Source organism: Chiloscyllium plagiosum, unplaced genomic scaffold (genome assembly GCF_037043375.1).
Source record: "Chiloscyllium plagiosum isolate Xiang-an unplaced genomic scaffold, Cpla_swu_hap1 HiC_scaffold_18, whole genome shotgun sequence".
In the NCBI taxonomy this organism is placed as follows: Eukaryota; Metazoa; Chordata; class Chondrichthyes; order Orectolobiformes; family Hemiscylliidae; genus Chiloscyllium; species Chiloscyllium plagiosum.
Genome location: NW_028270156.1, coordinates 10,834,524 through 11,804,126, shown reverse-complemented (window position 1 = coordinate 11,804,126; position 969,603 = coordinate 10,834,524). Strand labels below are relative to the sequence as shown.

The following is a 969,603-nucleotide window of genomic DNA, read 5'->3' as shown; positions in this document are numbered from 1 at the left end:
CTGGATGCAGATTTGATTTATCCTTTTCACGATGTCTTCTGCTGAAGAGTGGACTTTACAAGGAAACACTGCTGCATGCTGAAATTGCAGCATTGAAGGGGGACTGTGTGTTACCAACATTCTCCTGCAGTTAGCAGTAGGAAATCATTTGGACGTTCTTACACCATATTCTCAAGTCGAAGATGAGGAAAGGAGTGAAGCATGAGGAAGACCACAGAAGTTACATTCAGTTCTTCTAAAGACTCACACGTGGCCCATGCCCATGAGCGATCAATAGTCACAGATTCGACCATAACACGATATGAAATAGGAGCAGGAGTAGGCCATTTGGCCCCTCGAGCCTGCTCCATCATTCAATAGGATCAAGGCTGATCCGACATTCCTCGCATCCACTTTTCTGCCTTTTCCCTATAACCTTTGACCACTGGCTAATCAACAATTTATCTAGAACATAGAACATAGAACAATACAGCACAGAACAGGCCTTCGGCCCTCGATGTTGCGCTGATCTTGGACTTTTCTCAACTCGTCCCCCTACATTATCCCAAAACCATCCATGTGCCTATCTAAGGATTGTTTAAATCCCCCTAATGTGGCTGAGTTGACTACCTTAACAGGTAGGGCATTCCACGCCCTTACCACTCTCTGTGTAAAGAACTTGCCTCTGACATCAGTCTTAAATCTATCACCCCTCAACTTGTAGTTATACCCTCTCGTACAAGCTGTCATCATCATCCAAGGAAAAAGTCTTTCTCTGTCTACCCTGTCTAATCCTCTGATCATCTTGTATGTCTCTATCAAATTCCTCCTCAGCCTTCTTCTTTCTAATGAGAAAAGATCCAAGTCTCTCAGCCTTTCCTCATAAGGCCTTCCCTCCAGACCAGGCAACATCCTGGTAAATCTCCTCTGCACCTTTTCCAATGATTCCACATCCTTTCTGTAATGGGGTGACCAGAACTGTACACAATATTCCAAGTGTGGCCACACCAGCGTTTTGTATAGTTGCAGCATGATATTGTGGTTCTGGAAGTCAATCCCTCTACCAATGGAACCTAACACACCGTATGCCTTCTTAACAACATAATCCACCTGGATGGCAACTTCCAGGAAACTATGCACATGTACTCCAAGATCCCTCTGCACATACACACTACCAAGAATCTTTCCATTGACCCAGTACTCTGCCATCCTGTTATTCTTCCCAAAGTGCATCACCTCACATTTAGCTGCATTGAACTCCATTTGCCACCTCTCAGCCCAATTCTGCAGTTTATCCAAGTCCCCCTGCAACCTGTAACATTCTTCCAAACTGCCCACTATTCCACCGACTTTCGTGTCATCTGCGAATTTACTAATCCATCCACCTATGCCTGCGTCTAAGTCATTTATAAAAATGACTAACAGCAGTTGTCCCAAAACAAACCCTTATGGCACACCAATAGTAACTGGACTCCAGGCTGAATATTTTCCATCAACCACCATTCGCTGCCTTCTTCCAGAAAGCCAGTTTCTAATCCAACCTGCTAAATCACCCTCAAACCCATGCCTCTGCATTTTCTCCATCAGCCTACCATGTAGAAACTTATCAAAGGCTTTACTGAAGTCCAAGTATACCATGTCAACTGCCCTACCCTCATCTACATGCTTGGTCACCTTCCCAAAAAAATGAAGTTTGTGAGACACGGCCTGCCCTTGACGAAACCATGTTGACTATCTGAAATCAAATTGTTGCTTGCTTGATGATTATAAATCTTATCTCTTATAATCCTTTCCAAAACCTTTCCTACAACAGAAGTAAGGCTCACTGGTCTATAATTACCTGGGTCATCTCTACTGCCCTTCTTGAACAAGGGTACCACATTTGCAATCCTCCAGTCTTCTGGTACTAAACACGTAGACAATGACGACTCAAATATCAAAGCCAAAGGCTCTGCTATCTCTTCCCTAGCTTCCCAGAGAATCCTTGGATAAATCCCATCCGGCAAAGGGGACTTATCTACTTTCACTCCTTCTAGAATTGTTAACACCTGTGCATAACTAACCTCAATCCTTCCTAGTCTAATATTTTGTACCTCATTCTTCTCCTGTACAATATTCTCCTTTTCCTGAGTGAACACCGATGAGAAATATTCAGTTAGCACCTCTCCGATCTCTACAGGGTCCACACTCAACTCCCCACTTCTGTCTTTGACTGGCCCTATTCTTACCTTAATCATCCTTTTATTCCTCACATACCTGTAGAAAGCTTTAGGGTTCTCCTTTATTCTATTTGCTAAAGACTGCTTGTGTCCTCTCTTTGCTCTTCTTAACTCTCTCTTTAAATCCTTCCGAGCTGATCTGTAACTCTCCCTCACCTGATCTGTACCATCTTGCCTCATGAACACATAAGCCTCCTACTTCTTCTTAAGAAGAGATGCAATTTCTGTAGTAAACCACGATTCCCTTACCTTATCACTTCCTCCCTGCCTGACAGGGACTTATCTATCAAGAACAATATCTGTTCCTTAAACCAGCTCCAAGTTTTGATTGTCTGCATCCCCTGCATTTTGCTATCCCATTCTATGCATCCTAATTCTTGCCTAATTGCATTATAATTGCCCTTGCCCCATTGATAACTCTTGACCTGTGGCATGTACTGATCCTTTTCCATCGCTAAACTAAACATAACTGAATTATGGTCATTCTCTCCAAAGTGCTCACCTACAACTAAATCAAACACCTGGCCTAGTTCATTACCAAGCACGAGATCCAGTGTGGCCTCCCCTCTTGTCAGCCCTTCGGCATACTGTGTCAGGAAACCCTCCTGTACACATTGGACAAAAACTGATCCATCAGACGTACTAGAGCTATAACATTTCCAATCAATGTTGGGGATGTTAAAGTCCCCCATCTATCATCCTTAAATATCCACAAGGGCTTTGTCCCCACAGACATTTGTGATTAGGAATTCCAAAGAGTCATAATCTTCTGAAAGAAGAAATTCCTTCTCACCTCAGCCTTAAATTAACACCTTTATATTCTGACACTATGCCCTCTGGTCCTAGGCTATCCCATCAGAGGAAGCATCCTCTTAGCATTTAATTATCAAGTCCTTTAACAATCCTATATGCTTCAATGAGATCACCTCTCATTCTTCTAAATTTCAATGAGTCGAGTCCCAGGGTGCAGTTTTTGCTCATAAGACAATCCTTCCATACCAGGGATCATCCTAGTGAATCTTCTCTGAACTACCTTCAATTAAATGATATTTTTCCTTAAAGAAGGGGTTCAAAACTGCTCACAGTGCCCCAGATGTGGTCTCACCAGCACTTTATCAAGTTGCAGTAAGACTTTCCTACATTTATATTCCAGCCCCCTTGAAAAAAGAGCCCACATTCCATTCATCTTCCTGATTACCTGCTACACTTGTGTGTTAACTTCTTGTGTTTTGTGGACGAGGACCCCCAGGTCCCTTTGTTTTGCAAGTTTCTGCAGTTTTTTTTCCATTTCAATGATATTTTATTCTTTTGTTCTCCCTTCCAAAATGTACAACTTTGCATTTTCGCACATTATACACCATTTGCTAACCTTTGCCCACATACTTAACCTCACCTAAATTGTATCCCTCTCACAACCTGTCTATCCACTGATCTTAGTACCATTGCAAATTTGGCTATATACATTCACTTCCTTCCTCATGTATACAGTAAGCAGCTCAGTACCAGCATTGACCCCTGTGGAACGCCACTGGTCACAGGTTACCATCATGAAAATGAACCCCATATCCCACTTGCTATTTCATGCCCGTTAGCCAACTCTCTAACCATGCCAACATACTATCTCCTTTGAAGAATTAGGGGATGTCAAAGAAACATATACCATTCTAATCGGACTGATATGGGAAGTATGTTCCCAACACTGGGGAAGCCCAGAACTAGGCATCACAGAACTAGGGTTCTCAGAATGAGGAGTAGGCCATTCAGGATCGAGATGTGGAAGAATTTCTTCACTCAACTCAGAGAGTTGTGATCCTGTGGAATTCTCTCTCACAGGAAGCTGTTGGGGCCAACTCATTATGTATATTCAAGAGGGAGCTGAACATGGCCCTTGTGGCTAAAGGGATCAAGGGTATGGAGAGAAAGCGGGAATGAGATACTGAGAGCTCATGATCAGCCATGATCTTACTGAATGGTGGTGCAGGCTGGAAGGGTCACATGACTCACTCCTGCATGTATTTTGTACATTGCTATGTTTCTCCAACACCATGGGCTCTTATCTTATGAACTAACCTTTGTGAGGTATCTTGTGAAGTACCTTCTGGAAGTCTAAAACAACAAATCACTTGTTTCCCATCTATCCACTCTGGCTGAGACTGCCTGCAAAAACTCCAATATATTAGTCAGAGTCGTGCTGACCTCTTCCATTAGATTATGGTTTTCTGCATGTTCTGCCACTACATCCTTAATGATTGATTCCAATACTTTTCCAACAATAGATGGTAGCCTCATTGACTTTTATCTACTTGCTTATTGCCTTCCTCCCCTTTTGAATAGGGATATTACAGTAGCATTTTTCCAATCCTCTCAGAATCCAAGGATTTTAGGAAAATGACAACCACTGCACTATTTCTGTCGCAACCTCTTTTGGGATCCTAGGATGCAAACCATCACAACCGGGGGACTTACCCATTTTTAGTCCCATTTGTTTAATATCACTTCTCTAGTGTTGGTGTTGGTATTTAATCATCCTCTGATTTCTTTAGCATTAATAGCATGTTCAAAGGATCTTCCACTGTGAAGACTGATACCTGTTTAAGTCCGTCACCAGTTTCCCACATTTGTATCCCCAGATTCATTTTCAATGGGTGCGATGTTCACTTTGACCTCCCTCTTCCATTTTATATATTTAAAGAAGATCTAATTGTCAGGTTTTTTTTATTCTGCACCAGTTTGCCCTCAGTTTTTCTTTGCCTTTATTACCTTTTTAGTTGCCTAATTCTGAATTTACCCCCCACCCCTCTTTGGGAGCTGGCACTGATTTATCCCTCCTTATAAGCTTTTTCTTTCAACTTCATACATTCTATAACTTCCTTGATAAGCTGGTTTATCCCTTCTTAAAATTGTTCCACCTTATAGGACTAAATTATTGCTGAGAGTTATGAATTACCTTTTTAAAAACATGAAAGTTTGTTTACTGTCACTCGTGCTAATCTATCCACCCAGTTTACTTTAGCTAACTCTATCTTCATTTCATTATATTTCCCTTTATTGAAGTTTAACACAACTGTTTCTGAATCAGTGGTGCTGGAAGAGCACAGCAATTCAGGCAGCATCCGAGGACAGGCAAAATCAGGCTTTTGCCCGAAACGTCGATTTTGCCTGTCCTCGGATGCTGCCTGAATTGCTGTGCTCTTCCAGCACCACTGATCCAGAATCTGGTTTCCAGCATCTGCAGTCATTGTTTTTACCTCTACAACTGTTTCTGACCCAAGTTTCCTACTCTTGAAGTGAATACTAAATTCTACCATGTTATGATCACTATTTCTGAGGGGATCTTTTACTCAGTGGTAATTTATTAATCCTGCCTCATTTTCCATTACGAGATCTTCCATTGCAAAGGAAGATTTGCAGACAGGACTTATAAGATTACATTGGTAGTTACTCCTGCATGAGAAGACAACATAAGAGAAATTTTAATGTGGCCTACCATAATGTCTGACAATATATCTAGAACACTAAATGAAAATAAATAACTTTCTGGGCTGTCTTTTAAAAATTGACCATTAATCTTATGCTTCAATATTATTAAAAAAACCTTTGTGCATCTTAAGGCATTGCTATGGACTGCAACAATATCAGACTCGCTCTGAGTTTTGCAGGTTAAAAGATCTTTGTGACCAGTTGGTAAAGCTGGATGTGTTATAAAAGCCCATGTCACCCTCAATAGCCACAAGTAGGGCCTCTTTCAGAAAAACAGAAACTAGCATCACCACAGGAGTAAGTACGGAACCCCACTCACTCTGATCTGTAAACAGGAGGAAGGCTGAGGCACTGCATCAAGGAATGAAGAGTCAGGTACCACAGAAGTGGTCACCTTATGGAACACCCTTACTGCCTCGGTAGGAATGATCCAGCAGCTTGCTATTTTAATCAGCCACCTTACACCCATATTGACATTTCCATGCTTGGCCTATGACAGTGTTCCAATCCAAGCTGGGGAAACAGCAATTCATTTCCTACTTTAGATATTTCACATCCTCTAGGACTCAATATTAAGTTCTACCACTTCCGAGTATGACCTCTCCCTCTGTTATCCATTTTTCCTTCTGTCACCAACCCTCCCTGTCTCATTAGTGTCTTTTTGGCTTTTTGGTTTACAGCACAGCAAACCCATTCTCTCTATTTTACAACTACCATTTACACTTTTTTTACATCCCTCTCTCCTTTAACACCATTATCACTGCATTTGTCTTTTCCTCTGCACACCTTCATCATCTGTTCCACTTTTCCATCTATCTGCAGTATTAAAAAAACACCATTTTCCAGCACTTTTCAGCTCTGAAGAAGAGTCATGTCGGAATCAAAGAACTGTGTCCCTCTCTCCACAGATGCTGCTAGACTCATTGAGTTTCTCCAGTGCCTTCTACTGTATTGTCACAGAAAACTCTTCCTAAAATGATGAAACTGGATCTATTGGTATCATATTATCAGGTTTACCTCCTAAGTGCATCTCCTGTTGTGGAATCTCAGATAAAGGATGTTTGTTGTCTGGAGGAGGATCATAAGACTGATCAAATTCTTGGAAGAACTGAGGAAGCTCTCCACAACAGGTCACCCAATCACATTAGTGGAAAACTTCAGGCACAGAGTGATACAGCACCAAAACAGACTCTTCAGTTCAACTCATCCATGTCAACCAAGATTCTCAAACTATACTAATCCCATTTGCCTGCATTTGGCCCATAGCCCTCTAAATCTTTTCTATTCATGTACCTGCCCAAAAATCTTTTAAATGCTGTAACTGTACCTGCATCTATCATGTCCTCTGGCAGTGCATTCTACATATGAACCGACTAGGAGCAAATTACTGCAGATGCTGGAATCTGTACTGAAACACCAAATACTGGAGATAGCCAGGTGAGCCAACATCCATGGAGAGGGAGCAAGTTAACATTTTGAGTCTAGATGACTCTTCATCAGAGCTTTGAAGGACGCTTACCCGAAGATCAAAAGCTGAATGCTTTTGACCCCTGAATTGTTCCCTGACTGGGAGAGGCTATTCCTGTCTGACGATTGTTGTGGGGTGCTTATTCATCCGTTATCAGAGCGTCTGCATGGTTTTGTCGATATACCATGCCTCAGGGTACCCTTGCCTGCAGCATATGAGATAGACAACATTGACCGAGTCACGTGAGTATCTGCCATGTAGGTGGTGTTTGGTGTTCCCATTTGTGAAGGCAGTATCTATGTCAATGATCTAGCATGTCTTACAGAGGTTGCTGTGGCATGGTTGTGTGGTGTTGTGGTCATCGTTGTGCTGAAGGCTGGGTAGTTTGCTGCGAATGATGGTCTGTTTAAAGTTTGACAGTTATTAGAAGTTGAGACGTGGAGGCCTAAAGATGATCTTGGTGAGATTCTCATTCTCAATGATGACATGTTGAAGGCCGCGATGAACATGATGTAGTTTCTTCACTTTGGTTAAGTACTGGATGACAAAAGGCACTATCGGTTGTGACCTGTATCACTCTGTGCCTGAAGTTTTCCACTAATGTGATTGGGTGACATGTTGTGGAGAACTTCCTCAGTTCTTCCATTCTGTGGAAGTTGTTGCAGTTTTCAGTGGTGGAATATTGGAACTAGTGATCAATGAGTTGAACATCATATCCTGTTCTTATAAGGGCGTCTTTCAGCATCTTTAGATGTCCGATGCATTCCTCCTTGTCTGAGAAAATTCTGGCTGTCCATTGGGGATGGCTTCTTTAATATATTTAGGGTGAAAGCTAGAGAAGTGCAGCATCGTGAGGTTATCTGTGGGTTTGGGTAGCGTGAGGTACTGAGATGTCCATCCTAGATGGAGATACGTGTGTTCAAGAATGAGACTGATTTTGAAAGTAAGTTCATGGTAAGATGAAACCTGTGGATATCACTATGTAATTGTTTCAGTGATTCCTCACCATGAGTCTAGTGGAAGAAAATGTCTTTGATGTATCTGGTGTACAGCATTGGACAGAGGTCCATCTTTTATGCTCCGTTCTCAAGGAGGTTTTTTTAAAATTCATTCACGGGATGAGGGCAGTGCTGGCTAGGCCAGCATTATTGCCCAGAGGCAGTTAAGAGTCAACCACATTGCTGTGGGTCTGGAGTCACATGTAGGCCAGACCAGGTAAGGATGGCAGCTTCTTTCATAAAGGGTATTAGTGATATAGATGGGTTTTCCCAACAATTGACAATAGATTCATGGTCATCATTAGACTTCTGGTTCCAAATTTTTATTGAATTCAAATTCCACATTTGTTGTGGCAAGATTCAAACCCGGGTCCCCAGAATATTACCTGGAGCTCTGGATTAACAGTCTAGCAATAACACCATTAGACCATCGCCTCCCCTTGTGCATCTTCCACAACTCCAATCTAAATGCTTGCACTGATCCTTCAAAGCATTGAAGGGGTTTTAGAAAGGGCAAAAACTGATCAGACATGCTGTCACTTTGGGGTATATCTCACTTTATCTCAGTTCAGGTAAGTCTTCATTCTCTGTATTCAGGGGAGTCTTCTCAGGACTTCTTTCTCATGGCTCCTCGAACGTAGCTCATAGCTCTTCAGATTCTTCTGAGAAAAGTATTCTCTACCCTTGTGTGGTGCCATCACCACAGCCACCATTCTGTACTTTGCGTTCTTTGGATCTTCATATAAGGTTGTGACAGATGTCTGAGTTTTTTTGGACAATATTTATTAACAGTCTAAACATGATGGTAAGGCATCAGAGCAACATGCGCTGCACTGTACAGGTTCCAACCTTCTAGAAAAGCACTATCACATGACAAAAGACAAATGGAAGGGCTTATGCCCGAAATATAGGTTCTCCTGCTCCTCGGACGCTGGCTGACCAGCTGTACTTTTCCAGCACCACGCTCTCAACAACCGAGGTCAATATCCTAATCCCACCCTCTTCCATTATCCCAAGATCCCTTTAGCCACTTACATCACGGCTCGCCTCAGTGGCTCACGTACATGAGCCATTATACTCTGTTTTTGCACCCTTGACCTACGATACCAACCCAGCCTCCTCCTTTTCCCAATGGGTGCACTCCAATCCTTATCCTTTCCTGTTCACCAGCCACCATATCCTGTCGAACATGGGTGAGCAGCTAAACGACAGCTTTCCATTGAAACTCCAGCTGTGAAATCTGCCTGCCTTCCCATTCAACCTCATGCACCAAATTGCCCGCTTGATATTGAAAACTGACACAAAGGTTTCAAGTAATGGCATCCATGTAAGTACAGTCTATCACAAATGTTCATCATGTTGGAAACTAAAATGGGATTTGTATTCATTGTAAGAAAGTGAAGGTAGGGAACAAATGAGATTCATTTGCAATCTTGTGCTTATATAGTCATTCAGTTAAGTAACTGTCCTTGTAATTCTCTCAGTTTATGTTGTCAGTTTGCTCACTGAGCTGGTATGTTTGCTCTCAGATCCCACGGTAGGTCACCATGCTAGGCAACATCATCAGTGAGCCTCCGTTGAAGCACTGCTGTTATATCCGACTTTCTATTAATGTAACTTGGTTTGTTGTAGTGGGTGATATCACGTCCGGTTCTTTTTCTAAGAAGGTGGTAAATGGGGGCCAAATTGATGTGTTTGTTGATGGTGTTCCAGTTTGAATGCCAAGCCTGGGGGAATTCCTGTGCATGTATTTGTTTAGTCTGTTCCTGGATGGATGTATTGTCCCACTTGAACTGATGTCCCTCATCGTCTGTGTGTAAGTTTACCAGTGAGAGTTGATTGTGTCTTTTGGTGGTTAGATGGTGCTCGTGTATCCTGGTGGCTAGTTTCCTGCCCATCTGTCCAATGGAGTGTTTGTTGCAGTCTTTGCAGGGTATTTAGTATACAACGATCGTTCTGCTGGTTGTTGGTACAGGGTCCTTTGGGTTCATCAAGAGCTGTTTCAGTGTTGCAGATTGTGGGCTGCCATGATGCCAAGGCACTGGAGGAGTCTGGTTGCCATCTCTGAGATGTGTTTAACGTATGGCAGGGTGATGAGAGTGTCTGGGCATGTTGTGTCTTCTTGTTTAGGTTTACTATGTAAGAATTGGCAGACTGAGCTTATCGGGTACCTGTTAGTATTGAATACACTGTACAGGCGTTTTTCTTCAGCATCTAGTAGTTCCTGGGTGTTGCAGTGTATTGTAGCCCATGTAAATAACGTCCTGATGCATCTCTGTTTGTGGGTGTTAGGGTGACTGCTCCTGTAGTTGGAGTATCTGGTCAGCAAGTGTCGCTTTCCTATAGACGCTGGTCTGCAGCTCTCCATTGGCTTTTCGTTTGACTGCAACATCTAAGACCGGGAGCTTCCTCGTTGGTGAACTTTATACCAGTAAGGATCTTGTTCATGTGTTTGTGGATTTCTTCTAATTTGTTCCATTTCATGATGACAACGGTGTCATCCACATCGCGGATCCAAAGCTTGGGCTGGATTATGGGGAGGGCTGTTCATTCTAATCCCTGCATAATCACTTTTACCAATAATCCTGATATGGGTGATCTCATGGCTTTGGATCCACGATGTGGATGACACCTTTGTCATCACAAAACAGAATAAATTAGCTGAAACCCACAAACATAAACAACATTCTAACTGGTATAAAGTTCACCAAAGAGGATGAGAACAACAACAGACTCCCCTTTCAAGATGTCACTGTAGAATAACAGGTACCCAATAAGCACAGTCCACCGATTCTTACATAGCAGATCTAAACAAGAAGACACAACACGCCCAGAGACTCTAGCCACCCTGCCATACATTAAAGACATCTCAGAGATGCAACCAGACTACTCCAGTCCCTTGGCATCATGGTAGCCCACAAACCTACTACCACACTGCAACAGCTCTTGATGAATCCAAAGGTCCCTATACCAACAACTAGCAGAACGAACATCATAAACAAAATACCCTGCAAGGACTGCAACAAAAGTTACATCAGACAGACTGGCAGGAAACTAGCCACCAGGATACAACGAGCAAACGTACAACCTGAACCACAACCTGAGCTACAATCTTCACAAAGATCAGAAGCATTAGATTATGTGTCAGAAATTACAATGGCAGATTATTAAATTGTCCTGAATATAACAGTTCTTGATTGACCTGCTTGCGAGGTAACATTGATATTGGGTTCCAGACATGAATTATTGAAACATTAAACAAACAGAATGTCTGGGCGATCAGCACAGATAAAAACAAAAAGAGTTTGCCTCCATTTTATCAGCATGTTACTATCAGGAAAGCATATTGTAATGAGCACAAGAGAGTTTGAGGGTGCAATAGAAATCACCAAAGTTCTTCTATTTTGTCAACGTTTGGATGTGTTGTTTAAAAAAGGTGCTAATTGTCTGTTCAGGTGAACATAAAACAGCCCATGCTCGAAGGAGAATACTAGGGAGCTTCTGGAATCCTATTATCAGATATTATATTATCCTATTATCAGGTATCCTTCATGAACACCATCACATTGGGATTTAATAGTGTTTGCAAGACCTTAGTTTGAGAGAGGGTCATAGAATCATGCAGTTCAGAAGTGGCCTTTTGGCCTATCAAATATGCACAGCCAAACATATACCACTACCTGCACTAGTCCATAAGTCCATAAGACATAGCAGCAGAAATTAGGCCATTCTGCCAATCAAGTCTGCTCTGCCATTCAATCATGGCTGATACATTTCTCAACTCCATTCTCCTGCTTTCTCCCCATAACTATTGATCCCCTATATACACAAGAACCTATCCAGCTGAGTCTTAAATATACTCAATGAGCTGGCCTCCACAGCCTTATGTGGCAGTGTATTCCATTGATTTCCCATTCTCTGGCTGAAGAAGATTTTCCTTAGTTCCGTTCTCAAAGGTCTCCCCTTTACTCTAAGGCTATGCCCTTGGGCCCTAGTCTCTCCTACCAATGGGAACATCTTCCCAACACCAGGCCATTCAGTATTCTGTATGATTCAATTAATTCCCCCCCACCTTATCCTCCAAAACTCCATAAAGTATAGACCCAGAGTCCTCAAACGTTTCTCATGTATTAAGCTTTTTATTCCTGGGACCGTTCTCATTAATCTCCTCTGAACACGATCCAGGAGCAGTACATCCTTCTTGAGATATGGGGTCCAAAACTGCGCACAATACTCCAAAAGTGGTCTGACCAGAGCCTTATTGAGCCTCAGAAGTACATCCCCATTTTTATATTCTTTACCTGTGGTCCTACTTTCTCACACCAAGTCTTGAAATTTATGTTTGCTCAGTTGTCTAGTGAGTTGGTCAACTAGCTTACTTGGCTTCCATGCACTCTCTTTTGAATTAGACGTCTTATTTTCTTTCCGACCACAATGTCTCATTTCACGGGTGGATGCCAATGTTAGATCAAGCCTTGGGATATCTTCATTAGTGCTGGTTTGTTGCTGTCTGGCATCCTCTCTGTTGTGTTATGGCTGGATCAGCAACAGGGGCAGCTACGGAGTGTCTGAGGGCAGGTGATCAAATGACGACTGCTGGTAGGACAAACTGTAGACAGGACAGGTGAACCAACAGGGACATACCTCTACACAGGTAGAAACTAAAGAGAAAGCAAAGCTTAACAGCAGACATATGTATAATTTGTAGAGGAGTGTTGGCTACTGGGAACTCAATAGATAACTCTACCAAAGGGGGAGTAAAGTCAAGTCAAAGTAAAACAAAATTATAATGCAAACTGCAGGAAAACAAAGTAAGTGATATAAAGTTAAGGTTTTTAGTAAGTACCGATGTGTTTGTCCCAGACAAACAAATTCGCAGGAAGTGTCACCATTTGCAATAGCTTAAGCTTCTGGGTTTTGGAATTTAAGAAATGGCTGGAGTCACTGTTGTGCATTTGTGATGTAGAAGATTTCATGGAAAACACATATGGTGAGGTGGTCACATCACAGTTAGAAACACAGGGTCAAATGATTACATTTCATTGCTCTTTAAGAGTATATCATTGGCTGTAAGGCACTTTAAGACATCTGCTGGCAACAAATGGTGTTAAATAAATGAAAGACTTTCTTCCCTTCATTTGCAGCCAGTTTACTGTCAATTAGCCTTGTCTGACCTTCAGCTGATTGGATTAAGCTGGGAGGATACACAAGGATTCTCAGTCCAAGAGCTGGGTGTTCTGATAAATACAAAACAACAAATCCTTGTGGAACTTAAAGATACCGAATGGAAGTTCCATTTTTTAAAGTTAAAAACTGAATTAATCACATTTGATGAATTTGATCACAAAATATATCCTCTTCATATTTGCAAAACAATAACATTAAATGATAAATTTACTAGTATGTTTCCACAACTTTCTGTATAATTTTTGGGCCATGATAAAGCAATGTTACATTGTAACAATTTTCATTTTGTTTGTCTTGTAACCATTGTGTGTGCTGCCATCTACATCTTCAAAGTTCTTCAGGGTCTTATATTGCCTGGTGACCTTTGGGTCGAGTGAGTCGAATGTGTGCACAGCATATAGCTCAGTGGTTAGCACTGCTGTCTCACAGTGCCAGGGACTCATGTTTAATTATAACATTAGGTAATTGCATGGTGTTTGCACATTCTCCCCAGGTCTGTGTGAGTTTCCACTAGGTTTCCTCCCATATACCAAAGCTGTGCAGGTTAGGTGGATTCGCCATGCTAAATTGTCCCATGGTGTCCAGGGATGTGCAGGCTTAACTAGGAAATGAGGGGTTACTGGGGCAGGGAGCTTGGTCTGTGTGGGATGGTCTTTGAAGGTTTAGTGTGGGATTTTCAATATTAGGGATTCTAAGAATAAAAAAGGATATGTCCATTGCAGTTTATTAGATGAGGTTTTATATTGCTACAAGTCCTGGTGGCATTATGATTGTGGGTGGTGTTTATTGCAGTCAACCAAGTATTGACCCTTTCAGACCCATCCAGGCTCATGTACACCAAGCAATATACTTGGCCAAAATCCTGGAATTCCCTCCTGACTGACATTGTGGGTCCAATTATAGCAGGTGGACTGCAGTAGTTCAAGAAGGCAGCTCACGACAACCTTCTCAAGGACAACCAGGGAAAGGAAATAAGTTCTGCCCGCGCCAGCGATGCCCACATCCTACGGGTGATTAAAACAAAATAATGTCAATCTAAAAGTGTGTCCATATCTCAATCTTCTGGACAAAATTCCTTTATCTGGTGTCTCTGACAGTAACACTGAAATTTGCAGTTCATTTTCTAGGAGATGGATCCTTTATTCTGTCTTGCTCCTTTCTCTTTTGGTGAAATTTGCCTCAGTAGATGTTAAAGTCGATCACATTAGATGCATCGATGATTATTTCTCTGGGATTGTTCTGAGAAAGAACATATTTTCTCTGACATTTATCCAAGATACCACTGCAGATCTGGTGTCAGATTCCTTGAGACCTGTAGGAATTGAAACTAAAAGATGAATTGTTCTTTCTCTGATATGATCAAGCATTGTTCTCTTATTTTTGGAGAGAATTAGTAGATTTTTTATACTTATTTCCCTAAAACTTACATTATTGATTAACTCCTTTTTACATTTCTTGGTATACTTAGCTGGAAGTATACCGTGGCATTTGAAACACATGTATGCTGGCCTTTACCTATTCCATAGTTTTACACCGTGCCATGTGTAAAACTCATGTATGGCTTCTGCCTACAATGAAAGCATATGTAGACCTGTGTTGAGATATTATTTTCAAGGCCAGGTGTGCTAATGAGTCAATAGATCTAGAGATTCAGCAGCCATGAAGAATTCAACTTGCAGGAAACTGGTGTAAAAGAACAGATTATGCTCCTCTGTCACTCAAACTACTGCAGTTCTGTAATCATAGAACCCCCACAATGTGGAAGCAGGCCATTCGCCCGAATCCACACCAACCCTCCAAAGAGCATCCCTGCCAGACCCATCTCCCTACCCTCTCTCTGTAACCCTGCATTTCCCATTGTTAACATGGAGGAGAAAGTGAGGACTGCAGATGCTGGAGATCAGCATTGAAGAGTGTGGTACTAGAAAAAACACATTCTTGAAGAAGAGCTTATGCTCAAAATGCTTCATTCCTGATGAAGAGTTTATGCTTGAAATATCAATTCTCCTTCTCCTTGGATGCTGCCCGACTGGCTGTGCTTTTCCAGCCCCACACTCTTTGGCCCACAGCTAACACACCTAACCTACACATCCCCAGATATCATGGGGCAACTTCCCATGGCCAATCCACCTAACTTGCATATCTTTGGAGTATGGGAGGAAATCAGAGCATGCGGAGGGAACCCACACAGACACAGGGAGAACATGTAAATTCCACACAGACAGTCACCCGAGGGTTGAATCGAACTGGTTCTCTGGTGCTGTTTGACCACCCTGCCACCCCTGTTTGATCATCCTGTTCCACGATTAAACCTGTCCTGGACTTGCATGTCAACTGAACTTGTGTCATTTATCGATGAGGGAGTTGGTGCTAATTTTCCAAAAACACAAAGTTTTGTATTTACTTGAGGCATGCGGCTGGGTCAGTATTAATTGCCGCTCTGAGTTGCCCTTGAGAAGGTGTGGTGAGCTGCCTTCTTGAAACACTACATGCTGTAGGTTTTATTAAGGAATATTTCAATCGAACTGGATACTAGCAGATATAGCCACTTGATTCAAGAAGGGAAGGTGGCAGAAAGCAGGGAGCTATAGTCAATTCACTTGGCGGTTATCATGGGGATGATGCTGGAATCAATTAACAATAAGGTTATAGCTCAGCCCTCAAGTGATTGAGATGGATCAATATGACATTGACAAAAGAAATCATGTTTGAAGTGTAGAAGCTGCAAGAAAAGAAAAAGTGGAAATCACAGTGGGTGGGGTAACATCAATGGAGAGAGAGAAAGCTAATGTTCCAAGTCTAGATGACTCTTCATCAGAGCTACAGTAAGTTGTTTCTTAGTGAAGGTGCAATATGCTCTGTGGGTAGAGGTGGGCATTGTCATAGAACATAAAACATACAACGTTACAGCATAGTACAGGCCCTTCAGCCCTCAATGTTGCACCGACCTGTGGAACCAGTCTGAAACCAATCTATCCTACACTATTCCATTATCGTCCATATGTTTATCCAATGACCATTTAAATGCCCTGAAAGTTAGTATGTCTACTACAGTTGCAGGCAGGGAGTTCCACATTCCTAATACTGTCTGAGTAAAGAAACCACCTCTGACAACTGTCCTACATCTATAACCCCTCAATTTAAAGCTATGTCCCCTCATGCTAGCCATCACCATCTGAGGAAAAAGGATCTTACTGTCCACCCTATCTAACCCTCTGATTATCTTATATGTCTCAATTAAGTCACCTCTCAACCTTCTTCTCTCAAATGAAAACAGCCTCAATTCCTTCGGCCTTTCCTCATAAGACCTTCATTCCATACCTGGCAACACTTGTAAATCACCTCTGAATGCTTCCACATTCTTCTGATAATGCGGTGACCAGAACTGAGTGCAATACTCCAAGTGTGGCCGCAACAAAGTTTTGAACAGCTGCAACATGACCTCGTGGCTCCAAAACCCAATCCTTTTACCAATAAAAGCTAACACACAGTATGCCTTCTTAATAACCCTATCAACCTGGGTGGCAAGTTTCAGGGATCTGGTACATGGAGACCAAGATCTCTCTGCTCTTCTACAATGACAAGAAGCTTGCCATTAGCCCAGTACTCTTTATTCCTGTTGCTCCTTCCAAAGTGAATCACCTCACACTTTTCTGCATTAAACTCCATTTGCCATCTCTCAGCCCAGCTCTGCAGCTTATCTATGTTGCTCCATAACATGCAACATCCTTTGGCACTGTCCACAACTCCATCGATCTTAGTGTCATCCGCAAATTTACTAAACCCTCCTTCTACGCCCTCATCCAGGTCATTTATAAAAACAACATTCAGCAGTGCACCCAAAACAGATCCTTGTGGTACACCACTAGTAACTGAGCTCCAGGATGAACATTTCCCATCAACCTCCACCCTCTGTCTTCTTCCAGCTAGCCAATGTCTGATCCAACTGCTAAATCACCCTCAATTCCCATGCCTCCGTAGCCCACCATGGGGAACCTTATCAAATGCTTTACTGAAACCCATATATGCCACACCAACTGCTTTACCCTCATCCACCTATTTGGTTACCTTCTCATAGAACATAATAAGGTTTGTAAGGCAAAGTCTACCCTTCCCAAAGCGTGTTGACTATCCCTAATTAACTTATTATTTTCTAAATGATTATAAATCCTATTTCTTATAACCTTTTCCAACACTTTGCCCACAACCAAAGTAAGTCTCACTGGTCTATAATTGCCAGGGTTGTCCCTACTCCCTTTCCTGAACAAGGGAACAACATTTCCTATCCTCCAGTCTTCTGGCACTATTCCTGAAGACAATGATGTCAGAAAGATCAAATCCAATCTCCTCCCTAGCTTCCCAGGGAATCCTAGGATAAATCCCATCGGGCACAGGGGACTTATCCATTTTCACACTTTCCAGAATTGCTAATACTTCCTCCTCATGAACGTTAATCCTGTCTAGGTGAAAGTGATGACTGCAGATGCTGGAGATTAGAGTCAAGATTAGAATGGTGCTGGAAATGGACAGCAGGTCATGCAGCATCTGAGGACCAGGAAAATCGATGTTTCGGGCAAAAGCCCTTCATCAGGAATGAGGCTGGAAGCCTTGGGTGTGGAGAGATAAATGGGAGGGGGGTGGGGCTGAGGAGAAGGTAGCTGGGAGTGCAATAGGTGGATAGAGAAAGGGGTAAAGGTGATAGGTCGGAGAGGAGGGTGGAGCGGATAGTTGGGAAGAAAGATTAACAGATGGGACAGGTCATGAGGATGGTGCTGAGCTGGAAGTCTGGAACTGGGGTGAGGTGGGGGAAGGGGAAATGAGGAAACTGGTGAAGTCCGCATTGATGCCTTGGGGTTGAAGGGTTCCAAGGCAGAAGATGAGGCGTTCTTCCTCCAGGCGTCGGATGGTGAAGAAGTAGCAGTGGAAGAGGCCAAGGACCAGTATGTCCTCGGTAGAGTGGGAGGGGGAGTTGAAATGTTCAGCCACGGGACGGTGGGGTTGATTGATGTGGGTGTCACGGAGATGTTCCCTAAAGTGCTCTGCAAGAAAGTATCCAGTCTCCCCAATGTAGAGGAGACCACATTGGGAACAACGGATTCAATAAATGATATTGGTAGATGTGCAGATAAAACTTTGATGGATGTGGAAGGCTCCTTTGGGGCCTTGGATGGAGGTGAGGGAGGCGGTGTGGGTGCAGGTTTTGCAATTCCAGTGGTGGCAGGGGAAGGTGCCACGACGGTAGGGTGGGTTTTTAGGGGGCATGGACCTGACCAGGTAGTCATGGAGGGAATGGTCTTGCAGAAAGCAGAAATGGGTGGAGAGGGAAACATATCCCTGGTTGTGAGGTCCGTTTGGAGGTGGCGGAAATGTCGCGGATAATGTGGTTTATACAAAGGTTGGTAGGGTGGAAGGTGTGGACCAGGGGGTTCTGTCCTTGTTGCAGTTGGAGGGGTGGGGTTTGAGGGCGGAGGTGCGGGACGTGGATGAGATGCATTGGAGGGCATCTTCAACCATGTGGGTAGGAAAATTATGGTCTTTAAAGAAGGAGGCCAACTGGTGTGTTCTGTGGTGGAACTGGTCCTCCTGGGAGCAGATATAGCAGAGATGGAGGAATTGGGAATACGGGATAGCATTTTGCAGGAGGTAGGGTTGGAAGAGGTGTAATCCAGGTAGCTGTGGGAGTCGGTGGGTTTGTAAAAAATTTTGATGTTGAGTCGGTCATCGTTGATGGAGATTGAGAGGTCTAGGAAGGGGAGGGAGGTGTCAAAGATAGTCCAGATGAATTTAAGGTCAGGGTGGAATGTGTTGGTGAAATTGATGAACTGCTCAACCTTCTCCCCAGCCTCACACCCTCCCATTTATTTCTCCACCCCTGAGGCTTTCAGCCTCATTCCTGATGAAGGGCTCCTGTCCGAAATTTCAATTTTCCTGCTCAATCCCATCTAGTCTAGTAGCCTGTATCTCAATATTCTCCTCGACAACATTTAATTTTTTTCCAGTGTGAATACTGGTGAAAAATATTCATTGAGTGCTTCTCTTATCTCCTCAGATTCCACATTCAGCTTCCCATTACTGTCCTTGATTGGCCTTAATCTTACTCAAGTCATTCTTTTATTCCGGATATACCTATAGAAAGCTTTAGGGTTTTCCTTGATTCTATCTGCCAACAACTTCTCAAGTCCCTTCCTGGTTCTACTTAGTTCTCTCTTTAGGTCTTTCCTTACTAGCTTGTAACTCTCAAGCACCCTAACTGAGCCTTCACATCTCATCCGAGCATAAGCTTCCTTTTCCTTTTGAAAAGAGATTCAACCTCCTTAGCAAATAACAGCTCCCTCACTTGACCACTTCCTCCCTGCCTGATCGGTCCATACTTATAAAGTCCATATTTCAATTGAGCCCATACCCTCCAGTTTCCTTCCCCATTCTATGCACGCTAAATCCTGGCTAATTGCATCATACTTGCCTTTTCCCCAGTTATAACACTTGCCCTGAGGTATATACCTATCCCTTTCCATAGCTAAAGTAAACATAACCGAACTGTGGTCACTATCACCAAAGTGCTCACCAACCTCCAAATCTAACACCTGACCTGGTTCATTACCCAGTGCCAAATCCAATGTGGCTTCACCTCTTGTTGGCCTATCTACCACTGTATCAGAAAACCCTCCTGCACACATTGGACAAAAACGGAGCCATTTAAAATACTCGAACTATAGTATTTACAGTCAGTATTTTGAAAGTTAAAGCCCCCATAACAACCCTGCTACTCTCGCTGCTATCCAGAATCATCTTTGCTATCCTTGCCCCTACATCTCTGGAACCATTCAGATGCTAATAGAAAACTTCCAACAGGGTGACATCTCCTTTCCTATTTCAAACCTCAGCCCATATTACCTCAGTCAATGAGTTTGCGAACGTCCGTTCTGCCACTGTAATTCTGTCCTTGACTAACAATGCCATACTCCACTGCCCCCAGGTTAGATTAGATTCCCTTCAGTGTGGAAATAGGCCCTTCGGCCCAACAAGTCCACACCGACCCTCTGAAGAGTAACCCACCCAGACCTATTTCCCTCTGACAATCCACCTAACACTATGGGCAATTTAGCATGGCCAATTCACTCTAACCAGCACATCTTTAGACTGTGGGAGGAAACCGGAGCACCCAGAGGAAACCCACGCAGACACGGGAAGAATGTGCAAACTCTACACGGATAATCGCCCAAAGCTGGGATCAAACCTGGGTCCCTGAGGCAGCAGTGCTAACCACTGAGCCACCATTCCGCCCCTGTAAAAAGTAAACGTAGTTCACCTCTTTTACCCTCTTTTACCCCCTTTTCTGTTCTTAATGAAACATCTAAATCCCAGAACTTGCAACAACTAATCCAGTCCCTGCTCTACCCATGTCTCTGAAGTGGCCACATCATCGAGGTCCCAGGTACTAACCCATGCTGCAAGTTCACACACCTTATTTCGGATGGTCCTGGCATTGAAATAGATACATTTCAAACCACCTTCTTGCTTGCCAGTGTCCTCTTGCGACCTTGAAACCATATTTCTGACCTCACCACTCTCAACCTCCTGTACACTGGAACAACAATTTAGGTTCCCACCCCCCCTGCTGAATTAGCTTAAACCCTCCAAAAGAGCATTAGCAAATCTACACCCCCAACCCCCCCCACTCCCCCCCCCCCAGGATATTGTTACCCCTCTGGTTCAAGTGTGGACCATCCTATTTGTAGAGGCCACACTTACCTCAAAATGAGCTCCAATTATCCAGGTATCTGAAAACCTCCCTCCTGCACCAACCCTGTAGCCATATGTTCAACTCCTCTCACCCCGTATTCCTCACCTTGCTAGCACATGGCACAAACAATAAACCAGAGATAACAACTCTGTTTGTTCTTGCTCCAAGCTTCCACTCTAGCTCCCTGAATTTCTGCGTTAAATCCCCATCTCTCTTCCTACCTATGTTGTTGGTGCCTATGTGGATCACGAGTTGGGGCTGCTCCCCCTCCCCCTTAAGGATCCCAAAAACATGATCAGAGACATCACAAACCCTGGCACCTGGGAGGCAACACACCAACTGTGAGTCTCTCTTGTTCCCACAGAACCTCCTATCTGTCCCTTTGTATTGTCGCACTGTGTTGGGATTTCCAGAAGGGATTTAACAAGATGTTACATAAAATGCTATTGCACAAAGTAGGAGCTCATTGTAGAGGGAGTGACTATTTAGAATGGAAAACAACTTGATGGGCTGGCAGAAATCATGATGATTGGCATGACATGATGAGTGGAGGTCTGCAGGGTTCTGTATCAGTGCCTCATCCTTTTACAATTTGAGTCAATGGCTTAAATGAGAGAAGCAAAGGCATGATCGCTAAATTTTGCCGAATACACCAATCTATGTAAGGGAGTATATAGTGAAGATGACATAAGGAGGTCGCAGGTGGGTATAGAGAAATTGAGGATGTGGACAAAAGTCTGGCAGATGAATTATAATGTAGGAAAAGGTGAAGGTGTTCCCTTTGGCAGGAAAATTGAAAACCCAACGTATTGTTTAACTAGAGAACAGCTGCAGTGTTTAAAGGTGCAGAAAGGTTTATTTGCTCTGGTTCATGAGTCACGAAAGGCTCATACTCAGGGATACAGCAAGTCATTAAGAACACACATGGAATGCCATCATTTCTCATGAAGAGAATTAAGCATAAACGTTATGAACAGTAGAACATAAAACATAAAATAGGCAGAGAAGTAATTATTCCATGGATGACATGATGCCTCAATGGTTAGCACTGCTGCCTCACAGCACCAGGGACCCGGGTTTGATTCCACCCTCGGGCGACTGTCTGTGTGGAGTTTGTACATTCTCTCCGTGTCTGCGTGGGTTTCCTCCAAATACTCCAGTTTCCCCCTATAATACAAAGATGCATACTTTAGGTGGATTGACTATGATAAATTGCTCATAATGTCCAGGGATGAACAGGCTATGTAAATTAGCCATGGGAAAAGAAGGAGAACAGGGATAGGGTGGGTCTGAGTGGGATCCTCTTTGGAGGGATGGTGTTGACTCGATGGGTCAAATGGCCGGCTTCCACGCTGTAGGGATTCTAAAGGTGTAAAGCTTCAGCTGTACAGGACATTGGTGAGACAACATTTTGAATACAGTGTGCAGTTTAGGTCTCACTGTTTAAGGAAGGATATAAATGAATTGGAGACAATTCCAAGGAGGTTTGCGAGATTGATATCTGAAATGGGTGACTTATCTTATGAAGGTAGTTCGGAGAGACTGGGCATGTTTCTCACTGAAATTTAGAAGAGTAAAGTGTGCCTGAAATGTGTAAGATCCTCACTCGACTTGACAAAGTGAATGTAGAAAGGATGTGCCCTCTTGTGAGTCAGTCTGGCGTAGGGCTGACTATTTTAAAACCTTTTCAGGACATCAATGATGAGAAGTTTTTTTTCCTGCTCAAGATGATTGAGCAACTTTGAAACTGTCTGCCCCAGAAGCAGGAGAGGAAGAGTTATTGAATGTTTTAAGGCAGAGGTAGGAATATCCCTAATGTAGTGAAATAGAAATCTAAAACTGAAACAGATCTACCCATGACCTCACTCAAAATAACTCTTCAGAGGCTGACATCCCAGCACCAAACACTCTTTATTTACAAACGCATAGCCTTTGACAACAGAACCACCTCTCACTGAGCCAATATCCCTGAAATTCAACTTTGCATGAAAAGAGGTCCCTGACTGGACCAGATCAACAGGCCTAAATCAGGAAACTCATATTCTATAATGCCCAGCTGCCTGACCTGATTACAGTCATTATGTTACTGAGTAGAGGAGCAGACTCAAAGGGCCGAGTGGCCTTCATGTATTCCATAAACTAAATAATAATCCTAATTCTAATTCTACATTCATTCGTTCATCTGTATATTTGTATGCTCATTTGTTTGTATAATTCACAATATAATTCTGCAGTATAAGCACACATCACCACCAATAAGCATAGTTTTAAATGGCAATATACATTAAAAATATTTTTGTAAATACATGAAAGCATTAGTTATACAATTAATATGCACAGAAAAAGAGTGTTTTCATATTTAGCAAGTTGCGTGCATCAGGCACTCCCAGTCTTGTCAAGTTATCATGTGTGTCAAACAGTAGAAGCAGCGTGCAATGGATAGAGCTCAGCCATCCCGCAAGCAATAGACCTGATCTAACACCAAGCCCTGCCACATCTAATCATAAATGGGACTGGACAACTAAACAATTGGAGGCAGTTCAGAAAAGGTTCACAAAGATGATCCCTGGTGTGGAGGGATTGTCTTACGAGCAGAAGTTAAACAGGTTGGGACTCTACTCATTGGAATTTTGAAGACTGAGAGGCGATCTCATTAAACCCGACAGGATTCACAAGGGACTTGACAGGGTAAATGCTGAGTGGATGTTGCCCCTCATGGCAGAGTCTGGGGTCAGAGGGCATAGTCTCTGAAATAAGGGGCGCCAATTTAAGACTGAGATGAGAAATGATTTCTTCTCTCAGAAGGTTGTGAGTCTTTGGAACTCATTGCCACAGAGAGTCCTTCTGAATATTTAAGGCTGAGATAGATTCTTGATCAATAGGAGAATGAGAGTTATGGGGAAAAGACAAGAAAGTGAATATGAGGAATGCTGAATCAGCCATCACCATGTTAAATGGAAGTGCAGGCTTCAGGAACTAAATGACGCATTGTTAATCTTATCTCTTACAGTCTGCTGATTAACAGCCAGCAGGATACGGATGCTCCATAGATATCCATGACTCAATGATGGAGGACACCAGCACATCAGTGAAAAAGACAAGGTGGAAGCACTTTCATATGCCTTCAACAAGAAATGCTGAATTGATGATCCACCTGTGCCTTCTCCTGAACTCATCAGATCACAGACGCCATTCTTCAACCAAATTGATTCACTCCATGTTCTAGAGATGCTGAGTGGGCTGTTCACCCTGACGATATTCCAGCAACAGTATTGGAGACTTGTGCTCCAGCACTGCCCAAACTCAAGGCAGGCTGACCAGGTACAGCTGCAAAACTGGTATCTACCCGACAACATGGAAAAATACCCAGATTTAACCTGCAAGACAAATCCAACCCAGCACTCGCAAAGCTATAACCTGCTCGCTGACACTCAGTTGGGTTCTGCCAGAGCCACTTAGCTCCTGTTTAAAGTAGCCTTTTTAGAAACCCGAGTAAAAAAAGCTAAACTCTGGGTGAGCTGAGACTGACTGCCTTTGCTATCAAGGCAGCGTTTTACTGAGTGTAGCATCAAGAGATTTAGTGAAACTGGTGTCAACAGGAATAAAGGTGTTGCACAGTATTGTTCTAACATTGAGACTGAGGTAGGTTCACATTAAATGTGCACTACTATGCCTGACTTTGCTGTTGAATTTGAATTTGACCCTAGATACCTGAAGTGATAAGAATTGTATTCTTCAACTTGATTAGAATAAAAGAAAAATGTACAGTTCCTAAAATCAGTAGCATTGTTTGCCATTAATACATGCTGCCATGCTAGATTTTCTGTTCTCCCATTCTGAAATAACTTGTTATTTTCTGTGTTAAAGGCTGAAATCCAACAGTCTTCCCAGAAGATAGGACCATAGGAACAGAAGTAGGCCATTCAGCCCTTTCAGTCAACCATTCCAAATCATGAATTACATTCTCTCCTTCAAACATTCATCAATCTAATTACAGTGCGTCAAGAAGTCTCTCATTATCATCTTCTTGTGGGAAATTACCAAGTAGCATGAGCAACTGGGGCTGAAGGGCCTGTTTTCATGCTGTACATCTCTATGACTCTTTCAAATTAAGAGTGGGGAATAAATGTTGGCCCAGCCTGTGATGCCCAAATCCCATTATTGAATGCCATTCTCCAGCATATATCTGTATATCCCTTGATATTTTGTGTATCCAGAAATTATCAGCTTAATTCTTGTCTTTAGTGAGCAAAATTAGCGCGCATGGTATTGGGGGCAAAGTACTAACTTGGATTGAAAGTTGGCTGGCTGACAGGAAACAAAGAGTAGTGATAAACGGCTCCATTTTGGAATGGCAGGCAGTGACCAGTGGGGTACCGCAGGGATCAGTGCTGGGACCGCAGCTTTTTACAATATATGTTAATGATATAGAAGATGGAATTATCAAAACATTAGCAAATTTGCTGATGATACTAAGCTGGGTGGCAGGGTGAAATGTGAGGAGGATGTTAGGAGATTATAGGGTGACCTGGACAGGTTAGGTGAGTGGTCAGATGCATGGCAGATGCAGTTTAATGTGGATAAATGTATGGTTATCCAATTTGGTGGCAAGAACAGGAAGGCAGATTACTACCTAAATGGAATCAATTTAGGTAAAGGGGCAGTACAAAGACATCTGGGTGTTCTTGTACACCAGTCAATGAAGGCAAGCATGCAGGTACAACAGGTAGTGAAGAAGGCTAATAGCATGCTGGCCTTCATAACAAGAGGGATTGAGTATGGAAGCAAAAAGGTTCTTCTGCAGCTGTACAGGGTCCTGGTGAGACCACACCTGGAGTACTTTGTGCAGTTCTGGTCTCCAAATTTGAGGAAAGACATTCTGGCTATTGAGGGAGTGCAGCGTAGGTTCACGAGGTCAATTCCTGGAATGGTGGGACTACCTTACACTGAAAGACTGGAGCGGCTGGGCTTGTATACCCTTGAGTTTAGAAGATTGAGAGGGGATCTGATTGAGACATATAAGATTATTAAAGGATTGGACACTCTGGAGCAGGAAACATGTTTCCGCTGATGGGTGAGTCCCGAACCAGAGGACGCAGCTTAAAATACAGGGTAGACCATTTAGGACAGAGATGAGGAGAAACTTCTTCACCCAGAGAGTGGTGGCTGTGTGGAATGCTCTGCCCCAGAGGGCAGTGGAGGCCCAGTCTCTAGATTCATTTAAGAAAGAGTTAGATAGAGCTCTCAAGGATTGTGGAATCAAGGGTTATGGAGATAAGGCAGGTACAGGATACTGATTAAGGATGATCAGCCATGATCATATTGAATGGTGGTGCAGGCTCGAAGGGCAGAATGGCCTCCTCCTGCACTGATTGTCTATTGTCTATTGTCTTAACACTGATTGAGCGTCCATTGTAGAGAATGCTAAAGCTTCCCACTGAGTAGCTAAATTAATTTAAATTAAACTAGTGGGGATATTCCTCATGCAAGGCATGATATGTAAAGACACCTTTTAAATAAAATATCCCACATCAAGCTCGAATATTTGCACTCAATTAATTGAACATACAATGGAATCAATATCACTGCAACAAGAATAAGGTGGCTGACTGTTGGCATCAAGTTTACATTAGCTGCCGCCACCAATCCAAAACTCTCCAAAGAAGGAAGATGTGCAGAACGTTATAAGACTACAAGAGGCAGGAGCAGAATGAGGCCCTTTGGCATTTTGAATCTGCTCCGCCACTCAATGAAATCATGGCTGATCTGATAATCCTCAACTCCATCTTCCTCAATTAACCTCATTCCCCTTAATTCCCTTACTGATTAAAAATCTGTCTATTTCAGCACTGAATACACTTGATGATCCAACCTCAACAGCTGTCCACAGTAGAGAATTCCACAGACTGGCTACCCTATGAGGGAGAACTTTCATCCTGATCCCTTTCTTAATGGTGACCACCACCCGCCCCCCCCAGGATGGCAGCCGATGTTAAGTGGTGTTCTGCAAGGCTCAGTGTTAGGACCACAACTTTTCATTTTATACATTTAACACCGATCTAAATGAAGGAACTGAGGGCATTCTGGCTAAGTTTGCAAACGATACAAATATAGGTAGAGGGTCAGGTAGCATTGAGGAGGTGGGGAAACTGCAGAAGGATTTGGACAGGTTAGGAGAATGGGCAAAGAAGTGGCAGATGGAGTACAACTTGGGAAAGTGTGAGATCATGCATTTTGATAGGAAGAATAGAGGCATGGACTATTTTCTAAATGGGGAGAAAATTCAGAAATGTAGAGTGCAAAGAGAGTTGGGAGTTCTAGTCCAGGATTCTGTCAAGGTAACCTTACAAGTTGAGTCAGTTGTTAGGAAGGCAAATACAATTATGGTATTTATTTTGAGAAAACCTGAATATAAAAAGCAGGAATGTACACTGAGGCTTTATAAAGCTCTGGTCAAATCACTTTTGGAGTATTGTGTGCAGTTTTTCGCCCCATATCTCAGGAAGGATGTACTGGCCCTGGAACATGTTCAGAGGTGATTCACGAGAACTGTCCCTGAAATGAAAAGCTTAACATATGAGGACTGTTTGAGGACTCTGAGTCTATATTCGAAGAAGTTTAGAAGTATGAGGGAGGATATAATTGAAACTTACAGAATACTGAATGGCCTGGGCAAAGTGGATGTTGGGAAAATGTTTCTGTTGATAGGAGAGACTAGGACCCAAGGGCAAAGCCTTAGAGTAAAGAGAAGATCTTTTTGAACTGAGATAAGGAGAAACTTCTTCAGCCAAAGAGTGATGAATTTATGGAATTCATTTTCACAGAAGGCTGTGGAGGCCAGGTCATTGAATATGTTTGAGACTGAGATAGATAGATTCTTGATTGACAATAGAAGCAAGAGTTACAGGGAGAAAGCAGGAGAATAAGGTTGAGAAACTTATCTTGATGACGGGTTTACGCCCAAAATGTTGACTTTCCTACTTCTCGGATGCTGCCTGACCTGCTGTGCTTTTCCAGCACCACACTCTCGACTCTGATCTCCAGCATCTGCAGTCCTCACTTTCTACTACCCTGAGAAAATTATCAGTCATGATTGAATAGCAGAGCAGACTCGATGGGATGAATGGCTTGACTTCTGATCCAATGTCTTATGGTCTTATGGTACCTATTAGGTTTAGGTTCCTTTTGTCCCTTTATTGGTTTTTCCAAAAAAAATTAAACATTTTCTAAGTTCTGTTCTCAAACATTCTAAAGACTTAGCTTTGAGTGGACAAAATGATCAATTAACATCTGACTTATCTGTAAATAATTGTTTAAATGGAAAAGTCGTTGTCTCAGCTGGAATTCAGTTAGTGAGGCTAATTGTAAAAATAGATAATCAAATGTTTGTGTTCTGATCAATCGGTTACTTGTTGAATTGTGGACTACATGACTGTACTATTTCTTGCCAAAACTGTTTCAATTGGCTCCACTCTCATTCTTCTAAACTTACAGATTACAAGCTCAAACTCTCTTTATAAGACAGTCCCTCCCTACCTGGAATCACCCTCCTGAACTTTCTCTTCACTGCCTCCAATGCCAATATTTCTTCCATTATTAGATATAGGGTCCAAAACTCTTGCATGTGTTGTCTGAGTAATACCTCGTACAGAAATAGAAAGACCTCATTATCTTTACACTCCATTCTCTTTGAACTAATGGTCACCATTCCATACTCCCCACTGAACTTGAATGGTAGCTTATCGAAATTTATGCAAAGGAAGTCCAAGTCCCTAAGTTTTCTGCAGTCTTTCTGAATATTAAGTAGTATTGCCAAATAATAAATAACAAATGAATAAATAATGATGACAAAAACAAGGGTACAATTCCTGTACCAGCTAAGCTCACCATGAAATGCATCTCTTTTTAACTTCACCCCTTTACCTGCAGCATGGTGACCCTCAGGTTAAACTCACCAGCAGTTGTCTCCCTCGAATGAGAGAGCAGTTCTTTGGTCTTCTGGGGGGATTGCGACTTGACCTTTACAAAGGCGATTATACGTTTGCAAAGGTTGACATTGTAAAGTGTTGTCTTACCAATAGCCTGGTTTCTAGCAGTCTGTCTTCAACCTGAAAACGACACAACCTCCCTTACAGATTCCCAGCTCTAATGGCACACCTGACACTTACACAGGACCACTCTGTAAGTTTCAGGCTAATATTGTAAAGTTGGCTTTCCCAAATTATTTTTCTTTTCTCCATTCTACTCTCAAAAATTCTCCAGCCTTATCTTGGTTTGTGAAAATTATCAATTAACATAATTTGTTGAAAGCACCTGTAAATGATTGTTTAAGCGAGCAAAGCAGTGTCGAGGCTGGAATTCTGTCGACAGTGCTAATTTTAAAAATAGATAATCCAAGAGTTCATTTTCTGGCCAATTTGAACTCCATTACATGTTGAGTTGTGAACTATATGACCTTGTTATTTTATGCAATGAGTATTGTGGAATGCTAATTGAAATTGTCGCATAAAATTGCTGAATTGTAAAGCAAATCTTTGTTGCCTGGTTCAATGGTCAGTATAATCTTTAACTGGCTAATGAAAGCTGAAGAGAGCAGTCATTATTTCTTGTACCTTGTTTGGACTTCCTCAGCTGTCACCATAACACAACGCATATCTTTTTTCCAAGGCTACAGTCAATCATTTTGAACTTTTGTTTGCTGTGTGTGCTGATTAGGAAGGCATTCCTTTCATCCCTTTGAAAACATAATCTCTTGAAGAAGGGGTCAGTTTTATATAAGGGAAGCCGGCTGAAGGACCCAGGAACAATTCCTGTGGGAACTGTCTCTGAGTGACAGTTCAGGAAAGGGAAAATGACTCAATTCATAAATCCTGCTGTGGGAACTTTTACAGCATGGGACTATGTCGTTTTTGCATCACTGTTTGTAATTTCCTCTGGGATAGGAGTCTTTTTTGCCATTAAAGAAAGGAAGAATGCTACCTCCCGTGAGTTTCTGGTTGGAGGGAGGCAGATGGTCTGTGCTCCAGTTGCCTTGTCTCTCACTGCCAGTTTCATGTCTGCAGTGACTGTGTTAGGAGGTCCCTCAGAGGTTTATCGGTATGGGGCTTCTTTCATCCTCTTCTGCATTGCCTTCATGTTTGTTGTCATCTTCACAGCAGAGCTCTTTGTACCCGTTTTCTACAGATCAGGAATTGCCAGTACATACGAGGTAAGGTGAATAATGTTGATTGATCAATTGATGGCCATGTCTTCAGCTCTCCCATACTCTGGAGTTGACTTTCTAAATCTCTCAGTCTCTCTTAAACTTATATTTCTGGGACAATCTTGGTTCATCTATCTTCATATCTTCATTTTTACATGACTCAGTGTGCTCTTTTGTTTGTAATGTTCCGATGAAATGCCTTGAAGTGTTTACATATTAAAGGTACTGTGTAACGTCAGGTTTGTGTTTTAGATTAGATTACTTACAGTGTGGAAACAGGCCCTTCGGCCCAACAAGTCCACACCGACCCGCCGAAGCGTAACCCACCCATACCCCTACATTTACCCCTTACCTAACATTACGGGCAATTTAGCATGGCCAATTCACCTAACCTGCACATCTTTGGACTGTGGGAGGAAACCGGAGCTCCCGGAGGAAACCCACGCAGACACGGGGAGAACGTGCAAACTCCACACAGTCAGGAGTTCAATTCCTGAGGCGGGAATTGAACCCGGGTCTCTGGCGCTGCGAGGCAGCAGTGCTAACCACTGTACCACCGTGCCGCCCACTGAGATAAGAAGCAATACCTTTTATAAGAAGCAATACCCACATCACTCATGTTAGCAATGCATTGTTACAATTACTTTCTTATTGCAGAAGGTGCAGATAAATGGTCATAATGTGTGCTATGTGGAACTTATCACATCTTCAAAAATACATTATTGTCACTGAAAATCTCACTGCTTTTTTCATTTTAAAAAATTATTTGGATATAACTATAGGAGGTACAGTTAGTAACTTTGCAGATGACACCAAAATTGGAGGTGTAGTAGACAGCCAAGAAGGTTACCTCAGAGTACAATAGGACCTTGATAAGATGGGTCAATGGGCCAAGGAGTGGCAGATGAGGTTTAATCTAGATAAATATGAGGTTCTGCATTTTGGAAAGGCAAATCAGGGCAGGACTTATCCACTTAATGGCAAGGTCCTGGGGAGTGTTGCTGAAATAAGAGACCTTGGAGTGCAGATTCACAGTTCATTGAAAGTAGATTTGCAGATAGACAGGATAGTGAAGAAGGTGTTTGGTAGGCATACCTTTATTGGTCAGTGTATTGAGGTGAGGAATTGGGAGGTCATTTTGCAGCTATACAGGACATTGGATAGGCCACTTTTGGAATACTGCATTAAATTCTGGTCTCCCTGCTATAGGAAAGATGCTGTGAAATTTGAAAAGGTTCAGAAAAGCTTTACAAGGATGTTAGCAGGGTTGGAGAGTTTGAGTTATAGGGAGAGGCTTAATAGGCTGGCGCTGTTTTTCATGGAGCATTGGGGGCTGAGAGGTAACCATATAGAGGTTTATAAAATCATGAGGGGCATGGGCAGGGTAAATAGTCAAAGCCTTTTCTCCAGGTTGGTAGACTTGAAAACTAGAGGGTATCGGTTTAAGGTGAGAGGGGAAAGATTTAAAAGGGAGCTGAAGGGCAACATTTTCAGACAGAGGGTGGTACATGTATGGAATGAATTCCCGAAGAAATGGTGGAGGCTGATACAATTACATTTAAAAGGGACTTTGATGGGTGTATGAATAGGAAGGGTTTTAGAAGGATATGAGGCAAATGCTGGCAAATGGAATTATATTTATGTAGGAGTTGGACTGAAAGGTCTGTTTCTGTGCTGTATATCTCTATGACTCTGACTCTATGAAATTACTTTAGGATATTTGGTAGGCATGGACAAGTTGGAACAATGAGTCTGTTTCTGTGCTGTACATTTCTATGACTCTATGCCTCTGTTGGCATTTTAAATTCAGACAAATCATTTCACAAAGATATTTTTGAACATTATTTTAATACAAAATGTTCTCTTGGAGATCTAAACATGAAATGTCTGAAAATAGACTAAATTTATCATGTTTTCTATATTCAATCTTATTTTAAAAATCTGGCTCTTTCTTAGAGTAGTGAAAGATTTACAATGGTAGCTATGAACTATCTTTATTAAAAAATACATTTTTTTGACGATTTTCATCTTGCACTCATCAGGACAATTCATACCAAGATTAAAATAAAGGAAAAAAACATTTATACATCAGTAAAGCAAAATCCTACGGATATGGGCAAAGCTGAAATTAAAACAGAAAATGTTGGAGAAATTCAGCTCGATCTGTAGCTTCTCTGTTATTATCTTAATTGTAAATCCTAGTATGTTGCTGAATTCCCAAATTAGGTAACTGTTGTAATAGCAAGTTTTAGAAGATCTGTAGCTCAGGTTGAGGTCCAAGATGTAGGTTTGCTCGCTGAGCTGGAAGGATGCTGATAAGTCCTGCCTTCTATTTATATGTTTGGGTTTCTTTTGGTTGGTGATGTCATTTCCTGTGATGAAGTCACTTCCTGCTCTTTTTCTAAGGGGGTGGTAGATGGGGTCTAACTCGATGTGTTTGTTGATAGAGTTCCGGTTGGAATGCCATGTTTCTTAGAATTCTCGTGTGTTTCTTTGTTTGGCTAATCCTAGGATGGATGACAACAAGCAAAACTAATGTCATTTACAAAATACCATGCAAGGACTGTAACAAACATTACATTGGACAAACAGGCAGAAAACTAGTCACCAAGATACATGAACACCAACGAACCATAAAAAGACATGACCCTTTCTCACTAGTATCCTTACATACGGATGAAGAAGGATACCACTTCGAATGGGACAACACATCCATCTTAGGACAAGCCAAACAAAGACACGCACGAGAATTCTTAGAAGCATGACATTCCAACCAGAACTCTATCAGCAGACCCCATCTACCACCACCTGAGATAAAGAACAGGAAGTAACGTTGCCACAGGAAATGACATCACCAACCAAAAGAAACCCAAATCTATAAATAGAAAGCAGGACTTATCAGAAGTGCTTTGCCTGAGACCACTGAAGATGTTATCTGGTAGGGTGACAAAACGTCTGGAAATGAACCTTCCAGCTCAGCGAGCAAACCTACATCCAGGACTTTGTAATTCTATCTCAGACATACAGGTAGTGTCTTTTTTCAGGTTTGACACTACCAAAGAGATTGAAGTTCAACAATGACCAAATGTGGGAAATCACTGGCATAGTTTGCCTTGCAGGTAATATAAGAACAATTAAGTTACAGTATAAATGTTGCTTTCCCTTTACTTTGGTATTTTATTGAAATATCCTGATGAGTTTAAGATGAAGACTTTTAACAAAGTATGATAGATACTAAATGACTAAATATCATTTTATTTGTTGAAAGTAGTAAACTTGTAGTATCGGTTGAATGTTCATTGATCTACTCAATCATTTTTACACATCTAGAAGATCCTGAGTAATTTCTCAATTTTTTTTACCTATTTCAGGCAATTTCTAAAATGTCTTCAAAACCTTATCAACTTAAACAGAAAATCAAAAATATGTGAGATCTTTTGAGAGTTGGAAACAGTTCTAGTGATTAGTTACATTGAAGGGTATGTGACATTCAACAAGTATATGAAGCTAGGAAAGGGTGAAGGAGTGACTCTGTTATTTAAAGATAATATTAGCATCATAGAGAGCAAGTTATTGCTCATAGGCTTGAACCGCGTCGCAGGAGTTAAGGAAATGTGAATTCAGTAGAAATCTGGAAGAAAGATATAGTTTGACATTAACCGTGTAACGACTGTTGATTCTTGCAAAAGACCATTTGGTTCACTAATGCCCTTTAGGGAAGAAAATCTGTCATCCTTAACTGGTCTGACCAAATGTGTCTCCAGATCCATAGCAATGTCATAGAGTCAGAGGGCTGTACAGCATGGTCCAACTCGTCCATGCTGGCCCAGATATCCTAAATTAATCTAGTCCCATTTGCTGGCATTTCACCCATATCCTTCTAAACCCTTCCTCGGTTAACTCTTCACAGTCATTGGGCAATTATGGAGAGGGCAATAAATGTTGCCCCAGCTGACTATGCCTACACCTAGTGAACAAACAAAAAGTAGTCTCGTGGATCAGCTGCTCAATCAGATGTATCGGATCAGAACACATTTCATTGTACCTAAATTTGGAATTTAGGTCCATAACTCATGAAGGATCTTCATTTGGTTATTCAACTAATCTTACAGCGATTGGGATGCTTGCTGCTTATGGTTTATGGTTCAAACTGCAAGACAACATTAAGTGTGTGGAATGGGCTGCCAGAGGAAGTGTTGGAGGCTGATACAATTGCAACTTTTAAAAGGCATCGATGGATATATGAATAGGAAGGGTTTGGAGGGATATGGGCTGGGTCCTGGCAGGTGGAACTAGGTTGTGTTGGGATATCTAGTCAGCATGGACGAGTTGGACTGAAGGGTCTGTTTCCGTGCTGTACATCACTATGACTCTAAGTGGCCATTAAGCTAACCTCCTGCACTCCCTGGTTTACAGTTGTTTGCTGGTCATGTTTCAGATACAAGAAAGACAGATTGGAGTTGAATTTCTGCGCAGTTATTTCCAGCAGTCTTGTACAGGCATGTTATTACTGAATTTTTCAGAAGTACGTTTTGAGAAGGTGATGTTTTTGTACGTGAATAAGTGAGTTTCCGTAATTCACGGTGCTTTAGAAGTTAATTATTTCGGTATTTGGTGCCTATTTTCTGATTTACTGACTTTTACATGTTAATGCTAATGGGCAGCAACCAAATCTGTCTTCTGCATTGCTTAAAACAAACCTTTTGTATGTTGATCGCACTATTTGTATTATAGGTTCTCCGTTCAGACATGAAATTGAAAGGATTCTGATTTCTCTTCACAGAGGCTGCCAGCCCTGCTGAACTTTCCAAGCAATTTCTGCCTTTGTTTATGAAATTGAAAGGGTTCTCCTAAATAAAAGAGAACTAGAAATGTTTACTCACCAAATTAATCTTTGAACCTTACTCTTTTGCATATCAGCTAATGCACAACTTCGGACTATCCATCCTTCCTGTCACAAATATTTCCAAAGCCAGGAACCTCTTCTTCCATCTCAGGTGATCTCAGACCACTATCAAAAGAAGAGCAGGAGACACCTTCCAGAGTCCTGGATAAAGTGACAAACAAAACACCATCTGAACATTTCTCTTGTTGCCTGTGTGACATTTATTCAAATTCGCTGCACACATAACAACCTTGACTCAGTTTGAAAAGTTTATTGACTGTGAAGCACTTGAGATATCTTGAGACATCTTGAGAACTTGAAAGGTGGCATGAAAATACAAAATTATCTTTCTCTATTGTTTAACAGTCATGTGAATGTATCAAATAATATCTTTTCTGCTCTCTTTCAGTATTTGGAATTGAGATTCAATAGGGTGGTTCGTGTTGCTGCTACCATTATATACATCCTGCAAACTGTAAGAAATTACATTTGTTGAAATTCAGTATTTACATTTACACGTATAGTCTGTGTAAAACTGGAAAGATTTAATTTGTTCTTTTCATATTTAGATTCTTTATACGGGTGTTGTGGTGTATGCACCAGCTCTGGCACTGAATCAAGGTAAATACAATAAAATAATAATTGTTGGACATTAAAAGCTGTTTGCGCATAATGAAGGCTTACTGTGGTACCAGCTGAAGTATAGTGGCAGTGGTAAGTTCTGGTAATTCAACATTTAAAGCTTACCTTGTTTGCCGTGTGTGTGGATGCCCCTTGTATTGACACATTACTTCAAAGTACAATTGAACTCTATTCCACAACAAGGAAGTTGGGATTTCAGAGAGTACAGTTTCATTGTATCTAGACTATATTCAGAAGAAAACTTTTATTTTCTCTCCCTTCTAACCAGCAAAATGAAGATTGAAATGAATATTTAGCTCTTCTGGGAGCCGAGGTCCCCGCACTATAAGCAAATTTGTCGAGACTTGATCCATGTCAGAATTTTTTTTCACTGCAGTTCTTTTCATGTTCACTCATGTTTGAGAAGACACATCAGTAAGACTTCTTTTTCAATAATCTGGGGTGCAGTCACTGTATATTAGAGTGTTCTAGAACAACGCGAGGTAAGAAGTGTCTCGTTTATTGTTCTACTCTTCTTAAAATTAGTTATGATTTAGGTGCCTTGGTTTTAGAGTTATAGTGTCATACAACAACAGGCCCTTTGCCCCCCGCCATGTCTATACCATCCAACAAACACTAAACAACACTAATCACATTTACCTGCACTTGGTCAATAGCCTATTGTGCCTTGGCATTTTAAAATCTCATCCAGATGTTTCTTCAATGTCATCACCAGCCTCTCAGTCAGCTCATTCCATATATACAACTCCCTGGGAGAATTTCCTTTTTCTCAGATCTCCTCTAAATCAATCAGCCCTCACTTTCAACTCATGCCCTGTGGTTTTAAACACATCTGCCTTTGGGAAAAGATTCTCGCAATCGGCTCTGTCAATGCTTCTTTTATATTTTATATAGATATCCCACCTCAACCTGCTCTGCTCCAAGGGAAATAAACCCAACCCAACCACTCTCTCCTTGTAACTGAGACTTGTCAGTCCAGACAACATCCTCGTGGATATCCTTAGTGCCCTCTCCAATGCAATCACATCCTTCTGATAGAATGATGACCAGATCTGCACACCTTATTCCAAAGAATGTCTAATAAAGTTGTATCAAGACTTTCTTGCCCCTTACTTTACACCTTGACTAAGGAAGCATGCACCCTGTATGACTTCTTCACCCACCCCACCCCCAATCCCACCCCCTGTCTACCCATAATGATACCTTCAAGAATCTAAGGACCTTATACACCAAGGTTCCTTCATTCTTCAGTGCTACCATTCATTGTGTGTATCCTTCCCTTATTAGACTTTCCAACTGCATATCTTGCACTTCTCAGGGTTAAATTCCATCTACCATTACTCTGCCCAATTTACCAGCTGATCAGTTTCAGAATGTAGCCTGAGACCAGCCTCCTTGCCATTTTTGTGTCATCTGAAAACTTACTAATTACACCTTTGATAATCACATCCAAGTCCACACTGCATTACCCTAATCAATATATTCAGTCACCTTTTCAACAAACATGACTAAATTTACTAGACAGGACCTCCTTCTAAGAAATTCCTACCTTTGCTAGTGTTGATTAATTCCTTCCCTCAGAACTTTTTTTCTAATAGTTTCTCTCACACTGATATCAGTCTATCCCTGCTGCCCTTCATGAACAAAGGAACCACATTAGCTTACTCCCAGTCATCTCACACTTCACCTGTGCTTCAAATATACATTTTCAAGTATTAAATAACTCTGCTAGGGCCCCAGCAATTTCTCCCTTGTTTCCCACAATCGCCTGGGATACATCTCATCAGGCCCTGGGGAATTATGCACCTTTGTGCCCATCTAATACCTCTCCTTTATTATCTTAACATGTTCTAGAACCTTATCAGCCCAATTGAAATCCCCAGCTATAAAGTCTTTCTCCTGTGTGAGTACAGATGAGAAGCATTCATTTAAGACTGTACCCATGTTCACTGGCTCCATGTACAGATTGCCCGTTTGGTCTCTAATAGGTCTCACACTTTCCCTGTTAATCTTTTTACTCTTCATAAACTTGACAAAGACTCTCATTTTTCAAATATAGATTTACCTGCATGTCATTACTCGCAGTCTAAGTTTGCCAGATTCTGTTCAATGATACGAATTTAGCCTGTCCCCCAATTTAGACATTTTACTTCTGCAGTCGAGATTATGTTGCTGGAAAAGCACAGCAGGTCAGGCAGCATCCAAGGGTCAGGAGAATCCGGCATAATCTGGATTAGAGTAGTGCTGGAAAAGCACAACAGTTCAGGCAGCATCCGAGGAGCAGGAAAATCGACGTTTCGGGCAAAAGCCCTTCATCAGGAATGAGGCTTGTGGGTCAGCCCTGCATTCCTGCTGAAGGGCTTTTGCTCGAAACTCGATTTTCCTGCTCTTCGGATGCTGCCTGAACTGTTGTGCTTTTCCAGCACCACTCTAATCCAGAATCTGGTTTCCAGCATCTGCAGTTTTGTTTTTACCTAGAATCAGACATAAGCCCTTCATCAAGAATGAGACTTGTGGGTCAGGGAGGCTGAGAGATAGATGGGAGGCAGGTGAGGCTGGGGGTAAGATAGCTGGGAATGTGATAGGTACTTGAAGGTGGGAGGGTGAAAGTGATAGTTCGGAGAGGAGGGTGGAGTGAATGGGCTGGAAAGAAGATAGGCAGGTCAAGTGGGTGGTGCTGAGTTGGAGGCTTGGGACTGGAATAAGGTGGCGGGAGGGGAAATGAGGAAACTGGTGAAATCCACATTGATCTTGTGTGATTGCAAGGTCCCAAGGCAGAAGATGGGGCATTCTTCCTCCAGGCATTGGGTGGTTAGGGTTTGATGATGGACTTGACCTCTGTGCTATCTTTATCCCTTTCCATAATGACTTTGAGTCTTACAGAGTTAAGGTCACCATCCCCAAAATGTTCACCCATGAAACTTCAACCACTTGACCAGCTTCATTTCCTAGGATTAGGTCTAGTACTGCCCCATCTCCAGTAGGATTATCTTTGTACCTGTACAAATTAATCTTCTGGATGCAATTGAAACAGGTATCTGAATAGGAAAGGTTGAGAGGGATATGAGCCAAATGCAGGGCAAATGTTTGGAAAACTTGGTTGGCATGGACGGGTTGGACTGAAGGGTCTGTTTCTGTGCTGTATGACTCTATGACTCCATTACTTTAAAAATTCCATCACATTTGATCTTTTCACACTAAGGCGATCCGAATTAATGTTAGCAAAGTTGAAATTGCCTCCAACTGAAATCCTATATCTCTCACACGTTATTGTGTACTTCTTGTGTATCTGCTCCTCTGTCTCCCTTTAACTGATGGGAAGCCTGTAGTTTAATCCCAGCAAAGTAATCATCCCTTTTTTATTCCTAAACTCTAACTAGATGGCCTTATTTGAAGACCTTTCTAGGACATAGTTCTTCATTACTGCAGTGATGGTTTCCTTTATCAAGAATGCAATGCTTCACCTCTCTTACTGACCCTCGTAGAACATAGAACAATACAGCGCAGAACAGGCCCTTCGGCCCTCAATGTTCCACCGACCTGTGAACTATTCTGAGCTCACTCTCCTACATTATCCTATCATCATCCATGTGCTTATCCAAGGATTGTTTATATCTCCCTAAATCTCAACACAACTAAAACTTTTATACTCTGGAATGTCGAGCTGCCAGTCTTGTCTTTCCTTCAACTGTGCCTCAGTGCTTACAACAATATTATATTCCCATGTGCTGGTCAGTGCTCTCAATTCATCTGCTTTACCAGTCAATCTCCTTAGCTTTCTAGACCTCTTATTTGTCTTGTCCTGTTGTTTCTTCTCCTCCTACTGGACTGTCCTAGCATTCCTTTTATATCTGATTGGATCTTTCTCCCGATTTTATCCCACTCTGTACCCCATTTCACTGTCAAATTTGTTTAAAAGTTGTTTAGAACAAAGCATTGGTTATTTCAATTCCAATTATTTTGAAAACAATTATATTTACCCATCGTATTTAATTAATATTATTTGCATTTTTAAGTATATGCATTCTTCTTCCTTAGTGACTGGTTTTAATCTATGGGGCTCAGTGTTTGCAACAGGAATTGTTTGCACCTTCTACTGCACCCTGGTACGTATAAGTGTTTGTGTGCAAAGATTATTTAGATTAAATATCAGTGAATGAGGCACTTCTGCAACAATTTCACAGTTGAACATACGTTAAAACGAACAGTTTTTTTCAATCAATGTTTTAATCTTGACTGAAACAATTTTTAGCTAACGTAATGTAAAGTCTTTTTTTTAAATATTAAGTAATATTCCCGAAAATCCCTGCAGTGTGATAACAGGCCATTGGGCCCAACAAGTCCACACTGATCCTCCAAAGAGTAACCCACCCACTATGGGCAATTCACCGAAACTGCACATCTTTGGACTGGGGGAGGAAACCCACACAGACACATGGAGATCGTGCAAACTCCACACAGACAGTCGCCCGAGGCTGGGATCGAACCCAGGTCCCTGGTCCTGAAGAAGGTTTACACCTGAAATGTCAACTTCTGCACTTCCTGATGCTGCCTGGTTTGCTGTGTTCTTCCAGCCTCCTGCCTGCCTACTTTGGATTCCAGCATCTGCTGTTTTTTTAGTCCCTGTCGCTGTGAGGTAGCAGTGCCAGCCGCTGAGCCAATGTGCCGCCCATATAAACATCTGACACGAGATAAAATACATGCGCTAACCCTGATTCACACTGTATCTGGAAGGTGGAATTGAGCCACTCTGTCACTAGACAGCTACAGGTTTAAAGGCAGCACCCTAGACCACAAGGAATCATCCAGGCCCTTGAGGCTGTAGTGATTATGGAGTTTCCTCAAAAGGCCATGAACTGCTGGGGGCCCTTCAAAGCCATGGGCATGAAACATAAATGTCAAGGGTCCACACATGCAAATGAATAGGTTAGGCACAGCAACAACAGTTAATGCAAATGTTGGTCTTAATGGCTGTTTATCTCCAAAAGTTTCATTTCATTGATTGTGTTTATTCTATCAGCATGATAGCAAACTGAAACAGGATGAATGCTATCCTGGAAAAATCAGATGCACAGGCAGTTAAAAGCATTCCCAGTTTAAACTGCTCATGGAGACTTATTAATTTTACAATGTCGTTGATCAGTTAATAACAGGAAACCAGCAGGACGATAGGAAGTTTCTTTTGTGGGTCTAGGAGGAAGAGGAATTTCTACTCTAGGGCTCACAGATGATGCTATGGCCACCTTCGCCCTCCCTCCCCTACCCATTACCCCATCCCTCCTGCCCCATCCTTCATTGCCCCTTAGTCAACCTAATCTCCCCTCCCTTCCCATCCTCACACCCCCATTCCCTTTCGTACCAGGTATCTCCTTCTGACCTCTTTCCCTCTTTCCTTCCTGTTCCCCCATCCACAATGCCTCACTCCCTTCTCCCTCTTTTGTCTTTCCTTCCCCTCTTCCACACCCCCACTATGTACCCCTTCCATCCCACCATGTCCCTCCCACAACACTCCTCACCCTATGCCCCCACCCCACATCCCCTGCCCCAGGTCTCCCCTTCCCACCACCCTTATCCATAAATCCACCCTTCGCCCCTCTCACCCCACATCCTCTTTTCCCACCCGTCTCATCCCATTTCCCCATCATCACCTTTTTGTGAAACTGTCCCTTTCGTTACTCCTTTCCCCCCTTCCTTGGATCTGGCAGTGATCAACCAATCTTCCCTGGGTGGTAGCTGCTCTCCATCTTTCTCTCAGCCATTTCAGGTGGGCAATGAACTGTCAATAATTAATTGAAGCCCCTGGGGCTAAACCTAGGGAATGATATATGGCCTTTCTGCTGCAAAACTGGAGTGGCTCATTGATTAGCACTGCTGCCTCATAGCACCAGGGACCCAGTTTCGATTCCATCCTTGGGCAACTATCTGTGTGGAGTTTGCACATTGTCCCTGTATCTGTAAGGGTTTCCTCCCAAAGTCCAAAGATGTGCAGGTTAGGGTGGATTGCCCATGCTAAGCTGCCCATAGTGTTCAGGGATGTGTAGGTTAAATGGATTAGCCATGGAGAATGCAAGGGTACAGGGGTAGTGTTGAGCACTCTTCGGAGGGTCAGTGTGGACTTGATGGGCTAAATAGTTCGCTCCCCACACTGTTGGGGTTCTATGTCAATCAGACAATCAACACAATATCCTCAATTTCTTGCTGGTGGGTTAGGTCAAAACCGACTTCCAAAAATGAGGGAGTTTTTGTTTGGGCAAACAATGAAAATATTTATAAAATTCTGGAAGAGGAATCTTATCAACTTTGAATCAACCAGTTGCTGAACCAATTGGAGGCAGGTCAAAGGATGGATGATTAACCCTCATAAAGGAGGTGGTTTGTTCATTTAGCTATTTTGATGAGGCTTATTGTCTTCTTTTTAACAATGGGCGCATACTGAGAGCCCCTCGGTATGATGGTGAGGCTTGCTCCCTACAAGACATTGCATTGGAAGCTGTTGCACTATAGCTGCTACAAGGTTCTCATCCTCCAGCTATATCTCTGGCCCTTTACCACCAGTGACAGGTGTATGGACAGATTGACAAATCAAATTGCTTGGTCCCATTACACCATACCTCTGATAGCCATCGAACCTTTAGGTGGACTTTGAACTTGGAATTTCTGACCCTGATGGTCACTACCATCACAAAACAAAAGGAAACAAAGAACTGCAGAAACCAAAACAGAAATTTCTGGAAAACCTCAGCCGGGCTGGCAGCATCTGTGGACAGAAATCAGAGTCAACCCTCCAGCTCGAGTGATCCTTTTTCAGGACTGAGGATGCTGAAAATCCAAAACAACACTGAAATTGCTGGAAAAGCTCAGCAGGTCTGGAAGCAGCTGTGGAGAGAAAGCAAAGTTAACATTAGCTAACAGAGTTAATGAGTCTGTTCTGCAGAGGTCTCACTGGATCCAAAAGCATTTACTCTGTTTCCTCTCTACAGATACCTCCAGACCATCACAAAATCTCGAGTTTAATAGTATTTTTTAAGCACAGTCTATTTTTAAGCATTCAATCAAATAGGAGACATGATTTGGAGATGCCGGTGTTGGACTGGGGTGTATAAAGTTAAAAATCACACAACACCAGGTTATAGTCCAACAGGTTTAATTGGAAGCACACTAGCTTTCGGAGCAACTATCACCTGATGAAGGAGCGTCGCTCCAAAAGCTAGTGTGCTTCCAATTAAACCTGTTGGACTATAACCTGGTGTTGTGTGATTTTTAACTTTATCAAATAGGAAACTGACAGGTAAGAATGCTTGAATTTGTAAGGTTTTTTTTTATTCATTCAGGGGATGAGGGTGTCACTGGCTGGGTCAGCATTTATTGCCTGTCCCCTAATTGCCCAGAGGGCAGTTAAGAGTCAACCATATTGCTGAGGGCCTACAGTCACATGTAAGCCAGACCAAGTAAGGATAGTAGTTTTTCTGACAATCGACAATGGATTCATGGTCATCGTTAGACTCTTAGTTTCAGGTTTTTTTTTGTTGAATGCAAATTCTACCATCTGCAGTAGCAGGATTAGAACCTGGGTCCCCAGAACATTACTGAGGTCTTTGGATTAACAGTCCAGCGATAATACCACCAGGCCATTGCCTCCCCCACTTGTAAGTGGGGGTAACAGAGAGTGTTACAGCTAGCTCCAGCAAGTTACCCAGTAAGTTCATTATCCGTGACCAGTCCATTTCTCCACAGTTGAGATTTGTCACGTCCTGATAAGCAGTTGCCCCGCTGTGCTCCCCACAATGATTGGGCCATCTGTCCTGCGCATTAAACTGACTTGCTGTCTGCTCAATTTAGCTTTTGCCTCAAATTAGTTTCCCCAGCCACCTCTCACTGTCTGAGATGATATACAAATGATGTTGCTTGACAAACAAAGACTGTTCTTGAGGATGAACTGTTAATCTTGATGTTAATGCCTCTTTTCACTTTCAGGGTGGCTTGAAGGCAGTGGTGTGGACAGATGTCTTCCAGATGGTTGTGATGGTGTTGGGATTTTTAACAGTTCTTATCCAAGGAACCATCAAGTTAGGAGGAAGCAGCAACATGTGGAAGATAGCCAGGGATGGCCAAAGGCTCAGTGTTTTTGAGTGAGTTCTACTTATAAGATATACTGTGAGAGTTCTATGGAGAAGAGTTTATATTTTTCATTAAAATAGGAATGTGTTGCAATTTAGACATTCCTGTTAATGTTGAGAAATAAATTTTGGATTTTAATTCCACTGACAAGTGATTGATTTGCACTGGCAGGCAATGGCATAGTGATATTATTGCTGGACTGTTAATCCTACGCACAGGCAATGTTTTGGGTACCTGGGTTTGATTCCCAACATAGCCAGTCGGTGGAATTTGAATTCAGTTTAAAGAAGATCTGGAAATAAAAGTTTATTGATGACCATGAAACAATTTCTGATTGTCAAGGGAGAAACTCATATGGTTGATTAATGTCCTTTAGGGAAGGAAACTGCCATCCTTACCTGGTATGGCCTACATGTGACTCCAGACCCATGGCCAATGTGGTTGACTCTTAACTTCTGGGATGTCAATTAATGTTGGCCTAGCCAGTGTGTTCTTGAGTGTAACCACCATTGGGTTTGAAGATAATCTCTGACTTCATGTTTTATCACGGCTGGTGATTCTGTCAATAACACCCTGATATTGCAGAGTCAGGGGAGATAGATTTAATGGTAGGGCCACAGGTGCTGACTGAGTCTCTGGGACTGGGTACCTTTTCCATTTGGAAGTTCAGTTGATTACCCACTGAAACTACCCAGTTCAAAAGTAATTAGGTATGGGCTACAAATTACCAGCGATGTCCACACCCCTACATCATCAGTGGGTGAAGAACTGCAGGCATGTGCAACTCACAACCAGCAACCAAGCACCAGTTCATAAACAAATCAGCTCATCCTTGTTTTGATAAACAAACCAACCTGTTACTTTCATCATCAAACCAACTTGTATCACTTATAAAGAGACAATGTTATGTTCTGCACCAGCTGTAGTTGCTATTTATTTATAACCAGGACTTTCATCCAGAATTAAAAACATTTAAATGCTCAGAATGATCAAAGACACCAGTTTCAATAGTGATTAACCATCTCCTGCCTTGGAGAAGATATATTTTGTTACAATCAAGGTTTGGGGGTCCATTCAGATGAAAGCCTTACCAGGGAAGGTTGGAATCGGCAATTATTGTGGCACGAAGTGGTCTGTCATTTAGATGTTTGCCCCTTGTGTGTTTGCTGCTGTCGAGACAGAGGCATCCTCTCCTCTGCTGCAAACACCTCTGCTCATCCTTCATTGGAAGAGATCAAGCGAGGACTTTCACTTGGAAGCTTCAGCCAAAAGGCAGAAGGAAAGCCCCACTAGCCTTAGGGTTCGATAATGCCTTTCTCCACAGGTGCCCGTCTGCGCTGAATGGACAAGATAGGGGGCTCTCTTTCCCAGGGCTGGAAGGAGGAGAGAGACTCACCTGGGCAGAGACTGCAAAGGAGACCAGTAGGTCTGTGGTCACCGCTGGAATATGGAACCAGTGTTGCAAGTGCATCAATCGCCTTGTACAGGAAAAAGCTCCATCCCTCCTTTTCCACTTCAGGCTTGGATATGGCAACATGAGAGGGCATGTTTGAATCATAGAATCCCTACAATGTGGTGACAGGTCACTTGGCCCAACAAGTCCATACTGACCCTCTGAACAGTAACTCAACTGGTCCCATTCCCCTACCCTATTGATCTACCTTTACTCCTGACTAATGCACTTAACCTACACACCCCTGAACACCATTTAGCACTGCCAATCCACCTAACCTGCACATATTTGGACTATGGGAGGAAACCGCACCACCCGGAGGAAACCCATGCAGACACAAGGAGAATGTGCAAACACCACACAGACAGTCACCCACGGCTGGGATCGAACCTGGGGCCCTGGCATCATGAGACAGCAGTGCTAACCACTGAGTCACCGTTTGAGGGAGAGGGAGTTCACTGTGGAAATTTTCAGACATGAAGAATGACCAAAAGGATTGGGACCATTCTCCTAGGAGGGAAGAAGATTGAAAGGAGATTTGATAGAAGTTTTCAAAATCATGAGCAGGTTGGATAGAACAGATAGGGAGAAGGTGTATCCTCTTGTGAAAGAAGAAAAGAAAAAGAAGTCAGAGATTGAAAGTGATGTGCAATCAAAGCAAGGATGAAGTGATACAAGACTTTTTCACCCAGCGTCTCGTTTGGGTCTGGAATGCACTGCCTGAAAATCTGGTGGAGGCAGGTTCAATTGAGGCATCCACGACTGCATTGGATGTTTACCTGGCTAGAAATAGAGCCCAGGGACATGAAGAGAAAATGAGGTCTGCAGATGCTGGAGATCAGAGATGGAAATGTGTTGCTGGAGAAGCGCAGCAGGTCAGGCAGCATCTAGGGAACAGGAGAATCGACGTTTCGGGCATAAGCCCTTCTTCAGGAATAAGGAAGGTTTGTCCAGCAGGCTAAGATAAAAGATAGGGAGGAGGGACTTGGAGGAGGGGCGTCGGAAATGTGATAGGTGGAAAAAGGTCAAGGTGAGGGTGATAGGACAGATTGGGGTGGGGGAGGAGAGGTCGGGAAGAAGATTGCAGGTTAGGGAGGCGGTGCTGAATTTGATGGATTTGACTGAGACAGGCTGGGGGGAGGGGAAATGAGGAAACTGGTGAAATCCGAGTTCATCCCTTGTGGTTGGAGGGTTCCTAGCCGGAAGATGAGGCGTTCTTCCTCCAACCGTCGTTTCGCTGTGGTCTGACGATGGAGGAGTCCAAAGACCTGCATATCCTTGGTGGAGTGGGAGGGGGAATTGAAATGTTGAGGTACAGGGTGGTAGGGTTGGTTGGTCCGGGTGTCCCAGAGGTGTTCTCTGAAACGCTCTGCAAGTAGGCGGCCTGTCTCCCCAATATAGAGGAGGCCACATCGGGTACAGAGGATGCAATAGATGATATGTGTGGAGGTACAGGTGAATCTGTGGCGGATATGGAAGTTTCCTTTGGGGCCTTGGAGGGAGGTGAGAGGGGAGGTGTGGGCGCAAGTCTTGCACCTCCTGCGGTTGCAGGGGAAGGTGCCGGGAGTGGAGGTTGGGTTGGTGGGGGGTGTGGATCTGACGAGGGAGTCACGGAGGGAGTGGTCTTTACGGAATGCTGATAGGGGAGGGGAGGGAAATATATCCTTGGTGGTGGGGTCCGTTTGGAGGTGGCGGAAATGACGGCGGATGATGCGCTGTACATGGAGATTGGTGGGGTGGTAGGTGAGGACCAGTGGGGTTCTGTCCTGGTGGCGGTTGGAGGGGCGGGGTTCAAGGGCGGAGGATCGGGAAGTGGAAGAGATGCGGTGGAAGGCATCGTCGATCACGTCGGGGGGGAAATTGCGGTCCTTGAAGAAGGAGGCCATCTGGGATGTGCGTTTTTGGAACTGGTCCTCCTGGGAGCAGATGCGGCGGAGTCGAAGGAATTGGGAGAATGGGATGGCGTTTTTGCAGGGGGCCGGATGGGAGGAGGTGTAGTCCAGGTAGCTGTGGGAGTCGGTCGGTTTGTAGTAGATGTCCGTGTTGATTCGGTCGCCTGAGATGGAAATAGAAAGGTCGAGGAAGGGGAGGGAGGAATCTGAGACTGTCCAGGTGAATTTGAGGTCGGGTTGAAGGTGTTGGTGAAGTGGATGAACTGTTCCATCTCCTCGTAGGAGCACGAGGCGGCACCGATACAGTCATCGATGTAGCGGAGGAAAAGGTGGGGGGTGGGGCCAGTGTAGTTGCGGAAGATGGATTGTTCCACATGCCCGACCCAGGGACATGAAGAAAAGTCAGAGATCGGCATGAGGTAATATAACCAGTGGGGCTGAATGGGCTGAATGGCCTTCTGTACAGGAACATGTTGTAATTCTGTGATTTTTGGATTGATCCTCATCCCCAGTCGGTGACAGTGTGGCCAAGATCTGTCAGTTTAAAGCACAGCTTTTCCTGCAATTGACTCCTTAAATTCTTCTGCAGGGCAATCCTTGTCCTTTGTGGCTTTATTGCATCTCGGTTCTCAAACAGGTTTCAAAGCAGTTGTCATCTCTTTTTTTCCCAGGAAATAGATTGCTTATACAAAACAGAAATTGCTGGAAGAGCTCAGCAGGTCTGGCAGCATCTGTGAAGAGAAATCAGAGTTAACGTTTCGGGTCCCATGACCCTTCTTTCTGAGGAAGGTCACCAGATCCGAAATATTAACTCTGACTTCTCTTCACAGATGCTGCCCAACCGGCTGAGCTTTTTCAGTAACTTCTGCTTTTGTTTCAGAATCTGCAGTTCTTTCAGTTTTTAAATTGATTGTTTATGTTGCTTCTTCCTAGAGATGGTCAATTCACATGTTGCTTTCAATCTTTGTAGTGTGGAGGTGCCAGTTTTGGACTGGTTTGGACAAGGTCAAAAATCTCACATCACCAGGTTACAGTCCAATGGGCTTATTTGAAACCACTAGCTTTTGGAGCACTACTCCCTCATCAGGGAACTCCAAAGCTAATGTTTTCAAATAAACCCGTTGGACTATACTCTGGTGTCATGTGATTCAGTCTTTGTGTAACACCATCCCTTCATCCCAAGAAACACTCTATTCCAGAAATACTTATTGCTGATCCTTTCAATCCATGACATTATTAAAGTTGTAAAGTTAACATTACCACACTCCTCAGCCTTACCAATTGACTGGGAGTGTGTAGAGATGCTGCACGCTGTTGAATTTCCCAATCTTTCATGACGTGGTTGAATTTCCCAATCTTTCATGACGTGGTTGAATTTTTCACTTATGAATTTGAGGGCCATTGCTGCTCATGACGATGCCGGAATGAGATACCGGCTGAAGTGTCCTTTGGAAGTCTCAACAATAGCCACTGAAGTCAGCTGGTCCACTTCCAGTAGACAGAATAGCTGTCTGCTGTGATAAAATAGTCAGCTTGTAACAGTGTAAAGAGATCGAATTCTGGCTTCATCCACAGTTAACCTGGGATTGTCCTGCCCCATGTACCTGGTCTAGCAATTTGCATAATCCAAGACCCAGTCTACCCACTGATTCACAACCTCAGCACTTCTGCAAAGATCAATCTCTCCCTGAAGTGTAAGCTTGCCTTCTCTCAGTAGGTGTACGTTTTTAGATTCATAAAATCCTGACAGCACATGAAGAGACCATTCAGGCCATCAAATCTGCACCAATACGTCTAAGAGAATACTACAAATACACACACCCTCCCTCCACCCTATCCCCATTATCACACATTTACCATGGATAATCCACTCAGCCGAGATACTATGGGTCTTTAGCCAATCCACCTAATCTGCACATCTTTGGCTAATGGGAGGAAACTGGAGCACAATATGTTTCAGATATATAACACAACAGTGTACTCAACTTGTGATGAGACTGCGCCATTAAGAGAGATATTCTGTCCTGTTTTCCATGCAGAGGTGTGCTGCCACAGTGGTGATGATATGTCTCCTTTAGACAGGTAAACAGCTTGTGAGATCTCCCTGGGTGAAATAAGCCAAAGGAATCATGAGCGGGTGGGGTCAGGGCTCACACAAACCCAGGAAGCATTATAGTGTGGCTTTCTGTTGGACAAGAAGGTTTCTGCTGGCTGCTGCTCCAAACATTTGAGTTCTCAGCTGACAGAGTGAAGTCTTAGCCAGTGAGGCTTCCTTTTAAAAATCAGAAGGGGCAGATGGTTTTTTTCCTTCTGAAGTGGAAACAGACAGCATGAGAGAATCATAACTGTTTTCCTGGATTACATTTCTTGCCAAAGGGTGTTTTTATGGATTGTTATCTATATTGGATGAGTTAGTGTTTAGTGAATAAATAATATATTAACTTGTTAAGAGTTTCCATGAAGCAAAGTTATGCCAATATGCCCCTTTTTGAATTTTAACTGTGTTATAGTAATAAAGTTTTAATTAAAACTTAATGGTGGACCAAAAAATCATAGCTGGAACACTGTAGCTTACACTTGCCCTTAACTAAAAATATAAGTTAGGATCTAGACTTACAATACTTTGGTTGGTGAGGAGGGAGTGGTCTGCTTTGCCAGGTGAAAGTGAGGACTGCAGATGCTGGAGATTAGAAGTCGAGAGTGTGGTGCTGGAAAAGCACAGTAGGCCAGGCAGCGTCCAAGGAACAGGAAAATCGATGTTTCAGGCAAAGGCCCTTCATCTGCTCTGGTCCATAACAAACCTAAGCACTTTATTGAAGTGTGCCTCCTAGTGGGCATTACATGACTAGGGCAGACTAGGACAAGGATCTTTCCATCATTAACTCTTGATCCAAACACTGTTCATCTCTCTCAATGCCCTCCAGCTTTTGCCCACCTGAAACTCAAGTTGATATCCTTGTTTCTTGCGTTCCTCATTCTTTCCCTATATTTGATCATACTCTCTCGCCCAGGAAATACCAGTTCAGCGTTCATTGCAGCTAAGTAACTGAAGTCACTGGCCTTTCTTTCCAATTTTTCTTGCTCACTGCTTTGCCACTGAGTTGCGTTTCCCTTCTCTTATTTCACTGCACTCTGCACAGAAATGTACAGCATACAAAATGAGCATTTCCCTTTCTCAAATTTAAATTTTACCAGGCATACTTGGCTTTGGATCCTCTTGATAAGTACCTCTCCCTGGACTCATCAGAAGCTGCACTAAGTTGGTCAGGTAGAAGTTCATAAATTTTTACCACTGACATGTTTAGTCTCCATCAAGTCTACCATCTCTACTATTCAGTTGCTAACATGATGGATTGTTTGCAGTGTCTTCTGCGTTCTTCTCCTGAACTGGTTAGGAGATAGACCCTTGGATCCTATTTGTACTGAATAGGTTATATAAAAGAGTCTACAATCTATCAATAATCTGCTATTGCTGCCAATTGTAAAACTTAACAGGTCCAAGTGTGCAATGGTTCAATGTTGACCCATATGTGATTGTGATTCTATGTTAGTTACTACAAGTTATAATGTATGATCATATTAAAGCAGTAATTCTCACTGAATCTTAGATGACCATATTATGCCCTGAATGAAGGTCACAACTTGCACTCACATTGTCTGTCATTCATTTTTAATCAGATTCTCAGGGGTCTCCTCAATTTCCCAAGTGTTCTCCTCCGATTATCTTTCACTTCCCCCTTCCTTTTACTTTGACTACATTTTGAAACCTATTGAACTTCCCAAACCAATCAGCAGTTTAAATCTAAAACTGCATCATCCAGTTAAAGAAGTGCCAGGGAATGTTTGCTCAGATTTTGATTTTCCAGCTTCACTTAGTCATTGGTACTTTAGTCAGTTGCAACTCCAAAGGACATGTTTTTGGATTTGAGACAAATACTGTCCTTGTGGCCTTTGTAATGTAACCAAGACCATTAGCTTAAGCAGAGATAGCTGCCTTTCCTCGCTTTTAACAAGTTGTATGTGACCTTGTCACTTCCTGATGCTGCCTGGCTTGCTGTATTCTCCCAGCCTCCTGCTTGTTGACCTTGTTCCCTAGACATAACAAATATTGGTCCAATACATGCTCTTCCTGAATATAAAATACATCTTTCATTGAGTATTTTAATTTTAATAGTCTGTTCTCTTTTCCTCGCTACCACAGCCATATCTCCTTCCTCAGCACAGCATCTGCAGACCTCACTTTCTCCTCTCTTTTCCTATCACCTGGTTTATTTATGTCATACCTAAATGTTATTTACAAAGAGTCAGGGGATCAAATACAATCATATTAACCAATGCAATATCATTGTTTTATTAACTGGCACCTATTGGTCAAGGAGTATGCCAGTTGATCAAAGATTCCGGATAATCAAGGGGTACACAACCACAATAAACCATGACCAAATGAAGTTTCGAGATATCAACATCCCTCAAAAAATCTTTGTAAAAACATCAACACATGACTAAACTCAATGTAAAAACATGCAGTCAGTAATAGAAACATAATTCAGGGCTATGTCCTTCATTGCCATATTTTATTTATGATTTGGAGATGTTGGTCTTGGACTGGGGTGTACAAAATTAAAAATCACCTGACACCAGGTCATAGTCCAACAGGTTTAATTGGAAACACTAGCGATCGGAGCGCCACTCCTTTATCAGATGGTTGATGAAGGAGCGGTGCTCCGAAAGCTAGTGCTTCCAATTAAACCTGTTGGACTATGACCTGGTGTCAGGTGACTTTGAATATTTTATTTACACATTGCGGTAGACTTCCTTTTGTAAACTATATAGAAGTCGCCTTTCCTCAATGAAATTGACTGGAGCTTATATTGTGGAGGTGAAAACCAGTTCATAACTATAATTGCAATTTATCTAATTTTGATTATATGATGGAATCTTACGTTGAATTTGTTAAACTGGGGTATCTGCTCACATTGAATTTCATCAGCCATTTCCTGGACCATTCTCCTCAACTGTCTAAATCTTGCTATAGCCTCCCTACCTCCTCAGAACTACCTGCCTGTCCGCCTAACTTTGTATCATCGGCAAACTTCGCCAGAAAGTCCCTAGTCTCTTCATCCAGATCATTAATATATAAAGGGAGCAGCTGCGGCCCCAACACTGAACCGGGGACACCACTTGTCACCAGCTGCCATTCTGAAAAAGAACCTTTTTATCCCAACTCTCTGCCTTCTGTCAGACAGCCAATCCTCAATCCTCAATCTTAATCCTCAATTTTGAGGCCTTAGTGAGGATGAAGGAGTAAATTACAAGAATGTATGACTTAGGAATGTGAAAATAAAATTTGCTGGAAAAGCTCAGCAGGTCTGGCAGCACCAGTGAAGAGAAATCAAAGTTTACATTTTGAGTCCAGTGACCTTTCTTCAGAATAGAACATATGATGGCTTTTTTAAATCGAGTATAGTTCTCCTAAATTGCAGGAACCTAGTGCATGTTTTCTATTAGCCTGGGTCTATCTGATGGGCAAATTGGGAAATTAGTATGCTTTGATAAAATTTGCAATCTTTGTGATGACTCTGGAGATAGTAAGACCTAATTTCCAATATACCACCCTTAGTGAGGCATAACAGACTGTTTGATATGAGTCTGGGAGTTACACAGTGGGTTACTTTGGGAATATCCTTTGCCACCAATTTCCTCACCTTACATTTTCATGACCCTTTACTCAAATCACCTGCTCCTTCTCCTTCCTCGGTGCAACTATTACCCATCTTTGTGTTCCCTGTCCTCAGTGTGCAACTCCCACCATTCATTGCCTGCCTCATCCCCACCTGTGACACTTCCCTCTGCATCTCAGTTTCCTCTCTCAATGCATCAGGATGCTTCCGACAGCCAGCCACTTTAAATTCCATACCCTCCCTTCTCGTTCCACCCAACTGACTTTAATCTGAAGTTTTAGAGTTGAGTTCTGCTCCAATATCCTGCCCAAGGCGGGTTCACTAACATTGTGCAACGTAGCTGGTTTACTTGGGCAAGTCTGTTGACCCAGTCAGGGTTTGTCTCTTGCACTGTGAGCATTTCACAAGGAAGCAGGATGGCAACACATTGGAGCTGTCTCCTGGACTGGGTGGCCTGTTCAAGTTACAGGCCTAACACTGCAAACTTTTGCATAAACAGATGTCTTGGTTATCAAGCAGCCGCATCAGTGAAGTCATTTGTACTCACTGGAGCGTGAAGGAAGAAATTCAGCCTGCCTACTTCACACTTCATGTGAAATCAGGTTATGAATATGTGTGTTATCCAATTTTGTCTAACAAACTCATGCCACTCAATGTAATCATAATAGCTTGAAATGCAAATGAGTATTCATGGTATAGTAATGAATACAAAATCATGAATCCTGTCTGTCAGGTTCTAGGGACTTAATAGAACCCTTGCCTTTAACTTAAATTTTTGTCTCCAGCCTAAATTACCTCCACTTAGCCTTCATAAAACTTCAGGAAGATCCAGAAGATCTTGCTTGTGAGATCTGTTTCATCTTCTGCTTTCATTTCAAATTACACACATCCACAATATTCTGCTTTATACGTACGTCATAAGAACATCAGAACTAGGAGCAGGAGTAGGCCCTTTGAGCCTGCCCCGCCATTCAATAAGATCATGGCTGATCTTTTTGTGGACTCAGGTGCATTTGCCCGCCCTCCGTCCATAACCCTTAACTTCTTGACTGTTCAAAAAAGTTATTTCTCTTAACTTTAAAAAAAACATTCAATGAGAAAGTCTCAACTGCTTCCCTGGGCAGGGAATTCCATAGATTCACAACCCATTGAGTGGAGAAGTTCCTCATCTAAGTCTGCTCCCTACACCACCAGTGATGAGGGCCTTTGTTTGACATGAGCATACTTGAGAGGTTAGAGTCAGTCTCCTCAGGATGGAGAAGGTTAAGAGAGAGCAAGTTTTGAAAAGAATTGTAGCTCAGATTGAAGTTCTGGATGTCAGGTTGCTTGCTGAGCTGCAAGGTTCATTTTCAGAGGTTTCACCATCATACTGGGTAATATCATCAGGAAGCCTCCGATGAAGCACTGGTGTTACAACCCGCTATCTATTTATGTGTTTAGATTTCCTTGGATTGGTGGTGTCATTTCACGTGGTGATGTCATTTCCCATGGTGATTTCACTTCCTGTTCTTTTTCTCAGAGGGAGAAAAGTTGTTCAATGTGTTTAATGTCATGAACCATTCGAAATGAAAACAAGATCGGTAACCAAAGGGCAATAGGCTGAAGGTGACAAGCGAAGGAGTCGCGGTCAATTGTGGAAGCTTTTATTTTAACACAATGTACAAACATGTGCAGTGGGAGCAGGGCTAGGCCACTTGGCTCATTGAGCCTTCTCCACCCATCGCTAAGATCATAGCGGACCTGATTACTGCACATTCCTCCTCTCCAATAACGTTTTACCCACTTGATTAACAAGAAACTATCCATCTCTGTGTTAAAAAAATGTAACTATTCTGCTTCCACCACCATTTAAGGGACAGAGTATTTCTTATTCATTCACGGGATGTTGCTGTCACTGAGTCAGACCAGCATGTATTACCCATCCCTTACTGCATTGTGTCAACCACCTTGCTGTGGGTCTGGAGTCACATGTAGGCCAGACTGGATAAGGACGGCAGATTTCCTTCCCTAAAGGATGTTAGTGAACCACATGGGTTTTCCGTGACAATTGATTCATGACCATATTAATTTCATATTTTTCTTGAATTCAAATTCTACCATCTGCCATGGCAGGAGCTGAACCCAGGCCCCAGGATTAATATTCTAGCGATAATACCACTTGGCTATTGCCTCCCTGAAAGACATACAAACATCCAAGAGAAATTCTTTCGATCTTTGTCTTGAATGGGCCACTCTTTATTTTGAAATAGTGGCTGACATACTCTCAAAGTAGAAATCTCCCTTTCTCCATGCACACGATCGACACCCCTACCTGAAGATGTGTTGCAAGTCGATATGACCATAACTGTCAGAAAAGAATCAGGACTCAAAGGGGACAGAAACGAACAATGTACCGGCAGGGGAAGGGGGGGCGGGAGGTGGTTTGGGGGGAGGTGGGACAGAGGGGAATGAGTTGGGAAATTGAACTTGTTAAATAGCACTACTAAAGAATTAGCACAAACATAATTAGGCATTAGAAGGGGCTTCTTCTGTGCTCTATTGTCATATGGGACAATAATAACATCGGTAGAGATACAGCGTACCAGTGTACAGTGTTCTGTCTTTGCTCCTCTTGTTCAGGGTTCCAGATTGTTTTCATTTCAAAATGTATTGAGCTTAAAAGTCAAATAGAAAATTATTTAAGCAATCAATAAAGAACTGGAAATCTAAAACAAAAACAAAAATAGCTGGAAAACTCAGCAGGCCTGGTAGCATCTGTGGAAAGAAATCAGTGGTAATGTTTCAGGTCCAGTTAACCTTCTGTTTTTATTTTAGAACATCACTTGGTCATTTGGCAAGACACAACTTTAATATTAACAAAAAAAGTCACTTTGTCGAATTTTTCTTCTTCCACTCAACAGGACAGTTCACAAGACTACCAATTCATGGGGAAAGCCAGCATTTATACTGCATGAGAGGAGAGTGCAGAGGAGAGGGTGTACAAATAAATGATATCATCCATCAGGTTCACAGTGTGGTGCACTAATGTGTACTGGAAACAACAAATGGCCATACACAGTGCCCTCTTATTTGCAGACAGCAAGAAAAAGTACACACACTGCACCTATTTCAACTCAACAAGACAGACGGCTACCATTTGTTGGTGAATTTTTTAGGAAAATGCCCTGACCAATCAGAGTCAGTTTGACAAGTTTAAAATTTAAACAAAGCCAAGCCATTAACTGTCACTCATAGATGTATTCTAGTGAGTTTTGAGAAGATTTGTAGCTCAGGTTGAAGTTCTGGATGCAGGTTTGCTCACTGAGCTAGAAGGTTCATTTCCAGATGTTTGTTCACCCTACTAGGTAACATCTTCAGTGGGCCTCTAAATGAAAGCTTTGCCCAAGGCCCACTGAAGATGCTACCTAGTAGGGTGACAAAACATCTGGAAATGAGCCGTCCAGCTCAGCGAGCAGACCTACATCCAGAAGATAGGTGTATACGCCATGGAAGAAAGGAGGCTTATCAGGATAGAGTAAAGGGAAGACCTTTTAGAATGGAGATAAGGAGAAACTTCTTCAGCCAGAGAGTGGTGAACCTATGGAATTCATTGCCACAGAAGGCTGTGGAGGCCGGGTCATTGAGTATATTTGAAACAAAGATAGCTAGGTTCTTGATTGTCAAGGGGATCAAAGGTTACAGGTAGAAATCGGGAGAATGGGGTTCAGAAATTTATCTGTTATAATTGAATGGCAGAGCAGAGTTGATGAGCTGAAGGACCTAATTTCTGTTCCTATGTCTTATGGTCTTATGGTCTTAGGAATTTGCCTGGACTGCAGAGTTGCAGTTGTGAAGACAGATTAGACAGACTGGTTGTTTTTCTTGGAACAGAGGAGACTGAGGAGGGTCGGGGGCAAGATTGAGGTGTATAAAATTATGAGGGGTTAGGACAGGGTAGACAAGAAAAAAATGTTTCCCCTTGATGGAGGGATCAATGACTGGGGGTATAGATCTAAGGTAAGGAGAAAAAGGCTTAGAAGGGATATGAGGAAACACTTTTTCACTCAGGGGCTGGTAGGAATCTGGAACTCATTGCCTGTAAGGCTGGTAGAGGCAGAAATCCTCATAACATTTAATTAGTATTTAGATGTGCACTTGCAATGCCAAACCATATACGTTTTGGGCCAAGTGCTGGAAAATGGAATAGGAATCATTAGCAGGTTATTTTTGACTGGCAGAGATGTGATGGACTGAAGGATTTTCCTAAGCATTATGGATCTGTATGACTTTTTGAACTCCTTTATCAGTCGGACTCTATCTGCCAGCTGATCAACACTCTTCACTCATACAGTATTAATGTTGTTTTTGCCCTTGACTTGAAGGTGCTGATGTTGGACTGGGGTGGACAAAGTTAAAAATCACACAACACCAGGTTATAGTCCAACAGGTTTATTTGGAAGCGCTAGCTTTCAGAGTGCTGTTCCTTCATCAGTTGGTTCCATTCCGAAAGCTAGTGCTTCCAAATAAACCTGTTGGACTATAACCTGGCATTGTGTGGTTTTTCCCTTTGAATGAGTAATCTTGTGAGATGTCTTGAGGAGATGAAATGTTGCCCTTTATGAGCAAGGATGTTATTTCAGCAAGAATGTAAGACTTGTTTTTCTTTCTAATGTACATTTAAAATTAGTTTCACGGTAGATCCTTTGAGGCGTCACACTTTCTGGACACTGGCAGTCGGGGGTACGTTTACCTGGTTAGGAATCTACGGAGTGAACCAATCCACCATCCAAAGGTGCATTTCATGCAGATCGGAAAAACATGCTAAAATGTAAGTGAAAGACTGTTTGTTTGCTTGACCATCCAAGGTGGTTAAAATCATGCACATTTACATTGACCCATGCCCATCGTTACGCCATTAAGGGTGAAGGATGTTTCTGCTGTGAGGTGGAATCTTCTTCCTTTTGATTCACCAACTGACAGTCTCAGTACATTCTACAACCAAGTAGGGCATTCTCAGCTCTTCCCCCCAACAGTATGGCTCATTCTTTCCCTCAAAAAAAGTCGTCCTGAGTGTATCAAATGTGACATTTGTAACATTCACAGAACATATTGGAGAAACCCTCATACCATTTAATCAGCATTTAGATGTGCTCTTGCAATGACAAACCCTACACCTTTTGGGCCAAGTGCTGGAAAATGAGATAGGAATCATTAGCAGGTTGTTTTTGACTGGCAGGGATGTGATAGGCTGAAGGGCCTTCCTCTGCGCTGTGGATCTGTATCACTCAATGATTCTTTAAACTCTTCTATCAATCAGAGTCCACCTGCCAACTGATTAACACCCTTCACTCATACAGTATAAAGGTTGTTTTTGCCTTTGACTTGGAGGTTTGGCAGCCTCTGAGGAGAAAGAAACAGAGTTAACCTTCCAAGTTCAGCATGACTTCAGAACTCTGAAGTCATACTGGACTTGAACTGTTAACTCTGTTTTTCTCTCTCCACAGATGCTGCCAGACCTGCTGAGCTCTGTTTATTGTCTGTTTTTTTTTCCTGATTTCCTGCTTCCACAGTGTTCTGTTTTTGTCTAATATGATATTTGTTTCCTTTCACACAACAAGCATCCAGTGACCTCAATCAGTGAGGTTATCAGGTCCAAAATTAGGGACAGATTTGTGCTGTTGGCAGGACGGTTAAACTCCATTTCACTTAGGATCCTTACAGCAAAAGATATGAGGTTATTATCTCTTCAGTCTGGTTCCATTTACACACAGATTCTGGACTTGGGCCACAGCATCCCCTATCTCCCTAATAAAAATGGCTTCTGTCACAAAGTTGGAAAATGTGGCGCTGGAAAAGCATAGCAGGTCAGGTAGTATCCGAGGAGCAGGAGAGTCAATGTTTCGGGCATAAGCCCTTCCCCACACGGTTCACCACTTCACCAGTTTCAAAATCTCCCCTCCTCCACCTCATCCCAGATCCAACCCTCCAACTCAGCACCACCCTCTTGACCTGTCCCACCTGTCTATCTTCCTTCCCACCCATCCACTCCATCCTCCTCACTGACCTATCACTATTACACACCACCTGTATCCCCCAGCGCCTTCCCAGCTACCTTCCCCCCAGCCCCACCCCCACCACCCTATTTTTCTCTGAGCCCCCTACCCCTTCCACATTCCTGATGAAGGGCATATGCCTGAAACATCGTCTCTCCTGCTTCTCCGAAGTTGCCTGACCTGCTGTACTTCTCCAGTGCCATACTTTTCAACTCTGACTCTCCAGTATCTGCAATCCTCACTTTCTCCTCATCACTGACACAAAGCTGTCTGTAAAATGTATTTATAACAATCATTGCCTATTCACTCTGCTTAATAAATGCAATACCTTTCCATGTGTCGCTTTATTGCAAAATGCAATGCCTAAATGAGTGCACAAAAGAATTGAAGACCATCTTAATAGCTAAATGTCATTCTTTCTCTGAGGTCTACACAATGAGTCTATTCGACTGAAGAGGTAAGTTCTCAACAACCCAATTAATTCTATTCGATTGCAATCACTCCATAACTTGTTGCAATATTTAGAACTAGAATTGGAATTAGGTTTATTGTCACATGTACAAATTATAGGAATACAGTGAAAAGTGGACAATGTCGCCACACAATATGCCATCTTAAATACAAAGTACCTCAATACAAAATTTAGGTGCTAAAATAGATTAGGTACAAAAATAAAGAAATAAAAAGAAAAGCTAAACGTTCTGCATTGCAGTTCTTCATTGTATAAATTAAGAAAATTAAGAAATAGAGTTAGAAGATAAATGCTGCAGTCCTTCTATAGCCTGCAGTCTCTCTCGCTCTGCGTTCCACATGTAGTCTTGCTCTCATTGCACTGCTGGGCTCAAGCATCTGTGTCAGGCTGACCGATATGGGCCCCAGTCCACCGGCCACTCCACTCCAGCCCTGCGACCACTGGCTCAGGCCTACTGACCACTGGCCATCCAGCTCCACACGGGCTAAAAGAGGCTAAAGGCTTCTGAGTGGATGACTTATGTTGATCTCCATTTGGCCAGTGTTCAGTCCATTAAACTTAATCCAAGTGATATCATGAAACGGCTGAAAGGCATTGAACACAGCAAAGGCTAGTATCTAATGACAACATCCTGGCAACAGTGAAGTCTGAAAACTTTGAATCACAGAGGTCTACTGTAGGAAAAAAGTCCCTCTGACCAAATTAAGTCTTCGTCTATCAAAGACAAGCAACTTGAACTTCAGAACTAGCTGTGCCCGTAAGCCAAGCAGTCCCTGTGCAGGTGCAATACCGGCCTCAACCTAAGAATGTGGAAAATTGTCCAGATATATCCGTCCACCCACAGGACAATCTAATCCAGCCAATTAAAGCCCCATTAGTCTACTCTTGATCATTAAGGAAGTGTTAAATCATATCATCAACTGTGCTAGCAAGAGACACTTGCACAGCATCAACCTACTGACACTCAGTTTGAGTTCCTCCAGGGTCATTAGGTTCTGGATCTCATTCCAGCTTTGGTCCAAACATGGACAAAAGAGCTGATTTCCATGCATGAAGTGAAAGCCACTGCCCTTGACACCAATATAACACCTGACTGAGTACAACATTAAGAAGTCCTAATGAAATTCATGTCAATGGGAATTACAGGAAAACTTTCCACTGCTTGGAGTCATCTCCATCACAAAATAATCTGGTTGTGTCTGTTGGAGATCAATCATCTCAGCCTCTGGACATCATTGCAATAGCTCTCCAGGGTCCTGTCTAGTCCTGATCCTCTTCAAAGGTTTCAGCCATGACAGGGGTATGCAGGCTCAGTGGATTAGCCATGGTAAATGCAGGGTTAGTTACAGGGTTAGAGTAGGACTCTGGGTCTGGGTGGGATGCTCTTCAGAGGATTGGTGCAGACTCGATGGTCTGAATGGCTTCTTTCCACCATAAGATCAGAGATGAAGACGACTGTTGATGTTCACACAGTTTTCAGTACACATTTATGTGCCTTGAAGCTGCTGTATCCAGAGGCAGCAAGACCTGACAAACAAGGGTCAAGTAACATTTGCATCACAAGATGACTTCCTGTGAACCAAAATAATCTATCCACCTTTCCTCATCAGCATTACCATCTTCAAATCCACCATCATCAGCGTTCTGGAGGTTACCAGGTCAGCCATATGGGCTGGAATTTAAGCTGCCCCATTCAGGGGTCTCAAGGTGGGAGGGCATGTAAAATCCAGCAGGAGGTCTTTCCACAGTCTACCCACCCGGCCTGATATTTTGGAGAGTGTAGTGAAATTTTCACAGATCAACACATGCTTGGGCCTATTGAAGCCCTTCTGTGATCACTTAATGGCAACCCAAGAGTCTCGTGTAACAACCACTGGAGGGAGAGCAGTCCCAGACCATGCCGAGAGCCTTGGAGTCAGATAAGGGGTGTGGGAACCTGTTTAAGGGATTCCAGAGTCCATCGTTGACTCCCCACTCACTGACTCCCCTTTAATCCCTCCCCCCAATTGGTCTCTTGAGCCCACCCACTTCAAGCCCTTGCTGAGGCATCAGGCTCTGGACCTTCCTGGTCTGATTGGCATGTCGGGACTGCCTGTAGTCCCAGCAGTGGCCACCGATCCCAGCTGGTGCTATTACAGAGCTATTGGCATCCTGAATGATTGGCAGATTGCCAAAACAGTGTTACCTCCTGAAACAGAGGCAAGTGTCTTGTCTTAAAGTGACAAACTCTCACTCCCAGCGTTAAATTGTTGCACAGTAGTCATTGCAATTGTTAGTGGGTCCCTTATCTAACTTTTGAACTGGGAACTGTGACACCCCATGATGTCCAATACACAAACATTGTACATGTGATAGAGGTCAGAGGCTGGAATTCTGCTGCAAGTGGCTCGTCTCCTGTCACTAAGTGACATGTCCACCACTTACACAGCACAAATCACGAGTGTGGCAGAATACTCAACACTTGCTTCAATGTGACAGCTCCAACTAAAACCAAAGGGTTCAACACCACCTGGGACAATACACGTGATTGACACCCCACCCACCACCTTTAATATTCGCCCCCTTTGCCACTGACCGCACACTGGCAACAATGTTGAAGAAAATTAAAGGTTAGGAGTGTAGCAGCTCATCATAAACCTCCTTTGGTAGCACTTTCTAAACTCATTAAGTCTACCATCCAGAAGATGAACATCACCTCGATCATCACTGACAAGTTCCCTTCCAGACCACACACAATCCTGATTTGGAACTGCCTCACTGTCACTGAGTTAAAATCCTGGACTCCCCAACACTGCTCTGGGTACACCTGCAGGTGGACTGTTTCAAGAAAAGCACCTGGTTGTCTCTGGAGCAATTAGGGACAGGGAACAGATGTTAGCTTTGTCAATGGCACTCATATCCAATAAAGAAATAATAAAGAATATCTAAGTTCTTATCCCAGGGCACTGTACCTGAATTTGCTTGGACTCTGGGTCATCATTGTCTGTGCGGTATTCTCTGGACTGGTGATGTATAGCTACTATGTAACCTGTGATCCATGGACTGCCGGATTCATTTCAGCTTCAGACCAGGTAAGCAACAGGTATTCAAAAAATTGAAAATTTTATTTTTACATAAATCTACAAATTAATTGCAGCATTTATAATGATTATTACAAACCACTGTAGATTAGAGCTGACTTTCTCAGTTATAAACAAATAGATATTACAAACATAATATGATCCCTGCCATGTAGCAAAGGGAGAACGACTCAGGAAACATGTCTGGTCTGCACGCACCAAATAACCCCACTGCCCTGTGGCCAATCACTTCAACGCCCTCTCACACTCCCCCAAGGATATTCATGTCCTGGGCCTCCTCCACCACCAAATCTAAGCCACCCACCAACTGGAGGAAGAACTCCTCATCTGCCACCTCGGGACCTTACAACCACACAGCATCAACATCAACTTCACTAGTTTCAAAATCTCCTCTCCCCATACCTCATCCCAGGTCCAACCTTCCAACTTGGCACCACCCCTTGACCTGTTCCATCTGTCCATTTTTCTTCCCACCTATCCACTCCGCCCTCCCCACCGACCTATCACCATTGCCCCCATCTGCATCCAGCTATCACCATCCCATTTACCTTCCCCCTAGCCTCACCCCACCCTCTATTTATCTCTCAGCCCCCTTCCCCCTCCCGATTCCTGATGAAAGGCTTATGCCCGAAACATTGACTGTCCTGTTCCTCTGATGCTGCCTGACCAGTTGTGCTTTTCCAGCGTGATACTTTTTGATTCTGACCCTCCAGCATCTGCAGTCATCACTTTCCCTCAGTTTAACCATCTTCCAACTTTGGGTTCCACAGGTTATTTGGCATGCAGTGATGTGAAGGTTACTCTCTGAATGTATCAAAATCAGATGCTTAGAAGCATCCTCTGATACTATTGAACAGCCTAATTAATAATTCCTTCATGCCTCTGCTAAACTGAGAAAATCCAAGCAGATTTTCCAATAGATAGACAGTCGCTGTCAGCATAGATCACAGTTGTGCATTGGGGAACCTACAAAATCATAAAAGACTCCAAGACAATTGCTGAAAAAATGAATTTCGTCCTGGTCAATTCACCTACATCTGGAAACTCTGAAAGTCTCGATTAAAACAGAAACTTCAAATGACACGATAAAATTAAGTAAATAGTGAGTCATGCAAAGTTAGGCTATTAAATACACATTATAACTCCCAAGCAATGATTAAACTGAACCCATACGTAATTCACACAGCCCTAATAATATTTCCCACAGACCAGTTAGAACCCCCAGACTCTGAATCAACTCTTCCCAGGAACCGATACACCCCCCCCATAGGCTCCAGCAGACCCCTCTCTCAAAGGGTTCCCACTTTGTTGTAGGATTTGACCCACACAATCCAAGTTGACACCTCTGCCATTGGACCCTAGCAGCCATTCCCTTTTCTCTTCTCTGATCGGATGCAACAACCCTGTTGCCTGAGCTTGACCCATACCCACCATATCTGACACCCAACTCCCGCAAACCCCACTGGACCCTATTGGAATGTTCTGCCAGAGGATGTGGATATAATAGGAACATTCATGAAGCACCTTGACAGGTACGTAAATAGGCTGTGAGTCGAGGGAGACAGCCAGCGCAGAGGCAGAATGTTTTTAGTTTAGCAAGGCATCATGTTCCAACACAATATTGATGGGCCGAAGGGCCAGTTTTTGTGCTGTACTGTTCTTCTTTGTTCTTTGAGATGCAAATGCACACAAACCAGCCCACTTACTAATGAGCTTCTTGTTGTTAAAACTTTTAAATGGTAAAACTGTCTTTATCCAAATGTATATAATGGACATAGACAGAGTAGATGGTAAGAAATGTTTCCCCTTGTCGGAAGGATCAATGACTGGGGAAATGATCATTAAGGTAACAGGCAGAGGTTTAGAGGAGGTGTGAGGAAAACGTTTATTCACTCAGAGGATGGTGGAAATCTGGAACTCTCTGCCTATTGCAGTCCTAAAGGCAAAAAGCCTCATAATATTTAATGAGTATTTAAATTAGCATTTTCCAAGGCATACAATAGGCCACGTGCTGGAAAGTGGGATGAGAATGGTCAGCTGGTTGTTTTTGATTGGGTTGAAAAAAAATCACACAACACCAGGTTATAGTTCAACAGGTTTATGTGGAAGCACTAGCTTTCGGAGCGTGGCTCCTTCATCAGGTAACTAGAGGGGCAGGATCATAAGACACAGAATTTATAGCAAAACGTCACAGTGTCATGCAATGAAAATGATATAGTGAACAAACCTAAATTGCTGTTAAGCCTTTCATCTATGAGAATGGTTTGCAGGTTTTGGTTCATTAATATGCAAATCCCAGAACTTCTTTCCAGTCACACTCTCAAGATAACTTAAAGTTTTATAAAAACAAGGTGACATCTTAGCTCAGCCAATGTATTAAAGATGTGAGGTTAGAGTCTGTCTGTATCCCAATCTTGAGTCAGACTGGTTCTATTTCCAAAATAGGAATTTATAAAATGTTACATGGATTGACTGCCTGCATCAACTGCCTGCAGGTTGTGTGTGTTTTTAAGCAAAATAGAATGTATCTGCAAATACAATTCTGCGAATGAAAACTCACCCCATCGACTCATACGTGTGTGTGTGTGCGCGTATGTGAGGGAGACAGAAAAAGAGACAGAGAGTGTGTGTGTATGAGTGTGTGCATGTGAGTGTGCGCATGTGAGAGTGTGTGTTTGTGTGTTTGTGCTTGTTAGAGTGTGTGCATGTGTATAAGCCTGTGAGAAGGGGTGTGTGTGAGTATGAGCATGGGGGGTATTTGTGTGTGAGTCTGAGAGAGAGAGAGACTGGCCTCAACCAGCATCTTAGGTTCATGTCACACTATAGGTGACCCCACTACACTATACACTCTCACACACTCTTACATACTTACACACTCACACAGACCCTCTATCATACACACGCTCTCGCATACATTCACCCCACACTCTCACACATGCACATACCTTCTCACAGGCTTATAGTCAGTCACACACACGCATACATTCTACCAAGTATGCACACACACAAACACACAGTGTCTCATGTGCACTCACACACTCAGACGCACACACTCACACTCTCTTTCTCTCTCACACATGTATATATACACACACACATACACCCATATGGGGTGTATGGGGTGAATTTGCATTTAGAACATAGAAAAGTACATCACAAAACAGGCACTTAGGCCCACGATGTTGTGCTGAGACTTAATCCTAATGTAAAATATAGTAACTTAACCTACGCACCCCTCAACTCACTGCTATCCATGTGCATGTCCAGCAGTCGTTTAAGTGTCACTAATGACTCTGCTTCGACCACCACCGCTGGCAACGCATTCCATGCATTCACAACTCTCTGCGTAAAGAACCTACCTCTGATGTCTCCTTTATACCTTCTTCCTAATATCTTCAAACTATGACTTCTCGTACTAGTCAATCCTGCCCTGGGGAAAGGTCTCTGACTATTGACTCTATCTATTCCTCTCATTATTTTGTACACCTCGATCAGGTCTCCTCCCTTCCTCCATCTCTCCAGAGAGAAAAGTTCGAGCTTATTCAACCTTTCTTCATAAGGCAAGCCCTCCAGTCCAGGCAGCATCCTGGTAAACCTTCTTTGCACCTTCTCCAAATCCTCTGGATCTTTCCTATAGTAGGGCAACCAGAATTTGCAGAATTGTATTTGCAGATACATTCTATTTTTGCTCAAAAAGCACACAATCTGCATATAGTCAATGCAGGCAGTCAATCCATATAACATTTTATAAATTCCTACTTTGGAAATAGAACCAGTCTGACTCAAGATTGGGATACAAATAGACTCTAACCTCACACCTTTAATACATTGTCTGAGCTGAGATGCCACTTTTTTATAAACCTTAAGTTACCTCGAGAATGTGATTTAAAAGGAGTTCTAGGATTTACAAATTGATGAACCAAAACCTGCAATCAATTGTAAAAGATGAAAAACTTAACAGCAATTTAATTGCATGACAATATGATATTTTGCTATAAATGTGTATAAAAGTATGTATTTGTGTGTGTTTGTGTGTGCTGTGCTTGGTAGAGTGTGTGCACGAGTATAAGCCAGTGAGAGGGGGTGTATGTGGGTATGAGCGTGGCGGGTATTTGTGCGTGTGTGTCTGAGAAAGAGACTGGCCTCATCTGGGATCTTGGGTTCATGTCACACTATAGGTGACCCCGCTACACTATACACTCTCACACACTCTTACATACTTACACACTCATACAGACCTTCTCTCATACACATGCTCTCTCTTAGACACACACACACATACACCCCCCCCACACTCTCCCATACACATACCTTCTTATGATCCTGCCCCACTAGTTACCGAATGAAGGAGCCACGCTCTGAAAGCTAGTACTTTCAAATAAACCTGTTGGACTGTTATCTGGTGTTGTGTGATTTCTAACTTTGACCATCCTAGTCCAACACCAGCACCTCCCCATCATGTTTTTGATTGGTGCAGGTGAAAGACCAAAGGGGCCTTTTTTGTGCTGTAGATCTCAGTGACTCTTTTGATTATGACGCACTATGGGTCACATTGCTCACGGGCTGAGAAAACTCCAAGCACAGTTCTTAGGAAACATTTTCCTGATAGATTTTACTTTTGTTTTCTCTCTTTTGCAGCTGATGCCTTATTTTGTTATGGAAATATTGGGACACTTACCAGGACTTCCTGGGCTTTTTGTAGCCTGTGCATTTAGTGGCACACTTAGGTCAGTACGTCGGAATATCCACATTTATATCACGCACTGAAATTGTTATGTTAAAGCATACTAGTAGGTTGTAAACATGTTGCGGTGTTAATGCTTTTGTCCCCCTGGTTTATAGCACAGTAGCTGCCAGTATTAACGCACTGGCAACTGTAACATACGAAGACTTTGTGAAACAGTGCTTCCTCAATGTGTCAGAAAAGACAAGTACCTGGATCAGTAAGGGCTTGTGTAAGTACTATCTGTCTACATTACCCATCAAGTTTTCAATTGAAAGAGGGTTTGAGGTGAACAGAAATATAATCCACTTCCAGATGTCCTGAACAGGTTTCCTCCTTCAGAACCTGTGTGCTTTTGTGTAGCTTTGTATTAATGCGTGTCAATTTTGTTCTGACTCTGAGCAATTCACTCCAGCTCCCTCCCTCAGTAAATTCTGGTTAATACAGTATTACCATTGCTGTCACACTATTGCAGTTATTATGCGCTGTATATTTTTTCTGGGTTTGCACCATAGTATATCCAGTTAACTAAGATTGCATTATGTTGACAATTTTCTCCAGGGATCACTTGTTTTCCAAGATCATAAATAGGGTCTTACCCTTTTCACTGGAGTCTTAATTTAGGAATTTTCCTAGAAGGAAAGCAGGCTTTGAAATATTATAGAAATGAGGCAACAGTAACATCTTAAGATTTTCCTTTTCATTTGCCTGGAACTCAAGTCTTGCAGAAACTTGAACCAAACTAAATTGCTGCTGTCCTTTTCCAAGCCAGCACCAAATTCACCTACTGACTGAACTATGCTGACTGCTCACTTGTCATCACCTCAATCCTCACCTTTTCAGTTTTTAAAATCCCACCATAGTCTCAACATCACCCAGTTCTGCCATTACTACAAGGCTTGAAAGGTCTGCATTCCTCCAATTCTGGCCTCATACACATCCACAGCTTTAATTCTTCCATCACAGACAGGCTTACATTCCGTATCCTTACTGTACAAGTCAAGGAACCTCATCCTTGCTTCTCTCTCTTCCTCTACACTGCTTCTTTAAGCTAACATTATTGTCCAAATGTTTCATGACCTATATTGTTGCTTTATATGATTCAATTTCAAATCCTTGCAAGTATTTGCTCCAATGAAGAGCCTTGGAATGCTTAATTGAGCCATAGGCGCTTTATGAATGCATTTGCAGTTGTTGTCTTCATTTGATTATGTGAGTCTGATAACTGATCTATGCTTCACCATGCTTGATTAGTTTAGACTGGATATTGACCCAGAGACAAGCAAACAGACTTTACCAGAGCTAAGAGCTGAGACATGTTGTAGACAGCACTTTGAAGAATTTTAAAGTTAAACACAAAATGAAGATTCTGATCCTTACAAACCAGTGGTATTTCTGAATACTTCTATGATAATTAAGTATAGCTGTGACTGAATTCTTAGTCTAAATATGTTTGAATTTCCTTACCAATCTCATCATTTTTATTTCCATTGTCTTGCAGGCATAGTGTACGGTGTAGTTTGCACTTCAATGGCAGTTGCAGCATCACTAATGGGGGGAATCATTCAGGTAAGTGCAGTGCACTATCTGCAGTCTATCTATCAAATGACTCTCTCGAATTCTAAACAGAAAAACTGCCAGCTTTTCTGCGCTGTTTAATGTGCTACCCTAATTGAATATTCAGGTGCAGACCCATTACTTGCATGTATTATTCATTGTAACACTAATGAAGATTTCTTTTTATAGATTATAAAACAAACAGTTCTTCACAAACCAATAAGAAAAGGTCCCCAAATCATCAATAAATCAGGGTGTGCATGTGTGCAGGTGCTTAAACATTATTTGTAAGTGACGCTCATGAAAGAGCTTCTTTTGGCATCCTATCGTGTGCTGTCTCAGCGCCAATTCCTCGATTGATTTCACCTGCAATTTTATTCTCAATTTACATCTCAATTTCCTCCCAGTTATCTTTACATAATGCTGGATTGTTTGCTGACTGGCAGAGTCCCATCGTTGCTTTAATTGGCAGACAGTGTCTAACATCAAACTATCCTTTAACACTAAGATCCACCGAATTCTGTATCAAAGCTTTATTAATTGAGAGTGCTCCATGAGGAAGCAATATCTAACAAAGGGATTTTCTTTCACACGGAGATACATTCAGTTTCATGTCAGTATTATTAAGGATTCACATTGAGCATGTACCAACAGAAACCATTGGTGTCACCACAATCAATGTTGTTCTCCATTACATAGCTGAAACATAGCACAAAGTTTGCATCTATAGCTGAGCTTGTTGGTTATCTCATCCTCCAGTGACTTTTCACATGAGCTACCTTGTTCCTTTGTACTAGTTATGGGTCACTCATGGCCTATGATTCACAATGTACTGGAATATAAAGAGCTAAAGATCATTCAATATTTAAACTGGTAGCGTATGCCTAAGATGTTCAGTGATGAAACTTCAGTCTCTCTCACTCTGTCTTTCTCCTTGTCCGAAGACTGCTCTAGCTGGGAAGGAGGATTGGGGCGAGGAAAATGGGAATTGCCTGGTAAACAATGGGTCCATGGTTACACCATCTGCAACTTTAATGGAGCAGAATGCAGGAACATTTTGCCATCACTGATGGTCTTGGAAATGTTAGGTCCAATGGGCTCTGTTCCTGTTTTATGAAATACCATCTCTGCTATAGAGCTCAGATGTGCCTCTCATTCCCCAGTGATACATCTTTATGTTGTGCACCATTGATGAGGCTCCTCCTTGAGAATAGTATACAGTTTTGGTTTCCACACTAAAGGTGGCATGTACTTGCATTGAAAGTTCCAGGAATGTTCACAAAGCTAATTTAAAAGGGGGATAAAGGGGAGACAAAAACAGAAGTTGCTTGAAAAGCTCATCAGGTCTGGCAGCATATGTGACGAGAAATCAAAGTTACATTTCAGGTCCAGTGACCCTTCCTCAGAACTGAATCCGAAACATTAACTTTGATTTCTCTTCATAGGTGCTGTCAGACCTGCTGAGCTTTTCCAGGAAATTCTGCTTTTGTTTCTGGTTTACAGCATCAGCAGTTCTTTCGGTTTTGATAAAGGGGAGATATTCTTGTACTGATACAATCTTTCCTTTGCTCAATGGATCTTGTGAGGACTCAGAGCAGTTATAGATATTTGAGCACAAAAGGCTTTTGTATTTCCTGTCCTGTTAAATGTTGTTTGTTCACAAAGATATTGCACAACACATCCAAAGTAGATGATTTTTTACCACCCATCAAAGACTCATGGGTCCTTTTCAGGGCTCTGTATTGTTACGCTTATAGTTTCAGACTTGGCATCCCCTCTGTAACTAGCCCACTCCCTCAATGGGACTGTGTGTGAACAGATGATGAACCCACACAACTGAAACTGAAAATTGGCTATTTCCTTTACAGCAAGAAATGGGCATAACCTGGGCTGGGTTTATCACATCCAGAGGTGGGATAACATTGATGTTTGAGTATGTCATTATCAGAACTAGACTGGGCTATCTTCTTTGGGGTAAAAACAATGACTGCAGATGCTGGAAACCAGATTCTGGATCAGTGGTGCTGGAAGAGCACAGCAATTCAGGCAGCATCCGAGGACAGGCAAAATCGACTTTTGCCCGAAACGTCGATTTTGCCTGTCCTCGGATGCTGCCTGAATTGCTGGGCTATCTTCTTTGTCTCCTCCCGTGGATTGATACACCCATGGTTCATTGTCTCTTGAATGTTGTACATGTTTATTTTGATGCCAGATTGCAGTGAATTCTGGCATCGATCGCAAATCCCCTATCAATTGTCCTTGAAATAGTGCACAGATCATGTGCTGGTGAGCTTGCTTTCTGTGTTTCGAGTAACTCTCCCTCCTTTCCAATTCTATTTAATCCTTTTATCTTTTCCAGAGTTTGATTCTGAAGAAGGATATTCCCAAAGTATCTCTCCCCAAAAGTTGGCACTTCCTGTAATTCCCCTGTTTGATTAGATTAGATTCCCTACAGTGTGGAAACAGGCCCTCCAGCCCAAAATGTCCACACCGACCCTCCGAAGAGTAACCCACTCAGATTCACTTCCTTACATTTACCCCTGAGTAATGCACCTAACACTATGGACAATTTAACATGGCCAAGTCACCTGGCAAGCACTTTCTTTTGGAATGTGGGAGGAAACCCACGCAGACAATGTGCAAACTCCACACAGACACTTGTCTGAGGCAGGAATCGAATCCTGGTCTCTGGTGTTGTGAGCCAGCTTTGCTAACCACTGAGCTACCATGCTGACGGTCTTGTTTCCTTTAAACCCTTAAGATTTCCAGCACTTGTAGTTTCCTCCTTCTTAATGCTGGGAAAGTGACTTTGAAAAATATGTGTTTTTTGTTGCTGTGTTAATTGTTCTAACTGTTTCCTTTTAACTTACAGGCAGCACTCAGTATTCATGGGATGTGTGGGGGACCAATGCTTGGGTTATTTACCTTGGGCATTTTATTTCCTTGTGCAAACTGGATTGTAAGTCAATAGCTCATTCCTACCTTTGCTTTTAATTTATTATCATTTTTTACCCATTATTTTGAACACAAATGCATCTGACTTACTTAGGGTGCGATCGGAGGCTTGGCTGCTGGAGTAACCTTATCATTCTGGCCTGCAATTGGTGGCTTTATGTATCCTGCACCATCATCAAAGACACTACCTTTATATTTAAGTACCAATGGTTGCTTGCCACTGAACATGTCAGAGCTTTTTTCAACTTCATTGCCAACTATAATCCCTAAAGAGATGTACAGGTATGATTGTGTTAGTTTTGTTCAAGTTGAGAATTGCTGTAATTAAATAAAGTGACAATAACAATACAGCCCTTCTGTTTTTTATTGGCAGGCCTCCACTGGCAGACAGCTGGTATTCTGTATCCTACCTCTACTATAGTCCTTTGGGGTTCCTCGGGTCATTGATAACTGGTCTTCTGTTAAGCTTTCTATCAGGTCTGTTTCAGCAGTTTTTAAAGATTCAAACTTTGTAGGGCTGGTCAGCTCTCAATATCTTTCAGCTCATTACAGACAATGACTATTCTGTTTTTTGGAAATGTCATTTTGAATTTTTAGGTCAAGGTTTGCAACGGATTTGACACCATTGTTCAAAATCCAATCACGAAGTGACACTGGGCAGCACAGTGGCTCAGTGGTTAGCACTGCTGCCTCACAGCACCAGGGACCCAGGTTCAATTCCACCCTCTGGTGATTGTGTGGAGTTTGAACGTTGTCCCTGTGTTTGTGTGGGTTTCCAGTGGATGCTCTGGTTTCTTCCCACAGTGCAAAGGTTTGTAGTTTATGTGAATTGGCAATGGTTTCTGTCATTGCTGCAGGATTTTTGTTTTAGTTCATTCACAGAAGTAAAGGGATGTTGAGCTGGAAGGTTTGTTTTCGGACAACTCGTCACCATACTAGGTAACATCCTCAGTGAGCCTCCGAATGAAGCACTTGTGGTATAGCCCACTTTCCATTTATATGTTTAAATTTCCTAGGGTTGGTGATGTTATTTCCTGTGGTGACATAATTTTCCTATGGTAATGTCATTTCTTGTTCTTTTGCTTGGGGTGTGGTAAATGGGATCCAAGTCAATTTGTTGTCAATAGAGTCCTAGTTGGAATGCCATGCTTCAGGGAATTCTTGTCCATGTCTCTATTTGGTTTGTCCTAGGATGGATGTGTAGTCCTAGGCGAAGTGATGTCCTTCCTTATCTGTATGTAAGGATACTAATGAGATATGGTCATGTCCTTTTGTGGCATGAAAATGAACAGGTACATGAACATCAACTAGCCACAAAAAGACATGACCCAATCTCACTGGTATCCTTACATATGGATGAGGAAGGACACCACATTGACTGGGACCACACATCCATTCTAGGACTAACCAAACAGAGACACACACAAGAATGTTTAAAAGCATGGCATTCCAACCAGAACTCTATGAACAAATACATTGACTTGGATCCCATTTACCATATCTGAGAAAAAGATCAGGAAATGACATCAACCTAGGAAAATTATGTCACCACAGGAAATGACATCACCGACCCTAGGAAACTCAAACATATAAATAGAAAGTGGACTACACCACCAGTGCTTCATCCGGAGGCTCACTGAAGATGTTACCTCGTATGGTGACAAAATGTCTGAAACCGAACTTTTCAGCTCAATGAGCAAACCTACATCCAGAACCTCAATCTGACTTACAAATCTTCTCAAAACTCGCTAAAGGGAGTAAATGTTGAAAGTGATGGATGAGGTGCTGCTTAAACTGAGGTTTTAGCCTGAATGGTGTTGACCATCTTGAGTGTTGTTGGAGCTGCACTCAATTCAGATATGGAAGGGAGGGAGGAACTTAGGAAAATCACAATCACCAGAGCTACAGTGTTAAGTAAATTGTTGGAACTATGGGCTGATAAGACAACACAAATTGTGATGTACTTTATCCTAGGATCTTTAAAGAAATGAGGTATGAAAGTTTGGAGTACTGTGTTCAGTTGTGTCACCCTGGTATAGGAAGATATTATTAAACTGGAAAAGATACAAAAAGGATTTACAAGTATAATATCGAGAATAGAACGTTTCAGTTATAAGGAGAGGTTGCATAGGTTGGGACGTTTTCCCTGGAGTGTAGGAGGCTGTGGGGTGACCTTATAGAAGTTTATAAAAGTGTGAGGGGCAGAGCTGAGGTGAATAGCAAAGATCTTATACTCTAGGGTAGACGAGAGGGCATAGTGAGAAGGGAAAGATTTAAAAGGGATCAGAGGGGTAACGTTTTCACACAGAGGGTGGTGTGCGTATGGACTGAGCTGCCAGAGGAAGTGCTGGAGCTTGGTATAATTACATTTAAACTGATGGGTATATGGATAGGAAGGATTTAGCGGGATATGAACCAAATGCAGGCAAATGAGACTGGTTCAGTTTAGGAAACATTCTCACACAGAAGGTGGTGCATATGTGGAGTGAACTGCCAGACTAAGTGGTAGAGGTGAATACAAATAACAACAGTTAAAAGACATTTGGACAGGTACATGAATAGAAAAGATTTAGAGGGATATTGACCAAATACAGGGAAGTTCAGTTCAGGTTAGGAACTACTTCAGTTTAGAAAACCTGGTTGGTTTGGATGCTTTTGGCTGAAGCGTCTGTGTCACTCTAAAGATAGCAGATGTACTTCCTTTATTCTAAAAAGATTGGAGATAGAAAGTACAAACTACACCGAGTTAGCTTAACATCTGTCAGACAGAAAATGGTAGAAGCTAGTATTAAGTAAGTTTTATTTTAGCGGTGCCCTTAGATAAGTTCAAAATGATCGGGCAGAGTCAATGTGGTTTTTTGAAAGGAAAATGATATCAAACCAATCTTTAGGGTTTTATGTGGAATACCATTCGCTGTGTATAATGGGGAACCTGTAGATGGACTGTACTTAGATTTCCAGAAAGCATTTGATAAATTTCCAAAGCGAAGGTCATTGCAGAAAATAAATATTCATGACGTAGGGGTTAAGATATGGGCACTGATTAAAAAAAAGGCTGGCTAATAGGAAGTGAAGAAATGTTAAAAGTGGGTATTTTGCTGGTTGGTAATATGTAACATGTGGATGCCATAGGGGTCACTGTGCTGGTACTTAAACTGATTAAAACTTTAATGAAAGACTTAGATGAAGGAACAAAGATATGGTTGCCACATTTGCTGATGATGCAAAGATAGGGGAAAGGAAGTTGTGAAAAGGAATGAAGAAGGCTACATAACCCTTGTTGATAGTTTGTTTGAATGCGATATAATGTTCGAAAACACAAAGTTGTTCATTTTTGCAAGAAGAATAAAACAAAAGAGCTCATTATCTCAACAGTGGGGCTGGGGGTGGGGGGTTGTCGTCGGGGGAATTGCAGAGATCTGAGATGCAAAGGTTAATATGCAGGTATAGCAAGTAAATGGGAAAATTAGTAGAATGTTAATGATTATTGCAAGGAAAATCGAATACATAAAATGATGCTTTAGTTGTACAGCATACTGGTGAGACCACGTCTAGAACATTGTGTTCAGTAATGGTCACCTGATTTAAGGAAGGAATGTAAATACATTGTAAGCAGTTCAGATATTTGTTCAATTGATACCTAGAATGGGTTGTTTTGTGAGGAATGGTCGAAAAGACTGATATCCACAGGAGTGTAGAAAAACAGAAAGTGACTTGATTGCAATTTATAAGATCCTGAGAGATTACTTATGGGAAGTAGGGTTTCTCTTGGAGGAGAAACATGAATTACTGTTTCAAAAAAAGGGGTTGCCCAATTTAAAACAGAGGAAGGGGGGGATTTGTTTTTCCTCCAGCTCATCCTGAGTCTTTGGTGTTCTCTTCCAGTAAAGGTAGTGGAAGCAAAGTATTTACATTCTTTTTAAGGCAGAGATGGATTTTTTTTCAAGGTTATCAGAGGTAGAATATAAGCAGATCAGTTGTAACTTTCTTCAACATGACAGCAGGCAAAGGGGGCCAAATGGCCTACTCTTGCTCTTTGCTCACCTTCCTATATTCATACGTTCGGCTTCTCCACGTCCGTTAAGAAACTGCATAAAACCTAATTCACCAGGATTCTAGTCACTGGACTTCACTTCTTATATTCACTTGTGGGAAGTGGGCGCCACTGGCTATGCTTTTGCCCATCCCTAATTACCCTTGAGAAGGTGATGGTAAGCTGCCTTCTTGAACCACAGTCCATTGGTTGACTCACCATGCTGTTAGGGACAGAATTCCAGGATTTTGATCCAGTGATACTGAAGGAATGGTGATATATTTCCAAGTCAGGATGGTGAGTGGCTCAGAGGGGAAATTGCAAGTGGTGGTGTTCCCAGGTATCTGCTGTCCTTGCCCTTATAAATGGTAGTGACTGTAGATTTGGAAGGTGCTGTCTCAGGATATTTGGTGAATTTCTGCAGTACATCTTGTAGATAGCACACACTGCTGCTACTGAGCATTGTTCGTGGAGGGAGTGGATGGTGGTGGAAGTGATATCAATCAAGCGGGCTGCTTTGTCCTGGATGGTGTTCAAGCTTCTTGAGTGTTTTTGGAGCTGCACTTAGGTAGTCAAGTGGGGAGTATTCCATCACACTCCAGATGTATGCCTTATAGATGGTGGACAGGCTTTGGGATGTCAGGAGGTGAGTTACTTGCTGCAGGATTCCTAGCCTCTGACCTGTCCTTGCAGCTACCCTGTTTATATGGTGAGCTCAGTCAGTTTCTGGTCAAAGGTAAGCACAAGGAGCTGATAGCTGATACACTCATTTGTGGCTTGGTGTCATATTTTCTGATCAGATGCTCAAATGATGTGCCTTGTAAACTTTTTTATTATGTCAAAGGTGTTATGGAAATATAACTCATTGTTGAAATCCCATCAGCTTAAAATAATTTATTTCTTGAAAGAACATAAGCAAATTATTTTTCCAGAAACTTGCAGTTTTTTAGCCTGTTATGAAGTTTTTTGGTCTTAGATTTATATAATCAATTAATGAGTTGTGAATATTGTATTTGCTGGGGTGGGATTTGAACTCTGTCATGGGATGCTTCTGGATTGTTAGTACATTAACTGAGCCCCAATGCTGCTCAGTCTTTATATGTAAAGTACAGTTTCCACAGAGGACTATCAATATGATTATAAAACTGATGGCTCTCTTTCAAAATGATTTCATTCTGCCTGTACTTATACACTCAGGTAATGTGTTTTTATCAGACATGGCACATTTGAAAGACACAAATTATCACAGACTCCCTACAGTGTGGAAGCAGGGAGATCGTGTAGACTCACACAGCCAGTCGCCTGAGGCTGGAATCGAAACTGGGTTCTTGGCGCTGTGAGGCAGCAGTGCTAATCACTGAGCTGCTGTGCCACCTGCATTGTTGCAGATAATTGAATGCCCTCACCCCCCTCCCCCACCCCACCCCTTCCTCACAAGCTGCAGTGTCACTTTTTGTTTAGGATGGTATAAAATATTTTAAATTGCAGAACATATAGAAATTGACAATTCAACCAATTCATGAGGATCTTATCCATCTGCACAGCTTTGAACATGAGGGAAAACAATGACATGAAGAATAGGGAACAAGTAATAACTAAAAGAGACTATGTACTAACCTTGTTAAAAACTGAAATAGTGCATCATCAGGACAAGTCTCTTATTTGAAGTGGCTCAGTGGTTAGCTCTGCTGCCTCACAGCATCAGGGACCTAGGTTCAATTCCTCACCTCAGGCGACTGTCTGTATGGAGTCTGCACATTCTCCCCATGTCTGCGTGGGTTTCCTCCTGCAATCCAAAGATGTGCAGGCCAGGTGGATTGGCCATGCTAAATTGCCTACAGAGTTCAGGGATGTGTAGATTAGGTGCATTAGCCAGGGGTAAATATAAGGTTGGGGAATGGGTCTGGGTGGGTTCCTCTTTGGAGTGTCAGTGTGGACTCGTTGGGCTGAAGGGCTTTTTTCCACACTGTAGGGATTCTATAATATGTTGAATGAGGGTGTACTCGTAAATACCTGTCAAATGTGTCATTGAACTGATGCTGTAGATGTCAACACTACAAGTAATGAAAAACCAGCATATAGGTGGCCATGTGATGACCAATTAGCTGTACTTCAAGCAACTACTAAATAACTGTAAGATATTTAATGGGATTGCTGTCTTCCAGGACACACACACAAGGAAAATGTGAAGCCTTTGTTAATCAGACCAGTATGCAATCTGTCAAAACAGTTCTCAAAGGAGTGTTGTTTTGGACAAGAAGGAGACAAGGAAACCCTAGAGGTAAGATTGTTTTCCTAAACATCCGTTCCATTGTATATTTTATGTAAGTGAATGGTTTATGATCTAGTATTATTATTTGGGATCCTGATCTCTGAAGTAGAGGTAAATGAGATTTTGGTTTCAGTTCTGTGAAGGTGATTTGATTTTCTCAAGATTCAGAAACAATATATTTTAAAACAGCAGGTCAAAACAACATTTCCAGGAAATAATGTCTGTTAATTTAAATGGCTGGACAAGGATCATGGTAAGGTAATTGCGGAAATATTTAGCATATTGACCTTTTATAACCTACCAAGAAAGAGACTAGAGAGAGGATTGGAGGGAGGCAAATGTTGCTCCTCTTTTCAAGAAGGGGAATAGGGAAATCCCTGGCAATTACAAACCAGTCAGTCTTACATCTGTGGTCAGCAAAGTTTTGGAAAAAATTCTGAGGAATAGGATTTATGACTATTTGGAAATGCATAATATGATTAAAGGCAGTCAGCATGGCTTTGTGAGGAGGCAGGTCGTGCCTCACAAAGATTATTGAGTTCTTTGAGGAGATGATGAGACAGGTCGACGAAGGTTGAGCAGTGGATGTGGTGTATATGGACTTCAGCAAGGCATTTGATAAGGTTCCCTATGGTAGGCTCATTCATAAAGTCAGGAGGTATGGGAAACAGGGAGATTTGGCTATCTGGATTCAGAATTGCTTGGCTGACAGAAGGCAGAGAGTGATTATAGATTGAAAGTATTCTGCCTGGAGGTCAGTGGGGAGTGGTGTCCTGCAGGGCTCTGTTCTTGGGCATCTGCTCTTTGTAGCTTTTATAAATGACTTGGATGGGTAGGTTGAGGGGTGGGTTAGTAAATTTGCCAATGACACAAAGGTTGGGGGTGCCATTGATAGTATCAAGGCCTATTGCAGGCTGCAATGTGACATAGACAGGATGCAGAGCTGGGCTAAGAAATGGCAGATGGAGCTCAACCTGGATAAATGTGAAGTGATGCATTTTGGAAGGTCGAACTTGAATGCTGAATATAGGATTAAAGACAGGATTCTTCGCAGTGTGGAGGAACAGAGGGATCTTGGTGTTCACGTGCATAGATCCCTCAAATTTGCCACCCAAATGGATAGGGTTGTTACGAAAGCATATGGTGTTTTAGCTTTCATTAACAGGGGGATTGAGTTTAAGAGCCACGAGGTTTTGCTACAGCTCTACAAGACCCGGGTGAGACCACACTTGGAATATTGTGTCCAGTTCTGGTCGCCCTGTTATAGGAAAGATACAGAGGCTGTGGAGAGGTTGCAAAGATGGTTTACCAGGATGCTGCCTGGACTGGAGGACTTATCTTACAAGGAGAGTTTGACTAAGATCAGACTTTTCTCTCTGGTGAGAAGGAGGAAGAGAGGTGACCTGATTGAGGTATACAAGGTAGTGAGAGGCATGGATCGAGTCAATAGCCAGAGACTTTTCCCCAGGGCAGGATTGACTGGCATGAGGGGTCATAGTTTTAAGATATTAGAAGGAAGGTATAAAGGAGACATCAGAGGAAGGTTCTTTACGCAGAGAGTTGTGAATGCATGGAGTGCATTGCCAGCGGTTGTGGTGGAAGCAGAGTCATTAGGGACATTTAAGTGACTGCTAGATGTGCACATGGATAGCAGTGAATTGAAGGGTGCCTGGGTTAGGTTATTTTCATTCAGATTAGGAATAATCCTAGGCACAAAATCATGGGCCGAAGAGCCTGTTCTATGCTGTACTTTTCTATGTTCTATGTTCTAGGTCCAATTCAGAATTAAATATCCATATCAGTAGATGTATCGTATTTCCGTTTGGATGGTCAGAGATATAGGCATAGGGTTAAACTGATATTGGGGGGAGGGGGCAGGAGGAGGAGGTGAGACTCCTTGGTGTTAGCGCGGATGAAATGATATCAGTCCAAGCCCAGAGTGTGGTTCAACAATCGGTAACGTTTATTGCTACAGTAACGCCGGCGGAGACCAACCGAGGTCCGAATCTCGGCTGCTCTGCTGTTCCCGTGCGCAGCTACATATTATATACTTTTAGTTGTCAGGATGTGTGGAATTTGAGGATGAATGGGATGATAGATCCCCATCATCACTGGAGTAGGTGCAAATAGAATGTTTCCTGCCGTCCCAGGAGAGTTGCAGGGCACGCACAATAGGGTACTAATTGGTTTATGTAAAACGGGTCCGAGTATTATCTGCTTGTCTCTCTCTGTGAGGGCAGGGGCTAGCACCCCCCTTTGTTCCCTTGGGGTGTTGGTGTGTATTGGTCTGTCCGTTCCTGTCTGGTGGATGCCTGTCCTTTGTGTCAGGGTGGTTCTGTATCGATGGGTATGGGTGTGTTTCAGTCAGTCTCTTTATGTGATTAGGAGGTAGGTTTCCATATTAATTAATTCCGGAGTTTTGGTCTATGAGTCATGGGTAGTGTTGGTATAGTGTGGATTTTATCTGTCCTCTGTCTCCTATCTCCCGGTCACGTGGGCGGACCGGCAGCTCCTGAGTTCTGTGGGTTTAAAGCTGCGACTGCTGTTTAAAACACAAAATGAATTCTTATAGTTTCCTGATGTAGGCATAGTCCCGTGGGTAAAGCAGGGTGGCTCTGATGCCCGCTTGCATTGGGGACAGGGTATGAGAGTAAGAGGGAAAAGTGGGGGAAAATAGATTCTAGCAAAGAACTGGTGGAAGATTATTTCCAAACTGACAATCCTTCTAATGTTTCCTGCGTAACCAGTCAAGTGAGTCAGAACCCTCCGAATTTCCTGCTCAGATCTGGAGATATTTTCTGAGCATTCCAGAATTCTCGACCACAGACGAAAGACTGACTGGTCTGGAATTGCCAGGGATTTCCTTATTCCCCTTCTTGAAAAGAGGAACAACATTTACCTCCCTCCAATCCTCTCTCTAGTCTCTTTCTTGGTAGATCATAATTACCCATAAGGCATTGAAACTGCCCAGGTAGTTCCTAAAAAGTCAAAGTGTCGGATATTTTGAAAGATCCCAACACCCATCTTGTGGGACATGTCTGCCTTTCTGAAGGCTGGAAGACCTTCTCATCTTCAATATTTCACTCAAAGTTTACCTTGATTTCATGGCCAGATTCAACATAGAGTTATAGATTCCCTACAGTGCAGGATCAGGCCATTCAGCCCATTAGTTCCACACAGACCCTCCAAACAGAACCCATCCAGACTCCTCCTCCAACCCTATTCCCTGCAATCCTGCATTTCCCATGACTGATCGACCTAACCTGCACATCTTTGGACTGTGGAAGGAAACCAGAGCACCCAAAGGAAACTCATGCAGACACAGGGAAAACATGCAAATTCCACCCAGACAGTCACCCAAGGGAGGAATTGAATGCAGGTCCCTGGCACTATGAGGCAGCAGTGCTAACCACTTTAGTGCCTCTGACAGAAAATCTGATAGCTGCTGTCACTCACCATTTTCCAACAAATTGCCCCCTCTGCAAATTCACATTTTAGGAAATAACTTCCATATAGACTGAGAGGGCAAATATTGAATGAAAGACTAAGAATTGATGTAACCACAACCTCATGCCATGAGTAAACAATTGGAAGGAATCAGGAGAAGATCAAAAGAAGAGGAACTCATTGATACGTCTGATCCAAATTGGTGCCAGATTGTGTTTCTCTGACTTTGCTTCCTTCCCCACCTATAACTTTTGTGTCTCATCTTGTGTCTCTGCAAATCTGTTTTTATGTGAATAACAATTGTATGAAGGGATAGAGTTTAAGTTAGAGATATAAATGAGCAATTCAGGTTCTTTCTTACCATTGATTACAAACAGATTTATTAAAATAATTTTTAAAAAGTTAGTTTCCTGGTACACACAGTCTTCTAACTTGAGTGAGACAGTTTGGTAAAATTGGGCAAAACGTTCACACTTGGGATGACTCCATGAATTGCGGGGCTCAATTTCTGATGCACTGCCCAAGCAGATCAAAACATTTTAAGCCCTGAAAGATGCTCTTACAATTTAAACAAATCTTAATTAGTGTTTAAAACAGTGCTCTACGCCTACCTCAACTTATGAGAGATCAACTATTCACCAATGTATCATGGTGATCGAAAAGTTCATTTACTGTCTGAAACACTGCATTTTGAAGCTCTATTTACGTAAGCCTTTTAATCTTTCTATAATTAACCATCTCCACACTTAATTTGTTTTCAAGTTTTTATTCCCTAAATCATTTCTCATTTGCAAAAATGGCACATAGAGCTGCTCAATATTCCTTAAATCTATGAAATTTCCATACAACAAATACCAGTCCTGGGTCAATGGCCAGCAATCTCAGCTCTGGCTCAGAGAGCTGTGGCTTCAGGTCCTATCCAGTGATTCAAACACATAATGTTGGCTGTCACCCCAATGAGGAAGTGCTGCACTGTCAGAAGCACCATCTTTTGAATCAACACTTAAGCCAACACTTTACTGTCTGTCCTCCCTGGCTGATATTAAAGCTCTCATGACTTTACTCAAAACAGTTAGAGGAATTCTCTCTTGAAGGTAGTGACTTGCCCAAGAGGATAACATATGGTTTGATAATCAAAATAACCTAGAGTAAAAAGAGTTTAAAGGAAAGCAATTTGACATTCTCTTTAGGCTTGAGTCACACTTTGATATTGATAATTGTACCTCGGTGTGATCTTCCTAAGTTGAAATGTTTTGGAAAAATGTTCTTTTTCTTAACATGTGCATCATTATTTCCTTAGGAAGAGGACTATCACTTACAGTATCTTAAATTTACATTGCAGGCTAACAATGAAAATAAATTGTCAGATAATTGTTTGACAATGAAAATAAGCGAGGCGATGAACGTTCCATCGGAGCATATCCCAGAACAACACCTTCATTGTAATTTTGGTGTGATTAAAGATACCTATCTTTAGTTTCACAAGATAATTGAGATGGATGTTTAAGAACTGTGTGAATTCAAAATTCATGTGAGTGAACTGTTACTGAAGGAAGTGGGGAAAGAATTATTTCGACAGATATTGGTTAAAAATCACGTTTGGTAATTCCACCATAGTTAATAAGTCAGATGGAAAAACAACTTTCTCATTTTGCAACTCATTTTGAAGTTTATCATTTCAAAACTAGATCACAATAACAATGGGATTGAGTGGCTTTGGAGTACTGACTCTGTTAGGAACAGCAATTTCTGAATAACTGGAATATTGCTGTACATTCCAATTTTCATCAATGGGGTAATCAGCCTTTGTTTTATAGAATTTGATGGATCTATTCAAGTTAGCTGCTTGTTGCATTGAAACATTCAGTTGGATTATCCAATTCCCTTACTTCATCCAACCCTGTCACAATGTAGGGAATAACTTCCTCTTCCTTCTCCTCTTCCTCCTTGTCTCTGCTCCTTCTTCCACCTCTTCCTCTCTCATCCCTCATTCAATCGTAATCAACTTCACAGACTAGGGACCACATCATTGTATTTTTCCTTCTCTCTGAACTGACTTTCAAACACAGCTTGGCCAGGATAGATGCTCTAATTACGGTAATGTGACTGGATTAGTATTCAAGCCAAACTAATTCTCTAAGGCAGTGCTCAAATCTCACTCCAGGAGCTGGTAGGATTTAAGATGTATTAATAGGTAATGTACTATCTCAGTGGGCAGCATGGTGGCTCAAGCCGCCAGGGACCCGGGTTCAATTCCCGCCTCGGGCGACTGTGTGGAGTTTGTACATTCTCCCTGTGTCGGTGTAGGTTTCCTCCGGGTGCTCTGGTTTCCTCCCACAATCCAATGATGTGCAGGTCAGGTGAATTGGCCTTGCTAAATTGCCCACAATTTTAGGTGCATTGGGCAGGGGAATAGGTCTGGATGGGTTACTCTTCGGAGGCTTGGCGTGGACTTATTGGGCTGGAAGGCCTGTTCCCATACTGTAGAGAATCTAATCTAATAAAATAGATGGATTAGCAGTGCAACATGATTGTGATGAGCAACATGGCTGTAGGGTGGTAGGTTAAATGCTGACAACTGAACACCTAAGTGTGTTCAAAAAGGAAAGCGAGATGGGGTGGCATTGTTAGTGAAAGATAAAATCAGTGAAATAGTGAGAAACATAGAATATCACAGGAGACCATTTGGCCCTTCAAGCCTGCTCTGTCATTTAGTATGATCGTCCCACTTAGTATTGTGTTTTCTCGTTCCTCCGGTATCCTTCGATCCCTCTTTCCCCAGGAAATGCATTTAACCCCTTCTGGAAAACAGTCTATATTTTGGCCACAATAAAAAGGACCTCAGTGAAGAAAATGTAGATATAGAATCTGTCTGGGTAGAGCGGAGAGGCAACAAGAGGCAGTCGACATTTGTTAAATTATCCATGAGTCTCTAAGCAATGACAAGAGGTAGGGAATGGTATTAAACACAAAATAAATGTTGCATGCAAAATGATGATCATGTGTGATTTTAATCTACATATAGATTGTGCAAACGACATTAGCAGTAATGCTGTGGTGGATTCAGTCCTGGAGTTTATACAAGATGGGTCTTTTAGACCAATATGTTGAGAAACGAACCAGGGAAAAGGCTGTAATAAAAACAAAATACTATGAATGCTGGAAATCTTGAGTGCCGCTGAAACTAAGAATGTCTGGCAGCTATTGAGAGGCGACCTGATAGAAGTGGAGAAAGAAAGAGATAATATTGTGAGTCCGATATGACCTTTGTTCAGAACAGGGACTGAAAGGTGATAACCACCCAGGGTTTGCATCACAAGAGGTAGCTACAGAAGGAGAAGGTGCATCAATTGTTATCTTGTAACGTTTTGTAGATCCTGGAATAGTGCCAGCAAACTGGGTGGAGAAAAACTACTGGAAGTTTTTGAGAATGTAAATAGATGAGGGAGCCCCAGTAGATGAAGTTCATTTGGATTTCCAGCAAGCTTTTGATAAAACCCCACAAAAGAGGTTAGTGTGCAAAATCAGACCAAATGGGATTGTTACATATCTTATCATGGATTGAGAATTGGTTAACAGGAAACAGAGACTAGAAATGTGCATACCCTTTTCAGAGTGTAATCAGTATTGAGTACTCTTACTGCAGGATCAGCTAATCACAATATATATCACTAATTTGGATAATGGAATCAAATATGATATCTCCAAGTTTTCTGATGAAACAAAACAAGGTGAGATAGTATATGGTGAGGCAGATATAAAGAGGCTTCAGGGTGTTTTGGACAAGTTGAGTGTTCAGGCAAATGCTTGGCAGATGCAATGTAACACGGAAAAGCATGACTTTGTACACATTGGTAGGAAAAACAGCATGTTATTTAAATGGTAACTGTACACCAATCTTTCCTAAAGAAAGGGACCTTGGTATCTTTGAACACTGGCCACTGAAAGCAAATGTACTGTGCAGTGAGCAATTAGGAAGGCAAATGTTATGTTGGCCTTTACTGCAAGAGTGTTTAAGTACAGGAGCTGCACAGGGGCTTTGGTGAGACTACACATGAAGCATTGTGTGCAGTTTTGGTCTCCTTACCAAAGAGATCATATGCTTGCTGTAGAGGGAGGGCAGTTAAGATTCACCAGACTGAGTCCAGAGTTGGCAGGTCCACGATTGATTCCCCAAGGGGGGCTCTCACTGAAGTGTACAGATTTCTGACAGGGCTGTACAGACTGGATGCAGTGAAGATGTTTCCCCATGGCTAAGATACCAAGAACAAGACATCATGGTCTCGGGATACTTGTAGGCTATTTCAGACAGAGATGCAGAGGCATTTCTACACTGACAGGCTGGTGGACCTGTGGAATTCTCTGCTGCAGAAAGCTATGTGGACCATGTCACTTCACTGTATATATTTAAGTAAGTAGTAGATTGATTTTTAGATGCCAAACGTGTCAATGGGTGTGGGAGGAGAGTGGTAGATTCGAGGTTCTCTCATGATTATGTTTGAATGTCAGAGTGAGCTTGATGGGCTTTTTGAACTACTCCTGCTTCTATTTCCAATGTTTCACTGATAAGATTTTAGAATTGAGAAAGAAATGGAGGAATGTTGAGGTTGTGCAGGACATTGGTGAGGCTGCTTCTGGAATACTGCATCCAGTTCTGGTCGCCCAGTTATTGGAAGGATATTATTAAGCTGGAGAGAGTTCAAAAGAGACATACCAAGATGTTACCAGGAATGGAATGTTTGAGTTATAAAGAAAGGCTGGATAGGCAGGGGCAGCACAGTGGCTCAGTGGTTAGTACTGCTGCCTCACAGTGCCAGGGATCCTGGTTTGATTCCAGCCTCAGGCAATTGTCTGTGTGGAGTTTGCACATTCTCCCCATGCCTGTATGGGTTTCCTTCAAGTGCTCCGGTTACCTCCCACAATCCAAAGATGTGCAAGTTGGGTGAATTGGTCATGCTAAATTGCCCATCTGTTCAGGGATGTGTGGGTTGGGTGCATTTGTCAGGGGTAAATATAGGGTAGGGGAATGGGTCTGGTTGGGTTACTCTTCGGAGGGTCAGTGTGGATTTGTTGGGCCAAATGGCCTGTTTCCATACTGTAGGGATTCTAGGCTGGGACGTTTTATACTGGAGTGATGGAGGTTGAGAGATGACCTGATATAAGTTTATGATGTATAGGTAGAGTTAATGGTAGTTGAATTTCCCCTAGAATGGGGGATTCCAAGATTAGGGGGCACACTAGAGAAATTGTAAAAAGATCAGTGTTGGGACCGCAGCTTTTTACAATATATATTAATGATATAGAAGATGGTATTAATAGTAACATTAGCAAATTTGCTGATGATACAAAGCTTGGTGGCAGGGTGAAATATGAGGAGGATGTTAGGAGATTACAGGGTGACCTGGACAGGTTAGGTGAGTGGTCAGATGCATGGAAGATGCAGTTTAATATGGATAAATGTATGGTTATCCACTTTGGTGGCAAGAACAGGAAGGCAGATTACTACCTAAATGAAGCCAAGTTAGGTAAAGGGGCAGTACAAAGAAATCTGGGTATTCTTGTACACCAGTCAATGAAGGCCAGCATGCAGGTACAGCAGGTAGTGAAGAAGGCTAATAGCATGCTGGCCTTCATAACAAGAGGGATTGAGTATAGAAGCAAAGAGGTTCCTCTGCAGCTGTACAGGGCCCTGGTGAGACCGCACCTGGAATATTGTGTGTAGTTCTGGTCTCCAAACTTGAGGAAAGACATTCTGGCTATTGAGGGAGTGCAGCGTAGGTTCACGAGATCAATTCCTGGAATGGCAGACTATCTTATATTAAAAGATTGGAGCGACTGGGCTTGTATACCTTGAGTTTCGAAGACTGAGAGGGGATCTGATTGAGACATATAAGATTATTAAAGGATTGGACACTCTGGAGGCAGGAAACATGTTTCCGCTGATGGGTGAGTCCCGAACCAGAGGACACAGCTTAAAAATAAGGGGTAGGCCATTTAGGGCAGTGATGAGGAGAAACTTCTTCACCCAGAGAGTGGTGGCTGTGTGGAATGCTCTGCCCCAGAGGGCAGTGGAGGCCCAGTCTCTGGATTCATTTAAGAAAGAGTTGGATAGAGCTCTCAAGGATAGTGGAATCAAGGGTTATGGAGATAAGGCAGGAACAGAATACTGATTGAGGATGATCAGTCATGATCATAATGAATGGTGGTGCAGGCTTGAAGGGTAGAATGGCCTACTCCTGCACCTATTGTCTATTATATGAGAGGCAATTTCTTTTTACACAGAGGGTGATTTGCGTGTGGAAGTCATGGATGCGGGTACAATTGCAACATTTAAAAGGCATTTGGATAGGTATATGAATAGGAAAGGTTTGGAGGGATATGGGCCAGGAACAAGCAGGTGGGGCTAGTTTAGTTTGGTATTATGATCAGCATGGACTGGTTGGACCAAAGGGTCTGTTTCCATGCTGTTTGACTATGACTCTATGAATGACAAGGTGAGAAGCTGGATGAATTAAGAGTAAATTCAGGTACAGTATGAGGAAGAGAGAATGAAACCAAGATTAGCCTAAAGACGGAGACAGAAAGACATTCAGGTAAGAATGGAAAATTAAACTTAAAACATTTTATATGAGCTTGCACCATTGTAGTTGTTTCCTTTCTGGATTGAGGAGAGATTGAATGTTTTTTCAGGAAAATTAATCTCATAATCAAAAGGATTCTTACACTGTTAAGTACCAGCCCTAACATTCTCTGGCAACTTTAACTGGAAATGAATGTATAAGTGAAGTAATTCCATAGAAGCCATGAAGAAATTGTGAGCAAGCTTTTATTTTCACGGAGTTAATGGTGAAGTAACGTACGTGTTGCCTTGTATTTCCCAGTGTGTCTCCCCTCGCTATGCAGCATCATTTTTACAAACTGGCACTTATGGGGCCAAGAGTGTGCCTGTATTCTTGTTATCATAGAAGAACCTTAAAATCCACAGTGTGGAAGCAGGCCATTCGGCCCATTGAGTCCACACTGACCCTCTGAAAAGCATCCCACCCTGTAATCCTGCATTGCCAATGGCCAATCCACCTAACCCGCACACCTTTGGACTGTGAGAGGAAACCAGAGCACCCAGAGGAAACCCACACAGACAGAGAGAGAACGTCTGTGTGGAATTTTCACAGTCACCCAAGGGTGGAATTGAACTGTGTCCCCGGTGTTGTGGGCTGGCAGTACTAATCATTGAGCTACCATGTCTACGTAATCAATATAAAAACACACACTAAGTAATAGAAGTGCCATGGAGGGAGTTTACCCATCACTATGATACTTTATTTATACCGTGAACCACTTAAATAATAATGCAACTTTGCCTTTAAAAAAAACTTACCGGCAGGCACCTTGTCACTAATACCCTTAACTGACAACTCGGACTTTGTGGAAATTGTGATAATACAGTAAATTTCCTGTATTTCTGAGATATAATTTTTGCCGGTTTATCAAAAGGGCTGGTCATAAGGTCAGGTTAAAACACATTTCACTCCATATTCCTGGATAATTTACACACCAACAATGGTTTGAACGTTAAAAGTGCTGTTACTTTTCGAGCAAATTGTGATCCAATGTGAGACTTCCGGAGGAGACAGTGTGACAACTGGACTCCCCTGGAACAACCCCTAGGAAACAGAATGGACTGCAGATGACGGAAACCACAGTCAATAGTTGGGAAGCTGGAAAATCGTAAGAGGTAAGACAGCATCTGAGCTGCAGGAAGGTCAAGATTTTGGCCCAGAACATTGACTTTCCTGCTCCTCAGATGCTGTCTAACCTGATGTGCGTTTCGAGCTTCCCATCTATTGACTCTGGAAACAATCCCTGTTTTTGTATAGTGGCATTATGGAGTTATACTCTGGCTGTGTCAATCATAGAGTATATTTTCACTCATCCAAACATTGATATGCATACAATTATTTATTAATGAAAATTCTGATATCCAAATCTGTATAATACAGTCATTACAATTTGTACATGTAAATCTTACAAAATTAAACATAGCATTTCGTAAATATTACGGTACAGGCCCAAGCAAATTTACCAAGTCGTTTGTGTCATTTTTATGCTTCAGATTATACACACACACACAAAAATAACTGTACGCTTCACTCCAGGTGTGGCATTTTAAACCTGGTGATTGAATTGCAAGTTGTAACCAACCTCATAAAATAGTGCTCTCACAATTCTTCGAGTAATAGATGCATGCAGTACAGAAGAGGCCCTTGGGCCTATCAAGTCTGTACTGCCATTTCTCAGAAGAAAGATTGTTATGGTGGAACAGAAAGTTTATTGACTTTTGAACTCTTATTTCATTAAGAGACAAGTTTGACACCCTAAACATCTGGTCAAGGAAAATACTTTAGTCTTGAAATCTCAAGGAAGAATATGATAAAATAACAACTACATCAGACCCGATAGCAGTGCTATAATTACAGCGGGCTTTTGACCAACAGCATTCTTACTGTTCTCAAAAATACCTCAAATGCCATATTCTAAGTGATGCATCGAAATAAACATGACACTATTCAAGTCATGCTAGCTCTTCTCAGATTGAAGAACAAATAGTTTCTGAAGCAGAACAGCAAACCATTGTAGCACTCTCTATTTGAAAATGAACTGCTTATTAATCATCCCTTGCAAAATTTGCAAATATAAGTTGCATGCAGCATCATGTTATTTGGTAATACAAAATACAGAGCAATTTAACTAACAAAATATATCTTCATTCACCAGAGTAATATTTTGCAATAACTTAACGGGGGTTCCTGAGAACTGAGTGCACTTCTTAACTTGTAAACTGCATTCTTAATTCTTAAGTCTGGATGATTTCCACTCAAGGACAGTATGAAGCTTTAACATAAGATTAAATGATTTTAAGATTAGTCATAAAATGAAGGACAAATTGCATACAATCTGTTCTTTTTGTAGTTGCCTGACTGGAATTTAGTTTCTGAACATGAAGCTGACCGACTGAGGATTAAACTCACTGACAGCAAGTTACCATTTTCTACAAACTCAAGACTTTCCCTGGAACCACTTCCACATCACCATTATTACTTTGTTGTGCAGAGGGGCGGGGTGGGGGGGAGGCTATGGGGGGTCCCACCACACTTCTAGGAAAAACTGGATTGCAATATTAAGGAAGGTAAATGCATTTCCAAAAATTGAGACGAAACAACGATGACCCTCATTGCATTTGCAAACAAGTGGGGAATGGAATTTTTAAAAATCTTAAATGTACTAGAAAGGTGACCAAAAGAGAAAAATGGGCCCAGGAAAATAAAAGTGAGCAGTACAAATTGTTTAGATCCTGTGAGAATGTTGGCTAAGAACAGCTGAAAATCCTGATAGGTTTGAATGGTCTTTAACATGAGAGAATACCCAAAATAGTGTATATTGTGAATCATAATCTCTTCTAATTGTTAGTAAAGAGCAATATGCCCTCCCCATACAGAATTATGCCAAGCAAAATTAATAATTAAGACACGAATGACATGGAAGTCCTGACAGGCTCAAAAAACTCAATACAATTTAGTTCAGAGGACCAGAAATTGCTTGCCTCAGAGTTCCTGTGGACACTAGGAAGGATTTTTCTTTGATGTTAAGAAACAATCATTATTGACCATTATTTCTGTTTGACTGAAGCTCTGAAGGAAGCAGTTTATGTCTATATGTACATATTGTCAAATCTGGTCTCTCTCATAGCTAACTATGAGCCACAACCTGATTGAAATTATAGAGTTATTCAGGAACAAGTCCAAGTACATGCAGAGGCGGTGCTTCCACTTCTGGGAGAATCTAGGACCAGAAGTCACCTCAGCCTTGGAGTAAATGGTCACCTATTTAAGACAGAGATGACTGGGGTCCTGAATCTGTGGAATTCTTTACTACAGAGGGCTATCGAGACTGGGAATGTTCAAGAATATTTTAAAAATATAATGATATGGAGGAGCTGGTGTTGGACTGGGGTGGACAAAGTTAAAATCTTTGAGAGAAAGTGAGGGCTGCAGATGCTGGAGATCAGAGCTGAAAATGTATTGCTGAAGAAGGGCTTATGCCCGAAACGTCGATTCTCCTGTTCCTTGGATGCTGCCTGATCTGCTGCGCTTTTCCAGCAACACATTTTCAGCTCTGGACAAAGTTAAAAATCACACAACTCCAGGTTATAGTCCAACAGGTTTAATTGGAAGCACTAGCTGCTTCCTCATCCTTCAACCACCTAATGAAGGAGCAGGGCTCTGAAAGCTAGTGCTTCCAAATCAATCCGTTGGACTATAACCTGGAGTTGTGTGATTTTTAACTTTAAAAATATAACATGTTATAAACTATAAGTTAAGAATATTCTTGGCTTAGATGGAAAAAAGAATTTAGTCAGTGAGGAAATAAAGGGAATAAAGGGATAAAGCAGGAAAGAGGAGTTGAGGATTATGCAATCAGTCACATTCTCATTGAATGGTGGAGCAGATATGAAGGGCTGAGTGGCTGAGTTTGCTCATAAAAAACTAATGGTGAAGATTTAAGACCCCTCAGGAGGGGACTCCTCGTTCGAAATCAGTCAAAAGAATCTTGAGGGGTCTTAGATCTTCAATGGTAGTTGCAGTGTCTTTATGGGTGGCTCGGTGGCTCAGCAGTTGGCGCTGCAGCTTCATAGCGCCAGGGACCCGTGTTCGATTCCTGCCTTGGGTGACTGTCTGTGTGGAGTTTGCACATTCTCCCCGGGTTTCCTCCGGGTGCTCCGGTTTCCTCCCACAGTCCAAAGATGTGCAGGTCAGGTGGATTGGTCATGCTAAATTGCCCGTAGTGTTAAGTGCATTAGTCAGAGGAAAATGGGTTACTCTTCGGAGGGTCGGTGTAGACTTGTTGGGCTGAAGGGCCTATTTCCACACTGTAGGGAATCTTACAAAAAAACCTGGGTATCAGGAGACAGGCTAGCATGATAACTTATCGAAATAATGTGAACAAACAATCACTAGTCTTGCTGTAACCCCATATGGAATAACAGGATTAATCATCTAGAATATATTGAGGATTATTCATGCAATAATAACCTAGTTAAAATTAGTCAAAATTGGCGCATAAGGAGAACAGCTTGCCTAATCAAGCCCTTAGTTGAAAAATGTGATGCTGGAAAAACACAGCAGGCCAGGCAGCATCCGAGGAGCAGGAGAATCAACGTTTTGGGCACAAGCCCTTCCTGAGGAAACGTTGATTCTCCTGCTCCTCGGATGCTGCCTGGCCTGCTGTGTTTTTCCAGCATCACATTTTTCAACTCTGGTCTCCAGCATCTGCAGTCCTCACTTTCTCCTAACCAAGCCCTTAGACTCCTTCATGAAAGGAACAAGCCTGGTGGACTGAGGGAGACGCAATGTGTGTTTTTTTATATTCATTCATAGGATGTGGGCATCATTGGACAGGCCAGCATTTATTCCCCATCACTAATTATCCAGAGGGAAATTAAGAGTCAAACACATTGCCGCGGGTCTGCAGGCACATGTAGGCCTGATCATGTATGGATGGCCAATCTTTACCTGAAGGAGATCAGTGAACCAGAACTGCTTTTCCTGGCAATTGACACCAATTTCATGATCATTCTCAGACGCTTAATTCTATAACAAGACTTCAAATAACAAAGTTAAAATGCAAGAGACTTAGGATAAAACTGGAGGTTGGATGAGAGATAGGATGTTGGTTAAAGAATGAAAAACATCGGCTATAAAAGAGAATTATGTAGGATAAGGGGAAATACGCCATGCCATTCCCCAGTGCTCACTGCGGAGAGGACTGAAGCTTTTATGTAACTGATTTAGAAAAAAACATTTTCAAGACCTCAGGTCCTCATTAAGCCAAGACAGCTTGGTTCAAACAATAGAAGTTACAGATGCTTTGGTTTAAAAATACAGATTTAAGAAACTTGGTCAAATCAATAAGATTAAGTCACAATGGTTAAAAGTCCAATAATACTTCGGGGTGGTGAACTGACTGCACCTGATGGCAATACCAATCGAGGGATCAGAAAAACTGTAAGCAATAATAGGTGGATACAATGAGCAAGATTGTACTAAAATGTTAAAAATCACACAACACTAGGTTATGATCCAATAGGTTTCTTTGGAAGCACCAGCTTTTGGAGTGCTGCTCCTTCATCAGGTGGTAATGAAGAAGCAACGCTCTGACAGCTAGTGCTTCCAAATAAACCTGTTGGACTATAACATGGTGTTGTGTGATTTTTAACTTTGTACACCCCAGTCCAACATTGGGACCTCCACATCATGTGCTAAAATAAAATATGGTTCAATAAATGTTGATTGCAAAGGAGCAAGACACTTTTGAGCAATTTTTTTCAATGTTTAACAGCAGAAATGATAATGAAATTCCTCATCGTGAAAATATGTTGACTCAAAGTATCATATCAGTGGCTGTTTCCAAGATTAGTCTGAGATAGTAGATGCTTTGCAGTTGCAACAGGATAATAAGAGAGAACATTTAATTTTGAAATGGAAGTAGGAAAGATCTTAAATTGTTATTCCCTTACAATGAATCAAAATTCTATAAACTGTAGGAAATATTGAAAATCTGAAATGAGTACGTGCTGAGTATTTTACTTGCAAGCATGCAAGGCTAAAGCTTACCAAATGTAACCTAGGTGACACAAGTAGAAAAATGTGGAAAAGAGGCCAAGTTGTACCATATAGAAATTGCCTCAATCATAGAGGCTTTGCTGTCATTTGCATGCAAACACAATAACGGAGAGCAATAACAATTCATACAGATATTTGAAGTCATTAATACAGAATGGTTTTTCAAAAAAACACTTAAACATCTCAGTTGTTGTTACATTTCTCTAGTTATCAGGTATACTCAAGAATGAGTGGGTGAATGGAATGAATTTGTTAAAGTATACAACCATTCCAGGTTTATCTTTTCAAATTGCTATTTATCAGCCATCTAGCTAAATGTTGAAGACAATAAAGCAATATGCTCAAGATACGTAAATTAATAACCGATGGAGGAATTGCACAATGAGCTATAAAATGCTCCTTCTCATTGTCACCTATGCTTATGCTGCATCCATGGGTGGAAGGAATGAACTTGAAGGAAGAGGTAAATCTTGCATAAACCATTAGCCTCTCAACTTCACCTTAAATAATTACAAATATAGGAAGAGGTGAGTTTTGAATGATTCATAGAAACATAATTTTCTCAGAACACCACAAAGTGAGATTTACACTGACAACTGACGACATGTACAACAAATGAAATCAATTGCACTATACAATATTCCTGCATACTAGGTAAGAAAGTAATGAACTGTTAGGCACAATGCATAGCTCAGGATTTAAATTGCGCCATTTGTTTGCCATGTCCTTATATTGTGGAACTTCACTTTATTTTAAGACATTCCTGTATCATCTATTATTCAAGCAACATTTTTTGGGGGATGAAAGTTCCAATTATGATATTATGATATTAAATCCTATATTATGTAAGGCTCATCAGTGATGCACAACATTCTGAACTGCATAGTAATAACTTAATTGCACTGCTACACACCCCCCATCCCACGAGTCAGGAAAACATAATGACTGCCAATGGGCAAATTAAAGAATTTCTTCTAGCGAGCCATGATAATAAGGAAGCTGGCCCAATTATTTATTTCATATTCTTGTATGGTATCACTGTTGTCGCGTATAGGCATCCAAGCTAATACTAAAGTTACTACAAATGGTTGGTGGATTTGATTTTGATGTGGTAGTCTTACAACAGACCTTTTTTAAACCCGTGACCCCTAAATCACTGGAATCAATATGTACGGTTCCCGTACTGGTATTGACCTGATTTCTACTCCTGTAGATCCCAAGCCCTTTTATAGCTTCCATATAACAAAATCAGGAAACAACTGTGATATGAATGTTAAAGTTTGTGTGTTGCATTGTGCTTGCATATTACATTTTAGGTTAACTGAAACAAACTATGAGATGCGAGATGCAACGGGTCCCTGAATGGGTAACAAGCAAAGAAATAGACAAGACATTGAAACAAGAAGAAAAAAAATATAAAGATGCACACATGTAAATGTTTAAGTCTTGCCAATATGCAACACCAATTGTGAATTATCTCTGGACAGGGTTTCAGCGACATTGACATCAACCTGCTCTGGGAAGAAAGTCAACTTCGTATGGCGAGATTCCTCATAAGAAAACATCTCACTGTGGGTTGTTATGTTGTGGAATGTCCCGTCAAATTTATAGATCTTGAAGGTATTCTATTGCATTCTTTTGTTATCTTTATGGGAACAGATTTATCCTGTTTTGTGGTTTCAGGCAATACACACTTTATCCCCATTCACTGTGCATTATTTATCATTTATATGGAAAGCTGCCTGAATTTAATGCTTCCCATTCTAGTACGTGGTATGCAACAAGCACATGAACGAAGGCGAGCATCAGATGATACACAAGTGAACACGTTATCCATCAGCTGTGCCATAACAAGAAATCTGAAGTAGGATATCGAAAAGGAAGTCACCTTTCATTGCCCACTGGTGCTTTCTTGCTTTGTACAACACAAATGTAATTCTGAAAGCTGGTTTGATTGACGGATTAATACACATAGGTGTCATGATCCTCTGTAATACTACTTAGACCTTGTGTCAGCCAATAATAAAGATCACTTTTCCTCATTTCTCGCTTGGTTTAAATGGTGCAATGTTAACAAGATACCGAAAGGGTGAGCACCTTCAAAACAGAGAAAAGCAGACACTTGTAAATGGCTTATAATAGCATGGCCATTAGCAATAGAATATTAAGCTGAAATACTGATCAAAGTTTGCAAACTCTAATCTGACGTATACAGATTAGATCTTGAATATGTTTCCTTGCAGTGGTTCAGTATTAGCCCAGCAAAGCCACCTGTGTTTCTGGCTGCTGTCATCTCTCTGACCAACAAATTTCTCAAAACAGTCTGAGAAAACTAAAATAAATGGATGGAGGAACAAATATCAGCAGAGATTAAAAATGAGAGGGGATTGTTGTACAAATAAACCTCTCATTCTTTGGTACGGATGGACCATATGATTTTGTGATGTGAGCTCATGTTGATTTGTATAGCATTACTCAAAATTAAACACCCAACCACCATGAGGTTAACACTTGACTTCCATGATTCTTTTAGGTGCCAGATAGATCTGGAATCCAAAGGACAGACAAAGAATTCAACTCCTTTCTCCTTTTCTTTTCAAATCATGCATTTTATAATTATATTAAAAAGTCATATCTATATATGTATAAAACTTGCAGGAGCTTGTGCAGCATAGCTGGCATCTCCATTCTCTGTAGAAGTGCAGTTCCTCTGGATTGTTCCGTTGGTTAGTCTCATTGTTTGAACTAAGGCCATTCGTGGTGATACCTCTTCCCATTTTTTTTCCGTTCCCTCTGCAGATGTTCCAGTTCCGCCTCGTACATCATTTCTTGAACGAGGTACTTTTCACGCCTCATCCGGTCGCACAGGTCTTTGGGCATATCTGGGATTAGGTAGGCTATAAAGGATTTGATGCCAAACACTAAGTGCTAAAAATAAAACAGAAAACATAGTTTTCAACACAGATCATCATCATCCACATCCAATTCCTTCACACTATCTTTAACCCTTTGGGCTGAATCTTGCCAAAAAAGAGCGTGGAGTAATTTTAGTATATTTCACATGGATATTTCTCCATAGGCTCTAGCCAATTTTCTCAGCTATCTTTCCAAAATTGCCTCATTATCTATGCACCACATCCCTACGGTACTCCGTTTTTCACAGAGTCACAACGGTATTCAGCACGGAGACAGGCCCTTTGGCCCAACTCATCCATGCTGACCAGAGATCCTAAGCTAGATAGGATGCTCTTTGAAGGGTCAGTGTGGGTTCAATAGGCCAAATGGTCTCATTGTGCACTATAGGGACACAATGATTTAATGAGGAGCATGTTTGAGCAGATCAGGAGATAACCTCCTCCTTAACAGATTGCCCTCCTCGACAAAGATAATCCTTGAAATAAAATACCCTTCAAGGGAAATTCAAATTTTTTAAAAAAATGGCGGCAGTGTCGAGCGCTACATCTGGAGCTCGTCTGCTCCATCCAATCTTTTTCTTTTTATTTCTCTTATTGTTTTCCTCTCTCATGTGTTTTTTCTCTCTTCATTCAGTAGTGCAGAGTAGAGTGGGGTTGCTCAGCAAGCTTGAAGTGAAAGTGGCTACTGCTTGGGAACCAGTAGCACCCGGTCTGACCATGTGGAAGCAATTATAGAAAATCTGTAATATCTATCTTTTTAGCTTTATTGTTTACTTTTTTAACTTACACTTATGCAATGTATATCTGTAATATAGTGTAACTTTTTTCATTTTTCTTTCTATTTTTTCACACCAAAGACTTGCACCCAGGTATTTGTACCTAAGATGGTGCTGTGTGTTGGTGACATTGTTCACTTTTCACTGCACTCCTGTTCTTTTGTAGTTTGAGTACACGTGACAATAAACCTAATTATAATTCTAATTCTAAAAGGACATTGTCATTGAGATTGGTATTCAAACCTTAACTCCCAGCAGGTTACTAGCCACTTATTTATTTTGGATGTAGGTTTGCTCGCTGAGCTGGAAGGTTCGTTTTCAGATGCTTCGTCACCATACTAGGTAACATCATCAGTGAGCCTCTGGTGAAGTGCTGGTGTTAGTGACCCACTTTCTATTTCTGTTTTTAGGTTTCCTTGACTTGATGATGTCATTTCCTATACTAATGTCATTTCCTGTTCTTTTTCTCAGAGGATGGTAGATGGTGTCTAAATAATGTGTTTGTTGATTGAGTTCTGGTTGGAATGCCATGCTTCTAGGAATTCTTGTGCGTGTCTCTATTTGGCTTGTCCTAGGATGGGTGCATTGTCCTAGTCAAAGTGGTGTCCTTTCTCATCTGTATGTAAGGATACTAGTGATAGTGGGTCATGGCTTTTTGTGGCTAGTTCATGTATCCTGGTGGCTAGTTTTGTGCCTGCTTGTCCAATGTAGTGTTTGTTACAGTTCTTGCGCAGTATTTTGTAAATGATATTAGTTTTGCTTGTTGTCTGTATCGATTGTTTCAAGTTCATTAGCTGCTGTTTTAGTGTGTTAGTGGGTTTACGGGCTACCATGATGCCAAGGGGTCTGAGTAGTCCGGCAATCATTTCTGAGATGTCTTTGATGTAGGGGAGAGTGGCTAAGGTTTCTGGGTGAGTTTTATCTGCTCGTTTGGGTTTGTTGCTGAGAAATCGGCGGACTGTGTTCAGAGGGTGATAAATCATCTGTTTGTTAATAGAGTTCTGGTTGGAATGTCATGCTTCTAGGAATTCTTGTGTTCAGTGGGGACCTGTTCTTTTAGAATACACTATATTGGTAATTTTCCTCTGTGCTGCAGTGTGTGGTGGCTCATTGAAATAATGTTCTAATGCAGCTTCATTTATGGTTGTTGGGATGATTGATTCTGTAGTTCAGTATTTAGTCCATATGTGTTGTTTTCCTGTCTACGCTAGTTTGAAGTTCCACATTGGCTGTCCACATGACCCACTATCACTAGTATCCTTACATACAGATGAGGAAGGGCTTCCTGAAGAAGGGCTCATGCCCGAAACGTCAATTCTCCTGCTCCTTGGATGCTGCCTGACCTGCGCGCTTTTCCAGCAACACATTTTCAGCTTACATATAGATGAGGAAGGATACCACTTTGACTTGGACAATACATCCATCCTAGGACAAGCTAAACAGAGGCATGCACAAGAATTCCTAGAAGCATGACATTCCAACCGGAACTCTGTTAACAAACAGATCGATTTATCACCCTCTGAGAAAAAGAACAGGAAATGACATCACCAACACAGGAAATGACATCACCAACCCAAGGAAACCTAAACACATATATAGAAAGCGGGACGTAACACCAGCACTTCACCGGAGGCTCACTGATGATGTTGTCTAGTATGGTGACAAAACATCTGAAAATGAATCTCCTAGCTCAGCAAGTAAACTTATATCTAGAACCTCAACCTGAGCTACAAATCTATTCAAAACAATCTTGGGTTAATAAGGAACATTGCAAGCCATTTGTGCTTCACTCACACGAACATAGCATAGCATTGTTGTCAGAATTTTACCAGACCATACGGCTGCTCTCTCGTTAGTGTGTGTGTGTGTGTGTGTGAGAGAGAGAGAGAGAGAGGGAGATGACTAAGGGGAAAGGTTGAGAAGGAAAGTCCTTCATGGTAACCTCAGCTGGAGTGGACATTGAATTCACATCACACTGCTTCACTAACCAACCACCTTAGCTAAACTGAACCCTTCACAGGATCAAAGTCACAACCTCACAATATTATTTCTAGATGGGAAAGTTGGAAAAAAATTACTCAGTATGGTGTCTACCCTGAATATAATCCAGTTATAATTGGTCATTCTTCCTCCACTTTATGCATCTCATATTCCTTTTCTTTCCCATTCTCCTCACCTCGCCTCCCCTCCACAAATTCTGACACATCTCCTGAAAGGCAACAAAGATAGTTGGATTGTCTTTCAGTCATACGGAACTGGAGTATTGCTGAAGGGACACATTAGGCCAAAATCCTTTCCTACTTGCCCTAGTCAGAACAATTCACAAGAATCATCAGTAAAGGGAGCACAACATGCATCCTGCTGGAGAGAAGATTCCTGATTCGTTGTCACATGGTGTGTGAGTAGAATCATTGCATCCCCACAGTGTGGAAGCAGACCATTCAGCCCATTGAGTCCACACTGATGGTCCAAAGATCATCCCACCCAGACCCACAACCCCCTCCCAACCTCATCCCGATAACCCTGAATTTCCCATGGCCAATCCACTAGCCTGCACATATTTGAACTGTGGGACAAAACCAGAGCACTCTAAGGAAACCCATATGGACAGGGAACAAACGTACAAGCTCCTTACACAATCCCATCCAAGGCTGGAGCGAATAGGCACTGCTTGCAGTGAGTTGAGAATGTGTTGCTGAGATAGCACAGCAGGTCAAGCAACATCCAAGGAACAGGAACATCTATGTTTTAAGCCGGAGCCCTTCATCAGGAAACCCAAAACGTTGATTCTCCAGCTCCTCAGATGCTGCCTGACCTGCTGTGCTTTTTCAGCAACACACTCTCAACTCTGATCTCCAGCATCTGCAGACCTCACTGACCTGCTTGCAATGAGTAGAGGCATTGCTATGAAAAATGCACCAGTTAATGATGACTGCTAGATAATTGTCATGTTTTATTTATGTGTTAATTTTTCTCTGATTGATGAAAACTTTAAGTAATGAACCCGTGGAGGGCTGTCAGCTATTTTTTTGAGTTGAAACAGATGAAGTTTATGCATATTTCCTCTCTGTCTGCACAGAAGAAGACCCTATGTTTTTTTTTAATATTCACTCATGGGGATTTGAGCATCTCTGACTAGAGTCATAGAGTCATAGAGATGTATAGCATGGAAACAGACCCTTCGGTCCAACCTGTCCATGCCGTCCAGAAATTCCAACCCAATCTAGTCCCACCTGCCAGCACCCAGCCCATATCCCACCAAGCCCTTCTTACTCATATACCCATCCAAATGCCTCTTAAATGTTGCAATTGTACCAGCCTCCACCAGTCTCCTCCTCTGGCAGCCCATTCCATACACGTACCACCCTCTGCATGAAAAGGTTGGCCCTTAGGTCTCTTTCATATCTTTCTCCTCTCACCCTAAACCTATGTCCTCTAGTTCTGGACTCCTCGACCCCAGCGAAAAGACTTTGTCTATTAATCCTATCCATGCCCCTCATAATTTTGTAAACCTCTATAAGGTCACCCCTCAGCCTCCGACGCTCCACTGAAAACAGCCCAAGCCTGTTCAGCCTCTCCCTATAGCTCAGATCCTCCAACCCTAGCAACATCCTTGTAAATCTTTTCTGAACTCTTTCAAGTTTCACAACATCTTTCCAAGTGGAAGGAGACCAGAATTACACACAATACTCCAACAGTGGCCTAACCAATGTCCTGTACAGCCGCAACATGACCTCCCAACTCCTGTAATCAATACTCTGACCAATAAAGGAAAACATACCAAACGCCTTCTTCACTATCCTATCTACCTTCAACTCCACTTTCAAGGAGCTATGAACCTGCACTCCAAGGTCTCTTTGTTCAGCAACACTCCCAAAGACCTTGCCATTAAGTGTATAAGTCCTGCTAAGATTTGCTTTCCCAAAATGCAGCACCTCAAATTTATCTGAATTAAACTCCATCTGCCATTTCTCAGCCCACTGGCCCATCTGGTCCAGATCCTGTTGTAATCTGAGGTAACCCTCTTCACTGTCCACTATACCTCTGATTTTGGTGTCATCTGCAAACTTACTAACTGTACCTCTTATGCTCGCATCCAAATCATTTATGTAAATGACAAAAAGTAGAGGGCCCAGCACCGATCCTTGTGGCACTCCACTGGTCACAGGCCTCCAGTCTGAAAAACAACCCTTCACCACCACCTTCTGTCTTCTACATTTGAGCCAGTTCTGTATCCAAATGGCTAGTTCTCCCTGTATTCCATGAGATCTAACCTTGCTAATCAGTCTCCCAAGGGGAACCTTGTCGAACGCCTTACTGAAGTCCATATCGATCACATCCACTGCTCTGCCCTCATCAATCCTCTTTGTTACTTCTTCAAAAAACTCAATCAAGTTTGTGAGACATGATTTCCCAGGCACAAAGCCATGTTGACTATCCCTAATCAGTCCTTTCCAAATACATGTACATCCTGTCCCTCAGGATTCCCTCCAACAACTTGCCCACCACTGAGGTCAGGCTCACTGGTCTATAGCTCCCTGGCTTGTCTTTACCGTCCTTCTTAAACAGTGGCACCATGTTTGCCAACCTCCAGTCTTCAGGCACCTCACCTGTGACTATTGATGATACAAATATCTCAGAAACAGGCCCAGCAATCACTTCTCTAGCTTCCCACAGAGTTCTCGGGTACATCTGATCAGGTCCTGGGGAGATATCCACTTTTAACTGTTTCAAGACAGCAAACACTTCCTCCTCTGTAATCTGGACATTTTGGAAGATGTCACCATCTATTTCCCTACGGTCTACATCTTCCATATCCTTTTCCACAGTAAATACTGATGCAAAATATTCATTTAGTATCTCCCCCATTTTCTGTGCCTCCACACTAAGGCCGCCTTGCTGATCTTTGAGGGGCCCTATTCTCTCCCTAGTTACCCTTTTGTCCTTAATATCTTTGTAAAAACCTTTTGGATTCTCCTTAATTCCATTTGCCAAAGCTATCTCATGTCCCCGTTTTGCCCTCCTGATTTCCCTCTTAAATATACTCCTACTTCTTTTATACTCTTCTGAGGATTCACTTTATTTATCCTGTCTATACCTTACATATGCTTCCTACTTTTTCTTAACCAAACCCTCAATTTCTTTAGTCATCCAGCATTCTCTATACCTACCAGCTTTCCCTTTCACCCTGACAGGAATATACTTTCTCTGGATTCTTGTTATCTCATTTCTGAAGGCTTCCCATTTTCTAGCCGTCCCTTTACCTGTGAACATCTGCCTCCAATCAGCTTTCGAAAGTTCTTGCCTAATAACGTCAAAATTGACCTTTATCCAGTTTAGAACTGCAACTTTTAGATCTGGTCTATCCTTTTCCATCACCATTTTAAAACGAATCGAATTATATTCGCTGGCCCCAAAGTGCTTCCCCACTGACACCTCAGTCACCTGCCCTGCCTTATTTCCCAAGAGTAGGTCAAGTTTTGCACCTTCTCTAGTAGGTACATCCACATACTGAATCAGAAAATTGTCTTGTACACACTTAAGAAATTCTTCTCCCTCTAAACCTTTAACACTGTGGCAATCCCAGTCTATGTTTGGAAAGTTAAAATCCCCTACCATAACTACCCTATTATTCTTACAGATAGCTGAGATCGCCTTACAAGTTTGTTTCTCAATTTCCCTCTTACTATTGGGGGGGGTCTATAATACAATCCCAATAAGGTGATCATCCCTTTCTTATTTCTCAGTTCCACCCAAATAACTTCCCTGGATGTATTTCCGGGAATATCTTCCCTCAGCACAGCTGTAATGCTATCCCTTATCAAAAATGCCATTTCCCCTCCTCTCTTGCCTCCCTTTCTATCCTTCCTGTAGCATTTGTATCCTGGAACATTAAGCTGCCAGTGCTGCCCATCCCTGAGCCATGTTTCCTTAATTGCTATGATATCCTAGTCCCATGTTCCTAACCATGCCCTGAGTTCACCTGCCTTCTCTGTTAGGCCCCTTGCATTGAAATAAATGCAGTTTTTATTAGTCCTACCTTGCCCCTGCCTGCCCTGACTGTTTGACTCACTTCTGTTCTCAGCTGTACCTGTCACAGTTCGATCTCTTTCCTCACTATCTCCCTGGGTCCCCACCCCCACCTTACTAGTTTAAATCCTCCCGTGGAGTTCTAGCAAATTTCCCTGCCAGTATATTAGTCCCCTTCCAATTTAGGTGCAATCCGTCCTTCTTGTACAGGTCACTTTTACCCCAAAAGAGATTCCATTGATCCAAAAATGTGAATCTTTCTCCCATACACCAGCTCCTCAGCCATGCATTCATCTGCTCTATCCTCCTATCTCTATCCTCCTATTCCTGCCCTCACTAGCCCATAGCACCGGGAGTAATCCAGATATTACTACCCTTGAGGACCTCCTTTTTAAATTTCTGCCTAACTCTCTGCAATCTCCCTTCAGAGTCTCAACCTTTTCCCTTCCAATGTCGTTGTTTCCAATGTGGACAATGACCTCCTGCTGGCCCCTCTCCCCCGTGAGAACATTCTGCACCCTCTCTGAGACATCCTTGATCCTGGCACCAGGGAAACAACACACCATTCTGCTTTTTCTCTGCTGGCCTCTTCTGACTACAGAATCCCCTAACATAATTGATCTCTTGGAAGCCGACGTACCCCTCGTTGCATTAGAGCCAGTCTCAATACCAGAAACTTGGCTGTTCGTGCTATGTTCCCCTGAGAATCCATCACCTCCTACATTTTCCAAAACAGCAGACCTGTTTGAAATGGGTATATTCACAAAAGACTCCTGCCTTAGTTGCCGACCTCTCTCACCCTTCCTGGAGTTAACCCATCTACGTGACTGTATCTGAGACTTTCCCCCCTTTCTATAACTGCCATCCATCACATACTGCTGCTGTTGCAAATTCCTCATCGCTTCTATCAGTCTCTCCAACCGAGCCACTCGATCTAATAAGATTTGCATCCAACAGCATTTATGGCAGATATAATCCACAGTAACCTTTAACTCTCTTTAAACTCCCACATCTGATAAGAAGTACATATCACTGCAAAGGCCATTTTTGCTCCTTCACAATCTACAGACCCAGAAATACTGCAAATACTGCCCCAGGTCAAATTAATCGCTATGGCTTATATTTTAAGTTTAATCAAGAGACTTATCTGCAAAAACATAGAATCAAGAAAGAATCCACTATACTCAATACTGCAGCCTTTCTCTTGGACAGACTTAAAACAAGAATTAACTTATCTGATTCTGTGCTGTGAACTTCACCCAACAGTTCCTCCAAGATTAGTTGTGAATTTCACTGTTTGTTAACTTTCCCAGAGGCACTCCGATGTCAAGTGATACACGAATTCAAACAGCAAAGGCGGTAACTGTGCAGGTTCTCTCTCTCTCTCCCCAGCACTGTCCTCACCATGTGCTTCCTTTGTCTGCTCTTTTCCCTTTTAAACTGCTGTTGTTTTGACTTATTTTTTCCAAAGTTCCAAAACAATGCAACAGCATATAAAACAGTAATTGCTGCTCCTGGAATTCGAGGACATCACCTCCAATTAGGCCAGCAGTTATTGCCAAACCTTAATTGCCCAGAGAGCAGTTAAGAGTCAACCACATTATTGTGGACTTGTAGACCAGACCAGGTAAGAATGACAGATTTCCTTCCCGAAAGGACATTAACAAGCCAGATCGGTTTTTCCCAACCATCAACAATGGATTCATAGTCATCATCACACCTTAATTGCTGGCTCTTTAAGTCTGTTGTGGTGGGATTTAAACCCAGGTCCCCAGAACATGAACTGAGTTTTGGGATTAGTAGTTGAGCAATAAAACCATAAAGCAACATGCAGTTTGCAGTTTGTACAGATAGCCTACAATATGGACAAAACCCTCCTTCGTATATTGGTTGTCAGTGTGACATCTCATCACGGAATCATACTTAACGTTAGACAGTGTCTTGTGACCTTTGCAAGCGTGGGCTAGTTTCTCTTTACATTGGTGTCTCTTGCAAATTGTCCTGATGAGTGTAAGATGAAAGGCTTTGATAAAATGTGCCTGTTTCAGTAATGCAAAAGCTTTAGCTCAGCTGTGAACAAACGGTTTCTAGTGTGGGATCTGGGTGATTCTCCCTCTCTCCACTATGAAAGACGTATTAATCAAAATCAAAATTGCTTCATGCAGCACAAACTACATAAAAAAATGCAGTGATGTGCAGGACTGAATTAAATAATGCCTCAGATTGGTACTCCAACCTGCACAGACAAGATGCTGTACTGCCACAAATATGTTTTACAGTAAATAATTTTCACGGTTGGCTGTGAAAGAAGTACTTTGAGCATTCCTAGGGTTTAATTATTATCTTCAATGCACTGTCTAATACTTTAAAGAATGAGAATATTTCAAGCTTGATTACTATACTGTATTTTTATGACTATTTGGCAAAGCATAGTGTGATTAAAGGCAATCAGTATGACTTTGTGAGGGGCAAGTCATGTCTCACAAATCAATATTTATTGAGTTCTTTGAGGAGGTGACAAGACAGATTGATGAAGGTCGAGCAGCAGATGTGGTGTTTATGGACTTCAGCAAGGCATTTGATAAGGTTCCCCATGGTAGGCTCATTCATAAAGTCAGGAAGTATGGGATACAGGGAGATTTGGCTATCTGGATTCAGAATTGGCTGGCTGACAGAAGGCAGAGAGTGGTTGTAAATGCAAAGTATTCTGTCTGGAGGTCAGTGTTGAGTGGGGTCCCAGAGGGCTCTGCTCTTGGGACTCTGCTCTTTGTAGTTTTGATAAATGACTTGGATGAAGAGGTTGAGGGGTGGGTGTGTAAACTTACAGATGACACAAAGGTTGTATATCGATAGTATAGAGGGCTACTGCAGGCTGCAGCATGACATAGACAGGATGCAGAGCTGGGCTGAGAAATAGCAGATGGGGTTCGACCTGGATAAATGTGAAGTGATGCATTTTGGAAGGTTGAACTCAAATGCTGAATATAGGAGTAAAGACAGGAATCTTGGCAGTGTGGAGGAACCAAGGGATCTGGATGTCCAAGTACATAAATCCCTCAAAGTTGCCACCCAAGTGGATGAGATGGAAATGTGTTGCTGGAAAAGCGCAGCAGGTCAGGCAGCATCTAGGGAACAGGAGAATCGACGTTTCGGGCATTAGCCAAGAAGGGCTAATGCCCGAAACGTCGATTCTCCTTTTCCCTAGATGCTGCCTGACCTGCTGCGCTTTTCCAGCAACACATTTCCATCTCTGATCTCCAGCATCTGCAGACCTCACTTTCTACCCAAGTGGATGAGGTTGTTAAGAAAGCATATGGTGTTTTAGCTTTCATTAACAGGGGAATTGAGTTTAAGAGCCGCAAGGTTTTGCTACAGCTCTACAAGATCCTGATGACACCACACTTGGAATATTGTGCCTAGTTCTGGTCGCCCTACTATAGGAAAGATAGAGGCTTTGGAGAGGGTGCAAAGAAGGTTTACCAGGATGCTGCCTGGACTGGAGGGCTTGCCTTATGAAGAAAGGTTGAATAAGCTCAGACTTTTGTCTCTGGAGAGAAGGAGGAAGAGAGGAGACCTAATTGAGTTATACAAGATAATGAGAGGAACAGATAAGGTCAATAGCCAGAGACTTTTCCCCAGGGCAGGATTGACTGGTAAGGTATTGGGAGAAAGGTATAGAGGAGACATCAGAGTAGGTTCTTCACACAGAGTTGTGAATGCATGGAATGTGTTGCCAGTGGTGGTGGTGGAAGCAGAGTCATTAGGGACATTTAAGCGACTGCTGGACATGCACATGGATAGCAGTGAATTGAGTGGAGAGTAGGTTAAGTTACTATATTTTACATTAGGTTTAAACCTCGGCACAACATTGTGGGCCAAAGGGCCTGTTCTGTGCTGTACATTTCTATGTTCAATGTTCTATTAGGAATTCAGACTTCATCGTCCAGAACATCCCTAGACAGGAAGTCATTGTTCCCCTTTGACAACTGCTGTGCTGCACATGTGCAGATGTGAACAGAATTATTTTGGCAAGAATTAGTGTTGACCCCCACAGGTTGAACAGTCAGACATATTCAATCATCGCTGTGTATATTTCACACAATTTCAGGTCACTTCGATTGAAGTCCATGTCACAGCTCACTCGGCTGCAACTCAAGCCCCACTATTCCCAAAGTCACCACAAAATTTCAAAGTTTTATAAAGTATGCAGAGAGTCCCCTATTTATCTGCCTTTTGAGGTCAGGTTGAAAGAAAACATGGATTGGGTGTCTGTACTTAACAAGAATTACTCAGAGTGGTTTCGAAAAGGGAAAATGTTGGATTTCACACTAAAGCTTGAAATGTTGAACAAGCCACTGCATAAGCTCAAGTTTTGGGATCTATGAGGTTTGAGTATCAGAATCAAATTGCAATATTTAAAATAGCAAAGATCGTATTCTTGAACAAATTCTTCAGGTTTTAACAATTTTACTGCAGAGAACAGTGAGAGCTGCAGTACAGATATTTGATGTGCTTAGCATTTTGGGAATGCAAATCTTAGCAGGATGTATACACTTAATGGTAAGGTCCGAGGGAGTGTGGTGAAAGAAAACTATTTAATTGTCTAACAAGAATTTTTTTTTAAATGTAGTTGCAATTCTTTTTTTTCTGCTTGTCTGGGATTTGACTATCACTGTCAAGACCAACATTTGCTGTCCATCCCTAATTGCTGTTGAACTCAATGGCTTGCCGGGGTCATTTTAGATGCGACCACATCGCTGTGATTCTGAGTCTCATGTGCACCAGAGTAGGGCAGGATACTATCTTCCCTAAATGCGAGGTGCTGCATTTTGGGAAAGCAAATCATAGCAGGACTTATACACTTAATGGTAAGGTCCAAGAGAGTGTTGCTGAACAAAGAGACCTTGGAGTGCAGGTTCATAGCTCCTTGAAAGTGGAGTTGCAGGTAGATAGGATAGTGAAGAAGGCGTTTGGTGTGCTTTCCTTTATTGGTAAGAGGATTGAGTACAGGAGTTGGGACGTCATGTTGCAGCTGTACAGGACATTGGTTAAGCCACTGTTGGAATATTGTGTGCAATTCTGGTCTCCTTCCTATCAGAAAGATGCTGTGAAACTTATAAGATTTATAAGGATGTTGCCAGGGTTGGAGGATTTGAGCTACAAGGAGAGGCTGAATGGGCTGGGGCTGTTTTCCCTGGAGCGTTGGAGGCTGAGGGGTGACTTTATAGAGGTTTACAAAATTATATGGGGCACGGATAGGGTAAATAGACAAAGTCTTTTCCCTGGGGTGGGGAGTCCAGAACTAGAGGGCATAGGTTTAGGGTGAGAGGGGAAAGATATAATAGAGATCAAAAGTGCAACTTTTTCACACAAAGGTGGTACGTGCATGGAATGAGCTGAGGAAGTGATAGAGGCTGGTACAATTGCAACATTTCAGAGGCATTTGGATGGGTATATGAACAGGAAGGGTTTGGAGGGATATGGGCCAGGTGTTGGCAGGTGGGACGAGATTGGGTTGGGATATCTGTTTGGCATGGACGGGTTGGACCAAAGAGTCTGTTTCCATGCTGTACATCTCTATGACTCTATGACTCTAAATCAGCCAAGATAGATATACTGAAGAGGTACATAAAATATTTTTCAGATAGAAACACTATTCGCTAAGTTAATACCAATAAAAAAGTATGAATGAAAATACTAATTAACAAATTTAAATACATTACGTTAACTTTGTTACATCAAATCATTAAGAGAGACTTCTAAAAGTGCAGTGTCTGGCTTTGAAGTGAAGGAACAGCAAAGTAAACCATTAGCCTCTGTTAAGTGCTGCTTTTAATCTTTGATATGTTATAAACAACTGGCTCATAATCGAGCAAAATACTGAGAGGGAGGGAATACAAGGTGAGCAAAAATCAAGTTTTACCTTCTTTGTTAACAATGGTACTTCATTTTTGTATTGCTTTCTCCAAACATTTAATCACTCTTAATGTAAATACATAAACCTTGGGGATTTCTGTGAAATCCTTTTTATATAACCAATAGCTATTGAGAAGCATTAACAGTGCACCTATTATCTACTCAGCTTAAGCTGACACTGCCATAAGAGAATCCTTCTAAATCCAAAACCTAAACATGTCCAGTTTTGCATTAGCCAGGTGCTTGGCTTTCAGATGTTTTGAAAAGGAGGAGGATAGGTCTGCAAAATGTCAACTGGGGTAATTCAAGAAGATGGCTCATTACCAACTTTTCAGGGCAATTCAGACTCAATAATAAATGCTGGCAGCACAGCTCCCATAGCAGGAACACAGATTTTTAAAAACTTCTGGAAGAGCTGGAGAAACTCAGCAAGTCTGGTGCTAGTTGTGGAGAGAGAAACAGGTTGAACAGAATTTCTCTCTCCAAAGAAACTGCCAGGCCTGCTGAGGTTATCTATTAAGTTTGGATTTTATTTTGCGTTTTCAGCATCCACAGATGTTTGCTTTTACCATGACAGATAAAATGTCTCTATTTTCCACTAATTGCTTCATATTCCTGAAAGCATATTCAATTATTTTTTATCTCAATTAGCAATAGCCTTCATGAGAAAATTGGATGCTACCAACACAGTAGTAAAGAAGATAATGATTATCATTATCTTCTTCACCATTATCTCTCTAGATCAGATAAAGTAGAGACCGTGAAATAGTTAGAAACTTGGCAGTGCTGAAGGTGGAAAGTCGTCTGGTCCAGATAAGTCACATCTTACCATTTTAATAAGGGAAATTGGGATGGAGAATAATAGTGAGTTCAGAGGGCACATGGATTTGAATCATACCATGTCAAATTGTGAAATCTGAATTCAATTTTGGAAGAAACCTGGAGCACACATGTTTGGCCTGATGGTGACTGTGTAAGATTTGTTGATTAACTCACGTACTTCAGAGAAGGAAATCTGCCATCCTTTCAAATCTGGCAAACATGCGACCCCAGCACCACAGAGATGTGGTTGACACTTGGGCAATGATTCTAATTCTAAAAAAAAAAAAAATGAGGAATGGACAATAAATGCTAGTCTCAAGATTAGAGTGGTGCTGGAAAAGTACAGTAGGCCAGGCAGCATCCGAGGAGCAGGAAAATCGACATTTCGGGCAAAAGCCCTTCATCAGCATTCCTGATGAAGGGCATTTGCCCGAAACGTCAATTTTCCTGCTCCTCGGATGCTGCCTGGCCTACTGTGCTTTTCCAGCACCACTCTAATCTTGACTCTAATCTCCAGCAACTACAGCACCCACCCATTGCTCGTCTGACCAGCAATGCCATGCTCCTATAGAATATAGAACATTAGATTAGATTACATTAGATTAGATTACAGTGTGGAAACAGGCCCTTCGGCCCAACAAGTCCACACCGACCCGCCGAAGCGAAACCCACCCATACCCCTACATTTACCCCTTATCTAACACTACGGGCAATTTAGTACGGCCAATTCACCTGACCCTGCACATCTTTTGGATTGTGGGAGGAAACCGGAGCACCCGGAGGAAACCCACGCAGACACGGGGAGAACGTGCAAACTCCACACAGTCAGTCGCCTGAGGCGGGAATTGAACCCGGGTCTCTGGCGCTGCGAGGCAGCAGTGCTAACCACTGTGCCACCGTGCCGCCCACTGAAACTATAACATGGAACAATACAGCGCAGAACAGACCCTTCAGCCCTTGATGTTGCGCCGACTCATGAACTAATCTAAGCCCATCCCCCTACGCTATCCCATCATCATCTATGTGCTTATCCAAGGATTGTTTAAATCTCCTTAATGTGGCTGAGTTAACTACATTGGCAGGCAGAGCATTCCACGCCTATACCACTCTCTAAGTAAAGAACCTGCCTCTGCCATCTGTCTTAAATCTATCACCCCTCAATTTATAGTTATGTCCCCTTGTACAAGCTGACGTCATTATCCTAGGGAAAAGACTTTCACTGTCTCCCATATCTAATCCTCTGATCATCTTGTATGTCTCTATCAAAACCCTCTTAGCCTTCCTCTTTCCAATGAGAACAGACCTAAGTCTCTCAGCCTTTTCCAATACTTCCACATCCTTCCTGTAATGGGGCGACCAGAACTGTACACAATATTCCAAGTCTGGCCGCACTAGCATCTTGTATAGTTGCAGCATGACAATACAGCTCCGGAACTCAATCCCTCTACCAATTAAAACTAACACACTGTATGTCTTCTTAATAGCACTATCAGCCTGCATAGCAACTTTCAGGGATCTGTGTACATGGACTCCAAGATCCCTCTGCACATCCACACTACCAAGAATCTTTCCATTGACCCAGTATTCTGCCTTCCTGTTATTCTTCCCAAAGTGAATCACCTCACATTTATCTGCATTGAATTCCATTTATCACCTCTCAGCCCAATTCTGCAGTTTATCCATGTCTCCCCACAACCTGTAACATTCTTCCACACTGTCCACCATTCCATTGACTTTAGTTTCATCTGCAAACTTACTAACCCATCCACCTATGCCTATGTCTAAGTCATTTATGAAAATGACAAACAGCAGTGGTCCCAAAACAGATCCTTGTGGCACACCACTAGTAACCGGACTCCAGGCTGAATATTTTCCATTAATCAACACTCTTTGCCTTCCTACAGAAAGCCAGTTTCTAATCCAAACTGCGAAGTCACCCTGAAACCCATGCCTCCGCATTTACTCCAACAGCTGAGCATTTTGAACGTTATCAAAGCCCTTACTGAAGTCCATATATACAACGTCAATTGCCCTACCCTCATCCACATGCTTGGTCACCTTCTCAAAAAACTCAATGAGGTTTGTGAGACATGACCTGCTCTTGATGAAACCATGTTGACTATCTGCAATCAAATTATTGTTTGCTCGATGATTATAAATCCCACCTCTTATAATCCTTTCCAAAACTTTTCCTGCAACAGACGTAAGGCTCACCTGGGTCATCTCTACTGCCCTTCTTGAATAAGGGCACAATATTTGTAATCCTCCAGTGCTATCGCACTAAACCTGTAGACAATGACAACTCAAATATCAAAGACGAAGGCTCCTTAGGTTCCTAGACACCTCGGATAAATTCCATCTGGCCCAGGGGACTTGTCTACTTTCACTTCTTCTAGAATTAATAACACTCCTTCCTTAGTAACCTCGATCTTTTCTAGTCTAACATCTCATATCTCATTCTTCTCTACAATATTCTCCTTTTCCTGAGTGAAAACTGATGAGAAATATTCATTTAGTACCTCTCTGATCTCAACAGGGTCTACACACAACTTCCTACTTCTGTCTTTGACTGACCCTAGTCATCCTTTTATTTCTCACATACCAATAGAAAGCCTTAGGGTTCTCCTTTATTCTACCTGCTAAAGACTGCTCATGTCCTCTCTTTGATCTTCTTAACTCTCTCGTTAAATCCTTCCTAGCTGATATATAACTCTCTATCGCCTCATCTGAACCATCTTATCTCATCAACACATAAGCCTCCTTCTTCCGCTTAACAAGAGATGCAATTTCTGTTGGAAACCATGGCTCCTTTACCTTATCACTTCCTCTCTGCCTAACAGGGACATACTTATCAAGGACACACAATATCTGTTCCTTAAACTAGCTCCACATTTCGATTGCCCCATCCCCTGCATTTTGCTACCCTATTCTATGCATCCTGAGTCTTGCCTAATCACATTATAGTTGCCCTTCCCCCATCAATATCTCTTGCCCTGTGGCATGTTCCTTTCCCTTTCCATTGCTAAACTAAACGTAACTGAATTATGGTCACTCTCTCCAAAATGCTCACCTACCATTAAATCAAACACCTGGCCTGGTTCATTACCAAGTACCAGAGCCAATGTGGTCTCCCCTCTTCATGGCTCTTTGACATACTGTGTCAGGAAACCTTCCTGCATACATTGGACAAAAACTGATCCAACTGACGTACTAGAGTTATAGCATTTCTAGTCAATGTTGGGGAAGTTAAAGTCCCCCATAATGACCATCCTGTTCCTTTCACTCCTACCCAGAATCGTTTTGCCAATCCTCTCCTCCACATCCCTGGAACGCTGCAGAGGACTATAAAAGACTCCCAGTGGTGTGACCTCTCCTCTCCTGTTTCTAACCTCAGCCCAGACTACCTCAGTAGACAAGCCCTCATCAAAAGTTCTTTCAGTCACTGTTATACTATCTTTGACTAACAAGACCACACCTCCCCCTCTTTTACCTCCTCCCCTATTCTTACTGAAAGATCAAAACCCTAGAACCTGCAACATCCATTCCTCATCCTGCTCTATCCATGTCTTCGAAATGGCCACAACATCGAAGTCCCAGGTACCTATCCATGCAGCAAGCTCACCTACTTTATTTCGGATACTTCTGGCATTGAAGTAGACCATGGAATCCTGTCCCTGTCCTCTCTACTTTCATCCTCCTGTGCACTGGAACTACACCTCAGGTTCCTATCCCCCGGCTGAGCTAGTTGCAACCTACCTGAATAGTACCAGCAAATTCCCATCCAGGATATTAGTACCCCTCTCGTTCAAGTGAAGACCATCCTGTTTGTAGAGGTCCCACCTTCCCCAGAATGAGCACCAATTATCCATGTACCTGAAACCATCCATCCTGCACCATCCCTACTGCCGTGTGTTCAGCTGAAATCTCTCCCTATTCCTTGCTTTGCTATCACATGGTACGGGTAACAAACCAGAGACAACAACTCTGTTTGTTTTAGCTCTCAGCTTCCACCCTAGCTCCCCGAAATCCTGCCTTACATCCCTATCCCTCTTTCTACTGATGTCGTTGGTACCTACATGGACAACTTGGAGCTGGTCACCCTCTCTCTTCAGGACCTCAAAGACACGATCCAAGACATCGTTTTTAAACACATTTTTAAAAGTTATAGATGAATCTTGAATCTTATCCGTTATATATTTTGTCCTTACTTCCCCTTCCTACCTATTTCTCTGTTTGCTTTCAGAATTTAAGTTAAAACAATATCAAGTTAGAATAATGTTATACCGAAAATGGTGCCAAACGCAGCGACATTGCAAACTTTTCACGCACTCATTCCAGTGCACATGACAATAAAGCTAATTCTAATGTTAATTATAATGAAAGAAACACCATGTTCTCTGTTCTTTCTACCTGTATTGTCCCTTACTTTTACTCAATAGCCTTTTTTTCTAGGAACCATAGACAACTTAACCTTATATTGGCGCTTCCTTTGGAACCTGGAAACAGTTGACAATGGTAAGTCCGAACAGGAGCACATTATTGACAATGCTCACATGTCCGCAGCTTGTTCTAGACTGGACCCAAGCTCTGTCCTTCTGATCACCTGATCAGTTCTCTTAAAGGGGCAGCACCCTCCCAATTACATACATAACTATTTTGGGCAAGTTTACCTAGCCCAAGGTCAGGGGTTTTGGGAGAAGGGGAGGCATAAAACAGATCAAATGGATGTTTTTAATCACAAGTGTAGAACATATTTATTTTAATATTGAATTAAAATGTACTGTTTGGAAAATCGCAATGCGAGTTACTGAGAGAGAAAAGGCATCAAAATATGTTCAGAAAATATTTGGGTAACAAATACTTTTTTTATTAAAACTTGCTGAAAAGAGGTAATTGTGTCAAAATTTATTGTCTTAGACTTAACAGGAAATTTCACAAGGGGAAAGTAATGGTTATGCTACATGAGAGGAGAGAGCCAATTGGTTGACTCTGACTAGGAGAGGCATTGCCATGGAAAATGCACCCATTCATAATGATTGACAGATTAACAGCCAGTCATTGTTAAAATATAAACCAGGCAGATTGACTCTAATTGATTACTGCATTGCTCTGAGAAATTGTTAAAAATAGTTGTTACCGAGCAAACATAGTTTTCTAGTGGCAGAAAGGCAGGGTGAGGAATATTTGCATTTACTATAAATATTCACAGATTCCCCATAACAAAGTCTCAGGAACAATAACTTTCTGTAAGTATCCAGAAAGAATGATGTTAACAACTCATGGAATTTTATTTCCACGTAGAAGACTATGACTATGTTACATTCTTAATTTGCATTCAATTGGACACAATGAGCCTCCTTCTTTATACTAATGACAGGCAAGACTGGGAACGGTGTAACATGAATGGCCAATTCGATATTGCTCAAAATACACCATTGTCGACAATTAATATTATCCCTGTCGATGTGTGTTTTCTGCAATTTTACCATTTGTAGCCAAAGTATTTTGACTGATGAGAGTAACAGTACCTGGCCCATATGGCCCTCTGTTGACTTTATGCTGACAATCTTACACTTATTAATTATACGGCAGTATCTTGCATAATTGTATCTTGCGTAGAGGGGATTCTGAGAGACAAGATCTACAGCCATTTAGACAGTCAAGGACTGATTAGAAATAGGAGGAGAAAGTGAGGACTGCAGATGCTGGAGATCAGAGCTGAAAATGTGTTGCTGGAAAAGCGCAGCAGGTCAGGCAGTTTCAAGGTGAGGGTGATAGGCCAGAGTGGGGTGGGGGCGGAGAGGTCAGGAAGAAGATTGCAGGTTAGGAAGGTGGTGCTGAGTTCGAGGGATTTGACTGAGACAAGGTGGGGGGAGGGGAAATGAGGAAACTGGAGACTTTCCTCATTCCTGAAGAAGGGCTTTAGCCCAAAACGTCGATTCTCCTGCTCCTTGGATGCTGCCTGACCTGCTGCGCTTTTCCAGCAACATAGGTCAGTATGGCCTATTAAATGGGAAATCACGTCTCACAAATGTTATTTAGTACTTTTGAAGAGGTGACAAAGAAAGTAGATGAGGGCAGTGTGGCAGATGGTGTCCATGTGGACTTTAGTGATGCCTTTGGGAAGGTACCACATGCTAGGTTATTGAGTAAGGTTAAACCTCACGGGATCCAGGGAGAGATAGTCAGTTGGAGACAAAGTTGGCTTGACTGTGAATGACAGAGGGTAGTGGTAGAGGGTTATTTTTCAGACCAGAAGTCTGTGACTAGTGGGTCCACCATAATTTGTTGTTTATATAAATGATTTGGATGAGAAGTTAGGAGATATGGTTAGTAAGTGTCTGGGAATATAGTGAGATCTTGATCAATTGGGCCAGTGGGCTGAGGAATGGTAGATGGAGTTTAATTTAGATAAATGCAAGATGTTGGCAACCCAGGGCAGGAGTTACACAGTCAATGGTAGGGCCCCAGGAGAGTGTTATAGAACAAAGAGATCTAGGTACAGGCTCATAGCTCCTTGAAAATGGAGTCACAGGTAGACAGGATGGTGAAGAAAGCTTTTAGCATGCCAGCTTCCATTGGTCACAGCACTGAGTATAGATATTGGGATGTCTTGTTGCAGCTGTGCAACACATTGGTGAGGCCACAGATGGAAAACTGTGTGCAGTTCTGGTCACCCTATTATAGAAAGTATATTATTAAACTGTAAAGAGTGCAGCAAAGATTTACTAGGATCCTGTCTGGGCTGGAATTTTTGAGTTATAGGGAGAGGCTGGATAGGCTGGGACTTCAGTCCCTGGAAAGTAGGAGACTGAGGGGTGACCTTGTAGAGGTATATAAAATCATGAGAGGCATAGATAAGGTAGATAGTGAGCAGCTTTTCCCCATGATAGGAGAGTCTAAAACTATAGGCCATAGGTTTAAGGGAAGAGAGAAGAGGTACAAAAGGGTCCAGAGAGGCAATCTTTCACATAGAGGGTGATGAGTATTTGGAATGAGCTGGCAAAGGTAGTGGTGGAAGCAAGTACAATTTTGTCATTTAAGAAACATATAGACAGGTCCATGGATGGGATAGGTATGGAAGGTGATAGAGCACATGCAGGCAAATGGGACTAGTTTAATTGTGAAAACTGGATGGCATGGGCAAGTTGGACCGAAGGGCCTGTTTTCAAGTTGTAGACCTCTATGACTCTATCTCTGGTGTCCATTGCATAGAGTTGTGCTGCAGGAGAGGTAACAATGCCTAAAACAGCTGAACTTTGCCTTTGGCACCAGCCAGGAACTGCTTTTCCTAATCTGCCTCTCCAGGGGCAAATGGCGCAGATTGGGAAGTTGACACGCCACGTCATCAAGGGGACCCTGGAGGAGTGGGTGGCTGGATCATGGAAATGGTAGCTGCTCTTTATTTGTTATTTCTACAAACAGAACCTAAGTGTTGGGCAAACTGGTCAGAAAGCAGCTGTAAAAATCCCTCTGAGCTTCCAGTTGCCTGCCACTTGGGCACACCATGGTGTTCTCTGCCCGACGTTGTATCTCGGGTCAAGCTCAGTGCAAGCTGAAAGAACAGCATATCTGTTTCAACTTGGGGACCCTGAAGCCTCTAGGACTCAATACTGAGTTCAATAATTTTAGGGCTTGAACATCTTAATTCTCCAACCACACAGCATCAATGTCGACTTCACCAGTTTCCTAAACGCCCCTCTCCCCACCTCATCCCAGATCCAATCCTCCACTTGGCACCGCCCTCTTGAACTGTCCTACCTGTCCATCTTCCGCCCCACCTATCTGCTCACCCTCCCCTCCAACCTATCACCATCACCCCCACCTGCATCTACGTATCATCTTCCCAGTTTCCTCATCCCTACCCCTTCTATTTATCTCTCAGTCCCCTTCCCTGCTGATGAAGGGTTTCTGCCTGAAACATTGACTCTCCTTCTCCTCGGATGCTGCCTGACCTGCTGTGCTTTTCCAGCGCCACACTTTTTGACATCTTCATCCATGTCGATTAGCTACCTCTACACCCTGTAAGGACATGGGCTGTTTTCACCACAGCCAACACGTTTTCACCCATTTATGATTCCCATTGCCAACTTTTCTTTCTTCTTGGCTTACTTTCAACCATCCCTATGACTGCCTAACTTACTTCCCTCTCTCTGTGCCCCATCTCCACCTATCCGCTTATTCCACCCCCCACCACCCCGGTCATCAAAAACATACTAACCTTTTTCCTAGCTACTATCAGTTCTGGATTTAAACATGAACTCTGTTTTTCTCTCTCTACTGATGCTGCCAGACCCGCTGAGTTTCTCAAGCAATTTATGTTTTCTGCAGTTTAGACTTAGGTTTAGATTACAAGTCCACACCCACCCTACGAAGAGCAACCCACTCGGACCCACTCCCCTACTTTTACCCATTCACCTAACACTATGGGCAATTTAGCAAGGCCAATTCTCCTAACCTGCACATTTTTGGACTGTGGGAGGAAACCGGAGCACCCAGAGGAAACCCACACAGACACTGGGAGAATGTGCAAACTACACACAGCCAGTTGCCTGAGGCCGGAATTGAACCCGGGTCTCTGGAGCTGTGAGGCAGCAATGCTGACCACTGAGCCACCGTGCCACCTTTTTGTGTTATTTCAGCATTTCTATAGGTCACTTTTTGTTTATTCACTCATGGGAACATGGGCATCACTGGCTGGCTAGCATTTATTGCCCAGTCCTAGCTGCCCACAAACTGATTGGCTTGCTAGACCATTTGATGTGGCAGCCGAAAGTCAACCACATTGTTATGTAGTCAGATATCGGCCTGGCAAAAGTGAAGATGACAGATATCCTTCTCTGAAGGACATGAGTGAGCCAATTGTTTCGTGGTCATCAGTGGATTCTTCATTTTTTTTGTTGAATTCAAATTCCACCATCTGCCCTGGTGGGGTTTGAACCTGGGTTCCCCAGAGCTTTAGCTGAGTTTCTGGATTAATCATCTAGCGATAATACCATGAAGCCATCGAGTACTATCTGAGTCTGTTTGAGCCCTTTGGAAAAAAAAGTTCACTTTTAGGTCCAGTCAGGTTCAGCAAAATATTTTCAAAAGGACCTGAAAGATTCATAATGGACTCAAAAACTGAAAACATAATTGACCCGAGAAACAGTTGGTCCCAAGGTTTTTGCATAAAGGATTCCTGACCCGTGCTGAAATCTCATCTTAGATAAGACCAGAAGTCACTCAGCCCTAGGTTATAGTCCAACAGGTTTATTTGAAATCTAGAGCTTTAGAAATGTGAAACTTGTTGGACTTTAACCTGGCATCTTGTGACTTATGATCTTGTCCACCACAGTCCAACACTGGGGTGTTGATCCACAGACCCCAAATTCCTCCTAATCACACAATAAAGACAACATGTTTTACTCCAATTAGTTTTATACTATATTCACAGAAATGTTTTACATTTCATGTCGTAACTTTCCGCTAGTTAACACTGATGGTTTACTCAAACGTGTTGAGAGACAGTGAACTCACAAGCAATATTATTCAATCATGTAAGGGTGTAAACGGACATGGCTGACCTCAAACACGATGATGAAAGCCAAACGTGCAGCTAGAACATGCCAGAATTGTAAAGTGAACTCATATCGATCATGATCCCATGGTGGAGCTCTGTAGTCTCTGTACCTTGAAGCAAAGAAAATGTGAAAAATCAAATGTTAACACTCATGATTATCCATTCTGTTTGTTTGAGCATATACAAGGGCATAAGCATATACTTTGCACTCAGGATGCCTTTATTGGCTCCTGTGTTTAAATCCTGACCTACCTCTGATTATAGATTGTTCAGTTTGTGCTTTTTTATAAGTCAGGTTTCTATCCTACTGATAAGTAAGAAAATGGAATATCATTGCAATTATGGAAGGATAGCCTGGATTTTGCTGCTGCAATGAGGGTAAATCTGTTCGCATATACTGTCATTTCAATCATTAACTTACTTAACTCCTAGCATAAAGTCCAGTTAAATATTAAGTGAGGCCTTATTCATTGCAACTGGTGACTTTAATCAGGTCAACCTCAAGCTGATGCTGCTAAAGTACCACAAAGACATCTCCTGCCCCACCAGAGGACTGAACATCCTGCACTACTGCTCCACAATCAGCAAAAATGATTACCACTCCACCCCCCCCCCTCCCCCCTCCAACCCCGGACAAGCAGATCACGGTGCTGTGCTCCTCCTCCCAGCTTACAAGCAGAAGCTGAAACAGGAGGATGCTTAACGGAAAGAAATATAAGGCTGATCCAAGACTGTGAAAGAGTCACCCTGGGACTGCTTGGAATCGGTGAGCTGGACCACATTGGCAGAAAACTTCGATGAGTCGGCTATCACTGTCATGGACTCCATTATCAAATGCATGGAGGACTGCAAGCCAGAGAAGTCAATTGGGTGTTCCCCAACCAGAAACCCAGGATGAACTGAGAAATCCACTCCCTACTGAAGACCAGAGGTGTAGGATTCAAATCGGATTACCCAGACCCATACAGGACATCCACATATGACCACGGTAAAGCCATCTGAGATGCCAAAAGGCAGTACTGCACCAAGTTAGAGACCCAAACCAACCAAGCATATTCCCGTTGCCTGTGGCAAGGCCTAAACAACATTTACAGGATACAAAATGAAGAAAGCAAGATAGTGGATAAAGACAAATCCCTTCCAGATGCATTCAATGCATTCTATGCTGAGTTTGGGCAGAATGCCAGCGGCATGGTGTCACCTGTCCCAACAGCCTCAGATGCACCTGTGCCCACCGTCACCGCTGCAGACATCAGATTAGCCTTCCTGGGAGTCAACCCAAGGAAAGCAATGGACCCAGATGGAATCCCCAGATGTTCAGTTAGATCCTGTGCAGACCAGCTGGCAGAACTATTCACTGATATCTTCAACCTCTTCCTCCGACAAGCTATAGTCCCCACCTGCTTTAAGAAGATCACTATCATCCTCAAACCTAAGAAAGCACATGCGGTAATGACTACTGCCCAGTGGCTCTGACCTCCATAATCATGAAGTGCTTCGAGAGGCTGGTCATGGCCCACATCAACTCCAGTCTCCCAACCTGCCTCGACTCCCTGTAATTGGCCTACCGATATAACAGGTCCACAGTGGACACCACTTTCCTAGCCCTGCACTCATCCCTGGAACACTTGGACAACAAGGACAGCTATGTCAGACTCCTGCTCATCAACTACCGTTCTGCCTTCAACACCACAATCCCCTCCAGGCTGATCTCAAAACTCCATGACCTTGGTCTTGGCCCTGCCCTCTGCAACTGGATTCTCAGCTTTCGGACTCACAGGCCACAATCAGTGAAAATAGGCAACTGCACCTCCTCCACGATAACACTCAACGCTAGAGCCCCCCAAGGATGCGTCCTCAGCCCCCTACCGTACTTCCTGTACACCCATGACCGTGTTGCTAAATTCTGAACAAACGCCCTCCACAAGTTTGCTGACAACACCACCATTGTAGGATGGATATCTAACAATGAAGAGTCAGAATACAGGAAGGAGATAGAGGGCTTGCTGACGTGGTGAAATGATAACAACCTCTCTCTCAACATTGGCAAAACTATAGAACTGATCATTGACTTCACGAAGAAAGGAGGAGGACACACCCCCATCTGCATCAATAGATTGGAGGTGGAGAGGGTCAAGAGCATCGAGTTCATTGGAGTGACGATAACTGACAATCTATCCTGGACTTTCCAGGTAGATATGACAGTCAAGAAGGCATAACATCACTTCTTCTTCCTCAGCCATTTGGGAAATTCAGCATGTCCATATGGACCCTCACCAACTTCCACAGATGCAACACAGAAAGCATACTGTCTGGCTGCATCACGACTTGGAACAGGAACTGCTCTGCCCAGGACCATAAGAACTACAGAAGGTTGTGTGCACCAGTCCAGATCATGGAAGCCAACCTCCCATCCACGGACTCCATTTACACTTCTCGTTACCACAGAAAGGCTACCAACAACAACCGCAGGTTGCCCACCTAGTGTTCTGGTTTCCTCCCACAGTCCAGGCTAGGTGGATTGGTCATGCTAAATTACCCATAGTGTTCAGGGACATGTAAGTTAGGTGCATTAGCCATTGGAAAGGAAGGGTGATAGGTTAGGGGGGGGATGGGTCTGGGTGGGATACTCTTTGCAGGATCAGTGTGGATTTGTTGGGCCGAATGACCTGTTTCCACACTATAGGGATTCGATAGTATCTGCGACAGAGGACCAACAGCAAACCAGTGGTGATGGGCAAGAATGCTACATAATTGAACAACTGCTAAATGAACCTTCAGTAACTTGTTCCAGATTACATGTTGGGCGCTATTTATTTGCCCATATGTTTTTCTGAAGATTTCAGTGCACTGAGGTGTGGGTGTTTTAGGGGTAACGGTGCAGTCTCCTTCCTTTCGCAGAATTATATTCACCTGCAGTAGCCTTTGTCTGTTGAGTCAAAATCAGCCATGCTGAAGAAGGACAAGCTGCCATTTACATAGCCTGTTAAGCATCTGCAAGAAAATTGGAAGATGTCAGGTATCTGTGAAAAAGTAATACCAATTATACTACACATTAGCCCGCAAACAGTCCACAAGCTTCAAATCACAGAGGGATTTACTCTGGTCTTATTATGCATCTTGATTACCTGGCTAGTTTAATAAACAACATTGGAACACATGTCTTTTGAGATCTTAACCCTTAAAGGTTTATATTAATCCATTAATTTTTACTGACACATGTTTTCCTAGTCTGCGTCTTTCCATCCGAAAACAGTGTGGGGTATCCTTTGAGTATGTGTGATACATTGAGTTAATCTATGTTACATATTAGGCCAAGGCACATTTGTAAGATTGCGAATATTTCAGACCTCAGGGAAGTATGTGGCTACAGCTTTTGAGGACTGAGCATGGTTAGGATCAGATTCATTTCAGAAAAATACTCATGTCCTTTAAAGAGACTGAAAATGCAGCAGCTTCCCAAGAATGGCTACACGAATGAGGAACTCCAGTTATGTTGACAGGCTGGTGAAGGTGTGACTGCTTTTCCTGATGAAGAAACACTGAGAAAGGAAGCTTGATTAAGACACATGGAAGGTTTGGCCAGAGTAGACCAGGAGAAGCTGCTGGTAGGATTGAGAATCAGAGGTCTTGGATATAAGGTACCTGCCAGGAGAAGGAACAAATCACAGATTTGTTAAAGTTTGGAAAGAGGCCGTTCAGCCCTTTTTGTGTCCACCAGCTCTCTGAATGAACAATCACTTTGATCCATTCTCCGGCTTGTTCACTCTAACCCTGCACACTCTTCCTTTTCAGGTTACACTCTAATTCCTTTCTGAATGCTTCGTTGAATCAGGCATCCACCACACTCTTAGTCAGGCAGTGCATTCCAGCTGCTAACATTTTGTTGCATTTTTTTCTCAGATCACTTTTAACAATTCCTTTAAACCTGTTCCTGATCCTTTCACAGCTGAGAATTGTTTCATCCCGTCTCCTTTGTCTAGGCCCTACAATCTTTTCAATGTCTCGATCAAATCTCTGCTCAGCCCTCCTTCTTCCAAGGAAAACAGTCTCATCTATCTTCACCAGTTGAAGTTCCTCACCCCTGGAAGCAATCGTTTCTTCACTTTCCCCATGCCCTGACATTCTTGCAAAAGTGTGCTCTTGCCATGAACACAAGAGTATCGTCAATGTTCCTTTAAAATGCTTAATCCTAAAATGTGTTTTTTTTTCCAAAAAGAACAGAGGATTGCCACTGACAGAAAAAAAAAGACTTCAGTGTTGTCTGACAAAGTGGTACCTCCAGAAAGTTCTATCCTTAGAAAGTCAGGAAAATTTCAAAGAAATCGAGAGATGGTAAGAAGAGATAACAAGGAGCTGACGGATTTCCCCATCTCAGCAGGAAGCCAACTCTGGTAGACATTGTTTGTGTTCTCCTCTTCCAGGAATATCCAAAGAAAATGGTGAAAAAGGTGATTGCAGTGCTATCTTTGAACAGTACTACCTCTCAACACCCTTTCTTCCATCACACTTTTATTCCTTTTCAGTCTTACCTAAATATTCCTGCTTGTGGGCAGGAATATTTAGTAACCAGCCTTGCCCTTCTCTAAACCATGTCTCTTTTATCATCATAACATCACATTTCCTGCAGCAATAATTCTAAAATCTTATTCACAGGTAGACCCAGGGTTGTGAACGGTTCCATTATCGAATCCACTTTTTAAAAATTCATTCATGGGATGAGTGTGATGCTGGCTAGGCCACCATTTATTGCCCATCCCAAAGGGCAGTTAAGATTAAACTATATTGCTGTGGACCTGACAGTTTCCTTCTCTAAAGGACATTAGAGAACAAAATACGTTTCTTTTCTTGACAACTGATGAAATTTTTATGGTCAACATTAGACTCTTAATTCCAGATTTTTCTATTGAATTCAAATTCCACTATTAGCCATTCTCAAGTCAATTTATACACAAATTGGAACACAATGCCTGTATGTTGGGTCCTTCAAATTACAACAATGTGTGGGACTGCATTCATAAGTACGGACGTTTCTAATTCGGGTCCCCCTGTATCTCACTCCCTACGTTCAAAATGGTGACACAACGGTTCACACAACGGCTGGTGACAGTATGGAATACACTGGCAATGAGGTGGAGAGAGGCTGAATAGAAGCATTCAAGGGAGCATTGGATCATTATCTGAAAAGGAAGAATGTGCAAGGCGAGGTTGAGAAAATATTAGGGAGAGTGGCAGTAGGTGAATTGCTCCTTCAGAGAGCCAGCCCAGAACTGCACCAAAATGTTACAGTGGCCTACATGACAAGATGTTTTGAATACAAATGCTTTACTGAAATTGCATAGAGTCCCATGGTGAGACTACATTTGGAATATTGTGTGCAGTTTTAGTTTCCTTGCTGAAAGAAAAGCATTCTAGCCCCAGAGGTGGAACAACAGCAGTTCACCCATCTAATCCTGGATGGACAGTGTTCCATGAGGAAGGATTAAAGACACGTGGCCTATATTCTCTGGAGTATAGGAGAATAAGAGATGATCTCTTCCAAATTTACAAGATTCTTCCAGGGGTCAACAGGGTAGATGCAGAAAGGATATTTTACCTGGATCAGGGAAGTGGTGGATGGTTGGGAACCAAGGGACACAGTCTAAGGGACAGTCCAATTCAGACTGAGGGGAGAGGTTTATTTACTCGGCAGGGGATAAATCTTTGGAAAGTTCTCCACCCTGAAGGCCATGGGGGCTCAGGCATTGGGTGTGTTCGAGGCTGAAATTGATGGATTTCCACATATTAAGACAAAATATTCAGAGTTATGGGACTAGTCCAGGATAATGGTGTTGACATAGATGATCACCCATGACACCATTGAATGACAGAGCTGTCTTGAAGGATGAATTGCCTCTGTCCGCTGCCACTTCTCCTGTTTCCATGGTGATCTGAGTGGACTCCCTCTGTTTTGTGACGATCATAGAATTCTAGTTTGACATCCCTTTGCAGAGAAATTCCAATCACTTCAACAACCCACATACTGTCTCCAATTTAGCAAAATATTACATGACGTTTGATTTTCAATGACGGTGCAGTCAGACCCTGGGTTGTGAATAGATTCCATTTTTGACTCTGCTTGAAAGTTTATTTGTATGCAGGTTAGATCGCAATGCAGGAAAATATAAAATTATCACTCGTAAGTATAGGAAACATTTCTTGAGCTCCCAAATTCACTGCTGGCAAACTTTGAAAAGACAGTGATCCCTTTTTAATGAACCATCTCTCAATCATTTGAAAGCACACATAACATAATGACAGGTTTTTCAGACTTGGATCTGAATAGAAAAGTTGAGAAAGATCATACTTTTCCTGTATGTATCCCTGATTTGCACACGGACCGTATTTGAATACGTAGACAAGGCGAGGGATGTAATCTGAGGTTATGGCAATCACAAAAGCATTGGTGATCACAGCAAGTACTCCGATTCCTTCCAGAATTCCATACCAGATTCCTAGTGAAGAGAACACAGTCTATAATAATCTGCTTTTCTGATATTTCCTGCAGGGAAGGAAAAATGCATAAAACCTTACTATAAATTCACTTTTCAGTAAATTCACGTGGCTTGTATGTTAAAGATAATCTTTTTGTTTCTTTTTGATAGTTATTACTCTCGTCTTCTATAATCTGGATTGTCATCTTTCTAAAAGAACATTTTGTCCACATCTGATGCTACGTTTTGTACATACAGTACAACTTATATATTATCAATCCTTTTAAATCCAACAAGCAGACTGCTATCAAACCTTTCGTCAGTGTGCATTGCTGCTGGCAGTGACTCTACTGCTTAAACAGAACAAGGTTTTTAAATGAGTTGATGGAAAACAATTTAGCTTTTGGACATGTCAGTTAATCAGGGAACATTCAATGTCTCAAAAGCATACCATCTGCTGGTTAAGCTAGACAGTGCAATTACAGTAAGACAACTTTATTTATTCACAGATGTGACCAACACAAAATTCCACTCATCTGGCTAACCTGCCCTTCAAAGGCCTGAAGTGCAAGCTCAGCACCTGCATGGAAAATTCCAAGTAACACGCCTCAATTCTCCCATTTTAAACTGAAAGTCTGAATGGTTTAAAAATTCAGCTTCATTTTATGCGTCCTCACTTTGATGGCCTGACTCATAACGTGCGACTGAAATTAGTCACAATTTTCATGATCAGAAATCTAACACCTGTGCATAGATTGCCATTAACATCACCGACGTGGCCGACAGTAAACTCTATGAAGTCATGGACAGAAATAATTGAAGGGGCAATTAGAGAAAAGGACCACATAAGGAGAAAGCCAGAAAATGAGATACCTAAATTGTTGTTGAAGTAAGGACTGTAAATCACTTTAAAAAGGAACTGTACGGCTGCTTGAAAACAAAAATCCTGCAGTACTGATCAATGATTGGCAAAGTAAAATTAGACAGAGAAACTGTTGCGTTATGCCTCATGGTTAGTGTGTCAATATATCTTTAAGTTTCATGCTCATTATAACATGGCTGTAAGTTTGCTCGCTGAGCTGGTAGATTTGTTCTCAGATGTTTCATCACCATGCAAGATAACATCATCAGTGAGCCTCCGGGCGAATGCTGGTGTTATGTTCTGCTTTCTATTTATGGGTCTTGGTTTGTTAAGGTGGATGATATCATTTCCGGTTCTTTTTCTAAGAGGTTGGCAAGTGGAATCCAAACTGATGTGTATAACTTGGAGATAGTGAGAACTCCAGGTGCTGGAGAGTCAGAGTGAATGAAGAGTGGAGGTGGAAAAAGCATAGCAGGTCAGGCAGCATCAGAGAAGGGGAGTCGATGTTTCAGGTCAGAACCCCTCATCACTTCTGAAATCTCAACTCTCCCTGTCCTCTGATGCTGCTTTTTCCAGCTCCACTCTTTATCCACACTGTGTAACTTACCAGCTAAATATCAGCTAGACACTGATATGCCTGAGCCATGTAATGGTTGTGTACAATAGTTAATTGTAAACTAATGCCTGATAAATGGTTATTGAATTATTTAATGCTATAATATCCTCATTCAGTTTCTGATGTGACACAGAATAACATAAGCATTGTCACATCAGGTAAAATATTCTGCTGGAGAAAAATTCACGTTAATATTTGGTGAAGGAAAACATTAGCACATACTGGAGATGACAACAGGCCTATTCCTGTGTGCTATTGGACAAGTACAGTAGAAAATCTACTTATATTACCTGTTTACAAATTGCAAAATGGAGCTTAATGCAGCAACCACAAATATAGAAAACCAACACCAATCCAAAGACCATAAGGTATAGAAACAAAATTAGGCCATTCAGCCCATTGAGTTTACTGCACCATCTAATCATAGTTGAAATGTTTCTCAATTCTATTCTCCTTCCTCCTCCCCATAATCTTTGATCCCTTACTAATCAAGAAACTCTCTATCTTTCTCTTAAGTACACTGAATGACTTGGCCTCCACAGCCCTCTGTGGCAATGAGTTCCAGAGATCAACCACTCTCTGAAGAAATTCCTCCTCATCTCAGTTCTAAAGGGCTGTCCTTTCTCTCTGAGGCTGTGCCCTCAGATCCAAGTCTCTCTCACTGGTGGAAACATCTTCTTCACGTCCACTCCAACCAATCCTCCCAGTCTTCTCTAAGTTTCAATCAGATTCCTCTCTCATCCTTCTAAACTCCATCAAGTACCACAGTTCACAAACTCTTCTCATATCACAAGTTCTTCTTTCCCAGGATCACTCTTGTAAAACACCTCTGGACCCCCTCCAATGCCAGCACAATGTTTCATAAATACAGCACCCAAGACTGCTCACAACACTCCAAATGTAGACTGATCAGAGCGTTATACAACCTCAGCAGTATGACTCTGCTCTTGTATTATAGCTCTCTTGAAAAGAATCTGCATGTTAACCTTAAGAGAACCCTGAACAAGGACTCCAAAGACCCTTTGTGTTTAAGATTTTCCCACTTAGAAATGACTCTGTGCCTTTATTCTTTGTAGCAAAGTGCATAACCTCACAGTTACCCACATTGTCTTCCATCTACCACTTCTTCACCTAATCTACAAGCCTCCTGTAGCCTCTATGCTTATTCAACACTATTACTCCATCCACTATCTTTGTATCATCTGCTCACTTAGTAACAACACCCTCAGTTCATTCATCCAGATTGTGAATGTATAACTTGAATAGTTGTTGTCCCAACACAGACCCCTGTGGACCACTAGTCACTGGCTGCTAGCCTGAAAAGACCCCTTTATCCTGTACTCTCTATTTTCTGCCAGTCTGTCAATTCACTATCCATGCCAGTGTGTTGCACCATGGGATCTGATCGTTTTAGCAGCCTCCTGTGTGGCACCTTGTCAAAGGCTTTCTGGAAATCCAAATAGATCACATCCACTGTCTAACTTGTTCGTTACCTCTCAAAGAATTCTAACTGATTTGTCAGGCATGGTCTCCTCTTGATGAAGCTGTGTTGTCCCATTTTACTAAGCACTTCCAAGTACTCTGCAATCTCATCCTTAATAATGGACACTAAAATCTTACCAATGACTCAGATCAGACTAAGCAATATAAATTTTCCTGTCTTCTGCTTCCTCCCTCACCACCCCCCTCCTTAAACAGTGGTATTGTAGTCCTCTGGACCCTACCTGACTCCAATGATTCCTGAAAGATCACCACTAATGACTCTATAATCTCCTCAGCTATCTCCTTCAGAATCCTGAGGCATAGTCTAATCAGGATGATTTATCCACCTTCAAGCCCGTCAGATTCTCCAGCACTTTCTCTTTCATGACAGCCACTACACTCACCTCTGCCCCCACCAATCCCCACACCCCCTCCCCCAACTGTCTCGAAGTTCATCCATCCAATTTTCACAATGTCCAGTGTCATAACATTCAAAGCTATGAGACAAGTGTTGGAAAGTGTTGGCACAGATTTGATGGGCCGAAGGATCTCTTCTGTGCTGGATGATGCTATGCTCAGCTCAAATACAATGTATTCACTCCTCCAGAATCTGACTAAAACATTGAGATTTCCAATGTCTGCACAGCCAGGTACCCTCACGCTATCCATAAGCATTACACAAACTTACTGGACACGATTGCCATAAATACAGTGCCATTTGAAAAAGGTTCAGAATTGGGCACGACAGCAATAACCTGACAATGTTATTTTTTCCCCTCCTTCCTGAATATATTAACTTCATGTAGTAGTCAAGAGCCAAGACATTTGCTATCACATCCAAGAGTTCAATCTTCACATTCCTCACACAAGTGAGCATCAACAGATTATTTCTTTCTGAGCTGAATGTGTCCTCACCTCATATCCACAGATGGGTTGACGCGATCAAATGTAGCAGCAGAAATAGGCCATTCCGCCAATCAAGTCTGCTTCACCATTCAATGAGATTATGGTTGATCTGATAATCTTTAACTCCACTTTCCTGCACTTTCCCCATAATGCTCAACTCCCTTACTGATTAAAAGCGTATTTATCTCAATCTTGTCTACTCAGCCTTGACAGGTCTCTGTGGTAAAGAATTCCACAGATTATCACCTCAAAGTTTGTGCGAAGATTTGTAGCTCGGGTGCTCGTTGTTGTGGTTTTGTTCGCCGAGCTGAAAGTTTTTGTTGCAAACGTTTCGTCCCCTGGCTAGGCGACATCATCAGTGCTTGGGAGCCTCCTGCGAAGCGCTTCTTTGATGTTTCCTCCGGTGTTTATAGTGGTCTGTCCCTGCCGCTTCCGGTTGTCAGTTTCAGCTGTCCGCTGTAGTGGTTGGTATATTGGGTCCAGGTCGATGTGTTTGTTGATGGAGTTTGTGGATGAATGCCATGCCTCTAGGAATTTCCTGGCTGTTCTCTGTCTGGCTTGCTCTATGATAGTAGTGTTGTCCCAGTCGAATTCATGTTGCATGTTGTCTGCGTGTGTGGCTACTAAGGATAGCTGGTCGTGTCATTTCGTGGCTAGTTGATGTTCATGTATGCGGATTGTTAGCTGTCTTCCTGTTTGTCCTATATAGTGTTTTGTGCAGTCCTTGCATGGTATTTTGTACACTACCATGCAAGGACTGCACAAAACACTATATAGGACAAACAGGAAGACAGCTAACAATCCGCATACATGAACATCAACTAGCCACGAAACGACACGACCAGCTATCCTTAGTAGCCACACACGCAGACAACAAGCAACATGAATTCGACTGGGACAACACTACTATCATAGGGCAAGCCAGACAGAGAACAGCTAGGGAATTCCTAGAGGCATGGCATTCATCCACAAACTCCATCAACAAACACATCGACCTGGACCCAATATACCAACCACTACAGCGGACAGCTGAAACTGACAACCGGAAGCGGCAGGGACAGACCACTATAAACACCGGAGGAAACATCAAAGAAGCGCTTCGCAGGAGGCTCCCAAGCACTGATGATGTCGCCTAGCCAGGGGACGAAATGTTTGCAACAAAAACTTCCAGATTATCACCTTCTAAGAGAAGAAATTCCTCCTCATCTCTGTCAGAAATGGGCAACTCCTTGTTCTGAGATGATGCTGTCTGGTACTATATTGTCCAATATGGGGAAACAACCTCTCCACAAAGATCCTGTCAAGAATCATACTATGCTTCAATAAGGTCACCTCTCATTCTTCCAAATTTGAATGAATACTGACACAACTAACTCCTATAGTCAACTCTAAATTATTCCAATACATTGAGAACAAAAGCAGGAATTGAACGCACACTGTTGGAATCACTCTGCATGACAAGCCAGCCATCCCGTCAATTATCCTAACTGATGATTTTTTGCCTAAGACTGCAGAATTCAAGGAAACCCAAAATGTGGATTACAAATGATCAAGATTAAACTGAAATTAAGGGCTTAAGGAATTAAGGGCTATGGGGAGAATGTGGGTAAGTGGAGTTGAAATGCCCATCAGCCATGATTGAATGGTGGAGTGGACTCGATGGGCCGAATGGCCTTACTTCCACTCCTATGTCTTATGGTCTTATGGAAATGCAAGCTTTCGTGGATCCAGGGACAAAATTCTCATCAAAACAATCTGGAAAAATTCAAACAATTTAATTACATTTTTTCATCCGTGCAGCTGAAGAAGGGAATATCTTCAGTTGTCATTTAATATGGCACCTGTGTGTGGCATCATGCTTTAAAGTCAGAGTTTACATCTCGGGAAGAGGCCTTCATGCCTGCATTCACCAGCAATCACCTGTCTTTCCTAGTCTCATTTTTTTCCATCTGGCCTGTGACCTTCTATTTTATGATGGTTCAAGCGATCATCTAAATTCTTCTCACACGTCTTGGGGATTCCTGCTTCTATTGTACTTTCAGACAGCACGTTTCTGCCTTTATCTTAAATGTTTGCCACCTATTTATTAACGCCTATAATAATGGGAAAAAGTTTTCCTTTAGCTACACTATCTATGCCTTTTATAATTTTGGATATCTTAATCAAATCTCCTCTTCTGCTTTAAGGAAAACTTACATAGCCCCGACACCTGCTTCTTAGCCAAATCACTCCAGGCCAATCAGGATCCTGGTGAATTTCCCCTGTGCCCTCTTTACTCCAATCACATCCTTCCTATATGGAGATGACCAGGAGTGCACAGAGTACTCCACCTACAGCCTAAATAACATCACACACAGCTCCGTCATATCCTCCTTGCTGTTGTATTCAATGACTCGATAAATAAAGGCGAGTTTCCCAAATGCCTTCTAAGCCTGCTTATCCCGTTGCCTTTAATTTAATTGAAACTTTAAATGCATGCTACAGAAAATTCATCGGGTTCAACAAATCTGGCTGCTCCAACCGGCAGCTTTTGATTTTAACCTTTGCTCTATTTCTCTTTTTCATACAAGATGCAAAAATTGAACATACTGTCAAATAGGCTGCAGACTCACTGTTGCCTATTCCATATTTAAGCCAAAAAAACAATTTGACCACCATTGGAGCTTCAACTGTCCTTGCTTTCTCCAAGGGATTAGCATTTGTAGAGTTGAAGGCTATTACACATTTAAAATAACATTTAGATTCTAAAAGGTCTGGGTTCAAGTAACCATTAGATTTTATCCTACTTTGCCTGAACAGTAACCTTCAGCAGCTAAAATAGCTCCTAATTAATGACATATCTGGTTTGACTGGGCTATCTCACTGGAAATGTGTAACAGCTACTACTTACCAGATTATGTCAGGTCATCTTAGACCAACTGATCCTAACTGCACTCCTTAGTAAAACTGCACAAAGCAGCTGTAATCAGAAAGCAACTTCATGTAAATCTTCATTTGTGCGTATTAAAAGGGAGGATAAACAAATGCTTTATGTTTTTTGGCTTCTTTTGGATTTTCTGACAATGTGCTGCTAAGATCAAAGTTAAAAATCACACAACACCAGGTTATAGTCCAACAGGTTTAGTTGGAAGCACACCAGCTTTCGGAGCGTTGGTCCTTCATCAGGTGATTGTTGGACAGTTGGACCACAACCTGGTGTTGTGTGATTTTTAACTTTGTACACCCCAGTCCAACACCGGCATCTTTGAATCACTGCTAAGATCAAGTTTCGTTGAAATCGAGAAACATGCTTATGGTTTTCTGTTGTGTTCTCTCGGGAGCTATTGTTTTATTGATTCAGGAGATGTGAGTGCTGCTGGCTGGGTCAGTATTTATTGCCTATCTTAGATGCCCCCTGACAAGGTGGCGGAAGCTGTCTTCTTGTCCTACTACGGCCAATATAGTGTAGCCGACAAAGTATTCACCTGACAAAGGAGCAGCGCTCTGAGAGCTTGTGATTTCAAATAAACCTGTTGGACTATAACCTAGTGCCATGTGACTTGTGGCCTTGTTCACTTCCAGTCTAACACCAGCACCTCCACATCATTTTGGTAAAGCAAAGCACTCCTAGGTCGAGGAGAAAGTGAGGACTGCAGATGCTGGAGATCAGAGCTGAAAAATGTGTTGCTGGAAAAGCGCAGCAGGTCAGGCAGCATCCAAGGAGCAGGAGAATCGACGTTTCAGGTATAAGCCCTTCTTCAGGAAGGGCTTATGCCCGAAACGTCGATTCTCCTGCCTCTTCGTTGCTGCCTGACCTGCTGCGCTTTTCCAGCAACACATTTTTCACTCCTAGGTCTAAGATGACATCCATATTTATTAGGTATCTGTGACTGTCAGGAAGCCCAAATTAAACAGCAGTTTAAAACTGTTTCTGTTAGCTTTGCTTTGCTTTTGAGAAATGCATGTCAGCTTTAGGGGCTGCATTTGTTACCTATACCTCATTATCTGTAAGGAGTGGATGGTGAATTACCTCTGTAAACTGGTATAGGTCCATTTACAGAGTGGTTAGGGAAGTGGTTAAGATTCATTTTTTACTGCTAGTCTGCAGTCACTCAGAGGCATCGTAAGAATAGCAGATTTCCTTCCTTAAAGGTGCCTAAAAGTCATTCGTGACTATTGACATGTGGTCACAACATTACATAGTCCAAGTTTGTTTCTTTGAAGTAAATTACACTACTGCTGATCTGATTTGAACCCATGTTTCAGGAGCTTTAGCGTGGACCTTTAAATAACTAATCCAGCTCATTGTCACTGCACGACTATCTCCTCTTATAAAGACTGCATCTGAAATTGTGCCTTTCCTTTTATTAGTCACTATCCTTTAAGAATACTGTTTTAAAAGGTTCTTTTCATTTGAATTAGAAATGCTTGTTAAACTTTCTCTCTACAATAGATGAGGCAGGAGAAAGTGAGGTCTGCAGATGCTGGAGATCAGAGCTGGAAATGTGTTGCTGGAAAAGCGCAGCAGGTCAGGCAGCATCCAGGGAACAGGAGAATCGACGTTTCGGGCATCAGCCCTTCTTCAGGAATGAGGAAAGTTTGTCCAGCAGGCTAAGATAAAAGGTAGGAGGAGGGACTTGGGGGAGGGGCGTCAGAAATGTGATAGGTGGAAAGAGGTCAAGGTGAGGGTGATAGGTCAGACTGGGGTGGGGGCGGAGAGGTCAGGAAGAAGATTGCAGGTTAGGAAGGCGGTGCTGAATTCGATGGATTTGACTGAGACAAGGTGGGGGGAGGGGAAATGAGGAAACTGAGAAATAGATGAGGCAGCATGGTAGCTCAGTGGTTAGCACTGCTGCCTCATAGCACCAGGGACCTAGGTTCAATTCCAGCCTTGGACAGACTGACTGTACGGAGTTTGCCCATTCTCCCCATGTCTGTGTGGGTTTCCTTCCACAATCCAAAGATGTGCAGGTTAGGTGAATTAGCCATGATAAATTGCCCATAGTGTTCAGGGATATGTAGGTTAGGTGCATGAGTCAGGGGTAAATGTAGGGGAATGGGTCTGGTCAGGATACTCTTCAGAGGATCAGTGTGGACTTGTGGAGCCAAAGGACCTGGTTGCACACTGTAGAGCTTCTAAAATAAATCCAATTCTCTTTGTTTTCCTCTTCTGAGCATTAAAATTTGGTACAGTTTGTATCATGGTTGATGTAGGAATTTGGAGCAGGAATTGGTTGTCAAATAGAAATTGCTGGCAAAGCTCAGCAGGTCTGGCAGTGTATGTGAGAGAAATCAGAGTTAACATTTTGGGCCAGTGACCCTTCCTCAGAGGAACCTTTCTGAGGAAGGGGTCACTGGAGCCGTAATGTTAACTTTGATTTCTCTCTCAGATCTGCTAAGCTTTTCCAGCAATTTCTGTTTTGGTTTCTGATTTACAGCACCCACAGTTCTTTCATTTTTTTTTACAGATTGTCAAATGTTCATTCAAGTGGGTGAGCAACTTTTCTGCATATGATAGATTATTAATGCAGCATCCTCACACACTTCTGGAATTCAGCTCGAATGGTTACACTATGAACACAGGTGATGCCAAACATACAATGCTATGGGTAAGGTGCTAGAAATGGAATGAGAATAGTTTAGTGAGCATTTATAGACAGGGATAGACTCGATGGGCTGAAGGGTCTTTATCTGTGCTCTGAAATTCTGTGATTCCAGAGTTGTGTTCTAGAGAATTAAACTTTGAGAAATTTAAACTATAGGCTCTGTTTGATTTCAAAGAAACATCGCGATTCGACAGCACATTGAGGTCACATGTCCCATCATATCAGTGCTGCTTTACTAAATTAACTGAGTGAATATTAGCCCTGAGTCAGCACATAGTTAGTCTGAACCCAAATTAAGAGCACAATCATACAATCCAAGCTGAGACTTTGGTGCAGGATTCAGAAAGCAATGCATCTCTGGACATGTGGTGTGGTGGCACAGTGGTTAGCACTGCTGCCTCACAGCATCAGGGACCTGGGTTTGATTCCACGCTTGGGGAACTGCCTGTGTGGAGTGTGCACATTTTCCCTGTGTCTATGCTGGTTTCCTCCCTCAGTCCAATGATGTGCAGGTTCGATGGACTAGCCGATAGGGAAATGCAGAGTTATGAGGGTAGGGTGGGGGGGTTGGGGGGGGGGGGGGGGGGGGGGGGGTTGACTGGTTAAGATGCTTGCCGGAGAGTCAGTATGGTCTACTTGGGCTGAAAGGCCTGCTTCCATATCACAGTGATTCTACGTTTTGGAGCAATACTAGTCCGAGGCGCTATCGAAGCTTCAGTTGGAAGTTATTCTAATAAAATTTTGGTTCACTCCACATCCCCCACATTCTACCTTCCATGAACCTAAGGACATCTAAGTCATGGCTGTCGATATCCAAGCTCAGTCTGAATCTCATTCAATTCTCACCCTTGTTCATTGAACCTACGGTGGCTCCTGGTTAAGCACAAAGTTAATTTTAACATTCGTGGCCTTGACTTTAACTCTTTGGATAAAAGGCAACAGAAACAGGGTCCTTGAATATTTGTTTTTCAGGCAGAGATAAACAGATTTTTGATAAGTGAAGGGGTGAAAGGTTATTGGAGTAAGCGGGAATGAGGAGGAATCAGATCAGACACAATCTTGTTGAATGGAGGAAGGGGCTTGAGAGGGGAAGTGCAGGATTCCTGCCCCAGATTAGTGTGCTAAAATCTGTCTTGATCATTGCAGTGTCCTACAGCACTGCAACCCACTTGGATTTGTATTCCCCTTTTTCTAGGTTCTTTAGCATCCCTGATCTTATCTGCTCGATTGGTGACTGCACTTGGATCATTAGCTTTGGAACTGTTTCCCTAAACCTTTCCAATTCTCACTCTTGAGCCAAAGTGAGCATCAATAGTACGAGCTGCATCTCAGATCAGCCAGTAATTTTACCAAATGATAGAACAGGCAGATGAGGCTGAATGGCCTATTTCAGCTCCTACCTTCCTGATCTGGAGATAGTGCGAGAGGCACAATCTTTTTGAGTCGGTTTGAACTTTGGAGAGATTTTGTTCTGTCTGATATCCTTAAACTTTACTTTCAAAATATAGTTTGGCTAGAATACTCCATAAAGCACCACTTGGCTTCTACAATCTAGGCAGCTAGAGTCCTTTAAGATTTACCTGTGAGACACCACACACTTGAAAGATAGTGCCAGAAATAATCTGCATGGAAAACCAGGAAGCACTGTTCCCCTTTCTCTTTTGTCTAGATTGATGGACAAATGAACTGATAATTGAAAAGAATCTAATGGCACTCATTTCCTGGAAAGCCAAGGCAGTGAACCAAGTCACTTAAGAATTCAGGTTTGAAAACGGTCAGAGAGAACAGAGTCAATCACAAAGTAGTTCTACTGAGATGTTATAAAGTGTAGGCTTTCAGAGTCAGATTCACAAATTAGGAAGCAACAAGGAATAGCGCACTGGTCATGTCGCAATGATACAAAGCTGCAATAATGAAGTTGGACCTCAACACGGACAGGATTTAGTAAGAATGGGAAACATCTCAAAACATTTTAGAAGAGGAAAGCATCAGAATGCCAACACAGTAGGAGGGAGAGTGAGGGAGTGCACTCAGGTTTCCTGTCCAGATGAGGAAGTGGAAGAAAGCTCCTTCGGTTTGATAGATACATTCAAAGTCTTCCGACAATTAGACTTCTGCAGAATTAAGGCAAACCAAACGTTCAGCAGCAGCTTTAACAAAGGAGGAGATACAGATATTCTACCAGATCTTCACAATACAAAGCTGACAGTTCATTCTGTATCTTGGAGAGCAACACATTGCCACATGTGGATATTACTGTCTATGGCTCTGACTGGATTACCGATATCCATGGTACATTGCCACATGTGGACATTACTGTCTATGGCTCTGCTTGGATTACCGATATCCATGGCACATTGTCACATGTGGACATTACTGTCTATGGCTCTGACTGGATTACCGATATCCATGGTACATTGTCACATGTGGACATTACTGTCTATGGCTCTGCTTGGATTACCGATATCCATGGCACATTGTCACATGGGGATATTACTGTCTATGGCTCTGACTGGATTACCGATATCCATGGCACATTGTCACATGGGGATAATACTGTCTATGGCTCTGATTGGATTACCGATATCCATGGCACATTGTCACATGTGGACATTACTGTCTATGGCTCTGACTGGATTACCGATATCCATGGCACATTGTCACATGGGGATATTACTGTCTATGGCTCTGACTGGATTACCGATATCCATGGCACATTGTCACATGGGGATAATACTGTCTATGGCTCTGATTGGATTACCGATATCCATGGCACATTGTCACATGTGGACATTACTGTCTATGGCTCTGACTGGATTACCGATATCCATGGCACATTGTCACATGGGGATATTACTGTCTATGGCTCTGACTGGATTACCGATATCCATGGCACATTGTCACATGGGGATATTACTGTCTATGGCTCTGATTGGATTACCGATATCCATGGTACATTGTCACATGGGGATATTACTGTCTATGGCTCTGATTGGATTACCGATATCCATGGCACATTGTCACATGTGGACATTACTGTCTATGGCTCTGACTGGATTACCGATATCCATGGCACATTGTCACATGTGGACATTACTGTCTATGGCTCTGACTGGATTGTCGATATCCATGGCACATTGTCACATGGGGATATTACTGTCTATGGCTCTGACTGGATTACCGATATCCATGGCACATTGTCACATGGGGATATTACTGTCTATGGCTCTGATTGGATTACCGATATCCATGGCACATTGTCACATGGGGATATTACTGTCTATGGCTCTGATTGGATTACCGATATCCATGGCACATTGTCACATGGGGATATTACTGTCTATGGCTCTGATTGGATTACCGATATCCATGGCTCTTGCAGGTAGCGGTCGCCTCCACTGTGTGACAAATTTGTAAGCATCCAGCCTTATTTCAATAATATTGTTGAGGAGAGCAAGGAGTGGAGCCAATGGGAAGGCAGCAACAAATATCGTTGTGAAGCCAAACTGTAAAACTAGATGGAAATGAGAATCACAATTAGCACTGTTTATATCATCAAAAACTAACACAAATTATTCAACTAGTAACACATTGAATATATGAATCTGTGCCATTTGCATTGATTACAAAAAACAATAGCAGAAATAGACCATTCAGCCCCTCCAGGCTGCTATTTTGTTGTGGGATCAAGGTTGATCCTGGGTTTCAACTCTATTTCTCAGGATGCACCCTGATTCCCCGAGTGTAAAAACTTTGCCCCTCATGTCTTCTATAAATCTTTCTTGTCTCACCTTGAAAATGCGCCCCCTGGTCTTGAAATCCCCTATCCTAAGGAAAAGACAACTACCTCTATCTACATCCTTCATCATTTTATAAACTCCTGTATGGTCACCTCTCAATTTCTTATGCTTCAGTGAAAAACGTCCCAGCCTATCTGGCATTTTTTTATAATGCAAACCTTCAGCCTCTTAACCATGTTTTAGATTCCTCAATAAGGGATACTGATGGCTTAGTGATATTATCCTTGCACTGTTCAGCCAGAGACCCGTGTAGTGTTCTTGGGACCTGGGTTAGAATCCAATGGCAGATGTTGGAATTTGAATTCAGTAAAAATGTGGAAGTAAGAATCTATTGATGACCATGAATCTATTGTTGATTGTTGGAAAATCCCATATGGTTCAGTAATGTCCTTTAGGGAAGAAAACTGTCATCCTTACCAGGTCTGGCCTACATGTGGCTCCAGACTCACAGCAATGTAGTTAACTCTTAACTGTCCTCTGGGCAATTAGGGAGAGGCAATAAATTCTGGCCTAGCCAGAGATATCCACATCCCAGGAATGGATAAGGGAAAAGACCAATGGAAACAATTGCTCAGAGTCTACCCTATTAAGCCCTTTCAGAATCACATGACGTTTCACCTCTCATTCTTCGAAACTCCAGAGAATTTGGAACCAGTTTACTCAGCCTCTCATTATCAGACAACTCCCTATTACCGGGACTACGATAGTGATAGTTTGCTGCACCACCTCCAATGCATGTATCATCAAAGGGGTGGAGGGAGAAGGTAAAGGAGTGAGAGACTAAGTGAGACAGAGCAAAGCGTGGGAGAAAAGCAGTCAAATAGACAAAGGAATGGATAACTATAAGCCACAGAAGGTGAAAAGCTGATAATGGGGACCAAAAGTAGGTGAGAATGGTTGACTCTGCTGAAACAGCCCATGAGTTGATAAGGCCTGATGCATGACGGTGGGTAAAGGACTTGGAAGAAGGTATTCAGGCTTTAGAACTATTGAACTCAATATTGAGTCCTGAAGACTGCAGGGTCCCCAAGCAGGAAATGAGATGATGCTTCTCCAGCTTGCGCTGACCTTCATTGGAATACTGTCAGTCGGAGACAGAGGACACCTCGGTGTGTTGAAGTGGCAGGCATCTGGAAGCTAAAAGTCATTTTTGTGGAGAGAACGGAGGTGTTCTACAAAGCAATTGCCACAGCGATGGCGTTGGAAGGTGGGTCTCCATGGGATATTCTTGGGAGGGTAGTTACAGACCCGACGGACCAAATGGCCTCTTTCTGCTCTGTAGGGATTCTATAAGAGGCAAGATCTACGTCAAGTGACTAGTTTGGCAATGAAACTGACAGAATGGTGTTCTACTAAACATTGGAAAGAATTCTGAGGGATAGGATTAATGACTATTTGGCAAGGCATAGTGTAATTAAAGGCAGTCAGCATGGCTTTGTGAGGGCCTGTCATGCCTCACAAATCTTACTGGGTTCTTTGAGGACGTGTCAAGACAGGTCGACAACAGTCGAGCAGTGGATGTGGTGTATTTGGATTTCAGCAAGGCATTTGATAGGGTTCCCCATAGTAGGCTCATTCATAAAGTCAGGAAGTATGGGATATAAGGAGGTTTGGCTATCTGGATTCAGAATTGGTTGGCTGACAGAAGGCAGAGAGTGGTTGTAGATGGAAAGTATTTTGCCTGGAGGTCAGTGTTGAGTAGTGTCCTGCAGGGCTCTGTTCTTGGGCCTCTGCTCTTTGTAGTTGTTATAAATGACTTGGATGATGAGGTTGATGGATGGGTTAGTAAATTTGCAGATGACACAAAGGTTGGAGGTGTCGTCGATAGTATATAGGGCTACTGCAGGTTGCAGTGTGACATAGACAGGATGCAGAGCTGGGCTGAGAAATGGCAGATGGAGTTCAACCTGGATAAATGCGAAGTGATGCATTTTGGAAGGTTGAACTCAAATGCTGAATATAGGATTAAAGACGGGATTCTTGGCAGTGTGGAGGAACAGAGGGATCTGGGTGTGCAAGTACATAGATCCCTCAAAGTTGCCACCCAAATGGATATAGGGTTGTTAAGATATGATGTTTTGCCTTTAAGTGGAGTTGAAATGCCCATCAGCCATGATTGAATGGCGGAGTGGACTCGATGGGCTGAATGGCCTTACTTCCGCTCCTTTGTCTTATGGTCTTATGGTCTTAAAATATGATCTATCAAGCCAAGTTTCACTCTGGGATCTGGCTTGTCCAGTAACAACATCAACAATCGGGAATCATAACAATTTTCTTCTGTAATAGAATATCTTTCAAATATATTTGAGCTCTAAACTTATTTTGAGGAAAATGTTACATTAGTTAAACTTACAACAGACACGGTAAATACCAGAAAATGCAGCCTATTTTGTGAAGTCAGTGTAAATGTGCAATGAAATTCAATCTAAACTATAAATTATTGTTGAATAATTGTAGCTCTATAAACCTTGTATTTCAATTTTATATATTTTTCTTTCACACATAATTCATGTGTAAAAGTTGTCATTTCTTATAGATCAACAATTATCTTTATCAAGTTTATTTGTACATTGTTAAAATCTCCAGCGAAGATCTGAATTTGAACAATAGGCATCTTAGATTATAGAACATAGAACATAGAACAATACAGCACAGAACAGGCCCTTCGGCCCACGATGTTGTGCCGAACATTTGTCCTAGCTTAAGCACCCATCCATGTACCTATCCAATTGCCGCTTAAAGGTCACCAAAGATTCTGACTCTACCACACCCACAGGCAGCGCATTCCATGCCCCCACCACTCTCTGGGTAAAGAACCCACCCCTGACATCTCCCCTATACCTTCCCCCCTTCACCTTAAATTTATGTCCCCTTGTAACACTCTGTTGTACCCGGGGAAAAAGTTTCTGACTGTCTACTCTATCTATTCCTCTGATCATCTTATAAACCTCTATCAAGTCACCCCTCATCCTTCGCCGTTCCAACGAGAAAAGGCCTAGCACTCTCAACCTATCCTCGTACGACCTATTGTCCATTCCAGGCAACATCCTGGTAAATCTTCTCTGCACCCTCTCCAAAGCTTCCACATCTTTCCTAAAGTGAGGCGACCAGAACTGCACACAGTACTCCAAATGTGGCCTAACCAAAGTCCTGTACAGTTGCAACATCACTTCACGACTCTTGAATTCAATCCCTCTGCTAATGAACGCTAATACACCATAGGCCTTCTTACAAGCTCTATCCACCTGAGTGGCAACTTTCAAAGATCTATGAACATAGACCCCAAGATCCCTCTGCTCCTCCACCTCACTAAGAACCCTACCGTTAACCCTGTATTCCGCATTCTTATTTGTCCTTCCAAAATGGACAACCTCACACTTGGCAGGGTTGAACTCCATCTGCCACTCCCCAGCCCAGCTCTGCATCATATCTAAGTCCTTCCTCACTATCCTAATCCTACTGAAACATCTGTAACCAGGAACCTCCAACAACCATTCCTGTCCCTCTTCTATCCACATTTCCGTGATGGCCACAACATCGTAGTCCCAGGTATCGATCCACGCCTTAAGTTCACCCACCTTATTTCTGATACTCCTTGCGTTGAAGTATACACACTTGAACCCATCTCTGTGTCCGCAAGTATTCCCTGTCAGTGCTACCTTCTTCACAGCCTCCCTACATTCTTGGACATCCTGACAAACAGCTAGCCTATTGGCTGGACTACAAGTCCGGATCCCATCCCCCTGCCAAATTAGTTTAAACCCCTCCTAAGAGTGCTAGCAAACCTACCCCCCAGGATATTGGTGCCCTTCTGGTTCAGGTGCAACCCGTCCTGCTTGTACAGGTCTCACCTTCCCCAGAATGCAGTCCAATTGTCCAAATACCTGAAGCCCTCCCTCCTACACCATCCTTGCAGCCACGTGTTCAACTGCACTCTCTCCCTATTCCTTGCCTCACTGTCACGTGGCACCGGCAACAACCCAGAGATGACGACTCTGTCCGTCCTAGCTTTTAGCTTTCAGCCTAACTCCCTGAGCTCTTGAATGACCTCCCCACCCCTCTTCCTACCTATGTCGTTGGTGCCAACGTGCACCACGACTTCTGGCTGCACATCCTCCCCCTTAAGGATTCTGAAGACACGGTCCGAGACGTCTCGGATCCTGGCACCCGGGAGGCAACAAACCATCCGAGAGTCTCGCCCATGCCCACAGAATCGCCTGTCCGTCCCTCTAACTAGAGAGTCTCCTATAACTAGCGCTCTCCGCCTCTCCCCCTTTCCCTTCTGAGTCTCAGAGCCAGCAATTAACATCTGTGTCTATGGTCTACCTGTGATTGACCATGAAATGCACACTTAACATAAAAACATGGCCTCACAGCGCCACGGACCAGGGTTCCATTCCAACCTCGGGCGACCGTCTGTGTGGAGTTCGCACATTCTCCCAGTGTCTGCGTGAGTTTCGTCCGGGTGCTCCAGTTTCCTCCCACAATCCAAAAGATGTGCAGGTCAGGTGAATTGGCCATGCTAAATTGCCCGTAGTGTTAGGTACATTAGTCAGTGTAGGGTCAGAGAATGGGTCTGGGTGGGCTACTGTTCAGAGGGTCACTGTGGACTTGTTGGGCCAAAGGGCCTGTTTCCATACTGTAGGGATTCTAATCTAATCTAATCACAACAGATCACACTCTCAAAATGGTGTGTTATGGTGCTACCTTGATTGATAAGGGATAGTGTTCAATGTTACATACTGAAATTTGACAATATATAATCAAAAACATGAGACTCTTTATTCAGAAATATTAGGCTAAAATACATTGCTCATATTCTGGGTCTTACCCATTTCTAGGTATTCATCTATTAGGCCATGAATGTTCATGGGCTGCAGATTCCAATCCTTTTCCCACTGAGGTAAATATACTTTATTCTCCACACTGTGACCCGCTTTCTTCACCTTCCGACGTGACCACCAATTCTGTAACAGTCTGAACAGATCAGGAAGTTACTGCAGTAACTAAACTATTTTCTGCCCAGCAACAAAATCGCAGCATATTAATATCACAAAGCAATCTGTCAGTCTTTCATTCTTTGTTTTCCTCCACCTCTTTTACACACCATTGGACATGAAAATATATTTTACAATCTACATTCAACAAAGTTGTGTTATCAAGTTAGAACAGTGTAGTCTTTGGCACATAAAACACAGAATGCTGGAGAAACGCATCTATAGAGAGAGAAACGGAGTTAATATTTTGACTCCAGAATGATTTTTTATTTCTTCTTAGTCTCAATCTCCCGTATTTGCAGTATCTTAGTTTACTTTATGTCCCTCATACATAAGCAGGCAAGCATTAACTGAATCCAGACGCAGAGAGGCTACCACTGCGTTCAGAAAGTCACAAGCAAATTCACACCTTGGAGCTTCACTGTATTAAATTTTCCAGACATGAAATACATGTAAAATGCGAGTATATCTCTCTGGGTTGTGAGCTTAGCAAACTTGAATGCCTTGAACGTGGAAAATGCAAAAAGGTTGTGTCAATGGTTTTATTCCAAGTTCAATGAGACCAACTGCACTACCACTTCTTACCACTAAATGGCAGACTTTGCAAGGAAGTTGGAGCTGCACCATTTAAGAACTGAAAATTGCTCCTGGCAATTGTACAACACAAAGAAAAGTTTTTAATATCCTACTTACTCTTAGGTCTTCAGTTTTCCTACATTTAACAAATTAATAGTAGACTTTTGTTTTTACAAATCCAATTGATCATCGTTAATCATGAAAATTAAATATCTTGCCACAATTCGCACAGAGCCAGCATTCTTAATGGTAGCAATGATGACATGCATTGGATGTAAATTAAACTTTGTTCTGTTGAAGCAAGTATTCAGATGGTGCACTTCCTAATTTAATGTTTGCACCAGTAACATTGACAAACGATTGCTCAGTTGGTAACACTGACTTCTGGCTCAGAAAGCTGTGGGTTTAAGTCTTACTGCAGGAACTGAATACAAAAATTACCATTGTCCCTCCAGGATGGTGTTGCTCTGTTAGAGGGTACTGTCTTTCACATGCAGCGCCAAGATCGATGACCCCTCCGAGGCACACACAAAAGCACTGCCTCATCCTGGCACCCGGACGACCCTTGGTCGTTGCCCTTGTCTTTCCCATTGGGGGTATGGCATGGACGGTGTTCCACATAACAATTCCATCCAACAAAACATAACGTTGGTTCATGAGAGTAACCTCTCCACCCCTCCTCCACTCAACCCAACCAGGTCCCTTGTGTTTTCTGCAACTTTAAGGTGTTGATGTTCCACGTCCAAGTTGGTTGTGCAGGGGGTCCAGCTCCTGTTCCATAACCGAGGGAGCTGGGCCTCAAATTTTGTATGTACCTTAGTTCCACGCTCGTGATCCTGGGAACATGGTACAGGGAGGAGAATGGGGAGGTCAATAGGCCAACACTGCTTCTGGCCAAACAGGATACTGACAGGTCCATATAGAGGGAGGTCAAGGGGAGGGTGGGGGGGGGGGGGGGGGGGGAGCTGCAGTAACTAGACTATTTTCTGCCCAGCAACAAAATTGCAGTGTATTAATATCACACAGCAATCTGTCAGTCTTTCATTCATTGTTTTCCTCCACCTCTTTTACACACCACTGGGCATGAAAATATATTTCACAATCTACATTCAATAAAGTTGTGTTATCAAGTTAGAAAAGTGTAGTCTTTGGCACATAAACACAGAATGCTGGAGAAACTCAACAGGTCTAGTAGCATCTATACAGAGAGAAACAGAGTTGATATTTTGACACCAGAATGATTCTTTATTTTTCTTAGTCTCAATATCCAGCATTTTCAGTATCTTAGTTTACTTTATGTCCCTCATACATAAGCAGGATGATATAATTCCTCATTCATGATGAAGGGCTTTTGCCCAAAACATCGATTTTCCTGCTCCTCGGATGCTGCCTGACCTGCTGAGCTTTTCCAGCACCACTCTGATCTAAACTCTGGTTTCCAGCATCTACAGTCCTCACTTTTGCCTAGTCAAGGGGATTGTTCATCCTTTACTCTTGCTACTCTTCTCTTTGTTTTGGTGTATGTTGCCTGAAGGCTAAACCCATTTGCCCAACTTTGAAAGACTGCAGGTGTAGTTGCATGACTGACTGATGAACTCATAGAATCCCTACAGTGCGGGAAGATGTCATTTGGCCTATCAAGTCTGCACTGACCCTGTGTGCAGCATGTCACCCAGACTCAGCCTTCCTCTCTATCCCTGTAACCCTGCATTTCCCATGGCTAACCCACCTGGCCTACACATGCCTGTACACTCTGGGCAATTTAGCATGGCCAATCCACCTAACATGCACATCTTTGGACTGTGGGAGGACATGCAAAGTCCAGACAGTCACCTGAGCTTGGAATTGAACCCAGGTCGCTGGCGCTTTGCACAGTTCTCTAGGCACTTTTCTGGGAAAGTTCAAATGATCCGTGCACTGTCCCTGCCTTAGAAGAGAAATGTGCCCAGAAGACAATAACATTGTTTTCTAATACTAGATAATATTATGGCTTAGGCATTGAAGATGGTGTCAATGATGGCAGTGGTGTCATGTGTAACGCCCTGACCTTCCACTCACAGGATTAGCATTGGCACTGTGATTCTGGAAGCATGCACACAGCTGGTATGAAAATCCAAGGGAATGCTGGTCATCTGTCAAGTTCCATTAATGTTAGCCTCTTTCCAGCTCTGAGCCTCCTGCTCAGCATCCTTACATTCACATACAGTCTATTAATAAACACAGGCCCAGATCACCCGAGAGTAAGACCATTGCTTCAGCAGTCTAGATGGGAGTTAGGTGTCAAGACCGTGACGATGTTCTGATGTAGCTGACTCTCTGAGAATTGCCCGGGAAGCTGAAACATCCGATGTGCAATTACCTGGCATTTGGCACCCTCTGAGCTAGACCCAAGTCCAAGCTACAGTTGGAGATTTTGGATGGTTCCAACTTCAAAGTTAGACAGTTAGAGAATCATACAGCATGGGAACAGACCCTTTGCTTCAACTTGTCTATGTCAACCAAGTTTATCAAAACTGATCGAGTCCCACCTGCCTGTGTTTGGCCCATATACCTCCAAGCTGAAACTTTATTGCTGGAACAGCACAGCAGGTCAGGCAGCATCTAGGGAACAGAAGATTCGACGTTTCGGGCACATGCCCTTCTTCAGGAATGAGCAGAGAGTGTTCAGCAGGAGAAGATAAAAGGTAGGGAGGAGGGACTTGGAGGAGGGGCGTTGGAAATGTGATAGGTGGAAAGAGGTCAAGGTGAGGGTGATAGGTCGGAGTAGGGTGGAGGCGGAGAGGTCAAGAAGAAGACTGCAGGTCAGGAAGGCGGTGCCGGGCTGGAGGGATTCGGCTGAGACAAGGTGGGGGGAGGGGGGATGAAGAAACTGGTGAAGTCCAAGTTCATCCCCTGTGGTTGGAGGGTTCCCAGTCGGAAGATAAGACGCTCCTCCTCCGACCGTCGCGTTGTTGTGGTTTGGCGGTGGATGAGTCCAATGACCTGCATATCCTCGGTGGAGTGGGAGGGGGAGTTGAAATGCTGTGCTACAGGGTGATTGGGTTGGTTCGTCCGGGTGGCCCAGAGGTGCTCTCTGAATCGCTCCGCAAGTAGGCGGCCTGTCTCCCCAATATAGAGGAGGCCACACCGGCTGCAGCGGATGCAGTAGATAATGTGGGTGGAGGTGCAGGTGAATCTGTGGCGGATATGGAAGTTTCCTTTGGGGCCTTGGAGAGAAGTGAGGGGGGAGGTGTGGGCGCAAGTGTTGCACCTCCTGCGGTTGCAAGGGAAGGTGCCGGGAGTGGAGGTTGGGTTGGTGGGGGGTATGGATCTGACAAGGGAGTCACGGAGGGAGTGGTCTCTACGGAAAGCTGATAGAGGAGGGGAGGGAAATATATCCTTGGTGGTGGGGTCCGTTTGGAGGTGGCGGAAGTGACGGCGGATGATGCGCTGTACATGGAGATTGCTGGGGTGGTAGGTGAGGACCAGTGGGGTTCTGTCCTGGTGGCGGTTGGAGGGGCGGGGCTCAAGGGCGGAGGAGCGGGAAGTGGAGGAGATGCGGTGGAGGGCATCGTCGATCACGTCGGGGGGGAAATTGCGGTCCTTGAAGAAGGAGGCCGTCTGTGTTGTGCGTATTTTGAACTGGTCCTCCTGGGAGCAGATGCGGCGGAGACGAAGGAATTGGGAGAATGGGATGGCGTTTTTACAGGGGGCGGGGTGGGAGGAGGTGTAGTCCAGGTAGCTGTGGGAGTCGGTCGGTTTGTAGTAGATGTCCGTGTTGATTCGGTCGTCTGAGATAGAAACAGAAAGGTCTAGGAAGGGGAGGGAGGAGTCCGAGACTGTCCAGGTGAATTTGAGGTCGGGGTGGAAGGTGTTAGTGTAGTGGATGAACTGTTCAACCTCCTCGTGGGAGCACGAGGTAGCGCCGATACAGTCATCAATGTAGCGGAGGAAAAGATGGGGGGTGGGGCCAGTGTAGTTGCGGAAGATGGATTGTTCCACATACCCTACGAAGAGGCAGGCATAGCTGGGGCCCATGCGGGTGCCCATGGCTACTCCTTTTGTTTGGAGAAAGTGGGAGGATTGGAAAGAAAAGTTGTTCAGGGTGAGGACCAGTTCAGTCAGTCGAAGGAGGGTGTCGGTGGAAGGGTACTGGGTGGTACGGCGGGAAAGGAAGAAGCGGAGTGCTTTGAGTCCTTCGTGATGGGGGATGGAGGTGTACAGGGACTGGATGTCCATGGTGAAGATGAGGCATTGGGGACCGGGGAAGCGGAAATCCTGGAGGAGGTGGAGGGCGTGGGTGGTGTCACGGACGTAGGTGGGGAGTTCTTGGACTAATGGGGACAGGACCGTGTCGAGGTAGGAGGAGATGAGGACAGGACCGTGTCGAGGTAGGAGGAGATGAGGACAGGACCGCACCACCCACGCCCTCCACCTCCTCCAGGATTTCCGCTTCCCCGGTCCCCAACGCCTCATCTTCACCATGGACATCCAGTCCCTGTACACCTCCATCCCCCATCACGAAGGACTCAAAGCACTCCGCTTCTTCCTTTCCCGCCGTACCACCCAGTACCCTTCCACCGACACCCTCCTTCGACTGACTGAACTGGTCCTCACCCTGAACAACTTTTCTTTCCAATCCTCCCACTTTCTCCAAACAAAAGGAGTAGCCATGGGCCCCAGCTATGCCTGCCTCTTCGTAGGGTATGTGGAACAGTCCATCTTCCGCAACTACACTGGCCCCACCCCCCATCTTTTCCTCCGCTACATTGATGACTGTATCGGCGCCGCCTCGTGCTCCCACGAGGAGGTTGAACAGTTCATCCACTACACTAACACCTTCCACCCCGACCTCAAATTCACCTGGACAGTCTCGGACTCCTCCCTCCCCTTCCTAGACCTTTCTGTTTCTATCTCAGACGACCGAATCAACACGGACATCTACTACAAACCGACCGACTCCCACAGCTACCTGGACTACACCTCCTCCCACCCCGCCCCCTGTAAAAACGCCATCCCATTCTCCCAATTCCTTCGTCTCCGCCGCATCTGCTCCCAGGAGGACCAGTTCAAAATACGCACAACACAGACGGCCTCCTTCTTCAAGGACCGCAATTTCCCCCCCGACGTGATTGACGATGCCCTCCACCGCATCTCCTCCACTTCCCGCTCCTCCGCCCTTGAGCCCCGCCCCTCCAACCGCCACCAGGACAGAACCCCACTGGTCCTCACCTACCACCCCACCAATCTCCATGTACAGCGCATCATCCGCCGTCACTTCCGCCACCTCCAAACGGACCCCACCACCAAGGATATATTTCCCTCCCCTCCTCTATCAGCTTTCCGTAGAGACCACTCCCTCCGCGACTCCCTTGTCAGATCCATACCCCCCACCAACCCAACCTCCACTCCCGGCACCTTCCCTTGCAACCGCAGGAGGTGCAACACTTGCGCCCACACCTCCCCCCTCACTTCTCTCCAAGGCCCCAAAGGAAACTTCCATATCCGCCACAGATTCACCTGCACCTCCACCCACATTATCTACTGCATCCGCTGCAGCCGGTGTGGCCTCCTCTATATTGGGGAGACAGGCCGCCTACTTGCGGAGCGATTCAGAGAGCACCTCTGGGCCACCCGGATGAACCAACCCAATCACCCTGTAGCACAGCATTTCAACTCCCCCTCCCACTCCACCGAGGATATGCAGGTCATTGGACTCATCCACCGCCAAACCACAACAACGCGACGGTCGGAGGAGGAGCGTCTTATCTTCCGACTGGGAACCCTCCAACCACAGGGGATGAACTTGGACTTCACCAGTTTCTTCATCCCCCCTCCCCCCACCTTGTCTCAGCCGAATCCCTCCAGCCCGGCACCGCCTTCCTGACCTGCAGTCTTCTTCTTGACCTCTCCGCCTCCACCCTACTCTGACCTATCACCCTCACCTTGACCTCTTTCCACCTATCACATTTCCAACGCCCCTCCTCCAAGTCCCTCCTCCCTACCTTTTATCTTCTCCTGCTGAACACTCTCTGCTCATTCCTGAAGAAGGGCATGTGCCCGAAACGTCGAATCTTCTGTTCCCTAGATGCTGCCTGACCTGCTGTGCTGTTCCAGCAATAAAGTTTCAGCTTTGATCTCCAGCGTCTGCAGACCTCACTTTCTCCCCATATACCTCCAAACCTTTCCTATTCACGTTCTTAACCAAACGTCTTTTAAATGTAATTGTCCCTGCATCTACCACTTCCCCTGGCGGTCGATTCCACATACGAACCACAAAGTGTGTGAAAAAGTTGTCCATCAGGTCCCTTTTAAATCTTTCTTCTCTCACCCTCTAGTTTTGAATTCCCCCACCCTAGGAAAAAAAGTCCTTTGCTATTCACCTTATCCGTGCCCCTCATGATTTTATAAACCTCCAAAAGGTCACCCCTCAACCTCCGACGCTCCAGTGAAAAAAGTCCCAGCCTACTCCTATAACTCAAACCCTCCAGTCCTGGTAACATCCTTGTAAATCTTCTCTGCACCCTCTCCAATTTAATAATATCCTTCCTATAGCACAGTGACCAAAATTGTACACAGTATTCCAACAGTGACTTCATCAATGTCCTGTACCACCTCAATATGACGTCCAAACGCCTGTACTCAATGATCTGAGCCATGAAGGCAAGCATACCAAACATCTTCTTTACGACCTGGTTTACCTGTGATGCATCTGTCAACAGACCCCTGGGTCTGTTTGTTCGACAGCGCTTCCCAGGGCTCGAGCATAAAGCGTATTGATGTAGATTGGTAGGTTCTTCCACTAAAGGAAGGACATGAGTGAATTCGATACATTTTTAGAGAAATAGTCACATGTCACATTAGGCTAGCTTTTAAATCTAGATTTTTATTGATTTTTAATTTCTTTAGCTACCAGGAGGGATTCAAACCCATGCCTGCAGACCAGTAGTCTGGGTTTCTGGTCCAATCACATCATCATTATGTCATCACCCCCACCAATTAAGCATGCTCCACACCCAGGTTTTTTTGTCCTTTTGCTCTTTAACCCTTTTCTGTGGCAATGCTTATAGGGAGGTTTAATGGCTAAGTGGTATTGTCACCAGACTTGAGGAACCCAAGCAATGTCCTGGGGACCCAGATTCAAATCCCACCATTGCAGATGGTGGAGTTTGAGTTCAGTTTGTTTGGGGGGAGAAAAGTCTAACGAAGATCATTAATCCATTGTTAATTGTTCAAGAAAACCAACTGGTTCACCAATGTCCTTTCAGATAAGAAACTGCCATCTTACTTGGTCTGGCCTACATGTAACTCCAGACCCACAGCAATGTGATTAACTCTTTAATTGTCCTCTGGGCAATTTAGAATGGGGCAAGAAATGCTGGCTTAGCCAGCGACAACCTTATCCGGTGACTGAATTTAAAAAAATTTAATTACCTAAATTCCACCACACTCCAAGACAGCGCATTCCAGATCTTAACCAGCTGCTAGATTAAAATATTTTCCCTCGAGTTGACTTGGGACCTTTAACCAATCATCTGAAATCGGTGACCTTTGATTCTTACCTCTTCCACCAAAGAGTTTCTCCCTATCTCTACTGTTTAAACCCATGATTTTGACCACCTCTATTAAATCTCCCTTGACCTTCTCTCCCCCTCAAGCAGAGCAGTAGCTTCTCCAACTTATGCAGATATCAGAAGTCCCTCTTTCCTGGGGTTGCTCCTGTGAATCTTTCCTGCACTCTCTCTCCAAACCCTGCTGGAACTGTCACTGATGGAGCACAATGCTACAATCAGACCTGGTCGGCAAATACCAAAAAGGACACTGCTTCCTTTTTGCTTACACCATTCTGTCCTATGTGCATAGCAAGTCAAAAGTCACATGATGCCAGGTGAAGTGACTTCACCTGATGAAGGGGCCAGGTGATTTCGAAAGCTCCGAAAGCTTGTGATTTCAAATAAACCTGCTGGACTATAACCTGGTGTCATGTGACTTCTGATTTTACCCCCCTCCACCACCCCCCCCAGGCCAACATTGGCACCTTCCCATCATGCACTGGAAGTGATGTTGCAAATGGGTGGTGTGTGGGGATTTGGCAACTGCCTAATTTACTCCTGATTTGGGGGATTTTTGGACTGGAGGTTGAGAAAGCTCAATAAAAATTAGGGTCACCTGATTCACGTAACTTTGAACATGTGTGAATTTTATTCATCCCAAATGCATTCATGAATGCAATATTCTTTTAAAAAACCTGTCTCTGTCAGTGAGTGATTCTATTTCGCATCAGTCAAGGTTTTGTGGTCGGCAAGAGGAAACGTATTCTAAATATAGCATCTGGGAGGCAAACTAGAGGGAATTAAGCGCTCAATGTCACACGGAGTTCATTTTAATTGGTTTTCCAGCCGAGGTTGAAAATGAAAGGTCTTACGGATAGCCAAGCTCCATGAAGTTATTCCACATTTGCTTCAGGACCATAATGATACCCATCTGCATGCACAGGTCGATTAGGCAGCCACTGGGGTGACACTGTGTCAAATAAGAGGTAAAGATTTATCAGATTACATAAAGTATACGGAAGCATTAAATACATGCATGACATGTAGGATGCTAGGATTACACTCAAAGCAGCTACAACATTTCAAGCATAATTGGTTTCTCCAATCAGCTCCCCAAATGGTTCCCTTGGGTACGGTCTGACCAGAAAACTTCCAACAAGGGACAAAAAAAAATTCATAAAATCCTACACTATATCCACTTCACGCCTCAGAAAGCCCTTTGAAATCTGAATGCTTGCATGAAATTGCAACGGCAAAAGGATCTGTGAAAAGTGACATCGAGAAAAGAAAATAGATCAACCATTTGGCTGTTTCTGATAGGTGATAGAGATGTCTTCTGGAGGGGAAAATGGAACAAGAAGGGCAGGAAAGTCAACCCTGACAACCTGGATGGTAGAGGTCAAAGCTGCAGAAGATGTGAGGCAGATGATTGTGGCATAACATGGCGCCAGAGTTGGGAATACTATGGTGAGTAACTCACCTCCTGATTGCCTGAAATCTGCCCACCATCTGCAGATGTGATGGAGCACCACCACTTGCCTGGATGGATACAGCTCCAATAACTCTCAGGAAGCTTGAAACCATCCAGGCCGAAGCAGACAAGTTGATTGGCACCACATCCACAACCTCCATTACGGATGCTTAGTAGCAGCAGTGTGTACCATCTACAGGATTCGTTGTAGAAATTCACCAAAGATCCTCAGGCAGCACCTTCCAAACCCAGGAGCACTACCATCTAGGTGGGCAAAAAAAATCAGATTTTTGGGTGCACCACCACCTGCTACTTCCCCTAAAAGCCACTCATCATCTGGACTTGGAATTATATCAAGTTTCTTTCAGTGTTAGAATTTCATAGATTCCCTACAGTGTGGAAACAGGCCAGTTGGCCCAACAAGTCCACACCGACCCTCCGAAGAGTAACCCAACCAGACCCATTCCCCTCCCCTATTGCTCTAGATTTACCTCTGACTAATGCACCTAACCTACATATCAAGGGGTCAAAATTCTGGAAATCCCTCCCTCACGACATTGTGCATCTACTTACACCAAATGAACTGTAGATATTCAGGGAACCTCATCTGCACCTTCCCAGGGGCAATTAGGGATGGGTAATGAATGCTGACCAAGGAAATGATATCCACATCTCACAAATTAATTTTAAAAAATTCTTCTGGTAAAAGGAGTGACAAATGGAGAACAGAGACATCAGCTACACTGAAGAATGCATTGAACTCGGAAGTCATTATTTGAGCGTAATGCTGTAACAGAGAGATTATGATGAAATATTTGAGTAGATTGGGGCTGGAATGCAGGAGGTTGCGGGGGAGCAACCTGATAGAAGTTTATGAGCTTGCGAATGGTGTGGATAGAGTGGAAAGTATGAGGATTTTTTCCCAGGGTGGAGAGGTCAATTACTAGGGGATCAGGCAGCATCCGAGGAGCAGGAGAATCAACATTTTGGGCATAAGCCCTTCATCAGGAATACCAAGAGGAGGAGAACCTTTTCAAGGTAGGCATCCTTGGAAGAGGATTCACAGTAGGATTGAAATCAACTCGGAGAAAGCGAGGACTGCAGATGCTGGAGATCAGAATCATGAGTGTGGTGCTGGAAAAGCACAGCAGGTCAGGCAGCATCTGAGAAGCAGGAGAATCGATGTTTCGGGCATAAGCGCTTCATCAGGAATGAGGAATTATATCATGGTCATTTCTCATGAAGGGATTATGCCTGAAAAGTCGATTCACCTGCTCCTCGGATGCTGCCCGTGCTTTTCCACCAGCACACTCTCAATTTGATCTGCAGTCCTCACTTTCTCCCAATTACTAGGCATCACCAGGTTTAAAGTACAGGGTGGGGGAGAGGTTTAAAAGAGATATGCCAGACACATGTTTTACATAAAGGGTGGTGAGTGCCTGGAACGTGCTGCAAGAGGAGGTGGTGGAAGCAGATGCAATAGCAATTAAAGAAGCACCTGGACAAATACATGAATAGGAAGGGCATAGAGGGATACGGATCCTGTAAGTGAAGTACGGAAGGGCAAAATGTGTTAGCGCAGGTTTGGAGGGCCAAAGGGCCTATTCCTGTGCTGTATTGTTCTTCATTCTTTTTTCCCACATTCTAATAAAAGGATTGGGACAGTTTGTATATTTCCTTCACATCAGCATAGTGGTATTGGGAAAAGTCATCCTTTTAACTTATAATGCAACACATTCACAACAAGAAAGAATTTGGCTGCTGCACTTGTTTCAAACATTTGAACTCTGAAAATCAGACATCTTCTGCTCCCGTAAACTAATAGTTGTGTCATCAGATGGAATACAGATTCAGTTGCATCTGCATGTTTAACACTGATATTATTGAGAAATATCGCTGAAAGGCCAAATGAAAATAAGCTTATCTTTCTTCAAACTTTCCATTAACTGCTCATTAATTGCCCTGCACTGTAGCATGACTGTTTTTTTCCCTTGCACTGTGTTAGCAATTTGAAAGGGACGAACACAACTGTAGCATATCAAGCAAGAAAACAAAGATAATGGATTAGTACCTCCTCCAGTCTCCACCTGTGAAACAGCTTGGTATAGGCACCTGGTCGACCTGCAAATCTGATCAACACACAAGAGGATTTTAGAGCAGTATTGGTTAAAACTGAATCAACATATAAACCATGTCCACTAATTCCATTTTCCGTGATTAACTCAAGGGCATTTGCAATAAAACACTTGATGGGGAGATGATGGCCTAGTGGTTTTACCACTGGACCATGAATCCAGAGACCCAGGTAACGTTCTGGGAACACTGGTTGGAATCTTCCCAGGGAAGATGATGGGAATTGAATACAATAAAAGTCTGGAATTAAGATGACCATGAATCCAATGTTGGAAAGATAAACATCTGGTTCACTAATGCCTTTTAGGGGAGGTAATCTTCCACCTTACCCGGTCTGGCCTACATTTGACTCCAGACCCACAGCAATGTCGTTGACTCTTAACTGCCATGTGGGGCAATTAGGAATGGGCAATAAATGCTGGCATTGCCAGTGATGCCCTTATCCTGGGAATGAATAAATAATAAACTGTTAGCAACAGTAACCTGGAGTTAATTGGGCAAAGTTGAATAAACCGTGGCAAAAGAACGCAGATCTGAAGGAACAAAAATGAGATGAACAAATGGATTGCATGGAAGCATCAGCACTTCCACACTCGCTGATGTAAAAACTAAAAAGGCCAGGGTAAGCTGAAGATATTCTGCTCATCAGTTTGGTTGAGTTGTCCTGGTGAGGCAATGCAACTCTGATTTAAATGTCCCAGGATTATCTTTTCTTTTATTTGAATACCTCTCATACCCTGCCTGACAAGTTGTTACACAAAGCCATCAATCCTGTGAGTAAAGGAATTATAGTGAATGAAGGCAGCACACATTAGTTTTTGTACACTTTGAGTACAAAAGCACTGTCAAGGCTTCCTTAATACTGGACTACTGAGGAGAAATGTGCAGTCCAATTTACGTCAAACAGCACATTTTTCCTCGTTATCACAAACATATACAACTTTAAAATAATAAAAGCCCTTCCTTTCTAGGGGTTATTATTCACCTTTTGGGAAAGAAAACATTTGATCAACATCAAATCAGTAACAGTTTGGTCTACTGGATGTTCCTGAATGAAGTTAATAAATATTCTATTTAGGGGAGAAAGTGAGGTCTGCAGATGCTGGAGATCAAAGTTGAAACTTTATTGCTGGAACAGCACAGCAGGTCAGGCAGCATCCAGGGAACAGGAGATTCGACGTTTCGGGCACAGGCCGAAGAAGGGCCTGTGCCCGAAACGTCGAATCTCCTGTTCCCTGGATGCTGCCTGACCTGCTGTGCTGTTCCAGCAATAAAGTTTCAACAAATATTCTATTTACACAACATGTCAGAATGCATGGACATTTTTATGCTTGGCTCCACTATCGAGATGGCAATGAGTTTTTACCATCCGGTTTGCAATGTGGAAATGCTGAGGTTTTGTACTGAGGTGGTGGAGAAACCAGATGAATACTGTAAAGACATCTTTTAATGTAAAAGGAAATTGGATACAGGGGTCGGCCAATTAATCCCTTAGGTAAAAACAATGACTGCAGATGCTGGAAACCAGATTCTGGATTAGTGGTGCTGGAAGAGCACAGCAGTTCAGGCAGCATCCAAGGAGCTTCGAAATCGACGTTTCAGGCAAAAGCCCTTCATCAGGAATAAAACTTCTTGTAGAGAGAGCAGGAAAACTTCTTCAAGGCAGGACTTTTGCCCGAAACGTCGATTTCGAAGCTCCTTGGATGCTGCCTGAACTGCTGTGCTCTTCCAGCACCACTGATCCACAATTAATCCCTTAAGTGTGTTCTACCATTCAACAAGAACACAGAATCCTTACAGTGTGGAAAGAGATCATTTGGCCCTTTGATTCAGCACTGACCCTCCAAAGAGCATCCCACTCATGCCCAACTCCGACCCTATCCCTGTAACCCCATATTTCCTATGACCAATCAACCTAGCCTGCATATCTTTGGACTGTGGGGGGAAACTGGATCACCCAAAGGAAACCCACACAGATTAGGGGAGAATGTGTAAGCTCCACACAGACAGTCACCCAAGGTGGAAGAGTGAGTGAGTGTGTGAGTGAGTGAGTGAGTGAGTGAGTGAGTGAGTGAGTGAGTGTGTGAGTGAGTGAGTGAGTGAGTGAGTGAGTGTGTGAGTGAGTGAGTGAGTGAGTGAGTGTGTGTGTGTGTGTGTGTATGTGCTCGCGCATGCACGTGTGCATGCGCGGGAAGCAGACATAGGGAAACAAACGTGGGTCAACAAACAGGTCAGCAACATGGGTCAAGCTCAATGAGGTCAGTCACTGGAGTCACCCCTTTGAACTAACATGGTCACAAAGCTGAAAACATGTGGCAGTTTTCACAAACGCTAATTACTAGAAGCATGTGGAAGTATTGGAAAAGGTGCAGAGGAGATTTGCCAGGATGTTGCCTGGTCTGGAGGGAAAGCCTTATGAGGAAAGGCTGAGGGACTGTTCGCATTGGAGAGAAGAAGGCTAAGAGGGGATTTAATAGAGACATACAAGATGATCAGAGGATTAGATAGGGTGGACAGTGAGAGTCTTTTTCCTAGGATGATGACTTCGGCTTGTATGGAGGGGCATAGCTGCATAGCTGATGTCATAGGTCAGAGGCAGGTTCTTTACCCAGAGAGTGATAAGGGCATGGAATGCCCTGCCTGCTAATGTAGTTAACTCAACCACATTATTGGCATTTAAACAGTCCTTGTATAGGCATATGTATGACGATGGGATAGTGTAGGGAGTGGGCTTAGATTAGTTCACAGGTCGGTGCAACATCAAGCGCCAAAGGGCATGTTCTGCCCTGTATTGTTCTATGTTCGATGTTCTATATAATGGTCTAACATTGAGCCACAAGTGTGGATCATCTGCACCTTTTCAGTCTATGGTCCTTAAAGAGATGTCACCACCTGTTAGGAATGTGTGGCAGTCAGGCTGTGGTCCTGTTGGGTCTGGGGTATGGTGGGGTTGGTGAGCATTGGGAGAGAGAAAATATTTCATGCTGAGATACAATGGTCTTGGGAACAGGTTCACCCGTGAAAGTGAGATGGGGGGGAGAGCTTAGTGAAAGCAAGAGTACAAGGAGGGAGTGAGGAGGAGAAGTGGATTTCTCTGTGATACTTTTGACCATCTTTACAGTGTGAGTGTCTGGTGCAGCCTGACTGACAGATCATTGAGAATTTGTGGAGAAGCGCCTGCCTGTGCTAATGGGGCCATGAAGTGAGTGTCTCCAGTGAATAATTCAGTAACACAATCTCCCACATTTCACAAACCCAGCATTACACTTCTGTCTGCACTCCCCACACCACGGCCCTGTGTTTATTAAAATTTACAGCTCCATTTGTAAATCCCACAGGATTTAGTACTTTACGCAAGTATTAACCACAAGCTGCATTCAACAACGTTTGGCCTGGATGAGGTGGTGTTCAGTCAGACAGGTTTGTAACTGGCCAGCAGAGATTAACACAGAGCTACTTTCCCCATGACTCAGCTGAATTGTGCTTCCCAGTACAACGTTAAATGATTTAACACAGCAAGCTGGTCAAACATCCATGGCTCCCCACAGACCTTACTTTAATCAATTACAACTGGTGCAGAATGTCACTCAATGCAGCAGTTTACAACAGTGACTGTGTAATTTATTTTATAAAGTAAGAACCCCGGATTTCCTCCTTCACTCCAAAGACCTTCAGAACTGAATGGGATTGTGAAATTGACAAGATCCGAAAACTCAGTTGATGAAAGTATATGTTGTTGCATCTGTCACACAATGTGTTTAAAAATTTGTGTTCAGCAAAAGAACTGTGAGTTGACTCTTAATAACGATAGACAATAATACTCATTTATTTGACAAAATTAACATTAGAATAATCAAGTCTACTATAAACTAACAATAAACTATCTTATGCTTTAGTTTAACTTTGAATGATCATATAACACCACACCAGAGCTTGGCCAGGCTGCAGGTGGTGATGGCATCTGATGTTCTCCCAAGGGGTCTCAGTGTTGCCTTCTCTTTGCTGGCTATTCTCGAGTTACCGCCCTGAGTGGGGTTTTGTGGAGATTCTCATCCTTCCGAGTCTTTGTGCTCTTTTGGGAGGGTCTTGAGGATCTGCCAATGGATTGGTCAGGTTTGATTACCCTGACCAATTTGACCCAACCAGGGGTTGGCACATTGATGGCTGGGTGGCCCTTAGGTGTCCAATATGGTAGGTGCTGGGTGCATACAGTCTCTTCCAAATAAAGATGCTAGGCCCCTCCATGTCTGGTGAATGACTCTATGCTCCCGATTGTCCTAAGGGTGACATTTCATTGTCCCATTCAAGTCCAACTCCAGGTGTGTATTGCAGGGTTTGTAACTGTCAAGTTTGTTTGCAAACTGTGGGCAGCTGTAGCCTGTCTGGATTCTGCAGTGTGTGGATTGACACAGTCACTTTAGTCAAGGTTGGTTTCCATTACCCAGCATGCTTTAATTTATGGCCAGTTGATTGAAGTTCATCATAAATCAGTTATTTTGGGTGGCCTATCTGGCCACAATATGCCATTAACACTCCAGTTCTATGGGGTATAGTAGATGACGTAAAGGCCTCAAAAGGTCCAGATCATAAACTCCAGGTAGTTATGGGCAACAGCTTGATGTAAGGGGAGGCTGTGATTCTATCTCCCTTTCTCAAGATTGTTCAAAGTGCCCATCGTCTAAAATCAGTCCATTATTTGTTTACTACATTGTTACAAAGCATTTATCAAAAGGGATCAATGGTTAGAACAGACACTTCAGCAACTTGTACTTACCCAACTTAAAACAAACTTCAATGTAAATCAAAATCAATGGCTCTACATCTCAAAACGGTGCATCAGAAATTAAATATTTCTGGTTGAAAAGTACAAATCGACTGACACTGATTCATTTGATACGAACTTGTGCACAACTGAGGATATGCCGTAAATTGGAATCTTATCCAAAGTTTAGAATGCCACTCACCTGCCGAGGAAGAAAGCAATGTAGAAGATTGAACTATTAAGATTTACAAATTGGAAGAGAAACATTTTGAGAGCAAAGCTATTCTCCCATTCAGATTCTGTGCGAGGATGTTCTGCAACAATAGATAATGTCTACATAAGTTATCGAATAAAAATGAAGGGATGTCAAAGAGACATAGAGATGTGCAGCACGGAAACAGACCCTTCGTTCTAACTCATGCATGCAGGCTAGCTATCCTAACTTAATCTAGTCCCATTTTCCAGCACTTGGCCCAAATTCCTCTAAACTCTTCTTATTCATATACCCATTCAGATGCCTTTTAAATGTTGTAATTGTATCAGCCTCTACCATGTCCTCTGGCAGCTCATTCCATACCCGTACCGCCCTCTGTGTGAAAATGTTGCCCCTCAGGTCCTTTTTAAATCTTTCCCTTCTCACCTTAAATCTATGCCCTCCAGTTTTGGACTCCCCTGTCCTGAGGGGAAAAAAACCTTTAGTTATTTGCCTTATCCATGCTCTTCATGATTTTATAAACCTCTATAATGTCACCCTCAGCTTCCAATGCTCCAGGGAAAATAATCCCAGCCAATTCAGCCACTTCCAATTGCTCATACCCTCCAACCCTGCAACATCCTTGGAAATCTTTTCTGAGTGCTTTCCTTTAGTCTTTTAACTCTCTGTGGTTCACCTTAACAGTGAATGAAGCCTCTTCTAAACATTTAGCCCAAATAACTTTCAAATTTTATTTTCAAATTAACATTCATGCTAAGAAATAAATTTCTTTTTAGGTCTACACATATGTTTAGTTTTAATAAAGCTGAAAGATAACTGCATTAAATTGGCTAGCCTTTTAGAACCTAGAACATTACAGCGCAGTACAGGCCCTTCGGCACTCGATGTTGCGCTGACCTGTGGAACCAATCTAAAACCCATCTATCCTACACTATTCCATTCTCATCATTATGCCTATCCAATGACCATTTAAATGGCCTTAAAGTTGGCGAGTCTACTACTGTTGCAGGCAGCGCATTCCATGCCCCAACTACTCTGAGTAAAGAAACTACCTCTAACATCTGTCTTATATCTATCTCCCCTCAGTTTAATGCTATGACCCCTCATGCTGGCCATCACCATCTGAGGAAAACGGATCTCACTGTCCACCCTATCTAATCCTCTGATTATCTTATATGTCTCAATTAAGTCACCTTTTTACCTTCTTCTCTCTAATGAAAACAGCCTCAAGGCCCTCACCCTTTCCTTGTAAGACCTTCCCTCCATACCAGGAAACACCCTAGTAAATCTATTCTGAAACCTTTCCAAAGCTTCCACATCTTTCCTGTAATGTGGTGACCAGAACTGTATGCAATACTCTAAACATGGTGGCACAGAGTTTTGTACAGCTGCAGCATGATCTCATGGTTCCAAAACTCAATTCCTCTACCAATAAAAGCTAACACACCATATGCCACCTTAACAATTCTATCAACCTGGTTGGCAACTTTCAAGGATCTATGTACCTGGCCACCGAGATCTCTCTGCTCATCTACACCACCAAGAATATACCATTTGTCCAGTACTCTGCATTCCTGTTACTCCTTCCAAAGTGAATTACTTCACTTTTCCACATTAAACTTCATTCGCCATCTCTCAGCCGAGCTCTTCAGCTTATCTATGTCTTTCTATAAATTACAACATTCTTCATCAGTATCCACAATTCCACCGACCTTAGTGTCATCCACAAATTTATTAACCCATCCTTCTATACCCTCATCCAGGTCATTTATACAAATGACAAACAACAGTGGACACAAAGCAGATCCTTGCGGTACCCCACTAGTAACTGAACTCCAGGATGAATATTTCCCATTAACCACCACCCTCTGTATTTCAGCTAGCCAATTTCTGATCCAAACTGCTAAATCATCCTTAATACCATGTCTCTGCATTTTGTGCAATAGCCTACCATGGGGAACCTTATTAAACGCCTTGCTGAAATCCATATACGCCACATCAACCACTTTACCCTCACCCACCTGTTTGGTCACCTTCTCAAAGAACTCAATAAGGTTTGTGAAGCATGACCTACCCCTTACAAAACTATGTTGACTATCCCTAATCAACTTATTCCTTTCGAGATGATTATAAGTCATTTCTCTTATAACCTTTCCAACACTTTACCCACAACTGAAGTAAGGTTCACAGGTCTATAATTTCCAGGGTTGTCTCTACTCCCCTTCTTGAACAAGGCACAACATTTGTTATCCTCTGGTCTTCTGGCATTATTCCTGTAGACAATGACGACATAAAGATCAAAGCCAAAGGCTCAGCAATTTCCTCCCTGGCTTCCCAGAGAATCCTACAATAAATCCCATCTGGCACAGGGGGCTTATCTATTTTTACACTTTCCAGAATTGCTAACAACTCCTCCTTATGAACCTCAATCCCACCTAGTCTAATAGCCTACATCTCAGTAATCTCCTTGACCACATTGTCTTTTTCTAGTGTGAATACTGATGAAAAATATTCACTGAGCACTTCCCTATCTCCTCTGACACCACACACAACTTTCCACTACTGTCCTTGATTGGCCCTAATCTTACTTTCGTCACTTTTATATTGCTGATATAGCTAGAGAAAGCCTTAGGGCTTTCTTTGATCCTATCTGCCAATGACTTCTCATGTCGCCTCCTGGCTCTTCTTAGCTCTCTCTTTAGGTCTTTCCTAGCTAACTTGTAACTCTCACACCCTGATTGAACCTTCAAGTCTCAGCCTAACATAAGCCTTCTTCTTCCTCTTGACAAGAGATTCAACTTCCTTAGTAAACCACGGCTCCCTCACTCGACCACTTCCTCCCTGCCTGACAGGTATATATACGCAGTAGCTGGTCCTTGAATAAGCTCTACATTTCTATTGTGCCCATTCCCTGCAGTTTCCTTCCTCATCCAATGCATCCTAAATCTTGCTTAATCGCAAGATTTTATTTGATGGAATGAAGGCATTTTGTCTTTCAGAAGTTAAATCATTCAAAGGATGAGTTAAGAACATAGAACTGTACAGGACAGGAACAGGCCCTTCGGCCCACTATGTCTGTGCCAACCATAATGCCATTCTAAACTAACCCCATCTGCCTGCATATGATCCGTATCCCTCTATTCTTTGTCTGTTTATGTGTGTATCTAAAAGCCTCTTAAACATTGTTATTGTACCTGTTTTTACACCTCCCCTGGCAGCGTGTTCCAGACACCTACCAATCTGCCTTGCAAATCTCCATTGAACATTTCCCCCTTCACTTTATACCTTTGTTCTCTGGAATTTGCCACTTATTCAAAAGCATTGACTTACCCCAATTTGTCAGTAGATATGCAACCTTTTCATAAACCTTGAAACAAAAATAAGTAGAAAGTCAAACATTTAACTGTACAAACCCTTAACCGAAGCATGGTGTTAGTTGTGAAAGTAAACTCCCCTCTTCAGAGAATTGTGCTGTAGCTTCTTCTGATGGATTACCCAATGTACAGGAATGAAATAGCACTCTGCCAGTGTTACACTCATCTGTAGTACTCTATTCATCAAAAGGATTAACTTAACAGTTGTGAATCTGCAGCTCAGTCCTGAGCACTGTTAAAAATCATTCCTCATGCTGAATTTAAACTACCTGAACCTTTCAGCAGACAATATCTGCACTTGTTTAGTTTCCTCCACAAGCTCTCCATCTTCATCTTGGTTGATTCTCACAGTAGAAGTTAGGCTTTTTATTTAAAACATTTTGGAAAAGCTATAAATTTGCCAAATTTTACAAGCTTCTCTTTCAGACACACCAAGAGTGAGTGGTGGGGTTGGGATGGGGGTTTGCTTGCAAAAGTGATGGGAGGATGTGTGCTGGTGCGCCCGCACTCACCACGTTTAAAGACATGATGATGATGAAGTTGATGCAGACACCAGTTCCTGCTGTGACAAACTGCCAGTGTTTCTTCACAAAATCCCACTGGAACGTAGAGAAGATCTCCATCGTCACAAGGCGATACACCACCACCCCAAAGACTGCAGCCAGGACAAGCAGAATCTACGGCCAATGGAAGAAAAGAAAAGGAACACTGCTGAGTCATACTGGGAAACGTTGTGATGGGAAAGGGCAGCAGACACACATTTCAGACTTGGGTCAGCTCTAGCGTGGATGCTGTTTCCAACATGAGGCACTATGCTGGGTCACCATCTGACTGCTTCATTGAAGTAAAATGATCTATTGAGCTATTCTGAAGAAGAGCAGTGCAATCGTTTCTGGTATCCTGGTTAACATTTATCCTTCAGTCAACATCAAATATAAAAAGGAAGCAATGGCGTAATGGTATTATTGCTGGACTATAAACCCTGAGACCCAGACAATGTTCTGGGTCCATATCCCACCGTGGCAGATGGTGGAATTTGAATTCAATAAAATGAACCTGGAATTAAAGGTCTAATGACAACTATGAAAACATTGTCAATTGTCAGAAAATCCACTAATGTTTTCTGGGGAAGGAAATCTGTCAGCCTTACCTGGTCTGGCTTACATGTGACTACAGACCCACAGCAATTAGGTTGACACTTAACTGCCCTCTGGGCAATTAGGGATGGGCACTAAATGCTGGCCCAGCCAGTGATGCTCACATCCTGCGAGTGAATGAGAAAAAGCAAGGAGATTATGTGGGATTCTCTGATTCTCTGGTCAATATCACTCTGCTGTTGGGGTCAGTTTGATGTGTGTAAATTGGCTGCTGTATTTGCTCCATTGTATCAGAGACTCAACTTCAGAATCCCCTCATTAGTTGCAAAGTGCTTAAGGACAGCCAGTGCTCAAGCATGGTACCATATGAATACAAGTCATGGAGCACAGTAACTGTCCCTTTGGACCACCCATGTCCAGAATTAGAATTTTTAGAATTTGAATCTCGACAGTGTGGAAACAGGCCCTTTGACCCAACAAATCCACACCACCAATCCTCTGAAGAGTAACCCAACCAGACCCATTCCCTTACCCTATATTTACCCCTGACTAATGCACCCAACCTACACATTCCTGAACACTATGGGCAATTTAGCATGGGCAATTCATCTAACCTGCACACTTTTGGATTGTGGGAGGAAACCGGAGCACCCAGAGGAAACCCACACAGAACAGGGAGAGTGTGTATTTACAGATAGTCGCCCAAGGCTGGAATCGAACCCGGGTCTCTGGTACTGTGAGGCAGCAGTGCCACCCATTATGTTGGTCTATGCTGACCAACAAACATCAAACTACACTAATCCCAATTACCTGCATTTGGTCCATAGCCTACTATGCCCTAGAATCTTAAGTGTTCATCCAGATGCTTCTTAAATATTGCCTCTACCTTCCTCTCAGGCATCTCGTTACATATTTCCACCACTCAAATGGGAATTTCGAATAGTGGGAATGGAGGCTAGGACAGTTGAATGTTTTTCCTGCAGAATGTGGGAGGTAAGGGTCACCACTAGTGTCCCTGCTGACTACATCTACGGGAAGTGCACCCAACTCCAGCTCCTCGAAAACCGCATCAGGGAACTGGAGTTGGAGCTGGATGAACTTCGGATCATTCAGGAGGTGGAGGGAGTTATTGAGAGCAGTTACAGGGAGGTGGTCACTCCTAAGATACAAGAAAAAGGCATTTGGGTTACAGTCAGGGGATGGAAAGGGACCCACAAGCAGTGCAGGGATCCCCTGTGGCCATTCCCCTCAACAATAAGTATACCGTTTTGGATAGTATTGGGGGGGGGGGACTTACCAGGGGAAAGCAGTGGGGCACAGCGCTCTGGCACAGAGTCTGTCCCTGCTGCTCAGAAAGGAAGGGGGAAGAGGAGCAGAGCAGTAGTCATTGGGGATTCCATAGTTAGGGGGACAGATAGGAGGTTCTGTGGGGGCGAGAGAGACTCACGGTTGGTGTGTTGTCGCCCTGGTGCCAGGGTTCATGATGTCTTTGATCGTGTTTTTGGGATCCTTAAGGGGGAGGGGGAGCAGCCCCAAGTCATGGTCCACGTAGGCACCAACGACATAGGTAGGAAGAGAGATGGGGATTTAAGGCAGAAATTCAGGGAGTTAGAATGGCAGCTTAGAGCTAGGACGAACAGAGTTGTCTCTGGTTTGTTGCCCGTGCCACATGCCAGTGAGGCAAGGCTTACGGAGAGAGAGGAGTTGAACACGTGGCTACAGGGATGGTGCAGGAGGGAGGGTTTTGGATTCTTGGATAATTGGGGCTCTTTCTGGGGTAGGTGGGACCTCTACAAGCAGGATGGTCTTCATCTGAACCAGAGGGGCACCAATATCCTGGGAAGGGAAATTCGCTAAGGCTATTGGGGTGGGTTTAAACTAATCCAGCAGGGGGATGAGTATAGGAAAGGTTGAGAGTAGGGAGGTCCAAAATCAAGTTTCAGGGATGCAAGATGGCACTGGCAAGCAAGAAGTTGGTTTGAAGTGTGTCTACTTCAAAGTCAGGAGCATCCGGAATAAGGTGGGTGAACTTGCAGCATGGGTTGGTACCTGGGACTTCGATGTTGTGGCCATTTCAGAGACATGGATAGAGCAGGGACAGGAATGGTTGTTGCAGGTTCCAGGATTTAGATGTTTCAGTAAGAACAGAGAAGATGTTAAAAGAGGGGGAGGTGTGGCATTGTTGGTCCAGGATAGTATTATAGTTGCAGAAAGGATGTTTGGGGACTCGTCAACTGAGGTAGTATGAGCTGAGGTTAGAAACAGGAAAGGAGGGGTCACCCTGTTGGGGGTTTTCTATAGGCCTCGAATAGTTCCAGAGATGTAAAGAAAAGGATATCAAAGATGATTCTCAATAGGAGTGAGAGAGACAGGGTAGTTGTCATGGGGGACTTCAACTTTCCAAATATTGATTGGGAACACTATAGTACGAGTACGATAGATGGGTCAGTTTTTGTCCAGTGTGTGCAGGAAGGCTTCCTGACACAGTATGTAGACAGGTCAACATAGGGCGAAGCCACATTAGATTTGGTACTGGATAATGAGCCCAGCCAGGTGTTAGACTTGGAAGTAGGTGAGCACTTTGGTGATAGCGATCACAATTCTGTTATTTTTAATTTAGTGATAGAAAGGGATAGGTGTATACCACTGGGCAAGAGTCACAGCTGGGGGAAAGGCAATTACGATGCGATTAGGCAAGATTTAGGAAGCATAGGATGGGGAAGGAAACTGCAGGGGATGGGCACATTAGAAATGTGGAGCTTATTCAAGGAAAAGCTCCTGTGTGTCCTAGATAAGTATGTACCTGTCAGGCAGGGAGGAAGCTGTAGAGTGCGGGAGCCGTGGTTTACAAAGGAAGTGGAATCTCTGGTCAAGAGGAAGAAGAAGGCTTATGTTAGGATGAGATGTGAAGGCTCAGTTAGGGCGCTTGAGGGTTACAAGGTAGCCAGGAAAGACCTAAAGAGAGAGGTCAGAAGAGCCAGGAGGAGACATGAGAAGTTGTGGCGGATAGGATCAGGGTAAACCTTAAGGCTTTCTATAGGTATTTAAGGAATAAAAGAATGATGAGAGTAAAATTCGGGCCAATCAAGGATAGTAGTGGGAAATTGTGTGTGGAGTCAGAGGAGATAGGGGAAGCACTTAATGAATATTTTTCGACAGCATTCACCTTAGAAAACGACAATGTTGTTGAGGAGAATACTGAGATACAGGCTACTAGACTAGGTGGGATTGAGGTTCACAAGGAGGAGGTATTAGAAATCCTGCAGAGTGTGAAACTAGATAAGTCCCCTGGGCTGGATGGGATTTATCCTAGGATCCTCTGGGAAACCAGGGAGGAGATTGCCGAGCCTTTGGCATTGATCTTTAAATCATCATTGTCTACAGGAATAGTGCCAGAAAACTGAAGGATAGCAAATGTCGTTCCCTGTTCAAGAAGGGGAGTAGAGACAACCCTGGTAATTATAGACCAGTGAGCCTTACTTCAGTTGTTGGTATAGTGTTGGAAAAGGTTATATGAGAAAGGATTTATAATCATCTAGAAAAGAATAATTTGATTAGGGATAGTCAGCACGGTTTTGTGAAGGGTAGGTCGTGCCTCACAAACCTTATTGAGTTCTTTGAGAAGGTGACCAACCAGGTAGATGAGAGTAAACCGGTTGATGTGGTGTATATAGATTTCAGCAAAGCGTTCAATAAGGTTCCCCACAGTAGGCTATTGTACAAAATGCGGAAGAATGGGATTGTGGGAGATATAGCAGTTTGGATCAGTAACTGGCTTGCTGAAAGAAGACAGAGGGTGGTGGTTGATGGGAAATGTTCATCCTGGAGTCCAGTTACTAGTGGTGTACCGCAAGGGTTGGTGTTGGGTCCACTGCTGTTCGTCATTTTTATAAACGACCTGGATGAGGGCTTAGAAGGGTGGGTTAGTAAATTTGCAGATGACACTAAGGTCAGAGGAGTTGTGGATAGTGATGAAGGATGTTGTAGGTTACAGAGAGATATAGATCAGCTGCAGAGCTGGGCTGAGAGGTGGCAAATGGAGTTTAATGCAGACAAGTGGGAGGTGATTCACTTTGGTCGGAGTAAACGGAATGCAAAGTACTGGGCTAATGGTAAGATTCTTGGTAGTGTAGATAAGCAGAGAGATCGCGGTGTCATGGTACACAGATCCTTGAAAGTTGCCACCCAGGTTGACAGGGTTGTTAAGAAGGCATACAGTGTTTTAGCTTTTATTAATAGAGGGATCGAGTTCCAGAACCATGAGGTTATGCTACAGCTGTACAAAACTCTGGTGCGGCTGCACTTGGAGTATTGTGTACAGTTCTGGTCACCACACTATAAGAAGGATGTGGAAGCTTTGGAAAGGGTGCAGAGGAGATTTACTAGGATGTTGCCTGGTATGGAGAGAAGGTCTTACGAGGAAAGGCTGAGGGACTTGTGGCTGTTTTCATTAGAGAGAAGAAGGTTGAGAGGTGACTTAATAGAGACATATAAGATAATCAGAGGGTTAGATAGGGTGGACAGGGAGATCCTTTTACCAAGTATGGTGACAGCGAGCACGATGAGCATAGCTTTAAATTGAGGGGTGATAGATATAGGACAGATGTCAGAGGTAGTTTCTTTACTCAGAGAGTAGTAAGGGTATGGAATGCTTTGCCTGCAACGGTAGTAGATTTGCCAACTTTAAGTACATTTAAGTCGTTATTGGACAAGCATATGGACATACATGGAATAGTGTAGGTTAGATGGGCTTCAGGTTGGTATGGCAGGTCAGCGCAACATTGAGGGCCGAAGGGCCTGTACTGCGCTATAATGCTCTATGTTCTAATCCACTTAATCCTCACCTTAAACTTGTGCCTTCTGGTTTTCGACATGCCTGCCATGGGGAAAAGATTCTCACAATCTACCCTGTTTACGAATATCAAATTTGCATACCTCAGTCAGATCCCAACCCCCAGCCTCCTCTGCTTCAAGGAAAACAAACCCAGCCTATCCACTTGCTCCACATATTTGAGGTCATCATCCCAGGCAACATCCTGGTGAATTTCCTCTGCACATCCTCCAGTGCAATTATGCCCTTCTGATAGTGTGGCAACCAGAACTGTACACAGTATTCCATCCGTGGCCTAGCCAATATTTTATAAAGATGTAAAAAGACTTCCTTGCTCCCATATTCTATGCCCTGGCTAATGAAGCTATGCATACACTGCATATGCCTTCTTCCCTACCCTGCCTACCTGTGCTGAAACTTTCAGGGACTTATGGACCTATATACCAAGGTCCCTTTGTTGCTCAGTATGTACTGAGGAACCTACCTTTTGCTGTATGTATCCTTTCTTTATTAGACCTTCCAAAATGCAATACCTCACATTTATCAGGATTAAATTCTATGTGCTATTGGTCTGCCCAATTTGCCAGCTGATCAACTTCAAACTATAGTTTGAGATTAGCCTTCTCACAATCATAAACAGCACCAATTTTCATGTCATCTGTAAACTGACTTTCGACATTCACATCCAACTTGTCAACGTAGATAATAAATAGCATGGGTCCCATCACCAATTCCTATGGTACACCGCTGGTCACAAGAGTCTGATCACAAAAAACAAATCCTCTACCTTTACCCTTTGCTCCTATTTGCAAGACAATTTTGGATCCAGTTTGTCAAATTCATTTGGATCCCATAGGCTATCATGATTTTTGACCAGTCTTCCATGGAGCACCTTGTCAAAGGCCTTAGTGAAGTCCATGTAAACCACATCAACTGCACTATCCTCACCAATGTATTTAGTCAGCTCTTTGAAAATTTCAGTGAAATGAGACAGGATCTCTCTCTTTTTAACAAATCCATGTTGATTCCCTGATCAGTCTCTTCCTTTCCAAGTGTTGATTTATCCTATCCCTTGGAAATGTTTCCAATAATTTCTCTATTTCTGGCACTTCATCTGTGGCTAGTGCTGGATTAAATATCTCTGCCAAAGCCCCAGCAATCTCCTCCCTTGCCTCCCACGGTAGTCTAGGATAACATTCATCAGGTTCTGGGGTTTTGTGCATCTTTATGCCTATCTAAAACCTTATTAATCTGAACATATTCTGGAACCTCAACATCCCAACTGAAATCTCTAGCAACAATGGCTTTTTCCTTTGTGAATACAGTCAGGAAATATTCATTTAAGATCTCACCCATGTCCACTGGCTCCAAGCACAGGTTGCCCCAGTGGTCTCTCACAGACCCCACTCTTTCCATGGGGGGTAATCCTCCTATGCTTATAATAATTACGAAGCACCTAAATCCTATCTGCCAAATACATTTTGTGGTCCTTCTTTGCCATCCTACCTGCTTTGAAGTGGTCTCTACACATTTTATACTTCTTAAAGGCCACTCCTGTCTTTAATGCACCATGCCTAACATATGCTCCCTTTTTTTTCTTTATCAAACTCTCAACACCTCTTGACATCCAGCGTTCCGTTCCCTGACCCTTCAGTCTTAGAGGCTGGTTTCTGGTTTCTCTTTACAAGAGCTCAAAATGAAATCACGACCATAGAACTGTCTCCCACTGTGCAACAATGGGTTTTCTTAACACCATGCAAAGGTCGGTTTGACTTGGGAGTTGGTTTGACATCTTTTATTGTGCACTATGTAACCACTGCATTATTACACTCAGGATGAATCATGAACAACTTGTGGCAAAACACTCTAAATCTACTGAACCATAACCTAAGATTGACTACAGGGAAATAATATTGTAGATAAATGTCAACTTACATTAGATTTCTGCAGGATACCCTGAGTGAATCAAGTTTCGTCTTCATTGATCTGTGTGAGTGGGCTGTAGGAGCTGTTTTGCCCTGACCTCAATTTGCCTGCCTCAAAGTGACAGTAAACTGAAACGTGACAGGACTTACAACAAATATTTTCCTCCACATTTCAGCCGGATTTTCTTTTTATTAAAATCAATACATAGTAAGGTAATTATTTTCTGGGATATTTCTGCACAGTTGGAATTACTGGACTCCGACTGGTTAAGCCACTCAGCACAAACTCACACAGACAGAGGAATTAAAACCGAATGACCTTTTATAGAAACCAACAGTTCAGCACCCCCATTGGTACCAATCTGACACTTACTGCTGACTGAAATGATTTATAAGTGCCGGTGTTGGACTGGGGTGGACAAAGTTAAAAATCACACAACACCAGGTTATAGTCCAACAGGTTTAATTGGAAGCGCTAGCTTTTGGAGCACTGCTCCTTCATCAGATGGTTCATCAGCAACCACCTGATGAAGGAACAGCACTCTGAAAGCTAGTGCTTCCAATTAAGGCAAAAGTGAGGATTGCAGATGCTGGAAATCAGAGTCTAGATTAGAGTGGTTCTGGAAAAGCAGAGCAGGTCAGCAGCATCCGAGGAGCAGGAAAAGCCCTTGCTCATCGATTTTCCTACTCCTCAGATGCTGCCTGACCTACAGTGCTTCCAAATAAATCTATTGGACTATAACCTGGTGTTGTGTAATTCTTATCTTCAGGTTTGGAAAGCACACTGCACTAACACTTGTGGAAAGAAGGTGTTAAACTTGACAGGCTGACTGAAAGCTTCTCCATCTCAGCTCCAATGAAAAGTCATTAAGGGACAACATAAATTTAGTTTCTCCCACTGCAGGTGTGACCTGGACCCATGGAATATTTCCACAATTCTCTGACTACATTTCAGATTTTCAGCATCTACATTTGACATGTGGTCACTTATGTTCTGACCCTTGGCTGACCACGCAAACTGTGCGGCTTTGAAATGACAAGGAACAAGTGGCTTCAGGTCCCAGATCAGAGGCACATTTACATTGCCCAAACTGGTCCTACCCTTTAATAAATATAGAACCAAAGGAGCCTGGATGATCTGGACCTGCTGAGATTTTCCAGCATTTTCTCTTTTGGTTTCAGATTCCAGCATACGCAGTGAATTGCTTTTATTTTGGTCTAAAACTTCGTTTGCATTGCTGCAGCTTCATCCATCCAAGTAAGTGGGGAATATTCTGCCAAACCCTTGACTTGCGGCTTGTAGATGGTGAACTAGTTTTGGAGAGTCTGGAGGTAAGTTACTCAGGGCAGGTTCGCGAGCCTCTGATCTGTTTGTGTGACCAGGCCAGTTCAGTTTCTGGTCAATGGTAATTCCCAGAATATTGATTGTGGGGCATTCAGGCAAGGGACCAGATAGTCAAATAGTCAAGCACAATGGGAAAGAAAGAAACTATCCAATTACAACTATGTCAGTCATAAAAACAAGATCACACCATGGTTCTGAGGAAATTGATCCCAGCCTGAAAAACTACGCCATGTTCTTTGTGACCTGCAACACATTATCAATGAGGATGAGCACCTCACCAAGACTATCCCCACACCTCCACTACTTGCCTTTAAACAGCCACCAAACCTCAAACAGATCATCGTTTGTAGCAAGCTGCCCGGCTCTCAAGACAACTCCATACAACCCTGTCACGGTAGGCGCTGCAAGTCGTATCTGAGTGTGGACATAGATACCACCATTACGCATGGGGACACCTCCCACCTTGTACATGGCAGGTACTCATGTGACTCAGCCAATGTTGTCTATCTTATACGTTGCAGGCAAGGATGCCCGGAGGCATGGTACATTGGGGAAACCGAGCAAAGGCTACGACAACGGATGAATGGGCACCGCACAACAATCAACAGACAGGAGGGTTCCCTCCTAGTTGGAGAACACTTCAGTGGTCCAGGACATTCAACCTCGGACCTTCGGGTGACCATCCTCCAATGCGGACTTTGGGACAGGCTGCAGTAAAAAGTGGCCGAGCAGAGGCTGATAGCTAAGTTTGATACCCATAGGGAGGGCCTCAACTGGGACCTTGGATTCATGTCACATTACAGGTGACCACCATTGCACTATACACACACACAGATACTCCTACACACATACACACACACACACACACTCCTATACACACATAAACACAGACACACATTTACACAGACACGCACACACAACCTTACAGACACACATACTCCCATACTCACGCATGCACCCCCTCACAGACCTAAGACACTCTGTACTCACTACACACACACACACATTCTCACACTCACAACCCCCAACCCAGACACACATACAGACAGACAAAGACCCACATGCACACATATATTTTGTGGGATGAATTTGTACTTGCAGGGTTACATTGTACTTTGCTCAAAAACTGCATGCATTCATGTAAAACTCCATTTTCTCACTTTTTAGATTAGAATCAACCTAAACATCATGGCATAGACAGAGAACACAGGAGGCTAACACCTTCAACATATTGTCTAGCTATCACCATTGTTAATTGCTAACCTGAGAATGCAACTTATAAAAAACAGGTTTTGTGATTTATACATGAAAGAAGTGAAACTATCATGGTATTCAAACAGATGAAAGACTTAACAGACAATCAATTTTTCAATGTACAATTTCAGTTACATCACACTGTAAATTTTTGCTATAAATTCTGTGTGTTAGGATTGAGCCCTCCACTATCACCTAATGAAGGAGCGACGCTCTGAAAGCTAGTGTACTTCCAATTAAACCTGTTGAACTATAACCTGGTGTTGTGTGATATTTAACCTTCAGAGAAATGCAAAGCTAATGGGAGGACATTACAGAGGCAACATGAACGAATGTGGTACAATGCTGGGTTCGTGGGTAAATAAAAACAAAATGCTAAGAAATGCAGGGGTTCTGAAATAAAGAGACTGGATCTATTGAGCAAGTCTGGCAGCAGCTACAGAGTCATAGAGTCAGAGACATGTACAGCATGGAAACGGACCCTTCGGCACAACCCGTCCACGCCGACCAGATATCCCAACCCAATCTAGTCCCACCAGCCAGCACCCAGCCCATATCCCTCCAAACCCTTCCTATTCATATACCCATCCAAATGCCACTTAAATGTCGCAATTGTACCAGCCTCCACCACATCCTCTGGCAGCTCATTCCATACACCCTCTGCGTGAAAATGTTGCCCCTTCGGGCTCTTTTATATCTTTCCCCCTCACCCTAAGCCTATGCCCTCTAGTTCTGGAATTTGCCTATTTATCCTATCCATGCTCCTCATAATTTTGTAAACCTTTATAAGGTCACCCCTCAGCCTCCGACGCTCCAGGGAAAACAGTCCCAGCGTGTTCAACCTCTCCCTATAGCCCAGATCCTCCAACCCTGGCAACATTCTTGTAAATCTTTTCTGAACCCTTTCAACTTTCACAACATCTTTCCGATAGGAAGGAGACCAAAACTGCACACAATATTCCAACAGTGGTCTAACCAATGTCTTGTACAGCCATAACATGACTTCCCAACTCCTGTATTCAATACTCTGACCAATAAAGGAAAGCATACCAAACACCTTCTTCACTATCCTATCTACCTGCGACTCCACTTTCAAGGAGCTATGAACCTGCGCTGCAAGGTCTCTTTGTTCAACAACACTCCCTAGGACCTTACCATTAAGTGTTTAAGTCCTGTTGAGATTTGCTTTCCCAAAATGCAGCACCTCGCATTTATCTGAATTAAACTTCATCTGCCACTTCTCAGCCCATTGGCCCATCTGGTCCAGATCCTGTTGTAATCTGAGGTAACCCTCTTCACTGTCCACTACACCTCCAATTTTGGTGTCATCTGCAAACTCACTAACTGTACCTCTTATGCTCGCATCCAAATCATTTATGTAAATGACGAAAAGTAGAGGGCCCAGCACCGATCCTTGTGGCAATCCACTGGTCACAGGCCTCCAGTCTGAAAAACAACCCTCCACCACCACCCTCTGTCTTCTACCTTTGAGCGAGTTCTGTATCCAAATGGCTAGTTCTCCCTGTATTCCATGAGATCTAACCTTGCTAATCAGTCTCCCATGGGGAACCTTGTCGAATGCCTTACTGAAGTCCATATAGATCACATCTGCTGCTCTGCCCTCATCAATCTTCTTTGTTACTTCTTCAAAAAACTCAATCAAGTTTGTGAGACATGATTTCCCAGGCACAAAGCCATGTTGGCTATCCCGAATCAGTCCTTGCCTTTCCAAATACATGTACATCCTGTCCCTCAGGATTCCCTCCAACAACTTGCCCACCACTGAGGTCAGACTCACCGGTCTATAGTTCCCTGGCATGTCTTTACTGCCCTTCTTAAACAGTGACACCAAGTTTGCCAACCTCCAGTGTTCAGGCACCTCACCTGTGACTATTGATGATACAAATATCTCAGCAACAGGCGCAGCAATCACTTCTCTAGCTTCCCACAGAGTTCTTGGGTACACCTGATCAGGTCCTGGGGATTTATCCACCTTTAACTGTTTCAAGACATCCAGCACTTCCTCCTCTGTAATCTGGACATTTTGCAAGGTGTCACCATCTATTTCCCTACAGTCTATATCTTCCATATCCTTTTCCACAGTAAATACTGATGCAAAATATTCATTTATATTTTCTGTGGCTCCACACAAAGGCCACCTTGCTGAACTTTGAGGGGCCCTATTCTCTCCCTAGTTACCCTTTTGTCCTTAATATCTTTGTAAAAACCTTTTGGATTCTCCTTAATTCTATTTGCCAACGCTATCTCATGTCCCCGTTTTGCCCTCCTGATTTCCCTCTTAAGTATACTCCTACTTTCTTTATACTCTTCTAAGGATTCACTCGATCTATCCTGTCTATACCTGACATATGCTTCCTTCTTTTTCTTAACCAATCCCTCAATTTCTTTAGTCATCCCGCATTCCCTATATGTATTAGCCATCCCTTTCACCCTGACAGGAATATACTTTCTCTGGGTTCTTGTTATCTCATTTTTGAAGGCTTCCCATTTTCCAGCCGTCCCTTTACCTGCAAACATCTGCCTCCAATCAGCTTTTGAAAGTTCTTGCCTAATAACGTCAAAATTGGCCTTTCTCCAATTTGGAACTTCAACTTTTAGATCTGGTCTATCATTTTCCATCACTATTTTAAAACAAATAGAATTATGGTCGTTGGCCCCAAAGTGCTCTCCCACTGACACCTCAGTCACCTGCCCTGCCTTATTTCCCAAGAATAGGTCAAGTTTTGCACCTTCTCTAGTAGGTACATCCACATACTGAATCAGAAAATTGTCTTATACACACTTAAGAAATTCTTCTCCATCTAAACCTTTAACACTATGGCAATCCCAGTCTATGTTTGGAAAGTTAAAATCCCCTACTATAACTACCCTATTATTCTTACAGATAGCTGAGATCTCCTTACAAGTTTGTTTCTCAATTTCCCTCTGACTATTGGGGGGTCTATAATACAATCCCAATAATGTGATCATCCCTTTCTTATCTCTCAGTTCCACCCAAATAACTTCCCTGGATGTATTTCCGGGAATATCTTCCCTCAGCACAGCTGTAATGCTATCCCTTATCAAAAATGCCACACCCCCTCCTCTTTTGCCTCCCTTTCTATCCTTCCCGTAGCATTTGTATCCTGGAACATTAAGCTGCCAGTCCTGCCCATCTCTGAAGAAGGGCTTATGCCCGAAACGTCGATTCTCCTGTTCCTTGGATTCTGCCTGACCTGCTGCGCTTTTCCAGCAACACATTTTCAGCTCTGCCCATCTCTGAGCCATTTTTCCATAATTGCTATGATATCCCAGTCCCATGTTCCTATCCATGCCCTGAGTTCATCTGCCATCCCTGTTAGGCCCCTTGCATTGAAATAAATGCAGTTTAATTTATTAGTCCTACCTTGTCCGTGTCTGCCCTGACTGTTTGACTCACTTCTGTTCTCAGCTTCTGGATTAGTGGTGCTGGAAGAGCACAGCAGTTCAGACAACATCCAAGGAGCAGCTGCTGTGCTCTTCCAGCAACACTAATCCAGAATCTGGTTTCCAGCATCTGCAGTCATTGTTTTTACCTCTGTTCTCAGCTGTACCTGTCTCAGATTGATCTCTTTCCTCACTATCTCCCTGGGTCCCCCCCCCCCCCCCCCCCCCCACCCCCCACCTTACTCGTTTAAATCCTCCCGTGGAGTTCTAGCAGATTTCCCTGCCAGTATATTAGTCCCCTTCCAATTTAGGTGCAATCCATCCTTCTTGTACAGGTCACTTCTACCCCAAAAGAGATTCCAATGATCTAAAAATGTGAATCCTTCTCCCATACACCAGCTCCTCAGCCTGCATTCATCTGCTCTATCCTCCTATCTCTATCCTCCTATTCCTGCCCTCACTAGCTCGTAGCACCGGGAGTAATCCAGATATTACTACCCTTGAGGACCTCCTTTTTAAATTTCTGCCTAACTCTCTGCAATCTCCCTTCAGAATCTCAACCTTTTCCCTTCCAATGTCATTGTTTCCAATGTGGATAATGACCTCCTGCTGGCCCCTCTCCCCCGTGAGAACATTCTGCACCCTCTCTGAGTCATCCTTGATCCTGGCACCAGGGAAACAACACACCATTCTGCTTTTTCTCTGCTGGCCACAGAAACGTCTGTCTGTACCTCTGACTACAGAATCCCCTTACACAATTGATCTCTTAGAAGCTGACGTACCTCTCGTTGCATTAGAGCCAGTCTCAATACCAGAAACTTGGCTGTTCATGCTACGTTCCCCTGAGAATCCATCAGCCCCTACATTTTCCAAAACAGCATACCTGTTTTAAATGGGTATAGAGTAAGAGTCAAATCTGACTATTCTTTGGATAATGAGCTGAGATAACTGTGACCTTTAACAGTACTGCTGAAACAACTAACTGAAATGATTTACTGAGTTCCTACAAAAAGTTAGTTTTCAGTATATACAGACTTCCAGACAGCTATGTTATTTTCCATATTGAAATTTGCAATTATTTTAATTGAGAAGCACAATTCTTTGGAGACTGATTTTATCCTTTTCAAATTCTGAATTGCTTGGAAAAATTCAACAAATGTCATATTTCCTTTCACAATGCATGCTCTAAATCGAGAGCACAATGAGCTGTAAAGTTCCCAAGTAGCTCCTTCTGTTTTGTCACCACAGGGACAATAACTTTTCTATTGTCGTTAGCTGGTGGGGAAAGCAATGATAAAATGACATGCATCTTCTCCAGAGCTTACCATAAAGAAAATTCCTGAGACAGACACAAGGAGTCGACTGAGTTTATCGAGAAATGGCTGGAATGGTTCTGGCTTTCCTGTAATGGGGTTCACACGCTCCTTTTTGGAATATTTCGCTTCAAACTGAGGGCGGAGTTCTTCCTGTGACAAAGGAACAACAATATCATTATGGGGGATTTTCGACAGTGCTCCATATTATGAAAGCTAGTTCCTTTCTAAGTTGCAGAGATTCCATTTGTAAAACTGGGAAATAAAGTTATAAAATTGGGGCGACATGGAGGCTCAGTGGTTAGCACTGCTGCCTCACAGCACCAGGGTCCCAGGTTCGATTCCATCCTCGGGTGACTGTTTGTGTGGAGCTTGTACATTCTCCCCATGTCTGTGTGGTTTTGCTCTGGTTTCCTCCCACAGTCCGTAGATGTGCAGGTTAGGTGGATTGGCCATGCTAAATTGCCCAGTGTCCAGGGATGTGTAGGCTAGGTGAGTTAGCCATGGGAAAATACAGGGATAGGGTAAGTCTGGGCAGGGTATTCTTCGGAGCGTTGGTGTGGACTAGATGGATTGAATGGCCTGCTATCAGATTCCATGAAGTGTGGTGAACTGTGTTAAAAGGATGCTATTACCTAGCATTGTGCTAATGCCATCAGATGGCTGCCAAAAAGAAAAGTTCCTTTAAAAGCACATCATGAACAGAGCAGCATTGTTGACCTTGTCTGGAATTTCTTCAACAGGTCACTGAAACGGAGTGTTATTCATTCATTCACGGTATGTGAGCATCGCTAGCTAGGTCAGCATTTCTTCCCTGTCCTTAATTTCCTTGGCGGTGGTGTGCTGCCCCTGCAGGCCTTGTGGTGTAAGTACAGCCACAGAACTGTTAGGGAAGGACTCCCAGGACTTTGATCCACTGAAAGCGAAGGGAAAGAAATATAGGTCCAGGCCAGGATGGGGTGTGATTTGGAGTTTAAAGAAAGTGATGTTCCCAGGCATCTGCCCCTCTTATAAAGGTCCTGGATTTGGAAGGTGCCGTGGAGGGAGCCTTGGGGAGCTGGTGTAGAACTTCTTGTTGATGCCACACCCTGCTGTCAGTGTGCTGGTGGCGGAGAGGAATGAATGTTGAAAGTCATGGAACAGGGTGCCTTCCTAGGGGATTGCTCTGTCCTGAATGGTTTATGTGTTTCTGGAGTTGTACTCAGAAAATCCAGACAAATGCAGACCATTCCATCACATTGCTGACTTGTACCTTGCAATAGGCGAAGGATTCAGGGGTGTTACTCTTCGCTGAATGCCCAATTAGGTTTTGTTTTAGACAATGGTGACTCTTGGGGTATTTTTGCTTGGGAATCTAACAATGGTACTACCATGCAAGGAGAGGTTATTACCCACCTAGCCTGTCCCAAACTGCTCCTGGGGTTGTGGCAGAATTTTTCAGTTCAACCTGCAGAATGGTTCAAATTTGCTGATATCCAAATTTGCTGATGACAAATACATAGGTGGCATTGTAGACAATGTAGCTGATAGCATATATTGGTAGGGATATTGGTAGACTTGGTGAATGGGCAAAACTATGGCAGATGGATTTTAATGTAAGCAAATGTGAGGTTATCCACTTTAGACTGAAGAAGAGTAGATCAGAGTACTTTCCAGATGAAGTAAAGTTAAATACAATGGATGTCCAAAGAGACTCGGGGTGGATTCTGGTGCATAGATCTTTAAGATGCATAACTGCAGAAAGTAATCAAAAAAGCTAATGGAAAGATGGCCTTTATCTCTAGAGGACTTCCTATCGGAAGGATGTTGTGAAACATGAAAGTTTTCAGAAAAGATTTACAAGGATGTTGACAGGGTTGGAGGATTTGAGCTATCGGGAGAGGTTGAATAGCTGGGGCTGTTTCGCCTGGAGCGTCAGAGGCTGAAGGGTGACCCTATAGAGGTTTATAAAATCATGAGGGGCATGGATAGGGGAAATAGACAAAGTCTTTTCCCTGGAGTGAGGAGTCCAGAATTAGCGGGCAGAGGTTTAGGATGAGAGGAGAAAGATATAAAAGAGACCTAAGGGGCAACGTTTTCATGCAGAGGGTGATATGTGTATGGAATGAGCTGCCAGAGGAAGTGGTGGAGGCTAGTAAAATTGCAACATTTAAAAGGCATCTGGATAGGAATTTGAATAGGAAGGGTTTGAAGGGATATAGGACAGGTGCTGGCAGGTGCGACTAGATTGGGTTGGGATATCTGCTCGGCATGGACGAGTTGGACCGAAGGGTCTGTTTCCGTGCTGTACATTTCTATGACTCTATTACTGGAGTATATAGGCACAGAGATTATACTACACTTATACAAAAACTTAGTTAGACTCCACTAGGAGTACTGTGAGCAGTTTCTGGACAGCACACTTTGGGAAGGATATGTTGGCCTTGGAGGGATAACTATGTACGTGTACAAGATGATATTTGGACTTCAGGGATGACACAATTTAGGCCTGTTTTCTTTAGCATTTAAAAGGCTAAGGGGTGATCTATGCAAAGATGTGTAGATACTAATAGGTGGAGACAAGGTAGATAAAGACGTACTTTCCACTGGTTGGGAGTTCTGGAATTAGGGTGCACAGTCTGAGAATTAGAGCTAGATCATTCAGAAGAGATGTTAGGAAGCACCTCGACACAAAAACGATGAAAGAGGTTCAAAACTCTTTTCCACAAGTGGAAGTGGGAACAAAGTCGGTTGATAGATTTAAAATCTGAGATAGACAATTTTTTTTTGTTAAGGAAAGGTATTATGGGATATGGATTTAGGCCACAGACCAGTCATGAATAGTGGGACAGGCTCAAAGGGCTGAGTGGCCTCACCCTATTCCTATGTTCCTAGAACAGACTAACATTTCTATGAGACTGATGATATAGCAGAAGTAAACACTGGGGGTGGGTGGAGACAGACATGCTGTGGAATGCTTCTTTCTTTAGCAATATTCATGTTCTATGAGGCCAAGCAAATACAAGTGGAACAGCTTCAGGAAGAAGATGGACAAAGTTTATTCCCATTTATAAATGATCCACTTAAGGTTTAACATCATCAGGTTGAAAATTTGTTTGGCCAGAACTGCCCTTGAATCTTGACTTAAATCTGGTGTATTCAGCATCTTGCGACAGGGAGCTACGATGAGGGCATCAGGACAGAGTGCACTTGCTCCACAAGGATGGAGCTAATCTAGCTAACACCAAATGATTGGGCCAAGTGTGTGCTGATCAATCAGGGAACAAGGGAGGCCTGTGACTGGGAATGGGTCTTCTAAAGCCAAGCCATGATCCATTACCTTTTCCAACTCCCCATCGTGTTATGACCCCTGCTGCCGTTACAACTGGACTAACCAGAACCTAGAGGGAAGTCTGGCTTGATAGATCACAGAGAAATATTTCTTTGATGTGGCAGTTTTTCACTGAAACATAGGCACACAAGACTATAGCTTCTTTTCAACAATAAAGCAGGAATCTATTACTCAAAATGAAAACAATAAGCAACCAAGCTGCCTAAATCTATCAAACATCATTTGAAATACCTTAAAACACTGGAAAAACAGAGGGATGAATTGTACTTCTTTGGCTGTGCCAGCCTAGGTGAGTTTTCTGGAGGGATTCTCTCTGTGAGACCTAGTCTTGTCACACCTTACCAAATTCACCTTGTTAACAACTTACTTCATTCCTATGGCACCCCATGCGTCCAATTCTATTTCTATTCTAACACCCACAATACCCAAAACATATTACAAAATGCCAGGTTTTTTTGGAGTAGATCAGCACTCCCGACATGCTGCCATCTTTAAATGTCCCATAATACACCTTGCAATGCACTGGCAGTTTGCAGCTTCCTGATCTTTTCCATGGACAAGGGGAACACTGGCATCCTGCTTTGTGGGCAGGGACCTGGAGGTGATGGCAGATGGGGTGACACACAGGAGGGTCATGCCTTCAGTGGATGCCCCAGTACCAACCCTGCCCACCTGGGAGGACTGTCACCGGGGTCAGTGCAGTCTGAGGTTTTTGGAGGAATGCCCAGTAATGTTGGAAAGAAGGCAGTGTCCTTCTATAGTCTGTCAGTGCACATTCATTTTGACTCTTTTTTCCTGCTCCTTCCCACCAAGGCTCATGCTCTATCACACTCACTGTGGCCTGCAACAGCTTCCCTCACTCACGGTCACCCACCCTAAACCCTGCCACCATTCATCCTGCATGCCCTCTGCGCTGCCCACTCACGCCTGGGACGCCTCACTGTCTGCACCAACAGTGCCATCCACTTTCATCACCCATAATATCTGCCTTGCTCTGATTAAAAAAAAAACTGCCCACAGTAGGGCCAGAAATGCCCAGGTGGATAGAAGGCTGCCCCTCCCTTCCCTCCTTCGGTGGCACAGTCGCTCAGTGGTTAGCACTGCAGCTTCACAGCGCCAGGGACCTGGGCTCGAATCCAGCCTTCGGCAACTGTCTGTGTGGACAGTTTGCGTGTCTGCGTGGGTTTCCTCTGGGCGCTCTGGTTTCCTCCCACACTCCAAAGGATGTGCAGGTCAGGTGGATTGGCCAGCCTAAATTGCCAGTAGTGTCCAGGAGTGTGCAAGCCAGGTGGGTTAGCTGTGGGAAATGCAGGGTTACAGGGTCGATGGTAAGTCTGGATGGGATGCTGTTTGGAGGGTCAGTGTGGACTCAGTGGGCTGAATGGCCTGCTTCCACTTTGTAGGGATTCTATTCTCTGATCCTTACCCCTTATGAGGAAACAATCTTGAGTTTGACCACCCTAAGTGGCTGACTGACCGTGTCCAATTTCCTGGACTGGTATCGGAGGCTGACCATCACTTATTGTGCCAGGACCCCCTGAGATCTTGACTTGACTGAGGACTACTGCCAACTATGAGAATTCTACTGGTTTTATGACAGTAAAAAATAGCATGGCCATACAGTAGTAGTGTGAGCCCAGTACCTCTGGCTATGGGGGCAAGGTCCAAAAAGGCAAGGAAGGGGTGCTGTGAGCAATTGGGTAGGCAGAAGGTGAGTGGGCACTAAGACAGCAAGCTCAGAAATACAGCCTAGTCTGGTCATGAGCTGGGTATGTGTCTCTAAGTACAAGGTGTCTTTGCTGCAGTATTACAATGAGGTACAATGCTGATGTGCAGAAGTGCACTGTAAGTGGATAAGAGATGTGCCATGAGAGTTCTGACAATGTCAGATGCCAATGTCCATGGCTCTGGGTTGTGTGTAGCTGGTTCCCATGGAGATGTTGATGTCTGGTGTCTTACATGGATTTGGAGCAAGTCCAGAGCTGAAATCACAAGTACAAGTGCTTATTTATAGTCATAGAGTCATAGAGATGTACAGCATGGAAACACACCCTTCAGTCCAACACATCCATGCTGACCACATATCCTAAGTTAATCTAGTCCCATTTACCAGCACTTGGCCCATATGCCTCTAAACCCTTACTATTCAGCTACCCATCCAGATGCCTTTTAACTGTTGTAATTGTACCAGCCGCAACATGCTTCCTCTGGCAGCTCATTCCATACACGCACAACCCTCTGTGTGAAAAAGTTACCGCTTAGGTCCCTTTCATATCTTTCCCCTCTCACCTTAACCCTATGCCCTCTATCTCTGGACTTCTCTATCCTTGACTATTCACCTCATATCCCTCATGATTTTAAAAACTTCTATAAAATCACCCCTCATCCTCCGACGCTCCAGGGAAAATAGTCTAGCCTTTTCGGCCACTGCCTGTAGCTGAAAACTCCAACCCAAGCAAAATCCTTGTAAATCTTTTCTGAACCCTTTCAAGTTTCACAACATCTTAATCATTGGCATCTATTTTGCTCCCAGTAAATGGTATGATAGAAAGCTGCTCATTAATGGGGTAAGATGCACAATTAATAAGGCCATTAACAAACAATGATCCATGCCCCTTAACATGGAACTGGCTACTCCCAGTGAGAATCACAAATCTACTTCCAGAACTTAGTGAAAAGTTGTTCCTTGTGTCAGATTGCCATCACTGGACTCCTCACGTGGTTTCACCACATTTCTCACCATAGCCCATATAATTGGTGCTCCCATAAAATAAAATTCCATCCAAAGACGCAACTATTCTGCAACACAAGCATTTTCCAGAGTTTTAGATCCTGTATATCAGATCTTTTGGCTTGACTAACTGCTTATTTCCTGTTCTTTCCTGTAATCTGTAAAATCTTCTTGCAAGACTATTCACAAAGCTGAAGTCTTCGACTTGCTTGTTTTTTTTTTCACTAATTGCCGATTTCTAACCTATTATAAACCCGTTTGTCTACAAACATATTTTCCATGACCAATAAGTCTTGGCATGGATTTGAAACTGGAGTTTCTGGACTCAGAGTAGGGATGATATGACTGTCCCACAAAACCTCGTGCTAAGACAGAAACTCCACCCCAGTGGGGAATTAAATTCCTATGTGACGTTCAGGAAGGTCAACTAATGTACAAGTGAAGAGTCATCACAGTCCTTTTTACATGGGCTCAAGATACTTAGATAATCAACTGATACCCTTTATTTATTCATCCTTAAACTTAACTTTACAACTAGCATTACATTAAATCAACTTTATTCCCTATTCCATGCTTTTGCGTGTTCGGAAAGTTCCTGGTGCTCAATTTGTGCTTGACATTTCATAAGCAGCATGCATTTCATTAAAGGTTTTTCAAACTTACCTCTTCCTCTTCCCAATCTATTAGGTCCCAATCATAAGTGAGAACAGCTCGACGCCTTTTCCAGAACTCCAGGAACACTGTGGCTGTAATTATACAAATACAAGATTAGAGACTCTTATGATCTCTGCTGCTGCCATTACTGCTCAGGACCCGTGACTGAAATCCAGCTTGACAGATCATATTTTGTTTTATTTAAAGAGGTGGTCTTTCTCTGAAACATAAGCATGTCAGGTTTCAGATTTGGTTTTGACAATAAAACAGAAGTTTAATGAAGATAAAATGGAACAAATGAATCTATTTTCATATAACACTGTTTGGAAGATCTCAAAATACACAAAACCAAAACAAAATCATATCTGTCCCAACATAATTTCAAATACAAGGGGTGAGTTCCCTTCTGTATTACATCTATAGGTTTGAATTAATTGATTCTTTCAATTCATCGCCTTGAGAATTTGATTGCTATTTTCCTTGATCATTCACAAAACTGACCTGAAACTCTCTTAGGTTCAAATAACCCCTTCAAGATTCTCATAGAACATTTCTGGTCAAGAATTTTCAAACAAACTAATTTTAAATATTTCCTTTCTCCATCATGTAGCCTCAGTCAGTTAGAATCATAGAATCCCTAGAGTGTGGAAACAGGCCATTTGGCCCATTGAGTCCACATCGACCCCCCAAGAGCATCCTACCCAGACCAAACCCCCTACCCCATCCCTGTAACCCTGCATTTCTCATGGCTAATCCACTGAGCCTACACATCTCTAGACACTATGGGCAATTTAGCATGGCCAATCCACCTAACCTACACATCTTCCAACTGTGGGGGATAACCTGGAGTACCCTGAGGAAACCCACACAGACACGGGAGAATGTCCAAACTCCACACAGACCATCACCCGAAGCTGGAATCAAACCCGGGTCTTTGGCGCTGTGAGGTAGCAGCACTAACCACTGAGCCACGGTTACACACGGTTCGTCTGCAAATTGTCCCTAAAGGTTTCCAATCTATGAGTTTCTCCTCGCAAAAAATCAATTATTGATCATCCTCTTAAAATAAAGTAATAAAACTCTCACAATATAAACAAATTTACGTTATCACCCAAGATGGGTACGAGTCACCTCCCGCCTGACACATATTGGTTTTCAGTCGAGAGTGTGGTGCTGGAACAGCACAGCAGATCAGGCAGCATCCGAGGAGCAGGAAAAGTGACGTTTTGGTCAGATCCCCTTCCTGATGAAGAGCTTTTGCCCGAAACGCCGATTTTCCTGCCCCTCAGATGCTGCCTGACCTGTTGTGCTTTTCCAGCACCACACTCTCGACTCTAATCTCCAGCATCTGCAGTCCTCACTTTCAACATATTGGTTTTAAACCAGGGCTCCAGAAAGAGTGACACGTTTATTACTAAACCCTCTCATACAGATAAAGGGATACTAACATGCCATGAGATCAAAATCCAAACTCTACAATAAAATATATTAATATATAAATCATACCCTCTATCACAACATTTAAAAAAATGCATTTAAATAGCATCTTCCACAAACTCAGAATGCCCCAAAATGTAATAAGACAAATGATCAAATAACTGGTTTTTGGTGTTGGTTGAGGGATAAAGGTGAGGCAATCTAACCAGGCCTTCTCTGAATGGAGCCATGGAATCATTTACATGGACCTAAGAGAGTAGACACTAGCTAAAGCATTGTTTTAGCATTATTATATATCTAAAGGACAGTATATCCATCCACAAAGATAAAAATCTAGAGAAAAGAGGAGAGATTGGGAGTGTGAATCTATCGAGAAAGAGACCCTTCCTATTTCAAGAGAAGCATCTAATGGTCAATTTGTGTTGATTTTCTGAGATAAGGAATGAGACATGATGCAAACTTATAATCAAGCTGCCAGTTGAAATGACCCTCCTATTGTCAATACAAGTTAAAGATATGTGGCAAGAAAGTGTTAAGGAAAATATGACAAAGTTCATGTGATTATACAAATCTACACAAACATCAATCTGTCATAGTCAGAGCCAAAATTATGTTTTTACCTTCTTATAAGAGCTTAGCAAAACAAAAGAGCAAGTAGATTTAGGTAATAGACCATGTAACGTCTGAAATCTACAGCCTCAAGCCAGAGTTCTCAACTGAGGTATTCTGGGGAGGAAGAATTGTCCAAAATGTCAACAATTACTGATGTAGCCATGAACAGATAAACCTTTGGCAGAGAAACTGGTCCTTCCTAGGCTGTTTCTTCCAAGGGTTTTCACCATCTATGAATGACCAACTTTAGACTTTCACTGAAACATAGTGACTCCACAAGGTAGAAGATAAGGCAATGCACCCAAAGCATTGACTCTTTTTCTCTCTCCACATATGCTGCCTGCTCTGTTGAGTTTTTCCAGCAATTTCTCTTTTTATTGCATATTTCCGGCATCCACAGTTCCTTGTTCCATTTCAGGAACCAACACAATGTCCACAATTTCACCTTCCCCAGTATTTTTGATCAGCTGGCCACAATTCAGACAGGTAATAAGTGCTTGACGACTGAAGATTCAGTCCATAGTGTCCTGAAGAATTGTCAATGACTTAAAATGGTAACCCGATTCTCTCTTCATAGGGTGTTGCCTGACCTTGTAGCAAGATCATATCTGACAGCATCTGTGGAGAGAGAAACAGAGTTTCACGTTTCGCACCCAGTATGTTTTGAAGAGTCATGCTGGATTCAAACCATCACCTCTGTTTCTCTTTCCAAAGGTGCTGCCAGATCTGCTGGGTTTCTCCAGAATTCTCAGCATTTGATTCTGATTTGCAGCAGTGTTTTTTGCTTTTTTTTAATGTTAGTGATAGAAGGTAAACCCGCACTGATGTCAGTGAACAATTACAGCTTGTATTTAGTATGTAGACTACATTCGGGGAGAGTAGGGGAGGACACCTGTGAAATCTTACACACACAGCTCCCGGTTCTATGTGACCTGATGTTGAGACCTACATTCTCTGTAATTCCCTTTCTGCTGAGCAGATCTCTGAGGTGTTTGCATGGCATTGAAGTCAATGCATCAACACAGTGATCAACATGCACAGAACCTCTGAGCAGCCATGCAGTTTAGAGGGAATGTTATTCATGACACAGCTCCTTATAAGCATTTTCCAGTAATCTTTATTCAGTTAAAGGTGCAGCTAGCCCTTTACCCAACAGACCCATTGAGTGTTCTTGTATATTCCGTTTTCCTTTATTTCCATGTCTTATTTGGTCACTATTGAAGATGATTTTTTTTAAATTCACTCGTGGAACATGGGTGTCACTGGCTGAGCCAGCATCTATTGCCTGTCCCTAGTTGCCCTTGAGAAGGTGATGGTGAGCTGTCTCTTGAACCACTGCAGCCCGTATCCAGGGGTGATGCCATTCGGCATGGCATTGCAGGATTTTGACCCAGTGACATGGAAGGAACAGCGATATATTTCCAAGTCAGGATGGTGAGTGCCTTTGGAGGGTGTTGGTGTTCCCATGTGAATAGCTCAATAAAATAGAGTTTGCCTTTCCAGCTTCATGATGCAGGATGCACACTTCTTTAGAATTCAACTGCCCATCAGTCATCAGGTTTTGTGTGGCTCAAGTCTGTTAACCATTATCACCGAATAGAGCGGAGTTGTGACCTGATCTATCTTTTTTCTTTCTCACACAAGAGCAGTCACACCATAAGGAGCAAAACTTGCATGTGACCCAGATGAAATGAAGCACAGCAGCAAGGTAACAAAGTGAACTGGAAGATAGGGCTTCCTCTGTCTGAACACAAAGCCTTCCCTGAAGAATATTTAACAGTGATATCAGATGATTGCTTGCAGAAATCTCCCTCAGATACTTCTGGATCCTTCAAAAATTTCAAGGCACTTTGTTGAGCCATCCACCTTTACTTTCATAAAAAGAAATTCCACATAATTAAAATGACATACATTTACAAAGACCTCCTCACATCCTCAATGGAAAAGGGTCAGTGTAATTGAGCTTTAAATGTAAAATGAAACCAAAGGAATAATACAAACAAAAGACAGATTGTCGTGCTGCTCTGTAAAGTTGGGAGGTGGCATAATTATGCTAATAGCTTTGAGCGCTCAGTGCTGTTGCCACAGTGATGGTATTATTCCTCAATGCAAGTGTGACCTGCTTTCCCGAATAATGCTCCTTCTCAAGACTTTCAAATACACATCCCTTCACAAAATAATGCATGCATTTAAAATTCAATAATGACAAAAATGATGGATTACAATGCTATATTGTAAACGCAAGTCTGCCTCATTAGAACAAGACTGTACTGCCCAGGTGTGGAGGTGTTGGTGTTGGACTGGGGTAGGAGATAGGCAGAAATCACACAACACCAAGTTATAGTCTTCACCTGACGAAAGAGCAGCGCTCCAAAAGCTCTTAATTTTAAATAAATCTGATTATATCATCAAGTGACAAGTTAAAAGAATCACAAGCAGTACCGGAAGTGTTACCAGGATGGTGAAATTAGTGGAAGTGTGACTAAGTTCGAGGTCAGGTAGCTCAGTTGGTTGGAAGGTTGGTTTGCAATGCAGGATGATGCCAGCAGTGCGGATTCAATTCTCATGAAGGTCCTGCCTTCCCCACCTCATCTGAGAAGTGGTTTAACTCAGGTGTAACTTTCCATCTGTTATCTCCCTCCATTCCTGATTTGTATGCTGAATCTATTAAGTGCTGTGGGCCATCAGCAGCAAACAAAATTGTATACTATGACAATTCTTTAAATATTAATTCTCCTTAATAGGATCACAATGTTATCGAAAGATCCAAAGACCTGAATCATAAAAGAAATATCTGCTGCTATAAACATTGTGGAGTAATAATCAGCAAGAAGAAACTCTAAAGTGAGCCAACGCTTAAAGCATGTCTTCCCAAATATGTTTTCATTATGACCCCATTTCATGTCACCCCATTGTGAAAATCCTAGGGATATGAGAGTTGTTGAGCACAGTTGACAGAGGTTATGGGGCTGTGCCCTTCACGTTGTGCATGGTTAGAAATATTTAAACAGCAGGGAATTTTTTTTTGTAAAGAGCACCTACCTTTTCACACATCTTTGTTTTGCAGCAGTAGCAGCAATTGGGCCTCAAAGAGCATGGATTGAAATGGGCTTCACAACTCTTAATATTCAACCTGAGCTCCAGGGCAACCATTGCTGAAATGAAGCTTGCAACTTCAAAATAATGCCTCATCAGCTCACTGGGGGTCACGACCTATAGCTTGTGAAACCCTGTCTTTAGGCTCATTACTTGCTCAGAGGGGAGACTTCATTAACGGTTGGATAGGATTCCAAACCCATTGCAACCTATTTTAATTTCTGTGTGAACACCATTTTAATAATTACAATGGCAAATGGATGACGTTCCTCCCATAACCTCCCCCCAAAGCATATCTTTAACGATGTGCATGGCAGAACTGATGGTTGTCTGTCCTCTTACTTCTCTCCTCATTGTCACTTCTACTGAAGTCAATGGGCGACAGGCTATCACCTAGTTTTACTGATTTCACCAAACCAAGAGGGTGTTTCCTCTGTCTTTAATACTGGGATGATGCAATCAACTAAAAAAAACAATGCTGAGGAGCAAATACTAGCAACAGAGAAAGGTGGATTGTCCAACAGGAATAGGACAGTTTCCAGGATCCAAATGCAGATCTCTCACATTCTAAGAAATTATACAGCTTGTTCCCAGACCTTAATTTCTGCAACCTGTTTCTTAGAGGGGAGAGCAAGCACATTCTTTCTGTGTGTATTTTTAGTTTACTGCGGTTAAGCACTTTGTTTGCGACATTCCAGGACAATGCAGATGAGATTACACATGTAGAAAGTCATGGGTGTGATACTGCAACACCCTAATACAACGTCATCATTTGAATGAGCTGCCCTTGATGGGAATGTGCACGCCTGACATCGAAATGAAAGCTTCAAATATCATTAAATTAATGTCACTTTCATCCCCTGCTGCAAGTTTCATATTTGCCTTTATGCTTTGCTGATTTTCTTTCACTTACGTCAGATATATTTTGTCAGTTTTCTTCACAAAATTAACACCAATTACTTTAAATTTATTTTTAAAATTGCATCAGACTTGAAAGGATTTATTTCACATGTTTTCTTCTACGCCTTTATAAACTCTACGATTTACTCCAGTTGCTTTCACTTTTTTCTGCTCACTTGAGTTTGAAGTTAATGAGATAAATAAATTTCGCTGTTTAAGATCTTTTCCCACCTGGTTCTCCATCAGTCTAAACCCTTTTTCATCATACGTCCATCCCACTGTCCATCAGATTAATCAATGCTACCTGCCTCAAACTGAAATTCTCTGTTTGATCTGTTAATGATTTTCTCATATTTATTCACTTTGTAAGAGAGAATACTGCTGAAGCTTTTTGTATTGCAACCCTCAGTAACATGCAAAAGGTGTCAAACTTTGAATAATCTTGCTCATTTGTACCACATCGAGGTACCATTTATACCTTGATCTGGACTCACTCGTAATTGGAAATAGTTCTCGCCCTCATTAAATTCCTTTATCACTTTAAAAATCTCTGTAAGGTTGCCCTTCCTCTTCTAGAGACTAACAAAACCTCCAAATCATTCACAATAGCAGAACCCCACCCCCACCCCCACATTTAAGTTACGATAATGTCACTCACCCCATACTCCCTCCTATCCAGTACGAACGCTTGTTAAAATCTCATTTCCTCTCAAATTTGCATTATTTATTGAACACCTATTGATCTAATCGGGCTACCTTCCAAGACTGTGTGAATAGCAAAAGATAATAAAGATGAATGTTCCTTTACTTCTAAATGTTTCAACTATCCAACTGATCAGCTGATTAATGAACAAGGCCTTTAAATAGTTGGCTACAAATGTTGTCGCACTGTTGTCAACTTACAAAACAAATTTCACAATTTCAGCATGTTTGGGAGTACTTGTGAACAGAAATCAGTTAACATTTTGGGTCTAGTGACCCTTTCTCAGAACTGAAACGTAAACTCTCATTTCTCTCCACAGATGCTGCCAGACCTGCTGAGCTTTTCCAGCAACTCATCTTTTTGTTTCTGATTTACAGCATCTGCAGTTCTTTTGGTTCTTATTAAGTTTCACAAGTTATTGGAACAAAAATCCATTTAATATCTATTTCAAAAAATCAATGTTATGTCTCTGCCAGAAGGTGAGATTCTGAAGTGTGTGCAATGGTCATGTATCCCATTGTATTTTGTGGAAGTATGCTATGTACCAATTGCTAGTTGTCTTTTCTGACATATGAACTAACTAAACTTCAAACGTTATTTATTGGCTGCTGCTTTATTTCAAGTTGTCCCTCTGTAACTGCATCCTTGACTTCCTGACCCACAGACCGCAATCTGTAAGGATAGGTGACAACACCTCCCCGACGATAATCCTCAACACCAGTACCCATAAGGCGGTGTACTCAGCCCCTTACTATACTCATTATACACCCACCACAGTGTGGCCAAATTCAGCTCTAATTGCATTTACAAATTTGCTGATGACATCATCGTAGTTGATTGGGTTGCAAACAACGACAAGACATAGTACAAGGAGGAGACAGACAGCTCAGTGGTGTGGTGCAACAGCAACAGTCTCTCCTTCAGTGTCAGTAGGAAGCACAGTGGAGGACACACCCCTGTCTGTATCAATGGTGCTGAGGTGGAGGTCGTTGAGTGCTTCAAGTTCCTAGGAGTAGATATCACCACAATCAGTTCTGGTCCATTTACGTCAATGCTCCAATCAAGAAAGCACAGCAACACTTCTACTTCCTCAAAAGGCGACGGAAATTCGGCAAGTCCACAAGGACTCTTACCTATATTTATCGACGCACCACAGAAAGCATCCTATCGAGATGCATCACATTTTGGTATGGCAAATGCTCTGCCAAAGACTACAAGAAATTGCAGGAATTGTGAAAGCAGCCAAGCCAGCCTTCCTTCCATTGACCCTATATACTGTTGTGTAAAAAACAGCCAGCATATTCAAAGACCCGTCCCACTCTGGTTATACAGAATAACCTCGATAATCTGAACATTTCATTCAGATAACGGATTGTTCAGACAACTGATCTGGGTTCCTAGGGCAGCAGCAACAACAGAAACAGGGTTCCCATGGCGGCTACAATACCAGGAACAGGGATCCCTGTGGAGATGGAGACAATAACAGGAAGAGGGATCCCCATGGGGGTGGAGGCAATAGCAGGAAGAGGGATCCCCGTGGGGGCGGCTACAATACCAGGAACAGGGATCCCCGTGGGGGTGGGGACAATATCAGGAACAGGATCCCTGTGGGGGTGGAGGCAATAGCAGGAACAGGATCCCTGTGGGGGTGGAGGCAATAGCAGGAACAGGATCCCCGTGGGGGTGGGGACAATAGCAAGAACAGGATCCCCGTGGGGGTGGGGACAATAGCAGTAACAGGATCCCCGTGGGGGTGGGGACAATAGCAAGAACAGGATCCCCGTGAGGGTGGAGACAATAGCAGGAACAGGGATCCCCGTGGGGGTGGGGACAATAGCAGGAATGGGATCCCCGTGGGGGTGGGGACAATAGCAGTAACAGGATCCCCGTGGGGGTGGGGACAATAGCAGTAACAGGATCCCCGTGGGGGTGGGGACAATAGCAGGAACAGGATCCCCGTGGGGGTGGAGGCAATAGCAGGAACAGGATCCCCGTGGGGGTGGGGACAATAGCAGGAACAGGGATCCCCGTGGGGGTGGGGACAATAGCAGGAATGGGATCCCCGTGGGGGTGGGGACAATAGCAGTAACAGGATCCCCGTGGGGGTGGGGACAATAGCAGGAACAGGAACCCCGTGGGGGTGGGGACAATAGCAGTAACAGGATCCCCGTGGGGGTGGGGACAATAGCAGGAACAGGGATCCCCGTGGGGGTGGGGACAATAGCAGTAACAGGATCCCAGTGGGAGTGGGGACAATAGCAGGAACAGGAACCCCGTGGGGGTGGGGACAATAGCAGTAACAGGGATCCCGTGGGGGTGGGGACAATAGCAGGAACAGGATCCCCGTGGGGGTGGAGGCAATAGCAGGAACAGGATCCCCGTGGGGGTGGGGACAATAGCAAGAACAGGATCCCCGTGAGGGTGGAGACAATAGCAGGAACAGGGATCCCCGTGGGGGTGGGGACAATAGCAGGAATGGGATCCCCGTGGGGGTGGGGACAATAGCAGTAACAGGATCCCCGTGGGGGTGGGGACAATAGCAGTAACAGGATCCCCGTGGGGGTGGGGACAATAGCAGGAACAGGGATCCCCGTGGGGGTGGGGACAATAGCAGGAATGGGATCCCCGTGGGGGTGGGGACAATAGCAGTAACAGGATCCCCGTGGGGGTGGGGACAATAGCAGGAACAGGAACCCCGTGGGGGTGGGGACAATAGCAGTAACAGGATCCCCGTGGGGGTGGGGACAATAGCAGGAACAGGGATCCCCGTGGGGGTGGGGACAATAGCAGTAACAGGATCCCAGTGGGAGTGGGGACAATAGCAGGAACAGGAACCCCGTGGGGGTGGGGACAATAGCAGTAACAGGGATCCCGTGGGGGTGGGGACAATAGCAGGAAGAGGGATCCCCATGGGGGTGGAGGCAATAGCAGGAACAGGATCCCAGTGGGGGTGGGGACAATAGCAGGAACAGGAAACCCGTGGGGGTGGGGACAATAGCAGGAACAGGAAACCCGTGGGGTGGGGACAATAGCAGGAACAGGATCCCCGTGGGGTGGGGGCAATAGTAGGAACAGGGAACCCCGTGGGGGTAGGGACAATAGCAGGAACAGGATCCCCGTGGGATGGGGGCAATAGTAGGAACAGGGATCCCCGTGGGGGTGGGGACAATAGTAGGAACAGGGATCCCCGTGGGGGTGGAGGCAATAGCAGGAACAGGATCCCCGTGGGGGTGGGGACAATATCAAGAACAGGGATCCCGTGGGGGTGGAGGCAATAGCAGGAACAGGGATCCCTGTGCTCCCGCCACCTGCCTAGACTGCCTGCTCTTGCTGTCCTTTTATTTAAATTTATTAACATTTTTACGGGACCTTGAGCTCTTGTTTGGATAATCTGAAATTCGGATAATTGATTTTCTGTATTCTCTTCCATCCTGTTCCATCGGGCAGAAGGTGTGAACGTTTAAATACACATATGAACAGATTCAAAAACAACATCTTCCCTGCCGTAATCAAGCTTTTGAATGGACGTTTCTAATGTTAGGTTGATCTCTCTCTCTCTGCACCTTCTGTGGCTGTAACACTGTGTATTTCAACCTCTGAAAAAAAGAACAGGAAGTGATATCATCCACCGTAACAGACCAAGACACACAAGTAGAAAGTGGGACAGAATACCAGAGCTTCATCGGAGGCTCACTGATGATGTTACATGGCATGGTGACAAAATGTCTGAGAACAAATTTACCAGCTCAGCGAACACTCTCACAACCTGATCCATAAACCTGAGCTACAAATCTTCTCCAAAAATTACAAACTCTATTCTGCACTCTGTTCTGCTCTTCTGATGCACTTTGTATGGTACGACCTACCTGTAGAGCACGCAAAACCACATTTTCCACTGCTCCGCAGTATGTGTGGTAACAATTAATCAAAATCAAACTCAAAAACAACAGATTCAAGAACAGCTTCTTCCCTGTTATTATCAGACTTATGAACAGACCTCACACCTTCTTTCTCCACACCTTCTCTAACTGCTACACTACATTCTGTCCTATTAGCCTGATGTACTTATGTAAGGCACAATTTGTCTGGTTACCGTGCAAGACAATACTTATCACTGTATCTCGGTATATGACAATAATAAATTAAATCAATGTGTGATAGGGGATTTGTAAATGCAAATTCTCCCTTTCACCCTACCAGGAAATCCAATCTAACCTAAATTCTTAAGGGACGGGTTTGTGAATTACAGGAATTTCATGCTGAGAAGTTTGCCAAAATCATTTCTATTCCATTGTAGATCTACTCTTTCTTACAGCATTGCTGGGTGAATTATAGATGAACTGAGTTTGGGCAGGTCGCCGATAAGACTAACCAAACTAAAGAATCTATGTCACACAAACATAACAGTGTAAAATCTCTGACATGGTTAAGGTGTACAGAACACACCCACCTCACCATTCTGGAAGATATATTTGTCCTCTGTGCAATGTAAATGAATACTTTCTCATGGATGAATAGAGAAATGGCTAATCAGGTCTATCCGGTTCTGACACTCAGTGTAAGAGGTACGAGACCACACCTACTCTTTTAATTCAATCATCACATCCATTTCACCACCACACAGTTTCACTCACCTGAGCAACACAGGACACTGTCAACTTGGATACACAAACCATTCCAGCATTTCTTAAACATAATCTGAAGTACATCACATCAAGTAAGTATTCCCTTATTATTATTAGACTGCTGCATGGATTTGAAGTAGAGTTTTATCTTTGTTGAGTGATGTGGAACAGTCCCCTGCCAACACCTGCTTAATGAGTGTTCAGTGCTCAGTTCTACAGTTAAATGATTTAAGTATTGAAAGCATACAGCAGCTGTTTGGAGCAATGGGTCAACATTCCAGACTCTAAACAACACTGCAGGTTGTGTAAATTAAGTGTAGTTCTTTGATTTCTGGCTGCAGAGACTGCTGCTGCCTGTCAAGTCAATGTTTTCATGACAAGCTAACACTTCCATATCTATAACTATTTGCCATAAGAACTAGCACAAGGTCGGCTTGGGGGAGCTGGTGGGCGGGTGGGGCAGGGGTTGGTGCATAAATACTCCAGCCTTGCTCCTGAAGCTCTCAGTGTCAGTGAAGATTATGAACGCCAGGGACTGATCCCAGACCTCTGCCAATCCTACTTTTGAGACGCTTCTTACAGGAGTGCTGAACTAATTTGCAGCACTGCTTAAATCGTACATTATAACTAGCAACTTTTTCTTGTGTTTACACTGAACACAAACCAACTCATCTTTGTGTTTGGGATTTTCTATTTACCACCCCCCACCCAACTCCATCTAAATAGATAACTGTGGAAACCTGTTATATGGGTAACTGATGATAGCAGATGTGATTTACAGCAGAAAAAATGTCTCTTTACCATCAGCTGACAGCTGACAGCTATTCCTTCACAATCTGTAATACTAAATCACCTCTTTCCACTAAATTATAACATTGGGCAGCACGGTGGCTAAGTGGTTAGCACTGCAGCCTCACAGTGCCAGGGACTTGGGTTCAATTCCAGCCTCGGGCGACTGTCTGTGTGGAGTTTGCATGTTCTCCCAGTGTCTGTGTGGGTTTCCCTCCAGGTGCTCCAGTTTCCTCCCACAGTCCAAAGATGTGCAGGTCAGGTGAATTGGCCATGTTAAATTGCCCATAGTGTTAGGTGCATTAGTCAGAGGGAAATGGGTCTGGGTGGGTTACTCTTTGGAGGGTCGGTGTAGACTTGTTGGGCAGTAGGGCCTGTTTCCGCACTGTAGGGAATCTAATCATGTACCTGTTTGCATGAAAATAATATTTTACATTAGTGCAATAAGAGGCACTTACTCAAGGGGACTGTGAATGTAACTGTATTTGTATCTGATTTATGTTTGATGCAGATACTAGCATAGAGTAAAAGATACAAGGCTTTGGAAATAAGTTAGAGTCGATCTTTTTGAGATGTATCTCTGTTAAGTTGCTGCAAACTTTTAAGACAATGTCTTAAAATCATAGATTCTTGAGGGAAAATTTATCTCATTACACCTCTCCTGATTTTTGATAATTCTGCCAAGTTCAGGAAGGTATCTTAAAAACCTGCTTTGCAGACAGAAAATGAAAACACACAAGAGAATCAAACTGCACACATTAGGATGTCATTGCACGAGTAACTCATAACAAACCATTAGAATAGAAAACAAAGAACAGCGGATGCTGGGAATCTGAAACAAACCACACAAATTGCTCAGCAGGTCTGGCAGTCTCAGTGCTAAGAAAGCAGAGTTAATATTTCACATCCAGTGACCATGCTGAGTGTCAGCAGCAATTGCTGTCTGATTTACAGCTGGTTTTCAGAGTTATAAAGGGGCGGAACGTCTATGATATCAGAAAATCCTTTCGTTGTGGCTGGAACTGTACGGCATACAGTGAAAAGTCCTGGAAGTTAAGATACTCTGTTGTTTTAACATGCTTGCCAATGAACATAATGACTTGGGTATTTAGTGCTACTTTTGCATCCATATATATATCTGCAATTAGCAGAATGGAGTTGGTGTTTTGCTGTTCACATGAGTCCAGGTCTCTGCAGCAACATGATCTTGTGCACACATTTTGTGTGGAGCTGCGGATGGTGAAGTTAGAGGGACCAATCTATCCATTTCACATGATAGCATAGTATCGCTCTCCACATTCTGCTTTCTATTGGGGTGTATTGGGCAGATCTGCAAGTCAACACTGAACTTGTTTCATGGATGGACCATCCTTGGTCATCAAGTCCTGAAATAAACTCCAAACCTTAGGTTTCTAATTCAGAGAGCAGGAACACTAGCCACTGCACCACAAAACCCTGTATGAACAAAGTTCCATGCACAAATTCACAGGTAGAGTGGAGTAGCTAAGAATTGGTTGAGATTCAGTGAGAGTAATTGAACTGTTTTAAGAATACTCTTGAAAATGGAATGAAACTTTGCAAAACTGAAAGTTTTTTTTTGAAGAAAGCAAAATATTGGGCCTAAAACGATTTGAGGGTATTTTTCAGTTGATGATAAATCAGACAGGAGGCTGACTTCTGCAGTCAGAAGTGAACTAAAGCTAGATAAGGCGCTAGATAAATTCTCAACAAGTTGAGTACAATGAGGAAAGTGGACAGGAAGTGAATGGGTACCATTCAGGGTAAAGGTAACAGTTATAGAGTCATAGAGATGTACAACATGGAAACAGACCCTTCGGTCCAACCCGTCCATGCCGACCAGATATCCCAACCCAATCTAGTCCCACCTGCCAGCACCCGGCCCATATCCTTCCAAACCCTTCCTATTCATATACCCATCCAGATGCCTCTTAAATGTTGCAATTGTACCAGCCTTCACCACATCCTCCGGCAGCTCATTCCATGGAACTTAGTGTAGGATTACGTTATAAGCAGCCAGGTTGTGGATACATCTGGAGTTTATTTAAGATGGAGTTCAAGAGGACTGAATACAGCAATACAAAAAGAATGATGACATGTTTTCAGTTGTGGTGGAATAAAGGCAGAGGTGGTGACTGTCAAAACTTTGGAGGTGCAAGTCATTGGTCTCAGCTGCTGGATAAAGTTTCAAACTCAGTTATGGATTGAGCTAAATGCCAAGAGTGCTACCACTGGAACTCAACCTCAACAAGATGATGAAATCAGAAATTGGGTTGTTAAGATTGTGGTTGGAGGTAAGCAACCCAACTTTAGATTATTTCCAATGAGAAAAGACAAAGACAAAAACAAACAAAGAACTGTGGACACTGAAAATCAGAAACAAAATGTAAAGTTGTTGGAAAACTCAGCAGGTCTGGCAACCTCTGTGGAGAGAAAGTAGAATTAATGTTTCGGGTCCAGTGACCCTTCTACAGAAGATCATGAAACAAAGACCACAATTCCTTTACAACGTGACATTGAATATCTAACCTGAACAGAAATATTGCAGAAAGGAGGTCAATAATGATGAGGTACCATGAGTATACACAAAGGAACTATCTCTATGGTAATCAAAAAATCATAGACTTATCACAGCACAAAGGGAAGTTATTTGAGCCACGCAACCAGTGCCACCAGACTGCGAGAGTGAGTTTGGCTTGTTCCACTCTTCAGCTTTCCTTGTAGCCCTGAATTTTTTCTTCTCCAATTACTCATCAAATTCCCTCCTGAAAGTCACGAGCTAATCCACCTCCACCCAGCTCCCAGGCTGTGCATTCCAGATCACAGTGGCTGCATCAAAAACATTTTCTTCATTCCATCTGTGGTTCTTTTAACAATCACTTTAAAATTTCTGTCCTTTGGTTCATGACTGTTCTGCCGAACAGCAAGACTGTCTTTCTCTTTAACTTGACTCCTCGTGAAGTTGATCACCTTGATAAAATTCCCTCTCCACTCTTGTCTATAAGGTGGTAGTGAGCTGCTTTCTTGAACCACTGCAGTCTATGTGCTGTAGTTGGACCCACATGGACATTAGCGAGGGAGTTGCAGAAGTTTAAACCGGTGAAACTGAAGATATAGAGATACATTTCCAAGTCAGGGTGGTGAGAGGGTTGGAGAGGAACTTGCAGGTGGTGGGTTCCCATGTATCTGCTGCCTTTGTCTTTTGAGATGGAAGTGGTCATGAGCTTGGAAGGGATCTTCGGTGTATTTCTGCAGTGTATCTTGGAGATAGTACACATTGCTTGTGAGCATCGGTGATGGAGCAAGTAGATGATTATGGATCTCGTGCCAATCAAAGGGGCTGCCTTGCCCTTTATGTTGTGAAACTTCTTGAGTGTTGTTGGAATTGTACCCATCGAGGCAAGTGGGAAGTGTTCCATCACACTCCCGACTTGTGCCTTGCAGAGGGTGGACATGCTTTGGACAGTTAGGAAGTGAGTTGCTCACTATATTATTCCTTACCTCTAAGCCTGCACTTGCAAGCACTGTGTTTATGTGGCAGGTACAGCTGAGTTTCTGGTCAATGGTAACCACCAGATTGTTAATAATAGGGGATTCAGTGATGGTACGTCTTTAAATGTCAAAGGGTGGTGATGGTTAGATTATCTCTTATTGGAGATGGTTATTGCCTGGCATTTGTGTGGCATGAACGCCACTTGGTACTTGTCAGCTCCAGCCTAGCTATTGTCCAAATCTTGTTACTTTGAACATAAAGACTACTTCAGTACCTGGGGAGTGGTGAATGGTGCTGAACATCAGCGAATATCCCCACTTCTGACCTTATGATAGACAGAAGATTATTGATGAAGATGATCAGGCTTTTTCATTCTATGCTCACAATTGAAGTTACTCTTCTCTGGAGCCTGGATCAGGAATCTTTTCTACGAACATTCTAAAATTTTCATATTTTCCTCAAAGCTCAGTTCCCAGAACTGAAAACAATATTCAAGATAATGTGTAACCTCAGGACAGTGTCAAAGCCCCATCAGCTGTCCTATTGATCACCTTCTCTCTATCACAAGGTCAGAAGTGGGAATGTTTGCAGATGATTGCACAATATTCAGCACCATTCATGACTCCTCAGATCCTCAGGAATCCTACGCCCTCACGTAGCATAGTCTGGACAACATCCAGGTTTGGACTGATAGGTGGGAGGTAAGAATAGCATCATGGCAGAAAGATTTGCATCATGGAAGTGCCAGAGAATAACTATTTACAACAAACAATAATCTAACCTTCTCCTCTTGATTATTACTATTTTATAAAGCTAAATCCTCCAGCATCAAACTCCTGGGGGTTACCATTCAGGGAAATTAAACTAGACTGCCCCACAACTACTGTGGTTGCAAAAGAAGCTCAGAGGCCAGGAATTATGTGGCAAGTAACTCACCTCCTGTCTCTGTACTACCTATCCACCTGCAAGGCAGAAGAAGACAGAATGTGGTGGAATGCTCTCCACTTGTCTGGATAGGTGCAGCTCCAACTACACTTAAGAAGCATAAAACCATCCACGACAAAGAAGCCTGCTTGGTTGGTCCCCCATCCACCACCGTCTGCATTCACTCCCTTCGTGAATGACACACCGTGGCAACAGTGTATAAAAGGTGCACTGCACCATTCCTGACTCCTCAGATACTGAGGAATCCTATGCCCATACGGAGCATACTCTGGACAACATTCAGGTTTGGACACACCTTGGCAACAGCGTATACAAGGTGCACTGCAGCAACTCCCCCAGCTCTTCTGACTGCACTTTCTAAACCCACAACCAATACCATCCCGAAGGGCAAGGCCAGCAGATACTGGAAAATCACCATGTGTAGGTTTCTCTCCAATCCACACACTGTGGTGGCTTTGAACCATATCACTACACCTGTGGTGTCACAGAATCAAGATACTCAAAACCCCAGCTAACACCACCATGGTTATCCCGACAATTCAAGGACTGCACCAGTTCAAGAAAGTAACTCACTATCACCTTCTCAGGGGCAATTAGCTCAGGTGATAAACTCTGTCTTGGCTAACAATCCTATCATCACATGAACAATTTTTTAAAGCAATGTTTTATAAAGGTTAAATGTAATACAATTAGTTCAATGTTCTATGTCTGTATTTATAAAGGTAATAATCCTATGCACTTTTTGAACTAGTTTTTCCACCTCTTCTGCCCATCTTTGTTCATGGAGATCAGGGGGTATCATGGAGGCTGCACCCCATTTAGAAACCTGTTGCTGCGTTTACACTGACTCTCCTCATTCTTCCTAAATGTATCAGTCTGTTTTTCACATTCCTTTGCGTTTTCAACTTCACATGGAAAAGCAACAATGGTACAAAAGGCAGTAGTAAGTCCAGTGACACATCAAAAACAAATAAGTGCCCACAAGCAAAGAAAGGAAGAGAAAGAGAACTTTAATTTAACCTTTATGTATTCTCGCAAGGATCTAACTCCACTGACGTACTGTGATAAAAATGAGAGGATGCACCCTCACCTGATGAAGAGGCAATGCTCTGACAGCTTGTGATTCCAAATAAACCTGTTGGATTATTACCTGGAGTCATGTGATTCCTGATCTTTTCCTTGCGATGCCTCAGCTCTAAGCTTCGGAATGCCCTTCCTAAAATCCTCTCTGCGTTTCTCTCTTCTAAAATGCTCTTTAAAGCCTAACCCTTTGATGAAAGCTTTGGTCATCATCTCTAATATCTCCTTAAACATCTCAGTATCTTATGGTGTTAGATAATGCTCCTATGAGTATGTCATATGCTTGGGTATGTCGTATCAAGTCACAGGGGCTAGCTCAATGTAAACTGTTGCTGTTAGTGAAGTGTAATTGAATCCAAGTAAGGTAGATTCATGAAGTGGGTAGACATCAACACTAAAATAATAGTGTAACTGGACCCTCTTGCAATATAATTTTCAAGGTGGTAAAAACAATGACTGCAGATGCTGGAAACCAGAGTCTAGATTAGAGTGATGGTGGAAAAACACAGCAGTTCAGGCAGCATCCAAGGAGCAGTAAAATCAACGTTTCGGGCAAAAGCCCTTCATCAATATAATTTTCAACAAGCTGCAATTATCATAACCTGAAATGTTTCCAATTCCATACACCACCCTGTGACTTGGACTCAGGCATAAAAAAACCTCACTGTTTTTGGGCAGTAAACATTACCCAATCAGGACAAAAATCACTGGAGCCCAGGTTCAGTTACCAATCTCTGCACTGCATGCACACAATTACTGATTATTTCACTTGGTCTTATATTTAACAAATCTTATCCAAGAGATAAGCACACGTTGCTGACACAAGACGCATGAGAGCTTTACTGAAGTGTTGCAATCAATGAGTAACGCAGGACTGGTTACACGGCTGGTAATTATCTGCTGAAAACATGCACAGCCTACGTAAAGAATCTAGGTGTGTGATTTCGATGACATCCGAAATAAAGGCCCTGACTTTTCACATAAATTAAGCAAAAGGACTGTCTAACACCTATTTGTAGTACAATAGGAAAATATCCATAAGTAGGTCATGTTGGTTACTGTTGGTTTACAATCATAAGTTCAACATTTTTTGGCATCTGTTACTTTCTCTTTGTAAAATCGTTGCAACATTTTGTTCAATGGCTGATCCCTTCCACATAGGTGAAACTGACCACTAATATGGTCCTAAACAAAGAACTGTCTGTGAATACTTGGTAGGTTTCAACATGTTTAGAGATGTTATCACACATCTCTGAAGGAGGTGGACATGAACCCAGGCCTGCTAACTCGGAGCTAGGGACACTACCATTGTGACACAAGAACTATCTGCATCAAAGGCATTAGGTTGCATTAACCCCTTGATCGCCATGCCAGCTTTTAAGATCTGGAGTTATATACCCAGTTGTTAAATTTTGAGCCATTATTAGAACACTAATTAACCTAAAAGTTAAAACAAAATGAAGCTGTTCATTTTCATGGATACAGTGATTTTGACTTTGTTTTCCTTCCTTGAAGGGTTGATAATAAGGGGACATACATTTAAAGTAAAGGGCAGGAGATTTCAAGAAGAGTTGAGGAAAATGTTCCCCCGGACCCTCCCCTATCCCCGGAGAATGGAGGGGATTTGCAATGCATTGGTTGGGAAAATAGTAGAGGTTGGAAATATCACTACCTTCAAAAGTATGTGGATGAGTATTTAAAATATCATATGATTCAAGGCTATGGGCTCAGTGCTGGCATATGGGATTAGTGTAGATCGGTTCGATACAGACTCAATGGGCTGAAGGACCTCTCCTGAGCTGTATGACTCTATAACTAAAATAAACCAAACTTGTTTTAAGACAGAAATCTCCCAATGTCCTACTTCATTGCAAAATGAGTGAAGTTCCTATTTGATAAATCATCTGTAACAGTTGCTGATATTACAACATGAGGATGCAGTTTAAAATAATTAAAGAAGCAATTACTTTTTCAATTATAATGCTTAAAGAAAATTCTGTGGGCAGTTAGGATGTATGATTATAATTTGTAAATTCCTTAAAAAGAGAGCAGTAGTTAGAGAGGAAGTAATGAGATCATAAGCTGGAGGAGCATAATTAGACAATTAGGTTTCTCTTGAAGTGGACATGGCGTAACTGACTGAATCTTGAGGTTGTGGAAGGGAACAAGGTGCTGTCTTATCTTAGAAACTTTACAAATGAAGCCAGCCGCCAACACCACCAAATTCCCCATCCTCCTCCCAGCTCCAAAGTGGGATCATAAAGGGAGCAGGTTTAGAAAGCATGATTTGGAGGTGTTGGGCTGTTGGACTGGGGTGGACAAAGTTGAAAATCACACAACACCAGGTTTATTTGGAAGTACCTGACTAAGGAGCGTCGCTCCGAAAACTAATGCTTCCAAATAAACCTGTTGGACTATAACCTGGTGTTGTGTGATTTTCAATTTCAGGTTTGGAAAGCACACTGCACTAACATTTGTGGAAGGAAGGTGTTAAACCTGAAAAGGTTTAGAAAAGATTGGCAAGGATGTTCCCGGGGTTGGAGGTTTCGAGCTATAGGGAGAGGCTGAATAAGCTGGGGCTATTTTCCCTGGAGTGTCAGAATCTGAGGGCTAACATTATAGAGGTTTCTAAAATCATGATAGGGAGAACAGCCATAGGCTTTTTTCCTGGGTAGGGGAGTTCGGAACTAGAGGGTATAGGTTTAAAATGAGGGGGAAATATTTGAAAGGGACCTAAGAGGATATTTTTCACACAAAGGGTGTTGCACGTATGGTATGAGCTGCTAGAGGAAGTACTGGATGCTTGTTCCAGTACAACATTTAAAAGGCACCTGGATGTGAATATGAATCAGAAAAGATTTAGAGAGATATGGGCCAATCACTGGCAAATGCGACGAGATTTATTTACGATATCTGGTCGGTGTGAATGAGTTGGACTGAAAGGTTTGTTTCCATGCTGTACATCTCTATGACTCGACACTGACAAGTTTCAAACAAATACACAGAACACAGGCTGGTTCTGAAAATCTGTGATAAGAATAGAAAATATTAAAATTGCATCAATTATCAGTCAGCACCTGGGATCAGTGTAAAGCAGATTAACATGTTTTGGATGCACATTTTGCAACAACAGCATTTTGCACACACCCATAACATGAGAACTTATCTTTGCTCTTTATGGATATTGATAACTTTGTTGTGGAATGCCAGCTTGATCTATCTTTATTTCCTTTTTGTAACTTTACTGAATACTGTCTGCCTGCCTGTCTTTTATCACCCCAGTATTTCTCTGATGGATCAAACCCCATGATTTAAAGCTAACTTTAAAAAATAACTTCCTCATGTTACGACAAGCAGATGGATGCTGTAATAAAGTTAAAAGAAAACAATGAAGGTAAAAAAACAAAATGTACAAATCTGCCTTAAGGCAGAATGTAGACAGAAAGCTAAAGGAATGTTGGTCCTTGTTTCAAGGGATTTTGAGCGTAACAGTAGGAAATTCTTACTGCAAATGTACACGGTGCTGGAGAGACCACATCCGGATGTACACGGTGCTGGAGAGACCACATCCGGATGTACACGGTGCTGGAGAGACCACATCCGGATGTACAGGGTGCAGGAGAGACCACATCCGGATGTACACGGTGCTGGAGAGACCACATCCGGATGTACACGGTGCTGGAGAGACCACATCCGGATGTACAGGGTGCTGGAGAGACCACATCCGGATGTACAGGGTGCTGGAGAGACCACATCCGGATGTACAGGGTGCTGGAGAGACCACACCCGGATGTACACGGTGCTGGAGAGACCACATCCGGATGTGCACGGTGCTGGAGAGACCACATCCGGATGTACACGGTGCTGGAGAGACCACATCCGGATGTACACGGTGCTGGAGAGACCACACCCGGATGTACACGGTGCTGGAGAGACCACATCCGGATGTACACGGTGCTGGAGAGACCACATCCGGATGTACACGGTGCTGGAGAGACCACACCCGGATGTACACGGTGCTGGAGAGACCACATCCGGATGTACACGGTGCTGGAGAGACCACACCCGGATGTACACGGTGCTGGAGAGACCACATCCGGATGTACACGGTGCTGGAGAGACCACATCAGGATGTACACGGTGCTGGAGAGACCACATCCGGATGTACACGGTGCTGGAGAGACCACATCCGGATGTACACGGTGCTGGAGAGACCACATCCGGATGTACACGGTGCTGGAGAGACCACATCCGGATGTGCACGGTGCTGGAGAGACCACATCCGGATGTGCACGGTGCTGGAGAGACCACACCCGGATGTACACGGTGCTGGAGAGACCACATCCGGATGTACACGGTGCTGGAGAGACCACATCAGGATGTACACGGTGCTGGAGAGACCACATCCGGATGTACACGGTGCTGGAGAGACCACATCCGGATGTACACGGTGCTGGAGAGACCACATCCGGATGTACACGGTGCTGGAGAGACCACATCAGGATGTACACGGTGCTGGAGAGACCACATCTGGAGTATGGAGAGCTGTTTTAGTCCCCTTACTTAAGGAAAGATATAATTACATTGTAGGCCGTTCACAGAAGGTTCACTTAGATGACCCCTCCACATGGCAGGACTATCTTACCAGCAAAAGCCAAATAGGTAGTACTCTACTGACTGGCATTTAGATTAATAAGAGGTCATCTCAATGGAACACACCGGATTCTTAAGGGGTTTGACATATCAATGGTTCTTCCATTCATAGGAGAGTCTAGGACCAGAGGACACAGTCTCAGAATAAAGGGATGTTGGTTTAAGACAGAGATGAGGAGGGCATTCTTCTATCAGAGGGTTGAAAAACTTTGGAACTCCTTGCCACAGAGAGTTTTGGGGGCAGTGTCATCCATATTTAAGGGCTGAGATAGAGAGATTCTTGATCAGCCGGGGTATTGACAATTATGGAGAAAGGGCAGGAAAGTGGACGTGAGGAATGTTGGATCAGCAGTGATTCTATTGAATGGCAGCGTAGGCTCAAGGCACTGGTAGGCCTAATCATGTTCCTATTTCTTTTGATCTTATGGATAAGATTTCAATAAGGAAGGCATTAAAGGCAGTCAGGACTAGGCGGGAATGTGGATTCGCGGTCACAATCAGTTCAGCCATAACTTGAAGGATTTGAAAGACTCTTACCCCAGGTCATTGCACATTTGCTTGTATGTTAGGACTGTGCACATTACAGAGAGCTGCAGCTTTCTCAAACTTGAATAGTTGTTACCCCCTACATTAGAGCAATAAGTCTGAAATAGAGCTGTTTCTTCCTGCATGCCACTTTGCCAGGAAGAATTCTGCTGGGTGACATCCTTACATGCTAACAGTCTGCAAAGGCTAAATATATTTAGTGCCAGCAGTGGGGCAATAGGGCCAAGGAGAGGGGTAGCTGTGCAGTAAGGAAAATAGATCTTCGACTTGACGTATGATTGGTGTCAAGGGAGCACAGGAAAACATAACTGGCTAAGTATTGAGACAAACTACATAATTCAACAAAATGTAGAACATCTCTATCTAAGGTTTGTTTTTTCTCGTAATGTTTAGCTTCAGAAGTCACATTGACCAGCTCCCCATTGTGCGATATTTTGTGTGTGTTGAAGCCACATCGTTAGCACCCATCAGTGGACCCTGAACTTTCCAGCTCATCAGCTGCTTTGGAACCGTATCAGCTCAACTAGACATTGATTACACAGACAGAGGGGTACATCAAGACTTGAGTGGGAGCTCGAGCATGTAGCAGCCTTCACTCTCGGGAGGAGGGGAAGGACAATGAGATTAACTTCCTTTCTGCACTGGAAATGGGCAGTTACAATTCCCATCTAATCTCAAACTTGTTCATAGTAATATGCAATGGGTTTCGAGTTCCATTAAATGAATATCCAATTTCAACTTGTTTTGCCATTCTATTCTACTCTATTTTAGAAGAAACTTGCTATGTTTTGTCGAAATAAGCTGTTCTTGTGCAAAAATACACAGTAATGCTCCAAAAGGACACTGTTATGATACACTCTTAACTATGCTCAAATTTTCTTTTAGGTTTCTGGTTCAAAGACATTTATTGGAATATCGAAGACAATGGCATCACTTCGAACATTTTTAATGGTCACTTGCCTAATATCCAATCTGTGGGATGTTGGAACACCCTCAACACCATTGATTTCACCTGCAAACAATGAAACCTCATCAACGTCGGTCACTCTCACCTCAGCAGGGAAGATGACATCATCAGTAGATCCTTCATCTACCTTTCCAACAACTATGAATACGACAATGCTCATCATGGCCAATGCCAACACATCTTCTGTAGCATTAACAGGCAGCAGCCCACTAACATCCACTTCACATATGAGCAGTTTATCCACTCCCAGTAGCACTGGAACACCAGTCAATTCTTCTGTGGGAGCTGCTAATGTCTCAACTGCATCAACTATACCTGTAGAGAGCACAAGTAACCCAAATGTGACACTGTCTATGACAAGTCGCTTCAGCACAATTAACAGCACGACTGAGTTAATGTCTACCACATTCCAAAACTCCAGTGATGTTAATGTGACGGTAAATTTGAACATGACCACTGCAGCAACCACAGTCCAGTCTAATGATACAGCTACCACAGAATATACGACTACAGGGAACAAAACGGCTGCAACTTCTACATCAACGATATCTAGCAACACTTCAACAACTGCTCCAGGGAATGAGACAAACAGTACTTCAACCACATTAGCTTCACTTCCCACCACTTTTCATCAGAGTACCACAAGAAGTCCAGCTGATGTAACAACTACCATTAGTTCCATCATTACTACAACTGTTGCCACATCGACTGAGAAAGGTAAAGATTTAAATTTAAATACTAAGGTAGATCTTACACACTTCTGCCCCAAATGCTGCATGAATCCACGATCCTGAAACATATTAACCCAATGAACGATCAGAGGACTAGAACCCCTGATGCTGTAGCTTTGCCACTAGAAAAGATGGGGACAGGTCTATGGTGGAGTCAGGCAGTAGGAGCTTGATTGAAAATTGAGGTGCCTCTGGACAAGTCTGTAAAGCTAAGAATTTAGGGACCCAGGGCAGTTGACCCTCTGGAATGGAGGGAAACCTTTCTAGATAACAGGTGGGAGTCACAGGGATGTGTTTTGATGGCCATAGCTCTGCCTTTGAGCCATGGAGCCTTGGTCTCCAGTTGCTGCATGGGCTGTCACCAAGAGGTATATTGACTCTCCTGATCTATCTCTAACCAATTACATCCTTTCTTCAATAATCCTTTTTTTCAGTAAGATATAGCCACCAGTTAGAAATCTCTTTGGGCACTCACTCCTTTGAATTACATACACAGAGACTCTAGTTAGTTCATTGACATAGGCTAGGCCACTTCTATATGTTTTTTGTCAGTATGTGCAACAAACCAGAATTGATCAGGGACCTCGAAGTGAAGGAGCCATTGGGAAGTAGTGACCATAATACAATAAGCTTCAATCTGCAATTTGAGAGGGAGAGGGTACAATCGGAAGTGACAATATTTCTGTTGAATAAAGGGAAATATGGAGCTATGAGGGAGGAGCTGGCCAAAGTTCAATGGTGCAATACCTAAGCAGGGACGACAGTGGAGGAACAATGGCAGATATTTCTGTGTATGATGCAGAAGATGCAGGATCAGTTCATTCCTAAAAGGAAGAAAGATCCTCGGAGGAGGCATGGGCGGCCGTGGCTGACGAGGGAAGTTAAGAAACATATAAAGTTAAAAGAGAATAAGTATAACATAGCAAAGATAAGTGGGAAAACAGAGAACTGGGAAGCTTTTAAAGAACAACAGAGGATTACTAAGAAGGAAATACGCAGAGAAAAAAATGAGGTACAAAGGTAAACTGGCCAAAAATATAAAGGAGGATAGTAAAAGCTTTTTTAGGTATGTGAAAGGCAAAAAAATGGTTAAGATTAAAATTGGGCCCTTGAAGACAGAAACAGAGGAATATATTATGAGGAACAATGAAATGGCAGAAGAATTGAATTGGTATTTCAAATCTGTGTTCACTGGGGAAGACAGAAACAATCTCCCTGAGATAACAGTGGCTGAAGGACCTGAACTTAAGGGAATTTATATTTGCCAGGAATTGGTTTTGGAGGGACTGTTAGGTCTAAAGGTTGATAAGTCCCCAGGGCCTGATGGTCTACATCCCAGGGTACTAAAAACTTAGCTGTTTCAAAATTACTTCCAAGAGCAAGATGAAAAATAATTTCACTTTAATTCTGCTGAAGGATGTCAGAGATTCTCTTCAGGTAAAGTTATCAGAGTTTCAAAATAGATGTGAACAAATGCTGTCCAGAATCATCTTATGTTTTGTGATCATGAAAGTGATGCTCTTTATATGTGCTTGAGAAATCGTGGATGCGTTGGTGATTATTTTCCAGAGTTCGATAGATTCAGGATCAGTTCCTGCGGTTTGGAGGGTGGCTAATGTTGTACCACTTTTTAAGAAAGGTGGGAGAGAGAAAGCAGGAAATTATAGACCAGTTAGTCTGACCTCAGTGGTGGGAAAGATACTGGAGTCTATTATAAAGGATGAAATTATGACACATCTGCATTGTAGTAACAGGATAGGACAGAGTCAGAATGGATTTATGAAGGGGAAATCATGCTTGACTAATCTGGACTTTTTTGAGGATGTAACTCTGAATATGGACGAGGGAGATCCAGTAGATGTAGTGTACCTGGACTCTCAGAAAGCTTTTGATAAAGTCCCACAAAGGAGGTTAGTGAGCAAAATTAGGGCACACGGTATTGGGGGCAAAGTACTAACTTGGATTGAAAGTTGGTTGGCTGATAGGAAACAAAGAGTAGTGATAAACGGCTCAATTTTGGAATGGCAGGCAGTGACCAGTGGGATACCGCAGGAATCAGTGCTGGGACCGCAGCTTTTTACAATATATATTAATGATAAAGAAGATGGTATTAGTAATAACATTAGCAAATTTACTGATGATACTAAGCTGTGTGGCAGGGTGAAATGTGAGGAGGATTTTAGGAGATTACAGGGTGACCTGGACAGGTTAGGTGAGTGGTCAGATGCATGGCAGATGCAGTTTAATGTGGATAAATGTATGTTTATCCACTTTGGTGGCAAGAACAGGAAGGCAGATTACTACCTAAATGGAATCAATTTAGGTAAAGGGGCAGTACAGAGAGATCTGGGTGTTCTTGTACACCAGTCAATGAAGGTAAGCATGCAGGTACAGCAGATAGTGAAGAAGGCTAATAGCATGCTGGCCTTCATAACAAGAGGGATTGAGTATAGAAGCAAAGAGGTTCTTCTGCAGCTGTACAGGGCCCTGGTGAGACCACACCTGGAGTATTGTGTGCAGTTCTGGTCCCCTAATTTGAGGAAAGACATTCTGGCTATTGTGGGAGTGCAGCGTAGGTTCACAAGGTCAATTCCTGGAATGGCGGGACTACCTTATGCTGAAAAACTGGAGCGACTGGGCTTGTATACCCTTGTGTTTAGAAGACTGAGAGGGGATCTGATTGAGACATATAAGATTATTGAAGGATTGTACACTCTGGAGGCAGGAAACATGTTTCCGCTGATGGGTGAGTCCCGAATCAGAGGACACAACTTAAAAATACGGGGTAGACCATTTAGGACAGAGATGAGGAGAAACTTCTTCACCCAGAGAGTGGTGGCTGTGTGGAATGCTCTGCCCCAGAGGGAAGTGGAGGCCCAGTCTCTGGATTCATTTAAGAAAGAGTTGGATAGAGCTCTCAAGGATAGTGGAATCAAGGGTTATGGAGATAAGGCAGGAACTGGATACTGATTAAGGATGATCAGCCATGATCATATTGAATGGTGATGCAGGCTCGAAGGGCAGAATGGCCTACTCCTGCACCTATTGTCTATTGTATTTACATTTATATTTTACTATTCAACCTCTGACTCACTAACTTAAGTGTCATTCTTTGGGCTCACCTCTTCCAAACAATTTAAAATGTGCAACACTCCAGTGAATTCTCCCCTTGAGCTCCCACTCCTACAATTCTCTCCAACTGCAATGTTCATTACTTCTCCACATTAGAGACACAGACAGGTTGAGAAGAATCATGTTTTGAGATGTTTATAACACATATAAAGAGCATCACTTTCATGATCACAAAACATAAGATGATTCTGGACAGCATTTGTTCACATCTATTTTGAAACTCTGATAACTTTACCTGAAGAGAATCACTGACATCCTTCAGCAGAATTAAAGTGAAATTATTTTTCATCTTGCTCTTGGAAGTAATTTTGAAACAGCTAAGTTTTTAGCATTTTGCAGAGTCAACCCTATGTACGTATCAGTTAATATAACCATCAGCAATAAGTTTATCCTACTGAAGAAAATTCCAGTTCATGGTCTCACCTGTGTATTAAACCACAAATGTGGGTTTTGCTTTCATTTATATAAACAGTCATTTGTTGCTGCTAGAGTAATGAATTATTAAAGAAGAAACATGACAATGTTGGGTAGCTTTTTTTCCTGTGCTATTTCCATGACCCGACTCATTACACATTGACCCATTTATTTTTAAAACTTTTCAGATCCAGTCCCTGTGCCAGGAAAAATTAATGGAGGAGTGATAATTGGAGCCATTCTTGGCTGCATTTTGGGAATTATTCTTCTTTCACTTCTGGTTTACACTTTCTGTGCACGTCAAAAATCACATCACTTTAATCATCGCAGACTGTATGACAACATCTCCAATGATCCAGGTATGCAGTTGGCAAAATACTGATCGCAAAATGTTATAATAAAATGTTGACTCTTACAAATATCTCCATTTAGTTACCTGTGCATGCGACATATTACATTATATTTGTTCAAACAACAAATACGTTTTGTACATTATGGAATTATAGAGAAAACAACAAATGCTGGAGATCACAGCAGGTCAGGCAGCATCCATGAAGAGATAGCAATGATAGATGACTCTTCGTCAGAGCTCAACTTGAAAACTGAGCTCAGAGCTAATGTTTCGGGTCCAGTGACCCTTGCTCAGAACTGGACCCGAAGCGTTAACTCTGATTTCTTTTCACAGATGCTGCCAGACCTGCTGAATTTTTCCAGCAACTTCCGTTTTTGCCACAAGTACTTATCCATTTTGAAAGGAGTACCATGGGCTTCACCGCCATCATTCCCATTGAAGTTTCACTGCATATTGATTGTTACCTTCATATCAGCCTCTGTGACATGAAACAGGTTCTCTCATAACTTATCAAAGTGCACTACAGCGCATTTACTCACATACAATTCTGTTTGGTTTTTTTGCCCAATTCCATCTTCTTATTGACTTACCCTTGTAGTTTTCTTAATTGTGCCAAATTAGATGTTATGTCTCTGACCAGCAGACTGAGAGCAGGATGCATGACAATAGAGAGAGGAGAGAGGGAGATGAGAGAGAGAGAGAGAAAGGGAGAGAGAAGAGAAGAGAGGAGGAGAGAGGAGGAGAACGGGAGTGGGAGAGAGGGAGAGAGAGAGAGAGAGAGAGAGAGAGAGAAAGCAAGAAAACCATCTGAATATGGGTTAGGGTGGAGATGGTTTCCCTCTCTCTCTCCCACAATCCTGTAACAGTTGAGTGTGAGCTTGGATCAGCTTGTCTAACACCCATGTAACAGGAGAAGAAGAAAACAAAGAACTGAAAACACTGAGAATTAGAACCAAAATAGAAATTGCTGGAAAAACTCAGCAGATTTGGCAGCATTTACGGAGAGAAAGTAGAGTTAACGTTTCAGATCCAGTGACCCTTCTTCAGAATGGAAGAGAAATTTAAGAAGCATTAGGTTACTAATTGTCCCGAAATATTTATTCCACAACCTATCTCTTCCAGGAACCTCCCAGCTGTAAGGTTTAGCAGTGTTACCTGAGAGTAGCGATTACAGTAGAGACGGAAGGTTTGACCGAGAAGAAGAGGCTGCATAGGCTGGAACTTTTTTTCCCTGGAGTGTAGGGGACTGAGGGGTCATCGTATAGAGGTTTATAAAACCATGAGGGGCATAGTTAAGGTGAACAGTCAAGGTCCTTTCCTCATGGTAAGGGAATCCAAAACCAGAGGGAATAGTATTCGGTGCGAGGGGAAAGATTCAAAAGGGACCTGAGGGGCAGCCTTTTCACGCAGATGGTACGTAAATGGAATGAGCTGCCAGAGGAAGTGGTAGATGCAATGAGGTGGGTCCAATTACAATATTTAAAAAAAACATTTGGACAAGTACATGGACAGGAAAAGTTTAGAGGGATCTGGGCCAAATGCAGGCTAACGGGACTAGCTTAGATTAGGAAACGAGGTCAGCATGGATGAGTTGGGCTGAAGGGCCCATTTCTATGCGGTATGACTCTATCAGAATTTTTATTAAGTGGAAGTGAACTTTACTTTCCAGCTTTCAATATTTCATGCAGGAACAAATGCAACTAGCTCTTCATCGAGGCTTCCACTGTCTCAGAAACAGAGAACACTGGAGAAATGCAGCAGGTCTGGCAGCAGTGATGGAGAGCTGATATTTCAAGTCTGGTATGACTCTTCTTCAGACTCAAAACATTAACTCTGTTTCTCTCTCCACGATGCTGTCAGACCTGCTGAGTTTCCCCAGTGTTCTCCATGGTAGTTTCAGATACCAACATCTCCAGTATTTTGCCTTTGATTCTGCTATATGTGATTCTGCAGCATTGCTTTAAGAGCTGGATATGGTAATGAGTCAAGGACAGAGATGGAAACCATATGACCATATGGCTATGTGCAGTCCAGCAGAAGTAAGACAGAAGCTGGTTGCATCCACAGTTACCTGTAACTGTAAGTTGCAGTCAGAGCTGTTAAATAAACCTGTATAAATAAATGTGTTACTTATGTATGAAACAAGAAAAAAAAGGCAAACATGCCAATTAAAATCACTAGAAATAAAGTGATTGATTCTCTTAAATGGGTTAATATTTGCATTGGATTTCTGATTTAATTTGATTTATTATTTTGATTTGATTTGATCTTTTATTGTCACATGTACCTCGGTATGTTAATGTTTTGTTTCGCGTGCAGTACTGGCAGATCATACCATAGAAAGTACATTAGGGTAATAGAACATAGCAAGGAATACAAAGTTATAGCTACAATGAAGGTGCATAAAAAGCAAGGTCAACGTTAGATTTGAAATTTGAGAGGTCCATTCAGAAGTTTAATAACAGTGGTGAAGAAGCTGTTCTTGAACCTGTTGGTATGCGTGTTTAAGCTTTTGTATCTTCTGCCTAATGGGAGAGGTTGGAAGAGATTATACTGGGGTGGGAGGGGTATTTGATGATGTCACTAAGTTTGGAATTTATACATAAGCTAGTTAGTTTATTAATGTCACACAAATGATTACCAATGCACCAGTATGCAAGTTCCTCTCGAGTTTTTTCATTCCAATAATGATCACCTTGTGTTCCAATTTATTTCAGTTCTACGTCTGGCCAACACAGATGATGTCATTGATTTAAGGTACCAGGAAGGAGCTGCATACTACAACCCAGCAGCTTTGAATGAAGCCCCACCTTCCAATACTGGAAAGGCTAATGACCCAAATTATGCAATCCAGATGGATCCCTTACCACCCGCATATGAAAATGTCGCATAATTTGACTCACCTCTGTCTCTTAAAAAAACATTGGTATTGGCACCAAAGAAATATCACTTGCAAACAGACTGTACAGCGATCTTTTATGTACCAATAGTGATATCAAATTGGTTATAACTTGAAGAATATGATTTATTTTTCAAAGTAAAAGCTGCTGTTGAGATAGAAAAACAACATGGAATTGTACTTACCCCAGATAGCCATAAAAATGGCAAAGAAGACTGTGCCTCCATTATCAAATAGATATGTCAGCTAAAGGGAGCAGAAAGAATGAAAACATTAATTATCTTGTTCCACAGACAGCCCATAACCAATACACAGATACTGAAACATCATGGTATGTTGATTTCTTACAAACTGAATTCACATTTTCAAGTTCACTGATGCCACATTGAGAAATATTCTTCATAAAGTAATGCTTCAATACTCCAGTTAAAATATGAAGTACATTGTATGCAGATGCTAATAGATTAACACGAGATTTAAAGTTGCTCCTTCAGGTCATTTATTTTGATGGAGATATTGGTAGCCACACTCATTCCTCTGTATTACGTATTTGTCACGACTGCCACACTTTATACAGTTTACTACCCTGGTGAGATGTAGAACAGACAAACAGAAAAGTAGAATTTCACTGAGTGGCTTGACTGTCAGAGTTTTGTAAAGAAAAAGTAGTTCACATCCATTGTTTGCACTGAACAAATTTATACATTGTATCCATCATTGCCAGACTGTGAACTGATATGCTTGTTCAAATAATCTTACAGTAAATTATTGAGTGACTCGAAAAGAGAGTGTTCTGTGGTAATAATGGCCACTTTCCACGTATTATCCCCAACTTTTCACAAGCTAGATGGCATTGAATCACTCGTGAAGCTATTGTTACTGAATAAGGTCACCTCTCACTTTGAACCCACTACCATCCGAACTACAAAAGGTTTGAGGCACCTGCTTTAAAGTATTCATTATTGTCACAGTATTGTTCAATGTGAGTGAGTTCTCTTCCATGCGTGGCTTCAATGTTTACCATTCCCAGTTGCTGATAGGTCGTGACAAGGATGCCAAGTAAAAGCCATGCAAGTTCCCCACTGAATGGGGGAGGGCAGAGGGACAGGAAAGACAACATGATGGAAGGAAGGTGGAAATGAAGGTGGAGAGAAAAGCTACACAAATGCTTCCTCATGTTCAATCACAGGATGACATGAGCAAAGTTGCAACAGCAAATCCCCGAATCAACCTCTTGGGCAGGGAACATTGCAGGGGTGTTGAGAATTTTGAAGAAAGGCAAAATCAAATAACCTGAAGAGGAAAATCAAACCCAAACATGAGGATTCCCCACAGTTTTTTGCTTATTTTACAATTGCTTATCATTATTTGTTTCTCTTTGATAAAATTAATTAAAGGTGTAAAGTCTTAAATTCCTTCCAATGTTTGTTGATTTTATGAAACATTTTAAACATTTGCTATTTTTAAAAATAATTATTTTTCATCTACCGTTACCTCTACGAGCAGTTCTGAATGTTTAAACAGATCCTCTTGTGCCTTATTTAATGATGTTATCTTATGATCATTTCTCACACTGTCATACACACTTGCATTACAACCACAACTTAATTTCTCCTCTTCTGAAGAGATATTTGATTCACAGTGTGAATACTGATAACTATTACAGAATTATATAACACTAATTCCTTGGAGGTGTGTGCAAGTTAGAAAAACTTACATTAAGCTTGTACAATAAAGGGTGTGAATGCTCATAGTTTGTTATTAAACTATCCTTTGATTATTTAATATGTTTATGTGCAAATATGTACCTCATTTGTTGTACAGATCACAGAACCTAAACAATTGTAATTGCTAGTTCTCAGACTTTTTAAAATGTGACCAAAAAATCCTGCAAAAAAATTTTATCAGCTATAACTTCTTATTACATAACAGCTTCAACACAGCTACCTTTTCCCACAGAAAAATAATCAGATAAAAAAAACTAAATCAAAGAGGAGCATTTTCGGAAAGCAAATCAGAGCAGGACTTACACATTTCGTGGTAAGGTCCAAGGGAATGTTGCTAAACAAAGAGACCTTGGAGTACAGGTTCATAGCTCCTTGAAAATAGAGTCGCAGGTAGGCAGGATAGTGAAGAAGGTGTTTGGTATACTTTCCTTTGTTGGTCAAAGCACTGAGGCGTAGGAGTTGGGAGGTCATGCTGCAGCTGTACAGGACATTGGCAAGGCCACTTTTGGAATATTGCGTGCAATTCTGGCCTCCTTCTTATCAGAAAGATGTTGTGAAACTTGAAAGGGTTCTGAATAGATCTACAAGGATATGCCACGATTGGAGGATTTGAGCTATAGGAGAGAGGCTGAACAGGCTGGGGCAGTTTTCCCTGGAGCATTAGAGGCTGAGGGGTGATCTTATTGATGATTAGAAAATCATGAGGGGCATGGATAGGGTAAATAGACAAGGCATTTTTCCTGGGGTGGTGATGTCCAGCACAAGACAGCATAGGTTTAGGGTGAGAGGGGAATGATATAAAAGGGACCCAAGGGCAACTTTTTCACACAGAGGATGGTGCGGGTATGGAATGAGCTGCCAGTAGAAGTGGTGGAGGCTGGTACAATTATATTTAAAAGGCATCTTTTGAGTATTTGAATAGGAAGGACCTTTAAGCGGCAATTGGATTGGTACATGGATGGGTGCTTAAGCTAGGACAAATGTTCGGCACAACATCGTGGGCCGAAGGGCCTGTTCTGTGCTGTATTGTTCTATGTTCTATGTTCTAAGGATTTAGAGGGATATGGGCCAAGTGCTGGCAAATGGGACTAGATTAGTTTAGGATATCTGGTGTCAGCATGGACGAGTTGGACCGAAGGGTCTGTTTCCGTTCTGTACATCTCTACGACTTTATTAGGACCACAATCAAAGTAGGACAAGTTGAAGTAGATTTCAAGGAGTTTCTCAAGGACAAAGAGAGATAGAGGGAAAGAGAACTTTGCGAGGGGAATTCAGAAGATGTCTAATGCCACAGGTATCCCAGATTTAATTGGGTTTTGGCTCCAGCAGGGTGTTTTACCTGATGCAACAATGCTGATGTTACTCTTCATAACATAACCTGATGTGGATATTGCATTATTGAAGGATCCAACAGATGTTTATTGTAGCTGGGTAATATATACAATTACAACATTCACAGACACATAAATCTATGGGCTAGTATTTGGCTATTTGGTTACAGCAGAACAGCATCATTCTTGTAGCATATCATGCTTCAAGAAATCCCAAGTAAGATGGAATCTGAGGCATTACACCCTCAGGTTACTTGCTATGATATAGCTTTGATATCAAGAGCATGGTATACTACATATTTCTATACTACTTACAATTTTATTTCTTATTTATTACTTCAGTATGTGTGACAATATAACCAAATTCTAATCTTGATACTAACTGAGAGACAGAACATAGCAAAGCTGAGTGAATATCTGGTTAATAGACATTTGGAACAGGGGATCAGTGGTTAACACTGCAGCCTCACAGCGCCAGGGACCCGGATTCAATTTCTGTCTTGGGTAATTATCTATGTGGAGTTTACACATTCTCCCTGTGTCTGCGTGGGTTTCCTCCACATGCTCTGGTTTCCCCATACAATCCAAAGATGTGCAGGACAGATGACTGGCCATGCTAAATTGCCTGTAGTGTTAGGTGTGTTAGTCAGGGGTAAATATAGAGTAGGGGAATGGGTCTGGGTGAGCTACTCTTTGGAGGGTCGGTGTGTACTTGTTGAGCTGAAGGACCTGTTTCCATACTGTACGGGATCAAATCTGATCACCTATTAACCACAACACCTCACATCTACTGCTGAGTGCATTGATCCCGACATTCTTACAGGAACATTCCCCAACAGTGGAGACTCACACTCATTATCCACCTCACTGCATTGTACTTGCCAATGCTGCTAGCCTCACATCCACCTCTCACTGCCTCCATATATGACCAGCTGTTCAGCTATGGCAACTAGAGTCTGGACTAGAGTGGTGCTGGAAAAACACAGCAGGTCAGGCAGCATCCAAGGAGCAGGAAAATCAAAATTTTGGACAAAAGCTCTTCACCAGGAATACCCAGCTATGGCAACCATCTCACCATGTCGGACATTGACTGACTTTCTGTCCTCTGTCACGGTACATTATGGTACTTATCAGATAATGGGGCAAGCTGTCGATCGTGTCATCTTAGATCTCTTCCTTCCTACTCCAGCCCCCTTCCCTGACATTAACATTCCTTGACAAGGATTCCCTGCTTTTGGATATCTAAGAATTGTTGCCTGGCCAGTGACAGGAGCAGGGAGGGCTGTAGCCAGCTCAGGGTTCATTTGCCAGGCCTCTGGATACAACTACTGCTGCAGACTGCTCAGATATCAACTCGCTGGGCAGCATTCAGTGCTGAGTGGGAACGCAAACTGAGATGCTGGGTGCATTGATTGTGTGTTAGGGAACGTGAAGGAGTCAAACTCCAATGAGGCAGGGACACTGTGCACAACGTGTTTACCTTGATGCCTCTCTGTCTTCTCTTTGCCCTGCTGCTTTACCAATGCCTGGGTGGGTCACTTCCTCCTCTGCCTTCCCTGTGAAGAGGCCATTTTTATCGGGCAACACAACACACAAGAACCTCAGAAATATTTCTCAGAGGACGGCGAGAGCAAGGTCTCTCAATGCGGAAGTCACGACCCTAAGTGGGGTCACAAGGTTAAGCTTGTGAACTCAGAGTAAACATTGAACTCTATCCACATTAGAACAGCTGGCATAAGGTCATACAACGTGGAAACAGACTCTTTGGTCCCACTAGTCCACACTGACTATGCTCCCAAATTAAACTAGTCCCACTTACCTGCATTTGGCTCATATCCTTCCAAACCTTTCCTCTTCATGTACTTTTCTAAATGTCTTTTAAATGTTGTAATTGCACATTCTGCTTCACAAGGTCTCTGCTCTCTCAGGTCCCCATATCCCCCTGTCTTAGCACATACTGAGGAGTCATGACATGTTTGGGCTTCAACATATGGTCACAGTGGCAAAGAGCTCCAGGAAACACTGTTTGATGGACTTTTCAATGGAAGAACCATTAAAAAAAACTGAATTTAACCTCCATCATTCTCACCCCTCAACGCCTCATCCTTCCCTGCCTAACTCAGGTATCTGGTTGAAATAACTGCACAGAGGCTGGTATCCCATCACCAAGTCACCCTTTATTTACATGTGCACAGTATAGTGACTGTGACCAGCCAGCTCGGAGTCAGTTCTCTGAACTGAGCAGATTCTAAATCCCCTGGTTATATTGGTCAGCCGGGATTTCCTGATTGACCCAGGTTAACAGCCCCAGTCAAGGATCTCATTGTGGATGAGAACCACTTGGTTCCAATCATTACATTCATAAATGAAAGCAGTTTGATACTCTGCCTCTTGAGCTCACATGCCAAATCTCTGAGGACTGATGAACAAACTTGCACACAGGATCTGTGAGTTCTAGAGTTGGATTCCTGGCCCTATGCATCAAGTGGTTGGCAAACTTGCATCAGCATAGCCCTGATTCAGGGTCTCGTGGCAGTAGGGTGCCCCTCTGTATACCTGTCTCTTGACATGTTGCTATATAGGGTGCACAGTCAGTGGCCTCCCCATCACTGAGGAGGCAGTGAAAAACCCTTGGATATCACCATGCTCACAACACAGCCAAATGACAAACCCCACTCAGTTGTGTTTTTTCCTTCACGCTGAGTCTTCTGTTGATCCTAGCAATCCACAGGTCTCACCTTTGTTGCCAAGACCGCAAGGAGAAGACCTCAGTCTGTCCCATTGTTTGTCAGGGACGTTAAACAAGAGCCACTGAATTATCCTTCAGATATTCAGTGAAGAACAATATCTAAATGGTGACACTACTAAACCTATGGCTTTTCAACTTTGCAATGAATTGTTATGTGTGTACTCAGCTTACAAATTAAAGAAAGCAATTTACAAATGTCTGTCTTAAAATAAAAGCCTGTGCGCCTTCCTGCAGTAACCTTTGCAGTATTTGTACGTAATGGTCTATTCTATAACAGATGGCATGGTCTGTGTAACTGGCATCCTGTAGCTTTGCATTCACGGGATACAATAATTCTGTCTTATCTTTTCAAAATCAGTGCCAGACACTTCACTCCACTATTCTTTGAGTCACATTTCAAAACAAAACTCTGAACTCAACGCTAAAATCTAAAGGAAATCGAGTCAACTAGAGTCTGTCAATGTCGTGACTGTAATACAATGACTTAAATATTATAATTATTAATCACATTAAAAAAAAGCCTAGAAATCCTTGAACTCACTACTCATTGTCAAGTAACATGGTGGAAGATGTGCAGTTGCACATTTTGTATCCATCATGTTTGCAAAGGCAAAGTTTTATAGACCAGACTAAACCCCCTCAAAATATATTAAGAAGATAGTTTAGTCTTTAACTTTTTCTTATTTTAAAGGTAAGTGTAAGGCATGGCATTCCAAATGCAATTTGATTTGTTAAATGTTTCGACTGTAAGCAAAACCCACTTTATTTTCATTCTACAGTTAGAATACTGACAAAATAAAAATAAAAGAATTGGTTTAACTGTATCCTTACCAAAATGTGTAACAAAATTATGTATATATGGTATAGAGGTAACTATTACTAATTACCTCTTCCAATACAGTAACATCCCATAAACACACCCTTGGGAAAGGCAAATTCAGTAAAATGGATTGTCTCAAATGCAATTCTAGCAGCAGAAAGAGCACACCAGCTATTAGCTGAACAGAGAGAGAAATAAGAACTTCCACATCCAGCTTCAAGACCCCAGCAATTGCTGAAAGCTAAAACTAAAAATCCTGGTTCTGTTGAAACTTGACCCCACCCATTCAGGCTGATTCTATTGTTCCAACTTAAAAAAAACTAAAGCCCAATACGCTGTTTACTTTATTGGCTTTGAGCAGACCACACGTCATCTCTGCCTCAACCTTCCTTCATTAAAAAAAGAACAAAATAAACCTCTTAAAATCATGGGATGGTCACAAAAGAAACAGATGAAATGGATGTTTGAGGCTTTGAATATACAAATCAGAGGTGTAATGCTTAGTTAAGGATCACTTTGAAAATTGACCTGTCCTAATAGACAGTGTTCAGGACAATGTGGTCCACCAATGACCTAACCAGCAATCCAGAAATTAAAAAACCTCATAGTTCCACTGCAATGCCAAATGTAGTGTCTAATTCTTGAGGAAAAAAGAAAATGAACTGCCGAAAAGTGAATAAAACATTAGAAAGAACTGAAAGCAAGACTTAAAACACAGAATTTCAAAGCATTTTATAAAGCTCTCAGTGAATGTATGTAGATACTACAAGCAGTTGAACCTGCTTCAACCACATTTTCAAGCAGTGCACCCGCAGACCCCAACTACTTACTGAGTGAAAAGATTTTCCATACTTCATCCTTGCTTCTTTCCAGATTACTTTAAATTGATTCCCTCCTGTTCTTGTTCCTTTTACAAGCAGGAACAGTTCCTCCTTATCTACTCTATCCAGCCTGCTCATGATTTTAAAATATGTGGAGATGACTCTGCTTTCTGCGTTCAGGAACTTTATTGACAAAATGCTCTGGAAAGTCTATTCCATGTTTTAGCTCCATCTTTCTGCTCTTAGCTTGGTTTACCTTTCTGAGTCCACACTGGTGAAGTCCACATTGATGCCATGGGTTTGAAGGGTCCCGAGGTGAGAAGGTGTCCGGTCTCCCGAGTGCAGAGGAGACTGCTGTCTCCTTCTTGCAGAGCACTTTAGAGAACATCTCCAGGACACCTGCACCAATCAACCCCACTGCCCTTTGGCTGAATATTTCAACTCCCCCTCCCACTCTGCCGAGAACAGGCAGGTCCTGGGCCTCCTCCACCACCATTCCCTCACCACCCGATGCCTGGAGGAAGAATGCCTCATCTTCTGTCTTGATAACATTCAACCCCATGGCATCAATGTGGACTTCACCAGTTTCTTTATTTCCCCTCATCCCACCTTATTACAGTTCCAAACTTCCAGCTCAGCACCATCCTCCTTACCTGTCCCACCTGTCAATCTTCCTTCACATCTATCCACTCCACCCTCATCTCCGACCTACCACCTTCACCTCCATCCACCTATTGCACTCTCAGCTACCTTCTCCCCAGCCTCATCCCCCTCCCATTTACCTGTCTAAACCCAAGGCTCCCAACCTCAATCCTGATGAAGAGCATTTGCCCAAAACGTTGATTTTCCTGCTCCTCAGATGCTGCCTGATCTGCTGTGCTTTTCCAGCACCACTCTCACATTTAAAAAGGGAGCTGGGCATGGCCCTGGCTTAAGGGATCAAAGGGAGAAAGTGGGAGTGAAATACTGAGATTGCATGATCAGCCTTGGTCATATTGAATGGCAGTGCATGCTCGAAGGGCCGAATGGCTTACTCTTGCACCTATTTTCCATGTTTCTATGTTTCATCTATACAATCAGAGTACATCTTGGTGGATGGGCAACACAATTAGATCTGTCTTTATTCAGCTCTGTTGACTTGGCTGCGTAACTTCACTTTGCAGGACGGGTTTTGTCATTGCGGATGCATATGTACTATTTGTCACAGATTACACCTTCATGACACTTGATGGGTGTCAATGTTGAGGCACACAGTGAGATATTGTCAGTGCAAATTTATTGAGGCAGTGGCATGATTCAGTCAGCAAACTTTGGATGTTACATTACTCACCTGCTCCTTGCTTCAAAGCGGTGTCCTATTTATACAGAGAAAAACATCACATGTGCCATTTGCCTCACCATTAATTTGAGAGCAGTTTTTGTCCATTAATTTGAACTTTCATTTGAGTACACCACAAAAGCATGAAAGCAATCTTCATTAGCCTATGGTTAGTCACTTAATTTCCAGCTTCTCTGGAGTATATTTGGCATAAAGCTTACTTATTAATAACTTGGATAAGGAAGGTGATGCAGTAAGTTTGTGGATGACGTAAAAATGGTGGGAGAATGACAGAAGGGGGTCTGCAGAAGGATACAGACACGGTTAAGTGAGTGGGTAAAGACCTGGCAGAAAGAGCATAATATGGAGTTAAAAACTCTGGCAGGAAGAATAGAGAAGCTGAACATTATTTAAATGGAGTAAGACTGGAGAAAGCAACAGAATTGAGGGATTTGGGAATCCTTACTCACAGATCACAAAAAGATAATATCCAAGTTCAACAGTTAATGAGGAAGGCAAATGGATTATTAACCTTCATTTTTAAAGGGAATGGAGTATGAAATGAGGGTAGGTTTGTTGAAGCTACACAAGGTACTGGTCAGATCACAACTAGAATTAGTTGCTTTTGGCATTTTAACTAAGTAATGGTATACTGGCATTGAAGCTCGTCCAGAGAAAGTTCACTCAGTGGGCAGATGGAAGACAATGTGGGAAAGTGTGAGGTTATACATTTTGGTAGGGATAGTCGGGGGATAGATCATTGTGAGCAGTTTTGAATCTGTATCTAAGGACAGATGCGCTGCCTTTGGAGGGGTTCTATAGGAGGTTTACAAAAATCATTCAAGTAGTTAAGGATTTATCATATGAGGAGTCGTTGAAGGTTCTGGATCTGTACTCAATGGGGTTTAGAAGGATGGCGGAATTCTGATTGAAACATACAGAATACAGAGAGGCCTGGATAGAGAATACTTGGAGAAGATGTTTCCACTAGTCGGAGACAATAGGACCAGAAGCCAGTGAAAGAACAACGCTTTATAACTGAGATGGGGAAGTATGTTTTCAGCCAGAGGAACTCATTGCCACAGGGGACCGTGGATGCCAAGTCATTGATTTTATTTAAGACAGAGATAGACAGGCTCTTGATTGGAAAGGACATCAAGGGTTACGTGAGAAGACAGGAGAATAGGTTGTGAAATATATCAGCAATGATCGATGGGCCAAATGGCCTAATTCAAGTCATAGAGCACAGCATGGAAACTAGCCCCTTGGTCCAACTTGTCCAGATATCCTAAATTAATCTATCCCCATTTACCAGAGTTTGGCTACTATTCCTCTAGACCCTTCCTCATCCAGCTATCTTTCAACTGTTGTAATTGCACCAGCCTCCACCACTCACTTCCTCTGGCACCTCATTCTGCTCCGATATTTTATGGCCTTATGATCCTGGGGATGGAGGAACTATGAGGAGAGGTTCAGTAGATTGGGCCTGTACCTCTTAGAATCTAGAAGAATGAGGCAAACTTATTGAAATATACAAGATTCTCAGAAGACTTGTCAGAGGAGATGCGGAGAGGTTGGTTCCCCTTGTGGGAGAGTCTAGATTAGATTACTTACAGTGTGGAAACAGGCCCTTCGGCCCAACAAGTCCACACCGACCCGCCGAAGCGCAACTCACCCATACCCCTACATTTACCCCTTCCCTAACACTACCGGCAATTTAGCATGGCCAATTCACCTGACCTGCACATCTTTGGACTGTGGGAGGAAACCGGAGCACCCGGAGGAAACCCACGCAGACACGGGGAGAATGTGCAAACTCCACACAGTCAGTCGCCTGAGGAGGGAATTGAACTCTGGCGCTGTGAGGCAGCAGTGCTAACCATTGTGCCACCGTGCCGTCTAGAACCAGAGGGCATCATCATAGAATAAGTGGTTGCTCATTTAAGACAGACATGTGGCAGCATCTTTTTCTTTCGAGGAGAGTGAATCTGTGGACTTCTTTATTGCAGAGGGCTGTAGACACTGAGTCATTTAAGGCTCAGATAAACATATTTTTAATCAGGAAAGGAGCCAAAGATTATGATAAAAAGGTAGGAAAGCGAGGTTGAGGAATACCAGACTAGCAATGATCTCATTGAATGGCAGAACTGATGGGCTGAATGGCCCAATTCTGCAGCTACATCTATAGTCTTAGTTCCCACTCATTTAGAGCAGGTGCACATGACTTTAAGAGTTAGAGTGTACTGCAGACATGACAAATTGGGCACATTCTTCTTGATATAATTGCTGCAGTCCTTCTGAGGCATATGCATCCAAGATGATACACTGGAGATGAAATTTATTTGCAAAAATTAATGAGGTGCTTGATTCCAAAGAACAGCGAAATTCACCATCTCCACTGGCTTCAGAATTCGAGAAAAACAACCCTGCTGACATTTCAGCCTTTTCCAAATATCTGTTGCATAAATAAATGCTGTCCAAGTTTGCAAAATCTTTGGGGCTGGCTAGAATGTGACATTATTCATGTCTCTATCAATTTTTAGTTTAAAAAGTCACAGGAGGGAGCTAAGCAGTGAGCACTATAACTGTACCAAGAGAAGATATTTATTTCAGTGTATAGGCCAGGTAAAAAAATAACCAGTAAAACTGGCAAATGAGACATATTGGTCCAACCTTACTTCATGATGGAGTACCAGTCGGGTCAATACCTTTGTTTCTATTGCGTTTTTTCTCAACTAGTTTTACATTTCCCCTGGAGGCCTGCAACTGCTTATCTTGAATTTTTGGGCATCATTAGCCCACAATATTCTCTGAACGTCTTGGCCAGAATTTCCAATATCTGGGTGTCAGGCATGTTTTCAGTTGCAGCATTGATTCATTCAATTTCATAGAACCCTATAAAAATTCACAAAAACCTATGACTTTCTAACAAGATTAGACAGGTTAGATGTTGGAAGGATGTCCCGATGGAGGCGCAGTCCAGAACCATTAGATTAGATCCCCTACAGTGTGGAAACAGGCCCTTCGGCCCAACAAGTCCACACCAATCCTCCGAAGAGCAATCGACCCAGGCCCATTTCCCTCCGACTAATGTACCTAACACCATGGGCAATTTAGCATAACCAATTCACCTGACCTGCACATCTTTGTTCTGTGGGAGCAAACTGGAGCATCTAGAGGAAACCCACACAGACACGGGGAGAATGTGCAAACTCCACACTGATAGTCGCCCAAGGCTGGAATCGAAGTAGGGTCCCTGGTGTTGTGCGGCAACAGTGCTAACCACTGAGCCACCAGGCATGTGTCATAGTTTAAGGATTAAGGGTAAATCTTTTAGGATTGAGTTGAGGAGAAATGTCTCCACCCAGAGAAGAGAGTGAATTCCATAGACTACCACAGAAAATAGTTGAGATCAAAACATTAGATGCTTTCAAAAAGGAGGTCTACAGTATATAGCTCTTGTGGTTTAAAGGATCAAGGAATATGGCTGGAATATGGGTGGAACATGGGATTAGGGCATTGAGCTCGATGATCATCTATGATCATATTGAATGGTGGAGCAGGCTTGAGGGGTCAAGTGGCCTATTCCTGATCCCACATAGAGTCATAGAGACATACAGCACGGAAACAGACCTTTTGGTCCAACTTGCCCATGCTGACCAGATATTTTAAATGAATCTGGTCCCATTTGCCAACACTTGGCCCATATGTATTCAGGTGTCTTTTACATGTTGTAATTGTGCCAGCCTCCACCACTTCCTCTGGCAGCTTATTTCATACACAAACCATCTTCTGTATGAAAAAGTTGCTCATTAGGTCCTTTCTAAATATTCCCCTCCTTCTATGTCACTTCTATAATCAGATTCAAAAATAAATAAAGAAGCTAAGGTCAAGAAAGCATTGAAAAAGAAACAAATTCACAACATGCTCATTCGAATGAGATTCAGGAGTTTGCTTAAGATCATAAGGTCTTTCAAAGCTCCTGGGTTTATAACAGCTTTTAGATGATGTGTCTTTTTGCTGTATTTTGTAAGATCCCAACCCTGTGAAAATTATGCTTCACAGCATACTGGTATCAACTGTGGGTTTGCAACCCAGAACCAAATTTCCCAACTTAATTTTGTCTCAAAAGGGCAAATCCAGCCATTTATCATTCAATTTGACATAGATTTAATTAATAAGAAAAAAATGCATTAAGATCTGTCAGCAACTGTAAGCATTCCTGATATTAGAAGAAATAAAATTCACCAATAATAGCTAGCATTAGTATCTTATATATCTGATCTGTGTTACACAGAGTAAGTACATATAGACTGAGTGTAGTAAGCTACATACAAGGTCCTAATGATTTAATACTGCCTGTAAAATCAATACATATTGTCCTGATTTTCAATTTCACTCATTGGAAATATATTGCTTTTGCTATTAACTGTTTGCTGACAATGCTTTGGAATTATAGCTGAAGAATCCAATATTACCTTTCAAGAGAAGAATGAATCTCTTGCAACTATCAGTGCCAGTACAAAGCTAAGCATCTGGCAAAAGGCTTGTGCACAGCACAGCAATTTGACCAGAGAATACTCCCGGTAATGTTAGTCTGGAGCAAACAATTGTCCAACAGGGATTTTACTTTTACTAGTTTTGAGGAAGGGTCAAAGCCCAAAATGATAACTCTGATTTCTCTCTACAGAGGCTGTCAGACTAGCTGGGCTTTTCCAGCAATTTCTGTGTTTGTTTCTGATTTCCAGCATCCGCAGTTCTTTCATGTTTTATGAGGGATTTTACTCTATTTTGTCAATTCATTAGAAATTCCAACCATCATGTCTATATTATCATTTCATGCAAGTTGCAGAACTGCACTGTAATGTAAATTTCTTTGAACTGTAAAATTTGCGGACCACGATAAAAATCATTCAAAGATATCAAGAATGGCAGACTGAAATATTTACCTGCATAAATCAGCAGTTGATACGACCCATGGCGTAGCATGCCATGCTGGAAATTATGCCTCACTATTTCTAGAATCGCCATGAAAGTTAAAGAGCTTACAAAAAACACAATGTTCCCCAATTAATTTGATATTCAAACCCAAATTGTGTTTTTTGGCTAAACCAGTTGTAAATGTTTAAATTGGACTTTAAAAAAAATTAACTGAAGGTATGAGGCATTGTACAACATAAGTGCGTATATGGAGTTAAATCGAATATCAATCATGATCGTATTAAATGACAAAGCCCAGAGATCAAAAGGCTACATAGTCTAGTTCTGTTCCTATATATTACGGTGAGGAAAAAGGGGCTGATATCCATTATGAGGACTTACCCACCCCGAGCATTCAATGTCCCAACAGCAACATCACAGACAATGAGAAAGTAGAGTCAAAACAAAAATCATTAAACTCTGCTTGAGTTGCATTGGAGCCCAATGAAGAATGCTCTTGAAGTTTTTTCTGGTGCTACTATATCAAATATCCAACTCATGGGGCCCAGGAGTGCCAAGCAATAACTAAAATGGCTGCCAAATAAAACTCCGTTTCAAGTTTTGATGCCAATGCAGGATTCTTCCTCATGCTTTTCTTTCCCTATTGTTCTTTAATTTGTAATATCTAAGTCTTCAGGTGTCTTCATATGTTATAATTTTTGCTCTGATATTGTTGATGCAATTGGTTTAGCAGCAGTTTTCCTTCAACAGGAGGAATTGGGTCAGGATATCCCTTATGGCCACACTCTCTCTGCCTAGTATCTGTACACATACCTCTGCATGGAGATCAAAACAGTTTGGTTTAACAGAAGATAAAATTCAGACAGAGGGCCCGGCTCTTGCTTTATTTGGTTATAAGAGCTCTAACAACACAAACGGTTGACTAACGGTTACACTGAATCACTGTTCAGCATCTCAGCCTGCTGTGCTCTATTTGCTAGAGTACGAACACAGGGATGCCAGCAATATCAGCCACAGGTTGGACCTGACAGGTATTACCGAAGCCACCATCCGCGGCTGTGGTGAGAAGTCTTCAGATGATCTGGACTTGCCATCTGCCACGTGGATACTGCTGCTAATGTACACAGTGAGTGGCAAAACCCAGTCAGCTGCAGCTTCTGTTCCACAAGCCTGGCAATTTCTAACTCCCTGTCTGAACATTATTTGGTGGGTTTACAGGATCACAGAATTATGATGATACGGAAGGAGGTCCTTCAGCCCATCGTGCCAGCACCGACTCTATTATCTACTGCCAATCTCCTGACCTTTCCCCCATATCCCTGCACCCATTACTATTTAATTATCTAAACCCTTTGGAATATCTCAATTAAATTCTCCTCTATCACATTTTCAGGCAGTACATTCCAGACCCTAACTACTCATTGTTTGAAACCCTTTTGTTTTTACACACCCCTTCCTTTATTTGCACATCATCTTTTAGGTCATTAAATTTCTTCACATTCTTCTCTCTGTTAACATTCATTAGCTTAATTTATTCAGTTGCAGCTCCTTGGTTACCTTTAACGTTGAGAAGCAACTTAAATCTTCTACCATGAAAATAAATGCAAAATATTTGTTCAATTTCTTTGCATTTCCTCCATGATAATCCCATAATAACCTTTTCTCAGCTGCTCAAGGACAATGTTCATTTTATTTCACTTCTTCCATTTTATATATTTGTGTAAAACTTTATCTAACCTGCTTGTTATATTTCTGGCTAGTTTATATTATCAAACATCTTTTTCTCTAACTTTATCAATGGTTTGGTGGCCCTTTGATGGTTTGTAACCTGACAAGCCTCAGGCCTACTCCTCTACTTCTACAATATAATCAACTTCTTCTATCCATTGCTCCCTTTGATGTTCCGAGAATGTCCAGAATGGACTATTATTGTGGAGTTTTTGCTTATTTTAAGGTAATGTACATTTGATGAACATATTGAGTTTCCTTTTTAAATGTTTCCCAATGGTTATTGATCACCAGACCTTTATTCTATTAATCAAATCCAGCTTAACTTCAAAAGGATGATAGCAAGCACTGAGAGACAAACCCTGGCTGGAAAAGGCTGAGCAGCATTCATTATGGACTTTTTTGTCCCAAAATCGACATTCGACATGGAGCTATTACTTGACAAGCATTAGAGTCTTTTTCCATGCTCCTCCTGTTGAAGGGGAATTACCGCTAAACCAATTGTATCTACAATATCAAAGCATCTACAATGTTAGAAAGGAGAAGCCTAAGAAGACTGACCTAATAGAGGTCTTTGGAATTAATAAGGATGGACATGGATAAAATGTCCAATGAATTATGAATAGTAACAAGACCATTTGACTCTAATAACTCCATGTCAAATGTCGAATTTGGGACAAAAAGTCCATTTTGTGCATTGGATTCCATATAATGCTACCAGTTAGCTCAATTGGCTGGACAGCTGGTTTGTGATACCAACGCATGGGTTCAATTTCCACACAGCTGATATCACCGCAAAGGTTCCACTTTTTCAATTGCACCCCTCACCTAGGGTGCGGTGACCCCTCACATTAAACCATGTTTTATCTCTCTAACAAGAGAGCAGCCCTTTGGGACAACGATGATGTTATCTTTGTCTTTACATAATTCAATGTAGCACCTGGATCAGTGAATAAAAGTACAAAGCAAATGAGTCAACAACTTTGGATTCTGTTCTCACCACTCAGTTGGAGATGACTTGCACTAGAATAAGAAAATCACCACTGTCCTACTGTGAGGATAAATGGCCATAGGCTCCAATAACTCAGGCATATTCTGTTATAGGCGTTCTACAGTGTGGAAGCAGGAGAGTCAGCCTATCAAGTTCACATTGACCCTCTGAACAGAATCCCACCCAGACCCACCCTATCCCTGTAACCCTGCTTTTCCTGTGGCTAATCCTGCTAGTCTGCACATCCTTGGACGCTGCGGGCAATTTAGCATGGCCAATCCACCTAACCTGCACGTCATTGGACTGTGGGCAGAAACTGGAACACCCAGAGGAAATCCACGCAGACACAGAGAGAATGTGCAAACTCCACATCGGCAGTTGCCTCAGGGAGGGAATTAAACCCACGGTTCTGCCACTGTTAACCACTGAGCCAACATGCCAGCCATCTATTCTAGATGATACTACTATGAGCAGTTTATTTACTCGTAAATGCGACGGAATGCTGTAATATAATGCTTATGTACAGAGAGAAAGAAAGAAATGAACAAATTAAGGTAAAACTAGACACTACAATGTTATATCAACAGTACATCCAACAGTCCAAAAAGCAAAAGTAGCTCATTCAATCCCTGGAGCCTATTCTGTCATTCCACCTGATCTTGGCCAATCTGGGTTAACAATATTACTCAATTTTGGATCTTTTAATGATTGATAGCCTTCAAGACATAGACGTCTATCGCTCAGAAAAAGGCCCCTCAGCCCATCGATCCTGTGCTAATCAAAACCAAACATTAAACTATTCTAATCCCATTACCCATCACTTGGAACCTACACTTTTAGAAATAATTACCATTAGAAAGAACACAATAGGACACTAAGAGAGAGAAAGTCATAGCCTGTTTTTACTTAGATCTCACAGAAATAGTCATTATTTTGGCACACAAGTGGACATCTTCAATTTAATTTTAAAATTTCAACACGCACTGAAATGACATTGTGCAATAGAAATCTATTACCTTGGCATAGACACAGCTTTCATTCAGCATCCAGTAAGAACAGTTGCGTTCACACATTGGGCACATACGTGTTTCATTGGCTTCACAGATCTCCTTACTGGAAGATCAAGACAGAAGGAATCAGTCAGTATCACTTCAAGGTGCATTGTGTAAATCTGAATCAAAACATTTCCTCAAGCACCTATAATCATGTACCCCTTATACCTGAATGCTTTTTGTCATGCACATGACAAGAGATTTGGTATTTTGAGACAGTGAACAGAATACGTGATGTCTTGGTTTATACAGCAATGTTTATGTTAGTGAGGAAACTGCTAGTGTGTATCAGAATAACATCACAACACAGAATAACTAACCACAGACTCCAGCCAGCTGAAAGCACTGTGACTGAAAGTGGAATGATCAAACTTGAGGATGGTCACTTGGTCAGAATTAAAGGAATTACTCGGACGGCTGTAGGACTCAAGGAGATGACAGCACAGCAGGGAGGATGTGGCCATGAATGGACTGCATAACTTAGGATGAAAATGTTAAAATGGAGGCTATACTTAACTGGGAGCCAATACAGATTAATGAAAAGTGTGAGGTAAACAGGACATGGTGCACATGTATTGCAGGTGGAAGAGAGTGAGATGACCTCAAGTGTACAGAGATAAGAATGAGAGACTAGCCTGTCGCACATTGAGGTAATGAGATAAAGGAAGACTTTGGTGGGGCGGTGAGGGAGGGAAATCTAAGCAACAGATGAGCTATTGGGGCAGAGGCAACATTAAAGATGTGGAAATGAATGGTCTTAGTGATGGTGTTGATATATGGTGAGAATTTCATCTAAGGGCCACCTGTGACAACCTCAAACAATTGAGGGAGTCAGGAGTGAAGTTCAGTGAGACGATAGACAATAATTTTGATCTTCCTAATGCTTGGTTGGAATAAATTTCTATTTATCCAGTACAGGATGTTGGGTGAGCAATCAGATCATTTAGAGGATGGGAGTGTCTGAAAACTGAATCTGAGCGTTGTGTGGAAATTAATACAATGCTTGATGCTGATGCTGCCATGAAACAGCATTCAGGTGAAACATGGGAAGAGGATTGAGGATAGGTCCTTGGGAGATATCAGAGGTAATGTTGATGCAATGGAATGAGATTACAGGGGCTTCTCAGCTCTGACTGGATAGATAAGAATAGGACAGTTGGCACTTGCTCCCCTACCCCAGCTGGGCAACAGTAGAAAGAGTTAGGGAGCAGAATGGTGCAGCCAAACTTGTTAAAGGCTGCAGAAAGGTTGAGAAGATCAAAGAGGGATCATTTACCATTGCTCCTGTCAACTTGAAAGTAATAAGCAAGTCTTTGACCCTGTGGCTCAAATAGCAACCTGAGAGGCAGGATTCAATCACTGGTTTCTGGGAAAGATAGGCACAGATTAAAGTAGTGGCAGCAAGGACTTCGGACAGGAATGGGAGGTTGCAAATATGGTGATGATTATCAAATTACAAGGGTGGAAGACGAAAAGGAATTTTGAGGAGAGGGGTGATGGCAATGAATTTGAAGGAGGTTGGAGGGAGAGGGTCAGTTCCTGATGGAAGATTACCATTAATAACACCAATTAGGAAGGGAAAGGTGGACTGTAACCATTATGTGACACAACTGTTGGAGAAATTTGACCAGATTGAGGAATTGTGTTAATAGACTTGTTTGGAAAAACTGAAATGCTACAGATTCATCACTTGTACTTTATCAGAGCAGCTATCACAGAACATTGCTGTTGTTATGACATGGGGTAAATCCTCCTGCTTAATTTAAACCATCAACATGGAAAAGAGTCATCCCGTGCAGTATTCTGTACAGATTTGAGAGGCCAAGCACTATTTAAAGTAAAAATTAACAATTTTATTTCTTGAGGTATAAGAGAGAATAACTAACAGCTATTTACAACTCCTTCCCCTAACCTATCTTTTATTTTCCCTTCTATAATACTAGTCTGGTCAAACCCCCCCCCTCAACTACGATTTACCAAAAAAATCAAGGTTTCAAAACCAGCCCGCTGTCAAATCTTCTCTTTGCAGATTTTCTCTACAGGTCGGTGTCGTTGTTTTTCTCTGTGCAAACTCCTTCTCTTGACAGGCACCTCTCAGACAGTTCTGACTCACAGTCGACATCTGTTGGCTTTATTGCAGTTCTCCTCCCAACTGTTCAATTTTCCCTGATATTATTCCCCAAAGCATCAGCTTGTGTCACTGGCTTTTAAGATTGTCAATATACTAAATTCAAACTTGACTGGAGTTTGACATTTTTCAGGGTATAATTTAAACTGATCGGCCTAATTCAAATCTGTTTTGTCATTTCCAGGCAACCCAGCTAATCTAGCTTTCAACCAAGTGTTATTTTGTTACCTTATGGAGAACACTGGGTGCTGTCAGGGAGTTCTGCCAGCTTTTAACTCTCTTAAAGGTACACTACACCCACATCTTCATAGCACTGTCATCCATATGAAGGGTCCCTAATCTCACCTACAATTCGCATGACTGCATATTGTAAGGCAACTCAGCCCTTTCTTGAACTTTTAAGGATCTGATTTTTTTTTTCCCTTTATCCTTTCATGGGATGTTGGAGTTGTTGATAAAGGCAGCTTGTTGCTTGTTCCCAACTTCCTGGCAGTCAGAAATGTATCCATTTATTCAAACTGTTTGCTTACTGTCTGCAAACCATGTTAATACACTACCCCCAATCCCATGTATTTTAATTTTACATATTTGCGTCATATGTGAGACTCTGTCGAAAAGTGGACTTTGTCCACTGATTTTACCATTACACCACAACCTTTTCATGACCATTCCATTCTCGCCCGACTGTACTAAGCTTGCCAGTAGATGGCCGAGGGTTGGGGGGTGGTGGCGGTGACCAAAATGGGAACCAAACCAAAGTTGCCTTGGCAGCTCTTGTATACGTCAAGGGAAATCAGCCTGGGAACTGCGAGATATAATCTGAACAGAGAGTCAGCCCCATCAGGCATAATGATGCAGGACAGAAAATGACATTATTCATTACATTGCCAAAGATGAGTTAGAATTTGGTGATAATTCCCATGAAACCTGAACAGCAGTCATCAATCATCATTAGACATGTAGTGCAAGACTGGTGAAACTGCTGTAGCAATTTCAAGTATGATAGCAGTGTGTTTTTTTTTTATGAACAGCCTGTAAATTAACCCATTGGCATTGATGAAACAGAGCAAAGTGGGATATAAAGCAACTCAATGTCAAAAGGATATGGAGCTCAAGAGAACAGGAACAAAAGGTGGAAGATGCAATTTAATAATGATCAAATAATTAACATGACCATAATAAATCATAGTATAGTTTTGTTTTATATGGAAAATGATTCGAAAAGAAATCTCAGCTTTCTGAAATGCTTCTATTCACTTATCAGTATCAGATTTGTTGAATGCATTAAGGCAATTTGGGTCTAAATTTTTAATTGCAAAAGAGAAATTCAAAAGATCTTGCATAGTTGATGTATAAAGCAGTGTTAAGGTATGCTCTGGAGTGTGGAGCCCAGTTTTAGTCACCTTACATCAGGAGATTATTGCTATGCTGGTGGTTGGCTACGGTACCGATCAGCATAACCAGTTCTGACAGTAACAAATTCAAATTTTTAAAGGTTAAAGAATCTCATATGATTTGGAGAAAAGAATCTGAGACTTTAAAATAAGCTAATCTAATTTTCAAGATTCTGAAAGAGTGTTGACATGTCTCCAAATATAATGTGTGTTGTGAAGGAGTCAACTATAGTCTCTAATATCTACAATCGGTACATTCATTCACGTGTGATCTGAGATGACCAGTACATTCCACATTGAAGAGCTGCATGGCTTGTCATTTCCTCCTTTCAGCTTCTCCCACTATGCTGGCTGATAATCTTTCTCTATCTCATCCTGTCCAGTACCCATTCCTCTTACAGTCTCACTGTGTTTCAAATGATCACCACTGCATCTTTTCATCTGGTCTTAGGAATACCTCTTCTTCTCCCTGCCAGTCCGTTCATGTCACCCTCTCTTTCCCTGGAACAGATAGCAGTACCATTTCATGAGCAACTTGATTTCATGCTTCCATAACCTATGCTGAACTCCTGATGTGCTGGTTCTTGATCTTGTCCCTTTTCTTTACGCCACAAAACCAACTCAGCAGTTGCATCCCGTTGGTCTCACTGTTGTTCCTCTGTACTTGGCAATGTTACTGTCTCCACTTCAGAACCAGAAAGACTGGGTTCAAGTCTCACCTGCTCCAGAGGTGTGTCATAACATCTCTGAACAGGTTAATTAAAAATACCTACCTCTCTACTTGACGGTGTCCAGGTTTCTGAACTGTATTATAGGACCAGTCTCACAAATGTTTTGGATACTTTCCTTTTCAGTTTCAGCAATACTTTTCTGTCTAAGAAACGTTAATGTTTTGCTTAATTTCTTTTTCTATACTTCCAACTTTTTCCACCACTTGAGACTGCTCACTTTCCCCAAGTTTTTTTCAAAAATTTCTTCCATGGGATATGGGCATCACTGGTGAGACCAACATTTATTGCCCATTCCTATTTGTCCAGAGGGTAGTTAAGAGTCAACCATGTTGCTATTGGTCTGAAGTCACATTTAGGCCAGACCAGATAAAGATGGCAATTTCATTGACTTTATAGAAACATATAAAATTATGAAGGGAATAGATAAGATAGAAGCAGGGAGGTTATTTCCCTCTGGTGGGTGAAACTAGAACTTAGGGGCATAGCCTCAAAATAAAAAAAAAAGGAGGAATAAATTTAGGACCGAGTTGAGGAGGAACTTCTTCTCCCAAAAGAATCTGTGGAAATCTCTGCTCAGTGAAGCGATTGAGATTACTTTGCTGAATATAATCAGGGTCCTCGTGACCCTGATTATTGAAACTAGATTTCAGATTCTGTATTTTTTGACTGAACTTAAGATTGACATTTTCCGTCCGGAAAGAACATTAGTGAACCAGACGGGTTTTCTTCTGACAATTAGCAATAGTTTCAGGGTCATTGTCAGGCTCTTAATTCTCGAAACAAACAGTCCATAATTGGGTCTTTGGTCTCCCGATCTTCGTACTCTTGTCTTCCAGTCAATGCCAAGGAGAGAAATCTGGGGCCACTGTCCTTCTGTTTCTGCCCTCCTTAACACCCATCCCTCCCCCTTCTGCTTTATATGCTTCAGGTGCCCAGAATTTGGAACCTTTATCACAGCGAGGTTGAAGAGTATTACATAGGTTTCAAAAACAAATTCTTTGCTTTTGTGCCCCTTGTCTCTATTCATAAAGAAATCAAGGTTTTCAGAATGATACACGTCAGACAATCACACACAATGTAATCATTCATATTATGCTACCAGCTGTGCTCCTTTGTAACTAGCTCTGTATAATACCCAGACAGCAACATCCAAAATACTTGAACCTCACAAGCACAGAGACTGTAACCTTATTTACAAATGAAAATATGATTAGATTCTCTACAGTGTGGAAACAGGCCCTTCAACCCAACAAGTCCACACCACCCCTCCGAAGAGAAACCCACTCAAACCCATTCCCCTACCCTACATTTACCCCTGACTAACGCACCTAACACTGTGGGCAATTTAGCATGGCCAATTCACCTAACCTGCACATCTTTGGATTGTGGGAGGGGGAAACCCACACAGACACAGGGAGAATGTGCAAACTCCACACATTGAACAGTAACATATATGACTGGCTTAACAAGCTTAAAATGACAGAACCTTCTTGAGTATTAGCACCGATCTGCAAAAATTTGCTACTTGTATCAACATAAGTGGGCTCTGTTACCAGAAAAGCTACACTTCGCACTGAATGATAAATATTTTCTCATTTTAAATTGATACAAACAATACATATAAATGCCTATTTCAGTGAGGCGGAACTTATAAAAGCTTAAATACTCATACCAACAGATTCAAGAACAGCTTCTTCCCTGCTTTTATTAGACTGCTGAATGGACCTCTCAAATTTTAAATGTTATCTTGATCTTATTCTCTGTGCACCTTCTGGGCAGCCGTAACTTGTTCTGTTCTGTTTCCCTAATGCACCTTGTATGGTATGATCTGCCTGTACTGCATGCAAAACAAAACGTTTCACTGTACCTAGGTACGTGTGACAATAATAAACCAAATCAGAAAAGAACAAGGCACTGCAGATACAGAAATTCTGACAATTGAACAGAAAAGGCTGGAAAGGGACAGCAAGCCAGGTAGTGTCTGTGGAAAGAGAAATGGAGTGAATGCTGTAGGTCCATAATATGAACCAGTTCCGATGAAGGGTCATGGTGGTCTCTTTCAGTCATCATAGATGCTATTAGACTTGCTGAGTATTTTTAACACTTCCCATTGTTACGGGGAACAAAATTAATGTCATCCTAAAAGCAATCAGATTACTCATTCCACCTCAGCAAGAAACCGAGCTGCTTAAGATTTAGTTTGGAATGACATTAAACATGAGTTTCCAAATTAAAACAAAAAATAATGTATGAAGAAAACATAAACAAGTTATTTAACAAAACAAAAGCAATAATTCTGAAAATAACAAATAATTCATAATTAAATGTGCCAAACAGCAGAGATTACTAATAAATCGTTCCTTTCTGTTTCACTTAACAGAGCTGGAAAGAGCCAACTAGGCTCAGGTCCTAGTTACTAAGCAATGGGGAGTGGACTGGGGCCAAGTTCAGCAGCTGGGTTTAACTAACACCTACTCTGCATACTCCCCTGGTGGCACATGTTCGCAGTAGGACTTGGCAGAATTCAGATTGAAGTTGAGGTTAAAGTGGGTTAACTTTCAGCCTTGATTTTCCTCATCTCCCTACTCAGAGTGTAGGTGAGGGAGGGGCTAATTATATGTCCACAATGTCTTTGTATCCAGTTCTCTCTGACTCATTCACACAAACTCCTCTCTCTCTCTCGAGCATTCCCCCGCCCTCATGCCCTCTCTCTTATCCCCATTACCCCCAGTTTATTTCCCCATTCTCCCCCATTCCCACTGATTCTCCTTGTCCTCATTCCTCCCGGCCTGGGTCCCCACCTCTCACCTTCATTCCATCCTCTCACCCTTGCACTCCTCCCACTCATTCACCCCCTTACTAAGCCCTCTCTAGCTCTCACTAACACCTCCGTCACACTCACTTTCTCCTCCTTCAGCCACTCTCACACCTTCCTCCCTTTCTCTCACTACCTTTTGCCCTCACATACCCCTCGCCCTCACCCCCCACCCCATTTCTGCCTCCCTCACTCCGTTCTCACTCCCTCTCATTCTTAATCTTCATCTTCATTCCACCCATTCTCTCTTCTCTTGGCCTCACTCCCTCACCCTCACTACCATCGTACTCAGCACAACTCCCCCACACCCTACTCATTACACTCACCCCACCCTCACACTTCCCACCCTTACTCCTCCTCCCTCTGCCTCACTCCCTCACTTACCCACCTTCAATCCACCCACATCCTCACTCTCACTCCCCCAATATCCTTGCCCTCAGTTCCTTCACTCCCTCACCCTCAATCCCTCCCCCTCACTCTCCATCTCTTCCGCTCTATTGGATCTTACTCCCCCTCCCTTTCCCTCACTCCGTACCCTCCTCACCTTCACTCCCTCTTGTACTGTTACACAACAGTGACACTATTGTCAATGGACTCAGGTGCACCATTGAATAAGAGAAGGAGAGGACAATAGAAACCAAAGGCTTTGTGAGAGTCAACTCAACATAAAGACAGCATGTGCTCCACAAACCTCCAGTCAGTTCTGAAAGAGAGTGAAGCAAGCAGCACCAGAAACTGCCTGATTGGAACAGCTCATGAGTAGAGCAAGACAAGTTATACTTGGGGCAAAAGTGAGGACTGCAGATGCTGGAAACCAGAGTTTAGATCAGAGTGGTGCTGGAAAAGCACAGCAGGCCAGGCAGCATCTGAGGAGCAAGAAAATTGATGTTTCAGGCAAAAGCCCTTCATCAGGAATAGTTATACTTGGCAATTTAGTGCCAAATTGGCCAATGATTGCTGCTGTTCAGAACACTGGCTGAGTCCCCTGTCAACCAGGATGATTCATGCAAGAGATTGGCTGCTTTGGACACTTGTCATCCTAATCATCAGGTTAAGTAACAAATGAGACAGGGCCTCCCCGAGAATGGGCTGCAGTCACTGGTATTGTGTACATGCCCATTCCCCAGCGCCCTCCCCCCCACCCCCTGAGGATGTGCTTTCAAAGTTTCCCTCCCATTCTTCAGAGACTCCTTCCCATCATCCCCCCCTCACACAGCTGAACATCATCTGCCAGCTACATAAAGCGTACAGCTCAGCAAGTGACCATTAATCCCAATTACTTTGCATTTTCACCCCACTCCACTACATACACTGATATAAGTGTCTGTCCTCTTCTTTTATTCATTTCCATGATGTGGGTATCACTGGCTAGACCAGCATTTATTGCCCATCCATAATTGCCCAGTGTGCAGTTAAGTGTCAACCATCTTGCTGTGGGTCTGAAGTCACATGTAGACCAGTCCCAGGTCAGGACAGCAGTTTCCTTCCCTAAAAGACATTAGTGAAGCTGATGGGTTTCCCTGACAATTCTCAATGGCTTTTCATGAGACTCCGAACTACAGATGTTTATTTTGTTGAACTCAAATTTCACCATCTGCCGGATTCAAACCCAAGTCCCCAGAACATTGTCAGAGTCTCTGGATTCATAGTCTATCGATAATGCCGCCATTTAAATATAGATAACTCTCGGGTTGGACACTGGGCACAAGAATACAAGTTAAAATGACAAGATTACAAAGAAGAGGGCATTGAGAAGGTTTTTTTCTTTTACTCAGAGGGTTGAGAACCTTGGTATTCTCTACACAGAAGGCTGAGGAAGCTCATTCTTTGAGTATGCTTAATGTAGAGATTGATAGGTTGACGTTTGCCAGTGGCTTACAGGATTATGAGGATGAGATGGGTGAAAGGCATTGCACTGTTTGACCAGCCATAATCAGATTGAATGGCAGGACAGGCTCATTGGACTGAATAGCCTAATCCTCTACCTACTAAGAGGTCTTCACAAAGGGCAATAGATTTGTAGAACAAGCTAACAGGACATGCAGTTGTAGCAAATAATGCAAGTGAATTTAAAAGGAGTTTTTGGAGATCAAAAATTGGAGAGATGGTGAAATAAATGGTATAGTGAAGTCACCCAAACATCCAGAATTGTAACTGATATCTGAGATTCAAAAGGGGAATTCTGGATGCTTGGGATCTGGATAAGGGGGACTCCACTGTTAATTGCAATTGAAAGGGAATAAAGAATCAGATACTTTAGTAAAGCTAGTTCAATAAAAGGTAAATTATTCTATTCAAGACTGACCTTATGAACAAAGATAGAATCATCTTAAGCAGCCAGATATTATAGTATTTATGAGTGGTCCTGGCTGCTCATTTTTAAAAACACACATTCATTTGCAGTGTTCCGAAAGCTAGTGCTTCCAAATAAGCCTGTTGGTCTAGAACCTGGTGTTGTGTGATTTTTATTTTTGTACATTACTCAGCAGCTGAAAATGTGTTGCTGGTAAAGCACAGCAGGTCAGGCAGCATCCAAGGAACAGGAGAATCGACGTTTCGGGCACAAGCCCTTCCTCAGGAATGAGGAAAGTGTGTCCAGCAGGTTAAGATAAAAGGTAGGGAGGAGGGACCTGGTGGAGGGGCGTCGGAAATGTGATAGGTGGAAAGAGGTCAAGGTGAGGGTGATGGGTCAGAGTGGGGTGGGGGCGGAGAGGTCAGGAAGAAGATTGTAGGTTAGGAGGGCGGTGCTGAGTTCGAGGGATTTGACTGAGACAAGGTGGGGGGAGGGGAAATGAGGAAACTGGTGAAATCCGAGTTCATCCCTTGTGGTTGGAGGGTTCCTAGGCGGAAGATGAGGCGCTCTTCCTCCAACCGACGTGTTGTTGTGGTCTGGCGGTGGAGGAGTCCAAAGACCTGCATGTCCTTGGTGGAGTGGGAGAGGGAGTTGAAGTGTTGGGCCACAGGGTGTTGGGTTGGTTGGTCCGGGTGTCCCAGAGGTGTTCTCTGAAGCGCTCTGCAAGTAGGCGGCCTATCTCCCCAATATAGAGGAGGCCACATTGGGTGCAGCGGATGCAATAGATAATGTGTGTGGAGGTGCAGGTGAATTTCTGGCGGATATGGAAGTTTCCTTTGGGGCCTTGGAGGGAAGTAAGGGGGGAGGTGTGGGCGCAAGTCTTACACCTCCTGCGGTTGCAGGGAAAGGTGCCGGGAGTGGAGGTTGGGTTGGTGGGGGGTGTGGATCTGACGAGGGAGTCACGGAGGGAATGGTCTTTACGGAACGCTGATAGGGGAGGGAAATATATCCCTGGTGGTGGGGTCCGTTTGGAGGTGGCGGAAATGACGGCGGATGATATGCTGTATGTGGAGATTGGTGGGGTGGTAGGTGAGGACCAGTGGGGTTCTGTCCTGGTGGTGGTTGGAGGGGCGGGGCTCAAGGGCTGCTGAAGGCTTCGGATTTGTTGCAGGTACTGGGTGTCCTGGTTGGGTCCAAATTCTGTTGGTTGGAACGTAGTCCGGAGTCCATGTGGAATCAGTCGGTTCCGTAGGCAGGTGCTGAGGAAGGCGATGTGGCTGTGGTAGCGGGTTTGTTTGAGAATGTGGCTGAAGAGCTTCTGTGCAGAGGAGGTGACCTGGGGGGTGCAGTGAGAGAGGGACTCACTGAAATCCTTGTAGAGGGAGGAAGAGAGCTTCTTCAAGGAAGGCATCCTTGTAAGAGGATTCGCAGTAGGTTGAAATCTTTGGGGAGAAAGTGAGGTCTGCAGATGCTGGAGATGCAAGTGAATTTAAAAGGAGGTTTTGGAGATCAAAAATTGGAGAGATGGTGAAATAAATGGTATAGTGAAGTCACCCAAACATCCAGAATTGTAACTGATATCTGAGATTCAAAAGGGGAATTCTGGATGCTTGGGATCTGGATAAGGAGGACTCCAGCATCTGCAGACCTCACTTTCTCTCCTACATTACTCAGCAGTAATGCATCAGGTTCTCCTGGCTAATACTCCTCATGCGATTGACACATTCATGAAAGAAACTCCAACATTCCCCTGGGCTTTCTACATACTGGAGACATTACTGTAATCAGGATCAACTTCTGATAAAGGGACAGACCCCCTTATTTCCTAAATGCCGTGCTCAAAAACACTGGCAGCTGTTCACAGCTCAATAAAGCAATAAGACAGCTGTCCTATTGTCCCGTTACTTACTCAAGAACTGCAAAAGCTTCCTACCTTACTTGACTGGACTCGGTTGTAAATAATCCGTAAAGAAATACCAACAAGCCGACCAGGGCAGCAGGGATCAGCATTCCAGTATACCATCCCAACCATGCAAAATACAAGCCAATCTTCTCACCAAAGTATCGCCTGTAATGAATGACACGACACTATTAGCATGGTACAACATTGTGCAGGGTTTTGTCTCCTGGAACAGAATGACTGCTGAATGTTGCAAGTAACGGACATAAATATGCAATTGAGCTAAAACAAATTCACACCTTAAAAAATGTCAAGAGGCTCTGTAGGTTTAATTTCATAGTCTACAAATACAAGTATGGACAACTTTCGCAAGTTGTATTCTTAAGATAACAACACCTCCCACCTGCTCAATTTGTATTGCCTGCTAAATGCGAGGTGCTGAGAAAGCAAATCTTAGCAGGATGTATACACTTAACGGTAAGGTCCAAGGGAGTGTTGCTGAACAAAGAGACCTTGGAGTGCAGGTTCATAGCTCCTTGAAAGAGGAGTCGCAGGTAGATAGGATAGTGAAGAAGGTGTTTGGTACGCTTTCTTTTATTGGTCAGAGTATTGAGTACAGGAGATGGGAAGTCATGTTGCGGCTGTACAGGTCATTGGTTAGGCCACTGTTGAAATATTGCATGCAATTCCAGTCTCTTTCCTATCAGAAAGATGTTGTGAAAGTTGAAAGGGTTCAGAAAAGATTTACAAGGATGCTGCCAGGGTTGGAGGATTTGAGCTATAGGGAGAGGCTGAACAGGCTGGGACTGTTTTCCCTGGAGCATTGAAGGCTTAGGGGTGACCTTATAGAGGTTTACAAAACTATGAGGGGCATGGATAGGATAAATAGACAAAGTATTTTCCCTGGGGTTGGGGAATCCAGAACCAGAGGGCACAGTTTTAGGGTGAGAGGGGAAAGATATAAAAGAGACCTAAGGGGCAACTTTTTCACACAGAGGGTGGTACGTGTATGGAACAAGCTGCCAGAGGAAGTGGTGGAAGCTGGTACAATTGCAACATTTAAAAGGTATTTGGATGGGTATATGAATAGGAAGGGTAGGAGGGATATGGGCCAAGTGCTGGCAGGTGGGACTAGATTGGGTTAGGATACCTGGTTGGCATGGACGGGTTGGACCAAAGAGTCTGTTTCTACGCTGTACATCTCTATGACTCTATGACTCCAATAACCTGCTCAGTGACACCCAGTTTGGGTTCCACCAAGGCCACTCAGTTCCTGATCTTATTACAGCCTTGGTGCAAGCACGGATTAAAGAGATGAACTCCAGAGGGGACATCTCTGCAGGAGTTCCTCATGGTACTGTCCTTGGCTAAACCATCTTCAGCAGTTTGATCAACAATCTTCCATAAATCATAAAGACAGAAGTTGGGATGTTTGTTGATGATTGCGCAATGTTCAGCATCATTTACAACTCTGCCAAAACTGAAGCAGTTCTTGCCCAATGCAGCAAAACATGGACAACATCCTGGCTTTGACCTGACAATCCAGCCCACTTGACTGACATCCACAGAGTGCCTCCACCACTGATGCTCAGTAACAACAGTGTGTACCACCTGCAAGATGCATTACAGAAATTCATCAAGGCTCCTTGGATAATACCTCCAAAACTACAGCCACTACCACCCAGAAGGACAGCAGCAGTGAATACAAGGGGGTGGGCAGCACGGTGGCACAGTGGTTAGCACTGCTGCCTCACAGCGCCAGAGACCCGGGTTCAATTCCCGCCTCAGGCGACTGACTGTGTGGAGTTTGCACGTTCTCCCCGTGTCTGCGTGGGTTTCCTCCGGGTGCTCCGGTTTCCTCCCACAGTCCAAAGATGTGCAGGTTAGGTGAATTGGCCATGCTAAATTGCCCGTAGTGTTAGGTAAGGGGTAAATGTATGGGTATGGGTGGGTTGCGCTTCGGCGGGTCGGTGTGGACTTGTTGGGCCGAAGGGCCTATTTCCACACTGTAAGTAATCTAATCTAAAAAAAAAAGGGAACATCATTCCTTGCAAATGTCCTGAATTATGAATATATCACCATACCTCCATTGCCTCTGGGTCAAAATCCTGGAACTCTCTCCTTAATTGTTTTTATTACTCCAGACTACATATTAACTGAATATATAAACGTCACTACCTCACCTTTTATATGCTGATTATTATTCTGCACTTATTGTTTATATAGTCAAGTGCAGGCAAAGTACTGTGGATCAAAATCAACTTAGTTTGGTTAATACCATTCTGCTGAAAAATGTGTTGGTGGAAAAGCGCAGCAGGTCAGGCAGCATCCAAGGAGCCCGAAACGTCGATTCTCCTGCTCCTTGGATGCTGCCTGACCTGCTGCGCTTTTCCAGCAACACATTTTTCAGCTCTGATCTCCAGCATCTGCAGTCCTCACTTTCTCCTAGTTGATACCAATCTGCTACTTGTTAAATGCATATATTTTATTCCTAAGAAATGAGATTTACTGAAGTAACCTGCTGAAAGGATTTTCCATTCTTGGTAACAGCAATTACACAAAACAAATTGACAACTTGGTAATTGAGCAAGGCTCTCTTCAGAGCTGCAATAATCTCTTTATCTTTTAAATCAATCTTTTTCTTGACTTATTTTACTTTTTCTTTGTGACACTTTGAATCTTCGATTCATCATGTCATAGAGATGTACAGAACAGAAACAGACCCTTCGATTCAACCCGTCCATGCCAGCCAGATATCTTAAATTAATCTAGTCCCATTTGCCAGCAGTTGGCCTGCCTCCTCTAATCCCTTCCTATTCATATACCCATCCAGATGCCTTTTAAAAGTAGTAATTGTACCAGCCTCCACTATCTCCTCATTCATAGATCATAGAATTCCTACAATGTGGAACCAGGCCCTTCGGCCCAACAAGTCCACACTGATCCTCCAAAGAGTAACCTACCCAGACCCATTCCCCTACATTTAATCCCTGACTAATGCACCCAACCTACACAATCCTGAACACTGTGGACAACTTAGCATGGCCAATTCACCTAACTGGCACTTGTGTGGATTGTGCGAGGAAACTGTAGCACCTGGAGGAAACCCACGCAGACACAGGGAGAATGTGCAAATTCCACTCAGACTGCCGCCTGAGGCTAGAATTGAACCTGGATCCCAAGCATGGTGAGTCAGCAGTGCTAATCACTGAGCCTCCGTGCCACCCATTCATTTACTTCTTTCTCAATCCTCGAAACTTGTGGGTTAAAGGAGTGGGCTGGGTTGGTTTTGCTGTTTCCCTGTGTCAATATCATCCCTATTGCCTCCCAGCTCATATTGTCAGCTTGCACTCCCAGGAACCTTTACTGCAACAAATCGCTCACTCAATCAAATGATTGGACTCATGCGACATCTGGATGTCTTGCACTTCAGCAAGACTTCTCACAATGACCGATTACATTTTTGAACCATTCGTAACTTCGCTTTGGCCTTTTGTGATTCTGCATGAGCGGCAGTCAGCGATGAGGTGGTAGTGGTCAGTGGAGAATGATGGCAACAACGATAGTTAGTAGCGAGCGGCAGACAGGTGTGGCGTGTGCCCGATGGAGATCAGCAGTGGTGGTCAGCAATGAGGGTGGCTGGAAAACACAGGTGGGGTCTTCACCCAGCATAGGTGAAAGTGAGACCTCTTGGGAACAAAGGCAGGGTCTTCACCCAGAGCAGGGGAAAGTGAGGACCCTTGAGGAACACAGATGGGATCTTTACCTAGAGCAGGGGAGAGAGAGGCGTCTTGGGGAATACAGATGGAGTCTTCACCCAGAGCAGGGGAAAGTGAGGCCCCTTGGGGAACACCGGTGGGGTCTTCACCCAGAGCAGGGGAAAGTGAGGCCCCTTGGGGAACACAGGTGGGGTCTTCACCCACAGCAGGGGAAAGTGAGGCCCCTTGGGGAACACAGGTGGGGTCTTCACCCACAGCAGGGGAAAGTGAGGCCCCTCGGGGAACACAGGCAGGGTCTTCACCCAGAGCAGGGGAAAGTGAGGCCCCTTGGGGAACACAGGCAGGGTCTTCACCCAGAGCAGGGGAAAGTGAGGTCTCTTGGGAAAGACAGATGGGGTCTTCACCAAGAGCAGGGCAAAGTGAGGCCCTTTGGGGAACACAGGCAGGGTCTTTACCCAGAGCAGGGACAAGTGAGACCCCTTGGCGAACACAGATTTGGTCTTCACCCAGAGCAGGGGCAAGTGAGGCCTCTTGGGGAACACAGGCAGGGTCTTTACCCAGAGCAGGGGCAAGTGAGGCCCCTTGGGGAACACAGGTGGGGTCTTTACCCAGAGCAGGGGCAAGTGAGGCCCTTGGGGAACACAGATGGGGTCTTCATCCAGAGCAGGGACAAGTGAGGCCCCTTGGGGAACACAGGTGGGGTCTTCACCCAGAGCAGGGGAAAGTGAGGCCCCTTGGGGAACACAGGCAGGGTCTTCACCCAGAGCAGGGGAGAGTGAGGCCCCTTGGGGAACACACATTGGGGTCTTCACCCAGAGCAGGGGAAAGTGAGGCCTCTTGGGGAACACAGGCAGGGTCTTCACCCAGAGCAGGGGAAAGTGAGGCCTCTTGGGAAAGACAGATGGGGTCTTCACCAAGAGTAGGGCAAAGTGAGGCCCTTTGGGGAACACAGGCAGGGTCTTTACCCAGAGCAGGGACAAGTGAGACCCCTTGGCGAACACAGATTTGGTCTTCACCCAGAGCAGGGGAGAGTGAGGCGTCTTGGGGAACACAAGCGGGTCTTCACCCAGAGCAGGGGAGAGTGAGGTGTCTTGGGGAACACAAACGGGGTCTTCACCCAGAGCAGGGGAGAATGAGGCCCCTTGGGGAACACAGGCGAGATCTCCACCCAGAGCAAGGGGAAGTGAGGCCTCTTGGGGAACACAGATGGGGTCTTTACCCAGAGCAAGGGAGAGTGAGGCCTCTTGGGAAAGCGCAGCTTGGAGCATCTGTAGCCCCCTGGCTTAGGAAAGGAGTGTCATGTTTGCATTTTAAATATTATTTCTTTATTTTCTACTTTCATATTAAGAAGACTGTAGTGCTGAAACTTTGTAAACTTATTTCTTTATTTATATACTTCTGTACCGATGATTTAATGCCCGGCACTTTATCTCTATGATGGAGCCGTCTGTGGCGACATTGCACACTTTTCACTGTACATCTGTACCCTGTACCTGAATACACATGACAATAAAATCTAAATCTATCTAAGTCTGGCTCTGACATTCACAGTGATGTGTATATCTTGAACATTAGCGTGATTCAGACTTTGCACAGTTGAGTAATACACTCTGTAGTTTAACATGTTTAAACAAGCTCAGGCATGTCAACACCATCCACAGGAACAATATATTAAAGTTCTGTAAATATAGCTTTGCTTCATATTTCAGTCTAACAGCAACTCATGTCATTATTTGTTTCGCTTTTGTACCACTGAAGTATTTATTTGAATAGGGCGTACAATTGGACTATTTTATACAAAAACATATCGTTTTGGTAAAATTACCACCTGTTGCAAAATTGGTAAAGATAATCTTTATTTTCATATATTCATTTATGGGGTAGCATCACTCATGAACCTGATGTCTGTTGCCTGCCCTTAAATGGCCTTAAGCTGAGTGACTTGGCAGCAATTTTGGAGGCAGTTGAGTCAGTCATATTATTGTTGATCTATCAACCAGGCCAGGTAAGGACAGCAGATTTCCTTCCCCAAAGGATGTAAATAAACTAGACAATTGAGAATAGTTTCACATAAAAGTAAAATACTGCCAATGCTGAAATGATGGAAGACTTTCTGGAGAAACCCAACAGGTCTGGCAACATCTCTGCAGAGAGAAACAGAGCTAACCTTTCGAGTCTGACATGACTCTCCTTCAGAGCCAGAACATTTTCCAAAGACGAGTCTTTCTTGCTGAAGATCCAACTGTAGTCTCAAGTTAAGGATCCAACATCTCATAGACCCAAAGGACTTTTTAAACTGTGTAAACTTTGCATTACATGGAACATAGAACAATACAGCACAGAACAGGCCCTTCGGCCCACGATGTTGTGCCGAACATTTGTCCTAGCTTAAGCACCCATCCATGTACCTATCCAATTGCCGCTTAAAGGTCACCAAAGATTCTGACTCTACCACTCCCACATGCAGCGCATTCCATGCCCCCAACACTCTCTGGGTAAAGAACCTACCCCTGACATCTCCCCTATACCTTCCACCCTTCACCTTAAATTTATGTCCCCTTGTAACACTCTGTTGTACCCGGGGAAAAGGTTTCTGACTGTCTACTCTATCTATTCCTCTGATCATCTTATAAACCTCTATCAAGTCACCCCTCATCCTTCGTCGTTCCAACGAGAAAAGGTCTAGCACTCTCAACCTATCCTCGTATGACCTATTCTCCATTCCAGGCAACATCCTGGTAAATCTTCTCTGCACCCTCTCCAAAGCTTCCACATCTTTCCTAAAGTGAGGCGACCAGAACTGCACACAGTACTCCAAATGTGGCCTAACCAAAGTCCTGTACAGCTGCAACATCACTTCACGACCCTTGAATTCAATCCCTCTGCTAATGAACGCTAATACACCATAGGCCTTCTTACAAGCTCTATCCACCTGAGTGGCAACTTTCAAAGATCTATGAACATAGACCCCAAGATTCCTCTGTTCCTCCACCTCACTAAGAACCCTACCGTTAACCCTGTATTCCGCATTCTTATTTGTCCTTCCAAAATGGACAACCTCACACTTGTCAGGGTTGAACTCCATTTGCCACTCCTCATTCCAATTCTGCATCGTATCTAAGTCCCTTTGCAGCCGACAACAGCCCTCCTCACTATCCACAACTCCACCATTCTTCGTATCATCTGCAAATTTACTGACCCACCCTTCGACTCCCTCATCCAAGCCATTAATAAAAATTACAAACAGCAGAGGACCCAGAACTGATCCCTGTGGAACTCCACTTGTAACTGGGCTCCAGGCTGAATATTTGCCATCTACCACCACTCTCTGACTTCGACCGGTTTGCCAGTTTTCTATCCAATTGGCCAAATTTCCCTCTATCCCATGCCTCCTGACTTTCCGCATAAGCCTACCATGGGGAACCTTATCAAATGCCTTACTAAAATCCATGTATACTACATCCACTGCTCTACCCTCATCCACATGCTTGGTCACCTCCTCAAAGAATTCAATAAGACTTGTAAGGCAAGACCTACCCTTCACAAATCCGTGCTGGCTGTCCCTAATCAAGCAGTGTCTTTCCAGATACATTTGTAATGGAGACTCTCCTTATTGTCTGCTTGATGTCATGTTTGATTATTTTTCTTCTTAGGCTTCGCAAACAAAAAAAATTGCTTTTCCTTATAACGGTGAAAACTTTGGTAATTTGCCCCTTCATTTTCTACTAAATTTCATTTTTAATGAGGGGTGCTAAAAAGGAGTAAAATATTTGTAATGACTGATCAAGGAGGCAGGGGTAGTATTTAAAAAGTGGGGACCTATTCACCCCTCTCTATCTGGTAGTAACAATGTGCTCCTGATGTTTATTATCAGACACTGTCACCCACTTTTGGACACTCACTAGGGAATTACGAGGTCCCCTGCTGATTTGATCGTCTGAAACTCAATTCCCCAGTCAGTGAAGCTGGTTGTGGTGAGGGACAATTGCTGGCATACTCATCGCTATGATCTACTTGAGTCCGAACAAACATTTTCTCATGATCTTTCAGCTTCTCCCTCTGAGCACGGGAATATCTCCACACCAGTTTGAAAACAGGACTAAATCAATGTCTAGGCTGAAATATTGATAATGGGCAAGCCATCAAAAATAGATAAATCAATACATTTTCTATTTGGACGCTGCATTTTCTCTTGGTCAGCATAGGTTTAATGCTAAATGCGCTTAGAACTCTTGTTTAAATACTTATTTTTTTACAACTACTATGTTCCAAAGAAAAATTGGACTCAGACTTCAATTATGTGAACATGCCTATTTCAGCATTACAGGAAATTCTCGCAACTTTAAAGCAATTTGCATTTCTGATAATCTCTTTTGTAAATTTAAAACTCAAAAGACATTAGGCTACAAAAATGGCACCATGAAATCTAAGTATGCAAATATTGCTATTAATATAAATATCATGATTCTTAACATGAATTCTTTGGACATATTTTTCACCTTCAGGATTAGATGAGAACAACTCAGATCCATGAAGATAATGTTCCTACCTGATAAGATCTAATGGCTGGTATTTATACCACATTCCCCATCGAGCCCAACGCTCATAGAGCAAGTGCCTGTGATTAAGTGCTCCATGTGTTTTGATTGGATGGTTGCTCTTGTAGCTTCCCTGTACAGAGAAATAGTCATTTAAAATTATACAATCAAATCGGTAAAAGGTTCTCACACAAAAACATATTGGGATTTGCAGAACAGAGAGAGAAAAAGAGGGAGATGTGGAAAATCTTTTCATCTTGCAGTGACAGAATGCAAAAATGCCAAATTTCAAATAACAATTGATCAATTTTTCTATTGGTAGTCCAGGGACTGTATAGTTACTTTCTCCATGGCAATGCCTCAAACAATATGCCAACCAATCAACACCTATTTCTCCTGTGGTATTAATTGTTAGGATTGTTTGAAATTTTATGAGGAAGTGCCGGTGTCGGACTGGGGTGGACAAAGTTAAAAATCACACAACACCAGGTTATAGTCCAACATGTTTGTTTGGAAGTACTAGCTTTCAGAGCACTGCTCCTTCATCAGGCAGGACCATTAAAACAAACAATGTATAGCACAAGATCATAGTGTCATGCAAATGACATGATATATTGAACAAACCTAGATTGCTGTTAAGTCTTTCCTCTTTTAGATTGGGTTGCAGGTTTCAATCCATTAATATAAATTCTGTCTTATGATCCTGCCCCACTGGCTACCTGATGATGGAGCAGCGCTCCAAAAGCTCATACTTCCAAATAAACCTGTTGGACTATAACCCAGTGTTATGTGATTTTTAACTTTGTTTTGAAATTTGGCATTCTTGCATGTGTCCTGATGAGTGCATAATTAAAAGCTGCAGCAAGATGTCTTTCTTTTGTGCAAAATGTACATTCTGCTCTATCAAATGAACATTTGTTGACATTTTATTATTGAAACACAGGACCTTATCTTAGAAATATGGATGCAGTACATCCTAATCATCTTTGGACAGATATGGTGTAGGAAATGGGGATAACTTTTGCAATGCATTTGAGACACAATGCTCGAAATGATCCAAGGTAAATTGATTTGAATGTAACAAAAACGCAGAACTGTCAACATTCTTAATTCTAAATTCCTGAGCATAATGGAGAATAATGTGTGCACAACGGGATTTGGCTGACACCAGTTAGTTGGAAGGAAGAACAATGTACTGGTCCACAGGTTTTGACAGATACAGGGTAGATAAATAATAAAGCACTGAAGCTTGTATAAAAATAAAAGGAAAACAAAACCCACTAAAGTTTTGTGAAACCTGAAAAGAACGATTTCACCAAGTGTTAATATCCTGAGATAAAAGAGAAAGTAGCAAAAATGAAACAATGCTACTCAGAATTCTCATGGAAGGCCATGGGATTAAAATGTCGGAGTTCTCTGACCCCTTTGGGAATGAGGTAGGCAAAAAGACTGACAGAGGTAAAAACAATGAGTGCAGATGCTGGAAACCAGATTCTGGATTAGTGGTGCTGGAAGAGTACAGCAGTTCAGGCAGCATCCAAGGAGCTTCGAAATCGATGTTTCGGGCAAAAGCCCTTCATCAGGAATAAAAAGGATGAAGGGCTTTTGCCAGAAACATCGATTTCGAAGCTCCTTGGATGCTGCCTGAACAGCTGTGCTCTTCGAGCACCACTAATCCAGAAAAAGACTGACAGGCCAATGGGGAAGATTGTCAGTGTAATGTATCTCGAATGCGTGGTAAGTAATACAGACTTTGTAGGTCAGATTCAGTCTACTTGGAAATCTGTCTCAGATGTATTTCATAGCTTAGACTACAACCTGTCATTACAGAAAGCTACATTTGCAATGTGCATGTTGTCACTGGAATCCATATTGCTACTGGACATATCGTTTCACCTCATCGTTAACTCAACTCCATATCTAGCTCTTTAAAGAACTCACACACTCATAGAATGGTTATAGTACGGAAGGAAACTATTTGGCTCATCGCACCTGCACGTTCTCTTGAAAACAGCATCATTCATTAGTGTGAATCTCCTGACTTTTCCCTATATGCCATGTACGCTATCCCCTGATAAATAATGCTCCCCTTGAATGCCTCAGTTGAATCTATCTCCACCACTTTTCCAGGCAGTGCACGTCAGGCACTAACTTTGTACTGTGCGAAAACAGTATGTTTTTGCCACATCATCTTTGCTTCTTTAAATCTATGTACTCTTGTTCTTGTGCCTTTTATAAAGGAACGCAGTTCATAATGTAATGGACAAAGTCAAGGGTGAGTTACCAATTGACAAAGATAAGAGTGTGGATACCAACCTGCCATAGTCCTATAATGCAATAGGGCTGCTCACTTATCAGAGAGACATGATGGTGGTGGTTTAACCTGAGGATTACTGCACTGCAAACAAGAGGATGGTATATATCATAGTAGGAGTATATATCACAGTAACCTGAGCCAGTGCAGGAATGAAACCCACATTGTTGGTCTTACTCTGCATTAAAAGCCATCCATCCAACCAACTGAGCTAACCAATTCCAACCTGCCGAACAGTTGAGCCAAACACATTTTCGGCTCAGCAGGGCCTGCAAACAAGAATAAGTAGGTGATCTTCCAGTGTGTTTAAGGGAGGTGATCCTCCGATATGGATGTTCCATGGTCACTAGAGAAGTCACCATCAGTGTCACAAGTATTCACTTAGCAACAATAGTTCTAAAACTACATAAATCCACCAGCCCCTGCCTAATGGGACCTATCTAACTCAGAGCTTTGTGCCACCACCCACCCTCCCCCCAATACAGCTGAACATTCATCGAGGGAGCAGTATCATGGAATTAACCACTAATTGGTGATGCTGCCCCCTGGTAGCACTGAGGTCATCACACTGCTGGTCCTTTGATTGGATTGGCAGCGGTTGGAGGTGGCTCGCTCTCCTTAGTTAGACAGCAGCGCCGGTGGGGGGCTCTGTTCATTGGACACTATCAAAAATCTTCAGATCCAGGCCTTGCCACCTCCCACATTTGGCCCCATCGACAGAACCTGCCGGCAATCAGCAAAATTCAGTCTGTTGGCTCAGGGAGGATATAAGTTAGAATTCCAACATGGCAGAGAGTGAAACTTAAATTCAACGAAAATCTGAAATAACAAAAATACAATCTGATGGCTCCACAGTCACGTGACTCATTACACTTCACGTAACCACTGTTGATTGTCCTAAATTGGTTCAGCAATGTCTTTAGGGAAAGAAAACTTGCCTGGTCTGGCCTACATATGGCTCCAGACCCATAGCAATATGGTTGTTCTTAAATGCCCCCTGGGCAATTAGGGATGGACAATAAATGCTGGCCTGGCCAGAGATACCCACGTCCTGGGACTGAATTGAAAAAACAAAGCTCTGGCTGTTTCTCCACAGATGCTGCATGACCTGCTGATTATTTCTGTTTGTAGCTTTGATTTCCAGTATTTTCATTTTGTATTAATGCTTAAACGAATGCGAACATTGAAGTCAAAGACAGTGGTATTGAAGTGAGCAGTGGGGCTGAAGTGCAAAGAAGCCAGCAGCACCTGCAGCGAGAGATGTACAGAAGATTCTGAAAGATATTATTCAGCCAGAGAGGCAAAACAAGTTGTGGAATGTCTTGAAAGCTGACCTGCTAGACGCCAGCAGACTCTCACTCTCAGTGAAGACATTTTGGAATGTAACATAAGGTTCTACAGACAGAAGTGTTTAAACAATTTGCTAAACCAAGTCTTGTCATATACAACACATACATTCACAGCTATAGGCTACTCGTCAAGTACCTGCTGATGCATATGGACTACATAGACAGGTAGGAGGCTGGAAGAACACAGCAAGCCAGGCAGCGTCAGAAAGTGGAGAAGTCACCATTTCGGGTGTGAATTAGAGGCTCCCATTCACAAAATAAAAATATCACATTGACCCTCTCCTTCCCTTTCATGACATGTCTACTATCTATGCTGAAATCTAGTCTGGCAGATCATTTAGGACAGATGACTGGCAACTGAAATTGTCGAATTTCAAAAAAAAATGTCTATGGAGCAAAACTGACTTGAAAGGGTCACATGCAGAAATCATTCAACAATTCCACAGCAGGACGTAATTACCGCCAGGTCTCCTGTATGTTTTCGGGTTGATATTGCCACAAAACATCAACTGTGTCAAAAAAATTGCTGTTGTGGGCAAGTTTCGATCAAAGGGAGAAACACCTTTCATATAATATTGGAAACTTAGTTCAAGTATAACTACTTGAATAATAAAAAGCAGGCAAGGGAATTATTAAAGTTTACACATATGTCAATTGCAGAAAATTACATTAGACAAACATAATCACAGAATATGTCTCCCTGCAAAACACCTTCTGCATTTTGATTAAGCTTAGCAGTGTATAATTCCGCTCACTGATGTCTGCACTCACAATGCCTGACATTTTTCAAATGCATCGGAGACATTTCCTCTCTCATGTGATTCTTAATTATACTCATTTTAAAGACATAACTCCTTCACTGTGTTGCATAATTTTATTTACATTTTTAAATTAGAAATCATTCAACTGAAACTTCACTCAGATTACCTGCTGCTTGCCCATGTGTTTTTAACGTAACTCCAGAGAGGCGAGTATCATCAAGTCACCCTTTATTTACATGTGCACAGTACATGGATGCTGACCTATCAGCTTCCAACCAGTCCGTACAGTGAGGAGAGTCCCTGAGATTTCTGTTTATATCGGTCAGCCAGGATTCCCTGATTGGCCCCAATCAGGGAACTCATGCTCAATGAGATCGACTCGGCCAACCTCATTCTGATCACTACAGATTTTAAAACAGGGACCATGAGAAACCAAAAATCCTCATCTCTGTCAAGAGTTAAACAGCATCCAGATTTGTTTAAGGATGTGGTATCAAGAAGCCTCAACTGGGAGGAATCAGAGATCCACTTAGTAGGTTTACAGATGACACCAAAATTGGAGGCGTAGTGGACAGCGAAGAAGGTTACCTCAGATTATAACAGGATCTGGACCAGATGGGCCAAAGGGCTGAGAAGTGGCAGATGGAGTTTAATTCAGATAAATGCATGGTGCTGCATTTTGGGAAAGCAAATCTTAGCAGGATTTATACACTTAATGGTAAGGTCCTAGGGAGTGCTGCTGAACAAAGAGACCTTGGAGTGTAGGTTTATAGCTCCTTGAAAGTGGAGTCGCAGGTAGATAGGATAGTGAAGAAGGCGTTTGAAATGCTTTCCTTTATTGGTCAGAGTATTGATTACAGGAGTTGGGAGGTCATGTTGCGGCTGTACAGGATATTAGTTAGGCCACTGTCGGAATATTGCGTGCAATTCTGGTCTCCTTCCTATCGGAAAGACGTTGTGAAACTAGAAAGGGTTGGGAAAAGATTTACAAGGATGTTGCCAGGGTTGGAGGATTTGAGCTATAGGGAGAGGCTGAACAGGCTGGGGCTGTTTTCCCTGGAGCGTCAGAGGCTGAGGGGTGTCCTTACAGAGGTTTACAAAATTATGAGGGGCATGGATAGGATAAATAGGCAAAGTCTTTTCCCTGGGGTCGGGGAGTCCAGAACAAGAGAGCATAGGTTTAGGGTGAGAGGGGAAAGATATAAAAGAGACCTAAGGGGCAACTTTTTCCTGCAGAGGGTGGTACGTGTATGGAATGAGCTGCAGGGGAAGTGGTGGAGGCTGGTACAATTGCAACATTTAAGAGGCATTTGGATAGGTATATGAATAGGAAGGGTTTGGAGGGATATGGGCCGGGTGCTGGCAGGTGGGACTAGATTGGGTGGAGATATCTGGTCGGCATGGACAGGTTGGACTGAAGGGTCTGTTTCCATGCTGTACATCTCAATGACACTCAAACTGAATTCACTGAGTTCCAAAGATGAGTCGTACTAGACTCAAAACATTAACTCTGTTTTTCCCCCAACAGATGCTGCCAGGCCTGCTGAGTACCTCTATCATTTTCTAGTTTTGTTTCAGATTTTCTGCATCCACAGTATTTCGCTTTTGACTGATATGAGGAGGAATTTCTTCTCTCAGAGGATTGGGAGTCTTTGGAACTGCTTGCCACAGAGAACTATGGGGGCAGAGGCGTTATGTACATTTAAATCTGAGATAGATAGATTCCTGATCAGTCAAGGAACCAAGGATTGTGGAGAAAGGGCTGGAAAGTGGAAGTGAGGAACGTCAGATCAGCCACGACCCTAGGATGGGGGATTTCAAGACAAGGGGCACATTTTTAATGTGAGAGGAAGATTTAAAGAAGACATGAGGGACATAGATGGTATTCTGGATTAGTGGTGCTGGAAGAGCACAGCAGTTCAGGCAGCATCCAAGGAGCTTCGAAATCGACGTTTCGGGCTAAAGCCCTTCATCAGGAATAAAGGCAGTGAGCCTGGAGCATGGAGAGATAAGCTAGAGGAGGGTGGGGGTGGGGAGAAAGTAGCATAGAGTACAATGGGTGAGTGGGGGAGGGGATGAAGGTGATAGGTCAGGGAGGAGAGGGTCCACCCATCTCCATAACCAGCGCTCCTCAAACATTCCAGAAGATTCCCCTGGCCTCGGAACCTATTCCGCCATTAGCCATGCGGCTGATGCAGCTGCCACCCCCACGCTGATTGATGATGTCACTTCCGCCCCCATCATGGCCACTCCCACAACCACTTCCACCCCTCACAATTCCTCATGCATCACACGTGACATCACCTCTGCCCTTCACATCATCGCTGATGCCACATGCTCAGTGACTTCCGCCACCCCTACTGCCGTTGTCACTACCACTTTCCGCCCCCACCAGCGCCACTCACCTGCATTCTGCTGACATGCCCCCCATAGACCACACTGTCACTATCCCCACCCCCCAGAACCCTGAGGGGAACACTACCCCTGCTCATGACTCCATCCCCATTCCCCCCACCATCACACCCACTCCAGTTACAGGTTCAGCCCCCACTCCCAGCTCTACACCCACACCAGATCTCAGCTCCCAGCCCTGCCGAGTTTTCACCATCCCTCCAGACCTCCCCCTCACTGAGGATGAATGATCAGTCCTCAGCAAAGGCCTTACCTTCATCCCCCTCCATCCACGCATCAATTAATTTAATACACGCCGTGATGTCGAACAATTCTTCCGTCGCCTCCGAGCTTACTTTCACAATCAGGACTCCCGCCCACCTTCCGAGGACCCCTTCGCCCACCTCCAACACACTGCATCCACCTGGACACCCCGCGCTGGCCTATTACCTGCCCTTGACCTCTTCATTTCCAACTGCCGCCGGGACATTAACCGCCTCAACTTGTCTACCTCCCTCCCCCTCTCCAACCTCTCACCCTCACAACGCACAGCCCTCCAATCCCTCTGCTCCAATCCCAACCTCACCATCAAGCCAGCGGATAAAGGGAGCGCATTGGTAGTCTAGCGCACTGACCTCTACACCGCTGAAGCCAAACGTCAACTCGAGGACACCTCTTCCTCCTGCCCCCTCGATCATGACCCCACCCCCCATCACCAAACCATTATCTCCCACACCATACAGAACCTCATCACCTCAAGAGATCTCCCACCCACAGCTTCCAACCGCATAGTCCGGGACCCCGCACTGCCAGGTTCTACCCCCTTCCCAAGATCCACAAGCCTGCCCACCCTGGCCGACCCATTGTCTCAGCATGCACCTGCCCCACTGAACTCATCCCTACCTACCTCGACACTGTCCGATTCCCCCCTAGTCCAGAAACTCCCCACATACGTTCGAGACACCACCCACGCCCTCCACCTCCTCCAAGTCTTCCGTTTCCCCGGCCCCCAACACCTCATCTTCACCATGGATATCCAATCCCTCTACACCTCCATCCGCCATGACCAGGGCCTCCAAGCCCTCCGTTTTTTCCTCTCCAGACGTCCCCAACAGTACCCTTCCACCGACACTCTCATTCGTTTGGCTGAACTGGTCCTCACCTTTAACAATTTCTCCTTTGAATTCTCCCACTTCCTCCAGACCAAAGGGGTAGCCATGGGCACACGTATGGGCCCCAGCTATGCCTGTCTCTTTGTTGGCTACGTAGAGCAGTTGATCTTCCGTAATTACACTGGCACCACTCCCCACCTCTTCCTCCGCTACATTGATGACTGCATTGGCGCCACCTCGTGCTCCCGCGAGAAGGTAGAGCAATTCATCAACTTCACCAACACATTCCACCCTGACCTTAAATTTACCTGGACCTTCTCTGACACCTCCCTCCCCTTCCTGGACCTCTCCATCTCCATCAGTGACGACCGACTTGACACTGACATTTTTTACAAACCCACCGACTCCCACAGCTACCTGGATTACACCTCTTCCCACCCTACCTCTTGCAAAAATGCCATCCCGTATTCCCAATTCCTCCGCCTCCGCCGTATCTGCTTCCAGGAGGACCAGTTCCACCACAGAACACATCAGATGGCCTCCTTCTTTAGAGACCGCAATTTCTCTTCCCACGTGGTTAAAGATGCCCTCCAACGCATCTCGTCCACATCCCGCACCTCCGCCCTCAGACCCCACCCCTCCAACCATAACAAGGACAGAACGCCCCTGGTGCTCACCTTCCACCCTACCAACCTTCGCATAAACCAAATCATCCGCCGACATTTCTGCCACCTCCAAACAGACCCCACCACCAGGGATATATTTCCCTCCCCACCCCTTTCTGCCTTCCGCAAAGACTGTTCCCTCCGTGACTACCTGGTCAGGTCCATGACCCCTACAACCCACCCTCCCATCCTGGAACTTTCCCCTGCCACCACAGGAACTGTAAAACCTGTGCCCACACCTCCTCCCTCTCCTCTATCCAAGGCCCTGAAGGAGCCTTCCATATCCATCAAAGGTTTACTTGCACATCCACTAATATCATTTATTGTATCCGTTGCTCCCGATGCGGTCTCCTCTAAATTGGGGAGACTGGGCGCCTCCTAGCAGAGCACTTTAGGGAACATCTCTGAGACACCCGCACCAATCAACCACATCGCCCCGGGGCCCAACATTTCAACTCCCCCTCCCACTCTGCCGAAGACATGGAGGTCCTGAGCCTCCTTCACCGCCGCTCCCTCACCACCAGACGCCTGGATGAAGAACGCCTCATCTTCCGCCTCGGAACACTTCAACCCCAGGGCATCAATATGGACTTCAACAGTTTCCTCATTTCCCCTTCCCCCACCTCACCCTAGTTCTAAACTTCCAGCTCAGCACTGTCCCCATGACATGTCCGGACTTGTCCTACCTGCATATCTCCTTTTCCACCTATCCCCTCCACCCTCTCCTCCCTGACCTATCACCTTAATCCCCTCCCCCACTCACCCATTATACTCTATGCTACTTTCTCCCCACCCCCACCCTCCTCTCGCTTATCTCTCCAGGCTCACTGCCTTTATTCCTGATGAAAGGCTTTTGCCCGAAACGTCGATTTTGAAGCTCCTTGGATGCTGCCTGAACTGCTGTGCTCTTCCAGCACCACTGATCCAGAATCTGGTTTCCAGCATCTGCAGTCATTGTTTTTACCTCGGACATAGATGGTAATATGTGTGTGGATGAACCTCCTGAGGGAGTGGTGGATGTGGGCATAGTTACAAGGTTTAAAAGGCACTTAGATAAGTACATGAATAAGAAAGGTTTGGAGGGATATGGGCCAGGAGTAGACGGGTGGGACTAATTTAGTTTGGGAGTGTGGAGGGCATGGACTGGGTGGACTGAAGGGTCTGTTTCCATGCTTTATGACTTTATGACTCTTTGAATTATGGAGCAGGTTTGAAGGGCCAAATGGCCTACTCCTATTTCTCATGATCTTATGGTTGTCCATTTTAATTTGGGTTGATTTAAGGCTGTTACCTTACCTTTTTGAGCTGTTAGCTCTTCATTGGATTTGAAAATGCAGTCTTTCTGTAATTATTGTCTGTCACATTGTCCTTAATGTGGTTGGAGGGGAACTAGAAAAAGGGGACTCAGTCCAAGATTAAGGGGCCTCCTCTTTTTTTCAGTGAGGAGGAAAATCTATTCCTCTCTCTCTCTCTCTTACACACACACTCACACACACAGATAATGGACTGTGTAATTCTCTGACAAAAATATGCCAGGGATTATCAGGAGACAGACCAGAAAGTGGAATTAACACTAGATCAGCCGTGGTCTTGTTAACTGACAGAACACAATCAAGGGGCTGAATGGCCTGTGTGTATTGCTGAGTCCTATGTTCCTATCTATGTGATTTGATTATTTCCTCTCCTCCGTAAATTTAACACTACTCCAAGTGGAGGAAAAATTACCAATTAATGCCTACTTATAATACCCTGGCAATGGGCCATATGTGTCTGCAATAATTAGGTCCATTGAGTATTTAAACCATCGTCTTAACCTTCATGAATTTTTATTAGAGAATATCAAGTTCATAGAACATTATGTCACAGAGTAGTTATTCTGCCTCTTCCTGAACCCTATTTCACTCAAACCGTTGATAAGTTCAGTGCCTTAAAAGAAAAGAAACTCACAATTCCCCTCGGAGGCAAACAATTTAACTTGCTGAAAAGGAAATCAACTCAGACTTCTGCAATGTACCTCTGTTGTGTAGAATAGAATAGGGATATATGCTTCCTAGACTCTGCTCTCCCTTAAAGTTAATGCTTGGTTTTGAGTGGGTGAGATGATTCAGCAGTGCCATTAACAGTAAGTAATGAATGTCTCTCATTATTCCCTGCACACCTTCCATTTTTCTCTAGTCGTAGTTACATGCTGGCTTGAAAGTCTTTTCGAAGAGCAGTTTCTATTCCATTAGTACAAGTTAGGATTGCCCAAGAGCTATGTATGGAGGTGGTGGCACAGTGGTAATGTCACTGAATCAGAAATCCCGAGACACAGAAATGTGCTACGGCAGTTGATGGAGTTTAAAGCCAATCAAAAATACAGAATCTGGAAGCTAGTCTTAGTAATCCCAGCCATGATGCCTATTGTCAGTTGTTGGAAAACTCATTTGATTCACTCATTGTTTACGGAAGAAAATCTGCTAATAATACCTGATCTGGCCTACAACCCAGACGGAACAAGTAATACTTGGAAACCTTTGTACTGGAACGCCACAATATAAGAGGAGTTGGATCAGTGTGCTTCATTCACCAGTACTTTCTCGGTGTGAAGTGATACAGCACAGTGTGGTTGATTTGTAATTCCCCTCTGAAATGTCCTGGCTAGCCACTCAGTTCAAGGACACTTTGGTTGGGTGACAAATGACTGCATCCAATGAGAGAATCAATAACAAGGTTTCGAACAGTGCCAGGATGCACCACCAAAAGTAACAGCAATGCAGCTTAAAACTGCCAACAAGCCTAGTTTTAAATCTAGCATTGATCTGATGACAAATACTAAGGACACTAAGGTATTGGCCCATTAACTGTAATAGTTCCCTCATTAATGAAAAGTAGGCTTCAAGGCATGGGCACAATTGATATGTGGAGCTTGTTCAAGGAGCAACTATTGAGTGTCCTTGATATGTATGTACCTGTCAGGCAGGGAGGAAAGGGTCGTGTGAGGGAGCCGTGGTTTAATAAGGAATTGGAATCCCTTGTTAAATGGAAGAGGGCGGCCTATGTAAAGATGAGGCGTGAAGGTTCAATTGGGGCAATTGAGAGTTATAAGGTAGCCAGGAAGGATCTGAAGAGAGAGCTAAGAGCAGCAAGGAGGGTACATGAAAAGTCCTTAGTTGGTAGGATTAGGGAAAACCCTAAGGCTTTCTATAGGTATGTCAGGAATAAAAGAATGACTAGGGTAGGAATAGGTCCAGTCAAGGATAGTAGTGGGAAGTTGCGTGTGGAGGCTGAAGAGATTGGGGAGACACTGAATGAATACTTTTCGTCAGTATTCACTCAGGAACAGGACATTGTTGCCGATGTGAATATTGAGTCACAATTAATTAGAATGGACGGCTTTGAGGTATGTAGGGAAGAGGTGTTGGAAATTCTGGAAAGGGTGAAAATAGATAAGTCCCCTGGGCCTGATGGCATTTATCCTAGGATTCTCTGGGAAGCAAGGGAGGAGATTGCAGAGCCATTGGCCTTGATTTTTATGTCTTCGCTGTCTACAGGAATAGTGCCAGTAGACTGGAGGATAGCAAATGTGGTTCCCTTGTTCAAGAAGGGGAGTAGGGATAACCCTAGTAACTATAGGCCGGTGGGCAAAGTCTTATAGAGAATTGTAAGGGATAGGATTTATGAACATCTGGATAGGAATAATGTGATCAAGTATAGTCAGCATGGTTTTGTGAAGGGCAGGTCGTGCCTCACAAACCTTATTGAATTCTTTGAGAAGGTGACTAAGGAGGTAGACGAGGGTAAAGAGGTAGATGTGGTGTATATGGATTTTAGTAAGGCGTTTGATAAGATTCCCCATGGTAGGCTACTGCAAAAAATATGGAGGTATGGCATTGAGGGTGAGTTGGAGGTTTGGATTAGGAATTGGCTGGCTGGAAGAAGACAGAGGGTAGTAGTTGATGGTAAAGATTCATCTTGGAGTGCAGTTACTAGCGGTGTTCCGCAAGGATCTGTTTTGGGACCATTGCTATTTGTCATTTTTATAAATGACCTGGAGGAGGGGTTAGAAGGTTGGGTGAGCAGGTTTGCGGATGATACGAAAGTCGGAGGAGTTGTTGACAGTGAGGAAGGATGTGTCAGATTACAGCGGGATATAGATAAGTTGCAGAGCTGGGCAGAAAGGTGGCAAATGGAGTTCAATGTAGGTAAGTGTGAGGTGATTCACTTTGGTAAGAGTAACAAAACGATGGGCTAATGGTCGGATACTTGGTCGTGTGGATGAGCAGAGGGATCTTGGTGTCCATGTACACAGATCTCTGAAAGTTGCCACCCAGGTAAATAGCGCGGTGAAGAAGGCATATGGCATACTGGCTTTTATTGGTAGAGGAATTGAGTTCCGGAGTCCTGAGGTCATGATGCAGTTGTATAAGACTCTGGTGCGGCCGCATCTGGAGTATTGTGTGCAGTTTTGGTCGCCATACTATAGGAAGGATGTGGAGGCACTGGAACAGGTGCAGAGGAGGTTTACCAGGATGTTGCCTGGTATGGTAGGAAGATCGTATGAGGAAAGGCTGAGGCACTTGGGGCTGTTTTCATTGGAGAAAAGAAGGTTTAGGGGTGACTTGATAGAGGTGTACAAGATGATTAGGGGTTTAGATAGGGTTGACCATGAGAACCTTTTTCCACGTATGGAGTCAGCTATTACGAGGGGGATGGATAGCAAGACATTTTTTTCCCATCAAGATTTGACCTCAGATCACTGGATTCACAGTTCAGTGTGCTAACCATTCCACTGTGGAACCATCTTATCAATTCACCTTATGCAGAAAACAATATGTGGTGTACGCTAAAATAATGTTTTGCTCGTGCCCTTTCTCTCGATTCACTTGAACTGTTGAGTTATATACCCAATCTATTTATGGATCCTGACTGAGCACAACATCTAGATGTATCAGTGTAGGGAATTATAAGATGCACCGAAACACAATGAGCGAAGTTTTGGTTCATTGAACTCTATTGACACTCAGTTAAATTATAAAAGCAGAGAATGCTGGAGAAACTCAGCAGGTCTTGTGAGGGGGGGGAGAGAGAGAGAGAAAGAGAGACAGAGCAAGGGAGAGAGAGAAACATCACAATTCTGAAGGAGAGTCATACTGGACTTGAAACATTAACTGTTTCTCTTTCCACAGATACTGTCAGATCTGCTGAGTTTCTCCAGCATTCTTTGTGCTTCGTTCAGATTTCCAGCATCTGCAGTATTTTAAATAATAAAATGGTGGAAATGAAACATACAAGTTTAATGCCAACGCTTTTCAATGGACAAACTACAACTGACCTGTGTGTTCAAGCATAAATTTGCAAAGGTGTTAGCACAAGCTACTTTCCTAAAAAATAACCTTCCAACACGAAGCTATATACGTATGACACAAACCTAAATTAAAGCAGAACATTGGATTACAGTCACTGTCAAACGTTGGGTGCATGGGGTCACAGGTTTCCACAAGGTTAAAATATAAGACAATGCAGTTTATATCACACAAAATGTAATGTTTAGAGGAGCAGAAATCAGTGCATGCTGATGAAAACAAAGGACTGGATTTTACCCGACTTACAGTCAAGGCACAGAGTATAACAGCAGGGAGGTTACGCTGGAAATGTATGTAACAGTGCTTAGGTCACAGCTCGAGTATTGTGTGCAGTTCTGTTATCCACATTATAGGAGGGGTGTAATGCACTGGAAAAGGTGCAAACCCCTCGGTTGAAGAGTCTCAGTTACGAAGAAAGATTGGACGGACTGGGGTTGTTTACCTTGGAGCAGAGGAGACTGAGAGGGCCATGATTAAGATGGATAAAACATGAGGGGCATAGACTCAATAGGAAGGAAGAAGGATTTCCCCTTGATGGAGGGATCAACAACAGAGCACATGGATTTAAGGTGTGGGGCAGGAAGTTTAGAGGAGATGTGAGGAAATACTTTTCACCCAGAGAGTGGTGGGAAATCTGGAACTCAATGCCTGTTAGGGTGGTGGAGACAGAAATCCTAACATTGGGGAAGTATTTAGATGTGCACCTGTGATGTCAAGACATACAAGGCAACGGGAAAAGTGGGAGTAGAATAGTGAGTTGCTTGTTTTTGACTGGCACAGACTTGATGGACTGAAGGCCCTTCAGCCCATCAGATCTGTGCCATTCAAAATTAAGCAACTAAATTAACCTCTATGAGTCCAAAAGGGAAATGGACTGGGAGGTGGGAAGGTCATGTCAGTGGGCAGTAGGTGACATTGGGTAGAAAGCCTGATTGCTTTCCATTGCTGGACAAAGGGTGGTGAATTCTGATAACCAACTGCTCAGTCCAAGGGCCACCTCCTGCTTCCCCTGCCAGCTTTTCATTGGCAGCAGAAAATACTGCATCCACACGGGCAAGCAAGTGGTTAAACCCTTGTGGCTTCTCTGCAAGTGTCCGAGGTGGCCCATGAAAGGGGCATCCCTGGATATGGTATCCATGACTGAATGTCCTGGATTGCAGGGTATCCTTGCCTGGAACCAGTGAGGGGGGCAAAACAGACACACTGGGGGGTTCGAACCCATCTGTCATTGGTGAAGCGAGGAATGCCTGATATCTGACTGAGTTGGGGCCTGGGAGGGCAGACACAGCCCTCAAGTGGACGGCAGCATTGGTGGCCTATTCCAAGACCACCTGGCAGTGGAATGCAAACTCAGGGTTTCTTGGGAACAGGATCAGAGGAGGGGTCCTGCTTTCAGCTTCCAACAATGGGACTTCTCAACTTCTCATCCCAGGACATCCAAACGTGCCTGCATCCAAAGGAATATTGATGAGGAAGCAATTCACCAAGGTGCAAAGAATTCTTAAGCTGACAAAGGAAAGTGAAACACAGCAGAAATCCACTCTTGGCAAGAAGATGTGAAAAAAAAAGAATTGAAAGAAACTTAAATGGAAACAGTGAAAATTCAGAGAATTATCGAATAGATTTGTATTGTGTGCACATCACTGTGTGTATGATGATTTTCATGTCTCAACAAAATATCATCAAGCTCTCAAAATTAATTCTTATCACACGCTGTCTTTCTGCAAGCATAAGTGTTTCTAAAACCTGCTGAACCAGGCTCAGAATTCAATGTTCCCTGTCTACTAATTTATTGTCCAATCTCTATGTTTCTATTGTGGATATCTGCTCAAGGGTAATGCAAAGTTATTGGACTGAGTCCATTTTGGCTTGACCTCAAAACACCTTTGGTTTGTTCCCCAGGTTGCAGCGATTGGCATAACTCCAGCCTGTACTTCACCAATTTTAAAATTCCAAAGATTGCTTGTGCGATCAGAGATAAGAGCAAACGAAAACAAAATAAAAGCTAGAAATACTCAACAGGGCAGGCAGCAGCTGTATGGACCAGAGAAAGAACAGAAAACATAGGAGGAGAAGTAGGCCATTCAGCCCATCAAGTCTGCTTGCCTATTCAATCAGATCATGGCTGATCAAATAATCCTTAACTCCACTTTCCTGCTATATCCCAATTGCCCTGATTCTCTTACTGATTAAAATTCTGTCAATCTCCACCTTGAATATACACAATGACCCAGTCTCAACAACTCTCTGCAAATTCATAACCCTCTGAGAAAGGAACCCCACCCCCCTCCTCACTTCTGTCTTAAATGTGCAACCCCTTTTTCTGAGGTTATGCCCTCTGGTCCCAGACTCTCGAGCTAATGTTACAGCTTGCTGAGTAGAACGTTAGTGAAATGGAAATGCTGGAGGATGGTGAAGGTTGTGGGGGAGTGGTGGTGGTGGGGGCGGGGGGGGGGGTGAAGCGCAGGAAGAATGAAAGAGAAGATTTGCGACTGGGCAGAAAGATGATTAACTAATAAAACCATTTTATGATGCAACAGCTAAAGGAGTGGCAACGAAAACAGTGAATAATAAAAGGTGTGAACTGCCACATAAAACAGCAATATGCTGACGCAACATGAAGGAATAAAGAAACGAGGAAGTCAGAGGCTGATGCAATGTGTTCTCTCCTGCCACTGCACTGCAGCAGGAAGCCTGGAACTGGAAGGTAGTGCCATAGGTGTAATCAATGCTCCAATTCCCGCCTCCAGATTTTGCCGACTCGGTGCTGTAGTCACCACTGCAGTCAGTGCCCTGTGGGGAAATGCCCCAGAGGGAAACTTAATTTATCTTCATTCTGGCCATCCCTAAATTACTAGAGCACACCCCAGTCGCTCTCATTGGCAGTGGGGATGCAGGTTTGCAGTGGTTCAAGGAGGCAGCACATGATCACCTTCTCAAGAGCAACTAGGGATGTGCAATATAACACTGGAGCAGCCAGCGACACCCACACACAACAAAAGAAGATGAAGAAGCCACTGTCACTTGGTTTCCTCTAGGTGCTCCAGTTTCTTCCCACAATCCAAAACATGTGCAGGTGAGGTGAATTGGCCAGACTAAATTGCAGGGTAAAAACAATGACTGCAGATACCTGGAATCCAGATTCTGGATTAGTGGTGCTGGAAGAGCACAGCAGTTCAGGCAGCATCCAAGGAGCTTCGAAATCGACGTTTCAGGCAAAAGCCCTTCATCAGAAATAAAGGCAGTGAGCCTGGAGCGTGGAGAGATAAGCTAGAGGAGGGTGGGGGTGGGGAGAGAGTAGCATAGAGTACAATGGGTGAGTGGGGGAGGGGATGAAGGTGATAGGTCAGGGAGGAGAGGGTGTAGTGGATTGGTGAAAAAGGAGATAGGCAGGTAGGACAAGTCCGGGGACAAGTCATGGGGACAGTGCTGAGCTGGAAGTTTAGAACTAGGCTGAGGTGGGGGAAGGGGAAACGAGGAAACTGTTGAAGTCCACATTGATGCCCTGGGGTTGAAGTGTTCCGAGGTGGAAGATGAGGCGTTCTTCCTCCAGGCGTCTGGTGGTGAGGGAGCAGCGGTGAAGGAGGCCCAGGACCTCCATATCCTCGGCAGAGTGGGAGGGGGAGTTGAAATGTTGGGCCACAGGGCGGTGTGGTTGATTGGTGCGGGTGTCTCGGAGATGTTCCCTAAAGCGCTCTGCTAGGAGGCGCCCAGTAGACTAAATTGCCCATAGTGTTCAAGGAGATACGGGTTAGATGCTTTAGTCAGGGGTAAATGTAGAGTAATAGGTTCGGAGAATGGGTTTGGATGGGTTACTCTTCGGAGAGTCGGTGTGGACTTGTTGGGCTGAAGGGCCTGTGTCCACACTGTAGGGATTCTATGATTCTATGAATGCGTGATAAGTGCTCCCCCTGCAGTTGCAGGGCACCAATCACAACCACAGAACAAAAGAAAAGGGAAAAATAGAACACATTGATTAAGGTGGAAGAAGAGGTCCTAGTCTAACTTTGTACAACTCAATGTCATGTCCAGAAAGCTCCAGAGAGCTGAGTCAAAAGGTGAGATGATCCTTGCACTTCTTTCATTGAAAAGGTCAACATGGGAGTCAGATGGAGAATCGATTTGATAAGCCATTGGAAATTTGGGGTCATGTTTGCTGACTGAGCAGGAGATTTGACACAAAGCAATCATTCAATCTGTTTGCGGCCTCCCTAATGTAGAGGAGCTCACTTCAACCCTCATCTCTCAGTCTCCAGATAGTCAGAGACCGGAAGCATGCTGACAGCTATACCATGGATGGCACGAGGCTCAGTGGTTAGCACTGCTGCCTCATAGTGCCTGGGACCCGGATTTGATTCCAGCCTTGGGTGACTGTCTATGCAGGTTTCCTCCGGGTGCTCCGGTTTCCTCCCACAATCCAAAGATGTGTAGGTTAGGGTGAATTGGCTGTGCTAAACTGCCCATAGTGTTCAGGGATGTGCAGATTAGGTTCATTAGTCACGAGTAAATATATGATAACAGGTTAGCATAATGCATCTGCATGTGTTACTCTTTCGAGGTTCAGTGTTGACTTTTTGAGCCGAAGGGCCTGTTTCCACACTGTAGGGATTCTATGATATACCATGGGTTCTCTTGGAGGTCCACATGCACGGATCATGTGGCAATCACCTGAGAAGTTGAAACTTCCAATGGGCAATTATCATCGGAGAAAGTCCCCAACTCTGTCAGAGTTGGAGAATTCAGAGGGTTCCAACGCACTTAAGCTGAGTGGTTAGCCGGGAAGAACGAAATAAACTAAAACTTGCTCCAACTCATATCGAGTCAATAAAGAGTGGAGCTGGAAAAAGCACGGCAGGTCAAGCTGCAGCAGGGGAGTGGATGTTTCAAGTCAGAACCTTTAATCAATCGTGACTCTCCAGCAACTGCAGTTTTCACTATCTCCAACTCACTCGCACTAGGCCTTCCCTCACTCACAATGGAGATATCCAACTCCACTCACCCACAAATATTGATTCCGTCCAGTCAAAACCCCACCTCACCCTTGGCACCCAATGCTGCCCTGACACCGATGTGAGGTAATGGCCGAGTGGTATTATTGTGAGACTATTAATCCACAGACCCAGGTATTGTTCTGGGATCCTGGGTTCAAATTCCTGCCAGATGATGGAAAAATAAAAATATAATCTGGAATTAAAAGTCTCATGATGACCGTGAATCTATTATTAACTGTCAAGAAAAAACATCTGCTTCACTAATGTCCTTTACGGAAGGAAATCTGCCCTCCATACCTAGTCTGGTCTACATGTGATTCCAGACTCATAGCAATGTGTAGTTGACTCTTCACTGCCCTCTAGGGCAGTTAGGGATGGACAATAAGTGCTGGCCTACCCAATGATGCTCACATCCTGTGAATGAATGCAATAAATATATCCCGTACACCAAACCATCCCACTGATTTCCCAATTAATGCTCGATTCACCCAGACATGTGATCATCCAACTCCTCAAACCCCTTGTCCTGCCCCTCCATCGCACAAAATTCCAAATTCACCACCTGACACCCAACACATGTCCAGACCTAATACCAACAGCTGGCCCCTCCTGACCTCTGACTCATGTCCCTGCCACTTCACTGCCCCAACACATCAGCCAGTTAACTTCCTCACCAACCGTGCCCTGGAATCTGTCAGCCAACAACCACACTACGTCTCCGACCCATCACAAGCAAACCCGCCCTTCCTTATCCATTTATGTGCTACCCTACCCCACACCCTTACCCATCTGGCACCATGATGCCTCACCCACGTACCTCACAAGCTTCCTTGATCTCCTTGGCAAAGAGGCTCAGGGACATTTTGATAGAAATTCTTGTTTAAAAAATTGGTCACCCCTCTAGCTCAGATCTAGCGCTCTGCTGGAAGGTTTCCTGACTGCATTAGGTTCCCATTACTGAAGATGCTGCAAATCAGACATTCAGGCCAAAAAGTAGGGAGCTGCAGGCCAGAGTCAGTACAAAGGAGCAGGATAGCTAAATGTGTATAATTGCCACTTCTCGGAAGAGTTGGCCCATTGTGAGCTGTGAATACTGGAGACAAAATTGACTGCATGAGTTAATCAATATTCCTCTGTTTATCTACATTGGTGAAGATACTAAAAGCTGCAAACACACTAGTCAGCCATCAAAAATCCCTCAAAATCCCAGATCATTATATTTAAGCAACTGCAGATACGGTTGACAATTTTTTTTGTGAGCTAGTAAAGCATATGGGCTTTGAATGATGCAACATCATGACGACATGGTAGCTCATTTTCACAGCGCAAGTGTCCTGGGTTCGATTCTAGCCTCGAGTGACTGTTTATGTAGAGTTTGCACATTCTCCCAGTGTCTGCATGGGTTTCGCCAGGTGTTCCGGTTTCCTCCGACAATCCAAAGATGAGCAGGTTAGATGAACTGGCCGTGCAATTGTGTTCAGGGATGTGCAGGTTAGGTGCGTTGGTCAGGGTAAACGTAGGGGAATAGATCTGGATGGGAGACTTATTGTAGGGTCGGTGTGGACTTGTTGGGCCTAATGGCCTGCTTTCCACACTGTAGAGATTTTATGATTTTGAATTTCAGGGGATTAAAGTCTTCGCCACTGAACACTGATCTCTTGGATGGGATTTTTCCACTTTTTATGAATTTGTCCATTGTGAAATTGACCAGAAATCAGGGATATTCTGTCAAAGTGGGACAATTAACTCTGCCAGATTAGTGTGTGAGCAGTGAAGACAGAAACTCTACCTCAGTGTCCCCAAGCCACATCCTAACCAAAACAATCAACCCAACGTTACCACAGCAAATATCTTTCTGAAGTGTGAAGAAGCATGTGACATAATAAAACAAAGAACTGCAGATGCCCAAAGTGTAAAACAAAAACCGAAATTGCTGGAGAAACTCAGCAGGTCTGGCAGCATCTGTGGAGAGAACACAGAGTTGATGTTTCAAATCCTCTTCTGAAGGAGGGTCACTGGACTCAACATGTTGATTGATATTCTCTCCACAGATGCTCCCAGACCTGTTGCATTTCTGCAGCAATTTCTGTGTTTATTTATGAAATATGGAAAATTCCATTTTGCTTCCCCAGCTAATTAAAGAGGAATACATCTTTGAGTTGTCTCTCACCTCATGTGGAGGAAAGGCAGCATCATATGTTCCATTGTTAAGTAACCTATTCAAACCTGAAGAAAAGAGAAACATCCAATTATTTACTGAGGAGAGGGAGATTGACGTTTTCGCCAGTGCACTCATTTCGCCAAGTTGGTTATCCATTTGCTGACATCTGTTAGCTAAAGGTAGACATCATTTTAAACAAGGTTTGACCTTTCATGGCAGGCAACACAAACCAGAACTGTTTCCAGGTCACAGACCTATCTTCGAGGGGAAAGGTCACCAAGTTTCATGACGCCGCTGCCCCAGGTTGTCCTGTGGATGAGATGATTGTCCCATGAAGGAACCAATCAGAGGCTGGGAAACCAATCAGAGACTGAGAGACCAATCAGAGACTGAGAGACAAATCAGAGACTGAGAGACCAATCAGAGACTGAGAGACAAATCAGAGACTGAGAGACCAAGCAGATGCTCGGAAACCAATCAATAGTCAGAAGATCAATCGGAGGATGGAGGCCTGAGGTCAGGAGACCAATCAGAGGCTAGGAAACCATAGAGTCACAGAGATGTACAGCATTGAAACAGACCCTTCAGTCCAACCCGTCCATGCTGACCAGATATCCCAATCCAATTTGGTCCCACCTGCCAGCACCCGGCCCATATCCCTCCAAACTCTTCCTATTCATATACCCATCCAAATGCCTCCTAAATGTTGCAATTGTACCAGCCTCCACCACATCCTCTGGCAGCTCATTCCATACACGTACTACCCTCTGCGTGAAAAAGTTGCCCCTTAGGCCCCTTTAAATCTTTCCCCTCGCACACTAAACCTATGCCCTCTAGTTCTGGACTCCCCGACCCCAGGGAAAAGACTTTGCCTATTTATTCTATCCATGCCACTCATAATTTTGTAAGGTCACCCCTCCACCTCCGATGCTTCAGGGAAAACAGCCCCAGCCTGTTCAGCCTCTCCCTATAGCTCAGATTCTCCAGCCCTGGCAATATCCTTGTAAATCGTTTCTGAACCCTTTCAACTTTCACAACATCTTTCTGATAGGAAGGAGACCAGAATTGCACGCAATATTCCACCTATGGCCTAACCAATGTCCTGTACAGCCGCAACATGACCTCCCAACTCCTGTACTCAATACTCTGACCAAAAAAGGAAAGCATACCAAACGCCTTCTTCACTGTCCTAACTACCTGCGACTCCACGAGCTATGAACCTGCACTCCAAGGTCTCTTTGTTCCGTAACACTCCCTAGGACCTTACCATTAAGTTTATAAGTCCTGCTAAATTTGCTTTCCCTAAATGCAGCACCTCGCATTTATCTGAATTAAACTCTATCTGCCACTTCTCAGCCCATTAGCCCATCTGGTGCAGATCCTGTTGTAATCAGAGGTCCACGACACCTCCAATTCTGGTGTCATCTGCAAACTTACTAACTGTACCTCTTATGCTTGCATCCAAATCATTTATGTAAATGACAAAAGGTAGAGGACCCAACACCAATCCTTGTGGCACTCCACTGGTCACAGGCCTCCAGTCTGAAAAACAACCCTCCACCACCACCCTCTGTCTTCTACCTTTGAGCCAGTTCTGTATCCAAGTGGCTAGTTCTCCCTGTATTCCATGAGATCTAACCTTGCTAATCAGTCTCACATGGGGAACCTTGTCGAATGCCTTACTGAAGTCCATATAGATCACATCTACTGCTCTGCCCTCATCAATCTTCTTTGTTACTTCTTCAAAAAACTCAATCAAGTTTGTGAGACATGATTTCCCACATATAAAGCCATGTTGACTATCCCAAATCAGTCCCTGCCTTTCCAAATACATGTACATCTTGTCCCTCAGGATTCCCTCCAACAACTTGCCCACCACCGAGGTCAGGCTCACCGGTCTATAGTTCCCTGGCTTGTCTTTATCGCCCTTCTTAAACAGTGACACCACGTTAGCCAACCTCCAGTCTTCCGGCACCTCACCTGTGACTATCGATGATAAATACCTCAGCAATAGGCCCGCAATCACTTCTCTAGCTTCCCACAGAGTTCTCGGCAACACCTGATCATGTCCTGGGGATTTATCCACCTTTAACCATTTCAAGACATCTTGCACTTCCTCCTCTGTAATCTGGACAATTTGCAAGATGTCACCAAATATTTCCCTACGTCTATACCTTCCATATCCTTTTCCACAGTGAATACTGATGCAAAATATTCATTTAGTATCTCCCCATTTTTTGTGGCTCCACACAAAGGCCGCCTTGCTGATCTTTGAGGGGCCCTATTCTCTCCCTAGTTACCCTTTAGTCCTATTAGAGACTGGGAGACCAATCAGATGGTTGGAGAACAATCAGAGGTCAGATGACCAATTAGAGGGTAGGAGTGCAATCAGAGGCTAGGTGACCAATCAGAGGTTAGGAGATCAATCAGAGGTGAGTTCACAACAGGCTGGAACGGATGGGAAGTGAGGGAGAGGGCACTTCACAAATCGGGAATCCCTCTCTCTGTTTCCCTTGAACTCTAATTGAGAATAATGTCTTCAAATCTTTTGGTTTAGACAATGGTTACAAAACAGGTTTAGCAGCTTTTCATGTGTAAGATGGTAGTGACAGGGAAGGAGGGACATAAGAGATGGAGGGGAGGAGGAAGAGACGGGAAAGAGGAGGAGGAGAAAAGGGGGTAAGGGTAGAAGGGGAGAAAAGGGGAAAAGGAGTGGGAGGAAGGCAGAAGGCAAGAGGAGGAGGAGGAGGGAAAGAGGAAGAGGAGAACGAGGGCATTAGGGGAAGGAGAGATGAGGGGGAGAGGGGAAGAGGGGAAGAGGAGAACACAGGAGGAGGAGGGAAGGAGGAGAAGTGGAGGGAAGATTGCGAGGGCAGAAATTCCTTGCAGCATTCTTACCCCAAACAGGTTAGCAAGTTTTACTGAGACCAGAATTCCCCCATCTCCAGACTCAAAAACTGACCCCACACGAGGAAACCTGGAGGTCAACAGGGAACTCCTTTGTAATGGCCTCAATAGTCTCCTGTTGAGCCATTTCGACAATCCATGGGTGGGCTAGCCACTGTGTAAATGCCCCACTTCAACAAATAGCTCCGAATTAGCAATAGGGCCCAGCGGAGTGAGTTTCAGATCCCAAGAGCCTTCATTCTCTGCCCCGGCAGGGATTCAAACCACTTCCCTAAGACCCCACCCAAGTCAGCTACGTATGTCGACCCTGCTTTCCTTCCCACCCACACAGAGCCATGCCTGGAGTGATCATTCACTGCCCCCCCACCCCACCCAATGAATCCAGCGGGTTACTGATCGTTAATAAACCCCGCTCCCTTATTACCCCCTTCTCTGTCCTACAGTACAGTCTGTCACACTTCGATACCCAGCTTCCCCCCTTTACAATTGCACTGAGGCATTGCCCACAGCCTGCAGGTCCCGGTCCCACTGAGTGAAGTCTATGGCTCACGGTGAAAGATGCCCTGACTGAGAAATGCTCCCAAGTCCGATTGTGGCCAATCCCATGGAGTGGGAGGAGCTGGTACCTCTGCCTTACTTAGTCAGGAACCCTGACGGCCGGGTACATCGGGCACTTCATTGCTTCCTTGCTGAACATCCTGTGTGTTTGCTGCTGAGGTTACTGAAACAGAGAGCAGGCCTGATATCCTTGAACATAGAACAGTACAGCACAGTACAGGCTCTTTGGCCCTCAATGTTGTGCCAGCTTTTTATCCTACTCTAAGATCAGACTAACCTATATACCCTTCTTTGTACTGTCTTCCATGTGCCTATCCAAGAGTTGCTTAAATGTCCCTAATGTATCTGACTCCACTACTACTGCTGGCAGTGCATTCCATACACCCACCACTCTCTGTGTAAAGAACCTACCTCTGACATCTTCCCTAAACCTTCCCCCAATCACCTGAAAGAGCCATTTCCGCCCTAGGAAAAAGTCTCTAGCTATCTACTCTATCTACCCCTCTCAACGTCTTACATGCCTCTATCAAGTCACCTCTCATCCTTCTTCGCTGCAATGAGAAAAGCCCTAGCTCCCTCAATCTTTCTTCATAAGACATGCTTCCAGTCCACGCAGCATCCTGCTAGATCTCCTCTGCACCCTCTCTAAAACTTCCACATCTTTTCAATTATAAGGTGACCAGAACTGAACACAATATTCCAAGTGTGAGTGTGTTGCTGGAAAAGCACAGCAGGTCAGGCATATGCCCTTAATCAGGAATGGGGCTTGTGGACCGGGGGCTGAGAGATAAATGGGAGGTGAATGGGGCTGGGTTGGGAGGGAGGGGGGGGGGGGGGGGGGGTGTGGAAGGTAGCTGAGAAAGCCATAGATAGATGAAGGTGAAGGAGAAGGTGATAGGTCGGAGTGGTGGAGTGGATAGATGGGAAAGGTTATGGACAGGTCCGGAGGGCGGTGCCAGGTTGGAGGCTTAGGACTGAGATAATGTGCGGTGGAGAGCACAACCCAGATGGCCTCCTTCTTCAAAGACCGCAATTTCCTCTCAGACGTGGTTGACGATGCTCTCCATCGCATCTCCTCCACTTCCCGCTCCTCCGCCCTTGAACCCTACCCCTCCAATCGCCACCAGGACAGGACCCCACTGGTCCTCACCTACCACCCCACCAACCTCCAGATACATCGTATCATCCTTCATCATTTCTGCCACCTCCAAACAGACCCCCCACCAAGAATATATTTCTCTCCCCTCCCCTATCAAGGTTCCGAAAAGACCACTCCCTCCGCGACTCCCTCGTCAGGTCCACACCCCCCACCAACCCAACCTCCATTCCCGGCAATATCCTCTGCAACCGCAAGAAATGCAAAACTTGCGCCCACACCTCCCCCCTCACTTCCCTCCAAGGGATCCTTCCATATCCGTCACAAATTCACCTGCACCTCCACACACATCATTTACTGCATCCGCTGCATCCGATGTGGCCTCCTCTACATTGGGGAGACAGTCCGCCTACTTGCAGAGCATTTCAGAGAACACCTCTGGGACACCCGCACCAACCAAACCAACTGCCCCATGGCTGAACACTTTAACTCCCCCTCCCACTCCGCCAAGGACATGCAGGTCCTTGGCCTCCTCCATCGCCAGACCCTGGCCACACGATTCCTGGAGGAAGAGCGCCTCATCTTCCGCCTAGGAACCCTCCAACCACACGGGATGAATGTAGATTTCTCCAGCTTCCTCATTTCCCCTCCCCCCACCTTATCTCAGTCCCAACCCTCGGACTCAGCACCGCCTTCTTGACCTGCAATCTTCTTCCCGACCTCTCCGCACCCACCCCCTCTCCGGCCTATCACCCTCATCTTCACCTCCTTCCATCTATCGCATTCCCAATGCCCCTCCCCCAAGTCCCTCCTCCCTACCTTTTATCTTAGCCTGCTTGGCACACCTTCCTCATTCCTGAAGAAGGGCTTATGCCCGAAACGTCGATTCTCCTGCTCCTTGGATGCTGCCTGACCTGCTGAGCTTTTCCAGCAACACATTTTTCAGCTCTATCAAATCCCCTCTTAGCCTTCTTCTTGCCAATGAGAACAGACCAAGGTTTCTCAGCCTTTCCTCATAACAGCTTCCCTCCAGACCAGGCAACATCCTGTTAAATCTCCTCTGCACCTTTTTCAATGCTTCCACATCCTTCCTGTAATGGGGTGACCAGAGCTGAATACAATATTCCAAGTGCAGCCGCACTAGCATCCCTGGGAATGTTCCCAACGGCCTGTGCATTAACTAGCTGCTGTTCATTATACTTTGTACAATGGATTCTTTCTGAAATGTCAGAGCAACATACCATTTCTATTACCAGAAATACTTGACCCCTTAGTATAAATATGGAAGCTGAAAATGTGTTGCTGGAAAAGCGCAGCAGGTCAGGCAGCATCCAAGGAACAGGAGAATCGATGTTTTGGGCAAAAGCCCTTCTTCAGGAATCATGCCCGAACGTCAATTCTCCTGTTCCTTGGATGCTGCCTGACCTGCTGCGCTTTTCCAGCAACACATTTTCAGCTCTGATCTCCAGCATCTGCAGTCCTCACTTTCTCCTATAAATATGGAAACCAACTTAAATGGAAAGAAATGGCCATGCTTAAGTTCACAGGTTTGGTGATAGAAAAGCAGAGCCCATGCTAAAATCAATTTAAAAAATGAAGGATGGCTATCTGACTCTTTTTGTTATTTCTCAGAATGTCCAGATCACTGATTAGCCTTCACTTACACGTTTATTGGTCTCAATGTTTAATACTTGAAGGATCATGCAGCAGCATGGGCTATATTTCTGCTGTTTGTTCCTGCATATTCACTATGTTTGCCAAGAGACTGAGCAGGAAAAGACATGCTCTGTCCTACAGACTTTCTCTTATGAAAATGTTACTCAACCCAATACTTGCGGTAAGAATCCAGAGTCCTGATATTTATTTCATTGGGATTTCTCCAGCCTCCATCCAGGCTCTTAGACCCTTCAGCACTGTATAAATAACTCTATCGGTCAGTCATTTTACACATAGGACACTTACAATTCTTTTATGTGATTATAGCATTGGCTCTGTTACAAATGAAATTTTACACTGCGACAAGCACTTGATCTATTCAATTCACATGTAAGACAACCAGATGTTTTATACTAAACTACAATTAATTCCTAGTCTCTTCAATATGTTGACCACAGTACAGCACAGTTACAAAGTTTTAGAATGTAGCCCACTTGATTGGCACCACCCCCACTCATTTAGAAGTATGAGTGAAGCAGGTACATGGGAATGCCACCACCTGCGAGCTCCCATCGAAGTCACTCAACACCCTGACTTGAAAATTCCTGTTCCTTGAGTGTCACTGGGTTGAAATCCTGGAACTCCCTCACGAATAGCACTATGGGTCTTTCTACACCACACAAACTGCAATGGTTCAAGAAGGCAGCTCACCACCACCTTCTTAAGGACAACTAAGGATGAGCAATAAATGTTGGCCCAATCAGAGATATCCACATCTCACGAGTAAATAAAAATTCACAAGACCTAACACAATTATTGCTGATCCACAAATCTACATTTTTTTTACCAGCTTAACTCAATGGAGACCAGGAGGGGTTATTAGACAGACCTTTTAGTCCAAACCTGGCAAAATTACCTCCCTTTGATTTTCACTGGTCTCCCAAGGCATTGAAGTAACACACCTTATGTGGGAATGCAAATACGGGGCGCCAATTTTAGTGATCTGCAGGTTGTTCATAGTGAAACAATAGCTGCTCTGCAGTTGAAATATAATGATTTAATTAACTCTTTACCCATTTTGGATTTTCCATCTTCATACTTAGTCCTTTGTAACATGTGATGTACGATTCTGCTTCTTGTTGAATTACTGAAAAACGTGTCTTTGTTGTTAATGGTGAAGCTGAAAAATGTTTTAATGAAGAAAGAAAAGAGAATGTAAAAGTCCACATTTAAATTTCGTGCATCAGTCGAAGAACATAACGTACTAGAATAGTCAAAAGGCTTAACCTAAAACATAAAAGAGCAAGTGAGAGATACAAGTTTATATACACTGTCCTAACTTCTCAGACTTCTGCAAAGTCTACACCATTAATGCAAATTAATAGTATAAATTTGTTTTGAAATTCCACTTATGTAACATACAGATGTGTATGAGACATACTTACTGGTGCATGCGTGCTCTACTGAATGGTGCAGTGTAGCAATCTGTCTCTTCCAGATCTGGTAGAGCTTCTTTATCGAGTTGCATTGGATTTCTCGGCAACCAGCTCTTCAGCTGTCGTAGATTCCTCTGAACACTAATAGAAAAACGCCAAACTACTGATATTTAAAATTAAATACACTTAAATAATTCTAGAATATTCAAACTAAATTTCAATAGTTTACTAACCCATTCAGTCCATACTTCCAAGAGCTGTATGTGAACCCAGCATCAGTTCACATTTACAAGTTAAAATATCGCAGATTTGCTGGGAATCTGAATCAAATACAGAGGATGCTGATCTGGCAGTGTCGGGTGGAGAGAGGTAACGTTTCGAGGAAGTCATACCGGGCTCAAAACATTAACTCTGTTTCTCTCTCCACCGATGTTGTCAGACCTGCTGAGTTTCTCCAGCATTCTGCATCAGTATCTACTCATTTATATGATGTTAAATCCATAAAGTTCTGCAGACCAGAACTTTTATTCTCACTGCATACCAGAATAGAGATTATGTTTACAGTCACAATCAATCCAAGCAAAATGTGTTAAATATTTATTGGATGTGTCATCTTATTAAGTTTGTCTTGAAGTATTGCTGACACAGTTACATTTGGATTTTGCCAAAACTAATGATTATTTATTCCAAAATAATTGATTAAAATGTCTACTTTTGTGTGAATTACATGACTGCATGAAATAATTGATTAGCAAATGCCAGAAATATTTTTCTAGCAGTTTTATTGGAATTTCTGTATGCATTGAGATAAACCAGTTTGTTAATCACATGATTAATCCAGGTCTTGTGAGAAATCATCACTTGATAGTTTATATACAGCATACTATTCAATATTGGCACCAACGACATAGGTAGGAGGAGTGCCGAGGATGTTAGACAGGCTTTCAGGGAGCTAGGTTGGAAGCTCAGAGTTAGAACGAACAGAGTTGTTGTCTCTGGTTTGTTACCCGTGCCACGTGATAGAGATTCGAGGAATAGGGAAAGAGAACACTTAAATGCGTGGCTACAGGGATGGTGCAGGAGGGAGGGATTCCGGTTTTTGGATAACTGGGGTTCTTTCTGGGGACGGTGGGACCTCTATAAACAGGATGGTCTACACCTGAACCTGAGGGGCACCAGTATTCTTGGGGGGAGGTTTGCTAGTGCTCTTGGGGGGGGTTTAAACTAACTCTACAGGGGCATGGGAACCCAGATTGTAGCTTCAGGGTGCAGGGCCTGGAGTGTAGGGAGGTTAGGAACATGGCATCAATTTCAAAGGAGGGTGCCTGTAAACAGGAAAGTGGCTTGAAGTGTGTATACTTCAATGCAAGAAGTATACGAAATAAGGTAGGTGAACTTGCAGCGTGGGTTGGTACCTGGGACTTCGATGTTGTGGCTATTACGGAGACATGGCTAGAACAGGGACAGGATTGGCTGTTGCAGGTTCCAGGATTTAAATGTTTTAGTAGGGTCAGAGGTGGGGGTAAACGAGAGGGAGGTGTGGCATTGCTTGTCAAAGATAGTATTACAGTGGTGGAAAGGACGATGGATGAGGACTTGCCATCTGAGGTAGTTTGGGCTGAGGTTAGGAATAGGAAAGGTGAGGTCACCCTGTTAGGAGTCTTTTACAGGCCTCCTAATAGTCCTAGAAGAAAGGATAGGGAAGGTGATTCAGGAGATGAGTGACAGTAATAGGGTGGTTGTTATGGGGGACTTTAACTTTCCTGATATTGATTGGGAAAGCTATAGCTCAAGTTCGTTAGATGGGTCAGTGTTTGTTCAATGTGTGCAGGAGAGTTTCCTGACACAATATGTAGACAGGCCAACAAGAGGTGAGGCCATACTGGATTTGGTTCTGGGTAACGAACCAGGTCAGGTGTTAGAATTAGAGGTAGGTGAGCACTTTGGGGATAGTGACCATAATTCGGTGATTTTTACTCTCGTGATGGAGAGGGATAAGTGTGTACTACAGGGCAAGAGTTATAGCTGGGGTCAGGAAAATTATGATGCGGTGAGGCATGACTTAGGATGTGTGGCTTGGAAAAGTAGACTCCAAGGCAAGAGTGTAAATGATATGTGGAGCTTGTTTAAGGAGCAACTATTGAGTGTCCTTGATAATTATGTACCTGTCAGGCAGGGAGGAAAGGGTCGTGCGAGGGAGCCGTGGTTTAATAAGGAATTGGAATCCCTTGTTAAATGGAAGAGGGCGGCCTATCTCAAGATGAGACGTGAAGGTTCAATTGGGGTGATTGAGAGTTATAGGGTAGCCAGGAAGGACCTGAAGAGAGAGCTAAGAGCAGCAAGGAGGGGACATGAAAGGTCCTTAGTCGGTAGGATTAGGGAAAACCCTAAGGCTTTCTATAGGTATGTTAGGAATAAAAGAATGACTAGGGTAGGAATAGGTCCAGTCAAGGATAGTAGTGGGAAGTTGCGTGTGGAGGCGGAAGAGATTGGGGAGACACTGAATGAATACTTTTCTTCAATATTTACTCAGGAACAGGGCATTGTCGTCGATGTGAATACAGAGTCACAAATAAGTAGAATGGATGGCTTTGAGGTATGTAGAGAAGAGGTGTTGGAAATCCTGGAAAAGGTGAAAATAGATAAGTCCCCTGGGCCTGATGGCATTTATCCTAGGATTCTCTGGGAAGCAAGGGAGGAGATTGCAGAGCCATTGGCCTTGATTTTTATGTCCTCTTTGTCTACAGGAGTAGTACCAGAAGACTGGAGGATAGCAAATGTGGTTCCCTTGTTCAAAAAGGGGAGTAGGGATAACCCTAGTAACTATAGGCCGGTGAGTCTCACTTCTGTTGTGGGCAAAGTCTTAGAGAGAATTGTAAGGGATAGGATTTATGCACATCTGGATAGGAATAATGTGATCAAGGATAGTCAGCATGGTTTTGTGAAGGGCAGGTCGTGCCTCACAAACCTTATTGAATTCTTTGAAAAGGTGACGAAGGAGGTTGATGAGGGGAAAGCGGTAGATGTGGTATATATGGATTTTAGTAAGGCGTTTGATAAGGTTCCCCATGGTAGGCTACTGCAGAAAATATGGAGATATGGCATTGAGGGTGAGTTGGAGGTTTGGATTAGGAATTGGCTGGATGGAAGAAGACAGAGGGTAGTAGTTGATGGCAAAGTTTCTTCATGGAGTGCCGTCACTAGCGGTGTTCCGCAAGGATCTGTTTTGGGACCATTGCTGTTTGTCATTTTTATAAATGACCTGGAAGAGGGGTTAGAAGGTTGGGTGAGCAAGTTTGCGGATGATACGAAAGTCGGAGGAGTTGTTGACAGTGAGGAAGGATGTGGCAGGTTACTGCAGGATATAGAGAAGCTGCAGAGCTTGGCAGAAAGGTGGCAAATGGAATTCAATGTAGGTAAGTGTGAGGTGATTCACTTTGGGAAGAATAACAAAAAGATGGGGTACTGGGCTAATGGTCGGATACTTGGTAGTGTGGATGAGCAGAGGGATCTTGGTGTCCATGTACACAGATCTCTGAAAGTTGCCACCCAGGTAAATAGTGCGGTGAGGAAGGCATATGGCGTACTGGCTTTTATTGGTAGAGGAATTGAGTTCCGGAGTCCTGAGGTCATGATGCAGTTGTATAAGACTCTGGTGCGGCCGCATCTGGAATATTGTGTGCAGTTTTGGTCGCCATACTATAGGAAGGATGTGGAGGCACTGGAACGGGTGCAGAGGAGGTTTACCAGGATGTTGCCTGGTATGGAAGGAAGATCGTATGAGGAAAGACTGAGACACTTGGGGCTGTTTTCATTCGAGAAAAGAAGGTTTAGGGGTGACTTGATTGAGGTGTACAAGATGATTAGGGGGTTAGATAGGGCTGACAGTGTGAACCTTTTCCCGCGTATGGAGTAGGGTATTACAAGGGGGCATAGCTTTAAATTAAGGGGGGGTAGATATAGGACTGAAGTTAGGGGTAGGTTCTTCACTCAGCGAGTCGTAAGTTCATGGAATGCCCTGCCAGTAGCAGTGGTGGACTCTCCCTCTTTATGGGCATTTAAGCGGGCATTGGATAGGTATATGGAGGATAGTGGGTTAGTATAGGTTAGGTGGGCTTGGATCGGCGCAACATCGAGGGCCAAAGGGTCTGTACTGCGCTGTATTCTTCTATGTTCTATGTTCTATGATTTGGAATTAAAGTTTGGAAAAACTCCTCACATGAGGTTTGCTCGAGGCTAATTGTAAGATAGATTCAGAAAGATTAATTTGGAAATGGATAGAATGCAAAAGGGGCAATTAATTGGCAAAGGCTGAAAAAGAATTAAAACGTATGGTGTTGTGATTTCCAGGACAGCAAATCTGGCAGTAATATTTAAAATTTGGCTAATTGCCACAACACGCCATGATGCATTGTGGGTGCCAGCCAACTCCAATCACTCACTGAGGTATACCCTGAAATGGACATCAACTCACAATCAGATATCAGAACGATTGGCTCATGATCACATCACTCAGGCTAACCATGGGTTTTAACAGCTCCCCCAATTTAATGATCAATTCAAGCAGGCATTTCCAAATGAAACTTCATCAGGGCTGCTGCGTATCCTGGAAAATCTGTTCTCAATTTTGCAATGCATTCCTCCAAAGGGAGTTAACAATGCAATAAAAAATCCTGTAAGATTGTAACATTATCATTGAGAGGTATAGATAGAGTGGATAGCAAGAAGCTTTTTCCCCAGAGTGGGGAACTCAATTACCAGGATTCACGAGTTCAAAGTGAGAGGGGAGAAGTTTAAGGGAGAAATGTGTGGAAAGTTCTTTACGCAGAGGGTGGTGGGTGCCTGGAATGTGTTGCCAGTGGAGATGGTAGAGTTATTTAAGGTGTATCTAGATAGATACATGAATGGACAGGGAGCAGATGGATACAGATCCTTAGAAAATAGGTGATAGGTTTAGATAGAGGATCTGGATTGGCGCAGGCTTAGGGGGCTGTAGGGCCTGTTTCCACACTGTCAGGAATCTAATCTAACAAATGTCAATCAAATGCCAGCCTAACTCAGCCTTCAATATATTCAAAATCCCAGACTCCAAAACTCTCTGCAGAAGAGAATTCCAAAGACTAACGTCTTCTGAGAAAATAAATTAATCCCCATCCGTCTTAAATGGGACTTAATCTGCACTCCCTGGTTTGAGATTCTGCCATGAGTAGAAGCATCCCCTCAGTATCTCTCCCATCAAGTTCACTCAGAATCTTAGAGGTTTCTGTAAGGTCACCCTTCACTCTTTTCAACTCCAGTCAGTATATGCCCAAACTACTCAATGTTTCCTCTTAAGATACACCTTTCTCCAATGGATCAGCCAAGAGAATGGTCTCTGGACTGCTTTCAGTGGAAGTACACAGTCCTATATAAGGAGGCCAAATGTTTACACAGTGCTCTGGTACAGTCTCCGAATATCCTACCATGTTACAGCAAACGTATTACTTGATTACTCCATTCATCTTGCAATAAAGGCTGCTATTTCATTTGCCTTGCTAATATACTTGCTGAACATGCATGTCAGCATTTTCTGATTCAGGCAGAAGGACACTAGATCCTTCTGCAATGAAATATTCTGCAATGTCTTTCCACTTAAATCACATTCTGCTCAGTCCACCCTGCCACAGTGGACAACCTCATACTTTTTCCACATTATACTTCATGTGTTAATTTGTTACTCATTAACTTCATACATCTATATCCCTTTGTAGTCACCTTGATCCTCTTCAATTTATTTTCCTACTTATCTTTGTAGAATCAGCAAATTTGGCAACAATATAGCCTGCCCTTTCATCCAAGTCATCCATAGAGATTGTGAATAGTTAAAGCACAGCTCTGATTCCTTTGGCACTCACCAGTTAGTTTTTGTCAACCTGAAACAACCCAAGTATCACTACTTTCCCAAAACATCACCCTTAAGATCATAAGCTCTTATTTTGAGCAGTAATCTTTCATGTGGTACCTTATCAAATACTTTTTTGAAATTTACAACATGCCTTGGTTCCTTTTCACCATCCTGCTTGTTACATCCCCATAGAGCTCAAAACATTTGACAGGTTTAAGCTTCAGGGATGGCATAGTGGCTCAGTGGTTAGCACTGCTGCCTCACAGCACCAGGGTCCCAAGTTTGATTCCAGCCTTGGGCAAGTGTCTGTGTGGAGTTTGCACATTCTCCCCATGTCAACATGGGTTTCTTCCAGATGCTCTGGTTTCCTCACTCAGCACAAAGATGTGCAAATTAGGGGGATTGCTCATGCTAAATTACCCATAGTCTTCAGGGATGTGTAGGTTAGGTGCACTAGCCATGGGGAATACAGAGTCATAGAGATGTACAGCATGGAAACAGACCCTTCGGTCCAACCCTTCCATGCCGACCAGATATCCCAACCCAATCCAGTCCCACTGGCCAGCACCCGGCCCATATCCCTCTAAACCCTTCCTATTCATATACACATCCAAATGCCTCTTAAATGTTGCAATTGTACCAGTCTCCACCACTTCCTCTGGCAGCTCATTCCATACACGTACCACCCTCTGCGTGAAAAAGTTGTCCCTTAGGTCTCTTTTATATCTTTCCCCTCTCACCCTAAACCTACACCCTCTAGTCCTGGACTCCCCAACTCCAGGCAAAATATTTGGAGATGCCAGTGTTAGACTGGGGTGTACAATGTTAAAAGTCACACAACACCAGGTTATAGTCCAACAGGTTTAATTGGAAACACACTAGCTCTCCCACCTCAAGGAAAAGACTTTGCCTATTTATCCTATCCATGCCCCTCATAATTTTGTAAACCTCTATAAGGTCACCCCTCAGCCTCTGACGCTCCAGGGAAAACTACCCCAGCCTATTCAGCTTCTCCCTTGTAAATCTTTTCTGAACCCTTTCAAGTTTCACAACATACTTCCTATAGGAAGGAGACCAGAATTGCACGCAATATTCAAACAGTGGCCTAACCAATGTCCTGTACAGCCGCAACATGACCTCCCAACTCCTGTACTCAATACTCTGACCAATAAAAGCAAGCATACCAAACGCCTCCTTCACTATCCTATCTACCTGCGACACCACTTTCAAGGAGCTATGAACCTGCACTCCAAAGTCTCGTTGTTCTGCAACACTCCCAAAGTCCTTACCATTAAGTGTTTAAGTCCTGCTAAGATTTGCTTTCCCAAAATGTAGCACCTCGCATTTATCTGAATTAAACTCCATCTGCCACTTCTCAGACCATTGGCCCATCTGGTCGAGATCCTTATAATCTGAGGTAACCCTCTTCGCTGTCCACAACACCTCCAAATTTTGTGTCATCTGCAAACTTACTAACTGTACCTCTTATGCTCGCATCCAAATCATTTACGTAAATGACAAAAAGTAGAGGACCCAGCACCGATCCTTGTGGTACTCCACTGGTCCAGGCCTCCAGTCTGAAAAATAACCCTCCACCACCACCCTCTGTCTTCTACTTTTGAGCCCGTTCTGTACCCAATGCCTGGTTCTCCCTGTATTCCATGAGATCTAACCTTGCTAATCAGTCTCAAATGGGGAACCTTGTTGAACGCCTTACTGACATCCATATAGATCACATCTACCACTCTGCCATCATCAATCCTCTTTGTTACTTCTTCAAAAAACTTAATTAAGTTTGAGGGACATGATTTCCCACGCAAAAAGCCGTAGTTTTAGTTAAACAGAGTAGGGGGTTGGGTCTTAGTGGGATGCTCTTCGGAGGGGTTGGTGTGGACTTGTTGGGCCGAATGGCCTGTTTCCACACTGTGGGGATTCTATCTAACCAGCACAGACAGAAGTTGACATTTGGATAGTTATCCAGATCACATCTGACCAATGTGATGGGAAGTTTTACATCTCACTCATTTGGAAGACATTACAGTCAGTCTCTTATTGAAATAAAAATTCCAGTTGATTTCATTAACCATTTCTAATATTGGCAACTGGTGTAAGAACATTGTTTATTGTTTATACATGAAAGCAAAGGGTTAATGTCAGATCTTCAGAAAAGGAGCAAGATTTTTCAGATAACTGACTGCGGTCTTGAAATTTATTTGGAAAACACTGAATTTAAAAAAGCCATGCAATAATTTGGATAACTGTAAAGTCATATTAGAAATCACATGGGAAATACTGTTATACATTGAGAGCCCTCAGAAATGCTTTGTGCTTCACAAGTTTATATACGGTTAAATGTGCCTTTCATACCTTTTTTAAACTTGGTTTTTTTGACACACAGAGTTACTACTTTCATACATCATGGAAGATACTTGGATTTATTTCAAATGTGTCACACGTGGGAAAGATATTACTCTACATTAAGTGTAAAATGTGTATTAAGTTGTGAAAATAGAATAATTCATACAAACAAGTAAAAATGATTATAGCAAAGTGGCTCCTTTACAATACCATATTTTTGACCAGCACTTGAAATCAATTGCCCTAATTGTGATTAACAATTTAATATATTTTATTCCACTTAACAATATATGCACCAGTTTGCATTCTGATGTAATTTCCTGGCAAGTCTCTTGAGCTTGGGATACTTTATTTGGTGGAAAACCTTGCAATTTTACCCAACGAAATACTGGAACCTTCCAAAAAAGTGCTTTCAAAATCCACATCTTTGCCATTCCTCTGACTGCACCAGAACTGAGCTGTATGATTTGTGCTTCTGGTCCTTTCACAAGACTGGCAAGCTAGCAATCGAGACGGATTCAGGAAAATACAACAGAACAATCTAAAGAAACATTTTTATGACAACCAAATTCTCAAAAGCTGACTTTCTAGCTGGGGAAACCATCACAGAAAGCGGGGGAAGAAATTCAAGCCTCTACCGAATCTGATAGTGTGGCAATACTGCAAACATCAAAATACAGAATCTAGGAGCAGGAACAGGCCACCCAGCCTTTCCAGTCAGCTGCAATATGATCATGACCAACCATCTGACTCCAGTACCCTGTTCCCACTTTCTCCACTTGTCCGTTTATTCCTTTGCTTTAAGAACTATATCTAATTCCTTGTGAAACCATTCAATATTCTGTCCTCAACTGCCTTCTGTGGCAGACAATACTACAGGCTCATCATTCTCTGGGTGAAGAAAATTTTCCTCATTTCAGTCTTAAATGACCTAGCCTGTATCATTACACCCTGAGGAGAAAGTGAGGTCTGCAGATGCTGGAGATCAAAGTTGAAACTTTCTTGCTGGAACAGCACAGCAGGTCAGGCAGCATCCAGGGAACAGGAGATTCGACGTTTCGGGCACAGGCCCTTCTCTCATTCCTGAAGAAGGGCCTGTGCCCGAAACGTCGAATCTCCTGTTCCCTGGATGCTGCCTGACCTGCTGTGCTGTTCCAGCAAGAAAGTTTCAACTCATTACACCCTGACCCCTGGTTCTGGAACTACATGAGTAGCCTCCATATCTGCAACAATTATAATGGAGAAGTCTGAACACTAAATGAACTAACTTGGACACATCAATGGTGCATTCTAATTAAACAAGGGGTCTCCTTATGTCCAAAAAAATCTATTTTATGCTCATGATGAAGCTGTCGCATATTTAACGTGGGGTGAAATGATTTTTGCAAATGGCAAAAATCAATAAATGAGCCAAATGTCTGCAGTCTCAACCTCCTTGAAAATCTGGCACTGGAAAATTCTGCACTAAGGCTTGCTGCTCAAAGAAATACTTCTCTGTTATATAACACATTGAGTAATGCGTTGTACTCAAGACCAGTTTTGCAGGTAAATCTGCTCAATGCCTCAGCAGAAGTTGCAGAGCAGCAAGCGAATATCTCATGAAAACCTAATGTTCCAAACTGAATTTCTCTGAAATAAGTAGGAAACACTCCACCTAAAATAATGCTCTTAAATCGTAGCAGATTTAATTGGAAAGAGTCTAAGTTGCATGTCCCGATAAATGCAACAACAGCAATATATACAGATCAAGTTATTTCAGTGCTTTGTGAACACAGAAAAGTCTAAAGACACTGATGCTACTTTACAGGGAAATATTGTTAGCCACACACAGAAAAAAAGTGTTCTGAGTGTCACTGCATCAAAAGCAGACTGACAAGACTGAGTGTTGCAGATTGGCAGTTCAGCTCTAAGGCATCAGAGAACATATCAATTTCCAGTTCAGTTACAGTAGAGAAGCCAAGCTGTCATATCCCTGACAGGAGATCCCACTATTTCAATCCAAAAAAAATGCTCTAATGATTGCTTCTTTTAATCAGCAGCCTATCTGATGCTTTTATTTTAAAACTATCTTTAACAGTTGAAATGGAATTATAATTTTTTTCACAAAGCTCAAAGCGAGGATTTATCCGTAACAGCCACAGCACTGTATTACTTTCCCAGAGGAGGAGGGTTTTGTTCACAAAGCACTACTCATTCTGGAATCTGTAACAGTGAGCATAATTTTCAGTGCATCCACATCAACAGATGAAAAATTAGGGTTAGAGTATAACTTGATGAAAAGGCATCCACTGCGCATAAATATCTCACCAGATCTCAGAGTGTTGCTGTAATCTATTTTATCTATGTGGCACAGAGCCTGATCGATCTTTGTAAGGTATGCACTTGTGGCCTGTACATCAGTACTAATGTCACTTAAAATGTGACTGTCACTCAGGTCCGTTAACATATCACTGAGTCATATTTATTTTTAGTTCTACAATTTGCGCTCCGCCACACAGCAATTTCACAGATTGACCCTAGTTCTGAATTTACAACTATCAGCTGGAAACTTTATGTGATGGTATTAACAAATACTGCACAGCACCCACCAACCTGCTCATCACTTTGTTCTTCCAATCAGTGTAATAACATTTTTTCCTGGAAGAATAGGAAAAAAAATACTAAGGACTGGAAGATTTGGAAAGACAAAGTAGCATTCCTCACTGCCTTTTTCAAGCAACAGAAATAAGATGGCAATAGCTATGAGAATGTTATGATTGCATCAACCACATATACATGCTCAACCATATACACATGCATCAGTTGCAAATAAATATTGTTTGTTATTATTTAACAGTAAAGGAGGTCATTGTGAAACATGCTCAAAAATTTAGCTATCGACTCGTTATTATACTTTATCCTGAATAAATTCTGACCAGCTATCAAGGATATGGACATATATTGTACATTTTACGTTTTGCAACAACTGTCTGCCTATCACAGAAGGTATTGTTTACTGGAGCAGATAAACAATTCTCATGTTAACTGTGATTTTAAAACCTTGCGTCAGGCAAATGATATGTCATGCGATTCACTATAGTTCATGCTCTTATAAGAGAGAGAGAGAGAGAGAGAGATGACAGGTTTGTAGGTTTAACTTGAGGGTGAAGAGGAAGGGGGCAAGCTTGAGTATTCATGGTGACATTAGTCAGTGCAGGAATTGATGTCACTCTGCAACATAAACTGGCTTTCCAGCTAATTGAGCTAACTGGAACTTTAAACATTGTGCATCATCCCTTCCTAGACATTTCTCTATCTTCCTACTCCACAGTTACACAATAACTGATTCAACAGAGACTAAAACAAACAGTAATACAAGTACCATACCTAAAAGGCATGTGGATGTTCATTCTTTCTGCGTATTTACAAATCGTTTCCCAAGGAGCGTGGAGTTTCACAAACATTATGTCGCTATTTGTGAGGGATTGCTGAGATTGCAGACAGAAAAATAAATAAATAAGAATTAAATTGCTATCAAAAAGAATTTAATCGATACATATCTGTGTCACTTTCAGGCAAATTTCTGATCACATATGAATGAAGGATTAGTGTTACTTTCACAAATATCAAGTCTGGTAAAATGACTATTTTATCTCAACCAATCAAAAATATTACTTCACAGTTAAAGACCCATTAAATTTCTGTTACATGACTAAATCTTCAAAATTTCGAGAGACAGAACAACCAACAAATTGTGAGCAATCACATAAATTATATTGCTTCTAAACACATTGTTCTATGAATTGGAATTGCAAGGATCAGAGATTGAGTGTTATTTTTTAATATTTATAAAGTAACAAAAAAACTCTGCCACCATTTTAATTTTTCTGTAACCATTTCGAATCTGTGCCTGTGTTAAGTCTGTAATTGTGGATATCAAATGGTCTTCACTAACGATAATAAACTTTTGAGTGAGTTAATTTATTCTCCTGTAGTTCACTGCTCAAAGGGGCTAGAATGGAGGATGGTGCTACCCAGAGTGACCAGGAGCCCACATGGAGATGCAAGCTGACCCCGCCCTGGCATCCTTCTCCTTCCACTTTTCACTGAGAGGTTGTGACCATCTTCAAGCCTCGAAATGGAGTCATGGTGGGAAAATGTCTGGGACTGCACTGAAGTAGCAGTAGCAGCAGCAGTAACAGAATGGGAATGGCACTGGGGCTACTAATCCAAAGGTGTGTTTTCATCTTCTGGAACCCAGGTTTGAATCTCGCTGTTGGAGTTTGAATTTAATTAGTTATTACAATCACCAATTTTTAGAAAAAGGATAGTGATCATAACTCTTTTGTTAATTATCATGAAGCACATCTGATTCATGAAGGCCTTTAAGGAAGGAAATCTATTTTACATGTGACTACTGTCCCACGGTAGTGTGCTTGACACTTAAGAGCCCTCTGATTTGATATAACATGCCACTTAGTTCAAGGACCAGTGGGAGAGGTGAGCAACAAATGCTAGATGATCCATAGGTTTGGCTAACTGGTTTTATCAATATTCTCAACAAACTGTCATCAGGTCTGGTACTGAGGGAAAATACCTCTTCTTCTGTAACACTGAAACGGAAATTCCTCCCCTGAGGAATACAAAGGAAGCAGAAAAGAACGCAAACAAGGAATTGGGGGATAAAAGGAGCCATGAAATGTCATAGGATTAAGGGCAATCCCAAGGCATTTTGCACATATATTAGGAGCAAGTGGGCAGCTAGGGAAAGAATGGATCCACTCAAAAGATAAAGGAGGGAATTTTTGAATGGAGCCGGAGAATCTGGGTGAGGTGTTTAATGATTGCCTCACATTGGTATTCACCCAGGAGAAAGACGTGAATGCTGGTAATACTGGGTCGGGACGTGTTGATATTCAGAACAAGGAGGTGTTGGAAGTCATGAAAAACATTAAGGTAGATAGGTCCCCAGGGCCTGATGGGTATATCTCAGGACAGTGAATGAGTCAAGGGAGGTAATTGCTGGTTGAAACTTTATTGCTGGAACAGCACAGCAGGTCAGGCAGCATCCAGGGAACAAGAGATTCGACGTTTCGGGCACAGGCCCTTCTTCTGTGCCCGAAACGTCGAATCTCCTGTTCCCTGGATGCTGCCTGACCTGCTGTGCTGTTCCAGCAATAAAGTTTCAACTTTGATCTCCAGCATCTGCAGACCTCACTTTCTCCAGGTAATTGCTGGTGCCTTGACAGAGATTTTTTGACGTTTTTAGCAACAAGTGAAGTCCCAGAACACTGGAGAATAACCAATGCTGTTACTTTGACTAAGAATGATAATCCAGGAAAAACCAGCCAGTAAGCGTTGCATCAGTGATAGGGAAAATATTGAAGAAAATTCTTAGGCACAGAATTTACTCGCAATTGGAAAAGAATGGACTTATTAGAGATAATCAGAATGGCTTTATGCAGCGAAGGTGCTCTCACAAATTTGATAGGTTTTTTTGAGGAAGTAATGAAGATGATTAATGAAGGTATGGCGGTGGATGTTGTCTACATGGGCTTTAATAAAGCATTTGATAAAGTCCCTTATGGTAGGTTGGTCCAGAACATTCAGTTACATGGGATCTGTGGTGAGTTGGGAAGTTGGATACAAAATTGACTTGGTTATAGAAGACAGAGGGTAGTTACAGAGGGATGTTTTTCTGACTGGAGGTCTGTGGCCAGTGTGTTCCACAAGGATTGGTACTGGAACTTCCGTTGTTTGTAATTTATAAAAATGATTTGGATGAAAATGTAAGTGGTCTGATTAGGTTTGTAAATGACATGAAAATTCATAGAGTTACAGATAAAGTTAGGAAGGTTGTCAAAGGATACAGCAGGCAGGATAAAGATTAGTTGGAAAGTGGGGCAGAGAAATGAGAACTGGTGTTTAATCTAGACAAGTGTGAGGTGATGCATTTTGGGAGGTCAAACGTAAGAGGGAAGTATACAGTACATAGCAGATCATTTAGGATCATTGCTGTACAGGAGGATCTTGGGGTGCAGTTCCATAGCTCATGATTATTATCCAATCTTCATTGCAATTCTCTGTTATTAGTTGATGTGTATTCCATCCCACAGTATAGTTACTGGCAGGGGACTATAAATAATTCCCATTAATGATTTTATTCCTTTGATATTCCTTACCTCCACCCAACTGATTCTTCATTTTGATCCCCTGACTAAAGGGGCAACATAGTGGCTCAGGGGTTAGCACTATTGTCTCACTACGTCAGGGACTTGGGTTCAATTCCAGTCTCGGGTGACTGGCTATGTGGAATTTGCACACTTTCCCCATGTCTGCGTGGGTTTGCTCCGGTTTCCTCCCACATCCAAAGATGTGCAGGTTAGGGTGGATTGGCCATGTTAAATTGCCACAGTGTTCAGGGATGTGTTGGCTAGGTGCATTATTCAGGGGAAATGTAGAGTAATAGGACACGAGGTTGGGTTTGGGTAGGTTACTCTTCAGAGGGTCAGATGTGGACTTGTTGGGCCAAAGGGCCAGTTTCCACATTGTAGTGATTCCACAAAAGATCATTTCTGATTACTGTACTGATCTCATCTTTTAGCAACAGAGCCTCCCCACCCCTTACCCTTGCACCCAGTCCTTCTGAAATTTTATATGTCCTAGTTGTGGTCACTTCCAACCATGTTTCTGCAATGAATATCACACCACGCCCATTGATTTGTCCAGGAGCGATTGAACGTCCATGTTATGAATGATCCCATGCATTCAGATAACAAGCCCTGTATCTTTTATCTTTCTTCCCTGTGGTCACCTCATTTGCTGGTGCACTTTTTATATTTGTATGTTCCGAAAAATAAAGTGTTCAGGGAACTCCCATGCATGAACTTGATGTCAAAGTTCCTCAAATTGCAGATGCTTCTTGGCGATCTGTACGTCATGGGTAGTACTGTTTTCCACCAGCTTCCACATGTTACAATTGCAACAAATCACCTCCCTTGTCATCTTTATTATGTGAGATTTCAAGTGTAGAAGCATCACTAAACTGCTGTCTGTACTTACACCAAATAGGTTAATCAGTTAAGCAATAATTTTAGTGACATGCTTGTATTGTTTCCAGTTTCAGTTTAAACTACAGTGTGCATTTTAAAGAGATAGAATATTTTTTTAAAATATCACTAAAGAATCATCTACCCATTCAACTAACTAAAGCCTTGAGAGTCAGCAGCTTGTGGAAGCTGGAGAAAATGTGACAAAAAAAAATCTTTCCCCTCTGCACCAAATTCACAAGTTATCTTTCAGGCTCCCTCCCACTCTGCCCCTACCACATTGTATTCTCTTAATCTGTGCAATAGTTATTTACTGTTTAATTTAATAGAGGCTATTTAAGGTTAAATCTCGACTACCAACATTAATCTAGTCACAATACTTTGCAGCAGTGCATTAAGCAGCAGTGATGCAGTGGCTCTGTAGCTTAGAAAAAAACCATACATTGATTGCAAGATGTGTCATAACGTTAACGAGGAACCAACTGAAATTGCTTAAAGTAAGACTTGGTAAGAGTTGAAATAAAAACCTATGAAATCAGAACTGGATTCAAATGTTACACACAAATCATTTTGATTGACTTAATCATTGTAGATCTACAGTATATGTAAATATTTCTAAAGGGCATTTTCACCATTGGAATCAATCTCTTCAAATAATGATCACTGACTTTTACCATTTTTGCTATGCTGAGTACAATGTTAAGGCTTTTTGAGAAATGGATTGTACTAATGAAAACTTATTGTCTTAAAAATGAAAACAACAGAAATAATTATCACAAAGTAACCTGCTGTGTTAAGAAATAATTACAGATATTACAAGAGCTTCCCCATGAAACAAAGCTCAGCATTAATCACATCCCGTTCTTGTTTCATAATTAGTTACTACTAAAGGATTTGGATCCATACTTCATGAAAAAAAAATTATTCCATAGTTATCAGGTGAAAACAAACTGTGAAGTGTGTTTCCTTCATGTTATATTATTGCAATAAATCTGCATGATGCTCAAATCGACTCTTTTATTAAAAAAAGACAGAAGGTCGACCATAGTGTCATTGTCGTAACATAAAGGCAATGAATTGTGTTTTTGCCTGAAACCAAAATTTCATTGAGAGTTTTGTTAGGGCTAAAATCTCCTCACCGCAGACACTGATCTACTTCAGAAGGAACTGCACCAAAACTATCGCCTGAAAATAATACTCATTCAATCAAACGAACGAAATAATAAATATATGTAGACCCCTTACTAAATGGACTATTGTTGTCAAATATTTTCAACATAATTGGAAGATAAATTACACTATAAACAAATATCTTCAATTAACAAGCTTCTAAAATTGGTTAAATATGACATCTAGTTTTGTCCAAAATGACACAAGTACTTGCTGGGAATATTTTAATGTCTTTTATTGATTCAGTCATGGGATGTGTGCATCACTGGTTAGTCCCATATTCATTGTTCGTCCCTAATTGCCAAGAGAGTCAACCATATTTTTGTGGGAGTCACATGTAGACCAGACCAGGTAGGGACAGCAGGTTTCCTTCCCTAACAGACTTCAGTGAGGTGAGTAAACCGCAGTCTACATTTACTATTTGCCATTCAACTGACTTGTAGCTTATTCATCAAGGGATATGTTTTATTTAAATCATGGTCCTGGACCTCTATCCTATGATAAATAAACTACTTATTGATACATAACCATGAGTTTATTTTATAATTATTTTTCTTCAAACTTCTTCACTTCCCAACGAAGTGGATTTTGATTGCTGTTCTACCCAAATGTCCAAGTACGATGTGGGAATCCAGATAGAGCTTGCTGCCGAACTGTTTTCCCCACAGAGGCTAATCGCCAATCCTTTCCTTATCTATAGCTCATCCTTACTGCCAAGAACAGTGTGTGTGAATCCAAGACTGTGTGAGAGAGAGTGCTTGACAGAGAGAGACCACGAGAGAGACAGAGAGTGTGTGAGGGAGAGAGAACACGTGTGAGACAGAGAGACTGAACAAGATCTTGACAGAGAGAGATTGACTGCAAGAGAGAAAGAGATGCATAGCATGAAATAGTTAGAGTCTGACAGAGGAAGAGAATGTGAGAGAGAAAGAGAATGTGAGAGAGTGAGAGTGAGTGAGTGAGTCAGGGAGAGGCTATAAGAAAGAGAGAGCGCATAAGAGAAGGATGCAAGAGAGAGAGAGAGAGAGGCAGTGAGTATGAGAGAGTGCAAGAAAGCAAACATGAGAGAAAGAGAGCATGGTTGATGAGTGCAAAAGAGAGAGAGCGTGTGTGAGAGAGAGCACATGAGAGAGAGTGTGTGAGAGATAGATAGACAGATAGATGGATAGACAGATAGATAGATAGACAGATAGATAGATAGATAGATAGACAGACAGACAGACAGACAGACAGACAGATAGACAGATAGACAGACAGATAGATAGATAGATAGATAGATAGATAGATAGATAGATAGATAGATAGATAGATAGATAGATAGATAGATAGATAGATAGATAGATAGATAGATAATGCTAATAGAGCATTGACCAGAGACAGACAGTAGAGATCAGCTGCTCACTCCTTCAACCAGTAAAGCTAGTGAATGAGCTCCTTTTATGAAGCAACTTCACACAGATATTTAAACACAGTGACATGGGAGATTATTATAAATAACCTAGTGTGAATGCATATAGTAGCTAACGAAAATCTGAAATAAAAGCAAAACACTGGGATAGATCAGATCAGTAGATACGGGAGGAATTGACCTTTCAGCTTGCAGCTCTTTTGCATCAGCACAAGGATAAATTATGATGCATGAGGTTCTAAGCAAATGGAGAGGCAGAAAAAGCAGGAAGAGAGAAAAAGAAATTAGAAACTCTGCAACGGAATGGAAGGAAACAGGGATTGAGGCACGATGGGACACTAAGGTGCGAGAGGTCCTGAATACTCTTTCCAAATGACTTGTCCTCTTTCTATATTGCTAGACTTTCTCCTCCACTCATAAACTAACTTTCTTTGGTTCACACCTCTCTTTCCAGTTGCAGTCCTTCTGCTCGCAGGTTTCTTTCGAAAGTATTCCTCTTCTCCACCTGTATACTCGATATTTTATAGACCAAAATGTAATCAATCCGCTTCTTCCCATCTTTGAAGAAAAGACCAAATGACATCTCGGAGCATTTGTCATCCTAGGTGAAAGATATAAGGGGCAGTGTCAAATAAAACAGCAGGAACCATCAGAATTAACATTCTTAAAAGGAAGTTTCAGGCATTTTTATTTCCTCTTGCTATCCCTAATAGTTTTCACTCTTCATAGGTTTCAACCACAATTTTTCATCATTAGCACAGAAAGCAATAAATCTAATGTAATAAAACCTTATTCACACCAGTGGTTTTGGTTTGGAATGCATGCCTTGGAAGTGTGGTGAATGCAGACTAAATTGAGGTATTCAAGATGACTGGCTGATTATTGTAATAGAAACAATGTCAAAGGGGTAAGGGAAAAGGCAGGAAAATAGCACTAATTCACAATGTTCTTTGGAGAGCCAGCACCGACACAATGGCCTGTTCCCATGCAGAATGAATGTGTGAATGTTAAAATTTCACAAGTTGAAAAATTGGACAAAAAACTAACTTTGACAACTTTGAGAAACTTGTTACATTTGAGTTATCTGTGTACTGTTGCATATATACAGTTTGATTTTTAAAAATGGTAATTGGCATTGGTTCGCTCTCTACTCAGACTGCTCTGAAAGAGAAAAAAATCCTTTCTGACCACTACTTTAGAAATCTATGGCATTCATCTGACTAAGGAGCTGCAGTAGAATGTGTGGATTTAACTGAGTCAGAGAAGTGTTAAATATTGGTTACAGCCCTTTTTTTCAACCCAAGGCAAGATACTGAGGAATTCTTTAATGTAGTGAGGTGCGATGATGTGGAATGCCAAAGTTGATGGTAAAAGTAGATACAACAGTAGATTTCCTCAGAGAGTGAATACTTGGAAAGGGTGCCTATGGGTCCAAAGGGAGAGAGCAGGGAAGCCAAAACCATCAGTTTGCTCTGTCAAACAGCTGGATGCTTCTACAATTCTATGTCCTGTCTCCTTTGGTGGTCGACGAAGTGATTAGTGATTGTATGTGGATGTGGTGCATTCAATTAGGTTGTTTTGTTCTGGATGGTGACAAGTTTGTTGAATGTTGTTGAAGCTGTACCTATCCAGGCAAGTGGGGAGTATTCCACTGCACTCCTAACTTGTGCCTTGTAGATGGTGGACAGGCTTTGGAGAGTAAAGAGGTGAGTTACTCGCTGCAGTATTCCTAGCTTCTGACTATGGTGTTTATGTGGCGATTCTAGTTTATGGTCAAAAGTAACTTCCAAGATGTTGATAGTGGGAAAGTCAGTGGTGGTAATATCACTGAATGAGAGAAAGTGAGGCTGAAGATGCTGGAGAGTCAGAGTCGAAAAGTATGGCGCTGGAAATGCACATCAGGTCAAGCAGCATCCAAGAAGCAGTGGAGTCAACGCTCCGGGCATAAGCCTTCTTCAGGAATGCCTGAAACATCGACTCTCCTGCTCCTTGGATGCTGCCTGACCTTCTGTACTTTTCCAGAGCTATACTTTTCGACTCTAATATCATTGAATGTCAGGAGTTAGACTGTCTCTTATTAGAGACGGTCATAGCCTGGCATTTGTGTGGCATGAATGTTACTTGCCACCTTTCAGCCCAAGGCTAGATATTGACCAGATCTTGTTGCATTTGAACATAGACTGCTTCAGTATTTGAGGAGTTGCAAATGATGCTGAGCATTGTGCAATCATCAGTGAATATCCCCAGTTCTGACCCTGTGATGGAAGGCAGCAGCTGAAGATGGTTGGGTTGAGGACACTATCCTGAGGAACTCCTGCAGAGATGTCTTGGGGCTGAGATGACTGACCTCCAACAGCCGCACCCATTTTTGTCTGTGTTAGGTATGAGTCCAACAGTTTTCCCCCTGATTCCTCTTGACTCCAGTTTTGCTAGGACTCCTAGCTAGGACTCAGTCGAATGCAGCCTTGATGTTAAAGCTTATTATTTCTGATTTTCAGTGAATTCAAATTTTACCATCTGCCATGGTGCGATTCAAATCAATGTTCCCAGACATTAGTCTGGGATTCCAGACTACTCGTCCCAGTGACATGACCAATACACCAGTAGATCCACCTTCTTTTGTTTAATAACTTCTAAGGAAAGAGCGAATGTTTCAAGTTAACAATGTCTCTTGATGTCAATGACATTTTGCCCAGTTCTCAATCAATGGCCCATATACTAACAATGCCTGATCATTCAAGGGACATCTATCATTTTGGCATTGGCAATACTTCATAATCCTGATTGAATTTTGAGGAGACATCATTCATTAGAGTCAGTCAGCCAAGCAGCAAGATGTCTCTGAAGGGAGGAAAAGCATTGAGATAGCTCCAGAAGAAGACAACAGCAGTGAAGTTGTGAGTAAGAAATGCTTCTGTCGAAATTGCGGAGATAAAAATCAGATGTCTTTTATAACTTGACAAGTGATCTGTTCTTTCAGATTACCACCCAGGCAGTAAAATGAAAAATTTATCTCAATTTTCCTTCCTAAGTTTTACAACGCCATCAACACACTAAATATAGACTGGGGCAGCATGGTGGCTGAGTGGCTAGCATTGATGCCTTACAGTACAAAGGATCTGGGTTCAATTCCAGCCTCGGGTGACTGTCTTTGTGGAGGTTACGTGTTCTGCACGCATCTGTGTGGGTCCCCTCCATGTGCTCTGGTTTCTTCTTCCATTGCATGGATGCGCAGGCTAGGTGGACTAGCCATGGGAAACATGGGGTTACAGGAATGGGGTAGGTCTGGGTGGGAGGCTGTTTGAAGGGTCAGTGTGGACTTGATGTCCAGCTTCCATGATGTTGGGATTCTATGGAATGAGCAGAGTTATGATCCCTAGAGGTTTCCCCAAAATGCACTGTATTAAACGGCAGAAAAATTATACCCCTCGTTCTTCATCCTGAGTTTCCGATGACTGACGATTTAGTGTGTTTTGAATGAGGAAATCATGATCACTCCGAGAATCATACGTTTTTTGCTCAGATTCTATGGTGTTCCATTCCTTCACTTCATCTGCAAAAGACCAGATAGAGCTTACAGTCGGATATTTGTCAAGATATTGTCAATAGCTTTATCAACTCGAACCCTATCCTGCAGAAGCTGATTATAACTCTCCAGGGTTTGCTACACACAGTTGCAAAATTCAAAAATGTTCACAGTGCTACTCATTATGGATTTGCACTACAGTTGTTCTCATTAAGCACAGTGTGGAATACACAAATATTTATCATATGTCACAAAGCAACCTAATAAATCTATTCAAAGATTTCACTGTCAAAAAATGTTGATCATATTAAATTTGTATTCAGTTACATGTTTGAGCAGGACGAAGGAATAGCATTCTGAAACTTAGCCAATTTAGTGTAAATGCAAGTTCTCATATTCAGCTGCTACTGAACACAGTCTACAGGGACACAGTCTCCATCTTGGATATGTTAAATAGAGTCACTCATGACCAGTGGAGAAGTGGATAGTGTTCTTTATTAGTGGCTCCATGTGGGATACTTTCCTGGTCTGAATATTTTTCACGTGTTCTGACAGAATACCGAAAATACATTCTGAGAAAGTTATCAGATCTGGTACCTGAGAACAATCCTCAAAATGTGCTGTTTCTAGGGTGCTAGAAAAAAAGGTAAAGTTCCCACAGTCACAGAAGACCAAAGGCCTGCTCTGTCATGAGAAAGGAACAACTGGTGGTAGGTTAACCTGAAGGTCATCACGCCTCAGGCCAGGGGAGAGAGGTTGAGGAGGAGAGTCCTTCATGGTAGCCTCAGCCAGTGTGGGAAATAAGCATGATATCAACTGAACTTATGTTGAAATATAACCCATCACTGCAGGGCAGGTTGTGGTTCAGTTGATACCTGTCCCAGTGGCCGAAAACCATGTCACACCCCAGAACTTGAGCACAAAATTCAAGCCTGATCCCTGACTGCAGGACTCAGGGATTCAGCATCGTTAGAGTTGAAATGAAATAATTAACCAAAGCCCAAATTGTCTTTGTGGGCTAATGTAGAAGTCCTCCCTCAAAAAAGGATAGGGAATTTATTCACAGTATTTAATCCTTGGTCAGGCAACATCACAAAGAAAAATAAAATTAATTAGATTAACTAGCTACTGTCACATTGACTAGATTAACTCGTCACTGCATCATTGCTGTTGTGTTCCCTACATTACAACCTTCATACTACGCAAGTTTAATTGATTGTTAAGCACTTTGGAGCATAGTTATGAAGGACATTATAGAAGTTCAAGTTTACTTAAAATAATTAATTCACTAATTTACCATTGGTCCAGCAAGATCTCACATATTTCACGATAATATCTAAATGATTCCAGAATCCGACTTCACAAGGGATGGCATGGTGGCTCAGTGGTTAGCACTGCTGCCTCACAGCGCCAGGGGCCTGAGCTCAGTTCCAGCCTTGAGCGAATGTCTGTGTGGAGTTTGCACATTTGCCCTGTGTCTATAAGGGTGTGCTCCTATTTCCTCCCGCAATCCAAAGATGTGCAGGTTAGGTGAATTGGCCATGCAAAATTGCCCAAGTGTTAGGTGCATTAGTCAGGGGTAAATATAAGGGAGGGGGGGTGGGTTGGTGTGGACTTGTTGAGCCAAATGGCCTGCTTCCATACTGTAGGGAATCTAATCTAACATGAAGGACTGAAAACAACAGATCCTTTACTTGCGTTTAGTGTTTAGACTTACACAAAGTCTGCCTTTTAAGCCTGCATCTTCTTTCTAATGTGTAATCCCTATCTTGAATTTCTCTTTTCATGGATTTCATTTTGTACAGATTTCTCTAACACTTCTTGCATGAGCCTTATTGCATTTTTGGGTTTAATGTTTCACAATCCAGCTTAAAGTCACCTGCGTGTTTCCATGTGTTTCCATGCTGTTTCTGAAGCTAAATTACAAGCGTCGATCACAACCAAAAGTGCAATGACATTCATGTTACATGATGCTGTAATTAATCACATGACATTAGTCAGAAACAAGTCACCAATCATGGAACATGTGAAGAGAGAGATCCTAAATATTACATGAGAGAGCTGTATTTGATAACTTATTTACAGATTCAAGTAAAGAAGTGTCACAGAACACTTACAAAAGCCTAACTTAAGGTGACTTGGGAGAAGGTGTATGCACAGACATTCAAGCCCAGAGATATTTAAGTAGAGACTAAAAAATTGTAGATGCTGGAATCCAAAACAGACAGGCAGAACGCTGGAAGAAGACAGCAAGCCAGGAAGCATCAGGGAGGTGGAGAAGTCGACGTTTCAGGTGTAACTTTTCTTCAGGGACCAGCAATACCTCAAAGAGCAGGTAACAACATTGGCTTAAAGTTCCAAGATAAAGCATGGCGGCAGTGAGAAAACCGAAACAGAACCAGGGTCTGATGTTACAGCAGATTCCAAGGGTCACAGCTCGAAAGGGAAGGTTCCAAAAGGCAGGCAGTGGTAGTTGGGACATGAGGTCTACATGGACAGTCAGAGAGATGTGTTGGAGTAATCTAGAAGACAATGAAATTGCCACTGTCAAATACATGCAATATATTGAAGATTAACAGAAAAAAAATGCTGGGAATGGAGAAGACTCGGAGGCAGAAAGACACCTTGGAAAACTTCAATTACAGCGTTAGAGGCTGGGAACATGATAAAGGACAAGAAAGTAAATCCTCGCAAGACTTTGAAGCTTAGCCACAAGAGAAATATATCCTAGAGGATAGAAACAGAATTGGAACACTGCTACGTAAGAAGGGGAAAAAACAAATCAGCCTTCCTCGGTCATTAAGTTGCTATAATCCAAAGGGGTGACAGCTCCATTGCCATTACCTCAGCCATGAGATAACACAGAAGACCCATCATAAGATGGGAAGTAGGAGCTCTGGAAGTGGTAACAGCTCACAATATTCTAGTAAGACAAAGCAGGGAAGAAAGTACGAAGGAGCATGATGCATTGATTAAAACAGACAATGCATACTTCTTTCGCCCCAAAAGAATTTTAGAGATAGAATGGGTGAGAATTATTCAGCAATATCTGCATTTAGGAGAATTAACTGAAGTCATTTTACCAGATTTATATTATCTAGCAGGATATTGCATGTACAGAGCTTTGCAGGATGAATATGGTAGTTGATGCGCGAGATAAGAAATGGGCAACTATCGTTAATCCAAGGACGTTGTAACACTAGAACAATCCAACAAATCCGCTATACAGGTAAAAGTCAGGGTCATAATAAGTGAGTGTTGATAGATTGAGAATTCTTCTGATGAGCATATGATGTTAGAAAGCCATAAGAGATGGTCAGTATCAACGACCATATTTGGTTTGACCGCGAAACAGAATTAGAAGTACAATAAGAGTCCAGCAGGAGGTGCTAAGCATTATACGTGTCCAATTTAGGGAATTTCATTAATTAACAGCTCCTTCGAGACCCCAAAAATGATAACAGTCCTGCAAAATGACATAGAGTCACAGAGATGTACAGCACAGAAACAGATCCTTTGGTCCAACTCGTCCATAATTTTGAGAAAAATGCAAATCACACAAGGAGAAAGCTCAATAAAATTAAATTCAATTTAGACAGACAGCTTGTCATCGTTGAAATCTGAGAGAATCAGACCAACAGACATAAAGCTCCAAGGTTCAGGAGGCATAGATTTTGGGACACATTACCACCAATAGTCTTAGAGGAAAAAGCATCACTGAAATATTACAAATACTGAGGAATGAGAATATCTCATCTTGAGCATACAAGTGTTCACTTCGGACACTTAGAGAAAGTAGATAGAATATTTCAGAATGAAGACAAGAAGGAATAGCAACAAGAATTTAGAAAACTATTCAAAGCTTCAGGCAAATTGAAGCAGGATATTCTGCAAGAAGATGCTAAATTGATCTGCTTCTACTCTCCCAGAAAATTTCCTCATCCTTTGAAAGGAAAAGTAAGACCTCTGTTAGAAAACCTGGATGAAAGCAAGGAGATATCTTCAGTGACAGAACTGACACAGTGCTGCTCAGGGCTAGCAACAGTTCCTAAGATAAATGGAGAACCAAGACAGTGTGAGGATCTCACTCAGTCAAAGGAGTAAGAAAGGAAGTCCAGCTTACTTTGCTGATGATGGTGGGACAAAATTGAGAGCAACCTGGTTTTTAACAACACTGTGCATTCAACATTTCTGACTACATTAATCACACTACTTGGGTGATATTACTTCAGCCATCTACCGCTCGGGATCTCCTCCGCATCAGAAATTTTCAATATCTTAGAATCCTGGAAGGGAGACTGGGAACCATTTTCCACATGGATGGCATCCTACAGCATGACAAGTGAAGATGAAACACAACCAAACATTCAGGTATATGATAATGACATAACAAAATACAGGCCTTACTCTGAATGAGAAGTGTTCATACTTCTCTTGGACACAACCTCCAAGGTGAATCAAAAGAAGACGTGAATGATCAATGAATTTCAAGCATGCAGTACATAGAAGATATCCAGAGGTTCTTCGACATGGTGAATCAAGTGGGAATTTTTTCCCTAACTTTGCCAGTCTCACTTAATCCATTATTGAGCTTTCAAAACAAGGCCAGCAACAGTACTGAAGTCAAGAACATACTGCTGCTCTTGAAAAGATTAAGGAGATGTGACTTTACTGTTGCTTTAACACATTACAATCCAGATTTAATTCCTACACTCTCATAGGACTAGAATAATCCTAAATCAAGCGTAAGTTAATGGAATGTGAAAATTTAATTTATTTTACAGAAAGAATTTTGATGGTGACTAACAGAAGTATACAGCCAAAAAGAAGGAAGCATTAACAGTGAAAGGTTTGACTCATTGACTCATTTTGGGTTGAGATGGATGCTGAAGCTTTGGTAACATTATTGGGTTGGAAAAGCATTTCAGCCATGTCTCCACACATGTAATAATTCAGGCTTGGGCTGGTGAGGTATGACAGCATAATCAAATTCCATTCAAAGCGCAAGTAATGGGAGATACATGCACGAGAAACAGTGAAGCGAGCAGAAAAAAGAGCAACTTATTTTTGTAAAAGTAACATCTTATTCTATGGCTATAATCAACATTTTACCAGATAAGGAGAGACGTTGAGGAGAAATGCAATGTAAATGCACATATATCTCAAAATCTGATACAGACTGCACAAAGGTTAGAAAACCCAAAGGTGGTGTGTGCATGGTTGTTGTGCTGAGTATCCATGGATGCATTGTGGATGGGTGAGTGGAGGGAAGGTCAAAATATATTCCAGCAGACCACTTGTTGAAATGGCACCATAAGCAAAAGACAATACTGGACAACAGTGGAAGATTTATTGCTCATACCAAAGTTGATGTGAAGAGAAATCCTACTGAAACTCCACGGGGAATATCCAGTTTCCACCAAGTACAGGGAAAGAGCATGACAATCCGTGTGGTGGTCAGAGTTTTCAAAGGACATATAGAACTACATTTCAAAGTGCTACGTGTGGGCCATACACAACCAAGTGCCAAGTACAAAGTCAACGATTTCATCCACATTCCCAACAATATTATTGGAGAGGTTAGCAATGGGTTGAACTGATTTCGGAGGGAAGTTGTTTTGCAGGCCAACTATTATTCAGGATGGATTGAGGAGGCATGACTTCATTTAGACAAAGTAGATGCAGTGATGAGGGCACTGAAAAAGGAGGTACACGGTTTTCCAGAGGAATTACCAGAGGACATTAGACCTCAGTTCATGAACAAGGATTTGAGGAAGTTTATTCTGGAGGTGGACATTGATCATATGACATGCTCCCCATCCTCAGTCAAACAGAGAGGGAACAGCAGGCAAGATATTGAAGTTATAAGAACCCAGACTAGGAATGGGCTTGACTCGGTAACAGACCAACATCATTGCATCATGGGTATCTGCCAATGGAATTATTAATGTATGGATGATTAAAATGGATCACCAGTTCTAGAACAATTTTAAACCAAATATAAACTCAAGATCACAAGAAGATAAAACAGCCCCAGCAAAAAGCAGCAGAGGTGATGCAATCCGACACACAGGACAAAATCTCAGTCAACTGTAAAACAAGGCCAGGAAGTCTGATGAAGGAACATGACGACAGAAGCTATTTTCATCAGGGAACCAGATTATCTGAGGTTTTATATTGCCGGAGCATTTCAGATGGGACAGGAAGGCATTGTATTTACTTGAGTCACGAAGTGAGACCAAATGCGATTATCAAAAGATACGACACAACTGTACCAAGAACACATTCTCCAAAATACAGGAATGTTACAAGTATTCCAGACATTGGAAAACACCATCATCCTCAGGATGACCTCAAATGAACCAGGTCAAGATATCTAGGCAGAGTTCCATCTTATCTCAACCTGTTAAACTGAGACATTGAAGGAAGGCAAAAATTGTGACAATGATTGTAACAATGTAATATCAAAGATTACAAAGACTATGTAAGTAGGTGCGAGTGAGCTATTGGACTAATGGAGACCAAGCAAAGAGAACCTTGGGACGAGGGGGTGGGGGGGAGGGAGGGGGTAGGCAAGTTCTTTAACATGATATATCAAGCATGATGATTAAATGATGACATGACTCTAGCATCAGTAGAAAAGATTAGTCTTGATTGAGCCTGTATGCAGAGAGCTGTATTTGAGAAACTACTACATACAGATATCAATAAAGGAGCTTTACATTACATGAGGAATCGAAGGAGCTTACTTAGCAGCAAGAAAATAACAGCCTCAGAGAGAATATACCCACAGTCTGAGACAGCCAGGACCAGTTCCCAGTCAGCTAGTGCTGGTTTAAAGCAGCAGTATCAGTAATAATCTCAGCAATGCTGCATTTATTTTCCAATGAACCTGGCGCAATATTTCATTGTTCATCTCACTCCTTTATTGGAGGCAAGAGATTTAGAATTGGCAGTTGAATGGTCTTCTCAGAGAAATTATAGATCGCTGTTTTAACACCTTTTATTACAAACAGGCACAAAGCATCGAAACAATGAATACCTAGGCAGGTGACACAGTCATTGAGAGGTCCTTGCGATGAAATATTGGAATGGCACTGTTGACAGGAATATCCCAGCACGCACTCATCTGGGACTGGGTCTGAAACTATGTCTGCAAAGAGAAGGCATTAAAAAAAAACAATCTGTGAGGTCAACTATAAATATGCAAGCAAATAATGTCACAAACGTATGCATGAAATAGGTGAGGAACGTTTAGCCAATGACACTGTTTCGTACAATTTGCAACTTGTACAGAGTTCTTAACGTTGGAAAGATCACAAGGTGCTGCAAAAGGAGTATTACAATCCTAAATATGACACTGAATCTCATAAGATCTCGCTATTGTGGGCTACTATAATCTTAGCGAGATAGGTAGGTTTTCAGGAGCATCCTCAATGAAAACAAAGGTAGCAAGATTTAAGGAGGGAATACCAGAGGTAAGGGCCTTTAGCAGGACACTGAGTTTAGGACCAGGAATAGACTATTTGGTTCAACGAACTTACTTCTCCATGAAGGTTACAGCTGATGTGGTTTTGGTATCAACTCCACTTTCTGCCAGTACCCCTAACTTTTGACTCTATCAGATATTCATTTTAGTGCCAAACCTTCACTGACAGCTTTTACCAATAAATTATAACATTACATCTGCTTTCCTAATCACTTGCTGTATCTACATACTAACCTCATGGAATTGACTTCTGATAAATACCAGACTTGAAATGTTAACTCTTTCTCTCTACCAAGGTGTTGCCAGACCTGCTGAGTTTCTCCAGCATTATGTGTTTTTGTTTGTAATTCTTATACTCAGATCCCTCCACACAATCGAGTTTTACAGTCTCCCTCTATTTAAATACATGTTGCGCTGTTATAACGCACCAGCGTGAATTGGCTATAACACGATTGATGAATTGTCGACGCTGTTTGGATAACACAAACTTCCTACTGAACAGGTATAGTGATTTTCTATTTGTGATCTCATACAGTGCAATTTCCTATTGTGGTTTTCTATAGTGTAAGTTTCTACAGCACAGGGTTGACGAGGAACGTAGCTGTTACGTTATCACAGAATGATCTGCATGGCATTTTTCCACACTTGGTGCCAATATCTACTCTCACAAATACAACCGTCTGTGATGTCACCAATCCTACTTGCTGGTATGTTTTTACACACCTCTGGAGCAGGTGAGACTTGAACCTGGGCTATCTGAAACGCAGTCCTTTAAATCCCAACGTCTGATAAAGCTCATGATGTCAGTTACCCCTTTTCATGAGCTTCCAGACCGCTGCTCCTTCATCAGGTGGCTGTGCACCTGATGAAGGAGCAGCACTCCGAAAGCTAGTGCTTCCAAATAAACCTGCTGGACTACAACCTGGTGCTGTGTGATTTTTAACTTTGTACACCCCAGTCCAACACCAGCACCTCCAAATCATTTTCAATTACTAACTGTCTTATACAATGTGGACAAGTTTGAATTTGCCCACATTATCCTCCACTTGCCAAATTTAGAAGCATTAATCTGGAATTAAGACTCTAATGATGACTATGAAACCATTGTCAATTGTCGGAAAAGACCTCCTCTGGTTTACAAACGTCCTTAGGGAAGGTATCTGCCATCCTTACCTGGTCTGCCCTACATGTGACTCCAGATCCACAGCAATGTGGCTGACTCTGAACTACCCTCTGGATAATCAGGGAAGAGCAATAAGTGCTGGCCTGGCCAGTGATGCTCTTATCCCATAAATTAATAAGAAGAAAAAACAATTAAAATTGAGTCTTTGCTTAATAAGGAGCCGGTGCAGGTCAGGAAGCATGGGAAGGATTGATCAACAGGGTTAGCATTTGGACAGCAGAGGTTTAGACAACCTCATGTTTAGAGAAACTAGAATACGGGAAGCCAGCCAGGAATTCATTAGAATAACCATGTTTAGAGGTAACAAAAACATGGATAAGGGCTTCCATTGTTGTGAGCATTGCCACGGAGAGAAATAATGGCAAGGAAGCAGTGCTTCTAGGAGCAACCAAAGACAATGATCTTCCCAGTGTTTCACTGAAGAAATTTATGCTCATCCAGTTCAATAAGTTACAGTGCAGCGGTTAGAGAGATGCTGGCGAGGTTTGAGAAATGGTGTAGGACATGGGGGTGGGGGTGGGGGTGAATGTGTGGGAAGCAGAAAGCAAGGATTGATCTGAGAGGGACCCAGGGTAAAGCCATGCATTAGTGGGAAGAGAAGCCATCTATCACAATTGTCCAGTTCAGTTAGATAGATGATGTTATAGAGCATAGTTTAGGATGCTGGGAAAGTGATGGCCTAGTATGTTAATCCAGAGACCAAGGTAATGTTCTGTGGATCTGGGTTTGAATCCCACCATGGCAGATGGTAGAATTTGAATTCAATAAAAATGTGGAATTAAGGGTCTAATGATGACCATGAATCCAATGTTGATTGTTGGAAAACCCCATCTGGTTCACTCATGTCCTTTAGGGAAGGAAATTGCCATCCTTATCTGGTCTGGCCGACATGTGACACCAGACCCACAGCAATGCGGTTGACTCTTAACTGTCCCCTGGGTAATTAGGGATGGGCAATAAATACTGGGAGAAAATGAGAACAGCAGATGCTGGAGATCAGAGTAGAGACTGTGGTGCTGGAAAAGCACAGCAGGTCAGGCAGCATCCGAGGAGCAGAGAATTGATGTTTCGGGCATAAGGATGAAGGGCTTATGCCCAAAACGTTGACTCTCCTGCTCCTCGGATGCTGCCTGACCTGCTATGCTTTTCCAGCACCACACTCTCGACTCTGGGTAATAAATACTGTCTGGCCAGCGAGGCTTTCATCCCATGAATAAATTTTTAAAAAGTGAGGGTTAGCAGAATTAAAACAGAGATAAGGAGAAATTCTTTTCTCAAAGGAAATTTGGATCTGTGAAATTCATTATCCCAGAGTGGTGCAGATGCTGAATAAAGTAAGAATGAGATAGACTGAATTGTAGGTTGGTTATGGGTTGAAGGGTTATGGGGAGCAAGCAGAAAAGTGGAATTGAGACTAGAATGAAGTCAGCCATGATTGTATTAAATGGCATAACAGGCTTGAGGAGCTGAAATAGCTTCTCCTAATTCTTATATTCTTCACTTCTCCTGGGAGCAGGTAAGGCTGACCAATTGCCGGACAGATGACGTTGAAGTTAGGTTTTGACTGGGTGAAGGCTGTCCCATTCAGGAAGTGAGACAACAAACTGAAGTCAGAGTACAGAGAGAAAACCAGAAATTGCTGAGGAAACTCAGCAGGTTTGGTAGCATCTGTGGAGGGAAATCAGAGTTAACATTTCTTCAGAACTGACAGTACTAGGAGACTTTTAGAACATAGAACATAGAACAATACAGTGCAGAACAGGCCTTTCGGCCCTCGATGTTGCGCCGACCTGTGAACTATTCTCAGCTCATTCCCCTACATTATCCCAAAATCATCCATGTGCTTATCTAAGGATTGTTTAAATCTCCCTAATGTGGCTGAGTTGACTACATTAGCTGGTAGGGCATTCTATGCCCTTACCACTCTCTACATAAAGAACCTGCCTCTGACATCTGTCTTAAATCTATCACCCCTCAATTTGTAGTTATGCCCCCTCGTACACGCTGACATCATCATCCTAGGAAAAAGTCTTTCACTGTCTATCCTATCTAAACCTCTGATCATCTTGTATGTCTCTCTCAAACCCCCCCTTAGTCTTCTTCTATCCAATGAGAACAGACCCAAGTCTCTCAGCCTTTCCTCATAAGACATTCCCTCCAGACCAGGCAACATCCTGGTAAATCTCCTCTGCACCTTTTCCAATGCTTCCACATCCTTCCTGTAATGGGGCAACCAGAACTGTACATAATATTCCAAGTGTGGCCACATTTTGTATAGTTGCAGCATGATATTGCACCCTCTACCAATGAAACCTAATACACCGTATGCCTTCTTTGCAGCACTATCCACCTGGGTGGCAACTTTCAGGGATCTATGCACATGGACTCCAAGATCCCTCTGCACATCCACACTACCAAGAATCTTTCCATTGACCCAGTACTCTGCCTTCCTGTTATTCTTCCCAAAGTGCATCACCTCACATTTAGCTGCATTGAACTCCATTTGCTACCTCTCAGCCCAATTCTGCAGTTTATCCAAGTCCCCCTGCAACCTGTAACATTCTTCCAAACTGTCCATTACTCCACCGACTTTAGTGTCATCTGCAAATTTACTAATCCATCCACTTATACTTGCATCCAAGTCATTTATAAAAGTGACAAATAGCAGTGGTCCAAAAACAGATCGCTGTGGCACACCACTAGTAACTGGACTCCAGACTGAATATTTTCCATACACCACCACTTGCTGCCTTCTTCCAGAAAGCCAGTTTCTAATCCAAACTGCTAAATCACCCTCAATCCCATGCCTCTGCATTTTCTCCATCAGCCTACCATGTGGAACCTTATCAAAGGCTTTACTGAAGTCCATGTATACCACATCAACTGCCCTACCCTCATCTACATGCTTGGTCACCTTCTCAAAAAACTCAATGAGGTTTGTGAGACACAACCTGCCCTTGACGAAACAATTTTGACTATCTGAAATCAAATTGTTACTTGCTAGATGACTATAAATTTTATCTCTTATAATCCTTTCCAAAACCTTTCCTTCAACAGAAGTAAGGCTCACTGGTCTATAATTACCTGGGTCATCTCTGCTGCCCTTCTTGAACAAGGGCACAACATTTGCAATCCTCCAGTCCTCAGGTATTAAACCTGTAGACAATGATGACTCAAATATCAAAGCCAAAGGCTCTGCTATCTCCTCCCTAGCTTCCCAGAGAATCCTCAGATAAATCCCATTCGGCCCAGGGGACTTGTCTACTTTCACTCCTTCTAGAATTGATAACACCTGTGCGTAACTAACCTCGATCCTTTCCAGTCTAATATCTTTGTTTCTGATTTCCAGCATTAGCAGTTCTTTGGTTTTTACATTTCAGTGTGGAGATAGAAAAAGGTGGGTAAAGTATTAGATTAGATTACTTACAGTGTGGAAACAGGCCCTTCGGCCCAACAAGTCCACACCGCCCCGCCGAAGCACAACCCACCCATACCCCTACATTTACCCCTTACCTAACACTACGGGCAACTTTAGCATGGCCAATTCACCTGACCTGCACATCTTTGGACTGTGGGAGGAAACCGGAGCACCCGGAGGAAACCCACGCAGACACGGGGAGAATGTGCAAACTCCACACAGTCAGTCGCCTGAGGCGGGAATTGAACCCGGGTCTCTAGCGCAGTAAGGCAGCAGTGCTAACCACTGTGCCACCGTGCCGCCCACGGTGCAACATTTCTTTCAAGGAAACAGAATAAGGATCATTGTGGGGTTTTTTTGGCCTCCTATGTTCTAAAGTGTGATAATTCCATGAAAATACAAAACATCAAAAATAAATTAATAAATTCTATTAAAAAAAATGAAATCCTGTGGAAGCAAGAGCTATATTTGGAGAATAGTTTCTCTCGAGGAAATGTCTAATGAGTAGTTGTAAAATTTACAATGCTCTAGACAACTCTACAGGCGCAGGGTGAATCCTGTGTAACCTGATTAACAATTCCTTTTCTTTATGGGTTTTGTTACATATGGGTCCAAGCTGGTACTGAATTATTTACACTGACATATAATTTAATGTAAGGGAAACAATTTGAACTGGAATTGTAATATTTTGGGGGGAAATTAGTTCTCCACATCAATACATATACATCCATTGATGTTATTAATTTCAAATAAAAGTAATCTGCAGAATATATCGCAAATAGTTGGCTCTCATATTGTCAGCTAAACTAGGTAATTTAGACAATACATTCTGCCTTCCTACAGTCACAAACATCTCAAAAACTGTACCTCGCATGAAGGAAGATGTCTGTGGCTTGGGGAGGTCAGCCTTTTCAGCTCCAAGACATCCCTACAGGAATGCCTCAGGTCAACTGTTGTGTTAATCTGTCCTGCCGCATTCAAGGCATTTTCTAATCAATGTGTTGAGATGTTATTACACATCAGTAGTGCAGAAGCAATGTGAACCTGTATTCTTAAGTCAGAGGTCAGGACATTATCATTGTGACAAACACCCTTTTTCCTCAAGGTAGTATCTTCGGCCTAACAATCTTCAGCCGTTTCATCAATAAGCTTCTCCCCATATAAAGGTCAGAAGTGCGGATGTTCACTGGTAAAATGTTCAGCACCACTCACCCTTGAATCTGAAGGAATCCATTTACAAATGAACTAAGAACTGGGCAACATTTAGGCTTACATTGACAAGAGATAAACAAAATTTGAGCCACACAAACACCAGGCAATGGCCATCTCCAACACAAGAGAATCTAACCATCATCCTTTTGTATTCAACAATATTACCATTGCTTAATCTTCTGCTACCAACATCCTGGTGGTTACCATTGACAAAGAACTGAACTGGGCTAGCTAAGTACATGTTACAAGAGCAGATCACAGACTAGGGATCCTGCAGCGAGTAACTCACCTCCTGATTATCCAAAGCCTGTCAAGGCCCAAGGCAGATGTATGATGGAGTATCTTCCACCCGCTTGCCTGGATGGGTGCACCTCCAACAACACTCAAGAAGCTTTATACCATCCAGGACAATGCAATCTAATTGACTGGCACAGAGTCATACATTTAAACTCTCCACACCAATACTCAGTAGCAGCAGTGTGTACCATCTACAAGAAGCATTGCAGAAATTCACCAGGGGTCACTCAGTAACCATGACCCATGATCACTTTAAAAGGACAAGAGCAGCAGATGCATGGGAGTACAACCACCTGCAAGGTCCTCCCTAAGTCATTCACTGTCCTGACTTGAAAGTATATCACCGTTCCTTCACTGGCGCTGGGTCAAAATCCTGGAACTCCCTCATTAATGGCATCTAAGTAGACGTACATAGAACAAATCAACTGCAGAAAGTTACTCACTATCACCTTCTCAAGGCTAATCGGTGATAGGCAACAAATGCTATCTAGCTAGTGATACCCAAATCCACTGAATTAATGTTAAGAAAAATACTGCTGGCTGAATTATATCTTTTATTTACTCTGTCACAGGATATGTGCCAAGATCAGCATATCATGCTCAATCATTATTGTCCTTGAACAGAATGGCCTAATGGAGAAGACAGGTAAGACTCAACAATCTTACAGTGGGTCATACATAGGCCAGACTAGGTAACAATGGCAAATTTCCTTTACAAGTGAACAACATGGATGTTTTTTACAACGATTGATCATAAGGTTATGGTGACTACTGCAGCAAACAGCCTTTAAATTACACATCTTGTAATCACATTTAAATTCCACCTGTGGCTGCGATGGGATTGAAACACATCTGGAGTGTTTACCAAGTTCTGGGTTAGCAAGTCTCATGACATTACCACCAGTGAATAGAATCCTTACAGTGTAGAAGTAGGCCATTCAGCCCATCAAGTCCATCTGACCCTCAGAACAGCATCCTACCCAGACTCACCCCAATTCTGTAACCCTGCACTCCAAATGGTTAATCTACCTAGACACTATGGGAAATTTAGTATGGCCCACCCACATAGCCATATTTGTACTGTGGAAGGAAACCAGTGCATGTGCAAACTTCACATAGACAGTCACCGAGGGTGAAACTGACCCCAAGTCCCTAGTGCTGTGAGGCAGCAGTACTAACCACTGAGCCATCATGCCACCAAACCATAGCATTGCCTCATTTAATAAAACCCTTACATTTAGTGACGGAAGTCAGACCTGTTCATTGCCTCGAGTGATTGCATGAGAGAAAGATTAGCACTAATTGCATCATTGCTTTGGTTAGGTTCTGCATCAGCTGAAAGACGAACGCAGTAATGATTCAGCATTAATTTTGATCATCACAACTTAGTACGGTTTAGTTCTACAGGAAAGTCTAGAATATGATTACTTTTGGTCATCCTCCACAGGGAGTGACAAAGGAACTAAGTGAAATTGTTTCAGTTTGACAGACCAATGTCCGCACTGCAATACTAACATAAGCTTCACTCTGAAATTAAATCAGCTCTGGATAGCAAGTGGGAAAATAATTTTACGTTGGTGTAGTGGAACAAGATGAATAATCACAGAAATAACAAGATTATTATTGCTAAATTGTGAATGATTCAATGATTGGTGGGGTAGCAAATGATGAGTGAGATAGCTTTAGCTTACAGGAGGATAGAGATGGGCTGGTCAGATGGGCTGATCAGTGGCAAATGGAATTCAATCCTTTACTTGGATCTAAAATCCCTCATTCCAGTATCATTCTAGTAAATCTCCTTCACACTTTCTCCAGGGTTGAACATCCTTCCATAAAGAAGGTGTCGAGAACTGAACACAATATTACAAATGTGGCCTGACCAAAGGTTTGTAGAGATGCACCATCACTTCCTTGCTTTTATATTCTATCCTCTATTTATCAACCAAAGGATCTTATACACCTTCTCAATAAATGTTTCAACATGCCTGGCCACTGTAAGAGAATCATGCACATGATCTCCAAGATCCCTCTGCTCCTGTACTCCCCTGAATGTTGAACCATTGAGCCTGGATTGTTCCCTCATGTTTCTCATACTTAAATGCATTTATCACATCTCTCTGTATTGAAATTCATCTGTCAGGTGTCTGTCCATTTGGCCAACTTGCCATTGTATCATAGAATTCCTACAGTGTGGAATCAGGTCATTTAGCTTACACATCCCTGGACACTATGGGCAATTTACCATTGCCAATCCACCTAACCTGCACATCTTTGGACTGTGGGAGGAAACCAGAGCACCTGGAGGAAACCCACAGAGACACGGGAGTAGGTGCAAACTCCACACAGACAGTCACCTGAGGCTGGAATCAAACCCGGGTCCCTAGTGCTATGAGGTAGCAGTGCTAACCACTGAGACACCGTCCCTCTGAAGTCACCCAGCATCATCGTCACAATTCACTATTCTCCCTAGCTTAGTACCATCTGCAAAATTAGAGATTATTGCACTGAGCACCCATCTCCAAATTGTTTGTATAAATCAGAAACAGCAAGGGTCCCAAAACCGATCCCTGGGGAACACAACTTTCAACTCATCTCCTATTTAAGAAAGGCTTGTCTATACCTACCCTCAGGTTCCCATTTTAGCCAACTTCTAATCCATGCCTCCATAGACCCATCAATCGCAAGCATCTTGAATTTGTTAACCAACCTGCCATGTAGCATGGTATCAAATGCTTCTGAAAATCTAAATACACAACATCCACAGCACTACCCTCATCCACGGCCTGTGTCACCAACACTGCTACACCATCTTCCTTTCTAACACACTCTGTTCTTACTGAGGGCTTTATAACCCCAGATGTTAAGTACTGTTCTGGCTTGGGCCAATGTGTTACTATGTCATATCCTCCCCAAGCAATTTCTGCTTCCAGTTCCCTAATTTTGCTCATCATACTCCATGCATTTACATACATACAATTTAACCATGCCCTGATCTTGTTCTGGAATGCAACCATTTCTTTAATCGGTGTCAACACTCAAGCTCACTTCCATCTCCTCCTTTCCCTTGACCCCATCTTCTCTCTTCTCTTGCTTCTTCATTTTGTCGGTGGCAGTTGGAGTGAGATGAGCAATAGCGAGGACCAGTGGCCGAACAGGAAGATAATTTTTAAATATAAAAACTTACCTCAGGAGTTTCAGGAATACATTTTGGCAGTGGCTGAATCCCAAGATGTGTAGTGTCTCCCACTGCCCTCCTCCACTCACCGAAAAAAGGACTCTCATGTGTTGCTAAGGTAAGGCATTTCAATTGATATTTCTTGTGCATCATGTGATTGATTAAAAGTTTAAGAAGTAGGCGCGGAGGCGAAGGCGATGGAAGAAATGCTCGATGTCTCGCCGCGTGTCAAACTCATTGATCCGGGAGCGTAGGGGGATGAAGGTGAGGCCTCTGCTGAGGACTGATCGTTCATCCTCAGAGAGGGAGAGGTCTGGAGGGATGGTGAAAATATGGCAGGGCTGCAGAGATGAGTTCAGTGGGGCAGGAGCAGGCTGAGACCTATCGTATTCCCAGCGCCCCTCCCCTAAATTCCCTCCCCCCTACCTTTTATCGTGACTGTAAGTGAGGCAGGTAGGGGGATTCTGAGTTCAGGAGTGGAGGAGCCTCAGCCCTTGACCTTGTACAACAGGTATGAGATTTTTGCTCCCTGTATGGATGAGGAAAAGGGCTGTGGACAGGGTGAGCCAGCTGACCATGGCACCATGGTATTGAAGGTTATTGAAGAGGGGAGAGCAAAAAGATAAGTAGCTGTTATAGGGGATTCAATAATTAGGGGCCAGATAGTATCCTTTTTGAGCTGGATTGGGAGTCCCACGTGGTGTACTGCCTGCCCAATGTCAGGGTGCAGGACATCTCCGACCGGCTTGAAAGGATATTGGAGCGGGAGGGAGAAGATCCAGGTGTTGTGGTCCACGTTGGCACAAACAACATAGACAATGCTAGGAAGGAGGTCCTGTTTGGGGATTATCAAGCACTAGGAAGGAAATCGAAGAACTGGTCCTCCAGGGTCATAGCCTCTGGATTACTGCCTGAGCCACATGCTGATTGGCACAACAAGAGAAGAAATTAGGGAAGTAAACATGTGGCTAAAAGATTGGTGTGGGAGAGAGGGATTTCAATTTCATGGGACATTGACATCAGCTTTGGAACCAGGGCGATATGTTCCGATGAGACAGTCTCCACTAACCGATCTGGAACCAATATTCTGGCCAAGACGATAAATAGGGTAATCAGTAAGACTTTAAACTTGTGAGTCAGGGTGAAGGGAAAGCAAAAGCAACAGGGAGTGTGGAGTCAAGCAGAAAGATAAGCAGCAGGTTAGCATGTGGGTAAGGTTTAAGTTCAAGGCAGACTAGGAATGAAGCTAAAAGGAAGGATAACGTAGCACATATTATGAAAGGTGATGGAAACTTTGAGGATAAGAAAATTAGCATTAAGGGTCTTTACCCGAATGCTCATAGTATTTGTAACAAAGTAGATGAATTAACAGCACAAATCATCGTGAATGATTATGATGTGGTAGGCATCACAGAGACTTGTTTGCAGGGGGTTCAGGATTGGCAGTTCAACATCCAAGGATTTATAACTTATCGAAAAGACAGGAAGGTGGGGTTGCCTTGTTAGTTAAGAATAAAATTCAGTCTATGGCACAGAATGACATAGGGTTAGATGATTTGGAGTCTGTGTGGGTGGAGTTGAGGAACCACAAAGGCAAAAAAAATCATAATGGGAGTTATGTACAGACCTCCCAACAGTGGTCAGGATCAGGAAATAGATAGGGCATGTCAGAAAGGCAAGGTCATGGTGATCATGGGGGACTTCAATATGCAAATGGACTGGGTGAATAATGTTGCCGGTGGATCCAAAGAAAGTGAATTCATGGAATGCTTACAGGATGGTTTATTGGAACAGCTTGTGATGGGGCCCACAGGGAGCAGGCTATTCTGGACCTAGTGCTCTGTATTGAGCAAGACTTTATAAAAAATCTTAAAGTAGGGGAACACTTAGGAGGTAGCGATCATAATATGGTAGAGTTCAGTCTGCAGTTTGAAAGAGAGAAGGCAAAATCAGATGTAATGGTGTTACAGTTAAATAAAGGTAATTACAGGGGCATGAGAGAGGAACTGATGAAAATTGACTGGAAGCAGAGCCTAGCGGGGAAGACAGTAGAGCAACAATGGCAGGAGTTGTTTGGGTGTAATTGAGAACACAGTACAGAGGCTCATCCTAAAAAAAAGAAAGACTATCGTCCGGTGGGGAGTGGGGGGGGGAGATGGTGGTGAGGGTGAATTCGACAGCCAAACCTGACAAAGGAAGCCAGAAAATGTATCATAGAAAAAGACAGAGCCTATAAAATGGTCAAGAGCACTCGGAAATCAAAAGATTTGGAAGACTACAAAAACAAACAGAGGATAACAAAGAGAGAAACAAGGAAGGAGAGGATCAAATATGAAGGTAAGCTAGCCAGTAATATTAGAAATGATAGTAAAAGTTTCTTTCAATACACAAGATATAAATGAGAGGCAAAAGTAGACATTGGGCCGCTCCAAATTGATGCAGGAAGGCTAGTGCTGGGAGATAAGGAAATAGCTGAAGAACTTAATAAATATTTTGTGTCAGTCTTCACAGTGGAAGACATGAGCAATATCCCAACAATTAAGGAGAGTCAAGGGGCAGAGTTGAGTATGATAGCCATTACAAAAGAAAAAGTGCTAGAAAAGTTAAAAGGTTGAAAAATTGATAAATCTCCTGGCCCTGATGGGCTACATCCTAGAGTTCTAAGAGGGCTGGCTGAAGAAATAGCAGAGGTGTTGGTTGTAATCTTTCAAAAATCACTGGAGTCAGAGAAAGTCCCAGATGATTGGAAAATCACTGTTCAGGAAAGGATCAAGACAAAAGATGGAAAAGTACAGGCCGTTTAGGCTTACCTCAGATGTTGGTAAAATTCTAGAATCCATCATTAAGGATGAGATTTCTAAATTCTTGGAAGTGCAGGGTCGGATTAGAACAAGTCAGTATGGATTTAGTAAGGGGAGGTCGTGCCTGTTGGAGTTCTTTGAAGAGGTGACAAGTAGGTTAGACCAGGGAAACCCAGTGGATGTTATCTACCCAAACTTCCAAAAGGCCTTTGATAAGCTGTCTCACGGGAGGCTACTGAGCAAGGTGAGGGCCCATGGTGTTCAAGGTGAGCTACTGGCATGGATTGAGGATTGGCTGTCTGACAGAAGGCAGAGAGTTGGGATAAAAGGTTCTTTCAGAATGGCAGCTGGTGACTAGTGGTGTCCCTCAGGGTTCAGTGTTGTGGCCGCAGCTGTTCACTTCATATATTAATGATCTGGGTGAAGGGACTGGGGACATTCTGGTGAGGTTCGTCGATGATACAAAGTTAGGTAGACAGGCAGGTAGTACTGAGGAGGTGGGGAGGCTGCAGAAAGATTTAGACAGTTTAGGAGAATGGTCAAAAAAATGATTAATAAAATTCAATGTGAGCAAATGCGAGATTTTGTGCTTTGGAAAAAAGAATACAGGCATGGACTATTTTCTAAATGGCGAGAAAATTCATAAAACCAAAGTACAAAGAGATCTGGGAGTGCTAGTCCAGGATTCTCTAAAGGTTGACTTGCAGGTTGAGTCCGTTGTTAAGAAAGCAAATGTAATGTTGTCATTTATCTCAAGAGGGTTGGAATATAAAAGCAGTAATGTGTTTCTGAGACTTTATAATGCTCTGGTTAGGCCTCATTTAGAATACTGTGTCCAGTTTTGGGCCCCACCCCTCAGGAAGGACATAGTGGCACTGGAGCATATCCAGCAGAGATTCACGTGGATGACACCTGGAATGTCGGTCTAACATACAAAAAATGGCTGAGGATCCTGGGATTGCATTCATTAGAGTTTAGAAGGGTGAGGGGAAATCTAACAGAAACTTGCAAGATAATGCATGGCTTAGAAAGGGTGGACGCTGGGAATTTGTTTCTTTTAGGTGGGAAGATTAGGACCCGTGGGCACAGCCTTAGAATTAGAGGGGGTCAATTTAAAACGGAAATGAGGAGACATTTCTTCAGCCAGAGAATGGTGGGCCTGTGGAAGTTATTGCCACGTAGCGCAGTGGAGGCCGAGACGTCAAATGTCTTCAAGGCAGAGATTGTGAATTCTTAATCTCGCAAGGAATTAACAGACATGGGGAGAGTGCGGGTAAGTGGCATTGAAATGCCCATCAGCCATGATTGACTGACAGAGAGGACTTGATGGGCTGAATGGCCTTACTTCCCTCCTATGTCTTATGGTCTTATCCTCTCTGGTACTTGCAAAACTTTCTACTTTCCACTCCCTGCCCAGCAAATGTAAATTCGCTGTTTCCTCTCTCAGCCAGGAGATTAGTTCCATTATTGCTCAAGAGCCCATCTCTTCTGAACAGCTTTCTCCTTTCCAAAAGTGATGCCCATGTCCCAGTAATCTGAACCCCTCCCTTCTATACATCTATGAAGCCATGCATTTACCTCCCTGATCTGCCTTTGCCTAAATGGTAAAGCTCATGGCACAGGTCATATTTCTGAGATTCCCACCTCGGAGGCTCTGCATTTCAGTCTACCCTCTAACTCCTGAAGCTGATTCAGCAAATCCTCCAAGCCATCCCTCCATATGTTGTTGGTTCCTGCATGACCCGTCTATAATTGACTCTCAATTTGCTAGCTCCTGTTTCTCATTCCAATGAAGTTGAAACTTCCAGCAATTCAGTTATGGACATAACAGGAGGCTAGTCAAAGTGAAAACTGAAATATTTACTTCATAGATAATTGTAAACAACTAATTTCATGTCTACATTTTGTCAGGAAATTACCAATTAACACATTTATTGCCCACGAGTATTACAATTGCATTTTAAATGCCAACAAAGAAAACACAGTATTGTATGCATTAGCAATTGTTCAAAATCATTATCTAATAACTATCATCCTTTGCTTCTGGCTTGGATGATGAGACTGTGCTCAAATCTCAATTACTGTAGGCAACCTTGATATATTGTCATGCATTTCCCTATAATAATCCATACACAGGAATATATATTAGGACAATAAAAGTTGCATAATCTTCCTAAATAAATTTGTGCCCAGCAGAGACGATGCTGTAAAAGGTAAACTGATATTGGAATTCTCAGTGCATTAAATGCCTCCTTTTTTTCCTATTTTCTCATCAATATCCTTAGCTATCCAGTGTAGCCTAGCTTTGGATGTTCCATATTCATTTCTCATGTATATCTACCTAGCCTGCCCCTTATTCATTTCCCTTTTGAAATTCTCCATTTCTTTCATCCGTTGTATTATCCATGAAAACACTGTTCATGTTCAGAGATTCAGAAGCTGTCGGCGGAGACAGGATCATAGTTAATGGCTTAAATTCTTCCAGCCCTTTGGAAATGGGAAGTGGGTGAGTTGGCAGTGTGGTGTCCAAAGGAGAGCTTCATCCCTTCTTAATGCTGCAATGTGTTACCCATGGTTTCAAATCTAGCAGCAAGACCACTCATCAGGAAGCCAACTGAAGCACTCAAGGGCTCAGCCAAGAACTACTTTCAATCTTCCTGGGTGTTTTGCTTCAGATGGAATTTGTGGAGAGCTCTGTGGAGCCTTCCATAAGGCTGATGTGGATAAGGAGACCACCCTTGATGGTCTAAATCTCTGCTAGTGCACCACAACAACTAATCATGTGACCAGATGATGGGGAGGCAGTGACATTGTAGTAACGTCATTGGCATGGCAATCCAAAAGTCCAGGCTAATTCTTAGAGGATATGGGTTCAAATCCCATGAGGGCGGCATGGGATTTGAATTCAATCAATAAATCTGGAATAGAAATTTAGCCATGACAAGAATCACCAATTGTCCTGAACAAAAAAAAAATCGAAGTGCTTCACTAATACCCTTTAGAAAAGGAAATTTGCTCATTTTACCTGGTTTGGCCTACATGTGACTCTATACCCAAAGCACTGCGGTTGACTCTGAACTATCTTGCAAAGGGGCTTCGGATCAATGGAAATTAGAGATGGACCACAAACACCAGCCTTGCCAGCAAGACCAATGAAAGAATTATGACAATTCGTCTCCTATCACCCATAGAGGGCCATCTTCCTGGCTCCAACTATTCAACATTAACTCTGCTTTCAAGCTATTTGCAGAAGAAACAAGTTTAAGTTGACCTGAATGGTTTGGGTTTGGAATGCACTGCCTGGAAGTGAGGTGGAAGCGTGTGCAATTGAGGCACTCAAGATGGCGTGGGACATAAAAGGAACGGGGAATTAAGGAGAATATACACTAAGCCATGATGCTTACTTGGTGAGTGGTGCAGACACAATGGGTCAAATGACCTCTTTTTGCACCAGAGCTCTTAGTTCATTGTGCGGTTCTGTTGAATGAGGCTCTCTCTCTCTCTCTCTCTCTCTTTCTCTCTGTCTCTCTCTCTCTCTCTCTCTCTCAATATGCACCAACTGCACTGTCCTCTAAAAGTGTGGACTGTACTGAAATTGTAGAGCTGTAAGCCCTCAGACTGGGCCAGCTTTATTGGGGGAGGAGAGGTGGGAAGTGGTTGTGGTTGGGGCAGGCCACCTTCCTCGTCTTGCATACTGCTGTCATTTCCTTACTTCCCTGTGCCACTCAGTCAACATTTCTTTGTTTGGTAACCCTCAGTTTCCAGGTTTAGCAAAGCATCAATTTAAAACTTTCTTCTTTTCAAATCTCTCCACAAACTTGGCCCTCTTTATCTCTGTAACATTTTTCAGTCCTTCAATGTGAGTACACTTATCGAATTTTTCTCTTGCACATTCTCGAATTGTTTCACCATTCATCTAGCAAGGCCTTAAACTTTGAAAAATATTCCCTCAAATCTTTGCATTCCCTCTCTTTCCTCCTTTACTATGCTCCTTAAAATCCCCTTTTTGGTCAAACTTTTAGTTACTATCTCCATATGTGGCCTGCTGTCAAATTGTGTTTAATACCAGGAAAAAGTGAAGACTGCAGATGCTGGAGATCAGAGTCGAAAAATGTGGAACTGGAAAAGCACAGCCGGTCAGGCAGCATCCAAGAGTCAATGTTTTGAGTATAAGCTCTTCATCAGGAATATGTTTGATAACATCCTATGAAGTGCTTGGGGAAGTTCTACTTTGTCAAAGGAACCATACCAATCCAATTTTCTGTTGTATATTGTACGAACAAATGCTTCACCATTTTGGAAAATTCAGCGTTAATAAAATAATTTCCATTTTATTTTTAATTGTTACTCCCTCTTTGTCTGTTGATGGTGGGGCGCAGCTGAAGCAACTAAACAGATGTGCGAGTGCTCACAGCAACGTCAAAAACAGTGCTAATGGTGGTAAAGAAGAGATTGATGCATAAAATATAGCAATCCAAAACATGCAGTGTTTTTAAGTGCATTAAAAGAATTGTGCTTCATTGCCATATAAATGCAATAATTGACAGTGAAAATCTGTGACTATATTGAAAAGATTGTTTAAAATCAGTTTAGAATTTTGATGACGGGCAAGGCATGAAAGAAATGCAAAGTCTTTATGATACTTGGTTAAGGGAAAGTGGTAATGTCACAGGGATAATAATTCCAAACCCGAGGATAGCATTTTGGGAACATGGGTTTGAATCTCACCAGGGTAGATAGTGAAATTTAAATTCAATAAATCTGGAATAAATACCCTGACCTAATGTGACCCCTGATCCCATCTGTTTTACTAATATCCTTTAGGACAGCAAATCTGTCATCCTTACCTGGTCTGCCTACATGTGACTCTAGACCGACAGCAATGCTGCTGTTTCTTAACCAGCCCTCAGGACATTTGGGGATAGGCAATTAATATTGACCAGGCCAGTGATGTCCACTCCCCATGAATGAATGAAAAATACAAATAAATGATCAAAAAAAAATCTTTGGAATACCCTCCAATGTAGCAGCACCATTTCTTGAGTCATGTCATGTTGTATCAAAGCATAGGCTAGATTTCAAAGCATCATCCATCAATCTAATGGAGAGCATTTTCTGGGGACCACTGACCTTTCTCGTAAGACACGTTTGTGGAAGATGGCTCTGCACTCAATGTCTGCTTCTGATTAGACGGCTGTTGTAAAGACTGTCTGTTCAGATTGATTGGGAGGGTCTGACTCTGAGCCAAACAGGGCAAGCTTCTTCGGGATGGGGTCAATGGCTGTTCGTGGATGATGCCACTAAAACTTGTGTTCATTCCTAAAGGAAAAAGCACAATCATAGTTACAAAATGATTTTTGTTTAATCAATTGATTGTTGCACAGCAGCGAAAGAACATGTTAAATGCTGGTCCTCCAAGTACAGACAATTCCCACATTGCCAATGGCTTGAGTTCCTGAATCCATCCGCAAGCTGATTTGTATGCAAGTCAAACACAATGTAAAATAATAAGGATGATAGAAAGCAACCACTCATAAGGACAGGAAACATTTGCATGTCAGATATTTAAAATTACACCCATGCATGGAACTGTAGTCATAGATATGAGCATTTCTAAGTTCATGTTTGCTATAAGACCACAGACATAGGAGCGGAAGTAAGGCCATTCGGCCCATCGAGTCCATTCTGCCATTTAATCATGGCTGATGAGCATTTCAACTCCACTTACCTGCACTCTCCCCATATCCCTTGATTCCTTGCGAGATCAAGAATTTATCAATCTCTGCCTTGAAGACATTTAACGTCCTGGCCTCCACTGCACTGTGTGACAGTGAATCCCATAGGCCCACCACTCTCTGGCGAAAGAAATGTCTCCTCATTTACATTCTAAATTGACCCCCTCTAATTCTAAGGCTGTGCCCACGGGTCCTACTCTCCCCGCCTAATGGAAACAGCTTCCCAGCTTCCACCATCTTCTAAGCCATCTTTTAAGTTTCTATTAGATCTCCACTCAACCTTCTAAACTCCCAGGATCCTTAGCCATTTCTCGTATGTTAGGTCTACCATTCCAGGGATCATCTCTGTTAATCTCCGCTGGACACGCTCCAGTGCCACTATGTCCTTCTTGAGGTGTGGGGCCCAAAATTGGACACAGTATTCTAAATGGGACCTAATTAGAGCTTTATAAAGTCTCAGAAGCACATCACTGCTTTTATATTCCAAACCTCTTAAGATAAATGACAACATTACATTCTTTCTTAATCGTGGACTGGACCTGCAAGTCAACCTTTACAGAATCCTGGACTGGCACTCCCAGATCCCTTTGTACTTTGGCTTTATGAATTTTCTCACCGTTAAGAAAATAGTCCATGACTGCATTCTTTTTCCCAAAGTGCAAGACCTCGCATTTGCTCACATTGAATTTCATCAGCCATTTCTTGGACCACTCTCCTAAACTGTCTAAATCCTTCTACAGCCTCCCCACCTCCTCAGTACTACCTGCCTGTCCACCTAATTTTATATTCTTGGCAAACTTCGCCAGAATGCCGCCAGTCCCTTTATCCAGATTATTTGTCCTTGTTTGCTATGATCTGCCTGTACTGCTCACAAAACAAAATGTTTCACTGTACTTAAGTACATGTGACAATAAATAAATCAAATCAAATCAAGTCAGACATTCATAAATTGGGGCCCACTGTATTGTTTAATACTCTTTCACATGCAAGCACACCTTGATTTTGCAGTTAATTGCAAACTGGCATTGCTTGTCTCTCATCTCAAAGGTGCCCAAAAAGGCTTAGCAATCACTGAGGCATGTTTTCCCCTAATCCAGACAGTCAATTCATTTCTGATACTAACTACAGGGCATCTCCAACAACAGCAACCAGTTTGAGCAAACAATTACATTGAAGTATTCTCACAAACAGCAAATCAGTAAGCAAAAAAAAGTTCTTCTGTTCGAAAACATTTTACAAATGCTCCCATGAGACTAACATAGAATTTATTATTTTCCAACTTTAATTACTTCAGTATTCTTTCAAAAATCAAGGGAAACTGTTTCTATTGCAATGGAGAAGTTTAACATTCAACAAATATATCATTAATTTTTACAGAATGGTTGTTCAATTGTAAGTATTAGAGTTACAACACTGACAATGTGGAAAACTGCCCAAGTATGCCCTCTCCACAAATAACAAGATAAATCCAAGCTAGCCAGTTACCAATCCATCAGGCTACTCTCCATCATCAGTAAAGTGGTGGAAAGTGTCATCAACAGTGCTATCAAGCAGCACCCGCTCAGCAATAACCTGCTCAGTGACGCCTAGTTTGGGTTCCACCAGGGCCACTCAGCTCCTGATCTCATACAGCCTTAGTTCAAACATGGACAAAAGAGCTGAGAGAGTGACAGCCCTTGACAGCAAGGCTACATTCAACCAAGTGTGGCATCAGGGAGCCCAAGCTAAACTGGAATCAATGGGTATCAGGAGGCAAACACCCTTCTGATTGAAGGCATACCTAGCATGTAGGAAGATAGCTATGGTTGTTGGAGGTCAGACATCACAGCTCCACGACATCTCCAGGAATTCTTCAGGGTGGTGCCCTCTGCCCAATCATATTCAGCTGTTTCATCAATGACCTTTCCTCTATCATTAGGTCAGAGTGAGGAGGTTCACTGATGATTGTACAATGTTCAGCACCATTTACGATGTTTCTGAAGCAGTCTGTGTTCAAATGTAACAAGATCTGGATAGTACCCAGTTATGAGCTGACAAGTGGCATGTAACATTTGTGCCATACAAATACCAGGAAACGACCATTTCTGTAAAGAAACAATCTAACCACCGCCCCCTGACATTCAAAGATGTTACCATCATTGAACACATATCAATATCTTCGGGATTACTATTGATCCGAAACTCAACTGGACTTGCCACATAAACAGAGTGGCTACAAGATTAGGTCAAAGCTTAGGAATACTGCAGTGAGGAACTCACCTCCTGACTCACCAAAGCTTGTCCATCATCTACAAAGCACAAGTCAGGTGCGTGATAGAATACTTCCCACTTGCCTGGATGGGAGCAGCTCCAACATCACTCAAGAAGCCTGACACCAACTAGACAAAGCAGCCTGCTTGATGGGTACCACATCCACAAACATCAACTCCCTCCACTACTGATGTTCAGTAGCAGCCATGTGTACCATCTACAAGACGCACTGCAGAAATTCACCACAGACTCTTAGCACCTTCCAAACCAATGAATATTTTCATCTAAAATGACAAGGGCAGCAGCTACAGGGGAACACTGACCACAAGCTGCTCACCATCCTGACTTGGAAATACATCATCATTCCTTCAGGGTGACTGGGTTAAAATCCTGGAATTCCCTCCTTGAGGGCATTTTGAGTCTACCAACAGCAAGCAAACTACAGTGCTTCAAGAAGACACCACTTTCTCAAGAGCAACTAGAGATAGGCAATAAATGTTTGACCAGCCAGCATTGCCCTTGAACCCCACATGATTAAAAAAAGGTTCTACTTACAGCTCATGTAACAATGTGTAATGTGATTTCAAGGGGTTTTGAAGTTCAAATAGTGATGTAAAAATGGAAATTCAAGTCAATTTAATGATTTCTAATTGATTTATATTTGTAAAACATTAGAATTCACTTCCACAGCAAGTGGTTGAGACCAAATCATTATGTGTTTTCAAGAAGCATGTAGATTTGGGTCTTGTGGCTAAAAGGATTAAGGGATGTAGGGAGGGGTGAAGTCAAGGTTAAGGTATTGAGCTTGATAATCATACTGATTTACAAAGCAGATTCGAAGGTGCAAACTGACCCACCTTGATTTATTTTTCTAGGTAACTGCCCAATTGTCAGGCAACCAGAAAAATAAATTGGCAGTAATATTTAAAATCTCTGATTAACCACATGACTGGAAACCAGACATTGCTGAGTTTCGCAAAACAGTAATAGTAAGTGCTGTCAACTCTGCTGTTTCCAATCTCAAATCCCAGCCCATTAAATTTCAACTGCATTGCCACCTACCAATGTGTTTGAACCAATTCATTCTCTCAGTACAGGGCAATAGTTTTGGATTGAATGCACCTTTTTATCATCTCATATAATTCATTTCCTAGTTTCAATAGTCTTCATCACCACCTCCCAAATCCAATATGTGAAGTCTCCAGGTTTGGTAGTATCTGCAAACACGGCCAGTTTCTGGCTTAAAGATATAGCAGACCACCTCTTGACGATTCTGCCATTGATTCTGGTAGTTATATATTCACTATAGCATAACCCATTTGTCCAATCAGATGTGTCACTTGGCTCCAAGCTATTGGAGTTGGAAGACTATGTGATTCATGGGCCAATTTACTTTTTAAGTGAGTTAGGATTATTGACTTGGAGCATGTTGCACTGTGATGAAGAAATTACTGAGAAGTAAGAGCTGGTTATAATTGAAGCGATGAATTCACATTCCACCCAGAACTAATTAAGCAGGTTTAATGAAGTCTCTTTACACCCGAAGTGTAGAATACTACATTGAAATCATTCTTTGGCAAATATGTTGCTTTTCTCTTTAAAAAGCTTCTTATCAATCTGTTGAGTAATGTTATGATACACCTCTGAAGCAGATGGGACTTGAACGCAGGTCTCCTGCCCCAGAGGTGGAAACAGTACCATTGTACCACAACAGCCCTTCTACAATGCATTGAGTAGGCTACTTTAATCAAACTCTACTGTTATTTTTCTTTCTGCCTTTGCTCTTCAGGCTGTGGGGTTTATTTCAAACACTGAATGAAATTGACTGCAAATTATGCTCAAAATTGTGTTGATTGTGAAATGTGTTTTTTGTTTCCCATGTGTTTCCATCGAATCTTATTTGCAAGTTGTCAAATGGAAAATCAACCACAAAGCAGAATCATCAGGTAATGCTTCTGTTCAAGCAAATGTTCCTCAAGAATAAGAATGGTAAAAGGTTTGACTAATGGACCTGAAAATGCATTTATCACAAAAATAAGCCTTTGATGATTGTTGATCCACGCAGCAATTCTCTGAAAAACTGACTTTAGAAGGAATTCTCCATAATGATCTGCTCGTTTCCATGGCAAATAGCTGTCAGTATGTTTGGAAGGCAGTCCCATTTGTGTTCTTGAACATAAATTCAACATTAAGGGCCACCTGCAGAGCTTGCAAACAAGCACCATTAGCGGAAAGAGTGATGACTTGATGATTCAGAGCAGCAGTTTTCTGGTCAGGGATACTTTCCAATATCATGTTTTGTAAATCGACGCAAAAGAATTGTAGGAACTTCAAATGTGCTAGATATAGCCTCCATGATCTGATGCACTGTTTTGTTTGATATCAGACAAATTGTGCTGTAAGAGTAAAAGCACATCAATTGGCAAAATGCCAGCTATCATCTTTGGGGAAACATTTGTTTGGTTTAATTCACTCATGGGCATTGCTGGCCAGGCTAGCATTTGTTGCCCATCCCTAGTTGCCTTTTTGAACCACTGCTGTCCAAATGCTATCCAAATGAGACCCACAAGGCCAACTGAGGAGGGAGTTCCAGGAGTTTGACCCAACAACATTGAAGGAGATATATTTCCAAGTTAGGATGGCGAGTGGCTTAGAGAGGAACCTGCAGGTTATGGTGTTCCCATGTATGTGTTGCCCGTGTCTTTCTAGATGGAAGTACCGTGCATTTGGAAGGTGCTGTCTAAGGATCTTTGGTGAATTTCTGCAGCGCATCTTGTAGATAGTACACACTGCTGTAAATGAGTGCCAGTGGCGGGGGGAGTGGGTGTCTGTGGATGTGGTACCAATCAAGCAGACTGCTTTAACTTTGATGCTGTCAAGCTTCTTGAGTGTTGTTAGAGAAGCATAGGCAAGTGGGGAGTATTCCAACACACTCCTGACTTGTGCTTTGTGGATGGTGGACAGGAGAAAGTGAGGACACAGATGCTGGAAATCAGAGTCGAGAGTGTGATGTTGGAAAAGCACAGCAGGTCAGGCAGCATCCCAGGTGCAGGAAGATCAATGTTTTGGGCATCAGCATTTCATCAGGAATAGTCTTTGGAAATCAGAAGATGAGTTATCCGCCACAGTATTCCAAGTCTTTGACTCACTCTTGTTGCCACTGTGTTTATGTGGCAAGCCCAGTTGAGTTTCTAGTCCATGACAACCAAAGACATTGATAGTGGGATGGGCTGGGGATAAGGTGTTTGTTTTACTGTGTCTTGCTGGTTCCGTTCGTAAAACCGCTTTCTCCCTGTTTTGTTTGGGTTGCCCACCTCCTGCACAAGTATGAAACTAAAAGAAACATGCAAAGGCAATCCTATCGAAAGGAAAGCCCAAGAAGCAATTAATTCTGTTCATAATATTATGGGGGGTGTTCAGTACTGATAATATTGGCTTGTATTACCAATTGCAAATACAATAAACAGAAGCTCCAAGGTTAAACCACTCAAATAGATGGTGTTTGTTCTCAGATAGCTGGATTTAATTTTGAGACGTTAAGACAGTGTGTTGAAATGAACATAAATAACAGCATTGATATCATGTCCAGATGTGTTACCAATTGTATCGTGGAAGCAGCTCTTTGAAAAAAAAACTTCAATAAAATGTGGGAGATGCCAATAAATATCAGTGCACTTGAAACAAGCCTCTCTGAGGTAATGTAAATTATTAGTGTTTTGCATCAGAAGTCGTTATTTAGATCACAAATATCACTGTTGTACATTTTTCCGTAGAGATCATCAGGGAAGCAACATAAATTTATTTTTATAGTACATTGACAGGGTTATTTCATCAGGAAAGAAAAGATAACACCAGAGCTTTTTAACATTACCAAGCTTCAACTTGAATACGATAAGCCAATAAACTCTCTTTGACGGCCAGCACTATTCCATTTTCAGCTCAGCTCACTTTATTGAGATTAGGTAAGGCTTGGTTTTAAAATTCGATTGACAAGTAAGAGACGTGTCAACTATCTGTTATTGCATTTTGAATTGTGCGCCTTTGGGTTAGCTTTTTTAGAAAACTTTCTGTGCCATCAGTTGTTTGTAACAAACAGAGTACACATTGGATGTAACTACCCTGCACTTGCAAAACCCAAACAAAATGTTTACTGTGATTGCTGCAATCCTGTGATTTGGCAGCTTTGTGCTGAGGAGTCGCTTGACTCAGTCGGCTGCATGGTGGTTTGCAATGCACAGACACACAACAGGAATGGTTTAATTCCTGCACTGGCTGAGGATACCATGAAAATTTATAATTCATCACCTCCATTCACCTCTCTTTAATGAGACAGCAATATTTTAGGATATTTATTTTACTGGGTTCTGGATTAATGGCCAATGGCAACCTATGTTTGGGTTGGCCATGACCAGCATTTCTCATTTTTTTTATGTTGAGTTTAAGGAGCTGTCCAATTATTATGTAGAGGATAAACCATCTCAGGAAATCTTTGCCAGGATGTTGCCGGGTATGGACGGTTTGAGTTAAAAAGAAAGTCTGAATAAGCTGGGACTTTTTTTCACTGGAGCATAGAAGGTTGAGAGAGGTTTATAAAATCATGAGGGGTATAGATAGGATTAATGGCAGATGTCGTTTTCTTAAGATGGGGGATTTCAAGACTAGGGGACATATTGTGCATGGGAAATCATGTCTCACAAACTTTATTGAGTTTTTTGAAGGAGTAACAAAGAAGATTGATGAGAGCAGAGCAGTAGATGTGATCGATATGGACTTCAGTAAGGCATTCAACAAGGTTCCCCATGGGAGACTGATTAGCAAGGATAGATCTCATGGAATACAGGGAGAACTAGCCATTTGGATACAGAACTGGCTCAAAGGTGGTGGAGGGTTGTTTTTCAGGCTGGAGGCCTGTGACCAGTGGAGTGCCACAAGGATTGGTGCTGGGTCCTCTACTTTTTGTCATTTACATAAATGACTTGGATGCGAGCATAAGAGGTATAGTTAGTAAGTTTGCAGATGACACCAAAATTGGAGGTATAGTGGACAGTGAAGACGGTTACCTCAGATTACAACAGGATCTGGACCAGATGGGCCAAAGGGCTGAGAAGTGGCAGATGGAGTTTAATTCAGATAAATGCGAGGTGCTGCATTTTCGGAAAGCAAATCTTAGCAGGACTTATACAATTAATGGTAAGGTCTTTGGGAGTTTTGCTGAACAAAGAGACCTTGGAGTCACAGGTAGAAAGGATAGTGAAGAAGGCATTTGGTATGCTTTCCTTTATTGGTCATAGTATTGAGTACAGGGGTTGGGAGATCATGTTGTGGCTGTACAGGACATTGGTTAGGCCACTGTTGGAATATTGCGTGCAATTCTGGTCTCCTTCCTATCGGAAAGATGTTGTGAAACTTGAAAGGGTTGGAGGATTTGAGCTATAGGGAGAGGCTGAACAGGCTGGGGCTGTTTTCAGTGGAGCATCAGAGGCTGAGGGGTGACCTTATAGAGGTTTACAAAATTATGAGGGGCATAGATAGGATTAATAGGCAAAGTCTTTTCCCTGGGATCGGGGAGTCCAGAACTAGAGGGCATAGGTTTAGGGTGAGAGGGGAAAGATATAAAAGAGACCTTAGGGGCAACTTTTTCACGCAGAGGGTGGTATGTGTATGGAATGAGCTGCCAGAGGAAGTGGTGGAGGCTGGTTCAATTGCAACATTTAAGAGGCATTTGGATGGGTATATGAATAGGAAGGGTTTGGAGGGATATGGTGCTGGCAGGTGGGACTAGATTGGGTTGGGATATCTGGTCGGCGTGGACAGGTTGGACCGAAGGGTCTGTTTCTGTGCTGTACATCTCTATCACTCTACGACTCTCTATATTCTTAAAATATGAGGCAGGAGATTTAAAAAGACACGAGGGGCAAATTTTTCACGCAGAGGTTGGTTTGTGTGTGGAATGAACTTCCTGAGGAAGTAGTGGATGTAGGCAGTTACACTTAAAAGACATTTGGATAAGTACATGAATAGGAAAGGTTTAGAGGGATATGCAGGTAAGTGGGATTAGTTTAGTTTGAGATTATTTTTGGCATGGACTGGTTGGAACGAAGGGTCCATTCCGTGCTGTATGACTCTATAAGAAGCAGTTGTCTTACATATAAAAAGTGGTTTGTTGCATCATAGCTATGAGCGCACGTTACACTGACGAGTTGGGCATAATTACTGACCACTATCTGAAGGCAGAAATGATCTTTCTGTCTGCATCAGCACCTCATGCCACATTGCCAGAATCTTCACCAAAACTTTGAGACATCACCTGATTGGGGTTGTTTAATCCAACTTCAATGTTAATTCTTCCAGAACTGTTACCTCAGTCAGTAGGTAGCAGTTGCTGAATAAGCTTGAAAGCATTCATTGCTGCATCAACAATTGTAATTCTTGTAAATGTGCATCTGATCTGATCTGATTTGATTTATTTGTTGTCATTTGTTATAAAATACAGTGAAAAGTGTTCTATAGTGTCACCACTCTCTGGCACCTTCTTAGAACACAGAAAAGAAAAACAAAACATGGAATATAAAGGCAGAAGAATAAATAAATAAATAAATAAAAGTGTTCAACTCTACAGTCCTGCAAGTTAAGTGCTCCTTCCTGGGCCATGGGCCTGGTAGTCAGGCATGGGTCCATTCTCTGCCGCTGGAATGAAGGTTGCCACTCTTCAGTGCCATTTCACCTATAGCAATGCCCTTGCTGGAGGACTGCCAATGCAAATTCCACCAATGCTGCTGAGTACTGCGCCAGCCTAAACTCGACTCCGCTTTTACCATGAGTCTGCTTCAGGCCCACCTCGCCATGGCAACCACTGTTGCAGGGTCTTGTTCTGGGCCCAAACTCAGCCTCAGCCTCCGCGGATCCATGCTGGAAGCAGACGCCACCGGGATCCCAAACTCACCTCCGCCGCAGTAGCCATGAGTCGGCGATGGGTCTACTTGCCGCCACAAATACCGTTGTCATGTGCTTCAGAACTTTTCAACAAGTGGTAAATAAAATAAAAGAGAAATAAAGAAAAAAAGGAATGAGAAAAGAAGGAGAGAAAGAAATGAAAATAAATTCTGGAGGAGTGGACATGCCTTGGGCTAAGAAGCCCTCCTCCACCATCATCTTACTGCGAGAGAAGGAAGAATGTAGAGAGAAAATCTGGTGAAGAAAGAGGCAGCATCCTCTACAAAATGTTTATTCACATCCCTAATGAATGCAGGCCACTATTCCTTTCCACAGACCACCGCCACTAATACTACCCCAGGTGAAAGAGCATTGAACTCAGCAATTCTCTAACATACCTGAAGCATACACATATCCACACTCGATTATGCCAGCACATACACCTTCAGTTACAACCAGCTTAAGGTAATCACTTGAGCTTGCAGCATTATGACAGAACAACTGCAGATGCTAGAAATCTGAAACAAAAAAGAAATTGCTGGAACTCAGCAGGTCTGGCAGCATTTGACGAGAGAAAGCAGAATTAACTTTTCAAGCCCAGTGACCCTTCTTCAGAGTTCTGTTTTCTCTCCATAGATGCTGCCAGATCTGTTGCGTTTCTCCAGAAATTTCTCAGATTGTAACAATGTCCATCTAGAAGTAACATGCATTCATTTGGAGATACCTGTTTCCTGTGAACAAATGGGATTTGTTCAAGACTTGCCCCTTATTTTTGGAAGTACTGAGGAATTTGGGAAGCCTATGCTTCTAGACTATTTTCTCCTTGGCAAGATCTTGGCCAATCAGCACCCTTTACGTCTGTAATATAAACTATGACTGTATGAAATTTGGCATTTTTACGTTTGTCCTGAGGAATTCAAGACATAATGTTTCAGCAACCTCTGTCTGTTCTTAGCTATTTATAATTTATCATAATTGGTTACTTTATAGTCAGACAAAGCTAGAAAACATTCAGCCTGGAGGGACTCCTTGGTCACCTTTTGTTTATTGGTCATTAGAGGGATGTGAGTGTCACTGGCTAGGCAAATGTGGGCGGCACGGTGGCAAAGTGGTTAGCACTGCTTCCTCACAGCGCCAGAGACCTGGGTTCAATTCCCACCTCAGGTGTGTGGAGTTTGCACATTCTTCCCGTGTCTGCGTGGGTTTCCTCTGGGTGCTCCGGTTTCCTCCCACAGTCCAAAAATGTGCAGGTTAGGTGAATTGGCCATGCTAAATTGCCCATAGTGTAAAGTGTAGGGGAATGGGTCTGGGTGGGTTGCGCTTTGGTGGGTCGGTGTGGACTTGTTGGGCCGAAGGGCCTGTTTCCACACTGTAAATAACCTAATCTAAAAAAAATTATTGTTTATCGCTAATTATACCGGAGAAGGTGGTAGTGAAGTGCTTGAAGTGCTGCTGTCCATGTTGTGTTGGGGCATCCATCATCCTGTTGGGAATGGAGTTCTAGCATTTAGAACCAGTGATAATGGGAATGCAATTGCAAGTCAGATTGTGTGTGATTTGAAGAGAAACTAGCAGACGTTATAGGAGCTTGGTGAGTTACTGTGTCCATCTTGTAGATGGTACCCGCGGCTGCACTGTACATCAGTGGGAGAACATAGAACATAGAAGAATACAGTGCAGTACAGGCCCTTTGGCCCTCGATGTTGCGAAGGTGGTAAATGTTGATTGTGGTGCCAATCAAGTGGGCTGCTTTGCCTGGATGGTGTCAAACTTCTTGAGTGTTGTTGGAGCTGCTATCCCACTCCTGATTTGTGCATTGCAGATGATGGTCAGGCTTTGAGGACAGGATATGAGTTACTCCTTCCAATATTCCTCCCCTCTGACCTGCTCTTGCAGCTGCAGTATTCATATGGCTGGTCCAGCTCAGTTTCTGGTCAATGATAACTCTCAGGATGATGATAGTGGGGGATACAGTGATGGCAACACCATTGAATGTCAACAGGAGATGGTTAGATTCAAGTTGGCCATTGCCTACCATTTGCTTGCCACTTATCAGTCCAAATTTGAGTGTTGTCCAGGTCTTATTGCTTGTAGACATTGATTGCCTCAGCACTTGAGGTGTTGTAAATTGTGCCAGACCTAGAAATGATTGCCACATTTCTAAACTTCGAATGGAGACAAGGTCCTTGATAAAGCAGCTAACGATATTTAGGCCTGCAGAGATATCCTGGAAGACAAGTGATTACCTCCAACAACCACAAGCATATTTTGTTCGAGGTAAGCTTCCATCCAGAAAACAGTTTTTTCCCGATTCCAATTAACTTCTGTTATGCTGGGGCTCCACAATGCCATTACTCAGTCAAACATTTACTAGCTATGGGGGCAGTGACTCTCACCTCACCTGTTCCCACCGTGGTTCTGGTCAGCTCCAGCTGTTGGAAATTCTACTCAGAAAGATATAAATGATTTAGTGACATTTCAAAGGTATTTGTTTCCTACATACAATTGGGCAAAACATTTTACTATATCATATATTTGCCAGAATTATGAGTAATGCGTATGTTTCTGAAGTTGTCATTCTAAGTAACCATTTTTATGCATCACGTGACCAATTCAAGTAAGCTGTGAAACTGTTGGTTGTGAACATCCCCATAACTATAGGTAAGCTCTCTGAGAAATTCTCTTTCTGTTTATACATTTTTCATCACCTCAGGGTATGGAAAACACTTCAGAACCAATTAAGTTGAATTTTTTGAAATGTAATCATTATTCTAATGGATGAATTCCAGATAAATGTGAGGTGATGCATTTTGGAAGGTCAAATACAGGTGGAAATTATACAGTGATTAGCAGATTCTTTTGGAATATTGCTATGCAGAGGGATCTGGTGTGCAGGTCCACAGATCACTGAAGGTGGCAGCGCAGGTAGATAAGGTAGTTCAAAAAAAAGCCTGTGGCATATTTGCCTTCATTGGAAGGGGCTCTGAGTATAAGGATAGACAAGTTATGCTTTGTAGAACTTTAGTTAAGCCACACTTGGAATATTGTGTACAGTTCTGGTCACCACCCTACCTGAAGGATGGGGATGCTTTAAAGATGTACAGAAAAGGTTTACCAGGATGTTGCCTGGTATGGAGGGTGTTTAACTATGAAAAAAGGTTGGATAGACTGGATTTGTTTTCACTGGAACAGAGGAGGTTGAGGGGCGATCTAATGGAAGTTTATAAGCTTGTGAATGGCACGGACAGAGTGGAAAGTATGAGGCTTTTTCCCAGGGTGGTGAGATCAATTACTAGGGGACACAGGTTCAAGGTGTGAGGGGAAAGTTTAAAAGAGATGTCCGAGGCAAGGGTGGTGAATGTCTGCAACGCACTGCCAGAGGAGGTGATGGAAGCAGACACAATAGTAGCATTTAAGAAATACCTGAACGAACACATGAATGGGAAGGGAATAGAGAGATATGGATCCTTTAAGTGAAGACAATTTTAGTATGGAAGGGCAAAATGCAGGCTTGGAGGGCCAAAAGACATGTTCCTGTGCTGTATTGTTCTTTGTTCTTTGAAGCATGGCAGCTAAGTTACACATGCAGCAATGTGACAAATGACCAGATCATTTGCTTAAAGGTTTTCAAATGTCAGACTAAAATTCACCAATTCATGATGATTCCCTGAGTTTCACAGCCAGTGCTTTTAACCAAGCAGCATATTGAAAAAAAAACCTGCCTTTCAAATTACATTTCACATTACATCTATCGATATATGTGAATTTTATTCTGGTTGCATATTATGCATGACACAATGCCGTGCTGTTACAAGGATTACTAATATATGCCTCATTTGTAACTTTCATAAATGTCATTAAAAACACAAATCATTTGGAAGACTAATGTTCAAATGGTTTTCTACTGAACACAGAAATTCCACATTACAAACGTATTTTGAAAGACAGTATCAATTTGTACAGTACACAACGTTGAAATAGTGTTTTGCAAATTCATTAGAAATGAGGATTTGGATAAAAGATGATTGAGCTGGCTTGTCAATCCTACTGTCCTGCTTGACCTGCATTTTCTGTTTTGTTTTTCCCTTTTCCATCATCTGTAATGTACTGCTTTTGATCAAATCGTCTGAATTCTGTAGTGAGTGATACTTGTTAAATTAGACCAATTCTCACCTTTACAGCAAAGAAGCCAAACCAACAATAAAAGAAAATGCTGGGGAAACTAAGACTTGATAGTGTGGATGATAATTAACTCAATAGTCCAATTAAGGTGCATTTTAGTGTGTGTGAAATTGAAAACAATATTTCTCCATCACCATCTACTAAAATGTTTTATTAAGACACAATAGGAATAATCGCCACTTTGCGCAACAAAGTTGTGCCTCTGGATCACAAATTTGAAACTTCTCTGATAATAATATCCAAATGATTCCAGAATCTGATTTCACAAACGGCGGCATGGTGGCTCAGTGGTTAGCACTGCTGTCTCACAGCATCAACGACCTGCGTTAGATTCCAGCCTCAGGCGACTGTCTGTGTGGAGTTTGCACATTCTCCCTGTGTCTGCGTGGGTTTCCTCCAGGTGTTCCAGTTTCCAAAGATGTACAGATTATGTGAATTGGCCGTGTGTTCGGGGATGTATAGGTTAGGTGCATGAGTCAGGGGTAAATGTAGGGGAACAGGTCTGGGTGGGATGCTCTTTGGAGGGTCGGTATGGGCTTGTTGGACCAAAGGGCCTGTTCCCACACAGGAGGGATTCTAATTCTAATTCAATCAATCTGCAATACCTGATTCAACTTTAACTTATGCTTGAGCAAGTTTATGAACTTACAAGCTAACAGGTCCCACACGCTGTGCTTGTTGTCAGCAATATCCCCCATTTTCAGTGATTCCCACCACTTCCCTGTCTCTCCCTCTCCCCAACCACACAATGTCTTCATCACGCCTTCCCACCCCTGCTTATCCCACCTGCTTCAGTTCCCCAAGAAGCAGATGCTGCAGTTTTGTCAAATCCTTCACCATGAAGAATTAGTGAAGGCAAAGGGGCTTGGACTTGTTAACAAATTTGCCAGGCACAAGAGATGTAGCATTGTAAAGTGACTGCCAAATTGATAATCCATTCTCTGTTCTCTCCCATTGAAATAACATGCTCAGAATGGTGTCTTGCAGGAAAAGATGTATGGAAGGAAGGACACTGGGGATAATGATTCGAATTTGGGGTAGAGTGTCTGAGGAAGAATGGTTGCCGTGGAGGTGGGGGGAGGCGGAAGTGTTGAATGAAGAACAGTATACATCATTGTTACTCTTTTGTGGTGACTAGTGTTTTATGCACTGAATCTAGGTCTGAGATGACAGTCTTGATGTTAATGTTCTCTGAAGTCTTTCTCCATGCCTGGTGAACAGAGTGTTTTGCAAAACTATTAGGAAGTAGCACTTCCCTCCTCATACTTATCTTACCACAAGCACCCTCAGGGAGACTCCTGAGAATGTGTGGGCTTTGAGTGCAACTCAGTTCATTGAATATTCAACATTCTTCCAATGCTTTGAAACTGCAAGAACCCAGGATGGAAACACACTTCCTTTTGGAGATTTAAATAGACCTTTGGCTGACCCAATTACTCTCAGCATGTTTCGCTTTCGCCAGCCAAATCAGTGGGCAGCTCAATAAGATTTAAGAAGGCTGGGAAACTACAGTAATCTGGATCGGTTTTTGGTTGAACACAAAACTGAAATGTAAACTGTCCCATCCAGAATGGGATCAGGATCCTCCTCTGACAATTTTCCCGGTCTGTCTTGTGTTAGAGAAAATATATGCCATTGTTTTCACCAGGAACCACACTCTGCGTTTGATTAAAAAAACACATACGGGAAATATTTAGCAGATCAAGATGAATCTGTGGAGAGAGAAGCAGTGGTGACATTTCAAGTAGATGGTCCTCCTTTTTTTTGCGTTTGCATCAAATTCCATTTGTCCATTTTGTTTGGGAAAACAGAACTGCAGAGTATTAGTTAAATGGTGACAGATTGGAAATTGGTGATGTACAAAGAGAGCTGGGTGTCCTTGCACACCTGTTAATGAAAGCAAGTACATAGGTATAGCAAAACAGTTAGGTATGTTATGTTGGTCTTCATTGCAAGACAGTTTGAATACAGAAGCAAGGAAGTTTCACTGCAGAGTCTGGGTGAGATGATACTTGAAGGACCATGTGCAGCTTTGGTCACTTTACCTGAGAAAGGAAACACTTGCCACAGACAGCATACAGTAAGGGTTCACTCAGCAAATGATTGGGACAACAGGACTGTTGCATGATCGGACAGCATTAACAGGAATTTAGAACAATTAGAGGGAATGTCATTAAAATGTATAAAATGCTGACAGTGATGAACAGTGTAGATGTGGGAAAGATGGTTCTCTGATCATTAGAAACCAGAATGAAGGGTGATGATCTCATGACACAGGGTTGGCCGCTTGGAGTGAGATGAGGAGAAATTTCTTCACTCAGAGGGTGGTGAACCTGCAGAATTCTTGAAGACAAAAGACTATGGAGACCAAACGCTGCATACATTTAAGAAACAGATAGATTTCTACAAGCTAAAGGGGTCAAAGGGTAATGGGAGAGAAAGAGAGTATGACATTGATATGAAGGATTAGCCATGATCATGTTGAATGGTGGAACCGGCTGGATGGGCTAAATGATCTATGCCTGCTCTTATCTTCAATGTTTTCTAAATCTCCCCAACCCAATCCATACTATTTGCAAATATGATCATGGGGGTACTTAGTTCAGGCCCTTAACCCAATGCACTGTGTTTGAGGACACTCAGGCACAACTCCAATATGACAGCCACTTGGGAGTGAAGTAAATGAAACGTTGAGTTTCCAGCACTCACTGCTCTGCACTGTCACCTTTAAGGTAAAAACAATGACTGCAGATGCTGGAAACCAGATTCTGGATCAGTGGTGCTGGAAGAGCACAGCAATTCAGGCAGCATCCGAGGACAGGCAAAATCGACGTTTCGGGCAAAAGCCCTTCATCAGGAATAAAGGCAGAGAGCCTGAAGCGTGGAGAGATAAGCTAGAGGAGGGTGGGGGTGGGAGAGAGTGGCATAGAGTACAATAGGTCAGTGGGGAAGGAGATGAAGGTGATAGGTCAGGGAGGAGAGGGTGGAGTGGATAGGTGGAAAAGGAGCTGGGCAGGTCGGACAAGTCCGGACAGGTCAGGGGATCGAGTTTCTGGAGGTTAGAAGCTAGGATGAGGTGGGGGAAGGGGAAATGAGGAAACTGTTAAAATCCACATTGATGCCCTGGGGTTGAAGTGTTCCGAGGCGGAAGATGAGGCGTTCTTCCTCCAGGCGTCTGGTGGTGAGGGAGCGGCGGTGGAGGAGGCCCAGCACCTCCATATCCTCGGCAGAGTGGGAGGGGGAGTTGAAATGTTGAGCCACTGGGCGATGTGGTTGATTGGTGCGGGTGTCTCGGAGATGTTCCCTAAAGCGCTCTGCTAGGAGGCGTCCAGTCTCCCCAATGTAGAGGAGACCGCATCGGGACCAGGGATATATTTCCCTCCCCACCCCTCTCCGCCTTCCGCAAAGACACCAGGGATATATTTCCCTCCCCACCCCTCTCCGCCTTCCGCAAAGACACCAGGGATATATTTCCCTCCCCACCCCTCTCCGCCTTCCGCAAAGACCGTTCCCTCCGTGACTACCTGGTCAGGTCCACGCCCCCCTACGACCCACCCTCCCATCCTGGCACTTTCCCCTGCCACCGCAGGAACTGTAAAACCTGCGCCCACATCTCCTCCCTCACCTCCATCCAAGGCCCCAAAGGAGCTTTCCACATCCATCAAAGTTTTACCTGCACATCCACTAATATCATCTATTGTATCCGTTGCTCCCGATGCGGTCTCCTCTACATTGGGGAGACTGGACGCCTCCTAGCAGAGCGCTTTAGGGAACATCTCCGAGACACCCGCACCAATCAACCACATCGCCCAGTGGCTCAACATTTCAACTCCCCCTCCCACTCTGCCGAGGATATGGAGGTGCTGGGCCTCCTCCACCGCCGCTCCCTCACCACCAGACGCCTGGAGGAAGAACGCCTCATCTTCCGCCTCGGAACACTTCAACCCCAGGGCATCAATGTGGATTTTAACAGTTTCCTCATTTCCCCTTCCCCCACCTCATCCTAGCTTCTAACCTCCAGAAACTCGATCCCCTGACCTGTCCGGACTTGTCCGACCTGCCCAGCTCCTTTTCCACCTATCCACTCCACCCTCTCCTCCCTGACCTATCACCTTCATCTCCTTCCCCACTGACCTATTGTACTCTATGCCACTCTCTCCCACCCCCACCCTCCTCTAGCTTATCTCTCCACGCTTCAGGCTCTCTGCCTTTATTCCTGATGAAGGGCTTTTGCCCGAAACGTCGATTTTGCCTGTCCTCGGATGCTGCCTGAATTGCTGTGCTCTTCCAGCACCACTGTCACCTTTAAGTCCATTAACAAATACACAGAGAAATGGAGTGGCTGGATAATTATCTCATACATGTTAGTCATTGCCAAATGACCTTTCTGTCAGTGCAGACACAGATTTCTACTGAAGGTGGCTGGTGAGAGCTTGTTTCTAAAAGCTTTAGAGGTGTGAAAACAATGTATTATAGGCAGCCATCAGTGAAGCTATTAAACAAAGTACTCACCTGGCTACAGGGACTGCCAGACAAACACACTTTATCTGAAGACTATACCTTGTAGAATAATAGAATAGAAATGGGTGCATTGTCACTGTACTCACACGGGTGCAGTGAAAAGATTTAGGTACAAGGTAATGAGGGACAGCTTCTTCAGTACTGGTTCTTACGAAAAATAAAGAAATAAAAAGTCCAGCATTACAGATCGTAGGAGTAAATTAGAAAATACAGAAAGTAAAAGTCTGGAACAACAAGTCCACACTGGCACCTAATCTCCTTACTGTGCCGAGCATTGATTCCATACCGCGCCGGGCTGTGACTCCATATCACACCGGGCCTGGATTCCATACTGCGCCAGGCCGTGACTCGACACTGTGCTGGGCCTTGTTTCTATACAGGGCTAGGCCATGATTCCAGTCTGCACCATACTTTGACTCTATCCTGCACCTGGCCTTGATTCCATACAGTGCCAGGTCTTGACTCTATAATAGAACAACCTAGCTCTCAATGCTGGCAAAACCAAGGAAGTCATTGTTGACCTTCAGCGGGATGTTACTCATGTCCCCCTACACATTAACAGCACAGAGGTGCAATGAGTAGATGGTGTCAAGCTCCTGGGAGTGATCATCCACAACAAGCTTTCTTGGACACTTCATGTGGGCGCACAGGTTGCAAAGACCCAACAATATCTCTTCTTCCTCAGGCAGCTGAGAAAATTTGGCTTGACGGCGAATACCCTTGCCAACTTTTATAAGTGCACCATTGAGAGCATTCTATCTGGCTGTAGCACTACCTGGTATGGCAACTGTATAATTCAAGATTGCAGACAGTTACGGAGAGTGGTGACCTCGGCCCGGACAATCACAAAGGCCAATCCCCCATCTATAGAATCCATCTACCAGGCCCACTGTCAAGGAAAGGCTGCCAGCATTCTCAAAGATCTATCCCACCCTGGCAATGTTTTTCTACAACCTCTACCATCGGGGAGAAGGTACAGAAGCCTGAACACACACACCAGCCGGTTTTGAAACAGTTTCTACCCTACTGTTTTTAGAATACTGAACGGTCTCACAGACTCTTAGCATTTACCTGTACCTGTGGTTTTGTTTTGGTGTTGTTTACCTATTATTTACTTATCTTTGCTACTTAACTCTGTGATCTGCCTGTATTGCTCGCAAGACAAAGCTTTTCACTGTGTCTCAGTACACGTGACAATAAATGCAATTCAATTCAATCTGAAACAAATATGGAGAATGCTGGAGAAACTCAGCAGGTCCAGTAGTATCTGTGGAGAGAGAAACAGAGTTGACATTGAGTCCAACATGACTCTTCAGTTTAGAGTCTTACCAGCCTTGTAACGTTAATTCTGCTCTCTGTGTTTCTTTCACTAATGTAGGGTTTGCTGCCTTGAGACTGCTCAATGGCTGACAGTTCTCTTGGGTGGAGGATTCCAAGGATTCACCAACCTCTGATTGGAGAAATTCAGCCTCAACTTAGAGCAGTGACCTACTCATGATCTTGAGATTGCAGCCCCCACTTGTGAAGTTACCAGCTGAAGGAAACTTCCACATCCACCCACCAAACCCTCGAAGGATTTTGTCAATTTCAATGTGGTAACCCCTCAGTCTTTGAACCTGTAAAGAATACAGACCAATATCCAGAAACTCTCCTCATAAAATAATCTTGCTATAACCAGGGATAAATCTGGTAAATCTCCACTGGACTCCCTCTGTGGCAAGTATATTCTCCTTAAATATAATATGGAGGTGCTGGTGTTGGACTGGAGTGGACAATCACTCAACATCAGGTTGTCGTCCAACAGGTTTATTTTGAAGCACTAGCTTTCAGAGCGATACTCCTTAATCAGGTAGCTAGTGGAGCAGGATCATTGGATATAGAGTTTACAGCAAATATACGATAAAGTCTGTGTCCTATGATCCTGCCCCACTAGCTACCTGATGAAAGAGCAGAGCTCCAAAAGCTTGTACTCTTTAAATAGAAGGTCCACAACTGTACACAATACTTGAGGAGACGTTTCAATAAATATGAACAATGTCTCAAATGCAAAATAATAAGGTTAATATCATTAATATTTTTGTTTCGTCATTCTTTCTTTCATAGAGTTGTATCTACATTGTAAAACTTAACTAATACAGTCTTTGTCTGGGAGTTGGCTTTAATAAACTACTAAAAAAACAATAATAGCAAATAACATAAAATAAATTTCCTGTAAGCCAACTTTTCACCGTCAACAGTTGAAATTATAAACTCCGAAACAGCGCAATTCTACGATTTTGGGTTTTGGGCTTTGATTCATGTGAGGCACTTATCAGTTCAATCACTTCTTTAAAGTAGTCATGATGTGGAGGAGCCGGTGTTGGACTGGGCTGAACAAACATAAAAATCACACAACACCAGGTTCTCGTCCAACAGATTTATTTGGAAGCACTAGCTTTCAGAGCGCTGCTCCTTCATCAAGTGATTGCCTTGTCACAACCACCTGATGCAGGAGCAGCACTCCAAAAGCTAGTGCTTCCAAATAAACTTGTTGGATTATAACCTGGTGTTGTATGATTGTTAACTTCTTTAAAGTAATTGACCAAATTTTCAGGTTACCAGATCATCACAAAGCAGATAAATAAATGTCTGAGAAAGACTGAACGTCCTGACCTTGAATGGAATTGCCCAAGAAATGTTATTTTCAATGGACAATTCCCCTGTTCCCAAGGAGCATCCCTGAATATCTCTAATTCTGAGTTAGAGTTAGAGACTGGGGACATCACTGATGTATTTAACTGATTTGTTGCCCAGTTAATGGTAGAGAGATTTAACCTTGTCTACCACCCAGGTAACCACTCAACAACATTCTAGAAAATGACCACTATTTAGGAACATCGAGAGATTTAAAGCATGCATTTTCCGTAGTTTCAAGAATTTCAGGAGAAAGTTGCTTTATCCACAGGACGGGTTAAAGAAACTCAAGTTACTATTTTCTTGCTTTCAACTGAGAAAGACGGTTGTGGAACAAGGAAAATGAATCAATGGCTTTTCACAGCAACAAAACCCTGCAGGAAACGTCCAAGATGTAACGGCTCCGATTTTATGCATGATTGCAACTCCTCAGAACATCTAGTCAAACGAGACTAAAACAAGAGCACAAAGCAATGTTGAAATGGAATGTTTTTAAAAGGATAAGAAATCCAACAATGGTTATTATTAACTTGGTCATAAGCAACTGCTGGAGAATAATGCACAATCCAGGTGCAGGGGATTGAAAAGTTATGTGGGTCAAGAATGGACATAACACAGTCTTTATTAGACATCCAGTGCAAGAAGACTGCTTTCCCTACAGCTCCTTTCCTCCATGTGAGACAAGTCAGATATTTACCATTGTATGCTTTGCTCAAGAATAAGTCAAACAAGGGGCAGCACAGCGGCTCAGTGGTTAGCACGGTTGCCTTATAATGTCAAGGACATGGGTTTGATTCCCACCTCAGGTGACTATCTATGTGGAGTTTGCACATTCCCTCCATGTCTGTATGGGTTTCCTCCCACAGTCCAAAGATGTACAGGTTGGGTGAATTGGGCATGCTAAGTTTCCATGGTGTTCAGGGGACGTGTAGGGTTAGGTGCATTAGTCAAGAGTAAATGTAGAGCAGTAGGGGAATGGACCTGGGTGGGTTACTCTTCGGAGAGTTGGTGTGGGCTTGTTGGGCTGAAGGGCCTGTTGCCACACTGCAGGGATTCAGTGTCATTCTAAGTTACTGGCTCATAGTCATGTTTCCATGTCCCTCTACATTGTACCACTCTTTTTATTTGGCAATAGCTTCCCTCAATTATCAAAGCACTCAACATTAATATTCTCCTCCTTCATTTTTTTTTCTCTTGAATCTGTCTCTCCCACACATTAGTGCAAATTCTGTTCCTCTTTAAATGTGCCCTAACCAATGTTCAGCAAATGTTTTTGTTTGTTCATCCTCCACATCATTTGTCATGAGTTGCCTTTACTGCCCAGCAGATTCTTTCTATTCCCCAGCAACCCACTTTTCAAAGCTATTTGCCACTGATATAGTTTTTATATTCGTAACGTGATTGACGACTTGAAGAACAACCTACACGGTGTCTCATTAGACGGGAGATTGAAGTCTGCTCTGATTTACCAAGTTCAAAATTGAATGAATTTATCAGGTCCCATTTACCTTTCACAAAGTGTCAGTCACTGACCATTTCTAACAAGACAGAATCAAGCCTTTACCCCTTGACATTCCAGAGCTGGGTACAGTCTGAGAATTAGAGCCAGACCAGTCAGGACAGCAATCAGGAAGACTTCTGCACACAAAGGGTGGTCGATATTTGAAACTCTCTTCCATAATGCTCAGATACTGGATCTGAGATAATACATTGTCGAAACAAATATTTACTTAAGGGATCTGGGCCAAAGGCAGAGTTAGGCCACAAATCAGCCATGATAACATCACATGGCAAAACAGGCTTGAAGGCATGAATGATCTACTGCTGTTCCTAATGGCATCACCATCATCGAATTCCCCCAACATCAATATCCCGCAGGTTACCATTGGACCAAAACTGAACTGGACTAGTCATGTAAGCGCTTTGGAGACAAGAGTAGATCAGAAGCTAGGAATGTTTCAGTGAGTAACTCACCTCCTAACTCCCCAAAGCCTGTCCATCATCTACAAGATACAAGTCAGGAATGTGATGGAATATTCCCCACTTGCCTGGATGGGTACAGCTCCAGCAGGACTCAAGAAACTGAGCACCATCCAGGACAAAGTAGCCCACCTGACTGGCACCAGATCCATATGCATCCCCTGACTCCCTCCATCATCTATACTCAGGAGCAGTGTGTACCATTTACAAAACACCATGAAAGATTTCTGGAGGGTCCTTCGACAGCACCTTCCAAACCCACAAACATTACCATCAAGGAGGACAAGGGCAGCGGACGCATGGAAACATGACCCCCTGCAAATTCCCTTTCAAGCCACTCACTCACTCTTCAGACTTCAAAATATATTGTGGCTCCTTCAGATTAAAATCCTAGAACTCTCTCCCTCACGGCATTGTGGGTGCACCTACGCCAAACAGAATGCAGTGGTTAAAGAAGACGATTCACCACCACCTCTATCCCACATCCCACAGGTGAAAAAAAAAGAGTGCAATGACCTGCACAGGCTCCTAGTTGGACAGCACTTTCATTTCACGATTCTCAACTTTACTTTCAGGACAGCACTGCATCTCTGTAATCCTGTTTGACGTATGATGTGACATAATGGCTCCAACCCCAACTTCATCTACATATTGCATTCTCGGCTACCTTTCCCCCACCACCCCCCCTCCCATTTATCTTTCAGCCCCCTTGGGCCACCTCCTCATTCCTGATGAAGAGCTTATGATCGAAACATTGACTGTCCTGCTCCTTGGATGCTGTCTGACCAGCTGTGCTTTTCCAGCATCACATTCTTTGACCATACTGCTTGCTGTCTCATAGTATAATGACGGGATGTGAGTCGCATGGCATTGAAAGATGCACCAAACTTTTTATACAGTGCCCGGAAGCTATGTGTATATCCTAGACCCTTGACAAATAAGTGTGTGGCCTTAAGCTGAACAGTTGAGGTGAACTGCAACACATTTTCCTCAGACTGTCATGGTGCAGGAGGGCAGAGCTCAGTAGGATGTGGACTGAGATCTTTGTACCACTCAGTCACATGAAAGGTGATGAAATCATGAATGTTTCTCTTTAGGGGAAAATCACACATCTGCTCTGAGAACTAAGACAACGTCGTTCAGTACCCTGAGCTTCTGTGGTGTTTGCTCTCTTCCCATTCTGGTGTCTTCAGCATCCACAATTTAAATCATTTAGCAACTTGTTGGCCTGCCTTCAGACAGCCTCTAGTCTGTCTCATTTGCTCTTCAGAACATGTAACTCCACTAAACTTTTAAACTTTAGCTTAAAATTCTGCAGTGAAGCATCTTAGGTTGTGATCTCAGAAGGGCTCAATAATTACAAGTCGCTGTTGTTCTTTCAATTCTCTCCAAATGTTATCAGCGTGGAGAAAATATTGGCTTGATGCCAAAACTTTAAACAACAAAGTATTGAGGACGAAAACTTGATTCAATCGTAGGCAGTTTGCTGTTGCATTGAGCAGTTGTACCTCAGAGAATGTTTATGTTGGACATACAGGTCAATTTAAATCATGTTTCCCGCCTCCCAGGGTAAAGGAGCATCAAAGGCAATCAAGTAAAATCTGGTACCAGTGGAAGAGAAGTTGGGATTACGAACATATTAATCAAAGAGGCAGCCCGTCAAAAGAAACAGGGCGAAATATTCCTATTATTTTTAAAATGCAGGGTGTAAGCAGGTTATGTGGTTACCAATCAGAAGCCAGTGGATTTTGGGGGGGCTTCTGGTCAATGTCTGCTCCTTAAGAGATCCAAACACAGGAAAGTAAAGACTTCAAAACTCTTCTCTCCTGGGGTAAGATCCCAGAGAAAAAAAGGGGCCACGGCATCAAAGAGAGCATCTCTGGGACACCTGCACCAGTCAACCCCACCGCCCCATGGCCAAAACTTCAATTCACCCTCCCACTTTGCCAAGGACATGCAAATCCTGGACCTCCTCCACCACCAAATTCTAGTTATCCAACGCCTGGAGGAAGCACACCTCATCTTTCATCTTGGGACCCTCCAACCACATGGGATCAATGTTGATTTCACCAGTTTCCTCATCTCCCCTCCCCCCACTTTATCCCAGATCCAAATATCCAACTCGGCACCGCCCGCTTGAACGAGTCTACCATTTTCCTTCCTACCTATCCACCCCACCCTCCCCTCCGACCTATCATCATCACCTCCCATCTTCATCCACCTATCGCATTCCCAGCAGCCTACCCATAGTCCCACCCCGCTCCCATTTATCTCCCGGCCCCCTTGGGCTCTCACTCCACTCCCATTCCTGATGAAGGGCTCTTGCTCAAAACATTGATTCTCCTGCTCCTCGGATGCTGCCTGACCTGCTGTGCTTTTCCAGCACCTCTTTTTCATATTTCCTGTGATCCTGCCCCATTAGCTACCTGACAAAGGAGCAGCACTCTGAAAGCTTGTACTTTCAAATAAACCTGTTGGACTATATCTTGGTTTTGTGTGATTTTTAACTAATTCCACAATAGCATCATTAGGTTCCAGTTTCCCAACAGCGGCATATTTTCCTGTCACGGTCTGAATGGATTCGTTGTCGACAAGACTGTCTGAAACTTTCCCTGACTCTCGTCACCAATGTAACCACTCGGGAAGCTCAACTGGAAAGGAACTGTTCCTTCGGGCGGCACAGTGGTTAGCACTGCTGCCTCACAGTGCCAGAGACCCGGGTTCAATTCCCGCCTCAGGTGACTGACTGTGTGGAGTTTGCACATTCTCCCAGTGTCTGCATGGGTTTCCTCCGGGTGCTCCGGTTTCCTCCCACAGTCCAAAGATGTGCAGGTTAGATGAATTGGCCAGGCTAAATTGCCTGTAGTGTTAGGTGAAGGGGTAAATATAGGGGAATGTGTCTGGGAGGATTGCGCTTTGGCGGGTCAGTGTGGACTTGTTGGGCCAAAGGGCCTGTTTCTACACTGTAAGTAATCTAATCTAATCTAATCATAATCATATTGTTGAACATCAAAATTGAGCCACAACACATGGCGTACATAGGCTTGTCCCAACGTGGGACAGACAGTTCCACTGATCCATCCCTGGATTTCTAAAGGGCTAGGTGATGAGTTCCAGCTGGGCAGGCCTTTGCCTGTTACCATGAGAACTTGTACTCAGTGAGCTCCCCATGGGTCTTGTAGTGGTTGTCACAAACACTTTTGCCTCTGTAGTGAAGAATTATGAGTTTGAAACCATTAGACCATAAGAACTAGGAACAGAATTAGGCCACTTGGCCAGTACAGTCTCCTCCACTCTAGTCTGTCCTACTTGTGGAAATATCTACTCCATGTACGCTCTATCCAATCCTCATATTCTGTAAGTTCAGTGAGATCTCCCCTCATCCTTCTAATCTCTTTTGAGAATGGACCCAAAGTCTGTTCAGGTTTCAAATGGCTGCTCTCGGATTTGAAGGTGTAATCTAGGTAAATATTTCAGGGTACTGTTATAGGTGTTATATTTTGGATGAAGCAATCAACCAAGATCCTACCTGGCCTCTTAGATGAATGTACAAGTTACCATCGTACGACTCACAGCATAATTGGAGAGATCTTCTAGTATCTATTAAATTCTGAGAACTTTCAATGTGGGGACATTAACTATATTCAAGACTGAGACAGATTGATTTTTAATCAGTAAGAGAATCAAGAGCTGAGGAGATACGGCATGAAAGTGGAGTTGAGGATTGTCAGTTCAGACACAATCTCATTGAGTGGTAAAGCAGACTCGATGGGCAGAATGGCCTACTTCTGTTCCTACATCTCATGATTTTTCTACCAGTCAACATCTGTAAAACAAATCACCTAAGATTTTGACCTGTTCATCTTTGCGGAATTTTGGTGCCTGTTAATTGACTGCCATGTTTCACTACATTGCTAGAATGGCTATTATAGAAAAGTGCTTCATTGATGGTAAATTGCTTTGGGTCATTCCAAGGTTATGAAGGACACTACATGAATTCAACTCCTTTTTTTCCTGTGAACAGTTAGTCATGTCTTCCTAAAAAGAGACTCCCAACTGTGCTACTTACTATAGTGCTAAGTGGAATGATCACACTGAATTGTAGAGGCTAGAGTAATGACTTATCTGCTAAATATCTCTCATTAACAAAACCTATTCTGTACAGAAATGATACAATTTGTGTGGTGCACTACACTACTTGCAGTTTAAAGAAGATGATACTGATGCAAATTTAAAGGTAACTTCAACCATTTATTAAAACAACTTCTGAAAATTCTACTGAATATTTACAATGCAAAGGGTCAACAGCAAAATTAATTATCTTTAGCTCGGCAATGTTCTGGTCTTCAAAGCTTTCACATGAAGCAATCATGCAAAGATACTCCAAATAAATGTTTGAGGCTGCACTTCATAATTGTTGACTGTTATGAGGTTATATGCATGATTATACAACACCATTTAATTTTGCTGAATTCTTCAACAGCATGCAGTCACTTCACAGCATACTCAGTGATATTAATCTCATTAAAACTAACAGTGATGTATAACAACTCCTATGTTAATTGCAACCAAGATTCAAATTGATCTAGGCAAAAAGTCCCCAACAAAACAGGTTCTCAGCTTCATCGGGAGGGTGGAATTTTTGATTTCTTCCATTGCCTTATTACCTTCTCGTATATCCTCCAATTGTCACACATTGTAAAGGAGATCAAATTGTCAATGAAGAGGCAGTGCATCTGTATTGTTTTAATGCACAGCCAGTGCCAGAGATATGGATGACGTGTTACAGTTGATTGACGGAAGAGAATTAACTCCGACTGTGAGCAGCATCTCAGTCTGCAGTCTCACTATTTAGTACATAAAGGTTTGCTGTGTTGGAACTTCAACAATCCAAAGGCATCAGGCTTAAACAATCTGCTGAGTGAAGTTGAATACATACAGGGCTTGTTACTGAGATGGTTCAGTTTTAAGCATTGTGTCTCAGTGTTGAAATGTGTCTCACTTGTGCTTTATTATCTCTTTTAATTTCTTTATGTTTTCTAATTTATTACTATGAATTGTACTTTTGAAGGTCTGTAATATTGTACTTCCTATTTCTTTATTTTTCTAACTTTTTTCCCCTGAGAGTTTGTACTCAAGAATCTGTACCTAGTTACCTTTGTACCTAAGATGGCACTATAAATGAAGGCCTGTAAACTTTTCACTGTTAGCATGTGAGTACATGTGACAATAAAGCTATTTCAATTCAATTCATTAACTGAGGCAGTGATACGCTTGCCTTAGAGTCAGAAGGTTCAAATGCCAATCCAGAAACCTGTGCAGAAAACCTTGGCAATAGTCAATGAGTGCTACAAATGTTGGAGGAGCATTTTTCTGGAAGAGAGGTTAAAGTGAGACCATAAGACCATGGAGCAGAAGTTAGGTCATTCAGTCCATTGTGTCTGCTCTGCCATTCAATCATGGCTGATAAGTTTCTGTGCCCCATTCTCATGCTTTCTCCCCGCAACCCTTGATCCACTTGACAATCAAGAATCCATCTATCTCAGTCGTTAATACACTCAATGACCGGGCCTCCACAGCCTTCTGTGGCAATGAATTGCATAGATTCACCACTCTCTGGCTGAAGATTTTTCACCTTATCTCCATTCTAAAAGGACTTGCCCTTGGGTCCCAGCCTCTCCTAACAATGGAAACATCTTCCCAACATCCACTCTTCCAGGCCATTCAGTATTCTGTAAGTTTCAATTAGATCTCCCCTCATCCTTTTCTGCTCACTCAGGTATAAGCAAAAGTTTCCCTTTTTGAGGAGAGTAGCAGTTATTCCCAGTGTCCAGGCAAATATTTATTCCTCAATCAGTGAATTAAAAACAGAATATGATCACATGTGTTTGAAAGGAGGGTCCTGTGTGAAAATTGGCTGCTTCACTTCTGAAATTAGAAACAAAGGGTATCATTTCTTTGGCTGCAATGTGCTTTGGGATACCCTGAAGTCATGAAAGGTGCAATATAAATGCATATATACTTTTTTTTTGGACAAGGCCACTTTTCAAAGTTTATTTGATGATAGTACAGTAACCTAGTATCATCTTTATGGTTTTATTACGACAAGGACCCTGTGATTATGTTCTGATGAGATAATATGATTCATACCTTATCCCTCCTGATTTTGTGACATATGTGACTTGGAAGTAGACACGAACCACAAACGCCTTTAGCACCAGTTGTTATCATTCACCTACCCACTAAGGTCTGACACTAAAATCTGTTCCTTCACAACTGCACAAACACGCTTTCTTCTTTAGACCCATTATCGTTATTATTATTGCTTCACCCACTTCAAAGTGCTGGGCGCCCTCCTACAAGCTCCCCTGAAGGTAAACTGTGAACGTGTTCAGATGGTGCGTGGGGGTGCCTACAACATCTCAATCCTTCTGAGTGAAAACACCTTGGGCATTTATTACATTAAAGCAGCTAGGAAGATGCAGGTTTGTTAACAAACTGTCCTGCGGGGATGCTGGTCAGGTCAAGATCAAAAAGAAATCTGAATTCCTGCCAGCTGTGATGAATATTCACCGATATGGAGCTTCTCGGTCACTTTATAATGCTGTGTTTAGTGGGACATTATGAAAGATTGATTTATTTATGGCGTTTCCAGTTTAAGGTAAAGGCTACGTTTAAAATACCCAGGATGTGCGAAGGGATCCTGAAGCAATGAAGACAGCAGATGATTCCCTGTTACCAAGTGCATTAAAATGAGGTGTCAAACAACTTTCAGATGAACTTCAATGAACTAACGATTTGTAGGTAGCACCAGAAGAGAAAGGATCAGCTCCACTGTGCCATTTGATTATCCCACCCCTGACTAATTAAAGGCTTTCTTCCAAATTAATGCTTTAAAATTTATGTTGCAGTGGTAGTGTCCCTACCTTTGTGACAGAAGATCTGGGTTCAAATCTCACCTTCCCTCGAGGTTTGTTATTAACATGTCAGCAAGGTTGATTAAAATAACTGCAGAATGTTATAAAGAACTTTTTGAACACCTTGCTAATGTGATAAAATACATGTCCACCTGTTCTTTAATGAGTGTGGAGCTGGAAAAGCCCAGCAGATCAGGCAGCATCTGGTCCTCACGTTCTCTTTTCTTCAGTGACCAACATTAGAATGATATGCGCATTGAAAGTTGGAAGATCATTTCCAAACATACAATCTTCTGTTCTCTCAAGGAAACCAAAGAACACATTGATCTCATCATCTATACCAACGGAGATTAGAAGATAGACCCCTGATGCCTTACCACTGTTAGAAAACTAGATGACAAATCCATCTTCCCCGGTCACTCAATAAATCTTCCAACCTACTCACTGAGCATTGACTAGAAACTCAATGGGGCTAGCCATTGAAATACTGCAAGACCAAGTCAAAGGCTGGAATTTCTGTGAGGAGTAACTCACCTCCTATCTCTCCAAATTCGGTCCAACATGTACAAGGAATAAGTCAGGAGTGTTATGGAATATTCCTCACTTGCTTGGATGGGTGCAGCTCCAACAACATTTAAGAAACAATCCAAGACGAAGCAAATCAGTTGATTAATACCCCATCCACCAATTACAACATTGACCCCCCCCCCCCCTCTATCGCCAACGCACAGTCACAGCAGTATGCATCATCTCAAAATCCACTGCCACAACTCACCAAACCTCCTTGGCCAACAGCAGCCAAACCCCAACCTCCACCAACTAGAAGAACAAGGGTAGCAGAGGCATTGGAGCACCATCACCAACCAAGTCACTCACTGTCCTAACTTGGAAATATATCGCTGTTCCATCTCTGGGGGTTGGGTTAATTTCCTGGAGCGCACTTCCGAATAGCGCTGTGAATGCGCCTCTCACACATGGATTGCTTTGGTTCAAGAAGGCTCACCGTCGTCACCTCAAGGGCTTGGGTCAGAAACACTGGCTTGGCCAGCAATGCCTAAATCTCATGAAATAGTAAAAGAAGACCCATTAACTTTGAACATTTCTTGTAAAAGGGGATATAGTAAGAGAGAAAGAGAGCTGGGTGCATATCTGTCTAAATTGTCAAATGTGGCAGGGTAGGTTGAGAAAGTAATTAATGAGGCATTGAAGATCCTGGGCTGAATATTCAGGAACTTATAGTTCAAAATCAAGACAGTGATGACAAATCAGTAACAAACAGCAGTTGACCTCACCTGGAATATGATATCCAGTTCTTTAAGAGGTATGGTATTTTGCCAGGGAGGGTGTTCCAAATATATATGAAAATAAACCATTTAGCAAAGCAAAATTTACAAGAATGAGAGAATAAACAGCAAGTGATAGACAGAGTTAAGTGATACCGTGACCAACAGATCAGATCTAAGCTCTGTAGTCTTGCCATACCCAGTCACGAATGGTGGTGGATTGTTAAACATTTCAGTGGTGGAGGAGGCTCCACAAATATCCCCATCCTCAAGGATGGGAGTGACACAGCACATCACTGTATAAGACAGAGCAGAAGCAATTGCAATAAATCTTCAGCCAGAAATGCCAAGTCAATGATCATCTGGAGGTCCCCAGTTTCACAGATGCCGGTCTTCAGCCAATTCAATTCACTCCACATGATATCAAGAAACTGTTGGAGGTTCTAGATATTGAAAATGTTATGAGTGCTGACAGTCTTTCTTCAAACATGTATAAAAGAATTTAATTCTCGAGGTAAGGTGAGAGTGACAGCCCTTGATATCAAGGTTGCATTTGACTTGAGTGTGGCATTAGAATCAACATGATAAAATATAAATTCCAGGATTTAGTTCATTTAATTATAACACTTCTGGAATTTGGCAGTTATATCTTTAAGTATATTGGTTAAAATTGTATTCTGTACACAACATAATTTCAAAGTACAATAAACAAACTCACTTGAATTTAGCCAAAACTCTGAACAATTCACATATCAAAAACAACTTTAATGTGCTAATCTAACCCTTTTGTTTAAAAGTTTTTTAACCATAGGCCATTGCCATGGTCGTCAGCAGAGACTTGAGTATGATTGTCTACCCAGGAAATTCCATGTTGCTGGTCATGAGCTCCTTGTGTAGTTGATAAGCCACATGTCCCTGGTAGGTGTATCCAGGAGGTAGAAGTGTTCTGTGGCTATGAGATCACTGACATTTTTTTCCTCTGGTTCCTTTCCTGCACTTCCTCTTGCGAAGAAATGTGTCCCTTCATGCAGGAGGCTCCTCCAAGTTGGTTTCTTCAGAAAAAGGGTCCTCCATGCATTTACATCTGTGTGGAATTTTTTGTGAGTAAGGCCTTCAGCAAGGCTTTGAAATACTTCCTTTGTCCTTGTCTCATCGGAGTGCCTTCCTTGAACCGGCCGAAGAAGATTAGCTTTGGCAGTCTGAATGCAAGTGTACCAAGCAGCTGGCCAGTCCTGCAGACCTGGTTTCAGATGATCATAAGAGCATGAGACAGTAAGAAATAGGACCAGAAGTATCATGGCCTCGATGCAGATGTTGTTAGCTCTTTCAAGGACTCTGATGTCAGTGGGCATGTCCTTCCAGTTTATGTGGAGAATCCATCTCAGCTTGAATGGCATTTGTCAAGGGTCTGGTGGTGATGATTATACATAATTGGAGCCAAATAGGAGTGTTGGAAGGAGACTGTGTGCTTACCCTCCCCAACCTCTCTCTCTCTCTCTCTCTCTCAGGACTCTATCGCCACTCATCATCACTCCTTCTCTCCCTACCCCCACCATCAGCATAAAACCAGCTTTTCCTAGCTGCTTGCACTACTGAAGAAGGGTCATTGGACTCAAAACATTAACTCAGTTTTTCTCTTCAGAGATGATGCCCATTTCTCAGGGAAACCTTATTCTTTTTCATGTCTCAATTCTTTTTACAAAACATTCTTTCACCAGATGTGAGCAACACTGATGTTTGTTTCCCATGCCTAATTATTCTTGAACTGAATAACGTCTGCACCATTTCTGAGGATATTTAGGAGTCCAATTCTTTGCTTTGGGTCTGGAGTCACACATAGGCCAGACTGGGTAAGGATAATAGATTTCCTTCCTTAAAGGACATTAGTTAATCAGATGGATTTTTACAGCAGTGGTTGATGGCTTCACAGTTGACATTACTGAAACTATGTAAAAACAAGGACTGCTGATGCTGGAAACCAGAGTCTGGATTAGAGTGGTGCTGGAAAAGCACAGCAGGTCGGGCAGCATCCAAGGAGCAAGAAAATTGACATTTCGGGCAACAGCCTTTCATCAGGAATAGATGCAGGGAGCCTGCAGGGTGGAGAGATAAATGAGAGGGGGGTGGGGGTGGGGAGAAAGTAGCATAGAGTACAATAGGTGAATGGGGGTGGGGATGAAGGTGATAGGTCAGAGAGGAGGGTGGGGGAAGGTAGCAAAGAGTACAATGGGTGAATGGGGGTGGGGATGAAGGTGATAGGTCAGAGAGGAGGGTGGGGGAAGGTAGCAAAGAGTACAATGGGTGAATGGGGGTGGGATGAAGGTGATAGGTCAGAGAGGAGGGTGGAGTGGATAGGTGGAAAGGAAGATTGGCAGGTAGGACAGGTCATGGGGACGGTGCTGAGCTGGAACTGAACCTATCTTCAGATCTTATGAAAATAGTTCTATTGTCTCTGATCACAAAAGATAGGGCCATTTTTGAACAGTAATGTTTGTACAATTCACACAGATATCCTTACCATTTATTATCTTTTTTTAAGGATTCTAAAACACAACTGATTAAAATCTCTTCATATTATATTTACTCTTTTTGATTATTTTCACTCACCTCCTTTCTGAATTCACGCACTTATTTTTATTTTTCCATTTGCAATCTATTTCCTTATTCCCTATTTCCTTTTCAGCTTTTACTGTGTTTGTTTCTCTCTCCTTTGTTTCAACAGTTAAGGCAATGTTACACAGCACATTACATTTCTGAGATCCTACTTACCTCAACTACATTGCTGCCCACTTATTAACTTGTGTATCCAACAAATTGTGTATTACACAGAAAAGAAAAGAATTGATAAAGTAACAAGAAAAGTTTTCTTGTCTTACATTCCTCAGGACACATGCAAGAATGCCAAATTTCAAAGGAAATGGCAATTTAGGAGAGGCTGTGGTGTAGTGGAAATGTTACTGGACCAGTAATCCTGAGCTCCTAATATACTCAGGGCATGAATTTGAATCCGACCATAGCAGATGTTGAAATTTGAACTTAAGTTTTTTTTAAAATGTCTGTAAGAAAATGTCAGCCCAATGATGACCAGGTAAACATTGTCAATTGTTGTAAAAAGAGCTAGTTTACTAGGGCATCATGATGGCCCAGTGGTTAGCACTGCTGCCTCATAATGCCAGGAACCCAGGTTCAATCCCAAACCTCTGTGTGGAGTTTGCACATTCTCCCCATGTCTGTGCGGATTTCTTTTGGGTTCCCCAGTTTCCTCCCACAGTCCAGAGAGATGCAGGTAAAGTGGATTAGTATAGTACACAGGATATATGGATTGGAGGGTTTTCGGGTAAGGGGGTGGGTCTGGGTAGGATGGTCTTTGGAGAGTTAGTCTGGACTCAATGGGCTGAATGGTCTGCTTACACTCAGTAGGATTCTATAACTTCTAATGTCTTTTTGTGAACAAAATCAGCTGTCATCCTTACCTAGTCTGATCTACATATAGCTGCAAATCTACAGGAATTTGGGTGACTCTTAACTGTCTTCTGAGAACTTAGAAATGGCAATAAATGACAGTGATACTGACTTCCTATGAATCGTGTTAAGAAAAACTACATTGCATGAGAACTGGATAATATTTGATTGGCAAGCCTTTTTCCTGTCCGGCATAAATGCTTGCACCCATTAAAAATGTTGAGAGTTGATCAGAGGGAAAATTGTTCGAGAAAATTCTACATGATGGAATGAGAAAATTGTGGACAGATTAATTTTGACACAAATATTTATCAGAAAGAGAACAAGGAGCTCAAAACGCATTTATTTTCAAGAATGACCGACAGCGATGATGATTTACGATGCACTGCAAATACAAATATGCCTGTGATGATAGCATTAAGGCTTCAATATATGTGTGAAAAAACAGGGACTGTGGACGCAGAGAGAGCAAAAGCTGAACAGATTAGGTTCCAATCACGACTGAAATTCCACACGGAGATCTGTGGATGCTAGATATCGCCGAGATCATGAAAACTCACAACATTCAGGATGGAGCATCTCTGGATGAATCAAATGGTATGAACTTGATATATTCCCATCATCAGAAAGGAGGTAAAAAGCCACTGTTGAATGTTGATATATAGCTTGAAAATCACATTAGGTTCAGTGAGAATTAATGGTTGGAAGTTGTCACAAAACTAGTTTGTTTTTCTAAAAGCTATTCCTTTGCTCAAAGATTTTCTTCAGAGGGCCCGGCTCCAATCAGACTGGTTTGGTACAGAGATGAAAAGGATTTTGAGAGGCCTTTTGTTTATATGTAAACAGATGAGACATCAGGCCAAAGTGGTCATGCTTTAGAAGTGACCTGTATAAAGAGAGGGGAGTGGTCAGCTCTCTAACTGACCTGAGCAATTTTACTTCAGTTTGAACTGGGAAATTCAACAGGGAGCTGTGTGGAAACTCTGTCTTTTCTGTCCTTCAACTTCAACCTGTAAGTATGTGTCCCATTTATACTGTTTTTTAAAGGGAGTTTGCTTATTGGGACTGTTGTGTGGATTCGGAACAGCACCTTTAAGTCGAGCTGTATAGGTTGAGTTCTGTCGGGGTTCTTTATCCTGTTCTTTGTGTTTCATTGTATAATGTTGTGAATAAAGCTTTGTCTGTTTTAAAATCTAGTAGCCAAACTAGCTATCTTACTCCGGGTAATTTTCACTTTACACTTACCGAAACAAATTGCAAAGTGAGGTCTAGGCCTGCCTGCTTAAGAATGTTTGGAGTGGTCTGGCCTAGTCCATAACAAAGTGTCTTTCCAAAGATTTGACTTCTCGCTGTATAAAACTAAGACTTGGGTAAATGAATAGGAAGGGTTCAGAGGGATATGGGCCAGGTGCTGGCAGGTTGCACTGGATTGGGTTGGGATATCTGGACAGCATGGACGGGTTGGACCGATGGGTCTGTTTCCATGCTGTACATCTGCATGACTCTATGATTCTCTAAGTTGAATGACTTTGGAAAGATAAACTAAAGGGACAAGGCAGGAAGTACCCTCTCTTGTGGCATAAGAGTAGTTTCATTGGCAGAAACAGATTAATCCAAGTGAAGCCAATTGATTAATGGTTGGTAGGGATTTCTCCATTAGGGGCCACGGGGAAACAGAGAGAGATTAAATCAGGATCGTTACATATCGTAGTGCAGCCATATTGAATAAAGTCTTGAAAGAATTTGATCAGCTGAGGATTGTTGAGAAAATAGAACTCTCCAGAGGACAAACATAGATAGCAAAATGAAGAATGCCACCATTTTAAACATAAATGAAGGCATATTTACCGCAAGTAATGGAATTCAATCTTCTTGATGAATGAAGGCAATCATTCTGGTTGATGTGCATACTTTCCTCTTCTTTACAAATCAGACTTAATTAAATTTACAATAGATAACAACTTGAAGTGTTGGTGGGACTTGAATTTAGATACTGACAAGCGAAAGTAACTGTAAAGTAATGGTACTTTGAGCTTGATTTCATGTTCTCGAAACAGCCTACCGCTCCATCTCCCACCCTCATTTTGGGAACTCCAAACACAATGCCATGTTTCTTCTCCCGGCTTACAGGCAAAAGCTCAAGCAGGAGACTCCCCTCGCAGATACAGGTCCATTGCTGGTCAGAGGAGGGAGAGGATCAACTCTGGTACTGTCTGGAATCGGCTGATTGGGCCATGTTCAAACAGTCTGCAGGTACCTTGGACAAGTACGCCACCACTGTCACAGTGTTTATCAGCAAGTGTGGAGGACTGTGTACCGAGGAAGTCAATCCGGGTGTTCACATCAGGAAACTCTGGATGAATCAGGACATACAGAACCTGCTAAAAACCAGGCGTGAGGCCTTCAGATCAGGAGACCCACTCAAATGTAAGAAATCCAAGTATGACCTTCACAGAGCCATTAAGACAGCCAAGGACCAACACTGATCTAAACTGGAGACCCAGACAGACACCTGGCGACTATGACAAGAACTGAATGACATCACAGGTTCTAAAGAGACACTACAAGATAGCGGATGATGACACATCCCTCACAGACCGTCTCAACATCTTCTATGTTCACTTTGAGCAGAATTTCGGCAGAGAGGTAATACTTATTGCAACAAGTCCTGATGAACTTATCCCAACAGTCACTGCATCAGAGGTCAGATCAGTTTTCCTTCGTGTGAATCCAAGGAAAGCGATGGAACCAGATGGAGTATTAGGCCATGCACTCAGAGCATGCGCAGATCAACTGGCAGAGATCTTCTCGGACATCTTCAATCTCTCCCTGCAGCAGGCCACTGTCCCTGACTGTCTCACGAGGGCCAACATCATCCCTGTGCCTAAGAAAGCCCATGCAGCATGTCTCAATGACGACCGCTCAGTGGCCCTAACTTCGGTGGTCAGGAAGTGCTTTGAAAGGCTGGTCATGGCATTAATCAACTCCAGCCTCCCCACTACTTTTGACTCACTCCAATTTGCCTATCCTACCAACAGATCCAAGTCAGATGCCATATCACTTGCTCTTCACTCCTCCCTAGAACATCTTGACACCAAGAACAGCTCCGTAAGAATCCTACTCATTGACTACAGTTCAACCTTCAACACTATTATCTCCTCAAAACTGATAACTAAACTTAGTGATCTCGGACTAAGCCCCACTCTCTGCAGCTGGATCCTCAGTTTCCTGACCCACAGGCCACAATCAGTGAAGATTGGGGACAATATTTCAGCCTCACTAACACTCAACACTCCGCCAGGAGTACATACTCAGCCCCCTACTGTACTCACTGTATACCCATGACTGCGTCGCCAAATACCAGACTAATGCCAGTTACAAGTTCGCTGATGATACCACCATAGTCGGTTGAAACTCAGGTAGTGATGAAACAGACTACAGGTGGGATGTGGAAGACCTGGAAAAATGATGCACTAAGAACAACCTCGCTCTCAATGCTGGCAAAACCAAGGAACTCATTATTGACTTTCGGCAGGATGTTACTCATGCCCCCCTACACATTAACAGCGCAGAGGTGGAACTAGTGGAGAGTGTCAAGCTCCTGGGAGTGGTCATCCACAACAAGCTTTCTTGGACTCTTCATGTGGACGCACTGGTTACAAAGGCCCAGCAACGTCTCTTCTTCCTCAGGCAGCTGAGAAAATTTAGCATGACAGTGAATACCTTTGCCAACTTTTATAGGTGTGCCATCAAGAGCATTCTGTCTGGATGTATCACTACCTGGTATGGCAACTGTACCATTCAAGATTGCAGACAGTTACAGAGAGTGGTGAACTCGGCCTGGACAATCACAAAGGCCAATCTCCCATCTATAGAATCCATCTACCAGGCCCACAGTCAAGGAAAGGCTGCCAGCATTCTCAAAGATCCATCCCACCCTGGCAATGTTTTTCTACAACCTCTACCATCAGGGAGAAGGTACAGAAGCCTCAACGCACGCACCAGCCGGATTTGAAACAGTTTCTACCCAACTGTTGTTAGAATACTGAATGAACTCACATTCGCCAGTACCTGTGTTTTGGTTTTTTCTGCTGTTTACCTATCATTTACTTATCTCTGCAGTTTAACTATGTGATCTGCTCACTGTGCCTCAGTACACTTGACAATAAATTCAATTCAATTCAAATTCAACAGTGCTCTGAAACTCAAGAAAAGCCATACTGCATTGGATTGCCATGGTGTTCCTCCTAACAATGTGGAAGCAGTTGCCTGGACAGTGAAGTCACTAGATCCGTTCTGTGTACTGAAGAGCTAACACTTCTCACACACCGGCATCTTTGTTAGATGTCCTTCTTAGCCATTATAACTTCAGCAGAACCTTCCATTACACAACATAACCTTTACTGACAGAGCACTAAGCCCATTGAGCCAACAGAGATTCACCAGCATGATTCCAAAATTCAGCAATGGTGTTAATGCAGAGAGAACTAGAACTATCTTCAATACTTCAGAAGAGGCTAAAAAGAAGAATTAACATTAGGAAGGGTTTTGGGGGTGGGGAACCCTTTCCTCTAAATGAGCAGTCAGTGTTAAGATATCAATCATTCAAGATTCTTAGAGTCACAGAAGAGGCCCTTCAACCCATCCAGTCTGTGCTAACCGATACATATCAATCCCACTTTCCAGTACTTGGTCCATTGTCCCAATGCAGAGGGAGAGGCATGGCAGTGTCTCAGGGTGGGGGAGACCTGAGCAGTCAAAAGGTTGGGTATGTTGTTCTGCGGCACCGTCCCATGTCAATGTTACAAGTGCCAGTAGGTTATGCAGCCAACACACTACATGCGCTTCAAACAAGTGGCCGTATGTGAAAGTCAAAGAGGGAGTGAAATGAAGAAAGTCTGCAGGGGTTGCCACCACACTTAGTCAAGGTTCCTGTTGTTATGGACCAGGCCAGACCCCCTCAAATCATGTCAAGAAAGTAGCCTGGACCATAACTTTGCTCACTGTTTTAAGCAGGTGTTATCTGGATATTCCAGGAGAGATGCAGCTGGCATCTGCAGCTGCATATGGTTTTAGCCAAAACAAAATTTATTTGCAAGATTACCAAATGAAACACAAACAAAAGAGAACAGAATACAGAACCTATCCGAACCTATCCGAAAACCCGACAGATTATACCAACTTAATGATGATGTTCCCAATACTTGCAACAATCCCCATAAACACCCCTTGGCAAAAAAGGTAAAATCAAACCCAGAGTCTTACAGGAGAGAGGTCAGAGAGAAAGGATCAGCATGGACCTGTGTCTCTTTGGTTCAGCAACTTCAATCTACCTGACTGCTTTCAGTGAACAGCCAAACTGCCAAAACCAAATCAAACCAAACCAGAGAAAGGCTGAGCTGGGAGAAGTGGCCACGCCCCTCTCAGTGCACGTGTTTTTTTTAACTTGAAAACATTCTCATAAACCCAGACTTTTCAGAATCGCTGCTCCTACCACCTCTCTGTAAAATAAAAAAGCCAAGGATAGCATAACCTTGTTAAAGGAGCAGCGTCATCACACTGTCCAGGGGGTTAACTACGGTCAATCAGAAACATACTCCAGGGATCCATGTCCTTGCAGTTCTGGGGTTGGGCCCTTGTCAGTCTTGCAGGTCCAATGCAAACAGATTACTGACGGGTCAGTCAGAGAGATATCTGTGGAGATATCAGTCTGGAGGTTGAACCAACTGTTTCCTCCAGTGAGTGTGGAAAAAGGATGGAGGATCTGATAATGGTGATGCATGAGCGGGTGAAGTGGTGAAGTAGCCTCAGTGAGTGAGTAGGAAATGCAAGGGGGCAGGTAGGCTTATGTGTACAGATGAGATGGGTGAGAGCTATTGTGTGAAAATGGTGCATGGAACAATGAGGGTTATAGGCAAAAATGAGGACTGCAGGTGCTGGAAACCAGCGCTTAGATCAGAGTGGTGCTAGAAAAGCACAGCAGGTCAGGCAGCATCTGAGGAGCAGGAAAATCGACATTTCAGGCAAAAGTCCTTCATCAGCAATAGGCCGATTTTCCTGCTCCTCGGATGCTGCCTGACCAGCTGTGCTTTTCCATCACCACTCTGATCTAAACAATAAGGGTTGCAGTCCATCAACTTTGGCAAGTGGTCTGTTCCGTGGCACAGTCAGTGTCAGTGGTGGCTCTGTGACGGTGAGGAAGTAGCAAGAAGCGGGTAGCACCTATCCTGGCAGAGGGCAGAAAATCATTGACCTTCTTCCTCTGCTGCTTGGCATCACGTTCCACCCGGGGCACAGCACTGACATGGAGTGCACCTGTATCCAGGATGGCTTGGTCTGGTGGTCAGGCCTCCTTAGCTGGGAAATCCCTGTCTGTGAAGTGTGATGTGTGCTTCAAAACTTCACCTCGTTCTGAAGAAGAATCATGTTGGATTTGAAGCATTCACCAAAACTCACAAATGTATTTGAAAAAACTCAACAGTTCTCTCCACAGAAGCTTCCAGACGTCCGGAGCTTCTCGGGAGCTTCCTGTCTTTGATGGAGAGACATCCTTTGTTAAAGGAGAACCTTAGAAAATAAGAAACTGCCTGAGAGGGTGAGGAATGCAGTCAGCAAGGGAAGCGGTGCAAAAGAACTTGTTAAAATTTGAATAATTACCAAGGGTCCCGAAAGAGCGAGTCGGCAAAAAAATTGTCATGTAGCTGAAACAAAATGACAAAGATTTGGATAGGTATTCTGGAAGTTAGTATCCTGGCAAAGTGAACTGACCTTGGAAATGTTGCACGCTTTTAATTCCCAGGGAAAGCTTACACAAATTTTATTATCAGCATTTCTGTTAAGTGTACACTTAAGAATGGTCTGCAATAATTAGTTATTCAATGGCTAATGAACCCACAAACGTTTATAATTAATGTTGTAAACACCATTATTTCGTTGAACAATTAATAAGTGATAAGGTCCTTTTGCTAACAAGGTCAGACAGGCAATAAAAGACAGTAAAAGGAGTCGCAGCTGAGCTGAGGGCATCAGCATACATGTGGAAGATGATTTCGAGGTAATATTGTGGGTAATACCGATTTGGATCTATCATCTCATAATTAACACAAAGCACATCAGGACTTCACTGCAGACAAAGCAATTGTGTTAAGTATGTGCAAAGCGTTTGCTCAAATTCTTTTGCAATTTTCTGCCTGGATATAAATACACTCTCAAACTGCTGACACTTTCAATATCTGCCCTTGCATGACTACTTTATATAGCAGCAAAACATTTAATTTTCCCAATTAAAACATGTTACATTTTATTTTGGAATGTGCCTTAGATTTTCAGGAGGATAAAGGTTTGAAAGTATATTTTTAAAAAGTTTTCTTAACCATCAAAACGAACTGTAGTGCACTCGAACAGAAAAACTGATGTTGTTTTGAACTCTGTTAAGTGCGCCTCCATACCACCTGCCAACCCCCCCCCCCAGGTTTAATAAATGACAGTGCATTAAGACACCTATGAAAGACAACAGTCTGACCCCAAACAGCCCTATCAGTGATGGGTATTGTTGATGGAGGCAGGAGCTCCATGCACATCCTCTGCATCAACCGAATGGACAGGTCTTCAGAGTCAAAGTAGAATCATCTTCAGTCAAGTCAGGGGCGTTGCCATCGGTCATGGGAATTTTGAGGAAGGGAGCTCCACTAATGGGTCTTGAAAGAGAGAAGACTTCAAAACAGTTTAATTAAATGAGACTGACTCCATTGACATCAGGAAATGGGTATAGACATGTGTGTGTGTGTCTGTGTGTGTGTCTGTTTGTGTGTGTGTAGCACTTCTGTTTCTGGTATTGACCTACAACACAGCATCATTACATTATTAATCATTGGGCCTGACAGAGTGTTATAAGGGGGAGGGTCTAATCCTGTACATGAAGGAAACTACAGTTCGATCTTTGATAACTGTCGCAGCTTGTAAGATTGGTATCTCCTGTGAAAACAAAATATAAGTGCCTATGTGGTGATCAGTTCCTCAATGATTGGCTGAGTGGACATAAATTCAGAAAAAGTTTGCCGCTTCTTTCATAGTAGTAGTCAATCAACTCGTTCCAGGTCAAAGTTATGCAGAGTACATAATCACTGGACAATCAATGGAGGCGGCATCAAATGGAGAAATGACTTTACTGGCAGTGTATTATGGGCCCCTGATGAGTCAACGGGAAATAGAGGAGCAAATATATAGACAGTTCACAACGGTGTGTAAGAATAACAATCAGGTAATTACACCAGGGGATTTTAATTTTCCCAGCATAAATTGGGACAGTCATCGTGTCAAGGGTCTAAAGGAGATAGATTTCTTGAAATGCATCAAGGGCAGTTTTTTTGTATCAAAACGTGGATGGCCCAACAAGGGAAAATGCAGTGCTGGACATGGTTCTGGGGAAAGAAGCCGGACACGTTTTCGATGTGGCAGTAGGGGAATATTTTTGCGAATAACAACCACAACACGGTACAGTTCAAATTTGTTCTGGACAAGGAAAAAGATGGTCTGCAAAAGACAGCTTTGGACTGGGAGAGGGCAGATTTTATTAAAATAAATCAGGATCTGGCCTGGACTGGGAACAGCTCCTTGCGAGTACGTCTATAGCGGAGCAATAACGGGGGCATTCGAAAAGGAGCTGGGGAGGGTACCCTCCAGAGGGAAATGTAGGAGCAACAAGTTCAGAGAACCCAGGATGTCTAGGATGATTCAGGACTCGATGAAGAAAAAGGGTAGGGCTTTTTAGCAAGTCTAAAGGAAGCAATTCAGTTGCGGTCTGTATGGAATACAGGAAGTGCAGGAGGAACTTCAGAAAGCAATTAGAGGACCAAAAAAGGGATGGTGAACTGGATTATGGAGAATCCAAAGATATTTTAGGGCCTGGAAGGGACATTGGAAGGATGTTGAAAGAGTACTTCACTTCAGTCTTCAATCCGCAAAAAAAGAACTGAGGTACGGAATTCAGGAAAAGGGGACTGGTGGAACTCACACAGTTTGTCAAAGGAAATGGGGAAGTATTGAAGGCTCTGTTGGACTTAAAAACAGATGAATCCCCTGGCCCAGATGAATTGCATTGCAGGCTGCTGTGGGGGGGGGGGGGTGAAGCAGGAAATTGCAGGGGCTTGGACATAAATTTTTAAATCCTCTCTGGCCATAGGAGAAGTGCCAGAGGACTGGAGGATGGCTAATGTGATTCTATTTTTTTAAAAGTGGCAGAGATGAACCAGGGAATTTCAAACTGGTGAGTCTCACATCTGATAAGCAAACTTTAGGAGAAAATTCTGAAGGAGTGAATTAATACCCACTTGGAAAGGCATGGGTTAATTAGGGATAGTCATCATTGGCTTTGTCAGAGGGAGTGATGCCTAACTAATTTGTTAGAGCTTTTTTGAAAATGTAATCAAAGTGTGTGGATGAGGGAAGTTCGGTTGATGTAGTTTATATGGATTTTAGCAAAGGTTTTGACAAGGTCCCACATGGGAGAATATGGAGAATAAAGTACATGGAACTGAGGGAAACTTGCGAGATGGATCAGAAACTGGCTTAGTAATAGGACACAAAAGGTAATGGTAGAAGGCTGTTTGAGTGACTGGATGCTGGTGTCCTTCAGTGTACCATGAGGATCAGTACTGGAACCCTTACTGTTTGTTATATACACAAATTATACTAATGAAAATGTGGGGGAATGTTCAGCAAATTTGCTTCAGATTGGTGGAGTGGTTAATAGCCAAGAAGATGGTTGTGAATTTCTGGAAGATAAAGATGAGTTGGTCAAAAGGGCAGACCAGTGGCAGATGGTATTTAACCCTGATAGGTGTGAGGTGGTGCACTTTGGAAGAAGAAACTATATGAGGGAGTATTTAATAATGGCGAGATGCTTGGGTAGCTTAAAAGAACAGAGAGATCTTGGGATAACTATTCACGGATCCCTGAATAGGATAGTAATGAAGCCATATGAGATGTTTGCTTTCATTGGTCATGGCATAGAATATACAAGTAAGGAGGTAATGTTAGAGTTGTACAGAGCATTGGTCAGGCCAAGCTGGAAGGACATGAGAACACTAGAGAAGCTGATCCAGGATGTTGCCTGGGATGGAGGAACTGAGAGACTACATAGGCTTCTCCATATAGCAGAGAAGACTGGGAGGGGGGCTCATGATTGAGGTGTATAAAATCATGAGGGGTACGTACAGGGGGAGTAGAGAGCAGCTGTTCCCCTTGGTTGCAGGGTCAATCATGAGAGGATACAGTTTTAGGGGAAGGGACACGAGATTCAGAGAGGATTTGGGAAAAAAAAACCTTTCCACTCTGTAGGTGGTGGGAATCTGGAATGCACTGCCTGGAAAGTTAATGGCGGCTGGAAACCTTACAAACTTTAAAAAAAAAATTTGGATAAGCACTTCAAATATCATAACATTCAAGAATATGGGACAAATGCAGGAAATTGGGATTAGTGCACTTTTAATGGCAGTAATTTCAGTGGAAAACTGATGGGCCAAATGGCCTTTTCTCTGCTGTATGAACCTATGAACCTTATGGTGGTGTCACAGAGCTGGGCATAAACAGCACACTGTGGGCAGAATTACCTTGGAATGGAGAGAAAAACACATGCAGAGAACAATCTTAATAATGGAACAACAAGATTGGAGCATGGCATATCTCAAATTATCATGTATACTATCATGTTGATATTAACATGCATGACATAAATTCTAAAAAAAGGTAAGCATTAAGTTAAAAATCACACAAAACCAGGTGATTGGACTATAACCTGGTGTTGCGTGATTTTTAACTTTGTCCACCCCAGTCCAACACCAGCACCTCCAAGTCAAGTCTGAAGTTCTTAATCTTGCCTTGTCCTTGAACAGTCTTTTTTCATCCAAACCCTTTGATGTGTACCTAAAGCCACATGACAAAAAAAACTGGAACAACATTTTGCTAAAAGAGTTCAGGTCTGGTTCTTCAGCCACTTTTCATCTCCCTACCAACATCTCAAATGGCCTGAAATATCCCAGTCTTAATTTTCAACCATGCAGCAGAGTTTTTGTCTTCATACATGGCAGAAAACTTTAAAATGTTTTTTTTTATCAGAGAGAACGCAACATTTAAATTACTTATCAACAACATTCAAGATGTTGGTCACCATCTAGGACAAAGCAGCTTTGCTTGATTGGCACCGCATCCATAAGCCTTCACTCCCTGTTCTATACCTCAGTGGTAGCAGTGCGCTCTAACTATAGAAATTCATCGGTGCTCCTTAGACAGCACCTTCCAAACCAATGACCAATTCCAACTCAAAGGACCACAACAGCAGATACATGAGAATACCTTCACCTGCTAATTCCACTTCAATCCGCTCAGTATCCAGACTTGGAAATATATCATCGCTTTTTGAGTGCTGCTTGGTCGAAATCTGAACTCTCTCTCTAACAGCAATATGGACCAACCTACAACACAGTGATTCAAGAAAGCAGATCACCACCATCTTCTCAAGGGAAGCTAGGGATGAGCAGCCTGCAATACTCACATCGGATGTGAAAAAAAACCTTTCACTCTCAGAAATATAATTATTCTATTGGGATTATTATTATTCTCCAAAGTCAATGTTAGTTGTCAAACTGATAGTTTAACAACACTACATTCTGCATTCTGTTCTAGTACTCTGATGTACTTATGTAAGGTATAATTTGTCTGGTTAGTACGCAAAACAATACTTTTCACTGTATCTTGGTGCATGTTGCAATAATAAATCAAATCAAATCAAATCAAATCAGAGAAGTAACAGTGAGACAGGATTGGCTTTCATTAAGGAGAAAGTGAGGACTGCAAATGATGGAGATCAAAGTCGAGAGTGCTGGAAAAGCACAGCAGGTCGGGCAGCATCCAAGAAGCAGGAGAATCAACATTTCGAACAAGAGCCTCTCATCAGGGCTCTGGCCCGAAACATTGATTCTCCTGTTCCTCGGATGCTGCCTGACCTGCTGTGCTTTTCCACCACCACACTCTCGACTCTTGGCTTTCATTAATTACAAACCTTAATGACCGAGGGTCAACACGAAGATGACAAATAGAAGAGGGACTGAGAATAGATCCTTGAAGGACACCAGAAGTAATGGTGCAGAAGCAGAAGTGGACCATTGGCAATAATTCTCTGGCGATGTTTACATGGATAAGAATGAAAGCAGGTGAAAGCAGTCTCATCCAAATGAGTGACAAGGGAGAGACATTAGAGGAGGGTGATGTAGTTATCTGTGTCTAAGGCTGTAGAGAATTTGAAAAGTCAAAGAGGAAACATTCACCCTTGTAATTGTTGCACAGTTAGTTACGTTTGTCTTTGATAAGAATCTACTGAGGCAGGACGGAAACCGATTGGAGGGATTTTACTGAGACAGGGCGGAAACCGGATTGGAGGGATTTTACTGAGGCAGGGCAGAAATCGGATTGGAGGGATTTTACTGAGGCAGGGCAGAAATCGGATTGGAGGGATTTTACTGAGGCAGGACGGAAACCGGATTGGAGGGATTTTACTGAGGCAGGGTGGAAACTGTATTGGAGGGATTTTACTGAGACAGGACGGAAACCGGATTGGAGGGATTTTACTGAGGCAGGGCGGAAACCGGATTGGAGGGATTTTACTGAGGCAGGGTGGAAATTGTATTGGAGGGATTTTACTGAGGCAGGGCAGAAACCGGATTGGAGGGATTTTACTGAGGCAGGGCGGAAACCGGATTGGAGGGATTTTACTGAGGCAGGGTGGAAATTGATTGGAGGGATTTTACTGAGACAGGACGGAAACCAATTGGAGGGATTTTACTGAGGCAGGGTGGAAACCGGATTGGAGGGATTTTACTGAGGCAGGGTGGAAATTGATTGGAGGGATTTTACTGAGACAGGACGGAAACCAATTGGAGGGATTTTACTGAGGCAGGGTGGAAATTGATTGGAGGGATTTTACTGAGACAGGACGGAAACCAATTGGAGGGATTTTACTGAGGCAGGGTGGAAACCGGATTGGAGGGATTTTACTGAGGCAGGGCGGAAATCGGATTGGAGGGATTTTACTAAGGCAGGGCAGGAACTGTATTGGAGGGATTTACTGAGGCATTGTGGAAACTGTATTGGAGGGATTTTACTGAAGCAGGGTGGAAACCGGATTGGAGGGATTTTACTGAGGCAGGGCAGAAATCGTATTGGAGGGATTTTACTGAGGCAGAGTGGAAACTGGATTGGAGGGACTTTACTGAGGCATTGTGGAAACTGTATTGGAGGGATTTTACTGAGGCAGGGTGGAAACCGGATTGGAGGGATTTTACTGAGGCAGGGCGGAAACCGGATTGGAGGGACTTTACTGAGGCAGGGTGGAAACTATTGGAGGGATTTTACTGAGGCAGGGTCGAAATCGATTGGAGGGATTTTACTGAGACAGGACGGAAACCGATTGGAGGGATTTTACTGAGGCAGGGTGGAAACCGGATTGGAGGGATTTTACTGAGGCAGAGCGGAAACCGGATTGGAGGGATTTTACTGAGGCAGGGTGGAAACCGGATTGGAGGGATTTTACTGAGGCAGGGCGGAAACCGGATTGGAGGGATTTTACTGAGGCATTGTGGAAACCGGATTGGAGGGATTTTACTGAGGCAGGGCGGAAACCGCATTGGAGGGATTTTACTGAGGCAGGGTGGAAACCGGATTGGAGGGATTTTACTGAGGCAGGGCGGAAACCGGATTGGAGGGATTTTACTGAGGCAGGGCAGGAACTGTATTGGAGGGATTTTACTGAGACAGGACGGAAACCGATTGGAGGGATTTTACTGAGGCAGGGCGGAAACCGGATTGGAGGGATTTTACTGAGGCAGGGCGGAAACCGCATTGGAGGGATTTTACTGAGGCAGGGTGGAAACCGGATTGGAGGGATTTTACTGAGGCAGGGCGGAAACCGCATTGGAGGGATTTTACTGAGGCAGGGCGGAAACCGCATTGGAGGGATTTTACTGAGGCAGGGCAGGAACTGTATTGGAGGGATTTTACTGAGACAGGACGGAAACCGATTGGAGGGATTTTACTGAGGCAGGGCGGAAACCGGATTGGTGGGATTTTACTGAGGCAGGGCAGGAACTGTATTGGAGGGATTTTACTGAGGCAGGGCGGAAACCGGATTGGAGGGATTTTACTGAGGCAGGACGGAAACCGGATTGGAGGGATTTTATGGCTAATCTTATGGCAATTCTAAACAAAAGACTGTGAATATTTTCTACACTTTGTATTCCACGACAGGGCAGACTTTCCACTTGTAATAGGTTTTACACTTAATCGTAAAGCAAATGGAAATAATGTATCAAATTCCACTGATCATTTTATTTCTCACTTAGAAAAACTGAAACTACTAAAATCTTCTATGAATGTATTTTATAATAGGTACGTGATCTCATTGCATTATAGATTTTTATGCCAGTATCCTGGCACTTTTTTTTCATGTGGTGATTACAATTAGCTTTTACTTTTGATTGATGAGATTGCAGGGGAACCGTTGCTGGTAATTATATCCCACTGTGCCCACTTTGATGTGATTAGCTTGCAAACCATAGCTTCTATCAGACCTTGCTTACACTCTACTCTGCTGACATTACAGTTTTGAAGAACTCACTTCACAGACTGCAGTATAATTAAAGTGTGCTCACGAATAGAAGGCATATTTTAAGCTACAGTCGGACAGCAGAGCCACACAAGGCTTCATGTCTGAGGAAGAACAAATACAAAGTTCACAGAGGGAAGAGAAACCCTGGGGAGATGGAGGAGAAACAGAATTGTCGGGCTTGTCATAATTATTTCACATTTTGCTGTAACGTCATTGATTTTAAACATGAAATGGTTTCTCTCTCCGCTGATGCTGCCTCATTGGTTTCAAGTATTTTCTGCATCAGATTTCTACTTTACCATTGTCTTTTGTTTGAGGTAGTTCCTTGGAATATTAAGGATTACAAGTTCCTATTCTAAATCAATGGGTTCTGAGATGGCCATTAAATCCAACGCAGCACCTTCAGATTCTTACAAATGTGGAGCTTTCAGAGTGGGCTCGGTGAGACAGTATCATAGAATCCCTACAGTGTGGAAGCAGGCTATTTAGTCCATTGAGTCCACATCACCCCTCCAAACAGTACCCCATTCAGACCCATCCTATCCCTGTAACCCTTTCCCATGGCTAACCCACCTAACCTACACATCCCTTCACTATGTGCAATTTAGCCTGTGCAGTCCACTTAACCTGCACATTCTTGGACTATGGGAGGATCTCGGAGCACCCAGAGGAAACCCACACAGACACAGGATGAATTTGCAAACTTCACACACAGTAACCTACAGGTGGAATCGAACCCGGGTTCCTTTGTGCTGTAAAACAGCAGGGCTAACCACTGAGCGACCCAAATACAGATGTCTGGAGGTTTGGCTATTCCCTCTGATTAACTTCACTCTCCACATTTCCGACGAGGTCTGTGAATATGGTTGGTGCCTTTTGTGAATGAGTCTTATCCATTTTGGTCCATCAAAAGTCCAAGTGTCCTATGAGTCAATCGGTCTTATTGACCTCTTCTGAGGTGCTTTGCAACTCCCCTCAAGAGTTTCTGCTGTCCAAAGGAACAATGACAAGACACTCAGATGCTTTTGAAAGAATATCCACTGTGACAGACAAGCTGGGATATTAACTAATGTCACACAGGTAAAGCTTTGAATCCTGCATCATCCTAATGAGTATAATTCAGTCTCATGTGACATATACTTTCAATGCAACTATATAATTTAACCACAGTGAATAAGTAATAGAATCAAACTGGTTTGACAAATTCAAGAAACACGCCTTGTCAAATTGAAGGAGTACTTGCACTGGCAGTATTAATGATTCAAAGTAACTCTCAAAAAATAGGGTATTTAAATAACATTTTAAAATTTCCATAAATGGAATTGGCACAGCACAAACCATAGAGCAAATATGAAGCATAACACAATCCAAAGCAAGAAATAACATTATCCTTTGCAAACAGGTTAAACACTATTGAATGTTGGGATTCGGAAAATTAAAACAATAAACTGCAGTGACGTAAACTAACAGTAGCATGCCATTCTTTTTTATGATGTTGAAATATATACTTCACCCCCACAGATTCCCACTGAGCAATACAGCTCCCAGTTCATCACAGCCATACTCAATCTGTTTTAATGCACTGTCAATGGAACCATAATTTGATGACACTCTTATGCATTACTGCCAATATATAATAAAGCGAGTATTATTTTACGAACATATTGAGAGACTAAATGGTAGGTATCTTAAATCTTAAGCATTAACACAATAGCCTGGATTTTCTGTTCTTAATAAAGTTCATCAATACTATGATCCTATAACTGGTAACAACAGCCGCACATGTCCAGTAAGGGATGGAAATTCAGAAGTTGAATCCTGTGATGGTCATGGCCTAGTGGTATTATCACTAGCCTATTAATCCAGAGACCTCGGCACCTGGTTCAAATCCTGCCATGGCAGATAGTGGATATTACATGGCAGATCTGGAATTAAAAGTCTGATGATGATGATTGTTGGGGAAAAAAACATCTGCTTCACTAATGTCTCTTTAGGGAAAGATATTTGCCACCTTTACCTGATTTCAAACCCACACCAATGTGGTTGACTCTTCACTGCCCTCTGGATAGTTAGAGTTGGGCAATGAATGATGGTCCAGCCAGTGATGCCCATATTCAATTAATTAAAAGAAATGTCAGGTTGCCAGTTTGCTCGCTGAGCTGGTAGATTTGCAAATTTACAAGTTGAGCTGCAAATCTTTGCCAAAAGCTTTAAAAAGTGTCTTTCTAAACCACCTTACTGTACCAAAATTATAACTTGCTAATTAGTTGTAACTGCTTTTCACAATGTATCAAATGCATAATTGAACAAAGAAAGAACAAAGAAAATTTACCGCCCAGGAAAAGGCCCTTCGGCCCTCCAAGCCTGAGCCGATCCAAATCTACTGTCTAAACCTGTTGGTCAATTCCTAAGCATCTGTATCCCTCTGCTCCCCACCCACTCATGCATCTGTCCAGATGCATCTTAACTGAATCTACCATGCCTGCCTCTACCACCTCTGCTGACAACGCGTTCCAAACGCCCACCATCATCTGTGTGAAGTACCACTCTATCTACCTGTGCAGCAACCTTCAGGGTACAATGGACCTGCACTCCCAGATCTCTCTGCTCATCAATTTTTCCCAAGGCTCTTCCATTCATTGTATAATTTGCTCTAGAATTAGACTTCCCGAAATGCATCACCTCACATTTGTCTGGATTGAAAACCATCTGCCACTTTTCCGTCCAATTCTCCAGTCTGTCTATACCCTCCCGTATTCTCTGACAGTCCCTTATGCTTTCTGCCACTCCATTGCTTCTGAAAGGTTTCTCTAACCCTGGAAAACTAATTTTATATTGTACAATGTCAAACCATTTTATTCTAATTAAAATTCTAAGATTTTTTAATATAAAGATTTTTATAAACTTTGTTTATAATATTTCAACTTCTAAAGTGCATGTCCCCAACACTCTAAGGACTAATGCATTTACTGGTTTTGCTGACTAAAACGCTTCAGTCTGATTTATTCTTTAGGCTCCTTGGTGAGATAGATATTTCTGAAGACTCTTTGTATTTGTAATGAGGGTGAAATGAACATTTCAAAGGGTGAAATCTAGCCAGAAGAGATCGGAAAATCTTTGTGGGCTATTTTCTTTGAGTACAGTTGTGGCATTTTTGTTCTGCTGTAGCTACAAAATCCGACTTTGTACTTTTCACAGAGAATGAATGTATACAGTGATTTGGAAAGATTGCCCACTCAACCAATATTATGTCAACATGAAAGCATGCTATTGTATTGTTGTTTAAGGACCAGCAGTGACCTCTGTAATCTATAACATTCCTGTATTAGTCTTGCTACACTGATATCTTCCCAGATTTATACATCTTTTTCCTGTTTAAACTCTTTTCCTTTCCAAAATACAGTGGTCTGCCTCAAACATCACTTTCACACCTCACTTACTGAATTAACAGTCACTCTCTTTAGAAGTAATTCACTGCGTGAAGCATTTCGATAAGAGAAGCTGCTATATAAATGTAGATACATTTTTCATTTATTCATGAGATATGGGCATTGCTGGCTGTACCAGGATTTATTGTCCTTCCAGTGAAGGTGGTGGGGAGTGCTTTCTTAAACCACTGCAGTCTTTGGAACATAAGCACAGCTGCAGTGCTGTTCAGAAGACTTTGATAATATTTTATATGCATGGGATAATGGAATAATATCAGAGTTTGGTGTCTACAGAGATTCCCAGGGTTGCACGGGTAAAGCAGATTTCTGCATGCTGCTATGAGGCTGCAGGGTAGTGTATGCTGGGGAAAAACTTCACTATATGATGATTCATACCAAGACTGTAAACATCTTACTGAATCACCAACAATGGTTAAATCTGTTTCTCTTCATGACAGATAATTAGAGTAAAATAAACTTTCAATAGACTTTTCAATAAGCGCAAAATACATATTTATTTCAGGCAAACGTATTCTTCAAGCAAGTGGCAAACTTGTTATTGACTCATCTATTGTGTGAATTAGATAATATTTCCCCGTAATACCAAACTCACACACATTCATACACAGATAAGGCAAAGACATATTTCACTCTGCTGAATTATTCGGATGGGGCAAAAAGGGATTTTTAAAAAACACCTCCGTAGGTCATGGGGTAAATTCAGACAACAACAATGGATTGAGTTAACACGGTTCCTTTGAATTTCTGACAAGATCCGTTTGCTGGTGGTCACTGAATAATAGAAAGTCTTTAGACTACATTTCAGATTCAGCTGAGGAACAGTTAGGATCCCTCACATTTAAATTGTTATCAGGATTTTTTCAACCTATTTCACTGAGAGAGATACATCAAGTGCCGCTTTCAGGTCTAAGCTCTGAATCTTGTAATCTTACTGACTGAGATAGAGAGAGAAAGAGAGACAGAGAAGGGCTGAGACAGAGAGCACGATAGAAAAAGTACTGTTTCTCCACAAGACCATATGAATAGAAACAGGGATAGGCCATTAGCCCCCTCTGCCTTGCAATAAGATTGTGGCTGATCTGACATTCCTCACACCCACTTTCCCTGTAACCTTCAACTTCCCAACTCATCAAGAATCTATTTATCTCAAAGACTCTGTCCCCACAGCTCTCTGTGGCAAGGAGTTGTAAAGGCTCACAATCCTCTGAAAGAAGAAATTACTCCTCATCTCAGGCTTAAATTGACGCCCCTTTATTCTAATGTGGGCTTGAGGTGGAGGAGCCAATAAACTGTCAGAGGATTGTGGGAGACGCCCATTGTTTTCCCATTGCTACACCATCTCATCAACAGCAAGAAAGTTGGTGCTATCATCTCGTCGATTCTGACAGGGACATTCAAATGGAATGAGGAAACAGGTAATGGTTATATGCTAATGAAGGATCGTTGGATGAGAACATGGTTAGTTGTGTAGATAAGGAAACAAACAGTGGAGGAGTTTTGCAATGTGCAAATTGAAATAAAACATGTACTGGAAAGGTTTAAGCCTTGACTCTGTTGAAAAAATCTTTAACCTCTGGTATTTAATTGATAGCTCACCCACCAAGAGTTCAATGCAGCCACTCAAATAGCCAAGAAAGGGTCTCTTCCTGCATTTTACCAGCAGGAGAAGTGGTTTTCTGCTGTGTATGTGTGTGTATACGCACAAGGGAAGTGGGTATGGCCAGCTGAATGCTGATGTCTCCTATTTGGCTTGGGTGCCAATAGCTATCCCCGCAGCAATGTAAAACCTCTGACACCATCTCCCCTCTTTGCTTGGGTGCCACTTAACTGTATGCCCGACCAGACATCCTGTTCTTCAATATTCCACCATATTTTCCACAGAATCGGTACCAACCTGTTTGCAATTGTTGTATTTGCTTGTAGATAATTAATGAGTAAGGGATTTGCTTTTGAAATAAAATTCCTCTTCTCCTTAAAGCATTCCCAGCATCAGCCACCTCTCCCAGTTGCATTGCTGAGACTACTGGGAATGGTAGGCTATTCTTTCAACTGATGGTAGCTCCAATCGGAAACAATTAGTTCCCTGATTCTCATAAAATGTGGTCAAGGATCCCACAAAAGAACAAATAAGGGTCTCCCTGTTTTTCCGCTGGTTATTGAGGCCCCCACTGCCCAATAGTTACAGCAGTACCACTGGAGATCTCCCTGTCAATTAGCTTCGTGGCCACTTTCCCAGAGACTCCTTTATCATGAAATCATTAATTAATTTTGTTTCATTGCTCACGACCAAGTAGCCTGCTCCCAAATCTAAAATGTATCGCTCAATATCTCATGAACCTGATTGAGTTTTTTTAAAGAAGTAATGAAGAGGATTGATGAGGGCAGAGCGGTAGACGTGATCTATATGGGCTTCAGTAAAGCATTCAGCAAGGTTCCTGTGGTAAACTGGTTAGCAAGGTTAGATCTCAAGAATACAGGGAGAACTAGCCATTTGGATATAGAACTAGCTCAAAGGTAGAAGACAGAGGGTGGTGGTGGAGGGTTGCCTTTCAGACTGGAGATCTGTGACCAGCAATGTACCAAAAGGATCGGTGCTAGGTCCACTGCTTTTTGTCATTTATATAAATAATTTGAATGTGAACATAGAAGGTATAGTTAGTAAATTTGCAGATGACACCAAACTTGGAGCTATAGTGGACAGCGATGAAGGTTACCTTAGAGTACAATGGAATTTTTATCAGATGGGCCAATGGGCTGAGGAGTGGCAGATGGAGTTTGTTTTAGATAAATATGAGGTGCTGCATTTTGGGAAGGCAAATCAGGGCAGGACTTATACATTTACTGGTAAGATCCTGGGGAGTGTAGCTGAATAAAGAGACTTTGGAGTGCTGGTTCATAGTTCCTTGCAAGTAGAGGCACAAGTAGATAGGATAGTGAAGAAAGCATTTGGTATGCTTTCCTTTATTGGACAGAGCATTGAGTATAGGAGTTGGGAGGTATGTTGCGGCTGTACAGGACATTAGTTAGGCCACTTTTGGGATATTGTGTGCAATGCTGGTCTCCCACCTATTGGGAAGATGTTGTGAAACTTGAAAGGGTTCAGAAAAGATTTACAAGGATTTTGACAGGGTTGGAGAATTTGAGCTATAGGGAGAGGTTGAATCGGCTGGGGCTGTTTTCCCTGGAGCATCAGAGGCTGAGGAGTGACCTTACATAGATTTATAAAATCATGAGAGGCATGGATAGGATAAATAGGTGAGGCTTTTTCCTTGGGATAGGGGAGTCCAGAACTAGAGGGTTTAGGGTGAGAGAGAAAAAAATTAAAAGGGACCTAAGGGACAACTTCTCACACAGAGGGTGGTGTGTGGTGTGTGTATGGAATGAGCTGCCAGAGGAAGTGGTGGAGGCCAGTACAATTACAACATTTAAAAGACATCTGGATGGGTAGATGAACAGGAAGGGTTTGGAGGGATATGGGCCGGGTGCTGGCAAATGGGACTAGATTAGGTTAGGATACTTAGTCATCATGGATAAGTTGGAGCGAAGGGTCTGTTTCTATGCTGTACATCTCTATGACTCTATGATTCTATGACAGCGGAGTTATTTAATACGCCAATGGCCACATGACTGGATGACTGGAGGATAGCTCATGTGGTTCATTTGCTTAAGAAGGAATAGAGATAGGTCAGGAAATAACAGACCAGTTAGTCTGACATCAGTAGTTGGGAAATTATTAGGAAAAACATCTAAAGGACAGAATTAATTAATACTTGGAAAAGTTGTGATTGATTAAGGATAATCAGCATGGATTTGTTACAGGGCGATCTCGTCTGACTAAATTTTTTGAAAAGGAGACTGAACATATTGGTGGAAGTAGTGCAGTTGATACGGTTCAGGTAGACTTCAGAGAGGCCTATAACAATGCCCGATATGGAAGGCCAGTCCGAAAGGGAAGAGCCCAGGGGATCCAAGGCAAATTGACAAACTGGATCGAAAACTAGCGTACAAATAGGAGGCAAACAGTGATTTTGGAGGGCTGTTTCTGTTCTGTTACATACAGAAATCTTTACTGGGACCCTTGTTGTCTATTATGTTCATTAACAACTTAGGTGTGAATGTGGAAGGTAATAATTATAAAGCTTGCAGATGACATGCAAATTGGTGTTATTGATAGTGAGGATGATGGTCTCGGGCTACATTAATATTGATCAGCTGGTGAATTGGGCAGAGCAATGGCAAATGGAATATAATCACAAAAAGTGAGGGGTGATGTATTTTGGGATATCTAATAAGGGAAGGATATATGCAACAAATATTCAGCCCCTAGGGAGTATGGAGGAACAAAGTGCACAAGTGTTAGCTCTGGGAGACAGGGTGGTGAAGAAGGCTTATGGGATGCTTGCCTCATTAGCTGGTGCATGGAATATAGGAGCAATGAAGGCTGGTTACAACTTTATAAACATTGGCTAGGCCACAGATGGAATACTGTGTACAGTTCTGATCATCTCGGAAGGATGTGATTGTAGAGGAGAAAGTGCACAGGAGATTTCCTGAGATGTTGCTTGTGATGAAAAGTCTCAGGTATGAGGAGAGACAGGACAAGCTGCGTTTGTTTCCCTTGGAAGAGAGGAGGCTGAGTTTGGGGGGGTGGGGGGGGCGTTCTGATTGAGGTACTAAAAATTATGAGAGGCAGAGCCAGGGTAAAGTGTGAGAATCTCTTCCCCACTCCATTTTCACCCAGAGGATGTTAGAAAAATGGAGGATGGGTGTAGGCAGGTACTCTCACAACATTTAAGAAGCACCTGGATGACCACTTAAAATCCAGGGCATTGTAAGCTATGGAGCAAGTGCAGGTAAAAAAAATGGGATTATTGTAGTTTGGTGTTTGTCAGTCAGCATAGACATGGTAGGCCAAAGGGTTTGGTTGTGTGATGTATGACTCTACACCTATACCAAATTCAATCCATGAACCTATTTTCCAAGTTACCATTGCCAAGCTTGATCCTCATGATCTACAAGTGACTTAAAATCATCTGTGATTACTGTGGTAATGCTCTTACTTTCTTCATTTATTTCTTCCTGCAGACTCTATCTCGCAGTGTAACTACTGCTGGGATGCCTACAAGCTACGATGATAGCAGTAAAACCCCAGCCAAAACTCTACAGACTGCAAAGCTTTTGAGTTTTTACGATACTGCATCCAGAGAGCAAACCCTTTTCGCTATCAGTAACAACATTTTGAAAATCAATTTGTATTGACTTTTCACAGTAAAAGTGTACTCATGGATAAAAATCCTCTCAAAAGCAAACAAACATGTTTCAGGCCATTTATTATCAAAATTAAAATTGTTAGGACCCTTTGGTGCAGTGAAAAGAGACAAATTAGGAAAGACCTCAACACATCCAAAGAGTTCAAGTGCAATGGGCTTCAGAAAGCTGTCATCAGAACCCGCTTGGGATCCAATTCCAGAGAAGACCCTCAATTTCCATATTAACTGTCAATGTTTCAAAAAAGTGTTTTGTCTTTCAGAGCTGCTCCCTTATAAGATGGTTAAGGTGATAGCTTCACTGGGAACTGACAAGAATTAGAAAGCTCTAAAAAATGTAATACAGGCTGGAATGCTACACCTCAGTAGATGAGGAGCAGAGCCAACAAAAAAAGTAGTGACTGATAATTCTGACATGGAATCCAGGAGAAACATCTTTACAGTCTAATGGTGATGTAAAACCATTGTCAATCGTCAGGAAAAATCCATCTGGTTCCTAAATGACTTTTAGGGAAGGAAATCTGCCATCCTTACCTGGTCTGGCCTTCAGATCCACAGTGAGGTGGCTGATTCTCAACTGCCCTCTGGGCAATTCAGGATGAAGAATAAATGCTACTCTAGCCAGGTGATGTTCACATCCCATGAATGAAATAAAAACTCAGAAAGAGCTTAGAATGTGTTTCTGCAAGCTATAGTTGAGGTAAATAGCGTACCTAGGCTAAATAAACAGATAAAAAGGAAATGAATTAAAGTTTATGTCAATGGTGTTAGATGAAGGTGGGTGGTGGGAAGACAATGTGTAGTATTAGCATCAACCTGCTGGGCTAAAGGGCCTGTTTCTATGCTGTAAATGCTGCATAAGACTGTCACATGTCCAATGTTCGACCCAAAATAATGTGAGCGGTTGTTGGTTTCAGGCAGTTCAGGCACTCTTGCACTGGCACAAATCTTCATACACCACATCTGTGTAATCTCAGCACCTTCAGAGATCCACATGGAGTTTTGACACGAAATGCTTTTTGTGGAATTTATTAGTTGGAAATTGACCAATACCTCCTAGTGTCAGAATACTCTTCTACTGATGTTATTAATCCATGCAACATTGTTAACATATCTCAGGAATCCATTTTTTTAAAATATTAAGAACAAGGTCTGCTTTTCAACCTTATGTTTTTTGACACGATCATGTCACTGAGCTCACTGGTCTCTCACCCTCCGCTCCAGTTATGGCAGAGTAATTCCAGCTTTATATTGGCTGGATTTTACGAAGAGGACAATAGGAAAGTAATCAAGAGGCATGTCTGGGCAACCCCCAGTGCCTTTCCATAGCTAGGGGAGTTTCCCAGCATGCCCTGGGAAATGGATTGTCTGTTCATTTAGCAGATGCACAGTCCATTTGCATGATTAAAATCCCAATTCAGATAATTTAGAGGACTCACCCATGGATGGGGAGCCATCACCACCCTCCATTCACATTTGTAGGCCCATTAATCTCTTAAAGAGGGAGCATTGCGAGGGAAGGCAACCCTTAAGACCCCAGTAATTCAAATCATGGAATTTTTCCAAAACTACATTGCCTACCACCATCATCCCATGCTCCCCAACCACCACACCCCCTCCCCATCCCTCAATCTGATGTATCCTCATAACTCAGTGTTCAGGCATCCTCATGATTGCTCACCTGCCTCAGAGTGTCCACCTCTCCCATTGAGGGTGCAGGTGTCCAAAGGGAATGACATTAATGGGAGCTTCCTGGTGTACCTTAATAAGATTGTGATTGTGGAGATTGGCATTTAAGAGGCCACCCACAGGTAAACAACTCTGCTAGCCTGATTCCTGGCAAGTGCTGAGTAAAGATCCTAATTTGATTTTTATGTTAGAGTCCCAAAACCCAGAGCAAGGTCCTGCCGTGTGCTGAGGATTAGGTCAATCTCACTTGTCCATTACTCAGCATTGGATGTGCCATGCTATCTGATGCAGTACCTTTCCTCCATTTCCTCGGTGAAAATATCTCCAATTTCATTCTCTGACCCTGGCCTTGCCCAAGCAGCTCCAAAAAATATCCAAATATTTTTGCTGCTAGCCAGCTACTTTCCACATGTAGAAAAAGGCAGAAATGTCATAACTCAAATCATGATCTGTAAGTTTATATTGGAAGAGAAGGTTACTGAAACATGTCCATCCATTTTAAGCCAGAAATGTGAAGTAGATGGTTCAGCATAACCTCCTCCTGAAGTCATTAATATGGGTCCTCAGCCAGACTTCAACCAATTGATTAATTATCATAGAATCCCTACAGTGTGGATACAGGCCCTTTGGCCCAACAAGTCCGCACCGACCCTCCGAAGAGTAACCCACCCAGACCCATTCCCCTACCCTATTACTTTACATTTACCCCTGACTAACACACCTCACCTACACACCCCTAAACACTATGGGCAATTTAGCTTGGCCAATTCACCTAACATGCACATTTTTGCATTGTGGGAGGAAACCGGAGCACCTGGAGGAAACCCATGCAGACATGGGGAGAATGTACAAATTCTACACATTCAGTCTCCCAAGACTGGAATAAAACCGAGGTCCCTGGCGCTGTGAGGCAGTAGTGCCAACCATCGAGCCCCCCATGCCACCCATGAAATCATGTGGATTCACTCCATATGATTTCAAGAAATGGCTAAAGGTACTGGCATTGCATAAATTATGGGCCTTAATGTCACTCCAAAGTCACCATTGTCCTGTTCTCTCATTAGAAAGAGAGAACTTAGTGAGGAATTTAACCCAAGGGGCACCACCCCTCAGGTGAGGTTAAGAAAATGAGATCTTCTTGTTGATCTCAGCCAGCTTAGGAAATGAACCTACACTACTAGTGTCACTCAATATCCCAAACCAGCCATCAAACCAACTGAGCTGACTGACTTCCAGCAGCTGTACTGAAGACCTGCGCTCCACTGATGCCTGTGAATGTGAAGAAAATTGCCCAGCAAGGTTCGAAACCCAATCCAGCCAATTACAATCCCATCTGCCCACACGCTGACTGTGTCCAACCAGCCCTTGCTTTCAAAACTCATTGGAGTGAAGAAAGATGAGAGGTGACTTGACAGAGGTGTACAAGATGATGAGAGGCATAGATAGAGTGAATAAACTTTTTCTCAGGACAGAAATGGCTATCACAAGGGGACATAATTTTAAGGTGATTGGAGGCAGGTTTTGGGGAGATGTTAGAGTTAGGTTCTTTACACAGACAGTGTGGATGCGTGGAATGCACTGCCAGCAGTGCTAGTAGAGCCATAGAGATGTACAGCATGGAAATAGACCCTTCGGTCCAACTCGTCCATGCCGACCAAATATCCCAACCCAATCTAGTCCCACCTGCCAGCACCCGGCCCATATCCCTCCAAACCCTTCCTATTCATATACCCATCCAGATATTTTTTAAATGTTGCAATTGTACCAGCCTCCACCACTTCCTCTGGCAGCTCATTCCATACATGTACCACCCACTGCGTGAAAATGTTGCCCCTTTTATATCTTTCCCCTCTCACCCTAAATCGATGCCCTCTAGTTCTGGACTCGCCCAGCCCAGGAAAAAGACAGAGTTAGATACATTGGGGACATTTAGCGACTCTTGGATAGGCACATGGAAGACAGTAGAATGAAGGGAATGCAGGTGAATCTGATCTTAGAGAAGGATAAAAGGTTGGCACAACATCAAGGGCCTGTACTGTGATATGCTATTTCTTGTTCTTTGTTCTATGATGTGCTCAACATTAGCTGTGATTCTGTAATTGGACAACATTTGCTAAACAATACTAAGTGTGAAAAGTACAAAGCTGACAAACAATTTACGGATTGTCAGACAGGGTCATGGCATGGTGCACTTGTATGTACTGGAGGCTACAGATATCACATACAGCACTCTGTTCCTTATAACATTTTCTTTAGAAAAACATAAACACGCACACTACACCTGCTTCAACTTAACAAAAGATGATAGTCATTCTCTGGTTCATTCCTCAGGGCAGTGCCTCAGCTAATCAGAGTGAATGTACTTGGTTCAAAATATAAACAAAATGTGGTAGTGATCTGTCAGTCATCATTAACTGCTGCATTCTCCGTGGCAGTGCCTTTACAGATCAGTCTCTCTCTCCAACCTATCAGTACTCTCGTCTCACACAGTATAAATCTTGCTTTCCTGTTTCTTTGGTATTTTGCGAGTAGTCCTGAAGGCTGCAGGATGGAAAGCTTCAGCAAAATATATTGTTTTTCTTAGCCAAAGTCAATCTTGTACGGTGCAAACAAATATCATGAGATGTTCAATAATGAAATATTCAACAATTGTCCTAATTTATGAATGCGTTTTCCTCATCCGTTTTCTTTTTCTCACTCAGAACTGATGGGGAAAGCTAGAAATTCTGGCCACCAGACATCGTATGCTTTCAATCATGCTTCTCTCTTTGGCAGTGCAAGAGATACTTGTACAACTCCAGGCTCTCCCCTTTCAAAACTTTTTCATTACATTCCACATAGCGGTAGCACCAGCAATATACCTGACTAAATTGATCCATCTCCAGCCTTGCAATCAGAGTGGCATAAAACCCGGAGGCGAATAATTCAGAGTTGTCAATTGCAAGTCTAACGTGACAACTCAGGCAAACTTGATTGATGCATGGTGAGTCTTTAATTATTTGTTATACAGGTTTGAAATATAATTACATTCTCAGCAACCAAGCCAACTTCGGTGATCTTGAATTTAGATAGCCTAAACTATAAATACATGGGACAAGACATCTCAAAATTTGACGAGCAGATCTGAATTTCTATCAAACATATGAACAAAAGTAGGCCACTCAGCCCTTCGAGCCTGCTCCACCATTCAATGAGATCATGGCTGACCCAAGCTCGATTCTACATTCCTGTATATTCCCAACCCTTTGGTCATCAAGAATCTACTTAAAAAAATATTTACAGTTTCTGCCTTTGGATGGAGAGAATTTCAAACACTCAGAAACAACTGAGAGAATTTTTTCTTTCCTCATCTCTGCCTTAATTAGGAACACCTTATTTCTAAACAATGATACCTAATTCTAGATTCTCCCATAAGAGGAAATGTTCTTTCCATATACAAGTGGTCAAGTCCCCTCAGGATCTTATATGTTTCAATTAAGTCCCCTCTAACCCTACCTCCTTACATATTTAGCCTTTCTTCTAAGGTAATTTACTCATGCTAGGTATTAATCCAGTAACTTTCTATGAATTACTTTCAATGCAATAACATCTTTCTGTGAGTACAGTGACGAGTATGGTGGACAGATATAGTCTCACCAATGCCCTGTATTACCGAAGCATAACCTTTATACTCTTGCATTAAATTCTCCTCACATTAAAATATAACATTCTATTAGCTTTCCTGATTACTTGCTGGACCTGCATACGAACTTTCTGCAGTTCATGCAATAGACACTCAAATCTCTCTACGTTAGATAATATACTTCATTTGTTATTCCTTCTGCCAAAATGGACAGCTTCACTTTCCCACATTATACTCCATTTGCCAGATCTTTGTCCACTCACTAAATCTATCTTTATCTTTTTGTAGGCTCCTTATGTGTTCCTCACATCTCATTTCCCCATTTGCACTTATGTCAATAGCAAATTTATTGTCCATGCCTTCCGTCCCTTCATCCAAATCATTTAAATAAATTGTAGAGATTTGAGACCCTGAGCACCAACCCCCATAGCCTAGCATATCCTGCCAGCCTGTAAAAAGACCCATTTATTTGTACTCTCTGCTTCCTGATCACCAGCCGATCTTCTATCCATGTCAGTATGTTGTCCCCAGCACCATGGGCTTTTAATTTCCTCAATAGCATTTGATATCGCGCCTTAAACAAATGTCTTCTCAAAATCTAAGTACGATATATCCACTTCATCTACTGCAAAGTTTACTTAAAAGAACTCCAAAAAATTAAGTTAAACATGACCTGGCTCACTCATATCCTTTAGGGAAGGAAACTGACATCCTTACCTGGTCCGATCTGCATGTGACTCCCGACCCACAGCCAATGTGGTTGACTATTAACTAGCCTCTGGGGAATTAAGGATTGGCCATAAATGCTGGCCTAGTCTGTGATATCCATATCCCATGAATGCATGAAAAAGGCCTCTCTTTAACAAACCATGTTAGCTCGACCTTATTAATTTGAAGTCATTCAAGTATCCTTGTTGCAATGTCTTTAATGTTAGCTTCTAATACTTTCCTGATGACAAATGTCACACTAACTGGTCTGTCGTTTCCTGTTTTCTGCTTTCATCCTTTTTTATCTCAAGTTTAAATGAGATAAAAGTGCAATTTAGAAACTATCTTTCGAGCAGATATTCTTTCTACCTTGCACGCTAAACATTGCTTCTGGGCAAATATTCCTTTTCAAATTCCTTTAAAGTCACTATTTTGAACAGCACAAACACAAATGTTATTACTCCAGGGCTAGTTAGGGCTGAGTAATTAGAACATTTCGCATTGGTGACTAGGATCAGCTTCCTTTTAACCATCCAATTAATAACTTACTTCACAAGTTAATTCTAACCCACCAGGGTTTTAATTGCAAATCCTTTCTGAGCAGACGTATTAAATGATTTTTGGAGGATTTGTTTCTATTCACCCATTTTAATCTATAAGAGTTTCAGTGAATTTGAGTGGATGATTTATTTGCATAGACTATTGTCAACACAATATTTGCTTTGGGATTTTTGAACGGTATCCACTGAGGAAAAGGCGTAAATGTACTTCATAAAACAATGATTGAGGGCTCTTGTGACGCGGTGGCAGCATCCCTACCTCTGAGCCAGGAGTTTCAGGTCCATGTTCCACCTGCTCCATGGGGTGTCACAACATTTCTGAACAGGTTGATTTAAAAATATCCACCTCAGGAAAGAAAACGTCTGATTTCAATGAAAAACTAAGCCTTCCATTTGTTTTCAATGATGTGGCAATAGTTTCATGACATTATCATTGGGCTTTTAATGCAGAGAACCAGGTCTGGGGACCTGTGTTCAAATGCCACCATGGCAGGCGGTGAAATTTGGATTCAATAACAATTTGTACTTAAGATTCTAATTGAAGCCATTGTCAGGGAAAGCACCTCTTATCCACATGAGGGAAAGAAGGATCCTTACCTGCTCTGGCCTGCATGTGACTCCAGGCCCCCAGAAATGTCCAATGGGCAAATAGGGATGGGTAACAATCCTGACCTAGCCAGAAACGCCCGCATGCCATAAATTAATTTTTAAAAATTCTCAGAGTTGTGGTTCTTAGTTTGAGTTGAATGAAAATTCACCAAGTTACTGTTTGATTCTCCAGATAACTGGCTGTCAACCAAAGACTTGAAGGGTCAAGGACTAACAAAAGTAGAAAAATTCTAAAAGCATACATAAGCCATAAAAGGCAACACATCTACATAGCAGATCGGACAGCATGGCCAACCACATCAAATGTTGCGCGGGTCAAGGTGGGTGAAGAGAATCAATAGAATGTTATCCACAGAAACACAGGTTGTTATGTTATTGATTATGGCGAGATACCGCAAAAGCAGAGAATGACAGGGAAAGTTATTAGAAGGGGCCACAATTGATAAGGAAGATTGTTGATACTTAATGTTGACCAAAAACCAGGACCGGATGAGATACATTGAAGAATTTTGAAGAAAGTGAAAGGGAGGGAGACTGGCTGCAATCTTGCATTCTACCCTAGACCCGGGGGAGGTGCCGGACATCTAGAAAATTATGAAGATGACTGTCTTGGTCAAGAAGGGTTTGCAAGGATAAGCCCAGCAATTACAGACCAGTCAACAAACTACAGTGCTGCAGAACCTTCTGGAGACAATTCCAAAGGAGAGAATTAGAATTCAGATGGAAAAAATTAGATTGATTACAAAGAGTCAGCATAGATTTCTAAAGGGGAATTAGTTCAACTAATTCGCTGGAATTATTTGAAGAGGGAACAGAAAGGCTTGATGAATGCAGCGCTGTTAATGTTGAATACGTAGACTTCCTAAAGGCCTTTGATAAAGAGTTAAAAATCACACAATACCATGTTATAGTCCAACAGATATACTTAGAAGCACTAGCTTTTGAAGCCCTGCTTCTTCATCAGGTGGTACTGAAGCAGCGCTCCGAAAGCTAGTGCCTCCAAATAAACCTGTTGGACTATAACCTGATGTTGTGTGATTTTTAACTTTGTCCACCCCAGTCCAACACCGGCACCTCCACATTTTGATAAAGTGATACAAGGCAGACTTATGAGGAAGGTTATAGGTCATGGAATAAAAGGACATTAGCAATGCATGATAGGAAATGGATAGTAGCGATCAATGGGTACTTTTTCAGCTGCAGAAAGGTTTGTATTGGAGTTCCCCAGGGAACAGCATTGCTTTTCATGATATATGTTAATGATCTACATCTGGGTGTGCAGGGTATAATTATAATGTTTTCAGAATACACGAAACTTGGAAGAATTTTAAAGCATGAGGAAGACACTGTTGAATTTCAAAAGAACTATTGACAACCATTGGTGCAGTGGGGATAGGTAGCAGATGGCATTCAATGCAGAGGAATGCAAGGTGAAGCACCTGAAAATCAATAGAAAAGAGGGGATACAATTATAATGGGAGTGTAAGTGCAGAGTGACCTGGGTGTATGTGTGCAGAGATTATTGAAGTTGGCAGGAGAGGTTTGGAGATCAATTAACAAATCACACAGTGTTGAACTTGTATAAAACACTAATTGAATCTCAACGAGAGTACTGCGTACAGTTCTGGGCCCCCACATTATGGGAGAGGTGGGATTGCAACGACGAGAAAGCAGAAGCAGTTCATAAAAATACCTCCAGGGATGAGAAACTTTGGTTATGAGGATGCATTGAAGAGTTTGGGACTGTTCTCCTTGGAGAGAAGAAGATCGAGAGGAAATTTGTTCAAGGTTTTCAAAATCATGAACAAGGCTGGGCAGAGCAAATTAGGAAAAACAGTTCTTGCTTGACAAACATAATCTAGAAAGAGGGCACAGATTTGAAGTGGTTTGTAAATGAAGCAAATGTGAAGTGAGATAAAACATTTTCACACAGCAAGTAGTTGGTTCAATTGAGGCTTTCAAGATGGCATTGGATGTTTATTTAGGTAGAAATAACGTACAATGGCATGAGAAAAAGGCACAAGATTGAGAGTCAGGAATGATGCACATTTCACAAGTTGGTGCAGACAGGATTGTCACACTTCTGTGATTCTCTGATAAATTGCAGAGGGCACAATGACATCATGGGAAATATGGTAAGAAACACAAAAAAAAGGCTAAGATCCAGGGGTTATCTTAGCTTTCCAGTGAGTAGTTTTAACAACGAAAAATTATAATCAAATCAAGCAGTGACAGCATGGTTTCATGAAAGGGAAATTGTGTCTGATTAACTTATTACAGATCTTTTAAGGAATTCTCAGCCAGATTGATGGGATATGTTGTATTAGATTTCTAGAAGGCATTCAACAAGGTACCTCAGAACAGGTTAAGGTTTACGACCTTATGATGTTGCAGGTAGTATACTGGCATAGATAAAGAATTCACAGGAGAGAGGATAATAGGTTCTTTTTCAGGTTGGTGACCTGTAATCAGTGGGGTTCCATAGCAATCAATGCTGGGACTGCAACTGTTCACAATATTTATGAGTGACATGGAGGAAGGAAGTGAATCTACTGTAGACAAATTTGCACACAACAATAACACAGACGCCAAGGCAGGTTGTGAGAGTGATACAAAAAGATATCAACAATTTTAATATTTGGGCAAAAAGTTGTCAAATGGAATATAATGTGGGAAAATGCAAAGTTATTCAAGGGAGAACAAAAGAACAGTATATTACCTAAATGAAAGAAAAACTGCAGAAAGCTGCAACACAAAGGGACTTGGGAGTACTTGTGCACAAAACGCAGAAAGGTAGAACATGTGAAATAATTAATCAGGGAGACTAATGGAATAAAAGTCCTTATCTCAAAGGAGTTGGAGTATAAGAGTTTGGAATTCTTCCTCCAACAGTACAAGGTGCTGGTGAGACCATACCTGGAGCACTTTCAGCAGTTTTGGTCCCATTATTTAAGGAAAGATATCTAATCATTGGAGGCAGTTCATAGGGTCACAGAGTCATAGAGATGTACAGCGCAGAAACAGACCCTTCAGTCCAACTTGTCCATGCCGACCAGATATCCCGCCCTAATCTAGTTCCATTTGCCAGCACTTGGCCCATATCTCTCTAAATCCTTCCTTTTCATAAAACCATCTGGATGCCTTTTAAATGTAGTAATTGTACCAGCCTCCACCATTTCCTCTGGCAGTTAATTCCACACACGCACCACCCTATGCATGAAAAAGTAGCCTCTTAGATCCCATTAAAATCTTTCCTCTCTCAATTTAAACCTATGCCCTCTAGTTCTGGACTACCCCCCACCCCAGGAAAAATACCTTGTCTATTTACCCTATCCATGCCCCTCATGATTTTATAAACCTCCATAAGGTCACCCCTCAGCCTCCGACACTCCAGGGAAAACAGCCCCAGCCTTCAGCCTCTCCCTCATGGAATAATCACTGGAATAATCCCTGGTATAGAGGGATTGTCTAATGAGCAAAGACCAAACAACATGGGGCTGTACTCACTGGAGTTTGGAATAATGAAAAGTGACCTCTCTGAAATGTATTGGGTCCTTAAGGGTGAATGTTGAGAAAAAACCCAAAAGAACTGTTGATGTTGCAAATCAGAAACAAAAACAGAAATTGCTGAAAAAGCTCAGCAGATCTGTCAGCATTTGTGGACAAAAATCAGAGCTAACGTTTCATGTCCAGTGACCCTTGGTTAGGATGCTGAGAAGAGATTTCCCTCCATGGGACAGTCTAGGACCAGAAAGGCATAGTCCTTGAATAAAGGAGTGCCAATTTAAGACTGAGATAAGGAGGAATTTCTTCTTTCAGAGGGTTAAAACAGGGTAAAAACAATGACTGCAGATGCTGGAAACCAGATTCTGCATTAGTGGTGCTGGAAAAGCACAGCAGTTCAGGCAGCATCCGAGGAGTAGTAAAATCAACGTTTTGGGCGAAAGCCCTTCATCAGAAATAGAGGCAGAGAGCCTGAAGGATGGAGAGATAAATGAGAGGAGGGTGGGGGTGGGGAGAAAGTAGCATAGAGTACAATAGGTGAGTGAGGGAGGGGATGAAGGTGATAGGGAGGGGGGAGGGTGGAGTGGATAGGTGGAAAGGGAGATAGGCAGGTAGGACAAGTCATGGGGACAGTGCTGAGCTGGAAGTTTGGAACTGGGGTGAGGTAGGGGAAGGGGAAATGAGGAAACTGTTGAAGTCCACATTGATGCCCTGGGGTGGAAATGTTCCGAGGCGGAAGATGAGGCGTTCTTCCTCCAGGTGTTGGGCGGTGAGGGAGAGGCGGTGAAGGAGGCCCAGGACCTCCATGTCCTTGGCAGAGTGGGAGGGGGAGTTGAAATGTTGGGCCACAGGGCGGTGTGGTTGATTGGTGCGGGTGTCCCAGAGATGTTCCCGAAAGCTCTCTTCTAGGAGACGTCCAGACTTCCCAATGGAGAGGAGACTGCATTGGGAGCAACGGATACAATAAATGATATTGGTGGATGTGCAGGCAAACCTTTGATGGATGTGGAAGGTTCCTTTAGGGCCTTGGATGGAGGTGAGGGAGGAGGTGTGGGCGCTGGTTTTGCAATTCCTGAGGTGGCAGGGGAAGGTGCCAGGACGGAAGGGTGGATTGTAGGGGGGGCGTGGACCTGATCAGGTAGTCATGGAGGGAACGGTCTTTGCGGAAGGTGGAAAGGGGTGGGGAGGGAAATATATCCCTGGTGGTGGGGTCCGTTTGGAGGTGGCGGAAATGTCGGCAGATGATTTGGTTTATACGAAGGTTGGTAGAGTGGAAGGTGAGAGGGTTGTGTGTCTTCAGTATTCCTTGCCACAAAGAACTATAGGGACAGAGTCCTTGTCTATATTTAAGGCAGAGATAGATGGATTCTTGATCAGTGGGGCAATCAAGGGTTACAGAGAAAGGATGGGAAAGTGAATTTGAGGAATATTGGATCCTATAGAATGGTGGAGCAGGCTCGAAGGACCGAATGACCAACTTCAGTTCTTGTTTCTTATGGTCTTATAGTGAGGTCCATCAGAGTGCTTGACTCGGTATGTTTACCAGACCTAATAACTGATATCTAAACCCCTTGACCCCAGGTACATTGTAGTCTGTGATCTTTGAGCTTGATAATGTGAAGACAGATCCATAGGGGAAATTACCAAATTGATGAGGATTACATTTTTGCTGGAGATCATTGCAGGGAAGTAAGTGATTGAGCAAATCAGTAACTGTAGAAGTGTTGTTGCATATATGAAGATAAAACCTAAGCAGTGGCACAATGGTAGTGTCCTTATCTCTGGCTGTGGAGGCCCAGGTTCAAATCTCACCTGCTCCAGAGGTGTTATAATAACATTTCTGAATAATTGATTGGAAAATATCTCACAGTTTTTGGGGTGTAGTGATAGTGTCCCTATCCCTAGGTTCAAATCACACAGAGAGGTCATAAACTCTCTGAGCAGGAGGTAGAAAAGAAATTGTAATTCAAGCTGATTTGGGGGAGAAGAATATTTCACAAGTGATGAAAGGAAAATGACTGGGATGTGAAGAGAATACAGGATGCAGATGAGTTAATTGGAGATGGCATTGTCTGTGATTAATGCCTTTGATTTCAAAAGGCTATTTAAGATGGTAACATTAACGGGGTACTGAAAACGGGTGGGAGAGATTGTATGGAGGGAGATGTTTAGAGTGAGCAGAAGTGCAATGAAGTGAAAGGAAAAGGTAATTGTGGGATGAATTGATAAAGATAAGGATAGTAACAAAATATGTTGCACACTCCAGAATGTAAAATTACACCTAAAATGTATATTTAATGCAAATACCTTTGTGATTTTTGATGGAATTCTGACTTTTCTCAATTCTGATAGATTCAATCAGTTTGAATAACACAGTAACAAAGTGAGATGAGTATGGTGATTGCAGATTCCATCCCCTGCAGGCATATTGTTAGGAAATAAGGTTGTGTTTCCAAAGGTAATGAAGTATAAAGGATTCATGAATGTAGCGATCTTACAATAATTTACCAGAATCCCATGCCTTTTATTAATAATTTGGATTTCACTCTGTACCTTAATGGAATGCTCTATTATTTGCAAGATCTGCAAAGCTCAACATCTAAATTGCAGTGTTAACTCATCGTTTTAAAGCAGTGTGATGTCTCTGTTCAGATGACAGGGTATTAGACCATTGAACATTTGTTAACTGGTGTGTTGTGTTGCCATTTTAAAACTGCAGGGACTTATCCTTTTTTTAAAATTGTGAAGTTTTTGATTTTCTTTCAAATCAGTGAAACAGAATCCAAGATCCATACGATCCACTTTTTGTTCAATATCTTATGTTCAATTGAACGTTGTAATTAGATTTTAAGCCTTCAGGGTTCAGAGGCTACAGGTAAAATCTGAACACATGATAGTAAGATGGATTGAAGACTAAAATATTCTTATGATCATGGACAAAGTCACCACTAATGACTTTGGGAAGGAAATCTGGTTTGGCCTACCTATTAGTCAGACCCTCATAAATATGGTTGACTCTTCACTGCCTTCTGGTGATTAAGAATAGGCAATAAATGCCACCCCAGTCAGCGACAGTCACACCCTACGAATGAATTTTGTTGAAAAAGGGTAGCCTTCAGAGCTGCCATTTCTATAAGATGTTCTGACAATCACTGAAGCCAAGCAGTTCAACCGCCTTACTTTTAGCCTCTTAAAGTGACATAATCCCAACATTATAACTGAGTCAGAGTTCAAGGTGTTTTCATTGCATTAATTCCATCTTCTATAGTCAAGCTTCAATTCCTAAAGCTAAAGGTTGTAGATTAAAAAACATAAGCCATGGACAAGATTCCTGTAACAAGTACAAAAGCAAATACTGTTGAAATGGGAACTTGGGTATGAACAGCAATTGTAAACATAATCACAAAAGTGAAATCTATGAAAAAGTGCTTTAATGATTTAACAGAGCACAGAGTTCCCAGATGGAATGAAACAAGACTGAAACTCCCTGCTGTATGCCCCATAGTAACACATCAATCCAATTGGAATCAACTTGCCAATCAATCAGCAAACCTTTCACATGCAGGATAATTGTTGCTCCCTTTGAAATTTGGCACTCTTGCATTTGTTCTGATATGGTCGCCACATCACCAAAAGGATATGGATTCTTTGGAGAGGGTGCAGAGGAGGTTCACCAGGATGTTGCCTGGTATGGAGGGCGCTAACTATGAGGAGAGGTCGAGTAGATTAGGATTATTTTCATTAGAAAGATGGAGGTTGGGGGGTGCGCCTGATTGAGGTCTACAAAATCATGAGAGGTATAGACAAGGTGGATAGCAAGAAGTTTTTCCCAGAGTGGGGGACTCAATTACTAGGGGTCATGAGTTCAAGGTGAGAGAGGAAACGTTTAAGAGAGATAAGCGTGGAAAGATCTTTATGCAGAGGGTGGTGGGTGCCTGGAATGCATTGCCAGTGGAGGTGGTAGAGGTGGGCATGATAGCGTAATTTAAGATATAGCTAGACAGATACATGAATGGGCAAGGAGCAGAGGGGTACAGGTCCTTAGAAAATAGGCAATAGGTTTAGATAGAGGATCTGGATCAGCACAGGCCTGGAGGGCTGAAGGGCCTGTTTCTATGCTGTAATTTTCTTTGTTATATGCAAGATGAAAACCTTTGATAACAAGTCTTTATTTCAGTGAAACAAGAAAGTAACGTTCAGCAAAAATACTCATTCAATCATTTTTAACTGCACCTGTCAGGCTGTTAAACTTCCAGTTGCAAATCCTGAATGCTTCTTGAAGGAATGTGACTGATTTTAGTTTATAAATTATTACAGTAGGAATACTGATGAAGCACGCTGATTAACATTTGATAAACTCAATCAGTTTCAGCGACAAAGCATAAAACAAACTCTCAGTGATTCTTATTTAATGAAAAATCCTGTCCAGCAAGTGAATGTAATTCAGCGCAAATGTCAGCCCATTATTTATTTTTATTCCATTTACTTGTAAAATTGTATGGCTATCTTCAAAGCACTTCACACTTTTCATTTAGTTAATCAGCCCGACACAAGTTACAAATCGGAACTGTCACACCAACTTATAACATCCTCAGCAATATTCCGCAATTGAAATTCCCTTAAAAGATGGATAGAGACTGAAAATAACAAGCTGTGTCAGATTGAAAATAAAGTATAAAAACCAGCAGGTACACTGCTGTGGAAAAGACTGTAAAATTAATTTAGTACTACCATAGTCAAATTATAAATGTAAGCTTAACAGCTTTGCCTATAAAGAACAGTAAAAGAAAAGGTTTATTTAATCTAACCTTTTTCTCAAGGTCAAAATGAATATTACTGCAATCAAATAGTAAAGGTTAAAAAGTCCAATGCCTTAATTTTAGCTTACATAGAAAAATAAAAGTTAAGAACACGAGTGGACCCCTCAGGACCTCCAGCCTGTTCTGCAGTTCAATAGGATCATTTCTGGAATCCACATTCCTCACATCTACTTCCTAACCATTCCCCTGTAACCATAAACTTTGATTTCCCTGCTGATCAAGAATCTTGCTAGATAAGCCTTAAATACACACAAGGCCTGTCATGGATGGGAGATTTGTTTGCGTGGTTCAGGAGGGTTTAAACTAGTTTGGCAAGGGTGTGGGAACCAGAGCTACATATCTGAGAGGGGGTAGTTGTAGATGAGGCAGTGATATGACGTAGTGAATCTATGAGGAACGGTTTTGATGTGATGAAACAAAGGGATTGGTTAAAGAGTGCCTGCTATAATGCAAGGAGTGTCAGAAATAAGAGTGGTGAACTTCGAGCACGGATCAGTACTTGGGGCTGTGATGTTGTGGCCATAACAGAGAAGTGGGTTTCACACAGGCAGGAATGGTTGCTAGCTGTTCCAGGGTTTAGAACGTTTAGAAAGAACAGGGAAGGTGGGAAAAGAGGAGGGGGTGTATCATTGCTAATCAGAGAGAGCATCACAGCTACAGGAACGAAGGTTGTTGAGGAAGGCTTGTCTAATGAGTCAGTATGGGTGGAAGCTAGGAACAGCAAGGGAGCAGCCACCTCATTGGGGGTTTTCTACAGACCCTCTAATAGCAGTCGCGAGATAAATGCAGATGTAGCAGGATTGTTGTTATGAGTGACTTGAACTTTCCCAATATTGACTGGAACCTCCTTAGTGCAGATGGTTTGGATGGAGCCGTTTCTGTCAGGTGTGATTGGGAGGGTTTCCTCACTCAGTGTGTAGACAGGCTAATGAGGGGAAAGGCCATTTTGGTCTTGGTGCTCGGCAATGAGCCCAGAACAGGTCACACAGTGGGAGAACACTTTGGTGACAGTGACCACAACTGCCTCACATTTACCATCGCCTTGGAGAGGGAAAGGAGCAGTTACCGAGGGAAGATATTTAACTGGGGAAAAGGAAATTATGACGCTATCAGACAGGAACTGGGAAGTACAGATTGGGAGCAATTGTTCCACAGATAGGGCACTGCAGACATGTTTAAGGAGCAATTGTTGCAAGTGATGCACAAATTTGTTCCTCTGAGACAGGCAAGAAGGGGTAAGATTAAGGAGCCTTGGGTGACAAGAACAGAGGAGCTTTTCATCAAAAGGAAGAAGGCAGCTTATGTAAGGTGGAGGAAGCAAGGATCTAGCACAGCTTTAGAGGATTAGAGGCCTACTTAAAAGGAGCTCAGAAATGGACTGAGGAGAGCCAGGAGGGGGCATGAAAAAGGCTTGGCAGGAAGGATTAGGGAGAACCCAAAGGCATTTTATTCATAAGTGAGGAATAAGAGAATGATCAGAGAGACGGTAGGGCCGATCAGGGATAATGTAGGGAACATGTGCGTGGAGTCTGAGCAGATAGGGGAAGCCCTAAATGAATTTTTTGCTTTAGTCTGCACTAAGGAATGGGACCTTGTTGTGAATGCGAACTTTGAGGAGCTAGGAAACAGGCTTGAATAGATCAAGACTGATGAAGTTGATGTGCTGGAAATTTTGGCAAACATTGAGATTGAAAAGTCCCAAGGCCAGACCAGATTTATCCCAGGCTGCTCTGGGAAGCAAGATAGGAGGTTGCTAAGCCGCTGGTGAAGGTCTTTGCTTCCTCACTCTCAATGGGAGTCATACCAAAAGGTTTGAGGGAGGCGAATGTTGTTCCACTTTTCAAGAAGGGTAATAGGGAAATCCCTGGCAATTACAGACCAGTCAGTCTTACGTCTGTGGTCAGTAAGGTTTTCGAAAAAATTCTGAAGGTTAGGATTTACGACTATTTGGAAAAGCATAGAGTGATTAAAGGCAGTCTGCATGGCTTTGTGAGGGGCAGGTCATGCCTCACAAATCTTATTGAATTGTTTAAGGAGGTGACGAGACAGGTCGTTGAAGGTGGGCAAGGGGATAATAAGTTATGAAGGCGAGACAGATATGTGGGTTTGAGGTAACCATCAGATCAGCTATGATTCTATTTGAATAACAAAGCAGATTCGAAGGGCTGAATAGCCTACTCCTGCTTATTATTCATATGTTCATATATTCTTCTCTGTAGGTTTGTAGTCTTTTCCTCGTGGTGAAGGTAAAAATTAAATAAATCTTAGGTAAAATAGTATTTCTAGCAAATAATGTGGTTTAGAAAAAAATGGTTGAATTAATCCAGCATATTAATGTTTTGTGAGGTTTGACATGTTAACAGACCAAACCGGGCAAAAACAGATGACAAAGGGTTCAAACGAAAGCTCATGTCCCAGAGTTTTGAAAGCATCAGTGAACCGATACCATTCCCACGTGAATAACGCTAGGCTCAGAGCAAATGGCTCCTTTCCCATGATAAGAAGGTCAGATGGGCTACCTTAAGGCATTAGAGACAAAAAAACTGCAGATGCTGGAATGCAAAGTAAACAGGCAAGAGGCTGGAAGAACACAACAAGTCAGGCAGCATCAGAAGGTGGAGAAATTGACAATTCGGGTATAACCCTTCTTCAGGACTAGGGGTGAGTGTTGGGGAACTGTAGATAAAGGGGGTGGCGGGGGCAGGGTGGTGAGGTGGGGATAGGTGAAGACAGGGAGAGGGTAGGACCTGGGTGGTCAATGGGAGGAATAAATCTGGTTGGAAGGGGTGGAAGGGAGGGGTAGGGGCTGGGAAGGGAATCAGGAGATGGGAAGGGAGGTTACTTGAAACTGGAGAACTCAATGTTGAGTTCTCTGGGCTGTAGCCTGCCCAAGAGGAAGTTGAGGTGTTGTTCCTCCAATTTGTGGTTTGGTCCCTCATTGCTTCCAGTGATCTCCCATCCACCACCTCCAAACTCATAGCCCCCAACCCTGCAATGCCCGATTCTACCTGCTCCCCAAGATCCACAAGCCCAAGCATCCTGGTTGACCCATCGCTCGGTATGCTTCTGCCCTACTGAACACATCTCATCCTACTTCGACCCCATCCTCTCTCCCTTGGTTCAGGAACTTCCCACCTACATCCCCGACACCAACCACACCCTCTATATCTTCGGAAACTTCTGGTTCCCCAGCACTTTATCTTCACTATGGACGTGCAACCCTTTATACACATGCATACCCCACAAAGGAGGGGCCTCCAGGCCCTCAGTTTCTTCCTCTCCAACAGACCCATCCAGACCCCTCCACCAATACCCTCCTCCACCTCGTAGAACTGGTCCTCACCCTCAACAACTTTTCCTTTAACTCCTCCAGTTTCCTCCAAATCCAGGGAGTGGCCATGGGCACTCGGATGGGCCCCAGCTAAGGCTGCCTCTTTGTCGGTTATGTCAAACAGTCTCTCTTCAGTACCTGCACAGGCAATGTGCCCCAACTCCTCCACCATTACATTAATGACTGCATCAGTGCTGCATCCTTCACCCAGGCTGAACTGGAGCAGTTCATCAACTTTGCGCACAACTTCCACCCCGCCCTCAAATTCTCTTGGTCCATCACGGACACCTCCATCCCTTTTCTTGATCTCTTCATTTCCATCCGGCGACTAACTCCAGATAGACATTTACTACAAACCTACAGACTCCCATAACTACCTGGACTACACCTCCTCCGACCCAGTATCCTGCAAGAACCCTTCTCCAGATTCCACCACCTCCACCACATCTGCTCGGACGAGGAGACATTCCACTCCCAAGCATCCCAGATGTCCACCTATTTCGAATAATGTGTTTTTCCCAACACTATCATCCAGACATCCCTCCACTGTACCACCTCCATTCCCTGCTCCACTGCTTTAAACACCCCCCACTCCAAACAAAATAAAGATAGAGTACCCCATGTCCTCACCTACCACTCCACCAGTCTCTACATCCAACGCATCTTTAAACACTTCTGCCAACTCCAACTAGACTCCATCACCAAGAACATCTTCCCCTTCCCATACTCTCTGCCTTCTGCAAGGACCATTTCCTCTGACAGTCCTTGGTTTGCGCAACTCTTCCTACCAAACCACCCCCCTCACCCCCCACCACCGAATCCCCAGGTACCTTCCCCTGCAACCAGAAAAGATGCAAAAGCTGCTGGTAAACCATCCTCCTCACTTCCATCCAGGCCCCAAACAGTCCTTCCAGGTGAGACAGAGGTTCACCTGCCTCTCCTTCAATCTAGTTCACTCTATAAGGTGCTCCTGATGTGGTCTTCTCTACATCGGAGAAACCAAACACCGAGCACCGCAACTGGGCCTGCAGAGGCCAACCAGACCTCACAGTCACCGCCAAATTTAATTCCCCTTCCCACTCCCTTTCCAACATGACCATCCTTGGCCTCCTCCATTGCCACAATGAACTAAACCGCAAATTGGAGGAACGACATCTCATCTTCCGCCTGGGCAGCCTACAGCCCCGAGGATTCAACATTGAGTTTTCCAATTTCAAATAAAGTCCCTTCCCAGCCCCTCCCCCTCCCTTCCACTCCTCCCAGCCACCTTCTCGATTCATTCCTCCCATTGACCAACCAGGTCGCAACCTCTACCTGTCTTCACCTATCCCCACCTCACCACCCTACCCCCATTATCTGCAGCTCCCCCTACCCCACCCCCAGTCCTGAAGAAGGGTTACACCCAAATGTTGACTTCTCCACCTGCTGATACTGCCTGACTTGCTGTGTTCGTCCAGCCTCCTGCCTGTCTACCTTAAGACATTAAGCCATGTGTGGCAATAAGCAGATATAATGTTCCAGTAATTAAAGATCAGGTATCACATCAAAATAAGATTATATATACAAAGCAGATAGCCACCTGATTACCTCCTCCTCCACCCCACACGTTTGTGTATGTACCCTAGTGTTAATTACAATCAAGTATTATTGATTGACTTTGACAATGATTAGATGAATGCAATTGCATGTATCATAGGTGGTTTGTACATTCAAATAACGTAAAAAGACTATAAACATCAGAGTTTTGTAATAGCTCCTGAAACTCATTTCTTCCCGGGGGAAAGTGTACCACCTTTGCATATGCATGAACATTTACATGTGAAGCTTCCAAATATCTCTGTCTGTTTGCGTGGATCGAGGTGAAAGAAAGAATCTCCCATTTGCTCATTTCAATTTACCTTCACTACATTCCCAAGCAGCAGGTTACTGACCTTAACTAACTGCTGCAATGCCAAAGTTTTTTCTCATATCACTTTTACTTCTTTTACCATAGGTTAGTTCCCAATGGTCTCCAATCCTTCTCTTCCTCCTTACCGACTCCATCCTTTAAAAATTATTCTTAATCTCCAAGGAGATTTTCCAAAACATCTCCACTCCAGCTGCATAACTGATGTTCCTTTTCCCTTCAACTATTCTCATGAATCGTCTCTGCAAACAATTCTTTCACTTCCTTTACAAATGTGATGTCCTGAATTGGACACAATCCGCCAACTAAGGTTTAATGAACTTGTTTTCTCCTTCAACAATAGTGACTGCCTTTCTTGCAATCAAACACATAAATCTTAATGCTTTTCCTTCTCTTTTGTATTTTTCTGGCTACCTGATGTAAATAAACTTTAAGAATGATGGCTTTCCATAAAATTGACTTTCTGCAGATTTGACCTCACTGTGGCCATAGTTTTGACTGAACTATGAATAGTGATTCAGTCCCACAGACTGGAACCGATGAAGTAAAAATTGCTTTGTGGCTTTACAGTGCTCAGTTAACTCAAGTTTTTTTTTTATCTTGAGTTTCAGGATTTATCTTTCAGTTCACCCAATTTTGGAGGGACTCCAGTTATCTGTCTCTGTTTTCTCCTAGTTTGAAGACTGCAGTAATCACTGAAAAGTTTCTGGAAGGGTTTGACCTTCTAGGAATAAAGGGATATTCTCGTCTACATTATATTTGGCTTTAACTGTGTGGTCTTCTAATGATGAAATGTATTGATCGGCAGCTTGTCATTGTCAGTGGAGTGTGTCACAAGCCAAGCCAAACAAGCATAAAGCAATCCTGCAGGCATCCTCAGACCTAGATCTGACCTTTGATTGATTACATCTGTGACCTCCATAGTGCAGGAATTACTAGAGTTATGTGCAGAGCAGAATTTAATATACACTCCAAGTGCATTTGGTAATCTAGCCACATAGTTGCAGAACTGCCCTAGGAACATACTACGGTGAAACAGCTGAAGTTCCAACTACAAGCCATGAATTCATCCCCACTCTACAGACCCGACAGACGTCAAGGTCAAGAAGGGAGGCTATATAAACAGTTAGCACCAGGACTTGCTTAATGACCATAATGACTTGAACATTACTCCTGTATTACAAGGAATGGACGCACAAGAATAAATTATTGGTCCATGGCTTGCCATCTTTGCTAGCCTCTTTTACCAGTCAAATTCAGGGATTATGAAAGTCAACAGTAAAATGACTGAGCAGGAAGTAATTTAGAGTTGGATGCATTTGATGTCAAAACTAGAAGAAACAGAGAGAAGGAAAGATCAATTGCATTAAGAACAAAGAGACATTTTGCATCTTTAAAATCTCCAAAGCATTCCGTATCATAAAAAACAATGAGCTCCTTTGGTGACATTCTCTGTAGAGACCAGCAACATTTTAAGAAATAAATGCTGACAATGCTAATAGAAGGAAGCTGATGTACAGGATTTCACATTTTCAAACTTTTATTGCAACAAGCCGACTAAAATCAAATTAACTAAAACAGGAATTTTTAAAAAGGCAAATTGCACTTTCACTAGCTGACACAATGAAGCCCTTACTTGGAGAAGTGTGTACAGTTTTGGTCCCTATACTCGATGAAGGATGCAATAGCATTGGAGGTAGTTCAGAGAAGGTTCAGTAACTTATTTCCAGAGATTATTTCCTCCTTCCAAGGGAAGCACAATGACTCAGTGGTTAGCACTGCAGCCTTACATCGAACCCGGGTTCAATTCCAGCCTCAGGCAACTGTCTGTGTGGGGTTTTCACATTCTCCCCGTGTCTGCGTGGGTTTCCTCCAGGTGCTCTGGTTTCCTCCCACAGTCCAAAGATGTGCAGGTTAGGTGGATTGGCCATGCTAAATTGCCCATAGTGTTCAGGGATGTGTAGGTGCATTAGTCAGGGGTAAATATAGGGTGGGGGAATGAATCTGGGTGGGTTACACTTCAGAGGGTCAGTGTGGAATTGTTGGTGAAAGGCTTGTTTTATGAGGAGAGACTATGAAGAGTTTTTGTCTTTCTAGAGTTTAAAAGAACGAGAGGACATCCAGTTGAGGTAAAGGGGATTGTAAAAGTAGATGTTGAAAGGATGTTCCCTCTTGTTGGGCAATCTATAAGTAGAAACCATCATTTCAGGGATAGCAGGATGTAAAATAGAGGTGAGGTGGAATTACTACTCACAAAGGATCGTGAATCTGTGGAATTCATGATCTCAGAGTGTGGTTCACACTGGACAGAGAACACATTTAAGGAAGAGATAGACAGCTTTTAATTAGTAATGGATTAAAGGGTTATGGGGAGTGAGCAGAACAGTGGAGTTCAGGCTGTGATGAGGTCACTCATGATCGTCTTGAATAGTGGAGTAAGATCAAGGGATTCAATTGCCTACTCTTGCTCCTAGTTCTGATATAAGAAAACATTTACAAACATTCACATCATTTCATGTACAAAATGTGGCATCACGTACAATCTCACAGACTTTCTGTCTCAGCCTCCAGCTTGTAAGATCACTCATTCTCCACTCAATGGATTTTACCCTTGAGGTATTTTCACTGGATGTTGTATTTTGTCCATGGCTTTTTGATATAGTGAGTACAAGTAAGGCACATGTATCCATCTCTCACGACAATCCTGAAGTGTAGCTTGTCAAAGTTGCTTTGAACTGACCAACACTTGGCTCACAGTCTGATCCTCTGATGCATATACTCAGTGACCCCACACATTCCTTCACCACGATTTCTATTTTTTCCTAAATGGTAAGACAAAATGCATCTCCATTCTAGTGAGTTTTGTTGGCTTTTTCGTGTAAGAATTATGTTGTTTGTACTGTAGTTTCAATATTAGTCTTAATTCAATTGTGGAAATCCGGAACAAACACGGAACGCTAGCGAAACTTTTTATGATTTGGAGATGCCGGTCTTGGACTGGGGTGGACAAAGTTACAAATCACACAACACCAGGTTATAGTCCAACAGGTTTAATTGGAAGCACTAGTTTTCGGAGTGCCGCTCCTTCATCAGGTGGTTGAAAGCCAGTGCTTCCAAGTAAACCTGTTGGATTATAACCTGGTGTTGTGTGATTTGTAACTTTGAAACTTATTGTGTTTGGTTGCATCTGTGGAGATAGAAACAGGGTTAATGGATTGAGTCCAATAGGGCTGTTCTTCAGAACTGAAGAATTCTGGACAGCAGAGTTCTGAACAAGAGTCATACTGGACCGGAAATGTTAACTCTGTTCCTCTCTGTATAGATTCTGTCAGATCTGTTGAGTTTCTCCAACATTCACTGTGTTTGATCCATTTATCCTCTGCATTTTAACTATCATCTGCACAGCAACCTCAGGTCTTAAGAGTATTTTCCATAAGTCTAATGAACTATAACCCAGGAAAACTAATTATCCACTTTTCCAGAAGATCCTCATTTCATTTCATCCTTAAAGGAACTGTCCTGAATAAAATAGAGGCTTCTCCCTGAATCACATGTGTGATTTACAGACAATGTGAAGAAAAAATGTTTTCAGTCAGAGTGTGGTGGGAATCTGGAATGCACTGTCTGGAAGGGAGTAATCTCGCGACCATTAAAAAATACTTGGACCGTTATGTGAGTGGCCATAACATTGAAGGCTGTGGGCCAAGTGCTGTAAACTAGGACTAGTGTAGTACAGACTTGATGAACTGAAGGGCCTCTTCTGCATGGTATGATTCTGTAAAACACTACACTTGTAAAAGTCTATTTTCAGTGTCAGAGGTTTTTCCATAGTAATTCACAACTATTGCAAGGTTAAATGAATACTTGCATTTAAAATGGCAAGACACATTCCTGTGGCAAATTTAACTCATATAAATATAACAACCTCACACTTACCAATACATTTCAGTGTGAGATTAACAGCAAATGCCAAATTTGGCATTACTAATGTTGGATCAGCCTAACTCAGATATTCACTTATGACCTCACTGTTTGGCCTTCGCTAAGAGTTGTTGTGGTATTTACCTTTAAATAATGACCATTAGCTTGACTGCTATTTTCACAGCAAATGTGACTCAATCTAAGTGAGAACAAATTAAAGATTAGTAGTGGGAGTGAATGATTAATGAATTATGATCCTAAGTGGTGCAAGGATGTGCTAAATTAAGTATTTGTCCCCAGATACTCATTTAGAATGTGTTTAGCCAGTCACTGATGTCTCAATGCTTGACTGAATCATCAGCACTGTTGAAGCCCTCGATGGAGACGCATGGCATCCCCAACACAATAGGTTGAAAGAGATCCTTATAATTGACTGCACGGTTGACTCCATTATAACAAACAGCCTGCGGAAATGGAAGCACGGTGGCTCAATGGTTAGCACTGTTGCCTCACGGCGTTAGGGACCTGGGTTCAATTCCAGCCTCGGGCGACTGCCTGTGTAGAGACGGTACATTCTCCCTGTGTCTGCATGGGTTTCCTTCGGGTACTCCGTTTTCCTCCCACAATCCAAAGATGTGCAGGTTAGATGTATTGGCTATGCTAAATTGCCCATAGTGTTGAGGGATGTGTAGGTTAGGCAGGGGAAATGTAGAACTGTAGGGGAATGGTTCTGGTTTGGATTACTCTTCGGAAGGTCGGGGTGGACTTGTTGGGCCAAATGGCCTCCTTCCGCATTGTAGTGATCCCATGATCTTTGAAATATTAAATAAAAATTGAAACAACTGCAGATGCTGGAAATCAGAAGCAAAAACAGAAATTGCCGGAACAGCTCAGCAGATCTGGCAGAATCTGTGGAGAGAAATCCCAGTTAACATTTTGAGTCCAGTGATCCTTCCTCAGAAATATGTCCACTGTCCTTCCAACCACTTGATGAAGTGGAGAATGCTTAAGCTGCACCCCAAGTTTCCCAAATCTGAACCAATCAAATTTCTAAGCTAACAAATCCCAGAATTTCAGACACATTTCATTTTTTTGGAGCCAAAAAGACAGAATTAAATTCACGTCAAAATTAGAATTGTTTTTGAACAGTATTAATGCATTTTGGTTTTGATTCTTCAAAGCTGGGTGATCCTCACAGAGTAATAGACACTACTGCATGTTTTGAAATGTTGTTTCTGTCCCAGTTTTCAAGGGGTGCTTGAAGTGTTGTAATGGCAAGGATAGATATGAAGAAAGTAAAAATGCGTAACGAGTATACACTCAGCTAAGTCAAATCAGTATTTTTAAAACATGTCAGCAATTCATTTTTTCAAAAAAAAACAAAGAATTGCAGATGCTAGAAGTCAGAATGAAAAGCAAAAATTGCGGGAACAACTCAGAACTGAAGAAGGGTCACTGGACCTGAGACGTTAGTTCTGCTTTCGCTTCACAGATGCTGCTAGACCTGTTTGGCTTTTACAGCGACTTTTGTTCGGGTTAGCAATTATATTCCTTTTTTATTTTTCTTCCAATCAGCGTGATTTCAGAATAAGTGCAGGTTTATTATGCGTCTGTTAATCCCTCTGTTGGAACTTGAAAACTTGCTTTGCCTCCAGGCTGTGGCTTTACCTCCTTTTTTTGACACCACTCTCAATCTCATATGCAAGCCCCATATCTGCTGCATTGCACACCACAGGATGTAATCCTGATCCAGTGAGAGATTGCAACCTTAATGATGGAGGCACAATCGTACAGGTGCTGGAAATCTGAAATAAACATGAAAATTGCTGAGAAATTCAACAGGTCTGTGGGGACAAAGCAGAGTTAACTGAAGAACCATCATGCCAGACTCAAAATGCTTACTGTGTTTCTCTAATCCAAATGGTGCCAGACCTGCTGAGTTTCTCCATCATTTTCTGTGTTTATTTCAGAATTTACACCCTTGACCTATTTTTCTTGGTTGGGGGAAATGATGGTATAGTTGCGTTTAACATTGGACTGTAAATCCAGAAACCTGGATAATGTTTAAATCCCACCATGGCAGATAATGGAATCTGAATTCAATTAAAGCAAATAGTTGAGTTTAATCGTCTCAGAATCAGAATCCGAATAGCCTTTACTATCATGTGCACTTGAATGAGTGTCGTAAAAAGTTTATAATGTTGCCTCTTGGTCCCATCTTAGGTACAAGGTACCTCAGTACAGATACTTTAAGTGATGTTACAGAATTGAAATAGTAGAAAAATAAACAAGCATAGAATACAGAATTTAAAAAGTCCAGAATGATAATAAATGTATCTTGAAAGGAGTCAAGTTTAGGAATGGCCATGAAACTATAGTTGTAAAAAACCCATGTAGTTCATTAATGTGAAAGTGAATCTGCTATTCTTACCTGGTCTGGACTACATGTGTCTCCACACATACAACAGTGTGACTGATCCTTAACTATCCTCTGAAATGGCCTAGGTTAGGTCAAAGGGCAATGAAGGATGGGCAATGAATGTTAGCCTAGCTAGTGATCATTAATCCATAAGACCATAAGATATAGGAGCAGAATTAAGCCATTTGGTCCATTGCCATTTGATAATCACTGACATATTTCTCTATCTCATTCTCCTGCCTTCTCCCCGTAACCATGGAACATCACATGAATGAATTTAAAAAGATAGCATCTAGAGTCAATCGTATCAGCCATGAAGTAGATGTTCTAGAAGGAGATGTTTCACAGTTGATTTGGTCTCCATTGAATGTGGACATATAGATTAGATTAGATTACTTACGGTGTGGAAACAGGCCCTTCGGCCCAACAAGTCCACCCTGCCCCGCCGAAGCGCAACCCACCCATACCCCCATGCTTACCCCTTACCTAACACAACGGGCAATTTAGCATGGCCAATTCACCTGACCTGCACATCTTTGGACTATGGGAGGAAACCGGAGCACCCGGAGGAAACCCACGCAGTCACGGGGAGAACGTGCAAACTCCACACAGTTAGTCGCCTGAGACGGGAATTGAACCCGGGTTTCTGGCGTTGTGAGGCAGCAGTGCTAACCACTGTGCCACCGTGTCATTATTAAAATCAACTGAAGGCTTGAATATTCCTCATTCCAAATCTTCTCCCTCGGTCCAGTTTTCTGCAGCTTAAGAATGGCTCAATGAGAAAAGCACTCACCCAAATGGAACAGTCAGAGCTGTATCTTGTTCATTGACATACTGCACTTTACAGCAAGGCCTCACAAAATGGGGTTTAAAAACCCTATGGTTGGTGGGGGTGGCTATGAACTGAGGTCTCAAGGGCTCAGAGACTGGAATGTCTAACATGTAGATTCAGCCTCCCCTTCTGCACTCAAGGGACTTTTTCTCTTGCCCCTACCCACAACTATTCCCAAAAGGGTTGCTGCAATTTTCCAGCCTTAAAATTGTAAGAAAGAGTTTGGCTTTTAAATTATAACAACGGCCTGTATCTTATATCTTCAGACTTAGTGTCAGTTTCATCAAGTTTTACGAAGGGTTTGTCCCCACGAGGCCTAGCGAGTTTTCTCGTTGCATTTTACCAGCTCACCTCCGTAATTACTTACACCACTCCTTTGTCCAATTCTAGCTGCACCTTACCACTCACCGCTTTCCAGAATAATGTGCCACAGCCATGACATTCCGAAAGGGAATGGCATTCCTGGCACTATCTTTAAAAACCTGCTGTGCACTAGGTCAAACCCTGGAACCTACCCTGCATGCTTCTTGACATTTACCCCAAACATGGTGGAAGAGGGAAATTTGTTGTCCCTCTTTGCAGGAAGGGATCTGCAGGAATGCCGGGCGGGGCGATGCAGAAGCAGGATTTGCTGCTCACAGTGCCTTCCCAAGTTATGGCCATGACACCAGACTCTGCCATCTGAGTCAGGGTCATCTCTGCTGTCTGGAGGAATGCCCAGTGATATTAGAAAAAGATCAAGGTCATTCTCCACTCCGGCAGAGTAAGGGACACCATCTTCTCTCTGCAATACCTCAGACTCACTCTATCGCTGCCACTGTACCCATCTCCCACAAACGTTCATGCTCTGCCACTCTCTCTACTGCCTCTAACGTTTCTCCTCACTCACTGTCACTTACCACAACAGTCCCCTGACAGCCCAACCCCTGCCTGTCCTCTTCGTTGCCCACTCGGAACTCCAGCCCCACTCTCCCATGTGGCCAATGACCATAGAGAACGCCCTGAGATATTGGCGTCAGGTGCTCAACGTGGTGGTCCATTGGAGCAAGTGGTGACCTAAGCACAGAACGTAGACAGGAACAGACCTTTTGGCCCACCATTTCTGTGATGCCATTTTAAACTGATTCCATCTGCCTGCACATGCTCCATATCCCTCTATTCTCTGCCTGCTCATGTATCTGTCTAAATGCCTCTTTTTAGCCTCTTGGATTCTCCAAGTAGCCACTCTGACTTCCATGTCAAGAATTCCTGGTGACCAGTGTGTCTATGGCAGACGTTATGATGCACAGTAGCTGAGATCTGCAGTTAATAAGGTCATCAACAAGCAACAATCCTCTTTCATAGGCAACTCACCACTGCCTGGCAAGAATCTTGTTTCTGCATCTGGAACTTATTTCCATGACACAATGAGTTGTCCCTGATGGTGAGTTGCTATTCTGCCAGATTTCTCACCACACCTCACATCATTCGGGCCGCTCGAAGATTCCACTCATGAAGCGCTTTCCAAACTGTTAACATTTGCCAAAGACCTTTGAATGGTTAGTAATTTGCATTAACCTTTCTTAATGAAATTACTGTGAAACGGAGCCTATCAAAATAACTTCATTAAATAATTCACTGTTTATTCATTAGTGAATCATTCCATTACTCATGACCAGATGAAATTGCTGAAGATAACTTTCTGATATACAGAGTTAAATCATTAGTGTCTCACTTCAGAAATCTGGGTTTGAATCCAATCCAGATTCACAAAGTTAAAAAGATGACTGTTGGTTCCAAGAATCCAATGGAATTAATTTGGCAATTGAAACCGGTGTTATTGGGTGTATGGCTATAATTATCAACAATGTGAAACAAAGATGAAATCCATCATTGATCAGGTCCCAGCAAGAATGTCTGGCAAGAGAATAAGGATGTAAGCTTGCTATATGTAGGCTACGTGTAGAAATACCTCAATTTGATTTCTTGTTGTGGGGACCTGGTCACTGATTGTATTAATGGTACTTGCAACGGTAGTTGCATTTTGCCTTGCAGGAATAATGTGTTCAACACGATTCATGCACTTCCTGTGTATTGCAAGATTTTAACAAAGAAAAAGGATTGATTTTAAACCTGAAAACAACCAAATGGTTTTGTTCGATTTGAATCACAATGCAGTTGAACTTGGCCAAAGGTGGCTGATTTGTTTCTCTTCTTTAATAAAAATTGCTTTAGCATTGCTGATACAAAGATATATTGTGTCAAAGCTTTTTATAGAACTGAATTGAATTTATTGTCACATGTACCGAGGTACAGTGAAAAGCTTTGTCTTGCGAACAATACAGGCAGATCACAGAGTTAAGCAGCATAGATAGTAAATAATAGATAAATAGCAGCAAAAGAAAACTAAAAGGTACAGGCGAATGTTAAAAGTTTGTGAGTCCATTCAGTATTCTAACAACAGCAGGGTAGAAACTGTTACAAAACCGGCTGGTGCATGTGTTCAGGCTTCTGTACCTTCTCCCCGATGTTAGAGGTTGTAGGAAAACATTGCCAGGGTGGGATGGATCTTTGAGAATGCTGGTTGCCTTTCCTTGACAGCAGGCCTGGTAGATGGATTCTATGGATGGGGGATTGGCCTTTGTGATTATTCACCACTCTCTGTAACCCTCTCCGATCTTGAACGGTACAGTTGCCATACCAGGTAGTGATACATCCAGACAGAATGCTCTCGATGGCGCACCTATAAAAATTGGCAAGGGTATTCGCCACCATGCCAAATTTCCTCAGCTGCCTGAGGAAAAAGAGACGTTGTTGGGCCTTTGTAACCAGTGCATCCACATGAAGAGTCCAAGAAAGCTTGTTGTGTATGACCATTACCAGGAGTTTGATGCTCTCCATTTGTTCCACCTCTGTGCTGTTAACGTGTAGGGGGGGTATGAGTGACATCCCACCAAAAGTCAATAATGAGTTCCTTGGTTTTGCCAACATTGAAAGTTAGGTTGTTCTCAGTGCACCATTTTTCCAGGTCTTCCATCTCCTGCCTGTAGTCTGTTTCATCGCCATCTGAGATTCAACTGACTATGGTGGTGTCATCAGGGAACTTATAAAAGGCATTAGTCTGGTATTTGGCAATGCAGTCATGGCAATGCGAGTACGATAGGGGGCTGAGTATGCACCCCTGGGGTCTCCAGTGTTGAGTGTTAGTGAGGCTGAAATATTGTTCTCAATTTTCACTGATTGTGGCCTGTGCGTTGGGAAACTGTGGATCCAGCTGCAGAGAGTCTTGCACACATCAGGACATTTCAGAAAAATTATCAATATGGGTGAAAGCCAACATTTATAAAGTTATAAAAGGAGAGTACTGATTAGTTGCCAAGAGGATTCTGACTGGTAGAGATGTTGTCAAGAGGAAGCCAACTGTTAATGATGATTGACAGTTAACTGCCAGTCTTTCTTTAGATTTCAAAGCATCAGTTGATGTTGATTGGTCAGTGCATTGCTAGAAAGTGCACAACTAAAAATGTAAAACTTCGCTGCCAGGAGGGAGTGATGTCTGGTCTTCTTGAAGGCAGGTCTTTGAGCTTTTCTTCTGATGAGCTACATCGAAAGCTGTTTTCTAGTCAGTTCACCATCACCATTGTCACTCAGGGGCAGGGACACGAGCAGGAAGCAGATCCTCAGTGTACCACAACCAGAACAGGAATTTAACCTGCTCCATTGGCAACTGAGTCAACCAGCTCTTAAAGGTACACTGCCATTAGTAAAAAAAAGAATCTCTGGTTGTTAAACTTAAAAGGTTTACACGGATATTGCCAGGGTTGAAGGATGTGAACTATAGGGAGAGGCTAAATAGGCTGGGGCTATTTTCTGTGGAGTGTCGGAGGCTGAGGGGTGGCCCTGTAGGGATTTATAAATCATGAGGGGCATAGCATGAGGCTGAATAGTCAAGGTCTTTCCCCAGAGTGGGGGAGTCAAAAACTAGAGGGCATAGGTTTAGGGTGAGAGGGGAAAGATTCAAAAGGGACCTAAGGGGTCAACCTTTTTATGCAGAGGGTGGTGCGTGTATGGAATGAGCTGCCAGAGGAAGTGGTAGAGGTTGGTACATTGACAACATTTAACAGGCATGTGATGGGTTACTGAATAGGAAGGGTTTAGAGGGATATGGACCAAATGCCGGCAAATGGGGTTAGATTAAATTAGGATATCTGGTTGGCATGGATGAGTTGGACCGAAGGGTCTGTTCACATGCTGTATAACTCTAAGACTCTACAACTTTTTGTAACATCAAAGAACACTTAGACATGTTACTTTGAAGTGAAATGGCATGACTATTAGCTCTTTACTGTTAACTGTTTCTTGCTCCACAGATGCTGCCAAACCTGCTGAATTTCACCAGCAACTTCTGTTTTTGTTTCAGAATTCCAGCGTCCCCAGTTCTTTGTTTTGTTATAGCCTTAATTACTGCATTGACAGAAATTGTTTTGTATGCAACGTGCTTTCATAAAATGAGATCAGTAGCCAGGTAACCTGCATTCTAGTGATAAAGCCAATACCCACAGTACCATCTGTTTTTTTCACAACTCACCAAAGCAAACAGATGGTAATCTCTGACTATCGGGAATCTCTCTCCAATGAAGTATTTTCTTGTCTGCATGTGTACATATTGGTCAAACGCCAGTGTTCAAACACAATTCACATTGGAATGTACAACCAAGCATCAAAATCCACAGCTGAATCATAATATCTCATTGAAATTAGCAGCATTGTTTCGACTATGTTAAATGACAGCCTACGGGGTGACATTACCTGTCTTATGAACTGCTGTATTTCCAGCTCCAAACAGAAGAGATGTAAAAAAATCGACAGTGCAATAACTCGCTGGGAAGCACAGAGATACTGATTTCCCACTCAAATTCAAGGCTTTTACCTATTTCGAAAAAGGCACCTTCCAAAACAAATAAAAAAGCTGATGTCTATTTAAAGTTCACGCAAACAAGAAACACAATTGAGTCTGGAACAGACAAGGAACTCAGACTCATTTTCAAAGAGTAGGGCCTCCTGTTAAATCCGATGTTAAGTATTGGCAGGATCAGAATTGAAATTCTTCACAAAACAATTGTGGCCTTTCTTCAAAAATGAGGCAATTTTCCTACACAAATAAACATTTACTTCTGTAAAAGATGCAACAAAGAATCCTCTCCTGACTGAGGAAGCACGTCGTTTGTAATTCAGGGAGCTAGGGTGGAAGCTTAGAGCTTGAACAAACAAAGTTGTTGTCTCTGGTTTCTTGCTCGTGAAGCGAGGAACAGGGAGAGAGCAGAGCTGAACACGTGGCTGCAGGGATGGTGCAGGAGGGATGAATTTGGATTCCTGGATAACTGGAGCTCTTTCTGGGGAAGGTGGGACCTCTACTCAACAGGATGGTCTTCACCTGAACCAGAGGGGTACCAATATCCTTGGGGGAAATTTGCTAATGCTCTTCGGAGGGGTTTAAATTAATGCAGCAGGGGAATGGGAACCTGAATTGTAGTTTCAGCGTTCAGGAGTTGAGGGTAGTGAGGTCAGGGATAGGTTTACAAGGTCATGAGAGGGCACTGGCAATCAGGATGTTGGTTTGAAATGTACTTCAATGTCAGGAGCATCCAGAATAAGGTGGGTGAACTTGCAGCCTGGGTTGGTACTTGGGATTTCGATGTTGTGGCCATTTCAGAGACATGGATAGAGGAAGGACAGGAATAGTTGTTGCAGATTCATGGATTTAGATGTTTCAGTAAGAACAGAAAAGATGGTAAAAGTGGGGTGGGGGATGGGTATGGCATTGTTAATCAAGGGTAGTATTACAGTAGCTGAGATAACAACTAACGACTCATCCACTGAGAGGGCTTGAGCAGAGGTTAGAAACAGGAAAGAAGAGATCACCCTGATGGGCGTTTCCCATCGGCCTCTGAATTGTTCTAGGGATGTTGAGGAAAGGGTAGCAAAGATGATTCTTGATAGGAGTGAGAGTGACAGGGTAGTTGTTATGGGGGACTTTGACTTCCCCAATATTGACTGGGAATATAATAGTTCATGTAGTTTAGATGGGTTAGTTTTTGTTCATTGTGTGCAGGAGGGTTTTCTGACACAGTGTGTAGACAGGCCAACAAGGGGTGATGCCATATTGGATTTGGTGCTGGGGAATGAACCCAGCCAGATGTTAGATTTGGAAGTAGGTGAGCACTTTGGTGATAGCGACCACAATTTGGTTATGTTTACAATAGCAATGGGCAGAGATAGGTATATACCACAGGGAAAGAGGTATAACTGGGGGATAGGCAATTATGATGCAATTACGCAAGATTTAGGATGCATAGGATGGGGAAGGAAACTGCAGGGGATGGACTCTCTTGAAATGTGAAGCTCATTCAAGGAACAGCTATTGCGGGTCCTTGATTAGTACAGAGGAACCTCGATTATCCAAATATCAATTATCTGAATATCAGATTTCCTGAAGGAGATCTCGAGGTCCCGATAGAAACAAAGACGTGCTCACAACAGTGATAGCGTCTTTTGTTCACAGTGATTAAACAGGTACCATCTCCAAATGACTGATCTCCCGCCCTCTCTCTCCCCCCACACTTTCCCTGGAGTTCCCTGCAGTTCAGTGGCTGTACCCTAAACCCCCTCCTTTAGAACATAGTACATTACAGTGCAGTACAGGCCCTTTGGCCCTCAATGTTGCGCCAACCTGTCATACCAATCTGAAGCCCATCTAATCTACACTATTCCATGTATGTCCATATGTTTGTCCAATAACGACTTAAATGTACTTAAAGTTGGCGAATCTACTACCGTTGCAGGCAAAACATTCCATACCCTTACTACTCTTTGAGTAAAGAAACTACCTCTGGCATCTGTACTATATCTATCACCCCTCAATTTAAAGCTATGCCCCCTTGTGCTTGCCGTCACCATACTTGGAAAAAGGCTCTCCCTGTCCACCCTATCTAACCCTCTGATTATCTTATATGTCTCTATTAAGTCACCTCTCAACCTTCTTCTCTCCAACGAAAACAGCCTCAAGTCCCTCAGCCTTTCCTCCATACCAGGCAACATCCGAGTAAATCTCCTCTGCACCCTTTCCAAAGCTTTCACATCCTTCTTAAAATGCGGTGACCAGAACTGTACACAATACACCAAGTGCAGCCGCACCAGAGTTTTGTACAGCTGTAGCATAACCTAATGGTTCCGGAACTCGATCCCTCTATTAATAAAAGCTAATCTTTCCAACATTGTCCTGTACAGGGTAGAGGTGGAATCTGTCAAACAGTTGCAGTAAAACGTTGTGTGTGTGTATGTATGCAAGCGTATGTATGCGTGTTTGTGTATGCGTGTGTGCGCGTGCATGTGTGTGTGTTTGTGTTTGTGTGTTTGTGTGTGTGCGCATGTGTGTGTATGTGTCTGTGTTTGTGTGTGTGCGCGTGTATATGTGTGTGCGCACGAGTGCATGTGTGTGCATGCATATGTGTGTGTGTGTGTGTGTGCATGTGTATGTGTATATGTGTGTATATGTGTGTGTGCTTGTGTATGTGTGTGTGCACATGTGCATGTGTGTGTGCGTATGTGTGTGTATATAATATGTGTATATGTGTGTATGTGTGTGTATATATGTGTGTGCGTGTGTGTATGCGTGTGTATATATGTGTGTGTGTGCGTGCGTATGTATGTGTAAATATGTGTGTGTGTGTGTGCGTGTACGTGCGCTATTTGGAGACTCACCACCCCCAAAAGTCGGCAGCAGCAGCCTTGTTGTTGGTGTCCAGTCCAGCTGTCCTGGAGAGGGGGTGGGCAGGGGTGGGGTGGGTGGGTGGAGCTCGAGGGCGGCGGGTGGTGTAGGATGGGACGTTGCAGGCAGGGTCAGTATAGAATGGGGTTGGGGGCAGGCAGTGGGCAGGTGGGGGTGGGGTGGGGACAGGCAGGGGGTGGGGTTGGACGGGGAGGTGGGAGTTGGGTGAGGGGTGGTGTTGGATGGGGTTGGGGGGCTGGCAGGTGGTGGGTGGGGGTGGGAGTGGAGACGGATGGAGGCAGTGTTGGACGGAGGAAGGCCGGGGGGTGTTGGAAGGGTGGGGGGACCGGTGGGGGAGGGGCGGTGTTGAACGGTTGAGGGGGGCAGGGTCTTGCACACTGTGTGCTGCTGCCTCGTCTCCTGAATGGGGAGCAGACTTAAAAAAAACTCCGAGCCCCAGAGGGAAGGTATTTAATCAATTAACCAAATAATCGATTATCCAAATGAAAAAGTGCCCGCCCATCTCGTTCGGATAATTGAGTTTCCTTTGTATGTATCGATCAAGCAGGGAGGTAGTTGGTGAGAGAGAGAACCATGGTTTATGAAAGAAGTTGAAGCTCGTGTCAAGAAGAAGAAGAAGAAGGCTTATGTGAGGAGGAGGCGTGAAGGCTTAGTTAGAGGGCTTGAGAGTAATACGTTAGTGAAAAAACATCTAAAAAGAGGGCTAAGAAGAGCCAGGAGGGATATGAGAAGTTGTTGGTAGATAGGATCATGGAAAACCCTAAGGCCTTCTATCAGTATATCATGAACAAAAGAATGACTACAGTAAGATTAGGGCCAATCAAAGATAGTCGTAGAAAGTTGTGTGTGGAATCTGAGGACATGGAAAGCGCTTAATGCAATACTTTTCATCAGTATTCACATTGGAAAAGGAAAATGTTAGTGAGAATACAGCGATACAGACTGCTAGCTTAGATGGGATTGAGGTTGACAAAGAGGAGGTTTTAGTAATTTTGGAAGATCTGAAAATAGATAAGGCCCCTGGGCCGGATGGGATTTATCCTCAGATTCTCTGGGAAGACAGGGAGGAGATTGCAGAGCTTTGGCTTCACTCTTTACGTTAAACATTGTTGACAGGAGTAGTGCCAGAAGACTGGAAGATAGCAAATGTTGTTCAACCCCGGTAATTATAGGCCATTGAGCCTTACTTCGGTTGTGGGTAAGGTGTTGGAAAAGGTTATAAGATATAGGATTTTTAATCATCTGGAAATGAATAATTTGATTAGGGATAGTCAACATGGTTTTGTGAAGGGTAGGTCATGCTTCACAAATCTTATAGAGTTCTTCGAGAAGGTGATAAAACAGGTGGATGAAGATAAAGCCATTGATGTGGTGTATATGGACTTCAGTAAGATGTTTGATAAGGTTCCACACGGTCCGCTATTGCGCAAAATACAGAGTTTCAAGATTGTGGGTGATGTTTGGATCAGAAATTGGCTCGCTGAAAGAAGACAGAGGGTGGTGGTTGATGGGAAATGTTCATCATGGAGTTACCATTGGTGTGCCATAAGGATCTGTTTTAGGGCCACTGCTGTTTGTCATTTTTATGAAAGATCTGGACGTGGGCGTAGAAGGATCGATTAGTAAATTTGTGGATTACACTAAGGTATGCAGAGTCGTGGATAGTGCTGAAGGATGTTGTGGGTTACAGTGGGACATAGATAAAATGCAGAGCTGGGCTGAGAAGTGGCAAATGGAGTTTAATGTGGAAAAGTGTGAGGTAGTTCACTTCGGAAGAAGTAACAGGAATGCAGAGTACTGGGCTAATGGTAAAATTCTTGGCAGTGTAGATGAACAGGTGCATAAATCCCTGACAGTTGCCATTTGGAGCCACGAGGTCATGCTTCAGCTGTACAAGACACTGGTGCGGTCACATGTGGAGTATTGCGTACAGTTCTGGTCACCACATTATAGAATGGATGTGGAAACTTTAGAAAGGGTTCAGAGGAGATTTACTAGGATGTTGCCCATATGGAAGGAAGGTCTTACAGGAAAGGCTGAGGGAACTGAGGCTGTTTTTGTTAGAGAGAAGAAGGTTGAGAGTTGACTTACCTGAGATGTTATAAGATAATTAGAGGGTTAGATAGGTTGGACAGTGAGACCCTTTTTCCTCAGATGGTGAAGGCTAACACGAAGGGACATAACTTTAAATTGAAGGGTGATAGATAAAGGACAGATATCAGGGGTAGTTTCTTTATTCAGAGAGTAGTCGGGGCATGGAACGGCCTGCCTGCAACAGTAGTAGACTCGCCAACGTTACGGGCATTAAATTGGGCATTGGCCATATATATGGATAATCATGGAATGGTCCAGGTTAAATTGGCATCAGATTAATTTCACTGGTTGGCACAACATTGAAGGCCGAAGGGCCTGTACTGTGCTGTAACATTGTATATTTTATGTTCTCTGTAAAGTACTTCTCCAAGAACCCCACCTCCTGTAACCCTGCAATTATGTTGAACTGTAAGCAAACTGAATATCAGCAAACATTGGAGCAATTTAACTCCACAGATGACTAGCAGATATAGACATCATAGACAGTCTCTGAAAACTTCAGGTGATTCAAAACTGTTCTCCCTGTCCCATGTGGTATCAAATCTCTCCTAATCTACACAGGCTCCCAGTAAATCAACACTTTGATTTGAAAACTATCACCCTTGCTTTCAAATTCTTCAATTAATTTCTCACTGCATAATCCACTCCAGCTCCTCAACCCTCAGATATTTACATTCATCCTACACTGATCTCCTGAGCACCCCCAGCTTTCATTCCTCCCTCCAAAGAGTGGCTGTGCCCTCAGGTGCTTGGATATTAACTTCAGAAATTTCCTCCCAAAACCTATACACTTCTCTATCTCCATTTTCCTCCTTTAAAACATTGGTTAAAACATAACTCTTTGACTAAGCTAAAACAAAGCAAAGAACTGCAGAGGGCAGCCATCTGAAAAGAACCAAAACAGAAATTGCTGAAGAAACTCAACAGGTCTGGTAGCATCTGAAGAATTTAGAGGAACAGTCACAGGTCTTGGAATGCTAGATCTTTCCCTTCCAGTTCTGAAGAAGGGTCAGTAGACCTTATACGTCAACTCTGTTTTCTCGCCACTAATGCTGCCAGACCTGCTGAGTTTCTCCAGTAATTTCTGATTTTTGTGTCTTTGATTAAGCTATTCGCCATCTGAACTAATGCCCCCAAGTAACTTGGTGTCATGATTTGTTTTACAATACACTTTATTACATTAGAGATGGTGCATAAATATAACTTGCTTTTGTAAATCAATACATTATAGCATCTTAAAAGAGGATTGAGTATCGTGTGGTTTATACATGTTAGAGAAAAGAATCACTTTATGGTGATTTAGATAAAGTTGAAGTAGTTATAAAATTTGTTGAACAGTATGAATATTTGCTCATCTCCTTTAAATATCAACAATAAAACATAAAACATCATTATTTGGACGCAGTCGTAAAATGTATCCCTCACTCAAGACATTGTGCAAATGACTGTTAAAGTTACTACAATGAATTAAACCATGATGAGAGTCTTGAAAATAATCTGCTAATAACATGAATCACAAAAGTGTCAGATGATATTAATGCCTTTCATCAAAATGTAATGAAGCAGGCAATTCCCATATGTTTAATTTGGAAGTGTAACAGTTTCTAATTTAAAGTCCTAAAGTTATCTATAATTCTGAAAGCATTTTATGTAAAACTCATCAGGATGAAGAATACATACAGATAATCGGTGTGCCAGATTTTTAGCATGAGCCATTGATTATCTGGTGCTGACTCATTCATTGTTACCATTGTGTTGCTGGGACTGTTGTTCCTGCCTCAGAGGTAGACCCTTTGAGTTCAAATCCCACCTCAGGTTCTGATGGCCGGACACATTAACAGGTGACTAGCAAAAGCTGTTAGCATATGGCAATGTTAGGTGAAAGATGTTACTGATTAACCATGGGATGGAATGAGTGTTGCAGCCTCCACCATCACTATCCACAGCTGCAGACTGCAGCATGCATGCTGCTCCAATAACTCTGATTACAACACACGAACATTGCTACCTTGACACGGATTTTTATATCCAACTCTCAAAACAACTTTGATAATAAAGTGCAGAAAATATATTTGGAGCTGAAACAACGACTGCAAATAATGTTTGCATTGTTCATTGATTGAGACTTCAAAATTTAGCCCAGAGTTTAATAAGAAGGTATTGCTCAAGAAACACCTCCAGTAATGCTCGAACATGACATTACATGCATTAGTGATGCAGAACCTACACACATCATTCCGTGCATATCAATTCAAGATATAACTCCTGGTGTGAATCATGTTCCAGTCAACACCTGCAGCTGAAACATGTATTTCCCCAGAACTCTTAATGGAACTTTACCACTTGTTTTATAAATCCTGAGGTGACCTTGCTCTTTCATCGCTCGCTCTTGAAGATTAAAACAAAGGCAGAAAGAGAAGTTATTATGTAGCACTGTTTATGCCCTGAGGCTGCTTCTTCGCCAAAGCCTTTGATGAGTAGTCACTAATATAATGCAGGCAGGGATGTTAAATGGTCAATTCCATCACCACTGGCACACAGGAAACAGTGTGCACTGTCTATGAGATGTATCGCATCAAGCCACATTCAACAACCTCCAAAACTGCCACCTAGAAGGACCAGGACAGCAGGCACACAGGAACACCAACAGATGCAAGTTCCCCATAAGCAAGTTATAATCTAGGCATGAATCTAAATTGCTGTTCTTTTAATGTTATAAAATATTGCCCAAACACCACTGTGGGTGCGTCTACACATTATGGAGCACAGCAGTTCAAGAAGATAGCACATAGAAAGTATTCTGCCTGGAAGACAGTGTTGAGTGCGGTCCTGCAGGGCTCTGTTCTTGGGCCTCTGCTCTTTGTAGTTTTTATAACTGACTTTGAGGTTGAGGGGTCGGTTAGTAAACTTGCAGATGACACAAAGGTTGGAGGTGTCGTTGATAGTATAGAGGGCTACTGCAGGCTGCAGCACAACATAGACAGGATGCAGAGCTGGGCTGAGAAATGGCAGATGGAGTCCAACCTGGATAAATGTGAAGTGATGCATTTTGGAAGGTCAAACTCAAATGCTGAATATAGGATTACAGACAGGATTCTGGGCAGTGTGGAGGAACAGATGGATCTGGGTGTACAAGTTCATAGTCCCTCAAAGTTGCCATCCAAGTGGATAGGGTTGTTAAGAAAGCATATGGTGTTTCGGCTTTCAATAACAGGGGTAGTGAGTTTAAGAGCCACAAGGTTTTGCTGCAGCTCTACAAGTCCCTGGTGAGACCACACTTGGAATATTGTGGTTCTGGTCGCCCTACTATGGGAAAGATACAGAGGCTTTGGAGAGGGTGTAAAGAAGGTTTACCAGGATGCTGCCTGGACTGGAGGGATTGCCTTATGAAGAAAGGTTGAATAAGCTCAGACTTTTCTCTCTGGAGAAAAGGAGGAAGAGAGGAGACCTGATCGAGGTGTACAAAATAATGAGAGGAATAGATAGAGTCAATAGCCAGAGACATTTCCCCAGGCAGGATTGACTGGTACGAGAAGTCATAGTTTGAAGATATTAGGAGGAAGGTATAAAGGAGACGTCAGAGGTAGGTTCTTCACACAGAGAGTTGTGAATGCTTGGAATGCATTGTCAGCTGTGATGGTGGAAGCAGAGTCACTGGGGACATTTAAGCGACTGCTGGACATGCACATGGAGTTGAACGGTACATAGGTCAAGGTACTATATTTCACATTAGGATTAAACCTCGGCACAACATTGTGGGCCTAAGGGCCTGTTCTGTGCTGTACTTTTCTATGTTCTATGTTCTATCACCACTGTCTCAAGGGTAATTAGGGATGAACAAAAGTGTTGGTCTTGTCAGCCAATCAGGAAATGAAAAAATAAAGAAGAAACGTGATAGCTAATTTTTACACAGCAAGGTCCAATAGACAGTGACTAAATCAGTGACAATATAATTTGTTCTTATGCTGTTGGTTGAGGGTTTAATGATGACCAGATGAATTGTCCTGCTCAGTGAAAGGTACAGTAGAGTATGTTCTGCTCAGTTATGCTGTTATATTAAAACTGATTTAAAAGCTTCAAGGGCACATCTTTTTCAGCAACACTCCAAGTTTTGTGGTACCAAGTGAACAGAAATATTCTTCATAAATGTAAGTTGTTTTTCACATTGATTAATTTGGAAGTATCCTGTATAAATGCTAAATGCTCCCATGAGTCTTACCATGAAAATGTGACATCCCAAAACCCCAAGCTTGCTTTGTAAATGAAGATCATCTTCCTTCAATAAACCTTTTCTTCAAGTCTTCATTCTTTTACTAAAGACCTTTGTTTCGAGATGTATAGAATATCTCCTAAAATAATATGAAGTGGAGGATCAAATAATTAACCATTAATACTGATTTGTTTACTTTATGCAGATGAAATATTCTACGGAAAATATGCCTGCACAAAAGATTTCACAAGTCATTTGGAAATTACTGCTTAATAAGTAGGAGAAAGTGAGAACTGCAGATGCAGGATATGCAAAGGAGGTATCCTGTTAAATTATAGTTCAGTGTCAAATTAGAATACCTTGTGTTCAGTTTGAGAACATATAGGTGTTCTTCAAGCGATTTATGTTCAAAGTTTATTGGGGTTGTTCTGTCTTGTAAAGAGCACCAATTCAATTTTCCACTTCATTCATCAAAGTTCTCAAAGAATCTGCAAAGGTTTGGGCAAGTGTGAGGTGATGTGGATTCCTAGGAAAATAAGCAAACTGGTTCTTGGAACATAGCAACAGGATTATGCCATTCAGCCCATTGTGCCTTGCCTGCCATTTAATATGATCACGGCTGATCGACCACTTCAGCACCTTTCATCCACACGGTCCACATAACACTCTATGCCATTGGTTATCAAACATTTATCAATCTCTACTTTGAATATACTCAAAGAGCGAACTTTTGCAGCTCTCTGGGGTAGATAATTCCAAAGATACAACACTAATAAGCAAAACAAATTGTCCTTATTTTGATTGTTGTATTTGTCACAACATGGGGTAAACCGTAGGGCCTGTTTCCACACTGTAGGGCATCTAATCTAATCATACTGCTGCAGTGAAAATGTAACCTTGTGACTCAGAAGATATGCGACTGCCAGAATGCTACATCTCCTGACAATCCTGTCAACAACAGGATGTCATTTTAACTTGATAATGCACTCACTATGAGCACAGAGCCCTGAGTGTGTGAGTAGCCTGAAAGTACGTGGACGGCATCTGCCAGTGTCATTTTAAAGGAGCCAGTGTATTTGCATTACAGCCAAATATGTTGAGCAAACAAGTCCATTCTAACCCCAGAACTTCAAACAGAAAAATCCTACTAATTTGGAAAAATGCGTTATGATCACAGTAAAGACTGCTAAGATTTAATAAGTCTTTCAAACTTCCAATTCTTCACAGAAAAGGCCACTTTTTAACAAAAACCTTTCCTGTGATAAATGTCACAAGAAAACAAGCCTTGCTAACTGCTGTATTCCCATAGACACTTTTGCTTTGAACACTACATTCTAACAGAACACTCAATAATCCACGGTTAAGTTAGTTTCAATCAGGGTTCACTTTTTATGTCTGTCTCGTCAATGGTAACCCCAATAGAAACATAGGAACAGGAGTAGGCCATTCAGCCCCTCAACCCTGTTCCTCTATTTAATAAGGTCGCGGCTGATGTATGACCAAGCTCCATATATCTTATGGAGGCCCATTTCCCTTAAAACATTTGCTTAACAACCATTTATCTGTCTCAATTTTATAATTAACGACTGATCTAGCATCAACTGCGATTTGTAGAAGAGAGTTCCAAACATTTACATCTCGTCCCATTTCTCCTGCAACCCAACCAAACCAACCAGCTCTTCAGAATTCACTTCAGTTTTCCTTAGTTTAAAATGTATATTATGGGGTTAAAGGTTTCCTAAAGATTTTAGCATTTAGCAAGGCAAAGCCTCCCAGTCCTACCTCATAAATTTGGATTTCCCCAGCCGAAGCCCAGCCTTGCATCTTTTACTCAGTGATTCCACATCAGAAACACCCCCTGGTTCCTCAGGGCCTTCTTTGATCTGACTGCAGGCAGATTTTCACTACCACTCTGAACAGTTGGTTGTCTCCCAGGCTGCGAAGTACTGCAGAGATACATCATAACAAAAGAACCTTGCTACCCCACAGCATATCTGCATAGCAACATGACATACATAACCTGTGAGGAAATGTAGACATAAATTAATTATCTTTAACATCAGCCCTTCTCTTGCTTTCCAGTTTCTAGTGAGACTGCTGTGAGCTGTGGAAGTTACTTGTATAATTCAGACCATTTTCCTCATCCTCACACACAGTCTCCTCATGGGATAGTTGATGACGGCTCTTTATTTAACTACAGGCCATCCTGCTATAATGCGTATTTCGTTAATGCAAATTTACTATAATGTGATTGGGGACACTGTTTCTAAAGTGCGAACTGTTAAAGTATGTATTGGTTATAATGTGATTCTGACCCCATTAGTTTAAATGGTGCTGCTGTCACACAATGTTCTTATAACACGAGATTGCACAAGAACAGGACTGCTGTGTGAGAGCAGAACTGATTGTATTTACCTCTCACATTATGGGTTCACTAGCATAACATGGGACTCTTTTTGATCAGCAATTATTCCAGGTGTGTCTGCCAGCCCCTCAAATCCTGGTATCCTTTTATGTCTTCCTTATTTAAAAATTACAATCACAAAACCAAAATTAATCTTACAAGCTTGCAGCAGATGGCAAGTAATGGATTCTGAAGGGGAGAGAGCAAAAGAATAAACTATCAGCATGGAGTCCTCATGGTTCAGAGGTAACTACAAGGTAACGTGCAGCTATTTCAGTTAGATCTGATACCAGGTAGCACGGTAGCTCAGTGGTTAGTACTGCTGCCTCACAGCGCCAGGGTTCCGGGTTTGATTCCAGCCTCAGCTGACTGCCTGTGTGGAGTTTGCATGTTCTTCCTGGGTGTGTGTGGGCTTCTTCCAGGTTCTCTGGTTTCCTCGCACAGTCCAATGATGCGTAGGTTTGGCGAATTAGCCATGGGAAATGCAGGGATCAGGGATGCAATGGGTCTGGATGGGACGCTCTTCAGAGGGAAAGAGTGGACTTGATGGGCTGAGTGGCCTGCTCCCACACTGTAGGAATTCTACTATTTGCAAGTGAGAGGTCCAAACCACGCATTGTGTACTTTGGATCTACTGGAGGAAGTCAAAACTGACCAGAGTTCCTTGGAAAGAGGGCTGGGTTTTTAAATACAGGCCGAGTGTACCTTTGGAAAAAGTAATGTTCCTTTTGGGAGAGGTCATGTGCCCTTTGCAATTGGTAAAAAGTAGATATGAGTGACAAAGTGGATAGAACTGTTAGAAATGTCAAGCACACTAGAACTGTTAAGAGAACTATCAAGGCAGATTTATCAAGCCTTTAAGCCTACTGCTCTTCAAATATTCGAAAAGAATGCACTGCCTCCAATGCCACTGTTGACACAAACTTGAAGGTGGATATTAATGGGTTGGTGCTGCATTACTGAGGACATAAATTTTCATTATTGCAGTGGGTGTCCAACAATTTACCATTTGACTGGTAGTTCCAAGTCATTATAAATTCATTGAAATGGGATTATAAAGTTTAAATATTTGTTTTTCATAATAGATCAAAAGAGCACAGGCAACTGGGTTTGATTCCAGCTGCGGACAACCGTTTGCGTGGAGTTTGCATGTTCTTCCAGTGTCTGCTGGGTTTCCTCCAGATAAGTGTGCATGAAGTTTTATCACTTTTTTTAAATGGTGAAGTCATTAATAGGCAGAGAAGAAGTTTATTTTGATTTAACATGTGTCCTTAGACCTGCTCATAAACAAGGAGCTACAGAGGGGTGTGTGTATGTGTTGCTGGATAGAAAAATATATGTTGGTACAAAGAGTACTGGGTGATGGTAAGATTCTTGGTAGCGTAGATGAGCAGAGAGATCTTGATGTCCACGTACATAGATCCCTGAAAATTACCCCCAGTTTGATAGGGTTATTAAGAAGGCATACGGTAACTTTTATTGGTAGAGGGATTGAGCTTCGGAGCCACAAAGTCATGCTACAACTGTACAAACCTCTAAGGCAGCTGCACTTGGAGTATTGCCGACAGTTCTGGTCACTACATTAAAGGAAGGATGTGGAAACTTTGGAAAGGATTCAGAGGAGGTTTACTAGGATGTTGCCTGGTATGGAGGGAAGGTCTTACAAGGAAAGGCTGAGGGACTTGAAGCTGTTTTCGTCAGAGAGAAGGTTGAGAGATAACTTAATTGTGACATATAAGATAATCAGAAGTTAGATAGGATGGACATTGAGAGCTTTTTTTCCTCGGATGGTGATGGCGAGCGTGAGGGGAAATAGATTTAAATTGATGGATGATAGATAGAGGACAGATGTCAGAGGTAGATTCTTTACTCAGAGGGTAGGAGGGATGTGGAATGCACTGCCTGCAACAGTAGTAGACTCATCAACAATAAGGGCATTTAAATGGTCATTGGATAAACACATGGATGAAAATGGAATAGTGTAGGATAGATGGGCTTCAGATTGGTTTCATACGTCTGCGCAACATCGAGAGCCAAAGGGCCTGTACTGTGCTGAAATGTTCTATGTTCTAATTCAGAGCAAGAGGAACTGTGGAGATTTGGGCGATGACAATCTGATGACATATGTTGGAATGGATGGAACCGGGGGCAAGTGTATCGTGGGTGAGTGGGTTTGAGGCCAGATTTATTTTATTCCTCTTTTTTTGAATCTTCAACAAAGCATCAGAACACACAGGTGACTCGGGAAGGTGATGGCCGAGTGGTATAATCCAGAGACCCATGCTCTAGGGACCCAGGTTCACATCTTACCATGGCAGATGGTGGGATTTAAATCCAATACAAACCTGGAATTCAGAATCTAATGATGACCGTGAATTGATTGTCAGGAAAAACCCATCGGATTCACTCATGTCCTTTCGGGAAGGGAGTCTGCCATCCTTACCTGGTCTGGCCTACATGTGACTCCAGATGCACAGCAATGTGCTTGACTCTTAACTGCCCTCTGGGCAACGAGGGATGGGAAATAAATGCTGGCCTGCCTAACCATGTCCACATTGCATGAATGAACAAAAACAAATTCCTTTCCTAGCCCGTGTCTGGAGCTGGTAGCCCCAACACTCCTTCTGGAATTGGCCCCACATCTCCTATTTCCACAAACCCCACCCATGACAAAAATCAGACACATTGGTGCACATTTCCCCCAGTTCGGGTTCGCACAGCCGGGAACAGACTGCTTCTGCATCTCTGACTTGGGAAGTATTAATTTAGGTCTCAGTGTGTCTGGTGGGAAATTCAGAGATAGGTCCTCCCAGTCACGAGTGACAGAATCAGTTCACAAGGCAGACAATGAACTTGATATTATTTTAATGTCAGTAGAATATTATTTTCATTGACAAAGTATCCTGACAGTAACAGAAAAAAATTACTATCTTTCACCTCCCTGAGGATTGTAAAAGGAACTCCAAGAGGTGCTCTGGGAGGATTGCCCTGACCCCTCAGAGAAAGTCACATAGTGGAGAATGCATTCTCACAAAATGCATGCAGATAATTCAGCAACTTAGACACTGGTACAATCCCCGTAGGAACAGCAGAAGGCCATTCAGCCCTTCAAGCTCATTCTGCCATTCAATGAGATTATGCTGATTTCTGGTTTAACTCTGTACACCTACCTTTAGCTCATAAACATTAAAACCTTTGCTAAAGAAAACTGCATCTGTCTCAGATTTAAAACTAACCACTGATCGAGCATCAACTTGCAAAACACAAAACTTTTGAAAAGTTGTTTAAGTTCCAGTGACCAATGGGAAAAATCACACAACTATGCTGTAAGACTTTTATATTATTTAATGAACAAAAGAAATATTGTGAAAACATGATTCAGTAGACAACTTACATGCTGAACTGTAGAAAAGGTTTCCTGTTTAACTCTTAAGTAAATAGCTAGCCACCTCAACTGATAGACTTTAATTTGTCCCTAATTGGACACTTAATTCTTCTTGAAACAGGCCAAATACTTGTGCATGGGCTAGCCACAGAGCACATGATGGCTTAGTGGTGATGTTACTGGGCTAATTATCAAGTAAACCCTGGTTAATGCTCTGGGAGCATAGGTTCAAGTCTAACTGTGACAAAAACTGAAATCAGAGCCCAATAAAATTCTGGAATTTTTAAAAAAACTAGCCTAATGGTGACAATGTAACCAGTGTTGAATATTGTATGAAAGCTAAAATCTGTTCAGAGAATGAAAGCTGCCTGGTCTGCATGCAACTCCAGGTCCACAATAATGTGATTAATTCTCATCAATAAATACTGCTGTAGTCAGTGACACTCACATCCCATTAACAAATAAAATGCTCAATGCAGTTTTCAATATACTACAAATACCAATCAAGGTGGATCCTCGGATTTAACTCGATTTCCCACAACTTCCTGGGAGACTCCATATCTCAATTTTGTTCTATCTGGGAATTATTTATTGTCATTCTTCAGCCCCCTCAATGACAACTGCGCTGTCACCTTGCTTTCATTGGTGACCTTCAGGAAACATAGGAAACACAAAGCCCACATTAACATCAGTGTTCATGAGTTATTACCAGTTTGAAATCAATAACGTGCCTCTCCCAGCTTGTAGAAAGTCAGTTGGAGTGGGCAAACGGGTGGACTCCCACCCATTCTCCAACCCACTTTCTGAAATAACCCCACCCTAAAACATTAAGAATTGTGCTGCTGCTTAAAACATGGTTCACGTGCTCTGTTTAGTAAGTCCGTGGTGGACAACAAATCGAATTACAAAGACAGAAATTGCTGGAAAAGCTCAGCAGGTCTGGCAGCCTCTGTGGAGAGAGATCAGCATTAATGTTTCAAGTCCAGTGAGCCTTCATCAGAACTGAGGAAGGGTCACCAGACCTGAAACATTAACTCTGCTTTCTCTCCACAGAGGCTGCCAGACCTGCTGAGCTTTTCCAGTAATTTATGTTTTGTTTCTGTTTTACAGCATCCGCAGTTCTTTCAGTTTTACTAAATCTGGCTTTGAATGACCAGATTATCTCCCAAATAACAGAAGTTAGCATTAGCGACACAGTGGCACGGTAGCTCAGTGGTTAGCACTGCTGCCTCACAGCGCCAGGAACCCAGGTTTGATTCCACCCTCGGGTGACTGTCTCTGTGGAGTTTGCACATTCTCCCCGTGTCTGCATGGGTTATCTCTAGGTGCTCCAATTTCCTCCTACTATCTAAAGATGTGCAGCTCTGGTGGATTAGACTCGGGAAATTGCTCTGTAGTGTGCAGGGATATGCAGGTTAGGTGGATTGGCTGTGGGAAATACAGGAATGGGGTGGGTAGAATGCATTTTGGAGGGTTGTTGCTGACTCGATGGTCCGAAAGGCGTCTTTCTACATTGTTGGGATTGTATGATCAGGTATTAACTTAACATGCAATAGCTGACACTATTAGTTTCAGACTAACACAAAAGTGTATCAGTGCAATGGAAATCACAGAGTTAAAGTTGAGTGCGAGGAAGACAGACAATTGAAGAGGCCAGGTCTGACATCCCAACATCCCAAACTATCAAAATCTAGCATGCTGCAATTTAGGGAGATGGAAAAACAACTTCCAGTTAAAATGTTGATGTTAAATTACAGCCGTTGCCACCCCTCCATCCCCGCCACTTGTATCCAACAAAAAGCAAGATCCAACAAGTAAATAAGGTGCATGCCTACTGAAAACTAAATCTGGAAAACCTCCTTGAGAGTGGTGACATGTTAACGATGTGGAACATAAGCATCAGTCATAGACCACAACAGTTCATCTCAACAGGTCCTTTGTAATTCAAGATATCGGAATGTTCAAGCCACGCTTAGAATAAATCTATATTAGCTGCACGAACCAGGATTCCTCAAGGAAGAGCTTTGAGCATATAAAAACTTATGTCTCCTTTGTCTCAGTCTCCAAGCCTTAATTAATGTTTCTTTAAAAGCAAGCAGCAGAGGGAGAATTATATTCAATATCAACTCTGCCTTGGATTGGCTGATCTTGACCGAGGATGCTGCTTTACTTTACCCGTACGGGTTATGAGGGGGAAACTAGGTGGGTTTGCTCTGCCTGACTATACCGTGATCCCATTCAGAAGTGCGTTAGAATAAGACTGGATTAAGTTTAGGTGTACCCAATTCTTTAATACCTGCCTAACATTCATCACAGAGCCTCACATTGGGCAGAGAGCTGCTGAAGGGTGTTGGTCACCTGTGCACACACATTGCAAGGAGTTAATGGTATGGAATAAAGAGACTGAAGAGCAGAGAGAAAAAAAGTAGTAAAGGTCAAGCTTAAAAAGTTAGCACAATCGCTTGCTTGATCAAGCTCATGAAATCAAGTAAATACAACATGAATTACTCAATGTACTAAATTAACTATCACTCTGCATATTAATATAATGAAAAAGAAGGCACCACACCAACAATACATTTGACTGACAAAACTTCAGTGGTTATGCAACCAAAATCAGAGCAAAGCTTCATAATACAATCACATAAACTAGAGCAAGGTTCATATGCATCAGCTTTCATGTCTAATTGATGTGGCCGGATATGGAATTCACTGCCTGAGAGAGCAGTGTCAGGCACCTGAGGGAAGACACTCAGCAGGGCTACAGGGAAAAGCAGGGGCAAGTGGGACCTTTCAGAGATGTGACAGACACGATGGCATAAATGGCCTCTTTCTGTGCTGTAGCGGTGTATCGATTATAGGTTACATCCCTTGTAAGTCCTATAAATCACTTCTCTTGCAGCGAGAATGTTTCCTCGTTGCGGTTTGATACAGATAAGGCAGGAGGCATTAATTTTTTTTGCAGGGAAAGGAATCAAACCAAGTCACATTTTTAACTGTGTGAGCAACACCAGCAAGAGAAAATGTTTCAGCTAACAAATCCAGTGCAACCAAATGTATCATACTCCTGTGATTCTAGTTATTTCAACCCTATATACCAATAGTATGCCTGGCAGCTCGTGCCCAAATTAAATTGTTTAAATAGGTAGAAGAGAATGACTAACATTCTATTGCTGACATCACCATGAATGTGGTCTGCTGGGATTTGTAATAGATGTGATGAGTAGCTGCAAATGTTTGGTATTAGACTATGTCATTTTAGTGTTCAATCTCCTACAATACGAGTTCAGACAATAAGCTTTTCTTTTACGTAGGCTGTCTCAATACTTTAACCAGTCATTCTAATCTACACAGTAGAATGCATTCTTTAATTGGATCAAGGTACCAATGCTGAGTAGTTGTTCAACAATTTATGCTATCATTTCCACATTCTTGGCTGCTGGCCCAAATTTTGAAGACCTACTTAAAAACTTGAGCTGACGTTGAGGTGAACAGCACATGAAGACACAGTACAAAGAAAATGAAACTGAATAGAAAGCAAGCCCCTTCCCCGCCACAGTGTAAAAGATACACGGAAACGAGGATGCTAAGGTATACTGCAAAGCACAGTGCAATCTGCATGCTTGCTCTTGGTATGATGCTAATGCTCGGACAAGCTGCACAGTGATAAAACAAAGCCATAGATTTAGCAACAATTCAAAGTATTACTGACCCTTTTGTTGCTTGAAGGATTGAATGGATCTTGAGTGGTGCACCATCCTGCCTTTGTCCGGTATTCACAAAAATCCTACAATGGAGCATTGAACTGTGCGTCTCCTCTTTCACCCAGGGACTTTAAAACAGCTCGCTGCTCACAAATACATAGGAGCTTCTGAAGCACTGCGCAACTCGACACCTGCTTTATGGAGCACTTTGCTCAGAGCTCCTACTCTGTGCCGTTACCATAGTGACAGAATGGGAGGTCCAGCAACACTTTCTCACCCTCCCCACAACCACCCTCCCCACAACCACCCCACCCCACCACCCGCTTGAAAACTCACAGTATTCAGGATATCATCAGCACCGTCAAGCAAATTGAAATCACCCATCTCTTGTGAGAGATAGCTATGCATTTGTACGAGTTTGCAGCATTTTCCATACTAATGAAGATGCTACAGCCTGACTGGTAACTCATCAAAGATGGTATACCCCAAGCAGTCATCTTTAGAACAAAAAGAGAAGATTGTAAGTTGGTCACTGGTGCTGCTTTTTAAGGACAAATTAAATCAAATGCTCCTAAATCTAACTGCTGACCCTAACATGTGGCTATTCCTATTCTAGCAATGCAACTAAGTTAAAAATCACATAACACCAGGTTATAGTCCAACAGGTTTATTTGGAAGCACTAGCTTTCAGAGCGCTGCTCCTTCATCAGGTGATTGTCAATATAACAGTTGTTAATAACAACTAAGTGTCAGCTGTGGCATAGCAATCCCTTCTCTGAATCAGTAGGTTGAGATTTCAATGTTCCATCCCAGAGGTCTGAACATTTAATGCAGTCTGACACTCCAATCCTTCACTGAGGCAGAACTCTGTTGCTGGAGGTGATGCTGTCTGTCCTTACTGGTGGATGGTATAATAAAAGCCATGGGTGATCATGTTGAAAAATAGCAGGGGAATCACCCTCCATTGTCCTGGCTGCTACCTCAGCCCTTTATCACAACACAAAAGTTTTGTGAAATCACATCACCACTTGTCAGAAATTGCTGCATGCAATGTATCTGCTGCATTCCTCACATTACCACGGTGACAATCCTTCAGAAGGACTTCATCAGTGATGAAGTGCCTGGTGCTTTCTGAAGTACAAGAGAACCAGCCCACCTTCCACCTCCCCCCCCTGCCCCCCAACCTCCCTGTAATTCCACAAACACTTAACTTCTCAATAAAGATTTAAAACAGCAGATATTTCACAACAGGCAGATTTGGTTATTTAGCAAACGCATCAATAGGCTCTTCCTCTTATCACAATCAATAGCAGCTCTCAGCTTTAATCAGCTTTAGATGCTCTGAATTTCAGATAAAGTCTTCCCTGAGATCATTGTCTGATGTCTCACTGGGCCATGTTATGGCAATAAGCCATTCATCAGTAGGCCGGGTGACTGGTTCCTGGTTTCTGCTAAGCTGACTAAACCTTACCTGCAGCATTAGAAGGTGGATCTGGAATTAGCTTCAGCACCACTGGACTTCAGGAGGAAGAGAAATGGACTCAGCTATCATGGCTAATAACTGTAACGTGTTCCAACTAAGCACCTATCACATAAAACAAATAAGAAGTAGCCTGTGATGCAAGCATGCATTTATAGTATCCCTGACATCAGTGAGCTGCATAAAATATTAAAGTTAATTGAAGTTTGCCTTTATTTGTTTTGCCATGTTATTCTTAAGTCAGTGAAAGAAATTGATGACTGAATCTTGCTGAAATGAAAGACATGTCAGCAAAGCTTTGCATCTTGCAGCAGAATAGATGCAAGAATGACAAATTTCAAACCATCACAATCGATCTTCTACGAGAGAAGGTCCTGTCTCGTTGGCAAGTCCACTCCCGTTGAGTGAGACAATGTAATATAGAGAAGTCACAATTAGATGTTCTCCAAACTCCCGAATAATTAAAAAAGTCACAAGGATTGAACATATTCCTTTTGTTTGTTGAGAAACTGTTCATGTTTATAAACAGTAGTGATTGAAACCAGGCAGATCTCATTGAATATAAGATCATTAATTGGGATAATTAACCTGGGCCAATCAGGGAACCCTGAGCAACAGAAATGAACAGGCGAAGAGGTGGGCATCATGGAGTGTGGAGTGTATTATTTCCCCCTCCAACTCTATTTTGATTTAGTCCCTACCCTCCCCTTCACTGTTTTGATCACACAGCACTGCCCTTTGATGTGAAGGGCAGTGTTTGTCACTGGCCACCCGGGTGTTTTCCTATCTTCCTGGTGGTGGAATTTGAATAAAGATTCATGCACTTTGTGTCTTTCACTGTGTCTCACACTTGCACACACACACCATGGGTGCCGGGGGAAAAAAACAAGCACTACCGCACTTAGGTGGTAGTGTGGGGGTAAAGAAAAATATAAAGGAGGGAAAAAAAACAGGAGATTTGGGTGCCGGGGAAAGGAAAATAAAAAAAAATAAAAAAAATATAACCAGGAGAACGCGGAGTCTACCAACACCCTGGAGTTGAAAGAAAAGAAAAAAAAATGAACAGGGGAAGAGGTGGGCATCTTGGAGTGTGGAGTGTATTATTTCCCCCTCCAACTCTATTTTGATTTAGTCCCTTCCCTCCCCTTCACTGTTTTGATCACACAGCACTGCCTTTTGATGTGAAGGGCAGTGTTTGTCACTGGCCACCCGGGTGTTTTCCTATCTTCCTGGTGGTGGAATTTGAATAAAGGTCCGTGCACTTTGTGTCTTTCACTAGAGAAAGAAGAATAAAAAAAAGAGAAAAAAAAATGAACAGGGGAAGAGGTGGGCACCATAGAGTGTGGAGTGTATTATTACCCCCTCCAACTCTATTTTGATTTAGTCCCTGCCCTCCCCTTCACTGTTTTGATCACACAGCACTGCCCTTTTGTGAAGGGCAGTGTTTGTCACTGGCCACTCAGGTGTTTTCCTATCTTGAATAAAGATTCGTGCACTTTGTGTCTTTCACTGTGTCTCACACCTGCACACACACACCATGGGTGCTGGGGATAAAATAAGCTCTACCGCACTTAGGTGGTAGTGTGTGGGGGTTAAAAAAAGAAAAAAGAAAAAAGAAAAGAAAAAATAAACAGGAGAAGAGGTGGGCATCACGGAGTGTGGAGTGTATTATTTCCCCCCCCCCAACTCTATTTTGATTTAATCCCTGCCCTCCCCTTCACTGTTTGATCACGCAGCATTGCCCTTTGATGTGAAGGGCACTGCTTGTCACTGGCCACTCGGAATTTGAATAAAGATTTGTGCACTTTGTGTCTTTCACTGTGTCTCACACCTGCACACACACACCATGGGTGCTGGGGATAAAATAAGCACTACCGCACTTAGGTGGTAGTGTGGGGGTTAAATAAAGAGAAAAGAAAAAAAAAAATGAACAGGCGAAGAGGTGGGCATCATGGAGTGTGGAGTGTATTATTACCCCCTCCAACTCTATTTTGATTTAGTCCCTGCCCTCCCCTTCACTGTTTTGATCACACAGCACTGCCCTTTTGTGAAGGGCAGTGTTTGTCACTGGCCACCCGGGTGTTTTCCTATCTTCCTGGTGGTGGAATTTGAATAAAGATTCATGCACTTTGTGTCTTTCACTGTGTCTCACACCTGCACACACACACCATGGGTGCCGGGGGAAAAAACAAGCACTACCGCACTTAGGTGGTAGTGTGGGGTTAAAGAAAAATATAAAGGAGGGAAAAAAAACAGGAGATTTGGGTGCCGGGGAAAGGAAAATAAAAAAAATAAAAAAAAATATAACCAGGAGAACGTGGTGTCTACCAACACCCTGGAGTTGAAAGAAAAGAAAAAAAAATATGAACAGGGGAAGAGGTGGGTATCATGGAGTGTGGAGTGTATTATTACCCCCTCCAACTCTATTTTGATTTAGTCCCTTCCCTCCCCTTCACTGTTTTGATCACACAGCACTGCCCTTTGATGTGAAGGGCAGTGTTTGTCACTGGCCACTCAGGTGTTTTCCTATCTTCCTGGTGGTGGGAATTGAATAAAGATTCGTGCATTTTGTGTCACTCACTGTGTCTCACACCTGCACACACACACCATGGGTGCTGGGGATAAAATAAGCACTACCGCACTTAGGTGGTAGTGTGAGGGGGTTAAAAAAAGAAAAAAGAAAAAAGAAAAGAAAAAAAAAAACAGGAGAAGAGGTGGGCACCACGGAGTGTGGAGTGTATTATTTCCCCCCCCCAACTCTATTTTGATTTAATCCCTACCCTCTCCTTCACTGTTTGATCACACAGCATTGCCCTTTGATGTGAAGGGCACTGCTTGTCACTGGCCACTCGGGTGTTTCCTTTCTTCCAGGTGGTGGAATATAAATAAAGATTTATACACCTGTTGTTCTTTACTGTGTCTGACACCTGCATATACACAACATGGATGCTGAGGAAAATATAAGCACTACCACAGTTAGTCGGTAGTGGGGAATAAAAAGCAAAAAGGAAATAAAAAGGGCAAGAAGTGGGCACTGCAGGTTGTGGAGTGTTTTATTTCCCCTCGACTCTATTTTGATTTAGTCCCTACTCTCCTTTTCATTGTTTGATCACACAGCATTGCCCTTTGATGTGAAGGGCACTGCTTGTCACTGGCCACTTGGGTATTTCCTGTCTTCAAGGTGGTGGAATATAAATAAAGATTTATACACCTGTTGTTCTTTACAGTGTGCTACACCAAAAAAAGACTGGGGAAGAAGTTGGCACTGCGGGGTGTGGAGTGTTTTATTTCCCCTCGACTCTATTTTGATTTAATTCTTGCCCTCCCTTTCACTTTCGTGATCACTTGGCATTGTTCTTTGTCGTGAAGGGCACTGCTTGTCACTGGCTACTCGGGGGTTTTCTTTCTTCCTGGTGCTGGAATATAAATAAGGATTGACACACATGTTATTCTTCACTGTGTCCGACATCTGCACACACATGACATGGGTGCTGGGGAAAAAATAAGCACTATGGCTAAAAGAAAGAAAAAGAAAAATATATATTAACGCGGAAAAAGAAATAAATGAACAGGAGACTCAGAATCTCCTCACTTCAGGGACAAACTCTGAGCTGGCTGGCCACAGCCAGTGTACTGTGTACATGTAAGGGTGACTTGGTGACAGAATACCAGCCTCTGTGCAGTTATTTCATAAATATATGTCACATTTAGTAAGTGAAAATGAACCACACTATGAGTTTGACCAATCTTACATGAACTGTTAGTGTAACTATTAGCATATTCATAATTGTTCAGTAAATGATTTCATCATATCTAATAGTGGACATTTTGACTTGGGTTTTATGAATACAGGCTTGTTAAGTAAGGACTGTATTATGCTCATTACAAAGTTGATTAGGTACCATTTTTACTAAAAGTTAGGAATAAATCTAAACTTGAGTCAGAAATGTTAATTCACAAATATAATTCTACTGACAAAAGTGCAATAACCATTCCTACAAGCGTTAGCAGGGATTTCCACCACATTTTGGTGAAGTTACTTCAGTCAAGTAAGTATAGGTTAGAGGAAATGATTGGTTTTAATGCTGGTTTTACATTTCACTGTTGCTCTGGATAGACAGGGGGAAATACTTATTGCACAATTATTCCCATTTACTGTGTTAAGTAAGTGGGCTAAAAAAGTGACAGTGGAATACAATGTGGGAAATGTGAAATGACAGGCCTTTCCAGCTTAAAGGAGCATTATACAGTGTAGTTTCCTTGTACAGAAATCAGAGGAACTTAACATCCAGTAACACGCATCAATGTGGAAAGCACACGGTACATCAGAGTCAATTATAAGGTATTTAAAGGGTGGTACAGTGGTTATTACTGCTACCTCATAGCGCCAGGGACCCAGGTTCAATTCCACCTTTGGCTGACTGTCTGTGTGGAGTTGGTTTCCTCCTACAGTCCAAAGATGTGTAGGTTTGGTAAACTGGTCATGTGAAAGTACCCATTGTGTCCAGGGATGTGCAGGCTAGGTGGATAAGCCATGGCAAATGTAGTGTTATCGGAGGGGGGGTGGTGGAATGCTCTTCGGATGGACATTGTGAACTCGATGGGCCGAATGGTATGCATCCACACTGTAAGGATTCTATTGTATGGAGGAGAAAGTGAGGTCTGCAGATGCTGGAGATCAAAGTTGAAACTTTATTGCTGGAACAGCACAGCAGGTCAGGCAGCATCCAGGGAACAGGAGATTCGACGTTTCGGGCACAGGCCCTGAGGAAGGGCCTGTGCCCGAAACGTCGAATCTCCTGTTCCCTGGATGCTGCCTGACCTGCTGTGCTGTTCCAGCAATAAAGTTTCAACTTCTATTGTATGGAAGAATGAGAAAAGAATTGTTGCCTCAATTAGACAGCGTGTTGGTGATTTTGTCGTTTCCTATTCATGGGGATCTTCAAGCTTGAAGTGAATGAAGAGGTAATTTAATGACCAAATTAGAAGAGTCTTGTTGAGAAAGCAATGTGAGGTTTAGTTCATTGCAGGAAGTATTTGTAAGTTCCAGGACCACGTCCTCCATTACTTTCAGAAACTTCTACAAACACATGAGCCTCAGCTCTAGCTTCTAAAAGCACCTCCTTTACGCTGAGCGAGTCCCAATGGTGTTATCACCATGGCTAGTGCTTGCTGTACACAGTCAAATATTAACCCTTTCCATCTTATGTTTTACTCACTCCCAGGTTGCAGGTGTCACTGGCTGGGCCAGCATTGATAGCCGCTCTCTTGTGAAGGTGGTGGTGAGCTGCCCTCTGGAACTGCTGCCCTCTTGAACATGCTGTGGCTGTACTCTTAGAGAAGGAATACCAGGATTTTAACCCAGTAACACTGAAGGAATGGCCAATATATTTCAAAATCAGAATGGTGAGTGGTTTTGTGAGAAACTTGGAGGTGGCGGAACCAATCAAGCCGGCTGCTTTATCCTGAATGATGTCAAGTATGTTTGGAGCTGCACTCATCTAAACAATTGGGGGGTGGGGGGAGGTATTCCATTACACTCCTGACTTGTGACTTGTAGATAGTGGATGAGATTTGGGAATCTGGAGGTGAATTACTTGCTGCACCATTTCTACCTGCTAACCTGCTCTTATAGCCACTGGGTTTATAGGAAGTCCAGTTGAGTTTAATGGTAGTCCATATGTGGTCTACATGTCTTTCATACATGTACAACAGAATCTTAGTCTATTGACCTAAAGATGCATATGCATGTGAGTGAGCAGGTGGATGAGTGAGTGAACGAATGGTTGTTTTTTTTAATTCATTCATCAGATGTGGGCATCACTGTTTATGTTATTGGCCATTTCTAATTGCCCAGAGAGCTGTTAAGAGGTCCCCACATTGTTGTGGGTCTGGAGTCACATGTAGGCCAGACCAAGTAAGGACTGCAGTTTCCTTCCATAAAGGGCCTCAGTGAACCAGATGTATCTTCCCAACAATTGGCAACAGTTTCTTGGTCATCCTTAGACTCTTAATTCCAAGATTTTACTGAATTAAAATTTCATTATTTGCCAATGGCAGGATTTGAATCCTGGTTCTCAGAACACTATCTGGGTCTCTGGATGCAGCTTCTAGTGAAAGTTCCACTAGGCCATCAGATGAAGAGCAGATCAGTTAGTTTTGGGATTCCTAATTTGTTTGCTTGAGGGCTGTAGCTGTTGAGAACCTTTCTCTTGATTGAAAGTTAATCAGCAATCAGCATAGTTCAGACAACAGATTAACAATCGAGTCTTAGTAAATGAGTCTTACTTAACTAACCTTTAAATATGGAGACATTTTACAGGTCTGGAACCAACATGTGAAACATACCAACAGCAGGAAACATGCTACTCGAAGGATAGAATGACATACATTGACAAAGTATCTACCAACTTCAAGAGAAAGCATGAAGAAGGGAATCAGGTCTTGACAGGACTGTTTGAAGAAAAACACCTTTTTGGTTGTGGTAATCTAGAGTGCATGATGTGATGTTTTTACATTGATACAATGCACAATCATACACTTGCTATTCATTCTTCAAGGTAAAGATGGCCATCATCGTGATCTGGTGTTTTTGCTTGGGTTCCAGTAAGTATATACATGATTGCTATGGTTAAGCTGTGCCCAGAAGGTTCTATTTTACAAAACAATGTCGATGAATCAGATGAGTTTCTGGCTCAGGATTTCATTTTGTGAGTCTTCTCTCTGTCTCTGCCATTCACTTCCATTTGAAGGAGGCTACCTCTGTTTTGATTTGGTTGCGCCAGGTTCAGAGATCCTGGGCAAGCTGTTTCCGGGACTTGAAGTTCACATGAAGATTCCAAGGTAAAGCCTTCGAAGCATCTCTTCTGACCACCTACAGAGCATACCCAAGCCCTTCAAATGCTCCAGAGAAGATTTGCTTTGGTAAGTGAGCATTGAGCATTCCGATAGCCAGGCCAAGTAAGACTGTCACAACTTGGTGTCGATGTTCAGCAAACTAGCTCAGATGACCCCTCAGATTGTTCTCATTTTCAGGGGTTTCCAAAAGGTAGCTCAAGCGAAAGTGGTTGAGCTCCTTGGTGTGGGAGGTATGGAGCCGAGTGGATTGGGGTATTGCTCGGTGGCCTTCCAGTTTTGCAGGCAGACTCACTCCTCGCAGATCACACACCAATATCTCAAGTCTACCGAATGTTACACTTACTTCAGCACATAAATGGACTAATGATGTTCTTATGAATCGATCTCTAAGTATTGTTAGCAAATACCTTTATCTGTGTGAGCTACCATCAGGTTTTGGGTTACACAGGGTGAGGGAAGTACTGCTCTCTAACACCATTTCCATCATATAAAAGTGCGTAAGAAAGAATTCTCCAAATCACCTTTAGCTCAAACTGAATTACAAGGGAAGAAATACTAACAGCATAAAAACACCAGATCAATTAAATTATGTTTCTGGAATACGAGGACTGTTCTTGGTTCTTTATGCTCCCTTGAAAGCTATTTAACCACACACAAATATATTCATTTGTGAGGTATCAAATACGACACTGGTATTGGAATCAAAAGAGATTTTAAAGTAGATCAAATTTGAATTCATATAGTGTCTTTTATACTCTGAGACACTTACAATTAATCACTCAAATGGCAGGAAATAAGGCAGTTCCATTTGTACACAGCAAAACCTCGTAAAAAACAAATTAATGAGGGGCAAATAATTGAGTTTTGCTTCTGCTTGTTAAGGTATACAGGTTGGTAGTGCCAGGGGATCTTTTCAATCCACTTTGAACTATATTAAGGTAAAATGTTCATCCATTTGAGCCACCAGAAAGGCCTCTAATTAAGTTTGTTCTGTAAAACAGCAAATGTGACAATGCAATTTAGCACCAAATTACCAGCAAGCATATGAATTAGGAGCCACTCAGCACCTCGAGCCTGTTCCTCTGTTCAATAAGATCATGGCTACACAGATTACGAACATTTGTAGCTCGGGTGCTCGTTGTTGTGGTTCTGTTCGCCGAGCTGGAAGTTTTTGTTGCAAAATTCACTACTATCATAGGGCAAGCCAGACAGAGAACAGCCAGGGAATTCCTAGAGGCATGGCATTCATCCACAAACTCCATCAACAAACACATCGACCTGGACCCAATATACCAACCACTACAGCGGACAGCTGAAACTGACAACCGGAAGCGGCAGGGACAGACCACTATAAACACCGGAGGAGACATCAAAGAAGCGCTTCGCAGGAGGCTCCCAAGCACTGATGATGTCGCCTAGCCAGGGGACGAAACGTTTGCAACAAAAACTTCCAGCTCGGCGAACAGAACCACAACAAACAGATTACTTCACATTTCCGCCCACAGCTCCCACAATTTACTCAGCACCACTTCCCTAATGGTTGTAATTTTCTTGAGTTCCTCTTTCCCTTCCATTTCCTGATTTACAGAGACTTGTGGGATGTTGTGAGACTGAAGCAAAATACCTGCCCAATATGTTTTTATTTTCCATTATTATTTCTCCACATGTACTTTCTGGAGGACCAAATCTCACTCTTTTTCTGTGTAACATCTGAAGAAATTCAGACTTTTTAAAAATGTTTATAGCTCGCTTTCTTGTACTACAACCTTTCCTCCTCATTAATCTTTTTGGCACTGTACTTGTTTTTTTTAATGTTCTGTCCAACAATCTCAGCCACCACCTGTCTTTATTTCTTATGTTTGATACTTTTATTTAATCTTAGTTGTGGGTCCTCCTCTTGGAATGCTTGTTTCTTTTTGGAATGTATCTATCTGTGTATTCTGAAATATCTCCTTAAATATCTATCAAGGCATCTTCAGTGACTATTCGTTAGTTTATTTTGCCAGCTCACTTCAGCCAGCTCTGCTTACATGCCCTTATAACTGCCTTTATTTAAAACGCCTGTCTCCAACCCACTCCTCTCTCCCTCAAGCTGAATGTAAACCATATTAAGATTGCTGCTGCCTATTATTTAAGATATTAGCTAATCCTAAATCATTGCACAATAACAGTTCTAATATAATCTACTTCCTGGTTGGTTCCAGTATTTGCTGTTCCAACAAACTATCTTAAGAACATTTCATGAGCGTCATATCTGGACTACTATCACCCATGTGACTTTTTGATTAAAATCAGTGTACTTTTCTGATAAGCTCTTATTACTGTTTCCCTTAACCTCCATCCCACCATGTTATTACTGTTAGGGATGGCTGTACACTCCTGTCCCACTCCCACACGTGACTCCTAGCCATTATCATCTCTACACAAGCCACTCTTCTATATCCGGGTTTCGAGAATTGAGGTCACTCAATACTGGTGTCCTAATCCGATCACCAGACCTCAACCTTTTCCTACATTCCTGTCCCTGGTAAGTGACATGTGCCCTTCAGTTTCAGGTTCAACTCTAGGTCTTCCTTCAACCACATATCTGTAATGACAATCAGATCACAGTTATTTATTTTTATTTGTGCATTTAGTTCAGTTGTATTGTTTCAAATCCTCCATGCAGCGTTCAGGTACAGGGTCTTGATTTGCGTTTTCTTATTATTTCTATAACCTCCAACCTTATCTTTGAGTTGCTCTTAGATTTGTACTCTCTATCACCTTCAGTCAGAGTCTAACAATTCCACATTAATACCTAACTCAGTTGCTTGTCTCTACTATTTGATTTATCAAATCTTGTCAATTTGATCCCTTGCCCCTACAATTTAGGTTAAAACTCTGTAGTTGTGCAGTTGTAGTTATATAACTTATTAGAATACAGGCCCCAGCACGGTTTAGGTGCAGGCTGTACAATGGTCTTGCCCCTACTTTCCCCACTTTCACAGTGCCAGTGCCTTCTGAACCAAGGCACACTTATCCTGAAGAAGGGCTTATGCCCGAAACGTCGATTCTCCTGTTCCCTGGATGCTGCCTGACCTGCTGCGCTTTTCCAGCAACACATTTTCAACACTTATCCCACGCTTGTCTTTGCATATATATCCATTTCTCTGTTCTTTGATATCCTGTGCTGATGCATATGACTCAGACAATACTCAAGAGATTATAAACTTTGAAGTTCTGTTTCTTAATTTGGTGTCTGGTTCCTCATCCTGTCTATGTAGAACCTCTGTTATTGTCCTGCTAGTTCACTGGTACTTATATGGACCATGACGAATGGATCCTCTCTCTCCTACTCTAATTCCTTTCCAGTCCTGAGCAAATTCCCCAATCCCTGGCATTAGGAAGTCAATGTTCTCATTCTATGCTGTAGACAACAGTGTCCCTTATTACACTGTCTCCCACTACAATTAATTTTGTTTTTTTCTCCATTGACAATTAAATGACTGCATCACAGTGCCCTGGTTATTTAGCTCATCCAGCCTGCAGCCCTCACTATCATCCAAACCTGATGGAACAGTCACAAATCTGTAAGACAATTATGAAACTGAGGCTCCTGAACTCCTGCCTGCTGGATTCCTGGAACTGGCTCACTTGCAGTCACACCCTTCAGTTCCCTGAGCGCTGTCCAAATCAGGAGGGCCAATCCTAAAGGATGTGATTGCTTCTGGGAATAGAGTGTCCAGGTACCTCTCCCTGTTTCCCTGTGGATGTGCAGTGACTACAGCTCAGTCTCCAGCTCATAAAGTCTGAGCTGAAACAGCTCGAGCTGCAAACATTTATCAGCCTAACTCTGGAGAGAGGCCGGGCCTCACGACCTTCAAATGTAGGAGACAAGCCTCCAGCACTTTGCTGCAGCAAAGCTGACACTGCTTTTTCATTGTGCATGTGTAAGGGAGCATTAAAGGGTAAGGTCATGTGGGGCATGAACATGTTAGACTAAATGGCCTGTTTCTGTATGATAATATCCATGACATTCAACAGGAAGTGATTTCCATTCAGTTGAATTAGGAGAGAGGGTTTGTCTTACAAACATTAAGTGGGCATCAATGAATCTATGCCAGTGGTCATGCATGTATTCCTTTCATGACCTTCGACACCCATGTGTTCTGCCAGGCGTTTACCTGCAGAAATTATTTGAAGTTGATGCACACATGTACACATTTTCTGACTGTTTTGGCTTACTACTTACCAAATTGATATTTCTATTTTACAGAATCCTTGCATTTTAATATTGGGGAAAAATCGCTGCTCCCAGTCTTCTTGACATTCTGTTACCTCTGCCTTGTAAAAGAGACCTGAAAATGCTTCATAACGCTTTTCACTCAAATAAAATTTCTAACATGCATGGCTGGACAATTATGAAGTGGAAAGGGCTATCAGTCACAGGATCCTGTCCATTTTCATAGCCAGAATCAAAAAAGCATCTGAATAGTGGATTTGAAGACATCATGTTCAGGATATTATTCTAGATTGGTGCTTCAAGGCCTACACAATGCCTCATCAGCAACACATTACCTTTTTATGGGTAAGACAATGTGCGTATTCATTTTTAAAGAATCAAATATGTTTTGTTGACAATGACATGCAGATTCAATTCCAAATCGAGAGCTTTAGTGCATTTGTTTTTGACTCATGAAAGTTTTCAGCTTTGTAGCAAATATCGTTTACATCTAGCTATTTTATTAAACTAAGGATTCTTTTAAAGGGAATAGAGAAGGATAATTTATAATTTTCATTACCAAACAACACTATCGATTGGTACTTTTGTCAGGTCAATTGTTTTCCTTCCAATTAGCACTGTGTTTACCTGCAACATATGAACTACAAAGTTCAGAAAGAACTGGCCCAGCCTTTAGTTCCCAGATCCCAAGAAATAGAAACGTTTTCACCCAGAACTTTGTGAGTGAGTTCAAAAATAAAGTTTTGCTTTTGTATCACACCTTTCATGGCCTCAGGATACCCTGAAGTGCGTTGCAATTCAGTACCTTTGAAGCTTAGTTCCTTCCAGTAAAATAGTGATCGATTGCACTTAATGTATGAACAGCAAGCTCCCACACACAGCAATGTGATCATGACTGGCTGATCTGTTTTTATGGTATTGATTGGAGGATAAATATTTACTGGGGATAACTCCATTTCTCTTTCATGGGAAGTCATTTCCTTTTGAAAGTAAACAGAGATGATGGTCAGATCTGTGAGACACTCAAATAACCATATTAACATAATTGGTCCTCATGATAAAATTTGCCAATTAGAATATAGAATTTTCCAACTTGTTTTCTAAGCATCTGATGCCCTTGTCCTTTCAGGTGTTAGAAAACACAGGTGCCCCTATCCATTTTTTTAAAGTTAATCAGTATATACAATTTTACAATTCATAACACTTCTTTGCATCACTCCAAAACTAACTTATTTCATTTAGGAATACTCTTGTTTTTGAATACAGCTGTGCTGACGTATATGGGATGAAACAGATGTTAACCAATCAATTGCAAGCCCTTGGACTCAGGCCTGAAGACTCAGCGGTTCATTGGATTATGGGTGTTCAATAAATAAAGATATTAATTCCCTCCTGCTGGGCTGCATATATGCTGTGAGGACAAGAGCAAGCTTCCAATGTCTGTCATATCAAAGGAACCATAATTTAACAGCAAAACAAGCTTGATTCTTTATTCACTCAGGATGAGAACATCACTGCTGGGCCAGTACTTAATGCCCATCCTTAATTGGCCAGAGGTTAGTTAAGAGTCAACCACATTGCTGTGGGTCTGGAGTCACATGTCGGCCTGACCAGGTAAGGATGGCAGATTCCTTCCCGAAAGGACATTGACAAACCAGATTTTTTTTCCCAACAATCAATTCATAATCATCATTAGACTCCAAGTTTTCATTGAATTGAAATTCCATCATCTGCTATGTCAGGATTCAAACCAGAATCCAACCACAGAACATGACCAGTTCTCTGGATTAACAGTCTAGCAATAATACCACTAGGCCATCACTTCCCCTCATAGTAACAGTGAACGTTTACTAGTAAATCTGTTTTTTTAAACAGGTAGGGCAGGCACTTGGATACTGTAAGTCTCCCCTGCTTCCATTTCATCCCTCTTGCATCAGCACGACATGGATCTTAAATCATTTAAACATGCTAAATTAACTCATGTTGCCATTTACTGTGACTTTTCTTTATCACTCTATGTGATCAAATCTTTCAAATCAGCAGGAGATTGAAAACTGGAAATATAGCACATTGCACATTTGAATATTCTGCTAATTATATAAATCATATAATTGTATGATTAATGTGCCAAAGATCATCATTTTATATAATAAATAGAGTCATAGAGATGTACAGCATGGAAACAGACCCTTCGGTCCAACTCGTCTATGCCGACCAGATATCCCAACCCAATCTAGTCCCACCTGCCAGCACCCGGCCCATATCCCTCCAAACCCTTCCTGTTCATATACCCATCCAAATGCCTCTTAAATGTTGCAATTGTACCAGCCTCCACCACTTCCTCTGGCAGCTCATTCCATACACGTACCACCGTCTGCGTGAAAAAGTTGCCCCTTAGGTCTTTTTTATATCTTTCCCCTCTCACCCTAAACCTATGTCCTCTAGTTCTGGACTCCCCGACCCCAGGGAAAAGACTTTGCCTATTTATCCTAACTATGCTCCTCATAATTTTGTAAACCTCTATAAGGTCACTCCTCAGCCTCCGATGCTCCAGGGAAAACAGCCCCAGCCTGTTCAGCCTCTCCCTATAGCTCAAATCCTCCAACCCTGGCAACATCCTTGTAAATCTTTTCCCAACCCTTTCAAGTTTCACAACATCTTTCCAATAGGAAGGAGACCAGAATTGCACGCAATATTCCAACAGTGGCCTAACCAATGTCCTGGTACAGCCGCAACATGACCTCCCAACTCCTGTACTCAATACTCTGACCAATAAAGGAAAGCGTACTAAATGCCTTCTTCACTATCCTATCTACCTATGACTCCACTTTCAAGGAGCTATGAACCTGCACTCCAAGGTCTCTTTGTTCAGCAACACTCCTTAGGACCTTAACCATTAGGTGTAAAAGTCCTGTTAAGATTTGCTTTCCCAAAATGCAGCACCTCTGTTGTGTGTGACATCGTTAAATCTCAATATCTTACCTTTTACATTTAATAATTACAGTAAATCCTTGCAGTAAGGCTCTGTGTTGGAGTCTGTCGCAGCTGGCTTTTCACTTAATCGAGGAGTGCCACTAAATGTTATGTCTCTGCACTTCACACCCAGGACTTTCCCATCCTTGGGTCCAGTTAAGAAACAACATGCTGGCTGTGAGGAACTTCAACTCGAAACATTTTGCAAGAAGTCAATCATTATTGCTGCAAAGCATTAATGCTGGAGAGAACCTATGGACTACTGCATTTCAAGATGACTAGAATGAATGTGGATCGGCAGCACCCTCTGAAAAGATGCTTGCTTTGGCCAAACAAACAGAAGCTATGGCCTGTCAGTGTTTACTTATTCTTCCAAGGAATGTGAACATCACTGGCCAGTATATGTTATGAATCTCGAATTGCGCTTGGTAAGTTGGAAGTACTAGCTTTCGGGGCGCTGCTCCTTCATCAGGTGATTGTGGATTATAAGGTGAAGGAGCAGGCCTCCGAAAATTAGTGCATCCAATTAAACTTATTGGACTATAACCTGGTGTTGTGTGATTTTTATTTTTGTACACACCAGTCCCACATCAGCACCTCCAAATTATTGGTAAGTTGGTACATTCTTGAAGTGCTCACAGTTGATGTAATGTTAGTACACCCACAATGCTATTAGAAACAGAGCTCTAAAATTCTGAACCACAGATGGTGAAGGAGCAGCTAAAGTATTTCCACGATAAGGTCAGAAATGGTGATGTTTGCCAACAACTGGGGTGGCACACCGGTTAATACTGCTACCTCACAGTGCCAGGGACCCTCGTTCAATTCCACTCTTGAGTGACTGCCTGTGTGGAGTTTGCACATTCTCCCCATGTCTGTATGGGTTTCCTCCGGGTGCTCCGGTTTCGTCACAGATTCCAACGATGTGCAGGTTAGGTGGATTGGCCATGCTAAATTGCCTGATATTATCCATGGCTGTGAAAACTAGGTAGATTAGCCACAGGAAATGCAGAGTTACAGGGATAGTGTAGGGGGGTTAGGTCTGGATAGGATGCTCTTCTGAGAGTCAGTGTGGACTTGAGGGGGGAATTGCATTCTTCCATACTGTAGGAAATCTATGGCTGCACAATGATCAGTACCATTCATGACTACTGAGATACTAGCGTAGTCCATGTTCAAATGAAACAAGATCTGGACAATATCTAGGCTTGGACTAGGTGTCAAGTAATATTTGTGCCACACAAATGCCAGGCTTTGACCATCACGAATAAGAGACAATCTAATCACCGCCCCTTGACATTTAATGGTCCCAGTTAATCCTCTTTAACATCCAAGGGATTACTGTTGACCAGAAACTCAACTGGAGTTGTCACATAAATATAGTGGCTACTAAAACATGTCACAGGCCAGTAATGCTTCAGTGAATAACTCACCTCCTGACTCCTCAAAGTCTGTTCACTATTTACAAGGCACAAGAAAGGAATGTGATGGAATACTGTCCACTTGCCTGGATGGTGCAGATCCAAACAACACTCAAGAAACTTGAAACCATTCAGGACAAAGTAGCCCAATTGATTGGTGTCACATCCACAAAAATCCATTCCTTCCACCACCAACGCTCAGTATCAACAGTGTGTACAAACTACAAGATGAACTGCAGAAATTCACCAAAGATCTCTAGACAGCACCTTCCAAACCCACAACCACTTCCATCTAAAAGGACAAGGGCAGCAGATACATGGGAACACCACTACCTGCAAGTTCCCCTCAAAGCCACTCATCATCCTGACTTGGAAATATATGATCTTTCCTTCAGTGAGTCAAAATTCTTGAATTCCCTCCCTAGTGGCATTAAGGGTTTATCTACAGTGAATGGATTTCAGTGTTTCAGAAAGGCTCCTCACCACCACCTTCCCAACTGCAACTAGGGATGGGCAATAAATAATGACCACAAGTGAAATGAAAGTAAAAGTTGAGATATGTGTGTTTCAGAGGGAAACCTTCAGGTGGTGATGCTCCCATGTATCTGATGCCCTTGCCCTTTCAGGTGTTAGAACACCCAGGTTTGAGAGGTTCTGTCCAAAGAGGCTTGATAAGTTATAGCAATGCCTCTCGTCATGTGTACAGTACTGCCATCGGGCATTAGTGGTGTTGGGAGTAAGTGTTGAATGTGGCAGATAAGGTGTCAATCGAGTGGCCGCTTTGTCCTGGATGGTGTGCAGTTTCTTGAGTGTGTGGGAGCTTCATCCATCCGGGCAGTTGGAGAATGTTCTATCACACTCCTGACTAGTAAGGCATGAAGGTGAGCTCTGGGAGTTGGCAGATTTGAGGAAGATACAAGAAATCACAAACTGGCCGTTCTGTTGACTGAGCTATTCTACCTAACTGTGACCACCCCAAACACTAAGACTACAAAACAAATGAGGGACAATATTAGCCTACAAGCTGCATCTAACTGAAAATGAGTATTTACCTGATCATCTGGGGAACACCTACAGGCCTGAAGTGCAAAGACAGTCAAAACATTTAAAAAAAGCATTTAATCAAATATGAATAAGAACTGAAGCCAATCATTGAACACGTTTCCACTGTCTCTTGACCTTCTGTAACGATAATGGCTCTATATTTTTGTAACTGGCTCCTTGGTACAGCCTTAACCTGTTGGAAATATTGTCTCACTCATCAATTTCTAACTATACCCTGTATCCAAGTAAGTTTCTCCCCGCTCATTTCCTGTGGGGTGCTCGGAGTGGGGGGTGGTGAAGAGGGTTGAGTCAAACCACACTGCTGTGGGTCTGGAATAATGGCTCTATATTCAGGAATTATGTGTTCAGCTGCCTATGTCCAAACCCATCTATCACTCACCCCTGCTTAAAGTCTTATCGCTTTCACCAAGCATATGGTCATCTGTTGAACATCCCTTTACATGGCTCAGTGTCAAATTCTGGTTCACAGTGCTCATTCGCAGCAGCAGGGAGCACTTTACCCTGTCGAAGGTGTTATATAAATGCAAGATGTTATGATAACTATGTTAAGGGAAAGTGAAAAACGAGGGTTGCAATGGATCCACTCTAATTTCGCACTGCGTGAGGCCAACAGATGCTTTGTAGGTGGAAAGGGTGGGAAATAAGATTACATTTAAACCATAGAGCCAGGACACAGGAAACATCTCCAATCTGAAATATTTCAGGAAGTGAGAGATTGCTGCAGAGCTAATTTGAATTGTTTATTTTATCACAAACATAGATTCTAAACCAGTATCTTGACACCTAAAACCATTTACTTGTTGATACTGTAGGACCTTCTATCATTGGACTACCAGCACGCACAGATCTAGATATTTGTACAGTACAGTGGTAACCAACTCGCCACTCCAGACTGCAACTTAGAGTCTGTACATGACCTCACTAACCTTAACCCAGACAGGTTTAGGTATATTGCAATATTACCTGAAAAATTACACCCAAGCCACCTCAGATATACAGCATACATATTCAGCATGAACTCAAACTGTTATTGGATTCCAAGGTACAGAGCATCATCATCCATCAAGGGGAGCATCATAGCAATCAGTGTATCTTTTGAAGAAAGATGGATATATACATCCATGGCATTTACATCCAAAGCAACTGAACTTTGCACTAAAAGAGTTTTCCATACAAGATTCCTAACCTTGAAGAGATTAATTCTCAGGGTGCAAGCATTTTCTAAGCTTGATGCTTGCAAATGGATAAAAGTATGAACTTTTAAAACGAGTATTGGCTGTAACACAATTATATTGGCAACATTTTAAGCACTGTTTCTAAAGTGTGATTTTCCTATAATGGGAGTTGCGCAAGAATGCAACCATCACGTTATAGAAGAACTGACTGTACCCCAACATCATATTGTTCAAAATCTGCCATGCTGCCTCTGTATTATAGATCAACAAGCAGAAGGCTATAATAACACAGCAAGCCAGGCAGCATTAGGAGGTGGAGAAGTCAACGTTTCAGGTGTAACCCTCTTCAGGACTGGGGGTGGATTTGGGGGGAGCTGCAGATAAAGACGGTGGCGGGGCAGGGTGGTGAAATGGGGATAGGTGAAGGCAGGCTGAAGGTATGACCTGGTTGGTCAATGGGAGGAATGAATCCAGCTGGTGGCAGGGGTGACATTGCAGGATCCAGGGATATAAATACAAGCACGGCACCAATGAGACACCAGTAACTCATTGCAGCAGCAGGAAAACAAGGCTTGGTATGCAAGAGTGAAAAAATGTCATATCAACGTGAGCAAAATTGACTTCTTCAGAGTTAGCAAACTGAAAAGTTTGATCCCCTTATCTAAAGAAAGGTATCATGGCACTTGAGGCAATCCAGAGAAGGGTGATCACAGGTATAGAAAGCGAGGTTGAATAGGTTGGGTCCATATTCAGTGGAGTCTGGAACAATGAGAGGAGACCTTATTGAAACATGGAAAACTTTGGGGAACTTGACTGGTGTTTTTCCCATGTAGAAGAGTCAAGGATCAGAGGGCGTGATCTCAGAATAAGAAGTTGCACATTTGGTAAATCTATGGAGTTCTTTACTGCAGAGGGCTGTTGAGGCAGGGTCTCTAAGCATATTCAAAGCTGAGATCAAGAACTTATGGGAACGAGGCAGGAAAGTGAAGTTGAGGATTATCAGACCAGCAATGAACAGTGGTGCAGCTGTGATGGTTATTGTCTTCAGGTCAAATGGGATCAGGCACGGTCCTATTGAATTATAAGATGCCTACACAACAGGACAAAGATGCCTAAGAGAGATGACTCGCTTTCTTCAACTTTTTATCCCTGCATATGGTGAAATTTTGTGACCAAGGTTGCTCCTTTTTGAAAAGCTTATGATCGGAACATTACCAGCAAATCCTTCACTCTCTCAAACATGCTTTGCCATTCACAGGTTTGTTCTTTAATATTATGATCCCTCTAAGTTTGCCATGCTTTGAGTAGATAGATCCCAGAATGCTCTCAGAGCTTATCTACTGCAGAAGGAAAAGTGTTTGATTTTCATTCTACATGTACCTTAGAAACAATAACAGAAGATGCTGGAAAAGCTCAGCAGGCCTGACAGCATCTGTGAAGAGAAATCAAAGTAAACGTTTCAGGTCCGGTTCTGAGGATGGGTCACCAGACCCGAAACACTAACTTGATTTCTCTTCACAGCTGCTGCCAGACCTGCTGAGCTTTTCCAGCATCTTCTGCTTTTGTTTCTGATTTACAGCATCTGCAGTTCTTTCAGTTTCCTCACTCAGCAAACATTTCCTCATCACTGCTGCTCACAAGCTGTTGGAAGTGACCCATCAGGAACCTCCTACACTATTGCGACTACTTGCAAAAATCTCAGAGTATAATTTTGAAGAATGAGAGGTGATCTCACTGCAACATGTAGGATTCTTAATGGCTTGACATGGTAAACGCTCGGAGGATGTTTCCTTTTGTGGCAGAGTCTCGGATCAGAGGGCAGAGTCCCAGATTAAGGACAGACTCAGTTCACAGAAGACTATTTGGATTTCACAAAATCAGAGAATTGTTACAGTGCATCAGAGTCCATTCAACCTGTTGAGTCTGTAAGAACTCTCTGAGCATTTTAAACTTATTGCCAACTCTCTTGTCTTTTCCCTGTAAGCTTGTGCAATGCTTTGATTCAAATAATCATCAATGTCCTCTTGAATACCTCAACTAAATTTGCTTCCACTGCACTTCTGAGCAGCCCATTCCAGATCCTAACTACTCGCTAAGTGAAATTGTTTTTTTTCCTTACCATGTACATGCAAACCATACTGAGAACAAAGATATTCCTCCAGAACTGCAAAGCGGATCTCGTCAAACCCAAATCAAAAGATTGTTTTGAGATTGATTTTATACATTTTGGTCACAACTGAGCAGAGCAGATTCAACATCAATAAACCTAAAGAACATTGGATGCTGGAAAGACAAAACAAATAAAAATCTCTGCAAAATTTCAGCTGGTATGGCAGCATTTGTGGGGAGAAAGCAGAGTTTATGTTTCAGGTCCAGTGACCCTTCTTCAGAACTGTTCTGCCTTTTCCCCCATTACTCTTGACTGCCTACTGGTCAAGGATCTATCGTAGCCTTGAAAATACAGGACTCTGTCCCCACAGCTCTCTGTGGGAAGGAGTTCCAAAGACTCTCACCCTTCTGAGAGAAGAAATTCCTCCTCATCTCAGCATTACGTTGGTGCCACCTTAATCTGGGACTCTGCCCTCTGATCCGAGACTCTGCCACAAAGGGAAACATCCTCTGAGCATTTACCCTGTCAAGCCATTAAGAATCCTACATGTTGCAGTGAGATCACCTCTCATTCTTCTGAACTCCAGCGAACAGAATCCCAATTGTTTTAGCCTTTGCTCAGAAGACAATCCCTCCTTACCCGGGATCATCTGAGCAAACCTTCTTTGAACTGCCTCCAGTGAAGTGATACGTTTCCTTAAAACTTCAAGATGCCTGCCTCAATAAGGACCCATATCTCCGTCTTTTGTGTTATGTGAGTTAACACACAGAAAACCACATCACAGTCGGAAATAGGAACAGGAATAGATCATTTGGCTCTGCAAGTCCTCAGTTGATGTAATCTTAGCTAATATTCTGTCTAACCTTTCTTTTTTTTGTCAGTGGTGGTGATAGCTGCCTGTGCAGCTGAGGACAGCTTCAAATTAACAGAAATAAACAGAAAGAAAAGCCAGAAAACAAACATTCACAATAACCAATAAAGAAAAAACAAAAATTCAAAATAATCTCCTCCTCAGCAGGAAGACACCAACAGCAGTAAAAAGATACACTGATTGGATGGTTCCAGCCTGCTGTTCAGAGGTTCCTCTCCTCACCTCTCTCCTGTACAGAAAGGTAAAGAGTCTTTCACTCTCACTGATCCAGCTCCCTCAGAGCCAGCTCTCAGAGTGAACAGAACATCTGACACTCCTGTTTAAATATATATATATATCCTTTTTTATCCCCAGCATCCACCTAAACCTTTCTCATTCTGTATTACTCCACAACCATTGATTCCCAGAGTAATCAAAGATTTATTTATCTTTGGCTTGAATATACTTTCTGACCAATGAGCAAGTTTCTGCAGTAAAAATTTCCAAAAATTCAAAAGTTCTTGAATGGAGAAATTTCTCCTCAGCTCTGTGTGAAAACATTGACTTCTCACAGTCTGAAACGGTAACTTTTGATTTCTAGACTCCCCATAGATCCTTTTGAAATTTCAAAGCTTTTAAAAGTAATCTACAATCCACTGAAAACACATCACATTTTACTAATCTTTCACAATTTATTCACAGGATGTGGGTATCAATGGCTGCGCAAACATTTATTGCCCATCCTGAATTGGCTTCTTGAACTGCTGCAGTCCATTTTTTGTAAGAAACCCCAAAAGTGCCATTAGGGAGGGAGTTACAAGCTTTTGATGAGCAACAGTGGTACATTTCTGAGTCAGATTGGTTTGACGGGAACTTGGAGGTATTTCCTGCCTTTTTTTCTAGTTGGAAATGGTCATGGGGTCGGAAAGTATTTTCTAATGAGCCTTTGTGAATTTTTGCCGCACGTTTTGTAGAGAGTAATCACTGCTGCTACTGATCATCGGTGGGTGGAGGGAGTGAATGTTTATTGAAGTGGCGCTGGTCAAATGGACTGTTTTGTCCTGCATGGTGTTGTTTTCTAGAGTGAAAATAACACATGCTGGAGATCACAGTGGGTCAAGCAGCATCCAAGGAGAGAGAGCAAGCTAAAGTTTCCAGTCTAGAGGACTCTTCATCAGAGCTGACTTGAAGTGGAGAGGGGACCGTATTTATGCAGTAGTTCGAGGTGGGCGGGGGGAATGCTGGTGGAGAAAGGGTACCAATAGTTCAGATTAAGTGACCAGAATGTGAGAACGGTAGAACAATGGGGTGTCTAACTTCCAGACTGGAAAGAACAGACAGTCCCACTGGAGTGGGGGAAGAGACAGAGGAGAGGACTTTGGGTGAGCCAGGAGGTGAGTTACATGCTACAGGATTCAATAGACAATAGACAATAGGTGCAGGAGTAGGCCATTCTGTCCTTCGAGCCTGCACCACCATTCAATATGATCATGGCTGATCATCCTTAATCAGTATCCTGTTCCTGCCTTATCTCCATAACCCTTGATTCCACGATCCTTGAGAGCTCTATCCAACTCTTTTTTAAATGAATCCAGAGACTGGGCCTCCACTGCCCTCTGGGGCAGAGCATTCCACACAGCCACCAATCTCTGGGTGAAGAAGTTTCTCCTCATCTCTGTCCTAAATGGTCTACCCCGTATTTTTAAGCTGTGTCCTCTGGTTCGGGACTCACCCATCAGCGGAAACATGTTTCCTGCCTCCAGAGTGTCCAATCCTTTAATAATCTTATATGTCTCAATTAGATCCCCTCTCAGTCTTCTAAACTCAAGGGTATACAAGCTCAGTCGCTCCCGTCTTTCAGCATAAGGTAGTCCCGCCATTCCAGGAATTGACTTCATGAACCTACGCTGCACTCCCTCAATAGCCAGAATGTCTTTCCTCAAATTTGGAGACCAGAACTGCACACAATACTCCAGGTGTGGTCTCACCAGGGCCCTGGTGAAGAACCTCTTTGCTTCTATACTCAATCCCTCTTGTTATGAAGGCCAGCATGCTATTAGCCTTCTTCACTATCTGCTGTACCTGCGTGCTTACCTTCATTGACTGGTGTACAAGAACACCCAGATCTCTTTGTACTGCCTCTTTACCTAAATTGATTCCATTTAGGTAGTAATCTGCCTTCCTGTGATTCCATTTAGGTAATAATCTGCCTTCCTAGTCTGCGACCTGCTTTGATAGCCACAGTGCTGATAGGGCTTGTCCAGCTCTTGTCTCCTAGAGATTGTCCACATCCTGACAATCATATTGCAATGAGGATACAGAAGAGAGCAACCAGAGTAAATGAGAGGAAAGAAAATTTGGGTTATGTTGAGCTGTTCCATAAAATGGGCAATTTTCTATTGGAAAAACAATAGTTAAGAGGTTAAGTTATTTGCATTTCAGCTCCTAAAAGAAAGGATGAGATAATATAGACCAGCATGTTGTCTAGAAAAGAAGAACCAGTAAATGGTGTTTGAAGACACATAATCTCAGAAGTAAATGATGAAAGATTGTTTGAGTGAGTATGTGATTGATCTGTAGAACAGAATCCTGAGGAAGATGTGGCAGGAGTTCATACTGACTAAACCAAATACAAGTTAGATCAATTTCTTTCAGATAATAACATTTTAGGATTTGGCAAATAAGGAATGCAAGACATAACACGCATCTTTGGGTAATAAAGATGATAAAAGAAAGGGTAAGGAGGAGGGAGACGATTCTGAAGTATGATCAGAAAAACTCCTTTGAATGCTTTTGGTGAATCCAGGAAGGAGACAATTCTAAACTGGATGCAAAGTGTGTAGAAACAGAAATGATGAATGATTTCAAAAAGGAATCAGTCAAGAACCTGAGAGAAATACTCATAGGATAGAACAGGGAATGGGACAAGTTGCAAAGCTCCAGAGAGAGTTAGAACAGGTCTGATGGACAAATGGCCTCCTGCTATGCCACTGTGAGGAAAGATGAATTTGAATCAACTGTTCCAATGCATGCAATCCCCATCAATAAAAAAAAGCAGCATTTTTGGTCAACATTATTGTTCTGTCTTCGTTTAAGAAGGTAGAAGCTTAGCTAATTGGACCTTGGTCTTTTCTCATGTGGCAAATAATGTGCTTCTTTGATGGATTAATGTGATGGGGCAGGAAAAGCAACAATATTGATTAAGGATGATCTGACACAAGGGTCTTCATGATATTCCAATGTATCAATCGACTAATTCAATTACTACATTGACTGAGGAAGCACTTTATTAAAAGCTGGTTCAGGGAGACAAAAATAATCAATCACCCTTCAGGAAACTAATATCTGACAATCCAAATCTTGATCATTCTTGAAAAGCTAACGCTGGAGTGCAGGGATTTTTTTTTATCTCCCAGTAGATTGAACACCAAAACTGGCGTGAGACTGTGCAAAAGTGGAGGGTCAGAGAGATTGCTCAGCAGTAGTTGCGGCTTAGGCTATCGGAAAACTCCAATTACCTCATGGGAGAAAGCAAAACATTTTCAAGGGTTTACACAGTGAGGCCAGTCACTTCAGAATGTGTTAGTTCAGTGGTTTCTCATTGAGCTTCATCTGCAAGGGCTTTTGCAGATAAGTCCCTGTGGAGAAGCAGCTAATCACAGACAGCAACTTCTGGACTTGCCTGTTTCACAACGTATCCGGCAATGGTTTCATTTCAGTTTCACAAAGTAATTTCACAAAGGGGGAACAGATGTAAATTGGAGTTGAGGATTGTTAGAACAGCTATGAATAACAGAACAGACTCGATGGGCTGAACAGCAGACTTCTGCTCCTCAGTTTTATAGTCTAATGATGGTCAATGCTTACCTTGCTAAACAGCTATTACAATTGTGTAACTAAAACCATAACCTCTGGCCCCACTTGACATTCCCAATATTTATCAATCCATCAGCTAAATCAACAAAGATTTACAGCATTCAAATTCTACTGGTAAAATCAAAAGCTTCTATTGACATGTTACTGAACTTTAAACACAAAATGCGATTAAATTATACCAAAAGGCTATAAAGTATTGATTGTTTAGAGGGTTCTTTCTGCAGATGTGATTAAGTCTCTTTATTGTCAGTGATAATTCCATCAACATACTTGACATCGACGTCTAACAAATAGAATTGAAGGATATTTTTCATGCGTACAGCAAGTATAGAATTGAGAAACCTCTTTTTCTCCTTAATTTTTCTGTGGGAAATGGACATCACTGACAAGGCTGCTAATAATTTCCTGTGAACATATTCGTTTGCGACGCCATTTCTAAAGGCAGTTAAGAGACAATCACATTGCAATGGGCCTGGAATCACATGTAGGCCCAACCAGGGAAGGATGTTAGATTTACTTGCTGAACATTCATCAGTGACTCAAATGGGTTTTCACTACAATTACTCGTGCAATCTTAGAATCAAACAATACAGCAATTCAGTCCATTGAGCATGTATCACCAAAAAAAATCACATTTACACTAGTCCCACTTTCCTGCAATAGGCCCATAACCTTGAATCTTATTACATTTCTAGTGTCCATCCAAGTACTTTTCAAAAATGTTACCCACCTCAACCACCCTCCAGGCAGTGCATTATAGACCCACACTCAAATCTCTCTAAACCTTTCAGTTAGTGACTCTCTGATAAAGGGGAACAGTTGCTTTCTGTTCAACCTGTCAGTGTCCCTCAAAACCTTATATGCCTCAATTAGGTCCCCTCTCAACCTTCTCTGCTCCAAAATAAAAACCTGAGCTTATCCATACTCTCTTCCTAGCTCCATTCAAGGTAACATTCCCTCCAGTGCAACCAATTCCTTCCTACATTGCAATGACAAGAACTGCACACAGTACACCAGCTGTGGCCAAACCAAAGTCCTGTACAGCTCCAACATGACATCTATGCTCTTATAATCTATGCTATGACTCATAAGTGCCTTCTTCAATTCCCTATTAACATGTCCTGTCACCTTCAGCCATCTGTGGACATTCACCCCAAGATCCCTCTGTTCCTCTAAGCTTCCTAATGTACAGACGAACAGAGCTAGCACTTCAAGTCCAATACAAATTCTTCAGAACATTGGCATGTTAACACTGTTTCTGTCTCCACAGATGCTGCCAGATCTGCTGAGCTTCTCCAGCTCTTTCTGTTTTCAATCTCAGATCTCTAGAATCGATAGTATTTTGTTTCTGGCCCCAGAACATTGGGCTCTGGATGGTTAGCCCAATGAGCTATTGTCACTGCAACACTTTCTCCCCATATGATCTGAATATCTCAATAGCAATAAATACTGACATTCTACTGGCACATGAAACAGTTTAGGTAGGGAACTAAAATGGCAACTCATTGAGACTTCTTAACGGTGCATCAGGATGGACGTAGAATCAGAATCCTACGGAATGGAGACAGGGCCTTTGGCCCAAACTGGTCCATGCCAACCAAAATGTCTATTCAAGCTGACCCCATTTCCCTGCACTTGGCCCATATGCTTCTAAACCTTTTCTATCCATGTATTTGTCCAAGTGCGTTTTAAATGTTGCTGATATACCCACCTCAACAACTCCCACTAGCAGCTCATTCCATATGCGTACTACCCTCAGTGTAAAAAGGTTGCCCCTCAGGTTCACTTTTATTCTTTCCCCTCTAATCTTAAATTGATGCCTCTAGTCTTCGATTCCCCAACCATGGGGAAAAGACTGAGTGCATTCACCCTATCCATGCCTCTCATGGTCTTATATGCAGATAGAATATTTCCCTTGACTGATGAATCCAGTGTCAGGGAGCTTAATCATTGTGATGAAGGAACTACATTCAGTGATGCACTTACAAGCAGCCCACAAATTATGCTGGGCTTTTGCACAGCTAGCTCCAGTCCACACAGATCCTTTTTAGCTTGCTGCCCCCTGCAGGTTGTGTATTTCAGTGAAAACAGCAAACCTCTTCAACCTGTTAAACTGAAACTTCCATACTGAGAAATGCAGAACTGAAACCAGCAAGGATCATTTTGAATATATAATTTAATGTAAGATCATGTACAGAGGTAAAATTAAGTGAGATAAAGAGAGAGGTGGGACTGCGAGATGACCAGGGACAGGGTAAAACTCCGACTAATCTCTGTCATGCCAGGATTATCCAACGTGGAGCAGGACAGTCGATGTTTCGGGCATAAGCCCTTCATCAGGAATGTGGAGGGGGGAGGGGGCTGAGAGATAAATAGGAAGGTGGGGGTGTGTCTGGGGGGAAGGTAGGTGGGATGGGGATAGTTGGATACAGAGAGGAGGTGATTGGTACCATCCCCACCTACATCCACCTATCACCTTCCCAGCTACCTTCCCTACAGCACCACGCCCACCCCTTTATTTATTTCTCAGCCCCCCTTCCCCTTCACGTTCCTGATGAAGGGCTCATGCCTGAAACATCGACTCTCCTGTTCCTCGGATGATGCCTGGCCTGCTGTGCTTTTTCCAGTGGCACACTTTTCAACTCTGACTCTCCAGCAACCGTAGTCCTCGCTTTCTCCAGGATTGTCTTAGGTGTAGAGAGAGGTGGGCAAAATTGGGCCTATATTCCCAGAAGTTTTGAAGAATGAGAGGTGATCTTATTGAAATTTTTTAAATTCTTGAAGGTACATCGGGACGGACATAGATAAGACTTTTCCCCCTGCCTGATGAATCCAGAGCCAGAGACCATAATCACAGAGAGTAAGGGTAGGTTATTTCAGACTGAGATATGGGTGGCACGCTGGCTCAGTGGTTAGCACTGCTGCCTCACAGTGCCTGGGTTTGATTTCAGCCTTGCGTGACTGTCCGTGCGCATTTCTGCTACATGCTCTAGTTTCCCATAGTGTCCAGGGATGTGTAAACGAGGTGGATTGGCCATGTAGGGGGTAGGGTGGGAGGCTAAATCTGTGTAGGATGCTCTTCAGTGAGTTGCTACAGACTCGATGGGCTGAGTGCACTGCTGGGGTTCTACGATTCTCAGAGAAAATGTCTTTGTTCAGAGGGTGATGAATCTTTGGAATTCTTTGCCCCAGACAGTTATGGAATCTAATTAGCAAGCATGCTCAGGGTAGAAATTGGTAGGTTATAGAGTGGGAATGTGGCATTGAAGTAGATGATTAACCGTGAGTTGAATTTGCTGAGCCCTGAGTTGAATAGTGTATTCCCATTCTTAGACGATTAGCCATGAATCCAATTGAATAGTGCGACAGACTTCTGTTTGTGTGTTCCCATTCAGAGAAAGATACAGTGCGCAGAAATAAATAATTAAGTTTTCCAAGAACATCAAAACCTGAAGGAATGTAAAATTGGTAAAATTATATTTTAAGCTTCAGAAAGGTTTTTTTTGGAATTAATTACAAATAATTTGCCTGCGCACCAAAGATTGTAAAGGGGAGTGAAAAATGCACAGATGTTTTCTGATTTTTGCCTTTAAACGTACAAATATAGATGCTAGCTGATTGTCTTATTATTATGGTGGCAAATTTCATGCAAATGGTTTTGACAAACATATATTTTATTAGAGATCATAGGTTTAAGGTGAGTGTGGAAAGTTGAAAGGAGATGGGTGAGGCATATTTTTTTACATAGAGGGTGGTAGATGTCGAGAACACATGGCCAGGGCAGGTGGTAGAAGCAATTACGACAACACTGTTTAAGGGACATTTAGACAGACACATGAGCAGGCAGGGAAGAGAGGGATACGGTCCATAAGCAGGCAGATCGGATTAGCTTAGAATGGGGTCATGGTTGGCACAGACATGATGGGTTGAAGGGTGTACTGTATATACTGTTCTTTGTTTTTTGCATGAATCTGAACTTTTTAGAAACCTTGCAATAAAGAATCATATAAGGTTTCTTCGCTAATTGCTTTGCACTGTAGGTGAAATTTCTGTCAAATAGCATGAACAATGCTCTATGAACAATGACAAATTAATTTACATTGTTTGGAAACATAATGCATTTGCCTCCATTATTCAAGTATCTGATTCAGATATTATTGTCTAAACACATTTTTGTTTCATTGTAATTAATTTCAGTTTCTGTAAATCATTCAATACTTTAAAGAATGTAATTTTGCTTCTTCGGTTCTTTTGAACAAATTGACACTCATCAGTTTCAATGTTTTAATTCATTCACATTTTTTTAAAAACCATTTTTCTGGGCTGTGGGCATCACTGGCTAGGCCCAGCATTTATTGCCTGTCACTAACTGCCTCTTGAGAAGGAAGGGGTGAGCTGCCTTCTTGAACTGCTGCAGTCCTCCTGCTGTGAGTTGACCCACGATGCCCTTTGGGAGGGAATTCCAGGATTATGACCCAGTGACAGTGAAAGAACAGTGATATATTTCCAAGTCTGGATGGTGAGTGACTTGGAGGTGAACTTGCAAGTGGTGGTGTTCCCATGTCCTTTTGGATGGAAGTGTTTGTGGGTTTGGAAGGTGCTGGCTGAGAAACTTGGGTGAATCTCTGTAGTGCATTTTGTAGAGAGTACACACTGCTGCTAATTAGCATTGGTTATTTGTTTTTATTATTTCTGGAAGATAGTCAGGACACATAAATAAACATGTGCAATACACCTTAAGCAAGATACATACTCAGTAGAGTACACAGTCAGCTATGCAACTGGATAGGGTTAGGGTTTTCCACTCTGGTTTGGTCTATTTCGGTAGTTTGGTCATATGACATTCACTGTTATTATAAATGTTATTGGATTGACTCTATGATTTTCTATTTGTGTCCTGCAGCAGATGACTGCTGTTAAATTCCCGACTACAATCCAATTAGAAAACAATTGACCTGAGTTCACTGGTACTATGATCGTAACTTAAGGGCAGAAGCAGATTGTTTTTATATATTTATGGGATTTGGTGTCACTGGCTGGTCAGCATTTATTGTTTGTTTCTAGTTGCCCTTGAGGGGGAGGTGGCGAACTAGCTTCTTGAACCACTGCATTTGCTGTGGGTTGACCCACAATGCCCTTAGGGAGGGAATTCTGGGATTTTGACCATGACAGTGAAGGAATGGTGATATATTTTCAAGTCGGGATAGTGAGTGGCTTGGAGGGGAACTTACAAAGGGTGGTGTTCCCATGTATCTGCTGCTGTTGTCCTTCTAGATGGACGTGGTAATGGGTTTGTAAGGAGATGTCTGTGGATCTTTGGTGAATTTCTGCAGGGCATCTTGTAGATAGTACACACAGTCAGTGGTGGGAGGAGTGGATGTTTGTTGATGTGGTGCCAGTGAAGTGGGCTGTTTTGTCCTGGATGGTGTCAAGCTGTATTGATAACAGGAGAATCTAATATGTGTGAAAGGAGATGCATAGGATTTGCACTCCTTGCATGTTGCCTCCATCCTACACACTATCCTGACATGGGACCATGCCGTTCCTTTACTGTCACTGGGTCAAAATCCAGGAATTCCCTTCCCAATGTGGTGTGTCTCAACCCCAAGGTCTGTAACAGCTTAAGAAAGCAGCTCACCAGCATTTTCTTCAAGGCAGTACAGGATGGGTAATAAGACAGGCAGCCTGTATCACTGTGAAAAGCAGGCAGGAAAAGGACTCCAGGGCAGACCAGTCAGAGACGAAGCTCAATAGGTACAAGCTAATTGTAATTGGTGCTATTTTTATGACAAAGGAATGAGAGAATTGTATGGTGAGTCTCTGAAAAAAAGGTAAAGGTATTTTCTCTTCCAAAATGTTAATTACAAATTGGTGATAAAATAATAAAACACATAAAAGGTGGCATAAGTAAGCGAATAATATAACTAAATATTAAAATTGTCAGGGGATGGCAGTTAAAGTGATGTGTCAAGGCTGCAGTGTGTGGGAGCTCCTGGATGCAATTGTGATCCAGAGCAAATATATCTCGAGTAAGTGGGCAGCTCAACTTCAGTTCTGTATTGATGAGTCAGAGATTGAACTGCAGACATTGCGGCACATGAAGGAAGAGGAAAGTTACCTGGATTCTTTGTACCAGGAAGCAGTCACATCATTTAGAACAGGGTCTTCTCATTTGGTCAGTGGTCAGTGACAGATTAGATTACTTTACAGCGTGGAAACAGGCCCTTCGGCCTAACAAGTCCACACCGCCCCGCCGAAGCGTAACCCACCCATACCCCTACATTTACCCCTTTACCTAACACTACGCACAATTTAGCATGGCCAATTCACCTGACCTGCACATCTTTAGACTGTGGGAGGAAACCGGAGCACCCGGAGGAAACCCACACAGACACGGGCAGAATGTGCAAACTCCACACAGTCAGTCGCCTGAGGCGGGAATTGAACCCGGGTCTCTGACGCTGTGAGGCAGCAGTGCTAACCACTGTGCCACCATGCTGGGAGGGCACAATTATGATTGAGGCAGGTAACAGGATGGAGAGAGCAGGAGCGTCAGCTGCTGTAATTGTCCAAAGGTTTGAGGATGTGCAAACTGACCATGGCACTGTGGTACAGGAAACCATTTAAGTGAAAGGATCATAAGGAATGTAGTGGTAGTGGTAGGTAATGCTACAGTGAAAGGGATTGACACTACTCTTGGCAGCAAAACAGAGAGTTTATGTTGCTGACCTGGTGTTGGGATTTGGAAGATTTGTTCAGGAGCAGAAAGGAACTTACAGTGGAACGTGTAGGATCGAGTGGCCTTGGTTCTTGAAGGTACCATAGACATAGGTTGAACTAGGAAAGAGGTTCTACATTGAAAGTACGTGGAACTAGACATTAAGCGGAGAAAACATAAAAGAATTTAAAAGTTATCATTTGAAGATTATTACCTGAGCCATGTGTAACAGGTGTACGATACATAAAATTAGAGAGATCTTTGATTGGTTAGCTCAATGATCAGTGTGGACAGGGGAGTTCTGGTCCGTCAGTGACTGTACCAGTGCTGGGGCAAGTAGGGGGTGACCATGGGACACTCTGGGGCTAGTGTTCATGTAAACTACACAACAAGAGAAGGAGTGATCATCTTAATCAAACTGATGAGGGCAAGGGATCAAACGCAGAAGGTTGTGGTACATTTAAGAGCGGGGACAAGGCAAGAAAAGAAGTGAGAGTCTGAGAATGGCAGGAAGGGGTAGAGAGTAAAAGAGACTATTGTACCAACAATCAAGACTAGACATTGGCGAATGACAAAAAGTCAAATGTTACCTGCATATGATATTCATGTTAATGTAAACAAATTGATAGCAAATATTAAAGTAAGTAAAGTTAATCTAATGCAGTGTGGAGGAACAGAGAGATCTGGGTGTGCAAGTACATAGATCCCTCAAAATTGCCACCCAAGTGGATAGGGTTGTTCAGAAAGCATATGGTGTTTTGGCTTTCATTAACAGGGGGATCGGGTTTAAGAGCTGCGAGGTTTTGCTGCAGCTCTACAAGTCCCTAGTGAGACCACACTTGGAATATTGTGTCCAGTTCTGGCCACCCTACTATAGGAAAGATGTGGAGGCTTTGGAGAGGGTGCAAAGAAGGTTTACCAGGATGCTGCCTGGTCTGGTGAGCTTGCCTTATGAAGAAATGTTGAATAAGCTCAGACCTTTCTCTCTGATATACAAAATAATGAGAGGAATAGATAGAGTCAATAGCCAGAGACTTTTCCCCAGGGCAGGATTGACTGGTACGAGAAGTAATAGTTTGAAGATATTAGGAGGAAGGTATAAAGGAGACGTCAGAGGTTGATTCTATATGCAGAGAGTTGTGAATGCATGGAATGTATTTCCAGCTGTGGTGGTGGAAGCGATGTCATTGGGGACATTTAAGCAACTGCTGGACATGCACATGGATAGCAGTGAGTTGAGGGGTGTGTAGGTTAAGTTACTATATTTTACATTAGGATTAAATGTCGGAACATCATCGTGATGTGTTGTACTTTTCTATGTTCTATGTTCTAATAACCATTATGGGGACAGAGTAACAAGGATTGAGTCTTGAATACTGAGAGTTAAATGGCATTCAAGAGAAATAGGATCCAGGTAAAAGGGGGAAGTGTGGCTCCAGCAATCAAGGATGGCAATTGTGCCACAGACTAGTAAGTACCTTGGTTCAGGAGATCAGGACGTAGAATCGATATAGATGGAGATGAAGAATAGTGGAGAGAAATGTCACTCATGGGAGTGGTCTATAGGCTTTCTAAAAGTCTTGGGTATTTGTGATAAAGGGATGGCTACAACCATGGGTGACTTCAATCCACATAAAAATTGGAAAATTCAGACAGGCAGCAATAACCTGGAAGGAAGAATTTTAAGTACACTTTTGAAATAGTTTCTTAAAGCAGCACATTCTGGAACGGACTAGAGAGTGTGTTATATTAGACTTGATATTGTGCAATGTGACAGGGTTAATTAATCACCTCAAGGTTGACGCGCCTCTCAGTATCAGCGAACATCATGTGATTGAATTCTCCATCCAGTTTGAACAAAACTGTGTGAACATGAAATCTGAGTTGAAATGTTGTACTAGGACAATGGAGATACACTGGCAGACCTTTAAGGGGATATTTCATAAAACTCAGAATATACACTTTCCCACCATAAAGAAAAATTCTAAAGGAAGAACCCACCATCCATAGTTAACAAAGGAAGCTAAGGAACAGCGACAGATTTAAGGAAAAAGCATATACGAGTGCAAAGGCAAGTGTGATGTCAGATGATTGGTCAGGATATTAAGAATAGTAAACAATGACTAAAAGATTAATCAGGAGAAATAAATTAGAATAGAAGAGGAAGTGAGCTGGAAAATGGGCATTTGAAAAGTGTAAACCAAGTGCTGGTTCTCGAGAGAGTCAGAGTTGGGGAGTTAATAGGGAGGTGATGGATGAAATGAATAAATACTTTGCTTCTGTCTTCACTTTGGAGGATATAAATCACATCCCAGTAGCAGCTGTAAGTCAGGATGTAGAAGGGGCACACAGACTTAGTGGAAGTACAATCACGTGGGAAGGGGTACTAAGCAAACTGATAGAGCTGTGAGCTGACAACACGTTTCAGGTTCAGATCAACAGCTAATGGCCATGATGTTCAGAGGTACAGCCGCTTTGAGTTCTATATATGGAAATCGCTGCTATACACAGACCCTTGTATAAAAAGTATTAGTAGGAACATGGGTCCAGATGGACTTCATCTTAGAGTCCTAAAAGATGTTGTTAAAGAGGTATTATATGCATTGGTGTTTATTTTCCAAAATTCCCTCGATTCAGAACAGGTTCCATTAGACTGGAAAGTAGCAAATATAAACGTACTGTTCAAGAAGGGAGGGAGGCAGTATACAGGGAACTATGGGCTAGTTAGATTGTGGGCTGTCATGGGAAAAGGTGTCATGGGGTTAAGGAGATAATAACAGCGTAGTTTGAAAATCTCAAGGTAATCAGGAAGAGTCTACATGGTTTCAACAAAGCAAAGTCATGTTTAACCAATTTCTTGGAGTTCTTTAAAGGGCTAATGTGCTGTGAAGAACATGGAGCCTGCAGATATGGATTTCCAGAAAATATTTGATATGGTAGCACAATAAAGTTTAGTACGGAAAATAAAGTTCATGTGTAGGGGTAATACATTAGCATGAATGGAAGTTTGGCTGATTGATAGGAAACAGGGAGCATTAATAACTGGATCTTTGTCTGATTGGCAGGATGTTATGAGTGAAGTGCAACAGGTTTCTGCACTTAGACCTCGACATTTTACAATTTATATCAAAAGACTTCGATGGAGGGAATGAAGATGTAAGAGCAAAAGTCAATGATTCCAAGATAGATAGGAAATCATGTTGTGTACAGGATGTATGGGAAGGTTTTACACAGATATAAATGGGTTGAGCAATGTGGAATGCAAATGGGTCCATAATGTGGAAAAGTGTGAGGTTGTTCACTTTGGCAGGAAGAATAAAACAGCAGAGTATTACTTAAATGGAGAAGGACTGCAGAATTCCAATATGCAGAGGTTCTACAGCAGAAGACCCAAAGGGTCAGAAAGCAAATTTGTTTACAGAGAGCACTGGTGAGACCACATCTCAAACACTGTGTGCAGTTTCTGTCTTCCTATTTAAGGAAGGACCTGAGTATATTGGAAGCAGTTGAGATGAGACTGGATATATATATATATATATGGTTGGAATGAGTGGGCTGTCTTACAGGGAAAGGTTGGATAACTGGAGTTTTGAAGAGTGAAGAGTGATTTGGTTGAAGTATGAAAGATCCTAAATGGTCTTGACAAGATGGACATGGAAGGGCTGCTTGAACTTGTGGGGAATCGCAATAGTTTTAAAATTAGGAGTTGCTATTTTATGACAGAAACAAGGAGAATTGAAGCAATCCATGTTCAAATCAAGCCTGATCTGGACAACATCCAGGCTTGGGCTGACAAGTGGTAAGTAACGTAATTGCCACACAAATGCCAGGCAATGTCCATCTCCAATAAGAGAGAACCGAAACATTGTTCTTCATTATTCAATGGCATTACCATCACTAAATCCTCCATTATCAAAATCCTTGGGTAAAGTTGACCAGAAATTGAGCTGGACTAGCCATATAAATATGGTGGCTACAAAAGCAGATCAGAGGCTAGGAACCTTCACTGTGTAATTCTCATTGATTCCCCAAAGCCTGTCCACCATCTACAAGATGCAAGTCAGGAGTGTGATGGCGTACTCTTCACATGCCTGGATGGATGCTGTTCTAACAACACTCAAGAAGCTTGACACCATCCAGGACAAAGCAGCCCGCTTTTATGCAGAGGTAGATATTTCTTGTTAAGCAAAGGAATCAAACATTATTGGGGATAGATGTGGAATTTCAAATATGACCAGTTCAGCTACGATCTCACTGAGTTATGGAGCAGGTTCGAGGATCTACTACAGCTCCTGTTTTGATTATTTGTTTCGAGTTGGCTGTAAATAGCAATTCACATTTTAAAACTGGCCACTGAATATAGTAAATTATATTTCGGGGGGGCAATCAGAAAAGAACATTGGTGAAGAATTGGTGAAGTGTTCCTTTATATGTGATGAGAAACATAGAGGCATAGAGTCATAGAGTCATAGAGATATACAGCATGGAAACAGACCCTTCAGTCCAACTCATCCATGCCGACCAGATATCCTGATCTAATCTAGTTCCATTTGCCAGCACTTAGCCCATATCCCTCTAAACCCTTCCTATTCATTTGCCCATCCAGAAAGCTTTTAAAAGCTGTAATTGTACTAGCCTCCACCACTTCCTCTGGCAGCTCATTCCATACACACACCACACTCTGTGTGAAAAAGTTACCCCTTAGGTTCCTTTTAAATCTTTCCCCTCTCTCCGTAAACCTATGCCCTCTAGTTCTGGACTCCCCCACCCTGGGGATAAAAAACCTTGTCTATTTATCCTATCCATGCCCCTCATGATTTTATAAACCTCTATAAGGTCACCCCTCAGCCTCCAATGCTCCAGGGAAAACTGCCCCAGCCTGTTCAGCCTCTCCCTATAGCTCAAATCCTCCAACCCTGGCAATATCCTTGTAAATCTTTTCTGAACCCTTTCAAGTTTCACAACATCCTTTCTATAGGAAGGAGACCAGAATTGTAACAATATTCCAAAAGTGGCCTAACCAATGTCCTGCACAGCTGCAACATGATCCCCTAACTCCTGTACTCAATACTCTGACCAATTAAAGAAAGCATACCAAATACCTTCTTCACTATCCTATCAACATGCGACTCCACTTTCAAGGAACCATGTACCTGTGTATGACATCAGGACATAAAAAAAAAATGTGTGAACCACTGCCTTAAATAATTCAGTGTATAACAATGTACACTAGCTGAATAAAAAAAACTCTTCAACTTTGTTAGACTATCTGTGCAGTTGTTTCACACTGAAGCTGTACTCTGCCCTCTGGTGGCCTACATTCATGCAACAGGAGTTGAGCCATAAAAAAAATTACATATCGTTTCTCAATTAATCTTAACCCAATCAAACTATGAGAGAGTCAGTCAGTGTCATAAATAGGTGCACAATCTGATTAGTAATCAAATTGTTAGCCCCGCTAATTCATAGTTATGACAAATGTCTCCCCAACAATTAAAACATTTCAGATGATAATTCATACAGACTTGTGTGTTGTCAAATCCATGATGCGGATCGTGATTCTGAACACATCTAAAGATATGAGTCATCTTTCAACCTCAACCAAAATATTGCAATTACTGGGCAACTGGTCAGTAACATTTTGGATTACTCAGCTTTGTGGAATACAGATCCTTTGGGATATATTTTAGACCCAGTTCATCTCTGAAGGGTTACCACAGTTAATCTGAGAATCAATAATTTGTTGCAATAGTTCCTAAAACAATCAATCAAGTATGACTATTGTGATGAAACTATTGTTTTAAGAGGTGCATTTTGACCCTTTTTTTATGAAGATAGGTTGAGACAGAGGTGACTTGCAGTTTGCTCCAAAGCCAATAAAGTAAACAGTTTATGAGGCCTTCTTTTTATTTAAGTTGGAACAATAAAAGCAGCCTGAATGGGTGGCATCAAGCTCCTATAGAATCAGGAATTTTATTTTTAGCTTTCTGCAGTGGCTGGGATCTTAAAGCTGGATGTGGAAACTCTAATTCCTCTGTTACAGATAAAAGCTGGGGTTCTCTTCCTGCTGCTAGAATTGCATATGAGACAATCTATTTTACTAAATTTGCCTTTGCCAAAGGTCTGTTTATAGGAACAGTTAATTAGTAGTAGTTAACATGTATATCATTTTGTTTAGAATTTCAATAGTTATAGTTAAACCAATTCATTTCTTTTATTTTTATTTTGTTTGTATTTTAATTATAGTATATGAAAAAGTGTGTAACATAACAAACCTGGTCATTTGACCAATCAAATTGCATCAGGAACAGAACGTCTTACACTTACCGTTAAAATATGAAAATGTTAGGGTCTGAACTATCTTCTCAATATATTTTAAGGGAGTTTAGTCTGGTGCATAACACTGGGAAATATGATGGGGAAGAAAGTGCACATTACCCAAAATCTTTTAAGCTACATTTGTTTAAATTAAAGATAAAATGTTTAAAACAAGTCCTTATCTCCTTTCAGAAAGTGTTGGAGAATGTAAGCAGGTCTCGCAGCATCTGTGGAAAAAGAAACCGAGTCAATGTTTTGAGTCTAACATGATGTTTCTTTGGAACTGATGACATCTTGTTTCTATTTATTTCAACCAAATATTCAATTGTTGTTCATAGCTGATATTTCAGTGCAATAAATTCTTGACTAGCTATTCAAAGGCCCAGTCTAAAAATTTGGGGATAAAAGGAAAACACTCTAGAAACAGGAGATTTGAAATAAAAGCCAGAAGTGTTGGAGAAACTCAGCAGGTTGGACAGCGTCTTTGGAGAGAGAAGTAAAGTTAACATTTCAAGTCCTGAATGACACTTTTATAGAACAGACCATAAAAATGTTGACTGTTTCTTTGCATGGGTGCCGCCAGACCTGCTGAGTTTCTCCATCACTTTGTTTTATTAAAGTTCTGGGTTGAAATCCAACATGGCAGATTGTGGAATTCAAGTTCAACTATGAAGCTAATGAGTAATGATGATCATAACAACTATTGTACATGATTGAAAAAACTGAATTCATCAATGTCCTTTAGAGAAGATAATATTCCACTGTTGTCCTTACCAAAGGGAGGTGATGGCCCAGGGTATTGTTGTTGGCTTATTAGTCTAGAGTTGCCAGCAATGTTCTGAGGGCATAGGTTTGAATCCTGCCATGGCAGATGGTGGAATTTGAATTCAATAAGAGTCTGGAATTATGATCTAATGATGACCATGAAACTATTGTCAGAAAAGCCCGTCTGGTTCAAGAATGTCCTTTAGGGAAGGAAACTGCCATCCTTAACTGGGTCTGGCCTACATGTGACTGCAGACCCATAGTAATGTGGCCCATTCTTACTTACCAATGGAAATGGCTTAGCACGCCATTCAGGCAAAGAGCAGCAAGGGATGGACAACAATCTTTAATGTTGTAGTGATACCCAAATCCGATGAAATAATGAAGAAACATCTCGAATTTTAATAACTCAATGTTTACTAATAACTGGCATCTCACAAATTCCAATTCAATCAGTCTGTTTAAAGAAAGTGGTTCAAACTGAAACATATAATTCTGAAATAAGACTCCAATGTGACGAACATTATGAACTTACTAATCTGACATTTTAATACACAACCTTTTAGAATGGGTGGATCAATGTGTGCCTATGCACAATCACAAAGTGTCGATATTATGGCATTGTAATAAATTTTTTTTATATATATATATATATATATATATATATAGTGCCTTTAATAATTTTATTTTTCTTTTGCTAGGTTATCCCCCAAGATGTTTTATCATCTTGAAAATGAAGTCCTCAGATTATAAGCTTTCTGAATGTTGTCACAAAGACTGCCAGGCAAATGCTAGGGCAAACTGTACTGCATGAGATCTTCAACATGATTTAAACCATCCAAACCATTCCTGAAGAAGGGCTTATGCCCGAAATGTCGATTCCCCTGCTCCTCAGATGCTGCCTGGCCTTCTGCGTTTTTCCAGCACCACATTTTTCAACTCTGGTACTCCAGCATCTGCAGTCCTCACTTTCTCCTACTTCATCCAAACCAGTGAGTCTGAACAGTATCCTGGACCAGGGCGGACCCCTCAAAACATTTCAAGAAGGTAGCCTAGACCCTAACATTGCTATTTGATTTGAACAGGTGTACAGTGGATATTCCAGGAAAAAATTAGCTCGTCAGACTACTTTGTTTTAAAACAAAACAGAATTTCTTTACAAGATTACTGAATGAAACACAAAGAACAGAAAATAGAATACCGAAATAACTTATCCTAACCTGCTATCCGACTTAATGATGCTGCTCCAAAATACTTGCAACTATCCCAATAAACACCCCTTGGCACAAAAGATAAAATAAAACAAGGGTTACAGTTTTGAAGTTAGAGGAGAGAAGAGAGAGTGGTAGGTTCTCACACAGAGTGCAGCTGAACTCCAACCTGGCTAATCTAAACAAAGGCTAGCTACTCAGTTAGCTGGTCACTCCCCTTTGATTATACTGGGTTTTTTTTAACTTGAAAGTCCTCTGTGTGAGGCAGTATCTGTTAGCTGTAAACAAATAGACCTAAAATCTATCCAAACTCTCAGACTTTTCAGAGTCTAGGCAGTTTGCAACCTCTCTGAAAAAAGTCAAGGACAAAATCACCTTGCCAGAATGAGCAGGCTCATCACAACGGGAATGACAGACATTTTGTAATAATAGGAATTTGTATTTATGACAGGACTTTAACAGCATACCACCATTACACGTGTCACATGAAAATTAATCAAATAAACTATGACAACAAGCTATGTAAGGAGATGCAAGTCATTCTGTTATAACGCACGTTTCATTAACGTGAATTTGCTGTAACACGATTGACGAATTGGGGACGTTCTTTCAAAAGTGCAAACTTTTAAAATGTGTGTTGGCTGTAGTGCGATTACATCAATATGCGCTGTTTCTAAAGCGTAAGTTTTCTATAATGTGGGGTGCACAAGAATGCAACCATTGCATTATAAAGGAACTACGTGCAAGAGGACTGACAACCAAATGTTTATTGTGACCATTAAACCTGTTGGACTATAACCTGGTGTTGAGTGATTTTTAACTTTAGCCAAATGTTTGATCAATGAAGCTGATTTTAAAGAGCATCTAAAGGGGACGAGAGAAAGAGGTAGAGAAATTGTGAGGTTTAGGGAGGCTGTTCAAAAGAGAAGGCCCTAGATCCTTTTTTTATTATTCATTTCATGGGATGTGGGCATCTCTGGCTTAGCCATCCTATATTGCCCATCTCTAATTGCCCAGAGGGCAGTTCAGAGTCAACCATGTTGCTGTGCATCTGGAATCACATGTAGGCCAAACCAGGTAAGAATGGTAATTTATTTTCCGAAATGGCATGAGTGAACCAGCTGGATTTTTCCTGACAATCAACTCCTGGTCATCATTAGACTCTTAATTCCAGATTTTTGTTTCAAAAATTATATTCAAATTACACCATGGCAGGCTTCAAACTAACATCTCCAGAACATTATCTGGGTCTCTGGAGTAACAGTCCAGTGATTATACCATAAGGCCATCACCTTCCAGTTAACTGAATACACAGCTGCCACTGGTCTGTCCTTTTACTGATAACATCCTAACAATTGAATCACTCAACAGGTCACTTGATGGGTTTATTTATTTAAAACAGTGAAACACATTGTAAGATATGAAGCAGATATTACAGCAAATTAACTCTTGTCTATAGATTGCAAACTCACAGCAGTCTAATCAGCAGGTAGAGTTGCAACATTATGTCTACACACAGCACATGGATCCTTTAAAGGTGAACTCTCTTAAAGGCAAGGAAAACACATTTACTGGTACAATTAAAATCAGGATTATGCTTAAACCCAGGATTAGAGGAACACATAAGTATTGGTGGTTAAATTGGAGGAGATTACAAGAATAATGAGGGGCCAGGAACAGCGCGATTTGTAAACAAAAATGAAACTAATAAAACCGAGGTATTGCTCACTTGGGATATAAAGTGGGTTCAGTGAGCTCAGGGAATATCAGTGAGCAGAACCTCTGCCAATTAGGAGGATAGCAAAGGTTTATAGGATGAAGTGTGGAGGCCAGCCAAAGGTGCATTGGAACAGTCCAGTCTAGAGGCTGTTGACTCTTAATTGCCCATGAATGGCTTAGCAAAACCACTCCGTTCAAGAAGAACTTCTTCCTTGCTGAATGGATCCCACAAATTTCAAAGCTAACGTTGATTTTGCTTTTGAACACCTCCTGTGCAGCAGTAACCTTGTATGCCTCATCCTGTTCAGTCGCCCTATGATCTGTATGTCCTTGTATGGCATGATCTGCCTGTACTGCTCACAAAACAAAACTTTTCACTGTACTTAGCTACATGTGCCAACAATAAATCAAATCAAATCAAGTCAGTTCAAGGTTAATTAGGCATGAACAGCAAATGCTGGCCACACACCAGAGAGGCCTACATCCCATGAAAGAATTAAGAGAAAAACTAATTTGTCTCAGAGATCTTACCTCAAATACTACTGATACTGTTAAGGGTAAAGTTGCCACAGTCCCACCAGACCATGGGGCTGTTCTCATTAAAAAGAGAACATTGATGGTTACTTTAACCTGGGGGCTACCAAGCCTGAGGCAAGGGGTGAGGTTGAGAATGTGAAACCTTCATAGTCACCTCAGCTCATGTTGGGATTGAACCCCTGCATTGTTGGCATTGCATTGAAAAACCTACCAACCGAGCGAAGCAACACCCCTGGGTACTGTTGAATGATTGCCAGGAGCTGCACATCTATTTACTGTCTATCACTAGGGAGGATACTGCAGAATTCCAGGCAATGCAGACCTCCTCGATTCCATTCTCCAGAGTTTTATTTGTAATTCTTTCACAGATGCCAGCTCATCCCTATCACCCTTGAACTGAGTGGCTTGTTTGCCTATTTCCGAGGCAGTGCATTGTCAACCTACATTACTGTGCCCCTGGAGTCATGTGGAAACCAGACCAAGTGAAGGTGGCAGATTTCCTTTGCTAAAAAAGCCATTTTATTGCTATCACTGGTAGTTCCATTAATGACCTTGAATCTATCTTTTGCAAACTAACTTAACTAAGATCAGTGAGTGCTGATAGAAAAAGGAAAGAACCAACCATTCAGAAATAATATTGAAATTCACACTGCCAACCTCTTCACAAAATTACAGCCAATTATTCAATTCCAATGTCATTTGTTACACATATACATCTGTCTGCCTGTAATCAACAATGGTTTTCTTGCATTAATTAACTCATGCATTAGCAAATATTATCAAGACTGTGAAAGTGAAAGTAAATTAATCTGTTGTAAATCTACCTGATTAGGATATAACAAAGCCTAACTGTGTTTTGAATAGATGGACAAAACTTTTGTTAAACTGCAAATCAATATACCTTAAACTCAAATAAAATTATTATCGAATCCTTGTAATAGTGATTCCTATTCTATAGAGGAAGGAAAATTTCTGGACAAGTGCAAATTTAACACAACCTATAAAACTTATACTTACAATCTAAGCAGGGAAACAAATGGTCATTATCTATCATTTACCCATTTAACACCCACCACTAATTAATAGAAAGGAAAATCAGACAGAAAAACAATTAATATTTGATCAAATAGTGTCTATTTTACTCCCAAGTAGAAATTTGCAATGACTGACTGATTGACCCTGGTTCTAGACCTTTCAATGAAGAGTTACAGTCTGTTAGTACCTCTCCTGACAATTCCGCCAACAATTTTATGTGGTCCAATGAGGTCATTTTTATTCCAGTTCCGAAGGGCAATCATTGGAGTTGAAACATTAAGTCAATTTCTCTTTCCACAAATGCTAACAGATTTTCTGAGTTTTGCCAGCACATTCTGCTTTTATTTTGGGTTTCCGGCATCCACTGTATTTTTTTTATCACCTCCAGTCTCATTCTAATCCATCTCTGCTCATAGTTCCTCTCATCCCAGGAATTAATCAAGTGAACCTCTATTGTACCCCCTCATAGGCAAGACTTTCTTATTCATACATTTCAAGCTCTTGCTGTGAAAAAGACCACTGGGTGAATTATTGTATATTACAAACCAGCTATCCAGCCAACTTGCTTTCCTGATTGCTTACTGCACTTACATGTTAACTCTCATTTTCAAGGACATAAAAATTCCTCTGAATCACAGCACTCAGTTTCTGTTTCAGAACATCCTTCTATTCATCCTGTCAGGGATTAACCTAATCATTCCACTTTGTACTTTAGCTTGTCAACTCAACAAACAAGATCTGCATCCTTTTGTAATCTCGTTGTGCCCCCACCACTGCGGCTTTCCATCCCAGCTTTGTGTGGTCACCAATATTCAGAAACATTGCAGTTGATACCCCTCATTAATTATCATTTAGAAATATGAGGCACAAGTACCTTGTAGGTCTCCAAGAGCTATTTGCTGCCATCTTAAAAGTATATTCTTTCTTCCTCGGATTTAGGAAATTCTGTGAGGTCACTGTTGAGAGGTAATAATGAGGTGTGTGTACCTTGGATAGAATGCTGCTACAAATCCTCTTTCCTGTGCTAGTCCAGGGATTTTTCAGCAAAGGTCAACTCATCATAGTCTTACTCTGTCATTAGAGAGAAGTCTGGAGGTGGTTAACCTGAGCAGCACCATGCCTCAGGCAAGAGAAGAGATTAAGGAGAGTCCTTCATTGTAATCTCAGCCACTGGGTGAATTATTGTACATTACAAACCAGCTTTCCAGCCAACTAAGCTAACCAAGCCCTTTTTTTGACAAGTGCTGCTCAGTATTTTGGGAAGGTAGAGCCATCATTAAATCTCAGCAGATGATCTTAGATGGCATGATAAATTTGTTTACATCTATAAGTAACTATATACAGCCTACATCATTCTAAAGGCAACATGAGGAATAGAAAACATGTCTGAGTCCAACTGTAACTGCCTAGAGCTTTCCAAGACAGTCATTGTTTCACACAATGGCTATGTTGTCCATGAGTGGTTGGCGTTTCAAACCAAAAATGGAGATGAGGAAAACGTTCTTCTCCCAAGTGGTGGTGGTGGGGTGGAGGTGGGGGGGGTAGTGAATCTGTGGAATTCTTTACCACTGAGGGCTGTCAAGGCTGGGTCATGAAGTATATTCAAGGTCGAGATGGACAGATTTTTAATCAGTGAGGGAATCAAGGGTATGAGGAAAGAGGCAGGATAGTAGGGCTGAGGATTATCAGTTCAGCAATGGTCACATTCAACAGCAGAACAGTTTCAATGGCCTAATTCTGCTCCTAAATCTTATGGTCTTAGGGTTCTGGGATCAGAAGGATGTTGGGAGTGGTTCTTTTCGTAACTGAGCATGTGCTCAGCTTTGTGTGATTCAGATGGGTCTAAAATGTTACACTCCAAATCAAAGGGAGCAGGGTGAAAATGACTTTTCACTGATGGGTATCATGGTCTGCCTCCTCAGTGATCATCTGGTTACCATGCATTGCCAATGCTAATGTCCTCACCAGTTGAAACTTTATTGCTGGAACAGCACAGCAGGTCAGGCAGCATCCAGGGAACAGGAGATTCGACGTTTCGGGCACAGGCCCTGTCCTCACCAACCTAACATTCGGCACAACTCCTAATGAAGTATGTATGCATTTCACAGATGTTATTTTGGATCTCTTAGAACACTCACAGTACACTCCAAATGGATCTATCAAAAATTTGAACCAAAACTATTTACTGTCTCTTTCATTTACTCACCTGCAACATCTTTTTTTTTACCTGCAGCATCCTTTTCCGTTGTGAAGACGGACGCAAGGGATTAATTGAGGACTGTGACCATGTCTTCCAAATTCGCACAAAGATTCTATGGCACTCATGCACCCTACACTTTCCTTAGTTATTCTTTGGAGAAAGTGAGGACTGCAGATGCTGGAGATCAGAGTCGAGAGTGTGGTCCTGGAAAAGCACAGCATCCGAAGAGCAGGAGAATCGATGCTTTGGGCATAAGCACAATTTTGGAAAAAAAACAATTCCAAGTGAATTTTGGTAAAGTTGTGGCCAATGTGTTGCTTTTTTGCAGGATTTACGATGTGGAGTGAATCTTTTTAAGAAGTACTCAATTTTCTTGCTGGATTGAAACTGATTCTTAATTGCAGTACCTTTAGTTGCCATCTCCTTCGCTGCTCATAGGTTATTGCTTGATTACAATGGTGGTGCTGTTGAGCTGTCTTTCTTCCCAGTTTTAACTCTAAAGTTTCCCCAACAAGAGGGGCTTCTGGGTACAAAACAGAGACTGCTGCGAATAAAGGTACCTGAAACAGTGCCAGCAGTTGGGATAGTGGCAGTATCCCTAGGAGGCCTGGGTTCAAGTCCTATCTCCTGTAATGTTCCAGACCAGGTTACCTGGAAAATGCCTGTAGAAGTTTTTTTCTGTGATTAACAGGTTTCGTTTAGATGTCGGAAAATTTTAGTGACTAGATTCTTCTTCCCAGCACGGTTTGCAGAAGTTAATCTTAACTGTCAAATTTTATTTAAAGGGAGGTCTCAATCCAGATTCTGCTACTTAAATTCTATTTCTGCTTTGAACTTCACAGCAAATAGTTTTTACTATTCGAATTCTCCCAGCTTTAATCAACTTTACCAGGAAAAATGTGAATGATTAAGACTTGCATATTTTGCAATCAAATGCTCAAACCATGCTGCCAGCATATCATACAGTGTGGGAGCAGACCATTCGGTCCATTAAATGCACCAATCCTCCAAACTGTATCCTATCTAGATCCACTCCACTTCCCTATCCTATTCCTGTCACCCTACATTTGCCATGGCTAAGCCACCTAACCTGCACAACTACAGACTGTGGGAGAAAACCACAGCACCCAGAGGAAATCCACACAGACACGGGGAGTGTGTGCAAGCTCCACACAGACAGTTGTCCAAGGGCAGAATCAAAGCCAGGTCCCTTGTGATGTGAGGTAGCAGTGTTAGCCACTGAGGTGCCATGCCATATGAAGCTGGTTATGTTCAAAAAATCAAAAACCTTCAGAAACCACTAGCTGCCATTAGTTTATATTCTCCTCTTCAGATGTATGTTTACCGATCAACTACAAGGATTCACGATAAAATAATCTGGGTTCATTATTTGAAGATAACACGGGATACACAGATAATGTTCACATGGAAGCTAATTATTGTGCATCTGACTTTGATTACTATTCATTGAGACTGACCTAAGACATGGGCTAAAACATCATATCTAGTTCAGCATAACAATTGATGGTAGTTTAAGATTTCCCCCTTAAAGATTTATGCACATCATACTACAACATAACCAACTGACCAACCCTTCCAAATTTCTCTCTCCCAGTTTGTATTTTTTAACCTGCTTGAAAATAATGTCTATTGTAATAACAATATAATAATGTGATTGTATACAGGACCTATGAACTTTAGCAATTTACTGCAAATTCACTTTTAATTTGCTAGACAGATGCCTGGAGTAGGTTGGGTTGACTTGGGAAAGCTTAGACAGGCTAGGCTTAGGCTTAAACAGGAGTTTGGAAGAGCAAAAGGTGACTTGATTAAAAAGTATGAGGGCATTTTAACATGATGGATGTGGAGAGGATGTTTCCTCTAGTTAGAAAATCTAGATAGGCCTTGGGTAGTGTTGTAGAGCAGAGAGATCTAGAGGTTCAAGAACATAATTCTTTGAAATATGCATTACATATCGACAGGGTGGTTAAGAAGGTGTTTCGCATGCTTACCTTCATTGCTCAGACCTGGGAGTTGGGACTGGGAGAAAGTCAGGACTGCAGATGCTGGAGATCAAAGTCAAAAAGGGTGGTGCTGGAAAAGCACAGCCAGTCAGGCAGCATCTGAGGAGCAGAAGAATCAATGTTTCGAGCATAAGCTCTTCATCAGGAATTCCTGATGAAGGGCTTATGCTCGAAACGTCGACTCCCTGCTCCTCGGATGGGTCCTGACTGGCTGTGCTTTTTCAGCACCACTCTGTTGGCTAGGAGTCGGGACGTCACATTGAGGTTGTGCGGGATGGTGGTGAGATACCTTCTGGAATACTGTGTACAGTTCTGGTCACCCTGTTATAGGAAGGGTATTATTAAACTGGAGTGGGTTCAGAAGAGATTTGCCAAGATTTTGTTGTCTGGAGGGTTTGAGTTATAAGGAAAAGCTGGATAAGTTGGGACATTTTTCACTATAGCGTAGGAGGATGAGGGGGTCATATTGACGTTTTTAAAATCAGGAGGGCTATAGATAGGCCACATGAGGGCTCAGTGGTTAGCACTGCTGCCTCACAGCACCGCTGCCTCACAGCACCAGGGTCCCAGGTTCAATTCCAGCCTTGGGTGACTACCTGTGTGGAGTTTACGCATTCTCCTCTTGTCTGCGTGGGTTTTCTCTGGTTTCCTCCCACAATCCAAAGATGTGCAGGTCAGGTGAATTGGCCATGCTAAATTGCCCAAAATGCTAGGTGCATTAGTCAGAGGGAAATGGGTCTGGGTGGGTTACTCTCCTTCGGAGGGTCAGTGTCGACTGGTTGGGCTGTTTCCATACTGTAGGAAATCTAATTCGGTGAATGCCAGGGTTGGGGATTTCAAGACTAGGGATCATATTTTTAAGATGAGAGGAAAAAGAATTTAAAAAGACATGGACAACTTCTTCACACAGAGAATGGTTCATGAGAAGGAAGTGGTGGACATAGGTACAGTCACAACTTTTAAAAGGCATTTGGATAAGTACATGAATAAGAAACATTTGAAGGGATGTAGACCAAGCGCAGGCAGATGGGGCTAGTTTAGTTTGGGGTTATGGTTGGAAAAGACTCGTTGGATCAAAGGGTTTCCATGCTGTTTAACTTGATTACTGTATGACTAGATGTCACCATTTAAAAATGAAGAGTCACCCATTTAATTCAGAGATGAGGCAAAAAAAAATCTCTTGCAGGGAATTCATCCTCAAGCAGAGTGTTTTAATACTTTTCAGGCAGAGATGGATAAATTCTTGGTAAATAAGGAGTTGACAGTTTTATCAGAGTAAGTGGGAATATGGAGTTAAATTTACAATCAGATTAGTCTTCATCTTATTACATCGTGTAACAGGCCTGAGGGGCCGAATGGCATTTTCCTTCCCTAAAAGACATTAGTGAATAAGATGCATATTTCCTGACAATTAACAGCAATCCTTACCAGTTCCTGCTCCTCACCCATATTTTCATGGATATGATTTCTGAAGGGAACAATTTTTTGATGCATCTCATTCATTAATTGTAACATTGAAAACATTTTCAGCAATTAGTTTTTGCATCTGCCTTCAGATTATGTGCATCCATGTTCTGTCATCCAGCATTGTCATTCCAGGGCTGACAGAGCATGTGAAACATGGCCATTAGATTTACTAAATGCATAATCATGACACATTTCTTCACTTTCATTGTTACCCGAACAAAGAAACATTTGATATGTTACACTTTGCATGAAAACCTTTCCATGAATTCCTTTCGCAATCAAGATGCACTAGAAAATTACATTTCAGAGCCCACGCTACCGCACGTTTACTGCCAAATGAGTCATTTTGAACAATTAAGTTGTAAAATTACTCTATTGAAAGTCAAATATGTGAAGTGTACGGTGGGAGGCCTATTATTCCATTTTCATCTTAATTTGGTAATTATCATAAAATACCTCTTTAATCTGCCTTCCTTCCTGCCACTTTGTGCATTATGCTTAACCACCTACATTCTGCTAAAAACATCAGTTTATACCTCTGCTCGAAAGATCACTTGCCATATCCAGAAAGGACATGATAAAAAGGTGAGCTAAATGAATAGAGAAACCCAAAATCACCACAATATCTACTCTGACTTTTTATTTTCATGGAGAGGTAATCTTTCAATCCCTGCTGCTTTGTTGGTGTTCTCCAATATAGTTGCAGTGGGGGAAATGGTGCACGAGTGATGCTATCTCTAGATTTTATTTAATCCAGTGACCCAAGTACTGGGGACCTGGGTTCAAATCCCTCTATGCAGATGATGGAATTTGAATTCCTGGAGAAAAAACCTTATCTATTCACCTTATCCACGCCCCTCAATTTTGACAGTGTAAATTAGCTACACACATCTATATGCTCGACTTTGAATTAACTGTGTTTTCCTAACAGTATGTCAGTGGTCAGAATAATGGTTTCTTTTGCCAAAACCATTGTGTTTAATTAGTCACAAATTAAGATTTGCTGCCATATGCAACTGAAACCACTTCCTGGATTCGTTGCTGTGACAATCATTTTGTTTTAACATGTGTATTTTGTCTTTTTTTTGACAAGAGAGTTTGAACCATTGGTGCTGAGCTATCACTTCCAAGCCAATAAAGTAAACAGCTTGTGAGGCTCTGAGTTTTTTTTTTAAAGTTGGAACAATAGAAGCAGCCTGAATGGGTGGAGTCAGGCTCCCATAGAACCCAGGTTTAAGGTTACCTTTCAGAGATTGTTGGGGCTTTGAAGTTGGTTGTGGGAGCTATCATACCTCTCTCCATCCACCAGAATGTTTTCTTTCTGTTCTTTCCTTCTGGATTGGAGAAACATTGCATGTGAGACAATCTATTTTACTGAATTTGTCTTTGCCAAGCGTGTGTTGATGCAACGCTACTCGACTGGAACAGTTGTCAGTTAGTCATGAAATAATTGATTATTCTGTTAAGTTTTCCAGCAAACTTAAAGTTATACTAATTCTTCTTTCTTTTGGTTGCATTTTAACAGTAGAGGAAGAATAAAGTGAGCGCTGCTTAAAGCCAAGGAGTGTAACTAATCAAATTACATCTGGAATACAGCACCTCAAACTTGCTTTTAATTAAGATAAAAGTTATGATCTAGGCTATCTCTTTGCTATATGTGAAGGGAATTTGGTCTGGTTCATAACACTCCTCAGAACTGATGCAATGACTGAAGGTAAAGTGAGTAGTTATGGTCCACAGAGGATTATCGGCATCCCTGTCCATTGCAGAGATACATTTGGTTATGTATAGATTGAGAGGCACCAATCCATAAGTGTGGGGCAACATCAGGAAACTTCTTCCATAAGCTACCATAGTCAGTACCTAGACTGCTGGTTTTTACTCTGGAACCCACTCTGGTCACCCTAGGCAAGTCACATGTCTCATCTACATGCGACTCCACATCCACAACAATGTGGTTGTCTTTAAACTACCCTCTGGGCAACTAGGGATGGGCATTATATCCAGGAAGCAGGAAAATCGACGTTTCGGGCAATAGCCCTTCATCAGAAATAGAGGCAGAGTGCCTGCGGGGTGGAGAGAGGCACTCTGCCTCCATTCCTGATGAAGGCCTTTTGCCCGAAACATCGATTTTCCTGCTCCTCAGATGCTGCCTGACCTGCTGTGCTTTTCCAGCACCACTCTAATCTAGAATCTGGTTTCCAGCATCTGCAGTCCTTGTTTTTACCCATTTTATCCAGAATACCATCAATAAACCTGAAGAAACCAAGATTTATAAAATGAGAGGTGGGACATACCACTAGTGCATCACCAGATACTCTCACTGATGATGTTACCCAGTATGGTGATGTATTGTCTGAAAACAAACCTTCCAGCTCAGCGAGCTAACGTACATACCTATGGGCAATAAATGTTGACCTACCCAGTAACACACAAATCCTATAAATGCAAAGGAATGACTCCCGAAGGAGTAAATAAAGATTCTGAAGAAGAGTCACTGGACTCAAAAATGTTGACACCGCTTTCTCTCCCAGATGCTGAATTTCTCCAATAATTTCTGTTTTCATTTCAGTGAATAAAGGAATTGGGAATGGAGTTTCCACATGGGCAGTCTAGATGTCTGGCTGTAACTTGTGCATGTGGTTAACAGAATTCCTGGAGAAGTTGGCAATCTTTTAGTGACAGTCCAGTGAGATCCTGGAACTCCCTCCCTCAGAGCACGGTGGGGCATCTACACCCCATGACTCCCGCAGGTCAAAAAGGCAAGTCACCACCATTTGGTCTAGTTGGGGATGGCCAACAAATGCTGGCCAAACCCTCAACACTTATATCCCAAGTTCATCTCACTCACTGCAACTTAAAATCAGGGTAATACGCCAGTCCAGCCAGTATAGTTAATTCACTGTAGTAATGTGGCTCCAAAACATTTTGTATTGTAAATGCAAGTCTAGAAACATAAATCATGTCACCAATCAATTGTTTTTCTAATGTACTTTGTGCTTTAAGCAATTGGATATGAATTAATGCCTTAATGTGTAAAGTTCAGTAAATTTTAAAGACTGGAGCTATAAAATCCATTAACAGTAAGTTACTCACCTCAGCACTACCTTAAAGGCAGAGATCACATTGCATGCTCAATGTTAACGTTCCTCATGAAGTTGCACTCAAAACAATTAATGTATTGGAATCAAAATCTTGGTCTAATGTGCAAAGTTCAGCCAACTCAAGAGTTGGTGACCAAAATCCATTCGTGGGAAGTTGCTCAGCTGGCCCTACAAATGGGGTATCAGAATTATAACAATCTGTATTGTGCATCAGAGTTTGTGATATTATGATTGTCTGGCAGGGAATGTTCAGTGATCCCCCAATTTACGAAATGATGATATTTCATTCGCTGAAATCACAGATAATTTGGAAATAAAATAATATCAAACTTTCATATCATCAGATCTGTGGAGGGTACATATGAGGGTCATAGGAGACTACAATTAAGCTTACATTACTGAGCAAAAGTGAGGACTGCAGATGCTGAAAACCAGAGTTTAGATCAGAGTGGTGCTGGAAAGCACAGCAGGTCAGACAGCAACCGAGGAGCAGGAAAATCAACATTTCAGGCAAAAGTCCTTCATCAGGAACGAAACTGAGCAACAACTTACAAAGACTTTAAGGAGGTAGACTGAGGCCAGAAAAGTGATTTGGTCACAAAGGTTAAGAAAATCATTAAGAGACACAAATGGAATGCAGGAAGTTATAATCGGATGTCTCAAGTCTAAAAGCAAAGAGGTTATGAAAGAATCTTTATGTACCACAGGTGCAGCTTGAACATTTTAACAAAACACCATGGGATGTTAGTCAATATTGTCCATAATTCACTCTGGAAAACATGAGGTTTTGAACCAGTGCAGTCTTGGGTATTCGGACACCCTATCCCAGAGGGAGTTCCAGGATTTTGACCCAGCAACAGTGAAGTAATTAGCGATATATTTCCAAGTGTAGTTGGTGCAAGGCTTGGAGGGGAACCTACAGGTAGTAGACTACTGTGTTCAATTCTGGGTACTTCAGTTGGGGAAAGTGATGGCATTGGAGAGAGCTCAGACAAACATGATGAGAATATTTCACAGTTCAACAGACTTCATTGTGTCACATAGTGGGTGAGGCTGGTTTGGCTCTCATTGGAGCCAGGTTCAATCGTGCCTGACAAAATGGAACTGGAGAATCTCCTGAAGGGAGATAAATCACGGGATAACAGGGTAAAAGTGGGAGAGTGAGACTGGTTGAGTTTCTTTTATAGATAATTTGACTAGACATGATGGGCCAAATGGCCACTTCCTGGGTTAATCATCAGTCTTCCATAAGAATGTAAGAACTAGGAGCAAGAGTTGGTCATCTTCAAAGTTTACTTTCTAAATTGTCCCCTGAGGTCAGAGACCTGACCTCTGGCCTTCTCCTGACATCTATGTCCATGAATTGGGACCAGGGAAATTCCAGTCAAACTACACACAAACCTTTAAAGGAAAGACCTGTCTAGCAGTCTCCACCAGTCAATTTTCTCCCCAGTGTATCAGAATGACATTGATTAATTTAAAGCAGATTATGTATTTATCCAATCCTCTTTGTTCTAGCTTTTTTCTGTTTTCACAGGAATTTTAAAAGTAAACTTTACATCAAACTATTTTACAAGTTAAATCGGAAATCTCTTCTGGGGAAAACAGTCCAAAATCTCAAATAGTGACATTCCTATGTATACTTAGAGCAGGGAAACATAAAAGCTAATTTAATTCAGAGCACAACTGCGAAAAAAAACAGCTTTTACAGATTGTTGGAACAATTTCCAGCTAAGAGTAAAAGCATAGAGAGAGAGTTTGTTTTGTAAACAGGCTGTGCATAATAGCATAACAACGCACTTCATTTTCTGTGAGCTGGGCAGTTTCTTAATAAATGTGCAGAGTGTTGCCTCTGACAACAGCTACACAGAATCTGATGAGTAAAGGTGACAGAAGTACAAACTGCGCTATTTCCTTGGTTGGCTTAAGACACGAACTAGCAGCAAAAAGCCAAAGTTTAACAAGTGACAGGGAATAAGGGCATGGCAGTGATGTACTTCTGCCCCAGGGACCAATAGTGTGAAAGGTTCAAAGTTCAAGGTGTGAGGCAAGCAGCTCTAGGACTTTGTGCAGTCTAGGAGTCCTTGAAATGTGTTCGTGAATTAAGAAATGCAGGTGAAATGTTCCAGCTTGCCTGACAATACACAGCAATTTCCAGGATTGATTTGAAATGATCAGTGATATGGTCAAGATTGTCCATGGCCACTACATGAATTTAACATGCAGAATTCTGAGATTACAGATGCCTTTAACCTGTCCTGTGTAAGTACCCAATTAATGCAATTGTCTTTTCAAGAGGTTTACATCACTCACAAGTACAGCCCGCTCTCTCAGACAAAAAAGGTTCACCAGCCTGATTACCGGGATGGCAAGATATATGAAGAAAGATTAGATCGTCTGGGCTTGAACTCACTGGAATTTAAGATCAAGAGTGTGGTGCTGGAAAAGCACAGCAGGTCAGGCAGCATCTGAGGGGTTGGAGAATCGACGTTTCGGGCATAAGCCCTGATGAACGGGCTTATGCCCGAAATGTCGATTCTTCTGACCCTCGGATGCTGCCTGACCTGATGTGCTTTTCCGGCACCTCACTCTCGACTCTGATCTCCAGCATCTGCAGTCCTCACTTTCTCTTACTGGAATTTAGAAGAATAAGGGTGGGGGGATCTCATAGACACATTTAAAACCCTGATGAGACTGGACAGGCTAGATGTTGGAATAATGTTCCCAGTGTTGGGGAAGTCCAGAATGAGGGCTCACAGTCTAAGAATAAGGGGTAAGCCATTCAGGACTGAGATGAAGAAGGATTTCTCTCTCAGAGAGTTGTGAATCTGTGGAATTCTCTCCCACAGGAAGCTGTTGGGGCCAGTTCATTAGATAGATTCAAGAGGGAGCTGGACATGGCTCTTGCGGCTAAAGGGATCAAGGGGTAAGGAGAGGGGCCAAATGGTTCAATCAGGATTTTATATGTTCTATGAGATCTCCCCTCATTTTTTGAAATTCCAGTTAGGCCGAATGGCCTAGTCCTGCATTTTTTTTCTGTGTTTACATATTTCTGATGAAGGGCTTTTGCCCGAAACGTCGATTTTACTGCTCCTCGGATGCTGCCTGAACTGCTGTGTTTTTCCAGCACCACTCTAGTCTACTCTAGTTTCCAGCATCTGCAGTCATTGTTTTTACCTCATATTTCTGAGGAGCACACTGACTCAGCCCACTGCAACCACTTTCCATTTCTGCTGCACGTTTGTCATTCAGGATACAGGAAAGAGATAGAATGCTTGGAAACATGGTGGACAGATAACAATCTCTCTCTCTCAATGACACCAAAACTAAAGAAGTGATCATCGACTTCAGGAACAAAGGAGGAGGACACACCCCTATCTACATCAATGAAGCTGAGGTGGAGAGGATCAAGCGCATCAGGTTCCTAGGGGTGACGATAACCAACAGTCTGTCCTAGACCACCCAAGTAGATGCGATGGTCAAGGAACAATGTTTCTTCCTCAGAAGGTGAAGGAATTTTGGCAGTCCATAAGGACCAACGCTTACAGATGCATCATAGAAAGTGTTCACTCTCGGTACATAACAGCCTGGTACAGCAACTGCTCTGCCCAGCACCTACAGAGAAACTACAGAGAGTTGTGAACACAGCCCAGGCCATCATGCAAGTCAACCTCCTATTCTCACTTTATTGTTCATTGTTCAGATTGACAGGCAACGTATGTCAAATTTCTGTTATTCATAACACGTTGATGTAAAGGCTGTGTCCTTTTACTTTTCTGTATTTTTTAATCTGGGACTTGTATGGGAAAAGACCTGGTTTAAAAAAAAAGACAAGGATTGCTGGAGGATTGCTGCAAAGCAAGTAATGTGACATTCACTGAGTACAGTTTTTACATAGTGGCTGGTTCCAGCAGTAGTTGAAGTGTAGCTTGCAAATGGTTGTGTTAGGATGGAGCTTTGGTTATTAAAGTAGCTGGTTGATCTGTGGACTTCTGACTAGTTAAACATGGAAAAAGCCTTTCTGCATGCCAGCAACAATGTGATTGGTTCTCAAGCAGCTTGGACATAGTGAGGAATGTCTTAGAGCTGTGGGTAAATTCAGCAAAACCCTAAGACCTCCACCATGGCTAAGAAGACTGGAGGTTGGCTAACTTGGTGCCACTGTTTAAGAAGGGTAGTAAGGACAAGCCAGGGAACTATAGACCAGTGAGCCTGATGTCAGTGGTGGGCAAGTGTTGTAGGGAATCCTGAGGGACAGGATGTACATGTATTTGGAAAGGCAAGGACTGAATATGGAGAGTCAACATGGCTTTATGCGTGGGAAAGCATGTCTCACAAACTTGATTGGGTTTTTTGAAGAAGTAACAAAGAGGATTGATGAGGGCAGAGCGGTAGATGTGATCTATATGGACCTCAGTAAGGTGTTCGACAAGGTTCCCCATGGGAGATTGGGGAGCAAGGTTAGATCTCATGAAATACAGGGAGAACTCGCCATTTGGATACAGAACTGGCTCAAAGGTAGAAGGCACGGTGGTGGTGGAGGGTTGTTTTTCAGATTGGAGGCCTGTGACCAGTGGAGTGATTTGATACTGGGTCCACTACTTTTCATCATTTATATAAATGATTTCGATGCAAGCGTAAGAGGTATAGTTAGAAAGTTTGCAGATGACACCAAAATTGGAGGTATAATGGACAACGAAGAAGGTGACTTCAGATTGCAACGGGATCTTGATCACATGGGCGAATGGACTGAGAAGTGACAGATGGAGTTTAATTCAGATAAATGCAAGGTGCTGTATTTTGGGAAAGCAAATCTTAGCAGGGCTTATACACTTAATGGTAAGGTCCTAGGGAGTGTTGCTGAACAAAGAGACCTTGGAGTGCAGGTTCATAGCTCCTTGAAAGTGGAGTTGCAGGTAGATAGGATAGTGAAGAAGGCGTTTGGTATGCTTTCTTTTATTGGTCAGAGTATTGAGTACAGGAGTTGGGAGGTCATGTTGTGGCTGTACAGGACATTGGTTAGAATATTGCGTGCAATTCTGGTCTCCTTGCTGTTGGAAAGATGTTGTTCTGAAAGGGTTCAGAAAGGATTGACAAAGATGATGCCAGGGTTGGAAGATTTGAGCTTTAAGGAGAGGCTGAACAGGCTGGGGCTGTTTTCTCTGGAACGTCGGAGGCTGAGGGGTGACCTTATAGAGATTTACAAAATTATGAGGGGCATGGATAGGGTAACTAGACAAAGTCTTTTCCCTGGGGTCGGGGAATCCAGAACTAGAGGGCATAGGTTTAGGGTGAGAGGGGAAAGATATAAAAGAGATCTAAGGGACAACTTTTTCACACAGAGGCTGGTACATGTATGGAATGAGTTGCCAGAGGATATGATGGAGGCTGGTACAGTTGCAACATTTAACAGGCATTTGGATGGGTATATGAATAGGAAGCGTTTGGACGGATATGGGCCGGGTGCTGGCAGGTGGGACTAGATTGGGTTGGGATATCTGGTCGGCATGGATGTGTTGGACTGAATAATCTGTTTCCATGCTGTACATCTCTATGACTCTATAAATCAGGAGCTCTCTCTGTCCTTTGAAGTAAAAGCTACAGAAAGCTTAAAGAAGACCAGTTCATGTTTCCTCTATCAGTTGCTATAAGCCACTACTTTTAATTAACTCATCAAGGACCTTTCATAAGCGTGAACTAGCCACTCCATGTCTCCTAAAAATCACTGAAAGCATCCAGAGACAGAAGACTGAGAGGCAAAGTTCTGACGAGCAAAGAACCATTCCCTGTGAACAAAGACCACTGTGTCATTACAATTTATCACCATCCATAGCACTCTTTCTATTCTCTGTGTGCACATGTGCATTAGAGCAAGTGCAGAAAATAAGTTAACTGGTAGAGTTATAGATTATGGCACATAATTGTTTACCTGGAGCTAGAGTCTACTTAGATGTGATATGTAGCAATTCCCATTAAGTACAGAAATCTGGCCTGTGCCTTCTGTCTGCCTGAAAATAAAAATCAGATACATTGGAGAACTTTGCATACTTTTAAAAAGTCTTTTAACTTTTGTGACTTCTCCAGGAATGGCGGGGCTTAATCTCCACTGCACTCCCCACTGAAGTTTGACACTGGCAAGAGGTGAACATAATGAATTCACCTTTCGCTTTTCTCCCCAAATCCTTAAAAACAAAGGGGCTGTGCTTCCCTTATGGTAGTGTAGCTGAGGTGATGAATGTACGACTTTGGACAAATCCCAAAAAACTATTGTACCATTATGCAGGAATTACAGCCACAAACCATTGTAGCACAGCACAACAAACAAGCCAAATCTGCAAGCGATTTTCTGTTTCCGAATGATCTGCAATGACTCACAAGAATGGTTTGTTGTCTCCCTCAAAAGAACAGCACAGACCTCCTACAAATTGACATTTGCAAATTGCATTGTCAATTGTGGTTCTTTTCTTTTTAAAATGTCATCCATGCTATGCTTTCCGCTGAGAAACCTCCCCCTACTTAGTGTGACATCTTTGCAACTGAAATCTCACCACAAAGGGCTGCAAATCTCAGCTGGAGCTGAGGCTACTGCACTCACAGGTTCTCAAAGTGGTGCCTCAGCCCTTGCTCAGAAGGGGCAGGTGCAATGGCAACATATAAAGCAGATTTCGCCATGTCAAACAGCCTCACTTTGAAGAATTGCGGCAATGTGCTAATTTATCAAAGACATGTCGTTGGAGTTTGGAGTTTGCCTCCCTCTGGGTCAGCAACACAACAAGGAGATAGATCTGAGGCTGTAGAGAGAGAAAGGTCTGTGTGGAGGGAAGGCAGTGACAATGTTGGGCTCTCAGGCCTTTCCCACCGAAGGTTTTCAGGGAGTTCCTCACCTCACATAGGAGCAACATTTGAACTTAATTGACTCTGACCTTCCAACATCTGCCATCCTCACTATCTCCATGTACCTGACATTCACCAAGGAGGCTACAGAACTGTGCCACCTTCTTCAACTGGGTATGTACCCGCACACTTGTGCGAGTTGCTGCCAGTGGCCACTGTCATTCTTAACATCTCAATCACCCATGGTAAGTGCAGCTAATCACCTATTATTGCATCCTAGAGGATCCTGTCTAGCAAGAGACCAGTCTTCATTATCAACTCTCTAAACAGGGTGGTGAGTGAGCACATGACTTTGTCAGGGTCTGGATTACTGGTGCTGGAAGAGCACAGCAATTCAGGCAGCATCTGAGGAGCAGTAAAATTGATGTTTCGGGCAAAAGCCCTTCATCAGGAATACTTTTTACTTAGTTTTTACCTACATGACTTTGTCAGGATAGTGAGATTCTCAATGGTGCAGAGAGTCATTGACAGCAAACACAACACTGTGCCAGCAGGAGACAAGAAGGAGCATGTACAAATCTTTACTCTGCAGAGTTGTGAGTAACCAGCCAATAAATACTAGATCTATTAGAACATCATCCTTCCACCACCTTGGCTCCATAATTCACCCATTTCTATCTTTGCCAACAACGTCCTATAATATCACCTGTGTTCAAATTCTCCAATAAAGTACCCCAACTTACAGAGTGCCATTATTCTGCAACGTATCCAATATTACCAAACTCGTTTCTATACGACTCCCTTTCTGTTTGGCTTTGCTGAGTCTCATTTTCCCATACAGTGTCTCCCAGTATCTGTAGTGTGGCTGGTGCAAACGGACTTACAGAATATCCTTGAGCATTGAATAATGAGTGTCTGACTCCCAATTTCAATGTCTCAATGTGGGTGGCAGTATGTACAGGCTGGTTGGTTCAGAAGTGGCAGCAAGTGCTTGAGCAGAGTGGCAGTTGCAGGAGCTAAAATGCTGCCATACTGAGACGACAGGGGGCAAGTGTTCCACAGAGGCATTGGCAGTGTGACGCCTTAACCAGGCTCATAATCTGTTGGAGGGTAGCTTTCTGGACTGCTTCAAGAAGATGTAAGTCTCCCCGTTAGGTACTGACTTTCACAGCCATCGTGCCACTGTCTGAGCCTGGGTGCCATGAACTCAGCCTTAGCTTCCAGGGCAGGATTGAGATGTTGGGTGTCTTCCAGATGTGCTGCAATATTAAATAAGCCCCTGGTAACCAGATACTGCACACCATCTCGTTTCACAAGGTAAGGAATTGATCAAAGAGGGTGAGCTCCAAGCTCCCCTGTGCAGAATTACAGGTGGACTCCTTGGCAAGATCACCTTGGTATGGGCTCAAGATTGTGGTGCTGGAAAAGCACAGCAAGTCAGGCAGCATCTGAGGAGCAGGAGAATCGATGTTTTAGGGGCATACGCCCTTCGTCAGGAAGGCCATTCCTGATGAAGGGCTTATGCCCAAAACGTCAATTCTCCTGCTCCTCAGATGCTGCCTGACCTGCTGTGCTTTTCCAGCACCACACCCTCGACTCTGATCTCCAGGATCTGCTGTCCTCACTTCCACCTGGTGAGCATGGGCTCCCAGTTAGGACTGCCAAACCATCAAGCATTCTGAATGCATTCTTGATGCCGAGACCCAAGGAGAAAGATATCAAATGGAGAAAGAGACAAGACAGAGAGACGGCTCCCAGGTTCAAATAATCGGGGAAGAGATCTGATTTGAACCATACACTCCATGATTTTCACTGTGCGAGTAAACGCCTTCCACCTTGCTGCCTAGCAGATAGTCACTAAAGGAGCAGGTCACTCCATCAGCGCCCTCAACTGAATCATTTGTGCCAGCACACTGGCACACTGCCCCCTGGGATCTTGTTGCCTGGTTCTGACTGCAGATCTTCCCTGTTCATCACATGCTGGCTCAAGCTCTATGTCAGTCTCAAGCGTACACACAGTGGCAGGACCAGAATCGCTAGCTGCATGCATCTGATCAGAAAAGGCCGATCCTTTGCTGGAGGTGTGGTGCTCTTATCCTTCCTCACGAGACCACAGCAACTGTCCAGGACAGAGCTCTGGTGGGTGCAAAGCAGGAGGGTCATGCTCATAACATCTCATCAGGAAGGATGTTGTGAACTTTGAAGGGGCTCAGAAAAGATTTACAAGGATGTTGCCAGGGTTGGAGGATCTGAGCTATAGGGAGAGGCTGAACAGGCTGGGGCTGTTTTCCCTGGAGTGTCGGAGGCTGAGGGGTGACCTTATAGAGGTTTATAAAATCATAAGGGGCATGGATTGGATAAATAAACAAAGTATTTTCCCTGGGTTGGGGGGAGTCCAGAACTAGAGGGACTAGCTTTTAAGGTGAGAGGGGAAAATTTTAAAAGAGACCTAAGGAGCACCTTTTTCATGCAGAGGGTTGTACGTGTATGGAATGAGCTGCCAGAGGAAGTGGTGGAGGCTGGTACAATTGCAACATTTAAAAGGCATCTGGATGGGTATATGAATAGGAAAGGTTTAGAGCAATATGGGCCAAATGCTGTCAAATGGGACTAGATGTTTTAGCTATTACTCTGTGGGAAGGTAGGGAAGTTGATTACTGGCCTCTTGCTGAGATATTTGTATCATCGATAGTCACAGGTGAGGTGCCGGAAGACAGGAGGTTGGCTAATGTGGTGCCACTATTTAAGGGAGGTAGTAAGGGTATGCCAGGGCTACAAACCGACTGACTCCCACAGCTACCTAGATTATACTGCCTCCCACCCTGCCCCCTGTAAAAACACTATCCCATATTCCCAATTCCTTCGCCTCCGCCGCATCTGTTCCCAGGAGGACCAATTCCACTACCGAACAACCCAGATGGCCTCCTTCTTCAAAGACCGCAATTTCCCCTCCGACGTGGTCGACGATGCTCTCCACCGCATCTCCTCCACTTCCCGCACCTCCGCCCTTGAGCCCCGCCCCTCCAATCGCCACCAGGACAGAACCCCACTGGTCCTCACCTTCCACCCCACCAACCTCCGGATACATCGTATCATCCGCCGTCATTTCCGCCATCTCCAGACAGACCCCACCACCAGGGATATATTTCCCTCCCCTCCCCTAACAGCATTCAGGAGAAACCACTCCCTCCGCGGCTCCCTGGTCAGGTCCACACCCCCCACCAACCCAACCTCCACTCCCGGCACCTTCCGCTGCAACCGCAAGAAGTGCAAGACTTGTGCCCACACCTCCCCCCTCACCTCCCTCCAAAGCCCCAATGGATCCTTCCATATCCGTCGCAAATTCACCTGCACCTCCACACACATACTGTGTCCGTTGCACATGATGTGGTCTCCAATACATTGGGGAGACAGGCCACCTACTTGTGGAACATTTCAGGGAACACCTCTGGGACACCCACACCAACCAACCCAACCGCCCCTTGGCTGAACACTTTAACTCCCCCTCCCACTGTGCCAAGGACATGCAGGTCCTTGGCCCCCTCCATCGTCAGACCCTGACCACACGACGCCTGGAGGAAGAGCACCTCATCTTCTGCCTAGGAACCCTCCAACCACACAGGATGAATGTAGATTTCTCCAGCTTCCTCATTTTCCCTCCCCCCACCTTATCTCAGTCCCAACCGCTGGATTCAGCACCTTCCTTTTAACCTGCAATCTTCTTCCTGACCACTCCGCCCCCACCGCCTCTCCGGTCTATCACCCTCACCCTCACCTCCTTCCACCTATCGTATTCCCAGTGCCCCTCCCCCAAATTCCCTCCCCCTACCCTTTATCTCAGCCCGCTTGGCACACCAGCCTCATTCCTGAAGAAGGGCTAATGCCCGAAGCGTCAATTCTCCTGCTCCTCGGATGCTGCCTGGCCTGCTGTGTTTTTCCAGCGCCACATTTTTCAACCAAGCCAGGGAACTATAGACCAGTGAGCCTGATGTCGGTGGTGGGCAAGTTGTCAGAGAGAATCCTGAGGGACAGGATGTACATGTATTTGGAAAGGCAAGGACTGATTAGGGATAGTCAACATGGCTTTGTTTGTGGGAAATCATGTCTCACGAATGTGAATGAGTTTTTTGAAGAAGTAACAAAGAGGGTTGATGAGGGCAGAGTGATAGACGTGATCTATGTGGACTTCAGTAAGGTGTTCAACAAGGTTCCTCTTGGAGACTGGTTAGCAAGGTTAGATCTCACGGAATACAGGGAGAACTAGCCATTTGGATACAGAACTGGCTCAAAGATAGAAGACAGAGGGTGGTGGTGGAGGGGTGACCTTATAGAGGTTCATAAAATCATAAGGGGCATGGATAGGATAAACAAACAAAGTCTTTTCCCTGGGTTGGAGGGAGTCCAGAACTAGAGGGGCTAGCTTTTAAGGTGAGAGGGGAAAGATCTGTGAGCAGATTATAATGGGATCTTGATCAGATGGCTCAATGGGCTGAGAAGTGGCAGATGGAGCTTAATTTAGATAAATGTGAGGTGGTGCATTTTGGGAAAACAAATCTTAGCAGGACTTATACGTTTAATGATAAGGTCATAGGGAGTGTTGGTGAACAGAGAAACCTTGGTGTGCAAGCTCATTGCTCCTTGAAAGTAGAGTTGCAAGTAGATAGGATACCGAAGAAGGTGTTTTGTATTAAATTGAATTAAATTTATTGTCACGTGTACTGAGGCACAATGAAAAGCTTTGCATGTGTTCCCTTATTGGTCAGAGTATTGAGTACAGGAGTTGGGAGGTCATGTTGCGGCTGTACAGGAGATTGGTTCGGCCACTTTTGGAATATTGTGTGTAATTCTGGTCTCCTTCCTATTGGAAGGATGTTGTGAAACTTTAAAGTGTTCAGAAAAGATTTACAATGATGTTGCCAGGGTTGGAGGATTTGAGCTATAGGGAGAGACTCAGTAGGCTAGGGCTGCTTTCCCTGGAGTGTCAGAGGCTGAGGGGTGACCTTATAGAGGTTTACAAAATCATGAGAGACATGGATAGGGTAAATAGACACGGTCTTTTCCCTGGGATGGGAGAGTCCAGAACTAGAGGGCATAGGTTTAGGGTGAGAGGGGAAAGATTTAAACGGGGCAACGTTTTCACACAGAGCGTGGTACGTGTATGGAATGGGCTGCCAGAGGATGTGGTGGAGGCTGGTACAATTGCAACATTTACAAGGCTTCTGGATGAGTATATGAATAGGAAGGATTAGGAGGGATATGGGCTGAGTACTGGCAAGTGAGACAATATTACGTTGGGATATCTGGTCGGCAAGGACGAGTTGGACCGAAGGGTCTGTTTCTGTGCTGTACATCTCTGACTCTATGACATGGATGGGTTGGACCGAAGGGTCTGTTTCTGTCTCTATGACTCCATGACATCCAACTGCAGCTTGCACTTGACGTCAGATAGAGGGATGAGGGAGCGGTGGGGTTTGTGAAGGGCCTTCAGGCAGGTACTTACCATCTACTAACAGCAGATGTGAGGCCTCTGTCGCAACCAGACCAATGATGATGATTACGGCCTCCACCTGTGGATTTAGCTGTCTCAGAATGTGCCTGTCCCATTCCCAGTCTGCGAGGCTTCCTGCCATTAGGGTAACCTTATTCAACAGGAGGGTGAGAAGATTGTCAGCGAGTGTGCTATAAAGCATTGGAATGACAGACCTGCGATACCAGAACAGTTGCAGGTGAGTAGAGGTTGTGAATGGTGGGTGCGACATCTAGCACCATTGGACAGTACGTGGGGGTGGGATGAAATTTCAGGATACTCCACCTGAGTCCTGACTGTTCAGAATTGCTTCTGAGTGCGTGGACAGAGTGCTGTTGAGTAATATGAGAGGTTGGTAGCACTATGGGGGATAACGATGCCAATTAAAAGTGCATGACCTGATCTTGAGTACGCAAGTGAATTCGCTCCAGCTTGATGCCTAGTCCTCAAGGCACCAAGAGAATGGGGAGAAAGCAGCAGAGTGGCGTTAAGAGAAGGGATTAGCCACAATCATAATGATACTGGAGCAGGCTTGATGGGCCGAATGGCCAATTTGGCTCTTATTTTCCATATTTCGATGTTTCCAATCTTGGAAATGTTTGTCCTGTCCCCAATAGAAAATATGGTCTCTTTCCTCTTGGCAAATGTCTGATGCAACATCTCCAGTCATGCAGTACAGAAACAGGCCCTTCGGCCTGGTGCATCTAAGCCAAGTAAGTTTCTCAAATTAAACTCATCCCATTTGCCTGCATTTGGCCCATATCCCTCCAAACCTTTTCTATTAATGTACCTGTCCAATTTTTTTTTTTAAATGTTGTAACTGTACCAGCATTTACCACTTCCTCTGGCAGTTCATTCCACTGTGAGCCACCCTCTCTGTTAATAGTTGCCCCTCAGGTCTCCTTTAAATGTTTCACTTCTCATCTAAAATTATATTCTAATTTTGAACTCCCCTATCCCTGCCTTAGGGAAAAGACCTTTGGCCTTATTAATACCCCTCATGACTCCATAAACCTCTATAAAGTCACACTCAACCTCTTATGCGCCAGTGAAAGATGTACCAGCATAACTCAAGCCCTCCAGTCCTGGTAACATGCTTGTAAATCTTTCCAATTTAATAATATCCTTCCTGTAACAAGGTGACCAGAACTGCAGACAGTATTCTCACCAATATCCTATATAAAAAGTAGCCTCACCAATATCCTGTATAACCATAACATGGCATCCCAACTCTGATACTCAAAGGTCTGAGCAATGAAGGCAAGTTTGCCAAATGCCTTCTTTACCTGTGATGCAACTTTCAAGGAACTATGTACCTGAACCCCTTGTTCTCTCTGTTCGACAACACTTCCCAGGGCCCTACCATTAACTGTGTACCATTAACTGTGTAAATCCTGCTCTTGTTCATTTTGATGTCCTGCTCCTTACCATCCTTTGTACCACAGACAGCCACTACAGTTTTAAAACGGAAAGTGTGTCTTTAAATGGTGCAGATTCACAGAAACATGTGCTAAACACATGCCTTGCTGGACTTCCTGTTGCGGTGCTGATCGTATCGGACAATCATTTGTAAAAGGAAGCATCAGTTTGTGTGCTGCCTGCGTCAACAGGTTTGGGAACAAAACAATTACAAATTACAAATGTGCCCATAAATGGAAAATAATCAATGTCTCCTTAGAAAAGCTATTTGATTTTTGTTTTTTCTGTTAATAGTTGCTGACACTGGTCAAACAACTAAACCAGTAGAAATAGAAATACCTAGGGTGGTTGTATATCTCTATGACTCTAAAGGAAATCCTAACAAAAGCAGTAATTTCTGAGAATACATATCACCTGGAGAGAGAAACTATAAAGGCAACACTTTATTATTTATGTTAGGTTTACATTTTCAGGGGTTTGATTAAAGTTAAGAGAATCCTTTTGCTCCTACACTGGGTAAGTTACCATCCACAAGAATATTTTATTTCATATTTTTATTTCAAACCTTTCTTGTGGAATTCACATTGCTGGACTGAGATCCAATTCTGATGCTTTATAAAGTAAATGGTATTGATCTGTTACAGGCTTGCCCCAGTGCACAGAGAAAATGGAAAGTACTTTGCTTGCTTCAGTTCAGTAAATGTAAAAATAGAGGCCGTGCCCTCGAATCTACTTGAAAACAGATTATCTTGCATTCTCGGTTAATATTCCTGGCTATGCCACAAAACACTGCAGGCCTTCCTATTCACTCCCTCTGCTGGATATTATACACTGTGTTAAGATTTTAACTTGCCCCCCCCGCCATGCTTGACCTACCATAGCATCTCATTGAACTACAATGTATCACAAGAGGGCAGACTACTTACTTTCCAAGCACGTATTGCTCTGGCAGTGTCTCGCAATAATATCAAAGCTCCCACTTTCTATGACTATACCCTGCATCAATAATATTTTGATGAGAGTGATACAATTAACTTCATTTCACTTGTGTACCATCAGATTTGCGTTGTGGGTCCCAAGTTTCTTCAGCTAACATAAGCATCAAGATACAGTCTTCAAGAGTTCTTGCAAGTTACATGTATGCATTGGCTCCAATCAGAACAGAGTTCCCAGCAGAATTCATAAGCAAATTATATTTATCAATATGTGCTTCCCATAAGTATTGTGTCAAGCTGAATAAAGCTGGTTAAATAAAAAGCGAAAGAACTGCAGATGCTGTAAATCAGAAACAAAGACAGAAGTTATGGAAAAGCTCAGATGTGGCAGCATCTGTGAAGAGAAATCAAAGTTAACATTTCGGGTCCAATGACCCTTCCCCAGAACTGATGGTAGCTAGGAATATGTCATTTTATATGCAGAAGGTAGGGTGGAGGGGGAGAGGGTAAGGAGTAAACAATAGGTGGGGATAGAGCCCAAACGTCAATAATGATCTGGCTGGGAGGGTAAATAGCTGTTAATGGAGACTGTTATTGGCTAACAATAGGTAGTGTGTAATGGCAGACTGTGTGATCACAAGGCCTCAATGAAGAACAACAGCTCAGTTTCCACTTGAGGACTCTGCAGCCCTCTAGACTCAATATCGAGTTCAGTGGTTTTAAGGCTCCCCCATGTCCTCGCTCCTCCCCTACACACCATGCCTTGTGATCACACAGTCTACGATTACACACAACTTATTGTTAGTCACTAACAGTCTCCATTAACAGCTATTCACCCTCTCAGCTAGATCCTTATTGACTCCTTTGTCTGTCCAATTGTTCTTCTCTCCCTTTGGGCTCTATCCCCACCTCTGTTTACTCCTTGCCCCCCTCCCCCCACCCTATCGAATGTATTTCAACCAATATATTCCTAGCTGCCATCAGTTCTGAGGAAGGGTCACTGGACCCGAAACGTTAACTCTGATTTCTCTTCACAGATGCTGCCAGACCTGCTGAGCTTTTCCATCAATTTCTGGTTTTGTGAAAGCTGGTTATACTCCATAAAGTTCTATTTCAGATCCTTCAAAAAAAAGTCAAAGCATAAATTAAGTCAATACCTTTTTTTTAAATTCACAGGATGTGGGTGTCACTGGCTAGGCCAGAATTGATCGCCCATTGTTGATTTCCCAGCTGGTGGTTAAGAATTAACCACATTGCTGTGGGTCTGGAGTTACATGTAGGCCAGACAACAGAAAGGCAGCATCCAAGGAGCAGGAGAATCGACGTTTCGGGCATGGGCCCTTCTTCAGGAATGAGGAGAGTGTGCCAAGCAGGCTAAGATAAAAGGTAGGGAGGAGGGACTTGGGGGAGGGGCGTTGGAAATGCGATAGGTGGAAGGAGGTTAAGGTGAGGGTGATAGGCTGGCACACTCTCCTCATTCCTGAAGAAGGGCTCATGCCCGAAGCATCGATTCTGCTGCTCCTTGGATGCTGCCTGACCTGCTGCGCTTTTCCAGCAACACATTTTCAGCTCTGATCTCCAGCATCTGCAGTCCTCACTTTCTCCTAAGGACAACAGATATCCTTCCTTCAAGGATATTAATGTGCTAGATGGGCCCTTACAAGAATAAACACTAATAGACTAGCTGTTACTTCATTCTAGATTTTTATTATGTTCAAATTTCACCACCTGCCATGGTGGGATTTAAACCCAGAGCCCAAGTACATTAGTCTGGGGTTTTGTGATCTTCTTTCAGAACAGCTACTGGACCTGAAACTCTGCTTTTAACTCTGCTTTCTCTCCATTGCCAGACTGGCTGAATTTCTCCAGCAATTTCTATTTACATTTCAGGTCTCCGGCAGTGGCAAATCTTTGCTTTTTTTTCATTATTTAACAGACTTGGTGATGGTTTAAGGCCAGTAAATGGTTGTAAATTGGACGCTTACTGGCCTTAACTGTTGACTGGTCAGGCATGTCAACCAGGGATTTGCCTGTTCAGAACTGAACTGTTGAGTTGGTGAAAGGGTGTGGGTGTCTCCTCCATGCCAAACCACCAAATTAACCCTTTTCACACCATTCTGGGGAGCAGAAGTGACATTAACTTTAACTTCTGCATTAGATCCAAATGACAGGTCCGAAATATACAAATTAGGCAGTTGTTTCATTTGAAATATTAACACTGACTGAGGCTGACTTTACTGCAATTGTATAAGTGGATTGTGAGGATTTCACATCCAGTTTCACAGGAATTAATATTCTGTATAACCACAGGTTAAATAAAAAAACACATTATCAATCTCTGTACCTCTGTGCACTGCAGGCAACTGAGCCGAATTATTAACAGGTTCTATTATGAGTTACCTCCTGCTGGAACAAGTCTCTCCTCCAGTTGAACAGTTAAGAAAGAAGCTTAAATTAAAGTTGAACTATAGGTTAAACATTTTTACTTGATCAGTGCTTCATTTCTGGATGAAATCTGGCAGAAGATTGATTACTGTGAGCTGTACATTGAAAAGAGAATCAGAAAACTGAGAAAATATTTCCACATGTATGGGGGTTGAATTTAAACAATACTGCACTTAAAGAGGAAGGCTGGTTACAAACGAAAATGGTAAATAATCTAAGAACATATATCTCTTTATTTGGAGCAGAATTAGTTTTGCAAGTTCATAGTTCCTTGAAAGTGGAGTTGCAGGTAAACAGGATAGTGAAGAAAGCATCTGGTATGCTTGCCTTTATTGGACAGTGCATTGAGCACATGAGTTGGGAGGTCATGTTGCAACTGTACAGCACTTTGATTAGGCCACTTTGGAATACTGCATGCAATTCTGGTCTCCCTGTTATAGGAAGCATGTTGTTAAACTTGAAAGTGTTCAAAAAAGATTTGCAATGATGTTTCCAGGGTTGGAGGGTGATAGGGAGTTACAGGGAGACGCTAAATAGGCTAGGGCTATTTTCCCTGGAGCATCAGAGGCTGAGGGGTGATCTTATAGAGGTTCATAAAATCATGAGGGGCATAGATAGGATAAATAGACAAGGTGTTTTCCTCAGGGTGGGGATGTCCAAAACTAGACAGCACAGGTTTAAGGTGAGAAGGAAAAGATTTAAAAGGAATAGAAGGAGTAACTTTTTCACATGGTGGAGGTTGGTACAATAACAACATTTAAAAGACATCAGGATGGGTACATGAATAGAAAGGGTACAGAAGGATATGGGCCAAATTCTGACAAATGGGACAAGATTAATTTAGGATATCTGGTTGGCATGGACGAATTGGACCGAAGGGTTTGTTTCTATGCTCTATGACTTTCCAATTCAGTGACAAAACTCCTACCATTCTACTATGTTGTCAACACATTATTTTCAAGAGTCAAAGTGTTTTTTTTAACCATGTATCTCCAGAGAGAGAAAGCCTAATATTGTCTTATAAAGTAACATTGAAAGAAACATGTTTTCTGCTGATGTGTGGATTAAGGTTATATTGCTGTGGAAACAGTTTCACCATTTGTACATGGCTCTCTATCACTTGTAGATCAAAAGTAATTGTCTTAAGACACAAGTCTTTCCAATTCAACACTTCAGTCACACTCAAAAGTAGCAGATTTGCAGCAAGAACACTTATAACCTTATTTTTAAAATATGTAATAACACACAAGGCTAGGAACCAAACAAAACCCTTCGGATCAAAACAAAATACTGCAGATGCTGGCAATTTGAAATAAAAGCAAAGGATACTGGAGAAACTCAGTAGGTCTGGCAGCATCTGAGGAGAGAGAAAGCAGAATTAGTGTTTCAAACACAGCATGACTCTAGGTCAGTATTGAAGTTCCAAAATAGAATCCATACTGAATTGGAAATGTTAATACTTAAATCTATCAACCTAGGGATGGGCAGTCAATACTGTAGGTCTAGCCAGAGGCACGCATACCCCCACAGATGAATTTTAAAATGTTATGAATATCAGCTTTACTTACAAATAAGTGTCATCTTTATCCTATAAGTGGCCTCAGAAAGTTTTGCTTTTTATTTCCCTCTCCAGCTCCATATCAAAAACATTTAATCTTTTGGAAACAATGCATTCTGTGGCAGGAATTTCACAGTCTGGCCACTCTCTGGGTGAATAACTTTGTCCTTGCTTCAGTCCTAAATGGACTACCCTGTTTCCTAGATGGAGGCCCTCTGCTCTCGACCCCTTGGAAGTCAGGAACATGCCACCTGCATTAACCCTGTCTACTCCTAGTGGAATTTTATAGATTTCTATAAGATGCCCTCATTCTTCTAAACTCCAATGAATTTAGTCCTAACCAATCCAGTCCTACCATCTCAGGAATTGGTTTTGTAAACCCTTGTTATGTTCCCTCTGTAGCTAGAACATCCTTCCCCAGCTAAGGAGACCAAAACTAGTCAAGACACAATACTCCAGGTCAGGTCTCACCAAGGTTCTGTACAACAGCAGCAAGATATCCCTGCTCCTGTACTTGAATCCTTTTGCTATGAAGGCCAATGTACCATTTACCTTCTTCACTCTCTGCTACATCTGCATCCTTATGTTCAGCAATTGATTTATAAGGACAACCAGCTCTCATTGCACCTCCTTCTTTCCCAACCTATAGCCATTCAATTAACAATTTGCTCTCTTGGTTTTGCTGCCAAAGTGAGTAACCTCACATTCATCCATACTGTACTTCATCTGCTGTGCTTTTGCTCACACACAACTTGTCCAAATCACACTGAAGCATCTACACATCCTCTCCACAGCTCACTGTATGCCAGATTGATATAATCTGCAAATGTGGAGATATTACATTTAGTTCTGCATTTTTACACACTAATCTCTTACATGAGACCTTATGGAAAGCATTCTGAATGGCTACGTAAACCATATCCACTGGCTCCACCATATTAACTCATCCTTGGCAAATTTCAGTAGATATGTCAAGTATGACTCCTGATTTTTATATCCATGCTGACTCTCTTTCTCATTCCGTTACTGTTTTCCAAGGGGTCTGTTATTAAATTTTCTTTAATGGAGTCTAGCATTTTCCCCTCATTTCTCACCGCCTAACCGTTCTATAATACCATTTCCTTGCTACTTCCTTTTATTTTAAAATTAGCTACTCTGCGGTCAAATAGGAACTGTTCCAGTGTCCATAGAATCTTGAAAGATAGCCACCAATGCATCCACTATTCTTAGGATGGGCCATTTTTCCAAGTACTCTGGGATATAGAATATCAGTCCATGGAGAATTATCAGCCTTTAATCCCATCCAATTCCCACACCATTTCCCTGTAGGGATTGACTTCTTTCAGCTCCTCTCTATCACTGGATCCGTTACTGTCCAACATTTTTGGGACTTGATTTGTGTCCCCCCTGTTGTGAAGACAGAACTATAATGATTTATTTAATATTCTACTATCTCTTTGTTCCCTATTATTACTTGCCCTGTATCTGAATTTAAGGGACTTACATTTGTCTTAAATCACCTTTCTCCTTTCATACATTTGTAGAAGCTTTTGTAATTTATTTGTATGTTCCTATAAAATTGCTGTCTTCCTCTTTTCTTTCTCCTCCTAATCAATTTTGTGTGTCCTCTTTTGCTAATACCTAAACTGCTCCCAATCCTCAGATCTGCTGCTTCTTTGGCCAATTTGTAGGCCCCTTCCTTGAATCTAATACTAGGCCTTAGTTCTCTTGTGAGCCACAGTCAAGTCACCTTTCCAGTTAATTTTGTGCATGAACCATTACTGCAGTTCTGATATGTGCTCTTTAACTGCTGATCCTTTATCATCCAATTAAGTAACTCTAGTCTCAGAGCCCTAGTCTCAGAATCAACTCTGTCACTCTCCAACTTAATGAAGAATTCTATCATATTATGATCACTCACCCTCAAGGGGGTCTCACACAGCTAGATTACCAATTATTCCCTTTCTCAATCACACAATACCCACTCCAGGAGGACCTGCTGTCTCGTCAGTTCCTCAATAAATTGATCCAGAAAACCATTTTACGCAAACTCCAGGAATTCCTCCTCTACGGTACTGTTGCCCAATTTAAATGCAGATTGAAGTCACCCATAATTGCAGCTGTACCTTGATTGCTTGCGTCTCCTGTTTCCTGTTTAACAAAGTTCCCTAACATTACTACAGATTGGGGGTATACATATATGTAACACACACTCTCATTTTCTATTCCTTCTTAGTTATAAGTTCTACTGATACATTTCATCAGAATTAATATCCTTCCTAACTATTTGGTTAATTCTCTCTGTAACTAGCAATGTTAGCTCACCTCCTTTTCCTTATTATGGCACTGGAAAAACACAGGCAGCAGGAGGAGTTGGAGAATCAATATTTTAAGCATAAGCTCTTCATCAGGATGATGAAGAGATTCCTGATGAAGAGTTTATGCTCGAAACATTGACTTTCCTATTACTTGAATGCTGCCTGACCAGCTGTGTTTTGCCAGTGTCATACCTTTTGATTCTGATCTCCAGCATCTGCAGTCCTCACTTTCTCTTTTCCTTATTGTCTGCCCTTCCTGAAAACTAAATACCCCTGGATGGTCAGTTCCACCCCTGGTCACCTTGCAGTCACTTCTCCTTAGCCCAACAATATCTGTATCTATTTTGATGATGAATACATCCATTTTATTGCAAATGATCCACTCATTAAGACGTAAGGCCTTAAGGCTTGTCTTTTTAACATTCTTAGTCCTGTTCATATTATTTTTCGCTGTGGCCCTGTTTGATCCCCTGTTGAACACTTTCCTTATTTCCTATTCTGTCTATTGCTTTTGCTCTTGTTTCCCTCCCTTCTTTCTCCCTGCATAGGTTTCCATCTGCTGCTATTTTAATTTCAATGCTCCCAAACCACTAATCCTCCACCACAGGTATTGTGGTAACAGAAGTTTGTTTCATCTGACTATGATGTATAAATATTTCACACACTTATCTGTGCTAACATTAAGCTGTTATATTATAACTGAGTGCAACATGCCTCCAATAGTGTGTCATGCTTCAAGTGAACTTTAGGTCAGATACCTTGAGATCACATGTTGTGATACAGTGTCTTAAAGGTATACAGAGGAACCTCGATTATCTGAATATCAATTATCCAAATATCAGATTATCCGAAGGAGATCTCGAGGTCCCAATAGAAACATTACATCAACAACGTGTTTTCAACGCTGATTGCGTCATTTGTTTACAGCAATTAAAAGTGAACTCGGCTTACCGAAATGCTGCCGAGAACAGTCCTGGACATCAATGGGAGCCCAGGCACCTTCTCCAAATGACTGGCCTTCTGCCCTCTCTCTCACCCCACACACTTTCCCTGGAGTTCTACACAGATATGTACCCTAAAAACCCCCAACCCCAGATAATCTCTCCAACAATGTTCTGTATAAGGCAAAGATGGAACCTGTCAAAACATTGCATAAGTGTATGGGTGTGCGTGCTATTTGGAGACTTACCCGCCAAAAGGCAGCAGCAACAGCAGCAGCCTTGTTGTTGGTGTCCAGTCTGGCCGCCCCAGAGAGGGGGTGGGGACGGGACAGGGGTGGGGGGTAAGAGGTGATGATGCACGGGGGGTGTGGGGATGCTGGGGTGGGGGAAGGGATGGGGTATTAGGGGTCAGTGTTGGACGGGGTTGGGGGTGGGCGGGGGTGAGGGGAAGGGGAGGCGATGTTGGATGGGTTTGGGGTGAGGGCAGAGAGTGGGGGTGCGGATGGGGGTGGACAGGGTTGGGGGCAGGGGTTTTGGATGGGGTTGGGGGGCTGGATGGGGGGATGGTGTTGAGTGAGGTTGGGGGGTGGACGGGGGTGGCGTTGGACGGGGTTGGGGGGTGGACGGGAGGGTGGTGTTGGACAGGGTTGGGGGGGCGGGGATGTTGGACGGAGTTGGGGGGTGGATCGGGGGCGATGTTGGACGGGGTTGGGGGGTGGATGGGGGGGCTGTGTTGGACGGGGTTGGGTGGGAGGGGATGTTGGGTGGGGTTGGGGGGTGAATGGGGGGGCGGTGTTGGACGGGGTTGGGGGGTGGATGGGGGGACAGTTTTGGGGAGGGCGGTGGCTCGTGCATGGTATGCTGCTGCTCCATCTCCTGAATGGGGAGCGGACTTACCAGAAAACTCCAAACCCCAGAAGAAAGGCATTGAATCAATTAACCAAATAATCAATTATTCGAATGAAAAGTGCCCGTCCATCTCGTTTGGATAATCGAGGTTCCTCTGTGCTGACATATCAACAATGAAATATATCCACCCAATTCAACCTGTCCACTCCCAAACATGTCCTGAGTACACCCTCCCAATATTGTTGGTGCTGCACCAATCCAGGCCAGTGGGGTACATTCCATCACTCTTCTGATCCGTGCTATGAAGATGGTGAACAGCCTTCGGGGAGACAGGAGGTGAGTTACTCACTCCAGGATTCTTAGCCTCTGATCTGCTCTTGCAACCACATTGTTTACATGCCCATCCAGTTTAGTTTCTGGACAATGGTAATATCCGAGTTGTTGAACTATTGCTATCACAAGCCTGATTATCTCCCATCACCCAACTACCCCCTGATCAGACCTGGCTTGCTCCCTATCTGATCCCTTGCAATCAGACCCAACCTAACAACACCTTAACCCAACTACCCAAGCACCTACCTTATGGACATACCCATTCACTACCTTATCCATTTTATCCTACCTACTCCATACACCTTATCAATCATCACTTTCTAATCACCCACTCAACCACTTCACCCAACTAAACCCATTCATTCATTCACTGATGTTCAAGTTGGACGGTTAAAGTTATCTGACAGTAGCGGGCACTGTCAGGAGAAGTGGATATGGGGTGCTCTGTCTTTCCCTTTTTCTAGTATATTCTGATGAATTTTCTTAGCATAGTTTGAAAAGCTGGATTTGGAATATCCATGAGGCAACACCATGCAGTATCACAGAACTTAGGGAGATATGGTGGCTTCAGTGGTTAACAATTCTGCCTCACAGCAGCAAGGACTCAGATTCGATTCCAGCCTCGGACAACTGTCTGTGTGGAATTTACACATTCTCCCCATGTCTGCATGGGTTTTTTCTGGGTGCTCTGGTTTCCTCCCACAGTCCAAAGATGTGCAGGTTAGGTGGATTAGCCATGCTAAATTGTCCATAGTATCCAGGGATGTACAGGCTAAGTGGGTTAGCCATGGGGGAGTGCAGGGTTACAGGAATGGAGTGGGTCTGGGTGGGATGCTCTTCCGAGGGTCAGTGTGGACTCGATGGGCCAAATTCTAGGAATTCTACAGCGCAAACTGAGGCTATTTGGCTCATGGCCAATCCATCTAACTTGTACTTCTTTGGGCTCTCGGAGGAAAGTGGAGCATGCAGTGGAAACCCACGCAGGCACAGGGGGAGTGTGCATACTTCACACAGACAGTCACCCGAGGCAGGAATCAAACCTAGATCTCTGCCTCTATGCCACCTGCTGTCCCAAAGCTGGGGCAATTTCTGATCTGGGTGACAGTCCAGCAATAATTGCATCTACTCAGAACATCCCAGCTATTGACATTCCTAAAACAGAATGCAGCGATGCATACTCACAACTGCAATTTTATCGAGGGTGAAACAGGGTTTCTTCGAAACAAAATTATTTCTGCCAAAAGCAGAATGATTTAGATCCTGAAACTGATTTGGCAATATCCATCAACTATAACAAAATTTAACTTGGGTTCAATGTGGATTTTCCAACATCTGTGATGTGAGTAACAATAATTGGGAGACTGAAAAGACCACAGATATCACCAACTCGTCACAGTATCCCCTCACGTAGGAACCTTTAAAAGCACACAGCTTCCCTTCCCACCAATATTATTCTGAAAGAAGCAATTTGTCAACACAGAGTTTAATAAAGCATCAGGACTCTACAGAATCTCATCCAAGTGGCCACTCCAGATCTGTGAATGGAAACAGGTTATTCAACAATAGGTGCAACTAATGTCTATTCAGTTCACATCTAAAACCATGCACATGCCTTTGAGGCACCAAACATTGAATATGAGGAGCATTGGGTACTTTGGCCAATTCTTACCAAAATGATTGAGAAAGATTTGCAGTGAATTACATGACAAGGCAAATACACTTCATTGGCATTTAGACTTCATATTGAATGATGCGAAATTGAAAATGATACTTTGGATTTGCCTGTGAAACCACTATCTTTTTCTATATATAGAATAAAAAAGATATTTGCAACTGGAATTGAAAAGGTGCATTTCCCTTTGAAGCTAACCATAAATTGCAAACTGCAAAAAAAAACAATTTGTGTGATATACTGCACCACTTCTGTTTTGATGTCTTATATAATTCTATTGTCAAAGCACCACTGCTCAAGCATGTCTGTTGGAAACCATCACAGAATGGATATCTTACTCAAAATACATCAACTTGATCTTTTTCAGACTGTTATTCATTGCGATTATATTGTACAAGATCATTACAGTCATAACCATGAGAAAAAAGGCCACCATTGTCACAACCCACTCGAGGGTAACGTGCTGACACTTGGGCTCCATTACTTCAGGGACACCACAAAAACTAATTAATTAATCAAAACACTCAAAATCCAAATTTTCTTGTCTCATTAACTCAAGGTTGATAGAAAGCTTTGACCATGTTTCTGTACTTACAAGAAATCACTATTTATTACATATGGATCAGTTCTAGCCAAAAGCAAACAAAAAGTGAATTCAACTTATAATTCTTGCCCTTCTTAACCTCCTACACACACATGCAGACAGATAGAGACAAAGAAAAGATGAATGTCAGGGGTGGAGAAAAAAATGTTGGGGGAACAATTGAATACGATCAGTCCATGGGATTCAATGAGGTGTCTCTTTGTTTCTTTTGAGTCCTTGTGATCTCAAATTTTCTCCTCCTGAGTACTTTCAATTCTTGACCACTGACACAGGGCAATTGGCACACTAACTGTTCAGTCTCTCAGTCACTGATTAGAAGCAGCAGCTTAGAGAGAAACACAAAGATGAGGTGCAGGAATAAGTGATTCAACCCGTCGTGTCTGCTCCGACATTGAATATGATCACGGCTTTTCACATCTTGGCCTCTACTCCACTTTCCTGCCTGCTCTCCATAACCCTTCAATCCACTGAGGCCCGAAGGGCCTGCACTATGCTATAATGTTCCGTTATTCATTAAAAATCTGTCAATCTCTCCTTAAATTTATCCAATGACCCAGCATCCACTGTACTCTGACTTAGTGAATCCCACAGACACGCAACTTTTTGAGAGAAGTAATTTCTTCTTGTCTCTGTTTATATTTGTTCCTCCTTTTCTTAAAACTATAACCTCTCATTCCAGATTGTCCCACAAAAGGAAACATCTACTCTAAATCATTTTTTCAATCCACTTTAGCATCTTACATATGCTCTATTAGATCTCCTTTCAAGTTTCTAAACTCTAGCGGGCACTGACCTAAACTGCTCAGACTCCCCTCATATTACAAACCTTTCGTCTCTGGAATAAACCTTCTCTGAACAGTCTCAAATACAAACACATCCTTCCTCAAGTAAGGAGACCAAAACTGTCCCAGTATTCCAGATGTAGTCTCACCAAATGCAACCACATTTCCCTGCTTAGGCATCCCTGAATTATAAGCAAATGGTGAGTGAGAATTGCTAACTATTTTCTAATTGCTTGTTTTCTCCACAAGGGGAGAGAGATACACTTGTTTTTCTCTAATATAAAGGCTTTTTGGCCTTGTATTTTCATACACAGACTTTCCACTTGCACAGGAACCAGTCGGAGAGTCATTGTGATGCTAATGATTCCTGAACCATTAGACTGGTCCTGACAAAAAAAAACAATCAACTGTCCGTTTCTGGGCAAAGCTGCCCTGAACACACAGCTATATACTGAAGAACCTCTAGCATTTTTTACCAAGCAACAGCGTAGATACAACTCATAATGAGTTCCACTGACTTGGTTTGAAACTGCAACATTCCCTTTCACAGTTTCCTTATTTTAAAGCAGAAAGCTTTTCGTGTTTTGGCCTACAATCCAAAAGTAAAGAAGAATACAGAACAGGATGTTTCCAGCAAATTTAGTCTTTGCCTGTTTCAATATAAGTGCCAACCATTGATGAGTGAAGTAAATGCCTCAAATTTTGTGGGAAAAAAAAACTGATTATCCTTAAAAGGTATGTTGGACAACAATTTCTGTATGTGAACAATTAAATGCAGACCTTAGGAGGTTGCTAGCTTCCCTTTTTTCACCACAAACTATGGCTTCGGCCACATGGGAATATCACCATCTTCTGATTCCTCATCAAGCTACACAGCATCCTGGAATTCTATCATCTTTCCTTCAGTATCATTAAGTCAACAGGCTAGAACTCCCTTCCTCACCACACTGTGGGTGAACCTATACTGCACGCTCTACTCTGACACAAGAAGGATTTAGCAGCGCCAACTGGACAATAATTATTGATCTTGTCACCGACATTCATATCCAAGTGACCCTGACACTGACATCTGTGGCTAAGTGTCGATGTCACAAACCACTAACACTATGGGACATCATAGTTTCTCAGTGGTTTCATCAAACTACTCTGTGGACAGTGTCAATAGTTACTCACTTCATTGAATATATTTATGCAATTCAATAAGGCATTTAAGGAATTTAAAAAAGTCAAGCAAAGAGAGAAAAGTGGTATAGCACATAGAGTCATAGAGGTGTACAGCATGGAAACAGACCCTTCAATCGAACCCGTCCATTCTGAGCAGATATCCCAACCTAGTCTAGTCCCATTTGCCAGCAGGTGGCCCATATCCCTTCAAACCCTTCCTATTCACATATCCATCCAGATGCCTTTTATATGTTGCAATTGTACTAGCCTCCACCACTTCATCTGGCAGCGCATTCCACACACACACCACCCTCTGCATGAAAAGGTTGTCTCTTAAGTCCCTTTTAAATTTCTTCCTCCTCGCGGTAACCTATGCCCTCTAGTTCTGGATACCCCCACTCCACAGAAAATACCTTGTCTATTTATCCTATCCATGCCCTCATGATTTTATAAACCTCTATAAGGTCACCCATCAGCCTCCGACACTCCAGGGATAACAGCCCCAGCCTGTTCAGCCTCTCCCTGTAGCTCAAAGCCTCCAATCCTGCCAAGTGTAGCACATAAGACCTGTACGGTATTATGCACTGCACTTAGGTTAAATGAGATATTGGTCTCATCACTGTTTCCACATTTGATGGATATTGGAGATTTTGTTGTGTATGTAAAATCATGTCAATATTATCCAAATCAAGTCTCTGAGCATCAAGAATAAGCTTCGAGAGTTAGGATTTAATCTCTTTGGAAAATCACAGGCTCAGGATGAATCAGTTGTATACATCAGGGTTGGATAAAGTTCTTGAAATAGTTTGTGTCTGGACTATAAGGAGGTGTCTGAATTAAATACACAGGAAAGAAATAAAGAGTGATCACAGAGGCCAGATGGTATATCATTTCTGAGTTTCATCATCTTCTCAAGCTGGTTAGCAATAGAGTAGGAAAAACGAAGAATTTTAAGAATTCTACTCTGGTTTACTCAGGTGTAAAAAAAATTCTTAGAGACATTAGTTAAACAGATGAATGTTTTGAGGAATTCCAACTGATATTTCCTTTCTTCATTTAGAAGAAGTTTACTTAGCTGCATCACTGTGCCCTGTAAAATGGTCAAACATATTGTTCTATGTAAAATAATAAATCAGATTCACAGAATTCGAGAATTATTACAGTGCAGAAGAAGACAATTGAGCCTATTATGCTTGCATCGGGTCTATCAACTAGATCCAATTTCCTATCTTTTCCCCAAGCCCTTGCACACTATTTCCATACAAGTGACCATCCAATGCCCTCTTGAATGCCCCAATTGAATCTGTATCCATCACGCGTCTAGGCAGTAGAGTCCATACTCTACTTACTTTCTTTTATCACATCACCCTTGCTTTATTTGCTCAACACTTTAACGTTACATCCTCTCATTCCTTTTCCTTTTACACATCAAAATTCTTCAACTAATTGTGCTGAAATTTCAAAACCAGTTCACCTTGTTTCTCACCTGCATCTTGATTCACCGTTTTGGATTTTTTCGGACTGGTTGATAGGGATGATGCCCAGGATGTGGAACACATTATCTCAGTTGGATGCAGAAAAGCATTGTCACTAAGTGCTGTTTGGTCTGGCCATGATAATGACAGCACATCTTTTGGACAGTCATCTGAACTGGGATGGTCTTGAACTAGCAGTTTGAACTCTTCTGAAAAGGAGGAAGGAGAAAAGAGTAACTCATGATGTTTCCTTGAAAAATCTTAATTTTATTTTGAAATACTAGTACCGCTGTCTGGGTAGTGAAACATCAGATACACAAGATATATTAACTGGATGAAAGGCAGTTGACATTTTCAAATGCGGGGGACAGAAGCATTTGATGCAACAAGGTGTGAAATATCTCAAAAGGTAGCCCTGGAGTACAACATTTTGAGATACTAAAGTGAGTGGATGGCCCTGTAAGATGCTTTTATGCTCATATTGTTAATATTCAAGTAGTTGTGTTAATTGGAATATGATTGCGTGGATAGAATGGGAAAACAGACACAATCAAGAGGAGCTAAAAGACTGGAGGGGGTTAATAAACATCAAGCAGAAAGAAAGGTGTCTTGGTTTGTGTCTTTACAACTTGCTGGGATTCAAATTTATAGGGAACAATGCTGAATAGGGAGAGCTCTTTATATCTATTCCTTTCCACCACCATCCAATTGAATCCCCAGCCTAAATTTCTTTGCGGAGGAACTTAAATGTTACTGCTTTTGATAGAATGCGTATTGTTCTCCCACTCATTTGAGTTTCTTGCTTTGAAAAATGGTAGTGTGAACATTATCAGACCATGGCTAAAACAGAACCGATCAAACATATTGACTGCCGTAAATGGAATGTTAAAAAAGAGCAAAGCCAAACATCAGATTTTGAAAGGGAAAAAAAGAGAGATCTCACATTTATATGGATATCGATTTTGGAACAGGAGCCAAAACTTGCTTTGATAAATACAGCCCACATTCTGACAATATGGTAATTTAGCAGATCTTGACACAATTCAGGACAAAGCAGCACATTTCATTGACACCACATCCATAAGCATCCACTACTGACATTCAGGCGCAGCAGTGTATACCATCTACAAATGCACTGCTGAAATTCATCAAAGATCCTAAGACAACACTTTCTAAATCCCCATGATCAATTCCATCTGGAAGGACAAGGGTAGCAGATAATTGGGAACACCACCACATTCCAAGTTTCCTTCTAAGCCACTCACCATCCTGACTTGTGAATACATTGTCATTCCTTCACTGTTGCTGGGTAGAAATCCTGGAATTCCCTTTCTAAGGGCATTGTGGGTCAACCTACAGAAAGTGGACTGCAGTGGGTCAAGAAGCAGCTCATTATCACCAACTAAGGTCACAACCCATAAATGAATTTAAAAGAAAAATTAGGCATGGAAAGAAAAATCTTGTTAGTTTCTCCATTACTCCTGAGATTTGGCTTATTATTGACATCTTTTAAAAAAAATCATTGATGGGATGTGGCATCATTGGCTCGGCCGGCATTTATTGCCCATCCAGCAGTAAAAACTACAATGCCATATTGCTGTAGGTCGAGAGTCCCATACAGGCTAGCACTCTCCTTCCCAAAAGGACATGAATGAACCCAGATAGTTGTTTTCCTGGTAACTGGCAATGGTTTCGTGCTCATCATTGGGCTCTCTCAATCTCAGATATTTTTTGAATTCTATTTCTATATGGAAGGGTGAAAACCCAGGTCCCCAAAGCATTACTCAGGCCATCAGATTAATAGTCCAGCAACAACACCACTATGTCATTGCCACCCCAGTTAGCAGGTCAGATCACCTTTCATATCTACATTTCATAATTTTGAACATTTCTATGAAGTAATTCTAAGTTATCAAATCTTATATTATGATATGCAAATTTAACTGGAGCTAACTAGAGAGTCATTTCCAGTCCTGTATATTCCGATGCCCTGATCATACTCCATTCTCCTGCCTTCTCCTGAACCCGTGATCCCCTTACAAATCGAGAATCCCTATCGTAAATACACTCAGTTTCTTAACCTCTGTGGCACTGAGTTCCATATGGCCATAAGATATTGTAGTCAAAAAGTATGGCACTGGAAAAACACAGCTGGTCAGGCAGCATCTGAGGAGCAGGAGAATCAAAGTTTCAAATATAAACTCTTCATCAGGAATCTAGGGTGGGGGCCCCCCAAGGGTGCTAAGAGATAAATGGAAGAGGGGTGGGGCTGGAGGGAAGGAAGCTAGGAATGTGATATTCCAGATCCAACCCTCCAACTCAGCACCACCCTCTTGAACAATCCTACCTGTCCATCTTCTTTCCCACCTATCCACTCCACCCTCCACTCCAACCTATCAGCATCACCCCTCCACCTTCATCTATCTATCGCATTCCTAGCGACATTCCCCCCAGCCCCACCCCCTCCCATTTATCTCTCAGCCCCCTTGGGCCATCTCCCCCTCACACTCCGGAGGAAGCCCTTATGCTCGAAACATCTCCAAGGAGCAGAGGGCCTATCAGGATACGTGAGTATACAGTTTAAATTTCTTTTATTTCTGTTTTTTCTTCAGTTCCTGGACGCAGTCAGAGAGATCACGAGGTCACATATTTGGGCGGTTGCTTTACCCGAAACACTGCTCGGGTAGTGTCTCCCACACACCTTCCTCCTCTAACCACAAAAAAAAGTTCTGTGCGTTGATTGGAAAGGTGACAAGTGTTTTCTTTAGTGTTTCTTTTTTTTTCCCGGCAGTCTATTTGGGAATTTAGAATAACGGGAATGGAGATTACGGCATTTGAATGTTCCTTCTGCAATATGTGGGAGGTAAGGGTCCCTGCTGACTTCATTTGTGGGAAGTCCACCGAACTCCAGGTCCTCAAGAACCGTGTTAGGGAACTGGAGCTGGAGCTGGATGAACTTCGGATCATTCAGGAGGCAAAGTGAGTTATTGAGAAGAGTTACAGGGAGGTAGTTACACCACAGTTATGTGTAGAAGGTAAATGTGTTACCATCAGGGGTAGGAAAGGTAACCAGCAGGCAGTGCAGAGATCTTCTGTGGTGGTTCCTCTCAACAAGTATACTGCTTTAGATACTGTTGGTGGGATGACTTAACAGGGATAAGCGTTGGGGCATAGGCCACTGGCACAGAGTCTGTCTCTGTTGCTCAGAGGGAAAGGGGGAACAGGAGCAGTGCTTTAGTTACTGGGGACTCCATAGTTAGGGGGACAGATAGGGGGTTTTGCGGGAACGAGAGAGACTCACGATTGGTGTGTTGTCTCCTAGGCGCCAGGATTTGTCATGTCTCTGATCATGTTTTTGGGATCCTTGAGGTGGAGAGGGAGCAGCCTCAAGTCGTGGTCCACATTGGCACCAACGACATAGGTAAGAAGAAAGGTGGGGGTCTAAGGCAGAAATTCAGAGAGCTGGGTGGAAGCTTAGAGCTAGAACAAACAGAGTTGTTATCTCTGATTTGTTGCCAGTGCCAAGTGCTAGCGAGGTGAGGAACAGGGAGAGAACAGAGCTGAACATGTGGCTGCATGGACGGTTTTGGATTACTGGATAATTAGAGCTCTTTCTGGGGAAGGTGGGACCTCTACAAACAGGATAGTCTTCACCTGAACCAGAGGGGTACCAATACCAGAGGAGGGGGGAGGGGATATTTGCTAATGCTCTTCGGAGGGGTTTAAATGAATGCAGCAGGGGGATGGGAACCTGAATTTTAGTTCCAGTGCACAGAAGGTTTAGGGTACTGAGGTCAGGGATAAGTTTATAAGGTCAAGTAGTTTAGATGGGTCATTTTTTGTCTAGTGTGTGCAGGAAGGTTTTCTGATACAGGGATGATGCCATATTTGATTTGGCACTGGGGAATGAACCCAGTCAGGTGTTAGGTTTGAAGGTAGGTAAGCACTTTGGCGATAGTGACCATAATTCAGTTATGTTTACAATAGCAATGGACAGGGATAGGTATACACTGCAGGGAAAGAGATATAACTGGGAGAATGGCAATTATGATGTGATTAGGCAAGATTTAGAGTGCATAGGATGGGGAAGGAAACTGCAGGGGACGGACTCTCTTGAAATGTGGAGCTTATTCAAGGAACAACTACTGCGAGTCCTTAATAAGTATATACCTATCAGGCAGGGAGGTAGTTGTTGAGAGAGGGAGCCATGGTTTAGAATATAGAACATAGAACATTACAACCCTTTGGCCCTTGATGTTGCGTCGACCTGTCATACCAATCTGAAGCCCATCTAACCTACACTATTCCATGTACATCCATATGTTTGTCCAATGACGACTTAAATGTACTTAAAGTTGGCGAATCTACTACCGTTGCAGGCAAAGCATTCCATACCCTTACTACTCTCTGAGTAAAGAAACTATCTCTGACATCTGTCCTATATCTATCACCCCTCAATTTAAAGCTATGTCCCCTTGTGCTCACCGTCACCATTCTTGGAAAAAGGCTCTCCCTGTCCACCCTATCTAACCCTCTGATTATCTTATAGGTCTCTATTAAGTCACCTCTCAACCTTCTTCTCTCCAACGAAAACAGCCTCAAGTCCCTCAGCCTTTCCTCGTAAGACCTTCCCTCCATACCAGGCAACATCCATACCAGTAAATCTCCTCTGCACCCTTTCCAAAGCTTCCACATCCTTCTTATAATGCGGTTTATAAAGAAGTTGAAGCTCTTGTCAAGAGGAAGAGGATGGCTTATGGGATAATGAGGCATGAAGGCGTGGGGCTTGAGAATTATAAGTCACCACAATCACCTGATGAAGGAGCGGCGCTCCGAAAGCTAGTGTGCTTCCAATTAAACCTGTTGGACTATAAGCTGGTGTTGTGTGATTTTTAACTTTGATTAAGGATAGTCAACATGGTTTTGTGAAGGGTAGGTCCATAAAACAGGTGGATGAAGGTAAAGCCATTTATGCAGTGAATATGGACTTCAGTAAGGCGTATGATAAGGTTCCACAGAGTTGGCTATTGAACAATATACGGAGTTTCAGGACTGAAGGTGATTTAACGGTTTGGATCAGAAATTGGCTAGCTGAAAGACAAAAGAGGGTGCTAGTTGATGAGAAATGTTCATCCTGGAGCTCAGTTACCAGTGCTGTGCCGCAAGGATCTGTTTTGGGGTCACTGCTGGTTGTTATTTTTAGAAATGATCTGGATTTGGGCATAGAAGGATGGATTATTAAATTTGCAGATGACACTAAGGTAGGCAGAGTTGTGGATAGTGCCAAAGGATGTTGTAGGTTACAGAGGGGCATAGATAAGATGCAGAGCTGGGCTTAATGGAGCTTAATGCAGAAAAGTGTGAGGTAGTTCACTTGGAAGAAGTAACACGAATGCAGGGTAATGGGCTAATGGTAAAATTCTTGGCCATGTAGATGAACAGAGAGATCTCGGTGTCCAGGTGCAGAAATCCCTGAAAGTTGCCACCAGGTTGATAGGGTTGTTAAGAAGGCATATGGTGTGTCGACATTTATTGGTAGGGGAAATGAGTTTCAGAGCAACAAGGTCATGCGTCAGCTGTCCAAGACACTGGTAAAGCCGCACCTGGAGTATTGCGTGCAGTTCTGGTCACTGCATTATAGGAAAGATGTGGAAGCTTTGGAAAGGGTTCAGAGGAGATTTATTAAAATGTTGCCTGGTATGGAAGGAAGGTCTTATGAGGAAAGGCTGAGGGAAATGAGGCTGTTTTCATTGGAGAGAAGGTTGAGAGGTGACTTAAGACGTATAAGATAATCGAAGGTTAGATAGAGTGGACAGTGAGAGCTTTTTTCCTTGGATGGTGAAGCTAACTCAAGGGACATAACTTTATATTGTGGGGTGATAGATTTAGGACAGATTTCAGGGGTAGTTTCTTTACTGAGAGGGTAGTAGGAGTGTGGAACAACCTGCCTGTAACAATCGTAGACTTGCCGACATTAAGGGCATTTAAATGGGCATTGGACATACATATGGATAACAATGAAATGGTGTAGGTTAGATGGGCATCAGATTAATTTTGCAGGTCGGCACAACATCAAAGGCCAAAGGGCCTGTACTGCACTGTAACATTCTCTGTTCTATGTTATATGACTCTCCTGCTCCTCAGGTACTGCCTGACTGTCTGTGCTCTTCCAGTGCCACAACCTTTGATTGATCTCCAGCAGCTGCAAGTCCTCACTTTCTCCTTAAAGATATGGGAGCATGATTAGGCCATTTGGCCCATTAAGTATGCTCTGCTATTCAGGATGCCATGATGCCAACACCAGCATATCCTTCCGTAGGTTACAGGTCCAAAACTGCTCACAATATCCAAATGCGGTCTCATCAGGGGCTTATACAGCTTCAGCAGTATACCTCTGCTCTTATATTCTCGTTATCTTGAAATGAATGTCAACATTTCATTTGCCTTCCTAACTGCCAACTTGAACCTGCCTGTTAACCTCAACAGAAATCTGGACTAGGAATTCTATGTCCTTATGTGTTTCAGGTTCCAAAAGCTTTTCCTAGTTTAGGAAATACCAACCAAAGTGCATAACCTCACATTTTCTCACATTGTATTTGATTTGCCTCTTCTTTCCTCACTCTCCTAGCCTCTCCTTCTGCAGCCTCCCTGCTTCTTTAACATGACCCGTCCCTCTACCTACTTTTGGATCATCTGCACTTTGCAACAATGCCTCCAGTTCTGTTGTCGAGATCGTTAATGTCTCATACGAATACTTGTGGCCCCAACACAGAACCCTTTGAAACTCCACTAGTCACCAGCTGTCATCCTGAAAAAAATCCCCTTTCTCCTTACTCTCTGCTTTCTGCCTGTCAGTCAACCTTCTATCTATGCGAGTACTTTGCCCGAACACCATGGACTCTTATCTTATTTAGCAGTCTCCTATGCGGCCCCCTTGTTAAAGACCCTCTGAATATCCAAATAGATCACATCCAATTGACACATTTGGTAGGACAGGTGGTGTATTTCAATTACAGAAGGTGGATTTTCCTGGATGTCAGTGTGATGCAGGGTAAACATATCTGCATTACGTTCGGGAGCTTTGGTTCAGAGTATTCTAATCAGCGATTGAACTGCTGACATTATGACACATCAGGGAAGTGCAAATTTACTTCAATAACTTCTTCCAGGAGGTGGTTATGCCACTGTAAAAGGAATCAGCATCAAATGGTAAAGGAGCCTCAGCTACTGACTTGGTACAATAGAAGCAATGTGGATGAGGAGATGTACTGCAAGGTGCATGCCTGAACTGGCCTTTGATGTGTCGTTTAGGTGAATTGGCCATAGGAAATGCAGGGTTATAGGGATAGGGTAGAGGGTGGGATGCTCTTCAGTGGGTTGGTGTGGACTCGATGGGCCAATGGCTTGCTTCCACACTGTAGGGATTCTCTGATCCAAGCATCTACAGGTGACAGTCACTATTAAACTTGAGCAAAGACGAATGTGGCAGTGATAGGAATGGAGAATAGTTGGGAGAATAGATATTGTTTTCTGTAGTTGTGACCAGGAGCACCAAATGTTGTGTTGTATATTTGTTACCAGGGATAAGGAGTTTTCCTCACAGCTGGAGAGGCAGTATCCAATTTGTGGATATTACACACAGGAACCAATGACATTTTAAAAAATTCATTCACAGGATAATGGTGTCACTGGCTAGACAAACATTTATTGCTCATTCCTAATTGCCCAGAGGGCAGATAAGAGTCAACCACATTGCTGTGTGTCTGGAGTCACATGTAGGCCAGACCAGGTAAAGATTGCAGGTTCCTGAAGGAACAAGACTTTTTCTTCCCAACAAAGGATTCATCCTGAGACACTTAATTCCAGATTTTTGTTGAGCTTGAATTCCATCATTTACCATCATGGAATTCAAACACAGATCCCCAGGACGTTGTCTAAGTCTCTGGATTAATAGTCTAGCGATAATACCACGAGTCATCACCTCCCTGTGTGTGTAGACCATAGATAGAAACATGTTGTGTTCAGAGGCCCTGAGAAGTTAGAGTGTAAACTAAATTACAGGACATCAATGGTAATCATCTCTGAACTGTCACCTGAACCACATACCAACTGGCAAAACGTCAAGCGGATTAAAGAATTAAATTCATGGAACAAAAAAAAAATGGTTTGAGAAGAGGGTTTTCCAATTTGTGGCCAATACCTCAGCAGTCAGAGGAAACTGAGACGCTCCATTGGGATGGACTGCACTCACACCATGCTGAGAGAAGTCTCCTGATCAACACACACAACTAAAGGCTATGGGCAGAACTTTAAACTAACATTGTGTGGATTCAGGGTGGAGGATGATTTTGAAAAGGGAGATTTAGAAATCCAAAGAGAGAGATTGAGACGTTGAAACACTGTACCTGGCAGAGGGTGAGATGCTCTTCAGTGGGTTGGTGTGGACTCGATGGGAGTTGCAGGGAACATAAGTTAAAAAAAGATGGAAGTTAAAGGTCTGTATGTGAATGCATGAAACATCACTGTAAGATAAATAAACTATTGACAAGATTAAGGGAAATGGTTTAGATTGAATCATCAGTACTGAGATATGGACACAAAATGGAATTATGAAATTAAGATTAAATATTCCATAGCTCTCAATATTTTTGGAAAAGTAGTCAGACTGGCAAAGGAGGAGGGGTACCCCTGATAGGAAAGGATGATGATGAGAAAGGATCTGGCCTCAGAGAGTGTAGTATCAGTAAGGGTAGAAATTGGGATTAGCTACAGTCAAAACACATTGGTGAAAGAAATTTATAACCCCCACTAACAGTAGTTGTAGCATTGTACAGAGCATTAAACAAATAATTATTGGATTTGGAACAAAGGCAATGTGATAATTGTGGGAATTTGAATCTTCATACAGATTGGGATAATGAAACCGGCAAGGGTGGTCTACATCATGTGAATGTTGAATTTTTTGTGACAGTTTATTTCAGCAATACAATGTAAAACTGAGGAGGATGGAACTATCTAAGGTCGATTAACATGTACTGAAGCAGTATTTATTCGTAATGTTATAGTAAAGGATACATGGGGAACGAGTGATCATAACAATATTAAATTCCATGTTATGATTTGGAGATGCCAGTGCTGGACTTGCATGCCGGGTTGTACAAAGTTAAAATCACACAACACCAGGTTATAGTTCAACAAGTTTATTTGGAAACACTAGGTTTTAAAGCACTGCTCCTTTATCGGGTGGTTATGAATCTTATTCTCCACAGTCACCCGATGAAGGAGCAGCACTCGAAAAGCTAGTGCTTCCAGATAAACCTGTTGAACTATAACCTGGTGTTGTGTGATTTTTAACCAAATTCCATGTTGTACATAAGAAATAGGAGCAAGAGTTTGGCCTCTCAAACCTGCTTCACTATTCAATAAGATCATGACTGATCTTCTCGTGGACTCAGCTCCAGTTACCCTCCCACTTACCATAGCCCTTAATTCCTATACTATTCAAAAATCGATCTATCTATCTTTGCCCTAAAACCATTCAATGAGGTAGCCTCAACTGCTTCATTGACCAGGGAATTACACACATTCACAACTCTTTGGGAGAATAAGTTCCTCATTAACTCAGTCCTAACTCTGCTACCCTTTTATTTTGATGCAATGCCCCCTAGTTCAAGTTTCACCCACCAGTGGAAACAACCACCCTGCTTTTATCTTATCTATTCCCTTCATAATTTTATATTTCTCTAAGATATACCCTCATTCTTTGACAGTCCAATGAGTACAGACCCAGCCTACTCAATCTTTTTGAGTCGAAAGAAACATAGATGAGGAAGTGTTCAGCTCTCATCTTTTTAAAATCCCTCTTAGGATCAACTAATATTTCACATTTAATTTTAGCACCTAGCTATTGCACTTGAATTAAATTTAGTTAACAAGATCAAAAATCCAGGAGAGCCAAATTCACGGTTTTCTTGAGTGAAAGAGAGTAGACTTTTACTACATATGAAACCCAGAGTCCAATTAGTCAATACAATATCTAACACATGCACATAGTACAGATAATCCATTTAAAAAGATGCAGCTCAGACAGGATAGGATGTGCAGTGGAGTTTAAAGTTTTATAGCCCATATATTGTGAGATAATTTAGCTGTTGGACTGTTTCTTTAGGAATGGATAATCTTGATTTCTTGATGAATCCTGTCTTTTCTAAGTTGCAACTTTAACTGCATTTATTTCTGAAATTGAGAGAGACAGAGGGACAGAGAGAGAAAGAAGCAATTCTCAATATCCTTGCTCCTTTGAGCTCCTATGGCTTTCTATCTCCTTTACAGTTCAAAGTGACACATTGAAATATTGTTTGTTTGTATATCTACAGTGTAGCTCCATTTCCTTTCTCAAATCAAAAAGGCTGTAAATAACCTTCTTCAATCCAATGTGTGAAGTTAATGTAAGTGGAAATAAAACAAGAGATCAAGTTTCTTGATGTCTCATTGATTTTCACTGCTCCTTGATTAAAATGGTAATTCTGAGTCAGCCATTTTTCTGCATTTTATGCAGGTTGCCCAGGCTTATCAGGTGATCAAAGCAGCCATTTTAGGTCAATAATTTTTTTTAACCATCTTTAGTCCACAACAATTCCAAATATTCAAATCAAGGAATGAAAGTTGAATAATGATGCTCCGTTTTCATTACAATGGCGCCACATATTCCAATGGCAGTCAATAATCTTAAACTTAAACAAAGCCAATTCATAGTTATGAGGGGAAGTGACTAGGATTATTTAAATAAATCGATAAAATTTATGGCTGTAAATTAAACTGAGAAAGCATGAAAAGGAACAATTTAAAATGTTCAACTGACTAACATTTCATTTAAAAAAAACTCAGCAAGAAAGCAGTAAGTTAAACAAATTGGCTTACAACAATGCAAATGAAAAGAGAAACTCTCAGGATTGAGAACATTTAAAAACCAGTAGAGGGCCACCCAACATTGATAAAAACAGAGAAATCAGAGTAACACTGACTCATCAGAAATGTAAGCACAAATTGTAGTTTTTAATAAATAAAAAAAAGGACCAAATTAAGTATTAGTCCATTCAGAGCAGGGATAGGTGAAATTATCATGGGAAATGAAGATTTGGAAATGTACTGCAAAATATAGTTTTTTTTTGTTTGCCTTCACAGAGGAAGACAGATGTTGCATTCTAGAAATCAATAGTAATCTCAGGGTTACAGGGAATGTGTACATTAAGAAAATTAATATTAACAGAGAATAGATTCTGACAAAACTTAAGGGACTAAAAGAAACCAAAGGCCCAGCACCTGATTATCTACAATGAGGCTTCTAACAACAATATTGACAGAGATAATAGTTGTGACAGCAATAGTTTTCTAAAATTCCTTAGAATTAAGAATAGTCACATTAGTCTGGAAATTAATAAGTGTTATTTTGCTTTTTAGGCTGTTGAGGAGAGCATATATGGTGAGCTATAAGCGAATTAACCTAACATCAGTCATTGTATAGAAAGCTACAGGACAATGGAACGGGACAGATGTCTTTAAGAAAAGTCAGCGGCTGCATGTCAAGCCGGATTCTCTAACTCTACAGCTACAATGTGCTGTGGATGTTTGAATTTGTGCACACTGCGACCTCTGCTCTTCACTGGGAGACAGTCCCTTCCAATGGAGTTACCAGTCAATTAGACTGGCTGGCCGCTTGATGGTTCTGCCAGTAGCAGCACTCAATGGTGGACATTACCAGGGTTGTAGGTGCGTGTACACGGTCCCATGGATTCCAGTCTGAGGTAAATGGTGTGATGGGCTTGGGTTTTGTATTATAAGTGAGTAGGAAGGGGGTGCTAATTTCTTGAAGATGTAGGTGAAGCTTGATGGACAAAGTGTACCTGCTGAAGATAGTATCCCATGCCTTTTTGCTTCAAAATGGAATGTCTGCTTCTTCCCTCCTGCCTACACAAGTACCTATAGTATAGGCAACATAATATTGAAGGCCTTTAACAAGACCCAATGACTCTTAATTACTTATTTACCAATTGGGGAGGGTGGCATGTCGATTTTGGTGCCCTCCCAGTGTCTATGTTATAGGTAGGAGCTTGGTGTTTGGCAGGCAAGTGGTGAGTTAGCTCCTTATTATATGCACCCTTCCCCACCGAATACATATCCATGGAATATCCAGGCCATTAAGAAATTCTGGAATCTATTATTAAGCAAGTCTAAACAACATACTTGGAAAAGTGCGTTAGATGATGTCAACAAAATTTTACTCCATTTTAATTCTGTTCGGTAAGTTTATTCGAGTTTTTATCAAGGAAGCTGAAAAACCAGTCCAACGGCTACTGTGCCACCACTGCCAGTTTTCTGTAAAAGCCTATCTGAGTCAATTGTGTCATTTATGAGGGGAAATCTGCCATTTATGGAGAAGAGAGTCCCTGTAATGTGGAAGCAGGCTATTCAGCCAATCAGCCTTTGAAGAACAACCCACCCAGACCCACCCCCTACTCCTGCCTTCCCCATGGCCATTCCACCTGACCTGCACATCTTTGGACTGAAGCACCCAGAGGAAACCTGCACAGACATGGGGGGAACGTGCAAACTCCACACAGATAGTCATCTGAGGCTGGACTCGAACCTGGGTCCCTGGAGCTAAGAAAGAGCAGTGCTAACCACTGAGTCACCTTGCCACCATTTATCTTGGTTCTGGCTGGCATGCGACTCCACAACAAAATGGTTGACTCTTAGTTTCCCTCTGGACAATAAATAAATAAAGACCTAGCCAGCAACATCCACATCCACAAATAAATAAAACAAAAAATATGATTGTAGTGATTTAAGAGGTCAGCCAGGTCAGCCCCTGATTGGGGCTGTTAACCTGGTTCAGTCAGGGAGCCCTGTCTGACAGATATAAACAGGAGTGTCAGAGATACTGTTCACTCTGTAAGCTGGCTCTGAGGGAGCTGGATCAGTGTCAAGGACTCTCCATGTGTAAATAAAGGGTGAGTTTGTGACAGGATGCCAGCCTCTGTGGAGTTATTTCAAGGATTACTTTTTCATCTAGGCCTTAAATGCCATCTTATTTTGAAACATTGCCGCTCATTGTAGATTTGCCAAGAATGGTGAAATACCCTTTTGGCATCGACCTTGTCAAACCCTCCAGAGGGGAAGGCATGGTGGCTCAGTGGTTAGCACTGCTGCCTCACTGCGCCAGGGACCTGGGTTTGATTCCAGCTCGAGTGACTGTTTGTGTGGAGTTTGCATATTCTCCCCGCGTCTACATGGGTTTTTTGGGTGCTCTGGTTTCCTCCCACATTCCAAAGGTATGCAGGTTAGATGGATTGGCTATGCTGAATTACCCATTGTGTTCAGGGATGTCATGGAGTCATAGAAACAGATCCGTACCAACCAGATAGCCCAACCTAATCTAGTTCCACCTGCCAGTACCTGGCCTATATCCTTCCAAACCCTTCCTATTCATATACTCATCCAGGTGCCTTTTAAATGTTGCAATTGTACCAGCCTCCACCACTTCCTCTGGCAGCTCATTCCATACACGTACCACCCTCTGTGTGAAAAAGTTGCCCCTTAGGTCTCTTTTATATCTTTCCCCTCTCACCCTAAACCTATGCCCTCTAGTTATGGACTCCCCCACCCCAGGGAAAAGACTTTGCCTATTTATCCTATCCATGCTCCTCATGATTTTATAAACCTCTATAAAGTCACCCCTCAGCCTCCAATGCTCCAGGGAAAACAGCCCCATCCTATTCAACCTCTCCCTATAGCTCAATTCTTCCAACCCTGGCAACATCCTTGTAAGTCTTTTCTGAACCCTTTCAAGTTTCACAACATCTTTCCGATAGGAAGGAGACCAGAATTGCACGCAATATTCCAACAGTGGCCTAACCAATGTCCTGTACAGCTGCAACATGACCTCCCAACTCCTCTATTCAATACACTGACCAATAAAAGAAAACATACCAAACGCCTTCTTCACTATCTTACCTACCTACGACTTCGCTTTCAAGGAGCTATGAACCTGCACTCCAAGCTCTCTTTGTTCAGCAACAGTCCCTAGGACCTTACCAATTTTTGTCTCTTGCTAAGATTTGCTTTCCCAAAATGCAGCATGACGCGGCACAGTGGCTTGGTGGTTAGCACTACAGCCTCACAGCGCCAGGGACCCGGGTTTGATTCCAGCCTCAGGTGATAGTCTGTGTGGAGTTTGCACATTCTCCCCGTGTCTGCATGGGTTTCCTCCGGGTGCTCCGGTTTCCTCCCATAATCCAAAGACGTGCAGGTTAGGTGAATTGGCCATGCTAAATTGCCCATAATGATAGGTGCATTAGTAGGGGAATGGGTCTGGGTTACTCTTTGGAGGTTCGGTATGGACTTGTTGGACCAAAGGGCCTGTTTCTGGACTGTAGGGAATCTAATCTCACCTCACATTTATCTAAATTAAACTCCATCTGCCACTTCTTAGCCCATTGGCCCCTCTGATCAAGAGCCCGTTGTAATCTGAGGTAACCTTTTTTACTGTCCACTACAACTCCAATTTTAGTGTCATCTGCACCAAACTTAATAACTGTACCCCTTCTGCTCACATCCAAATCATTTATATAAATGACGAAAAGTAGAGGGCCCAGCACCGATCCTTGTGGTACTCCACTGGTCACAGGCCTCCAGTCTGAAAAGCAACCCTCCACCACCACCCTCTCTCTTCTACCTTTAAGGCTGTTCTGTATCCAGTTGGCTAATTCTCCCTGTATTCCATGAGATCTAACCTTGCTCACCAGTCTCCCATGGGGAACCTTGTCGAAAGCCTTACTGAAGTCCATATAGATCACATCTAGCGCTCTGCCCTCATCAATCCTCTTTGTTACTTCTTCAAAAAAACTCAATCAAGTTTGTGAGACATGATTATGTAGGTTAGATGCATCATTCAGGGAGAACGGGTCTGGGTGGGTTACTCTTCGAAGGGTCGGTGTGTACTTGTTGTTTCCATACTGTAGGGATTCTAATACTAAAAGTAAAAGTACTCCATATTTCAAAAAGATAATTGCTATGTTATGCCCGGCAGTGAGTATATTGTATATCTTTGAGAGAAATATCATCACCATATCACAGTATGTGACCTGAGGCTGTAGATGTTTCGGCTTGCGTCTTAACTGGGGCTATTTGAAGCATGACAAACTGATGGGATACTGCTTGTAACAGAGCAGTTTAGTAATCGCCGACACACTGACATGCCTGTGACTGTAAGATAGTTGTGTACCAGGTGTGCAATGAATGTCTGTTGAATCTTCCAGTGTTCCACAACATACATCTAGTTCTTATATTCCAGGACGAGTTGGAAAAGCACCTGCTGTGCTTTGTTGGAAAAGCACAGCAGGTCAGGCAGCATCTGAGGAGCAGGAGAATTGACATCTCGGGCATAAGCCCCTCATCATGAATTCCTGATCTCCAGCACCTGCAGTCCTCACTTTCTCCTTATATTCCAGGAGCTAACATCGCATTGTCTCAACAAGAACAAATACACTGATGGAGGCAAAAGCCCACAACACGATGGCAGATGCCAATGAGCAGACTCTTTATGGTTCATCGAGCGTATTATTTGGACAATATTCTGGTTATAAGTGAATTGATCATCTACATTATATTACAAGACTTAATGAATTGAGGCTGCCTAATCTTTGCACAAAGAAATTAAAATTGTCAATACAGTTAACTAAACTTTTGCAGTTGAGAACCCTCCAGAAGGAAAGACCCCAGAAGACTAGCTTTTTTTTAAACTTTGAGGCCCAGAGCCTGGTCTGGAGACAAGATTGGAGTGGAAGGGCGATAATTCTGGACCTGTCATTTCTTTATTTATTTTCTAATTTATTCCTATTCTAGTGATTGGAACCAGGGCCAGGTGGATCTCATTGACTATGAGATCCTTAATTGGGGTTTTCCGGTCTGACGGAAATAAACATGAGCTTAGCACTATCGCAGATAGGTGGTGGTGTGGGGTTAAGCAAAAAGAAAAGAAGAAAGACAAAAAAAACTGGGAGATTCAGACAGTCTCCTCATTCTAGGGACTGGCTTTGAGGAGGCTGGTCAGAGTTCACGTACTGTGCACGCGTAAATAAAGAGTAACTTGGTGTGGGATACCAGCATCTCTGCAGTTATTTCACCAAAGTTTTTGAATTTTATTACCAAATGCTCGACCTTTTATTTCTTTATATTTCTAATGTTTCTAATTTCAGAATCTGTACCTGCGTACCTTAGTACCCAAGATGGCGCCGTAAGTGGCAACTTGTAAACTTTTTCCTATCCTCGTGTGAGTACATGACAATTAAAGCTAATTCGATTTTGAATTCTAAATGTCATATTTGTATAACAAACTTAAAACAACTTTCAGATGACCCAAACCGGCTTTATTTTTAATATTCTGGTTATTCCTTGCTTTGAGCGATTATAGGTCAACACCTGAAATCCGAACTAAATCAAAAAATGCAGATTCCACTAAAAGAATAACACCAAACAAAGCCCACGGGCACTGTGAAGTGAAAGAGGGATTACAGCAGAAAATTAAATGAACTACTGAGAACTGGTCTCGACTGTGTAAACCCTCATCAGTTTATAGGTCCAACTCTTTTCAGGATTAATTTTCTAATGAACCATTTTTGGCATGTGTTCTTTCTGACTGAACATTGTCATGCACCAAGAACACAGCACTCTATTTAAAAAATGTTTGTAACATGGAAAAGTATCCAGATGCAGAGAACTCAGGCATAATAAATACACCATATAAATACACCATATAAATACACCATAAATGTGAGATTCATTCAAGGCTGCAGTCTGTTGCTGAAAGCCAGACAGAGGTTGGAAATACTGTGCTGCAGAGTTAACTCACATGAAACTTTCAAACAACATACTTATAATCCTGTCAGAGGTCTATTACTCCATAAACATAATTACTCTCTGAGCTCCATCCATTGGGATGGATGGATTTATTGTTCAAAGTAAAATATTCAATAATTACTTATTTCTTAAACATTTTGCTCAAAGATATGTTGCTATTGAAAGGAGGCAGCAGTTCTATAATACAAAATATCCAGTGTACTAAACTCCTTTTGAGGACTTCAGCTGGAATGGTGCCCAGGCTGGTCAATGTAGGTTTTCTGTTCTTGACAGCTGTTAAGGGTCTTAAAGAGGTCAGGTTTAAGCAGTCATATGGGCTCTGGGTAACACAGTTTAAAAACTTTAAGTGACCTTCCAAACAGTGGAATACGTTAGTGGACTGACACTTCACAGCTTACATGAGTTGAAAGATAACCATTGCAAATGTCCTGGTAATTCCTGGAATTAAATTCATATAAGCATCTTTAACTTACTGGATCTATATAGTACCCAATCAGCCACTTTTGCCAGATTTTCTCTGTTAACCATCGGTAGTTTCTTGTTATGGACCAGGCCAGACCTCCTCAAAACCTTTCAGGAAGGTAGCCTAGTCTCTAACTTTGCGAGTTGTTTTAAGCAGGTGTAAAATGAATATTCCAGGAAAGATACCGTTGGCCAAACTGCTTAGTTTTAAGCAAAACAGAATTTATTTACAAGATTACCAAATGAAACACAAAGAGAACAGAATACAGAATAACTTAACCTATCCGAAAATCAAACAGGTTATCCCAATTTAATAATGTTGTTCCTAATACTTGCAACAATCCCCCTTAACACACCATAGGCACAAAAGGAAAAATCAAACACAGAGTCTTACAGGAGAGATCTCAGAGAGAGAGGGAGGATCAGCCTGGACCTGCTTCTTTGGGTCCAGCAGCTTCAAAACACTCCTGCTAAAACCCAAACCAAACCAGAGGAAAGCTGAGCTGGGAGAACTGGCCACTCCCCCTTCATTGTACAAGTTTCTTTTTTAAAAAAAACCTGAAAGCCTGTTGCCTGAGGCAGTATCTGTTAACTATAATTAAACTGGCCTGAAAACGCTTCAACCCCAGACTTTGTAGAGTCTGCGAGTTTTCTGACCTCTCTGAAAAAAAGTCCAAAAACAACATAACCCTGTTAAAGGAGCAGCTTCAACACATTCTTCATCAATGGAAAAAAAACATGGAAGCAGGATTGTTACAGTGTTAAAGGAGGCCTTTCAACCCATCTTAACTACACTATCTCTCTAAGCATTTTGAATTTGTGCTGATCTTCTCCCTTTTCCCTATAATACTGTAAGTTGTTCTATTTAGATGTAAAAATATTTAAAAGCGGATCTGAAGATGTCCTGAAAGTTGTTAAGCTGTCAAATTGCTATACTGCATAAACTCTAATGCAGTTTCACCTCTTGCATTTCCAATTTTGACATGACAGAAGGAAAGCTGAAAGCTGGCAGATGTAAAAAATATATTCATGAGAGCTACTATCTTAAAATCTCCATCTCCACAGCCCTTGACATCAGCTACTGCTCAAGGTGTAAGCACTAATTCTGTTGATGGCTCTGATGAAATACTATCAGAGCTTCCTGACTCCAGAGAATGAATTGCACTGTCCTCTCGACATTTCAATTTGAGATTTATTTTATTCAAAGAATCCGCGAGTGCATTGTATTGAGTTTCAATAAGAGTATTCCTCATGCAACCAGCAGATTCATGTAATCAGCACCCACCAATTCCCTGTACATGCCAGATACTGGAGAGTTTACTGCAAATGATTCATTTGACATTGGGGATCCCACAACTTTCTGACTTATCACTGAATTTTGGGGCAATTTCTTACAATTGGATGGTTTTGCTCAGTCAGACTGGGTGGAAGTCAAAGTCATTTATGTGTTCAATGTGGGTATCGAGGCCTAGTTTCAGAGGAATGGTAGGTTTGATTCCCTAAAGGTCAATAAATCAGGAGCATCACTGCATGGTTATTGGTTAACGACTATGTTTATTTTTTTCTGAAGCGAATCCACAAATCATCAATTAATTTCCATAAATTTAACTTCATGATGTCACGGTTACTAATCTGGGACCAAAGCCACACAGCCATACTTTCTGTTACATCTACCGCATGATCAATTCATGAGGAAATGATCAGTATTGTATTTGTGCTGTGTTGCCTCTTTCTAACTTATTCCTCACACTTATATGAGTAAGTATATGGGTATTTTCTGTAGAGATTTGTCAGAAGGCATTTTTCTTTGGTGGGGACCTTCAGAGGTTGGGGCCTAGATGGTTAAAGGTGGGAGTTTGGAGTCAAGACTTGAAATCCAGATGGTAACTATAGTGCTTAGCTGAAAGAAGGGTTATCGTAGCAACCTCATATCCAGCTTATCTTGCACAGACATCCAGAAATATCAGCAACCATAAGATCAGCTTGCAAAGAATCACCTGTCTCTGTAAAAATCTCTTTGACCAATTAGTGTTCTTCCAAAACTATTCACTGGTGAACTCCCAAGATCAATGAAGGATTCCACGTCTTTGTCTATTCTTGTGATAGTCTGCTAATCCTCACCCAGAAGACCATCTTCAAAAGGTTCAACTAGATTCATCAGATGACCCACTCTTTAAAAGCATATGGTGACGCTCTCTGATCAGCGTGGAACTCAATACCACAGAGGGTTGTGGAGGCTAGGTCATTGAGTATATATAAGACTGTGATATAGATAGGTTATTGAGTATCAAGGGGATCAAGGTTTACAGGGAGAAAGTAGGAGAATGGGGTTGAGAAACTTATCAGGGTAAAAACAATGACTGCAAATGCTGGAAACCAGAGTCTAGATTAGAGTGGTGCTGGAAAAGCACAGCAGGTCAGGCAGCATCCAAGTAGCAGGCAAAAGCCCTTCATCACCTCTATTCCTGCTCCTCGGATGCTGCCTGGCCTGCTGTGCTTTTCCAGCACCACCCTAATCTTGAGAAACTTGTCAGCCGTGATTGAATGGCGGAGCAGACTCAATGGGTTGAATGGCCTAATTGTTGCTCCTATCTCTTATGGTTTTATGGTTCAGCTCCAGTTTTGCCAGCAGAAGAGGGACTGTATGATCGACATCAAGATCTATTGCCAATGAGTGTTCACTTCATTCACTTTTGTGCTTTTTTGCCACATAAAATGAGTCAGGCCACATACTGTTATTGTGGTCACCTCATTACAGAGAGGATGTAATCAGACAAGTGGGATTGCTGCAGAGACCTACAAGGAGGTGTAGCATGGAGAAAAGACTGGACATGCTCAATTTACTCTCTTTGGAAAAGAGGACAGTGAGAGGAGATAGGATTGAGGTTACGGAACAGTAAAGGGCCTCGATGAGTGGATGGGAAGGGTCTATTCAGCTGACTGGGGGCACTGATTTAAACTGGAAGGATTATGGAGAATTAGGAAAACTCTTTCAACCAGAAGCTTGTCAGGGTCTAGAACACATTTGCTGAAAGAGTACTAGAGATAGAAAGTTTCATTTGAAAGGTTTCTCACTGTGGACCTCAGATGTCAGACATTGCAGAGTCAAATGCTGGAATGTGGCTCATATTTTTGCCCCACAGAGACATGATGAGTCAAGTGACCTCTTAGTGTGCTGCAAACTCCCCAGACATTTCATATCTGTACTGGGAAGAGTGTAAGGATTAGCCATGATGCGCCTTAAGTGGCTTTCTCCAAATTAGAAAGAATATTCTGCTTTTGAAAGTCAGGCCGAGAAGATAAATGGCCCAGCAAAATTCTGACAAACCCAACACTTGGTCTTTTGACCTCACTCCTTGCTTCTGCAGACAGATGGACAGACTTTTAAAAAAAAACAAGGTTTTAAAATTCAGGAAAGCTCTCAGAATTGTCGTCCTCCGGTCTTTAAGTTGTCACACTCTATTTTTAGAGCTACAATCTCTCTGAGAAACAAAAAAAAAAATTCTTAGCTCTGTCTTAAATGGGCAATCACTTATTTTTAAATATGACCTCTCGGTTGTCGAGTCCCTCACAAGAGGAGACTGACAAGAGTATAGTCCTGGCGATATAGTGATTCTAATTCCACCGTGAGAAGTCGCACAATCTGTTAGCAGACGCCGGAAATGAAAAGTTCTCCTGCCTGCAACAGCCATTGCCATAATGAATACAGTACAACCTTGATTATCTGAACATCGATTATCTGAATTTCGGATTATCCGAACAAGATCTCAAGATCTTGTAAAAACGGCATTAGGCAACTCAGCATTCAGTTATCAGTTAAACCGCATCCTAGCGTGCATTGCCGGATAACCGAGAAATGTTCGGATCACCGGCACTCATAAATGACCACTTGTTCATGATCAGATGGGTTATCCGGACGATGAACTATCCAAACAAACTACTCTCCGCCCATCTCGTTAGGTTAATCGAGGTTCTACTGCATAGGGGTTACTATGATGGATGAAGATTAAATTATACCTGTCAGTTCAATTTGCAGCCCCCATCAAGATGGTAAGATCATAGGACCAGAAAACACAGGAGCAGATGTAGGCCATTCAGCCCATTGAGTCTGTTCCATCATTCAATGAGAGCATGGCTAGTCTGATAATCCACACTCCACCCTCTAGCCTTTTCCCCATAACTTTTGATTCCCTTCCTGATTAAAAATCTGTCAGTCTCAGCCAATGTATTTAATGGTGCAAACTCGACAGCCCTCTGCAATAAACAATCCCACAGAATCACTCAACTTTGAAGTCAACAAATGGCTTGGACTGGTATACATCCTTTGCAAGTGCTACTGGCTCTTCTCTTGGTAACGGGGGGAGAAAATCTCTCCATAGGTTCCCTGACCAGTTCCGGAGATCTCATTGTTTTGACAAAATCTTGGCCAATGTATTTGTACTCCATCCTATTTTGAGTACAAGAGTCAGGATATCATGCTGTATCTTTATAAGACTTTGGTGAGGTCACACTTAAAGTATTGCATTCAGTTCTGGTCGCCACATGATAGGAAGGACATAGAGGCTTTGGAGAGGGTGCAGAAGAGGTTTATCAGGATCCTGCCTGGATTAGAGGGTGTGAGCTATAAGAAGGGGCTAGAAAAACTCAGGTTACTTTCTCTGGAGCAGTGGAGGTTGAGGGAGAACTTGATAGAAGTCGAGAAAATTTTGAGAAGTATAGATAGAGTTGACAGACAGAATCGTTTCCCCAGAGTTGAAATGTCTAATACGAGGGGGCATACCTTTAAGGTGAGAGGGGGAAAGTTCAAAGGTGGTGTGAGGGGCACGATGTTTACACAAAGTGTGGTAGGAATCTGGAAAGCACTGCCGGAGGCAGCTATGATAGGAGTGTTTATGGGACTTTTAGATAAGCACATGAATATGCAAGGAATGGAAGGATGTGGACCAAGAAGCGATTAGTTTAATTTGGCGGCATGTTTGGCACAACATTGTGGGCCAAAGGGCCCATTCCTGTGCCGTACTATTCTTTGTTCTATGTTTTATTTTAGATAATAACCTCTTTCAACAAGTCTTGAGATTTTAATTTTAATCTTGTCGTGTTTCGTGAGGAAGCAAAAAATGTCCAAATCAACTTGAAAGTGTGACATCTCATACATTAGCCAGGGTTTCAATTACAGTGACTGACAGCAGGTCCATAAATGTCATTGCTGATTTAAAATCTTCATCTCAAAGCTCCTATGAATTTTATTTTGAACAAGGGTACACCCATGTGAGGTAAGCAAACAGCACAAGGTACAAACAGGATCTACAAAGGTCATCACTGCACAAATTCGATTTTTTTTTTGTAGAAAACAGAAAACTTACTAATTAATAAAAATATTATTTTACTTCATCAGATTTAAATTTGCAAAATGGGAACTGATGAGACAAAACAAAACATCATTTTCTTTTCTGCGTCTAAAATAAATCTACAATTACTATTGATTCATTCTTTCCAAACTGCTTGTTACTTTATCTGAAGTCAGTGAGCCCTGTGTTTGTTAATTTTCCCAGTGATAGGTTATTTGCTTTCAGATTTGTATCTAATTCTGCTATCACAATGTTTACGTCCAAAAGAAATAATTATACCCAAAGAATTTCTTTTAAAATTCAGAAGGAAGATCGCAATTTTGAAGTTCCACCAACACACAAGAAAACAAACAGTTTAAAGGAAACCAGGTGAGTTAATTGGCAAGACAAAATTATCCACATGCTACAAATTCTAATCGATTTTTAAGAGCATTGTATTTCAGTGTTTAACTGCATAAATCACTTCAAATCTCAAACTAAACATTTATTGAGATTTCTCTCTTCAATGTTGCTTAGATATTGATTGATGGAAAATATCCTCTTGCTCAACTGTACTTCACTTTGAATTAATTTGTCATATACTGTAGAAAATTATAATTAACACAAAGAGGAAAAACATTTCACACTGCTTTATATCACTGTCAGAAAGAAACTAATCTGCCAAATGAACTTCAAAGCCAGTGACATTTTCAACAGAGACGTTTTTTTGTTCATAAATGTATGCTCATGCCTCAGTCAAAAAGTAAACTGAGGAGTGCCTGAAGTTTTCCAAAGAATGAGTAGTGAAGAATTTTGGATATTATTTCAATCTAAAGTCCTCAACACTGTGGGATTCTTCCCTGCTGGTACAATTGAGTATTTCCCAGAGCATAGAGTCATAGAGATGCACATCACGGAACCAGACCCTTCGATCCAACTCGCCTATGCCAACCAGATATCCTATATTAATCTACTCCCACTTGCCAGCATTTGGTCCTCTAAACCTTTCTTATTCATGTACCCATCCAGATGCCTTTTAAACATTGTAACTGCACCAGCCTCCACCACTTCCTCTGGCAGCTCATTCCATAAACGTAGCACCCTTTGCATGAAAACATTGTCCCTTTCAAATCTTTCCCCTCTCACCATAAATCTATACCCTCTAGTTTTGAACTGCCCTGCTCTGGGAAAAAGACCTTGACTATTCACCCTATCCATGCCCCTCATGTGGGGATATGGAGATCTGCGTGATCAGAATTGCTCCTGTTGCACAATGCTGCAGTAGTGGTCAATCATCCTTGTGAAATGGATCAATTTGCAGCTGCTCAGTCTGAGTTACTCCAACATTCTTCAAGTATGTTCCTTGTAGTGTGCATAATGACTCTTCTTTCAAAAGTGAAAAAAGTTATGATGTGACTGGTAAGTCACAAATGTCCTTACAAGTACATTTCTCCACACGTTCTCCTTTTCATGATTATAAAGAAAGAAAATGTGCCTGCACTATCTTACTCAGTTACAAAAGGAGGGTCTTCATAAATATTGGGAGAAAGTGAGGATTACAGATGCTGGAGATCAGTGTCAAGAGTGTGGTGCTAGAAAAGCACAGCTGGTCAGGCAGCATCTGAGGAGCAGGAGAATCAACGTTTCAGGACATAAGCCCCTCATCACAGCACAGTGGTTAGCACTGCTGCCTCATAGCGCCAGGGACCCAGGTTCAATTCCAGTCTTAGGCGACTGTCTGTGTGGAGTTTGCACATTTGCCTCATGTCTGTGTGAGTTTCCTCCCAAAATCCAAAGATGTGCAGATTCGGGTGAATTGGCCATGCTAAATTGCCCATAGTGTTCAGGGATGTGTTAATTAGGGGTAAGTGGGCGGCACGGTGGCACAGCAGTTAGCACTGCTGCCTCACAGCGTCAGAGACACGGGTTCAATTCCCGCCTCAGGCGACTGACTGTGTGGAGTTTGCACGTTCTCCCCGTGTCTGCGTGGGTTTCCTCCGGGTGCTCCGGTTTCCTCCCACAGTCCAAAGATGTGCAGGTCAGGTGAATTGGCCATGCTAAATTGCCCGTAGTGTTAGGTAAGGGGTAAATGTAGGGGTATGGGTGGATTGCGCTTCGGCGGGGCAGTGTGGACTTGCTGGGCCGAAGGGCCTGTTTCCACACTGTACGTAATCTAATCTAATCTAAGTGTAGGGGGAATGGATTTGGGTGGGATATTCTTTGAAGGGGTTGGTGTGGACTTGTTGAGCTGAAGGGCCTGTTTCTAAACTGCAGGGATTCTATCAGGAAGGGCTTATGCCCAAAACATCAATTCTCCTGCTCCTTGAATGCTGCCTGACCTGCTGTGATTGTCCAGCATCACACTCTTCACAAATATCCCCATCTTCAATGATGGGGGAATCAGCACATCACTACAAAAGATAAAGCTGAAGCATTCACATCAATTTTTCACCAGAAGTGTTGATGATCTATCTCAGCATCCTCCAGATCTCCCCAGTATCACAAATACCAGACTTTAGTCAATTCAATTTGCTCCATATGACATTGAGAAATACTGTCAGCAATCGGCAACAGTACTGAAGACTTATGCTCCAGAACCTGCTGCATCCCCAACCAAACTCTTCCAGTCACAACACTGGATTCTGACAATGAGGAAAATTGTCCAGGTGTGTTCTGTACATTAAAAAGCAGGAGATAGTCAACCCAGCCAATTACCACCCTATCAGTCTACTCTCGATCATCAGTGATGGAAGATGTCACCAACAGTGTTATCAAGAAATCTGAAATGCAAATAGAAAATTCTGGTCAGGCAGCACTTGTGTGGTAAGTAAATTGTTTATTTTCTATACAAATGCTGCCAGTCCTGTTCAGTATTTCCATCATTTTCTCTCATTCTACTCTGCTTCAAAAAAAATGCAGTTAGACTCTTTAGATAGATTCCCTATAGAATGGAAGCAGGCCAATCAGCCAGTTTCACACCAACCTCCAAACAGCAGCTGACCCAGATTCACATCCCTACCCTGCAAGCTTGCATTTCCCATGATTAACCAACCTAACCTGCACATCCCTGAACACTATGGGCAATTTAACATGGCCAATCCACCTAACCTGCACGTGTGAGGAAACCCACACAGACATGGGGAGAATGCACAAACTCCATGTAAACAGACACCTGTGAGTGGAATTGAACCTCGGATCCTGGTGGTGTGAGGCAGCAGTGCTAACCACTGAACCACCATTCTGCCCAAATAGAGATGTCAAACATATTCTCCTCTGGCCAGCTCCTGTGGCAGTGCAGCACTCCTTGTACTGCATAAAGTCTCGGCATTGACGTTTGTACCCAAGTCCTGAAGTGGGACTTGAACCAGAAAGAAAAGAGTGCTACAAACTGACCCACAGCTGACACTACGCTTTAGTCAAAAACTAAACTGAGGTGTGCCCAAAGTTTTTTCAAATAATGAGTGGTGAAGAATTTTAGACATCAGTGGGCAAAAGAGATAAATATTGAGGGCAATCAACAGCTTTTGTTAAAATGTTATTGGGGTATCTAATTATGCGACATGGTCAGTGTTCTGTCTGTGTGTGTCAGTTTTCAGACTGGAAATATTTATGCTCATGTCTGCAGTTAGAACTGCCTGAGCAGAAGTGTTGCTAAAATGATCTTGACGGAGTCAGTGGGCACTATAATCCACAACTGCAGCTGGATGCAGTCCTGTTCAACCCACATGCGAATGGAAGTGGAGGAGCTTCCTCTCAACACTTGGAAGTCAGCCAAACCTCAATGAGAGCTGTTGAGTCACTGAAATCTGACATTCAGTCACTGATTTAGCCTGGGTTGGTTCCCAGGCACGGGAAGGAGTCTTGTGGTATCCCAATACTTAAGAAGAGGAAGGATTGGCAGTCTGGGAAATAACGGCCCATGAGATTTATATCAGCTGTACAGAAACTGGTGGAAAGCATGATATGATTCGTCATCCTTTAGGCAGTCCAGACTCGGAGATGAGCTCCAGAATATTGAACCTGACAGAGTTGTTTGGGGGCATGACCTGTAATGTGAACAATCCCAGTTCAGGACCGAAACCTTGATTTCACAAACTATGGCATAGAAGACTGTTTCTAGTAAATCAAATGGGATTGTGCAACAGATATAGGCCTATTCATTATAAAGCTACCAAATTAATTGGTGAATTGGAGTCAGACTTGCTTTGGACTAGGATTTTAATACTGAGTCCACTCTAACGTGCATAAATATAATACACAAACCATTGCATAATAAAACAAATAATATAGTTTCAAAAGCCCGCCTGGTAGAGATTTGTTGCGTGGCAAATCTCCAAGTGGAACAGAGGAGATAAAGAAGGTAGAAGCAAATAAGACCATCTGAGAACAGGAAACTCTGCCTTAATGATGGTCTAAGCAATGTAAGTAAGAAATAAGACTATCACTGGCAGTCAGCAGAGCCATTTTGTGGCTCAGTGGTTAGCACTGCTGCCTCATAGTGCGAGGGACCCGGGTTCAGTTCTACCCTTGGGTGATTGTCTGTGTGGAGTTTGCACATTCTCTCCATTTCTGTGTGGGTTTCCTTCCACAGTCCAAGGATGTGCACATTGGGTGGATTGGCCATGCTAAATTACCCCATAGTGTCCGGGAATGTGTAGGATATGTATTGGCCATGGTAAATGCAGGGTCACATAAACTGACTGGGTCTAGGTGGGATGTTCTCCAGAGGGGCAGTCTGGACTCGATGGGCCGAATGAGCTGCTTCCACTCTATAGGGATTCTATGATTTGGATCAGTGGGCAAAAGACAACACATTCACATAACAATATCGTGAGCCCATGTATCTCGACTGGTTTAACAGAATCAAAAATATAAGGCAACAATTAAAAAGGAAAAGAATTTTGAAAAGGTGAAAAACATTGTCAAAAAGGTAAGGCAAACCAAACAATCTTTTTTTTTTAAATTTGGTTGTAGGATGTGGATATTGTTAGCTGGATTAACAAGCTGCAAATGCAATTCCTATTTAACACAGGAAACCATAAAGTTAACTCATCTCAATGGTCAGAACAGAGAAGAGCATCTGCTAAAAGACCAGATGGTAAAATGTCCTGGGAGAGAGAATGTAACACAAAACTGTCGGCCTATGTTTCCAAAGGAAGACTGGATTTCACCAACATGTTGCAATCCTTGGAAGGTAGTAAGACCTCACAAGGGCCATGTGATTGTAGCGTGCTATACACAGATTTTTAGAAGACCACTTGGAAGGTATTACATGAGACCTTCTTGACAGGTATCAGTCAGTGTGAGGTAGAGCATCTGGCAATGTCATAAACACTGGCTACAAAACAAAAACAAAGGGAGATAAAGGAGCTGACCAAAAGTGATGTCCTGTGATTCCTGTTCACCATGTACATAATTAATATGTACTTATACATATGAGATATGGGACATATAGTCTCTGATAGTTATTGGAATCTTGTTGCGTGTGGCCACGATTTGCTCGGAATGCCAAAACCAGCGAAAGACTTGGCAAAGGCTGTCTTGCCACACCTACTAGAAGGATCTCATGATCCTTATTCTTCAAGTTGCAGTCAGTCTTTAAATTAGTCAGATAATACCCATTAAAGAAGTCAAAATAGTCTAGTTAAAATATGCACTGCATGACAGTGGGGCAGTCAGGATTCAAGCACCTGAAATCCCTGACCGGAATCAAATGCTGATTACTGCAGTTGAGAAGTAACTGCAAACAGCACCAGATACGAAAGGGAACGTTTCCATTGTCCAGTCAGTGAGGAATACGGTCAGTGTGAGTGAAGACTTCACCTGTGTCAATGAGACAGCGGCTGAGTGAGTAGATCTAAGAATTTGATTCCAAGTGGGAATTCAGTGCTGAGAGGAAGGTGAGAGCTTTAATTGAGGTACACGGTAGGAAGTAAAGTTTCCAGCGTGAAAGGTGAGCAGGAGACGATAAAAGTCGTGGATCAAGTATCTGCAGTAAGATCAACAGCACAGTTGCGTCATGAACCACAATGTAATGCAAGTGCGAGGAAAGCAGCTAATTGGTGACAAAAACAGAAATTATTGGAGAAACTCAGAAGGTCTGACAGCATCTGGGAAGTGACCCTTCTTCAAAATTAGACCTGCTGAGTTTCTCCAGCAATTTCTGTTTTTGTTTCAGATTTCCAGCACCTCCAATGTATTTTGTTTTATTTCAACTAATTGGTGAGCCAGGTTGGTGAATATTCCTAAAGTCTTTCAAGTAAAGTAAGGTAGTCTTTCTGTTGTCTGTTTCTTAGACATAGCTTGTTAAGTATACAATTGGTATAGTTTTTTCTAATTAAAAATACAATTACAATCAAATGTAAAGAGCACAGAATTATAGAATGAGTATTGAGAGTCATAGAGTCACAGAACTGTACAGCACTATAACAGACCCTTTGGTCCAACACATCCATGCCGACCAGATTTCCTAACTTAATCCAGTCCCATTTGCGAGCATTTAGCCCATATCCTTCTAAACCCATCCAGATGCCATTTAAATGTTGCAATTGTACCAGCCTCCACCACTTCCTCTGGCAGCTCATTCCATACACGCACCACCCTCTGTGTGAAAAAGTTGCCCCTCAGGTCTTTTTATATCTTTCCCCTCTCACCTTAAATCTCTTGTTCACCCTATCCATGCCCTTCATGATTTTATAAACCTCTGTCAGGTCACTCCTCAGTCCCCAATGCTCCAGGGAAAACAGTTTCAGCCTATTCAGCCTCTCCTATAGCTCAAATCCTCCAACCCTGACAACATTGTAGTAAATCTTTTCTGAAACCTTTCAAGTTTCACAATATCTTTCTTATCGCTTGATAACTTAACATAATAGATATAGAGAAGAAGCAATGTGTTGCTGCTCCAGCATGTGTGATCTAATGGATGCAAGGGGGTCCAGAACACACCAATCTGTGAGAAGTGTTTGCAGGTTGAGTATCTTTGGATCTGAGTTGAGGAACAAATGAGACATTGCATCACATTAGAGAGGAGGAAAGTTGTATAGGTAAAGAAACCCAGAGTGGGACAGGGTCAGACAGAATGTACAAGCAGAAACAAAAGTGAAAAGTAGAGTCAAAGGGGGAAAAATGGTCAAAAGAAACAAAATTAATGATTAGAGTCATAGAGTCCTACAGCACAAAGACAGACTCTTTAGCCCAAACTGGTCCATACCGACCAAAATGTCCATCCACACTCACCCCATTTCCCTGCACTTGATTTATAGCCTTCTGAACCTTTCCTATCCATGTATTTGTCCAAATGCCTTTTAAATGTTGTTAATGTGCTCACCTCAAATACTGTTGCAGCTCATTCCATATGCGTACCACCCTCTGTGTAAATAAAGGTGCCCCTCAGGTTCCCTTTTATTATTTCCCCTCAAACCTTAAACTTTTGCCCTCTAGTTCTCAATTCTCCAACCCTGGGAAAAAGACTGAGAGTATTCACCCTGGCCATACCCCTCATGATCTTATACACTTCTATAAGATCCCCCCTCAGTCTCCTAAGTTCTAAAGAAAAAAGTTCTAGCTTGTCCAACCTCCCCCTATAACTCAGACCCTTGAGTCCTGGCAACATACTTGCAAATTTCTTCTACACTCTTTCCAGTTTAATAACATCCTTTCTATGGCACGGTGACCAAAACTGAACACAATACTCCAAATGCAGCCTCACCAACATCCTCTATAACTGCAACATAACTTCCCAACTTCTATACTCAATGCGCTGACTGAAGGTCAGTGTGCCAAAAGCCACCTTCACTGCCCTGTCTACCTGTGACTCTACTTTCAAAGAACCATGAACTCAAACTCCAAGGTCCCTCTGGTCCACTACACACTCCTTAAAGACCTACCTTGAAACCCCTACCTTGATTTGACTTTCCAAAATGCAAGACTTCACATTTATCTATATTAAACTCCATTTGCGATTTCTCAGCCCACTTCCCCAGCTGATCAAGGTCCTGCTACAATTTCTGATAACCTTTCTCACTGTCCATGATACCGCCTATTTTAGTGTCATCAGCAAACTTGCTAAACATGCCTTGTACATTCTCATCCAAATCATTGATATCGATAACGAACAATGGTGGGCTAAGCACTGCCCCCTGAGGCACTCCACGAGTCACAGTATCCTCGCATTATTATTCTCTGCTTCCTACCATCAAGCTAACTGTGTATCCAATTTTCTAGCTCCCCTTGGATTCCATACGATCTCACCTTGCAGAGCAGCCTACCACATGGAACCTTATCAAAGGCCTTACTGAAATCCATATAAACTACATCTATTATGCCCTCCAGCACATCTCCTCTATTTCATGCACCATCACCCTTAAACCCCAACCCTCCCAAAGCAACAAGGACAGAACCCCCCGGTCCTCACCTTTCATCCCACCAACCTCTGCATACATCGCATCATCCTCCGTCTCTTCTGCCACCTCCAAACAGACCCCATCACCAAAGATATATTTCGCTCCCCACCCCTATCAGCATTCCAGAGAGACCAATCCCTCCACGACTCCCTTATCAGGTCCATGCCCCTCACCAGCCCACACCCCACACTGGCACCTTTCCCTGCCACTGCAGGAAGTGCAAAACTTGCGCACACCACTCTTTTCATCTCTGTCCAAGGCCCCAAGGGGTCCTTCCACAGCCGTCAGAAATTTACTTGTACCTCCACCAATGTCAGCCACTGCATCCGTTGCGCCCGATATGGTCTCCTCTACATCAGGGAGACAGGATGCCAACTTGCGGATCATTTCAGAGAACATCTCTGGGACACCCGCACCAACCAACCCCATCGCCCCGTGGCTGAACACTTCATCCTTCCCATTCCATCAAGGAAATGCAGGTCCTGGACCTCCTCCACCTCCAAACCATTACCACCTGACGCCTGGAAGAAGAATTCCTCATATTCTGCCTTGGGACCCTGCAACCACACGGGATCAATGTGGATTTCAACAGCTTCCTCATTTCCCCTTCCCCCACATTATCCCAGTCCCAAGTCTCCAACTCGACACAGCCCTCCTGACCTGTTCATCACTCCCTCCTCTGACCTATCACGTTCTCCCTCACCTTCATCCACCTATCGCTTTTTTAGCTACCTTCCCCCCAACCCTCCCATTTATCTCTCAGCCCCGGGCCCACAAGCCTCATTCCTGATGAAGGGCTTATGACCGAAACGTCAATTCTCCAGCTCCCTGGATGCTGCCTGACCTTGCTGTGCTTTCCCAGCAACACCCTCTCGACTCTGATCTCCAGCATCTGCAGTCCTCAGTTGCTCCTAGACTACACCTACCACCCTGCCTTCGTTCTTTACCTGAGTATAGATGGAAAGGTTGTGAATTTCTCGAATGTGCCCTGGATAGTTTCCGATGGCAATGTATCTTGGATACGACAAGGGGACGGGCAATATTAGATCTAGGAATGAGCAATCAGCCTGATTTAATTAGTGACTTAGTCATTCATGAGCATTTACTCAGTAGTGATCATAACACAACCAAGTTTCATATGGGCATTTGTAAGAGCCAAAAAAATTCAGGATTACGGGTTTAGGTAAGGCAGTCTTTAATGGAATGAGGTAGAGACTGTCCACAGAAAACTGGGAAGTTTTCTGATAAGTTAATCAACAAAAGAATATGGAGGACTTTCAAAGAAACTTTTATTGCTATTCAGAAGCAACTTGTACCCACGAGAAGAGAAAACAAAAACAACCATGGAGGTACCTCTAAGGAGGTAGCAGACAGTATAAAATCAAAATGAAAGGCTTATAAAAATACAAAGAACAAAACAAAACCCCACAGACTGGCACAAATACAAAGAGCAAGAAAGGGCGAGAAAGCAGCTTATAAGAATGGCTCAAGAGGATTATGAAAGAAAACTTGTAAGGGACATAAAAGACAAGAAAAGATTTTGTAGCTATTTCAAGGGGCATTGGCTGGTTAAGAGTACTATTGACCCACTGAAGGCTGAGAATATTACATTTTGTCAATGACCACGGGAAAATGTGGACATGCTGAACAATTATTTTCCTTCAGTATTCTCAACACAAAGAGGAGGTATTGCTACAATTTCCAAATAAGTCAACAGAGGATCAGGACAGGGCTTAAATAAAACTAACTTAAGGAAATCGAAAATAATGGGAAAATTAATGGAACTGAAGAATGTCAAATTTTCAGCACCTGATGGTTTGCATCCATGGGTGTTAAAGGAGGCAGGAGAGCACACTGCCAAGGTCCTAACCATAATCTTTTCGAATTCCCTGGATTCAGGAGTTGTACCTCTGGATTGGAAATTCGCTCATGTTATTCTGCCCTTTCGGAAGGGAGACAGAGGGAAACTGTGGAATTACAGACTAGCTAGCTGACATCTGGGGTAGGAAAATTGTTGGAGCCTGTATTCAAGGATAGGGTAGCTGATCACCTCAAAGGATTTCAGTAAATCAGAGAAAGTCAATATGGATTCATGAAGGATAGGTCATGCTGGACAAACCTCAGAGTTTTTTGGAAGAGGTGACAAAGGTGGTGGACAGAGGTACATTGGTGGATGCTGTTCATATGAACTCCCAGAAGGCTTTCAATAAAGTTCTACAAAAGAGACTATTCGCTATGGTGGAAGTCCATGGAATTGAGGGCAAATTACTGACATGGATAGGAAATTGGTCGAAGGGCTAGAAGGTTGATAATAGGTAGGCACTCAAACTGGTAGCACATGATGAGGGGTGCCCCTCAGACATCTGTATTAGAGTTCAATTATTTACAATATGACTTGGAAAATGGCACTGACAGTCAAATATCTATATTTGCTGATGACACAAACTTGGGCAGTATTAGATTACCTACAGTCTGAAAAACAGGCCCTTTGGCCCAACAAGTCCACACCGACCCTCAGAAGTGAAACCCCCCCGCTCCTCAACCAACACTATGGGCAATTTAGCTTGACCAATTCACCTGACCTGCACATCTTTGGACTCTGGGAGGAAACCCACACAGGCACAGGGAGAATGTGCAAACTCCACACAGACAGTTTCCCAAGGCAGGAATTGAATATGCGTCCCTGGCGCTGTGAGGCAGCAGTGCTAACCACTGCGCCACCACGTAGACAGTGTAAAACTACACCAGGATAGACTAGGTGAATGGGCAAAGCTATGGTGGACGGATTTTCATATAAACAAGTATGAGGTTACTCATTTTGGATCAAAACAGGATAGATCAGGATATTATTTTTAGAAGGCACAAAGTTAAATATAGTGGATATCCAATGAGATTGTGGGGGGAGGGGGAATGTGGTCAGGTGCATAGGTCTTTAAAATGGATTGAAGAGGTGCAGAAAATAGTCAAGAAGGTGAATGTCTGTAGAGCTGGAGTATTGGGATGTACTCATTATGCTGTAGTCATACAAAACCATAGTTAGACCTCTCTTAGCATACTGTGAGCAGATCTGGGCACCACTCCTTTGGAGGAATGTTTTGGCCCTGCAGGGAGTGGAACAAAGGTTTACCAGGATGGTACCTGGATTTCAGGGGTTGGATTATGAGGACAGGTTATATAAATTAGGCCTGTTTACTCCAGAATTTAGAAGGCTAAGGGCTGAGCTGATTGATGTCCTCAGGAATATTGGGCTGGAAAAAGATAAATCATTTCCACTGGTTGGAGATTCTAGAACCAGGAACATAGTCTAAGAGTTAGGGCCAGGCCATTCAGTAGAGATGTTAGACAGCATGTTTACCTGTGAAGAGTAGTGCAGGTTTGAACTCTCCTCCTCAAAGGGCGGTCAATGCTAATTCAATCGTTAAATTTAAGTCTGAGATAGACAAATTTTTAAAAAGCAAAGGTATCAAGGGATATGGGCGCCAGGGCAGGCATATGGAATTAGGCCACAGATCAGCCATGATCTCATTGAATAATGCAGCAGGTACGAGGGGCTGAACGGCCTACTCCTGTTCCTTTAGAGCAAAAGTGAGGACTGCAGATGCTGGAAACCCAAGTCTGGATTATAGTGGTGCTGGAAAAAGCACAGCAGGTCAGGCAGCATCCGAGGAGCAGGAAAATCGACATTTCAGGCAAAAGCCCTTCATCATTCCTGAAATGTCGACTTTCCTGCTCCTCGGATGCTGCCTGACCTGCTGTGCTTTTCCAGCACCACTCTAATCAATACTCCTGTTCCTTCGTTCCTTTGCAACCTGGGATTGGGGATGCAATGGTAAAGGTGTCAGAGCCATGAGGTAGCAATAGTTGCAATCAGAGTAATACCACTGCTAACACCTGGCTCTGTAGCTACATATACACCAAATAAATTAAATGAAACATTAGGTTAAAATTCAGGTGCCTGGTTGAGAAAGTACTCGACTTTAACATTGCACCCAATTTAATGCAGGAGTGATTGATACTAACAGTGAGTGTTTGAAATGGAAAGGGATGCATTCTCCATCTTTTCCATCAAGGAGCTAGATAGCAATTATTAAAAAATATTATTCTTTAATCACTGACAACACAAAAACTGTGAGAAGATTGCAGCCTTGAACTGGTATATCCCTCACTCAAAAGGATGTAACTTACTTCCCACTCTATTACAAGTGAGGCTACAGATTTTTGACATCATTTATAAGAACACAGTTAAGGGTGACATGGAGTCAGTCAATTATTTGCAGCTATTAAAGAGAAATTAAAGTTTCTGTGCGATCGTGGTAATTGTTTTTGCTACAATTCGCCTCAAGGTGGTGTAACCACTGCAGAAGATTTCAGAAATTATATACGGACCTATTATATTTAAGACAATTCCTCCTTAACCTCTTGGGTAAGTGATTATGATATTGCTGTTGAAGAAGAACCTGCCTATGAAATCAGACAGGAGAGAAGTTGTATAAATCCCTGGTAGATTTTTACCATGAATGTGATGTTTCATACCACACAGTAATTACACAGAAAATCTGTAAGTGGTTGCTAATACTGTGGGCTAGTTTAAAATCACTGAATCCCAACAATATGGAAAGAGGCTATTCAGCCCAACACGTCTGCACTGACTGCTGGAAGAGCATCCCACACAGACACACTCCCCCACCCTATTCCTGTAACCCCACATTAACTTGATTAATCCACCTAGCCTGCACATCCCTGGACACTACGGGACAATTTAGCATGGCTAATCCACTGAACCTGCACATCATTGGACTGTAGGAGGAAACCAGGGCACTCATAGGAAACCCATGCAGACTTGGAGAGAAAGTTCAAACTCCACCCAGACAATTGTGCAGAGCTGGAATTGAACACGGGTCCCTGGCATTATGAGGCTGAAGTGCTAACCACGGGACCACCGTGTTGCCCAAAATCACCTTGAGTCACTTTCAGCCCATTTTAATTAAAAGCATGTTCCCTTGTGTGAGCAGGACTGTTTCGTTAAGATTCTGCTCATGCCTTATTTTATTTTTCCTGTGCTCATTTTCCCACAGTACATCATCGAGCATTCCTCTCTGAGACTCATCCAGAGTCAGGTAATCTTTAGAGAAACAAGTTCTCGTCTTTACTTGAGCTGCATTACACAAAGGGACACTTTCGTCTACATCTCCCTGGGGCCCATAATCAATTATCATTCGGCTTTTTAGACAGATTTTGTTTTCGAATTAAATTTAATTTTATTCAAGCTAATGAATTCAAAATTTCTGGAATCTGTTGACTCGCGAGACAAACCAGAAACAAAAATTCCAGGCACTAATGAATCCACTCCGAATTTGGACAGTCCTGTTAATTGTGTGGACTTGAGCATTTAAAAAAATCACATTGCCACCAATTTCTCCAGAGCAATCAATGATAGACAATTAGTTGGCCAGTGTTTTATTAACAAAACATTAACTCTGCTTTCTCTCCACAGACGCTGTTGAGCTTTTCCAGCAATTTCTGATTTTGTGCAAATTACAAGAATATCTGTTAATAATGGGAGGTTCAGTTAGAGATACGTATATTGGATCTTCTGCTCCCTTGAAACTTTGCCAATTGAATATGTGGCCTTCTAATACACTTTCAGATATGGAAGATTTCAACAATCAGACATTTCCAAAGCGAAATACAGAACACATAAATGACAAGTGATGTAGCAAAAACATATTGAACACATACACAAGCCTTCCACAAGCTGAAATCAACGATAGTATCTTTTCCACATTTTGACATTTATACTTTGAGGAAACAATGCATCAGTTGACAAATGAACTGAGCAAACATATTCTCCTTAAAAAAACTAAGCAATTCTGTGCCTATGAATAAGCCTCATACATCACTGTTCAATGACAGTCTTTGAGGAAGATTTTGGCAATGAGTCATTTGCATATTTGCCATTCTACAGATTTTTTGAGCTGCTGAATTCTTACCGATGCGAATAGGATCTGTGGAAACAAAATTCTTCATTTAGCCATCTTTTAATAGACAATAGAACACAAAATATTGAATTCCTCTGATATTCCTCAACAGATAATTTGAAAGTTTCTAATGGTATAATAGTTGAGTTTTGCATCAGTGAATGATGTTCCCAAACATTTAAATGAGCCAGCATTGTGTCTCAGTCTCCTTAGTAAAGGAAAGGTTCATACCCGAAACATTGATTCTCCTGCTCTCAGATGCTGCCTGACCTGCTTTACTTTTCCAGCACCACACCCTCGACCCCATTACAGTCCACCCCCTGCCTATAGTGATCAACAATGGTAAGACATCCACCTTCTTCAAGTTTCAAGCCCTTCACTTCTCAATGGATTAGCTTTGAAGTGTGATTTAACTGTGCTCTGCAATGGCTTGGCAAAGCACTCAGTTCAAAGGCAGTCACGGGTGGGTAAGAAATTAATTAAGAAAAGGCAGTAACACCAGCAAATGTGGGGAACTATGCATGGCTGCTCATTGGGGAACACATGGTTTAACGCAGCCCAGCGCATGTACGCAGTGTCAGCAAATACAGCTGGAAGAGAAAGAAAATCTTTTCTGGTGGGAAGGGGGAGCAGTAGTGTAGCACTTCTGTTAATGTTAATCCAGCTGTCTGGCTTAAGGATAGCAAAATACTGCAGATGCTGGAAATCTGAAACAAACACAGAGAATGCAGAAACTCTGCAGGTCTGGCAGCATTTGTGGAGAGAGAAAGCAGAGTTAACATCTTGAGTTCTGAAGAAGGGTTGTACCAGACTCGAAACATTACCTTCATTTGAGCCGGATTAATGCAATGGTTGACTCTTGATTGTCTTTTCAAACAGCCTTAAACCATTAAGGCCTCTCAAACCCCTCTGATATTTTTCTGGAGTAAGCAAGAATTTTTATTTAATAATGTGCCCCTTTTTAAAGTTGGGAAGCGAGGCAGTGGAAATGTGGCAATATCACGGGGCTGGTAATTTAGACATGCAGGCTAATGTCCTGGGCTCGAATCTGAACTAGGAAGATGGAGAAACATTGAACTCAATAAAATCTGGAATTGAAAGTTTCTCAAATGACAACTATTATTAGTGGGCAGTGCCTCTAAAACCAATATTGTAAAAATCCATTTGGTTCACAAATGTCCTTTAGATCCACAGCAAAGTGTTTGATTGTTAACTGCATTCTGAAGTGGCCCAGCAAGCCACATCGTTCAAGGGTAATTAGGAATGGGCAACAAATGTTGGCCTTGCCAGCGACACCCTCATTGTTCACAGGAATCAAAATTAAAGGCTGTGGTAATGTAAAAGGGCTGATTTGTACATGGCCCACACAGGCACTATTTGGATTTTGTATGGCACAAAGCCAGGCAGTTTTGAAGGAACATTGCTTGCCAGTGACACTGACATCCTGTGAATGAATAAAAGCGACTACCCCACGGATAAATGTTCTCAGTAAAGCAAGTTGACAGAAGAATGTTCGTCGAGACACAGGAAATACTCTCTCGCTGTTCCTCAAGTGCAGCCATGGGATTATTTTTAACCAAAGGAGCAAGCTGAAGTCACTTGAGTTAATGCGCCATCTAAAAGACAGCATTTCCATCAAGATAGCATTCTTTCAGTGCAACACTGAAATGTCTGGTTTGATTATTTGCTTACGTCTGTAGTGAGACTTGACTCAGGAGCTAAAGTGGTACAACTCTAAAGTAGATTTTCACTTCAAATTATGCAGATGAATGTCAGCACTGGTGTGAACCAACATGTTTTGTCAGCCATTAGATCAAATGAAGGGGAACTTTTCAGGGTAAACAGTCAACTATCAATTCACTGAAGCCAACCACTGCAGATAAACTGACATTTCAATCACATCTGAATTGAGTGGACAGAGAAGTGGTGAAAGTGAAGGAAAAGACTGATAAAGAAATATGTCAGTGCGTGCACAAGTCGGAGAAAATCTGATATGAAATTTGATGCATCTAAGATATTCATAGCAATACAATCGGATTCAAACCCTCCTTCTTACACAGAAGAACGACAGTAGCTTCGACTATTCCCAAAGAAAATAGCCCCATCCAAGTGAAAATCTTCAATACTGGAGGTGCCTATATGCATTTGCAGCAAGACCAGGATAACATTCAAGCTTGGGCTGAGCGGTGGCAGGGAAAATGTGTGCCACACAAATGCCGAGGGAATGACGATCTCAATTTAGAGAGAATCTACCATCTCCGCTTGACACTTAATGGCATAGTCATCACTGAATTCACCAGTATGGGATTATCATTGGCCAAAAACTGATATAGATTGTCTACAGGATGAACCACAGTGCTTCAAGCAGGTGCCTCATCACCATCTCATCAAGGTCAGCTAAATGACTACGAACAGTCACGGTCTCCTTATCGAAGGAAGGAAAACGTAACGTCAGAGGCAGTTCAGAGAAGGTTCATATTATTCTTAAAGTTTTATAATCCTTTCTGACTCCACTTCAGACTGAACTTCAACAGTGGCAAAAAAATTAGTCTACGTGGCAGTATTATTCTGCAGTGTCGCAGAATCTTCAACCAATTTACTTCAAGCACTGCTCTCAATCTTATTATCATAATTTAATTTTATGAATATTCATGATGGTAGGTAGCTGGGAGCGGACACAAGAAAGTGATTGAAGCACAGAATTTTGATAATATTCCCCATGCAATATTGTAAAGTTTGAGTGATTTATGACACTATCTAAGCTCAGAACTTAAATAGCAGTTTCACCACTCTCTTGAAACCAGCAATAATTTAATCTTGCATAAACCTGCCATAAGAACAGCAGAAATGACTTGAGATGGTTTTGCTGGAAATTCATCAACTTTTCTGTGGCTATCAAAAAAACTCGTTAGATTCAACAAAATTGCTCCATATCTTAGACCGCCAGAAAATAAGGGTAGGTCAAGAAAAGGTTCATCATTCATTCATCGGATAAGGGCACCACTAGCATTTATTGCCCAACCCTAACTGCCCAGAGGGCAGTTACCAGTCAACCACATTGCTGTGGGTCTGAAGTCATATGTAGGCCAGACCACATAAGATGGCAGCTTCCTTCCCTCAAGGATATTAGTGAATCAGATGAGTTTTCTGACAATCGACAATGGATTCATGGTCATCAGTGGACTCTTAATTCCAGGTTCTTTATTTATTGAATTCAAATTCCTCCATTTGCCACAGCATGATTCGAACCCAGGTCCTTAGGACATTATCTGGGTCTCTCCCTCACACACACACATACACACACACATAAGTCTATGGGGTGAATTTGCATTTGCAGATACATTCTATTTTGTTCAAAAAGCACACAATCTGTAGGCAGTCAATCTCGGTGAAATTTTATCAATTCCTACTTTGGAAAAAGAGCCAGTCTGACTCAAGGTTGGAACACAGACAGACTCTAACCTCACACATTTAATGCATTGTCTGAGCTGAATGTCACCTTTTTAAAAATATAAAACCTGAAATTATCTCAGGAACGTGACTTGAAAGAAGTCTGTGATTTACAATATTAATGAATCGAAATCTGCAACCCATTCTAAGTGATCAAAAACTTGACACCAATCTAAGTTTGTTCAACATATTACATCAGTTGTACGACACTTTGATCTTTTACAATTAATTCTATGTCCTATGATCCTGCTTCACTTGCTTTCTGATGAAGGAGCAGCGCTTTGAAAGCTTGTACTTCCAAACAAACCTGTTGGACTATAACCTGGTGTTGTGGGATTTTTAACTGGGTCTCTGGATTAACAGTCCAGTGACAATATCACTAGGCTGTCACCTCCCCACAACAATCCCACAAATGCAGGAATTTTCTTATCAGGAGAGTTTGAGTAAATTGGGCCTGTACTCATTTGAATTTAGAAGAATGAAAGAATTAAATACGTAAGCTTGCTAGAGTATAAGTGAAGATGTTGATTCCCCTTATGGAAAAGTCAGGAACCAGAAGGCATAACCTCAGAATACGAGGTCACCTATTTAATACATACAGCAAGAGGAAGTACTTCACTCAGAGGGCTGTGAATCAGTGGAATTCTCTACCACAGAGGACTGTTGTGGTTGGGTCACTAAGTTTATTTGAGGTACAGACAGATTTTCAATCAGGAAGGGAATCAAGGACTCTGGGGAAAAAGAAGGAAGGTGAAGTTACTGATGATCAGTCAGGTATGATCAGTTTGAACAGTGAAGCAGACTCGATGGGCCAAATGGAACATTGGAACTAGGAGCAGGAGAAGGCCATTCGACCCTTTGAGATCTGCTCTGCTATTCAGTACGACCACGGCTGATCCTCTACCTCGATACCACATTCCGACTTTCTCCCCATACAATTTGATGTCTTTAAATATATATTTGTCTTTCTTGAATATATTCAGTGACTTGCCTCCACAGCCTTCTGTGATTGAGAATTCCACAAATTCGCTACACTTTGAATGAAGAAATTTTCCTCATCTCAGTCCCTACCTCCGTATCCTTGGACTGTATTCCTGATTCTAGGAAAGCAACCAGGGAAACCTCCAGCATCTAGTCTGTCAGCCTATTACAATTCCAAATATATCAATCATCCTTCTCAAACCCAGTCAAACCAATCTCTCCTCGTAGACTAGACCTGTCATTCCTAGTTTCAGACTAGTGAACCTACACTGCACTTCAAATGGGAACTAGATCCTTTCTTAGGTAGGGAGGCTAAAATGGTACACTGTACTCCAGATGTGGTTTCATCAAGCATTCTTACATCTGAATTCAAATCCACTCAAAATCATGCTCTCAGACCATTGCCTTACTAATTGCCTGCTGTACTTGTCTGCTTACTTTCATTTAATGGTTTACAACGACACCCAAATCTGTCTGTGTATCCATGCTTCCCAAACTATCATTATTCAAATAATACCCTTCCCTTTTGTTTTTCACATCAAAGTGTACACAAGTTTTTGAGATTTGTAGTTCAGGTTGAGGTTCTAGATGTAGGTTTATTCGCTGAGCTGGAAGGTTCGTTTTCAGACCTTTCGTCACTATACGAGGTAACATCAGTGAGCCTCCGGATGAAGCACTGATGGTATGGCCCGCTTTCTATTTATGCGTTTAGGTTTTCTGGGTTGGTGACATCATTTCCTGTGGTGATGTCATTCCTGTTATTTTTCTCAGGGGGTGGTAAATGGGATCCAAGTCAATGTGTTTGTTGATAGAGTTCCGGTTGGAATGCCATACTTCTAGGAATTTTCGGCGTGTCTCTGTTTGGGTTTGTGGGCTACCATGATGCCAAGAGATCTGAGCAGTCTAGCAGTCATTTCTGAGATGTTTTCGATGTAGGGGAGAGTGGCTAAGGTTTCTGGACGTGTTTTGTTTGCTTGTTTGGGTTTGTTGCTGAGACATCGGTGGACTGTGTTCATTGTGTAGACTGTATAGATGATTTTCCATATGTGTTGTTTTCCTGTAGACGCTGGTTTGAAGTTCCCCATTGGCTGTGCGTTCTGCTGCAACATCTAGGAATGGCAGTTTGTTGTTGTTTTCTTCCTCTAGTGAATATTTTGCCAATAAGGGGATTATTGATGGGTCTTGAAAGTTTCCTCTAATTTGTTCCATTTAGTGATGACAAGTGTCCACCGGAAAACAACACATACGGATCAAATATTGAACTACAGAAGCAATCATCCCAACACCCACAAATGAAGCTGCATTAGAACATTATTTCAATGAGCCACCACACACTGCAGCACAGAAGAACTACGAAGAGGAGGAAAATCATCTATACAATGTATTGAAAAAGAATGGGTACCCAATGAACACACGTTTTCTCAGCAACAGACCCAAACAAGCAGACAAAACACGTCCAGAAACCCCAGCCACTCTCCCCTACATCAAAGACATCTCAGAAATGACTGCCAGACTACTCAGACCTCTTGGCATCATGGTAGTCTACAAACCCTCCAACACACTAAAACAGCAGTTAGTGAACTTGAAAGACCCGATACAGACAACAAACAAAACTAATATCATTTGCAAAATACTTTGCAAGAACTGTAACAAAAAATACGCTGGATAAACAGGCAGAAAACTAGCCACCAGGATTTATAAACATCAACTAGTCACAAAAAGACATGATCCACTCTCACTAGTATCCTTACAAACAGATGAGGAAGGACACCACTTCGACTGGGACAACACATCCATCCTGGGACAAGCCAAACAGAGACTCGCATGAAAATTCCTAGAAACATGGTATTCCAACCGGAACTCTATCAACAAACACATTGACTTGGATCCCATTTACCACCCCCTGAGAAAAAGTACAGGAAATATAGCACCACAGGAAATGATGTCGCCACAGGAAATGGCATCACCAACCTAAGGAGACCTAATGACATAAATAGAAAGCAGGCCATACCACCAGCGCTTCATCTGGAGGCTCACTGATTACGTTATCTAGTATGGTGACAAAACATCTGAAAAATGAACCTTAGAGCTCAGCGAGCAAACCTACATCCACAAAGTTTATACTTTCACATTTTCCTTTGTTGCACTGCATCTAGTCACTCACAAATTGTTTTCACCATCCTAAAGCCTCTTTGCATCCTGCTCACTGCTCACAATCCCACCCAGTTTTGTGTCATCAGCAAACTTGGAAACCTTGCACTTTGTTCACTCATCAGTGTCATTTACATGGATCGGGATTACCTAGGGCCCAAGCACTGATTCTTGCTGTACCCCAGGAGTCATTGCCTGCAATTTGGAAAAAGATCCATTTATTTCCATTCCCTGTTGCCTTTCTATCAATCAATTCTTGATGCATGTCAGTGTATTACTCCTGACCCCATGTGCTTTAACTTTGTCCACTTGCATTAGGCCCTCGTATTTTATCGGCCTTTACCTCAGGAATTTGCCTAGCACTATTTTCTTATTAACTCTTGTGAGGGACCTTATCAAAAATCTCCTGAAAATCCAAATACATCACATCCACTGGTCCTCCCCTGTCTAGTTTACTCATTACATACTGAAAAAAATCCCGTGGATTTGATAACTTGCTATTTGCCTTTTATAAACTATGTAAACCCTTTTATAAACAGGTGTATTATTTCATAGCTTTGTTCAATTCCATTAATAGTGTTGCCAAGTCTTCTATAATAGAGTATAGCATTTTCCTTACTTCCGATACTAGGCTAACTGGTTTATAATTCTCTCTTTCTTTTCTCTCCCTACCTTTTTTAATAGTAAGGTAATATTTACTTCCCTCCAATCTGAAGGAATTGTCCCAGACTCTATAGAATTTTTAAAGTTGATCAGCAGTGCATCCAATATTTCCAGGATGACTTCCTTTCATGAACTACCAGGCCCTGATGATTTGTCAGCCTTTAGCCCTCGCACTATTTTCTTATTAATAATGATTACCTTCATTGCCATCCTCTCAATAGACCCTTGTTTCCCAAACACATTTCAGACATTACTTGTGTACACTTTTATGAAGACAGAAACCAATGTAAGTGTTCCATTCTTCTTCCAGTAATTTTTTTCACCAACAAAACTTGCCCCCACTTCTGACTCTAAAGGATCAACAAATAAACAAGAATAGAAAATAGAATTTGCTAGAAAAACGCAGTTGGTCGAGCATCATCAACAGAGAGAAAACAGAGTTAATATTTTCAATTTTTCAAGTTCAATGACTCTTATAAACTAGAAGTAGTGAGTAGAAAGAGGCATTTTTACTGACGATGGAGCTGGGGAATAAAGGATGGGGGTAAGGAGTGAACAGTTAGTAAGAAACAGAGCCCAGAGAGAATACAAGCATTGTCGATTGTAAGCCAGGGAAGAAGAGGACCTAGATTTTGTTTTACGAATGTTTATTCACAAATTTATAGAAGTTTTTACAGTTATTTTCTGTTTCCTGAAATTTTACTCTCATACTGTACTTTTGAACTTGATGAAACATATTTTTTCCTTTTTGGTGAAGTCTAAAATGCTCCCAATCTTCAGGCTTGCTGCTTTTCCTGGCAATTTTATATAGCTTCTCTTTGAATCTAATACGATCCCTAATTTACTTTGTAAGTCATGGTTGAATCGTTCACGTTTGCCCTTACATCTTTGGTGTAATAGTTGTAACTTGGTTATTTTTGAAGGTAATGTTGTCTTCTTTATTTTGTCTTTCTCGCCCGTAACAAATTGCATTGATGAGCCAGTTCAGGACTCAGGACTTGTGGTGGAGGCAGTGGAATGAAGATAGACTTTCAGTTATATATTTTTATTCCTAAACTATTCAAAATGACACTGGATTATGGTGACATTTGGAGCTTTTCACTGTACTTTACTGCATTTTTCACTGTAAAATACAAGTGATGAAAAATCACTCAATTCAATTTAATTTAGCTCAGCTTATTTATTCTCCAGTTTATGGTCTCGGTTACCAATAGATCCAATATTTCTTCCACTATTTTCCAATGAATGCTCATGATTGACCCTGTGCAACAAATTACCTTGACCAAATTATACTTAATTAATATCTGGATGACACTACAATACCATGTACAACACACAGTTGGGTTAAAATGAGTGGAAACCAAAGGTGGGTCTTTGACAATGAGCACTATAAATACAAAAACATAAACACGCACTAGATTAAAGCATGACCCAACACACACAGCTGCATTTTGGAAATCTTTCTTTCATTTTGCGTCAGGCATGCCTTTGAACTTCAGATATTATTTGTTTCCTTTACCTTAATTGGTCAATCTTGTTCATAATTGAGACTATCCACTTAATGCTCCCCTATGTAACAGCTCACATCATCGGTTTCCACAGATGTACCACAATAAAAACAGAAAGTGGTGGGGAAACTCAGCAGGTTTGGCAGAATCTGTGGAGACAGAAACAGTGTTAATGCTTTGTGTCTGATTTCTTCAAAACTTTTACTTCAGATCTCCAGCATTCCAAAGCCATAGTCTTTGTTTAATAATGAACATCATTAACCCAAAGGTCCCTAACCTAAAACTTTAACGTTGTTTCTCTCTCCACAGTTGCTGCCAGACGTGCTGAGTTTCTCCAGCATTTTCTTTTCATTTCAGATGTCTGGCATTTTCTTTTGCTTTACATTTCATCATTTATTAGTTCTAAAATCTTGGAGATGACAATGAAAGATGCCTGGAATAAGGTTGCCCTTTTCTGTAAATTAGATTGAAGTATACTTCCTTACAAGCAAAGTAAGACTGCTATAAAAAACAAACACTAATGCACTCATCATGGCCATCAATGAACTTATGTCCCAAAATAACAGTTAAAGAGGAAGCAATTCTCAATACAGCTACTCTGCTAAACTATGAGTAATCATGATTTCCCACAACAAGGATCTTAAAAAATATTAAAATTAATGCAGCAAAAAAATTCCCTGAAATCTGTTACAAGACTGATGCATATGAAATTCATATCCTGAGGGTTAGTCTTAAACAGAAACTGAATTAGACCAGACCGTAAATTGTATGGCTAAAAGGGCAGGGCAGAATGCTGTGGAGAGCAACTCACTTCTCACCTCCCCATGAGATATTGTATTCGACAGCAATTCATAACTATGATCACTACTACAATCAAAACCAAAAGTCAAAATACAAAAAGTCTGGCCGTTTACGCAATCAAGGCAGAATTGAGGCCATTTTTAAAATTCTCTCATAAAATGTGGGTGTAGGCTGGATGGTACAGCGTTTATTCCTGACCCTTCATTGTCCTTGAAAAGGTGGTGCTGACCTTCTTGAATCTTTGTAGCCCATGTGCTGTAGGTAGTCTCGCAATGCCATTAGCGAGGGAGTTCCAGGATTGTGACCCAGTGACATTCAAGGAGTGGTGAAATATTTCCAGGTCAGGATGATGTGTCATTTGGATGCAGATGGTGTTGTTCCCAAGTATCTACCACCCTTCTCTTTCTAGATAGAACTGAGTGTAGGTTTGGAAGATGCTGTGCAAGGAGCCTTGGTGAGTTACTGCAGTAATGTTATTCACAGCTGGTAATGTGAATTAGTGGTGTTGGGAGTGAATGTTAAAGGTACCGGTCAGCATGCCATTCAAGCAGGTTGCTTGTTTTGGATGGTTTCACTCTTCCTGAGTGTTATTGGAGATGCACTCATCCAGACAAGTGGGGAGTATTCCATCACACTCCTGACTTGTGCCTTGACAACAATGGGCAGACTCTGGGAAAATAGGAAGTGAATTACTCTCCACAGAATTCTGGCCTGTCGTTGTAGTCATAGTATTTATAATGGCCAGTCTAACTCAGTTCCTGGTTAAGGTTAACCCCCAGGATGTTGATCATGGAGGATTCAACAGTGATAATGCCATTGAATATCAATGCGAAATGGTTCCATTCCGTCTGGTTGGAGAGGGTTTCAGAGTTAGGCTTCTTTGATTCCTTCAGTTGACATCATGGACATGACCAGAACTTCGCCCCTCGCACCCCCCCCCCCCACCCCCCACAACAAAACCTCTAATTGTCATCAGGAAAGCTGTGGTAAGCTACTGTTATGGACTAGGCCAGACCACTCAAAACATTCTTAAGTAGGCAGCCCAAACTATAACTCTGCAATTTGTTTTGGTAAGTGTACAGTGAAAATTACCTGGAGTAAATTAGCTAGGTTGACTATTATGTTTTAAAACACACAAAAATTTATTCACAAAATTACACAATGAAAGACAAAAAACAGAATAAAGAACCCCTACAGAACTCAATCTATCCAAGCGAGACTTAATTATGCTGTTCCGAATATACACAACAGTTCCAATAAGCAAACCCTTTAAATACAGTAAAAATGAAACAAAGGCTTATAGGTTGAAGTTAGGAGGGCAGAAGGAGAGAGAGTTTAGCAGCCTGTTTCCACACAGCCTACTGCTGAACTCCCGAACTGGTTCTGACATGAACTGCTCAGCTAGAAAGCTGGCCACGCACCCTTGACTTACACAGGTTACTTCTAAAAACATAAAAGTTTGGCCTAAAGTCTTACGTATAAACAAAAAGGTCTCTTAATACCCTTTTATCTGTGTACCAAACCCAGCCGTTTTGGTGCCCTGAGTGTTTTATGACCCCTCTGAAAAAAATCAATGACACGGTATCCTTGAGAAAAGGAACATTTTTTAGGGAAAAAGGCTGAGGGGTGACCTTATAGAGGTTCACAAAATTATGAGGGGCATGGATAGGGTAAATAGGCAAAGTCTTTTCCCTGGGGTTGGGGAGTCCAGAACTAGAGGGCATAGGTTTAGGGTGAGAGGGGAAAGATATAAAAGAGACCTACAGGGCAACTTTTTCACACAGAGGGTGGTACGGGTATGGAATGAGCTGCCAGAGGAAGTGGTGGAGGCTGGTACAATTGCAACATTTAAGAGGCATTTGAATGAGTGTATGAATAGGAAGGGTTTGGAGGGATATGGGCCGGGTGCTGGCAGGTGGGACTAGATTGGGTTGGGATATCTGGTTGGCATGGACGGGTTGGACTGAAGGGTTTATTTCCATGCTGTTCATCTCTAAGACTCTATGACTCTATGACTCTATGACCAGCTTTGTGACACTATCCTTTGGTCCCTGTTGCAGTCCATTTAGGTTTGGTTGAAACACAGTTCCATTCAGGACAAGGTTCCAGGATTTTGACTTAATGATGCTGAATAAACAGTAATATTTGATCTAATATCCAGGCTTGGGCTGACAAGTGCCAAGTAACATTTGTGCCAGGCAATGACCATCTCCAATAAGAGACTATCTAATCACTGCCCCTTCACTTTCAATGATGTCACCATCAATGCATTCTCCACTATCAACATTCTTGGAATCACTATTCATCAGAAGTTCAACTGGATTTCCCACACAAGCACAGTGGCTACAAGGATAGGTCAGAGGCTAGGAAGGGGAGGTGATGGCCCAATGGTATTATCAGTAAAAATTAATACAGAGACTCAGCTTATGTTCTGGGGACCCGGGTTTGAATCCTGCCACGGCAGATGGTGGAATTTGAATTCAATAGAAAATCTGGAGTTAAGACTCTCATGATGATTGTTAATCCACTGCTGATTGTCAGAAGAACCCATCAGATTCATTAATGCCCTTTAGGGAAGGAAACTGCCACTCTTGCCCAGTCGGGTGTATATGTAGCAGTGGTTGACCCTTCAACAGCCTCTGGGCAATTGAGGATTTGCAATAAATGCGACCCTTATCCCATAAATGAATGTAAAAAAGAATACTCCAGCCAGTAACCTACCTCATGACTTCCCAAAGCCTGTCCACTATCTAAAGGCACAAGTCAGGAACCCGATGGAATACTCCCCAGTTGCCTGGAGATGAGTGTATCTCCAATAACACTCAATAAACTTGACACCATCCAGGACAAAGCAGCCTGCTTGATTGGCACCACATCCACAAGCATCCACTCCCTCCACCATTGACACTCAGTAACAGCAGTGTGTGCTATCTACAAGATGCACTGCAGCAATTCACCAAAGATCCTCAGACTACACCCTTCAAACCCATGACCACTTCCATCTAAAAGGTCAATGGCAGCAGATACATGGAAACATCCCCACCTACAGCTCATTCACCATTCTGACTTGGAAGTAAATCACAGTTCTTTCACTGTCACTATGTCAAAATCCTGGAATTCCCTCCCTCAGATCATTGTGGGTCAACCTACAGCATGTGGTCTGCAACAGTTCAAGGAGGCAGTTCATCACCAACTTCTCAAGGGCAACTAGGAACAGGCAACAAAGGCTGGCCCAGCTAGTGGTCTCCACATCCCAAAAGTGGCTTTTAAAAAAGTCAGGATGGTGCATTGCTTGGAGGGGAACTTGCAGGTATTTGCATGTATTTACTGTCTTTAGTTTTATAGATGGTAGATTTAGACAGATAGATAGATGTTATGGATTTGAAAGGGGATGCTGATGCAGACTTGTCAGGTTACTGCAGTGCATCCTTCATTTGGTACACATTGCTGCCATTATGTGTGGTTGTCGAGGAAATAAATATTCAATATGATGGATGGGGTGCCAGAACAGCAGACGACCTTGTCCAGGATAAAATCAAGCCCAGATAGATTATAGGTTTATCGAAAGCCCTTGATGAGGGCATGTGCTGAGTTGTAATGGAGACACAAGTGAAATAATTAATTACATCTCTAAACAGTTCTAAACACTCAAACATAAAAAGGTTTAAAATAATGAAAAGTGCTGCATAACCAAGACTGTTTCCATAGACAAATAATGACAAGATATTGCAAGATACTTGACAGTTGTGAAGTTGCATTCATCTATGCAAATACAGAGTATTCAATCGAATATTCGGCTCCCTAATTTGTGCCTTGTTGCTGATGTTGGACTGGGGTGGGCAAAGTTAAAAATCACACAACACCGGGTTGTAGTCCAACAGCTTTATTTGGAAGCACTAACTTTCAGTGTGCTGTTCTTTCATCAGCGCTCTGAAAGCTATTGTTTCCAAATAAACCTGTTGGTCTATAACCTGGTGTTGTGTGATTTTTAACTTTGTGCCTTGTAGACAGTGCACAGTCTTTGGAGTCTGGGGGTGAGTTACTCACCACAGATCTCCCAAACTCTGTGGAACCATGTTTGGAAACCTCATGGTTTGTGGCAGAATCTTTTCAGTGGGAAAACTCGTACAGTTCCACTATGTTGTAAATGCACAATTTTCACAATGCTTTTACTCCACATATCTCTGGAGAGAGTTAACCTAATACTGTCTAATAAAGTAACATTGAAACAAACATGCTTTCTACTAATGTGTGAATGGTAGTCACAGTACTGATTCAGTCAGGGCAATTAATTTTCTGGTCAATGGTAAATGTTGATTTTGAGGTGGAGGTGGATTCAGCAATAATATTTCCATTGAAAGTCAAGGCCAGATGTTTTGATTCTTACTGGTTGGAGCTAGTATATGCTGCCATTTATCAGCCCAAGCCTGGTGCTGTCTGGATTTTGTTGCATGTGGACAGGAACTTGTTCAGTATCTGAGGAGTTGTGAGTTAACTGGATACCAAAATCATTAGTGCACATTCCCACATCCTTGCTTATCATGAATGGAAGGTCGCGAAGAAGGAACTGAAGACGGTTAGACATGTTACCGACCCTTCGATCCCTTTTGCAGCAAAGTCTTAGACCCCACAATTATCTTCCTTTGTTCTAACTATAACTTCGACCAGTGGAGTTTCCCCAGATTCCAGAAGACTTCAATTTCTCTGGTACTCCCTGATTCTGCACTTGGTCAAACAATGTCAAGTGTAGCCACCCTCACGTTGCCACTGAAATTTAGCTCATTTTCCATGTTTGGATCACTACTATAATGAGCCAAGTCACCTAAGTAGGGCCCAAACTGAGCTCCCGTTGTTTTTTAAATGTTTCTTTTTATTTATGAACCGTGTTACCTTGACAACCATAGAGTTACAGCCTACCGCCTTGCCTAGCTTCCCTTTTCAGTCTATTTTGCAGAGGGTTACCCATTCACCAAACTTCTTGTTGTCATCAACCGCCATCAGGTGGATCCCATCCTCAACACAGAGTCTTCCTACCAATATAACATGCAGTGCCTCACCTCGAATGGCTGCCAGGACAGACAAGTAAGCCTGTCAAGTACCTTGACAGCTTCCAAGAGACAACACAAGCAATCGAGGATGTATGGGACCAGGTTGATAGTCTTCCTAATGGCACAGAGGTAACATGAGTAGGCCATTTAGGCCCTTTAGCCTTTACAAGCATTCTGGGTTATCTCTGGTCATCTACCACTCAGCAATATACACACACTATCCCCATATCCTAGACGTCAACAGTAACTATACTTCCAATAATCACTGTAGAAAAATGTGTGGCTATGGAAAAGCACAGCAGCTCAGGCAGCATTCAAGGAGCAGGGAGTCAATGTTTCCGGCATAAGTCCTTCACCAGGAATGTGAGTGGGGAAGGGGGCTGAGAGATAAATAGGAGGGTGGTGGTGGGTTTTGGGGGTAGGTAGCTGGGAGGGCAATAGGTGGATGCAAGTGGGGGAGTGATTATGATAGGTGGAGTGGATAGGTGGGAAGAAAGATGGACAGGTAGTTCAGGTCAAGAGGGCCATGCTGAGTTGGAGGATTGGATCTGGGATGAGTTGTTGGGAGGGGAGATCAGGAAACTGGTGGGGTCGGGTGTTAATGTTGTGTGGTTGAAGAGTCACAAGATGAGGCATTCTTCCTCCAGGCATGTATTGGCTTGGATTTGGTGGTGGAGGAGGCCCAGGACTTGCAATGTCCTTGGTGGAGTGGAAGAGGGAATTGAAATGCTCAGCCACAGGGCATTGGGGTTGTTTGGTGTGTGTGTCCCAGACGTGTTTGCGAGTTGGCGTTCTGTCTTCTCGATGTAGAGGAGTTGTGTATTCACTCAATGACTAAGCTTGCACCATCCTCTGTTATAGAGAATTCCAAACATTCACCATCCTTTGAATAAAATCCTATCTCATCCTAAATGGATTGCTCGTTTATTCTGAGACTGTGTCCTCTGTTTCTAAACCCTCACAACCAGGGAAAACATCCTTTTAGCCTTTCTGCCGAAGTGGGTATGATGTTTACACCCTTTAAGAATGTTGTAGGTTCCTTTGAGACCTCTCACACTCTTCAAAACTCCAGACCATACAGGCCCAGTCTAACATGTAAGTATATGAAATAGGAACAGAGGTAGACCATTCGGCACCTTGAGGCTGCTCTGCCATTCAATAAGATCATGGCTGAGCTGTTTGTGTTTTCAATTTCTATTTTTCCATCTACCCTCGATTGCCTTCCCTTCCTTGGGCTAACAAGACCTTATTCACCTCTGACTTAAAAATATTTAATCCCCAGCCTTCTGTGACAGAGAGCTCCAATACTCAGAGAGAAAAAAAAAACCTCCTGATCGCTGTCCTGGAAATCTGTCCAGTGTCCCCTTGTTCGAGACTAACCCACAAGAGGAAATGTCCTTTCCACATCCATCTTACCAAGACCATTGAGAGCTTAGAGCTTATACACTTCCATCAAACCACACTTCACACTTTCAAACTCCAGTGGGATAAAGTCCAGCCTGACCGAATTATCCTCATAAGACAATCCACTCATTTCAGGCATCAATCTTATAAACTTCCTCTGAACTGACTCCAATGCATTTCTTAAGTCGAGGGACCAAAACTGCACAGTGGTCTTACTAGTGCCCTCTATAACATAAGTTATTTTACTTTAATTCTTGAGCAGCATTCCATTAGACTTCTTGATTAAGCATTTACCTCGATATTAACATTTTATCAACTGAAACACACAAATCCCTCTGCACTTTGAAATTCCTTGCAATTGCTCTCCATTTAAGAGATACACTGGCTTTTCACTGGTCTCAACCATTGCAGGGATTAGTCTGGTGAACCTCTGCCATACTCCCTCAGTGGCAAATATGCTCTTACCTAAGCAAGAGGAACAGAACAGTGCACAATACTCCCGGTACGGTCTAACCAATATTCTACATAATTGAAGGAAAACTGCTGCAAAATTCAACTGCTCTTGTGATAAAGGCTTCCATAGCAGAGAGGCAGAGACAAAAAGTGACAGAGAGAAACATAGAGAGAGCAAGAGAGAGAGAGAGAGAGAGAGAGAGAGAGACTCCTCTTTCAGAAACTTGAAGGTTTCTGGCCATATTTTTCTCTACCACAAGCTGTTCAGCTACCTGCAGAAGGCCCTTGTGAAAGATAACTAGTCACCACTCACAGACCAATCAGTTACTGTTGCAAGCTGAATATTATTTTGTACACGTGACCTGGGGCTAACCCTTCCACAATAATTTTCTCCCTTGCTTTAACAAGCAGCAGTGTAAACGCCACTTCTCCTGAGTGTTGGCAACTTGCCAAGTTAAATTGAATAGATAACTTGACAAGAAGACAATTTCACATAGCTCTTCCCTCCAACGCTGTCACCACAGAGGTACATGTGCATGACACATTGTTGGAAAGAAAGAAGTAAATGGACAAGAAGCATGCAGATAGTTATCCCAACCTGAAATGGGACAAAGTACAAGAGTTCGAGATTTGTATAAGAACAAATGGACTGGTGGAAAGATATGCCATTGTGTCCAGCCCAGGTATATGATGTTGTAATGAGCAATAGTTAAGTCCTTCGAAGAAATAGGGAACATATAAAAAGTGCACATTGTCAATCACCAGTCACACAGGATCATGATTCAGGTATTGAAGGTATCGTACCACTCAACAACCACACATCTATGACAAGTGACATACGTCCATCTACAATGATACACCTGAGCAGCTTTATTCTCTGTTGTGTGCAGTTGTGATAACTGTATAGAAACATGGAAAATAGGTGCAGGTGTAGGCCATTCGGCCCTTTGACTTGCCATCGATATGATCATGGCTGATCATGCAATCTCAATATCCCATTCCCGCTTTCTCTCCATACCCCTTGATGGCTATAAGGTCCATGTCATAATAGATCATAGAACATTACAGCACAGTACAGGCCCTTCGGCCCTCGATGTTGCGCCGACCTGTCATACCAATCTGAAGCCCATCTAACCTACACTATTCCATGTACGTCCATATGCTTGTCCAATGACAACTTAAATGTACTTAAAGTTGGCGAATCTACTACCATTGCAGGTAAAGCATTCCATACCCTGATTACTATCTAAGTAAAGAAACTACCTCTGATATCTGTCCTATATCTATCACCCCTCAACTTAAAGCTATGCCCCCTTGTGCTCACCGTCACCATACTTGGACAAAGGCTCTCCCTGTCCACCCTAACTCTCTGATTATCTTATATGTCTCTATTAAGTCACCTCTCAACCTTCTTCTCTCTAATGTCCAGCTCCCTCTTGAATATATCTAATGAACTGGCCCCAACAGCTTCCTGTGGGAGAGAATTCCACAAGTTCACAACTCTCTGAATGAAGAAAGTAGATTAGATTAGATTACGTACAGCATGGAAACAGGCCCTTCGGCCCAACAAGTCCACACCGACCCGCCGAAGCGCACCCACCCAGACCCATTCCCCTACATTTACCTAACACCTAACACTACGGGCAATTTAGCATGGCCAATTCACCTAACCTGCACATTTTTGGACTGTGGGAGGAAACTGGAGCACCTGGAGGAAACCCACGCAGACACAGAGAGAATGTGCAAACTCCACACAGTCAGTCACCTGAAGTGGGAATTGAACCCCGGTCTCTGGCGCTGTGAGGCAGCAGTGCTAACCACTGTGCCACCGTGCCGCCCACTAATTCTTCCTCATCTCAGTCCGAAATGGCTTACCCCTTATTCTTAGATTGTGAGCCTTCGTTCTGGATTTCCCGAAATCAGGAAAATTCTTCCCACATCTAGCATGCCTAGTCCCATTAGGATGTTATGTGTTTCTATGAGTTTCTGCTCTCATTCTTCTAAATTCCAAAGAGTACAAGCCCAGTCAATCCAGTCTTTTCTCATATATCAGTGCAGCCATCACTGGAATCAGTCTAGTGAATCTTGGCTGGACTCCCTCAATAGCAAAAATGTTCTTCCTCAGACTAGGAGCCCAAAACTGTAAACAATACTCAAGATGTGGCCTCACCAAGGCCCTGTATAACTGCAGCAAGACATCCTAACTCCAATACTCAAATCCTCTCGCTATGGAGGCCAGCATGCCATTAGCTTTTCTCACTGCCTGCTATACCTGCATGCCAACCTTCAGTGACTGTAAGGAGTACACCTGGTAATGTCATACATCCACCAAGGCATTATTTTAATGCATGGATGCAATATATCTATTTGAATTCCTGTACATGTTCATTGTGAATACGTTGCTAAGTGGAAAAGGGAGGATCTTGCATTATGGCATAGATTTCAGATCAGACAGATTTATATGTTTAAGGCAATTACACACCATCATAACATTTGATGATCTGGCAGAAATTTACTCACCTTTTCTCAGTCATTCTCTGTCTGTGTAATGGAGTCAGTGTAGTACATTTGGTCAGGCAGCTGTATGCACATAATATATAGTGATATTGGCAAGCACAAAACTCAGATTACTTTTGTAAGTCTACGTTATTGTGGCACTGTGAGTAGGTAGAGTTATAAATAAACTTCAAGACGGTTGTCCCAACAAGAACCAAACTCTTGTGGTGTATATTATGCGGACTAACATATGGCAAACCATCAGCCACAACTCTTTGGTTACTATTTCCTAAAGGTTCTTTTCCAAATAGAGTATTAATTATCCCTTTTATCAATAAACACTAATATTAGATCAAAGGAGAGGATGAACCCTCAATAGTTCCTCAATGTATTGGTCCAGAAAACTATCTTTACCAAGTGACTTATGAACAAATTAATTTTGTTCCTGTAATGTGTAATTTCTAAAATTTGTTTATTAATTGTAGGGTATTTAAGGGACTAACATTACCTACAAATTGATAATCAGTGTTCAGGTGAATAAACGAAAAGGACAATTAGATTTTTAAAAATTACACTCTGCAACCTTAAAGCATGCATAGAGCTCAACTTTGAAAAAAAAATCAACATTGTGCAGAAGAATAAATATGGGCAGAGTTAAAACCATTCTTTTTTTTGAAAACCAATCATCAATGAATTGCAAACATTAGCACAAATCAGGGAGTGAATTCTAACTAGTACAATTTGTAAGTCATCTGAGTAGACTGTCATTCTTTGTTGAGCTTAAGAATAAAAGAATGCTACATAGGTTTTTTTTTTAAAATTAAAATACCTCACAATATAAAGTTTTGAAATAAATTAGAAATTATTATATGATGCCAACCTGAGTTGTCAGATTTAAACTAGGTGAAAGTGAGGACTGCGGATGCTGGAGATTAGAGTTGAGAGTGTGGTGCTGGAAAAGCACAGCAGGTCAGGCAGCATCCCAGGAACAGGAGAATCGACATTTCAGGCAAAAGCTGCTTTTGCCCGAAACGTCGATTCTCCTGCTCCTTGGATGCTGCCTGACCTGCTGTGCTTTTCCAGCACCACACTCTTGACAGATTTCAAGTCTGCTATGTACAGAAGATTAAAATAATCTTTTGGATTCCAGTTCCTTATTCCAACTGAAATGGGAGGAATATACTGACTGTCTCAAGGAGGCTCCTCCAAGAGATATAATTTAAGCTTGGTTGTTTTACCTGTTCCCAATATAAAGTCTGTCTTTATATTTGACATTGAATTTAAAATATCCATTCATCAGGTTTCTTTAATAAATATAAAATCATTGATTTATCATAAAACAAAACTTATTCAACAACTTCACAAAAGTGGTTAGTACACGCACATGCATACACAACACCAGAGAAAGAAAAAATATATAGATTTGCTTTTTTAGAGATTCATTTTAGGAAATGAAATAATTCTGGCCAATCATGGTTAGTTCTTACAGGAAGAAAGGATGGTATGGAAGAGGTAGGGAATGTTTGATGCCTATGGATTCAGTACACAGGTCACAGCATGAGTGCAGTTTTCACTGGGATCTTAGCAGATGCGACATGCTCAGGAAACACAAAATCAGGTAGTCGTAGATACAAGAGGAAAATCATGTTTCATAATGATCAGACAATGAGAAATGGGCTGGGCAGCCTTTTCCTCATAGGCTTTTCTCCAAATAACACACAAAACATTCCTGATGAAGGGCTTATGCCCAAAATGTTGACTTTCCTGCTCCTCGGATGCTAGCTGACCTGCTGTGCTTTTATTTCATTTCAAAATAATATCCAAACAATGAAAAACTCAACCCAAAAGTTTCCCTAAAAGCGAGTTAAAATAATTAGCTGAAGTTATGATGTTTCCAAGAAACGTCTTGTTAAAATAAAGATGTTCCAATGTCCCTTTAGTGATCCAGTTTTTAAAAGCAACACAGTCCAGGTATCTCCATTGAACTTGAATTTTAAAAAAAATTTTTACACTAAATGTAAAAACTCAAGTCCTCAAAAATAACGATTTGGAGGAGCCAGTGTTGGACTGGGGTGGACAAAGTGAAAAATCACACAACACCAGGTTATAGTCCAACAGGTTTATTGGAGGCACTAGCTTTTGAAGCGCTGTTTCTTCATCAGGTGGTTGTGGAGCAGAATCATATTACACAGAATTTATAGCAACACATGAATCCTTTATAACATCTTAACCAACATACAAAATCTCTATTCTGAAAAAAAAATCCATGACTATGGGCACCAGTGTGAATAAAGCAGGGCTTGGGAATCAAGCTTTCTATGGGAAATAATTTGGGAACAGTTATTGAATAGAATTACTATATGACCCAAGGTACTGGATGTTGGAGATCTCAACAGACTTGAAATATTAGCTTGTTTTCTCTCCATGGATGCTGGCTGACTCACTATGAACTCCACCATTTTTGTTTTCAGTACAAATTCCAGCAACATCAGTAATTTGCTCTTACAAGGTATTAGAGTTAGTTGGCTCCCCTGTTGAAAGCAGAAAAGGAGAACAATTGGAGGAAAGATAGCAAAACAATTCTGGTCACCCTGCTATAAGAAGGTTGTTATTAAACTGGAAAGGGTGCAAAAAAGGTTTACAAGGACATTACCATTACTGGAAGGTTTGAGTTAAAGAATAGGCAGAATAGGCTGGGACATGTTTCCCTCGAACTTGGAGGCTGAGTGGTGATCTTATAGAGGTTTGTAAAATCACGAGGAGCATTGATTAGGTGATTAGCCAAGTTCTTTTCACCAAGATAGTGGAGTCCAAAACGAGAGGGCATAGGTTTAAGGTGAGAGGGGAAGGATTTAAAAGGGACCCGAGGGGCAGCTTTTTCACACAGAGGGTGATGTGTACATGGAATATGCTGCCAGAGAAAGTGGTACAGGCAGCAAATCATCTAATGTTAAAAGTATTAAGAGATCAGCTTTGTTTTTTGATGACTTGTCATCATCTTTAGTGTTTTGTGCTGATATTAACCCAGAGTGTCACCTCCTTTGTACAGCAATTTTTCACTGTTTTTAACTGGTTCATGATTGACATTTTTCCCCTCTTTCTTCCATTTTACTCTCTTTTTGTTTCTAACACAGGCACTAACCCCCCTCCATTACCTTGACCTTGGACTGGCGAGGGAAGCAGGAGGGTTTTGCATTCCATTTACAAGTTGCACACATTTTAAAAGCTGTGCATTTTAAATAAACAAGCTACCACTGATGAGGTAATATCACTTCATGCTGAACCACACTAATCAAAAAAACATTTGGTTAAGCTCTTGCTCACTTGGAATTAACAAAAACAACTTCCAGACAGGATGTGAATGAATAAATGCAATGAAAATAGCAAAGCTCACATATCATCCAACTAATGAAGAAGCCTATCATATTATTTCCATTCTGTCACTTCCAATTATTTTGATAATCAGTTATTCCACTCAATGTTATTTTTGTTGTTCCCTTCTGTGTTTTGAGTTTCTGAAATAGCACTAGCCTCTTCAACCCTGGGAACTCTGATTTTGAGTTTTCTTTGCCAGGTATTGGTTCCTTCTCTTAGTCTTCCTTATTGTCATGTTTGATATAATCTGGGATGTCTCAGATAGATTCACTGCCAACTATCCTTCTCACTGATAATAGTGAATGCTACTGCTATCATATGGAGGGAAATACCCATGTGGCATTTTAGGCAGGGGGTTGGCACGGTCTCAATTAAACATGATATTCTTATTCCATATTACAAGATAGATACTTACATTACATATAAAATGCACAATTGTCTCTCTGTGTTGTCAGGAACAAATTAGAAGCCAATACCTGTTATTGCTTTTGCTATATGCTGGTATCATTAAGATCAACAATTAGAGACTGGTAGGACACTCAGAAAACTGTTCACTCATCCCAAAAATGATACATTATGAGCAGAGTTTAAAATCCTAGAATCTCTCCAGCATGGAAGCAGGTCATTCAGCCCATTGAACCCACACTGACCCTTCAAAGAGCATCCCATGCAGACCCAGCCTATGACCCTATCTCTGCATTTCCAATGGCTAACCAACTAACCTGCACACAAGGGGCAAGTTAGCATGGCCAATCCCCTAACCTTACAATTAGAATCCCTACAGTGTGGAAAGAGGCCAGTTGGCCCAACAAGCCCCTACCGACCCTCCGAAGAGCATTCTACCCAGACCCTCTCCACTACATTTACCCCGACTCATGCACCTAACCTTTACATCCCTGAACACACGGCCACTTCACCTAATCTGCACATCTTTGGATTGTAGGAGGAAACCCATGCAGACTCGGGGAGAATATGCAAATTCCACACAGACAGTTGCCCAAGGCTGGAATCGAACCCGGGTCCCTGGTGTTGTGAGGCAACAGTGCTAACCACTGAGCCACCGCGCCACCCCTAACCTACATGTCTTTGGAGTGCCAGTTAACCTGTTCAGATCCTAACTGCTTTACACAAGACTTCTGGATTATTTTAATGAATTTTTGGTGTTTTGCTTTCATTATTTTTACTCAGTAGTTATAAACTAAGTAGTGCATGACCATGTGAGGACCGTATCAGTCTCCTGAACATAGAATCTGAGAATTTTAAGGTATGGATGGGAATCATTTGCCCCATGATGTCTGTGCCAACACTTCACTAGCTCCATTCTCAGCTATTGCCTCCCATATCCTTGCAATGCTTTCCCTCTTAATCATTCATCCAATTCCCTTTGAACTTTACAATTGAATCTGCTTCCAGCACCTGTTTATGGTGTTCATTCCTGGATCATAACAATCTAGCAATTCAAATCGTAATATGAGAGGCTTGGTGCATATGTAGACAGCGAAATATTGTTTGAAATTCCAAATAAGGTTGCAAGTTCAAACATGTCATGACATGATTGTTCATTTCGCAAATGACATTCAATCATCCTCAAACTGTTGGCCATTTGAATTTATGAGCTAATGCTTCTCCCATTCTATTTATTTGTCTGATTTAATCCATCCAAACATATTCTGAAGTCCTGGTGTATTCCAATGATTGTTTTTGACAAGTTAAAAATGTGCAAATGAGCTGAAGAGCAGCTTTTCAAAACCAATTCTGCATTAACAAACATCCAGTTTTACTGCTGCCTAACTTTAAGCAGAATGGACCTAAACGACGGGACTTTCAGGTGCATCCCAGAGTTTATTTACAAATGAGAATTCTGTAAATATACAACATAATTGTAGCTTTATACAACTGTTGTTCTGTCACAGATTTACTTTTCAACCTGCCAATAAAGCAAAAGTGAATCATTGCTGGGTGAAATGGTAGCATTTTTTCCCCTCCTGCAGTGACATGACGTTGCCTACCAGGTTTAGATTAGATTACTTACAGTGTGGAAACAGGCCCTTCGGCTCAACAAGTCCACACTGACCCGCCACACACCCAGACCCATTCCCCTAAATTTACCTCTTCACCTAACACTGTGGGCAATCGAGCATGGCCAATTCATCTAACCTGCACATCTTTGGATTGTGGGAGGAAACCCACGCAGACACAGGGAGAATGTGCAAACTCCACACAAACAGTTGTCCAAGGCCGGAATTGAACCTGGGTCCCTGGTGCTGTGAGGCAGCAGTGCTAACCACTGTGCCAGACACTTTCTGTAAACAGCTGGTTTAACCTGAGGTCCACCATGGCTCAGCTGAGGGGAGAGATTGGACAGTCCTTTGTGGTATCCTCAGCTACAGAGGAACTGAACCTTCACTGCTTGGTAAACCAACTATGCAGCCAATTGAGCTAGCCAATCTCTTTCTCCCACCTTGCTGCACAAGGGCTAACACAATAGCGCTAAAGTAATGTATACCCCATATGGGTCATGAATGGAGATCCAACTGTGGGGCTGGTCGTGGGCACGCCTGGTGATATTATCGCAGGACTGTTAATCCAGAGACCCAGATAATGTTCTGGGCACCTGGGTTCGAATGTTATCACAACAGACAGTAGAATTTGTATTCAATAATAAAACAATCTGGAATTAAGGGTCTAATGTTGACCATGAAACCATTGCTGATTGTCATAAAATCCATTGGGTTCACTAATGTCCTGGAGGGAAGGAAGCTGCCATCCTTACCTGGTCTGATCTATATGTGACTCCAGACCCACAGTGATAGACATTAGGGATGAACAATAAATACTGGCTGAGCAAGTGACACATTCATCCCATTAATGAATTTTAAAAAATGGATTAGCAGATCTTTCAATTATCTAATCTTTCAGATGACAGTCATTAATATAAGCAAGAGGACCCTTTGGCAATAGTACAGCATGCACACATGGTGTCTGATGCAGAAAGCCACTCACATCACAAATGCCTTACATTTTATAATCAGTTGTGAGTTAGCAACACTCTGCAAATGGTTGTCTTGTGAGAAAGTAAGACAGTAAACGAATCTGTCGGGAATGATATCAGTCTATCAGAGAAGGTGGTGAGCTATTATGCACAGTATTGTTTTTTGTCTGTAGCACGAGTCAGCTGCATCTTCAGTTCTTCTCATTCGTTCAAATGTCAGAATAGGCACAAAATCTGCAGCTAACCTTTGGGCATTTGAGACTTTGTCAGAAAAGCTATGTTAAGGCTAAATTATATTCAGATTCTATTTGATGAAAATGTTTCATTTTGTGGGTAAAAGATTGCTTTTTCAGAGCACTGCTGGAATGAGTGATAAATGTAGGAAAAAATAGTGAAAACTACAAAACCGTAAAATTGTAAAGGTCATCGCACAACACTCTTTCAGATAGTTCTAATCTACTTTTGGATATGTTTATTATTTTTTGAACGTGTAAATGGATCAAGTAGTTTATGCTGTCAGATTGCACCTTTGGTATGTTGGGCTAATAAAATGCAAAAGAAAACAAAAGATGATGACCATCATTGATAAGAAATAAGAGATTTTTAGTCAAGTTTAAAACATTTGATAGTGTGGAGAATTGTCAGCAGGATCTAGATCTGTTAGAGGCAGGGCAGAAAAATAGCAGATGGAGTTTAGATTAGATTACCGACAGTGTGGAAACAGGCCCTTCGGCCCAACAAGTCCACGCTGACCCACCACCCACCCAGACCCATTCCCCTACATTTACCCCTTCACCTAACACTACGGATAATTTAGCATGGCCAATTCACCTAACCTGCACATTTTTAGACTGTGGGAGGAAACTGGAGCACCCGGAGGATACTCACACAGACACAGGGAGAATGTGCAAACTCCACACAGTCAGTCGCCTGAGGTGGGAGTTGAACATGGGTCTCTGACACTATGAGGCAGCAGTGCTAGCCACTGTGCTACTGTGTCGCCCATAAAATCTGGACAATGTGAGGAGATGCATTTTGGAAGGACAGGTACAGGTGAAAATTATACAGGGAAAGGCAGAACCCTTATGAGTATTGATATGCAGAGGGGTCTGGGAGTGCAGGTTCCAGATCACGGAAGGTGGCGGTGCAGGAAGATAAGGTGGCAAAAAAGGCCTCTGCCATGTTTACCTTCAGTGGAAGGGGCATTGAGTATAAGGATACATAGGTTATGCTGCAGCTTTATAGAACTTCAGTTAGGCCACACTTGGAATATTGTTTACAGTTCTCGTCACCACTCTACCAGAAAAATGTAGATGCTTCAGAGAGGGTACAGAAAAGGTTTACCTGGATGTTGCCTGTTATGGGGGATTTTAGCTATGAAGGAAGGTTGGATAGACTAAGTTTGTTTTCACTGGAATGCACGACTTTAAGGAGTGACCTATTGGAAGTCTATAAGATGGTGAATGGCATGGATAGAGTGGAAAGTCTGAGGCTTTTTCCCAGGGTGGAGGGTTCAAGTACTAAGGGACACAGGTGCAAGGGGGAAGTTTAAAAGAAATGTGTGAGGCTGATTTTTCACACAAAGGGTGGTGAGTGCCTGGAATGCACTGCCAGAGGAGATGGTGGAAGCAGACACAACAGCAGCATTCAAGAAGCACCTGGATGAACACATGAATAGGAAGGGAATAGAGGGATACAGATCCTGTAGGTGAAGGCAGTTTTAGTACGGATGGGAAAAATGTGTCAATGCAGGCTTGGAGGGTCAGAGCACCTGTATTGTTCTTTGTTCTTTAAGACAGCTTTTAAATGGAGGTTGAACATAAAACAGAAAGAATTCATTCAAGGTTTGTGTGAAGATTTGTAGCTCGGGTGCTGGTTGTCGTGGTTGTGGGTATGTTCGCTCAGTTGGGAAGTTGATTTGCAGATGTTCTGTCCCCTGTCTCGGTGACACCTTCAGAGCTTTGGAGCTTCCTGTGAAGCGCTGCTGTACCGTGTCTTCTGGGATTTATTTGGTTCCATTTCTGCTGCTTCCGGTTGCCAGTTCTGGTTGTAGTGGCCGGTATGTTGGGTCTAGGTCTGTATGCTTGTTGATTTGGAACCACAAATTCAACTGGGACAACACAACGATCATAGGACAAGCTAAATAAAGGACAGCCAGAGAATTTCTAGACACATGGCACTCTTTCACGGACTCCATCAACAAACACATAGACCTAGACCCAATATACCGGCCACGACAAGAAACAACCGGGACCGGTAACTGGAAGCACCAAAAATGGAACCAAATAAATCCCAGAAGACACAGTACAGCAGCGCTGCACAGGAGGCTCCAAAGCACTGAAGATATAACCTAGACAGGGGACGAAATGTCTGCAAATCAACTTCCTGGCTTGGCGAACATACCCACAACCACATCAGAAGGGATTTATCAGGAAAGTTGCGCAATTCTCCATGGAAATATATTGGCACATGCTGCTTCTCAGCATGTAACGTTAATACGTCACAAAAGTTTGGCTCCTGCAGATCAGACTCTTTCCTCCGCTGCCAGCCTTTGTGTCTGCTACGTTTATCTATGTCCTCACAAGATAATGTCTCAAAGCTGTTCTCAAATCCAAGTGTTTTCCAAATGCAAATTAAGTGAACAAATATGAAAAAAACCATGGGCTGGTGTAACCCGGAATGGGTCTGTAGCGGCAGAGAAGGAAAGGTTGGACTGTCTTTAAGTTATAGAACAAAGAACAAAAATAATTTACAGCCCAGGAACAGGCCCTTCAGCCCTCCAAGCCTGAGCTGATCCAAATGTACTGTCTAAACCTATCACCCAATTCCTAAGCATCTGTATCTCTCTGCTCCCCACCTACTCATGCATCTGTCCAGACGCATCTTAAATGAATCTACCGTGCCTGCCTCTACCACCTCTGCTGGCAACGCGTTCCAAACGCCCACCATCCTCTGTGTGAAGTACTTGCCGCGTGTATCCTCCTTAAACTTTCCACCTCTCACCTTGAAAGCTTAACCTCTCGTTATTGAATCCTTCACCCTGAGAAAAAGCTGGTCTCTATCCATCCTGTCTATAGGTTCCCCCCTCGATCAGGTTCCCCCCTCGATCTCTTTTTTTCTAATGAAAACAAACCTAACCTATTCAACCTCTCTTCATAGCTAGCACCTTCCATACCAGGTAACATCCTCGTAAACCCTCTCCAAAGCGTTCACATCCTTTTGGTAATGTGGCAACCAGAACTGGTTATGGTATTCTAAATGCGGCCGAACCAATGTCTTGTATAATTTTAACATGACTTGCCAGCTGTTATACTCAATGCCCCATCCAATGAAGGCAAGCATACTATATGCCTTCTTGACCACTCTATCCACCTGTGCAGCAACCCTCAGGGTACAATGGACCTGCACTCCCAGATCTCTCTCTGCCCATCAACATTTCCCAAGGCTCTTCTGTTCATTGTATAATTCGCTCTAGAATTAGACTTGCCTAAATGCGTCACCTCACATTTGTCTGGATTGAAAACCATCTGCCACTTTTCCGCCCAACTCTCCAGTCTATCTATATCCTCCTGTATTCTCTGACAGTCCCTTATGCTTTCTGCTACTCCACCAATCTTTGTGTCATCTGCAAACTTGCTGATCATACCAACAGTGCCCTCTTTCAGATCATTTTATGTATATCACAAACAACAGTGGCCCCAACACTGACCCCTGTGGAGCACGACTGGTCACCTTTCTCCATTTCGAGAAACTCCCTTCAACTACTACTCTCTGTCTCCCGTTGCTCAACCAGTTCTTTATCCACCTTGCTAGAACATCCTACACACCATATCATTTCACTTTCTCCATTAGTCTACCATGGGGATCCTTATCAAACACTTTACTAAAGTCCATGAATATGACATCAGCCCTTCCTTCATCTATCAACTTGGCCTCTTCCTCAAATAACTCTATTAAGTTGGTAAGGCACAATCTCCCCCGCACAAAACCATGTTGCCTATCATTGATAGGGCCATTCTTTTCTAAATATAAATAGATCCTATCCCTCAGTACCTTCTCCAGCAACTTTTCCACCACTGACATCAGGCTCCCTGGTCTTTAGTTACCTGGAATATCTCTATCTTTCTTGTACAGTGGGACAACATGAGCAACCTTCCAGTCCTTCATCACCTCACCTGTATTTAAGGATGCCACAAAGATATCTGTCAGGGCCCCAGCTATTTCCTCTCTCGCTTCCCACAACAACCTGGGATAGATCCTATCCGGTCCTGGGGTTTTGTCCACCTTAATAACCTTTAGCCTACCCAACACATCTTCCCTACTTATGTCAACGTGATTCAGACAAATCAAACTTCTATCTTTAATCTCAAGGTTCATCATGTTCCTCTCCTCAGTGAACACTGATGCAAAGTAACCATTCAGAATCTCACCCATTCTCTCAGGTTTGACACACAGCCTTCCTACATTATCCTTTAGTATCTTTGTTTTTTATTTTGTTTTAAGGTAATAAGAATGGCATCAATGCACAGTGGCAGCATAAACTTTTCACTGAATTTTACATTGAACACGTGACAATAAATGTATGAATCAATCAAATTCAATAAAGGAGCAGACACAGGCCATTCAGCCCATCAAGCCTGCTCTGCCATTTATCAAGATTATGACTGATCTGACTACAATCTCAAATCCACAATCCTGTCTACCCCTGATACATTTACCTTCTCTCGTTTCCTGGGAATTTACTTCCAGCCACTGGGTTTTATAGTTTAAATGAGCAGTGAACACAATTACCAATTTTCTTGCCTGCTGAGTAGAAATGTACATCTTTGAATCTGTCTTAGGTTTTATTGAGTAGACACAAAGCAGTACTCCGTTGGATTTCCAAATGTTATCCATTATTTTCAGCTTGACTCCATGGCTGTGAGATTTATAAACAGGGAGCAGGGTCAGCAAAGGGAGAACTGAAAATTCTAGGGAGACAGAAAGCCTGCCAAATTGAACAGCAGATGTTAACGTATATTTTGTTTACTCATCCGGAGAAGGATGGTTTATAAGGAACATTCTGACCAGCAGAAGAATCACAATGATCACCTCAACAGATCCTGTGAACAGGAAATACTGACCTTCTTTCCCAGTGATTCCTCCAACCATAACAATTTCTTTCCCCTCTAAGTGTTTCTCGGTGCATGTAAAGGGGAAATATAAAGAGATTAGAGTTTTAACTAGTGGGGTCATATGCCAGCTGCTTGTCAGATTTACCTGCAGCTGACGTCTAGTAACTTACAGGGAAATAGTAACTTTTCATTAAGTGCAGAAACCTGGCCCATGCTTTCTTGCAACCTGGGTCGAAAAGACAGGGAACTCCGGAATTTCATGTGCGTTTTAAAAACCTTTATGAGGACATTGGGAATAATGGGGCTTGATTTTCAAAACGCTATCCCCAGTCAATCGTGACAATGACAAGAGCCTGTTCTGCTAATACTTACTAATGGTTCATCATGCACCACAGACTGTGGGATAACCCCTTAAATATTGTATCAGAATTCTCACATCACCCACTCTCTGCTGGGTTTTTTTTACAAGATAGGATAGAAGGCGAGAAAGCAACCCTTTAGGATAAGTTACTAATTTATTTAACAAGCAATGAAGATAAAATATATAAAACAGGGTCAAAGGTGCTATTTCTTGCTCAGCATGCAAGAAAGCTTTTAATTAAGCTTTGGCACTGACTTCCCAAATATTCCGCAATTTGCCATGAAACTAACAACCTGACCAGGCTTTGAGCAGACACACTGAAGAGCTTTCAGAGATTGCAGTTGCAAACGCTTTTCTTTGAGAGTGCTTTCACTGCTTGACAGCACCTACCAACTTGTTGGACATGCTATGGACCCATGAACAGGTGGGAAATAGAGGTTATTATTGATATGATGGGGTCATGTGCTGTACTGTTCTATGCTTCACCAGGCAGCATTGCATCCACCTTCAGATGCAGCTCTTTGCTGCCAGCATTTACTAAAGGGAGGCAGTGAGATGATACAGTGGCTCAGTGGTTAACATTGCTGCCTCACAGCACCAGAGTCCTGGGTTCGGTCTCAGTCTCGGGTGACTGTGTGGAGTTTAAACGATCTCTCTCTGCAGGTTTCCTCTAGGTGCTGTGGTTTCTTCCCACAGTCCAAAGGTGTGCAGGTTAAATGGATAGGCCATGGGAAATTGCCTGTATTGTTTCGGGATATGCAGGCTGGGTAGGTTAGCCATGGGGAATTGCATTGTCATGTCCAGACCTGCGCAGCTGAGGTGGATTAGCCATGGGAAATGTGGGGTTAGAGCAATAGTGTGGGGGTCTGGGTAGGATGCTCTTTAGAGGTTAGGTGCTAAATGGCTACTCTCTCTGCACCACTGGGATTCTCTGATTATATTGGTGTTTTCACAGGGTTAGTAAACCAAAGGCCAAGGTTAATGGTCTGAGGACATGTGTTTCAGGCCCTGCCATTTCAGGTATAATAACGTTAGAATATGAAGACACCCTCAGCACTATGAAACTGTGCTTTTGCAAACCCATATGGTTTACTCATGTCCCTTCGGGAAGGAAATCGGATTGCGGATCAGAGTGAGCCAGATTCATCACTTACTCCTGCAACGATGCCAGTTTCTGCGATCGACAGTTTTTCAGAAAGAGGTCCTATATAATGCTATTAAAGATGAAATGGGAGTTTATAACACATTCAGCTTTACCAGGGGGTCAGAATGATCTTTCAACTTGTAACAATCGGAGTGAATGCGATGTGATTCTTGAACATCACAGTGAACAGGACAATTCTACAGAGGCATTGTTTTCTCTGGCAATGCTGAAGTATAAGAATGATGGTCTACTTTTGTATGAGCACCCAGACTATTCTTTCTCTTCATCCAGTGTCCCAGAGATTGGATCACTGCTGAAGTTCCTTTCATCTTGTCTTTTCACTGAGTATAGTCTGGGATAACGCCAAAGGCAGTTCAACAGCATATGTTCCAGGGTAAGCAGCAATTTCAAAAGGGATTTTGTTAACTCTTCACAGTTCTTGTGCGAGTCTTTTGAAGAAGTGGGTCTAGACTCTGCAATCTTCTGATAATTCATCTCTTCATCCCACACTTGAGAATACAGCTCAAGGATGTCAAACCATCACCATGCCACCATTGCAATGGAATAATGATATTCTTTAGCTTTTCTTCGGTGGTACTTACTCCCAATGCTTTAGCATCCAACTGTCTTAGGCCTCCTCCGCTGCCAAATCAAAACCACCCTGATTCCTGATGAAGGGCTTTTGCCCAAAACATCGATTCTCCTGCTCCTTGGATGCTGCCTGACCTGCTGTGCTTTTCCAGCACCACTCTAATCCAGACTAGAGTTTCCAGCATCTGCAGTCTTTGTTTTTACCAAATCAAAACCACCCACCAATTGGAGAAAGAATGCCTCATCTTTCACCTTGGGACTCTTCGACCAGATGGAATCAACATTGACTTCACTCATATTCAAATCTACCACAACGCACCCCCCCCCCCACCCCACCAACTCATCCCAGATCCAACCCTCCAACTCAGGACCACCTCTTGACCTATCCTACCTGTCCTTCCTTCCCACCTATCTGCTCCACCCTCCCTATCACAATTATCCCCCATCTGCATTACCTATCCCCTTCCCAGCTACGTTCCCCTCGTCCCACCCACCCCTTTACTTATCTCTCATTCCTCCTTCCCCCTCTACAATCCTGATGAAGGGCTTATGTCCGAAACGTTGACTCTCCTGCTCCTTGGATGCTGCCTGACTGGCTGTACTTTTCCAGCACCACTTTAATCTAAAAACTATGGCAACGCCTGTCCATTTGTAAATCCTGCTCTCTGACCAGATACTCCCACTGCTCTAGCACGAATTGAGTAACGACTTGCAGGTTGTCTCTGGTTTGTTACCCGTGCCACGTGATAGAGATTCGAGGAATAGGGAAAGAGAACACTTAAATGCGTGGCTACAGGGATGGTGCAGGAGGGAGGGATTCCGGTTTTTGGATAACTGGGGTTCTTTCTGGGGACGGTGGGACCTCTATAAACAGGATGGTCTACACCTGAACCTGAGGGGCACCAGTATCCTTGGGGGGAGGTTTGCTAGTGCTCTTGGGGGGGGTTTAAACTAACTCTGCAGGGGCATGGGAACCCAGATTTTAGCTTCAGGGTGCAGGGCCTGGAGTGTAGGGAGGTTAGGAACATGGCATCAATTTCCAAGGAGGGTGTCTGTAAACAGGAAAGTGGCTTGAAGTGTGTATACTTCAATGCAAGAAGTATACGAAATAAGGTAGGTGAACTTGCAGCGTGGGTTGGTACCTGGGACTTCGATGTTGTGGCTATTACGGAGACATGGCTAGAACAGGGACAGAATTGGCTGTTGCAGGTTCCAGGATTTAAATGTTTTAGTAGGGTCAGAGGTGGGGGTAAAAGAGGGGGAGGTGTGGCATTGCTTGTCAAAGATAGTATTACAGTGGTGGAAAGGACGATGGATGAGGACTTGCCATCTGAGGTAGTTTGGGCTGAGGTTAGGAATAGGAGAGGTGAGGTCACCCTGTTAGGAGTCTTTTACAGGCCTCCTAATAGTCCTAGAATCATTGAAGAAAGGATAGGGAAGGTGATTCAGGAGATGAGTGACAGTAATAGGGTGGTTGTTATGGGGGACTTTAACTTTCCTGATATTGATTGGGAAAGCTATAGCTCAAGTTCGTTAGATGGGTCAGTGTTTGTTCAATGTGTGCAGGAGAGTTTCCTGACACAATATGTAGACAGGCCAACAAGAGGTGAGGCCATACTGGATTTGGTTCTGGGTAACGAACCAGGCCAGGTGTTAGAATTAGAGGTAGGTGAGCACTTTGGGGATAGTGACCATAATTCGGTGATTTTTACTCTCGTGATGGAGAGGGATAAGTGTGTACTACAGGGCAAGAGTTATAGCTGGGGTCAGGGAAATTATGATGCGGTGAGGCATGACTTAGGATGTGTGGCTTGGAAAAGTAGACTCCAAGGCAAGAGTGTAAATGATATGTGGAGCTTGTTCAAGGAGCAACTATTGAGTGTCCTTGATAATTATGTACCTGTCAGGCAGGGAGGAAAGGGTCGTGCGAGGGAGCCGTGGTTTAATAAGGAATTGGAATCCCTTGTTAAATGGAAGAGGGCGGCCTATCTCAAGATGAGACGTGAAGGTTCAATTGGGGCGATTGAGAGTTATAGAGTAGCCAGGAAGGACCTGAAGAGAGAGCTAAGAGCAGCAAGGAGGGGACATGAAAGGTCCTTAGTCGGTAGGATTAGGGAAAACCCTAAGGCTTTCTATAGGTATGTTAGGAATAAAAGAATGACTAGGGTAGGAATAGGTCCAGTCAAGGATAGTAGTGGGAAGTTGCGTGTGGAGGCGGAAGAGATTGGGGAGACACTGAATGAATACTTTTCTTCAGTATTTACTCAGGAACAGGGCATTGTCATCGATGTGAATACTGAGTCACAAATAAGTAGAATGGATGGCTTTGAGGTATGTAGAGAAGCGGTGTTGGAAATCCTGGAAAAGGTGAAAATAGATAAGTCCCCTGGGCCTGATGGCATTTATCCTAGGATTCTCTGGGAAGCAAGGGAGGAGATTGCAGAGCCATTGGCCTTGATTTTTATGTCCTCTTTGTCTACTGGAGTAGTGCCAGAAGACTGGAGGATAGCAAATGTGGTTCCCTTGTTCAAAAAGGGGAGTAGGGATAACCCTAGTAACTATAGGCCGGTGAGTCTCACTTCTGTTGTGGGCAAAGTCTTAGAGAGAATTGTAAGGGATAGGATTTATGCACATCTGGATAGGAATAATGTGATCATGGATAGTCAGCATGGTTTTGTGAAGGGCAGGTCGTGCCTCACAAACCTTATTGAATTCTTTGAAAAGGTGACGAAGGAGGTTGATGAGGGGAAAGCGGTAGATGTGGTATATATGGATTTTAGTAAGGCGTTTGATAAGGTTCCCCATGGTAGGCTACTGCAGAAAATACGGAGATATGGCATTGAGGGTGAGTTGGAGGTTTGGATTAGGAATTGGCTGGATGGAAGAAGACAGAGGGTAGTAGTTGATGGCAAAGTTTCTTCATGGAGTGCCGTCACTAGCGGTGTTCCGCAAGGATCTGTTTTGGGACCATTGCTGTTTGTCATTTTTATAAATGACCTGGAAGAGGGGTTAGAAGGTTGGGTGAGCAAGTTTGCGGATGATACGAAAGTCGGAGGAGTTGTTGACAGTGAGGAAGGATGTGGCAGGTTACAGCAGGATATAGAGAAGCTGCAGAGCTGGGCAGAAAGGTGGCAAATGGAATTCAATGTAGCTAAGTGTGAGGTGATTCACTTTGGGAAGAATAACAAAAAGATGGGGTACTGGGCTAATGGTCGGATACTTGGTAGTGTGGATGAGCAGAGGGATCTTGGTGTCCATGTACACAGATCTCTGAAAGTTGCCACCCAGGTAAATAGTGCGGTGAGGAAGGCATATGGCGTACTGGCTTTTATTGGTAGAGGAATTGAGTTCCGGAGTCCTGAGGTCATGATGCAGTTGTATAAGACTCTGGTGCGGCCGCATCTGGAATATTGTGTGCAGTTTTGGTCGCCATACTATAGGAAGGATGTGGAGGCACTGGAACGGGTGCAGAGGAGGTTTACCAGGATGTTGCCTGGTATGGAAGGAAGATCGTATGAGGAAAGACTGAGACACTTGGGGCTGTTTTCATTAGAGAAAAGAAGGTTTAGGGGTGACTTGATTGAGGTGTACAAGATGATTAGGGGGTTAGATAGGGTTGACAGTGTGAACCTTTTCCCGCGTATGGAGTCGGGTATTACAAGGGGGCATAGCTTTAAATTAAGGGGGGGTAGATATAGGACTGAAGTTAGGGGTAGGTTCTTCACTCAGCGAGTCGTAAGTTCATGGAATGCCCTGCCAGTAGCAGTGGTGGACTCTCCCTCTTTATGGGCATTTAAGCGGGCATTGGATAGGTATATGGAGGATAGTGGGTTAGTATAGGTTAGGTGGGCTTGGATCGGCGCAACATCGAGGGCCAAAGGGCCTGTACTGCGCTGTATTCTTCTATGTTCTATGTTCTATGTTGGCTGCCACTTCACATTCCTGATGAAGGGCTTATGCTCGAAATGTTGACTCTCCTGCTCCTCGGATGCTGCCTGACCAGCTGTGCTTTTGCAGCACCATGCTTTTTGACTTTGCCACTTCGACACACCGCTCTGTTCCTTGGCCGGCGGGGTATCTCTGTCTCAGGCTTGTTGCGGTGCTCTAGCGAAGCTCAGCACAAGCTAGAAGAAGAGCACTTTGTTTTCCTTTGGCCATCAGTTCTCAATATCAAATTCAGGACCCTGAGCATCTTCTTTTCCGTCATTAATCCACCCTACACCTCATCACATGGGCTACTTTCAGCACGGGGAGAAAGTGAGGACTGCAGATGCTGGAGATCAGAGTCAAGAGTGTGGTGCTGGAAAAGCACAGCAGCTCAGGCAGCATCCGAGAAGCATTTTTCAAATGCACATAAATCCTGCCCCTTAGTATTCTCTCCAATAGCTTCCCAACCACCGATCCAGAGATTTCTGGATTATCCTTATTTATCTTCTTGAATAGAGGAACAACATTAGCCACTCATCGGTTCTCCAGGACCTCTTCAGTGGCTAGCAAGGAGACAAAGATCTTGGTCAAGGCCCCAGCAATTCCCTCTCTTGCCTCTCTCAAGAACCTGGGATAGATACCATCAGGCCCTAAGGACTTATCCACCTTAATGCTCTTCAAGAGACCCAGTACCACTTCTTTCTTAATTTCAAAATGCCCAAGCTTATTAGCAAGCTCCATACAAATCTCATTATCCTCTATATGTATGTATAGAATGCTTTGGGATTCTCTCTAACCTTACTTGCCAAAGTAAGGCCCCCTGCCTTGCTCTCCTAAATGGAGAAAGTGAGGTCTGCAGATGCTGGAGATCAGAGCTGAAAATGTGTTGCTGGAAAAGCACAGCAGATCAGGCAGCATCCAGGGAACAGGAGAATCGATGTTTCGGGCATAAGCCCTTCTTCATTCCTGAAGAAGGGCTTATGCCCGAAACGTCGATTCTCCTGTTCCCTGGATGCTGCCTGACCTGCTGCGCTTTTCCAGCAACACATTTTCAGCTTTGCTCTCCTAAATCCCTGGTTCAGTTATTTCCTGCTTTCTTTATATTCCTCATGGGCCCTGTCAGATTTTAGCTTTATTAGATTAGATTACTTACAGTGTGGAAACAGGCCCTTCGACCCAACAAGTCCACACTGACCCGTCGAAGCGCAACTCACCCAGACCCATTCCCCTACATTTACCCCTTCACCTAACACTATGGGCAATTTAGCATGGCCAATTCACCTAACCTGCACATCTTTGGATTGTGGGAGGAAACCGGAGCACCCAGAAGAAACCCACGCAGACACGGGGAGAATGTGCAAACTCCACACAGTCAGTCACCTGAGGCGCTGTGAGGCAGCAGTGCTAACCACTGTGCCACCGTGCTGCCTTAACTTTACATATGCTTCTTTTCTCCTTTCAACTAAATTCATAACCTCCCTCAAAATCCAAGGGTCCTAAACCTTGCCATCCTTATCCTTCCTCTTTATGGGAACATGCCGGTCTTGAATTCTGAACAGCTGATCTTTAAACAATTCCCACATGCTAAATGTGGACTTGCCTGATAACAGCTCCTTCCAATTCATACTCCCTAACTCTTGCCTAATACTGATGTAATTTGCTCTCTCCCAGTCCTGTACCTTCCCACATGGTCCTGATGTCCTCATTCATAACTATCTTAAAATTTCAGGTTCCAAGGAAGGGTCATCAGAGCGGAAAAGATAACTTTGATTTCCTTCCACAGATGCTGCCAGACCTGATGAGCTTTTCCAGCAACGTCTGATTTTATTTCTGATCCGCGGTTCTTTCAGTTTTTAAAACTTAAGGAGTTGTGATCACTGTTCCCAAATACTCTCCCACTGAAAGGTCAATCACATGGTCTAGCTCATTAGCCAGAACAAGGTCCAGTATAGTCCCTCTCTAGTTGGATTATCCACATACTGTTTCAAGAAACCCTCTTGGATGCACTTAACAAATTTTGCCCTATCTAAGCCTCTTGCTCTAAGGGAGTCCCAGTCAATATTGGGGAAGTTAAAGTCACCCACTATGACAACTCTGTTGTTTTTGCATCTTTCCATAATCTGCCTACACATTTGTTCCTCAATGTCTCGCTGGCTGTTGGGGGGGGGAGCTATAGTATAATTCTATCAGAAGGATTGCACCCATCATATATTTTAACACTATCCATATTGCCTCAGTGGATGAGCCCTCCAGTATGCCCTCTCTGAGTGCAGATGTAACATTCTCCCTGATTAGTAGCTCAACACCTCCACCTCTTTTACCTCCCTCTCTATCTCATCTAAAACAACAATACCCTAGAATTTTGTATAGATAGTCCTGTCCCTCTCTCAGCCAAGTCTCTGTAATGGCCACAACATCATAGTCCCACGTACTGATCCAAGCTCTAAGCTCATCTGCCTTACCGATAATACTCCTTGCTTTGAAATAAACACGCTTCGGCCAATTCGTTCCATTGTGCTCATTTAGCTGTCTCTGCCTGTCCTTTCTTTCTTTCTTTACTGCTCCTAACATCTACCTTCCCCTCAATCCCTCCACTTGCTGACTGGCTGCTCTAATTCCCAGCCCCCTGCCACTCTAATTTAAACCCTCCTGAGTAGCACGAGTGAACCTTCCTATGAGGATATTGGCTTGCCTCCAGTTTAGGTGCAACCCATCCTTCTTATACAGCTTATCCCTGCCCAGAAGAGGTCCCAATGATTCAAGAATCTGAAATCCCATCCCCAGCACCAACTCTTTTGCAATTAATTCATCTGTCCTATCTTTCTATTCCTTCCCACCCCAGCACGTGGCACTGGCAATAACCCAGAAATTATTACCCTCGGGGTCCTGCTTCCCAGCTTCCTTCCTAACTCACTCCACATGACCTCATCCCTCTGTCTATCCATGTTGTTGGTGCCAATGTGCACAACGACCTCTGGCAGGTCACCCTCCCCCTTAAGAATTTTGTGCAATCACTCAGAGATCTCCTTGATTCTGGCACCAAGGAGACAACCCACCATTCTGGACTCTCGAGCACAGTCACAGAATTACCTATCTGTGCTCCTAATTAGTGAGTCTCCTCCCACTACCACTCACTTGGATCGTGCCTGACCCTTCTCTCCAGCTGGGCTGGTTATGGTGGTTCAGGCCTGGCTGCTGCTGTTACACTTCCCTGAGAGGCTATCCCCAAACCCCACCCCCAACTTTATCCAAAACAATATACCTGTTAGAGAGGGGAATAGCCACGGGGAACTCCTGCACTACTTGCCTGCCTCCTCTGGCGGTCACCTATCTACCAGACTGTACCTGTGGTATGACCGTCTCCCTGTAACTTGTCCCTCTGTCACACTCTATGCCCCCTGTAAGCTCATCAGTGTGCCCAACTGAACACTGCGGTCTGTGAGGTACTGCAGCTGGTCACCCTGCCTGCAGTAGTGCAGAATCCTTTGGCCTATATCCCTTAACAAAAATATATCTGGCTCAAACTTAATATTAACAACTGATTCAAAATCCACTGCTGTTTGAGGAAGAGAGTTCCAAACCCCTACCACTCTCTGTATGTTGAAGTGTTTCTTAAATCTCTCCTGAATAGTCTGGCCCTAATTTTCAGACTATGCCCCTGGTTCTCAAATCCGCTACCAGCAGAAGTAGTTTATGTACCCTATCATTTTCTGTTGATATGCTGTAGACTTGTTCTTTATGCAAGCTCTTAATGACCAATCGGCTATTTCTAATTATTTATTTCTAATTTGTTTATCATTATTTGCTATATTCTTTCACTTCTGTTTGATTGAACATTGTCGAATGAATTCCAATGACAAATGATAAGATGTGAAAATGTGATGCTTTGAGTCTTTCAGATTAATGAAACTGCAAGTTGGGAGACTGCACAATCTACACTCTGAAACATTGCAGTTGAAAGATAATTCACATGCATATCACAGACAGAAGGATGAGATTCCAGATCAGTGAACTGGTTACATTAGCTGATATTTATGTGAAAAATTACAAGAAAGAAATCTGAGAGAGGAAACCTCAAATGTAACTGTCAACACTGAAGGAATGCAAATGTAATAATGTCAGCGAAAATAGTTAATGGTTGTTCATGTATTTTGGTCTGTGCTGAGTTAGGGATTTCCCAGCAGTGCAAACCCACAATCTACCTGGATTCAGTGCAGTTCCACTGCATTAGAAATGTCAGCTTGTGCTATGGACCAGAACCTTAATTGCAATATAATTCTAGCACGAACTCTGAAATTTGATTTACCTGAAAATTTATAATTAAAGGCTATTAAAGTTCAATACTCAATGGTTTCATTAGCAGATTTATCATCTGACAATTTAATCATTTAACCCAACTGCCTATTTTATAGACAAATCACAACAAATGTTATCAGCTCACCAATTTATTGATTTTTACTCATTCTGACTGCCTACTAACATTGCCTTTTGACAATACGCAGAAATGATAACTTACAGGTAGTCCTTGTAAGGGACTGTAAACACGTTTTGCTCCTGAGTACATTTGCAAGTCAATGTGCACACAAGTCAGAACACAATACAGCATAATATAAAATATCTGCTCCTAAACACATGCGAATGCTCATATGCTGGATTTTAAAATGAGTAGTAGTATGAGATCACGTTCACAAGTACAAGTGCTCATGAATCAGACATTTGGAAGTTCGGGACCCCACCTGTACTTGACTACTTTTCAGAATCAAAGAATTGTTCCAGTGTAGAAGGAGGCCATTTGGCCCATCGAACCTGCACCTGTTTATTAAATGAGCATTGTTACCAAGTACTTTCATTTAATCCTGTATACAGAGACATCCAGATATTTATTCCCTTTATTCTCGTTTAGGCTGTTCATTATCTTGTTTGTGTTTATTAATTAGCTCTTTAGTAAGTCCAGCCATGTGGTTTGATCTGTGATCCACTGACATTATCAACACACAGCACACTCTATCACATAACCTGTGATGCATGGAACAAATGCAGCAGGAAATGCAGTCAACCATCAATTTCAGTTGTTAACTTGAGAGCGATGACATTTCTTGTCTAGAAAAATAAGCTCCAAAACTGTTATGTCAGAATAAGCAGTCAGCTTTGTTGTGAGGTCAAAGGTTGTTTTCATTTCCAAACCTTAAACTCATTCCTGTCAAAGAATAACAAATGCAGGAGCAGTATTACTGATAAACAGTACTTACGCACACCAGGAGGTCATGTAGTTCTCAACTGATAATGTGAAAGTACATATATCAAAACTATATAAATAAAAACCAAGGCCAAGAAAAATTAATACTTAAGATTCCACTTTGAATATTTCTGCTTTGGCTGCAAAATTGTATCCCAGCTATTGTGATAGATTACATTCCTTCTCCTGGACCATCATATAATATGACAACTGAATTCAATGCATCCATGCATAAACTAGTAAGGAAAACGAAAAAGTTGTAATTATGTACAATAAATACATAGGAAGAAGTTAAAAGACTATAAGCCAGAATCATTTAATGCTAGGAAAGCACTCAAGCTTCAAATAGGGATTAATGTCACATAATATTTTCCTCATTTACTGTATTAAGTAGCTGGCAAATTACAAAATATTCTGTGACCAAACTGATTGATTCTTCATTTCCCACATGATGTGACTATAATTACTGTGATACCATTAAAGGCGAAGCCACCGAAGACCTATTGGACCATCCAGCTGCTCCCTCATTAGATAGAGATGACCGATAGTGGTGGTGAAAAACTAATTAGCAATAATTACAATCAATTTACTCATCAGTGGTGAATTCTATTTCACTTATGAATAAAATGTTGTGATCTTCACAAATATTCTTCACAAGGGTTTATTAAAATTTGAATGACACTATGAAATATTTGTATCAGTGATCATTCACTTCAACATGGCATTCACATTGACCAATGTCCTATCTAATTCAGCCTTGCCATCTGTGTAAACAATTCCTATCTTGCTTGTCGATAACTTTCGTCAAGGCTGGCAGATGTAGACCTGTGAAGAGCTGAGTCAACAATAACAATTCATAATCCCTCACATTATCTGAAAGAAAGCTTTACATCTGAGTGTGGAAATTCAGTAATGTGTTTTTAATGAAGCCATTTATATGAATCCAGTGAATGCCTATCTGCAACATTCTGCAGGCATTTTGGCTGGATGGGTTATTGACTCCATTGGAGTGAAACTCAAACAGTGTCAAGAAAGGTTTACTGGAGAATGACTGCTACAAAGATAAAAAAATCTGTTTGATTAGATTCCCTATGGTGTGAAAATAGGCCCTTCGGCCCAACCAGTCCACACCGACCCTCCAGAGTAACCCACCCAGACCCATTTCCCTCTGGCTAATGCATCTAACACTATGGGCAATTTAGCATGGCCAATTCACCTGACCTACACATCCTTGGGCTGTGGGAAGAAACCGGAGCACCCGGAGAAAACCCATGCAGACTTGGGGAGAATGTGCAAACTCCACACAGACAGTCACCAGAGGTTGGATTCAAACCTGGGACCCTGGTGCTGTGAGGCAGCAGTGCTAACCACTGAGCTACCGTGCCACCCCCAAGACTATTAGAAAGTGCATATAACTTTGCAAAAAGGTATCAATGAATTGCTCTAAAAATTAAGAGATGTTTTCCATTTTGAAAATGATGGTACTTGTTTCTTAAAACCTTTAACAGACTGTAAGATATGAGCAACACATGGTGCATTGTCCACCTAAAACATTCTCCTGCCAAACATGTAACAAAAAATTTGATTCACTGTTCATTCACGGTCTGGAATATGTAGCGATTGGAATGAGGGCCAGGTGGATCTTATTGACTATGAGATCCTTGATTGGGATTGTTAACCTGGGCTAATTAGGAAAGCCCTGGCTGACTGATATAAACAGGAGATTCAGAGGTCTTCTCAATTTAGGAGATTGACTCTGTGCTGGCTGGTGCTACAGTTGGTTTCTGCTTCTCTTTTTTGGGAGGGGGAAAACCTGATTTCTGAACTGGCTGAATTGTTTAGCTAGTTTGTTAACTGGTGTTCCTTTTCATGAGGACTGATTGTTAAACTCCTGATGCACATAATGTATTTCAGGTGTAATTCAGTTCTCATTAGGGGATTGTTGTTTCACTGGCTGGTTACCGCCTGTGTGTTACTCTTTTTGTGAAAAGGATAATGTTAATTTTATGGTAGGGCTTAGCCCTTGGACTCTAGATTTCTTTGTTTTTTTTATGTGTCTTCACTTTTTTTTATTGGTGTTTTAACTGAGCCCTGTGGAAGACAGACAGACATTTTACCAGAGGAGCTGTTCCTGTGGGGAGGCCTAGCCCTGAGACTAAGCCTTTGAAGATTGAACACCTGTGTGTGTGCTGGGAGGGGAGCAGTTGCTGCATCCTGGAGTTTGGGAGAAGACCTTTCCTTCAGGAGTGGACCGAACCCCTGTGAGTTAACTGCACCTGTACTATGGACTGTGTTCCTGTGAGTGGGCCTGGCTCTCCAAGCCTGGACCAGGACTCCATTGAGACTGAACACCTATTCTGTGGGGTGTGCATTTGTTGCCTTCAGGAGTGGACTCTGCCCTTGGTTGTGGACTGTGTTTAACAACGGACTCTGCAGTTTGGAGCGGCTTCTAATTCTGACATTGCACATTGTATACTGGAGTGGACTCTTCCAGGAAATGGATTCCATATCTTGAAGACTGTATAGATTTGGACTGTGTACCAGAAAGGAGGTTTTTATTTGGGTAACTAACTGTATTGTGGGTCTATCACCAGCACTGTCTTGTGTGTCCCTGGGTCTGTCAGGCCTTGCTGTGAGCTGGGAGGCTCATGAGTCATCCTGAAAGCTGTCACCCCAAGAGCCAGAGGGTGGGTAGGCCATCCTGATGCTGGTTGCTCTGAGAGCCAGATGGTGGGTAGGCCATTCTGAACGCTGTCATCCCAAGAAGGGGTAATCGGTACAGGCTGTCCTAGAGGTGGTCGAAAGGTGTCAGAGCAGCTGAGAGCCAGAAGGCGCGTAGGGGCAGGCTGAGATCCGGAAGGCTTGTGGGCTACCCTGCACGCTGTCATCCCAGAGAAGGGGACAGGCTGTCCTAGAGGTGGCTGGAAGGTGTGCCAGGATAGCCCACTGGCCGGACAGTGCATCGGAGTGGGTGAGAGCCCAATGGTATGTAGGGGCAGACTGACAGCCAGAAGGTGGGTAGCTGTCCTCAGTGCTGTCACCCCGGGCAGGTACCGGGGTGGGCTGTCCCAGAGGTGGTTGAAAGGTGTCAGGGCGGACCGAGAACTAGAAGGGGCATGGGGTGATGGGGTGGACAGGGGTGGGCTGCCTTAGTGGTCGGAAGGTGCGAGGAGTGGCGGCTTGCTGGGTCTGTATTGGCTGCACTTTTGTATGTAACAGTATTGTCTAATGTACAATGTCATTGTCACTGTCTTTTATATGTGGAACTGGGATTTGGGGTTTGTCCTCATCTCCCCTGTAAACTGGTTGAATGGTAGGGTTTGGGGCCTGGCTTTGCTGTTCCCCTCCCTTATAAAATTGCTGTTGTGTACAGCTGTAAATGTAAACTTTTTTATAAACTGTTTTGTAACTGTTTAATAAAATAAACAGGACATTCAGTCAACTCATTCTAGGGACTGGCTCTGAGCAGGCTGGTCAGAGCCTATGTACTGTGTACATCTAAATATAGAGTGACTTGGTGATGGGATATCAGCTTTTGTGAAGTTACTGCAGAAGATAACTTTTTTCGTTTTAGGAGTTGGGATCTATTTGGAAAATAAATGGAAAATCCTGATTGTGAAGCTGATAACAACCCTAATCTAAATACAATTCAAACAGGTCTGTGTTTCTCCTTCAAGAGTAGAGTTGATAGTTTAAAAAAATATAACAAATGATCCCTTTCAAGTAAACATTTCAATTTTGGAACAGACTGGCACAATTGAAGATTTGATGGTGTAGGTTGCAACTCAGTGTTTGAAGAGCCAAAGAAAATAAAGTTGGTAGAAAAAGAAATGCTAACATTACCACTTAGAATGGAGGTGGCTCTCTGTATTATTCCACCTTCTATGAAGGAGAGACAGCTGAAAGATTTGATCTGGCTTGCAGCTAGTTGATGTATTTCTACAGGGCTTCCTCAGAGATTTGTGGCAACTTTAAAAATGGCAAGAAGGTAGTTGTATGTCTGGCATCAACCAGAACAAGGGATTGAAGCTTCCACAAAGGGAGGGGGTTGATAAAAAAAAAATGTGAAGGATTACATAACTAAAGTGTTAACTGAAGTCAACCATAAATACTCCTATAATCCTAGCTGACTCCCTCACCACTGTAGTTTACAGTTTGGTGCACCATGTTCCTTTAATGCAAAACTGTTTGCATGTTTAGAAACATCCTGACCCACTATGTATGGCTCCTTACTTATCTTTCTACACATTCACTGTTGGATTTCTTATTTGTTTAGTAATTTTGGTTAAACAAAATCAACATTATTTAGTGAAAAAGGAGTTCATCCGTTGTTTGTGATTACGATGGCCTATACTTAGGATGTGTCGAAGTTTTAACTGCAACATCAATTTCCAGACAGGTTAAAAATTTGGGTTATCCCAATTTTCTGGTCAGGAAGTTAGCATCCCTAATGTGGCCATGCCATTCAATTTGAGGTGAGTAACTCAAAAATTGTGCATTCACCTCGACTGTTGATTGTGGCTCTGGTTGGGTCAGTACCTACTTCCCTACCTTAGTTGGCCTTGAGAAGGTGGTGGTGAGTTATCTTATTGAACTAGTTGCTTCCATAGATCTTAGAATCAGTTAAAACCAAGCAGGAGGAAGGCCAAGCAGCATTATTTACCAATCACATGGCCCTGTCACCTAGTGCTTTTCAAAGAAAAGCTGTATGGAAATATAGATGCAATGTGAACAAAGTGAAGGGTCAGCAGTAGTTGATATGGCACTGGAAGCAGACATGGGTTAAAGGGATAAAGTGTTTTGGTCCTGTGGTCAAGAACAATACTCAGAAAAGAGTGGGGGCAACTGGTCAAGAAGGTCAATTCCCAGAGTGTACTTAAGAAGACATGGCAGGAGTTTGACAAGAAGTCTTGGACAGTCAACACATCACTTTACATCTCACTACTCTAGCTCCATGTACTGCAAATCCATCACTCAGCCAGTTCCTGGACACAAAGGGCTCTCGCCACAATTCATCTCACACTTCTACCACTTCATAATCATTGCTCCCTTCAGCTATGGCAGAAATATAACCCAAACATACAGAGCTGCACCACATTCTCCTGTCCATCTCACAGAGCAAGGTGACAAAATAGAGAGCAACGAAGGGATTGGGATCAAGGGAACCTGTATCTCCTAAGCCCTACAATGGAAATGGTTCTCAGCTTCACATAGTCCACCTTGATGGGAGCTGGAGGATCAAGCATTGCAGCGAGAGGTGAGGTGTGCAGCATGTTCCTGCCTTGTCAGCCTCCTGAACTCCGAACACTCTCTCATCCTGGCACATGCTGGACCAGGCTCAGTTGAGGATTTGATGTGATGCAGAATGGCCATGGCAACTGAAAGACTTGGCACATTGCTTGCCTTGCAGACAGACTCCGACTACAATCATGAACCTTGGAGGAATATGGGTCTGATTGGTGGAGGAGGAAATGAAGAGCTGACCCCCCCGTCTATAACTTCTGCTCCAGCTCCCTGTCATGCTGCATTCCCAGAGGCTTAGGAAATGCTGTCCCTCCATCTCCGATAACTCTTGTCTGGACCTACACCATGGAACGTTTGCAGTGCAGATGCGGCGACACATTCTAACACATCCTGGATCTCAACAAATCACCTCCAAAAACATTGCAGAATGCTTGGAGATACAAAGCAACAGAAAATGTTCCAAGAACAGTAACAAATGTGCAACTGGCATTCATATCTGTCCTTATGAGTAGCACTACTGCATTACCCTAGTTTGCTGCCTCACACCTCTGGATTTACAACTAGACAAACACACACTGTCTTTCAATCTATTGTCCAAATTTGGGATCCTGACATTATATTAGCCACTTTACATTGTGTATTGCACTGTGACAAATTAGAATAGTGACATATCACCATTGTTCTGTTGAATGAAAGTTGAATCTATACCCTCAGAGGGTACCATCTGTAGGAAATGAAGGCAAGCTAAAAGCAGCATTCAACTGAAATTCTCATCCAAATACACACTTTAAACTCAATCATTTAACTTAGTGAAGCTAAGATGAATTTGACATGTAATAACAAATAGGAATGTAAATACTGAAAGAGGGCAGGATTTTCTGAGGAGGGGTAATTTCTCTCAGACTGTCACTCCATTCCTTCTTGTTACAGATTTCTGATTGAAGGTCCTGATCAGGGCTCCTTCAGAAATGTGGAACCATACTTCCACTCTGACAGAGGAAAGTTATAGGTCATGGTGCAAAAGGGACAATCGCAAAGTGGATGCAAATTATCTGAGTGACAGAAAACAAAGAATAACGACAATGTATACTTTCTGAGCTGGACAGTGCAGTTCCCCAGGACTCAATATTGGGACCCTTGTATTTTCCAGATATCATGATCTGCATCTTAGTGTAGCAGGGAAAATGTCCAAGTTTGCAGATGGCACAGAATTTAAAAGGACTGCAAACTGTGAGGACTTCAGTGTGGATCTCCAAAACAATATGAATAGGTCAGTTGAGTGGGCAGATAGGTGACAGATGAGGTTCAGTGCAGAGTAGAATGTGATATGATGCACTTTGATCATAACAGCTTTGAAAGACAATATAAAACAGAGGGTACATTTCTAAAGGGAATACAGGAGCAGACAGACCTATGTGTATATTTGCACTGATCACTGAAGGTAGCAGGACAGTTAAAGGGTACAGTGTCCTTAGCTTTATAATTAGGGGCATGGAGTACAAGAGCAAGGAAGTGATGTTGGACTTGTATAAGACACTGAATCAACCCAGCCAGAATATTGTGCATAGGAGTGAGTTCCTCATTATAGGAATGATGTGAATGCATTGGAGAGAGTACAGAAGTGATTTACAAGAATGGTTCCAAGAATAAGGAATTTCAATTATGAGGATAGACTGAAAAAGTGGAGACTGTTCTCTTTGGAGAGAAGAAGGCTAATAAGAGATTGCACAGAGGTGTTCAACATCATGAACAGACCAGACAGAGTAAATAGAGAAAAGCTGTTCCCAGTCACAAAAGGAAGAGGAATGTGGTATCATGGACAGTGAAGATGATAATCTCAGATCTGCTGTCTGACTCAATGATCAATGACCTTATTTAAAGAAATGTGCAAAAAATAAGCAAGACTGATGTGAGAAAAACTTTTTTCAGACAATGAGCAGTTAAGATATGGAATGTTCAGCCTGAAAATGTGACGGAGGCAGATTAAATGGAACATTCAAGAGGGTATTGAGTGATTATCTGGGATAGAAATGGTGAGTCAGGATGGAAAGGTGGGAAATGAAAACCAGGTCATGCTGGCTGTGTGAAAAGGTGTTCCAGGCACAAAGGCTTTATGTGCTGCAAAGATCCTGTGAATCATAGAGCAGAACAATTGGAGGAAGACAAACCATACTCTCTTTCTCACTGAGATTTAATGATCCAGAATCACAGACAGCCACTTTGATAGCAGTTGTAAGACATAGATACAGTGATGTTAGTGTAAGGTTAGGGTGTCAGGTGGGAATGGGGCAGAGTGGCAGATAGGCAGGGTGCCAAATGCATTGGGCACCAGGTGTGTGGGGTATTGGGAGGTAGGGTACCAGGTAGGTAGGGTTCCAATCGGGGAAAGGGTAGAGTACCATGCACAAGGTGACAAGGGCACTAAGTGGGCAATGTTGAAAACAGGTCAGGCTGATTGGAGATATTGGCTTTCGGGCAGGGAAGGGCAAGGGCCTGAAAGTGGGGGTGATGGGGTGTCGTAAAATCTTGGTAGGGCTGCGGGAGGTCACAGCCCGTGGCTGCCATGTGTGTTGGATACTGGGGAAGGTGGGCATTGCCCAGGGGAGGGGGGATGTCAGGTCCAGCATTAGGGTAAGTGGGGTGCAGTTCCAGCTGCAGAATAGGGACTTATATCCTGGGGGATTGCTGGGACCCAGCTTTAGAATTGGGGGTGGAGGGTAGGGAGGCTGATGTCTCTGGATCTAGGGAATGTTAGGGGTCTGGGGCAACTGTGTGTGTGGCAGGTTGGGGGTTAGCTGAATGGGTCGCATGGTGGCTCAATGGTTTGCACCACAGCCTCACAGCACCAGGGATATGGGTTCAATCCCAACCTCGGGCGACTGTCTGTGTGGAGTTTGCACATTCTGCATGAGTTTCCTCTGGGTGCTCTGGTTTCCTCCCACAGTTCAAAGATGTGCTGCTTAAGGTGATTTGGTCATGTTACATTGCTCATAGTGCTCAGGGATGTCTAGGTTAGGGGCAAATGTAAAGTAATAGGGTAGGGGAATGGGTCTGGGTGGGTTACTCTTCAGAAGGTCTGTGCAGACTTGTTGAGCCAAACAGCCTGTTTCCACACTGTAGGGAATCTATGATTCTTAATAGTTAGTCAATAATTGTATGAATTGTTTAATGGTCTATCTTTTCCTGTATAACAATGTTAGTTGATTTTACCAGACTCTCCAAAGTCTCTGATAATAAATGGAGATTTTCAGAGGGTTCCAGGCATAGGAAAATTGTCCACCAGACAATTCAATTTTCTCAGGAATTCCTTCATAGTCTGCTATGAGCAGGATCCTGTAGGGTCTTCATCCCCAACTCCCACCTATGTTGAAATAATGATTCCTCATCGGAAAATCCGGGTTGATGTTTGCTTACATCAGAGGGGGAAGGCTCCAGTAAATCAAAACTCATTCCATTTTAAATCTCCACCAATCAAAAGTTTAAATGTAGCAAATGTGATTCAAAAAATTAGAACTCTGCTACATTGACCAGACAGGTTGGATGCGATCATTTCCATTATTGAACGTATTAATGCTTAAATATCACCACTGAGACTTGAGAACCCATTTAAAATATGAGCAAACTACTTTAGAAACTAATTGCTGTTGGCAGAGATAGCCTGCATCACTTTTAAAATTTCATTAAAACACGTTGTGATGGTCAAATGAGAAAGCAAGAGAAAGCTCATTGGTTCTGGCTAATCCTTCCTCACGTGATTGTGAGATCAATAAGCAAATGGATCGTTCTTCCATCGATCAGTAAGGTTAATTTGATCAAGCCTCTCACGCAGCCATATCAATGGATGTCAAAGAGGATTCACATGGAGAGTCAAATCAAACATTCCCATTTCCAAGTCATTTTCATGTCTGAAAAACTCACTGGAAAACTAAAGCAGGGCATTCTGTTGGAAATCCATAGCTGTTCAAATATTGACTTCATAAATTTAACAAAGTGATTTTAAGTATCAAAGATGCGAGAGATTCTCGGACAATCTTTAATGCTACAACACATTTTCAATTAAATAAAAGTTAAATGATCTTCCTAAAGGTACCAGTAATGTTACAGCCATTTATTTCTGCAGATATCAAGCATGCTATCATCTGCCAAATACTGTGTATCTCTACTCCTGAAACCATCTAAGACAAGAAATTAACTTAAGATTGCGACATCAGCTGTCTCCATTTTGTTTTCAAGTGTTGTCAGGGTGAGCATGTTATCTGGAGACTAACACACCACCCCTGATGTCAAGAATACTTGTACTATTTCACACCAATCAGCTGATGAAGGACCAACAGACAGAAACTAATGATAGCCAGCTTCCCAGCCTATCATTGCTCTTGATACTGGGCAGCTCCTGGGCTCTACTGTCTATTGGCTGAGGCCTACACCTCAGGGTTACAGCAGAGAAAAGGTGAACATGGAAGCATGAAAATTAGGAGCAAGAATAGGCCATTTGGCTCTTTCAGCCTGTTCAACTATTGAATATGATCATCTGTTCCAATTCCTCCTCATATACTTTGATTCCTTTCGTCCTGAGAACTTGTCAACATTCATATAATTCATTTGATATATCAGTTTCCAGTCTAGATAATTCCACAGGTTCCCCACTCTTTGATTGAAGAAATTCCTCCTTATCTCAGTCTGAACAGGCCTACCCCTTATCCTTAGACAGTGACCCTAGTTCTAGTCTCCCCCCCCACCCCCCAGTCATTAAGACCATCCTTCCTGCATTTATCCTGTTAGGAGTTTATAGGCCTCGATGAGATTACCCCCCATTCTTCTAAACTGCCCGGGAATAAAGTCCTAGCTGACTCAGTCTCTGATCAAATGTCAGTACGACCATCTCAGGAATCAGTCAGGTAAACTTTTACTGGATGACCTGGATAACTATAATACTCTTTATCTGGTAATGAGACCAAACTGCACACGATAATCCAGGCTCTGTACAATTGCACCAAAACATCCCTGCTCCTGTACTCGATTCCTCTCACTATGAAAGCCTTCATCACCACCATGGCTACACCTAATTGCTTCAGTGACTGATTAGAAGGATTCTCAGAAGGATTCGTGGGCGGCACGGTGGCACAGTGGTTAGCACTGCTGCCTCACAGCGCCTGAGACCCGGGTTCAATTCCCGCCTCAGGCGACTGACTGTGTGGAGTTTGCACGTTCTCCCCGTGTCTGCGTGGGTTTCCTCCGGGTGCTCCGGTTTCCTCCCACAGTCCAAAAGATGTGCAGGGTCAGGTGTATTGGCCATGCTAAATTGCCCGTAGTGTTACGTAAGGGGTAAATGTAAGGGTATGGGTGGGTTTCGCTTCGGCGGGTCGGTGTGGACTTGTTGGGCCGAAGGGCCTGTTTCCACACTGTAATGTAATGTAATCTAATCTAATCTCCTTGTACCTCCCCTTTTCCTAATCTATCACCATTCAGTCAACAGGAAATGCTGTTTATTCTCTTCCCATGTGGTGAGTCTTGCAGGGGGACACAGTTTAAAGTGGGGGGGTGGTGGTGTTACTGACAAAGGCAGGAGTGGCTTTCAAAGGATACTCTCTACCCTTTGATCTCTGCCTCCAGTCACCCTCAGATTGTTAAGTTAATAAGATGGAGATGATATAAAGATCGGTGGAGTTGTGGATAATGTAGGAGGTTGTCAAAGGATACAGTGGGATATCAATCAGTCGCAGATATGGGCAGAGAAATGTTAGGTGGAGCTTAATCTGGGTATGTGTGAGGTGTTGCATTTTGGGAGATCAAATGTTAAGGAAACGTATACAGTTAATGGCAGGACCCTGAACAGCATTGATGTGCAGATGGATCTTGGGGTTCAAGTCCATAACTCCCTGAAAGTGGCCACACAAGTAGATAGAGTAGTAGAGAAGGCCTATGGCATGTTTGCCTTTATTGGTTGGGGAATAGAGTACAAGGGTAGGGATGGCATGTTGCAGCTTTATAAGACTTGGTGGTTAGGCCACACTTCGAGTATTGCATTCAATTCTCACATTACAGGAAGAATGTGGAGGTTTTGGAGAGGTGAAGAAGAGGTTTACCAGGACGCTGCCTGGATTTGAGGGTATGACCTTTAAGGAGAGGCTAGAAAAAGTCAGCTTGTTTTTTCTGGAGTGGCAGTGGCTGAGCGGAGACTTGATAGAAGTCTATAAAAGTATGAGATGCATAGATAAGGTTGACAGTGAGAATCTTTTTTCCCCAGAGTTGAAATGTCTAAAACTGGGAGGAGGGGATGGGTGGGGGGGGAATGAATTTAAAGGTGAGAGAGAGAAAGTTCAAAGGAGATGTGAGGTGCAAGACTTTTTACACAGAGTGGTAGGTATCTGGAGCATACTGCCAGGGATGGTGATTGAGAAGGATACGATAGGGGCATGTAAGGCACTTTCAGATAAGCACAAGAAATATGCAAGGAATGGAGGGATATGGACAAAGGGCAGGCAGAAGGGACGAGGTTGCTCAGTCAGGAAACTAGTAAGGTTTCTAGCCTGCCAAGAAGTGAGATTATCAAGGAGGTAGTGTACTAGGATCTTTAATAGCCATCCATTAACTGTGTGGGAGGTTCTTAATTGATGGTGGGTCCAGAAAGTCACCATCTCACCTAAAATGTAACAAAAGAAATGGTGAGGTTGGGCCAAATCTTTTTGGCGTCATCCTGACATTGATTGACCAAGTGTGACTTGATCAAGTTTTTTGATTGGATGGATTCCCACCATGAGGCGCAGGGAGATTTCTCACCAGGCCTTCCCAAACTCTCCTCATTTACAACCGACAACATTACTTTGGCATCCTTTACGTCAGATTCCATTCCAATCATTCCTGGAACTACTCCCAACTCAACAGAAATCTGCCAATGTCTTACTGTGCCAGCATCCTCTGAGCCCCTTGACCTGAGTGAGGCCTGCTACCAACCATGAGAAATTTCTCAACCTTGGGTCTGCATTGGAGGATGTGGGCAACTGGGAGGTAGGCCAAAATGGCTGAAGGAGCTGCACAAAATGGCTTCTGCATTGTTAAACTACACTGAACCAGACATAAACAAGAAACCGCAGACTGATCTAGATCCGATTAAATGCGGAAGCCATTTTCAAGGCCCCTTTAAAGGCTGCTTCAGCCATTTTGTCCTACCTCCCAGTTGCCCACATCCTCACATTCAACAGCAAAGGCAAGACACAAGTAACGTTATCTTAGTATCTCTGGCTGAGGAGGCAATCCAAGCAAAGGCAGGGCAAAGCAGAATGCTATGACCATCAAGGTTGGCTCCAAGTTAAGTGAGTACCGTGAGAATGACTGGGGAGCCCAGAGATGCAGCCTGGTCTAACCTGTGAGCTGGGTGTGTGCCCCTAAATGCACAGTGTCCTCACAGCGGCATTACAAGGAGAGTTGCCAATGCTGCCCAAGGTGCACTGCCCATTGATGTGCAGAAGCAAATGTTCCATGAAGCTGGCACATATCAGGTACCAATGTCATGGATGTGGGATGCATGTGGCTGGGGCACAATGGAGCGTTCCCTTAGTTATTGGTGCCCCGTGTCGAACAGGGAGCAACTAGTGATCTGAATTCAGCAGGGATCCAAATCAGATTTCCATGCCGAGATTTTGCAGCATCCAGCGTGTTTGATACAACAAGGAGTTGAATATTAATTAGGCCAGTTGTGCTGTCAGTAATGTGTTTCACAAACTCTAACCCTCTTTAACTGGACCGAAACCCACCCCACTGCTCATCGAAAGCATAAACGGTGGAGGGAGTCCACCGTTTATGCTTTCGATAGGACTTGTTGTTTCTGTCAGTCCACAGGAAACAAATGATCAGTTCATTCCTGCACTGTTGATTGAACAAATGAATGAATGAATTAAATAATTAACTTATTGTCACGTAATGAAATGAATACAGTGAAAAGTTGGTAAGTAGCCACTTACAGCATCATCTTATGTACTATGGTACCTCGGTATAGATTCTTCAGTTACAAGATTAGTTTCAGTGTAATAATGTCACCAACACATGGCATCATCTTAGCTACAAAGTACCCTGGTACAATCCTCAGCTACATGACAGAGAAATGAAGAAAAAAGTTAGATTACAGCTGTACACAGTATAACCATAAGTCAGAAAAATCACAAGTTAAAAAGACAAACATCACAGTCTCTCTCCAAGGGCTATCTGCAGCAGACCAGCTCAGGAGGTCTCCATGTGCTGGTTTCCACCACACCACTGTGGGCCACTGTGGCTGCTCTGTTGTTTGTGAGAGCTCATTGTGCACAGATTGTGTTCCAAGGTTCCTACAAGTCATCATGCTTCAGAAATGCTTCACCAGTTGCAAAATGCTCCCCAGGATTTGAAAAGTGCAACATGCGCTGATCTCACCTTCCATCCCAACCTCTTCTCGATGTGAGTCATGGGAAGAGTGAATTCAGCAGCCTACATCAATCCAATGTCCAGCTCGCCAGAACAAAAGTAAGAAATATCCTTTTTTCAGCACATTTCTGACTCAATGCAGATCAACAGTACTATTCAGCAGCAGTTAGTTAATCCTTCACATGATTTTTATAGAGTTCAAGACAGTATTGATTGCATTCATCTAGCTATTCACACATTTTGACAATGCCCTGCCTTATATGAATAGAAAGGATGCCTGTTTTCTTAAATATACAGAAGATACATGACCACTGGCACAAAGAATATGTAAATCTTGTTCTTTTTGCAGCACGCAAAAGTGATGTAATTTAATGTAATCAATTATTCAAGAAACAAAGTTGATTACATGCTAGACTACATCCAAATTGGACTTCCTGCTCAAAAGTTAACTATTCCTATGCTGCCCCAGTACCCCTTAGAAAAAAGGTCTGCAAATCAGGAAAATTCTAAATTCTTTTACCACAGTCACTTCCATTTTTCACACTAATAGGGAGCTTTTCAGCCGACAGGTCTTTTTACTTTGATCAGGTGAGACCTCCACCTCTCTCTGGAAGGAAATCGTGCTCCAGTCACAGGTCACCAACTCTGTGGTTCCAAGGCTGACCTGGTTCTCGTTACTTTTTGGGGGCAACACTGATTGGCACCTGCGCGCACACAGTTAGGCGTCAGAATCCAAAAGCTGCTGTTATACATGATCTAGCCCACCAGCCCCACCCCGGCCATCTGTTGCTTGCTTTGGCAACGAGGCCTGCATAGACATCACTGTGAATTCAGGTGAACTGCTGACAGGCCCAGCACTGAAGGCAACAGAAAACGTTAGGATTCAAGCAATCTGCAATGGATGAGATTGCAACGACTTGTGTCGAGGGGATGTGAAAAAAGCGGGGAATGGCATTCAGATAGAGGAGCAGCTTGCTTTTCCATTGAGTGGTGGAGCAGGCTCGAAGGGCCAAACGGCCGACTTATGCCCCTAATTTTCACATTTTTACCAAGTCCATGAAAGGTTTCTGGGCATTGCAGGGAATGGAAACACAGAAATGGTTCCTGCAGCAGTCAAAGCAAATTCTGAAAATGAACGTCCTTTCAGCTCCCGAAGAAAAGAAAATTTACAAATATGGGGTCTCATTCCATCTGAAGGATGTTGCTGCATGTTCACACAATTTTTGATTGCCTATTCTCTTTTATGACTCCTTCTTAATCCAGTAGTATATATTAATCGTTGCACAATTATTTAACTGTTTTTTTTGTTTCTTTTAAGGTTTTTGTGTCTCTTTGAAGATTCTTTCACTAACAAGTTGAAAATTCTCACTAGATGAAATGTTCACAAGGGTCATAGAACCTGTGTACCTGAAGCAGTAGGATAAATCTGCACCACCAGTTCTGAAGTAGGGATGTGTTACTGCAGTTACACAGGGACTTGATAAGAACCACATTTGGAGTACTATGTGCACTTTTGGTCTCCCAGCCTGAGAAAAGATGAACTTGCTAAAGAGAGAGCCAGTGAAGGCTCATGAGGTTAAATCAGGGATGGTAAGACTGTCCTATGTGAAAAGGTTGGTTCAACTGAGCTCGTACGCACAAGAGTTCAGAAGGGTGCGAGGGGATCTGATTAAAACATACAAAATTCTAACAAGGCTGGATGGACGGGATGCTGGGAGTATGTTTCCTCTGGGTGGGGAGCCCAGACCACACGACATGGTCTCAGCATGCAGGGAAGACCATTTCAAACCGAGATGTGGAAAGATTTCTTCACTCAAAGGGTTGTGAGCTTGGGGAATTCTCTACCACAGAGGGCTGTAGAGACCAAGTCACTGAGTATATTCGGGAAAGAGAGGAATGAAGTTTTTTTAGAATTGAAAGGTGTCGAGGGGATGTGAAAAAAGCAAGGGATGGCATTCAGATAGAGGAGCAGCTTGCTTTTCCATTGAGTGGTGGAGCAGGCTCGAAGGGCAAAATGGCCAACTTATGCCCCTAATTTTCACATTTTTACCAAGTCCATGAAAGGTTTCTGGGCATTGGAGGGAATGGAAACACAGAAATGGTTCCTGCAGCAGTCAAAGCAAATTCTGGGCCAACATTTTCCCAGCACTGTCTAAGTTTCCTTATCGTCAATGGGAGATCACTCACTTCAGTGGGAAGCAGGACCTTGAGTCAACCCAATGACCTCCCAAGCCAGTAGCAGGTCCAAGAGGAGGGCAGCTCAGTGACTAGGTTTCCTCAAAGAGTGCTCAGGCTGGATCTCTACCATGGATGTGTAGAGATAGTTGTCTAGTACCACTTACTGAGCCAACTCAAAGGGGCAAAATGACCTACCATAGTCAATGCTGTGAATCGTACCCCTGGAGCCAAGGGGGCATGCCCATTGACAAGGAACCGCCCTCAAAGGAGGTGTTCCACTGTGCATCTCCACTTCACTCCCCTGACGCTGCACTAAGACAGAGCGATGCCACGTGGTAGTGCACCCAGTAACCCCTGGGAAGAAGGAGTCCTTCATTGACAAATTTAGTGGCATAATTGGCCTCTTGGCAACTGTCCAAATTAGCATCTTACCCACTCCTCATGATGACGGCATGGTAGCAATAAGGAACAGGACTCTCTTCCCGATGACGTCTGCTGTCATTTTACTAACCCCTCCAAGCCCATGAGATTTCGCACAATATCTTTACTTCAGTGAGACAGCAGAATGGCATGGTGTGACTATCGAACGAGAATAGACTGGCTGACTTCAAGCCCAAGGAAAACAGGAAGTAGAGTTTCTGAAGTCTGTTCAGCTAGGTGGTGGAAATTCTTCCCTCAACTGTATTTCCTTGCCTTAAATCCAAACTCTCAATACCGTCAGTTAGTATATATCTCTCAGTCCTCAGCTTGAAAATTTCAATCAATGCAACATCCATATGACACTCGTGACCATTGCAGGTTCACTGTATGTTTCCAGAAACAGAGCTACAACTCCAAGCCAGTCCTTAGTTTCACTTGCTCATTGATAGAGTTGGAGATAGTTGATAGACAGACAGAGATGAGGAATCAATGGCCTAGTGGCATTACCGCTAGATTGTTAATCCAAATATAATGTTCTGGGGACATGGGTTCAAATCCCAACACAGCAGATAGTGCAATATGAATTCCATTTAAAAATTAACGAAAACTGGCATTAAGAGTCTAATGATGGAAAAACCCACATGATTCACTAATGTCCTTCAGTGAAGGAAACTGTCATCCTTACGTGGTCTGGCCTACATGTGACTCCAGACCCACAACCAATGTGATTGATTCTTAACTACCTTCTGGGCAATTAAGGGTAGGCAGTAAATGTTGGTGTAGCCAGCACCACCTTCATCCAGTGAGCTAATTTTAAAAGGTGCCAAATTGACAGTCCTCAGTTTTTTTAATCTCTGTTTCCTTCAGTGCAGCATCATTGATGCTCTGAGCTGCCTTTATTGAATGGAAGCGAATGCATTCAATCACTTGTATGGTTCACTGAGGATTTTATTTGAGCAGAAACTAAAATAGACCAGCCAGCCAGGGGTTGTGAACATAAATAGTGTGGTTAGAAAAGCAGGTCAGAGGCTGACAGCAAGTAACTCACCTCCTGTTTCCCCAGCGCATGTCCATGATCTATCTACAAGGTACAAGCCATGATTATGATAGCATATTCTCCACTTGTCTGGATGAGTGCCGCACCTTCAACATGATCCAGAATAAATCCCATTCCTGATGAAGAGCTTATGCTCAAAATGTTGACTCTCCTGCTCCCTGACTGACTGTGCTTTTCCAGCACCACACCTTTTGGCTCCGATCTCCAGCATCTGCAGTCCTCACTTTCTCCTAAAGCAAAGCAGCCCTTTTCACTGGCACTTGGTCCATCATCTTTATCAATGACACATGTACCATCTACAAGATTCACTGCAGCAACTCAACCTGATTTCTCTGCCAGCACCTTCCAATCTTGCAACCTCTACCACCTAGGAGGACAAGGGCAGGAGATGTATGGGAATGCCACCACTTGCAAGCTCTCCTCAAAGCCAGATACCATCCTGACTTGGAATTACATTGTTCTTTCATCATTGCTGGGTCAAAATATCAGAGTTCCCTTCCTAACAGTACCATAGCCATCTCTACATCACATGGACTGTAGCAGCTCAAGAAGGCAGTAACCACCACTTTCATGGGATGGACAATAAATACTGCCCCAACTTACAATAACTACTCGTTGTAAAGGTACATATTTTTCAAAAAGGCATCACCTTGCTCCTTAAATATATTATCATGATTGCATTTATTAATTGATCTACCTCATTCCCAGAGGCACATTTGCTTATTAGAGTCAGTTCCCAAACCAAACCATTCAAACATTTGTAGTGTATTCCCACATTTTCACCAACTTTGAATGTGGAAGTGATATGTTTTAACTCACATAATTGCTATCACTCCTTGATTCAAAAATTAATTATTTCTTGCTTCCACTTCACAGTATGAGCCTTAGACATTACTTCTGCATTTTTGTAGGCTATACAGCAAGATCCAAAGCTAAGTGTTTGAATGCAAAGCAAACTTTCATGTCAGAGTGTGGACTCACTGACCGCACTCGGATTGGAACATCTCAGCAAAGGTAGGAGATGACAGACTCTACTCAACATGCAAGACTCAACTGTGTTCAGAAAGCTGAGAACGAAGAAGTTTCAGACAGTTGATAACTCAGCAAAGATGCCTTCGAGGGTCACATCCAATGGGTGAACATTGATGTTTGAATAAGAAGGTGTGGGTGATTGCTGGAACGCTGAATGCTTATGTGGTAACTTTCTGGCAGCTACGAAGGGAATTATTTTAAAGTTCTATTTAACGTTGCATTTACTGTTAGTTTTAAACAAAAACATATTTAAATGATGGGATATTTCCGGTCATTCAGCTTCAGTTTAAACGAGCAGAGTTGAATAAAAAGGTGTCATTCATTCAAGTGCATTCTGCCTGACTGATTTATGAATAATCTTGAATTGAAAGCATTGAAATGTATTTTTACGATGACATGTCTTTTCCAGAAAATGCTGACATGGCAATTTTAATTGTGTTCTGTGTGCTCTTAGCCAATTAAAATATTACAGTCGCCAGTGGGCGGACTCTTAATGAGTGCTCCTTTAAGACAGTTGTTTGACCTCTTCCAAACTTCATGATTAATAACCGTTGTTATGAAACTAAACATCGCTAAATGACTGACATTTTTAGCTGCAACTATTATACTTTCAGTTTCTGGTTTGATTTGCTCACTGTCTTTCACTACACTAAGCCTAGGGCCTGTGTCATTATCCATGGGGCAGGATAGATTATGAATGAGATTAAGCAGAAGAGGTACTTGTCTTATATCATAAGAGGTATCTTATTGCATGGTAAATATCAGAAGTCAGACAACACCAAATTATAGTCCAACAGGTTTATTTGAAATCACAAGCTTTTGGAGCACTGCCCCTTCATCTGCCGAAGGGGCATTGCTATGAAAAGCTTGTGGCTCCAAATAAACCTGTTGGACTATAACCTGGTGCTGTCTGACTTCTGCCCCCGTCTACCCGAGTCCAACACCTGCATCTCCACATTATTGCATGATAGCAATAGGTTAATTCTTAATTCTAAGTATTTTCAGGAACAGTTCAGACTTCATCAGCTCCCTTTGGGAACTCATGTAGACCACAAGTGTCATCATCATATTGGCTGGATCTTAATGTAACCCGAATATTACCTCAAGCAACATCTCCCCCTCCCCCAGATGTTTTCATTAAAGTTAGCACTACACATTTATGTATATAAATATAATATATTTACCACATCTCCCCCAATGTGTCTAGCTTCACAAATTCAGGTGGTCTGGAGGTATCACAATTTCTATCAGAATGTGGTCTCTTTGGACCTAGAGGATTGATAGATCTTTTGCTCGAGGTCTGATGATCTTGACTTTGATTTTCACCTTGATTGGTTGGCAAGCCACTATCATCATGAAATTTCTTATTGGCCAAAACCTGCCCTATTCCCACAGAGTGCACAGATCACATGGTACAACGTGGAAGGAGGTGGTCATTCTAACATTTCAGCTTTTTACAACTAATTCACTTGCAGCTTTATAAGACTTTGGTTCGGCCACACTTAGAGTATTGCATTCAACTCTGGTTGCCATATTACAGGAAGAATGTGGAGGCTTTGGAGAGGGTGCAGAAGAGATTTACCAGGATGCTGCCTAGATTTGAGGGTGTGAGCTATAAGGAGAGGCTAGAAAAACTCGTTATTTTCTCTGGAGCAGTGGAGGCTGAGGGGAGACTTGATAGAAGTCTATAAAATTGAGAGATGCATAGATAGGGTTGATGGTCAGATTCTTTCTCCCAGAGTTGAAATGTCTAAAACTAGGGGCAAACATTTGACGTGAGGGGGCAGGGGGAAGTTCAAAAAGAACGTAAGGTGAAAATTTTTTACACAGAGAGTGGTTGGAGTCTGGAATGTGCTGTCAGTTATGGTGGTGGAGGCAGATACATTAGGAGCTTTTAGATACGCAATGAATGGAGGGATATCGACCAAAGGCAGGCAGAAGGAATTAGTTTAATTTGACATCATGTTCAGCATAACATTGTGGGCCGAAGGGCCTGTTCCTGTGCTGTACTGTTCTATGTTCTGTGTTTACCATTTGGGATTCCTGTCTCACACACCCACCAATTAGTGGGCCTGTGAGAAAATGTTCAGTCGCTCAAAGTTCTCAGTCCTCTTGCCATTCCCCTTTGGAGCTGTCTGGGATTGCTCGGGCCCTATCACTGGTAGTAGACCATGTCCTAATCAGACTAATGGCCTGAAGCTAATCGACAGGAGAAATATGGACTGTACACAGACAGGGAAGTTTGATGTGTATTTGTGCTGAGTATCTGAGCAGAAACACCCTGGAAATAGATCCGGCTGCCGGTGGGTTACATATAATTTGTGATGTAAATCACAAAAGTCCTGTGCTGGTTCTTGTGGGAACTTCCACTTCCTCTACTTTTAACATATGCTGCCTTGCACAGTTTCGCAATGCATTCTTGGCCGATAGTTTTGGCTAAGTAATCTCTCGCTTAACTTATTCCTTGCCATGTCACATACTGAGAAGATCCAGACACCTCGTGACATTCAGATGAGGAGGAGGGGAGCTCCGTATTGTGGGCCCCTTCAAAAAGTTAAGGCAAGGGGGCTCATTGTTTGTGAGTATCGGTAAAATAGCCAGAATGGGTTAAGGAGAATCTTTATCTTTTCCCCATTCTAATCTAGAACATTTTACATCTGTGGTGTAATATCAATAGAAGCATACAACAGCAACTTCCAAATCACAATTGGATGATTATTTAAATTAGATGAATGGACTCCAGGGAAAGAAGCAAGAGAGTAATTTTGGTAAATCACTAATGGGATGTGGGCATCGCTGTCTAGCCAGCATTTATTTCCTGTCCCTAGTTACCCTTTGAGAAGGTAGTGGTGAGGTGTCTTCTTCAACCACTATTGTCATGGTCTTCAGGTTGACCCACGATGTCCTGAGGGAGGGAATTCCAGGAGTTTTGACCCAGTGACACTGAAAGAATGGTGATATACTTCCAAATCAGGATGGTGAATGGCATGGAGGGGAACTTACAGATGGTGTTGTTCCCATGTATCTGGATGGAAGTGCTTGAGGGTCTCGAAGGTGCTGTCTAAGGACCTTTGGTGAATTTCTACAGTGCACCTTGCAGATATGATGTGGACGAGTCAGAGTTGGACTGGGGTGGAAAGTTAAAAATCCCACAACACCAGGTTATTGTCCAACAGGTTTATTTGGAAGGACTAGAGTTTAGAGTGCTGCTCCTTCGTCAGCTATCTGACAAAGGAGCAGTGCTCTGAAAGCTAGTGCTTCCAAATAAACCTGTTGAACTATAAACCTGGTGTTGTGGGATTTTTAATCTTGCAGATAGTAACGCTGCTGCTACTGAGCATCAATAGTGGAGGGAATGGATGCTTATGATTATAGTGCCAATCAAGTGGGCTACTTTGTCCTGGATGGTGTCAAGCATCCTGAGTGTTGAGTGTTCTTGCATTGTGTCTCCAATATGTTTTTTTTAGCAATCTCTGCAATGCACACTAAATGCGCCCATTGTCAGTCAACTGTCTTACACTGGGCTACATACATGGCCCATCATGGACACCTGGCCCAGGGCTGCCCCACAGTGCCTGCAAGAACAGGGCATAAAATAGAACCACAGTTGTATATCTATAATACTTCATATGCCCTCCTTTTTCATGAAAGATTAATCACTGACAGAGGGCTCTTATGCTGAGTTTGTTCAGATACATTGGCAACTTGCAGTGGTGGTGTATGTAGTGAGTGAAAGGTGGTCTGGAGGGCCCAGGAATGTCTGCATCAGTCTCATCAGACTATTAAAGATGCTCAACCAGGAGGTCAGACCCATGATGTGTCAAAGGGAGATTCAGGAATCCTGGAGTCAATCCAGTGAGGGTCCCTTTCCCTTGTTTCTGTGAGCGAATTACACCAACCGAAGCAGTGAGGAGGGAACTCACTGTCTTAGTTCGACACAGCCCCCTGCTTTGTTTCATTCCTGCATGACACACATTTCTGCTTCACCAGAATTCACTCAGGGATTCTGTGTAGAACCAGAAAATATAGAACATAAAATCCCTACAGTGTGGTAGCACACCATTCGGCCCATCGAGTCCACTCTGACCGTCCAAAGAGCATCCCACCCAGGACCACCCCATCCCTATAACCCTACACTTCCCATGGCTGACCCATCTGCCCTAAACAACCCTGAATAAAATGAGCAATTTAGCATGGCTAATCCACCTAACCTGTATATCTTCGGATTGTGGAAGGAAACCCATGCAGACACTGGGAGAATGCGCAAATTCCACACAGACAGTCACCTGAGGCTGGAATCAAACCTGGGTTCCCTGGAGCTGTGAGTTAGCAGCGCAAACCACTGAGTCACCATAGGCCAGACCAGGTAAGGATAACAATTTCCTTCCCTCAAGGTCATGAGTGAACCAGATGGGTTTTCCAAACAATCGGTTGGCATCGGTTTCAATGTCATTAGACTCTTAATTCCAGCTTTTTATTGAATTTAAATTCCTGCAGCTCTGATTGGATTTGTACCCGGGTCTCTGGATTGCAGTCCAGCAACAATACCATTGGGCCATCGTCTCTGCACAGAGATCTGCACACATTCTGGCAGAATGTTAACAATGGAAGGGGAAGGTCATTAAGTGGTCATTCCAACTCGATCACTCAAAAGTCTGGAACTGCTTTTGAGGGTAACATTGCCAAGCCTGAATGAATTGGTTAGAGGCGGAATGGAGACAGGCACATTGCCCCCACACTCCCTCCTAATTCTACAATCACCCATATTCGCCTCACCACCCTCTCAGATTTCTACACCACCTCAGTGGCCACTTTCTCAGTATCCATATTAGGAGCAAAACAGAGATGGAAATTATAGACTTCTAATAGTCTAATAGATAAACACTCATTGATGCTGTGAAATAAACCTTCCATTCTTGAAACCCATTCAAAGATTTTAAATCCCCTCAATTGTTGATTTTGTTATTAATACAGCAAAACTTTACTTAGTTTGGGCTGCAAGGAGAGGCTGAATAAGCTGGGGCGGTTTTCCCTGGAACGTAGGAGGCCGAGCGGTGACGTAATAGAGGTTTATAAAATCATAAGGGGCCTGGATAGAAAAAGTAGACAAGGTCTTTTCCCTGGATTGGAGAGTCCAGGACTAGAGGGCATAGTTTTAGGGTGAGACGGGAAAGATATGAAAGAGACCTGAGGGGCAACTTTTTCACACAGAGGGCATGTATGGAATGAGCTGCCAGAGGAAGTGATGGAGGCTGCTACAATGACAACATTTAAAAGGCATCTGGATAGGTATATGAATAGGAAGAGTTTGGAGGGAGAGAGGGAGTGTGGCTAGATTAATTTATGATATCTGGTCAGCATGGACGCGTTGGACCAAAGGGTCTGTTTCTGTGCTGTACATCTCAAAGACTCTATAACAAAGTCAGTAATCCTTCAATAGCCATTTTTAACAGTTTGTCATAATGTGAATTCAGACCCTCACCCTTCACTGGGACAAATGAATTTGTAAACTTTAAAATTTAGTCAAATATTCATAATGATCTCAGCTATATTAGAGGCACTTGGCAAATGTCAACAAAGAATTTGACTGAAATTGTCAGAATGATTTTTCTTTCTAACCTGTATCAGACAGTCTGTCAATCAAAGCAGTTTAGTGGAATTTTTTTTAATGTTAACAGAGAGTATCAGTCTGTTTTTCTCATGTTTAAAAGGGATGAGAAGTTTTGAAAATTCAGATCATGGCACTTAAATATGCCCAACGTTTGTGCAAAGAATTGTAGCTCGGGTGCTCGTTGTTGTGGTTCTGTTCGCCGAGCTGGAAGTTTTTGTTGCAAACGTTTCGTCCCCTGGCTAGGCGACATCATCAGTCTTAAATATGCCTTCAAGAGTATTTATGTTTACTTCATAAATTTATGACCTCCATATTGTTAGTTAAGAGCTTTGGAACAGAAAATATGTTTTCTGTTTGAACTTAGCACTCGATTCACAGAGTCATTGAATTGTGCAGTAAGGAAGTATACTCTTCGGTCCAACTTGTCCATGCTGATCCGATATCTTAAATTAATCTAGTCCCATTTGCCAGCACTTGGCCCATATCCCTCTAAACCCTTCCTATTCATATACCCATCCAGATTTAAATGTTGCAATTGTACCAGCCTCCACCACTTTCTCTGGCAGCTCATTCCATACACGTACCACCCTCTGCGTGAAAACGTTGCCCCTTAGGAGCCTTATAAATCTTTCCCCTTTCACGTTCAGGTTACGCCCTTGAGTTCTGGACTCCCCACCCCAGGGAAAAGACATTGTATATTGGCCCTATTCATGCCCCTCATGATTTTGTAAACCTCTATAAAGTCACCCCTCAGCCTCCGACACTCCCAGGAAAAAAATCCCAGCCTATTCAGCCTCTCCCTCTAGCTCAAACCCTCTGAATCCTAACTCAATTTTTAAAAAATTCTTCATGGAATGTCCGCATCAGTGGCTAAGGCAGGGTTCATTGTCCATCGCTAATTGTCTAGAGGTCACTTAAGAGTCAATAGGGAGAAAGAAGGAACAGTGTACTGAGGCAGACAATCCATAAGACCATAAGACATAGGAGCGGAAGTAAGGCTCCTATGCATGATCACACTGAAAAGCAGAATAGGCTCAAAGAGTTGAAAAGCCCATTCCTTCCGTCTACATGTCACACTGCTGCCAGTCTGGAGACAAAGTAAGAATGGCAGACTTGCTTCCCTAAGAACATTCGTGAACTAGATGGGTTTTCATGACAATTGGCAATGGTCACCAGTTGGCTAATGTTTTTACTCCAGATACTTTGTTGAAATTAAATTTCACCATTATCCATTGAGTTCTGGATTACTCATCCGGAGATGTTACCATCACATCACCGCCTTCCTAAATTGACTCTGTTGAGTTGCAGTTTCTCGTCTGGACAATTCCCACGCTGCCCCGTTTCCCTGACGGCAGGTGAGGGATCTTTTGGAATTGGTGATGGGACTTCTCCATCAGGGTTAAATATGTCTGAACAATTTTTTTTCCCTATTTTAGAGTCTTGCCAGACTTCAGGAAATTAATCTGAGCAACACTGGGGATCAGCAAATCTAATAACATAGGTGTCTCTAGAGATGGAAGTTAAAATCTGTAAGTGCGCTTTTCCTGACAGTATATCCATTGTTTTACATTTGTGTCTTTCTTAAAAAGTAATAGATAATAATAGAAAGCACTGCTGAACTGATGTTGATTTCACTGTAGTATTAAAACTGTGATAAATGATACACACCAGTGGGTTTAATCACCAGAATTGTTGGTCTTCTAATGTTGTAGGTCATGGCGGGAGATAATAAAGAAAACATAACTCACCAGGAATTTCTTCTGGTCCTTCTCCCGTTCGACATATTTACAGGCCTATTCTCAACACAACCATAAGTCTGAATGACATTTCCCCCTCTAAGAGTTGAGGGGAGCAGGATTTCCAAGAAATACATTCACTTCTTATAACCTGAAATTTCCCAGACAAGCAGAGTACTTGCCCTCTCTGCAGAATGCAATAAATGGTTAGTTGTCAGGCTGATTTAATCTACGAACAGCAGCTCACAAGGTATATCTCAGTCTAATAGTAGTATTCCCTTACATTGAATCTAAACCACCTTTGATTAAAAATGCTTCATGCACTGTGTCCAATGTAAAAAAATGTTCATTTTATTTTCAGACTGTCCTCCTGACCTGCACACACTTTTAAGAATGAAATGATGGACTAAAATGCTCAAAATCGCATGGGGTGTAATTTTAATGCAAAGTACCTGGCAGAGTATATTAAATGATGGTTTGACAACCAACACCAACTTGCCCACCATTTATCCACCCTCATCAGCCATCCCTTCCCACATTATCCATTATCCACCCAGGGATTCAATGGAAAGTAAAAATCATGCCGAGTGTAAACCCAACTTTTAAGCCAATCTTCCAATTCGTATAGGCCAGGCAAAGTCAAAATTGCTTCCTATATCATGAATAAACTAATATATTCAATGAATAAACACCAACAATCACTTTCAGAAACGTAGTCAGATTTTTTGAACTTACAAGCAAGGCCAAAAACTTAGATGCTCAACAAATACACGGCAGCTCTCAGCAAGGTCAACGAAATGACACAATACAAGATCAAAACAGTGGAAGACAAGTTACAAGAAGCTGAGATCAAAATGTACAGTACTGGAGCCTGATTAGATGGAATATTGTGCTTTATAAAAAGGGATGTTAAGTACAAGTCAAGAGACATGATGAATCCAGACAAAACATTGGTTAGACCACAGTCAGAACATTCTGTGCAGTTTTAGGAATTGCAAATTTATTACAGTGTAGTTAGAGGCCATTGCGCCTATTTGTATCAGAAGTAACTCTTCAAATGAATGAATTGATGAGTGTCAATCTACTCCATTCCTACTCATAGCCCTGCCCATTCCTTTGTTTCAAATGGTAATTGAATTCCATTTAGAATGCTTCAAGTGATCCTGCCTCCACCACACTCTGGGGCATTGAATTCCTAAACATGCACCCATGTGAAAAAAGTCTTATCATGTCGCTTTTGCTTAATTTATTAATTACTTTAGACCTCGCTCCCACAGAAGGAATGGGGAAGTTTTGATTGAGGTGCTAACAGAGATTTACAAAGTAGACATAGAGCAGATGTTTCCCTCTGTGGGGGATCTAGAACACAAGGTTGTTGTCTTAGGATAAGGGATGACAGATTTACAGCAGAGACAAGGTGGAGTTACCTCGTTTAAAGAATGTTGAATTCACAACCCCAGGGTGCGTTGGACACTAAAGAAATTTAAGGAGGAGACTGACAGATTTTAGAATGAATAACAGGTTAAAGGGTTACGGGGAGTGATCAGTTGAGGTTGAGATGTGATCAGCCACGATCCTGTGGAATGACGGACCAGGCGGGAGGGCTGAATCGTCTACACCTGTTTTGATTCTTATGTCCCCAATCTCCTCAGAAGTTGAAACATTTCTCCTGATCTATTCTGTCCAGACCACGATGATTTTGAATACTCTGTCCAATCTTCACTTGGCCCTATCTATTTGAAGGAAATTCCCCAATTTACCTTTGTAACTGAAGCTCTTCAAGTTTGGAAACAAGAAGACCACCATGAGAGATAGGAACAGTAGGCCATTCGGCCCCTCGATCCTGCTCCACCATTCAATAGGATTTGACATTCCTCACTTCCATTTTCCAGTGTTTTCTTCCTCTAACCCGTGAATCCCCCAGAAATCAAAAATCTATCCTAAATGTACACAAGATCTCTACACCTGCAGTTCTCTGTTGCAAGGAATTCCAAAGGCTCATAACTCCCTGAAAGATGAAATTCTTCCTCATCTCAGTTTTAAATTCGAGCACCTTTCTTCTGATTCAATGCCCTCTGGTCCTACACTCTCCCATGAGGCAAAACATCCTCTCAGCATTTATCTTGGCAAGCTCCTTTAGAATTCAATACATTCCAACTCGATCACTCAAATTCTTCTAAGTTCCACTGAGTAGTCTGGAACTGCAGACAGCTACCTGCTTATATCTACCCAGCGGTCAGTAACCTCTTCAGGGTCTAATGCTACCAGATCTGGTCTGGACCACTCTTATGTAACCTAGTTTATTATATACACTTCCCTTCTCAGGAGGACTGCAATCTGCAGCCATCCTATTCCAAGAACTGAACAGAATCACCCAAAACTCAAAGTGGAACTGAAACGAAACTAAAACAAAACATAGAACAGAAGGCTTTGGAGGCCAGGTGTGTTTAAGATGGAGATAGATAGGTTCTTGAGTAGCAAGGGGCATTGGCAGCATGAGTGTGCAGATGGCTAACATCCCAGACTCTGATTCCCAATTCAGGATTCCTCAATCAGGCACTGGAATGAGGCTTCTCATTCAGGCGTCGCAATTCAGGAGCCATGAGCACACAGCAAATCTGTATGGATTTTCCAATATTGCTCCCTACATAGTTAGTACCCACTTATACTGGGTCAACACCAGCTGCTGCCCAATGTGGCCCTTAACTGGGCATTAACATGGCAATTAAAGGCTTCAACTGACAACAGAGATCAGTGGCTGTCGCGGAAAGTCTCCCTCCTTTTCCATCCTTGTCATTGTCTTTTCTCTAATCTTCTGATGTTTGGAAGAAGCCAGAGCATCACTAGCAGCAGCGGTGGTGATGCCCAGATTGAGGACTCCTCGTTCAATGGGCCATTGGCTGCAACGGAGCTTGGTGCCTAGAGCGGCTCTGCAGTAGGTCCTCAGCAAGAAGGTGAGGTCCTGGCATGCTCTGGAGGTGACGCCTGGCGCCGTCTGAAGGTGAGGCCCAGCATGATCTGGAGTCCAATGTAGTCTGGAGGCAAAGCCCAGTGTGGTCTGGAGGATAGGCCCAATGTGGTCTGGAGACTAGGCCCAGTGTAGTCTGGAAGGAAAGCCTGGTGTAAAGCCCAGCATGGTCTGGAGGCAAAGCCTAGTGTGTTCTGGAGGCTCCGCCCAGAGTGGTCTGGAGGCTTGGCCCAGAGTGGTCTGGAGGCTAGGCCTGGTGTGGTCTGGAGCAAGGCTCAGTCTGACCTGGAGGCAAAGCATAGCGTCGTCTAGCGGCAAAGCATATCGTGGTCTGGAGGCAAAGCCCAATGTGGTCTGGAGGGTAAACCCAGTGTGGCCTGGAGGGTTTCCCCAGTGTGGCCTGGAGGCTAGGCCCGGTGTGATCTGGAGCCAAAGCCCAATGTGCTGTAGAGGCTAGGCCTGGTGTGGTCTGGAGGTTAGGCCCAATGTGGTCTGGAGGCTAGGCACAGTGTGGTTTGGAGGCTAGGCCCAGCGTGGTCTGGAGCAAGGCCAGGTGTGGTCTGGAAGCTAGGCCCAGCACAGACTGGTGGCAAAGCCACCTGTTTGAAGGACTGTAATGTCATACATTTTGTTTCTTTATTTTCTAATTTACTCCTCAGATTTTGTACCGAGGAACCTTGCACACAAGATGGCGTGAAGGACTGAATGGTGAACTTTTTTATTTCTTTATTGTTATAATTTTTCCTAAGATCCTGTCCTTAGTTTCATTGTACCTAAGATGTCACTGTAAGTGGTGACTTTGCAAACTTTTCACTACACTCATTGGGCACATGTTACAATAAAGCTAATCCTAATTCAGAGAATTATTCAGGAGGGTGCCAGGATGGGGTTTGCAAACCCACAACCAGCATCCTCCCACCCAAACGAATATCCTAGAATACATCATAATTTTCTGCCCTGGAGTCATTACAACACAGCAGAAGACCATTTGGCCCATCGATTCAACGTCAACTTTCCACCAACTAATCTGGTGAGTTCCATTTCATCACTCTAAACCTGTGGCCCTGAGATAGCTCCCTCAAACCTCCTTTTGAAATCATTGTTAATCTCTGCTTCTTCCAGTTACATTGACAGTGAGTTCCAGGTCATTATCAGTCCTGAAGAAGGGTCACTGGACCCAAACCATTAAATCTGCTTTCTCTCCACAGATGCTTCCAGACCTGCTGAGTTTCTCCAATAATTTATGGTTTTGCTTCACATTTCCAGCACCTGCAGTTCTTTGTTTTATTCCAGGTCATTTTTATTCACACTGTAAAAATTTTCTTTCTCATGGTCCTCCTGCATTTCTGACTCAAAACTTCAAATTAGTGTTTCTTACTTTCTTTATCAACTAATTCTTCTCTGACTACTTTATCTAGACCTGCCATAATCCTGTACATCTCTTTCAATTACACTTAATTTACTTTGTTCGATATGGTTAATATTTATAATGTATTAAGGGAAACAGATTGAATAGACTAAGAGAAACTATTCTGTCAGTTGAGGAGACTAAATCCAGGGGAGAGAGTGTAAGGATTAGGATCAGCAAATTCTGGAGCGAACTTAGGAAACATTTCTTCACAGAGAAGGATGGTTGATGTTAAAATTAAATGACACTTGAGGCGAGATCAATGCTGCACTTTAAAATTTAGAACGAGAGTTTATTTTTCCAATTAGAAGCGATATGATGTGAAGGCAGGTTCAGTAACATGTTGTACACATTAATTAGCATTGTTCTGGCAAACCCTGTTATACCAGGACAGGCATCAATGTAAAGTAGCTGAGCAGAGGCTGATAGCCAAGTTCAGCACCAATGGGGATGGCGTCAACTGGACCTTGGCTTCATGTCGCACTACAGGTGACCCCACTGCATTAATACACTATGAACACAAGTGCATACGCGCGCGCGCGCACACGCACGCGCACACACACACACACACACACACACACACACACTCCTACAGACCCACAAACTCACGCAGACCGTCTCTCATACACAAGCTCTCTCTCAATACACTAACACATACACTCCCATGCACCACACCCTCTCACAGACTTATACCCCTTTACACTCTCACACTCTCTCAGAGACACTCACAGCCCAGCACACACATCCACAAGCATACACTCACTTGGTCTCCCCTTTATACACAAACATTTAAGTCTGTGGGGTGAATTTGTATTTGCAGAATTACATTTTATTTTGCTTACAAACTGCATAAATCCATGTAAAATTTTGTAAATCCCACTTTAGAAATAGAATCAGTCTGGCCTAACATTGAGACACAGACTGTAACCTCACACCTTCAATGCATTGTCTGATCTGAGATGGCACCTATAGTTAGAACATAGAACAATACAGTACAGAACAGGCCCTTCGGCCCTCGATGTTGCACCGACCTGTCTCTCAGCATTTCCTCATAAGACCTTCCCTCCAGACCAGGCAACATCCTGGTAAAGCTCCCCTGCACCTTTTCCAATGCTTCCACATCCTTCCCGAAATATGGTGACCAGAATTGTACACAATATTCCAAGTGTGGCCGCACCAGCATTTTGTATAGTTGCAGCATGATATTGCGGCTCCAGAACTCAATCCCTCTACTAATGAAAGCTAACACACTGTATGCCTTCTTAACAGCACTATCCACCTGGGTGGCAACTTTCAGGGATCTATGTACATTGACTCCAAGATCCCTCTGCACATCCACACTACCAAGAATCTTTCCACTGACCCAATATTCTGCCATCCTGTTATTCTTCCCAAAGTGCATCACCTCACATTTAGCTGCATTTAACTCCATTTGCCCCCTCTCAGCCTAACTCTGTAGTTTATCCAAATCCCCCTGCAATCTGTAACATTCTTCCAAACTGTCCACTACTCCACCGACTTTAGTGTCGTCTGCAAATTTATTAATCCATTCGCCTATGCCTATGTCTAAGTCACTTATAAAAATGACTAACAGCAGTGGTCCCAAAACAGATCCTTATGGCACACCACTAGTAACCGGACTCCAGGCTGAATATTTTTCATCAACCACCACTTGCTGTCTTCTTTCAGAAAGCCAGTTTCTAATCTAAACTGCTAAATCACCCTCAAACCCAAGCCTCTGCATTTTCTCCAACACCCTACCATGTGGAACCTAATCAAAGACTTTACTGAAGCTATCTTGAGAATGCAACTTTAAAAAAGTTCTGGGATTTACATATGAAGGACCTGAAACTATCATGATCATTCTGAAAGATGAAAGACTTAAGCTAAATTTGTTTATACTCCATCCCATGACACTGCAATCCTGTTGCTATAAATTCTGTGTCTTATGGTTCTGCTGCACAACCACCTGATAAAGTAGTGCTTCAAAAGCTAGTGCCTCCAAATAAACCTGTTGGACTATAATCTGGTGTTGTGTGATTTTTAACTCTGTTATACCAGAGTCAACACCCACTAAGACATTAAATAGAGTAGCTCTATTGAGATAAATAGGGGAAATAGTTGTAAGGTACCACAGTATATAACCATACACAATAGAGTTAATAAAAACTTTCAATAGATATGGTGCAGGAGTCTCTTTGGTAGTCCAAATCTGACATACACAACACAAGAAGCACGGTGTGGAGCTGAAGCAACAGTATGATGGAAGATAAATGAATTGAGCTTGATGATCAACCATAATCATAATGAATGACAGAGTAAGCATGAGGGTTGAATGGCCAACTCCTAACTTGTGTTTTCTATGTTTCTATTCATTAATACCTGCAACTAATCCACCATCACTGATAATTCACTTATTTAGTTCTCTCAAATGGAAGCTGCATTAAATAAGGTACATCTTTTGCATGAATTATTTCTGAAAGAGCTGTAAAATAGCATCTCACATTAAGAATAGCAACAGTTAATCCTCAGGAGTCTCTGTGTTTAAAAGTTCAAAAGGCGAGATATATACCTGTCATATTTTTGTCCATTTTCTGTTGTTCCATTGCTGTCAAATGAACTGCGCCATGAGGCTCCTGATTTACGACATATTAAATCAAGTAGTCAGTTGTGACTTCCAAAGCCAAATTATACTGATAGATGATGAGAAGTAACAATAATATCGTCGAGAAAGAATATTTAGTGAATGGGGCACCGTTCCAACTGGATATTTAAATGTTACCCCTTTGCTGAACTCTGTCATTGTAAATCAATAGATAGCAAAATAATAGAAATAACTGCAGTTCTAGAGAAAGATCCCAGACACCAGGATATTATACTCTGATCATTACCTTGTTAGCTCCAGCAAATTTACAAATGACAATGGGGGAAATGAGAGAGAGCCCAAGGGAGATAAACTGTCAGAGGATCAAAGAATATAAAGAGAAACAGAATGAAAGCAGTTTTTGCTCAAATGGTCAGATGACAAAATATATTAGAACACCGACCATTATGTTGCAGAACAAGACTATTCAGCCCATCATGTCTGCACCAGCTCTCCAAATGGTCGTCATGACTTGGTGTCATTCTCCTGTCCTTCCTCCATAACCTCGCACGTTGTTTCTTTTTAAATAATTCTTTAATGCTCAAATGAACGCCTCAGTGGAACCTGTATCGATTACACTTCCTGCTGGTGCATTACAGGCGCAAGCCATTCACTGTGTGAAAATGGTCCTTTCTCATTTCACGTTCACAGTTGCAAATTGCTTCAAATCTGCGCCCTCTTGTTCTTGACCTTTTTCCTGCAGAGACAGTTTTATTCCCTTTCCACTCGATCCAAGCCCCCTCATAATCCTGAAAATATTTATAAAATATCCCCTCAGCCTTCTGTTGTCCAAGGAAAGCAGGCCCAACTTCTCAACTTTCTCCACAAAACTGAAGCTTCTCACCCCCAGTACCATTCTCATATACCTCTTCTGCACTCTCACCAATGGCATCCACATCTTCCCCGAGAGTGTGGTGTCCAGGACTATACATCATACTCCAGCTGAGGTTTAACCTGTGTCTCATACAGATTCCAAGTAACCTCCTTGCTCTATCCGCTATTAATAAAGCCTAGTCTATAGACTTTATTAACTCTGCTCTCCACCTGTTCTGCCATCTTGAATGATTCATGCACATGCACACCCAGGTTCCTCGACCTATGAACCCTTGTGAAAGGAGTGCCCTTTATGTTATACTGTCTCTCCACATTCTCTCTACCAAAAAAATCACATCACACCTCTGTGCATTGAATTCCATCTGTCACTTGCTGCCCACTCCACAAACTTACCAAGGTCTTTTTAAAGTTTGACAACTGTCATTGTTGTAGTTGCATTGTTTCGAAGTTTTGTTTCATACGCATACTTAAAAATTAAACCCTTCAATCCAAGGTCTATTTCATTGATATAAATCAGGAAGAGCCCAGTCTGAATACTGGGGACCACCATTACAAACCTTTCACCAGTCTGCAAAATATCCATGAGCCATTGCCCTAAATTTCCTATCACTCGGCCAATTTTGGATCCATGTTGCTACTGTTCCTTTCATATTATGGGCTATAACTTTCCTTAAATCTGTTGTGGGACACAATGTCGCATGCCTTTTTTGAAGACAATGTATACCACATCAACAGCATTACCCTCACCAATCCTCTTTCTTACCTCTTCAAAGGACTCTAGGCAAGTTAGTTAATCACAATTTTCCCTCAAGATCTCCAATCTTGCTCTCCTTCTTTCCCTAAATACCCTTTTTTTGCATGTGCCTACTAGTTATATCTTGGCTTATTTTTCTGAAGGTTTCTCCCCCTCCAACACCACATTTGAACTGATTATTCTCAGTTCCTCTTGCAATACATACACTCATTAAATTGAACCTTTCTAGTGACTTGGGTTTCCTCTGTCACCATAGCCTTGGTAACATCTGCTTTCTTGCTAAAGACAGACGTGAGATGTTCATTTAACACATCAGCCATGCCCTGACTCCATCTGCAATACCCCTTAATGGATCTTAATTATCCCTGTTTCTCCTTTTCCGAATCTTTTATTATTTATGTGTCTAGGAGAAAGTGAGGGCTGAGGATGCTGGAGATCAGAGCCAAAATGTGTGGTGCTAGAAAAGCACAGCCGGTCAGGCAGCATCCGAGGAGCAGCAGAGTCAAAGTTTCAGGCATAAACTCCTCATTAGGAATGGGGGGAGGAGTGTCCAAGGGGTATGAGAGGAAAATGGGAGGTGGGTGGGCCTGGAAGGGAAGATAACTGGGAATGTGATAGGTAGATGAAGTTGGGAGGGGGGGGGGGATGATGGTGATATGTCAGAGAGGAGGGTGGAGTGGATAGTTGGGAAGGAAGGTGGACAGGTGGAACAGTTCAAGAGGGCGCCGCCACACTTTTCCACTTATTTATGTGTCCACACAAGACTTTTCAATTTCCCATTATTTTAGCTGCCAGTCTTTTCTCATAGTCTCTCTTTGCTTCCCTTGTTTGCATTTCTATTTCACTTCTGAACGCTTTGTCTTAGTTTGGATCATACTTGTACTTTTTTCTCTGACATCTGTACCAAGCACGCTTTTTATTCTTTGTCTTACTTTTTGATTTGTTTTTCATCCAAGGAACTCTGCCCTTCTTTGCCTTATATTTCTATCTTGAGGGAATGTACCTTGATTACGTCCAATCTGTCGCTTCCTTGAACATACCCCAATGGTCAGCTGAAGTTTCTCCAGCCAACCTTTGGCAGCAGTCTATCCAGTTCAGCTTAGTTCTTGTTCCACTGATGCCACCTCTCTGCCAGTTAATGATTCCTACACTGGATTGTCCATTTTCTTTTCCATTGACATCCTAAATCTTATAATAGAATGTGTTCCTCCATTGACACTTGATCTATGTGGCCCACCTCATTCGCAATCACCAGATCTAGAAGTGTCGCTTTTGTCATTGAATTTTGTTTTTAATTCACTTGTGGGACATGGGCATTCCTGGTGGGACATGCATTCATTGTCTGTTCCTAGTTGCTTTTGAACTGAATGGCTTGCTAGGCCATCTGAGAGTCATCCACACTATTGTGGGCCTGGAGTCACATGTAAGCCAGACCAGGTGAGGATGGCAGATTTTCTTCCATGAAGGACATTAGCGAAGCAAATTTTATTTTTCCCCTGGTTGGATGGTCATCAGAAGATTCCCGATTCCTTGAAAATTGAATCCAAATTGCAGCACTGTGGGATTTGAACCTAGACCCCCCAGAATGTTAGCTGAACTTATGGATTTAGAAGCTGGCGATAATACAACGAGGTCATCACCTGCCCTAATTTGCCACATATCATATTGGAAAAACCTCCCCAACGAAATCTGAGAAAGTTTGTCCTTCAATGTTCTTTACACTATTGTTAATCTATTTACTGGTAAATATACAAGTCCCCATGGTTAAACACTATTGTTAATCTATATACAGGTAAATATACAAGTCCCCATGGTTAAACACTATAATACTTGCAACTCTGTAATTTCCTTGTAGACTACACTGAGCAATATAATTGCATTCTTTTTCTTCTTCTTTAGATCAAAACAAATTATAGAGTCATAGCATCAGAGATCCATAGAGATGTACAGCACAGAAACAGACCCTTTGGCCCAACTTGTCCATGCTGACCATTTAACCTAACCTAATCTATCCCATTTGCCAGCACCCGGCCCATATCCCTCTAAACACTTGCTATTCATATACCCATCCAGATGCCATTTAAATGTTGCAATTGGACCAGCCTCCACCACTTCCTCTGGCAGTTCATTCCATGCACACACCACTGTCTGTGTGAAAAAGTTACCCCTTACGTCCCTTTTATATCTTTCTTCTCTCACCCTGAACCTATGCTTTCCAGTTCTGGACTCCCCAACCCCAGGAAAAAGATCTTGTCTGTTTGTCCTATCCATGCCCCTCATGATTTTATAAACCTCTATAAGATCACCCCTCAGCCTCCGACGCTCCAGGGAAAACAGCCCCAGTCTATTCAACCTCTCCCGATAGCTCAAATCCACCAATCCTGGCAGCATCCTTGTAAATCTTTTCTGAACTCTTTCAAGTTTCACAACACCCTTCAAATAGGAAGGAGACCAGAATTGCACGCAATATTCCAAAAGTGGCCTAACCAATGTCCGGTTCAGCTGCAACATGACCTCCCAACTCCTGTACTCAATACTCTGACCAATAAAGGAAAGCATACCAAACACCTTCTTCACTATCCTATCTACCTGCGACTCTACTTTCAAGGAGCTTTGAACCTGCACTCCAAGATCTCTTTGTTCAGCAGCACTCCCTAACACAATGGACTTTACCATTAAATGTATAAGTCCTGCTAAGATTTGCTTTTCCAAAATGCAGCACCTCGCATTTATCTAAATTAAACTCCATCTGCCACTTCTCAGCCCATTGCCTCATTTGATCAAGATCCTGTTGTAATCTGAGGTAACCATCTTCGCTGTCCACTACACCTCCAATTTTGGTGTCATCTGCAAACTTACTAACTGTACATCCTAACTGATTCAACCTTTGAACCTTCTGAGACATTCTCTTTCTCCAGTGTGGAGAAAGATCCAGCTCGACTTAACCAATATTGCCACTCGCTCCTCTTTTTTATCTTATATTCTTATGCACACCCTGTACTTGGGAATATTTAACAACCCCGTCCTGCCCTTCACTCAGCCAGGTTTGTGCTAATGCCAAAACATCCTAATTCCACATGACAGTCTGTGCCTGTCACTGAACAGTCTGATGTCCTATACTCCATGCTTTCACATGCATGCAGTGTGGCCCTGATTTAGAAAGTTTTAAAATCTCCCTTGCTCTGACTTCATCTATTCATTCGCTATGCTGTATTCCAGTGCTACCTAGTTCTTCCATATTTTGTGCACCCGCATATTTACTCTATGATATTCTCTCCTGGCTCCCATTGCAAGTTAGTTGGAAGCCCCCAGTGGTAGTTGCGAAATGCATCAATAGGAATTCAGTCCCCACTTTATTCAGATGCAACCTCTCTAGATTTTCCCCACAGTGATAACCCCAGCAATTTGCAAACCTCCCTCGAGCTCCAACTTTGCACACATTGATCTATCTATCTGCATCTGTACTCACTAGAACCTAGTACTGGGATTAACCTAAACATTCCCACTGAGATTTGATCATGCTTGCCAGTTTTCAATCTAAGTACTGGTGGCACATATTCCCTTCCTGTCTATACTATCGGTACCAGCATGAACCACAACCTCTGACTGATCACTCTCCCCTAGCATTCACTTGGTGACATCCTTCACATTGGCACAAGGGTGGCAACATACCATCCTGAGGTCATGTCTCTCGCTGCAGAATGGCTTTCTGCTCCCTCATTAACAAATTTCTGACCACTACTGCAACACCTGTCACTTTAGAGGTGAACATGTAACTATCTGGATGCAGACCATGAGTCGGTCACTCAATCCTTTGAGTATGTTTCACTGTTAAATAAGAGGGGAAAGATTTAAAGGGACCTAAGTGACAACGTTTTCATACAGAGGAGGGTGAGTGTATGGAATGAGCTGCAAGAGGAAGTGGTGGAGGCTGATACAATTACAACATTTAAAAGGCATCTGGATGAGTATATGAATAGGAATGCTTTAGAGGGATATGGGTCAAGTGCTGGCAAATGAGACTGGACTGGTTTGGGATATCTGGTCAGCATGGACGAGTTGGCTGTATGACTTTATGACTCTCTAAGATCATGGCTGAACTCTTTTTAACCTCAATTCTACATTTCTGCAGATCCCCAATAATCTTGAATCCTCGTGAGAATAAAGAACCTATCTAACTCTGTCTTAAAAATATTTAAAGATACTGCATCCACTACCTTTTGAGGAGGGGACTTCCAAAGACATGCAATCTTCTGAGAAAAACATGTCTTTCTTCATCTCTGCCTAAAATCAGTGTCTCTTTATTTTTAATCTAGGATTTAAATTCTTCCACAAGAGAAAAAAAAATAAACTTCCTTTTGAAATATTTGACTTTATGTTGAACCAAACTTACTGTTATGTCTTCAAATAATTAACTCAGCTCAGTGGATATGGTAAACAAGAGTTTTTAAAAAGTGCTTGATAAGGTATCCTCTAATGAAATGTTAAAACCAAGGTCAAAGAGGGAGGAGCTGTGGAATGAATTAAAACAGGCCCATGAAACAAGATTATGTATTTATACATATAAAAAATGAATATATATTCTGAGGAGATTTTAGTATATTTTTGTTCATTGTTTTGAATTTATATTATTTGGGACTAAAACAATTAGTCAACATAGTTGGCAATACAGACAAGGTACAGATATAGGGCAGTTCAGTGGTTAGCACTGTTGCCTCACAATGCTAGGGACCTGGGCTCGATCCCACCCTCGGGTGACTGTCTGTGTGGAGTCTGCACATTCTCCGTGCCAGTGTGGGTTTGCTCTAGTGTCCTCCCACAGTCCAAAGAAATGTAGGTTAGGGTGGATTGGCCATGCTAAATTGCTCTTAGTGTCCAGGGATGTGTACGGAAGGTGCATTAGCCATGGGAAGTGTGGGGTTATGAGGGGTGGATTCGGAGTGGAATGCTCTTTGGAGGGTCAGTATGAACTGAATGGCCTGCTTCCACACTGTAGGTGTTCCGTGATGGACTGAAGTCCCTCTTCTGTATTATATGATTCAATGCTTTTCATTCTTCTAACAAAGACAGCCAAAGACCTAACGAGGACATGTTTTCCTGGCCGTCTCCTCCACTCCACTAACTCAGAATCACTGAAATGTCACACCAGCCATTCAGCCCATCCGACAAGTGTCCATTCTGTGTTCATTTGCTGAGGGTGCTTCACAACCCACTGTGCTTCAGCAGGTCAGAAGCAGACATCTCTGTCAGGAACAATCTGGCACATCTGCACAGATGTCTCCCAGGTGGATCCTCTCAGCTCTTACCAAAACATCCATGTGACTTGCTCATGCTTTGGTTGGGTTTATGGAACTAGCAGTTTTGTGGCTGCTGACTCCAGTGTAACAGCTCATGCAATGGTCTGTGAGTTACAAAAACTCCAGCATATGTCATTTCTATTACACACTTCCTCTTTTTGACTTTTAAATGTTTGACATCGGCTCCCTGTGTCAATTCTTGTCTTATAGTCTAGCCAGACTGATTTTTGTCATAATGGCATAATTCAGGATTCCCTGCGAGTGTGAATCGAGTCTTAATATTCCACTTTACGTAATCAGCTTCAGATTAATGTCTCCACTTTTAAAACATGAACATTTCACAAAAAGGACATAGAGAGATGCAATTATTATGAGTTATGTATTTTGCTTTGGATAGATACACTTAACATCAAGTTTTCAACTTTAAGTCCACCTCTCTGATGGAAATCGGGAGGGGGAGGAAGATGTGTGAACAGAGTGGATGGATGGAACAAGACTGTGATGCTGGAAAAGCACAGCAGGTTAGGCAGCAGAAAAATCAACGTTTCAGGCAAAAGCCCTTCAATGAGACCTCCCCAATCCTGATGAAGGGCTTTTGCCCAAAACATCGATTTTCATAGAACATAGAACATAGAAGAATACAGCGCAGTACAGGCCCTTGGGCCCTCGATGTTGCGCCGATCCAAGCCCACCTAAACTACACTAACCCACTATCCTCCATATACCTATCCAATGCCCTCTTAAATGCCCATAAAGAGGGAGAGTCCACCACTGTTACTGGCAGGGCATTCCATGAACTAACGACTCGCTGAGTGAAGAACCTACCCCTAACATCAGTCCTATATCTACCCCCCCTTAATTTAAAGCTATGCCCCCTTGTAATACCCGACTCAATACGCAGGAAAAGGTTCATACTGTCGACCCTATCTAACCCCCTAATCATCTTGTACACCTCAATCAAGTCACCCCTAAACCTTCTTTTCTCTAGTGAAAACAGCCCCAAGTGCCTCAGTCTTTCCTCATACGATTTTCCTTCCATACCAGGCAACATCCTGGTAAACCTCCTCTGCACCCGTTCCAATGCCTCCACATCCTTCCTATAGTATGGCGACCAAAACTGCACACAATATTCCAGATGCGGCCGTACCAGAGTCTTATACAACTGCATCATGAAAATGATGCTTCTCGGATGCTGCCTGACCTGCTATGCTTTTCCAGCACCACATTCTTGACTCTAACCTCCAGCATCTGCAGTAATCACTATCAGCTAGGGGACATTTATGATTTGTCTATTCCTTATTTGCTGAAATTTTAAATTGCGCATGGCAACAGCACCCACCCAAAGCTGGCAAGTAGCTCTTCAAATATGCCAATCAGACACAATGTATGATTTTAACCTGAGACCTGAGCAGTGGTGACTTGCTGATTAATTCAAACCCACCAGGTACTAATGCCGAAAGATGTTCAGGAAAGGGTAGTTATCGATTCCTGATGAAGGGCTTTTGCCCGAAATGTCGATTTCGCTGCTCCTTGGATGCTGCCTGAACTGCTGTGCTCTTCCAACACCACTAATCCAGAATCAATTTGTTAATTGCAGGCCACAAGTAGCACAATTCCTGTTCCGGGACTCCACGGATAAACTTTAGATGCATTCTGCTATTTAATCTTCACTAAGTATCCTCCATTAAACCACTTAGTCAGCCTATTGTCTCTATAGTGTCCACAGTGTATGCCATGATCCTTCTGACTGGTCAGTTGCTCCATTTGAGACCTCCCAAGTCACCACATCAAACTCTTTGTTGTCTGCCTGTTCAGGAATGCAAGCATCTTGCATTCATTCACCCCAATATTAGCCTTCTTTTATATAAAGATTTTAAAAAAATCTTTTGTTGGTACAAAATGAAACATGAGATTAGAACACACAAAAGGCCCAAAGGTCATGAAGTAGGGATTCTTTTTCCGTTCACATCAGATCATTACAAACATGCATTAAGGTTAAACAAGGATGTATTTTCAATACTTTTACATAATGAACATGTAGTTTACACAGTTGGGGGTGGGGTGGGGGGGAGGGGTGAGGAAGCTTTGTGCCTCTGCTCCTTATTGCTGAGCCCTTCTTATGGAATCATAGAGATGTACAGCGCGGAAATAGACCCTTTGGTCCAACTCGTCCATGCCAACCAGATATCCCAAACTAATCTAGTCCCATTTGCCAGCATTTGGCCCATATCCCTCTAAACCCTTCCTATTCATATACCCATCCAGATGCCTTTTAAATGTTGTAATTGGACCAGACTCCACCACTTCCTCTGGCTGCTCATTCCACACACGTACCAACCTCTGTGTGAAGAAGTTGCTCCTGAGGTCCCTTTCAAATTTTTCCCTCTCACCCTAAACCTATGCCCTCTACTTCTGGACTGTCCCAACCTAGGGAAAGACCTTATCTATTTGCCCTATCCATGCCCCTGATGATTTTATAAACCTCTATAAGGTCACCCCTCAGTCTCCGACATTCCAAGGAAAACAGCCTCATGCTATTCAGCCTCTCCCAATAGCCCAAATCCTCCAACCCTGGCAACATTCTTGCAAATATTTTCTGAACCTTTCAACTTTCACAACATGGGCGGCACGGTGGCACAGTGGTTAGCACTGCTGCCTCACAGCACCAGAGACCCGGGTTTAATTCCCGCCTCAGGCGACTGACTGTGTGGAGTTTGCACATTCTCCCTGTGTCTGCGTGGGTTTCCTCCGGGTGCTCCGGTTTCCTCCCACAGTCCAAAAAATGTGCAGGTTAAGTGAATTGGTCATGCTAAATTGCCGTAGTGTTAGGTGAAGGGGTAAATGTAGTGGAATGGGTCTGGGTGGGTTGGGCTTCGGCAGGTCGGTGTGGACTTGTTGGGCCGAAGGGCCTGTTTCCATGCTGTAAGTAATCTAATCTAAAAAAAAACATCCTTCTGCTAGGAGGGAGACCAGAATTGCACACAAAAGTGGCCTAACCAATGTCCTGTACAGCTGCAATGTAATCTCCCAACTCTTGTACTCATGGAGTCGTAATGAAAGGTCCCAATCTGAAACGTTGACTCCCCTGCTTCTCTGAGGCTGCCTGACCTGCTGTGCTTTTTCCAGCTCCACCCTTTATTGACTTTGACTTTCTAGCATCTGCAGTCCTCACCATCTCCAGGGGATGGGAAGAGGTTCGGTGGAGCGGACCAGTTTGGGATGGGGGGGGTGCTGTTAGTGGAAGAAGAAAGCTGTTAGACCCTTTCTTCCTTATCTGGCCATTATCCTCACCCCTCTTCACCTTTGTCCTGCCCACTCCTGGTGTCTCACGTTCTCACTTCCTCCTGCTCATCCTTATTTCTATTTCACACCCTAACTCTGCACATGCACACTCTAGCCTTTGGACTTTTCTGGGTGAGTGCCCACATGCAGTTGCCTACAGTAGACAATGCCACCAAAGACATCCATTTGTCCAGAGAGGGACCACTTGACTGGTCCAGCTATCCTCCCTCATTATCGCCTCCTACTGCTGGAGGTTCCATTACAACAGAATCACCTCAATCATCGGCACTCACACAAGAGATATCCATTAGCTGCATCACATTTACGACCATTGAATCTCTGAAACAAAAATAAAGATATCAGATGATTGTTTCCACAAAAATGGATTCCGTTCTGTTTAGACTGGTCTGCTACATCAAAGGTGTTGGCGGAAATGTAACTGTTTCAAGTGCTACAACTTGAATATTCCTTGGACTATCTTCAAAGCATCTCACGATAATCCAAACTGTCATTGTTAGGAGATTCTGGTGCAAAAAGCCCAAATTCTGACATCAATTCTACTTCTCTTAAAGTATCTACAAACGTCCTTTAAACATTTATCTTACACTCAATAAGCATTGCAAACTAGTTTGGTGGCATAATGGGCACCGTTTGGTCAGCTAAGGTAAAACGCATGAAGGAAATGCAAAGATTGATTTTCCAAGGCTTGGCAGGGGGCAGGGAACCTTAGTTGGTATGATCACGGGTTATTGAGTCAGAAAATCAAAGCCCATTATGCCTGATTCATACTGGCCAGGTTGTTCGGGAAGACACAAAATGAGAGAGCTTGAGCTAGCTGTCCATGTTGCTATAAACACCAAATAATAATAATCTTTTAATTGAATTGGCTGGTTTGAATTTTTTTTAAGTTGTCTACTTAAACGTCCATTTAATTTTAAAATGGCTGCCAACTGTTTCTGTAACTTCAAACTTGTAATTCTTCTGGATTCTAAGTGGATTACAAATGGGCATGTTGAGAGATGACCCTGGAGACTTTTAAGATTTGCTCATGTGAAGAATTACTCCAATTATAATGGAAAGACTTTTCTAATATTGATTCAATACTTCAACATCAAAACTCCAATGAGAAATTGAAGGGAAAACAAATGTTCTTCGTGAAGGGACATAGATGGTTGGTGTGATGATGCTGATCCTTAAACAATGTTATGTTGCCCTTGAGCTTTTTTTTTACAGAGAGGTTGTAAAAACACAAGTTCCAAAAAGTCTGGGCTTCAATGAGTTTTAGGGCCAGTTTGATTATAGCTAACAGATACTGCCTCAGATAAAAAGTTTTCAAGTTAAAAAAAAACTTGTGCAACGAAGGGGGAGTGGCCAGTTCTCCCTGTTCAGTTTTTTATTGTTTGGTCTGGCTATTCACTTAAAGCAATCATGCAAGTTTCAGGCTGCTGTTCCAAGAAACAGCTACATGAAAGAGGGGGTTCCCTGCCAAAGTTTGTCTCTGACATCTCTCCTGTAAGACCCTGCGTTTGATTTTACCTCTTTGTGCCAAGGGGTATATATGGGGATTGTTGCAATATTAGGAACAGCACTATTAAGTTGGTGTAATCTCTTGAGATTTTGGATAGGTTAAGTTATTCTATATTCTGTTCTCTTTCGTTTGTGTATCATTTGATAATCTTGTAAATAAATTCTGTTTTGTTTAAAACTAAGTAGTTTAACCAGCTGCATCCCTCCTAGAATATCCACTGTACATCTGCTTAAAACAACTTGCAAAGTTAGGGTCTGGGCTACTTTCTTGAAATGTTTTGAGGGGGTCTGGTCTGGTCCATAACAATGGTGGGAGAAGAATGGGGAGGTGGCGAGTGGAAAGGAGAACACAAATCTTTAATGAGATTACTACGATGGATTATTTGGCATCACGACTTTGCAGTTTTGAAAGCCAGTCGCATGATGGTTCTCTCCAGAACGATCCTGAACCATCACAAGAGATTCAGACAAAGTTAAAAATGGCCCCATCGCTCTTCCTCTCTCAAAGTCTGCAACAGAAGCTGCATTTTGTTTGTTGTATAAACTGACTGGAAGATGCTGAGCCAACACCTAAGGTAGACAAGCAGGAGGCTGGGAGAACACAGCAGGCCAGGCAGCATCAGGAGGTGGAGAAGTCGATATTTTGGATGTAACCCTTCTTCAGGACTGGGGTTGGGTGTAGGGGGAGCTGCAGATAAAGGGGGGTAGTGTGGGCAGGGTGGTGAAGTGGGGATAGGTGAAGACAGGTAGAGGGAACGACCTGGTTGGTCAATGGGAGGAATGAATCCAGTTGTGGCTAGAAGGATTGGAAGGGAGGGGAACGGGCTGGGAATGGAGTCAAGGGATGGGAAGGGAGGTTATTTGAATTTGGAGAACTCAATGTGGAGTCCTCCGGGCTTTCAAAGTTTGTGAGAAGATTTGTAGCTCGGGTGCTCATTATTGTGGTCCTGTTCACCGAGCTGGTAATTTGTGTTGCAGACATTTCATCCCCTGTCTAGGTGACATCCTCAGTGTTTGGAAGCCTCCTGTGAAGCGCTTCTGTGATGTTTCCTCCGGCATTTATAGTGGTTTGTCTCTGCCGTTTCGGGTTGTTAGTTCCAGCTGTCCGTTGCAGTGATCGGTATGTTGGGTCCAGGTCGATGTGCTTATTGATTGAATCTGTGGATGAGTGCCATGCCTCTAGGAATTCCCTGGCTATTCTCTGTTTGGCTTGTCCTATAATAGTAGTGTTGTCCCAGTCGAACTCATATTGCTTGTCATCTGCATGTGTGGCTACTAAGGATAGCTGGTTGTGTCGTTTCGTAGCTAGTTGGTGTTCATGGATGCAGATCGTTAGCTGTCTTCCTGTTTGTCCTATGTAGTGTTTTGTGCAGTCCTTGCATGGGATTTTGTACACTACATTGGTTTTGCTCATGCTGGGTATCGGGTCCTTTGTCCTGGTGAGTTGTTGTCTGAGAGTGGCTGTTGGTTTGTGTGCTGTTATGAGTCCTAATGGTCGTAGTAGTCTGGCTATCAGTTCAGAAATGTTCTTGATGTATGGTAACGTGGCTAGTCCTTTGGGTTGTGGCATGTCCCCATTCCGTTGCCTTTCCCTTAGGCATCTGTTGATGAAATTGCACGGGTATCCGTTTTTGGCGAATACATTGTAGAGGTGTTCTTCTTCCTCTTTTTGCAGTTCAGGTGTACTGCAGTGTGTTATGACCCTTTTGAACAGTGTCTTGATGCAACTTCTTTTGTGTGTGTTGGGGTGGTTGCTTTCGTAGTTCAGGACTTGGGCTGTGTGTGTGCCTTTCCTGTATACCTTTGTGGTGAATTCTCCGTTCGGTGTTCTCTGTACCATCACGTCTAGGAATGGGAGTTGGTTGTCCTTCTCTTCCTCTCTAGTGAATCGGATTCCTGCGAGTGTGGCGTTGATGATCCGGTGTATGGTCTCTATTTCTGTGTTTTTAATGATTACAAAGGTGTCATCCACATATCCTTCCCAGAGTTTGGGTTGAATTTGCGGTAAGACTGTTTGTTCTAATCTTTGCATCACCGCTTCTGCTATAAGTCCAGAGATGGGTGAGCCCATGGGTGTGCCATTGAGTTGTTCATATATTTGGTTGTTGAATGTGAAGTGTGTTGTGAGGCACAGGTCCAGTAGTCTGAGTATGCAGTCTTTGTTGATCGGTTCCCTGTCTTGTTGTCTGTTCTGTATGTCCAGCAGGTTGGCTTTTGTTTCTCTGGCTAGGGTTTTGTTGATAGAGGTGAACAGTGAATGAGACCATAGTTTCTTCCTTTGCAACACAAATTCCTCCGGGCTGTAGGCTGTAGCACCTAAACCTAATCCTCACCATCTCCAGGAAACCAACCAAAATGAAACAGCTGGATCTATAAAATGGCACCACAGATTGTTGAAGGAGCATCTGATGGAAGATTTCTTTAAACTAAGAATTTTAACGTGGACTGGGGTAGCATGGTGGGTCAGTGATTAACAATTCTGCCTCACAGAACCAGGGATCCAAATTCAATTCTAGCCATCGGGCAACCATCCATGTGGAGTTTGCACGTTCTCCCCGTGTCTGTGTGGGCTTCCTCCGGGTGCTCTGGTTTCCTCCCACAATCCAAAGATGCGCACGTTAGGTGGATTGGCCATGCTAAATTATCCATAATGTCCAGGGATGTGCAGGCTATGTGGGTTAGTGTGTTTGTTGATGCTTTTCAGAGGATTGGTATGAACCTGCCCCCAGGCCTTCAGGATTCTTTGATCAATCTATCCTCATCCTCTGCTACTTGTAACTGTTTTTTTATTGTCTGCTTGCGTTTGTTTCAGGCATTGGGAGATATTTTACTCTATCTTTACTTTTGTGAGTTTTAGCAATAAATCTAACTCTTACTTAATTCAAGGAATTTGGTTGGCTTATTTTAATACAATGAGCTACACATTGTTAAATATATACCAGGCAGACAATATAGCAAACTGTTAAAATTCAACCTTTGTGATTAAACAATTGAGCAATAGGACAAAGAGGGGAATTCTTCACACCGCCTAACATTGTCTTAACAACATGACAAATGTTTTAGAAATTTTAATTAGTCTGATGTTGTATTTTAAGGCTTTCAATCAGCTTCTCCCCAAGTACATGAATGGGTATGGTGTAAAGGGCTAATTTTTTTTAAGGTCAACGTTAATGTTTACCTTAAAGGTAACCTGCAACCCATTCTAAAAGATGAAAGACTTAACAGCAATCTAGGTTTGTTCAATGTATTCTTTCAGTTGCATGACACTGAGATCTTTTGCTATAAATTCTGCGTTGCATGATCCTGCTCCATAGCTACCTGATGAAGGAGCAGCACTCCAAAAGCTCGTACTTCCAAATTAACCTGTTGGGCTATAACCCGATGTTGTGTGATTTTTTTTAACTTGTCCTGATCTTATGACATACTTGTTCCAAACTTTACAAAACAGCTGAACTCAAGAGTTGAGGTGAAAGTGATTGCCCTTAACAGGCTGCATTTGACCAAGTATGGCATGGAGGAGGAGCCCAGTGAAACTGGAATTAATGGGAATTGAGGGGCAAACTCTCCTCTTGAATGGAGTTTTAACAAGCACAAAGGAAGATGGTTTTGGTGGTTGCATGTGAATCATCTCAGTCCCTGGGCAGGTCTATAGGAGTTCCTCAGAGTCATATCCTGGCCCCAGCTACTTCCTCAATGACCTTCATTCCAAAATAAAGCCAGAGTGTGTGTGTTTACTGGTGATTGTATCATGGTACACCATCCTGTCTTGGAGATATATCACTGTTTCTTGACAATTGCTGGGTCAAAATCCTGGAAATCCCTTCCTAACAGTGTATGTTCCTACACACCTGGGAGTGTTTCAGAAAGGGCACAGTCACAACCTTCTCAAGGGAAATTAGAGGTGGGCAATAAATGTTGGTGCAGCCAATACATTCTGTGCAATGTCAACTTATAAAAGATCTTGTTCCTCTTTTGTCTGGAAGGGGCAGAATTTTCTACTTCCACAAGTAATGAGTAAGAGATATTTATGAAGACAAACTGGAAGCTTGTTTACATTTCTGGGGTAAACAACCTTATTTGAAACCATCTTTCATTTTGGTTACTTTCACAATGCTTGTGTAAATTCACATTATACGGGATATTTATCCAAACCTTTTCTGTAAAAACATTGTGGACAAAATGGCAGGATGTGACAGTAGGCAATGTTTCTTCAGCTCACACAGTCTGGTTTCCACCATTATTTAATCTTTGTTTCCTTAATAGTTTTTATTTCAATTCATTCAGAGGTTATGGGCATTGCTGGCTGGGAAAACACATAAGCCTGGCAAAAACAGCGAAAGGACGCGTTGACACACCAATGCCCCACCAACCTTTCCCACAACCACCACCTCCCCAAGTATAACAGAGAGGAGAAAGTGAGGAATGCAGTTGATGGAGCTCAGAGTCAAGAGTGTATTGCTGGAAAAGCACAGCAGGTTAGTCAGCATCCGAGGAGCAGGAGTATTGACGTTTTGGGCATAAGCCCTTCATCAAGAATGTATGGAATGGCGGGATTACCTTACACTGAAAGACTGAAGCGACTGGGCTTGTATACCCTTGAGTTTAGAAGACTGAGAGGGGATCTGATTGAGACGTATAAGATTATTAAAGGATTGGACACTCTGGCAGCAGGAAACATGTTTCCGCTGATGGGTGAGTGCCGAATCAGAGGACACAGCTTAAAAATACGGGGTAGACCATTTAGGACAGAGATGAGGAGAAATTTCTTCACCCAGAGAGTGGTGGCTGTGTGGAATGCTCTGCCCCAGAGGGCAGTGGAGGCCTAGTCTCTGGATTCATTTAAGAAGGAGTTGGATAGAGCTCTCAAAGATAGTGGAATCAAGGGTTATGGAGATAAGGCAGGAACAGGATACTGATTAGGAATGATCAGCCATGATCATGTTGAATGGCGGTGCAGGCTTGAAGGGCTGAATGGCCTACTCCTACACCTATTGTCTATTGTCTATTGTCATAACAGAGCCTGTGGTAGCCCCTTTGGTCTGTACAGCCACTGACAGACTTGCCCTGAGATTGGAAGAGGGTCATCCTTGTCCGCGAGAGGCCACCAATGACAGGCTGTTTTTTCAAACCTGCCTTCAAAGTTTGGACAGTTCTTTCAGCCAGACCATTGGATGATGGATGGTAAGAAGGTATCCTTATTTGCTGAATATCATTCGTCTTTTGTGATTACGGAGATGGCCATGCCAGTATAGAACCAGATGGCCATTTAACCAGATATTTATCTTGATTGGTTCTGATTTGGATGTTGTGAAACAGTGTTACAGATACACAATCTAAGACCAACACTTTCAGGAATCCGTCTATTGCAAAAGAGACTCACAGTTTTTCTATCATCGTCCCTGTGTTTGACAAATGAACTCTTTACATGTTCAAGGTGTGGTGCTGGAAAAGCACAGCCAGTCAGGCAGCATCCAAGAAGCAGGAGAATTGAAATTTCGGGCATAAACCCTTCATTAGGAACTCATTCATTCCTGATGAAGGGCTTATTACAGAAACATTGACTCTCCTGCTCCTCAGGTGCTGCCTGACTAGCTGTGCTTTTCCAGCACCACACTGTCGACTCTGATCTCCAGCATCTGCAGTCCTCACTTTCTCCTCTATACATGTCCAGACATTTTGAGGGGGCATCCACAATGACTGAGAACATTGAGCTCATGAAAGAACCTGCATAGTTTACGTGTAACCAAGTCTAGGGTTTACCCGGCCAATCCCATGGTTGTGGGGGAGCTGCTGGTGATAACTTTTGACCTTGTTGGCACTCTGGGCGCGGTCTCACCAATGTGGTTATGTCTACATCCAATCCTGGCCATGAGACATAACTTCTGGCCAACATCTTCATTTTGGGAACCCCTGGGTGACCCTGGTGGAGTTCAGCCAGTATGTCGCAGTGACCTTTGCTGAGGGCAATCACTCCTGCTCCCAATAATAATAGTCATCCTCTACAATGATCTAGTCTCTCCAGGTCCAAAAAAGGTTTCAATTCAGGTTATGATGACTCTTTGGTTTCCCTCATCACCACCAACAGTTTCAGTTTTGCCAGGATCGGATCCTTCTGTGTTCAAAAGGTATTGGTACAAACCCATATGAGTATTGGTCGCAACATACTTCGGGGAATCCTCATTTTACCCCAATTGCAATCATGCTTGGGTCATGTCCAGCTTCATGAAGAACGACGTCCCTGTCAGTGTTGTGTATAAGTCTGCTGTGTCAGTGATTGGGTATTTATCCAGCTGGGAAAGGTAGTTTAGCATTTGTATAAAATCCCCACAGAGGTGAACCAACCCATCGGGCTTCACGATCAGTATGACCAGTGCTGCCCACTCTGCAAACTGGATTGGTTTGGTGATTCCTTCACTTTCCAGCCTTCTGATTTCAGCCCCAACTTTTACTTGTAAGAAAAATGGCACTGGAAGGGCCTTGCAGAATCGTGGAATTGCTTCCTGGTCAACATAGTCCCTCGGAACTATCAACCTTTAAAAGTCCCCAGACCGAGGAGAAAGTGAGGACTGCAGATGCTGGAGATCACAGTCGAGAGCGTGGTGCTGGAAAAGCAGAGTAGGTCAGGCAGCATCCGAGGAGCACGAGAATCGACGTTTCGAGCATAAAGGATTCCTAATGAAGGGCGTATGTCCGATATGTCGATTCTCCTGCACCTCGGATGCCTGACCTGCTGTGCTTTTCCAGCACCACACTCTCAACTCTAGCCCCTAGACATCCCTGAAAAATCTCCAGGTATTTAATTTGGACTTTAATCTGGCAGTCATTTTCTAATCGAAAAACGTTCAGCTGATCAAGGTGAATCTTTCTCAACAAATTTCACTCTGTCAGGCTTGGGCCCAAGCCTTTTACTGCAATCAGTGATGACTGAACCAGCTGCTTCTCACAAGAGACCAGGTTGTACCCTTAATCTGTAAACATCCCCAGTACAGATTCTTAGTCTAGCTGAGATCTTATACAAACTTAAAGGTTGGAGTGCATAGTCACTCTTGTTAACAACTGGTTTGCGATCACTGAGACAGCCGTGCCAGTATTGACCTCCATTAGAACCAGATGACCATTTAACCAGATACTTATTTTGATTGGTTGTGATTTGGATGTTGCTAAACATGTAACTGTTCCAAACCAGGGAAAGTTTAGGCTCCTAATAACTGAAAAAGCTATGAGTCCACAAGCTGTCCAGAGAATTACTTGTTGCTTTTCATCTGCCACAATGTTAGTTGCCCAGAAAAAAATAATGCATTCTTACCACATACTGGCCCCAGTCTTCAATGGCAGGATTGAACAAGTCAAACTTCCCAAATAAGAGCATGATGCCAGAAATGCTTAACCCAACTCAATGATAACTGTTGTGAATGAATTTCTTCAGGAGCGTGTTTTTCTGTCATCGCCAGAGAAATAATTCTACAGAAGCCGGTATCCCATCACCAAGTCCCTCTTTATTTATACATGGAGAGTCCTTGACACTGATCCAGCTCCCTCAGAGTCAGCTCTCAGAGTGAGCAGAACCTCTGACACTGCTGTTTATATCTGTCAGCCAGGACCCCCTGATCAGACCAGGTTAATGGCCCTAATCAGGGAACTCTTATTCTATGAAGATCCACCTGGCTGACCCAGTTACAGTCACAGCAATTACATCATCACTATTCAGTCAGCTCTTTGTTGTGAATTTTATTGATTACAGATTTCATGATGGGATTCAAACCAATGTCCCTAGAACTTTAGCCTGGTGTTCTGGATTGCTAGTCCAGTGACATACAATTTGGCCACTATCTCCCTGAACGTATATTTGATTTCAGCCCACCAGACAAGCAGTTTACATTTACATTATGATCACCTCCCAATGTAAGTACTTCAATCTTTGTAAACTTAACTTCATGCAATAATCCACCATCATTATCCTCACATGCAATAATTCCTTTTCAGCCATCAACCCTGCGCCCACTGACCTACATTGATCCTTGGCCCACCAGCACTTCAATTTGAAAAACTTACGTTCTCATTTTCAAATTCTTACATCATCTTGCCTCCCTTTTATCACCCCATCCACATTCCCTATTTCCAAGTCCCTTAATATCCCTCACTCTCTAACATCCTTCAGTCTTCAATAACAATAAACTATTTCCACTGGTCAGAGATTCAAAGAACAGAGGGGGTCATCTAAAAATTATGGCCAGACCATTCAGGAACAATGTTATGAAGCATTTCTCCACAGAAAGGTTGGTAGAGAAATGAAGCGCACTTCCACAAATGGCAGTGGATGCTAAATCAGTTGCTCGGCTGAATCTGAGATAGGTAATTTTTTTGTAAAGCAAAGATATCAAGGGATACATGGAATGGCACACATATGAAATTAGGCCACAAATCAGCCATGATCTCATTGAATGGTGGACCAAACACGAGAGGCTGAATAGCCTACTCCTTTTCCTATAATATCAGTTTACCTGATGCAGTGTCAAAGTCTGATGGATCACTCAGACACAAAACACCTTAGGCCATTTCATTGAATTGGAGCCACAATATAAATGCAAATTGCTGTCGGTCAAGATGTTTGATGCCACACAACAAGATTACCTTCATCCATTTGTGCATGGGATTGATTCTTGTACAAGGAACTGACATCAAAACTCCATCGCACTTAAATGACAGATGGCATGAGTTTTTTTTTAATAAATAAAGTAGTTATTTTGGCAGCAACTAATTCATCAAAACACATTCAAAACAATGCAAGAGTGTACATCTCCACACATTTCTCATGTTCAGTATGTTCCCTCAGGATAGGAAATACTCAGCATCAATAAGAATCTCTTTGAAACCACAGGCAACCACAACATTATTTGCTTGTAATTTGCACTGGAATTATCCTCAGGAACCTAGTTTCAAATTCCATTTCAGTCATTGGTTAATGTATTTCATTTTAAGGGACATTCTGTCTAATTTAGTCCATATGCACTTAAAGTACTGAGGATGCTTAATTGGAAGAGCCTGGTAAAAAATATCATTTCAATCTCACTATGAGCGAGTCTCAGTAAACAGGTTTTGATTATATCACAAGTGATTTGTGTCATCTGTTTGAAGCAAAACAGTGATTCTTCTAAGTCATCTTGCAATCATACTAAAGACTCAGTTTAATGTTCTTGTTGTACCCTTTTGGTTGCAATACAATCTGATTTTGTTTGTGGTGAACTGTACTGGCATATAATTGTTGCAATCTGAACAGGATATTCATGTCTTTGTAGACATCGACTCATTGATGTTCAGTTTAGGTTCCGCCAGGGCCATTCAGTTCTTGAACTCAGTTGAAAAGAGCTGAATTCCAGAGGTGAGGTGAGATTGACTGCCCTTGATGTCAAGGCTATGTTTGACCAGGTGTGGCATCAAGGACCTCTAGCAAAACAGGAGTCATTGGGCATTTGGGAAAGCTGTTTGGAATCATACCTGGTGCAAAGGAAGATGGTTATGGTAGTTAGATGTCAGCCGTCTCTGCTCAGAACATCTCTGCAGGAGTTCTTCAGGAGGGTACCCCAGGCCCAATCATCTTCAGCTGCTTCATCAATGACCTGCCCTCCATCATAAGGTCAGAAGCAGGGAAACTCGCTGATAATTGCAAAAGTTCAGCACCCTTCAAGACTCCTCAGATACTGAAGCAGTCCATGGTCAAACTCCGTAAGATGTGGGCAATATCCCAGTTTGGCTGGGCAAGCAACATTTGGGATTCACAAGTTCCAGGCAAAGACTATCTCCAACAATGATGTGGAGGTGCCAGTGTTGGTCTGGGGTGGACAACCCCAGGTGGTAGCTACCTGACAAAGGAGCAGCACTCTGAAAGCTAGTGCTTCCAAATAAACCTGTTGGACTATAACCTAGTGTTGTGTGATTTTTAACTATTTCCAACAAGCGGAAATTTAACTTCTTGACTTCAATATGTTTAGTATCACTGAATCCCCCACGATCAACATCCTGGAGGTTCTAGTGATTAGAAACTGAATTGGACCAATCATGTAAGTTTTGTACCTACAAGATCAGGTTCAAGGCTATGAATACTGTAGCAAGTAAAACATCTCCTGACTCCACAAAGCCTGTCTACAAGGCACAAGCCAGAAGAATGACTGAATGCTCCCTATTTGCCTGGAGGAGTTCAGCTCCAACAAAGGACAAAGCAACCGACTTGACTGGCACCAAATCCACAAACATTCAGTCTCTTGTACTGTTCTGTAACCGCAGTATGTGCCACTTACAGAATGCATTGCAGGAATTCACCAAAACTCCTTCGACAGCACCTTCTAAACTTATGACCACTTTTGTCAGAGATTTACCTCTGTTTCTGTCTTGTCAGAGTATCTGCTGAGTATTTCTAGCATCAGCCATCTTTTTCTTTTTACACACAAATTACTTCCTCTTCGAAGGCACGCTTGCTTAATAGAATAATCTCTCAGCACTTTTTCTTTTATAGTCATTCACATGATGTGCATGCTGTTGGCTAGGGCATTGTGAATGGCCCTTGCAAAAGTACTGTAGAACCACTTTCCTGCAGATTATGCTCTTCGACCAAGCTTTTTGTCTCTCATCAGCCTCAACTTCCAAAGATCTGACTGCCTGTAATGACGGTTTTAATCAAACTCACTGTCCCTACTCTGTCAAAACAGTCAACCAGCCTTACGTTGCCAAGGACATTTCTGTGTTTAACTGAATTAAACTGCAGTGAATGTGAGTGTGAACTATAAGACCATATAAAATGTACTCCAACTTTTCTGTCCTGCCTTCTCCCCTTAACTTGTTAATCTGCAATATGTCTATCTCTGTCTTTAAGCACATTCAATGACATTGCCACAGGAGGCTTTGGAAGCAATGAGTTCCACAGATTCACCACCCTCTGGCTGAAGACATTCCTCATTATCGATGTTCCCTCTCCCCTTCAATTATGAACCTCCCAGGTTGGCCAGCCCACTCTGCAGTGATTTGATGTCAGTCCGTCCTTTAATTGACATGAGGTGAGTCCACAGTCCGAACCAAGAGGTAGTCCTGTCTCATATGAACTGCCAGTCAAATTCAATTGAGCTCTCTTCCTTAACCACGCCCACTCCCACTATCCCCATCCCATCTAGCTGCCAGGTCTCACATGGTGGGCTTGACACATTCCACTTGCTTGGCCCGTTGTGAGGAGGGCCTTAAGTGACAAAAATTGGCTCCATCAGGGCCTCATCTAGCCCAGTGGGGTGCCCAGTGCCTCCCCTGCCACTTGCAAAAGTTGCAACTGGGGTGAATGGGGCCAAATTGGCAGATGGGTATGGTGTCACTGCCATGACAACCAATTTTAAAGCATCTTTGCCATGCCCTGCCCAGTAAGCATTAAATAATAACCAGTGCAACCATTCTACGCATACCAGTCCAGTCTCAAAGAAAGAATGAACCCGCATCTCTATGCCAACTGCCATGACCTCAAGATGTCACATAACACTTGACAGACTGTGCAATATTTTCTAAAATGTCATACCTTTTGTAGAGGAGGAAATGTACAACAAAACATGTACAGTCATTTCTCACAAACAGAAATATGATAATGGTTAGATATTCTCTTTTAATCAGAAACAAAAATTTCTGGAAAAACTCAGCTGGTCTGGCAGCATCTGTGAACAGAGAAAAACAGAGTTAGCCTTTCAAATCCAGTGACCCTTCTTCAGAATTTCACAGTTGCTGCTAGACCTGCTGAATTTCCCCAGCAATTTTTGTTTCTGATTGATATTTCCAGCATCCACAGTTCTTTATTTTATATTTGTCTCTTTTAATAATGTCAATGACAGTGGGGAGAGGTCTCCTGCTCTTTAACCCTGGTTACTTCCCAGATAGAATCTTGCCTGGTTTGAGCCAACCAAAGTTCTCACCTTTAATTTATTACTTTATAAAAAATGAATAACATCATGCACCATTTCATCTTCTGCTCTTTGAAAATAAAGATTGATGGCATTGACTGATCTCTTTAGCCATTATGACCTGCAGTGGCAATTTACTAAGTGCTCTGGTGAACAGTTACTCTCAGCTCAACACAAAGCAATGTCAAATATGAATGCAGACGTTCACCTCAGAAATCAGGCTGACAATCTGGCTTCTTCATCAAACTAGGCCAAATGGTCTAAGATGACCCTTGGAGATTACCACATACTGGTCATAATGTAATTCTCATCTCAGCACAAAGCCAAGTTTAAAAAACTCCCAAATAGTCCAACTGTTAATATTTACTTCTCAATAAAGTTTAATGTAGGGATAAATCCCACACTGAAAGCTTTCCTCAAATGGCTACTTAGCTAACCGCTGACTGAAACTCTGAATGTACAGACACAGAGGCACAGAACTCTTCTTTTGTCACAAGCAATGCACAACTGGGATCTGCTGACTGTACATTACATAATTTCGGGGCCACTTCTGTCGATGTAGGACAGTTGGGATCTCAAACTTTACATTGGTTTGAACATTCACATATGTCAGCAAACTCCCCCCATTTCTTTTCAAACATTCGTAAAACTGTTCCAGATGTGCACCAGGACACAAACAAGAGCCGCACAGTTTCAGGGAATCAATTCCAATAACATTTCCTTTGTCTGGAAATAACATTATTTGTCAGAAGAGAATTGCTTTCTGACTTATAAAGCTCACTCCTAATGACATTTAAATCATCTGCTTACTCATAATTTTATCTCCAAGCCTAAACAATCATTGCCTTCCATGTTGTGTACTGGTCTGAAAGGGTTAATACTGAAGGCTGCCACAAGCTCCACCCAAGATGGTGATGCTGCTTAATTCTGTGGCTGGACAGCTTAGGTTCTTCAAGGATTAAGACCCAACATTCAAGTTCTCCTTTTCATCTCTGCATCTGTCAGTCACATCAATGTAACTATTGATAAAATGCAATAAACTAATTGGAGATTCTCTCCAATTTCAGCTGGCAGTTAGCAAAAGCAGCGCTTCTAAAGCTCGTGATTCCAAATAAAGTTTAATGTAGGGATGAACCTGTTGGACTGTAAACCTGTTGGACTATGACCTGGTGTTGTGTGATTTTTAACTTTGCAATAAACTACTTCTTGTTCAAGACAAGAGCATCTTCTTAGACTAGTACGTGGCTTTGTTCCACCATACTAGACCCAGCAGGTTCTGGAGATCACACACTTAAAGAGAATGATGGCAACAAACTGACCCCATGGTGAGATGAAGGCTCAGTTTATCTGCCCAAAATACATTCATCCCTGCAATGTGCACTATCTGCAAGATGCGCTGTAGTAACACACCAAAGTTTCTTTGGCAGCATATCCCAAGCTTACAATTCTCTAAAACCAAGAAGAACAAAGCAGCTGATACTTGGGAACATCACGGTGTGTGCAAAATGAGACTCTGTTCTACGACCATGCATTAAAAAATGCATTGTTTTTTCACATAATAGGGAATTAGCTACTCTAATTTTGATCTGGCAAAGAAGAAAACATATTTCAGCAATTTTCCCTTCAACGTTTTTGAACATTTTTAGGTTCTCTTTTCCAGATGAGTGCTGTTGATGACCCCTATTGACATGTACCAAATGTCTCCATTATGCACCTTCCATCACAGATGTAGCAATATTGCAACTTGGCAGAGGACTGGGCTGGAACACCGCTGATCAGAATTTTGATTTGATGTTATACTGCGTCTTCTAGATGTGCAGACACAGTTGAGAAGTTCAGATCCTGACAACGGCCTGTGAATTTTCTGTAATTTTGACAAAGCAAGCCTACTCCAGTCATCTTCTAGTTACCTCATGACACAAAACATTGGGACCTTGACAGTCAACCATTTCTGTTTAAATATTTCACAACTTGCGCTGATATTTTCGAAACAGCATGTATGTTGCTATAAGGCACATGAGAACCTTGGATTTCAACATAACACGAGAGGATTCCTTGAACTTTGTAAAACTATGGAAACCAACACAACCATTGCAAATTTTCAATAGTCAAGACATATATCCAGTTTTCCTCCTTGTATTTTCTACTGTTTATTTTTTTTTTGTAATACAATTACATGACCATTGCATTCTGTTTGTTTTCTGCTAGTCTAGCAACTAACTCCACCGTGAGAGAATCAAATTATTTAATGCCCGGAACTAAGAGCAAGTGTAAGAGATTAGTCTTTCCACAGACAGAGTTACTGAACTATGGCATGTTTTACTTGTTGCAGATAGCACTGTGTATTATTTAAAGAAACAGGAGAGAGATCAATGTGTGAATGAGCTGGCACGGACATGGAAAACTGATGATCTCCCAATATCTCAAAAACCTCGCGGGTGGCAAGTCAGTAAACCAGCTCTGCAGAAAGTCATTCACGATTGAAAGATGAAAAGAATTAACAAAAAGAATGAAATGTAAGTATTAAAGGTAAGAGAAAGAAAGGAAGGAACACATCTGTTGTCTTGTAGCAATTTGAATTCCCTTACATCTTTCAAAAACAATGAAAATGCGCTTATAGTCACTACTATAATCTACTTTGCACTTCAGCTTAATGAGTAGGAGCTCCTCCTGAATACCTCGAGTCAGCAGAGGCCTACACCTTCCGTGGTAAGTGGAATTCAACATCGCCTCCAATATTCGTGTGAAAACCCAAATCAAACAAAATATTGTACATACTGGAAATCGAAAACACAGGAAGTGCTGGAGAAATTCAGCAAGTCTGGCTGCATCTGAAAGAACTCCCATTTCTGAAGAAGAGTCATTACTGACTCAAAAGGTTAACTCTGCTTCTCTCTGCGCAGATGCAGCTAGACCTGCTGAGTTTCTCCAGTATTCTCTTTGTTTGTTTATGTAAACACTGACTGGTATCTCAAAGTTACGTTATTGAGTTGTTACCATTTCCACGTGCCATGTTTTACTGAATGCTGAAGGAAAGCATATGGCTTGATGGGGATGAAACTGAAAACTAACAGCTAATTCTTATCAATAGTTTCCATCTGCCTGTGGAAGTAAACAGGTGGAGATTCTTCTCACAAATGTGAGATTAATTGACAGGTGCATTTATATTACAGCTTCTGCTTTGAAACAGAAAGTACCAAGCTCGGTCCCAGCTCAGCATAACCATTATACAACACTTCCTCCAATTGGGATTGTATTGACAAAATCTGAAGTACCAGAGACCGCGGATCTCAATAGTTAAAAACACTAATGTTGAGAGTGTGGCTGTTGAGGAGAAACACTTCAAATGAAATCAAATAGGTTTAATGTATGCCCAAATGTCCTATTCCTCCAGTGAAGACAAGACTCTGAACTGAGGTTAATCTCAGCGGGGTCATACGAACATACAAATGCAGGAATATACAAACTAGAAGCAGGAGTAGGTCACTCAGTTCGCTGAGCCTACTTTGTTTTTCAAAACAATCAAAACTGACCTGATGACTCCATATTCCCACCTTTCTCAATAACCTTTCAAGCCCTGGCTTATCATGGATCTATTTGCCTCTGCTCGAAATCACTCAAGCACTCTGTTTCCACCGCATTTGAGGAAGAGTGCTCCATAAAGACACATGGCCTTCTGTGACAAAAAGCTTTCTCCCATCTGTTTTTTTACGTTATTGACCCTTTATTTTGAGCCTTAGCTCGATATTCTCTGACAAGAGGAAACATCATTTCCACATGCCCTTATCAAAATCCTTCAGAATCTTTCAAACAAGTCTGCTCTCATTCTTCCAAATTCCAGTGGATCCAAGTCTTGCTTGTCCACCTTTCTTCATAAGACAATCCACCCACTCCAGCTATTAGTCAAATGTACCTTCTCTGAACTGCCACCCGTGCAGTTAAATGCTTATTTAAATAAGGAGACCAATACCATACACGCTACTCCAGATGTAGTCTCACTAAGGCACCATATAACTGAAGCATAACCTCCTGACTTCTGCATTCAAATCCCTTCACAATGAACGATAACACTAACAGATTTCCTCATTACTTGCTGGACCAGTATATAGACCTTTTGCCACTCATGCATGAGGACACCCAGATTCTTTTGCATTTCAGACCTCAGCAATCTTATGGGCGGCACGGTGGCACAGTGGTTAGCACTGCTGCCTCACAGCGCCAGAGACCCGGGTTCAATTCCCGCCTCAGGCGACTGACTGTGTGGAGTTTGCACGTTCTCCCCGTGTCTGTGTGGGTTTCCTCGGGGTGCTCCGGTTTCCTCCCACAGTCCAAAGATGTGCAGGTCAGGTGAATTGGCCATGCTAAATTGCCCGTAGTGTTAGGTAAGGGGTAAACGTATGGGTGGGTTATGCTTCGGCGGGTTGGTGTGGACTTGTTGGGCCGAAGGGCCTGTTTCCACACTGTAACGTAGTCTAATCTAATCTCAAACCACTTAGATAATATGCTTTTTTATTCTTCCTGCCAAATTATTCAATTTCACTTCTTTCCACATTATACATCAGTTGCCAGAAATTCGTCCACTCACTTAACCCACCAATATCGTTTTGCAATCACCTGTGTCCTTTTTACACTTTCTTACCTAGCTTTGTGTCCTCAGCAAAATTAGATTCCCTACAGTGTGGAAACAGGCCCTTCGGCCCAACCAGTCCACACTGACCCTCCGAAGTGTAACCCACCCAGACCCATTTCCCTCTAACTAATGCACCTAACACTATGGGCAATTTAGCATGGACAATTCACCTAACCTGCACATTTTTGAACTGTGGGAGGAAACTAGAGCACCCGGAGGAAACCCACGCAGACACAAGGAAAATGAGCAAACTCCACACAGACAGTCGTCCTAGTTACCATACCTTCTGTTTCTTCATCCAAATCATTGATAGACACAGAAAGAAGTTGAAGACCCAGCATTGAGCACTGTGGTACACCATCTATTACATCCTGCCAACCAGAAAATTACCCATTTATGTCCACTTTTTCCTTCCTGTTCGCCAGACAATCTTATATCCATACCAATATGTTACACCTCATTTTCCCACAAAAGACTTTGATGTGACACCTTGTCTTCTGAAATGAATCATTTACAAAAAGGTCCCCGTAATAGGATAAGGGATTCTCAGGGAAATAATATACATTGCTAATAGAACAATAGTATGGACCGATTCATGGCAGCCTTTGGTAAATCTTCTGGATTCCCATTTAGCCTGTCCACTTTTGCTGTCTCAGTTGAGCAGTGTTCTGACTATTCCATAGTAGGTAGAGTATCCAGGAAAAGTGCACTTGATTCAAACAGCAAACTTGTAATGGGCTTGTGCACTTGTCGAGAGGGGATTAGTTTCTGAATGACAGGTATCTTGTTTTGTTGTTAGTTTCTTACAAATTTAAAGTACGTTCATTGCCTCACTTGATCTGGATTAAGTGCCTGTAGAATTGACTGCCTGTTGAGACCTAGCTATCACTGTGACACTGCTTATTTATTTTCCAGTGTCAATTAAATCTGACATCAAATTGAGCGTTGCTTTGTCATGCATCAGCAGTGTTGGCAATAAACAGGATATTCAGCCAATCATATTGAAGTATTCGCCTGCACAGCAAACCAGGAATTTAAACGAATTTCATTTTTCATTCGAATTTTTGGGTTTAAAAAATAAATGATGATGGTTTGACTAAAATAGAAGCTAAAATAAAGGTAAATGAGATAAAAAGGAAATATTTATTGAAAATGTGGTTTTTAACACAACAGGCATGGGTGACTCTGTGGTTAGCAATGCTGCCTCAAAGTGCCAGGGATCCAGGCTCAATGCCAGTCTTGGGCAACTGTCCGTGTGGAGCTTGTGCCAAGGTGCAGTGGGGTGAGGCCCTTTTGGTGAAGTTAAATTGGGGTCTGTTCAGTTATTGGACCCTCTTGGTGCCTCAAATGCATATAAATATAGGAGAAAGTGAGGACTGCAGATGCTGGAGATGAGAGTCGAGAGTGTAGTGCTGGAAAAGCACAGTAGGTCAGGCAGCTCCTGCTCTTCGGATACTGCCTAACCTGCTGTGCTTTTCCAGCACTTCACTCTCGACTCTGCATGTAAATATAGTCTGGTTCAAGTTGGAGATGTCTTTGGTTTGTTTGGATAGAGTTAAACTCCAATATTTGTTTTCTTGATATGTAATGTACAGACCCAAATTGTGTTTGTGACTACGTTTACATAGAAAAATACATTTTACGAAAAAAGTATATTTTTGAAATTAAAAATAAGTTTGCACATTCTCCCCATGCCTACGAGAGTTTCCGCTGGGTGCTCCAGTTTCCTCCCACAGTTCAAAACTGTGCAGGTTAGGTGGATTGGCCATGCTAAATTGCCCATAGTGTCCAGGAATGTGTAGGCTAGGGTGAGTTAGCCTTGGGAAATGTGGAAGTATGGGGATGAGGTGAGTTTTGGTGGGATGCTCTATGGAGGATCAGTGTAGACTCGATGGGCTAAATGGCCTCTTTCTGTACAGTAGGAATTCTAACAGGATAATTTCATGGTCACTGGCATAGGTGACTTGTTTTTTTCAATTATTTAATTAACAGAATTTAAATCCCTGTGAGATGGTTTGGAATTCTGGGCTGGATCTTGGCGGGGGAAGAGTGGGACTTAGTGTGCTCTGTCTAGAGTACACCATTGCCACAGTGGCCTTATGTTCGTGAAGGCTGCCCCATGGCAACAACACAGTGTGGGAGGCCTTAAGTAGGTGAGGGTCAGACTCACACCCCCTTGGTGGAAACATAGCTCTGTTCCCAAGAACTGCTAGCCAATCCAATTTGCCAGCAGCAGAAACTGTCTCAGAAATGATGACTAAGAATCCATTGATGATTATTGGAAAAATCCATCTGGTTCATTAAGGACAGGCCAGATCTACATGTGACTCCAGAACCACAGCAATGTGCTTGACTCTTAACTGGGCAATTAGGGATGGGCAATAAATCCAGGCCCAGCCAGTGATGCCCACATTCTGTGAATGAATTTTAAAGATCTACTGGTTCTCAGTAGTGGGAATGTCAGGAGGGCCACAGAGAAGAGTGATTGAGGAACCCACATTAAGGTAAACCTCCAATATCAGTGTGGAAAGGGACTGGTAGCCTACCACATTTGGAGGGAGGGGTGCAGGCATGGGATTTGAAGGCCAAAGGTGGAGAAATGTCTTTTAATGCCCATTGGAAAATGGGCAAAACGCACTTTTCTTCCATTCACCTTTATCTACAATGTTGTTGAAAAATGACTTCCTGAGCTTTCTTCACCTATATCCACACCAACCGCTGAATGGTAATGACAGCATCAGATCCTAAAATAAAACAAAGAACCACAGATGCTGCAGATCTGAAACAAAAACAGAGACTGCAAGAGAAACTCAGCAGGTTTGGCAGCACCTGTGGGGAGAGAGAGAGAGAGAGCAGAGTTAAACATTTTGAGTCCGGTGACCCTCCATCAGAAACAATTCTGAAGAAGGGTCACTGGATTTGAAACATTAACTCTGGTTTTTCCCTCCCCAGATGCTACTAGGCCTGCTGAGTTTCTCCAGCACTTTCATTTTTTGTCAGGGCATTTGTTAATAAGCTCAATTGCCAGTAATGGTTTTTCCTGAAATTGGGGAGGAATGCAAGATGCCAACTTCAGTACCCGCCTGCCAACACAGCCATGAGGTCCAGGGTTGTGAGGGTGGCAAGTATGAGGTGCACTCGCTACCAGTCACAGAGCACAGAAACAGACCTTTTGGTCCAACCAGTCCACACTGAACATGTTCCCAAACTAAACTAGGCCCACCTGCCTGCGTTTGAGTCATATCTCTCCAAGACTTGCTTATTCATGAACTTATCCAAATGTCTTAAACATTGTAACTGTACTTGCACCTGCTTTCTCTGGTTCATTCCACACATGAACCACTCTTTGTGTAAAAATGTTGCCCTTCATGTCCTTTTTAAAACTTTCTCCTCTCACCTTTAAAATATACCCAGAGTTTTGAACTTCCCCACCTTATGTCCCATATGATTTTCTAAACCTCAGTAAGGTCACCCCTCAACCTCCTATACTCCCAGTTCCCACATAGCCCCAGCAGAGACATATCCAGAGGAAGGGCATGGATTCCAACTTCCGTTCTTGGGAATGTTTATCCAGGCCTGAGGGTGACTAACCCAGCAAGACATCTACTATGTAACTGTTCCCATAAAATGGAAAATCTCAATCCAGGGGATGGACTTTGCAGAGACACAAGGAGCTGACTGCTTTCAGTAACGTATGTAACTCCAACGGTGATATTATCGGCAGTATATATAATCTAAATAAAACCATAAGACGTAGGAGGAGAAGTAGGCCATTCAGCCCATCAAGAGAGCATGGGTATTCTGATCATCTATAACTCCACTCTCCTGACTTTTCCCTATAACCCTTGATTCCCTTCCTGTCTATCTCAGCCTTGAATATACTTGGTGCCACTGTTGGACTGGGGTGATACCAGATTACAGTCCAACAGTTTTATTTGAAATCACAAGCTTTTGGAGCGCTGCTCCTTGGTCAGGTGAAGGTGAATACACTTAACCACCCAGTCGGCACAGCACTTCAGAGATAGGATGGCACAGTGCTTAGTACTGCTACCTCACAGTGCCAAGGACCTAGGTTTGATTCCAGCCTCTGAGTGGAGTTTGCATGTTCTCCCTGTATCTGTGTGGGTTTGTTCTGGTTTCCTCCCACAATCCAAAGATGTATAGGTTAGGGTGGATTGGCTATGCTAAAGTGCCTGTAGTGTTCAGGGATATATAGGTTAGGGGCATTAGTCAGGGGTAAATGTAGGGGAATGGGTCTGGGTGGGTTACTCTTCAAAGGTTTGGTGTAAACCCTGGGTGGCACAGTGATTAGCGCTGCCTCACAGCACCAGAGACCCTGGTTCAATTCCTGCCTCGGGCAACTGTCTATGTGGAGTTTGCACATGGGATAAGCACATGGATGATGATGGGATAGTGTAGGAGACGAGCTGAGAATAGTTCACGGGTTGGCCCAACATTGAGGGCCAAAGGGCCTGTTCTGCCCTGTATTAGTCTATGTTCTATTTTTGACGGCTACAAAAGTACTGAAGTTATTATGAAATGGGGATGCAGCACGGAAACGTAGACTCAGAATAGTATTAACGTTAGGGACTTTGCCCCACACCTTGAACTTTGCATCATTCGGCTGGGGTTCATGAGATTGGTGAGGAGAAAGTGAGGTCTGCAGATGCTGGAGATCAGAGCTGGAAATGTGTTGCTGGAAAAGCGCAGCAGGTCAGGCAGCATCTAGGGAATAGGAGAGTCGACGTTTCGGATTCCTGAAGAAGGGCTTATGCCCGAAACGTCGACTCTCCTATTCCCTAGATGCTGCCTGATCTGCTGCGCTTTTCCAGCAACACATTTCCAGTTCATGACATTGGTGCCATGGAATCTAAGATAGAGTTCCGAGTGCCACCATCTGCCAAAGTCTCTGATGGACAGAAAGGCAGTGTGAGACGCACATGTTTATCTCAGTTGTTTAACTAAATTATGTCACTTTATAATATCGATGTGTATCAATAGTCTAAAAACCAACAATTATGAATTCATATGTGTATTCAGTATTTTAACCCAATAAATAAGGGCGGCACAGTGGCTAGCACTGCTGCCTCACAGCGCCAGGGTCCCAGGTTCAATTCCAGCCTCAAGTGACTGTGTGGGGTTTGCACACTCTCCCCGTGTCTGTGTGGGTTTCCTCCGGGTGCTCCAGTTTCCTCTCACAGTCCAAAGATGTGCAGCTCAGGTGAATTGGCCATGCTAAATTCCCCATAGTGTTAGGTACATTAGTCAGAGGGAAATGGGTCTGGGTGGATTACTCTTCAGAGGGTCGGTGTGGACTTGTTGGGCCGAAGGGCCTGTCTCTACACTGGAAGTAATCTAATTCCTATCTAAAAACTTGTTGGGCCAAATGGCCTTTTCCCACACTGTGGGGATTCTGGGAACTCCCCAGAATCACTGATTTTTTTGTTTAAATTCAGAATTTTAGTTTTATTGAAAAAAAAAGCCCACATTACAGAAATCTTGATTTTTCTCACATCCCAATCTGGAACGGAATGAAGGCAAGATTGCACATCAGTAAGAGACAATTCTATTCAGAAAAGTGACTGCTGTTAAGACCGTAAATAGTTCAGAATCAAACTTCTCCCACCTGCCTCAATAAATCTCCACTTCTACCCACTCCAAAATAAATTTTAAAAAAAGATAATTCTCCATTATCCGCACCAGAAAGTGCACATAGAAGGGGAAGAAAAGCAGTGGGATGTTTCGAGCTTTCTCTCTTGGAACTGTGATTCAGGGCTAACAAGACGTTTCAGCAGCCTGTTCACTGAGAGGGTGTGCTTAAAGCTACAAAACAACCCCAGAGACAATAAGCGTTAGACTCCACTGTACTCACCCACGGGGAGCGACGAGGAATGCGCCGGAATCTCACCGTCAAAGATTGCGCTGAAGACACCGCCTCGCCTGACGTCCGGTTTGGAAATCGATCTGCTATCGATCTTGCTGAACTCGCTGAGTTCATGCTCCATCCCAGGCAAACTTCCAGGCGCAGTGAGGAGTTTGCTGCACTCCCCTGGAACCAGGCTCCTCCACACCTGCACCCCACCCCTTCCCCTCTCGGGGTTGGGGTGTTAAGTCAGCTTGGTTGTGGGGTGTAGGGCAGTCACTTGCAGATAAGCGCAGAGCAGAGGGAGAGTAGAGATGCACTCAAGCCGATCCATCCAGCGGTGAGTTTGATAACAGCAGGGCGTGACCGCGGCACACAAAACAAAGCACCAACTTCATACCCGCTGGTGCCCCAAGTGCCATCTCAGGCTGTCCGGGTGTGACTGGCAAGCTGTCCCTGTCACTGAGACAAGCCACACCGCCCGGAAATCAACCAGCTCAGACTTTACAGAAAACTCCGCTTTGCCAGGCACTCACCAGTACAATCTCCCGCAGCAACTGGTCGTACAACACAACCACAAGGCTTCCAGGCATGAGAAAGGAAAGTGGACGATCAGACATCGTTAGCAACTGGGAAAATGCTAATGAAGCTTCGACTTAATCCCAAAGCCTCAGAAATCGATGAAGCTGCTGTTTTCATTCAGGCCAAATGCTGTGAAATGTAAACTGAGAGAGATTGCTCCATAGGAGACTCCAGAGTGTGGTGCTGGAAAAGCACAGCAGGTCAGGCAGCATCCCAGGAGCAGGAGAATCGACATCATCAGTAGTAGACTCGCCAACTTTAAGGGCATTCAAATGGTCACTGGATAGACATATGGACGAAAATGGAATAGTGTAGGTTAGATGGGCTTCAGATTAGTTTCAAGATTAGAGTGGCTGGAAAAGGACAGCAGGTCACACAGCATCCGAGGAGCAGGAAAATCGACATTTTGGGCAAAAGCCCTTCATTAGGAAGATTGGTTTCACAGGTCAGCGCAACATCGAGGGCCGAAGGCCCTGTACTGCGCTGTAATGTTCAATGTTCTATGTTCTTGTTGGAAGAGCTCAGCAAGTGTAGCAGCATCTGTGAAGAGAAACATTTAGGTCTCATGACCCTTCCTCAGAACTGCATAGCAGAGTAATTGCCTTATTGAAAAAAAATTGAGCTTAACATTTATTGAATGTTAGAAGTCACAACATTGCCTCTTCTTCCTCAGGTGGCTCAGGAAATTCAGCATGTCCAGAAGGACCCTCACCAACCTTTGCAGATGCACCATAGAAAACATTCTATCAGGTGCATATTGGCCCTGTATGGCAACTGCTCTCCCCAGGACCATAAGAAACTACAGAAAGTTGTGTATACAGCCCAGACCATCACAGCAGCCAACCTCCCAACCATGGACTCCATTTATACTTATTGTTGCCACGGAAAGGTTGCCGACATCATTAAAGACCCCTCCCACTCCGGTAATGATCTCTTACAACCTCTTCCGTCAGGCAGGAGATACAGAAGCTTGAACACATGCACCAGCAGGTTCAGGAACAGCTTCTTCCCTGCTGTTATTAGACTGATGAGTGGACTCTATAACTTCAAATCTAATGTGCATCTTGCTTTTGGACATCTCCAGTTTAGCCATAACCCTGTATGTCTCGCTCTGTCTAAGCACCCTCTGATCTGTATGTCCTTGTTTGCTGTGATCTGCCTGTATTGCTTGCAAAATAAAACTTTTCACTGTACTTAGGTACATGTGACAACAATAAATCAAACCAAATAAAATCCAACATGGCAGCAGTCTAGATAGGTCTACTGTGCAATATGTGAGGGGCATGGGCCTACACATGAACCCAATTCACAAAAAAACCTCACTCTGTTGTAAGTCAAGAGCGTCAAATAATCTGACATACATCTCCAATTATTCAATGGTTAGCATTTGGCATTTTCATTTCCATATTAATCACTTAATATGGCCATAAGGCACAGGAACAGAATTATGCTATTCAGCAACATTGAATAACATTCACACCACACAAATTCCAGGCAATGACCTTCTCCAATAAGAGACAATCTAGCTACCATTCCTTGATATTCAATGGTGTTACCATCACTGAATCCTCTACTATCAATATCCTGAGGGTATTTTCTTTCCTGAAGAAGGGTTTATGCCCAAAACGTCGATTCTCCTGCTCCTTGGATGCTGCCTGACCTGCTGCGCTTTTCCAACAACACATTTTTCATATCCTGAGGGTATCCATTGGCCAGAAACTCAACTGGATGCACCACATAAACACAGTGGCTTTATGTTTTCTTTTCTCTTTTCATTTCCTCCACCCACTACCGCCAACAGAAGTAATGTTTATTTCTCCCCAGCACCCATGTCACAAGCGTGTAGATGTAGGGCACAGTGAAGAAATATGGAGTACAGAAAACTTTATTCATCTATCACCACCAGGAAGATAACAAAAGGCCAGGAGATGAGAAACACAGTGTGGCTACAAGAGCAGGTCAGAGACTAGGAATACTATGGTGAGTAACTCACCTCCTGACTCTCTGCATTGTTAAGCAGAAAGTACCTGACGGGTTCTTTCAGGTCAACTGAAAATTATTACAAGAAGACACATGGACTCCAATCTGTAGGTAATTTAGATCAGATTCCCAACAGGGTGGAAACAGGCCCTTCGGCCCAACAAGTCCACACCGATCCTCCGAACAGTAACCCACCCAGACCAATTTCCCTCTGACTAATATACCTAACACTATGGGCAATTTAGCATGGCTAATTCACTTCACCTGCACATCTTTGGACTGTGGGAGGAAACCGGAGCACCCAGACAAAACCCACGCAGACACGGGGAGAATGTGCAAACTCCACACAGTCAGTCACCCAAGGCTGGAATTGAACCTGGGACTCTGGTGCTGTGAGGCAGCAGTGCTAACCACTGAGTCACTGTGCCGCCCTTATTTTTAGATTAGATTTCCTCCATTTTGGAAACAGGCCATTTGGCCCAACAAGTCCAGACCGACCCTCTGAAGAGTAACCCACCCAGCCCTATTCCCCATATTTACCCCTGACTATGGGCAATTTAGCACGACCAATTTACCTAACCTGCACATCTTGGATTGTGGGAGGAAACCGGAGCAACCGGAGGAGACCCACGCAAACACGGAGAGAATGTGCAAACTCCACACAGTCAGTTACCCAAGGCAGGAATCAAACCTGGGTCCCTGGTGCTGTGAGGCAACAATGCTAACCACTGAGCCACTGAGCCACTGTGCCGCCCTATTGGGTTAAAACACTGAATACATATATGAATTCATAATTGTTGGTTTTTACACTATTGATACACATCTATATTATAAAGTGACAAAATTAACTTAAACAATTGAGATAAAAGTGCGTCTCACACACCTTTCTGTCCCTCAGAGACTTTGGCAGATGGTGGCACTCAGAACTCTATCTCAGATTCCATGGCACCAGTCTCGTGAACCCCAGCCCAAGGATATGAAGTTCAAGGTATGTTTCAAGAAGGCAGCTCACTAGCACCTTCTCAAGGACAACCAGAGGAGAACAATAAATGCTAACTAGCAGGCCATGTACCGCAAGTGAATTATAAATGTCCACCGAGTCTACGCTGCCATTCAATAAGATCATGACTGATCAGATAATCTTCAATGCTACTTTGCTGCTTTTTCCCCATAGCCCTCAATTCCCTGACTGCTCAATTAAAAATCTGTCTGTCTACTTCCTGATCTGAAAGTTAGAGAAATATGACTGTGCAGTTGTAATGTCAATAGGAATCCAGAGAGCCAGGCTTATCCTTTGGGGACATAAGCTCAAATCCCTTTACCACATTGGTTGGAATTTAAATTCGATAAATAAATCTGGAATATAAAGCTGGTCTCAGTCATGGTGCCCTTGAAGAATATCAGTGATTGTCATTTAAACTCTTCTACTCTTGTCCTCCACCATGTTGTGTTTCACTATCACTGTGATAAATGGGATAGACTTTGATCAAGCAACTCAAGCCTGGAATTCCATGAATCATGATGGGCCACAAGCAATTGCAGAACTGAATTCAAGCACAGTCTGTGACCTCATGGTCCAATGTAAGCCTCAATCTACCACTATCATCAAGCCAGGAGATCAAGGCTGGTCCAATGAAGAGTGCATTTGGGCATACCCAAATTGAGATACCAATCTGATGTTGATTATTGTGCCTGTTAAAGTCCCTGTTAAGTGTCTTATGTTGTTTTTGTTTTGTTAAAGGAATTATATAAATGTTGTTTTATGGTTTAGCAGATGAGTTTTGTGCCTGTTCATATATTGGCTATTATACTCCTCTACCTGCTAAAATAAACAGATTACAACCTATGTTAAAGTGATGATTTGGAGATGCTGGTGTTGGACTGGGGTGTACAATATTAAAAATCACACAACACCAGGTTATAGTCCAACAGGTTTAATTGGAAGCACACTAGCTTTCGGAGTGTCGCTCCTTCATCAGGTGATAGTGGAGGACTCAATCCTAACACCCACAGAACTGTGGGCAGCACGGTGGCACAGTGGCTAGCACTGCTGCCTCACAGTGCCAGAGACGTGGGTTCAATTCCCGCCTCAGGCGGGAATTTGCACATTCTTCTCCATGTCTGTGTGGGCTTCCTCCCACAGTCCAAAAATGTGCAGGTTAGGTGAATTGGCCATGTTAAATTGCTTGTAGTGTTAGGTGTAGTGGATGATTGAGTCTGGTTGGGTTGCGCTTCGGTGGGTCAGTGTGGACTTGTTGGTCCGAAGGGCCTGTTTCCACACTGTAAGTAATCTAATCTAAATTTCGTGGGCGGCACGGTGGCACAGTGGTTAGCACTGCTGCCTCACAGCGCCTGAGACCCGGGTTCAATTCCCGACTCAGGCGACTGACTGTGTGGAGTTTGCACGTTCTCCCCGTGTCTGCGTGGGTTTCCTCCGGGTGCTCCGGTTTCCTCCCACAGTCCAAAGATGTGCAGGGTCAGGTGAATTGGCCATACTAAATTGCCCGTAGTGCTAGGTAAGGGGTAAATGTAGGGGTATCGATGGGTTTCGCTTCGGCGGGTCGGTGTGGACTTGTTGGGCCGAAAGGCCTGTTTCCACACTGTAATGTAATCTAAAAAAAACTTATAGCAAAACTTTACAGTGTGATGTAACTGAAATTATACATTGAAAAATTGATTGTCTATTGAGTCTTTCAACTGTTTGAATACCATGAAACTAAGAAGTGAAACTACCAAGAAGTGAAATTATCTTGGTATTCAAACAGATGAAAGACTCAATAGACAATCAATTTCTCAATGTATAATCTCAGTTACATCACACTGTAAATTTTTGCTATATGTTCTGTGTGTTAGGATTGAACCCTCCACTATCACCTGATGAAGGAGCGACACTCCGAAAGCTAGTGTGCTTCCAATTAAACCTGTTGGACTATAACCTGGTGTTGTGTGATTTTTAACTATGTTAAGGTGATGAGTGGAAGACTGCTCCAGGCTTTAAAGTTTACCTGCTAATATTGTCAACTGTAATTCTCATCATTCAATTCTAAAGGGAAGAGTCAGCACAATGGGTTCTGCCTGCTTCTACACCAACGACCTCAATTGTATAAAACAAAAACTGCAGAGGTTGGAGATCTGAAATAAACTAAAACAAAAATTGCTGGAGAAACTCAGCAGGTCTAGCAGCTTCTGTGAAGAGAAAACAGAGTTAACTTCAGACGTGGTAGCAGCTAGGAAGATTAGTATTTATGCTGATGATAAGGCGTAGGGTTGAGGCTGGGAGGGGAAGATGGAAAGTGTGATTGGATAGGTAGAGAGGGAGTCCAGAAAGAGAGGGGGAGAGAGAGAGATAGCTAGAGAGAGAGAGATAGAGAAAGAGAGGCAGATAGACAAAGCATTGAGATAGTAAGCCAGGGAATCGGAATTTTATAGTAGTTTCTAACAATTGTCCCAAGATGCATCACAGAGACAAATGATTGCCAAGAAGCAAAAATTGGTATCACTAAAACTTTGGTTACATATATGCTTTTCAAGAAATATATGGTTTAAAGAGAGATCTTAGAGGATCAGGGAGCATTTGGGAACAGAGTGCGAAAGTGTGATTAGAGTCAGAGAGTCATAGAGATGTGCAGTATGGAAACAGAGCCTTCAGTCCAACTCGTCCATGCTGACCACATATCCTAACTTAATCTAGTCCCAATTGCCAGCATTTGACCGATATCCCTCTAAACCCTCCCTATTCATATATCCATTCAGACGCCTTTTTAACTGTTCTAATTGCACCAGTCCCAACCACTTCCTCGGGCAGCCCATACCACACAGGTAGTTCTCCTATAACACCATTGTTGCGTTCCAGCAAAATCTCATTTAATAGAAAATCACTTAATATAAATAATGGTGCCTATAGGAAAAATGGGGTTTGGGGCAAACCAGCAAGAAGTACCACAATCACTCAAAAATCACCCAAACGTCGATCACAAAGTATAGCACAGCCTAAATGAAGGTGGAAATCATATTTATCAGTGAAACAAAAATAAATTTAACACAGTTAATTATTGTTAAAGATTGTTAATGCAGGAACAAAGGGTCATCATGGTGCATAAGGTAAACTCCCTCATACCTGCTAAACAAGCTATATCACATATTCTCTCCTTACACTCAAAATGCTTTTAATATCGAGTTGCTCTTCCAGCGTTATATCCAATCTTTTGCGTTCACCACTGCAATCAAATCACCAGGACACTTCTTGCTAGCATTCTTGTCACTATGCCCCTCCAACTATTCATAAGAAGGGATAATCTAGGAGTAGTGTACCTTTCACAGGAAGCTGCCCATTATACCTCTCACTACACTGTTAGCAGCTGACATCGCTACATGAGCAGAAAGAAGTGTGCAAAACAATCACTGCTGGAATCACACTATTGTGAATAGAGGTCAGCATTCTCAAAAACACCATTTCCTAATTCTTCAGCAACATTATAAGCAAATCAGACTGCCGGAATGCATGTTATCTGAGAACCACCTGTACACGCACCACCCTCTGCGTGAAAAAGTTGCCCCTTAGGTCCCTTTTAAACCTTTCCCATCTCACCTTAAACCTCTGCCCTCTAGTTTTGGACTGTCCCACCCTGGGGAGAAGAACTTGCCCCTCATGATTTTATAAACCTCTATAAGGGCACCCATGGCTTCCGACACTCCAGGGAAAGTAGCCCCATTCTATTCTAAGTGTTTTAAACAGAGCATCCAAGGAAGATGAAGGGGGAGTAATGAACAAGGAACCAGAGTAAGAGGAACAAAGGACAGTTCTTTTATTCTTTGTGGGATGTGGGCATTATTGACTGGCCAGCATTTATTACCCATCCCTTGTTGCCCTTTAGAAGGTTGTGAGGAGCTGTCGTCTTGAACCGCTGCAGTCCACCTGACCCTCCTTAGGGAGGGAATTACAGGATTTTGACCCCGTGACACTGAAGGGACAGCGATGCATTTCCAAGTCAAGGTGTGGAGTGGATTGGAAGGGGACATAGAACATAGAACAGTACAGCACAGGAACAGGCCCTTCGGTCAACAATGTTGTGCTGAACATGACTCCAAATTAAAGTAATCCCTCCTGCCCGCCCTTGGTCCATATCCCGCCATTCCTTGCATATTCATGTGCTTAACTAAAAGTCACTTAAATGCTCTTATTGGATCTGTGTCAACCATTGCCCCAGACAGTGCATTCATGACTCTCCGTTAAAAAACTTGCCCTTGAGATCTCTTTTGAACATTTCCCCTCTCACCTTAAATGCATACCCCCTAGTTTTAGACGTTTCGACTCTGGGGAAAAGATTCTGATTGTCAACCCTGTCTACGCATTTCACAATTTTATAGACTTCAATAAAGTTTTCCCTCAGCCTCTGGCGCCCAAGAGAAAACAACCCAAGTTTTTTTAGCCTCTCCTTATGTCTCATCCCCTCTTATCCAGACAGCGTCCTGGTAAACCTCTTCTGCACCCTCTCCAAAGTCTTCATATCCTTCCTGTAATGTGATGAACAGAATTGAATGCAATACTGTAAATGTGGCCTAACCAAAATCTTATAAAACTGCAATATGACATCCTGACTCTTGTACTCAATTCCTCGAAAAATTAAGGCAAGCGTGCCATACACCTTCTTTACCACCCTGTCCACTGCATGGTCATGAACTTGAACCTCAAGATCTTTCTGTACATCAACGCCACTCAGGATCCTGTCATTAACTGTATACTTTTCCTTAATATTTGATCTCCCATAGTGAAGCACCTCACACTTACCTGAATTAAATTCCATTTGCCATTTCTCAGCCCATATCTGCAATTGATCTATATTCTGCTGTATCCTTTGACAATCTTCTAAACTATCCACAACTCCACTGATGTTTGTATCTTTTGCAAACTAACTAACTCACCCATCTACATTTTAATCCAAGTCATTTATATATCCTAAACAGCAGAGGTCCTAGTATGCATCCCTGTGGAACACTACTAGTAACAGACCTCCATCCTGAAAAACACCATTCCATCATACCATCTGCCTTCTATGGGCAAGCTAATTCTGAATCCATGTGGCCAAGTCACCATGAATTCCATGCATCTTAATCTTCTGGATAGGCCTAGCATGAGGAATCTCATCGAAAGCCTTACTAAAATCCATGTAAATAATATCATCTGCTGTACCCTCATCAATCACCTTTGTCACCTCCTCGAAAAATTCAATCAGGTTAGTAATCAATAATCTGGCTGCACAAAGCCAAGTTGACTATCGCTAATTAGGCCATGCTTTTCAAATGTGTGTAAATCTATCCCTAAGAATTCTCTCCAAAGGCTTCCTAACCATCAATGTGAAACTCAGCAGTCTGCCGTTTCCTGAATTTTCCCTTCTTGAACAGAGAAACAAGATTAGCCTCTCGCCAGTGCTCTGGGACCTCTCCAGTGGCTAGCAAGGATACAAAGATCTTGGTCAAGGCACCAGCAATCTCCTCCCTTGCCTCTCTCAATAATCTGGGGTAGATACAATCAGGCCCTCATGACATATCCACTTTAATGTTCTTCAAGAGACTCAACAGCACTTATTTCTTGATCTCAAAATGCTGTAGCATATTAGCATGCTCCATACAAATCTCACTATCCTCCATATCCTTGTCTTGGGTGAATACTGATACAAAGTACTTATTTAGGATGTCACCCACATCCTCTGTCTTCAAGCACAAGTTTCCCTCTTTCATCCTGGACTGGTCCTATCTTCTCCCTGGTTATCCTCTTTAATAGAAAGTGAGGGCTGCAGATGCTGGAGATCAGAGCTGAAAATGTGTTGCTGGAAAAGCGCAGCAGGTCAGGCAGCATCCAAGGAACAGGAGAATCGACGTTTCGGGCATAAGCCTGAAGAAGGGCTAATGCCCGAAACGTCGATTCTCCTGTTCCTTGGATGCTGCCTGACCTGCTGTGCTTTTCCAGCAACACATTTTCAGCTCTATCCTCTTTAATGTAAAGAATGCCTTGGGATTCTCTCTAATCCTACTTGTCATGACCCCTTCTTGCACTCCTAATTTCCTATTTCAGTACTTTCCTGCTTTCCTTATATTCCTCACAGTTCCTATCCAATTTTAGCTTCCTAAACCTTACATGTATTTCTTTTATTCCTTTTGACTAAATTCACAACCTCTGTTATTATCCAAGGGTTCCTTACTTTGCCATCCTTGTCCTTCCTCCTTACTGGAACATGTTGGGAAATTGATAGTGGTAAGAAGTTACAGATAATCAGAAGGAGCAAGACTATGAAGGCAAAAGAATCAAAATTGACACGAGAAAAGAAGGTTTTCACACCTTCAATGGTGAAGGGCTGAAAGATGTGCGATGCCTGAGAACGTAATAGAGGCAGTTTCATGTGGAACATTCAAAGCAAGGTTATTTGGAAAGGAATAATGTGCAGAGGTCGGGAAAATTGAGAGAATTGTACAAGGGGATCAGTCATTCTGAGAGCTGGCATAGACAGAATGGAGCTTGCACTCTGTAATTCTGTGAGGTTGAGGTGCTGACTACAACACCAGCCAACAGGGCTTTGGAATAGTCAAATTATAAAGATGCCAAACACCCAGATGAGCTATAAGACCAAAATATATTGCTACTCAATCAAATAATGACTGACTATCCAGTTATTACTGCTGTGTTGAATTATGAATCCTCAAAATTTAAGACAGAATGAGTTCCATATGTGAGAAAAACTACACAGACAGGCCTTTAGTTTTCAAATGGGGTGTGTTTTGAATCTGTTCATAAAATGATTTGAATGTAAGTCAGAAAACATTATAAAACAGCCCTTTGTAAATATAGGAAATGTACATCGGATCTTTCAAAAATTGTGCACTGTATGGGATCCCATTCATACATATGAGCACTCATAAGTTGGATGTTCATAAATTGAGGATCCCCTGGGCTGCTTTTAGAGGGGGAACAATGATAATTCACTACACTATGCTGATTATGCAAGAAGGAGAGTTTGAGTAATCGAAAACAATATTCTCTAGAATTTAAAAAAAAAGAGAGGCAATCAAATTGAAACCATGAAAATTCACAAAGGGTTCGATCATGTAGATGCAAGAAGGATGTTTCCCCTGAGAGGGCAGTCTTAACCTAACATTACAGAATCTGACTCAGAAGAAAGGAATTGCCATTTAAACAAGTTGAGTAACAATTACTTCTCTCAAAGAGTTCTATATAAGTGGATTTCCCTGTCCATGGAAACTGAGGATGCTCAGCTGTTGAACATTCTCAAGATATGATTTGGAGGTGCCGGTGTTGGACTGGAGTGGACAAAGCTAAAAATCACACACCAGGTTATAGTCCAACAGGTTTATTTGGAAGCACTAGCTTTCAAAGCGCTGCTTCAGAACCACCTGATGAAAAAGCAGCGCTCCGAAAGCTAGTGCCTCCAAATAAACCTGTTGGACTATAACCTGGTGTTGTGTGATTTTTAACATCGTCAAGATAGAGATTAAAAGCTTTTTGAGTATCGGGGAATATAGAGGCATGAGGACAGTGCAAGCAATCACGATCACATGGAACAGGTTCAAAGGTCTGAATGACCTAATCCTGCTCCAATTTCTTATGTGCTGATGTTAAATAGAGCCAACGATGATTTTTATTGCACAGAATTTGGCAAAAGCAGAACTTTCCATTTGAAATAGTAACATAGTTAAGTGTTCCACATGATTATCTTTCAGCAGATTGTTAGAAATTTAATCTTTCGGTGGTGTTCTCTGCTTTGTTCAATAAATGCAAAATGGATAAGCAATTGGCTGAAATCATCCAGAGGTCCCAGGAAGTGTTACTGTTACTTGTCAACCCAGACTTCCAAGAAATAATTTTACAGATAAATCAGGAATTCCATCTCTCTTTCTAATGCAGTTTCCATTAGGCTCCGCTCGAGACATTAATAAAGGGCATCACTGTAGCATTCTAAAAATGTAGTTTGAAGAAAGGAAATATCCATTAACTAACAGCTCTTTTTATTCCAATGTGATAGAATGACAAGCACATTAGAAAGTATTATCATCACCAATGAAAAACAAGCTATCATTTAAAATAAAACTCCACTCTAAAATATAGCTGTAGATTAAGACAAAAATAAATGCCTGCTTTAGATCTCCACAGATCAGAAAACCATACCAAGTAAATGATTCCACCTAATCTGTTCCAGAAAACATCAACACAAAAATGCATAAAACCAAACAGTTAGCATCAGGAAAGAGAGATGACAGGTTGTTTTTTTGTTTGTAAGCTTTAGGAAGTGACAACTGAAACATAGATTCTTTGGTGAGTTTAGTCATGTTTATGGCAGAGCGAAGCAGAAAGAGATCGTGCAATCACAAAGAGGAGTTAGTGGACTGGACAAGATGCAAACTGACATCAAATACAAGAGGTGGTCTTGATGAGGCACTGGAAAGATACTAAAACTAAAAAAATCACATAGAATGGAATAAGACAGTTAAAAGTTAAAGTGGCCCATCCAAAACAGGGCAAGGAAATGGAAAAAGAGAAAATATAAATGAAGTTAGTGAATAACATAAATCATTAAAGCACGCATAAACAGAAATCATTGGAGACGCTCAGCAGATCTTGGAGTATCTGTGGAGAGAAAAGAATTAACATTTCGAGTCTGGTGACCCTTCTTCAGAACACTTAATATATACACACGATAGAAATAAAGAATTGAAAAGTGCTGCAAACACATAATTGATCCACTTGATCTAAAAACAGAAAGATTTATGTGAATGTTTCCAGGGAAGAGGAACATCAGTTTTGTAGATAGAATTGAGACTTTGGGAATTGTTATTCTTGGAATAATTGATTGATTGATTGTCACATGTACTGAAGTACAGTGAAAAGCTTTGTTTATAAGCAGTACAGGCATATTATAGTAAGCAAGGACGTACAGATCAAAACACTTAGACAGAGGCACACAGGTTACATTGCACAGGGTGTGCCGTAGATGACATCAATGTTAGAAAGGTCAGCATTATTTGAGGCTAGAGACTCCATTCATCTGTCGAATACTGGCCAAGAAGAATCTGTTCCTGAACTGCTGATATGTGTGTTCAGGCTTCAGTACTTCCTGCCTGACGGAAAAGGTTGTAGGAGATGATTACCAGGGTCTTTGCTGGTGTTGTCAGTAATTCTGTGGCAGTGAGCCGTGTACGTGGACAGAAGGTTGGCTCCCGTGATGATCTGGGTTGTGCATTCCACCAAAGAAAAAATTGAAAGGAGTTCCGAAAGACATATTCAACATTGGGAGATGTGGACATCGTTGGTACCGAGAAACAGTTTCCATTTCTCCCATCAAGAATGAGATGGCTCAAACATAAGGTGATGGACTAAAAAAAAGGCAGAGTGAGGAGAAAGCTTTTAATGTAATGAGCAATTAAGATTTGGAGTGCACTGCCTGAGAGTAAGAGTGGGACAAATCCAATTGTGGCATTGAAGAGGGAATTGGATTATTACCTGAAAAGGAATGTGCATAGCTTCAGAGAAAAGGTGGGGAATGGCACAAGCTTAATTGGTCCTTTGGTGAACCAGTATAGTAATGATTGGCAGAATGGCTTGCTCTGTGCTATAACCTGTGAGTGTGAGAGATATTCAGTGAGTGAAAGTACCACAGATCTGCCAGTTGGTACTTTGTTCTGTTAGAGTTGGTGTCCAATAAGTCAACTCACATCTTCTCACCACCGATATTAACAGAATCACCCACATCTCAAGTACCACTAGTGTCAAAAAAGGGGCATAAAATAAAAGTGATGTATAATGAAGAGGAACCTGTGTTGGTGCATCTGTCTTCCCCGGTCATTTGCAGGATCTTGTAGAGGTAGTGTTGTGGGACTGCTCCAGCACTTTGAGGTCCCTGCTATAGACAGCCCACATCTCAGAGACATATAGGAGGGTGGGAACCACTACAGATCTGCACACCATGATCTTGGTGTCGGATCTGACGTTGTTGTTCTCAAACACTCTGTTCCTCAGGTGGCTAAAGGCTGCTTTCACCGTCAGGACACTTCCGATGTATTGGAAGTGGTCAGCGTTCCCTAAGGCCCTCCCGTGGACCTTGGTCATCAGGGCTTCGAGCACCTTGAGACTTGACGTCAGGAAGAAATGGAAGCCGGGTGAAAACAGCGAAAGAAGCACGCTGCCACACCCATGCACCACCCACCCCTTCCCATGACCACGATCTGCCCCAAGTGTAACAGAGCTATATCGGTCTGTATAGCCACCTGCGGACTCACCCTGCGAGTGTAACAGAGTCATCCTTGTCTGTGAGGGACTGCCACTGATGAGAACATGAGAAAGGGATAGAACACTGCTGAGGCAGTGCAAGTCAAGAGTAATGTTGGCCTTGCCATAATGGTGCAGCTAGGTCAAATTTTCAGCTAGTTACCACTGCCACCATGTCACAATGCCAATTAGCATGTGGCTTGGTAGATTGCTATTGCCATTGTCTTTTCTGGTTGTGGTTACAAATACTACTTGGTCAAAAGTGGCAGAGGGAAACCATTCAGTACTCCAATGGGAAGAGACTTTTTTCTTAACAAAATTCACTGATACATCGGTTTATCAGATAGTATAATAGCAATCAGGTGCATGTTACAGTAATAAAATGGATGTTGTTATTAAGACAATAAAGAAACCTAAGTGGGTAGGTCTTTCGAGACCCAGTACTGTTCTGCCTCTCCCACTCAATTTCTTATGGTATCATCACTTAGGCTAGAGCTTAATGAAATATCTTCATAAGATATTTTAAGATTTTTACTTTAACAAACAAATTAAAAGCAACATCAAAACGGGGAAGTCAATGGCCTAGTGACATGATTGCTAAAATATTAATCCAGAGACCCACCCACCTCTTCCTGTGATCACCACCTGCCCCAAGAGTAATGTCCTGATTACCCAGGTTCAAATCCTACCACGGCAATGGTGGAATTTGAATTCAATAAAAATCTGGAATCAAGAGTCTATTTATAATTATGTTGATTATCAGTAAACTCATCTGGTTCACTAATTTCCTTTAGGGAAGGAAATTGTCATGTATACCTGATCAGGCCTGTTTGTGGCTCCAGACCCACAGCAATATGGTTAACTCTTAACTGCCCTCTGGGCAATTCGGGATGGGCAATAAATGCTGGCCCAGCCAACATTGCTCACATCTCATGAATGAATTAAAAACAACACTGGATCTGAGTAGTGGGATCTGCAGGGATAAAAGGAGGGCTATGGAGAAGAGTGATTGATCCCAGAGGAACCCAGATTAAAGTAACTTCAGACTCACAGTAATGTGGTTAACTCTTAACTGCCCTCTGGAACATTAAGGATGGGCAATAATTCTGGCCTATCAGTGATACTCACATCCTGTGAATGAATTTAAATAATGAATTTGTCGACAAATCAAACTCTACAGAAAAGCTTCTCCATTTAACTTTAAGTGATGAGAAATGATGTGCAGGTAGGAAGCCTGACCATTCCTACTGTCAGATCCAAGATCAGGCACTTCAGGACTTTCATTGGGCCTTTAGCCTTCTGAAGATCTCTACACAAATAAGATGGGATGGAACCAGTCATAGAGGCAGGACAGAAAGCTGAGAGAGCTCTTGCAAGTGTGATTAGATGCATTTTTTGGACTTAAGAGTGCATTGGATTCTGTCAACGAAGACTGTCAGCAGTAGGGTCACCCTCACACACGGGCCAAATCAAGTCTGCCTTTTTCAGAACTGACAACCGAACTGAGCGACCGGCACTCCCCAGCAGCTGGGCCCCATCCCCCAGGGTCTTCGATCTCAGGATTGGGCCTAGAGCTGACCCTATCAAATGTTGAGTGGGACAAGGTGCAGTGGGACTCCCCAGGAAAAGGTGGTATGAGGCTTTCCAATCGGCCCTGCCATTTCACAGTTTTGCCGAATGAGACATCAAATTGACTTAAAAGACAAAATGGGGCCTTTCACCAAGAAAATCCCAGTTGTAAACATGTTGGCATCACTGGTTAGGCCAGATATTGAATGCCCATTCCTAGTTGCCTATTCCTGTTCCGAAGTCTATGTGTTGGGTGAAATCGTATTAAAGAGTGATCATATTTCCTTATCGTTATTGAAAGCGGTATGAGGGAGGATTTATGAAAGTGAAATGATTGGAATTAAGTAATTCAGAGCTTCCCTGAACAGAAACCAGCTACTGGAATTGAACAAGGCAAATATTTTAATGTATTTTGAGATATTGGGCATCAACTTGTCAAAAAACACTAATAGAATAATCTGAAAAAAGAGAATCTACTTAGAAGCTGATAGAAGCTATGCAATCTTGTCTGTTTGTGTATCATATTTGGGTTGAAGTGTGGACTCATCTGCTACAGATAAACCCTCAAGAGTGAAATAAAGGTCATACTTTGTGCTTCAGCTGGTATAACACAATGCAATAAAATACTGTAAGAGATACCTCATTTAGGATCAAGATGCAGACACTGGGTTCTCATGTAGGTTCAAAGTGGCCCTGTGTATGGAACAAGCCCCCAACATTGGCTTTATCTGAATTGGAAGAAAGTGGGGACTGCACATGTTGGAGAACCAGAGGCAAAAAGTGTGGCGCTGGAAAAGGACAGCAGGTCAGGCAGCGTCCAAGGAACAGGAGAGTCCATATTTCGGGCATAAGCCCTTCATCAGGAATGTGGAAGGCAAAGTGGGCTGAGAGATAAATGGGGTGGTGAGGTTGGGGCTCAGGGGAAGGTGGGTGGGAAAGCGACAGGTAGATATAGGTGGAGGTGATAGTGATAGGTCGGAGTGCAGGGTAGAGCAGATAGGTGGGAAAGAAGATGAACAGGTGGGACAAGTCAAGAGTGTGGTGCCAAGTTGGATGGTTGGATCTGGGTTGAGGTGGCAAGAGGGGAGATTTGGAGACTGGTGAAATCGATGTTGATGCCGTGTGGTTGGGCTGATTCATAGTCAGGGGTGTTCTTGTCTTCCATTGAAGGGTGAAGGGTGAAGTGTCAATAGGCCTTCTATTGTCTGCCACTGCAGTATGGGAGGGTAAGGACATTCTCTCAGGGAAAACCCTGAGACCAAGTAAACCGTGGGGGGGGGGAGTAGGGGAGAGGGGGAAGCTGCAGTGCGCGTGGGAAAAGGATCTTGAAATCTTCCTGCACTGCTGCCACCAGCTGCAATCCCACCACCTGCCATCATATGGAGTCTGCCATTGGACAGTTCTCTTGCTCTTGATGTCATCTGCGTTGACATCAACATTTAAGGACATTGTGGGTCAACTCACAGCACGTGGACTACAGAGGCTTAAGAAGGAGGTTCACCACATCCCTTTCAAGAGTCAACTAGGGATGGACAATAAATGCTGGCCCAGCCAGTGACACCCACATCCCATGAGTAAATAATTTTTAAAAAACCCACTTCAATTGATTATGCGCTGGAGGTCGCTGTTCACCCTAATTTAGCCTCAGGCCAGAAGGACCAGTGGAGCTGGAGGGTGGGGTGAGGGTGGAGTGCAGTAAGGTGCTGCTATCTGGGCCGGTCCTATCTCCTCACTTACTTATCCCATCCCTCACGCATGTCAACTCTGGCTCCCATATTCACCCAGGAAAATCCTCTAATGTCAGCCTGTTCAAAATGTTGTCCAAATACTCAGAGGAACCTACACCCATACGATTTAAGATTCCAAAGCCCATCCTCAGGAGCTGTTTATTGGCTCTTCAACTCTCCTGGGACTTATCCTTGACTGGAAAATGTAAGCAATCCGTCATTGTAGCACTGAAGATTTCCTTCCCTAAATTTTATTATCTTCATTTGGAGAATTGTCAGAAACCTGATTGAAATTCTTTCAATTTTCAGTGCGATCCTTCAGTGAACGATTTTATCAAAAATCAATGGTGTTTTGGAGACTGCTCATATCAGTCATTCAGTATATTTAGCAGGAGAAAGTGAGGACTGCAGATGCTGGAGATCACAGTCAGAAGGTATGGTGCTGGAAAAGTACAGCCTATTCAGGCAGCACCCGAGAAGCAGGAGATTCAATGTTCAAGCATAAGCTCTTCGTCAGGAAATTTAACAGGAAGGTATTTATCAAGGGGATGGTGGGGTAGTGATACTGTCACTGAGGAAAGACTGGAGATGTCAGGACCAATTCCCTGGAAGGGAGAAGGCCAAGTGGAGATTTAATAGAAGCTTTCAAAATGATGAGGGGTCTGGACAGAGTGGACAGCAGAAACTGTTCCCACTTGTAAACAGATTGAGAATCAAAGGATCCAGTTTTAAAGTGTTGTGCAAAGGAAGCAAATGTGAGGTGAGAAAACGTTGATTCATACAGCGAGTAGTTAGAGTCTGGAATGCACTCTGAAAAACTATAGTGGAGGCAGATGGAACTGGCATATTAAAGAGGACATTGTATGTTTTGTTAAAACCAGAAACAAAGTGCAAAGTCATGTGGAAAAGGCAAGAGATTGGTACTAAATTACAATAGTCAGAGAGCTAGTACAGACACAATGGTCTTCAAGTACTCTCCACCTGCATTGTAACAATTCTTAGATAATAATCCACAGGCTGAGGCTAAGGGTCTAAATTCAAAGCCTACCATGGTAGTCGGTGGAACTGACACAATGGTGCTCAGGGCTAGCAACAGTTCCCAAGATAAATGGAGAAGTAAGAAAGGAAGTACAGCTTACTTCGCTAATGTTGGTGGGACAAAATTGAGAGCAACCTGGTTTTTAACAACACTGTGCATTCAAGATTTCTGACTACACTAATCATACTAATTGGGTGATATTACTTCAGCCATCTACCATTTGGGATCTCCTCTGCATCAGAGATTTTCGAAAGGGCAAACATCTAGAATCCTGGAAGGGAGATTTTCCACGTGGATGGCAACCTAGAGCATGACAAATGAAGATGAAACACAAACAAGCATTCAGGCTAAGGGCCTGGATTCAAATCCTACCATGAAAGTTGGTAGAATTTAAATTCAATTGGCAAACTTGATTAATTAATTTTTAAGATTCTAGAATCATGAAGCGCTTGTGGATTGTTGTCAAAATCCATTTGCTTCAAGGAAAACTCCTTCAAGGAAGGAAAACTCCCTCCTCACCTGATCTGGTTTTTATGTGCCTCCAGACCCACAGCAACCTGATTGACTTTTAAATGCCCTCTGTATTTACCCAGCAATCCATTCAGCTCAAGAGTAATTAGAAAGGTGCTGGCTTTCACAGCAACATCCACATCCCATAATATTTTCTAATCAACCTGTTCACATATGTTACTATATACCTTGGAAGCAGGTATGACTTGAACCCAGGACCTCCTGGTAAAGGTAAGGATTTTAACCCTGTACTTCAAGTGCCGTCCCATGGAAGAATGTAAGATTTTGCGTGAATTGAGAACTCTAACAATCTATTTCTCTGTGAGTATTGATCTACACTATAAAACGGCTTCTAGTTACTTTTAATCAATCTACTCTGATACATTGTGATACTTGGTCAGGGGCTGGTGGGACATGAAGCTGGAGCTTCTGACCCAGAGGTTGGGACATGACTCCTGCACCTCAAGAGCCTTCCCATGGAAGAATATGAAAATGAATCCTTCAACGTGATGAACCACTGGGGCTCGTTACCTCATTCGGCTCTCCAGAGCCTCCGGGGACAATGGTTGGAAAATTGAATGCTCTGGTCTCCATTCATATGGAAACCTAATAATATTTAAGAAGTATTTAGATGTGGATTTGCAATGTCAAAGCATACAAGGTTATCGGTCAAATCCTAAAAAAAAGGAATGAAATAACTAGCTTGTTGGTTTTGACTGGTGTGGATGCAAAGGGCTGAAGGAACTGCTCTCTCTGCTGGAAATGTCTATGATTTATTGACAGCAACCAACTGCAATTGCAGCTTCTGTGTATGCTAGCAGTTCACTGTACTTTTGTCATAAACTAATCAAGTAAGAATTATCAATAAATGAGAAAATGCCACATACTACATCTAGAAACATGATGCTTGGAAAGGAGGCAAGCATATGAAGGAGACAGAGCTGAAAATGTGTTGCTGGAAAAGCGCAGCAGGTCAGGCAGCATCCAAGGAGCAGGAGAATCGACGTTTCGGGCATGAGCCCTTCTTCAGGAACACATTGCTTTTCCAGCAACACAGTTTCAGCTCTGATCTCCAGCATCTGCAGTCCTCACTTTCTTCATATGAAGGAGAGACCCTAACAAGTGAGATTAAACAGGGCAGCAGATATTCTTGGCGTCTTAAATCCTGATGATGTGTGACACGTTCATTTAACTGTGAGCAATACTGATCTGATGCATCCCACCTGGAACTTGTAAGGACATGAGAGGCAAATACCACTGAGGTCTGCAGCAGATCCCCAGTTTTCTTGGGAACAAGAGTGTTGTGGAGGAGATTAATCTGAAACTGCTTTAGATGTGGATCAGTGCTGTTAGGAGAGTTATTGAAGTGTTAAAACTTTTATTATTTTAATTTCTGTGTAGAATAATGGAAGTTAGAAGTTCTATAATGAAGGGAATTCAATATTGATTTTCTGCTACTGTTTTATCTTTTGCGTTACTGACACATTATTCATGGTATTCAGCCCAAGTCTATTAGAATGTTTATTCTTCCACTCCTTAAAGCAAGAGAGCTAAACCTGGCTGAAATTCCAGGGAGCTAATTGCAGGACCTACACTTTCTGCTTAATCCCCAGTCAACGGTACACAATGGAGACACACAGCAGTTTCTGAAGAATGTGGGCTTACTTGTAGATTTGGTGTTTTGTGTTATTTTCAAAAGAAATGGATGAAATAGCTCTAAACACTTTCGGATAATCCATCCATACATGGCTCGTGATGAGCCTGTATACGTCATGCATGGCCCAGAGTTGAAATCTGTTGATTTTGGAAAGAGTCCAAAGCATTATAGTACAGGGAGGGTGAAATCAGCTGATTTTGTCTCCTAAAACAATAATGCACATTGATCATGCACCCAATTTACTCCCATTCCAACTGCCTTGAAGGTAGCACAGTACAGCCTTGTGTACTGCCTTTTGTATTATATAATTATTCTGTGCAGCTCCTGCTACCTGAGTTGTTTGGCTCCACCCGAAAATAGTTGTGCAATACTGTGAGTGTCTGGCACTATGAGCCACTATGTCCTTTAAAAGGTCAATGTATCCCATGGCTGTCTTGGAAACACAAGGTTGCTGCAATCATGGCTGCTGTTGAAAGGGTGTTTTGGGGTGATGCTGGAGTCCAATAATAAGACCATAAGAAATAGGACCAGAGAAGACTTTTCAGCCCCTCAAGATAAATCCACTTTTCAATAGGATCATGGCAAACCCAACACTCCTTACACCCTCTTTCCTGCCTTTTCCCTTAAACCTTTGATTCCCTGACTGAACAAGAATCCATCTCAACCTTAAATATACACAAGGGTCTGCCCCCAAAGCTGTCTGTGGCAAGCAGATAGAAGACCAGCCATGATCCCTTTGTTCTTAGAGTAAGATAAAAGGTTGGCACAACATTGAGGGCCAAAGGGTCTGTACTGTTCTATGTTCTTTGTTCTATGAGTTCCAAAAAAAACTCACAACCCCTCAAAAGAAGAAATTCCTTCTCATCTCAGTCTTAAATTGGGGCGCCTTCATTCTTAGACTATGCACTTTGGTCCTACCATCCCATGAGGGGAAACATCCCCTCAGCATCAAACCCCTGAAGAATCCTACACATTTCAATGAGCCCACAATCTGCCTGCCCTCCAACAGATTCAACACTTGGATTGCTGAGGCTCATGAGAGTGGCAGTGCCACCATGCAGCAGAGGCACGCTTTGCCCCCTGAGGATGAAAGTTCATTTGCTCATACCCTTGATGCTCTCTCAGTGCCCTTGCAGACAACTCAGACTGGTGTAGCATGGGCTACAATGGTACAGTCCAAAGCCAAGCCTTTTAGATCGAGAGCTGCTCAAAGCTATCCCCGTGAGGCTATCTCCAATGTCCTTCATAAAAGGCCAATGACCTTCAAACAAAGATGACTTGTTATATTTGAGTATGTATCATTTCATGATCAACTTTGCAGATTTGGATTGGAATGTGCATTTTTATTATTTTAGTTTTTTTGGAAAGAGCCTAATGCAATGTTCAACGATGAGCAGAAAGGCAAGGGTTAGAGTTAGGGTTAGGGTTAGGTCTTGGGTGAAGGGAGTTATGTGGTTGAGGTGGCATGCTGCATTCTTGAACAGTTTAATCATGAAGACTTAACAAAAAGTGATGTTCTACCTTTCGCTTTCCTTCCTATTACAGTTCATTCATTTTATGCAATGGCAGTATTGATGAATGAGAAGAGATTGGGTCGACTGGACTGATATTCCTATGAGATTATAATAATCCAGGATCAAACTCCTGGAATCCCCTACCTAAGGGCATTGTAGGCCCATCAGTAGCCCATGGACGACAGCGGTTCAAGAAGGCAGCTGATTACCACCTTCTCAAGGGGCAACTAGGAAAGGCCCAGCCAGCAACACCCATGTTCCAACAGTAAAAGAAAATTTCATTGAAACATATACAATTCCGACAGGGTTGGACAGGGTGGATACAGGGATGATGTTTTCCCTTGGCCAGAGGATCCAGATTAAGGGGACATAGTCACATGATCTGCAGTCAACTATTTCAGACTGAGAGGAGAGTAATCTTCGCTCCGAGGGAGTTCTGAACCTGTGGAATTCTCAACAACTGAAAGTGGAGAACAAATCGCTGAACACATTGAAGAAATAAAGAAATTGTTTTCTTGAGATGAAAGATGTCAAGGGGTATTGGGAGGGAGAGGAGTATAACTTTGAGTTAGAAGACCAGCCAAGATCATATTGAATGGTGGAGCAGGATCGATGGGCTGAATGGCCTACTCCTACTCCTTTTCTAAGTTTCTAGATTTCCACCTTCTCCTCTTCCTCTTCTGAATGCTCCTCAATTCTTCACCTGATAGAGTCATAGATGCATATGCATGGAAACAGACCCTTTGGTCCAACCAGTCCATACTGACCATGTTCCCAAACTAAATTAGTCCCACCCACATAGGCTTGGCCCATATCCCTCCACAGCTTTCCCATTCATGAACTTAACTAAACGTCTTTTAACTGTTGAAACTGTATCTGTATCCATCACTTTCTCTGGCAGTTCAATCCCCACCTGAACCACTCTCTGTGTAAACATGTTTCCCCTCATGTCCTTTTAACATCTTTCTCCTCTTGCCTTAAAAGTCAAGCAGTAGGTGGTTTTTGAGTCTTGTAAGTGTTCTGTGTGCATCATTGAAGCCATTAACTGCCAAGATCAGCATGAAGATGTCCAGGTAATGTATAGGCTCAAGAGTGGTATTTGTTTGGAAATATGTGTCTCACAAGTCAGCACTGCATATTGACGGGCAACATAATGTGGCTGACCTGCATTCTGCCAACACTGTATCACCCCTTCACCAGGCTGGCATTGTGGAATGATTTGCGAGATGTGATACAGGCATTTTATCATTTTCAAAACAAAGACCATAAGACCAGAAAACATAGGAGCAGAAATTAAGCCATTCAGCCCATTGAGTCTGCTCCACCATTCAATTGTGCTTGATAGGTTTCTCAATCCCATTGTCCCACTTTCTCCCCATAACCCTCGATCTCCTTGCATTTCAATAATCTATCTATCTCAATCTTAAATATACTCAATGACCTGGCCTCCACAGCCTTCTGTGGCAATGAGTTCCACAAGTTCACCACTCTCTGGCTGAAGAGGTTTCTCTTTATCTCCATTCCAAAAGGTCTTCCCTTTACTCTAAGGCGACGTCCTCAGGTCCCAGTCTCTCCACAAATGAAAACATCTTCCCAACATCCAGTCTGTCCAGGCCATTCAGTATCCTGTAAGCTTCAATTAGGTCACTGCTCATCTTCCAATCTCTATCGAGTATAAACCCAGAGTCCTCAAACGTTCCTCATATGTTAAACGTTTCATTTGTTGGGCCATTCTCTTGAACCTTCTGTGAACATGCTCCAGGGCCAGTACATCCTTCCTGAGACATGGAACTCAAAACTGCACACAATACTCCAAATGTGGTCTGACCAGAGCCTGAGAGGGCCTCAGAAGTACATCCCTGGTTTCATATTCAAGTCCTCTCAAAATAAATGCCATCACTGCATTTGTCTTCCTAACTACTGACTCTGATTCAACCTGCAGGTTTACCCTGAGACAATCCTGAACTAAAACTCCCAACTCTCTTTGCACTTCAGACTTCTGAATTTTCACCCCATTTGGGAAATAGTCCATGCCTCCATTCTTCCTACCAAAGTGCATGACCTTACATTTTCCCATGTTGTGCTCCATCTGTCACTTCTTTGCCCACTCTCCTAACCTGTCCAGCTCCTTCTGCAGCCTCTCTGCCTCCTCAATGCTACCTGTCCCTCTATCTATCATCTGCCAACTTCCCCTGCATGCCCTCAGTTCTTTCATCTAGATCATTAATGTGTAAAGTGAAAAGTTGTGGTCGCAACACTGAGCCTTGTGAATCACCACTTGTCATCGGCTGCCATCCTGAAAATGACCCTTTTATCCTCATTCTCTGCTTTCTGACAGACAGCCAAACCTCTGTCCATGCCAGCACCTTGTGACTAACACCATGGGGCCTTATCTTATTCAGTAGCCTCCTGTGCAGCACCTTGTCAAAGGCCTTCTTGAAGTCTAGGTAGATTGTTAACACACCCTTGTCTAAGTTACTCACTTCTTCCTCAAAGAATTGCAACAGATTTGTCAGGCATGACCTCCCCTTGATGAAACTGTGCTGACTTTGCCCTATTTTACCATACACTTCCAATTATTCAAAAATTTCATCCTTCAAAATGGATTCCAGGATCTTACCCACAACTGAGGTTAGGCTAATCAGTCTTAATTTTCCATCTTTTGCCTTACTCCCTTTTTAAACAGGGGTGTCACGTTTGTGATTTTCCAGTCCTCTGGGACCCACTCTGATTCTAGCAATTCCTGAAAGATCACCATTAACACCTCCACTGTCTCCTTGTTAGAGCCAAAAACCTGCAGATGCTGGAATCCAAGGTAGTCAGACCCCCCTCAACTCCATCCAGGGCCCCAAACGATCCTTCTAGGTGAGACAGACATTCACCTGCCTCTCCTCCAACCTGCCTCTCTTACTATGTAAGGTGCTTCCGATGTGATCTTCTCTACATCAGGGAGACCCAACGTGAACTCAGGGCACATTTCACCGAGCACCTCAACTGGGCCCACAAGGGCTGACCGGACCTCCCAGTCACCATCCATTTTAATTCCCCTTCCCATTCCCTTTCCGACATGACCATCCTTAGCCTCCTCCATTGCCACAATGAATCAAACTGCAAATTGGAGGAACAACACCCTCTTCTTCTGCCTGGGTAGCCTACAGCCTGGAGGATTCCACATTGAGTTCTCCTATTGCAAATAATCTCCCTTCCCTTCCCTGACTCAGTTCCCAGACCCTCCCCCTCCCTTCCATTCCTCTCATTGACCCTTCCTTCCAGCCACCAACTGGATTCGTTCGTCTCATCAACCAACCAGGCCATACCCTCTACCTGCGATCACCTATCCCTACCTCACCATCCGGCCCCCTCTTCCTCACCCAAAACCCTCCGCCACCCAACCTTTAACTACAGCTCCCCTTATACCCACCCCCAGTCCAGAAGAATGGTTCCACACAAAACGTTGACTTCTCCACCTCCTGATGCTGCCTGGCTTGCTGTGTTCTTCCAACGTCCTGCTTGTCCACTACCTCTTCAGCTATTTCCTTCAGAACTCTGGGGCGTAGCCCATCTAGTCCAGGAGATCTATCCACCTTCAGGCCATTTAGTTTTTCTAGCACATTCTCTTTGAGGAGAAGGAGGTCTCATTGCTGCTGAGAAACAGAAAGATCCAATTCCCCCGTCAGATAAGGCTTTCCTTATTAACTCACTCACCAGCTCACTATATTCATTAATACCGGGCTCCCGTTCATTCATTCGTAACCCCTTACCAACCTGTTATTTACTATAAGACGTTCATTCATTCGTTTGTTCATAAAACTGCAGTTCTGTAATAACAAATTTAAAAACAACCTTTGCAAGCCCATCTCTGCCTTCCCAAATCTTAGCCCCTGCTATGAGCAGTATTATCTCAGCATTTAGAACCATACCATCCCCATCAAGTCTCAATGAAATATTATAACATTAATTGGCCCTTATCAACCATCTCCTAGACCTGAATAGATTAAGGACCTGTTAAATACCTTTTAACTGGGCCATTATCCTTTCAAGAAATTAACTGACAAAACAGCACTCGCATGAAATTGCATGAATGAATGAAACTCATACCGACAAATAGTAAATAAATCTCACAACCCAGCTGCAAGCCATCAGTTTAATATTATTTATTCTTTTATTACAATTTTTAACTTATTTTGAGCATATAGGTTTAATATTTTCACTAACATTTACTACTTTAAAAGGCAAAAGAATTGACAATTATACAAGCAAACCAGACAGGCACTCTTAATCCTTTCAGAAGAAACAGCCAGCATTTAGAACATGTTTTAACCCATTTCCTGTCTTCCAGGACAGAAGCCCTTCAAACCTTTGCATACTAGGGATAGCACAGTAGCTCAGTGGTTAGCAGTGCTGCCTCACAGTGCCAGGGACTCTGGTTCAATGCCTACCTTAGGTATTTTACCCTCGTCTGTGTGGAGTTTGCACATTCTCCTTATGTCTGTGTGGGTTTCTTCTGGGTGCTTCAGTTTCCTCCCACAGTCCAAAGATGTGCAGGTCAGGTGAATTGGCCATGCTAAATTGCCCATAGTGTTAGGTGCATTAGTTGGGGTAAATACAGGGTAGGGGAATGGGTGTGCGTAGGTTACTCTTTGGAGGGTCAGTGTGAGCTTATTGGGCCTCAGAGCCTATTTCATTATTGTAGGGAATGGAATCTAATCTATAGATTAAAAATTGTAACACCATAATAATGGAATTTTACTATATGTCAGAACTGTGTATAAAAAAGCTCTTGTAAGAACTGTATTTTAGGATTCTATTGCCTCCTCGAACCTGTGCGGTGATTGCCGAAGAAAGAGGTTATATTCTCACTCACCGATCCCATGCACCCCTTCCTCTGAAAGAAGAATCACAAATGACGATTGCAAAGACAAAGGACAGAATATCCCAGTTGCAGAGCAAGTGCAGCAAATGGTGGCTGGGAAAATCCGACTGAGTGAGAGGTACAAATTAGATTCTCAGTCATGTGAACTTTAACGATTATTTTTTTCCACCCTCAAAATTGCAGATTGACTTTCCTGTCATCAAATATTGAGAAACCAATCTATGTGCTTTTGTAGTTCATTAAAAGCCGAAGTTATTGGAATTAAGTTAATCATCCCCATCACTCCTATCTAATTGAGAAACTTGCATATTTCAGATAGCAGACCACATATAACAGGTATGTACTTGTTAACATTCACCTCTTCTTGTACGGCAAGGTAATTACTTGCTACTTTGCCTTTACATTGTCATGAGTATCAGTCATAGTTATAAAGGGTTGTAGTGTAAGCTCCAAATGCAATTGAGGTGTCGAAGAGGCAAAGTAGATTGTGGATGAAGGAGAGGAGGTGGGCAATGGATGAAGGGAAGGAGGTGGGCAATGGATGAAAGAATGGAGGTGGGCAATGGATGAAGGGATAGAGGTGGGCAATGAATGAAGAAAAGGAGGTTGGCAATGGATGAAAGAGTGGAGATGGGCAATGGATGAAAGATAGGAGGTGGGCAATGGATAAAGGGAAGGAGGTGGGCAATGAATGAAGGGATGGAGGTAGGCAGTGGGTGAAGGGATGGAGGTGGGCAATGGATAAAGGGAAGGAAATGGGCAATGAATGAAGAGTTGATTGGTCAAATTGATTTGATCTATCACTGCTGTCTTGATAGTTGGTGATATTTTCCATGGAATCAAGCCTGTCCTATTTTACCCTCGTGGATTCTCCCCACAAGGAGATTCGAGTGCTATGTGTCTGCACAACATCCTTCAAGGTGATGCATCACTATCTTATCGAGGTGTTTCTATTGTTTATTATGTTAAGGCATAACTTTCAGAAAGATGTTATATTTTTAAGACAGTTAAGTGATATCATAACACATGAAGTTTCCATCTTATTGTCAGTTAATTAAGTTAACAATCAGCCAAACAAGCAGTCAATCCAGTGGATTACAGTCCAGAGTAGCCAGCTATATATGCAATGTATCAGAAACAGAAGCCTGACTATCAGCAAGCTAGAGTTATCATATCAGAGCCCATAGTTAGTGTTAGCAATAAACTCCAAAATAGCTCTCTCAATAAGATCCCAGTATTGATGGTACTGTTATGATCCCAAATGATGTTATTACTGGATAAGACAGATCCCAAATTTTTAGATCTTTTGATTTTTTTTAGTTTTGCTAATGTAAGATTTTACTGAAACATAAATTGACAATGTTGCAAATGGTTTTAAGCAATAAAACAGAAGTTTATTACGCAAAAGAAAGGAAGATAAAATAGAATAAACTAAATTACTTACATATAACACAAAATAAAAGATTTCAAAGTACCCAATAAAATGCCAGCCCATTAATTTCCACAGCACTACTTTACAGCACTCACACCAGAGAGAATTTATTTTCGATCACATCTATATGGCTTAACTGTAACTTCAGTTCCTTAAATTGAGAATCTGATAGCCTCTTTCTTGCATCTTCATACAAAAGAATACAACTTGCATACTTGTCAATTAGGGATGGCAAGGTGGCTTAGTGGTGCCTCACAGTACCAGGGACCCAGGTTCAATTCCAGCCTCAAGGCCTTGCACAGGGAGTTTGCACATTTTCCCTGTGTCTGTATGGGTTTCCACTGGGTGCTCTGGATTCCTCTCACAATCTGAAGCTGTGCAGGTTAAGTGGATTGGTCACGCTAAATTTCCCAGTCGTGTCCAGAGATGCATGAGTTAGCCATGTGAAATGCAGTGTTATGAGGGTGGGCCTGGGGGATGCTCTTTGGATGGTCAGTGTGGACTTGATGGGTTGAATGACCTGCTTGCACACGGTAGAGTTTTTGTTTTAAATGGTCATCTCGGACTCTGCTAAACTCCAGAAGATACAGGGTTTGCTGGTCACACCTTTCCTCATAAGGTAATCCACTCATTCCACATGGGCGGCACAGTGGCTCAGTGGTTAGCAGTGCTGCCTCACAGCACCAGGGTCCCAGGTACGATTCCAGCCTCAGGTGACTGTGTGGAGTTTGCACATTCTCCCTGTGTCTGCGCGGGTTTCCTTTGGGTGCTCTGGTTTCCTCCTTCAATCCAAAGATGTGCAGGTTAGATGAATTGGCCGTTCTAAATTGCCCCATAGTGTTCAGGGATACATAAGTTAGGTGCATTAGTCAAGGGTAAATATAGGATAATCAAGTAGGGAAATATGTCAGGGTGGTACTCTTCGGAGGGTCAGTGTGGTCTTGTTAGGCTGAAGGGCCTGTAGGAATTCTATGATTAGTCTGGTAAACCTTTCTCTGAACAATTCCCAATGTATTACCATCCTTCTGTAAATACACAGACCAATGCATCTTTGTAACACCTTCTTAAAACCATGTTGACTTTGCCAGTTTACCTTGACCTTCTTTAATGATAACTTCTGCCATTTTCCGCATGACAAATGTTAAGCTAACTGGCCCTGCTCTCCCTCTCTTTCCCTCCCGTTTTGAATAAATATTTTTGTACGGATTATTTTTGAATAAATTACATTTGCTTATAATCAAATGCGTTGGTCAGAACATTGGGTATAGAGTTGGGATGTCATTTACAGCTATACAAGACATCGTTGAGGCCACTTTTAAAATGCTGCACAGCATTCTGATTGCCCTTCTAGAGGAAAGATGCCATTAAACCTGAGAGAGCGCAGAAAAGATTTACAAGAGTGATGCCGGGACTGGTGGGTTTGAATTGTAGGGAGAGGCTGTCAGTTGTCTTGAATTTTCTAGTCTGTGTAGAAGTTAAAGTCGCCATTGATTAACGCTATGCCTTTCTGTCAGTTCCTATTACTACTTCCTTGATGCTACAGCCTACCATGTTGTTATTGAGAAGCACAGCAGGTCAGGCAACATCCGAGGAGCAGGGAAATCAACGTTTCAGGCAAAAGCCTTTCATCAGGAATAGAGGCTCTATTCCTGATGAAGGGCTTTTGTCTGAAACGTCGATTTTCCTGCTCCTCGGATGCTGCCTGACCTGCTGTGCTTTCCAGCACCACTCTGATCTAAACGCTGGTTTCCAGCATCTGCAGTCCTTGTTTTTACCATGTCGTTATTGTTAGGGGGCCTGTACATCAATCCCACAAGTCACTTCTTGCCATTGTCATTTTTAATCTCTACCTGAACAATATCCTATCTTCCAGAGCTTAAGGTATCCCTCTGTTTTGTGTTAATATCACTATTAACTAACAGACCCATACGTCTACCTTTGCTTGGCTACCTGTACTGTCTAAATGTAACCTTCATTATTCAAGATCCCATCCATGCTTTTCTGCAGACATATCTCTGTAATATTTTCTCTCAATTGCTATGCACATTCAGACACAGAGTCTTTAGTGTTATTCTTTTATTCAGTTTGTAGCTTCTAGTCTTTGCTGGTAAATGATATTTCCTATCATATCTGTTTATCACTTCCTTTATTAATACCTTCCTCGTTTATTTGCCTCTGGTGTTTAATTTATCTCGTCTTCCCAAATTGGACTACATGCCCCCACTATTTGCTTTCAAATCCTGTCTACTTCCCTCGTCATCTGGCTCAAAAGAACACTAGCTGCAATGCAATGCACTATCACACCAGACCAGGTCTCTCTTTCCCCAGTACTGGTGCCAGTGACTCATAATCTGAAACCACTTCTCCCACATTAGTCATTGAACCTCACATTCATCTCTGTCATCTGATTTGCTGGATGCTGATTTGCATGCGGCTCATGTAATAACAGCAATAATCCCAAGGTCATGTCCTCTGAAGTTCTGCTTCTTCAGTTTGGTTCCTGGTTCCCCTCACTTGACCATGCAGAACCATTTCCTTTGTACTGCCTATATCATTGATACCTTCGTGGATCACGGTGACTGGAACTTGCCCCCAACTACTGAAGGTTCCACTCCAATCCTGAGCACACCTCCAGAACCTTGGCAGCTAAGACAGTCAAAATGCGTGGCGCTGGAAAAGCACAGTAGGTCAGGCAGCATCCGAGGAGCAGGAGAGTCAATGTTTTGGGCATAAGCTCTTCATCAGGGGAGGAGGAAAACTTCTTCAAATTCTTGGAATCCTTGCATGAGGCTTCACAGTAAGGTTTCAACGACTGGGAGAAAGTGAGGACTGCAGATGCTGGAGAGTCAGAGTAACACAACCATCTGGAATCATGCTGTTTGCTGCAAGGAAAATTATCAATCGCTCCATATCAATATTTTCCAATATTCCAACAGAATTTATTTGGATTTCTCCCACTGGAGTGATTTCCTGTAGCAAATTACTATAGTCAGTTGGCTCATTTACCTTTCGCCCTCTCATCCATAGGCACTGAAAAAAACTGCAAACCCAGTGGATAACTACAAAAGCTAAGGTTCCCATGCCATGCAAGGACTGCACAAAACACTATATAGGACAAACAGGAAGACAGCTAACAATCCGCATACATGAACATCAACTAGCCACGAAACGACACGACCAGCTATCCTTAGTAGCCACACACGCAGACAACAAGAACATGAATTCGACTGGGACAACACTACTATCATAGGGCAAGCCAGACAGAGAACAGCCAGGGAATTCCTAGAGGCATGGCATTCATCCACAAACTCCATCAACAAACACATCGACCTGGACCCAATATACCAACCACTACAGCGGACAGCTGAAACTGACAACCGGAAGCGGCAGGGACAGATCACTAGAAACACCGGAGGAAACATCAAAGAAGCGCTTCGCAGGAGGCTCCCAAGCACTGATGATGTCGCATAGCCAGGGGACGAAACGTTTGCAACAAAAACTTCCAGCTCGGCGAACAGAACCACAACATTTTAATTAATTTTACATTTACTTTTATCTGTATATATCCTTATTAACATTACCACTGAATGCTGTCTTATTTGAAATTTAGGAACTATGTATAAAGACCAAAACGTTTTTGTATAAAAATTCTGCAATGCACCATTCAGTTTGAATCCCTTCACATATGAGATGTGATAGAAACATTGATCCAGCTCAGCCATCTGGGATGGCTTCTGCATTATATATAATTCATGCTACTAACAATGCAAATGTTTGAAATCTCATTAAGTATTTTATTAAATATTCACCCTCAATGTTTTGTGAACCTTCATCAAATTTGACAATCAGCCTTGTTTCAAATGCAAATTTCATATGCAATAGTGTTTATTAACATTGACTGATGCCCCACTGAGGTATAATTTCTATTTCCCCTCCTAGAGCGTGTGTGAGTGCAGGTACAGGTTTGAACAAAATAAATGCAGAAATGAGGGTTCTGTTTCTTACCATGATGGAATGCTGTCATGGCAAAAGATATCTGGAATCTCATGACCTGTCCCTGAACCTGGTATCTCTTACTTTCGGGGAGTGGAGTTGGGGAGCGAGATGTGGGGATGGGGTTGCATGAAGTGGAGTCAAGTCACAGTTCACATAGGCACTGTTCACAGAGAAAAATAAATTAAAGAACAGAAGGAACTTGTTATGGACCAGGCCAGACCCCTCAAAATATTTCAGGAAGATAGCCCAGACTTTAACTTTACTCGTTTTTTTTTAAGTGGGTGTAGCGTGGATTTTCCAGGAGAAATGCCATTGGAAAACCACTTAGTTTTAAACAAAACAGAATTTATTTACAAGATTACTGAATGAAACACAAACAACAGATTACAGAATACCAAATAACTTAACCTCTCCAAAAACCCAACAGATCATCCCAACGTAATGATGCTGTTCCAATTACTTACAGCAATCTCCATAAACACCCCTTGGCACAAAAGGTAAAGTCAAACACAGACTCTTACAGGAGAGATGTCAGGGAAAGGGACGAACAGCATGGACTTGTTTCTTTGGGTCCAGCAGTTTTTTCCATCGACTGCTAAAAACCAAACCAGAGTAAAGCTGAGCTGGGAGAACTGGTGTCACCAGGAGACACAGAGAGTTCTTCAAGAAGTTGGTCTTTTATTTGCAAACAAAAAACTGTGACACTCAGAAAGCTGATTCTTGAATGTCCATGAATCTCAGGAGCCGTGGCTTTTATATTTTTTTTAATCATGTTTCTGTTAGCTTATCAGCATGTCTAACGATGTTAATCAAAAGTACCTCTCTTGAGCTACACAATAAATCCCATTATCTCTTTAGTTGTGCCCCTATAGTTTTCCTTCATTCTTCTTAATGTTATTCTAATGTCATGATTAAATATTTAGTGTCAGCTTTTGCAACAATGGTCTTTCATTCCAGACCCTACTTTATATTTTCCTAATGTCATGATTAGATATTTATTATCACCTCTGCTACAGTGATCCTCCATTCCAGACTAACCTGTCATGATTAGATATTTAGCTATTCCATCTATTACGATAGTCTCCTGTCTCAAGCTGACTCTACTAACTACTAATTAGATATTTAATGTCATGTCCCAAATATTTATTGTCCAAATCCTGCCATAACAATATTTAGCAGGGAGGCCAACTTTACTAACTGTGTTATCTCATCTCGCCATAGTGACCTTTCAGCCATAACCCTGCTCTGCTAATTGGTGTAAGAGCATTTCACTATTCTTATCCCATCCTGCATTCCACTGACCCCTTGCAACAGATCGCTGGTGGTCTTCATGCTTTAACCCTTCCCATGTTTTCATGCTCTTTATTTTCTATACTGGCCAACACCCCTTTCATTGTACAGTGTTCTTTTTTAAACTTGAAAGCATTCTGCCTGAGGCAGAATCTGTTGTCTATTATCAAATTGGCCCTCAAACCCTTTAACCCCTGATTTTTCTGAGACTGTGTCATTTACAGATAGATGATCCTTTATCCGAAGTTTCAAAATCCGAAAAGCTCTGAAATCCGAAGGTTTCTTTGTGAAGTTTTTTTTCTCATTAGCAAGGTTGTTTGATTTGCAAACAGTTAACCCAAGTCAACACCCACTTGATGTGTGTCACTCAGATGTGACATGGGGGGTGTGGCCCAGCACCAGCAGGCCTGGATTCTTCCTCAAGGCCTGTTTTAGTTAGTAAGTCCGCTCCTCCAGTAAGATTTTTAAAAATGTCACCATCAAACTGTCACTTATTCTGAATTCGAAAAATTCCGAATTTGGAAGAACCGCTGGTCCCGACGATTTTGGATAAAGGATTGTCTACCTGTACGACCTCTCTGGAAAAAAAATGTCAAATTCAACATAACCCTGTTAAAGGAGCAGCTTCGCCACAACATGCAAATGTGAAATCAGAATCAAAAACAGAAATTCTGTTCTGAAGAAGATTCACCGGATTCAAAACATTAACTTTGATTCCTCTCCACAGATGCTACCAGACCTGCTGAGTTTTTTCCAGCAACTTGTGCTTTAGTGACAGAGAAAGCTAGCTCTTTAAGCAATTTGCAGCCTCCAATGAAATAAGGTTTTAGAGTCCCTGGTATCCAGAGCCTGGAGTGCGGAGGTTGGACCAGGTAAAAGAATGTGTATTGTCAGCGCATTTCTTTTGGAGAGCTGAGGTCCCCCGCTCCCCCCACCCCCAAATATGATCCAACAGCAATTTATTCGCTCATGGGATGTGGGGATTCTGGGCTGAGCCATCAATTATTGCTCATACATAGTTGCCCTTGAGAAGGTGGTGGTGAGCTTTCTTGTTGAACTGCACTCCATTTGCTGTCAGTACATCACACTTTCGTTAAGAGGAGAATTCCAGGTTTTTGACTGAGCGATGCTGAAGGAATGGTGATATGTTTCCAAGTCAGGGTGATGAGAGGCTCGGGGGGGGGAAGTAGTCTTCCCAAAAATCTGCTGCTCTTGCCCTGCAACATGCTAGGGCCTGTCAGTTTGGAAGCTGCAGTCTGAGGAGCCATAGTGAATTTCTGCAGTCATTTCTTGCAGGTGGTACACACTGAGCATTGATGGTTAAGGCAGTGAATGTTTGTGGATGTGATGCCAATCAAGTCGGCTGCTTGAAGTTGCATTAATCCAGAATTTAACTTTAAATCAAGTGAGGGGAGTACAAGTAGGTAATGAATCACAAATTATTCAGAAAAGTTCTCCTAGGAATGGCATCAGGAGATTTCTCTTCACAGACAGTAATTGATGTGTGAAATAACTTGCAGGTAGGAAGTGAATGCTGGAATTCTGGACTAAAAGAACTGCAAATGCTGGAAATCTGAAACAAACAATAACAGAAATTGGAGAAACTCAGCAGGTCTGGCAGCTTGTCTGGAGAGATGACAAGTTCTGAAGAAGGGCCACTGGACCGAAAACATCAACACTGGCTCTCTTTTCAGAGATGCTTCCAGAATTGCTGAGGTTTCCCAATTTCAGTTTCTGCAATTCTGGAGTTATTTAACAAACAATTGAGTGCTGCATAAAAGGACATTCTTGATGAGATAAATTAACCTGTTTTAAACAATAAACCTCATCTGTCATTGCCATTCATAATTTAGTGAAGATTTATCTTCTTTTGTTTGAGAATAATTGAATTATCAAGTGATTAAAATTTAACAACTTCAAGTCAAATGAAATAGACTGTTCTTTCCTTCCTTTTATCTTTAATTAATTGCATCCAACAGATCCATAACACGTGTAATCACATTTCTACTTTGCTGCTTTATTTTAAATTCACATATGGGATGTGGGTGTCGCAGGCTGGGCCAACATTTATTGCTCATCCCTAATTGCCCTTGCTTTTGTTTTTGCCTAATCATTAAACAGCTGACAAATCTAGCTTTCAGTCTGCTGGGTGAAAGTAGGCAGTTTACAAACTTCAGATGACTTAAGATTGATGTTTGACCTTATCTCTGTGAGATATCGATGGACTTGGTGTTAAACATTGCAGTATTTATAGTTTAATACTTAGAGTCATAGAGTCATAGAGATGTACAGCATGGAAGCAGACCCTTCGGTCCAACCCATCCATGCCAACCAGATATCCCAACCCAATCTAGTCCCACCTGCCAGCACCCGGCCCATATCCCTCCAAACCCTTCCTATTCATATACCCCTCCAAATGCCTCTTAAATGTTGCAATTGTACCAGCCTCCATCACTTCCTCTGGCAGCTCATTCCACACATGTACCACCCTCTGTGTGAAAATGTTGCCTCTTAGGTCTCTTTTATATCTTTCCCCTCTCACCCTAAACCTATGCCCTCTAGTTCTGGACTCCCCAACTCCAGGGAAAATATTTGGAGATGCCAGTGTTAGACTGGGGTGTACAATGTTAAAAGTCACACAACACCAGGTTATAGTGCAACAGGTTTAATTGGAAACACACTAGCTTTGGGAGTGTCGCTCCTTCATCAGGTGAAAAGACTTTGCCTATTTGCCCTATCCATACCCTTCATAATTTTGTAAACCTCTATAAGGTCACCCCTCAGTCTCCTACGCTCCAGGCGAAACAGTCCTAGCCTGTTCAGCCTCTCCTTATAGCTCAAATCCTCCAACCCTGGCAACATCCTTGTAAATCTTTTCTCAACCCTTTCAAGTTTCACAACACCTTTCCGATAGGAAGGAGACCAGAATTGCACACAATATTCCAACAGTGTCCTAACCAATGTCCTGTTCAGCCGCAACATGACTTCCCAACTCCTGTACTCAATACTCTGACCAATAAAGGAAAGCATACCAAACGCCTTCTTCACTATCCTATCTACCTGCGACTCCACTTTCAAGGAGCTATAAACCTACACTCCAAGGTCTCTTTGTTCAGCAACACTCCCTAGGATCTTACCATTAAGTGTATAAGTCCTGCTAAGATTTGCTTTCCCAAAATGCAGCACCTCGCATTTATCTGAATTAAACTCCATCTGCCACTTCTCAGCCCATTGGCCCATCTGGTCCAGATCCTGTTGTACTCTGAGGTAACCCTCTTCGCTGTCCACTACACCTCCAATTTTGGTGTCATCTGCAAACTTACTAACTCTACCTCTTATGTTCGCATCCAAATCATTTATGTAAATGTTAAAATGCAGAGGGCCCAGCAGCGATTCTTGTGGCACTCCACTGATCACAGGCCTCCAGTCTGAAAAACAACCCTCCACCACCACCCTCTGTCTTCTACCTTTGAGCCAGTTCTATATTCAAATGGCTAGTTCTCCCTGTATTCCGTGAGATCTAACCTTGCTAATCAGTCTCCCATGGGGAACCTTGTCAAACACCTTACTGAAGTCCATATAGATCATATCTACTGCTCTGCCCTCATCAATCTTCTTTGTTACTTCTTCAAAAAACTCAATCAAGTTTGTGAGACATGATTTCCCACACACAAAGCCATGTTGACTATCTCTACCTTTCCAAATATATGTACATCCTGTCCCTCAGGATTCCCTCCAACAACTTGCCCACCACTGAGGTCAGGCTCACCAGTCTATAATTCCCTGGCTTGTCCTTACTACCCTTCTTAAACAGTGGCACCACGTTTGCCAACCTCCAGTCTTCTGGCACCTCACCTGTGACTATCGATGATACAAATACCTCAGCAAGAGGCCCAGCAATCACTTCTCTAGCTTCCCACAGAGGTCTAGGGTACACCTGATCAGGTCCTGGGGATTTATCCACCTTTACCTGTTTCAAGACATCCAGCACTTCCTCCTCTATAATACAGACATTTTGCAAGGTGTCACTATCTATTTCCCTACAGTCTTTATCTTCCATATCCTTTTCCACAGTAAATACTGATGCAAAATACTTGTTTAGTATCTCCCCCATTTTCTGCGGCTCCACACAAAGGCTGCCTTGCTGATCTTTGAGGGGCCCTATTCTCTCCCTAGTTACCCTTTTGTCCTTAATGTATTTGTAAAAACTCTTTGGATTCTCCTTAGTTCTATTTGCCAAAGCTATCTCATTTCCCCTTTTTGCCGTCTTGATTTCCTTCTTCAGTATACTCCTACTTCCTTTTGTACTCTTCTAAGGATTCATTCGACCTATCCTGTCTATACCTAACATATGCTTCCTTCTTTTTCTTAACCAAACCCTCAATTTCTTTAGTCATCCAGCATTCCCTACACCTACCAGCCTTTCCTTTCACCCTAACAGGAATACACTTTCGCTGGATTCTCATTATCTCATTTCTGAAGGCATTTCTGATACTTAACTTACCAAATGACAGCGTGGTGGGTTAGAAGCATTTGATAAGAAAGAGATGGAAATAAAACAATTAAGTTTAAATTAATTCATTTTTTCTTTCATACTCAGCACAACTTTAGTTTATGACTAACAGTTTCTTGTCAGCTAATAGGCTTTGAACTCTTATGGAGAGAGTGGTCCTTGTTGAACTGGTCTGTGAGAAACAAGGGTACATCTATTGAGAAACCTCCATCACTGGGGCCTCAACACAAACCCTTCATGCACTTATGGAGAGACACAAAAAATGCTGCACATTACCTCAACAGACTAAGTGATAGGTGTAAGAACTAGGAGCAGGAGTAGGCAATTCAACCCCTCAGGCCTCCTCCATCATTCTATATGATCCTGGCTAACCTGATCTCTGCCTTAACTCCACTTTCCTGCCCGCTCCCCATTACCCTTCAATCCATTGCTAATTAAAAATCTGTCTATCACCTCCTCAAATTTACTCAATGTCCCAGCATCCACCATACTCTGGGGTAGTGGACTCATTATCATTTGAGAAAACTAATTTTGCCTCATCTCTGTTTTAAATCTGCTACCCCTTATCCTAAAATTATGACCTCTCATCCTGGATTTCACTCTATGTCGACTTTATCAATCCCCTTTAGCAGCTTATAAACCTCAATTAGACCTCATCTCAATCTTCTAAACTCCAGAAAGTATAGGCCTAAACTGCTCAATTTCTCTTCATAAAACAAATCTCTCATCTCTGGAATCAATCTCGTGAACCTCCTTTGAACTGCATCCTGTAAGCATATCTCTCCTCAAGTAAGGGGAACAAAATTGTATGCAATATTCCAGGTACAATCTCACTAATGTGTTGTATAGTTGCAATAACACTTCCCCACTTTTATCCTTCCACAATGAATGTCAAAATTCCAATTGACTTCCTTAATAATCACCTTAAACTCAGCAAATGTGGAGACAGTTGCTTGAATCTCAGTGTTAGGACTCAATAAATAATAAATACTGGCTTCCAGATCATGAAACATCACTATTTAGCTGTTGGATTAAAGTATCATCCTAGTCATCCATATTGCTCACATTATTTTCTAGGCTGTTCCCTAAATTACTGCTGTGCATTGTCAGTGTAAAGATCCATCTTTTTTCTTCACAAGAAGAAAGGTAAATACAAGACATCTTCACTGTTGTATAATGACTAATCCTGAGAAGTAATATTATAAATCTCTGAGCATGCAAAGGCAATGATCATAGCTTATCAAGAATTTGCGTAAGGTTTAGATGAAAGATTCTATCTTAGACTATCTACTGACATTCATCAACAAGGGGGCATAACTTTAAGGTGAAAGGCAAGAGATTTAGAGGGGATTTGAAGAAAAAAATTCTTTTCACCCAGAGGGTGGTGACAGTCTGGAATTTACTGCCTGGGAGAAGCCTCTAAAACCTTGAAAAAGTACTTGGATCAGCACTTGACATAAGATTTAGAGTAGTCCGCCTGTGCTCAAATCCTCATGTGATAAACGATAACTTTCCATTAGCCTTCCTAATAACTTGCTGCACCTGCATGTTAGCCTTCAGTGATGTTTTGTCAAGGACATGCAAATCCCTTTGCACATCTATTGTTTTCAATCTCTCAACATTTAACTCAGAATATGCACCCAATCCTACCAAAGTGGATAACATCTCATTTTTCCACATTATATTCCACCTGACATGTTCTGCCATAGTCATGAAGGCTGTCCAAATCCTCCTGAAAATATCTTACATCTTCTTCACAACACATATTCCTTCTTAACTTTGTGTCATTTGCAAATTTGGAAATATTACATTTAGTCCCTATATCCAAAGCATTGATATTATCCTGGACAACAATAGCCTAGGTATTGATCCTTGTGATACTTCACAAGTCACAGTCTGCCAACACAAGAATGACCCAGGATTCTTACATTCCATTTTCTATCAGTTAACCAATCATTAACCCATGCTAGTAGAGGCATAGATCTGCACAGCATGAAAGCAGAGCCTTCGGTCCAACTTGTCCATGCTGACTATATATCTTAAAGTAATCTAGTTCCATTTGCCAGCATTTCTAAACCCTTCTTATTCATGTACCCATCTTTTAAATGCTGTAATTGTACCAGCCTCCACCACTTCCTGTGGCAGCTCATTCCATAAATGCACCACCATCTGTGTTAAAACGTTGTCCCCTTAGGCCCCTTTTACATCTTTCCCCTCTCACCTTTAACCTATGTTCCATTGTTCTACGATTCTCCTGCACTGAAAAAAAGATCTTGGCTGTTCACCCTATTCATACCCCTCATGATTCTATAAACCTTTATAAGGTCTCCCCTCAGCTTCAAAAAGTCCAGGGGAAATAGCCCTCGCCTATTCAGCCTCTCCATCTCATTAAATCCTCCAAACCTGGCAACACCCTTGGAAATCTTTTCTTAACCCTTTCAAGTCTAACAACATCATTCCTAGCGCGGAGACCAAAATTGAATGCAGTATTTAAAAAGTGGCTTAATCAATGTCCTGTACAGCTGCAATATGACATCCCAGCTCCTATAATCAATGTACTGACCAATAAAGGCAAGTATACCAAACACCTCCTTCACTATCCTCTCTACCTGTGACTTCACCTTCAAGCAACTATGAATGTACACCACAAGGTTTCTTTGTTTGCTAGCACTTCCCAGAACCCCACCATTACGTTTGTAAGTCCCGCCTTGCTTTGTCTTTCCAAAATGCAATACCTCATATTTATTTAAATTAAAATCCATCTGCCACTCCTTGGCCCATTTGAACAAGGTCTCGCTGCACTCTGAAGTTACCTTCTTCGCTGTCCATCACCAATTTTGGTGTCATCCCCAAACTTAGTAACCATTCTTCCTATATTCAATCAAAATCATCTATATAATGGTTAAGACAGAATCTGCATCTAATCCATTTAGATAAATAGGCAATGTGCTTTAATTTGGGTAAACAACTTACAGCATTCAAACATTTCCTTTTTACATATTTGTGGAAGCTTTTAGAGTTCATTTTAATGTCTTTTTTTTTGCTAGATTGTATTCATATTCTATTTTTCCTTTCCTTATCAGTTTCTTGGTTCCCTTTGCTGTATTCTAAATCCAAAATTGCAATCCTCAGAATTCCTAGAGTTTCTGGCAGTTTTATACAAGAATACAACTAGAAGTCTCACTACAGATTAAATTCAGCTCCAAATTTGCTTTGATTCTGAATCATTTCTTGAAGTGTAGTGTTTGTCTAAGATCCTTTCAACTGACATGATTAAAGCAAAATACAATAAGTGTTTGATCTCACTTTCCACAAGCTTCTCATGATTTCGAATCCCCTGGAAAATTTAAGGGCATGTTTATAACCCAGCACAAGACAGAGCTGAAATGCCATATTTATTGAATTTGCTGAATAAAAAAACATGTTTAAAGGGCAAAGCTTCAAAGGAAAGAGAAACGTGTAATGTTGAAATGCCAGAAGTACCAGTCAGTGGAATATCACAACTGATACAATGAGGGTCAACTGACTGATTCCAGAAACACCCATTCATTTTGAGAAAGCAAAAAAAAAACAGATCTGGGTACAAATTACATCTAAAATTACATTAGATTTAAGATGGTTTTCTTAGATTTCTGACAGCTGCATGCCAGTCGACTCAAATAGTCCACAAATTAATGTAATGTGGCCACATTTTAGTACAAACTTTTAAGATAAAGTATGTTTTACCCCCCCCCAAAAAATCCACTTAAGAATAGAATCATGTTGCCAATTGATTAATACAGCCGAAAATTAGTTCATCATAAAATAAGAGCATTTTCAGTTGGAGTGTCTTTTCATCCGCTGTGAGTCAGCTTTAAGTAACTTAAAATGCTTTTAGAATGCAGAGCCATTTATTTATTTTGATCATGAGCAGAAGTTACCTTTTGAAAAGTTGAGCAAAATTCAAAAGCCAATTAACACCATTAATCTCCATACATTCAGAACAAAAACCTTGCTGAAGGAACGCTAATGTGCCCTGTGAGTTGAAACTTTCAATGATTGCTTTAATTGCAGGTTGTGACAGGTTAAGTTTGTGGGCATTGTCTAGTATGGTGTAAATTAAAATAAGGGTTTGTGGGGTCATTATATTTGTTTTATTCTTCATGGAGAGGGTTTTTTTGTCTGTCCTAATTGCCCTGGAAGAGGTTAGAGTAAACTGTTCAATACTATAGTCCTTAGGGTACAGGGATACTCAGAGGAAGGGAGTTCCAAAATCTTGGCCCAGTGGCTGTGAAGGAATGGCAGAATAGTGCCATATCAAAATCAGGATGCTGAGTGATTTGGAGGGTGGCTTACAGTTGGTAGTGTTCCACTGCCCTTGTCCTTCAAAGTGATAGAGATTTCAGATTTGGAAGATGTTGTGAAAGGAGCCCAGGTGACCAATGGCAATGTATCTTAGGGGTGATAGGCACTCTTACAATCATGAACAAGTGAAGAAGGGAGAGAATGTTGAAGGTGGTGGTTGGGGTGGTGTGAAACTGGGCTGCTTTCTTCTGGATGGCATTGAGCTTCTGCAGTGTTTAGGATGCAGGCAAGACACAAGTATTATGACACACTCCTGACTTGTGCTGGTACTTGTTGGGCCGTCTTTGGGCAGGCAGGTGGTGAATTACTCACTGTAGAATTCTTAGCTTTTGAACTGTTCTTGAAGCCACATTATCTATGGCCAATGGTCAACCCAGAATGTTGATCCTATTAGTGATGTAATTGAGTATCAAAGGCCCGTGATTAGGTTCTCTCCTCTCGGAGAAGGTCATTGCTTGGCACTTGTGTGACATGATAGATACTTGCCAATTGTTAGCCTAATCCTGGATGGTGTCCAGGTGTTGCGGCATTTGGACATATACACCGACTAAGATTACTATGAAGGTCTCAGCTTCTCAACCTCACCCCACGTCTAAGGCATGTTGACCCCTGGGGTTAATCTAATGAGAGAGCAGCCGTATGGTCCTCTAGGACGATGGTGACTCTTTTTAAAAGACATGGACTACATCAGTATCTCGATGGCCTACTGCATTGGATATAATTTGTGGTTAATGTTTAATGATATTTGGTGTTGGTTTGGCACGTTTGATTTGGTTTGATTTATTAATGTCACATGTACCTCGGTACAGTGAAAAGTTTTGTTTAGTGTACAGTACAGGCAGGTCATATCATAGATAGTGCATTAGAGTTAGAGAACAGAGTGAGAAACACAATGTTACTACTGCAGATAAGGTGAACAGAAAATAAGATCAACATGGAATTTAAAATATTCAGAAGTCTAATTACAGCAGAAAAGAACCTGTTAGTAATTGAATCTATTAGTAGTTCCGCACAAACTTTTAAATCTTCAGCCTGATGAAAGAGGGTGGGCGAAGTTTTTGAGTATATTGGTTGCTTTCACTAGTAACACAACTTAATATAAATCCAGGTCATTAATTTTAAACATGCCAAGGGCATGAGAGATATTTGGATTTACTGGCAGGACTTTGAGGAAGTAATTGACCATGAGGAAACCATTATCACTGCTAATCTCTTCCAGTTGCCTATATAAGAAAATGGACAGTGGGAGATGTCTTAACAAAACGTTTTGGAGTGATTTAGGTCCAAGTGTCTGAAGTTGCAAATTTAAAATGCAGAAAGTCAATTTCAGGGATAGAAGTTTTCCAATGAATGACAACACAATAACCATTGCTTTTGATAAGGAGAGTGCATGGCTAATCATCTTCTCCATGTTTTCAGGGAGAAAAGGCAGAGTCAGGTAAGTAGAAATTGCATTGCAAGTTACTCATTGTTGTTTATGAATTAGTAAATTTCAATTACTCATGTTTTGTTTTCGATGTTTTTCTTAGCTTTCTTTGAAAAGTTTTAAAAGCAACACAGACATCAGGCAGGAGTGACAGGAAGTTTAAAATCAAAATACGTCCTAACATGTCTGAACAATTAACCCCATTCCAAATTTCCATGGTCTTCTTATGGTTTATTGGTAAGCTCCCAAGTTAGACTCCTGTCATATGAGGTATGAAAAGTGATCTTTTCTTTAAAAGCAAAATTGCATTTATTTTCAGAAAATTATTCTTGCTGAATTTAAAATGGCTGTTGCAGAATTAGGGAATTGGCTGCTTCTAGAAATTTCCAGCAATTAGCAGGACAAAGGCTAACTTATTCTCTCTGTGGAATCCCACACATCCCATTACTTGATAATTGCAGGGAATCCCTCACAGTTAAGCCACAGACATTTCATTTCCCCACCTAGGTTTGGTTTGGAAGAAAATAATTGAGAATCATTTTACCTGAAGTGATGGTAATGGCCTAATAGCTATCTCGGAAAACACACAATGTTTTTAGATCAAATCTATCAAAACCACCCCAATTCAGTTGAACTCATCCAAGAACCCTGTCACATGACTGAAGCTTATGGTAATTAAATAACTTTAATTACTCTTTTCCCAGCCTGGTTTTAAACATTCGAACAGAGAATAGATCCAGGCTCAAGGAAAGCCTGCATCCAAGTCTCAGCCTCTCAAAATTTGATTTCTTGGGAAATGCCTGTTATTCTCCTGAAAAGTGAGCTAATGGCTGGTCTATAAGGATCACATGCTTCAGATTCAACTGTACCAACATACATCCGAGTCCCATATATGGCTAACAAGTCTGTGGTTCCGTTTTCTGTCTTGCTCCCTTCCTACATAGTTGGTGACATTTGTGAGCTTCCAATCTTCTGGAGCCTGTAGAATTTGATGGATGATCATCAGTGCATTGCCTTTCATGAGAGTCACTTCCTTCAGCAGTATCAGGTACGAAGATTTTATCAACTTTCAGCCCAATTAATTTCTCCATTACAACCGTCTTATTAACATGAATTTCCTTCAGGACCTTATTCTTCCTAATCCCTTTGGTCCCTAATTTGACGATATATTTTATAGCACTCCCTTGAGTGAATCCAGACACAAAGCCATTTTCTGATTTCTCTGCTATTTCTGTATTACCAAATTGAACAGGGAATTCTACAACATCAGGTAACCTCAAGAACCCTTTCAGGACATTGATTTGCTGGACTCTGATTCATGTGAAGTAATGTCCATAATGTAAGTTCTTATCCTTCTTTTCTCTTTCTTTGGTTACCTTGGAACAGGAGGATGCCACTCAGCCTATTATAGAAAACTTTGAAAGTAGGAGCAGAAGGAGGCCATTCAGCCCTTCGAGCCTCCTCCATTATTCAATGCGATTGTTGCCAGTCCAGCACATTTGTTACATACACAATCCCCAGTAGCCTTTTTGCCATTGGTAATCAGAAATAAATCAATCTCCACTTAAGACTGAGCTTCCATAGGCCTCTGAAGGTAGAGATTTCCAAAGAATCATAACCCTGAGTTAAGACAAACTTCTCCCCGTCTTGGCCCCAAATGGCAGCTGCCCGATGTTTAAATTGAGCCCCTTGGTCCTAGATTCCCCAACAAGGGCAAACATTTTACCTGCACCTGCGTATCCCTTTAAGTTATCTGTAAGATTCAGTGATATTGTTGCTTATTTGTTGAAACTCTCAAGAATACAGGCCCAATTTTGCCCAACATCTCTCCAGAGAACAGTCCCACCATCCAGGAAACCATGTCGGGTCAACCTTCATTGCATGTCTTCTGTGGCCTGTAATAATGGAGGAGGCTCCATTGAATAATGGAGGAGGCTCGAAGGGCTGAATGGCCTCCTTCTGCTCCTACTATCAAAGTTTTCTATAATAGGCTGAGTGGCACAGTTGGGGGGAAGTGAAAGTGAAAACGACAGGGAGTATGGAGTTAAATGGAAAGATAAGCAACAGGATAGCATATGTGCAGGCGGATTTAAACTCAAGGCAGACTGGGAATGCAGCGAAAAGGAAGGATAACTTAGGGCATCTTATGACTTCCAATATCTCAAATGATAAGAAAGTTAGCGTTAAGGCACTTTACCTGAATGCTCGTAGCATTCGTAACTAAGCAGATGAACTAACGGCACAGATCATCGTGAATGATTATGATGTGGTAGGCATCACAGAGATGTGGTTACAGGGGGGTCAGGACTGGCAGTTAAACATCCAAGGATTTTCAACTTATTGAAAAGACAGGGAGGTGGGCAGAGGGGGCGGGGTGGCCTTGTTAGTTAAGAACAAAATTAAATCTATGGCACTGAATGACATAGCATCGGATGATGTAGAGTCTGTCTGGGTGGAATTGAGGAACCACAAAGGCAAAAAAACCATAATGGGAGTTATGTACAGACCTCCTAACAGTGGTCAGGACCAGGGGCGCAACATGTACCGGGAAATAGAGAAGGCATATCAGAAAGGCAAGGTCACAGTGATCATGGGAGACTTCAATATGCAGGTGGACTGGGTAAATAATGTTGCCAGTGGATCCAAAGAAAGGGAATTCATGGAATGCTTACAGGCTGGCTTTTTGGAACAGTTTGTCATGGAGCCCACAAGGGAGCAGGCTATTCTGGACCTAGTGCTATGTAATGAACCAGACTTTATAAAAGATCTTAAAGTAAGGGAACACTTAGGAAGCAGCGATCATAATATGGTAGAGTTCAGTCTGCAGTTTGAAAGAGAGAAGGCAAAATCGGATGTAATGGTGTTACAGTTAAATAAAGGTAATTATGAGGGCATGAGAGAGGAACTGACGAAAATAGACTGGAAGCAGAGCCTAGCAGGGAAGACAGTAGAGCAAAAATGGCAGGAGTTTGTGGGTATAATTGAGGACACTGTACAGAGGTTCATCCCCAAGAAAAGAAAGATTATCCGGGAGGGATAAGACAGCCATGGCTGACAAAGGAAGTCAGGAAGTGTATTAAAGAAAAAGAGAGATCCTATAAAGTGGCCAAGAGCACTGGGAAATCAGAAGATTGGGAAGGCTACAAAAATAAACAGAGGATAACAAAGAGAGAAATAAGGAAGGAGAGGATCAAATATGAAGGTAGGCTAGCCAGTAATATTAGAGATGATAGTAAAAGTTTCTTTCAATACATAAGAAACAAACGACAGGCAAAAGTAGACATTGGGCCACTTCAAACTGATGCTGGAAGCGTAGTGATGAGAGATAAGGAAATAGCAAGAGAACTTAACAAGTACTTTGCGTCAGTCTTCACAGTGGAAGACATGAGTAATATCCCAACAATTAAAGGGAGTCAGGGGGCTGAGTTGAGTATGGTTGCCATTACAAAAGAGAAAGTGCCAGAAAAGCTAAAAGGTCTTAAAATTGATAAATCTCCTGGCCCCGATGGGCTACATCCTAGAGTTCTGAGGGAGGTGGCTGAGGAAATAGCGGAGGTGTTGGTTGAGATATTTCAAAAGTCACTGGAGTCAGGGAAAGTCCCGGATGATTGGAAGATCACTGTTGTAACCCCCTTGTTCAAGAAAGGATCAAGGCAAAAGATGGAAAATTATAGGCCAATTAGCCGAACCTCGGTTGTTGGTAAAATTCTAGAATCCATCATTAAGGATGAGGTTTCTAAATTCTTGGAAGAACAGAGTTCGATTAGAACAAGTCAACATGGATTTAGTAAGGGGAGGTCGTGCCTGACAAACCTGTTGGAGTTCTTTGAAGACGTGACAAGTAGGTTAGACCAGGAAAACCCAGCGGATGTGGTCTATCTAGACTTCCAAAAGGCCTTTGATTAGGTGCCACACGCGAGGCTGCTGAGCAAGGTGAGGGCCCATGGTGTTCGAGGTGAGCTACTGGTATGGATTGAGGATTGGCTGTCTGACAGAAGGCAGAGAGTTGGGATAAAAGGTTCTTTTTCGGAATGGCAGCCGGTGACAAGCGGTGTCCCGCAGGGTTCAGTGTTGGGGCCGCAGCTGTTCATGTTATATATTAATGATCTGGATGAAGGGACTGGGGGCATTCTAGTGAAGTTTGCCGATGATACGAAGTTAGTTGGACAGGCAGGTAGTACTGAGGAAGTGGGGAGGCTGCAGAGGGATTTAGACAGTTTGGGAGAGTGGTCCAGGAAATGGCTGATGGAATTCAACGTGAGCAAATGCGAGGTCTTGCACTTTGGAAAAAAGAATTCAAGTATGGACTACTTTCTAAACAGTGAGAAAATTCGTAAAGCCAAAGTACAAAGGGATCTGGGAGTGCTAGTCGAGGATTCTCTAAAGGTAAACATGCAGGTTGAGTCCGTGATTAAGAAAGTGAATGCAATGTTGTCATTTATCTCAAGAGGGTTGGAATATAAAAGCACCGTTGTGCTACTGAGACTTTATAAAGCTCTGGTTAGGCACCATTTGGAGTACTGTGTCCACTTTTTGGTCCACACACCTCAGGAAGGACATACTGGCACTGGAGCGTGTCCAGCAGAGATTCACACGAATGATCCCTGGAATGGTAGGTCTCACATACGAGGAACGGCTGAGGATCCTGGGATTGTATTCACTGGAGTTTAGAAGATTAAGGGGAGATCTAATAGAAACTTACAAGATAATACATGGCTTGGAAAGGGTGGATGCTAGGAAATTGTTTCCGTTAGGCGGGGAGACTAGGACCCGTGGACACAGCCTTAGAATTAGAGGGGGTAAATTCAGAACAGAAATGCGGAGACATTTCTTCAGCCAGAGAGTGGTAGGCCTGTGGAATTCATTGCCGCAGAGTGCAGTGGAGGCCAGGACACGAAACGTCTTCAAGGCAGAGATTGATAAATTCTTGATGTCACAAGGAATTAAGGGCTACGGGGAGAATGCAGGTAAGTGGAGTTGAAATGCCCATCAGCCATGATTGAATGGCGGAGTGGACTCGATGGGCCGAATGGCCTTACTTCCACTCCTATGTCTTATGGTCTTCTGTGGCTATTAAATCTTCCTGAGATTAGTAGACCAAAACTGCATGCAGTATTTCAGATATGACCTAGCCAACCTCCTATATAATTGAAGCAAGGCTTCACTATGCCTGTATTCAAATCCTCCTTTGATATGGACAAGCTTTACAAGAATGTTACCAGGCTGGAGGGTTTGAGCTACAGGGAGAGGCTGAATAGACTGGGGCTATTTTTCTTGGAACTTCTGAGGCTGAGGGGTGACCTTATAGAGGTTTATGAACTCATCAGGGGCATGGATAGGGTGAATAGCTAAGGTCTTTTTCCCAGGGTAGGGGAGTCCAATACGAGAGGGCGTAGATTTAAGCTGAGAGGGGAAAGACATAAAAAGGACCTAAGGAACAACTTTTTCATACAGAGGGTGGTGTGTGTATGGAATGAACTGCCAGAGGAAGTGGTGGAGGCTGGTACAATTACAACATTTAAAAAGGTATCTGGATGGGTATGTGAATAGGAAGGGTTTAGAGCGACATGTGCCAAGTTCTAGCAAATGGGACTAGATTAATTTAGGATATCTGATCGGCATGGACAAGTTGAACTGATGGGTCTGTTTCTGTGCTGTACATCTCTATGACTTTATAAATTCCATTAGCCTTCCTAATAACCTGCTGCACCTACAAGTTCACCTTCTGGTACATTTTGACAAGAATACTCATGTCCTTTTGTACATGACACTTTTCAATTTCTTGTGATTCAGAAAATATTCTGCTCTGTTCTTCTGTTCCTTTGACCAAAATAGATAACCACACAATATTCGATATTTTATTCCATCTGCCATTTTTGTGCCCATTCACTAAGTCTGCCCAAACTATCCTCAAATCAATTTATAACTTCCTCACAATACACATTTCCACTTATCCAGACATAAAGTAATCATCTAACATCTGCACCATTCCTCTGTTACCAATTATAAATTCTCCTGAGTTGCTGTGATAGAATTTAATCCTAAAATGTATGAGTTGACAAAATCAGAAGTCAGTCGAGAGTGTGGTGCTGGAAAAAGCACAGCAGGTCAGGCAACATGCAAGGAGCTGGAGAACTAATGTTTCGGGCAAAAACCTTTCATCAGGAATGAGGGGTTTTTGCCCAAAACGTCGATATTCCTGATCCTCGGATGCTGCCTGGCCCGCTGTGCTTTTCTAGCACCACACTCTCGACTCTAATCTCCAACATCTGCAGTTCTCACTTTTGCCTAAAGTCAGAAGTCACATGACACCAGGTTATAGTTCAGCAGGTTTATTTGAAATCACAAGCTTTTGGAGCACTGCCCCTTCATAAAGTGAAGCCTGGCGTTTTATTAACCCGAGTTCAGCACAGGCACCTCCACATCATGTCTCAATTGATGCATTTTGGGACAGCTAGCAAAGCAAGGGAAAACATGTTGAATGGTAAGATACTTGGAAGTACAGAGGATCAGGGGGCCTTTTGTGCGCATGTCCATGAATCTTTGAAGGCAGCAGGACCTTATAAGAAGGTTAAGAAGGCATAAGGGATACTTGCCTTAATTAATCAAAGCATTGAGTAAGAGAACAAAGAGTTTATGTTGGAGCGTCCTTGAATGGTGGTTGGATTATAGCTGGAGTATTGTAAGCAGATCTAGTCATTACACTAGAAGAAAAATATGATTGTAGTGGACAGAATGCAGAGGAGTTTCAACAGGATGTTGCATAGGCTGGAGTGATTCAGTTATGAGGAGAAACTTGATGGGCTGGAATTGTTTTCATCAGGGCAAGGATGTCTGAGGGGGACCTCAAGAAGGTACACAAAGCTCTGAGGAGCACTGATAGGGAATAATGTCTCCCCTTAGATTGGATTACTGTTAGATTACTTACAGCCCAACAAGTCCACACCAACCCTCCGAAGAGCAACCCACCCAGACCCATTCCCCTACATTTACCCCTTCACCTAACTCTACAGGCAATTCAGCATGGCCAATTCACCTAACCTGCACATCTTTGGACTGTGGGAGGAAACCAGAGCACCCAGAGGAAACCCATGCAGACACGGGGAGAATGTGCAAACTCCACACACACAGTTGCCCGAGGTGGGAATTGAACCCGGGTCTCTGGCGCTGTGAGGCAGCAGTGCTGGCCTTAGTAGAGGGATAAATAGGCAGGGCTATTTTGTTGTGAGAAACAGGAGGTTTATAGGGGATTTGAGGAAAAACCTTTCACACAGATACTGGTGGGTACTTGGAGCCCATTGACTGAAAGGGTGGTGGAGGCCGGAAGCCTCATAACATTTCAGCATTATTGAGGTGAGCACTTGAAATGTCACAGCATACAAGTCTATGGACCATGGGCTGGAAAGTGGGATTAGAATGGCCAAATGTTTGATAACCAGTGTAGACACAATGGGCCAAAAGACCTTTTATTGTGCTGTAAAATCTCTAAGACTCTATTGGCTATGCTTGTCTTTTCCAGACAATTCCTCTTTTTTTACTTATGAAAAGCTTTTACAGCCCATTTTTATGTTGTTTCACTCAATGACATTCATATTTTGCTTTCACTTATTAGTTTTTTTGATTCTTCTTTGCTGTCTTCTGTAAATCGAGAGAGTGGTACTGGAAAAGCAGAGCAGGTCAGGCAGCATCCGAGGGGCAGCAGAATCGATGTTTCTGACATAAGCCCTTCATCAGGAAGGATGGGTTCCTGATAAAGTGCTTATACCCAAAATGCCGATTCTCCTGCTCCTCAGATGCTGCCTGACCTGCTGTACTTTTCCAGCACCACACCCTTGACTCTGATCTCCAACATCTGCAGTCCTCACTTTCGTCTTGTACTCTATAAATCCCCCATCAATGGAATTACTGTAATTTCTGGCAAATTTAAGCTTTTTCATTTAATATATACAATCCTGAAAATTCTTTGTCAACCACAATTGACTGATCTTTTTGAGTTTGTGTAGCTTGAAGCAATGTATAGTTGCTGTAAGCCATGTAACAGTTTGTTAAAGCTATTTCATTGCTTATGTGCACTTATGCATTTTAACATATTTTTCCAATTCAACAAGCTCCCCCCTTGTCTCTGCTGCTTTTTACCTACTCAAAGAATTCCACTGCATTTGTCAGACATGATTTCCTCTGCATGAAGCCATGATGACTGAGCAGAGTTGCCTCTTGCGGATCCGATTGTCTTCTTGTGTGCATGTGTGAGTTGTGAAAATTATCAACTGGGTTTTGTTTTACCTCCAGCAAGCAAAGAACAAAGAACAGTGCAGCACAGGAACAGGCCCTTCGGCCCTCCAAGCCTGCGCCGACACATTTTGCCCTTCCGTACTAAAACGTCTTCACTTACAGAATCCATATCCCTCTCTTCCCTTCCTATTCATGTATTTGTCCAGGAGTTTCTCGAATGCTGCTATTATGTGTGCTTACACTGCCGCCTCTTGCAATGTGTTCCAGGCATTCACCACCCTTTGTGTGAAAAACATGCCTCACACATCTCTTTTACACTGCCCCCCACTCCATGCCTTAATTCCTGTGTCCTCCAATAATTGGCCCCTGCACCCTGGGAAAAAGCATAATATTTTCCACTCTATCCATCCCATTCACAATCACATAAACCTCCATCATGTCACCTCTGAACCTCCTGTGTTCCAGTGAAAACAAACCCAGTTTATCCAACTTTTTTTCATAGCTAAAATCCCCCATACCAGGCAACATCCTTGTAAACCTTTTTTGTACCTTCTCCAAAGCATCCACACCCTTCTAGTAGTGTCATGACCAAAATTGTACACAATATTCTAAGTGTGGTCTAACTAAAGATCTATAAACCTGCAGCACAACTTGTCTATCCTTATACTGAATGTCGCTTCCAATTAAGACAAACATGTCATTGGCCTATTTCACTACCTTATCTACCTGTGCTGCCACCTTCAGTGGTGTGTGGACCTGCACACCCAGATCTCTCTGCATCTTAATACTCCTCAGGGTTTCTGCCATTCACAGTATAATTTCCACTTGTACTTGACCTTCCAAAATGCATCACCTCACAATTAAACATAGAACATAGAAAAATACAGCGCAGTACAGGCCCTTTGGCCCTCGATGTTGCGCCGATCCAAGCCCACCTAACCTACACTAGCCCACTATCCTCCATATGTCTATCCAATGCCCGTTTAAATGCCCATAAAGAGGGAGAGTCCACCACTGCTACTGGCAGGGCATTCCAAGAACTCACAACTCGCTGAGTAAAGAATCTGCCCCTAACATCTGTCCTATACCTACCCCCCCCTTAATTTAAAGCTATGCCCCCTCGTAATACCCGACTCCATATGTGGAAAAAGGTTCTCATGGTCAACCCTATCTAAACCCCTAATCATCTTGTACATCAAGTCACCCCTAAACCTTCTTTTCTCCAATGAAAACAGCCCCAAGTGCCTCAGCCTTTCCTCATACGATCTTCCTACCATAACAGGCAACATCCTGGTAAACCTCCTCTGCACCCGTTCCAGTGCCTCCACATCCTTCCTATAGTATGGCGACCAAAACTGCACACAATACTCCAGATACAGCCGCACCAGAGTCTTATACAACTGCAACATGACCTCAGGGCTCCGGAACTCAATTCCTCTACCAATAAAAGCCAGTACGCCATATGCCTTCTTCACCGCACTATTTACTTGGGTGGCAACTTTCAGAGATCTGTGTACATGGACACCAAGATCCCTCTGCTCATCCACACTACCAAGTATCCGACCATTAGCCCAGTACCCCGTCTTTTTGTTACTCTTACCAAAGTGAATCACCTCATACTTACCTACATTGAACTCCATTTGCCACCTTTCTGCCCAGCTCTGCAACTTATCTATATCCCGCTGTAACCTGACACATCCTTCCTCACTGTCAACAACTCCACCGACTTTCGTATCATCCGCAAACTTGCTCACCCAACCTTCTAGCCCCTCCTCCAGTCTGAATTGTCTGAATTAAACTCAATTTGCCATTTTTCTGCCCATGCCTCCAACTGATCTATATTCTGCTGTATCCTCTGACAATCGTCCTCATTGTCCACAATTCCACCGATCTTTGTATCATCTACAAATTTATTCATTAAACCAGCCACAGTTTCTTCCAAAACAGTTTTGCAGATCACGAATAATAGAGATCCCAGCACTGATCCCTGTCGAATACCAATAGTTACAACGCTCGATTCTGAAAAACATCCTTCCACGCAACCCTTTGTTTCTCATGACTAAGCCAGTTCTGGATCCATCTTGCCAGTTCACCCCTGATACCATGTGACTTCACCTTTTGTACCAGTCTGCCATGAGGGACCTTGTCAAAGGCTTTACTGAAGTCCATGTAGACACCATCAACTGCTTTTTCCTCATCAATCATCCTCGTCACCTCCTCAAAAAACTTGATCAAGTTAGTGAGGCATGGTCTACTCTGCACAAAACTAAGCTTCTATCACTAATTAGTCCATTTGCTTTTAAATGTGTATGGATCTTGTCCCTAAGAATCCTTTCTGATAATTTCCTTACGACTAACGTGGAGCTCACAGGCCTGCAATTTCCTGGATTATCCCTGACACCCTTTTTAAACAATGGGACAACATTGTTTATTCTTCACTTATCTGGGACCTCACCTGTAGCTAAATAGGATGCAATGATGTTGGACTACACTCCATCAAGTTGTTCTCTTGCCTCCCTCAATTTCTGGGATAGATCCCGTCAGTACCCAGGGACTGATCAAACTTAACATTTTTTTAAGAAGCACGATATGACTTCCTTTTTAACAGCAACTTGGATTAGAAAATGTGACCCTTCCCTGAGATCATCCTGCACCAATTCTTTCTCTTTGGTGAATATTAATACAAAGTATTTGTTTCAGACCCTACCTACCTATTTTGGCTGCACAGATAGATTCCCTCCTTTGTCTTTGAGTGGGCCAATCCTTTCCCTGGCTTCCCTTTTGCTTTTAATATATGGATTAAAAGCCTGAGAGTTCTCCTTATTACTGCATGCTGATGATTTTTCATGACCCTTTTAGTCCTCCTAATTCTTTGTTTAAGTTCACTTCTACTTCCCTTACATACTTCAAGGGTTTTGTCAGTTCCCATCCTCCAAAACCTTACATACATCTCCATTTTTATATGGCCAAGTTTATAACATCCCTGTTCATCCAAGGTTCATGTAATTTTCCATATCTATGCTTCATTCTCGCAGAAGACTGGAGGATAACAAATGCTGTTGAAAACTGGAGGATAGAAAATGTTGTTCCCTTGTTTAAGAAGGGGAGTCAGTACAACTCTGGTAATTATAGGCCAGTGAGCCTTACTTTGGTTGTGGGTAAGATGGTGAAAATGTTGTAAGAGATAGGTTTTATAATCACCTGTAAAGGAATAATTTGATTAGGGATAGTCAACACGGTTTTGTGAAGTGTAGGTCATGCCTCACTAACCTTATTGAGTTCTTTGAGAAGGTGACAAAACAGGTGGATGAAGGTAAAGCGTTTGATGTGGTGTATATGAATTTCAGTAAGGTATTTGATAAGGTTCCACATGGTAGGCTATTGCACAAAATATGGAGTTTTGGGATTGAAGGTGATTTAGCAGTTTGGATCAGAAATTGACGAGCTTAAAGAAGACAGAGGGTGATGGTTGATGGGAAATGTTCATCCTGGAGCTCAGTTACTAGCGGTATGCTGCAAGGATCTGTTTTGGTGCCACTGCTGTTTGTCACTTTCATAAATGATCTGGAGGTGGGCGTAGAAGGATGGGTTAGTAAATTTGCAGATAACACTAAGGTAGGCAGAGTTGAGGTTAGTGCCAAAGGATGATGTGGGTTACAGAAGGACATAGATAAAATGCAGAGGTGGGCTAATAGGGTTGTTCAGAAGGCATATGGTGTGTTGATGTTTATTGGTAGGGGGATTGAGTTTTGGAATCATGAGGCCATGCTTCAGCTGTACTGGTAAGGCTGCACCTGGAGTATTGTGTGCAGTTCTGGTCACTGCATTTTGGAAGGATGTGGAAGCTTTGGAAAGGGTTCAGAGGAGATTTACTAGGATGTTGCCTGGTATGGAGGCAAGGTCTTACAAGGAAGGGCTGAGGAACTTGAGGCTGTTTTCGTTGAAGAGAAAAAGGTTGAGAGGTGATTTAATCGAGACATATAAGATAATCAGAGGGTTAGATAGGGCGGACAGTGAGAGCCGTTTTCCTCGGATGGTGAAGGCTAACATGAGGGGACTTAGCTTTAAATTGAGGGGTGACAGATTTAGGACAGATATCAGGAGTAATTTTTTCACTCAGAGTAGTTGGGGCAAGGAACGAACTGCCTGCAACAGTATAAACTCACCGACGTTAAGGGCATTTAAATGGGCATTGGACATACATATGGATAATAATGGAACGGTTTAGGTTAGATGGGCATCAGATAATTTCATAAGTTGGCACAACATCGAGGGCCGAAGGAACTGTGCTGCACTGTAACGTTCTATAACTCTGATGTGGATTTACCCTCAAACAGTCACCTCCTAACAAAATTGGCCAGTTCTTGCGAAAGAAAAGCAGGAATTACAGGGAAAATTCAGCTGTTTTTGGAGCATCTGTGGAGAGAAAATAGAGTTAATGTTTCATCCCTTGGAACCTTCTCCAGAACTGATTTGTAATGACACTAAGGCTTTAAGACGTGTATTCAGGTTTCAGAAACAGTCAGTGCTGGTGTCTTGGAGCTGGGTTTGGAAGGTGAAATATATCTCTCCCAGCTACTCTCTCTCTCTGAGTTTCCTCTTGATGGTTTTCTTCCTGAACTGGAGAATTGCACGCGAGACAATTTATTTTACTGAATTTGCCTTTGCTAAGGGTGCGTTTATGGGATTTTACTATATTAGAACAGTTGTTGTTTAACAAGATAATAGATTATTTAACTAATACATTTTCAATAGATTATTTAACTAATACAATAAAGTTGTGTTCCTCCAATTTCTTCTTTCTTTTGTTGTGTTTTGACTATAGTGCATAAATAGTGCTTTGTTTCAAGACTGGTAGTTTGACTAGTCGAATTGCTTTCAGGAGGCAATGCTTGGCACTTACCTTTAAAATAAGAAAAAGTTAGGGTCTTGACCCTCTTCTTAATATATATTGAGGGGTTTGATCTGGTCCTTAACAGATTGTAGCTTGGAAAACATTGGTATATGTGCTGAAGACAGGTGGGTTGTGGGGAGGAATAAACAATGATGGAGATGAAGCCCAGAGAGCGAGAACAACAGTTGGACAGACAAAGGAATGGATAACGGTCAATACCTGCTAATGAGGACCCTTAGTAGCTGACAATGGGATGGTTGTGGTCACAGCCCATGTGATAACAAGCAACAGAAACAGAAATTGCTGGAAAAACTCAGCAGCTCCATCAGTATCTGTGAAGAGAAAGCAGAGTTACATTTCAGGTCTCGTCACCCTTCTTCAGAAGTACAAACAATTAAATTTCCAGCATCCACAGTTCTTTGGTTTTCTTCTTTTGTTTAAAATTTCTTGTGGATCTTTATCAGAACCGGATTCCACAAACAGTATCGCAGTCTACTTAAAAAGAGAATAGAAATAAGTGAAAAAATAAGTCCATAGCAAAGAACCACAAATACAATTCATTCCCCTCCCCCCCCTCTTGTCGGAGATACAATTGTAAAATGAAATATTGAGCAGAATCGTTTGCTACTGAACATCAGATGCATTGCCTATTTATGGGGGTGATGAACACTCTTTTGCCATGAGAATATCTGAGACAGACCAAAAAGTTGTTCCAATGAATAATGTTAAAAGTAAGCAGGATTGAAACTCATCGAATGAACAACATTGAACACAGCTACAAAGAAAATAGTGAATTGAGGGGGAAGATGAGTCATGTTGAGGGAATGTAAGAAAGGAGTTTAATTACTGGTTTTATTACAATGAATGGAACTCAGACAAACAATGTGTTACCTCCCTCGATACCACAATAGAACCAGCAGAAAACCTTCTGCAAAGAGAAAAAACAGCAAATATCACGGTTTACCTAGGAATTGATACACAAATAACATCTAGGCCATCCAGAGGAAATGTAAGGAGTTACATTCTTGATTGAAGTGCAGTGCCTAAGGTTTGCAATCTCAATGATATGCACTGAAGGCACCTAGACAGAAGCAGATATTCAATGCATATTACATCACTGGACAGATTGAGCAAAAAAGAGAATCTCACAATGTTTTAGAACTGAACAAAGCTCTTTATACCATCTTAACCTGGAATGCTACAAATAGGCCAACAAAATGATTTAAACTAGAAAAACTTAGGCAGCTGTGAAACAAATAAAACACCCTGAAAAATAAACGAATGATCAAACCAGCAAGTAAGAGATTTAAGCTATTAAGCAATGCATGTTTGAATGCTGGAGGTGTTTACAACATGATAACTGAAACTCAGGGCATTATGGCAATTGGACACTGTAATGAATAAATTGATGAGAATTATGTTTCCTGATGCTGAAGTTGAATGGAATATGCAAATATGTAAATAAATTAGTTAAGAAAGGAATGGTATAACTCTACACTTCTGGGACACTTGGATGTCTTAGGCAGTAGGATCAATGCTAAATTATAAAGCTTTCCCTTGAGACAATTTTTCTACAAATATATTGCAAGAAAGAAGTGATATTGATTAGTTGGACTGAGGATTTCAAACTAAAATGTGAACAGTTGATTCTGTACGTTGATAAGAAAAGTATCTGAAAACAAATAATATTCTCATAGTGCATTTTAACTTACTAAAATGCACCATTTCCAATGTATACTGGGAATTGTTAGGTGATCTATCAGAACGATATATGTATGTATTCTGATTTGAGCCCTGAGGGATACAATGAAAGGCAATCTGACGTCTCAAACTGATGATGGTAAGTTACTCGGTCAGAATAGTAATAATGAAAATAGAAGCACATTGGGAGAAAAGAACCATAACATTTGACCTGACCCAAAGTAAAACAATACCATAAATTCACAGGCAGTACATAACTCTAATATTGGGTGATCAGAAAACAGCCTCATAAAAGAAAATCAATTGTGTTAATAGAATCCATTAGTGACAATAAAAATTCTTTCAATTACATACTTCTGAACATGCAGACTATGTTCTGAAATTCAATCCCTAAGTCTCTTGATCTCTTTTTTAAGATGCTGCTTGAAAATCACATTCTCAATCAAACATCCTGTTACTTGTCTTTCAGCTCAATATCAGCTTTTTGCATTGATTACGCACTTCTAAAGCACCTTAGGACTTTTTTTCAATTTTGTTAAACTTGCCATATAAATGCGATACAAATGGATTTTTACAACCTTACTTTCCAAGAACATCACGTTGATTGGATTGATAAAACAATCCGAAGAGAAATAGAAATAAGCTAAGAATTGGAAGGACAATAGACGATCACTAGTAGGGCAGTACTCAAATAGGGGCAGGTACCAGGGCAACAGTTGAAGGGGTTGGTGCTTATCAGTGAGCAATAGTAGTAGGACAAATAGTCTTAATGTGGAGGCATGTGGATTATTCCTGTTCCTCCCTACTCCACATTCATTGAATTAAGTATATACTTTTTTTCCTTGCTACCCTACTGTGGTTCTTTTAAATACTTCTGATTTAAAAGCATATTAGGCCTGGGTTTCATTAGAAAGCGGGATAGCAATATCACTGAACCAGTTAAGGCAGAGCCCCAGGCTAATGGTCGAGGAACATCAGATCATAGTCACAGTGCCATAGAGAGCTACAGCACAGACAAAGGCTGCTTGGCCTCTCAAGTCTGTGCTGGTCAAAAACAACCACCTAACTTTCCCAAAAATGGGAAGCGAATGCCATCCAACAACCACCTATCACTTCTAAATCCATTTTCCATTACTTTGTATGCCTTGGCAACGCAAGTGCACAGCTACTCCTTAACTGTTATGAAGAGCCCCGACCACCCTTTCAGGCAGTGAGTTCCAGATCTCCACCAATCTCGAGATGAAAAATCTTTTTCCTCATGCCCTCTCTAGTTCTTCTGCCTCTTACCTTAACTCCATGCGCCCCTGTCATTGAACCCTCCACCACTTAGAAAGTTTGCTTCCTCAAATCCTACTGTAACAGATAGTGAAATTCACTAACAACCTGGAACTACAAAAGCCAGCCTTGAGGCTGTAACCATTTTCATTAAAAACCCATCTGGTTCATGAAGGCCCATCCAGGAGGAAAGTCTTCTGGTCTGACCAACAACTTGAAATAATTGCATTAATTCCTTTGGCCCAGTAAATTTTGCTGTAGTTCTGAATAATAGTTAGCATTGTAGCCTATATATTTAGTATCTAGTATTCAAGTAATTCCAAAATAAAATGGAATCTTGGACCTTTACTGTCTTGGGTCACATACAGTGATGATACCATCAGCTCGTCTCTTAAAGTTATGCTGGTATAAAGACCATGAGACAGAACTCAACATAAAGTGACATTTGCAAAGAGTATCTTGCATGAATTAATCAATATTCTTTTGAAAAATAAAGGCATTTTGGTGTCATATTCTGTTGAGTTTATATAAGACATGTTTCAGTTCCAAGATTTAGTGTTGTGTGTACTTCTTTTCACATCTATTTACATAGTTATTATCATTAATGCTGTAAATATCATTTGTTCATGTAGATTTCAGTGAAACACTGAATCACGTTTAGCATCATAACCTGTATACTTAGTGCTGCCATTACTAACATTATGTGTAAATGATTTTAAATTATTATTATTAAACTATAAATCTAGACATAAAAACACTAACTCGTTGATTATAAAAATCACAAGAAAATGCTTCAAATTGACAAGTTCAGAGAATTTAAGTTTGCAAGAGCTTTTGAAGTTTTTCAGAACAAATTGTCCTGGCCCTTTTCAGTGAAATTGCTAAGTACAGATGATTCAATCAAAAAGTCAGAACAGTGAGCACTTTGATGTTACTTTTAGCAAAGGAACTTGCATACTTTGTAATAAATTACAATCTAAACAAAAGATTAACCAAAGTTGGCTGTGGCTCGTGGGAATGTTACTTAATATCCCAATCAATTTAATAGCCAGAGGATTGTGGGAGCAGCATGGACAGGAGTAGTACATTGGGACCATGGGGAATCCTGGGCACGGGTGACTCTGTAGGCATTGTCCATAATTTTGAATTTTCTCTGGGTCAATTGCCCTGTGTCTTGAGCCTTCCAAAAGAGACCTGTTAAAGCTAGAGATTTCAGACTCTCAAAAGCTTAACCTAAGTCTGAACCTTTGTCTAATTCCTGGATATATACTAAATACATCTGCTGACTCACCACTGATTGCCCCAATTCCATCTCCTTCCAACCCCTTACAACATTGACTCCCTGATGATTATCTGCTGACCAGACCCTTCCAGGACACAATCAGATTCAGCTCACCCCTGAAACAATATTGCCAGAACTGACAACTACCCCATCGTTACTTGCCCTTTCACTACCCCAGACCCAACATCTCCTACTCTTGCAGCGTCAATGCACCTCCCCTAGATCACAGTCCCCACCCACCCCCAGCTCCCATCTTCCCAGTCACTGGTCTAGCCTCCTTGACCCAAACCCTGGACTTGATAATGCCTCCTATCCTGCTGCTAGCATGACCTTTCACAGACACAAATGCTACCAATGCTGCCAATGCTCCCAAGACCCAATATTTACCTTGCCAGAAATCTGACCCATCCTAAACCCAAAGCACAGGCCTCCACCATCTGTGACCTACCTTAAGCACTCCTGTCACTTATCTGGCAGCCTTCCCACATGGTTTTCAACATGTGTGACCCCTTACCCACCTGGACTATGTATCTGGCCCACTATTCATGGGCAGCATCGCATGCTGTCTAGTTGGTACCCTCACCCCTTAATGAACTTGTAGTATAACTCCATTAACCTGATGTACTTACCTTTTCACAGCTGCCAAAGTGGCTGGATTTGCTGCAGACATTTAAATCACAGAATGTAACAAACTGACATGTAAAAAAGGAGGTGAGGGTCCCTTGCCATGTCTCTTCACAGCTGGATTCATGGAATTCTCAAACGGTTCAGAACAAGATACCCCTATCGAGCTATCTCTAGTGTTGAAGATATCTAAAGGTACAATCCAATCAGGAGTGGAAATAGGACTTCAATCCTGATTAGAATGTCTGGGTGAATGTGTACAAATTAAAATTTAAAGCGCATGCTCCAATTTACCCTTATTATGGAGTATTCCATGTGATTATTCCATTTGCTTCTGTATCTTGACAATGAAAAGAACTTCAGAGATATGTCAGCTTTTGGAATTCACTTAAATAGGAAGCAGTAGATGTTGGGTCCTTGTATATATTCAAGACCCAGTTAGATGTTTGATCAACAAAGGAACCAAGGGTTCCAGGTCCAAACTGGAAAGTGGAGTTGAGACCACAGTGCGGTCAGACATGACCTTAACTGAACAGTGGAAAAGGATTGTGGGACTGAATGGTGTATTCCTGCTTCTAATTTTTAGTATTAATTAGCCTTTTAAATATTCAGTAAGCATCAGGACTCTTTGAGTGAATGGGGAATTGGAAAAGTATCCCAACAGGAGTTGGGAGTTTGCCTCCAACAGGACAATTTGGCTGATGTGACAATGCTTATGCTATTCCCTGCAACGTGAGAAAAGGGCATGGATGTTGTGTTTTGAAAAATGCAATAAACATTTTTGATAACTACCTATTATATAGACACTTGACATTCCTCTGGCAAATAAGTGTCTGGGCTATATCAAACCATTGCTTTAAGGCAGAGGAGCTTGTTTTCAGCACAGTGTCAACTTCAAGTGATTCAAGACAAGACAAAGTGTAAAATCTTTATACTTTCAGGTCATGTACGATGATAAAAGTGAAAGCTGTTATTGTCTCAGAGGACCGTAGGCTGCTCTCTCATTGGAGAAAGATAATTGGTGGTGAGTGCACTTTGAGAGTCACAATAACTCAAACAAGGGGTGACATCATAAAGGTAAGGTCATCATGATGATCTGAGCTGGCACGAGAAATGGATTCACATTGCTGTCTGCAGTGATGATTGTATCATTAATGTGTATCTAGAAAAGCATAGTGAACACTGACCATGAGGCATAACACAATAGTCTACCTGCCTAAAAAAAATCTTACATGTCTCCTACTGAAAACATGCCGATTGGGGGAAATCATAGAATCCAACCCCATTATTCAAGGAAATGTGTATAGATCTTCTTAATAACTGTAGGGGGCAGATGTGGGACAGTGCTATTTAACATTATGTTTTAGAAACATAATGATTGGGAAAGGGCACATAGTCATAGAATCATAGAGATGTACAGCATGGAAATAGACCTTTTGGTCCAACTCGTCCATAAAGGGCCATTGCCCAAAACGTCGATTTTTCTGCTCCTTGGATGCTGCCTGACCTGCTGTGCTTTTCCAGCACCACTCTAATCTAGAAAACTCTGATCTCCAGCATCTGCAGCCCTCACTTTTGCCTAGATATCCCAACCTAAACTAGTCCCATTTGCCAGCACTTATCCCATATCCCTCTAAACACTTCCTATTCATATAAGGTAATTAGGGAGAGAACCAACCCAGATTTATAAAAGACAGACTGTGTTTGACTAACTTGATTGAATATTTTGATAGACAGTGATTAATGAGTGGAAAATAATGCATGTTGTCTACATGGATTACAGGAAAACATGTTAATTGATTTAAAACATGCAAGTTATGTGAAATGGTTGTTTTTCAGGCTGGAGGTAAGCTAATAATTGTCTTTCCCAACAGACAGTCCTAGAACCACAGCTTGCTTTTATAATACGTGTAAATGACTTGGATATTGGAATACAAAGTAACATTTTAAAATTTGCCCATGATAACAAAATTGGACGAGTGATAAATAATAGTTGTGAGAGTCATATGCAGCAATATAGATAGGCTTGAGGATGGGCAGAGAAGAAGGAAATAGAGTTTAATGCAGGGCAATGTAAATTGGTTGTATTTTGACAAATGAGATACAGAGAGGCAACACAGACTTACTGACACAGATTGAAAGAGAGTACAGAGACAGAGTCCTGGGCATCCATGACATGTGCAGACAATGGCAGGACATATCGAGAAAATCATGTTGGAATCTTGGGCTCCATAAACCAATATTGTGTGAAAAAATAAATAAATAAATAAATCAGAACTGTTATCACATTCTGGTTATGATGCATATCTCTTCACTATCGAGAGGGAAGACAAACAGTAAAATGTGGCCAGTCAGACTGGAGCTCCTTTTTGAGATCCACACAAAGTGCTAGACCAGTATGTCATTTGTAAGTTTACTGTTTATTTCTTCTGGATAGTAAAATGCTTAGTTTGCAAATTCATAGTTATATTGACATGAAGGACACGCATTTTAGTTTTGTCGTGTCTAAGTTTTTGTGCCCCTCCTTCTCTCTTGGTCCCCACAAACACTTAAATTGAAATCTGTTAATTCTTTATAGGTCAGAAATTTGCCCAGGCTCCTTTGATGGCACCTTCCAAACCTATGACCACTACCACCCAGAAGGACAAAGGCCGTCGATGCATGGGAACACCACCCCCTGCAAGTTCCCCTCCAAGCCACACCACTTCCTGGCTTGGAAATATATCACCAATTCTTCACTGTCATGCAGTCAAAAACCTGGAATGCCATCCTGAATGGCATTATGGGTCAACCTACAGCAGGTAGGCTGCAGCGGTTTAAGAAGGCAGCCCTCATCACCATCTTCTCAAGGGCAACTAGGAGTGGTCATTAAATGTCGGCATGGACAGCAATGCCCATATCCAACAAATGTTTTTTTTAACATGGCATTCTCCTTTTAGGTTTACAATTCTGGCTGGCATGAGATCTTTCAAACTATTTTCAGTGCTGTTGACTAACGCAGACTCTGAAGTTACTTATTCCAGTTATTTTATTTTTACTTCAAGTTTAAAACTACATCTGCCTCAGATTTTCTATTAATCCAGTATGAAACTCCCAGACCATGTGAGAAATGTAATGGTTCCAATGCTTGGCCCATGAACCAATTGGAGAATCTGTTAACCCAGCTGCAGCCATTGCTCGGAGCCCAGATGGCATTAGGTTTTGATTTGTCATTGGGTTTCCTGTCTGTATTGCGGCAATTTTCCACCTGGTATACAGCAGATGTTGTCCCTACTCCCATCAGATGTTGACCAATCAAAGACCAATCACCAGCACTTATGCCCTCAACCAGTACTGCCATGAGGTCCACGCAAAGGATTATCTCTAGAGCCCTGGGGCACAGGTGAGCGGTGTGGGGCTACCATATCTACTGGTTACCAAGACAGGAAATTGCAGGAGAAACTCAGCAGATCTGATAGCATTCGTGGAGAGAAAACAGCATTAACATTTCAAATTCAGTTAAGAAGGGTCCCAGACTCCATAAAATCATAAATAGAAACAGGAGTTGACCATTCAATCCCTTCAGCTTTCATTCAATAGGATCATAACTCGAAATGTTTACTCTGTTTTCTCCGCACAGATACTGTCAGGCCAGCTGAGTTTCTCTAGTAATTCCTGTGTTTTCGATCTACAGGCAGCTATAGTTCCCTATTTTATTCTGGTTCCCAATCAATGGTGGCTTGTGGTTGGGATATTTTGTAGCTACCAAATTACTTTTCCTTAGGAGCTTGTCAAATGATCAGTGGTAAAGCATAGACCACTACAGAATCTTAACAAGAAAGGACACTAGTTTTGTATAAAAGCTGCAGTTTATTGCATGGTGACTATAAATACAATTAACATTAACCAATTAGTAACAACTATAAATATCAGGAGCCAGGTACGCCATGATTGTCTCCATCGGTACTTTGCGCAAGTCTATTTCCCCACCCCAAGGCCATGTGACATTAACAGATTGGGTGGATTTACACAACTTCAACATCAACTCTTTCAGAACCACTAACTTCTACGAACCAAGGGGAGGAAGGGAATCAGTTGCAAGGGCAGAATATGACTTTCTGAAGGGCTTTCTTTTTTCACCAGTGAGTCCCTTTACTGGGGGCTCAGAATGCCAAAAAAGGAGGAATTACAAACACCCCCTCCCTCCCACTAGACCACAGGCATCTTCTGGGTTCACTTTCTTTTGATTCATCTCTAGGATGAGGATGTCACTGGCCAGGTCAGCATTTATTGCCCATACCTATTGGTCAGAGGACAGGTAGGAGTCAGCCACATTGCTGTGGGCCTGGAGTCACACATAGGCACGACCAGATAAGGATGGCAGTTTCCTTCACTAAAGCAGCATTAATGAACCAGATAGTGTTTTCCTGACATTCTACAACAGTTTTACGGTCATCATCAGACTCATAATTGCAGTTTTTTTCTTTTATTGAATGAATATCCAACATCTGCCAAGGCAGAATTTAAACCCAGGTTCCCAGATATGACCTGGGTTTCTGGATGGAATGTCTCGCGATAATACCGCCATATCATCACCTCCCCCTCTTGTCACTAGTTGAATGGTAAGCAGATGAGCTCTTTTATGGCACTCCTGTGGCCATTTAAAGGCCTCAATTGGCTTCTGGAAGAGAGACTATTCTCGTATCATTGCAACCTGGGACTTAATCACTGGGAATCTGGAAGGTGACAGGTTGTCCATTCCATTACCTGACAGACCTAACTCACAGCGCCTCCTCATGGGCAACAATTAAATCTTTCCCACGGCTTTTGGTTCACTCTTGGAAAATGCAAATCTGACGTTAACAAAGTTGAAAGATCTGTTGCCTGCTCATGTTCCTGTAATTGTGCTTATGATTCATAACAGAAAGATTATAAAGGTCAGATTTAGTTGAATCACCAGTTAGATCTAAACATGAATAAATAAGTTATTGGAAAGGAATATTGCATACCAAAGCATGCATTACATTCTTAACTGAATACATGTTGGCCAAGGTACAATAAAACATCTGTTATAGGTGTAATCCATCATTGTAAAAGTGTTGATGCTGGCATATATCCAATCAATATATAAAATATGAAAATACTTCCAAAGGGAGCATGCAATGCTTATGGGCTTGAGGAGACAATTCAAATGGGCAGATTTAAAGAATTGTCTTGTAGAATAGGACTTGGTTAAGAAGAATTCATCCTACTCTTAGCAAGCGAACAAAAGTGATTAAAAATTTTGGACTAGTGTAAATTTGTGGGCTTTTGGGTTTGGTTAATTTTTGAGAGGATTTGGCCTTTCACTTTTCGATGTTGGAAGGTTGTCTGTGGATATTTGTTTTCCTTCATGTTGAAGTGAAATACTTAAAGAAGTGATGCTTGCACCTAATCCAGTGGGTGTGCCACCCCATTGGGGGAGTGGTGAAAAGTGGTGAGAGAGGTACCTCCATTGACTATGCCTTCCTCATAAAGAGAACCGTTTTGGAATATTGAGGATTCAGTGCTGTGGATGTCTCCTGCCTGCAGAACATCTCTAACCTTTGATATTTTGGTGTGACCTTTGAGAAAATCCATCTATGCTGTGATGTTCTCAAAGTGTCCAAGAAAATAAATATGCTACAGATAAAGATCCTATTTTTATTCTTTCATGGGATGTGGGCTTCTCTGGCCCAGCATTTATTGCTGATGTGCTTTGATCTGAGTGACTTGCTAGGGCTATTTAAGAGGGCAGCTAAAAGCCCTTTTGCTTTTAGTCTGGAGTCAGAAATAGGCCAGGCCAGGTAAGGATGGCAGATTACCTTCCCTAAAGGACATTTGGAAATCAGATGAGTTTGAACAGCAATTGGCAATGATTACGTGTTCACTACTCAGCTAACTTTTATTGAAAAAAGATTTCACCATCTGCAATGGTGGGGACTGAACACATGTCCCCAGAGAATTAGACATGTGTTTGGATTGCTAGCCCAGTAACATCATCATTATGCCTTTACATCCAGAGTGAGAGACATTACAACACTGTTCTTTTCAACATGGCCATTGGAATGGTACATTTTGCGTATCGTTACGACACTTATTTTCCTGTTTTGGATGTGCTTACCTTGCACACCAAACATATCAATACTGTTGGGAATAGCCCCAAGGTCAGAGAGCCCTTTGTGACCTGGACCAGCAAATTAACAACATTTATTAACAACTTTAAAAAGGTATTTGGGCAAAAACATGGATAGGAAAGGCTTAGAAGGATATGGGCCAAGTGCATGGAAATGGGTTTCGTGTGGATGGACATTTTGGTCAGCATGAACCAGTTTGGGCCGAAGGGTCTGTCTCTGTGCTGCTGGATTCTACGACCCTATGACTGTTTGTCTGTAACTGGTAGATCAGGGAGACTCCCAAGGTGGGAAACAAAGGGTTACCTATCTAATTCCCCACATCCAGGTGGGAGCCACAGCTACCTTGTCAGTAGGAGGCATCTCAGAATTTGTTGTGTCTGGGGCAAAGCTTGCCATATTGCAATCAAATGCAGAGCCATCATCCAAATCAGCAAAAGCACAGGACAAAGGTCTATAGTTGGACCAAGTGTGACAAGCTGTGAAGTGAGATATACCACCTTGATAAGACCTGCTCAAACGTCTGCCATGACAATACACCAGCAGTGAAAACTGGAGGGTTCCTCAGTGGAATGCGAGTTTGATTACTGCAATGAGACAGGCTACCCTGCAGCCACTCAGCCCTGAATTGAGAAGAACAGGATGAAGAACCTTGTAGAGAATGATTAGAAAATGTAAAAGGGTGTGGAGGTAGGAAGCAGAGCACTTACACGGCTGACTGAAGCTCATACTCCTCAGCAGATCCTGATACTGGGAATGGAACCAGCAGAGGGATGACCAGTGATGGAAGCTGGTGAAGGAGGGCAAGAAAAGTGGACACTGGATGGAAGCAAGAGGCATCTCCCACCTGAGACAGACAATGGAGTGATCATTCTTCTTCAGTTGAAGATGGATAAGGACCATATCTACAGGAGAAGGAGCAAAATGCTCAGGAGCTGGAGGTGAAGAAACCGGAGCTTCTAAATGAAGAGGCCAGCACATCCTAACCTCAGACTGAAATGTGCAGTGGATCCTGAGTCCCAGAAACCAGGCCTAGCGAGGTCCTCAGAGCAACAGAATAGAAAGACCACTCTAATGGAGAATGGCCCAAACCTACTTGCATCAATATCCCACCCCTCCCAACCAATTGATGTCATTGAAGTGGAACACCCATACATGGGGTTAACTATGAAGTGTCCCTCATCCCAACAATACTGATCTGTCTGTAAACACTGTGGGTGCACAAACACAAGCCTATTTATAATCAGCTCTTTTACTTACAATGTGTCAAATCATTAACTCTAAAGGCATGTGCCAAATTTCATATTTAACAGTGAACACCTCCTTGCATTTGCCCACTATCTTACTATGTGCTTTTGTACTGGAAACTTCTGAAGTTGGAAAGTCATTTCACATCTGAAGTTTCTACAGGAATTCTGGGATCTGTATAAACAAGACAAGCCACCATGTGGTTACTTAATGAGGATTCTCCAATTAACTTGTTCAGTTTTGCTGAGTCTGTGTCAGAAAGTACTCATTAGGGAACATTTAATTCTGGGATTGAAATATATCTGGGGCAGTAAGTTAAATTAGATGCCCATCATACAGACTGAATAAAGGTGATTCATTTGAGCAGATTTGTAGAGTCCTCTTGTGGTGCAGTGGTAATGTCTTTACCCCTGGTCTGGGAGGCCTAGGTTCAAGTCCCAAATGCTCCAGAGGTATATCACAACATCTCTGAACAGGTTGATCAGATAAACAGGTGCAAAAAAAAGTTTTAAAAAGTTGAGTTTGCTTGTTGTAGAGCTCTTGTTGCACTGTGATAGTGTCCTTACCTCTGGAGCAGGCATTTGGGGTTGAAGTCCCACCTGATCCAGTGGTATGCAAAACAACTCTGAACTGATTGAGGAGAGATATCTTGATCTTGTTTGTGGATGATCTTGTGGTAAAATCCCTATCTCTGCCATAGGAGACCTGGGTTCAAGTCAATCCCATCTGAAGGTGTGTCACAACATCTCCGAGCAGGTTAATTGGAAAATATCTTGAGCTTGCTTGTAGGGTTCCTGTTGCGCGGTGGTAGTACTCCCACATCTGAGGCAGGAGACATGTTCAAGTCCCACCTGCTCCAGGAGTAGCACTGCTACATTACAAAAACAAAATCAATATTGTTTGTTTTCTACAACTTTGAGGGAAATTTCTAACCTTTATGTCAAGCCATGCAGAAAGTGAAATAAGGGGAGGCATAGGAAGATGGGAGTAAGAGAGAGATTAAAAATTTAAAAGGAATGGACTGATATTTATACGTGTTTCTGTTTTTCCAACTTCTATTCATTAAAAGGAGGGAATGAGACCATAGAAGAAAACAAGGTTCAGTGGCATGGAGATTGTTTGGAAGTACTTCATGTTTATGAACTCTGACAAGAGAATGGACAGTCCTAATATTTCTGAAAATGTATCAATGTCATGCTTTCCCATGCTTTTGAAGTCTCTCAGAGAGGTATCACTGTCAATCAGCTTCGACAGCAACAGGCCAATGTGGGCCCATCTTCTCCAATTCCCCATTTGACTCCAAGTATACGAATTCTGGATTAGTGGTGCTGGAAGACACAGCAGTTCAGGCAGCATCCAAGGAGCTTCGAAATCGATGTTTCGGGCAAAAGCCCTTTATCAGGAATAAAGGCAGTGAGCCTGGAGCGTGGAGAGATAAGCTAGAGGAGGGTGGGGGTGGGGAGAAAGTAGCATAGAGTACAATGGGTGAGAGGGGATGAAGGTGATAGGTCATGGAGGAGAGGGTGGAGTGGATAGGTGGAAAAGGAGATAGGCAGGTAGAACATGTCCGGACAAGTCATGGGGACAGTGCTGAGCTGGAAGTTTAGAACTAGGGTGAGGTGGGGGAAGGGGAAATGAGGAAACTGTTGAAGTCCACATTGATGCCCTGGGGTTGAAGTGTTCCGAGGCGGAAGATGAGGCATTCTTCCTCCAGGCATCTGGTGGTGAGGGAGTGGCTGTGAAGGAGGCCCAGGACCTCCATGTTCTCGGCAGAGTGGGAGGGGGAGTTGAAATGTTGGGCCCCGGGGCAGTTTGGTTGATTGGTGCGGGTGTCTCGGAGATGTTCCCTAAAGCGCTCTGCTAGGAGGCGCCCAGTCTCCCCAATGTAGAGGAGACCGCATCGGGAGCAACGGATACAATAAATGATATTAGTGGATGTGCAAGTAAAACTTTGATGGATGTGGAAGGCTCCTTTAGGGCCTTGGATAGAGGTGCGGGAGGAGGAGTGGGTGCAGGTTTTACAGTTCCTGCGATGGCAGGGGAAGGTGCCAGGATGGGAGGGTGGGTCGTAGGGAGGCGTGGACCTGACCAGGTAGTCACAGAGGGAACGATCTTTGCGGAAGGCGGAGAGGGGTGGGGAGGGAAATATATCCCTGGTGGTGGGGTCTGATGAAGGGCTTTTGCCCGAAATGTCGATTTCGAAGCTCCTTGGATGCTGCCTGAACTGCTGTGCTCGTCCAGCACCACTAATCCAGAATCTGGTTTCCAGCATCTGCAGTCATTGTTTTTACCTTGTTGATTTTAACCCTACTGCGAATCCTCTTACAAGGATGCCTGCCTTGAAGAAGTTTTCCTCCTCTCTCTACAAGAATCTCAGGGAGTCCCGCTCCCACTGCAACTCCCAGGTCATTTCCTCAGCCCTGAAGCTCTTCAACCATGTCGTGAAACAAACTCGCTACCACAGCCACATTTGCTTTCTCAGTGCCTGCCTCCGTAACCAAATCATCCCACACGGACTCCGGACCACCTTTAAACCAGCAGAGTTTGGACCCGAACAGGACAAACAGTGCAGACTACAGATTCAAAAACACCAGCAACAGTTCTCCTTCAAGATCCTCCCCTCCACACTTGCAGCGCTGCGCCAGCACCTAATCTCTCTACAGTCAGCCCTGCCTCAGCTGAGGGCCACACTCTCTCAGAATTGCAAAGGACCCACTCTGTACTACATCCTCAGGAGAATTCATACTCTCAACAAACATTATTTCAATTCCATCTCAAACATTAAAAACTGTAAGTACAACAAACTTTTATCCACCCACCTCCAATAACCAGCGCTCCTCAAACATTCCAGAAGATTCCCCTGGCCTCGGAACCTATTCTGCCATTAGCCATGCGACTGATGCAGCTGCCACCCCCACGCTGATTGATGATGCCACTTCCGCCCCCATTATGGCCACTCCCACAACCACTTCCACCCCTCACAATTCCTCATGCGTCAGACGTAACATCACTTCCGCCCCTCACATCATCGCTGATGCCACATGCTCAGTGACTTCCGCCACCCCTACTGCCGTTGTCACCACCACTTCCGCCCCCACCAGCGCCACTCACCTGCATTCTGCTGACATGCCCCCCACAGACCCCACTGTCACTATCCCCACCCCTGGGAACCCCGAGGGGAACACTACCCCTGCTCATGACTCCACCCCCATTCCCCTCACCATCACACCCACTCCAGTTACAGGTTCCGCCCCCACTCCCAGCTCTACACCCACACCAGATCCAAGCTCCCAGCCCTGCCGAGTTTTCACCATCCCTCCAGACCTCCCCCTCACTGAGGACGAACGATCAGTCCTCAGCAAAGGACTCACCTTCATCCCCCTCTGTCCACGCATCAATGAATTTAATACACGCTGTGACATCGAACAATTCTTCCGTCGCCTCTGTCTCCGAGCTTACTTTCACAATCAGGACTCCCGCCCATCTTCTGAGGACCCCTTCGCCCACCTCCAACACACTGCATCCACCTGGACACCCAGCGCTGGCCTATTACCTGCCCTCGACCTCTTCATTTCCAACTGCCACCAGGACATTAACCGCCTCAACTTGTCTACCTCCCTCCCCCACTCCAACCTCTCACCCTCACAACGCGCAGCCCTCCAATCCCTCTGCTCCAATCCCAACCTCACCATCAAGCCAGCGGATAAAGGGGGCGCAGTGGTAGTCTGGCGCACTGACCTCTACACTGCTGAAGCCAAACGTCAACTCGAGGACACCTCTTCCCTACTGCCCCCTTGACCATGACCCCAACCCCATCACCAAACCATCATCTCCCAGACCATACAGAACCTCATCACCTCAGGACATCTCCCACCCACAGCTTCCAACCTCATAGTCTTGGAACCCCGCACTGCCCGGTTCTACCTCCTTCCCAAGATCCACAAGCCTGACCACCCTGGCCGACCCATTGTCTCAGCATGCTCCTGCCCCACTGAACTCGACACTGTCCTATCTCCCCCAGTCCAAGAACTTCCCACATACGTTCGAGACACCACCCATGCCCTCCACCTCCTCCAAGACTTCCGTTTCACCAGCCCCCAACGCCTCATCTTCACCATGGATATCCAATCCCTCTACACCTCCATCCGCCATGACCAGGGCCTCCAAACCCTCTGTTTTTTTCCTCTCCAGACGTCCCCAACAGTACCCTTCCACCGACACTCTCATTCGTTTGGCCAAACTGGTCCTCACCCTTAACAATTTCTCCTTTGAATCCTCCCACTTCCTCCAGACCAAAGGGGTAGCCATGGGCACACGTATGGGCCCCAGCTATGCCTGTCTCTTTGTTGGCTACGTAGAGCAGTTGATCTTCCGTAATTACACCGGCACCACTCCCCACCTCTTCCTCTGCTACATTGATGACTGCATTGGCGCCACCTCGTGCTCCCGCGAGGAGGTTGAGCAATTCATCAACTTCACCAACACATTCCACCCTGACCTTAAATTTACCTGGACCATATCTGACACCTCCCTCCCCTTCCTGGACCTCTCCATCTCCATTAATGACGACCGACTTGACACTGACATTTTTTACAAACCCACCGACTCCCTCAGCTACCTGGATTACAACTCTTCCCACCCTACCTTTTGCAAAAATGCCATCCTATATTCCCAATTCCTCCGCCTCCACCGGATCTGCTCCCAGGAGGACCAGTACCACCACAGAACACATCAGATGGCCTCCTTCTTTAGAGACCGCAATTTGCTTCCCAGGTGTTTAAAGATGCCCTCCAACACATCTCGTCTACATCCTGCATGTCCGCCCTCAGACCCCACCCCTCCAACCGTAACAATAACAGAACGCCCCTGGTGCTCACCTTCCACCCTACCAACCTTCGCATAAACCAAATCATCCGCCGACATTTCCGCCACCTCCAAACAGACCCCACCATCAGGGATATATTTCCCTCCCCACCCCTTTCCGCCTTCCGCAAAGACCGTTTCCTCCATGATTACCTGGTCAGGTCCATGCCTCCCTACAACCCACCCTCCCATCCTGGCACTTTCCCCTGCCACCGCAGGAACTGTAAAACCTGCGCCCACACCTCCTCCCGCACCTCTATCCAAGGCCCTAAAGGAGCCTTCCACATCCATCAAAGTTTTACTTGCACATCCACTAATATCATTTATTGTATCCGTTGCTCCCGATGCGGTCTCCTCTACATTGGGGAGACTGGGCGCCTCCTAGCAGAGAGTTTTAGGGAACATCTCCGGGACACCTGCACCAATCAACCACACCCCCCTGTGGCCCAACATTTCAACTCCCCCTCCCACTCTGCCGAGGACATGGCGGTCCTGGGCCTCCTTCACCGCCGCTCCCTCGCCACCAGACGCCTGGAGGAAGAACGCCTCATCTTCCGCCTCGGAACACTTCAACCCCAGGGCATCAATGTGGACATCAACAGTTTCCTCATTTCCCCTTCCCCCACCTCACCCTAGTTCTAAACTTGCAGTTCAGCACTGTCCCCATGACTTGTCCTGACTTGTCCTACCTGCCTGTAGGGAGGCTGTGGATCGGTACCTGGGACTACGATGTTGTGGCCATCACGGAAACGTGGATAGATGTGGGACAGGAATGGCTGTTGGAGGTTCCTGGTTACAGGTGTTTCAGTAAGATTAGGGAGAGTGGGAAAAAAGGAGGGGGGGTGGCATTGCTAATTAGAAATGGTATAACGGCTGCAGAAAGGAAGTTTGAGGGGGATCTGCCTCTGGAGGTAGTATGGGCTGAAGTCAGAAATAGGAAAGGTGCAGTCACCTTGTTGGGTGTTTACTATAGGCCCCCCAATAGCAGCACAGATGTGGAGAAACAGATTGGGAAACAGATTTTGGAAAGGTGCAGAAGCCACAGGGTGCAGGCGGTGAAATGTTCCTCCTGCAGGATGTTTGAGGTAGGGGTGACCACCGATACTCCTGCCGACTTCGTCTGCAGGAAATGCAGTCAGATCCTGATCCTCACAGATCGAGTTAGGGAACTGGAACTGGAGTTGGATGAACTGAGGATTATTCGAGAGGCTGAGAGGGTGATTGATAGAAGCTACAGGGACATAGTTACGCCGGAGAACAGAGGTAGCTGGGTAACAGTTAGAGGTGGGAAGGGGAAGAAGCAGGCAGTGCAGGGTTCCCCTGTGGTCGTTCCCCTAAAAAATAAATATACAGCTTTGGAAACTGTTGGGGGGGACAGCGTTGCAGGTGTAAGCTGCAGTGAAGGGGTCTGTGGCTCTGAGACTCAGAAGGGAAAGGGGGAGAGGAGGAGAGCGCTAGTTATAGGGGACTCTCTAGTTAGAGGGACGGACAGGCGGTTCTGTGGACATGGGCGAGACTCACGGATGGTTTGTTGCCTCCCGGGTGCTAGGGTCCGAGACGTCTCAGACCGTGTCTTCAGAATCCTTAAGGGGGAGGGTGTGCAGCCAGAAGTCGTGGTGCACATTGGCACCAACGACATAGGTAGGAAGAGGGGTGGGGAGGTCATTCAAGAGCTCAAGGAGTTAGGCTGGAAGCTAAAAGCTAGGACAGACAGAGTCGTCATCTCTGGGTTGTTGCCGGTGCCACGTGACAGTGAGGCAAAGAATAGGGAGAGAGTGCAGTTGAACACGTGGCTGCAAGGCTGGTGTAGGAGGGAGGGCTTCAGATATTTGGACAATTGGACTGCATTCTGGGGAAGGTGGGACCTGTACAAACAGGACGGGTTGCACCTGAACCAGAAGGGCACCAATATCCTGGGGAGTAGGTTTGCTAGCACTCTTCGGGGGGGTTTAAACTAATTTGGCAGGGGGATGGGATCCGGACTTGTAGTCCAGCAAGTAGGTTAGCTGTTTGTCAGGATGCCCAAGACTGTAGGGAGGCTGTGGATACGAAGATAGGTGGAGTTGTGGACAGTGAGGAGGGCTGTTGTCGGCTGCAGAGGGACCTAGATATGATGCAGAGCTGGGCTGAGGAGTGGCAGATGGAGTTCAACCCTGCCAAGTGTGAGGTTGTCCATTTTGGAAGAACAAATAAGAATGCGGAATACAGGGTTAATGGTAGGGTTCTTAGTCAGGTGGAGGAACAGAGGGATCTTGGGGTCTATGTACATAGATCTTTGAAGGTTGCCACTCAGGTGGATAGAGTTTGTAAGAAGGCCTATGGAGTATTATCGTTCATTAGCAGAGGGATTGAATTCAAGAGTCGTGAAGTGATGTTGCAGCTGTACAGGACTTTGGTTAGGCCACAGTTGGAGTACTGTGTGCAGTTCTGGTCGCCTCACTTTAGGAAAGATGTGGAAGCTTTGGAGAGGGTGCAGAGAAGATTTACCAGGATGTTGCCTGGAATGGAGAGGAAGTCGTACGAGGATAGGTTGAGAGTTCTCGGCCTTTTCTCGTTGGAACGGCGAAGGATGAGGGGTGACTTGATAGAGGTTTATAAGATGATCAGAGGAATAGATAGAGTAGACAGTCAGAAACTTTTTCCCAGGGTACAACAGAGTGTTACAAGGGGACATAAATTTAAGGTGAAGGGTGGAAGGTATAGGGAAGATGTCAGGGGTGGGTTCTTTACCCAGAGAGTGGTGGGGGCATGGAATGCGCTGCCTGTGGGAGTGGTAGAGTCGGAATCATTGGCGACCTTTAAGCGGCATTTGGATAGGTACATGGATGGGTACTTAATCTAGGTTAGAAGTTCGGCACAACATCGTGGGCCGAAGGGCCTGTTCTGTGCTGTATTGTTCTATGTTCTATGTTCTATGTTCTATCTCCTTTTCCACCTATCCACTCCACCCTCTCCTCCCTGAATCACCTTCATCCCTCCCCCACTCACCCATTGTACTCTATGCTACTTTCTCCCCACCCCCACCCTCCTCTAGTTTATCTCTCCACGCTCCAGGCTCACTGCCTTTATTCCTGATAAAGGGCTTTTGCCCGAAACATCGATTTCAAAGCTCCTTGGATGCTGCCTGAACTGCTGTGCTCTTCCAGCACCACTGATCCAGAATCTGGTTTCCAGCATCTGCAGTCATTGTTTTTACCTCCAAGTAGATGAATGTCATACTCACCCTGTCCGATTTGCTCCTTAACAATGGAGAACATTGATATCCTCATTGTTGATTCCAACACAAAAACTTAGCTCTTCAATTTGACAGAAGACAGAAAATGGCATATCCATGATAAAACACTTTCTAATGTTGGTTGATAAACTTTTTCTTTTTTAACCAACAGTTTTGGCATTCCTTTTAAAAGCACACCATAAGTGGTAAAACCTGTCTTAATGATTTGTGACTGTTTATGAAGTAAAAATGCTGCATGCAGCTTTTGAAGGATGGAATTGCTGTTTGTGTTCTTGAGGTCACACGCAGAATGGGTTATGCAGTGTGAAAGATTAATGTAGTTGCATTTTCACTTTTTTTTATTTCATCAGTTTACAATAAAGTTGATGGACTGCTTCAATTTGCTGTACAATGAAAGATATTTTCAAAATATCTGTTAGTTCCTCAGGCAAGGCATGAACTCTTATCTTTTGTTCTGTACATTATCATAATAAAGAATTGCAGAGATGAGAAATTGAGAATTATTCAGTGAGTTTGAAGAAAGACTAACACAACTCACAGCAGGAGTAACTTACTTGTTCATGCATTATGGGTGTGAAAATTATTGTCAGTGTAAAGTTGTATCAGGACATGGAAAGGCCAATTCTTGATTTAGAATTTGGATTTGGAACCACTTTTGTGCATCCCTATCTGAACTTTATGCATATATTTTAACAGGCCAATCTGGTGGCAAAATATTATATTTCTATAGAATGTGCAAGAATATTCTTCAATATCTAAATGGAATGTAAATTTACTAGGTCTACTCCTATCGTTGAAGTGATGATATTTCTACACTTGTGTTTTGCATAAAATTGCAGGATATCGATCAAATGACAATGAAGGAGCAGTGAGATATATCTGAGTTAGACTGATGTGATTTGTAAATGTCTATGCTCCCACAATATTGCTGCTTTTGCCTTTCTCCCTGATATTTGGGGAAAGAGGGAGAGAGATGTATTCTGCAGCAAACTCAATAAGTTGCAAAATTGCTGTAGATCATGAGTATTGCACTGACAAGGGTGGAAGGGAGGAATTTTCTGCCAGGGCTGTTCTGAGTGTACACACATCCAGGTCAGCAATGAGCATTCCATTACACTTGATGTGAGCTCAGTATATGACAGGGGAACTTTCAATAGGTCCAGTGTCAAAGCACTCACCCCAGAGTTTCTGATTTCTGAATTATAAAGCAGTTCAGTGTCAGTAAATTTTGGTAGGCCAAGCAGCATTTCTGGATAGAGATAAGCAGAGTTAATGTTTCAACTCCAACATGACTTATCTGTGGACATGAAAAATGATGACAATGTGATGGGTTTTATATTGTTGGTAAATGGGGTTGGTTAGGTCAGTTAGCACAGGCTGAGGTCACCCTGAAGGACTCTTATTCTCAACCTCTCCCCTTGCCTGAGGGGCAAAGACCCTCAGGTTAAACCCACCACCACTTGTCTCTCTCTAATGAGAAGGCAGGCCTCTGAGATGGTAAGACTATGGTAACTTCACCTCTACCTCAGTCAAGTCCAGCTGGAGTGGAGGGAGCCTGCCATACTGTTGTTGATTGTGGATGTTTTGTCAGATGACCCCAGTGATGCCTAGAGGGTGTAAACATGCTGATTGTGTCCTTGCTGCCTCCTTGCTTAACCTCCCACAGGGCTGAGGGTGGCTGAAAGTCTGGAATACCCTAAGGGGGTGGGGTGAATGGTGGGTACTTGTTTGGTTTCACCCTCCTGTTGAGTGCCCACCAGCATCACCCTAACTCCCTGTGAAGAATGGGGAACCAGAATAAGCTCAAGATCACTCTTCCCCCCATCTCCTGGCTGCCAGAGCACCACGATGGAGAGCAGATGTGTTCCTCCAGATCCCTGTCTCCGAAGTGGGCACGATTGCATCCTTGCCTTCAGAAGCCACGTTAAGCAGCTCTGAAATGCCAGTGTTTGCCCTTGGTGCTCAAAAACCTTGTAAACATGGTGCCAGTCTCTAGGACGCCAGTAAGTCCGAGCTATCTTAAGTACTCCTGACCACGCTGAGACGAGACAATCAGGTGCACGTCAGCGTCGAGGTTTTGGGAAATTGTGTGAGAAAATCTGACTGGCTTTGTGGGAAAAGAAACCTTGACAAAACTCAATTAAACTTTGCAAAATATGGTGAGTAGGTGTCCTTTCATGTCATTGTATCAGATAGGACTTTAGAAATTGATAACATTTTACTTTATCCTCTCATTGTTTTCAAACTGTTAAGGCCAATTCTTGCCAAAAGTAGCTTTTGTTTAACAGAAACAGGAACGGCTGGAGAAAATCATTTGGTCTGGCAGCACTGTGTCTCACACTACCTCACAGCGCCAGTGACCTGGGTTCGATTCCAGCCTCGGGTGACAGTCTGTGTGGAGTTTACACATTCTCCCTATGTCTGTGTGGGTTTTCTTTGGGTCGCCTCAGAGTCCAAAGATGCACAGGTCAGGGTGGATTGGCCATGGGAAATTGATCACAGTGTTCAGGGGTGTGTAGGTTAGGTGCCTTCATCAAGGGAAATGTAGAGTAATAGGACAGGGGAACTGGGTGGGTTACTCTGCGGAGGGTTGGTGTTGGGCCAAATGGCTTGTTTCCACAATGGGAGAAAGTGAGACTGGAGATCAGAGTTGAGAGTGTGATGCTGGAAAAGCACAGCAGGTCAGGCAGCATCCGAGGAGCAGGGTGAAGGGCTTCATGATGAAGGACTTATGCCTGAAACGTCGACTCTCCTGCTCCTCGGATGCTGCCTGTCCTGCTGTGCTTTTCCAGCATCACACTCGCGACTCTGTTTCCACACTGTACAGGTTCTATGATACAAACTGTGGAGCGAAACCTGAGTTATTGTGTTGAGTGCAGTGACTACTTATCGTCTATAAGATACCTTGCAAGGACTGTGGAAAACACGACATAGGACAAACAACAGGAAGAAAACTAACTATACGAGTGCCCGAAAATCAACTCACCACTGCCAGACATGACCAGCACTCTCTCATTTCCAACCACGCGACAACAAAAGACACAAACTCAACTGGGACAAAGTAACCATCCGAGCTCAGGCAGAGCAGACCCACGAGAGAATTCTATGAAGCTTGGCACTCCAACTGGAACTCAGTCAGTAAACACTGAACCGGACCCCGTATGCACACCACATAAATAGACAGACCACCAACACTTTATCAAAGGCACACTGACGATGTCACCTCACAAGGCAACATAATGTCTACAGAAAAACAAACCAACTCGGTGAACAAATCTACGACCTCACATTAGTTCTGTTCTCCCCTCTACAGCTGCTGCCAGACCGTCTGAGTTTCACCAGAAATTTCCGTTTCTGCTTCAGTGCTTTTGTTTCATACCTCCAGCATCTGCAGTTCTTTGTTTTATTCCAGTTTTTATTTGTTTGTTTGTGAGACATTGGGACTGTGGGCTGGGCTTGCACTTATTGTCAGAGGTCAATTTAGAGCCAACAGCGTTGCTGTGGGCCTGGAGTTACGTGTAATGTGGATCAGGTAAGCACAGCCAATTTCACATCCCCAAAGGGCATAAGTTAACCAGGTAGGTTTTTATGACAATTAAATGTAACTCCATAGTCAAATTTAAGCGAGCTGTTGTTTTTCTTCTAAATTGATTTTAATTGCATCATCTCTTCAAGTGCGATTCTAACCCAAATTCTCAGAATGCAAGTTTGGAGTTATGGATTATGAATGCAGTGACATAACAGTGAATCTCCACCTTGTACTGGTTGCATGAAGTCTCCACATTTACCCTTCTACATTATCTTTCTCTGTACATTAAGCACTGAGTCCTGGCTTAAGATAAAAACAGTGACAGGATACCAAACAGTAGCGTGTTAGTGGTGAGTGAATGTTGCTTGATGACATTATTGATGACTATTGCCATCATTTTATTGAAGATTGAAAGGATGATTGAGTGTTAAAAAGCCTGGCCAGGTCTATCTGAGCTAATGTTTCAGATCTGGTGACTCTTGCTCAGTTCTGAAACATCAGCTCTGATTTCTCTTTACAGATGCAGCCAGACTTACAGAGCTTTTTTTTTATAACTTCTATTTTTGTTTCTGATTTACAGCATCCGCTATATTTTTGGTTTTTATCTTTGTCTTGCTCTGTTCAGCTAGGGTGCGTCCTGAACCATTGTAGTATGTTAGCTAATGGTGCTACACACCATGGTAGCTAGGGAAGTCTAGGATGTTCACCCAGTGACAATGAAGGATGGGTGACATGTATCCCAGTCTGCAAAATATGTGACTGAAAGGTCAGGGATCCTTTAAATGGTGGTGTTCTTGCCTTCTCCAGTGGCAGGAAAATCACACTTTATATTGTATTTAAAAATGGCATCAGAGATGTTTTCACTGCCTTTTCCTGGTGATTTACTGACTTAATTTCCTTCGCCAACAGGAACAATTTTACAAGAAACTCACTGTTGTAAATCAGGTTAGTTTTGCAGTTACATAATACAGGTCTGCGCAGTGATATCATGCAATTTACAACTGTCTACTTGAAACCTAAACAGTGGGACTACCTTGAATGCTATCGCAAATATTGGTTCTTCTGGAAATTTGAAAAAAAAATCCTTCTGGATCCTATGTTGAATTTGCTTTGAACAATTGCTTCAGCTAATTACGATTTCTACAACCGCCATTGTAAAGTGTCAGAAATCCTGAATGCCTGCACGTACAATATATTTCAGACTGGCAATAATTCTGCCTCTAAGATCTATGAGTGAGGGAGCAGGTATTTTAACATTGGATAAACAATAATCTATCACTCAGGAGAAAAATCAATTAAAATGCTCAGTGCTGATAATATGGAACCCTGTTATTAACTGAACTTCACTGAAATTTGGAACAAAAGTGAAAATGGATTCTCACCGCTAATTGTTGCGCTGATAAGGATTCTTTTTATCGGTCAGTCAAATGGGATAGCTGGTTGCTTTCCATCCAGCTAAAATTTCATGTTCACTGTTAAACTTATCGCATGAGCAGACAGAGTGTTAGTTGCAATGAAAAGAGCAGAATGTCTTGCACCTTCTGTGTAGCCATAGTATTGTATTCCTTGCTCTCTTCTATTACCCTTATCCACTGATCTGCCTGCATTGCACACAAAACAATACTTTTCACTGTCCCTGGGTATATGTGACAATAACGAATCAAATCAAAACAAAATCTTATTAACACAACCATATGTCTCAGTAGAACATGGCACATACAATTTTGTTAGCAATACTCCAGGAAACAATCGAATGGAACGATGTGCAAAGTGTGTAAACAGTGGACGATCCTTTATTGGCTGTTTTCTCTCCTGTTGAGAGACTTTTTAATTCAGATTTTTGGATGGATTTACAATATTTACAATGGATTTACAACCCATGCTAACAGCATGGGTTCAATTCCCAGACCAGCTGAGGTTACCAGGACTGGGGGTCACAGTCTAAGAATAAGGGTTTCGATAGTAGTCATGATTTGAAGGTGCCGTTGTTGAACAAAGTGAAAAATCACACAATACCAGGTTATAGTCCAACAGGCTTATTTGGAAGCACTAACTTTCGAAGTGCTGCTCCTTCATTAGGTGGTTGTGGAGTATAAGATCGTGGGATCCCTTATGATCTTATACTCCACAACCACATGATGAAGAAGCAGCACTCCGAAAGCTAGTGATACCAAATAAACTTTTTTTAGATTCTCTATAGTGTGGGAACAGGCCCAGCAAGTCCACACTGACCCTCTGAAGAGTAACCCACCCAGACCCAATTCCCTCGGGGCGGCAAGGTGGCTCAGGATTTAGCACCGCTGCCTCACAGCACCAGGGACCCAGGTTCGATTCCAGCCTTGGGTGACTGTCTGTGTGGAGTTTGCACATTCTCCCCTTGTCCGCATGGGTTTCCCCAAGGTGCTTTGGTTTCCTCCCACAGTCCAAAGATGTGCAAGTCAGGTGAATTGGCCATGCTAAATTGCCCATAGTGTTAGGTGTATTAGTCAGAGGGAAATGGGTTTGGTGGGTTACTCTTCGGAGGATCGGTGTGGACTTGTTGGGCCGAAGGGCCTGTTTCCACACTGTATGGAATCTAATGCACCTAACACCATGCGCAATTTAGAATGGCCAGTTCACCTGACCTGCACATCTTTGGACTGTGGGAGGAAGCCAGAGCACCCAAAGGAAACCCACGCACACACGGGGAGAACACATAAACTCCACACAGACAGTTGCCCAAGGCTGGAATTGAACCTGGGCCCTTGGAGTTAGTGAGGCAGCAGTGCTAACCACTGAGCTACTGTGCCACCCCATAACTTGTTGTTGTGTGATTTTTAGCAAAGAATAAGGGCTAAGCCATTCAGGACTGAGATGAATAAATGTTTCTTCATGCAGAGTTATAAACCAGGGGAATTCTTTACCACAAAAACTGTTGGGGCCAGTTTGTTAGATATATTTAAGAGTGAGCTGGATGTGCCCCTTGCAGCTAAAGGCTCAAGGGGTAGGGAGAGAAAGTAATAGTGGGACACTGAGATTGCATGATCAGCCACGATCACACTGGATGGTAGTGTAGGCTTGAAAGGCCGACTGGCCTGCTCTGGCACCTATTTTCTATGTTTCACAACTACGTCCCCTCACCTGAGGTGTGGTAGCCCTCAGATTATGCCATCACCATTCACCTCTCTCTCTCTAAAGACAGGGCAGGCCTATATTCCAACAGGACCATGGGAGTTTACGTCATTGTCCTGCTGAAGTTAACGTTTACCTCCACCTGCTTACAGTCAAAGATATTGCCAGAGTCACGCGACATTCATTATTTTGTCCAATTGTATCCATAGAACACAGAAAGAAAAGATCAGGATGAGGTCAGTTGGTCCATCAGGCTGCTCTGTCATTCAGAATGATCATGGCTCATTTGACTGGGGCTTCAACTCCACTTTCTTGTTTGTCCTCATAATGCTTGATTCCCTTGTCAATTAAAAATCAGCCAAACTCAGCTTTGAACATATTCAATGACCCAGCATCCACTTCCTTCTCTGAAAAAGGATTCCTATTTGTAACATAACACTAATGCCTATCGGACCAACAGATCCACATCAGATGCCATATCACTTGTTCTTCACTCCTCCCTTGATACCAAGAACAGCTATAGAAGAATCCTACTCATTGACTACAGTTTAGCCTTCAAAACTATTATGCCCTCAAGACTGATTACTAATCTTAGTGATCTCCGACTAAGCCCCACTCTCTGCAACTGGATCCTCAGTTTCCTGACCCACAGGCCACAATCAGTGAGGATTGGGGACAATATTTCATCCTCACTGAGAACAACATCCTCAATGCCAGCAAAACCAAAGGACTCATTATTGACTTTCGGCAGGATGTTACTCATGCCCCCCTACACATTAACAACACAGAGGTGGTACAAATGGAGAGTGTCAAGCTCCTGGGAGTGGTCATCCACAACAAACTTTCTTGGACATTTCATGTGGACGCACTGGTTACAAAGGCCCAACAATGTCTCTTCTTCCTCATGGAGCTGAGGAAATTTGGCATGATGGCGAATACCCTTGCCAACTTTTATAGGTGCGTCATCAAGAGCATTCTGTCTGGATGTATCACTACCTGGTATGGCAACTGTACCATTCAAGATTGGAGACTGTTACAGAGAGTGGTGAACTTGTCCCGGACAATCACAAAGGCCAATCCCCTATCTATATAATCCATCTACCAGGCCCGCTGTCAAGGAAAGGCGACCAGCATTCTCAAAGATCCATCCCACCCTGGCAATATTTTTCTACAACCTCTACCATCGGGGAGAAGGTACAGAAGCCTGAACACATGCACTAGCCGGTTTTGAAATAGTTTCTACCCTGCTGTTGTTAGAATACTGAATGGCCTCACAAACTTGGAGTATTCGCCTATACTTGTGTTTTTGTTTTTGCCGCTGTTTACCTATTATTTACTTATCGATGCTATTTAACTCTGTGATCTGCCTGTATTGCTCACAAGACAAAGCTTTTCACTGTGCCTCGGTACACGTGACAATAAATTCAATTCAATTCAATTCAATGTCCTCCTGATTATTGTCCGAAATGAGAGACCCGTACTTTTGAACCCCGTCTGCTGATTCCACATTAACCCACATTGGGTAACATGCTGTCAACATCTACCCTCCCAAAACCCCTTCGAACCTTGTATGTTTATGTAAGATCACCGCTCATTCTTCTAAACTCCAATGAGTACAGACACAACCGTTACAATCTTTCTTTATCAGCCAATCCCTTCATCCCAAGAATCAATCTCGTGAAGTTTTTTTTTCTGAATGAATTTATTGAAATAATTCAATTCAATTAAAATCAATGTTCTGCATATTCAGAGATACAACAGCTTCACAATTTAAATTTAGCCTTATCTCAGCAATCAATACTTGCTCGACCTTTGGAGCAGGGTCTTCAAATAACTTAACTCTGGAGCTCAGACACCTATTCCTCGTATATCTTTTGTTTTTTTTTATATATTTAGATATTGAACTCTCCAGTGTTAGCCCTCACTGGGATAGCATTCTGGAAATCAAGCCATATTACTCACAGAGCTAACGGCTGAAGACTTTAAGTGGAACCCTACAATTTCCCTCTCTTTTTGACTCAGGTTGACAGAGGTAGTATAGACAGGGTAAAGGTGAGATGTGGAAAGTTTAAGAGGGATACATGCAGCAAGTACTTCACGCAGAGGGTGATGGGCATCTGGAACACATTGCCAGCAGAGGTGGTAGAGGCAGGCACGGTAGATTCACTTAAGATGCGTCTGGACAGATGCATGAGGAGGTGGGGAGCAGAGGGATACAGATGCTTAGGAATGGACCGACAGGCTTAGACAGTACATTTGGATCGGCTCAGGCTTGGAAGGACAAAGGACCTGTTCCTGAGCTATAAATTTTCTTTGTTCTTTGCTCTTTGAAACATGAATCAGGTTTGTGTACATAATGAATAGATTCTTGTGTACTTAATTACAAATGAATAGATTCTAGAAACCGATAAATAATTATGATTGTCACCAGTGCCTCAATGCTGAGCACATTGGCCAGAGATGAACACTGATATCGAAGCATTGTCCTGCCCGGAGATTTGCAGGACTTTTAGAATGTGTCTCTGCTGATATTTCTCTCGGGATGCGGTGGCTGCTGTCTACTGCATTCACTCGGGTTGGTAACATTGCTGCCCTGTAGACATTGAGCTTAGTGTCAGAACTGAGGTTTAGATCTTCAAACCCTTTGATCCTCAGATGGTTGTGCCGGCATCCTGGAGGAAGTGTTGAATTCTACCGTCAATGTCGGGCCCCACTGAAGATAACCTCCTGTTTCATCACACTGGAGTAATGCACTGAAGGTCAAACCCCTCTACCTTCAGAGCTGTCAGAAAGTTAAAGATTTTTTTGAAAAGTATTTCCCAATTTGCCTGTCTTTTAGATCCAGTCTGACAAAAGCATAGACCATGTTAATGTACTTAATCAGAGTTACTACTTATTACAAATAAATAGATTCTAGCTGCAGGTGTACAATTATGAACTGTCGACATATAACTCTATTAGTTAAATCATGAACCTCTACGGGCAGAGGCCATTCAGCCCATCAAGTCTACATCTACCCTCCAAAGAGCATCCCACCCAGACCCACTGCCCTCCCTGTAACCCTGCATTTTTCCATGGCTAACACACCTAGCCTGCACATCTCAGGACACTATGGGGTAAATGTTTTCAGCGTGATCAATTAATCTGACCTGCACGTCTTTGGACTGTGGGAGGAAATCTGAGCACCCAGAAGAAACCCACACAGAAACTGGGAGAATATGCAAACTCTACACAGAGAGTCACCCAAGGCTGGAATGGAACCAGGGTCCCTGATGCTGTGAGGACACGTACACATGCATACACATACACATACATACATGCACACATACACACACACACACATTGTGGGTGAAGTGAAAGACAGGGAAATGGTTCAGTGATCCCTGTCCACAGGATTTGCTGAGATAATCTTTGCTGATCAGACTGCTGCTATGCGATCTTCTTTCCTTCTCCAGATGCATGAGTCACAAGGTGACTGCTTCACACTTAGAAGTATCTCTGACATATTGTTTAAAAGTCACAACTTACAGTAACTCATGAGGGGGAATACATTCACTATCTTCAGACTTGAGGGGATTTTTTACTGCAGGCCAAGAACAGATCCTTTTCTTCTCGAGGGCGAATGGTTTCTCCCTCAAACATTCACCCTCACCAGCCATTCAGCTATCTGGGAGTCAATCACATAGTGATTGGCAGGAAGGAAGCCATTATCATTAATAACTGACCACTAGCCCACAGGCTAATCGGTTATTTGCTGCTGGCTGAAGGTCCAAGCCTACAGGCTCCCTGGCTCCAGCATGTCAATCAGCAGACGTTCGGTAATACTTGATGAAACAGCAGTGTAAACAGAACTTATAATGAGTGCTCGGTATAGTTGTTAATAAAAGTGCAATAATCATTCACCAATCCTTGGTTTTGAAAGTAATTCTTTTCTCATTTCAATCCACAATCAAAAATACAGACAAATAGAAAAGGTAGTTTACGGCAGGCAGTAGTATGACTTGAGAGTTTTGGCAGTAGTACAAAACTTCAAAATTGCAATCCTAAACAAGTAAGGTAAACTAGAAGTGAGTAAAACTCTTCCCTAATAACCACAGAGGGAGCATCAAGCCAAGTTGATGAAAGGAAATATTTGTTACTGCGTTAATGTTAATTGTGGAAACGTTCATTTTAAGGTTGAACGGCTGACAGAACAATTTAACACAATAATTAAGGAATTGAAGTTCAGGCGAATAAGAGTTGAGGCAATGAAAACGTAATACGAAAAGCATTAAATGAATAGAACTAGCCAAAGGAGAGAATGGGCATCAGGATGAGAGGGTTTTATTAAGGAAGGAACATTTTACTTTGCAGAGACACTTCAACCTCGAAACAAATCCAAGTCAAAACTTGGATTGAAACTTGCATGAAAAAGGAAGCTGAAAAATGTGTTGCTGGAAAAGCGCAGCAGGTCAGGCAGCATCCAAGGAGCAGGAGAATCAACGATGCGGGCATAAGCCCTTCTTCAGGAATGAGGAGGGTGTGCCAAGCAGGCTAAAATAAAAGGTAGGGAGGAGGGACTTGGGGGAGGGGCGTTGGGAATGCGAGAGGTGGAAGGAGGTTAAGGTGAGGGTGATAGGCTGGAGAGGGGGTGGGGGGGGGGGGGGGGGGGCGGAGAGGTCAGGAAGAAGATTGCAGGTGGTGCTGAGTCCGAGGGTTGGGACTGAGAAAAGGTGGGGGGAGGGGAAACGAGGAAGCTGTGGAAATCTGCATTCACCCCTTGTGGTTGGAGGGTTCCTAGGCGGAAGATGAGGCACTCTTCCTCCAGGCGTCGTGTTGCCATGGTCTGATGATGGAGGAGGCCAAGGACCTGCATGTCCTTGGCGGAGTGGGAGGGGGAGTTAAAGTGTTCAGCTACGGGCGGTTGGGTTGTTCAGAGTGAGGACCAGTTCAGTCAATCGAAGGAGGGTGTCAGTGGAAGGGTACTGGTTGGTTCGGCGGGAAAGGAAGAAGCGGAGGGCTGTGAGGCCTTCGTGATGGGGGATGGAGGTGTATAGGGACTGGATGTCCATGGTGAACATAAGACATTGGGGACCTGGGAAGCGAAAATCATGGAGGAGGTGGAGGGCGTGGGTGGTGTCCCGAACATAGGTGGGGAGTTCTTGGACTAAGGGGGACAGGACCGTGTCAAGGTATGCAGAGATGAGTCCGGTGGGGCAGGAGGAGGCTGAGACAATGGGTTGGCCGGGGCAGTCAGGTTTTTGGATTTTGAGCAGGAGGTAGAAATGGGCGGTGCGGTGATGAGGTTATGGATGGTCTGGGAGATGATGGTTTGGTGGTAGGAGGTAGGGTCATGGTCAAGGGGGCAGTAGGAGGAGGTGTCCACGAGCTGGCGTTTAGCTTCAGCAATGTAAAGATTGGTGCGCCAAACTACCACCACGCCTCCCTTGTCTGCCGGTTTGATAGTGAGGTTGAAGTTGGAGCGGAGGGAGTGGAAGGCTGCACGTTGCGAGGGTGAGAGGTTGGAGTGGGTAAGAGGGGTGGACAGGTTGAGGTGGTCAATGTCACGGCGTAAGTTGGATATGTGGAACAGTCCATCTTCCGCAGCTACGCTGGCACCAACCCCCACCTTTGCCTCCGCTACATCGATGACTGTATCGGTGCTGCCTAGTGCTCCCACGAGGAGGTTGAACAGTTCATCCACTTTACTAACACCTTCCACCCCGACCAAAAATTTACCTGGACTGTCTCAGACTCCTCCCTCCCTTCCTCGACCTCTCCAATTCTATCTCGGGCGACCGACTCAACACGGACATTTACTATAAACCAAGCAACTCCCACAGCTACCGAGATTGCACCTCCTCTCACCCTGTCCCCTGTAAAAATACCATTCCATATTCCCAATTCCTTCGCCTCTGCCGCACCTGCTCCCAAGAGGACCAATTCCAAAACCGTACAACCCAGATGGCCTCCTTCTTCAAAGACCGCAATTTCCCCCCAGACGTGGTTGATGATGCTCTCCACCACATCTCCTCCACTTCCCGCTCCTCCGCCCTTGAACCCCGCCCCTCCAATCGCCACCAGGACAGAATCCCACTGGTCCTCACCTACCACCCAACCAACCTCCAGATACATCGTATCATCCTTCGTCATTTCCGCCACCTCCAAACAGACCTCACCACCAAGGATATATTTCCCTCCCCTCCCCTATCAGCATTCTGGAAAGACCACTCCCTCCGCGACTCCCTCGTCAGGTCCACACCCCCCACCAACCCAACCTCCACTCCCGGCACCTTCCCCTGCAACTGTAAGAAATGCAAAACTTGCGCCCACACCTCCCCCTCACTTCCCTCCCAGGCCCCAAGGGATCCTTCCATATCCGTCACAAATTCACCTGCACCTCCACACACATCATTTACTGCATCCGCTGCTCCCGATGTGGCCTCCTCTACATTGGGGAGACAGGCCGCCTACTTGCGGAACATTTCAGAGAACACTCTGGGACACCCGCATCAACCAACCCAACCACCCTGTGGCTGAACACTTCAACTCCCCCTCCCACTCCACCAAGAACATGCAGGTCCTTGGCCTCTTCCATCACCAGACCATGGCAACACGACGCCTGGAGGAAGAGCGCCTCATCTTCCACCTAGGAACCCTCCAACCACACGGGATGAATGCAGATTTCTCCACCTTCCTCGTTTCCCCTCCCCCCACCTTATCTCAGTCCCAACCCTCGGACTCAGCACCGCCTTCTTGACCTGCAATCTTCTTCCCGACCTCTCCGCCCCCATCCCCTCTCTGGCCTATCACCCTCACCTTAACCTCCTTCCACATTATCGCATTCCCAATGCCCCTCCTCAAAGTCCCTCCTCCCTACCTTTTATCTTAGCCCGCTTGGCACACCTTCCTCATTCCTGAAGAAGGCCTTATGCCCGAAACGTCGATTCTCCTGCTCCTTGGATGCTGCCTGACCTGCTGCTCTTTTCCAGCAACTCATTTTTCAGCTCTGATCTCCAGCATCCACAGTCCTCACTTTCTCCCAGATGAAAAAGGAAGCGAAGAACAACGTTTGTAGAAAGATGTGGAATCAGTATTGAAGCTACTGCTTGTTCTAATGTTGCTAAATCGTAGAATTTTATAGTACAGAAGGTGGCTGTGCCAGCATTCAAAAGAGCTACTCAGCTCGTCTCATTGTTCAGCTCTATCTCCGTAGCCATCTAAATTCATCCCTTTCAAATACATATCCAGCAGTCTTCTGAAACCTCCCATGGAATCCATCTCCACCATCCTCCCAAACAGTGCCTCTCAAATCCGAACAACTCTCTGTGTAAAACCATTTCTCCTCATCTCACTCCTGGACCTCTTGTTGATAATCTTGAAATGGTGACCCATAGTTACTGACATGCCAACTAGTGGAAACAGAATATCCTGTTTTCCCCTGTCACAATTGTTCATAATTTTGACCAGCTCAAAAAGATCACCTCCTAATCTTCTCTGATCCAAAGAGAATAAGCTCAATTTCTCCAATCTTTCCTCCCTCGCTCCTGGTATCATTCTGTAAATTTTTTGCACTCTCCCTCGGGCTTTAACAAGATTTCTTAAATAAATTAATTGAACACAATTTTCCAAATGTGGTCTGGCCAATAGAGGTGTAGCATCACTTCCTTCCTTTTTATATTCGGTGCCTCTATTTCTAAATTATTTATAATCTAAAATGCAATAGATTTTATCAATTGTAACTTCTGAATATTATAGATTCAGATTTATGCTCCTCAGTTTGGTTTGTTATCTTCCAGTTCTCTACCTGTAGATCACCTCACTCAATAACAGTAGCAATATCATACATCATTCTCTTTCAACGGTGTCTGTCTTGAAAATATTTCTTACGAAGCATTCCAAACCCAAAGCCCTTGATGGTTTAAATCTAAATTCGCCTTGTTCCTTATAATTTCACTCATTCTATTCCAATTGGTTTACAGTCATTTTCTCTCAGGAGTACATTAACCATTTTATGCCACACTGTTTGTCAAATAGGTGCACTTGATTGAAACTCATTCTTCAGTGCAATATTTCCCCTCCTTTGTGCCAGACTATTTTGGACTACTCTCAGAATATCTTTGCACACTTACACAGTATCCCAATACCATGCTGGATCATCTTGACTTCCTAATGATCATATCAAAAGATCTGTGAGATTTTACTTATCTCTCAATGGTCCCAATGCCTTGAGTGGTTACTTGATCATCAAATTCAGTTCTCTTAAAGGAACAATGGGGACACAAACATCCACAAAAGAAAACTATTGATTTAGTGTTCTAATCTAAACTTCCTTTTCATTCGAATTATTCCAATTTGTTTGCTGCCAAGCTGCTTCAGCCATTACACTCCATCCTTAATGTGAAGGGGTCAGGGTTCGACTGGGATGGACAAAATCAGGGGTCACACAACACCAGGTTACAGTCCAACAGGTTTATTTGAAATCACAAGCTTTCGGAGAGCTGCTCCTGTCAGGATGACTTCATGATTTCTTTTGCAATTTTAATGTTTTTGCAGCAGTTCTCCGATACTGAGGTACGTATTTAACAAATAACTTGATGAGTTAAGGATGATTCATCCATCACCGTGTTGCGGGGCTGAAAGTCTGCAGACGCACTCAGAAACTCAAAGCTGTTGGAAAAACATTCTGTATCTGCAATTATCTGAAAATCCAAACAGCACCCATCCATCACATTTCAAGCAGAATGGGTTAAATACTTCTTCAAAGTGGAGTCACAGGTAGACAGGGTGATGAAGGAGGCTTTCAGCATGCTTGCTTTCATCAGTCAGAGCACTGAGTACAGGATTTGGGACACCTTGTTGAAGCTGTACAAGATGTTGGTGAGGCCACATTTGGAGTACTGTGTGCAGTTCCAGTCGCCCTACTGTAGCAAGGATGTTACTAAACCAGAAAGAGTGCAAAAAAGATTTACTAGGATGCTATCTGAACTGGAACATTTTGTATTATAATGAGAGGTTTGATAGGCTGGTTCATTGTACCTTGAAGGTGACAACGCAGTTCAATTGAATGGTCAAGAAGTCATACGGCATGCTTTCCTTCATCATACGGGGTATTGGCAGGTCATGTTACAGTTGTATAAGACTTTGGTTCGGCCACATTTGGAATACTGAGTACAGTTCTGGTTGCCACATCACCAAAATATGTGGATACTTTGGAGAGGGTGCAGAGGAGGTTCACCAGGATGTTGCCTGGTATGGAGGGAGGTTAAGTAGATTAGGATTATTTACATTAGAAAGACAGAGGTTAAGGGGAACCTAATGGAGGTCAACAAAATCATGAGAGGCATAGACAGGGTGGATAGCAAGAGTGGGAGACTCGATTACTAGGAGTCACGAGGTTGAAGTGAGAGGGTAGAAGTTTAAGAGAGATATGCGTGGAAGGTTCTTTACGCAGAGGGTGGTGAGTACCTGGAATGTGTTGCCAGCGGAAGTGGTAGAGGTGGGCATGATAGCGTCATTTAAGATGTATCTAGACAGATACATGAATGGACAGGGAGCAGAGGGACACAGATCCTTAGAAAATAAGCAACAGGTTTAGATAGAGGATTTGGATTGGCACAGGCTGGAGGGCCAAAGGGCCTGTTCCTGGTTTGGAATTTTCTTTGTTCTTTTTTTGTTTTTTGTCTGGACCGCAGGAGACTGAGGGATGACCTTATAGAGATCTATAAAATCATGAGAGGCCTAGGTAAGGTAGATAGAAACAAAAAAACAAGTTTCGGGTGTAACAATTCTTCAGGAACTTGAAGAAGGGTTACATCTGAAATGTTGACTTCTCCACCTCTTGATGCTGCCTGGCTTGCTGTGTTCTTCCAGACACCTGCTTGTCGACCTTGGATAAGGTAAATAGCCAACAGCTTTCTCCACGATAAGGGAGTCTAAAACAAGAGGTCACCAGGTTATAAGTGGGAGGGGACACATACAAAATGGTCCAGATGGGGCATTTCTTTTCATACAGATGATGGTGAGTGTCTGGAATGGGCTGCCAGTAGTAGTACTGGGAATGAGTACAATTTTGACATTTAAGAAACATTTAACTAGGTACATAGATAGGATAATTATGGACCCAAATGCAGGCAAGTGGAACTAGTTTAGTTGTGAAAATTGGATGGCATGGGCAATTTGGACTGAAGGGTCTGTTTCCATGCTGTAGACCTCTATGATTCTATGGCTGTAGATAGTCTAAGTATCCTTATTGTTCTTTGTCAGATTTTCGGTCCAACTCGTCCATGCCAACCAGATATCCTCGTCCCATTTTCCAGCACTTGGCCCATATCCCTCTACACCCTTCCTATTCATATACTCATCCAGATCCCTTCTGAATGTTGTAATTGTACCAGCCTCCATCAATTCCTCTGGCAGCTCATTCCATACAAGCACCATCCCCTGTGTAAAACGTTGCACCTTAGTTCCTTTTTATATCTTTCACTCCTCACCTTAAATGTCTACTTTTGGACATTCCCACCCTGGGGATCTTGAGCTCTGGGGAATGAAAACACATAAATTGCACAAGACAACACTTAACAACTAATGAATGAGAATGCGTGCAAACCAGACTACAAAGAGTTAACATTTAGTTCAGGGACTTTTGACACTCGAGTTCCTCTCTCTCGCTCTTCTATAACTTTCTTACTTTCTTTCGATCTCAGTTTTTATCTTTCTGCTTATCCTTTACTCATAGTGAGAATGAGATGTGTCAATGATTCACATCCCAGAATCAATAACTATTGTACACAGTCACGATGCAGGAGTTACCTCTGTACATGTGAGCTGTGAGAACCATCTACCGCTTGAAGAATTTCTCTTTTAATTACTTATGCTTTGTTCAAGGGCCACTAGTACTGGCCAGGCCAGCATTAATTTAGACATGATTTGTAGACGCTGGTGTTGGACTCGGGTGTACAAAGTTAAAAATCACACATCACCAGATTATACTCCGAATCCACAATCACCTGATGAAGCTCCGAAAGCTAACGCTTCCAAACAAACCTGTTGGACTATAATCTGGTGTTGTGTGATTTTTAATTTAGACATCATCTGTTTAATTGATCGACACATTTTGTTAATTCTACATGAGCTAAACCCCTGCCTTCTTTGTTTCTTGTTTCTTGTTTCTTTATGCCCCCAATCTCTTTGATGGGTTTGTGGGGTTCCAAATAGCTTCTTATTATGATTGACTATAGTCTGTACTGTGGATTCTTTGGGCCCCATTTGATATCATCCTTCCTTTTGACATTCAAGCTTGGTACCCTTTTTATCCTGAGGCTGCTAGCAGTCCGTTGCGTGGCCTCCCTGCTCACTTTATTAACATTTGTCCCTTTTGTGCCTACTCTGTAACGTATGAGAGATTGTCCGTAGCACTGGCACTGACATTGGAGCGATTACCTCAATTTGTTCCAATCTGCCTCCAAGCGTTCTTTATACCACAACTTACATCCAGTTCCTGACCATGTTTCCATCTCCCTCTAACTCAAGGTGATAAATAAACGTGCTCACTTAATTTGGAGCCATGTAGTCAGTTACTGTCCAGTGTGGTGCCCTGGTCACAAGACCAATCGATGGAGGGTCTTGTAGAGATTGACTGAATCGTAACAAGCAAAATGTATTCAAGCTTATACCACATGCATACATGAGAGATCTCCAATTCAAACTCAGAGAAACTCTGCCCACGAAAGCTCAACATTTTCGTGTCACAATGGTTACATGCAACTCTGCGTAAATAATAAAACTGCCGGTCAGCTACATCTTGCAAAAGCCAGTTATGGGTTTGCATCCTGTATTTCCAGGATATCATAATCCATGTGGTTCTTGCAACCCCCTTATGATTTTCTCAGAACATCTGCTCTTGTGTGCTTCTTACAATCTGCTTGCACCAGCTGTGACCAAGGCCTTGACCTCTTCACCTCAAAAGAGGTGGGTAATGACCGTTGTTTTATGGTCTGTCAACTTCGTGAAATGGCTGAGTTGTTTCCTTCTGCAGTTATGTAGATAATCTGTACAGACTATTTTCACATGTAGACACAACTCGCTATTAGCCCACTCTCTGTTGCTTCCCTGACCATATTTACGACTGTTTGCCAGGTTTACAATATTCTGATTCTGGTCATTCCTAGCCTTTTAGAGTCAGCTATCCCTCCATTAGATTCCATACGCCTTCTTAACTACCTCATCAGCTTACTTTCATGAGGTCTGCAGTTCCACATTTCCTCTGCACCTCTCAGCAGCCTGATGTGGAGGTGCCGGTGTAGGATTGGGGTGGGCAAAGTCAAAAATCACACAACACCAGGTTATAGTCCAACAGGTTTATTTGGAAGCACTAATTTTCGGACCAGTGCTCCATCATTAGATGGTTTCAGAGCAGCACTCTGAAAGCGAGAGCTAACAAACAATCCAGTTGGAATATTGTGAGTTTTATTATTTCCTCATTGCGAATTCCATGGCTTTGTTTGACTTTTGCAAATGCAACCCACTCATACTTCATACACAACTCACTCACACCTCATACCCAACCCATTCACACTTCATATCCAACCCACTCACACCTCATATCCAACCCACTCACCTCATATCAAACTCACTCACACCTCATATCCAACCCTCTCATACCTCATAGACAAACCACTCACACCTCATATCAAACCCACTCACACTTCATATCCAACACACTCACACTTCATATCCAACCCACTCACAACTCATACACAAACCACTCACACTTCATACCTAACACACGCACACTTTCATACCCAACCCACTCACACCTCATATCCGACCCACTCACACTTCATACCCAACCCACTCACAATTTCATACCCAACCCACTCACACCTCATATCCGACCCACTCACACTTCATACCCAACCCACTCACACTTTCATACCCAACCCACTCACACTTTCATACCCAACCCACTCACATTTCATATCCAACCCACTCAAGCTTCATATCCAACCCACTCACACCTCATATTCGACACACTCACACCTCATATCCAATCCATTCACACTTCATACCCAACCCACTCACACTTCATATCCAACCCACTCACACCTCATACCCAACCCACTCACACCTCATACCCAACCCACTCACACTTCATACCCAACCCACACACACCTCAATATCCAACCCACTCACGCTTCATACCAAACCCACTCATACCTCATATCCGACCCACTCACACCTCATCTCCAACCAACTCACACTTCATGGCAAACACACTCACACCTCATATCCAACCCACTGACGCTTCATATCCAACCCACTCACGCTTCATATCCAACCCACTCACACTTCATATCCAACCCACTCACACCTCATATCAAACCCTCTCATCCACATATCCCACCCACTCACACCTCAGGTCCAACCCACTCACTTCTCATATCCAAACCACTTACACTGCATACTCAACCCACTCACACTTCTTTCCCACCCACTCACACCTCATATCCAACCCACTCATACATCATATTCCAGCCACACACACTTCATATCCAACCCACTCACGCTCCATACCAAACCCACTCATACCTCATATCCGACCCACCTACACCTCATCTCCAACCAACTCACACTTCATGGCAAACACACTCATATACAACCCACTCATACTTCATATCCAACCCACTCATACTTCATATCCAACCAACTCACACTTCATATCCAACCAACTCACACTTAATACCCAACCCACTCACACCTCATATCCGACACACTCACACCTCATATCCAATCCATTCACACCTCATATCCAACCCACTGAAACTTCGTATGCAATCCACTCACACCTCGTACACAACCCACTCACACTTCATATCACACCCACTCATACTTCATATCCAACCCACTCACGCTTCATATCACACCCACTCACACTTCATACCCAACCCACTCACACTTCATATCCAACCCACTCACACCTCATACCCAACCCACTCACACTTCATATTCAATCAACTCACATCTCATACCCAACCCACTCACACTTCATACCCAACCCACTCACACTTCATACCCAACCCACTCACACTTCATACCCAACCCACACACACCTCAATATCCAACCCACTCACGCTTCATACCAAACCCACTCATACCTCATATCCGACCCACTCACACCTCATCTCCAACCAACTCACACTTCATGGCAAACACACTCACACTTCATATCCAACCCACTCACGCTTCATATCCAACCCACTCACGCTTCATATCCAACCAACTCACACTTAATACCCAACCCACTCACACCTCATATCCGACACACTCACACCACATATCCAACCCACTCATACATCATATTCCAGCCACTCACACCTCATATCCCACCCACTCACATTTCATATCCAACCCATTCACACCACATATCCAACACACTCACACTTCATATCCAACCCACAGGAACTTGATATTCAACCCACTCACACCTCATATTAAAACCACTCAGACTTCATATCCAACCCACTCACACCTCATATGCAACACACTCATGTTCATTCCCAACCCACTCACACTTCATATCCAACCCACTCGAACCTCATATCCGGCCCACTCACACTACATACCCAACCCACTCACACCTCATATCCAACCCACTCACATTTCATACCCAACCCACTCACACTTCATATCAAATCCACTCACACTTCATATCTAACCTACTCACAATTAATATCCAACCCACTCGCACCTCATATCTGAACCACTCACACTTTATACACAACCCACTCTCACATTTCATATCAAATCCACTCACACTGCATATCAAATCCACTGACACTTCATATCCAACCCACTCACACTTCATACCCAACCCACTCACACGTCGTACCCAATCCACTCACACTTCATACCCAACCCAATCACACTTCATATCCAAACCACTCGCGCTTCATATCCAAGCCACTCACATTTCATATCCAACCCATTCACACTTCATATCCAACCCACACACCCTTGATATTCAACTAATCACACCTCATATCCAACCCATTCACACATCATATCCAACCCACTCAAACTTCATATTCAACCCACTCACACTTCATACCCAACGCACACACACCTAATATTCAACATGCTCACAACTAATATCCAACCCACTCAGACTTCATATCCAACCCATTCTCACCTCATATCCAACCCACTCACACCTCATATGCAACACACTCATGTTCATTCCCAACCCACTCACACTTCATATCCAACCCACTCGAACCTCATATCCGGCCCACTCACACTACATACCCAACCCACTCACACCTCATATCCAACCCACTCACATTTCATACCCAACCCACTCACACTTCATATCAAATCCACTCACACTTCATATCTAACCTACTCACAATTAATATCCAACCCACTCGCACCTCATATCTGAACCACTCACACTTTATACACAACCCACTCTCACATTTCATATCAAATCCACTCACACTTCATATCAAATCCACTGACACTTCATATCCAACCCACTCACACTTCATACCCAACCCACTCACACGTCGTACCCAACCCACTCACACTTCATACCCAACCCAATCACACTTCATATCCAAACCACTCGCGCTTCATATCCAAGCCACTCACATTTCATATCCAACCCATTCACACTTCATATCCAACCCACACACCCTTGATATTCAACCAATCACACCTCATATCCAACCCATTCACACATCATATCCAACCCACTCACACTTCATACCCAACGCACACACACCTAATATTCAACACGCTCACAACTAATATCCAACCCACTCAGACTTCATATCCAACCCATTCTCACCTCATATCCAACCCACTCACACTTCATATCAAATCCACACACACTTCATATCCAACCCACTCACATTTCATATCAAATCCACTCACATTTCATATCCAATCCACTCACACCTCATACCCATCCCATTCGCACTTCATAGCCATCCCACGCACACCTCATATCCAAACCACACACACCTCATACCCAACCCACTCACGCTTCATATCCAACCCACTCACACTTCATACCCAACCCACTCACACCTCATATCTGACCCACTCACACCTCATATCCAACCCACTCACACTTCATATCCAACCCACTCACACCTCATATCCAACCCACTCACACCTCATATCTGACCCACTCACACCTCATATCCAACCCACTCACACCTCATACCCAACCCATTCACACCTCATATCCAACCCACTCAAACTTCATATCCAACCCACACACATTTCATTCCCAACCCACTCACACCTCATATCCGACCCATTCACACCTCATATCCCATCCACTCAGACTTCATATCCAATCCACTCTCACCTCATACCCAACCCACTCACACCTCATACCCAACCCATTCACACCTCATATCCAACCCATTCACACCTCATATCCCATCCACTCAGACTTCATATCCAATCCACTCTCACCTCATACCCAACCCACTCACACCTCATACCCAACCCATTCACACCTCATATCCCACCCACTCACACCTCATATCCAACCCACTCGCTCCTCATATCCAAACCACTTGTACTACATATTCAATCCACTAACATTTGATGGATTGCACCCTGGCTCAGTGGATAGCACTGCTGCCTCACTGCACCAGGCACCAGCGTTTGATTCCCATCTCAGGTGACTGTCTGTGTGGAGTTTGCAAACAGTATCTGCGTGGGTTTCCTCTGTGTGCTCCGGTTTCCTCTGTGTGCTCTGGTTTCCTCTGAGTGCTCCGGTTTCCTCTGAGTGCTCCGGTTTCCTCTGGGTGTTCCGGTTTCCTCTGAGTGCTCCGGTTTCCTCTGGGTGCTCCGGTTTCCTCTGTGAGCTCCGGTTTCCTCTGGGGGTTCCGGTTTCCTCTGAGTGCTCCGGTTTCCTCTGGGTGCTCCGGTTTCCTTCGGGTGCTCCGGTTTCCTCTGGGTGCTCCGGTTTCCTCTGTGTGCTCCGGTTTCCTCTGGGTGCTCCGGTTTCCTCTGTGTGCTCCGGTTTCCTCTGAGTGCTCCGGTTTCCTCTGGGTGCTCCGGTTTCCTCTGGGTGCTCTGGTTTCCTCTGGGTGTTCCGGTTTCCTCTGTGTGCTCCGGTTTCCTTCGGGTGCTCCGGTTTCCTCTGGGTGCTCTGGTTTCCTCTGAGTGCTCTGGTTTCCTCTGTGTGCTCTGGTTTCCTCTGTGTGCTCTGGTTTCCTCTGGGTGCTCCGGTTTCCTCTGTGTGCTCTGGTTTCCTCTGTGTGCTCTGGTTTCCTCCGTGTGCTCTGGTTTCCTCTGAGTGCTCCGGTTTCCTCTGTGTGCTCCGGTTTCCTCTGTGTGCTCTGGTTTCCTCTGGGTGCTCCGGTTTCCTCTGGGTGCTCCGGTTTCCTTCAGGTGCTCCGGTTTCCTCTGGGTGCTCCGGTTTCCTTCGGGTGCTCCGGTTTCCTCTGGGTGCTCTGGTTTCCCCTAGGTGCTCCGGTTTCCTTCGGGTGCTCCGGTTTCCTCTGGGTGCTCCGGTTTTCTTCGGGTGCTCCGGTTTCCTCTGGGTGCTCCGGTTTCCCCTGGGTGCTCCGGTTTCCTTCGGGTGCTCCGGTTTCCTCTGGGTGCTCCGGTTTCCTTCGGGTGCTCCGGTTTCCTATGGGTGCTCCGGTTTCCTTCGGGTGCTCCGGTTTCCTTCAGGTGCTCCGGTTTCCTCTGGGTGCTCTGCTTTCCTCTGTGTGCTCAGGTTTCCTCTGGGTGCTCCGGTTTCCTCCGGGTGCTCCGGTTTACTCCGGGTGCTCCGGTTTCCTCTGGGTGCTCTGGTTTCCTCTGGGTGCTCCAGTTTCCTGTGTGTGCTCTGGTTTCCTCTGGGTGCTCCGGTTTCCTCTGGGTGCTCTGGTTTCCTCTGTGTGCTCTGGTTTCCTCTGGGTGCTCCGGTTTCCTTCGGGTGCTCCGGTTTCCTCTGTGTGCTCCGGTTTCCTCCGGGTGCTCCAGTTTCCTCTGGGTGCTCTGGTTTCCTCTGTGTGCTCTGGTTCCCTCTGGGTGCTCCGGTTTCCTCTGGGTGCTCCGGTTTCCCCTGGGAGCTACGGTTTCCTCTGAGTGCTCCGGTTTCCTTCGGGTGCTCCGGTTTCCTTCAGGTGCTCCGGTTTCCTCTGTGTGCTCTGGTTTCCTTCGGGTGCTCTGGTTTCCTTCGGGTGCTCCAGTTTCCTCCCACAATCCAGCAATGTGCTGGTCAGGTGAATTGGCTATGCTAAATTGCCCAAAGTGTTGGTACATTAGTCAGGGGTAAATATAAGCTCGGGGAATGGGTCTGGGTGCGTTTCTGTCAGAGTGTCGGTGTGGACTTGTTTGGCCAAAAGGCCTGTTTCTATACTTTAGAGAACCTAATTTAAAAACCCATTCACACTTCATATCCAACCCATTCACACTTCTCTCTGGTGAGTTCTGTTTGTCATTTTTCTACCCATCAGACCCCTCTATTATGATTGGTTAAGATTTGGCACTTTTGTATTTGTCCTGACAGATACAAGACAAAATGCTTCAGCAATAACCTTTGTAAGATTTATTCAAGAATGGTAGGTGTCACTGGCTGAGTAAGCATTTATTGCCAATCCCTAATTGCCCTGAGGGCAGTTAAGAGTCGACCATATTCCAGTGGACCTGCAGTCACAGGTGGGCCAGAATATTTTCTTCTCTAAAGGATCTTTCCACAACAATCATTTCATAGTCATCATTAGATTCTTAACTCGCTCTTTTTCATTTTTAAATCAAATTCCAGTTTCAGGATTTGAGCCTGAGTTTCTGGATTAAAGGACCAGGAATAATGACAGCTGACTATGCACCCCACACGCACCCCATCTCATTTCCCGTATTAGACAGAATGAGAATGTGATTTGAAGATTCAATTCCAATCTGCTTGTGCTATCAAACCAAGAATAGAATGGAATGGTTTGGTTGATAAATTGTTGCAGCCAAAGATAAAGTTTGTGGATGTGCAGTGACTTAGAATGTATCGTAGCGGCCGTTCTCAAGTTGTCCTGTTTTTAAGACAACTCTTGCGCACCATTGCACTAAAAAAATTAAATACAGGGGTATATCAAACATTAAAAGGTAGAGACCATGCACAAGCAAAGAAAAATAGAAGGAACATTGCTGAGAAAGTGATGTTGATGCTATAATCTTAGTGAGAGTCTGCTTTTGCAGTTCTAATATGTTGCTTTCCATATTCGAAGAAAGAATTATTGGATGGAGTCCAGCAAGAGGCTCCAAGGCTGATTCATTAACTTATTGCACTGAGTTATGAAGAAAGATTATCTACCCTGGGACTTTTTTTTCTTGAAATGTGGACGTTGAGAGAGAACTTGATCAAGATTAATGATCTGAAAGTCCTGGGCACCATCATATTTGATATGAATTACCATCTAAATGTATAACATTATCCCCTGTATTTTAACCCAGAGGATTCCAAAGACTAAACACATTTCTCGAGTTTCACTCACTGAGATATATCTTAATTAAATTGAAGCCCTCATCACTCTCAACATTATGTATTTTCCTAGCCTTTAAATATAAGGTAGTGATTCATCATTCTTGGAATATATGACCTATTTTTAATCATCAATTAACAATTATACAGGAATTGTGACACACTGGTGTCTCTTAGGTTGCCTGCGATCCCAGAGTTGATGATACTTAGAGGCACCAGACATCTTTCATACTCCCCCGATGTAACATTATGAAATTCCATTTCATTGAAGTTATAAATGGCTAAGTCTAAACTTTACAGCCCACATTCGTGGTCTCACTGGAGAAAATAAGTTTGTGTTCTGCTGGGGCAATCCCATTCAAATAGCTGTTCCCAGGATAATTTCCAGACAGCAATGCCAAAACATTAGATAAAGGAAGAAGGGCAGACTTGAAGTCGATTGTATGCGGAACTTACTTTCTTATATTTATGCATCAGCCAATCAGCATTGCTCCTTTTAGAGTCATAGAGTCATAGAGATGTACAGCATGGAAACAGACCCTTCAGTCCAACACATCCATGCCGACCCAAATTCAATCTAGTCCCACCTGCCAGCACCCGGCGCATATCCCTCCAAACCCTTCCTATTCATATACCCATCCAAATGCCTTTTAAATGTTGCAATTGTACCAGCCTCCACCACTTCCTCTGCCAACTTATTCCATACACGTATCACCCTCTACATGAAAAAGTTGCCCCTTAGGTCTCTTTTATATCTTTCCCCTCTCACCCTAAACCAATACCCTCTAGTTCTGGACTCCCCAACCCCAGGGAAAAGACTTTGTCTGTTTATCTTATCCATGCCCCTCATAATTTTGTAAACCTCTATGAGGTCACCCCTCAGCCTCCGACGCTCCAGGCAAAACAGTCCCAGCCTATTCAGCCTCTCCCTATAGCTCAAATCCTTCAACTCTGGCAACATCCTTGCAAATCTTTTCTGAACCCTTTCACATTTCACAACATCTTTCCAATGAGAAGGAGACCAGAATTGCACACAATATTCCAAGCAGTGGCCTAACCAATGTCTTATACAGCTGCAACATGACTTCCAACTCCTGTACTCAATACTTTGACCAATAAAGGAAAGCATACCAATCGCCTTTTTCCTATCCTATCAACCTGCGATTCCACTTTCAAGGAGCTATGAACCTGCACTCCAAGGTCTCTTTGTTCAGCAACACTCCCTCGGACCTTACCATTAAGTAAGATTTACTTTCCCAAAATGCAGCTCCTTGCATTTATCTGAATTAAACTCCATCTGCCAAATCTCAGCCCATTGGCTCAACTGATCAAAATGCTGTTGTAATCTGATGTAACCTTCTTCGCTGTCCACTACACCTCCAAATTTTGGTGTCATCTGCAAACTTACTAACTCTACCTCTTATGCTCGCACCCAAATCATTTATGGAAATGACGAAAAGTAGAGGGCCCAGCACCGATCCTTGTGGTACTCCACTGGTCACAGGCCTCCAGTCTGAAAAACAACCCTCCACCACCACCCTCTGTCTTCTACCTTTGAGCCAGTTCTGTACCCAAATGGCTAGTTCTCCCTGTATTCCGTGAGATCTAACCTTGCTGACCAGTTGACCATGGGGAACTTTGTCAAATGCCTTACTCTGTACCTGCTTAACAACGGCAATTTTAGATACTTATTTCAATTCAGAGTAGCCTAAAGAATCAGCAAGAAACTGTCTGCAGACTTCTGAAATATACTTCTGAAAGTTTCCTCACTTTCCAAGACATTTAAGCATGTCAGTGACATCCCATTAATAACCAGTAAGAGGCTATGCTGCCAACTATTCTGGGGACCCAAATTCAAATCCTGCCATGGAAGATGACGTAATTTGAACTCAGTAAAATCTGGAGGTAAAGGTCTAATGATGACTGATAATCCATTGTCAATTGTTGGAAAAAACCCATCTGATTCGCTAATATTCTTAGGGAAGAAACTGCCATCCTTACCCAGTCTGGCCTACATGTAACTCTAGATTAGATTAGATTAGATTACTTACAGTGTGGAAACAGGCCCTTCGGCCCAACCCGTCCACACCGACCCGCCGAAGCGCAACCCACCCATACCCCGATATTTACCCTTTTACCTAACACTACGGGCAATTTAGCATGGCCAATTCACCTGACTTGCACATCTTTGGACTGTGGGAGGAAACCGGAGCACCCGGAGGAAACCCACGCAGACACGGGGAGAATGTGCAAACTCCACACAGTCAGTCACCTGAGTCGGGAATTGAACCCGGGTCTCTGGTGCTATGAGGCAGCAGTGCTAACCACTGTGCCACCGTGCCGCCTCTAGACCCACAGCAATGTGGTTGAAGCCCAATGGACAATTAGGAATGAGCAAAAATGCTGGATTGGCCTGAGGTACCCTCATCCCATAAATGAATAACAAAATCACTGCAGATTCTGGAAATCTGAAGCAAACACAGAGAATGCTGGGGAAACTCAGCAGATATGGCTGCATCTGTGTACAGAGAAATGTACATTAAATTATAAATTAACTGATGCCAAGTTGAACTGTTCAAGCATATTATGACACATCCCTGGAGGAAGGGGGATTTGAAACCAAACATATTGAGTCCAGGTTAAATTGGTGCAATTTTCACAATTGAATTTTAAAAACTTCATTCATGAGATGTGGCCATCATGGGCGAGGCTAGCATTTATAGTTAATCCCTAACTGCCCAGGAGGCAGTTAAGAGTTAATTACATTGATGTGGGTCTGAAGTCACACATTAGCCAGACCAAGGAAGGATGGTAGTTTCCTTCCTGAAAGAATATTAATGAACCAGGTGGGTTCTTAAAATGGCAATTGACATTCTTCAACACTATTTTAGCGACCTTAATTCCAAATTTTTATTAAATCCATACCCCACTATTCACGATGAAAGGATTTGAACCCTAGTCCTCAGAACATTACCACAAGCAACAGAACTAACAAACCAGCAGTAACCCCGCGAGACCAACTACACAACTATCACTGCTGTGATTGTTACAATGAATTGGAACTGGCTTTTTAACACAGGCATTGATGTTGGAAACATTCAGACAGCAGATTTCAATCTCATTCTAGTTCTATAAAAGGAATCAAAGATATTTTAAAAATGAGGCAATAATCCATAAAAATAAATGTTCATTTATATTGTGCTTTGCGCAACCATTGGGCAGCCAATTAAGTCTTTCTGATGTGTACTCACTGTTGTAATGTAGAAAATACCTATAATGACAATACTTCCATCAAGATTTGTTTATCTTTTATATAAATGATTTGTATAGAACATAGGAGTCATGGTTAGTAAGTTTGCAGGTGACACCAAAATAGTGGTATAATTGACAGTAAAGAAGGTTATCTAAGATTGCAAAGAGATCTTGATCAATAGGGTCAATGGGCTGAGGAGTGGCAGAGAGAATTTAAGTTGGACAAAGGTAAGGTATTGCACTTTGACTAAACAAACAAGGGCAGAACAATATATTTCAGGACAGGGCCCTGGCTCGTGTTGTTGAACAGAGAGATCGAGAGATTCAGGTCCATAATTTTTTTGAAATTTGCATCATAGGTAGACAAGGTGGTTAAGAAGGGGTTTAGCATGCTTGCCTTCATTGCACAGACCCTTTGAGTTGAGATGTCATGTTGAGGTTGTACAAGCCATTGGTGAGACCTCTTTTAGATTACTGTTTGCTGTTCTGGTCACCCTGTTATAGAAAGGATATTATTACTGGAGAGAGTTCAGAAAAGATCTATTGGGATGTTGCCATGGATGGAGGGTTTGAGATATAAAAATAGACTGGAATGTTTTCATTGGAGTATGGAAGGTTGAGGGGTGACATTATAGAGATTTATAAAATTATGAGGAGCATAGATAAGGTGAATGACAAGGGTCTTTTCCCTTTGGTGGGAAAATTCAAAACTAGGGGGCATATTTTTAAGGTGAGAGGGGAAAGATTTAAAAAGAACATGAAGGGCAGCTTTTTTACACAGAGAGCGGTTTGTGTGTGGAATGAACTACCAGAGAAAGTGATGTACACAGGTACACTTGCAATGTTTGAAGGACATTTAGATAAGTCCATGAATAAGAAAGGTTTGGAGAGATATGGGGCAAGTGTAGGCAAGTGAGAATAGTTTAGTTTGGTTGATGTGCACTGATTGGACTGAAGGGTCTATTTCCATGTTGTATGACAATGACTCTATTCAGACAGAGGTAAATGGAGAAACATAGCAGCAGGATTAGACCATTCATCCTTTTGAATAAAGTGCTAAAAATAGGACACCAGGAGATGGGGCTGGTTTGGACTGTTAGGTGACAGAAGTTATGTTGGGGCTTTATAATTCACTTCTCAGTCTAAAAATATAATGCTGCTGTCAATTTTAGTGAGCATGTCATAAAATAGACTAAATGTATTAGGAAGGTTCCACAGCAGTCAACAAAAATAAACCCAGATTTACTTGCTGAAGTAAAACTGGAGAAGCTTAAGCTTTAAAATTAAAGTTACTCAATTTTAAGGCTCTGATTGTTGTTTTCAAATTCCTCCACAATCTTTTCTCATCCTAATATTTTTCAGCTCTGTAACCGTATGAGAACACTATGTTTCTCCAATTCTAGAGTCTTGTATGTTCCCTCATAGGAAGGCCAATGGATTGTTAATCTTCATTACAAGAAGCTTTTAGAATCATAGAAACATACAGCACGGAAACAGACCTTTCAGTCCAACTTGTCCATGCTGAACAGATATCCTAAAAAAATCTCATCCCATTGGCTAACATTTAGCCCATATCCCTTTCTATCCATATATTCATCCAGATATCTTTTAAATGTTGTACGTGTAAAAGAGTAGTAAAGTCTTGTGTGGGAGTTTGGTTAGACTGCACCCTGGTGTACTGTGTGAGGTTTTGGTCTCTTTTTCTCAGGAAAGATATCATCGCAAAAGAGGGAGTGCAATGAAGGTTCACCAGACTTGTTCCCCAAAGACCAAGACTCTTGTATGAAGAGAAATTAGGCAAACGGTATTCTTTAGAGTTTTGAAAAATGAGCGAATAAAACTTAGAGAATACCCAAAGGGATTGACAGAGGCAATGCAGGTGAAATGGTATTGAAATTGATTATTTTACACTACTCCATTTGTAGGAATCTTGAGCATAAACTGACATCATTAAAATGATTTGGAGGAGCCGGTGTTGGACTGGGGTGGCCAAAGTTAAAAATCACACACCAGGTTATAGTGCAGCAGGTTTATTTGGAGGCACTAGCTTTCGAAGCGCTGCTCCTTCACCAAGTAATGGAGAAGCAGCGCTTTGAAAGTTCATGCTCCCAAATAAACCTGTCAGCTATAATCTGGTGTTGTGTAGTTATTAACCATTAAAAAGGGCAGACAAAGTTTAATTTATTTTCAAAATTCCTGGGTGAGTTCAGATATTAAATATATAGAAATGTCATGATTTATGTGACACCTGGTGCTCCCCAGGAGTCTGTTTGCAGATCTTCATACTACAGCATATATTTCAATGATTTGGATAAAAGAATAGAGAGGTGTATATCTACATTTACAGGTGACACTATGTTAGGAGGCACTCTATGCTACATAGATGGGATCTGGAATCAATGGACCTCTGTTAATTAAGGCAAACTAAATGTATAGAACAACAGCAGTTAAATGGAGTTGAACTGCAACTCTGTCCATATCCAACTAAATGGCAGAACAGAAGTAAGGAGCTGAATGGCCTACTCTTATTCCTATATTTCTGTGCACAGAGCATAATCTTATTTAACATCTAATCAGGCTCAGTCATGTTACTCATTGGAGAGTTTATGTATTTCAGATCACATCTGCAGATTAACTCCAGAGACAATGTTTCAAGATTTGTTCTGGTAAGACAAGAGTTGAACCATCCAGCAGGCTAACGAGGTACTGATTGTGCTCCATGAATGCAGGAATTGAGGAAATGTGATTTAATTTGGCAAAATGATATGTAATCGTGAATGTTCAAATCACAACTCAATTTACACACATTTTCTTCTTTGTTTCCTTTCTTCACTATTAATAATCTCTTTTTCCTTTGTATGGGCCTGGACACTATCTGCCCTTGTCCACCTCTGTAAAAATTACAACAAAGAACCTACTCTCCACAGCTTTTCAGTTCTGAAGAAGGGCCGTACTAGACTTGAAATGTTAACCTCATTTCTCTCTCCAAACCTGTTGAGTTTCTCCAGCAATCTCAATGTTATGTAAGAAGCGGAATGGGATGGAAAAAAAGAGAACAACTATTTGCGGCTTCTTCATCAAATCAGTTAGCAGGATGAAGGTGCACAAGGAGATGAGAAGGGCCATAACATACTATCATCCTCAAGATTCTGAATAAATTGGATGAGCTTTGATGTTGGCCACCCGAAACTGTGAGCAGACATCTCATCAGCAGATACAGATCCCACTAGTTCCGTTCTGTTCCACTTGGCCCTGGATGACCTTGTCCTGTAAGACAGGGCAGAATGTCAGTGATTGTATCTCATTGATGGGATTGCTACAATTGATTTGCTGAGATATGGAGTTAACTGCAGGATTTGGGAGAGAGGTTGGCATTATTGCAATGTGTGTGAGGTTGGAGGAGTCCAGTTGCTAGACAGGAGTCCTAAATGTTAGTAGAGGTGGGTTGAAAATGTAAAGATTCATTCACTCACCTTAGCCAGGTGAGAAAGATCATTTCAGCTTCTCCATTCCATTGCTACCATGTCCTTGGGGGCAGATGCCAGGCTGATCACTAGACTCTCTGATTACTTCAACCATTCTCTTTGGAGAGTGGGCTAGAGGGTCTGTTAGCATCTTCTACTAACCTGGAGACATTGCCACCCTCCACCTCTCTATCTCCATCACTGAGGTGTGACATATATCTACCAACAGTCCCTTCCTTGGTGCTCTATTCATGCAGCTCCTGGATGTAGACAGTGTTAGTAGAGGAATCTGACAGTAGTTGCCTTAAAGAAGGTCAGGTTATCCTCAACAGATACTCCATGTTAATGTCTCTTTCTGAACTGTCAGCTCCCTGGTAATACTGTCCCCAAATGGACCGACACGACAATCAAGTCAATGAGGAGGCAGCAATACATTTATTTGCTGCCTAACTTCAAGGGATGTTTCCTGGAGTGGGGAATTTGAGATATAAAAATAGACTAGGACTTTCTTCACTGGAGTGTAGGAGGTTGAGTGGTGACCGTATTGGAGTTTATAAAAAACTGGGGAGGGGTCACATTTTAAAGTGAGAGGCGAAAGTTTTGAAAAGGACATGAGGGGCAACTTTTCTAAGCAGAGAATGGTTTGTGTGTGGAATGAACTGCCAGAGAAAGTGGTGGGGCAGGTACAGTTACAATGTTTTAAATGACATTTGGATAAGTTCTTGAACAGGAAAGGTTTGGAGGGAGATGGGCCCAGTGCAGGCAGGTGGGAGAAGTTAGGTTTGGGAACATGGACTGTTTGGATCTAAGGGTCAGTTTGAATCATGAACCACAGCCTCTATGTTTAGAAAAAGCAGCACTGACCCATTTCTAACCAAAAGATTGATTTAATACCCTCCTTCTGTGTTGGAAAACCTTGTAAGTCATTGTAAAAAAAGTGAATAAAGTTCTTGATTAACACAAAAATAACATGTATATTTGTAAACCATACCTATTTAATTACGTAGATAGCAAATAAAGTTTAAGTGCCAATTATGTCCTAATTGTTTAAAAATGTATGCCTGGAGTTTTCATGCTTTCTGAGTAGGGGAAGCATTGTCATTATCTGCATATGCTAAAGAGTTGTTCGTGTCAGTTCTTGCATTAATATAAATGGTTTGGATGTGAACGTAGGAGGTATAGTTAGCAAGTTTGCAGACGACACCAAAATTGGAGATGTAGTGGACAGCGAAGAAGTTTACCTGAGATTACAACGGGATCCTGATCAGATGGGCCAATGGGCTGAGGAGTGGCAGATGGAGTTTAATTTAGGTAAATGTGAGGTGCTGCATTTTGGAAAAGCAAATCAGACCAGGACTTGTACACTTAATGGAAAGGTCCTGGGGAGTGTTGCTGAACAAAGAGACCTTGGAGTGCAGGTTCATAGTTTCTTGAAAGTAGAGTCACAGGTAGATAGGATAGTGAAGAAGGCATTTAGTCCGCTTTCCTTTATTGGTCAGACTATTGAGTACAGGAGTCGGGAGATCATGTTGCAGCTGCACAGGACATTGGTTAGGCCACTGTTGGAATATTGTGTGCTATTCTGGTCTCCTTCCTATCAGTAGGATGTTATGAAACTTGAAAGGGTTCAGAAAAGATTAAAAGGATATGTGCAGGATTGGATGCTGAATAGGCTCGGGCCATTTTCCCTGGATCGTTGGAGGCTGAGGGGTGACCTTTTGGAGGCTTATAAAATCATGAGAGGCATGGGTAGGCTGAACAGACAAGGTATTTTCCCTGGGGTGGGGGAGTCCAGAACTAGAGGACATGGGTTTAGGGTAAGAGGTTGAAACTTTATTGCTGGAACAGCACAGCAGGTCAGGCAGCATCCAGGGAACAGGAGATTCGACGTTTCGGGCACAGGCCCTTCTTCAGGAATGAGCAGAGAGTGTTCAGCAGGAGAAGATAAAAGGTAGGGAGGAGGGACTTGGAGGAGGGGCGTTGGAAATGTGATAGGTGGAAAGAGGTCAAGGTGAGGGTGATAGGTCGGAGTAGGATGGAGGCGGAGAGGTCAAGAAGAAGACTGCAGGTCAGGAAGGCGGTGCCGGGCTGGAGGGATTCGGCTGAGACAAGGTGGGGGGAGGGGGGATGAAGAAACTGGTGAAGTCCAAGTTCATCCCCTGTGGTTGGAGGGTTCCCAGTCGGAAGATAAGACGCTCCTCCTCCGACCGTCGGGTTGTTGTGGTTTGGCGGTGGATGAGTCCAATGACCTGCATATCCTCGGTGGAGTGGGAGGGGGAGTTGAAATGCTGTGCTACAGGGTGGTTGGGTTGGTTCGTCCGGGTGGCCCAGAGGTGCTCTCTGAATCGCTCCGCAAGTAGGCGGCCTGTCTCCCCAATATAGAGGAGGCCACACCGGCTGCAGCGGATGCAGTAGATGATGTGGGTGGAGGTGCAGGTGAATCTGTGGCGGATATGGAAGTTTCCTTTGGGGCCTTGGAGAGAAGTGAGGGGGGAGGTGTGGGCGCAAGTGTTGCACCTCCTGCGGTTGCAAGGGAAGGTGCCAGGAGTGGAGGTTGGGTCGGTGGGGGGTGTGGATCTGACAAGGGAGTCGCGGAGGGAGTGGTCTCTACGGAAAGCTGATAGGGGAGGGGAGGGAAATATATCCTTGGTGCTGGGGTCTGTTTGGAGGTGGCGGAAGTGACGGCGGATGATGCGCTGTACATGGAGATTGGTGGGGTGGTAGGTGAGGACCAGTGGGGTTCTGTCCTGGTGGCGGTTGGAGGGGCGGGGCTCAAGGGCGGAGGAGTGGGAAGTGGAGGAGATGCGGTGGAGGGCACCGTCGACCACGTCGGGGGGGAAATTGCGGTCCTTGAAGAAGGAGGCCATCTGTGTTGTACGTATTTTGAACTGGTCCTCCTGGGAGCAGATGCGGCGGAGACGAAGGAATTGGGAGAATGGGATGGCGTTTTTACAGGGGGCAGGATGGGAGGAGGTGTAGTCCAGGTAGCTGTGGGAGTCGGTTGGTTTGTAGTAGATGTCCGTGTTGATTCGGTCGCCTGAGATAGAAACAGAAAGGTCTAGGAAGGGGAGGGAGGAGTCCGAGACTGTCCAGGTGAATTTGAGGTCGGGGTGGAAGGTGTTAGTGTAGTGGATGAACTGTTCAACCTCCTCGTGGGAGCACGAGGTAGCGCCGATACAGTCATCAATGTAGCGAAGGAAAAGATGGGGGGTGGGGCCAGTGTAGTTGCGGAAGATGGATTGTTCCACATACCCTACGAAGAGGCAGGCATAGCTGGGGCCCATGCGGGTGCCCATGGCTACTCCTTTTGTTTGGAGAAAGTGGGAGGATTGGAAAGAAAAGTTGTTAAGGGTGAGGACCAGTTCGGTCAGTCGAAGGAGGGTGTCGGTGGAAGGGTACTGGGTGGTACGGCGGGAAAGGAAGAAGCGGAGTGCTTTGAGTCCTTCGTGATGGGAAATGGAGGTGTACAGGGACTGGATGTCCATGGTGAAGATGAGGCGTTGGGGACCGGGGAAGCGGAAATCCTGGAGGAGGTGGAGGGCGTGGGTGGTGTCACGATCGTAGGTGGGGAGTTCTTGGACTAATGGGGACAGGACCGTGTCGAGGTATGCCGAGATGAGTTCGGTTGGGCAGGAGCAGGCTGAGACGATGGGTCGTCCGGGGCAGTCAGGTTTGTGGATTTTGTATCGGCGCTACCTCGTGCTCCCACGAGGAGGTTGAACAGTTCATCCACTACACTAACACCTTCCACCCCGACCTCAAATTCACCTGGACAGTCTCGGACTCCTCCCTCCCCTTCCTAGACCTTTCTGTTTCTATCTCAGGCGACTGAATCAACACGGACATCTACTACAAACCAACCGACTCCCACAGCTACCTGGACTACACCTCCTCCCATCCTGCCCCCTGTAAAAACGCCATCCCATTCTCCCAATTCCTTCGTCTCCGCCGCATCTGCTCCCAGGAGGACCAGTTCAAAATACGTACAACACAGATGGCCTCCTTCTTCAAGGACCGCAATTTCCCCCCCGACGTGGTCGACGGTGCCCTCCACCGCATCTCCTCCACTTCCCGCTCCTCCGCCCTTGAGCCCCGCCCCTCCAACCGCCACCAGGACAGAACCCCACTGGTCCTCACCTACCACCCCACCAATCTCCATGTACAGCGCATCATCCGCCGTCACTTCCGCCACCTCCAAACAGACCCCAGCACCAAGGATATATTTCCCTCCCCTCCCCTATCAGCTTTCCGTAGAGACCACTCCCTCCGCGACTCCCTTGTCAGATCCACACCCCCCACCGACCCAATCTCCACTCCCGGCACCTTCCCTTGCAACCGCAGGAGGTGCAACACTTGCGCCCACACCTCCCCCCTCACTTCTCTCCAAGGCCCCAAAGGAAACTTACATATCCGCCACAGATTTTCCTGCACCTCCACCCACATCATCTACTGCATCCGCTGCAGCCGGTGTGGCCTCCTCTATATTGGGGAGACAGGCCGCCTACTTGCGGAGCGATTCAGAGAGCACCTCTGGGCCACCCGGACGAACCAACCCAACCACCCTGTAGCACAGCATTTCAACTCCCCCTCCCACTCCACCGAGGATATGCAGGTCATTGGACTCATCCACCGCCAAACCACAACAACCCGACGGTCGGAGGAGGAGCGTCTTATCTTCCGACTGGGAACCCTCCAACCACAGGGGATGAACTTGGACTTCACCAGTTTCTTCATCCCCCCTCCCCCCACCTTGTCTCAGCCGAATCCCTCCAGCCCGGCACCGCCTTCCTGACCTGCAGTCTTCTTCTTGACCTCTCCGCCTCCATCCTACTCCGACCTATCACCCTCACCTTGACCTCTTTCCACCTATCACATTTCCAACGCCCCTCCTCCAAGTCCCTCCTCCCTACCTTTTATCTTCTCCTGCTGAACACTCTCTGCTCATTCCTGAAGAAGGGCCTGTGCCCGAAACGTCGAATCTCCTGTTCCCTGGATGCTGCCTGACCTGCTGTGCTGTTCCAGCAATAAAGTTTCAACTTTGATCTCCAGCATCTGCAGACCTCACTTTCTCCTCTTTAGGGTAAGAGGGGAAAGATTTAAAAGGTACATAAGGGGCAACGTTTTCATGCAGGAGGGCGGTACGTGTATGGAATGAGCTGCCAGAGGAAATGGTGGGGACGGGTATTTTACCAGTAGCAGCAGCAGTGGGAGGAGGGACAGTGAGGACCAGGGACCTGCTGGGAAAATAACTTTAAAATTATATAAATTTACCTCATGAATAGGCAGAGCGCACGCTGAGCAGGAGCAGACACGGGAATGTTGAGTAAGTGAGGTAATATAATTGTGCGATTGTATTACCCGAAACACTACTTAGGTAGTATCTCCTACCCATCCTCCTCCTCTAACCAAAAAATCGCTCTGTCCGCCAGATTGGTAAGGTAACTATATTTTTAAAAAATCTTTATTTTTCTGCAGTTTCATTGGGAATTTAGTACAGTGGGAATAAAGGTTAGGGAAGTTGAATGTCCCTCCTGCAGAATGTGGAAGGTAAGAGTCACTACGAGTGTCCCTGCTGACTGCATCTGCAGGAAGTGCACCCAACTCCAGCTCTTTGAAAACCACGTTAAGAAGCTGGAGCTGGAGCTGGATGAACTTTGGGTCATTCAGGAGGTGGGGGGCATTATTGAGAGGAGTTGCACAGTGGTAGTCACATGTCGGGTGCAAGAAAAAGGCAGATGGCTTGCAGTCAGGGGATGGAAAGGGAATCAGCAGGCAGTGAAAAAATCCCCCCGTGGCAGCTCCCCTCAATAACAAGTATACCATTTTGAATACTGTTTGGGGGAGGGGGGAGCAACTTACCAAGTAAGCCAAGGGGTACTTGGCACAGGTTAAACTAATTCAGCAGGGGGACGGGAACCTAAATTGTAGTTCTTGTGTCCAGGAGGTTGAAGGGTGACACGGTGGCTGAGTGGTTAACACTGCTGCCTCACAGCACCAGGGTCCCATGTTCAATTCCAGTCTTGGATGACTGTCTGTGTGGAGTTTGCGCGTTTTCCTGGAGTCTGCGTGGGTTTCCTCTAGATGCTCAGTTTCTCCCACAGTCCAAAGATGTGCAGGTCAGGTGAACTGGCCATGCTAAATTGCCCCATAGCATTAGGTAAAAACAACGACTGCAGATGCTGGAAACCAGATTCTGGATAGAGCTCTTCAACCATGTCCTGAAACAGACTCGAACTTCCAGCTCAGCACCGTCCCCATGACCTGTCCTACTGGCCTATCTTCTTTTCCACCTATCCACTCCACTTTCCTTTCTGGCCTATCACCTTCATCCCACCCCCATCCACCCATTGTACTCTTTGCTACCTTCCCCCACCCTCTTCCCTGACCTATCACCTTCATCCTCACCCCCACTCACCTATTGTACTCTATGCTACTTTCTCCCCACCCCCACCCTCCTCTCATTTATCTCTCCACCCTTCAGGCACTCTGCCTGTATTCCTGATGAAGGGCTTTTGCCCAAAACATCAATTTTCCTGCTCCTCGGATGCTGCCTGAACTGCTGTGCTTTTCCAGCACCACTCTACTCCATAGTGTTAGGTACATTAGTCAGAGAGAAATGGGTCTGAGTGGGTTAGTCTTCAGAGGGTTGGTGTGGATTGGTTGGGCCGAAGGGCCTGTTTCCACATTGTAGGGAATCTAATCTCGTGAGGTTAGAAATATCATTTCAAGATCGCAAGAAGGGACTGGCAAGCAGAAAAGTGGCTTGATGTGTGTCTACTTCAATGCCAGGAGCGTCCGAAATAAGGTGGGTGAACTTGCAGCATGGGTTGGTACTGGGGACTCCAATGTTGTAGCCATTTTGAAGACATAGATAGAGCAGGGACAGGAATGGTTGTTGCAGATTCCTGGATTTAGATATTTCGGTAAGAACAGAGAAAATGGTAAAAGAGGGGGAGGTGTGGCATTGTTAGTCAAGACAGTATTAAGATTGCAGAAAGGACATTTGAAGACTCGTCTATTGAGGTAGTACAAGCTGAGATTAGAAACAGGAAAGGAGAGGTCATCCTTTGAGAGTTTTCTATGGGCCTCCAAATAGTTCCAGAGATGTAGAGGAAAGGATAGCAAAGATGATTCTGGATAGGAGTGAGAGTAACAGGGTAGTTGTTATGGGGGTCTTTCACTTTCCAAATATTGACCAGAAATACTATAGTTTGAATACTTTAGATGGCTCAGCTTTTGTCCAATGTATGCAGGATTGTTTCCTGACACAAGCCAACATAGGACGAGGTCACATTGGATATAATATTGGGTAATGAACCAGGCCAGGTGTTAGATTTCGAGGTGGGTGGGCACTTTGGTGATAGTGACTACAATTTGGTTATGTTTACTTTAACAATAGAACGGGATAGCTACATTAAGCAGGGGGAAAGTTATAGCTGGAGGAAGGGCAATTATGTTGCAATTAGGCAAGATTTAGGATGCATAGGATGGGGAAGGAAACTGCAAGGAAAGGCTACAATTGAAATGTGGAGCTTATTAAGGAACAGCTACTGCGTGTCCTTGATAAGTATGTACCTGTCAGGCAGGGAGGAAGTGGTTGAGTGAGGGAACCATGGTTTACTAAAGAAGTTGAATCTCTTGTCAAGTGGAAGAACAAGGCTTATGTTAGGATGAAGCGTGAAGGCTCAGTTAGGGTAGTTGAGAGTTACCAGTTAGCCAGAAAAGACCTAAAAAGAGAGCTAAGAAGAGCCAGGAGGACACGTGAGAAATCGTTGGCAGATAGGATCAAGGAAAAACTTGAAGTTTTCTGTAGGTAAATCAGGAATAAAAGAATGAAGAGAGAAAGACTAGGGCCAATCAAGGACACCCAATCAAAATTCACCTGCACCTCCGCACATATCATTTACTGCATCCGCTGCACCGGATGTGGCCTCCTATACATTGGGGAGACAGGCTGCCTACTTGCGGAACGTTTCAGAGAACACCTCTGGGACACCCGCACCAACCAAGCCAACCGCCCCGTGGCTGAACATGTTAACTCCCCCTCTCACTCCGCCAAGGACATGCAGGTCCTTGGCCTCCTCCATCGCCAGACCATGGCAACATGACACCTGGAGGAAGAGTGCCTCATCTTCCACTTAGGAACCCTCCAGCCACAAGGGATGACTCCCAGATTTCAGATTTCTCCACCTTCCTCATTTCCCCTCCCCCCACCTTTTCTCAGTCCCAACTCTCGGACTCAGCACCGCCTTCTTGACCTGCAATCTTCTTCCCGACCTCTACGCCCCTAACCCCTCTCTGGCCTATCACCCTCACCTTAATCTCCTTCCACCTATCGCAATCCCAACGCCCTTCCCCAAGTCCCTCCTCCCTACCTTTTATCTTAGCCTGCTTGGCACACCCTCCTCATTCCCGAAGAAGGGCTTATGCCTGAAATGTCGATTCTCCTGCTCCTTTGATGCTGCCTGACCTGCTGCGCTTTTCCAGCAACACATTTTTCAGCTCTGATATCCAGCATCTGCAGTCCTCACTTTCTCCCAATCAAGGACAGTAGTGGGAAGTTGCCCGTGGAGTCTGTGGAGATAGGGGAAGCGCTGAATGAATATTTTCCGATAGTATTCCCATCAGAAAAACACAATATTGTTAAGGAAGAATCTGAGAGACAGGCTACTAGACCAGACAGGAGGTATTAGCAATTCTGGCAAGTGTGAAAATAAATTAGTCCCCTGAGTCAGATGGGATTCATCCTGAAATTCACTGGGAAGCCAGGGACGAGATTGCAGAGCCATTGGCTTTAATCTTTATGTCATCACTGTCTACAGGAATGCCAGAAGCCCCTAATAGTCAGAGGGAAATTCAAAAACAAATTTGTAAAGTGATCTCAGCTATCTGTAAGAATAATGGGGATTTTAACTTTCCAATCATTGAATGGGACTGCCATAGTGTTAAGAGTTTAGATGGGGAGGAATTTGTTAAGTGTGTACAAGAAAATTTTCTGATTCAGTATGTGGATGTATCTACTGGAGAAGGTGCAAAACCTGACCTACTCTTGGGAAATAAGGCAGGGCAGGTGACTGAGGTGTGAGTGGGGGAGCACTTTGGGACCAGCAACCATAATTTTATTAGATTTAAAATAGTGATGGAAAAGGATAGGCCAGATCTAAAAGTTAAAGTTCTAAATTGGAGGAAGGCCATTTTGACGGTATTAGACAAGAACTTTCAAAAGCTGATTGGGGGCAGATGTTTGCAGGTAAAGGGACAGCTGGAAAATGGGAAGCCTTCATAAATGAGATCACCGAGAATCCAGAGAAAGTACATTCCTGTTAGGGTGAAAGGAAAGGCTGGTAGGTGCAGGGAATGCTGGATGACTAAAGAAATTGTGGATTTGGTTCAGAAAAAAAAGGAAGCACATGTCAGCTATAGACAGGATAGATCGAGTGAATCCTTAGAAGAGTATAAAGGAAGTAGGAGTATACTTAAGAGGGAAATCAGGAGGGCAAATCGGGGACATGAGATAGCTTTGGCAGATAGAATTAAGGAGATTTCAAAGGATTTTTACAAATACCTTAAGGACAAAAGGATAACTAGGGAGAGAATAGGGTCCTGCAAAGATCAGTTAGATGACCTTTGTGTGGAGCCACAGGAGAAAGGGCAGACTCTAAATGAGTATTTTGCATCAGTATTTACTGTGGAAAAGGACATGGAAGAGATAGAATGTCAGGAAATAAATGGTGATATCTTGAAAATGTCCATATTACAGAGGAGGAAGTGCTGGAATTCTTGAAACACAGAAAAGTGGATAAATCCCCAGGTCCTGATCAAGTTTTCCCTAGAACTCTTTGGGAAGCTAGGGAAGTGATTGCTGGGCCTCTTACTAAGATATTTATATCATCGATAGTCACAGGTGAGGTGCTGGAAGACTGGAGGTCGGCTAACGTGGTGCCAGTGTTTAAGAAGGGTGGTAAGGACAAACCAGGGAACTATAGACCGGTGAGCCTGATGTCGGTGGTGGGCAAGTTGTTGGAGGGAATCCTGAGGGACAGAATGCTCATGTATTTGGAAAAGCAAGGATTCATTAGGGACAGTCAACATAGTTTTATGCATGAGAAAGCGTGTCTCACAAACTTGATTGAGTTTTTTGAAGAAGTAACAAAGAGGATTGATGAGGGTAGAATGGTAGATGTGATCTATGTGGACTTCAGTAAGGCATTCGACAAGGTTCTCCATGGGAGACTGATTAGCAAGATTAGATCTCATGGACTACAGAGAGAAATAGCCATTTGGACACAGAACTGGCTCAAAGGTAGAAGACAGAGGGTGGTGGTGGAGGGTTGTTTTTCAGACTGGAGGCCTGTGACCAGTGGAGTGCCACAAGAATCGGTGCTGGGTCCATTACTTTTCATCATTTATATAAATGATTTGGATGCGAGCATAAGAGGTACAGTTAGTAAGTTTGCAGATGACACCAAAATTGGAGGTATCGTGGACAATGAAGAAGGTTACTTCAGATGACAATGGGATCTTGATCAGATGGGTCAATGGGCTGAGAAGTGGCAGATGGAGTTTAACTCAGATAAATGTGAGGTGCTGCATTTTGGGAAAGCAAATCTTGGCAAGACTTCTACACTTAATGGTAAAGTCCTAGGGAGTGTTGCTGAACAAAGAGACCTTGGAGTGCAGGTTCATAGCTCCTTGAAAATGGAGTCACAGGTAGATAGGATAGTGAGGAAGGTGTTTGATATGCTTTCCTTTATTGGTCAGAATATTGAGTACAGGAGTTGTGAGATCATGTTTCGGCTGTACAGGACATTGGTTAGGCCACTGTTGGAATATTGCATGCAATTCTGGTATCCTTCCAATAGGAAAGGTGTTGTAAAACTTGAAATGGTTCAGAACAAACTTACAAGGATGTTGAGGAGAAAGTGAGGTCTGCAGATGCTGGAGATCAGAGCTGAAAATGTGTTGCTGGAAAAGCGCAGCAGGTCAGGCAGCATCCAGGGAACAGGAGAATCGACGTTTCGGGCATAAGCCCTTTCCTGAAGAAATGCTTATGCCCAAAACATCGATTCTCCTATTACAAGGATGTTGCCAGGATTGGAGGATTTGAGATATAGGGAGAGGTTGAATAGGCTGGGGCTGTTTTTCCTGGAGCGCCGGAGGCTGAGGGGTGACCTGTTAGAGGTTTACCAAATCACGAGGGGCATGGATAGGATAAATAGACAAAGTCTTTTCCCTGGGGTGGGTGAGTCCGGAACTAGAGAGCATAGGTTTAGGGTGAGAGGGGAAGATATAAAGGAGGCCTAAGAGGAAACCTTTTCACACAGAGGGTGATGCGTGTATGGAATGAGCCACCAGTGGATGTGATGGAGGCTAGTACAATTGCAACATTTAAGAGGCATTTGGATGAGTATATGAATATGAAGGGTTTGGAGGGATATGGACCGGGCGCTGGCAGGTCGGACTAGATTGAGTTGGGATATCTGGTTGGCATGGACGGGTTGGACCAAAGGGTCTGTTTCCGTGCTGTACATTTCTATGACTATGATTCTAAGAGAGGAGGATAGCAAATGTTGTCCCTTTGTTCAAGAAGGGAAGTAGAGACAACCCTAGAAATTATAGACTAGTGAGTCTTAATTCGATTGTGGGTAAAGTTTAGGGATGGGTTATATGGTTTATAATCATCTAGAGAGGAAAAGGTTGATTAGGGATAGTCAACACGCTTTTATGAAGGGTAGGTTGTACCTCACAAATCTTATTGAGTTCTTTGAGATGATGACCAAACAGGTAGATGAGAGTAAAGCAGTTGTTGTGATGTATATGGATTTCAGTAAAATGTTTGTTAAGTCTCCCCACAGTAGGCTATCACAGAGAATACAGAGACATAGGATTGAGGGTGATTTAGTGGTTTGGATCAGAAGTTGACTAGCTGAAAGAAGACAGAGTGTGGTGGTTGTTGGGAAATGCTCATCCTGGAGTTCAGTTACTCGTGGGATACTGCAAGGATCTGTTTTGGTGCCACTGCTGTTTGTCATTTTTATAAATGACCTAGATTAGGGCTTAGAAGGATGGGTTAGTAAATTTGTGAATGACACTAAGGTCGGTGGAGTTGTGGATAAGGCTGAAGGATGATGCAGGTTACAGAGGGACAGAGATAAGCTGCAGAGCTGGGCTGAGAGGTGGCAAATGGAGTTTAATGTGGAAGAGTGTGAGATGATTCATCTTGGAAGGAGTAACAGGAATAGAGAGTCCTGAGTGAATGCTGAGATTCTTGGTAGTATAGGTGAGCAGAGACATTTCGCTGTCCATGCACATAGTTCTCTGAAAGTTGCCACCCAAGTCTATAGGGTTGTTAAGAAGGTATCCAGTGTGTTAGCTTTTATTGGTAGAGGGATTGCGTTTCAGAGCCACGATGTCATGCTGCAGCTGCACAAAACTCTGGTGCAGTTGCACTGGGCATATCACGTAAAGTTCTGGTCACTGCATTGTAGGAAGAATGTTGAAGCTTTGGAAAGTATTCAGAGGCAATTTACAAGGATGTTGCCTCGTATGGAAGGAACGTCTTATGAAGAAAGACTGAGGGACTTGAAACTGTTTTTGTTAGAGAGAAGAGGGTTGAGAGGTGACTTACTGGGATAGTGTGGGTAGATGAGCTAAGAATAGTTCACAGGTCAGTGCAACATCGAGGGCCGAAGGGCCTGTTCTGCGCTGTATTGTTCTGTGTTCTATGTTCTATTAATTGAGACATATGAGATAATCAGCGGATTAGATAGGGTGGACAGTGAGAGCCTTTTTCCTTGGATGGTGATGGCTAGCACGAAGGGACATAGCTTTAAATTGAAGGGTGACAGATATAGTTCAGATGTCAGAGGTAGTAGGGGCGTAGAATGCATTGCCTGCAATAGTAGTAAACTCATCAACTTTAAGGGCATTTAAATGTTAGAATTATGGAATCCCTACAGTGTGGAAACAGGTCATTCAGCCCAACAAGTCCACACCGAATCTCCGAAGAACTTCCCACCCAGACCCATTCCCCTACCGAATGCACAATACTACACATCCCTGAACACTCTGGGGAAATAGCATGGCCAATTCCCCTAAACTGCACATCTTTGGATTGTGGGAGGAAACCGGAGCATCGGAGGAAACCCACACAGACACTTGGAATGCTCTGCCCCAGAAGACAGTGGAGGCCAAGTCTCTGGATACTTTCAAGAAAGAGATGGATAGGGCTCTTAAAGGTAGTGCAATCAAGGGTTATGGGGATAAGGCAGGAACAGGATACTGATTGTGGATGATCAGCCGCAATCAGAATGAATGGTGGTGCAGGCTCAAAGGGCTGAATGGCCTACTCCTGCATCTATTGTCTATTGACACGGGGAGAATGTGCAAACTCCATACAGACAGTCACCTGAGGCTGAAATCAAACCAGGGTCCCTCACGCTGTGAGGCAGCAGTGCTAACTGCTGAACCACTGTTCCACCCTAATGGTTATTGGATAAACATATGGATGAAAATGGAATAGTGTAGGTTCGATGGGCTTCAGATTGGTTCCACAGGTTGCTGCAACATTGAGGGCCAAAGGGCCTGTACTGCGCTGTAACGTTCTATGTTCTATGTGCTAGAGGGATATGGGCCAAGTGCTAGCTAATAGGATTAGATTAAGTTAAGATATCTGGTTGGCATGGATGAATTGGACTGTGCTGTAAATCTCTATGACTCTTTGACTCTATATCTAGGATTTATGGTTTCCAGTTGTTCTGTATTGCTCTGTATGTGTCTTGCTGTGAACTGGAATAATACTTTTAACAATTTAAATTTGAATTTCGGGTGTGAAAAAATATCAGCAACATCCATTTATATAGCACTGTTCAAATATCCCATCTTACTTCACAGCAGCCTGATTAGTCAATCGTTGAGACCAAGCCAGGGAACAAAGATGTAAGGGTGACTCATGTCCATAAGCTTGCCAAAAGATACATGTTTTAAATAGTATCCTAAAGGATGAGTTCTCATAACAAGATACATTTATTCTAAGATCTGCACCTTATGCATGGTCATGAGTAGAATGGATTGTACTTATTGTCTTTTGAAATATGTATAATAAATCAACATTGAAAAAAGTACATATTCCTATAAACAGTAAAAAGAGCTTTCTGAAACCAAGCTGACAATTCTGTTACCAAGTCTTTTAACTGGATCAAAGATTAATGTAACATAGACACATTGTTTTCCCTGGAGCATAAGTGGCTGAGGGGTGACCTTCTCGCGGTTTATAAAATCATGAAAGGCATGGATAGGGTGAATAATCAAGACCTTTTCCCCAGCGTAGGTAAGTCCAAAACTAGAGGGCATCGATATAAGGTGAGAGGGAAAAGATTTGAAAGGCACTTGAGAGTTACCTTTTTCCACACAGAGGGTGGTGCTTATATGGAATGAAAGGCCAGGGGTAGTGGGAGTAATGGGTACAATTACAACATTTAAAAGACATTTGGACAGGCACATGAATAGAAAACGTTTATAGGGATATAGACTAAATGCAGGCAAATGGGACTCGTTCAGTTTAAGAAATCTGGTCTTCATGGCCAAGTTGGACCAAAGGGTCTTTTTCCATACTGTGTGACTCTACGACTCTATTACTTCCATTGTTATGTCAATTTGGGCAGTAGCTACAGTGTATAAACAAGATGCTTCTCATTTTACAATGAGTATAGGTCTTCATTCCTTACTCCATGTTATGAATCTCACCAATGCATTTGTTCATGGAATGAGAACATCATTGACTGGATGGCATTTATTGTCCAGTTACAAAACCAGATCAGGTAAGGATGGCAGATATCCCTTCCCTAAAAGACATGAATGAATATAATTTTATTTTTGCAACAATCAACCATGGTTGCCATTTGTCTAGGCTTTTATTCCAAGTATTATATTGAATCCGAATTTCATCACTTGTTGGAGTGGGATTCAAGCCCATGCCCCCACAACACTTCTTTGGGCTTTGACATTAGTAGTCTATATTAGAGGATTCTGAAGATATAGTGCACACCATGTGCAAAATGCACTAAAGTTCCTTTGCTGGTGATCGTCAAGACATGTGTTCAATGCCATCTCAAATTATAAGGACAGGAGATGTTTTGAACACTATTGCCTCCAAACTACCTTCCTATTCATACACCATTCAGACTCGGATATCCATCGCTGTTCCTTCATTTCCGCTGAATCCAAATCTTGAGGCTGCCAGGCAGAAAGTACAATGGAAACACCTTCAGAAACACCGACTGATTCAGAAAAGCAGCACGGTTTTCAGAAAATTGGAGTTGAGTAATAAATGCTGTCCTTCCCTAATGATGCCCTTGCCTCATGAGCAATTTAATCTTTCAAAAGGAACATGTTATTCATCTAATGCATTTTAACCGGTCCATGAGGGGATGTTTGCATTTCGTGAGCAAAAGACAAAGTGAAGAGACATAATGCTATTTAAATGTCATGTGGAAAGGAAGAAGGTGTCAGATGGCAGTGTAATGTAGTTGAAAACATATTAATCTTCTTTGTAGCCTGACTACATGTCTGATGCTGATTTAATATTGATTGTGAAACCAGAGTACACTGCTCTTTGACACTTAGTTTACAATCACATAAATTAGGAACAGGAGTCGCTCACTCAGCCCATTTATTAAAGCCAGGGCTGATTTGATTATAAACTCACTCCTGCCTACCTCTGATAATCTTCTCCCCTCAGGAATCTATCTACTTCTATTGTAAAAATAGATTGTTAGGGAACAGTGTTCCAAAGACTCTCAGTCCTTTGTGAGAACAGCATTTCTTCTTAACTCTGCTTTAAATAGGCCAGCCTATTCTGAACAGTGACTTCCAGTTCCAGATCTTCCACAATAGGATCCAACATTTCCACAGACACTCTGTCATGCATCTTCAGGATCTTGACTGTTTGGAGATCCAGATCAATCTTTTCATAACATGAAACTAATGCCGAAGATTAAATTGCTTTCGGGTTAACGGACAATAATTGACAATAAGACCATAAGAAATAAGACTGACTGTGTGGAGTTTGCACATTCTCCCCGTGTCTGCGTGGGTTTCCTCCGGGTGCTCCGGTTTCCTCCCACACTCCAAAGATGTGCAAGTCAGGTGAATTGGCCATGCTAAATTGCCCGTAGTGTTAGGTAAAGGGGTAAATGTAGGGGTATGGGTGGGTTACGCTTCGGCGGGTCGGTGTGGACTTGTTGGGCCGAAGGGCCTGTTTCCACACTGTAAGTAATCTAATCTAATCTAATCTAATCTAATCTAATCTAATCTAAGAATAAGAATGGATTGTTTGGCCATATTCAAGAGGATCAGGGTTAATCTAACACTCCTCACATCCACTCTCCTGTAACTTAACCCTTGATTCCTTGACTGATCAAGAATCTCAGCCTGAAGCATACTCAAGTACTCTGCTCCCACAGCACTCTGTGGCAAGGAGTTCCAAATACCCACAACCTTCTGAGAGAAAAACTTCCTCTTCATCTCAGTCTTAAATTGGTGCCACTTTATTCTGAGACTATGCCCTCTGGGTCTAGATCCTCCATGAGGAGAAACACCCTCTCAGCATTCGTACTCTCAAGCCCTTAAAAATCCTAAGTGCTTCAAACAATTCTTACTGCAATAAATAAGTTCAATTTAATTTTCCTTGTTTACATTAATATTGATAACCATTTTAGTTTGAAATGACAATGCCCTTAAAAGTTCCTCTTCCTAGAGCTCGTTAAAATACACTGATATTTTAGTGAAATATTTTGTGGACTTTTTAAACATCCACAAGATGGCACTTGTCCCTGGTCTAGAATACTGACTGTGAGTACATTTTGTTTGTTTAGAATTTATTTTGGCTGAGTAACACTGCACTTAGGAATGCACAATCTCAAATTTTATTCAAAATGTTTGACCTTGATGGCCAAGGTAACTGTAATATACATTGCAGAATTAAATCTGATCCCTAAACAATGATAAACACGTACCTGTATCAGTGTATGGGTTATTGCAATTTCTCACTTCAAACAGATGAGTACACTTTGCAGAAACACGGAATTATAAAATTAATGTCAGACTATTTTATGCCATGATCATTAAATTCAAAATACTGCAGATGCTAAAGATCATGCAGTGTGTACTGGTGAAACCCAGCAGGCTTCAAGAACCTGTGGAGAGACAGAGAGACAGAAATGGAGTTAAAGTTTTGAGTCCAATGACTTTTCTTTGGTATTTTCTGCCTGTTGGTCAGCACAGCTGTCTGGACCACTAGATAATGATGCTAACAGCATGGGTTCAGTTCAGTTCCTGGCTGGGTCTACAATGAAAAAAAAAATCAGAAATTGCTGGAAATGCTCAGCAGATCTGGCAGCATCTATGGAGAGAAATCAGAGTTAACGTTTTGGGTTGAGTGACAGGAAAAATGACATAAAAGTTGTCTGCTTGAGTGATGAGTAGTGTTGGATGGGATGGGGGGAAGTCATGGTTCCTGTAATTATACTGCACTTACAAGTACCAACTACATTTATGCAGCATGCCTTGTACATCACAGTATAAGGTCCACTATGTCCAAGGTCCATGTGGACGTATTCTATGACCTTCCTTTATGGATGTCGCACTGTATCAAGGATTATGCCAATCCATCATTTATGAGTGATGTAAATGTTGACTGCTTGCATTAGTAAGGATGTGGTTCTGATACTTTCTGATCAGATTTATTGGAACAATGAACGTTGGATCTAGTCAATAGCAAAGATCATTGATGCTGCATCCTCAGTACAGACAAACAGAGGAGCACCAGAGGTGCTGGCAAGCCCTGGGTCTGCAACATTCTCCAGCCGCTCTGAGCAGACCTCCACATGTAGAAATTGCAGCTGAAGCTCTGCTCAGGAGATACAGGATGTCCAACATCTATCATCCTCGGCCTCCAGATGAGCAAGGTGTGGTGTCGATGCAGACTCAGGGTGTTCCAGGATTTCTGTCATGGAACTGTGTCATCTGCAAGAAGGAGACCGGTGACCTGTGTCTGTCAGGGTGACAACTGCATTAAATGTTTATACACAGCCTTCTTCCAAGGACCCACTGAAGACATGTTGGGAATCTCAGAACAGTGCTACAGATTGTACACACATTCACGCATTCATATCCTAACACACCAGACTTAACAGCAGAAAAGGATTCCTTTCCATCAATGTACAAGTCACCTGTGATCATCAGTAACATTTTAGGAGTGTAGACCAGGCTTATATCTTTGATAACCTCATGTTCTTGTTCCAATTTAAGGGCTGAATGTTTTAAAACAATAGTCACAGATCTTTTTAAGTACAAGCTCTCTATTTGAATATAAGTGTAACTTAGGATCTACCCAATGAAAATATAAAAGAATCAGTTTATTTTTAATGCAATTTAAACCTAAAACAAAATATATATGATTGTTCATTATGTCCTCTACACACCATGCTTCAGTATGATACCTGTGACTGTACATCATCTGCAGAAGTGTTTTGAAATCTGGGTTGCAATTTGAGTGTGTTCCTTGCATACAGTACATCAAGTGGCTGTTTATGAGATGGGTGTGATACCTGGGCTTGACCATCTCCATTTGGGACACCCCTGTCTCACTGACATATGTGGGGTCAAAGTAAACTTTCACATGATGCAAAAGCACAAAAGTGATAGGAGCGGGCATTTTCCTCTGTGTGAGATTCATCAAAATTGACTGTCCCTGGATTGGATTTTCAGTTCAATATCATTTTGCATAATAATTATCTACAAACTCCTCTGCTTTGTAAATCAAATAGAATTTGGTAGCCAATCCACCAATGTCTACTTGAATGAATGGATTTGGGACAAGTATGATGATTTATTCCATCACATCTGATTCCTTAAATCTCCTGTTGAATTGCTGTGCTAACACATTCAGGCTTACACAGACATTTTTTGGATAGAATCTTTTCTCATTGTCTTTGATTTTTTTTTTGAGTATTTTCTCCAAACTCTCTAAGCTTTGCAGTATTTTGCTTTGTAACTGGCAGGACCACAGATCCAGGTTCAATCTGAATGTATTCACAGCATTGATCTTACGTTGCTAAGTCTCTGTCCTTTCCCTGCAGTTCACAGTTCAGCTTGTTCTGTTTTGACGTTCTGTCTGTAAGGAACTCAGAGCAAAGTAACCAGACATTGTCTGCCAGCACACTGCACATTTCATTCCCTCATTCAAGAATCTGATGACTTAAGCCATCAGATCAAAAAAATCTTTGTAGAGCCTTTCTTCATTTTCAGCACCTTATATCAGCGTGGAGGATTTTTCACCACAGTCTGCATTAAGGTTGTTGAGTAGGGATTTAAACAAGTGCTGTTGAAGGGCTCTTAATCAAATCAAGTTTAGAATCTTGACAACAATTTTTGTTGTATGACCTAGGACTTTCTAATGCTTGTTAATAGATTATACAATGATAACTGACAAAAAGTGGAGAAATCAGGATCATTTCTGCAAAATGGAACAAAGCCTGCATTTGTTACTGATGCACCATCAGTTGTGATGGAAACCAGCTTTCTTGATTACATACCTCTTTAATTTGTTCTAATGTCCTTACTCCTTGGTCTGCACTAGAACAGCTTAGCTACTGGTGCATTTTGTTCAGGAGCACCAGTCTTCAGTTCTATTGCCTGAATGCTGTCAGGGCTCATTAACCTTTACTGTGCTCAATGCCTTCAACCATTTCTTGATATTATATTGAGTGAGTCAAATAGGCTGCAAATTGACATCTGTGATACTGAGTAGAAGGTCAAGATGGAGCATTCACTTGCCAGTTCTGACTGAAGATGCTTGAAATGTGTCAGTCTTTTTGTTTACCTGCTTGTACGTTAAAATTAATTTTCTTGTGATAGTGTAGCCTGGAAATTTTCAATGCATTTCATTTTAAGTCTTCACTTTAAAAACATAGGATGTCAGGAGTTGTATTTCTCTGTTTACAAGTGTCCAAAGATCACTGCCCCTTGCTTTGACTTAGAGTTCAATATCATTTCAATTGGGGATTAAGCCCAGATCAAATCCACTGCTTTGTAAATCAAGAATCAAATGCAATTTGGTAGCCAACACATCAATGTATACTTGCAGTATTTTATTTTGTAACAGGCAGGTCCACAGATCCAGGTTCAATCTGAATGTATTCACAGCATTGATCTTCCATCACCAAGTCTCTGTCCTTTCCCTGCAGTTCATAGTTCAGCATGTTCTGTTTTGACATTCTGTCTGCAAGAAACCTAGAGCATGTTTGTTCATGATGATTTGTTCCATCTCAACGAATTCCTAAAATGCATGATTCACACAATCGTTTTAATGTATAATAAGATGATGAGCTTAACATCAACTTTTCCATATATCTATTATCGCAGTCCGCAGGAAATAAAACTATTGTTGTTCTTCGCTCTGTTATGAAGGAGAAGGAGAAGAATCAGAACATTTACTACAAACAGGGTAACTGAAAGAGGCATTGTTTAGGTTGTGGGCCATCTCCAGTAGGGCCTGTGGTTGGAATTTTATCATCATAAATGTGTGGAGTTTGCACATTCTCCCTTCCGTGTCTGTGTGGGTTTCCTTGTGGTGCTCCAATTTCCACACACAGTCCAAAGATGAGCAGCTTATGTAGACTGGCCATGCTAAATTGCCCATAGTGTCCAGGGATGTGTAGGCTAGGTGGATTAGCCATGGGAAATGCAGGGCCTAGGGATAGGGGAGGGTAGTGTGTCTGGGTGGGATGCTCTTTGGTGGATCGGTGAGAACTTGATGGGCCAAATGGTCTCTATGTGAAGTGCACTGATTCTATGATTCAACTGTTGAGCTAGGGAGTTGGGTGGGGCACCAAGAACATCCCAGCTCGTGCTTCATGAGTCACAGATCCCAGTCGATTGTTTTACATTGATCACTCAGCGATGTGCTAGAAGCCCGCACTTCCCACGCGAAGCAATATTGACTCATTCCAGCTGTCAGCATCTTGCAGGCACAGCTCATAAAAGGAGATCTTAATCTGCCTCAAACTCACTGCTAAGGCAAGTCCAGGCCAGAAACTCAATTTAAGTTCTTAGCTGAAAACAAGTTCTTCGCCATCATTTCCATTTGAGGAGGATCACAGATCTCCTTCCTCTGGGCATTCACTTGAATTTCTGTGAATTATTCTGCTTAACGTCCATCAGCAACAAATTATTGCAGTGGCAAAGCTTCCATGGTTCAAGTCAACCATGATTTTCCCAAGTGTTGCTGTTATAGTGGCTGATTTGCTATAGAATTCTTGGAGAATTGAGCTGGTATACCCTTGGCTTTTGTTCTAGGCTCTTTCTTTTCAGAGTAAAGACCATGAAAGCATTCCGTGCACTAACTTGTGAAACAGAATTACATCATCATTGCTTTGGTTTGCAATGGTAATCATTGCTAAGGTCACCTGATTCCAAAGCCTGAATTTTCCTCCTCTGGGGTTTTCTTCTCCAGGATCATGAACTGAGCTCAAAATTTCCAAATCCCTGCTGAAGAGTTCTTTAATTTGTGGGTTTAGTTTGCTAAGAAGTAGTTTAAGACATACGTCGTAAAGTACGTTGTGGCAGACTTAAAATAGTTACCGTGGCCGTTTTCAGTTTGTGACAGAGGAAGCTGTTGCATCATGGTTATGTCAGTAGACTAATCATCCAGATCTCCATACTGAGGTCTTTGGGACATGACCTGAAATCCCACTCCAGAAGATGGTGTAATATGAATTCAATAACATGCTCAGTTCAAAAATGGTCTAATGATGGCTATGGAGCTATTTTTGAGAGCTACTAAAAAAAAAACATGTTTTTCACTCATGTCCTTTATCATCCTGACCTGGTCTGTTCTACATGTGACTCCAGATCCACAGCAATGTAATTGATTCTGAACTGCCCCATGAAATGCCAAGCTGCTCAGTTCAAGATCAATTAGTAATGGGCAGACAATGCTCAGGCTTGCCCACAAATCCCACACCTCAAGCATGAAATAGAAAAACAATTCGGGTTGTCTGCCCCCATGAAGGAAGCAGACAGTCCAAAGAGGGCATAATTAGTGGCAGAACCCCACTATGTATCTGTGAGAAAATAGGGTGAGCAAAATGGATGAATTTTCATTGTTTCATACTGCCAGGTTTAGGAACAGTTCTAGAACACTTACCATGATTTACTTATGTGAAAACAATAGTGTAATTGTAGTTTCACTAACCTACTGTCTCAATTCTAATATTCTGGTTTCAAATCACATCATGGTGAAATTTCAATTCAATTTCTAATGTTTGGAATAGGACATGAGGGTGCAGTGATGATGAGCATGAAAACCATCATCAGTTGATCTGGCAAAATCTGTAGAGAGAGAGAGAGAAAAACAGAGAAACATTTTCTTTCTCAACAGATGCTGTGAGACCTGTTAAGTTTCTCCAGCATTTTCTGTTTGTTTTAGATGTCCAATATCCACAGTACTTTCATTTTATTATCATCAATTATAAAGCTTCCACTTTCTTGCAAGACCATAGGGTGGCTCTCTCTTTGGAGAGAGCTGACTGGCAGTGAGTTTACTCTGAAGTCGATCATACCTCAGGCAAGGGGAGTGCTTTTTGACAGTAACTTCAGCCAGTGCAAGAATTGAACCCATACTGTTGGTATCATCCTGCATTGCAAGCCAGCCTTCCAGCCAACTGAACTAACCAACCCTCCATTAATTTCAGCGGCCCTCATCTCATTCACTAATTGCCATTCAGGGACGAAATCTGCCATCCTCACCTGCTCTGGACTACATCTGAATCCAGACCCATAACGATGTAACTGACCCATAGCTGCCCTTTGATTGGCAGAAATTCGTAGATGGGTGGCAAATACTAGCCTTGCCAATGGCTCCCACACCCCCTGAAAGAATAAATAAAAAAGACAATATCTTGCAGTATATTTCCTTTAAAAATGTTTTGTTTTGTAATGCTCTATACGTTGTTGACACAGATGTCCTGGCCAGAGCTTTTAAAGATTGTTCCCATATGAAAAAGTAACAGATCCATTTCTTTCTTCCATTACAATGCCTAGCTTCTATTCCCCGTTGACTGAAATAATCTGATTGGAATTTCCACTGGGTCTTTCCTGCCCTTCTGCCATCACTACAATGAAATCCCCGGAGAAATAATGTGTTTACACTTTCTTTGGGAATTCTACAGCTCTCCTGCTGCAATTACTGTGGGAGAGCATAACATCCTTTTGGAAATTCCATCCCATGACCTTTTCAACAATAAATCTAATTTGGAAATGTGGCCAGGGTGAGCAATAAACTTTTATGTTGCTTATACATTCACTGGAAATAATAACTTACAGCTTCTTTGACTGACAATCCTATAAAATTCAGACAAGGTACTTGTCTCAGGCTGCAAATTATAAAGACGTTAAGTTTACAGAAGATAGGATAATACTGTGCAGTGGATAAATCACAATGGTTTATTTAACTTACGAACTTTGCTTCAAAATGATAAAAAAAACCTGGGGACCTCAGCAGTTTTAATAACTTGGGAGAAATGCCCAAGATAAAATCCAATGTGTGAAATTAAACATGCAGGAGCTGAATTTTAAGCTGTGTGGACATTAGGATTGGAGGTGAGCAGGCAGCAATAAATCACACCATTTGCCAATTTCTGGGCTCTATCCCACCCTTCAACTGTTTTCCTGAAGGTGGGAGAATCCTGCAGGAGATGGAGCTCTGTTTGACAGCCTGGAGGAAGTCTCTCAGCTACAGACACAGTGGAGACCAGACAGTAGGAGATCTTTGCTGGTCTAAATTCGAGCAGGAAATAACTCAAACTAAGAATTAGAGAGAAAGTAGCTTTGATTCGTCATTTCCACCATATACAACTGATACAGTAAAAATGAGACAGTGACCTTCCAGGACTGAGGGCGCTACATGGACAGCACAGCCTAGACAATTGTGGACAGTATGAAGTGCACAGAAAAGTGCAAAACACCCAAGTTACGGTGTAACCGAAGAATGATAAATAATAAACATTTGTCTAGCAGCAGTTAAAAATCATGCAAAGAATTTCAGATGGGAAAGAGTCCGATCATACAGTGTTAAAGAGCCTGATGGCTTGGGGGAGGAAACTGTTGCACCGTCTGGCCGTGAGAGATCGAATGCTCCGGTATCTTCTGCCAGATGGCAGGAGGGAGGAGAGTTTGAGTGAGGGGTGTGTGGGGCCTTCCACAATGCCCTTAGTCTTTCGGATGCAGTCTGTGGTGTAAATGTTTGTAATAGAGGGTAGAGAGACCCTGATAATCTTCTCAGTTGTCCTCACTATCCATTGTAGGGTCTTGCAATCCAAAATGGTGCAATTCCCGAAACAGGCAATGATGCAACTGCTAGGGTACTCTCAATGAACCCTCTGTCAAATGTAGATGGTGGGGTGGGGGGGTTGGGGGGGCAGGAGGGCTTAAATGGACCATGAAATGTCTATTGGCAAACAGGATGAAGAAAAGTATTTTTCCATATAGACAGAGCGAGAGGGTAGCGAGACAAAGAGTAGATCCACTCAAGTTCAAACGAGGGATTTTATGTGTCCAGCCAGAGGAAGTGGGTGAGGTCCCTTACAAATATTTTGCATCAGGATTCACAAAGGAGAAGGATGTGGTGAGTGTTGGGAGGGATGTGTTGATATTCTGGGACATGTCAACATAAAAAAGGAGGAGGTGTTGGATGTTTTAAAAAAAATTAAAGGTAGACCGGTCCCCAGGACCTGATGGTATCTATCCCAGAATGCTGAGGGAGGCAGGTGAGGAAATTGCTGGGCCTTGTATGAAGCCTTTGTATCCTGTTTCGTCACAGAGAGGGCCCAGAGGACTGGAGAATAACCAAGTAACGAGGCTGTCAAACTGAGCTCCATCTCCTGCAGGATTAAGAAGGGCAATAGGAATAATCCAGGAAATTACAGGCTGGTGAGTATTATGTCAGTGGGAGGGAAATTATTGGAGAAGATTCTTCGGGATTGGATTTATTTATTACTGGAAAAATATTAGTGTTAGGCAGTATGGTTTTATCTGAGGAAGGTCATATCTCTCAAATTTGATTGAGTTTTTTGAGGAAGTGACAAAGATGTTTGGTAAAGGTAAGGCGGTAGATGCCATCTACATGGACTTTAGAAAGGACTTTGGTAAAGTTCCTCATGGCAGGATGATATTGTAGGTAAACTGAGATTCGTGGTGAGCTGGTAAGGTGGATACAGAACTAGCTTAGTCACAGGAGATAGATGTAGCATTGGAAAGGTATTTTTCTGACTGGAGATCTGTGACCAGTGGTGTTCCACAGGAATCAGTGCTAGTACTCCAGTTATTTGTAATATATATATAAATGGTTTGGAGGAAAATGTGGGTGGCCTGATCAGTAAGTTTACAGACAACACAAAGATTGGGAGAGCTGTGGATAGTGAGGAGGATTGCTAGATGATAGAGCATGGTAGTGATAAGCTGGAGATTTGGGTGGAGAAATGGCAGATGGAGTTAAATCCAAATGCAAGGTAATGCATTTTGGAAGATCTAATATAAGAGGGAGGTACAGAATAAGTGGCACAACCTTAATAGTATCAACATACAGAGGGATCTGGGTGTACAGGTCCAAAGTTCCCTGAAAGTGGTATCACAGGTGGACAAGGTGGTCAAGAAGGCATATGGCATGTTTACATTCATCAGTCAGGGCAGAGAGTATACAAATTGGCAAATCATATTGTAGCTGCATAGAACTTCAGTTAAACCACATTTGAAATATTGTATACAGTTCTAGTCACCACATTACCAGAAGAATGCAGAGGCTTTGGAGAGGATACAGAAACAGTTTACCAGGGTGTCGCCTGGTTTTTCAGGCTATTAGTTACGAGGAGAGATTGGACAACCTCACTTTGTTTTCGCTTGATTGTAGAAGGATGAGGTGCGACCTGATAGAAGTTTACAAAATTATGAGAGACACAGATAGAACGAATAGTCAGAGCCCTTTCCCCAGGGTAGCAATGTTAATTACGAGGGGACAGAGGTTTAGGGTAAAAGTGGGTAAGTTTAAAGGAGATATGAGAGGAAAGTTTATTTACACAGAGGGTGGTAAGTGCCTGGAATGCACTGCCAAGGGAGATGGATGATACAATAACAACTTTTAAGAAGCATCTTGACCGATATACGAATAGTCAGGGAATAGAGGGACACAGATGCATAAAGGCAAAAGGTTTTCAGTTTTGAAAGGTATCATGTGTTGGCACAGCCTTGGTGTGCCAAAGGGCCTTTTCCTCCGATGGACTGCTTTTTGTTCTTCAATATCACTGAGAGCTTTTGGATCTGTCTGAAGTGCCAATGCACTCATTGCCAGGCAAGACAAGGCTGTCGTGAATATAAAGATAGGCACTACATGAGTGAACATTAAGAAAGTAAGAAAGCAGACCTGAGAGGGAGCCTGGACTGGCCTGTGAGCCTGGATACCCATTCCTGTACACAAAGTGTCTTCACAGCAGTCTTTCAAAACTTATTGCTGACGTGCTTTGCAATGCACGTCTGTGTTTCCCAAGTGCGAGAAGTCGATGGAAGAGGCACCATGTTGGTTGTGAGGTATTGGCTGGTTAAAGCAGCAAACTTGAAAGCATTTGGTCACAGTTCCTATTTTCTGAAGTGGGGACATTTAATGATCATTTTTCCGATGTCCTGAAGTTCAATGTCTTGAAACACCAGTGCCAAATCATAAAAACTTGCTCCGAAATACAGATCTCTGTGGGAGCCTGTATCAGCTAGTTAATCTCCAAAGTATACACACAACCTTGGGTTGCTGATCATGGAGTTAACTATTGCAGATTCTCATGAAACAGATGATTTTGAAGAGCGTCAGCAACTTGCCTCTGAGGCTTTCCTGAGTTGGTAGCATCTGGTATCTTGAATTATTCTTAAATATCCTGCCTGGCATCCCTGACAAATATATTTCAGTTCTTTGATGAGATAACACTAGGGTAGATAAGAGGGAATCAGTAAATGTGATATATTTAGATCTCTAAAGGTATTTGATAAACTATCGCACTTGAAGCTACTCGGTAGGATCAGATGCTATGATATAGGGGATAGTATTACAACATGGATAGATGATTGGCTGATTAATAGATGACAGAGAGTCAGGCTAAAGGGGGCATTTCCAGGGTGGCAACTGATAACTGATAGACTGTCAAAAGTATCAATGCTATGGCCACAATTATTTCCAATATGTATTAATGACTTGGATGAAGAGAATGAATGTACTGTTGCAAAGGTTGTGAATAACAGAAAAGGGTAAGTGGTAAGGCAAGATAATTCCCATCTGCCTAGTGCACTATTTCCTCTCTTGTGTGGTAGTTTAATTCGTATCCCACTCTGGAAGCTATCTCTATCCTGCTCTGTGCTCTAGTTCCTATCTCTGTACTTTAGTTCCTATCTCTGTGGTCTAGTCCCTATCAGTGTGCTCTAGTCCCTATCACGCTCTCTGTGCTCTAGTCCCTATCCCTCTGCTCTAGTCCCTATCTCTCACTGTGTTCTCGTCCCTATCTCTCTTTGTTTTCTAGTCCCTATCTCTAACTGTGCTCTACTCCCTATATCTGTATTCTAGTCTCTATCTCTCACTGTGTTCTAGTCCCTATTTCTCTCTGTGTTTTAGACCCTATCTCTAACTGTGCTCTACTCCCTATCTCTATTTTCTAGTTGCTACCCCTGTCACAATTTGAGATGTACGTGCATACAGGCAAATGCTGAAAGTGTACCTGCGTGAACGTCATAGTCAGGTTTTTAATTGAATTGACTTGAAAACATTTGAAAAAAGATCACTTTAATTACTCCTATTCTTTGATACAAGGACTGAAGCCATAGCGTCTGTGTGTGTCAGGTGAGTGTGGCTCCTGCAGTAGTATTGACAGCAAACACAGCCTAAATGAAATCAGGTTGCCATGAATAATATATCTTCTTTACTTTTCTTTTTTAAAAAATATTTGTTGGCATCAGCTACTGGGTTAAAAGTAGCCTTTGAAGGAAAAGCATAGACTGATTTCTAAGAATCCAATGGTTAGATTACACAGACTCTGTAAATATGGCTGTATGCATATATGAGAGCAACTGTTAATGTATCAAACAGCATGGGGCTTTTAACATTGAGATTATCTATTGCAATGCTACCAACAGGATGAACAAATATTAATCATGAATGACAGACCTGCTGAATGTGCTGAATTTAAGATATTACAAATTGATAAGTCGAAACTAGGCAGAAAAACAAAAAATCTATTATTTCTTTATTAAATGGCAAGCTGACCAAAATATGAGGTTTGTTAATTTTGCATTCCTCTTGCCCCAAGTTCTCAGCCGTTGGGTTTCTCCATGTTCATTCAGCTCAATGTTCAAGTGAGCCTAAAAAATAAACATCTCTGCCCAAATCAAAAATCAATCTGTTGAAGTGTTTAAATTAGAATCCTACCCCTACTCTAGGAGCCCACCGACACTTTCTGCCAACGAAACGGCCCGTGCGGCAGGTACCTGACAGTTTTGAGTTCAGGGCGGAGAATCTGAATCAACTGTCCTTCAAGGAGAAACGTAATACTGCTCCAAAACCAGGCAGGCTGCTTCACCCACATGCCTGGCACAAGATTCCCAAACAAACTCTCCACTCCAAGCTTCATCTTGGGAAGCGGTTACCAGGAGGGCAGTGGGAACGTTTTGAGGATGTCCTCAAAACCTCCATGAACAAAGATGTAACATCCCCAATGACTCATGAGAACCTCTTGCTTACAATCAGCCAAGCTGGAGAAGAAGCCTTTTTCCAAGTTGCCCACCCTCTCAACCATCTCTGATTGGCCTGGAAAGTGATCAAGCACAAATAGTAGGAATGTGTGAATACCCAAGCATGTCATCTTCATCACCATGTGCCCCACCAGAGGCAGTGTCTGTTGATCCAGCATTGGACTGTTTAATCAACTCAAGACCCATGAGTCCATACTGGATAAATTTATTTCAAAAGCACTTGAATATAAAAGCAGGAATGTATTTCTGAGGCTTTATAAGGCTCTGTTCAGGCCACGTTTAGAGTATTGTGTGCAATTTGGGGCCTCATATCTCAGGAAGGATGTACTGGCTCTGGAGTGTGTTCAGAGGAGGTTCAAGAGAATGGTCCCAGGAATGAAAAGCCTAACATATGAGGAATATTTGGTGATTCTGGGTTTATACACAATAGAATTTAGAAGGATGAGGGGGATCTAATTGAAACATACAGAATACTGAATGGCCTGGACAGAGTGGATTTTGGAAAGATGTTTCCATTGGTAGGAGAGACTAGGATCCGAGGGCACAACCTTAGAATAAAGGGAAGACCTTTTAGAATGGAGATAAGGAGAAACTTCTTCAGCCAGAGAGTGTTGAATCTGTGGAATTCATTGCCACAGAAGCTTTGGAGGCCTGGTCATTGAGTATATTTAAGACTGAGATAGATAGGTTCTTGTGTATCAAGTGGATCAAGGATTACAGAGAGAAAACGGGAGAATGTGGTTTAGAAAATTATCACCATGATTGAGTGGCAGAGCAGACTCGATGGGCTGAATGGCCTAACTGCTACTTCTATGTCTTAGAGTCTAATGGTCTAAAATTCAAGCTTTGCCCAAAGGGACTATCTAAGAATTGGGAGCAAATTAGGGATTGGCAATAAATGCTGGTCCAGCCAGTGATGCCCACATTCCCTGAATGAATTTATAAATAAAGAAACTAGTGGCCTATCTATACGATTAAAAATAAAGCATATCTGATTGGGATGGGTTTCATTGGGTGTAGAAATCAGAAAAGAAAGCGAGAAGCTGACACAGACGAAGTCTGGAGGAGCACATTACTGCAGATGCTGGAATCTGTACTGAACACAACAAATGCTGGAGATCACAGTGGGTCAGGCAGCATCCATGGAGAGAGAACAAGCTAACATTTCAAATCGAAATGACTCTTCTTCAGATCCCTGATGAAGAGTCATCTGAACTTGAAACATTGGCTTGCTCCCTCTCCATGGATGCTGCCTGACCACTGTGATCACCAGCATTTTTTGTGTAAACCTAAGAATTGGGATTGTTCCTGCATTGGAATCTGCGTCAGCCATAAGATAAGTGAATGGCAGTGCGGGGTGGCCAGGCTGAAAGGCTTCCTCCTGTTACTGTGCTTTCAAATTGAAAGCTGAAGTTAATTTGCAGGCGGATCCACCTTGCAAAGTGAGCTCCTGGCTCTGGAAGTGAAGACTATTGATGTGTGTTAGAATTTATGACGGAACAGATAAGATAGAAGGAGGGAGGTTGTTTCCATTTGGAGGTTAAATTAGAACCAGGGGACACAGCCTCAAAATAAGAGAGAGCAGATTTAAGATTGAGTCGAGGAGGAATTTTCACCAAAAGTGTTGTGACTCTGTGGAGCTCTCTGCCCAATGAAGCAGTTGAGGCAACATCATTGAATGGATGTAAGTTTGCTCTCAGAGCAAATATCCAGAACCTCAAACTGAGCTACAAATCTTCTCAAAACTCACTACTTCATTGAATGTTTTTAAGGTGAAAATAGATTTTTAAACAGTAAAGGAATTAAGGGTTATGGTGAGCAGGCGGGTAAGTGGAGGTGAGTCCACATAAAGATCAGCCATGATCTTATTTAATGGTGGAGCCGGCTTGATGGGTCAGACGGCCTACTCCTGCTCCTAGTTCTTATGTTTACACTGCAACACTTCTCTACTATATAGTGACACAATTTGAATATATCTGAGGTAGGTTTTTGTTTTTGAATTCATATTCTTTCATATATGTATGGATTTACCATGATGCTGTAGAGTTTTCCATGTGAACTTTACTGAATTTCACTTCATGATGAACAATTTTGATTGTGCATTTATTTAAATTACACATGTCGCTAACGGAATTGGTTTATTCATTGCCTTACTTGTCACTACTTGTCATGATGTAAAATGGTGCATTCACCACACCATCTGTATTGAATATATTGAGTTGGTTATCAGTACAAACACTGTGCCACATGGCCAGTTTTGATTATGTTTTCTTGTGCTTTTTTTAATGTAGATGAATAGATCACCTGCCTATGAAGTATGTATCTGACAACTTTACGTGACAAGCATTCACTAAACTATGAGTATGCATGGAGGCTCATATAGATACAGGTGCAATCACTCTCACATTACATAATATCATGGAGAGAAAACAGCTATAATGAGAATATTATGAAGCCTCAAGTGTCCCCTTGATAAAGCATCTGGAATATTTATCTAAGTATATTAGAAGCATTGTATTGATTGTGTTCAATAATATGCTTTTCTTTATTTTCTACTGACCGACAGCATCAGTGGCACGGACAACGTTTATTACCCATTCCTAATTGCCTTTGAAAAGAGCACCTTGCTTGTATTATTGCAGTCCATTTGCAGCAAAGCCATTAGGGAGGGGATTCCAGAATTTTTATCCAGCAACAGTGAAGGAGCAGAGATATGTTTCCAAGTCCGGATGATGAGTGGCAAGGAGGAGAACTTGCAGGTGGTGATGTTTCCATGCATCTTCTGCCCTTGTCTATCTAGACGATATCTAGGGATCACAGGTTTGGAAAATGTTGTTGCAGGAGTCTTTGTGAGCTGATGCTGTCCAACTTCGAGACCTTACACACTGCTGTGCATTATAGTTGGAGAGAGTCACTGCTTTAGTGGATGTATGTGATGCCAATCAGATGAGTTGTTTTGTCCTGAATGGAGATAAGCTTCTTCAGTGTTGTTGGAGCTGCACACATCCTAGCAAGTGGGGAATATTCCACCACACTTGCAGATGTTGGAAATACTTGGACAGTCAGGCGGTGAATTATTAACTTTGGAATTCCCAGCATCTGATATGTTCTTTTTTAATCATGAATTCAGAAGATTTGGGTGTCATTGGCTGGGTCAATATTTATTGTCCATTCAACTGAATGGTTTTCTAAAACATTGCTGTGAGGGTTGCAAGTAGGTCAGATTTCCTTCCCTGAAGGACAATTTCCCAGAAATGGCATGAATGAACACATCAGATATGTTCTGTCAATGATCAAAACCATTTTTCCAGCTTTTAATTCCAAATTTCACCATATGCTGCAGTTGAATTTGATTCATGTTCCAGATCATTAGTCTGGTTCTCTGGATTACAAACGCAGTGACATTACCACAATGCCACTCACTTTCTCTTGTTGCCACATCATGTATGTGTTGTCCAATTCAATTTCTGGTCAATGGTAACCACCAGGATGGTGATAGTGAGGAATTCAGTGATGGTGGTACCTTTGTATGTCAAAAAAAGCTGTTGAATTCTCTCTTTTCTGAAATGGCCTGAATTACCTGGCATGTGTGAGGCACAAATGTTGTTTGTCTCTTAGAAGCTGATATCTAGATGTTGTTCAAGTCTTGCTCCAAACAGAAGTAGATTGCCTTAGTATCTATAGAGCCATGAATCATGCTGAACATTGTGCAATCATCAATGATCATTCCCATCCGTAACCTTGAGATTATATTAGATTACTTACAGTGTGGAAACAGGCCCTTCGGCCCAACAAGTCCACACCGACCCGCCGAAGCGCAACCCACCCAGACCCATTCCCCTACATTTACCTCTTCACCTAACACTATGGGCAATTTAGCGTGGCCAATTCACCTAACCTGCACATTTTTTGGATTGTGGGAGGAAACCGGAGCACCCGGAGGAAACCCATGCAGTCACGGGGAGAATGTGCAAACTCTACACAGAGAGTCAACAGAGGCGGGAATTGAACCCAGGTCTCTGGCGCTGTGAGGCAGCAGTGCTAACCACTGTGCCACCGAGATGGAAGGAAGATCATGGATTAGGCAATGCAAGATGGTTGGGCCTCAGACACCACTCTGAGAAACTCCTGCAGAGATGTGTTTGGACTATCAATCATTTGCAGCTGATTGTGTAAACTCAGAATACCCATTTAATGAATGCTCTTCATAATGTACAAAGTCAAAAGTCACATGACACCAGGTTATAGTCCAACAGGTTTATTTGAAATTGCAAGCTTTTGGAGCTTCACCTGAGAAGGGGCAGCGGCCTGAAAGCTTGCGATTTCAAATAAGTCTGTTGGACTATAACCAGGTTCGAGATTAAAGTGGTACTGGAAAAGCACAGCAGGTCAGGCAGCATCCGAGGAGCAGGAAAATCAATGTTTCGGGCAAAAGCCCTTCATCAGGAATAAAGGCAGAGAGCCTGTAGAGTGGAGAGATAAATGAGAGGAGGGTGGGAGTGGGGAGAAAGTAGCATAGAGTACAATGGGTGAATGGGAGTGGGGATGAAGGTGATAGGTTGGGGAGGAGGGTGGAAAGGAAGATAGGCAGGTAGGACAGGTCATGAGGGCGTTGCTGAGCTGGAAAGTTGGTGCTGGGGTGAGGTGGGGGAAGGGGAAGTGAGGAAACTGGTGAAGTCCACATTGATGCCATGGGGTTGAAGTGTTCCGAGACGGAAGATGAGGCGTTCTTCCACCAGGTGCCGGGTGGTGAGGGGGCGGCGGTGAAGGAGGCCCAGGACCTGCATGTCCTCGGCAGAGTGGGAGGGGGAGTTGAAATGTTGGGCCACAGAGTGGTGGGGTTGATTGGTGCAGGTGTCCTGGAGATGTTACCTAAAGCGCTCTGTTAGGAGGCGTCCAGTCTCCCTAATGTAAAGCAGACCACATGGGGAGCAATGGATACAATAAATTATATGGTGGATGTGTAGGTAAAACTTTGATGGATGTGGAAGGCTCCTTTGGGGCCTTGGATGGAGGTAAGGGGGGGATTTGTGGGCGCAGGTTTTGCAATTCCTGCGGTGGCAAGGGAGGGTGCCAGGAAGGGAGGGTGGGTTGTTGGAGGGCGTGGACCTGACCAGGTAGTCACGGTCTTTGCGGAAGGTGGAAAGGGGTGGGGAGGGAAATATATCCCTGGTGGTGGGGTCCGTTTGATGTGTGGGATGTCGGATGATGTGGTTTATGTGAAGTTTGGTAAGGTGGAAAGTGAGCACCAGGGGGATTCTGTCCTTGTTACGTTTGGAGGGGTGGAGTTTGAGGGCAGAGGGGCGGGAGTGGGCGAGATGCATTGGAGGGCATCTTCAACCACATGGGAAGAGAAATTGCAATCTCTAAAGAAGGAGGCTATCTGGTATGTTCTGCGGTGGAACTGGTCCTCCTGGGAGCAAATATTGCGGAGGCGGAGGAATTGGGAATACGGGATAGTGTTTTTGCAGGAGATAGAGTGGGAAGATGTGTAATCCAGGTAGCTGTGGGAGTTGGTGGGTTTGTAAAAAATGTCAGTGTTAAGTCAGTCATCATTAATGGAGATGGAGAGGTCCAGGCAGGGGAGGGAGGTGTCAGAGACGTTCCAGATGGATTTAAGGTTGGTGTGGAATGTGTTAGTGAAGTTGATAAATTGCTCAACCTCCTCGCGGGAGTACGAGGTGACACCAATGCAGTCATCAGTGTAGTGGAGGAAGAGGTGAGGAGTGGTGTCGGTGTAACTATAAAAGATGGACTGTTCTACGTAGCCAACAAAGAGACAGACATAGCTAAGGCCCATATGGGTGCCCATGGCTACCCCTTTGGTCTGGAGGAAGTGGGAGGATTCGAAGGAGAAATTGTTCAGGGTGAGGACCAGTTCGGCCAAACGAATGAGAGTGTCGGTGGAAGGGTACTGTTGGGGATGTTGGGAGAGGAAGAAAGGGAGGGCTTGGAGGCCCTGGTCATGGCGGATGGAGGTGTAGAGGGATTGGATATGAGGCAAAAGGTGAAGATGAGGCATTGGGGACCGGGGAAACGGAAGTCTTGGAAGAGGTGGAGGACGTGGGTGGTGTCTCGAACGTATGTGGAGAGTTCCTGGACTAGGGGGGATAGGACAGTGTCAAGGTAGGTGGAGATGAGTTCGGTGGGGCAGGAGCATGCTGAGACAATCGGTCGGCCAGGGTGGTCAGGCTTGTGGATCTTGGGAAGGAGGTAGAATCGGCGGTGTGGGGTTTCCGGACTATGAGGTTGGAAGCTGTGGGTGGGAGATCTCCTGAGGTGATGAGATTCTGTATGGTCTGGGAGATCTTGTTTTGGTGATGGGGTGTGGGGTCATGGTTGAGGGGACGATAGGAGGAGGTGTCCTCGAGTTGGCGTCTGGCTTCAGCGGTGTAGAGGCCGGTGCACCAAACTACCACTGCACCCCATTGATCCGTTGGTTTGATGGTGAGGCTGGGATTGGAGCAGAGGGAGTGGAGGGCTGCGCGTTGTGAGGGTGAGAGGTTGGAGTGGGGAAGGGGGGTAGACAGTTTGAGGCGGTTAATGTCCCGGCAGCAGTTGGAAATGAAGAGATCGAGGGTGGGTAATAGGCCAGCACGGGGTGTCCAGGTGGATGCAGTGTGTTGGAGGTGGGTGAAGGGGTCCTCGGAAGGTGGGCGGGAGTCCTGATTGTGAAAGTAAGCTCGGAGGCGGAGGCGACGGAAGAAGTGTTCGATGTCATGGCGTGTATTAAATTCATTGATGCGTGGACGGAGGGGGATGAAGGTAAGGCCTTTGCTGAGGACTGATCGTTCATCCTCAGTGAGGGGAGGTCAGGGGGAATGGTGAAAACTTGGCAGGGCTGAGAGCTAGGACCTGGGACCTGGTGTAGGTGTGGAGCTGGGGGTGGGGGCAGAGCCTGTAACTAGAGTGGGTGTGGTGGTGGGGGCATGGGGGTGGAGTCATGAGCAGGGGTGGTGTTCCCCTCAGGGTTCTGGGGGGCGGGGATGGTGACAGTGGGATCTGTGGGGGGCATGTCAGCAGAATGCAGGTGAGTGGCGTAGGTGAGGGTGGAAGTGGTGGCAACCATGGCAGTGGGGGGGGGGGGGCGGAAGTCACTGAGTGTGTGACATCAGCGATGATGTGTGGGGCAGAAGTGATTTCATGTGTGGTGCATGAGGAATTATTGGTGGGGGGGGGGGGGGCGGAAGTGGCCATGATGGGGGCGGAAGTGACATCATCCATCACCATGGGGATGGTCGAGGCAGCAGCTGCATGGCTAATAGTGTCTGAGTAGTTCCAGAGGCCGGGGGAATTTTCTGGAATGTTTTAGGAGTGCTTGTTATGGAGGGGGTATATAAAAGTTTGCTGTACTTACAGTTTTTGATGTTTGACATGGTGTTGAAATACTGTTTGCTGAGATAACCAGATGTCATGTGACCTCTGACTTTGTCCACCCCAATCCAACAGCGGCACCTCCACATCGTGGAAACAAACTTACTCAGAAAAATCACATTTGACTCAGGTCGAATATAGATGCATTTTCCATTTTGTTGTGAAAATTACAGTCTGCTCATTTCATGATTTATTTAATATGTGTGCAATCATTTCTCATCATGACCACTTTTCGAATGGATGGTCTGTATTGATTGTCAGAGGCACAGAGAAGGTCTCCAGTTTAACCAAAATGTTACTGGAGCCCCATTCTAAAATGTAGTGACTCTAAACCCAGCACCCAGCAATTTCACCAAGTCACAGGAATCGATCTTTGCTCTGGTTACACATCTGTCATTTATGGAAGCAGCCATGCATTTCAAAGTGTAGCTGGCATCAATAAGATCCAATTTTCACAGATGTAACCTCCAAAACACGACATTTGGCAATATACATTTCAGGAGAAGATTTTAACTCAATATAAATATTTGGAGTGATGTGGTCCCCCTTTGGAGTGGGAAGGTAGTATTTTAGGAAAGTCAATGGACACTGTTGGGTGGGGAGAGGTACGTCTGAGGGAGATCATAGATAATTGAAAGTAGATGTGAATGTGGACAAAAAGTGGAAAAATAAACTAATTGGAACAGTCAAGCTGTCAAGGCAGTTAAGTCTTCTGAACAACAACAAAAAATCCCTTCTCCCAGGCTAACCTTTACCCACTCCTCTGTCTACCCAGTTGTTTTTCTCTCTCTCTCTGGGCTCCATCTCCATCTGCTGTTAACCCCTCTCCCAAACCTCATCCCACCTTCAGCATAAGTACCAACATTTTCCTCACAACAATCAGTCCTGAAGAAGGGTCACTGGCTCTAAAATCTGAACTCTGCTTTCTCTCCATAGGTGCTGCCAAACCTGCTGAATTTTTCCAGCAATTTCTGATTTTGATTTAAAACTCCTGTTGCTTAAAGTTAAAAAAACACGAGACTGCTCTTTTAAAAAAAAAGCTCATGCTATTTCACTCTGTCTGTTAACATAAGTCTGCGGGCTATCATTATAGGAATGGTGCTGCTTGAATAATTTCACAGCTTATATTTACACAGTGTGGTGCCTGTCACTTCACAGTTGGACTGACAGCTACAAGTGGTTGTAAAGTCTTTGATGTTGGGTTATGAATACAAATGCTTGTTTTATAAGGCATTAAGAGAATTTAAATGTAATGAATCAGTCTGCATCAGAGATTATTTTCAAAAATAGTTGATTCATTAATACACATTTGGAACTTTACTTAATTTCACGTTGGCCCTGAGATTTTCCCGGGGTGGCAGGGGAATTTGGTGATTTGAAATGGAAAGTATAAAACGAAGGGTGGTGGTTGATGGGCATAGGCAGGCAGGAGTTGGCGTTAAGTTGGCCTCAGGCTATACAGAGGCATAAGGATGGGGACAGGAGCATTGATTGGTGTTGATGGTGTGGGGCATCATGCCAGGGGAGCAGAAACTGGCATGGATAGGACAGAGGAGGTATGTGTGCTGGGAAGTGAGGAGGTGTGAGGGTTGTGGGATAAAGAGTTTTCTGTCGTTTAATGTTTGCCTTGCAAATGCTGGAGTATAGAACCATCCACACAGGCCACCTTCTCACCTGACAGACCCTGCGGCTGTATCTGTGCTGTTTTGGTGGGGGTGTTGCGGGGCAGTAGGTTTGACTCTCATTAACACCCATTCTTTTGCAAAGTCTAGAAGATTCAGGGCACATTCTTCTGAGTCAGGTTTGCAGAACTGGGAATTGATTCAAGAGTGGAAAATTCAGGTTTGTTTCTGCCAAGCAACATCACAATAGAATCATTTCAGGGATTCTGGTATTATAGTAAATATGGAGGTGGTCACTACTGAAACTGAGTTTAAATATTGTTGGTGATCACACTCGCTACTGGTAATAAATAATTTGCAGTTAGTGTTCCTAACATCAGGTCCAGCATTGGACAGTCCTGGGAAACATCCAGCATGGCTCAAGTCAAACTTCTGCAATACTTTAATGATATAATGCTACCAGAAATGAATTCCTTCATACTTTTCCAATGTGATGCTTATTATTTATTGCAGTCTGGGGTTTACTGTGGTTGGCAATCATAATTTATAGGGTTTTGATCCTAGCTTATGTTACTATGGAAATTGTAGAATCTCAGAGTGAAGTCTGGCTTGATAGATATTCTTTAAATTAAAATTATGATTGTTCTCTGAAACAGTGGTGCACAAGGCTTCAGACTTTTTTAAAAACAGTAAAAGAGAAATGCAACAGAAGCGAACAGACCAAGCTACCTAAATATAGAACTCAGTTTGAAACACAACACAAAGTAGAGTCTCATCTATACTCTAACACCATCACTTTACAAAGATTCAAATCCCAAGAAATCATCCATCTATATCGAATCTTTAGCTTTGACTGAACTGCTACTTTCCAAACAGTGAGCTGTGAAGTCTTCTTACACGAATTCATATAAAGCTGAAAGCTCAGACTTCTCCAGTTTTTAATAATCTGCCAATTTCTAATGAAATTTTCACAAGCTGAAGCTTTCACATCAAGGTAACTGAGCTTTCCCTGAGCTGTCTCATACTGCTTTCTATGTAAGGAATTATTAAACCCTTGGCAAAAGTAACCCACACACAAATGCCTTTTTGAATCCAAACTTCTGAAAAAAAAAAGTTAATATATGTATAGTTTTGACATACTTTTCATCATATTACATGGAATAAAAACAGAAAATGCTGGAGAAACTGGCCTGATGAGATTTCTGAAGTGAAAATCAGAGAAAATGTTTTGAGTCCAACATAAAGTGTCTTCTCCAGCAATGTCTGCTCCTCTTGCAGATCTCTAGAATTCATGGTGTTTTGCTTTTGTTACAATTTGCAGATAGTTTGATCTATTAGAACTAGGTTCAGGAAAAAAAATCAAGTTAATTGTGATCCTCACAGTCTTTGTATATATCTGAGCAGGAACTAGTTCCAGGTTTCATGAATGAAAGGGTAGTTCATTAGCTCACAGCAGCAGAAAGTCCCTTGTTGCTCATGATACAAATTCAGTATAATATCACCACCTCGGTAACTCAGAAAATATTGTGATAATGACAACTCACATAACCTATAATTTCCCATCTATTTTCCAGTTATAATCCAGGCCTGAATGCAGACATTGATTGGAAAGGAAAGGTGAGAGTGACTGCCCTTGACATCAAAGGAACATCCAACTGAGCATGACAATAAGCAGCCTTGAAAACACTGAAGTCAGCAGAGATGAACTCAGAAAAATCCCCAATGGTTAGATTCTCAACTGCCACAAAGAGAGATTGTTGTAGTTGTTAGAGATCTGTCAGTCATTGTAACCGTATGGCATTACTGAAAGAGATTTTCAGCAAAGCATTCTCGATTCAACCATGTTCATCTGCCCGATCAATAATCTTCACTCTGTTATAAGACTGAGAGTAGTAATTCAAAAATGTATAGTCCCATTTTCAACGTTTCTGATAATGGAGCAGATCATACCAATCTGGCTAATAAATAGGTTTAGACTCATCAACAACAGCCGCCATAGACTCTGTGCTTTTGAAGAGAAACCTTTTTTTTTAATTACTGGGGGTCATAGTACCTTTTTGAAGTCTGCTTGGAGCCTGTTTTGGCTACTCTGAATTTCAACAAACCAGTTAAGATAAACCATTGATGTGATGTTGGTATAGGAGCCATATTGTCACCAGAGCAATTCCTTCAAATGCCAAAATGGCTAGAAGCACATGTGCAGTCAGGGCATGTGACATTGCCTGGTGGAGCCACGCCTCACAATGAGGATGTGCATGCACTGTTGACATTCCCATGTTCTGTGTGCTGTGATGTCAGCACCAACGCATGTGCAGACTGCCCCACCTTCAATCCATGTCAATTAATTTTAAAACTGTTTGTATGATCCATTGTTACAGGATGATTTTATTAAATACAGCTGGCTAATTCTATTTTAAGTAATATTTGCCATTTTTAACAAAAGTTAAACTTCTGAGATAGCCAAGCTGCAGAAAGAGAGCACAAATGTTAAATCCAAGACTCCAGAACTAAATAATATGGCCACCAGTGGAGTTTTAGTGGTTACATGTTAATGATATCTGTATTTAAAGGATTTGGAGATGCCAATATTGGACTGGGGTGTATAAAGTTAAAAAATCACACAACAGCAGGTTATAGCCCAACAGGTTTAATTGGAAGCACTAGCTTTCGGGGCACTGCTCCTCTGAAAGCCTGTGCTTCCAAATAAACTCCATTTTGAGTGGGAGCAGCGGCCGAGTTGAGGTGAACCCGGGAGACTACAGCTAAGGTAAGAGTTTTTTTCAAAATTACTTACCTGTAGCGGGCATCGGTGTTTTGTTTTCTCTCTCCTTCACAGAAAGAGCGGGAGCAGCAGAGGAAGTGACGGCAAGCAGAGGGGCAGCCGAGACCCGGAAGCAGTTAGTGGAAGCTTAGCTGGGTTAGTTTTTTTCCCCCTTTAAAAGCGTGAAGGAGAGGAACCCGAGGCACTACACGGGTAGTGCCTCCCACCCGCCCTCCTCCTCTAACCTAATAATAACACCTGTTGTGGCAAGCAGGTAAGTGCTGAATTTTGCTTGTATTATTTAGACACAGTTTTTGTTTAAACAGTTAGCTTTAGAGGGATGGCAGTGAAGGCAGTGCAATGTTCCTCCTGCAACATGTATGAGGTGAGGGATGCCATCGACGTCCCTGCCGATTACACTTGCAGGAAGTGCACCCATCTCCAGCTCCTCCAAGACCGTGTTAGGGAACTGGAGCTGGAGTTGGATGAACTTCGGATCATTCGGGAGGCAGAGGGGGTCATAGATCAGAGTTATAGGGAAGTAGTAACTCCAAAGATGGCAGATAGATGGGTGACAGTGAGGGGGACTGGGAGGAAGCAGCCAGTGCAGGGACCTCCTGCGGCCATTCCCCTCAAGAACAAGTATACCGTTTTGGATACTTGTGGGGGGGATGACTTACCAGGGGTAAGTAACGGGGCTCAGGTCTCTGGCACGGAGCCTGTCCCCGTTACTCAGAAGGGAAGGGTGAAGAAGAGCAGAGCAGTAGTAATTGGGGACTCGATAGTTCGGGGCACAGATAGGCGGTTTTGTGGGAACGAGAGAGACTCACGTTTGGTATGTTGCCTCCCAGGTGCAAGGGTACGTGATGTCTCTGATCGTGTTTTCCGGGTCCTGGAGGGGGAGGGGGAGCAACCCGAAGTCGTGGTCCACATTGGCACCAACGACATAGGTAGGAGGAGTGCTGAGGATGTTAGACAGGCTTTCAGGGAGCTAGGTTGGAAGCTTGGAGTTAGAACGAACAGAGTTGTTGTCTCTGGTTTGTTACCCGTGCCACGTGATAGAGATTTGAGGAATAGGGAGAGAGAACAATTAAATGCGTGGCTTCAGGGATGGTGCAGGAGGGAGGGGTTCCAGTTTTTGGATAACTGGGGTTCTTTCTGGGGACGGTGGGACCTCTATAAACAGGATGGTCTACACCTGAACCTGAGGGGAACCAGTATCCTTGGGGGGAGGTTTGCTAGTGCTCTTGGGGGGGGTTTAAACTAACTCGGCAGGGGCATGGGAACCCAGATTGTAGCTTCAGGGTGCAGGGCCTGGAGTGTAGGGAGGTGAGGAACATGGCATCAATTTCCAAGGAGGGTGCCTGTAAACAGGGAAGTGGCTTGAAGTGTGTATACTTCAATGCAAGAAGTATACGAAATAAGGTAGGTGAACTTGCAGCGTTGGTTGGTACCTGGGACTTCGATGTTGTGGCTATTACGGAGACATGGCTAGAACAGGGACAGGATTGGCTGTTGCAGGTTCCAGGATTTAAATGTTTTAGTAGCGTCAGAGGTGGGGGTAAAAGAGGGGGAGGTGTGGCATTGCTTGTCAAAGATAGTATTACAGTGGTGGAAAGGACGATGGATGAGGACTTGCCATCTGAGGTAGTTTGGGCTGAGGTTAGGAATAGGAAAGGTGAGGTCACCCTGTTAGGAGTCTTTTACAGGCCTCCTAATAGTCCTAGAATCATTGAAGAAAGGATTGGGAAGGTGATTCAGGAGATGAGTGACAGTAATAGGGTGGTTGTTATGGGGGACTTTAACTTTCCTGATATTGATTGGGAAAGCTATAGCTCAAATTCGTTAGATGGGTCAGTGTTTGTTCAATGTGTGCAGGAGAGTTTCCTGACACAATATGTAGACAGGCCAACAAGAGGTGAGGCCATACTGGATTTGGTTCTAGGGAACGAACCAGGCCAGATGTTAGAATTAGAGGTAGGTGAGCACTTTGGGGATAGTGACCATAATTCGGTGATTTTTACACTCGTGATGGAGAGGGATAAGTGTGTACTACAGGGCAAGAATTATAGCTGGGGTAAGGGAAATTATGATGCGGTGAGGCATGACTTAGGATGTGTGGCTTGGAAAAGTAGACTCCAAGGCAAGAGTGTAAATGATATGTGGAACTTGTTCAAGGGGCAACTATTGAGTGTCCTTGATAATTATGTACCTGTCAGGCAGGAAGGAAAGGGTCGTGCGAGGGAGCCGTGGTTTAATAAGGAATTGGAATCCCTTGTTAAATGGAAGAGGGCGGCCTATCTCAAGATGAGACGTGAAGGTTCAATTGGGGCGATTGAGAGTTATAGGGTAGCCAGGAAGGACCTGAAGAGAGAGCTAAAAGCAGCAAGGAGGGGACATGAAAGGTCCTTCGTAGATAGGATTAGGGAAAACCCTAAGGCTTTCTATAGGTATGTTAGGAATAAAAGAATGACTAGGGTAGGAATAGGTCCAGTCAAGGATAGTAGGGGGAAGTTGCGTGTGGAGGCGGAAGAGATTGGGGAGACACTGAATGAATACTTTTCTTCAGTATTCACTCAGGAACAGGGCATTGTTGTCGATGAGAATACGGAGGCACAAATAAGTAGAATGGATGGCTTTGAGGTATGTAGAGAAGAGGTGTTGGAAATCCTGGAAAAGGTGAAAATAGATAAGTCCCCTGGGCCTGATGGCATTTATCCTAGGATTCTCTGGGAAGCAAGGGAGGAGATTGCAGAGCCATTGGCCTTGATTTTTATGTCCTCTTTGTCTACAGGAGTAGTCCCAGAAGACTGGAGGATAGCAAATGTGGTTCCCTTGTTCAAAAAGGGGAGTAGGGATAGCCCTAGTAACTATAGGCCGGTGAGTCTCACTTCTGTTGTGGGCAAAGTCTTAGAGAGAATTGTAAGGGATAGGATTTATGCACATCTCGATAGGAATAATGTGATCAAGGATAGTCAGCATGGTTTTGTGAAGGGCAAGTCGTGCCTCACAAACCTTATTGAATTCTTTGAAAAGGTGACGAAGAAGGTTGATGAGGGGAAAGCGGTAGATGTGGTATATATGGATTTTAGTAAGGCGTTTGATAAGGTTCCCCATGGTAGGCTACTGCAGAAAATACGGAGATATGGCATTGAGGGTGAGTTAGAGGTTTGGATTAGGAATTGGCTGGATGGAAGAAGACAGAGGGTAGTAGTTGATGGCAAAGTTTCTTCATGGAGTGCCGTCACTAGCGGTGTTCCGCAAGGATCTGTTTTGGGACCATTGCTGTTTGTCATTTTTATAAATGACCTGGAAGAGGGGTTAGAAGGTTGGGTGAGCAAGTTTGCGGATGATACGAAAGTCGGAGGAGTTGTTGACAGTGAGGAAGCATGTGGCAGGTTACAGCAGGATATAGAGAAGCTGCAGAGCTGGGCAGAAAGGTGGCAGATGGAATTCAATGTAGCTAAGTGCGAGGTGATTCACTTTGGGAAGAATAACAAAAAGATGGGGTACTGGGCTAATGGTCGGATACTTGGTAGTGTGGATGAGCAGAGGGATCTTGGTGTCCATGTACACAGATCTCTGAAAGTTGCCACCCAGGTAAATAGTGCGGTGAGGAAGGCATATGGCGTACTGGCTTTTATTGGTAGAGGAATTGAGTTCCGGAGTCCTGAGGTCATGATGCAGTTGTATAAGACTCTGGTACGGCCGCATCTGGAATATTGTGTGCAGTTTTGGTCGCCATACTATAGGAAGGATGTGGAGGCATTGGAACGGGTGCAGAGGAGGTTTACCAGGATGTTGCCTGGTATGGAAGGAAAACCGTATGAGGAAAGACTGAGGCACTTGGGGCTGTTTTCACTAGAGAAAAGAAGGTTTAGGGGTGACTTGATTGAGGTGTACAAGATGATTAGGGGGTTAGATAGGGTCGACAGTATGAACCTTTTCCCGCGTATTGAGTCGGGTATTACAAGGGGGCATAGCTTTAAATTAAGGGGGGGTAGATATAGGACTGATGTTAGGGGTAGGTTCTTCACTCAGCGAGTCGTTAGTTCATGGAATGCCCTGCCAGTAACAGTGGTGGACTCTCCCTCTTTATGGGCATTTAAGAGGGCATTGGATAGGTATATGGAGGATAGTGGGTTAGTGTAGTTTAGGTGGGCTTGGATCGGCGCAACATCGAGGGCCCAAGGGCCTGTACTGCGCTGTATTCTTCTATGTTCTATGTTCTATGTAAACCTCTTGGACTATAACCTGCTGTTGTGTGATTTTTAACTCAGTATTGAAAGGAAGTATACACTAGTGGGACAGGTGGACAATATTTGAAGGGACAACGTAACTGGATATCAGTAGAGAATTCAAGAAATATCAAAGCTGTAAGAACCAACAGAAACAGACCTCAAACAAAGTGATTACTCTCCAATTTCTGATCATGACCTACTTGAGTTTATTAAGTTTGTATGCCACGTGGGTGTGGAAGGAACCTGAGTTGAGAAGCTTGGTTTAAAGTACAAGTGACTGTCTTCATTGTACTTTTAATGACTTTAACATAACATTATCTCAAATAGAATGTGATTATTAGCATTCACATTCCTTGATTTGTGTGTTATAACATTATTTCATTTTAAACCCTGTGGTTTGATTCATTTAACAAGTATCTGAGATTTTAGATAAGGTTACTTATCTCCACGAATATTAAGTTGTCCAGTGCGCCAGTGCAGCCTTCAGCCATCTGAGCAACGGAGTGTTTGATGCTGAAATCCTGAACCCAGCATCCAGCTCATGGTCTACAGCAAGAGTTCCCAACCTATTTGGTATCAAGGTACACTTCACTGAGACAAACAATTCCATGCTCATCTACCTTTTCCATATTGCATGCACAGCATCACAGGTCAATGCACATGCAGTATCAGAAGTCCATGAATGGGTGTTCTCTGCATGTGGGCATCTCTGGACTCTTGGGCATTTGCAGTCAATAGGGTCCCTGGTGTCAGCAGACACTTCCTTCAACAGTTGATACTGAGGCTGTAGAGGAGATCAGAAGTACAGATGCATTTTTGACATTTGGGACAAGAGGTGAGGCTTCCTGGTAATGTTGTGGCACATTTCTCATCTTATCACGGTACAATAGTGTGCTCTGGCCCACCAGTGAAAGCCACAAGTCCACAAGGCACAAGTGTTTTCAGCTCTATCAGTGATGCTTTACAAAATGCTGCAAGTGCACTAGTTCAGATCTCCAATGTCAGGATCTTCTCTCAGACCACCTTCCCAGCTCCAAAGCATTGGTTAAAGTCAGTCAGTTGTGTTGGACGACATGATCAGCACGCCTGACACAAGGCATCCAGAAAAGTCCAGTGGGATCATTACTGAAAAGGAGTTTGCACATCGCAGCCATTTCAAAATCAGGGACACGGAACAGGACAGGTGTTGTGTGCATTTGCTCTTGAAATTAGTATTTATGTTGCAAATTGAGACAAAAACCCATACTTCTAATAATAATGAGAAAAATGAAGGGAATTTGAGGTCAACCCCTCAAGTTCCTCAGTCCTTTCCTGGGTTGGGGACATTCACTTCAGATGGTTTTGTTGAATAATTTGTTCTGGTTAGCCTGCGGCACATGAACATACATGCACAAAACACACATACATAAACACAGACATACACCACACACAAAAACACACACACATACATTCAAAAACACACACACACACGGACACACACGCACGCGCACACAGGCACAGATACACACAAATGCACATGCACACACATGGACACACATACAGACACACACACACCCTTTGATTTGAGTGGGGCTGGGCAAAACGAAAAAATAAACACCAACTTCTCCTGGTGGGTCACCCAGAAAAGGTTGCCCGCTCAGAAAGTGTGCACGGGAAATGATTCAGAAGGCTCTATTCGTACCTTTACACCAGCTTTTTCATTACACACTGCTGCTTGATTCTTTTAGATAAACTGGCACAAGCACTGGATAAGCTTTTCTTAAACATATCAAATGCAGAAGCTTTTCTTTGTGTTTCCTTCAGAGCAGAGAAGGCTGAGGGAGAGCTGATTGTGGTACAAGAGATTATGAGGAACATGGACAGGGTAGATAGGAAACCACTGTTCCCTTTAGTCAAAGAGACAATAATGAGGTGGTATAATTTTAAAAAGGTTTAGAGGAGGTTTGAGGAAAGGTTTTTTAACCCAGTGGGTGGTAGAAATCTGGAATGCATTGTTGGGAGGTGGAAAACCTCGCAAACATCAAAAGGTAGGTGGGTGAGCACTTAATGAGCATATAACATTCAAGGCAATGGATCAAGTGCCTGAAAGTGGGATGAACGTAGATAGGTCAGCACAGACTCAATGGGTGAAAGGGCCACTTCTGTACTCCATGACTCTATGACACTATGGGTTCACCCAGACCACAAATCGGTTCAAGATGGCAGTTCACCAGCACTTTCCCCAGGGCAATCAGAGCTGGGCAAAATCAGAGCTGGAGTTTATCTCTCATGAGTGATTAAAACAAAACAAAGGAGAAAGCGATTTAGTGTCTCCACTTTCCTTTGCAGTTAGATAGGAAAATGATATCTATCCCTTTCTGTTTAGGCAGTTTGCCCCATGCTTGACATAACATACAAAGTTATTCACCAGAATGCACTGCTGAAAGATCAGTATTATTACCAGGAAATATTCAAAGGTGGAGTTTTTTTTTGTAAAAAATGAATCAAATAAATGCAATGCTTTCGGTCTCTTGAAACAATCTCTTGCATCTCTGAAGGCTATTTATTTAATTCAAGTCGGTCTGAGAACAATCTCCTTTTTAATAATTCCATTTCTCAGCACAATAGGTATTAACTCGGGAATTGTTTTCTGAAATTGTTAATGGATTTATTTGGCTGTAATCTCTACATTGTCAGGATAAAATCCCATTGAAAAGTATTTAAATTCATCCATTGACAATTTGGAAAATTTGATAAAAAGACGTTCTCTGCTGAGACTATCTAATCCTGCCTGAATAATAGAACAAATTCTGATTTACTGTGGTTAATGTTCTATTCTATTAGGAAAGCAAATGCTGCATTGAGACCTAATTAAACTGAAATTGGAAAATAATCGTAATAAATAGATCATTATCAGAATATGATGGGTGCTTATTCCAGACCACATATTAAGCAATACTATTCAATTCCAAATCTAAATCTCATCATTTCTGCAAAATGAAGCATATCTTTTGAGGCAAAATTAAAGCAAAATACAGCAGATGTTGGAAATCTGAAACAAAACCAGAGAATGCTGGAGAAACTCAGCAGGTCTGACAGCATTTGTGGAGAGAGAAACCTTTTGAATCACACTTCTTCAAACCTGTCCTTTGAGGAATTTGGGGAGTTGATTTCTTACACAAAAAAATTTCCCTTTGGAACAAATAACCTTAAATCACGTTTAATAGTGAGCTCCTGAATTTGTAAACACTTCCCATTTAAACATTACCAAAATTTGCAAAATTTTGACTGAGTCAAAAAGTGTGCAGCTGGAAAAGCAAAGCAGGTCAGGCAGCATCTGAGAAGCAGAAGGGCCAATGTTTTGGGCATAAGCTCTTCATCAGGAATGTGGAGGGGAAGGGGGCTGAGAAATAAGTGGGGGCGGGGGGCTGGAGCTGGCGTAGAGGTAGCTGGGAAGGTGAAGGTGATAAGTGGAAAATAATTGTGATAGTTCAGTAGGGTGGGTGGGAAGGAAAATGGACAGGTAGGTCAGTTCAAGACGGCTGTACCGAATTGGAGAGTTGATCTGAGATGAGGTGGGGGGTGAAATCGACATTGATACCAGGTAGTTGAAGGTTCCCAAGGTGAAAGATGAGGCGTTATTCCTCCAGTTGTCGGGTGGCTTGGATTTGACAGTAGACAAGGCCCAGGACTTGCATGTCCTTGGGCGAGTGGGAGTGGATATTGAAGTGGTTGGCCACACGGCAGTGGAGTTGTTTGGTACATGTGTCCCAGAGATGTTACTTAAACCACTCTGCGAGTTGGCCTCCTACCTCCCCAGTGTAGAGGAGACCACATCGAGAGCACCAACTGCAGTCGACGAAATGGATGGATGTGCAGGAAAATCTCCGCCAGATAAGAAATGATCCTTCAGGACCTTGGATAGAGGTGAGGAAGGAGATGTGGGTGCAGGTTTTACACCTCTTGCAGTGGCAAGGGGAGGTGTTGGATGTGGAAAGTGGGTTGGTGGAGGTGTGGCCCTAAGAAGGGAATCACGGAGGGAATTATCTCTCCGAAATGCAGATAGGGGTGGGGAGGGAAATATCTCTTTGATAATGGAACTGGCGGAGGATGATGCATTGTATGTGGTGGAAAGTGAGGACCGGGGGTTCTATCCTTGTTGCGGTTGGAGGGACGGGGTTCGAGGGCAAAGATGCAGGAATTGGAGGAGATGTGCTGGAGGGCATTGTTATCATGCAGGAGGGGAAATTGCGGTCTCTGAAATAAGAGGTCATCTGGGATGTTGTGAAGTGGAATTACTCTTGGGAGCAGGTGGAGTGGAGGAACTGGAAGTAAGGGATCACATTTTTACAGAATTTGTTTACATTATCCAGTGAAATAGCTTGTGTAAGTAGGTACTGAATAGATACAATGCTGATAAGGTGAGCCTGTTTTAAAGTGTGGGGATTGGCACTCATGGGGATTAGATGTCATTTTTGTGGAATTATATTCTCCAGCCCTTTACATTCATTTCCACTGCATACTCCAACAGGCATGTGTCACAGTCTGGTTTGGGAACTAAGGTGCCAATTGTAGCCAAGGGAAAGAGTGCTGCTGTGATAAAGTCACTTTGGTAGAAACTGGAAAACTCAGGCTAATACCCGAGGACCATGTGTTCAAATCCCAGCTCAGTGGGATGTCAAATGATCATAAAAAAGAATCTACAATTGAAATTTAGCGCTGATTTTCATCCCCAGGACAGAGATGAAAGTAACCTGCCATTTAAAAGTGGCTGCCCCACACTCCCTTCTTTTGGTTGGGAGTCAGTGGAGGGGAGGGGGCTGAATTGGAAGCAAGATGAGGCTATCAAGGCATGGCTGAGGTGGGCTGGGAGGGAAGTCTGCCTCAGGTCCCCAGCACTGTGCTCAAAAATGAAAAGAAAGGATACAACATGAGATGCCACTCTGGGCTTCTCTCCTTGCCCCATTCATGTGACTCTGGCCATCTCCATGACCCCTCATAACCCTGTTACATCATCAGTGGCTGGATTTTCAGCATCTCACCCCTAAACTCTGGAGTTTACTCCAGAAAACTCTCCGCTTCTCATTTCTCCTTGAAAACAAAATCTATGACCAAGTCTTTTGAGTATTTGCTCTAATATTTTTGCAGCTCGAAAACATTCCTGTGAAGACCCTTGGGGAGTTGGATTTATGGAGTGATAGAGTCACAAAGCACAGAAACAGGCCCTTCAGTCCAACTCATCCATACTGACCAGGTTTCCTAAACTGAACTAGTCCCATTTGCCTGCTATCGTTCTAAACCTTTCCTGTCCAAATGTTGATTAAATGTTATAATTTGTACCAGCCTCTACCACTTCCCCTGGCAGTTCATTCCATACACACACCACCTTCTGACTAAAAATGTTGCCCCTCAGGTTCCTTTTAAATCTTTCCCCTTTAGGTTTGAATCCCCCTACTCTGGGGAAAAGACCTTTGCTATTCACCTTATCCATGCTCCTCGTGATTTTATAAACATCTATAAGGTCACCCTCAGCCTCCTATGCACCAGGGAAAAGAAAGATCCAGCCTATCTATCCTCTCCTTATAACTCAAACTTTCCCGTCTCAGTAACGTCCTTGTAATTTGCTTTTGCGCCCTTTCCAGTTTAACAACATTCTTCCTGTAACAGGACAACCAAAATTGTGTGCCGTACTCCAAATGTGGCTGTACCAATGCCTTGTGTGGGCTTTATATTATGATAAAGTTTCTTCATATTGAGGGCACTAGATATATGCAAGTTCTCAAAGTCAAGGTTTAGTTTCAGGGCCATAAAAATGGAGAGCAGAAGATGTTGGTCTGGCATTGACAAGAAAAATGAAGCAAACTTTGCTGAATGAAAAAGGATGGAACGATGTGAAAACAGTGGGAGCCCAAAGGAAAAGAGTAATGCTGCCTGTCAGATTTCAGGATTTTTATTGCCTCTGATGAGGAATGTATGAGGGGGAGGGTTCAAAGAGTCTCCAAATGATTCAACATTTAATCTCGGATTGATTTGAGTTTTAAGTGGAGTTAAGACCTGTCAGGAGAAAAAAAAATGAATGTCTGAGCTGAAAGATGAAATCGGATGCCAAGCTTCTTTGAGATGACATCCACGATATTTTCAGCTTATCAGCATTAAAAAAAATTGCAGTAATTTTATTTGAATCAGCTCAAAGCCACAGGAAGAAAAATAATACCTTTCTCTGCATGCATTTTGACATGGCACAATTGATCAATGTGAGCTGTGGAAGTATGACCACAGATGAAAATCAACATTAATCAATGGAACTGAGAGGTTATTGATGAACAGGATTGTCATGTAAAGGGGATTTCAAAAATTGAGAGTGACCAGCATGGGGATTTCAGAAAGGAATGGTCGGAGGAAATTACATTGGAAATACTCTAGAATAAAATGTCTGTAAAAGCAAGCACACTCGGGACGTCATGGTCAAATAACATTACTTTCAAAACACCAAGAACACTTCAGTTTTTTCATCCATTTACAACCTGGCAGCAATTTCCAATCGTGGCAATGCTCCTGGTGCCATAATTCACCAGGTCTGCTTGGATCAGTTCAAGCTCAATATGCTCCACTCAATCCTGAGAAATAGCCCATTGCTGGAGGATGGCCTGAGCAGACAGAAACCTGACTTCTTTCTCCACTGCCCCCATCAACCTCCCCAAATCCCCAACTTGTCTTTTCCCACCTGAGCTCTTGAGATGGTATGAGGTGTCTGTGAATTTCGTTGGCACCAAGATTGCGCTGATCTGTTCAATGTTTCCAGCTTTTTTGCCCATTCCTCTTGCTCATCTACCCAACCTCTCCATGCCCTCTTTCTCTTAGAAATCTCATCCCCTTCCTTTATATTTTCTTCTTGCAAACTTACCCCACAGGGAGGGAGTGCATTATGTTCTGCTTCCAATGTTAAGCCAATACTTCAAAGACTTTTACCCACTCGATCCACATAATCCTGCACACCACTGATAATCAGAAATCTATCAATCTCTAACTTAAACATACTCCAAGACTGATCTCTGTGGCAGAGAATTACAGAAGTTCAGAACCCTCCGGGTAAAAATAATTTGCATCATCTCAATCAGTTAATTGATGGAAGGAAATAAACTAACAGTGTTTCAACAGGAACATTTTTAACAGAAGTTGAGAACAAATCGATATCTGTTGTGTGAAAATTAATTGTTTGGAGTCGGTTTGAAAGCTATTAACATCGAGAGAGCACACTTTTGAAGTCTGCAAGAAGTAACAACTAAGCTGCTGGATAAATCATTCATTTGGTATCCTTTTGGAGAGAAAGCTAATATGGAATTTCAAGCTTCTCATATCAATCTGAAAACTGAAACAAAAGCAGAATCAAGATTATTACAATTTCTCTGTTACATCTCCTGTCTGGAGGAAATAACAGGTATCTCAAAGTATTGTTTTTCTGCAGAATGATTCACTTCCTCAATGTCATAGGCATCATTTTGAGGTGGGGGGGGCAAACATGGAAGACACAATATTTGGAGAAAGTGAGGACTGCAGATGCTGGAGACTAGAGTTGAAAATTGTGGTGCTGGAAAAGCAAAGCAGGCCAGGCATCATCCGAGAAGCAGGAGAATCAACTATTCGGGCATAAGCACTTCTTCAGGAATACTTATGCCCGAAACGTCGATTCTCCTGCTCCTCGGATGCTGCCTGGCCTGCTGTGTTTTTCCAGCACCACATTTTTCAGACACAATATTTGGACAGGCGGAACAATTTTTATTTTTGCTTGATAGTGTTTTCTTACTGTTTGACATTTTTGATAAATACCTATATCTTCAGTGGTCCACACTGGTGTATTCAAGCAGCCAAATATTATTCAAAATTCCTGAATGTTCTGGTGTTCAGGAATGAGTTGTTCCTAAGCATACTGGATTGAAGAGTTCACACATGCTTCCCTTTGCAACTGGCAACCATGACACCATTCTTCTTGGAGAGAAGAAGGCTGAGAGGAGATACGGTAGAAGTTTTCAAAATCCTGAGTGGGCTGAATAGAGAGCACCTGCTCCCGCTCATAAAAAGGATTGAGTATCAGACGGCACAGATTTAAAGCATTTTGTAAAAAAGAAACAAATGCAAGGTGGAAAAATACTTCAACAGGCAGTGTGGAGTTTGGCTTTGGAATGAACTGTCTGGAACTGATCTGGAAGCTGATTCTCTCGAGGCATTGAAGAGGGCTGAGTCATAGAATCATTGAGGTCCACAGCATGGAAACAGGCCCTTTGGCCTAACTTTCCCATGCCACCGCCCTTCCCCGGTTTCACAGTTAATCTCGTTCCATTTGCCTGCATTTGGAGCATATCCCTCCATTCCTACCCCCTCTATGTACCTGTCTAAATGTTTCTTAAATGACAAAATTGCACTCGCCTCCACCATCCCCTATATCTGGCAGCCTATTCCAGACACTCGCCACCTTCTGTGAATAAAATTGCCCCTCTGGACCCTTTTGTATCTCTCCTCTCTCATAAACCTATGCTTTAGACTCCCCACCACTGGAGAAAAGCTGTTGGCTATCGACCCTATCTATGTGTAGAATCCCAAAATCAAAGAATTATGACAAGGCAGAAGGAAGCCATTTGTTCCATTTTCACTACACAAGCTTGTTAATTTAGCACTGTGTCCTGGTCCGAAACTCCTGCTTTTGTCCCCATACATTTGCACGTCATTTCAAATGAAATAATTATCCAGTATCCTCTTGAATGCTCTCAATGAAGTTCTGTCATTGCTGCGGTGATGATTCTCATAACCAGCAATGCAATGCTCCCTCCCATCCTGCCTGACAGTTCTACATCCTGGAATGTTGAACTTGCAGTCTTGCCCTTCCTTCAACTGTGTCTCAGGGATTGCAACAGTACCACATTCCACATGTTAGTCAATGCTTGCAGTTCATCGCCTCATCAGTTAAGCTTGTAGGATGGTTGCTTAAAAGGAAACAATGGAGGCACTTTGGCAAAAAAACAGGAGTTTGACATCAAGGCAAATTCTTACTCAGAAAACCCACACAGACAAAATGGACTCAATTATCGCCTTCCTATCCATAACAATTATGGATTCATAGAGCTTTACAGCATGGAAACAGACCGTTCAGTCCAACTCGTCCATGTTGACCAGATATCCTCAATTAATCTAGTTCAATTTGCCACCATTTGACTTATATCCCTCTAAACCCTTCCCATTAAAGATGAAGGGCTTAGGCCTAAAATGTCGACTCTCCAGCTCCTCGGATGTTGCCTGACCTGCTGTGCTTTTTCAGCATCACATTTTTTGGCCCATCCAGAAGCCTTTGAAGTTTAGTAATTATACCAGCCTCATTCCATACATGCACCACCCTCTGTGTGAAAAAGTTACCCCTTAAGTCCCTTTTCAATCTTTCCTCTCTCACTTAAACCTCTGCCGTCTAGTTTTGGACTCGCCTACCCTGGGGAAAAGATCCTACCAATCACTCTATCCCTGCCCCTCATGATTTTATAAACCTCTGATGCTCCAGGGAAAGTAGCCCCAACCTCTTCCTATAGCCCAAGCCCTCCAATGTTGCCAACGTCCTTGTCAATCCTTTCTGAACCCTTTCAAGTCTTGCAGCGGTTTTGTTTAAAAACAAGTTTCACAACAACAACTCTGCGATTCAGTGACAGTGGCATTTTATTCAGCAGACCGATGTACAAGATAACGGCAAGCCTACAAATCTATTTATAGAAAGAAAAGTCTCCATGGCCTAAGGAAGTTCTTCCCTGTCACAAAATCAAATGTAATTTAAATACAGAATGCAGCCATTAGAGAGTCTAATATGCATTCCAAGCAGCCCGATTTTGGGTAGAAAAATAGATGGAATCAGCTGGAAATCTAATTTCTGTTAAATATAATTCACTAGTGAAGAATCATGGCAAATAAAGAAGGTAAGAACCATTAATTTATTTTTAACTAGGCAACGGGCTAAAATTTTCACAACACCTAGGACTATTGAGTAGTCATGAGTTAAGTATCACTGACACTGATTCAGTGTTCTTTGAGAAGTTTATATTTCATCAGAGACTCTTCTGAAATCCAAGTGCCTAACTAGATGTCAGCTGTTTTATACAAAGCAGCAGGAAGAACGTTAATGCCAGGAATCAGCTCCTTCTGTAAGTGACCTGTGACATTTTCGATCTCCGTTGTCCCAGTATTGTGCCAAACCATCTTTTCAGGGGACTCCAAGAGGATCTGTTTCTGAGAATCGATGCTCACTTTGTTTCAGAAGTCATAATCTGAATAAAGTACACTTCTGAACTGCAGTTTGAGACACTTTGGACAATCACCATTAATGATTATGCTTTTACTTCTCCTATCAACCTTATCTCATCTGAGTCAAAAGGTCATGGATTCCTAGCACTTGAACATATTCTGAACTGTTAGTTTCAATACACACTTAGCTAGAATCTTTACTGAGCATAGTGTTGGATCTTCCCCAACGCCCCACCCCATTCACTTATGGAGTATGGGCATCACTTGCGAGATCAGCATTGCTGTTCATCACTACTTGGTCAGAGGACGTTTGAGACCCAACCACATTGCTGTGGGTCTGGAGTCACATGTAGGCCAGGCCAGCTAAGGACAGCAGTTTCTTTCTCTAAGCGACTTCAGTGAACCTGGTAGGTTTATCTCCAATAATCAACTGTGGTATAAAGATCATCTTAATTCCAGATTTTTTATTGAATTCAAACTCTATCAACTGCCATGGTGTATTTCCAACCCAGGAGCCCAGAATGTCACCTGACTCTCTGGATTAATAGTCTAGTTTTGTTTTATTCATTCACGGGATGAGGGTCTCGCTGGTTTTTATTGCCTATTCCAGAGGGCAGTTGAGAGTCAACCACATAGCTGTGGATCTGGAGTCACACGTAGGCCAGACCAGGTAAGGGTGGCAGATTTCCTTCCCTAAAGGACATTAGTGAACCAGATGGGTTTTTCTGACAATTTATGATGGCTTCACAGTCATCACTACACTCTCAATTCTTAGTAATAATGCCGTGAGGCCACCATCTCTCTTTGATGGCATATGGTTAACTGGAGTCTCCACCTTCGCTATCTCAGATGATTCTTCAGAACTCTCTTCCAGGAAAGGTGCTGGGGGCAGGATCTTGGAATATTTTTAAGACAGAGGCAGGTAGACTCTTGATGGCCAGGGGGTGTGGGTATGTCAAAGCTTAACATGGGTTAACGGGAATGGGAAGTAACCAGCTCAGCCATGAATGATGGTAAGACATGGAGATCCGAATGGTCTACTCCTGCTTCTAAATCATAAAGTGGTTTGTAAGTAACCATGCCAACAATCCACAAGGTAAGGTCACCAACGCAGGAGATCCTGGTGCGTGCTCATTCCATCAGCAAAAACCCATTGCTAAGCCAATGACATCTGCGCTGGCTCAGCCACATTCAGCAGATGGATGGCCCATAGACCTCCCTGCCACTGGGATGAGACTAACTGAGCAACACTGGAATGGATAAGAATCCTGAATATCCACAACAAAAGAGATGTGATGTTTGTGGCCATTGGCATTGATGATGGGGAGACAGTCATCATCAAGAGTGGCCCCTGATGCTAGCCATTTGGAAAGGCAATGGTGAAGAGAGGCGAGTCAAAGCAAAGAGCCCAGCCTGCTGAGAAGAGAATCCAGAGGAAACAGAAACCTGCAACCCCATGCTGCTTCTCAATCCACTGTGCAATGCTGCAGTAAGTGTTGCAGAGGCTTTCATGGCAGAGTGGGGTCAGGGGTCACACTGACTACAAGCCATTGTTGGAGAAGACAGACAACAGCCACTGTTATAGATACATTGGTATTTAATCGCTGCATTCTGATTGTACACTTACATTCATAATTTAACAAATTACCAGCTGAAATTGCCCAGTAAGCACAGAACATGGGTTTCAATATGTAGATTATGTGAGGTTGAGAGAGTAACTCCTTTGTTATCCATTAGATGGCATTGTCCTCTATTTTAACTATTCTGCTCAACAACCAAAGAATCATCAATTGTTCTCCTGTAAATGTAACAAAGCACATTTGCTTTCTTGTTTCAGAGTAAGCTCTTTCACCTAATTTTCACTGGGGTAAGGAACTCTAATTTTTATCCTATTTCCATCCAATTTGTAGAAACGGCTAAAGCTCATTCTATTCTTGAGTTTGGTTCAAGAAAATTGATTAGTTGAAGGTTTCACTACAGAGACACGAGCTTAGCCACATGCTTTCATTTCATTAGAAAATTCTTGGATGCGTTCACATGTCAATGTGATATGCATTTTACTGAATAAACATCTGTCATCATTTTTACCATTAACTCACCTCCACAGCTTGCCCGTACCAACAAAAGCAGAAGTCAGGAGTGTGATGGAACTCTCTGCACTTGCCCAGTTAATTGCAGCTCCAAAGATGCTTGAGTGCCCCAAAGCATCTAGGGAAAAGCAACCCTCCTAGGAAGCAGCCCATACACTGGCTTAAATGTTCCCTCTCTCCCCCATGGTGACAGCAGTGTGCACAGGTATCCCCTCGCTTTCCTAAAGTAGAGCCTTCCTATGAAACCTTTTGTAAGCTGAAATGTTGTAAAGTGAAGAATTTATATGGGATAAATTTTGCCTTTTCTCACAAACGTGAAAATCCTCTTTGGATTTCTTTTGGTTAGTGAAAACAGGTAGTAGTGTAGGTCTTTTGTGAAAGTGAAGTGCTGTAAAGCGAGCTTTCAAAAGCAGGGCAATTATGATCAAAGGGAACTTGGGGATACCACTATCTACAAGCTCCAGTCTAAGCCACACATTGTTTTCTCTTGAAGCAAGGGGTGGAACCTACAATAGTCTGAATGTCATGGTTATGATGAGATACATGGGAGACCTGAACGATAAGTGCAGTGAAGCCCAGCTCACCATTACGAGCAATTCGCAACTTTTTTTATGTTTTCCACAAGTGACGAGGTTAGATTCTCACTAGATAGCAGTGAGATACCAATTACAGCTCATTAGATGCCTTATTAATGGTACAACAGTCTTCATTAATATGCAATTGGCCCAGCTTGGTCAAATTGTCTAACAGGTTAGACAAGGGGAAAGTTCAATAAGGAAACTAGAAGAAGCAGAATCAGATTGTCACCTGCTCCATGCTGGAAATTAGGCTCAACACATCTCAAGGCACGCTCCATGGGCATTGCCACATGCACCTCCCGTCCACGGACTTTGGCATCTGACATGTGCCAACCTCAAAAAACCCTCATGGCTCCCCTCCAGTCTACTTAGAGGGCACTTTAATGCTTCACTTCAGGCTGCACCAGAAAGTAATGCTGCAGCAAGAACACTGTGTGCTCAGGCACATACCCAGCTGATGGACTGGAGCAGGCTGTGTGTCCAGGCTCCTCATTCACTGTCACAGCACTCACTCACTGAGTGCCTTGCCTGTTTGCGTTTTGATCCCTCAGCCAGAGAGACTAGGCTCATAGTGCTGATGCAGAAACAAAAATTGCAGGGAAAACTCAGCATGTCTGCCAGCAAATGTGGAGAGAACATTCTGAGGTTGGGACAAAGGACGCAAAATGTTGACTCTGCTTTCTCACCATGGACACTGTCAGATCTGCTGAGTTTCCCCAGCAATTTGTGCTTTTGTTTCTCATTTTCACCACCTGCGGTTCTTTTTTGTTTGCATATTACTGCTGTACTTTTCACTGACAGAAAACCAGGAAGCCTTTCATAGTTGTTGACAGGCCGTAATCAAGTCAAGGAGGATAGACTTCACTCAGGGGATTCTGGCACAATAAGTCAAGGGTAGCCTGCGATACCAGTCCAAGCCCTGCCCAGGGTGGTCAAAGTCAGGATAGCCTCATGATAAAGGGTTAACAAACCTAATGACAGGTAGCCCACTACCTTCTTAAGTCATTCTGACCAATTGTAGCCAGTTTTCCTGATGGATTGAAACTGCATGTGGGTAGCACAGCTGTTAATGTTGGCGCAGGTTGGCAAGCACCCCAACTGAGTGAGTGGCCAGCACATAGGGCATGCTGTAGTGGCAGTGGTTTGGGTAAATGACAGGGAGAGAAGGAAGCTGTGAAGACAGTGAACCAAGGTCTCTGACCAGGTTTGGGTGGTTGGATAACCAAAACAATTCCTATGTAGTGGAGCACTCTCATGATCTGGTTACAAGACTGCTTACTGGGCACAAGGGATACCCACTGTGACCATGGCTCATGACACCATTGCACAACCATCTGACTGACATATTTAATAATTAGACTATTTAACTAACAGTGAGATTAAGTTAATCTTCAAAGGTTTCACTGCACTATGAAAGTATAAGAAGATTCCCAAACAGACTGTGGAGGTATTACATGTTGCTGATTATTCCTGCATTACTGATGTGGCAATGCCTTACTCATCAGCCACAAGTACTTACATTGAAATTGTGCTCACAACCAGGATGATAACATACATCAATCTTACTTACACTAAGTAAAATGTAACAACTGTCAGTAATAAGGATTATCACTTTGAGTCATTTTAGAAGTTGAGAGTGAAGGGTTTAAAGGGTTCAATCACTCTGTTGCCCTGAATTTCAAAATGATGTTTAATTCATTGGTCAAAAGTGCAATTATTCTCATCTGTGTTCCCAATTAGTCACATGCCGGCAACAAGGACTGTCCAGATTCAGAAGGTAATATGCTTCAGTAAAACTGTCTCATTGTAAATCAGTCACGGTCAGTGTAATCAGTGAGTAGAGTGTCATATTAAGATTCTCAAGCAGTTATTAGATGTAGAATTCCTCTTCCCACATGAAGATGATCAAATCTGTAGGCTTGCTGTGCATCTAAAGTAGTTATTGGTGAGGCTCTGGAATGTCAAAAAGATTTTAAAATTACTTTTGTGTAATCGAAGGAACAGAAATAAAATGAGGGTTAAAGTTTACTCCTAACACCTGGATGTCATAACTAATTCATACCAACAGCACTACTTAAGTTATTACATTCTGGCAAAATCTGAACTTGCTGTAACATTGGAAATATTTTCCCATTTTCTTTTTTCCCGCCTGAAGGTACTGACTGACACTGGGTACAGTTTTGCCAATTTCAGGCTGGTCAGTGCTATTTCTTAACCTATTTTGTAATTTAATTTAATTTTTGATTATGTAATTAACAAAATATTGTAAATTTGCACAATAAAATCAATGCTTGTATTGTAAAAGATATAAGCAAAACACGAAGGATGACTCTCAAATAGAAAATTAACGGAGACAGTTCATTTTAGAACGAAAAGACTTATCAATATCAGACAGTCTTTGACAGTTTCAGTCAGGTGACCAGGCTGATAAAAGGTTGGAATCTCCTCAAGTTGCTGTGTTGATATTAGTCCTTTCTGATTCAGAAGCATCCAGAACATGACCAGTTTGCAAGATGTCACTCATAAGCCTTATTTCTATCCCTTTCATGATCAATAGCTCTTCTTAGATTATTTGAGTAATTTCATAGTTGATCAATTTATTTACAAGTTTGTTCAGTTGAAATTTGGTGTATGCCATTCAAACACTGTTACCTTTATGATGTCTCCAGTTATTTGATGGTGTGTAATTTTTCTGTTGTTTGATTTCACCATTAAGGTGTTTCTTGTAAGAATAACGATGAACTTTGAATGTTTTTAATCCTCCAGCAGAACAGGATCTTATTGAAACAGATGAGCACTGTCAAACTATAAGCTTTTCAAATAAATACTCCAGCATCAAGATCATAACTGAGCATTTTTAACATTTTTTCAATTAAAACATAATTACTTAGTCAATCGTGTATTTCTGACTTGTTGCTAATTATGTAATAAACCTAATTAACATATTCAAATAAACGCATACAAAAAGCCAGAAGATGGATAGGCCATCCTCAGCGCTGTCACCCCAGGCGGATACCGGAGCGGGCTGTCCGAGAGGTGGTCGGAAGGTGTGACGGGGGGGACCGAGAACTGGAAAGGGCATGGGTGGACCAAGAGCCGGAAGGTGCATAGGCATGGGGTGCCTTAGAGTGGCCGGAAAGTGGGAAGGACGGGGAAGTGGGCTTACTTGGTTTCTGGGGGTCTACATTGTATGCACTGTTTGTTATGTAATTGGACTGTTTTATATGTACAAGTGTCATTGTTACTGTTTTGTAATGCTTGAAACTGGGATTTGAGGTTTGTCCTCATTTCCCTGAAAACTGGTTGAACTGTAAGGTTTGGGGCCTGGCTTTGCTGCTCCTCTCCCTTGTAAAATTGCTGTTTCTCTGTAAACAGCTGTAAATGTTAAATGTTTTGTAAACTGTGAATTGTTTGATAAAATAAAACAAAAGCATACAAAATGGCTTCAAGTTGGCACAATATAAAATGGAGTCTTACCTTTCTTAGCGAACTATAGTGAGCATCAAATTAATCTAAAATTGGACTCATTAACATGAAATTTGATGACCTGGATTGACTTTTTTGGGCTTGTCATCTTTCATACTTTGAGATTGTGCTGCTTAAATTAGTCAGAGGGTGGTGCATGTATGGAATGAGCTGCCAGAGAAAGTGGTAGAGGCTGGTACAATTACAGCATTTAAAAGGCATCTGGATAGGTATATGATTAGGAAGGGTTTGGAGGAATATGGGCCAGGTGCTGGCAAGTGGGACTAGATTAGGATGGGATATCTGGTTGACCTGGATGAGTTGGACTGGAGCATCTGTTTCTGTGCTGTGCACCTCTATAATTTCATGACTCTATGACACAGTAAAACTCCATCCTGCTACGATTCACAATCATGTTCTACCCATTTCTAAAAACAAGTAGATTAAAACCATGGATAAAAATTATTTGTTAATTTGTTTCTTCTCAACTCAAATCAGAGACACTGTGAAAAGTTTGCGTGCCCTTTCTGACTAAAGTTGTCTAACTCAACAAAGACCAAGACATCTCCCAACATAATTAGTGTAATACAAGAAATGTAATTGCTCTAATTAGATAGTTTACATGATGCTGAATGTTAATTTTTACTATGAACATTGAACCAGGAGCAGGAATAAGCCATTTGGCCCTTTTAATATTCAGAAAAATCACAGTTGATGTTTGTGATCTCAATTCCACTTAGAGATCGTTCTGTTATAACATGTATTTTATTAATGCGAATTTGCTGTAACGCGATTGACAAACTGGGGACACTGTTTCAAATGTGTGAACTTTTAAATTTGCGAACTTTTAAAGTGTGAACTGTATTGGTCACGAAGTGATTCCGGCCCCATTTGTTTAAATGGTGCTGCTATTACGTGATATTCTTCTAACACTGGATTGCACAGAAATGGAACTACCACATTAAAGCAGAACTGACTGTACTTTACCTTAAGCCTTGACTCCCACATCTGTCAACATATCTATCGAACACTGTCTTGAATAAACTCAATGATCCAGGCGCTATGGTTTCTAAGGAAAATAATTCAACATGCAATTGATCCTCAGAGAAAAACAAAACTCTTTTATTCCGTCTTCAAAGTGAGCCCATTTATTTTTAAACCAAGTCCTCTTGTTCAACTCTTCCCCTAAGAAGTGACATCCTCTGAGTGTCATCCTATCAATTCCCCTCAAGGTTTTATATGTTTCAGTAAGATCACGGGCACTCATCTGTACTTCAACGAATATGGGCCCTACCTGGTCATCCTTTCTTCATAAGGTAAGATGGTGAGCTACCTTATTGAAGAGCAGAGCAGGCTCCAAGGGTCAGGTGTCCTATTTCTGCCCCTAGATCCGACGTGCATTTTGCATTAAATATTTTTAATTGCTTTTTCATAATTGTCCCTTTATTTCTCATGAACAATATGTGGCCCTGTGTCCTCTTGAAGACTCTGACATGAACAGGGGAAAAAAAATAGACATTTTTTCAATTCGAAAACATATTCCATTAGCCTCAAATATTGACTTGTCACCAGAAAACAAATGCAGAAATTAACTATTTCAAATAACCTCATCATGCAGTTTTGAATTGCATATAAAATTGTCAATATAGTGCATGTTAAATATTTTCCCACAAAATAATTAAATGATCCAGTTTGTAAACCTCAATACATTCAATAGCACTGTAATTTTCAATAATGCATAGGAATGAAACTGCTTCATCAGAAAGTACACATACAACAGCCTAAATCGTATGGGTTTTTTGGTTCAGTGTGAGTGTTGAATATTTTGAAGCGAATCTTGCTGTGAAGCTCAGCGAAATGTCTTGACATTTCATAGCAAGTGCATATCATTAGATACCTACCACATACCTATGACCAACTCTCACTCTATCTTACCATTTACCATTCCTAGAGCAAGTCATCTGTCCATGGATGTCAGCTGGAAGACTGGCATTCCTTGTACCTGCACCATTCTTTGAAAGCCACTGTGCACCTTAAGAAGCAATGGTGATCTAATGTTGCCCCCTCCCCAAACCATTCCACTGGTAGAGTGGAAAGGTGTGGTGCTGGGACAAGCACAGCAAGTCAGGCAGCATCCCAGGAGCAGGAGAATTGACGTTTCGGGCATGTGGAGGGGGAAGAGGGCTGAGAGATAAATTGTGGGATGTGGGGGGAGCTGGGAGAAGTTAGCTGGGAAGGCCAACTGACAGTTTAAGGGCAGTGCAGTCACAAATCCTCACTGCTCACGACACATGCCCCAACCTGGCTAACACTACTCACACATACAACTCCATTCTCTCACCCTAGTCATGGTTTCACTGACAGACCACACAATGTACCTATCCACAGCTACATCCTGTCTAAACATCCTGTCTGAGTTATTACTTCTCTGTCCTCAATGGCTGCTGCATTCTGTCATTTTGCACTAAGGGAACATGACCTACAGGGACAAACTAGACAAGGCCAAACATGAGTTTTATTTGCAACCTTCAAAAGTGAACACAAAAAAAGATTGAGGCTGAAGTTCATGCCAACACTGCAAACAAATGCTGGCATCATGGTCAATTACTACTTTATGGTCTGCTCTGCCCAGCTGCCATCTACTGGAATTGGCTGTCACTCAAAGGAGCTGACCTCTGCAGAGCACAACACGCCAACAATCTTGCTGCACACTCTGTTGAGATTATACTGGACAGAGTTCACCACCCAAGACCGGTCCAAGGAGTGCAGCCGTGATTTGAGCTTCCCCATCGCCTGCTCCATCAGGATTCTGGGTGAAGCAGATGCAGCATTGTATCTGTGCTCTGCATTGATCAGGAGATTGCACAATGGAGTCACAGTTGCAGTGGCTTCTCCCCCAATAACCAGTCCCGTAAAATTATTTTTAATTCAAAAATATACTTTACTCACAAAAATATCTTCGTAGATATACATAGTCACAAATGCAACTCGGTTCTGTGTAGTAGCATATCAAACAAACAAACAAATATTGGACTTTTACTGTCCAATAAACAAACCAAAGGAATCTCTTACTTGAACCACGCCATATTTATATGCAGTTGAGACACTTGCAGAGTCAAATAACTAAACAAACCTCCATTTAACTTTGGCAGAAGCACCTCAGACAGTGATCTTTCCCCACTGTGCCTTGGTGGCAGCTGCCCAAGCTTCAGTGCATCCCTCAGCATATAGCTGTGGACCTTGGAATGTGCCAGTCTTGTAATGTACCCACATACACCATGTACACGATAATGATCCGGGATGTAGGAGTTGTAGCAGTTGCCAGGCTAGTGGGACACACCACCAGGAGGTGGTAGCAATGATCACACAGATCACCTGAACACTTATCAAGTGCATATCCCTTACAGTTGAAGACCTCTGCAACATTGTGACATGGCCCTCTTTGTACTGTGTGTGTGTGTGTCTGTGTGTCTGTGTGCGTGCGTGCGCGTGTGCGTGTGTCTGTGTGTTCACGTGTCTATATTTGTCTGTTTGTTTATTTGTCTGTGTGCGTTTGTCTGTGTGTGTCTGTATGTGTGTGTTTGTGTGTGTGCATGTCTATGTGTGTGCATATGTCTGTGTGTGTTTGTGAGTCTGTGCGTGTGGGTTGTGTGTGTGTTTTTGTGTGTGTCTGTATATTTGCGCGGTTGAGTAGGTATGTGTGAGTGTGTGTGTGTTTGATTATGTGTATGTGAGTGTTTTTGTGTCTGTGTGTATGTTTGTGTCTGTTTGTATTTGTGTGTGAGAGTGGGGTTGTTTCTGTGTCTGTTTGTGTGTGTGTATATGAATGTGTGTGTGCGTGCATGTGTGTGTCTGTATTTGTGTGTTGGTGTGTGTGTGTCTGTGTGTTTGAGCATGCCTGAGTGTTTGTGTGTGTATATTGCACGTGTATGCATTTGTGTGTGTGCATGTGTATGTAAGCGTGAGAGTCTGTGTTTGTGAGATTCTGTGTGTTTGTGTGTGTGTATGTGTGAGAGTGTGTCTGTTTGTGTGTGTATGTGTATGTTTGTGTGAGTGTGTGTGTATGTGTGAGAGAGTGTATGTGTGTGTTTCTGTGAGAGTGTGTGTATACGTGTGAATGTGTTTATGTGAGTGTGTGTTTGTGTGTGCATGAGAGCGTGTGTGTGTGTTTGTGTGAGAGTGTGTCTGTTTATGTGAGAGTGTGTGTTTGTGTGAGAGTGTGTGTTTGCGTGAGTGTGTGTGTTTATGTGAGAGCGTGTCTGTGTGTTTTCGTGTGAGTGTACGTGTGAGTGTATGTTTTTATGTGAGAGTGTGTGTGTTTGTGTGAGAGCGCGTATGTATGTTTGTGTGTATGTTTGTCTGAGACTATGTGTTTATGTGTGAGTGGGTGTGTGAGAGAGTCTGTGTGTTCGTGTGTGTGTGTGTATGGGTGAGAGTGTGTGTGTATGTGTGAAAGTGTATTTGTGTGAGAGTATATCTGTATATGAGAGTGTGTCTGTTTATGTGAGAGTGTGTGCGCGTGTATGTGTCTGTGTTTGTGTTTGTGTGTTTGAGTATGTGTGTGTTTGCATGTGTATGTGTGTGTGAGAGTCTGTGTATTTGTGTGTGTGTATGTGAGTGTGTGTTTATGTGAGAGTGTGTGTTTATAGAACATAGAACATAGAAGAATACAGCGCAGTACAGGCCCTTCGGCCCTCGATATTGCGCCGATCCAAGCCCACATAACCTACACTAGCCCACTATCCTCCATATGACTATCCAATGCCCGCTTAAATGCCCATAATGAGGGAGATTCCACCACTGCTACTGGCAGGGCATTCCATGAACTCACGACTCGCTGAGTAAAGAACCTACCCCTAACATCTGTCCTATATCTACCCCCCCTTAATTGAAAGCTATGCCCCCTTGTAATTGCTGACTCCTTACGTGGAAAAAGATTCTCACTGTCGACCCTATCTAACCCCCTAATCATCTTGTACACCTCTATCAAGTCACCCCTAAACCTTCTTTTCTCCAATGAAAACAACCCCAAGTGCCTCAGCCTTTCCTCATACGATCTTCCTACCATACCAGACAACATCCTGGTAAACCTCCTCTGCACCCGTTCCAGTGCCTCCACATCCTTCCTATAGTATGGCGACCAAAACTGCACACAATACTCCAGATGTGGCCGCACCAGAGTCTTATACAACTGCAACATGACCTCTGGACTCCGGAACTCAATTCCCCTACCAATAAAAGCCAGTACGCCATATGCCTTCTTCACCGCACTATTTACCTGGGTGGCAACTTTCAAAGATCTGTGTACATGGACACCAAGATCCCTCTGCTCATCCATACTACCAAGTATCCGGCCATTAGCCCAGTACCCCATCTTTTTGTTATTCTTACCAAAGTGAATCACCTCACACTTAGCTACATTGAACTCCATTTGCCACCTTTCTGCCCAGTTCTGCAGCTTATCTATATCCCGCTGTAACCTGCCACGTCCTTCCTCACTGTCTACAACTCCTCCGACTTTCGTATCATTCGCAAACTTGCTCACCCAACCTTCTAACCCCTCCTCCAGGTCATTTATAAAAATGACAAACAGCAATGGTCCCAAAACAGATCCTTGCGGAACACCTCTAGTGACGGCACTTCAAGATGAACCTTTGCCATCAACTACTACCCTCTGTCTTCTTCCAGCGAGCCAACTCCTAGTCCAACCCTCCAACTCACCCTCAATGCCATACCTCCATATTTTTTGCAGTAGTCTACCATGGGGAACCTTATCAAACACCTTACTAAAATCCATATACACCACATCTACCGTTTTCCCCTCGTCCACCTCCTTAGTCACCTTCTCAAAGAATTCAATAAGGTTTGTGAGGCACGACCTGCCCTTCACAAAACCATGCTGACTATCCTTGTTCACATTATTCCTATCCAGATGTTCATAAATCCTATCCCTTACAATTCTCTCTAAGACTTTGCCCACAACAGAAGTGAGACTCACCAGCCTATAGTTACTAGGGTTATCCCTACTCCCCTTCTTGAACAAGGGAACCACATTTGCTAGCCTCCAATCTTCTGGCACTACTCCTGTAGACAACGAGGACATAAAAATCAAGGCCAATGGCTCTGCAATCTCCTCCCTTGCTTCCCAGAGAATCCTAGGATAAATGCCATCAGGCCCAGGGGACTTATCTATTTTCACCCTTCCCAGAATTTCCAACACCTCATCTCTACATACCTCAAAGCCATCCATTCTACTTAATTGTGACTCCGTATTCACATCGACAACAATGTCCTGTTTCTGAGTGAATACTGATGAAAAGTATTCATTCAGTGTCTCCCCAATCTCTTCAGCCTCCACACGCAACTTCCCACTACTATCCTTGACTGGACCTATTCCTACCCTAGTCATTCTTTTATTCCTGACATACCTATAGAAAGCCTTAGGGTTTTCCCTAATCCTACCAACTAAGGACCTTTCATGTCCCCTCCTTGCTGCTCTTAGCTCTCTCTTCAGGTCCTTCCTGGCTACCTTATAACTCTCAATCGCCCCAATTGAACTTTCACGCCTCATCTTTACATAGACCGCCCTCTTCCATTTAACAAGGGATTCCAATTCCTTTTCAAACCACGGCTCCCTCACACGACCCTTTCCTCCCTGCCTGACGGGTACATACTTATCAAGGACACTCAACAGTTGCTCCTTGAACAAGCTCCACATATCAATTACGCCCTTGCCTTGAAGCTTACTTTTCCAAGCCACACATCCTAAGTCATGCCTCACCGCATCATAATTTCCCTGCCCACAGCTATAACTCTTGCCCTGTAGTGCACACTTATCCCTCTCCATCACTAGAGTAAAAGTCACCGAATTGTGGTCACTGTCCCCAAAGTGCTCACCTACCTCTAATTCTAACACCTGGCCTGGTTCGTTATCCAGAACCAAATCCAGTATGACCTCACCTCTTGTTGGCCTGTCTACATATTGTGTCAGGAAACCCTCCTGCACACATTGGACAAACACTGACCCATCTAACGAACTTGAGCTATAGCTTTCCCAATCAATATCAGGAAAGTTAAAGTCCCCCATAACAACCACCCTATTACTTTCACTCTTCTCTTGAATCATCCTCGCAATCCTTTCTTCTACGTTTCTAGGACTATTAGGAGGCCTGTAAAAAACTCCTAACAGGGTGAGCTCACCTTTCCTATTCCTAACCTCAGCCCAAACTACCTCAGATGGCGAGTCTTCATCCATCGTCCTTTCCACCACTGTAATACTATCTTTGACAAGCAATGCCACACCTCCCCCTCTTTTACTCCCACCTCTGACCCTACTAAAACATTTAAACCCTCGGACCTGCAACAGCCAATCTTGTCCCTGTTCTACCCATGTCTCCATAATAGCCACAACATCGAAGTCCCAGGTACCAACCCACGCTGCAAGTTCACCTACCTTATTTCATATACTCCTTGCATTGAAGTATACACACTTCAAGCCACTTTCCTGTTTACAGGCACCCTCCTTTGAAATTGATGTCATGTTCCTAACCTCCGTACACTCCAGGTCCTGCACCCTAAAGCTACAGTCTGGGTTCCCATGCCCCTGCAGAGTTAGTTTAAACCCCCCCCCCAAGAGCACTAGCAAACCTCCCACCAAGGATACTGGTGCCCCTCAGGTTCAGGTGCAGACCATCCTGTTTATAGAGGTCCCACCTTCCCTAGAAAGAACCCCAGTTATCCAAATACCGGAATCCCTCCCTCCTGCACCATCCCTGTAGCCACGCATTTAACTGTTCTCTCTCCCTATTCCTCGACTCTCTATCACGTGGCACGGGTAACAAACCAGAGACAACAACTCTGTTCGTTCTAACTTTGAGCTTCCAACCTAGCTCCCTGAAAGCCTGCCTAACATCCTCATCTGTCTTCCTACCTATGTCGTTGGTGCCAATGTGGACCACGACTTCGGACTGCTCCCCCTCCCCCTCCCCCTTAAGGACCCAGAAAACACGATCAGAGACATCACGTACCCTTGTACCTGGGAGGCAACATACCAAACTTGAGTCTCTCTCGTTCCCACAAAATTGCCTATCTGTGCCCCGAACTATTGAGTCCCCAATTACTATTGCTCTGCTCTTCTCCACCCTTCCCTTTGTGTGAGAGTGTGTGTGTTGTGTGTGTATATGTGTATTTGTGTGTGTGAGTCTGTGTATTTGTGCGTGTATGTGTGTGAGTGTGTGTTTGTGTGTGTGTGTGTGTTTATGTGAGAGTTTGCATGTGTGTTTGTGTGTGTATGTTTGTATGTGTGTGTTTGCGTGTGTGTGTGTGTTGCATGTGTATGTGTGTTGTATGTGTGAGTGTGTGTGTGTGTTTGTGAGTGTGTATGTGTATGTCTTTGTGTGTGTATGCATGTGTGTGTTTATGTGAGTGCGTGTGTATTTGTGTGAGTATGTGTGTGTGTTTATGTGAGTGTGTGTGTTTGCATGTGTGTGTTTGTGTGAGAGTGTGTGTGTTTGTGTGAGAGAGTGTGTGTTTGTGTGTGTGTTTATGCGAGAGTGTGTGTGTTTGTGTGAGTGTTTGAGTGTGTGTGTGTTTGTGTGAGTGTGTGTGCTTATGTGAGTCTGTATTTGTGTGTGTGTATGTGAGTCTGTATTTGTGTGTGTGTGTATGAGTGTGTGTGTTTGTGTGTATGTGTGTGTGAGTTTGTGTGAAAGTGTGTGTTTGTGTGAGAGAGTGTGTGTTTGTGTGTGTGTTTATGCGAGAGTGTGTGTGTTTGTGTGAGTGTTTGTTTGAGTGTGTGTTTGTGTGAGTGTGTGTTTATGTGAGAGTCTGTATTTGTGTGTGAGTGTTTGTGAGTGTATATTTGTGAGTGTGTATGTGTGTGTCTTTGTGTGTGTGTATGTATGTGTGTGTTTATGTGAGTGCGTGTGTATGTGTGTGTGTTTGTGTGAGAGTGTGTGTATGTGTGAGTGTGTGTTTATGTCAGTGTGTGTATGTGTGCGTGTTTGTGTGAAAGTGTGTGTGTGTGTATGTGTTGGTTTGTGTGTTTATGGGAGTGTGTGAGTGTGTGTGTGTGAGTTTGTGTGAGAGTGTGTGTGTGTTTGAGTGAGCATGTATGTGTATGTGAGTGTGTGTGTGTTTATGTGTTTGTGTATGTGTTTGTGTATGTGTTTGTGTATGTGTTTGTGTGTGTTTGTGTGAGCGTGTGTGTGTGTTTATGTGAGAGCGTGTGTGTTTGTATGAATGAGTGCATTTGTGTGAGTGTGTGCGTGTTTGTGTGTATGTTTGGGTGAACGTGTATGTGTATGTAAGTGTGTGTGAGTTTATGTGAGAGTGTGTGTGTTTGTGTGAGTTTTGTGTGTGCTTATGTGAGAGTGTGTGTGTCTTTGAGTGAGCGTGTTTGTGTATGTGAGTATGTATATATTTATGTGAGAGTGTGTACGTTTGTGTGCGTGTTTGTGTGAGTGTGTGTGTGTTTATGTGAGAGTGTGTGTGTGTTTGTGTGAGTTTTGTGTGTGTTTATGTGAGAGTGTTTGTGTTTGTGTGTGTGATTGGGTGAGCATGTATGTGAGTGCGTGTGTTTATGTGAGAGTGTGTGTGTTTGTGTGCGAGTGTGTGTTTGAGTGAGCACGTATGTGTATATGAGTGTGTGTGTTTACGTGAGAGTGTGTGTGTTTATTTGTGAGTGTGTGTGTTTGTGAGAGTGTGTGTGTGTTTGGGAGAGCACGTATGTGTATGTGAGACTGTGTGTGTTTATGTGAGACTGTGTGTGTTTATGTGAGAGCGAGTGTGTGTTTGGGTGAGCGTGTATGTGTATGTGAGTTTGTGTGCATTTATGTGAGAGTGTGTGTGTTTGTGTGTGTGATTGGGTGAGCGCATATGTATATGTGTGTGTGTGTGTTTATGTGAGAATGTGTGTGTTTGTGTGCATGTTTATGTGAGAGTGTGTGTGTTTGTGTGTGAGAGTGTGTGTTTGTGAGTGTGTATGCTTGTGTATGTGTATGTGAGTGTGTGTGTTTGTGTGAGAGTGTTTGGGTTTGTGTGTGTGTTTGGGTGAGCGTGTATGTGAGTGTGTATGTGTTTGCGTGTGTGTTTATATGTGAGTGTGTGTGTTTGTGTACGAGTGTGTGTATTTGGGTGAGCACGTATGTGTATGTGAGTGTGTGTGTGTTTATGTGCGAGTGTGTGTGTTTGTGTGTGTTTGGGTGAGCGCGTATGTGTATGCGAGAGTGTGCCTGTTTATGTGCGAGTGTGTGTGCTTGTGTGTGTGTTTATGTGAGAGTGTGTGTTTGTGTGTGTGTTTGTATGCATGTGTGTGTGTGTTTGTGTGTATGTTTGGGTGAGCGTGTATGTGTATGTGAGTGTGTGTGTGTTTATGTGAGAGTGTGTGAGTTTGTGTGAGTTTGTGTGTGTGTTTATGTGAAAGTGTCTGTGTGTTTGGGTGAGCGTGTTTGTGTATGTGAGTATGTGTGTATTTATGTGAGAGTGTGTGTTTGTGTGCGTGTTTGTGTGAATGTGTGTGTGTGTTTAGGTGAGAATGTGTGTGTTTGTGTGTGTGTTTGGGTGAGCGTGTTTGTGTATGTGAGTATGTGTGTATTTATGTGAGAGTGTGTGTGTTTGTGTGCGTGTTTGTGTGTGTGTTTATGTGAGAGTGTGTGTGTTTGTGTGTGTGTTTGGGTGAGAGTGTGTTGTTTATGTGTGAGTGTGTGTGTTTGTGAGTGTGTATGCTGGTGTATGTGTATGTGAGTGTGTGTGTGTTTGTGTGCTTGTGTGCGTGTTTGGGTGAGAGTGTGTTGTTTATGTGTGAGTGTGTGTGTTTATGTGAGAGTGTGTGTGTTTGTGAGTGTGTATGCTGGTGTATGTGTATGTGAGTGTGTGTGTGTGTGTTTGGGTGAGAGTGTGTGTGTTTGTGTGAGAGTGTGTGTGTTTGTGTGTGTGTTTGGGTGAGAGTGTATTGTTTATGTGAGAGCGTGTGTGTTTATGTGAGAGTGTGTGTGTTTGTGAGTGTGTATGCTGGTGTATGTGTATGTGAGTATGTGTGTGTGTGTGTGTTTGGGTGAGAGTGTGTGTGTTTGTGTGAGAGTGTGTGTTTGTGTGTGTGTTTGGGTGAGAGTGTATTGTTTATGTGAGAGTGTGTGTGTTTGTGTGCGGCCATGTGTAATCAATGGCATAGTACACCTGGGGAAAGCCAGTTCCTAAATTTTGCGAACAAAAACAGAAGTTGCTGGAAAAGCTTATCATGAAAAGCTTCACAGCACCTGTGAAGGGAAGTCAGAGTTAATATTACGGGTCTGGTGACCCTTGTTCAGAACTGGTTCCAGCTGCTCCTGTTTTTGTTTCTGAGTTACAGTATCCAGTTCTTTCAGTCCCCAAATTTTACAGCTCAGACTGCAGCTACAACAACATGAACCAGTGTGATCTTCCACCAATGATATCGGACATCAGTTACCATTGCTGTACTACATGAAACACCCCTAGACTATAAATGGGAAAAATTTAATCCCATATTTCTGTGAATCTATTTTTATTTTATTGTGGATTGAACAGAAGCACAGGCCAAACAGAAGAAACATCTCTTTATAATATGATTACATTTTGGCTGGAGAAAACTTTTAAAAATTCATTCATGGTATGAAAGTGTCGCTGGCTAGGTCAGCATTTATTGCCCATCCCTAATTGCCCAGAGGGCAGTTAAGAGTCAACCCCAATTGCTGTGGGTCTGGAGTCACTTGTAGGCCAGGCCATATAAGGATGGTAGTTTCCTTCCCTAAAGGACTTTATTGAGTCAGATGGGTTTTTCCGACAATCGACAATGGATTTATGGTCATCATTAGTTCCAGATTTTTACTGAATTCAAATTCCACCACCGGCCGTGGTGGGATTCGAAACCAGGTCCCCAGAATATTGTTTGGTCTCTTCATTCACAGTCCATTGAAGAGTCATGTCGATTCGAAATGTGAGTTTGCTCTCTCTTCATGGATGCCGCCTGACCCACTGTGATCTCCAGCATTTGTTGTGTTCAGTTCACAACATCTGCAGTAATGTGCTCCTCCAGCCTTGGTCTGTGTCAGCTTCTTGCTTTCTCTTCTGATTTCTACACCCAATGACACCTGTCCCAATCAGATATGCTTTATTTTTAATCGCATAGATCTGCATTTTGTTCCTTTTTTTACAAATTCATTCAGGGGATGTGGGTATCACTGGCTGGGCCAACATTTATTGCCAATCCCTATTTTCCCTTGAGAAGGTGGTAGTGAGCTGCCGTCTCAAATAGCTTCAGGGTTTCAGCACCTTTTGACAGCTCACTGTCCATCAGAGTACCTATGAACACTTACTTCTGAAACAGATTGGTCCGTCTCTGAGGATTGAAAGGACTGAGACAAGAATAGGTTATTACTTATGCTGGAAGGGGATTTGGAAACTAAACAGGGAGAATTCTCATCCCAGGAGACAGCAGAAACTAAAACAACTTAATTTTGAGTCAACAGAGAAGAACTAACAAATGGGATCTATTTCTGATTCTAAGACAGGGTAAAGATGAGGATGATAAATATAAGATGTCAAGGGTATGACAAGGCAATATTACACTCATCATGAGAGACTTGAATTAATCTGTTAACAATTGGAAATATCTCAATAGAAGTTTGCCAACTGAATGAGAACCAGTGAATATTGTGTTACAAGGTTGCTTTATGACTCAATTTGTCAAGCACCCCACTAGGAGTAACTTTCATTTAGGCTTGGTTAGATAGCATTCATAACAGAGAAATAGTAGAATCTCTAGTGGCCCATGACCATAATGTGATTACATTTAAGATTACCTGACATTAGCACTGATAAGATTCAGGGCAAAAATCATTCTCTTTGAAAAGACAAATGTCAAAAGTACGAGTGGTGAATTAGGAGAAAGTCACTGGAAAGTCATCTCTATGGAGAAAAATATAGAACAACATTTGATCTGTCATGTTTGAACGGACAAGATAAATAACAAAACAGTGCAGTTATAACATGGAAGAAGGTCAGTCAAACAAGCTTGTGTTATAAAGACGGAAGACAATTGCTGTATTGGAATTGAGACAGCGATAGATCTTGCATCTCGCCTTTGTGACTTTGACCTTGTCACCTTGGTACTCCCTAGCAACAGGTGAGCTGTCTCTGGATCCATAAAGAGAGGTTTCAACGCTCTTGTGTACTAATAATGAGGCCAGTGGATTGATTCAATGTGACTCTTCTGCTGGCTTCATCAGGTGAATGACAGGGATCATGGGCTCATCTGAATTACAGTCTCAATTCTAAGCTGTTGCAATTGTAGTGCAGAAACAATCTCTGAATGTTATGGATCAATGGCTCATCACATTTATGAATACTTGACACTATAAATAGGCCAATGCCAAATATTCACATTTATATTTATTTGCCATGAAGATATATTCCATAATTATTTGATTCTGGGTTTCTTTGAGCTGTGTTTGAATCACATGCTTCTTATTCACAATGCCGCACAAAGTAAATAAAAAATTCATTTTGAGAAAGAAACATTCTGCTGCAGGTGAAAAACTGTTTCAATCTTTTCTGAGCACTGTTGCCTTTAACTGTGTAGGAAATTGACATTTTTTAAGCTGCAGACACTCTTTAATTCCCAGCAAAACTATCTTTTAATAACCATTCACTATTTACACAACTCATGCATATGACCCCAAAATTGGATCTCAGGATTGTGACTACATGCAAAATTGTTTCTTCCACCTCAATGAAAAATGCCAAAAGTTGAAATATGGAATTGTGTTCAAAGTTACATTTTTGTGAATCTATGAAGTTAGTTCAGAATTTTGCAGCAACTAATAATCCGGAAGTGTGGGTTGAAAGTCTTTGACAAAAGAGCTAGACATGAAATGAAAAGAATTGCATTTCGTACAGTGAGTTATCTGGATGTAAGGATGATGCAGGCACAATTCATTGTTAATCTCAAAAGGGAACTAGATGAATTTGAAAGAAAAACAAATACATGATTATGGGACTGTTCAGGGAAATTGAAACAAGTTGACAGCTCTTTCAAAGATCCAGCAATGTTATGGTAGTTGAATGGCCTCCTTCTGTACTGTGCAAAAGTGAGGACAGCAGCAGATGCTGGACACCACAGTCAAGATTAGAGTGGTGCTGGAAAAGCACAGCATCCGAGAAGCAGGAAAATCGATGTTTCAGGCAGGAGACTTTCAGCAGGATTGAGCTGATCTCCTGCTGTACAGTATCAATCTGTGACTCCATAATGATTTTAAAACCTGTCAAATAATGCAGCAACTTATTGTTAATTATGAAAATAGTTCTTCCACGCTTGCCTTCATAATACAATAGCATGCATTGATTCTTGAAACATTGAGTAGAATTGTGGTATTGAGGATATCACACTGTTCATTTTATTTCCTTCAAATGTGATATGTTAAACAAACTTGCTCCCCTTTTTTGGCTGTCAATGAATTAAATTTTGCTGAAATAAATAGCCCTTTACTCACCCAGCAGACTCAATAATAGACATTAAGTACTTAGCAATTTCTTTTATTGTCAAAATAGCATTCACAAGAAAAAATGCTCTACAATTACATCCTTATGCAATTATTTAATTATGTCTCTTGGATGAATCCAAGCAACAAATTTATCACGACAAACAAATCACATCAATTATTTTACATACAATGCGATGAGTAATTGTAATTTCTGAAATTAATTTCTATTCATTGGTTGCAGCAGAATTATTTTGTATTTAAATTATATTGTTATTGATTAATGTTCCACTCTGTTATTTCAGACATGATGAATATGTACGTGCCAGCAATGTGTAGACAAAGTTGGCTATTGAGATTGAGAACTCCTTTATTTAATATATAACCAGCACTGACACCCACATATTTATCTTGAGTTGTTCAATGTTTTGACCCCTTTGATTCAAGTTATCTCACCAGTATCTAATCCCCATGTAGAAATTTAATTGCTGCTTTCTGCTTTAATTAAACGTTCACATTTGCTTCATATTCATTTAGCAATCATATGAACGACATTTTGTGGCAGCAACTCTGAACAGTGTCTTTCAGACTAAATAAAAACAACTGTGGATGTTTAAGATCTGACACAAAAACCGTAATTTATGGAGAAACACTAAACAAGGGTCACTGGACCCAAAATGTTAACTCTGTTTTCAATCCACAGACACTGTCAGACCCATTGAGTTTCTCCAGCAAATTCTGTTTTTTGTGAGACTACCTTTGGTTTAACCATTTATTTCTGTGACCCAATACACTGGTTCATTAAAATAGTATCATCAATTGGTATTTGTAACTATATTTAGAAGAAATAAACACTGCCAATGCACATGCTCCTTGGTGTCACCAAGCACTGTTATAATTAAACAAGACCTTCCAGTATTGCAGAAGATGCAATGTGCCCTGTTGTCTTTCTATGGATCTGAGAAAGCAAACTACCCAGGCTGATTTAGTCAGAATAGAGACATTCGAAATTCCATGCTTCGTAGCTCAATCTGTTGCAAAAATATAGCTGCTGTTCCACAGAGGTTATAAAGCTCGAACTTGATGCCAATGAAGACATTCGGCTGAATTTGCCCAAGCACAGGTGAGTGTCAATTTCGGGGAGCTCCAAGAAGTGTCTTTCTCTATGAGATCTCATGATCTGTCTCACGCAATTCTCCATAGCTCACCTCATGTGTGAACCAAGCTCCAATTTGCGATGACTAGCAGCGAAAATACTCACTGATGCTGCAACCACCTGGCACCCATTTCACCATTACCATGTTCAACGCCCAGTGTGCACCAGGTCAGACACTGCCTGCCAGGAGTAGCCCGATGCATTTGACTTAGTGGAAAGGGCATGAAAAACAAATGTCATTCAGGGCCCATAGTTGGCACGGGTGACACATCGTGGCAAACAGAAGATCTCTTTCAGAAATGCATTGGCATTTTAAATCCTCGCCTTTCTGACTGACTGTCACTGTAGCTGCAGCTAAATAGCAGACAACTGTTCTTGGAGCCAGTGCTCTTTCCTTAATGCCCAGCGGAGCATAACAACTTGTGTTTAATCACCATGAGGTCTTTTCTTGTTATAAAGGCCTGAAAACATTGTTCCATTAAAACAGAAGGAAATACACAGAGAGAAGAAGCAAAAAATAGGCTGGCCTTCTTTCTGAGACTAAATACATGAACTGCCCCTGTTAATGCGTGGTGGCTTCACCTAACTTAGTTCTTCAGAAAGCAAGTGTCAGTTAAGTTGTGGCTGACATGTCATGCCCAATGCTTCAACACTCTATCACTGTGAAGGAGATGTTCCTCCTGCTCAGTGTTCTCATCTTCCTCCTCAGAAGACTGCGGCCAGTCTCTGAGCTCCTCAGCATCATCCCTTCCTCTCCATGTCTGTGTCCAAGGTTAACCTTCTTCCTGACCTCTCCGCCCCCACCCCAGTCTGACCTATCACCCTCACCTTGACCTCTTTCCACCTATCACATTTCCGACGCCCCTCCCCCAAGTCCCTCCTCCCTACCTTTTATCTTAGCCTGCTGGACAAACTTTCCTCATTCCTGAAGAAGGGCTTATGCCTGAAACGTCGATTCTCCTGTTCCCTGGATGCTGCCTGACCTGCTGCGCTTTTCCAGCAACGCATTTTCAGCTCTGATCTCCAGCATCTGCAGTCCTCACTTTCTCCTCAAACACATGTGAGGTGTCCAACCCTTAAAATGAAGCAGGAATCGGAGAGTTATCAGGGATAATGTTATCATGGCAGTTCCTGGGTACCTTGCTACTGACCTTTACAATGTTGTACAGGTGATCACAGATGACGTCTGGAGTGGATTTCCATTAATGGAATGAAAACCATTTCTCCTGAAGAAGTCAGCCACATTTTGCTATGCTGCTCTGAATCCAACATGTGCACAGTTAGTAGCCCTTCATCTGAGGTAAGCTAGCTATGCTTCAAAGCCGACAGTACTTCCAGACAGTGGCACTTAATTTGTGACAGGGAAATGAGAGGAGTAGTACGATCTTATAAAAATCACATAAGGAATGGCCTTGATGCATTTTTGGGTTCAGGATTGAGAGATTAGACACTGGTCCCAGTGGATTGTTGGAAGCAATCAATTGCATAAACACATCATGTTCCCTCTTGGTCACAGCAATTGGTCAGTGACCCACCCCTTCAGATGACAGTAGATGATACAGTTCAATTGCAAGACATCCTTATTCTGAGGTGGCACTGTGCCTCACTCGGCTGGCTGAAATGGCATCAAGGGCAATAGAATCCGAACCTCCTGTGCTCCCCTCTGCACTCTGAGGGGATCACAAAATGATTCCAGCCACTATAACTCCTGCGTGTGGCTGGATCACAATGTGGTCACAGTTCCAAAGAACCTGAGTGGGGAATATCAGAAACAGAACAGGATTTTATTCATGTGAGCAGTCAGCAGTGAGAGTTTACCATAATCTTTGATACAATGAGACATGGAGGGCTCTGACATGGAGAGCAATGGGATGCCTGTACACCAAAGCTTTGATATAGAGCACCTTATTTCACTGTAAGCAGCCCAAGCCAGACCATGCAGTTACAGTAGAACTTTGTAAGCATGGTATGATTATTGAAAGCTAGGTCTCCAAAACCATAGCTTCCACCTTACGCAAGAATAGTGACTTTGCAAATAACTGCCTATTCTCAAATACTTACAGTTCATTGTGTGAGGAAAGCAGTTCCGTGTCCTTGTGCAGCCAATGAGAAGTTGCATTGTCTTTGTGAACTGTGACCTGCAGCTGAGGTTTTTGAGATCACCTGCAGTTATTTCTGCGGTGTGGACTGGGTTGGACAAGGTTAAACATCACATGCCACCAGGTTATAGTCCGACAGGTTTATTTGATATCAAAAGCTTTCAGAGCGCTGCCCTTTCATCAGGTGCTAGTGAGGGAGGAAGACCTAATGAAGGAACAATGCCCTGAAAGTTGGTGTTTTCAAATAAACCCTTTGGGCTATAGCCTAGTGTTGAATTACTTCTGCTTCACAGACTAATTTGTAACGACCAATGAGATGGCGAAGATTTGTTTATGTCTAAGATTTGTATTGCATCCAGTTGAGTTCCTCAATGCAGAATTCTATGAATAGGGAAAACTGAGACTGCACATATAGCAAATCAATGCCATTCCCCTCGAAGGAGCTTACATCGCTTCCAGCCAGAGCATGCTCCCTCACATGTGCAACTCAGATGAAAATGGAAGGCAATGCAGGTGATGTTTCACAGAGTGTGTCATCAGCTCAGCCTGACAATCTGGGTGGCCTCACCCTGAATCTTCATCTTTCTTTCTGCCTTGCCACCCCCCCCACCCCGTCGAACCCCATCAAGTTGGGGCCTCCACATATTCTCACCCAACTGTATCCTTCATCTCTCCCCTCTATCCCCATGAGTCTGAGGCATATTTATGTCACATATTACTGTCCACTGTTCCCTCCACTGAAGTTAGAATTTAGAATCACCACATGTGGAAACAGGCCCTTCAGCCCAACAAGTCCATTCCAGCCCTCCAAAGAGTAACCCACCCAGACCCATTCCCCTACCCTATCACCCTAAGGAGGATAAATCTATGTTAATTCAATCTGATCAGGCAGCTATTTTCTAAGTATCCAGTAATCACAACCTTTATGAATTTTTCCAGTATTTTTATTCCCATTAAAGGTTAATGGGTCTGTGGTTCTCTGATTTCTCTCTCCTTTTTGATGTTTTTCCAGGTTATGAACGATGTGGGTAGTGGCATAGAGGGAATTGGAGCACCTAGAGGAAACCCACGTAGACAGGGGGAGAATGTGCAAACTCCACACCAGCTGGTCACCCGAGGCTGGAATCATACCCGGGTCCCTGGTGTTGTGAGGCAGCAATGCTAACCATTGAGCCACCGTGCCGTCCTAAGTTAGGGTGGTGGTGACTATCGACAATCCCTCTCCTTCAGTAATCCATGCCTTCCATTCCTCATTTTTTTTCCCAAACTTACATTTTAATTTTTTCCCTACTTTGCAATTATTGTCCTCCTTTACATCCCAGCACACTGTCACCACTCCCCACGATTGATACTACATCACAGCAATGAGCCCTGTTAACTCCTAGCTTGACTTTCCTTGAACAGACCACAAGATCTACCAATAGCCCAACTCCCTGAGAGGTTTGAAGTGACAGCCCTGACTGATGAATGACCAGATCCCTGATTGATCACTCTGTAGCTTTCCAGCTGACCCACCATAACTGTCCAGACTGGTAGCATGAGACTCTTGGGACTGACCATGGACCCATTCCAAACTCCACGGACATAGGTCCCTGAGCTTGGATATCCAAAGTGACCAACTGACCTCATCCAAACCCCTGGACTGATATTGGATAATACTCATGACTGACTGTTACAAGACCCCTGACTGATCAGAGTTCCCATGGACCTGACTGAGAAGGATTCTTCTCAGACTTTGAGACATGACCACTTGGTTGAAACACATTCAGTGTGTTTGCCACATGAGCTGCAGCCTGGCGTAATCCCGGCATCACACAAAAGTGTCATGTAATAACATGATGAAGCGTTGGCTTAGTAATGTTGCCATCTAGATTGATAATCCAGAAGGCCTGCATAATGTCTTGGGAAGCTGGATTTGAATTCCATGGTGAAATTTAAATTCAATATCTGTAATCAAGTCTAAGATTGTAAAATTTTGATCTGACTCACTGATGTTCTCTTAGGGAAAGAAACTGCTCTCCATACCTGATCAAGCCTACATGTGACTCTTAACCTCCAAAATGTCCTTCAAAGCCACTCAGCTGTTTCCAGTGGCCACTAGGGATGGGCAATACAACACTGGGAGTCAAAACGTGTGGTGCTGAAAAAGCATAGCAGGTCAGGCAACAGGCGAGGAGCAGGAGAGTCAACATTTCAGTAATAAGCCTTTCATCAGGAATGGATGATGAAGGGCTTATGCCCGAAACATTGACTCCCTGCTCCTCGGATGCTGTCTGGTCTGCAATGTTTTTCCAGCACCACATTTTTTGGCTCTGACACTCAAGCATCTGCAGTCCTCACTTTCTCCTAATAAAATGCTGGTCAAGACAGTGATGCCCATGAGTGAAGAAATGCAAGTGCTTTGAATGTCAAAAGTTTCACTTTATACATTAACGATCTGAATTAAGGAACTGACAGCATTATTGCTACAGTTATGGAGGAGGGACAGGAGACAATGAGGAGGTTGCAGAATGACTTGGACAGGCTAGGAGAGTTGGCAAAGAAGTGCAGATGGAATACAATGTGGGAAGGTGTGAAGTTATACATTTTGGTAGGAAGAATAGAGGCATAAACTGTTTTCTAAATGGGGACAGAGTTTGGAATTCTGAAGAACAAAGAGACTTTGGAGTCCTAGTTCAGAATCCACTTAAATAAGTGAAGGTTAATGTTAAGGCTATGCCAATTCAGTTGGCAGTTAGGAGGGCAAATACAGTTTTAGTTTTCATTGCATGAAGCTAGAAAACAAGATCAGGAATGTACTGCTGAGGCTGCATAAGGCTCTGGTCAGACCACGTTTGGAATATTATGAGCAGTCTTGGGCCCCATATCTAAGGAAAGATGTGTTGACATTGAAGGATTTTAAGAGGAAATTTACAAGAATGATCCTGGTGATGAAGAGTTTGGCATATGAGGAGCAATTGATGACTCTAGGTTTGTACTTGATGGAGTTTAGAAGGATGGGGATCTCATTGCAGTTGCAGGATACTGAGAGGCCCGGATAGAGTGGATGTGGAGAAGATGTTTCCACTAGTATGAGAGACTGGGACCCATGGCAACAGTTTTAGTGTGAAAGGATGACTTAACTGACATGAGGAGGAATTTCTTCAGCCAGAGGGTGGTGAATCTGTGCAACTTATTGTTGCAGAGGGCTGTGGAGGACAAAGCTGAGAGTGCATTGCTGGAAAAGCACAGCAGGTCTGGCAGCATCCGAGGAGCAGGAAAATCGATGTTTCGGGTCAGAGCCCTTCATCAGGAATTCCTACATTTCTGAAGAAAGGCTCCGGCCCGAAATGTCAATTTTCCTGCTCCTCGGATGCAGCCTGACCTCCTATGCTTTTCCAGCAACACACTCTCAACTCTGATCTCCACTTTCTCCTGTGGAGGACAAGGCATTGAGTGTAGTTAAGACAGAGATAGCTAGCTTCTTGATTAGTAAGGGGATCAAGGAATGCAAGAAGAAGACTGGAGCATGAGGTTGAGAAACATATCAGCCATGATCAAATGGTAGAGCAGATTCAGTGGGCTGAATGGCCTAATTCTGTTTTTGTATTTTATGGTCTTATGGTCTACATGTCTGTCCCCTTAACTGATCATTGCTTGCAAACATTGCAGGGCTGCCTGACTTTATGTGTGTGCTAAAAGGTGAGGCAAGACAGAAGCGTGATAGACCTGTAAATTCTGAATGAGCTAGCGATGCATAAAGTTATACATCACGCGACACCAGGTTATAATCTAACAGTCTTATTTGAAAGTACAAGCTTTTAGAGCACTGCTCCTTCATCAGGGAGCAGCACTCCAAATGCTTGTACTTTCAATTAAACCTGTTGGTCTATAACCTGGTGTTGTGTGATTTTTAACTTTGGCCATCCCAGTCCAATACCGACTCCTCCACATCAATGCAAAGTGACAATGCAAGACATCAATGCTGCGAGCAACCAAGCAGGTGCACCAGTGAGGGAGCTTTACAAAAACAAGTTAAAAACACAGAGATATGCCCACTCTACATGCTTGAGAGAGGTATCTACCTTTGAACATAAAGCAGCCTGGCAACAGCATTGCAATGTAACCTCTTGGTGTACTGCAAGGTACAATGTTGAAGTGCTGAACAATATTGTAGGTGCATCATAGAACATAGAACAATGCAGTGCAGAACAGCCCTTCGGCCTTTGATGTTGCACCGACCAGTGAACATTTCTCAGCTCGTCCCCCTACACTGTGCCAAAATGATCCATGTGCTTATCTAAGGATTGTTTAAATCTCCCTAATGTGATTGAGTTGACTACATTAGCACGTAGGGCATTCCACACCCTTACCATTCTCTGTGTAAAGAACCTGCCTCTGATATCTGTCTTTAATCTATCACCCCTCAATTTATAGTTATGTTCCCTTGTACAAGTTGCGTCATTATCCTAGGGAAAAGACTTTCACTGTCTACCCTATCTAATCCTCTGTTCATCTTGTATATCTCTATCAAATCCCCTCTTAGCCTTCTTCTTGCCAATGAGAACAGGTTCGAGTCTCTCAGCCTTTCCTCATAAGACCTTCCCTCCAGATCAGGCAACATCCTGGTAAATCTCCTCTGCACCTTTTCCAATGCTTCCACATCCTTACCAAAATATGGGGACTAGAACTGTACACAATATTCCAAGTGTGGCCGCATCAGCGTTTTGTATAGTTGCAGCATGATATTGCGGTTCCGGAACTCAATCCCTCTAAGAATGAAACCTAACACACTGTATGCCTTCTTAACAGCACTATCCACCTGGGTGGCAACTTTGAGGGATCTATGTACAACATAGGCTACAAGATCCCTCTACAAATCCACAGTACCAAGAATCTTTCCATTGACCCAGTAATCTGCCTTCCTGTTATTCTTCCCAAAGTGCATCACCTCACATTCAGCTGCATTGAACTCCAACTCTCAGCCCAATTCTGTAGTTTATCCAAATCCCCCTGCAACCTGCAATATCCTACCACACTGTCCACTACTCTACCGACTTTAGTGTCGTCTGCAAATTTACTAACCCATCCACCTATGCCTGCGTCCAAGTCATTTATAAAAATGACAAACAGAAGAGGTTCCAAAACAGATCCTTGTGGCACACCACTAGTGACTGGACTCCAGGCTGAATATTTTCCATCAACCACCACTCGCTGCCTTCTTTCAGAAAACCAGTTTCTAATCCATGTGGAACCTTATCGAAGGCTTTACTGAAGTCCATGTATACCACATCAACTGCTTTACCATCATCTATATGCTTGGTCACCTTCTCAAAAAACTCAATGAGGTTTGTGAGACATGACCTGCCCTTAACGAAACCACGTTGGCTATCTGAAATCAAATTGTTGCTTGCGAGATGATCATAAATCTTATCTCTTATAATCCTTTCCAAAACCTTTTCTACAACAGAAATAAGGCTCACTGGTCTATAATTACCTGGGTCATCCCTTCTGCCCTTCTTGAACAAGGGCACAACATTTGCAATCCTCCAGTCCTCTGGTACCAAACGTGTAGACAATGACTTCAGTGTCCCTGATCATAAGTCCCTAACATTTAGCATATGACAGCAAACAATTTGGAAAGCAAATTGTAGGTAATCGCAAGAAAATGTTAGTACGGGCGCAAAAGATGTCTTGCTTCAATTGTAGCGAAAATTGTTTAATTGCACATGGAGTACTGTGTGCAATTCTGACCTCTTATCCAACGAAGATGTCAGTACTTTGAGGAAATGCAGCAGGCATTCACTAGCCTGATTTTGAGCCGATAAGGCTGTCATACCTTCGGTCCAACCCGTCCATGCTGACCAGATATCCCAACCCAATCTAGTCCCACCTGCCAGCACCCGGCCCATATCCCTTCAAACCCTTCCTATTCATATACCCATCCAGATGCCTTTTAAATGTTACAATTGTACCAGCCTCTACCACTTCCTCTGGCAGCTCATTCTATACATGTACCACCCTCTGCATGAAAAAGTTGCCCCTTAGGTCTCTTTTATATCTTTCCCCTTTCACCCTAAACTTATGCCCTCTAGTTTCGGACTCCCGCACCCTAGGGAAAAGACTTTGTCTATTTATCCTATCCATGCCCCTCATAATTTTGTAAACTTCTATAAGGTCACCCCTCAACCACTGATGCTCCAGGGAAAACAACCCCAGCCTGTTCAGCCTCCCCCTATCGCTCAAATCCTCCAACCCTGGCAACATCCTTGTAAATGTTTTCTGAACCCTTCCAAGTTTCACAACATCTGTCTTCTAAAGAGAGACTGAGGAGACTGTGCCTGTATTTGTCAGAGTTCAAAAGAAAAAGGAACAAGTTCATAGTATGATTTGACAGGAGAAGGCAATGAATCCTTAGAATTCTGTCCCCAACGAACTGTGGAATCTCAGCAATTAAGAAAGTTTCTAATCAGAGATTGATAGATTCCTAGTCATTAATGATATCAAGAGACATGGGATAGTGCAGAAATATAGTATTGAGGCAAATGTTCAGACATCATGTGGAATAGTGGAGCAGGCTGAGGGGCTGAATGGACTATACATACTCGTTTGTTCCTATGTTGCTAATATGTGATAAAGTTAACATCTGTGTGAAAGCCCTGTAGCATATTTGAAAACCTCCCCATTAAGGAATATTTTTACAAGTGACATTACAGTTAGGAGCCCCAGTGTATTAGAAGGTGCAGGTTCAAATCCATGGCCTTGCATGCAACAAATGATTGAAATTTGTCTGCCCATTAGTTCAAACATTAGGTCAAGCCAAACACAATCCCAAAGGAAGACAGGGCAAGGAGGAGAACTGCTTGGTAGTAGTATGTATTTGATCAACTCATCATTCATCAGTATTAATACAGTCAGAGGCAATGTAAAAGATTCTCTGTCTTGCCTAATGCATGGTGCAGGCAGACCTGAGGAAAATGTTAACTAACATTACTAAAATTAAGTCCAGAATTAATAAACACAACATACGTACAAAATATATCACAATTAGGATTGCATCTATTTTTTATGGTGTATATTCTGAAAAACAAATTACTGTTATGTCTGATAAATGTTACCTAATTATGTTCCGTGTTACTGGTTTGTTTTTATTTTTGTCTGCTCATTAAATTGAGGAATTGCGATGTGAGACAAGGGAATGTGCTTTGCATCTCACTGAGTGACTGTCAAGACTTGATAATTTTCCCATATGGCCAGTTCTAGTGAATTTAAATAGCAAATTAAACTCCACAAACTATAAACTCCAGCGTTTATTTTCCCCTGGGATTGCCCACTGCCTCACGACACATTGATAGATTGTTTTAGGAGGAAGGGAATTGTAACTTGTCTTCACCTTACACATTTCCGACAATGTATAATTGACCCAAGGCTGTGATCATGAATGACACCATATGCTGAGGTAGGGTTAAGGGCAGCTTGTCATTCTCTCAGACTACAAGATGTGCGATTGGGCGAGGAGGCAGAAGATTTGGATGATAAATCATAGTCTTGTATGCTTGATTGCTTTTGTCCTAAAGCTAGTAGGTGCAAACCATTGAGGCTCCTAGCCAGGAGAGAGTAATCACAGTATTTAGCTCTTGTTGTTTGAAACATGCAATATTTCTGTTCAGTTATAGCAAGATCTCAAAATTATAAGATTTATATTTTCTTTAATGTTGTTGACTTGATGACGACACGTTGGAAAATTAATTTTCCATACTAATGTGAAATCTATCTATTCCCCTGAAGCACAACTAGAGTTAATAATTAATGACAGGGACATAATTAATTTTTAAACATTCATATGATGAGAGCATCAGTGGTAAATCTAGTACTTACTGCCCATCCCTAATTGCCTGGGGAAAGTCATGGTGAGCTGCCTTCATGAATAAAGCAGAGTGGCTTCATAAGGCGTTAAGAGAAAAACATTTTAATGATGGTCTGCAATTACACATAGACAGATTTTCTTGACAAAGAACATCACTGCACCAGTTGAACATTTTCAATAATCTCGTAGTTTTATTGTCACCATTACTGATATTAGCATTTTAATTCAAGATTTATTTAATTAACTAAAGTGAAGTTGTCAAGCTGCTACAATGGACTTTGAACCTGTGTCTCTGGATTATTAGTCCAAGGTTTTCAATTAGAAGCCCAGCACCATGCTCTCCAAGCTATTAGACCTAGCAGTGAGTGGAACTTTGCAATTTATTCTGAACATTTACATACATTGAGTCTTATATTTAGCTACAGCATGGATGTTACATATTGCTGAAATATCCTACTTCAACTGCAAACTGTTAACAATTTTGTCTAATTTTCTCTATTAAGATCTTGCAGAATTTCCATTTTAAATGTTATGCCTCAGGGGTTGGATCCAATAACATTTACAGTAAGGTATTTAGAATGTAAGAAAGCAGGAAAACCAGCTATCCATGAAAAGATGTGACAATTGATTAATCAAAATAAATACTTGTGCCTTAAGCCTTGCTGAAAAAGATCCATTTTGTTGAACTATATCATCATGCACTCATCAGGACAATTCACAAGAAGTAACAATGTAAAGATGAAACATCATTCATAGTACAGGCACTCCCTGGTTTATGAACGTCTGAATGGGATGCTGCCACTATGCCAAAAAAAGACTGATTATCACATAGATAAGGAATATGGCATATAAATTTCTGGACCATTTCCTTCACCAGTCCTTGGTTCACACCACTCTCCCCACGAACCCCCACCTACCTTCCCCTGCAACTGTAAAAAATGCAAACCTGCTGGCACACCACCCCCCCTCACCTCCATCCAGGGCCCCAAACAGTCTTTCCAGGTGACACTGAGGTTCACCTGCCTCTCCTCCAACCTAGTTTATTGTATCAGGTGCTCCTGATGTGGTCTTCTCTACATCGGGGAGGCCAAAAGTTCTAGAGGCTTGGCACTCATCCACAGATTCAATCAATAAGCACAGCGACCTGGACCCAATATACTGACCACTGCAATGGACAGCTGGAACTGACAACCAGCAGATTCAAATCACTATACATACCAGAGGAAACATCACAGAAGCACTTCACAGGAGGCTCCCAAGCACTGAGGATGTCACCTAGACAGGGGACGAAACGTCTACAACACAAACTCCCAGCTCGGCGAACAGAACCACAACAGACCAAAAGTAAACTCAGGGCACATTTCACTGAGCATCTCAGCCGGGATTGCGGGAGCCAACCTGACCTCCCAGTCACCACCCATTTTAATTCCCCTTCCCACTCCCTTTCCAACATGGCCATCCTTGGCTTCCTCCATTGCCACAATGAACCAAACCACAAATTGGTGGAACAACACCTCATCTTCCACCTGGGTAGCCCACAGCCCTGAGGACTCAACATTGAGTTCTCCAATTTTAAATAACCTCTCTCCCCATCCCCGACTTCTTTTCCAGCCCTTCCCCCTCCCTTCAATTCTACTTACTAACTCTTCTTTCCAGCTACTAACAGGATTCATTCCTACCATCAATCAACCAGGCCGTACCCTCTACCTGTGCTCACCCATCACTACATCACCACTCTGCCCCTCTCCCCACCCAAAACCATCCCCCATGCACCCCCGCTTTATCTGCAGCTCCCCTTACGCCCATGTTCAGTCCTGAAGAAGGGTTACATCCAAAACATTGTCTTCTCCACCTCCTGATGCTGCTTGGCTTGCTGTGTTCTTCCAGCCTCCTGCTGGTCTACCTTGGACTCCAGTATCTGCACTTCTTTTGTCTTTGTATAAATTTCAGTGGCCTGCTGCTGCTAAATGTATGTCCCAAACATTGTATATCCCACATACTGGGGGAATCCATCAAACCGCTAGCTCCTTTGGCTTGCAAACAAAAACAGAAGTTGCTGGAAAAGCTCAGCAGGTCTGGCCGCATCTATTGAGAGAAATCAGAGTTGATGTTTCGGGTGCAGTGACTCTTCTTCAGAACCCAAAACATTAACTTTGATTTATCTTCCCAGATGTGGCCAGACCTGCTGAGCTTTCCCAGCAACTTCTATTTGTTTCTGATTTACAGCATCTGCAGTTCTTTCAGTTTTTATTTAGTGTCCCTTTGGCTGTTTGCAACATATTGGCTGTGCCTGGCCAGTTTGTGCTTACAAAGCCCAAAACACAATATCCAACTTCAGATGTTATTAGCCAGCATTTTCTAAATAGTCCCAAGTGTGCAAAGAATTACACTGGCAAACCAATTTAGGATTATTAGTAGGCTTTCAGTTTGGTGTTCCTTTATGTATTGGAAGCTACATATGCTGAGACACAGGGCCCCATGTTCTTTACAAACAGAATGAACAGATTCACATGTAGCACCTGTTTCAATTCAGCAAAGCCAGTGACACTGCTTTGTGTCTCACTCCGATACCTGGACCAATCCGAGTGATTCCATCTTAAATTTAAATAAAGCTTGGCAGTTAACTGTCAGCCGTCATCTAACTGAAGCATTTTCCTGGCAATGCATCTTGAAACCAGAGCCCCCTTGACACCATTCCTTCTCATATAGAATAAAAACACAGCTTTCCATTTATATGGATCTGTCGCATGAATTGCCCGAATGACTACAGGATAAAAAGCTCAATTAAGTTCAATTTGTTTTCAAAACAATCAAGTACGATACTCATAAATAACTAAATGCCCACATTTACCTAACCTTTTGTTTTATTGATCCACTGGATGTGGGGGCTGCTGGCTGGGCCAGCATTTGCTGTCTATCCCTAATTGCCCAGAGGGCAGTTAAGAGTCAACCACATTGCTGTGGGTCTGGAGTCACATGTTGGCCAAACCATCAGTTTCTTTCACTGAAGGGCATTTATGAACTAGATAGGGTTCTCCTGACAATCAATAACAGCTTCATGGTCATCCTTACAATCTTGATTCCAGAATTTGTATTGAATTCAAGCTCCACTATCTCTCACGGTGGGTTTTGAACCTGGGATCCCAGAACCCTCTGGATTGATAATCTAGTGATAATGTCACTTGGCCATCACATCTGGTTTACTAGCTTGGATGTGAATATCACTTTAACATTCCTGATGAATGGCTTATGCCGAAAAGTCGACTGTCCTGCTCCTTGGATGCTGCCTGACCTGCTGTGCTTTTCCAGCACCATCCTTTTCGACTCTATCAGTTTAACAGCAAACTAATAATTAAATCTAAACTATTAACCAGCTTATGGATTGAAGCTCTATCGAGTAAAGATACTTTTAATGAATTAATTTATCAATTGATTTACATCAACCCTAATTAATCTCATTAATGGAGATTGTTGGCATGGAGAAATGAAAGTGTGTTGACACTGAAGCCACATTTACATATTATGTAATTTTACAGTGAATTCAATCAATGCTGTGGTTGGCTTTTGAGGCAATTATACTTTCTAATATTTAACAAACATTACCAGAGGTCTGAAAATTTTACCTCCCTGATCTTACTGTCATCCAGTTCCATCCACAAGCCATTTGTCAATTAGCTCAGACATTCTCATTTTTTCAGCTCTTGTCATGTTCTGCAGTCAGTCTGAAAGTTTAAATTAAGTAAATGTTTGCAGAGGAGGTGATTATTCAAAAAGCAAATGCTCTATTGCACATTATTAATTTGAAAACAAAAGGCAGCAGTTCACACTGTTTAAGTTGGTGCCAATCAATGTTTTAATATCAAAATGTTAGTAAATGAGAAAGAAAAGTCTGAGCATTAGTTGGATTTTATCAGATGTAAGGAGTGATTTTATTAACTCTTATTTGATTTTTTTGAATGTGTCCTTTATGCATGTCCAACATGAGGCAGGTTGTTCTGCTATAACGTGCGTTTCGTTAATGCAAATTCTCTCGAACATGATTGACGAATTGGGATGCTGTTTCGAAACCGTGAACTTTTAAAACGTGTATTGGCTGTGATGCGGCTACAGCAGAAGAACATTAAATGTTGTTTTTGCATAACACAGGGCTGCACAATAACGCAACCATCACGTTATAGAAGAGCTACCTGTACAATTATGAGTGGGAGCAGCAGTGGAGGTAAGGTGAACCAGGAAGGCTACAGCTAAGGTAAGGGAGATTTTTAAACTTACTTGCCGGTAGTGGCCAGCGGTGTTTTTCTTCCACAGTAGGAGTGGGAGCAGCAGCGGAAGTGACGGGGACCAGAGGGGCTGCCGGGAAGGAAAGTAAGTGACCGTATATGTTAGCAAGGAGGCTAAACCCGAGGCACTACAACTGTAGTGTCTCCCACCCGCCCTCCTCCTCAAACCAAGTTAATAAGTTATGGTTCATTTCTAAACTTCCTTTATTGAATATAAGTTTATTGCTTGATTTTATTGAATTAAGCTTTCTTGTTTAGTATTGTGTCAGTGTTCAGATATGTGGGATATGGATGCTATGGCAGTTGCTTGCTCCTCCTGCAGCATGTGGCAGGTGAGAGACATGACACATGTCTCTGCTGGCTACATCTGCGGGAAGTGCACCCAACTCCAGCTCCTTGAAAACCGTGTTAGGGAATTGGAGCTGGAGCTGGATGAACTACGGATCATTTGGGAGGCTGAGGAGGTAATTGAGAGGAGTTACCGGCAGTTAATCACTCTTGAGGCTCAGGATAAAGATAGATGGGTTACAGTCAGGGGGAGGAGAGGGGACAGACAGACAGTGCAGAGATCCCCTGTGGACATTCCCCTCAGCAATAAGTATATCATTTTGGATACTGCTGGGGGGGGGATGACCTACCGGAGGAAAGCCATAGTGGTCAGTTCTCTGGCACTGAGCCTGACACTGTGGCCCAGAAGGGAAGGGGACAGAATAGAAAAGTGCTAGTGGTAGGAGACTCGATTGTTGGGAGAATTGACAGGAGATTTTGTGGTCAGGATCGGGATTCCCGGAAGGTATGTTGCCTCGCTAGTGCCAGTCTCCAATCGGGTGTATAAGATTCTGAAAGGGGAGGGCGAACAGCCAGAAATCGTGTTACATATTGGCACCAATGATATAGCCAGGAAAAGGACTGAGGATATAAAAAGTGATTTCAGGGAGTTAGGGTGGAAGCTGCAGAGCAGGACGAACAGAGTAGTGTTCTCGGGTTTACTATCAGTGCCACAAGATAGCGAGGCGAGGAACAGGGAGCGGGCGCAGCTTAACACGTGGCTGCGCAGCTGGTGTAGGAGGAGGGGGGCTTCAAATATGTAGATAATTGGGATGCCTTCTGGGGAAGGTGGGACCTGTACATGAAGGACAGGTTGCACCTGAACTGGAAGGGGACCAATGTCCTGGGTAGAAGGTTTGCTCGAGTGGTTCAGGAGGGTTTAAACTAGTATGGCAGGGAGGGTGGGAACCTGAGCTATATACCGGTGGTGAGAGTTGATGGAGATGAGGCAAAAGCAAGAGGTAGCGCAGCCAGTAAGAAGGAATTTCCTGGGAAAGAACCAAGGGATCGGTTAAAGTGTATTTACTTTAATGTAAGGAGTATCAGGAATAAAAGTGATGAGCTTAGAGCATGGATCAATACCTGGTGCTGTGATGTTGTGGCCATAACAGAACGTGGGTTTCTCAGGGGCAGGAATGGTTGCTGGATGTTCCAGGGCTTAGAATATTTAAAAAGAATAGGGAGGGGGGAAAAAGAGGAGGGGGTGTAGCACTACAAATCAGAGAGGGTATCACAGCTACAGAAGTTACCATTGTCGAGGAGGGTCTGCCTACCGAGTCAGTATGGGTGGAAATTAGGAACAGTAAGGGAGCAGTCACCTCGTTAGGGGTTTACTACAAGCCCCCAATAGCAGCAGGGAGATGGAAGAAAGCATAGGGCGGCAGATTTTGGAAAAATGTGAATGTAGTAGGGTTGTTGTAATGGGTGACTTTAACTTTCCCAATATTGATTAGAACCTCCTTCGAGCAGATGGTTTGGAAGAAGCTGTTTTTGTAAGGTATGTACAGGAGGGTTTCCTAACTCAGTACGTTGACAGGCCGACGAGGGGAGAGTCCATTTTGGATTTGGTGCTTGGCAATGAGCTGGGACAGCTGTTAGATCTTGCGGTGGAGAGCATTTTGGTGATAGTGACCACAACTGCCTCACATTCTACATAGCTATGGAGAAGGAGAGAAGCAGGCACAATGGGAAGATATTTAATTGAGGAAAAGGAAACTATGATGCGGTTAGACATGAGTTAGGAAGCATGGACTGGGAGCAATTGTTCCATAGAAAGGGCACTATAGACATGTGGAGACTGTTTAAGGAACAGTTGTTGCGAGTGATGCGTAAATGTGTTCCTCTGAGAGAGGCAAGAAGGGGTAAGATAAAGGAACCTTGGATGATGAGAGCGGAGGAGCTTCTCGTCAAAAGAAAGAAGGCAGCTTACGTAAGGTGGAGGAAGCAAGGGTCTTGCTCAGCCCTAGAGGATTACAGGCAGGTGAGGAAGGAGCTCAAAAATGGTCCAAGTAGAGCCAGGAGGGGGCACAAAAAAGGCTTGGCAGGAACGATTAGGGAGAATACAAAGGCATTTTACACGTATGTGAGGAATAAGAGAATGATCAAAGAAAGAGTAGGGCCAATCAGGGGTAGCATAGGAAACTTGTGTATAGAGTCTGAGGAGGTAGGGGAAGCCCTAAATGAGTTTTTTCTTTCTGTCTTTACGAAAGAAAAGGACTTTGTAGTGAATGAAACCATTGAGGAGCAGGTAAGCATGCTGGTACAGATAGAGATTGAGGAAGCTGATGTGCTGAAAAGGTTGACGAACATTAAGATTGACAAGTCGCCAGGGCCAGACCAGATTTGTCCTCGGCTGCTTTGGGAAGCAAGAAATGTGATTGCTTCGCTGCTTGCAAAGATCTTTGCATCTTCGCTCTCCACCGGAGTCATACCTGAGGACTGGAGGGAGGCAAATGTAATCCCTCTCTTCAATAAAGGAAATAGGGAAATCCCCGACAATTACAGACCAATCAGTTTCACGTCTGTTGTCTGCAAGGTGTTAGAAAGGATTCTGAGGGATAGGATTTATGACCATCTGGAAGAGCATGGCTTGATTAAAGGCAGTCAGCATGGCTTTGTGAGAGGCAGTCATGCCTCACAAATCTTATTGAGTTCTTTGAGGATGTTACTAGACAAGTTGATGAAGTCGAGCAGTGGATGTAGTGTATATGGACTTCAGCAAGGCATTTGATAAGGTTCCCCATGGTAGGCTCGTTAAGAAGGTCAGGAGAAATGGGATACAGGGACATTTAGCTGTCTGGATACAGAATTGGCTGGTCGACAGAAGACAGCGAGTGGTAGTGGAAGGAAAGTATTCTGCCTGGAAGTCAGTGGTCAGTGGTGTTCCACAGGGCTCTACTCTTTGTAATTTTTATTAATGACTTGGATAAGGAGATCGAAGGATGGGTTAGCAAGTTTGCAGATGACACAAAGGTTGGAGGTGTCATTGACAGTATAGAGGACTGTTGTAGGCTGCAGCATGACATTGACAGGATGCAGAGATGGGCTGAGAGGTGGCAGATGGAGTTCAACCTGGATAAATGCGAAGTGATGCATTTTGGAAGGTCGAACTTGAAAATTAGGTACAGGATTAAAGACAGGATTCTTGGCAGTGTGGAGGAACAGCGGGATCTTGGTGTGCAGGTACATAGATCCCTTAAAATTGCCACCAAAGTGGACAGGGTTGTTATGAAAGCATATGGTGTTTTGGCTTTCATTAATAAGGGGATTGAGTTTAAGAGCCATGAGATCTTGTTGTAGCTCTATAAAACTTTGGTTAGACCGCACTTGGAATACTGTTTCCAGTTCTGGTCGCCCTATTATAGGAAAGATGTGGATGCTTTGGAGAGGGTTCAGAGGAGGTTTACCAGGATGCTGCCTGGAATGGAGGGCTTACCTTACGAAGAGAGGTTGACTGAGCTTGGACTTTTTTCATTGGAAAAAAAGAAGGAAGAGAGGGGACCTAATTGAGGTACACAAGATAATGAGAGGCATAGATAGAGTTGATAGCCAGAGACTTTTTCCCAGGGCAGAAATTGTGAACACGAGGGGTCATAGTTTTAAGCTGTTTGGCGGAAAGTATAGAGGGGATGTCAGAGGCGGCTTCTTTATACAGAGAGTTGTGAGAGCATGGAATGCGTTGCCAGCAGCAGTTGTGGAAGCGAGGTCATTGGGGATATTTAAGAGACTGCTGGACATGCAGATGGTCACAGAAATCTGAGGGTTCGTACATGAGATTTACCTTACATGAGGATCAATCGTTGGCACAACATCGTGGGCTGAAGGGCCTGTTCTGTGCTGTACTGTTCTATGTTCTATGTTATATAAGAATTGTATATGAGGGCGGTGCCAACCTGGTAGGGAGTGTTAGTGCTCCTGAACTGGTATGCTCCAGGCCAGCCACATTCCTCTCTCTCTCTCTCTCTCTCCACCCCCAACTCCCCTTCCCCCACCCCCCTCACATTTTTCCTCTTTTTCTTTCTCTCTTCTTTTCTTTCATCTTCTGATGTCATGGGGGAGATGGAGTGGTGTTGGAGGGTCACTGGAAGCAGCGATAGGTGCAGAGCCTGGACTCAGGAATTCAGTGGGCACGGGAGACGAAGATGGCGTGGACTGGAGGTGAGACCTGATGTGGCCCAGTGGTGAGGCCTGGAATGGTCCGCTTGAAGGATTGTAACGCTCAATGTTTTATCTCTTTATTTTTCTAATTTATTCCTAAAATCCTGTACTTAGGAACTTTTGTACCGAAGATAGTGCCGTAAGTGGCAACTTTGTAAATTTTTCAAAGCACTCATGAGAGTACATGTGACAATAAACCTAATTCTAATTCTAATTAATTCTAATTTTAATATTCTCTATATTCAACCTGTTCCTTTGAAACTAATAAATAAACAGGACCTTAATCCTAATCTTACTCTTCAGGCATTTTGTTCCCTTTAAATTGCTTTCCCACCAATTAAATTACAGAAAACATTTCTTAAGAATGGAAATTTGTGTCCTTTATTTTCTGTTTCCATGACTCAGGGGGCAGGAAATTAATCTCAAAATGCAGTAAATTACTGGAATTTAAATAGAAAGTATGGTAACGTGGACAGTGTAGAAGGCTATCTAAGATTACAAAGAGATCTTGAATGTTTGGATCAATGGGCTGAAGAATGGCAGACGGAGTTTAATTTGGATAAATGTGAGGTATTGCATTTTGGTGAAACAACAAAGACTTATACAATTAAACGTAGGGCTTTGGATAATGTTGTAGAACAGAGGGACGAAGGGGTTCATGTCCATCCTTTGAGGTTTGCCTCACGTATAGACAGGGTGGTTAAGAAGGTGTTTGGCATGCTTGCCTTCATTGACCTTTGCGTATAGGAATTGGGACATTATGTTGAGCTTGCACAGGACATTGGTGAGGCCTATTCTGGAGTACTGGGGTCTAGATTAGAGTGGTGCTGGAAAAGCACAGCAGGTCAGGCAGCATCTGAGAGCAGGAAAATCGACGTTTCGGGCAAAAGCCCTTCACTACTCTAATCTAGACTCTGGTTTCCAGCATCTGCAGTCCTTGTTTTTACCTATTGTGCAGTACTGTGTCCTGTTCTGGTCTCCTATTATAGAAAGGATATTATTGCACTGTAGATTCAGAAACTGCTGACCTTGTCCATAGGAATACATATCTTGCACATCCATCTCAGAAAAATGTTCAGATTTAGTGTGTGGATGTACTTACTAGAGAAGGAACAAAACATGACCTACACTTTGGAAGTAAGGCAGAACAGGTGACTGAGGTGTCAGTGGGGGAACACTCTGGGGCCAGTGATGATAATTCTATTAGTTTTAAAGTATGATGTGCAGGTGCCAGTGTTGGACTGGTGTGGAAAAAGTTAAAAATCACACAACACCAGGAGCTCCTAAAACTAGCACTTCTAAATAAACCTATTGGACTATAACCTGGTGTTGTGTGATTTTTAACTTTAGTTTTAAAATAGTGATGGAAAAGAATAGCCCGAATCTAAAAGCTGAAGTTCTAAATTGGATAAAAGGCCAATTTTGAAGATATTAGGCAAGCGTCTTCAAAAGTTGATTGGGTGCAGATGTTTGCAGCTAAAGGAACAGCTGGAAAATGGGAAAGCTTTAAAAAAAAGATAATGAGAGTCCAGAGACATTCCTATTAGGTGAAAGACAAGGATGGTAGGTGTAGGGATTGATGGATTGACTGGAGAAATTGAGGTTTTGGTTAAGGAAAAGAAGGAAGCATATTATCAGTTATAGATATATAGTTATAGTCACAGGTGAGGTGCCGGAAGACTGTAGGTTAGGTAACGTGGTGCCACTACTTAAGAAAGATAATAAGGAAAAGCCAGGGAGCGGTAAACCGGTGAGTCTGACATGAGTGGTGGGAAAGCTGATGGAGGGAATCCTGAGGGACAGGATTTACATGTATTTGGAAAAGCAAGGACTGATTAGAAATAGTCAGCATGGCTTTGTGAGTGGGAAATCATGTCTCACAAACTTGACTGGGTTTTTTGAAGAAATAATGAAGTGGATTGATGAGGGCAGAGCAGTGGACATGATTTATATTGACTTCAGTAAGACGCTCGATAAGGTTCCTCCTGGTACACTGGTTAGCAAGGTTAGGTCTCATTGAGTAAAGGGAGAACTTGCTCAAAGGTAGAAGACAGAGGGTGGTGGTGGAAGGTTGCTTTTCAGACTGGAGGCCTGTGACCAGTGGTGTGCCACAAGGATCAGTGCTGGGTCCACTGCTTTTTGTCATTTATATAAATGATTTGGATGTGAACATTGGAGGTATCATTGGTAAGTTTGCAGATGACACCAAAATTAGAGGTGTAGCGTACAGTGAAGAAGATTACCTCAGAGTATAATGGGATCTTGATCAGATGGGCCAATGGACTGAGGAGTGGCAGATAATTTAGATAAATGTGAGGTGCTGCATTTTGGAAAGGCAAATCAGGGCAGAACTTATAAACTTAATGGTAAGGTCCTGGGGAGTGTTGCTGCTTGAAAGTAGAGTCACAGGTAGATAGGGTAATGAAGAAGACATTTGGTATAAGAATATAAGAGCAAGGAGCAGGAATAGGCCATCCGGTCCTTTGAGCCTGCTCCGCCACTCATAATGATCATGGCTGATCTGATGGACTCAGCTCCACTTATCCACATTTTCCCCAATATCCCTTAATTCCTTTATTTTTCAAGAAAAACTATCTTAGTTTTAAAAGCGATTACTGAAGTAGCATCAACTACTTCCCTGGGCAAGGAATTCCACAGATTAACAACCCTCTGGGTGAAGAAATTCCTTCTCAGTTCAGTTCTAAACCTGCTTCCTCTAATCTTGAGGCCATGCCCTCTTGTCCTAGTTTCACCCACCAGTGGAAACATCCTATCTATTTCTATTTTATCCATTTCCTTCATAATTTTATGTTTCTATAAGATGCCCCCTCATTCTTCAGAATTCCAATGAATATGATCCCAATCTATTCAGTCACACCTCATACACCAACTCCCTCAACTCTGGAATCAGCCTACTGAACATTCTCTGCACCCCCTCTACTGCCAGTACATTCTTTCTCAAGTATGTAGACCAAATCGGTACACAGTACTCCAGGTATGGTCTCACCAGCACATTGTACAGCTGTAACATTAGCTCTCTGCTTTTAAACTCAACTCCTTCAGCAATAAAGGACAAAATTCCATTTGCCTTCCAAATTACTTGTTGTACCTGCAAACCAACCTTCTGCGATTCATGCACAAGGACACCCAGGTCCCTCTGCAAATCAGCATGCTGTAATTTTTTACCATTCAAGTAATAATCTATTTTGCTGTTACTCCTACTAAAATGTATGAATTCACATTTATTAACATTGTATTCCATCTGCCAAACCTTTACCCACTCACTCAATGTATCTATGTTCCTCGGCAAAGTTTTGCAGTCCTCTGCACACTTTACTCGGTCACTCATCTTAGTGTCATCAGCAAATTTTGACACCATACACATGGTCCTCAACTCCAAATCATCTGTATAAATTGTAAATAATTGCGGTCTCAACACCAATCCCTGAGGCACACCACTAGTCACTGATTGTCAGCCAGAATAGCACTCTTTGTCTCCATTCTTTATTTCCTGTCAGTCAACCAATCCTCTATCTATGCTAATACTCCACCCCTAACACCATGCATCCTTATCTTATGCAGCAGCATCATGTGTGGCACCTTGTTAAAGGCCATTTGGAAATCTAGGTACATCACATCCACTGGGTCCCCAAGGTCCACCTTTCTTGAAATGTATTCATAGAATTCCAAAATATTTGTGAGGCATGACCTGCCCTTTATGAACCCATGCTGCATCTGTACGTTGGGACAATTTTTTTTGAGATGCCTGTTATTTCTTCCTTGACTCAAGCATCTTCCTCACTACAGAGGTTAAGCTTACTGGTCGATAATGCCCCATCTTTTGTCGACTTCTCTTTTTAAACAGTGGTGTCACATTTGCTATTTTCAAATCTGCTGGGACTGCCCCAGAGTCCAGTGAATTTTGCAAAATTACTGCCAGTCCACCTGCTATTTCTCCTGCCATCTCTTTTAAGTACCCTGGGATGCATTCCATCAGGGCCTGGAGACTTGTCTATCCTTAGCTCTATTAGCTTACCCAACACTAGTTCTTCCGTAAAAATAATTGTTTCCAGGGCCTCACCTGTTTTCGTCTTTTCGTCACTTACTGGCATGTTATTTGTATCTTCCACTGTGTATGCTTTCCTTTATTGGTCAGAACATTGAGAATAGGAATTGAGAGGTTAAGTTGTGGCTGTACAGGACATCGGTCAGGCCACTTATGGAATATTGAGTTCAATTCTGGTCTTCCTCTTATTGGAAGGATGTTGTGAAACTTGAAAGGGTTCAGAAAAGATTTACAGGGATGTTGCCAGATTTGGTGGATTTGATCTATAGCAAGAGGCTGAATAGGCTGGAGCTGTATCCCCTGGAGCATCGGAGGCTGAGAGGTGACCTTATAGAGGTTTATAAAATCATGAGGGGCATGGATAGTATAAATAGACAAGGTCTTTTCCATGGGGTGTGGGAGTCCAGAACTAGAGGGCATGGGCTTAGGGTGAGAGGGAAAAGAAATAAAAGAGATCTAACGGGCAACATTTTCACGCAGAAAGTGGTACGTGCATGGAATGAGTTGCCAGAGGAAATGGTAGAGGCTGGTACCATTACAGCATTTAAAAGGCATCTGGATGGGTATATGAACAGGAAAGGTTTGGAGGGATATGTGCCAAGTGCTGGCAAATGGGACTAGATTAGGTCAGGATATCTGGTCGGCATGACAAGCTGGACCGAGGAGTCTGTTTCTGTACTGTACATCTCTATGACTCTATGAAAAGTATCTGAGTCTTGCTGAGATCGTTAGCAATTAATCCACTCTGGCTTACAGCCAAGCTGGTGCCCAACATGACCCTATTTCATCCACCCTCCATATAACACTGCAATCTCAAAATATTATATTCTTATAAATCAATTGATACAATCCCATTTTTATCAAGCCTCATTTGCAAAGAAAGGTTCTGTTAATTTTATAGACTGCAAGAACAGCACTCAGCAATCTGAACATTTATCTTACATCGCACAATTATCTATATTCAGAAAAATTATCTACTCTGTGTTAGGTTTTATTGAGTTATTGAACAGTGCACAGCCAGACCAAAATGTTGAACATAGTATTGAAGGGTACATTAATTTTACATCACTCTGATCCTTCACATAGAAAAAAATGCAGGATTTCCATCTTGTCAGATTTCTAGTTCCCTTCATTTATTCTTGTCCCTTTTCCTTGAGCTCTGGTAAAGGCTGCTGTTGGCCTTAAAGTGTCTTTTGAAGTTCTTGAACATTTATAGAAACGTTTTGACTTTCTATTGTTCAACTGAAATCATGCCTATGTCAATCTCATTAATAACAACAAACAGAAATTGCTGGTGAAACTCTGTTCTGCAGAAAGGTCACTGGACCTGAAACATGTACTCTGCTTTCTGTCCACATATGCTGCCAGACCTGCTGAATTTCTCCAGCAATTAGGATCATAGAGATGTACAGCACGGAAACAGACCCTTCCGTCCAACCCGTCCATGCCGACCAGATATCCCAACCCAATCTAGTCCCGCCTGCCAGCGCCCGGCCCATGTCCCTCCAAACCCTTCCTATTCATACGCACATCCAACTGCCTTTTAAATGTTGCAATTGTACCAGCCTCCACCATTTCCTCTGGCAGCTCATTCCATACACGTACCACCCTCTGCGTGAAAGAGTTGCCCCTTAGGTCTCTTTTGTATCTTTCCCCTCTCACCCTAAACCTATGCCCTCTAGTCTGGACTCCCCCACCCCAGGGAAAAGACTTTGTATTTTGTTTCAAATTTTCAACATTCACAATTCTTGTTTATTGCTTTTCTATCTAAATAATCTTCCTTTTGTCTTCCAACATGATTGAAAATCTTTCATACGATCAACTAATCGTGTGAAGGTATATTAATGTGAGAGACATGGAATGTCTGGAGTAAATAATATACTTCCCCTTCTGCCTTTCAAGATGTAACAGCAGTCATTTGTGCCTAAAGTTTGTCAAAACCAGAATATCTGAGCTTAAATGCTAGAAACTGAACTAAGAATATTTCCATGTAAAATATTGGGAAGCAATCTTACTGAAACATACAAGATCCTTAGGAGACTTGACTGGATAGATATGATAAGGTTGTTACCCCTTGTAGGGCCAGAGGGCATAATCTCCGAATAAGGGTCACACATTTAAGACAGAGATGAGGAGGAACATCTTCTCTTAGAGATTTGTGAATCTGTGAAATTATTAGAGATGTTGAGGCTGGGACATTAAGAAACCAAGGCAGAGGTAAACAGATTTTTAATCATAAAGGGAATCAAGGGTTATATGGAAAGGGCAAGAAAATGGTTTTGAGGATTTTCAGATCGCATACGATCTCATTGAATAGCCCTACTTCAAAGACTTGCAAAGCACTTGGAGAGATCAATCAATGTAAATATAATTGTTGTTCAATCGAATGGCCACATGAAATGTTAGCAGTTGATTCAATTTTGAGTTAATTTCTCCTCAAATATTGCGATCTACTGAGATGTTCTTGTGCATGTCATTCTGCTATAACGCCTGTTTCATTAATGCCTTTTCGCTGTAAGATGATTGCCGAATTGGGGACACTGTTTCTAAAGCACAAAGTTTCAAAGCATTTATTGGTTATAATGCGATTCTGGCCCCATTTGTTTCAATGGTGCTGCTGTTATGCGATTTTCTTTTAACATGGGATTGCACGAGATTGGAACTATTGTGTTATCGCAGAACTGACTGCGTTCAGTTGAGGGTGCAAGTGAAAAACCACCACTAAGTGTTAGTTAAGGTAAAGTTGCATTATTAGTTAAATAGGTTATGCTGTAAATATAGTTTAACAGTGATGTGTATACCCCCTGCATTATGCTTCCATTACTTAGTGTGTGTGTTACATTAATTGTGCGGACCTCTTGATTATCCAGAATATTTGACCAATTGGAACACTCCTGGTCCCATAGCTGCTGGTTAATAAAAAGTTTGCTGTAAATCACTGACTATCCCTTCACTATATTTGTGCAAAATCCTGGTACTTCCTTCCAAATGGCACTGTGGGTGTACTCAGCCCCATGGAATGCAATGATTCAAGAGACACCTTACTATTACCTTCTCAAAAGTAATGATGGATAGGCAATAAATGCTGGCCCTGGTCATGGCGGATGGAGGTGTAGAGGAATTGGATGTCCATGGTGAAGATGAGGCATTGGGGGCCGGGGAAACGGAAGTTTTGGAGGAGGTGGAGGGCGTGGGTTTCACGAATGTATGTGGGGAGGTCCTGGACCACGGAAGGTAGGTCAGTATGAAGGTAGGTGGAGATGAGCTTGGTGGAGCAAGAGCAGGCTGAGATGATAGGTCGGCCAGGGTAGTCAGGTTTGTGGATGTTGGGTAGGAGGTAGAATCAGGTGGTGCGGGGTTCCCGAAATAAAAGGTTGGAAGCTGTGGGTGGGAGATCCCCTGAGGTGATGAGTTGTGAATGGTCTGCAAGATTATGAGTTGCTGATGAGGTGGGAGAGCATGGTCGAGGGGGCAGTAGGAGGAGGTGGCCTCGAGTTGGCGTCTGGCTTCAGTGGTGTAGAGGTCAGTGCGCCAAACTACCACTGCACCTCCTTTATCTGCTGGTTTGATGGTGAGGTTGGGATTGGAGCAGAGGGAGTGGAGGGCTGCGCGTTGTGAGGTTGAGAGGTTGGAGTGGGTGAGGCAATTGGACAGGTTGAGGCGGTTGATGTCACAGTGGCAGTTTGAAATGATGAGGTCAAGGGCGGGTAACAGGCCAAAACAGGGTGCCCAGGTGGATGGGGTGTGTTGGAGGTGGAAGAAGGGGTCCTCGATGGGAGGGCGGTATCTTGATTGTAAAAGTAGGCATGGAGGCAGAGGCAGTGGAAGAAACTTTCAAGGTCGCAGCGTGTGTTGAACTCATTAATCTGGGACCGTAGAGGGATAAAGGTGAGGCCTTTACTGAGGACTAAACGTTCGTCCTCAGTGAGGGGGAGGTCTGGGGAATGGTAAAGACATGGTAGGGATGGGAGCTAGGACCTGGAGTGGGGCTGGGGGTTGAGGTGGGATGGGAGCTAGAACCTGGAGTGGGGCTGGAGTTAGAGGTGGGATGGGAGCTAGGACCTGGAGTGGGGCTGGAGTTCGAGGTGGGATGGGAGCTAGGACCTGGAGTGGGGCTGGAATTCGAGGTGGTTTAGGAGCTAGGACCTGGAGTTCGAGGGGAGCTGGAGTTCAGTGTGGAGGTGGAGAGAGTGACTTGAGTGGGCGTGGTTATGGAGTCAGTAGTGATGTCACCAAAGGAGGTGACGCTGACAAAGGGGTCGGAAGTAGTGCTTATGGTTAAGTTAACGGGGTAAGGCTCTGGCCGAAACGTCGATTCTCCTGCTCCTCGGAATCTGCCTGACCTGCTGTGCTTTTCCAGTAACACACTCTCGACTCTGCTCTCCAGCATCTGCAGACTTCCCTGTCTCCTTTCCAAATCATTATTCTCCCTCTCCAAATAAACTCAAAAGTTTACACCATCTCGTGGTACTTTTAAAGTTTGCAGGTTTGATTGCCTTTCTTTCGAGAACCATGTCTAATGGAAGACAGGTGAAGTTTGACATCCACAGCTGCCTCCATGAAAATGTTGGTTGCCAAGTTTGAGGGGTGAGATCCCTGTATTCAGACCTCCTAGCCGTTTTAGTGAGGTTGGAGACCCTCTCTCATTAATTCAGGAGAGACGACTTCAATTCCGTGACTAAACACTTCCAGGCCAGGATTCCTTGTTGCTTAGTAACACATATTGTGGACATCTTCCGTGACAAATCCCAGTTAGGATTCATTTGCAAGATCATACATTTTGACAATTTTTCCACATAACAAATGCGCACACAAATGGCTACAATTCAGAAATAATTAATTGGTTGTGAAATGTTTTGGCATGTCCCAAGGATATCAAAAGTACAATATAACTGGAAGTCTTTCTTTATTGCTTTGACACTTGCTAGGAATCGAATCAATTTTGGTGTTGATCCAGAAATAAAATATTCATCATCCTTCAAATGATCTATAATTTGATAAAGAACTTTAGTTCATAATTGCATGTCAACTAGTCCCTGGCCTCCATTTCAAAGTTCTGACACTGAAACACAGCATCTGTTTTAACTCTAGCTACAGTACTTTGCAAGCACACTCCTCCTGAATATCTAGCGCCACATCAAAAAATATAATACAGTCATCTCCTGAACCATAAAACACAAACTGAAGTGATGGGAAACTGCAAATGCTGGTTAACATTCTCCATAGCACTTAATAAAACAATCACCTCGAATTTATTCTTGATTTCTAGATATCTGCTTTTAAAGAGATTTCTTTTAACATGCATTTACAGAGTGTGGAGATTACTGACAAGTCCAGGATTTGGTCCTTGTCCCTAATTGCTTTTTAACTGAGTGGATTGCTATGGCCACTTCACAGAGCAGCTGAGAGTCATGCACATTGCTGCAAGTCTGGAGTCACAGGGAGGTCAAACTAGAAAAGGACAAAAGCCACATTTCCACATATCCTTGTGTACCTCCAAGATCTGTGTGCAGCAGAGACTTTAGAAACTAGACACCGGTCCTCAGAATGACTGTACAGCAGCACGGCTGTGCAATGTAAAGGAATGTTGGACAGAAAAGTCTCATCTCTTAGTAAACCAGATAGGCTTTTTAACAATTAAAATGGTTATATGGTCACCATCCCTTCTAATTCCAGATTTCATTCGATTCAATTTAAATTTTGTCAATTGTCATTGTGGGATATAGGTAAATTAATGTTACTTCTGCAATTCTGCAATTATAATTGATTATACAAAGTAAATGATCTCACACCAGTGTGTAATTGTTTTAGCCAAGAGCTGAGTCAACAAGAATGGAAACGATGTGGAGGAAATATATAATTATTTTTGTATTAGCTAAAATTGTATGCCAGCATGAAACGTGATTGCAAAACAATGGTGGATATTATGGGCAATAAGATAAGATGTTGTGAGGAGATGAAGTTAAGCTAGATACGCCTGTACAAACAGTAGGTATAAACGTCTGTTTCCCCACTTTTACAGAGACACAGGAACAAACCCCAATTAAAGAGGTCATAGGGATCAGAATGGCCTCGGGAGAGGCCCAGATGGAGGGGGTAGATAATGATGAAGAAAGAATATGCCTAACAATGACCTGCAGTGGGATGGGGTTAAACGGCCTTGTGAGGCCAGAAATAAGCATTTTGTCACAGATAAGGCTGGATAAGGCAAGAGTTGGACAGGAGTAATGGGGCCAGTCTTAGGGAAGTGGAGGATGTAAACAGGGAAGGAGCAATGTAAAACAAAAGAAACCAAATTATATAAATATTGTGTATGAATTGAATTTGGTGCATATGTCCTCTGCCTTATAGGCACTGGACATCACACCCACTTGCAAGTGTAAAAATAAAGGACACTACTGATTCAGGTATTGTCTCGGACTGCAATTATTGAAGTGTGTGTGAGCTTTGGTTCTCACAATTGGGGGCTCGTCCGGGATTTTCTTCCATCGCCGGGAGGAGTGGCTGGCCCTGGACACTGGGAAGACGTGTCCTGTCCCCCATTGAGGAGCGGTCTCGTGTCCCGGTTTGGTTCGCTCCCTTGAGCGACTAGTACGAATCCCACAAGAGAGACATCTGAATCAGACAGTGATAGGAGCTCGATAGAAAATACGGCAAAAAGGGGCCAGGCAACTCTGTGCACAGACCAAGGTAAGAAAATTGACTTTTAAGTATTGCCTTTGTGGCCGGGATTGAGTTTTAGTAGTTAATAAGGGACTAATGAAGGAACTCAATATGGGTTATGCCGTGGGTAAGGAAAAAGCCTCCGGGAAAACAAAAGAAGAACAAGGCAATGGAAATGGAGGCAGGGTCCATTACAACATACCTCCAGAAAGACCTTTGGGCAGGATGTTGTGGAATAGGCAAAATAATACTTGTACAAGGGAAAAAGATGATTAAATATTGTTGCTTTGTATGGACTAAGGAATCCATTCTTCATCCCGCCATCTTCTGGCCAAAGTTCAGGCCGGACGAAGACTGGGTTTGTAAATATCTGAATTTATATGTCAATGTGTGAGAGAGAGAGAATGAAAAGAGCTGTACAGCTGGTAGAAAGTTTAACCCTTTGTGATTTGGGTTGAATGAACATTTGTTTGTTGATGATTGAATATTTGCGTTTTATTCCCTGGAGCTTGAGTTCCAGGACTGTTTTGAATCTGATTTTTATTATGGAAACTTAACATGATTTCTTTTAAGGTTAAGGATTCTATCGAGATTATGAAAAAAATGGTGATAACTCCTGTTCTTTTTACAGATCATAACTGCCTTATTATAGTTTCTAACTAATCTCTTTTATCTTTACATAAAAGCGATTTATGGAGGACAGTTGAAGTTTCAGTTCAACATTGGATTGTAGTAAAAACAAAATTCTATGCTTAATATCTGTGACCTTGGATTCGGCCATTGTTCATGCATTAGAAGTATTTTTAAACTTGAATAGACAAATTCTTTTAAGGCAGCTCTGATTATTTCACGACCTATAGTATTGTAATTGAATAATGATTGGTCAGGACTACATAAGAAAACTAATTTTGGATTTAAATTAAGGGACTAAAACTGGGTGATTACAGTGGATTTCAAAATTGGGAACTGTATGCATTTTACATTTTAAATATTAAATACTCAATAAATGAACATAAATATATAAATATATTTACAAGTTAGGAATAGGCTTTAAAGTTAGTCAAGCATGAATTGGTGAATTGGTGTTTGAAGTTATGGGGAGCTAGAGATATTGCAATATTTCTTTTAAAAAAAAGAAAACAGGGAAGAACGTACTGACTTATCCCCTTCGGGAGGTACCAATAGGGGACAAAGAGATTGGGTTTGTGAGTGCCCCCCCCTCACCAGTGGGGAGATCAGAACATTTAAAAAGGAAATGAAGGTCCTGGTTGAGAATCCGGTGGGGTTGTCTGAACAAATTGATCAATTTTTGGGGCCCAGTCTGTATACCTGGGCTGAGTTAATGTCTATTTTGAATATACTATTTACTGGGGAGGAAAGGGGACTTATACGAGGAGCAGCCATTAAAATATGGGACATGGAACACCTGATTGGAGATGGGGATGCTGGACAGGGAGAGGTGAAGTTTCCCCTCAGAGATCCCCAGTGGGAAAACCAAAACCCGGAGCATAGAGAAGAATTGAAGGAAATGAAAGATCTGATTCTAAAAGGAATAAGGCAGTTCCGAAGTCACAGAATTTGACTAAAGCCTTTGAAGTTAGACAGAGAAAGATGAGACTCCCTCAGCTTTCTTGCAAAGATTAAGAGACTCAATGTGGAAATACTCTGGAATGAACCCTGAGGACCCAGTGGCACAGGGTCTTTTGAAAGTACATTTTGTGACAAAGGCATGGCCAGACATACAGAGAAAGATACAGAAGATAGATGGGTGGAGCGAAAAACCATTAGATGAATTGTTAAGAGAGGCACAGAAAGTGTTTGTAAAGAGGGAGGATGAGAGACAAAAACAGAAGGCGAAAATGATGATAGCTACAGTTGATGAGGTAGTTAAGAGGAGAATGGAACCGATAGTGGGCAACCGGAGCGGCAGCAGGTAGGACAGAGAGGAAGAGGGAGAGGGAGAGGACAAGGGGGAGCATTTGATAGAGGGTTCGAGTGACAGGGGCAGAGATGGAGGTCTCCACAGGCAGGATGCTATTATTGTGGAAAGATAGGGCATTTTAAGCGGGTGTTTCCTGATTTACAAAGGGAAGAAAGGACAATTCCGCTTATGAATTTTGATGAAGAATAGGGGTGTCAGGGGTTCCTGCCCTCGGGGGCCCACCAGGAACCCTTGATGAACTTGAAGGTGGGACCCTATAGGGAAGAGGTAGTCTTCCTAGTAGATACGGGGGCAGCACGGTCATCGCTGAATTTTAAACCAAAGAAAGTAGAAATGTCGACACAGTCATTTACTGTTTCGGGGGTAAAAGGGGAAGGATTTACTGTTCCAGTATTTGAACCTATGATGATAGAAGGTCCTAAGGATAGGGTCACAGGGGAACTGCTGTATATCCCTGATATAGGAAGTAACTTACCATGGAGAGACTTAATTATCGTATTAGGACTGGAGATTGGAATTCAAGAAAAAGAATTAGTTGTACAAATGGCAATGTTGACAGAGGATGTGGAGAGAGAGAGATAGACCCTATTGTATGGGCTAGGGAAGGGAATCGTGGAGGACTATAGATCCCTCCCCTTGAAATAAATTTAAAAAGGAAAGGGGACATTGTCTGTGAGCGACAATATCCTATTTCCATAGAAGGTAAATGAGGACTGCAGCCAGTAATTGAGGGACTGATTAGAGATTAAGTAAGATCCCCCATGACCACAAATGGTTTAGCATGATAGTTTTAAAGGATGCCTTTTGGGCTTGTCCCTTGGCGGAGGAAAGATTTGGGACTATCCCCCTATGAAATCTTATTTGGATTACCTTACTTGGGAACAAATGGAGAATTGCCAATTCCCGAAACTTAAGATTTGTTTTTAAAGAAGTATATACTGGGCTTGTTCTCCTCTTTGTCTTTCCTCAGGAAACAGGGTTTATTGGCACAGACTCCACCCCTTGAATTCACCGTTCATCCCATCCGGCCAGGTGATTGGATCTTAGTAAAATCATGGACAGAGACTAAATTGCAGCCGGACTGGGAAGGGCCGTACCAGGCTCTTTTGACTACTGAAACGGCAATAAGGACGGCGGAGAAAGGCTGGACTCATTACACTCAGATCAAAGGGCCAGTGGACCCTCCAGTTGAGGAAGAAGTCTGGACAGCCGAATCAACACAAGACCCGCTGAAAATCAGGCTGAAGAGACTTAGAGTAACTGATTATACAGTGGCAACGCGAGCACGGGATTATTTCTGTAAGATTGTATATTAAGTCTTTTTGTGCTTCAGCATGATGTTGAATACTTGGAATGCTTAGAGTTATGATGCTAGCCCTCTTAGTATTGGGATTTTGTCAAATATCATTTTCATATGTATTATTAACAGTTCCTGAGTCTGATAATCCACAAGTAATAGACGCTGATGTATGCAGCTTAGTAAATTGTGGGGATGTAGATAATCAGAGACAGTACCGTAGCTCTGAGATACACCTTAAGTCCTATGGGGATGGTCTTGGGGATGGTACTTGGTATAATGGTCTCGTCACAGTACACCGGACCCCCTTCAAACCAGCTCGCGATTGTCCCGATAAAAAGTGTAACCCAATATACCTGACAATAAGGAAAACCACATGGCACGAAGCAATTCTGGGGGGGGGGGGCACCCATGAGATACAATTAAATGAAACATTTGGGATAGAAATGAAATAAAATAGGAAGGATTTCTTGGGCTGTTGTTTTCGAATTAGTGTAGGACAGGGAAAACAGGTAGAACTACTGGGTAATGAGATACAACCTTTCACCCATCCCGATGATCCTAAAGTAGTAAAAATTATAGAGGTAAAGGACTTGAAACAGACCATCGAAATAGAAACTGGGTACGGGGATGCAAATGCCTGGGTTGAATGGGTAAAGTATACTGTAAAAAGTCTGAACAAGAGCAATTGCTATGCATGTGCTTCCGGTAGGCCAGTGGCCCAGGTGGTTCCCTTTCCGCTCGGGTGGAAGTGAGACAGGAAGGGCATGAAATGTATGATAGCCCTGTATCAGGATGAGACTGCATGGAATGATAGGAACAGTACGTCCCTATCTCTGATGTTCCTTCCCTTGGAGAAGAAAGATGCAAAAGTCACCCCCACATTTTCCACCGCAGTTGGAAATCACACGTCGTGTATGCGCAGGCGATGTACAATTCGGTCGAGAGATTTGGGGGAGCTGAAATTATGTACAGAGATTAAGAATGTTACCGAAACGGAGAAGGGAGGGAACTACTCAGCACTAAAGGTTCCCCGAGCGGATCTGTGGTGGTACTGTGGAGGCAAAATATTAAGACCCACCCTACCTCCGGATTGGAGAGGGATATGTGCAATTGTACAATTGGCAATTCCATTTACCTTGGCATTTGAGAAGGAAAAGATAATAAGGAAAAAGGGAAGGGGTAAGGGATTACTGTTAGACACTTCTTTCGATGACAGGATTTATCTCGATTCGATAGGAGTCCTAAGGGGAGTACCTGATGAATTCAAGGCTCGTAACCAGATTGCAGCAGGCTTTGAGTCAGCTCTCTTTTGGTGGGTAACAATTAATAAAAATGTAGATTGGATAAATTACATTTTCTATAATCAACAGCGATTTATAAATTATACAAGAGATGCGGTTAAAGGAATATCAGAACAGCTTGATGCGACAAGTAGGATGGCATGCGAGAACAGAATGGCCCTTGATATGATTTTAGCAGAAAAAGGGTGTGTGTGTGTGATGTTAGGAGGAAGCTGTTATACCTTTATTCCTAATAACGCTGCACCTGATGGTTCAATTACTCGGGCCTTAAGGGGATTTACTACCTTAGCAGAGGAACTGGCTGAGAATTCAGGAGTAGACACACCTCTCACGGGATGGCTTGAATCCTGGTTTGGAAGGTAGAAGGGGGTGGTGGTTTCCATTCTTACTTCCCTGATAGTAGTAGTCGGGGTATTGGTGGCCATTGGCTGTTGTATCATACCCTGTATACGAGGGCTCACCCAAAGACTGATTGAAACAGCCTTGATGAAACAGATGCCCCTAAAAGGGAATCAGACAGAGGAACTTTATCGACTAAATAATGAGGAGATGAGTGAGACCAAGATGGATGAAATCTCCGGAAAGATGCTTGCGAATTTCGGGGGCGATGTTTAAAAGAAAAATTGCAGAAGATAACAAATGGTAATTAAAGAAAAAGGGGAAATTGTGGGATATAGGTAAATTAATGTTACTTCTGCAATTCTGCAATTATAATTGATTATACAAAGTAAATGATCTCACACCAGTGTGTAATTGTTTTAGCCAAGAGCTCAGTCAACAAGAATGGAAACGATGTGGAGGAAATATATAATTGTTTTTGTATTAGCTAAAATTGTATGCCAGCATGAAACGTGATTGCAAAACAATGGTAGATATTATGGGCAAATAGATAAGATATTGTGAGGGGATGAAGTTAAGCTAGATACGCCTGTACAAACAGTAGGTATAAACTTCTGTTTCCCACTTTTACAGACACACATGAACAAACTCCAATTAAAGAGGTCATAGGGATCAGAATGGCCTCAGGAGAGGCCCAGATGGAAGGGGTAGATAATGATGAAGAAAGAATATGCCTAACAATGACCTGCAGTGGGATGGGGTTAAACGGCCTTGTGAGGCCAGAAATAAGCATTTTGTCACAGATAAGGCCGGATAAGGCAAGGGATGGACAGGAGTAATGGGGCCAGTCTTAGGGAAGTGGAGGATGTAAACAGGGGAGGAGCAATGTAAAACAAAAGAAACCAAATTATATAAATATTGTGTATGAATTGAATTTGGTGTGTATGTCCTCTGCCTTATAGGCACTGGACATCACATCCACTTGCAAGTGTAAAAATAAAGGACACTACTGATTCCGATTTTGTCTCAGGACTGCAATTATTGAAGCATGTGTGAGCTTTGTTTCTCACATCATGGTAGGATTTATTGTCAATATTTGAGTGGTGCTGGGAAAGCACAGCAGGTCAGGCAACATCCAAGGAGCAGGAAAATCGACGTTTTGGGCAAAAGCCCCTCATTCAAGAACCCAATCAGGCTTTTGCCTGAAACATTGGTTTTCCTGCTCCTCGGATGTTGCCTGGCCTGCTGTGCGTTTCCAGAACCACTCTAATCTTGACTCTAATCTCCAGCATTTGCAGTACCCATTTCTGCCTAGGGAAGGATTTATGCCATTCTTTTTATATTATTCTGAGCTTTTGAATTGCATGACCATTATGTTATCATCGCCCTTGTAGAGGGAGCTATAATAGAGCAATGTGGATATCTATTACGGATTTCAAAATCAAATACATTCTCAACATTAATATTTTAATTTAGTGCTTAATAGGTAATGCAGTTTGAAGTCCAATTAACATACCTGTTGGTGGGATCTTGTGGTGCAGTGGTAGTGTCGCTACCTCAGAGCCAGGAGTTTTCAGTTCAAGTGTCACCTGTTCCAGAGTTGTGTCATAACATCTCAGAACAGGTTTTTAGAAAAATGTCTGAGTGATAGTCCCCACAAAAATTAAAATTAATTGTTATTAAAAACCCATCTGGTTCATGAATGACCTTTTGGGAGGGAAATATGCTATCCTTACCTGGTCAAGGTCAAAGGTCACACAACACCAGGTTATAATCCAATGGGTTTATTTGAAGTCACAGGTTTTCGGAGCGCTGCTCCTTCGTCAGATCACCTGACGAAAGGGAAGTGCTCCGAAAGCTTGTGATTTCAAATAAATCTGCTGAAATATAAACCTAGTGTCATGTGATTTCTGACTGTGTCCATCCCAGTCCAACATTGGCATTTCCACACCATGGTTTACCTAGTCAGGTTCCTGTGTGACTCCAGACCCACAGCAATGGGCTGACTCTGAATTGGCTGTCAAGATTAGAGTGGGAAGCAAGTCATGGATGGGCAACAAATGCCAGCCTTGCCAGGGACACCCACATCCGATGATAGAATGAAGGAATAAAAATTAACTCGGAACATGACAGCAGCTCTTCCTTTGTAATCACGGTTACTGATAGCATCTGTTTTCTCAATTGCTTTCTGAATCTGTAAGTTGATTTTCTATGATCTGTAAATGATGACACACTTGATACCTCTTACCATTTAAAAAGCTTTTGCCTTTCTACATTTCCCTCCATAATAAATAACTTAATGCTTCTCCACATTTTATTTTCTGTGCAGTGTTCCTGATCATCATTTATTTCATGTTGAAGCTTCTTTGTGTCCTTTCCAAAGCCTGCGTACAAATTTATCCAATCTTGGCTCGAAAATTCCATTGGGATTATGATGTCATTCTTCCTTTTATAATTAATCCGTGGAATGTGTGTGTTGCTGGCTGGCAAGCACTTTTTGCTTGTCCCTTTTTCACCATTGAACTGAATGACTTGAGATGGCCACTTCCGAGTTAAGAGTCAACAATATTATTGGGGGTCTGGAGTCACATGTTGGCCAGGCTGGGTGAAGATGGCAAATTTACTTTTTTAAAGGACAGTAGAGAACCATTTGGGTTTTCAGGACAATCGATAGTGGTTTTATGATGTTTTCTTCTCGACTTTGCTTTTGTTGAAGTCAAAGTGCACTATCTACTGTGGTGGAATTCAAATCCAGGTCTCCAGGATAATAGCAGTCTCTGGATTGCTAATTTAGTGAGGATGTCATTGCACCACGGCCCTGTCCTGCTGGGACTCCAATGGGAGAGTGGGGAACATTGCAGGAAAATTGAATAAACAGCTGCTAAAACCACATGGACCATCTTCATTCACTATGGACTCATTGTGAAAAACTGAGAATGTCTTCAGCCAAAGGATGGTCAATCTGTGGAACTCATTGTCGTAGAGGGTTCTGGATGACAAATCATTGAGTGTATTTAAGTCAGAGATAAACAGGTTCTTGATCAATAAAGGGATGAAGGGTTATGAGGAGAAAGGAGGAGAATGGTGTTGAGGAACATATCAGCCACAATTGAATTGTGGAGCAGACTTGATGGGCTGAATGGCGTAATTTTGCTCCTATAACTTATGGCCTTACGTTAAAAGCAACATCCTCCACAACAATTGCTCACCCATGTGCACACAGTTCCAACACAGAGGGGAATTTCAAAGCCTGCATTTTTAATTTTGGAGTTAAATTTGCTACTTAATATTTAAAGCCTTTTTGAGTGACGTGGTCATCGATGTGATCCCTGATGTAATGTTATAAGTTATCCCTTTTTATTATTTCAATGTGGAAATTAAAAGGGGCAATTAATTAAAAAATATTCAAATAGATAAGCCAGAAGGCTTATAGGCTTATTAATAAAATTATACATATGATTGACACCTGAGCTTTGGCAGAATGTGTTTTAAACGACACAGACAGAACAGTTAACCATTCTCTTGTTCAGTCGTTGATTTGATCTCCCTTGTGGTAATAATCTCACATAACATATCGCGTACACCACAGAATAACAGAGCACAGGAACAGGCCCTGCGGCTCACCTGTGGCTGTGCAGGCCACAATTTTAAAGTAAACCCAAAGGCCTGCAACAAACACAGAAATTGCCAGAAAATCTCCATCGGTCTGGCAGCATCTGTGGAGAGGCGTGGACCCATCTTCAGAACGATTCAGCTTCTTCATCTGCCTGCATATAGCCCTCAACCCTCTATTCGCTGCTTGTTCATGGATCTGTCGAAATGCCCCTTAAATGTTGCTGTCATATCTGCTTCCACTACCTCCTCTGGCAACAGACAATTCCACCCCTTGAGTCTGCTCTAGTTGTCGATAAGATTGTGGGTGATCTAATGTGGTTTTAATTCCAGTGCTGTGCCTGCCCCCATAAACAAAATAGGCTTTAAAAAGTCAGCCTTTAATGCATTCAATGACCCAGCCTAATCCACTGCCAGAGGAAGAGAGTTCCAGACACAATCCACCTGCTGAGAGAAGAAATCTCTTCTTTCCTTGTTTCTTAAATGAGAGATTCCTTATTTTGAAACTGTATATTCAATAATACAAGACTTTCCCTTCAAGGAAAAAAAATCATCATCTTGTATTGTATCAAGCTGCCTCAGAAGTTTACATGTTTTCACAAGATTAGTTCTTCTAAACTTCAATGTCCAATCTTTCCTCATACAAGAACTCCTCCACCAGATATTTCTGTGCTAATCTGTAGCCTTTTGGCTAGCAACTTTACATATTTTGGGTGGCATCCCATATCAAAATGTTTGAATTTAGATTAGATTCCCTACAGTATGGAAACAGGCCCTTCACCCCAACAAGTCCACACCGACCCTCCGAAGAGTAACCCACCCAGACCCATTCCCCCAGCCTATATTTGTCCGTTACTACTGCACCTAACACTGGCAATTTAGCGTGGCCAATTCACCTGATCTGCACATCTTTAGACTGTGGGAGGAAACCAGAGCTCCCAGAGGAAACTCACGCAGACACAGGGAGAATGTGCAAACTCCACACAGACAGTCACCCGAGGCTGGAATTAAACCCGGGTCCCTGGTGCTGTGAGGCAGCAGTGCTAAACACTGAGCCACCGTGCTACCCCTGTACAATTCTGTACATCCCCAGAGTTATATATAAAGCGCTAATGACTAGGCTAACCAGACCTGGGAATGGAACTGAGACTCCAGTGAATCCAATAATTAAATGAGTGTTACCTTAGAAAGGAGACCTTTATACTAACTCTCAGTCTTTCAAATTTATTTATTTACTATGGAAATACTCTTTTAAATGTTGAATATATGTAATAGAAGTGCATAAATTGGTACCACTGGCGTTTCTATATCTGAATCGCCAGGAATATTGCTGGAATGGGATTAATGTGCATTCTTTTTTCTCCTTTGAAGCTGAAAACAAACAATAATGACATTTCAGAAATCAGGCACCATCTTCATATCGGTTAGCAATGTTTTTTTTTAATGCAGCACTTTATGCAATGGATTCGACAATAGATCTTAACATGTCGACTCAAAATAGAGTCAATATTCCATTGCTGGAAACAGATTCTTAACATCAATGAGTGACTTACAATGATTGAGCTGTGAAGTCCCTTTGTTTGCTTAGATAAGCAATGCCAAATCAAACAGAACTGCAATCAAATAGACAGCAGAAACTAATGCCGCTGTTACATTGCAGCCTTGGCTCAAGAGAATCAGAACAAACTGAGACACTCCCTGGCATTCCGTTCTGCTCTGTGGAGCCATATTTTCCATCAATTAGCTAATTATTATAGAACTAGGTGCATCAATCTGTCATTATATCATTTATAACATTCTTTACTCCTTTGACAATAAACATAAGGACCTCATTTGTAATTTAACCGCCTGTCCTCCCATTGACCCATTGTTTTCTCTACAGTTTACGAGAGAGCATTCAATCAACTCGACATGGCTCCTGGATTTCCCCCGACCCCCAGACCCAACTAAACCCCGTAATATCTCAATTTCTCTCTCCCATTTGTTTACGGAAAATTCAGCTTTCTTTCAGCTAACCAAGGAAATAGCCACCCTTCCTTATCAATCAGGACATGTCTTGTTATCCTTTCCTAACCTGTCATAGGAACATAGGACATCTCAACCACCCTTTGTATGTAGAAGCACTTTCTAACATCTCTCCTGAATGGTCTGGCCCTAAATCTCAAACAATGCTCCTAGTTCTAGAATCTCCAACCAGTGGAAACAGTTTATCTTTATCTAAGACGTCTTTTCCTGTTAATATCTTGAAGACTTTGATCAAATCACCCTCCAACTTTCTAAATTGCAGAGAAAACATGTTTAATTTAAATATGCTCTCTGCATAATTTAACTCCCAAAGTCCAGTAAAGCTTCATTGTACTCTGTCCAATGCCAATATATCCTTCTTAAAGTTCAGTGACCAGATCTGTTTGCAGTACTCCAAGTGGATTCCAGCCAGGGTCCTTAATCTGCATCCCAAATGTTAGTTATTGTGTGGTATTTCAATATTGAGGGCATTGCATTGATGCAAGTCATCACACATTGGTTCTGACTTAATGTCATGGTGCAATATCATTGTCGTTTTTATGCTTGTCTCATTGAAACCTGCCAACAGCCAGAAAGGCCACAGATAGACTGGGTGAAAAATGGGTTTTCCTTGTCCTTGGTCAAGATGTTTGGTCTCCTGGTAATGATGAGACTCCTGGCTATGGGAGATTCCCACTACAGGAGCTCCTGGCCAAAGAGCTATATTAATGAAGTTCTCAAATGCACATTGAATCAAACAATTCATCTTGATTAAATTAAGTTGAGAGGTGGATTAAAGTAGGATTTGAAAGTGCTATTACCTGGTAAATTGGTTGCCTAGAGACTAATAATGTATGGCATCAACCCCATTATATTTTACTTAGCATCATTGAAAAGCTTTTAACAGCTCATTGAGATTTTCCAATGACATTCAATGACAACAGCAACAAAGAAAAATGTATTGATCAAACATCTTTCATGTAGTCAAAATTCATGGGGCATTATCAAGCAAAAATTAATATATTCAATTTTGTGAGTATGCCATGATGACCTTTGAGCCAGAAGCAGCACAGCAAGAATGTTTTCCAATTTATAAGAAACTTCTGTGGAATCTTTAATTCATTTTAAAAATGTTCAACAAGGACTTCTAAAAACATTGCACCAATGCTAAAGGGATTGATTACAGGTATTAGATGCTCTAGCAACATTTTAATGGGTATAAAGGTGCATAAATGTCAAGGGCCTGATGATGTATCCCAGGCTGCCATGGGAGACTGGGAAGAAGTTATTAGATGATTGGAGAAGAGCTGAAGTGTTTCCTTTGATTAAGAAAGGTAGCAGGGATTAGAGCAGGTTTATACAGAGCAGTTAATCTGACGTCAATGGTAGGGAAATTATTGGAAAAATTCTGAAGGACAGAATTAATTAATATTTTAAAAAGACAGTGATTGATCATGAATCATCAGCATGGATTTGCTCAAGGGAATTCCTGTCTGACTAATTTAATTGAGTTTTTTGAAAAGGTGACCAAATGTATTGTTGAAGGTAGCATAGTTGACATGGTTTACATGGAGTTTTGACAAGGTCCCACATGGAAAGTTGGTCCAAAAACTAAGACCCCATGGGATCCTAGACAAGTTGGCAATATGGATCCAAAATTGGCTTCCAAACAGGAGGTAGAGAGTAATAGTGGAGAGTTGGCTATTGCAGTTTGATGCCTGTGAGCAGCAGTGTACCACAGGGATCGGTGTTTGTTGCTGATGGATTTTTGTTATTGAGGAGATGACCTCAGGCTACACTCTGATGTTGATCAGCTAGTAAATTGGGCAGAGCAATAGCTGATGGAATTTAATTGTGAAAATGGCAAGGTGGTGCATTTTACAAGGTCAAATAAGGGATGGACATGCACAATGAATGGTAGGTCCCTATGGAGTACTGAGGAACAGAGGGACATTGGTGCACATAAATCCCTGAAGGTATCAGCATGATAGACAGGGCAGTGGAGAAGGCATATGGGATATTTGCCTTCATTAGCCAGGGCATGGAACAAAGGAGCAATGAAGTCTTGTTACAACTTCATAAAAGATTGGTTAGGCCAAGATTGATGGAATATTGTGTGTAGTTCCAGTCACCACACGAGGATGCGAGTGTACTGGAGAGGTGCAGAGAAACAATTCACCAGGATGTTGCCTGTGACAAAAACTCCCAGTTATGAGAAGAGATTGAACAGACTGGGCTTGTTTTTCTTGGAGTAGAGGAGGCTGAGGGGTATCTGAATGAATTCTATAAAATTGTGAGAGGTATAGACAGAATAGATCATGAGAATCTTTTCCCTATGGCAGATGTGACTAAGACCAGAGGGTATAAGTTTAAGGTGAGAAGCAAGTGGCTTAGAGGAGATATGAGAAGGATTTTTTTCATCCAGAGGGTGGTAGAGATATGAAACATGCTGGGTGAAAGGGTGGTGGAGACAGGTCCTCTCATAATATTTAAGTAGCACCTGGATGAACACTTAAAATGCCAGGACACAGTAGGCAATTGACCAAGTTCAGGTAAATGGGATTAGCTTATTTGGTGTTTGTTGGTCTGTAAAGACATGGTGGGCTGAAGGGCCTGTTTGTGTGTTGCATGACTCTGTGACATTATGATTACCATTTTCTTGATTAATGAGACATACTGACCCATGTGGCCCTTGGTTGAAAGCAGTTCTGACACAAAGTCATGTGGACGGCTCCAAAGGAGAGCAGGAGGTAAAATGAGATTGTTGTTGTGTCGCCATAGTCTTACCAGATCATAGGGGCTACTTTCTCATTAGAGAGAAGTGGTAATTTAACCTGAGGGCCACCAGACCTCAGGCAAGGCAAGAGGTTGAGAAGGGGAGTCCTTCATGACACTTCAAACTAGTGATCGGAATTGAACTTACACTGCTCTGTAAACCAACAATCCAGCCAACTGAGCTAAACTGATTCCCAAACAGGGATTGAGGCAAAAACAAAAAAGTCTGTAACAGCACATTGAACAAAGCAGGCAATGGAAAGTCCAGTTAGAAAATATCCAAGAATGAACAATGAGATTCTCATGTCAAGAAAAGAAAATTAGAGGTCAATACTTTTAGGGTCTGAACTCTTCCTTCCATGTCCTTTACACACCAGACCAGGGCATGACATGGACTGCTTTCGTCACAGCCAGACCATTTTTTCACCCATTTATTGTCCCCATTATCTGCTTTTCTCCTTTCCTGGCTTACTATCAGCAATCCCCAACTGCCTTTCTCTCTATCCATCTATCTACTCACTCCTTCCCCCTATCTCTCCCCTGCATCCTCTGCCATCAGTATTGACATGCTCTTTTTCCTGCTACTGTCAGTTCTGAAGAAGGCTTACTGGACTCGAAATGTTAACACTGCTTTCTCTCTACAAGTGCTGCCAGACCTGATGAATTTCTCTAGCAATTTCTGTTGTTGTTTCAGATGGATTGACTGCGACTTTTTCCCCTGGAGCTGAAGGTGACATTATAGAGATTTATAAAGTCATAAAAGGTATAGATAAAGTGAGTAACAAAAAGTCCTTTTCCAAAGATAGGGAAACCCAAAGCTCGAGGGCATATGTTTGAGGTGAGATGCAAAAGATTTAAAAAGGACCTGAGACACAGCTTTTCCACACACAGGGTGGTGCATGTATGGAATGAACTGCCATATGAATTGGTAGAGGTGTGTACAATAACAACATTTAAAAGACATTTGGACTGGTACATGAATAGGAAACCTTTAGAGGGATAAGGGCCAAATGCAGGAAAATGGGGACTAGTTCAGTTTAGAATAGTTGTTTGGCATGGATTGGTTGGACCAAAGGGTCTGTTTTCATGCTGTACATCTTTTTGACTCTATGTAGGGGAGAGGTTGTTTTATGTTGTTTTATTTAAAAGAGTTCCTTGTTTTATTTCAGTCAAGCGAAAGGAAATCTATTTTCATTTTCTCATCTTAATGGTGAGATGAGGATCTCCATAGTGGGTATAAAGAGGGTCATTTATATTCACACATACTTCCTTTTCTAATCGTGTTCCATTTATAAGCAGTTTGCTATTTTTCAAGACAGTAGAGGGAAACTGGATGGTGAGAATTCCTGACCGCTGCAATTCACCAGCGTTTTCTCTGGGCCTCCACTTGTATGGGTGGAAGTCAGAAACAGGAAAGAAGCAGTCACTTTATTGGGAGTTTTCTACAGGCCTCCCCAATAGCACCAGAGATGTGGAGAAGCAGATTGGGAGGCAGATTTTGGAAAGGTGCAGAAATAAAAGGGCTGTTGATATGGATGACTTTAACTTCCTTAACATTAATTGGAATCTAATGAGTTCAAATAGTTTGGATGGAGCAGTTTTTGTCAGGTGCATCCAGGAAGGGTTCCTGATGCAATATGGCTGACTAGAGGGGAGGCCATATTGGACTTAGTGCTTGGCAATAAACCATGTCAAGTGTCAAATCCCTCAGTGGGAGAGCATTTTGGTGATAGCGATCACAACTCCCTGACCTTTACTATACTCATGGCGAGGGATAGGAGCAGACATTATGGGGCAGTATTTAATTGGGGGAGGGAGAATTACAACACTATTAGGCAGGAATTGGGGTGCTTAAATTGTGAACAGCCATTCTCGGGGAAATGTATAACAGAAATGTTGGAGGTTCTTTAGGAAGAAATTACTAATGGTACTGGACAGATTTGTCCCACTGATGCAAAGAAAGGATGGTAGGTTGAAAGAACCGTGGGTGACAAGAGATGTGGAAAATCTAGTCAAGAGGAAGAAGGAAGCTTACTTAAGGCTGAAGAGGCAAGGATCAGTCAGGGCTTTAGAGGGTTACAAGATGGCCAGGAAGGAACTGAAGAATGGACTTTGGAGAGGCAAAAGGGGGTATGCTTTAGTAGGAAGGATTAAGGAAAACCCTAAGGCATTCTACACTTGTGAGGAACAAGAGGATGACCAAAGTGAGAGTAGGACTGCTCAGGGATAGTGGAGGGAGCTTGTGCCTGGAGTTGGAGGAGATAGGGGAGGTCCTTAATGAATACTTTGCTTTAGTAATCACTACTGAGAGAGACTTGACGTTTCTGAGGACAGTGTGAAACAGACTGATATGCTGTAGCAGGTTAATTTAGGAAGGATGATGTGCTGAAAATTCTGAAAAACATAGATAAATCTCCTGGGCCAGACAGAATATGCCCTAGGTTAATACATGAACTGAGGGAAGAGATTGCTGCGCATTTGGCAATGATCTTTATGTCCTCACTGTCCACTGGAGTAGTATCAGATGATTAGAGGATGGCAGGTGTTATTCCCTTGTTCAAGAAAGGAAATAGGAATAATCTTGGGAATTACAGACCAGTCAGTCTTACATCAGTAGTGGGAAAGGTATTGGAGAGGATTCTGAAAGACAGGATTTATGATTATTTGGAAAACCATAGTTTGATTAGAGATAGTCAGCATGGCATTGTGAGGTGGAGGGGGTGCGGGGGGGGGGGGGGGGGGGGGGGGGCGGGTCATGCCTTATTGAATACTTTGAGGATGTGACAGAACATGTTGATGAAGGTAGAGCAAAGGCTGTGGTGCAAATGGATTTTACTAAGGAGTTTGATAAGGTTTCCCGCGTTAGGCTCATTTAGAAAGTAAGGAGGCATGGGATACAGGGAAATCTGGCTCTCTGGATGCAGAATTAGCAAGCCCATAGAAGACAGCAGGTAGTGATAGATGGAAAGTATTCAGCCTGGAGCTCGGTAACTAGTGGTGTTCTGCAGAGAGCTGTTCTGGGACCTCTACTCTTTGTGATTTTTATAAATGACTTGGATTAGGAAGTGGAAGGGTGGGTTAGTAAGTTTGCTGATGACATGAACGTTGGTGGATTTGTGGATAGTGTAGAGGGCTATTGTAGGTTGCATGGGACATTGACAGGATGCAGAACAAGGCGGATAAGTGGCAGATAGAGTTCAGCCTAGAAAAGTGTGAAGTGATTTATTTTAGAAGTTTGAATTTGAATGTAGAATACTGGGTTAAAGGAAGAATTCTTGGCAGTTTGGAGGAACAGAGGGATCTTGAGGTCCATATCCATAGATCCCTCAAAGTTGCCACTCAAGTTGATAGGGTTAAGAAACTGTATGGTGTGCTGGCTTTCATTAGCTGGAGGATTGAGTTTAAGAGCCATGAGGTTATGCTGCAGTTCTACAAAGCCTTGGTTAGACCACACTTGGAATATTATGTTCAGTTCTGGTTGCCTCATTATAGGAAAGATGTGGAAGCATTAGAGAGGGTGCAATGGAGATTTACCAGGATGCTGCCTGGAGTGGAGAGCATGCCTTGTGAAAAAAAGTTGAGGGGGCTAGGGATTTTCTCATTGGAGTGAACAAGGATGAGTGGTGACTTTATAGAGGTGTACAAGATGTTGAAAGGCATAGATAGTGTGGATAGCCAGAAACATTTTCCCATGGCAGAAATGGTTGTCACAAGCTGGCATAATTTTAAGATGATTGGAGGAAGGTTGATGCGAGGTGTCAGAGGTGGGTTCTTCACACAGAGAGTGATGGGTGCACGGAATGCACTGCCAGCAGTGGCTGTCAAGTCAGATACATTAGGGACATTTAAGTGACTCTTGGATAGTACAATGAAGGGTATGTAGGTTAGTCAGACCTTAGAGTAGGATAAAAGGCCAGCGCAACATCGAGAGCTGAAGGGTCTGTACTGTGCTGCACTGTTCAATGTTCTATCTTGATCACCTTTACCTAGTGTCTCACAGTGCTCCATAGATTGTGATCATCCGTACCTGTCTTTCATGAGTTTTGCATTGTCAAAGCACCAGGATCCCTAGTGACATCAATGCACAATTGGGACTCACTTTCAAAGAATGTCCACATTTCAGTGCTGTACCCTGTTTACCAACACCAGGCTGATTTCCATGCAAGGACAGACATCCATCTCATGGACGGGAACCGGCATCTCAGGCTCTGAATGTCACTTCCATGGCACTCACTCACTTTGTGCTGACTTTGTTGCTCACAGCATCTCTGCCTTGCCTTGTTTTTTTTATATAGACGGATAGTCAGACAGCTTTTCATGTTTGGTAACAATGAACAGACCAGGGGGAGTATGGTCAGTCAGTCAGTCATCTGATCCTCCTTCAGTCAGGAAAAGGTGTCCCAGGTGAGTGAGTCAGGGCAGCAGAGGTCAGGAAAGGGTCAGGAGGCATGAGATAGGCCTGAACTGCTGTGGTTTTCCAGCACCACTCTAATCCAGAATCTGGTTTCCAGCACCTGCAGTCATTGTTTTTACCTATGAGATAGGCAAAAGCCAATCAGTGAAGAGTTTGCTTGCAGTATTGAAGGTTAAAAATCACACGACCGACTATGATTTTTAAATTTGTCCACCCCAGTCCAGCAGCAGCACCTCCAAGGTGACAGCTCATGAACATTGGTGGGAGGTGGTTTCAATGGAGATTTACATTGAGTAAGAGGTAGCAGACTGAAAATATCGACTATTACCCTTGCAGAATGCGTACGGTCACTAACGTACTTTCAGCATTACAGTGTGTTTCTCCAGATTGTGGACACTGCACTGATTTAGGCGGCTGTTTCAAATGTGGTTCCTAACAGTTGATATCATCCGCAACTGAGGTCCAGACATCAGGCTTGCTGCTTGAATGTTCTAAGTCACTAGATCAACAAGGCATGGATTAAACTAGAATGAAATAAAAGCTAGTTTAATGGTCACCAAGAAAGAATTGTCAATTGTTTGTTCGCTAATGTTTCACGGAATTCATAATCTGCCATATACATGTGACTCTAGACCCACAGTAATGTGTTTGAATCAAATCTGCCCTTTGAAATAGACCAGCACGACACTGTGTTGAAGGGTTATTGGAGCTGGGTAGTGAATGCTCACATCCTGTGAAATAACAAAGGAAATAGTAAAGGGATGAGACTGGTTGGGCAGCGGATTGCTTTCTAACCCCATTCCCCCATTTGTCGGAAGTCATTCCCCTTGACAATTCACTTTAGATTGCTACATTTATTTCTTACACGGTGTCCATATTCTGGGAGCTACAAACCTGGTAATGGTTTTCACCACAAGTTCTTCCCACTGCCTCCTGAGCTCATGTCTGGTTGCTTCTCCTGTACCCGTCCTGCAGATACAGGATGTCTATCCTCTCTCATTATGTACTGAGCTGTCCATTGAATAGGTGCATGGTCCACAAAACTGTTCAGTCATTCCTCAAAGTTCGACAGCACAGATTCAGCTTTCAAATGACCTCTGTCACTTCCTGCTGCGACACTGCACCTGCCCTTCAAGACACACAGTCTGCCCTTTAGATGTGAGCCACCCTCAATGCAGATGCCCTCGCTTCTGTATGGAGCTAATGCATATTGTGGATAGTTTGAGCTGCAAAATCATGGACAGTAAAATTTAATACAATAAATGGCAATGGGCTTCCATTTATGTTCATGTGTTGGTCCTTGTTTCTGGGCTGACACCTAATCAGCAAAAGATGTGCATTTACATTGCTTTTATGAATTGACCGCTGCAGCCAATCAGCTGATGAGCTAATCCATGAAACAAAACATTGCAGGAGGTAGTTGAGGGGAAATAATGACACTGTCAGAGCGTGCAGCACTTGAAGCTTTGTCATATTCTTCACAGAAATTACATTGCAAAGTTCTTTTGATGTAACTTTATCTAATGATGCTGTGATAGAATTCATGCATGCTAACTATCCACCACCAGCAGTTCTTTGTTTTATTTGAGTCAAGAACAGAAGGTCTTAATGGCGAGGTGAAAATCTCTTTGGTAGTGTTTCAAATGTTCAAATTTCCAGTTAAAATACTGTGTGGGATTTGTACCTTTTCCACTGCTCAGCCATACCTCTATGTTTTCCCCAAAATGTGACAGTGATTTCTGTATGTGTTGAGGTTCTGTGATCAGGGAACTCCCTCACTGGCTCTTAAAGAGGAACCCATTGGCTTTAAATACTACAAATCTTCAAAGAGAAAGTCCAAGTCTCTCATAACTTCAAAACTGCACCAAATTACTCTAAAGCCAATGAAATACTGTTGAAGCATTCCAAATGTACTGCTACATACTACTTGCAGGTAACAAAAGCACAGAAAATGCTGGAGAAACTCAGCAGGTCTGACAGCATCTGTGGAGAGTCAAAAACTATGGCGCTGGAAAAGCACAGCAGGTCACACAGCAACCAAGTAGCGGGAGACTTGACGTTTCGGGTTTAAGCCCTTCATCAGGAAGCTCTTCATCACCACATTCCTGATGAAGAGCTTATGGATCTGGGATGAGGTGGAGGGGAGGGGAGATATGGAAGCTGGTGAAGTCAACGGTGATGATGTGTGGTTGAAGGATCCCAAGGTGGAAGATGAGGCATTCTTCCTCTAGTTAGTGGGTGGCTTGGATTTGGCAGTGGAGGAGGCTCAGGACTTGCATGTCCTTGGCAGAGTGGGAGGGGGAGTTGAAGTGGTCAGCCACAGGGTAGTGGGGTTGTTTGGTTTATGTGTCCCAGAGATGTTCCCTGAAATGCTCCACAATTTGGTATCCTGTCTCCCTGATGTAATGGAGACCACATTGAGAGCAACAGACACAGTAGATGAGGTGAGTGGAGATGCAGGAAAATCTAAACTGAATGTGGAAGGATCCTTTGGGGCCTTGGACAGACGTGAGTAGGGAGGTGTGGGCAAAAGTTTTACAACTCTTGCGGCAGCAAGGGTAAGTGCCGGGAGTGGAGAATGGGTTGGTGAGGGGCTTGGACCTAACAAGGGAGTACCTCAGGAAGGATGTACTGGCCCTGGAGCATTTTCAGAAGAAGTTCACAAGAATGGTCCCAGAAATGACAACTTAACATATGAGGAACATTTGAAGACTCTAGGCTTGTACCCGATGGAGTTTAGAAGGATGAGGGGGGATCTAAAATGTGGGGGAAACTTACAGAATATTGAATGACCTGGATAGAGTAAATGCTGGAAAGATGTTTCCATTGGTAGGAAAGACTGGGACACAAGGACATAGCCTTAAAGAAAAGGAAGACCTCTTAGAAGGAAAATAAGGAAAAACTTCTTCAGCCAAAAAGTGGTGAGTCTATGGAATTCATTTCCACAGAAGACTGTGGAGGCCAGGTCATTGTGTTTTGAAGACTGAGATAGATAAGTTCTTGAGTATCAAGGGGATCAAGGGTTACAGGTAGAAAGCAGGAGAATGGGATTGAGAAATGGATTAGCCATGAGGGAATGACAGAGCAGACTCAATGGGCTGAATGTCCTGATTTCTGTTCCTGTGTCTTATGGTCTTATGGTCTTATGAGTCACAGAGGGAATGGTCTCTGCGAAATGCTGATAGGATTGGGGAAGGAGATATATCTTTGGTGGTGGGGTCTGATTGTAGATGACGGAAATGGCAGAGGATAATGCGCTTTTCACATTCGGCAGGGATTTTCGGCACATCTACCCAACTCACCTATTGCATCCATTGCTCTCGATGTGGTCTCCTCTACATTGGAAATGCTAACTTGCAGAACATTTCAGGGAACATCTCTGGGACACACGCACCCAACAACCCCACTATCCTATGGCTGACCACTTCAAGTCCCCCTCCCACTCCGCCAAGGACATGCAAGTCCTGAGCCTCCTCCACTGCCAAATCCAAGCCACCGACTAACTAGAGGAAGAATGCCTCATCTTCCACCTTGGGATCCTTCAACCACACATCATCACCGTTGACTTCACCAGCTTCCATATCTCCCCTCCCCTCCACCTCATCCCAGATCCATAAGCTCTTCATCAGGAATGTGGTGATGAAGAGCTTCCTGATGAAGGGCTTCCTGATGAAGGGCTTAAACCCGAAACGTCAAGTCTCCCGCTACTTGGTTGCTGTGTGACCTGCTGTGCTTTTCCAGCGCCATAGTTTTTGACTCTCCACAGATGCTGTCAGACCTGCTGAGTTTCTCCAGCATTTTCTGTGCTTTTGTTACCTGCAAGTAGTATGTAGCAGTACATTTGGAATGCTTCAACAGTATTTCATTGGCTTTAGAGTAATTTGGTGCAGTTTTGAAGTTATGAGAGACTTGGACTTTCTCTTTGAAGATTTGTAGTATTTAAAGCCAATGGGTTCCTCTTTAAGAGCCAGTGAGGGAGTTCCCTGATCACAGAACCTCAACACATACAGAAATCACTGTCACATTTTGGGGAAAACATAGAGGTATGGCTGAGCAGTGGAAAAGGTACAAATCCCACACAGTATTTTAACTGGAAATTTGAACATTTGAAACACTACCAAAGAGATTTTCACCTCGCCATTAAGACCTTCTGTTCTTGACTCAAATAAAACAAAGAACTGCTGGTGGTGGATAGTTAGCATGCATGAATTCTATCACAGCATCATTAGATAAAGTTACATCAAAAGAACTTTGCAATGTAATTTCTGTGAAGAATATGACAAAGCTTCAAGTGCTGCACGCTCTGACAGTGTCATTATTTCCCCTCAACTACCTCCTGCAATGTTTTGTTTCATGGTTTAGCTCATCAGCTGATTGGCTGCAGCGGTCAATTCATAAAAGCAATGTAAATGCACATCTTTTGCTGATTAGGTGTCAGCCCAGAAACAAGGACCAACACATGAACATAAATGGAAGCCCATTGCCATTTATTGTATTAAATTTGTGCTGTCCATGATTTCGCAGCTCAAACTATCTACAATTAGCTCCATACAGAAGCGAGGGCATCTGCATTGAGGGTGGCTCACAGCTAAAGGGCAGACTGTGTGTCTTGAAGGGCAGGTGCAGTGTCGCAGCAGGAAGTGACAGAGGTCATTTGAAAGCTGAATCTGTGCTGTCGAACTTTGAGGAATGACTGAACAGTTTTGTGGACCATGCACCTATTCAATGGACAGCTCAGTACATAATGAGAGAGGATAGACATCCTGTATCTGCAGGACGGGTACAGGAGAAGCAACCAGACATGAGCTCAGGAGGCAGTGGGAAGAACTCGTGGTGAAAACCATTACCAGGTTTGTAGCTCCCAGAATATGGACACCGTGTAAGAAATAAATGTAGCAATCTAAAGTGAATTGTCAAGGGGAATGACTTCCGACAAATGGGGGATGGGGTTAGAAAGCAATCCGCTGCCCAACCAGTCTCATCCCTTTACTATTTCCTTTGTTATTTCACAGGATGTGAGCATTCACTACCCAGCCCCAATAACCCTTCAACACAGTGTCGTGCTGGTCTATTTCAAAGGGCAGATTTGATTCAAACACATTACTGTGGGTCTAGAGTCACATGTATATGGCAGATTATGAATTCCGTGAAACATTAGCGAACAAACAATTGACAATTCTTTCTTGGTGACCATTAAACTAGCTTTTATTTCATTCTAGTTTAATCCATGCCTTGTTGATCTAGTGACTTAGGACATTCAAGCAGCAAGCCTGATGTCTGAACCTCAGTTGCGGATGATATCAACTGTTAGGAACCACATTTGATACAGCCGCCTAAATCAGTGCAGTGTCCACAATCTGGAGAAACACCCTGTAATGCTGAAAGTACGTTAGTGACCGTATGCATTCTGCAAGGGTAATAGTCGATATTTTCAGTCTGCTATCTCTTCCCCAAGGACATGCAAGTTCTGGGCCTCCTCCACCATCAAATCCTAGAGACCTGCCAAGTGGAAGAAGAACACCTTATCTTCCTCTTTGGGACCCTTCAACCACACAGCATCAACATTGATTTCACCAGTTTCCTCATCCCCCACCTCCCCACCTCATCCCCCACCTCCCCACCTCATCCCAGATCCAACCCTTCAACTTGACAATGCACTCTTGACCTGTTCTACCTGTCCATCTTCCTTCCCACCTATCTGCTCCACCCTCCCCAATGACCTATCACTATTACTCTCACCTATCGCCTTCCCAGCCCCTTCCCCCCAGCCCCACTCACCCATTTATCTCTCAGCCCCCTTCCCCTTACCCATTCCTGATGAAGGGCTTTTTCCCGAAATGTTGACTCTCCTGTTCCTGCTGTGCTTTTCCAACGCCACACTCTTTGACCCTGACGCTCCAGCACCTGCAGTTCTCACTATCTCCTAGCATCTGTGTTAAGTTAATGTTTTGACGCCAGTGACCCTTCTTCAGAACTGTTTTTCAACTTTCCCTCAAGTGGGCATATACAACAGTCAACTGGATAAATTGATACAAAATACAGTCTGCAACCTTAAAATAGCAAACATCACTAGTTCACTGTCAGTCAATGCAAGAGTGATAGACTGTCAAATATCATGGAGAGTGAGACCAAAATGGTTAAGGGTGGGCTTGGGTTGCCTTGGAACTAAGCCTCACTTGCTTATTCTAAGTGTACAATTTCAAAACAGATTATTGAATGCTTTGATTGTTCTTGTAATATAAGTATTGAAATAATAGATATGCCGGTGGCACACTGCATTTACATAGGCAAAAGTGAGGACTGCAGATGCTGGAGATCATAGTCCAGATTAGAGTAGTGCTGGAAAAGCACAGCAGGTCAGACAGCATCCGAGGAGCAGGAAAATCAATGTTTCAGGCAAAAGCCCTTCATCAGGAATGAGGCAGGGAGCCTCCAGGGTGGAGAGACAAACTCTAATCTACTGCATGTACATGCCTATTTTGGCAACTCAGAAATGCTTCTTTGACATCACCTTCCAAACCTGAGAACTTTCTTACCTTGAAGGTTAAGGGCAACATGAGAACATAGCTACTTTGAAAGTCTCTTCGCTAGCCCAACTTGGATTTATATTAAGGGGCAACTTTTTGACACAGAAAGTGTTGTGCATGTGGAATGAACTGCCAGAGGAAGTGGTAGATGTTTGTACAAAGACATTTGGACAGGTACATGAACGGGAAAGATGTGGAGGGATATGGGCCCAATGCAGGCAAATGGGACTGTTTTAGTTTGGGAAGTGTGGTTGAAATGGACAAGTGGGATCGAAGAGCCTGTTTTCATATTCCCTGACTTGGTGATGACTTCACTGTGTCTGGGTGTGGTTTGTGGGACTGCCTGTTGAACCGCGTACAGGCAGCAGAGCTTGAAAGGAAAGGATCACCACAAGCCACTTATGGGAAACCGTTTCATTGAGTAAAAGGGTTAGTCATAGAGATCCACAGCACAGAAGAAGGCTCTTCACATCTGCTCAAAGCACAAGCAAGCACCTAACTATTCTAATCCCATTTCCCAGCACTTGGCCCACAGCCTTGGATGCCTTGTATCTCCTTCACCAATGAGATTTAACGGTTGAAGAAGGGACTGGACAGACAACATTTTCACTCAAAGGTTTGTTTGTATGTGGAATGAATTGCCAGAGGAAGTGTATAGTTACAACATTTAAGAGACATGATTAGGAAAGGTTTAGAAGGATGTGGGCCAAGTGCAGGCAAATGGGGCTAGTTTGGGAAACTTTTTTTGGTATGGACAAGTTGGAGCAAAGGATCTGTTTTGATGATGAATACTGTATGGCCCCATAGTTGTAAGAGAGATCAGAACAGTTATGACACTATTCACCAGGGCTTAGAAGAATGAGGAAAGATCTCATAGAAATTGTGAAAACTTCCAACAGGACTAGAAAGAGTAAATGCAGGAATGATGTTCCCAACAGGGGAGCTAGTCCAGAACCAGGAATCACAGTCTAGCAGGGTAGGATAGGCTGATTGGTTAGCTCAGTTGACTGGATGGCTGGTCTGTAATGCAAAGCAATATCAACAAGGTGGGTTCAATTCCTGCTAGGAACTAAAGCTGCCCTAAAGGGCTCTCCTTGTCAGACTCTTCCTTTACCTGAGGTGGGATGACCCTTAGTGCAAGCCACCAACAGTTGTATACCTCTCCAATGCGAGAACAACCTTCAAGGACCATGGTGACTTTACCTTACCTTTACAGGGTGGACCATTTAGGATGAGATGATGAGGAAATGCCTTCACATGGAAAGTGGTCAGTCTGTGGAATTCTCTGCTACAGAAAGCTGTGGAGGCCAAACATCAAATATTTTCAAGTACAAATGAGATACAGTTCACAAGGTGAAAGGTATCAAAGGGTATGAGGAGAAAGCAGTAACAGGGTACAGAGTTGGATGATCAAGTCATGGTCATACTGAATGACAGAGAAAGTTCAAAGGGCCAAATGGCATATTCCTGCTCCTATTTTTTATGTTTCTATGGCACGAACAAGAATCTCAAGGAAATAGGGAATTAAGAATGGGATGATGGTGGAATAAGGAGGTATAATCTAGAGGAGATTCAGTGGCAAGGAATCCAGGGCTTTGTATGGACAGAGAGGACTTGAGGGTAATGCACGAAGAAGGTCCCTTCAAAGTCTGAATTCAGAGACACAAATATGTTGACAGATGTGACCTCTTCAGACATGGTTAGATTGCTTGAAAAGTCATAAAGGAAATTCAGAGATGTTTCTATTCAGGAATATCATGAGTATAAAGAATTGATATCATTTTAATTGTGAATTGCCCCCACTTTTCAAGCATTATTTGAGCGCTCTACCTATTAAAAACTGTCACTCTCATATTCATTAAATTTATAGGACAAAAATTCATGGCATGAAAATGTGATTATGAACCTGTGGGTATGTGATGAGCTGAATATATAACTTAGCCTAAGCTCGACGGATGACTTGCTTATTTTCCTGATTTATCATTCTCTGAAAGTGGGATTCAGCATGTTGCATATATGTTACAAGTTTCTTTAATATTTCTAATTAAACCGCACAAACATGAAATGAGAAACGTAATGACCCATGAACTAAGCAGAGGCTACTATAGTGCTCTATGCAGTAAAAAAAAACCCAGATTTTCATTTAATATTTGTTCATTGAAGGGTTGCAACACTTTATGGCATAATTGTACAGAGATCAAAGTGCTGTGTGATTTAGAAAGAACATCGGATGTTATTGCCAATAGTCCCTCAGAGTTATCTGCTTTAAACAATCTGAAATCTTCCATTACTTTGGATAAATTTCACTGGATCCAGAGGAGGTGGTAATACTGCAGCAATTCCAGGGAAGGCATGATTTAATCAACAGCACAATGATTGTACAACCTGTGATTTACAAAATACTTCCAGATACAGGTTGTTCTGTTATAACGCAACAGCTGTGTTCCTCTGCACTCTCGCACTGTAGAAAATCGCACTGTGGGAAACAGTCCTCAAACATCCTGCTGTAGAAGATCGCTCTAAGGGTTCTGTAGAAAGTTTGTGTTATCCAAACAATGTCCACAATTTATCAATTGCGCAACAGCCAATTCATTCTGATGAAACAGCAGGACAACCTGTCATGCATCTTTAAATATCAAAATGCAAATGACACATTCCTATTCAAACAACAATAAAAAAGTCAAATATTATATGATTTGTTGCAAGCCTGAAGCCACAACACTAAGATATAGGAGCAGAAGGCCAGTCAACCCTTTGAGACTGTTCTGCTAATCACTGCAGTGGAAAAAATGAGGACTGCAGACACGAGAGATCGGAGTCAAAAGGTGTGGTGCTGGAAAAGCACAGCCGGTCAGGCAGCATCCAAGGGGCAGGAGAACTGATGTTTCGAACATAAGCTCTTCATCAGGACTGTGGTGATGAAGAGCTTCCTGATGAAGAGCTTATGCTCGAAACGTCGACTCTCCTGCTCCTCGGATGCTGCCTGACCGGCTGTGCTTTTCCAGTGCCATACTATTCATTAACTGATCCTATAACCGTCAACTGCACTTTCCTGTCCTGCCCACATAACTGATTCCCTTACTGGCTGATTAAAAATCTGTTATTCTCAGCCTCAATTATATCTAACAATGTAACCTTAGCTGTCCTCTGTGATACAGGATTCAGCAGATTCACCAGCCACTGAGAAAAGAATTCCTCCTCATGTCTATCTTAAAAGGGTGATCCATGAGTCTGAGAGTAGGCCCTCTGGTCCTAGACTCTCCCATTTTTGCAGCTGCCTTGTCAAATCCACCAAGATTGGGAAGGGGATCAAGTTTTACATGGAGAAGGCAGGAGAATGGGTTTGAGAAACACATCAGCCATTGTTGGGTGGTTGAGCAGATTTGATGGGCCAAATAGCCTAATTCTGCTCCGAAGTCTTATGATCCAAAACTCTGGCCATTTTCAATAGGGTTACTGAGGGTTGTTGAGCTGCAATGAGTCCAGGCCCAATCTACTCTCCTTATAAAACGACTTCAGTAATGCTGGTTACCACAGAATCAAGGACAACCTTGCAAAGGATATCCTATACCTTCTCATCCAAGGGAGTGAACATTAGCAGACGTGCCCATCTCGTGTCAGTTGGTTGGTCTTGCCTCCTGTTGTGGTTCACTTTCTCCTGCAAGGGGGAGTGAAGAGTGTCAGTGAGTGTGTTGCAGTGATCATCTCACCATAGCTAAATAGATGGAGTTATGGAAAACTGCAACATATGGGTGTGAGACTAGCAACTGTGTGTAAAGGTGAAGTCGATCATCTGAACGTTAGGCTTAATTCCTGACAGTTAGAAATTGCTGATGAATGACTATTGATAGATAAGGTGGTTCATCCAGAGCCAATACTTCATGAACTGTTCACTAATCCCTGACCTTCCTGGATGAGAGCATATGCTTATTCCCTATCAAGCATTAACTATAAGGGGAGGTGATGGTGCAGAGGTAATATTAATAGTAATCTAGGAGTGCTATCTGATGCTCTGGGAGCATAAATTCATATCCTGTTATGAGAGCCAATCAAGTTTTAATTCAATGGCTAAATCTGGAATTACAACTAGGCTCAGTAGTGGGAAGTGACCATGAAGTGTTGGATATAGGGGAATTGTCTGATGAGGAAAGGTTGAGTAGGTTGGGCCTGTGAATCATCATTCCTTTGTAAAGTCCCATCTGTTTCACCAGTGTCTTTTAGAGAAGGAAATTTATTCTTTACCTGATCTGGCCTAGTTTCCAGACCATCAACGATGTAGTTGACTCTTAAACTACTCTCCAATGAGGCTGGCCAAGCCACTCTGTGCAAGGGCAGTTAGGGATAAGCAACAAACTCAGGCCTAGCCAGTGATGCTTACAACCCATGAAAGAACAAATAGTCAACTTTGCATGCAAGTTATGGTTAGTGTAATATTATATCCAGCTTTGTATAACATCAAAAATGTATAAACTATTTTTTATGAAGCGTGGAATTGAAATTATCTTTTTGGGGAAGCTTTTAATCAGCGTGTTAACAGGTAGGGGAGGTGATGCAGGTACCACACTAATCCCAAAATGCCTGCTCATCTTCAAAATGTGCCACACGCAGTAAGTATGTTGCTAATTGGCTACATGCTCAGTGACAGCTCAATTACAGACAAGGCCATCACTACTTACATTAAAGGAGATGGCTGTAGCAGGTGCTGGGGAAGGCACTGAGCAGGAATTAACTGGATGACTGGAGCAGCAGGCCAGTGAAAGACACCTCCTAGATTCTCAGCTGCAGTGCTGGAGGCCTAATGATCAGAGTTGGAAAGGAGCACAGAGATCATCCTACTGTAGCAGCTGATAAAATCCTCTAGGCACAAACGACAAAGGCAGTGAGAGCAGCTAATCAAGAAGCTCAATGCCAGGAATTTGGCTGCATGAAAACGGATACATTGTGAGACAGTGATTTTGCGTGAGTGGTCAAAGTCAATGAATACATCTTCAAAGGCAGTATCCAACCAACCACAGCATCAAACTCAAGCATTGCTCAAGGCATCACAACCTCGATACTCATCCATCAGCAACCTTCAGCAATCACGAATTATGCCTAATGTTCAGATGCGTCACTTGACCTTCACACACCATTGCAAGTCCCACACCCACATCTTACACCTTTTATATAAGTCCAGCAGTTCCGCTATGGCCAGCCAATTACTGCAGCACACTCACTGACACTCTTCATTCCTGGTGAATCAAAGAAAGAACAAAGAACAAAGAAAATTTACAGCCCAGGAACAGGCCCATCAGCCCTCCAAGCCTGAGCCGATCCAAATGTACTGTCTAAACCTGTTGGTCAGCACCTAAGCATCTGTATCCCACTGCTCCCCACCTACCCGTGCATCTGTCAAGATGCATCTTAAATGAATCTACCGTGCCTGCCTCTACCACCTCTGCTGGTAACACGTTCCAGATGCCCACCCCCCTCTGTGTGAAGTACTTGCCGCGTGTATTTCCCTTAAACTTTCCACCTCTCACCTTGAAAGCGTGACCTCTCATTATTGAATCCTTCACCCTGGGAAAAAGCTTGTCTCTATCCACCCTGTCTATACCCTTCATGATTTTGTAACCCTCAATCAGGTCCCCCCTCAAACTTCTTTTTTCTAATGAAAATAAACCTAACCTACTCAACCTCTCTTCATAGCTAGCACCTTCCATATCAGGCCACATCCTCGTAAACCTTCTCTGCACCCTCTCCAAAGCGTCCACATTCTTTTGGTAATGTGGCAACCAGAACTGTACACAGTATTCTAAATGCGGCCGAACGAATGTCTTGTACAATTTTAACATGACTTGCCAGCTCTTATACTCAATACCCCGTCCAATGAAGGCAAGCATACTATATGCCTTCTTGACCACTCTATCCACCTGTGCAGCAACCTTCAGGGTACAATGGACCTGCACTCCCAGATCTCTCTGCCCATCAACATTTCCCAAGGCTCTTCCATTCATTGTATAATTCGCTCTAGAATTAGTCTTGCCTAAATGCATCATCTCACATTTGTCTGGATTGAAAACCAACTTCCACTTTTCCGCCCAACTCTCCAGTCTATCTATATGCTCCTGTATTCTCTGACAGTCTCCTATGCTTTCTGCTACTCCACCAATCTTCGTGTCATCTGCAAACCTGCTGACCATACCAACAGTGCCCTCTTCCAGATCATTTATGTATATCACAAACAACAGTGGCCCCAACACTGACCCCTGTGGAACACCACTGGTCACCTTTCTCCATTTCAAGAAACTCCCTTCAACTACTACTCTCTGTCTCCTGTTGCTCAACCAGTTCTTTCCCCACCTAGCTAGAACACCCTGCACACCATGCGACTTCACTTTCTCCATTAGTCTACCATTGGGAACCTTATCAAACGCCTTACTAAAGTCCATGTATATGACATCAACAGACCTTCCTTCATCTATCAACTTGGTCACTTCCTTGAACAACTCTATTGAGTTGGTAAGGCACGATCTCCCCCGCACAAAACCATGTTGTCTATCACTGATAAGGCCATTTTTTTCTAAATATAAATAGATCCTATCCCTCAGTACCTTCTCCAGCAACTTTCCCACCACTGACGTCAGGCTCACTGGTCCGTAGTTACCCAGAATATCCCTACTATCCTTCTTGTACAGGGGGACAACATGAGCAACACTCCAGTCCTTTGGCACCTCACCTGTATTTAAGGATGCCACAAAGATATCTGTCAGGGCCCCGGCTATTTCCTCTCTCACCTCCCTCAGCAACCTGGGATAGATCCCATCCGGTCCCAGGGATTTGTCCACCTTAATAACCTCTAACCTACTCAACACATCTTCCCTACTTATGTCAATGTGATCCAGACTAATCAAACTTCTATCTCTAATCTCGAGATTCATCATGATCCTCTCCTCAGTGAACACTGATGCAAAGTAATCATTCAGGATCTCACCCATTCTCTCAGGTTCGACACACAGCCTTCCTTCACTATCCTTTAGTGGACCAATCCTTTCTCTTGTTACCCGCTTGCTTCTTATATAAGAATAAAATGCTTTGGAATTTTCCTTAATTCTGCTCGCTAAAGCTATTTCATGACCCCTTTTAGCCTGCTTGATTCCTCGTTTAAGACTTGTCTTATTCTTCCGATATTCCTCCAGGTCCCGTTTTGTTCTTAGCTGCCTAGACCTTATGTACACTTACTTGTTCCTCTTGGCTAGTCGTACAATTTCTCTTGTCATGTACGGTTCACGAATCTTGCCCTTCCTATCCTTTGTCTCCAACGGGACATGTCTATCCTGCACTATCTTTAACCTATCTTTGAAAGCCTCCCAGACCTCAAATGTGGACATCCCTTCAAATAGCTGTGTCCAATCCACATTTCCGAGCTCCTGCCTAATTTTGATATAATTGGCCTTGTCCCAGTTTAGTACTCTTCCCTTAGGACCACTCTCTTCTTTATCTACGAGTATTCTAAAACTTACAGAATTGTGGTCACTGTTCCCAAGGAAATCCCCCACCGCAACTTCTACCACTTGTCCTGGCTCGTTCCCCAGTACCAGGTCCAATATGGCCCCTTCCCTCATCGGACTATTGACATACTGCTCTAGAAAACTCTCCTGGACACTTCTTACAAACTCTGCCCCACCCAGATCTCTGACGCTAAGTGTATCCCAGTCAATGTTGGGAAAATTAAAATCTCCCATCACCACTACCCTATTGCCTCTACATCTTTCCATAATCTGGATTAGAGTGATGCTGGAAAAGCAGTTCAGGCAGCATCCGAGGAGCAGGAAAATCGATGATTTGGGCAAAAGCCGTTCATCAGGTTTCCAGCATCTACAGTCATTGTTTTTACCCATCTTTCCATAATCTGTTTACCTATTTGATCTTCTACCTCACGCTCACTGTTGGGAGGCCTGTAACACAGCCCCAACAAATTAACTGCACCCTTCTTATTTCTCAGCTCCACCCATAATGACTCACTACCCAAGATCTCCATAGTGGGCTTCTTTAGCACTACAGGAGGCAAGATCCACCAACTGGCAGGAAATGGGCACGTCTGCGAATGTTCACTTCCTTGGATGGGAAGGTGCAGGGTATTCTTGATAAGGTTGTCATTGTTGCTGTGGTAACCAGCATTATTGAAGTCATCCAGAATGTTCCTGCCTTTTGCACCTTCTGAACTCCCATTTCACCATTATTTCACAGTCTGGTTGAAGTCAGATGTGAACTTGCTGATGCCGAGCCTTCTCATCTCCTGCTTTGCACCATCTCTCCTCACCCCAATCAGTCTTTGTGTGTACTTGCTGCTTTCAGGTACCCAAGAGCTGCTGCTACTGCTTTCCTAGACAATGACTGAAGGCCCAAAGGAAAAGCAGGTCTTGAAGGAGAAGCATTGACATTTGTTCTGACCTTCAAAGCTAACAGCTGGAGTATCAGCACTGCATGCACCCCAGAGGGCAGTGGAGAGCCTGAATTGGACTGTACAATCCCACGAGGCTGAGTTTGGAATGGTGTCATGTTGAAGAGTGCTCAAACAAGGTCATTAAAAGGTTATTGGATCGGCAGAACAGAATGATAGGCGCTTTGGCAGATCAGTCAAAGACACTGTCGGCACTATCAAGGGAGGAGTTTTGCTCCAACTTGGCACAGGACTCCAGGCAGATCTTGGAGTACTGATGCACCAATTCCAGTAAGGACCTGCAGCCAACTCTGAGAAAACCTGCAGGCCCAGCAGTGAGGAAGCAATGTTTCATGTTTGATATCACATTATCGATCACTGTAGGGGCAGGACAATTCAATGCTGCCAATTGAAGGTTAGAGAACCTGAGATTCTAGCTCAATGGCATGCTAATCTAGTACAGTGCCATGTTAAACCAGTTTAGTACCATGCTAACCTGATACAGTGCTATCCTAACCCAATACAGTGCCATGCTAACCCAGCTTAGAACTATGCTAACCCAGTAGAGTATCATTCTAACCCAATACAGTGTTATGCTAACCCAGCTCAGTGCCACGCTAACCCGGTTCAGTGCCACGCTAACCCGGTTCAGTGCCACGCTAACCCGGTTCAGTGCCATGCTAACCCAATACAGTATCATCCTAACCCAATAAAGTGCCATGCTCATGTAGCTCAGTACCATGCTAAACCAAAATGATGCCATGATAACCCAGTTAAGTGCCATGCTAATGTAGTTTAGTGCCATGCTAACTCAATATAGCGCCATGCTAATGTAGTTTAGTGCCATGCTAACTCAATACAGTGCCATGCTAACCCAGTACAGTGTTATGCTATCGCACCTCAGTGCCAACAGGCTCAGACTGCTGTGATCACAGCTATAGATTTCAAAACTGAATGGAGGATCTCTCAGTGGTCCAGCAATCTGTACTCCAATGGTCACTAGAATAGCTGAGGTGCTAACCTGGGAGAAGGGATCTGGGGAGAACAGCAGTGGTTCCATGGAGCACAAACTTGTACTCCTGTGTCACACGATAACAACAACAGTGCTCCCATTGCTGCCAATCTATCAAAGTCTCTATTATTGCCTGTCATCCAGCCAGCACAGGCTACTGATACCATGAAACTTCCTAAGGTTGATGTTCAGAGGGGGGTCATACAAGGACCGCAGAAAATAAAGCAGGTACAGTCAATCAACTAGGAAGGGCAATGGCTTTTCAGTCTTTACTGAGAGGGAATTGAAGTACAAGAACATGGAGGCCTTCCTATAATTGTGCACAGCTTTGTTCACAGCAAACCTGGAGCGATGTGGGCAGTTTTGGACTCCATATGTGAGGAAGGAGACAGTTCCTTTAAAATGTAATAAAGCAAAGGTTGAATAGATTGGTTGTCCCATCATAAAAGGGTAAATAAAATGAGCCTGTAATCTCTGGAGTGAGATGTAATCTCAGTGAGACACATGAGATTCTGAAAGGGCATGGGGACAGTCGACGCTGAGAGAGTTGGTGTTTGTGCAATTTACCAAGAAACAGTAAATCCACAATGGGTCGTAGCGATGAAATACATTCTCATCTTTGATGCGTGCGGTTTGTCATTTCTATTCGCTGCCTCCTTGGGAGCTAATCAGGCAATTGCCAGTTCTCATTTGGTATCCACTGGTGGAAAATGTGAACTGAGATTTACAATTTGAATTGAAACATTCACTTTGATTTCTTTCCAAAATGAGTAGAAGGAACTCAGAAACAGTGCCTCTATAAATGATGACAGTGCTATTGTTAATGTTCAAATACAATTTATTTTATTCCAAATGAACCAAGCATATTCGTTAGCAGGAGTCAAGCTACACAGTAAAATGTTTACACTGGGTCCTTTCAGATAGAAAAGGGTGGTATGTGCTCTGATAAGTGCAGAGGGTTAAGGATTCAGCAGGCTATTGGACTGCAAGAAATAACTGGCATGATAAATATATTGGCTGCACTGCTTATCTCTACTGCAACACCAGGCTCACGTCTTCTCCGCGTTCACTATTTAAGTGATTGGTCGAAGGATTAGCGGGGACATGATGACACAGAGGGCAGTGGGTGTTTGGAATTCATTGTCCAGTTTGGTGGTTGAGGTGGAAGCCACCTCAAACTCATTTAAAAGGAACTTGAATCGTCTCCTGAAGCACAGTAACTTGTGAGGATACAGACCATGTGCTGCTCAATGGGATTAGAATGGATGGCTAGTGTATTCTCCCAGTGAGAACACAATGGGCCAAATGGCCTCTCTCTATGCCGTTATGTCTGTACGGTTTCTAAGTCTCAGAGGTCAAGTTCTGGCTGCTGAGGTGAATAACTCAAGGTGGGAAATTTCACATCTTGTTCCTGTAAACATATTTGAGTCCTGAGACTTTCACTGTCCCAGGTCAGGTGAAAGTTGGCACTATCAATGCCCACTTTGGAAACAGAAGGTAAGTAACACTGGGAGCCAGGCAAATGCCAAAGCCAGTTGGTTAGAAAGTCTGCTTTGTTTCTATGGGTTGTCACCACAGTGTTTTGGAGGAGTACAGCACTCCATCCCTCATCATTCACACGCACTCAAATTCATCCCATCCTTCCATCACTCCTCATATCCTCCATGCCAACTATGCCTCCTATACTCTGCCTTATTGCCCCTCATACATTCCACACTAACCTGGTGACCACTCACACAGTAGCTGCATGGAAATGAATCATAAACTTCTAAGAATCCAATACATCTCTGACTATGCAGAAACAGTTGTCCCCCTTAGTTGAAAGGTCCATGTAAAGGAGGCATAATTTTAAGGTGAAGCACAAGAGCTTTAGAGAGGTTTAGAGGAACATGTTTTCCACCAGAGGGTGGTGAACATCTGAAATGCACAGCCTGGGAAGGTAATGGAGATGGAATGGGAATCATTATAACCTTTAAAATGTAGATAGAACGCTGCATATAGATAGTGCTATAATGTTTGAATATTGGTAACTAAGATTAGTGTAGATAGGTTAGTACTTGATGGGTTGAAGGGCCTCTACTGGGCTGTATGACCCTATGAAAGCTGATAATGAACCAATACCTAGTCATAATAACATAAAGGCTTTTAAATCACCTTGGGTTGTTACTCACTTATAGAGATTAAAAAGGCTTCTATTCATACCGTTAATTCTTCTCAAAATCTCTTCAATATGTCAATACAACCTGTGGACTCAGCAACTCCCCTGTGAGATGATTGTGGCTTTTGAAATTCAATGTAGCATTCAAAATGAAGAGCTCTAAAGGAATTATCGAAACTTAATGCTATTGAAATATCTCAAACAGATGCTACTCCGTCTGGTCTGCTAATCAAAGGAGGTCATCAAATGATTTTTCTTAAAAAGTGGTCAACAGCTTCACTTGGATTTTGAAACTTAAAGGATAAAGAACTTATTAAAGTAAAATCATGACTGTTAAACAAATTTCATCTAGAGAGTTAAGGTACTTTGAAAAGCCAAAATTGGACCTGTTAAAGTTCAGGATTAAATTCAAAAGGCCCCACTGTCTTCACATTTCCTTTCAGTGCTACTCATGTCACTGTCACTTCCCTTTACTGGCAAAAATAGGATCTGTCAAATTTGAAGACGTGACTTCAACATCTCAGACATAAAGACTGAATGAGAATCTGACCATTAGTAACATTTTTGGAGTCAGCTCACAGCTTGAAAACAAAAGGATATTGGCTTGACATAGACTAACAACAAATTTCAAGTTACCAATACTTACGAACCAACAGAAGTGAAAAAAAATTGCATGTGCTGGAAATCTAAAACAAAATTCAAAATTGATTGAAATGCTCAGCAGGTCAGGCAACATCTCTGGAGAAAAGAAAAGCTATTGCTTCAGGTTAAAATGACCTTTAATTAGAATTCTAATGATAGATCACATTAACCAGAAACATTAGCTCGGCTCCTGTCCCAGGTGCAGCCTGCCCCATTATAAAATTTATTCAATTGGGAACAGTGGACATCACTGGGACGCCAGCATTTAGTGCCCATCCCTAATGCCTATAAGAAGGTGATGGTGAGAAGCCTTCTTGAATCTCTGTAGTTCTTGGTGTGCTGGTACACCCACTATGATGTTAGGGTAGAAGTTCCAGACTTTTCGCCTGGTGATCAGGAAAGAAAGGCAGTACAGTTCTATTTTGCACCAAGTCCATTTACTAGTTAGCAAAAGCTTCTCCTGTAAAAGATTCTTGTGGCAATTAAATAAATCATGAATATATATGATCAGGATCTCTCAGTAGATGAGATGTGATTGGGCCAATTGATATTTAGTTAGAGTTTTTTTTGTAAAAGAAAATGAATTAAATAGTATTTTGCCTAAGATATTAGAAAAAAAACTGATTGCTTAATTCGAGACTGAAGATGAAAACTTGAGGAGTTAGAATCCCATTATTTATCAGTAGTGCCATGAGTATGGTTTGCACCAGCTGCACTGAAGGTTCCTGGAGAACACAGCACGCAGATAAAAAAACATTGAGGTTGTTATTCTGTTACATTTTGGGAAAAGGTATGGATTTTGCCAGTGAATTATGTTTCTTCATGTGTAGGCTCGGAGGTGGTGGCAGTGTGATAATGTCATTGAGTGAGTATTCCAATAACCCAGGCTGATATTCCAAAGACATCGATCCAAATACCAATAAATAAAGGGTTTGGAAATCTGTTGTCCTCACCCATTGTCAGCTGCCCATTGAATTGGCTTTGAAACCAATCGTTCAACAAATGAGTGATGATTTATTGTCACTTGTGCTCTAAAGTGAACAACATGGTAAAATACAGTGAACGGCTTCAACTGTCATAGCATTCAAATGCTTCAAGAATGAAAAGATAAAACTGAAAGAAAATCCTGAGCCAGCTGACCAGCAACACCTGCGATACCACCTGGGCCGAACCCAAAACCTTGGAGTCGTCATTCTTCGGACGGCATCTCTTTGTCTCTGGGACCGCCCTGTCGATGGACCAGCGATGTCATATCCTGTGCTGGACCCACACTCAGGGCCTACCAAAACCAGGAGTTACTACAACAAGGGAAATCAGGGATGGGCAACAAATGCTAACATTGCCAGCAAAGTCCACTAACTGTGAAGGAATTTAAAAAAAATTAAAACGAGCTGCACTGAAACAGTGCAGTGGAATTCCTCTCATAATGAAATTTGGTGGATTTTCTGGTCCCATGTGCACATATAAGGAATGAATTTGAACACGCAGGTCTGCTAGGCCATGAAGGCAAAAGGTACATTGATCTTCATAGTGACAGGATTCAAGTACAGGAGTAGGGATGTTTTGCTACAAATGTAGAAGTCTGTATTTATTATATGCAGTATTGGTCTCCTTATCTGAGCATAGACATTCTGGTTATGAAGGGTTTAATAGTCTGTTTCCTAGTGTGGTAGGACTGACATATGGAGACAAATTGGATTGGTTCTAACTAAAGTCACTGGAGTTTAGAAGAGTGAGGGGGATTACAAAGAAAGCTATAAAGTTCTAACAGGACTTGGTAGGATAAAGCAAGAAAACTATTCCCAATGACTGGGGAGTCGAGAATAAGGAGTCACAGTCGAAGAATTTGGGATAGGCCATTTAGAACTGAGATGAAGAGAAACTCAAACAACGAAAAGCAATAGCAGGGATAGTAAATTGACCCAGCTCACAGTGAACATAAAATCTTTGAGCTGATTTTACTGAGGAAGTGGAAAGACCTTTAACTCATTAGCACTTATAATTTTCCTGTTAGCTTAGCCTGCCCCTCAAGATTCCTTATAGTCCTTCTCATGTGAGTGAGTTTGCTTGCCATTGTACAAACACACTGATAAATTAAGCAATCCAAATAAAAATCTCCTACCATTTAGTTAGAAGCAAAATGGTGTGGATTTTGGGAATCTGAAATGAAAACTGAAAGTGCCATAAATCTTTCACAGGCTTTGCAGCATCTGTGTTTGATGAAGAGTCATCTGGACTGGAAACATAAGTTTGCTCTCTCTCTATGGATGCTGCCTGACCTGCTGTGACCTCCAGTATTTGTTGTTTCCAGGAAAGAGAGTGAATGCATGGATCACAATGGGCTCAAAATGATTACTCTACTTCTCTCTTAGTAGATATGTGGGGAATGAATTTCCTGAGTAAGTGGTGCATGCAGGCACAGTTACAATGTTTAAAAGACACTTGGATAAATACACGAATAGGAAAGGTTTGGAGGGACATGGACCAAGAGTAGGCAGGTGGGAGTAGTTTCATTTGGGGTTATGGTCAGCATGGACTGTTTGGGCTGAAGAGTCTGTTTACATGCTGTATTATTCTATGACTCTATGCTACTTAACCTGCTTAATATTTACGGCACTTTCTGTGTTTATGTTGATAAATTTAGGAATTTGGTGGCATGGCTGTGAGATGGGTCAATTTACTGTCCCTGTCATTGTTTTTCATTCTTTGGATTTCTGTTCATCTCAGTTCGAAATGGCTTATCCCAAATTCTTCGACTGTGACTCCTTATTCTCGACTCCCCAGTCATTGGGAATAGTCTTCTTGCTTTATCCTATCTAGTCCTGTTAGAATTTTATAGTTTTCTTTGTAATCCCCCTCATTCTTCTGAACACCAGTGACTTTAATCAGAACTAATCCAGTTTGTCTTCATATGTCAGTCCTACCACCCAAGGAAATTAACCCCTTCCTAACCAGAATCCGCTGCCTCACAGTGCCAGGGACATGGGTTAAATTCCAGCCTCGGACAACTGTCTGTGTGGAGGTTGCATATTCTCCCCGTGTCTGCATGGGTTTCCTCCGGATGCTCTGGTTTCCTCGCAGAGATCTGCAGGTTAGGGTGGATTGGTCAATGCTAAATTGCCCGTACTGACCAGGATTGTGCAGGCTATATAGATTAGCCATGGAAAACGTGGGGTTAGGGTGAGGAGGATTTTCAGAGGGTCAATGCAGACTGGATGGACCGAATTGGCGTCTATCTGCACTGTAGGGATTCTATAGGGTCTTCTGGAAAAGACAATCCCAAAGTTTGAATGGGCACATGAGCAAGATTGCTGCTCATCTACACTCATGCAATTTTGTGTCAAATTTAAATTTGTTTTTCACTGCAACATCGCCCCAAGCTTAAGTTTGAAAGCAGGCGTCCTTTGCCCATTAATGGCAGGAAAAGAGCAGAAATAATGAATCACATAACCATAAGCAATTTTTAGCACCAATTCAAAGGTAATGTGTTGACACAGATAAGACTTGACTGGAAGCTCATGAAAACTGAACACAGCCAGCATTTCAAAAAAAAAACACAGAGAGAATATTCGATGAACCTGGAATAGTTGAAGTGTCGTTTTCTCATTACCCTAATCAAAAGAAGAAAATCGAGATTAAAAAAGAATTTAAAATGCCCAGGAAAGGATAATACAATGTTGGCTTGGGTTTATTTCCATTGCTTTTTAATGAGCAAACAACACTTTGTAGAGGTGATGTGTGTATGAATTCATTCCAATTTTTCACACTGGGTGAACAGTAAGCATTCATGAGTCAGCTGCTTGCATTATTTCTTTGTGGATATTGTTTTTCATTGAAATGGCCAGCCAATCCACTTTCCATCATTTATCACCGAGTGCTAAAGTTGTCTTCAGTATTCCCAGCTGTTCTGTTGCTAACTATAGGTCACATTGACAAACATTATTTGGCTTCTGTAATCACCTTCAGTGGCTTCACAGACTAGATCCTGTGTGAATGTAGAATTATCAAAAGTCGTGAGGATGATGCCAATATTTTTCTCTCTTGCTGATGATGCCGTTTTAGAATTGCCAATTCCTAGTCATGGATCTGTTCACCATCCAGAAGCCAGTGCTGTTTAGTTACCAGGCCAGGAAGTGCAAGCAATTGTTTTCCTTAGAACTAGAACAGCAACCTCATCCTTAGCCGAGTACATGACAGAAATGGCTGATTGCAGAGACTTCTCAGGATCACAGAATTCACGTATATGGGATTTGGTGGGCTCCTTTTACCTACCGGTAGAGGTCTTTTAAATCTTGAGAGGCATAGATGTGGTAGATAGCTGACAGCTTTTCCCCAACATAGAGAAGTCTAAAACTAGAGAGGACAGTTTTAAGGTGAGAGGGAAGGGATACAAAAGGATCCAGAGCGGCAATTCTTTCCACACAGAGGGTGGCAGGTGTCTAGAGCGGGCTGCTAGAAATTGTGTTGGAAGTTGATGCAATTTTAAGAAACATTTAGAGAGGTACATGAATGAGATAGTTATGAGGAATATGGATCAAATGCAGGCAAGTAGGACTGGCTTGATTGTGAAAACTGGGTGGCATGGGCAGGTTGGGCAGAAGGGCTTTTTTTCATGCTGTAGAGTTCTATGATTCTATGACACTCAAGGAAGCCAAAAGCAATTTAATTTTCAACTGATAGCCTCACATGGTCACAATTCCTACTCATGGATGATCTGTTAATGATGAATCGAAATTCGCAGTAGTCCAAATTCCAAGGAGTTAAAAAAGAAATCCCAATAAAATGAAATGGGGCGGGTCTCTCCATGGGTCAGTGATTCAGAATGGATGGCAGGTAGACGATGGTTGACTACAGAATTGAAGATTAGGGTCCAGTGAAGGCACTGGGCAAGGTGTTAATTTTCCCAAAGTTGGCAATGTGTAATTTTTTTTAAAAGTAGATTCTGGAAAATAAATTTCGGTCCAGATTTTCCTAAGACCTACACTCCTCAGGTGTAGCTTCAGTAAAATATAAACTTGGGTCTGGGTATAGATTTGGGCAGTGAAGTAGGTTGGAGCTGGTGAGGTAGAGACTCACAGAATCCCTACAGTGTGGGAGCAGTCCATTCAGCCCATCATGCCACACCCACTCTCTGGAAAGCTTCTCATGCAGGCCCACTCCCCCTTATCCCCATGGCCAATCCACTAACCTGCATATCTTTGGACGGTGGGAGGAAACCAGAGCACCTAGAGGAAACCCATACAGACACAGGTAGAATGTGCAAACTCCACATGGATTGTTAACTCAACAAGCTTTCTTGGACTCTTCATGTGGGCGCATTGGTTACAAAGGCCCAACAACATCTCTTCTTCCTTGGGTAGCTGAGGAAATTTGGCATGACGGTGAATACCCTTCCCAACTTTTATAGGTGCGCCATCAAGAGCATTCTGCCTGGGTGTATCACTACCTGGTATGGCATCTGTACCATTCAAAATCGTAGATGGTTACAGAGAGTGGTAAACTCGGCCCAGACAATCACAAAGGCCAATCTCCCATCTATAGAATCCATCTACCAGGCCCGCTGTCAAGGAAAGGCCGCCAGCATTCTCAAAGATCGATCCCACCCTGGCAATGATTTTCTACAACCTCTACCATCGGGGACAAGGTACAGAAGCCTGAACACACGCGCCAGCCGGTTTCAAAACAGTTTCTACCCTACTGTTGTTAGAATACTGAATGGGCTCACAAACTCTTAACATTCGCCTGCACCTGTGTTTTGTTTTTGCCGCTGTTTACCTATTATTTACTTATCTCTCCTACTGAACTCTGATCTGCCTGTATTGCTCGCAAGACAAAACTTTTCACTGTGCCTCGGTACATGTGACAATAAACCCAACTCAATTCAATACTTGAGGCTGGAATTGAACCTGGGTCTCACCACTGTGAGGTAGCTAACCACTGAGCCACCAAGTCAGAAAACTCGGATGTGCTTCTGTTACAATTGCAGAGTTTCTTTACTAACTTGAAAAATATGTAATACTGTCATAAAATAATAAGTTACTACATGTATTACAGGACAGTAGCATTTTACAATTATTGTTTGCGTATTTTGATAGAGGCCTTTGCAGAAAAAAAACATATTTTACCATAATTCTTTCTTATTCATCTCTCCTGTTCTCTACTATAGAATATTGAATGAAGTAAAGGTCCCGAGGGAATTTTCTATTGTATATGGGTCTGAAGGAGTTAACTGTGAGAAATTCCATAAGCCCCATCCATAATGATGATGTCAAATGGACTTGTCGGTAGAGGAGCTTAGGACTTCAAAGGAATGAGACTTAACATGCGGGCCTCCTCAAAGTCTTCGCAGATATTTTATAATCAATCTGTGCATCCCTGGAGCAAGTGGGACTTAACCCCAGGCCCCCCCGGCCCAGAGGTAGGGATATTACCACTGCACCTCAAGTCTTTGTAATAAGACCATGAGAAATGAGATCAGGCATAGGCTATTTGGTCTCTTGTGCCTGCCGCACGTTCAATCGGATCATTGCTGATCCAAAATCATGTTTATTGCATCAATGAAACTGTAACTACCGTATACACTCAAATAAAAGTCGATCTCATGTAAAAGTCAACTCCTTATTCTTTGGCCAAAATATCTGGAATTTTCCACATATTGTGGTTCTGTTCGCCGAGCTGGGAATTTGTGTTGCAGATGTTTCGTCCCCTGTCTAGATGACATCCTCAGTGCTTGGGAGCCTCCTGAGAAGGACTTCTCTGATGTTTCCTCCGACATTTATAGTGGTTTGTCTCTGCCACTTCCGCTTGTCAGTTCCAGCTGTCCATTTCAGTGGTCGGTATATTGGGTCCAGGTCGATGTGCTTATTGATTGAATCTGTAGATGAGTGCCATGCCTCTAGGAATTCCCTGGCTGTTCTCTGTTTGGCTTGTCCTATAATAGTAGTGTTACCCCAGTCAAACTCATTTTGCTTGTCATCTGCGTGTGTGGCTACTAAGGATAGCTGGTCGTGTCGTTTCGTGGCTAGTTGGTGTTCATGGATGCAGATCGTTAGCTTTCTTCCTGTTTGTCCTATGTAGTGTGTTGTGCAGTCCTTGCATGGGATTTTGTACACTACATTAGTTTTGCTCATGCTGGGTATCGGCTCCTTCGTTCTGGTGAGTTGTTGTCTAAGAGTTGCTGTTGGTTTGTGTGCTGTTATGAGTCCTAGTGGTCGCAGTAGTCTGGCTGTCAGTTCGGAAATGCTCTTGATGTATGGTAGTGTGCCTAGTCCTTTGGGTTGTGGCATGTCCTCATTCCGTTGCCTTTCCCTTAGGCATCTGTTGATAAAATTGCGCGGGTATCCGTTTTTGGCAAATACATTGTATAAGTGTTCTTCTTCCTCTTTTTGCAGTTCTGGTGTACTGCAGTGTGTTGTGGCCCTTTTGAATAGTGTCTTGATGCAATTTATTTTGTGTGTGTTGGGGTGGTTGCTTTCGTAGTTCAGGACTTGATCTGTGTGTGTGGCTTTCCTGTATACCTTTGTGGTGAATTCTCCGTTAGGTGTTCTCTGTACCATCACGTCTAGGAATGGGAGTTGGTTGTCCTTTTCTTCCTCTCTAGTGAATCGGATTCCTGTGAGTGTGGCGTTAATGATCCGGTGTGTGTTCTCTATTTCTGTGTTTTTAATGATTACAAAGGTGTCATCCACATATCTGACCCAGAGTTTGGGTTGAATTATAGGACAAGCCAAACAGAGAACAGCCAAGGAATTCCTAGAGGCATGGCACTCATCCACAGATTCAATCAATAAGCACATCGACCTGGACCCAATATACCGACCACTGCAACGGACAGCTGGAACTGACAACCGGAAGCGGCAGAGACAAACCACTATAAATGCCGGAGGAAACAACACAGAAGCGCTTCACAGGTGGCTCCCAAGCACTGAGGATGTCACCTAGACAGAGGACGAAACGTCTGCAACACAAATTCCCAGCTCGGCGAACAGAACCACAACAACGAGCACCCAAGCTACAAATCTTCTCACAAACTTTGAATTTTCCACATATCTCATGGGAAATTTGATCGTAGATCTTCACAGATAACAGATCATTATTTGTGAGTCAAGGTAATATCCTGTACATAAATGTTACAATGGGGAAATGAATTTTCTTTTTCGTACTGTTATGTGATTTGATGTGCAACTCATGCCAATTTTGCATGAAAGTTTAAGATGCATCAGGTCAGAGTCAAGTGACCCTTTGTGTGCAGCTCAGCTGAGCTCAGTTCCCCTGTAACATTCGTGGGATACAGTCACATTAACATAATTAATTGAATTTTTATTTATTCATTTAGAAATCAAATGGGCCTCTGCCAATGATACAATATTTTGGACTATAGCATTAATTTCAGCCCCTCAAAAGTAGCATCCATGTAATAGTTGACCCCATAAATTTAACTGTAAAAAGCTGTCTAAAAAATTTGATTTTAACATGAGTATATACGGTAACTGTTAACATGCGATAAATGAGCACTTGTTAACTACAATGTTCTTGCTAGCTTAGAACATTTTCTCTCACATGAAAAGAAGAAATCCCTTTGGGCAGAATATTCTGTGGGCACCCTGAACTTTTCGAAAGGCAGCCATGGGGGAAATAATTGGTCAGGAGCCAGAAGTTTACAATTACAGAGAATATGGCAGAAACACAGTGGTTCTGGCTGCAGCAGTGGAGAGAGTAACAGAGTTAACATTTCAAGCTCAGTATGACTCATCTTCAGAACTGTATGTTTCTATGTGACAATAAGAGGCCATCCCAACTGAGGGAGGCAGTCTGAAAATGCGGCAAATAATATTCGTGCCTCACAATTGCCTAGCAATGACCATAAACAGCTGCAAAAACAGAAGTTGCTGGAAAAGCTCAGCAGGTCTGACAAGATCTGTGGAGAGAACTCAGAGTTAATATTTTGGGTCCAGCCTGATTTCTCTTCACAGATGCTGCCGGGCCTGCTGAGCTTTTCCAGCAATATCTGTTTTTGTGTTTGATTTACAGCATCCGCAGTTCTTTCAGCTTTTACTTATCATAACAGCTGCCCTCAGCGTCACCACCCATCATCACCAGCAGAAGGTGCTGGAAAACTGCTCAACTCCGTTGCTCAGTGCCTTCTATCACCATCACCGCTGGCGTCTGGAGGTCCTGGTGCAATGTAGAAAGTCACTGAGGTGGAAATCGGAGAGGACTGGCCTCCCGTGCACACTGGGTAAGGTCAGCACTCCTTTTGCTAAAAAACAGGTAGGCTGGAGTCCCAGCTGGCTTTTCACCTCAGGGCTAGGTCAAAGTAGATTAGCGCATTGCTGTTGTCTATTCAAATGAGTTAAATGACTCAATGGCAACTTGAAACAGGTTAGAGGTTGATTAGTGAAGATGCACATGAACTTTAGACATGAAAGATGCCTTGGTTGGAAGCTAGGTTGGAAGCTGAAGAGCAGGATGAGTAGAGTAGTGATCTCGGGTTTGCTACCGGTGCCATGAGACACTGAGGTGAGGAACAGGCAGCGAATGCAGCTTAACACGTGGCTACAAGGTTAGTGCAGGAGGGAGGGCTTCAGATACCTGGACCATTGGAATGCCTTCTGGGGAAGGTGGGACCTGTACATGAAGGACGGGTTGCACCTGAACTGGAGGGGCACAGATGTCCTGAGTGGGAGATTTGCTCGTGTGGTTCGGGAGGGTTTAAACTCGTTTGGCAGTGAGATGTGAACCAGAGCTACATATCTGAGGTGGGGTAGCTGTGGATGGGGCAGTGACAGGATGTAGTGAATTTATCAAGAAGGTTTTTCATGTGATGGAACAAAGAGATCAGTTAAAGTATTTCTGCTTTAACAGAAGGTGTGTCAGAAATAAGAGTGACGAACTTAGAGCATGGATCAGTACTTGGGAGTATGATGTTGTGGCCATAATGCAGACATGGGCTTCGCAGAGGCAGGATGTTCCAGGATTTAGAACATTTAAAAAGAACAGGGAGGGTGTAAAAAGAGGAGGGGGTGTAGCATTGCTAATGAGAGAGTGCATTGCAGTTACAGAAATGAAAGTTGTTGAGGAAGGTCTGTCTACTGAGTCAGTATGGGTGGAAGATAGGAACAGCAAGGAAACAGCCACTATATTGGAGGTTTTCTACAGACCCCCTAATAGCAGTAGGGAGATTGAAGAATTCATAGGTAGGCAGATTCTGGAAAAATGCAGAAGTAGCAGGGTTGTTGTTATGGGTGATTTCAACTTTCCCAATTTCGACTGGAACCTCCTTAGTGCAGATGGTTTGGATGGAGCCGTTTTTGTCAGGTGTGTTCAGGAGGGTTTCCTTACTCAGTATGTAAACAGGCCAATGAGGGGAGAGGCCATTTTGGATTTGGTGCTTGGCAATGAGCTAGGACAGGTATCAGATCTCACGGTGGGAGAACACTTTGGTGACAGTGACCACAAGTGCCTCACATTTACCATCGCCATGGAGAGGGAAAGGAGCAGTTATCGAGGGAAGATATTTAATTGGGGAAAAGGAAATTATGATCAGACAGGAGTTGGGGAGTACAGATTGGGAGCAATTGTTCCACAGAAAGGGCACAACAGACATGTGGAGACTATTTAAGGAGCAGTTGTTGTGAGTGATGCACAAATTTGCTTCTCTGAGACAGGTAAGAAGGGGTAAGATTAAGGAGCGTTAGATGATGAGAACAGAGGACCTTCTCGTCAAAAGGAGGAAGGCAGCTTACATAAGGTGGAGGAAGCAAGGATCTTGCAGAGCTTTTGATGAATGTAGGTTTGCTAAAAAGGAGCTCAGAAAAAGACAGAGGAGAGCCAGGAGGGAGCACGAAAAAGATTTGTCAGGAAGGATTAGGGAGAACCCAAAGGCATTTTACTCAAACGTGAGGAATAAGAGAATATTATCTCAGGGTGAAGGTAGGGCTGATCAGGGATAGCGGAGGGAACTTGTGTGTGGAGTCTGAGCAGATAGGGGAAGCCCTAAATGAGTTTTTTGCTTTGATTTTCACTAAGAAAAGGGACCTTGTTGTGAATAAAAACTTTGTGGAGCTGTTATTGGGCCTCTGTTCTTTGTAGTTTTATGAATGAGTGCGATGAGGACGTTGAGAGGTGGGTTAGTAAATTTGCTGATGACACAAAAGTTGAGGTACCATTGATAGTATTGAGGGCTATTGCAGGCTGCAGCGCAACATTGACAGTATGCAGAGCTGGCCTGAGAAATGGCAGATAGAGTTCAACCTGGATAAATGTGAAGTGATGCATTTTGGAAGGTCAAACTTGAATGTTGAATATAGGATTAAAGACAGGATTCTTGGCAGTGTGGAGGAACAGAGGGATCTCGGTGTTCAAATGCATAGATCCCTTGTTCAAGTTGCCACCCAAGTGGGTAGGGTTGTTAAGAAAGCATATGGTGTTTTGGCTTCCATTAACAGAGTTTAAGAGCTGCAAGATTTTGCTGCAGCTCTACAAGACCCTGGTGAGACCACACTTGGAATATTGTGTCCAGTTCTGGTCACCCTACTATAGAAAAGATATGGAAGCTTTGGAGAGGTTACAAAGAAGGTTTACCAGGATGCTGCCTGGACTGGAGGGCTTGTCTTACGAAGTGAGGTTGACTAAGCTCAGACTTTTGTCTCTAAAGAGAAGGAGGAAGAGAGGTGACCTGATCGAGGTATACAAGATAATGAGAGGCATGGATAGAGTTGATAGCCAGAGACTTTTCCCCAGGGCAGGATTGACTGGCATGAAGGGTCATAGTTTTAAGGAGTTAGGAGGAAGGTATAGAGAAGACGTCAGAGGTAGGTTCTTTACACAGAGAGTTGTGAATGCATGGAATGTGTTGCCAGCTGTGGTGGTGGAAGCAGAGTCATTGGGGACATTTAAGCGACTGCTGGACATGCACATGGATAGTAGTGAGTTGAGGGGTGCATAGGTTAGGATATTTTATTTTAGGATTAATCCTTGGCACAACATCATGGACTGAATGGCCTGTTCTGTGCTGTACTTTTTTAAGTTCTATATTGTATGCTTGGAGCTACTCCTTTTCACTTACCTTTAGCATAACCCCAATCCATTCGCTAACAGTTAGCATTCATAACAGCTCAGGGAAGAATCTTTCTGTGAAGAATATACATCAGAAAGCTATTATCTATTATTTAAGTCTTGAAAAGAAGGGGATTATGTATAGAAGAAAAAAATCCAGTTCTACCTATTATGTAGACGTCTTTTATTCTGCATTGAATGCCTTCAGGAAACTACAAAGCCATTTCTGTTCGAAAAATATATAACTATCATCAGATTGTACTTCATTTAAATTAAAACAAAGAAGGTAATGAAACACATTTCCTCAGAGTTAGCGAAAAGAAGCCTTGTAAATGTGCTTTTTTTTTTCTGGAAATATCTCATTTAACAAGATAACAATAAGTTCAGACTGCCACAGACAAGAAACACTAAAGGTGGAGATAGCTGAATTTTCATCACGTAGTTCCTCCAAAATAACTCACACGAGTTAAATTGCTAAATTGTCTTGGGAAATGAAGGTCACCAGCTGCCCCACATGTTGCCAATTGAAGACTAGTGGGACTTGGCTCCAGGGAGCCACTGCACGTATTGCCAGGCACATTTTCAATTAAGAAATAAAAAGTGTTGACAGCAATTTAAGATAGAGTGGTCAGGCAGTGCCAACAGCAAGGTGCATTATTTCACTGTTATTATAAACAATACGTTTTTGATCGTTGCTTCTGATGCTTGAAGAAAAAAATATTGTTTGAAAGTCTCATTTACTGCCTGAAGAAAAAATATTGTTCGAAAGTCTCATTTACTGTCATTCCCGGCAACTTATAAGCAATATTTCTCTGGGAGAGCAAGTATTTTGTTAATGGACAATCAGGCAGTTTGCTGTTTTGGAGCATTTATCGAGTCATAGAGGTTATAGCACAGAAACAGACCCTTCGGTCCAACTCGTCCATGCTGACCAGATACCCTAAACTGATCTGGTCCCATTTGGCAGCACTTAATGTGAATAATATAGGCAAGCTGTATAATTTGAAACAAAAGCAGATGTTGCTGGAAAAGCTCATCAGGTCTGACAGCATCTGTGGAGAGAAGGCAGAGTTAATGTTTCTGGTCCAGTGACCCTTGTGAAATGCTAACTCTACTTTCTCTCCACAGCTGCTACCAGATCTACAAGGAATGAAGGAGAATAGCTGTGATTTGGTGAGGAAGTAACAGAAGATAAGGCTTAGGCATTTAAAGTTATAGCCTCCACTGACTGAGCGATGTAAACTAAGGCTTCATAAGAGAATTGGAAAAACACACATGTAGTGGATTGTGGGGCTGAAAGGTTATGGAGATATGAAGAAATATGAGGCTATGTTTGAATAAGAGGATGAAAATATTAAAACTGAGGTATTGACAATGCATGAGCTGATGTTGAACAGTGAGCAGAGTGTTCCTGTCCTTATTCAAAATTGTACATTTCGTGGGAGATTGGTGATCCACAAGTTTCCAATCAAAATTGCAAAATTCCAATCAGATTCTCACTGTTTACTGTGCAGGTATGGGTAAATGTTCATGATTATGAGATTGTGAGTAAGTGAGGATTTGGGCTGTATAACAGAGCAGTCAAATGGACATATTTCTGTTATGAGCTCTTGATGCTGGCTGTATATAAAGTATTAAAAGAAGGTTTTACTTCAGAGCATGGTCCAGGTTATTCAGATGCATCTAGTTCAGCACAACTCACAGAGAACAGTATGATAATGATCCCAAAAGATGATGGCAGCTGTTTAGGGGAACGGATACTGCACATTTAAAACATACAGGAGAAAACAGAAATTCAATTTGAATATGAAGGATAGCCTTACAAAGAAGTGGAAAGTAAAAGGAAGATTTGCATCCATTGCAATCACAATGCTCTCATTGAATGGCAGAGTAGACTCAATGGGCAGAATGGCCTTCTTCAGCTCCTACATTTTATAGTCGAACCACAATGTGCACCAGCAGAGGTGACAGCATTGACTCAAATGTCACTTGCACCTCCCCAGTCTTTGAAAAATATTAATGCTCCACATCAAGGGCAACAATTGAACACAAGAAGCCTCAGTTTGAGGGGAACTTTGGATTTACAGGTCCACATGGTATACCATTGTAACAGATAATGTAACGGTAAGACAAAGCAGCAAGGAAACCTCCTGAGGTGGTTACAGAAAACTTTATCACTTGGCTGCATTTCCATTACAGAGTGACAAGTTATTTTTCTGTAGTCAGTCAAGGCAGTTTAAACAGGTTTGCAAATCTATATGTCTATGTAAAGATTTATGTTTAGAATAGCTATGTAATTGTTTTTGGCTGGCACAGACTCAGTGGGCCAAATGTTCTGTAACCTCATTGACATTTAAATCATTGAAAGATGGAACACATTTCCAACAATTACAAAATACAGGAAATTGAAAGTTGATCCTGAAGATGTCTTAGGTTAAATAAAAATCACAGTAGGAATTTCTGGTTGATATATCTTGAAGCCAAAATATCCTGGATGGAATGTAAGCTCAACACAGGACTTGCCAGAGTCAAAGTTTTAAGAAACACTTCATATAGTTTAAAGAAGTTGAAAGTCAGGCAACCAAGTTAAAATGGGAAGAACCATAAGACAACGGCTTGAAGTTATGGGCCAGATTACAAAACTTATGGATCCAAAGACAGAAAATATTAATGAAACCAGCATGGTCAGCAGGGAAATGTGATGGAATCCAGGTCTTTCAGAAGTTGATGTAATCACGCAAGTTGGCCGTTGTGCCAAAACGCTGTCAGGACCAACAATTGACTGGTTTGCAAAGCAAGATTTGACACTTATCTTTTGAGGTACAGACATGACCTTTGACATGAGCAAAATCTCTACCAGGCTCAGGAACAAATTCAAAGTGATTAGAGCAATGGAATTGAAATGCGGGGTATGTTTTCAGGAAAGGACACACTGCCAAGATTGTTGGCCTGTTTCTTTCCCACACAGTCAGTTGCTGAACCACATTAGGTGCACCTAACAATGATGGATGGATTCTAATCTTCAGTGATGAATAAGCTTCCGGTCTTCATTGCTAGACAAGCTTCCAGTGTTCAAAGGTGGATGATATTCCAATCTTCAATGACGGATAAACTTCTGGTCTTCAAGGGTGAATGAGTTTCTGGTCTTCACTGGTCGTTGAGTTTCCAGTCTTCAATGATGGATGACCTTCTCGTCTTCAATAACAGACCAGTGATCCTGAAAGCTGTGTAGGAAGTTAGAAGGGAAAATCTCCAAAGGATCCATGACAATCATCTGCTCGTAACAAAAGTCAGAGCATGAGTACAGCAGTCAGCATGCTAGGTGGTGTCTGAGAAGCTACCATCAACCTTCCTGGGTTTTTTTTCTCAAAGTTAAAGACTACTATTTCTAAGCTGGTTGTTTAGAGATCAGAAGCCTCACTACCAATGCGGCAAACGCTGGGGGAAAGGTTTTAGAATATATTTTTCTTCACACATTGTTTTCCAGACAAAATAGTATTGCATAATGGTCCTCAGTCACTGAACGAAGATTTCAGACAATTTGCTCAAGAATGTGGATTTCATCATGTAATCAGTTCGCCAATCCATCTACAAGCTAATGAAGAAATGAAGAGATGCTGAAAAACTAGTAAACAGCTTATGATAAACAAAACTAATGTAGCCTTAATCTTATGTCACTATTACACAATGGACTTTCACCATCAGAGTTGCTAATGGGTAAAATTCTCAGCTTCATTAATTACAGCATCGGGCTTAGACCCAACATAATCTTAAAAAATCATGACTTGGTGAGGTAAAAAGGAAAACTTGAAGAAACCAACAGTCCAGAAAGTACAATTGAACAAAGATGCCACCACATTACTACTTAGACAAAAGCTGTGGATAAGAGACCACCAAACTGAGGGTAAGGTCATCAAGCAAACACAACAACTATGGCCGTATGTCCACGTTAGGTCTTCAGGAGAAACAGAAAAACTCTGATGCTATTAGAGCCACAAGGAAAGACTCATGACAGCACTATAGAGTGTGAAATGATGGGGCGGCATGGCAGCTCAGTGTTTAGTACTGCTGCCTCACACCACCAGGAGCCCAGATTTGATTCCAGCCTTGGGTGGCACATTCTCCCAGTGTCTGTGTGGGTTTCCTCCGGGTGCTCCGGTTTCCTCCCACAATCCAAAGATGTGCAGGTCAGGTGAATTGGCCATGCTAAATTGTCGCTGAAAATGTGTTGCTGGAAAAGCGCAGCAGGTCAGGCAGCATCCAAGGAACAGGAGAATCCATGTTTCGGGCATAAGCCCTTCAGAAGGGCTTATGCCCGAAACGTCGATTCTCCTGTTCCTTGGATGCTGCCTGACCTGCTGCGCTTTTCCAGTAACACATTTTCAGCTCTGATCTCCAGCATCTGCAGTCCTCACTTTCTCCATGCTAAATTGTCCCAGTGTTCAGGGATGTGGAGGTTTGGTGCGCGAGTCAGGAGTAAATGTAGGGGAATGGGTCTGGGTGGGATACTCTCACAATGTGGACTAGTTGGGCTGACAGGCCTGTTTCCACACTGTAGGTATTCTTAAAAAAAGATACCATTTCTGCACCATTCATTATATCCAGGTGTCAAGCATTATCCATCACCCTCAACCAGTCAAGTAAATCAGGAAGTATCACAAAGGCATCAAACAGACTCAACTTGTGAGGTTAAGACTTTGGAGGGAAAGTGTTGCAAATGTGAATCATTTGCTGAGATTACACTGGATAGGAGGAGGGGGCATTGGTGAGAGATGAAGAGGAATGGGTTACTGTTTATATTAGTGAGACTGTCATTAAATTATGACACAATCTTGGGAGTTAGACAGAAAAGCAGACAAGGAGAATAAAGTTAATGTATTCTTTATCCTGAAGTTTTGTTTATACTAGCTATAAATAAAGAAAGCCTTACGGCAGACAATGTCCAGGTCAGTTATGGAGTAAAAAGAATGCAGCTTATGTGCTGACACATGCTGTACAGAATATGCATCTATATTCTCCTTAAGCAATCACTGCTGTCACCCATCAGCATAAATTTGAGACGTGTCAGAGCATGAAGCAAGTCACTTCAACATGGTGGGAGGGAGCTGAAGGAAGATAACGAGAGATTGCTTGGACATAACACTTGTTACAGAGTCTAACACAGAATCATATTCCTTGCAGAAAACTTCATCTAAAAATGCTACATTAGCATCCAATATGCTAACATCAGCTTTTTAAGGCTTTTATCCGAGTGTCAGCATTGGCAAAATACAGAGGAGTGCGAAATGTACAACTCCTTCACTGGTCATGGTTGTGAGATTTCCTCACAGTGCCATAGCAACATCCACTCTGTTTCTGTACAATTTCGGCAATCAAATGGCACCCTTTTATCCTCTTGAAATGACACCTAGCAGCATTTAATTACTGCAAACCTTTCAAGACCTCAGAGACTCCACTTGAATGTGAATTCCACTCGAGAATATAGGCTGTAAATTGTATCAAGAGATAATAAGTAACAAGGAAGGGCATCAAATATATTGTAGGAGTGACATGAAATGTACTGCCTGAGGGTTGGTGCATACATCTGAAGCTTCAACACTCGATTGTTGTATTAAGTAGGAGGAATAGCCTGTCAATATTATGGACAAAATCATCAAAAGAAGGTGAAAGCATTGCATAGATCTTGCCGTTGTCTTCCCTGGCCACTGGGAAATAATCTTCTTTCTTTTATTATTGATTCATTGAACATGGATGTTTCTGGTCATGAGAGCATTTATTATGCATCCCTAAGTCCATATGGAGAAAATGATGGTGAGTTGTTTCAGTTCATGGGCCATAAGTCATACTCGCAGAGCTGTTAGGAAAGCAGTTCAAGGATTTTAACTCAGTGACAGTGACGTTAAGACAATATTGTTCAAAGTAATGATGGTGAATGACTTGGAGGTGACATAGCAGATGACAGTGTTTCCAAACATCTACAAGACCACTGAGGGTCAGTTAGCTCAGTTGATTGGCTGATGCAGCATGACACCAACATTGTGGGTTCATTTCCTACACCGATTAAAGTTATCATAAAGGTCCCACATTCTCACTTGAGGTTTGGTGACCTTCAAGTTACTAACCTTCACTATCTCTCACTAATGCAAAAGCAGCCCATATGATTCCTCTGAGACTATGTGAATTTACAAGACCACGGGACAAGGGAGCAGAGGTGATTCATTTCAAAGAGTCATAGTGTCATCAAGATGTACAGCATGAAAACAGACTCTTTGGTCAAACCCGTCCATGCCAACCCGATATCCCAACCCAATCTAGTCCCACCTGCCAGCACCTGGCCCATATCTCTTCAAACCCTTCCTATTGATATACCCATCCAAATGCCTTTTAAATGTTGCATTTGTACCAGCCTCCACCACTTCCTCTGGCCGCTCATTCCATACATGTACCACCCTCTTCATGAAAAAGTTGCCCCTTAGGTATCTTTTATATCTTTCCCCTCTCACCCTAAACCTATTCCCTCTCCCACTCCAGGGAAAAGACCTTATCTATTTACCCTATCCATGTCCCTCATGATTTTATTCAACTCTATAAGGTCACCCCTCAGCCTTCGATGCTCCAGGGAAACAGCCCCAGCCTGTTCAACCTCTCCTTATAGCTCAAATCTTCCAACCCTGGCAACATCCTTGTAAATCTTTTCTGAACACTTTCGAATTTCACAAAATCCTTCCGATAGGAAGGAGACCAGAATTGCCCACTATATTCTACAAGTGGTCCAACCAATGTCCTGGTCAGCCGCGGCATGACCTCCCAACACCAGTACTCAACACTCTGACCAATAAAGGAAAGCATATCATTTGATCCACTGAGATTGTTATATCATTCAATGAGATCACGACTGATTCCTCAATTCCCTTGCTGCATAAAAATCTATTTACTTCAGCCTTGAATATACTTAATGATCCAGCCTCAACATCATCATCTGTGATGAAGCTTTCCACAGATTCTGAAAGATGAAATTCCTCCTCATCTCTGTCCTACCTGGGTGACTCTTTACTTGGAAAATATGGCTGGAGATATTTCTATAATTGGAAACAATCTCTCAGCATCTACCCTGTCAAGACACCCAATCAACAAATGTTACAATAAGATTGCCTCTCATTCTTCCACATTCCAATAAGTACAAACCCCACTTCCTCGATATTTCCTCATAAGAAAATCCTTCCACACCCAGAGGTCGAACTAGAACAAAGAACAAAGAGCAAAGAACACTGCAGCACAGGAACAGGCCCTTCTGCCCTCTAAGCCTGCGCCATTCCATACCCTCTATCTAAATCTGCTGTCTATTTTCTAAGGATCTGTGTCCCTCTGCTCCCTGCCCATTCACGTATCTGTCTAGATACATCCTAAATGATGCTATTATTCCAACCCCTACCACCTCTACTGGCAATACATTCCAGGCACCCACTACCCTCTGCGTAAAGAACTTTCCACACATATCTCCCCTAAACCTTTCCCCTCTCACTTTGAACTCGTGACCCCTAGTAATTGCGTCCCCCACTCTGGGAAAAAGCTTCTTGCTATCCATCCTGTCTATACTTCTCATGATTTTGTCGGCCTCTCTCAGGTTCCCCCCTCAACCGCCTTCTTTCCAATGAAAATAATCCTAATCTACTCAACCTCTCCTCATAGCTAGCACCCTCATACCAGGCTATATCCTGGTGAACCTCCTCTGCACTCTCTCCAAAGCATCCACATCCTTTTGGTGATGTGGTGACCAGAACTGTACGCAGTATTCCAAATATGGCCAAACCAAAGTCTTGTACATTTGCAACATGACCTGCCAACTCTTGTACTCAATACCCCGTCTGATGAAGGAAAGCATGCCGTATGCCTTCTTGACCACTTTACTGAACTGCATTGCCACCTTCAGGGAACAATGGACATGAACACTGTACATCACTGTACATCAATTTTCCCCAGGACTTTTCCATTTACTATATAGTTCACTCTGGAATTGCAGCTTCTAATTACATCACCTCGTAATTGTCTGGATTGAACTCCATCTGCCATTTCTTTGCCCAACTCGACAATCTATGTATATTCTGCGATATTTTCTGACAGTCCCTTCACTATCTGCTACTCCACTAATCTTAGTGTCATCTGCAAACTTGCTAATGAGGCAACCTACACCTTCCTCCAAATCATTTATGTTTATCACAAACAACAGTGGTCCCAACATGGATCCCCATGAACCTTCTGTGAGCTTGCCTTGATGTAAAGAGATTGTTTCTAAGATGAGAGGACCAGAGCTGTTCCTGGTATTATAGATATGGTCTAACTAGTGCCTTGTATATTTTTAACAAGACTTCCCTATTGTTATACAACATCCCCAGTGACATATCTTTAGCTCCTTCTATCTTTGTTTTCATTAGTGTTCATTAGTGTATTTTGTTTTCTCCTCCTTTCGCTCCTTGCTTATTTCATATTTTGGAATGCTATTAGTATCTTCTACCATGAAAACTGATGTAAAGTCCTCTGCCATTTTCTAGCTCCCCATTATGATGACTGCAGTATCATTTTCACATTCCCTTAGGCAGTCCGGGGCCTGCATTCACTCTGGCCTCCCTCTTCCATTTTATATCTGAAAAGAAGATCTTGCTGTCTGTTTTGATATTAGTTGCAAGATTACCCTGAAAGTTTATTTTCTCCATTTTTTTTGATCATCTTGTGTAGATTTTTAAAACCTTTGAAACGTTCTTTCTCTTTCAATTTGATGCTCACCTTAACTTCTCTGGTTAACCATCCCATGCCCAGTATCCTTTCCTTTCACCAAGATATAGCTTTGTTGTGAATCATGAACAATTTTCTTAAATATCAGCCATTGTTTCTCAACCGTCTTCACTGCTAAATTCTTTTCCTAGTCCAGTCCAGCAGGATATGTTAATTCCATGAAGCCCCTCTTTACAGATAAAAATGAAGATTTTCAGAGCTCTTTCACAAGGTCATCTATACTTTGGTCTGTAAAATAGAGCTGTATCCCCAGTTTAAATGTGTATAATTCAGCAATAGACTCATTGTACGTCCAGTCCATAATGAGATTTCTGTTATCCATCATTCAGCCTTGCAAATGTTGGACCATAACCTTCAGTGTAAATGTTTTAAAATGCTCCTCAACTCAGTGCTAGTGGAAATTAAAAGTGCTCACTCTTTACAAACCAGACCCTAAAGCTGTGAGAGATATCATTTTTGTCCCAATTATCAGGAACTATGCAAACTGTTCTGTCGTGTCTCAGTTTAACGATGGACTGTAGCTTGCTCACCTTTCTTTTTAAATTGAGGTGATAGTAGAATATTTCCTTGCTTATTTCTTCTGTCTTGAAAATGTGTACATTCAATTAGATCTCCAAATACTTACCTCAAATTATTGGAGTTCTTCATGTAGATGGCCATTGCTCTTACCCATGATGAGATTTACCCTCCAACGGGGGTATCTTACCAAAGGCAGCAACATATGAAACTTGGTGTGGATATTGTGGTGTTCAATCCAACAGTTGTTTATCCCTACCAACTTTAATTTACAAATGTTACATTCACAAGTATATAAATGTCTGGGTTAACATCAAGTTGTTAAGTTACACAGAGCAGCATGCTTCCTGTTATATATCTTGCTTTAATTAATCCTGATTAAAGATGAAATCGCAGATGTTTGTATCTTCAGGTCACACTCTACGATACAGTGATGGTGTCGTGAACATGTCTCTCAGAGGTATACTGACATATCGATCATATGGCATAACACAACAAGCCAATTTTGTAGGTCACACAGTTTGCTACTCAGGCCCTTTATTTTTCTTTATGAAAGAAGGGAGCTCTGTATTTCTGTGCAGTGATTCTGCTCAGGTCTCCTTTGGAAAAATGGAGCTGTACTACCACTGTGCAGCATGTAGGTAGGATGCCAACTCAGATTGGTGCAAGACGGAGAGGGTACAGACTGTTGGGTAGGATGTCAGATAAGGAAGGAGTAGGGTGAGTAGGTCGCCAGGAGAGAAGGATACCAGTCAGGATGGGTGTAGTGTTACAGGAATAGGATGCTAGATGGGAAGAAGGTTGAGTGCCAGATGAGAAGAGGTAGGATGAGGGTGGGGTAGAGTGTTAGGTAAGTAGAATAGTTGGGTAGGGTGTTAGGTGGATAGAATTCCATGTGGGAAAGGGGTAGAGTTCCAGGGTGTAAGATGGCAAGGTAAATGGTGTTGTGTTCAAGGCATGGGGTGTTGGGTCAGGTTCCAAAGCTTCTGGGTCTGTCAGGGTTACAAGGGATGCTGTCAGATTGGGGGCTGGCAGGATTGGGGGCATTGAGATGGGTGAGCAGTTTGGAGTATCAGAGACATTGTTGTACCAGGTCTGATGGTGATGCGAGAGGTGGCAGTAAGCTCCATGGGGAATGGGTGGCTTGTCATTTCCAAGGGTTCAGGAGTGTCAGGGTCCTAGAGCGAAGTGGTGAGAGCAGCAATGGGGGTGGGGCAAGAGTGGGCAGGATACTGTCAACACTGGGTTTGAGACGAAGTCGGATCCACGCGGTGGGTGTCAAGTCCCTGAATGAGGGCAGTGTAAGATCTCTGGGATTGGGGGAACGGCATTGGGATGATGATGTCAGGTTCCTGGAGGTCATTGAGTCACATGGAGGTGGGTGTCCAGTCCCACAGGGAAGGGTGGGAAGGTGTCAAATCCTGGGGGAGGTCTTTTTGTTGAGTGATGGGTCTGGGGTTGGTGTAAAGAGTCTGGGAGAAATGTCGTTTTGGGTGTGTGCGGAAAGTATGGGGTCAGTTTATCAGTTACACAGGAGTTATGCATTTATCGCCTAAGTAACATCTCCATAGTAACTATTAACTTAATTTCATTAGGACCACCCATAGCGTCCAATTTAACTGGGAGGGAATGGCCTTGTAGTATTATCGCTGGACTATTAATCCATAGGCCAGTTAATGTTCTAGGGACCAAGGTTAAAAGTTTTTGTGAAGATTTGTAGCTCGGGTGCTCGTTGTTGTGGTTCTGTTCGCCGAGCTGGAAGTTTTTGTTGCAAACGTTTCGTCCCCTGGCTAGGCGACATCATCAGTGCTTGGGAGCCTCCCGCAAAGCGCTTCTTTGATGTTTCCTCCGGTGTTTATAGTGGTCTGTCCCTGCCGCTTCCGGTTGTCAGTTTCAGCTGTCCGCTGTAGTGGTTGGTATATTGGGTCCAGGTTGATGTGTTTGTTGATGGAGTTTGTGGATGAATGCCATGCCTCTAGGAATTCCCAGACAGAGAACAGCCAGGGAATTCCTAGAGGCATGGCATTCATCCACAAACTCCATCAACAAACACACCGACCTGGACCCAATATACCAACCACTACAGCAGACAGCTGAAACTGACAACCGGAAGCGGCAGGGACAGACCACTATAAACACCGGAGGAAACATCAAAGAAGCGCTTCGCAGGAGGCTCCCAAGCACTGATGATGTCGCCTAGCCAGGGGACGAAACGTTTGCAACAAAAACTTCCAGCTCGGCGAACAGAACCACAACAAGGTTAAAAGTCCTGCCACAGCAGATGGCACAACTTCAATTCAACAAAAATTCTGGAATTAAGAGTCTAACGATGACCATGAATCTATTGTTGATTGTTGGAAAATCCCATCTGGTCCTTCAGGGAAGGAAACTGCCATCCTTATCTGGTCAGGTCTATATGTGACTCCAGACCCACAGCAATGTGGTTGACTCTTAATTAGGGGTGGGGCAATAAATCCTTGCCAGCAACATCCACATCCAATGAATAAATAAAGAAAGCCTTTTGGAGGATTACAGGAGTTGCCTAATAGAATCTTAAATTTTCATGGCCGATTCTCCTGGACTCAGCGCCAATGGGGATTCCACAGAGTTCGCACGTATAGCTCCTATCCACAATGGAATAACAACTGCCTGGCTAGTGGAAATTATAGGCCAACATCTCTGACTTAGAGTCCCCTTTATGCTATTGCTGCTGGCAAGATGAGTCCTTTTTTTTTCACTGAAATATTACTTTGTACAGAATTGAGCTTGACAGCACTCTTTAATCTTTTCACTGTCTCATGCCAATTTGAGTTCCTTGTGGCTTTACTCAAAAAGATTGAAATATGATGAAATATCTTTGGTTTAGGTTAGAGACAAATCTATGTGTCACAACTACCTTCCTGTTGCATTTAAAGAAAGGCTCCATGATGGCACAGTGATCTGATTTAGAAAACTAGAAGGATGCTGATTTCTTTCTCCAGTCTATACAGTGTTTGTTAACTTTAGTTTAGAATGAGGCTCCAATGGGAAGAGCAAATCATCATTCAGGATGAAGGAAAGAGAATTCATCCAAGGGATTTCATTCATTCCTGCCTGTTTTGCACTATTCTATGGGTGAAGACATCAGGGGCAAAATTAACATGAAGCACAGTTGTATGATAGCCCTCATTGTCAAATAGCCAACTGAACATTCACTGAAAGGATTTGACATGTCAATAATGGCTAGTTGGTCAAGGGGCTAGAAGGCAATTTTAATGAGGTCCATCTCAATTGGCAGAAAGAAAGAGATCTTGATTAAAATAAAATACTGTGGACACTGGAAATCTGAACCAGTTCTGAAGAAAGATCATTTCAGACTCGAAACTTTAACTTTCTTTTCTGTCTCTCTCTCTCTACAGATGCTGCCAGAACAGCTGAATTTCTCCAGTATGTGCTTTGGAAAGAAAAAGGGTTGGTTTCAAGTTTGGGGAATGAAATGGCTGCACAGAGGCCGGCATCAAGAACATTTCTGAAATGACAGCCAGACTACTGCGACCACTAGGACTTATAACAGCACACAAACCAACAGCCACACTCAGACAACAACTCACCAGAACGAAGGACCCGATACCCAACATGAGCAAAACTAATGTAGTGTACAAAATCCCATGCAAGGACTGCACAAAACACTATATAGGACAAACAGGAAGACAGCTAACGATCCGCATCCACGAACACCAACTAGCCACGAAACGACACGACCAGCTATCCCTAGTAGCCACACACGCAGACGACAAGCAACATGAATTTGACTGGGACAACACTACCATTATAGGGCAAGCCAAACAAAGAACAGCCAGGGAATTCCTAGAAGCATGGCACTCATCCATAAACTCCATCAACAAACATATCGACCTGGACCCAATATACCGGCCACTACAGCGGACAGCTGAAACTGACAACCGAAAGCGGCAGTGACAGGCCACTATAAATGCCGGAGGAAACATCACAGAGGCACTTCACAGGAGGCTCCCAAGCACTGAGGATGTCACCTAGACAGGGGACGAAACGTTTGCAACAAAAACTTCCAGCTCGGCGAACAGAACCACAGCAACGAGCACCCGAGCTACAAATCTTCTCACAAACTTCGGTATCCCTTCACCCAATATTTACATGTGCACAGTAGATGGGCTCTGACCAGCCAGCTCAAAGCTAGAACTTAGAATGAGGAGACTCTCTGAATCTCCTGTCTATATTGTCAGCCCGGACTCCCTGATTAGCCCAGATTAACAGCTCCTGTCATGGATCTCATAGTCAATAAGATCCACCTGGTCTTCACTCCAGTTACTGCAGGGCAAAAAACAGAAATTAATAATTTCATCCAGAGCTGCATTGAGGACTGGAGATCACACATAGGGTTAAACCTTTTGGATGCCAAAAAGTTGTGATAATTATACTGCAATAAAGGTTAGGAGCTGGCAACCCCATGCATTTAGAAAAGGTAGGCTTTGAAATAATATGTTAAATTTATTACTGAGCCCAGTGGTAGCAGGTGCACAGTTGAAGGTGTAATCCTTTGTAATGTCTTGCTCTACAGGTTTTCACAAATGGCTATGAGGATACTAACACAGTAATTGTGAAAGGACACATGCATCACAGGAGAATGTTCCCTCGAGCACACTGTCCATTTCATTTGGGGAGCAAACATAAATAGGATTTGCCATTTCTTTGCCCAGTCATCTTAAAATGAATACATCAACGGCTCATTATTTCTTGCTAATGTGTGAATATCAGTTTGCTTGAACATGCTGAAACTGTGGTGGTCCCATGATACAGTGAAATTCTTCCTTTTTCCTGGTTCAATGATTTGGCCAAACAGTATATGTGACAATTAGCTGCACTATATAGTTTCAATAAAGCTGATAGTGAACTTCACTCCCCGAAAATATTTGGCATAGAAAACAATTTTGGGACAGTTTTAAATAGGTTTATTGTAGGGTTAACATTATTGCAAGTGATCACATTGTTTGGTTGAATAGATTTTGCAACTCCTGTTCCCATCCACTAACTGCCGTGTTACATCTAGGCTAGTTTGGACAGTGCTGTCAAATAAACTTTGTCAGAGAGAACAATGGAATATGTGCTTAGATGCAGGCACATCCAGTGGTCCAGACTTGACATCTCTAAACTCAACTGTTGTAAACTGTAAAGTTAAAAATCACACAACACCAGGTTATAGTCCAACAGGTTTAATTGGAAGCACACTAGCTTACGGAGCGACGGTCCTTCATCAGGTGATTGTGGAGGGCTCGATCGTAACACAGAATTTACAGCAAAAATTTGCAGTGTGATGTAACTGAAATTATACATTGAAAAATTGATTGTCTGTTAAGCCTTTCATCTGTTAGAATACAATGATAGTTTCACTTCTTTCATGTGTAAATCACAAAACTTTTTTTTAAAGTTGCATTCTCGGGTTAGCTGTTAACAATGGTGATAGCTAGACAATATGTTGAAGGTGTTCGCCCCCTGTGTTCTCTGTCTATGACCTGATGTTTAGATTGATTCTAATCTAAAAAGTGAGATAACAGAGTTTTACATAAATTCATGCAGTTTTTGAGCTCAGAGTTCTACATGAATGTATGCAGTTTTTGAGCAAAGTGCAATGTAACTCTGCAAGTACAAATTCACCCCACAAAATATATGCGTGCATGTGGGTCTTTGTCTGTCTCTGTGTGTGTCTGTCTGTCTGGGGTGGGGGTTGTGAGTGTGAGAAAATGTGTGTGTATGTAGTGAGTGCAGAGTGTCTTAAGTCTGTGAGGGGGTGCATGGGTGAGTGTGTGAGTGTCTGTGTCTATAAGGTGTGTGTGGGTGTCTGTGTGTGCGTCTGTGTGTACCTGTGTCCGTGTGTATGTGAGAGTGTGTGTGTGTGTAGGAATATCTGTGTGTGTATGTGTGTAGTGCAATGGTGATCACATATAATGTGACATGAACCCAAGGTCTGGAAGGTCAAACGTTTTCAAATGTTTCATCACCATACTAGGTAACATCATGGCCTGTTTTCTATTTATGTGTTTAGGTTTCCTTGGGTTGGTGATGTCATTTCCAGTGGTGATGTAATTTCCTGTTCCATTAACTACCCCCTGAGAAAAAGAACAGGAAATGACATCAACACAGGAAATGATGCTACCACAGGGAATGACATCATCAACCCAAGAAAACCTAAGCACATGAATAGAAAATGGGCCATGCCACCAGTGCTTATCTGGTGGCTCACTGATGATGTTACCTAGTATGGTGATGAAACGTCTGAAACTGAATCTTCCAGCTCCTACATCCAGAAGTGAACAAACCTACATCCAGAACCTCAGCCTGAGCTACAAATCTTCTCCAAACTCAGTAATGAATTTGTCTTAGACATTGGATTTAAATTATAATTCAATGAATGTGAATATGCCAGGCTGTTGTTTGACCAGTCTGTGGGATAATTGTCTCAGTTTTGACACATGTCCATGAATTTTGATTTTATTTGATTCATTATTGTCACATGTACCTAAGTATAGTGAAAAGTTTTGTTTTGCATGCAGTATAGACAAATCATCCCATAAAGAGAACATAGGGTGATTAAACAGAGCGAGGAATATAAAGTTAAGGCTATGAAGAAGATGTACAAAAAGCAAGATCCAATATTAATTTTGAAATTTGAGAGTTCCATTCAGCAGTCTAACAGTGGGGAAGAAGCTGTTCTTGAACCTGTTGGTACATGTTTAAGCTTTCATATCTTATGCTTGGTGGAAGAGGTTGGAAGAGATTATAATCAGGATATGAAGTGTCATTGTTGATGTTGGCAGCTTTTCTGTGGCGAAAAGTGTGGTGGTGGAAAAGCACAGCCGGTCAGGCAGCATCCGAGGAGCAGGAGAATTGAGGTTTCGATCATAAGGTCTTCATTAATAATGAGGCGGTGGCCCAACGGGGCTGTGAGATAAATGGAAGGGGTGTGTCCGGGGGGGAGGGGGGGGGGGGATGTGAAGGTAGCTGTGAATGCAATAGGTAGATGGAGGTGGAGGGTGATGGTGATAGGTTGGAGTGGAGGGTGAAGCGGATAGGTGGGAAGGAGGATGGACAGGAAGGACAGTTCAAGAGGGCAGTGCCGAGTTACAAGGTTGGCTCTGGGATAAGGTGAGGGGAGGGGAAATAAAGTAACTGGTGAAATCCACATGATCCTGTGTGGTTGGAGGGTTCCAAGGTGGACGATGAGGCGTTCTTCCTCCAAGGATAGGGCAGCTGAGTTTGACGGTGGAAGAGGCCCAGGATGTGCATGTCCTTGGTAGTGTGGGAGGTGGAGTTTGCATTTCAGAAGTGTAGATGGAGTCACTGGATGGAAGGTTGGCTTACGTGATGGGCTGGGCTGTATTCAGAACTTTCTGTAGTTTCTTACGGTCCTGGGCAGAGCAATTGCCATACCACGCCGTAATGCTTCAGGCAGGATGTTAGTGATGAAGACTGCAGAGGAGAAAGTGAGGTCTGCAGATGTTGGAGATCAGAGCTGAAAATGTGTTGCTGGAAAAGCGCAGCAGGTCAGGCAGCATCCAAGGAACAGGAGAATCGACGTTTCTGGCATAAGCCCTTCTTCAGGAACAGGAGAATCGACGTTTCGGGCATAAGCCCTTCTTCAGGAACAGGAGAATCGATGTTTCGGGCATAAGCCCATGAAGACTGCAGACCCGATTGGGCAAGATGAGCCTATATCATTTCCAGCACCTACGTTGAGACTGAGCTGTTGGTTCAGTTTTTTTTTAAATCCACATTTTCTGCAACAAAGCTTGGCATGACGGGCAGATTTTCAGATGGCAGTTAATAGTCAACCACATTGCTCTTGGACTGAATTCACATGGAGGACAGACTGGGTAAGGATGGCAGATTTCCTTCTTTGAAGTGGATCTGTGATATTTTATTTTTCTTTAAATAACATAATTAGTAAATGTTATATCAATAGTTTTATGATTGTTGATTAGAGTAAAATTGTATTTCAAATTTGATAACAATTGAATTTAAATTATCCCATTTATTGTGGTAGGATTTGACTGTATGTTCACAGAACATCTCAGGTTCTAATTACTTACTACATCTATGCTGCCATTCCCCAACACTCTCAAAGGCAGGATAATGGGGGCATAAAGTACCTTTCATCTTCACTTTGATGTTATCAGACTCGCTTGTTCAAGGGTTTAGAGAAAAATACTTCACAGACATTTATAGGTTAAAGATTATTTCTTGTAATTCCTCAGGCTATATATCACAATGCTTCATTGATTGCAGTCACAAGACTGTGATGTGCTGTTTTAGAATCATTTTGACACTGGTGCCTGAAAAGGTTGAGTTACTGGGAAACAGACTACCATCTAATCACTCAATCCAGATCTGACCTTCAAACATTGCAAAACAATATTTATATGAGTTTCACCATATGGAGGGCAGTGTTTCAACAAAATGATAGATATATTTACAAATTAAGGACAACAGAATAAACTAAACAATGTGTGAGCAAGGCTTTTTTTCTTAGAAAGGAGAAATAAGTGTGTTAAGTAGATTTATAGAGATGCACAGCACAGAAATAAACCCTTCAGTCCAACCCGTCCTGCCACTCAGAAATCCTAAATTAATCTAGTCCCATTTGCCAGCATTTGGCCCATACACCTCTAAATCCTTCCGATTCATGTAGCCATCCAGATGTCTGTTAAATGTTCAAAGTTAAAAATCACAGAACACCAGGTTATAGTCCAACAGGTTTATTTGGAAGCACTAGCTTTCGAAGCGCTGCTCCTTCATCGTGTGGTTGTGGAGAATAAGATCGTAGAACGCAGAATTTAAAGCAAAATTTTACAGTGTGATGTAACTGAAATTATAGATTAAAAAACACCTGGATTGTTTGTTAAGTCTCTCATCTTTGAGAATGGGCATGTTGGTTTCAGTTTTTTTACATGTAAACCCCAGAACTGTCTTAAAGTTACATTCCCAAGTGAGCTTTAACAATAAGAGTCATGATTTGGAGATGCCAATGTTGGACTGGGGTGTACAAAGTTAAAAATCACACAATGCCACGTTATAGTCCAACAGGCTTATTTGGAAGCACTAGCTTTCGGAGCGCTGCTCCTTCATCGTGTGGTTGTGGAGAATAAGATTGTAAGACACAGAATTTATAGCAAAATTTTACAGTGTGATGTAACTGTAATTACATATCTCATATGCTGCAGTCAAGGATGCCCTGAAATATGGCACATTGGTGAAACCGAGCAGAGGCTATGGCTGAATAGACACCGCACAACATTCAATAGGCAGGAGTGTCCCCTCCCAGTCGGAGAACACTTCAGCGTTTCAGAACATTCAACCTCGGACCTTCGGGTGACTGTCTTCCAAGGCAGACTTCGGGACAGGCATCAATGAAAAGTGGCCGAGCAGAGGCTGATAGCCAAGTTCAGTACCCATGAGGATAGCCTCAACTGGGACTTGGGTTCATGTCATACTACAAGTGACTTCACTGCACTCTACACACATACAGACACTCCTACACACACACACAAACTCACCAAGACCCTCCCTCATACACTCACACATATACTCCCATACACAACCCTCTCACAGATCTATATCCCATTCCACTTACATACACACACTCTCTCACAGACACTGCCCCCACCCACACATACACACACACCACACACACACACATGCACTCATACAAATGCATACACACACGCGCATACACACATGTACATACACACATAAGTTTGTGGGGTGAATGCTGCAAATACTCAGCATCTGCAGAAAGTGAAAGAGTTAGCATTTCAAGTCAGTCAATCTTTTTGATCAGGCATTGATTCTAACAGTGTTTTATGTGATTCACTATCTAATTTTCCTTAATGATGTTTCTGTGAAGAGTCTTTGGATGTTTTACGTGTATTACACACATATGTTGATGTTAGCTACAGTGCCTGTATTAAGCATATAGAATGGATTAACATTCTGGATAGTGGAGATAGCTTAATAGATTATCACCTCATAAGAAGCAGGACTTGGCCACACGTCCTTTAACCACCTCTCGTTAAGATGATGGTGATCGAACATGCCCTCAACTCCACTTTCCAAGCTTTCTCCTATGATTTGTCACTCCTCAATAGTACAAACATCTGACTATCTCAGCCTTGAATATATTTATTGACCGAAGCTCCACTTTTCTTAGGTAGAGAATTCCAAAAGAAATTACAACACTCAGAGATAAAGAATTCCTCCTTATCTCCTTCTTAATTAAATGACCCCTTACTCTGAAACTCTGAACCTGATTCACGATTTCCACATGAGGAGTTACATCTAATCTTTTCAAGAACCCGCAGAATCTTAAATATACCAACATGATTATCGCTCATCATTCTAAATCCCAGTGAGTATAGAACAAACATGTTCAATATTCTTCATAAGACTGCTTCCTTTTGCTGAGAATTAACCTAATGAACCTACTCTCAACTGCCTTTAATAGAAGCATATATCTTCATAAATAAAATGAACAAGTATAACTCACCAATGTTCAGCGCAGTTGTAGCAATACTTCCCTGTATCTATACTCCACCCAGCCCATCCCCGCAATAAAGTCTGGGGTTTCATTTGCCTTCCTAATTACTTGCCCTACCTTCATATTTCTTTTCTTTTCCAATGAGCCAGAGATTCTATTTTCCATAGCATTCCATAGTTGTTCTCCATGTCAGTGAAACTCTGCTGTTCTATACTTCCTGTTGAAGCAGTTAGATTCTCACTTTTCCATATTGCATTCAATTTGTTCCAACTCACTTTATCTACATATCCTCTGCAGATGCTTTGCATCCTCTCACAGCTTGCAATCTTTGTATTGTGGGTTACTTAGTTACAATATCATATATACTGTACAATATGGTTGATGCGTAGCACCAGTCCCTGTGCCACTCCAATGTTCTCCCAATTTGCTTGGATGCATGCAGTTCCAGCAACATTCAATGAACCTGACACCATCCAGGACAAAGCAACTGTTTGATTATCATAAAAGCAAATTACTGCGGATGCTGACCTGCTGAGATTTTCCAGCATTTTCTCTTTTGGTGTTTGATTATCATCCCATCCACAAGTAATCCCTCCCTCCATCACCACGTTCAGGAACAGCAAATGTAAAAAACCAACAAGGTGCACAACAGAAATGCGCCAAGGCTCCTTAGACAGCATCTTACAAACTCAAAATCATTACTATCCAGATGAAGAAGGGCAGCAGATAGATGGGAACACCACCGCCTGCATTTTCCTTCCTAAGGCATTCACTATTCTGACTTGGAAATACATCAGACAAAAATGAGGACTCCAGATTAGTGTCAAGATTAGAGCTGTGCTGGAAAAGCACAGCAGGTCAGGCAGCACCTGAGGAGCAGGAAAATTGATGTTTTGGGCAGGACCCCTTCATCAGATTCCATGAATGATATTTTCACAATAAATCACAGATGTGGAGTGTTGGACAACTGCACACTTGACATTTTACATTATTGCAGGAGTCAAGCAGAATGAATGGAAAAAGATTAATCTATTTATTTTTGTGTCATTGTACGTTCACTGTGAGCTTCTACAACACAAATGCAAAAGGTATGTATATTGGGTTCAGATTATAAATTGGTGCAAGTATTGCTGGGATATGTAACTGTGTATGATTGCTTTGTTAAGTCATGTTTGTACATGTTCTTCCTGTCTGTAAGGAGCAGTGCCCTGTGTATTAATATATGTGGCTTTCAGCATTTATAAAACTGTACCACACTGTGAGACCAACTGATAATCTTAACTTGCTCAGAAATATTTAGAAATGCTGTCTGATCATGGAATCACTTCTAACATTGCACACTCTGTATTGACTTTCACAAGATGAACTTGTTGGGTGCAGTCAATGTCTTGATGAAGGAGCAGTGCTCCGAAAGCTTGTACTTCCAAATAAACCTGTTTGACCATAACCCGGTGTTGTATGATCTTTAAATTTTCTTGTTGTGAACAACCAAAGGGGCATGCTGTTTTATTCAATCCACATGTCTGGTGCTTTCTCCATTGCGATGCCTCATGCAATCCAAGTCCAATTACCAATGAATCAGCTTTTTCTTCCAATGCAGTAAAAAATATTGGTTCCTTTTGCATTGGGAATTGCCCTGATAAGTTCAGGCTGAAAAACTTCGATAAAATGTGCCAATTCTTTCAGCAATACTCAAGGTCTGTATAACCAAATGATGAGCATTGAGATAGTCAGACAACTTATCGGAGCAACACACGCCACTGAATCAATGAGTGTATCTGTGGTAGAATCTAATTGACAATAACCACTTCTATTTTCTGATTCCTTTATTGTTGCAACATTTCATAAATAACAGGGAGATAGTGGCACATCAATAATGTCACTGGACTATCATCCAGTCCAGCTAAAGCTAATTTTCAATCTATCGACCATGTTCAAATACTTCCCTTTGCATCCAGTGAAATTAAACTTACTTCTGAGATGCATAGCTGGCCTCAGTTATCAGGACAACTATCATCAATTATTGTTTAAAATCCATTTGCTATTGAGGAAGCAAATTCTGTTATACTCACCTGGTCTGGTCTACACGTGACTCCAGACTAACTGCAAGAGGTTGACTATTAATCTCTGCCCTCTGAAATGGCTAAATAAGAAATCAAGCAATTCGAGGTGGACAATAAATGCCAACAATAACCACATCCCATGGAAGATCTCAGAAAAATGATATGAAAAGACATAAAACCAGAAAGTGCTGAAGAAACTCAACACATTGGTGTGTGTGTGTGTGTTAGTTAACGCCTGTGTCTAGAACGATGCAGTTCCAAATAAAAGGTTTCATACTGGACTGAAAACATAACTCAGTTTCTTTTTCTCCATAGATGATGCCAGACCTGCTGTGTTGCACCAACATTCCATGTCAGATTTCCAACATCCATAGTATTTTTCTTTAAATTAAAAGAATAGTAATATATATTATTTTATGTTACATTTTGATAGCATAAGATGACGTTGAATTGGAAGAGGTTGACTTGAAATATAAAATCCAGCATGAAGCAGTGGGTCTAAGTGGCTTGGTTTTGTTCTGTAAATTTTATTTAATTACATTTTGCCTGATAACATTAATCATGGTAACCTGCTACATAATCAAATGGCATCTGAACTAAGCAATGTGGTATCCTTCAGTGAATAGGTTAACAGCTTCAAAACCAATTTATAAAAATGTATTAAAAAATTCGGCTGAACGTAACCTACTGATTAATAGTCTACTGATTAATGTACTGTACTCAATGCTGACCCAGTCACTTTTACGACCTAATCAACTTTTATTAACTTCGTATTGCCTGCACAAGAAATTCATTCCCTTTCTCAACATGGTCAAATTACTATTCTGAATAAAAAACAAGACTGATAGGTTTGTATTATCCGAATCACATCAAACAATATTTTTCTCCATAGGTTACGTGGTCTAGCATGAAAACGTATAAAGTTTTACATCCTACAAGCAGTCAATGCTGCCTGAAAAATGAATCCAATCTACTTCTCACTTTCTGTCTCCTGGTCCACAACCATGGAGGTTTCAAATCTCTAACTGCAAACGTGTAAGTGTTTTTTTAATGCAATTTGTTTCTGCCTCCACCTGCTTTTGGCAGTGACTTGTAGACGTTGAGTTAATAAAAGACACTCCATCAGCTCATCTCCATTCCCTCTTTTAAATCTATGTCTCGTGGTATTGACCACTCTGTTGAAAGAATAAGTTCTTCTTGTCAACTTGATCCAGGCCAGTTTAACAAGAACCATCTTCATTTCAATCAAAAGCTACAATAATAGTTGCAGAAAGTACTTGCCAATTACCCCAGAAGTGTAATGCTTGTTGATGTGTACTGCAGATGGACAGCGATGAACATTTTTACTGACCTGTATGTGGCAGGAATCGATTGGGCAGGGTGGTGATTTTTGTAAGAATAATGGGGATCTGTGATTATTCCACTGCCTGACCATATCCCACAAATAGTGGGAAGGGAATTAGAAAGGCTACCTATCCTGGGGAGGAATTTGAATGTTCAGGTGAGGCATTAGTGTCATGGTATTGTCGCTCGACTAGTAATCCAGGAGCATAGACTCTGCTCTGGGAACATCTGATCAAAACCCACATAACAAAATCCAAATTCAAATTTTAAAAATCTGGAATTGAAGAAATCTAAAGATGACTGTGTAAACATTGTCATACAAAAGTAAAAAAAATGTGTCTCAATCAAATAAAACAAAGAACTGCGGGTGTTGAAAATTTGAAACAAAACAGAAATTGCTGGAGAAACTCTGGCAGCACCTTTCAAGAGAGAAAAACAGAACCAGCAGTTGTGAAGGAGGGTCACTGAACTGGAAACATGAACTCTGTTTTCTCTCCACAAGATGCTGTCAGAGCTGTTGAGTCTCACCAGCAATTTCTATACCTGTTGCATTCATGTCTTTTAGGTAAGAAAATCTGCCAGGCTCACCTGGTCTGGTCTGGATGTGAGTCCAGGGGCTGTTAAATGTCCTTTCAAGTCACTCAGTTGTATCTCACCAATGAAAAGCCTCAGAAAATGAATGAAACAGAACTGATCAACTGGCATTGACCCAATGCAAGAAACAACAACAGAAAACCTAGTCCTGTCGACTCTGCAACGTCCTGTTTCCCAACATGTGGGGTTATTGCCAAAATTGGGAGAGTTGTCTCATGGACTAGTCAAGTAATTAACCTGACATGAACATACTCATGGAATCGTACAATACAGACAACGTTACAGACACCATTTTCACCATCTCTGGCTTTGTTCTGTCCAGTTGACGGAGCAAAGCTATAGAGTTGGGAGGGAAGTGCACCGGGATTTCTCAATATTGGTAGTCTCTTAGTGTGCTACCTCTTGGAATAACTGTGCCCTTCATGTTGAGGTGCCTGATCCACACTTGATACCCTTATCTAAGCAGGTATGCATATTATGCACGGTGTTGTCTATTATAGTGGGCAAATTGCTGCTCCAGGTAAGACTGGTGGTCCTTGTTCAGTATGTTCCTACAGTTCTATGTGTTACGACATGAGGTAAACCCTCCTGCTTAATTTAACCCAGCAACACAGAAAGGATTAATCCCATGCAGTAATCTGTGAAAATTTGAGAGGCCAAGACTATTCAAAGTTAAAATTAACAACTTTATTTCTTAAAGTATAATAGAGAATAATTAACTAAGAACTATTTACAACTCCTTCCTCTAACCTATCTTTTACCTTCCCTTCTATAACACTAGACTGGTAAAACCCCCCAATTAAGATTTACCAAAAATTCAAGTTTTCAAAACCAGCCAGCTGTTGAATCTTCTCTTTGGATCTTCCTGTGTCGTTTTTTCTTCTTCTGAGGGATTTCTGCTTCACAGGTGACAGACCGATAAAGGTCTCTCTAAGAGAGCTATTCTCCAGGCAGCCTACAGATGTCATTGGCGTGGCAGTTCTCATCCCAACTGTTCAACTTTCCCCTGTCTTATACCCCCAAAGTATTGGATTGTGTCATTGGCTTTTAAGATTGTCAATATATTAAATTCAAACTGGATTGGAGTTTTGTATTTTTTGGGGGTATCATTTATACTGATTGGCCAAATTCGAATCTGTTTTGTCATTTCCAGGCAACCCAGCTAATCTAGCTTCTGACCAAATGTTACATTGTTACCTTATTCAGAATACTTGGCGCTGTCAGGTAGTTCTACTAGCTTTTAACTCTCTTAAAGATACAGTACACCCACATATTCATAACACATGGACCTAACTGTGGAGTCAACTTCTTTGGCTGAACAGAGAGTTGAGTTTGAGAAAGTGAGTAGATCAGAGTCAAAAGTGTAGTGCTGGAAAAGCACAGCAGGTCAGGCAGCATCTGTGGAGCAGGTGAATCAATGTTTTGAGCATAAGCCCTTCATCAGAAATCAGAATTGAGTTTTCAACTTGCTTCCCATCAACAATTTTAATGGTAGTAAGCCACATTTGAGTGAAGTGGACCAGTGATTTAATTATAATGCTGTATAAAAATCAGCATTTTTCTTCATCTGGTTCCCACATTCAGCCTCCCCAATTAACTATCAACATCTCAGTCAACTTGTTACTAATTCTGTTGAATTTCAATGCTGCTTTAAACTCTTTCCCATGTCAATTCTTAATTGTTCAATACAGGAAAGGCGTTTTATTTTCCTCATTTTGAAAGGTTCTAAATTGTAGAAAGCAATTCAAAATCTCTGTCCTGCTTCCTGGGGTTTTCCTGCATTTTTTCAACCAAAGTTGAGGTCTTTCCATTTCTGTTGGGAGAAAGTGAGGACTGCAGATGCTGGAAATCAGAGTCGAGAGTGCAGTGCTGAAAAAGCACAGCAGGTCAGGCAGCATCCGAGAATCGATGTTTTGGGCATAAGTCCTTCATCAGGCTTGTGCCCAAAACGGTGACTCTCCTGCTCCTTGGATGCTGCCTGACCTGCTGTGCTTTTCCAGCACCACACTCTCGACTCTCCATTTCTGCAGTCAAACTAGATGTTTCTTTTTGTGAACAAGTGGGCAATTTTCCACTTTTCCCAGCTTAATAAACAATGACTGCCCTTTTCTATGACTTTCCTGAATAAAGACTGTTGCTTGTGACCGATGTAGATTCTTTGTCCTTTGACTGCAGTTTAAGTTCTGGATTACCTGCTCTTATGACTGTCACATAGATAATCTATGGGAGGGTGAGTGGTGACAAGGATGTGATCATGCTCCAGTGCGATTTGGAAAAGTTGAGTTAATGGGCAAATTCATGGCAGATTAAGCATAATGTGGATAAGTGTGAGGTTGGTCACTTTGCTTGCTTAAATGAGGAAGTCAGATCATTATCTGGATGGTGATAGATTGGGGAAGGGGTGTTGCAATGAGACCTGAGTGTCCATGTATACCAGTCGATGGAAGTAAGCATTGTAGGTGCAGCAAGTGGTGAAGGCGACAATGGTAGGTTGACCTTCATAGCGAGAGGATTCAGGTACAGGACCAGGCCTTGGTAAGACTCAGCTTAAAAGATACAACTTACCAGAGGAACAGTGTTCTGATTATATTAGATTACTTACAGTATGGAAACAGGCCCTTTGGCCCAACAAGTCCACACCGACCCTCCGAAGAGCAACCCACCCAGACCCATTCCCCTATATTTACCCCTTCACCTAACACTACGGGCAATTTGGCATGGCCAATTCACCTAACCTGCACATTTTTGGATTGTGGGCCCAGTGGAGACCTCGAGGTGGTGATGAGTAGGCCCAGTGCGGACTTGAGTAGGCACTTACTTTCCTTTCTGGGGTGAGCACAGGGAATCGGCAGAGACAATGTCGGTGAGGCAGGCCCAGCGAAGAAAGATGGTCACTATTGGTTAGGCCCAGTACTGGTGGAGGCAAAGGGATGGTGGAAGGGCAGCATGGTGACATTGATGAGGTAGGCCCAACTGCAAAAGTTGGAACTCGGACATTGTTTGGGTCCGATAGAAATGTGAAGCAGTGGTGGAGGACAATCGACCCAATGGTGAAAGATGACACCTGAAGAGTGGCATTTTCAAAGTTGGTTGGGTCTGGTGTTAATGATGGCAAGGCGCTGGAGAAGGGAATGGGAGCATAGGCATCATTGATGATGAGTTGGTAAGCTACATTTTTGTATTTATTTTTCTTATTCTTAAACTATTCAAAACGCATTGTTTCTCTCGCTGTAAAATATACATGACAACAAATCATTCATTCAAATATCAGTATATCAGTGGGCGGCACGGTGGCACAGTGGTTAGCACTGCTGCCTCGCAGCACCAGAGACCCGGGTTCAATTCCCGACTCAGGCGACTGACTGTGTGGAGTTTGCACGTTCTCCCCGTGTCTGCGTGGGTTTCCTCCGGGGGCTCCGGTTTCCTCCCACAGTCCAAAGATGTGCAAGTCAGGTGAATTGGCCATGCTAAATTGCCCGTAGTGTTAGGTAAAGGGGTAAATGTAGGGGTATGGGTCGGTGTGGACTTGTTGGGCCGAAGGGCCTGTTTCCACACTGTAAGTAATCTAATCTAATCTAATCTAATCTATTGTAACTGTTCTGGAACAGCTTGGCTAGGGTGTAGCAATTTTAGGAATATACATCTTCAGTGCTATTACCAGAATGTGGTCAGACCCCATTGCCTTCACAGTATCAACAGCCTTCAATATTTTCTTGGTATCATATACTTTGAATTGATTTGGCTGAAGACTGGCATGTGGGATGCTGGGGATCTCTGGACGATGCCGAGATGAATCATCCACTCTGTACCTCTGGCTGAAGATTGTTGCGGATGCTTCAGCTGTATCTTTTGCCCTGATATGTGGATATGAGAAAATCTGTGGAGCCTCCTCCTCTGGTGAGTTGTTTAATTGTCCACCACCATTCATGACTAGATCTGGCAGCACTGTAGAGCTTAGCTTTGATCCGTTGTTTGTGAGATTGTTTAGCTCTGTCTATCACTTGCTGCTTATGTTGATTGACATGTTTGTAGTCCATTCCTGATGAAGGGCTTAGGCCCAAACATCGATTCTCCCTGACCTCCTTTGCTTTTCCGGTGCCACACTTTTCTACTCTGATCTCCATTATCTGCAGTCCTCATTTTCTTATGCTTGTAGTTCAGTTTGGTAACTTCTTCAGGCCGACACCTCATCTTCAGGTATGCCTGTTGCAGCTCCTTGCATGCCTCCTACACTCTCAATTGATCCAGGGTTGATCCCCTGGCTTGTTAGTCATGGTGAAGTGAAGTATATGCTGGGCCATGAAGTTACATCTTGTGTTTAAGTACAAGTAAGCTACTGCTGATGGATCACAGCACCTCATGGATGCCCATTCTTCGGTTGCTTGATCTACTTGAAATCTATCGTATTTAGCACAACAATAGTGCCACACAACACAATAGAGGGTAATCTCAATGTGAGGACATGACTTCATCTCCCCAAGGATTGTGCGGTGGTCATTGGGGCAGCACTGTGGCTCAGTGGTTCGCACTGCTACCTCACAGCGCCAGGGACCCAGGTTTGATTCCACCCTCGGGTGACTGTGTTGAGTTTGCACATTCTCCCCGTGTCTGTGTGGGTTTCCTCCAGGTGCTCCGGTTTCCTCACGTAATCCAAAAATGTTCAGATTAGGTGGATTGGCCATGCTAAATTACCCATAGTGTTCAGGCATGTGCATTCATCAGAGGTAAATATAGGATAAAAGGGGAGGGGAATGGGTCTGGGTGTGTTATTCTTTGGAGGGTCAGTATAGACTTGTTGGGTCGAAGAGCCTGTTTCCACACTGTAGGGAGTCTATGATCAGTCTTACAGACATTGTCATGAACAGATCATCAGCAGCAACTAAGTTCTTAAGGATAAGGTTAAGGATGTTTTCCCTCACTACCTACCGCAGACCTAGTCTAGGATCGATGTTCTTTAGGACATGGTGAGTTTAATCAGTCATGATGCTGCCAGGCTATCCTTGATGTGGACCTTAAAGTCTCCTACCTTCTGCGCTATTCCCACTCTCAAAGCTTCCTTCCACATCTTTTCTACGTGGAGGAAAACTGATTCATGCTGGCTAAATATTTCTTCTGTCAGAGGCATTAGTGAGGCAGATGGGTTGTGACAACAACAATGCTTTCAGACATCACCCCACTTTGAAATTTAGGATTCTTATAGAATTTTAATTCTATCATCTGGCCCAGTGGGATTTGAACCCAGACCCCAGAACTTTATCGAGCCTAGCACAGTGACACTCCCTTTACACCACTGCCTCACCAAGGGGCTGGCATGCTTATCCTGAAAGTTTTTACTGTTTTCTAGTATTGGATAAACCCCTGTAGCATAATCCACCAAAGGAATCATTATTCTCTGTAAATGCTACATAGCCATTGTCTGCTGTGTGTGATCTATTCCTATCCTACAGGTTGTTCAAATGTCACTCCTACATAATCCTTCCCCAGTGTTATCAGAAGTTCATGCTAATCGACTCTTCCATATTGTTACTCTCCTTTGAAACCAGCGTCACACACAACTCAGTGTGCAGCAAGGAAAGTACATAACAACCTGCTACAATGTGAACATTTGCTGGGTATTCCTGTAAATAACATAAAATCTCCACTGTTATTTTTAACTTTCCTGAATGTCTTTCTTTTGCATCATTGTGCAGTTAAACGTAGAGAAAGTGAGGACTGCAGATGCTGGAGATCAGAGCTGAAAACTGTGTGGCTGGAAAAGCGCAGCAGGTCAGGCAGCATCCAAGGAGCAGGAGAATCGACGCTGCGGGCATAAGCCCTTCTTCCTGAAGAAGGGCTTATGCCTGAAACGTCGATTCTCCTGCTCCTTGGATGCTGCCTGACCTGCTGCGCTTTTCCAGCATTTAAACATAGACCCTATTTGTAAACCTTTCGAAATCTGACTTACTTTTAAATCTAGCATTCTACCTCTTTCTATGGGGAAAAATGGTCAGAAACCATTAAACCATAACAACTAAATATTAAAGAAGTCAAAAATAATTAGTCGCAATGCAGATCATATTCTTGAGCAGAAAGATTTATCAACATTACACTGCTGCCTCACAGCGCCAAGTGTCCTGGGTTCAATTCTACCTCAGTTGACTGTCTGTGTGGAGTTTGCACATTCTCCCAGTGTCTGGGGTGGATTTCCTCTGGGTGCTCCAGTTTCCTCCCACAATCCAAAGATGTGCAGGCTCGGTAGATTGGCTGTGCTCAGTTACCCATAGAGTCCGGGGTGTGTAGGCTGGGTAGGTTAGTCATGGTAAGTGCAGGGATACAGGGATAGGTTTGGGGAGTGGGTTTGGATGGGATGGTCTTCAGAGGGCTGGTGCAGAGTTGGTGGGCCTCCGTCTGCACTGGAGGGATTCTATGATTACTCTAGTCACACAGGAGTTGATTTTGAATGAAAATTTGAAGTTGTTTTTGTGCTGTTCTTGTTTGACAGGCTTAAGAATTTGCACAATCGATAGCAACATTAAACCTATACTTAGTGGATTTATCAAAACTTTTGGCACTCTAAATTGCTACCAGTCTACTAGCTCTAGTTAAGATGGTAAGAAATTGTTTAGAATTTCATGACAACATGAAGATATATCATCACTGGATCTAATTCCTGAAAATCCCTTCCCTGCAGCACTGTGGCTGTATCTACACCAGACAGACTGCAGCAATTCATGAGGTTGGCTCAGTAAATCTCGCAGTGAGTTTACTTACCTCAAAACATAGAAGAAAATTGAACGATTGAACGTGACAACCACCATTTTCTCAAAGACAACTAGATATGGACCACAAATGCTCCATAGGCTCACAATGCCCACATCCTAATGACGAAAATAATTAATATGAGACTAAAATCTTCTTTCAAAATACTGACCCAACTAGTTAAATTGTAATCATGTACTTTTTCAAAAAATGTGTGATCCAAAAAAAACCCCAAGAAACTGAAATAAAAGAACATTTACATTCAGGGATTAATCCAAACTGTAATCTTCCACCCACCTTCCCAATAGAGTTTAAATATATTCACATACAATAACCCAAAACCAAAGTTTATGAAGAGATCTTTATCTCTAAGAACATTTTACCACCACTTTTCCCATCAGCTGATGCCCAGACGTTCCTCCGAGATGAAGCAATGATTTCCTCGCATTTTTTTTCAATGTAGGCTACTGTGTTCTCTGGTGGTTTGCCTGTACCTCGGGGATATTAAACCATTGCAGATCACTTTGATGATCCATGGCTGATCAGTCCGCAAGTGAATCCCCAAGCTTCTAGTTACTCATCACCTTGTTCTCATTTCTGTCCCCGACCAGCTGTGTTACTTAGTGGAGTGCGACTGTTTGAGAAACAATATCTCAGTTTCCTATCTCATACTTGCTAACCCAGTTGGATCCAAAATTGAGATCAACAGTGGGTTAACCCTGTTTCAATTCTGATTCATTGACATGTGTTGGCTTGCATTTATTTCTCATACTTTCAATTTCGGATGTAATTGTTCATTATTCTGCCATTCACACACAATCTGGGCCATTGCTTTGTCACTTCACTAGGACACGACTGCTCCTATTGCCTTTTGCGCATGATCTTTGTGTGATTTAATCTTTCCTGCCCTCTACCATATCCCAGACTTCCCATATGGATCTTCCTCCTCTCCATCTTTTAACAGCATAGAATCCTTCTTCATTGGATGAGAAACATTAACTCTGATTTCTCTTCATAGATGCTGCCAGACCTGCTGAGCTTTTCCAGCAATTTCAGCTTTTGTTCCTGACTTTCAGCATCCGCAGTTCTTTCCGTTTTTATTTCCATTACATTTCAACGTTCTTTCAGTTCTACATGAATCACAACCCAATCAAAATGTTAACCCTATTTCTCTCGAGATAGTGAGGACTTCAAAGGCTGGAGAGTCACAGTGGATAAAATGTGGAGCTGGAAAAAGCACAGCAGGTCAAGCAGCATCAGAGGAGCAGGGGCCTATATATTTCGGGCAGGCCTTTCATCAGCACTCTTCAACAGTCCTAATGAAGGGTTTAGATGAAAGGTCGACTTTCCTGCTCCTCTGATGCTACTTGACCTGCTGTGTTTTTACAACCCCACATTTATCAAATCTCTCTGCTGTCAAATCTGCTGAGAGATTCCAGCCCTTTATATTCTTATTTTGTACTTCTAGCATCCTGAGTATTTTACTCTTACTCTCTATCTCCACATTGTCACACATTTTGTTAGTATATGGGTTCTTATGAGCAGCAGGGGAAGTGACGAGGACCAGAGGGGCAGCTGGGAAGGAAAGCAGTGACCATATTTATCAGCAAGGTGGCTAAACCCGAGCCTCTACAACTGTAGAGTCTCCCACCCGCCCTCCTCCTCTAACCTAGTTAATAAGGTAAGGTTCATTCTAAACTTCCTCTATTGAATATAAGTTTGTTATTGATTTTATAGCAACTTGAACTAAGCTTTCTACTTTAGTACTGAGTGGGTGTTCAGATAAGTCGGGTATAGATGCTAGGGCAGTTGCTTGCTCCTTCTGCAGAATGTGGCAGGTGGGAGACATGGTACATGTCTCCGCTGGCTACATCTGTGGGAAGTGCACCCAACTCCAGCTCCTTGAAAACCATGTTAGGGAATTGGAGCTGGAGCTGGATGAACTACGGATCATTCGGGAGGCTGAGGGGGTAATTGAGAGGAGTTACTGGGAGTTGGTCACGCCTAAGGCTCAGGACAAGGATAAATGGGTTACAGTTAGGGGGAGGAAAGGGGACAGTCAGACAGTGCAGAGATCCCCCGTGGACATTCCCCTCAGCAATAAGTATACTGTTTTGGATACTGCTGGGGGGGGAATGACCTACCAGAGGAAAGCCATAGCAGTCAGTTCTCTGGCATTGAGCCTGACACTGTGGCAAAGAAGGTGAGTGCGAGCGGGTCAGGGTGACGGTGGTGGAGTGAGTGTGAGTGGGTCAGTGTGACGGGGATGGAGTGATTGTGAGGGGGTCAGGGTAAAGGTGATGGAATATGTGTGAGGGGGACAGGGTGACGGTGAAGTTGCGAGTTGGAGGGGGTCAGGGTGATGGTGATGGTGTGAGTATGAGTTTGTCAAGTTGACGGTGATTGAGTGTGTTTGAATGGGTCATGGTGATGGTGATGGTGTGAGTGTTTGGGGGTCAGTGTGATGGTGATGGAGTGAGTATGGGGGAGTCAGGGTGACAGTGATGGAGTAAGTGTGAGGAGGTCAAGGTGACAGATGGAAAGATTATGTGGGGGTAGGAAGGTGGTGATGGAGTGAGTGTTGAGGTTGTCAAGGTGACGGTGATAGAGTGAGTGTGAGGGGGTCAGGGTGATTGTGATGGTGATGGAGTGATTGTGATTGTGTCAGGTTACAGTGATAGAGTGAGTGTGAGGGGGTCAGTTTGACGGTGATGGAGTGAGTGCGAGGGTGTCAGTTTGATGGTGATGGAGTGAGTGTGAGGGTGTCAGTGTGACGCTGACAGAGTGAGTTTAATGGGGTCAGTATGATGGAATGCGAGGATCGACTCTATACAACACCAAGAAAGACAAAGCAGTGGAGCTTAATCAAGGAGGGAATGATGTACAGGCTTTGGAGGGGAGATAGAATGTGACTTGCCACTTTTAGAATGTGTGGAAGACAAGATGTTTGTCCATACAGACCATTTTGGAATTTGAATGATGAACTGTCTATATGACTCATAATTTCTGTTGGATTCTCATTGAGTTAGGTTGGAATTCTCTTTTGGGTAAAGTCTCCCAATGTTGCTTGATAAATGATCATTGACCTGTACTTTGAGGCTCATCAGATTATTTCATCCAATAATTTATGACAATTGACAGCAGAAATAGGATACTTGTATTGGATCATCAGAACGCCTCTGTAAAGGGGTGAGTATATTTTGGAATCGACAGGAGATTTTGTGGTCAGGATCGTGATTCCCGGAAGGTATGTTGCCTCCCTGGTGCCAGGGTCCGGGATGTCTCCGATCGGGTGTATAAGGTTCTAAAAGGGGAGGGCCAACAGCCAGAAATCGTGTTACATATTGGCACTAATGGTATAGCCAGGAAAAGGATCGAAGATATAAAAAGTGATTTCAGGGAGTTAGGATGGAAGCTGCAAAGCAGGACGAACAGAGTAGTGTTCTCTAGTTTACTACCGGTGTCACGAGATAGCGAGGCGAGGAACAGGGAGCAGGCGCAGCTTAACACGTGGCTGCGCAGCTGGTGGAGGAGGGAGGGCTTCAGATATGTAGATAATTGGGATGCCTTCTGGGGAAGATGGGACCTGTACGAGAAGGACGGGTTGCACCTGAACTGGAAGGGGACCAATGCCCTGGGTGGAAGGTTTGCTCAAGTAGTTTGAGAGGGTTTAAACTAGTATGGCAGGGGGGTGGGAACCTGAGCTGTATACCTGAGGCAAGAGTTGATGCGGATGAGGCAATAGCAAGAGGTAGACCAGCTCGTGGGAAGGATTTTCCTGGCAAGGAACCAAGGTATCAGTTAAAGTGTATTTTCTTTAACGCAAGGAGAATCAGGAATAAAAGTGACGAACTTAGAGCATGGATCAGTACCTGGTGCTATGATGTTATGGCCATAACAGAGACATGGGTTTCTCAGGGGCAGGAATGGTTGCTGGATGTTCCAGGGTTTAGAGCATTTAAAAAGAATAGGGAGGGGGGAAAAAAGAGGAGGGGGTGTAGCACTACTAATCAGAGAGGGTATCACAGCTACAGAAGCTTCCAATATCGAGGAAGATCTGCCTACCGAGTCAGTATGGGTGGAAATTAGGAACAGCAAGGGAGCAGTCACCTCTTTAAGGGTTTACTACAGGCCCCCCAATAGCAGCAGGGAGATGGAAGAAAGCATAGGTCGGCAGATTTTGGAAAAGTGTGAATGTAGTAGGGTTGTTGTAATGGGTGACTTTAACTTTCCCAATATTGACTGGAACCTCCTACGAGCAGAAGATTTGAATGGAGCTGTTTTTGTAAGGTGTGTTCAGGAGGGTTTCCTAACTCAGTACATTGACAGGCCGACGAGAGGAGAGGCCATTCTAGACTTAGTGCTCGGAAATGAGCCAGGGCAGGTATCAGATCTTGTGGTGGGAGAGCATTTTGGTGATAGTGACCACAACTGCCTCACATTTTACATAGCTATGGAGAAGGAGAGGATTAGGCAAAATGGGAGAATATTTAATTGGAGAAGAGGAAACTATGATGTGGTTAGACATGAGTTAGGAAGCATGGATTGGGAGCAATTTTTCCATGGTAAAGGTACTATAGACATGTGGAGACTGTTTAAGGAACAGTTGTTGCAAGTGATAAATAAATATGTCCCTCTGAGACAGGCAAGAAGTGGTAAAATAAAGGAATCTTGGATGACGAGAGCGGTGGAGCTTCTCGTCAAAAGGAAAAAGTAGCTTACATAAGATGGAGGAAGCTAGGGTCCAGCTCAGCTCTACAGGATTACAGGTAGGCGAGTAAGGAGCTTAAAAATGGTCTGAGGAGAGCCAGGAGGGGGCACGAGAAAGGCTTGGCAGAACAGATTAGGGAGAACACAAAGGCATTTTACACTTATGTGAGGAATAAGAGAATGGTCAAAGAAAGAGTAGGGCCGATCAGGGATAGCATAGGGAATTTGTGTGTGGAGTCTGAGGAGGTAGGGGAAGCCCTAAATGAGTTTTTTGCTTCTGTCTTTACAAAAGAAACAAACTTTATAGTGAATGAAACCTTTGAAGAGCAGATTGACAAGTCGCCAGGCCCGGACCAGATTTGTCCTCGGCTGCTTTGGGAAATGAGAAATGCAATTGCTTCACCGCTTGCGAAGATCTTTTCATCCTCGCTCTCCACTGGAGTCATACCTGAGGACTGGAGAGAGGCAAATGTAATTTCTCTCTTCAAGAAAGGAAATAGGGAAATCCCCGGCAATTACAGATCAGTCAGTCTCACGTCTGTCATCTGCAAGGTGTTAGAAAGGATTCTGAGGGATAGGATTTATGACCATCTGGAAGAGCATGGCTTGATTAAATGCAGTCAACACGGCTTTGTGAGGGGCAGGTCATGCCTCACAAACCTTATCGAGTTCTTTGAGGATGTGACTAGAAAAGTTGATGAGGGCCGAGCTGTGGATGTGGTGTATATGGACTTCAGCAAGGCATTTGATAAGGTTCCCCATGGTAGGCTCATTCAGAAGGTCAGGAGGAATGGGATTCAGGGGAACATAGCTGTCCGGATACAGAATTGGCTGGCCAACAGAAGACAGCGAGTGGTAGTAGAAGGAAAATATTCTGCCTGGAAGTCTGTGGTGAGTGGTGTTCCACAGGGCTCTGTCCTTGGGCCTCTATTGTTTGTAATTTTTATTAATGACTTGGATGAGGGGCTTGAAGGATGGGTCAGCAAGTTTGCAGATGACACAAAGGTTGGAGGTGTCGTTGACAGTATAGAGGGCTGTTGTAGGCTGCAGCGGGACATTGACAGGATGCAGAGATGGGCTGAGAGGTGGCAGATGGAGTTCAACCTGGATAAATGCGAAGTGATGCATTTTGGCTTGTCCTATAATAGTAGTGCTGTCCCAGTTGAATTCATGTTGCTTGTCATCTGTGTGTGAGGCTAACAGAGAAACAGAGAACAGCCAGGGAATTCCTAGAGGCATGGCACTCATCCACAGATTCAATCAATAAGCACATCGACCTGGACCCAATATACCGACCACTGCAATAGACAGCTGGAACTGACAACCGGAAGCAGCAGAGACAAACCACTATAAATGCCGGAGGAAACATCACAGAAGCACTTCACAGGAGGCTCCCAAGCACTGAGGATGTCACCTAGACAGGGGACGAAACGTCTGCAACACAAATTCCCAGCTCGGCGAACAGAACCACAACATTCTTTAGTACTGTGTACAATACTGGTTACCATACATCCAGAAGGATGTTAGTGCATTGGAAATAGTTCAGAGAAGGTTTACGAGAGTAATATCTCAACTGAGGAGATAAGGAACGGTTAGATAGACTGGATTTGTACCCTCTGGAGTTTAGAAGTGTAAATTAAGAAACTTAAGAGACCTGAGTGGGTGGATGTTGAATAATTCCATTTTGTGGGGAAATCCAGAATTAGGGGTGATAGTTTAAAAATTTGGTTACCATTTTAAGACAGAGATGAGGAAACATTTATTTTGTCTCAGAGAATTGAGAGTCTTTGGAATTCCTTCCTCAAATGAGACTGGATGCAGACCTTTAATTATTTTTAAGGCAACCATAAATAGATACTTCGTTGACAAAGGGATGAAAGAGTATCGGGGAGACACAGAAGTGTAGAGTTAAAATCTGATCGACCAGGATCTTATTAAATGGTGGAGTAGGCTTGAATGGCTGAGTGGCCTACTCTTCCTCCTCATTTGTATGTTCATATGTTCAATTCTGATCTGAAGTAGTTGTACCCACACTTTGACGCCAATGGTTGTGTTGCCCGTTTTCCTCCCCAGTCCTCACCCATTCACAA

At 42.8% G+C, this 969,603-nt stretch overlaps 3 protein-coding genes across 4 annotated transcripts; 2 read left to right on the top strand and 1 right to left on the bottom strand.

Moving 5' to 3' along the window:
- The first annotated feature begins 29,736 nt into the window (after positions 1–29,736).
- On the top strand, positions 29,737–96,072 carry slc5a12 (solute carrier family 5 member 12). 2 transcript variants are annotated; one of them, XM_043705425.2, is made up of 15 exons: positions 29,737–30,283; positions 35,572–35,637; positions 35,732–35,783; positions 39,843–39,910; positions 43,779–43,933; positions 57,615–57,755; positions 62,394–62,523; positions 67,171–67,259; positions 67,375–67,487; positions 68,757–68,824; positions 71,685–71,771; positions 71,862–72,049; positions 72,141–72,244; positions 77,966–78,081; positions 95,687–96,072. In XM_043705425.2, exons 1-15 carry the CDS (start codon positions 29,927–29,929, stop codon positions 96,065–96,067), a joined length of 2,115 nt encoding a protein of 704 aa, XP_043561360.2. In that variant the 5' UTR covers positions 29,737–29,926; the 3' UTR covers positions 96,068–96,072. The 2 variants fall into 2 exon arrangements, with proteins under 2 accessions (XP_043561360.2, XP_043561361.1); XM_043705426.2 differs by lacking the exon at positions 95,687–96,072 and adding an exon at positions 82,862–89,515.
- Positions 96,073–96,913: 841 nt separating this feature from the next.
- On the bottom strand, positions 96,914–668,230 carry ano3 (anoctamin 3). The gene is made up of 28 exons (XM_087996305.1): positions 667,370–668,230; positions 521,782–521,979; positions 330,120–330,308; positions 312,457–312,567; positions 305,314–305,441; positions 302,331–302,489; positions 295,649–295,749; positions 294,875–294,919; positions 284,050–284,181; positions 283,678–283,784; positions 276,397–276,452; positions 255,310–255,431; positions 247,075–247,209; positions 235,745–235,841; positions 218,488–218,548; positions 186,920–187,002; positions 180,207–180,347; positions 165,516–165,680; positions 164,960–164,996; positions 161,618–161,729; positions 156,592–156,649; positions 153,922–154,019; positions 144,776–144,921; positions 139,506–139,658; positions 126,567–126,714; positions 123,134–123,214; positions 120,225–120,330; positions 96,914–97,127 (listed from the first exon to the last, which is right to left on the bottom strand). The coding sequence occupies exons 1-28, from the start codon at positions 667,500–667,502 to the stop codon at positions 96,945–96,947; spliced, it is 3,285 nt and encodes a 1,094-aa protein (XP_087852431.1). The 5' UTR covers positions 667,503–668,230; the 3' UTR covers positions 96,914–96,944.
- Positions 198,243–220,087, top strand: LOC122557639 (uncharacterized). Its single transcript, XM_043705428.2, has 4 exons — positions 198,243–198,375; positions 210,693–211,491; positions 215,240–215,410; positions 218,121–220,087. The coding sequence occupies exons 2-4, from the start codon at positions 210,732–210,734 to the stop codon at positions 218,294–218,296; spliced, it is 1,107 nt and encodes a 368-aa protein (XP_043561363.2). The 5' UTR covers positions 198,243–198,375; positions 210,693–210,731; the 3' UTR covers positions 218,297–220,087.
- Positions 668,231–969,603: the final 301,373 nt, after the last annotated feature.

Bases quoted from the DNA above. Each gene is read 5' to 3' on its own strand.
- slc5a12 (XM_043705425.2), top strand. From the start codon at position 29,927: ATGACTCAATTCATAAATCCTGCTGTGGGAACTTTTACAGCATGGGAC. The intron at 62,524-67,170 runs GTAAGCAACAGG...TCTCTTTTGCAG, and splicing joins TCATTTCAGCTTCAGACCAG to CTGATGCCTTATTTTGTTAT. The intron at 72,245-77,965 runs GTCTGTTTCAGC...GCTGTCTTCCAG, and splicing joins TCTGTTAAGCTTTCTATCAG to GACACACACACAAGGAAAAT.
- LOC122557639 (XM_043705428.2), top strand. From the start codon at position 210,732: ATGGCATCACTTCGAACATTTTTAATGGTCACTTGCCTAATATCCAAT. The intron at 211,492-215,239 runs GTAAAGATTTAA...AAAACTTTTCAG, and splicing joins TGCCACATCGACTGAGAAAG to ATCCAGTCCCTGTGCCAGGA. The intron at 215,411-218,120 runs GTATGCAGTTGG...AATTTATTTCAG, and splicing joins CAACATCTCCAATGATCCAG to TTCTACGTCTGGCCAACACA.
- ano3 (XM_087996305.1), bottom strand. From the start codon at position 667,502: ATGGAGCATGAACTCAGCGAGTTCAGCAAGATCGATAGCAGATCGATT. The intron at 255,432-276,396 runs GTGAGAGACAAC...TTCTCTGTACAG, and splicing joins CTGCCTTTCCTCCACATGAG to GGAAGCTACAAGAGCAACCA. The intron at 164,997-165,515 runs GTGAGTGCGGGC...TTTTGTTTCAAG, and splicing joins TCATCATGTCTTTAAACGTG to GTTTATGAAAAGGTTGCATA.